Source organism: Hyperolius riggenbachi, chromosome 7 (genome assembly GCF_040937935.1).
Source record: "Hyperolius riggenbachi isolate aHypRig1 chromosome 7, aHypRig1.pri, whole genome shotgun sequence".
NCBI lineage: Eukaryota > Metazoa > Chordata > Amphibia > Anura > Hyperoliidae > Hyperolius > Hyperolius riggenbachi.
Window position 1 is genome coordinate 200183207 of NC_090652.1, and position 901702 is coordinate 201084908.

General features: G+C 44.2%; 1 protein-coding gene across 1 annotated transcript; it reads right to left on the reverse strand.

Moving 5' to 3' along the window:
- Positions 1–261275: 261275 nt before the first annotated feature.
- Positions 261276–807830, reverse strand: LOC137524772 (partitioning defective 3 homolog B-like). Its single transcript, XM_068245010.1, has 4 exons — positions 807796–807830; positions 762164–762448; positions 412927–413056; positions 261276–261531 (listed from the first exon to the last, which is right to left on the reverse strand). Exons 1-4 carry the CDS (start codon positions 807804–807806, stop codon positions 261505–261507), a joined length of 453 nt encoding a protein of 150 aa, XP_068101111.1. The 5' UTR covers positions 807807–807830; the 3' UTR covers positions 261276–261504.
- Between the last annotated feature and the right edge of the window lie 93872 nt (positions 807831–901702).

Genomic DNA, 901702 nt, shown 5'->3' on the forward strand with positions numbered 1-901702 from the left:
TTCATACCGTTCACAAACTGTCACAGTCTGTGGGAAAATCCAAGTGTGTGTGTCCCTACGTCATCAACTGAATGGTTGTGTGTGCCTGGCTTTTTTGTACTGAGCATGTGCGCAGCCAGGGCAGTTAGGACACAGGGCCGGATCTGACAGTTTGCTGCGTGTGGTTCACAGAGGTTCTCATTGCATTGTGGGAAATAACAGCTTTTTCCAACTGCCAAGTAAGCAGCTCCCTGTGTGCATATACTTCAGACAGTGGTGGGGAACGAGCAAGTGGGACGCGTATTTGCACGCATTGCGGGGATAGCGGCTGTGACCTAGCGCCCGTTTTTTAACAGGCGGGCCTTTTTACTAGTAGTAACATAAAGACATCTCTCCATCTAGTTCAACCAGAAAGGGAAAAAAAAAAAACACCATCCTGTACCCGAACATATCCCAGTTGATCCATTATAACTAATGAATTAGAGTAAACCTTCAAGTGCTAAGTATTTTTATTTATTTATTTGTTGTATTTATAAAGCGCCAACATATTACGCAGCGCTGGACATTAATTTAGGTTACAGACAATATTTAAGGGTGACATACAGCAATATGACAATACAGGAATACAAGAAAACCAGATCACACAGCACAGTATGAGTACCAGGTAATGCTTAGTCAGTCACTGGATGGGAGCATGGAGTTAGGCAAGTTAGGTTCACTCAAATGCATAGCATGGGTGCACAGTAATAGAGGTGTATGATCAGGTAGGACACAAAAGGAGGAGGACCCTGCCCAAAGGCTTACAATCTAGAGGGAGAGGTAGGGACACGAGAGGTAGGGGACCAGAGTTCGGCTGTGGGTTTAGAGCAATTGTGAGGGGTGGTAGGCAAGAGTGAAAAGGTGAGTTTTGAGGGCCTTCTTGAAGGTGTTGAAGGAGGGGGCTGCCCTAATGGGTGGAGGTAGGGAGTTCCATAGTGTCGGAGCGGCTCTTGAGAAGTCTTGGAGGCGTGCATGGGACTGGGTGATGCGGGGGACGGTCAGGCGAAGTTCATTGGAGGAGCGGAGTGAGCGGCTTGGTGTGTATCTCTGAGTAAGATCAGAAATGTAGGTTGGACAGGTTTTGTGGATGGATTTGTAGGTCAGACACAATATCTTGAATCTGATTCTGGACTGGATAGGAAGCCAGTGGAGGAATTCACGGAGGGGAGCCGCCCTGGTGGAGCGATTGGAGGAGTGAATAATTCTGGCAGCCGCATTCATGATGGACTGTAGTGGGGCTATTCGGGTCTTAGGGAGTCCAGACAGAAGGGCATTGCAGTAGTCGAGGCGGGAAATTATGAGGGCATGGATGAGGAGTTTGGTGGTGGCAGGGGTCAGGAAAGGGCGAATCTTACAGATGTTACGAAGGTGGAAGTTGCAGGAGTATATATAGTTATCCAATATTATATAACCTAACCAATAGTTTTAGTTTGAAAAATAAAAAGCTTAAACAGCATCCAGCCCTTTGTTGCAGGTAACTCCATTTTATCTGCTCACTATTTATGAGACTTTCACATACAGCTGGGGAAACCACCTGTACTGGCCAGGCGCAAGCTATCCACTCTCTCCCAGTGTATCTGCACATTCCTCCCTCTGGCACCATCCTGGGATGACGACCGTTCATTTGGACCCACAAGTCTTTAGTCTGATCACCGGCTTAACAGTGATGAAAGCAAGATTGCTGACTTACTGTACCTGTAAGGGTCATCCCAGGCACCAGAAATAGGTGGACAGAAGCCCTTTTCATATCACCCACTACAGTGTGTGCTTTTTTTGTTTTTTTATTTTTCTATTTTTTTATGCTATTTTGCATTGACATCTCTAGTTCACAGCAAGCTGTGTATTTCCATCCAGAGTTGAACACATGCGGCGGTGAAAGGGTTGCAGAGAACCAACTCTTTTATTCAGCTTGGGGGAACGCATCTAAATTTCAGTGACTTATTGCTTTCCCAAAGGATGAAGCCAGCAGAGATTAACATCCAAAAAGATCATGGTCCACCAGTGTGTTTACTCTAAATGCTCTCTAGATAGAGCTGCCCTTAGTTATTTTTTGCCCTGCAGCTAGGAGAGAATCCTGAGCTGTGGCGTGTTATTAAGCAATGGTGAATCCTATCTTCACTAACCAGTGCTAAACAAGATTCATGTACAGACTGTCAATCTTTTTCAAGCCTGTGTCACAAAATCAAGACAAGTCAATAGCAGAAGAATGTTCACGTCAAGTGTGTTTTACAAATAGCAGTTTTACTCATGAAACCTAGGGAGACAGACAAGGATCTTAACTGGTGGCCCCAGTCTACATTTCAGACAAGTATTTTCTAAACAGTTATTTGAACTGAAGGTTAAATTTGAACAAAATCAGCTGTGGCCTTAAGAGATCTTATCTTCTGGTGTTATTAAACTCAGGCCTCTGTGAGTCAGCAATGAAGCTGTCCATGCTCAGACAAGCAAGAAAGGAATACCTGTACTTACCCTAGACCCTGACACTCTGAAGACATTCATTCTGAAAACGCATTATACAGCTGACTGAAATCTCAATGCAACCTTTCATTGCCCTTAACATTATTTTTTTTTCTTTGCAGCAAAATGACAGTACTTTTCAAGTTTATAATAATAATAATATTATTATTATTATTTTACGTTCCAATCAGTAATGTACAATAGGTGGGGTTAATATGCTATTGTTACTGCTACTCACAGATATTTGCTTTAGTAAATATAGCCTTTAAAAACTATTCTTTATAAAGGCATGGACAGTTTGACATTTACTAACTCAAGAATATATTAAACATACCCAGATTTCCTCCTTAGATTAGTATTAGCAGGGCTGGTGCTTTCATAGGGTCTAAATGGGCAATTAATCAAGGTTCTTAGAGACCCCACAAGTCGGGTACTGTAGATGTCATAAGTTTATTATCAGTTCAGCATGAACATGTAAGGGGCCCAACATTTATTTTTCCACAGGACCCCATTTATACCTAAAACTACCCTTGAGTATAAGTGAAAATTTAAAACATTAGAATTTGCTTTATGATGCCTTTGAACATTGAAAGACATATGTTATATGGAGACAGAATTCAACTGCCCTAAGGTCACACTGTTTTACCAACTTCATAAACATAAATGCTTGACTGAATGACTGTGTACTGCACCTGCGCGAGCGGCGCTGTCAATCACCGCCACGTAGACCGGAGCATACTGCGCAGGCACAGTAGTACTGCGCCTGCGCAGTCCACTCCGGCCCACGTGGCAGTGATTGACAGTGCCGCTCGCGCAGGCGCAGTACAGAGCGACCTGGAGGTCTCTATGACGTCATCGCCGGGGACCGGACCTGCGGCGAACGGCTGCAGGCAGAGCTGTGGCGAGGGACGTCCTGGGAGCTTGGAGCTGGAGGAAGTGCCCGGTAAGTACCACTTATTTTACCCTTTTTCCCCAGATAACTCCTTTAAAGAGGAACTCCAATGAAAATAATGTAATAAAAAATTGCTTCATTTTTACAATAATTATGTATAAATGATTTAGTCAGTGTGTGCCCATTGTAAAATCTTTCCTCTCCCTGATTTACATTCTGACATTTATCACATGGTGACATTTTTACTGCTGGCAGGTGATGTCAGTGGAAGGAGATGCTGCTTGCTTTTTTGGCAGTTGTAAACAGCAGTTATGTCCCATAATGCAACAAGGCTCCCACAAAGTGATGACTTTGATAAAATTGTATCAGTACGATCCAATGTTCGATTTGAAATCTTACCGGGTTGGAATTATTTCTTCATGCATTATGGAGTAGCCCTCTCCAAGAAGCTATTGTCAACAAAAAAGTAAAAAAAAAAAAAAAAAAAAAAAAAAAAAAAAACATTTAAAATGTGAGCAGCGTGGGGGTCTCACACTGAATGGTCACACTAAATGGTGCCAAGTTTCATGTTTAATAGCAAAGCCTCCATGCATATTATCATCACCAACTTTGCTAGGTATGTTAAGGAGTGAGTATGTGAAGAAGGAGTAGTAAGGACAAGTAAAAAAATAAAATCTTGAAAAGTTTTTCAAAAATTTGATTTTAAAGTTACGAGAGGAAAAATGTTTTTAAACACAAATGTCAGATTGCAGTGGCCCATTCTATTACATTTTACCAAATCAGAAAGCATATGGACCCCCCTGAAGAGCCTTCTGAGCCCCTTGTCACCCATGCAGGCTGGTATAGCCAAGAATTGCTGAGCCTGAGTGCGACGGGCACTGCAGCCTGACCTATACCAGTCAACATAGTCTATGTGTGTGTGTGTGTGGTGTACTCTGTATGAGAGGAGCAGCAAATCCTCCCTTTTCCTATACACCTGTCTTTAGCATGGACATGGGGCTTATTCCCACCTCTGTGCATTAGATGTAGGAGCAAATACCCCAACATATATGGGGATAGGTCTGGGGGGGATTTAAGAGGACCCCCAGATATCCATCTCTTTATCAGGTAAGTAGGTATAGGAGGTCATTTTCTACCTCTTACCTGTTTAGAATAAATGGTTAAAATAAACTTTATTTGATTCATTTTTTTGTGTCATCCATGTTTCTTTCATGTGACAACTTCTTCTGTATACATGTACCTCCTGAAGTCTTTTATAAAAAAATAGTGACCTAAGCCCGTTGAAAAACGTGCTCTAGGTCTGTCGCAGCGCACGCGCAAATAGCCTGCTGCGCACGTGACCCGTGCGCCTGCCGCACGCTCACACACGCCCACCTGCTCGGCCAGCCCGCCTCGTGGCCCCTGCGTCCTGTCCCAACAGCTGTGTCAGTGCAGGACATGCGCAGCAGCGCAAAAGCACTGACACAAGGACCTGGGACGCAGGGACACTTGCATTTTATTAGGTAGGATGATTTCCCATGTTCTTACTATTTTCCTTAACATGCTTAGAAAATTAGCTGCAAGTAACCGCAAAACTTGGCACATCGGACTTCAATGCAATTTGCCTTAAAGGATATATAGTAAAACCTTGGATTGCAAGTAACTTGGTTTAAGAGTGCTTTGCAAGACAAGCAAAAATACTTATGAAATTTTGACTTGATAAGCAAGCAACTTCTTTATATACAAGCACAGAATGCATAAACGCGTCACGTCATCAAAACTGAGCCAATGATTTTTCTCCCTTTGATGCTGCAGGATTCTACTTAATTGTTCTTAGTTTGAGTGAAGGCACTGTACAATTGTCATAGTTTTGTGCAAACCGCAAAAGTAGGCAAAAGCAACAGTGAGCCAACAAATAGTAAATGGTCCTGTTCGAAAGTCTTTTTTACATTTTCACAGTACTTTAAATTAAATATTATTCTGTAAATGTTTTTGGATTGGGGAACAAATCATCTGAGTTTCCATTAATCCTTTTGGGGAAATTTGCTTTGATATAAGAGTGCTTTGGATTACGAGCATGTTTCCGGAATGAATCGCAAACCAAGGTTCAACTGTACAAAGTTGAATAAGCATATAAAGCTTTACTTGCATGGTGCTTCGTCCACGTTTTCTGCACAGGAAAACTGGGAACTCTGGGTTATTCAATGGACTGGATCACACTTAATGCGTTTTTCATGCGCAGAAAAAAAACTGACATAATGCAGAATAATTCTGCACATTTTGTCAGCTTTTTCTATCAATTATATTAGCTGCTGTGAAAAACGCACTCATTTTTCTGAATCTAAACACACTTGGTGTGCAGAAAACTGAAAGACAAGTGTGTTCCCTGCCTAAAGCTTTATATGCTTATTTCACCTTATATATACTTTAACCACTTACTGTATGTGGTTTGCTACAGTATATCTACATCGGGCAGGACTTCAGATCCTGCCCAGCTACGTAGATAATCGTCAATGGCGGTGGATGGCCGCCACTTGCTCTTGCACTGGCTCCCGCATGGGTACTCATCACCGCCCGTTAGAGGGGAAACTCAGTTTCCATTCATTAATCTAAGTCCATATGTCAATGTTTGCCAGTATCAATGAGATGCTGTGGTCATTTGTAACTTCCCAAGTAACATGCATTACTTCCTGTTAGCGTACTTATAGCATGCTAATTGGAAATAATGCGCGAGGACATCTTATGGCCAAATAGTAAAATTACACCTACATTCATTTATTTTAATAAAAGGATCCATATTTACATTTAAAATTAATCCCTTACCTCCCACCCTCTCCCATAGTTACCTACATAAATTATATGCATATTAAAAAATAAAAATGACAAATAAAAAAATACATAAATAGTTACCTTAGGGACTGAACTTTTTAAAATGTATGTCAAAAGGGTGCATTAATGTTATTAATGAAATTATGCGCTTGTAATTATGATGGATGCAAAACTTAAAAAACGCACCTTTGTTTCCAAATAAAATATTGGTGCCATACATTGTACTAGGGAAATATTGTAAACATTTTAATAACTGGGACAAGTGTGAAAAATAAAATGTGTGGGTTTTAATTATGGTAGAACATTTTATTTTAAAAATATAATGGCTTAAAACTGAGAAATAATGTTTTTTTTCTATTTTTTCTTATGTTTCCCATTAAAATGCATTTAGAATAAAATAATTCTAAGAAAGCCTAATTGGTGGCAAAAAAACAAGATATAGATCGGGTCACTGTGATAAGTAGTAATAAAGTTATAAGCGAGTGAAGGAAAGGAGTGCTGAAAGGTAAAAACCCCTAAGTAGTGAAGTGGTTAAGGAAAATTATCAATTTTGTGTGAATGTAACAGTTTCTGCAATTTTTTGTGTGAAATTGGCAGTGGAAATTTTTCTCATCCTTAGTAGGCATTAGTGTTGGGCGAACAGTGTTCGCCACTGTTCGGGTTCTGCAGAACATCACCCTGTTCGGGTGATGTTCGAGTTTGACCGAACACCTGATGGTGTTCGGCCAAACCGTTCAGCCATATGGCCGAACTAAGAGCGCATGGCCGAACGTTCTTCGAACGTTCAGCTAGCGCTGTGATTGGCCGAACGGGTCACGTGGTTCGGACCCGAATGCGCTCTGATTGGCCGAACGGGTCACGTGGTTCGGGTTAATAAATACCCGATCCACGTGATTTCTCCGCCATTTGTCTGTGGGTTTAGCTTTGGGTAGGCAGGCAGGGTAGTTCTCTCTCCAGCCAGGCTAGCCAGGGTCCCCCCAGTCATTGTGTCGCTGCTGGGAACAGTAGTACACCGCTCACCCACACTATATAGCATTGTGTTTACTGCCACTCTGTGTACACCGCTCACCCACCACTGTATAGCATTGTGTTTACTGCCACTCTGTGTCTCTGCTGGGAACAGTAGTACACCGCTCACCCGCCACTGTATAGCATTGTGCTCTGTGTCGCTGCTGGGAACAGTCGTACACCGCACACCCACCACTGTATAGCATTGTGCTCTGTGTCGCTGCTGGGAATAGTAGTACACCGCTCACCCACCACTGTATAGCATTGTGCTCTGTGTTGCTGCTGGGAACAGTAGTACACTGCTTACCCACCACTGTATAGCATTGTGCTCTGTGTATCGCTGCTGGGAATAGTAGTACACCGCTCACCCACCACTGTATAGCATTGTGCTCTGTGTCGCTGCTGGGAATAGTAGTACACCGCTCACCCACCACTGTATAGCATTGTGCTCTTTGTCGCTGCTGGGAATAGTAGTACACCGCTCACCCACCACTGTATAGCATTGTGCTCTGTTTCACTGCTGGGAACAGTAGTACACCGCTCACCCACCACTGTATAGCATTGTGCTCTGTGTCGCTGCTGGGAAAAGTAGTACACCGCTCACCCACCACTGTATAGCATTGTGCTCTGTGTCACTGCTGGGAACAGTAGTACACCGCTCACCCACCATTGTATAGCATTGTGCTCTGTGTCGCTGCTGGGAATAGTAGTACACCGCTCACCCACCACTGTATAGCATTGTGCTCTGTGTTGCTGCTGGGAATAGTAGTACACCGCTCACCCACCACTGTATAGCATTGTGCTCTGTGTCGCTGCTGGGAACAGTAGTACACCGCTCACCCACCACTGTATAGCATTGTGCTCTGTGTCGCTGCTGGGAATAGTAGTACACCGCTCACCCACCACTGTATAGCATTGTGCTCTGTGTCGCTGCTGGGAATAGTAGTACACCGCTCACCCACCACTGTATAGCATTGTGCTCTGTGTCGCTGCTGGGAATAGTAGTACACCGCTCACCCACCACTGTATAGCATTGTGCTCTGTGTCGCTGCTGGGAACAGTAGTACACCGCTCACCCACCACTGTATAGCATTGTGCTCTGTGTCGCTGCTGGGAACAGTAGTACACCACTCACCCACCACTGTGTAGCATTTCTGTACTGCCACTGTACTGCTGCCAGTCAGCGTGTACTTTAAGGATAAGTGAAATGAAGAAGAAATCCTGTGAAAGAGGGAGGGGCAAGGGAAGAGGTGTTTCCCCTGACGGTTCACGTACAGGCCACAGTGGAGCACCGAAGAAAACCCACTCAATACCGCCCATGTTGTCCAGGAAATCAACCCTCACAAATCCAAAAGAACAGGACCAGATAATTAATTGGATGACCTCTCAAGCGTCCAGCAGTGGGTTAAGCAGCACCAGCACATCACGCACGAGGTCCGAGTCCTCAGCCAGTTACAAGGAGCCAGTGGGCACAAAGCTGACACAACCGGCAGCGACACCACGCACACAACTGCCAAATAACCTGTCCGAAGAATTTCCTCAGGACACAATGGGGTATTCGCAGGAGCTATTCCCAGCCCAACAAACTTCCACCTTTCAAAGGTCAATGGAACAGCCAGAAATGTTGTGCCCGGATTCACAACCATTTACTGTGGGAAATGCACCGCACACTGAAATGCAAGGCGAGTCCGAGGACTTTGAAACCCAAATCCCAGAGCAAGTTGGGCAGAAGGGGTTTCAATTGCAGGAGGTTGGCCGAGAAGATCTGGAAGACGACGTTGGAGTGAGCAGCGCAGAGGTTGTTCTGGGGAGCTCTACTCCACGGCGGCGGCCCACAATCACATATGAGGAGTTTGAGGAGATGGAAGAGGAGGGTTTTGACAATGTTGACAGAGACCCAGATTTTGTATGTGAAGGAGAACATCGCCGTCGTAGCAGCACAGATGAGTCTGTTGAAGAACCCACTGCTGCACGAGTTCGCCTTGTGCCACAAGGTAGGCGGCGCGAAATTTCAGAAACCACAAGCGTGGAAGTTCAAGTGAGACGCAAAAGAGGCGCAAACAGAAATCGCCAGCAAGGCAGGTGCTCCAAAGTCTGGCCTTTCTTTGAAGACTGCAGTGAGGATGGTACCATGGTGATTTGCAAGGTGTGCAAGACCCGCCTGAGCAGGGGGAAAAATATTAACAACCTCTCCACCACCAGCATGACCCGCCACATGGTATCCAAACATCCCACTCTGTGGGCAAACGCGGCAGGACAGGGTACCAGCAACACTGCCTCCCTTGGGGTCACCAGACTCACCACCAGACCCTCCTCAGCAGCAGCAGTAGCCCAGCCATTGCGTGGTACACAACAACATTCACAAACATCAGACGACTCTGACACTGTCACTTTCCGGAATAGTGCTCTTGAGGTCTCCCAGTCTTCATCAAACACAACAACCAACAGCCCTTCAGTGTGCAGCCCTTCGGTTCAGTTGTCTGTCTCGGAGATTTTTGAGCGCAAGAGGAAATTGCCAGCAAATGACCCCCGTGGCACTAACAGCCAGCATATCCAAGCTTCTGGCCTGCGAAATGCTGCCATATCGAGTGATGGAGACAAACAGCTTCAAGGGCATGATGTCAGTGGCCATCCCATGTTACGTGGTTCCCAGCCGCTACCACTTTGCGCGCTCTGCAATGCCTGAGTTGCATGAGCACGTGGTCTGCAAAATAACCCGAAGCTTGAAGAATGCCGTTGCCTGCAAGGTTCACCTCACCACTGACACCTGGACGAGTGCGTTCGGCCAGGGTCGATACATCTCCCTTACCGCGCACTGGGTGAACCTTGTGGAGCCTGGCAGCGATTCCTCACCTGCTACAGCGCGGGTGTTGCCCATGCCGCAAACAGCTGCACCGCCGTCCCTCCCACTGGATAACAACAGCAGCACCTACCTCTCTGACTCCTTCTCCTCCAACGCATCTCAAAGCTGTACCTCATCCAGAAACGCTAACCCAGCAGCAGTAGGATCGTGGAAGCAGTGCAGCACAGCTGTTGGCATGCGTCAGCAAGCGTTGCTGAAGCTGATCTGCCTTGGGGATAAGCAGCACACAGGGGAGGAAATTTGGAGGGGAATAAAGGAACAGACGGATTTGTGGCTGGCACCACTGGACCTGAAACCGGGCATGGCTGTGTGTGATAATGGGAGTAATCTCATTCGCGCTTTAAGGTTGGCTATGCTGACACACATCCCTTGCCTGGCACACGTGATGAACCTAGTAGTTCAGCGGTTCCTGAGGACATACCCAGGCATGGCCGATCTTCTGTTGAAGGTGCGACGAGTGGCCAAACATTGTAGAAATTCCAGTACTGCTTCGGGGGCACTCGCCAAGATGCAGGAGCGCTTCAATCTCCCCCACCATCGCTTCCTGTGTGATGTCCCTACGCGCTGGAATTCTACGCTGCACATGCTAGCCTGCTTTTGCGAGCAGAAGAGTGCAGTGGTCCAGTACATGACGGCGCAGTACCGAGGCGCATCCGGCCAGCTGCCAAGCTTCTGTGGATCCGATTGGGCCAACATGTTGGACCTTTGCCAAGTCCTCCAAAATTTTGAGCAATCCACGTTGCTTGTGAGCAGTGACAACTCTTCAGTCAGCATTACCATACCACTGCTGTGTTTACTGAAGAAGTCAATGTTGAAAATCAAGGAAACAGCTGTCATGATGCAACTGGGGGAATCTGAAGGAGAAAACGATCAGCGTGATGATACCAACATCAGGCCATCTGCCTCAGGAAACGCTGGCCCCAGCAGCTATGACGAAGAAGAGGAGGAGGAACAGCTGGAGTTGGAGCAGGAATTTCATGCCACCACTGACGAGGGCCAGAGCGGTGCACGTTGGACTTCCACAATTCAGCGCGAATGGTCAGCAGAAGACCAGGAAGAAGGTGACGACTATGATGCATCACAACTATCACAACGCTCACAAGAGGATGATGAGGATTCTGGCAGGACTCTGGCACACATGGCTCAATTCATGCTAGACTGCATTGAACGTGACCCACGCATTGTGCGCATTCTGGACAACACCAATTACTGGGTTTATACCCTTCTGGATCCACGGTACAAACACAATGTTCCAAAACTGCTTGAAGAAAGAGTCAGACAGGTCAAAATGGAAGAATACCAGCAGGCCCTTGTGGAGACTTTAGAGAGGAGATTGACATCCTCCCCCTCCTCTAGCCAGTTGTACGCCGACAGACTGACTTCCGCAAACCCAGGACGACCAGGAGGGCAGCAAACAACACAAGCCGCAGCTAGTGCCCAAAAGGGAATGGTATCGGCAGTGTCCTTGGAGTGGGAAAATTTTCTGACACCCGTGCAGCAGCCCACAGAACAGCAAGCGTGCAGATCCACCTCCAACACTGATCGCCTGGAGAAGATGGTCAAGGACTACATGTCAGATGGCGTAGCTGTGTTGAACAATCCATCTGCACCCTTCAACTATTGGGTATCGAAGCTAGACACCTGGTACGAACTGGCAATGTATGCAATAGAGGTGCTGGCTTGCCCGTCAGAACGCTGTTTCAGTGCTGCCGGAGACATCATCACAGATCGGCGTATCCGCCTCTCCACAGAAAATGCAGACCGTCTGGCTCAAATTAAAATGAATCAATCCTGGATTGGAAATGACTACGCAACACTCGCGGACCCCAACCAAGTAACATGAACAATGAACATCTGTGATGGGTTAGCGTTTCCGGTCCCTGTTTATTGAACCTCTCATCTGTATTACATTTATGACTGCATGGCGACAAAATGCATTGCTATCCGCACGCTTCTTGTCCTAATGCAAGGCTTGGGTTGTGCCTGAAAGCGTGGCCTTCTCCTCCTGCGCCTCCTCCTGTTCCATCACGTGTGCTGCTGCTGGGTTAGCGTTGCCGGTCCCTTTTTACGGAACATCTTATCTGTATTACATTTATGACTGCATGGCGACAAAATGCATTGCTATCCGCACGCTTCTTGTCCTCATGCAAGGCCTGGGTTGTTGTGTCTCAAAGCGTGGCCTTCTCCTCCTGCGCCGCCCTCCTCCTGTTCCATCACGTGTGCTGCTGCTGGGTTAGCGTTACCGGTCCCTTTTCCTGGAACCTCTTATCTGTATTACATTTATGACTGCATGGCGACAAAAAGCATGTTAACTGTGCAAAGAAAAATGACATTTTCCGCATTTAAAAGACATTTTTTCCTTTGAAACTTTACAATCAATTTTCTCAAAAACTAGAAGCTCTTTTTCAAATTTGTTTTCTCTTCTCCTCTTGTACTCACTCCCAAGGTGCACATACCCTGCAAATTTGGGATATGTAGCATGTAAGGAAGCTTTACAAAGCACGAAAGTTCGGGTCCCCATTGACTTCCATTATGTTCGGAGTTCGGCGCGAACACCCGAACATCGCGGCCATGTTCGGCGAACGTTCGCGAACCCGAACATCCAGGTGTTTGCCCAACACTAGTGGGCATCAGCAGCCTTGTCTTGCCATACTGCAGCTGTTCTTCCTTCACCTCCCTCATTGTTTTTCTTGCTATAGAATCTGCCCCTACTGCTGCCTGTAGTATTTAATTCAATATAATCTGGAGAATGGAGCAGAGTTTTACAATATTCTACCCCCAGCAGTGAAGATGAGAGGCTAAGTGGGAGAATTTGTGGTAGAGCCATGAAATGCAGACTCGAACTTCACTCTCAAAAAACATTCCTTTCCATTCCTACATCTTCAGTATTGGTTGACCCTCATATACTTATTTCTTGATTGGTATACTTTAAGGCAAACAGATGTAGAATTCTACACTTATGATACTATGCTATAAATAAAACTAAATAGAACAATAACCTCCTGCTAAGCCAAAAATACGGGAAAGAGAAATCCAGTCAAAGGCTTTCAGATCAGCCAATAAACTAATTAAACGTGAGGAAAGCAGCATAAGTAAGTGATAAAGCGCTAGCAACAGCATGTAAAGAAACTATAATTGGGAAAATAAATTAGCAGTTACTTTAACCTACCACCTACTCAAAGTGAACTCCATTTAAAGACTAGAACAGTTAATAGAGATATTTTGAATGCCAATTTCACATCAGAAAGTCACCTTCTTTTCTTTAGAATTAATGAAAACAATTTGTCTTTGCTACGTGCATCTTCTTAAAATTAATGGCACTAATAAGTAATGCTTGGGTGGCGTTCTGTCCCTCTCCAAATTAGTGTTCTTTTGCTTGGCATGAGGTAACAAGGGTTTCAGATGCCACAATTAAACAGGATGAATAAAGAGTATCGAGACAAAGGCAATTTACTAAGGCAACACTAGAGATCTCCAAAGCATATCCAGTGGTGATAACATAAGTGATCTATAAAGCCTAGACAGAATCAATTACAAAACTGTCAACTATTAAGTGGTTTATGACTGCTACTCTCATCTGGGCTATATCAGATCATAGTAATGGTTGTAGAGAGACTTTTTTGAAAATGAGTGCCTGCAGCTGCAAGCACAAGAGTTGTTGTTGGTTATTTCTTGATTATTACATTGAATCGTTTTATTAATACTATTCAAGCAGAAAATACAATGTTTGGTATTGTAAAATATCAATACCAATAGCATCATGGGCTGTATTAATAAAATGTAAACAAATCTGAGTGATGCAAGTAAAGGAGATATAAACTATGAATGCTATATTAAGGCAATTTAACATATAAAGAAGAAGATGGACCTTTACATGGGATCCCACTATATAACAAGAATGCATTTAGGTTTTGGTTCAAAAAGGGCTTTGGTCTTGTAACGATCGGTGTCAGCACATAGAGAGAATCTGATTATTGATGATCTGCAGTATCACCAACAAAACAGATGTATACCTGATTATGGATGATCTGCAGAATCACCAATAATACAAGTATGACTAACCTCTGGACACCTAATGAAGTGTAAGTGCTTGGTGCAACTGTAAGGCTATCTCCCGTGGAGCGAGAGACACAGATACTTCTGCAGCCAGTGCCCACCTGAGGGGCAGGTGGCCTCTGGCTGTGCAGGGACTATCTCTTTAAGAGGAGGCAATAGAGATAATCTTGCAGCCAGTGATTCCCTGATGGACTGGAAAATCAGACTGTACTGCAGTCAAAGATTCCCAGGTGGATTGGGAATCAGACTGTACTGCAGCCAGTGGACTTCTATGGGGTAGAGGCACCTGGCTGAACTGCAGGAAGGACTCTCTGAGGAGCAGGAGGTCCTTGCAGCTAACTGACACCTGGTGGATTAGTGTCAGGGGTAGTACAGACAGACTGATCACTTGAGGGATGAGTGACAGTCAGAAGGGTCAGACAGGCCAGGTCAGCAACACATGAGCAGATAAGGTACAGAAACAGAAGGCTGATACGGTAACCAGGTACAGGCAAGGTTGGCAACTAGTAGACAGATAGGCAGAGTTACCGAATCAGAAAGCAAGAGCGAGGTCAGCAGAGCCAGAGGTCATAACAGATATCAAGCACAATCCTAGTCTGAGGTGTGAGGTCCTTGGTCTCGACACCCAGGAACTAGTCTAAAGAATAACACAGTATCCTATGCTTGGGTGTGAGGTCCTTGGTCTCAACACCCTGGAACTGGTCTAAAGTATAACACAGTAATGACACAGTAATCCTATGCTTGGGTGTGAGGTCCCTGGTCTCAACACCCTGGAACTGGTCTAAAGTATAACACAGTAATGACACAGTAATCCTATGCTTGGGTGTGAGGTCCTTGGTCTCAACACCCTGGAACTGGTCTAAAGTATAACACAGTAATGACACAGTAATCCTATGCTTGGGTGTGAGGTCCCTGGTCTCAACACCCTGGAACTGGTCTAAAGTATAACACAGTAATGACACAGTAATCCTATGCTTGGGTGTGAGGTCCTTGGTCTCAACACCCTGGAACTGGTCTAAAGTATAACACAGTAATGACACAGTAATCCTATGCTTGGGTGTGAGGTCCTTGGTCTCAACACCCTGGAACTGGTCTAAAGTATAACACAGTAATGACACAGTAATCCTATGCTTGGGTGTGAGGTCCTTGGTCTCAACACCCTGGAACTGATCTAAAGTATAACACAGTGATGACAAAGTAAACATCAAGAGCGGAATCTGGCTAAGTGTGAATTCCCAGTTCCAACTGGTTCTAACACCCTGTAAGATCTGACTGAGGTCTGAGTGCTCACACGTAAGTATTCGCAACGGCAGACCACCAGCAACTGACAAGGAAGATCTATATATACTACAGCGCTCCGCAGTGCCGCCCCTAGCCACTCAGCCAATCAGGAGTTCCGCTGGGATCAGCTGATTGTCCTGATCAGCTGATACCTCTCCTGCTGGCATAATGGTCCTGTCTTCTGGCGCGCGCAGCTCTCCATCTGTGTGCACTAGAAGGCCCAGGCAAACCAGACACATGTTGCTGTGCAGAAAACGCCGGTCTGAACGCGGAGACAGCCGCCCCGCCACCAGACCGCGTGGCGGCATCTCCGCTATTCATTACAGGTCTATTGTGAGAAAGAGGGAGATAAGAGTAGCAGACATCTAGGGATTACCTATATGTGGGACTTGGAGTCATAACAATCATAGGTTATTAAATGAATAGATTGAATCATAATTTAGCAAGCATGAACTAATGTTTGATATTTAGACCAAAAGATTATGGGTTGGATTAACGATCACAATTATTCGAAAAACAATAAGATAAAGAGATAACAGCAATACGAGGAAGACATAACATGAAAACCTAACTAATCTAACAGCAATTCTATAATAGTAAGGGGTTTTATATTTTTACACAACACACTATCAAAAAATCGGATGGCCAACATTTGAATTATACACTACTCCATAGAGGAGAGACCTCGGTTTTATAACTGTATCCTACACCAAAACACAACCTTAGCCCATGGTTGTACCGAGTGTATTGAGAGATTGTGGAGGCCTCAGGGTGTGTGGCGGTGGAAGGCCCCCACATGTCAAATTATGATTGGTAGACCAATCCGATTAGCAAAAGCGAGAGCAGGGCAATCGGATGGGGTCATTATCCTCCCAGTGACAGTGGGATTAACCAAAAACAGCTCTTGCGCGCTGGACATTGATTTTGAGTTTTTTTTTATGGGGGCTTATGGTTCAACATGCTGATATTTTGTATGCCACCAATAAATTGACATTTGATAGCACATGCAGAGACTAAGGTTTTATGTTTTGGTGTAGGGTTTTATATCATGTCGTACACTGGGGTGAGTAAATACTAGACTCAGAAGGTAAATGCAGGGGAAAAGAGCTTTTAAATTATTAAATCCAGGGAAGCATAAGTTTACTAAAAAAAATAAAAAGAAAGGTACACTGCAGGTGACTGTAATTGAATGAATGTTAATCTACTAAACTTTCAGCAATACGTACTATTCTTCAATATGATCCATATAAAGGTGCCCATTATTAGTACAATTTTTAAATCAGATATGATCCTTTGACGCGATTTGAATGATCATAACTAATCGGAAGGCAATTATCGATTGTTCCCATTAACTGAATGATTGAAGAAGGTTTTACATTCCAATTCAGTCATAAAATCCAACTTTCGGATCCATAATGTTTCCTTTTCTGATCAACCAAAGAATTGACATTGATATACACCACAAACAGTGCAATTTTTTATACAATTCAATCATGAAAATTGCATCAAAAGATTGAATCTGAAGGAAAAATTGTACCGTTGGTGGGCACCTTAAAGTTATAGGGCCTGATCCAATTCACTTTATCTCCTAAGTTTTCTCCTAGGTTATAATTCAAATCTAATCATCAATAAAATGCTCTTTAAGCCATCAGCAAGCAAGAAAATACTCTGAATAATTTTGACAGCACTTTTTCAACCACTTTTTTAGTTACAGAGTGCAGAAAAGGTATTTTAAATAGAGGAAGAAAATTATCTCCTAGGAGGAAACTTCAGCTGAAAAAATTGAATTGGATCAGGCCCAGAGGCCCATATGCAACTCACTTTTTTTCTACTGAATTTCTTCTAGGTGGTCTTTTCACACTTTGTTAACAAAATGCCATTTAAACCACTAGCAAGCAGGACATAACTCAAAAAAATTTGCCAGTACTTTTCACCTTTTTTTGGGTGCTTCTTCAATTGCAATGTGCTCAAAAGTTATTTTAAAAAGAAGTTGAAAATGTATCACCAAGGAGACAATTTAGGAGCAAAAGTTTAATTGCTTATGGGCCAGAGTCTCTTACTACCCAGCAGCAGAAAATGTTTTAACATGTCAAGTGCCATTCCATGTTTGCAGGATCTCAAGTCAAATGATTTGATGTGGTGGTAAAAGTATAAAGTGCATAGTAACCAATGTTTGGAGCCTTGCAAATAAAATAGACGAACTAGAGTTCATTCTGAATGACAAAGGCTATGACATTGTGGGAATAACCGAGACATGGATGGATGAAACCCATGACTGGATAGCTAATTTAAAAGGATACAATGTGTTTAGGAGGGATAGAACAGGGAAAAAAGGTGGAGGGGTTTGTCTCTTTGTTAAGAATTCTTTTACAGCTGTCCTCAACTATGAGATGGAAGAAGATTGCGAAGATGTGGAGTCCGTTTAGGTAAATATTCATGGTGGAAATAAAAGTTGCCAATTGCTTATTGGGGTATGCTACAGACCACCTCATATTAATGAAGATGCAGAACTGCAATTACTACAGCAAATTGAAAAAGCTGCAAGTAAAAATGAGGTCATAATTATGGGCGACTTCAACTTTCCAGACATTGACTGGGGTATTGAGGCTACCCATTCTGGTAAAAGCAGCAGATTTCTGGCAGCACTATAGAACAATTACTTGACTCAAATGGTAACAGAACCAACTAGGGGGAATGCGTTACTGGATCTGATCATTTCTAATAGACCAGATAATGTATCAAATGTGCAGGTTCAAGAACATTTGGGAAATAGTGATCACAACATGATAACGTTTGATCTGGTGACTGATAGGCCATGGGGCAGCAGGACCACTAAAACTATGAATTTTAGAAAAGCAAAGTTCAATCAAATTAGGCAGGCACTAAGATTGGTGAACTGGGATAATGTACTACAAGGGGAAGAAACTGAAGGAAAATGGCAAGCTTTTAAACTTATTGTATATCAATATTGTAGTATGTATATCCCATATGGAAACAAAATGTCTAGGAATAAAAAAAGGCCTCTATGGATAAATAGAAAGATTAGGGATAAAATGAAGAGGAAAAGGAATGCCTATAAGGTCCTAAAACAGGAGGGGACCGAGGCTACACTAAGCAATTATAAGGAGTGCAATAAAAATTGTAAAAAAGAAATTAGGCTGGCAAAGATCGAAGCTGAAAATCAAATCGCTAGGGATATCAAATCTAACCCAAAAAAGTTTTACAAGTACATCAACTCTAAAAAAAAGAAAGGTTGACTGTATAGGACTCCTAAAGGATGAGGGTGGGAACTCAATGGTGGATGACCAAGGTAAGGCAGAGTTATTAAATGCTTTCTTTGCTTCTGTCTTCACAAAGCATCTTCTAACTGTAATATTAAATACTTAACGCAGGAAGAAGTGAAGGCAAGACTAAATTAATTAAAAATAGACAAGGCACCTGGCCCGGATGGCATGCATCCTCGGGTCCTAAGAGAATTAAGTTCAGTTATAGCTAAACCCCTTTATCTTATCTTTTGTGACTCTCTTGCAACTGGCAGAGTCCCAGTGGATTGGCGTACAGCCCACGTTTTCCCATTATTTAAGAAGGGCAAAAAAATCAGATCCAGGAAATTATTATAGACCTGTAAGCTTAACATCAGTTGTATGCAAACTATTTGAGGGGTTACTAAGAGATACTATGCATAACTTCAAAGTAGAAAAGAATCTTATTTCTCAGCATCAACATGGGTTTACTAAAGACAGGTCCTGTTTGACTAACATGCTCAGCTTTTATGAGATAGTGAATGCTAATATGGATATTGGGAATGCTGTAAATGTGATATACTTGGACTTTGCAAAGGCCTTCGACACTGTTCCCCACAGAAGTCTGGTGCAAAAGTTGAGGATGCAAGGACTGGGGAAGAGTTTGTGTGCATGGATAGGGAACTGGCTAATGGACAGAAAACAAAGAGTTGTGGTCAATGGATCATACTCAAAATGGGAGACTGTTAGCAGTGGCGTCCCACAAGGGTCTGTACTGGGTCCAGTGCTCTTCAATTTATTTATTAATGACCTAGTAGATGCAGTAGTGAGCAATGTTGATATTTTTGCAGATGATACAAAATTGTGCAGAATCATCAACTCTCAGGAAGATAGTGTCATATTGCAACAGGATCTGGATAGGATGGCTATATGGGCATACATGGCAGATGAAATTCAATGTTGACAAATGTAAAGTCATGCATTTTGGTCATACCAATGGTCTAGCACCATACAAAATAAATGGGATACAGTTGGGGACATCAAACTTGGAGAAGGACTTAGGAGTACTCATCGACAACAATTTAAATAATCGTACTCAATGCCAAGCCGCTGCAGCTAAAGCTAACAAAATTTTAGGATGCATTAAAAGGGAAATAAAAACTCGAGATGCTAGCATAATATTGCCCCTGTTTAACTCTCTAGTAAGGCCACATCTGGAATATGGAATTCAGTTCTGGGCACCACATTACAAAAAATATATTGCAGTTTTAGAGCAGGTGCAGAGACGAGCAACAAAATTGATACGTGGGATGGAAAGTCTCACTTACCAAGAAAGGTTAGATAAACTGGGTTTATTTAGTCTAGAGAAAAGACGCCTTAGAGGAGATCTAATTAACATGTATAAATACATCAGAGGGAAATATAATAGCTTGGCGGATGAGCTTTTTGTCCCTAGGCCTTCTCAAAGGACTAGAGGACATGATCTGCGCATGGAGGAAAAACGTTTTAGCCATTTATTTCGGAAAGGGTTGTTTACAGTAAGAGTGATTAAGATGTGGAATGCATTGCCACAGGAAGTCGTTATGGCAAACTCTATACCTGCATTTTAAGGGGGCTTAGATGCTTTCCTTGCGTTGAAAGACATCCATGGCTACAATTACTAGGTAATGCCTAATGAAGTTGATCCAGGGATTTTATCTGATTGCCATCTGGAGTCGGGAAGAAGTTTTTCCCTTTTGGGGCTAATTGGACCATGCCTTGTAAGGGTTTTTTCACCTTCCTCTGGATCAACAGGGATATGTGAGGGAGCAGGCTGGAGTTGTACTTTGTACTGGTTGAACTCGATGGACGTATGTCTTTTTTCAACCAAAATAACTATGTAACTATGTAAGTATGATTTCTCCTCCGGAGTTTCTTGTAAATCTCTAGAAAGGCTTTAATAGATGGGGCTCCTGTTGACATACCTGTTATAGACAGTGGATAGCTTTCTTCACCAGCATACATTAATTTAAAAGGACTGCAGAGGATGCAGCAACAATCACACCCTAAGATTGGCAAATCAAGGATGATGATTTGGAGACGATATTCTTCATTGGTTCATAAACATACTCCTATAGGGTGCATTGTTCACAGTAAACAAATCTGATTTCTCTGGAAGATAAAGTTAGCAGCAAACTATTCCAGTGCCCACGATTACATCGCTTTGTTGGCTATGGCTAAAGCTGCACACAGCACCACTTCCAATCTTCCATATCTATTCATGAGAACAGGCTACCAGCTGATTTAAAGATATTTTCACATATACACAAATACAAAGGAACTCGCAAGTCTTAATGAGCTCCTACACTCAGTATAGTGAGTGTGATGTGGGCACTGGATAAAATCTTTATTTAAAGGAATGCACCCTACCTGCTAAATGCACTAGCACTTCATGACTAATGTTCACAAGGCTCTGCATCATAATGAACTGCTGACAGAATGCATCTTTATAAATCTTTGTTCACTGCATAAAACATCGGCTCCCACTGTGAGGTGTATCTGAGGTAAGCCTGAATCATCAGTGCATATATCATGCCAGAGATGTCATGCCAAAATAAAGAAATCCTATACAGACTTAAAAATGAACTTGACAGTGACATATCTAATGTAATATATCTAATATAATAGAGAGATACAGCAAAAAATATTATATACATACTAGCAAAAAGGAAAATGTGCTATATAAAAATATTTCCTGTATGTGTTTTACTTTTTCATACAGTAAAATGTTATTTGTTGTTGAAGTGACTTATATAATTTTAGCCATCATAGGTATTCCTGCCAGGTAGCATAGAGGATAGCACTCTAATCTTACAACATTGGGTCTTCCTTTCAAATGTGAGCCAGGACACTATCTGCACAGAGTTTGTATGTTCTCCCTCCATTTCTGTGGCTCTCCTCCACACACTCTAGTTTCTTCCCAAAAACATACAGATAGTTTAATTGGTCCACCCATATAAGTTTATGACAGGTACATAAAACTATGACTATGGTAGGGATTAGATAGTTGCTCTGTAAAGTGCTATGTAAGTTGTCACTAGTGTTGGGCGAACATCTAGATGTTCGGGTTCGGGCCGAACAGGCCGAACATGGCCGCGATGTTCGGGTGTTCGAGCCGAACTCCGAACATAATGGAAGTCAATGGGGACCCGAACTTTCGTGCTTTGTAAAGCCTCCTTACATGCTAAATACCCCAAATTTACAGGGTATGTGCACCTTGGGAGTGGGTACAAGAGGAAAAAGAGCTTATAGTTTTTGAGAAAATCGATTTTAAAGTTTCAAAGGGAAAACTGTCTTTTAAATGCGGGAAATGTCTGTTTTCTTTGCACAGGTAACATGCTTTTTGTCGGCATGCAGTCATAAATGTAATACAGATAAGAGGTTCCAGGAAAAGGGACCGGTAACGCTAACCCAGCAGCAGCACACGTGATGGAACAGGAGGAGGGTGGCGCAGGAGGAGAAGGCCACGCTTTGAGACACAACAACCCAGGCCTTGCATGAGGACAAGAAGCGCGCGGATAGCAATTTGCATTTTGTCGCCATGCAGTCATAAATGTAATACAGATGAGAGGTTCAATAAACAGGGACCGGAAACGCTAACCCATCACAGATGTTCATTGTTCATGTTACTTGGTTGGGGTCCGGGAGTGTTGCGTAGTCGTTTCCAATCCAGGATTGATTCATTTTAATTTGAGTCAGACGGTCTGCATTTTCTGTGGAGAGGCGGATACGCCGATCTGTGACGATGCCTCCGGCAGCACTGAAACAGCGTTCCGACATAACGCTGGCTGCCGGGGAAGCCAGCACCTCGATTGCGTACATTGCCAGGTCGTGCCAGGTGTCTAGCTTCGATACCCAATAGTTGAAGGGTGCAGATGGATTGTTCAACACAGCTATGCCATCTGACATGTAGTCCTTGACCATCTTCTCCAGGCGATCAGTGTTGGAGGTGGATCTGCACGCTTGCTGTTCTGTGTGCTGCTGCATGGGTGTCAGAAAATTTTCCCACTCCAAGGACACTGCCGATACCATTCCCTTTTGGGCACTAGCTGCGGCTTGTGTTGTTTGCTGCCCTCCTGGTCGTCCTGGGTTTGCGGAAGTCAGTCTGTCGGCGTACAACTGGCTAGAGGAGGGGGAGGATGTCAATCTCCTCTCTAAAGTCTCCACAAGGGCCTGCTGGTATTCTTCCATTTTGACCTGTCTGACTCTTTCTTCAAGCAGTTTTGGAACATTGTGTTTGTACCGTGGATCCAGAAGGGTATAAACCCAGTAATTGGTGTTGTCCAGAATGCGCACAATGCGTGGGTCGCGTTCAATGCAGTCCTAGGCCGAAGAGGTCATAGCCTAGGGTCACAAAAACCTGTTTATTTGGGCAATTTCAATGGTGGCGAGTCTGACGTACATAAATCGCAGCAATGGCCATTAGCAACGTCTGAATCTCACGAAATGTCTAATGCAGGTAGAAGACATATTGTTAGACTTGGGCTCCAAAGATGGGTTCCCTACATCTCTGCAAACCAGAGTTACAGGGCTCCAAATTTGGTAAAATCCCCCATAGGCTTTCATTGGGCCTCCTATTTACAGTTCCAAAATCTCACATCTTTTCAAAGGGCAATTGCTCAGCAGTGGCAAATTTTCTAGCATTGTAGGGACCCTTAGGGGGAACATGACTGGTGAGTTTCGGGCCCCTAGGCCAAAGAGGTCATAGCCTAGGGTCACAAAAACCTGTTTATTTGGGCAATTTCAATGGTAGTTATGCTGACGTACATAAATCTCAGCCATGGCCGTTAGCAACGTCTGAATTTCACGAAATGTATCATGCAGGTAAAAGACATATTGTTAGACTTGGATTCCAAAGATGGGGTCCCTACATCTCTGCAAACCAGAGTTACAGGGGTGCAAAATTGGTAAAATCCCCCATAGGCTTTCATTGCCTCCCTATTTCACTTTCCAAAATCTCACATCTTTTCAAAGGGCAATGGCTCAGCAGTGGAAAATTTTCTAGCATTGTAGGGACCCTTAGGGGGAACATGACTGGTGAGTTTCGGGCCCCTAAGCCAAAGAGGTCATAGCCTAGGGTCACAAAAACCTGTTTATTTGGGCTATTTCAATGGTAGTGATGCTGACGTACATAAATCTCAGCCATGGCCGTTAGCAACGTCTGAATTTCACGAAATGTCTCATGCAGGTAGAAGACATATTGTTAGACTTGGATTCCAAAGATGGGGTCCCTACATCTCTGCAAACCAGAGTTACAGGGGTCCAAAATTGGTAAAATCCCCCATAGGCTTTCATTGCCTCCCTATTTCACTTTCCAAAATCTCACATCTTTTCAAAGGGCAATTGCTCAGCAGTGGCAAATTTTCTAGCATTGTAGGGACCCTTAGGGGGAACATGACTGGTGAGTTTTGGGCCCCTAGGCCGAAGAGGTCATAGCCTAGGGTCACAAAAACCTGTTTATTTGGGCAATTTCAATGGTGGCGAGTCTGACGTACATAAATCGCAGCAATGGCCGTTAGCAACGTCTGAATCTCACGAAATGTCTCATGCAGGTAGAAGACATATTGTTAGACTTGGATTCCAAAGATGGGGTCTCTACATCTCTGCAAACCAGAGTTACAGGGCTCCAAAATTGGTAAAATCCCCCATAGGCTTTCATTGGGCCTACTATTTACCGTTCCAAAATCTCACACCATTTCAAAGGGCAATGGCTCAGCAGTGGCAAAACTCACCAGTCATGATCCCCCTAAGAGTCCCTACAATGCTAGAAAATTTGGTACTGCTGAGCCATTGCTCAAAAAAGGCATTACCCAAACTGTACCGTGATGTTGAAAGGCAAGTGGTGTCATCTCTGGCACACAGCATTGGGTCAAGTGTCCATCTGACCACGGATGCCTGGTCTGCAAAGCACGGTCAGGACAGGTACATTACTTATACGGCACATTGGGTCAACCTGGTGACCGCTGGCAAGCAGGGAGTATGTGGCTGTGCAGCGGACCTAGTTGTGACACCTCCATGGGTTGCAGGCAGGCCTGCTGCCAGCCTTCCACCTCCTCTCCTTCTCCTCCTACTCCTCCTGCTACGTCCTCTTCACTGTCATCGTCCTCCTCCTCGGCTGAATGGCAGTGCAACTCTACTGGTGCTGCAATCTCCTCTCCAACTACACCCCCCCAGCTCCCCAGGACCTATGCTGCATGCCAGGTATGACGTTGTCACACCATCTTGGACATGTCTTGCTTCAAAGCCCAGAGTCACACTGGAGCAGCTCTCCTGGCTTCTCTGAACAAACAGGTGGTTCAGTGGCTGACCCCGCACCAACTGGAGATCTGCAACATGGTGTGTGACAACGGCAGCAATCTTTTGTCGGCTTTGAGTTTGGGAAAGGTGACACAGGTACCCTGCATGGCACATGTGCTCAATCTTATAATCCACAGATTTGTGTGCAAGCACCCAGGCTTATAGGAGGTCCTGAAGCAGTTCAGGAAGGTGTGTAGGCATTTCAGGCATTCCTAAACGGCCTTGGCACGCTTTGCCGATATTCAGCGGAGAAACAACTTACCGGTGAGGCGATTGATTTGCAATAGCCCGACTCGCTGGAATTCAACGCTCCTCACGAGTCTCTGTACGGCTACAGTGAAAGGTCATGCTCTGGGGAGCTTGGCATTTTGTGACTGAAATACTGAACACTCATGCACGATGCCTGCAGGCTCATTCATCTGTTTGAGGAAGTGACAAACCTGGTGAGTCGCAGTGAAGGCACCATCAGCGACTTGATCCCATATGCTTTCTTCCCGGAGCGTGCTGTGTTTAGAGGGGTGTATCAAGCTGTAGAGGAGCGTGAACAGGAAGAGGAGGAAGAGTTGTTGGAAACATCACCTGTGGCAGTATCAACACCTGCGGCATCACAGAGAAGGGGGACAAGGAGAAGGAGTCGTCTGGGGAAGAGGAGTCAGAGGAGGAAGGTAGCTTTGAGGAGGAGGTGGAAGAACAACCGCAGCAGGTGTCGCAGGGGGCTTGTGCTGCTCACCTTTCCCGTGGTATTGTTTGTGGCTGGGGGGAGGAGGAGAACTTACCTGACATCACTGAGGAAGAGCAAGATGAGATGGCTAGTAGGCCGGCATCCGACTTTGTGCAGATGGAGTCTTTCATGCTGTCCAGCCTGTTGAGGGACCCCATATAAAAAAACTCAAGGTGAATGACCTGTACTGGGTGGCAACACTACTAGACCCTCGGTATAAGCACAAAGTGGCGGAGATGTTACCAAATTACCAGAAGGCAGAACGGATGCAGCACTTGCAAAACAAGCTGGCACCTATGCTTTACAGTGCGTTTAAGGGTGATGTCACAGCACAACGGAATAAGGGTGCCACTGCCAGTAATCTTCCTCCTCCTCCCATGTCCACGCAGGCAAGGACAGGACGCTCTAGCAATCTCATGGTGATGTCGGACATGCGGACATTTTTTAGTCCAACACCTTGCCTTAGCCCTTCCGGATCCACCCTCCACGAATTCCTCAACCGGCAGGTAGCTGACTACATGGCCTTAAGTGCAGATATAGATACTATGAGCAGCGATGAATCCCTGGACTACTGGGGTTTTGGCGCAGCAGGAGGTGTCACTAAAGCCATGGGACCTAGCGGTGGTCCCATGGCAGTGGTTTTGGCGCCTCAGGAGGTGTCACGTAAGCTTTGGGACCTGGCGGTGGTCCCATGGCAGTGGTTTTGGCGCCCCAGGAGGTGTCACGTAAGCTTTGGAACCTGGCGGTGGTCCCATAGCAGTGGTTTTGGCGCCGCAGGAGGTGTCGTGTAAGCTTTGGGACCTGGCGGTGGTCCCATGGAGGTGGTTTTGGCGCCGCAGGAGGTGTCACGTAAGCTTTGGGACCTGGCGGTGGTTTTGGTGCCACAGGAGGTGTCGCATAAGCTTTAGGACCTGGCGGTGGTCCCATGGCGGTGGTTTTGGCGCCGCAGGAGGTGTTGTGTAAGCTATGGGACCTGGCGGTGGTTCCATGGCGGTGGTTTTGGTGCCGCAGGAGGTGTTGCGTAGGCTATGGGACCTATACAAAATGGTTGGGATAGGTGAGATAGCTAGGGAGCTGGTTGCTAACATAGAATTGATTGGTTTTTGTTAAGACTGTAATTGGTGCTGAAATAATTCCGATTTTCATGCAGAAATCCATTTGGGTGGTTTTTGTAAGCTTCTGATTGGTGCAGAAATTCCTATATTCTAGAAGAAATCCTGTTGTTTTCACTTTAAGCTTCTTCTTGGGGCTTCCTTGTGATTGGCTTACAAAAATCCGCATTCCGCCGGAATTACGCATCGTTCCGCGGAATTTCTGCTATAGCAATTCCGTTCTGATGCAACGGAACCACCAAATTCCGACCGGAATTGCGGAAAACTGAATTCCGCGGAATGCGGTGAGCATCCCTAGCTGGGAAAGCCTAGAAAGAATACGAGGAGTAAGATACCATTTGTAAATAATTAAGGTCTGACAAAAAAAATTTCTTGTTGTGGAGGTATGCATCTGTAGGTCATATTCTCAAATTTTTAACTATTTACTTAATGGGGTATCTATCGATACCAAAAGGATATTCCTATTTTTCTTATTTATAGAAGAGGATAGGAAGTCCCATACCTTTTTCTTTAATCAAGGTTTACAGGAATTTGATGAAAGGGAATGGAGCGAAACAGAAGTGATGTCACGAGATGGGTGGGGTAAGTGGAGAAAAACAATGCTATCTCTAGAGATGGCCCGAACTGTTTGCCCAACCAATAGTTCATGGCGAACAACGCGTGCTTATGTTCACATCTATTCGCAAAAACATATGGCGTGTTCGATTCGCCCCTATACATTATAATGGGGCCAAAAATTGCTCCCCCATAAGTCAGCACACACATGTAGAGTTGAGCTGAATTTTTCGTAATTTCGCATTACTATAATTACGCATGCGAAATTTGCGATATCGATGCGAAATTAGCGTAGCGAAATTGCCATTAAAATCGTAATTGAAAATACCGTAAGCGTAATTTTCAACGCGAAATTTCGCGTTTCGTTCATGCCGTAATTTCGCATTAAACGCTACCGTAATTTCGCGTTAAACCGTAACGCTCCGTATAGTATAAAAAAGCCGCCGACTTTAAGGGTTAATAGCAAAGCCCCCTTAAATGCTAAGAGCCTCAAATTTGGAGAATATATTAAGGAGATCAGGAGGAATAAGAGGAAATTTTTTTTTTTCAAAAAGACCTTATAGTTTTTGAGAAAATCGATGTTAAAGTTTCAAAGTAAAAATGTATACATTTAAAAACCCGCCGACTTTAACGGTTAATAGCAAAGCCTGCTTAAAGTTTAGGAACACCAAATTCCTAGGGTATATTAAGGGGATCAGTGGAAATAAGAGGAAAAATTTTTTTTTCAAAAAGACCTTATAGTTTTTGAGAAAATCGATTTTTAAGTTTCAAGGGCAAAAATGTCTTTTAAATGCGGAAAATGTCAGTTTTTTTTGCACAGGTAACAATAGTGTATTATTTTCATAGATTCCCCCAAGTGGGAAGAGTTTTACTTACTTCGTTCTGAGTGTGGGAAATATCCCCCATGCAGGCTGGGATAGCCAGAATGCGAAGCACCGGCCGCGTGGGGCTCCGCACCCTGACTATACCAGCCCGCATGGTCCATGGATTGGGGGGTCTCGGAAGGGGAGGGGCAGCCAAGCTTTCCCCTCCCCCTCCGAGCCCTTGTCCAATCCAAGGACAAGGGGCTCTTCTCCACCTCCGATGGGCGGTGGAGGTGGAGGCCGCGATTTCCTGGGTGGGGGGTTCATGGTGGAATCTGGGAGTCCCCTTTAAAAAGGGGTCCCCCAGATGCCCACCCCCCCTCCCAGGAGAAATGAGTATAGAGGTACTTGTACCCCTTACCCATTTCCTTTAAGAGTTAAAAGTAAATAAACACACAAACACATAGAAAAAGTATTTTAATTGAACAAAAAACATAACCACGAAAAAAGTCCTTTAATATTCTTAATTAACCATTAATACTTACCTGTCCCTTTAAATAAATCATCCCACGCAATATCCTCGGAAATGTTCTATCAGTTACAATGTAACAAAGTTATTACAATGTAACAACTTTGTTACATTGTAACTACGCCGCACCCGACGTCACTCACCGCCGCCGCCGCCACCGCGTCTGCGCTGCAGGACCCGACAAAGCTCTGAGCTATATAGCTCAGAGCTCTCTAAGCATCTTTGTATTTGGGCTCCAAGGAGCCCCATTGGTCCTTAGCAGACCAATGGGGTTCCTTCTGATTTGAAGGAACCCCATTGGTCTGCTAAGGACCAATGGGGCTCCTTGGAGCCCAAATACAAAGATGCTTCTCAGAGCTCTGAGCTATATAGCTCAGAGCTCTGTCGGGTCTGTGCAGGACGCTAAGTCCCCGCCGGCTCCGCTGCCCTCCCCGCCTCTCCCACATGTCACCCACATGTCACCCACATGTGGGTGACATGTGGATGACAGATGTGGGCGGGGTGGACAGCGGGAGCTGCGGGGACTTAGCGTCCTGCACGGACGCGTATGCGGCGGCTGAGCGGCGAGTGGCGTCGGGTGCGGCGTAGTTACAATGTAACAAAGTTGTTACATTGTAATAACTTTGTTACATTGTAACTGATAGAACATTTCCGAGGATATTGCGAGGGATCATTTATTTAAAGGGACAGGTAAGTATTAATGGTTAATTAAGAATATTAAAGGACTTTTTTCGTGGTTATGTTTTTTGTTCAATTAAAATACTTTTTCTAAGTGTCTGTGTGTTTATTTACTTTAACTCTTAAAGGAAATGGGTATGGGGTACAAGTACCTCTATACTCATTTCTCCTGGGAGGGGGGGTGGGCATCTGGGGGACCCCTTTTTAAAGGGGACTCCCAGATTCCACCATGAACCTCCCCCCCAGGAAATCGCGGCCTCCACCTCCACCGCCCATCGGAGGTGGAGAAGAGCCCCTTGTCCTTGGATTGGACAAGGGCTCGGAGGGGGAGGGGAAAGCTTGGCTGCCCCTCCCCTTCCGAGACCCCCAAATCCATGGACCATGCGGGCTGGTATAGTCAGGGTGCGGAGCCTCACGCGGCCGGTGCTCCGCATTCTGGCTATCCCAGCCTGCATGGGGGACAAGGGGTTAAAGAGGTCTGGGAGGGGGGACCCCACGTCGTTTTTTTTTTAGATTTCCCACACTCAGAACGAAGTAAGTAAAACTCTTCCCACTTGGGGGAATCTATGAAAATAATACACTATTGTTACCTGTGCAAAAAAAACTGACATTTTCCGCATTTAAAAGACATTTTCGCCCTTGAAACTTAAAAATCGATTTTCTCAAAAACTATAAGGTCTTTTTGAAAAAAAAATGTTTCCTCTTATTCCCACTGATCCCCTTAATATACCCTGGGAATTTGGTGTTCCTAAACTTTAAGCAGGCTTTGCTATTAACCGTTAAAGTCGGCGGGTTTTTAAATGTTTACATATTTCCTTTGAAACTTTAACATCGATTTTCTCAAAAACTATAAGGTCTTTTTGAAAAAAAAATGTTTTCACTTATTCCTCCTGATCTCCTTAATATATTCTCCAAATTTGAGGCTCTTAGCATTTAAGGGGGCTTTGCTATTAACCCTTAAAGTCGGCGGCTTCTTTATATTATACGGAGCGTTACGGTTTAAGTTTAACGCGAAATTACGGTAGCGTTTAATGCGAAATTACGGCATGATACGACTGTAATGCGAAAATTACGCGAAAATTACGCTTACGCGAAATTTCGCGAAATCCTTCTTCATTACGATTATGTACTTACGGCCATAATCGTAATTACACTAATTACGCGAAATTTCGCAAAATCGTAATTAGGTCATTACGCTCATCTACACACATGGCAGCCAATCAGCTATCCCTCCCACCTGGACCTCCCCACCTATCAGAAAGCCAGCACAGCAGCCATTTTACACTCTCACTGTGGCTGCTGTGAAGGAGACTAGGGACAGATCTATACTGCTATTAAGGAAAGTGTTAGGCCTGTATTGTGTGTCCCCAGTGGAGTGCATTGCTGCTAGTGCTACAGTACCAATTCACCATCTAAATTACCCCAAGAGCCCTTCTAAAGGCTGTGTTTTGATCTCGTGATATTGCTGTTCAGTGTGTCCACACAGTGCACTTTAGCTGTTGCTGACTGGTGCAGTCAGTGCTTAGTGCTACAGTAGTTCACCCTTCTAAGGTCTGTTTTTCTTTTTATTGCTATAGTTATATTGCACTTCTGTGTATCCAGTGCACACCTTAGCTATTGGAGACAGGTCTGCTGGTCCTCTAATAGTGCACTGACTATAACCAAAGAATCATTCACCACCACTACTGGCATCTAGTATCCACTACTGTCCCCTGTATAAGGCCTCAGTGTAGAATCAGTGTTTTTTTGGTCACTTAACTGTCATTGAACTACCTCAGCTTGACCATAGGGGCTGGAAACCGTGATCACCTGCACTTCCGCGAATGTGCTCACAAGCACGGCGGCCACTACACACCACTATACAAAGATTGCCGCAGAGAGGACTATCATTTATGTCCTGGAGGTGTCAACTAGCAAAAACAATGATTTGCTTACCTGACGTTATCATTAAGCTCTTTCCGCTTGTTTGCGGTGCATTAAACGCAGTGTTTTGTCTCTCAGTGTGAACTGGGCCTAACCTTTACACTACCTTATTGCCATCCATGTAAGCACACCAGATGTTTTAAAGCACTTAATTCCACAAATTTAGGAATTTAATGTGATTTCTGACATTTAGAGAATAAAAAACACAACTCTGCGGCAAGTACGTAATTTTGGTGGGACTTTTGTCATGGATCCCCCTCCGGTATGCCACGGTCCAGGTGTTAGATCTCTTGAAACAACTTTTCCATCACTTTTGTGGCAATGGACAGTCCCTCCCCTTGAGGTCTACGGCGGTTTGCGACGTTCACTCATTCGCAAACTTATTGCTGAAAATGTTGTGTTCCGGAATCAAAAATTTTATGTTTGCTACATCTCTAGCTATCTCCCGTGGCTCAGCCTAAGTTATCCACCAGAATGGATTGCTGGCTGAGCGATCGCAGGGTTGGGCTGCCATACACACACTGGATTCTCAGCAGAGGTGGTCTTTATTAGCCACCTCGTCCAAGTTTTGTCTGGTGAGTGTACGGGCCTTTACCGAGAAACTCAACAGTGAAAACAAAGGTGTTTGGGTGTAGCCCAATGCAAAGTTCTTTATATTCTAAGTCTAAAAATATATATCTCTGAAAGAAAGAGGTGACTTACCTCTTCAAATAATTCACACCAAACTATTGGAAGAGAATATCTTATTGATCATACATGATTAAATTGTTCACAATGTGTTTCATGGGCCCTTACCCCGCTTCATCAGGTCAATAACACAAAAATCATATTTGTGAGCTGTGTGGAGCGGGGGCACCTGTGTAGTCTATATAGACACCCACACTCCACAAAGCTCACAAGTAAGGTGCAAGTTAAGTTTAATTCCTGCCTTTAGATGCATATGTTTGCTGCCTTACTGGAGCAGAAGCTTTAACAAACATCAAAATGCTTAGACTTCTTGTTACAAAAGATTACTAATAAGGAAAATTAACTCTGGCAGTCTTCTTCACAGAATAATTACTTTTGGAAAATGGAATAATAAAGAGTACTACCTTAAAAACAGTTAGTTATTTCCAGTGTGACCTTCTGCATGACAATATATTAGCATTCTTCCATATCCTGCTTATTAACTGTAATGATTTTACAGTTTTATATTTGCGCCAAAAAGTCATCTTTTTCCATTTTTATTGTTAGCAATCTGTTCAGCTAACATATGACAAATAATTATAGCAAAAATACCATAGAAATTACAAGTAAATCCCCAAACAAAAAACCCACAAGGACCTTCATAAAAATATTTCATAAAACATTATATTCAATGAATATTATTATGAAACCACAACGACCAAAAAAAATTGCCAATTCCCTGTTTAGATAAGATCATAGAACATCAAACTGTTATGCTTGTAATTCTCATTAACACTTAAGGATATGTTTTAACAATTCATTGAATTAAAGTTTGCCCTAAGTTATATCATTGTCTACAATTAATTCTGAAAAAACTCTTTCTCTTGTTTTTAAACCCTATTACAGACCATTTTTCTCATCTAATGTGAAATTCTGTTCTACACCACACAGCCAATCAGACTATCAATTCTTCTATCTCCAGGGCTAACAACAAAACACTCAAAAGAGATTTTTAACAAATGTTAAATGTGAATGAATAGGGTCTTCTCTCCTATTAAACTTGATGCACTTACCCATTGTATGTTAGTATTGCTTTATTTGTTGACAATTATTATTTATGTATGTTGTGCTGAAATCTTCTGCATTGCTTTACAGAGTACATAGCCATGTCACTAACTGTTTTTCAAAGGACATAACAATCTCAAACCTACCACAGTTATAGTGTAATGTTCCTACCACAGTCTAAATCAGGCCATACACTATTTAACCATAAAAATATATTTTTTTCTTTAAATTGATACTCTGCTCTCGATGCTTTGATCAATAATCCATGTCTGTCATCGACAGTATTGCAAGAATATCGCAAACTTAGATTGAGCTTCGTGATGGATTAGATTTCTCAGTCAAATCTACTGTCAAAACGGAATTTGCATAGTGGAAGTAAAACCATCTGAGGTTACACATCAAACTATGCTACACAGTATCCTTTTAGTGTCATTTTTGTAATTGATCCTAACAACATTGAACCAGAATCAAATCAAATACATTATTAATACAAAATTGCATCCAAAGAACAAGTTGGACCAGCACCATAGCAATACTAGTTAAATATAGGTCTCAGAGTGTGCTGGGGTAATAAATATAAAATATGTTATTTATATTGCATGTGATGTAAATACAAAAGTGAAACTGACATCCAATCAGATACAGTAGTAAACTGCAAACAATGAATGCAAAACAAGGAATCTGACCATGCAGGTATAGGGCTTTTTTCTTTGGTGATTCTTGTAAGGATCAAGAATACCTAGGTGAGAAGTAGGGAGAGATCGGAAACCCAATGGTGCACGATCATCAGGTATAGGGAAGATAAACTTATATAGATATATACTCACAAAGGTGGGTTGCAGTTCCTGCAACTACCAAATAGGCCTGCAAGGAATTAACTGTCCCTGCTCGGTACTCCAGGTCCTGCTGGATACTGGATGGTCGATCTCCTGTAGTACAATAGACGTTCCAGAAAAACTGCAAAACTATTACCACCAAAGGAGGTCTGACTGGGGATGGGTAGGATGGAGGCACCCAATGTGTGTTCTAATTTAGTGTTTTAAAATACAAATAAAAAATCATATAATAATAAGAGAGGTAATTGCTTACTTCTCCAAAAGCTATAGACACCAGTTCAACTGGAAAAAGGGTTTTATTCAAAAAGCAATCAGACAACGCTTTCACGAGGCATTTTGTATTGACCTGAGGAAGCGGGCCATGACCCGTGAAACCCGTTGTCAGATTGCTTTTTGTATAAAAACTTTTTTCCAGTTGAACTGGTGTCTGTATCTTCTGGAGATGTAAGCAATTACCTCTCTCTTTATTATATAATTTTTTATTTGTATTTTAAAATACTAAAATAGAACACACATTGGGCGCCTCCATCCTACCCACTACCTGTCCATGCAGGGATAATGGAAACAGCAGTGCAAATAAGCATAAATCCATAAAGTGCAGCATGCTGCAATAAAGGAGAAAGATGAGGGGGATCGCAGGACCACCAACCTCGAAGCCTTAATGCACCATGCGGGTAACTCCTGCTTCAGAAGAGGGAGTCACCATTTTGTAATAGGACAGACTTGTATTTTTCCAAAATGGAACCTCTGGGACTATTGTTCACATGCCACATTTTTTAAACTCTATTCTACCCCTGTACAAACTACTGATTAGCATTTCATAAACCAGTTTTACAATAAATACTAAACTCTGTGTTACAAGAACTGGGTTTTCCATACACACAATAAATACAGTTAGGCACTGTTGCTATGAAAAGCTAGACAGACAGCTCAGGCTGAAATAACAAGACATTTTGGATATCTCTCTGAGGCCTGAAAGCAAGATATGCAGCCAATAGTTTGTGTTTCTACAGCCGTCTACAATGTTATGATAAAGGTATCACACCCTTATGATTACTGCACTCTGTATTTATCTTATATTGCGGAAAATCCATCATAGTAGTTTATTAATGCCAGGAAGGTAACAGCTATAAAAGTTTGATAAAAATTAGAATTAACACAGTTAACAAAGTTCTTGCTAGATATACATGGATGCAGATTTGCTGCAGGTCACTTAAAACTGAAATATCAATTTGGAATTCATTTAATTCCCTAAAGTACATCTATTCCCATTCACATAAGACTATTTCCTAAGGATTTACTGAGCTACAATACACTGTTTCATAAGAGAACCCACATGCACAAAGTCCCTGTTGAACAAGAATTCCAGGCCACTTTAGAGCCTCCAAATGTTTCACCCTAATAATGGATCACCTCAGTGTTTTATTACTATTTCATTAGGTTCAGAATTTTGGAGCAATTTGTAAATATCCCACCCACAACACTAGTTATTGGTAACTCTTTAACCCATAGAATGCCAGGTATTTGTTGCAAGAGCTACAAGCCAGTGCCAGCTATGTTTGTGTTGAGTGTATTCAATGTGTTGCCGAAATCTCCAAATTAATCTCCAAAAGTCCAAATGAATCACTAGGAATATTATTGAGGTGCAGATAAATGTAAGAGATGACTGAGAATTATGCTAATTATTATTATACAGAATTATACTACTTATTAAAATCTATTGTAAAATATTGTAATCTAATCTTACAGTGAAAGCATTTCGCTGGTTCATATTCAAGCTGCATAGATTGTAGTAACATTGAAGTAACATTTGCATATTTCTGCATCAACTTAGAATTATTTGCATATTTCAAGTAAAGTATAAAGTTGGCACGGAGCCAAAACTTTGTACTGAACACCTTTTAGGGCCTGTTTCCACTACTGCGGTGCAATTTCGACGGAAAAATCGCAGCAACGAATCCGCATGCGATTTTAACCATGTCAATGCCGGCATGCATTGACATGGGTTTTTAAGCGGAAATGGCGGGGAAACCGCAAGACTAAAATGCTTGTGGTTTTCCTATTTAGTTACATTACCGATGAATCGCGTGCAGGTGTGCGGCGTGCGAATTCTGATGGGTCTGCGTGCAGATTTTTTCTGCATGACAAACCGCACACAATCCTGCACAAGTGGAAACAAGCCCATCCACTTCTATTGCTTGTGCGAATCTGCATGCAGAAAACGCATGCAGATTCACTGTAGTGGAAACGGGCCCTTAGACATCCGTGGCAAAGGAATATGGACACAAAACAGCCTATAGGGGTCTGCTGCAGGCAGAAGTCATTTTAAAAAGCTTTTAGACATCCGTAGCAAATGGATGCGAAAACACAGAACACCTGTAGACGTTGGCAGCAGTCTAAGGGTTAATCATGGGTATTTGCGATATTGTGAGTACTGGGCAAGGTGTACGTATTATTTTTCTAGCTTTGCAATTATAAAGAGTAATGCATGGCACAGGATATTTGTAAGGTATTTGCATATGCATAATTATATATAGAATATAAATGCATAAAACCACTCTTTTAACTCTGTATTAATCCTACCTGGGTAATGATGCATACTGCCTCTCTATACCTTTATATGTGAGACTGTGAGCTCCAGCAAGACCTCGTACTGGGACCTGTAACAATAAGCGCAACAGTATAAACATATAAAACAGACTCTACAATTTAATCGCATGGTGTCATTGTGGCCTTAAATGAATGTGTCAGGAGAAAAAGGAGCTGGATCAAATCACTTTAACACTTCGGAACAAAACTGGGATGCTTGGTCCTTAGAAATGACTTTTCTGATATTAAGGGTTCTTGGAGCAGAGACATTACTCAGCTCAGTGACGCCGTTGCTGGCAGATCGATGCAGCAATTTCTGATTTTTTTTTTTCTTCCCTGAACAGTGTGAACTTGATGAAATGTATTGCACACAGAACTGAAAGCCCAAATAATAAATAAGAAGGTATTACAAAGACAAGACAGAAAGACAGCTTAACTGCACCACACTGCCACTAGATTAAATCCTCACCTGTATAATCACTACACTGGTTTTTCTCTATCATATAGCACATGCTCACACAATCATAGACACAATTACGTTTCTTCAACAAAGAAAAGAGCCTACGTAATATACATCAATAATCAGTTATTGTTTAGACTATTCTAAATGAAAGAAAGGTGAAATCTGATTGGCTGGTAAGAACTAGTTTGTATTCTATTACTTTGGCCTCGGTTCACTAAAGGGTGCTAACCATGTACGTACAAAAAGGGGGCCCGGACAAAAAGGGCGCGGGGTGTAAACTCTAATTAATAATTAATCATTAATAGCGTTTATAAAAATAGTGTGCTATATTTTGTTTACAAATAATGTTTTACAAGATTATAAATCATCAAATAATGTTTATGAAATCGGCAATTGTGAAAACGTTAATCTTCCCTGTTTCAAAAGTTAAACTTATAATTACGTTTATTAAAAAAATATATATATGTTTAATTGTTATAACTGTATATTATTGTGAATAACCTTCATTTATGGTTTGTTCTTATAATAAAATCTGAAAATATTCTTTATAACGATGATATATATATGATAAATATAACTAAGTTCGTAATAAGTGTTGTAAAACATTAGTAAGTATTACTAAAATTTCACTAAAACTATACCTAAGCCTACTCTCACACAGAACCCTCCCTGTACCTATCCCTAACTAGAGTTGGGCCGAACGGTTCGCCTGCGAACGGTTCCATGCGAACTTCAGTGGTTCGCGTTCGCGTCCCGCAGGCGAACCTTTGCGGAAGTTCGGTTCGCCCCATAATGCACATGGAGGGTTAACTTTGACCCTCTACATCACAGTCAGCAGGCCCAGTGTAGCCAATTAGGCTACACTAGCCCCTGGAGCCCCACCCCCCCCCTTATATAAGGCAGGCAGCGGCGGCCATTACGGTCACTCGTGTGCTGCCTGCGTTAGTGAGAGTAGGGCGAGCTGCTGCAGACTGTCTCTCAGGGAAAGATTAGTTAGGCTTAACTTGTTCCTGTCTGGCTGCATACCTGTTCTGTGAACCCACCACTGCATACCTGTGCTGTGAACCCACCACTGCATACCTGTGCTGTGAACCCACCACTGCATACCTGTGCTGTGAACCCACCACTGCATACCTGTTCAGTGAACCCACCACTGCATACCTGTGCTGTGAACCCACCACTGCATACCTGTTCAGTGAACCTGCCACTGCATACCTGTTCTGTTCAGTGGACCCGCCACTGTATACCTGTTCATTGAACCCACCACTGCATACCTGTGCTGTGAACCCACCACTGCATACCTGTTCTGTGAACCCGCCACTGTATACCTGTTCTGTTTAGTGAACCCGCCACTGTATACCTGTTCTGTTTAGTGAACCCACCACTGTATACCTGCTCTGTTTCGTGAACCCGCCACTGCATACCTGTTCTGTCCAGTGGACCCGCCACTGTATACCTGTTCAGTGAACCCGCCACTGCATACCTGTTCTGTTTAGTGGACCCACCACTGTATACCTGTTCAGTGAACCCGCCACTGCATACCTGTTGTGTTCAGTGAACCTGCCACTGCATACCTGTTCTGTGAACCCGCCACTGTATACCTGTTCTGTTCAGTGGACCCGCCACTGTATACCTGTTCTGTTTAGTGAACCCGCCACTGCATACCTGTTCTGTTCAGTGGACCCGCCACTGTATACCTGTTCATTGAACCCGCCACTGCATACCTGTTCTGTTCAGTGGACCCGCCACTGTATACCTGTTCAGTGAACCCGCCACTGCATACCTGTTCTGTTCAGTGGACCCGCCACTGTATACCTGTTCATTGAACCCACCACTGCATACCTGTTCTGTTTAGTGAACCCGCCACTGTATACCTGTTCTGTTTCGTGAACCCGCCACTGCATACCTGTTCTGTCCAGTGGACCCGCCACTGTATACCTGTTCAGTGAAACCGCCACTGCATACCTGTTCTGTTCAGTGGACCCACCACTGTATACCTGTTCAGTGAACCCGCCACTGCATACCTGTTGTGTTCAGTGAACCTGCCACTGCATACCTGTTCTGTGAACCCGCCACTGTATACCTGTTCTGTTCAGTGGACCCGCCACTGTATACCTGTTCTGTTTAGTGAACCCGCCACTGCATACCTGTTCTGTTCAGTGGACCCGCCACTGTATACCTGTTCATTGAACCCGCCACTGCATACCTGTTCTGTTCAGTGGACCCGCCACTGTATACCTGTTCAGTGAACCCGCCACTGCATACCTGTTCTGTTCAGTGGACCCGCCACTGAATACCTGTTCAGTGAACCCGCCACTGCATACCTGTTCTGTTCAGTGGACCCGCCACTGTATACCTGTTCATTGAACCCACCACTGCATACCTGTGCTGTGAACCCAACACTGCATACCTGTTCTGTGAACCCGCCACTGTATACCTGTTCTGTTTAGTGAACCCGCCACTGTATACCTGTTCTGTTTAGTGAACCCGCCACTGTATACCTGTTCAGTGAACCCGCCACTGCATACCTGTTGTGTTCAGTGAACCCACAACTGCATACCTGTTGTGTTCAGTGAACCTGCCACTGCATACCTGTTCTGTGAACCCGCCACTGTATACCTGTTCTGTTTAGTGAACCCGCCACTGTATACCTGTTCTGTTTAGTGAACCCGCCACTGCATACCTGTTCTGTTCAGTGGACCCGCCACTGTATACCTGTTCAGTGAACCCGCCACTGCATACCTGTTGTGTTCAGTGAACCTGCCACTGCATACCTGTTCTGTGAACCCGCCACTGTATACCTGTTCTGTTCAGTGGACCCGCCACTGTATACCTGTTCAGTGAACCCGCCACTGCATACCTGTTCTGTTCAATGGACCCGCCACTGTATACCTGTTCATTGAACCCACGACTGCATACCTGTGCTGTGAACCCACCACTGCATACCTGTTCTGTGAACCCGCCACTGTATACCTGTTCAAATCCAGATTTTGTGATTTCTGCCCTTAAAACGCTGCTTTGTGTCAAATCCAGATTTTTCCCCGGGACTTTTGGCATGTATCCCACTCCGCCATGCCCCCCTCCAGGTGTTAGACCCCTTGAAACATCTTTTCCATCACTTTTGTGGCCAGCATAATTTTTTTTTTTTTCAAAGTTCGCATCCCCATTGAAGTCTATTGCGGTTCGCGAACTTTAACGCGAACCGAACCTTCCGCGGAAGTTCGCGAACCAGGTTCGCGAACCTAAAATCGGAGGTTCGGCCCAACTCTATCCCTAACCCCTAGACCCCCCTGGTGGTGCCTAACCCTAAGACCCCCCTGGTGGTGCCTAAACCTAAGACCCCCCTGGCGGTGCCTAAACCTAAGACCCCCCTGGTGGTGCCTAAACCTAAGACCCCCCTGGTGGTGCCTAAACCTAAGACCCCCCTGGTGGTGCCTAAACCTAAGACCCCCCTGGTGGTGCCTAACCCTAAGACTCCCCTGTTGGTGCCTAAACCTAAGACCCCCCTGGTGGTGCCTAAACCTAAGACCCCCCTGGTGGTGCCTAAACCTAAGACCCCCTGGTGGTGCCTAAACCTAAGACCCCCCTGGTGGTGCCTAAACCTAAGACCCCCCTGGTGGTGCCTAACCCTAACCACCCCCCTTACTGATCGCTTTGTTATGTGGATAATAATGTTTTACTAATTGTGGCTGCAAAAAATATATTGCAATTTACGTTACGTACTGATCGCTTTATTTTGTGAATAATAATGTTTTACAAACAGTAAGGGATAAAACTTTAAATAATGTTTTAATTAGTTAAATAAGCTAAATATGTTTAGTATTTTTATAAACGTTATTCGGCACGGGTGCATTTTATAAACTTAAATCACCACAAGCACAGTTATAAATCATTAAAAATCTCCGGGCGCCGTTTGTAAACGTTATTTATCTCCGGCGCCCTTTTTTCCTGCTCGGCGCCCATTAAACGTTATTTATTATGAGAGTGAATGGCGGCGCCCTTTTTTCCACTAGCTGCCTGCGCCCTTTTTTCCCGCTTCCGTGCTAACCTAGTTAGCACGCCTGAAAGTTTTGGACGTGCAAACTAGGGTGCTAAGTAGTTTGCATGTCTAAAGCTGTTACTGATCGCGTGCAAAGTTTAGCGCTGCGTGGTGAGCGCGAAACGTTGCACCGTTAGCATGCTAAATAGCCCGATAAGCATACTTAGCTCGCAAACGGTGCAAAGTTTAGCGCGCAGTGCTAAACTTTGCGTGCACAAACTTTTGCGCACGTATTAGCACGTGCAAAGTGCCTTTGCATGTGCTAAGGGGCTTTTCACTGGGGTGCTAACACTTAGCACCCTTTAGTGAATCAAGCCCTTTGTGTTGCCCTGTTAAATAAATCTTAGACTAGGTTCACAGTGCTAAGTTGTGTTGCAGAATAATTCTGCATGTCAACTTACTGCCCATACAATTCTTTGGTCCTGTTCACATTATTACATTGTAAAGGATCAGGTGATTCTAACTCACTACATGTCGGCTTTGTATTTAAGTCTATGTCCAGTCTCCATTGCAGTAGAGTATCCCTATATGCAGTGTGATCAGGTGTAATCTTTATGCACACTGGTGCAGCTCAGACTCAACTGGAATGGCCAAAACAAAACAAAAGGGTGAGTGCTCACAGTATGCACTATGGGTGGCCGTTGGCCATATAGACAGCTCTCACCTGACTGAATTGGGCTGCATGATGAGAAAAATGAGAAAAGCAGCCAGTAACAATTGCATCCCTCTAAGGGCCAGGGAATCAACAGAATCTCCTCTCCTGGGGGGCCTGGTTGCTGTCAAGGACCACCCACAGAGACCTGGAGGATTGACCGATTGACATCACCCAGGCCTGCCAAGAGAAAACATCCGGTTGATACCCCCGAGCCCAGTCTTCAGCTCTAAAGGTGCATACACAGCTTTGATGGATGTCATCCATTGAGGATCGGGACCCTGATCCCTTGGGTGACATCACTGGGCCAGGCTGCAAAAGCTACAGTGCTGCCCATAATTATTCATACCCCTGGCAAATGTTGACTTAAAGTTACTTTTATTCAACCAGCAAGTAATTTTGCGATGGGAAATAACATGGGTGTCTCCCAAAAGATAATAAGACGGTGTGCAAGAGGCATTATTGTGGATAAAAAAAAACATTTCTCAGTTTTGATTTACATTTGAGCAAAACGTGTCCAGTCCAAAATTATTTATACCCTTCTCAATAATCAATAGAAAAGCCTTTATTGGCTATTATAGCAATAAAATACTTCTTATAATTGCAGACCAGCTTTTTTCATGTCTCCACAGGTATTTTTGCCCATTCATCTTTAGCAATGAGCGCCAAATCTTTCAGGTTGGAGGGTCTTTTTGCTATCACCCTGATCTTTAGCTCCCTCCACAGATTCTCAATTGGATTCACATCAGGACTCTGAGTGGGCCACTCCAAAACCTTAATGTTGTTGCTGCTAACCATTTCTTCACCACTTTTGCTGTGTGTTTTGGGTTATTGTCATGCTGAAATGTTCACTGGTGCCCAAGGCCAAGTTTAACTGCAGACTGCCTGATGTTGTCATTGAGAATCCTCATGTATTGCTCTTTTTGCATTGTACCCTTTACTGTGATTAGGTTTCCTGGTCCATTGGCTGAAAAACACCCCCAAAGCATTAGATTCCCACCACCATTTTTGACAGTGGGGATGGTGTTCTTTGGGTTGAAGGCTTTTCCTTTTTATACCAAATGAAGGAAACATCATTGTAACCAAACAATTAAATTTTTGTTTCATCTGTCCATAACACGGAAGACCAGAAGTCTTCTTCTTTGTCCAGATGAATATTTGCAAAGACCAAGCAAGCTTTTGTGTGCTTTATCTGGAGAAGTGGCAGTCTCCTTGGTCTGCATCCATGGAACCCAGCAAACGTTGGATTGTCTGCCTAGAGACATTGCCTCCAGCAGAGCCCAAATTCACCAGGATGGCCTTGGTAGTGACCTTTGGATTCTTTTGGCCAGCACAGGTGTCACTTTTGGCTTCCGACCACATCCTCTAAAATTTTCCACAGTGTTTAACATCTTGTATTTTTTAATAATACTTTGGACTGTAGCCAATTATCTTTTGGGAAACAATGATGTCATTTCCCGTCAAAAAAATACTTGCTGGTTGAATAAAAGTAACTTTAAGTCAAAATTTGCCAGGCGTATGAATAATTATGGGCAGCACTGTTTGTAGCTGACAACATGCTGTATTGCTATGCAGGGAGGTGGAGGGGTGATGGAGCAGTGCATGTGTGATGTCACACGGCAGGCAGGGGAATGGCGTGAACAATGCAAATGGCACTTATGGGTTGGGGTCAGAGGCCACTGTAAACACAACTGACTGCTTTAGTCAGTCATGTGTATGAGCCATAAAAGGGACGCAAATGTTACTGGCTGTTTTTCTCATCACGCAACCCTATTCAATCAGAGGAGACCTGTCTTTATGGGCAGCGCCACCTATTGCACTTACTATGAGCACTCTCCCTTTTGTCTTTTTTGGCCCTAAATGATCACATCCACTGAGAAATGAAATTGCTGAAGCCTGAAGCAGTAACACTCGCTACTCATGCCACTCTACTGGCAGTAAAATTGTTGAGACACAGCAAGTTTACTGTTAGTGAACAACCATGGTTTTAAGAAATACAGAATATCAGAAATAAAAAAAGAAAGAAACTTATTACAATAACAATGGTCAAATGAAGCACAGTATTAATAATCCAGACATTTGAGGCATTCATCCATACATTAAAAATCACAACTAGAAACGATTACATTTTAGTCTTACATCCACAATTAGTAACCTGAAATATTATTGAGTTTTAAATATTAAAGCATTTTTGTTTTTATTGCAATAATGCATTCATATGATTTATTGTGATATAAAGTAGGACCTCCTCTGCCCACCTGAGTAATTTCATTCCTGTAAAACAGTCATTTCTAGCCTTAAAACATTATTATTATGCTACAATTCCCAACATAAATTTAAAAACTGTGAGATATGTTTACAGCCCAATCTATATATGTATAAACTAACCAAGTTCCCCTCACTTACTACAGCAATTCAGAGAGTGGTTAATGGATTACTAGATATTTTGGAAAATGTAATGACCAGTTCCAAGATTTGTGTTAAATTCCTCCTCCCCCACTTCCCAACTAACCTACAAACCTAACTGTGAATTTTTCACTTTCCAAAACATCCCTATAATAATTTCAGAAGATCTTCAACTTCAGTCAAGTGACCTTTCTAGCCAAGGGAAAGTCATAAAGTCAAAACATCTTTAGCTGCATTTAGCGTTGTTCTTGGGAACTTCAATTTTGTGGTGGAACACATGCCAGGCAAGGTACACCAGAATGCTGACACCCTTTCCAAGGTACATTGTCTGGGGCCTCCACCTCCATGGGGTTGAGGTGAGGGGTTGGGGGTAATATCTACTGAACAGCAGAGACAGGTCCTGGATGGAAGGTATATTCCTCCTGCCTGCACTATTTGGTTCCTTTAAAATCTTCTCTGTGTACCTGGACACAAGTCCAGGAATTTTGGTCAACAAACAGAGGTTGCCATTTTACTGGATTGTTTGCAGTTCCAGGACTATACCCGGGTGAGAAGGATGGGTCGGGAGGGCTTCTAACCCCACCCGGATATAGGCCAGGTTATATTTCCTGCCTAGCATTAAGGCAGGTGATAAGTCAGGTGCAGACCTGTTCACTTTGTCTCTGTGTGCGCAGCAGTGAGCTGCAAGACTGTGTGTGCAAGCAATGAGCTGCAGAAAGACTTGCGCTACAAGTACCTGGAACTACAGTTTTTCCCCTGGCTTACAGTGGATAAAACAAGCCTGTACTGCGCAGGATTTGTAGACTTTCATTTAATGCAGATAGTTATTTGCTGTTGACATTTTTTTTTCACCTGTTATGCTGATGAATGAAGCATATTTATTTTGAGAAGTCAATAAATGAACTGTGCTTTTACCTGGCTGTCTCCTGCATTCTTGCTTCAAAATGTACAGAATCAATGTGTCACATCGTCCCCACATGTTGTCAGTAATGGTTTTACTTTTATGTGGCTTAATCCAAGTAGTGCATTTTCAGTAACAGCAACCATAGGGATTGTGGTTCCATACACAATCCCTAAGGGTGCCCTGATCTGCGCTCCTCCTCCAGCTATTAAGCACAGCAGTGTAGTAATATCAGGCAGTGGGCAGGGATGACTCACCTTGTTGGCCGCTGGCATTGCAGGAAATGATGAGAGTGGAACGCACGCTGGAACCCGAGATTGGAACGCACACTGGAACGCGGAAGAGGTGAGTCATCCCTGATATTACTACGCTGCTGTGCTTAATAGCTGGACGTGGAGTGCAGATCGGGGGACCCAGGTGGGGGGGGGGGGGTCTGACCCCGCTGCCACTGTGCTCAATACCTCCTTCCTTCCCGCTACCCCCTCCAGCTCGGCGGTCCCCCAACCCATGGCCACCCCGACTTTGCCGCCTGAGGAATAGAGATGGCCCGAACCACCGATTTTAGGTTCGCGAACCTCCGCAAAAGTTCACGAACTTGCGAACTTCCGCAAACCGCAATAGACTTCAATGGGGAGGCAAACTTTGAAAACTAGAAACAATAATGGTGGCCACAAAAGTGATGGAAAAGATGTTTCAAGGGGTCTAACATTTTTTTGCATTGATGAGTGGGATAGATGCCGAAAGTCCCGGGGAAAAATCTGGATTTGACACAAAGCAGCGATTTAAGGGTAGAAATCACATTGCATGCTAAATTTGAGGCCTAAAGTGCTTTAAAACATCTTGCATGTGTATACATCAATCAGGTAGTGTAATTAGTGTACTGCTTCCCACTAACAGACCAAACTCACTGTGTAACGCACCGCAAACAGCTGTTTGTGTAGTGACGGCCGTGCTGGACTGGTGCGCACCATGTCCAGAGTGCAGGCCATGGTGGTTTTCAAGCCCATATGGTCGCCGGGCTGAGATAACTCAATGACAGAACAGTGACTGTCCAGCTGATCAAATTTGGTCTGTCCTCAATGGTGCAATGACCTTATTATCATGGAGGTGCCCCCCCCCGAGACACTCATATAGCCGTCGGTCATTGCTTCATTGTGATATGCAAGCCCCTTCACCGCGGCAAGGTAACGCTCACGAAGGGGAATTGACACATGTACATGCCTTTTTTTTGGTTGTTGCAGCTGCAGTGCAGCAAGAAAAATTAGCCAGACATGTACACGCACCAGAAAAATTATTATAGCGGCCGCTGCTAGCAGCGGCCTTAAAAATTCAGGAATTTGCCTGGAGTTCTGGTGGACCCTGTTGGTGGTGGCGGAGAAGGCAGTCAAGCTGCCTGTAGGCAGAGATGCTGTGTGGGGACCGACTTAGTCTTCGGGCAGGCCTGAGCATGCTTTGCAGACCAGACATCCGTGGTCAGATGGACCCTTGACCCAACGCTGTGTGCCAGAGATGTCACCACTTGCCTTTCAACATCACAGTACAGTTTAGGTATCGACTTTTTTGAGGAAAAATTGCAACCTGGTATCTTCCACTGCGATGTGCGGCTTTGCTTTTGTGTGCTGCTTTTCCTCAGGTGGTCATCCCCAGGGATGCTCGGATACCCCTTTTTATTATTCGAGTTAGGTCGAATTCGAATAGTAAATTATTCGAGGTCGGTCGAATATTCGAGTCGAATATTTTTTACTATTCGATTCGTCCTCGAAATTCGAGCTCACTATTCGAGTCGGTATTCGAGCTCATTATTCGAGCTGACTATTCGAATTGGCCTTAAATAGCTTCCAACACTTGTTTTGGGGGTGAATGATGCAAGAAACATCTTTTTTTCCAAGTAACAACAGCAAGTGATTATGTGGGGATGTTCCTTTAAAAAAAAAAAAAAAAAGGTGGAAAGAGAAGTTGTGTCCAAAATTCTGTTCAGTACTGTATACTTCTTCTTCTTCTTCTATATCTTCTTCTTCTATATCTTCTTCTTCTTCTTCTATATCTTCTTCTCCTTCTCCTTCTCCTTCTCCTTCTCCTTCTTCTTCTTCTTCTTCTTCATCTTCTTCATCTTTTTCTTCATCATCTTCATCTTCTTCTTCTTCATCATCTTCTTCTTCATCATCATCTTCTTCTTCTTTTTCTATATCTTCTTCTTCTTCTATATTGTCTTCTTCTTCTTCACTTATTTCTCTTCTATTTTTTTTTTAAAGAAATGCAGCTATTTTTGAGCGTAATAAATAGCTGGTGGCGCATGGTGGAAGCGCCATTGTATGTGCTCCCTGGCAGTGGAAACACACAGACAGCAGGAGGTAAATTCAGCAGCAGCAGCAGGAGGAGGATGATTGTGTGGCAGCAGGCAGTCAATGAGGCAGGCAGCGAGACATAATAGGCTGTGGTACCTAGCGGTGGTACCAGGCCGTAAATACACAGCATGAGGTTCCAGACAGCGGTCGTGAAGCCCACATCATGTCCAATACACAACTGGGACAACACAGTTTTCAACCCGGACACCTCAGAAAAATTAAACCTTTTTTTTTTAATGGTTTATTTTTTTTTATTTTTTTACAGCAAATTACACATATAGCTATTGATGGACGTAATAGCTGGTGGCAGAGTGGCAGCAGAAGGTAAATCTGTGTACCCTGGCAGTGGGAAACACAGCAGACAGACAGCAGCAGCAGCAGGAGGAATGGAGGAGTAGTGTGAGTGTGGCAGCAGGTAGGTAGGCAGCGTGACATAATAGCCCTGGTACCTAGCGGTGATACCAGGGCTGTAAATAAACACAGCAGGAGGTCCCAGACAGCGGTCGTGCAGCCCACATCGTGTCCAATACACAACTGGGACAACACAGTTTTCAACCCGGGCACCTCAGAAAAATTAAACCTTTTTTCTCTTTTAATGGTTTATTTATTTATTTATTTTTTTACAGCAAATTACACATATAGCTATTGTTGGACGTAATAGCTGGTGGCAAAGTGGCAGCAGAAGGTAAATCTGTGTACCCTGGCAGTGGGAAACACAGCAGACAGACAGACAGCAGCAGCAGCAGGAGGAATGGAGGAGTAGTGTGAGTGTGGCAGCAGGTAGGTAGGCAGCGTGACATAATAGCCCTGGTACCTAGCGGTGATACCAGGGCTGTACATAAACACAGCAGGAGGTCCCAGACAGCGGTCGTGCAGCCCACATCGTGTCCAATACACAACTGGGACAACACAGTTTTCAACCCGGGCACCTCAGAAAAATTAAACCTTTTTTTTTTTTTAATGGTTTATTTTTTTTTTTACAGCAAATTACACATATAGCTATTGTTGGACGTAATAGCTGGTGGCAGAGTGGCAGCAGAAGGTAAAATCTGTGTACCCTGGCAGTGGGAAACACAGACAGACAGACAGCAGAAGGGCAGTACACAGCAGCCCACTGTAGGTGTAAAATGTGTGGCTACAGGCGACGTAATAGTCAAACTGAACCAGGCTGGCTTAGTAGTGAGCAGGAGCCAGGAGGTGGTAAAGGGTGATAAGGCATATTAACGATGGTTCCGGTAGCCAGTTCACGTCCCCCTCTCACCGACAACAGGGGCCAGGAACTCGCCTTCCACCCACGCCTGGTTCATCTTGAGAAACGTCAGTCTGTCCACAGACTTGTGAGACAGACATGAGCGTTTCTCGGTGACCACGCCACCAGCTGCACTGAAGCAGCGCTCGGACAGCACGCTGGAAGGGGGACAGGACAGCACTTCCAGGGCGTACTGCACCAGCTCGCTCCAGATCTCCAGGCGCTTGACCCAATACTCCATGGGATCAACAGGGGCATCGCTGTCAAGCCCGCTGTAGGACCCCATGTAGTCAGCCACCATGCGGGTCAGGCGCTGGCTGTGACCGGAGGAGGATGCTGCTGCATGCACCTCCTCTCTAGTCACTGCTGGAGCCTCTACAGTCCTGTAGAGCTCGTTGCTGAGAGACAGCAGGTCTGTGGGGCGCTTGCTGCTGGATGCAGGCACCTGCTGCTGCCTCTGTGCTGGCTGGACAGTGGGGGTGGAAGGCTGGGGGAAGGCTTCCTCCAAGCGCTCAACAAGGGCCTGCTGCAAGCTCCTTATTTGTTGCGCTGGGTCTCCTCCTGCAGGAGGCAGGAACTGGCTCAACTTCCCCTTGAGGCAGAGCCGGGACAAGGTCCTCCAGCACCCAAGGCTGAGACACCAAAGTGCGCCCCTCCATCCCTGCCACCCCAGCCATCAAACACTGATTGCTATTAGACTGAGAGGGGCCACAGGGCCCACAACCTCCCCAACACCTTAATATCTAGTTATCTGGCTTGCAATCACTGCCATGTATCCCCTTTTCTTATTTCATTCTGCTTCATACACAATTAGGAATGAAAGCTGAATGAATTCTGCACCCCTCCTACACTGCGCCCTGAGGCTGGAGCCTCTCCAGCCTATGCCTCGGCCCGGCCCTGCCTTGAAGCGCGGGTCCAACATCATGCTGATCCAGATGTCCTCCCTCTGCTTCATCTGGATCACCCTGGGGTCCTTGCGCAGGCACGTCAGCATGTGCGCTGCCATTGGGAAGAGGCGGGCCACGTGCGCTGGCACATCGACAGCAGTGCTGTCCTCATCCTCCTCCTCTGCCGCCTCATCCTCTCTCCACCCCCGCACCAACTCAGCTGCACTGTGCTGATCCCCCTCATCAGCACCAAGGTCAGGGACCTCCACCAAGTCCTCCTCCTCCTCCCCCTCAGAGGTGGACTGTGCAGCTGCATGCCGCTCCTGCTGGGCCAAGGCTGCCGCTCCCTGTTCCAGCAAAGCATCGAGGGCCCTGTTCAGCAGACAAACCAGGGGCACCCACTCGCACACCATAGCATGGTCCCTACTCACCATGTTGGTGGCCTGCAGAAAGGGAGCCAGCACTAAGCACACCTGCTGCATGTGCCCCCAGTCGTCATCGGGGACAATGGACGGGATGTTGCTGGTCTTGTCCCTTTTCTGAGCGGCAGACACAGTGGCCAGGGCAAGGTACTGTTTGACAGCGTGCTTCTGTTCAACCAGACGCTCCAACATCGCCAGGGTGGAGTTCCAGCGAGTTGGAACGTCAAGGATCAGCCTATGGCGTGGCAGCTCCTGCTCCTTTTGCACGTCTTCCAGGCTCGCAGAGGCTGCAGCCGAGCACCGGAAGTGACGCACAACATTCCTTGCCATTTCCAGCAGTTCGCCCATCCCCTGGTAGGTGCGCAAGAACTTCTGCACCACCAGGTTCAGCACGTGGGCAAGACAGGGGATGTGGGTCAGGATTCCCCTGTCGATTGCGGCAACCAGATTGGCCCCATTGTCGGCCACCACCTCTCCGACTCTGAGGCCTCTGGGGGTCAGCCAAATCCTCTCCTGCTCCTGGAGTTTGGCCAACACATGGGTTGCCGTCAGTTTGGTCTACCCAAGGCTGACCAACTGCAGCAGCGCTTGGCAGTGGCGTGGCTTCACGCTGCTGCTGAGGCGGGGGGTTTGGCCAGGTGTGCCGGAGGATGGCAGAAGATCGGAGGAACCTGCTGCAGTTCCCCTGACCCTGCGGGGTGGCACCACCCACTGTGTTGCTGCTGCTGCTGTGCCCGCTGCTGCTCTCCCATCCTCACCCCCTTCCACCAAGCTGACCCAGTGGACAGTGAAGGACAGGTAGCGGCCTGTCCCGAAGCGGCTGCTCCAGGAGTCCATGGTGACGTGGACCCTTTCACCAACCGCGTGCTCCAGCCCTCGCTCCACATTGGCCATGACAAAGCGGTGCAGTGCAGGCATGACCTGGCGGGCGAAGAAGTGTCTGCTGGGGAGCTGCCAGTCTGGGGCTGCACAAGCAAGCAGCGCACGCATGTCGCTTCCCTCCTGCACGAGCGTGTACGGCAGAAGTTGGGAGCACATGGCCCGTGCCAGCAAGCCGTTCAGCTGCCGCACGCAACGGCTGCTGGGAGGCAGAGCCCTAACCAACCCCTGGAAGGACTCGCTCAAAAGGCTCTGGCGTTGCCTTTTGCTAGCACGGGAATCAGCGGAGACAGCAGAGGAGGCCACTGAGGACTGGCTGCCAGAACAGGCCTCAGTGTCGGCGGCAGGAGTTGCAGAGGGGGGAGGAGCAGTGCGTTTCCGCACTCCTGCTGGTGGTGCTGGAGGAGCAGGAGGGCGGGTGGCTGCTGTTGCTGCTGCTGCTGCTGCTGAAGGCTGTGCAGTGATGGGTGTGGTGCCACTGCCAGCACCAGATGCCTTCAGCCTCTGGAACTCCTCATGCTGGTGGTAATGTTTAGTAGCAAGATGGTTGATCAGAGAGCTGGTGCTGAACTTTAAGGGGTCTGCACCTCTGCTCAACTTCCGCTGACAGTGGTTGCAAGTGGCGTACTTGCTGTCAACTGTGGGCATGGTGAAAAATTGCCAGATTGGTGACAAGAAAACCCCCCTACGGCCTGGAGCCGCTGCTGCCTGTCTCCCTGTGGTGGTGGTGGGGGGGGGGGGCTTGGGTGCGGCTGGTGGTGGTACTGGCAGATGCTGCTGCTGCTGAGCCTGAGACACCAGCAGGCTGTGGGACCTGCCTACTGCTGCCAATGCTTGCAATGATGCGCCTCCTTGCAAGGCCCACAAGCGCATCCTCCTCCTCCTCAGAGCTGCTGATGATGACATTCCCAGGTGCTGGTGGTGGCGGCACCCAGTCTTTGTCTGTCACCCCGTCATCATCATCATCATCATCATCATCCTCCCCCTCCTGAAACAGGTCCTGCTGGGATGATGACCCCCCAAACTCCTCTCCTGATGCATGGATGGGCTGCTTGACTGTCGCCACAGTCTCGCTGTCCAATCCCTCCTCCCTCAAAGTGCCCATCAGCATCTCCTCCTCAAAATCGCCAACAACAGCAGACAATTTACTCATGATGCCTGGGGTCAAAAGACTGCTGAATGACAGATCGCCAACTGACGGTGAACTGGCCACCTCCCCAGGCCCTGCTGGGCGGCTGCTGCGAACAGGGGTGGTGGTGGTGGTGAGGGTGGAGGCCTCGGATGCAGAGCTGATGGCGGGCTGCTCATCCTCCGTCATCAGTTGCACCACAGTGGCTGCATCCTTTTCCTCAATGGGACATTTCCGACCCGGCTGGAGGAAAATAGTAGCAGGTACTACACGCTGCTGCTGCTGCTGTGTCTCTGCAGCGTGAGTTGCAGATGCTCCTGCTGGACGGCGCCCAAGGCGTCCACGGCCAGTGGCTATAGGCGGAATGTTAGCCACTGACGCAGCTGCTGCGGAACTGTGCATGGTGGCGCAGCCGCGGCTTGCCACAATGCTGCTCCCTCTCCTCTTGATTCCCTTGCTGCCCTTCCCCTTGCCCAAACCACGCTGGTTGCCACTTCCAGACATCTTAGATGTTTTGGGCGTAAACAAAAAAGTTTTTTAAAAGGGCGGGTGAAAAAGTGGGGTACTTTAATGGAGTGGGTTGGTGGGTGAGGTGACACTAATCACTAAGTGATTACTAGTACAGTACTAATACAAAATACAATAATTCAGTAATCAGTAAGTGTGAACAGTGAACAGTGAGTGTGTCCCCTAGTACACTAACTAGAAAATACAATAATCAGTAGTAATCAGAGTCAGTAGAAGGAAATAGAGTGTGTGTACACTACAGACAGTGCACGCACACACACACGCAGGAGCTAGCCTATGAACAGTGACTAAGTGTCCCTAGTACAGTAAGTACAACTAGAAAATACAATAATCAGATTCAGTAGTAATCAGATGATTCAGTAGAAGGGAATACTATGTACTGTACACTACAGACAGTGCACGCACACACACACGCAGGAGCTATGAACAGTAACAGTAACAGTGAGTGTCCCTAGTACAGTAGTATAACTACAAAATACAAGAATCACTCAGTAAGTAAAGGACAAGACGGTAGAATACACAGCAGAAACACTGGTATAGATGAGAAATAAACTAACAGAGGACAGGAGGACAGCTGCCCACACAGGCAAGGCCCTGAGGCCTAAAGCTGTGTAAGCTTGCCTGCAGCAGCAGCTGTCTCTATGTAACACACAAGTTACTAACTAAAATACAATCTCTATCTAGCTAACAACAATATAGGTGTATATAGCAGGTGTATGTGAGCAAAAACGCTAGGTAATTGACCACTGTAGAGCACTTGCTAAGCCAAAGCACAAAGGAGCAGATCTCTCTCTGTACAAGTCAGGCAAGGACGGAAAAACCGAACATGGCGGCCGCTATTGATAGGGTAGGGGCTGGCCAGGGTCCCCCTCTGTGATTGGCTGCCGTCAGAGGGCCTGGGAGCCCTCTGATTGGCTCTAAGGACATCAATCTGGGCTATGACGCTATTCGAGCTTGGTATTCAAGCTCGAATAGCGCTGTTTGCTCGAATAGTGAGTGGGCTATTCGAGTTCACTCGAATAGCCCATTCGAATAGCTGCAGCTATTCGAGCTCGGTATTCGAGCTTGAATAGCTGAAAAAGAGCTCGAATATTCGAGCTACTCGAATATTCGAGCTCTGCTGAGCATCACTGGTCATCCCATTGCAGTTTGTGCTTTGTAATCATGTGCCTTTGTAAGGTAGTTGTCCCTACGCGGGTCTTGGTCTTTCCATGGCTCAATATTCGGTGGCAGAGAGTACAGATGGCATTGCTCTCATTTGAGGCAGACACACAAAAAAATTGCCACACCACTGAGCCCTGGGGTGATGGCACTTTGGTGGTGGCGACCGACTGAGTGTTAAGTGCAATGAATGTGTTTGCATGTCTGCACTATGCATGTTACAGGGCCAGAGTTAGGACACCTATGTTTACCAGGGTACTTCTACGCAGTATAGGTGACTAAGCATAAGAATGCATTCTTCTGTGAACTAAAACCCTGGCTTTTAATTTAGCTGTAGGGATAACAGTTGTGCCTGGATGAATAAATCTGTGAATGCATTTGTTTGAACATTTGCATGTGAGTGAGCGAAGGGTTAATTGATTTTTGAGTGTTAAGTGGGGTGCCAGAATCAGAGCAGGAGGAGGAAGATATGTCACGCTTCCGTGCGGAAGCTGAGAAAGATGAGGTGTTCTGTGTTAAATATTCAACTACGTCCTGACAATATTGGGGGTTGATGGCACGTGCCTTCTTCTGAACACTGTACTTTGGTCGAGGGCCGCATGAAATCACGACAGCGCGACCTCGAACAGACCTGCCAGGTGGCCTGCCTCTGGCTCTGCCTTTTGTTTTGTCCATATTGGGGGGAATGAAGTGAAAGGTATGCACTGACTTGATTAATAAAATGTACGGTTACACAGGTGCAGTGAACAGGTATGCAGTGACTGCTGGTACAACAATGTGCAGTTACACAGGTGCAGTGAACAGGTTGCAGTGACTATATGTAAAAAGAGAACCGAGAGCCCAATATAGTGTAGTAAGTCAAAACAATTGGTGTAATGAAAAGGAGTAAAATGTATACTCACAAACCAGGGTTACCACCAGGCAACCACTGTATAGGCAAGTGAGGAGATTAACCCGTCCTCACTCAGGATTAAGAAGTCGCTCTCTGTAGACGTGAATACACAGCTTTTTGTGTCTGCTTAAAGGAGGTAAGTCCACCACTGCCTCCAAGCAATTTTTAAACATTTTAAAATCTGATCTTATCCTTTTGGCGCCTAGGTTGCAGTGACTGGTATTACAAATGTGCAGCTGCCTGTCACACACACACACACACACACACACACACACACACACACACACACACACACACACACACACACACACACACACACACACACACACACGTACCCTGAATAGGTGCAATTACTGGTGGTATTAACAATGCCTGCGCTCACGTAGGTATAGGTAGGTAGGTGCACTGAACAGTGAACAGGTGCAGTGATTGGGATTACAAATGTGCAGCTGCCTGTCACACACACACACACGGACTGCAATGACAGGTGCAATGACTGGTGGTATTAACAATGCATGCGCTCACGTAGGTATAGGTAGGTAGGTACACTGAACAGTGAACAGGTGCAGTGATTGGGATTACAAATGTGCAGCTGCCTGTCACACACACACATGGACTGCAATGACAGGTGCAATGACTGGTGGTATTAACAATGCGTGCGCTCACGTAGGTATAGGTAGGTAGGTGCACTGAACAGTGAACAGGTGCAGTGATTGGGATTACAAATGTGCAGCTGCCTGTCACACACACAGGTAGTCACTGAATGTGCTGGGCCTGGCAGTGGCACTGTTGGAATTAAGGTGCCAAAGGCCAGCTGCGACTGACTGACAGGGCTGTATATAATGCAAGTGGGCCACACACAAAAAGAAAAAATAGATCACAAGAACAAGATTAGCTCTCAAAAGAGCTGTTTTTGGGTGCTTTTTCAGCAATAAGAATCAGCAAGCAGCAAGCTAACAAGCCAACAAGAGCCTAACTAAGCTTTCCCTAATGTCTCTGCAGCAACCTCTCCCTTCTCTAATTACTGCAGGCACATGAGTGAGTCAAATGCCTGATGCTGCCTGCCATTTATAAGGGGGGGGGGGCCTCCAGGAGGGAGTGTAGCCTGATTGGCTACAATGTGCCTACTGTGCTGTAGAGGGTCAAAGTAGAGGGGCGAATTAAACTTCCGCAAAAGTTCGCGGTTCTCCGCGATTGCAAACCATGGAAGTTCGCCGGGAACCGTTCACCTGCTAACAGTTCGGGCCATCTCTACTGAGGAACCCGCCTCACCTCGCCTTATAGGCGGCCCGGCCCTGACTGCAGTAGAGTCCTTACCTCTACAGGCAGCAGCATCAGGTAAAAATCTGGCATTGGCCCAAATATGTATTACTTGGTCCATTAAATGCATAGACTCCCTCATCCCCCCCCCCCCACACACACACACACACACTTTTGGGGTGGGATGACGACATGTGTCTCATGGAGCAAATAATACGGTATCAATCAATTCCTTCGCATATTATATTTTCCATTTGCATGGTATAGTTTTATTCTTTTCCCAGTACTTCAAATTGTGGTTCCTACATGGCTCTAGTGAATGCCTGCTGCAAATTGTTGTAGTGGCAATGAGAATGTGAAAAATGACTGTCTGTTTAAGATAGGAAAAGTTAGTGATATGATAAACAAAAATTTGAAAGTGCATGTTTGCCTCATAAACTTTACACATTCAGCAGGATAGACCATTTCATTAATGCAAAGTGGTGTGTGCATAATTATTCAGCCCCCTTTGATCTGAGTGCAGTCAGTTGCCTATAGACATTGCCTGATGAGTGCTAATGACTAAATAGAGTGCACCTGTGTGTAATCTAATGTCAGTACAAATACAGCTCCTCTGTAAGGACCTCAGAGGTTGTCCAAGAGAATATTGGGAGCAACAACACCGTGAAATCCAAAGAACACACAAGACAGGTCAGGGATCAAGTTATTGAGAAATTTAAAGCAGGCTTAGGCTACAAAAAGATTTCCAAAGCCTTGAACATCCCACGGAGCACTGTTCAAGCGATCATTCAGAATTGGAAGGAGTATGGCACAACTGTAACCCTACCAAGACAAGGCCATCCACCTAAACTCACAGGCCGAACAAGGAGAGCGCTGATCAGAAATGCAGTCAAGAGGCCCATGGTGACTCTGGACGAGCTGCAGAGATCTACAGCTCAGGTGGGAGACTCTGTCCATAGGACAATTATTAGTCATGCACTGTACAAAGTTAGCCTTTATGGAAGAGTGACAAGAAGAAAGGCATTGTTAACAGAAACAGAGGCGCCTTAAGCCACAAGCACTACAGCTGGTCGCCTAGAGCGCTGTGGCACTGAAAGGCGGCACTGCTGGAACCTGTAGTGCACCATCGCACTTGCGTATGTCATTATTTGTCCCCGTCTTGCAGGCTGCAGCGCTGGATGCATTGTTTTCATCTGCACCACCTTCATAGATTCCCTCTCCACCCCCTGGCCAATAGAGACAGAGCAATTGTGCTCTGCCTTGCCTCTCAGACCACCCCTTCCTCACCACCTGGTGCAAGGCCAGCCAATGAAGCAGCACGATGCTCCGTGGCCCCGCCTCTATTTCAGCCTCCTACCAGGAAGAAGTTCAGGAAACCATCGCTAGCTAGTAGCTACTACCTGCACCGCATCTCGAGTATGCTGTCAGCTGTGACTGAGCAGCAGCTTAGAGGAGAGAGAAGTGAGCCATTCAGTGTGAGCGAGGCAGCCGTGAGCCCCGGTCAGCAGTTTATGATCCTAGACCTGCGTGCAGCAACAGCTCTCACCCGAATGACGTGAAACAGACTCACAGAAATGTAAGCACCGACAAGTGTCAAGGCTACAGGGGAGAGCTCTTATCAGATGTGTGCTATGTGTGTGCTGACAGTTGAGTTTAAATCTTTGTGACACCTCTAATGAACGGACCTGCACCTCTGCTGAATGATTGGTAGCAGCTTCAGCCAATAACAGGGCAAGTGTTACTTTTCTGACACAAACCCCTTTGTAAAAAAATGAGTGGGGAAAGGTGCAGATGTACTGAGTTTATTCATGATTCCACTAATACATGAGTGCAACAAAAAAAGTATTTGATGGAAAAAAAAAAACACAGAACATAGAGAAAATGCTTCTTAAAGGGAACTGAGCACCTCTGTTATGTCAAATAAAAGACAAACACTTATATAGCACTTTTCTCCTGGCGGACTCAAAGCGCCAGAGCTTCAGCCACTAGGACGCGCAGTAGCAGTGTTAGGGAGACTTGCCTAAGGTCTCCTACTGAATAGATGCTGGCTTACTGAACAGGCAGAGCCAAGATTTGAACCCTGGTCTCCTGTGTCAGAGGCAGAGCCCTTAACCATTACACTATCCAGCCAAAATGAACCTCCCCCTAAGGGAGTTTTGTAAATTATGCGTGCTTTATCGGGGCAGTATTTATTTACTTACCTACAGGGAGGGGGTTTGCTCTGTTGGCCCCTCCCCCTATCTATACAACGGCATCCATCTTTCCTCTGTCAATGCTGCAGACCCGCAGGTTCGAAGTGCCCACGAGGTTGTGTGTGTCCCTGGCCACTTGTGCATGCTGGCAGATGTACTAGCGGCCTGCGGGTGCTACATATGCTGGATGGGGATGCTACATCTCCCAGCATGCACTAGCGGCTGGATATTCGCTTGACATTGCGGGCATTTCGAAACCTGCGAGTCTGCAGCATTAACAGAAAGAAGATGGATGACCTCACAAAACATGCATCATTTACGAACCTCCCGTAGGTTTGTTTTAAATATTTTGACCTAACAGGTGCTTTAAGAAAATACATTTTTACCTCCATATAGTTGAGGAGGGGAGGAGAGGGGGGGGGGCGCCAAAGGTTTTATTGCCTGGAGTGACAAAAATGCCAGAGGCGCCCCTGAACAGAAAGCATAAGAAGTCCCGTTTGCCACAAGCCATGTGGGGGACACAGGAACCATGTGGAAGACAGTGCTCTGGTCAGATGAGACCAAAATGCAACTTTTTGGCCACAATGCAAAACACTATGTGTGGCGGAAAACTAACACTGCACATCACACATCCCTACTGTCAAATATGGTGGTGGCAGCATCATGCTCGGGGGTGCATCTCTTCAGCAGGGACAGGGAAGCTGGTCAGAGTTGATGGGAAGATGGATGGAGCCAAATACAGGGCAAACTTGGAAGAAAACCTCTTGGAGACTGCAAAAGACTTGAGACTGGGGCGGAGGTTCACCTTCCAACAGGACAATGACCCTAAACATAAAGCCAGGGCAACAATGGAATGGTTTAAAACAAAACATATCTATGTGTTAGAATGGCCCAGTCAAAGTCCAGCTCTAAATCCAATCGAGAATCTGTGGCAAGATCTGAAAACTGCTGTTTACAAACGCTGTCCATCTAATCTCACTGAGCTGGAGCGGTTTTGCAAAGAAGAATGGGCAAGGATTTCAGTCTCTAGATTTGAAAAGCTGGTAGAGACATACCCTAAAAGACTGGCAGCTGTAATTGCAGCAAAAGCTGGTTCTATAAAGTATTGACTCAGGGGGCCGAATAATTACGCACACCCTACTTTGCAGTTATTTATTTGTAAAAAATGTTTGGAATGATGTATGATTTTCGATCCACTTCTCACATGTACACCACTTTGTATTGGTCTTTCATGTGGAATTCCAATAAAATTGATGCATGTTTGTGGCAGTAATGTGACAAAATGTGGAAAACTTCAAGGGGGCTGAATACTTTTTCAACCCACTGTAATTTCACAATGGTTAATTTTAAGACGACACAGACAAGGAATTCTCAAGTTGTACATTACTATGATCAACCTTAAAAAAGGCAGAAGATAATACAGAAAAAGCAGTATCACAGAGCACACATTCAGATACTGGAGACGGGATCAACTATAGCTAATGTCCAATGTTATTTAGAACAATACATTGTTAAGGTACACATAAACTATTTGTATGTTTCCATAGATTGGACATAAGTTTCAATATAAACATCAAATCTAATGGAAATCTATTAAATCTATAGCATTTTCAATTGATAATGTGATTCAATGCACAAGAGGATTGAAATATCAAATATAAGAGGGGAAAAGTGGGGGTGCATGAAGCAGCAGTACGTAATTAAGTATTGCCATAGCTTTGCAGTGTGTTAAGCAATACAAAGCTAATGAATGGTTATTTAATGGTGCAATGTGGGGAAACAAGTAAACAATTTAAGTGTGACTTAGCTTAAACTGCATCAGGCAATACAAAGCTAATGACTACAGCAGTGAGACTGATATATGCTCAAATCTTGTTGATTTTGTAATTATGCAGAGGAGAAATAATAGAAAAGGTTTAAAAATACTACATGCAATGCTTATACTTGTCCTGAATCTTTTTTTTCAATTAATGTAGAGCTTCACTGGGAACCTAAAGAGAAAAGTTTATGGAGGCTGCCATATTTATTTCCTTTTTAAACAATATCAGTTGCTTGGCTGTCTTGCTGATCATTCTGGCATCAGTAGTCACACACCTGAAACAAGCTTGTGGCTAATCTTTCCAGATTTTTGACAGAAACATCTGATTTGCATGCTTGTTCGGGGTCTATGGCTAAAAAGTGTTAGAGGCAAAAAGGATGAGCAGGCTAACCAGGAACCTGATATTTTATTTAAAATTAAATAAATATGTCCACCTCAATATCTCTCTTACTTCAGTTTCCCTTTAACCTCCTTCTTGGGGTAACCTGCGCAGGAGGATTTCTCAGGCCCCGCTGGGCCGATTTGCATAATTTTTTTTTGTTACAAGCAGCTAGCACTTTGCTAGCTACTTGTAACTTCCGATCGCCGCCGCTCGCCGCCGATCCGCCGCGCCGCCTCCCCCCCCAGACCCCTGCGCAGCCTGGCCAATCAGGGCCAGGCAGCGCTGAGGGGTGGATCGGGATTCCCTATGACGTCCCGACGTCGGTGACGTCGGTGACGTCATCTCGCCCCGTCGCCATGGCGACCGGGGAAGCCCAGCAGGAAGTCCCGTTCTGAACGGGATTTCCTGCTTACTCCCATCGCCGGAAGCGATCGGAGTGGCTGCGGAGCTGCCGCTGCTCAGCGGCTATCATGTAGCGAGCCCTGGGCTCGCTACATGATTAAAAAAAAAAAAAGTGCTGCGCTGCCTCCTTGCTGGGGTAATTAGACCGGCAAGGAGGTTAAAGCCAAACCCCAGTTACAAATGTTTCCTACTTCTGTTCAGGCTCTCTTTGGGCTTGATTCACAAAGCAGTGCTAACCTACTTAGCACGTCTAAATTCTTTAGACGCGCTAACCAGGGTGCTAAGTAGGTTAGCACCAGATTTCTCAATCAGATCGCGCGCTAACTTTGCGCGCGCAAAGTTCTATGCGCGCAAAGTTTTTTGCGCGCTAAGTCCCATAGGCTTTAATGGGCACTTCGCGCGGAGCACCCTGCGCTCTGTGCAGTACGCGCGTAAAGTTTTACGCGCATAAAGTTTTGTGCGCATAAAGTTTTATGCGCGAAAAGCTTGTTTAGACGTGCTAAGGGGGTTTTCACAGGCGTGCTAACAGTTAGCACCGCTTTGTGAATCAACCTCTTTGTTTTTTTGTTTTTTTTGTATTTTATATAAAAATTTAAGCTGATTGATTACCTTAAGTTAGATAAATCACTTTTAAAATGCTTGTGCTTTTAAAGCCAACATTTTACTTGCAAAGGATCAAACAAAAAAATGTGTACATCATCATATCAAATTTATCGCCAACACATTCCTGTGTGGCATAACAAAGAACTGACTGGTCCTGCTTCCATCCATCCTGAACTTTACTGCGTGCCTTGGGTAACTTTTTTCTTGCTCCATCATGTACTGTTTTGTAGTTCTTCATTCCCTCTCCATAGCATCAGAACACATGCCGAGCCTATAGACTAGCAACAAGTGCGTAGCAAGTACTTGGCCCCAAACTTTCACCCAAAGAAACAAGTTGTGATCCTTGCAGGATACACTCATTGCGCGTGTGTGTGCATCCTTAGGGCTCACTTGTGTTTCTTCCCTCTATAACTTTAGACTATAAACTCTTATCAGCAGGGTCTCCCATCTGAATGTGTCATGGAATTGCCCTCTTGTTATGGACCTCCTACCGGGTATACTGTATGATTATGTATTATCAGAATTATTCTAGTTTGTATCATGCAACTGTCAATGTACTTTGTTGTGTCACTTTAATTGTACATTCAAAAAGGATGCGGGGGTAATTTAGGTACTGAGAAAAGCCGCTAGTAGAATATCAGTAAAATTATTGATATTCTACTTTTGGGCAGTGGTTGCTTCAGATAGTATAAAATCAGTAAATTTAAACGAAACATCCAAGCAAAAAAATAAAATCAAAATCCACTTACCTGGGGCTTCCTCCAGCCCCTGGCAGCCATCCTGTGCCCTCGCCTCAGCTCCGGTGGCTTCCTGTGTCCTTCGCTGCAGAAGCCGACCTCGCCAGGTCGGCTTCCGGTTCGGCTTCTTCTGTGCTTCACGGCGCGAGTCACGTGGTCCCGCCGACATCATCAGGTCTGTACTGCGCAGGCGCAGTAGTTCTGCGCCTGCGCAGTACAGACCTGATGACATCGGCAGGACCACGTGACCAGCACCGTGGAGCGCAAAAGAAGCCGACCCGGAACCCAACCTGCCAAGGTCAGCTTCTGCAGCGAAGGACACCGGGAGCCACTGTAGCTGCGGCGAGGGCATAGCACGGCTGCCAGGCGCTGGAGTAAGTCCCAAGTAAGTGGATTTTGATTTTATTTTTTGCTTAGACCATTCCTTTAACTATCACTCAACCTAACTCTCTTCTCACACTAACCCACCCTCTACCTACCTAACACTAACCTACCCCTTGTGCTGCAATCTCTGCCGCCTTTACTGCTAAACAATCCCTCCGCTAATATCTGTGTCACCTATTATCAGCATTTATCATGCACCGACAATGCCCAGATTACCCCCTGAGCACTGCTATAGCATTGCAGTCTATGCAGCGCCCATCTAACCACTTAGCTGCCCAGGGGCATTTTTAGGCATAGGAATTTCAGTCCACTGCCTGGAGCGCCAGTGGTCCTGTGGGGTGCCATGCCCCTAATTAAGCCATGCCTCCAAACTAAGCCACATTCCCGAACTAAGCCACGCCTCCTGAATGAAGCCATGCCCCCAATGGTTTTTGTACCTCCTTCTGTCCCCTTGTGCCTCCTTTAGTCCCCAGTGCCACCTCTGCACCTCTGTGTGTCCCCCTTTCACCATGTGCCTCCATGTGCTTCCTTCTTACCCCCTGTGCCTCCTGTCTCCCTTTGTGCCACCTTCAGTCACCCTGTGCATCCAAAGATGGATTAAGGTGGAATGGTGGCAAGCAACATCTTTGGGCACACCCTTGAAGACCACCTAGCTTTTTTGGCAAGATTTGTTGGGGGCTAGCATAAACTGGGCCCTTAGACTCTCTCCAGGCCCTAGGTACCTGCCTAAGTTGCATTGTGGATGATCCAGCTCTGTATACATCCCTCTGTGCCTCCCCCTGTCACATTGTGCCTCCTTCTGTCCCCCTTTGCACTTCCTTCTGTCCCCTTGTCCTACTATCTGTTTTTGTCCCCCTCCTACACTCCCCCATTTCAGTGTGTAAAGGCAGAGTATAGCACAGCAGAAGCTGTGCTTTAACCTCCCCTCTGGAGTTCAGTGCTGTGCCTGTGCTCCCTCTAGTGCTGGCACCTCACTCTCATGTAGAGTTTAATTACACTACATCCGCTAGGAGATATTGGGCACTAGGGCGAGTGGTGAGCTGACCGGTGGAAGCACAGCACTGGACTTCACCGGAGAGGCACAGCATCTGCCGTGATATACTCTACATTTAAACATGAAGCTGGGGTAGTGCAGGAAGGGGATGTGCAAAAAAATGCAACAGGATAGGTGGGTTGTTTGTATCTCAGGAGCTTTCTGTATTATGCATCCACCCTATACAGAACATGGTTTATACTCTCATGTGCAGGTGTGTGGGATTTTTTTTTTGGGGGGGGGGGGGGGGGGGTGACATGAATTCTTGCAGCTAGAAATGCCCCTGCAACCGCCAGTGCCCAAATGAACTGCTTTGCTTGTAGGGTGCAAAAGAATATGTTGGCATTATATAAATATTTCATAATGATAATAATTCAGAGCTAAAATCTGTTAAGATAGGTCTGCATCTGCATTCATTCTTATAGCATGATGATGCTGCTATCCAGGTAGGTTTGACAGAAAATTTGTACTAAAAGTTAACACTGGGCAGTGGGCACTCAGACAGTATATTTAGAAATGTGGTTGGAGATCAGCTTGCCTTTCAGTATACAAATATGGCAACCCAATAATACATTTGCTATGAGGCCCAAGACATGAAATTAACCCCCTGCTTGGAAAGTTTCCATGTAGGCAGCCCCGTTGTTGGAATGGCAGCATTGCTCCCTTATATAAGAAAATGATGCTTCTCTATATCCTCAGATGATACAGACAGCTGAGAAAGAAAAGTCAGGGTGAAAGCACTTCAGCTATTAACACTCAGCTAGAACACTAGATTTGCACTCCAGTTTGTTTTCCAAGGAGTAACCTTCGCTGGCGGATGCATAAAGCACTATGAAAAGCCTCACGCAGGGAGGGCAAACAGCACGACTACTGATGCTTTTAGGCCACTTTTAGCTCTGTTCGCAGATTCACCTGCACAACTAGAGCTGAAGCTTTGAGTGCCTAGTTAAAGGATGCTATTAGTCTTTTTTCTCTCTCAGTAAAAGCAGACGGGTTACAGTGGCAATTTCTGAGTCTCTTGCATTAGGAAATGTCTGTGCGTCTTGGCTTTGCTAAAACCTTTGGCTTTTGTGAGGAGGTATGTAAAAAGATCTCAGCTGCCTACCTGCACCAGATTAAAGTGCCCATCTTAATCAGTGCAGTATATGAAAGATGCATTAAGACATAAGTACTCATGAGTAACTGAATTTTAAAGGCTGGTTTCTAATTGATAATAACCTTAATAGCTTTTCATATGCAGTATTCAAAGGCACATACTGGTGACCTCCATGGAAGAGATGTGAGTCCTTTATGCAGCGATTCAGAATACACAAAATGCACTTTCAATGTAGTAATACAATACAAATAAGTGAGATATTTGAACGAATGTATATGTGTATAGATGTTTGTATGTGCTTGTATATATGTGTATATGTACGTGCGTGCGTGCGTGCGTGCGTGCGTACGTACGTATGTAGAAATTATTCAGTCTATTTTGAATAAACAAGACCTATTTATAAAGTTCTGCTTAAAGGGACTCCAAGCAGTGCAGAAACTATGGAAAGATGCATATCATTTTAAATCTTTCTTTCTCTTCTTTCCAATGATATATAAACCGCCGCCCTACGCCTTTTAGTTTTTGCTATTGTCGCGATTGACATTGCTGCGCCGCGATTTCAATCGCGAAAATAGAGAAAACTAAAAGGCGTAGGGCGACAATTTAGGTGTCGCCAGAAAGAGAGCTTTAAAATGATATCCATCTTTCCATAGTTACATTGTATTACACAGGGCGACTTTTTCTGCTGAATGGAGCTGCTGACACTGGGGAAAGTGTCGTCCTGTGTAATACAAGTAATTATGGAAAGATGGATATCATTTTAAAGCTCTCTTTCTCCTCTTTCTGGCGACACCTAAATCGTCACCCTACGCCTTTTAGTTTTCTCTATTTTCGCGATTGAAATCGCGGCCGCTGCAATTTCAATCACGAAAATAGCAAAAACTAAAAGGCATAGGGCGGCGGTTTATATATCATTGGAAAGAGGAGAAAGAGAGCTTTAAAATGATATGCATCTTTCCATAGTTTCTGCACTGCTCGGAGTCCCTTTAATGTGTTCTATTGTTTTACCCCTTGTTCCTGCACATTCCAATTAATTTTTTTTGTTTTTTTCCCTACTGTAAAATGAACAATAAGTAGTGATACAATAGACCCAGAGCAAAAGCAGAGTATGGAGGAGAAACAAGGAAGAAATCATTGGCCCTCCTACTCTTGCATTCAGGTTGCTGATGTTAAAGCAAAGCAAATAGAGCAGTAAAAAGACTTGTTGCTGCTTTGCAAATAGCTGCAGGCTGCTGTGGAAAAAAAGCAATAGAGCAGCGAAGAAGCACTGGGCTGCTGAGCACTTATTTCACTTTTGCTATGATACCTGGGGAAGAAGAGAGTGTTATATTTCCAAAGAGAAGGACCTTGGAACATAATAAGCATTTAAGCACACCTGAAGCGAGAGGAAAATGGAGGCTGACATTGCTTGAGAAATAAAACATGGATCACCTTTAACAAGCACACAGAGACAAAAGGAACCCAAATAGCGTAATATTGTAGTACACTGTGGAGATTAAGTATGTGAATGACACTAACACAAGATGAAGTTGCTTGACTGGGCAACCAACAAATTTCAGCGTGCAGAGAATTTTTTTCTCCTCCACTCGGACATCCCGGATTTTACGCTGGTTCATGGTCTCTCTCTCATTAAAAAGGAAGGGAAAAAAGCCTGGTGCAGTAGACTGAGGCCCTACGCCTCCCAGTGGGAGGTTATGTGATGCAATAGGGGTGAAGAGGCACCCAAGACTAAATACAATTATTAAAAACCTTAAGGGCCCATTTCCACTAGAGCGAATCCGCATGCGTTGTCTGCATGCGGATTCGCATAACCAATACAAGTGGATGAGACTGTTTCCACTTGTCAGTTTTTTGGTGCGTTTTTCTGTGCAGGATTTTTCTGCACGGTAGGGCCTGCAGAATTCGCCTGCGTGTGGAATGCAGGCGATTCGCAGGCAATGTATTTAATAGGGGAAATCGCACATGCGTTTTTGTCGCGATTTCGCGTGCGAATTCGCACTAAAACTAATGTAGATTGAGCCAGGCAGTGACATGGTTAAAATCGCTGATAGCCTGCCTATGCGAAATCGCATGCGAAATCGCGGCAAAAATCGCGTGCGGAATCGCATCCGCATGCGATTTTGTCAGCGGTGGAATCCCAGCGATTCGCACCACACTAGTGGAAACGGGCCCTAACCACTTGCCGACCGCGCACTCATAACGCGCGTCGGCAAAGTGGCAGCTGCAGGACCAGCGACGCAGTATTGCGTCGCCGGCTGCAGGCTAATTAATCAGGAAGCAGCCGCTCGCGGCTGCTTCCTGTCAATTCACGGCGGGGGGCTTAGTGAATAGCCTGCGGGCCGCCGATCGCGGCTCGCAGGCTAAATGTAAACACAAGCGGAAATAATCCGCTTTGTTTACATTGTACGGCGCTGCTGCGCAGCAGCGCCGTAAGGCAGATCGGCGATCCCTGGCCAATCATCGGCCTGGGATCGCCGCCATGTGACATGGGACAGCCTGTCACTGGCTGTACAGGACGGATAGCGTCCTGTGCAGCCCCGATCACCGGAGGAGTAGCAGGTAGGAGAGGGAGGGGGGAATTTCGCCACGGAGGGGGGCTTTGAGGTGCCCCCCCCGCAACACCCACAACATGCAGAAGCGATCAGACCCCCCCAGCACATCATCCCCCTAGGGAGGAAAAAAGTGGGGCGATCTGATCGCTCTGCATGCCAGCTGATCTGTGCTGGGGGCTGTAGAGCCCACCCAGCACAGATCTGAAAATACAGCGCTGGTCCTCAAGTGGTTAAAATAAGGATACGATGTGGCTTACCTTAGAGAAGATACATAAAATGATCTATGAAAACATTTATAAAAGGCTGGCATTTTGTGAGACTGATTGCCCACCTCCTCAGGCCAGTAACCTAAGTTCCTATTTCAGAAGAGTGCAGAGTATTGAGTGCATCTCTCTAGATGCCACATGTTTGTTTTAGCTGTGGGATTTAGACACTGCAGTGCGATGTGATGATTTAGATCAGCAGGACTTCCATTCCAGGCAATTGGTATTGTTTAAAGTGAAATAAATATGGCAGCCTCCATATGCCTCTCACTTAAAGGGAACCTGAAGTGAGAAGGATATGGAGGCTGGCATCTTTATTTAATTTTTAAACATTTTAAACAAAACCAGTTGCCTGGCAGTCCTGTCTGATCCTCTGCCTCTAATACTTTAAGCCATAGACCCCGAACAAGCATGCATATCAGTTGTTTCTCACTCAAGTCTGACTGAATTAGCTGTATGTTTGTTTCAGGTGTGCAATCCAGACACTAATGCTGCCAATAGATGGCAGGCCCGACAGGTACCGGTATATAAAATGAAATAAATATGTCAGCCTCCATTTACCTCTCGCTTCAGATTCCATTTAAAGTGTACCAGAGACGGATTAAAGTAAAGATTTTATACTTACCCTCGTCGTCCTCCCGGGGTCTGCCGTTCAGCCGCAATCAGACATCTGCATGAGCAGAACACCCTGACTGACGTGACTGAGCCAGTTACCGGGGCTGATTGCGGCTGAAAGGCAGACCACGAGAGGATGGCGAGGAACTCAGACGTGCTTATGGGGCTGGAGAAAGCCCCAGGCAAGTATCATTTACTTTAATCCATCTTTGGTTTACTTTAAGGTTCACTTTCACCAAACAGGAACATTGCATCCACAGTTTTGTTTTGTGTTTTGCTTCTGTTTTTAGGTTTGTTTTTGGGGGGAGTGGTATCAGTAGTGATAGACTTTCTAATGCTAGGTACACACCATACAATTTTGTGTTAGATAGATGGTTCAATTGATAATTTCCGACATGTCCGATCTTATTTTCGATTGTTTTTCTGATCAATTTCTCGTAGAAGTGAATGGAAATAGATAAGAAAAGATAACAGCATCGAATCGGAAATCGATCGGAAAATCGAATCGAAAATCGATCAGACGGAAAATCGACCAAAAAAAACGCATTGTGTGTACCCAGCATTATTAAAAAAACAGCATGCCTTGCAAATTCTTCACCATGGCTAAGCCCTGTACTCAATGCATATTTGTTACTACTTTTAATGCATAAGATAGAGGGTGCAAACTTTTGAAACTTTGAAATGATTAAACACAATGAAACTAAACATAATCATTTTCCTTTAATAAAACTGGGAATGAGTCTGTGGCATATCTGCTGTTGCTGATGGTGGGAAGGGGGTCTTCTCACCCACAGGCCTCAGAGGAAAATTGTAGCACAAAAAATGTCTGCTCTGAGGCTACTAAAGTACTTGGAACAGCTTGTATTATTTCAAAACAATGAAGCTCCTGCTGTGAAAGTTATTGCTCTCCTAGGAAAATAAAAGGGCGAGTGAGACGTGGGTGCTACACAAAAAGAACTAATTCACATGTCTACTTTTGCATCACAGTGGGAAAGTCCATTTTCTATTGAATTTATCTTTTTTTTACCTTTTTATTAGTACTGTAAAGGTAAAAAGCAAAGAATGGGACAGATATGGATACCTCGACCAAAGAGTCACATATATAATCTACAATAGGTCATCTGCTCAGCAAAGATAGAATTAACATGAAAAAAAAAATCTGAACTAGGGATAGGTGACTTTCTTCAAAGCACAAAATGATCTATCCGGATGGAAGCAGTTATGCTTACTCCTGGATTCTGGAGATCGCTTCAGAAATCATATTACTTTTTCTGCTCCTCAACCTATAAATCAGCTGTTTATGGCAGAATTCTTTCCGAGCTAGGCATACAAAATATATACACAAAAAAAAACAACAGAAGGGAGTAAAAGTACAATGTCTCCTTCCTGCATCTGTGTGTGATTTGATAGACCAGCTGCCGCTTTTCCTAGCAGTTATGGGCAAGTAAAACCTTGGAATATATGAATATATTTTGCTTTCAGAGTTCAACATTAACCAATGCAGTACACTTTATTTTTCTACATTTTAGTGATAATTATCTTTTTTAGTTATCTGTATAGGCATCAATGTGAAGTGTAAAATCATGTGACTTCAAATCTTTCAACACTGGTAATGACTTTTTCTCTTTAACCACTTGAGGACCCACCCTTTACCCCCCTTAAGGACCAGCGCTGTTTTAGCTGATCTGTGCTGGGTGGGCTCTGCAGCCCCCACTACAGATCAGGATGCAGGCAGAGCGACCAGATCGCCCCCCTTTTTTCCCCACTAGGGGGATGATGTGCTGGGGGGGTCTGATCGCTCCTGCCTGCCGGGTGTTGCGGGGGGGGGGGGGGGGGGCACCTCAAAGCCCCTCTCCGCGGCGAAGTCCTCCCCCTCCCTCTCCTACCTGGCCCCCCCTGGTGAACCGGGCTGCACAGGACGCTATCCGTCCTGTGCAGCCAGTGACAGGCTGTCCCCTGTCACATGGCGGCGATCCCCGGCCGCTGATTGGTTGGGGATCGCCGATCTGCCTTACGGCGCTGCTGCGCAGCAGCGCCGTACAATGTAAGCAAAGCGGTTTATTTCCGCTTGTGTTTACATTTAGCCTGCGAGCCGCCATCGGCGGCCCGCAGGCTATTCACGGAGCCCCCCGCCGTGAATTGACAGGAAGCAGCCGCTCGCGCGAGCGGCTGCTTCCTGATTAATAAGCCTGCAGCTGGCGACGCAATACTGCGTCGCTGGTCCTGCAGCTGCCACTTTGCCGACGCACGGTATATACCGTGCGGTCGGCAAGTGGTTAAAAGTTACTGCAACAAAAAGCAACGTGTTTCATTAGAAAAGAAATAAGAATGTAGCAGGGCATTTTACATTTGAGAATTAGGCAAAGACGGAGATATTGCACATGGCTGTCTCTAGATGAAGCTTGTTGTAGAGGCAACTTTTTATAAATGTTTACTATTTCAACAAAGGTATGCAGCATTGTCCTACTAACATCCCAGATAAATATCAGTCTTCAGAAATAAATAATACAATGTTAGAAACATCATTTGAGTATGCATACATGGATTTGTGATGTCATATTTTCATTCAATGACATCCCTTCACAGTTATCTCAACTGAACAACCCCTCTCCTCTACCCCTGACCCTCCCCCCCCCCCCTCCTTTCCCCCTTCTGCTAAATTCAGTTCTGTTCTACAGAAATGTTATCAGTAACATTTTTTTTAATGAATGAATATTTAAAGTTTTGAGAGTAAATTCATTTATCAGCAGTTATCACTTATTGTGTATGATACCAGAAAACAGAGGAAAGCTTTGGAATGATCTTGAAATATCTCTCAAATCACAAACATTTCTAAATAAATGTCTGTGATGCATGCTGAAAAAGACGTTTATCATCACTTGTAACGTTTTTATTCATAAAAGCAGTGACCAAGAAAGCATCTGAAACATGCTTTAAATCAATATTTCAAGTCAATAATTTACGGTAAAAAAATGGGGAAAAAAGGATCTGTTGAGAAAATAGCAAGACAAAACAATGTTTTATTTGTAAGAAAATAATTGCTGTTGGCAAAAGAAGCTGAAAAATCTTCTATAAAATCAACAACTGTAAAAACTTCTACAGCACAAAACAAAATGTACTCTTGGTAAACAACATAACCAATATTATCTGTCAGCGCAGTGTTCTGTGCGCAATGCCATTTTCACTACTTATGGAAAGTGGCTTAAAGAGACTCTGTAACAAAAAAATTAATCCTGTTTTCTACCATCCTACAAGTTCCTAAACCTATTCTAATGTGCTCTGGCTTACTGCAGCATTTTCTACTATCACCGTCTCTGTAATAAATCAACGTATCTTTCCCCTTTTTGTCACCCTGTGTCTGGAAGGCTGCCAACTCTTCAGTGTTGTTGATCTGTTATGCACGCCCCCCTCCAGGCCCCCTCTATGCACACTCCCGTGTGTGTTATTTAGATTAGCAAAATGTCTCTGCTTTCTTATCTTTTACAAGCTGGATAAATCGTCCTCTGTTAGGCTGTGAAAGGAGCTGGGCTGTCACATGCTGAGGAATTACAGACACCGGGCAGAGCTGTCTGCAGGAAGAAACAATCACTCTTCAGAGGATGAGAGCTGCAGGGGGAAAGAAACACACAAATGATCTCTTGAGATTCAAAAGGAAGGCTGTATACAGCCTGCTTGTGTATGGATGTATTTTCTATGTGTGGACATACTGTACATCAACCTACTTCTGGTTTTGGTTGCCATTTTGAAAACTGTTTTTGACCACTTTTAATGCGGCGGGGAGCGGTGAAATTGTGACAGAGGGGAATAGGAGATGTCCCCTAACGCACTGGTATGTTTACTTTTGTGTGATTTTAACAATACAGATTCTCTTTAAGTGTTGTGGCCCCTATAAATGTCATCCAGCTAGATATACAATATTTGCTAATAATCTAAAGTATGGTGCAAATTTTACATGGAAATCGGTGGTGCCAAGCACAATCTGACTCATTTTCACATCTGACTAATGACTACTGTACTAATATGCATACTTAGTTTCACTGAGAGATCTGTTAAAATCCAATGGTTGATTAAATAGGGTCATAGCAAAGCAAGGCAATCAGCAATATAAACCCCAGAGTGTCAACAAATCTTGAGCCCAGTACACATGCTAGACAGATCTCAACCATGGTGGTCTCAGCCCCTAAGCTCGTTGAAATTTCTAGCACAACGAATATTTATGCATAAGCAATGTGAGCATATGGCTACTCTTCTTATTCTGCCTGCTGGAAGTTGCTCCATTACGCACCATGCCATTGGGACTCCTCCCAATTCCATAGAAACATTAGACACATCGCTCAGCGAAGTGTCCATACAGCATTCACTCTTTGCTGTGTCACCAGTAGAATCAAGCTCACTCTTGAAGGGTAAGACTAATAATGCATGTGTACTTATTTAATGTGAACGGAGGAATCAGGAAATACTTATCTAGTGTCTGAGGAAAAATATGTACTTGTATACAACTCTTAGTTAATAGTCATCTTTCAAGCAGAAACCTAAAACAAATATTTGCTGAATATTTGTTTCATGGGGAGACTACTTCACACAAAATATTGTTTGTATGCTTTAGTGGGTTGGAGCATACATTGCCCAGGCATGTAACCATATGTTTCTACAGCTCAGTAAAAGATTGTAGGCCAGTCTGCAAGCATAGCTATTTAATAAGTTTGCTCAAAGCATTCACATGAAGAACACACAGCAGTCTATACCATTATATTACTTTCCTATATCCACCTTTATTTAGCTGGAAATTAAAATCATGAAAAGCCATGTTATGTAAATATCCACATTCCTGCATATAGGTCAGGAGCCTCATTGATTATTAATCAAGTAGGTGTGTATGATGACACCACGAGGGGGTCCACCAATAGTCTGATCTAGGGGGTGGCGAAGATGATGTCATATTTAACTCTTTCCTAGTCAGTATTAAAGGCTGAGGGAGCTATGGGAGCTCATTCTGCTCTTTACTTTCGCAATAGCTCGCAAGGCTGACTGGGACCTCTAAGTATGTGCTTCCTTTCTGTAATCTGATATGATGTATGCTGTACATAGGTAGTCTAGATGTAACATAGAGTAGATACAAGAAGACCTGGGTACTTTCAGCAGGAAGGTACTCACGCAGCTGTAACGCAACATGGAAGTCTGCTTTGCCAGGAGATGATAAACTGTATCTATCTGTATTTCTGTTACTTGAATAAATAACGTAAACATTGAAGAAGCCTGAGGAAGTCTATCTCCTACTTGCTGTGTAGGAGAGTCAAGTGATCTCACAGTCTGTGAGACGTAACTGTAAGAAGTTACTGGTGTCGAAGCAAGGTGATATAAGAACAGTTTATAACAGTTTGCACATAATTGTAATCTTTAACTATTTTCATATCCATTGTTACTAGGGAGTGGTGGAAAATGCTCCTAAAATTCAATTAGAGCACTTAACTGGTGGCCAATTAGCTGGCAGCAGATTAATTAACAGATGTAAGCTAAAAGCTAATTGATTGGCAGTAGATTTTGGTCAATGAGATGCAAATTATTACAACTTGCATGCAAATTCTATCTGGCTTGGAATTATTGAGCCAACAAAATGCATTTCCTGTGGATCTTGAGTGGCCTAATTCCAAGCTGCACTCTAATTAGCAGCTGCTGGATTTCATTTGCTAGCTTGGCTTCTCCTTCAAGGGTCAGTGAAGATTTGCATACTTGACACCAATGCTTACAATGTTTAGTACTGTATTCTTTTTTTTCATCTTTGAATAAATGTTTTATGTGTTATATTTAGTTCTGGAACCAGGAAATGTAGTATTTTGGGCCTGTGACCCTGTTTTCATGTTCCTCTCTCCCATAGATCATCTAACCAAAACGAATACTGTTGACAGAAATTAAAATAAAAGCTCTCCAGTGCATACCAACACACTCGCTTTTTATGGTGCATTTTGTGCATTTGTTTACACAGAGATGTGCTCAGGCCATAATTCTAACCTTGTAGACAATATATTTTTCTTTTTCATAAGCCATCTTACATTTGAAATTTCATACTGATAAGTGGTTCCCCTCAAACTGGCTTTAGACTATGGTACAGACATTGAACTATGGCTAAAGACTCGTACACGTCTCCCACAAGTGCATGACCAACACGACCACATGACCAACCGCAAAACAAGACGTTGACATGACCTGTATGTCCACATGACCAAACTGACTAAATGACCAACTCGTTTACATACTGCAAATGCAAGCAGATTGATGGACTGTACAACATGGTCACATTCAAAACAAGCATAAGTTCAAACGACTTGTACACAAGCAGCCAAATGCACGATACCAGCCCAACAGTTGCGTGAGTAGATCCAACAGTTGGTTGGGGCAAACCGCCTGTTATCAGTTGTACGTTTAGTCATTTGTGCATGCACACATGCCTGATTATCGTCAAACAGACTAGAGTCAGATGATAATCAGGCAGTTGGTTGGCCCATGTGTATAATCCTTAAAGAGAAACCGTAACCAAGAATTGAACATCCCAATCAATAGCTGATACCACCTTTCCCATGAGAAATAATTTCCTTTTCTCAAACGGATCATCAAGGAGCTCTGTATGGCTGATATTGTGGTGAAACCCCTCCCACAGTGTGATGTCAGCTCCTCACAGCACTTAGGTACTGACATCACACTGTGGGAGCCTTGTTGAATTGTGTGAAATAACATTATTTTCACTGGAGTTCCCCTTTAAGATAAGGATTAAAAAGTCAGTTATATTTTATCAAACTGATTGCTATTAGAATTTGCCTTGTTCAAGTTCAAGTTTACTTGGGCTTTAACAGACAGTGTTTACTTCACATCATGTTTTGATGCCTTATAAATAGGGATAGCCATCACATTTATGATGTGGCAATGTATTTCTATTTTAACAACAAAAAAATAAATAAATAAACATAACCAGCGAATGAAGACCAAAGAAGAACTGCATGTAATTTCATTTGATTGGGCACTAAATAACAATACTGTTAAAAGAAAAATAGAAAAAAACATGAACTTTAGAATGTTAAATCCTGTTGCCCTTCAAGTTTTATAAACTGATAATGCTTTTTGATTATCCGGTACGGTCAGGCTGATTTTAAAATGGACAGCTTAAATATTGGGGTGACACCTACAGAGGTAATAACAGTTTAAGTGAGAGTAAAATCAAAAGTTTCAGGCTGTATTGAATAGAATAATGGCGCCAATTAAAAAGGGCGCCCCATTCACATCAATGCAAATCTTTTCTCTACTGGTGCCAAGTGTATAGAAAGGGCGCCGTGTAGTTATAAAACAACTAAATCTTTTGTAAAAGGGCGCCCTGTAAATATAAAACAACTATATCGCTTGTTATCTTTAACTTTCATCTCCATACTAACCTTATCGATTACAATAATCTGTAATTTAACAAGTAATCATGTCTAAAACTGTATAATTGTTTCTAAAACTGTTGCCTATGCTTTCTCAGAAAAAAATTGTTTGCATTTCAACTGTTTGCACCACAACAATCAGCTTCCACAATTCTCACCTATGTTACAAATTATTGTTTTTCAAAAATCTTACTTAAACTTTTGACATTTTGAACACCTTAATTATAATTTTTTTATGCTATGCTACATAAAATAAAAACAATCATATACTTACATATATATATTACACAAACAAAACAGGGGATTAAGATTAGGTTCTCTCCAGGGCGGTTTAAGATTAGGCCCCACTGGAGGGGGTTAAGGTTAGAGAAACCGAGAGCCCAATATAGTGTAGTAAGTTCAGCAAAAAATTAGTAAAGATAATAAGTGAGAAGAGTATACTCACAAACGTGGGTTACCACAAAGGCAACCACTGTATAGGCAGGTGAGGAGATTAGACCTGTCCTCACTCAGGATTAAGAAGTCGCTCTCTGTAGATCAGAAAAGGGGTAGATCACCCCTCCACCAGGGGTGGACACGGTACAGCAAACGGGGAACAGAGGCGCCAGCAGGGTAAAAGTGGATAAAACCTTTAAAATTTGCTTGGAGGAAGCGGTGGACTTACCTCCATAAAGCAGACACAAAAGACTGTATAATAGTAATTACATTTATTGTATAGTACCCCAAAAGTGCAACGCGTTTCGCAGGCAACGCCCGCTTCATCAGGCAATAAACATGGGGACACACAGAATTTCAGCAGTAGCAGGAGTAGCGCCTCAGTGGACTGAAGGGGGTTAAGGTTTTGACCCAACAGGGAAGGGTTCTGTGTGAGACTATGGAGAGGTTATGTTAGGTTATAGTAAAATGTGAATAAACATAAAAATAGAAGTTACTGTGGGGATTAGTAGAATATCAGTATTATGAACTATATTTTATGGCATATCCTGGCACCCATTTTACTAAAACGTGAACTTTAATATTGTTTATGTCTGGCGCCCTTTTTAACCAGAGCATTTCTAGGTCATTAATAAATAAATTGAAGAGCACTGGACCAAGTACTGACCCCTGTGGGACCCCACTGCTAACAGTCTCCCATTTTGAATATGATCCATTGACCACAACTCTGTTTTCTGTCCATTAGACAGTTCACCAATCCATGCACACAGACTCTTCCCCAATCCTTGCATCCTCAACTTTTGCACAAGACTTTTGTGGGGAACAGTATTGAAGGCCTTTGCAAAGTCCAAGTATATCACATCTACAGCATTCCCAATATCCACATTAGAATTTATTACCTCATAAAAGCTGAGCATGTTAGTCAAACAGGACTTGTTATTAGTAAACCCATGCTGATGCTGGGAATTAAGATTATTTTTGCTATAAAGTCTTGTATAGTATCTCTTAGTAGCCCCTCAAATAGTTTGCACACAACTGACGTTAAGCTTACAGGTCTATAATTTCCCGGATCTGATTTTTTGCCCTTCTTAAATAATGGGAAAAAACGGCCTGTACACCAATCTATTATAACTCTGCCAGTTGAAAGAGAGTCATAAAAGATAAGATGAAGGGGTTTGTCGATAACTGAACTTAATTCCCTTAAAGCCCCATACACACACTCAACAGCGGTCCATGCAGCACAATTATCAAACAACTTTTGTTGTGAAACAAGTTGAATAACCAAGTTGAATAACCAAAAAAATGTTGCTTGCTATTGTTCAAACAACTGATAAGACTGATAATCCGGTAATCGAACAATTAGATTGATGATTTATCAGTCTTATCAGTTGTTTGAAGAATAACAAGCAACTTTTTTTTTTTGGTTGTTCAACTCTCACAACAAAGATTGTTTGATAATTGTGCTGCATAAAAGACGGCTGTTGAGTGTGTGTATGGGGATTTAGAACATGAAGAAGTATGCCATCTGGGCCAGGTGCCTTATCTATTTTAATGTATTTAGTCTTGCCTTCCTGCGTTAAGTATTTAATATTACAATTGGAAGATTGAGACCCTTCCGCATCTGTAATTTTACGTGTGTACACTACAGGTATCCACCGACATTTGACAACAACTTTTTAGCGATTGAACTTGCTGGAAATTCATGCATGACCACTATAGTCATGCACCATCACATATTTTGGCAGCTCAGTCCCACTAGTTTACTCCTCTTCATAGAGATGAATATGCTATTTGGCCAGTCTTTCCAAAACAGTGCTAAAATTACCACCTGAAAATAAAGATTGTTTTGGGTTACAAAGGTCTTCAGTGGGAAAAGCTGATACCAATCTGTTAAGCTCCTGATGTAATGCAGTGGTTAGCACTCTTGTTGCTATGTCAACATCTGCAAGGAGTTTGTATGCTCTCCCTGTGTCTGCATGGGTTTCATCCGGGCACTCTGGTTGCCTCCGACATCCCAAAAACATACAGATAGATTAATTGACTTCCCCTAAATTGTCCCTAGACTATGATACATACACTACACGCTACATACATAGACATATGACTATGCTAGGGACTAGATTGTGAGCTTCTCTGAGGAACAGTTAGTGACAAGACAATATACTCTGTACAGCGCTGCAGCAAATATTGGCGCTATATAAATAATAATAATAATGTGGGGACGTAAAGGCAGATGGATCAGTACACAAGTGCCATTACATGATGGGCGAGGGCAAGGTGAGTAGGGAGAATAGTGCACTGAGGCTGAGGTGAGTTGTTCCACAAAGCTGATGACTTGTCCTTTAATTTTAAGGGCTGCTGTATACATGCTGGATTCTGGGTACAGACAGTCATTATTGCCCAAGTTTTATCTAGCATGCTTAGACAGCTATATGGCATAGAGAGAGCTATGGGGCATGGGGCACAGAGAGTTAACAGTAATCATTGCATTGCCTAGTCTAGATCTAATACAAAAGAGCTTATTTGTTTACCTTTCTGAGGACAGTGCACACAGTCCCCCATAAACATGTCACTTTTTCGTGATATTGATAACTGCTGTCTGGGCCATCGCAGCAGAGTGGGACAGCGTGGTGAGGAGAGTCCGGGGGAGGGGCTGCCAGACACCAGAAGAGATGAGGAAGATACTTTCCTTGTTGCAGTTCATGTTATCACAGCATCCTGTGCGTGTACTGCACTATACTGCAGAGGCACAGAAGTTGTGTACATCAACAGAGATGCAGCTGCTACTATGTGAAAATAATAAGTGGCTTGGGGGGCCTGTGCACAAATATTGTGTTTTTATATTTTATAATTTTATTTAAAAAAAAAGTGCTCTGCTACTGGGCAGGCCCCCTAGTGGCAGAGGGCCCCATAGCAATTGCTATCCCTGCTATAGTGATTCCAACGTCCCTGAGTCTGCTTTTACCTCCTGTGCAGTCACACAAGCATCTGCATCCTTCAAAATGACCACAAATAAACAATATATTTCTGTTCTGCGCTGATGCTGCTCTGCTGAACTGCAAAACTTAACAATGAAAACTACATTGAACATTTAAAAGTCCTGAAAACACATAGAAAAACAACAATGGCACAGAAAGTAAGCTGGCACTGAAACAGGACTGAAATTATCCTCAAGATTTGGCAAACCTACTGACAGCAAGGGCAGAGGTTCACTTACATAGATTTAATGCCAGAACCTCAAATGCCTCTCAAACTCTTTATCAGCACATTTCAGTTCTGCCTTCAAAACTTAGGAAGTTGCTTAAAATGCAGTATAAAACATGTCTGCGTATTTTATGAAATCAAGAAAGTTTCTCATAAAAAATGAACTTAAAAAACAAAAACTGAGCCAAGCAGATTGAATGTAAGGCAGAGCCACCATACATGTTATTGTCACCAAAATTGCTACGTGTGTTAAGGGAAATAGTGGAAACAAATAATAATAATAATAATAAAAAAATATTCACAAAGTTCTTGCAGATGTTGAGAAAATAGTTTTGAAACTCAGGAAAATGACAGTTCAACCATTTTAGACTTTTGGACGTGACTGTGACATCCAAAAGGCTACTGCAGTGCTGCTGCGTGCTGCTGTGCACTCCCGCACGCTCCCATGCCGCCCCCCATTAGCCCGGAGATCAATGAATGGGAACATAGTTCACCGGTAGAAAGACCGACAGAGTGCTCGCTGCCAGGACTAAATTACATCTACATACATTTTTTTATGAAATAAACACACATTATTACATTTAAAATGATCGGTTTACCTCCCACACCAAAAATTACCCAAATAAAAATTTTAATGCGAAAAAAAATTACAATTAAAAAACAAAACATAAATAGCTACCTAAGGATCTGAACTTTTTTTTAATATGCATGTGAAGAGGATAAATTACAAACATTTTTTTAAAATTATAAGCTTGTAAATAGTGACAGACACAAAACTGAAAAAATGCCCCTTTACTTCCAAATAAAATATTGACGCCATACATTGTTAAAGGGACATAATTTAAATGGTGTAATAACCAAGACAAATAGGCAAATAAAATACATAGGTTTTAATTATGGTAGCATGTATTATTTTCAAGCTATATTGCCGAAAACTGAGAAATAATTAAGTTTTTTTACATTTTTTTCTTAATATCCCTGTTTAAAATGTATTTAGAAAAAAATAATTCTTAGCAAAATGTACCACCCAAAGAAAGCCTAATTGGTGGCGGAAAAAACACGATATACATGAATTACTTGTGATTATTAGTGATAAAGTTATTGACGAATGAATGGGAGGTGAAAATTGCTCGGATACACAAGGTGAAAAATGACTGAAGGCTGTAGTGGTTAAAAAAGTACTTTTCCTGCACTATAAATGATCGCCTTTTGAGAACATAGATCTCAGATCTCATCGATACTGGGTCCCAGGTCTTTGACTTTTTACATTTAAGGGGCACCCAGTTCTGGACCCTATGTCGACCTTCTTGGACTGCTCACATGCTCCTCCAGAGAGCTGTCTTAGAGGACCCCTGGATTCGGGAGGCTCCAGGAACTCTCATCCAGCTCTCAGTGGCACAACTATTTTTAGTTGTCACGCTTTGTGACCACAATGTTTCCAGTCGTCTGTTCTACCTCCCGTTGTTGTGTTTTTCCACTGCCTACGGTCATGTGTCTTTTAATACATTATGGCCTTCTCGATCATTGGAGAATCTCTAACCCTACATCCAGAGATTATACCTTTTTCTCCCCTCCCCATGCAACGCACTCCCGCATAGATTATTTTTTCTCCAAATTACCCACCATATCATCTTTACTTGCAGCAGATATTCATCCTACGGCCTGGTCAGATCATCACGCTGTCCTAATAGAGTTAGACTGGTTACATACGCCCCACAAACCTATACACTGGAGACTTAACGAATCCCACGTAAGAGATAAAACATTTTTATCCAAAATGACAGATGAAATTCAGTCCTTTTTCGTTACTAATGTCCCATCTGTTTCCTTGCTGGGAATGACTTGGGAAGCACACAAAGCCTTTGTTCGTGGCCTGTTCATCGCTGAGGGCTCGAAACATAAGCGAATCTCCTCACACAAATTAACTGAGCTTACCAAGGCCCTTGGGGAAGCATGCGCCTCCTACAAACAACTGCCTACCCAAAAATCGTTCTCAAACATCCAGAAACTAAAATTGGATATTAGATCTCTTCAATCTTCTCAATTAGAAAAAAGCCTGAAATGGTCTCGACAATTATTTTTTGAACGGGGTAATAAACCGCACACCATCCTTGCCCACAAACTAAACCCCAGGGGATCTTCTCAGGCGGTCCATGCTATGAAGGACAAAGAAGGCAATACCCACTACAACCCATCTAAGATTGCACAACTATTCAACTCTTATTATGAACAACTTTATAATCTGCCAGATCCCTCCCTTGACCCCTCATATTCAAGCAAGGTAGCCGCCTTCCTGGAACAGCTTCAACTCCCCAAAATAACTGAAGAGGAACACTCCTCCCTTAATGCGCCAATCACTAACACTGAAATATTAGAAACTCTTAAATCACTACCTTCCTCTAAATCCCCCGGCCCAGACGGACTCCCTTACTCTTACTACAAAAATTTCCAAGAGGTTCTTTCACCCCACCTAACCTCATTAGCAAACAAGATCATGAGAGGTGAAACTCCCCCCTCTACGTTCTTAAAATCTCTCCTAACAGTTATCCCCAAAGAAGGAAAGGATCCACAGCTCCCACAAAGTTATCGGCCCATCTCTCTCTTAAATTCGGACCTCAAAATCATTACTAAAACTCTAGCCAACCGCTTAAATCCTATACTACCCAGGCTTATCAACAATGATCAGGTGGGCTTTATTTTAAATAGGCAGGCGGGTGATAATACTCGTCGAGCAATAGACCTTATTTCCCACATGTCCCATGTAGGCAAACCCTCTGTGCTTCTTAGCCTAGATGCAGAGAAGGCTTTTGACCGCCTAGCATGGCCTTTCCTCTTCCACGTCCTTGAACATCAAGGTTTTAATGGACCCTTCCTGACTATCCTCCAATTCCTCTATTCATCTCCTTCAGCTTGTATAAAACTTCCTATGGCCTCCCCTGTTCCCTTCCAGATCCATAACGGTACTAGGCAGGGATGCCCCCTCTCCCCTCTACTCTTCGCTCTTAGTATTGAACCCCTTGCCAGTGCCATAAGACTAAATGTTGACATCTTGGGTGTACAATTGGAAAAACATGAATTCAAGATTTCTCTATTTGCGGACGACATCTTACTGACCATCACGAACCCTCTCCCTACCTGCTTTACACAACACCCTAAAGGCCTACGAATCCTTATCAGGATTTCGTCTTAATCAGGATAAAACCGAAGCTATGCCCATTAAAATTCCACCCAAACTTCTAGCTTCCTTAAAACACAATTTTCCCTACAAATGGCAAACTCACTCCCTGAAATATCTAGGTATCCATCTTACACCCACTTACTCTACTCTCTATAAATATAACTTCCCTACTCTTATCCAACAAATCCTGCAAGATCTTCATAAGTGGACCACCTACAAGATCTCCTGGATAGGAAGAATATACACTCTAAAAATGAACATACTCCCCAGATTGCTCTACCTTTTTGAAACTCTCCCAATATTGGTCCCCTCCTCTCAGCTGTCAAAACTTCAGTCCGCCTTCTCTAAATTTGTTTGAAACCATAGACAGCCGAGACTTCGAGCCTCAATCCTCCTATCTCCTAGGGAACAGGGAGGCCTGGGGCTACCCCACCTCCGGTACTACTATCAGGCAGCTCATTTGCGTCAGCTGAGAGAATGGTCCAAACTTAAGGTACACACCAAATGGGGCCTCATAGAGGCAATCAGTATGCTTCCTACTGCCTTGGCTTCCTTGATTTGGTCAAATTCCCCCCCTAAACTACCCTTAATTCAACTTTTACCCACCATAAACTTTACCCTCCAAATTTGGCGCTCAACATGTGCCACAGCTGGTCTCAAATCTTCCCCTTCCCCACTTATGCCAATCTTGGGGAATCCTACTTTTCGCCCTGGACTATCCAAAGATTTCATGAATAGATGGTACAGTCTAAAATTTTTTAATTTACTGGATTGGAAAAATCCGCTCACAGGGTCAATCTTACCAAGATCTGCCCTAGAAGAAAGAATTCCCCCTACTCCTATATACACTATGGAATATATCCAAATACGGCACTTCCTCCAATCCATACTACGGGATTCACCCTCCATACCATCTTTAACTCCCTTTGAACATATATGTGATTCACAGGGATATCAGAAAGGTTTGATTTCTCAGATTTACCACCTGCTACATACTAAATCGGGTCTTTCCACCCCAGACCATCCATATATGTCAAAATGGGCCTCAGCCCTCTCCCAGCCAATCCAGCTAGAGGATTGGGAGGAGATCTGGGAGAATGCTAAAAAATCATCTATGTGTATACAAATAAGGGAAAATATTTACAAAATTATATTTAGACGGTATCTTACTCCTGATAGGCTATCGAAAATCTACCCAGACTCTCCCCACCTCTGCTGGAGGGGCTGTAATGAAAAGGGTACTATAGAACATATCTTCTGGTCCTGTCCCTTAATCTCCCCACTATGGACTAATGTTCAGCACCTCATCCTGTCAGAAACGGATATAGTAGTACCTCTTGACCCTCTCTACATGATCTCGGGTAAACCCCCCCCAGACACTCCTAGGCATACCATATGTTTGATTACACACATTTTAACAGCTACACGCCTGGCAATAGCTACTTTCTGGAAAAACATTGCCTCCCCAACATTATCAGATGTCAAACTTAAGATAGAATGGACTAAGGAAATGGAGCAAATGACGGCATCCCTAAGAGGCACTGAATCACACTTTCACAAGGTCTGGAGTCCTTGGTCCGCACTCTCCCCTGACCTCATGCCTCCCTAATACCCAATGAGAATTTTAATGCATCAATCAATCCAACCTCTACCAACCGTATAGAGAAAGTTGACCCATCCTATCCTAGGCTTCTCATTCCATCACTCCTCACCTTTTAAGCCCTTGCACTCACCCACCTCAACTACACTCCACATGTAGGCCATTAAGGCTCTTCTCCTACTTCCTACCTATAGGCCTACACTTATACAGCCATCAATCGTTGGTGTGACCCGATTTAGTTCTTCTACATCGATTCTTCAGTTAACAGAATCCATATGTTATTGAATGCAGGCTATATCTGTTTAGTTCATAATATCCTACGTTCGCCCATCATTCAAATTAGACAGGAACCCCTAGTGTCCTGCCCTGGGTTTAGATATCCATACACTTCAACCCTGTTCAATTAGACTCCTAACCTACATGGAGTCTTGTTTCTTCCAATAATTGTTCATTACATGTCTATAACTGAACCGGAGACAACTTATGTATATAACCCTGTCTACTAGTGAATTATTGACTTTGTTTTAATTAACGTTCAACTTCTGTATGTTCAAAAATTTTCAATAAAAAAAAAAGTATAACAAAAAAAAAGTACTTTTCCTATGCATTTTCAAAATTATTCCAAAAACTACAAGGTATTTTGAATGTTTTTATGTGTTCCCACTATCCTTTCATAGACATAGTTTTGCAATTAACTGCTTAAGTCGGCACAAAATTACGCAAAGAAATTACACAAAATTCCAAAATTACAGTCCTGATTACATACAAAAGTATTTAAACTTTTCCTTAAATTTCACATTAAAATTTTCCATAGCAATTGTGAATTACGATGCAAAATTGTGATTATGCTAAATTCGTGCTCATCACTACATGCAACTCTTCTCTTATTAGACTCCAGAATGTGTAGCAGAATTAAGCAGCTAGGTTCCAAATCTCCAGATACCAGAATTAAGTAGTCACTTTGTCCCCAGACACAAACGTTAAGTAGAGATGGCTCGAACCTCTGATTTTAGAACATCAAACGCAAACTTACGCAAAAGTTTGCGTCCGCGCGACCCGCAATAGACTTCAATGGGCAGGCGAATGTTCAAAACTTCAAACACTAATTCTGGCCACAAAAGTGATGGAAAAGATGTTTCAAGGGGTCTAACACCTGGAGGGAGGCATGGCGGAGTGGGGTACATGCCAAAAGTCTCGGAGGAAAATTACGGATTTGAAGGGTTTTAAGGGCAGAAATCACATTGCATTGCTAATTTGGAGGCCTAAAGTGCTTTAAAACATCTTGCATGTGTATACATAAATCAGGTTGTGTAATTAGTGTACTGCTTCACACTGACAGACCAAACTCACTGTGTAACGCACTGCAAACAGCTGTTTGTGTAGTGATGGCTGTGCAAGACTGGTGCGCACCATGGTGAGAGTGCAGGCGATGGCGGTTTTCAAGCCCATATGGTCGGGCTGAGGTAGCTGAATGACAGAACAACAGTGACTGAGTGTCCAGCTGATTGAATTTGGTCTGTCCACAATGAAACAACAACCTTATTATCTTGGGTCAGATGTGAACCCCCAACACACTCATATAGCCGGTCACCCCTTCACCATAGCAAGGTAACGATCACGAAGGGGAATTGACACATGTACATGCCTTTTGTTTTGTTGTTGCAGCCGCAGTGCAGCCAGAAAAATTAGACAGGCATGTACACGCACCAGAAAAAAATTATTATTGTTTTTGTTAGCGGCCGCGGCTAGTAGCGGCCTTAAAAATTCAAGAATCCACCTGGAGTCCTGAACCCTGTTGATGGTGGCAGAGAAGGCAGTCAAGCTGCCTGCAGGCAGAGATGCTGTGTGGGGGGACTGACTTAGTCTTGGGGCAGGCAGCCAGGCAGAGATGCTGTGTGGGGACTGACTTAGTCTTCGGGCAAGGCAGTAGCCCTCCGGGATCCATGCCTCATTAATTTTGATAAAGGTGAGGTACTGAACAGTTTTTTTGACCTAGACAATTTCTCTTCTTACTGACAATGCCTCCAGCTGCACTGAAGGTCCTTTCTGAAAGAACGCTTGAGGCAGGGTAAGCCAGAAGTTGGATGGCAAATTGGGACAGCTCTGGCCACAGGTCAAGCCTGCGCACCCAGTAGTCCTAAAGTTCATCGCTGCTCAGAGTGTCTACATCTGCATTTAAAGCCAGGTAGACGGCTACCTGCTGGTCGAGGCGTTGGTGGAGTGTGGATCCGGAAGGGCTAAGGCTAAGGCGTCCGCATGTCCGACATCACCATGAGATCGCTAGAGCGTCCTGTCCTTGCCTGCGTGGACATGGGAGGAGGAGGAAAATTACTGGCAGTGGCACCTTTATTCCGTTGTGCTGTAAAGTGTCAAGAACCGGCCCGCAGCATGCCTGCGTATACGGTTCTCGACTGCGGGTTTGATCAGATTAAGCGGGGAACAGCCTTATTTAAGCTACAGACAAGGCTGGAACCCCTCAAACACTTCCCACTGCCACCACTAGCGTTGCTAGACACGTCCCCTCAGCTGTCGAGGGCTAAACACACATTCTGCGTTTTCGTATTTGGGTCAGCTTTGCGCTTAGGCCGAATACGAGAACGCCACGCACCTACACACACAGTACAGTTGTACAGCAACACAGCACAATCAGACAAGGATTTGTAATGCAAGTTACACTGTCGTGCAGCAAAACCACTAACAGTCGTTACGATACTGTTAGACTTCCCACTCGGCTGTCGAGCGCAGAAGTGCCCCATACACACAATGCAATTACAATTTCATATGGTAGTGTTGCTCAAACATACAATTAGGCACGGACTTATACACAGCTACACTGCAGTCTCCTTTAGGCTATGAGTGTTAGTTTAGTACCGCAGAAGTCAAGCTTATTAAATAACGATTTAATATTCCATAAAAACATAGAACAATGCAGAAAATAATATATACAGAAGATGTACAAAAAACAAAGTAAAAAAGTTACAAGATAAAAGTTACAAAAATAAGAGGTTACAAAGATACACACAAAGCGATTTTGCTTACCAAAATAAACGGGGATCCAGATAGAAGAATTTTGGACTTTTGTGGACGGACACAGTTCTGGCTTTGACCAGGAGCCCCTTAGCTTGGGCCGGGAGTCCAGCTGCCGCTACCGTCAGAAGAGAACTGATTTGAGGTATCTGTCCCCTGGTTTTTATAATGAAATATTCGCCTCGAGGCTGTAAGCCTGTGTGGACGGGGGGGAGCTAGATTTAATTACATCCTCAGTCATAATTGGATTTCCAGAGGCGAGGGGTTCCAGCCTTGTTTGTAGCTTAAATAAGGCTGTTCCCCGCTAAATCTGATCAAACCTGCAGTCGAGAACCGTATACGCAGGCGTGCCGCGGGCCGGTTCTTGACATAATTGGCTGGCAGTGGTGGGAACGTTTAGTACATTAGTACGCAGTTTAGCTCGCTATTCTGAGTACTAAAGGCTGGAAGCTTGCTAGAAGCAACTAGCCTACAGAAGTCTACTTAGTGCAGAATCTATATACGTTTTTTTTTGTTCAAAGATACACACTTGGTATTTGCTTTCCCTCCCCCCCCCCCTTTTTTTCTTTTTATTTTTTGCAACACGATGGCTCAGAAAGCATCCAGCTATGCAAGGCAAAACAAAGAGATACTACTCAACCTGTGTGAGCACAAAGGCATCGAGACGGTGAGCGGCCAGACTATGAAGCAGTTAGTTCGTGCGCTCGAGGAGTATGATGAGGCAGAGCGAGCCCGTGCTTCAACATCAGCGGATGCAGCTCACGACACACCAGAGGAGGAATCGCTCCTGCCACAGAATGCGAGTGGAGACGATGTCCTGGACGATCCGCCGAACACGGAGATGACATCTCTGGAAGCCGACCTACAACTACTAGGTTTGGCTGAGCCCGAACTGCACCTAAAGCTGATCCTGGAACATCGGCAAGCAGAGAGGGAACAAGCTGCCCAGCGACTCCGGGCAGAGGAGGGAAGAGCTGAACGGCAACACCAGCTGGAGCTGGCTAAACTTCAGCAGCAGAACCGGTCTGCTGGACCCGCAGAATGCAAAGGTGAGCGAGTCCACAGAATCCCCCTAGATAAGTTCCCCGCTATGGACACGGACTCTGACATAGACACTTTCCTACAGGGGTTTGAAAGGACTTGTCGGCAGTATGGGGTGCCCCGTGAGCAGTGGGCAAGATACCTCACACCAGGGCTGAGAGGCAAGGTCCTGGAGGCGTTTGTGAGTCTCCCCCAGGAGGAAGAAACAGACTTTGAGGCGATTAAGAAAGCCATCATTGCGCGATACCACCTCACGCCGGAGGTGTATCGAAAAAGTTTCAGGACAGTGCAGCGAGGTCCTAATGACAGCTACCTGGATCATGCTTGCAACCTGCGCACTGCCTTCCAGCAGTGGTTAAAAGGACTGTCAGTCAAAACCTTGGATGCCCTGCAGGAGCTGATGATAAAAGACCAGTTCCTACACACCTGTCCTGTTGAGTTCCGGCTGTTTGTGCTGGATCGAGAACCAAAGACAGTGGATGAGGCTGCGGAAATGGCCGATTCCTACACCGCCCATAGAGCACCTGAGTCCCGGAGGACTACTATGCCCAGCTGGAGGGGAGAACAGAGTGCTAAACCTGTGTCACCCAGCACCCAGAGGAGGCAAGCACCGCTGTCTCCTGGATTCAGGCAACCAACCACTGACACTCGGAAATGCTTTGTATGTGACAGGGTGGGTCATATCAGCACGACTTGCCCAGAGAGGAAGAGGGAGGCCCCAAAATCCAGTGAGGCCTCAAACCCCAGTGAAGTCCCAACGGCTTTGTGTGCTACCAGAAATGCCACTGGCTATGCAGAGAATCTGCAGCTTGTCACGGTTGGGGGTATAGTTGCCACTGGGCTGAGAGACACTGGAGCAGAAGTGACTCTCATACATCCCCAGCTTGTGAACCCGGAGCAGTACATACCTGGGAAAATAATTGCTGTCAGAGGAGTTGGGGGTGTCACCCCTGCAATACCCACCGCCTTGGTCCACCTGGATTTGGGGGCCGGCAGCGAATTGAAAGAAGTTGGGGTAACTGACAAAATCCCCACCAACGTTTTGCTGGGTACTGACCTGGGATGGTTAGTAGCCCGGTATGAGCCTAATCCAACCCCGTGGAGCCCGCTTCCCCAGCAGAAGTTCAGGACTCTTGCAAGGTACTGTTTGATAATGCTGTGCAAGTGGGGAGTGCTAGTGGGCCCCCAGGGGCTATGGACTGTGTGCTAGGAGCCAGCCCTAGTGATTCTCCAGTGCCTAGGCCTGGAGTGGGACATGTTGATCCGGAGAATGCAGAAACTGATGATGTCCTTTATGACGCACGGACTATCGAGGCAATCGATGCAAGAACTGTTGATGCTACTTGTGAAGTGCTGGGTAGCACTGGGTATAATGCAGCAGATAATGTTGATGTGGAATGTAATGTTCTAAATGTCAATATGTGTAAGATGGATAATGCTGATGTCATATGTGTTGTGCTACATAATGCTGTGTGTCAGGTGGACACTCCGTTGGCTGCAGGAGTAACCAGCCGGGCTCGCTGGGCTGCAGCAGGTGGACTGTCCACTGAAGGGGCAGATGGCACCAGGCCAGATCCTTCCCCTTCAGATGGTTTCAAGACCAAAGGTGATGTGGTTTATGATATGTGTAAGGTGGGCGCTCCCTCAGCTGCAGTGGTAACCCACAGCGCTAGCGAGTCTACAGCAGAGGGACTGTCCACTGAAGCGACAAATGTTGCTGGGTCAGCAACATCCACTTCGGAACCTGGCTCTGAGGGCCCAGGAGCCTCTCCGTCTGCAGCCTTCCTGGAATGTGTGACAGGCAGCACTGAGCTCTCTGGGGCTGTTCGATTTGACAGCAGCTTGGAAGAGCTCAGGGGGCTAGCCAGCAGGTCACCAGCTGGGAGGGGCGGGCTGAGAGGGTTCTGGGAAGTTGTTCCCTCGGAGCTGTCCGAAGTGGAGGAGGCAGACCGGCAGATAATCGTTCCCCAAATGGACCGAGAGATAGCTCCTACCACTATAGAGAAAGTGCGTGTAGCGACTGTTGGAACCCTTCCCCAGCTGCAGCACTGTCTCTATGGTTGCGAATTCACGGTCGTCACTGACCCTCATTCCCCTCGTTGGTTACGTCAGGTTGTCAGGGGCAATGACACATTGCAGCAACCTGACCGAGCTTTCCAGTCCTGTAGCTTGGAGCTCAGGAGTTACCCCCCCAGGCCCGGCCGTCAGTGTCAGCTTTGGCAGGACGATTCGTTAGAATCATCTGCCGGCGCCATCTGGAAGAGGGGGCGTGTCAGGAATATACTGGGGTGCTTATGATGCAAGGATAATATTTTCATTTTCCTGTCTGCTATGTACTTCAGATGCGTATGTATGGGTCATCATCTGGCTTTGGGGAAGCTGTACTTGTCTGTGTGACAGTGTGGAATACAATTACCCTCAGTTCCTCTGAGAGCAGGGAGCTAATTAGAAGCCCTATTGTCCCATTATACAAATCAGGACAGAGTCAGGGAACTTCAAAGGCTAACAAAGGACTCTAGAATTTACATCTGACAGGCCTGCTGGGATGGGGAGGAAGCCTTAATCAATTGTCACCTGGAGTGGGGAAAAGACCTTTTTGATGATCTGAAAGCTGAGACAGGAAAGGTTTTCAAGTGGCATATCACAGGAAAGGATATGACGCGCGTTATGTATGGACTAGGCCTCTGGAAATCCAATTATGACTGAGGATGTAATTGTATTCCACACTGTCACACAGACAAGTACAGCTTCCCCAAAGCCAGATGATGACCCATACATATGCATCTGAAGTACATAGCAGACAGGAAAATGAAAATATTATCCTTACATCATAAGCACCCCAGTATATTCCTGACATAAAGCATAATTGCCAGCTTGTTCTGCAAGTGCTGCATCCTTTCTGCCTTCTGTAAATTTGGAAACATCTCCGCCACTTTGTGCTAATACCGAGGGTCTAGTTGCATGCCATCCAGTACAGGTCATTCCCCTTGAGTTTTTTTTATACGGGGGTCCCTCAACAGGCTGGACATCATTAAAGACCCCATCTGAATAAAGTTGGATGCCAATGTACTATTCATCTCCTCTTGCTCTTCCTCAGTTACAGCAGGTAAGTTCTCCTCCTCCCCCAGCCACGAACAATACCACAGGAAAGGTGAGCAGCAAAAGCCCCTGCGATGCCTGCTGTGGTTGTTCTTCTGCCTCCTCCACAAAAAAAAACACCTTTCTCATCTGACTCCTCTTCCCAAGACAACTCCTCCTCTCCCTCCTCTGTGCTGCCGTAGGTGTTGACGAAACATCTGGTTCAGGTCGTGATGGCTCCCGCAACTCTTCCTCCTCTTCCTGTTCACGCTCCTCTACAGCTTGATCCACCACTCTACGCACGGCACGCTCCAGGAAGAAAGCATATGGGATCAAGTCGCTGATGGCACCTTCACTGCGACTCACCATGTTTGTCACCTCCTCAAACGGACGCATGAGCCTGCAGGCATTACGCATGAGTGTCCAGTACCTCGGCAACAAAATCCCCAGTTCCCCAGAGCCTGACCTTTGATCGTAGGTGTACAAATAGTCATTGACGGCTTTCTCCTGTTGTAGCAGGCGTTCAAACACGAGGAGCGTTGAATTCCAGCGAGTCAGGCTATCGCAAATCAAGCGCATCACTGGCAAGTTGTTTCTCTGCTGAATATCTGCCAAGCGTGCCATGGCCATGTAGGAATGCCTGAAATGCCCACACACCTTCCTGGACTGCTTCTGGACCTCCTGTAAGCCTGTGTACTTACACATAAATCTTTGGATTATTAGATTCAGCACATGTACCATGCAGGGTACGTGTGTCAATTTTCCCAAACTCAAAGCCGACATGAGATTGCTGCCGTTGTCACACACCACGTTGCCGATCTCCAGTTGGTGCGGGGTCAGCCACTGATCCACCTGTTTGTTCAGAGCAGCCAGGAGAGCTGCTCCAGTGTGACTCTCGGCTTTGAGGCAAGACATGTCCAAGATGGTGTGACACCGTCGTACCTGGCATGTAGCATAGGCCATGGGGAGCTGGGGCTGTGTAGTTGGAGAGGAGATTGCAGCACCAGTAGAGTGGCACTTCCACTCAGCTGAGGAGGCGGAGGATGACTGTGAAGAGGATGTAGGAGGAGAAGTAGGAGAGGAGGTGGAAGCAGGCCTCCCTGCAAGCCGTGAAGGTGTCACAACTAGGTCCGCTGCACAGGCACATACTTCCTGCTTGCCAGTGGTCACCAGGTTGACCCAATGTGTCATATAAGTACTGTACCTGCCCTGACCGGGCTTTGCAGACCAGGCATCTGTGGTCAGATGGACCCTTGACCCAACGCTGTGTGCCAGAGTTGACACCACTTGCCTTTCTACATCACAGTACAGTTTGAGTATCACCTTTTTTGAGAAATAATTGTGGCCTGGTATCTTCCACTGCGGTGTCCCAATCACCACAAATTTACGGAAGGTCTTACAGTCCACCAGCTGGTATGGTAACAGCTGGCGAGCTAACAGTTCCACCAAGCCAGCTGTCAGACGCTGGGCAAGGGGATGACTGGCAGACATTGGATTCTTCTGCTCAAAAATTTCCTTCACGGACACCTTGCTGCTGTGGGCAGAGGAGCAGGAACCGCTCAACGTGAGAGGCAGAGTGGAGGAGGGTGGCTGTGAAGGTGCAAGGGATAAAGTGGCTGAAGATGCTGCACCAGAAGGAGGAAGAGGAGGTGGAGGGTGGCTTTGCTGTTGTGTGCTGCTTTTTCTCAGGTGGTCATCCCATTGCCGTTTGGGCTTTTTCATCATGTGAAGATAAGGCAGTTGTCCCTATGCGTGTCTTGGTCTTTCCACGGCTAATTTTTGGTGGCAGAGAGTTACTGAGCCCTGGGATGATGCCACTGTGGTGGTGGCGGCAGCAGCTGACCTTGAAGGGCATGTTGGCTGGCTGTCCATAGGTGGTTAAACATGCCGCCGGACACTGCCACGAGCTGTTTCTGACAACGAACTCCCCCTGCTTCTTTCAACAACTCGTCTCCTCCTACTCCTCTCTGACTGCCCCTCTGAACTGTCCCCCTGATCATCATGTCTATTTGGATCCCACTTTCATCCATGGCAGCATCATCATAATCATCATGATTATAATCATACTCCACAGCTTTGCTTGTATCAGACACCTCCAAAACTGCACCAACAACAGGTACTTCATCATCCTTACACCTTACGTCCATACTGATGCCTAACTCAGAGATATGAGGTGGTGTAACTTGCTTAGCGTCTTCATCTTGTTGCAACAATAATGGCTGTGAATCAGTTAATTCCCCACCAAATAACTCATGCGAAGTGTCAAATGGAGTGAATGTGGTGCTAGTAGTAGCACTGGTGGCTGCAGAAGATGAGGTGTTCTGTGTTAAATAGTCAACTACGTCCTGACAATCTTGGGAGTTGATGGCACATGCCTTGTGAACATTGTACTTTGGTCCAGGGCCGCACGAAATCATGTCAGCATGACTGTGAACAGACCTTCCGGGTGGCCTACCTCTGCTTCTGCCTCTGCCTGTTTTGTCCATATTGGGGGGATGAAGTGAAAGGTGTGCACTGAGTTGACTAATACAATGTGCAGTCACAGATGCAGTGAAAGGTATGCACTGACTGGTATATAAAACAGTTTTCAGTCACACAGATGCAGTGAAAGGTATGCAGTGAATGCTGGTATAACAATGTGCAGTCACACAGGTGCAGTGAAAAGGTATGCAGTGACTGCTAATATAACAATGTTCAGTCACACAGGTGCAGTGAAAAGGTTGCAATGACTGCTGGTATAACAATGTGCAGTCACACAAGTGCAGTGAAAAGGATGCAGTGACTGCTGGTATAACAATGTTCAGTCACACAGGTGCAGTGAAAGGTATGCAGTGACTGCTGGTATAACAATGTGCAGTCACACAGGTATAGTGAAAAGGTTGCAGTGACTGCTGGTATAACAATGTGCAGTCACACAGGTGCAGTGAAAAGTATGCAGGGACTGCTGGTAGAGTTGTGTTAAAAATTATTTAACCCCCAATGCTGTAAACGGTTTTAGGGAATTTAGTGTACATTTGTGATTGTGTTCAGAATGACATCTTATAAGGACTTTTTGAAGAACCAAATGCAACTAAAAGGACATCAGTTGTTTTTGTAATTGTTGTTTTTTTCAGTGATTTCTTCATTGACACAATTATTCAACCCCTTAAAGACTACCACTCTTAAGAACAGTTCATTCAAGTGTTTTCGATCAGGTATTGCAACACCTGTGGATGTTAACGAGCAGCAATCAAGCATAATAAGCACCAATTAGGCAGATTTAAAATGACTGTGATACTCAGCTCCTTCTAGACATTTACTGGTGTGTTTACAAACATGGTGAAGTCAAGAAAATGGTCCAGAAAGACTAGAGAAGAGGGGATTTCTCTTCACAGGAAGGGCAATGGCTATAAGAAGATTGCAAATATGTTAAACATACCAAGAGACACCATAGGAAGCATCATTCGCAAATTCAAGGCGAAGGGCACTGTTGAAACACTACCTGGTCGTGGCAGAAAGAAGATGCTGACTTCGACTGCTGTGTGCTACCTGAAGCGCAAAGTGGAGAAAAGTCCCCGTGTAACTGCTGAGGAACTGAAAAAAGATTTGTCAGATGCGGGTACTGAAGTTTCAGCTCAGTAAAAGGCACACACTGCGTAATGAAGGCCTCCATGCCAGAACTCTCAGGCGCACCCCATTGCTGTCTCCAAAGAATAAGAAGAGTCGACTGCAGTATGCCAAAAGTCATGTGGACAAACCACAAAAGTTTGGGGATAGTGTTCTGTGGACTGATGAAACAAAATTAGAACTGTTTGGGCCCATGGATCAACGCTATGTTTGGAGGAGGAAGAACAAGGCCTATGAAGAAAAGAACACCTTGCCTACTGTGAAGCATGGCAGGGGGTCAATCATGCTTTGGGGCTGTTTTGCTTCTGCAGGTACAGGGAAGCTTCAGTGTGTGCAAGGTACCATGAATTCTCTTCAGTAGCAGGAGTTATTGGATGAAAATGTGATGCAGTCCATCACAAACCTGAGGCTTGGGAGACGTTGGACCTTTCAACAGGACAATGATCCCAAGCATAGCTCCAAGTCCACTAGAGCATGGTTGCAGATTAAAGGCTGGAACATTTTGGAGTGGCCTAAATCCGATTGAGAACCTCTGGTGGGATTTAAAGAAAGCAGTTGCAGCACGCAAACCTAAGAATGTGACTGAACTAAAGGCTTTTGCCCATGAAGAATGGGCTAAGATACCCGTAGATCGCTGCAAGACACTTGTGTGAAGCTATGTTTCACATTTAACAGCTGTTATAACTGAAAAAGGAATTTGTACTAAGTACTAAGAATGAATGTCACTTGCGGATTGAATAAAACTGATAATGATGTGAGCACAGAAAAGACATTTGTGGTTATTTCATTATAAATGTTATGTTATATTTGTCTAGCTTACAAGTGCCTCTTTGATTTAATTGTAAACAAGATGATTGAAATGATCAAAATCAATGTCAAACTGACCAAAACACTCAATTTCAGTGGGGGTTGAATAATTTTGAACACAACTGTATAACAATGTGCAGTCACACAGGTGCAGTGAAAGGTATGCAGTGACTGCTGGTATTACAATGTGCAGTCACACAGGTGCAGTGAAAGGTATGCAGTGACTGCTGGTATAACAATGTGCAGTGAAAGGTATGCAGGGACTGTTGGTATAACAATGTGCAGTCACACAGGTGCAGTGAAAATGGATGCACTGACTGCTGATATATAAAACAGCGTGCGATCACACAGATGCAGTGAAAGGTATGCAGTGACTGGTATATAAAACAGCATGCAGTCACACAGATGGAGTGAAAGGTATGCAGTAACTGCTGGTATAACAATGTGCAGTCACACAGGTGCAGTGAAAATGGATGCACTGACTGCTGGTATATAAAACAGCGTGCGGTCACACAGATGCAGTGAAAGGTATGTAGTGACTGGTATATAAAAAAGCGTGCGGTCACACAGATGCAGTGAAAGGTATGCAGTGACTGGTATATAAAACAGCATGCGGTCACACAGATGCAGTGAAAGTTATGCAATGACTGGTATATAAAACAGCGTGCGGTCGCACAGGTGTAGTGAAAGATATGCAGTGACTGGTATTATAACACAAAGTGCAGCAGTCACACTAGGCACTGAATGTGCTGGGCCTGGCACAGTATAGCAATTAGCAAGGACCAGCTGTGATAGACAGGGCTGTATATGCAGTGTCAGTGGGCCAGACAAAAAAAAAACCCAGAAACAAACTGTTGTGCTAGCGACACGCAGCTTGTCACCAGCCGGCTGTTTACATCCAGGCTGTCATTTACCGCCGCTCCCCACCTCATCTATAGTGCCGCTCCCCACCTGCGTCCCTTCCCTCCAATCAGCTTACAGAGGCGGGGGGGGGGGGGGGGGAAGGGACGCAGAGGAGGCAAAAGAGTGGCAGTAAATGACAGCCTGGATGTAAACAGCCGGCTAGTGACAAGCTGCATGTCGCTAGCATGGCAGTTTTTTTTTCTGGGGGACAGCAGAGCACAGGGGGGCCCTTGGGGGGGAGGGGCACAGAATAGTAACAGAGGCTGGTCATTGTATGCAGAACCAGCCTCTGTGTCCTAATAGCATTCTTAAAACCCATCTTGGGCTCTCTTTAAAGTCATTGGGAATGTATTAAAAAAAATCAGCCAGATACTTACCTAAGGAGAGGGAAGGCTCTGGGCCCTATAGAGCCTTCCCACTCCTCTCGGTCCCTGTTCCAGCGATGGCTCCCCGTCGCAGTATTCAAACAATTTGGTCAAATACTGCTCTCTCCACCACCAAAGGGAGGCTTCGGAAGTCTTCAGGAGCCCGAATGCTCCCAAAAAACGGGCCGCTCCATACTGTGCACACACCCTCTCTCACCCACTCAGTATTGAGCCACCTGTCTTCAGAGACACGGAAATGGAGACATGAAACGGAGGAGATGCCGCTGCAATGAGGGGACAGAGCGAAGAGCAGCAAGGCTCTATAGGACCCAAAGCCTTCCCTCTTCTTAGGTAAGTATCTAGCAGATTTTATTTTTATTTGAATCCCATTGACTTTAAAACATGTAAGAACTTAATGCTCAGATGGGTACACTATGCTTGTCACAATCTCCTATGCCTTGGGAACACGGCTAGCATAGCTCTAATGCTGGGTACACTCAATACAATTTTCTGACAGATTTACTGTCAGATCGACTATTTCCAAATGGTTCAATTTGATTCTGATCGATTTCCCAAATTATTTTTTATAGAATTGAGTGGAAAATCGATTGGAAATCAGATACAACCTGTTGGAAATAGTCAATCTGACAGTAAATCTATCAGAAAATTGTATCATGTGTACCAAGCATAACAAAGAACCCCCAAACCATTTTTTTAATCCACTTACTTACTACAAACAGAAAAGCGAAATTCATGTAAGTTAAACAAATGTTTAATTTACAAAACAATTTTGCAGTTTGACCATGCATTTTCTGTGAACTTTACTTGCATTTTCAGTGAACGCCTGCTTCAGGCAGGCCTTACATTATTCTTTATGACTTGCAAGAATGACAACAGTTCAGAAGTTCAGATGTTAAGAATCACTTGGTAATACTGAATGAAATAATGTATGCACAATTTTATATACAGACATTAATACTGTACATATCTTAATTAGGCAAGATTGAAAAAGTAACATTTTTCAATGATGCTGCTTAATATTAGCAAATTATAAAATAAACTAAAGTCAGCAAAACATTAAAATATTAGATAAAACAGGTGTTAAATGCACTCAGAAATTTTAGTGCATCAACCCCAAAGTTTATTATGCAAGCAATGAGCCTCTAAGTAAATTAGGGGACAATGGTTAGAATTTTGAAGTTACATTGTAAGGATTACATAATGTAGGTGGATACAATTAAGGAACATCTGTAAACCAGCTTGAAATGGTCTACAAAGTGAACTCACAATTAGAGATGGCGCGAACCTCCGATTTTCGGTTCGCGAACCGCAATAGATTTCAATGGGGAGGCGAACTTAAAATTTTAGAAAAATTTCTACCGGCTGGAAAAATGATAGAAAACATGTTTCAAGGGATCTAACACCTGAAGGAAGACATGATTGAGTGAAATACACATCAAAAGTCCCAAGCAAAAATCTAGATTTCACATAAACCCCTATTTTAAGGTCACAAATATCATTCAATGTTCAATTACAGGCCTACACTGCTTTACAACATCAGGCAGTTCAATTACAGGCCTACACTGCTTTACAACAGGCAGTGTATTGCTCTCTCCCTCCTCCCTCTCTCCCTCCATCTCATCTTCCAGGGAATTGAAGAATTTCAAAAGCCAGCTTATATACCTTGGCCGAGAATTGAACCCAGGTCTTGGCCGGGAATTGAACCCAGGTCTGAGTGCTTGGTAGATAGCTCTCTTAACCACTATACCACCACCAACACTACATGCTGAAGGCAGCCTAGTATGTACCATTATGATATATCCTAGAGAAAAATGAGCTTGCCTAAAGATTTGTAGGCCTTCAAAAGCCAGCTTACATACCTTTGGCCGGGAAATGAACCCAGGTCTTGGCTGGGAATTGAACCCAGGTCTGAGTGCTTGGTAGATAGCTCTCTTAACCGCTATACCACCACCAACACTACATGCTGAAGGCAGCCTAGCATGTACCATTATGATATATCCTAGAGAAAAATGAGCTTGCTGAAAGATTTGTAGGGTTTCAAAAACCAGCTTACATACCTTGGCCGGGAATTGAACCCAGGTCTGAGTGCATTGTAGATAGCTCTCTTAATCGCTATACCACCACCAACACTACATGCTGAAGGCAGCCTAGCATGTACCATTATGATATATCCTAGAGAAAAATGAGCTTGCTTAAAGATTTGTAGGCTTTCAAAAACCAGCTTACATACCTTGGCCGGGAATTGAACCCAGGTCTGAGTGCATGGTAGATAGCTCTCTTAACCGCTATACATAACCACCAACACTACATGCTGAAGGCAGCCTAGCATGTACCATTGTGTTATACCCAAGAGAAAAATGAGCTTGCTCTTTCTCTCTCTCTAGGACTTGATGGTTTTAAGCTGAAAATGCACTTCAATGGCAACGGATACCAGCAGAATTTCACAGTCAATTTCAGAATTCTGCCGGATTGAAAAAGCAATTCTGTTCCGACCAAATGGAATGGAATGACCAATTTCCGCCCAAAATTGCGGAAAATACAATTCCGCGGAAAGCGGTGACCATCCCTACTAGAGAGAGAGAGAGATGAATCTACATGGCTATCTGGGGTTCTCTTCGGACAACTGTTGAACACAAAAGGCAAGGCCATGCCTGGGTGGGGTTGAACCACCAACCTTTTCATTAACAGCCAAACACGCTAACCAGTTGTGCCACAGAGACAGAGACAGAGAGTGTTCTATTCCTGGCCAATGTGAGTTGGCTTTTGACACACTACACATCCTTAAGCAAGCTCATTTTTCCCTAGGATATATCATAATGGTACATGCTAGGCTGGTTTCAGAATGTAGTGTTGTTGGTGGTATAGCGGTTAAGAGAGCTATCTACCGCACACTCAGACCTGGGTTCAATTCCCGGCCAAGGTATGTAAGCTGGCTTTTAAAAGCCTACAAATCTTTAAGCAAGCTCATTTTTCTCTAGGATATATCATAATGGTACATGCTAGGCTGCCTTCAGCATGTAGTGTTGGTGGTGGTATAGCGGTTAAGAGAGCTATCTACCAAGCACTCAGACCTGGGTTCAATTCCCGGCCAAGACCTGGGTTCAATTCCCAGCCAAGGTATATAAGCTGGCTTTTGAAATTCTTCAATTCCCTGGAAGATGAGACCCTCCTCCCGGAGAGTGAGTGAGGAGGGGTGAGGGCGTGAGGGAGGAGGGAGTGAGGAAAGCAATAACAATTAGCTAGGAACAAGCCTATAAGAGCCTAACTAAATTCTCCCTAGCAGAGTCTGTCAGCAGCTGTCCCTTAACTAATTAGTGCAGGCAGACTAGTGAGTAAAACGGCACAAGGACCCTGCCTTTTATAAGGGGGGGGTGGGGTTCCAGGAGTGAGTGCAGTCTGATTGGCAACAATGTGCCTGCTGACTGTGATGTAGAAGGTCAAAGTTCTGCTCAATAAAGCATTATGGGGTGAATCAAACTTCCGCGAAAGTTCGCCTTCGCAGGCGAACCACCCGAAGTTCGCCTGGAACCGTTCGCCAGCGAACCGTTCGCGACATCTCTACTCACAATGCTAAAATATATCTGTTATACACAATCAAAAGCATTGATATAGCCATTGCACTACTATTTTATAATTATACTAAATATAAATAGGTATATGTATATATGGAATATTCATGGTGCACACTTGGGAAATACGTACATGTGTATGTGACAGGATCTTACTCACATTATCATGGTTATCACTGCAAAAAAAAAAAAAAAAGGAACGAAGAATAGTCCATTGACCAAAATTTATTAACCTGGTTAAAATACCTTATTTCAAAGGCTATGTATAAACATTAGATGTCTGTCAAACCAATTGTTTAGATTGGGTGGGTCAGTGAAGGCATGTTTGCACATGTTTACATTTTCATATAAAGCTCATTCTGCTCTGAGAAATAGTATCCTGCCCTGTTGGATTTTTATCAGCAGATCACTATTATATTACAATGCAGTGGAAAGTATCAAGCTTCTTTCTTTTAATCATTATCAGAAACATTAATCCTTGATTGAGTCAAACTTGCATCTCTGTAGCAACTGTGATTATTTGTTTCGAACATTCAGCTAGCATCTAATGTTCTATTACTGCTACAATGCAGTGTGAGGATGCTTATAATGCCCTGATTGTCATATCAACCAGTCAAAGCATCTTCAAACGAAAATAAATACCATTATATAACGACTAAGCCATCACAGTTGAACTCATCAGGAGACTTGTTTGGTGTAGTTCTAAGAGGAGCTCTAACAGATTTGAAAAGTTCTATTCAATTTTTGAAATCATATATATGGTTGAGACAAACTTTTATATACGTGATATTTTAAAACGTATCCTATTGCCAGCATTTCAAAATACGTTCGCTGTTAAAACACGCGGTTGTGCTGTGGAGTCTGTTCTGCTAATCCAAATTATTTTTTAATCTACTTTAAGCTTTGTCAGACCTCAAAACATGTTCTGTGTTGTAACATCTGTTCTAAAACATTTTATTATATTTTCGGCATTCAGTAGAAGAACAAATAACAAATAATGAAACACATTGTTTGCAGCACCTGTGTTAAGTTTGAAATAGATGAAATTACAAAGGATCGACTTCTTGAAGCACTGTAAGTCTCTTCCTAAAGACATTGTACAAGTACTTATGAAAAATATTGTTCTGGAAAACTGTACATTCTCCATCTCCCCTAGTGTACACTTCAGTCCCACTCATGCTGTGCACACTTCAATTTCTGCTAGCTCTATTGCAGGTCCTTCACTGCACACTCTACTTCCAGCTGCGGACATTTTAATTTCTCAGATGTACACTAAAGCCACTTGTGTAGTACACTACAATTCCACTTACGCTCAATCCAATTTTATCATCACAGAGAGACTTATTTGAAGATCCGACTTTAGACAACCTTCTTTTCTTCAGTTGTCATGAAACTACAATCTATTCAGTGGAACGTATGAAGGTCTCTTCTAAATCATCACATCCAGAGAGTCAATGGTTTATTAAAGTACTTGTTTCACTAAAACAAAAGGTTCTAACTAAAATAGCTAACTGATACAGCAATTTCCAGTTTACTATTCCTGAAAAGCCTGTACAGAACATTGCAATTTGGTCAGAATATAGAGCCACTTCCTGTTTATCCACTTCAGGACCACAGGCTTACACCCCCCTAGTGACCAGGCCATTTTTCACAATAGATGGCTGTGCAGCTAGGTCAGTGTGCTGCACAGCCCTACAACTAAGCACACAAATTAAATTTTCCTCCTTTTCTTGTCCTTAATAGGACACTCTTTAGGAGGTCTCTAAACGCTGCTTTTTTTTTTATTACAAAAAGAGAGTTTTTTCCCTCCCTATGTCCTCCCTCTCCCTCCCCCCTTTGCTGTCCTAAATCGCCATAGGATAGTGATCGGCTCTCTTCCCTGCCTCTCATAGGCATTAGCCTATGAGAGGTCTTCATTCCCCAGCCGCTCTGAGGGACAGCCATGTGTCCCCCGTACAGTGCTGCGGGAGATCGCAGTGCTGTACAAACTTAAACAAAGGGGATTTCTTTCCCCTTTTGGCTGAAAACAGTCTGCTAGCTGCGATCACTGTACACTGCAACTCCAGGACTTAACGCCAATCAGTGTTAGGCGGTCCATTCACGCCCATTGGTGTGACGCGGTCGTTAGGTAGTTAAAGTAGTTCCTGTCTTCTCCTCCTAAGATGGGCTTTTATCTACCTTCAGCAAACATTGAACTGATAAGAAAATCTGAAATATAATTAAGATAACAAGATGTGATCAACGCACAGAGATTCCTTTGTGCACAGGATTTTGCTAAGTGGCTGTGCAAAGACATTATAAAAAGGATTAAAAAACACACATAGGCTTAAAATAAGAAGCAAATATTGACTTTGGGTAAGAAATTATTTTAGTAAGCATGCCCATTACAGGCAAAAAAGGGGCGTGACCATATAATAAATGTGAGCGTGGTTATGGGTGGAGCCAAATGTACAGGAAGTTAGCAGGCTCACGCTCACCCACCCTCCCTCAGTATGTACCTTCCAGCATGTTCCAAGACAAATTCAGCAATCATGAGCCCCCGCCATCAAGACAAATTCAGCAATCATGAGGCCCCCAACATGACCAACTCAGCAATCATGAGGCCCCCAACAAGACAAATTTAGCAATCATGAGGCCCCCAACAAGACAAATTCAGCAATCATGAGGCCCCCAACAAGACAAATTCAGCGATCTTGAGGCCCCCAACAAATCATGAGGCCCCCAACAAGACAAATTCAGAGATCTTGAGGCCCCCCAACAAGACAAATTCAGTAACCATGAGGCCCCCAACAAGACAAATTCAGTAACCATGAGGCCCCCAACAAGACAAATTCAGCAGTCATGAGGCACATAAATAGACAGCATTTCACATAAATAGGCAGAATGCCCCCTTAATATGGTAGACACCTCTCACCTGGCAGCAGTTCCCCAAAATACACTCAATCCGACAGCAGTGGTTCCCCAAAAATAGGTAGCCCCAGGTGTATAGGTGTCCCCAGAATAGGTGGGCAGCAGTATAGATGTCCCCAGAATAGGTGGCCAGCGGTATAGATGTCCCCAGAACAGGTAGCCAGGGGTAGAGATGTCCACAGAACAGGTAGCCAGTATATGTAGGCAGGGGGTATATGTCCCCAGTATATGTAGCCAGGGGGTATATGCGCCCAGTATATGTAGTCAGGGGGTATATGCGCCCAGTATATGTAGGCAGGGGGTATATGTCCCAGTATATGTAGGCAGGCGTATATGTCCCCAGTATATGTAGGCAGGGGGTATATGTCCCCAGTATATGTAGGCAGGGGGTATATGTCCCCAATATATGTAGGCAGAGGGTATATGTCCCCAGTATATGTAGGCAGGGGGTATATGTCCCCAGTATATGTAGGCAGGGGGTATATGTCCCCAGTATAAGTAGCCAGGGGGTATATGTCCCCAGTATATGTAGCCAGGGGGTATATGCGCCCAGTATATGTAGTCAGGGGGTATATGCGCCCAGTATATGTAGTCAGGGGGTATATGCACCCAGTATATGTAGGTAGGGGGTATATGTCCCCAGTATATGTAGGCAGGGGGTATATTTCCCCAGTATATGTAGGCAGGGGGTATATGTCCCCAGTATATGTAGGCAGGGGGTATATGTCCCCAGTATATGTAGGCAGGGGGTATATGTCCACAGTATATGTAGGCAGGGGGTATATGTCCCCAGTATATGTAGGCAGGGGGTATATGTCCCCAGTATATGTAGGAAGGGGGTATATGTCCCCAGTATATGTAGACAGTAGGTATATGTCCCCAGTATATGTAGTCAGGGGGTATATATGCGCCCAGTATATGTAGTCAGGGGGTATATGTCCCCAGAATAGGTAGTCAGGTGTGTCCCCCAGCATGAAGGGAGCAGCGCAGTGGAGGGAGAGCTGTGAGCAGCGGTGGAGAAGGGGGGCCATCTCCCCCCTCCTTCTCTCACCTTAGGTGCTCTCCCTCCCTCACTGTCCCCTCCACAACTAATGTTCGTCCGGGTGGCTGGCAGCGGCGGGCGGGACTTACCTGCGTCTCGTCGCAGCGCCTGATGGATCTGCCGCTACTCTCTCGTCTAGTCCAGACCAGAGCAGCGGCTGCAGGACCCGAACTTCCGGTGCTGGAGCGAGACGGAGGTAAGTCCCGCCCGCCGCTGCCAGCCACCTGGACGAACATTAGTTGTGGAGGGGACAGCGAGGGAGGGAGAGCACCTAAGGTGAGAGAAGGAGGGGGGAGATGGCCCCCCTTCTCCACCGCTGCTCACAGCTCTCCCTCTTCTCTGCGCTGCTCCCCCTCCCAAAAAAAACCCCCCTGTAGCTCAGCTGGGCGCCCTCGGGGACCCGGCGCCCCGGGGCACCTGTCCTACTCCGACCCCCCCTAGCTCCGCGCCTGAGGAAATAGGAAGGTGCTTTGTGCTATTGAGATTGAATGATATGAATCCCCAGAGGGATACAAGTACCGTGCATGAGTCTACAGGGCATAAATATGTGCTAGGCATTGTGCAATTGCAATAAAACAGTAAAATACACACTAAAAAGTGCTAGTGCAAACTACTAAGTAACAAGATGACCAGTAGTGAAAGGGTTAGTGCCAAAAAATTAGGGACGCTGAACTAAGCCTGGCATACCATAGCCGAGAAGAGGAGTGAAGGAGTTAACATCAGGAATGCTATAGAAGCAGGGAAAGTAAAGGTGCGTACACACATGCGACTATAGTCGTTTGAAACGATCGTTCCCCGATCGTTTCAAATGACAATCGTTTAAAAAAAAGCAACCAACGATCATTAATTCTAATGACGGACCAGCTAGATTGTTAAAAACTAACGATCTAGCTTGGCGGAATTTTACCAACCACGATTGTTTGCAAAAGTAGTACATCGTTGGAATCGATCGTTCGTACTAGGCTTGACATGTGCATTTCGCTATTTTTCCATGAAACTTCTCATATTTATGCGCAAGCGCAATAGTTGCTTTACGTGATGTAACGTTCGTTCTAACGATCAGATCGTTACACACTATTTAAAACTAACTTTACTTAGGTCGTTCTTTCATCAATTAAAAGTTCGTTCGTCGTTCTCAACGAACGATCGTTGTCGCATGTGTGTATGTAGCATAAGGAGAGCCATCCTTCCATGACTGAAAGGGAAAGCAAGCAAGTGACAGGTAGAGGCAGCGAGCGGACAGTTTACTCTGGGAGGCGGCTGAAGTCAGTAAGAATATCCCAGGCTGTCCCGGTCTTTCTCTACAGTTTGCGGTGCTTGTATCAGACAATCATAAGAGATGCGGGGCAATTACACTCCCTGGGTCTCCAGCTGCAGCATCCAGCATGTGCACAACACTTCCCCAGCTCACATGCAAAAGCGCAGCTTCCTCTCCCTCTTCACCTGTGTCTCCACACGCGGCTCCCTCTGACAGCTCCCGGGGCTTCCTCCAATCCATTCCACCACACAGCATACTCAGCTCCATCTGGATAGCATGCACACGGCTCCCTCTGCTCTATGTGGATTCCGCACATAGTCTGATCAGCACTCCAGTGACAGTCCACACTGATAAGTCCCTGCGCGATCCAGCCAGACCTCCACTACTGACTCAAACTTCCCGGGGCTCCAGTGACAGCATCCTGCACGTGGAAGCTGCGTGCACAGCACGTAATGATGTGCGCTGGCACCGCAGCTACTCTCTGCATAGTCTGCAGACTCGGGCAGAGAGGAGATTGAAAAAAAAAAGGCGGATGGGCGCCCTTAGGGAGTCGGCGCCCGGGGGCACTTGTCCTACCCCGCCCACCCCTAGCTATGCCTCTGGCTCTTGAAGGTGTCACCTAGCTCAGGGAAACTGTTAATGGGAGCCTGTATGTACATGTAAATTCTGTATGCCTGTTACAAGCAATTCTGGCTTTGGGGAAAGCTGTGTGTATTGTAGGACAATAGGAAGTGCTTTTGAGTCTGTATGCAGTTCCTCTGAGAGTGGGTCACTGCTAATTGGGTTGTCTGCATAGGTTCTGAACTCTTTGACATGTAGACACCCAATTGTCCCAAAAGACAATCGGACTAATTGAATCTGCCAACTTCATAGGCTATCAGGAAGCTCGGTAATATACCTAGCACAGCCTGATGCAATGTTGAAAAGCCTCACTACAATCTTTTGATGTATAGACTTTTACCTGCGGGAATGTTGAGGAAGCGTTAATCAATTGTCACCTGGCGTGGGGGAAGTCCTTTTTGATGATCTGAGAACTGAGACAGGAAGGCTTTGAAGTTGTATATCACAGGAAAGGATATGACGCGCGTTATGTAGGAAATTGAATTATTCCTGGATATGGACATGTGAGTGGCCTCAGGCCATCCAGGGGACTATATAATCCCAGCCTGGGACCGTCACAAATTGTAGTTCTTGGAGATAGCACACACGTCTAGAACTAACCTGGTTCCTGACCAGAAGTGCGTACTCCTGCAACAATGCCAGATCGATACGCTGGTACGTTTATTCCCCCATTTATTTTGGTAAGCCAAATCACTTTGTGTGTATTTTTGTACTTTTATCTTTGTAACTTTTTACTTTGTTTTTGTAATCTTTTGTATATATTCTGTTCTGCATTGTTCCACTTTTTTCCCTGGAATATTAAATTCTTATTTACTAAGCTTGACTTCTGCCGTACTAAACTAACACTTATAGCCTAGAAGAGATTGAAGTGTGTAAAAGTCCATGTCTAATTGTATGCTTGAGCAACACTACCATATGAAATTGTAATTGCATTGTGTGTGGGGGCGTTTGTCATACGTTGGCCTAAAGCGTGCAGCTGACCCAACGTACGAAAACGCCAGTGCGAGTAGCAACAGCACAGTGGCTAACAGTATCGTTCGAAACGACTGTTAGTGGTTTTGCTCCCCACAGTGTAAGATTGCAACTGTGTGTGTGTGTGTGGGTGCGTGGCGTTCCCATATTCGGCCTAAGCGCAAAGCTGACCTGAATACGAAAACGCGGATTGCGCGCTGAGGACTCGACAGCAGAGTGGAAGTGTCTAGCGAACCGCTAGTGGTGGCAGTGAGAGGTGTTCTGGGGGGTCATAGCCTTGTTTGTAGCTCGAATAAGGCTGCTCCCCGCTTGATCTGGTCAAACCCGCAGTCGGGAACCGTATACGCAGGCGTGCCGCGGGCCGGTTCCTGACTGAAACCAGTGAATAATTTGCAATAAATTCTATGATTCTGTAGCTATACCACTGGCATTAAGAAATAGTTTACTTTAAGCATAGACTATACTGTTTATTTTGCTTAAAATACTCCCATGTTTGCATGACACAATAACACATTCATTCAAAATATTCCCCCCTGACCACTTGGTACAGTGTAGTTGCAGCTTGTCTAGACCATTCAAATAAAAGTCCTTTGGTTGAGCCTCAAACCAGCTCTCAGTAGATGTCAGAAATGTCCTCAAAATATTGCTCATTCAGGTGTTTCTTGAAGTTCTAGAATAGATAATCATCTGAAAGGCCAGGTCAGGTGAGTATGAGTATGGGACGATGGACCAATTGGAAATCTAGTGTGTTCAATTTGACAGCCACAATGTTGGCTGTGTGCGCAGGTGCATCATCCTGCAAAGAATGGTCCCTTTGGTCAACTTTCCATGGCATTTTGCCTTCTTCAGTTGGTCCAGGAGGTTATCATAATACTGTCCAGTGATACTAGAGTCATAAGGTACTAAGGTAGGTAGCCTACTAATATCACAATATCGTCTATGTCCCAGTATCACTGAGGTGTCATAAGTAGTGATATACGATAGTTATTGCCGATTAAATAGGAACATACCGTAGCTTAAGTGTCAAATAAATCATGGGTAAAAAAGAACCCAGCAAAAGTCTAGTTTATCCCCCCCCCCCCCCCCCAACACAAACACACACAAAAAAATGTTTCTATCACCAAGGTGTCATAAGCAGTGATAAAGCTATTGCTGATTAAATAGCTAAAGTGTCAAAACTGCTTTAGCTCGTAAAGGGAAAAAAGTTCTAACTCCAAAGTGGTTAAAAGCAAAGGAGGAACTCATTTAAAAGTGTTCAGAATTGATATACAGTAGTTTGGCTAATACTGTTATTTAATGCTTCACAAGTAGAGATGGCTCAAACCTCCGATTTTCGATTGGCAAACCTCGAACGCGAAACTTCCTCAAAAGTTCGGTTCGTGCAAACTTTCGCGAACCGCAATAGACTTGAATGGGGGGGGGGGGGGGGGCGAACTATGTCTATGAAAAATAGAAACATTAATTCTGGTCAGAAGAGTGATGGAAAAGATGTTTCAAGGGGTCTAACATCTGAGTTTTTGCATGGATGAGTGGGATACATGCCAAAAGTCCTGGGGTAAAATCAGGATTTGACGAACAGCAGTGTTTTAAGGGCAGAAATCACATTGCAATGCTAAATTGCAGGCATAAAGTGCTTTAAAACATCTTGCATGTGTATACATCAATGAGGTAGTGTAATTAGTGTACTGCTTCACACTGACACACAAAACTCACTGTGTAACGCACCGCAAACAGCTGTTTGTGTAGTGACGGCCGTGCTGGACTGGTGTGCACCATGACGAGAGTGCAGGTGATGGCGGCTTTCCAGCCCATATGGTCGCCGGGCTGAAGTAGCTCAATGACAAACCAGTGACTATCCAGCTGATCAAAATTGGTCTGTCCACAATGAAGCAACGACTTTATTATCTTGGGTGTGCGCCCCCCCCCCCTCCCCCCGAAACACTTTATATAGCCGGCGGTCATTGCTTCATTGTGATACGCAAGCCCCTTCACCGCGGCAAGGTAACGATCACGAAGGGGAATTGGCACATGTACATGCCTTTTGTTTTGTTGTTGCAGCTGCAGTCAGTGCAGCCAGAAAGATTAGGCAGGCATGTACACGTACCAGAAAAAATATTATAGCGGCCGCTGCTAGCAGCTGCCTTACAAATTTAGGAATCCGCCTGGTGTCCTTGACCCTGTTGGTGGTGGCGGAGAAGGCAGTCAAGTGGCCTGCAGGCAGAGATGCTGTGTGGGGCGCGACTTAGTCTTGGGGCAGGCAGTCACATGGCGTGCAGGCAGAGATGCTGTGTGTGGGGACTGACTTAGTCTTCAGGCGGGCAGTAGCCCTCTGGGATTCATGCCTCATTCATTTTGATAAAAGTGAGGTACTGAACACTTTTGTGACTTAGGCGACTTCTCTTCTCAGTGACAATGCCTCCAGCTGCGCTGAAGGTCCTTGTCTGACATAACGCTTGAGGCAAGGCAAGACAGAAGATGAATGGCAAATTGTCTAGCCTGCGCACCCAGTAGTCCAAGGGTTCATCGCTGCTCACAGTGTCTACATCCACACTTAAGGCCAGGTAGCCGGCTACCTGCCGGTCCAGGCGTTGGTGGAGGGTGGATCCGGAAGGGCTAAGGCTGGACTAAAGAATGTCCGCATGTCTGACATCACCATGAGATCGCTGGAGTGTCCTGTCCTTGCCTACGGGGACATGGAAGAAGGATTACTGGCAGTGGTATCTTTATTCCGTTGTACTGTGATATTACCCTAAAAGCACTGTAAAGCATAGTTGCCAGCTTCTTCTGCAAGTGCTGCATCCTTTCTGCCTTATGGTGATTTGGAAATATCTCCGCCACTTTGTGCCAATACCGAGGGTCTAGTAGCGTGGCCAACCATTAATTGTCATTCCCCTTGAGTTTTTTATATGGGGGTCCCTCAACAGGCTGGACAGCATGAAAGATGCCATCTGCACAAATTTGGATCCAGACGTACTATCCATCTCCTCTTGCTCATCCTAAGTTACGTCAGGTAAGGTCTCCTCCTTCCCCCAGCCACAAAGAATACCACGGGAACGTTGAGCAGCACAAGGCCCCTGCGACGCCTGCTGCGGTTGTTCTTCTGCCACCTCCTCCAAAAAAAAAAAAAAAAAACCTTCCTCATCATCTGAGTCTGACTCCTCTTCCCCACACGACTCTTCCTCCACCTCCTCCTCCCATCTTTGTGCTGCCGCAGGTGTTGAGGAAAAAACTGGTTCTGATGAGAATTAATCTTCCTCCTGTTCACGCTTGTCCACAGCTTGATCCACAACTCTACGCACGGCACGCTCCAGGAAGACAGCATACGGGATCAAGTCACTGATGGTGCCTTCACTGCGACTCACCATGTTTGTCACCTCCTCAAACGGCCGCATGAGCCTGCAGGCATTTCGCATGAGTGTCCAATTCTTCGGCCCAGAGTGCGTCCTTCTACTGTAGTTGTAGAGGTACTTGGTGACGGCTTTCTGCTGTTGTAGCAGGTGGTCAAACATCAGCAGGGTCGAATTCCAGAGAGTCGGGCTATCGCAAATCAAGTGTCTCACCAACAAGTTGTTTCTCTGCTGAATATCGGCAAAGCATGCCATGGCCGTGCCCGTGTAAGACCACCTGAAATGCCCACACAACTTCCTGGCCTGCTTCAGGAAGTCCTCTAAGCCTGGGACACAAATCTCTGAATTATGAGATTCAGCACATGTGCCATGCAAGAAACATGTGTCACCTTTCCCAAATTCGAAGCCGAAATGAGATTGCTGCCGTTGTCACACACCACATTGCCAATCTCCAGTTGGTGCGGGGTCAGCCACTGATCCACTGATCCCTCATGGAGCCCCACCCCCCTATAAAAGGCAGGCAGCATCAGGCATTGGACCCACTCGTGTGCCTGCATTAATTAGACAAGGAAAAGCTGCTGCAGACTTTCATAGGGAAAGCTTAGTTAGGCTCTTGTAGGCTTCTTAGCTTGCCCCTTGCTGATTCTTATTGCTAAAAAAGCACCCCTCAGCAGCTCTTTTGAGAGCTAATCATGTTCTTGTGATCTATTTTTTTTTGTGTGTGTGTGTCCCACTGACACTTGTGTTGCATAGACAGCCTTGGTAATTCCTACTGTGTGTGCCACTGCCAGGCCCAGAACATTCAGTGACTACCTGTGTGTGTGCCAGGTGCGCATTGTAATACCCATTACTGCATATACCTACCTGTTGTTCACTTCAGTCAGTGCACCCACCTACCTACGTGAGCGCATGCAGTGTCACTGTGCCTGTCCGGTACCTGTCTGTGTGACAGGTGCACATTGTAATACCCATTACTGCATATACCTGCCTGTTTTTCACTGTGCACCCACCTACCTACATGAGCGCACGCAGTGTCACTGTGCCTGTCCGGTACCTGTCTGTGTGTGACAGGTGCACATTGTAATACCCATCACTGCATATACCTACCTGTTGTTCACTTCAGTCAGTGCATCCACCTACCTACGTGAGCGCACGCAGTGTCACTGTGCCTGTCCGGAACCTGTCTGTGTGTGACATGTGCACATTGTAATACCCATCACTGCATATACCTACCTGTTGTTCACTGTGCACCCACCTATCTATGTGAGCGCACGCAGTGTCACTGTGCCTGTCCAGTACCTGTCTGTGTGTGACAGGTGCACATTGTAATACCCATCACTGCATATACCTACTACCTGTTGTTCACTTCAGTGCATCCACCCACCTACGTGAGCACACGCAGTGTCACTGTGCCTGTCCGGTACCTGTCTGTGTGTGACAGATGCACATTGTAATACCCATCACTGCATATACCTACCTGTTGTTCACTTCAGTGCACCCACCTATCTATGTGAGCGCATGCAGTGTCACTGTGCCTTTCCTGTACCTGTGTGTGTGTGACAGGTGCACAATGTAATACTCATCACTTCATATACCTACTACCTGTTTTTCACTTCAGTGCACCCACCTACCTACGTGAGCGCACACAGTGTCACTGTACCTGCTTGGTACGTGTGTGTGTGACAGGTGCACATTTGTAATACCCATCACTGCATATACCTACCTGTTGTGTTCAGTGCATCCACCTACCTACGTGAGTGCACGCAGTGTGATATACCACTCTGTGCATACCTGTTAACTGCACCTGTGTGACTGCACACTGTATTACTCAAGTTAGTGCATACCTTTCACTTTATCTCCCCCGATATGGACAAAACGGACAAAACAGGTAGAGGCAGAGGTAGAGGCAGACCCAGAGTAAGGCCATCCGGCACGTCTGTGCGAGGTTGTGGTGATGTGATTTCGTTCTGCCCTGGACTAAAGTACAGTGCTCAGAAGAAGGCACGTCCCATCAACCCTCAAGATTGTCAGGACGTGGTTGACTATTTAACACAGAACACCTTATCTTGCGCAGCCACCAGCGCTACTCCACGTACCACATTCACTACATTTCACAGTTCACAGGAGTTATTTGGTGGGGAAATCACTGATGCACAGCCATTATTGTTGCAACCAGATAAAGGCGCTAAGCAAGTTACACCACCTCATATGTCTGAGTTAGGCGACACTATGGACGTAACGTGTGAGGAGCAAGATGATGAAGTACATGCTGTTGGTGCAGTTTTGGAGGTGTCTGAGACAAGCAAAGCTGGGCAGGATGATCTTGATGATGATGATGATACGGATCCCACGTATGTTCCCAATAGAGGAGATGAACACTATGGCACTATGGTGGCATCGGCAACTGACGTTGAAGGGCATGTTGGCTGGCTGTACATAGGTTGTGATACATGGCGCTTGACACTGCCACCAGGATGAAGTACCTGCTGTTGGTGCAGTTTATGAGGTGTCTCTTAGGAACCCACGTGGCATCCATATCATCATAATCATCATAATTATCCTCCCCAGCTTTGCTTGCCTCAGACACCTCATAAACTGCACCAACAGCAGGTACTTCATCCTCCTCCTCCTCACACCTTATGTCCATAGTGTCGCCTAACTCAGACATATGAGGTGGTGTAACTTGCTTAGCACCTTTATCTTGTTGTAAGAGTAGTGATTGTGAATCAGTTAATTCTCCACCAAATAACTCTTGTGAAGTGTCAAATGCAGTGGATGTAGTGCTTGTAGTAGCGCTGGTGGCTGCAGAAGATGAGGTGTTCTGTGTTAAATAGTCAACCACGTCCTGACAATCTTGGGAGTTGATGGGACGTGCCTTCTTCTGAGCACTGTACTTTGGTCCAGGGCCGCACGAAATCACATCAGCATGACCTCAAACAGACCTGCCGGGTGGTACTAAATATCACACTGTATGCGCTCACATAGGTAGGTGGGTGCACTGAACAACAGGTAGGTATATGCAGTGATGGGTATTACAAATGTGCAGCTATCACTCACACACACACACACACACACACACACACGTACTGTGAACAGGTGCAGTGACACTGCGTGCGCTCACATAGGTAGGTGGATGCACTGAACAATAGGTAGGTATATGCAGTGATGGGTATTACAAATGTGCACCTGCCACACACACACACAGGTACCGTGAACAGATGCAGTGACACTGCGTGCGGTCACATAGGTAGGTGGGTGGGTGCACTGAACAACAGGTAGGTATATGCAGTGATGGGTATTACAAATGTGCAGCGGTCACACACACAGGTAGTCACTGAATGTGCTGGGCCTGGCAGTGGCGCAGTAGGAATTACCAAGGGGCCAAGGTTCAGCAGCTAATGAATGACAGGCCTGTACATGCAACACACGTGTCTGTGGGACATACACACAAAAAAAAATAGATCTGTTGAGGATGAGGAGTGCTTTTTAACAATAAGTATCAGCAAGAAGAGCAACCTAACAAGCCTAACTGTAGCCTAACTAAGCTTTCCCTAATGTCTCTGCAGCACCTCTCCCTTCTCTAATTACTGCTGCCACACGAGTGAGTGAAATGGCTGACACTGCCTGCTTTTTATAAGGAGTGGGGCTCCAGGAGGGAGTGTAGCCTGATTGGCTACCCTGTGCCTGCTGACTGTGATGTATAGGGTCAAAGTTGACCCTAATGATGTAGTATAGGGGCGGGTAGAACCGCCATAAAGTTTGCGTTCGTTCACAAACGCGAACCAACGAAGTTCGCACGAATAAGTTTGCGGGCAAACCGTTCGGGCCATCTCTACTCACAAGGTGTCTTTTGTACTAAAAATGTCAATAATTCCAGGACATGCTTATAAACCAGACTGAGGGAATCACCCAGACTAGGTTCCTGAATTGGACAAACACAGACACTCCAAGTAACCCCCAGCTAGCTGCAGCAATCCTTGTATCCAGTTTCTTAATACCAGGACATGCAGGGCATTTAAATATGTCAGAAAATTGCAGCTCTGTTGCAATGATATGTGCCTTACACAAGCACCTCCTCATCTATCCACATCTCCTTTTCTCCCATGCTTGTAGGGTGCTTCTATCTAAGTGTGTTTTACACTGGAATAAGTTCCTGAGAGGTTTTATGATGTTTCCATGTGCATGGATATTGCCTGTCTGTCACAATGGTACATACTACATCTGAATTTGAAAAGTAGGTTACAAATCAGTTGATGCCAGCAAAGGGCAGACTTATGAGTCAATCATTCTGTGGATAGCAGTAGGAGAACAGAGGCGCCAGCAGGATAAAAATGGATAAAACCTTTAAAATTTGCTTGGAGGAAGTGGTGGACTTACCTCCATAAAGCAGACACGAAAGACTGTCTGAATAGTAGCAATCACATTTATTATATAGTACCCCAAAAAGTGCAGTGCAACGCATTTCGCAAGCCAAGCCCGCTTCATCAGGCAATAAATGGGGGACAAAACAGAATTTCGGCAATAGGAGGTGTAGCGCCACTGAGGCGCTACACCTGCTATTGCCGAAATTCTGTTTTGTCCCCACGTTTATTGTAAGTAAATAAGTAAATGGTAAGTCCACCACTTCCTCCAAGCAAATTTTAAAGGTTTTATCCATTTTTATCCTGCTGGCGCCTCTGTTCTCCTACTGCTATACCATGTCCACCCCTGGTGGAGGTGTGATCTACCCTTTTTTCTGATCTACAGAGAGTGACTTCTTATCCCTGAGTGAGGACAGGTCTAATCTCCTCACCTGCCTATACAGTGGTTGCCTATGTGGCAACCCACGCTTGTGAGTATACTCTTCTCACTGATTATCCTTACTTTATTTTTGCATAACATACTACACTATATTGGGCTCTCGGTTTTTCTAAATTTTATTGTGTGGATAGAGAGATGGATAGGTATTGGATGGGCATTGTGTGTGCTGTGTGCTGAATAAGTAAACAGACGAATTCTGATTCATTTCTACATACCCACATAAGTTCTCTTTACCAAAAATGACCAATAGTTTTTCAGTGGATCTTATAAAGCAATCTGAGCTAAGAGACTTGTTTTATCTTAAACTAGACAACGTCTGAAGTATTCGTATCATGCATACAACACTAACAATTTTTTAAACAGACATACAATTCTTCCTACTCCTCACCAAAGGTTCACTAGATCAGCTGTTTACTCAGTTACAAAGGCTACAAAGAAAAATAACCTTATCTTTACATGTATCTACTTTTTGATTGCTTTTGAGAAAAAAATGGAAAAGAAATAAAGAGGGCAACTCTAGTCAGCCTTGCTAGGTGATGGAGTTACTATAGAAACAGTAATTGTAAGTTTTCTTGTAATCAAATTTCATCCCCCACATCTCGTATTTGTTCTCTTGTACTGGCCTGCATTCCAGACACCTATGGCTGATGATGTATTAGTAGATTTGGAAATGCTTTTAGGGAGAACATGGCAAGCCCTTCTAAAACACTATAGGCATGAAAATGAAGGTCTTAATAGTTTACCATGCAAATAACTATGTATAGAAATAGAGAAAATTATGGCTTTTGTTCTTTTACAACACATTGCTCTTACTAGACAGCTAAGATACCTTTTTTGTGCTGTGCAGCAAATCTCTATCTTGATTCAATGCTCTCTGGAGTTCTGTTTCTCTTTAGTTAATATTTAATATAGATTCAATATAACAAACATTGTTTTCTGCCTTACAGGGGTAATTTTTCCATGTACTTTAGAAACTTTTTGACAGTGAAAAAATAAATAATCCATATATGGTCAGTAAGTTTTATCTTTCCTGTATTATTCAGCAACACCCGTTGTTTAGTAGGCTTTTTGGAGCACAAATTCATGCAGGCAACAAGAGAGCTTTTCTGTGGACCTACAGATGGATGTTAAACTCTGGTTTATAGTAAGAATATTTTTTATTACTGTCCCCACAGCCCTGGAAGAGGGCAGAGTTCAATGCATCATCTAATGTGTAATCTTCCTTTGACACTGTGTAATTTATGTCCTAAAAAATGTTAGATTAGCATCACATATTACATATAATTAAATTGTTGTCTAAAGAACAACTATCAAATAAACTGTCCTTCTGTAAACCCCACATACCTATAGAGCTTTTAGCCAGCAACAATAGATAGCTTTTCCGTAGTCTCTAATCCCAGCCTGTGTGAAAAAAATGCCTAATCTATCATCTGCTTGTAACAGTTTGTGTCGGCGTCAGGCTAGAGCTATACCATGTAGATAGGTTACCCTTCTCTGTCACTATTCACAGAGGAATGATTTACTGTTTGTTTCTGTCCTGCTTACACACACACTGCATTTTCCAAGATCATATGTTCTTGCATGCTTCCCCCCTCTCATCCAGAAAGAGCAATTCCTGTCTTTATACTTGGAAGATCAAAGAGAAATCGAGAGCCCGATATGGTGTAGTATTGTTAAGTTGGTTGTGGTTAAAAGCAAAATATTTAGATATACTCACAAACATGGGTTACCCATAGGCAACAACTTCAAGTGCAGGTGGGGAGTATTAGAACCTGACCCCACTCAGGTTTTTAAAGGGAAGGTTCAGGGTGGCTCTTAAAAAAATAAAAATGCCCATCCACTTACCTGGGGCTTCCTCCAGCCGTGGGCAGCCAGGACGTGCCCTCGGCGCCGCTCCGCAGGCTCCCGGTCCCCTCCGGTGGCCGACCCGACCTGGCCAGGCCAGCTGCCAGGTCGGGCTCTTCTGCGTTTCAAAATGCGCCTCACGGGGGCGCGCTGACGTCATCGGACGTCCTCCGGGCTGTACTGCGCAGGCGCAGTAGTTCTGGTTTGTAGGTGTTTGTCTAGGAACCGAGATAAATTACTGGTGACTGATTCCTATTCCGGAGATAATCGGTCGACCTGGTGGTTTGTTGAGTGTTTTGTGGATTTTAGGTAAGTAATAGAAAAACGGTATCTTGGGGTGTTGGTTTATGATAAATGCTCTTTCGTTTTTGCTTAAAGAGAACCCGAGGTGGGAATTACTTTTACTATTGGGGCACAGAGGCTGGTTGTGCGCACTAAGACCAGCCTCTGTTGCCCCATCGTGTGTCTCCATGTCCCCCCTGCTCGCCGCTATACCCCCCGCATTGCTGGCTGTGTCGCCAGCTCAATGTTTACCTTGCGCTGTCAGTCAGCGCCGCTCCCCCGCCTCCTCCGCATCGGCGCCACCCGCCGCGTCACTTCCCTCCTATCAGCGGGAGGGAAGGGACACGGGCGGGTGCGCCGATGCGGAGGAGGCAGGGGAGCAGCGCTGACTGACAGCGCAAGGTAAACATTGCGCTTACACACACACTGCATTTTCCAAGATCATATGTTCTTGCATGCTTCCCCCCTCTCATCCAGAAAGAGCAATTCCTGTCTTTATACTTGGAAGATCAAAGAGAAATCGAGAGCCCGATATGGTGGGTATAGCGGCGAGCAGGGGGGACATGGAGGCACACGATGGGGCAACAGAGGCTGGTCTTAGTGCGCACAACCAGCCTCTGTGCCCCAATAGTAAAAGTAATTCCCACCTCGGGTTCTCTTTAAAATGTAGTTGAGGTATGCTATATTGATGAAAGTTTTTAGTTTGTTGTTATATTCCAGGGTAGGGTCATAGTCGAGGGGTGTGTAATGGTCAGTATTGTTGAGTAGTCTAAATGATTCTTCTAGGTAATCAGATTTATTGAGCAGGACCACTCCTCCGAATGATTAAGGTTGGAAGTATGGATTGGTGTTTCAAGGTCCAGTTTTTGTAGATCCTCAAGTACCAGAGAACAAAATGTGGAGATGAAGTTGCCTTTGGATGCTGTGGGATAAAATCTAGACTTTCCTTTCAGTTGAGTAGTGATATATTCTATAAAATACCTGATTTTTAGTACTCACAATTTTATACTATTTTAATGATCCTCTCTTTTACCTAATCAATTTATAATCTTATCTCCTCCCATTTAATCTGTTTAATAATATTTTATATATTTTTATAATTGCCATTTTAACTTGTGTTTGATTTTTATGTTGCTTGTATCAAATTCAGAGCTTTTAGTATCATTTTTATCCAGCATTGTACATAACCTGGGCTATCATATATACTTTCACCACTAGATGGTGACACTGTTATCTGATCACCACAAAAAATGGTGTTAACAATATATAGACTCTTCTGATCTATTGGTTTACTAGCAGTTTCACAAATAATGCCATATGACATCTTTTTTCATTCTTTTTTTTTTTTTTATGATTTTTTATGATTATTCTTTAACAACGAATACCAGTGACTAGTCCTTACATAGATACTGCCCACTCGCCGCAGAGTTCATCTACTACTATAATTAATGAGACTTAATATAATATATATAAAAAAACCTTGCAGATGTTGACTTGGCTGGGATTCAAACCAGGGACCCAGCACTTGCAAGGCGAGAATGCTAACCACTATACCACCATGCTGCCTTGATGTCCATGTATGTGTTCCTGCCTCATGACCACTTCCAGGTGCACCCAAATTGGCACGCCTTGCTGACATGGCAGATTTTGATTGGTGCATTAGGATCAATTAGTGAAACCACACTCCCTATATAAGCAGAGCCCCCTCACACATCTACACAGAGGCGCTCACTTCTGCATCTAGACCCATTGAGGTAAGTCACTCTTGCTGAGGTGCTGAATTTTATTATATCAGTTTAGACTGTTAGTAATTCTTCTTGCAAGTAAGCTTTTGGGCCATAAAATAGTACTATATGTTATACTTACTAAACTGACTATCCTTTAATCTAGAAGCTGATGAACTTTAGCATATCAATTGACAACTATGGATATTTATTAACTTTTGTGTACACTTTGGATTCTTTTGCATATTTTATGATCAATTAGATGCAATTTTTAGACAGAGCGAGTTTTTACTACACTGCGACCAAAAATGTTACAATTTGATCATGTCTTCTCATGTTTTTAAACTGCGCCTTTATTTTAAGCTATTTCTATGGGTCATTATGTTTGTATATATTTCTGTTTGTTTTATAGTTATACTCCTGTTTGCCTGATGAAGCAGGACCACACCTGCGAAACGCGTTGCACTAAGTGGAGTTCAATAAAATATTTTTGTATTAATATATTGGCTATCATTCATGCGGAAATGCTTAAAACAGCTGACTTTACCGACCACTTAGCAAAGTCAGCATTCATAAAGGCTCTTTCCGCATGAAAAAATTACACTACCGAGCAGAGTGATAAATCACCGCCTTGTGCGGTGATTATCGGAACAAATGTATCAAAATGGTAATTCATAAAGATCACCGCAAGCGGTGTGAGGTCGGGAAGTACCGCTCCCTCTGATGTGTAAGTGAATGGAGACACACAGACCTTCCAGGCAGCTGCAGCAGAGCGAACACGGAGAAATGTATCAACTCGGCAGCAGCCGTGTCTCCGCAAGCCTACCGCCTGCCTACCGCCAGCCTAGTTCGGGGAATCTCCGCACTGCTACCGCACATGGATACTTTTTTATGAATGCTCACCCAGAAGTCTTAAACACCGCCAGCGGTGTTTTCCCGCATTGATTCCCCTTACCGACAACTCCTTTATGAATGATAGCCATTGTGACTCAATTGAGTTTTATATTTTTGAGGGAGGTAAGTCCACCTGAACATCCCCCTCTTTTAGATGGTTTTAAACGTTTTTATTCTACTCTGGTGCCTCTGTACACCAAGCCTTCCTGTCTTTATACTGTTTACTTTACACTGTGAGGCAAAGAGAGAGAGAGGCACAGGATCAGGCACACAGAGCTGCAGCTGATGAGTTATTTACACACCTATTTTAAGCTATCGTTCTGCTTTCTATCATTCTGAACACATTTTACTCACAGTATTACACCAAGTAAGTATTTTTTCTGTATGTTGGATGTGCTAGACACAGTCCTTCATAGTAACGCCCACAGTGAAAACTGTTCTCTGTAAATGTCCTATTTTCTTCACATAAAACATGAAAAGATGAAAAAAAGCATTTTATTGCTAATTGCTATCAATTACTGGAAATATATGTAGCATTTAGAATTTTAGTTAACTTTGATAGCTGTCCTTTAAGTTTTGAACAGACAATGCATGCCAAAAGCTCCAAGAGACTATAAAGGGAAAAGAAGTCATACCTCACCCCATTCGTTTCCCAAAACTGCTTTCATGTGATCATTAATGCTCACATTGGTCATTTTTGCATACAGTTCTCTATCTAGGATTTATGTCATTGATGTCCAAATTGGTTATTTTGGATACAGCTCTCTATTGAGAATATGGGCTCCCTAATGTCCATAATGGACATTTTGCATACAGCTCTCTATCCAGCATATGGGCCATTGAGGCTCAAACTGATCATTTTGCACACAGCTCTCTCTTTGTGAATATAGGCCCCTAATGCTGATAATGGACATTTTGCTCTCTATCCAGGATATGGGCCGCTATGACCCACACTACACATTTTACACACAGATCTCTATTTAGCACTAGTGTTGGGCGAACAGTGTTCGCCACTGTTCGGGTTCTGCAGAACATCACCCTGTTCGGGTGATGTTCGAGTTCGGCCGAACACCTGATGGTGTTCGGCCAAACTGTTCGACCATGTGACCGAACTAAAAGCGCATGGCCGAACGTTACCCGAACGTTCGGCTAGCGCTGTGATTGGCCGAACGGGTCACGTGGTTCGGACCCGAACGCGCTCTGATTGGCCGAACGGGTCACGTGGTTCGGGTAAATAAATACCCGATCCACGTCATTTCTCCGCCATTTGTCTGTGGGTTTAGCTTTGGGTAGGCAGGCAGGGTAGTTCTCTCTCCAGCCAGGCTAGCCAGGGTCCCCCGGTCATTGTGTCACTGCTGGGAATAGTAGTACACCGTTCACCCACACTATATATAGCATTGTGTTTACTGCCACTCTGTGTGTCTGCTGGGAACAGTAGTACACCGCTCACCCTGTATAGCATTGTGCTCTGTGTCGCTGCTGGGAATAATAGTACACCGCTCACCCACACTATATAGCATTGTGTTTACTGCCACTCTGTGTCTCTGCTGGAAACAGTAGTACACCGCTCACCCACACTATATAGCATTGTGTTTACTGCCACTCTGTGTGTCTGCTGGGAACAGTAGTACACCGCTCACCCTGTATAGCATTTTGCTCTGTGTCGCTGCTGGGAACAGTAGTACACCACTCACCCACACTATATAGCATTGTGTTTACTGCCACTCTGTGTGTCTGCTGGGAACAGTAGTACACCGCTCACCCTGTATAGCATTTTGCTCTGTGTCGCTGCTGGGAACAGTAGTACACCGCTCACCCACACTATATAGCATTGTGTTTACTGCCACTCTGTGTCTCTGCTGGGAACAGTAGTACACCGCTCACCCACACTATATAGCATTGTGTTTACTGCCACTCTGTGTGTCTGCTGGGAACAGTAGTACACCGCTCACCCACACTATATAGCATTGTGTTTACTGCCACTCTGTGTCTCTGCTGGGAACAGTAGTACACCGCTCACCCTGTATAGCATTGTGCTCTGTGTCGCTGCTGGGAACAGTAGTACACCGCTCACCCACACTATATAGCATTGTGTTTACTGCCACTCTGTGTCTCTGCTGGGAACAGTAGTACACCGCTCACCCTGTATAGCATTGTGCTCTGTGTCGCTGCTGGGAACAGTAGTACACCGCTCACCCACACTATATAGCATTGTGTTTACTGCCACTCTGTGTCTCTGCTGGGAACAGTAGTACACCGCTCACCCGCCACTGTATAGCATTTCTGTACTGCCACTGTACTGCTGCCAGTCAGTGTGTACTTTAAGGATAAGTGAAATTAAGAAGAAATCCTGTGAAAGAGGGAGGGGCAAGGGAAGAGGTGTTCCCCCTGACGGATTACGTACAGGCCACAGTGGAGCACCGAAGAAAACCCACTCAATACCGCTCATGTTGTCCAGGAAATCAACCCTCACAAATCCAAAAGAATAGGACCAGATAATTAATTGGATGACCTCTCAAGTGTCCAGCAGTGGGTTAAGCAGCACCAGCACATCACGCACGAGGTCCGAGTCCTCAGCCAGTTACAAGGAGCCAGTGGGAACAAAGCTGACACAACCGGCAGCGACACCACGCACACAACTGCCAAATAACCAGTCCGAAGAATTTCCTCAGGACACAATGGGGTATTCGCAGGAGCTATTCCCAGCCCAACAAACTTCCACCTTTCAAAGGTCAATGGAACAGCCAGAAATTTTGTGCCCGGATTCACAACCATTGACTGTGGGAAATGCACCGCGCACTGAAATGCAAGGCGAGTCCGAGGAGGACTTTGAAACCCAAATCCCAGAGCAAGTTGGGCAGGAGGGGTTTCAATTGCAGGAGGTCGGCCGAGAAGATCTTGAAGACGACGTTGGAGTGTGCTGCGCAGAGGTTGTTGTGGGGAGCTCTACTCCACGGCGGCGGCCCACAATCACATATGACGAGTTTGAGGAGATGGAAGAGGAGGGTATGGACAATGTTGACAGAGACCCAGATTTTTTATGTGAAGGAGAACATCGCCGTCGTAGCAGCACAGATGAGTCTGTTGAAGAACCCACTGCTGCACGAGTTCGCCTTGTGCCACAAGGTAGGCGGCGCGAAATTTCAGGCACCACAAGCGTGGAAGTTCAAGTGAGACGCAAAAGAGGCGCAAACAGAAATCGCCAGCAAGACAGGTGCTCCAAAGTCTGGCCATTCTTTGAAGACTGCAGTGAGGATGGTACCATGGTGATTTGCAAGGTGTGCAAGACCCGCCTGAGCAGGGGGAAACATATTAACAACCTCTCCACCACCAGCATGACCCGCCACATGGTATCCAAACATCCCACTCTGTGGCCGCCAGGACAGGGTACAAGCAACACTGCCTCCCTTGGGGTCACCAGACTCACCACCAGACCCTCCTCAGCAGCAGCAGTAGCCCAGCCATTGCGTGGTTCACAACAACATTCACAAACATCAAACGACGCTGACACTGTCACTTTCCAGGATAGTGCTCTTGAGGTCTCCCAGTCATCAAACACAACAACCAACAGCCGTTCAGTGTGCAGCCCTACGGTTCAGTTGTCTGTCTCGGAGATGCTTGAGCGCAAGAGGAAATTGCCAGCAAATGACCCCCGGGCCGTGGCACTAACAGCCAGCATAGCCAAGCTTCTGGCCTGCGAAATGCTGCCATATCGAGTGGTGGAGACAAACAGCTTCAAGGGCATGATGTCAGTGGCCATCCCACGTTACGTGGTTCCCAGCCGCTACCACTTTGCGCGCTCTGCAGTGCCTGAGTTGCATGAGCACATGGTCAGCAAAATAACCCGAAGCTTGAAGAATGCCGTTGCCTGCAAGGTTCACCTCACCACTGACACCTGGACGAGTGCGTTCGGCCAGGGTCGATACATCTCCCTTACCGCGCACTGGGTGAACCTTGTTGAGCCTGGCAGCGATTCCTCACCTGCTACGGCGCGGGTGTTGCCCACGCCGCAAACAGCTGCACCGCCGTCCCTCCCACTGGATAACAACAGCAGCACCTACCTCTCTGACTCCTTCTCCTCCAACGCATCTCAAAGCTGTACCTCATCCGGAAACGCAAACCCAGCAGCAGTAGAATCATGGAAGCAGTGCAGCACAGCTGTTGGCATGCGTCAGCAAGCATTGCTGAAGCTGATCTGCCTTGGGGATAAGCAGCACACAGGGGAGGAAATTTGGAGGGGAATAAAGGAACAGACGGATTTGTGGCTGGCACCGCTGGACCTGAAACCGGGCATGGTTGTGTGTGATAATGAGAGTAATCTCATTCGCGCTTTAAGGTTGGCTAAGCTGACACACATCCCTGGAGCACGTGATGAACCTAGTAGTTTAGCGGTTCCTGAGGACATACCCAGGCGTGGCCGATCTTCTGTTGAAGGTGCGTCGAGTGGCCAAACATTGTAGAAATTCCAGTACTGCTTCAGGGGCACTCGCCAAGATGCAGGAGCGCTTCAATCTCCCCCACCATCACTTGCTGTGTGATGTCCCTACGCACTGGAATTCTACGCTGCACATGCTAGCCCGCTTTTGCGAGCAGAAGAGTGCAGTGGTCCAGTACATGACGGCGCAGTACCGAGGCGCATCCGGACAGCTGCCAAGCTTCTGTGGATCCGATTGGGCCAACATGTTGGACCTCTGCCAAGTCCTCCAAAATATTGAGCAATCCACGTTGCTTGTGAGCAGTGACAACTCTTCAGTCAGCATTACCATACCACTGCTGTGTTTACTGAAGAAGTCAATGTTGAAAATCAAGGAAACAGCTGTCATGATGCAACTGGGGGAATCTGAAGGAGAAAACGATCAGCGTGATGGTACCAACATCAGGCCATCCACCTCAGGAAACGCTGACCCCAGCAGCTATGACGAAGAAGAGGAGGAGGAACAGCTGGAGTTGGAGCAGGAATTTCATGCCACCACTGACGAGGGCCAGAGCGGTGCACGTTGGACTTCCACAATTCAGCGCGAATGGTCAGCAGAAGCAGACCAGGAAGAAGGTGACGACTATGATGCATCACAACAACTATCACAACGCTCACAAGAGGATGATGAGGATTCTGTCAGGACTCTGGCACACATGGCTCAATTCATGCTAGACTGCATTGAACGCGACCCACGCATTGTGCGCATTCTGGACAACACCAATTACTGGGTTTATACTCTTCTGGATCCACGGTACAAACACAATGTTCCAAAACTGCTTGAAGAAAGAGTCAGACAGGTCAAAATGGAAGAATACCAGCAGGCCCTTGTGGAGACTTTAGAGAGGAGATTGACATCCTCCCCCTCCTCTAGCCAGTTGTACGCCGACAGACTGACTTCCGCAAACCCATGACGACCAGGAGGGCAGCAAACAACACAAGCCGCAGCTAGTGCCCAAAAGGGAATGGTATCGGCAGTGTGCTTGGAGTGGGAAAATTTTCTGACACCCATGCAGCAGCCCTCAGAACAGCAAGCGTGCAGATCCACCTCCAACACCGATCGCCTGGAGAAGATGGTCAAGGACTACATGTCAGATGGCGTAGCTGTGTTGAACAATCCATCTGCACCCTTCAACTATTGGGTATCGAAGCTAGACACCTGGCACGAACTGGCAATGTACGCAATAGAGGTGCTGGCTTGCCCGGCAGCCAGCGTTATGTCGGAACGCTGTTTCAGTGCTGCCGGAGGCATCGTCACAGATCGGCGTATCCGCCTCTCCACAGAAAATGCAGACCGTCTGACTCAAATTAAAATGAATCAATCCTGGATTGGAAACGACTATGCAACACTCCTGGACCCCAACCAAGTAACATGAACAATGACCATCTGTGATGGGTTAGCGTTTCCGGTCCCTGTTTATGGAACCTCTTATCTTTATTACATTTATGACTGCATGGCGGCAAAATGCATGCTATCCGCACGCTTCTTGTCCTCATGCAAGGCCTGGGTTGTTGTGTCTCAAAGCGTGGCCTTCTCCTCCTGCGCCTCCTCCTGTTCCATCACGTGTGCTGCTGCTGGGTTAGCGTTGCCGGTCCCTGTTTATGGAACCTCTTATCTTTATTACATTTATGACTGCATGGCGGCAAAATGCATGCTATCCGCACGCTTCTTGTCCTCATGCAAGGCCTGGGTTGTTGTGTCTTAAAGCGTGGCCTTCTCCTCCTGCGCCTCCTCCTGTTCCATCACGTGTGCTGCTGCTGGGTTAGCGTTGCCGGTCCCTGTTTATGGAACCTCTTATCTTTATTACATTTATGACTGCATGGCGGCAAAATGCATGCTATCCGCACGCTTCTTGTCCTCATGCAAGGCCTGGGTTGTTGTGTCTCAAAGCGTGGCCTTCTCCTCCTGCGCCTCCTCCTGTTCCATCACGTGTGCTGCTGCTGGGTTAGCGTTGCCGGTCCCTGTTTATGGAACCTCTTATCTTTATTACATTTATGACTGCATGCCGACAAAAAGCATGTTACCTGTGCAAAGAAAACAGACATTTCCCGCATTTAAAAGACAGTTTTCCCTTTGAAACTTTAAAATCGATTTTCTCAAAAACTATAAGCTCTTTTTGCTAATTTTTTTTCCTCTTGTACCCACTCCCAAGGTGCACATACCCTGTACATTTGGGGTATGTAGCATGTAAGGAGGCTTTACAAAGCACGAAAGTTCGGGTCCCCATTGACTTCCATTATGTTCGGAGTTCGGCGCGAACACCCGAACATCGCGGCCATGTTCGGCGAACGTTCGCGAACCCGAACATCCAGGTGTTCGCCCAACACTATTTAGCACACAGGCTACTGATGGACACATTAGTAATTGTACATATAACTCTTTATCTAGAATATGAGCCACTGTTCACTTCACTCATTTTACGTATACCTCTCTATTCAGAATATTAATTAATTAATTAATGCTAATATCACTAATTTTGCATCAAGATTTCCATTCCAAATTTGGAATAGTATGAAGAAATTGGATTCTGCTGAAGAGTGCGCTGATGTCATGATGATATCTCTGACAGATGCAGTTAATGTTTATAGCTCAAACTCAGGTAGTTTATTTATATATGTTATGTTTGGCCCCTTCAGGATCTGACCAGCCAATGTTAGAAGTGGCCAGCTGCTGTGGCCAATATGGGAAACTGTTGTTAATAGTCAGACTTTGGCTGGCTAGAACGCAACCTGACCACAGCCGAACAGCCAAGTCCCGAAAATCAGTAAAGTGCGGTGGCTGCGGTGGTGTTGGGTGTCTCCAGGCTACTCTACTCAAACCTCTCCATTCTGCCTCTGCATCCCGATTTCAGCATACAGTGAAAATACTTCCTGCACTAAATTCATAGTTCCCAATTTCCTCACCAGCAATCTCCAGCAGCCTGCTCACTCCTTCCCAGTGCTGCCCAAACAGGCGGGAGTCAGAAGAGAGGCGTAGCTTCATCTGGCAGAGCCTATCCTCTCTCCCATTCAGGCCCATGTGACTAAAGAGGGAGTGTTTTAGGATGACAGAGTGTTAGCTGGGAGCTGTTGGCTCTGGGAATTTATGATTCTCTTTTGTTTTTTTGCAGAAATCCTTTTATGCATATTTCACTGAAATATTGTTCTACTAAATGCATATAAAAACAGAGTTTGATCTTGAGATTTAATATCTACAGACTAGTAGTGTCATGTTTTTCTTTTCTTGGGTTTATTTTTTCAACACGTAGAAGTGAATACTGGCTGTACTGTTCATACGTGTTCATAAAAACCTTGTTATATGGAATTTTGAATTTATACAATTCTTCAGTGCAAGTTTATGGTCTTTCCAATGCCAGGCAAAGGTGATCCATCTTGACAAATTCCTATTTATCCATCACCCTTGACATACTACTGTAGTGACTTCAGAAGGAAAATTTTATGCCATGCTGCAAAATGTGTTTAGCATTGCTGAAGTGTCATTTATCATTGTATAGTTTACATCAAACATCTTATTATTGTTATTAATGTACATCTAGGCAGTACATATTTTATCAACAGATAAAGATAGTATTGCTTTAAGAAATAGTACTTAAGATGCATGGCAGAAGAGCCTGCAATTCAAATTTCTATAGCACGGCTCCTTTCTATTGTTCTGATCCCAGCAACCATACACATTTACTGTTCCAGGCCTCTCTGCAGCTCCCCCCATCTCCAGCTTCCCATCTAATCATTTCTAACCTCATACAAAGCTATTCCAGTACCAATTTTCACCTAGCTTGCTGGAGTTTTGCCTTTACACCATTTAATCAAAGGAATGACAACCCACGGCCAAGTGTGAGAGAGTTGGCAGCTGTTCCTAATCACATTTCTCAATCTTTCATTTAGGGGAAATGATGACAAATAAATGGACATGAAAATCTACACTTTGATGGAGGGTAGATGAAGAGAAAACATCCAGGAAAGACCACGATCAGGGGCTGAGAATGTATTATGGGAGAGTGAGGTAGACACAGACACAGTGATCAAGTAGACAAGCACATGCAAATGTAATGAGATGTTTCTGTCAAATATGATAATTGCCTGGTATGATGAGAGAGGATTTTAGCAAGAGGAGGTGATAGACTGGTTGCAAATAATACACCAAACCAGCTACTTCTTATTTTATTTTATTATCACAATGTTACAGATTTAAATAGCAATAGACAATAATGTGGTTTAAATGCCACATAATGCTGTAGTGCTCTTGATGATCAATTTATCAATTTGGAAAAAAATATATATTTTGTTTTAATTTTATTCACTGCGGAAGTTAAGCTATAAAGCCATTTATAGTATCACTTAATGGAATTCAAATAATAGCGGTATGTGCGCTCCTCTAGAATTAGTATAAGACTTTATTTGATTGGTAGTCTTTCACACTGTTGGAATGGTTCCACTATGGGTGAATATCATCACCCTATAAGATATGTATATATGTGAATAGTGCAGCGCTCAACATCCACCAGTGGATGTCCAGACCAAAAATGCAACCGTATACTATATGAGTCCTTATAGGTCACAATAATACTCCAGTATAGATGATCCAACTTGCTGCACTCCTTCAAACTGAAGTTTACAGTAAATACAGTACGCTCACCAGATCTCGTGGCTGATTTTTTAAAAGATCAGCAATAATCACTTTATGTCGCAGATAATCCTCACAAACCCTTGTGCTTCTTCCTAACAGCAACTCAAAACACAAACAAGGGGGGCAAACATAGCGTAATCCAGTTTCAATAGTAGATAACACCTTAACTTCACCACCATTGTAAAATCACCGTGAACACACTGTGCAATGCCCTCTCCCTGGTGTGTAACAGCAGGATTAAAGATATATATAGTGCACTCACAATTTGTAAGATTCAATGCGCATATATTAAAATCCATGGATGTCCTCACCGCCGCTGCTCCTGCTTTCGCGTGTCCAGCACTACGACCGAGGCTAACTGGCTAAAAAGTGTCCCTAGGAGCTAGTTTACATACAAGAATCAGACGGAACTGTACACAAACAAGTGACTATGAAGAGCAAGCAGAAATGCTCTTACAAAGGTTCCTGGATAAAGGATATCAGGATTTAATTCCCTTGAGGAATGAAATTGAAGCTATCAAGAATTAGGATAGAAAAAACATGCTGAACGACAGACCCAAACCACCAGGTGATGAAAAATATGATTATGCAATCATTCATTACCGCTAAAACAGGGAAACGGTGCGAGTAAAGTCCTGTTACTTGCGTTGATAAATTAGCATGACTTACTGATATTTCCGTGCACGCTAGTGGTAGTGTAGCGTGTGTTACTTAGCAACAGACAATGCTTTATCTTGCCGCACAGTAGTGACATATCGCTACTGTGATATTTCACTAGCATGGCCGGTACTACGTTAATTTAAAGGGGACCTAAATTGAGAAGGAAATGGATTTTTCCTTTTAAAATAATACCAGTTGCCTGACTTTCCTGCTGCTCCTGTGTCTCTAATACTTTTAGTCACAGACCCTGAACAAGCATGCAGATCAGGTGCTGCTTCTGACTGAAGTCAGACTGGATTAGCTGCATGCTTGTTTCAGGGTTGTGATTCAGACACTACTGCAGCCAAAGAGCTCAGCAGGACTGACAAGCAACTGGTATTGTTTAAAAGGAAACATCCATATCCCTCTCAGTTAAGGTTCCCTTTAAGTAGTAGCAGCCATGCTAGTGAAGTTTTGCGGTAGTGATACTCACTACCGCACGGCAAGGTAAAGCATCAGCTGTTGCTAAGTAACACACGCTACACTGCCACTAGCATGCATGGAAATATCAGTAAGTCATGCTGATTTATTAATGCAAGTAACAGGAGTTAACTCGCACTGTTTCCCTGTTTTAGCGGTAATGAATCAACTTTTTTGACATGTGCAGGCAGCAGCAGGGTGGTCAGAGCAGCTGCATCACCATGCCACCTTCTGCTGAATCTTCCCATCCTCCTGCGCATCCAGCATCAGGAAATGCAGCCAACCCTCCACTGTTACTTCCGCTGTTCCCCCCAACATTGATGCTGGGGATGCCAGAAGCCCTCAGTGGTCTCATCAACTTCCCATTCTGTTCAGCGATAGCTTGATCCATAAGAATTTCAGTGCAATCAAGGCTCTGCCTCCCACCAATAAGCGCATCCACAAGCTGAACTGGATGCTGGCGCAAGCTATGTGTTCCCAGCTCATGCCATACACTCTTGTGGAGGACGGGACCGATATGCATGAGTTAGGCCTCTTTCACACCAAGACGTTGCGTATTAGGGGACGTTAAGGTCGCATAACATGCCCCTAATGCAACGCATGGTGGTGTTAAAGTTGGACGTCAGACTGAGCCGCATTATGAGGCTCTTGGTGCTATTCTGAGAAGTCCGGATCTTTTCAATGATTTGGATGATTCGAATCAGATCATTGAAAATATCCGGATCTTTGAACCGAATCTTTGAATCATTTTACTAGGGAAGCAGGAAGCAGGGGTGCAGCAGAGTGAGAGGTGCAGGAGAATGAAGGCACATTGAGGGTGCTAATGGGGAAGGGAGAGATGCAGCAGGAAGATTGTGCTTGTGCACAGAAGCTGCAGTTCCGGTTTCTTCCAGACATCCACTGTAAACCGAATCCTTCATTGTGATGATCCGGATTATTCGACTCACAAAAAAGATCCACAAAGATACGAATCATTCAGGATCTGGACAACACTTCAGTGCAGTGAATATTAATTAGCCATGTGGCTAGGAACAATAGCGGACTCTCCCCTTACTGAGCATGTGCAAACAATCTAACGTAGCTAAAACCACATATAACGCACAGCATGCTGCACTCTCTTTGAACGTCCAGCGTTACACTGTAATGCAACGTGTGCACTGTGAACAGCCCATTGATTTTTCATTACTCGATCACTCTGTGGGTGACTAGGTCCATCTCACTATGGACTCATGGAGTAGCCGCTTTGGACAGGGCCACTATTGTGGGTCACTATTGTGGCAGTGCAGTGCTGCTCAGCAACCGGCACAGCAGCAGCACCAGCACAGCTGATGGTGCCACCCTGCAGGGTCAGTAGAAAGACAGCCGTAGTTTCCTCTGATCCTGGTCCCTCCACAACCCCGGGCACACCCCACAAGCATACCCACATCAGCAGCAAAGTTAAGCACCACCACTGCCAAGTGATCCTGCAATTGTTGATCCTGGGGGCTTCAGAGACGGACCACCAGAAAACATTCTGTCCACCCTCCAGGAGCAGGTGCAGAGGTTGCTGACCACCAGAGGCCTCCATGTAGGGCAGGTAGTTTGTGACTACCTAGCAGTACCAGCCGTCCTGGAGATATGCTGGGTCTAGCAAGGGCATTGTACAAGTCAGAGCTGCCCAGACATGAGTTGTTAGAGTCCTCCAGTCAACACCAGTGTCTGACCTACATGGTGGCTGACTACATGGGGTCATGGCTACATAGTGCATATGACAGCATGAGCACTGAGGACTCCACAGAGTACTGGGCTTCCAGACTGGATACCTGGAGGGAGCTTTCCCAGTATGCATTGACCCTTTCCAGTGTGCTGTCTGAGAGAAACTTCAGTGTGGCTGGTAACGTGGTCACCGAGAAGCATTCCCGCCTTTCCACCAAGTTGGTGGATAGACGTTAAAGAAGATAAAAAAAGCATGGATTAAAGGTGATTCTTTGGCCCAAGCTGTTGATGAGATGACCTGAACTGAGATCCCTCTACTTTCCTCAAGTGTTCCACTTTTTTTTTCCTGCAGTTATTTAGACTTTTCTGCCTGCCTGATTTGCCACCACACATTTGCAAACCTGCTGCCATCGGGGTTGTCTGGGTTAAAAATTGTGTTGTCCGAGTTATGGAGAGGGCCCAACTTTGGCTTCACAACCACTGCATGGAACCTACTGCTGACACAGGTGTATGCCTGCCTGATTTGCCACCACACATTTGCTAACCTGCTGCTCTCAGGAATGTCTGGGTTGAAAACTGTGCTGTCCGAGTTGTAGTGAGGGCTATCAACAACTCCTCCTGCTGCTTTCATAATGTTATTTAATTAAAGCTGTGGTTTCGCCACCAGGTTCCACAGCCTATTCTGCTACCAACAACTCAGCCCGCTGCTGTTATTGTTTTATTTAATTAATGCTGTGGTCCTACCGTCAGATTCCATGTCCCATTCTGATACCACCAACTCCTCCTCCTGCTGCTGTTATTGTTTTATTTAATTAATGCTGTGTTCCCATCACTGGGTTCCACAGATTATTCTGCTACCACCATCTCCTCCTGCTTCTGCCATAATGTAATTTAATTAATGCCATGGTCCCGCTACCAGGTTTCATGGACTATTCTGCTACCACCAACGCATCCTACTGCTGCTGTCATAATGTAATTTAATTAATGCCATTGTTCCACTGCCAGGTTCCATGGCCTCTTCTGCTAGCACCAACTCCTGCTGCTGCTGTACTGTCATAATGTAATTTAATTAGCGCTGTGGTCCCACTGGCTACCACGAGGTTACACGGCCTATTCTGTGGGTGCTCTGAGCTAGTTGTCTTGAGAGGCTCCTGCCAACATTACTTACCAAAGAGAAGAAGAAGAGTTCATTGTGATAAAAGAGGAGCTGTCAGTCATACTATCTCCAAAAATAACCCCACATATATCAGTAAATAAATGCTTGACATACTTTACATAATGTATTGCACTGTCCACATTTTGATTTTAATTTGATTTGATTTGATTTTTCTATAGTAAAAAAAGAGAAAATTCTTCTTAGGATTTTCCATTTTGACACTATCTTGAAGCCAACCCTGACATCATTTCCTCCATGACTCTGTCAGTGTATGCTTTGCCTGCCCTCCTCCCAGTCTTCAGACACTCCCACCCAGTTCTGCAGTAGAAAGTGCACTGAGAAATATTGGCCAATCACAGAGGAACCGAGATGTGGGAGGGGATAACAGGAGGGAAAGAGGCTTCAGCAAATAAGGCTGCATTAGCTATGTATGAGGGGAAAGTAAAGAAAAAAAAAACAAAACCCAGCATGCCCTGCAACTTCCTTTGTGCGGTAGATGTACCAAATAAGAGCCAGGGAAACTGGGGAATGATCTTTTATAGAGACGAAAAATAAGAGTGATTTTTACTTTGGATTGCCTGATTAGCATCCTGATTACTTGTTTACCAGATAAAAATAAAGAATTGATTTTTTATTTAATGCCCGGCAGTTACGCTTTAAGAAGCGAGTGTGCTCCTGCCAACATTACATGCCAAGGATATGAATAAGAGTTCATTTTGATCAAGAAGCAGGTGCCCTGAGCAACTTATCTTGGGGGGCTCCTGCCAACATTGCATGCCAAAGAGAGAAGAAAAAGAAGACTTTGTCATGTTTAAGAAGCAGGTGTGCTCCTGCCCATATTACATGCAAAGTGAAGAAGAAGACTTTGTTGTGATCAAGAAGCGGGTGCGCTCCTGCCCACGTTACATGCCAAAGAGAAGAAGAAGACTTTGGTGTGTTCAAGGAGCAGGTGCGCTTCTGCCAACATTACATGCCAAAGAGAAGAAGCGTTCACTGTGATCAAGAAGCAGGTGCGCTCTTGCCAACGTTACATACCAAAGAGAATAAGAGTTCACTGTGATCAAGAAGTGGGTGTGATTCTGTCAATGTTGCATTACAAAGATATGAAGAATAGAGATGCTCAAAAAATTCCGCGGCATTCCGTTTTCCGCAATTTCGGCCGGAATTTGATGATTCCGTTCTGCTGCAACGGAGTGGAATTGCTATATCGCTATAGCGGAATTTCCGCGGAATGCAAATTTTTTTGCCAACAAGTGAATTTCCGCAGGAAAATAGGAATTTCAGCTCCAGAGACTTCAAAAACCACCCAAACTGTCCTCCTCCCTCCCTTCCTCCCCCTCCTCCTCTCTTGTCTTGTCTTGCAGGGATTTGTAGGATGTCAAAAGCCAGCTCACATACATTGGCCAGGAATCGAACCCAGGCCAACTGCTTGGAAGGCAGCTCTCCTCACCGCTCTACCACCACCAACGCTACATGCTGAACAGGGCTGGGCCGAAGCAGAGGTGAGAGAGGCTCCAGCCTCAGGGCACAGTGTAGCAGGGGGCACACAACTCACTCAGCTTTCATTCCCCTATTGTGTGTTGAAGCAGAGACAAATAAGAAAAGGGGATACATGGCAGTGACTTCAAGCCAGATAACATGAGATCAAGGTGTTGGGGGCCCCTGGGTGCCTCTTATTCTAATAGCATTCAGTGTGTGATGGCTGGGGTGGCAGGGATGGAGGGGCACACTTTGGTGTCTCAGCCTTGGGTGCTGGAGCGCCTTGTCCTGGCTCTGATGCTGAAGCCAGCCTAGCATGTACCATTGTGATATACCCAAGAGAAAAATTAGCTTGCTTAGGGATTTGTAGGATGTCAAAAGCCATCTCACATACATTGGCCAGGAATCGAACCTAGGTCAACTGCTTGGAAGGCAGCTCTCCTCACCGCTATACCACCACCAACGCTACATGCTGAAGCCAGCCTAGCATGTACCATTGTGATATACCCAATAGAAAGTCACAAGTTGTCCAGCTATTGGCTGAGCTGTTGGAAAAACAAATAGATGTGTGCCCTAAATTCTGTCTATTAGGTCTAATCCCAGAGCACCAATATAACAAATTTGAACGCACTATGTTATGAGAATCTCTTTTACAGTAAATAATGTTCTGTACCAACTTTTGTATTGCTATATTGGAGACAATGCTATTTTGTTATTTTTGATTTAATGCAGATATATCAATAAAACCGTGTTTAAAAAAAAAACAGGAGCTCTCTGCAGTTGGTTTGTGGACAGTCATGGCTAAGACAAAGGAGCTCAGTGAGGACCTGCGGCTGCGCATTGTGGCTGTTCACAAGTCAGGAAAGGACTACAAGGTCATTTCTAAATGTTTTCTAGTTACAGTGGCTACAGTGAAAAGTATTATTAAAAAATACAAGATGTTCTGCACTGTGGAAAATCTCAAAGGACGTGGTCGGAAGCCAAAAGTGATACCTGTGCTGGCCAGGAGGATAGTGAGAGAGGTCATAAAGAATCCAAGGATCGCCACCAAGGAGATCCTGGTGAATCTGGGCTCTGCTGGTGGTAAAGTCTCAAGGTAGACAATCGAAGACTGTACACTGCTGGGTTCCACAGATGCAGAACAAGGAGGACACCACTTCTCCAGATGAGGCATAAAAAAGCTTGCTTGGCCTTTGCAATTGCTCATCTGGACAAAGGAGAAGACTTCTGGTCTTCTGTGAAACAAAACTTGAATTGTTTGTTCGCAATGATGTTTCTTTCATTTGGTGTAAAAAGGAGAAGCCTTCAGCCCAAAGAACACCATCCCCACTGTGAAACATGGTTTGACATCCATTATTATTGTCCTATAAGAAGTATTGCTAATATTTTCCATATATGGAGTACAGCCATCATATAATACACACACACACACACACACACACACGGACCCATATGCAATTCATTTTTTCACCTGAGTTTTCTCCTTGGTGAAATTTTCAAACTTGTCAATAACATGACTTTTAAACCACCAGCAAGCAAACAAATACTTAAAATAATTTTGATAGTACTTTTTCATCTACATGTTGGTACTTTTTCAATTGAAAAGTGCTAAAAAGTTATTATAAATCAAAGATGAAAAATTATCTCCTAGGAGAAAACTTCGGAGAAAAAGTGAATTAAATTAGGGCTAATGTCATTGTCCTATCCACTCTATAATAAGTTTCACCATAATGTCTTTCCAAGTGCAGCAATTTCCATGCAAAAGCATGGCTAACATACCCTTACTATGATCATATAGTGCATTAGGGCAATTGCCCCATTACAGTATGATCGAACACTGAGATTCATGGCTACATATTAGTGTATTTACGTAACAACATATAGGTATACAGTATGTTTATTTGCTCAGGAAAGTCAGATCACAAAATGTCAAAATCAGTTAACCCTTTGTACACTCACATACAAATGCGTTCATGCAAATCAATCATCCAGGAGCCACTGATATCCCACAGCTAAGTTAAAAATCTGGGTCTTTGTTACAAAAGAATACATGACATATCTTTAATGTCCTCTCTTGGGACAGATAGTGTATCCCACAAGGTAGCTACAAAATACATCCATGTCCATCAGAAACACACCAGGTCCAGCATAAGCTGTGTGCATACTAACAATGGTCACAGACAGAGAGAGAGCACTAGATTAAACCCTGGCTACAAGTGTAAGTTACAAGAAAAGACACAGAACCCAGGCTCATCATCTTGTACTTAAAACAAAGTCTCCAGAATGAAATAAGGTCTAATATTACTTATGCACCTTATTTTTACTAAATCTTTCATTGTCAATTAATAGATGATATATAAATACGGTGGGAAAACACTATGAAGTGAGAACTTGTGAGAAACATTTTTGCTGCTGTCTTTGTTCTATAAAAAATGTACACTTTATTTATATTGATAATTGGCACCTTGAGACTGATTCAATAAAGAAGGTTAATCTTAATGTCTGCAGATAGCGGAAGTTAAGATAAAGGTGCGTACACACGCACTACCGCCGGCAACAACGGGTCCGACGGACCCGCCTGCTGGGCGGTCGTTCAGCCGACAGTAGCACGTGTGTACGCGCTGTCGGCGGACTGATAAGGCTGTTTCTGAATGATCCGCTCAGCGGATTGCTCAGAAACAGCCTTATCAGTCTGCCAACAGCACGTACACACGTGCTACTGTCGCTGGAATGCCCGCCCAGCGGGAGGGTCTGGCGGAACCGTCGTTGCCGGCGGTAGTGCGTGTGTACGCTCCTTTACTGGCATTTACGCAAATTGCGTAGTGACCTATATACATGCACGTGCTATATAACTCGCAATGCAAATTTGCGTAAATGCCGGTAATCCTAATGTGCACTATCTGAAAACATTTAAATTAATTTTTTTTGTGAATCCCCCCCCATGTCTAAGTTACTTTTGTTAGCCACTTCTGGACATAGCTGATTGACATCTATGCCCTATTTAAGACCTGTTATCACTGCCAGGTATAGATTTCAATTATTGAGCTGCACACCCCCACCGCTACCGCCAATTGCAGTGCTCACCCATCACCGCAGCCCACACGCTCTGCAGTTGGTATGACAGCAGAGCTCAGTGAGGTGATCATAGGGTCTGGAGCCAATGAAATGGGCTCCTGACTGACTCATGGAGCTCTGCTGTCATAGTGACAGCAGAGCGAGTGGGCATCAGTGATGGGAGAGTGGCGTGAAGGGCGAGAGCGATGGGTCCGTGAAGCGTGACGTCATTGAGCCCCGTTTTAGTACCAGCGGTCTCTGATCCTTAAGGTGCTCAAGTGGTTAAAAAATGAAGAACTGTTCAGTATGGAAACACAATCCTATGGAAAATCTGTACGGGGTCAATACTTATTCATGTCATTGAATACATACAGTATTAATAGGAATTTATTATCATATTGACCTATAGACATGCAGGTAGAAAGATACATCTTTTAGTGTTGTTTTCCCGAAGGCTGCAATAAATGTTAACACTATACATTTCTATCACTAATCAATTCCACTGATTTTGATGGTTTTTAATAAAGCTTCATTGATTCCAGTCAATGAAATTGCTTTTGGCAAAAAAGGAGTACACATGCTGATTGCTAAATATGCAGCAATTATCATATTCAGCAGAGCACTTTAATAATATATTTATAGATGGAGCTATCTATAATTTGGTTTAATTAAGTTGCATTGATTTAAATGGTACAAGAAGTCCTCAAAAAAGGAGTGAGTGCTATGTGAACATTTCAAATGCTGCTTTGCTAGCTGGCACACTCAAGAAACATTTATTTGGTACTTTCTATTCTATTATTTGATATGAGTATATTACTTCCAAATATACTAAATTCATGTAATTATCAGAGATGGCCTGAACCTCCGATTTTTGGTTCGTGAACCAGGTTCGCGAACTTCCGCAAAAAGTTTGGTTCGCGCGAACTTCCGCCAACCGCAATAGACTTCAACTTGGAAAACTAGAAAAATTTATGCTAGCCACAAAAGTGATGGAAAAGATGTTTCAAGGGGTCTAACACTTAGAGGGGGGCATGGAGGAGTGGGATAGACACAAAAGTCCCGGGAAAAAAATCTGGATTTGACGCAAAGCAGCGTTTTAAGGGCCGAAATCACATTGAATGCTAAATTGCAGGCCTAAAGTGCTTTAAAACATCTTGCATGTGTATACATGAATCAGGGAGTGTAATTAGAGTACTGCTTCACACTGGCACACCAAACTTACTGTGTAAACGCACCGCAAATAGCTGTTTGCGTAGTGACGGCTGTGCTGGACTGGTGCACACCATGGCGAGAGTGCAGACCATGGCGGTTTTCAAGCCCATATGGTCGCCAGGCTGTGGTAGCTCAATGATAGAACAACAGTGACTGTCCAGCTGATCAAATTTGGTCTGTCCACAATGAAGCAACAACCTTATTATCTTTGGTGTGCCACCCCCCGAGACACTCATATAGCTGGCAGTCATTGCTTTATTGTAATACGTAAGCCCCTTCACCGCAGCAAGGTAATGATAACGAAGGGGAATGGGCACATGTACATGCCTTTTGTTTTGTTGTTGCAGCTGCAGTGCAGCCAGAAAAATTAGGCAGGCATGTACACGCACCAGAAAAGTTAGTATAGCGGCCGCTGCTAGCAGCAGCCTTAAAAATTCAGGAATCCGCCAGGAGTCCTGGACCCCGTTGGTGGTGGTGGAGAAGGCAAGCGGCCTGCAGGCAGAGATGCAGTGTGGGGGGACTGACTTAGTCATCGGCCGGGCAGTAGCCCTACGGGATCCATGCCTTATTCATTTTAATAAAGGTCAGGTACTGAACACTTTTGTGACTTAGGTGACTTCTCTTCTCAGTGACAATGCCTCCAGCTGCGCTGAAGGTCCTTTCTGACAGGACACTTGAGGCAGGGCAAGAAAGAAGTTGGATGGTAATTTAGGATAGCTCTTGCCACAGGTCAAGTAGGCTACCTGCCGGTCCAGGTGTTGGTGGAGGGTAGAGGGTACCTTTATTGCGTCGTGCTGTGACATCACCCTTAAACGCATTGTAAAGCTTGTTCTGCATGTGCTGCATCCTTTCTGCCTTCTGGTGAGTTGGTGACATGTCCGCCACTTGTGCCTATACCGTGGCCACCCAGTACAGCTCATTCCCCTTGAGTTTTTTTATACGGGGGTCCCTCAACAGGCTGGACAGCATGAAAGATGCCATCTGCACAAAGTTGGATCCAGAAGTACTCTCCATCTCCTCTTGCTCTTCCTCAGTGACGTCAGGTAAGTCCTCCACCTCCCCCCAGCCACGAACAATACCACAGGAACGTTGAGCAGCACAAGCCCCCTGCGACGCCTGCTGCGGTTGTTCTTCTGCCGCCGCCTCCTCCTTCTCCAAAGAAACACCTTCCTCATCATCCCAAACAGACTCCTCTTCCCCACACGACTCTTCCTTCTCCTCCCACTCTGTGCTGCCGCAGGTGTTGAGGAAACATCTGATTCTGATGTAAATTGCTCCACAACTGTTCCTGCCCTAACTGTTCCTCTTCACGCTCCTCCACAGCTTGATCCACCACTCTATGCATAGCACGCTCCAGAAAGTAAGTGTACGGGATCAAGTGCCTTCACTGCGACTCACCAGGTTGGTCACCTCCTCAAACAGCTGCATGAGCCTGCATGTATTTCGCATCAGTGTCCAGTTCGAGGGGCCAGAACATCCCCATCTCCCCAGATAGTGTCCTTCTACTGAAATTTTAGAGGTACTCGGTGACGGCTTTTTCCTGTTCTAGCAGGCGAGAGAACATGACCAGGGTCGAATTCCAGTGAGGTGGGCTATCGCATATCAAGCGTCTTACCGGAAAGTTTCTCCGCTGCGGCGTAGCAGAAAGTGACGTCAGTGGAGCGCACGTTGGAACGAGGAAGAGGTGAGTGATCCCCGCCCGTTGCCTCTTACAGCTCCAGCCAGCCAGCCACGCAACTTTTTAAAGCTGGAGGGGAGCGGAGTACGGGGGCCCCAGGCGAGGGAGGGGGGGGGTCCGGCCCCCCTCCCTGCCACTAGGCCCAATACCCCCTTTCTGCCCGCTATCCCCTCCAGCTCCGGCAGCCCCTCACACCCACGGGAGGGGGGTTTGCTTAAAGCTTGCTTCAGGCGGCAAAAAGTCTAGGGCCGGGCCTGAGTAATGTGTATTACAATGTGCATCTGTTACACACACACAGACAGGTAGCGGACAGGCACAGTGACACTGCGTGCGCTCAACTCACGTAGGTAGGTGGGTGGGTGCACTGTGAACAACAGGTAGGTAGGTATATGCAGTACTGGGTATTACAATGTGCCCCTGTCACACACAGACAGACAGTTAGCGGACAGGCACAGTGACACAGCGTATGCTCAACTCACGTAGGTAGGTGGGTGCACTGTGAACAACAGGTAGGTAGGTATATGCAGTAATGGGTATTACAATGTGCATAAGTAGGTGGGTGGGAGCACTGTGAACAACAGGTAGGTAGGTATATGCAGTAATGGGTATTACAATGTGCACCTGTCACACACACAGGTAGTTACTGAATGTACTGGGCCTAGCAGTGGCACACACACAGTATGGATTATCAAGGCTGTCTATGCAACACAAATGTCAGTGGGACACACAGAAAAAAAAAAGATCACAAGAACAAGATTAGCTCTCAAAAGAGCTGTTGTGGGGTGCTATTTTAGCAATAAGAATCAGCAAGGAGCAAGCTAACAAGCCTACAAGAGCCTAACTAAGCTTTCCCTATGAGAGAGTCTGCACTACAGCAGCAGCAGCTGTCCTTTCTCTATTTACTGCAGGCACACAAGTGAGTATAATGGCCGGCGGGGCCTGCCTTTTATAAGGGGGGAGTGGATCCAGGAGAGAGTGTAGCCTGATTGGCTACAATGTGCCTGCTGACTGTGATGTAGAGGGTCAAAGTTGACCCTAATGGTGCATAATGGGGGTGAACCGAACTTCCGGAAAAGATTGAGGTTCTCCGCGATCGCGAACCCCGGAAGTTCGCCGGCGAACCATTCGGGCCATCTCTAGTAATTATTAATATAATGATAATTCCATGAAAGAAACAACCAAAGAGGCTGCAGTTGTGTCTTAAGCACAAGTGTCATGAAACATCTGCAGAAGCAGCTATTGCAGATCTTATTACCAAAAAAATGCTTATCATCTGGTTGTAGTGATGTAATGATGGCAGCAATGCTGTGTCTATGACTTATCTGGAACACGTATGAAGCTAAGTATTGTCAGAAGTGTGGGGGAGGATTTGATATGCATGCTAAGTGAAGGTGAATGGTTTACATCAGCAATGATCACACCCATGTTTCTCCTAAAGTAAACCTGTGAGAAAAAAAAATGCAAAAGTTACTTACCTCAATAGAGGAAAACCTCTGGATTATTCTGAGGCTTCTCCAATCCTAATCCACCACAGTTCTGCTTGCCAGGACCATCTTCTTCTTCATGCCCACTCACCCATCTATGTACAAGCGCAGCTGAACTGCACTGCACAGGCACAATGATGGCCAGTCAGGGGTGCCTCTAGCCATTTTGTCACTTCAGGCGAGAAAACCTGTGGCGCTCCCCGCCCCTATTCACCTCCCATGAAAATAATCATAATGCGGCAGCTTTTCAACAGAAAATGATTGTTTTTCATTATTGTAAATAATCGTCACAGGAGGACAGAAGGAGATACACAGAGGAGCAGCGGGAGGTACAGGGGGACAGAAGAAAGCATGAGGGCCAGAAGGAGGAACAGGGGGACTGAAGGTTGGAAAAAGGGGGGCAGAAGGAGGCACAAAAGCGGGACAGAAGATGGCAGAGGGGAATGTAAGGAGGCAAATGGAGGCAGAGGGGGACAGAATGAGCCACAGGGAGACAGAAGAAGGCACAAGGGGCATTGAAGGAGGCACAGGGGGACAGAGGAAGGTGCAGGGGACAGAGGTGGCACATGGGGACTGAAGAAGGACATGGAGACAGAAGGAGGCATGAAGGGAGACAGAAGGAGGCACAGGAGGACAGAAGGAGTCAGAGTGGGACTGAAGGAGGAACAGGGGGGCAGAGGTAGCACAAGGGGAAAAATAAAGGCAAAGGGAGATTAAGAAGGCACAGGGGGACAGAAGGAGGCACACAAAGGCACAGAAGGAGGCAGAGGTGGCACTGGGGGACTGAAGGAGGCACAAAGGGAGACAGAAGGAGGCACAGGAGAACAGAAGAAGGCAGAGTGGGACTGAAGGAGGAACGGGGGGAGGGGCAGAGGTAGCACAAGGGGACACATAAAGGCAAAGGGAACATAAGAAGGTACATGGAGACAGAAGGAGGCACAAAGGGAGACAGAAGGACAAACTGGGGGTCAGACATGACATAAGGGACTGAAGGAGGCACAAGGAGACAGAAGCAGGCACAAAAGGGACAGAAGGAGACACTAAGGGGGAAAGAAGGATGCACAAGGCACAGAGGTGGCAGCTGCCTGCAACTTACGCTAAGACATAGGAGAAGCAAGTAACATAACACCCATGGGGTGGGGCTTAGTCCCAGGGATGTGGCTTTTTTGGGGTGGGGCTTAATCCAGCAACATGGTGCCCCCCAGGACCAATGGCACTCCAGGCAATGTCCTGTACTACCTATGCCTAGAGGTGCCCCTGTGGCCAGTGCCTGCACAGTGTGCACAGGTTGCCTGTGTCTCCTGCACAGTAGCACACAGATGCTCATGCAAAGAGAATAAAGCATTCCATGAGCAGCTTCATGCTATTGGGTTGGCCCTTCCCTGTGCATTGCTGTTCCCAGATGGGAGCAAGGCCTTTAAAAAGCTGGGGTATGCTGGGGCATACATATGAAATTGCCTCCAGGAGACTTGGGAGCAGGATACAGCCGGTATATGGCTTAATCTGTTGCTGCAAGTCCCAGCGGTGTTAGTTACTATTCCCCCTCTAGGTCCACGTGGATAGTGGGGAATGATGTAATTCAGCTTCCAGCTATTGCTAAAGGCAGAATTACAGTGATTTGATGGCACCAAACTTACTCACTGTGCGCCGAAATAGCCGTAATTCCTATTACGGTCTATGGTGCAGGGCTGCTCATCCGGATACCGGATATCCGGGTAACCCGGATATCCAACCTTTTTTCAGCTATTCGCCCAGATTCAGATTCCAGATAGTTGGGTCCAAATCCGGATAGCTATCTGCGGATAGTTGGGCGCATAACCCGGATATCCGCGGATATTAGGCGGATATCCGGATCCGAAATACTGTAACTAAGGAGATGACGTCCTGGAGCTAATCAGAGGGCTCCCAGCAGAAGCCCTAGCAACCAATCACAGAAGGGAACCTTGGCCAGCCCCACCTGACCTCATTGAGCCAATCAGAGGGCTCCCAGCCTAAACCCTGGGACCCAATCACAGAAAGGAACACTGGCCAGCCCCCCTGTATAATGAGGGCTGCCATGATGAGAAATAGCGTCCCTTGCTTGAGAAATGCTTACTGAGAGACATGCTCCTACCAAGTGTGTACACAATCACAGCGATAAACCTAAAGCTGTTCAGTGATTAACCCCTTCACTACCACTACACTATTGTTAAATCGTTAATTAGCTTGATTTCATTGTGTGACAGACAGAGTGTGAGCTCCAGTGCTGCTGCAGCTGCTATGTGTCTGTGTGTGTGCTGTGCACAGACCAGGCCAGCTGCTGCCTGCTGGCCAGCTATTAGCCTTAGCTAGCTACAGTTTAGGTTAGGTTAGGGATTAGGGAATAACATTACTGTGTAATTGTGTAGTTACTACTAGTTAGTACTGTAGTACTGCAGTCAGTGCTAGTAGTTGTTAGAGTAGTAGTACTACTGTGTTAGCTTACTACAGAACTGCTGTGCTGCTGAGCAGTGCCAGTGTAACAGTTAGTGTCCTCTCCTCTGCTGTCTGACTGTCACTCGGCATGTGGCACTTGCCGAGTGCAAAGTGCCACGTGCAAAGTGCAAAGTGCCACGTCACGTGCAAAGTGCAAAGTGCCACATCACGTTCAAAGTGCAAAGTGCCACATGCAAAGTCATGTGCAAAGTGCCATGTGCAAAGTGCAAAGTGCCACGTCACGTGCAAATTGCAAAATGCCACGTGAAAAGTGCCACGTGCCACTTTGCACATGGCACTTTGCATGTGGCACTTTGCACGTGTCAGGTGGCATGTGCAAAGTGCCAAATGCCACGTGCCACGTCCAGCATGCTCCTGGCAGACGTTACACCTGCTGCTGCTGCTGCTGCATTTCCCTGCTCCTGCTGCCTTTGCTGCTCCCACCACCAGGGAGCCACAGGTTACTGCTGCTGTGCTGATACCACCTATATTTAACCCAAAATACAATTGCTGTGTATTTTTTGGAGGTGTCTGGGCTGAAAATTTCCATGTCCCAGTTGTGCGGTTGGACTTTGGACACAAGGGGCTTGATTCACAAAGCGGTGCTAACTGTTAGCACGCCTGTGAAAACCCCCTTAGCACGTCTAAACCAGCTTTTCGCGTTCAAAACTTTATGCGCGTAAAACTTTACTTTAAAACGCCGTGCGAAGTGCCCATTAAAGCCTATGGGACTTAGCGCGCGCATAGGACTTTGTGCGCGTAAAACTTACGATTTCGTGCGGCCCTGGACCAAAGTACAGTGCTCAGAAGAAGGCACATCCCATCAACTCCCAAGATTGTCAGGACGTGGTTGACTATTTAGCACAGAATACCTCATCTTCCGCAGCCACCAGCGCTACTCCAAGTACCACATCCACTACATTTGACAGTTCGCAGGAGTTATTTGGTGGGGAAATCACTGATGCACAGCCATTATTGTAACAACAAGATGAAAGCGCTAAGCAAGTTACATCACCTCATATGTCTGAGTTAGGCGAAACTATGGACGTAACGTGTGCGGAGGGGGATTATGAAGTATCTGCTGTTGGTGCAGTTTTGGAGGTGTCTGAGGCAAACGAAGCTAGGCAGGGTGATTATGATGATGACAATGATATGGATCGCACGTATGTTCCCAATAGAAGAGATTAACAGGGGGACAGTTCAGAGGGGGGAGTCAGAGAGGAGTAGGAGGAGACGAGTTCCTGAAAGAAGCAGGGGGAGCTCGTCCTCAGAAACAGCTGGTGGCAGTGTCCAGTGCCATGTATCGCCACCTATGTACAGCCAGCCAACATGCCCTTCAATGTCAGCTGCTGATGCCAACATAGTGCCATCACCCCAGCGGTTTGGACATTTTTGTATGTGTCTGCCTCAGATCAGAGCCTGTTGTCTCTGCCTCCAAAAATTGAGCTGTGGAAAGGCCAACACCCACGTAGGGACAAGTGCCTTACAAAGGCACATGAAGAAAAGGCACAAACTGTAATGGGAAGAGCATCTGAGCAAAAGCAGCAAAGAAAAGAAAAGCCACCCTCCTTCTCCTCTTTCTCCTTCAGGTGCATCATCTTCAGCTGCTTTCTCCCTTGCACCTTCACAGCCACCTTCCTCTACTTCGCCTCTGACCTTGAGTGGTTCCTGCTCCTCTGCCCACAGCAGCCAGGTGTCTGTGAAGGAAATCTTTGAGCGGAAGAAGCCAATTTCTGCCAGTCACCCCCTTGCCCGGCATCTGGCACCTGGCTTGGTGGAACTGTTAGCTCGCCAGCTGTTACCATACCAGCTAGTGGACTCTGAGACCTTCTGTAAATTTGTGGCCATTGGGACATCACAGTGGAAGATGCCAGGCTGCAATTATTTCTCTAAAAAGGCGATACCCAAACTGTACCGTGAAGTTGAGAGGCAAGTGGTGTCATCTCTGGCACACAGTGTTGGGTCAAGGGTCCACTTGACCACGGATGCCTGGTCTGCCAAGCACGTTCAGGGCAGTTACATTATTTACGCAGCCCATTGGGTCAACCTGGTGACCGATGGCAAGCAGGGAGTACGTGGCTGTGCAGCGGACCACGGCTTGCAGGCAGGCCTCCTGCCACCTCCTCTCCTCCTGCTACATCCTCTTCGCTGTCGTCATCCTCCTCCTCCTTGGCTGAGTGGCAGTTCAACTCTACTGGTGCTGCGATGTCCTCTCCAGCTACACAGCCCTAGCTGCCCAGGGCCTATGCTTCATGCCAGGTACGACGGTGTCAGGCCATCTTAGACATGTTTTGCCTCAAAGCGGAGAGTCACACTGGAGCAGCTCTCCTAACTGCTCTTAAAAAACAGGTGGATCAGTGGCTGACCACGAACCAGTTGGAGCTCGGCAACGTGGTGTGTGACAATGGCAGCAATCTCATTTCCGCTTGGAATTTTGGAAAGCTGACTCATGTACCCTGCATGGCACGTGTGCTGAATCTAGTCATTCAAAGATTTGTGTCAAAGTACCCAGGCTTAGAGGAGGTCCTGAAGCAGGCCAGGAAGTTGTGTGGGCATTTCAGGTGGTCTTACACGGCCATGGCACACTTTGCCGAGATTCAGCAGAGAAACAAGTTGCCGGTGAGACGCCTCATTTGCGATAGCCCGACTCGCTGGAATTCGACCCTCCTTATGTTCTCTCTTATGTTCTCTCGCCTGCTAGAACAGGAGAAAGCCGTCACCCAGTACCTCTACAATTTCAGTAGAAGGACACAATCTGGGGAGATGGGGATGTTCTGGCCCAACAACTGGACACTCATGCGAAATACATGCAGGCTCATGTGGCCGTTTGAGGAGGTGACCAATCTGGTGAGTCACAGTGAAGGCACCATCAGCGACTTGATCCCATACACTTACTTCCTGGAGCGTGCCGTGCGTAGAGTGTCTGTAAAGGACAAGGGGGGAAAAGGAGGGGGAGAGCGCACTCAATAGACAATTTGAGAAAACTGGTTAGCCAACCGTGGAATAATCTCACCTGAGATTCTTGCCGATTAGCCCATATGGGTTGGTCGGCTGAAGAGCTTTTGTCCCACTCAGAACCGGGGACCAGGTCTTTCCAGCGATCTTCCTCCACAAGATGTACTGGCATGTATGCTTCTCCGTCCACTGAACTTCAGTCCAGTCACTTGATCTGCTTACAAGTGCAACGTGGAAATTTGGGCATCACTTATAGGGGACTCACAGGGGACATCAGGGCCACACTCGCCTCTTTCTGCTGAAGACAGATGAAGAGTTGTTGAGATTTCACCAAACGTTACAGTTATGGCTGCGGAACCTTAAAGAGGACCTTATCTTCCCACATTGGTGGATGCACCTGCCTTGCCTGTTATACTGAGAGGACACGTGACAGGAAAGGACAGAGCCAGTGGATCAAGCTGTGGAGGATCGTGAAGAGGAACAGTTATGGGAAGAATTGTCGTGGGATCAATTTGCATCAGAACCAGATGTTTCCTCAACACCTGCGGCAGCACAGAGGGGGGAGGAGGAGGAAGAGTTGTGTGGGTAAGAGGAGTCAGACTCGTATGATGAGGAAGGTGTTTCTTTGGAGGAGGAGGAGGCAGCAGCAGCAGAAGAACAACCACATCAGGCGTCGCAGGGGGCTTGTGCTGCTCAACGTTCCCGTGGTATTGTTCGTGGCTGGGGGGAGGAGGAGGACTTACCTGACGTCACTGAGGAAGAGCAAGAGGAGATGGATAGTACGTCTGGATCCAACTTTGTGCAGATGGCATCTTTCATGCTGTCCAGCCTTTTGAGGGACCCCCGTATAAAAAAAACTTAAGGGGAATGAGCTGTACTGGGTGGCCACGCTACTAGACCCCCGGTATAGGCACAAAGTGGCGGACATGTTACCAACTCACCTGAAGGCAGAAAGGATGCAGCACATGCAGAACAAGCTGGCAACTATGCTTTACAATGCATTTAAGGGTGATGTCCCAGAACAACGCAATGAAGGTACCACTGCCAGTAATTCTCCTCCCATGTCCACGCAGGCAAGGACAGGACGCTCCAGCGATCTCATGGTGATGTTGGACATGTGGACATTGTTTAGTCCAACGTCTCGCCTTAGCGCTTCCGTATCCACCCTCCACCAACGCCTGAACCGGCAGGTAGCCAACTACCTGGCCTTAAGTGTGGATGTAGACACTGTGAGCAGCGATGAACCCTTGGACTACTGGGTGCGCAGGCTTGACCTGTGGTCAGAGCTGTCCCAATTTGCCATCCAACTTCTGTCTTGCCCTGCCTCAAGCGTCCTATCAGAAAGGACCTTCAGCGCAGCTGGAGGCATTGTCACTGAGAAGAGAAGTTGCCTAAGTCACAAAAGTGTTCAGTACCTCACCTTTATCAAAATGGATGAATGAGGCATGGATCCCAGAGGGCTACTGCCTGGCCCAAGACTAAGTCTGTCCCCACACTCAGCGTCTCTGCCTGCACGCCGTGTGACTGCCTGCCCCAAGACTAAGTCGCTCCCCACACAGCACCTCTGCCCGCAGACCACTTGACTCCCTTCTCCACCACCACCAACAGGGTCCAGGACTCCAGGTGGATTCTTGAATTTTTAAGGCCACTGACAATTCCCTTCGTGATCATTACCTTGCCGCAGTGAAGGGGCTTGCGTATCACAACGAAGCAATGACCGACGGCTATATGAGTGTCTCGGGGGGGGGGGGGGCCGGGGGGCACACCGAAGATAATAAGGTCATTGCTTCAATGTGAACACACCAAATTTGCCCGGTGACCATATGGACTGGAAACCCGCCATCACCTGCACTCTCGTCATGGTGCGCACCAGTCCAGCACGGCCGTCACTACATAAACAGCTGTTTGCAGTCACTGCATACCTTTCATTGCATCTGTGACTCCACATTGTATTTTACCTGGTAGTCAGTGCATACCTTTCACTTGAATGGATAGCAGACTTGCCCTCCATAACAGATTCTCGTTACAGGTAATAAAGTCGATCTGTGTCATATACAGTAGCGCCTCAAAAGTCCTCCTGTATTGTTATTTTTGGTCACTACCTCGGGACATGCAAGCCATGCCTGCTGCCTTCCTTGGATGTGTGGTAGCCGTTCTTGCTCTTTTGCCCACAGCATGCCTGCTGCCTACCTTGGATGTGTGGTGGTGGTAGCCATTTCTTAGGCTCCCACTCTGGACCAGAATCGAACCAGGATTCCCTGGCCATTACCCGTAGTCACCATGCTACTGAGAAAGTACCACTGAAAGTTTCACACAGTTTAATGAATGGCTGACTTGCCCTCCATAACAGATTCTCGTTAAAGACAAGTGGTGTCATCTCTGGCACACAGCGCTGGGTCAAGGGTCCATGCTGGGTCTACAAAGCACGGTCAGGGCAGGTACATTACTTATACAGCAAATGGGTCCTTATTTGGATGTGTGGTGGTGGTAGACAGTTCTCAGGCTCCCACTCCGGACCGGAATCGAACCCTGATTCCCCGGCCATTACTTGTGGTCACTCACAATGGCAGACTTGCCCTCCATAACAGATTCTCATTGCAGGTACTGAACAGCCAGCAGAAAATGTAATTTAAAAAAAATAGATGTAAGCTTTAACAATGGTAGAGAAAGAACCATCGAAGGTTGATAATGCAGTCAGACATTACCTGATATCACTGAGGAAGAGCAACCTGTCAAAAACCTGAGTGGTTCTTGACTTTTTCATGATTGCTAAGTCAGTAAAGGACCAGAGCTTAAAGTGTTGCTATCATATAAATCTGGCATAGCGGGGTCTGAACCCTCTGTAACAGTAATTATAGATTGACGGTATACCTTGAAATGAATCAGAGCACTCATTATATGTTTTTATATAAAAAATTGTATTTACTTATCATGCAGCATATATACAAAATATGAACAGTTCCAAGTAGTGTTTCCTTCTAACAGTATTCCATCTCATCAAGGCTTTATAGCCAAGCGATCATCAATCTTCTAAGTACATTAAAAAAGAATATAACAGTTGTGTTATGTAGAATAAGATCAAAAGTAGTCTCATCTGTATCAATAGCTGTGTATCTAGTAGCTGTGTAAAACTTGTAGTAATCTTCTTAAAGAAATAGCATAAAAAATAACATCTAAAAAAGCTTCTTGCTAACATCTTAACAGAACTTCTGAACTGCTGAAAAATTAAAAAAGTAAATCACCAGAATATTAAGCATATTACCCCTTCTCTGTCATCTCTTCAGCATTTAGAACCACTTGTGGGAAGGTAGCTTCTGCCTCATGTGTCTTCTCAGGAGATTGTTGGGCTTCTGCAAACTATGAGCTTTCAGCTCCTACTTTTATAGGGATAGGATGCAATATGGCTGCCTAATCTGGAATTTCCCTGGATCCCAGGTTTTTATTGGCAAAAGGTTCTGTGCGTCAATGCTTTATCATGTTTTGAATACCTAAGTCCTAATATTATTGTTTATAAATTCCTTAATTTACCTTATCTTGTGGGAATTAACGTAGGTTTGCAATGTTTACACATTCTGATTAGGTCATTTCTGACGCAGTTAATTAAAAACGGACGTCACCAGCCATCTTGTCTGCTGGTTGACTTTTTGACCCAGACATTAAGATTAAACAATGTCATTTTAAATGGAAAGGTTGCCCACAAATGCGCTTCTCGTTCTAATATCAAATTACTAATCACCTTACTACACTTTAGTTTAGCTCTGTTGGATCATTCCTGCATAAAACGTGTGTGTATCACTTTGAATAATCAATGAAGTTGGGGTAATATGCAGATATCAGTTTACATATATGCATGCAATCCCTAGAATGTCCTCATAGGATCAATATATAAAAAAACAATAAAAGCCAAAACAGATGAAGGAAAAAAGAAGTCTCTGAAAAAAGCCCTTCAGACTTCTTGACACTATGTTCAGTTTTCCACCGGCATCATCCAGCTTAATAGTATTAGATTACGCTCACCAGATAAGATGGCTGATCAAATGAAAATCAGCAGAAAACGCTTCTGGCCCAGCCAGTAGATTCAGGTTTCCAAAATCCCAGTGTGCCACCACCTTATAATAAATCAAGCCTCTCACCAGATTGTCTTGCTAACCAGAAGCAGGTCAGCAAACTGCGCTTTTTGGTGAGTATGGCATTCACTTGCTTCATATCACACTTTGCCTATGACTCAAAACAAGCTTGACATAGTGCTTGACTACTTTTAACAGTTTTGAATAAAAACGGATTTACACTATGTCAAGCCTGTTTTGAGTCATAGGCAAAGTGTGATATAAAGCAAGTGAATGCCATACTCACCAAAAAGCGCTGTTTGCTGACCTGCTTCTGGTTAGCAAGACAATCTGGTGAGAGGCTTGATTTATTATAAGGTGGTGGCACACTGGGTGCTTTGCTGTGTTAACGGGGAGCACTTAAGCTGATGAAGTTACCCTGCTATAGCAGTATCACACTATTGCCATTCCATTTCCTTTACATGTGGGGAGTGATAAACTTGGAATATCTGGATTGTGGAAACCTGAATCTACAGGCTGGGCCAGAAACGTTTTCTGCTGATTTTCATTTGATCAGCTATCTTATCTGGTGAGCGTAATCTAATACTATTAAGCTGGATGACATTCTAGGGATTGCATGCATATATGTAAACTGAGTTTAAAGTAGATATCAGATATTGTTGAGCGCTCTGCATATTACCCTAACTTCAATAAACAATGTCATTCATGACGCATTTCTGATAATGTCCTCATCTGCTAATTATGTGTTTGTTCTTTCCCAGAAATAAGATTGGTCAGGTTGACACTGTAACCAGACTTGTTAGAGTCTTCAGCAATTTAAGGCTTATTGAAACATACAGGGCTTCTAATATACTTATTTAAATATAAAGCTTATTATATAATACTTCTTAAAACAATTAATCATATAAGATATAACTGCACATTAAAATGTAATAATATAAAATCCTATTCTATATATTTGCCTTTCTTATGAATAAATATATTAACTTCAATACAATACAATACAATACAATAACATTTCTATAGCGCTTTTCTCCCATAGGACTCAAAGCGCTTAGGCTCTCTCAGATTCAGTAGTTAGTAGGATGAAGTATTCACACAACAAAAGTTATATTTCTGCAAATGCCAGACTGAACAGGTGGGTTTTCAGTCTGGATTTAAACACATCCAGGGATGGGGCTGTTTAGGTAAGGAGTTCCAAAACATAGGGGCAGCATGACAGAAGGCTCTGGGACCAAAAGTTTCCAAGTGGACTCTGGGTATGACTAGATTATTAGAACCTGTGGATCTGAGAATGCGGGGATTGCTACGCAGCTGTAACATATCTTTCAAGTATCCAGGGCCTAGATTATTCAGGGATTTAAATGTCAGTAGGCCGATCTTGAATAGGACCCTCCATTCTATAGGTAGCCAGTGAAGGGAATGCAGGACTGGCATTATGTGGCAGTGACGGGGTTGGTTGGTTAGCAGTCTGGCAGCAGTATTCTGTATCAGCTGTAGGCGGTACAAGACCTTTTTTGGAAGGCCAGTGTAGAGAGCATTGCAGTAGTCCAGTCGGGATGTGATGAAGGCGTGGACTAAGGTTGGCAGATCTTCTGGGGGTATGAGGTGCTTGATTTTTGCAATGTTCTTCAGGTGAAAATAGGATGATTTCACCACCGCAGAGATTTGAGTTCTGAAGTTTAAATCCCCATCAATTAGAACTCCCAGGCTACGCACATGATCAGAGCTGCGTAGATCCGTGCCTCCTATTCCCAGTGGTGAAGACTGCAAGTTAAGTTGTTTTGTTATCATGCTCTGCCCTCCAATCAGAAGGACTTCAGTTTTGTCTGCATTTAGTTTCAGCCAGTTGTCATTCATCTATTGCTGTAGTTCACGTAAGCAGGCGTTTATAGTTAGAGTTGGGTCTGTCACACTTGAAGGAAAGATATAGTTGGGTGTCGTCTGCGTAGCAGTGGTATGTCAGGCCATGTTTTTGGATTAGTTTTCCCAACGGTAGCATGTAAATTGTGAAAAGCAGGGGAGAGAGGATTGAGCCCTGGGGAACTCCATACTTAAGTGTTACAGGGGTGGACAGGAAGGGCCCCATAGACACTTTGTGGGTTCTGCCACTCAAGAAGGATTGGAACCACTGAAGTACTATGCCATCAATGCCGCAGTATTCCTGTAGCCTGCTTATCAAGATGTCATGGTCAACTGTGTCAAAGGCTGCAGAAAGGTCTAGCAGTATGAGGATCGAGCACTCTCCTCTGTATCTTGCCATGAGCAGGTGGTTGCATATTTGGATGAGGGCAGTTTCAGTGCTGTGGTGTTTCCTGAAGCAAGACTGGAATGGGTCATAACTGTTATTTTGTAGGATTCTGGCTTCTAGCTGGAGGTATACAGCTTTTTCAATTAGCTTGCCCAGAAAGGGGAGGTTAGAGACAGGTCTGTAGCTGGTCATTGCATCTGGGTCCAGGGAGGGTTTTTTGAGGAGAGGCCTGATGATTGCTTCCTTCAGTAAAGCAGGAAATATCCCTGATTGTAAGGAACAGTTAACAATTTTGAGGAATACCGGTACGAACAGGTCGGGGCAGTTCAACATGAACTGTGTTGGGCCAGGATCCAAGTCACAGGTAGTTAGGCGGACGTGAAGGAGGATGCTTGATGTGACTTCTTCATCAATTTCTTTGAAGTTTGACCAAGGTGTTACGTTGTCTCTGCTAATGGTCTTCGGCGCTATATTAGGCTCAGATGCTGTAAGTTGGATGGCGGACCTTATAGCGGAGACTTTGTCTGTGAAGAAATGGGCAAATTGGTCACAGAGGTCCTTTGAAGACTCGATATTAAGTTTTTGACATGCTGGGTTGCAGAGTTTTTCCACTGTGCGGAACAGTTGGGCTGGTTTGTTAACTGCATTTGCAATCTCTTGTGATAGAAAGGATGATTTTTTTCCCGTGATTACCTTTTGGTAGCTCTTCAAGTGGAGACCAACTTCAACTTCAACCGGCAGATGTCAGCATTTCATCATGTTTAACCCCTTGTTTTATATTTTTTATAAGGCCTGTTCCCAAAACATCATGTGCTATCAGCTATGACTGTTCAGCTAGCTTAGACGTCCTTCAAGCAAGAAGAACATAAACAATCTTATGAAAATGTTTTACTGTCTCTAAGTATCACCGGCAAAATCCAGAATTAAATGTATTTCAAAGTATTATATTATAGGTTTTAACAATAATTATTTCTTTCTTTGGAAGTACGGTATTGATTATTAATATTTAGATGAATAATATTTATATGTAACAACGGAGCAAATGTATTGTCTGCTGCAGTAATGTGACTTTTAACTTCATATTTTAAGTCCTTACACAGTACGCTTAGCTTGACCTTGACATTTGAAAGATGCTTCTAACAAACAAGAATGTTTTAGCCTCTGTAACTAAAATAATATAATAATTATGAGTTTCACTGCCTGGAATATGCTGAGATGTCACAGAGCAATATTTTAAAAAAGTACTCTAACTTTACAAACATACACATATGACAGCTTTTCCTGCATAAATAAAACTGCTAGAATTCTGACAAATCTCGCCATGGTGCGCACCGGTCCAGCATGGCCGTCACTACAGAAACAGCTGTTTGCGGTGCGTTACACAGTGAGTTTGATGTGTCAGTGTGAAGTAGTACTCTGATTACACTCCCTGATTGATGTATACACATGCAAGATGTTTTAAAGCACTTTAGGCCTGTTAGCATTCAATGTGATTTCTGCCATTAAAACGCTGCTTTGCGTTAAATCCAGATTTTTCCCTGGGACTTTTGGCATCTATCCCACTCCGCCATGCCCCCCTTCAGGGGTTAGACCCCTTGAAACATCTTTTCCATCACTTTTGTGGCCAGTATCAGGCCCGTTTCATGCGGCAGCCCTGAGTGCAGAGGGATGGGGGGGCGCTGTAATGGAGGGGGTAGCCGCAGCTGCGGGGAGGGCAGCCCAACCTCTTCCTCCCTTCCTCTCCCCGGGCCGCCCTCCGTGCTCCCCTCTCCGACTGCAGAGTAATTAGCGCAGGGAAGAGCTGTATACCACTACTCACCTGCCTGGTTCCAATCGCCGCTCACTCGGCGCTGGTCTTCTCCTCTCTGCATAGACGCTGACACACACGCTGATTCCTGTTTAGCAGGAGAGGAAGGGAGGGAGAGGTTGGGCTGCCCTCCGTGGCTGCGGCTCCCTCCTCCATTATGAGGGCACCTACCTACCTACCTAACCTATACTGGGGGAAACTACCTATCTAAACTATACTGGGGGCACCTACCTATATAACCTATACTGGGGGAACCTACCTACCTTACCCATACTGGGGGAATCTACCTACCTAGCTTATACTGGGGGAAGCTACCTATCTAAACTATACACTGGGGGCACCTACCTATTTAACCTATACTAGGGGGAACCTACCTATCTAACCTATACTGGGGGAACCTATCCATCTTTCCTATACTGGGGGCACCTACCTATACTGGGGGAACCTACCTATCCAACACTGGGGGAACCTACCTATCTAATGTATACTGGGGGAAGCTACCTATCTAAACTTTGTACAGTGCCACGGAATATGTTGGCGCTTTATAAATCAATAATAATAATAACTATACTGGTGCACCTACCTATCTAACCTATGCTGCGGGCACCTACCTAGCTAACCTATACAGCGGGCACTGACCTAGCTAACATATACTGGGGGTGGCTACCTAGCTAGCCTATACTGCGGGCACCTACCTAGCTAACCTATACTGGGGGCGCCTACCTAGCTAGCCTATACTGGTGGCAACTATACTGGTTACCTATATTGGAGGCTCCTACCTAACTAACCTATACTGGGGGCACCTACCTATCTAACCTATGCTGGGGGCAACTATTCTGGCTACCTATATTAGAGGCACCCCCTAGCTAACCTGTACTGGGGCACCTACCTATCCAACCTATACCAGGGGCAACTGCCTATCTAACCTATAATGGGGCAACTATACTAGATACCTATACTGGAAGCACATACCTGGCTAACCTATACTGGGGGCAGTTATACTGGGGCACCTATGCCTGGCTACCTATACTGGGGGACCTATAGCCCACTACCTACACTGGAGCACCTATGCCTGGCTACCTATACTGGGGGGACCTATATCTGGCTACCTATACTGAGTACAACTAGACCTGGCTAACCTATACTGTGGGCACCTATACCTGGCTCCACGGCCAGGTCGCCCTGAGTGCATTTTAGCCTAGAAACTGCCCTGGCCAGCATAAGTGTTTCTAGTTTTTGCGAAAGTTTACACAAACCGAAAATCGGAGGTTCGGGCCATCTCTAGTGACAAAGTGTTAGAGGCAGACAATCAGCACAGAAATTGTTTATTAGAGAAAGAACATGGCAGCCTCTGTATTCCTCCCACTTTAGGTACATTTTAACATGTATACTTTATAAGGAGAAGAAAAAAAGAAGAGGAAAACCGAGAGCCCCCAATAGTGTATTATTGTAGGTTTAAAATCATATGATTAATAATAGTAAGTTATACTCACAAGTGTGGGTTGCCGGACCAGGCAACCACTAGTATCACAGACGGGGAGATAAACCTGTCCCCGCTCAGGTTAAAAAGTCGCTCTCTGCGTAGAAGGAAAAAGAGGGGGGTGTCCACACCCCTCCACCGAGTGGATATCACGTAATGAGAAAAAACAGAGGCGCCAATAGAATAAAAATGTACCAATTAAAACCAATTAAAATTGTGAGTGGCAGTGGTGGACATGCCTACCTCCAACAAAAAAGGACCACTATGATGGTTAGCAATATAAATTTAATCAATTTAGTACTCCAATAATAACAATAAGGAGTATGTTGTATTCCAACTTTACATAAAGACCATCTAATATCTATGCTGACAGGACCAAATGATGCTATGGTGAAGCATCCATCCACACGAACTCAAGTAAATCAAGTTCTCAAGTAGAAAACAATGAATATTACTGGGAAATGTGGGCATTTATAATTAAGATAAATAGTATTTAAAGCACAATATTAAACAACCAAGTTGATCAGAATTCATGTTTCAGGAACACATAAGTTACAAAATGAATTAGGATACATACAATGAAGTAGAAGTCCCTCTCTGTCCTCCCTCCATCTACAGTCTCCTTCTCTCACCCCATGGTATTTTTTTTCCCTTAATTTATATTGAACATTTATATTGCACTTTTCTCCTAGTAAACTCAAAGAGCCAGAGCTGCAGCATGCTCAGTAGGCAGTAGTAGCAATGTTATGATGTTTTGCCCAATGTCTCCTTACTAAATAGGTGCTGTCTTCCTGAACAGGAAGAGCTGAGATCCAAACCCTGGGCTTCTTAGGCAGTGAGACAGAGCCCTTAACCAGTACACTATACAGACACACACACAGACACACACACACATTCCTTCAACCACCTCTTGGTGGGGAAATTGTAAATTATAATAGTTAGTTTCCTTGAATCTCTATTGTAATCTCTATTGTGGTTGCTTTTAGTTGAGGGTATTTTACTTAAGCCTGACATACACTGCAGATTCCCAACTGAAAAGTAATTTTGTAGATAACATGACAAATTTGGCTTGATCCAATTAACTTTTTCCCTTAAGTTTTCACCTAAGTCAGGGTGGTCTAACTTCATGGGTATAGAGGGCAATTTTTTTTCTAGACTACATGGTGGAGGGCTGACTGCAATAAAGGGGTTTCCCAGGGTACCCTTAGTGGGATATATAAATCAAAAGGACTGATATAACAAGTGAATTTGTCAACAACCCCATCAACCCCAAAATATTCATAATCTGGCAGTGTTTCCCTTAAAATGCACATCATTTGGCATAGCATCCCTCAAAATGCACATAAACTGGCAGCATTTCCTTCAAAATGCACATAATTTGGCAGCGTTTCCCTCAAAATGCACATAATCTGGCAGCGTTTCCTTCAAAATACACACAATGTAACAGCGTTTTTCCAGCAATATACATGGTTTTCCCCACAAAATAAACACAATCTAACAGCATTTTCCCCACAAAATACACACAACGTGACAGCATTTCCCCCACAAAATACACACAACACGACAGCATTTTCCCCACAAAATACACACAATGTGACAGCATTTTCCCCACAAAATACACACAACGTGACAGCATTTTCCCCACAAAATACACACAACATGACAGCATTTTCCCCACAAAATACACACAATATGACAGCATTTTCCCCACAAAATACACACAATGTGACAGCATTTTCCTCACAAAATACACACAAGTTGGCATCTTATCCCCACAAAATACACACAATGTGACAGCGTTTTCCCCACAAAATACACACAAGTTGGCATCTTATCCCCACAAAATACACACAATGTGACAGCGTTTTCCCCACAAAATACACACAAAGTGACAGCATTTTGCCAGCAAAATACACAAAATGGGACGGCATTTCTGCCAGAAAATATCCAGTGTAACAGCATTTTCCTCACAAAATACACACACTCTTGCATCTTTTCCCCACAAAATATGCACAATGTGAGAGCGTTTTCCCCACAAAATACACACAATCTAACAGCATTTTCCGCACAAAATACACACAATGTGACAGCGTTTTCCCTACACACACAATCTAACAGCATTTTCCCCACAAAATACACACAATCTAACAGCATTTTCCCCACAAAATACAAACAAGCTGGCATTTTTTCCCCACAAAATACACACAATGTGACAGTGTTTTCCCCGCAAAATACACACAATGTGACAGCATTTTTCCCCACAAAATATACACAATGTGGCGGTGTTTTTCCCACAAAATATGCACACTGTGTTCCCCTCAAAATGCACATAAACTGGAAGCATGTCCCTCAAAATGCACATAATTTGGCAGCGTTTCCCTCAAAATGCACATAATCTGGCAGCGTTTCCTTCAAAATACACACAATGGGCTTGATTCACAAAAGAGTGCTGTTAGCACGGGTGTTTTCGCGAGAATTTTTGCATTGCGCGCAATCATGAATTTTCGCGCGAAAAGATAACGTTTTCGTGCACAACCCCGAATTTTCACACGAAACCAATATCGATTCAGCGGGAAAATTCGTTGTTGCGGAAAAATGTTATCGTTTTGCGTGAAAATTCGCGATTGCGCGCAATGCGAAAATTCTTTTGTGAATCAAGCCCATTGTGACAGCATTTTTCCAGCAAAATACACAAAATAGGACAGTGTTTTCACCAGAAAATATCCACAGTGTAATAGCATTTTCCTCACAAAATACACACAATCTTGCATCTTTTCCCCACAAAATACACACAACATGACAGCATTTTCCCCAGAAAATACACACAACGTGACAGCATTTTCCCCACAAAATACACACAACGTGACAGCATTTTCCTCACAAAATACACACAAGCTGGCATCTTTTCCCCACAACATGCACACAATGTGACAGCATTTTCCCCACAAAATACACACAATGTGACAGCATTTTCCTCACAAAATACACACAATCTTGCATCTTTTCCACACAAAATACACACAACATGACATCATTTTCCCCAGAAAATACACACAACGTGACAGCATTTTCCCCACAAAATACACACAACATGACAGCATTTTCCCCACAAAATACACACAACGTGACAGCATTTTCCTCACAAAGTACACACAAGCTGGCATCTTTTCCCCACAACATGCACACAATGTGACAGCATTTTCCCCACAAAATACACACAATGTGACAGCATTTTCCCCACAAAATACACACAATGTGACAGCATTTTCCTCACAAAATACACACAAGTCTGCATCTTTTCCCTACAAAATACACACATGTGACATTGTTTTTTCCACAAAATATGCACAACGTGTCAGCATTTTCCACACAAAATATGCACAATGTGAAAGCATTTTCCACACAAAATAGACACAATGGGCCTGATTCACAAAGCGGTGCAAAGTGTTTGCACGCCTGTGAAAAGCCCTTTATCACGCCTAAACTCAGTTTAGGCATGATAAAATGAAACTCGCGCGAAGTTTCCGCGCGTAAAGTTGTACGCGCGCAAATGCGTAATTCCGCGCGATGTGCCCATTAAACCCTATGGGCGATGCACGCGGAATTACGTGTTTTCACGCGTAAAACTTTACGTGCGGGACTTTGCACGCGATAAAGAGCACAAATCGGTGCTAACTCAGCAGAGCAAAGGTTATCACGCCTAAAGTCTTTTAGGCGTGATAGCTGAGTTATCACCGCTTTGTGAATCAGGCCCATTGTGTTTGACAATGTAATGGCTTAAAAAGCATTTTTGATAAGTTGAGAAAGTATCACCTAGGAGAAAATATAGGAGAAAAAAAGTTAATTGAATAAGGGCCAGGGCACTGTGAGACTGCCTGCTGGATTGCAGTTGCTTCCTCAATCAAATTGCTTTCATCAGTCAAATTGGATTTTTGGGAAGAATTTCATATTTACCCAACATACAAACAGCAAAGGAAATTCCATGAACAATTCTAAAAGCCAACACATGCAGCCCCACTGTACAGACAGGCTGGTACACAACAGACCTTCAACTAACGAAGTCAAACTTTTTCAGTAATGGAAAATAAGAGTGCCTGATCTCATATCTAGTAATACTTATAATTCACAAACATCTTATTAACCTTCTAGCGCAGATAAATAATTCTGTTTCTCCGTTCCACCTTTATAAGCATGGAGAAAGTAAATATCACCCAACCTCAAAAGGCCAAGAGATGACTGTTTGGTATTTAACTTGAAAGCACACCGTGTAAAAACTTATTTGAGAGGTACAAGAAGTGTTTCTCAAGTTTGAATGATGTTCCCAAGTGGATAAGCTGTCTAGAAAAAGTTTAGAAATGACACATAATTAAAACAAAAATAGTGCAATGCACCAGGAGTATGTTATGTTATCGTCTAAACTATAAATATGTTTGTTGTTTATTTGGAAGAATTGATTGTGTCCCATATAACTCAACTTCCTGTAGAGTAGTGTTTGGGAGCTGACAACTGGAACCTAACTATAGTGACATAACCATCACCTCTGTATTTGTCTGTGATTCTGCACAGTATCACATTACAAATAATTGGAGCACTTCACTGACTCTGTTGCCTTTCTATTTTAAGTCCTACAGCACTCCGATCTATGCATGCCAGGTGACATACAGTAGAGTACATATGGTAAGGTATTTAGAAGCAATCAGTCACAAGGTGCCTAGGGTCAGCTGCCTATAGTCCTCAGAAACAATCTCTTAGAACTAGGTGGTTGAAGAATAGCTGGAATTTTCATAGGGTCACATCAGATCTTGGACAAGAGTTGCTTTCAGCAAAACCAGGTGCTGTTGTAATTTGTAATGATGATAGTTTAGGGAGAGAGTAATCTGTTTCTAGAAGGACATAGATGAATAGAGCCCCTGACATGTACGTATGGTTCAAACTAACTACTAACATCATTAAGTTAGAATTACATCAGTAGCTACAGCAAGTTAAAATCACATTAACTATTAAAATTACACTTCAGATTAACCAATATAGGACCTGTGAAAACTATAAAATTGCATTAGATAAATTTCAAGTCCAACTCCATGGGGAAACAAATAGAAAAAAAATGTTTGCATATACTTGTGAAAAGGGATAATATTTTTTGTATCATCTGCTGTTGTTTTATCCACTGCCATTTTTCTTTCATTTTTTTAAAGATTATAACATAATTTTTATTGTTTATCCATAATTGTATGAAACAACCTAGAGGACAAGCAAATACACAGTAATACAATAATACATGTAACACAAGTCAAAATCTAAATATATAAAATTAGACAAAGCAAGAAAAATATGGAACAATGAAAAAATCCATCTAAAACAGAGATCCACATTATTTTGGGAGATGTGGAGTAAATCTGGGTAATACGTGAAGTACCCATGTAATACATAAGTACCTTAAAAAAACAAATTTTCAGAGTAAACTTAGAATTTTCTAAGAACTTCTAAGAGATTGTAAAAATATTTTATTCCCATTACTCAGGTAAAAGTTCATTGGTGGTATTACAAGTTAGCTTTCTCCATGGTCATGATGAGAAGCATCAGCCGCAACCATGGAGACAAGACCCTAGGCGACAAATGAGAGCAGTGAGATGTGGGCGCACTGGATCCCAGACACATGCATGAGGTATCTTATTGCTCCGCTTGCAGCTCTGCAGGGTGGGAAGGGTTTACCTTCACCTATACTTGGTGGGAGGAGTACCCATATCGGGCAGGTGGGAGGAGGAGCACCACACAACTAAAGTTTAGGGGGCCTGCAGTGGGACTCCATGAGGCCCATTGCGGGCTCCCTTTTTTGCTGTATGCTCCCTCAGGGCCTGAGGCAATTGCCTTGTGGGTAATCTGGCCTTGACCCCGCCTAACAATAACCACTCCCCTGCCAAACCTTAACCAACCCCCCCCCTCCCCCGATGCCTAACCCTTAAACACCTCCTTCCCTAAATTTAACTACCCCATGCCTAACTTTGAACCCTCCGCCCTAATCTTAACGCCTAAACTACCCCGCTGCCATCATAAGTGCCAATAGTAAAAGCTGCAATTAGTGGCAGTGAACAGTAAGTATAGTGCTCAATAACTAATGGGAACTGGCGCACCCGGTATTTATCGGGCACCCAAATGACTGTTTATTACCGCTAATGGCAGCTTTTACTATTGCCGCCCATTTTTAGCGACGCTTGTCCAATTTTACATGATTCATATTACTTCTGCTGGTGAATGAAGGGCTACTTCCACAGCATGAAAATATACTTTTCACAGGTGAAACTACAAAAAAATGACAGTATTTAAAGGTATATTCCACTTTTGTCAAGAAAGATAATATCATTTTCAGTTTGGGTATTTATACTGGAAGGACTAACGGCAAACGTTGTTTTATCTTGAGGAATTTCTTTTCTTCATGTGCATACAAAATATGAGTAATCCACACTGCTTTTAAGGTACACTAATAAATTTCTCTAGCAGATTTGATCACAGTGATCAAATCTGCCGGATCGATATCCCAACATGGCGTTTTGATTGTAAATTTGATTGATTTTGTCCGGAAGTGATAGAAATTATCACTCAGTCCAGATGGAAGATCTAGCTCAAAAGGGGGTAGGACGCATCAGAAGATTAGGGAATTCCATAGGGGCCAACCTGGGCATTTGGGCAGGGCTGATAGACCCCCCCAGGTCTTCCCTCAATTAACAGTGCTCCTCTGTGGCCTCTACAGAGTACTCATTATAGCTGAGTACATAGTACATGAGTACACACTCACGTCACATGCTGCTGGATCATGAGGAAGAGGTGTTGGTGTTCAAGGTTGGAGGTGGAAGGACACAGGTGCAGAGATCTCGAAGCAACTCCAGTGGTGATATAATTTGAATTAAAAATTATCTGACATTAAGTGGTTATAACAGACATCCTAACCTGGATCATATCAGATTATAGTCAGACTTGTTAAAAGTTTTGTGAATTAGTGTGACTGCTGTTTAGGGAAGAGGAGGCAACATTTTCAAACTTGATTTCGCTGTGACTAATTTTCACAAAATGACATCCACAATTTGCTACTTTTTTGCATTTGCATTAAAGCCTATAGGGCCAATTTCATGGTTTATTGCAAAGCCCTTATACATGACATTAATAACAAATTGGGACTGTACAGTATATCAAGGTTCACCCAGGGAAAAAAAAACACGTCAAAAAATTATTTTTTGAAATGACCTTAAAGCTGTTGAGAAAATCGATTTAAAATGCAAAATTGAAATAAAAACCAGTGCAATGTTGGAATGCAATAAGGCCTAAAATATTTTTTTCCCCTTGTCAATTGGTGAAGGTTTTGAAATTTAAAGTGACAGTAAAAATGTTATTTAAAACTGGGCACACATTCCAGGTTTGGTTTTTCCCTTATAATATGCCAGGTGCGAATATGCTAAGTATTTACCGACCCAGTAGCCACAAACAGTAAGGCTGTGTGCTATGCAGCATTCACAATTTTCCTGTCAAACAAGTTTTCAAAGATGACTATCTAGAAAGCTACCAGAGGTCCAAATATAGTATTCTTTCTGGTAAAAGTAGTACACGCACATATGCAAGCATAGCCGCACTCGTTGCCTGGCCATACATTACTCCATGCCTGGTCATACTTGAATTGGAGCAGAGGCTGGATAGTTTCAGTGGTCAGGCAAGGCTTATGACTAGCCCTTGAAGGAAATGTTCTTATCTGGCAAAATGCAAATCACACACCAATTAAGTTATGTGTGAAAGGAGCCTAAGGCCACATACACACATCAGACCATAGTCTTTTGAAAATGAAAGATCACAGACCAATTTTACCCCCTTCCATGTAGTATGAGAGCCATACCTACACAGTCTACTCTATGGAGCTGAACTCCCCATCAGAAAAAAATCTTTGCTAGATGCTGCACACACAGATGATGTACAGACACAAAAGATCAGTATCTGCAAAAGATCTGTTCCTGCAAATTACATTCATAGTCTATGAGATCTGCAGATCATCATACACACCTTGTTTATCTGACTTTCTTCTGCAGATCAGACAATCATCTGCAGATCTGAAAATCCATCCTGGTGGATCTGATCTGCAGATGAATGTCTGTTAAACAAGGTGTGTATGATGATCTGCAGATATCATAGACTATGAATGCATTTTGCAGGAACGGATCTTTTGCAGGAACAGATCTTTTGCAGAGACTGATCTTTTGAATGTCTACAGCATCTTTGTGTGCAGCATCTTGCACATATTTCTGTCTGATGGGGAGTTCAGCTCCATAGAGTAGACTGTGTAGGTATGGCTCTCATACTACATGGAAGGGGGTAAAATTGGTCTGTGATCTTTCATTTTCAAAAGACTATAATCTGATGTGTGTATGAGCCTTAAGGCTAGGTTCACAGTGGGGAATTGTAATGGGGCAATGATACCCATATGCGATGTTCACAGGGTGGCATGTGTATTGCAGTATAACGGTGTGCAGTATCTCAACGCTCTGCATGCAGGGCATTACCACAAAATGAGCACATTAACAGTGACATTGGAGCATACTGTTCATTCACTATATGCTCAATTGTATGTGATGCAATGCACAGATATTGTGTGGCACTGCTTTTCAGTTCCGTTGTGTTGCAATCTCACTGTTACAGGGATTTCAGCACACTGTGACCCTAGCCTTAGGGCCCTTTCACACTGGCGCGGTGTGGTGAGGCAATTTGCCGCACTGCTACCGCAGCCTAATGAGACCCTATGGGGAAGTTCATATTTTCCCCATTGCGGTATGCTACGCGGTAAGTCCCCAATTTAAGACTAGCGCAGAACTACGTTACCATGTGGGATACGCGGCAACCTGTGTGATCTGCATCAGCCTGGAAGTCATGTAAGTCTATGGTGGCTCGGTTTTTAGCTGAAGATGCGGTGCGTATGCGCGGAAGTGTATTTTAACAATATGCTTCCACAAACCCAAAGCAGGATGTGACCGCAAAGCTTGGCTGGTGGCCTAAAAAGGGAATACCGTGTACTAACACAGTGTTCCCTGGAGGCCTCGTTTTGGCTGTGCGATGCAGTGGGTGCGAACCACATCACTGACGCCAGTTTATAGTGTGAAGCCAGCCTTAGTGTTGTTGGTGCCTCATCTGGGAGAATTTCCTTCACATAATAGGAATGAGTACATTTCTATAGGAGCAAATACAACAAGATTTTATTTTTATTTTTCTTCCTACAGTTTGGGCTGATTTGAAATGCTGTGAAATTTGTATTCCTATCTTTTTTTTTCTGGATCAGTACTACCACAGTTCGTATTGAATCTATGGAGGGCCAGAGAAGAAATTAGGTGAAAATGGGGACAAAAATAGCCATAAAAAGCCATAAGGGACTCTATTACTATTAACCTTGTCCAAAACTAAATTAAAACATTTTCCTGAAGTTGGACTTTAATATTATGCAATGATATTTAAGTATTCCCTGCTTTGCCATTTCCATTAAGAATAAGGTGTTTAAAACTGTTTAGTTGCAGCAGGCTCTCCTTTTGCTGGCAGCCATTTCAGCTATAATATATTAATTATAATGTGTTCTGAGAAATGTGTCAGAACTGTTTAATCTCATGTCTTAAGAAATATTTACAGTTTCCTAAGTAACTCGGGCTTAAACATTAAAGCAAGGTGCAAACAGCAATAAAGTAATATAGCCTACAGGAACCAATCAAAACATTATTTTTTGCAGTTTAATGCTATCCCACAGAGAGGCCATTTATAATTGGTTATCATAGGATTTTGTACTTCAATGATATGATATTCATTATTTTTAATTCAAATAAATTAAATTATACATAATGACGTCAAAGCAAGATATGTAAATGTCACAATTTGTAATGTGCATAACATTTTAAAAATTGTGAAATCCTATGCTTAGATACATGATCATAGACATACACTTAAGATGTAGAACAAAGAAGGATAGGGTATCCATACAAAGAGATGGGTGGTGTTAGTTTACCATCCCTTTTACAGAGGTTCTTACACCCTAAGAAAGGAGTGGAGCCCTAAAACCAAGAGAAGTTGGAAGAGTGCAGTGGCATGCAGCACAGTATGCAGTGGATGGAGCCACAAACCCTCTGAAGATGCGTTACAGCGAAACAATTGTCAGGCAGACACTTACTGCCATGCTGCCCCACAGCTGGTCACATCATCTGGTATGTCTCCTGCTTAACCTCTTGGGGAATCGGGATCGGCTGCCTACCCCCCCCCCCCCCCCTTAAAGGGAAGGTTCAAGCAAAAAAAAAAAGTGAGTTTTACCTACCTGGGGCTTCTACCAGCCTCATGTAGCCATCCTGTGCCCTTGTAGTCACTCACTGCTGCTCCAGTCCCCCGCTGGCAGCTTTCTGACCTCGGAGGTCAGGGCCACATTGCATACATTTTTACGCATTCCAGCTAGTGCAGGAACAAAAATTTACGTGTTGCACCACTAACACGTAAAAATGTATGCGTTAATGTTCCTGCACTAGCGGGAATGTGTAAAAATGTACGCAATTCGGCCCTGACCTCCGAGGTCAGAAAGCTCCCAGCGGGGGACTGGAGCAGCAGTGAGTGACTACGAGGGCACAGGATGGCTGCATGGGGCTGGTAGAAGCCCCAGGTAAGTTAAACTCATTTTTTTTTTTGCTTGGACCTTCCCTTTAAGGACCAGGCCATTTTACATGCAGGGGGTGCATTTGGGGGGGTCAGGCAGCCGGATCCCCTCTTTTGCTGGCTGGGAATGGTGTACCCTGTGTGGCCAGGTGTCTCCCCTGTAGCCAGCAGTCTTTACTCACCTCCCAGGCTCCAGCGATGAGCAGCAGTGGACACCGCTGCTCTCACCGGCATCCCCGCTCATACTGCTGCTGAGTTGACGTCATCAAGCCGGGACCCGACACTTAACGCAGAGCAAGCGGGGATCCCGGCCAGAGTGGAGGGGAGCACCGATCACCAGGGGAATGTCAGGAAGGTGAGTGGATCCTCTTCTCCCCCCCCCCCCCCCCCCCCACCGCTGAAGCTCTAACAGTGATCAGGAGCCATACGCGATTGCTCCTGATCACTGAGGGGAGATGTCAGCTGTCATATGACAGCTTGATCTCCCCTCTCAGGTGCGCATGATCACGTCAGGAGCGGAAATAGCGGGCGGCGTAAATCCTACACCGCATCAGGCTTAGACAGCCACAAGTGCGGTGTAGGATTTACTATCAGTGGTCCCCAAAGGGTTAAGATGATTGCTTTTATATGTGATATTGAGAGTACACAGCATTATTTAAAATTAAGTGGTTTTATTGATATGAAGGAACAGTGCCGGATATAATTTTCTATATTTTTCATATGCAGTGAATGGAGTTTGGGGTCTTTCGAGAACAGCGCATGCGCAGGATGCTTATGGCAATGGGCACGTGATTGAGCGTGGTACGCAGACGGGCAGTGCATGCGCAGTTGCACATGATTCTGGCCAAAGTCGTGAACCTAATGGAGCCACCAGAGGAACCAAACAGGGGATCCAGAGAAAGCAGAGGGACCTTGTGGGCTACGGGGGGCTGGAGGAAACCCCAGGTAAGTATAGATTTCAATTTTCTTCCTCTGCTCTGGGTCACTTTAAAGGACAACTATCAATAACCAAGTGTTTTAAAATTACAATGTACAAATAATGTTGAAGTATTATTTGATAACTGTGTCCTTGTTGGCCACCTCAACTGAGTTTACTCAAGCATGTGTACCTAACTTTATAGTATAATATTCAAGTATATTCCAATTGTTCTTCCTCGCAAGTGACCTGGGCCCATATGCAATTCACTTTTTCTCCTGAGTTTTTTCCTAAGTGATATTTTCAAACCTGTCAATAAAATGCCTTTTAAATCACCAGCAAGCAAGAAATTACTCAAAATAGTTTTGATAGTACTTTTTCACTGACTTTTCCTTACTGATTCAATTGCAAAGTGCTGAAAAATTACTGCAAATACAAAATTAAAAATTATCTCCTAGGAGAAAACTCAGGAGGAAAAGTGAATTGCATATGGCCCCTGGGGTATTGACATTGAGGGATTTTTATATAATAAGTACCCTAGGTTTCTGTTCTGCCTCTTAATACTTCGCCCTGTGTAACATTCAAGATATCCCTTTCCACCTATACACAGAGGCAGGGGCGTAACTACAAATCATGGGGCCTCCCAGGAAAACTTTGATGGGGCCCCTTAATGTTTACAACCCTTCCATGCCTCCCCTTGGTGACCCTCACAACATGGAGGTCCATCATATAAGGGTCATCATACAAGGGTGGCCATTAGGATCTTCCCAACCATAACATGTGTAGCCACAAAAACATCTTATCTGGAGTATCAGAGAAAGGAAAAGTTAGTAGTTGGGGCCCTCCCACACCAGTGGGTCCCCCTGCAGTCATAGGGCTGCTCTAGTTATGCTGCTGCACAGAGGACACATCTCATGGAAAATATACAGTATATTCTACAGCCCCATAATTCACAGTCACATGCAATGTGTAATAATGTGTACATCTTAAGGGGGCAATACACTAGGCACCCAACCAACCAATCGACCATCCAATTCGATTAGTATTATCGAATTGGATGAAAATTGGTGCGGCCGGGGGGTGTGGCTTGGTGCTGCTGGAAGATGGCCACTTAAGCTCTTCTCTCCCGCTCCACGGCCACTAAAGCTTACTTTCTAGCTGTCCCAGCGGACATAAATCAGATATGCCGGGTACCCGCAGCAAGCAGAAAACTCCCGCAACAGTCAGAGGCAAGTCAGGAAAGACTTTACCGGACATTTTTCGAGCACAAAAGGACCTTGCCCATGCTTCCAAGATGGCGCCGGGCAGAGAAGGTCAGTCTACCTCCTCTCCAGATTCCTCGTCCACAGACACCTCTAAACTGGTGGCCAGACAACAGCGCTCGCCTACCTTAGCAGACTTACAGCTTATTGCTGAGGACATTAAATCGTCCATGCTGTCAGCTGTATCGGAGGTCCGGGCGGATGTAGCGGCAATAGGGACGAGGCTGCTCAACCTTGAAGCTGCGGACACACAGAAAGCTGCGCAACTTGAAACTCTGGCTAGAACATCCGCCAAACACACATCCAGGCTTATCGAGCACACCAGGCACCTTAATAATCGGGGACGCAGATGCAACATTAGAGTCAAGGGCCTGCCGGAGTTGGTCTCTAATGATAAAATCTGTGACTCTCTCTCGGCCATCTTTAATAATCTCCTCGAAAGGCCTACTGACTCTGAAATAGCCTTTGTAACGATAAACAAAAGTGGGGACACCGAGAGCCCAATATAGTGTAGTAAGTAAAACAATAGAATTGAAAAGTATATAGTGTATATACTCATCAAAGTGGGTTACATCCTAGGTAACCACTGTACAGGCAGGTGAGGAGATTAGACCTGTCCTCACTCAGGGTTAAAAGTCGCTCTCTGTAGATCAGGAAAAAGATCGACCCCTCCATCAGGGGTGGATATTGGTAATAGAAGAGTGAACAGAGGCGTCAGCAGGATAAAAGGTGTGAAGACAGAGGCGCTTATCGTGCTTATCGTGACCTTGAGACTGTACTGCGTGTACTCCTATTTGTTATTGCCTGAGGAAGTAGGAATACACCTGCAAAACGCGTTGCATGGTTGTCTGGAGTATATAAATAAACCTGTTGTTGTTAAAAAGCTGACAGTATCTTGTCTACTTCAAGGAGGCGAGTCCACGACCACCTCCTGAGGAATTTTAAACTTTTTAGTACCTTTTATCCAGCTGGCGCCTCTGTTCGCTCTTATATTACTGAAATAGCCTTTGTTCGCGCACACAGGGCCCTGAGACCACGAGAAGCTGAAGGGGATAAGACACGTGATATTATTCGATGTTTGGAATCCTTCCAACACAAAGAAAGCATCATGAGAGCTGCGAGAACACAAGATCAGATTTTCTTTAATAAATTCTCTTTAATGAGACTCCCGTTCAGCTCTACCAAGACCTGTCAGCCATTACTTTAGCTAAAAGAAGGATCCTCAAACCTTTGCTCCAGGCAATCCAGAAAAAAAGGCCTGTTATACAAATGGCGCTTCCCTTTCTCCCTGTCAGTCATCGTAGAGGGGAAAACCTTCACGCTTCGACACAATAGCTGGTCTGGAGGGCATTTGCAACGACCTAGATATCCCAGTCATCGACATCCCAGACTGGGATGAGGGCATAGTCTATCAACGCCCGGCAACTCAAGGGCAGGGGGTCCTCGCTGCGCTTCGGACAACATGCCGAAAACATCTCACCCCTCCAGGAGCAGAGGCTCGGAATCCGACTCACCCACAATTCGCTCCCGCCAGGTATCCTGCTCATCGGCGGAGGATGGTTGAGATCTGCCCTTGATTTAGCATCGTCTTTTTCTTCCATTACATCGCATTATAAAAGCATACAACTGGTCATCATTGGATAACTATATCAGCTTGCATCCTTCATCCTTGTTTTGTTCTTCTTTCCGCTTTTTGAATTACCTGACTGTTTTGTTTGAACGTACCAATACCTGCTGAACTTGCCTCAGATTTTTGCCTCTAACCGGCTACCTTCAATGTTGTTTTGAGTATCTGACATTACCTAGATAGTTCATTATACTTTCTGCCAGAATCCATTAGCCTTTTTACACGGATCACCTAGCGTACCCCTTTTTGACAAGACTCAGTGTTTATCGAATACCTAGGCCCTGCTATTACAGTATGGTCCCCATATGTACAACTACTACCCTCATGGCAAATCGATATGTATAAACATCTGTGCTTGTATTTTTCTGAACCCTTGAAATCACTTTATGTATCTGCTTTAGTTTTATGGGTTGATGCAATGTAGGGATGCAATTGGTGTTGTAACTTTAAGACACTTTGCCTCTCACAACTACTCTTTTCATTCTCCTTCTCTCTACCCTTTCCCACTTCTCTCCTTCTTAAGGTTAAGTCATCCGTTATTAACCCCCCATATTATTTAGGGGGGTGGATAATAATACAACTGGGTGCCTTCGCACTAATCCAAGCACTGTCTTCCTGCCCCATCTCATGCTCTCTCTCTACTCCTCAACCCTCTTTTCTCCATTCTTCACTTTTTCTCTTCTTTCCCCCTTACCTAATAGACAACTTATCACCTCAGGATGATCCCTACTATGTTGGGAAGGATAGTTGGGTAGTTATTGTTTAAGTATGCTCCTGTTTTCTTCTATACAGTAGGTTGTTTGATAAGCACTGTTATATCTATGTTATTTCTTTAAAGTATACATATCCCATACTGCATCCAGGACTATGGTGGTTCCACACCACGTGTAATATGTTACCAAGGGTGATCACCGAACCCAGAGTTCAACTTGAATAACGGTTGTATTGAAAATTTCTACAGGCTTAAGTATACCCTGGCAGAATAAGCACTTGCTCCTCCCCCTGGACCCGTGCCCTACCCTTCTTCCCTAACCCCGGGTCCGGTAGTCCAGGGGAATGAGCAACCTCTTGTGTAAGTCCACTGTCTTGCTTTTCTAAGAGCGGTTCATGATTATAGTGTTTTTCTGTATACTACTTCCCTAACTTTGTTTGAGATAGTGTTTACTTTCACTTCTTCTAGTTGTGGCAATCATAACCCCCACCCAGTGTGTATTTTACGCAATGAACCACTTAACCCCACTTTAGACTGTGAGGGCGGCCCTCCAAGTCGCACTCTCGTGGGACTCTCCCTAACTGATAGTGTTTGGCTTTTTATACACACAAATGCTGGCCCTCCGTGGGAAGGCCCCCAGGTCTTGCTTTTTTCCCTATTTCTTTTCTTTCCTGCTATATCTTTCCTTGTGGGTCCACTTCTATCAGGTACACATCTCTGAATGAAGAGACATATTAACTGAAGGGTTTGTCGAGTTACCTAAGTCCTAAAAGCGCCTTTACTAAAATGCTAAGAAAAACAAAAGTTTGCTTTCTTAAAACAGAAAGAATTTGCGATAATTCAGGTTGGAGTGAGCTTGAGATGCCTCCCAGTGCAACACTGCTGAATATATGCAAATTAACCATTGTTACCCTTAGAAGCTAAACACACCTTCAGAACCGCTGGAATGCAATGATGTGTCAGCGTGTTAATTTGTACAGAGCCACAATAATCCAACATGCATACAGACTGTTTCGGATTGTTTGATCCTCTTCAGTGCATGGCATGGATTAATTTGGCTCTATGGAGTAGGGCTTGTAACACAGAGAGGTACAGACTAACCAGCAAGCTCATGGTGAAACGTAGGGGATTGAAGGCATTTTTGCTCTCTACCAACGCCGAAAAGGCATTTGACACAGTCACGTGGGATTATACCCACGCGGTCCTGTCATGCCTAGGAATCGGGGAAACAATGTGTAATCTTATAGGGCTACTTTACACCAAAGACTGATTTTGAGCGATCCGCCAATCAGTCTTATCACCCGAACCACAGTCTGTACACACGCCCGATTTGGCGTGCGGACGACTGAACAACGGGACGCTCAAACGACCCGTCGTTCGGAAAAATCCGACGTGTGTATGGGCCTTTACAAATGTTTAGTTGTTATTGTTGTTGTTATTAGTCATTTGCATAGTGCTAAAAAAAAATCTGCATTGTTTTTCAGTGTACATTATTTAATTCATGTCACAAACTGACATGAATTATCACATACTGAAATGGATTGTCAGAAAAAGAAAAGATATTGATGAGTAAAAAATTGAAAAAGATCAAGCTGAATGAGGAACAGTTTAAATTTATTGGAAAGACTGGTTGTACATTGCAATAAATATAAATGCCATACATATAGTTAGAGATGGCCCGAACGGTTCGCCGGCGAACGGTTCCCGGGGAAGTTCCGTGGTTCGCGATCGCGGCGAACCGGGAACTATTCCGGAAGTTTGGTTTGCCCCCATAGTGCATCAACTTTGACCCTCTACATCACAGTCAGCAGGCACATTGTAGCCAATTAGGCTACACTCCCTCCTGGAGCCCCACCCCCCTTATAAAAGGCAGGCAGCGACAGGCAGTGGACTCACTCGTGTGCCTGCAGTAGTTAGTGAAGGGATAGCTGCTGCAGACTCTCATAGGGAAAGCTTAGTTAGGCTCTTGTAGGCTTGTTAGCTTGCTCCTGGCTGATTGTTATAGCTAAAAAAGCACCCCTCAAAAGCTCTTTTGAGAGCTAATCTTGTTCTTGTGATCTATTTTTTTTTTCTGTGTGTGTGGCCCACTTGCATTACATACAGCCCTGTCAGTCAGTGTCACTGTGCCTGTCTGTGTGTAACAGGTGCACATGTAATATCCATCACTGCATATACCTACTACTTGTTGTGTTCACTTCAGTGCACCCACCTACCTACGTGAGCGCACGCAGTGTCACTGTGCCTATCCGGTACCTGTCTGTGTGGGACAGGTGCCCATGTAATACCCATCCCTGCATATACCTACTACCTGTTGTTCACTTCAGTGCACCCACCTACCTACGTGAGCGCACGCAGTGTGATATACCATTTTGTGCATACCTGTTAACTGCACCTCTGTGACTGACTGCACATTGTATTACAAACACTACCGAATGAAAGGTACCAGGGAAATATACTCAAACACACTTGTCCAGAGGACTTTGCCCTATGGGTACATAAAAGATCTATAACTTTTATTACCAAAACCAAATGGTTAAAAATGAATAGTTCATATGGACTCACTGTGAAGGTCTTATAAATGAGACTACCAACATACACCTGCAGGGGTCCTAGCTTATCCCCCTCCACTTAAAGTCACATATAAAGTGGGGTGTAGCTATCCCGCAGTTATAATTGGTGTACTTCACAGTATAAAAATGTATGTGGAGCTTGAAGAGTCACCCCCAGCAGATATATCTGTTACTGTAGGTGTACTCAAAGTTGTACAAGATCACCCCATACATGTATAGCTCAATGGGAGGAATTACATAAATCGTCACACAAGAGGTGCACGGTGCTGTACATGAACTTAGACATGGTCATGTTTCACCAAAAGGCTTCATCAGAAAGTGCTATACAAATATACAGTATCACCCAATCACCCTATATACATATTAATTACATTCACATCATCCCCCATATGTTAGCTGCCTCAGTCAGAGCTCTGACTGGGGCAGCTAACATATGGGGGGATTTTTATACTGTGAAGTATACCAATTATAACTGCGGGATAGCTACACCCCACTTTATATGTGACTTTAAGTGGAGGGGGATAAGCTAGGAGTAGGACCCCTGCAGGTGTATGTTGGTAGTCTCATTTATAAGACCTTCACAGTGAGTCTGTTCATCCATATGAACTACTCATTTTTAACCATTTGGTTTTGATAATAAAAGTTATAGATCTTTTATGTACCTATAGGGCAAAGTCCTCTGGACAAGTGTGTTTGTGCACATTGTATTAGTCAAGTCAGTGCATACCTTTCACTTCATCCCCCCCAATATGGACAAAACAAAAGGTAGAGGCAGGCCATCTGGCAGGTCTGTTCGAGGTCGCGCTGTCATGATTTCGTGTGGCCCGCGACCAAAGTACTGTGTTCAGAAGAAGGCACGTGCCATCAACCCTCAATATTGTCAGGACGTAGTTGACTATTTAACACAGAACACCTCCTCTTTCTCAGCTTCTTCATGAAAGCGTGACATATCGTCCTCCTCCTGCTCTGATTCTGGCACCCCACTTAACACTCAGTTGGCCGCCACCACCAAAGTGCCATCACCCCAGGGCTCAGCGGTGTGGAATTTTTTTGTGTGTCTGCCTCAGATGAGAGTAATGCCATCTGTACCCTCTGCCACCGAAAAATTGAGCCGTGGAAAGACCAAGACCCGCATAGGGACAACTATCTTACGAAGGCACATGATTACAAAACACAAACTGCAATTGGATGACCACCTGAGGGAAAGCAGCACACAAAAGCAAATCCACACACTGCAGTGGAAGATATGTAATTTTTTCTCAAAAAAGGCGATACCCAAACTGTACCGTGATGTTGAAAGGCAAGTGGTGTCATCTCTGGCACACAGCATTGGGTCAAGGGACCATCTGACCACGTGGTCTGCAAAGCACGGTCAGGCCTGCCCAAAGACTAAGTCAGTCCTCACACACAGCATCTCTGTGAGTGTCTCGGGGGGGAAGGGGGGGGGGGTTGCACGCCCAAGATAATAAGATCGTTGCTTCATTGTGGACAGACCAAATTTGATCGGCTGGACAGTGTCTGTTCTGTCATTCAGCTACCTTAGCCCGGCGACCATATGGGCTTGAAAACCACCACGGTCTGCACTCTGGCCATGGTGCGCACCAGTCCACCACGGCCATCACTACACAAACAGCTGTTTGCGGTGCATTACACAGTGAGTTTGGTGTGTCAGTGTGAAGCAGAACTCCCTGATTGATGTATACACATGCAAGATGTTTTAAAGCACTTTAGGCCTGCAACTTAGCATTCAATGTGATTTCGGCCCTTAAAACGCTGCATTGCGTCAAATCCAGATTTTTTCCCCGGGACATTTGTCATTTATCCCACTCCGCCATGCCCCCCTCCAGGTGTTAGACCCCTTGAAACATCTTTTCCATCACTTTTGTGGCCAGCATAAATGTTTCTAGTTTTCCAAGTTCGCCTCCCCATTGAAGTCTAATGCGAACCAAAAATCGGAGGTTTGGGCCATCTCTACATATAGTAGCTAATATTTATAATACTAACCAATGAAACTCAGATGCCTCACGCCTGGTATTTGAGTTCACTGTGACATAACTGTCAGTTGTGTTATTATCTCGCTTACAGCCAATGAACCTAGCACTGTAAGGGTTAGAATAATACAGTCCCAATTAATCACTTCTTGGCATCTGAGATGCAGACAGATACCATGAGCAAGATACAGACACCAGCAATTTACAGATCTCGTTTTGTGTGGATTCTTATAGAGACAGATATGAAAACAGAGCTTTTCTGAAAAGTGACTTCAGCTTTGCCCCGAATTAAGTGTGTTACAAATGAAATGAGTTTGAATTGCAGAGCTATAAAATTACATAGGACAGAAAGATATGAATTCTCCATACTAATTCACAGAAAACTCTGGGACTGGAAAACAAGTGGTGGTAATAGATACTAGAAAAAGGAGTGCACAACCTGTTTTTAAAACTAATGTATATAGTGTATAACATTTCTTTTCTCAATATTACTGTGTAATTACAAGCACTTTTTATTTCTATTTTAGACTCTCAGGCCAAGTGATTAAAGAAAACCTGTAACATCAAAAAGTTCCCCTGGGGGGTACTCACCTCGGGAGGGGGAAGCCTCAGGGTCCCAATGAGGCTTCCCACGCCATCCTCCGTCCCTCGGGGGTTTCCCGGCAGCCCTCCGAACAGCGGTTATGTAAATATTAACCTTCCCGGCTCCTGCGCAGGCGCTGTGGCGGCTCTCGCCTCAGAAATAGGCGGAAATACCCGATCGCCGTCGGGTCTGCTTTACTGCGCAGGCGTAACTCTCCGGCGCCTGTGCAGTAGAGTGGACCCGACTGAGATAGAGTATTTCCGTCTACTTCGGAGCCGAAAGCTGCAACAGCACCCCCGCTGGAGCCTGGAAAGGTAAATATTGAACAAGCTGACGGATTTGTCGGGCCACTGTTCGGAGGGCTGCAGCGAGACCCCCGTGGGACAGAGTACGGCGTGGAAGCCTCATTAGGACCCTGAGGCTTCCCCCTCCCGAGGTGACGTGCAACGTTATAGTTTTTGTCATATTATTTTGTTTGTATGTACAGATTTTACATTATCAAAGATGTTACCATTTATGTGTAAAAGGGTGTTTCTGCAGGGGGAGTGGTTAGGGTTAGAAACCACAGGGCGGGTGATTAGGGTTAGGCACCACCTGGGGGGCATTAGGGTTAGGCAACACCAGGGGGGGTGGGTAGGGTTAGGCACCCCAGGGGGGTGGTTAGGGTTAGGCACCACCAGGGGGTTAGGGCTAGGCACCACCGGGGGGGGGGGTGGTTAGGGTTAGGCACCACTAGGGGAGGGTTTTGTGTGAGAGTAGGGTTGGGTTAAGCTGTATCACTGAATTACGTAACGATTTTTAATGTTAATATATTTTCATTATCAACTTCCGTATGGTTTAAAACGGTATTTATCATTAACCAATTTTGTTAAAAATGTTAATCATTATTGAGATTTCATTATCCAGCCAGGCCCTTTTCTCCTGGCGCCCTTTTTTCATGCACCCCTAAAAAATAGCACGTAGGAGAAAACTTTGGAGAAAAAGTGAATTGAATAGGTACTAAGAGTGTAAACAATATTAGACAAAGAAAACTTGATTGACCCTATAACCTAGGTTCTCAACACATGGTACAAGTACCGTGGGTGAACTTAGATTTAGATCAGGAGGTACATGACCTTGTCATATACAGTCAATTACAAAAAAAATTGGAAATAGAAAATAATTAATTATATATACAGTACATAAATCTGAATAAGTGTTTTTGTTAACAAAAGGGAATGTTCACACACAAATATTGAGTACTCCTAAATTTTTTTATCTAGGGAGGGTTTTTTAGGGTAATGTTATTCACAATAGGGGTTAAACCGCAAATATCACCTTTCACAAAGGGGCACATGCTTTATGAATGTTGAGAAATACTGCCCTATAACGCAATTTTATTACTTATTTTTTTAATGGCGTAAAGTTATCCCACACTTACATAACCATTGGGAAAAACTAAAGGCCACTTCAATTCAAGTGCTGGTTGCAATTTAGTAGCAATAACTGTAACAAAATGTCTCTTCTCTTGTCGTTTCATATTGGTCTTTTACAAACAATGTTAAAACACTTTAACACCACTGTAATTTGTAGAAATGTTTTAAATCAAACTTTGCATGTTTTGAAGCATGTCTTGCAATGGTATCTGTTCAAATTGAAATAAAGATTTTGACTGATCAATCACTTTCATTATGTTTCTGTCCAGTAAAACTAGTAGCAGGTCATGTCAAAATTAAACTTTATAGTAATGGTAATAAGTGAATAGTACAACAAGCAACAAAGTATGCAAATTCTTGTACTATTTCTACATTCCACCATGTAAGGAATGTGTCTGGCATCATTCCCATTCCACAACAGGGACAGCTGTAGACATTAAAGAATGAGTGAACATGCAAGATGGATCCAGATACCCCTTTTGCTAGTAGACTGACCCATAAACACAAATGGCCTGCCTGGCTGACTATTTGCATTTGTGTACATTGAGAGGGTATGGGTGGATGAGGGATGAGCTGGGAGTAGGCATTAGAGTCTGATGGTTCTGCATTACAGATGACATTGGATTGATGGATGCCTTCTGTCACCAGAATATTTACATGTTTCTCTGATGCTATCAAAATATTAAGGTGCCCATGCACCACCATGCAATATTCTGTGACAGATTCACTGATCACTGTGATCAAATCTGCAGAGGATTGATCCACCAACATGCTGCCTGATCATAATTTCAATTGATTTCTGACTCAAATTGACCAACATTATTGATTAGACAAGACTGTTTTTGTGGTGGTTAAAAAGATGTGGGCAGGGCTGTGGTGAGGTCTATGCGGGAAGGGGGAGGGGCTAGAGCTGGTGCCAAGACCCCCAAGTGTCCCCTCTGCTCTCCTCAGAGCCCCTGCAGGGTATTAGCGGAGGAGAGAAGTCACACTCAGCTATGCGGCAAGCTTGATCCATCCCATGTTCTCCTGTCATCTCCCAGTGTGCATGCTCTGTGACACATGCAACCGGGTCACAGAGTACAGGTACTAGGAGATGATGGAAGCACACATGAAGGAGCACGCAGGAGAGGTGAGTGTGACTTTGCTCTGCTGTGTTAATACTTTGCAGTGGCTCCAGGAAGAGCAGTAAAAGCAGGCGAGCCCCATGAGACAACTCAAGCAGAAACCTATAAAAATCTATTTGCAGTGTGTGGCAACAATAAATCCCTCTCTAATTAGATGTTGATCAGAGAAGGATCTATCTTTTGGGCAGGCATTAGATACCCAGGTGTAACGATTGTGGAACTTTCTCCGTGATCAGCGCATAACGCGTGCGCTGATACGGCGGAAATCCTCCACAAGCGTATAATTGCAGGAACCCAGCAAAAGGTGCTACGCACCCGTAGAGGGAAATTCCTGTCGGCAGATGGCGCTGAGAAGTGCAGAGGAACCAATCCTCTGTACCTCCACAAATGCCAGACAGGAATTGTACGAAACACAGAACGCAATCGCAAGAGAAGCGATTGCGAATGAGAACGAGCAAAGGGACAGGTTGTGTGTGCGCCAATCTAGTTGCCACCCCGCGACAGCGCACACACAACAGCAGATACGAAACAGAAATGCAACTGCAAGAAAGGCGATTGCCAAAAGTGACACAAGGCAGACCAGAACAGAATACGAGGATAGCAAAGGCACAGCAAATCATACAATGAGGAGATACGGAAAATAACAAACGCTAACTGAACGCGAACACCGCACTCATTCGCAACAGTGCACGCGTTCATACGCGGTCTCCACGTGATAAGCACAATAGAGACAAGCACGCCTAACTAACCATCGACAGACAAACATGTAACAGAGGACGCGAGCGCTTGCTTAACGGTTACCTCACCGAGCCTCCAGTAAGCGTTCGTAGCAGACAAGACAGACACACGAAAACAGGGACAAGCGAGAGATAGGATCCCCAGCACTAGCGAAAGTGGCTAGCGCGATCCGGGAAGACAGAACAGAAGGATCCACAGCACCAGCGCAGGACGCCAGCGCGATCCAGGTACAGAGTAGCAGAACAGAAGGATCCACAGCACTAGCGCTAGGCGAGTGCGATCCAGGCAGACAGAGTAGCAGAACAGAAGGATCCACAGCACTAGCGCAGGATTGCTAGTGCGATCCAAGTGAGACAGATCAGAAAAGATAGCTGGTAGCAACCGCTACACCAGCTATACTCCAAGAACAGAGATCAGAACGATTTCGTGTCGACCACCGTTGGGACAGGACAATCGCAACAGAACAAACAAAACAGATAAGCAATCCTAACTGCACTAGGGGAACCTGCCTAGCGCAGTTTCAGAAATTACTCTAAGCTGATCTTCAAACAGAGAGTAAGGCTGACACTCCTCCAGGAGTGTTTCACAGGAAGGCATCCTTATGATCAGCCACTTCCTGTGGGAAACATAGCTCCTTATAAAGCAAGCTCACAGGGGATGTGGCTAGGCAATCTGCATGACAAACATATGCAAATTCCTCAGCAGCAAGTTGCAATACTGACAAAAGGTCTCTCTTCCAGAGACCTGCAGAATGTAGACCTAAAAAGTGGTCAAAAGGCTGCCTGCCTGCGCAGGCAGCCCAGCAGATCCTCACACCAGGCTTTACTTGCACATTAGACATATTAGCATAGTTGGAGGCAAGCTAATGATTGGGACAGGCAATAGATAGGCATGGCCAAGAACAAGCCTTATGACAGGACTGGCAGCAAGAAACACAAAGTCAGTAAATTAGGAAAGGTCATCAATAGCGAATCAAGACATAGGATTATTGGGGCAGATTTATCAAACGCAGCAACAAGAAAATTGGATCAAAATTGGTGCAAAATGTGGAGCAGATATCCAAATTAAGTATTCTGATAGGGAGCTCTGAGTAACTGCTCCACTAATGTACATGTTTTGTTCAACTTTTCCTTGCACTGGTTTTGAAAAATCAACTCCAGTGTCCCTAAAAATTACAGGAGTTTGGAAACTAGAGTAGTGGGGGCTATTACTTCTTTCTTCAGGTAATTGAGAGAAGCAGTACACCTATTTTAGTGCCCTGTTAATCCAAACAATGGTGAAAAATGTAGGGCTTCCCCAGGGTGCAGACTCTAACTGACCACTGGTTGGCACTGGAGAGTCGTGCAAGTGTCTATAGACTTTTCTGCTAGTGGCCATTAAGTTGTGACCTCAAAGTTTGTCGCCACCAGGGACAGAAAGAACAGGAGGATGTGCAGAAGGTAGGTAGGATAAGTGACTGCAGACTGAACTGCCAGGGACAAGGATGACAGACTGCGGAGTGGACTGTGAGAGACCAGGGTGGCAAACTGGACTGGCAGGGAGCCATCACTTGTTTATAGGGCTTATTTCTAATGATCTACAAGCTCTTGGCTCTCTAAGATGAAATAAATGTCTTGTAAAATACCTCCCTGCACACAGATATAATACAGTGGGATGCGAAAGTCTGGGCAACCTTGTTTATCTAAACATACTCCCTATCTATGCCTAGCACAGTACAAACTACATTCAATAAACAATTCAGGACAACTCTGTTATAATTGATTTTTAAAAAGTGTATTCACCAATTGTACAAACACACCTATATCTAGACAGAGTGTTCTAATCTATTGCACCCGCCCACCATACCCTAAAATTGACCAATAACATGATTATTATATATCAACGCTGATTTATACTAGCTCAATATTAATATTGCACTGTCCCTTTAATAATTGATAGGAGATTTCCTCCCCTGTCTTTCTGAGGTAGATGTTCCAATCCATTCAATAATTTGTTGCTTAAAATGGGTTGTCAGGAATATACTGGGGTGCTTATGATGTAAGGATAATATTTTCATTTGCCTGTCTGACTGCTATGTAATGTACTTCAGATGCGTATGTATGGGTCATCTGGCTTTGGGGGAAGCTGTACTTGTCTGTGTGACAGTGTGGAATACAATTACCCTCAGTTCCTGGGAGAGCAGGGAGCTAATTAGAAGCCCTATTGTCCCATTATACCAATCAGGACATAGTCAGGGAACTTCAAAGACCTACATTTGCATCTAAAGAGGACTTCAGTGAATAATGCTTGGGGTAATAAGACAATGGCAGAAGTGAAGTGTGTTGAAGTCCTTTTGATACCATTTGCTACCTGTGGAAATTGAATTATTGGTGGAGGTGCAACCTCCTTATCTTTGATCAGCTAGGAAGTACTGTCAACAATGGGGTTGTCACCTGTAACGTGGACTAGGGAAATCTTTTCATGTATGTAGGCTATTGTACATTTTTCGCAGGTGGATGTTAGATCTCTGGAGATCCAATTATGACTGAGGATGTAATTAAATCTAGCTCCCCCCCCCCCCCCCGTCCACACAGGCTTACAGCCTCCAGGCGTATTTCATAGTATAAAACCGCAGCTAGGATAGCCACAACTTGTAGTTCTTGGAGGTAGCTCACACGGCTAGAACTAACCTGGTTCCTGACCAGAAGTGCGAACCCCCCGCAACAACACCAGATCGATACGCTGGTACGTTTATTTCCCGTTTATTTTGGTAAGCAAAATCGCTTTGTGTGTTATCTTTGTAACTTTTATCTTGTAACTATTTTTACTTTGTTTTTTGTAATCTTTTTGTATATATTTAGTTCTGCATTGTTCTATGTTTTTCTAGAATATTAAATTATTATTTAATAAGTTTGACTTCTGCCGTACTAAACATAGCCTAGAAGAGACTGAAGTGTAACCGTGTATAAGTTCATGCCTAATTGTACGCTTGAGCAACACTACCGTATGAAATTGTAATTGCATTGTGTGTGGGGGCGTTTGTCATACGTTGGCCTAAGCGCGCAGCTGACCCAACGTACGAACAACGCCAGTGCGAGTAGCGACAGCAGAGTGGCTAACAGTATCGTTCGGAACGACTGTTAGTGGGTCTTTGCTTCACGACAGTGTAAGATTGCAACTGTGTGTGTGTGTGGGTGCGTGGCGTTCCCGTATTTGGCCTAAGCGCAAAGCTGACCCAAATACGAAAACGCAGATTGCGTATTGAGCACTCGATAGCTGAGTGAACGTGTCTAGCAACGCTAGTGGTGGCAGTGGGAAGTGTTTGAGGGGTTCCAGCCTTGGTTGTAGCTTAAATAAGGCTGTTCCCCGCTTAATCTGGTCAAACCCGCAGTCGGGAACCGTATACGCAGGCGTGCCGCGGGCCGGTTCCTGACATAATTGGCTGGCAGTGGTGGCATCGTTTAGTACATTAGTACGCAGTTTAGCTCGCTATTCTGAGTACTAAAGGCTGGAAGCTTGCTAGAAGCAACTAGCCTACAGAAGTCTACTCAGTGCAGAATCTATATACTTTTTTTTTTGTTCAAAGATACACACTTGGTGTTTGCTTTCCCTCCCCCCCCCCCTTTTTTCTTTTTATTTTTTGCAACACGATGGCTCAGAAAGCATCCAGCTATGCAAGGCAAAACAAAGAGATGCTACTCAACCTGTGTGAGCACAGAGGCATCGAGATGGTGAGCGGCCAGACTAAGGAGCAGTTAGTTCGTGCGCTCGAGGAGCATGATGAGGCAGAGCAAGCCCGTGCTTCAACGTCAGCGGGTGCAGCTCACGACACGACAGAGGAGGGATCGCTCCCGCCACAGAATGCGAGTGGAGACGATGTCCTGGATGATCCACCGAACACGGAGATGACATCTCTGGAAGCTGATCTACAGCTACTGAACTCGGCTGATCCTGAACTGCGCCTAAAGCTGATCCTACTGCACCGACAGGCAGAGAAGGAACAAGCGGCACAGCGACTCCAGGCCGAGAGGGAACAAGCTGCACAGCGACACCAGGCCGAGAGGGAAAGTGCTGAACGGCAACACCAGCTGGAGCTGGCTAAACTTCAGCAGCAGAACCGGTCTGCTGGACCCGCAGAACGCGAAGATGAGCGAGTCCACAGAATCCCCCTGGATAAGTTCCCCGCTATGGACAAGGACTCTGACATAGACACTTTCCTACAGGGGTTTGAAAGGACTTGTCGGCAGTATGGGGTGCCCCGTGAGCAGTGGGCAAGATACCTCACACCAGGGCTGAGAGGCAAGGCCCTGGAGGCGTTTGTGAGTCTCCCCCAGGAGGAAGAAACAGACTTTGAGGCGATTAAGAAAGCCATTATTGCGCGATACCACCTCACGCCAGAGGTGTATCGCAAACGTTTCAGGACAGTGCAGCGAGGTCCTAATGACAGCTACCTGGATCATGCTTGCACCCTGCGCACTGCCTTCCAGCAGTGGCTAAAAGGACTGTCAGTTAAAACCTTGGATGCCCTGCAGGAGCTGATGATAAAAGACCAGTTCCTACACACCTGTCCTGTTGAGGTCCGGCTGTTTGTGCTGGATCGAGAACCAAAGACAGTGGATGAGGCTGCGGAAATGGCCGATGCCTACACTGCCCATAGAGCACCTGAGTCCCGGAGGACTACTACGCCCAGCTGGAGAGGAAAACAGATTGCTAAACCTGTTTCACCCAGCACCCAGAGGAGGCAAGCACCGCTGTCTCCTGGATTCAAGCAACCTGACACTCGGAAATGCTTTGTATGTGACAGGGTGGGTCATATCAGCACGACTTGCCCAGAGAGGAAGAGGGAGGCCCCAAAATCCAGTGAGGCCTCAAACGCCAGTGAAGTCCCAACGGCATTGTGTGCTACCAGGAATGCCACTGGCTATGCAGAGAATCTGCAGCTTGTCACGGTTGGGGGTACAGTTGCCACTGGGCTGAGAGACACTGGAGCAGAAGTGACTCTCATACATCCCCAGCTTGTGAACCCGGAGCAGTACATACCTGGGAAAATGATTGCTGTCAGAGGAATTGGGGGTGTCACCCCCGCCATACCCACCGCCTTGGTCCACCTGGACTGGGGGGCCGGCAGCGGATTGAAAGAAGTTGGGGTAACCGACAAAATCCCCACCAACGTGTTGCTGGGTACTGACCTGGGACGGTTAGTGGCCCGGTATGAGCCTACTCCAAACCCCGTGGAGCCTGCATCCCCAGCAGAAGTTCAGGACTCTTGCAAGGTACTGTGTGATAATGCTGTGCAAATGGGGAGTGCTGGTGAGGCCCCAGGGGCTATGGACTGTGTGCTAGGAGCCACCCCTAGTGAGTCTCCAGTGCCTAGGCCTGGAGTGGGACATGCTAATACAAAGAATGCAGAAATTGATAATGTCATTTATGACGCACGGACTATCGAGGCGATCGATGCAAGAACTGTTGATGCTACTTGTGAAGTGCTGAGTAGCAATGGGTGTAATGCTACAGATAATGTTGATGTTTTATGTGATGTCCCAAATGACAATATATGTAGGGCTGATAATGCTGTGTGTCATGTGGACACTCCGTCAGCTGCAGGAGGAACCAGCGGCGCTCGCTGGGCTGCAGCAGGTGGACTGTCCACTGAAGGGGCAGATGGCACCAGGCCAGATCCCTCCCCTTCAGATGGTTTCAAGACCAAAGGTGATGTGGTTTATGATATGTGTAAGGTGGGCGCTCCCTCGGCTGCCGTGGTAACCCGCAGCGCTAGCGAGTCTACAGCACAGGGACTGTCCACCGAAGTGGCAAATGCTGCTGGGTCAGCCACATCTAATTCGGAACCTGGCCCTGAGGGCCCAGGAGCCTCTCCGTCTGCAGCCTTCCTAGAATGTGTGACAGGCAGCACTGAGCTCTCTGGGGCTGTTCGATTTGACAGCACCCTGGAAGAGCTCAGGGGGCTAACCAGCGGGTCACCAGCTGGGAGGGGCGGGCTGAGAGGGTTCTGGGAATTTATTCCCTCGGAGCTGTCCGAAGGGGAAGAGGCAGACCAGCAGATAATCGATCCCCAAAGGGACCGAGAGATAGCTCCTGCCACTATAGAGAAAGTGCCTGTAGCGACGGTTGGAACCCTCCCCCAGCTGCAGCACTGTCTCTATGGTCGCGAAGTCACGGTTGTCACTGACCCTCATTCCCCTGGTTGGTTACGTCAGGTTGTCAGGGGCAATGACACATTGCAGCAACCTGACCTAGCTTTCCAGTCCTGTAGCTTGGAGCTAAGGAATTACCCCCCCAGGCCCGGCCGTCAGTGTCGGCTTTGGCAGGACGATTCGTTAGAATCATCTGCCAGCGCCATTTGGAAGAGGGGGCGTGTCAGGAATATACTGGGGTGCTTATGATGTAAGGATAATATTTTCATTTGCCTGTCTGACTGCTATGTACTGTACTTCAGATGCGTATGTATGGGTCATCTGGCTTTGGGGGAAGCTGTACTTGTCTGTGTGACAGTGTGGAATACAATTACCCTCAGTTCCTGGGAGAGCAGGGAGCTAATTAGAAGCCCTATTGTCCCATTATACCAATCAGGACATGTAGGGTACATGTAGGGTATTTTTTGCATACCAATCAGGACATAGTCAGGGAACTTCAAAGACCTACATTTGCATCTAAAGAGGACTTCAGTGAATAATGCTTGGGGTAATAAGACAATGGCAGAAGTGAAGTGTGTTGAAGTCCTTTTGATACCATTTGCTACCTGTGGAAATTGAATTATTGGTGGAGGTGCAACCTCCTTATCTTTGATCAGCTAGGAAGTACTGTCAACAATGGGGTTGTCACCTGTAACGTGGACTAGGGAAATCTTTTCATGTATGTGGGCTATTGTACATTTTTCGCAGGTGGATGTTAGATCTCTGGAGATCCAATTATGACTGAGGATGTAATTAAATCTAGCTTCCCCCCCCCCCCCCCCCCGTCCACACAGGCTTACAGCCTCCAGGCGTATTTCATAGTATAAAACCGCAGCTAGGATAGCCACAACTTGTAGTTCTTGGAGGTAGCTCACACGGCTAGAACTAACCTGGTTCCTGACCAGAAGTGCGAACCCCCCGCAACAACACCAGATCGATACGCTGGTACGTTTATTTCCCGTTTATTTTGGTAAGCAAAATCGCTTTGTGTGTTATCTTTGTAACTTTTATCTTGTAACTATTTTTACTTTGTTTTTTGTAATCTTTTTGTATATATTTAGTTCTGCATTGTTCTATGTTTTTCTAGAATATTAAATTATTATTTAATAAGTTTGACTTCTGCCGTACTAAACTAGCACTCATAGCCTAGAAGAGACTGAAGTGTAACCGTGTATAAGTTCATGCCTAATTGTACGCTTGAGCAACACTACCGTATGAAATTGTAATTGCATTGTGTGTGGGGGCGTTTGTCATACGTTGGCCTAAGCGCGCAGCTGACCCAACGTACGAACAACGCCAGTGCGAGTAGCGACAGCAGAGTGGCTAACAGTATCGTTCGGAACGACTGTTAGTGGGTCTTTGCTTCACGACAGTGTAAGATTGCAACTGTGTGTGTGTGTGGGTGCGTGGCGTTCCCGTATTTGGCCTAAGCGCAAAGCTGACCCAAATACGAAAACGCAGATTGCGTATTGAGCACTCGATAGCTGAGTGAACGTGTCTAGCAACGCTAGTGGTGGCAGTGGGAAGTGTTTGAGGGGTTCCAGCCTTGGTTGTAGCTTAAATAAGGCTGTTCCCCGCTTAATCTGGTCAAACCCGCAGTCGGGAACCGTATACGCAGGCGTGCCGCGGGCCGGTTCCTGACATGGGTCTCTATTGGGGTAGCTATATTAGGTGATAGTGATTTAATTAGCAAGAAAAAAATTGTCCATAAAATCAAAACATTCCACCATTCATAGAAACCTTTCCGGAATTCCGTCCTCTACGTTCCTTAGAGTCTATGCCTGTCGCTTAATTATAGAAATATTGCCAACCTTACCCGTCTGTGTAATGTTCTGGGGCGAGGGCCGTTCGTGGGCGTCCCCACTTACTTTGGATATGCACCTCTAGCTCCCACTTGTAAGGCAAGGTTCAATACTTGTGGCTGCCGGTCGTTCCTCTGCCGTGCTCTCCGTAGTTTAGTTTGTTGCGCACTTTACTGGCTTGAAACGCCGTGATCTCGGACTTTCGTTCAGTTGTTACGGTGGCTCCAGTGGTCCAAACTTAGCCAACGCGTTTCACTCGTTTACACGAGTTTTTTCAAGGCACAAGACCATACATTTTAATTCCAACGCCCTCTAGTGGGCTTAAATAGGTATAGTTCATACATATTCATATACTTCAGGGCCTCATGAGCACCATCTTGTGGTTTTTAGTAAAATTACTAATTCACCATAATTACTTTCTTACTAGTGCTTTCTGATGTAATCTTGTGGTTATTCTTCCTATAGAATAATGAATTCATTTTGTTTAATAGAATTTTTATATATAAATGATTACATGGGCATCATTTTGTGGATCTTAGTGTGAATACTATTTCACCATAGATATATTCCCATTTAATGCTTTCAAAATGCCATATTATAGTTATTTTTCCTATAGAATACCACATTCTTTTTTATATATGAACTCTTCATTATGTTTTATGTTAATATAACATTTTTAACCCATCATTATCCCTAGGCGTATTCTTTCCATTTTCATATGAACTTATATTTCCATGCATTTCGTGTCGAGGGGGGCCCCGGGAGACACCCCCCACTCCTTGAAATGTATGTTAAGGAAGTGAAGAGACTGCTGTCGGACAGAAGTTGCTATATGAAAATTCGGGGAAACCCCTTTAAGAATTTGGTTGAGGAAATCAACAGAAAATTATCATGGGTGTTGGTGGAAGGAATTTTATTGGAGAGAGAATTTAGATATATGGAAGTAAAGGAATATAATATACCAACTTTCTATATAATCCCAAAAATTCATAAAAATCCAACTAATCCCCCAGGTAGGCCCATAGTTTCGGCCAATGGAGGTCCACTGGAGAGAGTAGCGCAATTTATTGATGAAAAACTAAAGCCGATAGTAGTCTCTCTACCCTCATACGTTCGAGATACCACAGAAGTATTGCAAAAGATAGAAAATGTGATTTTACCAGAAGAGTGTTTATTGGTGTCTCTAGACGTTGAATCTTTATTTACTTCAATTCCTCATGCAGCAGGTTTAGAAGCTGTAAATTATTTTCTGGAAAGATATTATGGAGAAGGCGAAGAAGGACACAATGTGTTCATACAGGATTTGATGGAATTGGTATTGACCAGAAATTTCTTTGAGTTCAATGGAGAATATTATCAGCAGTTGAGGGGCGTGGCCATGGGGGCGGCATGCTCCCCGGCCTATGCATGTCTGCACCTCGGTAAGTGGGAAGTGGAGGAGGTGTTTGGCATGCGTGGGTTCGGGGAGGGTGTCGCCCTCTGGCTGCGTTTTATTGACGACATCTTAATGATTTGGAGAGACAATGAGGAAAGCTGGAGGAATTTTGTAGAACAACTGAATCACAATCAGAGAAATATATATGTAACGTGGAATTGTGATGAGAAGGAAATCACGTTTTTGGATTTAAAATTGTTTAGAGAAGGAAATCGTCTACTATCACGTACTTATAGAAAAGAGAGTTCAGGAAATACTCTGTTACATGCGGACAGCCATCACATGGGTTGTCAGATTAAAGCAGTACCTATAGGGGAATTTCTGAGAATAAGACGCAATTGCGCCACAGTTGAGCTATATAAGGAAGAATCAAGAAATTTAAGAAAAAGGCTTAAGGAAAGAGGCTATCCTTCAAGGCTAATTAGTAAAGCATATATAAGAGGTTTAAAAACAGAGAGAAAAACTTTATTGGTAAAAAAGGACAAAGAAAGTCCAAAAAAGCAAGATGTGACTAGATTGGTCACTAGGTATGGTGACCATTGGTCAGATTTACAGAAAGTCTTAGAAAAAAATTGGGGGGTATTAACTTTGGATAAGGAAATAGCCTCTATAGTAGGTGAAAGACCCCATGTGACGGCTAAACGCGGTGGCAATTTGAAAGATATGTTGGTATCTAGTGAATTTGCCAGGTTGAAGAAAGTGAATAGAAAACACAAAGGAATGTTTAAATGTTTAAATTGTTCACATTGCAGATATGTAGCAGAAGGGGAATCTTTTTTTGACAGTTTTGGAAGTAGGGAATACAAGATCAGAGATTTTATAACCTGTGCCACCACCAAGGTTATATACCAGGTGATATGCCCATGTGGCAAGATTTATATAGGAAAGACGGGAAGAGACCTAAGTACACGAATAGGGGAACATCTAAACAACATAAAAAATAAAAAAGTGGAGAGCGCAGTAGCAGTCCATTTCAATGAATGCCAAGGGGGAAGCACAAGAGGTTTTAAGTTTAGAGGAATTTATAGTCTAAAAATCAGTCCAAGAAGGGGAGACTTTGATAGATTATTGCTCCAAAAGGAGTGTATGTGGATCTATAAGTGCAATACCATGGCCCCACATGGAATTAATGTGGATTTTAATTTGGGAGTATTTTTGTGATTTAGCGATTGGTCTCTTTCCCTCCTTTCTATTGTGCTATATACTTTTTGAGATGAAAATATGAATGAAAACGTTCAATCGAAATTGTTTATTGAATTTACACAAAGGAAGTGAGTCTCTCCCGTTAGGGGTGACCCCCTTTACTCATCCCATTTCAAGGAGTGGGGGGTGTCTCCCGGGGCCCCCCTCGACACGAAATGCATGGAAATATAAGTTCATATGAAAATGGAAAGAATACGCCTAGGGATAATGATGGGTTAAAAATGTTATATTAACATAAAACATAATGAAGAGTTCATATATAAAAAAGAATGTGGTATTCTATAGGAAAAATAACTATAATATGGCATTTTGAAAGCATTAAATGGGAATATATCTATGGTGAAATAGTATTCACACTAAGATCCACAAAATGATGCCCATGTAATCATTTATATATAAAAATTCTATTAAACAAAATGAATTCATTATTCTATAGGAAGAATAACCACAAGATTACATCAGAAAGCACTAGTAAGAAAGTAATTATGGTGAATTAGTAATTTTACTAAAAACCACAAGATGGTGCTCATGAGGCCCTGAAGTATATGAATATGTATGAACTATACCTATTTAAGCCCACTAGAGGGCGTTGGAATTAAAATGTATGGTCTTGTGCCTTGAAAAAACTCGTGTAAACGAGTGAAACGCGTTGGCTAAGTTTGGACCACTGGAGCCACCGTAACAACTGAACGGAAGTCCGAGATCATGGCGTTTCAAGCCAGTAAAGTGCGCAACAAACTAAACTACGGAGAGCACGGCAGAGGATCGACCGGCAGCCACAAGTATTGAACCTTGCCTTACAAGTGGGAGCTAGAGGTGCATATCCAAAGTAAGTGGGGACGCCCACGAACGGCCCTCGCCCCAGAACATTACACAGACGGGTAAGGTTGGCAATATTTCTATAATTAAGCGACTGGCATAGACTCTAAGGAACGTAGAGGACGGAATTCCGGAAAGGTTTCTATGAATGGTGGAATGTTTTGATTTAATGGACAATTTTTTTCTTGCTAATTAAATCACTATCACCTAATATAGCTACCCCAATAGAGACCCATTTTAAGCAACAAATTATTAAATGGATTGGAACATCTACCTCAGAAAGACAGGGGAGGAAATCTCCTATCAATTATTAAAGGGACAGTGCAATATTAATATTGAGCTAGTATAAATCAGCGCTGATATATAATCAATCCTAATAATCATGTTATTGGTCAATTTGAGGGTATGGTGGGCGGGTGCAATAGATTAGAAAACTCTGTCTAGATATAGGTGTGTTTGTACAATTGGTGAATACACTTTTTAAAAATCAATTATAACAGAGTTGTCCTGAATTGTTTATTGAATCAACCTTGTTTATCGTCATGATTTTCCTGTATAAATCGTTGGTTGTTACGATAAAAAAATGTTAGTTGAAAATACCATATAGGAGACACAAACTGTGATATTTGAGAAGTGAAATTAAGTTTATTGGATTTAAGGAAAGTGCGCAATAATTGAATAAATAAAATTAGGCAGGTGCATAAATTTGGGCACTGTTGTCATTTTATTGATTCCAAAACCTTTAGAACTAATTATTGGAACTCAAATTGGCTTGGTAAGCTCAGTGACCCCTGACCTACATACACAGGTGAATCCAATTATGAGAGAGTATTTAAGGGGGTCAGTTGTAAGTTTCCCTCCTCTTTCAATTTTCTCTGAAGAGTAGCAACATAGGGGTCTCAAAACAACTCTCAAATGACCTGAAGACAAAGATTGTTCGCCATCATGGTTTAGAGGAAGGATACAGAAAGCTGTCTCAAAGATTTCAGCTGTCTATTTCCACAGTTAGGAACATATTGAGGAAATGGAAGAAGACAGGTTCAGTTCAAGTTAAGGCTCAAAGTGACAGACCAAGAAAAAAATCTCGGATAAACAGAAGCGACGAATGGTGAGAACAGTCAGAGTCAACCTACAAAACAGCACCAAAGATCTACAACATCATCTTGCTGTAGATGGAGTCACTGTGCATCCTTAAACTATTCGGCACACTTTACACAAGGTGATGCTGTATGCAAAAGTGATGCAGAGGAAGCCTTTTCTCCACCCACAGCACAAACAGAGCTGCTTGAGGTATGCTAAAGCACATTTGGACAAGCCAGCTTCATTTTTTAATAATGTTCTGTGGACTGATGAAACTAAAATTGAGTTATTTGGGCATAACAAGGGGCATTATGCATGGAGAAAAAAGAACACAGCATTCCAAGAAAAACACCTGCTACCTACAATGAAATATGGTGGTGGTTCCATCATGCTGTGGGCATGTATGGCCAGAACAGGGACTGGGAATCTTGTCAAAGTTGAGGGATTGATGGATTCCACTCAGTATCAGCAAATTCTGGAGACCAATGTCCAGGAATCAGTGACAAAGCTGAAGCTGCGCCAGGGCTCGATCTTTCAACAAGACAACAACCCTCAACACTGCTCAAAATCCACTAAGGCATTAATGCAGAGGAACAAGTACAACGTTCTGGAATGGTCATCTCACTCCCCAGATCTGAATATAATTGAAAATCTGTGGTGTGAGTTAAAGAGAGCTGTCCATGCTCGGAAGCCAGCAAACCTGAATGAACTAGAGATGTTTTGTAAAGAGGAATTGTCCAAAATACCTTCAAGCAGAATCCAGGCTCTTATTGGAACCTACAGGAAGCATTTAGAGGCTGTAATTTCTGCAAAAGGAGGACCTACTAAATATTGATTTAATTTCTTTTTTGTGGTGCCCAAATGTATGCACCTGCCTAATTTTGTTTAAACAATTATTGCACAGTTTCTGTAAATCCAATAAACTTAATTTCACTTCTCAAATATCACTGTGTGTGTCTCCTATATGATATATTTAACTGACATTTTTTTATCGTAACAACCAACGATTTATAGAGGAAAATCATGACGATTAACAAGGTTGCCCAAATTTTCGCATCCCACTGTATAAGCAGCAGTCTTCTAAAGGTGCGTACACACGTCTGATTTTATGCCCGATTGTCATTCAAACCGGACAATTGAACAACTTGTCATTCAAACAAAAAGTTGTCCAGACTCCTTGTACACACAGACCACAAAACATTTGAAATGCTAATTACGGCTAATTTAAATGTAGTTTGATTGGTCAATGGACTGGATAGAACAATGGACCAGATCAAATGACTGATCAGACGACTTGTTTGAAAGTCTTTTAGTGTCAAACTAATAGACTTTCAAACAACAAATCATTTGTACACATGTACGGACCTGTCGTTTGAACGACTGTTAGTCCACGGACCCGCCAAGCGGATCAGTCAAAACTGCTGCTATCAGTCTAACAATCGTTCGTACACACGCCAAACTGTCGTTCTGACGTGTGTACGTTCCTTAATACAATACAATAACATTTGTAAAGCGCTTTTCTCCCAATGGGCAAGATTCAATCAAAGCAACTGTCTGTAGCAGCCTCTACCATAGAACCTGAAAAATGGCTCACTCAATTTTCTTTTGCTGATCATGTGATAAAAGAGACACAATGTTGAAACCCTGTGGCAGCTGACAGGGCGAAACACATAGATTGGCGGAGTTAAGTATGGTTCATTGTGAGATGCCACCGGAACCCTTGCTGATCACCACCAGGTGCCGAATTATGTACGAGTGGAGACTCCAGCCTAGGGTGCCTAGTGCACCACTTATGGGGCAGGACTTGAGCAGTCAGGAGAAGCAGTGACATCTGAAAGTTCACCCGTGCATTGGCCAGGCAGTAGCAAGACAACACTTGATGTTATCCACACTGGATGGTATACTATGATTATGCTGCCAAGTACCCAAATTGGGGGACAACTGCCTCATATTGAGTGCCTATAACCTGTACCAAAATAAAAAGTAGGGGTTCCGCACAATAGCCATTGCAAAAATGTGTCCAATCTCTATTGAAACAGGTTAAAAAGCCGTATAGATAACAGGTGTGGGACCCACACTGGTCCTTAACATATTTTTGTAAGCTGTTTCAATAAAGATTTTTGCAAAAGCTATTGTGTGGAACCCCTCCTTTTTGCTCACATTGCTGTTGGGTTTGAGTTGCTTGGATCTCCCACTGCCATTGCAGTGTGGGTTGAGCAGAGTTCCCCTTTTTGTACTGCACCAGAATACTAATGACTGTATGCTGAGATCTGTCAGTCCACCTATAGAAGCAGATGAGAGTTTGGCTACAGTTTGAGAATTAGAGTGTTGGCTTAAAGGGGCCCATCATATGTAGGTCAACAAAGGGATACATTTGAATACTCCCCAGTCAAATATCATAATCAAAAATCTGCAGGTACATACTTATATTATATTGCATTTAATATGCATAGTTAGATACGGCCATGATTGGAGTGAATGGAAGTTGTTTCAGGTGGTTGACCCCTGATATGTCCACCCATATATTTTTAATATTCTTATGAGATTTGGAATAACTTTTTGAGCTTAAAGAAAATTTGGCAACTTTTTTGAATTACTGAATATCCTCGACCTTGTATATATGTCGACCTTGTATTTAAGTTGAATCTAATATTTGACCCTCTTAAGCTGGAATTTATTATTGACTTAAGTATAAGTCTACCCATAAAATTGGCTGCACCTGGAGACCAGGAGGGGTTAATGACTGCACTGCATAAAGTATTGCATCCATTAACCCCTCCTGGCCCTAAAGTGTAGTCAATAACACCTCCAGGTCTCTAAGTATAGAAATTATCTACTCACCCTCCATAATTAGCACTGCAGACCAGTATCTTTCCCCATGCCCTTTCCTTGTTAATTGTTGGGACCAGGACTTTAAAACCTGTTTGTTCTTGGAATTCCCTTTATCAAGAAAGTGTCACTTACCACTGGATAAATTGGTGCAAATGGGAATGGCTATGATAAATTTAGGTCTGACTTGAGTACAAGTAGACCTTCAAACCTTTTATTTAGTAAGTCAGACCTAAATCTCTAGACTTATAGTCAGGTACCGTAGTAGTGATAGTGGTCAGTCTCTTTTTCTTTTTCTTGTTCAAGTGCATGTGATAAAAATGACAAAATTTTTAGCTACAAAAGCTGCATGCCGCACATGAAAGGTGAAATCCAAGTAGGGATGGTCAATGAAATGCAAATAATTCTGAGTTGATGCAGCATTGTGTCAATTTTGTATGCAAATGTATGCAGCTTGAAAATGGGCCAATCAAATCCCATCAAGGTTTATACTGATTGGTTCACTCTCACTACTAACCTATAAGAATATGTTAATGCTCCAGGCGCCACAGAAGTAATGCACAGGCTGCTGTCCAGAGGGGGGTGGGGACAGTGTAAAGAGTAAGGAGTTTGGTAAAACTTCAAGTAGCCCATTTCATGTAACCAAAATTGGAAAATGTGGTGGTAAAAATGTAAAGAGCAGGGTAAACAATGCTAGGAGCCTTGCAAATAAAATGGACAAACTAGAGTTCATTCTGATTGACAAAGGCCATGACATTGTGGGAATAACCGAGACATGGATGGATGAAAGCCCTGACTGGATAGCGAATTTAAAGGGATACAATGTGTTTAGGAAGGATAGAACAGGGAAAAAAGGTGGAGGGGTTTGTCTATTTGTTAAGAACTCTTTTACAGCTGTCCTAAACGATGAGATGGATGAAGATTGCGAAGATGTGGAGTCCGTTTGGGTAAATAAAGGTTGCCAATTGCTTATTGGGGTATGCTACAGGCAACTACATATTCATGAAGCTGCAGAACTGCAATTACTACAGCAGATTAAAAAAGCTGCAAGTAAAAATGAGTTCATAGTTATGGGTAAACTTCAACTTTCCAGACATTGACTGGAGTATTGAGGCGACCTATTCTGGTAAAAGCAGCAGATCTCTGGCATCACTACAGGACATTTACCTGACTCAAATGGTAATGGAACCAACTAGGGGGAATGCGTTACTGGATTTGATCGTTTCAAATAGACCAGATAATGTATCAAATGTGCAGGTTCAAGAACATTTGGGAAATAATGATCACAACATGATAACGTTTGATCTGGTGACTGATAGGCACCAGGACCACTAAAACTATGAATTTTAGAAAAGCAAAGTTCAATCAACTCAGGGAGGCACTAAGTTTGGTGAACTGAGATAATGTACTACAAGGGGAGGACACTGAAGGGAAATGGAAAGCTTTTAAACTTATTCTCAATCAATATTGTAGTATGTATATCACATATGGAAACAAAATGTCTAGGAAAAAAAAGGCCTCTATGGATGAATAGAAAGATTAGAGGTAAAAGAATGCCTGTAAAGTCCTAAAACAAGAGGGGATTGAGGCTGCATTAAGCAAATATAAGGAGTGCAATAAGTTGTAAAAAAAGAAATTAGGCTGGCAAAGATTGAAGCTGCAAATCAAATCGCTAGGGATATCAAATCTAACCCAAATAAAGGGGCCCATACACTCAGCCGATTTTCTGGCCGACCGATCGATCAAAATCGATCAATCGATCAATTGCAAATCGGTTGGCCATTCGACCGATCGATGGCCGATTTCGATCGATTTCCATTGAACTGGCAGGGTGGAAAATCTAGGTCGATCTGATGAGATTGCTTATCATTTTGCATTGGCCCTAATGGAAATCTGATGGCAAAAAAATGCCATCAGATCGCATTTCAATAGATTTCAAACTGAAATCTATTGGAATTCTATCCTGGTAAAAAATGTTCTAAAAACACATCAGATATATTATCAGATGCATTTCTTATCTATCTGCTGCTAATCTGACGAGTGTATGGGCACCTTAAGTTTTACAAGTACATCAACTCTAAAAAAAGAATGGTTGACTGTATTGGACTCCTAAAGGATGAGGGAGGGAACTCAATGGTGGATGACCAAGGTAAGGCAGAGTTATTAAATGCTTTCTTTGCTTCTGTCTTCACAAGAGAAACATCACTGTTGCAAATTACATATGCAGAAGAGTCTCAACCTTCCAATTGTAATATTAAATACTTAACGCAGAAAGAAGTGAATGCAAGACTAAATAAATTAAAAATAGACAAGGCACCTGGCCCAGATGGCTTGCATCCTCAGGTCCTAAGGGAATTAAGTTCAGTTATAGATAAACCCCTTTATCTTATCTTTTGTGACTCTCTTTCAACTGGCAGAGTCCCAGTGGATTGGCGTACAGCCCACGTTTTTTTTATTTAAGAAGGGCAAAAAAACAGATCCAGGAAATTATAGACCTGTAAGCTTAATGCCGGGCATACACGGGCCGATGCGCCCTTATCAATCAATCCGCTGATGGCTCGATTGATCATTTCCGACAGGTCCGATGACCCGCCAGATCGATACCCCGCTCGATCCCCGCGGGCGGACAATAGCAGGGAATCGAGTGGAAGATAAGGACCGCCCGTGGACGAGCGGGAATCGATCCGGCCACCTGCGGGGATGCACTGGGAGTCGATCCGGCGGCTAATCGAGCCACCGGGTTGACTCGTGTATGCACAGCATAACATTAGTTGTATGCAAACTATTTGAGGGGTTACTAAGAGATAATATACATGACTTCATAGTAGAAAATAATCTTATTTCTCAGCATCAGCATGGGTTTACTAAAGACAGGTCCTGTTTGACTAACATGCTCAGCTTTTATGAGGTAATGAACGCTAATGTGGATATTGGGAATGCAGTAGATGTGATATACTTGGACTTTGCAAAGGCCTTCGATACTGTTCCCCACAAAAGTCTGGTGCAAAAGTTGAGGATGCAAGGACTGGGGAAGAGTCTGTGTGCATGGATAGGAAACTGGCTAATGGACAGGAAACAAAGAGTTGTAGTCAATTGATCATACTGAAAATGGGTGACTATTAGCAGTGTGGTCCCACAGGGGTCTGTACTGGGTCCAGCGCTCTTCAATTTATTTATTAATGACCTAGTAAATGCAGTAGAAATCAATGTTGCTATTTTTGCAGATGATACAAAATTGTGCAGAATCATCAACTCTCAAGAAGATAGTGACATATTGCAGCGGGATCTGGATAGCTATATGGGCACATAAATGGCAGATAAAATTAAATGTTGAAAAATGTAAAGTCATGCATTTTGGTCGTACTAATGGTCTAGCACAATACAAAATAAATGGGATACAGTTTGGAACATCAAACTTGGAGAAAGAATAAGGCGTACTCATTGACAACAATTTAAATAATCGTATTCAATGACAAGCCGCTGCAATAAAATTTTGGGATGCATTAAAAGGGGAATAAAACCTCGAGACACTAGCATAATATTGCCCTTGTTTAACTCTCTAGTAAGGCCACATCTGGAATATAGAATTCAGTTCTGGGCACCACATTACAGGAAAGATATTGCAGTTTTAGAGCAGGTGCAGAGACGAGCAACAAAATTGATACGTGGGATGGAAGGTCTCACTTATCAAGAAAGGTTAGATAAACTGGGTTTATTTAGTCTAGAGAAAAGACGCCTTAGAGGGGATCTAATTAAAATGTATAAATACATCAGAAGGCAATATAAAAGCTTGGCGGATGAGCTTTTTTGTCCCTAGGCCTTCTCAAAGGACTAGAGGACATGATCTGCACATGGAGGAAAAACGTTTTAGCCATTTATTTAGGAAAGGGTTCTTTACAGTAAGAGTAATTAAGATGTGCAATGCATTACCACAGGAAGTAGTTATGGCAAATTCTATACCTGCATTTAAAGGGGGATTAGATGCTTTCTTTGCATTGAAAGACATCCATGGCTACAATTACTAGGTAATGCCCAGTGATGTTGATCCAGGGATTGCCATCTGGAGTCGGGAAGGAATTTTTTCCCTTTTGGGGCTAAATGGACCATGACTTCTAAGGATTTTTTGTCTTCCTCTGGATCAACAGGGATATGTGAGGGAGCAGGCTGGTGTCGAACTCGATGGACGTATGTCTTTTTTCAACCCAAATAACTATGTAACTATGTAACTATGTCCATTACCCTACGATTCCCAGAAGTGAACCGGAAATCCCATGCTAGCCACTTCCATACCAGTAGTTTCTGGCCCTTTAAGGGCCAGAAACTGCTGGTACCAAAGAACGGCACCTCCCAATGAATCGCCACACATACCCACTGCTCCCACCAGTCATGCTGCCCTCACATCACCGCAGGTCCCTCTCTCTGCAGTCGCTATGACTGCAAAGCTGTGTGAGCTGGTCCGGAGCCATTTTTATTGGCTCCTGACCCTGTCCATCAATGTAAGCCAATGAGATTGGCTCACAGTGATGACAGGGCCAAGAGCCAATGAAATCGGCACCTGACTGGCTCACACACGTCTGCCGTCATATAGGTGGTAGCGACGGGAGCGTGTGGCGGGATGATTGAAATCTATACCCTGGCAGAGATAAGAGGATCAAAACATTGCGTAGATTTCAATCATCAAGGTCCGGAAGTGGTTAACGTTGTTATTCTTTTTACAACTGTACTGTGGCTGTAACGTGCGGTCCAACTTGCCTAGCCCATTGTGGTGCAAATGTCCAATAAACACTAGATGATTGCACTGCTATAATGTAAAAGGACCCTAAATGTTTCTGGAAATGGATGGTGGCGTTTTGGTTAGCTCTCTCGCCTTGCAGCGCTGGGACCCTGGCCAGTTCATATCCCTGGCAGGGCACTATCTGCACAGAGTTTGTATGTTCTCCCTGTGCCTGTGCCTTTCCTCCCACATCCCAAAAACAAACAGATAAGTTAATTGGCTTCCCCTAAATTGGCCCTAGACTACAATACATACACTACATGATACATACATAGACATGTGGAGGGACTAGATTGTGAGCCCCTCTAAGGGACAGTGAAGTGCAAAGGTGATATACTCTGTACAGCACTGTGGAAGATGTCAGCACTATATAAATACCAAATATTAATAAAAACACAGGCATTAGTTACAGCTGTTTGCAGATACACAATAAGCCATGGGAGTATGACAAGCGTCTTGTTTTGTGCCTGTTAAACTTACATTAGTATCTTAAAAGCAGGAAACATAACATACCAGACATATAAGGCTGAAATTCATCTCCACTTTTATACACGCAAGCCTTGTCACATATAGCAATAATTTGAATAAACACCTAAACATATCACACATCAGTTAGGTTACAAGCATTATGTCGCTAGATGCATTGAAATGCTATGCAGGCATCGAACGCTTACCCAACTTACACTGAAATTTTCCATCATGTCCAATCACACTTTCAATCAAGAATCTACCCAAGTTTGACCAATGCTGGGCATACACGGGTCGATCCGGCGGCCGATTAGCCGCCGGATCGACTCCCACCGCGTCCCCTATCGTCTGCGCAAGTGCCCGGATCGATTCCCGCTCGTCCCCGCTGGCGCTTCTTATCTTCCGCTCGATTCGTCGCTATTGTCCGCCCGCGGGTATCGAGCGCGGAATCGATCCCCACGGTCATCGGACACGTCGGATATTATCAATCGAGCCATCAGCGGCTCGATTAATAAGCCTGCGTCGAGCCATGTATGCCCAGCATTAGGGCCAGTGCACACTAAAAACCTCTAGCAGATCTGCTAATGCTAAAGGTTTTTGAAGCAGATTTTCAGAGCGATTCCTAGGCATGTTTAAAAAGGTTTTCTAAACATACCCAGCATTTTTTGGAGCGTTTTTGTGTAGCAGATTTCAAATATTGTTACAGTAAAGCTGTTATTGAATAGCTTCTGTAACAAAAACGTTTGCAAAACCACTCTGATCTAGCATTTTTCAGAGCGGTTTTCCACTTTCTATACTTTAACATTGAGGCAGAGATGCCTCAGAAATCTAATAAATGCTGCAGCCCACGAGTTTGCGTTTGTGGAAAAAATTAACCGCTCTGGTGTGCACCATCCCATTCACTTTCATTAGCCAAGCGGTTTTCCCCTTGCAAGCGTCTTAAAAAAACGCTCCAGAACCGCTCTGGTGTGCACCATCCCTAAAAGTGAATTGATTGGATATGTTAAGGCCATAAGATGTCTGGCAGGTTTGATAAATTGATTGAACTACACAGGAAATACTGATATGTGTATGCACAGCTTAAGTCTGTTAAACTGAGACAGATGTTTAAATGTTATTTAAATGTAAAAACGAACTTAATATGACTTTAATGGCTGATATAAGCAACTAAAAAGTATAGTGACATCATATAAGCCTATTGTAAATTGAAGCCTTGCAGTACTGCTGCTGCTTGCTGCTGCTGCTGCTGCTGCTGCTGCTGCTGCTGCTGCTGCTGCTGCTGCTGCTGCTGCTGCTACTGCTACTACTACTACTACTACTACTACTACTACTAATGATGGAATAAATTATGGCCATGGACTCTAATCAATGAAAGGGGAGACATGTAACACTTACAGCAACATAAACATTAGATATGATGGAGTTCTGGAATTTACCCAGGTAGATGCGCTTTAGAAAAATAATCTGCCACTTGTTTAGCACAGTTTACTAATGACATAGGGATGTGTTAAGTAACAAATGAGGTTTTTATAGCCTGATCTTTCACCTTAATGTGTCCCTGGTATTCAGCTATTTGAGATTGCATTAATGCCTCCTCATAGTGCAGTATGCTGGCTCAGCACAATACAAGCATCTTATTTTACCTGACACAGTCCTGTCACTAGTTTAACTGTATTAAACAAGTGACAGGATTATTGTCAGTGTACATTCATGTGAAATTTGTATGCTTAACAAATGTATTTATTATTACTATCCAGGCACATCTGAAATTGAAAAAAAATCTAAGCTTAGAAAAAGTGCAGAATTTCACAAATACTGTCAGATAACTCCAGCTAACTCAACAATGTTGATGTTAGTTTTATTTTATGTCATTCTTTTTATTGTTTTAGTTACATAGTTATATAGCTGTGCGCTCCATTTACACTCTTTAAAGAGATTGTAAAACTAGTCCATTCGAGGGTTTATTAAATATTTAAACTTTCTTTCAACCATTCTGTATATTTTAACAAGAGGATAAAACACCAGTAATATTAAGGAAACATTATAATGAATTTGAGAACGAAGAAACGAGAGTGAGTATAATAAATGCAGTTATGCTTGCTGCAAAAGCCAAACTGCTGACCTTCATCTTGCCAAATACAAAAATGATTAAAGAGACATTATTTTCAGTGTGTTAAATATAACAAATAACATACAGTATACATGGCTTAATAGAGGGTAGGAAATGAATTCACAGGTTGTAAAGCAACAGCAAGCAGATGCAGTTTGTGGTAACCTAGTAAAGCTGTGAAAAATCTTTAAAAAAATAAGGATATGGAGGATGCCATTGCCTATTTAATTTTTTTTTTTATCATACTTGTTTTTATTTTGAAAATAACAGGAAATAACAGGAACTAGTTTCACAGAGTTAGCAGTCAAGATAACAGTACAGCGAATATGGGGATACAAAAGGAGGGACGAGTGGGGCTTTAGGTTGAGTCCCAGAGGTAAATCAAGGGAAGTCCCAATCAATGTCCAACCTTGAAGCTTTTGGAGAAATAGCAGAGTAAGTCGAGGAGGAATAAATCTTGATTTGGAGACGGAAAGTTCCAGCTGGAGACGTGGCAAGTGTCTGGAGTCCATGATAAATGGGTAACTGAAAGGTTTCAAGCCACATTCTGAGAAGTGGGGGGGGGGGGGTATAGGGAAGGGAGGGGGGGGGGGAAGAGATAGTAGGCTTCGGGATAAAGGAGTGAGAAAGAGGAGTCACACCACTGCCCTGATGGCCTGTATTATGTATGGGAGACATGAGCTATTTGGGAAGGACCTAGCTAAATCTAGCAAGGGTGGATGTCCAATGGTGGAGATATGGCTTGTTAGGTCAGTTCAATAGTAAGCTAATAAAGGGTAAGAGAAATGGGTGTACTTCAGGGGGGGTGATAGATGGGAGAGGAGTACGGCCAGGAATCCCAAATTTTGTGAAAGTTCAATTCTGTGTCTCTGAGTGAAGCCGTAAGTTGCTCCATATTTTTTGTCCAATTGATTTTGTGGATAACTTCTGATAATGTTGGGGGGGCTATGTTCTTCCAATTGGAAGCAATGGATAGTCTGGTGGCAGTTAGAATATGGGTTATTAGCCGATTGGTATATTTATTAATATTGTTTTGTGGTGATTTGCCCAGGATCATGTATAAGGGATCCAAGGGGACTGTAATATTAGTGGATAACTTAATAAGTTTTTGGATATCCGACCAAAGGGGGGAAATCCGAGGACAGGACCAATAGACGTGTTCGATAGTACCTTTGTAATTACAGCCCCTCCAGCAGAGGTCCGATGAGCCTGGGTAAATCCTTGCTAATTTATCAGGTGTAAGATACCAATGGAAAAGTATTTTATATATATTTTCTCGAATTTGGATACATTGTGAGGAATGTTTCGCGTTATCCCAAATATCGTACCAGTCTTCTATTGAGATAGAAGTTGATAGAAGGCTATCCCATTTGGCCATGTAAGAATGGTTGGGAGTTGTTGAACCCGATTTTGTGTGTAGGATAGAGTAGATCTGGGAGATCAGACCCTTCTGTTGAGCTGACCTATTACATAAACTCTCAAAAGGGGACAATGTAGGAGTTGTTTGAAGGTTTTTCACTAGAGATTGGAGATAGTGGGATATCTGTTTGTATTGCATGAGAAGTTGGGGTGTGAATGTAATTTTATCTTCTAAGTGGGATTTATGTAAAATTTTACCTGTGAGTGGGTTAAGCCAATCCTTAAGGTTGAAGTATCCCAAGCTATACCATTCAGTCATAAAAGACCTAGATAGACTTGGTAAGAAATGTGGGTTACCTAGGATCGGGCATAGAGGGGAGGGTGATGACCTCAACTTGGCTAAGTGGACAGCAGATCCCCAAATGCGGAGTGTAAATTTGATGGTGGGGAGAAGATCTTGTTGGGAAACTTTGGGTTGGGGATGGGTCCAAATAAGAGATGCTAAGGAAATAGGGAGGATGCTAGTTGCTTCAATGAGGCCCCATTTAGTAAAGACTTTAAAATTAGACCACTCGGGTAGTTGGCGGAGGTGCGAAGCTTGATAGTAATATCGCAGGTGAGGGACGCCCAAGCCGCCTTGGTCTCTGGGGGCAATGAGGGTCGACCTAAGAACCCTAGGGTGTTTGTGGTTCCAGATAAATTTGAAGAAGGCGGATTGTAAGCTTGATAGTTGGGAGTTGGGAACTATAACTGGGAGGGTCTTAAATAGATAAAGGAGGCGAGGAAGAATGTTCATTTTAAGTGCGTAAATGCGGCCCAACCAGGAGATCTTATAGGCGGTCCATTTATGGAGATCTTGTAGTATTTTTTGTATGAGAGAGGGGAAGTTATGTTTATATAGTGTGTTGTACGTAGGGGTGAGATGGATACCCAGATATTTCAGAGAGTGAGTTTGCTACTTATAAGGGAAAGAAGATTGGAGAGATGAGAGTAGATTGGGAGGGATTTTTATAGGGAGGGCTTCTGTCTTATCTTGGTTGAGTTTAAAGCCTGAGATAAATTCAAAAGTTTTCAGTACACTATGCAAGGCTGGTAACGTAGTGAGTGGATGTGTGAGAGTTAGTAATATGTCGTCAGCAAATAGAGAGATCTTGTATTCCTGTTTGCCAAGGGAAATCCCTTTGATGTCAGAGTTTTGTCTGATAGCTGTGGCTAAGGGCTCAATACTTAAGGCAAATAACAGGGGAGAGAGTGGGCAGCCTTGTCTAGTGCCATTTCGGATATGAAAGGGAGATGAAGAGGCAAAAGGTAATTTGAGTGAAGCTGTGGGGGATGAGTAGATGAACTTTATCATGGAGAGGACAGGGCCTGTGAAGCCTTGGTGAGATAAGACGTGGAATAGATAAGGCCAATACAACCTGTCAAAGGCCTTCTCTGCATCCAAACTGAGGAGCAGAGAAGGGTACTTTGATTTATTCATTAGTGAGATGAGGTCTATTGCCCGGCGGGTGTTGTCTCCTGCTTGCCTTCCCATGATAAAGCCAACTTGGTCATTATCGATAATTCTGGTAAGAATGGGGTTGAGGCGGTTAGCTAAGGTTTTCGTCAATATTTTTAGGTCGGAGTTAAGGAGGGAGATGGGACGGTAACTTTGGGGTAGGTGAGGATCTTTTCCTTCCTTTGGAATGACAGTGAGGAGAGAGGAAAGCATAGAGGAGGGGGGGAAGTCATCTTTCATAATCTTATTAGCTAGAGTGACAAGGTGTGGGACCAGGATATCGGAGAAATTTTTGTAGTAAGAGTAAGGGAGACCATCTGGGCCTGGGGATTTAGAGGAGGGAAGAGATTTGAGTACCTTGGATATCTCTTCTGTGGTGAATGGAGAGTTAAGTAAAAGGCGTTCTTGGTCTGTGAGTTTTGGGAGGTTAAGATCTGTGAGGAAGGAGAGGACTCTTGTGTTATAATTTGGAGAGGAGGAGGGGTCTGGTAGGTTGTCATTGCCTATTTAATTTTAAAGCAATACAAGATCACTTAAAATACAGCAGTATAGTTCCACCCCTGGTATAATATCAGATTCAATCTACAAAGGATATATGACGGGGTTTTAAATGAACAAAAAGTCTTTTATTCTTCAGTTTTCCAAATTCTTCAAGATTGCGGACAAGTACATACACGACCCAATACAGAACTCCACATCATAAAAAAGGACTGCCTGACACGTGTTTCACGGCCAAAGACCGCTTCCTCAGAGGCATGCAGTGTACACACATATCAACTGTCGGATCAAAGACAATATCACAACGCAATCTGTAAAATCAGTAGATCTGCACTCAACGGTGCAATCCTGAGCGCTACGGCTTATCCCAAAGAAGAAAGTGACCCTTCACTTTCTTCTTTGGGATAAGCCGTAGCGCTCAGGATTGCACCGTTGAGTGCAGATCTACTGATTTTACAGATTGCGTTGTGATATTGTCTTTGATCCGACAGTTGATATGTGTGTACACTGCATGCCTCTGAGGAAGCGGTCTTTGGCCGTGAAACACGTGTCAGGCAGTCCTTTTTTATGATATGGAGTTCTGTATTGGGTCGTGTATGTACTTGTCCGCAATCTTGAAGAATTTGGAAAACTGAAGAATAAAAGACTTTTTGTTCATTTAAAACCCCGTCATATATCCTTTGTAGATTGTATTTAATTTTAAAGACTGCTTATCTGGCTGATCATGTGCTTTAAAAACTTTCTGAATCAAAGATGCAAAACTCATATGTAGATTAGTTGTCCTTACTCCATTATGACTCTGCTGATAGCTGCTGATGGTGCACAATGGGGTTCAGAGATGACTAGAGCTAAATGGTTAATATGGCAGTCAAGAGGAAGCCATTTTTTTTAAATAAAAGTATAAAAATTAAGGATTTTAAGCTTGAACAACTTTTTGGACAGCTCTGTTCAAGTTAGCATTCATTCAACTGATTCCTATGACCCCACCCAGTAAGGGTTGCTCGGGGGTGGTGGTCCTGGGTGCTGCTGATTTGAGGTATCATATTTCTGAATAAACTGTTCATGTAACAGAAAAACATTCCCAAAGATGACGGTCAAGTCTGAGTATTCTGTTCTGTGTATCTTTGGTTACAAATGTAGTTTCCTTGCTGTGAAGAGAGGCATTTGCTCTCTAGCTTGTACTTGACTAAGCTGAGCCTATATATTATTATTAGTATTTATAGAGGAAAATAAATTTTTGCACCTGTAAAGCTACAGAAAGTGTCAGACCGAGTTTAAAAGTATTAGTTTTGAACTGGCAAGCTAGCAAACACTTTGCTCAGTGGCAGTTTCCTGTGCATCTAGGTAGATTTTGCTTCAACTGTCCTTTTTATTTAAAACTGTATTTGAGCCTGTAGCTGTGTTGTGAAAGTACACAGCAAGGATCTGAAGATAACCCAGTAGCTGGTCGTCATCATTTTGAGTGCTTTGTAGCTTCTGACATTTGGAAATATTATCCATCTACTGTGTTTCAAGTAGTTTTTCAAAGTCCAAGGCAAGACTGGACACCTCTTATGTGTGAACCCAGCCTTTTTCTGAGTAATATGAAGTCTGCCATGGCTGAACAACTTTTAATTACTTAGCTGTCATACAAATCAATTTTCCTTCTGTATCATTTTAATAATCATTTACATTCCAGTGAGAGTCATTTCTACTTCCTTGGTACTCACAGAGTAATTTCACACAGAGTAGACAGTACTAGAGATGGCCTGAATCTCAGATTTTTGGTTCGCGAACTTCCGCAAACGTTCTCGAACATGCAAACTTTTGCGAACCGCAATAGACTTCAATGGGGAGGCGAACTTTGGAAACTAGAAACATTTATGCTGGCCAGGGGTCTAACACCTGGAGGGGGCATGGCGGAGTGGGATACACACCAAAAGTCCCCAGGAAAAAAATCAGGATTTGACGCACAGCAGCGTTTTAAGGGCAGAAATCACATTGCATGCTAAATTAGAGGCCTAAAGTGCTTTAAAACATCTTGCATGTGTATACATCAATCAGGGAGTGTAATTAGTGTACTGCTTCACACTGACAGACCAAACTCACTATGTAACACACTGCAAACAGCTGTTTGTGTAGTGAAGGCCGTGCTGGACTGGTGCGCACCATGGCCAGAGTGCAGGCCATGGTGGTTTTCAAGCCCATATGGTCGGGCTGAGGTATCTGAATGACAGAACATCAGTGACTGAGTGTCCAGCTGATCGAATTTGGTCTGTCCACAATGAAGCAACGACCTTATTATCTATTTTCTTGGGTCAGGTGTGCCCCCAACCCTTCACCGCGGAAAGGTAACGATCACGGAGGGGAATTGACACATGTACATGCCTTTTGCTTTGTTGTTGCAGCTGCAGTGCAGCCAGAAAAATTAGGCAGGCATGTACACGCACCAGAAAAATCATTATAGCGGCCGCTGCTAGCAGCGGCCTTAAAAATTCAGGAAACCGCCTGGAGTACTGGTGGAACCTGTTGGTGGTGGCAGCCAAGCGGCCTGCAGGCAGAGATGCTGTGTGGGGACCGACTTAGTCTTGGGGCAGGCAGCCAGTCACATGGCGTGCAGGCAGAGATGCTGTGTGCGGGGGCTGATTTAGTCTTCGGGTGGGCAGTAACCATCCGTGATCCGTGCCTCATTCATTTTGATAAAGGTGAGGTACTGAACACTTTTGTGACCTAGGCGACTTCTCTTCTCAGTGATAATGCCTCCAGCTGCACTGAAGGTCCTTTCTGACAGGACGCTTGAGACGGGGCAAGACAGAAGTTGGATGGCAAATTGGGACAGCTCTGGCCACAGGTCAAGCCTGCGCACCCAGTAGTCCAAGGGTTCATCGCTGCTCACAGTGTCTACATCCACACTTAAGGCCAGGTAGTCGGCTACCTTCCAGTTGAGGTGTTGGTGGAGGGTGGATCCGGAAGCAATAAGGTGAGGCGTTGGACTAAAGAATGTCCGCATGTCCGACATCACCATGAGATCGCTAGAGCGTCCTGTTCTTGCCTGCGTGGACATGGGAGGAGGAGGATTACTGGCAGTGGCACCTTTATTGCGTTGTGCTGTGACATCACCGTTAAACACACCATAAAGCATAGTTGCCAGCTTGTTCTGCATGTGCAGCATCCTTTCTGCCTTCAGATGAGTTGGTAACATGTCCGCCACTTTGTGCCTATACAGAGGGTCTAGTAGCGTGGCCACCCAGTACAGAGCATTCCCCTTGAGTTTTTTTATATGGGGGTCCCTCAACAGGCTGGACAGCATGAAAGATGCCATCTGCACAAAGTTGGATCCAGACATACTATCCAACTCCTCTTGCTCTACCTCAGTGATGTCAGGTAAGTTCTCCTCCTCCCCACAGCCACGAACAATACCACGGGAGCGTTGAGCAGCACAAGCCCCTGCGACGCCTGCTGCAATTGTTCTTCTGCTGCCTCCTCCTCCTTCTCAAAAAAAAAACCACCTTCCTCATCATCTGACTCCTCTTCCCCACACGATTCTTCCTCCTCCTCCTCCCCCTGTGCTGCCGCAGGTGTGGAGGAAACATCTGGTTCTGATGAGAATTGATCCCACAACGCTTCCTCCTGTAACTGCTCCTGTTCACACTCATCCACAGCTTTATCTACCACTCTACACACGGCACGCTCCAGGAACAAGGCATACGGGATCAAGTCGCTAATGGTGCCTTCTCTGCGACTCACCATGTTTGTCACCTCCTCAAACAGCCGCATGAGCCTGCAGGCATTTCGCATGAGTGTCCAGTACTTCGGCCAGAACTTCCCCATCTCCCCAGTCTGTGTCCTTTGACTGTAGTCCGCTCAGCGGATCGTTTAGAAACAGTCTTATCAGTCCGCCGACAGCGCGTACACACACATACTGTCGGCTAAAAGAATGCCCAGTGGGAGTGTTCGGTGGACCTGTCGTTGCTGGCGGTAGTGCGTGTGTACGCACCCTTAGATTAAAGCCCCCATTCAATTAAAATTTTATCCTGAGTTTTCTCCCAGGTGATAGTTTCACACCTTTCCAATAAAACCCAAAGTAAGCAAGACAATACTCTAAATAATTTTGATTTAAATTTTCACCTACTTTTTGGAACTTCTTCAATTGCAAAATACTGATGTTATTTTAAAAAGAATATGAAAAATTATCACCTAGAAAAAAACTTGGAAGAAAAAGCGAATTGGATAACAGCCCAAGTGTTCATTAAATTAAGGATTAAGGCTAGGGGATATGGGATAGGGTAGAGAAAGGTTATCGTATGAGTTAGGTTTAGATGGCTAAAAGTTAACAATCAGGAAGAGGGTTTTTAGTTAGGCCCGGTTCACATTAGCTTTTTTTTTTATTCCGGAATGTAACTGGAACGTATACTGTACAAACAGAACGGATGTGAATGGATCCAATGTTAACCTATGGATCCATTCACATGCGTCCGTAAAAATTGCTGCAGGCCCAAATTTTCTGGACTGTTCTGCTTAGCGGAACGGATCCAGACAAAAATGCTGCAGCATTGGGGCAATGGAAAATGGAACATTTCTTCACACTAGTGAAGAAACTTACTGTTCCACAGGGATGGGGGCATGGGCTGACGCGAATCTAGCGACGGGAGGGTGAAGCAGCTAAGCGGGTGGGTGAGGGAAGGGTTTATACATACCAAATCTTCCATAGCGGTAGAGGCTTCCGTCTTCTTCCGCGTCATGTGACTAGTCACATGACGTGCTGTGTAGTCACAGCGGAAGAAGAGGAAGCCTCTAATGCCGGCTGCTATGGAAGATTAGGTATGTATTGCCGAGTGAAAACGGATCCGACCAATCATTGATCAGATCCGTTTTCACTATTTGAACCGAGCCGCGGACAGAGCCATCCAGATCCGGTGAAGCGAAGACCAGGTCCGCTCACCGGATCCTTTTGGCTCAGAACGCAGATGTGAACTGAACCTTAGACATCAGAAAAGGAATTTGGTCAGGAAAAAAGGTGTTTTGTTGAGAAGGAGTTAGGGTTAGGCATTTGGAAAGGATACATCATTAAAAGGGTGGTAAGAGTTAAGCAAATGACTGAAGACCAAAAACAAACTATACCAATGAAGACAATGGTCCCAAATATTCAACAATTGTGAACTAAATAGATAAAATGCATCATTTTCCAAACCATTTACACCATATTCAAACATATGCATCTAGAAACCTTACAGGCAGTGTGGTTTATTATATAGACAAGTTACTAGCTGGTTTAGTCTAACATTATCTAACCAGTCCAACAACTGTGATGTGTACAACTATCTGAATGTGGTCAGAAAATGTATCAATATTAAGAGAGAATGTCTAAGCTGCTGACCAAGGATAACCAGGGTTACAAAGTCAGCGTGCCAGTCATTTATTATGAACAAATAGTATGCAGATATGATCATGTTAATGTATGTCCGGCCATCAAGTACCCAATACAGAGTGCACACTGACTGTAATATTCATTTTTAATGATCTGAACTCTGCAGTCTACATTAAGATTCATCGTCACAAAGCACAGCATGAGAAGGGACAGAGTTAAGGCTGCAAATAATTTTATACAGCTTTTAAATACTTCAGTAGTATGGTTTATTATGTCATAACCTGTGGATGCCAGAGGCTGCTAATGTGTGTCCTGGGACAATTTATACTGTTCATAAATAATGGCTGAGCATGTGTAATTAGTTTATAAGAAAGGCAAATCATTTAACTACAGGTGTGCCTCTATATGAGTGAATAATACATGTCTGGCCTATCTCAAGCTTGGCACATTTTCTTGAGCAGTGCTAAACAATAAACTGGTTCTGTGATTATAAATAGCCATTTGACAGGAACCATTTACAGCTTTCTTGTGAAAACACATTACAAAATCTTAATTTACATCAAGATTTGCTGTGCAGATCAGACTTTTTTTTTTCTACAAACAACTGAAAGAATGTTCAACATTATACCTTTGTTCTGGGCCACATAATTAAGCCAAAGAATTTGTATACCACATTGGCATAAACATTACAGACACTGTGCCTGGAAAGCCTTAGCTTCTTAAAATAATAGGTGTTCCAGGACAGAAAAGAATCAAGCTGTAATCCAGGAGGGTTAGTTTGCATTCCAAGTGAAAGATAAGTAGCTTTGGGCTGCTTCCCGGACTTTAAGAATCTACAGTATCTTGCTGGTCTCATTGTCCTGTGCAGTTTGAGCCCTACTTCCTGGCCCGAATCCCTTTCTCTCTCAGTGGGTGGTTTCTCATTGTTTTAATCCTGTAATGTGATTTGGTTAATTCGACTTCTTAATTGCCTCTAATGAACACCAGATTCCTAATTCTTCCTTTCAGTAAAATTGCATTCAGAATCTCAGCATGTTCCACACACACTGGATCTAATCTAGGCTATCATGGTTGTGAAGACAGTAGAGACAGAGGAGTTGTCACTGATAATGTTTCAAGACACTACTCTTTCATCTTTGACATATATATGTATAAGCAGGCTGAAAAAGAATTCTGACAAGCTATTTACTAAAAGTGAACATATTCCATATATGTAACCATTTTTGGGGGGAGCTACACTTTTTGTCATTGGATATTTTTAGCAACTGAAAACACACAAAAAAATTTACTTTTAGGTTCAATAATTTTCATGTGAAATAGATGTTATTAGCCCAATACGTTCATAAGGATTAGTAGAAGACTGGGGTAAAAGTTATGGATTCGTTTGAATAAGGTGGAAGATAAAGGTTGGTGTCAGGCTTATAAACAGAGAAAATTATGTATGAAGTCACTATGCCCACCATTATAAGTTAAGTCTGCAGAGGTGGTGAAACTGAATCAAATGGCTGCTTTATTCAGAGGGAATACTGACTACAAAAGGAAATGAGAGATTATATTAAGGGATATACAAACTACCTACACACACAAGAAACACAACTAGCTCAATTAAATGCATGGCAAGCAACTTCTATTGTTTTTTAGATACTGGATAAAAAATAATAATAATGAGAGTTGGCTCTTGGGTGCATGAAAAATTTACAAAAAGCTTTATTATATAACATCACGAATAAAAACTACCACATAAACACATACTGGAAATCTATGAAGGGTCTAAAACCAATGAATCATTCCTCCCGGAGAGCACCCTGCTGGTTAAAACTAAATGAGGCTGCAGTCCTCAAGCAATCCCCCCAGACAGAGAGTCCTGCTTCCAGATGGATGTAGAGTATCCACTAAAGTGATATAACCAGGATGGTATATTCTAGGATAGAACAAGTTCACAAACCACAGATGAAGATGATATCATCCAGACTAATGCACAGCCATGTATTAAAGGGATGCCGCTGTGAAATGTTAATGAGCCAAGCATTTGTAATCCATGAGGATCCTGGTTGATATAGTATAGGCATGAACACGTAAATGTCCCGAAACTCCCCCAATCGCAGGGAACACAGCAACAGGTGTATATTTGATGTACAATGATACCAGGATGGTAACTATGGCTTTCTGATACATGCATGAATCGTCCTTGGCATATCTGTGTATTCTGCCATGCTTTGCATCTGATACCTGCATGACCGACTGTGCATCAAATATACATCTGCTGTTGTTCCCTGCGATTGAGGGAGATCCTGGACTCTCATGTGTTATGTCCACCTTGCACAAATGACGGATTGCTGACATATGCATGAACTGCCATTGACATATCTGCGCTTTTATTCATCTGCTACGCTTTGCACCAGGCACTTACAGGGCTCATTGTACATTTCACAGCGGCATCCCTTTAATACATGGCTGTGCATTAGTCTGGATGATATCATCTTCATCTGTGGTTTGTGAACTTGTTCTATCCTAGAATATACCATCCTGGTTATATCACTTTAGTGGATACTCTACATCCATCTGGAAGCAGGACTATCTGTCTGGGGGGATTGCTTGAGGACTGCAGCCTCATTTAGTTTTAACCAGCAGGTTGCTCTCCGGGAGGAATGATTCATTGGTTTTAGACCCTTCATAGATTTCCAGTATGTGTTTATGTGGTAGTTTTTATTCGTGATGTTATATAATAAAGCTTTTTGTAAATTTTTCATGCACCCAAGAGCCAACTTTCATTATTATTATTTTTTATCCAGTATCTTTATTTCGTTGGCAGGATGCATGAGATTTGATATTATTAATTGATGATTGATTGTATAGATTATTTAATAACTGCCTTGGCCATCCCTTTCCCAAAGATTTTTGAGCTATTTTACATATTGTTTTTTAGACACTACGTAGCATAGTCAGTGGCATTTGATGAATATGCCCCTACATTTCCTATAAACTACCAACACACCAATCAATGCTAATTTTAACAACTAACTATATTCTAAAAGTGTAACAATTTCCCAGTATCTTTTACTTTGTATTCAACCCCCCCCCCCCCCCCCCCCGCCTCGCCCTAATCTCCTACGAGTTATCACTCAAGCTATAATTCCTGTAGGACCACTGTCTTCATAGCAAATAAGTGTTTCTCTCAGAAATAGTTGGTAGCCTTCAATGATGGACCTGCAGAGTGTTCCAGATCATCTTTTTCTGCTTCAAAGAGGCTTCCTTGCATCAATACCTTATGAGTGCTTTTCTGTCATTTCACAAACACCTGCTGCTAGAAATAAGGATGGGAGGAGCCACCCGGAAAGTGAACATGGTGAGATAGTGTGGACTGCTATGCATGCAAACAGAGGTAGCTATAATGTCACCTAATTCTCTGCACTGGTCTACAAGGGGTTGGGGCACGGCTTTACTGGGGAACCATGACTTCACTTGAAGGGGGGTGAGAGTATACTCTTTGGCTCATATGCAATTCACTGTTTCTCATGAGTTTTCTCCTAGGTGATATTTTCACAACTTGTCTGTAAAATGCCTTTTACACCACTAGCTGGTAAGAAACTACTCAGAATAATTTTGAAAGTACCTTTTCATCTACTTTTTGGTACTTTTTCAATTGCAAAGGGTAAAAAATGTGTTTTAAAAGGAAGATGAAAATGTATCTTCTAGGAGAAAACTCCGGAGAAAAAAAAGTTAATTGCATATGGGCCATTGACTTTTAAAGGTGACCATACATCAGGCGACTTGGTGGCCGATCGACTATCCAAGACCAATTTTGGAATGAAAATTGGTCACATTCTCGATTGCACATGCTGCAAGATAATGCTCAATTGGGTGTGCAGTGGTAAAGGCAGGCAATTTCTTGATGATCGATGAGTGCGACGAACCCCCCCAACGCTGTCCGCCCTAATGTAAATGTCCCCCGTGCCCCGTGTAAATGTGTACATTACCTCTCCGCGGCCTCTGCTTGTCCCCCGCTGGCTTTTGAGATTCTGTCTCTGCATACACGCATGCCCCACATGGTTTCCTAAAAAGTGCTTACTATGAAACCACATGGGGCGCACGTCCAGCAGGGGACAAGCGTAGGATGCAGCGCACAAGGCCAATTCCAAATCGATTTCAGCATGAAATTGATTGGAAATCGACCTGTGGTGCATGGGCAGCTGACAGATCTCTCTCTTATCAGATTCGATAAGAGAGAGATTTGTCTCTTGGTCAAATCTGCCCATACATTACTACTTGTATGGGCACCTTAATAGGATGATAAACAATTGGTCTTATGTATGTTGGTCACTTTGCTTATGCGTTTATAGCTAAACATATTATTTTCTAAGTTCTACTCCTAAATTACTAGCCTGTGGATGGGGGCTACATGTCACACCATCATCTTCTTCTAAATATCCAAATAAATGAAGTCAGAATAATTCTGCAGCTGTGAGAGAGCTGTCCAGCTACTTGATACAGATATTATGGGCAGTGCCTGACTAAGCTGTCAGTTAAACTATTGCAAGAACTGCAAGAACAAGAATGAAAGAACAAGAAGTACGATGTTGCACTGAAATCAGATTAGCAAAATAAGTCACAGTATAGGTCACCACATTTCCAGAGCCCGGCACATGTTTCACAGTACAGCAGACCATTTTAACAGATATGCTGACATCAATCCAACAAACGCTGGTTCAAGTAATACCATCAATACCTTTAGTGAGTAACTGTGCAAAGTTTATTGAAAGTTTACAAGACTTTCAGTTTCTTCTTCAAGCATGAATCAACATTGGTTGGTTTGATGTTGGCATATCTGCTCCATGGCTAGCACCGGACCATACTTCACTCTCTTTACCACTTTAACAAGGTATCTGAAAACAGTACAATGGGTTCTCAGAAGCATTTACATTAGCCCAGGTGCCAAGACACAGACCACACACAAGGGCACTAATCCTTTAAGAATTTTAAGTTAACACTCTGAAATTGATGCCTGTGAATGGATATTAGAGATGTTGCAAACCTCCGATTTTCGGTTCGCGAACCCTGTTCGCGAACTTTCGCGGAAGGTTCGGTTAGCGCAAACTTTCGCGAATCGTAATAGACTTCAATGAGGAGGCGAACTTCCAAATTTTGAAAAATTTCTGCTGACTAGAAAAATGATAGAAACGATCTTTCAAAGGGTCTAATACCTGGAGGAAGACATGGTTGAGTGAAATACACATCAAAAGTCCCAGAAAAAATTCTGGATTTAATACTAAGCAGTGTTTAAAGGTCAGAAATCTCATTGAATGTTCAATTGCAGGCCTACATTACTTTACAACTTCAGGAAGTGTACTCCCTCCTCCCTCTCTCGATCTCTCTCCCTCCTCCCTCCTCTCTCTCTCCCTCCTCCCGGAGGGAGGAGGGTCTTGTCTTCCAGGGAATTGTAGTATTTCAAAAGCCAGCTTACATACCTTGGCTGGAAATTAAACCCAGGTCTGAGTGCATGGTAGGTAGCTCACTTCACCACTATACCACCAGCAACACTACATGCTGAAGCCAGCCTAGCATGTACTATTATGCTATATCCAAGAGAAAATTGCTTAAGGATTTTTAGTATGTCAAAAGCTAACTCACATTGGCCAGGACTAGAACCCAGGCCTACCGCTCTGTAGGCTGCTATCCTAGGCTGCAATCGAACTTCCGCAAAAGTTTGCCTTCGCCGGCGAACGCGAACCACCTAAAGTTCCCCTGGAACCGTTCGCGGACGAACCGTTCGGGCCATCACTAATGGATATGAGAGAGTTGATGTAGCATGTTTGAGAGATCTGACAGTCATGTTAGCATCTGTATGGTAAAACTTATGTTGCCTTTTTTTTTCATTTTGTGTGTGTGTGTTGGAGTTCCTATTAAATTGTTGCTGTGGGGCCTGGTGAAATCTTGTTGGACACTTGTAATGATCAGTGTCAGCAACCAGAGAGAGAATCTGATCCTTGGCGATCCGCAGTATCCCCAAGAATACAGATATACCCGATTATTGAGGATCTGCGGAATCGTCAATAATCAGATATGTCTAACCTCTAGACACCTGAGAGAGTGTAAGTGTTTGGTGCAACAGTAACAACTCTGAGTGGAGACCACCATAGGAGCTGGCGGCCTAAGACTCCTGAGGAATTCACCCCTGACTGTGGGTGATATTCCTGTAGCCTGTGGACCCCTGGGCGAGGGACCGAGGCTGGGTTGCAGGAAGCCCTGCAGCTAATAAGAAAGGTATTGCCCTGGACTGGGCTTACGTAGTACGGAAATAGCACAATCCTAGTCTGGGTGTGAGGTCCCTAGTTACAACACCCTGGAACTAGTCTGGAGCATAACATAAATGGTAATACAATTCCCTAGTCTTGGGTGTGAGTTCCGTGATCATCAACACCCTGGAACTTGTCTGAAATATAACACAACGATCATACAAGTTCTCTAGTCTGGGTGTGAGGTCGGTAGTCATCAACACCCTGGAACTAGTCTGAAGTATAACAGCAGGATAACACAAGTCCCTAATCTTGGGTGTGAGGTCCTTGATCATCAACACCCTGGAACTATGCTAGAGAATAACCCAGATGATATACAGTATGCAAAAAAATCTGGCACAGTGTGAATTCCCAGGTCCACCCGGTTCTAACACACTGTGGGATCTGACTAAGGTCTGAGTGCCTTCACGTAAGTGTTAGCAATGACAGACAACCAGCAACTGACAAGCAGCAGAATATATATTAGCTGGACTCTGCTGCCCCGCCCGAGCCACTCAGCCAATCATGAGTCCTGCAGGAATCAGCTGATCTTCCTGATCAGCTGACACTTCCCCTGCTGGTATAAAGGTCCTGAGTTCAGGCCCGCGCGCGCGTAGCTCTCCATCTGCCTATGTGCACTAAGACCCAGACCCAGCAACACCAAGCGCACACCACTGCATGCAAACCGCCGCGTTGGACGCAGAAACGGCCGCTTTGCTGTCAGGACATGCGGCGGGCTTTCTGCATTCCACCATACTACCAGAAGCGTGTCTATGCATGCAAACCGCCGCGCTGGACGCGGAGTCAGCCGCCTTGCTCTTGACACACGCGGCGGCTTTTCCGCGTTTTCTCACAACACTGTTAAAATTAGTGTTGACTCTGCTATTCCTAAAAAATTCATTCTATCACTGATACCTGTGATTTTTTTGGGTACAAAGTAAACAACATAAACTCTGTCTAGCTGTAATTTACTTTGTGGTGCTGCCTGTCAGGCTCAGCTTGGTATAGATTGAGTAATAGGTATGTCATAAAAATGCAATTACACTACTAGAACCAGTTCAATATGACTGAAATGTGTTAAAGGTCTGATTGGAAAAAATTACAATCACAACACGACAACCATTCTTCAGTTTATAATTTGACTGAATAGATGTAATCATTGTATTACACTATTAGGTTCATCATATCATTACTTCTGGGTGTATATAACCAGCCAGCTGTTAAACTCGGATCAGTGAATAATGGCGCACAGCGCCTATGCATAAAAATGGCGCCACATTAAAAAGATACGCTTATCGCTATTTATCGTTAGTACTGCATAGTAATGGCGCACAGGGAAAAAAGGAAAGAAAAACGGCACACACTAACGTTATTTATCAATAGTGGCACACACTAATGTTATTTATCAATAGCGCCCTACATAAGCCAAACTGCAGACGTTATTTAACTGCAAAACGGTGAATGTATTTAATGTAACACTGTCAAGGTTAGGGTTAGGCACCACCGGGGGGGGGGGGGGTCTTAGGGTTAGGCACCATCAGGGGGGTGGTTAGGGTTAGGCACCACCAGGGGGGTCTTAGGGTTAGGCACCACCAGGGGGGGGTCTTAGGGTTAGGCACCACCAGGGGGGTCTTAGGGTTAGGCACCACCAGGGGGGTCTTAGGGTTAGGGATAGGTAAAGGGAGGGTTCTGTGTGAGAGTAGGGTTTGGTATAGTTACAGAACAATATACACCACCAGGAGGGTGGTTAGGATTAGGCACCACCAGGGAGGTGGTTAGGGTTAGGCACCACCAGGGAGGTGGTTAGGGTTAGGCACCACCAAGGTGGGTGGTTAGGGTTAGGCACCACCAGGGGGGTGGTTAGGGTTAGGCACCACCAGGGGGGGGGGTTATGGGTTAGGGGTAGGTACAGAGAGGGTTCTGTGTGTTAACGCTAAATAACAAATAGGCTTTAACGCTAAATAACAATAAGGCTTTAACGTTAAATAGCGATAAGCAGCAAACGGATTAGCGGCAACACCGTGCGCCATTATTCGCAGGCGCCATTTTCAGATATAAGCGTTAAACTTGCTGTAGAAAGTTTCATATAAAGTATATATTCAATTTGAGTATTATGATTGATTTTGTAATATATAAAAAATTTGACAAATGTATCACACACGTGTTTCAATTTTACAAACATTAAGAAAAAATGATCTAAAACTCTGAAAAAATTGTTTGGGTCTATAAATAAAAATACATCTAAATAATAAAATCTATATAAAGAAAATTTAAATCTATTGAAACACCATTCAATTTTCTGAAAAAAATGATGAAAATTTTCCACCACAGCCAATTGAAAAATGTTGAAAAAACATGAAATTTGATCCCATTTATAAAGAAAATCAAAACATATAGTTTTCTATACAGCCAATTGTATTTATTGAAAAATTTGAATATTGAATGTTTTATTGTATTGTGTTTGACCACTAGAGGCTTGTTTCACATGGGCAGCAGCAGGCAGTGAATCCAGCTTCTGTCAGCTGCTCTCAAGTACTTGCTTGGTTCTGTAAGTGCTCGGGACAGGGAGATGGAAGGCGTCTGACATGACGTGATGCTTTTGCTGCCTCCGTAACAGCAGCCCATGTCAAATTCTGACATGCGTGGGATTACCAACACTGTTGTTCAGTTGCATTCAATTGCTTAGTGGCTGACAAATTGCCCGTGTAAAAGAGCCCTAATATGAATTGGCAAGTTCTTAATACTGCTAAAGACAGATGTATGGTGTTCTTTGTTACTCTATGGGTCTCTCAGAAAAATTCTTAAAACTAAAAAGGTAGAGGCTGCATCCACAATTATTCAGTCAACTTATCCCTATTGTTCTTCCTGTATGAATTTAAATATTTTGGTTACTCTGGACATTACCTCCTATATTCATTGCACCGGTTTTTATGCTTAGTTCTTTTTTTCCATCCAGGTGACACAGCATTTTATGAAATTATACAGGGATATGAATGCATACAGCCAGTTCATTCAGCAGCTATGTGCTATTGAATAGGTCTGCAAGTCATCCTGGCACTTCTCTGTAATGCTATCATCCTCTTCCACACAGTGAGTCGTTCCATATATCCCCTAATTCCCTTTTACCATGGAAGAAAAACTATAGTGACAGCTCCCTGGGCTATAATTTCACCCTACCCATGCAAGAAGTAACATTTCAATCTGGTAGATGGCCCTTTCTACGGATTTCTGCGACTGAAAGTGGAGTTTTTTTTCCTTTCTGAAGCTTGGTATAAAGTGGAACAATGTAACTAATGAAAACAGACAGTGAAAAGACTTCCCAGAGGCAGACTGGCTGACAGCGAAGAGTCTGCTTTATTATCTATTACAACCCCTACCAGTTAGAGGTCAGTACAAGCAAAGGGGACTGCCTAAAAGGCACTAAATCTTCTTAACAGGTTTTCCTTTTACAAAGACAAAGGCTTCTTCTCAGCTGTTGCCCCTCTTCCTCTTTCTTTATTCTTCTGGGCCCATGAAACAGCCTATCAGAGGAATTATATAATCCAATTTCCAGGGCAGTTAAAACACCCTCCCATGTGTAATCTCCGTGAAAAACAAAACACGTGCCTACTTTCGACTCCCTTAAATGTAGCCTTAGGAACTGAGATATTATGGTAATAACTAGTTATGTAGATGTGAAATTAATTAGCTCTGTGACAGCTGGCTTTTGAACTTTTATCCAGTAACAGCACGAGCACAGCAAATGACAGCAACAATATGGGTGGTTTATATAAAAATAGAAACACATTCACACCTATACCAATTTATATATTCACACCTACACATGAATTTATGCCATCATATATCTTTTCCTTTTTAGATCAGGTTTAACTCAATAAAATAATAACACTTTTTGTCCTCATTCAGTTCACTTTTTCAGTTCCTAAGTTTTCTTGTAGGTGATATTTTCACACCTTATCCAAAAATGCTGTTTAAGCCACCAGCAAGCAAGAAAATACTCCAAATCATTTTGACAGTATTTTTTCACCACTTTTTGGTACAGTTGCAGAGTGCTGAAAAGTTATTTTAAAAAGAAGAAGAAAAAATATCTCCTAAGAGAAAACTTGTAGAAATAGTGAATTGGATTGGGCCCTTTATATTGAAATGAATTATAAATTAAAAATACATTTTCCACAGTTTACATGCACAATTAAGTAAATGCATATTATTTATATTGTATATGGCCAACAGTAGACCTTTGTAAAAGTTAAGCTGTAAGATTTCTAGTTAATGTACTGGTAAAAATCTGATTTTGCCCTCCCAAAAAAATAATATTAATATAAAAAGAAGTATTTACATTTATATTTGCACCATCTTTATGGTATCTGTAGCAGTTTTCACCTGTGTCTACTGCACCTTTTTCCTGCCAAATCTGGGTGGAAAATGTAGTGCCTTCCTGCACCTTAGTCCCTTACTGGCTATTGTCAAGAAACCTCACTGTTCCTCTGATGAGGTACAACTTTGACTATGGAATATGTCAGGACAACAGTATGAACTTGTGTTTCTGTCAGCAGTTTGCCTATTTTAGTTTCTAGGTTTGCTGCAACGTATCCTACGCAGGCTTCATTGTAAATTTGAGTTTGATCAATATTCAGCAAACAATGTACGGTATTACAATTCTTTACAGTTGAAACTTATTTGCCAGGATATGATCTCTGTACACATGGCATTTTGCATTTGACAGTGAGGTACATTGACAATGCCTTTGTATTTTAAATGTATGTATCTTTATTAAAATTGTTTATCCACTTCACTTCTCAGGGATTATCCCCTTTAAAACCAGAGCAATTTTCACATTTCAGTGCTGTGTCTATTCATCTGCCAATAACTTTATCAGTACTTATCTCACTGAACTGATCTTTACATTGTTTTTTTGCCACCAATTAGGCTTTCTTTGTGTGATACTTTTTGCTATAAATTATTTTATTCTAACTGCATTATAATGGGAATAATAAGAAAAGATGAAAAAAAGTTTTCAACCATCATAGTTTTAAAATAAAATATTCTACTGTGGATGAAACCAACACATTTTATTTGCCCATTTGTACCGGTTATTGCAACATTTAAAATATGTCCCTAGTACAATGTATGGCACCAATATTTTCTTTGGAAATAAAGGTACATTTTTTCAGTTTTGCGTCCATCACTAATTACAAGCCCATAATTTAAAAAAAACAACTGTAATTTACCCTCTTGACATACATATTAAAAAAGTTCAGTCCCTAAGGTAACTATTTATGTATTTTTTTAATTTTATTTTTTTTATACAAAAGTTTTATTTAGGGAACTATGGGATTGAGTAGGAGGTAACGGGTTACTTTTAAAAGTGTAGCTCTTTTTATTAAACAAAAAGTATGTAGGTGTAATTTTACTATTTGGCTACAAGATGCATTATTTTCCTGCACATAATATTAGTACGCTAACAGGAAATAATGCGTGGACATGTTATTTTTGGTTTTTGTCAATGTCAACTGCGTTCCCATTCATTGATCTCCCCTATAATGAGCAGGTAGCATGAACAAGTGCAGGAGCAAGCAGAAGGGCACGCTGGCAAGGGACGAGTATCTACATCCCTGAGAGGTGTAGAGGTATTTTGCAGGGACTTAGATACTCGTCCCAGGGGAGAGGAAGTGGTTAAAGGACATTTATCATTCATCGTAAAAATGCAAATGCCTACTTATTAATATAAATTTCTCCCTGAGTTAAATGCACAATAAATTGCTTGTTTTCCTATGTTGCTGTCACTTACAGTAGGGATAGAAATTCTAACACCTCTGACAGGTTTTGGACTAGGCTGTCACCTCATGGGGGGTTCTCAGTTATTTATTTTTTTTTACAAAACATTAACCACTTAACGACCGCCCCCAGCTGATGGGCGGCGGCAAAGTCCGGGCCCAAACGACCGCAATACGCCCATCGGCGGGGGCGGCTGCGGGAGTGGCTATGCGGCGATCGCGTCATTCGTGACGCGATCAGCCGCCGGGGACTGGCTCCGCCCCCCGTTCGCCGTAACCCGCCGGCCGTTCGGAAGCGCCGGCGGGTTACTGGCATCCGGATCGCCGCTGCAACAGTGTATAATAGGCTTTGTAATGTATACAAAGCCTATTATACTGGCTGCCTCCTGCCCTGGTGGTCCCAGTGTCCGAGGGACCACCAGGGCAGGCTGCAGCCACCCTAGTCTGCACCCAAGCACACTGATTTCCCCCCCCCTGCCCCCTGATCGCCCACAGCACCCCTCAGACCCCCCCCTGCCCACCCCCCAGACCACTGTTTGCACCCAGTCACCCTCCTAATCACCCATCAATCACTCCCTGTCACTATCTGTCAACGCTATTTTTTTTTTAAGTCCCTAATCTGCCCCCTACTCCCTCCTGATCACCCCCCCACCCCTCAGATTCTCCCCAGACCCCCCCCCAGACCCCCCCCCCCGTGTACTGTATGCATCTATCCCCCCTGATCACCTGTCAATCACCTGTCAATCACCCGTCAATCACCCCCTGTCACTGCCACCCATCAATCAGCCCCTGATCTGCCCCTTGCGGGCAATCTGATCACCCCCCCCCACACCAATAGATCGCCCGCAGATCCGACATCAGATCACCTCCCAAATCCATTGTTTACATCTATTCTCTCCTCTAAACACCCACTAATTACCCATCAATCACCCCCTATCACCACCTGTCACTGTTACCCATCAGATTAGACCCTAATCTGCCCCTTGCGGGCACCCAATCACCTGCCCACACGCTCAGATTGCCCTCAGACCCCCCCCTTATCAATTCGCCCGTGCAATATTTACATCTGTTATTCCGGGTAATAACCCACTGATCACCTGTCAATCACCCATCAATCACCCCCTGTCACTGCCACCCATCAATCACCCCCTGTCACTGCCACCCATCAATCAGCCCCTAACCTGCCCCTTGCGGGCAATCTGATCACCCACCCACACCAATAGATCGCCCGCAGATCCGACATCAGATCACCTCCCAAATCCATTGTTTACATCTATTCTCTCCTCTAAACACCCACTAATTACCCATCAATCACCCCCTATCACCACCTGTCACTGTTACCCATCAGATTAGACCCTAATCTGCCCCTTGCGGGCACCCAATCACCCGCCCACACCTCAGAACGCCCTCAGACCCCAGCCCTGATCACCTCGCCAGTGCATTGCTTGCATCTATTTCCCCCCTCTAATCACACCTTGAGACACCCATCAATCACCTCCTGTCACCCCCTAGCACACCTACCCATCAGATCAGGCCCTAATTTGCCCCGTGTGGGCTCCTGATCACTCGGCCAAACCCTCAGATCCCCCTCAGACCCCCTTCCAATCACCTCCCCAGTGCATTGATTGCATCTATTTTCCCCTCTAACCGCCCCCTGAGACACCCATCAATCACCTCCTGTCACCCCCCTAGCACTCCTATCCATCAGATCAGGCCCAATACATCCTGTCATCTAAGAGGCCACCCTGCTTATGACCGATTCCACAAAATTTGCCCCCTCATAGACCACCTGTCATCAAAATTTGCAGATGCTTATACCCCTGAACAGTCATTTTGAGAAATTTGGTTTCCAGACTACTCACAGTTTTGGGCCCGTAAAATGCCAGGGCAGTATAGGAACCCCACAAGTGACCCCATTTTAGAAAGAAGACACCCCAAGGTATTCTGTTAGGTGTATGATGAGTTCATAGAATATTTTATTTTTTGTCAAAAGTTAGCGGAAATTGGATTGTTATTGTTTTTTTCACAAAGTGTCATTTTTCACTAACTTGTGAGAAAAAATAAAATCTTCTATGAACTCACCATACCCCTAACGGAATACCTTGGGGTGTCTTCTTTCTAAAATGGGGTCACTTGTGGGGTTCCTATACTGCCCTGGCATTTTAGGGGCCCTAAACCGTGAGGAGTAGTCTAGAAAACAAATGCCTCAAAATGACCTGTGAATAGGACGTTGGGCCCCTTAGCGCACCTAGGCTGCAAAAAAGTGTCACACATGTGGTATCGCCATACTCAGGAGAAGTAGTATAATGTGTTTTGTGGTGTATTTTTACACATACCCATGCTGGGTGGGAGAAATCTCTCTGTAAATGGACAATTGTGTGTAAAACAAATAAAAAAATGTGTCATTTACAGAGATATTTCTCTCACCCAGCATGGTTATATGTAAAAATACACCACACGGCGGTACCACATGTGTGACACTTTTTTGCAGCCTAACTGTGCTAAGGGGCCCAAAGTCCAATGAGTACCTTTAGGATTTCACAGGTCATTTTGAGACATTTGGGTTCAAGACTACTCCTCACGGTTTAGGGCCCCTAAAATGCCAGGGCAGTATAGGAACCCCACAAGTGACCCCATTTTAGAAAGAAGACACCCCAAGGTATTCTTTTAGGTGTATGATGAGTTCATAGAAGATTTTATTTTTTGTCACAAGTTAGCGGAAATTGATATGTATTGTTTTTTTTTTCACAAAGTGTCATTTTCCGCTAACTTGTGACAAAAAAAAAATCTTCTATGAATTCACCATACTCCTAACAGAATACCTTGGGGTGTCTTCTTTCTAAAATGGGGTCACTTGTGGGGTTCCTATACTGCCCTGGCATTTTAGGGGCCCTAAACCGTGAGGAGTAGTCTAGAATCCAAATGCCTCAAAATGACCTGTGAATAGGACGTTAGGCCCCTTAGCGCACCTAGGTTGCAAAAAAGTGTCACACATGTGGTATCGCCGTACTCAGAAGAAGTAGTATAATGTGTTTTGGGGTGTATTTTTATACATACCCATGCTGGGTGGGAGAAATCTCTCTGTAAATGGACAATTGTGTGTAAAAAAAATCAAATAATTGTCATTTACAGAGATATTTCTCCCACCCAGCATGGGTATGTGTAAAAATACACCCCAAAACACATTATACTACTTCTCCTGAGTACGGCGGTACCACATGTGTGGCACTTTTTTGCACCCTAAGTGCGCTAAGGGGCCCAAAGTCCAATGAGTACCTTTAGGATTTCACAGGTCATTTTGCCACATTTGGTTTCAAGACTACTCCTCACGGTTTAGGGCCCCTAAAATACCAGGGCAGTATAGGAACCCCACAAATGACTCCATTTTAGAAAGAAGACACCCCAAGGTATTCCGTTAGGAGAATGGCGAGTTCATAGAAGATTTTATTTTTTGTCACAAGTTAGCGGAAAATGACACTTTGTGAAAAAAAACAATTAAAATCAATTTCCGCTAACTTGTGACAAAAAAAAAAATCTTCTATGAACTCACCATACATCTAACGGAATACCTTGGGGTGTCTTCTTTCTAAAATGGGGTAATTTGTGGGGTTCCTATACTGTCCTGGCATTTTAGGGGCCCTAAACCGTGAGGAGTAGTCTTGAAACGAAATTTCTCAAAATGACCTGTGAAATCCTAAAGGTACTCATTGGACTTTGGGCCCCTTAGCGCAGTTAGGGTGCAAAAAAGTGCCACACATGTGGTATCGCCGTACTCAGGAGAAGTAGTATAATGTGTTTTGGGGTGTATTTTTCCACATACCCATGCTGAGTGGGAGAAATATCTCTATAAATAGACAATTGTGTGTAAAAAAAATAAAAAAATTGTCATTTACGGAGATATTTCTCCCACCCAGCATGTGTATGTGTAAAAATACACCCCAAAACACATTATACTACTTTTCCTGAGTACGGCAATACCACATGTGTGGCACTTTTTTGCGGCCTAACTGCGCTAAGGGGCCCAAAGTCCAATGAGCATCTTTAGGCTTTACAGGGGTGCTTACAATTAGGCACCCCCCAAATGCCAGGACAGTAAACACACCCCACAAATGACCCCATTCTGGAAAGTAGACACTTCAAGGTATTCAGAGAGGAGCATAGTGAGTCCGTGGCAGATTTCATTTTTTTTTTGTCGCAAGTTAGAAGAAATGGAAACTTTTTTTTTTTTTTTTTTTTGTCACAAACTGTCATTTTCCGCTAACTTGTGACAAAAAATAAAATCTTCTATGAACTCACCATGCCTCTCACTGAATACTTTGGGATGTCTTCTTTCCAAAATGGGGTCATTTGGGGGGTATTTGTACTATCCTGGAATTTTAGCCCCTCATGAAACATGACAGGTGCGCAGAAAAGTCAGAGATGCTTGAAAATGGGAAAATTCACTTTTGGCACCATAGTTTGTAAACGCTATAACTTTTACCCAATCCAATAAATATACACTGAATGTTTTTTTTTTTATCAAAGACATGTAGCAGAATAACTTTCGCGCTCAAATGTATAGGAAATTTTACTTTATTTGAAAAATGTCAGCACAGAAAGTTAAAAAAGTCATTTTTTTGACAAAATTCATGTCTTTTTTGATGAATATAATAAAAAGTAAAACTCGCAGCAGCAATCAAATAGCATCAAAAGAAAGCTGTATTAGTGACAAGAAAAGGAGGTAAAATTCATTTAGGTGGTAGGTTGTATGACCGAGCAATAAACCGTGAAAGCTGCAGTGGTCTGAATGGAGAAAAAGGCTCTGGTCCTTAAGGGGCGAAAAGACTGTGGTCCTGAAGTGGTTAAACTGCACTGATGCTCAGTCCAACTGCCAAAATGGTGTGCAAAATGAGTAAGGAAGCTGGCTGTCATCTTCACATAGATCCTTTCCATGCAGTACTTTTGAAAAGAAAAGGGCTAGTTCACAGTGCTCAGTTAAGTTGTAGAATAATTCTGCATGTCATCTCACTGCCCATACAATTCTATGGGTCTGTTCACAGTACTGCGTTGTAACAGATTGCATTTTTCTAACTCGCTGCATGTGGGCTCTGTATTAAAGTCTATGTCCAGTTTCCATTGCAGTTCACACTCCTTATAATGCGTGCATTATGCTACATACCACTGTGAATCTTTCCTAAAGGTAATACGTAGAATATCCTATAAGGAGATGGACTTGTCCAAAATGTGTCAGATCTGTCAGCTTTTTACTACCTACTGTGAGTGACAGCAACATAGGAAAAAGGTAATTTCTAGTGCATTTTACTCTGGGAGAAATATACATTTTATATAAATGTATTTTACATTTTACAAATTTTGTGATAGTGATCCTTGAATATTTTAGTACTTCCTTGTATCAGGACATTTATATTGTCAGGTTATTTATTTGCATCATCTTTAGTCACATTATTTATTATGAATTGTTAAGTCAGTCAGTCAGTGATTTAAACAGGGTTAGCACATTTTAAGTTTATTCACATAATGTTTATACTAGATCTGTCCAGGATTGACTGATGCCTCCTTTGCACAAACAAAAAAGTGATAAGAATTCCCTTTTGTGCGAATGTTAGCCATTTTAGATGACAGGCTGAGGCAACTGTGTACACTAGGCTAAAAGCATAATTGAATCTACTCTTCAGTGCATAGCTCAACTTCAACAGCAATACTAAAGGTAGCCATACACTGGTCGATTTGTCAACAGATTCGACCAACAGATAGATCCCTCTCTGATTGAATCTGATCAGAGAGAGATCGTATGGCCGCCTTTACTGCAAACAGATTGTGAATCGATTTCAGTATGAAACCGTTCACAAACTGTGGTGGTGGTGGTGCTGCCGCTGCTCTTCCCCCCCCCCCCCTGCATACATTACCTGCTCCGCCGGCGCGACTCCCCAGGTCTCCGCTGTCTTCTTCTCCGCTCTGGTCTGGTCTCCGGGTCCAGCAAGCTTCACTCCTTCCTGTCTGGGGGAATTTTAAACAGTAGAGCGCCCTCTACTGTTTAAACTTCCTGCCGGGACAGGAAGAAGTGAAGCATGCCGGACCTGGAGACCGGCGGAGCAGGTAATGTATTGCAGCTGTATTGCGTCGGTCGTCGGGCACTCGAATGCCGCTAGCGACGCGCTCCCTACCCGCGGGCGATCAACGGTAATTTCCCGGGATTCGACATGATCGATCTATTTCGGGACGAAATAGATCGAAATTTAGCGTGTAGTGTGAACGATGTGACAGCAGATTCGATTCCAGTGATCGAATCTGCTGTCGATCGGCGGGGAATCGGCCTAGTGTATGGCCAGCTTTAGGCAAGGTTCACACTCGTCAAAATCATATGCGTCTACCTCCTACAAATTCACATTTGTAATTAAAGCAAATGGGATAGTATACACTTTACTGCAAAATTACATGCAGAATAAAACTCATAGCAGTGCACCATTATTTTGTACAATGTGTGTGTTTTCTGTATGATAATCATTAGCTACTGAGGCAAAACACATTGTTGTACGGCACATTAACGTGGATAGTGTCTAAAAATGTATGTGCAGAAAAAACAATTGCATCTTCTGCACTGACAAGTGTGAAGTCTCCTTAAAGCTTTCACACTGGCAAAAAAATAAAAAAATAAATAAATGAACAAAACTTGGCAAAGGAAAATAATTAATGGTGTAAGCATATAGTAGTGATGTGAAGGGGGTGATACCTCCAGTTACGGGGGAGGGCAGGCATAGTTCAAACTGCAAGTTTTCCAGGGTCTGCATAGGAAACCCTACAAGTTTTTGTTGAACTATAGGGAACAGACCTGGTCATGTGCCCACTACTAAAAAATAAAGTATAGTCTTTTCAAATATATACTTCCTTTATTACATTGATTGCTTGAACACCAGGTAAGCAGTGGCAGCATTCAGCCAAAAGTGTGAGCCAGGATGTGGATGTTTCTCTATTCACTGGCCAACGCAGTGGCCAGAAGGCAATTTGTTTTCTCTTGGTCCACACCATCATCAGTATTTCTGTGGGGACAGATGGCACTTGGTGATCTTCTATCAATTAAAAGAACAGATGTACAGACAAAATGAAAAACAGAAGAAAAAAACATAGAATAGCAAAGAATAAAAGTAAAAAGGCTCAAAGGAAAAGAAAGAAGTTTACAGATTAAAATGGCAGAAGAAAAAAAGTTTGCAGAAGGTGATGTTTGGGAATAGAGATGGAAGTATACAAATGAGAGGAAAGACGTATACAGATGAAATGCAAAGTTTACAGGTAAGAAGAAAGAAGGAAAAAGGAAGACAGGAAGGAAGATGAAAGATGGGATTTTTACTGATTATTTTTTGATGGATTTTTAAGTTTGAAAAACTGTACTGCTTTAGTTTTTGAGTCAAACAAGGTTGAGATTACCTCTTTGTCCTTTCAGGTGGAAAGACCCTTGTTAACGGGCTCTGCATCCCCTTTGTTTTTTTCCAGCCTACATGAACAAAAGCTGGGGTCTAGTCCTGGAAAAAGAGGTGAGTGGACCCACCCCAAAAAAAACCCTGCGCCACGCTATGCGCGGGGTGCCAAAATGGGCGTGGTCAAGCATAATGTGGGCGTGGTCATGGGTGGGGCCAAATATACATGACCTTAGCAGTGATTTAAAAGGTCTGCCAGGGAAGTTTGAGCTCTGCCGTAGTGTATCCCCCCAAAATAGATGTAATCTGACAGCATTTCACCAAAAAGACACATAATCTGGTAGAAGTTCCTCCAAAATACAGATAGTATGGCAGTGGTTCCTCCAAAATAGACAATGTCGCAGCAGCAGTTCCCCCAACATACATGTAATTTGGAAGCAGTTCCCCAAAATACGCAAAACCTGTCAGTGGATCACCCAAAATACACGTAACACCCAAAATACACATAATTTGGCAGCAGTGGTCCCCCAAACATACACAATCTGGCAGCAGTTCCCCAAAATACACTGAATCTGGCAGCAGCCGTTCCCCTAACATACACATAAATTGTCAGCTGTTCCCCAAAATAACAGCGGTTCCACAAAAATGCAGATAATCTGACAGCTGTTCCCCCAAAATAGGTACCCCCAGCATAGGTAGCCAGGTCTATAGGTGTCCCCAGTATAAGTAGCCATGAGTATAGTAGTCCCCAGTATATGTAGCCAGAGGTATAGTTGCCTAGTATATGTAGCCAGGGGTATATGTGCCCAGTATATGTAGTCAGGGGTTTAGTTGTCCCCAGTATATGTAGCCAGAGGTATAGGTGTCCAGTATATGTAGCCAGGGGTATAGGTGCCCAAAATATGTAGTCAGGAGTATAGTAGTCCCCAGTATATGTAGTCAGGGGTATATGTGCCCAGTATATGTAGTCAGGGGTATATGTGCCAGTATATGTAGTCAGGGGTATTTGTGCCCAGTATATGTAGTCAGGAGTATAGTAGTCCCCAGTATATGTAGTCAGGGGTATATGTGCCCAGTATATGTAGTCAGGGGTATATGTGCCAGTATATGTAGTCAGGGGTATATGTCCCCAGTATATGTAGTCAGGGGTATATGTGCCCAGTATATGTAGTCAGGAGTATAGTAGTCCCCAGTATATGTAGTCAGGGGTATATGTGCCCAGTATATGTAGTCAGGGGTATATGTGCCAGTATATGTAGTCACGGGTATATGTGCCAGTATATGTAGTCAGGGGTATATGTCCCCAGTATATGTAGTCAGGGGTATATGTGCCAGTATATGTAGTCACGGGTATATGTGCCAGTATATGTAGTCAGGGGTATATGTCCCCAGTATATGTAGTCAGGGGTATATGTCCCCAGTATATGTAGTTAGGGGTATATGTCCCCAGTATATGTAGTCAGGGGTATATGTGCCCAGTATATGTAGTCAGGGCCAGGGGTATATGTGCCCAGTATATGTAGGCAGAGGTATATGTCCCCAGTATATGTAGTCAGGGGTATATGTGCCCAGTACATGTAGGCAGAGGTATATGTCCCCAGAATAGGTAGCCAGGTGTATAGATTTCCCCAAAAAAGGTGGCCAGGTGTATAGATGTCCTCAGTATATGTAGCTAGGGGTATTGGTGTCCCCAGTATATGTAGCCAGGTCTATAGGTGCCCCCAGTATAGCCAGGTCTATAGGTGCCCCCAGAATAGGTAGCCAGATGTCCCCACAAGGAGGGGAGGCTGCGCAGAGAGGAGGGATTGGCGCAGGGGTGGGCACAGCAGGGAACATCTCCTCCTCCCCCCTCAGGGCTCCCCCTTCCTCCCTCTCCCCCTCCAGAACTAAAGTTTGCAGGTGGCTGGCAGCGACAGGACTTACCTCCTTCCTCCTTCCTCCTTCGCTGGGTAAGTAGCGATGTCCGGTTCATTTGAGCCGGTTCTTTCCTGTGAGTTGAGTAATCCGGCTCATCACACTGAATCGAATCAGTTCAGTGAATCAGTTTGAGTGATCCGGCTCATCCATTGAACTGATTCAGTTCAGTGTGATGAGTTGGATCACTCAACTTACAGGAAAGAACCGGCTCAAATGAACCGGACATCACTACTTACTCAGCGCTTGGAACGAGAGTCACGCTGCTGCCAGCCTACCGCAAATTTTAGTTCGGGGGGGGGGGGAGGAGAGGGAGGAAGGGGGATGGATGGGCTCCAAGGTGAGGGAGGGGAGACATCCCCCCTTCCCCGCTGTGCCCATGATCGCTCCTTCTCCTCTGCACTCTCTCCCTCCACACATGCCAGGAACGAAGCAAGTGGACGTGGACGTCGTCCACCCGCGTCCACGCCCCACTCGACCCCTGAACAAAAGGTGTTCATGGGGCATGTGAAGGGAGCCACATTCTTTTCCTTGATTAACAGTTAATAGCATTACAAAAAAATAAAACAAATAGAAAACAGAAAAAAGATATTGAGATGTTCTTTAAACATTTCCTGACAAATATGTTACATACAATTTCTAAAATATTTCCTCACACACAGTGAGGTCATTTTAATTTTGTTTGTTGGCTTGTCTACCAGTGGAGTTCGGATCAGGCATGATCTGTGAGCGTAAAAGGCAGGAAATTGGAGTTATGCATAAGCAGAAATAAGGATAGCTTTGATATTATAGTAAATGTTAAGCAGAACTGTATTGCAGGCTTGTTGTATCTTGTATCTGTTTTGCTTTTATACTTCAACCACTTGGTATAAACACACACACACAGACATTACCCCATAACAGCTTCCTGGTCAGCACACTGTTAAACTGTAACATTGTCCACTTGAGCCATAGGGAAACATGGACATTACCTTACCCATTCTGTTGTAACTGACAGATGCTGATATATACTGTAACTGGCAGCAACTGGTATATTTCAATTCTGACAAAATATTGTCAGAACTGGAAGGGAACACTGTAAGAAGAAAATGGTGAGCTTCTGAGAGGAACTGAGGGTGAAGTAAGCATGTGAATATTCATCTGCAGCTATGTCATGTGTTTATTTTAAATAATTTACCTCACTTCAGGTTCCCTTTAAAGACTGAATGTAGAGGCTATAGTTATCAACTTTAATCCAAGGGCCCTGAAAGAGATGCTTTCTCATCTTATCTACACAATACACTTCCAGCATCTAGCAAATTAAAAAATACTATAAAAGCCAGGCAACAATGCTATATCAAACATAAGCAGTATTTTTTACTTGCTGCTGTATTAAAAAGTATTTTATTGATAGGTGTGAAAACATCTCCCTTGATAAATGTTAATTAAATTTAGGGCCAGTTACTTTTCTAGGGTACTTCTTAAAGGGGCACTTAAAGGGAACATTAACTGAGAGGGATATGGATGTTTCCTTCTAAACAATACCAGTTGTCCGGCAGTCCTGCTGACCTCTTTGGCTGCAGAAGTAGATTAATCACACACCTGAAACAAGCATGCAGCTAATCCAGTCTGACTACAGTCAGAGCACCTGATCTGCATGCTTGTTGAGGGGCTGTGGCTAAAAGTATTAGAGACACAGGATCAGCAGGAGAGTCAGGCAACTGGTATTATTTTAAAAGGAATAATCCATATCCTTCTCAGTTTAGGTTCCCTTTAAGTGAAAAACAAATTGTGCAGTTACTCACCTCGGACTTCATCCAGCCCCCTGAAATCCTCCCAGTACCACGCCATCATTCCGCATTCCACCTTTCCTCCACTGTCCCCCTCTGTAAGCTGGGTGACTTTCGAGTTGCCAGGCTCTTTTGTTGTGATCCTGCATCCCGGGAAAGTTCTGCATATGCGTGGTAGCAATTTTTACTTACTGCGCAAGCGCAGAGTGTTCCCGGTCATGAGAGCATGTTTGAAGAGGCTGTGCAAAAGTCGATCCGAGGTGGACACCAGGGGAACATACAGCGCAGGATGACAGCGAGGGACCAAGAGATTTCAGGGGGCTGGAAAAAGCCCCAGGAAAGTAACTGGCCAATTTGTTTTTAGTTAAAATGTCCTGTAAGTTCAAAGAAAGCCAGTAGATATTAAATGACACACTACACCTAACATAATTACACTTACTATAATGATTGAAAATAACTTATTTGTTAACCAGTGTCTTTCACCAAAAAGTGTTATAACCTACTTTTAAAACTGTCATTTTATCATGAAGATAAAATTGAGCATAACGTCAGTCAGCACCAAAGAGTAACGAGTAACAAACTATTCATGGAATGTGTACATAACCACAGTGCTCGGCCTTATTGAAAATCTGTCTTAACATTTATTAATGTCTAAGATTTCATAACATACCATGCTGACCTCATCTTTCCTTCAGTTTGTGTTCTGGTAAGTGCTGGCTTGTGGTAAAACACAGCATTCACGCAAATGAAGGCTGTCTCTTTATTGGCTCACACTGTCAAAAGACCCAGGCGACTCTGACAAATTAAACACGACTATAAAGAGTGTCCCCTATGCTGAAACAAACCAGTGCTAGTGCAATTTTCCATAAGGTGCAAAGTATTCATTTTCACAAGCTTCAGTTGATGGTTTGGTTTCAGGTATCGCGAAAAGTCAGACTACGGGCACAAGTTAATCCTAACAAACACTCTTATATCTTACAAAACGACAGTTTAATAAGAGTCAAATTCACATGTGAGGTTTTGTTTCCTGAGGCTTAGTCGTAGTTCACAACAAAAGATCCTTGTGTCAAGGTACTGTATGTTCTCATTGTTCAGTTCTACATACCTCTGTTAATAAGGTGGGACAATGCATTAGGTAACTGCAATATGAAAGGCATGTCTTTGTAACTGTTCCATGTTACTGCTGGCATGTGTCCATAACACTTAGTTACCTAAATAAATTTGAAAAATGTGTTGGTTTGCTTTGTCTGTAACTGTTACTCTATTAACAAAACATGAATTGTTCTAAAAAATACAGATGAGCTCATGTTAGATGTACACATTGCAATAAAAAAATAGAGTTAGACTTACCTATACACAATGTGAATCTGCTCTGTGACCTGTATCAGTCTACTGTTACTGTATGTTGCAACAATCTTTTTGTAATGTAAAATCTGCAGATAAGCACTGACCATCAAGATGATCCCTGAAAAGTTTATAAACACCATACTGCTCTGTATTAAATATTAATTAGGCATAATCTGAAGCTCTATTGTAGTGCCGATTAGTGTTGGGTGAACATGGTGCGGTGTGGTTCTTGATGCTGGCAATACACGGCTCCATTCGATAGATAATTTCTGACACATCCGATTTCCCGCCCGATCATTTCACAGCTCGATTCTGCATTGAGGACAATGGAAAAAGATAAGAAAAACAAGCAGAAAATAAGAGAATCACCTGCGGGATCGAGTGGGAGAATCAAGCGGCAAAATCGAACAGTGTATGCCCAGCATTAGGAAAACATATAGCCCAACAACAGTTTTTTTCAATCTACAAATTCATATTTATTGTATTTCTAAAGTGCCAACATATTACACAGCACTGTACAATAAATAGAGATACATACAATGTTAACAAGGAGTGTCAAGCAGAGAGGTAGCATACAGTTATACAACATAACACAAGGTTATACATGCAAACAGGGTGTAAGAATGATACATGATCCTGCTATTTTACAGATACCCAGCAATTCTAATCCAAGTTAATTTATAGGAAGGGTGTGGGGTTGCAGGATCAAAAAGGTGTTGAAGGAATGAGTGGGTCTGAGGGGTGGGGGGTGGGGGGTTCCATATGGTGGGGGAAGCTCTTGAGAAGTACTAAAGGTGCATATGGGAATGAGAAATGTGTGGGGTGGTCAGGCGGATGTCAATGGAGGACTGGAGGGGTGGGCGGGTATATATCTGTAGCTGAACTCAGAGATGTAGGTTGAGCAGGTGTTGTGCACAGATTTGTAGGCCAGGAACCGAATCTTGAAACTGATCCTGAAGCAGATAGGGAGCCAGTGTAGGGCTCTGCAGAGGGGAGATGTGGAAGCAGAGCGGTGTGAGAAATGGAGGAGTCCAGATGCCGCATTCGTGACAGATTGAAGAGGGGGGGGGTGATGCAGTTCAAGGGGAGGCCTAATAGCAAGGCATTGCAATAGTCAAGGCGAGAGATGATGACAAGGGTGTGGATGAGGAGCTTTGTAGTGTTCGGGATCAGGAAGGGGCAGTTCTTAGAGATTTTGCAGCGGTGGAAATTACAGGCTCTGGTAACATTTTGGATGTGGGGGTTGAAGGAGGCATCAGAGTCCAAGGTGTCACCCAGGCAGCGGGCCTGAGAGGTAAGGTGGATAGTTGTGCTGTTGATTGTGATGTGAATATCTGGGAGGGGTGGTGCAGCGTGTGGCGGGAAAATCAGGAGCTCAGTTTTATCCAAGTTAAGCTTCAAGAACCTGGCTGACATTCAGGAGAAGATAGTTGAGAGGCAGGAGGAGACATGGTGGATGAGGAGAGATCGGGTGTATGGAGATAGATCTAGGCATCATCAGAATATAGGTGGTATTTGAAGTCCAGGGAAGAGATGACTTCACAAATTGAGAACAGTAGGGGGACCAAAACCGAGCCCTGGGTGACCCTAAATAAGAGGCCTAGGAGGAAGAGGGAAGGGAGGGGTGAAAAATGTTGGGGTGGAGTAGGAGGTAGGGTATGGCAGTGGCCTGGGGCGAGGTTATGAGAAGTGAGGGATGTAGGAGGAAGATTTCACTTCGGATAGCCACAATTTTGCCAGTGAAGTGGATGAAAGTCAATGGCTGAGAGGGTGAATGTTACGAGGGCTTGCAGGATGTTGATCCCAACACCAGTGGTAGGCATGGGCTCTGATGGGGCACAGAGGTGGCTACGGGTCTTTACCAGAGCACCCCGGAAGGGATGATGGGCCACTATCCCTAGTGGGCAACGGACTGCTTTTGCTACCTAGTGGCCACCACCAGGTCGTGGCTCACAGGATTGCCCCACCAGAGGCAGAGAGAACCACCAAGTCCATTGAGGGAGGCTGGAAGCGTAGTCGAAGAACAGGCAGTAAGTCAAGGCAGGCAGAAGACAGCTGTAAACGGGTAAACCAGCAATAGGTCAAGGCAGGCGGCAGACAGGCATAAACGGGTAAGCAGGCAACTGGTCGAGGCAGGCGGCAGGCAGCAAAGAACAGGAATGAGCAAGGTCAAAACCGGGGGGCACAGATCAAGCGAAGTCCAAAACAAGTTGGGGTCGAAATACCAGAGATCAGAAACAGAATCAGGCAAAGGAGACACCAGTAAGCTGTAACTAAGTAACAACACTGAATGGCTGTCAACAGTTCCCTTATGTACTATTTTTGAATCTGTCACCTAATCTTCACATCACCATGCACACACGTTCTCCGCAACGACGCCCCCGGAAGATACTATTGTAAATAAAAGCCTGCGTGCGCCCGTGCGCTAGAACAGAATGCCGAGGACAGGAACCAGGATGCCCAGAATGAGAACAGTGAAGCTGGAGGAGGAGGTTTGAGTAGGGAGTTGAAGATGGCAAATAGACATTAAGGATTGGAGGCTTGGGCTCCGATCAAAGCTGCAGAGTACTTTTGTTTGGCTTCTGGGAGGACAGTGTGGAAAAGTAACATCTTAGCCTTGTTATAATCCAGGAAGTCTGTATTGAGACTGAGACGTAATACCCAGGGTTGCCCGTCACGACCTCGTGATCACGAGTAACTTGTGATCACGAGTCTTTTTTGCTATCACTAGGTCATATTCTGCATTCGTTATCGGCTCTCGATCACGAATGCCGATCACAAATGCACTCGTGATTGCACTTGTTACTCGACTTGTGATCAATAGTCATGATTCGTGATTAAAAACCTGCCAAATTTAACAGTTAATAGCAAAGCCCACTTACATGCTAGAAACACAAAATTTGCCAGATATGTTAAGAAGAACAGTGGGAACAAGAAGGAAATTTTTTTTCAAAAAGACCTTATAGTTTTTGAGAAAATGGATTTTAAAATTTCAAAGGAAAAAGTATACATTGAAATGCAGTAAATGACAGTTAATATACAGTATTTACCGCATTTTACATGTATAATTTTTTCCTTTGAAACTGTAAAATTGATTTTCTCCAAAAACTATAAGGTCTTTTTTGAAAAAAATTCTCTTGTTCCCACTGTTTTTCTTAACATATACTGGGAAAATTTTGTGTTTCTAATATGTAAGGGGGCGTTGCTATTAACTGTTAAAGTCGTGGGTTTTTAAGCACGAATCATGACTAGCGATCACAAGTAACTCGTGATCACGAGTCAAGTAACAAGTGCAATTAACCGGCATGTCGGATTTTGTGCTTCTAGCTATTAATGGGGCTTTGCTATTAATTGTCGGATTAAGTCGGCTGGTTTTTAATCATGAATCACGTGATTCATGATTACATGCAGTTATAGTAGTAGTTGGAGCCGAAGATTGGGGGTGCCTCTGTTGACCTACATAGCATTGCATTGTTTATTTTTACTCACACTGTAGTATACAAAAAACATAAAAAAAACTTTTAAGAGATATACAATCTATGTGGACAAAAGGCTAATTATTACAGCCAGCTGTACTATCCACATCAACATATGCTCAGCATCCCAGACACTCTCACACCACCTGCTGACGCTGATGTAATTCTGTGTGCCACATACCAAAGCCCTATGGGTACTAACATTGACTAGTCGAACTGCAATGCTCCAGAGTACTACAACGTGGACAAAAGTGTAAGCTAAAAATACCTTGTCAATGTCATTATAGCAAGATTGAGCATATGCGTGTATCACCTATGTGGTATAACAATTGATAATATACTGCTGGCTCTTCATGTTTATGTATTGAGGCTTTATCCATACATGTTACATAGTTCATGCTATTAGGGCACCACACTGAGCAATTGTATAAACCTCACTACACAACGTGTAATATCAAACTGTTCCATGTTGTTTAGCAAGCCTTTTTCTGCAAATGTAGATAAGTTCATGCCAGAAAAACTCCACATACGTCAAACATATTTATTTATTTATTTATTGTATTTATAAAGCGCCAACATATTACGCAGCGCTGAACATTAATTTAGGTTACAGACAATATTTAGGGGTGACATACAGCAATATGACAATACAGGAATACAAGAAAACCAGATCACACACCATAGTATGAGTACAAGGTAATGCTTAGTCAGTCACTGGATGGAGCATAGAGATTAGGCAAGTTAGGTAAGGTTCACTCAGATGCATAGCATGGGTTCACAGTAATGGAGATGCATGATCAGGTAGGACACAAAAGGAGGAGGACCCTGCCCAAAGGCTTACAATCTAGATGGAGAGGTAAGGACACGAACGGTAGGGGACCAGAGTTCAGCTGTGGGTTTAGAGCATTTGTGAGGGGTAGTAGGCCAGAGTGAAAAGGTGAGTTTTGTGGGCTTTCTTGAAGATGTTGAAGGAGGGGGCTTCCCTAATGGGTGGAGGTAAGGAGTTCCATAGTGTTGGAGCAGCTCTTTAGAAGTCCTGGAGGCGTGCATGGGACTGGGTGATGGGGGGGGGGGGGGGCGGTTAGGCGAAGTTCATTGGAAGAGCGGGGTGAGCGGCTAGGTGTGTACCTCTGAGTAAGATCGGAAATGTAGGTTGGACAAGTTTTGTGGACAGATTTGTAGGTCGGACACAGTATCTTGAATCTAATTCTGGACTGGATAGGAAGCCAGTGGGGGGATTCTAGGAGGGGATCTGCTGTGGTGGAGCGATGGGAGCAGTGGATAATTCTGGCTGCCGCATTCATAATGGACTGCAGTGGGGCTGTTTGGGTCATAAGGAGACCAGACAGCAGGGCATTGCAGTAGTCAAGGCGGGAAATTATGAGGGCATGGATGAGGAGTTTGGTGGTGGCAGAGGTCAGGAAAGGGCGACTCTTACAGATGTTAAGAAGGTGGAAGTTGCAGGACTTTGTGAGGTTTTGGATGTGGGAAGTGAAGGAGAGTGCGGAGTCCAGGGTGACACCCAGACAGCGGGCTTGAGAGGTAGGGAGAATGGTAGTGTGGTTAACAGTGACATGCACATCTGGGAGGTTCGTGGATGGCCGGGGTGCCAAGATCATAAATTCCGTTTTGTCTAGATTTAGTTTCAGGAACCTAGCGGACATCCAGGAGGAGATGGCTGATAGGCAGGAGGAGACCTTGTCCATGGTAGTGGTGGATATGTCAGGGGTGTGGAGGTAGATCTGGGTGTCATCTGCATACAGATGATAGTTAAAACCCAAGGAGGAGATAACTTTGCCAATGGAGGATGTGTATAGGGTGAACAGTAGGGGGCCAAGGACCGAACCTTGGGGGACTCCCACCGAGAGGTGGTTGGGGGTGGACGAGGACTCATTGAAGGCGGTCGTGAAGGAGCGGTTGGAGAGGTAGGATGAAAGCTAGGACAGGGCGAGATCGTGAATGCCCAAGGACTGGAGGGACTGGAGGAGTAGGGGATGATCTACTGTGTCAAAAGCTGCTGAAAGGTCAAGGAGGAGGAGAATGGAGTATTTACCTTCAGCTTTAGCTAAGGCAAGGTCGTTGACCACTTTGATGAGAGCAGTTTCGGTTGAGTGGGCAGGCCGAAATCCAGATTGCAGTGGGTCTAGCAGTGAGTTGGCATTGAGGTACTGGGTCAGGCGTTTGTGAACCAGACGCTCAAGGAGTTTTGAGGCAAAGGGGAGGAGGGAGATAGGACGGTAGTTGGACATATACTGGATAGGTGCTGGCTTACTGAACAGGCAGAGACAAGATTCGAACCCTGGTCTCCTGTGTCCTGTATACTGGGTCACCTATCCCTTGCTACCTATACTGGAGTCACCTACACCTGGGTACCTATACTGGGGGCAACTAGACTGGGCTACCTATACTGGGGGCACTTATACCAGGCTACTTATACTGTATACTAGTCTACCTATACTGGGGCACTTATACCTGGCTATCTATACTGGGGACACTTATACCTGGCTACCTATATTGTTGGCACCTATACCTGGCTACCTATACTGTGTGGCTAAATACTGCATCACAACAAACGTTCTTCAGCCCACCGGGGGGGGGGGGGGGGAGGGTGGAGAATGCAATTTTTACACCCCTTTTTACACCCCTCACCCTAGGAGCAATTTTACTTACAAAGTGCCCTGATTTGAAGCTAAAGCTTAGCTTCCAATGTACACTCTGCATCATGCACATGGGGAGACATGGGGGGGGGGGGGGGTCTTATACTCACGTCAATTTATATGCCAGGGTCACGCAGCGTCATCAACATCTGGCTGCAAACTTATTGTTGTTTTATTGAATGCAATACAATAACCAGTGGGGGATTCCGAAGATGGATGGGCACCTGATGGATAATGTATAAATGTACGATTCCCGAGAGATTTCATGCAGAAATCGATAAGGAATCGGCCTGCGGTGTATGGGCCCATCAGCGCTAGATGTATGGCTACCTTTACATTCGTAGTATTAGTGCAGGTTGAGCAGCTGCATCTTGAAGTGTAAATAATCAGAGATTTTGGGGAGTCATTTTGAAATTTGGATTTGATTTAATTTTGTGTTTCAAGCTTTTATTATACTCAAAATGTATACTAGACTCTTGCTTGACACAAATTACAGGAAAAAAAAGGTTATGAAAATTAATTGGGTCACTTTTTGCACATAAATCCAACAGAAACTGAACCTCAGGGAGGTTAAACCTTCAATTTTAGATGGTGTAATAGTTAAGGGCTCTGCCTCTGACACAGGAGACCAGGGTTCGAATCTCAGCTCTGCCTGTTCAGTAAGCCAGCACCTATTCAGTAGGAGACCTTAGGCAAGTCTCCCTAACACTGCTACTGCCTATAGAGCGCGTCCTAGTGGCTGCAGCTCTGGCCCTTTGAGTCCGCCAGGAGAAAAGCGCAATATAAATGTTATTTGTCTTGTCTTGTCTTGTAATCATAATTAGAATATTACAATCATCTCTATTTCTGCATTTTTGGATTTAATAGTCTTCTTTTTCTGCAGAAAAATACATATGGCACGGCCAAAGGATCATGCACCACCAGGACCCCTAGTATCTCCATGTTTTGGCCTGCTGCTGTCTGTCATGTTTGTTATAGTGAATACCAGCCAAGGGGTATTGGAACAAATCAAAATTTTGGCGGTTCACACAGAGATCACTTGTAACACACAGTATGCTCACACAGATGTTGAAATAACATGGTAACAGTATACTTTGATCACACAGCAGGCAGTGACCAGCCAAAGGGCATTATTAATTTTATTATTTATTATTTTTTTGCATACAGAGATCACCTATAACACAGTACAGTCACACAGATGTTGATGTGACACAATAACAGTTGATCACACAGCAGGCAGTGACCAACCAAAGAGTTATTAGCGCACTCACAAATGTGTCTTTGTCACACTCTTATTTATTTTTTTGTGGCACACGGAAATCACCTATAATAACACACAGTACGGCCACACAGATGTTAATGGTATACAGTAACAGGACACGTTGATAACAAAACATACAGTGACCAGCCAAGGGGTATTGTCATAATTAGCTGAGCTCTGCACAACAGATATTCCCAATAATGTGCAGAAAAGCAGAATAGATTTTATGATGCAGTTTGTTTAGGATACACAGGACATCCAATCCCAGCAGGTATAAATACAGTTCTATGCAAGTTCCTTGAACAGCCATTGCAGACTAGATATCCAGAAACAGAATTCAAAACACAGCTGTTCAGGATACTTGTAATGTGGATAAACCTCGGAAAATCAGGATTTCAGCTTTGCACAAATCATGCAACAGGATTTGAAAGACTCACAGAATTTATTTAACAGGGTATGCATGACTCAGAGGATTCCAGGCAAGACAAGGCTAGGCCGGACACTGGATTGGGAATGCATGAAACCGAGATAAAGGTTCCAGGCAAGGCAATTAGGGTTCAGAATGCATGCAACCGAAATATATGCACCCAGGCTTGAACAAGGTAAGGCAAAGCATGGCAAGACAGGATCTAGGATCAGAGTACTAAGCTGCCGGAAAAGTAAAGTAGGACTGCCAATGAAGCAGCAGGGGTTGCTGGGAAATCCAGTCCCTAAATGCTTCCTCAATGAAGCAATCACCTTCCAGGTGATCAGGCACTCACATGAACACACAGCAATAGAGCAGGATAAGGCAAAGTGCAGGAGGGATCGAACCTGTAGCCATATCAGAACTGCAGACAGAGGCAAACCTAATGCTGGTAAATACACGGTTCGTTTCTGGTGCTCGATTCTCCTCTCGATCGTTTTTGCCACTCCATTCTGCAGTCGATTATCTTATCTTCCGCTTATTTTTCTTATGTTTTTCCATTCACTTCTATCAGAAATCGAGCGGCGAGAGAATCAAAAGGGGGATCGGACATGTCGGAAATTATCTATCAAACCATCTAATCACCTAAAAAACGAACCGTGTATTCCCAGCATTACAGTTATTGTCACAAATATCTGTGTCACACTGCTTTCATTTTTTATTTTGGCACACTGAAATAATCTAGGACACACAGTACAGTCACACAAATGTTGTTGTGACATGGTAACAGTACGCAGAGCAGGGACAAGGTCCTCCAGCACCCAAGGCTGAGACACCAAAGTGCGCCCCTCCATACCTCCCACCCCAGCAGTCTCACACTGATTGCTATTAGACTAAGAGGGCCACAGGGCCCACAACCTCTCCAACACCTTAATATCTAGTTCTCTGGCCTGCAGTCACTGCTATGTATCCCCTTTTCTTATTTCTTTCTGCTTCATACACAATTAGGAATGACAGCTGAATGAATTGTGCACCCCCTCCTACACTGCGCCTTGAGGCTGGAGCCTCTCCAGCCTATGCCTCGGCCCGGCCCTGACAGTACATGTTGATCACACAGCAGGCCGTGACCAGGAAAAGGGTGTTGTAACAAATCTAAAAACTGTTTTGGCACATAGAGATCACATAACACACAGTTCGCTCACACAGATGTTGATGTGACACTATAAGAGTACACATTGATCAAACAGCAGGCAGTGACCAGTAAAGGGGTATTGTCAACCTGCCGGGTACTCTGTACCTCTGGGTGTTTCAAGTCCTACCCTATAGAGCCACATTAACCCATGCAGTGCACTGATGAGGATCAACCAATCTGAAACAGTCTGTATGCATGTTGGATTAGTGTGGCTCTGTAATATTAAAAAGCTGACACATCATTACATTTCAGCGGATCTGGAGGTGTGGCCAGCTCACAGGCACAACAATGGATAATTTGCATATTTCAGCAGTGATGCTCTGGGGGACATCGCAGAGCTCACTCCAACCTGAATTATCACAAATACTTTCTGTTTTAAGAAAGCAAACTTTTGTTTTCCGTCAAAAATGTCTGTGACACTGTTGTTTTTTTGAGTGGCACACTGATATCACTGATATCAGTCGGTCACACGGGTGTTGCTGTGATGCTGTATGTTGAACATATGGCACAAATGTCAGGCACTAAATCACTTTTGCGCAGTGATGGTGGGCTATAAAGGTGATGCAGCCACACACTACACTGCAAATTGGGGTGTTATTTTGCTACAACACATCACGCAAAAGCAACCCCAAATAATAAGTATAGAAGGATCAATGTCACTGTCAGTCCTCAAAAGGACTTTTGTGGTCAGGAACAGCCATGAAAAGGACTACTGGGGAGTCCCTAGCTGGTGAACTGCAAGCAACATAGCACCTAAGCAGCTGCACAGCATAAGATCACAAAAAAAGGCTATCTATCACTGTCCCTCTCCCTACAAAAAAGGAGTCAAAGTAGTAGGTGGTCCTCTTGATGCCCACTAAGCCCCAGGCACCTGCCTAGGTTGCCTTGTGGATGATTCTGCTCTGCTGACTAATGCAGAAAGAAAATGGCCGCCGGGATCATGCCTTTTATGGGGGGGAGTGGCCTGGGTGGATATCATGTCTGATTGGCCATCCTGTGCCACTTGATTTCAGGGTGAAGGGTCAAAAAAATGTCACTATTGGAAAGTAGAGGGAGGGCGCAAATGGCCTGTATACTTCGGAAACTGTTTGCTGGCAAACCTGTTCAGAAATCCCTATGTTCTGCCAATACCGTCTGGTATAGTCATTTTATATATTTCTTGTTCATTGCTAAAGAAAGTTTTAGATGGAAAATTATTTTTAAAAAAATACACCAAACAATAAGATTTCTGCCCATCATGATTCGATCTGCTGCTGTCTAACATTGTTAAACGATGTTGGCATGTCCACTTACATAGTCACTTCTTTTGATACAAATAGGTAACATTTGATACATTTGCACAAATAATTTGCAACAGTTTTAGGTGTTTAACCACTTAAGTACCAGCGGTCTCTGCCCCCTTAAGGACCAGAGACCACTAGTACAAGAAACGGCGGAATAACAACGAATATCGACGAATCGTCGCAAATACCCGCCACAATCACCATCCATGCCACATGCTGGAAACCTGGGCCACCCACTCTGCCATCTTTATGACGGCAGAGTTCCTGTGAGCCGGTCATGATCCGCTTTCATTGGCTCCTGACCCTGCTTATCAATGTAAGCCAATGGGAACTGCTTACGTTGATAGACAAGGTCAGGAGCCAATGAAATCGGCTCCTGACCGACCCGCTCACAGGGCTCTGCCATTATAGAGACAGCAGAGCGAGTGAGCTGTGGCAGGGAGACAGCTGCAAGATTGTCAGGACTCGGGAGTGACGAAAGCGGCGAGAACATGCGGCATCGCTATATTGAAATCTACACCCTGGCAACCAGATAGCCATCAAAACAGGGCATAGATTTCAATTAGCACGGTAAAAATTGTCTGTTAGCCTGTTACCTCTCCCCCCCCCCCCTTCCCCCCCACATGGAAAATAAATTCTGCCCTGATGATTAAGCACTAGATTAAGAACTAGACTGTGCAGTGGAGAATAATCTAACGCTACAAGATTAAATCCATGGCTCCCTCCATTAGCCTGGAAAAGTATAACATTACCTATTACACCTTAAAAAAAATCATTTTTATATGAACAAGTTAATTAAACAAGAACATCAATAGTCAGTCCTTTCAGTGCCTAGCATTGTGCTATTAGGTGAGATTTACAATTTTATAGCCTTTAGATATGCAAATGCATACATAACGATGAAAGCTGTAATTCATTGTTTTTATTTTGTCTCTTGTGCATATACTGATTGCTATGGGTTTTGCATATGATCAACCAGTTATCTTTGGTATTTTACATGTTTCATGATGATTAGATGAATAAATAAATTGTTATTCAAATCATGACTATCCCAAAGCTGCTTAGAGCACATCACCACTTCAGTTAACAAAAGTGATTTGCAATACTGGGCTCGACTCTTGTTGTCCACTTTGTACCCTCCAGGGAAAATCAGCCCTACCTCAAAGGGGAGGGGGGGTCTAGCGGACAGACACTAGAGTTTGCTAGTAACAATTCCTTTAGCAGGCATAAATGAATATTTAAAAGATTAAATATGAATTTAGCTTGCAGTTAAGCCATCTGACACAAAAAATCAAATAACGTTTAAAACGGGTCCAGTGAAAAATGGCGCTGGTTAAATAATGGCTCCCGCCCGATATTTATTTAAAACAATATTTATTGTTTTAAAGGTTACAATGGCGCAGAGCTTGTGAACGTAATTTATCGTTTTAAATCCTGCTTTTTTTGTCCTGCCTGAACGTTATTTATCGTTTTAAGCCCTGCTTTGCTGCTGTTTGAAAATATGTCTGTCCACCGACTTTAACGTTTAATAGCAAAGCCCCATTAAAAGCTAGAAACGCCAGGTTTCAGGTTATGTTAAGAAGAACAGTGTGAACAAGAGGAAAAACATTTTTTTTTTTTTTTTTTTAAAACCTTATACTTTTTGAGAAAATTGATTTTAAAGTTTCAAAGGAAAAAAGTTACATTTAAATGCGTAAATGACAGTTCTTAGTGAAACAATTCCCGCCTACTTTAGCAGTTAATAGCAAAGGCCCCTTTCATCCTAGCAACACTAAATTTGCAGGATATGTTAAAAAGATAAAACAATACAAAAAACAATATTTTAATAATATTTTTTTTGTGTGCAGATAGTGGGAAATTTCCCCCCCAAAAAATGACATGGGGTCCCCCCTCCCGAGCCTTTTTAACTCCTCATCACTCATGCAGGCTGGTTTAGCCAGAATGCGGAGCACCAGCCGACTGGGTCTTCGCACCCTAAACTATACCAGCCCGCATGGTCCATGGTATGAGGGGGCTCCGGGGGGAGGGGCGGCCAAGCCTTTCCCTACCCCCCGGAGCCCTTGTCCAATCCATGGACAATGGGCTCTTCCCTACCTCCGCTGCCCCAGGAGAAGGAAGGGCGATGAATCCCTGGGGGAGTTCATGGTGGCATCTGGGAGTCCCTTTTAAGAAGGGGACCCCAGATGCCCACCCCCCTCCCAGGATAAATGAGTATAGGGGTACAAAGTACCCTTTACCTATTTCCACAAAGGGTTAAATGAAATAAAAACTCAACCACGAAAAAAGTCCTTTATTAGTCTTAATTAACCAGAAATACTTAAATGTACCTTTAAAAAAAGTTCCCACGCCAATATCCTCGGAAAAGGTCCCAAGCCAATATCCTTTAATCTTGCGATCTTCAAGTTGAAGTTGAGGGCTTTGCTATTAAACTTTAAAGTCGGCGGGCAGACATATTTTCAAACAGCAGCAAAGCAGGTCTTAAAACAATAAATAAAGTTCAGGCAGGACAAAAAAAAAGCAGGATTTAAAACAAATTACATTCACAAGGTCTGTGCCATTTTTTAACGTTTAAAACAATAAATATCATTTGATAATGTAAGTGAATGGGTCGTCATTTTTCACTGCTCCGTTTAAAACAGTTTTACTTTTTATGGGTTCTTCAGGTATCAGAAGATAAAAATATGCAAGTGATGCATAACATGTGGCATGGTACCAGTGAAGTTGTAAAAAGTGGGTAAATAGCTGGATATAGTCTGCTGTTTAAATATTGACCATTGTATTTATGACATACTGTACCTCCATTAAGGTACAAGAAATAGGACCAAACATAGCTTTGTTCTGGTAAGATAGACCTCAATATGATGTGGGGTTTACAGATATTGGAGAATTGTAAACCAGTCCAATAGATTGAGACAAGCTGGGAATTGAATGACCCTAATTTACTAAAGCAAATGTTTAAAGTACCCCTAAACTAAGAGTGGGATTTCCACGCTACTAATAATATGTTATGTGCAGTGCTGTGACATATGTCACAGCACCATCCTCACCGTTCTGGGGTCCCGACTCTGTTCTTTTGAAATCTTTGACTGGGACGCATGTCAATTATGGGTGGGGAGGATACGGCAGTTCTCTTCGTCTGCATGCATCTAGTCCGTCCTTGTGAAAATCTCCTGTTCACACCCACGAGCGGTAGGAAACTAAATGTGTATATCAAACATCCAAACATTTGCATAGCACTTTTCTCCTGTCGGACTCAAAGCGCTCAAGAGGTGCAGCCACTGGGACGCACTCAAGAGGCCACCCTGCATTGTTAGGGAGTCTTGCCTTGAACTCTTTACTGAATAGGTACTGACCCTAGCCAAGATTTGAACCCTGGTCTACCATCTCAAAGGTGGTGCCCTTAACCAGTACACTATACAGCCACTACATGTGCATGTCCTTGTGGTACTGTGGCACATTACAGTCCCTCACTCGTACTCTGTTAGTCAGGGCACTAGTGTGAGAATTAAGGTACAGAGGATTATTAGAATACTGGCATAATTACCAATATTCTACTAACAGTATTACTGGTGCCCATTTTTCCCTTATACCTTTTTTCCATGTAAACCCCACCCATTCCCTGTGCTTCTCCCCCTGCAGCTTTCAAGAAGTTCAAGCAATTAAGCGATTCTGATTTGTGCATGCGCAACTTCCAAACTGCGCATCATTCATAAGCACTTCCTTTTATTGGGCATGTGTGATTGGAAACTCACACATCCCCAGTTCAGTTTCACTCATGCACCTTATTTGACTGTTGGGCCAATCAAATACGGAGAGGAAGGTACCCTAAACACAAAGAGTACTATGAAGGTCAGGTATAAGTAATCTACAGAGCTTTCAGGAAACCTACAAATTATTATCTATTCCAGGCAAAATTGAGTGGATGCAGCCAAAGCTACTTATCTATGAGTATAAAGCCAAAGGCAAGCTTTTTTTTTTTTCTTTTTTGCCTTACCTCGTCAACACGAACTGTTTTAAGTCAAACATATAGATTAGTTAAAAATATAAAACAAAAACACTTTTTTTTACAAAGTGTGATAGTGTTTGTCTCTACTTTAACTGAACTTTCTAGAAAACACATACACTGCAAATGAAAAATTACATGACTGATTTTTCATTTTCATCTTTATCAGAATAGCGACAATGTCATAGAAGGGTGTCCCCTCTGCTACATCTCAGTTTGCCAGCTTGATGCATTTAGGTAGTTTTGCCTCATTTGCTGTCGCCAGATGGATTCCAGATGTCTAAGATTGGGCAAACCCCCAGCAAGTTCCTATGAGCAACATCTTGTCAGCAGTCTGACACCAAACTAACATGGCAAAATAATGTGCCTAAATAAAGCATCATATGTTCTCCTTCTTCCATGAAATTCATGGAAAATAACAGATAATATAAGCGTGTCTATCCGTAAATAAGACTTATAAGAGGCAATGTAGACAAAAGGATAGAAGTCGCTGCCAACTGTGTCAAGAGCTTTTGTTTGACATTTTTGTTCTTTGAACAGCCAAGCGTGTGAAAAGAGACAGAGAATAACATTCATCAATAAAAGAGTAGGCCAACATGTGACATGTTGAAGAAATCTTTTTCCAAGGAAAGCTAAAATGTAGCCAGGATTTTCAGCAAAGGGTATGTTAAAGTGGACCTATAGCAAAAAATATACTTAACGAAAATCATTAGTGTGTATACAAGAATTAACAAATCTCATTTTCACGTTGTGGAGATAAGCTATATTTTCTAATTAAACAATATTCTCACCTGTAATCTAGTGTCTGTACAGTTGCCATTATCTTAAGGCAGAGGGCAGAGGAGTAAAAATAGGAGGAGCAGTCCATGCAGCAACAGGGGATCCCAGGACTATAGGTACCAGTTTCCATACCGGCCATGAGCGAGTAAAGTCCACGCATGCCATTGCCCAGTACTATGAAACTGCTCATTCATGGCTTTTTTCCTCCATGCATGAGTGCTTTGTTATAGGGATGTGCAGACTTGACTAACACACAGTCAGAATGCGCTCATCCTCAGCTGGGAGCAAGACCGAAAAAAACGTATTCAAATGATACAATTCAAATACATTTAGAGCTACCCTTAACTAGAACAGTGGGCTGTAAAAGCATATGAGAAGCTTCTGGTTCATCTAAAGGCTTCCCACTTTGGAGGTAATTTATGTAACTTTTACACACACTCCAGGTGCACTTTACTACACTGTTCTATATCATATGACAGTTTTAACAAGAAACTCCTTTTGGAGCAGCTACTAATAATTAGGTAGAATTTTTTTGTCACACCGAGAGTCACCAGTGACATTGCTTACAACATGTTTTGTATCTTCTACTCAATTGCTGGTACTATAAAATGCAATCACCATGACTGTGTATCCAGAAATCTAGTAATAACATGCATGTTTGATGATTAGTCTAAATGGCATTGTCTGTCCTATATAGAGCGGAGCAGGCTGTGGTGGCTTCAGCTTCAATTTTTTGGGAGATGGGCACAAAGGGGGCACGACAACTGGCTGGCAGTGCCCATTTGGGTGATCAAAATCAATGTTTGTATGGCAAGCTTTAGATATTTATTGTCTAACTCAGGTGATAAAACTAAAGTGGACATGAACTCTTGCACAGGACAGAAGGAAAACATATAGAAATGCACCCTGTATGTATTTAGAGAGGTTTTTTTTTTGTTTACTCTCTAAAAAACCTTTTTAATTCCCCCTAATTTGTGTCTAATCCCAAGTTGTAATTTGATCTCTCCCCATACCACATGACTGCCATGGCAGATAAGCTCATTTGAAAGCACAGGATGTTAACAATATGTCTTGTTCCATGAATCAGGAAGTAGAAATAGTGCAGACTTATTTTACAATTTGTATCAGCTGTAAGAAATAAACGTTTTTGTTTAAAGGATATCATGCTGTTGCTTATCTTTTAGAGCAGAGAGGACGTTCCGAGTTCAGATTCGCTTCATGGCTGACTAGTTCAGTAATGATAGGAACCAAATGTAAACATCACAAACAGAACTCAGAGGCTTTTGTACAGAGCAGATTGTCCAAAAGATGGTGCTATAATGGAAGAAGAAACATTACCTACAGATGTACTTGACTAGTTGGCTGTAATGCTTTAATCCTTACTTGCTAGCAAGCGACTCCTGTGTGGGCAGATCTGAGAACTCTATAAGCAAGGGGAGGGGGAAGAGGCAGAAGGGAGAGAAACACTGTGTGTATAATTCCTTATCTTAGTAGCTAAGCATTGCTGAAGACTAGAGCTTGTATTTTACAGACAGGAAGTTTTGAATCAGGATATTGGCCTCTATTCACTAAGCTTATCTCCTGTCCTTAATAACGTTTCTAGAGTTATCACCATGGTGATGAGGCATGTAGTATTCAGGAAACATTTTACCTCAGGCAAACCTAAAGTTAACTCTTCAATCCTTAAAATAACTCCAGAATTCTAAAGTTAAAGAGTTAACTGCATGTGAAAATAAACACAAAGGAGGTAACTTAACTACAGAGGAGGTAAGTTAAGGAATGAAGAGATAAGATAACTCTCTCACTGTGGGCCATATGCAATTCACTTTTTCACCTGAGTTTTCTCTCAGGTGATATTTTCACAAGTTGCAAATAAAATGCCTTTTACAACACCAGCAAGCAAACAAACACTGAAAATAATTTTGTCAGTTCGTTTTCACCTACTTTTTGGTACTTTTTATATTGCAAAGTGCTAAAAAGTTAATTTAACTTGAAAATGAAAAATTATCACCTAGGAGAAAACTCAGGTGAAAACATGAATTGCATATGGGCCTGTGTGAGGTAAGTTTTCTCTTGCCTTATCTCCAGCACGATCTTAGTGAATTGAAGCCAATAGCATTTATTGGCTAATTTAAAAGAAAAACAGTAAGCTTTCAGCTTGTGAACCTTCTTCAGACTCTATTCCTGTTGACTGACAATGTTAGAGCATACAGTCAGAAGGCGGTAGAGAGATTTTTTTGTAAATATAAGTGTCATCCAGATACCTTCATTACAAGGGATCTTGGATAGATTCAGAGATATTCTTGTCAAAACAGATAAGACCCTTGGTTTACTAAATGCCTACATAGACTCAGGCTGACATGGAGAGTTTTATACAGACACAATCCTGTTTAGTGTATGCTCCTGGAGCCTGAAACAGTTATCTGTATGTTACTGAGCGGGAAGGGGAGTACGGGGATGTCCAGGTGACCAGTGCCTCAGCGTGCTCTGTTTAGCGCCACCACTGGAAGAAGGAGTACTTAAAGCAGTAGGATTAGCCATACTATGCCAGGGAAAAAACACATAAGTAGATAAATACTTGTTCTACTTACATAAAACATGTATTGTATTGTCTGTCCACGTTTTGATTTCAGTGAATGTTATATAGTAAATGAAGAGAATTCTGTTCCTGGTGGGGGCCATGTCTTTTGCCCACAGTTTGAGGCTAAATACTGATGTAATTTCTACCCTTTACTTTTTTTTTCTTTTCTCCTCCAATCGCTGAGTCACCTCAGCCTTGCTTGTAAACACAAGTGAGCAGGGGATCGTGTTTCAGCTAGGCCGCTAGGCACGGAAATAAATGAAGGAGGAAATATATTATAGATAAAAAGAACCCTAGCATGCAACTGTTTGGCACTGACTATTAAAGGGCCAGTGCTCCTTAAGTATGTGCTAACTCCAAATCATAACAGCAGATAAAGTTTAGAAAGTGTTGAATGCAGGATTAGCATCTTTATCACTTAATACACTCAGACCAGTTGCTGTTGAAATTAGATTTTTATGGTGACAATCCCATTTTAAAAACAAAGCAATGGAAGAAAAAAAAAAGTTGGGTGATTGCTTTTGATACAAGGAAGCTGCTTTCATGCTTTTCATCAGATCATCCCTTCACAGGTGACAAAAATCTAACATCTGTATGGACCTTTAAAGGGAACCTAAACTGCAAAGGATATGGATTTTTCCTTTTAAAATAATACCAGTTGCCTGACTGTCGTCCTGATCCTGTGTCTCTAATATTTTTAGCCACAGCCCCCCAACAAGCATGCAGATCAGGTGCTCTGACTGAAGTCAGACAGAATTAGCTGCATGCTTGTTTCAGGTGTGTGATTTAGCCACCAATGCAGCCATAGAGATCAGCAGGATGCCAGGCAACTGGTATTGTTTAAAAGGAAACATCCATATCCCTCTCAGTTTAGGTTCCCTTTAAAGAACACCTGAAGTGAGAGGGACATGGAGGCTAGCATATGTATTTCCTTTTAATATATACAAATTGCATGGCTGCCTAGCTGATCCTCTGCCTTGTATTCATAGATCAATGAACAAGAATGCAGATCAGATGTTTCTTACTGAATTCTGACTTATTTGCTGCATGCTCCATTCGGGTGTGTGATTCAGACACTACTGGTGAATGAAAGATCCCAAAGACTGCCAGGCAACAGGTATTGTTTAAAAAGGAAATAAATATGGCAGCCCCATACTCCTTTCACTTCAGCTGTCCTTTAAGGTATGTCAGCAGTAGATACCCACAGGATAGATAAGTTAATCTTTGTGTGTTTGATGGAAGAAGGCCCTTTCCATGGTTAGTTAACTTTCAACTACCATCTCAAACCTGCTGCTAAATGAAAATACTATATTCAGTTATATATTTTCTAAAATAAGGCTTCATACAAACCTCAAAAGACTTTCAATAGACTGGTTAATGTATGGTCTGAAGCTAATGGAACAAAGTAACTACTGCACAATGAGCTCAACATCACATCCAAGGGTCTTTTGGGGAGACAATGGCCTCAATTCACTAAGCGTATCTCCTGTCTTTAATAACGTTTCTACAGTTGTTACCATGGTGATGAGGCATGTAGTATTCAGGAAACATTTTACCTCAGGCAAACCTAAAGTTAACTCTTCTGTCTTTAAGTTAACTCTTCAATCCTTAAAATAACTCCAGAGTTAAAGACAGGATGTTAATTAACTGCATGTGAAAATAACCACAGAGGAGGTAAATTAACTACAGAGGAGGTAAATTAACTACAGAGGAGGTAACGTAAGGAATGAAGAAATAAGATAACTCTCTCACTGTGTGGAAGTAAGTTTTATCTTGCCTTATTATCTCCAGCATGATCTTAGTGAATTGAGGCCAAAGCAGCCATAGTTATTTTCACACGCAGTTAATTAACAGCCTGTCTTTAACTCTGGAGTTATTTTAAGGATTGGAAAGTTAACTTAAAGACAGAAGAGTTAACTTTAGGTTTGCCTGAGGTAAAATGTTGCCTGAATACTACATGCCTTATCACCATGGTAACAACTCTAGAAACGTTATTAAAGACAGGAGATAAGCTTAGTGAATTGAGGCCCGTGTGATTGACAGAGCTGGATTTTCTTACTGAATGTTGAATATTGTCCATCTCCTTCTCCTTATCCATAAAAAATGAATATGTGGCCAGGTGTAGGCATGTACAGAACTTGCATAACAACACCTGTAAGGTAGTCAGACTAAACGTTGCACTAGCATCTGAAATACACCCTAATAAAACACGTTAGCTAAAATAAAACTTAGCTGTGAAATATCCAATGCTACAGTATCTAATTAACTCTCGTCCTACCAATACCTATCATAACTGTATTTCATCACTGTCCTGGCTAGCAATATATTATATTATAACAGTAATATTCTAATAGGGAGCTAATTTGCTTTACATCTAGTAGCTCCATTAACACCTTATCTGCTGTTTTACTTTGAACAGCTACTAATAGTTGCAGAGACTTATCTATTATGAGATCTTCACAGAAATGTTACACGTTATTCTCGTTATGACAAAGTTATTAAAATTAATTTAATCAGCCAAGAAAGCATAAAGATCCTATTATGTTACATTTCAAACCCGTGACTCAAAAGGTTGTGAGGAGATGATTTATCTCTATAATCATTTCATTAGTGCAGTTATTAAAACTCATTAAAATAATACACCATTTTACCATAAAAAATACGGACTCATTAATGGATTGACCAAAAGCTACTGTATGAGATCATAAACATGCACAAAAAAATGACAGTTTTTCTTGATATTTTTGTAGAACAAGATGATTTCTTTGAATGTTGAGATGAGTCCAACTGTGTACACAAAAAATAACCTTTGAAGACACTGATTCAGCATGAAAGTTCAGTAGAAATTTAAGACTATAGTCATTAAGGACATCCATAATCCAAAATCAAACAGTCATGTTAAGCTTCTGACATGATTATGCACTTTCAGAACCCCAGGTGTGCAGGGGTGCCTCTTGCCATTTTGTCACTCCAGGCGAGAAAACCTGTGGCGCCCCCCATGAAAATAATCATAATGCGGCAGCATTTCACCAGGAAATAATCATAATACATTAGTGTTTCACCAGAAAATGATCGTTTTTCATTATCGTGAATAATCGTCACAGGAGGACAGAAGGAGGTACACAGAGGGGCAGCGGGAGGTACAGGGGGACAGAAGTAAGCATGAGGGCCAGAAGGAGGCACATAAGAGGACAGAAGGAGGAACAGGGGGACTGAAGATGGCACAAAGGGGGACAGAAGGAAGCACAAAAGGGGGACAGAAGATGGCAGAGGGTGATGTAAGGAGGCACATGGAGGCAGAGGGGGACAGAACAGAAAGAGCCACAGGGAGACAGAAGAAGGCACAAAGGGGCACTGAAGGAGGCACAGGGGGACAGAGGAAGGTGCAGGGGACAGAGGTGGCACATGGGGACTGAAGAAGCACATGGAGACAGAAGGAGTAATGAAGGGAGACAGAAGGAGGCACAGGAGGACAGAAGGAGTCAGAGTGGGACTGAAGGAGGAACAGGGAGGCAGAGGTAGCACAAGGGGACAAATAAAGACAAAGGGAGCTTAAGAAGGCACAGAAGGAGGCACACAAAGGCACAGAAGAAGGCAGAGGTGGCACAGGGGGACTGAAGGAAGCACAAAGGGAGACAGAAGGAGGCACAGGAGGACAGAAGAAGGCAGAGTGGGACTGAAGGAGGAACAGGGGGGCGGCGGTAGCACAAGGGGCAAATAAAGGCAAAGGGAACATAAGAAGGTACATGGAGACAGAAGGAGGCACAAAGGGAGACAGAAGGACAAACAGGGGGTCAGACATGACATGAGGGACTGAAGGAGGCACAAGGAGGCACAAGGAGACAGAAGCAGGCACAAAAGGGACAGAAGGAGACACAAAGGGGGAAAGAAGGATGCACATGACACAGAGGTGGCAGCTGCCTGCAACTTACTCTAAGATGCAGCAGAAGCAAGTAACATAACACCCATGGGGCGGGGCTTAGTCCCAGTGATGTGGCTAAATTTGGGGTGGGGCTTAATCCAGCACTATGGCGCCCTCCAGGACCAATGGCACTCCAGGCAATGGCCTGTACTACCTATTGCCTAGAGGGGCCCCCTGCAGGTGATGACACAATACAAAATGTCAGGTGGGTGGATACCGAAATCTGGTATTCCCCTTTTACAGGCGGAGAAGCCAAAGATCACCTGATGTAAAGGAGTACACATGGGTATAGATTGGTGTTCCCATTCCTACTTGTCTCCACTTGTATCTGTACCCAACTATCTCTTCCCCCTACTATCTACTCACCAATGTTTCGGTTTAAAATTCCATCCCCACCCCATCTCCTTCAACTGTAAATTTATTTCCTGTTTTCATCAACTTTCAGTCCATTTCCTTCCCATAAAATTTCAATCTGACCCCATCAAATTTATATTTGTACCCAAATGTTCCCATCAGTATTTGACTCATGCCCCACTTGACCATACTCTTTACTTACATTTTACCAAAAGTAATACAACAAACTTGTATTAATTGCAGCATAAAGGCATTTATTATATGCATTAGACAGATACATTTAAGAAGATAGATTTTCAAGAAACAATAAAACAAGTATAGCTGTCCCACATTTTACCTGCTGTCTGAGACATACATCCCCAAACCTTAGCCATGAGTACTACAGTACTTTGCATATATTAGCATGTGTATCAGTATGATCTGCTATTATTTAACATTATTTCTATATAGAAATGGCAAAATTAGTTAGCAGCAGTCTATTCTCTATAGTTAATTTTTAAATATGTTATAAATACTTAAGTGTACCTAAAGGCATATATTGACAATAGTTAGATACTAACATTAAAAGAGGGAATCCTCTGGGTAGCCCTGAGGCTTCCTCTGTCCCCCTATAACTCACCATTCCAGCGCTGGGATCCTCCAAACCTATTCAACAAGCTCTTGTCAAATAGGTTTGCGCAGCCAAGCTCCCATCCGCAAATGAGTGTGGCCACACTCACAGGTGCAAGAGACAGTGCAGTAGCACCGAGCCACTTATGCATGGATTTTTCTCCGGCTCTTTGCTACTGCACAATCAGTGTGCCTGCACATTGCGGCCACGCTCATTCACAGACAGGAGCCCGGCGACCCAGCTGTAAGCTCATAAATCATCTGGAGGATCCAGTGGATTCGCTTTACTAAGGTAGGTATCTACGTTTTTTATTTTATTAAGTCCCAAGCTTGCTTTAAATAGAGGAATAACTAAAAGTGCAGAGAGACATTTCAACTCAAGGTAGGAGGCAAAAGATTCAAATACATTTTTTAAGCTGCAATCAGCACACATTGTAACTTGCAAAAATGTAACAGCTTATACTAATGCATACTAGAGATGACTTGCCTGTAAAAAGGAAGTAAAATAAATCTGTATTTATTAGAATCTCAAATTAAGCTATTGTAAGCACAGTTAATAATACGTACACTAACATCTTAAATGCTTTTAAACCCAACTAGTAAGAGGGCTTTTCGGTCTCCTTTTACCCCTTACACACCCCTGGGAGTTCTGGTTCACCATGAGATTGCTGGGTACTCTGTAACTCTGGGTGTTTCAAGCTCTACCCCATAGAGCCACATTAATCCATGCCATGCACTGATGATGATCAATCAATCTAAAACAGGCTGACTGTATGCATGCTTGATTAGTGTGGCTCTGTAATATTATTATATTATAATGAAGCTAACACATGATTGCATTCCAGCAGTTTTGGAGGTGTGTTTAGCTTTCAGGGGCATCAAGGAGATGATTTGCATATTCAGCAGTGATGCACTGGGAGACATCTCAGAGCTCACTCCAACCTGAATAATTGTAAATACCTTCTCTTTTAAGAAGGCAAACATCTGTTGTTCAATGGTGGAAGTTTCATTTCTATTCCTGTTCCTATGATTAAGTCAACAAGAACAGGGGATTAGGTGGAGAAAGAATACCTGAACAAACAACAAATATATTGATCCTTAGTTAATATAAACCATCTTCTGGGTTTTCCACCAATATCATTGCACTTTATTAAATAAAAGAGCCCTATAGTCTTTTCAATGCAAAACGTACTCAGTTTCAAGTTTTCCCAAACTTTCTTATGACTGATATACTTTAGTTAACTGTGTTTCAATTGTTTTCCATACTTTGAACTGAAACAGATTATTTTTCACATGACATGAAACACCATCTCTTGGTAGAAAACAGAAGATTAATGTGTATTGAATCAGATAGATTGACACATGTTAACTAAGAGAAGCATTTTGTACATTGACAGATAATGCTCCACTTCAACAAAGTCCACACTACACCAGAATGTGTCATTGAAAGCCACACCATTAACAGAACCATAACTCAGTTACATTTTGTGTTTCTCAATATGCTTTTTTAAAAGAAGGGTCTGATGGCAAGTTGGTGGTGGGCAATTCAAGTGGGAAACATGTTAATTTAGGACACACATACAATTTCTGATGCCAGTTGGTTGTAAAAGATACCAAGAATTCAAACTCTATTTTAGAACTTGAGAAATATGCATCAGCTTTATCATAAAGAAGTTTTATTTGACTGTTGGGAAATTCTTTAAACAAAGCATGAGCTGCTGCTATAGAACATAGGGTGCTGATGGCACTGTTCCATCCTACCGCACTCATCAGATTCTTTAAAGCTTGTAGCACATAGTTGTCCATGTTTGTAATAGTCACATGTTATTTTAACTGAAGGTTTGTTGGCATAACTAGATGTAACAAATGCCTTCTATTCCTTAACAGTTCTTTTGTAGCCCTGTCAAAAAGCTCCAATATTCCAAGGACCTCTATCAGAAATCTGTCATCAAATGTGTACTGTCTTGCCATAAATTGTTTGTTTGTTCCTGCTTCAGTCACAAGTGTGCACCACTCAAACATGTTCAGTGACTGATTTTATTGTCAGAAGAATGCTGTTTCAACATGTTGAGGCACGTTGCTTGAACATCTTCTTGAGTGCACATTTGGTTCACTTACCACCTCTTTACATATGGACGGAGGTTGTGAACCTTTGCTGGAATGTAATGTAGATCCTCTTCATTTGGATGACTGGATGACTGCCAAGCAATACTGGGACTGGGACCAGTATACTGCTTGTATATTACGGCCCATATGCAGGAGGTAATATTTCAACTTTTTTTTTAAATAACTTTTCAGCACTTTGCAATTGAAAAAGTACCAAAGAGTAGATGAAAAAGTGCCATCAAAATTATTTTTACTATTTTCTCACTTGCTGGTGGATTAAAAGGCATTTAACAGACATGGTGTAAAATTATCACCTAGGAGAAAACTCAGGAGAAAAAGTTAATTGAATTGCACTGCACATGGGTCTATGTGTATTTTCAGTTACATAGATGAGACTAGAAAATCGTACAATACTGACAAAATTATGAAGAATTAATTGCTTTTCTAGTAGCCAAAATTCCATACACCAATTTCCCTAAAAGTAGTATAGTGTAACTGGTGTAATGTTTTTGTTTAAATCCAGGAATCAGCTGTAATACTGAAGTTTTTGAGGGCTTTCAGCAGATTAAAGTAGTTTCTGTTTGTACAATAGTTGACAGGTGACAAGAAACTGTTGAAGCCAGGTCCATTTTAATAGAGAATGGTCTGATAAAACTATTATTTCATCCTTTATTTTTGCAATGACTGATGATGCATGGCACTGTTCCAACATCACAGTTTGGTAGCTGTGGGGTACACAGGTTAAAACGTGGGTCCAAAAGGAAGTTCCTAGAAAAAAAAAATAGTACAATTAGTAACTAGTATTACTTAATAAACACTAATACAATATAGTCATATAAATCAAGATTCTACTTTGCATCTGAATTTCTATTACCATAAGATTAGTGGTTTCATTGTAGCTTCTCTTTCAGGTATTTATCTAAATGGTCATGGCATCAACCTTTACAAGTGCAAATTGGCTGTATACTGGATTTATAAAGCCCAGTGTGCAAATAGTGCATTCGCTCGGGGCACCGGTTTGAGAAGCAGGAGGGGGGGCACAGCAGCAGGGGGAGCGGGTACAGCTAGTTACAACTCACCTGCCATGATCCGTGCATGCAGCCTCTATCTTCTTCCTCATCCAATGTCCATTGTGTTGGTAACAGCGCCCCCTGTGATGATGTGACCGAATGTCATCACGGGGGGCGCTGTTACCAATGCGACAGAAGCCTGGGACAGGAAGGAGATAGAGACTGCGAGGGATTGTGGAAGGTGAGTTGTAACTACACTATACCCGCTCCCCCGCCGCTGTGCCTATACTTGGGGCACCTACCTATCTAACCTATACTCGGGGCACCTATCTATCTAACCTATATTCGGTGCACCTACCTATCTAACCTATACTGGGGAAATCTACCTATCTAACCTATACTGGAGGCACCTACCTATCTAACATATATTCGGGGCACCTACTTATCTAACCTATACTCGGGGCACCTACCTATCTAACCTATACTGGGGAACCTACCTATCTAACCTATACTGGAGGCACTTACCTATCTAAACTATACTCAGGGCACCTACCTATCTAACCTATATTCGGGGCACCTACTTATCTAACCTATACTCTGGGCACCTACCTATTTAACCTATACTGGGGAACCTACCGATCTAACCTATACTGGAGGCACTTACCTATCTAACCTATACTTGGGGCACCTACCTATCTAACCTATATTTGGGGCACCTACCTATCTAACCTATACTGGGGGAAATCTACCTATCTAACCTATACTCGGGGCACCTACCTATTTAACCTATACTAGGGGCACCTACCTATCTAACCTATACTCGGGGCACTTACCTACTTAACCTATACTCAGGGCACCTACCTATCTAACCTATACAGGGGAAACTATACTGACTACCTATATTGGAGACACCTACCTATCTAACCTATACTGGGGCACCAACTTATCTAACCTATACTGGTTGCAACTATACAGGCTACCCTATACTGGAGGCACCTACATAGCTAACCTATACTGGGGGCAACTATGCCTGGTTACCTATACTGAGGGGGACCTATAGCTGGCTAACTATACTGGGGGCTACTAGACCTGGCTAACCTAAACTGCGAGCACCTAGAAACTGCCCTGGATTTATACCATTGTTTGTCTCAAAAATAAGCAATTTCTCAGATGAATTATGCTTCAAAAGTGTGATTTCTACATAGTCTTAAAGAGACTCTGTAACAAAATTTTGAGCCTTATTTCTTCTGTCCTATAAGTTCCTATTACTGTTCTAATGTGGTCTTTCTTACTGCAGCTTTTCCTACTTGCACTGTCTCTGTAATAAATATTATCTCCTTTCCTCTGTCGTGTCTGTCGGGCTGAGGCTGGAATGTGTGGAATGTGCAGCACTGCTTGTCATTGGCAGAAGCTTTACACACCCCCTCCAAGCTCTGCATGAGTCACACAGTAAGCTGTTCTCAGCCTATGATACTCTGGTTAGAAGCCAGTCTTTTCTTTGTAAACACTGCCTAAAACTGTTAATTACAAACCAGGATTGCAGCAGGGAGTGGCAGAAACAGCACAGAAGGGCACAGGAGAACATAAGGAATAGAATGGTATGCTTTTTATTGTAAGAATTTTAGAGTACAGATTCTCTTTAATGCAGAGACCAAATTTTCGATCACAGGTTCCTAAATCTACACACAAACAAGAAAAGCTATGCGCATCCTTTTCATTTAAATAAGAAAGGAGGTGCTGAGGGGAGTGGTCAATTTACATACAAATATGTAAATACAATGATGTACCGGTAACCCTCCGAAAAAAGCAAATGAACATAACATGAGGCCATATAATATGATGGTGTGTGCTCCACAATAAGGGTAAATGTCATGGAATGCATTAGAGCATTACAATTTTAATTCCCAATGATGACAAAGAGGTACGTTTCTTAGGCACATCCTATATAATAATAGGCAACTGTCCCTGCGTACAGCAGGGACAGTTGTCTCTGTGTAGCTGGGTCCGTGCATTTTGCTACTGCGCATGTGCGCAGTATGGACGCAGCCTCACACAGACAGGGGGACGGGGCCAGGGAGCCAGGCAGCGTGTGAGCGGGCAGCTGGGTGTGCGGCAGGTGGGCGCGCGCGTCGGATGCGCGCACACGCGGGCGACGAGCGCAATGGGCGGGTGCGCGGAGATAGACCTAGCCCATTTTTAAACTGGCTAAGGTCACTAGTTTGTAATATAATGTATATCATGAAATACAAAAATTAAAATCGTCTTATACACATTTATAATGACTACTGGATAATATTCCCACAGCCGCATGCTCTATGTGTAATTCTATGGATTTTCATTCACAATACTTGTGAATTATCCATTGATGCTTCCTAAAACTTTATATTCCCTGAAAAACATACCTAACAATAACCAAAAGCAATAACAATTATCATTCAAGATAAGGTCCCAATCACACTCATAACTGGTCAACAGATGTCCCTGAAGTCCTCCTTATAGAATAACTTTTTTTCTCAGTCATCTGCTGGCACTCAGGAGCTGATAATGTCTTTCTTTCTAATAGAACAAGCCAGGCACAGCTGTAACCTCTCCAAATGAACTTACATTCCTTATAACCATATATTAGGAGAGCAACAACATAAAGTCAGACTAGGTAAGACATCTGTAAACAAACAATTTGTTCATCTCTACATTGTGTTCTCTCATTTATGTTTTTTCTACTTTATTCACATTTTCTATTTCACTTGGCCCACTCTTATATGACCCTGGCTCATGTTCCCCAGTCCTTGCTGAACTTCCCATGCAGGGTAGTGCAGATAATGGAGAATACTGCTTTTGCCTAATACATGGCCTGCTCTCAACAGATGTCTCCTATTCTCTCTCAATCATTCCTGCCACCCACTGGTGTACCCTGTTCATGTAGACCACATGTCATGTATCAATACTGCTTGTGCTATTTGTGTTGTATTATCTCTGCTTGCCTGCCAGTGCACACACAGCCTTCTATTGGGCAACATTATTTGTCTGCTCGATGTGCCATTCTCTCTGTCTGCCATAAGCACACACCGTATCCATTTCATTTGCTCCAGTAATGTTTGCTATTATTTCTCTGCCTGGTGATACACACCTAAATACACTACCTTCATTTCAAGAAACCGAGTACTGTATGCCAATACCTCTGTTCACCCTGCAGTATATACACACAATCACATGTGCCTAAGTACTGTACACCATTACAGTACACCATGCTATGCATCTGAGTGAACCTAACTTGCCTAATCTCCATGCTCCCATCCAGTGACTGACTAAGCATTACCTTGTACTCATACTGCGCTGCATGATCTGGTCTTTCTTGTATTCCTGTATTGTCATTTTGCTGTATGTCACCCCTTAATATTGTCTGTAACCTAAACTAATGTCCAGCGCTGCGTAATATGTTGGCGCTTTATAAATACAATAAATATATAAATAATTTTCTCTGTTTGCAACTTCCAACTCGTGTGTCCCAGTGAAATGTGTCATTGTCTTTGTATGCACAGAGTATGCACAGCAACACACAAGCATACAGATGTGCCTCAGTAATGTGTGTCATTGTGGCCTAGCCACAGCCTCTATCTTATGTGCCATCTCATTTGCCCCAGTAACATGAATCATTATCTCCCTGTCCAGCAGCTCCGCCAGGGCCTCTGCCTCATGTTCTTCAGAATGATTGTGTTTTATTTAAACTTTGCAGAGTAAAGTAGAAGTATGGTCTTGGATCTTACCTCTATCTCTTCAGAATCTTCTATTCTCAAGGCTCTGCTGTCTCAATGTCATCAGGCTCCTTCTTTCTCTGCAAGCTTGTTGATCCAAATCTCCAGTACTTGATGGCTCCTTTTCTATGAGACCATGGTGGGACATAATGTACTGTAGGGGGGGCTAGGAGGGCCTGCTCCTGTACTTAATGCAGAGCGGCAGTAGAGTGTTATGCATTACCTGCTTCTGGTGATGAGAACATCTTCTTTGCCCTTCAGTGTACAAGTGCCATACAGCCAATCACCATGCGGCTTCTATAGCAGTGATTATTGTAATCAGCTAATTGTGATTACGTGAAATTTCCCATTTACGCTTATATGTAATTATGATTTGTACATTCAATTGATTTCGTATAGTGATTTGTAATTTCCCCTAAAATTTTGCGTAATTTTCGCCTAATTTCGTGCCGACTTCGGCAGTGAATAGCACAGCCCCCATACATGGAAGTGACACCACAATTGCTACTGTAATGCCTGGCAGATCTCCTGTTTTCTTTCAGCCACTATACCCCAGTCTATTGCCGTAGCTCTGAGCTCGGCGCACATCTTTACCTATAGACAAGTCCCTGCTTGGTCAGGACACGGAATATGTCTCCTGACCTTGGTTACCCCCAGGTCTTACTGTGCAAGGTATAGCGGCTGAGGCCGAGAAAATCAGAGTACCACCAGAGCAAACAAGACATCTGGGTGATATTAGGTAGTAGAGCGGAATGCTCTTGTGGAGGAAGTACACAGATCACACCAGAAGCTATGAACAAGGAATAAAGATTGCTCAGAGCGACCGCAGCTCTGAGCTTCCGATAACCGCCACAATAAACAAAACACAATGGTGCTCAGTGCGATCGCAGCACTGAGCATCTGATGTCCACCACACTGAGTAACAAGGACAGACAACAGACAGACAGACAGACAGAATGCTTGCCAGCTAACAAGGCACCTTGGTTGCTCAGTGCGACCGCAGCACTGAACATCTGATGTCCACCATACTGAGTAACAAGGACAGACAACAGAGAGACAGACAGAATGCTTGCCAATCTAATCTCTTCCCCAGTGATAGCAAACATCCACACTGGCACGGACAAGACAAACAAGTAGGAGCGTAACTAATAGCAACCGCAGCCTATAGTTACATTCACAGGAACAGGACTAGCAAGAATCCTACCAGTCACCAACGTGGTGAAGGCAGTCACCAAACTGTCAAAATAGGAAAATACTTCACTGTACCCCCACGGGTGCAGTGAACGTCCAAGCAGGCAAAGCAAGGTAATGCAATACAATATTCAAACTTTACACAAGGAACCGAGCAATCAACTATGGCAAAGCTGAACGCTATGACGGGCAAAGTGTGAGAGGAGAAGCAGGCTTTTCTATGGACATCAGCCAATAAGAGCAGACATGCAAATTCCCACACAGCTGAATGGTAATCACGCAATTCTGTGCTAGGCTGATTGAAGGCTGCAAGCTGCCTGTGAATGGAAAGGACTCATTACAAATGCATGCCAAATTATGCAACCACATGCAAGTAAGAAATCCACAGCTGTCTGGCTGCAGTTCAACTGCAGCAAGCCATAGGTGGATTCATGACAACATCCTGAGCTACTCTGAACTGCGGAGTGATTGCAGATGGCGAATGCAATGAAAACTAAACAACCAAATGCAGGCAAAGACTTCCAAACTGCTCATTTGCAGCTCCACTGCAACCGACAGAACAAGCTACAGGAGGGATCCTTATAGCTACATAAGTTAAGGAGAATAGTGGGTACAAGTCAAAAAAAGAATTGACCTTGTAGTTTTTGAGAAAATCAATTTTAAAAATGCAAAGAAAAAATGGTTTTTAAACTAAAAAAATGTTTAAAAAACATTTTTCTTTGCATATTTGAAGCCGATTTTCTCAAAAACTACAATGTCTTTGAAAAATAGTTGCTAAAGTTGTCACAAAATTTTGTGAATTTTCACAAAAATTACAAAAAAAATTACGCGAAATTATGAAATAATACTATTACATATGAAATTAATTACGATTTTCCCTGATATTTAACATTACAATTACAATGCAAATTTTGATGCAAAATTTTGCATACGCATAATTTCGGCCCACCACTGTTCTATAGTACTGAAAAAGAGTGAGGAGGACCTTCCAGCTGCCAGAAGCAGGTAATATATATGCCCCACTTCTACTAATCGGCATTAAGTACAGAAGCAGGCCCTCCTAGTGGGGGTTGCAGGACTATTTTTATGCCCTTGGTTTAAAAATCAGTAGTTAACATGATCAATATTTTAGTTTAGAATGAGACTATTACCAGTGTATGTGTGTCTGCAGGCACCAGGAAGAGATCAAAACTCCTCATTTGCACCTCTGTGTTTTATGAGACCTAGTAATTGCATCTGGTCTGGATAAACTTTCTTTTATATGAAACATAGTAAAAATAAAAGGCAGCCCTGGTCCTTCCTGTTCCTACAGCCAAATGCAACATTAGATGAAAAAAACTAAACCAAAAAACAATTCTATACATACTGCTTGATGGCAATGCCACATCATGGTATTTTCAGGAAAGATCATGTTATTGGTGCTAAGGGTGATTTATATTTAAGGACTATAAAATGGTTAATATTTTTCACTAATTAAATTAAAGATAGTTGACAATTATTGACCACACTTCAAGCCACTGCATTTAAATACCTTTCAGTTTCTTTTAAGTTTGATAACCAAATCTCTCTAAGCAGCAAGTTTAAAAGAAGCATTATAGCATATTTATTTAGAGAATTTATTGTTTTTGCCATTTCCTGTAATAATGACACATTTTGGATTTATTCCCTTAGTAGAAGGAATTGAAATCTGGCTCATAAATTCTAATTTGTATCTTGAATAATGCTGCATCTTTGAAATAAGTGAAAAAGAAAGAAAAAGGAAAGAAAAACTACTGACATCAAAAAAGGAACTCTAGCCTTCAAGTTTTGCCTTCGAACATCAGCTTTATACAGAAATCTCTGATAAACAGGTTACTAGTTTGTGAAGGTTGCCATGGAAACCTTTTCTTCTCAAGCTATCCATTTACAAAAGGTAACATTTGCATTAAAATATAACCAGCTCTGAGTCTTTTTCTGAATTCAAGTGGGGTCATGCTACTTCATATTATAGCTATTATTCCAAAAGTTCTTGAACAAGCACAAAAGATTAGTATTTATTTATCTTTAAAAACACTTGCATGAGCAATTAAAGTATTAGCTCAATTACATTCTCAGCAAAGACCTGGGAGAACATTTGTCACTGAAGCTCCGGCTGTATGGCAAATATCACATAACACAGTAATATTAGGTTGTTTTAAGCCTGTGTGGTAGATAGTAAGAAGCAGTGCAATTAAAATAATTCTAAGCATTTTCTACAGGGTAATAGATGAAACAAAGCATGTTCCACTACCAACTAAAGGAAAATTAATTCTACATGTGTATCTTAGAAACCTCCCAGGCATCTTTTTTTTCCATTTGCTCCTCTTTTAAGTTATACATGGACATTTTTGGACTGGCCTCTTGCACACTGCAAGCAATTCAGATTCAAATTCCGCTATTTAGGCCTCTTGCACACTGCACGCGATTCAGATTCAGATTCCGCTTTTTAGGCTCCATGCACACTGCAAATCCGTTTTCCGATTCCGATTCCGTTTCCGATTCCGATTCCGTTTCCGATTTTCCTTGAATACATTCAACAGAAAAACGGATCAAAAAACGCAGCATGCAGTTAAGATTAAAAATCTGAATCGGAATCGGATGTAAAAACAGATTAAAAATCTGAATCTGAATCTGATTTGCTTGCAGTGTGCAAGAGGCCTTAATCAGTTTTTACATCCGATTCAGATTCCGATTTGCAGTGTGCAGGGAGTAAACTGCAAATCGGAATCTGAATCGGATGTAAAAACTGATTAAAAAGCGGAATCTGAATCGGAATCGCGTGCAGTGTGCAAGAGGCCTCAATCTGTTTTTACTTCCGATTCAGATTCAGATTTGCAGTTTGCTCCTTGCACACTGCAAATCTGAATCGGAGGTAAAAACTGATTAAAAAGCGGAATCTGAATCTGAATTGCTTGCAGTGTGCAAATGCTGATCAGTAAACAAGACAGTGATCTTTAGTAGCAAAAGACCCATGCAAACATGCAGGCATCAGAAACACAGGCAGAAGTCAATCCTGTAAGTTTACTGATGGTAAACTTGACTGATCAATCATCACTATTTATATCTACAGTGAGGGAAGGTGCAGTGAGCAGAGAGCATATACGCCTGGTGCTACAAACATTTAGGGGGAGCAGTAGAAGTTTAAATTACATAGAATTTCTAGACGGCTGAACAGGAACATATCCCTAAAAGCAGTTGCCTGCCTGCAATAGGGGTTGCAGAGGTAGCCACCGCATCGGGCCCCTTGGGCCAGAGGGGCCCCCGAAGGGCCCTCATTTAACTACAGTATTAGCTCTCTATTGGTCCTGTGTTCATAATAATCACTTCTATAGATACTTTAAATAGTGGTAATTATTAAATTGTTCCCCATCCCCTTCTTGCACCTCTGACACTGTAGTTGCCATTGGCAGGTTTTGGTGCGCCGCATCCAATTGTTATGTATAGAGTGCTTGGGGGGCCCCATTGTAAAACTTGCATCGGGGCCCACAACTCCTTAGCTACGCCACAGCAAACAGCTGTTTGCGGTGAGTTACACACCGAGTTTGGTCTGTCAGTGTGAAGAAGTACACTACTTACAGTACCTGTTGATTCATGTATACACACGCAAGATGTTTTCAAGCACTTTATGCTTCCAATTTAGGAATGTAATGTGATTTCTGCCCTTTAGGGATTATAACCCTGCTCTGTATCAAATCCGGGACTTTTGGCGTGTATTCCACTCCGCCATGCCCCCCTCCAGGTGTTAGACCCCTTGAAACATCTTTTCCATCACTTTTGTGGACAGAAACAGTGTTTGTAGTTTTTCAAGTTCACCTGTCCATTGAAGTCTATTGTGGTTCGCGTGATCTCGAACTTTTGCGGACGTTCACTTTCGAGGTTTGTGAACCGAAAATCTGAGGCTCGAGCCATCTCTACGCAAGATTAGAGCATATTTTGATCATTTTTTTCATTGTTATGTTTTTATTTCTTTATAACTCTTTGTGGAAATGGGTAAGGAGTACTAATGTACTCCTATACGCATTCTCCTGGGGAAGAGACTGGCATGTGAGGGTTTCCTTCTTAAAGTGGACTCCCAGATGCCACCATGAACCCCCCCAGGGCGTTGTCGACCCCCACCTCCTCCTGGGGCACCAGAGGTGGGAAGAGCCCCTTGTCCATGGATTGACAAGAGCTGTGGGGGAGAGGGGGTGGCTTGGCCGCCCCTCTCCTCCAGAGCCCCCACAAATCATGGACCATGCGGGCTGGAGTTCCACATTCTGGCTATCTCAGCCTGCATGGGGGACAAGGGGTTAAAGAGGTTCGATAAGGGGGACTCCACGTCATTTTTTTTGCATTTCTCACACTCTGAACACACACACATATATATATATATATATATATATATATATATATATATATATATATATATATATATATATATATATATATATATATATATATATATATATATATAACAAATACATGTACAGTACATGTTAATACACTATCTGTAATTTTACCACATTAAAATAGCAACTTTTTTCCTCTAATGTTAACATCAATTATCTCAAGAACTACAAGGTCTTTTTGAAAAAAAAATCCCTTGTTTCCCCTGTCCTCCTTTACATACCCTGCAAATTTGGTGTTTCTAGCATGTACGGGGGCTTTGCTATTTGCTATTAACCATTAATTATATATATAGTCCTGATTTTGACTCGTACAACGCGTAATTCTGACTTGTAATTAATTCAAATAGAAACTGCAATTTGATTCGTAATTTCGATTACGGTGGAATCGAAAGCGCATGAACTTGTAATCGAAACCACTGGAGGTCAAAACTGGACCATTACAAGCATCCCTTCATACTGGGCCCAGAAATTTCTGAAGGCGGCCCTGATCCCTATTCAGTGTTCTTCTGAGAGATGCACAGGCAAGCACTAGCTGTTTCGCATAAAACACAGACTCACCTTTGCTAATGGATCATTTCAATGCAGCTAAAACTGACATAGACTAAAGCAGAGCTTTTGGCTCTGATTTTTAATATGAAGTAGCAGTATAATATTGCACCATATTAGACAACAGTAAAAACAAAGTTCGGAATCAGGATAATACAATTATCAAAAAGGAGAAAAAGGTGTGAAATCTTGTGCCGCTGAAGATCAGAGATCACTTAAAGGACCTCTTTCACGAAAATCTTAAAATGTTAAATATATGTAAACATATACAAATAAGAAGTATGTTTCTTCCAAAGTAAAATGAGCCATAAATTACTTTTCTCCTATGTTGCTGGCACTTACAGTGAGTAGTAGAAATATGACATATTTTTAAAAGCACTAAGTGAATGGCAGTTGCTCCATCCAACTGCCAAGAAAGTGTGCAGAGAGCTCGGAGGCTGGCCAGCAGGTTTGTATAAATGTTTTGCAGGGAATGTCTTTATAAAGAATAAAGGCCATGCTGAGAATCCCCTACGGAGAGATGGACTTTTCCAAAATCTGTTGGTAATGTCACATTTGTAATACTAACTGTAAATGACAGCAACATAGGAGAAAAGCCGGAGATGGAGCCTTCCCCCCACCCGTGCACCGTGTCATCTCCGGCTCCATTTGCCGCATGACGGCTGGTCTCTGCCTTCTAACAGCCGGTGGGTTGCCATGGGGACCAGGAGAGCTCACCGCTCTCCCTCTCTCCTATCCACATGGGCCACATCACTCTTGGCTCCAACGTCACAACACCTCACTTCCTTCCCGCCCATATAGGAGGGCAGGTTACTATGACAACCCCTACAACGAACTCCTGATCAGAGCTTCTCACATACGCCCACAGCTTCTCACACACTCTCACAGCATGTATACCGTTGGGTCATCACTTTCTGTTGCAGCTGCACTACAAGCATACCTTTGATCCCCCAATTTTGTCACCACCACAGTGCCTTTTATTAAGCTTGCCCACGGGGCTATGACATTCTTATGGACATACCCATTTCCACCCTCTACCGGGTTTGACTCGCCAAAACGCGGTTTAACGCTACCTGCACAGGATTCTCCCAAAGCAAGACACCTCGGGTCCGCTTTCCATCCGAACCACCGCTGCCGCTGGCCACTGCCGCTTCAGGTTGTTTCTCCAGGCGGGACGCGTTCTTCTGGGCTATATGCCAAACCAGATGCCTATTTTTCATTTCTATCTAGTAAGTGCAATTTGTAATGCGCAATTTTAACCTTTATTAAAAGTTATCACACTATGGAGCGCTCCTCCTGTTTTGTCTTAATACAATTATCAGCTAACTAGAAAGAAATAGAGTAAACTTTTAGATTTTATTTCTTTCTGCTTCCAATATGAAGAGTGGGAAAATGTTAACACAGCTAAAAATAAATAATTCGATTTCCTTCAGCCCTTAAAAGTGGATGACAGACAGGAAACAAGTGTATGTATACAAGGAGGCTATTCTGAATTCAGCTATACTAGTGGCAGGTCAGAGCATGCGTTGAAAATCCAAGAAGGCCATGTGTGATGTATGGTCCAAAATTTCAGATCTGCTGTGCCTGTGTGCTTTTATCTTGATGTTCTGTGTACAGGGTCAAAGTGAGTAGTTTTCTTTATTTTATTTTTTTTATCTGGAGGGTGGTGTCGGTGGTGGGTGTTATTAATTAGAAGATTTATTTAGATTTTTCAATGCGAGTGTCTTAGCTATTGGTGGGTTATCCTATGTTGGAAACAGAGGGACGTTTAAATAAGGTGTAGAATGTAGCACCACTGGGTTATGTTTATTTTATTTTATTTAGTTTTTTTTTGGGGGGGGGGGTCGTTTTTGTCACTGGGGAAATTTTACCAGAATTATAAGTTGCATAACATGACCAATATTTATCTCCTCTTGCATCTCTCGGGACTGCATTCCCTCCCCAAAAGTACCTCTTTTCCTTACAGAAGACTTACTGTGATTGATAAAGGATCATTACATCTGAAATGGACTTTTGCCTTACACTAAATTTACAATACACATCTTGCTATCTGAAAACTGTATGTTTTATATTTTAGTCCCTTATGTCGGGAACATGTGGCTAAGCTTTGCTGTTGCATCACATCTGGATCTGTAACCTACAGTATAAGCCATACTAATGTACAATAGTACCCTGAGGAATACCTGTCGATTTATCACTGTGGAGAAGCGGTGTGGTGATCACCGTGGTATAATTCCTTTTTTTTGTCTTCGCATCTTTGCTTTCAGAGATGAACTGTCAGGAAAGGTCAACATTTCAGCTGCAGGGAAACACACTGACAACTGAAATAAAAAATACATGGTGCTGAGCCGTAAGGACCAAATTTTACATGGTCAATGTATATGAACACAGACACAGATACATTGGGTTTGAATATTGATATTTATTTAAAATGTTTTCTTGTGTAATGTCTGTAATCATATTTATATTTTTGTTTTGTTCTGCCTTTTATGTTATTTTATTTTGCCATTTATAATTTTTACAGTGTGTTAGAATGGATTGAAATTTGTGTATGGTTCTTATGTAATTATAGAAATAACTCCTAACAAAAATTGTTCTCTTCTACATAGCTGATCTGCATCATTAAAGAGAAACTGAAGCGAGTATAAAACTCGCTTCTTCTCTTATATTCAGCAGGGGCATGTGTGCCCCTGCTAAACTGCCGCTATTCTGCCGCACAACGGGGGTCCCTTACCCCCTGAATCCCCTCCGTCCTCGCCGGGGATCTCTTCCGCATTGAGGCAGGGCTAACCGCTGCAGCCCTGCCTCACGCGCGTCTGTCAGTGCGTATCTCCGCCTCTCCCCCGCCCCTCTCAGTCTTCCTTCACTGAGAGGGGCCAGGGAGAGGTGGCGATGCGCCGCTGATAGACGCGCTGTGAGGCAGGGCTGCAGCCGTTAGCCCTGCCTCTAGGAGCAGCAAAATCTATGACCAAGTTGGTCGTAGATTTTGCGGGGAATGAATTGGGGGGTAAGGAACCCCCGTTGTGCGTCGTGATAGCGGCGGTTTAGCAGGGGCACCCATGCCCTTGCTGAATATGAGAAGAAGCGATTTTTTTACTTGCTTCAGTGTCTCTTTAAATCAGCTGTTCCTGACTGGTTAGTGGCAGGCTGGATGTTCCCTGCTTTCTCCTAAAGGGGGCCATAAATTAGCCGACCGACCAACCAATCGACCATCGAATTCCATTATTATAATCGAATTGGATGAAAATTGGTGTTGCCAAGTGCATGCCCAACCGACAAAGCGACCAATTTTGGGACAGAAATTGGTCCCATGGTCGATCGTGCATGCTGGAAAATGTTGTGCTGAAGTTGGTTGGTTGGCTGCGCGGCGGTATGGCAGCCGAATTGCGAACGAGCGACAAGACGACGATACCCCTGCCGCTGCAATGTATGAATGTATGTAGTGTGTGTGCATTTATCCATTACCTGTTCGGTGTCAGCCTCCACGCAGTTTCTGTCCATCTCGCCAGGTTCCGCATAAACACCGGCGGCGCATAGCGTCTGACGTCAGACGCTATGCGCCGCTAGCGTGTATGCGGAACCTGGCGAGATGGACGAAACCGCGTGGAGGCTGACACCGGACAGGTACTGTATAAATGCACACACGTTACATACATTTATACATTTTGGGGGCAGCGGCCGGGTGGACGTGGCGGCTCAGCCAATTCCCAGATGATTTCATGCTGAAATCGGACGGGAATCAGCCTGTAGTGTATGGGCAGATTCGACTAGAGACACATTTATCTCTAATAAGATTTGATTAGAGATACATTTGTCTCTTGTTCTAATCGTTCTAATGTATGGTCACCTTTACCGCTATCAGCCTTCCGTCTCTCTGCCACAGCTGATGTATAACTCACTTGGCTCACACACTTCAGAGCCATGTTGTTGTGGGCTTCTAACGTGTAGCAGGCTGTTAAATATTTTGTGATTCTAGCAGAATTGGAACGTATGATTTTGTTGTGGTCTGTAATCAAAAGCCTACCCCGTACCATGACTTTTGTTGTAAGCTGTCTAGTGAAAACTTTTATTAGACTTTCAAACTGCATTTCTGTTTTCTACATCCAGAGAGCAGAATGTCTGCTTCAGAAAGAAGTGCAATTTTGAAAGTCTAATACAGCAAAGTCCCCATTAATGTCCACACAGTATAGTAGCGCTCAGTCCATATAACTGTCCGTCCTGGGCTCTCCAAGATGGTATACAGCGTATGTCAACACCTCAAGAAACAGGGGATACACAAAAACAGAGAAGCCACAATAGTGCAGATTGTTATTATTATCTTAAATTAACACCACCTGTGTAATTCATGCACAGACTTCCACTAGTGCTCAGGTATGGGGGCCAGGACACCACCACTGTCTATCCACGCACTCCCCTATTAATAATTAACCCCATTAATAGTGATAGTAGGGTAACTATATATAGAGCGCACCACTTCTATCTGGAAAATAATTATTGTTGTTAGCGCTGTAATACTGTGTGTGTATTTAACTGAAATTTTACCTAAAAACAGCAGCTTCAACATGGATCTATTTGAGAGAAGAAAACATAGAGGAGTGAATCTGGATCTTATTTTTGGGGATGATGGAGGGGAGGGTGTGAGGGCGGGTGGGATGGATCAGGACTTAAAAACCTTGCACACTGTTATGGTAAAGGAACAGCAAACCTGGTGGGACGTTGCTACTTTGACAAAATATGAGAAAAAGGGAATAGTACCAAAAAAATTAAGGTGGGATGTAACCCCCAATGATGGGGAAGAGGGGGAAGAAAATGATGAGGAGTGTGAACAATTTTTTGAAAGATGTGGGAACCAATTGATAAAACTCTACATCAAAAGGAAAACAAAGAGACTAGATAGATTGGGGGGAGAAATTGAGGAACTAAGGACTAAACTGGAACCATATAAAGAATTTGAGGAATATAGAAAGAGAATTGAAAAAATACAGGAAACATTGAATAGGAATGAAAAAGAGATTATTGCTGACAAACAAAAACAATGCATAAAAGATATGGAAGAATACAAGAGCAAGTTAGCATATAAATGGCAAAAGAAAACACAAACAGGGAGTGAAATAGCAGAAGTAAATACACAGACAGCAGAGAAAGCTGTGACTATAACTAAAACTCCTGTAATGGTCAATCAGGAACCACACCAAACTCCCATGTATAACCATCCCAATGGGAATGGTGGAAGGGGAGTAAGATTCCCGAATAGGGGACAAGGATATCAAGGAAGAGGCCAATATGGAAATTACCAAAAAGACAATTGGCATCAAGGGTATGGAGGTTATACCCCCCCAAGGAATGAGTTCAATAAATATGGGATACCTGTTTCTAATAGATACGAAAACTTGGGCCCACATATGGAAGATAGCCATCATTTTTTGGGCAGGGGACAGCACCATCACCCTTACAGAGAGAGAGGCCCCTATCAAACAGGTACATACGAAACATCAAGAGGATCCAAAAAAAGAGGCATAGAAGGGGTTGCAGGGGAGGAAGAAAGCAACAAAAGAAGAAGGGAATAAGATTGGAGGGGGTATTTAACCAGAGTGGAAAGGAATTGGATGAAAAAGAAACAAAAATATTAAGCAGAGGCTTGAAATTTGCACCTCCAAATAATCTGAATAAATTCAACCAATTCATAGATGTACATAAGTTTATGCGGAAAATTAATCTAAAACGGTATTTCCTTGACAAAGAGGGTCCCAACGGTAGAGTAAACAACATCAATGGTTATAAACCATCTGGTATGAAGAAAAACTCAACGTTTAACCCTCAGACTAATTGTAAAGCCGTGGAAGTATTCAAAAATATAGTGAACGACCAAATAAGAAAAATACTGATTAGGAAACAGGAAGATGTAAAAGAGCAAATAAAAAGCCTACTGGAAGAGAAATACCTGGTAATACGCCCGGCGGACAAAGGGGGCGGGGTGGTGGTACTAAACAAAAGCCAATACTTTGGGGAACTAGACTGGTATATGATACAGCCACATATGAGGAATTACCTAGGGACCCCACAGCGAAATTTAAGAAGGAGCTAGTGGAGGTGTTAAAAGGAGGTTTGAATGAGGGAATACTAACAGACAATGAATTCAAATACCTGGTACCAACTGCACCCAGAATACCAGTGATTTACCGAACCCCCAAAATACATAAAAACCTACAGGAGCCGCCGGGCAGACCGATTATAAGCGGAAAAGGGTCCATTAACCATCGAGTGGGCCAATATATAGATTACTATCTACAGCCTATTGTGGATAGGCTACCAAGGATTTTAAAAGACACCAAGCATACAATTCAAATTTTTGAAGGAATGATAGCAGCTGAGGACACGTTGCTGGTGACAGCAGACGTGTCCTCGCTGTATACTAACATACCCCATGAGGAGGGCATAGAGGCAGTTAAGAGCACCCTTGAAAAGGATGGAACACTGGTGAACAAACAAATAAACTTTCTGTTGGAGCTCTTACGCTTCACATTGACACATAACTACTTCTGGTACAAAGGCAAATAAACCAGAGATTCGGATGCGCGATGGGGGCTTCATATGCCCCATCACTAGCAAATATATACATGTCCCTCTGGGAAGAGAAGGCCATAAAGATGGGGGGAGAGAAGATATCCTCATGGCGACGGTATATTGACGACCTGGTGTTCCTGTGGCAGGGGGACAAGGGATCAGTAACAGAATATATGGAAGAAATTAACGCTATAGTACCGAATATACCGTTAACAATGGAATGTGGAAATGAAAGTATACATTTCCTGGACTTAGATATCATAAAACGGGATAACAAACTGATTACAAAATGTTTCTTTAAGAAAACAGATAGAAATGGTTTCATCCCCACTAACAGCCGTCACCATCCAAACTGGATAAGAGGGGTCCCTAAGGGACAGTTCACCAGGGTGAGGCGCAACTGCACTGATCTGTCAGATTATATACAACAGGCGAAGGTGTTAAGTGACAGATTCATTGAAAGGGGATACAATGCAGAAGAAATCCAGAGAACAGTATACCAGGTGGAAAATATGGAGAGGGAAAGATTATTGCAAGAGAACATAGATGGAGCACAACAGAATGATGCATTTCAACTGGCCTTTATTAGTGACTTTTCTAAACAGTATAGGATGGTAGAAAAGATTGTCAGAAAAAATTGGCCCATATTAATGAGTGACCCACAATTAAGACGGGTAATTCCCGAACAACCAAAATTCATTTATCGTAAAGCACCTAACCTAAGGGATAAATTGGTCCCAAGCTGTGTGGATCCCCCCAAAAGCGGGGAAAAGGGCAGAGATGAACTAAAAGGTTTTTTCCTGTGTAGGGACTGTAAAGCCTGCAAAATGGGAATAACCGTAAAAACGAAATCCTTCACAGCAAAAGGGGATAAGAAAGAATATAAAATAGAACAATGTATAACATGTAGGAGTAATCACGTAGTATATTTGCTATGGTGCCCTTGTGGTTACAGATATGTGGGGAGGACAACCCGCACATTACAGGAAAGGCTGGGGGAACACATTTGGAAAATCTCAAAGGGACATGAAAATCATAGTGTCCCTAGACACTTTAAGACCATGCACGGATGTAACCCAAAAGCCCTAAAAGCATGTGCAATAGAAAAGTTAGAACCGAATTAGAGAGGGTGTCATAAATTAAGAACACTATGTCAAACTGAAACAAAATGGATATATAAATTAAGGAGTATGCACCCTGAGGGTCTGAACATAGACCTAGACCTGAACTGTTTCCTGACTAATGATTGAGACATATAAATGAAAACAAGTGGTGGTGAAAGAATGAATGAGGTACTGAATGAATAAAGATAATGGTCCAAACTTTTAATGAAAAAATTGAGAAAAAGTATTGGTACAGAATAACTATATGGTGGGGATATATGTATAAACTCTCGTAAAATGGTGCTGAATGACATATAGATAAGGATACAATGATAAACATGATTATGAGTATTGAAGCATAATATCATTGGAGGGGTACAGCGATAATTTAAAATAAGAGAGGATAGAAGAATATGTTATTAATAGGTTAGGATTGATGTAAGTTGAAGTAGCAATGTTCCCACGGGTTAGAATGTAAACCGATCGCCTGATGCAGTTAGAACGCGGCTAGAACGGTTAATGACAGACGGCGCCTGGGGCAGGTTGCTAAGGGGCAGCAACGCGCAGCGTCGCCAAGGGGAGGGGCTAGGGATGAAGTATGGGGGGAGGAGGTTGTATGAGGACGGGGTGGATCTGGTGCGCGAGCGTGCGTAATGACGAGAGGGCGCACGCCTGCGCATTGAAGATCTCCACAATGGGCGGATAGAGCGGGCGAAAATCTAGGAGATGCACGCACAGCGCGATGACGCGCAGAGGGGTGTGCAACTCAGGCCAGTTGGGGGATATTTATTGGTCCTCCCTACGCATGTTCTTCAGCCCCTGATGAGTCACAACTGTGACGAAACCGGTAGGGCGTGGCCAAGGAACTAGCGAGGAGGACGCTGGAAGTTTGAGACGACGAGAGACGAGGAATGCCGTGGCCCGTGACCAGGGGATCGGTATAAACTTGTGATATGCTTTTTAACATGTTTTAAATGTACGCGTATTACTTACTTTTACTGAATATTAAATGAAGGTTTTACACATGAGAGGCATTGTGCTTGTTGTTTGAGGTATTGAGACAGCTGGTGTTTAAGGAACAGAGGCCTGGGAGACAGGCGGTGCCATTAAGGATTCAAGCACTCCAGCAATTAATAGACTCCTGTACCCCGCAACCTGACGGTGAGCAGGGTAACATAGGGGACGGAGGGGATTGCGTGGATAGACGGTGGTGGTGTCCTGGCCCCCATACCTGAGCACTAGTGGAAGTCTGTGCATGAATTACACAGGTGGTGTTAATTTAAGATAATAATAACAATCTATTGGTAGGTGAACAGAGGCGCCAGAAGGATAAAAGTACATAAAAATTTTTTAAAAATTGCTGGGAGGAAGTGGTGGACTCGCCTCCGTTAAAGCAGACACCAAGGACTGTAAATATATAGATATACACATTTATTGAAAATACCCCAAAGATGCAACGCGTTTCGCGGGCACAGCCCACTTCTTCATGCAATAAGCAGGGGTTAAACAACTGTAAACAAAAGACAGAGGCATAGCTATAAATGTTGCCATAAAAAGATACAAATGGATTATTATTTAGTGTAATAAGAATAGTATTTCAAACATAGTGTTTAGTGATATGTTATAGTAGGGGGATGATTGCAAGGAATGGGTCGGTGTAAACTACATAATGTGTATAGGGGAATGGACTAGGCAGTCTCCCCGTACATCCCTGCGGGCTCCTATCGGCTTTCAGGTGTTGTGCACGGAAGCTGGCATGTCACCTGACCTGATGCAGGTTAGGTGACTTGCCGACTTGCATGCACAGAGAGCACCAGAAAGCTGTTAGGAGCCCGCAAAAAGGTATAGGGTGACCACCAGACATTGCTGGAGGCTCGGTGAGCAGAGCTGGGACAAGGCAGAGGCCGGACAGGCTGCAGCCTCTGAGCGCTTCCCCTAGAGGACGCATTCCTCTGCACTCTCCCTGCAGCTCCATTTCTTTGCCCTCTCCCCTCCTGCTCTGCAATCTTCCCTGCCACCAGACTAATCTCCCAAGTCCCCTCTCAGTGTGCTCATCATATATGGAAAGAGCGCTCTGGAATCCTGTTTGCTTGGAGCTGTAAAACAGCCACTCTGTCATGAAAGAGATGACAGCTCGGCTGTGGCATAGTGTTGCTAGGCAACAGCAGGAAGCCGGAACTAGCTGTCGGCTTCCTGCAGAGTTGCCTGCTGATATTTACTGCACGCTTGCAAAGTAGCTGGACTGGACAGGGGAGAGACCCCCTCCCTCAGACATCCTTCCGTCCCTCCCTCAGGCATTAGTGAACGCATGCCAGACCTAAATGTCAGTCAGGACAGAGGCCAGCTGTTGTAACGCCTGGCATGAAGCAGGTATGGTGGGGGAAGGGGGCTTTGAAAGAGGCAGACAGTTGAGTGAGCATCACATGAGAGAGAGAGTGTGTGAATATGTGTGTCTGTGTGTACTGAGTGTGTGTGTGTATATATATATTTGTGTATCAGTGTGTGTCTGTGTGTCAGTGTGTGTATCTGTGTGTCAGTGTTTATATGTACACATGTACAGTGTGTGTGTGTTTGTGTGTGTGTATCTGTGTGCCAGTGTGTGTATGTACATATGTACAGTGTGTGTGTATCTGTGTGTCAGTGTGTGTATGTACATATGTACAGTGTGTGTGTGTGTGTGTGTGTGTGTGTGTGTATCTGTGTGTCAGTGTGTGTATGTACATATGTACAGTGTGTGTGTGTGTGTGTGTGTGTGTGTGTCAGTGTGTGTCAGTGTGTGTATGTACATATGTACAGTGTGTGTGTGTGTGTGTGTATCTGTGTGTCAGTGTGTGTATGTACATATGTACAGTATGTGTGTATCTGTGTGTCAGTGTGTGTATGTACATAGGTACAGTGTGTGTCTGTGTGTGGTGGTGGTGGGGGGGCGCACTTTGGAATCTCAGCCTCTGGTGCTGGGGAGACTTGTCCTGGCCCTGTCGGTGAGTATTTGCTGGGAGAGGTTTGTGCTTTTTTAGCTGGTTGCTCAAGCAACCGGCAAGCACATGTATCCGGCATCAGGCGATCCCCTCCAGTGCCGGATACTGGGGACTACTATGCTGTAAAAGTTTTTAGCAGACAGCTTACAGCAAAAGCCATGGTACAGAGGGATGAGGGTGTGGACCTGTGGTACCAATGCAGTCCAAGCACCTTCCAAAGGAGCCAAAAAAAACAAGACAGGGACACTAGGAGTCCCTGATGGTGAAGTACAGGGCTGGGCAAATGTTGCACCACCTGGGCCACATGCTGCTGACTGCGGGCCGCATTCCTGAAATTTCTCCCCTTCTCCCTCCTTTCCTGCAGAGTCACGAGCGGAAGAATACAGATGGTTAAAACTCACCTACTTGCTGCTTCCTGCATCAGGTCTTTATGGCAACAGGGCGTTACGTGACACGCCAGCATATCACATGCTGGCTCCCAGCATGTAATACGCTGGCACGTCCTGACAGCATGTTGAAATGGAGATGCAACGTTAGAATCGGAGATCAGATGAGTTTTAACCCCCTTTTATTGCCAGCTTGCAACTCTGCAGGGATAGAGGTGGAGAATAGAGGAATCCGTCCACCTGTCGAACCGAGATTTTGTTTTCATCTATGCAAATAAGACAACGGCTCTTGCACCAGGTTATGCACATCTCTCACTCTTGAGTATGGGTGGGAGGGAGGTATTAGATGGAAGTCTTAAAAATATCTGATCTGAATATATGTACTGTGACCTTCTCAACCATCTGAATTGCAGGGCCATAGCCATCGACATTGGCTAAAAGGCTAAAGCCACCCACCACTAATGTCTCAAATTGATGCCATCAATCTGCCAATTCATACTGCTAGTATTAACCCTGACATATGTTGACACCACACAGAGACAAAATTTGCAAATGGTTGGGTGTAATTTTTCTGCTAGTTTGAGAATTTTTGGTGGCATGTCATCATGATGCAAACTAGCAACCATGTGTATGTGGTTATGATGCAAAATTAAAGACTTTGAAGCCTGACACCAGGAAACTGGTATTGTTTAAAAGGAAATAGATATGTCAGCTTCCATTTGCCTATCACTTCAAGTGGCCTTTAAGTGACACTTGAGGAGGATTTTGGTCAATTTCTGGACACCAGTGACGACCAATTTTCACTAAGCGGGTTTGCTATTGTTCTGCTGTCACTTATCAACTCACATGATCTTTTCAACATTAAACACTCTCTGGCTACCTATACTGAGGAAAGGAGAGCACTCTGGCTATGTATACCGGGGAGGGGGGGGGGGGGGGCTTTCTGGCTTCCTATATGGGGGCACTGTCTGGCTACCTATACTGGAGGAGCTCTCTAGCTACTGGGGCTGCCTCTCTGGCTACCCACAAAGAGGGGGTACTTTCTGGCTACCTATACTGGGGGGGGGGGGGGGGGACTCACTGGCTACCTATACTGGGGGGGAGATTCTCTGGCTACCTATACTGGCAGCCAGTGAGTAGGAAGAAGCATGAGCACTGGCATACCTAGGGGAAGCGGGAGGGGGCACCCCAGGTTTGACAACGTAGAGGGTGATGTCTGACTGACCTCCTAAGGGGTAGAGAGGAAGTTAGAGGAGGTGAAAGATTAAACATTAATGCCGTTCCCTCTACTAAGATTGAGATTCTCCATTAATGTTCCTGGCGGTATTCCTGAGCTGAGCTCGGGCTGAGTTCCACTTATCCAGAGTGGTATTCCTAAGCTCAGCTCGGGCTGGCCCAAATCCGGCCCACGTGGCATCTCTGCCCGGCCGCCGGGATCCCCTTCTGCTTCGTTCTTCTTCCAGGGATCCCCGGCGGCAAATCAGGATGCTTTATAAAGCGCCAACATATTCCGTGGCGCTGTACAAAGTAAGAAACAAACATGGGGTACATAATACAGACAATGGTGTACACCAATATACAAGATACATAATTAGTGACAAAATGAAAAAATGATACAAAATACAGAAATCAAAATACAGAATTGGTAATGACTGTAATAAAAGTAACATGATAAATAAAATGTATAATGATTTCCAAGACACAAAAGGGGGAGAGAGCCCTGCCCTTGCGAGCTTACAATCTAAAGGGAATGAGGGGGAAACATAAGGAGGGGTAGTATACAACAAATTTATAGAGGCAGTGTGTTTTAGGATACCTAGGAGTGCAATTTAATCTTAGGACAAAGAGAAGTGGCCTAAGGTAGTGCATATGCTTGTCGGAACAAATGAGTTTTTAGAGAGCGTTTAAAGGTAACAAAGGTTGGCGAGTGACGGATGTGTTGTGGGAGGGCATTCCAGGGGAGGGGTGAAGCTCATGCAAAATCATGTAAACGTGATTGTGAGGAGGTAATTCTAAAGGAGGACAACAGAAGATCATGTGCAGATCTGAGATTGCAATTGGGTTTGCATCTGGAAATTAGTGAGGATATGTACCGTATGTATGTAGAGAGATTGTGGAGAGCTTTGTAGGTTAGGGTTAGAAGTTTGAACTGGATCCTCTGGTTAATTGGCAGCCAGTGAAGAGCTTGACAGAGAGGGGCAGCAGAAGAAGTTCAGTACCAACTGGAGTGGGGCCAGTCTGTTAGAAGGTAGTCCACAAAGTAGTATGTTGCAGTAGTCCAGGAGAGATATTATAAAAGCATGTATTAACATTTTAGTTGCGTCTTGAGTGAGAAAAGGTCGGATGTGAGATATGTTTTTGAGTTGAAGATGGCAGGAGCTGGTTATGGAGTGAACGTGAGGAATAAAACAGAGAAATGAGTCGAATATTACCCCCAAGCACCATGCTTTGGGAACTGGAGTTATGGGAGTGTTATTAACCACTTTGTCCTCCTTGACGTATAAAAACGTCAAGGAGGACAGGCACGCTCCCGCGGCCGATTGCACGCGTGCACGCGCACTCCCGGCCGTGGATTCGGTAGCCCAGGAATCAATGTATCGGGCTATGGTGCCCGATCACTGATTCCTCTCCCCCGCTGAAAAAGCGACAGCTTCTCTCGGAAGCTACACTTTTTCTGAGACTATGTCCCTCTAAGCGTACATTGTACGCTTAGAGTGACGTCATGTAAACAAACTCGAGGTTGCCATCTTGTGGCCAAAGAGTAAAACTACATCTAAAAGTAAAAAAAAATTACATTACACACACTTTTCCCTAAATAAAACACTATTTACTTCCCCCCCTCCCAAAAATACCCACATAAAATGTTTAATAAAAAAAAAACATTACAATTTAAAAAAAAAAAAAAAACACATAAATATTTACCTAAGGGTTTAAACTATTTAAATATCTATGTAAAGATAAAATATTTCTATATATTTTTTTTATAAGCTTGTAAATAGTGATGGATGCAAAACGGGAAAAATGCTCTTTTATTTCCAAATAAAATATTGTCGCCATACATTGTGATAGGGACATAATTTAAACAGTGCAATAACCGTGACAAATGGGCAATTACAATACTAGGGTTTTAATTATGGAGGCATGTATTATTTTAAAACTATAATGGCCGAAAACTGAGAAATAATGAATTGTTTCCGTTTTTTTCTTATTCTTACTGTCAAAATGCATTTACAGTAAGGTAGCACTTAGCAAAATGTACCCCCAAAAGAAAGCCTAATTGGTGGCAGAAAAAACAAGATATAGATCAGTTCATTGTGATAAGTAGTGATAAAGTTATAGGCGAATGAATAGGAGGTGAACATTGCTCGGATGCATAAAGTGAAAATGACTGAGAGCTTAAGTGGTTAAAATTTATTGTAACTTCAGGCTGAGAGGTGGACAGAGACGGTGGAAAAATGATTGTTCTGACATGTATGTACATATATATGGATATATACTTGTATATTCGTATATATGGGTATACATGTATATCCCTATATATGGGTATACATGTATATCCATATACAGTGGGTTGCAAAAGTATTCAGCCCCCTTGAAGTTTTCCACATTTTGTCATATTACTGCCACAAACATGAATCAATTTTATTGGAATTCCACATGATAGACCAACACAAAATGGTGTACACGTGAGAAGTGGAACGAAAATCATACATGATTCCAAACGTTTTTTACAAATAAATAACTGCAAAGTGGTGTGTGCATAATTATTTGGCCCCCTTTGATCTGAGTGCAGTCAGTTGCCTATTAACATTGCCTGATGAGTGCTAATGACTAAATAGAGTGCACCTGTGTGTAATCAATGTCAGTACAAATACAGCTGCTCTGTGAGGGCCTCAGAGGTTGTCTAAGAGAATATTGGGAGCAACAACACCGTGAAGTCCAAAGAACACACGAGACAGGTCCAAGACAGGTCAAGGATCAAGTTATTGAGAAATTTAAAGCAGGCTTAGGCTACAAAAAGATTTCCAAAGCCTTGAACATTTCAAGGAGCACTGTTCAAGTGATCATTCAGAAATGGAAGGAGTATGGCACAACTGTAAACCTACCAAGACAAGGCTATCCACCTAAACTCACAGGCCGAACAAGGAGAACGCTGATCAGAAATGCAGTCAAGAGGCCCATGGTGACTCTGGACGAGTTTCAGAGATCTACAGCTCAGGTGGGAGACTCTGTCCATAGGACAACTATTAGTCATGCACTGTACAAAGTTGGCCTTTATGGAAGAGTGGCAAGAAGAAAGGCATTGTTAACAGAAAGCATAAGAAGTCCCGTTTGCAGTTTGCCACAAGCCATGTGGGGGACACAGCAACCATGTGGAAGAAGGTGCTCTGGTCAGATGAGACCAAAATGGAACTTTTTGGCCAAAATGCAAAACGCTATGTGTGGCAGAAAACTAACACTGCACATCACTCTGAACACACCATCCCCACTGTCAAATATGGCGGTGGCAGCATCCTGCTCGGGGGGTGCATCTCTTCAGCAGGAGCAGGGAAGCTGGTCAGAGTTGATGGGAAGATGGATGGAGCCAAATACAGGGCAAACTTGGAAGAAAACCTCTTGGAGACTGCAAAAGACTTGAGACGGGGGCGGAGGTTCACCTTCCAGCAGGACAACGACCCTAAACATAAAGCCAGGGCAACAATAGAATGGTTTAAAACAAAACATATCTATGTGTTAGAATGGCCCAAAGTCCAGATCTAAATCCAATCGAGAATCTGTTTAAAGATCTGAAAACTGCTGTTCACAAACGCTGTCCATCTAATCTGACTGAGCTGGAGCTGTTTTGCAAAGAAGAATGGGCAAGGATTTCAGTCTCTGGATGTGCAAAGCTGGTAGAGACATACCCTAAAAGACTTGCAGCTGTAATTGCAGCAAAACGTCGTTCTACAAAGTATTGACTCAGGGGGCCGAATAATTACGCACACCCCACTTTGCAGTTATTTATTTGTAAAGAAAATGTTTGGAATGATGTATGATTTTCGATCCACTTTTCACATGTACACCACTTTGTATTGGTCTATCACGTGGAACTCCAATAAAATTGATTCATGTTTGTGGCAGTAATGTGACAAAATGTGGAAAACTTCAAGGGGGCCGAATACTTTTGCAACCCACTGTATATGGGTATACATGTATATCCCTATATATGGGTATACATTTATATCTATATATATCGATATACATGTATATCTATATATATCGATATACATGTATATAAGGTAATCAATAATTCCTGGGATCATCCAAGTGCCAGCACCCTGCAAATATGCCCACCACAAGCTGGCTTTCCTGTCCAGGCAGTTCCTTCACCATGAGCAGTGTTCTCCCCAGGCTCTTTTAGCCGGGTGCTCCACCCGGCTAGTTTTGGAGAGCACCCGGCTGTGAGCGGCTCACCACGTCCTATGCTGTGAGCAGAGTTGCGCACAGAAGCACCGGTCCTGCATTCACTCATCTCACCCCACTCGGCTGGAAATTATTCAGGAGAATAAGCATCTGCAAATTTTGATGACAGGTGGTCTATGAGGAACCAGTCATAAGCAGGGTGGCCTCTTAGATGACAGGTTGTATTGGCACTGAAGTGCAGGAAGCGCAGGATGTTCTCAAATCGTGACCTGGACATGGCAGCAGCGAACATGGGCATGTGATGTATTGGGTGCGTAGACCAATTAGACCGCAATACATTCTTTTTGACTAGACCCATGTTAAGGAGAAGGCCCCCAAAAATGTTATGCTCGGAAACTTGGAGTGGCTTCCACGGAAAAGGGTGGGCATAGTAGCTTCTTGGATTGGCGGTTGCGTATTGTGTGGCATAACGGTTGGTCTCAGCCACAATTAAGTCGTACCAGCAGTGATCAGAAAAAAAAATTCTGTCACTGTGGTGGGGCGGGTGAGGGTTTGGCCGGGTGATCAGAAGCCCGCAGGGGGGCAGATTAGGGCCTGATCTGATTGATAGGAGTGCTAGGGGGTGGCTGGTGGTGACAGAAGGTTATTGATGGGTGTCTCAGTGGGTAATTAGAGGGGAGAATAGATGCAATCAATGCACTGGGGAGGTGATCGGAAGGGGGTCTGAGGGGGATCTGAGGGTTTGGACGAGTGATCAGGAGCCCATACGGGGCAAATTAGGGCCTGATTTGATGGGTAGGTGTGCTAGGGGGTGACAGGAGGTGATTGCAGGGTGTGAATAGAGGGGGGAATAGATGCAAGCAATGCACTGGGGAGGTGATCGGGGATATCTGAGGGCGATCTGAGGGTGTGGACCGGTCATTGGGTGCCCCCAAGGGGCAGATGAGGGTCTGATCTGATGGGTATGATGGGTAGCAGTGACAGGTGGTGACAGGGGGTGATTGATGGGTGATTGATGGGTGATCAGTGGGTGATTAGAGGGTAGAACAGATGTAAATAATGCACTGGGGAGGTGATCAGAGGGGGTCTGGGGGCTATATGAGGGTGTGGGCGGGTGATTGGGTGCCCGCAAGAGGCAGATTAGGGTCTGATCTGATGGGTAGCAGTGACAAGTGGTGACAGGGGGTGATGGGGTGATTGATAGGTGATCAGTAGGTGATTACAGAGGAGAATATATGCAAGCAATGCACTGGCGAGTTGATCAGAGGGGGTCTGGGGGGCTATCTGAGGGTGTGGGCAGGTGATTGGGTGCCCGCAAGGGGCAGATTAGGGTCTGATCTCATGGGTAGCAGTGACAGGTGGTGACAGGGGGTGACGGGCTGATTGATAGATGTTTACAGAGGAGAATATATGCAAGCAATGCACTGGCGAGTTGATCAGATGGGGTCTGGGGGGGCTATCTGAGGGTGTGGGCAGGTGATTGGGTGCCCACTAGGGGCAGATTAGGGTCTGATCTCATGGGTAGCAGTGACAGGTGGTGACAGGGGGTGACGGGCTGATTGATAGATGATTACAGAGGAGAATATATGCAAGCAATGCACTGGCGAGTTGATCAGAGGGGGTCTGGGGGGCTATCTGAGGGTGTGGGCAGGTGATTGGGTGCCCGCAAGGGGCAGATTAGGGTCTGATCTGATGGGTAGCAGTGACAGGGGGTGACAGGGAGTGATGGGGTGATTGATAGGTGATCAATAGGTGATTACAGGGGAGAATATATGCAAGCAATGCACTGGCGAGTTGATCAGAGGGGGTTTGGGGGGCTATCTGAGGGTGTGGGCGGGTGATTGGGTGCCCACAAGGGGCAGATTAGGGTCTAATCTGATGAGTAGCAGTGACAGGGGGTGACGGGGTGATTGATAGGTGATCAGTAGGTGATTACAGGGGAGAATATATGCAAGCAATGCACTGGCGAGTTGATCAGAGGGTGTCTGGGGGCTATTTGAGGGTGTGGAGGGTGATTGGGTGCCCGCAAGGGGCAGATTAGGGTCTGATCTGATGGGTAGCAGTGACAGGTGGTGACGAGGTGTTTGATGGGTGATTGATGGGTGATCACTGGGTGATTAGAGGGGAGAGCATATGTAAACAATGCACTTTCGGGGGTGATGTGAGGGTGGGTCTGCGGGCAATCTGAGGGTGTGGGCGGGTGATCAGGTGCCCACAAGGGGCAGGTTAGGGTCTGAGCTGATGTGTGGCAGTGACAGGGGATGATTGATTTGTGATTGACAGGTGATTGACAGGTGATTACAGGGGAGAATAGATGTATACAGTACACAGGGGTGGGGGTCTGGGGGGGGGGGGTTCTGGGGAGGATCTGAGGGGGTGGGGGTGATCAGGAGCCCCCAGGGGGCAGTTTAGGACCTAATCTAAAAAATAGCGTTGACAGATAGTGACAGCCTGACAGGGAGTGATTGATGGGTGATTAGGGGGTTGATTGGGTGCAAACAGGTGTCTGGGGGTGGGCAGGGGAGTCTGAGGGGTGCTGTGGGCGATCAGGGGGCGGGGGAGGGCAGGGGGGGGGGGCAGATCAGTAATCTTAGGTGCAGACAGGGAGGGCTGCAGCCTGCCCTGGTGGTCCCTAGTGTTGGGCGAACACCTGGATGTTCGGGTTCGGGCCGAACAGGCCGAACATGGGCCAGATGTTCGGCATGTTCGGCCCGAACGCCGAACTCAATGGAAGTCAATGGGACCCCCGAACATGCCCATTTTGGGGGCCCTATGGGGTCGCAGGCATAAGGGGGGAGCATGCCCCGATCGTGGGGGGGTCGGAAATTCCCCCCACCCCCCCCCCCCCCCCGCTGGCGCTCCCGCCTCTGCCCGCTTTCCCATAAAAAAAGTTTGAGGCAAGTTAAATAGTACTTGGTGGCTGGCCTGGCACTGGCAGTGGAGTGAGGAGGAGGAGGAGTCCGAGTAGCAGAGTGACGCGTTGAGGCCGGGCAGCGGGCGGTTCAGCGGTAGTACCCTTGTGGTACTTCCGCCCTTTCTCTGACCTCACATCCTCTACGTGAGGACGCATACGAGGGTACGCGTGACGCGTACCCTCGTATGCAGAGGACGTGAGGTCAGAGAAAGGGCGGAAGTACCACAAGGGTACTACCGCTGAACCGCCCACTGCCTGGCCTCAACGCGTCACTCTGCTACTCGGACTCCTCCTCCTCCTCACTCCACTGCCAGTGCCAGCCACCAAGTACTATTTAACTTGCCTTAAACTTTTGTATGGGGAAGCAGGCAGAGGGGGGAGCGCTAGCGGAGGGGGTGGGGGGAATTTCCGACCCCCCCCCCCGCGATCGGGGCATGCTCCCCCCTTATGCCTGCGACCCCATAGGGGGGCCGTATTGCGGCATGTTCGGGCGAACAGGGCCCTGTTCGGCCGAACAGGGGCCCTGTTCGGCGGCCATTCAGTAGTTCGGGACGAACCCGAACTTAAAAGGCCGAACACCATCAGGTGTTCGGCCGAACTCGAACATCACCCGAACAGGGTGATGTTCTGCAGAACCCGAACAGTGGCGAACACTGTTCGCCCAACACTAGTGGTCCCTCAATCACTGGGACCACCAGGGCAGGAGGCAGCCTGTATAATACGCTTTGTATACATTACAAAGCGTATTATAAGCTTCTATAGCGGCGATGGAGGGGTTAACAACCCACCAACGCTTCCGATCGGCTTTCGAGTTGACGTCGCGGGTGGGCGGAGCCTATTGTCAGCGGATGCGCGCGCATCACAGCGCGCGATCCCCGGCCAGCTGAAGTCCCAGGACCCGACACCAATTGGCGTTACGTGGTCCTGGGCATGCCACTTTGCCTCCGCACTTTTGCATGATGTGGTCGGCAAGTGGTTAAAAGAGTTGTATTATATGTTTGCTAAAGTTATACATACTTCATATTGTGGATGGGCCCTTTAATGCTATGTTGATTCCCCCAGTCCCATGACTGTGGGTGATCAGGGGGCAGGGGGGGGGGGGCAGATCAGTGTGCTTGGGTGCAGACAGGGAGGGCTGCAGCCTGCCCTGGTGGTCCCTCGATCACTGGGACCACCAGGGCAGGAGGCAGCCTGTATAATACGCTTTGTATACATTACAAAGCGTATTATACGCTTCTATAGCGGCGATGGAGGGGTTAACAACCCGCCGGCGCTTCCGATCGGCCGGCGGGTTGACGTCGCGGGTGGGCGGAGCCTATTGCCGGCGGATGCGCGCGCATCACAGTGCGCGATCCCAAGCCAGCTAAAGTCCCAGGACCCGACGCCAATTGGCGTTACGTGGTCCTGGGCATGCCACTTTGCCGCCGCACTTTTGCATGATGCGGTCGGCAAGTGGTTAAAAGAGTTGTATTATATGTTTGCTAAAGTTATACATACTTCATATTGTGGATGGGCCCTTTAATGCTATGTTGATTCCCCAAGTCCCATGAGAATCACAGATCTAAGCCTTACTCTGGTATCTCTACACAGGCCCGTTTTTAGCGCCGTGCGGCCCGTGCCGCCGCCTGGGGCGCTGTTGGGAGGTGGGCGCTGAAATGGAGGGGGGAGCCGGAGCCTCTGGGAGGGCAGCCCGACCTCTCCCTCCCTCTCCTGGGCCGCCCTCCGTGCTCCCCCCTCAGATGCAGAGCGCAGCAGCAGCAGCAGCCAGGGAGGAAGCGCTGTAAACAACATACCTCCCTGCGTTCCAAGCGCTGCTCTCTCGCCGCCGGTCTCTTCCTCTCTGCCGCCTATACGATGATGCACACACTAGTTCCGGCTAACAGGAACCAGCGTGTGCATCATCGTATAGGCAGAGAGGAAGAGACCGGCGGCGAGAGAGCAGCGCTTGGAACGCAGGGAGGTATGTTGTTTACAGCGCTTCCTCCCTGGCTGCTGCTGCTGCTGCGCTCTACATCTGAGGGGGGAGCACGGAGGGCGGCCCAGGAGAGGGAGGGAGAGGGAGGGTTGCCCTCCCCGCGGCTCCGGCTCCCCCCTCCATTATGGGGGACAGCTACCTATCTAACCTACGCTGGGGGGCACCTACCTATCTATCCTATACTGGGGGGCACCTACCTAATCTAACCTACCCTGGGGGGCAGCTACCTATCTAACCTATACTGGGGGGCACCTGTCTAATCTAGCCTATACTGGAAGGGGGGGGGGGCAGCTACCTAATCTAACCTACGCTGGGGGGCACCTACCTATCTATCCTATACTGGGGGGCACCTACCTAATCTAACCTACCCTGGGGGGCACCTACCTAATGTAACCTACCCTGGGGGGCACCAACCTAATCTAACCTATACTGGGGGGCAGCTACCTAATCTAACCTACGCTGGGGGGCACCTACCTATCTAACCTACACTGCGGGGCACCTACCTAATCTAACCTACACTGGGGGGCACCTACCTAATCTAACCTACACTGGGGGGGCACCTACTTAATCTAACCTACGCTGGGGGGCAGCTACCTAATCTAACCTATACTGGGGGGCAGCTACCTAATCTAACCTACACTGGGGGGCACCTACCTAATCTAACCTACACTGGGGGGCACCTACTTAATCTAACCTACGCTGGGGGGCAGCTACCTAATCTAACCTATACTGGGGGGCAGCTACCTAATCTCACCTACGCTGGGGGGCACCTACCTATCTAACCTATACTGGGGGGAACCTACCTAATCTAACCTACACTGGGGGGCACCTACTTAATCTAACCTACGCTTGGGGGCAGCTACCTAATCTAACCTATACTGGGGAGCAGCTACCTAATCTAACCTATACTGGGGGGCACCTACCTAATCTAACCTATACTGGGGGGCAGCTACCCATCTAACCTATACTGGGGGGAACCTACCTATCTAACCTATGCTGGGGGCAACTATTCTGGCTACCTATATTAGAGGCACCCACCTAGCTAACCTGTACTGGGGCACCTACCTAACTAACTTATACCGGGGGCGCCTGCCTATCTAACCTATACTGGGGGCAACTATACTGGCTACCTATACTGGAGGCACCTACCTGGCTAACCTATAGCGGGGGCAACTATACTGGCTCACCTATGCCTGGCTACCTATACTGGGATACCTATTCTTGGCTACCTATACTGGGGGGACCTATACTAAGTGCAACTAGACCTGGCTAACCTATACTGCGGGCACCCATACACTCGCCCTGGGTGCATTTTAGCCTAGAAACTGCACTGTCTCTACATATCCCTTGAGCTTATAGAGCCAAGCCTCATTCTAGTGTCAGCATAAGAGGAGAGAGCACATGCTAATGGAAACTGGACAGAGATAACCCACATTCTACAGCTGGTCAGAGAGGCAAACACAGTACAGAACATATTTTATTCCTGTTGTGATGCAAATATCTGTGTAAAGAAGTATGAACAATGTGAAATGTTTAGATGTATCCATAATGCATATGACGTCTGCACATGTATGATAGAATGCCATGCTAAAAGTGTGAGCAATCAATCTAATGGCTGAAACTAAAAGGCTTTATTGTTTATGTGCAGTTTTCACAGTGTGACAAGGTGTGGTAAGGTTTATTACAAGATTGAAGATGTACCACAATATATGAAGTTAAATCTGATATATCAAGGTGGTTGGTGCTTTAGAGTTCCACTATATTTCATAGTGATCCATGACAAAGAAGAAATGAACAACTTGTAACATCAGTATGAAGCGTGGACTCATTTTGTGACCAGTGGTAGAACATTGTCCACAAAATAACCTTTCTATTAATAGTTTTTTATATTTGTGTGCTGCTTTTATTAATGTGTGCATACCATTGGTGTTTGTGATTTGTGATCAAGTGCCTTCTCAAAGCAGTTGTCCCTAGTTGGGTGTTGGGCTTCCCATGACTCAGTTTCTTTTGGCAGAGGTTGCAGATGGCATTGCTGGTATCAGAGGCACACAAACAAAAAAAATGCCACACTGGTGAGCTTTGGAATGTCAGCATTCGGGTGGTGGCAACAGCAGGCGTTAAAGGGCGTGTTGGCTGGATGACCCCAAGTGTATCACTAAATGCATCATGTGTGAATAACTCTTCGGACACATCAAGTGGAGCAGCTGGGTTGCTAGTGGTAGTAGTGTTAAGTTTTTGTGTGAAACCAGAAGCTGAGCGGGAGGAGGATGGTGCGTCATGGAGGTTCTGAGCGGAAGCTATAAAAGACGTGGTGCACTGTTTAATCCAGTCAACTACTTCCTCAGAATTTTGGGGGTTGCGGCGGGTATGTGCCTTCTGAACACTGTACTTTGGTCGAGGGCCGCACAAAATCACACAAGCACGATCTCAGAAATACCTGCAGGGTGGCCTGCCTCTGCCTGTTATTTCTCCCATATTGAGGGTATGCAGTACTACTAACAATATTCAATAGAGGTAGACAGTGTGTGTAATCACAAAGAGGCACACAATCAGTGTCAAATACACAGCAGGTGTGTGTGTGTGCGTGTGTGCGTGTGTGTGTGTGTGTGTGTGTGTGTGTGTGTGTGTGTGTGTGTGTGTGTGTGTGTGTGTGTGTGTGTGTGTGTGTGTGTGTGTGTGTGTGTGTGTGTGTGTATCACTGGGCTGTGTACTTTAACACACACACAGAGATATCCTATATAGTAATTTCAATCACAAATACAGTTGCAAGCTAAGCACTGCTTATGATAGACAGTGTGCTGGCTTGCTTGCAATAGTTAGAAGAGTATAGTAGAACTACAAAGGGCAGCAACTGGCTGTGGCCTGTATGCAGTGTGTAACCCACACAGATATCGATAACAGATACAGTTGGAAGCTAAGCACAGCTTATTATGATGATAGACAGTGTGCTGGCTTGTAATAGATAGAAGATGATAGTAGAACTGCAAGGCCCAGCAATGGCTGTGGCTTGGCCTGTATGCAGTATCTGTCTCATACACACACACACACACACACACACACACACACACACACACACACACACACACACACAAAGAATAGAATATGAGCCCTCAAAGGGGTTTTCATTTTGGGGTGGTTTCAGCCATAAACTGTTCTTAGCCTAGCTAACTGTCCCTGTCTCTCTGTGGGCTGTATGCAGTGTCACAGACAAAGGGAGCTATGGTATAGTAAGTTAAATCACAAATGCAGTGAAAAGATATGAAATGGTATGGTAATACAGTGTGCTGTCAGTGTGGGACTACAAATCCCAGCTGGCCTGGCTGGCAACTGTCTGTGGGCTCTATCTATGCAGTATCACTTACAAAGACAGCTATGCTTTAGTAAGTTAAACCACAAATGCAGTGAAAAGATATGCAATGCTAATACAGAGTGTGGGCCTGGCACAGTACAGCAAGGCCCAGCTGCGACAGGGCTGTCTGTGGTCACACACACACAAAAAAACAGATCATAACATTAGCTCTCAAAAGAGCTTTGGTGGGGTGCTTTCAGCAACAACATTGAGTGAGGAGCAAGCTGCCAACAGCCTAACTAACGCTTTCCCTATCTCCAAATGTCTCTCCCTTCCTCTCACTATAGCAAGATCAGCAGAGTGAGAACATGGCCGACGCTGTGGCGTTTTTATTGGGCTGGGGGGGGGGGGGGGGGTCCGTGGGTGAGTGCAGCCTGATTGGCTGCCATGTGTCTGCTGATTGTGATGCAGAGGGTCAAAGTTTAGCCCAATGATGAGGTATAGGAGGTGGGTCAAACGCGCTATGTGTCCGCTACCCGCTACGGGCAGCTGATATCCGCGCAAACACACCCCCGGGCCAACCGTTCTGGCATCTCTACACCTGAAGTGAGAGGGATATGGAGGCTGCCTCTAATACCTTTAGTCAATAGTCATAGACCCTGAACACTGAGTGAGGGGATTTGATTTCAGAAGATAGATCTGAGGTATTGTTTTCCTTTCATGGCCATTCTCTTTACCTGTGCATAATAAAAAAAATACACACATTCAAAGCCACTCAGCTGCAGGACCTGCTAGAACACACATTTCTATCCCACTGCACTCTAACTGAACAAAAGAGATATTTGTGCAACACTAATTTTACACACTTGAACAAATGTTTGAGAAAACAGAGAAAAAGCAGCATGTGCTATTACTATTACATTTTAAAATACATTTCGTTCTTTTAACACATTTGCTTGATTTAAAAACTGGATATCATGCTTAAATAACAATGATTTAAAGGGAAGGTTCAAGCAAAAAAAAAAATGAGATTCACTTACCTGGGGCTTCTACCAGCCCCATGTAGCCATCCTGTGCCCTTGTAGTCACTCACTGCTGCTCCAGTCCCCCGCTGGCAGCTTTCTGACCTCGGAGGTCAGGGCTAGAGTTGGGCCGAACGGTTCGCCTGCGAACGGTTCCATGCGAACTTCAGTGGTTCGCGTTCGCGTCCCGCAGGCGAACCTTTGCGGAAGTTCGGTTCGCCCCATAATGCACATGGAGGGTCAACTTTGACCCTCTACATCACAGTCAGCAGGCCCAGTGTAGCCAATGTCTCTCAGGGAAAGATTAGTTAGGCTTAACTTGTTCCTGTCTGGCTGCATACCTGTTCTGTGAACCCACCACTGCATACCTGTGCTGTGAACCCACCACTGCATACCTGTGCTGTGAACCCACCACTGCATACCTGTGCTGTGAACCCACCACTGCATACCTGTTCAGTGAACCCACCACTGCATACCTGTGCTGTGAACCCACCACTGCATACCTGTTCAGTGAACCTGCCACTGCATACCTGTTCTGTTCAGTGGACCCGCCACTGTATACCTGTTCATTGAACCCACCACTGCATACCTGTGCTGTGAACCCACCACTGCATACCTGTTCTGTGAACCCACCACTGCATACCTGTTCTGTGAACCCACCACTGCATACCTGTTCAGTGAACCTGCCACTGCATACCTGTTCAGTGAACCTGCCACTGCATACCTGTTCTGTTCAGTGGACCCGCCACTGTATACCTGTTCATTGAACCCACCACTGCATACCTGTGCTGTGAACCCACCACTGCATACCTGTTCTGTGAACCCACCACTGCATACCTGTTGTGTTCAGTGAACCTGCCACTGCATACCTGTTCTGTGAACCCGCCACTGTATACCTGTTCTGTTTAGTGAACCCGCCACTGTATACCTGTTCTGTTTAGTGAACCCGCCACTGCATACCTGTTCTGTTCAGTGGACCCGCCACTGTATACCTGTTCAGTGAACCCGCCACTGCATACCTGTTCTGTTCAGTGGACCCGCCACTGTATACCTGTTCAGTGAACCCGCCACTGCATACCTGTTGTGTTCAGTGAACCTGCCACTGCATACCTGTTCTGTGAACCCGCCACTGTATACCTGTTCTGTTTAGTGAACCCGCCACTGTATACCTGTTCTGTTTAGTGAACCCGCCACTGCATACCTGTTCTGTTCAGTGGACCCGCCACTGTATACCTGTTCAGTGAACCCGCCACTGCATACCTGTTCTGTTCAGTGGACCCGCCACTGTATACCTGTTCAGTGAACCCGCCACTGCATACCTGTTGTGTTCAGTGAACCTGCCACTGCATACCTGTTCTGTGAACCCGCCACTGTATACCTGTTCTGTTTAGTGAACCCGCCACTGTATACCTGTTCTGTTTAGTGAACCCGCCACTGCATACCTGTTCTGTTCAGTGGACCCGCCACTGTATACCTGTTCAGTGAACCCGCCACTGCATACCTGTTGTGTTCAGTGAACCTGTCACTGCATACCTGTTCTGTGAACCCGCCACTGTATACCTGTTCTGTTTAGTGAACCCGCCACTGTATACCTGTTCTGTTTAGTGAACCCGCCACTGCATACCTGTTCTGTTCAGTGGACCCGCCACTGTATACCTGTTCAGTGAACTCGCCACTGCATACCTGTTCTGTTCAGTGGACCCGCCACTGTATACCTGTTCAGTGAACCCGCCACTGCATACCTGTTGTGTTCAGTGAACCTGCCACTGCATACCTGTTCTGTGAACCCGCCACTGTATACCTGTTCTGTTTAGTGAACCCGCCACTGTATACCTGTTCTGTTTAGTGAACCCGCCACTGCATACCTGTTCTGTTCAGTGAACCCGCCACTGTATACCTGTTCAGTGAACCCGCCACTGCATACCTGTTGTGTTCAGTGAACCTGCCACTGCATACCTGTTGTGTTCAGTGAACCTGCCACTGCATACCTGTTCTGTGAACCCGCCACTGTATACCTGTTCTGTTCAGTGAACCCACCGCATCAGTGCGCATACCTGTGCAGTTAAGTGAACCCACCTACCTACGTGAGTGCACGCAGTGTGATATACCACTCCGTGCATACCCGATATGGACAAAACAGGTAGAGGAAGAGGTAGTGCCAGAGCCAGAGGAAGGCCACCCGGGAGTTTTGCGCGAGGTCGTGTAAATGTAATTTCGTGTGGACCTGGCCCACAGTACAGTGCTCAGAAGAAGGCACGTCCCATCACCTCCCAAGATTGTCAGGACGTGGTTGAGTATTTAGCGACACAGAACACCTCTCATCTTGCTCAGCCACCAGCGCTACTACTAGCACCACTTCCGCTGCATTTGACACTTCGCAAGAATTATTTAGTGTTGAAATCACTGATGCACAGCCATTGTTGTTACAGCCAGATGAATTTTCACCAGCTCATATATTTGAGTTACCCGCCAACACTATGGATGTAACGTGTAAGGAGGATGAAGGACCTACTGATGGTGCATGTTTGGATTTGTCTGAGGCAAGCGAAGCTGGGCAGGATGATTACGATGATGACGATGATAGGGATCCTCTGTATGTTCCCAATAGAGGAGATGAAGAGGGGGACAGTTCAGAGGGGGAGTCAGAGAGTAGTAGGAGGAGAGAAGTTGCTGAAAGAAGCTGGGGCAGCTCTTCGTCAGAAACAGCTGGTGGCAGAGTCCGGCACCATGTATCGCCACCTATGTACAGCCAGCCAACTTGCCCTTCAGCATCAGCTGCTGAGGTCCCCATAGTGCCCACATCCCAGGGTGGCTCAGCGGTGTGGAAATTTTTTAATGTGTGTGCCTCAGATCGGACCAAAGCCATCTGTTCGCTCTGCCAACAAAAATTGAGCCGTGGAAAGGCCAACACTCACGTAGGGACAAGTGCCTTACGAAGGCACCTGGAGAAAAGGCACAAACAGCAATGGGATGGCCACCTGAGAAAAAGCAGCAGCAGCACACAAAAGCAAAGCCACCCTCCTTCTCCTCTTCCTCCTCCATCAGGTGCATTATCTGCTTCTGCCGCTTTCTCCCTTCCACCTTCACAGGCACCCTCCTCCACTCCGCCTCTGCCCTTGAGCGGTTCCTGCTCCTCTGCCCACAGCAGCAGTCAGGTGTCCGTGAAGGAAATGTTTGAGCGGAAGAAGCCAATTTCGGCCAGTCACCCCCTTGCCCGGCGTCTGACAGCTGGCGTGGCGGAACTGTTAGCTCGGCAGCTGTTACCATACCGGCTGGTGGACTCTGAGGCCTTCCGTAAATTTGTGGCCATCGGAACACCGCAGTGGAAGATGCCAGGCCGCACTTATTTTTCGAGAAAGGCCATACCCCAACTGCACCGTGAAGTTGAGAGGCAAGTGGTGTCATCTCTTGCGAAGAGCGTTGGGTCAAGGGTACACCTGACCACGGATGCCTGGTCTGCCAAGCACGGGCAGGGCCGCTACATTACCTACACAGCCCATTGGGTGAACCTGGTGGTGAACGATGGCAAGCAGGGCGCAGTGGACCAAATTGTGACACCTCCACGGCTTGCAGGCAGGCCTCCTGCCACCTCCTCTCCTCCTGCTACATGCTCTTCGCTGTCCTCCTCCTCCTTAGCTGAGTGGCAGTTCTCCTCTCCAGCTACACAGCCCCAGCTCCGCAGGGCCTATGCTGCATGCCAGGTAACACGGTGTCACGCCATCTTAGACATGTCTTGTCTCAAAGCGGAGAGTCACACTGGAGCAGCTCTCCTGGCTGCTCTTAAGAAACAGGTGGATGAGTGGCTGACCCCGCACCACCTGGAGATAGGCAACGTGGTGTGCGACAACGGCAGCAATCTGCTTGCCGCTTTGCATATGGGGAAGCTGACACACATACCCTGCATGGCACATGTCATGAATCTAGTGGTTCAAAGATTTGTGGCAAAGTACCCTGGCTTAGCGAATGTCCTGAAGCAGGCCAGGAAGTTCTGTGGGCATTTGAGGCGGTCTTACACAGCCATGGCACGCTTTGCGGAAATTCAGCGCAAAAACAACATGCCGGTGAGACGCCTCATTTGCGATAGCCCGACTCGCTGGAACTCGACCCTGCTCATGTTCTCCCGCCTGCTAGAACAGAAGAAAGCCGTGACCCACTACCTCTACAACTACAGTAGAATGAAACAGTCTGGGAAGATGGGGATGTTCTGGCCCGACAACTGGACACTGATGGAAAATGCATGCAGGCTCATGCGGCCGTTTGAGGAGGTGACCAACCTGGTGAGCCGCAGTGAGGGCACCATCAGCGACTTAATTCCCTACGCTTACTTCTTGGAGCGTGCTGTGCGTAGAGTGGCGGATGAAGCTGTGAATGAGCGTGACCAGGAACCGTTACGGCAGGAACAGGCATGGGACCAATTTTCATCAGACCCAGCTGTTTCCTCAACACCTGCGGCAGCACAGAGGGGGGAGGAGGAGGAAGAAGAGAAGTCGTGTGCAGAAGACGAGTCAGACTCAGAGGATGATGAGCAAGGTGTTTCTTTGGGGGAGGAGGAGGAGGAGGAGGAGGAGGGGACAGCGGCAGGAGAACAACCTCAGCAGGCATCGCAAGGGGCTTGTGCTGCTCAACCTTCCCGTGGTATTGTTCGCGGCTGGGGGGAGGAGGTTGACTTACCTGACGTCACTGAGGAAGAGCAAGAGGAGATGGAGGGTACTGGATCCGACTTTGTGCAGATGTCGTCTTTTATGCTGTCCTGCCTGTTGAGGGACCCCCGTATAAAAAACCTCAAGGGGAATGACCTGTACTGGGTGGCCACACTACTAGACCCTCGGTACAGGCACAAAGTGGCGGACCTGTTACCAACTCACCGGAAGGTGGAAAGGATGCAGCACATGCAGAACCAGCTGTCAACTATGCTTTACAATGCCTTTAAGGGTGATGTGACGGCACAACGCCAGCAAGGTACCACTGCCACTAATCCTCCTCCCGTGTCCACGCAGTCAAAGACAGGACGCTCCAGCGATCTCATGGTGATGTCGGACATGCGGACGTTCTTTAGTCCAACGCCTCGCCGTAGCCCTTCCGGATCCACCCTCCACCAACGCCTGGAACGGCAGGTAGCCGACTACCTGGCCTTAAGTGTGGATGTAGACACTGCTGTGAAAAGCGATGAGGAACCCTTGAACTACTGGGTGCGCAGGCTTGACCTGTGGCCAGAGCTGTCCCAATTTGCCATCCAACTTCTCTCCTGCCCTGCCGCAAGCGTCCTGTCAGAAAGGACCTTCAGCGCAGCTGGAGGCATTGTCACTGAGAAGAGAAGTCGCCTAAGTCACAAAAGTGTTAAGTACCTCACCTTTATCAAAATGAATGAGGCATGGATCCCGGAGGGCTGCTGCCCGCCCCAAGACTAAGTCAGTCCCCGCACACACAGCATCTTTGCCTGCACGCCGTGTGACTGGCTGCCTGGCCTGCCCCAAGAAGACTAAGTCGCTCCCAGTCCCTCCACACAGCATGTCTGCCTGCAGGCCGCTTGACTACCTTCTCCGCCACCACCAACAGGGTCCGGGACTCCAGGCGGATTGCTGAATTTTTTAGGCCGCTGCTAGCAGCGGCCGCTGTAATAATTTTTCTGGTGTGTGTACATGACTGCCTAATTTTTCTGGCTGCACTGCGGGCAGCTGCAACAACAAAAGAAAAGGCATGTACATGCGCCCATTCCCCTTCGTGATCATTACCTTGCCGTGGTGAAGGGGCTTGCGTATCACAATGAAGCAATGACCGGCGCCTAGATGAGTGTCTCGGGGAGCACACCCACGATAATAAGGTCGTTGCCTCATTGTGGTCAGACCAAATTTGATCAGCTGGACAGTCACTGTTCTGTCATTCAGCTACATCAGCCAGGCGACCATATGGGCTGTAAAGCCACCAAAACCTGCACTCTCGCCATGGTGCGCACCAGTCCAGCACGGCCGTCACTACACAAACAGCTGTTTGCGGTGCATTACACGGTGAGTTTGGTGTGTCAGTGTGAAGCAGTACCTTAATTACACTACCTGATTGATGTATACACATGCAAGATGTTTGAAAGCACTTTAGGCCTGTCATTTAGCATTCAATGTGATCTCTGCCCTTAAAACGCTGCTTTGCGTCAAATCCAGATTTTTCCCCGGGACTTTTGGCATGTATCCCACTCCGCCATGCCCCCCTCCAGGTGTTAGACCCCTTGAAACATCTTTTCCATCACTTTTGTGGCCAGCATAATTATTTTTTTTTTTCAAAGTTCGCATCCCCATTGAAGTCTATTGCGGTTCGCGAACTTTAACGCGAACCGAACCTTCCGCGGAAGTTCGCGAACCAGGTTCGCGAACCTAAAATCGGAGGTTCGGCCCAACTCTAGTCAGGGCCACATTGCATACATTTTTACGCATTCCAGCTAGTGCAGGAACAAAAATTTACGCGTTTCACCACTAACGCGTAAAAATGTATGTGTTAATGATCCCCCACTAGCGGGAATGTGTAAAAATGTACGCAATTTGGCCCTGACCTCCGAGGTCAGAAAGCTGCCAGCGGGGGACTGGAGCAGCAGTGAGTGACTACGAGGGCACAGGATGGCTGCATGGGGCTGGTAGAAGCCCCAGGTAAGTGAATCTCATTTTTTTTTTTGCTTGGACCTTCCCTTTAAAGAATCAGGAAGTAGGGCTCTAATCAAGTCACATTTCTTATCAAGGCTGCAAGGAAATCACATCACATGAATGGCTGATTTTCCAACCAAATCACATTTTAATCATAATGACTGGTGTCTTTCACTACGCTGCATAGCTAAAAGACTGATTTTTTGATGGAATAGGACTAGCGGCAGAATGTTAAGCATATTGCGCTTTCTACAGCATCCATTCGACCTAGTAACTTAAGTTGCCTTATCTCCAGCTTGCCTTGTGGTGAATTAGGCATACTTTTCTCTTCTGGGATTAGCATAAACTTTCAAACCCAGCAGGATAACACAGACTAAAGCGCTTTATTTTCAGAAATGTAAAAATAAAAGTAAACTGGGACAGTTTAGAAGGCATCTGGCTATTTTGCTAAGATAATTATGTTATACAATAATTATTGTGTTTCATGCTAACCTACATATTTCTGTGTCTTTTCATTGCTTTAGGTCATTCATTTTCTGTCTACTACACCACATAAAAAGGAAATATAGGCCACCATGGAGAACAGCTTAGGCTGCCTTTTTAAGGCCTAGCAGTTATTTCCACAGCACATTACTGCAATACAGGATGAAAGTTTTGTGTGTAAACAGCACACTCCCTTCTACAAGACCAGGTGTTCAGGAAACACTATGGCCTATTCAATATTAACTATATAAGGAAGAACACGTGTACTGGGCGGAACTAAAGTAAACATTCTGCCATTAGAATAGTGTAACATTTGCTGTCAGCTGTGATGGAGTACAGGAGGAATCATCTGTCACTGACACATAGAGATTGATTCATCTGTTTGTAGTTAACCTATTGATGACCACACTGTGCCTTTAATGTCAAGCAAACATGGAAGCTAAACCTGACAGCCAGCTTTGTATCATGCTATGAATTCTGCTGCGTAATATGTTGGCGCTTTATAAATACAATAAATAAATAAATAATTCCAGCTTTATACAAGGCTAAGGCCCCATACACACATCAGACTATAGTCTTTTGAAAATGAAAGATAGAAGTTTTGAATCAGGATGATACCATTTATTGGCTAACTTAGAGATGGATAAACAGTGAGCTTTTGACTTATAAAAAGCCTTCGTCGGACTGGTTCCTGAAAATGAAAATGAAAATGAAAGATCACAGACCAATCTTACCACCCTTCATGTAGTATGAGAGCCATACTCTACACAGTCTTTTCTATGGAGCTGAACTCCACATCAGAAAAAAATCTTTGCAAGATGCTGCATACACAGATTCTGTACAGACACAAAAGATCAGTATCTGCAAAAGATCTGTTCCTGCCAAAAATTCATTCCTGCAAATTGCAATGATAGTCTATGAGATCTGCAGATCATCATACACACGATTTAACTGACATTCATCTGCAGATCAGATCCACCAGGATGGATTTTCAGATCTGCGGATGATTGCTTGATCTGCAGATGAATGTCAGTTAAATCATGTGTGTATGATGATCTGCAGATCTCATAGACTATCATTGCAATTTGCAGGAATGGATTTTTGGCAGGAACAGATCTTTTGCAGATACTGATCTTTTGTGTCTGTACAGCATCTGTGTGTGCAGCATCTTGCAAAGAATTTTTTCTGATGTGGAGTTCAGCTCCATAGCAAAGACTGTGTAGAGTATGGCTCTCATACTACATGGAAGGGTGGTAAGATTGGTCTGTGATCTTTCATTTTCCAAAGACTATAGTCTGATGTGTGTATGAGCCTTAAATCATTATTCAATCTATCTAGAATGCCAATAACTTGGTTGTGACAGCCAAAACAAACGAACAACAACAAAAATGGCTTCTCCATACCTCCCAACTTTATAAGATACAAAAGAGGGACACCTTTAGACACGCCCCTGAGAGATACATTCAGCCATCCCCCAAAATGCCGATAGACACACATACCAGTATTAATTTATCAGTAAAAGACGTGAAATAAGCTGTACATCAATTTTAGAGGATGAGAATAAAGTTTAGAGTCACATTTTAGTAGCGAAATACCTAGAGATCTGTAGATCAGTCCTCAAAGAGGGGCAGAGTGATCGAGTACCAAAATAAGGATTGTCCTTCCCAAAAAATAGACAGTTACTATTTTTTCAGCATGATATAGGAACATTACATCAGCTATACTGAACAACTATAAATCAACCACTTTATGGAGATCATAGGGAGAGATTGGTAGAATATAGAAGCAGGTTGGTAGATTCTAAAGAGGTGGGACGATAGTGATATTTAGAATCTAGTGGTGGATAAACAGAGATTGGCAATGAAAGCTATACTCTAATGACAGGCGGTAGGCATTGGTATATTCAAGGTGTGTATGATAGACTTTAGCAGCAGGCAGATAGTGATGATTTTAGTGGCAGACAGATAGTGACGTTTTTAGTGGCAAGCAGATAATGCTTATTTTAGTTGCAGACAGGTAGTGAGGATTTTAGAGGCAGGCAGATAGCGATCAACAGGATCTAGTGGCAGATGGTCAGTGATAGACTGGCAGAAGGTGACGTAGTAGCGCACAGTGATTGCGCAGCTGTACAGTAGTGGGTGGTAACATATAGTGAGTGCTGGTTCCACCTACCACTCTCTCTGCTGGCTCTCCTTTCTCTGCTCACTTCCAAGCTGTCCTCCTCAGCACTCTTTAGTCTGGCCTTCCTCCAGCCTCCTAGGCTCACCACTGCAGGACAACAACATCTATGGCTGGCAGGAAAGGTGCACCTTCACACAGCCATACACACTGCTGCCACCTGCTGTCCATATAGTGTAGAGCCAGCCAGCCTCTGATTGGATGCTTGAAAGCTCTGCACTAGGGAGCGCAGTGGACATAGGAAGCAGTTAAGGTGGCCATACACTGGCCCGATTCGCGGCCGTTTCGACAGCAGATTCGGTCCTGGGATCGAATCTGCTGCCAATCATTCACGCTAAACGCACCCGCTGATCCGATGTCCTCCCGAAATCGGATCGGTCCATCGATCGCGCCGTGCAGGAAATTACCCTCGATCGCCCGCAGGTAGGGAGCGCGTCGCTAGCAGCAGCCGATCCGATCAGGTATACATTACCTGACGCTGGCTCCCGGGCGTCTTCTCCGCATCTTCTCCGCGCTGCACCCGCTCCATCCCGGCGCTTCCTGTCACTGCAGTGACCAGGAAGTTCAAATAGAGGGCGCTCTATTTGAACTTCCTGGTCACGGAGTGACACAGGAAGCGCCGGGATGGGGCGGGTGCAGCGTGGAGAAGATGCGGAGAAGATGCCCGGGAGCCAGCGTCAGGTAATGTATGCGGGGGGGGGGGACAGGCGGCAGCGGCGGCTCCACAGATTGTGATCGGTTTCAGGCTGAAATCGATTCACAATCTGTTTGCAGTAAAGGCAGCCATACGATCCCTCTCTGATCAGATTCGATCAGATAGGGATCTGTCAGCTGGTCGATCTAATGGCAAATCGACCAGTGTATGGCTACCTTAAGAGTGGCTGCAGACTCGGCTCTGCCTCTCCCTTGCAGCCTGCAGAGCTACAGGTGAGTAGCTCTGCATTAAAGTGAACAGCAGCTTCAGCATGTTTATAAAATGGGATTACTAAGGAGGGGGTGGTACACGGGACAAGGGGCAGGATCCAGGATTGTCCCACCCAAAACGGGATGGTTGGGATATGCCTTATCTAACCAGTAGATGGTTAGCATGCTTAAATTGTGCTTGCAACCTCATGGTTGCAATATTTGGGATCCACGGTCCAAGAAGCATTGTATGGCAGTGAGCAGCCGTGAAAACAAACACACACACACACCTTGTATTTGGAGATTCAAAAAGAACTAATAGTTTAGAAACTGTAGAAATGACAGTACACTTATGGACGTTTACCATGTCATCATTATATAATAAGTTTTGCCTAAAAGCAGTGATAAACAATTACAATAAGGTTCAACAGCATGTAAGTAATACTTAAAGGGGAACTTCAGCATAACAAACATACTGTCATTAAAGGACTTAAGAGCCCAAATAAAGTAAAAAAAGAGAAGTACCTTAATCACTTTTAAATGCACGGAGGACGCCATCCGAGCCCTCCGTGCAGTTCCGCCGGGTCCCCGCAGTGTGATAGCCCCCCGTGCCGCTCCCACGGACGGGGTCCGGTTCCCCATTCCTCTCCTAAGATGGCCGCCGGAGCTGGCCGCGGCTGCGCAGTCCACATACACGTTAGTGCGGCTGCGCAGCTCTAGGGCCTCCCCCCTCGATCCACGCTACTGTGCGATCGCCGCCGCTCCTTGCCGATTCGCCGCTACCCGCCACGTTAGAGGGTGCCCCCCTAAACCCCGTGCGCTGCCTGGCCAATCAGTGACGTCATCGTGCCCGTCGCCATGGTGGCCGGGGAAGCCCTCATTGAAATCCCGTTTAGAACAGGATTTCCTGATGCGCCTGATTGCTGGAGGCGATCGGAGGGGGTGGGGGGGATGCCGCTGCTCTGCGGCTATCATGTAGCTAGCGCTAGGCTAGCTACAAGATTTAAAAAAAAAAACATTTTTTAAATAGTGCTACGCTGCCTCCCTCGCGGATTTAATTGACCGCCAGGGAGGTTAAGAAACACCAAGCCTTTTCAGTGCTGCTGAGTAGATTTTTAGTCTGGAGGTTCACTTTAACCACTAGATGATGCACTTATGAATATGACTAGTTTTACTCTTCTGTAGCCACGAGATTCCATTTACACAGTGCATACAAAAATAAAGCATAGCTATTTCTGCTACCATATCCTCTAGGGTGGGTTTGAAAATAAATAATGTTTCTGGATAAAGCGTGGACCCTAAGCTATAGTACAGAAGAACACCAGCCGATTTATAAAGAGCAGAGCCGCAGCTCCTGGGACAGGGCTAGGTGCCACAGAAACTCTCTCAAGGCTGCAGCTTGCGTTGGGGAGTTGGAGGGACAAAGGGAGGGGAGCTATTTATTAGTGACATTGCCACAAGCCGGGGGGCACAGTTCAGTGCACTGTATCAGAGGGAGGGAGCAAAACCGCCGCTCTCGGGATGGAGGTTTGTGACAATGATCCTGGGCTGCAGCTTGTTTCGGAGGGAGGGGAGCCATGTACTGGGGACAGGGTGTATGTGCCACCGATCTTCTGGGCTGCAGCTTGTTTCAGAGGGGAGGGAGGGATGTATGGAGGGGAGCCATGTACTAGGGACATTGCCGCAAGCCCAGGGAGATAATGCAGCACACTATGTGCTTGATTCACTAAGACAAATAGCATGCCTTATCAGAGTTAACATGTCTTATCAGAGTAGCATAGTGAGTGCTACGAAATTATGCCTGCTAATTGGCAATGAAGAGAGCTCCACTCGTCCTGCTCTGAGCCCCTGCGGGTCCAGTCACATTATCCCTGCACTTTGATTGGCCCAATAGGCTGCCTGTCACTTGACAGGAAACTTGACAGGCAGTCTATTGGGCCAATCAAAGTGTAGTGGGTTGGGAGAAGGGAGCCCATCAGTGTTGCCAACTCATCCCTTTAATTACTGACACATCTAAGTTACACAGGTTCTGGGCTATTTGCACCTAATCAGTGCCTTAACTGCATCTAGCTAGCCACAAAACCTGTATAATTCATATGTTTCAGTAATTAAAGGGATGAGTTGGCAACACTGGAGCCCATATGGCTACTGTAGTGGGTTGGGAGGGCGGGGGAACCCATCTGGCTACTTTATTGGGTTGGGAGGGAAGGGGAGCCCATCTGGCAATTGTACTGGGGAGGGGGAACCCATCTGGCTACTGTAATGGGAAGGGAGGTAGGGGAGCCCATCTGGCTACTATACTGGGGGGTTACTAGGGTTTGCACCTGGCTACTATATGGGGGAGGGAGGGGGACACATTTGGCCACTATACTGGGGAAGGGAAATTAGGGGGTACATCTGGCTATTGGACTGGAGAACGTGGGGCACATATGGCTATTATACAAAGCCTTACTGTTGTTACATCTATTGGCGCTGCAGTGCTGCCTAATAAATATTATTCTGGTCAGAAGGGCTGCCTAATACTGTAAGGGGTACATCTGGCTATTGTACTAGGGAGGGAGCTAATATTGGGGTCACGTTTGGTACCCATACTGGGGAAAGCACAGTTTAGGGGGGCCCATTTTGCAATCTCAGCCTCTAGTGCTGGAGGGCCTTGTTCCGGCCCTGATTAGAGATGGCTCGAACCTCTGATTTTCGGTTCACAAACCTCGAATGCGAACTTCCGTAAAAAGTTCGGTTCGCGCGAACTTTTGCAAACCGCAATAGACTTCAATGGGGAGGCGAACTTTGAAAACTAGAAAAATTTATGCTGGCCAGAAAAGGTGATGGAAAAGATGTTTCAAGGGGTCTAACATCTGAGTTTTTGCATGGCGGAGTGGGATACACGCCAAAAGTCCCAGGGAAAAATCTGGATTTGACGCACAGCAGCGTTTTAAGGGCAGAAATCACATTGAATGCTAAATTGGAGGCATAAAGTGCTTTAAAATATCTTGCATGTGTATACATCAATCAGGTAGTGTAATTAGTGTACTGCTTCACACTGACAGACCAAACTCACTGTGCAACGCACGGCAAACAGCTGTTTGTGTTGTGACAGCCATGCTGGACTGGTGCGCACCATGGCAACTCAGTGATATCAGGTAATGTCTGACTGCCTTATAAACTTTCGATGGTTCTTTCTCTACCATTGTTAAAGCTTACATCTATTTTTTTTTAATTACATTTTCTGCTGGCTGTTCAGTACCTGTAATGAGAATCTGTTATGGAGGGCAAGTCTGCCACTGTGAGTGACCATGGGTAATGGCCGGGGAATCAGGGTTCGATTCCGGTCCAGAGTGGGAGCCTGAGAACCGGCTACCACCACCACACATCCAAGTAAGGACCCATTTGCTGTCTAAGTAATGTAACTGCCCTGACCGTGCTTTGCAGACCAGGCATCTGTGGTCAGAAGGACCCTTGACCCAGCGCTGTGTGCCAGAGATGACACCACTTGCCTTTAACGAGAATCTGTTATGGAGGGCAAGTCTGCCATTCATTCAACTGTGCGAAACTTTCAAAGGTACTTTCTCAGTTGCATGGTGACCACGGGAAATGGCCCGGGAAATCCTGGTTCGATTCCAGTCCAGAGTGGGAGCCTAAGAAACGGCTACCACCACCACACATCCAAGGAAGGCAGCAGGCATGCTGTGGGCAAAGGAGCAGGAACGGCAACCACACATCCAAGGAAGGCAGCAGGCATGGCATGCATGTCCCGAGGTAGTGACCAAAAATAACAATGCAGGAGGACTTTGTAGGCCCTGCTGTATATGACACTACTAATCGACTTTACTACCTATAATGAGAATCTGTTATGGAGGGCAAGTCTGCTATCCATTCAAGTGAAAGGTATGCACTGACTGCCAGGTATAATACAATGTGCAGTCACAGATGCAGTGAAAGGTATGCAGTGACTGGTATTACAATACAATGTGCAGCTGTCACACAGGTGCAGTTAACAGGTATGCTCGGAGTGGTATATTACACAGTGTGCGGTCATACAGGTACTGTGAACAATTATGCAATGACTGGTATTACAAATAAATGTGCACCTGTCACACACACACAGGTACCGGATGGGCACAGTGACACTGCATGCGCTCACGTAGGTAGGTGGGTGCACTGAAGTGAACAACAGGTAGTAGGTATATGCAGTGATGGGTATTACAATGTGCGGCTGTCACACACACACAGGTACTGGACAGGCACAGTGACAATGCGTGTGCTCACGTAGGTAGGTGGGTGCACTGAAGTGAACAACAGGTAGTAGGTATATGCAGTGATGGGTATTACAATGTGCACCTGTCACACACACACAGGTACCGGACAGGCACAGTGATACTGCGTGCGCTCATGTAGGTAGGTGGGTGCACAGTGAAAAACAGGTAGGTATATGCAGTGATGGGTATTACAATGTGCACCTGGCACACACACAGGTAGTCACTGAATGTGCTGGGCCTGGCAGTAGCACACACAGTAGGAATTACCAAGGCTGTCTATGCAACACAAGTGTCAGTGGGCCACACAAAAAAAAAATAGATCACAAAAACAAGATTAGCTCTCAAACGAGCTGTTGAGGGGTTCTTTTTTAGCAATAAGAATCAGCAAGGAGCAAGCTAAGAAGCCTACAAGAGCCTAACTAAGCTTTCCATTCTCTAATTAATGCAGGCACACAAGTGAGTGAAAAGCCTGACGCTGCCTCCCTTTTATAAGGGGGGGGGAGTGGCTCCAGGAGGCAGTGTAGCCTGATTGGCTACAATGTGCCTGCTGACTGTGATGTAGAGGGTCAAAGTTGACCCTCATGATGCACTGTGGGGGCGAACTGAACTTCCAGAAAAATTTGCGGTTCTCTGCGATCGCAAACCCTAGAAGTTCGCCGGCGAACCGTTCAGGCCATCTCTACCAAACAGTGATAGAGGAGTAGAAGACAGATTCAATGGTGGCTGTGTAGAACCTGGTCAGAAGTTCCTGCGGAATTCCAAACTTCCTCAGTTGCCTCAGGGAGAACAGCCTTTGCTGGGCCTTATTTTGGGTTATGGTGGTATTTACATCCCACTTCAATCTATCGGTGATGGTGGTACCCAGGAACCAGGTGCTGTGAACGCTGGAAACCTCAGTGCCATCAATAGAGACCGGGCTAGGTGGTGGTGCATTCTTTCTGAAGTTCATGATCAGTTCCACAGTTTCTACTGTATTTAGAACACGTTTTTTGTCCTTACACCACTTAGATCTGCTTAATCTCTCTCTGCAATATTCAAGCTCTCGTTTTCGCCAATGAGGCCAAGGATGGGGGTATCATCTGCAAACTTGATGACCTTAACCGCGTCAGCAGATGAGGTGCAGCTATTTGTGTACAGGAAAAAAGAATCAGGGACAGTACACATCCTTGTGCGGTCCCTGTGTTGGTGGTTCTAAAACTAGAGGAGCAGCTGCCAATTCTAAATAGCTGTGTCCTGTTGATGTGGAAGTCTTTGATCCAGGCGCAAAGAGTAGGGTCAACACCAAGTTGTAAGAGGTTTTCAGGGCAGATGGCATTGAAAATGGAACTGAAGTCTAGGAGAAGGATCCTGGCATAGGTGTTAGGTTTGTTCAGGTGATCTGTGATGTGTTCCAGGCTGATATTAATAGTGTCTTCTACCGACTGGTTTGCCCTTTAAGCAAACTGGAGAGGATCCAGTAAAGTGGCGGCGTGGTGCTTCAGATAAGCGAGAACCAGTCTTTTAAATGTTTTCATTATAATTGTGGTTAAGGCAAGGCAACAGGTCTGTAGTTGTCTAGATCCATGACTCCTGGCTTCTTGGGGACTGGGATGTCAGATTTTTTTTTAAAGCAGGAGGAAACTTTGCCCAGCAAGAGTGATTTGTTGACGATGGAAGTGTGCTGGCCCCCATAGTTTTTCAAGTAGGTTGGGGATATGCCGTCCGAACATAAGGCTTTTCTGGAGTTGAGCTTCCATAGGTGCCATAGTACGCTGGCCTCCTGGACTGTTCCCAGAGCTAAGGGGCTTACTCTTGGGGAGGTGAGGAAAGAAAAGGCTCGCTGGATGTACATGAGATTACCTGGTCCACGGGGTGGTTGGGTGGGTATTCAAACCTGCAGTAGAATTTGTTGAGCTCCTCAGAAAGTGCAGTGCTTGGAAGTATGTGTTGAAAAGGGGGCTTGAAGCTTGTGGCTGTCCTGAAGCCTTTCCAGACATCCTGGGCATTGTTGGACTGCAGGTTAAGCCTCAGTTTGTCGGAGTAGTCCCTCTTTGCCATCCTCAGCTCTCGGTTTAGGGTGTTCCTGGCCTCCCTGAACACCTCTGGGGTGCCCGATTTGTGTGCTTCTTCTTTGAACTTCCGGAGCCAGTGTAGCTTGCCGTTGAACCAGGGTTTATTGTTAGGGAAGACTTTGACTGTCTTTGTTGGGACACACAGCTCCTTGCAGAAGCAGATATAGGAGGTAACTTCTCTGACCATTTGTCCAGACAGGGGGCCTCCAGGGCTGACTAGTCAGTGTTGTCGAAGCAGGCCTGAAGTTGTCACTTGGCCTCATCTGACCAGTTTCTGACAGTCTTGACAGTCGGCTTGGTGGTTTCAAGCTGCCTTTTGTAGGTGGGGATCAGGTGTATTAGGCAGTGATCAGAGTTACCTAGGGAAGGCAGACGAGCTGCCTTGTACGCATCTTTGAGGACAGTGTAACAGTTGTCCAGGGTGTTTTGGTTCCTGGTGGAGCAGGTGATGTGTTGTTTATATTGAGGCAGCTCCTGGTGAAGGTGAAGGTTTGCACTATTGAAATCACCTAGGATGATGAAGAGGGATGGATCTATATAAAAATAGAGCGCTCCATAGTGCATTTATCAAAGGGTAATTTTTATTGGACAAGTAAAAATATACTCACAAACATAAATGTCACAATCGCTTGTCAGCGGTAAGCCAGCCGCTTAAACACCGGGTGGTGGATGGCAACACGCTGTGGCCAGTAGCGCGATCTCCGTTGGCTTGGGCTGCCATCTCGCTTCCGGGTGGGTGCGGCTTGCCGTTAGTGTGCCTCCTGCGAAGACGCCGTCCCCTTGCCGCTCTCAATCCTCCTCTGCACCGACGTGACGAGCGGACACACAGCCCTCCTCCATACCGGAGCTGTCACCTTGCGCTGCAGCCACCTGCCTAACTATCTATACTGGGACACCTACCTATGCCTACCTAACTACTGGGGCACCTACTTACCTATACTGGGACACCTACCTACCTACCTATACTAGGGGACCTACCTATGCCTGCCTACCTATACTGGGTCTCCTACCTATGCCTAGCTACCTACTGGTACACCTACCTATGCCTACCTACCTGTACTGGGTCTCCTACCTATGCCTAGCTAACTACTGGGTCTCCTACCTATGTCTAGCTAACTACTGAGACACCTACCTATGCCTACCTACCTATACTGGGACTCCTATCTATGCCTAGCTAACTACTGGGACACCTACCTATGCCTACCTACCTATACTGGGTCTCCTACCTATGCCTAGCTAACTACTGGGACACCTACCTATGCCTACCTACCTATACTGGGACTCCTACCTATGCCTACCTACCTATACTGGGACTCCTACCTATGCCTAGCTAACTACTGGAACACCTACCTATGCCTACCTACATACAAGAAGATAATAAGGTCGTTGCTTCATTGTGGATAGACCAAATTTGATCAGCTGGACAGTCACTGTTGTTCTATCATTGAGCTACCACAGCCCGGCGATCATATGGGCTTGGAAACCGCCACGGCCTACACTCTCGCCACGGTGCGCACCAGTAGAGGCCAGCAATAGAGGAGAGGCCCTAAGTACACAAATTAACATTATGTTTTTTGGGAATTGGTTCAGATATCCTTTAAAGAACAACTGAAGTGAGATTAATATAGAGGCTGCAATATTTATTTCCTTTAAAACAACACCAGTTGCCTGGCAGCCCTACAGTTATATTTGGCTGCAGTAGTGTTGGAAGGACACCAGAAACAAGCGTGCAGCTAATCTTGGAAGATCTGACAATAATGTCTGAAACACCTGACCTACTACATGTTTGTTCAGGGTCTATGGCAAAAAGTATTATGCTAGGTACAATCTGAATTCTGATCGATTTTGCCAATTGATTTCCATAAAAGTGAACAGAAATCGATCGGGAAATCGATCGAAATTCAGATCGGACATATAGAAAAAATCGATTTGGCAGTTAAATCTGCCAGAAAATTGTATTGTGTGTACCTAGCATTAAGGTGCCCATAGACCTGACAATTATGGGCAGATTCAACAAAGAGACACATTTATCCCTAATCAAACCTAAATATAGATAAATTTGTCTCTTGTCAAAGCTGCCCATACACTACAGGCCGGCTTCCGTCCGATTTCAGCATGAAATCTCCAGAGAATCAGCTGAGCCCGTCACATCCGCACCGCCGCTGCCCCCCAATGTATACATGTGTCCCCCCCCAGTGTGTGCATTTATACATTACCTGTCCTGTAGCAGCCTCCGCACGGTGACCATCCATCTTGACGGATAACAGTGGCATACACGCATACATGCTAGCGGCGCATAGCATCTAACGTCAGATGCTATGCACTAGTAGCTTGTATGAGTTTATGCAGAACCCGGCGAGATGGACAGAAACCGTGTAATGTATAAATGCACACATGGGGGGTTCATTTAGATATTGTGGCGGCAGCTGCGGGGATTTTGTCGTTCATTCCAAAATCGGTCACCGTACCACCGCACACCAAACCAACCAACTTCAGCCTGACATCTTGCAGCATGTGTGATCGACCATGCGACCAATTTCCATCCTGAAATTGGTCACTTTGTCGGTCGGGCATGCATATAATAATCAAATTGGATGGTCAATCGGTGGCCAAGTTGCCTGATGTATGGCCACCTTTAGAGGCAGTGGATTTGCAGGATAGCCAGGCAACTGGTATTGCTTAAGGCTAGGTGCACACATAGCAGAAACGTTAGCATTGCGTAAAATGCAGCGTTTTATGCACCAATGTTTGTCAATGGGACGCAGCAAAAACCGCAAAGACCTGCGATTTACAGTATGCATTCCGAAAACGCTGGTTTTGTTGCTTAATATGCAGGAACTCTGCCAAAACGCACATAATGAAAGTCAAAGGGAATGCAATGGTAGGCGTTTTTATGTGTTTTCCATGCGTTTTTATATGCATTTTTTAAAAAAAATCTTTTTTGCTGTATTTTTGCTTCCTGATGTCTTACAAGTGATTTGCATAAATGGAAATTTAAAAACGCATGGAAAACGCATACAAAACGCATGTGTTTTGTATATGCAAACCGCAAATGCATTAAAACACACAAAACGCATTAAAACGCATCTCAGATGTACCAAAAACACAGTAAAAACACTAATGAAAAGCACACAACATTAACATAAAACCCGACATAAAGCGCAGCCTTTCACGCTATGTCGTATGTGAACCCAGCCTAAAAGTAAATTAATATGACAGCCTCCATATCCCTCTCACTTGTTGTCCTTTAAGCCACTTTATTTTACAGTATGTTTTCCCTCATTCCCTCATATGCCTGTAAAAGGAAACAGTTAATATTCGGATAGAGGTCATTAAATAATAATAGTATCTAAACTAATGCAGAACTAAAATTCTAATCTTAAGCTATTCATACATAGTGCTTCAATATTAAAATATAACCTAAATAAATGATATATAAAGAAGTTAAGTAACTTTAATGAGATCAGAGGTTAGTTATTAGAACGTATTTACTACATTCTATATAATCTCCATGTTAATGTATAATTGGTAAACAGCATTTTGTCTAGACACAAAGTTTAAACAGCATTTATGTCTCCAGACAGCTCTTTAGCATCAGATAAGTGATTGTTAATAAGTTATCCTTTAGGTCTAATCAGTGTTTAAATGGATGGTTATAGGAATTATCTGTGAACCAATATGGATACTTGGGGTTAAGTGTGTATCTAATCCATAATTAAATCATATGAAGAACACATCTTCAAAAGTTCTCCATTTGTTGTAAAGAAAAATGTGAAAGTGATAAAACATATTTTATTGTAGGAATCCATATTCATATAGGAAGGTAGCACTATCAACATAGGCAAACACAGGGGGGAAGATTACAGCTGCCCAGAATCCCCCCTCAAACCAGGCCTGGTGCAGTGTCTGGAGACAGGCACAAGTTGAGACACCAGAATATCTGTAGGGATCCAGCAGCTCACTGCATTGCCCCCTTTCTTTCCATGCTACAGTTGACTTTGAATGTAGCAGCAGCGTGTGTATAGAGCATGGAGCAGCTCTGAATGAGCACAGCCCTGTGCCCTGCTGTGTGAATGCTTCACTTTCCCCTTCATTACCAATGTCGGCTGTCCTCATTATTATCTGTATCCAAACTGCTCCTGATCTATCCCCATTGTCAGTCGGTCGGACGGGAAAATGCATTGTGTGTATACAGCAAGATATCCTACCATATTATTATACTGTATTGTGCTTGGCTGATGGAGACCTGATGGAGACCTTTCAGAAATCCCCCCTTTGAAAATCCTGGGTTTGTCCCTGATCAACATGTTGCTACTTGATAGTTTAATCACTTGAGGACCACAGTGCTAAACCCCCATAAAGACCAGGCTATGTTTTACTAAAATGGCCACTACATCTTTAAAGGAGAACTGTAGTGAGAGGTATATGGAGGCTGCCATATTTATTTCCTTTTAAGCAATACCAGTTGCCTGGCTAACCTGCAGATCCTCTGCCTATAATACTTTTAGCCCTAATCCCTGGACAAGCATGCAGCAAATCAGGTGTTTCTGACATTTTTGTCACATCTGACAAGTTTAGCTGCATGCTTGTTCCTAGTGTGATTGATTCACACTACTGCAGGCAAATAGCTCAGCAGGGCTGCCAGGCAACTGGTATTTCTTAAAAGGAAATCAATATGGCAGCCTTCATATACCTCTCACTACAGTTCTCCTTTAAGGGCTTGCTTGCAGGGCAGCACAACACAGCACACAAGTGACCCCCCCCCTTTTCTCCCCACCAACAGAGCTTTCTGTTGTGGTGTCTGATCCCCCCCCCCCCCCCCCCCCCACACACCAGATGTCTTTTCCTTTAATTTATCCCACCCTCCCTCCCCCGGCCAGCCTATAACAGCGATCAGCTGTGATAGGCTACAGCCAATCGCTCCTGTGTCGCACGGCTGTCACCAGTACAGCGCTGCTGTAGAACGCAGCGCTGTACTATGTTTATAGACTGCGGTTTCGCCATCTTACAGTCTCCCAGCTCCGTCTTCCGAGCAGGAGATGTGCGCGCAGCCTGCGCGCGATCTCCTGCACAAGCCAGCTCCAGGACCTGACGACAATTGCCGTTAGGTGGTCCTGGGCCTGCCGCCGCAGTCACGCTCATGGGCGTGACACGGTCGTTATTTAGTTAAATAACAATAATTTTCTTTATTATTTTTTTTTTATTATGATATGTTATGCATTTACATGCAAACACATTTTCTGTAGTGCTTTACAGAGTAATTCACGTCCAGAGGCGTATCTAGAGGGGTGCAGGCATGGCATGTGCCATGGGCACCACAGAACCATGGGCGCCATGCCTGCCCCCATACCTCCCCATCACTCAGATCATATTAATTCTGTTATATAGGGAACATGGCTACTTCATTTATGTATGTAGGGCACACTTGGCTTAGTGTAAGAAAAGAGGACAGAGAGGAGATGAGAAGAGATATTTCCAAAAAAAATTTACTTCAGCTGTATCCCAAGCCAAGATACTGCTGAAGCTCACAGGCAACCATAAGACATCTACATGAGAAAGGACACTATTTTAGAGGGTAAGGGTGCTCTGACTGGGGGAGGGGGGCGCAATTTGTTTGCCATAGGCTCTATATTTATTTATTGTATTTATAAAGCGTCAACATATTCTGCAGCGCTGGACATTAGATTAGGTTACAGACAATATTTAGGGGTGGCATACAGCAAAATGACAATACAGGAATACAAGAAAGACCAGATCATGCAGCACAGTATGAGTACAAGGTAATGCTTAGTCAGTCACTGGATGGGAGCATGGAGATTAGGCAAGTTAGGTTCACTCAGATGCATAGCATGAGTTCACAGTAATGGAGGTGCATGATCAGGTAGGACACAAAAGGAGGAGGACCCTGCCCAAAGGCTTACAATCTAGAGGGAGAGGTAAGGACACGAAAGGTAGGGGACCAAAGTTCAGCTGTGGGTTTAGAGCACTTGTGAGGGGTAGTAGGCCAGAGTGAAAAGGTGAGTTTTGAGGGCCTTCTTGAAGATGTTGAAGGAGGGTTTCAGCAAGGCTTGGTGTACATAAGCGCCAGAGTAGAATAAAAACATTTAAAAACCGTCTAAAAGAGGGGGATGTTCAGGTGGACTTACCTTAACTCAATGGGTCTAAATGCAGAAGTTAGACAGAGGTGCTCACTTCTGCATTTAGACCCATTGAGTTATGCTCCTGTTTGCCTGATGAAGCGGGACCACACCTGCGAACGCGTTGCACTAAGTGGAGTTAAATAAAATATTTGTATTGATATATTGTGACTCAATTGAGTTTTATATTTTCGAGGGAGGTAAGTCCACCTGAAAATCCCCCTCTTTTAGACGGTTTTTAAATGTTTTTATTCTACTCTGGCACCTCTGTACACCAAGCCTTGCTGAAATCTTGATTCCACCCTCGGTGGAGGAGTGCTACCCTGTTTCCTATCTACAGAGAGCGACATCCTAAAAACCTGAGTGGGGTCAGGTTCTAATACTCCCCATCTGCACTTGAAGTGGTTGCCTATGGGTAACCCATGTTTGTGAGTATATCTAAATAATTTTGCTTTAAGCCACAATCAACTCAACAATACTACACCATATTGGGCTCTCGATTTCTCTTTGTTCTTTCAAGCATGTTGAAGGAGGGGGCTGCCCTAATCGGTGGAGGTAGGGAATTCCATAGTGTTGGAGCATCCTAGATACGCCCCTGTTCACGTCACTTATTGTCCCCCAGTGGGGCTTATGTTCTATTCTAGCATCATGATAGTTCCATGTGCCAAAATAAGTTACATATTGTGTGTGTTACAGAACAGTTTATCTAGACATATCAGTCCTTTAGGCCCATGATCGCGAGGAGAAAAAACGGTTGTAACGGACCATGAATGACTCTTCTTCCAAGGGTTACAAAGTACCCAGGAAGCATATGGTGAACCAGAACTCCCAGGAGTGTGTTATGCTAGGTACACACAATGTGTTTTTTTCAGTCGATTTTCCGTCCGATTGATTTTCCGCTTGATTTTCGGCTCGAGTCTCTTATCTTTTCTTATCAATTTCCATTTACTTTTATGAGAAATCAACCAGAAAAACAATCAGAAATAATATCCGACATGATGGAAATGATCTATCGAACCATCTATCTAACACAAAATTGTATAGTGTGTACCTAGCATTAGGGGCTAAAAGAGACCAAAAAGCTCTCTTAGGCCCGGTGCACACTAAAACCTGCTAGCAGATCTGCAAAATGCTAGCAGATTTTGAAACGCTTTTTCTTATTTTTCTGTAGCGTTTCACCTAGCATTTTGCGGTTTTGTGAAGCGTTTTTGGTCTAGTAGATTTCATATATTGTTACAGAAAAGCTGTTACTGAACAGCTTCTGTAACAAAAACGCCTGCAAAACCGCTCTGAACTGCCGTTTTTCAGAACGGTTTGCGTTTTTCCTATACTTTACATTGGAGGCAAGGCAGAAACGCCTCCGCAATTCAAAAAATGCCTCACCCCGGGAGTATGCGTTTCAGCAAAACGCCTCCCACTCTGGTGTGAACCACCCCATTGAGATACATTGACCAAGCGTATCCGCAGCCGCAAGTGGCTGTAAAAACGCCAAAAAACCCGCTCGGTGTGCACCAGCTCTCTCTAAGATAATATGAAAAACATAAGTTTAACTTCTTAGAACAGAAGGTATTTAGAATTATTCAGATTGGAGTCAGCTCTGAGATGTCTCCCAGTGCATCACTGCAGAATATGCAAATCATCTCTATTATCTCATTAATATTTTAGCTGCAAAAATGGGGGACATTTTAGTAACTCCTGTTGTGGTAAGTTATTGATGTAATAATAGAGGAATCTAATTGCCAGATATGACTGGAAGGCTATTACTGAAGTCGGTACTTACGTATTATCACCTCTGGAAAGTTTGACAGCTTTTTGTTAAAGTTCAGTTTGATCCCCTAGCCAGATTTTGCACTGGGTCCCAAGTCAATGCGATGCCCCATTCCCAAGTTAGGGGGGGTTTGGGGGACGGGTGTCCCCGCACTTTGCTGCAGAGAGCACAGTGGAATTGAGTCTCCTGCCCATGCCAGTAAGACAGAGAGGAGACGAGAGTGCATTGCTACGCTGCTCCTCTATCTGTAATGACAGACTCAGGGCACTTGACATAAGTTTGGAAGACACAGATTTATGCTGCGGAGGAAGAAGAAGGCCTACCGGGTGTACTACTTATCATCATGTCGGGTTCGTCCTGTACTTCTGTAATTGCACTTTCTGCAGCCAAGTTCAGTGACACCCCTCCTTCAAAACCACATAACTTGGGAACTGAGCATTATACCGACCCAGTGCAACAGAAAGCTGGGACTTCAGCTTTCCAAAAATGGTGAGATCTTCCTGGGGGAGCAAACAGAACTTTAACAAAAAGCTGCCAAACTTTCCAGATGTGTAAAGATGTACAGAGGTGCCACAAGGATAAAATATGCTAAAATCGTATAAAACGTTCAGGATGCGCTGGTGAACCAGCCACTCCAAAACAGACACGACACTGTCAATTGAGGTAGTCACAATTTATTCACATACTCCTAGAAACAACTGGCAATGGGTTTCGCGGGTATATTTCCGCTTCTTTAGGCAATAACAAATAGGAGTATACACAGTACAGTCTCAAGGTCACGATAAGCGCCTCACAGCGCTGTACAGCAATAAAAGACAATGGTTTCGCCATTGATCGCCACTGGGAGACTGAAGGCGCAGTGGAGCTCCGCCATCAGAGCAGGGATGCGCGCACAGCGGCAGGCATGATTGCCCGCAAACCACGCCCTAAGGACCTTACGCCAATCAGCGTTAGACGGTCCTGGCGCCCTGTTAACCCTCCTGGCGGTTAATTGTTCTGCGGCTGCGCGGCCGCGGGAGGTTTTTTTAAGCCTAATTTTTTTTTATCTCGTAGCTAGCCTAGCGCTAGCTACATGATTCCCCCCTCCCTGCGGCCTCCCTCCCACCCCTCCGATTGTCACTCCGTTCATCACCATGGCAACGAACGGAGTGACGTCATCCACCCCATAGCGCAGCCTGGCGGCGATTGGCCAGGCTGCGCAAGGGGTATGCGGGGGGGGGGGCTGTATCGCCACAGGTAGCGGCGCAGCGTCGGCAAGCGGTGGCGATCGACCCGAACACACAGCAAGCAAAGTGCTTGCTGCGTGTTCTAAAAAAAATTTGTGAAAATTGGCCTAGTAGGGCCTGGGAAATCCTCTGCAGTGGCTTACCCCGAGCTCAGCTCGGGGTTACCGCCAAGAAGGTTATACTACCAGCAAGCAAGAAAATACTCAAAATAACTTTGACAGTACTTTTTCACCTACTTTTTGGTACTTTTTCCATTGCAAAGTGCTAAAAAATTATTCTAAATCAAAGATGAAAAATTATGTCCTAGGAGAAAATTAGGTGAAAAAGTAAACTGCATATGGGCCAGAGAGAGAAAAGGGGAGAGAGATGAAAGGAGGGAACGGAAGAAAAAAAAGAGAGACCCTGGGCCATATACACTTCATGTTTTCTCCTGTTTTTTCTGCTTTTTGATATTTTCACACCTTGTCATAAAACGCATTTAAACCACCAGCAATCAATAAAAACTCAAATTAATTTTGATAGTACCTTTTCACCACCGTTTAGGTACTTTTTCAATTGTAAAATGCTTAAAGGTTATTTTAAAGATAATATGAAAATTATCTCCTAGGAGAAAACTTAAAGCGGTATAAAACTCTGACATAATATTCAATAAAAACATGTTTTTCCTACTTTTATATGTCATACGGTTATCATATTTGCTTTTTGCATAAGTATTATTATTCATTTAGAAATTATACGTTCCCAAAGTACACTTTTTTTTGCTCTGAAAGCTGACTTTGCATCTTATTCATAACTGCTTTATTCATCTTCTAAAGTAAGCAGAAAAGCTTTCTGATTCTTTCTGATTTTCTCACTGTCTTCAGGAGAGTTTGCAGTGTCAGAGAAGGGTTTGTTTACATTCCTCACTTGATACAATTAAACACAAAATAACATTATCTCTAGTTCGAATTCGTCCAGCTTTCCCTGCAGAGGAGCTTCTAAGGCCTGTGTTTAACCCTTTGAATGCTGTTCTAGTGAAAAAAAAATGCTGGTAGTTTATAATATACTGTAAATAATGTATTAGAGCAAAGAAGAAATCGATCCAGCCCATAGCGCTGCCCGGAACTCATTGGTCCGGGCAGCGCAGGACTCTGGCGGGGGGGGGCCCTCTTATGCCGCTGCGTGTGGGCGATCGCCGCAGAGCGGCGGCGATCAAGCTGTGCGCGCAGCTAGCAAAGTGCTAGCTGCGCGCACAGCACTTTACATGGTGAAAATCACCCCACCAGGGGCTGAGATATCTCCCTGCGCGGCATAGCCCGAGCTCAGCTCGGGCTTACCGCCAGGGAGGTTAAAGGACTTTTCTTTACTGTGAATCATTGTTTAAAGTTAGGATGCATGCATGCACATACATATAACCTGTATATTTGTCCCAGAGTAAAATGCACTATAAATCACTAAAATGCGTACGTGCAAAAGCACAAAAGATGAAAACAGGAGTGCAGACTGACATTATAGGGTGTGGTGTAAACCAATATTGTTCACATACACTGTACATTATCCCACTTGCTGTGCACATATGGAGCTTGATTCACAAAGCCGTGCAAACTGTTTAGCACGTGTGTGTTAAACAGTTAGCACATGAAGTGCATTTCGAGGACTTTTGCGCTCGCAAAAGTCCGCGATCACACAAATCGCGGCAAATTGCGCGCGCAAAAGTCAGTGAAATGCACTTCACGTGCTAACTGTTTAGCACACCCGTGCTAAACAGTTTGCGCGGCTTTGTGAATCAAGCCCATGAGCTCTAAACTTACTCACGGCTGTACACTTACCCACATTCGGTACACTTAATCCATATGTTGTACACATATGTGCGTTCTTTACTTACTCTCATGCTTTACAAGCAAGCTTGGTAAACTTAATCATAAGTTATTCACATACCCACATGCTATACACACACACACTGTACACTTATTCATGAAGTGTCCACTTGCACACTATACCAACAAGCTATACACCTTTCATGTGATGGGCAAATACCTACACACTCTTCTATGAGCTGTGCTTCAAGAGGTCCACCATCATTCCTGTCCCCAAAAAGCAGAGTGTCTCTGACCTCAACAACTTCAGGCATGTGGCTCTCACATCTGTCATCATGAAAACTTTTGAAAGCATGGTTCTGCCCCTCCTAAAACGTTCCACTGAGGCCCTGCTGGACCCGTTCCAGTTTGAATACAGAGCCTGATCGATGATGCAACCAATTTTTAGCCAAAATTGGTTTCATGCATGTATCAATCTGGCATGCTGGAAAATCTTAGGCCAACATGCTCAATTTAAAATCGAGAATGATGACACACACGCACCCCTCGTGTAGTAGAGATGGGGGGAACTTTTCTGCCAGCGAACAGTTTGCAGCTAACAAGGGGTGTTCACTGTTCACATTTAACCTGAATTTTCTTTAAAAAAAAATTGCGTTCCCATTTTCCCCATAGACTTTAATGGCAGGCGAGTGGCCACAGACTTTAGCGGTTAATAGCAAAGCCGCCTTACGTGCTAGAAACACCAAATTTGCATGATATGTGGAGGGGGACAGTGGGTACAAGGGGAAACTTTTTTTTTAAATAAAAAGACCTTTTTTGAGAAAATCGATTTTTAAAGTTTCAATAGGAAAAAAGAATACATTTAAAAGCGGTAAATGACAGATAATGTAGCAGCCTAACGGTAGTGTAAATTTATGTATGTCAAATGAATGAGCAATGAATTTCATGACAGGTTTTTCAGGGGGTCCGTATGCAGTGTGGCGGTGAACGGTGGTGTGTGGTGTCGGTTGTGGGGAGATCTTCAATCAACTTAATGAAGGTCGCAAAATAGAGGATATTGGCGTGGGACATTTTCCACGGATATTGTCTAGGGAACATTTTCTTAAAAGTACAGGTAAGTATTTCTGGTTAATTAAGAAAATAAAGGACTTTTCTCTTTGTTGTGTTTTTATTTCAATTAACCCTTTGTGGAAATGGGTAAGGGGTACTTTGTACCTCTATACTCATTTCATCTGAGAGGGGGCAGGCATCTGGGGGTCCCCTTTTTAAAGGGGACTCCCAGATGCCACCATGAACTACCCCAACAGCATCGGCCCCAATCTCTGGTGCCCCAGGAGGAGGTGGGGGTCGCCTGCCATTAAAGTCTATGGGGAAAATGTGAAAGCAATTTTTTAAAAAGAAAATTTGCATTAAACACGAACAGTGAACACCCCTTGTTCGCTGCAAACTATTCGCTGGTAAAACAGTTTGTCCCATCTCTACTACACAAGGGGTGCGTGTGTGTCATCATGCAATGGATTGGACAAGGGCTCCGGGGAAGAGGGGGAGGCTTGGCTGCCCCTCTCCCCTGGAGCCCCCTATACCATGGACTATGCGGGATGGTATAGCTGGTATAGGGTGTGAAGCCCCACTTGGGTTGCTATCTTATCTGTTATTTAAATGTATTCTTTTTTTCCTATTAAAATTTTAAAACCGATTTTCTCAAAAACTATAAGGTCTTTTGAAAAAAAAAAATGTTTCCTCTTCTACCCACTTTCCCCCTCCACATACATACCATACTTTGGTGTTTCTAGCATGTAAGCGGGTTTTGCTATTAACCGTTAAAGTTGGTGGCCGTTCGCCTGCCATGTAAGTCTATGGCGCCCACTGCGAATAGTAGATTTGTGAATGTTTGCGGAAGTTCGCATTCGCTAAAATTTGATGTTCTGCCCATCGCTATTGTGTAGTACACTGGCAACCATGTGGGGCGCAAATCTGGAAGAGGAGTGAGAACACAGCAATGGACAATGGACAGGTAAAGTATTAATTCAGGGGCAACAGGGGGTACATGTTCATTAGGGGAGACAGCGGCCGGGGGGAGGTGAGGCAACAAGGCAGCATCACTAGGCCTAATGCCAGGAGCATTGCTAGCCCCAAGATCAGTGGCATGTGCCCCGGATCTATTCAGGCAGCGGACTGCAGTACACACCTCCGGCCGCTTAGTCTCCAGATTCTGCAGACATCTCCTCTTCCGGGCTTCTTTCCCTTCTCCACCACAATACCCAGCATGCCCAACAGAGAGAGGCACCACTGCACCCATGTTGGGTGCTGTGATGCCTTTATGGGGGCACGCAGGGAGCTGTGGTTCTACTATTGTGGCATGCTGGGAGTTATGGTGACTCAATGGGTGGCCCATGGGAGCATGGGAGAGGGTCCACTAAAAGGTCAGGGTGATATGTGTTTTTTGTTTTTTTTTTGTATTAATGGAGAGGGAGCTTCATACAACATTTTGCTGGACACGCCTACTTAGACTGCTGTTAAGTTCATGTAAATTTGGCTCCACCCTTGACCACACCCACATTCTGGTGCATGGCACACCCATTTTTGCCTGGAGTGCCTAAAAGTGCACCAGATCTCTCAGGATCCCAGCAACGCTATTGCCTAATGCCAAAAGATTTCTTTCTAAAAATCATTCAGAAATCAGCCTGCGGTATATGGCGGCAAACAGATATCTAGCCAATCAGAGCGAGATCTGTCTATTGGTCGATTGGCGGCCAAAATCGATAGATGTATGGGTACCTTCACTCAGTTTTCAGAAAGAATTCTTCCATTGTGCAGGCAGTAGCAGAGTATATAACATTGTAACCTTGTTTACTAGACAAAATTATGTATGGCTTTTATTGGTATTTTGTTGAGCAAAAAAAAAAGAAAAGGATTTTCAAGTACTTTAGGGTCTGCACAAAAGGTCAAAGATAAGGTGAAGAATGGAAAGAATGCATTCTTCCCTAAAACGGCTCTGCTAGTCACATTATTTTCTCTTGCCTAACTGTGTGTTTTCACTCAAATCAGTTTCAAATGTTTAAATTCATTTTAGAAAATGTACAAAGAGCCCAGATTGAAGACTGTGTATGGCCTAATGCAAAGGAGTTAAATGAAGGAAACCAGGACAAATAGGAAAGTAGACAGTACTAATCTCCAGCAAACACTATGATATGCTCAAAACTTCAGAGCAAATCTGGTATTCTGCCAAAAATACATGCTGTCCAACTATCTCCTCAGCACAGCACTGATCAAAGCTAGACATGCAGGTAATAAACAGATTCCTAGAAAATGGCTGGGACGATATACCGGGTGATTAGAAGTGACAGGATATCAGATGCCACAAACATGGTGTCTAGAGTCCTCTAATAAAGTTTACTCTTAACTAGTAGATCAAAAATTACCACCTATATACCTGGTAAGTGAATGGACATCTGGGGGTGCCTTTATTAAAGGAGACCCCCAGATTTTACCATAAGTCCCTCAACAGGACCTAAACCGACATGTGTGGGGCTAGTTACCACCACCTCTAATGCATAGAGATGGGGATGCGCCCCTTGTCCATGGCATGGATGAGGCTTTGTAGGAAATGGGGAGGCTTTGCTGCTCCTCTCTTAGAGCCACCCTTTATCGTGCACCATGTGGGCTGATATAGCTGAGGCTGCAGACCTCCACACTGTCAGGCTCACTTACCAGCATGTTGGTTACAAAGGCTTTGGAGGTGGGACCCTATCCTGATCATTTTGTTAAAATGTAATAAAATGTATAAATAATGTTATTAAGTATACTGCAGCAATCTGTTATTAAACTGAATTAGAAAAAAAAAACACGTTTTCTATTGTACCCTTAAAATCAATTTTCTCAAAAGCTACAAAATCTTTTGGAAAATTTTTTTTTTACTTGTTTTCATAATTCTCCTTAACGCAAAATCCTAGCAGCCCATCTTCTCCTTTCAGGACCAGTTCCAAGAAGCCTAGACCCGGCCACAGGCAGCTGCTGCCTGCTCCCAAGCTGCTGCTCCCAGAGAATGCCAGGTCATCCTTGCAAATGGCCCACCAATGCACCAAAAGATGAACTCAAAGAAGCCTACACATTGCCTATGTTCAATAGGCTGGGTGAGTCCTGGACATCAGCCCTTGACCCCCCCCCCCCCTGCCCTGGATATGATTTCCTCCTCCCTCTATCTGCCATGGCTACACCCCCATCCCCACTCCCTAGTGTCCTCCCCTTACTGCACCCCTCCCACACCCATCTCTGTTCCCGGGCCCCTCCCTGCGCAATGATAAAGCTGGTGGTGCCAGAATTGACAGCTGTGCCCACTCGGCCTACCCCTTCCTACACAACCACTCCCCCCCTTCCTCCTGCACTACTCTACTCCTCTCTCTCTCGCCCATCCTATCTTTTTCGTGAGTATTATTGTACTGCTTTTGTGTTTTATGTATATCATCCTGCATGTCTATACTATTTCATTCCTGAACCCTGTATGAGCCAAAAAGAATTCAGGGTACAACTCCCTTCTTGTACTTGATGAATAGAGATGATTCTGATATCTACCATATAAATTTGGTAATGATAGCAATTAACTGTGAAACTCTGTGCCATCGACTTCAATGGAAAATGTGAAATCTGGCCGCAGAGTCGGAAAAATCACATTTGACAAGAATGGGCTTGATTTGCCATGAAGTGAACTTTAAGAATCTTGCACACTCATCCCTAATAATAATGAAGCATTAACAAGGGTTACTACATTAATCAGAGGGATGAACGATTTGACAAAATTGGCTTATTTAGCTTTGAAAAAAAGATGACTGAGAGGTGACTTGATTAACATGTATAAATACATCAGAGGGCAATACAAAATCTTAGAATATTAGCTTTTTGTCCTAAGGCTTGTACAAAGGACAATAGGACATGGTCTATGTAGGGAGAACAAACATTTTTGCCATCTATTTAGAAAGGGCTTTTTTACAGTAAGGCTCCCTGCACACTGCAAAACCATTTTCCGATTCCGTTTCTGATTCCGATTTGCAATTCCGATTTTCCCTGAATGCAATCAACAGAAAAACGGAGTCAAAACGCAGCATGCAGTAACAATTAAAAGTCTGAATCGGAATCAATTGTAATCGGAATCGCATGCAGTGTGCAGGGAGCCTTTGAGTGGTTAAATGTGGAATATCTTACCACAGGAAGTAGTTATGGCAAAAGCTTTATCTGCATTTAAAGGGGGCTTGGATGCTTTCCATGCATTGAAGGACATCTATAGCTATAATTACTAGGCAATTCCCAGGGGTGTTGATCCATGCATTTATCTGACTGCTATCTGGAGTCAGGAAGGAATTTTTCCCTTTTAAGGCTAATTGGACCAAGTCTTAAAACGTTTTTTTTTTGCTTTTCACTGGATCAGCAGGTGCATGTAACGGTGCAGTGCAGTGTTGTACAAATTATTGTATATTTTTACTTGAGGCACAGATTTTTTTTTAACCTAACTATGTAACATTAGTGCACAAAAAAATCACTACAGCGTTTATCATCATTGTCCAAGTCATTTTTAAACTTCAGTGTGCAGCGGCTAAAAAGAGTGTTGTCTTTTTTTTCATGAAAACTTGCTGAAAACCATTTTAACAGCAAATGCTTTCTTTTAGTCTCATTGGTTCATAAGTTTGCATATAACAGGAAATAAAAGATTTTGCATGTCTTTATGCCCTGGTTTACAGCAAATACTCATTCATTTCACAGGGTTTCCTATACATCCACAATCTGCCGTTCCACCTTACTAACAGCTGACAAAGCCATGTAAGGGCCAGTGCACACCAAAAAACGCTATTTTTCAGAGACATTCTAGGCATGTTTAGAGAGATTTTCTAAACATGCCTAGTGATTTTTTTGGGGAGCGTTTTTGTGTAGCAGATTTTATATTTTGTTACAGTAAAGCTGTAACTGAACAGCTTCTGCAACAAAAACGCTTGGAAAACCGCTCTGATCTAGCGATTTTCCACTTTCCTATACTTTACATTGAGGCAGAAACGCCTCAGAAATCTCAAAAATGCTGCAGGACCCGAGTTTGCTTTCGGGGGAAAAACGAGCCGCTCTGGTGTGCACCAGTCCATTCACATTCATTAGCCAAGTGGTTTTCCCCCTGCAAGCATTTTAAAAAAGCTCTGAACCGCTCTTGGTGTGCACCAGCCCTCTGTCAATTTTTACAAGGAAACAAGCAGAGCTTTACAGCAGCAAGCTGAGGATCACTAGAGTACTCAAGGCAAGCCTGTGAAACAGTTTTTTTTTAAATTCTTAAAAGTAAACCTGTCAGATTAGGGGAGGGAAAAAACAGATACTCACTTCTTGAGGGGGGAGCCTCTGTCTTCCTCCACAAAGCCGTTTGCAAATAGGGACTCCCAAAAAATGGCCCAAAGCGATTGCGCAGTAGCACGGACCCTGTCGGGCTTTGGGGGGAAAATGCCAAGCCGGGTCTGTGCCACTGCGCAGATGCAGGAGGCATGGGCATGCTCAGTAGCATGGACCAGCTTTTTCTGTAGGAGTCTGAGTGGGTCCGTCTGTGCTACTGAGCATAAGCGAGCCATCATCTAGCAGATTTTCAGGGATCCCAGCATTGGAAAGGGTCAGGAGGAGGATGGGGAAGCCACTTGAGGATCCCCTCCCGAGGTGAGCACTGAGCACATTTTTCCCTGACAGGTGCACTTGAAACTAAGAAGAGATAATTTTATGGTACCTTTTTTCTTTGGAAAAGCAGGGATACAATTTTAATCAAGTATATATTATAGCATTTCTTGAAACATTGCGATGGCTAATGGACCACGTGACTGTTAATGGAGTGGGCGCTACATTGGTGCTTTGCAGAAGCTTATAAATAAGTCTAGTATGAAAAAGGCTTGCGGTGAGGTGTTGACAGTTATGATCTGTGAGAAATGTATTTGTTTCTCTCTTCTTTATTTACTTCTGCTACTATCCTTGTACAGAATTAAAAGAAAACCTGCAAACCGCACAAAGTGAGAATCTTTCCCCTGGGCTCTCTAAAGTGGTAATTTACTTTGTCTTGTAACTGAAATACATTATTTGGGCAAATGAATAGAGAAGCTTTTACACAAGCCAAGTCCACACACAAATATTTCCACTTTGCACTTAAATATTGTGAGCAGCAATTTGATTAAAAGGCTTTTAAAATAAACAAAATTGCAAGTTAATGGAACTCATAAAATGCTTTCTGGGCATACTTGGGATCCAGAACTGCTCCATCAAAATGGGATGTAATGGTGCTGTTTGCCATACTGAAGCATTTCACTGTGCACCATGATGGAAAGAAGCTAAGTAGTGTGAGGTCACAATAATAAAGCAAGTGCTCTCTGCATTCAGATGTCTAACACATGTAGAAATTCTGTACTGAAATTCTGGACCCTATCTCTTCAACTACAAGCTAAAAGCACAGCAGTATCTTCAATAATCTAGAACGCTTAAAACGCATATTTATAGAGATTGAGCTATAAAAGCAGAGACATACAATATATATATATATATATATATATATATATATATATATATATATATATATATATATATATATATATATATATATATATATATATATATGTACAGTGGGGCTGCAGCACACAACAGGAAAACAGTGACAGGGGCTCTTGGTTACGCTTTAACGCGCTTAAGCTCACCAACTGCGCCAAAGTGTCCCCAATCTGGTGAGTCCTACTCTACCATGCAAAATGCCAGTTTTTATAAGCAGTCTAGTGGGAACTAAACCAAAAACCCTAAAATGTCAACTAGATGGGAAAAAAGGAAATTAAAAACACCTCACCCTTCACCTAGCTACTAAACGAACTCTCTTAACATGTGCAAAGCACTCATGTATATACTTAACTGTGCTAGAGGTGGGCGTGGTCATGCAGGCTCACAGGGGAAAATTATAAATAAATTACCAAGGGGTGAGCAGCACAAACCAAATTTTTTTATGCAATTCTATGCAAAGCATGCACGCAGCACTGGAGGTCCCCAGACTCCATAAGAAATATATAAGTACAGTGGGGCTGCAGCACACAACAGGAAAACAGTGACAGGGGCTCTTGGTTACGCTTCAACGCGCTTAAGCTCACCAACTGCGCCAAAGTGTCCCCAATCTGGTGAGTCCTACTCTACCATGCAAAATGCCAGTTTTTATAAGCAGTCTAGTGGGAACTAAACCAAAAACCCTAAAATGTCAACTAGATGGGAAAAAAGGAAATTAAAAACACCTCACCCTTCACCTAGCTACCAAACGAACTCTCTTAACATGTGCAAAGCACTCATTTATATACTTAACTGTGCTAGAGGTGGGCGTGGTCATGCAGGCTCACAGGGGAAAATTATAAATAAATTACCAAGGGGTGAGCAGCACAAACCAAATTTTTTTATGCAATTCTATGCAAAGCATGCACGCAGCACTGGAGGTCCCCAGACTCCATAAGAAATATATAAGTACAGTGGGGCTGCAGCACACAACAGGAAAACAGTGACAGGGGCTCTTGGTTACGCTTTAACGCGCTTAAGCTCACCAACTGCGCCAAAGTGTCCCCAATCTGGTGAGTCCTACTCTACCATGCAAAATGCCAGTTTTTATAAGCAGTCTAGTGGGAACTAAACCAAAAACCCTGAAATGTCAACTAGATGGGAAAAAAGGAAATTAAAAACACCTCACCCTTCACCTAGCTACCAAACGAACTCTCTTAACATGTGCAAAGCACTCATTTATATACTTAACTGTGCTAGAGGTGGGCGTGGTCATGCAGGCTCACAGGGGAAAATTATAAATAAATTACCAAGGGGTGAGCAGCACAAACCAAATTTTTTATGCAATTCTATGCAAAGCATGCACGCAGCACTGGAGGTCCCCAGACTCCATAAGAAATATATAAGTACAGTGGGGCTGCAGCACACAACAGGAAAACAGTGACAGGGGCTCTTGGTTACGCTTTAACGCGCTTAAGCTCACCAACTGCGCCAAAGTGTCCCCAATCTGGTGAGTCCTACTCTACCATGCAAAATGCCAGTTTTTATAAGCAGTCTAGTGGGAACTAAACCAAAAACCCTAAAATGTCAACTAGATGGGAAAAAAAGGAAATTAAAAACACCTCACCCTTCACCTAGCTACCAAACGAACTCTCTTAACATGTGCAAAGCACTCATTTATATACTTAACTGTGCTAGAGGTGGGCGTGGTCATGCAGGCTCACAGGGGAAAATTATAAATAAATTACCAAGGGGTGAGCAGCACAAACCAAATTTTTTTATGCAATTCTATGCAAAGCATGCACGCAGCACTGGAGGTCCCCAGACTCCATAAGAAATATATAAGTACAGTGGGGCTGCAGCACACAACAGGAAAACAGTGACAGGGGCTCTTGGTTACGCTTTAACGCGCTTAAGCTCACCAACTGCGCCAAAGTGTCCCCAATCTGGTGAGTCCTACTCTACCATGCAAAATGCCACCAGATTGGGGACACTTTGGCGCAGTTGGTGAGCTTAAGCGCGTTAAAGCGTAACCAAGAGCCCCTGTCACTGTTTTCCTGTTGTGTGCTGCAGCCCCACTGTACTTATATATTTCTTATGGAGTCTGGGGACCTCCAGTGCTGCGTGCATGCTTTGCATAGAATTGCATAAAAAAATTTGGTTTGTGCTGCTCACCCCTTGGTAATTTATTTATAATTTTCCCCTGTGAGCCTGCATGACCACGCCCACCTCTAGCACAGTAAAGTATATAAATGAGTGCTTTGCACATGTTAAGAGAGTTCGTTTGGTAGCTAGGTGAAGGGTGAGGTGTTTTTAATTTCCTTTTTTCCCATCTAGTTGACATTTTAGGGTTTTTGGTTTAGTTCCCACTAGACTGCTTATAAAAACTGGCATTTTGCATGGTAGAGTAGGACTCACCAGATTGGGGACACTTTGGCGCAGTTGGTGAGCTTAAGCGCGTTAAAGCGTAACCAAGAGCCCCTGTCACTGTTTTCCTGTTGTGTGCTGCAGCCCCACTGTACTTATATATTTCTTATGGAGTCTGGGGACCTCCAGTGCTGCGTGCATGCTTTGCATAGAATTGCATAAAAAAATTTGGTTTGTGCTGCTCACCCCTTGGTAATTTATTTATAATTTTCCCCTGTGAGCCTGCATGACCACGCCCACCTCTAGCACAGTTAAGTATATAAATGAGTGCTTTGCACATGTTAAGAGAGTTCGTTTGGTAGCTAGGTGAAGGGTGAGGTGTTTTTAATTTCCTTTTTTCCCATCTAGTTGACATTTTAGGGTTTTTGGTTTAGTTCCCACTAGACTGCTTATAAAAACTGGCATTTTGCATGGTAGAGTAGGACTCACCAGATTGGGGACACTTTGGCGCAGTTGGTGAGCTTAAGCGCGTTAAAGCGTAACCAAGAGCCCCTGTCACTGTTTTCCTGTTGTGTGCTGCAGCCCCACTGTACTTATATATTTCTTATGGAGTCTGGGGACCTCCAGTGCTGCGTGCATGCTTTGCATAGAATTGCATAAAAAAATTTGGTTTGTGCTGCTCACCCCTTGGTAATTTATTTATAATTTTCCCCTGTGAGCCTGCATGACCACGCCCACCTCTAGCACAGTTAAGTATATAAATGAGTGCTTTGCACATGTTAAGAGAGTTCGTTTGGTAGCTAGGTGAAGGGTGAGGTGTTTTTAATTTCCTTTTTTCCCATCTAGTTGACATTTTAGGGTTTTTGGTTTAGTTCCCACTAGACTGCTTATAAAAACTGGCATTTTGCATGGTAGAGTAGGACTCACCAGATTGGGGACACTTTGGCGCAGTTGGTGAGCTTAAGCGCGTTAAAGCGTAACCAAGAGCCCCTGTCACTGTTTTCCTGTTGTATGCTGCAGCCCCACTGTACTTATATATTTCTTATGGAGTCTGGGGACCTCCAGTGCTGCGTGCATGCTTTGCATAGAATTGCATAAAAAAATTTGGTTTGTGCTGCTCACCCCTTGGTAATTTATATATATATATATATATATATATATATATATATATATATATATATATATATATATAATTTACACAGCACCAAAATTCTCAGTGAATATTTATAACCTATATTTATTTATTCGGTATTGCTATAACCTTAACATCTTCTACAGTGATGTCTTGTCTTGTCATCAATACCGTAGTCATATGTACTGATGAGCATCGTAATTCACAATTACTCATCGTAATCGCAATGCAAAATGTTGGGAAAAGCATCATTCATTTCGTATGTAATTGTAAGCATTCGTAATTATACATGAATTTACGCATCATTTTCGTGTAATTTAGTGCTGACTTTGGCAGTGAATGGTGGGTGCAAGTTAAAAAAAAGATTTTTTTCTTTGAATGTGTAAAATCGATTTACTCGAAAAGACCTTGTAGTTTTTGAGTAAATCAATCTTAATCATGCAAAAAAAAAATTGGTTTTTAGGCTCCCTGCACATTGCAAATCCGTTTTCCGATTCCGATTCCAATTCTGATTTTCAATTCTGATTTTCCCTGAATACATTCAACAGAAAAATAGATCAAAAAATGCGCATGCAGTAAAGATTAAAAATCAGAATCGGATGTAAAAAACGATTAAAAAGCGAAATCGGAATCGCATGCAGTATGCAGGGAGCCTTAAACCATTTTTCAGAGTCTAAAAACTATTTTTCTTTGCATTTTTAAAATAGATTTTCTCAAAAACTACAAGGTCTATTTTGTAACATTTGGTAGCAATAGCATGTATGGGGGTTTTGCTATTTATCGCCAAAGTCGGCACAAAATTACTTGAAAATTACATGTAAAATCATGCATAATTACGAATGATTATACAAAATCAACTGAATGCATTTCTAATTACATATAGGTGCAGTTGCAAACATTTACGCAAAATTTCAAGTAATCGTAATTTGCTGATTACGATCATAACTGAAACTGACACATAGAACACAGGATATCAACCTGTACGTCTACAATAATTAGTAGTGCTCGTCTCACCTTTGCATAGATTAATCAAATATAGTGAACCATATATATATTATCTTCAGGCCCAACTTGAACTGTAAATTGGTGGTGGTGTCAAACCTCCCCAGCGTCAAACAGCTTCAAGCCAGCTAAATAGATTATTGATGATCTATTTAGCTGGCTTGAAGCTGTTTGACGCTGGGGAGGTTTGACACAGTATTGTGTCAGTAATGGCTGCGTAAGTGTTTACACAGAGGCGTGCGCCATTGCACACGGGGGGAATCTGAGATCTCCACACATACAAGGCTGATGTGCGGTGCACCACCAATTTACAGTTCAAGTTGGGCCTGAAGATAATATATATATATGCATGCTGGAATCCCTGCGTTATAGGAAGTGCACTCCTATTAGGGACACATGCAATTAACCCAATTGGTCTGGTTTGATTTTTAGGGGGTGGTGTTTTTATATATTGTGTCAGTTTTGTATTCATTGCTATATGCAATAATACATTTATACACTTTTTTGCTACGAGCTCCCTTGGTTCACTATATTTGATACGATCATAACTGGTCGTATGTCTATCAAGGCCAATTTTGGAGGAAACCAATTACCTTTTCTTTGAGTTTTTGGGGGGATTTGGGGGAAATTCAGGGTGCCCAAATGAAACCCATGCAAACATGGGGACAAGATAAAAACTCTATGCAGACAGTGTCCTGGCGCAGAATGAAGCCAGGGACCCAATGCTGTGGCCGTGCCACCCTATATCAGGTATACCTCTTCTAACAAGCACAAGAAAGACTAGAAATAAAGCAGATTAATTTGACTGATTACTATGGGCAATGCAGAGAATCTTCTCTCAATTTTCTCTTAAAGCCGTCGTTCAGCCAACAATTTTTCAGTGCATGCAATCCAAAAAAAGATATGCATAACATTTTTGTGCATTCCATATGTGTACTTTTTGCGCTAAACATACTGAAAAATATGTCTTGCTTTAGGCAGGCTGCATCCATTAGCTGTGCTTTCGACTTCCCTGTTTTTGCTTGTAAAACCTGACAGGTACCAATTTCCTGGACAGCTGATGCATAGAGATTTATCTGCTAAATGGCATGTATTCGCTCCAAAATGGCAGCAGACCCTGCAATGGACCACCACACATGTACAATATACAGTGGGTTGCAAAAGTATTCGGCCCCCTTAAAGTTTTCCACATTTTGTCATATTACTGCCACAAACATGAATTAATTTTATTGGAATTCCACATGAGAGACAAACACAAAGTGGTGTACACATGAGAAGCAGAACGAAAATCATACGTGATTCCAAACATTTTTTACAAATAAATAACTGCAAAGTGGTGTGTGCATAATTATTCAGCCCCCTTTGATCTGAGTGCAGTCAGTTGCCTATAGACATTGCCTGATGAGTGCTAATGACTAAATAGAGTACACCTGTGTGTAATCTAATGTCAGTACAAATACAGCTGCTCTGTGAGGGCCTCAGAGGTTGTCTAAGAGGATATTGGGAGCAACAACACCGTGAAGTCCAAAGAACACACCAGAAATGTCAGGGATCAAGTTATTGAGAAATTTAAAGCAGGCTTAGGCTACAAAAAGATTTCCAAAGCCTTGAACATCCCAAGGAGCACTGTTCAAGCGATCATTCAGAAATGGAAGGAGTATGGCACAACTGTAAACCTACCAAGACAAGGCTATCCACCTAAACTCACAGGCCGAACAAGGAGAGTGCTGATCAGAAATGCAGTCAAGAGGCCCATGGTGACTCTGGACGAGCTGCAGAGATCTACAGCTCAGGTGGCTGAGCTCTGTCCATAGGACAACTATTAGTCATGCACTGTACAAAGTTGGCCTTTATGGAAGAGTGGCAAGAAGAAAGGCATTGTTAACAGAAAGCATAAGAAGTCCCGTTTGCAGTTTGCCACAACCCATGTGGGGGACACAGCAACCATGTGGAAGAAGGTGCTGTGGTCAGATGAGACCAAAATGGAATTTTTTGGCCAAAATGCAAAACGCTATGTGTGGCAGAAAACTAACACTGCACATCGCTCTGAACACACCATCCCCACTGTCAAATATGGTGGTGGCAGCATCATGCTCATGGGGGGCATCTCTTCAGCAGGGACAGGGAAGCTGGTCAGAGCTGATGGGAAGATGGATGGAGCCAAATATAGGGCAAACTTGGAAGAAAACCTCTTGGAGACTGCAAAAGACTTGAGACTGGGGTGGAGGTTCATCTTCCAGCAGGACAATCACCCTAAACATAAAGCCAGGGCAACAATGGAATGGTTTAAAACAAAACATATCTATGTGTTAGAATGGCCCAGTCAAAGTCCAGATCTAAATCCAATTGAGAATCTGTGGCAAGATCTGAAAACTGCTGTTCACAAACGCTGTCCATCTAATCTGACTGAGCTGGAGCTGTTTTGCAAAGAAGAATGGGCAAGGATTTCAGTCTCTAGATGTGCAAATCTGGTAGAGACATACCCTAAAAGACTGGCAGCTGTAATTGCAGCAAAAGGTGGTTCTACAAAGTATTGACTCAGGGGGCCGAATAATTACGCACACCCCACTTTGCAGTTATTTATTTGTAAAAAATGTTTGGAATGATGTATGATTTTCGATCCACTTCTCACATGTACACCACTTTGTATTGGTCTTTCACGTGGAATTCCAATAAAATTGATGCATGTTTGTGGCAGTAATGTGACAAAATGTGGAAAACTTCAAGGGGGACGAATACTTTTGCAACCCACTGTATACTGTCCATTGGGGTGAGAACTGAGCAAACACACAACACTCAACTGTGGTGGCCTTTAAGGCCCAACTCTGCTGAAAATCTACTATGTACAGGAGTGTACATGGGTAAAAAGGTGCCTGGTTATTTGGGTGCCAGATAAAGATAGTAGATAGTAGAATATTGGTAGAATATTACAGATATTCTACAATCAACTTCACTAACTTAACTCTCATGTTACCTCTCCCATTCCTGTCCCCACCTATATTACCTCCGTCATAGTTCTAGCCAAGCCCGTCCAATAACTAACAATACATGAGCCACTCCATAGCATGTGAAAGAAATCCCCTTTAGCAACTTTATACTTCAGACACCTATCAGACTTATCTGGATAATATTGATGTAATTGTTGAGGGGTATAATAGGCCCAGTATATCAATTTCAAATGTGCATACCTATCTGTTGCAGAAATCAACACCACAATCATACCCTCCAAGACCCCCACCCATTCCAAATCTGAGATGGGCCAATGTCTGCGGTCCATTTTATACAAGCCTTTGTAAGCCTTAAAGTGGTAGGCATCAAAGTGGCGTATATTGAAGATAATAAGTTAGCGGCCTTATGAGAAAATAATAGATTCTCCAATCTATCTGAATCCTAAGTCCACACCCCAGGGAACTGTGCTGTCCAGGAATGTTCTAACTGCAAATATCTAAATAACATCCTATTAGGAAGTTGAAATCTGGCACTTAGCTGAGAGTATGGTAATAGCTTTCCTCTGGGAGCTATCTGTGCTACCTGAGTGATCCCCTTTCGGGTCCATAGATGCGGGTCTGAAATGTCCAAAAAATGGTTCAGGTTGGGGTTTCCCCAAAGTAGTAATAATTTCAACCTTATTTGACTAACTGAACATGGTTTTTAAGTATTTTGCTACCACAGATTATTTCCCCTTAAAAACCACACCAATTTTCACATCACACTCCTCCCATTCATTCATTAATATCTTTATCTCTATTTATCACGCCAAAGTAATCTATATATTGTTTTTTGCAATACAAACTAGGCTTTCTTTCAGTGCAACTCTTTTGCTAAGAATTATTTTATTTCCTATGCATTTTAAAATAAATTAAGAAAATAAATAAAAAGAAGTGATTATGTCTCAGTTTTCAGCCATTATAGCTTAAAAATAAAAAAGTGCTATTGTATATAAATCCCACACATCTTATTTGCCCATTTGTCCTGGTTCTTACATTTAAATGGTGCCCCAAGTACAATGTATAATGACAATATGTTATTTAGAAATAAAGGTGAATTTTTTTCATTTTGTTTTTATTTATACTATATTAATAACTGCAAGCCCTTATTTGCAGAAATAATGGTACTATACCCTCATGACATACATATTTAAAAAAAAAGTCCCTACGGTAATGATTTATGTTTTGTTTTCTAAATGTAATTTGCTTTATAGTGGTAACTATGAGGTGGGAAGGGTCAATAACGAATGGGGGATATATATTTAAATATATATACTGATATACCGTTGTTTACAAATTTATTCAACCTCCAATGCTGTAAATGGTTTTAGGGAATTTAGTGTGCATTTGTAATTGTGTTCAGAATGAAATCTTACAAGGACTTTTTAAAGAACCAAATGCAACTAAAATGACATCAATAGTTTTTGTAATACAGTATTAATAGGTTCTTTTTTGTGATTTCTTCATTGACACAATTATTCACCCCCTTAAAGACTACCACTCTTAAGAACAGAGGTTCATTCAAGTGTTTTCGAGCAGGTATCGAAAACACCTGTGGATGTTAATGAGCAGCAATCAAGCACAATAAGCAATTAGGCAGATTTAAAATAACTGTGATACTCAGCTCCTTCTAGACATTAAGGCCTGAAACACACCAGAGGAGTTTTTCTGAGCGTTTTGAGTTTTTAAATCTGCTGCTAATGTTATCCTATGTGTCTGTGCACACTGGAGCAATGAGGTTTTGTAAAAAAAAACAACCCATAGCATTACATTGGGAAGAGCTTTTAGAGGTTTCAAAACCTCTTCCCAATGTAATGCTATGGGTTTTTTTTTTACAAAACCTCATTGCTCCAGTGTGCACAGACACATAGGATAACATTAGCAGCAGATTTAAAAACTCAAAACGCTCAGAAAAACTCCTCTGGTGTGTTTCAGGCCTTACTGGTGTGTTTACAAACATGGTGAAGTCAAGAGAATGGTCCAGGAAGGCAAGAGAAGAGGTGATTTATCTTCACAGGAAGGGCAATAGCTATAAGAAGATTGCAAAGATGTTAAACATACCAAGAGACACCATAGGAATCATCATTCGCAAATTCAAGGCAAAGGGCACTGTTGAAATGCTACCTGGTCGTGGCAGAAAGAAGATGCTGACTTCGACTGCTGTGCGCTACCTGGAGAAAAGTCCCTGTGTGACTGCTGAGGAAGTGAAAAAAGATTTGTCAGATGCAGGTACTGAAGTTTCAGCTCAGACAATAAGGCGCACACTGCGTAATGAAGGCCTCCATGCCAGAACTCCCAGGCGCACCCCCTTGCTGTCTCCAAAGAATAAGAAGAGTTGACTGCAGTATGCCAAAAGTCATGTGGACAAACCACAAGAGTTTTGGGATAGTGTTCTGCGGACTGATGAAACAAAATTAGAACTGTTTGGGCCCATGGATGTTTGGAGGAGGAAGAACAAGGTCTATGAAAAAAAGAACACCTTGCCTACTGTGAAGCATGGTGGGGGGGTCAATCATGTTTTAGGGCTGTTTTGCTTCTACAGGTACAGGGAAGCTTCAGCGTGTGCAAGGTAACATGAATTATCTTCAGTACCAGGAGATATTGGATGAAAATGTATTGCAGTCCATCACAAACCTGAGGCTTGGGAGACGCTGGACCTTTCAACAGGACAATGATCCTAAGCATACATCCAAATCCACTAGAGCATGGTTGCAGATTAAAGGCTGGAACATTTTGGAGTGGCCATAGCAGTCACCAGACTTAAATCCGATTGAGAACCTCTGGTGGGACTTAAAGCAGTTGCAGCACGCAAGCCTAAGAATGTGACTGAACTGGAGGCTTTGCCCATAAAGAATGGGCTAAGATACCCGTAGATTGCTTCAAGACACTTGTGTCAAGCTATGCTTCATGTTTAAAAGCTGTTATAACTGGAATGCGAAAGTTTGGGTAACCTTGTTAATCATCATAATTTCCCTGTATAAAGCGTTGGTTGTTACGATTCAAAATGTCAGTTAAATATATCATATAGGAGACACATACAGTGATATTTGAGAAGTGAAATTAAGTTTATTGGATTTACAGAAAGTGCACAATAATTGTTTAAATAAAATTAGGCAGGTGCATAAATGTGGGCACTGCTGTCATTTTATTGATTCCAAAACCTTTAGAACTACTTTTTGGAACTCAAATTGGCTTGGTAAGCTCAGTGACCCCTGACCTACATACACAGGTGAATCCAATTATGAGAATGAGTATTTAAGGGGGGGTCAATTGTAAGTTTCCCTCCTCTTTTAATTTCCTCTGAAGAGTAGCAACATGTGGGTCTCAAAACAACTCTCAAATGACCTGAAGACAAAGATTGTTCACCATCATGGTCTAGGGGAAGGATACAGAAAGCTGTCTCAGAGATTTCAGCTGTCTGTTTCCACAGTTAGGAACATATTGAGGAAATGGAAGACCATAGGTTCAGTTCACGTTAAGGCTCGAAGTGGCAGACCAAGAAAAATCTCAGATAAACAGAAGCAATGAATGGTGAGAACAGTCAGAGTCAACCCACAGACCAGCACCAAAGACCTACAACATCATCTTGCTGCAGATGGAGTCACTGTGCATCGTTTAACCTTTTGGCACACTTTACACAAGGAGATGCTGTATGCAACAGTGATGCAGAGGAAGCCTTTTCTCCTTCCACAGCGCAAATAGAGCCACTTGAGGTATGCTAAAGCACCTTTGAACAAGTCAGCTTCATTTTGGAATAAGGTGCTGTGGATGGATGAAAATAAAATTTAGTTATTTGGGCATAACAAGGGGCATTATACATGGAGGAAAAACAGCACAGCATTCCAAGAAAAACACCTGCTACTTACAGTAAAATGTGGTGGTGGTTCCATAATACTGTGGGGCCAGTGCAGGGACTGGGAATCTTGTCAAAGTTGAGGGATGCATGGATTCCATTCAGTATCAGTAGATTCTGGAGTAGAGATGGCCAGAACGGTTCACATGCGAACGCTCAGTGGTTCGCGTTCGCGGTAAACCGCAAACTATATGCGGGTTCGACCCGCGCCCTATACTACATCATTAGGGTCAACTTTGACCCTCTACATCACAGTCAGCTGACACACGGTAGCCAATCAGGCTACACTCCCACCTGGAGCCCCCCCACCCCCCTTATAAAAGGCAGGCAGCGTCCGCCATTTCACTCACTCGTGTGGCTGCAGTAATTAGAGAAGGGAAAGCTTGCTGCAGAGAGACATCGGGAAAGCTTAGTTAGGCTCTTGCTAGGCTTGTTAGCTTGCTCCTTGCAGATACTTATTAGAGATGGCCCGAACCTCCAATTTTAGGTTCGCAAACCTCCCGCAAAAGTTCAGTTCGCGCAAACTTTCGCGAACCGCAATAGACTTCAATGGGGAGGCGAACTTTGAAAATTAGAAAAATGTATGCTGGCCACAAAAGTGATGTAAAAGATGTTTCAAGGGGTCTAACACCTGGAGGGGGGCATGGCGGAGTGGGATAGACGCCAAAGGTCCCGGGGAAAAATCTGGATTGGACTCAAAGCAGCGTTTTAAGGGTAGAAATCACATTGAATGCTAAATTGCAGGCCTAAAGTGCTTTTAAACATCTTGCATGTGTATACATCAATCAAGGAGTGTAATTAGAGTACTGCTTCACACTGACACACCAAACTCACTGTGTAACACACCGCAAACAGCTGTTTGCCTAGTGACGGCCGTGCTGGACTGGTGCGCACCATGGCCAGAGTGCAGGCTGTGACGGTTTTCAAGCCCATATGGTCGCCGGGCTCAATGATCGAACAACAGTGACTGTCCAGCTGATCAAATTTGGTCTGTCCACAATGAAGCAAAAGCCTTATTATCTTTGGTGTGCCACCCCCCCAAGACACTCATATAGTTGCTTCATTGTGATACGCAAGCCCCTTCACCGTGGCAAGGTAATGATCACAAAGGTGAATGGGCACATGTACATGCCTTTTGTTTTGTTGTTGCAGTCGCAGTGCAGCCAGAAAAATTAGGCAGGCATGTACACGCACCAGAAAAATTATTATAGCGGCCGCTGCTAGCAGCGGCCTAAAAAAATCAGGAATCCGCCTGGAGTCCTGGACCCTATTGGTGGTGGTGGGGAAGGCAGTCAAGCGGCCTGCGGGCAGAGGTGCTGTGTGGGGAGTGACTTAGTCTTGGGGCAGGCAGCCAGTCACACGGTGTGCAGGCAGAGATGCTGTGTGTGGGGACTGACTTAGTCTTCGGGCGGGCAGTAGCCCCCCGGGCTCCATGCCTCATTCATTTTGATAAAGGTGAGGTACTGAACACTTTTGTCACTTAGGCGACTTCTCTTCTCAGTGACAATGCCTCCAGCTGCGCTGAAGGTCCTTTCTGACAGGACGCTTGAAGCAGGGCAAGACAGAAGTTGGATGGCAAATTGGGACAGCTCTGGCCACAGGTCAAGCCTGCGCACCCAGTAGTCCAAGGGTTCATCGCTGCTCACAGTGTCTACATCCACACTTAAGGCCAGGTAGTCGGCTACCTGCCGGTCCAGGCGTTGGTGGAGGGTGGATCCGGAAGCGCTAAGTTGAGGCGTTGGACTAAAGAATGTCTTCATTTCCAACATCACCATGAGATCGCTGGAGCGTCCTGTCCTTGCCTGCGTGGACATGGGAGGAGGATTACTGGCAGTGGTACCTTTATTGCGTTGTGCTGTGACAACACCCTTAAATGCATTGTAAAGCATAGTTTCCAGCTTGTTCTGCATGTGCTGCATCCTTTCCTGCCTTCTGGTGAGTTGATAACATGTCCGCCACTTTGTGCCTATACCGAGGGTCTAGTAGCATGGCCACCAAGTAAAGCTCATTCCCCTTGAGTTTTTTTTATACGGGGGTCCCTCAACAGGCTGGGCAGCATGAAAGACGACATCTGCACAAAGTTGGATGCAGACGTACTATCCATCTCCTCTTGCTCTTCCTCAGTGACGTCAGGTAAGTCCTCCTCCTCCCTTCAGCCACAAACAATACCACAGGAACGTCGAGCAGCACAAGCGCCCTGCAACGCCTGCTGCGGTTGTTCTTCTGCCGCTGCCGCCTCCTCCTCCAAAGAAACACCTTCCTCATCATCAGAGTCTGACTTCTCTTCCCCACACGCCTCTTCCTCCTCCTCCCCACTCTGTGCTGTCGCAGGTGCTGAGGAAACATTTGATTCTGATGTAAATTGCTCCCACAACTGTTCCTGCTGTAACTATTCCTCTTCACGCTCCTCCACAGCTTTATCCACCACTCTACACATGGCACGCTCCAGGAAGTAAGCGTACGGGATCAAGTCTCTGATGGTGTCTTCACTTCGACTCACCAGGTTGGTCACCTCCTCAAACGGCCGCATGAGCCTGCATGCATTTTGCATCAGAGTCCAGTTCGGGGGCCAGAACATCCCCATCTCCACAGATTGTGTCCTTCTACTGAAATTGTAGAGGTACTGGGTGATGGCTTTCTCCTGTTCTAGCAGGCAAGAGAGCAGTCGGGCTATCACATATTAAGCGTCTCACTGGCAAGTTGTTTCTCTGCTGAATGTCTGCAAAGCGTGCCATGGCCATGTAAGACCGCCTTAAATGCCCACACAACTTCCTGGCCTGCTTCAGGATGTCCTCTAAGCCTGAGTCCTTTGACATAAATCTTTGAATGACTAGATTCAGCACATGTCCCATGCAGGGTACATGTGTCAGCTTTCCCAAATTCAAAGCGGAAAGGAGATTGCTGCCGTTGTCACACACCACGTTGCCGATCTCCAGCTGGTGCGGGGTCAGCCACTGATCCACCTGTTTGTTAAGAAAAGCCAGGAGAGCTGGTCCAGTGTGACTCTCCGCTTTGAGGCAAGACATGTCTAAGATGGCGTGACACCGTCATATCTGGCATGCAGCATAGGCCCTGGGGAGCTGGGGCTGTGTAGCTGGAGAGGAGATCGCAGCACCAGTAGAGTTGAACTGCCACTCAGCCAAGGAGGAGGAGGATGACAACAGCGAAGAGGATGTAGCAGGAGGAGAGGAGGTGGCAGGAGGCCTGCCTGCAAGCCATGGAGGTGTCACAAGTTGGTCCGCTGCAAAGCCACTTACTCCCTTGTTTGCCATCGGTTACCAGGTTGACCCAATGGGCTGTGTAAGTAATGTAGTGGCCCTGACTGTGCTTGGCAGACCAGGCATCCGTGGTCAGGTGGACCCTTGACCCAACGCTGTGTGCCAGAGATGACACCACTTGCATCTCAACTTCACGGTACAGTTTGGGTATCGCCTTTTTAAATAGATAATTGTGGCCTGGCATCTTCCACTGCGGTGTCCCAATGGCCACAATGGCTGTTTCTGAAGACGAGCTCCCCGTCAGAATTTTAGCAGTTTATTTATGCAGGAAAAGCTGCCATATGTGTATGTTTTAAGTTTTAATGTTCTATGCAAACTTTTATTGTAAACTGTAAAGTTGGGGTACTTCTTTAATATATTGCTCTGAGACATCTTAGCATATTCCAGGCTGTGAAGCTTATAAGATTATTCTAGCTACAAGAAGCGAAAACATTTTTTGTTTATTGTACAAAGCATCTTTCAAATGTCAAGGTTATAGATAAGCGTAATTTGTGAAGACTGGAAACAAGTTTAAAGTCACATTACTGCAGCAATCAAATATATACACATTTTCTTAATTATTACATATAAATATTATTAATCTAAATAATAATAATCAATACAGTCCTTCCAAAGAAAGAATTAATGTTAAACCCTATATAATATAATTTAATAGTTTGAAATACATTTAAATGCTGGATTCTGCAGTGAAAGTTTCAAAACACATTAGCTGTGTTCCACAAAGTTGTTTTGACTATGAGTGTCCTTCGGAATGTCAACAACTTTACAAGGTTTTTTTCTATTGTCCCGTATTTAGTTCTGTTAAGATGTTAGCAAGAAGTTTTTTAGAAGCTATTTTAATGCTATTTCTTTAAGAAGATTACTACAAGTTTTACATAGCTACTAGATACACAGCTTTTGATACAGATGAGACTACTATTGATCTTATTCTACATAACACAACTGTTATATTCTTTTTTGAATGTGCTTAGAAGATTGATGATCGCTTGGCTATAAAGCCTTGATGAGATGGAGTACCGTTAGAAGGAAACACTACTTGGAACTGTTCATATTTTGTATATATGCTGTATGATAAGCAAATACAATTTTTATATAAAATCATATACTGAGTGCTCTGATTCATTTCAACGTACACCATCAATCTATAATTACTGTTATAGAGGGTTCAGACCCTGCTATGCCGGATTTATTTGATGGTAGCGCTTTAAAGGCTGGTTCTTTACTGAGTTAGCAATCATGAAAAAGGCAAGAACCGCTCCGGTTTTTGACACCCCTGCTTCTTTCAGCAACTCGTCTCCTCCTACTCCTCTCTGACTCCCCCTCTGAACTGTCCCCCTGTTCATCTCCTCTATTGGGAACATATGTGGGATCCTTATCATCGTCATCATCATAATCATCCTGCCCAGCTTTGCTTGCCTCAGACACCTCCAAAACTGCACCAACAGCAGGTACTTCATCATCTTCACACGTTACATCCATAGTGTCGCCGCCTAACTAAGACATATGAGGTGGTGTAACTTGCTTAGTGCCTTCATCTGGGTGTAACAATAATGGCTGTAAATCAGGTAATTCCCCACCAATTAACTCCTGCGAAGTGTCAAATGCAACGGATGTGGTGTTTGTAGAGCACCAGTGGCTGCGGAAGATGAGGTGTTCTGTGTTAAATAGTCAACTACGTCCTGACAATCTTGGGAGTTGATGGGACCAGGGATGAGCAGAAACGACGCCAGTGCGAATTTACGCGTAGCGAAGTACTGCTATGTGTATCTTACGCCCGCTATGCGTAGTTAACATGTGTATTGCGTAGTGAACTACGAAATGCGTTACTCGCGTCTAATTTTCCGTGTGCGATTGTATGCTTACAAATTTACGCATTGGAAAGGGGAATGTACGCATAGAAGAGTTCCAATTCATGCATAAAATTTTCTGCATGTGGGCATAAGCATCCGCATACACTACGCTTCGCACTACGCGTAATTGCGTATTTCAATGTGTAGTCTACAAAATGCATACGAAGCGAATATTTGATTTCGAAGCCGTAGTTTGGTGAAGCGTAATTGCATAAAACTACGCGTAGTTCCAGTGTAGCAAAGTTGGCTGACTACGACCATCCCTTGATGGGACGTGCCTTCTTCTGAGCACTGTACTTTGGTCGAGGACAGCACGAAATCACATCAACATGACCTCGCACAGACCTGCCGGGTGGCCTTCCTCTGGGTCTGCCTCTACGTCTGCCTGTTTCGTCCGTTGTGTCCATATCGGGGGGGGATGAAGTGAAAGGTATGCACTGACTTGTTTAATACAATGTGCAGTCACACAGGTGCAGTTAACAGGTATGCACGGGGTGGTATATCACACTGCGTGCACTCACGTAGGTAGGTGGGTGCACTGAACACAACAGGTAGGTATATGCAGTGATGGGTATTACAATGTGCACCTGTCACACACAGACAGGTAATGGACAGGCACAATGACACTGCATGCGCTCAACTCACGTAGGTAGGTGGGTGCACTGTGAACAACAGGTAGGTAGGTATATGCAGTAATGGGTATCACAATGTGCACCTGTCACACACAGACAGGTAGCAGACAGGCACAGTGACACTGCGTGCGCTCCCGTAGGCAGGTGGGTGCACTGTGAACAACAGGTAGGTAGGCATATGCAGTACTGGGTATTACAATGTGCACCTGTCACACACAACCAGGTAGCGGACAGGCACAGTGACACTGCGTGCTCTCACGTAGTTAGGTGAGAGCACTGTGAACAACAGGTAGGTAGGTATATGCAGTAATGGGTATTACAATGTGCACCTGTCACACACACAGGTAGTCACTGAATGTGCTGGCTCTGGCAGTGGCGCACACACACAGTATGAATTATCAAGGGTGTCTATGCAACACAAGTGTCAGTGGGACACACAGAAAAAAAAAAAGATCACAAGAACAAGATTAGCTCTCAAAAGAGCTGTTGTGGGGTGCTATTTTAGCAATAAGAATCAGCAAGGAGCAAGTTAAGAAGCCTACAAGAGCCTAACTAATCTTTCCCTATGAGAGAGTCTGCAGCAGCTGTCCCTTCTCTATTTACTGCAGGCACACGAGTGAGTATAATGGCCGGCGGTGCCTGCCTTTTATAAGGGGGGGAGTGGCTCCAGGAGGGAGTGTAGCCTGATTGGCTACAATGTGCCTTCTGACTGTGATGTAGAGGGTCAAAGTTGACCCTAATGGTGCATTATGGGGGCGAACTGAACTTCCGGAAAAGTTTGCGGTTGCCCGGGATTGCGAACCCCCAGAACTTCGCCGGGAACCATTCGCCGGCGAACCGTTCGGGCCATCTCTAATAATTATTGCTAAAAAGCACCCCTCAACAGCTCTTTTACGAGCTAATGTTGTTCTTGTGTCAGTCAGTCGCAGGTGGCACTTGGCCCCTTGGTAGTTTCTACTGTGCCACTGCCAGGCCCAGCACATTCAGTGACTACCTGTGTGTGTGACAGCTGCACATTTGTAATACCAATCACTGCCTACCAACCTGTTCAGTGCACCTACCTACGTGAGCGCACGCAGTGTTATTTACCAGTCACTGCACCTGTTCACGATACCTGTGTGTATGTGTGTGACAGCTGCACATTTGTAATACCAATCCCTGCATACCTACCTGTTCAGTGCACCTACCTACGTGACCGCACGTAGTGTTATATACCAGTCACTGCACCTGTTCATGGTACCTGTGTGTGTGACAGCTGCACATTTGTAATACCAATCACTGCATACCTGTTCAGTGCACCTACCTACGTGACCGCAAGCAGTGTTCTATTATATACCAGTCACTGCACCTGTTCACGGTATCTGTGTTTGTGACAGCTGCACATTTGTAATACCAATCACTGCATACCTACCTGATCAGTGCACCTACCTACATGACCGCAAGCAGTGTTACATTATATACCAGTCACTGCACCTATTCACGGTACCTGTGTGTGTGTGACAGCGGCATATTGTATTGATACCAGTCACTGCATACCTGTTCACTGCACCTGTGTGACTGCACATTGTATTAGTCAAGTCAGTGCATACCTTTTTATTTTATCCCCCCATTATGGGCAAAACAGGCAGAGGTAGAGGCCGGCCACCTGGCAGGTCTGTTTGAGGTTGTGCTGTCATGATTTCGTGTGGCCCTGGACCAAAGTACAGTGTTCAGAAGGCGCGTGCCATCAACCCCCAAGATTGTCAGGACATAGTAGACTATTTAACACAGAACACCTTATCTTCCTTAGCTTCCGCACGGAAGCGTGACATATCTTCCTCCTCCTGCTCTGGCACCCCACTTAGCACTCAGTCGACCGCCACTGCCTAAGTGCCATCACCCCAGGGCTCAGCGGTGTGGAATTTTTTTTGTGTCTGCCTCAGATGAAAGCAATGCCATCTGTACTTTCTGCCACCAAAAATTGAGCCATGGAAAGACCTACATAGGGACAACTTCCTTACGAAGGCACATGATGACAAAGCACAAACTGCAATGGGATGACCACCTGAGGAAAAGCAGCGCAAAAAAGCAAAGCCACACACTGCAGTGGACGATACCAGGCCACAATTATTTCTCAAAAAAGGTAATACCCAAACTATACCGTGATGTTGAAAGGCAAGTGGTGTCATCTCTGGCACACAGCATTGGGTCAAGGGTCCATCTGACCACGTAGTCTGCAAAGCACAGTCAGGCCTGCCCGAAGACTAAGTCAGTCCCCAGTCAGTGTATACACTAATCTTTCTGGTGCGTGTACATGTCTGCCTAATATTTATTGCTGCACTGCAGCTGCCGCAACAAAACAAAAGGCATGTACATGTGCCAATTCCCCTTCGTGATCATTACCTCGCAGCAGTGAAGGGGCTTGCGTATCACAATGAAGCAACGACTGACGGCTATATGAGTGTCTCGGGGTGGGGGTACGCCCAAGATAATAAAGTCGTTGCTTCATTGTGGACAGAAGAAAAATTTGATCAGCTGGACAGTCACTGTTGTTCTATCATTGAGCTACCACAGCCCGGTGACCATATGGGCTGTGGTAGCTCTGGCCATGGTGAGCGCCAGTCCAGCATGGCCGTCACTACACAAACAGCTGTTTGCGGTGCGTTACACAGTGAGTTTGGTGTGTTAGTGTGAAGCAGTACTCGAATTACACTCCCTGATTGATGTATACACATGCAAGATGTTTTAAAGCACTTTAGGCCTGCAATTTAGCATTCAATGTGATTTCTGTCCTTAAAACGCTGCTTTGCGTCAAATCCAGATTTTCCCCAGGAACTTTTGGCGTCTATCCCACTCCGCCATGCCCCCCTCCAGGTGTAAGACCCCTTGAAACATCTTTTCCATCACATTTCTGGCCAGCATAAGTGTTTCTAGTTTTCAAAACTCGCCTCCCTATTGAAGTCTATTGTGGTTCGCGCGAACCGAACTTTTGGTGAAGTTGGCGAACACAGGTCACGAACCGAAAATCAGAGGTTTGGGCCATCTCTAATCACAATAAATTGAGACCTGGTTTGAGATGTTTAACACAGTAGCTATTGCTTCCAGACCGTTGCTACACATATCTATGCCCCTAGAAACTCAATTTGCAGACCAGGGGCATAGATTAGAAATGTCTCGAACCCGCGATTTTAGGTTTGCGAAGCTCGAACGTGCAGCATGAAAGACGCCATCTGCACAAAGTTGGATCCAGACGTACTACCCATCTCCTCTTGCTCTTCCTCAGTGACATCAGGTAAGTCCTCCTCCTCCCCCCAGCCACAAACAATACCACAGGAACGTTGAGCAGTACAAGCCCCTGCGACGCCTGCTGCGGTTGTTCTTCTGCCACCGCCTCCTCCTCCTCCTCCAAAAAAACACCTTTCTCATCATCCGAGTCTGACTCCTCTTCCCCAGACGACTCTTCCTCCTCTTCCTCCTCCCCCCTCTGTGCTGCCGCAGGTGTTGAGGAAACATCTGGTTCTGACGAGAATTCATCACACAATGCTTCCTCCTGTAACTGTTCCTGTTCACGCTCCTCCACAGCTTGATCCACCACTCTACGCACGGCACGCTCCAGGAAGTAAGCGTACGGGATCAAGTCGCTGATGGTGCCTTCACTGCGACTCACCAGGTTGGTCACCTCCTCAAATTGCCGCATGAGCCTGCATGCAATTTGCATGAGTGTCCAGTTGTTGGGCCAGAACATCCCCAGCTCCCCAGACTGTGTCCTTCTACTGTAGTTGTAGAGGTACTGGGTGATGGCTTTCTCCTGTTCTAGCAGGCGAGAGAACGTAAGGAGGGTCGAATTCCAGTGAGTCGGGCAATCGCAAATCAGGCGTCTCACCAGTAACTTGTTTCTCCGCTGAATGTCCACAAAGCATGCCATGGCCGTGTTAGACCGCCTGAAATGTCCACACAACTTCCTGGCCTGCTTCAGGACAACCTCTAAGCCTGGGTACTTTGACACAAATCTTTGAATGACTAGATTCAGCACATGTGCCATGCAGGGTACATGTGTCAGCTTTCCCAAATTCAAAGCTGAAATGAGATTGCTGCCATTGTCACACACCACATTTCCAATCTCCAGCTGGTGCGGGGTCAGCCACTGATCCACCTGTTTGTTAAGAGCAGCCAGGAGAGCTGCTCCAGTGTGGCTCTCTGCTTTGAGGCACGACATGTCTAAGATGGCGTGACACCGTCGTACCTGGCATTCAGCATAGGCCCTGGGGAGATGGGGCTGTGTAGCTGGAGAGAAGCTTGCAGCACCAGCCAAAGAGGAGGAGGATGACGACAGTGAAGAGGAGGTGGCAGGAGGCCTGCCTGCAAGCCATGGAGGTGTAAAGCCACGTACTCCCTGCTTGCCATCGGTCACCAGGTTGACCCAATGGGCTGTGTAAAGTTATGTACCTGCCCTGATTGTGCTTGGCAGACCAGGCATCCGTGGTCAGGTGGACCCTTGACCCAACGCTGTGTGCCAGAGATGACACCACTTGCCTCTCAACTTCACGGTACAGTTTGGGTAGCGCCGTTTTAAAGAAATAATTGCGGCCTGGCATCTTCCACTGTGGTGTCCCAATGGCCACAAATTTACAGAAGGCCCCAGAGTCCACCAGCTGGTATGGTAACAGCTGGCGAGCTAACAGTTCTGCCAAGCCAGCTGTCAGACGCCAGGCAAGGGGGTGACTGGCAGAAATTTGCTTGTTCCGCTCAAAGATTTCCTTAATGGACACCTGGCTGCTGTGGGCAGAGGAGCAGGAACCGCTCAAGGTCAGAGGCGGAGTGGAGGAGGGTGGCTATGAAGGTGCAAGGGAGAAAGCAGCTGAAGATGCTGCACCTGAAGGAGGAAGAGGAGAAGGAGGGTGGCTTTTCTTTTGTGTGCTGCTTTTCCTCTGGTGCTCTTCCCATTGCAGTTTGTGCCTTTTCTTCATGTGCCTTCGTAAGGCAGTTGTCCCTACGTGGGTGTTGATCGTTCCACGGCTCAATTTTTGGAGGCAGAGAGAACAGATGGCATTGCTCTGATCTGAGGCAGACACATTAAAAAAATGTACAAAACGCTGAGCCCCCCTGGGGTGATGGAACTATGGTGGCATCAGCAGCTGACATTGAAGGGCATGTTGGCTGGCTGGCTGTCCATAGGTGGTGATACATGGCGCCGGACACTGCCACCAGCTGTTTCTGACGACGAGCTCCCCCTGCTTCTTTCAGGAACTCGTCTCCTTCTACTCCTCTCTAACACCCCCTCTGAACTGTCCCCCTGTTCATCTCCTCTATTGGGAACATACATGGCATCCGTTTCATCGTCATCATCATAATCATCCTGCCCAGCTTCGCCTGCCTCAGACACCTCCGAAACTGCACCAACAGCAGGTACTTCATCATCCTCCTTCTCACACGTTACGTCCATATTGTCGCCTAACTCAGACATATGAGGTGGTATAACTTGCTTAGTTCCTTCATCTGGTTGTAACAATAATGGCTGTGCATCAGTGATTTCCCCACCAAATAACTCCTGCAAACTGTCAAATGTAGTGGATGTGGTACTTGGAGGAGCGCTGGTGGCTGCGGAAGATGAGGTGTTTTGTGTTAAATAGTCAACCACGTCCTGACAATCTTGGGAGTTGATGGGACGTGCCTTCTTCTGAGCACTGTACTTTGGTCCAGGGCCGCACAAAATCACATCAGCATGACCTCGCACAGACCTGCCGGGTGGCCTTCCTCTGGGTCTGCCTCTACCTCTGCCTCTACCTGTTTTGTTCGTTTTGTCCATATCGGGGGGGATGAAGTGAAAGGTATGCACTGACTTGACTAATACAATGTGCAGTCAACACAGGTGCAGTTAACAGGTATGCACGGAGTGGTATATCACACTGCATGCACTCACATAGGTAGGTGGGTGCACTGAACACAACAGGTAGGTATATGCAGTGATGGGTATTACAAATGTGCACCTGTCACACAGACACAGGTACCGAGCAGGCACAGTGACACTGCATGTGCTCACGTAGGTAGGTGGGTGCACTGAAGTGAACAACAGTTAGTAGGTAAGGTATATGCAGTGATGGGTATTATAATGTGCACCTGGCACTGCAGTAATTATACCACCAAGGGGCCAAAGGCCAGCTGCGACTGACTGACAGGGCTGTATATAATGCAAGTGGGCCACACAAAAAAAAATAGATCACAAGAACAAGATTAGCTCTCAAAAGAGCTGTTGAGGGGTGCTTTTTTTTAGCAATAAGAATCAGCAAGGAGCAAGCTAAGAAGCCTACAAGAGCCTAACTAAGCTTTCCCTATAGGTCTCTGCACAGCAGCTCTCCCTTCTCTAATTAATACAGGCAGACGAGTGAGTGAAAAGCCTGACGCTGCCTGCCTTTTATAAGGGGGGGGGGGGGGAGTGGCTCCAGGAGGGAGTGTAGCCTGATTGGCTACCCTGTGCCTGCTGACTGTGATGTAGAGGGTCAAAGTTGACCCTCATGATGCACTATGGGGGGGAACCGAACTTCCGGAAAAGTTTGCTGTTCCCCGCGATCGCGAACCCTGGAAGTTCGCCAGTGAACCGTTCAGGCCATCTCTTATTCTGATTATAAGAATTGTTTTCCTTTAGAAAATAAGCCCTTTGCAAAACTATACGCCAGTTCAAAAAAAAAGATGCAAAAATTATTTATTACACAAACACCTTAATGAATGTCATATTTCTCTCAAACTAAAAATCCACTTGTTTAAATGTATTCCTCTAGTCAGGGCCGGTTTAAGCAACAATGGGGCCCCAGGGCAAAATAAGCCCCCCAACAGATACCCCAGAACAAAAATCGGCATTATGGGACCTTTTTTGCAGCTGGTAGTCAGGGTGTGAAGCCCCAATCGGTCGGAGCTCCACATTCTGGCTATCCCAGCCTGCATGGGGGACAAGGGGTTAAAAAGTTTCACATAATTAAAAAAAAAATTCCCACACTCTAAACATAAAAAAAAAATGGGAAAATAGAACAAAATGCCAGGGATCTTCATACAGCCATATTGCGGCTGTATAGCGATCCCTGACCAAAGCGCTGCGGCTGCGTATGGACCCCCTGGAAACCCCGTCAGGAAATGTATTGCTCTTTCTTTTGATAAATGCAAAATTACACTACCGTTAGGTTTGCTACTAAAAGTGACATTTACTGCATTTAAAAGTATACTTTTTTCCTTCAAAACTATCGATTTTCTCAAAAACTATAAGGTCTTTTTGAAAAATAGTTTTTTCTTCTTATTCCCAATGATCTCCTTAACATATCCTGCAAATTTAGGGTTTCTAGCATTTAAGGTGGATTTGCTATTAACCGTTAAAGTCAGCAGGTTTTTAAATGTGTATTTTTTTCCTTTGAAACTTTAAAATCGATTTTCTCAAAAACTATAAGGTCTTTTTGAATAGCGCTGGCCCTGTCTCTAGTAACAAATTATTAATAGCAAAGCAAACTCCTCACTATGCAATTAGCATGTAGTTTTCAAGAAATATTTGAAACGTTGTGAATTTTATCCTCAATAAATCATTCTCTTCCATACAGTCACAATATTTTTCTTCTTTAACCTCTAACTTCCTTATATCTTTCAAGTGACCCTGTAGTGTGAGGGATTTGGAGACTGCCATAATTATTTCCTTTTAAATGATGACAGTTGCTTAGACGTCCTGCTGATCTTTTGTCTTCGGTAGTGTTAGGGCCTGTTTCTACTGAAGTGAAATGTGTGAATTTGCATAGCGAAAATTCACATAGGAACAGGCACCAATGTCATTTCAATGGGATAGTTTTCACTGAATGCTTTTTTTTGGGGGGGGGGGGGGGGGGTGAATAAGCTCTGGTGCAACATAATAAGAAATATTCTTGAACATAAAGTAAAATGACCGAAATGTTATTTAAAGCAAATCATAATTATTTGATTGGAACACCGTATATACTGTGTCAACTGTCAACTGTGTGTACATGTCGATTGCAATACATGATTCTTATAAGCTGGGGTTTATTAATGACTCAAGTATGAGTCTTTCCAGCAAAGTAAATGGCTGCACTTGGGGACCAGGAGGAGTTAATAGCTGCACTTGGGGACCAGGATGGGTTAATGGCTGCACTGTATAAAGAATTGTAGCCATTAACCCCTCCTGGCCCCCAAGTGCAGCCAAGTGCACCTCCAAGCTCCAAGCCCCTACATGCAACCATTAACCCTCTGATCTGTCCCCACACCCCCTATCAGGGTGGCCTATGTCTGTGCTCCCTGCCCCCCTTTCAGTGTTGCCAGTATTTGTCCCCCTGTCACCTTTCAGTGTTGCCAGTATTTGTCCCCCTGTCACCTTTCAGTGTGGTCAGTATGTGTCTCCATTCTCCCTTTTCAGTGTGGCCAATGTGTTCCCCCACTCCCTTTTCAGTGTGGCCAATGTGGCCAACTGCCCCCCTTTATTGTGGCCAGTATGTATCCCCATACCCCCTTTCAGTGTGGCCATTGTGCCCCTCCCGCCCCTGCTCCCCTTTCAGTGTGGCCAATGTGTCCCTCTTCTTCCCCTTCATTATGCCAGTATGTGTCTCCATGACACCTTTCAGTCTGGCCAGCATGTGTCCTCCTGTCACTTTTCAGTGAGGCCAGTATGTGTCCCCACTACCCATGGCAAGTATTTTTATGACAAATTAAAAAATGAGGACTGACTCTCAGATAAGGTGACCCCTACACTTTTATACTGTGAGTCTTAAATTTCCTGACTTACAGCCAAGTGTATACAGTACATTTTATTCCATAACTTTGAAGGACTTATGGGGGACCCACCCCACATTGCCCAGTAGGCTAACACATGATAGTGACTCATTTTTTCCCCTGCTTTTATTTTTTAATGAATTAGAATTTTAATGAATACAAGTTTTACAGGTTGGACAGGCACATTGCAGCTAAACAAGATAGCTGAAGTACTCTTTATATTTAAGCACTAGAATTTAATTAGTATTGGTAGGAGCACCACAGCTGACTGAGCTGCATACAGAACCTGTGGAAGTTCAGTCACAAACAAACAGATGTATTGCTCATCCCTGCATATACCTTAACTAGACAAAGGCAGTTGCTGGGGGATCAAATTAAGCAATTATCAATAGTAACCCCTTGCACTCACAAACAACAGATAAGCAGATATAAAAAACATCTAAGGACATTAGTTATCACAGCACTACAGTATTTTGCAGCAGGCCAGTCCACTACTGTCACAGTTTCCTCCTTGGAACCGGCCCCTACTATAACCAACACTACTCCACATGCAAGCAGACATTTCGGCATCATAGCCCTGTTAGTATCAAAGTTGTAGTTTTTAACCTATACTAAAAGGAAACATACCAATTACCCAAGGAAGCAACAAGTGACACTCACACCACTTTTTACAAATGGTCTACCATGGTAGAGGTACAGGAGAGCTACAACTCACAGCCAGGCCTCATTGGTTAACATTTAGATACTCACAAGCAAACAGCAGTACAGTAGCAGTTAAAATACAACAAAATAAACAGAACACTGTTGATAGTGGCTACATAGTTATTAACTTCATTTATCATGCCATACTGTATATGAAAGAAGCAGAAAAAGATATTTAACCATTTGACCACTACAGGTTGTGTTCCTCTTATGGACCAGAGCAATTTTCACCTTTCAGTGCTCTTCCTATTAATTTGTTAATAACTTTAACACTACTTATCACATCAAAATGATCTATATCTTGTTTTTATGCCACCAATTATGATTTATTTGGGTTATACTTTTTGATAAGAATTATTTTATTTTATTCTATATGCATTTTAAAGGCAATAATTAGAAAACAAAATGCAAAAAAATCATTATTTCTTAGTTTTCAGTCAACTTGCTAATGTGGATAAAACCCACACATTTTATTTTCCAATTTGTCCTGGCTATTACAACACTTAAATTATGAATGACAACACCACTTTATTTGGGAATAAAAAAACTATTTGGAAAAATAAATTATATCACTAATTACAAGCCCTTATTTGCAAAAATAACAGTAATATACCCTCATGACATACCCATGAAAGAAGTTGAGTCCCTAAAGTAACTATTTATGTATTTTTTCCTAAAGATCACTTTTTTTTTTACAAGTGTTTTATTTAGGTGACCATGGGAGAGGGTGAGGTAAGGGGTTAATTAATGGGGAATTTACTTATTTTTATTTATTTTGCAACTGGATGTCTCCCCACTTGATTCCTTATTACTGTGAACAGTACACAGGAAATAATGTGTCTTGTTTTTACTTTGTTTATGGCCACTGGCATCTCATTGATGTCGGTGATCATTGATTACAGGCACTTTGATCAACTTTAACCACTTCACCCCAAAGGCGTTTTTACCCTAACGGACAAGAGTGATTTTCACCTTTCAGTGCTCATCCCTTTCATTTGCCAATAGCTTAATCACTACTAATCACAATGAAATAATCTATATCTTGTTTTTTTCACCACCAATTGGGCTTTTTGGGGTTGACATTTGTTTCCAGTAATTACTTTATTTTCTATGCATTTTAAAGGACAAAACAAGGAAAAAATGAATAAAATACAGTATTTCTCTAATTTTATCCCCAATAGTTTTAATATAAACATTGCTACTGTGCATAAAACCCACACATTTTATTTGCCTATTTGTTCTGGTTATCACAAGATTTTAATTATGTCCCTCATACAAAGTATGGTGACAATATAGTATTTGGATATAAAGGTGTATTTTTTCCACTAGTTTCACGTGCACATGCACGGGAATGCACGTGCAAGCGCACACGTGCACGCGCGGTGCACTGTCGTTCACCCGCACAGCGGTAGCAGCACTGTCTGACTTATAAAAACATCCTGGAGCCATTAATAGGCTGATGTTTAAGCAAACAAGTAGTCTTATCTATTTCTCATAAATTAGCTAGCATTCATGTGAAACCATCCTGATGTTGTAATTAAGGCATCTACTGACGTTTATTAATGTTTGCAAAATAATGATTTTCCTTCGAATGTGCAATGTATATAAAGTGTGTGTTCTAACATGTTGTCAGTATATAGGAACAAAGTCTGAAGAAGGCTTATTAACCAAAAGCTTACTTTTTTAACTCTAAGTTAGCCAGTACATGGTATCATCCTGATTCAAAACTTCTATGTTTTAACAGATGCATTATAAAATAAATATGTACTTTACGAGTGTTCCCCCCAGGCTCTTTTAGCTGGGTGCTCCACCCGGCTAGTTTTGGTGAGCACCCGCCTGTTATCAGCTCACCTCCTCATATGCCATGAGCAGAGTTGCGCACAGAAGCACCGGCCCTGCATTCTCTCATCTTGCCCCACCCGGCTAGAAATAATTTCTGGGGATAACACTGCTGTACATACATGATTATTTATATCATTCATTAAAGTATAGGTCACAAATTCAGTGGTGAGTGACCTCCCTGCTGATCTAGGATCAGTCCATCCACGTTGCTTGTAGGCAAATGACTGTCAGTAACTACCCGACCTGCAGCCTGTACCTCCTGAAGAACCTCTATCCATCGGCTCTTTTGATACCTGGTAAACCCTCCTGGGTTTAGTGCCTGCCTTACTGTCAGTGAGGGGTATACCTACAGGGAAACAGTCCCTGTGACTGCAGGGGGCCCAGAGCTGTAAGGGGGCCACAACTACTACTTCACTCCCTCTGATAAAAGAGTCCATCCTCCAGGTTATGTGTTTCTGTGGCTACACTTGTTACAGGTGTAAAGATTATGATGCCTATTGCAAAATGGGCCCCCAGGCTGTGAGGGTCATGAGGGGTTGGCAAGAGAAAAGGTGTAAACACTAGGACACCCATCAACAGTTTTCAGGAAGGGGGGGGGCATGATTTATAGTTACACCCCTGCTGCCAGTCAATTAACCAGACAAGAAACCCTGAATCAGGTTGCCACCCCATATATGATAATATTTAAAATCCAATACTTTATTTGTTCACAATAGGTACAAAATTTTAAAACAAGGTATTAAAAAACTATGTTTGCATAATTACCTACTACACAAAGTGGAGGTAGCCAAACAAAAACTCCCTGTTGGAAAACAATGAATCCCCCTGATCTACCCTCTGCAGCCAGAGGTGAGGTAATCTCCTCTGCTGCAGCAGACCCAAAGCCTCCATTGCGTGAGGCTTTGAATATTATGCCTGCAATGTGAATCTCAGATCAAGTGAATAAACTGTGCTTTAGAAAATGATTAAAATAATAATGTGATAGCAACATATACCCCCTGAAAACACCTGTGCTGAATGGCATGGTGTGCACGGCAGCACAATGAAGGAGATATATTACACAGGCATAGTTACCACACCAATGTCCCAGGAGGAAGGCAGTGACTAGGAATCAGGACGGGAGTGCAGGTCTGTTCTTTGCATGTGCTGAATTAATTTGCTTTATTTTATGGCCCCTGCTGACAGTGTTGCTTCTAGGTGAGGTAGTTTGAAATCAATATCGCTCACTTTCTTCATCATCTGTATTTATGTTAGCAGGTGCTGACATACATTACCAGGGGATGTGCATCTGGTAAAGGGTCATCCACCAAGCCCTGATGCACATTCAAGTTCAACTGGGTTTTACAGTACCCAGTGGGGCCGCACCTTAATCCCTCTGAGCTGATGGGAGAGTAGGAGGGGATATTGACAGTTTACTAAAGTTACATTCCCTACATTCCTAAGCTTTTACATTCCCTAATGGTCTAGATTCTAGAAGACACACACACACACACACACACACACACACCAAACTGTCTAGTGTCTAATGGTACTCATTTCCTCTCCCGTATAGTTACATAGTTTGGTTGAAAAAAAAGACATCTGTCCATCAAGTCCAACCAGTATTCTCTGGTGGTCTAGTGGCCACCTTCCCTCGGCTAATATTTATTTATAAAGCTCTAAACCCTATTTATGAAATAGTCAGTGAATAAAGCACATAAAAGTCAACTTACATGCAGCACAAAAGTTGCAAAGTACTTGTAGAAGTGTTTTTTTTCCCTACATTTACCTATTATATTTAATATTCTTAAATTCTTAATGGAAACATCTGACAATTTAAAAAAAAATCAGATTTACTTACCTGGGGTTTCCTCCAGCCCCTGGATGCCTATGTGTCCCTTGGCACAGCTGCGCTCTCAGGCAATCTCCTGGGGTCCCCTCTGCAGCAGTGGTCAGGTCAGCACTCTCTGCGCATATGTGAGCACCCAGCCACACTGCTTGTGGTCACGCTCCCGTAGCCGCTACAGAGGAGATCCTGGGAGAGCGTAGCTTTGGCAAGGGACACATAGGCTTCCAGGAGCTGAAGGAAGCCCCAGATATGTAAATCTGATTTTAAAAAAAAACTGCCAGGTGTATCCTTTAAGAAAAAGAAAATTCAACTATTACTTTTATATTCTGATCTATTTTATTTGACTAATCTGAAAAAATAAACAATTTTCTCTGGAAAGAAATCCCCTATTTAAGTCTTTCTTATCAATAACAGCAGCCATCAGGAACTTACTCAATGCATTTCAGTTTTGATACATAAGAAAAACAAAAGCTTGCTTTCTTAAAACAGAAAGAATTTGTGATAATTCAGGTTGGAGTGAGCTTGAGATGTCTCCCAGTGCATCACTGCTGAATATATGCAAATTAACCATTGTTACCCTTAGAAGCTAAACACACCTCCAGAACCGCTGGAATGCAATGATGTGTCAGCTTGTTAATTTGTACAGAGCCATAATAATCCAACATGCATACAGTTTTGATACATGAAATAATTTCCAGAAGTAACATGCTTTTTTTCATAGTCAGGGATTTTGGTTGCTCTCTAATAGCACACACTGGCTGGTTTCCATTTCATTAGTCAAAAGAGGTTTTGGAGAAGCAGAGTTCTCAGGTTGCACAAACATGTCGGTTCTCCCATTGCACTGCAGGATAGGAATGCTCGTAAGTGAAATTTTGGTTTAGATATACGATCCAAAAAAAATGTCTGAGGTTTTCTGGAGGGCAACTCAATGAAAATCCAACATCCTGAACTAAGAATGATTTGCCCATTAAGATCCTGAGTGCCCTTTTTTACTCTTTGTAGGAGTGTGAGAGGGTTTTTGAAATGGAAAAATACATTAAATCAAAACAGATTTTCTTTTCTGTTTGGAGTGCTGACATTTAAAGCCTATCACAGACCATGGTCTGCAAACCTAAGATTATACCTCAGAATCTCAGGATAAACCAAAACACTTCATGAAATAGCATTCATAGTATATATAAGGTTTAATTTGAAGCTGTATATTAAAGCGGAATATAACCCTGCATTTCAACTTTGCTCTAAAACATTATTTACAGTATATTATATGCAACCAGCATTTTTTTTTTTACTAGACCAGCATTGGAAGGGTTACACAGGGCTTTAAAGTTCCTGGAGATTTCTGCAGACGCATCCGAAGCTGAAATAGATACATTTTGTTTACATAAATGTATCTAAGTGTTGAATGTGACTCATCTCTCTGACTGAGAAGGAGCTTGGAGGACAGCCAAAGAGTGTGTAACATTTATCAATAGATACATTCAACTAAATAGAATGTAGCGATCTGAACTTCTGCATATCTCTCCACGGAATTTTAAAACTCTGTGTTTAACCCTTCCAATGCTGGTCTAGTAAAAAAAATGCTTTTTGCATATAATATGCTGTAAATAATATTTTAGAGCAAAGTTGAAATGCAGGGTTACATTCCGCTTTAAGGTAGCATTTCACCACACAATATATTCTCTTAAATAATAGCGCATGAAAAGGCTTCCACACGCACTTTGACTGAGTAAGCTGCATTATTTTGATTACATCAGCCTGAAATCTCTTCTTTTCTTTGAAACTTGGGTATATTCACCAAACTGTGGTAATCAAAATAATGTGTGCACAGTCCTATGCACAATGATTAAAGTGTAATACAGTGCATGTAATATATTGCAGTCTTCTCTATTTATCATACGATGAGTAGATTTTGACTGCTGCAGTTTAGTGAATATACCAAGGGGCGCAAATAGACCAAATGGGTCCCCCCTGTAAAAAAGCATGAGACCCCCTTGGTCCAAACTGTCTCTGCCCCTGTCAATCTCCTACAAAAGCTTTTCCTAACCACCTCCTCAAACCATGAAGAGTAGTGCAGGGAGCGGGTGTAATATTTACCTGCTTCCAAGTGCTGTGGGTCACCTCCATGCAACACAGCTGAACACTCTCTGCTGCTATCAGTCATGTGACTGGGAGCCAGTGAATGGCAATAAAGAGTGTGTGGCTGTGAAGCAGCCTCACAATAGGAGATGTTTTTAGTTGGAAAAGACAAGAGGTTATTCAAGTGTTTATGGGATGTTAGAATGAGAAAGCAGAACCAAATGAACATACAAGCAGTGTGCATATGGGACAGAAGTTAATGTTGTGTTAGCAATGTTAACCATTTTGCACCAAGCATACAGTACATTCATGCCGTTTTTGGCATCTGATTTGCCAGAACAAAGTAAATGTTAGTCTGCAGCTTTGATAGAAAGGGTGAGGTGGAGGCGCCCAAAAAATATGAATGTTAAAACTTTAAAACATAACGTGTAAATGTGAGGTTATTTGCTTACCTCTCCAGAAGAAACAGGCACCAATTCAACTGGAAAAATACTTATTCAAAAAATTGACCATTTTATATATTTATTTAATAAAATGGTCACTTTTTCAATAAATACTTTTCCAGTTAAACTGGTGTCTGTATCTTCTGGAGAGGTAAGCGATTACCTCTAATTTACATGCTATATTTTAAAGTTTTAACACCCATATATTTTGGGCACCTCCACCTACCCTTTTATCAATCAGACCTCTTTTGGAGGTAATAGCGTGACAGTTTTCTGGAAAGTGTATTGAACTACAGAAGAGCAACCAGTATCTGTCAGGACCTGGAGCACCGAGCTGGGACGGTGAATTCCCTGCAGGCTTATACAGTGGTTGCAGGAACTGCAACCCACCTTTGTGAGTATATAATCAGACATACTTTAGTCCCCCTATACCTAACAATACTGCACCACTGGGCTCTTGGTCTCTCTCGACTCCTTGTTTAGATGCTCTTGGTCTCTACAAGAACCACCGAACCCCTTCCACAGTCTGCAGCTTTGTAAGAGCACAGCAGACCTAGTAGCATGTGTTTGTGCTAATGACCCTCTCCCCCTAACTACTCTAACTAGGGAACCACTGCCTTAGGTCCAACCTGTGGCTGTAGTCATTCATAAAATGAAAGTAAAACACACATACACATCACTTACTATGTATTGTTCATAGTACACAGAATAAAGTGTGGGGACATCGGCCAGTCAAAAAGTAAAAATGCACTTACATAAATTAAAATGAATTTAAAATAAATACTTTATTAGTTATTAACCCCTCCTACCCCCTCTCCCCTATAGTTATCAAAATAAAACACTTGTAAAAAAAAAAGCCACCCCCCCCCCCCCCCCGATAGTATTTAAAAAAAATACATAAATTGTTACCTTGGGGGCTCAGCTTTTTTTTAAATATGTATGTCATGAGGGCATATTAGTGTTATGTTTGCAAATAAAGCTATTAATTATTGATCTAGTATAAAGGAACACAAAACAGACAAATATGCCTTTTTTTCCAAATAAAATATTGTCACCATACATTGCACTAGGGGCATACAGTAATTTAAATGTAATAAACAGAACAAATGGGCAAATAAAATGCATGAGTTTTATCTACAGTAGCACTTTTTATTTTCAAACTACAGTAAAATAGCATGAAAACCGAGAAATATTGACTCTTTTCAACTTTTTTCTTATTTTCTTCAAAATGCATTGGAAATAAAATAATTCTTAGCAAACAGTACCACTCCAATAAAGATATAAATCATTTCAGTGTCATAAGTACAGCTGTCATGACATGCCACACACACACACACACACACACACACACACACACACACACACACACACACACACACACACACACACGCAGATCATTTTATTGTCCCCCTCATGTGCATTCCTTTGCACATCTGCACCCCAATGTATAGAGTTGGCAGGGAAGCACACTGGATTGTATACATTCATCTGTGCCTACAGAGCCCAGTCCTCTCTGCCTCTCTGCAATTTAGCCATCACTTCCATTTACTACTGTACATAGTGCTGTGATGTGTAAAATCCAGTTCTCTTCTCCTGACCATACTCTGTATAAAGGTGCCCATACATTAGAAAGAATATGGCCAGATTCGACCAAGAGACAAATTTATCTCTAATCGAATCTGATTAGAGATACATTTGTCTTTAATGAAATCTGCCCATACACTACAGGCCGATTGCCGTCAGATTTCAGCATGAAATCTTCAGGGAATCGGCTGAGCCGCCGCGTCCGCCCCGCCGCTGCCCCCAAAATGTACAAATGTATGTTGTGTAGTGCATTTATACATTACCTGTCCTGTAGCAGCTCGCCGGGTCCATCCGTCCATCTCTCCGGGGAAGCTGCATACACGGTAGCGGCGCAGAGCGCCTGACGTAAGCCGTTATGCGTCTTCGGGACATCAGACATAGCGCCGCCGGCGTGTATGTGGAACCCGGAGATAGACGGAAACCGCGTGGAGGCTGACACCGGACGGGTAATGTATAAATGCACTACACTACATACATTTATACATTGTGGCAGTGGTAGGGGTTTCATCGTCTCGTCGCTCATTCTTAATTCAGCCGCCATACCGCCGCGCACCCTACCAACCAACCTCGGCCCGACATTTTCCAACATGCGCGATCGACTGTGCGGCCAATTTCTGTCCCGAAATTGGTCGTTGGTCGGGTGGGGAATGCACTTGGCAGCACCAATTTTCATCCAATTTGATATATAATAATCGAATTGAATGGTCGATTGGTTGGTTGGTCGCCTAGTGTATTACCCCCTTTATGATGTGCAAGGTAAATTAGAACAAGTCAACATCAAATAGTTGGTGGAGTGAGATTAGAGAGACAGAGAGTACCTCCTGCTGGCTGTGTGGTGTCTTAGCTGACCATTTAACCGACTAATGCATTGAAATGGCACTGTACAGGAAACACTGTCTTTGTTGTAAACTGTATATGCAGCTAACCATAGTAATACATTGTAGGATACCGTACTTTTATTCTAAGCAAAGAAAACATAGGTTGATACGTTTCTTAGCTACATAGAAAAAAAGATTCTTAAATAGGCAGCTCTTGTCTGGTGATAAATCAACTCAATAATCAAACATCACAATTGACACGTGTACTTTAAGAGCCTTTTGGAATAAGTACACAATTGACACGTGTACTTTAAGAGCCTTTTGGAATAAATGAAATTTACTGAATTCAGGGGGTATGAAAAAAGACATGGACAAATGCACATTATCACTCTTAAACTGCTCAGACAACCCAGACTTGTTCAGGAGACTGTTCCTGCCTGGCCTGCACATATTGTTCAATACTTGAATGCATCTCCATGAAATGTCAATTCTGTAGCAGAACATCACTCAGATGACACAGCAGGGGGACCAGTGACAAGATGCAAGTAGAGGCAATGTGATTAGATGATCAGATTTAGAGCAGCGTGGAAAGATTCCCTTGGAGACTTCTCATTAACGGAGTGAGATGAGAATGATCTCTCTTTGGGGTGAAATGTCAAACGCTGCATGTTCGGCAGGTGTAGGCAGCAATGTACTTAAAGTGAAGCAAAGCGATTAGCATTCTGCTTTCGTTCACTGCACACGGTATTGCTAAGCAACTCCTGGGTTTATCTGACCCAAGTTCATGTAACCAACCGTGTCTCAACAAGCCGTGTTGGTTAAAAGTTTAGAGAAAAGACATCTCACACTAGAAACTAATTTACCCAGTGGAGAGTAAATCAATCTCTTTGGAACAACTTGTGTTCTCCTACTGATCCTAATACATGTTCATAACAGCTCTGACATGTAACAACATTTGTGACCAAGCACGCACTAAATCTGTTTCTCTTTCAGCTCTGAGAAGTACTACAAAGCACTGTTTTCCTCTAATTACAGAAAAAAACACATTATTATGTTGGGTTAATTTTCCAAAAAAATGCTTTAGATGGCAGGCTTTTTTTTTTCCTATCTGTAAAATGTCTGCCACCACAGTGGTAGTGGTTTGTTTCTTGTTTGAAACGCAACTCCTGGCTCATATGTTTCCTAGTCACTTCATAAAGGGAACTTTAAGTGACCCAAAGGTTTTTAGTTTAACTTACCTGGGGTTTCTTTCAATTCCTGTAGTCCTTCAGGTCCCTATCCTCCCAGTCAGCTGGGTTCCACTGCTGTGCTCCTCTGAAAGCTGGCAGACTCATCCCTGTTTAGGGCTACTGTGCATATGCATCCCCGGCCACCATTGCACTGCTGTGGCTTGGAGAATTTTGTGATTGTGCAGTTTGTAGAACTTGCAACTGTGCATGCACAGAAAGCTGTTAGCCATAGGAGCGCAATGAAGGCCAAGCTGCCCATGCACGGGGCTTAGTCAGCCAGCTTTCAGAAGGGCATAGCAGTGGAACACAGCAGACCGGGAGGACAGAAAGGGACTTGAGGGTCAACAGGGGGCTAGAGGAAGTCCTAGGTACGTTAAACTAATATCTTTAAGGTTTCCTTTTAAGAAGTGTTTGTTTGATTTGTGGGCTCAATATGTGATACAGTGCAAATCACAACACCTGCAGCAACAACTCTATTTCCTAATAGTCAGATTTTCATACGTTCTGGTTTTTTTTTGGGGGGGGGGGGTTGCTTTTGTACTGGCTGAAGTAACACATTGCCATGCCTACAACACTCAGCATGCAACCTGAATAAAAAGAAAAATAAATTAATAAAACAGTTACCAGATATGGAAATGTGAGTTCTATCGAGTAAAATTATTGATCCCTAGTAAGGAGATTTCCTTTCACTTTCTGGACAGCAGGAAAAATCTCCTAAATGAGACAGGCCAATAAAACAAAGTAAAGTTTTGCTGACTGAAACAATCATTTGTGATACTTTCCAGTGACAGTCTTGTATGTGTACAGGTGTTGCTATACAATTGCTTGTTGTTCTTCAGTAATGCTAATGCTGCATGGGAAAAGTAGCATTCAACTACTATTGTAGTTTCAGCTACAGCTTGCAGTGGTAAGCCTTCTGCTCATCCTCCATAGAACAGAACGTGCCTTTTGTCAGTAAGCTATGCACCAAGACAAGACCAGTACAACTGTTAATTAGTGATGGCAGCACAGTTCGCCAGGCGAACGGTTCCAGGAAAACAGTCGCCATTCGCCAGCTTGCATTAGACGCAAACAGTACGGGTCATTCATGCCCTCCCTATACTTTCCCAAAAAGCCATTTTTGACCCTTCACCCTAAAGTCAGGTGGGACAGGATGGCCAATCCGACCTGATCATCACCCAGGCCACCCCTCCCCCCATAAAAGGCACGATCCCAGTGGCCATTTTTACACTGCCTGTAGTAAGTGTAGGGAGAGGAGCTGCTGCTGCAGATATAGTGACAGTGTTAAATAGGCTGTATTGTGATATTGTGCTGTGTAGCTACTGCCTAATTGCACTGCTACATAGTGCACCAGCTAGGGACCCTCCAATAGTGTTTTTGGGAACTCATCCTGACGGGATACCCCCTAGACCACCAACCACACTACATGCTAAAGCCAGCCTAGCATGTACCATTATGATCAATCAAAGAGAAAAATGAGCTCTCTAAGAATTTGTAGCCAGGCATGGCCTTGCCTTTTGTGTTCAACAGTTGTCCGAAGAGAACCCCAGATATCAGGTAGATTCATCTCTCTCTCTCTCTCTCTCTAGCAGGGATGGTCACCGCTTTCCGCGGAATTGTATTTTCTGGAATTTTTAGGCGGAAATTGGTCATTCCATTCGGTCGGAACGGAATTGCTTTTTCAATCTGGCGGAATTCTGAAAATGCTTGTGAAAATCTGCCGGTATCCGTTGATGGTTTTAAGCTGAAAATTCAGTTCAATGGCATCAAGTCCTAGAGAGAGAGAGAGAGAGAGAGAGAGAGAGAGAGAGAGAGAGAGAGAGAGAGAGACAGAGCTCATTTTTCTCTTGGATTGATCATACTGGTACATGCTAGGCTGGCTTTAACATGTAGTGTGGTTGGTGGTCTAGGGGGTAAGTCAGATACCTACTACACACTGAGACCTGGGTTCAATTCCGGGCCAAGGTAGGTAAGGTGGCTTTTGAAAAAAGTACAAATCCTTATGCTACTTTTTCTATTGGATTCATCATAATGGTACATGCTAGGCTGGCTTTAGCATGTAGTGTGGTTGGTAGTCTAGGGGGTAAGTCAGATACCTACTACACACTGAGACCTGGGTTCAAATCCCAGCCATGGTATGTAAGGTGGCTTTTGAAAAACTGCAATTCCTTACAAGAGGATGGATGGATGGATGGATGGATGGGAGGAGGAGGAGGAGGAGGAGGAGGAGAGAGAGAGAGAGAGATTTTTTTAAAAAGTTCAGACGGAATCCGGAATTCAGCCGAACTTCATACAAATCCGGCGGAATTATCATAGCGATGGAATTTACAACTGACGGAATCCGTGAATTCCGGCGGAACGGAATTTGCTGGTTCTGATCATCCCTAGCGAGAAGTGACGCACGCAGCTTGGGTTGAAAAGGGAATTCACTGCCCATACTCTGTGTATGTTGGTTGCCATGGTGATTCCCACTAAACCTTCCTCTATGCACTGACTACCCTTTTGGCCACATACAAGACGGGGTGGGTGGGGAGGCTTATAACCACAACCATTGATGAGAATTAACCAAGAACCTTCAATTATGTGAGGGACGGGGTGAAATTTAGTAAAAATTATCAAGTTCATAAACAACAACTGTATCCAGAAGGAGCCTGGGGTACCAGAAATTTCAGGCCTCTCTAGGGACTGGCATTCTTTTCCATTGGACACAAGAAATGGTGTGGCAGTAGAGTGGAGTTTCTCGTACCACACATTTTTCAGGCCTAAAATTTTAGGTCACAAACACTTTCAAGATGTAATCGATACATTTGTTATAACATACATTTCTGGTCTCTTCAAAAGTGGCTGCAAATAACACATTTTTTAGGCAGTTAACCACCGCGGCCATATAAAAGACCTTTATTTGAAATCTAGAAACCATATGGGATTTTTGGCATTTACGCATGAAAAAAAGCCTCTGCGTTAAATACGTAATTTTTGTGGAATATTTTATCCTTGATCCACTTCCGCCATGCCACTGTTTCGGGTTTTTTGTACACTTTGCACACCTTTCTTAAAGAGAACCTAAACTGAAAATAAAAAGTCAAAATAACCATACACGGGTCATACTTACCTCCTTGTGTAGTCTACTGCTCAATCTCTTTCTCCTCTCCTGCGTCCCATTTGTCCACTGTGATCAATGGATTTCTCCGTCCTCCATTTTGAAAATGGCCATTACCCCATAACAGATTCCTGGTCAGCACACTGTTAAACTGTAATATCACCCACTTGAGCCAGAGGAAAACATTGACATTACCTTGCACATTCATTTGTAACTGACAGCTGCTGATATATAACTGACAGTAACTGGTATATTTCAAAATATTGTCAGAACTGGAAGAGATTGCTGTAAGAAGAAAATGGTGAGCTTCTGGAAGGAACTGACGGTGAGGTTAGTATGTAATATTAATTTGCAGCTAAGTCATGTGTTTATTTTAAATAATTTTACTCACTACAGGTTCCCATTAAAGTGGACCCAAATTAAAAATACAAACACGGCCGGCCTTTGACCTGTGCGACCGGAGCGGTCGCTCAGGGCGCCGGCCTCCAAGGGGCGCATGTGCAGGGGTTTCTATTCCCCTCACTCGCGGCTCCCTCCGATCTCCGGCACTCACTGTCAGCCCTGTTCAGCTGTGGGTGAATCGGCAGCTGTGATGACAGAGGGAGCCCAGTGGTGGCGCTGTGTATCTCAAATACAGGAAGTGTTAATTTCCTGAATGAGCACTTCCTGTATTTGAAAAATACAGCGGCTTCACTCGCTCTGCCATCAATGATGCTGGGCCACCCACTGCTGAACTACATGGCTGGCAGTCTGAGTGCCAAGGATGGAGGGAGCCACCACAGAGGGGAACTTGTTGCAGCCCACAGGTCTGTGTGACAGGAGCACATCGCCCCAGCTACCACAGAGTGCCAGCAAACTGCAAGCAAGGGGGACAGCAGAGAGGCAGGTCAGTCACTCAGGGGGCTTTACATAGATAGAAATGCAGCCTTGATGGACCGGACTTTGTGCAGCAGTACACACACACACACACACTCACTCACTCTCTCTCTCTCTGTCTCTTCCCCCTCTCTCTACTCCTCCCATCCACCCATCCCTATAGCTGTCTGTCTCTCTATCTCCCCATTCATCCATCCATCCCTATATCTCTGTCTCCCTCTACTCCTCCCATCCATCCATCCATCCATCCATCCATCTATATCTGTCTGTCTCTCTCCCCAAGCATCCATCCATCCATCCCTATAGCTCTGTCTCTCTCTACTCCTCCCATCCATCCATCTATATCTGTGTCTCTCTCCCCAAGCATACATCCATCCATCCCTATAGCTCTGTCTCTCTCTCTTATATATGTCCCTAGATTATCTATTCCTATATCCTGTCTATCTATCCATCCCTATCTCTCCCTCTCCCCCCCCCCTCTATGTTTTCTCTCTCTTTTTCTCCCTCCTATCCCTCCATCCCTATATCTGTCTGTCTCTCTCATCCTCTATCTTTCCTCCTCTGTCTCTCCCTCTCTGTCTCTCCCTCCTCCTCTCTCTCTGTCTCTCCCTCTCTGTCTGTCTCTCCCTCCTCTCTCTCTCTCTGTCTGTCTGTCTCTCCCTCCTCTCTCTCTCTGTCTGTCTGTCTCTCCCTCCTCTCTCTCTCTGTCTGTCTGTCTCTCCCTCCTCTCTCTCTGTCTGTCTGTCTCTCCCTACTCTCTCTCTCTCTCTCTCTCTCTCCGTCTCTCTCTCCGTCTCTCCCTCTGTCTTTCCCTCTCTCTGTCTCTCCCTCTCTCTGTCTCTCCCTCTCTCTGTCTCTCTCTCTCTCTCTCTGTCTCTCCCTCCCCTCTCTCTGTCTCTCCCTCCCCTCTCTCTGTCTCTCCCTCCACTCTCTCTGTCTCACCCTCCCCCCTCTCTCTGTCTCTCCCTCCTCTCTCTGTCTGTCTCTCTCCCTCCTCTCTCTGTCTGTCTCTCTCCCTCCTCTCTCTGTCTGTCTCTCTCTCCCTCCTCTCTCTGTCTCTCTCTCTCCCTCCTCTCTCTGTCTCTCTCTCTCTGTATGTCTCTCTCTCTGTATGTCTCTCTCTCTGTATGTCTCTCTCTCTGTATGTCTCTCTCTCTGTATGTCTCTCTCTCTGTATGTCTCTCTCTCTGTATGTCTCTCTCTCTGTGTCTCTCTCTCTGTATGTCTCTCTCTCTGTGTCTCTCTCTCTCTCTGTGTGTCTCTCTCTCTCTCTCTGTATGTCTCTCTCTCTCTGTATGTCTCTCTCTCTCTGTATGTCTCTCTCTGTCTCTCCCTCCTTTCTCTATGTCCCTCCTCTCTCTCTCTATGTCTCTCCCTCCTCTCTCTCTCTATGTCTCTCCCTCCTCTCTCTCTCTATGTCTCCAAATCCAAATCCAAATCCAAAAAAGCTTTATTGGCAGGACCAAATACATTTAGCATTGCCAAAGCAAAATAGAACATTAATGTGTGGGGGGGGGGGGATTGTGGGAATAAGGGAAGGACATGGGTATACAGTCCATAGGAGGATGTACGGGATGGTATGGGGGGATGGGGTATATAGTCCATAGGGGAGGGGGGTATGGGCATACAGTCCATAGGGGAGGGGAGTATGGGGTTATACAGTCCATGTGTTATCATGTTCCTCTCAGTTGGTGGCAGGCCGTGACATATCGGGCAGCTATTTGCACAGTTTCTTCCTCTTCCCCCAGTATGATGTAGAGTTTCCTCTCCTCATCTGTGGAGGTGAAATCTGCAATGTGGGCGGAGAGTCTTTGGAAATGGGCGGTCCTCAACGGTGTATATTTGCTGCAGTGTAGCAGGAAGTGGGCCTCATCCTCCAGGACCCCCTGGTCACATTGCCTGCACAGTCTCTCCTCCCGGGGCTTCCATGTCTCTCCCTCCTCTCTCTCTCTATGTCTCTCCCTCCTCTCTCTCTCTATGTCTCTCCCTCCTCTCTCTCTCTATGTCTCTCCCTCCTCTCTCCCTCCTCTCTCTCTGTGTGTGTGTGTGTGTGTGTGTGTGTGTGTGTGTGTGTGTGTGTGTGTGTGTGTGTGTGTGTGTGTGTGTGTGTGTTCGTGTGTGTGTGTGTGTGTGTGTTCGTGTGTGTGTGTGTTCGTGTGTGTGTTCGTGTGTGTTCGTGTGTGTTCGTGTGTGTTCGTGTGTGTTCGTGTGTGTTCGTGTGTGTTCGTGTGTGTTCGTGTGTGTGTGTGTGTGTGTGTGTGTGTGTGTGTGTGTGTGTGTGTGTGTGTGTGTGTAGGATGAAGGGGGGCACCATAATCAGGCTTCGCTCAGGGCGCTGTGAAACCTAAGGCCGGCCCTGAATACAAGATTTTAGAAATAAAATCTATTTTCTAACTTATAATAATAAATAGCAACCTTTTTTTCAGCTGCACAATGACAAATATAAAATATTTTACATTTATTGGAGGAACCCCTCCCTTCCTTTCATATTGCTGGGAAAGAATCCGGCAGACTGGTGGTGGAGATAAAAAAACAAAAACAAAACACAGGCTGCTACTGATGATGTCACAGGGGAGGTGATCTCAGCTTGTGTGAGATTTCACATAGACAATGCCCCTGTGAGGGAGGGTAGCTGATGACAAACACACCCATGATCTAAAACCTCCTACTAAGCTCAGAAGTAATGGCTGCCACCTGTATAACCCTAGTTATGAAAAGAGAAGGGTGAAAAGCATGCACTGAAATTATCATAGGCTTGAAGGAGTGTTTATTTATCTTTGTATGTGTCAGAGTGGTGCAATTAAATATTTTGAATTAAAAAAATGTTTGGTTTGGGTCCGCTTTAAAGGGAACCTTAACTGAGAGGGATATGGATAATAATACCAGTTGCCTGGCAGTCCTGCTGATCTCTTTGGCTGCAGTGGTGGCTGAATCACAGACCTGAAACAAGCATGCAGCTAATCCAGTCTGACTTCAGTCAGAGCACCTGATCTGCATACTGGTTGAGGGGCTGTGGCTAAAAGTATTAGAGACACCGGATCAGCAGGAGATTCAGGCAACTGGTATTATTTTAAAAGGAAAAATCCATATCCTTCTCAGTTTAGTCGGACTAGTGAAAACAAAGGACGCAGGGACACCGGGAGCCCGATATCGCGTAATAGCGTCAAACTGTTTGGACGATTGTAGAAAAAGTTTTACTCACAAATGTGGGTAGCTTGTGATGGCAACCACTGTCAGTGCATGTGGAGAAGTACCGTCTCCACTCGGCCTTGTAGGTTGCTGCTCCTGAGAAAAAAGTGTGCCCTATATGTTGATAGGAACGCAACCCCTACACGTAGGGTAAGGATAATTAGCAGTTCAAACAGTCGGAGGCGCCCTTCAGTTTCACAATAATATGGTAAAATTATTCGGGTTCACAATGGTAAGAGTATGAAGTCTTACCTGTGATGAAGACTCATTTAGCACTCGGACAACGCATTTCGCGACCGCACAGTCGCTTCTTCAGGTCAAGTTATCGTGCTTTAAAAACAGAACAAGGATGGCACTCAGACAAATGAAGATATCACATAGAGAAATGGCACATAAAAAATAAACCAAAAAAAAAGGCATAAAACATATACACTTTGTATAAGAAGTATATACGTGGTCAAATTTAAATTGAAAAAAATTGATTAAATAATAATAAAACTTGGCACAAGTCTAATATAGCAAGGTCTCTCCTGGAAGTGCACCACCAGGCAGGGATCAAGAAGGTGTGCCAATAGTGCAAGCCCAGGTGATATCATAATAATAATGGAAATAATGACAATATGAGTTAAAATCTAAGGTAACCATAACATTAGTATTGTGGTATATAAGAATCATCCCCAGGCGTTGACTGGTGTGGAGAGAATTGAAGTATCGTAGAAAGAAGGAGGGACCTAAAAAAATCAGTATATGCCCATTAATAGGAGGTGAATGGGTATAGTCACTATCTCACTGTAAGTGAGAGGACTTTCGTGTTCTGCGGGGAGTGGCTGGGACGTCCCCCCAGAGTGAGGAATTGAGAGGTAGAGGCAACATACCGGTTGCAGTGTAAGGTGGCAGGGAGGCTTACCTATTTTTAAGGGAGGAGAATCCTGGGCGCAATAGCAGGCGCAAGCCATGCTCGCAGTTAATGAAGTGCAGGGGAGACCGGCGTCTGCCCCCTGGCGTGGTGTCATGTGATGCAGGGGTAATCCTACGTCACATCCTGTAGGTCAATGCACTGTGAGGGGAAGGGGAGGTCGCCGCCATATTGTGTGTGGCAAAGGCTGGGAGGAGGGCTGTCGTCGGCCATATTGTGTGTGGCCTGTAGTAATAAGTGTGTGAGCGGTGGCCATCTTGTATGTGGCGCTAGCTTGTATTGATGAAATGACGGCCATGATTTGTTCGGCCATATTGTGAGTGGCTTAACCACTTGCCGACCGCACACTTATACAGTGCGGCGGCAAAGTGGTAGCTGGAGGATCAGCGACGCACATCTGCGTCGCCAGGTGCCTCCCTGATTAATCAGGAAAGGCCGCTCACGCGAGCGGCCGTTTCCTGTTAGATCACGGAGCGGGACTAAATGTAAACGCAGGAGACTTCTGTCTCCTTTGTTTACATTGAACGGCGCTGCTGCTACAGCAGCGCCGTAAGGCAGATCGGCGATCCCCGGCCAATCAGCGGCCGGGGATCGCCGCCATGTGACAGAGGACAGCCTGTCACAGGCTGCACTGGACGGATAGCGTCCTGTGCAGCGCCGATCACCAGGGGGGAGAGGGAGGGGGGGAATTTCACCGCGGAGGGGGGCTTTGAGGTGCCCCCCGCAACACGCAGGCAGGAGCGATCAGACCCCCCTGCACATCATCCCCATAGGGGGGAAAACAGGGGGTGATCTGATCGCTCTGTCTGCAACCTGATCTGTGCTGGGGGCTGCAGAGTCCACCCAGCACAGATCATAAAAAACACGCTGGTCCTTAAGGGGGGTAAAGGCTGGGTCTTCAAGTGGTTAAACTAGTATATGAAAGAACAGGCCATATTAAGTGTGGTGCTGGCAACCAATGAGGAGAAGGTACCAGTGTATAATAAGGGAGGACACAAACGGCAGCTATGTTGGATGTGGCGCTTAACAGGGGAAAAATATAGATATGTTTATAAGGTTAATAAAAAATCTATGTGGGAATTCTATAAGGGAATGGGTATTAATGATATTGAGGGGAAGTATTCGAGGTGATGGAATAAAAAAATTGTTAAAAAGGTAATATATTTTACGAGTTTAGGGGTGAGACAGATTGTTCTAACTTATGTATGTGGGGGCTAAAATGTGCCTTAAGTGTGGGGCACGGAGGATGATTGGGTATTTGGTTGTGGGAAACCAGCTGAATTATTTTGGTCTGGGAATAAGAAGCACTAGTTAGGGCTGTAATGGATAGGGAGATGCATTAGTAGGGGAGGGAGGAATAAGGGAGAGTAATGAACGAGGGGAAATGGAAGGACCTGGTTAAGGAGGTGTAAGGTATAACATATAGTATTAACAATTAGTATTACACCCCATACATGTACAGAGACAGGGATATGGATCGACTAGTTAAAGACCCTCCATTAGGGGCATTTAAATGGAGTTACAATTAAATGTTCATATGTGTATATTTCGAGATATAAATTATATTAGAAGTTATATATTTATTTAACAATAATGGTAAATTATACATTTATTAGTAAGAATACAAGAGGAGCGATTGGGGGGGTTAGTTTTAAGGCGGGGGGGGTTGGTTGGGTTGTTAAGGGAGGAGGGGGGGAAAGGAGGGGTGAGGGTGTAGGGTGAGGGAAGGGGAGAGGAAGGGAACTGAAAATATAAAATCTAATATATGTAACGAGAATTAGTCCATAGAACCTAGGTGTAGAGTGGCCGCTCATACCTAAGGAGGTATGTAATAGATCCTTTTGTATCAAAAGTTATGTTCCAGGCAAATGTTTAAACCCTCGGGTTGCAGAGTCCTTCATTTAAATACCCAGAACATTTCTCTAGCTCTCAAGGTTCCAAAACAGTCGATAGCCTCCTCTGAGATTTGTTCTATGGGAAAAACCTTCACTGTAGTGGGATCCAGGTTGTGTATGTCTTTAAAGTGTCTGGAAAGGCCGTGTTTCGTATAGCCCTTAAGAATGTTGCATCTGTGCTGTCCCCATCCATCTCCAAGGGACTGAGTGGCTCTGCCCACATACTGCCGATTACATGTGCAGGTAATTAAGTAAACTATGAATTTTGAGCAGCAATTAATGTGTTCATGGATTTCAAAAACTTCGCCTGTGATCACCAAGACAAACTCCTTTTGTCCCTCCTTGATTCTCTGGTAACAGGGGCATCTTCTCTGTTTGCATCTCCCTGCTCCTCTTTCCTTTGCTGGACCATTCGCTCTTTCGAGTGTTTTTGTGGTTTTTATCCTGCTGGGGGCTAAAGTATTTTTCAGTGTCTTAGCTCTCCTGAAGACACATCTAGGTACATTAGTCAATTTCTCTTTTATAAATGGATCGTTGAGTAGGAGTGGCCAGTGTTTCCTTAAAATATTCTTAATAGCAAAGTGGTTGTTTGCAAACCTGGTTATGAATAGAGGTTGAGATGAGGGGTCTGTGGGTTCAGATGATGGTTTCTTCTTCTTCTTCAGTAAGGAGCGCCTATCAGTCCTCCTGACTTTTTTTCTGACTTCCTGATGTTAGCATCCCTGCTTATCTGTCAAATGTTTGAAGTTCTGTGCAGTTTTTCCGTACATGTAGATATTGTCCGTAAGGTATATTATTTTTCCATGGTTTATGATGACAACTCCTGTAATCTATGTATCCGTTGGCATCCACAGATTTGAAGTGATTACGTGTTTTGATTTCTTTTCCTATGTACAGCACTACATCGAGGTTCTCTATTTGTATTTCGCTGGTGTTTGATGTGAAAGAGATTCCCCAATTATTATCGTTCATATATTGGACTAAACTGTTAGTGGAACCAAGATCACCCTCCCAGGTCAGGATTAGGTCATCTATATATCGACGATAGCATATGACATTCTTAGAGAAAAGGTTATTCGGTCCTACCAGTATGCTCTCCAATAGCCCCATGGTTAAATTAGCATAATTTGGTGCATAATTAGCCCCCATTGCGGTACCTCTCTTCTGTACGTATGTGGTATTCAGGAACTTGAAGAAATTATGTGTTAGGGAGAACTCTGTTGCTTTGAGGAGGAAGAGCTTTTGTTTCATGGGCATGTTGTCATTCCTGTTAAGAAAATACCAGATGGCTCTGAAACCCACCTGATGGTGTATGTTTGAATACAGAGATGCTACGTCGAGGGTTAGCCACCTGTATGTGGGTTTCCAAGTAACTTCTTCTTGTTCCTGTAGTAGTTGGGTTGAATTTCTGAGGAAGGACGGTAGTGCCTTTACGTGTGGTTTTAGGTGTATATCTATAAGTTCGGACAGATGTGAAGATAGAGAGTTTATCCCCGTTATGATAGGTCGACCAGGTGGGTTTGTGATAGACTTGTGTATCTTCGGGAGATGGTAAAAGTGAGCTGGGGTTGTCGAAAAGAATATAGTCTCTTTCAGTCTTATTTATAATACTTTCTTCCTTGGCTACCATAACTAGTGTTTTTAATTCTTCCATATATATAATGGTCGGGTCTTCATCAAGTATGGTATAATATTCTAGGTCTCCAAAGATCCTTTTTGCTTCTCTGATGTAATCAACTTTATCCATGATCACAATTCCTCCCCCCTTATCTGCTGACTTAATCACCAGAGTCGGGTTGTTCTTTAATTTCTTGATTGCCTGTCCATCTTTCTTCGTGATGTTATGCTTTGCGCCGTTTTTTTCTAGCTTCCTGAACTCCTCCATTACTTGAGTATAGAAACTTTCCACATAGGGCCCCTGGTGTGTTGTCGGGTAAAAGTCATATTTTCTTTTCAGATTTGTGTGTACATATCGTTCCATCTCTAATTCGGCTTCATCGACAAAGTATCCATCTGTTACATCCGAATTCAGAATAATTGGAGTAAGATTTCCATCTCTGTTGTGTGGGTGATTCCGTAGTTTTTTTGTTGCAAAATATCTTTTCAATGTTAGTTTTCTTGTAAAATCATTCAAGTCTACAAACAGTTCATAAAGATTGGCAAGTTTTTGAGGGGCAAAAGGATAAGCCCCTACTTAACACTGATTTTTCCGCTGGACTGAGTTTGTATGTCGACAGGTTGAAGATGGATTTTATTCCTTCTTCGTTAGTTTTTCTCTCCTTGGCAGTCTTGATTGATCTAGTTTGGCGAGATCTTTTCTTCTTACCTCCTCTATAACCCCTCTTCCTTTTCTTTTCCGGGACTTTTCATAGGTGTCGTGTCTAGGTTTGTTGGAGACATTCTGAGCATACAGTGGGTTGCAAAAGTATTCGGCCCCCTTGAAGTTTTACACATTTTGTCATATTACTGCCACAAACATCAATCAATTTTATTAGAATTCCACATGATAGACCAACACAAAATGGTGTACACATGAGAAGTGGAAAGAATATCATACATGATTCCAAACATTTTTTACAAATAAATAACTGCAAAGTGGTGTGTGCATAATTATTCGGCCCCCTTTGATCTCAGTGCAGTCAGTTGCCTATAGACATTGCCTGATGAGTGCTAATGACTAAATAGAGTGCACTTGTGTGTAATCTAATGTCAGTACAAATACAGCTGCTCTGTGAGGGCCTCAGAGGTTGTCTAAGAGAATATTGGGAGCAACAATACCGTGAAGTCCAAAGAACACACAAGACAGGTCAGGGATCAAGTTATTGAGAAATTTAAAGCAGGCTTAGGCTACAAAAAGATTTCCAAAGCCTTGAACATCCCACGGAGCACTGTTCAAGCAATCATTCAGAAATGGAAGGAGTATGGCACAACTGTAAACCTACCAAGACAAGGCCATCTACCTAAACTCACAGGCCGAACAAGGATAGCACTGATCAGAAATGCAGTCAAGAGGCCCATGGTGACTCTGGACAAGCTGCAGAGATCTACAGCTCAGGTGGGAGATTCTGTCCATAGGACAACTATTAGTCATGAACTGTACAAAGTTGGCCTTTATGGAAGAGTGGCAAGAAGAAAGGCATTGTTAACAGAAAGCATAAGAAGTCCCATTTGCAGTTTGCCACAAGCCATGTGGGGGACACAGAAAACATGTGGAAGAAGGTGCTCTGGTCAGATGAGACCAAAATGGAACTTTTTGGCCAAAATGCAAAACGCTATGTGTGGCGGAAAACTAACCCTGCACATCACTCTGAACACACCATCTCCACTGCCAAATATGGTGGTGGCAGCATCATGCTCGGGGTGTGTGTCCCTACAGCAGGGACAGGGAAGCTGGTCAGAGTTGATGGGAAGATGGATGGAGCCAAATACAGGGCAAACTTGGAAGAAAACCTCTTGGTACTGCAAAAGACTTGAGACTGGGGCGAAGGTTCACCTTCCAGCAGGACAATGACCCTAAACATAAAGCCAGGGCAACAATGGAATGGTTTAAAACAAAACGTATCTATGTGTTAGAATGGCCCAGTCAAAGTCCAGATCTAAATCCAATCGAGAATCTGTGGCAAGATCTGAAAACTGCTGTTCACAAACGCTGTCCATATAATCTGACTGAGATGGAGCTGTTTTGCAAAGAAGAATGGGCAAGGATTTCAGTCTCTAGATGTGCAAAGCTGGTAGAGACATACCCCAAAAGACTGGCAGCTGTAATTGCAGCAAAAGGTGGTTCTACAAAGTATTGACTCAGGGGGCCGAATAATTACGCACACCCCACTTTGCAATTATTTATTTGTAAAAAAAATTTGGAATGATGTATAATTTTCGATCTACTTCTCACATGTACACCACTTTGTATTGGTCTTTCACGTGGAATTCCAATAAAATTGATGCATGTTTGTGGCAGTAATGTGACAAAATGTGGAAAACTTCAAGGGGGCTGAATACTTTTGCAACCCACTCTATGTGCCTGATGGTATATTGGGTTTGGAATTTGTGGTCTCAGTAACGGTGTCCCTCCCAGGATAGTGGGAAGTTCTAAAAAAGAACTAGAGGAGGTGCAGCCTGTTGTGTTGTACTCTGAACCACTGCTCTGTTCCTGTGTATGTAAAACGAATTCTGTAATCTGTTTATTCTTTGGACCCCTGGTTCCTTGTTTCTCTCGTATGGGTGTTAGAGTCTCAGATGACAGAAGTGGTGCATTCATTGGGTTTGTTTCTATATCTGTAGAGGTTTGCATCTGGTGTAGGTTTGGTTCCTGTATCGGACTCTTTCTGGTTTCGCACGTCGAGTGGTGGGGTTTCTCTTGTGATTCCTCTTCACTACCATACAGACTCAGGTCAAGTAGTTCCACCAAGGATGTTGTTCTATGATCACTATTCAGTTTGGCCAGTGGGGTGCTGAACACTTAGTCTTCTTCTGATATCCTCTTCTTCTGATATCCTGCGTCTTTGGGCTGGTGTACTGCAGTTATTTGTGGGCCTATGGTCATTTCGGACCTTAACCTCCCTGGCGTTCTATTAAGATCGCCAGGGTGGCTGCGGGAGGGTTTTTTTTAAATGAAAAAAAAACTGTTTCATGCAGCCAACTGAAAGTTGGCTGCATGAAAGCCCACTAGAGGGCGCTCCGGAAGCATCATTCTGATCACCTCCGGCGACCAGAATAAACAAGAAAGGCCGCAATGAGCAGCCTTGTTTTGCTTACATCGTCGCCATAGCGACGAGCGGAGTGACGTCATGGACGTCAGCCGACGTCCTGACGTCAGCCGCCTCCGATCCAGCCCTTAGCGCTGGCCGGAACTTTTGTTCCGGCTGCGCAGGGCTCGGGCGGCTGGGGGGACCATCTTTCGCCGCTGCTCGCGGCGGATTGCCGCAGAGCAGCGGCAATCAGGCAGCACACGCGGCTGGCAAAGTGCCGGCTGCGTGTACTGCTTTTTATTTTACAAAAATCGGCCCAGCAGGGCCTGAGCGGCAACCTCCGGCAGTGATGGACGTATATATTCGTCCATACCGCTAAGGAGGTTAATAGGGAGTGCGGATTGGTTCTTCTCCCTTAGTCTAGCCATTGGGTTCTTCAGGCTGGGTTTTAAGTGTGTTCTTCGTCCTTTTGGGTTCCTTTCTTATCGTTCCTTTGGATCTTCTTTTTTGTATCTTTTGATCTCCTGATCGGAGTGGGAGCGGTTGTCACTGTTTCAGGGGGCAAGTTCTTATGATGTGACATATGTGCAGGACTTACTGATGTAATGTCTGTAGCTGGCTGACTATTCGGTATGGGAGGGTTGTCATGGGGTGCTTGGTGAGACATGGTGTTCCTCTGTTCTATGGGGTAATGTTTTCTAAAGTTCCTCTGTTTGTTTTGTAGATACAGGTTTCTGTCTCTATTTATCTTGCCAAGCTTCCCCTCTGAGATGTCTACCTCAAACCTGCTCAGTTTGTTGCATGGTATACGGGAAAAGGATTTGTACTCATTGCGCTCACTATATTGAGCTATTTCGGCCTTTTTGTTTTTGATCTCGGATTTGAGGTCTAGAACGATGGATTTATGTTTGATAGTGATCCTTTCCATCATTCCTCTGGAACAGGTTTCCAGATATTCGTACCAGTCTTTGATAAATATTGGATCATTGGGGAATGGAGATTCTGTCATGACTCTCAGACCCCCTGGTGAAATAGTCTCTTCTATATACACGGCCTGCATTTCAATATCCGCAATATTAAAAAAACTGTTTTTAACAGTTTCTCTAAGGCAAAAAATAGTGGGCTTAGGTCTTGAACAACCTGAATTGAGTTACTTGCGTTGGCTGTGTCTTCCAACGTATTGTCTTCTGTAGGTCTGAAGTTAGACTTTTTAAACTGGTTGAACAGTCTCGCTCGCTGTATGGTACGGTCCTTCAGAAATTCCATTTCCATGAATTGGTATTTCCAGAAGGCTGGTTAGGTCTTTAACCAGTTAGCCTTGTGTGCCAGAACCAGGACTGTAAGAGCTGTTTCTGCGTAGATAATCGGACTACTCCCCACAGAATACGAAAGTCCTCTCACTTACAGTGAGATAATGACTATACCCATTCACCTCCTATTAATGGGCATATACTGATTTTTTTTTAGGTCCCTCCTTCTTTCTACGGTACTTCTATTCTCTCCACACCAGTCAATACAGGCTCTCTTCTGACACTAACGCCTGGGGATGATTCTTATATACCACAATACTAATGTTATGGTTACCTTAGATTTTAACTCATATTGTCATTATGCGGTTTTTTTTCCATTATTATTATGATCTCACCTGGGCTTGCACTATTGGCATACCTTCTTGATCCTTGCCTGGTGGTGCACTTCCAGGAGAGACCTTGCTATATTAGATTAATTGTGCCAAGTTTTATTATTATTTAATCAATTTTCTTCAATTTAAATTATACCATGTATATTATACTTATACAAAGTGTATAGGTTTTATGCCTTTTTTATGGTTTATATTTTATGTGCTCTCTCTCTACGTGATATCTTCATTTGTCTAAGTGCCATCCTTGTTCAGTATTTAAAGCATGATAACTTGACCTGAAGAAGCGACTGCGCGGTTGCAAAACGCGTTGTCCGAGTGCTAAATAAATTATTAACCTATATATCTGTCTATGAGTCTTCATCACAGGTAAGACTTCATACACTTACCATTGTGAACCCAAATAATTTTACCATCTTATTGTGAAACTGAAGGGTGCCTCCGACTGTTTGAACTTCTCAGTTTAGGTTCCCTTTAAAGAAATTGTGCCTGCCATTCAAGTCAATGGGGCATGCTGTGAATGATCGGTTTGCGAAATCGAGATATTCGGCCATCAATACTGTTAATAATTGCCACAAAATAACATTTCAGGTGTTAGCCATCTTTAGTGTATATGACATTTTAATATTCTCTACTTTAAAACATGTTTTTAGGTGTTGAAGACCCTGTCTAAAAAAAATATCCTTTTGTGCTTTGTTGACAACCATGACAAAAAATCTCCATTGCAGATAAGAGCAGCAATTAAATCCTAATAGAGGGTTGAATATTCCCCAGAACTGAAAAAAAAATGGCTGGCATTCCACCTATTTCAGTCAAATAGAAACTTACTGTAATGAATATTTAGGTGATTAACCTAAAACTATGCAAAAATCCAAGTTGTCAAAATATGGATGTTCCAACAGTTGACTGGCTGGGCCATTTAGCAGTTAGCTAAACAGTGATAATGAGTTGCTTCAGAACATGAGAATTGCTAACTAACACACATAAGATTATTGCAATGGAAACAGAGACACCAGCAGAGTAAAAATTGATCATAGGTAAAAACAGATAAAAGTTGGGGGCGAGGGTGGACTTACCTCCCCAAAACCAATCACAACCACTATGTATGGTTTAAACAAGATTTAATTTGTACTCCAGAACAAATGCAACGCGTTTTGCGGGTCTCTAGCCCGCTTCCTCAGGCAATAATTAAGAAAGCAGTAACTCAGAAGTTGTGTAGCCAAGTACAGTGCCTCTGTGAGAGAGACGCTGTACTCCTATCTTTATTCTTGCCTGAGGAAGCGGGCCAGAGACCCGCAAAACGTGTTGCATTTGTTCTGGAGTACGAATTAAATCTTGTTTAAACCATACATAGTGGTTGTGTTTGGTTTTGGGAAGTAAGTCCACCCTTGCCCCCCCCCCCCCCCCCACACAACTTTTATCTGTTTTTACCTATAATGAATTTTTACTCTGCTGGCACCTCTGTTTCCATTGCAATTATTGTTATCCACTCTTTCCTTCTACAAAGAGCGACTTTTTAGCCTGAGTGGGGACAGGCCTAATATCCCCATAAGTGCTTTAAGTGTTTGCCTGAACCTAGCAACCCATACTTGTGAGTATATTTCTTATTGCTGCTACTTTGGCATTCCTTTATCATCAATAATACACTATTGGGGCTCTCGATTGTGTTTTTGCTTTCTTTTACACATAATATCATGGCAAATCTCAGTGGTGTGGTAGTTTGAGTGAGGGCATAGCATTCTCCTACATCTGTTGTTCTATAGTGATTGGCAAACATCAAAATTTCATGTTGGCGAACGCGTCCAGCAAATTTTACCATAAAAATGTGTGAATTGCACATTAACAGCAAGCTCCATTAACTTTATTGGAAGGGAACTTCTAAAACCTTCAGGGCATCTCTGTAGCCACAATTTCTTTAAAAAAGGTGTACAAGTGTCCAAGAACCCAGACAGTGGCATGGCGAAAGAGGATCAATGGCAAAATATTTGCCAAAAAATATTGTAAGGCTTGGTGGTGTATTCTCCACAGTCAGCATGCAACGCATGAGCTGGCGTGGAGGAGGTACACACACTAGCACCGGGAAACAGGCTATCCCTAGTATAGTGGAGGGGAGGACTGACTCCAATAGGAGATTGTGGCGCACAGAGCCGGTGCAGATCTGACAGCCACAAACAATGCTTTCGTTATAACGTCTCAGCGCAAAGTAGCGCTGAGCTCATAAACCAGAACTGAGGAGATCAGGACAGGTAGACAGAATGAACGCTTGCTAGCTAGCAGGTACTTAGCGACAGCAAGCGTCCAAAACCAGACAGACTGGAATGAGGCAGCCAATGCGTTGCGGCGATGGCGTGCCTCACAAAGACAGGACAGGATGGTCAGGAAATAGCAGGATTGAGATAGAAGAACGTAACACAGATAAATATACAATAAGTATGTTTTCCTAGCGTATTACAATTACAGCTATCAATGAAACTATTTGTAAGGTCTGACTAACATATGTATATATCGGCAATGAACCGATATATGACATAAGCAGGAACGCTGACTAGGACTGGAGTAATACAGGGAACAGGACTCAGAAGGATTCGCTATCTCTTCGCAGAGATGAACGCAATCCACAAACGGTAACAGAACAGGATTCAGAAGGATTCGTTATCTCTTCGCAGAGATGAACGCAATCCACAAACAGTAACAGAACAGGATTCAGAAGGATTCGTTATCTCTTCACAGAGATGAACGCAATCCACAAACGGTAACAGGACAGGATTCAGAAGGATTCGTTATCTCTTCGCAGAGATGAACGCAATCCACAAACAGAACCAGAAGCAGGGTAACTACCTTAGCACGGGTGGTCACGGTACGCGCAACCTACCAAAACGTGCTGGAAAGCTGACTAACTGCACACAGGATATAAACAGTTCGTGTACGTATACATCAGCGACACTGATGTATTAACGTAACACAAATACAAGGAAAATAATAAACGTGCTGGTATGCATATATATTGGCAATGAACCAATATATGATGCAAAGACCAGCAAAGTATCTTTATAACAAGAAACACGATCGGGGGCTAAAGCGACAGCAAGGCAGGCTTAGGCTGAAGCTATGAAAACCCAAGGAAACCCTGCAGGAAGCAGATCTTTATACTGAGGTCATCCAATGGGAGCAGACATGCAGATTCCCACACAGGTGAATGATAATCAGTCACAAGCTGACAGCAGGGAAAGACAGACAAAGCTATGCAGCTTGCATGGAAATAGATCAGAACTGCCTGAGCTGCAGCACTACTACTTCCAGTAATAGCTGCTGCAGCAGCGATCATTACAGTACCCCCGCCTTTAAAAGCGGATTCCAGACGCTTTTCAAAACTGAAATTCCCAACAAAACAGTCTGACTGATAATTCATGATGACCGGGACAGCCCGGCAAGACCGAATTCCAGAATCAGTCCCCACAAGACTGGACCCATCAGAACCAGAACCTACAGAACCATGCCCATCAGTACTACAAGCCCCAGTGTGACACCCATCAGAACCATGATTTCCAGAAGAAAGCCCTCCGAAACTCCCTGAGCGATACCCACCGCCTTCCAGGAACCGTTCAGAAACGCCAAAGCCTTTGCAATGCCCACCGGTACTGTCTTTACCAACACAAAACCCACTGTTGAACCAGTCCAAGGCACCAGGACAAGTTTTCTCAGAGACCTCCCAGAACACCTTGAAGCTCCAAAGAGATCCCCATAGGTCAGAATGCCCCTTAGGCTCACATGGAGAACCATCAAGAACCCCTATGGAACCTAGGGCAATTCCCGAGTCAGGGCCACAAGGACAAACATCAATATCAGGGCTTTCAGGGACCAGAACCATCTCTGGGCATGCAGGCAGACTGGCAATATCAGAACGTGTTCCCACTAAGGAAGCATCAGAGCACGCTAACACCTTAGACACACTTGGGCATTCTGGCACACAAAGAACATCTGGGCACACCGGCACAAGAGAAACCTCTGGGCATGTCAAGGAACTGTGAGCCTCAGGGTCAGCCAAGACAGGACCAAAACCAGGACTGGCCAAAAAAAATCATCATGACTAAACTTCGCAACTACTGGACTTTTACACGAGAATGCTGGATCAGACTTAGATGTCGCTGATTCCAGCAAAGTCAGTAACAAATCAGATTCAGGGGCACTAACAAGACAGGACAAATCTTCTGATGTATGCACTGAACCAGACAGGGACTCCACAACTACCTCTGGACTGGACAGAGACTCATTTAATACACTGGATTGGAGCTCATGAGGCGCTGCAGAACAAGTCAGTATTGCAGCAGCCCCCACTGGACTAGGCAAAACTGAGGAATTCCCCGGACAGGAAGGGGACTCTGGAACCTCTGCCACAGCGGCCAGAGAACCAGAATCTTTCAGGATACAGGGCTGGGTTTCAGGAACACTCATCAGACCGGACTGAAATTCTGAGATTTCTATTATTTTGACCAGAGAATCAGAATTATCCATGTTACAGGGCAAGACTTCTGAAACATTCAGAGGACAGGGCTGGAGTTCCTCGGCTGTTACAACACTGGAGAGGGACTCAACAACATTGGTTAAATCAGACTGTGTACAGGACAAGGTATCTGACACACTTGCTGACGAGGACAATATTTCAATGGCTTCTGCTTTGCTGGGCAGAAATTCATCAAGTTTTATTAGAGCAGACTGTAATTCCAAAACAGCTGCTAGACAAGTGAATATTACTGCAACACCAACTGAGGTAAGCAGTGCTTCAGCCTCCTCTGCTAGAGGGTTTAAAGTATCCAAAGTACTGGGTGAAGCATAAGACTCTGCGACCACAGCTTCACTGGACAGGATCACTGAACAGTCCATATTGCAGGGCAAAACCATGGAAGCACCTGCTGGACAGCATAATGATTCTGTGACCTGAGTTTCATTGGAGAGATCTACTGCACAATTCATGGTACAGGGCAAATTTATTGGAAAATTTTCTGAACAAGGTAATAATTCTGCGATTTCAGGTTCACATAGCAGATGCTCTGAGCTATTCACTAAACTAGAGCGAGGTGTAGAAACAGGAAGATCAAGACACAATGTTTGCGCATCTGAATCACCATTCATTTGTAAAATTGGAAAATTCAGATGCTGGGGTTCTGAGTTTACTAGACAGGATTGCTGGGACTCGGAAACTGATGTAGTGCATCTATTGGCATCTGCTGGATCAGACAGGAGTTGAACTTTATTAACACAGGTAATTTCTGCAGAAGTGTTTGCAGAGACAGGCAAAATTTTTCTGGTGTCTGTTTCACTAAACAAAGAGTCATGAGTACTGGCTAGGCTGGACTCGGAAGTCAGCAGGACCTCTGGATTCTCTGCTGAGAAATTTGCGCAGGGCAAGGTTAAGAATGTATCAGTGGCTTCTGTTTTACTGGGAAGTAACACTGAGTTATCCATGGTACAGGGTGGAATTGCAGGAACTTCAATTTCACACAAAAAGAGCTCCGAATCACCTGCTGAATCAGCCAAAGGTGCTGAAGCAGGCGGGACAGAACGCCAAATTTGCGAATTCGGAGTCACATAAAAATCATCCAAAATCAGTTCCCACACATCAATCAAGGGAGCCACACAGTCATACCTACACACACCAGCCTCTATTAGGTTATAGGCTGACTTAATGCATGCGTTCAATACCATTTCACTTTTTGCACTGTAAAATTGACAAAATGAACTTGAATCATTCTTCCATTCACAGACCAGGGCTTCCATCTCTCCCCTCTCGAATGGAGGATCCCATGCATACTTAACAGCGAAACATTTAGGCTGATCACAGTCTGCAGATATGATTGTGGCAGGCACATGTATAGGGTTAATTAGCAGGTGATTGGCAGATTCCTTATTCTTAAGAATCTCCAATACCTGTAGCAAGTGTTGAATTGTAGTGTATGCAAACTTCCCTTGGTTCACAAATAAGTTGATTTGTTCAATACTCTGTAATATCTCATCATAATCATACTCAGATAATTATTTTAAACAAAAATCTTTATTTTCCCTAGCCAGGGAGGAAAGTTCATTAGTAGTTTCATAAGTCCATTTAACTCCCCTGAAAGACAATTGCATTTCATTATCTGTTAATGGCAGAATCTCATTATAGGTCTCAGTCGCTAAGGATAACGATTCTGCAGATTGGACACGTTTCTTAGAACGTTTGCGTTTTGCCTTTGACCTTGCGATTTTTGGTGATTTATTCAAAGCTGCAGGAAAATTATCAGTAACACTTTCTGCTTGCTGCTCATTCTTGCAAGCAATTGAAGGAGCAGCTGATTGGCCTGCTGCCAGGAGTTCATTAAGAGGAAAAGGCAATGGATCTATGCGCAACCAGTTATGGATCACAAACGCTAGAAATTCCAGCGGTCTATCTTTCAAATCGGAATGATTGAGAACATCAAATGCCCACTGGAATAATTCCCCTTTAAACAAAATATAACTTAGTTGGAGTGCCCAGGTTGAAACAGGAGTCGCTTGGAGATCAGGATTGGTCAGGAACCTGGCACATTCAGAGAAAAACTCATTTTCTGTTTCAGAGCTAAGTTCTTCAAATTTCTTAAAGGAACAGGAACCATAATTAACAGTGTCATACTTTCTGGGAATCCCCCCCACAATAGGGATTGGTAATGGGGTTTTCATAATGTAAGGCTTGGTGGTGTATTCTCCACAGTCAGCATGCAACGCATGAGCTGGCGTGGAGGAGGTACACACACTAGCACCAGGAAACAGGCTATCCCTAGTATAGTGGAGGGGAGGACTGACTCCAATAGGAGATTGTGGCGCACAGAGCCGGTGCAGATCTGACAGCCACAAACAATGCTTTCGTTATAACGTCTCAGCGCAAAGTAGCGCTGAGCGCATAAACCAGAACTGAGGAGATCAGGACAGGTAGACAGAATGAACGCTTGCTAGCTAGCAGGTACTTAGCGACAGCAAGCGTCCAAAACCAGACAGACTGGAATGAGGCAGCCAATGCGTTGCGGCGATGGCGTGCCTCACAAAGACAGGACAGGATGGTCAGGAAATAGCAGGATTGAGATAGAAGAACGTAACACAGATAAATATACAATAAGTATGTTTTCCTAGCGTATTACAATTACAGCTATCAATGAAACTATTTGTAAGGTCTGACTAACATATGTATATATCGGCAATGAACCGATATATGACATAAGCAGGAACGCTGACTAGGACTGGAGTAATACAGGGAACAGGACTCAGAAGGATTTGCTATCTCTTCGCAGAGATGAACGCAATCCACAAACGGTAACAGAACAGGATTCAGAAGGATTCGTTATCTCTTCGCAGAGATGAACGCAATCCACAAACAGTAACAGAACAGGATTCAGAAGGATTCGTTATCTCTTCACAGAGATGAACGCAATCCACAAACGGTAACAGGACAGGATTCAGAAGGATTCGTTATCTCTTCGCAGAGATGAACACAATCCACAAACAGAACCAGAAGCAGGGTAACTACCTTAGCACGGGTGGTCACGGTACGCGCAACCTACCAAAACGTGCTGGAAAGCTGACTAACTGCACACAGGATATAAACAGTTCGTGTACGTATACATCAGCGACACTGATGTATTAACGTAACACAAATACAAGGAAAATAATAAACGTGCTGGTATGCATATATATTGGCAATGAACCAATATATGATGCAAAGACCAGCAAAGTATCTTTATAACAAGAAACACGATCGGGGGCTAAAGCGACAGCAAGGCAGGCTTAGGCTGAAGCTATGAAAACCCAAGGAAACCCTGCAGGAAGCAGATCTTTATACTGAGGTCATCCAATGGGAGCAGACATGCAGATTCCCACACAGGTGAATGATAATCAGTCACAAGCTGACAGCAGGGAAAGACAGACAAAGCTATGCAGCTTGCATGGAAATAGATCAGAACTGCCTGAGCTGCAGCACTACTACTTCCAGTAATAGCTGCTGCAGCAGCGATCATTACAAATATGTTCTGAATTGTACACAAATGCTTTTTTAATGTATTTGAAAGAGATGTTAATGACAGCTGAATTTAGCGGTTTATAGCAAAGCCCCCATACATGCTAGAATCACCAAATGTGCAGGGTATGTTAAGGGCATATACATAGAGCTATACTAATGCCAAGTGATCCTCTCTAACTATGCTCCAGCTGTAACCGAATCCTAGCACCCAAACTTATCCCTCACACTTGACTATAGTAAAATGAAGCACCCATTAGGGGTAAAAGCAGCTAGCTTGAGTTTGGTTATACTATAGCTGAAATCCAGCCCCCAAATTACACACTCGGTGCCAATGCATATTACATTGTATTTTATGACGATAACGTTATCCAACACGATAACAAACCCAAACACACCTCCAAGAAAAACACTGCAGCACCCACATTTACTAGGCCTGATATGTGGCCTTTTTACCTGTTTTGTACTTCTCCAGCCACCTCCTTTTACCACAGGCCAAAATACCCTGCATGGTAGATTGACAAAGGGAGCAAATGTACTGTAAAAATACTGGGGAACTGTTCATTCATTTGGAAAAAAAAGTCTCATCTATAAAGATATTCACTTAGTGGTGTAGTCTATGGAAGCCCCCTTTGTACTGGGCTTGATTGCAGGGCCGGGCCAAGGCATAGGCTGGAGAGGCTCCAGCCTCAGGGCGCAGTGTAGGAGGGGGCGCACAATTCATTCAGCTGTCATTCCTAATTGTGTATGAAGCAGAAAGAAATAAGAAAAGGGGATACATAGCAGTGACTGCAAGCCAGATAACGAGAGATTAAGGTGTTGGGGAAATTGTGGGCCTTCTGACCCGCCTAGTCTAATAGCAATCAGTGTGTGACAGCTGGGGTGGGAGGGATGGAGGGGCGCACTTTGGTGTCTCAGCCTTGGGTACTGGAGGACCTTGTCCCTGCTCTGCTTGATTGTATATATTATCCTGTGTATATTTGCTGTATATATTTAGTTAGTTAGATAGTCAGGGAGTTCTATTGATTTGTCAATACTTCCCGGGTTGTTTGTATATATCGTGTGCTGTGCATGGGTTTGTATAATATTTGCATTCACGTTTGTATGTATGCCTGCATTCGTAATAAACCTTTATTTTTGCACCTTATTCCCTGGTTCTAGTGTTAAAATACTGCAAACTGTGGTCAAAACCTGTATTTTCATACAGGCTAGTGACAGGAGAGGTGGGAGGGACGATGGCATGTTGCATGATGGTAGGGCCACAGCAGTTGGGAAACAATGCACCATTGTGACCTCAGGGGACACCTGAACACACATGTTAGAATGAACTTGGCTCTTCAGGACTTAAGTCTCAGTGTTACTAAGCTTATATGAGCTACTTTGTTTGAGATACTTACACAAACCTCAGTATTCTGCATTTAGAGCTTCATTCAACAGAAATTATTTACTTTTCAAAAGTTGCTAAGATGCTATGCAAATCAACGGATAATGCAAAAAAATCATATTGCTTGGGGGAAATAAATGCAAAAATGACATGTAGAAATGTCTTATTTAGATGCATTGGGGTAAGAATCATTCTCCACCTGGGTCTCCACAGGAGTATATGTACATAATATAGCTATGAGATGCCCACAGCATGCTACGAAGAGGGCAATGAATTAATACAACAAATAAATAACATTCAAGAAGATGTGAGCGAGGAAAGAGACTAGTAAACGTGTCAAGAAGAAAAACGGCTTGTTTAAATTTAATTCCATGCCATATATACACATTTATGGATCCCAGCCAACTGTCACTATTTGTCGTCATTTTCTACAGTACATCACAATTTTCCAAACTACATGAATATAAAGTACAGTGGGCAAAGAAAAAAATCACCCCCCTTTAAAATATTCCCTTTTTTTTACTTTGCAGACTAAAATGAAGACACACCGAAAAATAATTTTTAGAGCTGTATTTACTCAATGCAACATATAACAGAAGTGATATGCTTTCTGCGTATGGCAGGTTTACCAGACCTATGCGATCAGGCCTATAGTAACTATAGTTCAGAAAGCAAATTAAAGCATAAAACAGAATTACTGAGATGGATAAAGGACATGGCTGGATTTTTGGCAAGGCCACAAAGGCCTGGGCCTAGGACGGTAGAGGAACAGTGGTGGTTGTCGGTCCAGCAAAGAGGCAGGTGTAAAAAAAACATCACCATGACCAAACAATTACCCACACCACTGTGACCATAGTAAAGTGATCCCCAGCAGCTCTGCTGTATGATACATCTGCAGTGGCTATGGCAGGGACATGCGTGCATCGACGGGCGGGGCTGTGTGCACCACGCTGCTACAGGCAAGGGCTGTTCTGCATCTGTATGCAGCAAACAGCTAAGTGGCAGCGTTATTGCAGCTCATCCCACTGTTGTTTCCGGTAATCTCTGCCCTCCACAACTCCAGCCAATCAAGATTATAGAGGGGAGGGGATGGTGATTCACTTCAAGTGGAACTGGTTTCACACAGCTGGGGCTGATGAAAGTTAACTGCTTTTCAGCAGATGGAAGCATGAAGTGCTCCAAAATCTCCTGATAGCTAGCTGCATTGACCCTGCCCTTGATAAAACACAGTGGACCAACACCAGCAGCTGACATGGCACCCCAGACCATCACTGACTGTGTGTACTTGACACTGGACTTCAGGCATTTTGGCATTTCCCTCTCCCCGCGTCCCCAGTCTTGCTCCAGACTCTGGCACCTTGATTTCCGAATGACATGTAAAAGTTGCTTTCATTCACTTTGGACCACTGAGCAACAGTCCAGTGCTGCTTCTCTGTAGCCCAGGGCAGTCTCTTCTGCCGCTGTTTCTGGGTTAAACGTGGGTTCATGCTTCCATCTGCTGAAAAGCTTTATGGAGATGAAGATTTCATTTTTCAGAACGACCTGGCACCTGCTCGCAGTGCCAAAACCACTGGTAAATGGTTTACTGACCATGGTATTACTGTGCTCAGTTGGCCTGCCAACTCTCCTGACCTAAACCTTATAGAGAATCTGTGGGATATTGTGAAGAGAAAGTTGAGAGACGCAAGACCCAACACTTTGGATGAGCTTAAGGCCGCTATCGAAGCATCCTGGGCCTCCATAACACCTGAGCAGTGCCACAGGCTGATTGCCTCCATGCCACGCCGCATTGAAGCAGTCATTTCTGCAAAAGGATTCCTGACCAAGTATTGAGTGCATAACTGCACATAATTATTTGAAGGTTGACTTTTTTTATTTTAAAAACACTTTTCTTTTATTGGTCGGATGAAATATGCTAATTTTTTGAGATAGGAAATTTGGGTTTTCATGAGCTGTATGCCAAAATCATCAATATTAAAACAATAAAAGGCTTGAACTACTTCAGTTGTGTGTATTTGAATCTAAAATATATGAAAGTCTAATGTTTATCAGAACATTACAGAAAATAATGAACTTTATCACAATATGCTAATTTTTTTAGAAGATCCTGTATATATATATATATATATATATATATATATATATATATATATATATATATATATTTATATATATATATGTATATATATATATATATATATATATATATATATATACACACATACTGTGCTGGGAAGCATGGTGGCGTAGTGGTTAGCTCTCTCGCCTTGCAGTGCTGGGTCCCTGGTTCGAATCCCAGCCAGGGCACTATCTGCAAAGAGTTTGTATGTTCTCTCCGTGCCTGCATGGGTTTCCTCCGGGCACTCCGGTTTCCTCCCACATTCCAAAAACATACAGATAAGTTAATTGGCTCCCTCTAAAAAAATTGGCCCTAGACTACAGTACTTACACTACATAATATAGACATATGGCAATGGTAGGGATTAGATTGTGAGCTCCTTTGAGGGACAGTTAGTGACAAGATATATATATATACATTGTACAGCGCTGCGTAATATGTCGGTGCTATATAAATACTAAATAATAATAATAATATATACAGCGCATCACTAGGACGGACTTCAAACAGCGGCGGTGGGAAGGCAACGTGCGAGTGCATGGGTCGCAACTGTGCACATGCGGGTTGTGGGCATGCGTGCATGGGATGCAAACATACGCGGATCCCGGCCAATCGTGTTTTGTGGGGGTGGAGTGGTCAAGTCCTTGGCTCAGTGCCCGTTTTCAATGGGCGGGCCTTTGTACTAATATATATATATATATATATATATATATATATACATATATATATATATATATGTGTGTGTGTGTGTGTGTGTCTGTGTCTGTGTCTGTGTCTGTGTATATATATATATATATATATATATTTATTTTTTTGTATCTGCATATATTATAACATTAGACTAGCAGCAGTATCAGACAATACAGCAGATCCCAGGGGTGGGTGCAGCCAGGCACAGCAAGGATCATAACAACAGCCATGGGCGCTTCCTCATGTGCAGTCTAGCTGATGGATTGTATGTGAGCAAGCGTCTTTATGATGCGCCATGGCTGTTATGCTGATTCTTTCTGTGCTACTGCACCTATCTCTGGAATCCCCTGTACGGTACGTGACTGATACTGTTTGTTTATTTTTTCTAATAAATGACATGGATTGGCTGGATGGTGTTCAGAATTCTTGTTTTTTCCGGCAGCGATTTATGCTTGGACTTCTGTGTGCCATAGTGCACACAGCATGGAGTTTACCAACTGTGTTCAGGTCAGATCTCTCTTTTTCCTTGCACAACTACTTTGTCAGTAAAAGAGTAAAAGTGTACCTGAGATGAAGGTAACAAAAGGATTTTTACTTACCTGGGACTTCTTCCAGCCTCCTGTATTGTGTCAGCTCCCACAATGTCCTCCCGCTTCCCTATGTTGTGCCGACGTCAACCTCCTTAACCTCTGGAGGACTGCAGTGTTAAATCCCCCCTAGTGACCAGGCCATTTTAGATAAAATGGGCACTGCAGCTTTAAAGCGGTATAAAACCTTGACATAATATTCAATAAAAACATGTTTTCCTACTTTTTACAAAAGTATTATTATTCATTTAGAAATTATACGTTCCTAAAGTACACTTATTTTAGTTTAGAGAGCTGACTTTGCATTTTAGTTATAACTGCTTTATTTATCCTCTAACTTAACCTGTTGCCAACTGCTTCACGCCAATTGGCATGAGCAGTGCGACAGCCCCAGAACCGCTCCACGCCCATTGGCGTGAACGACAGTCTATAGGGCTCGCAGGAGCATCTGCTGCGCGCGCATCTCCTGCTCAGGGCGGAGCTCTGCCCTGCCTTCAGTCTCCAAGCGGCAATTGCCGCTCGGGAGACTTTAGACGGCAAACCCGCCGTCTAATTACTTTGTACAGTGCTGGATCTACAGCAGTGCTGTACTGGGGACAGCCGTGTGACACGGCTGTCCCCCTGGGACACTGGGAAGCGATCTTCTGTGATAGGCTGGCGGGGGAGGGAGGGTTATACAGTTGATAAAAAAAGCAAAATTTTATTGAAAAATAACAGAAATAAATATTTATAAAAACAAACAAACACTGGGAGGCGATCAGACCCCACCAACAGAGAGCTCTGTTGGTGGGGAGAAAGGGGGGGGGGGATCACTTGTGTGCTGTGTTGTACGGCCCTGCAGCTTTGCCTTAAAGCTGCAGTGGCCTATTTAACTAAAAATGGCCTGGTCACTGGGGGGGCGAACACTGCGGTCCTCAAGTGGTTAATCAGAAAGCATCAGTAAGCATTTATGCTTGTCTGACTTTGTTCAGGGGACCCAGCAGTGTGAGAGAAGGCTTTGTTTGCATTTCTCACTTGATACAATTAAACACAAGATAACATTATGTAAAGTTTGGAAGCGGCCAGCTCTGCAGGTAGGGAAGCTTCTAAAGCCTGTGTTAACCCTTTGAATGCAGTTCTAGTAAAAAAAAATGCTGGTTGTATATAATATGCTGTAAATAATCTATCAGAGCAAAGTAGGAATGCTGGGTTTCATTCCGCTTTAAGGCCAAGCTGCAGGGCCGCACAACACAGCACACACAAGAGATTCCCCCCTTTTCTCCCTACCAACAGAGCTCTCGGTTGGTGGGGTCTGATCTCTCCGTGTGTTTATTTTGTTTTATATAAATATTATTGTTCATTATTTTTTAATAAATTTTTCAATATTTTTTTTTCAATATTTTTATTTGTATTACCCTAGGATTACCCAATGGATATTGAGGGAGCAGACAGGAGGCTGGAAGACGCCCCATGTAAGTAAAAATCCTCTTGTTCTCTTCATTTTAGGTACACTTTAAATGCAACTGAGCACCTGGGATTACGCTTTTTTTTAAATGAACGTTCCCATAAAGGGAATTGTGTCGTTGAAGTGAGCGTCATTACTAACCTATGTGTTACCTGGGCTCTGTGGGTAGATTTTCAGGTGGCTGATGTCTATAAAAACATTATGCAATAACTGATTAGGCCTCCAGAGATGAGGCTTAACCACAGAAGACTATACGTTGGATATGTGAGTGTGTTCTCCCTTTGTTTTAAGTTCATTTAAGAAAACTTAATAATAATTCTGTTTTAGGTTGCTTATAGTAAGGAGATATATATGTATAGCTTTTAATTTACTTCTCCTATATATGGTAGCCAACTTGCTTAAGCTAATTGATATTTCTTGATTCCAGGGAACCTAAAGTATTTAACAAAAGCAAGTTTAATTTACCTGGGGCTTTTACTACCACCACCCCTATGCAGCCGTCCTGTGCCCGCACTGTGCCAAACTAATTCTCTGGTTCCCCCACTGCGGCTAAGTTTAATTTTCCTGTGACTGAGCAAGTTGATGGCCACTGCCCCTGCGTGGTCCTGGCCATGTGCATCCTCGTATGTGCTCCTGTCGGCAAGAGCATCCTGTGCAGACGCAGTAAGAGAAAATCTCTACTGGCCAAAGCGAAACTGAGCCAGGGCAGGGGACTGGAGGATCGTTGAGTAGCTGCACAAGTACAGGACAGCTGCAGGGGGCTGGTAGAAGCCCCAGGTAAGTTAAATGATATATTTATTATATATATTATATTTATTTTTTAAACACTTTAGGTTCCCTTTAAGTTCGAACTTTAGTTTTGCACTCATGCTAAACAATACCATAACGCATGGTCTGTCTTTGTGTTGTTTCTAATTTTTGGCTGTTGCTATATCACTGGCTTAGTTATTTATATAACTGAAATGTGCCAGATTTATTTGTATTTTCTTGTAATGCCTTATTTGATTTGCTTTTTGTTTGTATTATCTCTGATGCAGCAATAACAAAACCTGTTTTGGAAAAAAAAATAATGACACTAACCCCAAGCCCGCACTTCAATGGCACACTTTTACTGATAAAGGATCATCTTCCCCTACCCACCCCCAACTTCCTTATCAGTACTTTGTGGAATCACTATTTGTTTTATTTTCTCCTTTGAGTCTGCTGGGATACTTCACCATCTTTGCACATCTATACTGTGCAATATATGAGAAAAAAATCATAGAGTGATAGAAACCCACCCATGGCAGTCTTATCAGGGCCAGTCTGGAACATTCCTCCTCCGACTCACCTGTGATGCCAGTGAAACATGTTAACTATCACCATGGTTCGGTTTGGTTGGCTCCACAGACAGGATTGTCAGTAGTCTGAGTCCATATTATTCAACTAGCATGTGAGCAGGGACCAGTCACTCATTTTACACAATCATCTTTAGACTCACTATTACATCTGCCTGGGACTTTTCTGTCTGGACCATGTGAGATTGACTCATATCATATTAGACTTATATACCAATTAGTCATGTCACAGTGCTAAATGCCCAATATGCCCAAAGACTCCTTACCATTTCCTGTACAGGCTTTAGCTGGGATTCGAAAACCTGTTAAGAGGCTTGAATGCTACATCAAATACAGCACCCTTAAAGGGGAACTACAGTGAAAAATATGTTATTCTGATTACCTTGTGAACAGGTATATACTTGGGAAGACATCAATTAGAGCAAAACAAGTGAGGACAGAACTACCACATTTGCAAAGCTGATTACTGATGGAGAAAAGTAAATTAGCACTTCCAGGAGGCTTAGAAACAGAAAGCTATGCTTGAAAACTGATGTCTTCCCTAGCGTGTTACATGTGTTACAGCAAATGTTCCCTCTGTGACATGGGAGCACTAAAAAGAAAATCGCAAGTCAGTAATATCTTGTCTTTTGCATACAAAAAAGTATTTAATTTACAGTATTATACAAATGTTTATTTAAACAAAGCTGTTTCCGCAAACATATTGTAAAAGTTCTACAAACTTTTAGGTAGCCTTTCATAAAAAAAATGTCAATTTGCAGGTGACAAATTGAAAGAAATTCTTCTTTTTTTTATGGGCAATTTGCAGTTCAAATATAAAGTTGTATGACAATAGGCACAAAGGGACATTTCTGAGTAAAGAGAATAATCTGTAATACTGGCAGGTTTATTGGTAAAGGTTTGGGAAATAAAAATGTAACTTTTATGCCATACTGTCTCAAAACTCAACAAAGTATTCATTTGTCTCTTTCTTATTTGAAAATATGTACATGGAACTGTTTTGTTTCACAAATAAAGTGGAACAAAATTCAGAGTTTCCTCTCTACTCTAAAAGATTAGCCACAGCATAATAACCTTTATGGGCAAAAATATTTCTTTATTGAGGGATGGAAGTTCACACTTACCAGTAAAGGTTAGATAAACTGGGCTTATTTAGTCTGGAGAAACAACGCCTTAAAGGAGATCTAATTAACATGTAAATATACATCAGAGGGCAAAATAAAAGTTTGCAGATGAGCTATTCTTCCCCATGATTCTGCAAAGGACAAGGGAACATGATCTGTGCAGGGAGGAAAAAAAGTTTTAGCCATTTAGGAAAGGATTTTTTTACAGTAAAAATGATTAAAATGTGGAATATATTACCACCAGAGATTGCCCAAACCTCCGATTTTCGGTTCGCGAACTTCCGCAAAAGTTCGGTTTGCGTGAACTGCAATAGACTTCAATGGGGAGGCGAACTTTGAACACTAGAAACACTTATGGAAAAGATGTTTCAAGGGGTCTAACATCTGAGTTTTTTGCATGGATGAGTGGGATAGACCGCAAAAGTCCCGGGGAAAAATCTGGATTTGACGAAAAAGCAGCATTTTAAGGGCAGAAATCACATTGCATGCTAAATTGCAGGCCTAAAATGCTTTAAAACATCTTGCATGTGTATACATCAATCAGGGAGTGTAATTAGAGTACTGCTTCACACTGACACACCAAACTCACTGTGTAACGCACCGCAAACAGCTGTTTGTGTAGTGATGGCCATGCTGGACTGGTGCGCACCATGTCAAACAGTTTATTGATTTTGTTATAGTTGGCTTAAATTCTCTCTGAACTAACATCTTTTTAATAGTATTACCTCTTCTAAAACTCACTCTAGGTGGTTTATCGACAACCTCTTTCAAATGCTCCTCTAAAGACAACACGTGCCAATGGCTCTGTATCGCTTGGTGAATCTGACTGGACATAGGGGTATAATCAAAAATAAAATTAAATCTCTTCTCCTCAAAGTTCCTTCTACTCTTTCTAGTGAGCAATTGGGTACGGGGTATGGATCTGGCTTTATCCAAAGCCTGTTCAATAAACCTATTTTAATACCCTTTTTTTAGGAGGCGATTGGTAAGTTCTAAGGCCTGTATTTAAAATTCATTCATATCAGAATTATTCCTCTTTAGTCTGAGGAATTGACCATATGGGATGGCATCCTTCACATGTCTGGGGTGGTAGCTATCGTAATGCAGGAGACTATTGGTGGCAGTGGCCTTCCTGTACCCCCTGATGGTAAGGCCCTCATTACCCACCTCTATCATGAGGTCCAGGAACTCCACTTTAGTATCACCAAAATTAGCTGTGAATTCCATATTAATATCATTGGAATTAATCCACTTTATGAATTCATCGAATTCTCCTTGGCTACCACCCCAGACAATCAGGATGTCAGCCACGTATCGTCGCCATAATTTTAGGGAATGTCTGAAAGGGTTCATAGGGGCCCAGATCTTATCATTTTCCCAAACTGACAAGAACAGGTTAGAGTATGTAGGGGCTACCGGGTCCCCATTGCTGTCCCGGATAGCTGTCTATACCAGTCCTCATTGAATTTAAATGTATTGTGCTCCAGTAGAAACTTAAGACATTCGCACATAAACTCAACATATTCTTCACTTTTGCCAAAGTCACTCAGGATGTGGTGAATTGCGTCCAGCTCCTTCCCATGGGGGATCCTACTATATAAACTGACTATATTAATAGTCGCAAGGTGGAGACCACCCCGCCACTCAAGAGACTCTATAACCTGCAAGATGTCAACCGTATCCTGCAATAAGGACCTAATGGACCCATTGTTAGGTTTGCATAACTGGGGGCGAACCCTGCCCCCATCGCTGTTCCCCTGGTCTGTAGATAATAGGTGCCCATAAAGTCAAAAAAATTGTGTGTTAGAATAAATGAGATGGCTTGTGTGATGAAGTATCTCTGTTTGAGGGGCATTTTTTTATTCACATTCAGAAAATGCCATACTGCACATAGTCCTATGGGTTACCCATCTATAGGTTGTTTTCCATTGCACATTTTCAAGTTCTGCTAATAGTTGTGTTGAGTCTCGTAGGTATGAAGGTAATTTGTGTACGTATGGCTGCAGATGTAGATCTACGAGTTCAGACAGATGGGATGTAAGAGAATCTATGCCGGCAATGATGGGGCGTCCGGGTGGGTTGGTTAGAGATTTATGTATCTTTGGTAAGTGATAAAAGTGTGCCACTGAGGGTCTGGTATTATTATGTAATCTTTTTCTTCCTTGCTTATGATACCCTCTTCATAAGCTCATTTGACTAGGTCATTTAGAATTTCTTTGTATTCCATAGTGGGGCCTCCCTTTAATTTCTTATAATAATCTGTGTCCTGTAGGATTCTGTTTGCCTCTTGGATGTAGTCCTTTTTGTCCATGAGTACAATGCCCCCCCCCCCCCCCCCCTTATCAGCTGCTTTTATTATCAATTCTTCATTCTTTCTCAGGTTTTTGAGGGCGCGTTCTTCTGAATCAGTAAGGTTCTTATTGTCCTTATCGGGTTGTATTTCTCTAAAGTCCTTTAGGACTTGCATATAAAAGCTTTCAATATATGGGCCTCAGTCATTGGTTGGGTAGAAGTTGGATTTCTTTTTTAGTTCCGTATGTATATATTTTTCCAGGTGTAGGTTGTCATGATCGATGTACACGACTTCTTCTACGGTGTTGGTGTCCAGTATGATTGGTGATATGTCCTTGTCCCTGGTTTCTGGATTTTTCTGGATTTTTTTCATAGCAAAATATCGCTTAAGAGTGAGTTTCCTAGTGAATGCATTGAGATCTACAAACAATTCGTGCTATCTGTAGATACACAGGCACTGTATAGACTATATAGAACTCTATATAGATTAACTCTATGTGTATGTGTAATGCTGGGGGGGGCATACTGTCTGACCACCCAGCACAATAAAGCTAAGAGCTGGATAATAGAAGAGACTGCACAGGCTGCCCAGAGCGACTGCAGCTCTGGGCTTCCGATAATACGTAATGGCAGCGCAGTGCGATGTTGCGCTGCTCCTGCAATAACAAACATAAAGACAGATACAGGACAGACTGGAGTGAGGTAGTCTATAGCAACTGCAGCAATGGCTACCTCACAAGGACAGGACTAGGCTAGCTAAGCATGGGTGATCACGCTAAGCGCAACCTACCGAAACATGCTAAAAACTGACTAGCTAGACACAGAATACCAACAGTTCGAGTACGTGTATATCAGCAGCACTGATATATCACCGTAGCACGAATACAAGGAAAATAACAAACGCTGACTAGAATATGTATATTTTGGCGATGAACCGATATATAACATAAGCAAGGAATACTGACTAGAATCCGGAACAATACAGCGAACAAGGCTAGGTAATACAAAATCTCTATACTAGAAGGAGTACGTATATATGTCCCTGTGGGAAATATATAACATAGCTCCACAGGATAACTGAACTAGAACGTAACAAGACAAGGGTTATATTTCACAGTATCAAAGGACCCAGTCAAAGCTTAGACCGAGCTGAAGCTGAAAACTATGATGAGCGGAGCACGCTTGCAGGAAGCAAACCTTTATACTGAAGTCATCCAATGAGAGCAGAGATGCAAATCTCCACACAGGTGAATGGTAATCAGTCACAAGCAGGCTGGCTTGATTACCATTCCCTAGCTGACAGACCATCACAAGCAATGCATGCAGAACTATGCTAGCAACTGCATGTAAAGGAATCAGAGCTGCCTGGTTGCAGTACCTCTGCAGCCAGCAGCACATGCTGCAGAAGCGATCATGACAGTACCCCCCCCCCCCTCCTTTAAAGCGGTTTCCAGACGCCTATAGGAACTGACATGATTCTCTTGAACCACCCAAACCACAAAATCAAATGCAGAAAATGCAGCAAACTGATCTAAGTGATAATTCGTGAAGGTCAGGACAGCCCGACAAGACCAAATTCCGGAATCAGTCACCCCAAGACTGGACCAATGGGAACCAGACCCTACAGAACCATGCCCATCAGTACTACAAGTCCCAGTGTGACACCCATCAGAACCGTGATTTCCAGGAAAAAGCCCCCGAAACTCTGAGCGATACCCATCGCCCTCCAGGGACTGTCCAAGAATGCCAAACCTTTTGAACTGTCCTTACCGACACAGAACCCACTGTGGAACCAGTCCAGGGCACCAAGACAAGTTTCCTCAGAAATCTCCCAGAACACTTCTGAAGTTCCCTAGAGATCTCAAGAGGTTAGAATGTCCTTTAGGTTCACATGGAGAACTATCAAGAACCCCTATGGAACCTAGGGCAATTCCAGAATCAGGGTTACAAGGACCAACATCAAGATCAGGACTTTCAGGAACCATTTTTGGGCATGCAGGCAGGTTGGCAATATCAGAACATGTCTCCCCTAAGGAAGCATCTGAGTATGCTGGCACACTAGACACACTTGGGCATTCTGGCACACAGAGCACATCTGGGCACACTGGTACAAGAGAAACTTCTAGGCATGTCAAGGAACTGTGAACCTCAGAGTCAGTCATGATAGGACCGAAAACAGAACTGGGCAGAAAATCATCACGACTAGGCTTCACAGCTACTGGACTCTCACTACAGAATGCAGGATCAGACTTAGATGTCACTGATTCTAGCAAGGTTATTAACAAATCATGTTCAGGGGCATATACAGGACAGGACAAATCTTCTGATGTATGCACCGAACTAGATAGGGGTTTTATAACCTCCTCTGGACTCGCCAGAGACTCCTCTAGTACACTGGATTGGAGCTCCAAAAGAGCTGCAAAAGAAGTCAGTATTGCAGCAACCCCCACTGAACTAGGCAAAACTGGGGAACTCACTGGACAGAAAGGGAACTCTGGAACCTCTGCCACACCGGCCAGAGAACCAGAATTTTCTAAGATACAAGGCAGGGTTTCAGGAACACTCATTATACCGGAGTGAAATTCTGAAACCTCTATTTTTACCAGAGAATCAGAATTATCCATGTTACAGGGCAAGACTTCTGAAACATTCAGAGGACAGGGCTGGAGTTCCCCGGTTGTTACAACATCGGACAGGGACTCCACAACCTCAGTAATATCAGACTGTGTACAGGGCAATGTATCCAAAATACCCCCTGACGAGGACAATGCTTCACTGGACAAAGATTCATCAAGTTTATTTAGAGTGGACTGTAATTCCAAGACAGCTGCTAAACAGGTGAATATTACTGCAACACCCACTGAGGTAAGCAGTGCCACTGAGTCCTCTGCTAGAGGGTTTGAAGTATCCAGAGTACTGGGTGAAGCATAAGACTCTGCGACCTCAGCTTCACTGGACAGGATCACTGAACAGTCCATATTGCAGGGCAGAACCATGGAAGCACCTGCCGAACAGCATAATGATTCTGTGACCTGAGGTTCATTGGAGAGATCTACTGCACAATTCATGGTACAGGGCAAATCTACTGGAACATTCACTGATGAATGCAAAGACCCAGAAACTTCAGTTTCGCTGGGAATCATCATTAAGCTATCCATGACACAGGGAGAAGTCACAGAAACACTCTCTGGACAAGGCAAGGATTTTTCAGCATCAGGATCACATAACAGAAGCTCTGTGTCATCCCAAAACTCAGCCAACCGTGCTGAGTCAGGGGAATCAGAACGCAAAATCTGCGAATCCAAAATCACACTCGATTGCGAAGCTGGAAATTTCGGAGACAAAGGCTCCGAGGTCTCCAGGCTCGATCGCTGAGCCTCAAAAAAGTTGGAACAATCGCCAGCCAACAATGTGCTTTTACTGGTATCAGTTGGTTGGAGTGTATGAAATTCAGACAAAATCAACTCCCAAACATCAATCATTGGGTTCACCAAGTCTTCTTCACATTCACCAGTTTCAATGAAAGAGCAAACAGAGTCAATACAAGCATTTAAGAACACTTCACTCTTCACGATATAATAATCGCAAAACGATTTCCAATCAGTGTCCAACTCATCAACCAGACTTCCGATCTCCCATTGTTCAAACGGAGGTTCCCACATACTCGTGTCAGGAAAACATTCATACGGATCTGAGTCAGGAACATACGTAGATCTTTTTACACCTTTAATATACTAAGCGATTCTGCCTATCATAGGATTCACATATGCTCTTAAACACAATCTACACGATACGATTTTATTTACGATTGGATTAAATCCGACATGTCCGATCCTGATTCGATTCAATTCGATTTGCCATTGCAAAACAATAGCAAATCGAATTGAATCGAATCGAATCAGGATCGGACATGTTGGATTTAATCGAATCGTAAATAGAATCGTATCGTGTAGATTGGGCTTTACTTTGGGTACTAGAACATTAGACTGCTGAGACTCAGGAAATGATGTAATGCCTCTATTGGTGTCTGCTGGATCATATGATTTGCAGGATGCAGAAAACAAATCAGTAGGAATTCGTTTGTATTTTTTCGCAAAACGTTTTGCGATCAATTTAACAAATTCCAGGGGGTCATCAAAAACCTCCTCATTTTTGTCAGCAAGTTCCTCAGCCCAAGTTCTCATCTTGCTATCAAGCAGGTACAAGATAATAAACCTGGACTGCTGAACTGCAGTAGCTGATCTGAAAAAGGAACATGAATTCAAAATTTTGCAGTTCCGCAAAAATTCCAAAAAAGATTTATTGCCACTGTTATAACGGGTTAGAGAGGCAAGGTGTGCATCTGGAGCAAACCAAGCAGGCGGAATTACAGGAACATTTACAGGAGAAGTGTAACCATCTCCAACTGACAGTGTGCTTTCCCTGGTATCAGCTGATTGAAGCTGAATTAAAGGAACATTTACAGGAGAAGTGGAACCATCTCCAACTGACAGTGTGCTTTCCCTGGTATCAGCTGATTGAAGCGCATGTAATTCATTCACAATAATTTTCCACATACTAATCAACGGAATCACAAAGTCATATTAACACACACCAGTTTTTTATTAAATGATAAGCAGACTCAATGCATGTATTCAAAACTGCTTCACTCTTGGCAATGTAATAATCACAAAAAGACTTTGCATCACACTCCAATTCATAGACCAGAGCTTCAATCTCCCATTTCTCAAACGGGGGCTCCCATGCACTCTCGACAAAAGCTGAGCATTCATACAGAACACAGCCTACAGGTGGAGCTGGGACAGGAACATGGATGGATTCATTACTAGGGTATTTTCTATTCTTAAGAATCTCCAGAACTTCTAACAGGTGTTGAACTGTAGAATATGTAAATTTTCCCTGTTGTACAAACAATTGGATCTGCTCTATGCTCTGTAATATTTCCTCATAAGAATATTCAGACAATTCTTTTTAACAAAAATCTTTATTCTCCCTAGCTAGCAAGGACAGTTCATTGGTAGGTTCATAGGTCCATTTGACTCCCCTGAAAGACAATTGCATTTCATTATCTGCTAATGACATAGTCTGATGCGTAGTCTTATGCAAGGCCTCAGACTTTGCTGCATACGGATTGCTTTCAACTGCTACTGAAGAAACATTTGATTGACTAGCAGTCAGGAGTTCATTAAGAGGAAATGGCAATGGATCTATGCATAACCAGTTGTGAATCACAAAAGCTATGAATTCCAGAGGCTTTTGTCTCAAATGAGTGTGATCCAGAACATCAACAGCCCAATCAAAACATTTGCCCTTAAAGAGAGTGCAAACGATCTGATCAGTCCAGGTAGAAATTGCAGAATTCCGAAAATCTGGATTTGCCAAAAATCTAACCAGTTCTGGTATAAATTTGTCTGCAATTTCAGGGCCAAGTTTTTCAAATCGTTTAAAAGACAGGGAGCCATAACAAACGGTGTCAGAAGCCTCCTCCATTTGATTTTGTATTTGGCCCATCATAATGTAATGCTGGGGGGCATTCTGTCTGATCACCCAGCACAATAAAGCTAAGAGCTGGATAATGGAAGAGGCTGCACAGGCTGCCCAGAGCGACTGCAGCTCTGGGCTTCCGATAATACGCAATGGCAGCGCAGTGCGATGTTGCGCTGCTCCTGCAATAACAAACATAAAGACAGATACAGGACAGACTGGAGTGAGGTAGCCTATAGCAACCGCAGCAATGGCTACCTCGCAAGGACAGGACTAGGCTAGCTAAGCAGGGGTGATCACGCTAAGCGCAAACTACCGAAACATGCTAAAAACTGACTAGCTAGACACAGAATACCAACAGTTCGAGTATGTGTTTATCAGCGGCACTGATATATCATGTAGCACGAATACAAGGAAAATAACAAACGTTGACTAGAATATGTATATATTGGCGATGAACCGATATACAGTATAACATAAGCAAGGAATACTGACTAGAATCAGGAACAATACAGCGAATGAGGCTAGGTAATACAAAATCTCTATACTAGAAGAAGTACGTATATATGTCCCTGTGGATAGCATAGCTCCACAGGATAACTGAACTAGAATGTAACAAGACAAGGACTATATTTCACAGTATCAAAGGACCCAGTCACAGCTTAGACCGAGCTGAAGCTGAAAACTATGATGGGCGGAGAACGCTTGCAGGAAGCAAACCTTTATACTGCAGTCATCCAATGAGAGCAGAGATGCAAATCTCCACACAGGTGAATGGTAATCAGTCACAAGCAGGCTGGCTTGATTACCATTCCCTAGCTGACAGACTATCACAAGCAATGCATGCAGAACTATGCTAGCAACTGCATGTAAAGTAATCAGAACTGCTTGGCTGCAGTACCTCTGCAGCCAGCAGTACATGCTGCAGAAGCGATCATTACAGTATGAATGTGCAAATATGGGGGACAGCCGTCACCAGACTCAAACAACATTTTTGTCCACAATTATGTCTAACAATCAAAGATTCCTGAAATATACATTATGCATATGTTTTATATATTCTTATATGTTCTTATGCAGATGTTCATATATATTCTTAAAACATTTTAGACTAGATTATAGTATGTGACCATTGAGTTTTGATGTAATTTCTAATATACAAACCTAAAGTAAATGGTCATAGTTATATTAGATTTAATCATTTATGTGTACACATTCTTTTTATTTTCTTTTTATGTTTTATGTTTATATTCTGATTGTCACTCTAAGTTCCGCCATTTGTTTCTAAAGGCACTGTTATTGACCTGAGGAAGCGGCTCTAGCCGTGAAACGCGTTGTCTAAGTGCACCAATTAACTTGACTTTTTTTAATCTTGATATCCTACCATCCTTTGTCTTCCACTATGGGACATCTATAAGGTTGGACAATTCTCGACATGTCTAATTTCTGAGAAGTATCGTACATAACTACTTCTTGTAGAAATATAGTATATCCTTTCAACCCAGGCGTCTCCTTATCCAATTTTAGAATATTTCACATATCCCCTACTCTTAGGGGTGAGTTTTTGGTCGAATTTCCTTCAACCTTAAAATCAATTTTCTGGGGCAGTGACCATAAAGCATTTGAAAGGCTGAGTGGTGGAAACGAGTGGTTGCCTCTACCAGCAACCCAATTTTGTGAGTATATACACTGCTGATTTTTTCACCTCTGTGAACCAATAACGATATTGCACCAGATTGGGCTCCCAGATCTCTCTGTGCTGCTTTTCTTCTTACAACCACCAGTATAAAGTAGGTTCCCCCCCCCCACTATAGGTAGCCACATGTGCTCCCATTATTAGGCAGCCCCACCTTCCCAGTTTAGATAGTCAGATCTGCCACTAGTATAAGGTAACCCCACGGGTATTGGTAACTAGATGTTACTCTAGTATTAGGCAGGCTTTCTCTCCCCCCCCCCCCCAGTATAGGTAACCAGATATTCCCACAGTATTAGGTAGCCCCCTCTCTAATTTGGATAGCCAGAGTACCCGCAGTATTAGGCAGCCGCTCAACATGCAGAGATGCAGAGTTGCAGGCAGAGCACTGCACAAGTAGTGTTATCAATTGCCTAGTGAGCAGTAGGGGAGGGGAGGGGGAAGGCACATCCTCGGGGCTGTCACCGAGAGGCTGGTGCCTCCCAAGCCTCTGCAGTGGCCTTGCCCTGACAACAGCTGTTTTCAAGATAATAAAGGGGTATAAATGTACTATTTTCAAACAGCTACACTGGAGTTACAGGACTAGATGAAGGGAAGGGAGGCAGAAGTCTAATACAAATGTTTGCTGAACAAGGCTTTCAATCTTTTCCTCCACAAAATGAAAATCATTTAATACTTTAATCCCCACCGGCATAATTTGTTTACACACAAATTTGTTGTGCAGACTTCACTTTTTCTCTGCCAAGCAGGATGAAATCTAGTATGAAGAAAGTATGAGAAGAAACAGGACGAAGATGGGTTCTGCTGTGTGGAACACAATGGCAATCAGCCAAAAAAAATTCATTATGGGAGAATGCTGAAGATGCAGTGGCAGATAACAATATCCCTCTCATATTCATTTACAAAACCATTTACCTGTTCTAACCATTCTCACTCTGTGCTTCTCCTTACACAACGCACCTATCCTTATCACCAGTGAGTGTAAGTGTGAGTGTTTACTTATACTTACTCTGTATCCATTCTAGTGTTTTTCTACCCATCCCCCACACTTCTGTTCTATATATTTCCCCCCTGCTCGCTTCTCCTACCATTTGCCCCCTATCATGCCCAACAGGTACCAGATTACTAAAGTATATTTATTGTGGTGTTGCTTGAGTGCATGTGTTGTTTATACCAACTGATACAAATTCTTCAATATGACCAGATAAAAGGGAATGTAAAGGAAATCACTATACATCTCATTTAAAAGGAACATGACAGAACTAATGTATGGAAGCAGTCACTGCCAGGCTATTGTTAATGGTGCTGGTCCATGGGACTGTCATCCTTAATCTTGTTTTATAGCGACTCTCAGAGCAGAATATGGATGAGACCAGCAAGTTTCTGGATAGTATCTAGCATGCTTGTTCAGGGGAACAACTACAAATCATGGGGCTTCCAAGCAAAACTTTGATGGGGCCCCTTAATGTTCACAACACTTCCCTTGCCTCCTCTTGGTGACCCTCACAACATGGGGGTCTATCATACAAGGGTCATCAGACAAGTGTGGCCATCAGGATCTTCCCACTCATAACATGTGTAGCCACAAAAACACCTGATCTGTAATATCAGAGAAAGGGAAGGTTAGTAGTTGGGTTCCCGACACACCTCTTGGCCCCCCTGAAGTAGCAGGGGCTGCTCCCCCCACCAAGTTACACCCCTGTGCTTGTTCCATGTCAGCAATTTTAAAGTTTACAGTTTTAAAATAAAAGAAAATGGTAGCTCCCCTATGACGGGTTCTTTTTTAGCTAAACTCAATTGATGATACTATATAGATAATATGATTTGCGCAACTTACCCAAGTCTGTTCATATTCTAAAGGCTGTCCTACCACATTATCTACTTCATAGAAGCCGTCACGTTTGGCCTGGTGGTATTCCATCCGTAGCTGTTGGATACAGTCTACATTCCCAGATGCGGGGTGGCCTCTAAAAGATAAAGCCAATACATAAAATACATATTTATAACTACCATTTGCTGAAAGGTACTTCCTTGCACTGATGCAAATTGTTAATGTTTATAGACATTATATGCAATGAAGCCTGTTACCATCTGGATGTTGAATAATACGTATATTAGTGGTTTCACTGCTCAGAATAAAAATGAGTCTTTCAGACAATGAAAATATTCCTTAGCTTATCTTTAAATTAGTGGGTCATGAATATTTAATGTTATGCAAACAATGATGGAAAATACTGTTTCCATTGCCCCAAAGTGATGATAATCTTGCTTGAATAAAAAGACAGAGCACACATTTTACATACAAGGAAACACCTGCAAGATGACATTTTCAAAGCATATTTTTCAGTATCCAGACAATCAAGAGTGAACCATTGCTTCTCTTCACTTGCTGGAAGCAGCTGTAAAGATCTTCCACGTATTTGTTGATTCCGTTTTCATAATTTATGTGTACCTTACTTCATTGTGACCTTTACTAACCCCAAGCTAACCAGACTTGTGTGCAAATCCTAAACTCTTCCAAATGTCACTGAATCGAAAACTAGAGCTGATATTGCTCAACTAGTTCTAAAGAAGTAATATGCTTGGGAATCTGTTACTGGCAAAAGGATTAAAGGGAAGCATGACAGCAGCAAGACACAATAACCTGTGAAATCCCTGTACTGTATACATATAACACCAGTGCATGTATCTGATTGGTTCTGCTCATCAGCACATAGCACTGTGTGCTAAGAGTCTAAATATGCTTTGTTCGCTCTTATTAAAGATCCATCAGAAGTTAATACAAGAACGTTAGAATTGTTTATGGATTTGAAATACTGTTATGTGTTCATATTTACCATATTATTAGAATGTAGGCATCTGTTTGGTTATGTGTACTAACTGGTAATATTTATAAAAAATATACTGTATATTCAAAACTTAACACAAACTCTAAAACTGTTCACATCTTGAGAGATTTGAATTCCACTATGCAAAGAGCCATTCTCATGCATTGTTTTTAGTGGTCTTTGGTTTCTTTGGTTACTGTTATAGGAAATCATGATTGGTTGACTTGTACCCACCAACAGGTCAAAATTTATGGGGTGTTATGGATCACAAAAAATTAATGATTTGCTCACAAAATTAATCATGATGTTTTACTCTGTACCTGAGGTTTCCTTCATATTTATTATTAATCTGATAATTCTATGCTTGAACAAGTGGTCATGTGTATCAGCGAAAAGCCAGTTTATGGCTAATACAGACATGGGCTGCCAACAATGCAGTGACATTACAACCAACTGAAAGCCATGCAACTTGTAGGGGCTAGCAATTTCCATTATTGCCTGTCCTGCCCATGATTATTTGTTGCTATGGAGGAGAAATCCCTAGAGCCAGACAAACCCAAGCACATGACGATCAGGGATCAGCAGGAAAATATAACCTTTCTGATTATATTTTCCCTTAGTAAAGTTAGATAATGAGTTTAGGGATGTACTTACTGGCATTAGATAGTGTTGCTATTAGAACTCATACATATTTTGTAGGCTCCACAAAAGGCTTACTTCGTCTCCCCTCTTAGTCAGGGGTCTAGTCCTGGAAAAAGAAGTGAGTGGACTCACCCTAAAAACCTCTGCGCCACGCCCAAAAATGGGCGTGGTTAAGCATAGCGTGGGTGTGGTCATGGGTGGGGCCAAATATACATGGCCTTAGCAGTGGTATAAAAGGTCTGCCAGGGGAAGTTTGAGCTCTGTCGTAGAGTATCCCCAAAAAGTAGATGAAATCTGACAGCATTTCACCAAAAATACACAATGGGCTCTATTCTCAAAGACTTCCCGCATGCGGTAAAGTACATGCGGGAAGTTTGCACCCAAAATACCGTCAAGTTTGCATTCTCTAAATTTTCCGCATGTTTTTCCCGCATGCGGAAAAAGTGTGGTAAAAGTGCGGGATTCTTGCGGAAAACTTTCCGCAAAAGTCGGTATTTTCCGCAATAAAAGATCAATTCTCAAAAATGTTCAGGCGCATCATTTCGTCGTTAATTACCGATTTTTTATCACCTACAAGTAGTAGGTGATATATTCCGCATCCCATTGACTTTAATGAAGTGTGGAGGCTTAAGGGCTGTGCTTGCTGGACTTTAACTTTTTTTTTTTAACACTTTTTCATGCGACCTTTTTATCGCATCATTCCCGCATGAATAATGGCTGTTTCATCTTTTTTCCCGCATGCGGAAAACATGCGGAAAATATTAGTGAATGGGGAAAAAATGCGGAGTTTACCGCTGGCGGGAATATATCGGTAACATTTTGCGGAAAATTTGGCTCTTTGAGAATAGAGCCCATTCTGGCAGAGGTTCCTCCAAAATACAGATATTATGGCAGTGGTTCCCCCAAAATAGACAATCTGGCAGCAGCAGTTCCCCCAACATACACATAATCTGGAAGCAGTTCCCCCAAATACGTGAAACCTGGTAGTGGATCACCCAAAATACATGTAACACCCAAAATACATGTAATCTGGCAGTAGGGGTCCCCAACATACACAATCTGGCAGCAGTTCCCAAAATACACGTAATCTGGCATCAGCGGTTCCCCAAAAATACAGATCTGACAGCAGTTCTCCCAAAATAGGTACCCCAGTATAGCTAGCCAGGTCTATATGTGTCCCCAGTATAAGTAGCCATGTGTATAGTTGTCCCCAGAGTAGGTGGCCAGATGTAGAGATGTCACCAGAATAGGTAGCCAGGTGTATAGATGTCCTTAGAATAGGTGGTCAGGTGTAAAGATATTCCCAGAATAGGTGGCCAAGTGTATAGATGTCCCCAGAATAGGTAGCCAGGTCTATAGGTGTCCCCTGTATATCTAACCAGGTGTTCAGGTGTCCCCAGTATAGCCAGGTGTATAGGTGCCCCCAGTATAGCCAGGTGTATAGGTGTCCCCAGTATAGCCAGGTGTATAGGTGTCCCCAGTATATGTAGCCAGGTGTATATGTGCCCAGTATATGTAGCCAGGGGTATATGTGCCCACTATATGTAGCCAGGTGTATAGTGGCCCCCAGTATATGTAGCCAGGTGTATAGTGGCCACCAGTATATGTAGCCAGGTGTATAGTGGCCCCCAGTATATGTAGCCAGGTGTATAGTGGCCCCCAGTATATGTAGCCAGGTGTATAGTGGCCCCCAGTATATGTAGCCAGGTGTATAGTGACCCCCAGTATATGTAGCCAGGTGTATAGTCACCCCCAGTATATGTAGCCAGTTGTCCTCCTCCCCCCTCCCCCCCCCCGGCTGGAGGGGAGCAGCGCAGCAAAGAGGAGCATTGTGCGCAGCGTGGGGAAGGGCGGACGTTTCCCCCCCATCCCTCACCTTGGGGCTCCTCTCCCTGGCTCTCCCCTCCATAAAGATGCGGCGGCGGTGACTGGCAGCGGCATCGGTGGGCGGGACTTACCTCCTCCAGTGTTCCGGGTGGACGCTGTGCGTGCCGCTGCTCTGGTCTTCACGCAGGACTCGACCCCTGCTCTTAGTCTACTAATTTGAGGTAAAATCATTTTAAAGTTCTGTGGAACCTTACCTTGGGTGCAGTAGTGGTATACTACTTGAACTTCACCAGTAGTGGCCCTGGTACTGAGCAATTTTTGTATGTTTTCTGTACAAATACCTTAGTATTATTATTATTATTATTATCAAACCATTTGTATTTAATAATAAATAGAACAGCAACATCCAGAATGGCTGTCAGATTTTAATGATATAAAACACATATAACTTTAGTATGGAAAATTTGCAACTCTGAAAGTTGTGACCTACTCAACAAAAACAGTGTTCGCTTCGTAGTGTTTGCGAACCAATCAGTTCAAATAAATGAGGATTTGATATGTATGATAATATGTATATTTATTTATTGCATTTAAAATGCACCAACATATTACACAGCGCTGGACATTAGTTTAGGTTACAGACAATATTTAGGGGTGACATACAGCAATATGACAATACAAGAATACAAGAAAAACTAGATCACGCAGCACAGTATGAGTACAAGGTAATGCTTAGTCAGTCACTGGAGGGGAGCATGGAGATTAGGCAAGTTAGGTTTACTCAAATGCATAGCATGGGTGCACAGTAATGAAGGTGCATGATCAGGTAGGACACAAAAGGAGGAGGACCCTGCCCAAAGACTTACAATCTAGAGGGAGAGGTAGGGACACGAAAGGTAGGGGACCAGAGTTCAGCTGCGGGTTTAGAGCACTTGTGAGGGGTGGTAGGCCAGAGTGAAAAGGTGAGTTTTGAGGGCCTTCTTGAAGATGTTGAAGGAGAGGGCTGCCCTAATGGGTGGAGGTAGAGAGTTCCATAGTGTTGGAGCAGCTCTTGAGAAGTTCTGGAGGCATGCGTGGGACTGGGTGATGCGGAGGGGGCGGTCAGTTCATTGGAGAAGTGGAATGAGTGGCTAAGTGTGTACCTCTGCGTAAGATCGGAAATGTAGGTTGGACAGGTTTTGTGGACAGATTTGTAGGTCAGACACAGTATCTTGAATCTGATTCTGGACTGGATAGGAAGCCAGTGGAGGGATTCACAGAGGGGAGCCACCATGGTGGACTGATGGGAGGAGTGGATAATTCTGGCTGCCGCATTTATGATGGACTGCAGCAGGGCTATTCGGGTCATAGGGAGACCAGACAGAAGGGCTTTGCAGTAGTCAAGGCGGGAAATTATGAGGGCATGGATGAGGAGTTTGGTGGTGGCAGAGGTCAGGAAAGGGCGGATCTTGCAGATGTTACTAAGGTGGAAGTTTCAGGACTTTGTGAGGTTTTGGATATGGGGAGTGAAGGAGAGTGCAGAGTCCAGGGTGACACCCGGCCATAGGCTTGAGAGGTAGGGCGAATGGTAGTGTGGTTAACAATGACATGCACATCTGGGAGGTTCAGGAATGGCCGGGGTGGGAAGATCATAAATTCTGGTTTGCCTAGATTTAGTTTTAAAAACCTAGTGGACATCCAGAAGGAGATGTCTGATAGGCAGGAGGAGACCCTGTCCATGGTAGTGGGGGATATGTCAGGGGTGTGGAGGTAGATCTGGGTGTCATCTGCATACCAATGATAGTTAAAACCCATGGAGGATATAATTTTGCCAATGGAGGATGTGTATAGGGAGAACAGTAGGGGGCCAATTACCGAGCCTTGGGGGACTCCCACCAAGAGGTGGTTGGGGGAGGATGAGGACTCATTGAAGGAGGTTGTGAAGGAGCAGTTGGAGAGGTAGGAGGTAGGATGAAAGCCAGGTCAGGGCATGAATGCCCATGGACTGGAGGGAGTGGAGGAGTAGGGGATGATCTACTGTGTCAAAAGCTGCTGAAAGGTCAAGGAGGAGGAGAATGGAGTATTTACCTTCAGCTTTAGCTAAGGCAAGGTCATTGACCACTTTGGTGAGAGCTGTTTCGGTTGAGTGGGCAGGCCAAAATCCAGATTGCAGTGGGTCTAGCAGTGAGTTGGCATTGAGGTACTGGGTCAGGCGTTTGTGAACCAGATGCTCAAGGAGTTTTGAGGCAAAGGGGAGGAGGGAGATAGGGTGGTAGTTGGAGGGTAGTGAGGGGTGGAGGGAGGGTTTCCTGAGCAGGGGTAGTACTGTGGCCTGTTTGAAGTCTGAGGGGAAAGTGCCTGTGGATATGGAGAGGTTAAACAGAGTAGTGAGGACTGGGGCCAAATCTGTGAAGTGAGGCTGGAGTAAATCAGAAGGGATGGGGTCAAGGGGTGAGATAGTGGTATGGAAAGTCTGCAGTAGGTGGTTGACTTCCTCAGTGGTAGTAGGGGTGAAGGAGGTGAGCAGAGGATAGGGTGGAGGAGGAGCTGGTTGGGAGAGGGTGGGAGGTGAAGATTGAATATTTCCTGACGGATGGAGATAATTTTGTTGGTGAAGTGGGTGGCTAAATCTGTGGCAGAGAGGGAGGAAACAGAGGGTGGGGGTGTGGGTTTAAGCAGGGAGTTGAAAGTGGCAAAAAGACACCGGGGGGTTGTAAGCTTGTGCTCCGATCTGCTTGGTAAAGTATTCTTGCTTTGCATCAGCAAGGGTAGTGTGGAACTGCAGCAGGTTAGTCTTGTACTGTAGGAAATTCTGGTTAAGCCGAGTTTTCCTCCATTTCCGTTCAGTGGCGTGTGTTACCCTCTTGAGGTTACAAGTATGGGAAGTGTGCCAGGGCTGGGTGTTGGGGGGGCGGTTGCGGCGGAATATTGGGGGAGCAGCTTTCTCTAGGGCTGATGAGAGAGTTTGGTGAAACTACGATACTAATATTGCATTTAATACAGAAAATTAGCGACAGCTAGCATAAAAATGCCTTTACTTGATTGTGCAAATAAGCAGATTGGCAGAACGATAGACAAGTGTATTAACACAGTCACTTAGACAGGACACACAACCTTGTATATCATGCTTTTCTCCCGGCGGACTCAGAGCACTTCAGAGCTGCAGCCACTTAGTGTGCACTCCACTGTCGATCAGGATCTCTAGGTAGCCTTGCCCAAAGACTCCTTACTGTTTTATGTACTCAATATTTCAATAGTCAGAAGTATTATAATTAACCACTTGACCACTGAAGGGGTTTTCCCCTTTAGGACCAGAGCAATTTTCACCTGTCAGCACTCCCCCCTTTCTTTCGCCAATAACTTAATCACTACTAATCACCATGAAATTATCTATATCTTGTTTTTTCACCACCAATTTGGCTTTCTTTAAGAGGTACATTATGCTAAGAATTATTTTATTCTAAATGCATTTTAATTGGAATAATAAGAAAAAAATTGAAAAAGATCATTATTTCTCCGTTTTCGGTTATTATAGTTTTAAAATAAAACATTCTACTGTGGATAAAACCCACACATTTTATTTGCCCATTTTGTCCCAGTTATTGCAACATTTAAAATATTACCCTAGTACAATGTATGGTGCCAATATTTTATTTGGAAATAAAGGTGCATTTTTTTTTCAGTTTTGGATCCATCACTAACTACAAGCTCATACATTAAAAAAGAACAGTGATATACCCTCTTGACATACATATTAAAAAAGTTCAGTCCCTTAGGTAACTATTTACTGTATGTATTTTTTAATTATCTTTTTTTTAATGCAAAAAAAAAATATTTGGGTACTACAGAAGAGTGTGGGAGGGAAGGAGTTGATTTTAAATGTAAGTGTGGTTGTTTTTATCAAAATAAATATATGTAGGTGTAACTTTACTATTTGGTCACAAGATGTCCTCGCGCATTATTTCCTATCAGTGTACTATAAGTACGTGAACAGGAAGTAATGTGTGGACGTGTTACTTCCTTAGTTACAAATGACCGTGGCATCTCATTGATGCCAGCAATCACTAACACGGGGACTTAGATCAATGAATGGGAACTAAGTTGATCTTCCCTCTAACAGGCAGCGATGAGTACCCGTGCGGGAGCAAGCGGCAGCCGCCTGTAGCAGAAAACGAGTTTCTACATCCCTGGGACGTCAGATAAAGTTTCCCAGTTTGTAGATATACTGCACTAGGTGCAGTAAGTGGTTAACTAATTCTATTACCAAAATGACCAAAAAAGACATTCCTTGGAAATCGGTAATGAGAAATCATTTTTTGAAATAGGAAATGTTAATCGGCATTTTTGGTAATCGGAACTTATGCAAAATCGTCGTTTCCGACCATGCCAATTCATGTTTGCAAATCTATACAAACATATTTATGAAATCATAAATGAATAAAATAAGTAAAGTAAAATACAAAACACCAAAAACAACACCAACCATAGTAATAACGTATTTTTATACATTCAATTGCACTGATTTAAGAAGAAAATGAATCTGAATGAACATGAACACAGTAGTGTGGTCCAACATGCCCGCATAGAAGAAGTTAAAAAACAACCTACTGTATATATAATAGTCAGCAAGGTTGAAATTCATTTCTATACTTTCATCACCATATGGAACAGTATAAAATTTTTAAAAATTCACTAACAGTCTGACATAAGATCCTCATTCATTGTGGCAGATGCAATCTGAGGTCATTTACATTTATAGTAGAACAATGCATCTCCAAAGTTTAAATCAAATGCACACATTATTGTTGATGATAAACAATGACATAATGTATGTTCTCACGTTTTATATTTGATATTATGGCTTTATATTTCTGTATTTCATTCATTCTAATTCACTGCTCAAGATTAAATCCAAGCAAAAAACAATCATAATACAGCTAGGAGAACCAGGTGAGATAATGATATGTTCCTGGTGTCTGTAGTTTCACTTTAAAGGGAAGGTTCAAGCAAAATTAAAAAATGAGTTTCACTTACCTGGGGCTTCTACCAGCCCCATGCAGCCATCCTGTGCCCTCGTAGTCACTCACTGCTGCTCCAGTCCCCCGCTGGCAGCTTGCCGACCTCGGAGGTCGGCGGGGCGCATTGCATACATTTTTACGCATTCCCGCTACGCTAGTGCAGGAACATTAACACATAAATTTTTACGCGTTACTGGTTCAATGCGTAAAAATGTACGCATTGAACCAGTAACGCGTAAAAATGTATGTGTTAATGTTCCTGCACTAGCGGGAATGCGTAAAAATGTACGCAATGCGTCCCGCCGACCTCCGAGATCGGCATGCTGCCAGTGGGGGACTGGAGCAGCAGTGAGTGACTACGAGGGCACAGGATGGCTGCATGGGGCTGGTAGAAGCCCCAGGTAAGTGAAACTCATTTTTTTATTTTGCTTGGACATTCCCTTTAAGGCATTGTGATTTTCTGAAATTGCAATTGCTGCACATCTTGTACTTCACTGGCATCACATATTAATTGAAATGGTATGCAAATGTGTTATTGCAAATTGTTTCCATTTAAAATGTGGATGGCAGGTTTGCTTATTCTTGTGTTCTATTTCAAATCAAATTGGTTCAATTCAAGACAAATTGGTGTTGCACAAAAAAATCGCATGCAATTTTTAGTTCACTAGAATAGAACACTATTTACTTTTTTTTACTATTACTATTTATTTACTTTTATTTACTATTATTATTTAAAAAGTGTTGGCATTGTTGGCAACTTCCGCAGAGATGTATTTTTCATGTAAATTAACTTCCTTGGTATACCTGGAAAAATTGCAGAGCTTACTTTCACATTCAAAACATATACAAAAATCACAAATGTGTGCATCAATATTCATTCAAAAAAGAATAAAAAAATGCAGAATGCAGAATCACGGATATGTAATATCCCATGCATAAAACAAAGTTTATATACTCAGCCAGCCCATTTACAGTTATGTGAAAAACTATTTGCCCCCTTCCTGATTTCTTATTCTTTTGCATGTTTGTCACACTTAAATGTTTCTGCTCATCAAAAACCGGTAACTATTAGTCAAAGATAACATAATTGAACACAAAATGCAGTTTTAAATGATGGTTTTTATTATTTAGTGAGAAAAAAAACACTCAAAATCTACATGGCCCTGTGTGAAAAAGTGATTGCCCCCCTTGTTAAAAAATAACTTAACTGTGGTTTATCACACCTGAGTTCAATTTCTGTAGTCACCCCCAGGCCTGATTACTGCCACACCTGTTTCAATCAAGAAATCACTTAAATAGGAGCTGACACAGAGAAGTAGACCAAAAGCACCTCAAAAGCTAGACATCATGCCAAGATCCAAAGAAATTCAGGAACAAATGAGAACAAAAGTAATTGAGATCCATCAGTCTGGTAAAGGTTATAAAGCCATTTCTAAAGCTTTGGGACTCCAGCGAACCACAGTGAGAAAACATGGAACAGTGATAAACCTTCCCAGGAGTGGCCGGCCGACCAAAATTACCCCAAGAGCGCAGAGAAAACTCATCCGAGAGGCCACAAAAGACCCCAGGACAACATCTAAAGAACTGCAGGCCTCACTTGCCTCAATTAAGGTAAATGTTCACGACTCCACCATTAGAAAGAGACTGGGCAAAAATGGCCTGCATGGCAGATATCCAAGGCGCAAACCACTTTTAAGCAAAAAGAACATTAAGGCTCGTCTCAATTTTGCTAAAAAACATCTCAATGATTGCCAAGACTTTTGGGAAAATACCTTGTGCACCGACGAGACAAAAGTTGAACTTTTTGGAAGGTGCGTGTCCTGTTACATCTGGCATAGAAGTAACACAGCATTTCAGCAAAAGAGCATCATACCAACAGTAAAATATGGTGGTGGTAGTGTGATGGTCTGGGGTTGTTTTGCTGCTTCAGGACCTGGAAGGCTTGCTGTGATAGATGGAACCATGAATTCTACTGTCTACCAAAAAATCCTGAAGGAGAATGTCCAGCCATCTGTTCGTCAACTCAAGCTGAAGCGATCTTGGGTGCTGCAGCAGGACAATGACCCAAAACACACCAGCAAATCCACCTTTGAATGGCTGAAGAAAAACAAAATGAAGACTTCGGAGTGGCCTAGTCAAAGTCCTGACCTGAATCCTATTGAGATGTTGTGGCATGACCTTAAAAAGGCGGTTCATGCTAGAAAACCCTCAAATAAAGCTGAATTACAACAATTCTGCAAAGATGAGTGGGCCAAAATTCCTCCAGAGCGCTGTAAAAGACTCGTTGCAAGTTATCGCAAACGCTTGATTGCAGTTATTGCTGCTAAGGGTGGCCCAACCAGTTATTAGGTTCAGGGGGCAATTTCTTTTTCACACAGGGCCATGTAGATTTTGAGTTTTTTTTCTCACTAAATAATAAAAACCATCATTTAAAACTGCATTTTGTGTTCAATTATGTTATCTTTGACTAATAGTTAACGGTTTTTGATGAGCAGAAACATTTAAAGGGACTCCGAGCAGTGCAGAAACTATGGAAAGATGCATATCATTTTAAAGCTCTATTTCGCCTCTTTCCAATGATATATAAACCACCACTCTACGCCTTTTTGTTTTCACTATTTTCGCAATCGAAATTGCCGCGACCGCGACTTTGATCGCGAAAATAGAGAAAACTAAAAGACGTAGGGCGACGAAAGAGGAGAAAGAGAGCTTTAAAATGATATCCATCTTTCCATAGTTACATTGTATTACACAGGGCGACTTTTTCTGCTGAATGGAGCTGCTGACTTTGAGAAAAAGTCACCCTGTGTAATACAATATAACTATGCAAAGATGGATATCATTTTAAAGCTCTCTTTCTCCTCTTTCTAGCGACACCTAAATCGTCGCCCTACGCCTTTTAGTTTTCTCTATTTTTGCAATCGAAGTCGCGGCCGCGGCAATTTTGATCGTGAAAATAGCGAAAACTAAAAGGCGTAGGGCGGTGGTTTATATATCATTGGAAAGAGGAGAAAGAGAGCTTTAAAATGATATGCATCTTTCCATAGTTTCTGCACTGCTCGGAGTCCCTTTAAGTGTGACAAACATGCAAAAGAATAAGAAATCAGGAAGGGGGCAAATAGTTTTTCACATCACTGTATATTTAAGCTACTACTGAGTCACTGTTTATTCGCTGTTTTTGTTGCACTATAGATTTCCAAATACAGCATGTTCAGTTCTGCTGTATGTGCAAAATTGCAAAGTAATTACAACTGCTATATGAATGCAGCACAGCTGTGGTACAAATACAATCTACAGTAGAGTCTTGGTTATCCGGAACCAACGGGGATCAGCTGATGCTATATAAGTGTGCTTTTTGGTTGCTTAAGGTTGCTTTAGGGAACCTAAACTGAGAAAGATATGGATTTTTCCTTTTAAAATAATACCAGTTACCTGACTCTCCTGCTGATCCTGTGTCTCTAACACAGGGGTCTCAAACTCAATTTACCTGGGGGCCGCAGGAGGCAAAGTCAGGATGAGCCTGGGCCGCATAAGGGATTTCACAAAAAAAGTCAATCAGCAGATCCCGCAACGCCCTTGCAGTGATTTTTATTTTTTATTTCAAAATCAAATTCACTCTGAAGCAAACTATTTTGCCTATTTTAACTTATAGTTCGCTTCAGTGCTCCCATTACAAGTAATCCACCGTGTTCCCACCGCAAAACGAGGGCTGCAGAGCCCCCAAATCGCCCGGGGGGCAATCCGCCAGCATTTCCTGGAAGGGGCAGAGCTTTCAGCTTCAGCTCTGCCCCTCCTGACGTCAATCACGGCGCGTCGCCACCTCTCCCTGCCCCTCTCTGTGCAGGAAGAGTGAGAGGGGCAGGCAAATGGTGGTAGAGGGCCACACTTTGTGTAGTAGTTGTCCACATAGAGATGGTACCCCTTGTGGAATAAGAGTGACACCAAGTCCCACACAATCTTGCCACTGCACCCCAGGTAGTCAGGTAACCGACCGGCTACAATTTTGTGTCTTTTCCCTCATAGACCCTAAAACGATATGTATAGCCTGTGGCCCTTTCACAGAGCTTATACAGCTTGACCCCATACCGGGCGCCCTTGCTTGGGATGTACTGCTTAATGCCTGGTAAAATGTACGAGGGACTCGTCTATGCAGATGTTCTGTTAAGGGGTGTAAGCATCTGCAAATTTGGATGACAGGTGGTCTATGAGGGGCCGAATTTTGTGGAGCCGGTCATAGTCAGGGTGGTCTTTTTTTAGGACAGGTTGTATTGTCATTGAAGTGCAGGAAGTGCAGGATGTCCTCAAAACTTGCCCTGGAGATGGCAGCAGAGTACATGGGCATGTGATGTATTGGGTGCGTAGACCCATAGGACCGCAATACATTTTTTTTTAGTTAGACCCATGTTGAGGAAAAGGCCCGAAAAGATTTTAAATTCGGAAACTGTGACCTGTTTCCACCAAAAAGACTGGGCATGGGAGCTGTTCGGATTGGCGGTAATAAATTGTGTGGCGTTACGGTTGGTCTCTGCCACGAATAAGTCATAGAGATCCTCGGTGAAGATCAGATGAAAAGCGTCTAGGGCTGATCCTAGATGATCTGTCTCCACCTGGACTCCAGACTGGGCGTGAAAGGGGGCACTACGGGTGCGGCGGAATCAGGGAACTTCCAATCAGGGTTTGCCAGCACCTCTGGGAGCCTAGAGGTACTACGGGCCCGTGTTTCTGGTGGCTGTGACTGGGGTCTTACTGCACGAGCCACTGAACCAGTTTCAACTGCCATGCTGGTGCTCGCCACTTCACCAGGGTCTATGGCAGTACTGGTTTCAAGTCCAAGATGTGCTGCGCTGCTGGTGCATGCCTCACCATGAAAACCTGGATCAGCGCTACCACCACTCTGCTGCCCTTGAAGTTGATCCTGCGCCACCTGCAGTCCACTGACATGGGGTCGGGTACGCCTGGTGCTAGCAGGGACCCCAACCTCGTCATCAGAACAATCGGTCAGAGAGCCACTGTCCTCTACAGGTTCAAATTCTGAGCCGGATGATTCATTGGATGAGAAGTCCCAATCACTCTCACCCGACTCGGCCAGAATACTGTAGGCCTCTTGCAGGGAATACCCCTTTCTTGTCATTTGGGGCTGCTAAATTTAGGGGGTTTTCTTCTGAGACTACCCAGGAAAAAATGCACCTGTCTAGCAAATGGAAGTATTTGTTAAGTAAACAGCTGCAATCGCTCAGTTTTGATTAAAAAAAATCAAAACTGATCTTTAGAGCGCCGCAGGTTGGGTTTTTGCAGTGATCAGAAGCCAAAAATGTATTTCTCTGCAGTGGGGCGGGCTGAACGCAAGTGTGGCCAAATGATCATGCCTGATCGGGCAAACACTGCGTTTTTAGTGGAGCCTACTCTAAGGTGACCCTAACGTACTTATATAGATCTGACTGTGATCAGTACTGATCACTCACAGATACTATACGGTACCAATGCTGATTAGCGACAGTGATGACGCTAATCAGCGACTTATTAGTGACTGCGGTGTTGTGGGCTGGGACCTAACAAAGCGGCCTAGCTAACTCACTGGCCTGTTTTTAGATCACTACGATAGTGACGAGAGGGGGGGGGGGGGGATCAGATAAATTCTTAGTAAATCAGATAGCAATCAAAAACAATCAAATGCAATCAGAGGCAATCAAATGCAATCAAACGCAATCAAATGCAATTAGAAACAGACAGAGGTCAATCAGAGCCAATCACAGGGCAATCAAGAGGCCAATCAGATGCCAATCGAAGTGAAAACAGGCGATCGGAAGTCAAACAACAGCGCCCAGACAATAATATGTCACTCAGACCTCAATCAAATGTCACTCAGACCTCAATCAAAGCTGGTGACAGGCGACAAGATGTCAATCACAGTGCAGCTGTCAGATGCCAAAGGATGTAAACAGCAATCAACCACAGGGCAATCAGAGATGACCAGATGCCAATCACAGTGCAAACAGGCGATCAGATGTCAAAAACAGTACACAGACCGATTAGATGTCACTCAGACCTCAATCAAAGCTGATGACAGGCGGCCAGATGTCAATCACAGTGCAGCTGTCAGATGCCAAGCAATGTAAACAGAGATCAATCACAGGGCAATCAGAGATGATCAAAGGCCAAACAGAGCTGGTGACAGGTGGTCAAATGTCAATCCACAGTGCACAGACAATTGGATGTCACTCAATGTCACTCAGACCTCGATCAGAGCTGTGACAGGCGATCTGATTTCAATCAGACCTCAGTCAGACGCCTGTCAGGGCCAGTGAGGGGGGCAGTGGGGGTGATCAGCGGCGATCGGGGGGGGGGGGGAATCGAGTAGGAAAACGTGTGCAAACTTACATACAGGGCTGCCGTCCTCTCTGGTTGTCTTCCGGGAATGCTGTGACCACCGGAGGAGGCAGCCAGTATAATACAGGTTGTTTACTACCTGTATTATACGCATTCTACTGGCCAGATCGTAAATCTACAGCCCGCCAGTGCAGCTCATTGGCTGGCGGGCTGATGACGGAGGGGGGGCGCAAGGGATGCTGGGCGATGTGCACGCACACGTGCGTGCGATCGCCCGCAATTCAGAGCCCCAGGACTTTACGCCGATCTGTGATAGGTGGTCCTGGGGCTGCCGCCGAGGCGTCAGCAGCAGGTTAAGATTCAATGTTAAATACAGGCCTAGTTAACCACTTCCTAAACACAGTTTTTTTTCCCCATTACAGCGGATATGAACTCAGAGCAATAGCATTATAACCTTTAAACAAAAACATTTCTTGGTTACAGCTCATACAAATCCTAAAATAAATTTGCACAGTTTCTACTTCCTGATTCATGGAAGCAGACATGTTGTTAACATCCAGTGCTTTCAAATCGGCTTATCTGCTATCTCTGCCTATGGCAGTCATGTGACACCAGGGAGAGATCAGATTACAATTTGTTATTAGACACACACAAATTAGGGGGAATTAGACAGACAGGAATTTGATTCTCTAAATACATACAGGGTGCACTTCTCTATGTTTTCCTTCTGTCCTTTGCAAGAGTTCAGGTCCACTTTAAAAACCAGAGCAATTTTCACATCACGCTCCTGCCATTCATTAGCCAATAACTTTATTGTTACTTATCACACTGACATCATCTATATATTGTTTTTTTAGCCACAAATTAGGCTTTCTTCAGGTGGTGCTTTTTGCTAAAATTATTTTACTTAATATTCATTTTAAAGGAAATAATAAGAAAAAAATGAAAACATACATTATTTCTCAGTTTTCAGTCATTATAGTTTAAAAATAAAATGTGCTTCGATAGGTAAAACCTATCCCAAAAAATCCCAAAAAGGGGAAAAACATGTATCTGATGCACTCCTGCTCATACTTTGCTAGTGCCAGCAAATGGGACCTCCTTTAACAACTTCAGCCTTCAGTCATTTTTCACCTTATGCATCCGAGCAATTTTCACCTCCCATTCATTCGCCAATAACTTTATCGCTACTTACCACAATAAATTGATCTATATCTTGTTTTTTCCACCACTAATTAGGCTTTCTTTGGGTGGTACATTTTGCTAAGAATAATTTTTTCTAAATGCATTTTATTGGGAGTATTAAGAAAAATAATTGAAAAAAAAATAATTATTTCATAGTTTTTGGCCATTATAGCTTTTTAAATAATACATGTTTACCATAGTTAAAACCCAGGTATTTTATTTGCCTATTTGTCCTGGTTATTACAAAATTTAAATTATGTCCCTATCACAATTTATCTCAAATGAACAGAAGATCAGCACACTCCAAATTGAATGCAAATCATTGTGAATATTTATTGTACAAACAGTCCTTCATGTAGTGTCACAGACAGGTGCCGGCAACTTGCATTAGATAGGAGTTATGAGACCCCCATAGTCCATCAAAGGCATTCCAGCACAAACCTGTCGATAATTAACAATTGCATAGTATGAAGGATAAACGAGTCCAACATGCAGAAAAAGTTCACGTGTGCATGTTAAAAAAAAGCTGCAAGAGACACTGGCCAAGAGCTGTTTCGGGCATACTGTCCGTCTTCAAGCTGTAAACCGTGCACTCCATTATTGCACACATACACAACATTTAAATAGTAGATTATGACCAATCACCAAAAAGCCCCAAAATGCAAACCCACCAATCAGGATTGTTCACTTGAGGTGGACCTGATGGGAAACTGCTGGCAGTAGAAGCATCACATGACATCCAAGATAATTGCATATGCATTCCACAGATGTTAAAAGGAAGGGTCAAAGCCAGTAACACGCCCCATTAGGCTGTCATCAAAGAAAGCACCAATTTCCATGCAAGACCGCTGCATAGCAACCCAAATGGTGTAAATAAACTGAGGCTTAGCAATTTCAATAAATGACACAATCATAAATATACCTGCACCCCAGCATGCCCACAATCTGCATACACAATCTTCATCTTGATCACAGAGCAGCGCTTCAAATCGCAGCTCAAAAAAAAAAACACGACTGAGGAAAGGAGGGGCAGGACCTACCCAGGTCTTCCACCACTCAGATCGCCACTCACTAACTGGGGCCCTATACGTCACAAAGGATGTAGCCTCCAGCAGACTGCAATAATCTCGTTACAAGACCGCAACAAAGCTGTCACTTGATCTACTCATAAGAAGTAAAGACCACAACAAAAATGTCCTGTGATCAACACCACCTGGCGGCGAAAAAAGAATATTGCCCAACTACATATGCAGATAATTAGTATTGTGGGATGCTGCAGCACAGAAATCCAACAGGAAAAAAACAACAGAAAAAGAATACAAAAAATATGCAAATACTGCACACCATAAATAGATAAAATTAGACAATAAATATAAAGTATCAAACAATTGTCAAAGGGACTAAGATACCTCCCCCAACCCAGCCAATGGGACGCTCTTCAATTAGTGCATAAAATTGTAGGCATACACTAATTGTTCCCATTAATTGATCACCAGGCTAACGAGCGGCGGCACGGGAGCACGCAGGCACGGCACGGAAGCGAGTGCAGCAGTGCAGATGCAGCCTATTGGACAAAATAGCAATGTCCAAAAGGCGAAAGTAGTTAAGGGGAAATTTACTTTTCCACATGGGTGATATGAGAAAAAAAAAGCTTTTTACATTCTTAATGGTGCAAGTTTCATCCTGCATTTAGATTAAAAAATGATGTCTCTTCTAGTATTTAGATTAAACAAACTTACAAGTGACCTTTATTGGTATACAAAAAGTCTAGTACAGATCTGAGGTTTCGTAACTGTCACAAATATTTTAAGCAATACGAAAACCACATAAATTCACATTAAAGGAATACTATCGATGTATGCATTTATTTTTAAATGCTGTATGTTGTAGCACACATTAGGGCAAGTACTAGGAGCAATTTGATTCCTCACACAGCTGTTCCTCTCAGCTGTAAAATCCTCCGTCAGTTTTGGTGTCAGTGTTGGATACAAAATGTATCTAATACTGAGCTCCCAGAGGGCTAGACCATGTCTCTGCAAAGGGGAGATGCTATCAACTCCTCAGTTTATAGTTTAATTATCACCTTGCTGAAAGAATCTTGTTGATATGGTGGTAAGGGGTTAAAGATTCTAGCAATGTGTGTTTATTATCTTTGCTTCTCTTTACTGATAAAGATACTAATAATGCTAATTGTAGACAGTGGTCTGCCCCTCTCAGCAGCTTGTAAAGTGGATGCAGCCTGGAGTGAATCACCTCAAGCCGGCAGCCAGTCTGAGTGTAAACACATACTCCTGGTATAGCTAGTTATATTCCAGCAATATTCCAGCTCATTTAGTTACCTGTTACCACCTCAGATCAGCCTATTTCTCCTCATGTCTGCTGCATGCTGTGAGTGACACAGTGAAATATATTTGTGAGCTGTGTGACAGAGTAACCAAGCAGCTCAGGGTGACCCAAACTACTATGAGCTGTGTGAGAAATGAATTTTTAAGCAGGGATAGTGAGAGAGAGACCTGGGTGAATAAATAAAGTGCCCTTAGCACTAGTGGTAATGTGTACACTAATATAGAGTATTAAAAAAAAAAGTCGTTTCAATCGATAGTACTCCTTTAAAGGGACTCCGAGCTCTGAAAAAAAAGGAAAGTTGTACTCACCAGGGGCTTTTTCCAGCCCAGTGCTGGTCGGGAGGTCCCATGCCGGCGTCCTGGCTCCTCTCCTTCTCCCCGCTCCGGAATGGCTGGCAGGCCGCAGCCCGGGCGACACTCTCCCGAGTGTCGGGCTGCTTCTTCCGCATATGACGCGGATTACGTCACACGCCGGCCGCCTCGCGTCATCACGGCGGCCGGCGTGAAAGTACTGCGCATGCGCGCTTTGTTCGCGCATGCGCAGTACTTTCATGCCGGCCGCCGTGATGACGCGAGGCGGCCGGCGTGTGTCGTAATCCGCGTCATACGCGGAAGAAGCAGCCCAACACTCGGGAGAGTGTCGCCCGGGCTGCGGCCTGCCAGCCATTCCGGAGCGGGGAGAAGGAGAGGAGCCAGGACGCCGGCGTGGGACCTCCCGACCAGCACTGGGCTGGAAAAAGCCCCTGGTGAGTACAACTTTCCTTTTTTTTCAGAGCTCGGAGTCCCTTTAAGGCCTGGAACCCACTAGAGCGTTTTTTTCAGCGTTTAGGGAGCACTTTCAATCGCTAGCATTTTCCCTAAATGCTCTGCCAATGTATATGGATTTGACAGATTGTACTAGAGCAATTAAGGAAATCTTACATGCAGCGTTTTGGGAGCGTTTCCATTCTAATAACTTGTATAGAAGCAGGGAAATTGCTCCCAAAATCGCTTGCATAACGCTATCACAAATTGCTAGCAATTACAATAGTGTTTTTCTAGTGGGTCCAGGCCTCACTTTGGCCTCGATTCATAAAAGTGCTGCCGGTAAGGTAAAGTCGAGCGGGGAAACACCGCTGTCGGTATTTCCGCCTTCAGGGTGGTAATTCATAAAAATGTTGCTAGTTGTGACAGGCGTGCGGAGATATTCCGCTGTAGGCAGGCGTAAGGCTGTCGGGAGACATGCGGAAACAGGAGAAGCAGGCGGAGTCCCTCCGTGCGGTGTTCTCTCTGCAGCTGCTTGGGAGGTCTGTCCCATTCACTGCACTGTATTCCGCACGCTTCTCGCCACATCAGAGGTAGCGGTAATACCCATCCGCATACCGCTACCTCTAATCTTTATGAATTGACTACTTGTTACTTTTGCTATGATAATCACCGCGCAAGGCGGTGATTTATCACTCTGCTCGCGAATGTCGGCTTTTCATGCGGAAAACGCCTTTATGAATACAGATTTTGCTGTGTGGTCGGTAAAGTGAGCCGTTTTCAGCATTTCCGAATGCGGGAATGCTTTATGAATCGAGGCCTATGTCTTCACCATTGCACCTTTTTTCACAGGTGCCATCTAGTTCAAGAATAGATCAACCATCATAGTTGCAATGAGCATCCCTAGTTGTCAAAGGCAATGCCAAACTCATTGCATCCAGAGGAACAGCTTTCAATTACTTTCTCCATTTACTGTATTATATTTGCATTATCTCTGCATTCTGTAGAAACTAAATTTTTTCTTTCTGAATTTAAGGCAAAACAGAACTCATAAGTGATGCTCTGCCAAGACGTGGAAGTCTCTCCCACCCTCTAGGAGCAAACTGATCAACAGAATCCAACACATTTAGGTGTTAGAGAAAATCACTTCAACAATCCGGGAGACTACTTCCCAATTTGATTCGATCTGGGATCCTTGGACCGCATGAAATATCTTTCAATAATGCTCGCTCCCTACTTTACCTGTTTGCATTTGTTACTCTTTGGCCAATGTTTTTCAAGCATGACTGTTGCTGTTGTACATCTGATGTTCTTTAATGTTCAAAATTTTTCTTTTTTTTTCTTGGAAAATAAAAAGTTAATTGAAAAAAAAATATGATTAGGTTACAAACATATGGGCAAAATGTTATGGAACCACTGGTGAGTCTTAATTCTGTTTAAGGGTCATTACGCAAAAGCATACTAATAAGTTATGTAAAATAATTGCTGAGGACTTTCATTATACTGATAGCCAAACTCAGTAATCTCATTAGTAGATATAATGGATCTTGCTGATGGAAGATAAAAGCTAACATTCATCCTTGGAATTTGGAGTTGTTAACAAGTAGCACATGGCAGAGGTTTTTTTTTTTTTGTGACAATGAAAGTGATATTTTCTTTCCTCTGAGAGGCTTATAGGATGGCTTATCCAAACTGAACTTTTGTGCTAATCTTCTCCACATTTTATGTTAGGGCAATAATCCTTGTCTACAGGCAGCACTGCCATGCAATATCTTGAGGACTTAGTATTTATGGTATTGTTCCTCAGCATTTTATATAGTATTATTCAACCTTTGTATTTACATAAAGCAATAACCAGATTTGTTCAGCTCAGCAAAAATCAGCATTATATACTTTTGTGGTACTTTTCAGGCCCCTTTTCTGTTTTTCAGTTTCACCCCTTGCTAGATTCAGCCTTCCTGCATAGGAATGGTTTGAAATGCCAATTTCCAATTCCATTGAAAATCTAATTTCTGCAAATGCCCATTTCCGATACCGTGGCATACCAACAGAAATCCGATTTCCGACTTTCTGCAAAAAGTGTGTTTTATGGAACTCGTAATATTTTGCGAATGTTCATAATAATTGCGGACATCTGAAAAACATTACAGATTCCATTAAAAAATTAACACTTTTTACAGTCGGAAGCATTGGACCAATCAACGAATGCAAAATTTTTACTCTGAAATCGGATTACCGCAGTCATTTTAGACCAATCACAAGACGCGGATACTAACACGTTTTTTCCAGTCTTGTTATCAACGTAAAATTTTCAATTTACTCTGATTTCCGCAGTAAGTCACCTCATTCTCTCTTTTTTTTTTCTTTCACCACATTCTCTGATTGATCCAATATTACTGAGTATTTCTGAATTCCAAGTCCTATGATTTAGGCCAATCACAAGACTTGGAATTCAAGAATACTCAGTAGTATTGGACCAATCATAGAATGTAGTGATTTACCACAGAAACTAGAATGAATTGGACATTTTAAGCCAATCACAAGATTCGAAAAACTCAGTAGTATCTGAGTCTAGTGATTGGTCTAAAATTACTGTGGTAATCCGATTTCCAAGGAAAAAAATCTGCAGCCTCTGATTGGTCCAATGCTTCCAAGTTCTGCGATTGACTGGTCAAAAACTTCTGAGTTGCGGTAATGCAGTTTTCTGCGGATTTCCAATTCACGAAAGCCGATTTTTAATTATCACTGTGGAAAGCCAATTTCCAATCGGACAATCAAATATTGGCATTCCACTGGAAATTTCTGATCTTACCTAATACAGCAAGCTTTTCATCAGCCCCATTTTAACTGAGGCCCGTTTCACACTGCAAACTGGCGGCAGTAATGCGGTGTGTCGTGCCCACTGCACCGCATTGCATCACCAGAAATAGGCCTTCATGGAACACCACATTAGTACTCTGTGTTCCCTGTCTGGCCACCAACCAAGCAGGAAGTGACGTGCGCTTGCCTGCTTCGGGTATGTGGAAGTGCACAGAATTGTATTGTTAACATACACTTCCACACATGCGTGTGGAAGTGCGACACCAACATTTTTAAAATCTCCACGCTGCCATAGAGTAACATGATGTAGAGCGACGCAAATATGCACATTAATGTAGTTTTGTCCTAGCATCAGGCATGCGGCGAAAACGTCACTTCCGTTGCATCTCACCATACCGTGGCAGTATGAAAATCTCCATAGACTTTCATTTCTTGGTGATGGGGTGCGGTAAAAATATCACAACGCACCGCCCCGGTGTGAAAGGGCCCTCAAGCAGCAAAAAAAGAAAAAAATATTACTTATATAAATTCAGCAAAAATTAAGGGGAACCTGAGACGGGGGATATACGAAAATTATGCATACCTGGGGCTTCCTCCAGCCTGATCACTCCATCGCCATCCTCTTACACTGCCTGGATCCTCCGCAATTCGGCGGTAAAGTCCTTCTGTTTGTGGCATACTGTGCATGCACAGCCTGGCTCCGCGTGCATCCATCATGCTCCCTCCCTGCTCCCGGTAATGTGAGTGCTATGGGGGGGAGCGGGACTATGCATGCTCTGACTGGCCCCGACTGAAGGACTTTACGGGTCGAATTGTGGAGGATCCAGGTGGTGTAAGAGGATGGCGAGAGAGCAATCAGCCTGGAGGGGGCTGGAGGTAGCCCCAGGTATGTATAATTTTTTTTAACCCCCCCCCCCCACCACCACCACCAGTCTCAAGTACACTGTAAAGCAAACCTGAAGTGAGAATAGACTGATGAGATAAACAAAAGTTAATAAACTAGGATTAAAGGTTATTTTTTTTCTTTTTTACTGCTACAGGTGAACAACCACAGTTTTTTGCAGTTCCCATACATACAAATTTTGAACTTTTCATCTGTTCCCTGCACTCAAAAGTGTTGCAGGAATTTTCTGACCTCTAATAAGTTATCAGTGAGAGTTATTCTACCGCTTTGGCTGCACTCAGACTGCATATAAAGTGCTATTTAGAGCCCTAATTCTTAACCCTTACAGTGAGAAAGTAAACAGGACCACAGGTTAGTTTTAAATAAGACTGGGACTATGCACATCCATGTTTATATGATGTTACTTCGGGTATCCTTTAGTATTGCTACAATAAGCTTCACACTACATTGGTAATGTGCACAAACATGCGTACTGTATAAAAGAGTCTGATATTGTGACAATCCTCCAGCAATATAGATTACGTTTGAAAAGGCAGAGGCTCATAGGTAGTTCCTTGAGGATAAACATGCAAAATAACATCTTCTTTTGAGTAAAAACAGCAGCAGCCTAGTGGCGCGTGCGCGCACACACACACACACACACACACACACATTAACTGACCTCACACTCAAGGGGTTAGTCTGGGTCCATTTCCTCTGCGAGGGTGGAATTGTACTATGAGAATTCAAGGAAAGTATTATTTATGCCATACACAGTACCAGGTAATGTGAGAGGCATACAATGTCTGAGAGCAACCGTTCTGAATTTCAACTTGGCTCCTGACAATTATGTGAATATATGAACTGCATTGAAACTCACCAGATGAATTCAATCAGTGCTGTGCAAATATCGCATACATAATCTATTAGTTTACCCCCAATGAAACCAGAGCATTGAGCTGAAACTGAATGAAGCCATCAGTAATAAAGAACACAAGACTGATAAGGCAATATTAAAAATGGCCGGTTTTCCCACATTTGCAGCAAAAAAAAAAGTAAAATTTAGCGATAACTGTCATCAGTTTCTTTTAACATTTCTAAATGATTGAAAAATGTTTTTTTAATCAGATGGCAGCATAATTAGAACAGCAAACACTGAGAAGGAACTAGCCTTTTTAAAATGCAGAGGCTTATCCCGGCTTTACATGACTATTTATCCTGAGAGAGAACACGAAGTTATAAAAAAGAATTAGACGGAAAATAAAAATAGCTACAAAGGAAACCACTCAATCATCCAGCGTATGCAATGTAAAAGCAAGAGTGCACATTCCACAGCATACTAGGAAAAAATGAATCTTGTAGTGGTCACACAGAGAATAGGCTGAGCTGCACTTCAGTACAGATCCTACCAGGCCATGGACCTCAGTTTAAAGTTGCCAAGTGTCTGTAAATTATTGGACACTCAGCAAAAAATGTTTAGGACAGTCCCGTAAAAACAATAACCTGACACTATTCACGAAAACCTCCTCTATTCATTCCTTTGCAAAGTTCAGAAGAGCAAACAAGCTCAATAAAATATTGTAAACTTCTGCAATACATCCCTTAGCCAATGAGTTCTCATGTTAGCACAATTACAGCAGGTAACTGTTGTCTTTCAAAAGCACTGATGCACAAATTCAGCAACTACCAATACCTTGCCAGATGAGGTTAATATACGTAATACTTCATTCTGTCCTATCAGACTATGCAAGGGGTTGGGGATAGGTTGATGCTGCATATGTAATGGGGGCACCATTGTAATTTACTCGGCATGGGTCTCTGATGAACTGCAAGTATGGGCTGGGAACAAGCAGACATGCAAAGGGGGCAGTGAGGTTGATGTACATGTATTGAGTGCACATGTAATCAGTTGCTTATATACTGGGTGTACAGCTAATGACAGTACATATACATGAGGCACATGAAATGGTTGCACATTTACTAGTGTCATAGGCTGCATATTTACTGATGGCAAATGTGCTCTTCACATTCAAGGTAACAGACACTAATGTGTCTATAATTGTGCATTATGGTGACATGACAATCCATCGTATTATCTGACATTTATACAATTAACTATAACTTATTTGGGTTCTACGGGAGTTTGAGGAATAAAATATGACTTGACAGAATAGAAGTCACTTGATGTAACACAACTACTTATTAAGGTGGCCATACACTTATAGATTTGCAGCAGATTCGACCATCAGATATTTCTTTCAGATGCCTGTCAAGTCCAATCTGAGAGGAATCTATCTGATGTGTGCCACACACTAGGAACAGATTTCCAGTACATTTCAGAATTAAATCTATTGGAAATCGATCTAAATGCATTATTGGACCATTAGATCCAATGCAACTCTATGGGCCATCGATCTGCTGCCAGCAGCAGATCGACCTAGATTTTTCCATCCTGTCAGATAGATCAAATCATTCGAAATCGGCCGCAGATTGATCGAATGGGGAATTTGATAGAATTGATTTCTGATCGATCGGTCAATCGATGGCTGTAATCGACCAGTGTATGGGCCCCTTAACCTTCCTGGCGGTAACCCCGAACGTAGTCGGGGTAAGCCGCGCAGGAGGTTTTCTCCGGCCCTGCTGGGCCGATTTTCTTAATTTTTTTTTTGCTGGACGCAGCTAGCACTTTGCTAGCTGCGCCAGCACACTGATCGCCGCCGCCCCGCACCTGATCGCCGCTATACGTTGCGGCGCGGCCCCCCCCCCCAGACCCCGTGCGCTGCCTGGCCGATCAGTGCCAGGCAGCGCCGAGGGGTGGATCAGGACTCCCAATGACGTCACGACGTCTCTGACGTCGGTGACGTCATCCCGCCCCGTCTCCATGGCGACGGGGAAGCCCTCCAGGAAATCCCGTTCTTTGAACGGGATTTCCTGATCGGAGATCGCCGAAGGCGATCGAAGAGGGTGGGGGGTGCCGCTGAGCAGCGGCTATCATGTAGCGAGCCCTGGGCTCGCTACATGATATAAAAAAAGAAAAACTGCGCGCTGCCTCCTGGCGGAATTTTTCATACCGCCAGGAGGGTTAAAGAGACACTGAAGTGAAAAAAAAATTATGATATAATGATTTGTATGTGTAGTACAGCTAAGAAAAAAAACATTAGCAGCAGAGACACAAGTCTAATATTGTTTCCAGTAAAGGAAGAGTTAAGAAACCCCAGTTGTTATCTATGCAAATTAGCCATTGAACTCCAAGACTTTCAAAGTCACAGAGAACTCTGACAGACACTTGAGATAATAAGCTTTAAAAGACAATGTATCTTTTTTTTCCTCTGCAGGGAAGATTTTACAGAGCAGGCTAGTGAACTTTTGAACCCATTTAGAATGCTGAGTAGTGTCTTAACTGAAATATTAGAGAATGATGCAATGTTCTAAAAAAACACTATATAACTGAAAATAAAAATATTAGAATATTTTCTTTGCTACTAAAACTTTAGTAATTATCCGTATTACACAACCAAATCATTATATCATATTTGTTTTTTCGCTTCAGTGTCTCTTTAAGGGATGGGTCTGCAAGCAGATAAAAGAAGTTAGTGAATACTGGAGGTTCTGGGTTGGCAAGATGATGAACACCTTCAGCAGGAATGGAAAAACACACAGGCTGTTTGAGAAGCCCTGCTGTGACTGAATAGGATCCATTTATGGGCCCAGATTAAGGCAACACTCTACAAATGGAGCAGCTGGAAATCAAGGTTCTTGGTTCACCAGGTTGGGGGTCAGCCACATTATATCATTGACTATGCATCACACATAATAAATTAGCAATAATGTAAGCACAAATGTGATTCAGACTAGAGATTGGTGGCAGTGGTGCAGTCCGGCACAGAGGCTGCACTACACTGCCAAAAACAGGTCTTCAGGGATTACCGCGTTAATGTGCGATAATCCCCTTCTGGCCGACATCCAAACAGCAAGTGATGCACGCTTGCGCTCACTTCATGTTTCGGATATATGCAAGTGCATATTGTAAAAATACGCTTCTGTGCATGCTTGCCCCCAACACTTTTAAAAACCCCTGCATCACCATAGACTTACATGGCTTCCAGTCCGACGCAGATCGCTGCAGGTCACCACAGAAGCTGCATGGAAACATAGGTATGTGCTCACGTTAGATAGGGCACTTCTGGCACAGCGTACCACAACGTGGATAGTGGGAACCACCCCACAGACTTTCATTAGGCTGTGCTGGGGTGCAGTAAATTTACTGTATTGCCCCAGTGTGAAAGTGCCCTTAAAGTTTTGTATACAGAATATTTTTGTCTTTGTCATAAAATTATAGAAACTTTCTAAGTTCAATCTTGTGGCTAATCGGCCTGTTTTAGCTTACCAAGCTTTTTTCTGGAAATTGTCGCATATTTCCCTTTAAAATTTGGCTTTCACATTTTCACGAATGTACTGGAAGATTTTGGTGTGAAATTGCATTGAAGTCAATGGTGCTCACTGTAGCAGTTAATACCATAGCAAAGCACCCCATACATGCTATAATCACCAAAATTGCTAGGAATGATAAGAAGAATAGTACGAATAAAGGGAAAACACATTTTACAAAAGATCCCTGGCAAATATTCCTGTGTTCAAGATTTTGTTTTCTTTTGAATAACTGAACTAGTATTTAGTTGTACAACTAGTGTTTATGAAAACTGCTGCACTTCAGTGTTGCACTGTGAACAGGTATGAGAGCACAGCAGGATAACTGAATTACATTCCACAATTCTTGTGTATTGCTTGGTTTTGCCTCACAAAAAGCATTTTGATGTCACCCTACAAAATGTTCTATTGAATTAAGGTCCAGAGTTTGAGCTGGCCATTCTATAATGTCAATCTTGTTGGTCTGGAACTAAGATGTTGCTCGTTTACTGGTATGTTTGGAATCATTTGTCTTGTTAAAACACTAGTGTCAAGGGCATTTCCTCTGTGTCATAAGGCAACATGACCTCTTGAAGTATTTTGATGTATTTAAAATGATCCATGATTGTCAATGTACAAAAAGTAATAACAATACCTCCGTATGAAAAACATCCCCATATCATGATGCTTTCACCACAGTCCTTCACAATCTTCACTTTGTCATTTTGGCAATTCTGTCATCCATTCTTATGATAGTTTTTATAATTTTCTTCCACATCTTTAAGGTTTTGATTGAAATTTTGAAGCATTTAGAAATAATTTAAACTGAGCAGCTTATCATTTTCTGCACTTCTTTATATGGTTCCCCTCTCCAATCAACTTTTTAATCAAAGTACACTGTTCTTCTGAACAATGTCTGGAATTACCCATTTACTCAGATTTTCAGAGAGAAATGCACTATAACCAGTATGTACAACATTTGCTGCCTTCCTCCAGTAAATAATGGCAGTAATGGACACCTGTTTTTTTTCACAGAATGAATGACGGCACTAATTGAACTCTACACTGCTATTACTTTGAACAAGCTCCTTTCAATTAATGATTCAATTACACAAAATCAGCAGCATGCATGTCATGACTGTTGAGTTTGTTGGTTCCCCGTTACTCTATTACACCTACTAGTAAATTATTTTCTATGTAGATACATCATCTCTGCCAAAAACAGTAACTGTTCAGGCTAGGGATGTTGGACTGCTATCATTTTAAACACACCTGTTTATAACACTAATTGTGAGGTCTGACAGATCTCTCGTCTTTTTCTATACACTTATACCACCCTCTTCACCTAAAAGACAAGCCCTCACGTGAACAGGAGGTAACCAAGTAGCACCTACCCATCTACAGTTACCCTGCAGGACTTGCATACCTGGCATGCAAGCTATAGAGACTGAGGTCAAGAAGTCCAGAGTACTACCAAACCACACTAGACAATAGGGCAAAACTAGACAGTCAAGTTCAGCAACAGGAGATCAAGAGATAAAGTTCCACATCGTGAGACATGAGAAAATCCAGGGACAGTCCAGGTCATACACAGTAGATCAGATATATCACAGTACAAGGGAGCAGGCAAAGCCAAGGTCAATTCAATCCAGAGTCAATTCAGGCAGCAATCCATAGAGAGGTCAATATAACAGGCAAAGTCAATCACAGGAGAGCAAATAATAAGCGTGCATGAAAAAAGAAAGCCGTGAAAAAAGGGCCCAGATGGATAACAAAATGGCGCCAGTGGGTAACAAAATCTGATAATGATAAACACCCTTGACAAACTTGGTTAACGATAAATACCGTTCTAAAAACAGGTGGAAAATAATAACGAAAATATATTAACGTTAAAAAACGTTACGTAATTCAACAATACAGCTTAACCCAACCTTACTCTCACACAGAACCCTCCCCTGCTGGTGGCTAAAACTAACCACTCTCCTGGTGGTGCCTAACCCTAACTACCTCCCGGTGGTGCCTAACCCTATCCACCACCCACCCCGGTGGTGCCCAACCCTAACCACCCCCTGGTGGAGCCTAACCCTGTATCCTCCCCCCCCCCCCCCCCCCCCCGTTGTTGCCTAAAACTAACCTCCGCCCGGGTGGTGCCTAACCCTAACCAATCCCCCTGGTGGTGCCTAACCCTAACAACTCACTCTGCAGAAACACACTTTTACACATAGAAATGATAATATCTTTGAGAACGTAAAATCTGCACATACAAACAAAATAATATGACAAAAACTATAACGTTTCATGCTTCTAAAATGATAACATACTTCATAAACTGTAATGTTGTAATGTTGTTAACGATATTAATTGCAGCGCCCTTTTTTCTGCTTTTTTTTGCTGTATTAACGATAATTGCTTTAGAATCTATGGTGGCGCCCTTTTCGTCCACCCTCAGCCAGCGCCCTTTTTTCCTGCTACCAATAATAATGAGAGCACCGAGCAGTAATCCAAAGGCAGCTAACGATATCAGGGGCAATAACAGGGAGACAGAGTCAGGCTTTTAAAACAAGCATCCTCCAATCAGTGGCAGCACTGGCTGGCCACACATGGCTCACCTACTCAGCTTTCACTAGTCCAGACCTTACTTCCGTCAGTGTCTAAGTGCATAGAACGGACGCACAGTGTACACCTGGAAATGGATGAAGCTGGCCGACTCCTGGCGGAGACAGCTATATCGATGGATCCAGCAGGTGAGTTCCTGACACTAATACTGTATATTAAAATTATAGAAATTACTTTCAAGATACAGAAAATTGAATACTTGTTTTTTTCCACAGGGAAATTAAAAATGTCTACATTTTTTCAAGATGCTAAGAATACATTGTAATTTTGCTTTGTGTTTTAATATTTCTACTGTTGTTCTTACCATATATTGGCAGACAAAAATATACGCAATGTAAATTATAAACTCCATTGATATATGATCACTGATAGAGAAGACTTAAGACAGGATGAATTTTCTCCATCCATTATGACAATACTTGGGGACATTTTTAGAAGAATTGATTATTGATTTTTTTCTTTCAAGTGACCAGTATTGTTTTATATGAGGTAAGGAGCCATATGCAATTCACTTTTTCTCTCCTGGGTGATATTTTCACACCCTATCAATAAAATGCATTTCAAGCCACCAGTAATAAAGGAAATAATAATTTTGACAGTACTTTTCACCTACTTTTTTTGTACTTTTTCAATTACAGAATGCTAAAAAGTTATTTTAAATAGTAGAGGAAGAATTACCTACTAGGGGAAGTCTTGGTAGAAAAAGTTAATAGAATAAGGACCCGGGCTCATATGCAATTAACTTTATCTTCTAAGTATTCTCCTTGGAGATAATTTTTCAACTCCTTTTTTAAAATAACTTTTCATCACTTGCAGTTGAAAAATTGCCAAAATGTATATGCAGAAGTATGGTCAAAAATATTTTGAGTATTTGCTTGCTTGCTGGTGGGTTAAAAGGCATTTATTGACGAGGTGTTAAAATATCACCTAGGAGAAAAATATAAAAAAGCAGAATATGCAGAATAAGCAGATTATGACTCCATGTGCCTATAGCCTGATTTCAAAAGTAAATAAAAGTACAAAATAAAATAATAACCAGATCAACATCTACTCTAGAAAATCTGAAAAGACAATATTATGATAATCACAAAAGAGGACACCAAGAGCCCAATACAGTGCAGTAAGTTCAGATACCAAAAATACATTAAGGCCGCTTTCACACCAAGACATTGCATTTTAGGGGACGTTAAGGTCGCATAACGTGCCCCTAACACAACACATGGTGGTGTTGAAGTTGGACGTCAGATTGAGCAGATTTATGCGGCTCTTGGTGCGCCGTTTACGTTCTATCCTGGGAAGTCCGGATCTTTTCAATCATTCGGATGATTCGAAACGGATCATTAAAAAGATCTGGATCTTTGAACCGAATCTTTGAATCATATTACTAGGGAAGCAGGAAGCAGGGGTGCAGCAGAGTGAGAGGTGCACTAGAATGAGGGCACATTGAGGGTGCTAATGGGGAAGGGAGAGATGCAGCGTGAAGATTGTGCTTGTGCACAGAAGCTGCAGTTCCTGTTTCTTCCAGACATCCACTGTGAACCGAATCGTTAATTGTGATGATCCAGATGATTCGACTCAAAAAAGATCCGGATCAAAGATCCGAATCGTTCATGAGCTGGACAACACTACAGTGCATTGAATATTAATTAGCCATGTGGCTAGGAACAATAGCGGACTCTCCCCTTACTGAGCATGTGCAAACAGTCTAACGCCGCTCAAAGCACCTATAACGATTAGCATGCTGCACTTTCATTGAACGTGCAGCGTTACACTGTAATGCAACATGGGCACTGTGAATAACCCATTGATTTTTCATTACTGTGAGTTGGGCTGCGTTACAAGCTGCTCTAATGTGCGCCTGTAACGTCCCACTGTGAAAGCACCCTTAAGGGAACCCTAACTGAGAGGGATGTGTTTTTTTCTTTTTAAAAAATATCAGTTGCCTGGCAGCCCTGCGGATCTCTTTGGCTGCAGTAGTGTCTGAATCACATACCTGAAACAAGCATGCAGCTAATCCAGTCTGACTTCAGTCAGAGCACCTGATCTGCATGCTTGTTGAGGGGCTGTGGATAAAAGTATTAGAGCCACAGGATAAGCAGGAGAGTCAGGCAACTGGTAGTATTTTAAAAGGAAAAATCCATATCCTTCTCAGTTTAGGTTCCCTTTAAGATAAAAGTGAATGAATACTCACAAACCAGGTTTACCACAAAGGCAACCACTATATTGGCAGGTAGAGTTGGGCCGAACCTCCGATTTTAGGTTCGCGAACCCTGTTCGCGAACTTCCGCGAAAGGTTCGGTTCGCAAAAAAGTTCGCGAACCGCCATAGACTTCAATGGGGAGGCGAACTTTCAAAGTTTTAAAACATTCTATCAACTGGAAAAATGATAGAAAACATGTTTCAAAAGCTCTAATACCTGGAGCCACACCTAATTGAGTGAAATACACATCACTGCTGGAGGACCCGCCCTCCCTCCCTCCCTCCCTCCCTCCTCCTCCTCCTCCTCCTCCTCCTCCTCCTCCTCCTCCTCCTCCAAGCAAGGTCCTTTATACCATTTGCCTACCTACACTAATTAGTTATGGGACAGCTGCTACACACTCTGCTAGGGAGATTTTAATTCCTCCCTCCTCCTCCCACCTCCCTTCTACCCTTCTACCTATTCCCTCCTCCCTCCTACCGGAGGGAGGAGGGTCTCTTCTGCCAGGGAATTATACTATTTTAAAAACCAGTATACATCATACCATAGCTGGTACATCATACCATAGCTGGGAATACATACATGAGTATACATCATACCATAGCTGGGAATCGAACCCAGATCTCACTGTGTGGTGGACACGTCACCCTAAGCACTGTACCACTACAGAAGTAAGTGAAGCTAGCCTAAAATTTAACATTTATGCTCAATGCAATAGAACCATTAGGTTGCTTAAAGGAGAACTGTAGTGAGAGGTATATGGAGGCTGTCATATTGATTTCCTTTTAAGCTATACCAGTTGCCTGGCAGCCCTGCTGATCTATTTGGCTGCAGTAGTGTGAATCACACCAGAAACAAGCATGCAGCTATTCTTGTCAGATCTTACAAAAATGTCAAACACCAGATCATACCATAGCTGGGAATCGAACCCAGATCTCACTGTGTGGTGGGCACGTCACCCTAAGCACTGTACCACTACAGAAGTAAGTGAAGCTAGCCTAAAATTTAACATTTATGCTCAATGCAATAGAACCATTAGGTTGCTTAAAGGAGAACTGTAGTGAGAGGTATATGGAGGCTGCCATATTGATTTCCTTTTAAGCTATACCAGTTGCCTGGCAGCCCTGCTGATCTATTTGGCTGCAGTAGTGTGAATCACACCAGAAACAAGCATGCAGCTAATCTTGTCAGATCTTACAAAAATGTCAAACACCAGATCATACCATAGCTGGGAATCGAACCCAGATCTCACTGTGTGGTGGGCACGTCACCCTAAGCACTGTACCACTACAGAAGTAAGTGAAGCTAGCCTAAAATTTAACATTTATGCTCAATGCAATAGAACCATTAGGTTGCTTAATCTCCTTAGCGGTAACCCCGTGTGTGACACGGGGTAAGCCGCCGGAGGGTGCCGCTCAGGCCCTGCTGGGCCGATTTACATAATATTTTTTTTGCTGGACGCAGCTAGCACTTTGCTAGCTGCGCCAGCACCCCGATCGCCGCCGCCGCCGCGCGCCTCCCCCCCCCCGACCCCTGCGCTGCCTGGCCAATCAGTGCCAGGCAGCGCCAAGGGGTGGATCGGGTCTCCCAATGACGTCCCGACGTCATTCCGCCCCATGGCGATGGGGGAAGCCCTCCAGGAAATCCCGTTCTTTGAACGGGATTTCCTGATCGCCTATCGCCGGAGGCGATCGGCGGGGCTGGGGGGATGCCGCTGAGCAGCGGCTATCATGTAGCGAGCCCTCGGCTCGCTACATGATTTAAAAAAATAAATAAAAAAAAAAACTGCTGCGCTACCCCCTGGCGGTATTTTTCATACCGCCAAGGGGGTTAAAGGAGAACTGTAGTGAGAGGTATATGGAGGCTGCCATATTGATTTCCTTTTAAGCTATACCAGTTGCCTGGCAGCCCTGCTGATCTATTTGGCTGCAGTAGTGTGAATCACACCAGATACAAGCATGCAGCTAATTTTTCCTTTTAAAATAATACCAGTTGCCTGAATTGCCTGCTGATCCTGTGTCTCTAATACTTTTAGCCACAGCCCCTGAACAAGCATGCAGATCAGGTGCTCTGACTGAAGTCAGACTGGATTAGCTGCATGCTTGTTTCAGGGTGTGATTCAGCCACTATTGCAGTCACAAAGATCAGCTGGACTGCCAGGCAACTGGTATTGTTTACAGGAAACAGCCATATCACTCTCAGTTAAGGTTCCCTTTAAAGGAGAACTGTAGTGAAAGGTATATGGAGGCTACCATATTGATTTCCTTTTAAGCAATACCAGTTACCTGGCTATCCTGCAGATCCTCTGCCTCCAATACTTTTAGCCCTAGACCCTGAACAAGCATGCAGCAGATCTGATGTTTGACATTTTTGTAAGATCTGACAAGATTAGCTGCATGCTTGTTTCTGGTGTGATTCACACTACTGCAGCCAAATAGATCAGCAGGGCTGCCAGGCAACTGGTATAGCTTAAAAGGAAATCAATATGGCAGCCTCCATATACCTCTCACTACAGTTCTCCTTTAAGCAACCTAATGGTTCTATTGCATTGAGCATAAATGTTAAATTTTAGGCTAGCTTCACTTACTTCTGTAGTGGTACAGTGCTTAGGGTGACGTGTCCACCACACAGTGAGATCTGGGTTTGATTCCCAGCTATGGTATGATGTATACTCATGTATGTATTCCCAGCTATGGTATGATGTACCAGCTATGGTATGATGTATACTGGTTTTTAAAATAGTATAATTCCCTGGCAGAAGAGACCCTCCTCCCTCCGGTAGGAGGGAGGAGGGAATAGGTAGAAGGGTAGAAGGGTAGAAGGGTAGAAGGGTAGAAGGGTAGAAGGGTAGAAGGGTAGGTGGGAGGTGGGAGGAATTAAAATCTCCCTAGCAGAGTGTGTACCAGCTGTCCCATAATTAATTAGTGTAGGCAGACAACTGAGTCAAATGGTATAAAGGACCTAGCTTGAAGGGAGGGTGGGCGGGTTCTCAAGCAGTGTGTTTGACAATAACATGTCTGCTGACAGTGAAATGGAGGCTAAAAATTTTGCTCAATACAGCATTATGGGGCGAATCGAACTTCCGCAAAAGTTCGCCTGATGCAGGCAAACGCGAACCCCCAAAGTTCGCCTGGAACCGTTCGCAGGCGAACCGTTCAGCCCAACTCTATTGGCAGGTGGGGAGATTATATCTGACCCCACTCAGGTTAAGAAGTTGCTCTCTGTAGATCCGGGGTGGACTAGTCAATATGAATTGTTTCACAGAGGTGCCAGAGTAGTATAAAAGCAATTAAAATTGTTTACAAAGAGGAGGTATAGGTGGGCTTACCTCCTCCAAGAAGACACCAAAAATCGTTGGTTTTAATACACAACAATTTATTTCCGAAATACTCCACAGTTTGCAACGCGTTTCGCAGGTCTAACCCTGCTTCATCAGGCAATAATAGGAGCAATAACAAGACTGCGTCTGTAGTAGGGCCAGGTGCCTGCTGTGTATTAAAAACCAATGATTTTTGGTGTCTTCGTGGAGGAGATAAGTCCACCTCTACCTCCTCTTTTTAAACAGATTTTAATTGCTTTTATACTACTTTGGTGCCTCTGTGTAACAATTCAGAATATTATGATAATAAACCCTTTGCAGTCATTGTTAAAATAAACTATTTGATCTGTCTCAAAAGGTCCGTAAGTACTGGCACACAAGCCAATTTTCTCAGTCACTTAATCAATCAGGGTTGACCAATTGTGATTATTTTAATTGATTGTTGAGCATGTGAATGTGCTGGATATATAAAATGTATTTCAACATTTACAAATGGACTGAACTGTGACTATCATTTACAATCATTTTTGAAATTTGTTTTTATGCAAATAATTCTTCAAATGAAGACTAAATTAAATCTATTGACTAAATTAGAATGTGGGCGTGGAGTGCTGTGAGATAAGTACAAACGCATGTTCCATAGCCTTCAGTTTGTTTGACTCTTGCCACATTTTGGTTTTTAGTTGCTATGACAACTCTGATCATACCATTGAAAAGACATACATTTCCTGTTACATCATTATGTGATTGACTTGACAGTGGGCAGGCATTGCCCCAAACTGTGGCACATTTATTTCTTTGTGCAGCAATCTTTTGCTTTTTATGTTGGATCCTTGAAGGACTGCTGGGGATAGCCTGCACTCTTACTACTCTAAAGCAAATGCTGTGTACTCTGAACGCTTGGATTTTATTGTCTGTGCTAGAAATTAAACCATTTCAAAATAGTGAATACTTAACTACTAGAGATGTCGCGAACCTCCGATTTTCGGTTCGCGAACTTCCGCGGAAGGTTCGGTTCGCGGAAAAGTTAGCGAACCGCAATAGACTTCAATGGGGATGCGAACTTTCAAAAATAGAAAAAATTATGCTGGCCACAAAAGTGATGGAAAAGATGTTTCAAGGGGTCTAACACCTGGAGGGGGGCATGGCGGAGTGGGATACATGCCCAAAGTCCCGGGGAAAAATCTGGATTTGACGCAAAGCAGGATTTTAAGGGCAGAAATCACATTGAATGCTAAATTGCAGGCCTAAAGTGCTTTAAAATGTCTTGCATGGGTATACATCAATCAGGGCGTGGCTACGCAGCGGAGCTGAATGGACGTCTGAGCCTGCAGCTCCCGCTGTGAACATCCTATTATAGCGACCTACAGCGATCCCTGAAGCCTCAAAATACACCCAAAGGTGGGTGAAGATCCCAGGATGACACAGGACTGGCGCAGAGTGACTTATAACCAGCCAAAACGCGGATCTATAGCTCCAAAGAGACTCACTGCCTTCTTCACCGAGGAAAACCAAGATGGCGCTGCCCAGCTCAGGCCCAGCCCGCTCCACGAGGCTGATCACCAGAGTCCCTCACCGCTCACACAGAGGAACAGATACAGCGTTTTATACACCCCTCCTGCAAGGGTGAACAGGAGAGACAGAGCTGACACGCTGGATGAGTATGATGATGAGGGCAATGTTGCCCACAACACCTCCGCAGAGGGCAGGGAACGCAGCCCGCTGAAGACCCCACAAGCCTCCAGAGCACAGGCTGCTCCAGCCCAGCATAACACCGCTGACCTCAAGGTAGGAACTATGCAACACCCTACCCCTCACCCATCCGCTCCGCTGTCCCATCCATCCATCCATCCCCCTGCATCAGCATATCTCCCTGACGCAGAAGATCTTTTTAGCTCCCTGGCATCAGTCCCTGCCACAGATCAACCTATCTCTCAACAATTTTTTAAGTCTTTTATGTTGTCCTTCTGCAAGATGATGACAGACAATAACAGTGGAGTGAGAAATGATTTGCAAATTATGGCAGGCAACATAGACTCATTCGCACAGGAGACTGATCAAAGGATCACCAGGCTAGAAAATAGGATGCAGGAAATGTCCCTTGCTTACAACACAATGGTGGACTCTCATAAGAATCTCCAGGCAGAAAATAAGTTTATGAAGGAGAAAATAGCTGATGGGGAGGACAGAAATAGACGGAATAATATTAAAATTAGAGGGGTGCCTGAGTCTGTTGCAAATGACCAGCTCAAAGACTATGTGGCTGACATCATCCATACATCATTCCCTGATCTGACATCAAGTGAACTGACTGTGGACAGGGCACACAGACTGCCTAAACCTGCCCATCTTGGGAAAAATGTGCCTAGGGATGTGATCACCAGGATCCATTTCTTTCATGTCAAAGAGCAACTTCTGGCAGCAACCAGAGAGGGAAAGAAGCTTCCTGGGAAATACAGTGACTTATCTCTGTATCAAGACCTCTCACAGATTACACTGCAAACCAGGCGATCATTTTCAAAAATCACAACAACCCTGAGACATCACAAAATCCAATATAACTGGGGATTCCCCCCCAAGCTGATCATCTTCTCCCAAGGAACCTCCTATGTGATCAGAACCCCTGAAGAAGGAGAAGAACTCTTGGCTAAATGGCAAATCCCACTTTTCATCCCCAGAGATCCACAGAAGGACAGACCCTTTCGCCCTCCCATCTCACCAAAGCCAAATCTTGCCTCTATAACTGCAATGGACACTACCCATCCTTTGTCTGATGATGAAAGAAACAAAGCTGGAGAGGCCTCAGGTACTACTTGAACATGGGTGTTCCCCCACGGAACTTTTCCCCCAACCAGACTTTCCCCCTTAGGAATCTTCTCCTTTAGGTGGATAGTCCTACTGAAGCCCACGTCGGTGGGCTCTGACCGTTAGGTCACTGACTTTTTCCCTTTGTTTTTTGTTTGTTGGAAGTGTTCCTATAGCTTAAGTTTGGAACTTTTTCCTTTTTCTTTTTTCTTTTTCTGATTTATTACAGGTTGGACAATTTGAGTCTGCTTGTGGAGGTAGAACCGGATGCCTCTGCAAGTATGCCTCGGTCTACTGAGTTTTATATTGTTGTTTTTTAGTTGTGATAGGTTTTGCACACTTTCATGTCCATTTACATTCTTTTTCCTCCTCAGAGCAGAGATGCAGGAAACCACAGGCAGTTTCAGGTTACTGGGTAATATGCCACTTGATATATCTTATCTGACCTTGTATGGGTATTTTTGTTTCACAGGTATACTGAAGCATAATAAATGTTATGATGTCTGATTGCAAATTGCTGTCCCTGAATGTTAGAGGGTTAAACTCTTATAGAAAACGATATTTATTAGATAAACTATTAAAAGAAGAAAAACCTGACATAATTTGCTTGCAAGAAACGCATTTAACAAAGATTTCTGCAAGCAGATTAAAGATACATAACTTTACGACAGTTTTTCACTCTACATTCGGGGACAGAAAGAAAAAAGCAGGAGTGTGCATTGCAATTAGGGACACCCTGGGACTGGTGGTAGAGGGAACTCACTGTGGTACAGACGGAAGACTGGTGATGATCACAGGAACTATCAATTCTCAATCATTCACCTTTGCTAATATTTATGCCCCTAACACACATCAAGTTAAATTTCTTAATAAGACCTTCCAAAAAATTCAAAAATTCCAAAAAGGCAACTTATTTATACTAGGCGATTTAAATTCAATTATAGATCCCCTCTTAGACTCCTCTTCACAAAGTAGAAGAGCCCAATCTACTCTCTTACCATCCCTAATACAAAATGAACTATTTGACACTTGGAGATGCCTACATCCCAAGGAGAAACAATACAGTTATTATTCACCAGTCTTCCAGTCTTTTACTAGAATTGACCACTGTCTTACAGACAGATTCTCCCTGCCACTGGTCTCAGAGGTTGACATTGGTATTAGAGTCTGGTCAGACCACTCTCCACTAATGGTTAAATTCAACTTACAAAACCCCACTCCTAAACCATTTAACTGGAAGCTTAATAAATTTATATTAAATTCAGAGCACACCCTCCCCATAGTCAAGAAGGAACTTGTAGAATATTTCCACCTCAATGACAAAAGTGTGGACTCCAGAGTCATCTTATGGAATGCCCATAAGGCATTCATGAGAGGGGTCTTTATGAAACAAAAAGCCATACGTAAGAAAAAAATGAGAGAAAAAACTGAATCTCTATTAAAAAAGATCAGATCTCTTGAGGTGGAGGTCTTCACCAAGCACAAGAAAGAGTTAACTGGAGAACTGGAAAAAACTAGACAAGAGTTGGCTGAGCAGATGTATTGTGAGTATGATAAATGGCAGACAAGATTGAGGGAGGACTGGTACCATGGAGGAAACAAAGCTGGGAAAACAATGGCCAGGAAAATTAAAGGCCAAAGAATACTGCATAGAATACTCAAAATCAAACATCCCCTTACTAAAGTAGAAGTTCACCATCCCACAGATATAATAGAAGCTTTAGCAAAATACTATGAAGGCCTATATAATCTTGAATCAGACCCCAATACTCCCCAACCAGCACTACAGAATATAGACAACTATTTAGATAAAGTAGATCTCCCCTCATTAACTGAATTTGAACAAAAATATTTATCTATCCCTTTCTCCCAACATGAAGTAGAAACTGTGATTAACACCTTAAAAAGAGACAAAGCTCCAGGCCCAGACGGATTTATTAATGATTATTATAAGAAATTTATTAGTATTGCATCAAAACCCCTCACTAATATGTTTAATGAAATTGCCACCAAACGTTCCTTCCCTAAAGAATCCCTATTAGCCCTGATAACCACTATACCCAAAGAAGATAAAAACCCAGCAGACCCTAGCAGTTATAGGCCTATTTCCCTCTTAAATACAGATGTAAAAATCTATGCCCGTATCATTGCTAATAGACTATCCCCCCTCATGCCCCAATTAATCAACCCAGACCAAGTAGGATTCACAAAAAATAGATCAACCAGTGATGGGACTAGGAAGGCCCTCGCTTTATTACATCAGATCAAGCTCTGTCGGACGCCCACTCTCCTTGTCTCTTTAGACGCGGAGAAGGCGTTCGACAGAGTAAACTGGCTTTACCTATCCAGAATACTATCCAAATTTGGAATCCCAGATTTCCTCCATGGTGCCATCCTGGCTTTATACTCCTGCCCTTCAGCCAGAGTCACATCTTCTGGTTCTATCTCATCTCCCTTTGAGATTAAAAATGGTACCCGTCAGGGCTGCCCTCTCTCTCCTTTGATATTTAACTTAACATTAGAGCCCTTAGCACAACAAATTAGGAATAATCCCAACATTCATGGAATCAAATTTGGCCAAAACTCCACAAAATTAAGTCTCTATGCGGATGATATAATTTTATTTTTGCAGAAACCATTGATCTCATTACCAAACACTAAGGAAGAATTAGAAACATTCTCAAAAATCTCATTTTATAAGCTGAACGAACAAAAAACGGTCATTCTCCCTTGCTTCATACCATCAAAAATGAAAGATACTCTCAAACAGTCCTGCCATTATTCTTGGAGTGATAAATCTATTAAGTACCTTGGAATCCAATTAACTCCCACTATAGCTCAAATTTATAGGGAAAATTATGCACCCTGGCTAACAAAAATTAAAGAAAAATTAGAATATTTATCAAAAGTAGAATACTCCTGGTTAGGCAGAATAGCTGCATTTAAAATGATGTTACTTCCCCAGCTCCTTTATCTTTTCCGGAACCTCCCAATCAAGGTCCCTCAAAAATTTTTTAACACTTTGCAACAACTAATGAATAAATATTTTCTTAAAAATAGGAAAGCCAGATTCTCCTACAAAATTTTGACTGCCCATACATCCAACCTAGGTTTGGGTGCACCTAACATAGAATTCTATTACAAGGCCACAATCCTAGATCAATCCAGGTCAATCTGGATGAAAGACTCGTCCAAGCAATGGTATGTGATTGAGGAAGAACAACTCCCCTTTAAGTCCTTCAGAGAACTTTTTGTATCCAGATTGACCTGGAAGATACAACAACATATCCAAAACCCTGTCACTGCCAACTCTCTCAGAGTATGGAAAGAAATGCTTAATTTAAGTAAACAGGAGGTGTTGGCAGTGACAATCCCAACCCCTATCACTACTTTTAATGCTGTCATCAAAAACATTGACCTAGAGAACTGGCTAAACTGTGGAATTGTAAATGTGGAGGACCTGTTGGGAGATTCCGGAATCAGACCCTTTGATGACCTTACTAATTCATATGGAATCCCACTATCTGAAAAATTAATATATGACAAATTATCTAGATTTACTAATAAACACCCATATATCCCTATCTCATTTTTGCCCAAAATTATTAAACTCACTCAGTCAGAAAACTCACACTTAAAAGGTACGTCTGTATTTTACAGATCCCTTTTAGATCTTAAAGAATCATTCCCTAAGAAACAACTATCTAAATGGCAGGACTGGCTTGGAGATGATATTGGTTTGGAGGAATGGGAGATGACCGTTAAAGCACTTAAAAAACTCTCCCATTGTGTAGGCCACCATGAGAATTTGTTTAAAAGTGTTTGGCGATGGTTCATGACCCCTGAAAAAATTACTAAATTTGATCCCAAAGCATCACCTTTGTGTTGGAGGGGATGCGGCCTGACGGGTACCATTGAACACATCATGTGGGAGTGCCCTGCACTCCAAAAAATATGGAGGGAAGTGGAAGGATTTCTCCAACAACTTCCAATGTCCCTGCAATCGATCCCTCCTGGATTAGCGGTACTCAATCTAGGTGCAAACTCCTTCCCCCCCCCAGGAAAGAATGATAATCACACATGTCTTCATAGTTGTGAGGAGTATGCTGGCTCTTAACTGGAAGACTCCCTATATACCTGCTATGGATGAGGTTTTAAGAAGGGTAGAATCTAACTTATTAGCAGAAAAAGCCTGGTCAATCCGATGTGGCAACCTCAATTCTTTTCTTAAGAAAGCTGCTCTATGGCCAACAGTATACCCACACTCAAAATTACTGGAGTTTTAGCTCTATCATATTATGCATCATTAACTTTATGTCAATTCTTGTGCTTGTTAATTTAGATCAACCTTATTGATTGTGGTGATTAAGTGCTCTAGGAACACCCTGTGGCCTGATTATACACGCCTTGCATCTTGCTCTGAGGATTTATCTGTAGGTATGGACTATTGGACAATGAAGTGTGCATGTAGTGTAGGTTAGTATAGTTTAAGTTAGGTTAGATAGTCTAGTTATATATAGTTTAAACAATAATGTAACATAACTTGGAGCATTATTCATAAGTCTAAAGCTCAGTTTAGAGATAACTAATACCAACTGTTGAGGATGTGCAACCTGCGACACCATGGTAATTTCGGTAAGGCTTTTCTCCCTGGGATCTCAGTAGGAGGTTTACCCCCATTTCCCAGGTTGAGAGAACCCCACACTAGCCACCCACATCATCCATGGTGCCATGCACATACTTGATAGGAACCACTTCCCCTATCTTAAAACTCAACTTCTCTCTGACTTAGACACGATTTTATGTCAAATAATAGTATTTGACAATTAGTTTGTTATGGCTGAACAGTTATACAGACAGAATTATATGGAATCTGAGCAAGATATACTCAACTCTAGTACTAAATTTTAGGTTCCATATATAAACTCTCCCTTAATATATTATTCTTTAATTCTCAGGATATCATACCTTCCCCCTTAATATTAGATACTAAATTTACTTAATTTTGAAGATTCTGCATTTTCTAAAATTTTTCTGACATTTTTCCACAAATTAGCAAAAAACGCATGGAAAAACGCGCAGAAAACACGTTTTGCGGCTTTTGGGCGTTTTTCTGGCGGTTTTGCGGCTTTTTACCGCTACTTAACCGCCACTCAGACGCGTTTTGAAAAGCCGCATATACGCCTAAAAGACATGTTTGTACGCATGGTGAGCATGAGTATACGCGTCGTATGCGTATTTTTGTACGCGTTAATACGCGTCTAAGGTACGCATTCCCACATAACAAATACCCAATTCTAATGCATTTAGGCGTATAATACACAAAAGAAACCCCATAAAAATGTACGCATATCTAATGCGTTTTATGCGAATACTCATAATTGATAACTTGAAACATCAACTCTAAAATTATTTTCTTGCTCATTAACCGATAATCTCTATTTATAGAATTTCATTAAATGATTCCTGATGGTAATAATTCATATATACAATGCAATTTCATTGACCCTCTCACGTTATACTTTACATACTATAAAGTTTCACCCTGCGTATTATTAATTGCTATGTTGTAATACCTGTACACAAAACATTTGTACATTATGCTAATGTTATTCCCTTTATTGTCTGTTTGTTGACTGTAATGTTATAATTTTGAAAAACTCCAATAAAAATTATTGATATTGGTATACATCAATCAGGGAGTGTAATTAGAGTTCTGCTACACACTGACACACCAAACTCACTGTGTAACGCAGCGCAAACAGCTGTTTGCGTAGTGACGGCCGTACTGGACTGGTGTGCACCGTGGCCAGAGTGTAGGCCGTGGCGTTTTTCAAGCCCATATGGTCGCCGGGCTGTGGTAGCTCAATGATAGAACAACAGTGACTGCCCAGCTGATCAAATTTGGTCTGACCACAATGAAGCAACAACCTTATTATCTTTTGTGTGCCACCCCCACCCGAGACACTCAAATAGCCGGCGGTCATTGCTTCATTGTGATGCGCAAGCCCCTTCACCGCGGCAAGGTAATGATCATGAAGGGGGATGGGCACATGTGCATGCCTTTTGTTTTGTTGTTGCAGCCGCCCGCAGTGCAACCAGAAAAATTAGGCAGGCATGTACACGCACCAGAAAAATTAGTGTAGCGGCCGCTGCTAGCAGCGGCCTTAAAAATTCAGGAATCCGCCTAGAGTCCTGGACCCTGTTGGTGGTGGCGGAGACGGCAGTCAAGCGGCCTGCAGGCAGAGATGCTGTGTGTGGGGACTGACTTAATCTTCGGTCGTGCAGTAGCCCTCTGGGATCCATTCCTCATTCATCTTGATAAAGGTCAGGTACTGAACACTGTTGTGACTTAGGAGACTTTTCTTCTCAGTAACTATGCCTCCAGCTGCACTGAAGGTCCTTTCTGACAGGACGCTTGCGGCAGGGCAAGAGAGAAGTTGTATGGCAAATTGGGACAGCTCTGGCCACAGGTCAAGCCTGCGCAACCAGTAGTCCAAGGGTTCATTGTCGCTTTTCGCAGAGTCTACATCCACACTCAAGGCCAGGTAGTCGGCTACCTGCCGCTCCAGGCGTTGTTGGAGGGTGGATCCGGAAGGATTATGGCGAGGAGTTGGACTAAAGAACATGTCCGACATCACCCTGAGATCGCTGGAGCGTCCTGTCCTTGCCTGAGTGGACTTGGGAGGAGGAGGGTTACTGCCAGTGGTACCTTGATTGCATTTTGCAGCCACATCACCCTTAAATGCATTGTAAAGCATCATCGACAGCTTGTTCTGCAAGTGCTGCATCCTTTCCGCCTTTTGTTGAGTTGCTAAGAGGTCCGCCGCTTTGTGCCTGTACCGAGGGTCTAGTAGCGTGGCCACAGGTCATTCATCTTGAGTTTTTTGATACGGGGGTCCCTCAACAGGCTGGACAACATGAAAGAGGACATCTGCACAAAGCTGGATGCAGACATACTCTTCATCTCCTCTTGCTCTTCCTCAGTGACGGGACGCAACTCCTCTTCCTCCCCCCAGCCACGAACAATACCACGGGAACGTGGAGCAGCAGAAGCCCCCTGTGACGGCTGCCGCGGTTGTTCTTCTTCCGCCGCCTCTTCCTCCTCCACAGAAACACCTTCCTCATCATCACCATCATCAGAGTCTCACTCCTCTCCTTCCCCACACGACTCCTCTTCTTCCTCCTCCTCCTCCCCCCTCTGTGCTGCCGCAGGTGTTGTGGGAACATCGGGTTCGTGTGTAAATGGCTCCCACGACTCCTGCTGCCGTAACTCTTCTCATTCACGCTCCTCCACAGCTGTATCCACCACTCTACGCACAGCATGCTCCAGGAAGTAGGCGTAGGGGATCAAGTCGCTGATGGTGCCCTCATCGCGACTCACCAGTTTGGTCACCTCCTCAAAGGGCTCCATGACCCTGCATGCATTTCGCATCAGTGTCCAGTTGTTGGGCCACAACATCCCCATCCTCCCAGATTGTGTCCTTGTACTGTAATGATACAGGTAGTGGGTGACGGCTTTCTCCTGGTCTAGCAGGCGAGAGAACATCAGCAGGGTGGAATTCCAGCGAGTCGGGCTATCGCAAATCAGGCGTCTCACCGGCAAGTTGTTTCTACGCTGAATCTCCGCAAAGCGTGCCATGGCCTTGTAAGAGCGCCTAAAATGCCCACACAACTTCCTGGCCTGCTTCAGGACGTCCTCTAAGCCTGGGTACTTGGACACAAATCTTTGCACGACCAGATTCAGCACATGTGCCATGCAGGGTATGTGTGTCAGCTTTCCCAAATTCAACGCAGCAATCAGATTGCTGCCGTTGTCACACACCACGTTGCCGATCTCAAGCTTGTGCGGGGTCAGCCATTGCTCCACCTGTTTGTTAAGAGCAGCCAGGAGAGCGACTGTGACTCTCCGCTTTCAGGCAAGACATGTATAACACTGCGTGACACCGTCGTACCTGGCATGCAGCATAGGCCCTGGGGTGCTGGGGCTGTGTAGCTGGAGAGGAGATCGTGGCACCAGCCAAGGAGGAGGATGACGACAGCGAAGCGGTGGTAGCAGGTGGAGAGGAGGTGGCTGGAGGCCTGCCTGCAAGCCGTGGAGGTGTGACAAGTCGGTCTGCTGCGCAGCCACATACTCCCTGTTTGCTGCCATCGGTCACCAGGTTGACCCAATGGGCTGTGTATGTAATGTAGTGGCCCTGCCCGTGCTTGGCAGACCAGGCATCCGTGGTCAGGTGGACCCTTGACCCAACGCTGTGTGCCAGAGATGACACCACTTGCCTCTCAACTGCACGGTAGAGTTTGGGTGTGGCCTTTTGTGAAAAATAATTGCGGCCTGGTATCTTCCACTGCGGTGTACCAATGGCCACAAACTTACGGAAAGCCTCCGACTCCACCAGCTTGTATGGTAATAGCTGGCGAGCTAATAGTTCCGCCATGCCAGCTGTCAGACGCCGGGCAAGAGGGTGACTGGCAGACATTTGCTTCTTCCGCTCAAATACTTCCTTCACGGACAGCTGGGTACTGCTGTGGGCAGAGGAGAAGGAACCGCTCAAGGGAAGAGGCGGTGTGGAGGAGGGTGGCTGTGAAGGTGCAAGGGAGAAAGTGGATGAAGACGATGCACCTGAAGGAGGAAGAGGAGAAGGAGGGTGACTTGTCTTTTGAGGGGTGCTGCTTTTCCTCAGGTGTTCTTGCCATAGCTGTTTGTGCCTTCTCTCCAGGTGCCTTCGTAAGGCACTTGTCCCTACGTGAGAGTTGGCCTTTCTACGGCTCAATTTTTGCTGGCAGTGACAACAGATGGCTTTGCTCCGATTTGAGACACACACGTGAAAAAATTTCCAAACCGCTGAGCCCCCCTGGGCTGATGGCGCTACGGTGGCATCAGCAGCTGACGTTGAAGGGCATGTGTGCTGGCTGGCCATAGCTGGCGATACATGGCGCCGGACACTGCCCCCAGCTGTTTCTGAGGACAAGCTCCCTCTGCTTCTATCATGGAGTCGTCTCCTCCTACTCCTCTCTGACTCCTCCTCTGAACTGTCCCCCGGTCATCTCCTCTACCGGGAACATATGTAGTATCCGTATAATCGTCATCATAATCCTCCTGGCCAGCTGTGCTTTCTTCAGACACCTCCTCAAGTGCACCAACTTCAGGTGGTCCACCATCATCCCCATCCACACACGTTACGTCCATATTATCGCCACCTAACTCAGACGTATGAGGTGGTATACCTGCGCCTTCTTGTTGTTGTGGCAGTAGTGGCTGGGAATCAGTGATTTCACCACCACCACCAAATAACTCCTGCGAAGTGTCAAATGCAACGGATGTGGTGCTTGTTGTAGCGCTGGTGGCTGCGGGAGATGAGGTGTTCTGTGTTAAAAACTCAATCACCTCTTCACGATTTTGGGAAGTGATGGCACGTGCCTTCTTCTGAGCACTGTATTTTGGGGCAGGTCCGCACGAAATCAGAGAAACACCACCTCGCACAGACCTGCCGGTGCCTGGTGGCCTTCCTCTGGGCCTGCCTCTACCTCTTCCTCTACCTGGTTTGTCCATTTTGTCCATCTCGGGGGGATGCTAGCTATATGCAGTGAGGTGGGTTCTCACTCAACACAACCGGTAGTTAGATGCAGGGAGGTGGCCAGGTGGGTTCTCACTCAACACAACAGGTATTTAGATGCAGTGAGCTGGGTTCACTCAACACAACGCTAGGTATATGCAGTGATGAGGTGGGTTAAGTATACACAACAGGTACTGGGTAGTTAGATGCAGTGAGCTGGGTTCACTGAACAGTGAAGGTACTTAAGATGCAGTGAGGTGGGTTCTCACTCAACACAACCAGTAGTAAATGCAGTGAGGTGGCCAGGTGGGTTCTCACTCAACACAACAGGTATTTAGATGCAGTGAGCTGGGTTCACTCAACACAACGCTAGGTATATGCAGTGATGAGGTGGGTTAAGTATACACAACAGGTACTGGGTAGATAGATGCAGTGAGCTGGGTTCACTGAACAGTGAAGGTACTTAAGTTGCAGTGAGGTGGGTTCTCACTCAACACAACCGGTAGTTAGATGCAGTGAGGTGGCCAGGTGGGTTCTCACTCAACACAACAGGTATTTAGATGCAGTGAGCTGGGTTCACTCAACACAACGCTAGGTATATGCAGTGATGAGGTGGGTTAAGTATACACAACAGGTACTGGGTAGTTAGATGCAGTGAGCTGGGTTCACTGAACAGTGAAGGTACTTAAGATGCAGTGAGGTGGGTTCTCACTCAACACAACCAGTAGTTAAATGCAGTGAGGTGGCCAGGTGGGTTCTCACTCAACACAACAGGTATTTAGATGCAGTGAGCTGGGTTCACTCAACACAACGCTAGGTATATGCAGTGATGAGGTGGGTTAAGTATACACAACAGGTACTGGTTAGATAGATGCAGTGAGCTGGGTTCACTGAACAGTGAAGGTACTTAAGATGCAGTGAGGTGGGTTCTCACTCAACACAACCGGTAGTTAGATGCAGTGAGGTGGCCAGGTGGGTTCTCACCCAACACAACAGGTATTTAGATGCAGTGAGCTGGGTTCACTCAACACAACGCTAGGCATATGCAGTGATGAGGTGGGTTAAGTATACACAACAGGTACTGGGTAGTTAGATGCAGTGAGCTGGGTTCACTGAACAGTGAAGGTACTTAAGATGCAGTGAGGTGGGTTCTCACTCAACACAACCGGTAGTTAGATGCAGTGAGGTGGCCAGGTGGGTTCTCACTCAACACAACAGGTATTTAGATGCAGTGAGCTGGGTTCACTCAACACAAAGCTAGGTATATGCAGTGATGAGGTGGGTTAAGTATACACAACAGGTACTGGGGTATATGCAGTACTGGGTAGTACAATGTGCAGCTCCCTGTCACACACACAGGTAGTCACTTAATGTACTGGGCTGCTGGCAGTGGCACACACACTATCAATTAGCAATGCTGTGCATGCAACAAAAGTGTCAGTTTGACACACAGAAAAAAAAAAAAGTACAGGATGAGCTCTGACCAGAGCTGTTGCTGGGTGCTATAAAAGCAATAACAATCAGCCAGGAGCAAGCTAAGCAGCCAAGAACCTAACTAATCTGTCCCTAGAAGAACAAGTCTGCAGCAGCTCTCCCTAGTCTGTCTAATAGCAGGCAGACGCGTGACTGTAATGGCCGCCGGAGGCTGCCTTATATAAGGGGGGGTGGGGCTCCAGGGCTTAGTGTAGCCTGAATGGCTACAATGTGCCTGCTGACTGTGATGCAGAGGGTCAAAGTTGACCCTCATAGTGCATTATGGGGCAAATCGAACTTCCGCAAAAGTTCGCCTGGTGCAGGCGAACGCGAACCCCCGAAGTTCGCCTGGAACCGTTCGCCGGCGAACCGTTCGCTACACCTCTATTAACTACTATATTTTTTCAGTGTTACATGTTTACACAAAAGACTTTAGTAGATGGGATATATAACCATAAGATTTAAAAAGGGGAAATCACAGATTCAGAGGCATTCCAGAGCAAACAGCTGACCTTAAAAAATGACTTGCAAAATCTTACCAAAGCAATTCTACCCGATACTGCGGAAATAGAGCTCACAATTGATCGAGCCCACCACCTCCCTAAGCCTCAACACCTGCCAGACTCAACACCTAGAGATGTCTTGGCCCGCTTTTTCTTTTACCATGTAAAAGAAGGTTTTGATACAATCAGCAAGGAAATCAGGCTCTCTTCCTGATCCATATGCGCATATTCATCTCTACGCCGATCTCTCACCCACCACACTACAGCTCCGGAAAGAGCTCCAACCCTTCACAAAATCCCTCCGAGCCCTCCAAATCCCCTATAAGTGGGGCTTCCCGACCAAGTTACTTTTCTCCTACCAAAACAGACACTATGCTAACGCATCCAATGACGCAGGTTTCAAGCTATTTAAACAGCTTTAAATCCAAACGGCTGATCCATCTCCATCTACCTCGACAACTCATAAGGCCTTTAAAGTCCCTCAAGACTGGCAACGAATAGGAAAACACTGAATTTATAATGCTTATTCTCTACACATAGCTCTGCACCAGTCTGATGGCACCCTGTGAAGTACAGAGTTACTTTCTCCCCCCACGGAAGTGTGCACTATTGAACTATGGCACACACATTAATGTTTTTCTTACATTTGTATGTTCTAGCACTGTATTATGTTATGCTAATCTTAATTTCCTATGGCTACCTCTATCCAATATACGTCCTTTTGGTACTCGTTATTTAAACTACTGATCATTCGTGGTATGCTAATCCATCTAATACTGAGGCTGTATTATATTATGCTCTGTTGCTACAGCACACAACCCCTTCTAAGATACAATGCCTTTAAAAATCACTTCCCTAAATGTCCGAGGTCTAAATTCTCCACATAAAAGATATCTATTTTGGAACGAAGTCAAATCACATAACTCTTATATATGTTTTGCTCAAGAAACACACCTCTTAGAGAAAGATACCCATCTTTGCAAAAACCCCATGTTCCCTTTAATATACCATAGCTCCTCCCCCCCCCCCCAAAAAAAAAAAATAGGAACTCTAATGGCATTTCATAAAGATCTTAATGTAGAGCCCCTCTCAGTTACTTCAGATCCCAATGGTAGATTTATTATCTTTGTGGGAAATATTAATAATGAACCAGCCCCCCTAGTAGCTGCATATTCCCCCCAAATACAGGTCAAAGCGCCTTTCTACAAAAACTTTGCTCTAAAACCAAATCACTCCAACAATGCTGCCTTCTTATGGGAGGTGACTTTAATGCCTGCCCCTCAAAAAATGACTCATTATCTAAAAACACTCGTCATATCATTCTTATTGACAAGCAAATGATATGGAATGACCTATATGACCCCTGGAGAATACTTCACTCCTCAGAAAAAGATTATTCGTATTACTCCAGTGTGTACATAAAACTCATTCCAGAATAGATTTCTTTCTAACTGACAAAATACAATTACAAAAAATGTTAGATGCTTCTATTAGCTCAAGGTGTTGGTCAGACCATGCTCCAATTCACATTATACTAGATAACACACTATCTCAGAGTAAACCCTACCTATGGAAGCTCAACAACTCCCTCTTAACAAAGAAACCCTTTATCGACAAACTGTCCTCTGGCGTTCAAGAATTTTTACATCTTATGGCCCATACTCACGGGCAACTTCTAGGGCCTGTCGCCAGCACACGTGAGCGTGTGGGCGACAGCTCCTCGCCAGGTCCCTCCACGTACACACGCGGAAGAGGGACCAGCGGCGCGACGGAAGCTGTTGCCGACGTTCCTGCTCCCCCCGCCGGAACCTCCGTATACTTCAATGGAGGTTGCTGTCGCTAGTCCGCGTACTCACGCGGACTAGCGACAGTTGTGGCGGAGTTGCGGCGGCGACTGTCGCCAGACGAATGAGCATATCAATCGGCTGGCGACATCAGCGACGGGCAACAGTTCGGGGTGCGCGCCCGTGCAATGGCGCATACTCACGGGCGACCTGTCGCCGCAACACGCGCGCGACGCGTGTTGCGGCGACAATTGTAGCCCGTGAGTATGGGCCATTAGTAATACTCCTGAAGTCGAGACTACCTCTATATGGTCCGCTCACAAAGCATTTGCTAGAGGCATCCTTATTAGACAGGGCTCCTACATTAAACGAGAAAAAACAAAAAATACAACTCATTATTAGAACAAATCAAAAACAAAGAAAAATCTCATAAACAATCGGCTTTTTTAGAACTAGAAAGAGAACTCTTCCTATTAAGGCAAGAATTAAAGACCCTTCTGCTAGATCAATATGATCATATCCTTTAATACTCAAAAATAAACTTTTACTCCCAAAACAACAAAGCAGGGAAGTATTTGGCTAGGTTGTTGAGACATAAACAGCTCAAATTCAAAATCAACTCACCCAATAACTAAATAAACTATAACCAATCCTAAACAGATTGCAGACATGTTTTGTGACTACTACGCAAAGTTATACAACCTAGCCTCATATAACTTTACTACCCAACCTACAGAAGAAACGATCTCCTCCTTCCTGAACTCAATTGATCTCCTGCAATTATCCTCTACCCAACTTGATACTCTAAATTCTCCATTTACTGCTGAAGAAATCTCCACAACTATTAAGTCCCTTAAACGTAACAAAGCTCCTAGCCCAGATGGGTTTAGCAACGAATATATCATTTCCCTAGCTAACACCATCTCTCCATTTCTTGCGGTCCTATATAATAAGTTTGCTTTGTCAGGCTCTATCCCATCTGAATACTTAGAAGCCCTTATTACAGTTATACCAAAAGCAGGAAAAGATCATAGCTCCACAGCCAATTATAGACCAATCTCACTACTAAACTCAGATGTACAATTATATGCCAAATGGTTAGCCAATAGATTGATGAAATTCACACCTTATCTTTTAGCTGACGACCAAGTAGGCTTTCCAAAAAACTGCCAAGCTGTTGACGCAACTAGACGCATGATCAACATTTTGAAGCACATTGAGCTCTGTCGGATGCCTTCTTTACTCCTTAGTTTGGATGCGGAGAAGGCACTCGACAGAGTTCACTGGCAATTTCTGAAAGCAACTTTACACAAATTTGGCTTTACAGGTCCGATCCTATCAGCCATTATGGCCTTATACACAGCCCCGTCTGGCCGGGTCAACGCTGCAGGATTTATCTCTAAACCGTTTTCCATTACAAATGGATCCCGCCAAAGATGCCCCCTCTTCCCTATCATTTTTTTCCTGATTAGAGATGGCTCGAATGGTTTGCCGGCAAACGGATCCCGGCGAACTTCTGGGGTTCGCGATTGCGGAGAACCGCAAATTTTTCCGAAAGTTCGGTTCGCCCCCATAGAGCATCATGAGGGTCAACTTTGACACTCTACATCACAGTCAGCAGGCATATTGTAGCCAATCAGGCTACACCCCCTCTTGGAGCCACTCCCCCGTTATAAAAGGCAGGCAGCGTCAGGCTTTTCACTCACTCGTGTGCCTGCATTAATTAGAGAAGGGAGAGCTGCTGTGCAGAGACCTATAGGAAAAGCTTAGTTAGGCTCTTGTAGGCTTCTTAGCTTGCTCCTTGCTGATTCTTATTGCTAAAAAAGTACCCCCTCAACAGCACTTTTGAGAGCTTATTTTGTTCTTGTGATCTATTTTTTTTGTGTGTGTGGCCCACTTGCATTATATACAGCCCTGTCAGTCAGACGCAGCTGGCCTTTGGCCCCTTGGTGGTACAATTACTGCTGTGCCAGGTGCACATTATAATACCCATACCTTACCTACTACCTGTTGTTCACTTCAGTGCACCCACCTACCTAAGTGAGTGCACGCAGTGTCACTGTGCCTGTCCGTACCTGTCTGTGTGTGACAGGAGCACATTGTAATACCCATTACTGCCTATACCTTCCTGTTGTGTTCAGTGCACCCACCTACCTGCGTGAGCACACACAGTGTCACTGTGCCTGTCCGGTACCTGTGTGTGTGTGTGACAGGTGCACATTGTAATACCCATCACTGCATATACCTACTACCTGTTGTTCACTTCAGTGCACCCACCTACCTACATGAGCGCACGCAGTGTCACTGTGCCTGTCCGGTACCTGTCTGTGTGTGACAGGTGCACATTGTAATACCCATCACTGCATATACCTACTACCTGTTGTTCACTTCAGTGCACCCACCTACCTAAGTGAGTCACGCAGTGTCACTGTGCCTGTCCGTACCTGTCTGTGTGTGACAGGAGCACATTGTAATACCCATTACTGCCTATACCTTCCTGTTGTGTTCAGTGCACCCACCTACCTGCGTGAGCACACACAGTGTCACTGTGCCTGTCCGGTACCTGTGTGTGTGTGTGACAGGTGCACATCGTAATACCCATCACTGCATATACCTACTACCTGTTGTTCACTTCAGTGCACCCACCTACCTACATGAGCGCACGCAGTGTCACTGTGCCTGTCCGGTACCTGTCTGTGTGTGACAGGTGCACATTGTAATACCCATCACTGCATATACCTACTACCTGTTGTTCACTTCAGTGCACCCACCTACCTACATAAGCGCATGCAGTGTCACTGTACCTGCTCGGTACCTGTGTGTGTGTGTGTGTGTGTGTGTGACAGGTGCACATTTGTAATACCCATCACTGCATACACCTACCTGTTGTGTTCAGTGCACCAACCTACCTACGTGAGTGCACGCAGTGTCACTGTGCCTGTCCAGTAACTGTGTGTGTTTGACATGTGCACATTGTAATACCCATCACTTCATATACCTACTACCTTTTGTTCACTTCAGTGCACCCACCTACCTACATGAGCACACGCAGTGTCACTGTGCCTGTCTGGTACCAGTCTGTGTGTGACAGGTGCACATTGCAATACCCATCACTGCATATACCTTCCTGTTTTGTTCAGTGCACCCACCTACCTATGTGAGCGCATGCAGTGTCACTGTGCCTGTCCGGTATCTGTGTGTGACAGGTGCACATTGTAATACCCATCAATGCATATGCCTACTACCTGTTGTTCACTTCAGTGCACCCACCTACCTACGTGAGTGCACACAGTGTCACTGTACCTGTTCGGTACCTGTGTGTGTGTGACAGGTGCACATTTGTAATACCATCACTGTATATACCCACCTGTTGAGTTCAGTGCGTCCGCGTACCTACGTGAGTGCACGCAGTGTGATATACCACTCCGTGCATACCTGTTAACTGCACCTGTGTGACTGCACATTGTATTAGTCAAGTCAGTGCATACCTTTCACTTCATCCCCCCTGATATTGACAAATTGGACAAAACAGGTAGAGGCAGAGGTAGAGGCAGACCCAGAGGAAGGCCACCCGGCAGGTCTGTGCGAGGTCGTGCTGATGTGATTTCGTGCGGCCCTGGACCAAAGTACAGTGCTCAGAAAAAAGGCATGTCCCATCAACTCCCAAGATTGTCAGGACGTAGTTGACTATTCAACACAGAACACCTCATCTTCCGCAGCCACCAGCGCTACTTCAAGTACCGCATCCATTACATTTGACAGTTCGCAGGAGTTATTTGGTGGGGGAATCACTGATGCACAGCCATTATTGTTACTACCAGATGAAGGCGCTAAGCAAGTTACACCACCTCATATGTCTGAGTTAGGCGACACTATGGACGTAACGTGTGAGTAGAAGGATGATGAAGTACCTGCTGTTGGTGCAGTCTTGGAGGTGTCTTAGGCAAGCAAAGCTGGGCGGGATGATTATGATGACGACGATGATACGGAGGCAATGTATGTTCCCTATAGAGGAGATGAACAGGGGGACAGTTCAGAGGGGGAGTAAGAGAGAGTAGTAGGAGACGAGTTCCTGAAAGAAGCAGGGAGAGCTTGTCATCAGAAACAGCTGGTGGCAGTGTCCGGCACCATGTATCGCCACCTATAGACAGCCAGCCAGCCAACATGCCCTTCAACGTCAGCTGCTGATGCCACCATAGTGCCATAACCCCAGGAGGGCTCAGCGGTTTGGACATTTTTTAATGTGTCTGCCTCAGATCAGAGCAATGCCATCTGTTTTCTCTGCCTCCAAAAATTGAGCCGTGGAAAGTCCAACACCCATGTAGGGACAACTGCCTTACGAAGGCACATGGAGAAAAGGCACAAACTGCAATGGGAAGAGCACCAGAGGAAAAGCAGCACACAAAAGAAAAGCCACCCTCCTTCTCCTCTTCCTCCTTCAGGTGCAGCATCTTCAGCTGCTTTCTCCCTTTCCCTTGCACCTTCACAGCCACCCTCCTCCACTCCGCCTCTGACCTTGAGTGGTTCCTGCTCCTCTGCCCACAGCAGCCAAGTATCTGTGAAAGAAATCTTTGAGCGGTAGAAGCAAATTTCTGCCAGTCACCCCCTTGCCCGGTGTCTGACAGCTGGCTTGGTGGAACTTTTAGTTCGCCAGCGGCTACCATATCAGCTGGTGGACTCTGAGGCCTTCCGTAAATTTGTGGCAATTGGGACACCACAGTGGAAGATGCCAGGCCACAATTATTTCTCTAAAAAGCTGCTACCCAAACTGTACCGTGAAGTTGAGATGCAAGTGCTGTCATCTCTGGCACACAGTGTTGGGTCAAGGGTCCACCTGACCACAGATGCCTGGTCTGTCAAGCACGGTTAGGGCAGCTACATTACTTACACAGCCCATTGGGTCAACCTGGTGACCGATGGCAAGCAGGGAGTACATGGCTGTGCAGCGGACCAACTTGTGACACCTCCACGGCTTGCAGGCAGGCCTCCTGCCACCTCCTCTCCTCCTGCTACATCCTCTTCGCTGTCATCATCCTCCTCCTCCTTGGCTGAGTGGCAGTTCAACTCTATTGGTGCTGTGATCTCCTCTCCAGCTACACAGCCCCAGTTCCCCCGGGCCTATGCAGCATGCCAGGTACGACAGTGTCACGCCATCTTAGACATGTCTTGCCTCAAAGCGGAGAGTCACACTGGAGCAGCTCTCCTGGCTGCTCTTAAACAGGTGGATCAGTGGCTGACCCTGCACCAGCTGGAGATCGGCAACGTGGTGTGTGACAACGGCAGCAATCTAATTTCCGCTTTGAATTTGGGAAAGCTGACACATGTACCCTGCATGGCACATGTGTTGAATCTAGTCATTCAAAGATTTGCGTCAAAGTACCCAGGCTTAGAGGACGTTCTGAAGGAGGCCAGGAAGTTGTGTGGGCATTTCAGGCGGTCTTACACGGCCATGGCACGCTTTGCGGCCATTCAGCAGAGAAACAAATTGCCAGTGAGACGCCTGATTTGCGATAGCCCGACTCACTTGAATTAGACCCTCCTTATGTTCTCTCGCCTGCTAGAACAGGAGAAAGCCATCACTCAGTACCTCTACAACTACAGTAGAAGGACACAGTCTGGGGAGATGGGGATGTTCTGGCCCAACAACTGGACACTCATGCGAAATGCATGCAGGCTCATGCGGCCGTTTTAGGAGGTGACAAACCTGGTGAGTTTGGCGGAAGGTAGGAGGCGCCCGTAGACATATATCGATAAAAGGTAATATAATACTAGGAAAGAAGGTTCTCTTGTTCCTACCTTATTGTAGTGAAACTCACACGTAAGGTAGTAGTAAATACTTCATACATTTTATTGGGGCACAAATGACTGAGTAAAATTTATGAAGTATTTACTACTACCTTACGTGTGAGTTTCACTACTATAAGGTAGGAACAAGAGAACCTTCTTTCCTAGTATTATATTACCTTTTATCGATATATGTCTACGGGCGCCTCCTACCTTCCGCCAATCTCTGTTACCCCTGTATAGGGGAGTGCAAACTTGGAAGCTATCCAAGTGGCCAACTTTTTACCTGGAGTTGCGACCAAACCTATTATCGGAAGCAAGGCCGAGTGAGGACGGTACTTCCTCACATACGAGAAGAGTGGTTGCTGTCTACAGCAACCTAATTTTGTGAGTATATCACTGTTTTACACACATATCCTGTTGTCCCTTTGATCATACACCAGATCAGGCTCCCGGTCTCCTTGTGTCTTTTTTTTGTTTTTCTTGACAAGAATCCAAACCTGGTGAGTCTCAGTGAAGGCACCATCAGCGACTTGATCCCATACGCTTACTTCCTGGAGCATGCCGTGTGTAGAGTGGTGGATCAAGCTGTGGAGAAGCGTGAACAGGAACAGTTACGCAAGGAAGCGTTGTGGGATAAATTCTCATCAGAACCTGATGTTTCCTCAACACCTGCGGCAGCACAGAGGGGGGAGGAGGAAGAGGAGGAAGAGACGTGTGGGAAAGAGGAATCAGACTTGGACGATGAGGAAGGTGTTTCTTTGGAGGAGGAGGCAGCGGCAGAAGAACAACTGCAGCAGGCATCGCAGGGGGCTTGTGCTGCTCAACGTTCCCGTGGTATTGTTCGTGGCTGGGGGGAGAAGGAGGACTTGCCTGACGTCACTGAGGAAGAGCAAGAGGAGATGGATAGTACGTCTGGATCCAACTTTATGCAGATGGCATCTTTCATGCTGTCCAGCCTGTTGAGGGACCCCCGTATAAAAAATCTCAAGGGGAATGAGCTGTACTGGGTGACCACGCTACTAGACCCTCGGTATAGGCACAAAGTGGCGGACATGTTACCAACTCACCTGAAGGCAGAAAGGATGCAGCACTTGCAGAGCAAGCTGGCAACTATGCTTTAAAATGCGTTTAAGGGTGATGTCACAGCACAACGCAATAAAGGTACCACTGCCAGTAATCCTTTTCCCATGTCCACGCAGGCAAGGACAGGACACTCCATCGATCTCATGGTGATGTCGGACATGCGGACATTCTTTAGTCAAACGCCTCGTCTTAGCCCTTCCGGATCCACCCTCCACCAACGCCTGGACCGGCAGTTAGCCGACTACCTGGCCTTAAGTGTGGATGTAGACACTGTGAGCAGCGAAGAACCCTTGGACTACTGGGTGCGCAGGCTTGACCTGTGGCCAGAGCTGTCCCAATTTGCCATCCAACTTCTGTCTTGCCCTGCCTCAAGCATCCTGTCAGAAAGGACCTTCAGCGCAGCTGGAGGCATTGTCACTGAGAAGAGAAGTCGCCTAAGTCACAAAAGTGTTCAGTACCTCACCTTTATAAAAATGAATGAGGCATGGATCCCGGAGGGCTACTGCCCGTGCCCGCCCCAAGACTAAGTCAGTCCCCACACACAGCATCTCTGCCTGCACGCCGTGTGACTGCCTGCCCCAAAACTAAGTCACTCCCCACACAGCACCTCTGCCTGCAGGTCGCTTGACTGCCTTCTCCGCCACAACCAACAGGGTCCAGGACTCCAGGTGGATTCCTGAATTTTTAAGGATGCTGCTAGCAGCGGCCGCTTTAATCATTTTTCTGGTGCGTGTATATGCCTGCCTAATTTTTCTGGCTGCACTGCAACTGCAACAACCAAACAAAAGGCATGTACATGTACCAATTCCCCTTCGTGATCATTACCTTGCCGCAGTGAAGGGGCTTGCGTATCACAATGAAGCAATGACCGACGGCTATATGAGTGTCTCGGGGGAGAGGTGTACACCCAAGATAATAAGGTCATTGCTTCATTGTATACAGACCAAATTTGATCAGCTGGACAGTCACTGTTGTTATATAATTGAGCTACCACAGCCCATCAACCATATGGGCTTAAAAACCGCCTCGGCCTGCACTCTCGCCATGGTGCGCACCAGTCCAGCACGGCCGTCACTACACAAACAGCTGTTTGTGGTGCGTTACACTGTGAGTTTGGTGTGTCAGTGTGAAGCAGTACTCTAATTACACTCCCTGATTGATGTAAACACATGCAAGATGTTTTAAAGCACTTTAGACCTGCAATTTAGCATTCAATGTGATTTCTGCCCTTAAAACGCTGCTTTGCGTCAAATCCAAATTTTTCCCCAGGACTTTTGGCATCTATCCCACTCCGCCATGCCCCCCTCCAGGTGTTAAACGCCTTGAAACATGTTTTCCATCACTTTTCTGGCCAGCATAAGTGTTTCTAGTTTTAAAAGTTTGCCTCCCCATTGAATTCTTATGCGGTTCGTGAAAGTTCGTGAACCGAAAATCGTCGCTTCGGGCCATCTCTAGTCCTGATTATGGAAACGATTGCCTAAAAGATCTGCTCTAACCCCATGATATCAGGAATCAATATTAATGGAACTTTCCACGTCATTAGCCTTTTTGCTGATGACGTGGCTTTAATAGTATTTAATCCGAGCGTTTCCCTTCCCTTTTTCTTAGAAGATCTCCAACATTTCTCAGAAGTGTCCTTATATAAGCTAAATAAGCATAAATCTTATGTACTAGGGATAAACATTTCTCCCAATCTTCGCACCCACCTAATTCAAAATTATCCCTTTCGCTGGGCAGACAGAGCTGTGTCCTATTTGGGCATCCAATTAACTCACTCGGTATCAGGATTGTTTAAATATAATTTTCTTCCCTTACTAACCTCTGTCAAACAGGAATGTCTGGCCCTGTCCAAGTTTTGGCTCTCCTGGTCAGGCCGCATAGCAGCATTTAGGGGAGGGGGAGGGGGGAGAGAATCAGAACTTCTTACTACATAATGACACTTTCCAAACAATTAGGTGGGATGGGGCTCCCATGTGTAGAGACATACTACTACGCCTCAAATTTCGACATGGCCAGATATTGGTGGAACACCTCCGCAATCAACCTTGGGTTCTCTTAGAATGCCAAGCAGTAGGCTGTAACCTCAAAGATCTCTTGCTCAGTATATATATATGGGTGCAGAAAAAAACCCTCTGGTAGGACATAATGCAATTTCCTGTCTTTTCCGACCAACCGACAACAGGATTATCAGGAGCAGTTTGGATACAGATAATATTGAGGACAGCCAACATTGGTAATGAAGGGGAAAGTGAAGCATTCACACAGCAGGGCACAGGGCTTTGCTCATACCTGACTCTGTTACGTTCCCCAGAGCTGCTCCATGCTCTGTACACACGCTGCTGCTTTACCCAAAGTCAATTGTAGCAGGGAAAGAAAGGGTGCAGGGCTGTAAACTGCAGGATGCCGGCAGATATTCTAGAGCAGTGTTTCTCAACATTTTATTGGTATGTACCCCCTTTAAAACCCGTGTACTCACGAAGTACCCCCTAGCATACTAACCATTGTGACAAGTACTCCTTAACAAATATATATTAAATCGTAGTGCATGATAATGGTTCTAAACAAATTCCAAGTATTTACTATTGCTTTTAATTAGCTAAAATACTAATTTGGTGGTTGTTTAAATAAGATTTATAAATTTTCTAAAACTCTAAATTGGTTAATCTTGGTTAAGTGTATGAAGCCTGAGTACCCCCTGGAACCATCAGAAGTACCCCCTGGGGTACGCGTACCGCATGTTGAGAACCTAGGTTCTAGAGTCTCAACTTGTGCCTGTCCCCAGACAAAGCAACCCCTGGTCTGAGGGGGGATTCTGGGCAGCTGTAATCCCCCCCTGCGTTTGCCTATGTCTCAATATCCCTCTATTCAAATGACCTTGGGAATGGTTCATCAAACACCCTCCTTACCCTCTTTCTCTTATTCCAGTGTCTGCTAGTATATCAGTCCTCGAACATTTCGCTCGTGACCTCAACCTCCATACTTGGAAAGAATCTGGTCTGTTGACAATTAAGGATCTCTTTGTAGGAGACAAGCTTAGATCCTTTAACAATCTTGTCCAATTTTATAAATTACCCCAGTCCCAACTATTTATATGCCATAGAGTCTTCCACTTGGTTAAATCTAAAAACCTTTCGCCGCCTAAATTTCATCCCTCCCAAGCTACTATGCTGAACTATAAGGGGCACTACAGAGGAGGCATGTCAGTTTAGTATAAAACCTTACCATCACAATCCAACTCCCCTTTACACAAATATATAGCGGTTTGGTCTAATGATCTCCAAAATAACATCAATCCTTATCGGTTACTGTCTGCGATTAACACAATTTCCAACCTCACTAAATTCAATTTCCATTGGGAAATGCATCGTAAAATCTTATATAGATGGTACATGACACCCAGAAACATTGCTTCCTTCTCCAAGAATACCTCCCCAACATGCTGGAAATGCAACAATAACATAGGGACTTACATCCATATGTTCTGGGACTGTCCACCTATCGCCACTCTTTGGTCTAAGATTGAGCTCTTAATACGTAATACTTTAATACCAGGGTTCCGCTTGTCTCCTCAACTAGCCGTATTACTAATAGGTATTAATGAACTCCCCATGAATATCCAACCACCTGTATGCCACATTATTTTGAGTACCTAATTACCTCTAACTGGAAGTCACAAGACCAGTTTGACGTAACACATCTTATGGCGTTAACTCGATCCAACATGTTAATGGAATGGAAGATTAGAGCAAGACATAATATGAATCACGCTAATTTCTCCATCCCCGATTCTTGGCATCAGCCCACTATATAACCAACTACCCTACTTTTACGATTATACCACGGTGCACTACTTGTTAAATCTCTATCTTAGTAGTAGTAAATCTATGGTTAATAGATTTTATCTCATGTAATATTTTATTGGTTACTGTGCTTTTATTACCAAAATATTATCTATACCTCGGATATCTTCACTGACAGTGGCCCCCTGTGGTCAAGTGGTTCCGTCAGTTTTTGTATTCTTAGCATTACTCCCTAATGTCTACCTTTTAATGGTTGTGTAAATGACTGTTAGAGTGTAATTATCTCTGTATACATACGTTACATACCAATCTATAGATCTTATGTATGCCTCTATATTATATAGGTAATTATATACTAGTACCTTTAAGCCTTTACCAGTAAAATTGTTTTATTTCAATGGCTTAACATCTTCTTCAGTAAACAAAAGGTCTGCCCTGGAAGCAGATTAATCATATTTTTAGAAAAACTTTTTTGCTAAAAGCTGTCAAAATGTACACTTATTTTTAGTAGCAGATCATTTTCACATCAAGAATGTAGCTCACTTTTGGGTGTGATGTTCTGTTCTTCAGCTGCTAATTGTCTGTATATATTAACATTTTCTGGGAGATCAGAATGCATGTCGTGCTGCACAAATCACTAACACTTTATAAGACTTATGGCAGGTATAACTATCAAGCTCTACTACTTTATAAACTGTTCAATGACATGAAATGTACAATGGAAGTCATAGAGCCAAAAATCTGGCATGAAGGTGAGCAGGCATGTGAATGTGTTAAACAACTTGATTAATATCCAGCGCTGCGTAATATGTTGGCGCTTTATAAATACAATAAATAAATGATAATAAATAATAATATTCTATACAACAGACTAAGGACAATCCACCTTTATTACTACAACTATGATTCAAATGTTTCAAAATGATAACATAAAAGATATTCATTGTAAAATCATGGGTGCAGATCCCCCTCTGGACCAGATCCCTTGCACAGGAAAGAAGATAAACATGAAGTAATGCACCCTATATGCAGGGGCGTCTCTAGCCATTTTGTCACTCCAGGTGAGAAATCCTGTGGCGCCCCCCCCCCCCCCCCCCCCCCCCGTGATTGCCCCCCAGCCCCATACCCCCCACCCCGTGGTGAACACCACCCCTGTGGTGAACCCCACCCCCCAAGACCCCCGAAAATCATAATACAGCTGCATTTGACCAGAAAATACACTTATTGCGGCATGGGTTCACTAGAAAATAGTTGTAATGCAGCAGAGCGTTTCACCATAAAATATACTTATTGCGGCATGCACTCACACACACCACACACAGACACACCACACACACACACACACAATATACACACGCACACAGTACACACAACACACACACACTATACACAGTACACACACACACACACACACACTATACACAGTACACACAGTACACACACATACACACACACACACACACACACAGTACACACACATACACACACACAGTACACACACACACACAGACACACACACACACTATACACACACACACACACACACACACACACACACACACACCACAGTAGATATACACTATATACACACACACACTATGCTGCTATCAGGGGAGGACTGGGACCTTTTGGCCTGTGGGGAAACAGACTTGAGGCCCATTATCATGGCAGCCTCAGCCCAAATTATCAAGTCGCATTTGCAAATTGCTAGCGATTGCTATTGCGATTTTGTCATGCACTAGCCTAGAGAGAGGAGGAGTGGAGTGAGACTGAGAATTATTATTATTATTGATTTATAAAGCGCCAACATATTCCGTGGCGCTGTACAAAGTGAGAAACAAACATGGGGTACATAATACAGACAATGGTGTACACTAATATACAAGATACATAATTAGTGACAAAATACAAAAAAATGATACAGCATACAGAATACAAAATACAGAAGTGGTAATGACAGTGATAAAAATAACATGATGAATAAAATGTATAATGATTTCCAAGACACAAAAGGGGGAGAGAGCCCTGCCCTTGTGAGCTTACAGTCTAAAGGAGAATAGCAGGAGATGGAGCAGAGAGCTAATCTGTATTGCAGTCCCAAATTACACAGAGACTAGTTGCCGGTAATAGGACTGCTGTACCTGCCAGTCTCCCACACAAGTCAGAAAGGAGTCCTCCTGGAGTCTAGGGACTGTCAAAACTTTTCAACCTGTATAACACCTTATCTGCACATGCAGTCATTATAACAATGGGGAGAGACCAGACAGATGTTTTCCCAGGGACCCTCCAGGCAAGTTCTGCATCATGCTGTGTATATTTACCAGCTTGCCTGTCCTCTAATTGCACTTTTTTCAGCTAGCCTAGTGTTTCACATTGCTGTACAACAACAAACCTGAATACACCAGACCATCCCTAAATCACTGAATAAAAGGCAGCCTGGGGGGCAGTCCGTGCCTGGCTGCTAATCCTGCTATGCTCAGTCTCTACATCCACTCAGTTACCAGTAGCAGAGAGAGAGGAACTGAATGAATCAGTGAATCAGAGTGAAGAGTCAGGACTCAGAAGCTGATGCTGTACTCGGAGCCTTCTCTCACTGACTCATTACTGTGGTTCTTTGAATCATTGAGCTGAAGGAACAGAATTAATCAGTCAGTGAATCTAGTTATGAGTCCAGTCAGGCACTGCTGTTAGCTGCTGCTGTGTAAAATGATGCCTGAGTGGGCTGAGAGGCATTTCTTCTCTCTCTACTCAGCAGCGCTCCTGGCTCCTCCTGCCGCTCTAGGCAGGAATTTATAGCTGCCTGGTGGGTGAGACGGCTCTGCCTATATGTATGTACATAGATCAGCCTGTCTAATTCCCACTCTGGTTCTGAACACAGGACAAAAGGAAAACAGAGAGAAATACAGCTTGTATGTATATAGAGAGTTTAGCCTGTCTAATCCCCCCCCCCTGGATCCGATCTCTTGCACAGTACAGAAGGTAAACACAGAGAAATGCAGAGAGAACATAGAGAAATGCACCCTGTATGCATTAGAGAGTTTAGCCTGTCCAATTCCTCCTCATTTGTTTCAAATCACAAGCTGTAAACGCTCATCTAAAAGCACAGGATGTTAACAATATAGCCATTTGGTTCCCAACTGCTTCTGAGCTAACTGCTTCTGCTGATCTGCCTTAACCCACCTGGCGGTAAGCCCGACCTGTGTTCGGGCTCCGCTTTGTGTGCTGAAAGCAGTGAGCCCAAACACAGGTCGGGGTGGATGAAAACACTGCGCGCTCTGTCTCTCTCGGTCCCGCGCGCTGATCGTGCTGCACAGCGGGACCCAGGCTTCTCGCTCCCGGCCGCCGGAGTCCCCATTACCTGTCTGATCTTCCGGGGACCCGTCGGCCAATCAGTGGCATGGTGCGGCGTGACGTCGGAAGGGCGTGCAGTCATGGGGGAAGGAGGGAGGGAGTCAGGGAAAAAAAATAACAATAAAAAACTGTGATTGGCCACAGGGGTAGGGAGGGAGAAGGAATAATGAAATACATATAATAAACAATCTGATTGGCCACAGGGGGAGGGAGAGTAAAAAAAATGAAAAATAACACACATTATCTGATTGGCCACAGGGGAGGGAGGCAGAATATAAAAATAAAAAAATGACAAGTAATCTGATTGGCCACAAGTAGCATTGCATTGAATACAAGTTAGTTTGTATTCAATTCAATGTTGCCATTTGCTCTCTGGAGACCGTGGCTGCTGGCTGTTTGATCTGTGAGTTGCTGATTGCTGATTATTGATTATTGGATACCCGTTACTGATTTTTGCCTGGATTTTTGACTATTCTCTTTGCCTTCTCCCTGTACTGATTTTGCCTGGACTTTGACTGATTTACTGTGTACCGATTTTTGCCTGGACTTTGACTACTCTTCCTGCTGTCTGTACCGACCTCTGCGTGGATTTGACAACTCTCTGCCTGCCGTTTTCACTGACCTCTGTCTGCCTGTATTCTGCTATGGCATCAGCTTCAAGAAGGCAGCTCGCTGCGGAATCGCTGGTGGAGTTGGAGGACAGCGATTTGCAGTCGCTGGTGGACTCAAGCGACAGTGACGCACCTGGGGACCTCTCATCCGACTGGTGCGACTGGTAGCAACAGCGAGATTGATTCCATCACCATGGATGTTAGCGATGTGGTGCCCCATTGACCTTTCTCAGGCACCGCCACCCCCCCCCCCCCATTTTCCTTTTACTGGGGAGCCTGGCCTGAAGAAAGTGTGTGAGCACAACCCCCTGGCCTACTTGCAGCTCTTCTTTGATGAGGCCGTTATTGAGAAGATTGTGGAGGAGACTAATCATTATGCCACCCAACAACTGGCTGCTCCACGACGCCCCTTCTCAAGAAGCAGGACCTGGTAGCCTGTCACCAAAGAAGATATTTGGCTATTTTTGGGACTTATCATTCTGCAGGGGGTGGTGGGGAAGCCCCTGCAGAAGTGGTATTGGACCACCAACAAAATGATAGCGACCCCGTTCTTTGGTACGGTGATGAGCGAGTACTGGTTTTCGCTCATCATGAAATTTCTCCATTTCGCCAATAACGACACCTTTGAGGAGTCCACTCACCCTGCTCCCAAACTGAAAAAAATGTGGGAGGTGTACGAGATGGTGGTGGAGAACTTCAGGACCACGTATGTTCCAGAGTGGGATATATCCGTGCAGGGGTCTAGTCCTGGGAAAAGAAGTGAGTGGACTCACCTAGAAAAACCCATGTGCGGCGCACCAAAAATGGGCGTGGTCAAGCATACTGTGGGTGTGGTCATGAGTGGGGCCAAATATACATGACCTTAGCAATGATGTAAATGGAAAAGGTCTGCCGGGGAAGTTTGAGCTCTGCCGTAGTGTATCCCCCCAAAATAGATATAATCTGACAGCATTTCACCAAAAAGACACATAATCTGGTAGAAGTTCCTCCAAAATTCAGGTAATATGGCAGTGGTTTCCCCAAAATAGATAATGTGGCAGCAGCAGTTCCCCCAACATACACAATTTGGAAGCAGTTCTGCAAAATATGCGAAACCTGGCAGCGGAACACCCAAAATACATATAATCTGGCAGCAGTGGTCCGCCAAACATACACAATCTGGCAGCATTTCCCCAAAATACGCATAATCTGGCAGCTGTTCCCCAAAATACACGTAATCTGGCAGCAGCCGTTCCCCTAACAATCACATAATCTGGCAGCCAGTTCCCCAAAATACATAACAGCGGTTCCACAAAAATGCAGATAATCTGACAGTAGTTCCCCCAAAATAGGTACCCCCAGCATAGGTAGCCAGGTCTATAGGTGTCCCCAGTATAAGTAGCCATGAGTATAGTAGTCCCCAGTATATGTAGCCAGAGGTATATGTGCCTAGTATATGTAGCCAGGGGTATATGTCCCCAGTATATGTAGCCAGGGGTATACGCGCCCAGTATATGTAGCCAGGGGTATATGTCCCCAGTATATGTAGCCAGGGGTATACGTGCCCAGTATATGTAGCCAGGGGTGTACGTGCCCAGTATATGTAGTCAGGGGTATATGTCCCAGTATATGTAGCCAGGGGTATATGTCCCCAGTATATGTAGCCAGGGGTATACGTCCCCAGTATATGTAGCCAGGGGTATACGTGCTCAGTATATGTAGCCAGGGGTATACGTGCCCAGTATATGTAGTCAGGGGTATATGTCCCAGTATATGTAGCCAGGGGTATACGTGCCCAGTATATGTAGCCAGGGGGATATGTGCCCAGTATATGTAGCCAGGGGGTATATGTGCCCAGTATATGTAGTCAGGGGGTATATGTCCCCAGTATATGTAGTCAGGGGGTATATGTCCCCAGTATATGTAGCCAGGGGGTATATATCCCCAGTATATGTAGCCAGGGGGTATATGTACCCAGTATATGTAGCCAGGGGGTATATGTCCCCAGTATATGTAGCCAGGGGGTATATGTGCCCAGTATATGTAGTCAGGGGGTATATGTCCCCAGTATATGTAGTCAGGGGGTATATGTCCCCAATATATGTAGCCAGGGGGTGTATGTGCCCAGTATATGTAGTTAGGGGGTATATGTCCCCAGTATATGTAGTCAGGGGATATATGTGTCAGAATATGTAGCCAGGTGTGTCCCCCCCAGCAGGAGGGGAGCAGCGCAGAGAAGACGGAGAGCTGTGAGCAGCGGTGGAGAAGGGGGGCCATCTCCCCCCTCCTCTCACCTTAGGGGGCTCTCCTTCCTTTGCTCTCCCCTCCACAAGTAATGTGCGGGCAGCAGGCAGCGGGCGGGACTTACCTCTCCTCCTCGTCGGAACACCAGATCTGCATGCCGCAAGTCTGGTCTGGTTCAGACCAGAGCAGCAGCACGCAGATCCGGTGCCGGAACGAGGAGAGGTAAGTCCCACCCGCTGCCGGCTGCCCGCACATTACTTGTGGAGGGGAGAGTGAGGGAAGGAGAGCCCCGAGGTGAGAGAAGGGGGGAGATTTCCCCCTTCTCCACCGCTGCTCACAGCTCTCCTTGCACTGCGCTGCTCCCTCCACACAAGCCAGCGTGGACGGCGTCCACCCTAGGGAAATAGTAAGTGGACACCGTCCACGCCCCACTCGACCCCTGTATCCGTGGATGAGAGCCTGATGGCTTACAAAGGGAGGCTGAGCTGGCTGCAATTTATAGCTTCTAAGCAGGCCCGCTTTGGAATAAATTCTTATATGTTGTGTGAGTCTTCAACCGGGTACATATGGAATACAGTTTTGTACACCGGAAAGGGAACAAAGTTCAATCCCCAGTTCAGCGACTATGGAGTGGCGACAAGTTCAGTTTTATCACTTGCTGAGCCGTTACTGGACAAGGGATATTGTGTCACCACGGACAATTTTTATTCCTCCCCGGAACTCTTTGAGATCCTCATAAAGCGTCGCGCTGATGCCTACAGCACAGTTAGGCCGAACAGGCGGTAAATGCCTAATTCTTTTGGGAAGCAGAAATTGAAACCCGGGGACATAGGTGCTTGGCAGAAAGGAAAGATACTGGCTCTCCACTGGCGGGATAAAAAAGACGTTTGTCTCCTTTCCACGGTCCACGACACCTCCACTGTTCCCACCAAAACGAGAGGAGGAAAGGAAATACAGAAGCCGCAGGTTGTGGTGGACAGAGCGGACCAAGCAGTGACATTTTATCCCGCAGTCCGCAAGCAGCAGAAGAAGTACTACAAAAAGATATTCCGCCATCTTCTGGAGCAGTCTCTGTGGAATTCCTATGTACTTTATAAGCAGCGCAGTGAAAGGCCAATTACTCACGCGGACTACTTATGGAGGATGTGCGAGTGTATATGTTTGAGGTACAAGACTGCCGCAGATGCCAGAACCGGGCCACGTGCCTCCTATGTAGTTAACCCAGAGCAACTAACTGGCCGGCACTTCCCGGAGCACATACCTCCCACTGCCAAAAAAACCACACCAACCAGGACATGTGTGGTGTGCTGCTCCAAGACCGATGAGAGGGGCAAAAAAGTCAGGAAGGAGTCGCGCATCTACTGCCCTGACTGCAATGTTGGACTCTGTGCTGCTCCCTGCTTTAAAACGTATCATACACAGGAGGTGTACTAAGTATACATGTACATAGTGTATAATTATCTTCTTGCTGCCTTATTTGTACAGTTTTTCCTATTTTTTTCAGTTTATTGATACATTTTATTATTTCAGCAAATTTGTGTTCCAGTCTTTTATTTATATGCAGAATGTCTACCAGGCCTTTATTCTGATATATTTTGGTGAGTTAGGACTTAAGAATTGGAGATCTAAAATTCTTGAAAAAAAATGTACCGCTTTTGACTCCTAATTCCAGATAGAAATGCACCGCCAGGGAGGTTAATGTTACCAATTTTTGCCTGGATTTTGACTACTCTCTGCCTGCCACCTGCACCGACCTCTGCCTGGATTTTGTCCAAAGGATTGTCAGCACACCGTTTCCTATCGCACACACTTTATTGTGCCAGTCTCCACAAAGTAGTCCAACAATTGTTTCGGGGGGCCGCGCAGGGTCCCCCTTTATCAAGGCATGTGGTTACAAGGCATTTCTACATCTATTGCTTCTTATATCAAAAAACCTACTGAATACCCCACCCCAATTAAGTGACCTCACATAGACATCATATTGATTGACAGTGGTAAACAATGAACATTTCCCATACATTATTTGCAATCAAAAGCACGTTCAGGTTCAAAATATATACCAGTGTACACAGTACTACTGTGGCCATAGATCTTACCATCAAGATGTGCCCATACCGTCCCAGGTGTCATCAGCTGCCAATCGTGCCAGAGTCATTTGAATCCAGCACCGCCCACCCGGCCGTTATGTCCAAAGTTTCACAATCCCTCCGTTGGCTACTGGCGGCTCATTCCGCCTCCGTACGCCGCTAAGGTGCAGGATATGGGTGGAGCCCAGCGTTCACACACGCTATTGCATCCGCACTCAATCACCTCCGCCTCCAGACACGTGTTTCCCCACGTGCTGAGGGTGGGCAATCAACTACGAACGCCGCCGTGCGTATCAAAGGATGCAAGCATTGCGTCCCACCGTCATGCGTATCAAGGACACAGACGTTGCGTTCCACATTGCGTACTGAGAGCGGCCAATCATTTACGATCGCCGTCATTGTATTTATGTGGCATAGCCTGTGTCACTTTGTCAAGCACCCGAATAATCGATGGTGTGCCGACTCCTTTCTGGAACTCTGCCTGGATTTTGACTACTTTCTGCCTGCTGCCTAAGACTGATTGCAAAGGGAAAAAATGTCCAAAAGGAATAACGCTTCCAATTCCTCTGATTGTGATGTCGTTCTTTGTGCCATTCCCCGTTTCAAAATAAAGACAACGCAGTAGGTGTATTAGGTATATATGTACTTACTGTATAGTCTGGTGCCTTATTTGTACAGTTTCACTATTTTTAAAGTTTATTCATAAATTTAATTATTTCAACAATTTTTGTTCTAGTCTTTTATTATACACGGGGTGTCTACAAGACCTTTATTCTGACCTATTTGAGTGATGACATAAGAATTGGAGGCCTAAAATTCTTGAAAAAAATGTACTGCTTTTAGATTCATAAATCCAGAAAGAAATGAACCACCCAGGAGGTTAAAGTGTACTGTCTGTCATCAGGAAAGAAATGTCCAAACCCCACAGGAATATTGCACATAGTAGCAAAAGGGCCACTTTGTTGAAATACCAACATAACAGGGATAAAAGCTGATGCATTTCAGACTAGGGGCTTGATTCACAAAAGCATGCTAAAGCACAGTACAACTGTGCTATGCGTTTAGCGCACAACGTAACGAGTGTGAAGGTTTGCACACGTACAGATTTATGTGCGTGCGCTAAGGTTGTCACACGCATTTTGCCGCATTAGCGCGCACACGTAAATGCTTTAGCACGCTTTTGTGAATCAAGCCCTAGATGTTCTTAGCTTAAAGGATAACTGAAGTGAGAGGTATATGGAGGCTGTCATATTTATTTCCTATACACAATACCAGTGGCCTGGCAATCCCAGCACAGTGGTGTAGTGGTTAGCGCCCTCGCCTTGCAGCACTGGGTCCCTGGTTCGAATCCCAACCAGGTCAACATCTGCAAGGAGTTTGTATGTTCTCCCTGTGTCTGTGTGGGTTTCCTCTGGGCACACCGGTTTCCTCCCATTAGCTGAAAACATACAAATAAGTTAATTGGCCAACGCCCTAAAATTGGCCCTAGACTATGATACATGCACTACACGATACATACATAGACATATGACTGTGGTAGGGGCTAGATTGTAAGCCCCTCTGAAAGACAGTTAGTGACAAGACAATATACACTCTGTACAGCGCTGTGTAATATGTCAGTGCTATACAAATACTTAAATAAATAAATAAAATTCCGCTCATCCTATGCCTCTAATACTTTCAGCCATAGACCCTCAACAAGCATGCAGCAGATCGGGTGTTTCTGATATTATTGTCAGATATGACTAGATTAGCTGCATGCTTGTTTCTGGTGTTATTCAAACACTACTGCAGTCAAATAGATCAGGAGGGCTGCCAGGCAACAGGTATTGTCTAAGAGGAAATAAATATGGCAGCTTCCATATTCTTCTCACTACAGTTATCCTTTAACATACTAAAAGGCAAAACAAGTATTTATAGCATGTATTCATGTCCATCCAATCAGGTACCATAGGAAATGAGAACCTGCAGGGTGGAGCTCAGGCTTAAAGTGTACCAGAGCTTAGATAAACTAAAAGTTTTATACATACCTGGGGCTTCCTCCAGCCCAATGCGCACGGATCGCTCCCATGCTGCCGTCCTCAGTCTTCTTCCTCTTCGGTACCGGGTCCCGTAACTTGAGCCAGTCGCGACCAGTCTGCGCAAGAGAAGTGCGCTCTCTACGTATCTCTCCAGCAGCCACATTGGTCAATGTAAAAATCCATGAGAAACCCAGCCAGCAAATTCTATGATGCTTTTGCCAGGATTTCCTTTGTTCATCAGTATTGTGCGGCAGCAGGGTGAACTATTATTCGTCTTACCCTGCGCCAAAAAGCCCTGGCGCCAGGACGCCATGTAAGCCTGGTAGTACATTTAAAGATGCTTTGCTGGGATTTGCTATGCTATAGTGCTACCCCCTCCTTTCGTGTCACCAACCCCTCCCCCTCTAGATTGTAAGCCTTTGGCAGGGCCCTCTCCCCTAGTGTATTATACTTGACTGTGTGCACTTTACCCAGAATTTGGAACTTGTAATTTTGACCACTACCATTCCAGTTTATGATCTGGCATTGTACTACTATCTGCATTGTGTTGTGTATCTTATTGCTATTACCTGTATTGTTGTATCTATTGTCTATTACCTGTATTGTCCTGTCACCCCTGCTATCATTGTCTGTAATCCTATTTATTGTACAGCGCTGCGTAATATGTTGGCGCTATATAAAACTAATAAATAATAATAATACGTTGTTCATCGGGGAACTTCAAATAAGATTTTAGAGGATAATGGTGTGGGATCATTTCTTTTTTTTTTTTTTTAAACAAATTTTATTTGCTTTTTAAGAAAGTATACAACGGCAGCAGGTAACAACATTCCTGCTCCCAACGGGCAACACAAGATACATTTACAATATAAATTCTCTGTGCATTATCAATGGGTATCATGCTGTTACTTGCCCAAAATAAAACCCTATTCCCCTAGATTCCCCTAACCCTCCCCCCTCCCTTTGGTCTAGCTCCCATCAGACATAGCAAGACATTTAAGTGTCATGAAGTTTGGGTCCATAAGAACTCCTGTGTGGGACTCAAGCAGAGTTTATGCGTGGCTATTGGAGATCGCGAGTCTGCCCAGTGAGCCACCCAGCTGAGCCGAACAATACCACCCTGTGTACTTAAAGTTTTCCATTAATTTGTCTTTTTCCACCGTGGAGCAGTGGTGCTCAAATACCCCATTTTAAAATTCGAGTTTGGTCGAATTCGAATAGTAAATTATTCGAGGTCAGTCGAATATTCGAGTCGAATAATTTTTACTATTCGATTCGACCTCGGACTTCGAGCTCACTATTCGAGTCGGTATTCGAGCTCATTATTCGAGCTGACTATTCAAATTGGCCTTAAATAGCTTCCAACACTTGTTTTGAGGGTGAATGATGCAAGAAACATCTTTTTTTCCATGTAACAACAGCAAGTGATTATGTGGGGATGTTCCTTTAAAAAAAAATGGTGGAAAGAGAAGTTGTGTCCAGAATTTTGTTCAGTACTGTATATACTACTACTACTTCTTCTTCTTCTCCTTCTCCTTCTCCTTCTCCTTCTCCTTCTCCTTCTCCTTCTCCTTCTCCTTCTCCTTCTCCTTCTCCTTCTCCTTCTCCTTCTCCTTCTCCTTCTCCTTCTCCTTCTCCTTCTCCTTCTCCTTCTCCTTCTCCTTCTCCTTCTCCTTCTTCTTCTTCTTCTTCTTCTTCTTCTTCTTCTTCTTCTTCTTCTTCACTTATTTCTCTTTTCAATTTTTTTTTTTAAAGAAATGCAGCTATTTTTGAGCGTCACAAATAGCTGGTGGCGCACGCATGTTGGAAGTGCCATTGTATGTGCTCCCTGCAATGGAAACACACAGACAGCAGGAGGTAAATTCAGCAGCAGGAGGAAGAGGATGAGTGTGTGGCAGCAGGCAGTCAATGAGGCAGGCAGTGTGACATAATAGCCCTGGTACCTAGCGGTGATACCAGGGCTGTAAATAAACACAGCAGGCAGGAGGTCCCAGACAGCGGTCGTGCAGCCCACATCGTGTCCAATACACAACTGGGACAACACAGTTTTCAACCCAGGCACCTCTGAAAAATTAAACCTTTTTTTTTTTTAATGGTTTTGTAGTTTTGGTTTTACAACCAATTACACAGATATATAGCTATTGTTTGACGTAATAGCTGGTGGCAGAGTGGCAGCAGAAGGTAATTCTGTGTACCCTGGCAGTGGGAAACACAGACAGACAGCAGAAGGGCAGTACACAGCAGCCCACTGTAGTTGTAAAATGTGTGGCTGCAGGTGACGTAATAGTCAAAGTGAACCAGGCTGGCTTAGTGAGCAGGAGCCAGGAGGTGGTAAAGGGTGGTAAGGCACATTAACGATGGTTTTAAGTTCCGGCAGCCAGTTCATGTCCCCCTCTCGCCGACAACAGGGGCCAGGAACTCGCCTTCCACCCACGCCTGGTTCATCTTGAGAAACGTCAGTCTGTCCACAGACTTGTGAGACAGACGTGAGCGTTTCTCGGTGACCACGCCACCAGCTGCACTGAAGCAGCGCTCGGACAGCACGCTGGAAGGGGGGCAGGACAGCACTTCCAGGGCGTACTGCGCCAGCTCGCTCCAGATCTCCAGGCGCTTGACCCAATACTCCATGGGATCAACAGGGGCATCGCTGTCAAGCCCGCTGTAGGACCCCATGTAGTCAGCCACCATGCGGGTCAGGCGCTGGCTGTGACCAGAGGAGGATGCTGCTGCATGCACCTCCTCTCTAGTCACTGCTGCCGGAGCCTCTACAGTCCTGTAGAGCTCGTGGCTGAGAGACAGCAGGTCTGTGGGGCGCTTGCTGCTGGATGCAGGCACCTACTGCTGCCTCTGTGCTGGCTGCTGGACAGTGGGGGTGGAAGGCTGGGGGAAGGCTTCCTCCAAGCGCTCAACAAGGGCCTGCTGCAAGCTCCTTATTTGTTGCGCTGGGTCTCCTCCTGCAGGCGGCAGAAACTGGCTCAACTTCCCCTTGAGGCGCGGGTCCAACATCATGCTGATCCAGATGTCCTCCCTCTGCTTCATCTGGATCACGCTGGGGTCCCTGCGCAGGCACGTCAGCATGTGCGCTGCCATTGGGAAGAGGCGGGCCACGTCTGCTGGCACATCGGCGGCAGTGCTGTCCTCATCCTCCTCCTCTGCCGCCTCATCCTCTCTCCACCCCCGCACCAACTCAGCTGCGCTGTGCTGATCCCCCTCATCAGCAGCAAGGTCAGGGACCTCCACCAAGTCCTCCTCCTCCTCCCCCTCAGAGGTGGACTGTGCAGCTGCTTGCCGCTCCTGCTGGTCCAAGGCTGCCGCTCCCTGTTCCAGCAAAGCATCGAGGGCCCTGTTCAGCAGACAAACCAGGGGCACCCACTCGCAGACCATAGCATGGTCTCTGCTCACCATGTTAGTGGCCTGCAGAAAGGGAGCCAGCACTAAGCACACCTGCTGCATGTGCCTCCAGTCATCATCGGGGACGATGGACGGGATGTTGCTGGTCTTGTCCCTTCTCTGAGCGGCGGAAACAGTGGCCAGGGCAAGGTACTGGTTGACAGCGTGCTTCTGTTCAACCAGACGCTCCAACATCGCCAGGGTGGAGTTCCAGCGAGTCGGAACGTCAAGGATCAGCCGATGGCGTGGCAGCTCCAGCTCCTTTTGCACGTCTTCCAGGCTCGCACAGGCTGCAGCCGAGCGCCGGAAGTGACGCACAACGTTGCTTGCTGTTTCCAGCAGTTCGCCCATCCCCTGGTAGGTGCGCAAGAACTTCTGCACCACCAGGTTCAGCACGTGGGCAAGACAGGGGATGTGGGTCAGGTTTCCCCTGTCTATTGCGGCAACCAGATTGGCCCCATTGTCGGCCACCACCTCTCCGACTCTGAGGCCTCTGGGGGTCAGCCAAATCCTCTCCTGCTCCTGGAGTTTGGCCAACACATGGGTTGCTGTCAGCTTGGTCTTCCCAAGGCTGACCAACTGCAGCAGCGCTTGGCAGTGGCGGGCCTTCATGCTGCTGCTGAGGCGGGGGGTTTGGCCAGGTGTGCCGGAGGATGGCAGAGGATTGGAGGAACCTGCTGCAGTTCCCCCGACCCTGCGGGGTGGCACCACCCACTGTGTTGCTGCTGCTGCTGTGCCCGCTGCTGCTCTCCCATCCTCACCCCCTTCCACCAAGCTGACCCAGTGGACAGTGAAGGACAGGTAGCGGCCTGTCCCGAAGCGGCTGCTCCAGGAGTCCATGGTGACGTGGACCCTTTCACCAACCGCGTGCTCCAGCCCTCGCTCCACATTGGCCATCACAAAGCGGTGCAGTGCAGGAATGGCCTTGCGGGCGAAGAAGTGTCTGCTGGGGAGCTGCCAGTCTGGGGCTGCACAAGCAAGCAGCGCACGCATGTCGCTCCCCTCCTGCACGAGCGTGTACGGCAGGAGTTGGGAGCACATGGCCCATGCCAGCAAGCCGTTCAGCTGCCGCACGCGACGGCTGCTGGGAGGCAGAGCCCTAACCACCCCCTGGAAGGACTCGCTCAAAAGGCTCTGGCGTGGCCTTTTGCTGGCACGGGAATCAGCAGACACAGCAGAGGAGGCCACTGAGGACTGGCTGCCAGAACAGGCCTCAGTGTCGGCGGCAGGAGTTGCAGAGGGGGGAGGAGCAGTGCGTTTCCGCACTCCTGCTGGTGCTGCTGGAGGAGCAGGAGGGCGGGTGGCTGCTGTTGCTGTTGCTGCTGCTGCTGAAGGCTGTGCAGTGATGGGTGTGGTGCCACTGCCAGCCCCAGATGCCTTCAGCCTCTGGAACTCCTCATGCTGGTGGAAATGTTTCGCAGCAAGGTGGTTGATGAGCGAGCTGGTGCTGAACTTTAAGGGGTCTGCACCTCTGCTCAACTTCCGCTGACAGTGGTTGCAAGTGGCGTACTTGCTGTACACTGTGGGCATGGTGAAAAAGCGCCAGATTGGTGACAAAAACAACCCCCTACGGCATGGAACCGCTGCTGCCTGTTTCCCTGTGGTGGTTTGGGGGGGGGCTTGGGTGCGGCTGGTGGTGGTACTGGCAGATGCTGCTGCTGCTGCTGCTGCTGAGCCTGAGACACCAGCAGGCTGGGGGACCTGCCTACTGCTGCCAATGCTTGCAATGATGCGCCTCCTTGCAAGGCCCACAAGCGCATCCTCCTCCTCCTCCTCAGAGCTGCTGATGACGACATCCCCTGGAGCTGGTGGCACCCAGTCTCTGTCTGTCACCGTGTCATCATCATCCTCCCCCTCCTGAAACATGTCCTGCTGGGATGATGACCCCCCAAACTCCTCTCCTGATGCATGGATGGGCTGCTTGACTGTCGCCACAGTCTTGCTGTCCAATCCCTCCTCCCCCAAAGTGCCCATCAGCATATCCTCCTCAAGATCACCAACAACAGCAGACAATTTACGCATGATGCCTGGGGTCAAAAGACTGCTGAATGACAGGTCTGCGACTGACGGTGAACTGGCCTCCTCCCCAGGCCCTGCTGGGCGGCTGCTGCGAACAGGGGTGGTGGTGGTGGTGAGGGTGGAGGCCTCGGATGCAGAGCTGATGGCGGGCTGCTCATCCTCCGTCATCAGTTGCACCACAGTGGCTGCATCCTTTTCCTCAATGGGACGTTTCTGACCCGGCTGGAGGAAAATCGGAGCAGGTGCTACACGCTGCTGCTGCTGTGTCTCTGCAGCGTGAGTTGCAGATGCTCCTGCTGGGCAGCGCCCAAGGCGTCCACGGCCAGTGGCTATAGGAGGAATGTTAGCCACTGACGCTGCTGCTGCGGAACTGTGCATGGTGGCGCGGCCGCGCCCGCGGCTTGCCACAATGCTGCTCCCTCTCCTCCTGATTCCCTTGCTGCCCTTCCCCTTGCCCAAACCGCGCTGGCTGCCACTTCCAGACATCTTCGATGTTTTGGGCGTAAACACAAAAGTTTTTTAAAAGGGCGGGTGAAAAGTGGGGTACTTTAATGGAGTGGGTTGGTGGGCGAGGTGACTGAGTGAGTGTCTAGTACAGTAAGTAAGTAGTAACAGTCAGGAAGTACAACTAGAAGTTACAATAATCAGTAGTAATAATCACAAGGAAATAGAGTGTGTGTACACTACAGACAGTGAGTGCACGCACGCGCAAACACGCGCAGGAGCTAGCCTATGAACAGTGACTGAGTGAGTGTCTAGTACAGTAAGTAAGTAGTAACAGTCAGGAAGTACAACTAGAAGTTAAAATAATCAGTAGTAATAATCACAAGGAAATAGAGTGTGTGTACACAGACAGTGAGTGAGTGCACGCACACGCAGGAGCTAGCCTATGAACAGTGACTGAGTGTCCCTACTAGTACAGTAAGTAGTAACAGTAAGTACAACTAGAAATTACAATAATCAATCAGTAATCAGAAGGAAATAGAGTGTGTGTACAGTACACAGACAGTGAGTGCACGCACACGCAGGAGCTAGCCTATGAACAGTGACAGTGAGTGTCCTAGTACAGTTACAGTATATAACTATTCAGAAGGAAATAGAGTGTGTGTACAGTACACAGACAGTGAGTGCACGCACACGCAGGAGCTAGTAGCCTATGAACAGTGACAGTGAGTGTCCTAGTACAGTTACAGTATATAACTATTCAGAAGGAAATAGAGTGTGTGTACACTACAGTACACAGACAGTGAGTGCACGCACACGCAGGAGCTAGTAGCCTATGAACAGTGACAGTGAGTGTCCTAGTACAGTTACAGTATATAACTATTCAGAAGGAAATAGAGTGTGTGTACAGTACACAGACAGTGAGTGCACGCACACGCAGGAGCTAGTAGCCTATGAACAGTGACAGTGAGTGTCCTAGTACAGTTACAGTATATAACTATTCAGAAGGAAATAGAGTGTGTGTACAGTACACAGACAGTGAGTGCACGCACACGCAGGAGCTAGTAGCCTATGAACAGTGACAGTGAGTGTCCTAGTACAGTTACAGTATATAACTATTCAGAAGGAAATAGAGTGTGTGTGTACAGTACACAGACAGTGAGTGCACGCACACGCAGGAGCTAGTAGCCTATGAACAGTGACAGTGAGTGTCCTAGTACAGTTACAGTATATAACTATTCAGAAGGAAATAGAGTGTGTGTGTACAGTACACAGACAGTGAGTGCACGCACACGCAGGAGCTAGTAGCCTATGAACAGTGACTGAGTGAGTGTCTAGTACAGTAAGTAAGTAGTAACAGTCAGGAAGTACAACTAGAAGTTAAAATAATCAGTAGTAATAATCACAAGGAAATAGAGTGTGTGTACACAGACAGTGAGTGAGTGCACGCACACGCAGGAGCTAGCCTATGAACAGTGACTGAGTGTCCCTACTAGTACAGTAAGTAGTAACAGTAAGTACAACTAGAAATTACAATAATCAATCAGTAATCAGAAGGAAATAGAGTGTGTGTACAGTACACAGACAGTGAGTGCACGCACACGCAGGAGCTAGCCTATGAACAGTGACAGTGAGTGTCCTAGTACAGTTACAGTATATAACTATTCAGAAGGAAATAGAGTGTGTGTACAGTACACAGACAGTGAGTGCACGCACACGCAGGAGCTAGTAGCCTATGAACAGTGACAGTGAGTGCCCTAGTACAGTTACAGTATATAACTATTCAGAAGGAAATAGAGTGTGTGTACACTACAGTACACAGACAGTGAGTGCACGCACACGCAGGAGCTAGTAGCCTATGAACAGTGACAGTGAGTGTCCTAGTACAGTTACAGTATATAACTATTCAGAAGGAAATAGAGTGTGTGTACAGTACACAGACAGTGAGTGCACGCACACGCAGGAGCTAGTAGCCTATGAACAGTGACAGTGAGTGTCCTAGTACAGTTACAGTATATAACTATTCAGAAGGAAATAGAGTGTGTGTACAGTACACAGACAGTGAGTGCACGCACACGCAGGAGCTAGTAGCCTATGAACAGTGACAGTGAGTGTCCTAGTACAGTTACAGTATATAACTATTCAGAAGGAAATAGAGTGTGTGTGTACAGTACACAGACAGTGAGTGCACGCACACGCAGGAGCTAGTAGCCTATGAACAGTGACAGTGAGTGTCCTAGTACAGTTACAGTATATAACTATTCAGAAGGAAATAGAGTGTGTGTACAGTACACAGACAGTGAGTGCACGCACACGCAGGAGCTAGTAGCCTATGAACAGTGACAGTGAGTGTCCTAGTACAGTTACAGTATATAACTATTCAGAAGGAAATAGAGTGTGTGTACAGTACACTACAGTACACAGACAGTGAGTGCACGCACACGCAGGAGCTAGTAGCCTATGAACAGTGACAGTGAGTGTCCTAGTACAGTTACAGTATATAACTATTCAGAAGGAAATAGAGTGTGTGTACAGTACACAGACAGTGAGTGCACGCACACGCAGGAGCTAGCCTATGAACAGTGACAGTGAGTGTCCTAGTACAGTTACAGTATATAACTATTCAGAAGGAAATAAAGTGTGTGTACAGTACACAGACAGTGAGTGCACGCACACGCAGGAGCTAGCCTATGAACAGTAACAGTGAGTGTCCTAGTACAGTTACAGTATATAACTATTCAGAAGGAAATAGAGTGTGTGTACAGTACACAGACAGTGAGTGCACGCACACGCAGGAGCTAGCCTATGAACAGTGACAGTGAGTGTCCTAGTACAGTTACAGTATATAACTACAATACAAAATACAATCAATCAGTAGTAAAGGACAGCAGAAATACTGGTATAGATGAGAAATAAACAGAGGACAGGAGAGAACAGCTGCCCACACAGGCAGGCCCTGAGGCCTAAAGCTGTAAGCCTGCAGCAGCTGTCTCTCTCTATGTAACACAAAAGCTACTAACTAAAATACAATGTCTATCTAACTAACAACAATATAGGTGTATATAGGAGGTGTATGTGAGCAAAAACGCTAGGTAAATGACCACAATAAAGCTCTTGCTAAGCCAACGCACAAAGGAGCAGATCTCTCTCTGTGCAAAGTCAGGCAAGGACGGAGAAACGGAACATGGCGGCCGGCCAGGGGCTGGCCAGGTTCCCCCTCTGTGATTGGCTGCCGTCAGAGGGCCTGGGAGCCCTCTGATTGGCTCTAAGGACATCGCTATGACGCTATTCGAGCTCGGTATTCGAGCTCGAATAGCGCTGTTAGCTCGAATAGTGAATGGGCTATTCGAGATCACTCGAATAGCCCATTCGAATAGCTCCAGCTATTCGGAGCTCGAATACCGAGCTCGAATAGCTGAAAAAGAGCTCGAATATTCGAGCTACTCGAATATTCGAGCTATGCTGAGCACCACTGCCGTGGAGTGAGTAGATAGAATAAAGGACTTCCAAGTTTTGAAAAAGTGTTTGGTACGTTTTTCTTTATGTATCAAAGCGTCCAATTTATCGAGATTAAAGAGATGGGTCAGTTCCTCCTGGACATCCCATATGGAAGACACGGAAGCATAGATCCATTTATTGAATATAACTTTTCTGGAAGCAATGATGATCATATGCGCTAGAGGACCAACCCTGCTTGCAGGTTGTCTGGGTTCAGAACCTGTTGTGGTATGTATGATGCTATAATTAAACAATAACAACAGGGGATCAAGATCTAAGCTGACGTTACACATATGGTTAATATAGCCTAACACTCGTCTCCAGAAAGTTGCTATGTGTGGACAAGACCATATACAATGAAATAGATTGGCGTTAGGTAAGTGGCACTTAGGGCAATTTGGTTTGTAATGTTGGGGCGGGTTTGCATATTTCATATTAAAGGCATATTTTGCTCTATGTATGAACTTGATATGGGATTCCCTCCATGTCTCCCCCACCATTATTTTTCTATAGACCCCCAAACCTGCTAGTATTTTGCTGTCAATGTCTGGATCACCCAACTCCTTGCTCCAAGTTGCAAAGTCTATGTTCCCTTTCCTTGATTGGTTTAATAGATCCTTGTTTTGAAGGGAGGATTGAAGTTGGGATAGTGACACCTTTGAGAGGTGAGGGGAAAGGAAGGCATCCATCTCATTTAATTGCACTAGGTTGGTGAGATTCTTTAAGTTACTAGTAATGTGGGCTCTTATTTGTCCATAGTATAAAAAGTGGTGAGGGGGTAAGGAGAATTTTTGCCTTATTTCAGGAAAGGTATATAAGCGTTTATTCCTTAGATTTATTAATTGTCCTAGTCTAATTAGCCCCTTCTTTTCCCATTCCAAAAAGCCCCCATGAGATAGGCTTGCCGGAAACCCAGGATGGCCCCAGAAGGGTGTGTATTTTGTAATCAAGTAGGAAACTTGAAACCTCTTGCACACTTCCTTCCATGTTGCAATCATATCACAAATTAATTTGCTTTGTTTCACCCGGATAGGAAGAGATGATAATTTACTATGTAATAGGCCCGTAAGTGACCAGGGCTCTGCAAACGCTGCCTCTAAGCAGTAATTTGAGTATATACTGGTGCCATTAATCCAATCTCTTGAGTGTCTTATCATGCATGCTAAGTTGTATCTCCTTACATCTGGCAAGTCAAGGCCTCCCTTGTCTTTGGGTTTTTGGAGTTTGCGTATCGCTATCCTGTGTTTCCGGCCACCCCATAAGAAGTCCGAGAAAGCCCCATCTAAATGTTTTATGTCTGTATGTTTGATCAATATGGGGAGGGTCTGTAGAGGATATAAAAGGCGGCCAAAGCTAACTCCTTTGATAAGAGCTGCACGTCCCATAATATTTATTGGCAATTTCCTCCAGTTTAACAGTTGGCGCTTTATGTCTGATATTAAGGGGGAGTAGTTGATGGAATAGAGTAGATCAGGATTTTTATGAAATTTAAGGCCTAAGTACTTTATTTGTGAGCATATTTTTACTGGACAGTCATTCTGAGGAGGAGGCATAGCTTTATCTGACAGATACATGATCTCACATTTAGAGATGTTTGCTTTAAACCCACTAGCCCCCCCTATTTCACTTATCAGGGAGAATACCGTGCTCAGCTGCGTGGCGGGGTCGGACAGGAAAATTAAGACATCATCTGCGAAGAGGGCCTGGGACAGTACCACCTCTCCTATTTTGATCCCTTTTATTTGTTTTTCCAGGATGCGTGCCAGGGGGTCCAGAGCTAGATTAAACAACAGGGGGGATAGGGGACACCCCTGTCGCGTTCCTTTTTGTAGTTGAAATCTATTGGAGAGAAAGCCAGGGGTATATATCTGGGCACAAGGGTCAGTTTGCATTGCTCTGATTAGATTTCTTATGCGTCCTGTGATATTCATTTTATTTAGCACTGAGTCTAGCCAGCTCCATTTAACATTGTCGAAAGCTTTTTCTGCGTCAATCAACAACACAGCGTAGTTTTTACAGGATTTGGGATAGGCTTTGACATAATCCTGCGCCAGGAGGAGCTTGCGTACATTGGAAACCGCTGACCTTTGTCTGATAAAACCTGACTGGTGTGGGGTCACCAATTTAGGCATTAGCTCCGCCAGGCGATCTGCCATGATTTTGGAAAGAATTTTAGAGTCCACGTTTATCAGAGAAATGGGGCGATACGAGCCTGGGGCTAGGGGGTCTTTCCCATGCTTGGGTAACAGCTTTATGTATGCCAGATTGGATGATGTTGGGTAGGTGCCTGTTGCTAAAATATGATTGAATAATCGGGTCATTAAGGGGGCCAGGTCGGACCTCAGCATTTTATAGTATTCAACGGACAAGCCATCGGGGCCGGGTGCTTTGTGATTTGACAGGTGCTTTATTGTGTTTAGTACCTCTGTTGTTGTAATTTCAGCATTTATAAATTCTAATTCTTCCTCATTTAGTTTTGGAAGATTCATACTGTCTAGCTTCTCATAACCTGTTGAGAGTCTGGTCTGAGAATCCCCCTCCTGGTAGAGGTTTTGATAGTAAGTTTTGAAGGTGTTGTTTATTATTTTGGGATCATATGTTATCTGGCCGGACTCAGTGCGGATACCTGGTATAACAGCATTTTGGTGGGGGGGCTTAGATAAACGTGCCAGCATTGTGCCCATTTTGTTTCCAAATTTATGGAAATATAGATTTTTATAGGTTTTCAGATATCTATCCCTATTTTTCAGACAGTTATCCATGTTGCCACTGGCCCTCAACCATGTCATTTTATTTTCTGGGGATGGGGTATTCAGGAATGCTTTATGCGCCTCCCGGAGAAGTCCTACCGATTCAAGGTATTGTGTGTTGGACTGTTTCCTCCTCCCCGCCACATAACTTATTATCCTACCCCTCATTACTGGTTTAGATGCCTCCCAGTACAGTGCAATATTATGAGAATGTTCTGCATTGTTCTCCTGGTATTCCCAGAACCACTGCTGAAGCAGCGCCTTAAACCCCTCATCCTCATAGAGATAAGATGGGAATTTCCACAAGATGTCTGTTCCCCTCGGTAACATGGGGATTAGCCTTAATTGTATTGGCGCGTGATCAGAGATCAAAAGGTCTAGGATATCAACTGATTCGATTTGGTGCAGCATTGTTGGGGTTATAAAAAAGTAATCCAAGCGGGACCAGACATCATGCGGGGGTGAATAAAACGTGTACTGGGGCTCGTCTAGGTGAAGGATCCTCCAGCAATCCATCAAATTTATCTCTGAGATGTAATCAGACAATATCTTTGATTTAGCCTTTGAGGAAGCGCTTATTGAATTTGTGCCTGACCTGTCCTCTCTTACATGCATCAGTGAATTGAAGTCCCCCCCCCTTGTATTACCCTAAACAAACAACCACAATGCGGGATATCATCTGGATTTAAGATCCTGTCTCACCTATATACTCACTAATTAATTCACCAAAATCTATAGGGAGCCTGGCTTATCAATATAAATTCAATTTATTAGCAATTATACAAAAAAACCACAACATGATTATTAAAATCAATTAAAACTCTCGCTAGCGCCAGCCTAGGGATCAAACCAACGACCTGTGGGTGCACCTCAAGTACCGGTATTTAATTTTTCTTCAGGCCTCTTTTTGCAAGTCCCTTGTGCTAGCAGCAAAACACCATCATGCAGGTACTAGTCTTCAATCCAACCCGTGTGCTTTTCCTATTGCACGCCTCTTTCCCAAAGAATTACGCTCTCATTACTTGCACATACAGTGCAAAACCCTAACAGGCCGAGCAACAACCAGTTAACTTGCAGACATAGCACAATCTTCAGTTGAGCCAAGAATTGACAAACAGCATAACTGGACAGCGTCCTCTATGATATGCAACAGTTCCTTATTGCTCATTACTTGTTTCCGCATAGCAGCGGATTACTCACGTGCCCCATTTATTTGATACTTTCTTTTCCTGCTACACGTTTGTTGTCAAGTTCCCAAACGCGGAGGCGGCAGCGGTGTATAACATGCGCAGCAGCGCTATCCGGGTGCAGGGCCTGACGGGAAGAGAGCGGAGGCACGGGTGGATCAGCTGACCAACGTGATGGCGTCCAACACGTGACGCGTTTCACCAATTAGGTTTCTTCAGACGTGTACGCGCAGAAGGGCGCGTTCACCTTTATATATGGTCGCGTACCCTTCTGCCAATTAGATCATCAATGTGGGAATGATCCTGAGAGCCATCTTGTGGCCATTTTTGGTACTACAGGGGAAAGACTTATAAGAAGACTTTTAAGTTCATATCACTATTTAGACCATACGGCTGCATTGAATTACATTTGTAGATCCAAAAGGATTCCTTTTTTAGGAGTTCACGATCAAAATCGCCCCTTCTTGGGCTTATTTTCAGTTTGTATATTCCTGTTGCTTTTAAATATTTTGGATCTGCATTATGAACATCTCTAAAATGAACCGCTATAGGACTTTTTTCCTCCTTGGCCTTTATATTATTAACATGTTCTTGAATTCTTGCCCTAAGTGGCCTATAGGTTTTTCCAATATAAATTTTATTGCAGGTACACTTTAGTTGGTATATGACTTTCTCTGTTCCACAATCAATATAATCCCTAATTTCAAAGGAGGCTGAATTATCAAAATTCGAGAAGGTCCCACCCTTTTGCATGTATGGGCACATCGGGCAATTACAGCACCTGAACATACCCTTTTTATTTCTCCTTACTATACCTGGTACACGTCTGAAGAAACCTAATTGGTGAAACGCGTCACGTGTTGGACGCCATCACGTTGGTCAGCTGATCCACCCGTGCCTCCGCTCTCTTCCCGTCAGGCCCTGCACCCGGATAGCGCTGCTGCGCATGTTATACACCGCTGCCGCCTCCGCGTTTGGGAACTTGACAACAAACGTGTAGCAGGAAAAGAAAGTATCAAATAAATGGGGCACGTGAGTAATCCGCTGCTATGCGGAAACAAGTAATGAGCAATAAGGAACTGTTGCATATCATAGAGGACGCTGTCCAGTTATGCTGTTTGTCAATTCTTGGCTCAACTGAAGATTGTGCTATGTCTGCAAGTTAACTGGTTGTTGCTCGGCCTGTTAGGGTTTTGCACTGTATGTGCAAGTAATGAGAGCGTAATTCTTTGGGAAAGAGGCGTGCAATAGGAAAAGCACACGGGTTGGATTGAAGACTAGTACCTGCATGATGGTGTTTTGCTGCTAGCACAAGGGACTTGCAAAAAGAGGCCTGAAGAAAAATTAAATACCGGTACTTGAGGTGCACCCACAGGTTGTTGGTTTGATCCCTAGGCTGGCGCTAGCGAGAGTTTTAATTGATTTTAATAATCATGTTGTGGTTTTTTTGTATAATTGCTAATACATTGAATTTATATTGATAATCCAGGCTCCCTATAGACCTTGTATTACCCTGACTGGATTTGTAGATATTGTGTTGGTAAGGAGACTTGTAAAAAATTGTCTGTCTTCTACCGTGGGGGCGTATACACTCATAATGTCATATTCTTCACATTGGACTTGCAGTCGGATCCTCACCCATCTGCCTTCTCCATCATTGCTATATTCTAAGATTTCTCCCTGAAAATTTTTATGGATTAGGATTAATACCCCCAGATTTCCTCCCCTGTGCCGGTGAGCCATAAACCTGGCCAACCCATGATTTTTTCATATATAGAAATTGCTCCTGCGAGAGGTGGGTCTCCTGAAGTAGAGCTATCTCTGTGCGCAGTTTTTTTAGGTGTCTAAGTACTATCGAGCGTTTTCCTGATGACCTGAGCCCTTTTACATTCCAGGATGTGATCCTAATAGCCATTCCCCCCCGGGTCTGGTGTACCAACTGCGAGTCCACACATAATAATCAACCATGTTAAACCACATACGATAAGAGCTGACCAAAAACTCCCTCCCCCTCCCCTAAACCCCCAACTATGCTGCAGACCAAGATCCCTCATCTTGACACTTCTGTCATGACGTTCAGCTCCCAGCAAGCCACGATATGTATCATGGAACATGTCGTGCTGGGGCCGAAAGAAATTTGTGAGGATCATGGAGTGTGCTTTGCAGATCCATAGCGTAAAATGAACCAAAAAACAAAACTTTGCAACATAACGTCTCTTCTTCCCTGGAAGCAGATTCATCTCCCTACCGTCTCCAAGATGGCGTTAACCCCATTTGCCCGCCCAAACCCACCCCAAGAATAATAAGAGAGGATATTATAACACACTTTGTGACATATGAGTTCAACCATTTTGGTAACTTAGTGCTTCTAAACAAACCATCTATTGTACAGCCATGCTGTGTGTGCAGTGCCCCCATAAAAGATTCAACATATCAACTTAGCTGCACGGCTGATTCAGTCTGGGTCGTGAGGAGGAGATGCGACTTTGTATGAGTTAAGAAATTTCATGGCATCTTTGGGTGAGCGAAAGATGTGCTGTTGTTCAGCTTCATCCGTTATAGATAGTATAGCTGGGTATTGGAGAGCAAATTTTAACTTCAGATGGATGCACTTTGCGCAAGCTGGGTTGAACTCCTGTCGTTGTTTTGATATCTCTGCCGAGTAATCATTAAACAGACGAACTGTAGCTCCTTGAAAGATTAGTGGACCCTCTAGTCAGTGGCGTAGCTAAGGAGCTGTGGGCCCCGGTGCAAGTTTTACATGGGGCCCCCACAAGCACTCTATACATAACAATTGATACGGCGCACCAAAACCTGCTAAGGACAACCACAGTGTCAGAGTTGCAAGAAGGGAATGGGGAACAGTTTGTTAATGATTACTACTATTCAAAGCATCTATAGAAGTGATTATTACCAGCACAGGACCAACAGAGAGCTAATACTGTGATAGATGGTGGACACTTCGGGGCCCCTCTGGCCCAAGGGCCCCGATGCGGTCGCTACCTCTGCACCCCCTATTGCTACGCCCCTGCCTCTAGTGCTCTGTATGCTCTGAGTATGGCCGTTTTGTCGGCAAAGTCCAGATACCGTGTCATAACCATGCGTGGGGGTCGTTTGTCATTGGCGTTACGTGGAGGACCCACTCTGTGAGCCCTTTCCACTTTGTAGCCCTTTTTCAGCCCCAACAGCTTTGGTAGGGACGATGCTGCGAATTCATGCAGGGCCTGTGCTTGCAGTGACTCAGGAAGACCCACCATTAAGTTATTTCGTCTAGATCTGTTCTCCAGGTCTTGCAATTTGGCACGCAGTTGCTTATTTTCCTCTGCTTGCTCTTTTGCTTTAGTTTCTGTAGTGGCTTGAAAGTCTTCTAAGCTTTGGATTCGGGTCTCTGCCTGATCAAGCCTGGTGTCATGCTTTTGGATCTGTCTCTGTATGTCGCGGAGGGAGCGGTCAAGCGCTGCCTGTATTGCTGAGTGGAGCTCTGGTTTAAGGGTCTTGACTACCTCAGCCGCTATTAATTTATAGTCTACTATATGTGGCGACCGCTCACCTCCCGTTTGTAGGTCATCCCCAGCTTCAGAGTCCTCTTGCAGCTGATCATTCTCCCGGACTGGTGAGCCTTCTCCGCTGTCAGCGTGTGAAGGAGAGCTGCCGGGCGCCATCTTGCCTTCCTCTTCCTCCCCGCCTTCGGGGTTTCTCTTGCGGCCGGATCGCATTACATAGCGATCCATGGTGGATGTCAAATGGAGCGGGTGAGCGTCCTCTCTCTAGCCGCCGCAGGATTAGAGGTGTGGGGGCACTTTAGCTGCGGTGTGGGCTGGTTTGGGGCAACGCGATCTGCGGAGCTCTCACTCGCCGCTGCTTACATCCAGGCGCCGGAACCAGAAGTCGTGGGATCATTTCTAAGGATATTGGCCATGGAAGCTCCAATTCTCAGGAAATAGTCCCCCCCCCCAATAAGAAATAATTGTGAGTCAACAGGAACTCTGTGGCAACCTGTATAAAGGCCTGTAATGAGTGGAGTATGCAGAGTATAATTAAGTAAACAAATAAATAAAATACTTTGACATAGTGGTAATCTACCTTTATTCCATGCAAGAAAACATGTTTTGTATTTGTAATTGGTCCTAGAAGTCTATGTACTAAAGGTTGTAGATGTGACTCAAACCAATCCCAATGGAATTCCCCCCATTTGCGGATTCCAACTACTAGGGTCTGCCCTTCCATGGTGGATTTTTGGCATATGATGAAATATGGGGTTGACTGGATGTCTTGTTCTAAGGAAGATGGGGTACTTGGTCTGGATGCAGACAAGAGCTAGACATATAACTTTATCCAAAGATAGACGTACCCCATGCTGCATAACCCCAGGAAGCTTTCTTCAGCTGATAAATGTGTTTTGTTTGTGACAACCTACAGCCACAAATATTAGGAAGTAATTGGGGTTATTAAGACTAGCCTTGCTTTTCTTTTTTTCCACTGATAAATTGGGCCAGATTTTGGCACCTGGTTGTCTTGTTGACTGTGTTACAGATGCCTTACCATTTTCTTATCCGAATACCCTGTACATTTGTATAAAGCTTTTCTCCTGTCCGACTCAAAGCGCTCAAGAGCTGCAGCCACTGGGATGCGCTCAAGAGGCCACCTTGCAGTGTTAGGGAGTCTTGCCTTGAACTTCTTACTGAATAGGTACTGACCCTGGCCAGAATTCAAACCTTGGTCTCTCATGTCAAAGGCAGAGCCCTTAACCAGTACTCTATTCAACCACTGATTTTATGCCCAAGTTTCTTTTTGTCTACTCTAACACGAGGCTACAAATTATGGGCTTATTAGGCTGCTTTCACACTAGAGCATCATGTTGCATCATGGTACTCTCCCTCGCTGCTCACCCACTGCTCTCTCATCACAGTAGTTATTATTAAGGTCCATGAGACAGGCCACAGTATATGTGGTGCAACTTGATGCAATGGAAGTTCTTTGATCGACGCAGTGCATTGCCGAGCGGTACGATCGGTACTGCTTGGTGCACGACTGCATTGCAGTCAATGGCACTGCAACAATCTTTATAAATTGTTGCGGTAACAGTGCCCAGTGCCTGGTATAGTGATGTTTCATGACTCACTTCCTGTCTGGAAGTGTTCATGTATCTGAGGGGTTAGACGCAAGTGATATCTGACCTCACTTGCATACATGTTCGGGGGGTGGGGCATGCAGATTTCACTGTTAGCACTATCTGCCGCACATATGAATCTGCATGCAATGGTGCGGTTTGATGCACTGTGGTAGGCCTCTTTTGCCACACGCAAATCGGACAGCACCATGTGTGATATTAGCCTGAAATGTCAAACACGCTAATATTTGGGCACGGCTATTACTGCAATGTATTTTCTCCGCTTCCACAATTATCATGATGCAGACATGCAAATATTGGGCTTGATTCATTAAGCTGCACTGCTAAATCAGCACACCTTAATATCAAGGAGCGGCCACTATGCATGCCTTACATAGCAGTGCTTGCAGGAGCATGCCTTCCTTAGATAGGAGAGCGCCTTCCTATACATATCAACTATAGTTAAGGCATGCTCCTATCCAAGGCAGCGAGCACTGCTATGTGAGGCATAGTGTTGGGCGAACATCTAGATGTTCGGGTTCGGGCCGAACAGGCCGAACATGTCCGCGATGTTCGGGTGTTCGACCCGAACTCCGAACATAATGGAAGTCAATGGGGACCCGAACTTTTGTGGTTTGTAAAGCCTCCTTACATGCTACATACCCCAAATTTACAGGGTATGTGCACCTTGGGAGTGGGTACAAGAGGAAAAAAAATTTAGCAAAAAGAGCTTATAGTTTTTGAGAAAATCGATTTTAAAGTTTCAAAGGGAAAACTGTCTTTTAAATGCGGGAAATGTCTGTTTTCTTTGCACAGGTAACATGCTTTTTGTCGGCATGCAGTCATAAATGTAATACATATAAGAGGTTCCAGGAAAAGGGACCGGTAATGCTAACCCAGCAGCAGCACACGTGATGGAACAGGAGGAGGGTGGCGCAGGAGGAGAAGGCCACGCTTTGAGACACAACAACCCAGGCCTTGCATGAGGACAAGAAGCGTGCGGATAGCATGCTTTGTACCACCATGCAGTCATAAATGTAATAAAGATAAGTGGTTCAATAAACAGGGACCACGCGGCAACGCTAACCCAGCAGCAGCACACGTGATGGAACAGGAGGAGGCGCAGGAGGAGAAGGCCACGCTTTGTGAGACACAACAACCCAGGCCTTGCATGAGGACAAAAAGCGTGCGGAGAGCATGCTTTGTACCGCCATGTAGTCATAAATGTAATAAAGATAAGAGGTTCAATAAACAGGGACCACGCGGCAACGCTAACCCAGCAGCAGCAGCAGCAGCAGCACACGTGATGGAACAGGAGGAGGCGCAGGAGGAGAAGGCCACGCTTTGTGAGACACAACAACCCAGGCCTTGCATGAGGACAAAAAGCGTGCGGATAGCATGCTTTGTACCGCCATGTAGTCATAAATGTAATAAAGATAAGAGGTTCCATAAACAGGGACCGGCAACGGTAACCCAGCAGCAGCAGCAGCAGCAGCACACGTGATGGAACAGGAGGAGGCGCAGGAGGAGAAGGCCACGCTTTGTGAGACACAACAACCCAGGCCTTGCATGAGGACAAAAAGCGTGCGGATAGCATGCTTTGTACCGCCATGTAGTCATAAATGTAATAAAGATAAGAGGTTCAATAAACAGGGACCACGCGGCAACGCTAACCCAGCAGCAGCAGCAGCAGCAGCACACGTGATGGAACAGGAGGAGGCGCAGGAGGAGAAGGCCACGCTTTGTGAGACACAACAACCCAGGCCTTGCATGAGGACAAAAAGCGTGCGGATAGCATGCTTTGTACCGCCATGTAGTCATAAATGTAATAAAGATAAGAGGTTCCATAAACAGGGACCGGCAACGGTAACCCAGCAGCAGCAGCAGCAGCAGCAGCACACGTGATGGAACAGGAGGAGGCGCAGGAGGAGAAGGCCACGCTTTGTGAGACACAACAACCCAGGCCTTGCATGAGGACAAAAAGCGTGCGGATATAGCAGCAATGCTTTTTGCCGCCATGCAGTCATAAATGTAATACAGATGAGAGGTTCAATAAACAGGGACCGGAAACGCTAAACCATCCCAGATGTTCATCGGTCATGTTACTTGGTTGGGGTCCAGGAGTGTTGCGTAGTCGTTTCCAATCCAGGATTGATTCATTTTAATTTGAGTCAGACGGTCTGCATTTTCTGTGGAGAGGCGGATACGCCGATCTGTGATGATGCCTCCGGCAGCACTGAAACAGCGTTCCGACATAACGCTGGCTGCCGGGCAAGCCAGCACCTCTATTGCGTACATTGCCAGTTCGTGCCAGGTGTCTAGCTTCATGCCCGGTTTCAGGTCCAGCGGTGCCAGCCACAAATCCGTCTGTTCCTTTATTCCCCTCCAAATTTCCTCCCCTGTGTGCTGCTTATCCCCAAGGCAGATCAGCTTCAGCAACGCTTGCTGACGCATGCCAACAGCTGTGCTGCACTGCTTCCACGATCCTACTGCTGCTGGTGCTGGGTTAGCGTTTCCGGATGAGGTACAGCTTTGAGATGCGTTGGAGGAGAAGGAGTCAGAGAGGTAGGTGCTGCTGTTGTTATCCAGTGGGAGGGACGGCGGTGCAGCTGTTTGCGGCGTGGGCAACACCCGCGCCGTAGCAGGTGAGGAATCACTGCCAGGCTCCACAAGGTTCACCCAGTGCGCGGTAAGGGAGATGTATCGACCCTGGCCGAACGCACTTGTCCAGGTGTCAGTGGTGAGGTGAACCTTGCAGGCAACGGCATTCTTCAAGCTTCGGGTTATTTAGCTGACCACGTGCTCATGCAACTCAGGCACTGCAGAGCGCGCAAAGTGGTAGCGGCTGGGAACCACGTAACGTGGGATGGCCACTGACATCATGCCCTTGAAGCTGTTTGTCTCCACCACTCGATATGGCAGCATTTCGCAGGCCAGAAGCTTGGCTATGCTGGCTGGCTGTTACTGCCACGGCCCGCGGGTCATTTGCTGGCAATTTCCTCTTGTGCTCAAACATCTCAGAGACAGACAACTCAACCGTAGCACTGCACACCGAAGGGCTGTTGGTTGTTGTGTTTGATGAACACTGGGAGACCTCAAGAGCACTAGTCCGGAAAGTGACAGTGTCAGCATCGTCTGATGTTTGTGAATGTTGTGAACCACGCAATGGCTGGGCTACTGCTGCTGCTGAGGCGGGTCTGGTGGTGAGTCTGGTGAACCCAAGGGAGGCAGTGTTGCTGGTGGTACGGTGGTACCCTGTCCTGCCGCGTTTGCCCACAGAGTGGGATGTTTGGATAGAATGTGGCGGCTCATGCTGGTGGTGGAGAGGTTGTTAATACTTTTCCCCCTGCTCAGGCGGGTCTTGCACACCTTGCAAATCGCCATGGTAACATCCTCAGTGCAGTCTTCAAAGAAAGCCCAGACTTTAACTGGCTGAGGACTCGGACCTCGTGCGTGATGTGCTGGTGCTGCTTAACCCACTGCTGGACGCTTGAGAGGTCATCCAAGTAATTATCTGGTCCTGTTCTTTTGGATCTGTGAGGGTTGTTGTCCTGGACAACATGGGCAGTATTGAGTGGGTTTTCTTGGGTGCTCCCCTGTGGCCTGTACGTGAACCGTCAGGGGAAACACCTCTTCCCTTGCCCCTCCCTCTTTCACCGGATTTCTTCCTCATTTCACTTAAAGTACACGCTGACTGGCAGCAGTACAGTGGCAGTACAGAAATGCTATACAGTGGTGGGTGAGCGGTGTACCACTATTGTCAGCAGTGACACAGAGCACAATGCTATACAGTGGCGGGTGAGCGGTGTACTACTGTTCCCAGCAGAATCAGAGTGGCAGTAAACAATGGTATATAGTCTGGCTGAGCGGTGTACACAGAGTGTCAGTAAACAATGGTATATAGTCTGGCTGAGCGGTGTACACACAATGCTATATAGTCTGCTATATAGTGTCAGTAAACAATGGTATATAGTCTGGCTGAGCGAGCGGTGTACTACTGTTCCCAGCAGAATCAGAGTGGCAGTAAACAATGGTATATAGTCTGGCTGAGCGGTGTACACAGAGTGTCAGTAAACAATGGTATATAGTCTGGCTGAGCGGTGTACACACAATGCTATATAGTCTGCTATATAGTGTCAGTAAACAATGGTATATAGTCTGGCTGAGCGAGCGGTGTACTACTGTTCCCAGCAGAATCAGAGTGGCAGTAAACAATGGTATATAGTCTGGCTGAGCGGTGTACACAGAGTGTCAGTAAACAATGGTATATAGTCTGGCTGAGCGGTGTACACACAATGCTATATAGTCTGCTATATAGTGTCAGTAAACAATGGTATATAGTCTGGCTGAACGAGCGGTGTACTACTGTTCCCAGCAGACACAGAACAGTACACAGAATGCTATATAGTGTGGCTGAACGAGCGGTGTACCACTGTTCCCAGCAGACACAGAACAGTACACAGAATGCTATATAGTGTGGCTGAACGAGCGGTGTACCACTGTTCCCAGCAGACACAGAACAGTACACAGAATGCTATATAGTGTGGCTGAACGAGCGGTGTACTACTGTTCCCAGCAGACACAGAACAGTACACAGAATGCTATATAGTGTGGCTGAACGAGCGGTGTACCACTGTTCCCAGCAGACACAGAACAGTACACAGAATGCTATATAGTGTGGCTGAACGAGCGGTGTACCACTGTTCCCAGCAGACACAGAACAGTACACAGAATGCTATATAGTGTGGCTGAACGAGCGGTGTACTACTGTTCCCAGCAGACACAGAACAGTACACAGAATGCTATATAGTGTGGCTGAACGAGCGGTGTACCACTGTTCCCAGCAGACACAGAACAGTACACAGAATGCTATATAGTGTGGCTGAACGAGCGGTGTACTACTGTTCCCAGCAGACACAGAACAGTACACAGAATGCTATATAGTGTGGCTGAACGAGCGGTGTACTACTGTTCCCAGCAGACACAGAACAGTACACAGAATGCTATATAGTGTGGCTGAACGAGCGGTGTACTACTGTTCCCAGCAGCGACACACAATGACTGGGGGGGACCCTGGCTAGCGTGGCTGGAGCGCGAACTACCCTGCCTGCCTACCCAAAGCTAAACCCACAGACAAATGGCGGAGATATGACGTGGTTCGGGTATTTATTTACCCGAACCACGTGACAGTTCGGCCAATCAGAGCGCGTTCGGGTCCGAACCACGTGACCCGTTCGGCCAATCACAGCGCTAGCCGAACGTTCGGGGAACGTTCGGCCATGCGCTCTTAGTTCGGCCATATGGCCGAACGGTTTGGCCGAGCACCGTCAGGTGTTCGGCCGAACTCGAACATCACCCGAACAGGGTGATGTTCTGCAGAACCCGAACAGTGGCGAACACTGTTCGCCCAACACTAGTGAGGCATGCATACTGTCCGCTCCTTCACATTAAGGTTTAGCAGTGCAGCTCAATGAATCAAGCCGATTGTGCTGTCCAAAGTCCATCTTGCCAGATAGTTTCCACCTCAAATGCCACATCATTTCTTGTACATCCATTTATTAACTATAATACAAGATTTGTAGTTTATGCTTTTACTTGCACTGCATGCTACTTGCAGCATGCAGGTTGTAGTATTAGGCCCTTAAAGTGGTCTGAAACTCTGACATAACATTCAATAAAAATGTGTTTTCCTACTTTTTATTACTCATACAGTTATCCTATTTGTTTTTGTGCACACGTAATGTTGTCTATTTACAAATTACAAGTTTCCAAAGTGTAGTTTTTCTTACCCTGAAAGCTGGCATTGCATTTTATTATTTTTCTATTATAAATGCTTTTTATTATATATTAAAATCTTCTAATGAGCTATTCTGAACTAGAGATGGGCCAAACCTCCGATTTTTGGTTTGCGAACCTCGTTCGCGAACTTCCGTGGAAGGTTCGGTTCGCGGAAAAGTTTGCAAACCACAATAGACTTCAATGCGGAGGCGACCTTGTAAAACTAGAAACACTTATGCTGGCCAGAAAAGTGATGGAAAACATGTTTCAAGGGGTCTAACACCTGGACCCCCAGGTGGCGGAGTGGGATACATGCCAAAAGTCCCGGGGAAAAATCTGGTTTTGACGCAAAACAGCATTTTAAGGGCAGAAATCACATTGAGTGCTAAACTGCAGGCCTAAAGTGCTTTCAAACATCTTGCATGTGTACACATCAATCAGGGAGTGTAATTAGTGTACTGCTTCACACTGACACACCAAACTCACTGTGTAATGCACCGCAAACAGCTGTCTGTGTTGTGACGGCCGTGGTGCGCACCATGGCGAGATTGCTCTTCCTCCCTCAGTGATGTCTGGTTAGGTCATGTCTGTCTGCCTTATCAACTTTCGATGGTTCTTTCTCTACTATTGTTAAAGCTTACATCTATTTTTTTTTTTATATTACATTTTCTACTTGCTGTTCAGTACTTGCAACGAGAATCTATTATGGAGGGCAAGTCTGCCATTTGTGACCAAGGGTAATGGCGGGGGAACCCTTCCTGGTGTGATTCCGGTCTGGAGTTGTAGCCTAAAAAATGTCTACCACCACACATCCAAGGCTAACGAAGAACAGTAGTCCCCTTTAAATACCGCAGCACTACATCAATTGTAATCAATTCATCATCTTTATTCAACAAACATAAAAGCACTTAAAACCAATGTGAGCAGCCATGTAATAATAATAAGATAACAGTCCATGATTAATGTATAAATCAATCTCCACAAGAGTATCAACAAACAGTAATGCCCCTGAATTCATATAAAGTAAAAATACTGATGTAAAAATCTACCCTGCTAAGCAAAAAAGTGATCCAGCAACAAGGACAGTGAAAAACAAGCTAAAAAGTGACCATAGTGCTTGAAGAAGAAAGACCAGTACCAACCAGATAAATTGAAAGTGATACAGTGCATATAATCAGCGTAATAACGCTGTAAATAAGGTGCAATTAGCCATAAAGGTGCTGCGTGCACAAGAGAAAAAGACAGCGACTAGCGCTGAGGAAAGAGCTAAACGCTTACCAGAGGATCTGAGTGTGGAGATGAACTACCATACCACCACACATCCAGGCAAGGAGGTCAGCAGGCATGCCCGCCCGAGGTAGTGACCAAAATAACAATACGGGACTCGGGAGGACCTGCTGTTTTTGAAACAAATTCACTTTAAATCTTTTAACGAGAATCTGTTATGGTGGACAAAGATGACACCACTTTCCTTTCACGAGAATCAGTGAGTTAGATGCAGTGAGGTGAGTTTACTCAACCCAAAGGTAGTTATATGCAGTGAGGTGGGTTCACTGAACACAAAAGGTAGTTAGATGCAGTCAGGTGAGTTCACTCAACACAACAGGCACTAGTAGGTATATGCAGTACTGGGTAGTACAATGTGCAGCTCCCTGTCACACACACAGGTAGTCACTGAATGTGCTGCTGCTGGGCTGCTGGCAGTGGCACATACACAGTATGAATTAGCAATGCTGTCTAAGCAACACAAGTGTCAGTTTGACACACATAAAAAAAATGATCACAAGAACAGGATTAGCTCTGAAAAGAGCTGTTGAATGAGGGGTGCTATTAAAGCAATAACATTCAGCCAGGAGCAAGCTAACAAGCCAAGAGCCTGACTAATCTGCCCCTAGGAGAAAAAGTCTGCAGCAGCTCGCCCTAGTCTGTCTATGTGCAGGCACACGAGTGAGTGTAATGGCCGCCGGAGCCTGCCTTATATATGGGGGGGGTGGGGCTCCAGGGCTGAGTGTAGGCGGATTGGCTACAATGTGCCTGCTGACTGTGATGTAGAGGGTCAAAGTTGACCCTCATAGTGCATTATGGGGCGAATCGAACGTCCGCAAAAGTTTTCTGGGATAGTAGCTTTCAAGCGGTGAGAAATCTTTTAGAGCAATCTTTCAGACCACTTTAAACCTCAGTATAGTGAAACACTGTGGAGGATGTTTGGAGGTTTCTCGCAATATTTCCACTATATCGAATGTGGCAAAACACTTTTTCACAATACATTCTGGTGATTTATCTTCCTTTTTCTTTCAGGGAGTCGAGAAAATTAGGTGACCTTTTAGATGTTAGTGGCGCTTAAAAACACCTGTCTCAGGGGTAACTGAATCTACAGCAGATTTGTAACTATAATGCAGAGGAACTCTTTTTCCTCTGACTCATAGACCAGGAAATCATCACAAAGGGTGCCTCTATGCACTGCTGAGGTTTATTATTAGTAAATCTCACATTCTCTGCCGGCTGACAAAGTTAGCTGAATCTCCGTTCTATAGACAGTTGTTACAAATTTAAAAATAAATAAATAATAGTCTGTAGGCCCCTTTGTGCTGCTAAAACAATTCTCAAAATCAAAAATTGTCCACAAGGTCTCTTAATGTGTCCAATGGTACTGAGATACCAAGGTGGATTAGCAGTTCCTTTTAGTACTGAGGGTTGTGAGGTGGGGCCTTCATGGACTGAATAAGTTCCTCTAGCACATCCCATAAATGGTGAGTCAGATTTAGATCTGTAGACTTGGAGGCTTAAAGAAACACGACTGAATGATCAGACCAGTCCACAGTCCAGTTCTGATGCTCCCAATGTAGGTGTAGCAGTTCTCCTGTGGGATTAGACCAGATGGACAGGCCTTCATTCCCCAAACACATCAGTGAGTCTTGAGTGCATCAATTACCCTATCACTGGTTCAGCAGCTTTCCTTCCATCGACCACTGTTGGTAGATACTGATCACTGCAAGCTAAGAGCAACTCAGAAGATCTGCTGTATTGGAGGGGTTCTGACTTAGTCACCTAGCAATGACAATTCAGCAGTTATTGAAAGTTGCTCACTTCCTTAAGTGTGTCTATAGTTCCTGCTTTTAACACATTAGTTTCAAGATTTGGCTGTCCTCGTTTTACTTAAGCTCAATTTCCCTTAGTGACATCAGCCTGAACATGGGGATTGTGAAATATAAATTAAAGGTGATGGATATATTCGTCTTATCTGAACAATTCCTGTGATTTTGTGAATTCTGCAAACGAATGTCATTCCTGAGGGGGAAAATGTATCTACCTACACACAGATGGCTCAGAGCATGGTATGATTCTCAGCAAATCTCCTTTCCATTCGCACCTTATCTCATTCTCAACATTCACTGTTGAGATTACTTGTGAGACACTTTGCCTACACACTGCACCCTCTGCTGGTTAGAAGATTCAGTTTTTTTGTTTTATAAAACTAGGAACTGCAATATCACAAGAATGACAAACTGCTATCTTGATTGAGCTTTATCAGTCTAGCTAACACTTTCTTGCCAAGGAATTGCATACAGTTTAGCACTGCAGTCAGATCTGAAGTATGAAATCCAGGTATTATAAGTATGACCAAAAATCAGTTTTGCTCCCTCAATGTGCCACAGCAAGAAGAATGCACAAATGTTGGTGTGATTGTAGTCATGCAGGGTTTAGTGAGTGCAAATTTTTTTTTTCAAGTTCTAGCACCATGAGTGTGGGGGAGGGGGAAGCACGCAAGGGCCCTTAAAATTATGCCACACATTGGGAAGACAGGCCCAGTAAACAAAAAAATATATAAAAGCAGTGAGAAGCCGGAGACAGCAGATAGTCTAATGCTGCAACTCTGTAGAGGTGTGGGCTGAATCATGTGCAACCAGCAGAGTGGGGTGATACCTAGGACAGGGAGAGAAAAAACTGTGTGCTTAGACTAGGCTAGTGCCTGATCTGACTTGCAAGCAGAGGAGGATATTCTTTCCTTCCTTCCTTCCTCCCCCCCTCCCCCCCTCCCCCCCTCCCCAGAAGTTAGTCCTTCCGAAGCTCTGGAGGAGAGATTACAGACAGTACTGTAAGGGAGATTTAGTGAGAGCAACCTACCAGATGAAGTTTTTTTTGTGTAATTCAGTGAGTTCTGCAAGATGGAGAAGTGCGTGCGTGCGTGCGTGCGTGTGTGAGTGTGTGTGTTATACCTATACTATATGTGTGGGTATGTATGTACATTGAATGGTATTATGTGTAGTAGTGTGGAGGGCAGCTGTGCATGCTGGACAGGTACAGGCATATTGGACACAGCTCTTGGACAGTTTTGCATCTTGCCTTGTAGGCAATGCCTTGTACATATGCACGAGGAATAATGCCTGGTGGGAATCGGAACCCATTCCCTCAGGTGATATTGCATTGCATACACTGTACTGTGTTCTGTTTCAATGCAGGGTGGAGTAGGCGAGGGCAGGCTATGTGTTGCGTTGGTGGTGACATCATGTGGTGGAGAGGGTGAGTGGGGGTACAAAGCTCTCGAACAGTAATCAGCCAAAACAATCCAAGGCATCAGGGGCTACTGCTAACGTTAGATTCTCTGCAGAGGCAGATGTTATTGGCTGCCTCAGCTAAGTTTCATCTAGGGGGTTGGTAGTAGTCTGGATTTAGACTGCAGGCAAGAGGGGTGAGGTGTTTATGCTTCACACAGTTGCTTGTAAAGGTGGTAGGAAGTTAAGTTGGCCATTTATTGGGGGGATGAGATAGTTGTTATTTGTTCCCAATACTTACAGGTTCCTAGTTATAATGGCCTCCCCTTCATCCCTCGGATTTGCCACCGTGAGTCTGATGGACGCCGAATGAGCTCTACTTCTCCCATGAATGCTCCCAGCTGCAGCTACTGTAGACAGCTAGGTGGGAACAAACTGGGAGATCTGAGTAGGACAGAGAGTGCACTGAAGGTGTAGAGCTCCTTCAGCTTCCATTGAATTAGCTTCTGTCAGACCCACAAAAAGAAGTGTTGAAATGAAGGGAAGGTCAAGAAAACCAGGAAACTTGTACGTATCAGGACCTCACAATAGACACATTTATATTATTGTTTTAGGTAAGTTCATGTACCCTTTATTATTTTTTATCAAGGGAAGTGAATGGTGACTGTATGTGTTGCGGGCAGGAGTGATTCAGGCGGCAAAATCTAGGGGCGGCATTTGAGCAAACAGTTTGGGCCACCTGGCACCCGCTTCCTCTCTGCTCTCCCACCCACCTTCCTGGCACACATACTACCCTCCTCATCCATGCATCCCTGAATCCCCATTCTCATTCGAACGGTGGCACCTGACGCTCTTCCCTATGACATCATAAGCAGGTGAGGTGTTGATATATAAGTCTCTTATCCAGGCATGCTATGGTAAAACCCCATCACCAGTGAGAGATCACCATATGCCAGTACAATGGAGGCTTAACTGGGGTTGCTGACACCAGATCGGCCAATCACAGTGGCCTGCTGCTCCTTTTGCTGACTGGTGCCTATGTATCATAGGTGGGACCACAACACTGTCACTGGTCAAATCACTAAACTCAATCAGTAGCAGTGACCTATTTGATGTCACTGCTATTGATCAAGTGCATTGTTTGGTGGCCCAATGACAGTTTTATTACTAACCAAGTGGATCTAAAGTGTGACAGAAATTAAATATTATGTAAAAAAAAAAAAAAGGTTGTTGATTTTCTTGAAACACTAATGGATTCCTACCATAAGCTGTAGGTGTAATCTAGGATGGTAACAAGATTAGTATTCAGGCAGTATGACTATGGATAGTTGGAAATGTCTATTTGCGATTCCGCGGAAATTCTGCTTTCTGACAATGCCGATTAACACTACTGCTTTCCGATGATTTCCACATTACGATGTGGATTTTCCACCCAAAATTTCTGCCAAAATGTATCTTCTGATTGGCTTAAAAATACCGAATATCAGTAAGCGGATTTCCGTGAAAAACCACATTCTCTAATTGGCTTATTCATTCCGACTTTCTGAGTCTTCTGAATGGCTTAAAATTACCCAATATCAGTAATGCGGATTTTCTGCCAAAATTTCAGCCTAAATCCACATTTTCTGATTGGTTTATTAATTCTGAGCCTTCTAATTGGCCTAAAATTACCGTATTACGGTAAGTGGATTTTCTGCAGAAATTTCCGCAGTTTCCAACAAAACCCAGTTTCCGCACTAGTATTTCCGCATTCCAATGCCAATTTATGATCTGAAATGCGGAAATTGCATTCCTGCGGGATCCCAATGAGCATCCCTAAGTATCACTCCTATTTCCTCTTTCTCTCCCTACTTGGTAACAGTTGTTCATTCTAGAATCCATCCAGTCTTCTATTCTTTGACAAACTCGTTTTCATTAGCTGAAGTTGGGAGTTTCTTTTAAATCTTCGCGTTCTCCTTTTTGCATCTTTTATAATAATGCACCTGACCTTGGCCATACCTTGGTCGCTGTGGCTAAAAAATACAGTAGATCCCTTTCAGATCATAATCTGATCAAATCCCTCCACACACTGCACAAAGATTTTTAATAGATTTCTGCAATAAATCTATAAAAAAATCTATATAACTATAGCCTTGATCTGCTTTTGTTTATCTGCCACTGCTCCTGCCATGCTATCAATTCAATGAAATCTTTCATCCAGTTTGATCGACCAATTCAATCAATTTCAGGTGCAAATTGATTGGTCATTCGTGCCAGCATGTTAGGGCATTGATTTCTAGCAGATTCAATCAAATAAGATGGATATCTATGTAAAAAAAACTCCCAGTGTATGGCCAGCTATAGTATCTTTTATTTCAAAACATTTATTATTTCGGTTCTTAAGTAACCCATACACTGGGTCGAATTCCCACTGATACATAGCAGATTCAATCACTGTGATCGAATCTGCTGTGAAATCATTAACGCAAACGCTAACCAATTGCCATCCGACATCGGTCGGTTCAGTCGATCGGTCCCAACAAAATATTTTTTCGCGAACATTGGCAGGTCGGGTGCACATCACTAGCGGCGTTTGATTCGGCGACGACCAATGCAGCATATCGGCAGCAATAACATCATCTGTCCAGCCAGCGCGAGTCCCCGGGGTCCATGCTGTGTAACTTTCTTCTCTGTCTCCTCTTCACTTCCTGTCACGTCCTGTGACTAGCCGAAGTTCAAACAGTAGAGCGCCCTCTACTGTATGAACTTCCGCTAGTCACAGGACGCTACAGGAAGAGAAGAAGGGAAGAAGTGAGGACAGTATGGATCTCGGGGACTCGCACCGGCCAGACAGGTGATGTTATTGCTGCTGGCCGAGGGAGCCCAAATGGGGGCGGGGGGGGGCGGGGGATGGCGAAGCAAGCGGCGGCTCCACAGGTTTTGAATCAATCTCATGCTAAAATCGATTCAAACCTGTGTGCAGTGTATGGGCAAAATTAGATCCCTCTTTGATCAGATTAGATCAGAGAGGGATCTATCTGTTGGTTGATCTGGTGGCCATCTATTAGTGTATGGCCACCTTTAGGCTTATCCATTCTGTCTGCTTCTTTTTCAAGTTGTAAATTATTTGGTAAAGCTGCATTAGGGAACTCATACATTAACATCCACTTTGGGTTAAGAAAAAATGATAGATAAGGAATTTATAAATTAGTATATCCCGATTCCCTACATTCTCCTGTTTAAATGAGACCTCATGTTTAAGACATGCTTAAGACATCCATAAAGAAACATGTATTTTGTTTTTTTTTTAAAATGGTATTGATAAGAGAAAAACCTCCAAGAAATCCATAAAGAGACATGTATTTTATAAAAAAAAAAAAATTGGTATTGATGAGAAAAACCTCCAGCCTCTCTGGACTCCTAGCTTTATAGAACCTACAGTGGGATGCGAAAGTTTGGGCAACCTTGCTAATCATCATAATTTTCCAGTATAAATCATTGGTTATTACAATAAAAAATGTCAGTTAAATATATCATATAGGAGAAACACACACAGTGATATTTGAGAAGTGAAATTAAGTTTATTGGATTTACAGAAAGTGTGCAATAATTGTTTAAACAAAATTAGGCAGGTGCATACATTTGGGCACCACAAAAAAGAAATAAAATCAATAATTAGTAGATCCTCCTTTTGCAGAAATTACAGCCTCTAAACGCTCCCTGTAGGTTCCAATGAGAGTCTGGATTCTGGTTGAAGGTATTTTGGACCATTCCTCTTTACAAAACATCTCTAGTTCATTCAGGCTTGCGGGCATGGACAGCTCTCTTTAACTCACACCACAAATTTTCAATTATATTCAGGTCCGGGGACTGAGATGGCCCTTCCAGAACGTTGTACTTGTTCATCTGCATGAATGCCTTAGTGGATTTTGAGCAGTGTTTAGGAACGTTGTCTTGTTGAAAGATCCAGCCCCGGCAGAGCTTCAGCTTTGTCACTGATTCCTGGACATTGGTCTCCAGAATCTGCTGATACTGAGGGGAATCCATGCGTCCCTCAACTTTGACAAGATTCCAAGTCCCTGCACTGGCCACACAGCGCCAAAGCATGATGGAACCACCACCATATTTTACTGTGGGTAGCAGGCGTTTTTCTTAAAATGCTGTGTTGTTTTTCCTCCATGCATAACACCCCTTGTTATGCACAAATAACTCAATTTTAGTTTCATCAGTCCACAGCACCTTATTCCAAAATGAAGCTGGCTTGTCCAAATGTGTATTAGTATACCTCATGTGCAGGGGCATAACTAGAGACCACTGGGCCCCACTGCGAAACTCTGAATGGGGTCCCCCCAACCAAACACCCCCTCCCCCCCCAGCAGCAACAACTGCTCCCTCCCCCTCCCTCCAAAAATAAATCCGGCATATATATATATATATATATATATGTCCTCTCGCTTCCTAAAACTTAATATGAGTAAACCAGAGCTAATAATTTTTCCACCGTCTCTGGCCACCTCTCTGCCTGAAGTAACTGTAAATGTTAATTCACTCCCCAGGGCCGGGCCGAGGCATAGGCTGGAGAGGCTCCAGCCTCAGGGCACAGTGTAGGAGGGGGTGCACAACTCAGGAGGCTAAAAGAAGTCCCATCTAAGGTAAACTGGACAATTTTTTACACTTAAAGTTTCCTTTAACCCCCTGCCATTCCAATTATTTCGGCAAGGGGGCGGCGCAGCACTTTAAAAAAAAAAAAAATTTTAATTCATGTAGCTAGCCTAGCGCTAGCTACATGATACCCGCTGACACGAATGGGATTTCCTGCTCGGCTTCCCCCATCGCCATGGCGACAGGGCGGGATGACATCATCGATGTCATGGATGTCGGGACGTTAGAGGGAATCCTGATCTATCCCTCAGCGCTGCCTGGCACTGATTGGCCAGGCTGCGCAAGGGGTGTGGAGGGGGGGCGGCGTGCGGCGGGAAGCAGTGAATCGGCGGCGAGCGACGGCGATCGAGATATGCACACAGCTAGCAAAGTGCTAGCTGCGTGAATAAAAAAATAATGTGAAAATCGGCCCAGCGGGGCCTGAGAAATCCTCCTGCGCAGGTTACCCCGAGCTGAGCTCGGGATAACCGGCAAGGAGGTTAAGTAGTCTCTGCATCACCAACCTGAAACAAGCATGTAGTTGATTGCACCCAAATTAATGAGTGCCCATACATCTGTAATTCATATTACGGCCTATGCCGGCACATGGCCCACCCAAATTTCCGTCTCAGTTTTTGCCTGTCCTGATGTGAACAACCATTCATTCATTCATTCATTTGCTAATGCACAATGTGCAAGGAAATTCTAGTTTTGAAATTTTCCTTGCAGATCCCACAATAAATGTATCAAATACATTTTTACCATTGAAGTCAAAAAAGTATAATCTTTTTTTATGGACAGACGGCTTTACAGATCAAGCAAAGGAAAAAAATAGAAGATGTTCTAAGGTAATTGTTCTTAATACATGAGTATTTTTTATTCGTTTCCACAAATCTCTCTCACAAATTAAGTGGTGTAGTGTTAAAAAAAATAATTCCCTTAAGTAGCATGAGAGGCCACCCCAGAAAATGTTGTACTTATATGACACACAGACTGTGACAGAAATATTGAAATTAGGTATTAAGTGTGCAGTATTTATCAAAGGCACGCCATATTTGAAGACTTCGGTAATAATTATAAGGTTTAACTGTTGTATTAATTTGCCATTCAACTTTTCTATTGAAAAACATTATGCCAGTAAACAAATTTGCATTTGAATTAGAATAACATTATCTACCATATTAGCATCTCAACATAAATCGTATCCATTGCAGGTAAAGAACATTCCCACAGGAAAGTTACTTTGCATAAAAAAAAGGAACTGTCCGTCATATTCGGTCAAGAATTTATTTTTTTAATTAAATGTTAATTAACTGTTAATAATAAATGTCAAACTCCATTCTAAAAACAGCATTTATGTTCTATTGCTGCTGTAAGACAAGACAAGGAAATAGGAAATGAAGATAGAATGAAAAGATGGGAAAAAAAGTGAGATTAATTTTTAATTAATTTTTAGAAATGTTTTAAACGAACAGAAAATGCAGGACATTAAGTGAATATAAAACATAGAGAACGGTAATGTAAAAAATGGGAGAAACATCAACAAAGATTGTTAATTTCCACTAAAGAATTGTTATGTACAATCAGTAAGGTTATGTACATGTATGGGCAGCACTGTGTTAGTAGTTAGTGCTCTCGGCTCAGCGCTGGGTCCCCCGTTCGAATCCCAGCCAGGTCAATATCTGCAAGGAGTTTGTATGTTCTCCCTGTGTCTACGTGGGTTTCCTCTGGGCACTCCGGTTTCTTCCCACATCCCAAAACATAAAGATAAGTTAATTGGCTTCCCTCTAAATTGTCCCTAGACTACGATACATTATACACTACACAATACACACATAGACCTATGACTATGGTAGGGATTAGATTGTGAGCCCCACTGAGGGACAGTTAAGAGACAAGACAATATACTCTGTACACTGCTGTGGAAGATGTCGGCGCTATATAAATACTAAATAATAATAATTAATGAAAAATGAAAATTTGTTGGAGTAAAACCCTCAGGCCGGCTCCAGACTGTAAATTGGCAGCAGTGGGTGCAGTGCAGCCTGGGGGCCACACCGCACTGCCAAAAACAGGCATTCTGGGTTTACCGCGTTAGTATGCGGTAATCACCATCTGGCTGCGATCCAAAAAGGAAGTGACACTCGCTTGTGGACACTTCCTGTTTTGGAAAAACGGAAGTGCGTGGAAACGTTTTGTAAAATACTCTTCCGGGCATACTTGCCGCAATGCCAACATTTTGGCAAAACCTGTGTCGACTCACCATAGACTTACACGACTTCCGATCTGACGTAGGTCGCCAAAGGGTAGGGCACTTCTGGCGCTGCGTACCGCAAAGTGGAGAGTATGAACTACCCCATAGACTTCCATTAGGCTTCTGACTTCAACAGTAAAATTTTGTGAAACAGATTATTTTTATGATAACATGATTTGATTACATGATTACTTCCTGTATTGCTTGTGTTTGCATGTCACTCCTGTATTGCACCACTGATTGGACAAAGGAATCATGTGATCCCTTGATCCGTATGGCTGCAGTGATTGGCCAAAGGATCATGTGATCCCTCGGCCAATCAGTGTCCTTCAATGAACAATGTTATTCCTTGTAATAGTATTCGTTGATAAAAAAATAGTTAAAAAAAGTGTTCATGTTCACCCAAGGTAAATTTTCCGCACCACAATGTCCCAGTGTGAAAGGGCTCTTAAAGAGAACCCGAGGTGGGATTTAATGATCTTAGTGGGGCACAGAGGCTGGTTGTGCATACTATCACCAGCCTCTGTTGCCCTATGGTGTGCCCCCAGGACCACCCTGCGCTCTGAGATCCCCAGCGCCGTGCTGGCGACACACAGCAGGAGGGAAGGGACATGAGCGGGTAGCGCCGATACAGAAGAGGCGGGGGAGCGGCGCTGACAGACAGCCTCAGGTAAACAGCTTGCTGGCGACACGCTGTGTGTCGCCAGCACGGCGCTGGGGATCGCAGAGCGCAGGGGGGTCCTGGGGGCACACCATAGGGCAACAGAGGCTGGTGATAGTGTGCAGAACCAGCCTCTGTGCCCCACTAAGATCATCAAATCCCACCTTGGGTTCTCTTTAAGCTATCAAAGGAGATCAAACAGGCTCCATTCATTCAAAAATGTAACATTTTCAAAACAAGTACCAACTAAAAAAATGTACATACACATGTAAATTGATAAAAGAGTACCCTTACTAATTAGCTTGCCTAATGAGAGGTCTAAAAAATAATTGACCAAAACAAAGTTTAAAGGTTTAAAAGCAATGCAATCAAATATTGACAGAATGTATGTATATCTGTGATCAACTGGAAATGCGGTATAGTCAGTAAGAGTAAAATAATCAGTCAGTGATCATTGTTGGGGAAATTGCTTTTACCCTTTTAGAAAGTATAGGCCTTTAACAATACATCAAGTTTACAGTGTGTTAACAAAAATCTGTAAAAGATCTATGGAGTTTTAAAGAATTCATTTTGTGAATTTTTTTATGATAGCATGATTTGATTACATGATTGCTTCCTGTATTGCTTGTGCGTGCATGTCACCTTTCTATTGCACCACTGATTGGACAAAGGGATCATGTGATCCCTTGACCCTTGTGGCTGCAGTGATGATTGGCCCAAGGATCATGTGATCCCTCAACCAATCAGTTCCCTTCAATGAACAATGTTACTGCTAGATTAAAACAAAATAGTGAAAAAAAGTTTGTTCATGTTCCTCCAAGGCAATGATTGGTGCAAGGAATCATGGGGTCCCTGAACCAATCAGTGTGCTAAAGATCCGTACCCACAATACAATGTTTGCAGCAATTTTCTTCATGGTAGGTGACCTTTTTTTTGTAATGAACTATTGATTTTCTGATCCGATTACTCAGTAACAGTCATCATTCATAAAAACAAGTAGCAATTTTAGGTAAATAGTAAAGCTTTGCTGAAAATCGCGTGTGATTTTGTTCAATGAGATATCGCACATAATACTTTTTTGGCAACGAATGCATTTTCCGGTCGAGATTAACGCACGTAGCAAAAGCTGATTCTCCGCCGCATGAAATAGCAATGGGCATACGATACCCATATACAGCCAACAGGTGCTCATCTGGGCTCCACCTGTTTGTATTGCATGCGGATTTGGGGATCCCAAGCTGTGGCAGAGCTCGGGGTCCCTACCTGTCATGTGAACTCGAGTTTGATTGTTTTTAAACTTCTTTTGTAGCTCCTTATGCAGTTCAGTCAGGAGGGGGCACATACGAGGCAAAGCATCTTTGAATCTGAAGCCAGGGCTCCCCATTGGTTTTATTAGCTATCTTATTGGCTCAGACAGTGGACCAATGGGGAGCCCCAGCTTCAGATTCAAAGATGCTTTGCCCGAACACCTATTTGCACAGTAATTACAGTGATAGATACACTGTAATTATTCAACGGAATTTTTGGTGAGAGGCGTCCGGTGATTAGCGGCAATATGTATATTCACAGGGCTGCCCGGCAGAGCTACGTGGGGGGCTTCCAAAATGCAGTGACCCTATGGGGAACTCTGGGGGTCTGCTTATTAAAGGAGACCCACAGATAGTGCAGGGGAAGATGGCGGCGGATGTTTGGAGCAAGGCCTTGCTGCTGAAGGACAGCACCACAGCGTAAACCTCGCTACCTACCGCGTAAAAGGGAGCATCACTCAGGTTTTCCCCATGAGCAATGCTCCCTAATGATCAGCCATTGAAGGAAATGGGTAATAGGATTTGCCGGTAATCCTTGTGCGATGGCAAGGTGATAAGTAGCTTGCATCTGCAAGCTACTTAGCACCCAGAATAAGATATGACCCTTGTGTGAGTTATTTGCACTTCTTATTAGCTGACTAGCAGTCTGCAGACTCTATAAGTAGCAGAGTGCTCTCTGGGAGTGAGCATTTGTTCCTCTTGTGTTTTGTAAATTGAGGAGTTAGTGGGGGTGAGTCCCTGGTAGTGGCAGCTCCGAGGCTCATCTGCGCTCCCTGGTTGTATTGCATGCGGGTTTGGGGGTCCCGAGCTGTGGTAGAGCTTGGGGCCCCCGCCTTTAATGTGAACTCATATTAGTTGTGACATGGAAATCTAGGGTAATGATTGATAGTCCAAGAGTCTCAAGCATGCAAACTGCACTTGGTGTCATGCCTAGATTCATTGAACAGCAAACTACGATCAGAAATGTGTGTACAACTTTTTCCTGTTACTCTTAATAATTCAGAACAAGATTACTATGATTTTTAATGGCTGTCATTGTCTTTAAAAAAATTCAAAAAGACCTTGTAGTTTTTGAGAAAATCGATTTTAAAAGATTCAAAGACATTTTTTTTTTAAACTTAATCAAATTACATTTTGCTGTAGTATACTTTAATATAAACAAAGTTCTGCATACACATTTTATAAAATTTTAAAGCAAACCTGTGACTTTAAAAAGAAAAAAAGTCACATACTTACCTCAATAGAAGGAAGCCTATATACTCCTTGAGACCACCAATCCAGCCCTGGGACCCTCTGGAAGTTTGCAACTGCACTCCCATCCATGAACAAACACGACTGGACTGTGCAGAAAATGCCGAGCAGCTCCATATTATTGCAAAGGCATGAGACATCTTGTGGCTGTGCACATTCATATACAGTGCTGCCCATAATTATACATACCCCTAGCAAATTCTGACTGAAAGTTTCTTTTATTCAACCAGCAAGTAATTTTTTCATGGGAAATGACATAGGTGGCTCCCAAAAGATAATAAGAAGATGTACAAGAGGCATTATTGTGGGGGGGTCATTTCTCAGCTTCTATTTACATTTGTGCAAAAAGTGTCCAGTCCAAAATTATTCATAACCTTTCCAATAATCAATAGAAAAGCCTTTATTGACTATTATAGCAATCAAATGTTTCCTATAATTGCAGACCAGCTTTTTGCATGTCTCCACAGGTATTTTTACCCATTTATCTTTAGCAACGGGCTCCAAATGGGCTCCAAATAGTAATACTCTAGGAGTGATCTGGGCAGTGAAACTTGCTACATATCCTCTGAATTAGAAGTGTTCATGCTGTGTTAATATGTGTTATACATAACTGATTCTAAACACCTGCTTGGTTTTATCATTATGATTATAATTGGTATGTACTAATCCAGTTTTATATATACAGTTTTAGATAACTGAATTAGCTACTTTTGAAATTAGTTATGTGTTTCTGCTACTTTTCATTGAACATTTTTCTGTTTATGTACGTAGCACCTTAAAAGTCTTGAATTTAAAGGATACATTTTGGAAATTGTAAAAGATGCCCAGATGGGTCCTCCAGCCCCTGGAAACCTGTGTGTCCCTCACCGCAACTCTGCTCCAAGCCAGTCTCAAGGGGTCCCCTCCATAGCAGCTGCCAACCCGGGCAGGTCGGCAGCCACTGTGCATGAGCAAATGCATGGCCGTGCCACTCACTGTTGAGCTCCCGTCACCGGAAGCGTTCTGCACAGGCGCAGAAATACTGCACTGGCGCATTACGCTCCCAGCCACAAAGGAAGCCCCAGGTAACTAAATCTGTTTGCTTTTGTTGTTTTTTTTTAATTTCCCAGATGTATCTTTTAACAATATTTTTTCTATTTGAGGTTAATGGGGATTACTGTTATGATTTGTCGATTGAGTGCCTATGGTCAAGAGTAGATCATACATCTGTAAAGAGTTCACTCAAAAATCTCTCCTCAATGTCATACTCATGGTGGAAAGTGAAGGTTCTCTTTAAATAATAATGTTGTACTAGTTCTTTGCACAGTGCATTAAGTACTTAGTTGATTTGAACCTTGTTTAAGGCCTCTTTAACAGTGGGACATTAAAGTGGCACGTTATAAAAATGTATAAAGCAGACTAACGCACATCAATACAAAGTCTGTGCGACATTCACAGTGCACACGTTGCGTTGTGTGTAATGTGTATCAATATTTAGAAAGTGCTGCATGCTGTGCGTTTAGCAATACATTTGCTGCGTTATATACTCAGTAATTTTTTTTATTTTTTTTTTAATGTAACGCATGCGCCGTTTTCGTTCCATCAGTATGCGACAAAAACAGCGCACCAAGAGACACATAACGCAGTTCAAAATAACGTCCAATTTCATAACCTACATGCGCTGAGTTAGGGGCACGTTGTACGACTTTAACGTCGCATCAAAAGCAACGTCCCACTGTGAAAGTAGCCTTGCTTCTGTTAAATTAATGCAACTTGCTTCTGCTAAATTACAACACTAATTTAACGCAGTGTGACACTTACATAAAAGGTTAGCTTAGGTTAGCTATTTCTGCTTTGCTAAATGTATTCACTGTGACCACACTGTTAAAAAAAAATCAAACCATCAAGTCGAAGCTCATGTCAGTTAATTGTAATCTTTGGCCTCCAAACAGCACAATGATCATCAGTCTCTAATACCAAAAAATCTGTAGTGCCTTTGCTGCTGCCATTTTAAAATATCAAATCTTTCTGTCATCTTTCAGTTCAGGTATGTAATATAATTAGCATCTTTCCTGAATAATTACAGCTCTTATTACTGACTCTTTGGATCAAATCATCAAGATATTACTTGCTACAAATTAAAGGTGGCATGCAAATAAAATATTACATGTGATGATATTGTTTTTTTTAACGCAAACTTACCAAGTTTAATTATATCTTGTCATTTTTTGCCATACATCATATTAATCTAACTACCTGCAATTCCTGTCATGAGATTTAAAGTAAAACTTTACTTAAACCCTTGTTGGATGCAGTTAAGGGTGGAGCCTCTACGTTTTTAATTCTCTTTTGTTGCACGTCAGAAATACAGATTATAATTACTTTTTTTTCCATTAAAAAACAGGGAATCATCAGAACCTCCACACAGATTGGGTCAACTGGGTGCTAAGATCGGCAGGTGTCTAGTAGCAGCGCTGGGCCGAGGCAGAGGCTGGAAAGGCTACAGCCTCTGAGTGCATGATTGACAGTGCGCTGGGAGGGGAGCCCGACATTTATCCTCCACTCTCTCTCCCCGGAGCTCCCCTCCTGCAACAATGTGTGGCAGGCTGGCAGCATGTTCCCTCTCCACTCTGTGCGCCCCCTGCAGCGCAGTGGACAAGCAGTGCTCACTAACCTCATCCTGGTTCCAGATGCTGTAGGTTCATCTGTCTCCTCTGTAGTGTCACTGCACTGCACTTCCTGCTTCACAGTTTGGGCTCTAGTGCCCGATCTGTGAAGCAGGAAGTACAGAGAAGCCACACTACAGAGAGAGCAGACAGGACCTGCAATGCCTGGAAGCAGGAAGAGGTGAGTGAGCTGCCTGGAGGCACAATTGGCTACTTTATGCTATGTAAGAGGAGGCTGGCTCATATGGCTATCTTATTATATGCTGGAAGGAAAGGGGGGGGGGGGGATCTGGTTACCTTATCCTGGGTAGAGAAGGCTCCCTTGTACTGGAGAGGGGAGGAGAGAGGGGCTTATCTGGCTACCTTATCCTGGGTAGGGGAGAGGAGGGGTGGCTACCTTATCCTGGGATAGGGGGAGTGAGGGGGCTGGCTACCTTATCCTACAGAAGGGGAGAGGGGGCTCTTCTGGCCACTTTATCTGGTATAGGAGGGGAACAGAGGTCTCATCTGATACATTATTGAGGTGGGGGGTTATGAGGGTTCATCTGGCTCTCTATCCTGGTGTCGGGGGAGAAAGGAGGCACATCTGGCTTCTTATTCTGGGGAGAAAGGGGGCACATCTGGCTAATATACTGGGGGGCAAGTGCAAATCTAGTTACTAGGGAGGGGGGCATATCTGGCTTCTTATCCTTGATAGAAAGCACATATCTGGCTTCTATACAGGAAAGGGTTGAGCACATCTGGCTTCTAAACTGGGAGGAGGGGGCACATCTGTCTTCTATACTGTGGGGAAAGAGGGACAGAGGTACATCTGTCTACTACTTGGAAGGGGATAAGGGAGAACACCTGGCTAATACACTGGGGAGGGGGGCACAACTGGTTAGTATACTACGGGAGTAGAGGTATGGAGGTACATCTGCCTACTTCTGGGAAGGGAGGGGGGATAAGGGAGAACACCTGGCTAATAAACTGGGAAAGGGGGGCACATCCCTTTACTATACTGTGGGGTAGAGGGATTGAGGTACATCTGGCTACTACTGGGAAGGGGGGGGGGGGTTGTAAGGGAGATCACCTGGCTAATACATTGGGGAGGGGGGCACATTCTGGTTATTATACTGGGGAGGGGGCTGCCTAATACTTTATGGTGGCATATCTGGTTATTGTATTGGAGGCAAGTTTGCTACCTATACTGGAGTGGGCACAGTTTTGGAAGGGGGGAGCATTTTGGAACCTCTGCCTCTAGTGCTGGAGAACCTTGTCCCAGTACTGTCTAATAGTCTACTAGACCAGCGCTGCGTAATATGTTGGCGCTTTATAAATACAATAAATAATAATAATAGATGCCTCTGTTAATTTTTGGTAATCAGGCATCCACTTGGGTGCCCAATGCAGCTACCAGCTGATTGGCTATTACATAGTATTTAATGGTTTGGCAACCAATTTCAAGTTAGTGTTAAGCAATAGGTGGTGGTGGGGGGGGTAAAAGGTTAGGCACTTAAAGATTTCCCCACCTAATTATACAACATGAGTGCATTAATGCGGATTCAAAGTAAAAAAAAATTGTAAAGAATAGAGATGGCCCGAACGGTTCGCCAGCTAACAGTTCCCGGCACACATTAGGGTCAACTTTGACACTTTACATCACAGTCAGCAGGCACATTGTAGCCAATGAGGCTACACTCCCTCCTGGAGCCGCTCCCCCCCTTATAAAAGGCAGGCAGTGTCAGGCATTGAACTCACTCGTGTGCCTGCAGTAATTCGAGAAGGAAGAACTGCTGCAGACTCTTATAGGGAAAGGGTAATTCCTGCGTACGTTAAAAAGGGGCGCTGGGAAAAAAGGGCGCGGGGTTTTAAACGATAAACATGGATAACGTTTAAAAATATAATGTACTATATTTCGTTTAAATATTCGTTTTTATAAAGTTATAAATCATAAAATAATGTTCATGAAATCGGCAATTGTGAAAACGTTAATCTTCCGTTTAAAAAGTGAAATGTATAATAACGATTAAAAAAAAATTAGTAAGTAATCCTCCCTGTACCTACCCCTAACCCCTAGACCCCCGTATTGGTGCCTAAACCTAAGACCCCCCTGGTGGTGCCTAAACCTAAGACCCCCCTGGTGGTGCCTAAACCTAAGACCCCCCTGGTGGTGCCTAAACCTAAGACTCCCCTGTTGGTGCCTAAACCTAAGACCCCCCTGATGGTGCCTAAACCTAAGACCCCCCTGGTGGTGCCTAAACCTAAGACCCTCCTTAGTGATCACTGTATTGTGTGTAGAATAATGTTTTAGAAACAGTAAGGGATAAAATATATTACAATTTACGTTACGTACTGATCGCTTTATTTTGTGAATAATAATGTTTTACAAACAGTAAGGGATAACATTTAAAATAATGTTTTATTGAAATAGGAAACGTCAATCATCACAAGCAGTTATAAAACATTAAAAATCTTCGGGCGCCCTTGGAAAACGTTATTATTCTCGGGCGCCCTTTTTTCCCGTTCGGCGCCCAGTAAATGATATTTATTTACTACAAGAAGATTTATGCGTGCTCAACACCAAGCTTAACCCTTACAAGTCTGGCTGTGCAAATCTGGCTAAATTGGCTTATCATGAGGCATTGCTCATGCAAAAATGCATTTGCTTTCGCATGCCAAACTTTGCAGGGTCAAAAACTAATACCGCGAAGCAGTTGCCCTGCGGAAATTAGTTCATGCTACATAGCACTATCCAGGAGCGCCACGGGGAGGCTTCCCAATGCCCTCATACAACCGGGGGGACTGCGGGGCCCCAGGCTCTCTCACTGCCTAGGGACCACAGTGTTACCCCGGAGGGGGAGGCTGGGTGGCGCGGACGACCCCCCCAAGCGTGGCCAGCGCCGGGGGGGGGGGGGCATCCGCATCCACCTCCCAAAAATTAAAAACAGGCACTTACCTTAACGTCCATTGCGTTCTGCTACTGCGCATAAACTTGGGGGCACTGCATGGGAAAGGAATGAAGTATGGGTCACCCCAAGCTGAGAGCTCAGGGCTGGCTCGCACACATCACTCCAGAGGGGGGGGGGGGAGAACAGGCACAGACAGCCCACTCCAGGGCTCACACCACCTAGAGCAAGCCATCCACCACCTGCCTCCAAAGGGTAGAGACTGCAAAATGCTTACTACAAGAAGATTTATGAGTGCTCAACACCAAGCTTAACCCTTACAAGTCTGGCTGTGCAAATCTGGCTAAATTGGCTTATCATGAAGCATTGCTCATGCAAAAATGCATTTGCTTTCGCATGCCAAACTTTGCAGGGTCAAAAACTAATACCGCGAAGCGGTTGCCCTGCGGGAATTAGTTCATGCTACATAGCACTATCCAGGAGCGCCACGGGGAGGCTTCCCAATGCCCCCATAAACGATATTTATTATGGGAGTGAATGGCGGCGCCCGATTTGTCCACTAGCCTCCTGCGCCCTTTTTTACTGTTACCGTAATTCCTACTGTGCCACTGCCAGGCCCAGCACATTCAGTGACTACCTGTGTGTGTGACAGGCAGCTACAGATTTGTAATCCCATCCCAATCACTATACCTGTTCACTGTTCAGTGCACCTACCTACCTACCTATCTACGTGAGCGCACGCATTGTTAATAACAACAGTCATTGCACCTGTTCACGGCGGTACCTGTGTGTGTGTGACAGGTGCACATTTGTAATACCTATCACTGCATATACCTACCTGTTGTGTTCAGTGTATCCACCTACCTACGTGAGTGCACGCAGTGTGATATTTAATACCACCAGTCATTGTACCTGTTCACGGTACGTGTGTGTGAGACAGGTGCACATTTGTAATACCCATCACTGCTTATACCTACCTGTTGTGTTCAGTGCACCCACCTACCTACATGAGTGCACGCAGTGTGATATTTAATACCACCAGTCACTGTACCTGTCCACGGTATGTGAGTGTGAGACAGGTGCACATTTACAATACCCATCACTGCATATACCTTCCTGTTGTGTTCTGTGCACCCACCTACCTACGTGAGTGCACGTAGTGTGATATTTAATACCACCAGTCACTGTACCTGTTCACGGTATGTGTGTGTGACAGGTGCAAATTTGTAATACCCATCACTGTATATACCTACCTGCTGTGTTCAGTGCACCCACCTACGTATGTGAGTGCACGCAGTGTGATATACCACTCTGTGCATACCGGTTAACTGCACCTGTGTGACTGCACATTGTATTAGTCAGTCAGTGCATACCTTTCACTTCACCCCCCGATATGGACAAAACAGACAAAACAGGTAGAGGCAGAGGTAGAGGCAGACCCAGAGGAAGGTCACCCGGCAGGTCTGTGCGAGGTCGTGCTGATGTGATTTCATGCGGCCCTGGACCAAAGTACAGTGCTTAAAAGAAGGCACGTTCCATCAACTCCCAAGATTGTCAGGACGTGGTTGACTATTTATCACAGAACACCTTATCTTCTGCAGCCACCAGTGCTATTACAAGCACCACATCCGCTGCATTTTACACTTCGCAGGAGTTATTTGGTGGGGAAATCACTGATGCACAGCCATTATTTTCACAACAAGATGAAGGCGTTAAGCAAGTTACTCCACCTCATATGTCTGAGGCGACACTATGGACATAACGTGTGAGGAGGAGGAGGATGAAGTACCTGCTGTTGGTGCAGTTTTGGAGGTGTCTGAGGCAAATGATTATGATTATGGAGTATGTGGCTGTGCAGCAGACCTAGGGCTCGATTCACAAAGCGGTGCTAACCCAGTTAGAGACTTTAGGCGTGATAACCATTGCACCACGCTGGTGAAAAGCCAGTTTAGGCGTGATAAGTTTAGGTGTGATAAGTTTAGATAAGTGTAGATAGCGTGCAAACTCCCGCACGCAAAGCAGCGCCATTAAATTCTATGCAAAGTGCACCAGACTTTGCTAGCGCAAAACTTTTGATCAGCTGTGCACTGCGGTGTTAACGCAGTTGGTGCTTAAACTTATCATGCCTAAACTTATCACACCTAAACTTATCATGCCTAAACTTATCACACCTAAACGTATCACACCTAAACTTATCATGCCTAAACTGAGTTTAGGCGTAATAAAGGGCTTTTCACCAGCGTGCTAACTGTTAGCACCGCTTTGTGAATCAGGCCCCTAGTGACACCTCCATGGCTTGCAGGCAGGCCTGGTGCCACCTCCTCTCATCCTGCTACATCCTCTTCACTGTCGTCGTCGTCGTCCTCGGCTGAGTGGCAATTCAACTCTACTGGTGTTGCGATCTCCTCTCCAGCTACACAGCCCCAGCTCCCCAGGGTCTATGCTGCATGCCAGGTATGATGGTGTCACGCCATCTTAGACATGTCTTGCCTCAAAGCGGAGAGTCACACTGGAGAAGCTCACCTGGCTGCTCTTAATAAACAGGTGGATCAGTGGCTGACCCTGCACCAGCTGGAGATCGGCAACGTGGTGTGTGACAACAGCAGCAATCTCATTTCCCACTTTGAAATTGGGAAAGCTGACACATGTACCCTGCATGGCACATGTGCTGAATCTAGTCATTCAAAGATTTGTGTCAAAATAACCAGGCATAGAGGACATCCTGAAGCAGGCCAGGAAGGTGTGTGGGCATTTAAGGCGGTCTTACATGGCCATGGCACACTTTGCCGATATTCAAAGGAGAAACAAGTTGCTGGTGAGATGCCTGATTTGCAATAGCCCGACTCACTGGAATTTGACCCTCCTTATGTTCTCTCGCCTGCTAGAACAGGAGAAAGCCGTCTCCCAGTACCTCTACAACTACAGTAGAAGGACTGGCCCAACAACTGGGCACTCATGCGAAATGCATGCAGGCTCATGCGGCCACTTAAGGAGGTGACAAACCTGGTGAGTCGCAGTGAAGGCACCATCAGCGACTTGATCCCGTACGCTTAATACCTGGAGCATGCCGTGCGTAGAGTGGTGGATCAAGCTGTGTGGAGGAGCGTGAACAGGAACAGTTACAGGAGGAAGCGTTGTGGGATCAATTCTCATCAGATCCAGATGTTTCCTCAACACCTGCGGCAGTACAGAGGGGGGAGGAGGAGAAGGAGGAGGAAGAGTCGTGTGGGGAAGAGGAGTCAGACTCGGATGATGAGGAAGGTGTTTCTTTGGAGGAGGAGGAAGCGGCGGCAGAAGAACAACCACAGCAGGCATCGCAGGGGGCTTGTGCTGCTCAACGTTCCCGTGGTATTGTTCGTGGCTGGGGGGAGGAGGAGGACTTACCTGACGTCACTGAGGAAGAGCAAGAGGAGATGGATAGTACGTCTAGATCCAACTTTGTGCAGATGTCGTCTTTTATGCTGTCCAGCCTGTTAAGGGACCCCCGTATAAAAAAAACTCAAGGGGAATGAGCTGTACTGGGTGGCCACGCTACTAGACCCTTGGTATAGGCACAAAGTGATGGAGATGTTTCCAAATCACCAGAAGGCAGAAAGGATGCAGCACTTGCAGAACAAGCTGGCAACTATGCTTTACAATGCATTTAAGGGTGATGTCACAGCACAACGCAATAAAGGTACTACTGGAAATAATCTGTCTCCCATGTCCATGCAGGCAAGGACAGGATGCTCCAGTGATCTCATGGTGATATCAGACATGCGGACATTCTTTAGTCCAACGTCTCGCCTTAGCCCTTCTGGATCCACCTCCACCAATGCCTGGACCGGCAGGTAGCTGACTACCTGGCCTTAAGTGTAGATGTACACACTGTGAGCAGCGATGAACCCTTGGACTGCTGGGTGCGCAGGCTTGACCTGTGGCCAGAGCTGTCCCAATTTGCCATCCAACTTCTGTCTTGCCCTGCCTCAAGCGTCCTGTCAGAAAGGACCTTCAGCGCTGCTGGAGGCATTGTCACTGAGAAGAGAAGCCGCCTAAGTCACAAAAGTGTTCAGTAGCTCACCTTTATCAAAATGAATAAAGCATGGATCCCGGAGGGCTGCTGCCTGCCCAAAGACTAAGTCAGTCCCTACACACAGCATCTCCGCCTGCACGCTGTGTGACTGCCTGCCCCAAGATTAAGTTGCTCCCCACACAGCACCCCTGCCCGCAGGCCGCTTGACTGCCTTCTCCACCACCACCTACTGGGTCCAGGACTCCAGGTGGATTCCTGAATTTTTAAGGCCGCTGCTGGCAGCGGCCGCTATACAAATTTTTCTGGTGCGTGTACATGCCTGACTAATTTTTCTGGCTGCATTGCAGCTGCAACAACAAAACAATAGGCATGTACATGTGCCAATTCCTCTTCGTGATCATTACCTTGCCACGGTGAAGGGGCTTGCGTATCACAATGAAGCAATTTCCGACGGCTATATGAGTGTCTCGGGGAGGGGGTACACCCAAGATAATAAGGTCATTGTGGACAGACCAAATTTGATCAGCTGGACAGTCACTATTGTTCTATCATTGAGCTACCACAGCCCGGCAATCATATGGGCTTGAAAACCGCCACGGGCTGCAGTCTCACCATGGTGCTCACCAGTCCAGCACGGCCGTCACTACACAAACAGCTGTTTGCGGTGCGTTACACTGTGAGTTTGGTCTGTCAGTGTGAAGCAGTACTCTAATTATACTCCCTGATTGATGTATACACATGCAAGATGTTTTAAAGCACTTTAGGCCTGCAATTTAGCATTCAATGTGATTTCTGCCCTTAAAACGCTGCTTTGCGTCAAATCCAGATTTTTCCCCGGGATTTTTGGCGTCTATCACACTCATCCATGCAAAAACTCAGATGTTAGACCCCCTGAAACATCTTTTCCATCACTTTTCTGGCCACAATAAGTGTTTCTTGTTTTCAAAGTTCGTCTCCCCATTGAAGTCTATTGCGGTTCGTGAAAGTTTGCACGAACCAAACTTTTACGGAAGTTCGCGTTCGCGGTTCGCAAACTTAAAGTCGGAGGTTCGAGCCATCTCTAGTAAAAAAAAGCTGAACTTGGTTTTGCTCGTCTACTTTTCTTGCTGTTACAATGCTGCGCTGCCTTTAGTATTTTCTAAATTAGTGACCTAGTACATGTATGCAAATGATGTGTTCTGGCTCTTGCTGCAGGTGTGCAACTCAGAAATGACTAGACTAACGAATGACTAACCAGCCTTGGCGCTGTACAGGAGCTCCGCAAACTTTCTTCTCTCTTTAGGCATTTAGCTAGTTATTAGCGATTTCGTTTCAGTTTTTCTTTTCTAATTAGTTAGTATTAGTTAGAATTAGTCATCTGAGTCTATTTAAAGACTTTTGCTTTATTCAAAGACTTTTGCTCAGCTAAACTGGCCAGGATATATCTGCCAGTAGAGGGGCCTTACCAGACACCGGCCTCCCGCCGCCCAACCAGCAGCGGCCACCACACTCTGCAGGCCCCGAAGACTCCTGATCAGCTCCCGATCAGCGAAGGTTCCGCCGGCCATGATCCGCAGAACCCTTAAGCTGCCTGAACTCGTGGGGCCGCACACGTGGAGGAGTCGGCTTCCTCCAGCGCTAGTGGACCACGTGCCTTCCCCCGCTGCTGGGCCTGTCCCAGCGGGAGAACTAAGGGAGCCTTCCACCTCTGGCCTGGGCTGCATTCCACTCGGGAGTTCTCCCTTCATCAGACTGCCCGCCCGCTGGCCATCCGTGCTGCCGCTCTGCTCACACAGCATCCCGGATCTCTGGCCATCCACGTGGAACCTCTCCCCGGTGCGGCCTCCTTTCCATGCTGGGCAAGATCACTGCTGTCGCAACCTCCAGCCACGACCAGAGACAAGCAGCATAGCTGCCACAACAGTCCCCCGGTGGGCAGCCAGCCTCCCCCACTCATGGCCCAAACCATCCCAGGATGAGCGGCTGAATCTCTGGGCAGACTCCAGCATGTGCCACTCTGTACAGCTAGGCCCTACCACATGGGGGCAAGGCCCGCAGGCCAGCAAGTGAAGGGCCTCCCACACCGCAGCCGTACTCAAACTGTCACCTCCAGGAAGCAAGACTCCCCCCTGGACTCACTGGGCAAGCACCTCGGAGACCATCAACCACAGACTGATCCTCAGCCAGGGTAAGGTCCCCCACCTTCCCCTCTGCCTGTTATGCTGCCCTACTGTTGACTGCTTCCCTGGCCCCCCACTCATGCTGCTCCCTTTTACCTGCTTGTAGCCACTGATCTCTTTCTATGCCAACTGCACGCTGCTGGTCCCTGCCGATCTCTGTGCTGTGCCTGATCTCTTTTGCTGAACTGTTTTGCTGCACACCTTCAACTTTTACAGCTGTGCTGCGTCTATACTGTCCGATCTTCTCAATGACCTGCGCGCGCGCTCTGCGTTTTGATGAGGCATGCCATGTTCCGTCAACCCTCGCTGGTCCCCCACCACCCCTCGCCTTCAAGCCTGGGGCCGGAGCCCATCCACGCCACCTGCCAAGCTCATCACACACACCAGGGAGCAGCTCCTTGAGTGGGAAAAACGCAGCCCCCGATCCCCTGAGGACTGTCTCCTGTCTGACCAGGTCTGGAACCACATCCAGAAATGACTGGCTTCTGCTACAGGATCCCGCCCAAGTCAGCGTCGGAGGAGATGTTGCACTGGTGCAAGCGTGAGGCTAAAGAAGAAAGGACTGCAATCAGCCATCCCCTCAATCCTCCTGGCAAATGTCCGCGCCCTCCCCAACAAACTTGACGAACTGCGCCTTCTCTGCGACAGGAGGGATCTCGGCAGGAACACTCCGGCCCTCTGTTTCACAGAAACATGGCTACACAAGGACATCCCTGAGGTTGCCCTCCATCTCCCTGGCTTTAACCTCATCCGAGCGGACCGCGACCCGGCTCTCTCTGGGGAAAAAAAGGGGTGGTGGTATCTGCTTCTACATCAGCTCCTCATGGTGCTCCACCATGTCAGTGCTCGACAGGAAGTGCTCCCCAGACCTTGAACTCTTACTCATTAACTGCAGGCCGTCATACTCGCCAAGGGAGTTTTCCTCTTATGTTCTCGTCGAAGTGCACATACCCCCTGATGCCGAGGCCAAATCTGCCCTGCGGGTCCTCAGTGAGACCATCTCACAGTGGGAGACGTCTCTCCCAGACTCTCTGTTCATCGTCATGGGCGACTTTAACAGAGCCAGCCTCCGCCAGGAGATGTCAGCATGTAGTCTGCCCCACTAGAGGCCCGAACACCCTTGACCACTGCTACACGGCACTGAAAGATGCATACAAGGCTGTGCCATGGGCAGCTCTTGGCTCCTCCGACCACTGCATCATCCATCTTATCCCAACCTACAGGAGGAGCCTGGAATCGGCAAAACCAACTCTCAAGTCCACCAAAGTGTGGTCAGATGAGGCCAAGCTCCAACTTCAGGCCTGTCTCGACTGTACAGACTGGAAGTCATTGGAATCGCCAGATCTGGATGAGTGCACAGATAATGTTGCCTCATACATCAGCTTTTGTGAGGACTCTTGTGTACCATCCAAATCCTTTAAGGTCTACCCAAATAACAAACCGTGGTTTTCCAACAAACTACGGCAACTGTGGAAGCACAAAGAGGCTGCACACAGGTCTGGAAACCAGGAGGACTACAAAAGGGCAAGAAATGACCTAAAGCGAGAACTGAGAGCTGCCAAAAAAGGGTACGCTGAGAGGTTAAGGCATAGCCTGCACTCAAATGACTCAAGTGCTGTATGGAAAGGGCTCAAGGCTGCCACTAACTACAAGCCTCCCCCCCAACACGCAGCACCCAGCACTGAACTAGCGGAGGATCTTAGCAAGTTCTACTGCAGGTTCGAGGGTCAGGAATCACCTGGGGAGCACCTAATTACACCTACTCCCCCCCCCCCCCCCGGGCCCCAGAAATGACGCCACAGGCCAAAACACCCCCTTGGTGGTGGGGGAGGCCGAGGTCCTGCGCCTCCTGTCGACACTTAATGCCAGGAAAGCCCCTGGCCCAGACGGCGTGTCCCCTATCTGCCTGAAAACCTGCTCTCAGCAACTTGCTCCCATCCTCTCCTCCATCTTTTCCAGGTCACTAAAGGAAAGCAATTTCCCCACATGATTCAAAAGGTCCACCATCATACCGGTCCCCAAGAAGCAGGGTGTCTCAGACCTTAATAACGTCAGGCCCGTGGCACTGACGTCCGTCATCATGAAAACCCTGGAGCGCGCGGTCCTATCCACCCTGAAGCTCTCCACCTTGCCCCTTCTGGACCCCTACCAGTTCGCCTACAGGGCGAACAGGTCCACGGACGATGCCATAAACATCTGCCTGGAGCTCATCTATGACCACCTTGACAGACCAGACACATACGCCAGAATACTACTCCTGGATTTTAGCTCGGCCTTTAATACTATCTGCCCACGCACTCTCCAGGATAATCTAACTGCACTTGGTGTCCATCCTGGCCGACGCCTGAGGATCACGGACTTTCTCACCAACAGGACACAAGTTGTCAAGCTGGGCGATATCCACTCAAAAGTAATGACAACAAACACTGGGGCACCACAGGGCTGTGTCCTGTCACCACTGTTGTTCTCTCTCTACACGTACAACTGCAGATCTGTGGCAGACTCCGTTAAGGTCATCAAGTTCGCTGATGACCCCACCATTGTCGGCCTGGTCACCAAGGATAATGTCCAGGAGTACTGTCAGCAGGTGGAGAGAATCTGCCAGTGGTGTAGGGAGAACGGTCTAGTGCTAAACACTGCAAAAACTGTGGAGCTGATCATAGATTTTAGGAAGTCTGCTTCCACCCCTCCTCCCATTTTCATCGAAGGCATGGAGGCTGCAAGAGTACCATGCGCTCGTCTTCTGGGCACTACCATCTCCAGTGACCTCAGCTGGAGTGCCAACATCACTGTTATCCAGCGGAAAGCCCAGCAGAGACTTTACTTCCTATGCCAACTCAGGAAATTTGGCATGGCCCAGGAGATTCTTACAAACTTCTACTCAGCCACCATTGAATCGATTCTCTGCTCTTCAATCTTGGTCTGGCATGCTGGCACCACAGACAGCGACAAGTACAAACTACTAAGGGTCATCAAGTTGGCGGAGAGGTTCATTGGGAGAACCCTGCCCCCACTTGCCCACCTACACGACACAAGGCTGAAATCTAGGGCACTGAGGATTGCAAATGACCTTTTCCACCCAGGCAACAGCTACTTCAATCTGCTCCCATTGGGCCGGAGGCTTCGGGCCATCTCAACAAAGACCGTGAGACACAAGAACTCATTTTTCCCCTCGGCTGTCAGGCTCCTAAACTCCCTCCAAATACTCCCATCTGCACTCCCACCTCCCTCAGCAAGCCACGGTCTGAGCTGTGACTCTGCCATTCACTTTGTCTACGACCCAGGACTGACTAACTTGTAAGACTGGTCCTTTAGTTATCTTGTGTGCGTACAGGAACCACAAGATGATCTGTTATGTCACGTCATGTTCGATCCATGTAAACGGTTATTGTTGTCCCTCTGCTTGATGTCTTTTGCATGCATGTGAACCTATTACATATGTCTTCCTCTTGAGCTATGTATTGTGCCAAATCCAATTCCGGGCATAAGCCTGTTATGCTTGGCGAAATAAACAATTCTGATTCTGATTCTGATTCCAAAATCACAATTACAGCCAGGCAACTGGCATTTGTAAAAGAAAATAAAGATGGCAGTCCCCATATCAATATGCATTTAAATGCCCACTAAGCTGTCCTTTCCTGGAGGCTGGTTTATTTAACTTAGTGTTTGTGGAAAGCTATAGGTCTACTGTAACTGAATTTCTATTCCATAGAAAAAACACAGAAAGTGATAGGCCCAACCAACATGACTGATGAATGCAGCAGAGCCCTCTCTTATATGTTGGGTATTTATTTTCCTTTAGTGAGTGGTTATAGTTACCTTTCTTGGTATGTGATGCATGCCTGTCTTTCTCTCTGGAAGCTGCCTCCTCCTCCCATTAATCTCCTGTTGGGGCTCTGCTGTCATCACAGAAGTACTGTCTGCAGGCAATGGAGACAGGAAAAGAAAGGTGCCACCAGGAGGGTGAGTCAGGCAGGAGAATAGGAAATGTTTGACAGAGGCATGTTGTAGAACAACAGGTTGTAACATCCAGAAGTACTGACTCAGGAGTCATAGGCATGGAGAGGCCAATGTCAAGGACAGGCATAGTCCATAATTCAACAGGAAGTCAAAACAGTTATAAGAACAAACATGGTCAGAACAAGTTAAAATAAGCAACCAAAACATGAAAAAATAAATTAGTGAAAATACTAGCACAATGGAACCACAATAGCCTACTTTGAAACTAGCAAAGTGAAGCCAATTGAATTATATTATTTGTGCAGTGTTGTTCACAGAAAATAAAGTTTGCATAAAAATCCACACCAGTTTTTCAGTGACAGTAACGCCCAAGCCCATTGTTCTCTTCCTTATCCTATCCTCCAGAAGCCACTGCATCATCCATCACACTGTTGTCTCTCCTCCCCCCTCCATAGAAACAGATGTAGCTGCAGAACATACAGTATGTATCTGTATGACGTTCAAACATCACAGCGATGGGGCCCGTTTCCACTAGGAGCGGTGCGATGCGGCTACATAGCCGCATCGCACCGCAGGTGTCCTGAAACACATGCACGCCAATGGGACAGTTTCCACTGCGTGCATGTTGTGCGGAGCGGTGCGAAGCGATCCGAGAATCTGCAGCGTGCTGCAGATTATCGCACGGCCACATCCGCCTGCAGCCGCGACCCATCTCCTCCAATACACTTCCGCATCGGGAGATGCGGAAGTGATGCGGCCGGCGGCAGAAGTGATGCGATGCGGCTAGGTAGCCGCATTCGCATCACTAAGTAGTGGAAACGGGCCCATGCTCAAAGGATAACATTTGATTTTGATGGGCAACACTATTGAGTGTGTGTATGTAGCTTAACATTTAACTCTTTGGGATAATATGCTGGGGTGATACAAACAGCACTTGAAGCTCAAAACAAATTAATTCTCCCTGGTACGTTTATAGTGCTGACATCACCGGCAAGATGGCAGTTCCCATGCTGACAAATAAAAAGAAAACTAAAGAAATCAACAATGGAAAACAAATAACAGTGGAAGGATACTGTAGTGAGCATGTCTGTTACTAAGATGAAGATAGAGCATTTTTGCAATCTAATGCTAATAATAATAATAATCTTTCTATTTAAATCTGCAAACAGTAAGGAATTTCTAGAACTATTTGGCAACTTTGCCAACAGCGCTCTGTTTCATTCTGTCTGTACTACTATGTTGCCATATGATGGTCTACAAACTTTCACTTTGATGTAGGAATAATTAGCTGCACAGGGCAACAGTCTTTGTCACCTCATTTCACCTGTTCCAATCTGTTGACAAACAACCAACATTTGAATGTCTTATTTGACAATTTCTGCTAGAAAAACTATGAAGCTGCCAACACGAAACCAATAAATGCTGCTTCAAGCAATGCCTTTAATGACTAACTGTACACAACTTTCTTGCAAGCTTTTGAAACTAGGTTTCTCTTCAGGCATGATACAGAACTGGATCAGAGCCATGCTAAAGTGAATGTTATGGGCACAGGCTTATGTATGGTTTTGTAGGCTATAAATTGTTTGTGATTTATATGAGCACAACAGCAAAGTACTCAAGCTGAAATTTAGTCCTTGCACAATACAGATCCAAATTAAAAGCACTGAATTTTCTCAACATAAGTGGAATCAATGAAATGCTTTAATAATGGCCTGCATATTCTATAGATTAGTATCTAAAGAAAATGAGTATTAAGGTCCGTACACACGCCGGACTTTAGGCAACGACGGGTCCGTCGTTGCCTCCCGCTGGGTGGGCGTGCCAGCGACAGTCCGGCGTGTGTACGCTCTGTGTACGCCCGGCGGATCGCTCAGGAACAGCCGTATCAGTCTGACGACAGAGCGTACACACGCCGGACTGTCGCTGGCACGCCCACCCAGCGGGAGGCAACGACGAACCCGTTGTTGCCTAAAGTCCGGCGTGTGTATGCTGCTATAGGAGAGCTGTCAGTGGTTGATGAAATCAGAGCATGGACCCATGGGCTCCTACTGTGAGCATGTAAGCTATGTGGGATTAAGTTGTTACATAATGGTCTTATGTTTTATATCTGTAATGTCACACTATCTACAACTGATATCAGGTCACCTTTGTATATTGCAAGGGATATTCTGAAGTCTAACTACATTGTTAGCTGCCCAATTAAAATCGTAGAAGGTGATAAAAATAAAATAAAATTTGATTATACTCGTAAAATGTTTTGTGATGTCACAATGATTTTCAATAAACAGGAATTTAGAATACATAGCTACACAAACAAATTAAGTTGACAGATTCAAATTCCATGAAAAGGAAAATCATTGTCACTGTGCTCTGTGGATGCGGGCATACGGAAATTAACTAAGGGGCAATCTAATAAATTCATGGCGCAATCTACCAAATAAACCGTGTCATGATTAATCAATCCTATTTTTTTGTAATTTTACTTCACATTCAACACAACAGACAGGTAAATATTAAAACAAAACATTTTGCTCAGAGGTTGATGCACCAATAATTCTGCAATCTTCTGAAGGTAATGCTATTGCCCCTCTCACTCCATTATAAGGAACTGAGGAGCAGCAAACTCAGAAATAAATACCAGAGCAAGAATATAACGTTCTTCTTCACATACTCTCTACTGCATGCAAAGTTCAAAACAAGCCTACAATCCTAGCAAAACTGTGCTATAACTACTAAAATATCTGCTTTTAACTTGTTCTGGCAGGTATTAGAGGAAAATGGTCAACATATGCTATTTATGTGTTCTAACCGTTTGAAGAAATTGGTTTGATTTTTCTTCAAATTCTTTATTCGAAAATGTTCTTTCACCGTATAAAACATCACATCACATTCAAAAAGAGCATCTGAGAAAGGTAGGTATACAAAACATCTATATCGTAATCATATCAAATATATAATCTCAGTTCCCTCACAAGTTTTATCCATTTAATCCACTGCATTTTAATATGTCACCATATCCTTCTTCTAACATTGCGCAGCTCTAATTGCACGTTAAATTAGGTAGCTCATTCTCATCAACTTAATCTGAGGGCTTTATCTTATCTCACCATTTCGTCTTCAACTCTGAAGTACCTACTCTTTCTTACATATAAAACTCATCAATATATCACATCCAACCATCATTCATCCAAACCCACACACAAGGCCATCTTTTAGTTTACTTCTCTATCCTCCTCTCCCCTTTCCAGTACCTCCCTCACTCTTTTTTTTACCGAAATTCCATGAGCCAGTCCCCCTTTAGTCTGCAGAGCCACCCATATTTATCCAGTTCCCCTTACCTGTCTATATTCACTAGTCTTAGTAAATTCATCCCATCTTTCCCACATTAATCTAAAATGTTCTTCTTTACCTTTTGAGGCATAAGTCTGGAGGGGTTGAATATACAACATTTCCCGGAATCACTCAAAGGGGGAGCTAAATGTGATTTCCAATATCTAGCAATGAGTATTCTAGTTGCATTTAACAAATGGCAACATATTGAATTCCTGTATTGTTTTCTCCCATATTCATTATGATGTAACAGGAAAAAAGCCGAATCATCTGCCGGTATTATTTCTGTTAGCTTTACAATATATTTTTTTACTTCCATCCAGAAGCCCCTTATTCTTAAACAGTTCCAGAAAATATGCATGAATGACCCCTCTTCGGCTTGACACCTCCAGCATCTCCTATCTGAGTCCGCATATATCCCACCCAGCCTAACCACGGTCATTTACCATCTTGTAAGAACTTTAAAGCCGGATTCTTGTATCCTTGCTGAAATTGAGGTTCTATATGATCTTTCTATTTTCCTTCCCCCCTGTATGTCTGTAAAAGAATATTTTAAATCTTCCTGCCACTTTTGCCTAAAACGTTTGATCAGATCATCACTGTTTATTAATTCTCTGTAGATCTTAGTCAGGGTTTTTTTAGGTCCTTGTTCCGAGTTACATAGATTTTCAAATTTAGTTAATTCCCTAGAAAAGTCTTCCTTTTTACCTTGGGTCAGAACAAAATGGTAAACCTGCATTAATTTCCATCAGTTCAGATGCAAGTTCAGGAATTCCTCTCTGACTACATTTAATAATTTCCAATCCTCTCCATTTAGTAATGATCTAGCTCTAATCCTGAGTCACTACTTAACTCCGCATCTTTACTCTTCTTACACCCCGGCTCAAAAGCAGGGTTATCCAGAATTGGCATCAGTGGGGAGGGGGTAGGTGACAAGTGGCTCTTATCTCTAAATCTTTTGAATATTGATATTGCGTGATTCACTAATATGTTGGCTGGATGTGTATATGTGGGAGAGAATATATTATTATTATTATTATTAGTGGGAATTCAACCATATTTTGTTCCATCTTCATCCATATTTTAGCTCTAGCGCAACTATGAAAGTCTATGGCTCTGGTTAAAATGTCTGCACTATAGTACAAATATGAGTCTGGGTGTAATGAATAGCGGAGATACGGCCGCAACAGCAAGCGGCATGGCGGTTATCTCCGCGTCACAGCCGGCGGTCTCCGCCGCGCGGCTACACGCTGGTGCTCTGCCTGGTCCTTCTATTGCTCACAGACTAAGGGCTACGTGTGCGCGCGCCAGGCGACAGGACCTTTATGCATCTAGAAGGGGAGTCAGCTGATCCGGCGATCAGCTGACTCTAGCTTTGCTCCGGATTGGCTGAGTGACTGGGGCGGCACAATGGAGCGCTTGCAGTATATATAGGACAGGTCGTTCAGTTGCTCTGTGTCTGCTGTTGCAAATGTTACGTGTTAGCACTCAGACCTAGTCAGATCCCAAAGTGTGCTAGAACCAGCTGGAGCTGGGGATCCACACTTAGCCAGATTCTGTTGATAGCTTAAAGTACTAATTGAATTGTATTATTTGTTATGACCTTCTGCCAGCTTGACTACTCTTCTGTTTACTGATCCTGTACCTTTGCCTATCTGATATAGTTGCCGACTCTGCCTGAAATACTACTCTGATCTAGCTTTCTGTCTCTGTACCGTATTTGTCCACTCGTTGCCAAACCTGCTTGTCTGACTCTTCTATCCTCACCAGTAAGCCTAGTCACTGGTGAGGGATTCTCTGCCAGAATCACCTGCTTTGTCTGGTGAATACTAGCTGCAGTACTATCTGAATCACCTGCTCCTCAGGTGGTCAGTAGCTGCAGTACAGTCTGAATCACCTGCTCCTCAGGTGAATAGTCAATACAGTATTATCACCTCTACCTGCCCCTCAGGTAATAGTAACTACAGTACAGTCTGAATCACCCACTCCTTGGGTGATCAGTACACTCGTTGGTAGCATAGTTCTACCCGCTCCTCGGGTGAACTATCTTACTATTGCATGTATCTCCAGCTTGCTGGAGTTTGTATTCCTGTGTCACATAGAGATATTCATATCTCCCAGCTCCTCTGGGAATAGCGAGTATCTCTATCATTACTGTTGCACCAAACACATACCCTCACATTGGTTATCCTGGTCCTGGCTATACCAGTATTATTGGTGATTCTGCAGATCACACATAATCAGGTATAGCGTCTGTATTATTGGTGATACTGCAGATCACCAATAATCAGAGAAATCTGTTCTTGCTGACACCAATCGTTACAGAACAGCAGACCAAAACATTATGGACGCACTGAGTGACCAAGTTGAAGTCCTGACCACCGCGGTAAACAATCTTACCGGGGTGATTAATACCCAACAGTCTCAGATTACACAACTGTCTGGGACTGTACAGGTACTTCAGACAACCGTTGATGCAGTGCGATACCCTCCAGTCATGGACCTTCACATGTCCGTACCTGAAAAGTTTTCTGGGCATAGATCTGACTTTCAGAATTTTAGGAATCGTGTGTTGTCTTATTTTGAGTTGAGGCCCAACCTGTCAGGATTAGAGATGCATCTCTGGGGCTTTTACTACTTCCGGGTCGCTCTGACCCGGAGTAGTACGCCTGCGCTGCCCGGCAAAGCGCGTCCTAGATTGCGCTCCTGTTGCCGGGCACTCTCTGCGCATGTGCGTGACGTCGTTCATGACGTCACGCACATGCGCAGAGAGTGCCCGGCAACAGGAGCGCGATCTAGGACGCGCTTTGCCGGGCAGCGCAGGCGTACTACTCCGGGTCAGAGCGACCCGGAAGTAGTAAAAGCCCCATGCTTTCAGAGATGTTCGCCAGCGAACGGTTCGGGAACCGTTCGCTACATCTCTAGTCAGGATCAGAGAACCAGAGGGTAACATTTATAAAGACCCTTCTGTCAGGAGATTCACAAACATGGGCATATAGTCTGCAGGCTGAGCATAAGGCCTTATCCTCAGTTCAGGAGTTTTTTAAGGCCATGGCCATTATATACGATGATCCGGATATTGCTATCACTGCTGAAAGGAAACTAAAGACCTTCAGGCAGGGTTGTAACCCAGTGGAGGTTTATGCCGCAGAGTTTAGGGGGTGGGCTGTATCAGCTAGATGGGGAACGTATGCATTGTTAGACTGTTTCCTGTCAGGATTATCTGATGCAGTTTCTGATTTGATGTTAGGGCATCCTGAGCCTAAATCCCTAGACGAAGCGAGTTCGTTGGCGGTAAGGGTTGATCGCTGCCTTCGCTATCAGAGACAGACCCGTGGGAGAAACGCTATAAGATCTGTTTCTTACGCCTCTTCTCCATCCTCACCACCTCAAGATGAACCGATGCAGAACGGTCACTCTAGGTTAACGCAAGTGGAAAAGAATCGCAGAGGGTCAGAAAGACTGTCTATACTGTGCTGAGGAGGGTCATATTGTCCAGAATTGTCCTAAGAAGTCGGGAAACGCTGCCGCCTAGGTGTAGTCAGAGGTAATACCCTAGGCGAGCTGTTTCTACCTCTAAACAATAATTGTTTGCTCCTCCCTTGTTCCATTACCTGGGAGGGTCGAACCATGGCCACAGAAGCATTCGTGGACTCGGGCTCTGCAGCTAATTTTATAGACTATGACTTTGTGAAAAAATTGGGTATTCCTTTACTACCGCTGGATCGTCAGATTCTGGTCACAGCGGTAGATGATTCTCCGTTACAGTGTAGACAGCCTCTTTCCCAGACTCCCTTGTTGTCATGTACTATAGGGGTGCTACATAAGGAGAAATTACAGTTCTTTTTCCTGCAAATGGCAACTTCTACCATTATCCTCGGTATGCCCTGGTTGCAAATACACTCCCCTCAGATTGACTGGGCTTCCGGTCAGCTACAGAGCTGGTTAACCCATTGTCATCATCATTGTTTGGAGAGAATTTCTGTTTGTGCTACCAAGGTTTAGGTGAAAGGGGTGCCAGTGCAGTACACAGAGTTTTCTGACGTATTCTGTCCCAAATCTGCAGACAAACTCCCACCTCATCGAAGTTTCGATTGTCCCATTGAGTTAAGATCAGGTTGTATGCCTCCTAGAGGTCATCTCTATAATTTGTCTGGGCCCGAGAAGCTGGCTATGCAGGAGTACATTAAGGAAAATTTGGCCACGGGCTTCATCCGTCCTTCCAGATTTCCAGCGGGGGCTGGGTTCTTCTTTGTGCAGAAGAAGGACGGTGGGCTCAGACCTTGTATTGACTATCGGGGGTTAAATAAGATCACAGTGAAGAATCGCTATCCACTGCCTTTGATAGACGATCTGTTTGCTCAGGTGACCAATGCCAGTATTTTCTGTAAACTGGACCTTCGAGGTGCATACAACCTGGTACGCATTAGGGACGGTGACGAATGGAAGACGGCGTTCAACACACTCGATGGGCACTACGGGTATCTGGTAATGCCCTTCCGGTTGTGTAATGCGCCTGCCATCTTCCAAGAATTGATTAATGAAGTTTTTAGGGAGGTTCTGGGAAAATTTGTGCTAGTATATTTGGACGATATACTGATCTTTTCCCCCAACCTGACGGAGCATCATAAACATGTGAAGTTTGTGTTACGTAAATTAAGGCAGAACTTGTTATACGCCAAATTGGATTAGTGCCTCTTTGAGGTCACTCAAGTCCCCTTTTGGGGGTATATTATTTCCACTTCAGGCCTTTCCATGGATCCTGAAAAAGTCTCTGCTGTGTTGGAGTGGCCGCAACATGTGGGTTTGAAGGCACTCCAGAGATTTCTTGGCTTCGCCAATTACTACAGGAAGTTCATCAAAGGGTTTTCCTCTGTAGTATCAACCCTAACCAATCTTACCAAAAAGGGGCTGACACTTACCATTGGTCGACTGAGGCACAGGCAGCCTTTGCTACGCTTAAAAAGCTATTTTGTTCTGTTCCCATTCTGAGACACGTGGATGTCACCTTCCCCTTTATCGTTGAGGTAGATGAATCAGAGATTGGGGTTGGGGCTGTACTGTCTCAGCGCTCTGGCTTACAAGGCAAACTCCATCCCTGTGCCTTCTTTTCTCGTAGGTTCTCTCCAGCTGAGAGGAACTACGATATTGGCAATCGGGAGCTTCTGGCCATTAAGTTAGCCTTTGAAGAGTGGCGCCATTGGCTTGAAGGGGCAGAACATTCTATTACAGTCTATACTGATCATAAAAACTTTGAGTACATTGAAGGGGCCAAAAGACTTAGTCCCCGACAGGCCCGCTGGTCCCTGTTCTTTTCAAGGTTCAGATTCGTGATCACGTACACCCCAGGAAGTAAGAATGTCAAAGCAGATGCGTTTTCTAGGTGCTTTGAGCCAGAGACAGTTCAGCCTGCAACCTCTGAGACCATCTTACCTCAGAAACTGGTGGTAGCTGCCACGGAAACCTGGGAGGATTGGGCAGTTACTTTAGGGCCTTACCAACAGGATATTCCAGAAGGGAAGCCCGAGGGGGTTCTCTTTGTGCCACTTCCCTTTCGCTTACAACTCTTGCAACTATTCCATAACCATAAGAATGCAGGGCATCCCGGAGCTGCTCGAACTCAAGACCTATTGGCTAGATGTGTATGGTGGCCATCTTTGGCACTTGATTGCAAGGAGTTTGTAACGGAATGCTCTGTGTGTGCCAGAAGTAAGCCATCTTGTCAGGCACCGGTGGGTACACTTCAGTGTCTACCAGTGCCAAATGAACCCTGGACTCACTTGTCTATGGACTTTGTGGGAGAACTCCCCAGCTCCGAGGGCAAGACTGTCATTTGGGTGGTAGTTGATAGGTTCAGTAAAATGGTTTATTTCGTACCTCTGAAAGAACTCCCCTCGACCCAGGAATTGGCTGATCTCTTCATCCGGCACATTTTCCGGCAGCATGGCATTCCGGAGAAGTGTCAGATAGGGGAGTCCAGTTTGTGTCGAAATTCTGGAGAGCTTTTTGCCGTCAGCTCAATATGAACCTTTCATTTTCATCAGGCTACCACCCACAGACTAATGGACAGACCAAAAGGGTTAACAAGTCATTGGAACAATTTCTTAGATGTTATGTGGCAGATGCACAATCAAATTGGGTAAAGTTCCTGCCATTTGCGGAGTTTGCGCATAATAATCTGAAGAGTTCCTCTTCAGGATTTTCACCATTTCAAGTGGTCTCTGGGAGACCTCCTAAGTTTTCTCCTTTGCCAGTGGCATCTTCTCCCTTTCCGGCCCTAGAAGATTGGCAAAGGGCTTTGAGGGAGATTTGGGTCTCAGTAAAGAAAAATCTGGGGAAAGCCTTTCAGACTCAGAAAAAACAGGCAGATAAGAGACGATCTGAAGAATGGAAGTTTTCCCCAGGAGATAAGGTGTGGGTGTCTACTCGACATCTGGCGTTAAGACAACCATCACCCAAGTTAGGACCCAGATTCATAGGACTCCTGTGCATGTGGATTCCTCCCCCCCCCCCCCCCCCGATGATTGACGACCAGCCTGAGTATGAGATCGAGAAGATTTTGGATTCTAGATTGGTGCAGAATTCTGTACAGTACCTGGTCCATTGGAAGGGGTATGGCCTAGAGGAGAGAACTTGGGTGCCGGATTGTCGCATGCATGCGGAGGAGTTTAAAAAAAGAGTTTCATGAGTTACACCCGGAGAAACCGGGTAAGAAGTGTCCGGGGTCCACTCCTCGGGGGGGGGGGGGGTACTGTAATGAATAGCGGAGATACGGCCGCAACAGCAAGCGGCATGGCGGCTATCTCCACGTCACAGCCGGCGGTCTCTGCCGCGCGGCTACACGCTGGTGCTCTGCCTGGTCCTTCTATTGCTCACAGACTAAGGGATACGCGCGCGTACCAGGTGACAGGACCATTATGCATCTAGAAGGGCGATCAGCTGACTCTAGCTATGCTCCGGATTGGCTGAGTGACTGGGGCGGCGCTGTGGAGCGCTTGCAGTATATATAGGACAGGTCATTCAGTTGCTCCGCGTCTGCTGTTGCAAATGCTACGTGTTAGCACTCAGACCTAGTCAGATCCCAAAGTGTGCTAGAACCAGCTGGAGCTGGGGATTCTGTTGATAGCTTAAAGTACTAATTGAATTGTATTATTTGTTATGGCCTTCTGCTAGCTTGACTACTGTTCTGGTTACTGATCCTGTACCTTTGCCTATCTGATATAGTTGCCGACTCTGCCTGAAATACTACTCTGATCTAGCTTTCTGTCTCTGTACCGTATTTGTCCGCTCATTGCCAAACCTGCTTGTCTGACTCTTCTATCCTCACCAGTGAGCCTAGTCACTGGTGAGGGATTCTCTGCCAGTATCACCTGCTTTGTCTGGTGAATACTAGCTGCAGTACTATCTGAATCACCTGCTCCTCAGGTGGTCAGTAGCTGCAGTACAGTCTGAATCACCTGCCTCTCAGGAGATTACTAGCCGCAGTACTATCTGAATCACCTGCTCCTCAGGTGATCAGTAGCTGCAGTACAGTCTGAATCACCTGCTCCTCAGGTGAATAGTCAATACAGTATTATCACCTCTACCTGCCCCTCAGGTAATAGTGACTACAGTACAGTCTGAATCACCCACTCCTTGGGTGATCAGTACAATCGTTGGTAGCATAGTTCCACCCGCTCCTCGGGTGAACTATCTTACTATTGCCTGTATCTCCAGGTTGCTGGAGTTTGTATTCCTGTGTTACATAGAGATATTCATATCTCCCAGCTCCTCTGGGAATAGCGAGTATCTCTATCATTACTGTTGCACCAAACACATACCGTCACATTGGTTATCCTGGTCCTGGCTATACCAGTATTATTGGTGATTCTGCAGATCACACATAATCAGGTATAGCGTCTGTATTATTGGTGATACTGCAGATCACCAATAATCAGAGAAATCTGTTCTTGCTGACACCAATCGTTACACTGGGACTGCCATTCCTCCCTTTGATCTACTTTGGGTCATTATTGAAAATTTTAACCTAGGGGGCTTATCTTTCCATATACATTTCGAGAATTCTTTCTTTAATTCTCTGAAGAAACTCATGGGTACCGGGACAGGTAAAGTTTGGCATATGTATAGGAACCTAGGCATAGCATTCGTTTTTAGTGTTAATTCTTCCCAATATTGAAAGTTTAAGCTTTCTCCATTTAAGGAGATCTCCTTTTAGGGTAGATAATAATGAGCAATAATTTAGTTGGGATAATTTTTGGGTATCTACAGTTATTTTAATCCCCAAATATGTGAGGGCCTCCTCTACTCATCTGAATGGGAAGTTAGCCTTTATATTATCTACTTCACTTGGCGTTATTTTAATTCCCATTGCCTCACATTTGTCCCAATTAATTTTCAAATTGGAGAGCTTACCATATCTCTCAAACGCCAACATTAGGCTGGACTCCTCAAGTAAAACAGTAAGTCATCTGCGAATGCTGCCATCCGATTTTCCCTGTGTCCTATTTTCAATCCAGTAATATCAGGGTTATTTCTAATGGTGCTCAAGAAGGGTTCCAGGACTATAGTGAATATCATTGGTGATAATGGGCATCCTTGGCGTGTTCCATTCTGAATCTTCAAGGGTTCAGATTAAATTCCATTAATCCTTACTCTAGCTGTTATACCCCTATACAGGGCAAGGATCCACGCTCTCATGCTTCTCCCCAGACCGATATATTGCAGTACTGTTCTCATAAAATCCCAGCCGACCCTGTCAAATGCCTTCTCCGCGTCTGTAGACAAAAGCATGACAGGTCGCAGCCCACTGCGCCAAATTTAAAGTCCTTATAGCATTATCACAAGCCTCTCTCTCAGGGACAAATCCAACCTGGTCTGCATGAATAACATCACCTAACCATGGGGACATTTGATTTGCTAATATTTTTGCATATATCTTTAAGTCTACGTTCAAAAGCGATATCAGTCTGTAGCTTGCACACGAGGATGGATCCTTGACCTGCTTATATCTCACTTCCCCACCTGTTTCTTTCATCTCCCCATTGCGCCAATGAATTCAAGGTTGCGACCCATTGATTTTCCAATTCTTGCAGGAACTGTTTATAATATTCCAATGTAAAGCCATCAAGGCCTGGGGCCTTCCCAGTAGCCATACTTTTTATGGCAAGTCTCAACTCCATAATGGTAATGGGAGCCTCCATTCTAGCTATATCTATTTTTGATATTTTCCCCAGACCTGATTCTTCTAAATATCTGTCTTTTCATATCTTCTTCTTTTATCTTTTTCTGTTTTTAGATTATATAACGTTTCGTAGAAAGTTTTAAATACTTTTGCTTGTGCTTCACTAGTATGATGTTTCAACCCCGAGGAGCCACATATATACGGCACATAATTTGATCTATGTTGTTCTCTTAAGGCTTTGGCTAACGTTTTACCAGCTTTATTTCCATATTCATAGTAATGCCTCTTACACCTCTGTGTGGCATATACTGGGCCTTCTTGAACATCATAGACTTCAATTTTTCTCTTTCAGCTGTCAATTCACCAAGAGTTTCCTTAGACAGTGTTTTTATGTTTAATCTCCAGGTCGATTATTTTCAATATACATGCCTCCATTTCCCTCTCCCGATCCTTTTTAACTTTACTGCCGTCCTGAATCAATATCCCCCTCAGCACACACTTATGAGCTTCCCATATAGTAACTGGGGACATTGTATCAGAATTATTAATTTAAAAATATTCGTTTATTTCTTTTAATAATCTTTCAGCAACATCTTCTCTTCCCAGTAGGGAGACATTGAGTCGCCAACTATAGTTACTTTTAACTTGATTTCTACAGGTTACCTTAAAAAAAATGGAGCATGGTCTGCTGTTGTGGTCACCCCTATATCAGTGTGGATATTCTCCGAAAGAAGGTTGTGTTATATCAAGAAATAATGTAAACGGGAGTAAGTACCTCTTGGGTTTGAATAAAATGTATAGTCCCTCTCACTGGGATGCTGTATTCACCAGATATCTATCAGTTGTGATTTTATTAACCAGTAACCGACCGCGTGATGCCAGTAACCATTGGCGTGATGCCAATGGGCATGGCCGTGGCGGCAGCCCCAGGACCGCCTAACGCCGATCGGCGTAGAGTCCTGGGGCTCTGTTTTGCAGGAGATCGCGTGCAGGGTGCGCATGCATCTTCTGCTTGGTGGGTGGAGCGGAGACTGTTAAGACGGCGAAACCACCGTCTAAGCAGTGGCGTACCTAGGGCATTTGACACCCGGTGCTGGGTATTATAAGACACCCCCCCCCCCCCCCCAAAAAAAAAAGGTAAAGGGGCAAAAAATGGGTGGCGCTATAACATGCGGCGTGCGAAGCGCGCCGCGGCAAAAAAATGGGCGTGGCCATGACCGGATGAGGGCGGAGCTAACTGTAATTTGACGTGAACCCGGGTGAAAATACACGTAATGTGTGCAGATTTGCCCAGAGAATACGTTCAATCATGTCTGCAGATTTGCCCAGAGAATACGTTCAATCATGTCTGCAGATTTGCCCAGAGAATACGTTCAATCATGTCGGCAGATTTGCCCAGAAAATACATGCAATCATGTCGGCAGATTTGCCCAGAAAATACATGCAATCATGTCGGCAGATTTGCCCAGAGAATATGTTCAATCATGTCAGCAGATTTGCCCAGAGAATACGTTCAATCATGTCGGCAGATTTGCCCAGAAAATACATGCAATCATGTCGGCAGATTTGCCCAGAGAATACGTTCAATCATGTCGGCAGATTTGCCCAGAAAATACATGCAATCGTGTGGCAGACCTGTCCAGAAAACACTTCAATCGTGTAGCAGACCTGGCCAGAACATAAACGCTACCCCTGGCTGCTAATATAAATTAAAAAGAAAAAGAAAAAAAAAAACATTTACTCACCTGCAGCAGAGCTCCTGTTCCGGCCTCCGTCCAGTGCGCAGCTCCCACGATCCTCTGCAGCCAGCAACTCCCAAAGTCTCCAGAGCAGGGCTTCGGACATTTTACTATAGCCCTGCTCTGCCGCTGCGGTGAACTGATACGGCGTCTATTAGATGCCGAAAGTCAGTTCACGCTGGGGGGTGCTTGGAGAATTTTAAGGGGTGCTTCAGCACCCAAAGCACACACTTCAGCACCCAAAGCACACCCCCCCCCCCCCCGTGCCGCCACTGCCCCCAGTATAGGTAGCTAGCAGTTGCCCCCAGTATAGGTAGCTAGTTGCCCCCAGTGAAGGTAGTATAGTTGCCCCAATATAGCTAGTATAGTTGCCCCCAGGATAGGCAGCATAGCTGCTGCCCCCAATGTAGGTAGTGTTGCTGCCCCCAGTGTAGTTTGTATAGTGGCCCCCGTAGAGCTGCCCTCCATTATAGCTAGTATAGTGGCCCCCATAGTTGCCCCAGTATAGCTAGTATAGTGGCCCACAGTTTAGATAGTATAGTTGCCTCCATTGTAGCTGGTATGGTGCCCCCCCCCCAGTATAGGTAATATAGTGGCCCCCATAGATGCCCCCAGTGTAGCTAGTATAGTGCCCCCCCCCGTTTAGCTGCCTCCAGTATAGTGGCCCCCAGCTAGTATAGTGGCCCCCAGTTTAGGTAGTATAGTGCTCCTCCCCCCCCCGTGTAGCTAGAGGGAGGGGTGACAGCAGGGATAGCGGCGGGGAGGGGGAAATATCCCCCCCTCCCTCACCTGGGTCCCCCTCCTTCTGCCTCTCTTCTCCCCCCAAAAATGCGGGCAGCGGGCCGGTGGCAGTGGGCAGCGAGCAGGCGAGCGCGGAGTATACTCACGTTACTCACGTTACTTCCGCGTATCAGCCTGGAACGCTGCGTCGTCGTCACGTGCCTCTACTGCGCCTCCAATGCGCCTCCAAGTAACGTGAGTATACTCCGCGCTCGCCTGCTCGCTGCCCACTGCCACCCGCCCGCTGCCTGAATTTTTGGGGGGAGAAGAGAGGCAGAAGGAGGGGACCCAGGTGAGGGTCCTAGCGCTGCTCTTCCCCTCCTTAGTCAGGTGTAGGGGGGTCGTGGTGACACCCCCCTGGCTGACTGGTACCCGGTGCGCCCCGCCCCCCTGCGCCCTTAGGTAGGAACGCTACTGCGTCTAAGTACTGGTACAGTGCTGCGATCTGCAGCAGCGCTGTACTGGGGACAGCCGTGTGACACAGCTGTCCCCCTGGGGGACTCAGAAGCGATCCGCTGTGATAGGCTGAAGTCTATCACAGCCGATCGCTGTGATAGGCAGACGGGGGAGGGAGGGTAATTTACATATTAAATAGAAACAAAAATTTTATTAAAAAAGACAGCAAATATTTATTTAAAAATAAACAAACAAACCTGGGGGTGATCATACCCCACCAACTGAGAGCTCTGCTGGTGGGGTGAAAAGGGAGGGGATCACTTGTGTGCCGTGTCGTGTGGCCCTGCATCTTGGCCTTAAAGTTGCAGTGGCCTATTTCACACAAAATGGCCTGGCCTTTGAGGGGGGGGGGGGGGGGGGTAAAGCCTGTGGTCCTAAAGAGGTTAATCTCTGTTTAGCCCTACGGACAGCTCGTTTGAAGAAATTGTTAGCTGCTCCTAATGTAGTCTTTGTGATTATAGGTGTCATGTGAGTCCTATTTAAATATTTTTTGACTGCCAGAAAATATTGAATACCAGTTAATGTAGGAATGGCACAGAATATTTTGCTGCAAAAATGTTGTTGCAGTTACAGTGCACATATTCCCATATCTCTGTTACGGAAGATTATTCTTTGTAGGGTAATAGAAGAAGTGAGATGAGAGTATGGCTAATACATGGGTTTAGCATACAATAATAATTAAGGCTAACCATATCTAGAGTACCGTATGTACCCAAAATGAGCACCGGAGATTATTTCAGGCTAGGGATGGTTAATGAGATACAAATAATTTTGATTTATTGTAGGATTATGCAAATTGTGTATGCAAATGTATGCAGCTTGAAAATTGGCCAATCAAATTTTACCTCAGCAGGATTTGATTGGTTTATGTACAAGCTGCATAAATTTGCATACCAAATTTGCATAATGCTACATCAAAACAAAACTATTTGCATCTCATTGACATGCCTATTTCAAGTAGCAGTTTATGCATGAGCAATGTACAGATATGCTGCTCAGTGCAGTTTCTAGGCTAAAATGCACCCAGGGCGAGGGTGTAAAAATTGCCCCCCCCCCCCCCCCCGAGCAAGGTATGGGTCCCCCCACATAGGTTAGCCAGGTCTAGTTGCACTTAGTATAGGTCCCCCCAGTATAGGTAGCCAAGAATAGGTAATCCAGTATAGGTAGCCAGGCATAGGTGAGCCAGTATAGTTGTCCCCGCTATAGGTTAGCCAGGTAGGTGCCTCCAGTATAGGTTAGATAGGCAGGCGCCCCCGGTATAAGTTAGATAGTTAGGTGCCCCAGTACAGTTTAGCTGGGTGGGTGCCTCTAATATAGGTAGCCAAAATAGTTGCCCCCAGTATAGGTTATTTAGGTAGGTGCCTGCAATATAGGTAGCCAATATAGTTGCCACCTGTATAGGCTAGCTAGGTAGGTGCCCCAATACAGGTTAGATAAGTGCCCCCAGTATAGGTTAGATAGGTAGCTGCCCCCCAGTATAGGTTAGATTAGGTAGCTGCCCCCCAGTGTAGGTTAGATAGGTAGCTGCCCCCCAGTGTAGGTTAGATAGGTAGCTGCCCCCCAGTGTAGGTTTGATTAGGTAGGTGCCCCCCAGTATAGGTTAGATAGGTAGCTGCCCCCCAGCGTAGGTTAGATTAGGTAGCTGCCCCCCAGTATAGGTTAGATAGGTAGCAGCCCCCCAGTGTAGGTTGGATAGGTAGCTGCCCCCTAGTGTAGGTTAGATTAGGTAGGTGCCCCCCAGTGTAGGTTAGATAGGTAGCTGCCCCCCAGCGTAGGTTAGATGAGGTAGCTGCCCCCAGTATAGATTAGATAGGTAGCTGCCCCCCAGTGTAGGTTAGATAGGTAGCTGCCCCCCAGTGTAGGTTAGATAGGTAGCTGCCCCCCAGTGTAGGTTAGATAGGTAGCTGCCCCCCAGTGTAGGTTAGATTAGGTAGCTGCCCCCGGTTAGATGAGGTAGGTGCCCCCCAGTGTATGTTAGATTAGGTAGGTGCCCCCCAGTGTAGGTTAGATTAGGTAGGTGCCCCCCAGTGTAGGTTAGATTAGGTAGGTGCCCCCCAGTATAGGTTAGATTAGGTAGGTGCCCCCCAGTGTATGTTAGATTAGGTAGGTGCCCCCCAGTGTAGGTTAGATAGGTAGCTGCCCCCCAGTGTATGTTAGATTAGGTAGGTGCCCCCCAGTATAGGTTAGATAGGTAGCTGCCCCCCAGTGTAGGTTAGATTAGGTAGCTGCCCCCCAGCGTAGGTTAGATTAGGTAGGTGCCCCCAGGATAGGTTAGATAGGTAGCTGCCCCCCCAGTGTAGGTTAGATTAGGTAGCTGCCCCCCAGCGTAGGTTAGAGTAGGTAGGTGCCCCAGGATAGGTTAGATAGGTAGCTGTCCCCTATAATGGAGGGGGGAGCCGGAGCCACGGGGAGGGCAGCCCGACCTCTCCCTCCCCCTCCTGGGCGCCCTCCGTGCTCCCCCCTCAGATGCAGAGCGAGCAGCCAGGAAGTGTTGTATACAACGCACCTGCCTGGCTCCAAGCGCTGCTCTCTCGCCACTGGTCTCCTCTCTCTGCATAGATGCCGATACACACAATGCTTCCTGTTTAGCCAGAAGCAGCGTGTGTATCCGCATCTATGCAGAGAGAGGAGAACGCAGGAACGCAGGGAGGTGAGTTGTGAACAGCGCTTCCTGGCTGCTCGCTCTGCATCTGAGGGGGGAGCACGGAGGGCGCCCGGGAGAGGAGAGAGAGGGAGAGGGAGGGATAGGGAGGGAGAGGTCGGGCTGCCGCGGGGCTCCAGCTCCCCCCTCCATTATAGCGCCCCCTCCCAACAGCGCCCCAAGCGGCGGCATGCCCCGCACGGCCCTAGAAACGGGCCTGATGCTGCTAGACTCCTGTCCAAGCAGCAGGAGGAGCAGGATCTGCTCTATAAAGGAAGGGGGGAGTGAGTGACTCCCAGCAGAAGAAACCTCAGGCTAGGAGCACACCAGGCAGAATTGCTAGCATTGCGGAAAACACTAGCGTTTTTGCCCATAATGAAAGTCTATGGGCCACATGAAAAATCCATATATGTGCATTTTTGAAAACGAACAACTTGCTGTAGATTTGTGAGTTTATACATGCATTTTTTCATGTGTTTTTAATGAATACATATGATACTATAATGTATTCCTCTGAAAAGGGAAAATATTGAGAAACAAAAAAAATCACAACACGCAAATGCACCAAAACTGCATGAAAAACACAGAGAAGAATTCAATAAGCACAAAGCAGAATGGGAGCAGTGGTTGCTGGCTGTGGCTGGGGTGCAGACCAGGGATTTCAAGAGAGCTTTAAAAACTCTACATTTTTAGCTGAAACAATCACAGCTGTTTTAGGGAAGAGTAATGTAAGCTGTGTACATAGCTTAAGTTTAGTAGAGATGGCCCGAACCTCTAATTTTCGCCAAAAGTTCGGTTTGCGCAAACTTCCGCGAACCGCAATAGACTTTAATGGGGAGGCGAACTTTGAAAAATAGAAACACTTATGCTGGCCACATAAGTGATGTTTCAAGGGGTCTAACACCTGGAGGGGGGCATGGCAAAGTGGGATAGACTGCAAAATTCCCAGGGAAAAATCTGGATTTGACACAAAGCAGCGTTTTAAGGGCAGAAATCACATTGAATGCTAAATTGCAGGCCTAAATTGCATCTTGCATGTGTATACATCAATCAGGGAGTGTAATTAGAGTACTGCTTCACGCTGACACACCAAACTCACTGTGTAACGCAACGCAAACAGCGGTTTGTGTTGTGACGGCCGTGCTGGACTGGTGCGCACCATGGTGAGAGAGCAGGCCGTGGCGGTTTACAAGCCCATATGGTCGCCGGGCTGAGGTAGCTGAATGACAGAACCGTGACTGTCCAGCTGATCAAATTTGGTCTGCCCACAATGAAGCAACGACCTTATTATTGTGGGTGTGCCCCCCCCCCCCCCCCCCGGAGACACTCATATAGCTGTTGGTCATTGCTTCATTGTGATACGCAAGACCCTTCACCACGGCAAGGTAATGATCAGGAAGGGGAATGGGCACATATACATGCCTTTTGTTTTGTTGTTGCAGCTGCAGTGCAGGCAGAAAAAATAGGCAGGCATGTACACGGACCAGAAAAATTAGTTTAGCGGCCTTAAAAATTCAGGAATCTGCCTGGAGTCCTGGACCCTGTTGGTGGTGGCGGAGAAGACAGTCAACCGGCCTGCGGGCAGAGATGCTGTGTAGGGACTGACTTAGTCTTGGGGCAGACAGTCACATGGCGTGCAGGCAGAGATGCTGTGTGGGGGGACTGATTTAGTCTTCGGGCAGGCCTGAACGTGCTTTGCAGACCAGGCATCCATGGTCAGATGGACCCTTGACCCAACGCTGTGTGCCAGAGATGTCACCACTTGCCTTTCAACATCACTGTACAGTTTAGGTATCACCTTTTTTGAGAAAAAATTGCGGTCTGTTATCTTCCACTGCGGTGTGTGGCTTTGCTTTTGTGTGCTGCTTTTCCTCAAGTGGTCATCCCATTACAGTTTGTGCTTTGTAATCATGAGCCTTCGTAAGGTAGTTGTCCCTACGCGGGTCTTGGTCTTTCCACGGCTCAATTTTCGGTGGCAGAGAGCACAGATGGCATTGCTCTCATCTAAGGCAGACACACACAAAAATTTCCACACCGCTGAGCCCTGGGGTGATGGTACTTTGGTGGTGGCGGCCTAGTGTTAAGTGGGGTGCCAGAATCAGAGCAGGAGGAGGTAGATATGTCACGCTTCCGTGCGGAAGCTGAGAAAGATGAGGTGTTCTGTGTTAAATAGTCAACTACGTCCTGACAATATTGGGGGTTGATGGCACGTGCCTTCTTCTGAACAATGTACTTTGGTTGAGGGCCGCACAAAATCATGACAGTGCGACCTTGAACAGGCCTGCCAGGTGGCCTGCCTCTGCCTTTTGTTTTGTCCATATTGGGGGGGATGAAGTGAAAGGTATGCACTGACTTGACTAATACAATGTGTAGTTAATACAGGTGCAGTTAACAGGTATGCACGGAGTGGTATATCACACTGCGTGCACTCACGTAGGTAGGTGGGTGTACTGAACACAACAGGTAGGTATATGCAGTAATAGGTATTACAATGTGCAGCTGTCACACACAGACAGGTAGCGGACAGGCACAGTGACACTGCGTGTGCTCAACTCACGTAAGTAGGTGAGTGCAGTGTGAACAACAGGTAGGTAGGTAGGTATATGCAGTAATGGGTGTTACAATGTGCACCTGTCACACACAGACAGGTAGCGGACAGGCACAGTGACACTGCGTGCGCTCACGTAGGTGGGTGCACAGTGAACAACAGGTAGGTATATGCAGTGATGGGTAATGTGCACCTGTCACACACACAGGTAGTCACTGAATGTGCTGGGCCTGGCAGTGGCAAACAAAGTATATCAAGGCTGTCTATGCAACAAAAGTGTCAGTGGGATACACAGGAAAAAACAATAGATCACAAGAACAATATTAGCTCTCAAAAGAGCTGTTGTGGGGTGCAATTTTAGCAATAAGAATCAGCAAGGAGCAAGCAAGAAGCCTACAAGAGCCTAACTAATCTTTCCTAGTTACTGCAGGCACACGAGTGAGTAAAATGGCTGAAGATGCCTGCCTTTAATAAGGGGGGGGAGTGGCTCTAGGGGGGAGTGTAGCCTGATTGGCTACAATGTGCCTGCTGATTGTGATGTAGAGGGTCAAAGTTGACCCTAATGGTGCACTATGGGGGCGAACCAAACTTTCGAAAAAGTTTGCGGTTCTCCGCGATCGCGAACCACGGAAGTTCGCTGGGAACCGTTTGCCGGCGAACCGTTCGGGCCATCTGTGCAAAATGTTTGCACAGAAAGATACTAAGCAAATCGCAGACATCGCTTGTATAAGTGGACTAAAAATATGTGAACACTGAAGTTGGACTATACAGTCTAGGTTGCACAGTTTTGCTCAGATGTACCAAAACAACAAAGCCCATATGCAATTCATTTTTTCACCTGAGTTTTCTCTTAGGTGATATTTTCACAATATCATAAAATGCCCTTGAAACCACCAGCAAGAAAGAAAATAGTCAAAATAAAATTGATAGTACTTTTTCACCAACTGTTACGCTTAGAGTGACGTCATGTAAACAAACTCATGGCCGCCATCTTGTGGCCAAAAAGTAATACTACAACTAAAAGTAAAAAAAAAAGTGAAAATGAAAATCAACACACATTTACATTATAAACCTATTGTTTACCTCCCACCCTCCCAAAACTACCCAAATAAAATGTTTAATACAAAAAAAAAACATTACAATAAAAAAAAACATGTAAATATTTACCTAAGGGTCTAAACTTTTTAAATATCAATGTAAAGATGAAATATTTCTATATTTTTTTTATTTTAAACTTGTAAATAGTGATAGATGCAAAACGGAAAAAATGCACCTTTATTTCCAAATAAAATATTGTCGCCATACATTGTGATAGGGACATAATTTTAATGGTGTAATAACCAGGACATATGGGCAAATACAATACGTGAGTTTTAATTATGGAGGCATGTATTATTTTAAAACTATAATGGCTGAAAACTGAGAAATAATCAATTTTTTCCATTTTTTTTTCTTATTCTTCCTGTTAAAATGCATTTACAGTAAAGTGGCTCTTAGCAAAATGTACCCCCAAAGAAAGCCTAATTGGTGGCGGAAAAAACAAGATATAGATCAGTTAATTGTGATAAGTAGTGATAAAGTTATAGGCTAATGAATGGGAGGTGAACATTTCTCAAGTGAAAACGACGGAACGCGAATGGGTTAAAAAAAAAATTACAAAAAAAAAAAAAAAGACATAAATAGTTACCTAAGGGTCTGAACTTTTAAAATATGCATTTGAAGGGGGTATACTACAAACATTTTTAAAATTATAAGCTTGTAAATAGTGATGGACGCAAAACGGAAACAATGCACTTTTATTTACAAATAAAATATTGGCGCCATACATTGTGATAGGGACAAAATTTAAATGGTATAATAACCGAGACATACGGGCAAATAAAATACATAGGTTTTAATTATGGTAGCGTGGATTATTTTAAAATTTTAAAGCTATAATGGCCGAAAACTGAGAAATACTGAATTGTTTCCATTTTTTTCTTATTAATCCTGTTAAAATGCATTTACGGTAAAGTGTCTCTTAGCAAAATGTACCACCCACAGAAAGCCTAATTAGTGGCGGAAAAAACAAGATATAGATCAATAAATTGTGATAAGTAGTGATAAAGTTATTAGCGAATGAATGTGAGGTGAAAATTGCTCCGATGCTTAAGGTGAAAAATCCCCGCGGGCTGAAATGGTTAATATACAGCAAAAAAAGCAGAAAAAAGCAGAAAAAATTCCGCCCAATAAATATCGTTAACAACATTAGAACATTACAGTTTTTGAGGTATGTTATCATTTTAGAAGCTTGCAACGTTATAGTTTTTGTCATATTATTTCATTTTTATGTACAGATTTTACATTATCAAAGATATTATTGTTTCTATGTGTAAAAGGGTGTTTCTGAAGAGGGAGTGGTAAGGGTTAGGCACCACCAGGGGGAGTGGTTAGGAACCATGAGGGGGGTGATTAGGGTTAGGCACCACCAGGGGGGTGGTTAGAGTTAGGTGCCAACAGGGAATGGTTAGTTTTAGGCACCAACAGGGGAGGGTTCTGTGTGAGAGTACGGTTGGGTTAAGCGGTATTGATGAATTACGTAACGATTTTTAACGTTAATATCTCCTGTCTGTTTTTAAAATGGTATTTATCAATTAACTAAGTTTGACAACGATGTTTATCATTATTAAGATTTCGTTATCGACTGGTGCCATTTTGTTATCCAGCCGGGTCCTTTTTTTCCTGGCACCCATTTTCGTGCACACAAGTAAAAGAGTACATGAATAGAATGGGTCTACCTGTGTAATGTCAAGTGATCCATTGCATGTTTAAAATTAAAATAACATTACAGTTACTCAGATCTGTTAAACTATAATCTGTATGCAACACCCTACTCATAGACAAATTCAGTAGTTTGATAAATCTCTCATGTTTCAGTCTAGTGAGCTCTAAATACGCCAGTGACAGAACGCCTATTGCACCCAGCAGCAGATAACTGGGTGAGCACATTACTAGCTCAGAAGGAATTGTACTAAGGACTCATCATTCAAATAATGACAATTGTATTACTTGCGCTGGAGGCTTGGGTGCCTTGGTAGGAATTATAAGTACTTCTCCATGTAAGTGTTTTTCTTCTCCTGGACAATAAATTGATGAGTTTATAATTAGACCCATACATATAGTAATTTATTTCATTTCATTCATCATTTCTGACGAATCATGCATCACTTTAATGGCACTCTGTAATATTATATTAATTTGTAACTGCAGTGGAGTATTCAGAATGTGAAGTGAAGGGAATTTTATACATTTAAATGCACAATGGTCAATTCTTTAGTAGGTGGGAATACAAAAACAGCATCCATATCTATTATTTTACACACGTGAAAGGGTGTATGAAATAACTGATACTTTCAGATATCAAATTATTTCAAAGCTCTGGATTTGCATCACACGGTGCTTGTAGAGCTTCCTGTGATTCATGCCTGTTTGTTGTCAGGCTCTATCATTGCTCCATCTGTAAAAAGTGTAAAAGTGCAGGTCCCACAGGGTGATTGTATTTCAGGTATGCATGCAAAAAATACAGAATCAACAGAATCACTGCAGGCTTATGCCAATCTCTATAAAGCCCTATGCTACACTCATGAAGTCATTATTATAATGAGAGTAGCTTCCTGGTAAACTGCATAGCATTTTGTACTAATCTATTGCACCCAATAGCATTTCTGTATACACAGAAAACCTCAGGCAGGGGTCACACTTACCGGCTTTCGTACGCGTTTTCTGCACAGAAAAACTGACTTCAACTGAGAACTCATGTTAATCAATGAGCTAGGTCACACTTTAATGCAGATTTTGTATGCAGAAAAAAAACTGACATCTTGCGCAATTTGTCAGTTTTCTCTATAAATTACATTAGCTGTTGTAAGGTAGAGGTCACATTTGTCTTTCAGTTTTCTGAAAAGTGTAGAAACTGAAAGACAAGTGTGACCCCTGCCTGATGATTAAACTGCAGAAAAACAAACTGAAATCCTTCACCATGCTTTTCCAGGTGACAGTGGCATTGTAAGGGAGGAGGGCAGGTGCGGACAACACTGGGGTGAAACCCAGCAGAAATGAGTGAGGCACCACCCGCGCTTATGTGGTGCCTAATCTTGGAATTTGGGGAGGGAGACTGCCCTCATTCTTCCCTCCCTTTCATGGGCCCCCTGTCAGGAACTGGCCCGCGGCACGCCTGCGTATACGGTTCCCGACTGCGGGTTTGACCAGATTAAGCGGGGAACAGCCTTATTTAAGCTACAAACAAGGCTGGGACCCCTCAAACACTTCCCACTGCCACCACTAGCGTTGCTAGACACGTCCCCTCAGCTGTCGAGGGCTCAACACGCAAACTGCGTTTTCGTATTTGGGTCAGTTTTGCGCTTAGGCCGAATACGAGAACGCCACGCACCCACACACACAGTACAGTTGTACAGTAACACAGCACAATCAGACACTGACTTGTAATGCAAGTTACACTGTCGTGCAGCAAAACCACTAACAGTCGTTCCGAACGATACTGTTAGCTACTCGCACTGGCGTTTCGTACGTTGGGTCAGCTGCGCGCTTTAGGCCAACGTATGACAAACGCCCCCACACACAATGCAATTACAATTTCATATGGTAGTGTTGCTCAAGCATACAATTAGGCACGGACTTATACACAGCTACACTGCAATCTCCTCTAGGCTATGAGTGTTAGTTTAGTACCGCAGAAGTCAAGCTTATTAAATAACGATTTAATATTCCATAAAAACATAGAACAATGCAGAACTTAATATATACAAAAGATTACAAAAAAACAAAGTAAAAAAGTTACAAAATTAAGAGTTACAAAGATACATACACGGATATTTGCGTAAAAATAAAAATGGGGATTAAAAACGTTACCAACTTGAAGGTCTCAACGTTGTCGGCAGGAGCATGCCGCTTGTTCGACCAGAAGTCGAGATCATCTCTAGCTATGCGCTATCTCCGAGAGAAGATACCGGTGGCTGTCCTGGGCCAGCTTAAATAGTCTGAAGTGTCCCCTGGGGCATTTAATGTCCAGCCCCCAGGAACTAATGCACTTTCCCCGTTTGTGACATCCCCGAACGCTTGTCATAATCTTGAGAACAACAAATATCCTGTTGACACTTACAGATTTCAAAGCAATTCATTTTCCAGAGATCCAACATCCACTATAGTACCCACACCCAACAAAAGACTTCCTTAGCCCAATTTCCCCAGGTTACAATGTCTACACATCAAGAGTTTGTTAAGTGAGGCTTTTCAATTCCAGGTGAAAACTTGATTAAGGCTTTTTCCTGTCTCCGTTTCTAAAGTCTGCAGAGATTTCCAACCCCCTTCCAATAGATGTAATTTACAGGGTATGTTTGCGTTTCTTCACCACAAGTTGACATGTGTTAGACTTTTCCTGACTAGGCTTGCTTTGTGTATTGAGACAATGGGCCGTCTCCTGAGTTCAAAAAGCCAGGCAGATAATCCCATTAGCAGAAACTCAAAGCACTTCATATGGTCAAGACAATACCCACTTCCTTGCCCCAAGCAATCAAAGGCAACAGCTCCCTCCATGGAACACAGGCAGAAAAATGAAAGAATATGTTCCTGTTATCCTTACATCATAAGCACCCCAATATATTCCTGACACCCCCCTCCTATGTCCCCTTGCAGAGTACTAGTTTTACATCTCTCCCCTGCGCCATGCTTCCATGCTTCTTTACAGCCGGCTCCTTTCTACTTCCTGTTTCTGACGCATCATGCTGGGAAACAGGAAGCAGAGAGGAGCCGGCTGCCGAGAAACATGAATGCATGGAGCAAGTGAGAGATGTACAAAATGCACCCCTGCACCAGTACTCTGCAAGGGAATGCAGGAGGGGGCAGGGAGGCAATAGAATACCAGAGAGTCCCATCCTGTGTCTTCCTCCTCCCACCCAATGTCACTGTTCCCACCTAATGTCACCTTCCTTACTCAGTGTCACCATCGCCACCCAGTGTCACCATCCTCACACCCAGTGTCACCAACGTCCAACCCAATATCACCCTCCCCATTTAGTGTCACCCTCCTCCCATGGGGAGGATATATGTGCATTTCACACACCAGAGGTAATGTTTGCCCCTTTTAAGTTTTATGCATTCTGTTTGGGAGGTAACTTTACTGCATTTTAACATTTTTGGGAAATAATGTTTGCTGCATTTCATGTGTTGGTGGTAACGTTTGCCTCATTGAATGTGTTGGAGGTAACATTTGCTTAATGCATGTGTGGGGGGTAGAGTTTGCTGCATTTCATGTGTGCGAGATAATGGTTGCTGCATTTCATGTGTTGGAGATAATGCTTGCTGCATTTCATGCATCGGAGGTAATATTTGCCTCATTGCATGTGATTTGATAGTGTACTGGTGAATTGATAGGGTACTGGTTAAGAACTTTGCCTCTGACACAGGAGACCAGCATTCAGATCTTGGCTCTTCCTGTTCAGTAAGCTGGCATATATTCAGTAAGGAGACCAGGCAAGGCTCTGCAACACTGCTACTGCCGTGCCTACTAAGCGCACCCTAGTGGCTACAGCTCTGGCACTTTGAGTCTGTCAAGAGAAAAGTGCTATATAATTGTTCTGTGTCTTGCCTCATTGCATGTGTCGGAAGTAGCATTTGTTGTATTTATTATTTTATGGTCATAGAGACTGCATTTGCTACTTTGGGGTTATTGTTGCAGCATTTGGCATGTTGGGGGCTTATGGATACTAAACTGATATATTTTGCTAGCCACTTTATTAGATACGTCTTGCTAGTATTGAGTTTTACCAATTTTTGCCTTTCAAACTGCCTTACTCTTCATGGGAAACAAAAGTTTGCTTTCTTAAAACAGAAGGTATTTGCAATTAATTAGATGGAATGAGCATATGATGTGTCCCACAATGCATCACTGCTGAATATGCAAATCATACTTTATTGTCCCTGTAAGCCAGGGTTCCCCAAACATTTTGGGTCGAGGGCCGGGTCAACATGCTTCGGACTGCTGGGGGGCCGGAGTATGCATAAAATGATGTCTTTGTGGGCCAGAAAGTGAAGCATACCCGGTGACAACCTTAAGTCCAATTGGACAGCAGTGTCACCTAATGTGGTTTTTGATTGGAAACCAGTGAATTACTGCTTTCTGGCTTCCATGTGAATGGGTGGTGTCAGCACTGCTATTCTATTTGTGGACCACCAATATTTAAAGATGTAGCTGACCGCATCTATAAGTAATACATTTTATGTGTGGGAGGCCAGTAAAAAAGCCTTAGGGGGCCTTAGGGGGCCGCATTCAGCCCACGGGCCTTAGTTTGAGGACCACTGCTGTAAGCTAAACACATCTCCAGAAACACTGGAATGCAATGATGTGTCACCTTGTTAATTGTACAGAACCACAATAATCCAATAATCCAACATGCACACAGACTGATCCAGATTGGTTGATCCTCATCAGTGCATGGGCATGGCATGGATTAAAGTGGCTCTATGGGATAGGACTTGAAACAACCAGAGTTACAGAGTACCCAGCAAGCTCATGGTGAACCAGAGTGTGTAAGGGGCTATAAAGGACCCCCCTAAAAAACTCTAACTCTGAATATGCAAATCATCCTTTGTTGTCTATGTAAGTTCAATACTCCAGAACCGCTGGAATGCAATGATGTGTCAGCTTTGTACGGAGCCACAATAATCAAACATGCATGGACTGTTTCAGACTGATCATTCCTCATCAGTGCATGGCATGGATTAATGTGGCTCTGTAGGGTAGGGTTTAAAACACCAGAGTGCCCATCAAGCTCTGCCGCTCTGTTGCTTTGAGCCTGCCAGGAGAAAAGTGCTATATAATTGTTCTGTGTCTTGCTTCATTGCACGAGTTGGAGGGAACATTTATTGTATTTATTATTTGATGGTCATAGTGACTACATTCACTTCTTTGGGATTATCAGAGATTTTAGTCCACATTGACAAGATAGCATCACACAGTTTATACAGATTTATTGTCTGCACACCCGTGATGCAAATCTCTGTTTTTACCACATCATGGGGGAAACACTGCTTTCTTATGTGCCTTGGGAACATTGTCCAACTACCTTCAGGGTCACTTTGCTTAACTCTGTTTTGTGAGGAAACTCAGGGAACTGCCTTTTAGAGTTATATTACAGTTAGCTCTGCCTGTGTCATGTCGTGGCCACACCCATTTTTAGTTGTCACATGCTTGGTGTGCCACACTCAATTCTTTACTTTTTTTTGGGGGGGGGGGGGGGGTTGGGAAAGTTTTAAATAATCAGCACTGGGTGTCAAATACCCTAGCTACCCCGCTGCAAGGCAATCACGATCAACTGTTATGGAGTGACCACACTACACCACAGGTTGCAAATTACAGTGTTGTCCAGGCATTTGTGGCTTGCAGCAGTGACAAAAGAGTTAGCATTCTATTCATTTACATGCCTTGCATTCTATGTACTTTTTAAATACATTTTAATCCTAATAGTTATCGGTCTCCAAAGGACCAATTACACAAACATTATTCACATTTAATGTAATTTTACAATTTTTCACGATAGTGGTCCTTTAAATGACTTCTTCTATAAACTTGAACTCATTAAACTTAAAGAAGTCTCATTAGCACACTAGCACCACTAGAAACAAGGAAGTGCACTTAGTGCCACTTAGCACCCAGAGTACATTTTGCACCTAATGTTACTTGACAGACAATTGTTCTTATCACAAATGCTATTAAGCAGTCACTGCTACATACAATACAATACAATAACATTTCTATAGCGCTTTTCTCCCATAGGACTCAAAGCGCTTAGGCTCTCTCAGATTCAGTCATTAGTAGGATGAAGTATTCACACAACAAAAGTTATATTTCTGCAAATGCCAGACTGAACAGGTGGGTTTTCAGTCTGGATTTAAACACGTCCAGGGATGGGGCTGTCCTGATCTGTTGAGGTAAGGAGTTCCAAAACATAGGGGCAGCATGACAGAAGGCTCTGAGACCAAAAGTTTTCAAGTGGACTCTGGGTATGACTAGATTATTAGAACCTGTGGATCTGAGAATGCGGGGATTGCTACGCAACTGTAACATATCTTTCATGTATCCAGGGCCTAGATTATTCAGGGATTTGAATGTCAGTAGGCCGATCTTGAATAGGACCCTCCATTCTATAGGTAGCCAGTGAAGGGAATGCCGGACTGGCGTTATGTGGCAGTGACGGGGTTGGTTGGTTAGCAGTCTGGCAGCAGTATTCTGTATCAGCTGTAGGCGGTACAAGACCTTTTTTGGAAGGCCAGTGTAGAGAGCATTGCAGTAGTCCAGTCGGGATGTGATGAAGGCGTGGACTAAGGTTGGCAGATCTTCTGGGGGTATGAGGTGCTTGATTTTTGCAATGTTCTTCAGGTGAAAATAGGATGATTTCACCACAGCAGAGATTTGAGTTCTGAAGTTCAAATCCCCATCAATTAGAACTCCCAGGCTACGCACATGATCAGAGCTGCGTAGATCCGTGCCTCCTATTCCCAGTGGTGAAGACTGCAAGTTAAGTTGTTTTGTTATCATGCTCTGCCCTCCAATCAGAAGGACTTCAGTTTTGTCTGCATTTAGTTTCAGCCAGTTGTCATTCATCCATTGCTGTAGTTCACGTAAGCAGGCGTTTATAGTTAGAGTTGGGTCTGTCACACCAGGCTTGAAGGAAAGATATAGTTGGGTGTCGTCTGCATAGCAGTGGTATGTCAGGCCATGTTTTTGGATTAGTTTTCCCAACGGTAGCATGTAAATCGTGAAAAGCAGGGGAGAGAGGATTGAGCCCTGGGGCACCCCATACTTAAGTGTTACAGGGGTGGACAGGAAGGGCCCCATAGACACTTTGTGGGTTCTGCCACTCAAGAAGGATTGGAACCACTGAAGTACTATGCCATCAATGCCGCAGTATTCCTGTAGCCTGTTTATCAAGATGTCATGGTCAACTGTGTCAAAGGCTGCAGAAAGGTCTAGCAGTATGAGGATCGAGTACTCTCCTCTGTCTCTTGCCATGAGCAGGTGGTTGCATATTTGGATGAGGGCAGTTTCAGTGCTGTGGTGTTTCCTGAAGCCAGACTGGAATGGGTCATAACTGTTATTTTGTAGAATTCTGGCTTCTAGCTGGAGGTATACAGCTTTTTCAATTAGCTTGCCCAGAAAGGGGAGGTTAGAGACAGGTCTGTAGCTGGTCATTGCATCTGGGTCCAGGGAGGGTTTTTTGAGGAGAGGCCTGATGATTGCTTCCTTCAGTAAAGCAGGAAATATCCCTGATTGTAAGGAACAGTTAACAATTTTGAGGAATACCGGTACGAACAGGTCGGGGCAGTTCAACATGAACTGTGTTGGGCCAGGATCCAGGTCACAGGTAGTTAGGCGGACGTGAAGGAGGATGCTTGATGTGACTTCTTCATCAATTTCTTTGAAGTTTGACCAAGGTGTTACGTTGTCTCTGCTAATGGTCTTCGGCGCTATATTAGGCTCAGATGCTGTAAGTTGGATGGCGGACCTTATAGCGGAGACTTTGTCTGTGAAGAAATGGGCAAATTGGTCACAGAGGTCCTTTGAAGACTCGATATTAAGTTTTTGACATGCTGGGTTGCAGAGTTTTTCCACTGTGCGGAACAGTTGGGCTGGTTTGTTAACTGCATTTGCAATCTCTTGTGATAGAAAGGATGATTTTTTTCCCGTGATTACCTTTTGGTAGCTCTTCAAGTGGAAGATTAAGGCATGTTTGTCTTCTGGGGACTGAGATTCGCGCCACAGCCTCTCAAGTTTTCGGCCTTGTCTTTTCAGCTCTTTTATAGCGTTATCAAACCAATGTGCATGATGGTGTGGAGTAAGATATTTGGTGCGCAGAGGAGCAATGGTCTCAAAGGTGGAGGACACACATTTGTTGTATTTAAACACCAGAGTATCAGGGTCCAAGCTGGAGTCAGTCACTTCATCAAAGTTAAGGTTATCTCGGATATGTTGAGGTGTTAGTCCTTTTAAGCGGTGATATTTTATTTGATTCTTGACCTGGTGTTTGACGGCTGGTATTGAGAGGGAGAAGTGGATAGTGTGATGGTCTGACCAGGCAACTGGATTAATTTCCACATTGGCTATTGACAGCCCAGTATGGAATATAAGATCCAGAGTGTGACCTTTCCTGTGAGTAGCAGAGCTGATTGATTGGAGGAAGCCCAGTTCATGTAAGGCACGAGGTAGCTCTTTTCCAAATTGTGAAGAGGAGTCGTCCACCCATGTATTGAAATCTCCAAGAACAATCCATCTGGGGTGTTCCAGTGTTAGGTTGCATAGGAGGTCTACAAGTTCCTCAAGGAAGTCTGAGTATTTTTCTGGTGGGCAGTAGATCAGCAATATGTTAATGTTTTCCTCAGCTGAAAGTTGCACCCCCAAGCATTCAAACGAGTTGGTAGGACCTACAGTAAGTGGTCTGATTTTTAAAGCTGATCTAAAGCAAAGTGCAACCCCTCCTCCCCTGCGTTCTTTCCTGTTGCAGTATATCACGGAATAGTTTGTTGGCACAGCTGCCTCCAGGGTGGGGCTAGTGTTGGGCGAACAGTGTTTGCCACTGTTCGGGTTCTGCAGAACATCACCCTGTTCGGGTGATGTTCGAGTTCGGCCGAACACCTGATGGTGTTCGGCCTTTTAAGTTCGGGTTCGCAGCGAACTACTAAATGGCCGCGAACAGGGCCGAACAGGGCCCCTGTTCGGCCGAACAGGGCCCTGTTCGGCCGAATACTGCCCCCCCTATGGGGTCGCAGGCATAAGGGGAGAGCATGCCCCGATCGCGGGGGGGGTCGTAAATTCCCCCCACCCCCTCCGCTAGCGCTCCCCCCTCTGCCCGCTTCCCCATACAAAAGTTTAATGAAGTAAAACAGTACCGGTCCGGTGCGGTGGTAGTGGCTGGGTGGCTGGCAGTGGGCGGCACTGTTTAGTGAGTGACTGAGGAGGAGGAGTCCGGAGAGTGACGCGTTGAGGGAGGCCGGGCAGCGGGCGGTTCAGCAGTAGTACGGTACTACTGCTGAACCGCCCGCTGCCCGGCCTCCCTCAACGCATCACTCTCCGGACTCCTCCTCCTCAGTCACTCACTAAACAGTGCCGCCCACTGCCAGCCACCCAGCCACTACCACCGCACCGGACCGGTACTGTTTTACTTCATTAAACTTTTGTATGGGGAAGCGGGCAGAGGGGGGAGCGCTAGCGGAGGGGGTGGGGGGAATTTCCGACCCCCCTGCGATCGGGGCATGCTCCCCCCTTATGCCTGCGACCCCATAGGGCCCCCAAAAGCGGGATGTTCGGGGAGTTCGGGGTTCGGCCCGGACATGCCGAACATCGCGGCCATGTTCGGCGAACTTTCCCGAACCCGAACATCCAGGTGTTCGCCCAACACTAGGTGGGGCCAACAGGTTCAGAAAGCCAGGTTTCAGTCAGGCAGGCCAGATCAGAAGACTCTAATAGATCATGTATGATTGCTGTTTTGTTGTTTATTGATCTGACGTTGCAGAGGACAGCCTTGATGGGGCTACCCTGGGAGCTGAGGTCTGAGATTGAGGACTCCAGGAGGGAACAGTCTCCAGATGTGTGGCTGTCATCTCTGCTGGATTGTGCTGGGGCTATTAGGGTTGTTGGCTGGGTGTACTCTGTAGATTTTGTCACAGAGTTATTTTGGTTCTGCAGTGAATAACGTCTTTTCCCACGTCCCCTGGATCCTCTCTTTGTCTTTCTGTAGATTCCAACAGACTTAAGTGGAATTATTGTTGATTTGTCAATTGGATATATATTTCTTGGTTGGTATACAGCTAGAAGTGTCTGTGCTGAATATTGATGTTTACACATTAGGATGGACAAGAGACAGATCAGGGCTCATGCTAAGAAAGGCCCTATTTAAAGTCAAGGTGTAAACTTTCACAGCTGTGGCTGGTATCCTGCAGAGATCAAAGGGCCTGTATAGACTGAATTGTCCTTACACAGAGATGTATGGATGGACAGCATGGATTTGAAAACACAGTCCTTTGTTTAGGAGTTTGAAGATATAATATATAATACATGTAGAAAAATATAGTCTATTGATCATAGATGCTGTAGATAATCGATGAGTTACTCACAGGATGGGAGACGGCGGGCACAAAGAGACAGAAAGTCTTTAAGGTCTCAGGTCAATTCAAAGGAAGGTGTGCAGTGTCCAGCAGTGTGTGATACCAAGGAAGATCCAATCCAGCTTAAATCTTTGCCATCCCAAGTAATCCAGGTGTTCTGAAAGGTTATAGGTGTTGCTGGAGAAGTGATACATTAGAATCCACTGAAATTTCGGTCCAGTCTTTCCATTAAGAGGTTTAAAGTAGCAGAAATGAGATGTAATGTCTGGAGCAGCCTTAGAGAGCAGCAGCACCAGTCTGGGCGCACTCAGTTAGCACTCACAGGTACTTAACACCCACTGCTGCATCCACTGTTATTTTGTACCATCTACAACTAGAGATGGCCCGAACCTCCGATTTTTGGTTCGCAAACCGGGTTTCGTGAGCTTCCGCAAAAGTTCGGTTCGCGCAAACTTTTGCGAACCGCAATAGACTTCAATGGGGAGGCGAACTTTGAAAACTAGAAACACTTATGCTGGCCACAAAAGTAATAGAAAAGATGTTTCAAGGGGTCTAACATCTGAGTTTTTCCATGGATGAGTGGAAAAAAAGTCCCAGGGAAAAATCTGGATTTGACGCAAAGCAGCGTTTTAAGGGCAGAAATCACATTGAATGCTAAATTGCAGGCCTAAAGTGCTTTAATACATCTTGCATGTGTATACATCAATCAGGGAGTGTAATTAGAGTACTGCTTCACACCGGCACACCAAACTCACTGTGTAACGCACCGCAAACAGCTGTTTGTGTAGTGACGGCCGTGCTGGACTGGTGCGCACCATGGCGAGAGTGCAGGCCGTGGCATTTTTCAAGCCCATATGGTCGCCGGGCTGTGGTAGCTCAATGTTAGAACAACCGTGACTGCCCAGCTGATCAAATTTGGTCTATCCACAATGAAGCAGTAGCCTTATTATCTTGGGTGTGTGGACCCCCCCCCCCCCCCCCCCGAGACAGTCATATAGCCGTCGGTCATTGCTTCATTGTGATGCGCAAGCCCATTCACCACGGCAAGGTAATGATCACGAAGGGGAATTGGCACATGTACATGCCTTTTGTTTTGTTGTTGCAGCTGCAGTGCAGCCCAAAAAATAAGTCAGGCATGTACACGCACCAGAAAAATTATTATAGCGGCCGGCCTTAAAAATTCAGGAATCCGCCTGGAGTTCTGGACCCTGTCGGTGGTGGCGGAGAAGGCAGTCAAGCAGCCTGCAGGCAGAGGTGCTGTGTGGAGAGCGACTTAGTCTTGGGGCAGGCAGTCACACGGCGTGCAGGCAGAGATGCTGTGTGTGGGGACTGACTTAGTCTTGGGGCGGGCAGTAGCCCTCCGGGATCCATGCCTCATTCATTTTCATAAAGGTGAGGTACTGAACACTTTTGTGACCTAGGCGACTTCTCTTCTCAGTGACAATGCCTCCAGCTGCGCTGAAGGTTCTTTCTGACAGGACGCTTGAGGCAGGGCAAGACAGAAGTTGGATGGCAAATTGGGACAGCTCTGGCCACAGGTCAAGCCTGCGCATTCAGTACTCCAAGGGTTCATCATCGCTGCTCTTAGTGTCTACATCCACACTTAAGGCCAGGTAGTTGGCTACCTGCCAGTCCAGGCATTGGTGGAGGGTGGATCCGGAAGGGCTAAGGCGAGGCGTTGGACTAAAGAATGTCCGCATGTCCGACATCACCATGAGATCGCTGGAGCGTCCTGTCCTTGCCTGCGTGGACATGGGAAAAGGATTACTGGCAGTGGTACCTTTATTGCGTTGTGCTGTGACATCACCCTTAAACGCATTGTAATGCATAGTTGCCAGCTTACTCTGCAAGTGCTGCATCCTTTTTGCCTTCAGGTGAGTTGGTAACATGTCCGCCACTTTGTGCCTGTACACACCCAGTACAGCTCATTCCCCTTGAGTTTTTTTATACGGGGGTCCCTCAACAGGCTGGACAGCATGAAAGACGCTGCTCAAAGTTGGATCCAGATGTACTATCCATCTCCTCTTGCTCTTCCTCAGTGACGTCAGGTAAGTCCTCCTCACAGCCACGAACAATACCACAGGAACGTTGAGCAGCACAAGCCCCCTGCGATGCCTGCTGCAGTTGTTCTTCTGCCACTGCCTCCTCCTCCAAAGAAACACCTTCCTCATCATCCGAGTCTGACTCTTCTTCCCCACACGACTCTTCCTCCTCTTCCTCCTCCCCCTCTGTGCTGCAGCAGGAGTTGAGGAAACATCTGGTTCTGATCCCATAACGCTTCCTCTTGTAACTGTTCCTGTTCATGCTCCTCCACAGCTTGATCCACCACTCTATGCATGGCATGCTCCAGGAAGCGTACGGGATCAAGTCGCTGATGGTGCCTTCACTGCGTCTCACCAGGTTGGTCACCTCCTCAAACGGCCGCATGAGCCTGCATGCATTTTGCATGAGTGTCCAGTTGTTGGGCCAGAACATCCCCAGCTCCCCATACTGTGTCCTTCTACTTTAGTTGTAGAGGTACTGGGTGACGGCTTTCTCCTGTTCTAGCAGGCGAGAGAACATAAGGAGGGTCGAATTCCAGCAAGTCGGGCTATCGCAAATCAGGCATCTCACCAGCAACTTGTTTCTCCGCTCAATGTCCGCAAAGCGTGCCATGGCCATGTAAGACCGCCTGAAATGCCCACACACCTTCCTGGCCTGCTTCAGGATGTCCTCTAAGCATGTGTACTTTGACACAAATCTTTGAATGACTAGATTCAGCACATGCGCCATGCAGGGTACATGTGTCAGCTTTCCCAAATTCAAAGAGGAAATTAAATTGCTGCTGTTGTCACACACCACATTGCCAATCTCCAGCTGGTGCGGGGTCAGCCACTGATCCACCTGTTTGTTAAGAGCAGCCAGGAGAGCTGCTCCAGTGTGACTCTCTGCTTTGAAGCAAGACATGTCTAAAATGGCGTGACACCATTGTACCTGGCATGCAGCATAGGCCCTGGGGAGCTGGGGCTGTGTAGCTGGAGAGGAGATTGCAGCACCAGTAGAGGTGAACTGCAACTCAGCCAAGAAGGAGGAGGATGACAACAGCGAAGAGGATGTAGCAGGAGGAGAGGACGTGGCAGGAGGCCTGCCTGCAAGCCGTGGAGGTGTCACAAGTTGGTCCGCTGCACAGCCACGTACTCCCAGCTTGCCATTGGTCACCAGGTTGACCCAACGGGCTGTGTAAGTAATGTACCTGCCCTGACCATGCTTGGCAGACCAGGCATCCGTGGTCAGGTGGACCCTTGACCCAACGCTGTGTGCCAGAGATGACACCACTTGCCTCTCAACTTCACGGTACAGTTTGGGTATCGCCTTTTTAGAGAAATAATTGTGGCCTGGCATCTTTCACTGTGGTGTCCCAATGGCCACAAATTTACAGAAGGCCTCAGAGTCCACCAGCTGGTATGGTAACAGCTGGCGAGCTAACAGTTCCGCCAAGCCAGCTGTCAGACGCCGAGCAAGTGGGTGACTGGCAGATATTAGCTTCTTTCACTCAAAGATTTCCTTCACAGACACCTGGCTGCTGTGGGCAAAGAAGCAGGAACCGCTCAAGGTCAGAGGCAGAGTTGAGGAGAGTGGCTGTGGAGGTGCGAGGGAGAAATCAGCTGAAGATTATGCACCTGAAGGAGGAAGAGGAGAAGGAGGGTGGCTTTTCTTTTGTGTGCTGCTTTTGCTCAGGTGCTCTTCCCATTGCAGTTTGTGCCTTTTCTCCATGTGCCTTCGTAAGGCACTTGTCTCTACGTGGGTGTTGGCCTTTCCAGGGCTAAATTTTTGGAGGTAGAGAGAACAGATGGCATTGCTACGATCTGAGGCAGACACATTAAAACATTTCTAAACCACTGAGCCCCCCTGGGGTGATGGCACTTTGGTGGCATCAGCAGCTGACGTTGAAGGGCATGTTGGCTGGCTGTACATAGGAGGCGATACATGGCGCCGGACACTGCCACCAGCTGTTTCTGATGACGAGCTCCCCCTGCTTCTTTCAGGAACTCGTCTCCTCCTACTCCTCTCTAACTCCCCCTCTGAACTGTCCCCCTGTTCATCTCCTCTATTGGTAACATATGTGGCACCCGTATCATCGTCATCATCATAATCATCCTGCCCAGCTTTGCTTGCCTAAGACACCTCCAAAACTGCACCAACAGCAGGTACTTCATCATCCTTCTACTCACACGTTATGTCCATAGTGTCGCCTAACTCAGACATATGAGGTGGTGTAACCTGCTTAGCGCCTTCATCTGGTTGAAACAATAATGGCTGTGCATCAGTGATTTCCCCACCAAATAACTCCTGCAAACTGTCAAATTTAATGGATGTGGTACTTGTAGTGGCTGCGGAAGATGAAGTGTTCTGTATTAAATAGTCAACCACGTCCTGACAATCTTGGGAGTTGATGGGACGTGCCTTCTTCTGAGCACTGTGCAAATTTAATGGATGTGGTACTTGTAGTGGCTGCGGAAGATGAGGTGTTCTGTATTAAATAGTCAACCACGTCCTGACAATCTCTGCTGAGTGTCTCCCGGGCTGCGGCCTGTCAGCCATTCCGGAGCGGGGAGAAGGAGAAGAGCCAGGACGCCGTCGTGGGACCTCCCGACCAGCACTGGGCTAGAGAAAGCCCCAGGTGAGTACAACTTTCATTTTTTTTATGAGCTCGGAGTCACTTTAAACTCCAGGGAATTGAGCGGTGGCAGCAGGGTTGCATCATCCTTCAGCCCACCGGCGGCATACTAATACGTACGCCCCAGATATTATCTATCTTGCCTGTAGAATGCCATCCCTGCCATTCTCTCCTTTAACTTATTTCCTATACCAACACTGTATGAGCACATTTTGATTTTCCCGACATGGGCAAATGCATGGCCTGTTTTGTTAAAGTAAAGTAAAATAATATAAAGTAAATCCATAATCAGGATTTGTTGTTAATTGCAGATTGCCGTGATCTTGATAAATCAATCTCTCAGTGTTGCTTTACAATGTCTACTTCCTCTAAGATTGTTGCTTGTATGCTATTTAATATGTATTGTTCTAGAAATTTTTAAGTAATGAATACCTGTTTTGACAACAAGCTCCCACGTAGATGCTTGCTCTGTATCATTATTACAACAAAGTTTAATCTTTGCACTAGGAAACTTCAATTACAACTACAAAAAAAAAAAATCTATAAAGAAGTTTTAAAAACAGTTCTGCTTATCTAAAGAAAAATGTAATCTTCATAGTCAAGAGCTTTGTAGGGAGACACTGTCTGCTGTGCTGTAATTAGATGTATGTGTAGCATATCTTGAAACAGGAATCTGCTCAATGATCCATTGGCTAAGGTAATACATTCTCAAACTTGTACTTACTGAGCCTAATCGCTAGTAATCAGAGGAAAATGAAAAATAGAGTCATCGATCAGGCTCATCTCTGCATTGCACTGCAATATATCCGAGGGTACCCTATCTAAATACCTGTACACATCACTGATGATTACATTGGAAGCGAAGAGCAAGGAGAAGGCTATTAAATGAGTGGAGTATCAATCTATCCATGCTCCATTTTCATAACTTTTCACGATGTAATTTTTATTCTCATCATTACATGATTCTTATATTACAGCAGGCTGAATATTAAAAAAGAAAATAATATTATATCTTGCTGTTTAATAAAACTTGCAATCCAAAACCTGCAATCCAAATATTTTATGAGTCAATGTATGATTTTATTTTACATAGGGCCTGATGTACTAAACCATGGTAAAGTTGACGTGTGCATCAATTTTGCCAGTCCTAAGAGAGCAGTGCCAGTTAACATAACAGTGCCACATGCAGTACCAGGATAACGTGAATGTTGCTATGGTAACATGTTGTGTAACAAATGGAACGCACGCATTTCCACAGTATTGCGTTTGGCACTAGGGCGTTGCTTCCATATAATTAGTACCGTCACTTAGTGCATTAGGGACATAATGGGTTACATATGCATACAATGTGTTATATATCTATTTTAGCACCAATGCAGTTCTAAATGATACTTTGAACCAAATATTAACATCATAAACTTTATAATTTTCTTCAGGTTACACAAGATCTTTATTAAAGCAGGGCCGTTTCCACTCGCGTGCAAATAGTGCAATCATCCGGGGCGCCAAATTGAGCGGAAGAGGGGGGCGCAGTGGCAGGAGGAGCTGGCATAGCTTAGTTGCAACTCTCCTCATTCACGCAATTCCGCGCAGCCTCTTTCTTTTTCCTGTCCCAGGCGTTCATCGTGTTGATAACAGCACCCGCTGTAATAATGTGACCATATTTCATCACAGCAGGGGATGCTTACCAACGCAACAGATGCCAGGAAGAAGAAAAAGGCTGCGGGGGATCAAAGTGAGTGAGGTGAGTTGTAACTACGCTATGTCTGCTCCCCCCGCCGCTGGAGGCACCTACCTATCTAACTTATACTCGGGGCACCTACCTATCTAACTTATACTCGGGGCACCTACCTATCCAACCTATACAGGGAGAACCAACCTATCTAACCTATACTGGGGACACCCACTTATCTAAGCATGGTGGCGTAGTGGTTCGGATCCCAGCCAGGTCAACATCTGCAAGGAGTGTCTGTGTGAGTTTCTTCCGGGCACTCCAGTTACCTCCTACATCCCAAAAATATACAGATAAGTTAATTGGCGTCCCATTAAATTGGCCCTAGACTACGTTACAATAAACACGACTATGATAGGGATTAGATTGTGAGTAGTGTTGGGCGAACAGTGTTCGCCACTGTTCGGGTTCTGCAGAACATCACCCTGTTCGGGTGATGTTCGAGTTCGGCCGAACACCTCATGGTGTTCGGCCTTTTAAGTTCGGGTTCGCCCCGAACTTCTGTATGCCCCCGAACAGGGCCGAACAGGGCCCCTGTTCGGGCGAACAGGGCCCTGTTCGGCCGAACAGGCCGCAATACGGCCCCCCTATGGGGTCGCAGGCATAAGGGGGGAGCATGCCCCGATCGCGGGGGGGGTCGGAAATTCCCCCCACCCCCTCCGCTAGCGCTCCCCCCTCTGCCCGCTTCCCCATTCAAAAGTTTCAAGAAGTACCTGTATAGCGGATGGCCTGGCAGTGGGCGGCACTGTGGAGTGAGGAGGAGGAGGAGTCCGGAGAGTGACGAGTTGAGGGAGGCCGGGCAGCGGGCGTGAGGTCAGAGAAAGGGCGGAAGTTCCGCCCTTTCGCTGACCTCACGCCCGCTGCCCGGCCTCCCTCAACTCGTCACTCTCCGGACTCCTCCTCCTCCTCACTCCACAGTGCCGCCCACTGCCAGGCCATCCGCTATACAGGTACTTCTTGAAACTTTTGAATGGGGAAGCGGGCAGAGGGGGGAGCGCTAGCGGAGGGGGTGGGGGGAATTTCCGACCCCCCCCCCGCGATCGGGGCATGCTCCCCCCTTATGCCTGCGACCCCATAGGGCCCCCAAAATAGGGATGTTCGGGAAGTTCGGGGTTCGGCCCGAACATGCCGAACATCTCGGCCATGTTCGGCGAACTTTCCCGAACCCGAACATCCAGGTGTTCGCCCATCACTAATTGTGAGCTCCTCTGAGGGACAGTTAGTGACAAGACTATATTTTCTGTACATCACTGCATAAGATGTCGGCGCTATATAAATTTTAAATAATAATAATAATAATAACCTATACTGGGGGAACCTTCATATCTAGCCTATACTGGAGGGAGTCTACCTATCTAACCTGTACTGGGGTAATCTACCTATCTAGCCTATACAGGGGCACGTACCTATCTAACCTATTTTGGGGGCACCGACCTATCTAACCTATACTGGGGGCACCTACCTATCTAACCTATACTCAGGGGGAAACTACCTATCTAACCTATACTGGGGGCAACTATATTGGCTATCTATATTGGAGGCACCTACTTAGCTAACCTATACTGGCGGCACCTCGCTTACTGAAGTTCCTCGTGAGAAAGGCCTAGCAATTTAATTTGCAATACAGATTTCTCGCCGAACGGTCACCGGCAAAACATAGAGGTGGAGGAATGGGCATCTGCTGACCGAATCATTTGCTCCCAAGATGCACAGCAAGCCCCAGCAGCCAATGAGAAAAAATCCCACCACAGGCAGATATAAAGGGAGGTGGAGGGAGGGGTTTTTTTTACTCCATTTTGCATTGTCTGTGTGATAGAAGCTACAGACCGAGACAGGGACAGAAGTGTATACTTCAGGGAGAGATAGCTGATAGATCTGTTTTACCAACTTAGAAGTGTGATTTATAGTGTGTACTGTGTGCTGTGCAGAACTGATATTGATTTACATAGGTTACAACTGTGTGTGCTTACTGACAAGTTACAGCTAGGCATCTATCTCCAGTTTGTTTGCTACTAGCTGTACACTGAACCAACTAGTATTCCTTTAGTGCTGATGTAAGTAGAAATGTGCACTCCCTAGCGGTATGGACAGATATATCCATCCATAAAAACATGCTGTGAACAGTATAAACGTGCATACACATCAATACTCTCCTGCACTGTATACTAGACCCTTGCTTGACACATTTTGGCAAGTTACAGGAAAAAAAGTTTTAAAAATAAATGTTATCACTTTTTTCACAGAAATCCTGGGGAAATTGAACGCCAAGGAGGTTAAAGGAATATTATCAATACCCAAGTGTTCTAAAATGGCAGTGTGCAAATAATGTCTAAGTAGCTGTGTAAACATTTTCCTACTTTTCATGTTAAATATCAAAGGTAAAAGCTGTAATTTATTGAGGGTAGGATTTAGCTATATTGGGACAAATCAATTGCAAAAGGGGTGTCTGCTTCAATGCACAGCCAGAGTTGCATTTCAGACTACAGAAAGCAAATATCAAACATATCAAACTCTGAAAGCAAAAACAGTATGAAAACCTGTGACAATTAGTTACATTACCTCTGCTCTCTTCAGACACGTCAGTCATAAACACAGGACACAGGCAGCTGCAGCTGTTGGGAGCTCTCTTCTCAGTCACACACAGAGCTACACATAGAGTTAACTAATCAAGTGTGAGGGGAATTTCCCCTCTCCTCATGGCTCAGTCAGCCGTCAGTTTTGGCGTCAGTAAAGTTTGAATGTATTTTGCTAACAGTAAACAAAGAAGTTGCTACTAAAATGTATACACCAGTACTAAGCAGCACTTCCCAAACAATTCCTGTGTCAATTGAAAAAAATATGTGAATCGATAGTATTCCTTTAAGTGGTTAGGCACTGTACTAGATTGGATAGTGTTGAATGGTGCCAATCGACAACAAATTATGAATTCCTCAATCATTTCCTTCCAATCACAAATGTATTGGTCATTTCATTGCTCAATTAATTTGCAATAGTTTTTTGAAAAAAATTTGCAGAACCACCTGAAGTTTGAGGAAAGTCTTTAAGTCACAACATAATACCCTATGTACCTTAATGATATCCTGTCTCTCTTAGGGCAGCATGGTGGCGTAGTGGTTAGCTCTCTCGCCTTGCAGCGCTGGGTCCCTGGTTCGAATCCCAGCCAGGGCACTATCTGCAAAGAGTTTGTATGTTCTCTCCGTGTCTGTGTGGGTTTCTTCCGGGCACTCCGGTTTCCTCCCACATTCCAAAAACATATGGAAAAGTTAATTGGCTCCCCCTAACAAAAATTGGCCCTAGACTACAGTACTTACACTACATAATATAGACATATGGCAATGGTAGGGATTAGATTGTGAGCTCCTTTGAGGGACAGTTAGTGACAAGATAGATATATATATATATATATATATATATATATATATATATATATATATATATATATATATATATATATATATATACATTGTACAGCGCTGCGTAATATGTCGGCGCTATATAAATACTAAAAAATTATAATAATAATAATAATCTTAGTCCTTGTAGGATACCTACAATATCTCATATCAGTTTTAAAGCCCATTCTATTCCTGCCATTAACTGTTGTTTTCTGAATATGAGCTTACACTACTCCCTCATCTTATAGCATGATAGTAGGTATAGAAAACGAATAAAGCCCTAAAACCATGAATGAAAAACACACAAAACATAATTTTTCCACCTATTTTTGCTCACTAACTTATGATAGCCACATAAAAGATATAATAGCAACACTTAAAATGGTAATAATAAATAATAATGATGATGATGATAATAATAATAATGAGAACAATAACAAACTACAATCACTGAGACGGATACAAAATAATCCTCCTATGTATTTGATTTGTGCAACAACCTTTTTCTTTAACTGTGCAATCTTTGCTTAGTCTTCTTTATGAAACTGTTAAATCTCCGTCAAAGTGGATGCTCACCATTGATGGTCTGCACTCTTCAAGTCATTCCACTCATTTTCAATAGAGTTTAAGCCTAACTAGGCCACACAAAGACATACACCTTTTTCTTTTTCAGCCACTGTGTGGTCAATTTAACTCCCCGCTTTTGGTCACTGTCATGCTAAAAGGTAAACCTTGTTCCAACTAACAACTTTTTGGCAGACGGCAGCAGGTATTCAACTATAATTTGAGAGTTTAACCTTGTCAACTTTTCCTTCTATCTAGACTTCAACACTATCTAGATTTCAAAAGGGGTGGCTTCAGCTGCGGATTTTATATTGGCACTCCAGGCTTCACTCTTTGACTGGTAGGCACATTATTGTCCTGATGAAGTGGCATTCAGCCGTGAAACACATTGTCTACTGTGCCAAAATGTATGATTTTTAACCACATCCCTATCAGACTTTATTAAGGTAGGCTGAGACCCACAATTTTTATCAAAATATTTACATTGATTATCCATTGGGATTCTCCTACTTCCCTTTTGCTGCTATCCCTTACCCCTGGTGGGGTTTAGTTTATGACCACACCATAAACTCATTTTGTGGAGCTGTGACCTGGATAATCTTGAAAGGCTCAGTGGAGAAGGCCCTTCTCCACATGCTGAGATAGTGGTTGCTGGTTAGCAACCCAAATTTGTGAGTACCTCATTATATCGTGGTTTTTATTTCCCATTTAATTTTAACATACTACACCAGATTGGGCTCCTGGTGTCCTTGTGTTTTTAATCTTTTCTTTCACCAAGATCCTACTTGTTCCCACTAACAATTTTCTGACAGAAGGCAGCAGGTTTCCAACTAGAATTTGAGAGTTTAACCTTGTCAATTTTTCCTTCTATCTAAACAAGTGTCCCAGTTTCTGCTGTAGAGAGCACCACCAAAACAGGACATATGATATTATTTGGATGGTGAGCTTTACTGGCTTTCTAACAGATATACTATTTGTTGTTGAAGCCAGTTAGTTTGACTTTGGTGTTATCTAGCTATTACATATTTTTCCCATTTGTCTTTTGAATGTTGTGTGTGCATTACTGCTATTTCTTATACAGTGGCTTTTTTTCTTACTACTCTCCCAGAGAAGCCGTGTTTGTGGATCACTTTTGAGATTTGTGTCCCATGCACATAATAAGCACTCTCTGCCATAAATTCATGTTGCCGTAGGCCTCTTGGTAGCCCCTATGACCAGATTCCTCTTCCCTCCAAATGAGATGGCCTGATCCTGGAGCGTTCCTAGCAACACCAAACACTTTTAATGTCTTTATCCCTAAGGTCCTTTGACAGTTTCTTGTCACTCAAGGTTGATTGTTTGCTTTCGGTTGCACTGCAAAGCACCAGATCATTCCAGGAATAGTTGAACTAACCATTGTAATCATAATCACAGTTTGTGTGCCCTAGAGAAGGTGATTAGTTACACCTTGTCACATGATCTTTTTCAATTCATTTTATTTTTTAACTGTTACTATTATATCATTAAGTAAATTACAGCCATAAAAGTGATTATTTGTGCATGTCTGCATTTCAGGTTGCTAAGCAATAATAATGAATATTTAGGAAGGGACTGATTATTTTCTATATCCAGTGTAGGAGTATCAGTGGACCCAACCCCATTCCACAGCCCTTAAAAATGTTTATTGTTGCTTCATTAGGAACTTAAGCATGATTATGGTATGTATATAAATGTGTATATAAATGTAATTGTTTAAAGAGGTACAAGGTGTTTAAAGGGGGAATTATTACACTGCCCATATTTGTAAAACTAGGCTGCTCAAGTTTTGAGTAAACAAGGCTTTAACTGCTTAAGGACAATAGGCTTACACCCCCTAGTGGCCAGGCTATTTTTTTTACAAATTTGTCCACTGAAGCTTTAAGGGCTGTACAACTCAGCACACAAGTGACTCCCTCTCCCCCTTTTCTGCCCACGAACAGAGCTTTCTGTTGGTGGGCTCTGATTGTTGCCAGCATGTTTGTTTATTGTTTTATTTGTTTATACACTTTTTTAAACAAAATTTTCCTATTTATTTTTTTTCCACCCTCTCTCCCTCCACCGCCAGCCAATGACAGCGATCGGCTGTCATAGGCTTCAGCCTATGACAGAGGATTGCTCATGAGCCTCACAGGGGGACAGCCGTGTCACACGGCTGTCCCCAGTACAGCACTGTCGTAGATCGCAGCACTGTATTATGTAAATAGATAGAGGTTTTGCTGTCTAACAGTCTCCTAGCGGCGATCACCGCTGGGAGACTGATGATGAAACTGAGCTCCATCATTCAAGCGGGGATGTGCGCAGCGGGGATGCGAGCAGCGGTGCGCGCGATCCCCTGCAATCTCCACCCCAGGACTTTAGACCAATTGGTGTTGAGCGGTACTGGGGCTGCCACCGCGTTTACGCCAATTGACGTTGGCAAGAACTTAATAAAACCAAAAGTATGACTTTTTATTTTTCTAAAGCATTTTCTAAAGAGATTTCTATGAAGCACAATATGCAACAGAAATTTCACAATTTAACAATGGATGCAGTCATCAGATAAACTATTTTATCATCTTAATCACTCAACACCTAGTTAGATTTTCACAGCTTCACAAGTTGTTTTTCTTTTAATACATGAGGAATTGTTAGAAGACTAAAATAGATTGGTGTACCAAAAAAAGTATTTCTTGTGGTCTTGTATAGTTAATTAAAAGATAATTTTAAAGGGAACCCCCACTCCTGTTCTAAACTTGCTTTAAACATAGATTAAAACTGTGTGAGTATTTTTATTCTCTAATTTGTAAGTAGTTAAGAATTTCTCAAATTGACGAAGTTTAAATGGCACTTCTTAATAATGATGGTCTAGATACTTTATTTCAGTAAAAAATGCAAACAAATGTCCACCTTGCTGGAGGAGTAATTTGCTGCACAGGGCAGTTACCCTTGGAAACTATTTTCAATATCTGCCCTAATTAATTGATTGCAAATTGTGTTAATAGCTCCCATGGTTAGAGACTCTCCTTATGGCTTAGATGCCGTGCCTAACCTCTGTGGTACTGAGAGGTACTTAGAAAGCCAACACTGTTGAATGCTATCACTACCATATAATTAAAAGTTATTTTACTGTAATTATTGTATGAGCGCCAGAAAACTCAGGACCATGTTGTTTTGGGCTGAAAGTCTTTTGTCAAACTTAGCCCTGGTTCTGACTCAATTACAAACACACTGAACCTTTTATTTTTCCGAAAAGCGTGATACAGGCGCGGAGCTAGGGGAAGGGGGGGGGGGGGTGATATACAGTAAATGTTCTGCATCTCTGTGTCTATGTAACCATATATCAGACATATTGAACAGAAAAGCCATGCAATGTTTAAAAAAAATGTCTGCTTGCAAAACAAAATGATGCATAATTGTTTATTTTGCTGTGTTTTTTTTTTTTTACGTTTTACCAGCCTTCAGCCATATATTCATCCCATATTTTAAGTCCCTTCCATGTTACACATTCAATGTGCATCTGCTCTGATGTGGATTCTCCATTCATGCACAGCCCCGGATATGCCACATTAAACAACTAAAAGTGCAACCAGTTATAGTTGCCAAATTAAATTTGAAGACTATTACATGGACTTTCATTAAATGTAAAGGGGCCTGAAATGGAAAAGAAAATTGATTTTTACTTACCTGGGGTGTCTTCCAGCCCCCTGTAGCCTTTCAGGTCCCTCGGTGACCCGGGGGTCCACTTCATTGTGCTGTTGCCCCTTGGAAGTTCTGTGAGTGGAGCTCCGGTCGGCGGTCACGTGCCACATGTGTAATCCCATCTGCTTGCCTTCTTGATCACACTCCTGGTGCTGGGAGCATTCTGCCCTTGTGCACTCCTCAAAATAAGTCTTTCCCCATTACAAGTTTAACCAATGTTTTGTATGGCTGCATGGTGGTCTTCTTTTTGTGACACTTTCGCACATACACACAGAAAGGGAAAAGCAAATATGAATCCTAAAAGAGGAAAGTGTGGTTCTAGCACCTTTGTGGAGGTCTATAAATTCTGGCATGCTGGGATCGCAAATTCAGCATTGTCTCTGCATAAAAGAATGGCAATGCAATTATGCAAATTGAATATGAGAAAACAGCTCATCCTTGCTTACAAAAGTACAAACTACAAAAGAATTATCATGGCTTGTGAATTATTAGGGGATGCCAACAATTACTTTTTTTGTTTCTTTTTTTCAGTTGGTGAGATTGATTGCAAATAAAAGTCATTTTTCCAGTCTTTATTTTAAATATACCTCTAACATACAGAGAACATGGCATACCTTCAGTTTTAGGAACTATAACCATTCTGGGATATTTTAAGTCAAGTATCTATGAATGATTGCTATAACTTAAAAACATCAGTTGCCTGTTAAGAGGCTTTTTATCTATCCATCAGTGAGAAAGTCTGTGCACAGAAATCAAGCAGGGAGCACCCCTTCTATTTGTAAAACAGATCAGCATCCGAGGAGATGGGAGACAGAGATTACTGGCATCCACGTGATGGCCGCATTTATTTCCTAAATTGAAACGTCGCTGGATTTATGAAGCCGTTTCCTTCGGCACACCAAACGAAGAAAAATGTAGATACATCGAGGGAGACAAATGGCAGAGTAAACAAAATAACTGATAACTAGAAAATCCATTCCATGAACATAATTCTACAGTTGCGGTTTCCATCTTTGTCAAGCATGAAATAAAAATGGCAGGGGAATTAATAAGCTTTCATAGTTTGTACTGCCACGTGGTAAATAAATGGCATTCCCTGATAGATTTGTCAGTTTGGAATTTCACATTGTGTTTTTAGGTTGAAGACAGACTGAATGGAAATATTTGCTAGTGTAATGGTATAAATTTGCATTAAATTGAGCATTTCTCTTCACCCCCTTCATTGACTCTTCACAATAATAATAAAAAAAATGAAATTTGGTCCAGACGTTTCACCCATGCTGGACTTGGTACATAAGAGAATGTGAGTGAGTTATGGAGTAGTCATGACAGCAACAGCCCAAAAAGTCTTTGTTCTGTGGCATAGAGAGACAGGATTTAGAGCTAATAAAGGAAACAATTGGAAATATCCTACATATTATGACTGTCACGTACTATAAAAATATGAATTTTGTATTTTGGGGAAACTGAAATGCTAACCAAAATATGTGCATATCATTTTAAAGCATTTAAATGTGCAGTTGTCTTCATCTATTAGCATGTCACTCCTCTAAAAGTGTAAATGACAGGCCATAGGTTTTATGCATGTGGATACTGTGTACCGTTTTCATTTAGAAACACAGGATAGCTAGTGCATAAAAAACAGTGAAACAGTAATAAAGCTGATTAATAAAGCTAGGATAAGCAGAAATAAACTGAGCTCCAGACAGGCAACTAAATGCACAGTAGAAATACATAAATATGAACTGTTTTACCTGTCAAAAGATCTGTTATTCTGTTCTGGCTGTCTTGTAATTCACACAGCCCTGTTAAAGTGCACTACCAGGCATCTTGACAACCATGTTTTAGCTTTGCAATTCCCTGCTCCAATTGCTGGCTTGATTGGAATATGAATTAGTAGTGTGTTGTTAAAAATACCATATTTCAACTCTTTCAGTCCCATTTAATTATTCGACACCAAAGGGGATTGGCTGATGCATTATAAAAGTACTATACCCTGCACTGTACACTTACCATAAAGTCTGTATTAATGTTGAATGTTGAAATACAATCATTAAAAACAATTTAAGACAAAGGACAGGCTTGAATTAAACTGTGTAAAGCAGTGTATATATGCATCCTGCAAGGCCAGGATTTTTTTTCTGGTTGCTTGAGAATTCTACTTCCTCTGTACCACAATGGTCTGAGCCATGCTTATGCGCTTTGAGTCCTATGGGAGAAAAGCGCTCTACAAATGTTATTTGTTGTTGTTGTTGTTGTTGTTACTTAACTAACTTCTGGATAAAGGTTTTTTTTTACTGTATTATTATATTAATTATTATTATTATTATAATACAGATCACATTTTTTCTGCAACATTTTAACTGCTGGTTAGACATTTTCAAACTTTCTGCAGACTATATACTTTTAATTGGATAATTATTCTTCATTTCTGTCATGCTCATTTATGACTGGTTGAGGAAAGTTTCTCAGGAACTTGAAACAGAATATGCTGTTGCACTATTTTTGTGTCGAAAATTACCATGTTGAATATGTGATGTAATATAGTGATGTAATATAGTTTTTTTTTACAGCATGTGTTTTTACCATGTTTTCAGAAGTGGCCACCAGGTACCCAAGTGGACATACTGCGCATGCACGTGCAGTATGTCCAGGTCAGGTGACCGCTCACACCGGCTATGTCTTCCCGCAGGAGTGCACGCATACTCTCACATGCATAATATACCTGTGCCGACCCGAACTAGTCAACAGGGTCGGTTACAGCTGAACGGAGATGGACACCGGGCCACAGGAGGTGCAGTAAGCCTATGCACACCTCCCCACACACACATTTCCGATTCGGTTCTGCATCAAGGTATTCTTTAAGGATTATTGTCCAGCAAATCTAGTATGTGGATTTTTTCTTATTTGAGGGATAATAAATTAAAGACTGGGGGAAAGAAAATGGTGTTAACACTAGGGCTTTAAGGAAAATCATTGTGCTTCAGTCTATTCTTTTTTTTTTGGTGCTGTCAACTTGTTAAATAGACCGAGTTTGCTTTCACCTGTCCTGGACTACCCAGCTTTAAAGCTATAGGCTTGCTATACACCAGCGGCTCTGGATGCTTGCCTAGCTTACAAGGGTGAAAAGGGATACTTTGCATATTCAGTAGTGGAGCATTGTGGGTAACTACAAATGTTCACTTATAGCTAAATTATTGCTAATTGCCTTCTGTTTTAAGAAAGCAAACCAAGCATTAAATAGAGTGAAAATAGAATTGGCTACTTTTTAGGTCCAATTTAGACTATGTGAATTTTTGGGCATTTTTCTGGGATGCAAAAAGGCATTAGCACTTAACTGTCCAGATTATGTCTAATTAATTTCTACATTTGATATGAAAACACTGTTTTCCCATTTTTACTGCTTTTTCCTGTCCTCATTTTGGCATTTAGGCCTAGTGCACACCAGAGCGGTTCGGCTGCAGTTTGCGATCCGCTTGCGGGTGCGGATCTGCTAGGGTAATGTATTTCAATGGGCTGGTGCACACCAGAGCGGGAGGCGTTTTGCAGAAACGCATACTCCCGGGCTGCTGCAGATTTTGGATTGCGGATGCGTTTCTGCCTCAATGTTAAGTATAGGAAAAACGCAAACCGCTCTGAAAAACGCCTGTTCAGAGCGGTTTTGCCGGCGTTTTTGTTACAGAAGCTGTTTAGTAACAGCTTACTGTAACAATATATGAAATCTACTACACCAAAACCGCTACACAAAACCGCAAAACGCTAGCTGAAACGCTACAGAAAAATAGGAAAAAGCGTTTCAAAATCTGCTAGCATTTTGCGGATCTGCTAGCGGGTTTTGGTGTGCACTGGGCCTTAATGTATTTTATAGGGCCTCCAATACACATGGTCTAAGTCATAGTTAGGCACTGGAAATCATAACTGAAAAAAAAAAGAAAGAAAGAAAGAAAGAAAGAAAGAAAGAAAGAAAGAAAGAAAGAAAGAAAGAAAGAAAGAAAGATTCTTAGCCAGTTCATACAGGTACTAGATTTAATAACCTTGCCACTTGTTGCAGATTCAAGTCCTCTCTAGATAGTATTAGCAAAGAGTGCACATTATGCTACAGCATGATTGTTGATCCCCTGTGAATGAGTTAACTCATCCATCGATCTATGCAGCAAGCTCTCAAGTGGCTGGAAACTTCAATGTGCTTCGAAGTAAGGCAGCATAGTACATTTCAAGGTACATTAGCTCTCACACTGTTTGTTTTATGGTGGAACAAGTTGCTTTCCCCAGAAACTAATTTTATCTAACAAGCATCAATATATTTGAGAGAACACCAAATTAAATCTAGCTGGGAAAATGCATACTACACACACTTAGGTCCTGTTTTATTTCAAGGTGCTGTGAAACCATGAGACTATAAAGGCTAGACATATAAATAAATATTGTAAATGTAACTACATTTCTATATTTCTCAATGTACTTACATGAGCCAGGTATGGCAGTTGCATTCTCTTTAAAAGTATCTTTTTAGCAGTATGATTTATTTCCCCCAGTAGAGTGGTTATGCTGTGGTCTAGCAGGCAATGGAGGCAATGGTGCATAGCAAGTATACTAGATTACATTACCTCACTGAAAGTTCTAGCACAATTGTTTCAAAAAGCAAATGTCAAATAGACACAGGAGCCATACAGAATGAAAGCAGCACTGACAAAGCATGTATATGTTACATTATTAGGTTGGTCCCTGAATAATAATGGACTAACAAGTCCAGCTGTCCCACCCTCAATAATGCCATTCATACCAAACACAACATTTTCCAAATTTAAGGAAAATGTTGTTTGTTTTGTTACATATAGATTAACAATGAACTGTAAGTTAGAACAGAGACTCCGGTAAAAGTATAAAATATATTAAAACGGTTTAAAAAGGGAGGTAGTGGTGGACTTACCTCCCCAATCAGTAGACACAATTCTGTTGATATTTGTCAACAATTAGTTTTATTTGCGTACTCACCAGTGTAGTGCATTTTGCAGGTTCAGTCCTGCTGTATCAGGCAATTATTGGAGCAACTAAAATTGGTCTGGAGGAAAGCCAAGTGCCTTTTGACTTTGCTTCAGACCTATTTCAGTTGCTCCATCAATGACAAAAATCTACAGAATTGTGTCTACTTATTGGGGAAATAAGTAGACTACTACCTTCCTTTTAAAGTGAATAGGAACCGAGATTAAAAAAAAAAACAGATACTTACCTAACGAGAGGAAGGGCTCTGGGTCCTATAGAGCAGGGGTCCCCAACCTTTTTTGGCCCGAGGGATCACTTTCCTGTCCAAACACTTGTCCGGGGACCGGGTGGGGTGGTGGTTGGGTTTCGGGCTTGTTGTCAGCAAATTGGATTGGGCAGGGAACAGGACTATGGTGCGGGCATATGGAAAACCACTGGGCCTCAGAAACAACCTCCCACAGGCACAGATGTTCCACCAGTATTAGGTAGCCCCCTCCCCAGTTTAGATGGCTAGATTTGCCCCCAGTGTTATGTAGTCCCCGCCCAAGTATTGATAGCTAAATGTACCCCAGCATTCTTTAGCCCCCCTCCCCAGTTAGCTAGATGTATCCCCAGTGTTCTGTATCCTCCCTCTCAGGTTAGGTAGCTAGATGTGCCCCAAGTGATCTGTAGCCCCCACCCAGGTTAGGCAGCTAGATGTGCCCCCAGCATTCTGTAGCCCTCATCCCAGGTTAGGCAGCTAGATGTGCCCCCAGCGTTCTGTAGCCCCCTCCCAGGTTAGGTAGCTAGATGTGCCCCCAGTGTTCTGTAGCCCCCCTCCCAGGTTAGGCAGCTAGATGTGCCCCCAGCACTCTGTAGCCCCCTCCCAGGTTAGGTAGCTAGATGTGCCCCCCAGCATTCTGTAGCCCCCCTCCCAGGTTAGGTAGCTAGATGTGCCCCCCCAGTCAGCCTTACCACCGTGGGTCTGGTATCATCTATTTCCTTTCAGTTGAGTAGCATGCAGCAGAGAGTTTTTCAGCATCGAGCTGTTCAGAGGAAGTGCAACTGATGTTGTAATGAGAACCGTGCCACCTACTGACACTCTGATGCATGCTGCTCTGCTGGAAGAAAAAAAAAAGAGAGAAGAGGCTAGACCCGTGGCCCAGCACAAAACAGCCCACAGACCAGCAGTAGGCCGCGGACCAGGGGTTGGGGACCCCTGCTATAGAGCCTTCCCTCTCCTCTCACGGATCCCTAGTTCCAGGGCTGGCTCCCCAGTAGCAGTATTTAACCAAATTGGTCAAATACTGCTTTCCGCCATTGAAGGAGGCCTAGGAAGTCTTTGGGAGCCTAAGTACTCCCAAAGACGGGTAGCTCCGTACTGCGCCTGTGCTAGCACACCCTCTCGCATGCTCATGCAATACAGAGCCACCTGTCTTTGGGATCACTCGGCTTCTGAAGACTTCCAAAGCCTCCCTCAGCTGAGGATTTAAACGGGGAAGCCAGCCCTTAACGGAGGGAACCAGGAGCCTTCCCACGCCTTAGGTAAGTATATTTTTTTTTAAAAGCTTCCCATTAGTTTTAAACAGTTTTTAATATAGTTTATACTTTTACTGGCACCTCTACCCACCTGCCTATACAGTGGTTGCCTGATTGGTAGCCCATGCTGTTTGTAAGTATAAATGATCCACTATATACAGTCTACTCCTGAATATTAACATACTGCACTATTGTGGGCCTCTCAGTTTCTCCTTTTTATTTAGATTAACAGCATCACCTAGTAAAAATGGATAGTCCTAAAAACACAATTCATGTACTCAGAAACAATGGCCCTTGTTCAATTCATGTTTTCTTCTTCTCCTAAGGTTAATATTTTTACATCTTATTAATACTACATATGTTGAGTCACATTATACTATCTCTAGCACAGAAGTTTTTCATCAAGTCCGCATAATGTGTTTGGCAGTGCTATTGGTCAGAGTAATTTTGAACTGCTTACGATTACTGAAAACTGTGATTATTATTTAACCAAACACACAGCAAAACACACAGAACACTTGAGAAAGGGCGGTTGGCCCAAAACGTTGTGCTATTTGTATGCTGCATCCGCACTGAAATGCAATAAAGAAGCTGGATATTTATCCAAGGAAGGGTTGAGTCCATTGTGGAAAATGTTTTGCTGTGTGTTTGGACGGCTAAAAGGGGTGTGATGGACGTCTCATTCCACTAGGACTCCCCGTGATCCAGATACTCACCTGAGGCCGGCTGACACTTGATTCACACTATTACTATTTAACCACCCTGGCAGTATGATTCCTTCCTGATTTTAGGGTTTAAAAGCGGTACAATTTTTTCATGTGCTTTTGGACCCTAAAAGCAAGAAAAAATATACCACGAGAGAGCATGAAGCAGCCTCTGCACTTACTCACCTCCCTGGGATCCAGCGCTGCAGTTCTTCCTCCATCCTCTGGTTGGTGCTGTAACCCTATAGTGAGATTGCCGGCTGTCATCATGCCGACAGTCGGTGATCTCACCAGGGGGATGCAGGGCATCTGTGGACAGGAAGAGGAATGGCCACCAGTGTCTGGATCACCCGCTGTGGGCAATGCTCTGCATAGACCTCCCAGCGGCTACCACGAGTGTAGCTCGGGGTTACCTCTCAGAACTGCAGTTTTCCACCCCAAGTCTATCTCTTGGTTACCACAAAGAAGGTTAAGGAGAGCTTGAACCTCATATTTATATGGCTTCATAAAAGGCCTCAAGCTTGAAATAGTGGAATGTTGCCATGGCCATTTTATTTTGACTACATGTCATTTTAATGATGTACAATAATTTTGATAGTACCTTTCCACCTACTTTTCAGTACTTTTTCAATTGAAGAGTACTAAAAAAGTAATATAGAAAAAATATTTTAAACTGAAAATTTATCTCCTAGGAGAAAACTTGGGAGAAAAAGTTCATTGGATGAACCATTGTATGACCCTTCAGCAATTCTGTTGACATTTAAGGCCATATCCTATTCAAGGTGATAAGTAGCTTGCAGATGCGAGCTACTTATCACCTTGCCATCGCGCGAGGATTACCGGCAAATCCTATTGCCCATATCCTTCGCGCGATGGCCGATCGTTAGGGAGCATTACTCAGGCGAAAGCCTGAGCGATGCTCCCTTTTACCGAGCAATGGGGAGTGAGGTTTACGCTGTGGTGCTGTCCATCAGCACCACGGCCTCACTCCCCACACATGCGCACTCGCCCGCCGCCATCTTCCGCCGCTGCATCTGGGGGTCTCCTTTAATAAGGAGACCCCCAGAGCTCTCCGTCGGGTCGCCGCACAGTTTAGAAGCCCCCGCGCAGCTCTGCACCGGCACCCCTGCTGGCATACATACCGCCGCAGATCACCCGCCGCCTCTCGCCGCAAAATCCGTCGCGTAATTACAGTGTATCTAACACTGTAATTACTGTCCGCATAGAAGGAGCCCGGGCAAAGCATCTTTGAATCTGCAGCCTGGGCTCCCCATTGGTCCGCTGTCTGAGCCATTTTATTGGTTTAGACAGCGGACCAATGGGGAGCCCAGGCTGCAGATTCAAAGATGCTTTGCCCGGGCTCCTTCTATGCCGACAGTAATTACAGTTTTAGATACACTGTAATTACGCGACGGATTTTGCGGCGAGAGGCGGCGGGTGATCTGCGGCGGTATGTATGCCAGCAGGGGTGCCGGTGCAGAGCTGCGCGGGGGCTTCTAAACTGTGCGGCGACCCGACGGGGAGCTCTGGGGGTCTCCTTATTAAAGGAGACCCCCAGATGCAGCGGCGACGACGTGCGGTAGCTAGTTTAGACCTGCTTTTTGCAGGTCTAAGCTAACGCTCATGTCTGCCGGGAAGCATCGCTTCCTGGAGACATGATAAGGGTAATTGGATTCGGTGTTAAGAACTCGCTGGGCGATTATATCGCCCAAGCGAGTTCTTTTCCGCCTGGGGGGGTCTAAAGTTTTATTAGATTAGGCGATGCCCCCATCGCCTAAGTTAAGAACTCGCCAGTGCTTAGCGCTGGCGAGTTCAGCAATAGAATATGGCCCTTAGACTCTCAGTGAACTATAGTATAATTTAGCTTTATCTACATTTTCTTAGACACAATATAGATGTAAGACATATTCTTGTTGTAAAAGCCATTTTGTGATTTAATATTATAAAAAAAAAAAATCACCCTTTCATTTCAGTCTGCAGACCCTTTTAGTAAAAGGGTCCTGTAAAATTATTACTTCACTTTTTAAAGCACCACTACCGTGAAAATCATCACATTTAAAATAAACGCAAACACATACAATTAGGAAGCAGATTTCTTCAAGAGTAAAATGAGCCATAAATTACTTTTCTCCTATGTTGCTGTCACTTACAGTAGGTAGTAGAAATCTGACAGAACCAACAGGTTTTGGACTAGCCCATCTACTCATGGAGGAATCTCTGGGTTTTGTTTAGTTTCAAAAGCACTTAGTGAATGGCAGTTTCTCTGTCTAACTGCCAAAAAAGTGTGCAGCGAGCAGGAAGGCTGGCCAGCATCTTTGTATAAATCCTGTCCAGGGAATGTCTTTATAAAGAATAAAAGCCATGCTGAGAATACCCCATGAAGAGATGGACTAGTTCAAAACTTGTAGGTTCTGTCAAATACAGTGGGTTGCAAAAGTATTTGGCCCCCTTGAAGTTTTCCACATTTTGTCATATTACTGCCACAAACCTTAATCAATTTTATTGGAATTCAATGTGAAAGACCATTACAAAGTGGTGTACACATAAGCAGTAGAACGAAAATCATACATGATTCCAAACATTTTTTACAAATAAATAACTACAAAGTGGGGTGTGCATAATTATTCAGCCCCCTTTGGACTGAGTGCAGTCAGTTGCCCTTAGACATTGCCTGATGAGTGCTAATGACTAAATAGTGTGCACCTGTGTGTAATCTAATGTCAGTACAAATACAGCTGCTCTGTGGCAGCCTCAGATGTTGTCTAAGAGAATATTGGGAGCAATAACACTATGAAGTCCAGAGAACACACCAGACAGGTCAGGAATAAAGTCATTGAGAAATTTAAAGCAGGCTTAGGCTACAAAAAGATTTCCAAAGCCTTGAACATCCCACGAAGCACTGTTCAAGCGATTATTCAGAAATGGAAGGAGTATGGCACAACTGTAAACCTACCAAGACAAGGCCGTCCACCTAAACTCACAGGCCGAACAAGGAGAGCGCTGATCAGAAATGCAGTCAAGAGGCCCATGGTGACTCTGGACGAGCTGCAGAGATCTACAGCTCAAGTGGGGGAATCTGTCCATTGGACAACTATTAGTCGTGCACTGCACAAAGTTGGCCTTTATCGAAGAGTGGCAAGAAGAAAGCCATTGTTAACAGAAAAGCATAAGAAGTCCCGTTTGCAGTTTGCCACAAGCCATGTGGGGGACACAGAAAACATGTGGAAGAAGGGCTCTGGTCAGATGAGACCAAAATGGAACTTTTTGATCAAAATGCAAAATGTTATGTGTGGCGGAAAACTAACACTGCACATCACTCTGAACACACCATCCCCACTGTCAAATATGGTGGTGGCAGCATCATTCTCTGGGGTGCTTCTCTTCAGCAGGGACGGGGAAGCTGGTCAAAGTTGATGGGAAGATAGATGGAGCCAAATACAGGGCAATCTTGGAAGAAAACCTCTTGGAGTCTGCAAAAGACTTGAGACTGGGGCGGAGGTTCACCTTCCAGCAGGTCAACAACCTCAAACATAAAACCAGGGCAACAATGGAATGATTTCAAACAAAACATATCCATGTGTTAGAATGGCCCAGACAAAGTCCAGATCTAAATCCAATCGAGAATCTGTGGCAAGATCTGAAAACTGCTGGTCACAAATGCTGTCCATCTAATCTGACTGAGCTGGAGCTGTTTTGCAAAGAAAAATGGGCAAGGATTTCAGTCTCTAGATGTGCAAAGCTGGTAGAGACATACCCTAAAAGACTGGCAGCTGTAATTGCAGCAAAAGCTGGTTCTATAAAGTATTGACTCAGGGGGCCGAATAATTACACACACCCCACTTTGCAGTTATTTATTTGTAAAAAAATGTTTGGAATCATGTATGATTTTTGTTCCACGTCTCACGTGTGCACCACTTTGTATTGGTCTTTCACGTAGAATTCCAATAAAATTGATTCATGTTTGTGGCAGTAATGTGACCAAATGTGGAAAACTTCAAGGGGGCCGAATACTTTTGCCACCCACTGTATCTACTACCTACTGTAAGTGACAGCAACATAGGAGAAAAGTAATGTATGGCTCATTTTATTGTGGAAGAAATGTACTACTTATTTGTATATGTTTACATGTATTTTAAATTTAACAATTTTTTTGCAATAGTGGCCCTTTAATGGTAATCTTTGAACCAAGAAGTCAGTCACTATAAACAAATAAATACTGCAGCATTGTACTTTATTTCATTGTAACTTCATATCAATGTTTGGACCTTTGAAACATCCATCAACATGACATGACACACAACTGCCTGGGCACATTATCATGCAACACATTAACCCCTGTAACAGGCTATAGCTATGCTCTTGCTATGGGGTCCTACAGAGTGCAGCAAAACTAGGGAGAGGATGCAGAAAAGTAAGATACTCTCTTTTGTGCACAGGGACAAGGCATTTTGCACAAACATTGAAACTACTATTTCAGATATTATACTATACTATACACAGATTCTCTTTGTTATTTTTGTAAAAATTTGCACGGTAGGCATACTTAATAACAAGCAAGTCTCCTTGCCATACAACCTCTTCCCTTCATGCGCATTTGTGGATAAACTGATCAAGGGCAGGTACAGTGGAAATGATAAAGAACCCAATCTAGTCTCATAATTATAGTGTAGGAGGTCCCACAGCTAACTAATTAAATTGAGCACCAGCTCTCCTCTTCCTCATTTGTTTAGTCATCCCTGACTCTACGTTACCATATGTACTGCATGCCAGATGTCTCTGTCAATCCTGGATATTCAGCTCAGCTGTTGCATAGGCATGTTCATAGCTTCACAGATGCTGTCTATTCAACTTAGCCTCTGTCGGTCCTCTTCTTCATTCACCCTCAATTTTTGAGCAGCAAGGATTTCTCAAAAGAATCTGGTCTTCTCATTATGTTACCAAGGTATTTGTATTTTAATAGTAGTATCAGCCAGTCTAGTGAACACTCTGACCTTATTTCTTTAAGTATTGACTGGTTAGATATTCTAGCAGTCCAGGGAACTCTCAGTAACTTTCTCCACACCCACAGTTCAAAAGCTCAAGTTCAAATGTTTTCTATGCATGACCTTATGTTACTACTAGAAAGTTATCTCCTAGGGGATAATTTTCATCTTCTCTTTAACCCTCCTGGCGGACAATTAAAACCGCCAGGGGGCAGCGCAGCACTATTTTTTTTTTAAATCATGTAGCTAGCCTAGCGCTAGCCACATGACAGCCGCTGTGCAGTGGCATCCCCCCACCCTCTTCGATCGCCTCCGGCGATCAAGCCCGTCCGGAAATCCTGTTCTGAACGAGATTTCCATTAGGGCTTCCCCCGTCGCAAAGGCGATGGGCGAGATGACGTCACCAACGTCATCGACGTCGTGACGTCAAAGGGAGTCCCGATCCACCCCTCAGCGTTGTTTGGCACTGATTGGCCAGGCAGCGCATGGGGTCTGGGGGGGGGGGGGGGGGTGGCGCGCCATGGCGAATCGGCACGGAGCGGTGGCGATCGGGCAGTACACGCAGCTAGCAAAGTGCTAGCTGCGTGTACCAAAAAAAAATTATGCAAATCGGCCCAGCAGGGCCTGAGAAATCCTCCTGCGCGGCATAGCCCAAGCTCAGCTCGGGGTTACCACCAGGAAGGTTAAATTAAATTTTCAGCATTTTACAATTGAAAAAGTACCCAAAAGTTTGTGAATAAGTACCAGCAATTTTATTTTGAGTATTTTGTTGCTTGCCAGTGGCGGTGGCTTAAAAGGCATTTAATGACAAGTTGTGAAAATATTACCTAGGAGAAAACTCAGGAGAAAAAAGTGAATTGCATATGACTCCATGGCTCTAACTATCCTGATCTTTGTTTGTAAAGTGACAACTCCATCCTTTAGTATCTTGTCCAAACCTGTCATATCCTTCAAAGCAACAGGGGACTCTTAATCTCAAGACTGCCGTTACCATCTGCAGAGATCTTTGATCCCAGGAAAATGAAATCTGTAACAACTTCTACTTTTTCTCTATCTATTTGAAGTTGGCTCATTGGAGAAGATGACATGACTTTAGTTTCATTTAGGTTAAGCAGTAGATCAGCTTTGGCACTTTCTTGTTTGACATTCATGATGAAGTTCTTTAATTCTTTCTCAGTTTCAGCCATCAGAACCTCGGATTGTTAATATTCCTGCCCACCATTTTAATTCCAGCATGTGACTCATCCAAACCAGCTTTCCACACTACATATTCAGCATGCAATTTAACTAAATAAGACAACAATATGTAACCTTGTTGCACTTCTTTACCAATTGTGTGCCTCTCTCTCTTTTAAAATCAGCTTGTTCATCTGGCAGTTCTCTTTCTCTTTGACACTGCCTTTTTTGGGGTTGGAATGTAAGCTGACCAGTCCAAATGCCACTCTTGTGTTTTCCATGTTTGATTGCAAATTTCCAATAGCACTCCAACAGATTTCTCATGTAAGGTTTTTAGTAATTCTACAGGTATTCCATCACTTCCTGGAGCTTTATTATTAGCAATTCGATTTTCTAATGATAAGTGTGCAAAATTGAGCGCTTTATCGATTGAGAGCTGAACAGACATGTCGGAAATAAGCGATTGCTTCCCACGGGAAATTGCATCGTGTGTACCCAGCATAAATCTTTATTCATTTTGAGATCTTATTTGTTGCAATCTCTTGGATAATATCGCATACATCTGTCCACAGTTCCTAAGGCATTCTGCCTACCAAATCTAATCCTCTAAATCTATTTTTCACCTCTATTGTGAAGTGATATGGAATATTGTTAAGATCATACGTTATTGTTCTGAACCTTTGACGCTTTTTATTATTTATTTATTTATTGCTATCTGTTTATTTCTACACTTTGCAATTTTGTAATAAGACGATAACAACATAACAAAATGTAGAAAAAGTGATGCACTCTGCATACTTTCTGGATGTACTATATATATATATATATATATATATATATATATATATATATATATATATATATATATATATATATATCATTATGCTATATTTAAAAGGAACCCAAGGTCAGATAAATATAAAGGCTGCTGGCAGCCCTGCTTTCTTTCTGGTCAGTAGTGTTTGAATCACACACCTGAAACAAGCATGCAGCTGATCTTTTCAGATTTTTGTCAGAAGCATCTTATCTGCATGCTTGTTCAGGGCCTATGGCTAAAAGTATTAGAGTGGTTTAGCAGGACAGCCAGTCAGTGTGTATTGTTTAACCCATTCAGGTTCCGTCGTTTTCACGTGAGAAATGTTCACCTCCCATTCATTAGCCTATAACTTTATCACTACTTATCACAATGCACTGATCTATATCTTGTTTTTTCCGCCACCAATTAGGCTTTCTTTGGGGGGTACATTTTGCTAAGAGCCACTTTACTGTAAATGCATTTTAACAGGAAGAATAAGAAAAAAATGGAAAAATTCATTATTTCTCAGTTTTCAGCCATTATAGTTTTAAAATAATACATGCCTCCATAATTAAAACTTACGTATTGTATATGCCCATATGTCCCGGTTATTACACCGTTAAAATTATGTCCCTATCACAATGTATGGCGACAATATTTTATTTGGAAATAAAGGTGCATTTTTTCCATTTTGCATCTATCACTATTTACAAGTTTAAAATAAAAAATATATAGAAATATTTCATCTTTACATTGATATTTAAAAAGTTTAGACCCTTAGGTAAATATTAACATGTTTTTTGTTTTTTTTTATTGTAATGGTTTTTTTTTTATACTAAAAATTTTATTAGGGTACTTTTGGGAGGGTGGGAGGTAAACAATAGATTTATAATGTAAATGTGTGTTAATTCTGTTTTTTTTTTTTTTTTCAGGTGTAGTATTACTTTTTGGCCACAAGATGGCGGCCATGAGTTTGTTTACATGACGTCACTCTAAGCGTAGCACGCGCTTAGAGTGACGCATCAGGAAGAAGACGGCCAGAAAAAGCTCAGCTTCCGAGAGAAGCTGTCGCTTTTTCAGTGGGGGAGAGGAATCAATGATCGGGCTCCGTAGCCCGATACATTGATTCCTTGGCTACCGAATCCGCGGCCGGGAGTGCGCGTGCACGCGCACGATCGGCCGCGGGGGCGCGCGGTAGCGCGCATGGTTCCTGGACGTAGAAACTACGTCCAGGAACCAAAATAGGTTGTGTTTTTGTGTATTCAACGAGCTAAAAATGGGCATAAGGCTTTCTTGTATGCTTTAACATCTGTCAAAAAAATGATTTGATCCTCTTGTCTTCAGATTTGATGTCCTGTAAGCAATACATGAAGTATTAAAAGACTTACATACTGCACAGAAGCCTATTTACATGTGTGTACATAAATATGAGTTTACAACAGTTTGGCTGCTATAATTCCTGCACCCTGGATTTTCAGATTTACAACACTTAGATAAAATGGATTCGGGAAAAAGAGTGCTCCAAATAAATTCAATTCTGCTTATGACTTCTGCCCATCCATTATTTTGCTCAAGGTTTTCCATTTCCTGTTTTGATTAATATCCATAAGGGATCTATAATCCAGGCTTGGAGAATGGACCAGCCATCTATCTGCTTGCATATATGTGCAAACAAAGATAAATAAAAATATAAAAAATGATTCCTTGAAATAGACACGTGAGCTGATAGCAGTAAAAATTCTGTTTCTGTGCTGTCTGAAAGATATGAGAATCTATGTCGTTGGAACAAAAAACATACTGTTTTGTTGCAGTCAGCAATGGGTTGAAATGAGAAAGTCTGGCCTCAGCTGTGCTCCAAAACCTTTAGCTGGCTGCTTCACAGATCTACTAAGAAATGGATGAGGAAAACATGCAAAGGAAAATATAAAATGCAAATCCGCAGTATAAATTATTTAACACACGCTAGTGGCAGTATAACACACATCCATACTGGAGACATGACTTTACAAGAAACTTCCTTCATACTTCAGAAAGGCTGTATTTCCTAACATTTTCATAGGTGCCCTATAAAAATGATGAACAGGGACACTTTGCTAGAGGAAATACAAATTCAAAATTCCAAGATGAGCTTCACCTAATTTACTAAGGAATAAAAGGCATTGACCCTGGAGATCAGGTATGGATTTTTCAAACTGCAGAGGGCATGACCTTAATACCAATACAGCCACCTTCAGTTTTCTGTGATGGTCCAAGCTAGGAAGACTGACATACTCTCTTTTGGATAAAAGAATGTTCAATCACAGAATTTATGAATTATTACTTTTATTGCATTTAAAGTGTGTGTGTGTGTGTGTGTGTGTGTGTGTGTGTGTGTGTGTGTGTGTGTGTGTGTGTGTGTGTCTGTGTGTGTGTGTCTGTGTGTGTGTGTCTGTGTGTGTGTGTGTGTGTGTGTGTGTCTGTGTGTGTGTGTGTCTGTGTGTGTGTCTGTGTGTGTGTGTGTCTGTGTGTGTGTGTCTCTGTGTCTGTGTGTCTGTGTGTGTGTGTGTGTGTGTGTGTGTGTGTGTGTGTGTGTGTGTGTGTGTGTGTGTGTGTGTGTGTGTGTGTGTGTGTGTGTGTGTGTGTGTGTGTATTTGTAAGCCTTGTAATATGTAGGTGCTTTTCTCTGGCTTATCATTTCTTCATGTTAACAAAGAGAATAAATGTAGGTAGCTATAACAAAACAATACTCTTAATTGCTTTGCACCATAAAAACATTACTTGAATGTGTAGGAAAGAAAAATAAGCTGCGGTGAGATAGAAAATTAAGAAAGGGGGGGGGGGGGGGGGACAAACACACAGAAAAGACCCAATAAAAAAAGGAGAATGAAAGCATGTGGTGTGTGTGTGTTTGTTTACAGTAGAATCATACAGCAATTGTTACCAGTGAAAGAGTTTATAATGCTAACAAGGAACTTGGATTTTTCCATAAGCTAAGTTGGAGCACACTTTATACCACACATGGATGTGCTCAAGGCTCCTCATACATGTATGCATCACTGATCCAGTTGAAGAGAATTTCGCTTAACATCTGAGGGTTTTCGGAATTTTTGGGGAGAATTCTGAAGGTCATCTTGCCTAACATTCGGTGGTCAACCTGCTTAATATTGGAGTGAATACTGCCTTATATTTGGTAATTAATCTATGTAGCATTTCACTGTCACTCTGCCGAATATTTGGGGGTTACTCTATTTAGTATTTGGAGCTTCACAGCCTAATATTTCAGGATGACTTTGGCGGCAAAAAGTCTAGGGCTGGGTCTGACTAGAGGAAGCTGCACAGAGAAGCTGGATGTCTGCAATCTTCATGGGCATGATGAATAAGGTTAGGCACTGCTGCTGCTCGCACGGGGGCTCAGAGACACAAGGGGGAGGGTAGGAGAGGCATGTGGGGGGAGGGAGCCAGGCACATCGGGGACACAGGAAGAGACAGCAGGACACATGGGGGAGACCAGAGGAGACATGGGGAGACAAGAGGACACATGGGGGAGACATGAGGAGACATGGGGACATAAGAGGACACCATTTGGGGCATTTGGGGGAGGTCATGTACAAGATGCTCCTGAATTATGGATGCACCAGGTTTAGTTTATATATTTTTTCCCTGGTTTTTGCCCTCTAAACTGAGTTGTGTCTTATATTCCGGAGCGTCCTATATGGTGGAAAGGTAATTGTGAAAATTATGCAAGATTACACAGAAATATAGTTACGTGCTTACACACTCACCATGGATTCAGGGAGGAGGGCAGAGACATTACATTGCATATAGATTTACCTATTTCAGTAGGTAAATTTACCTATTTCAGCGAAAATAGCGAAAACGAAAAGGCGTAGGGTGGTGGTTTATATATCATTGGAAAGAGGAGAAAGAGAGCTTTAAAATGATATGCATCTTTCCATAGTTTCTGCACTGCTCGGAGTCCCTTTAAATTGGTCCTAGACTACAATGGACCACACATCTACAGATGGCAAAAGATGGCAAATGGCTACTGTGACTGTCTGCCTGTGCCTGGCATCCCATCCCCCCTTCATACCGCTCCTTTTGTCACTGATAGCCCCATGTGGCTATGTTGCATGTATGCATTGCATTGTACCTCGTTGCTTTAATAAATCACAGCCTAATGGACAGTGTCTGGCTTTCGCTATGTTTCTATGACTATGGTAGGGATTAGATTGTAAGCCCCTTTGAGGGACAGTTATGCTGGGAATACACGTTTTGTTTTTGCCTTCGTTTTAGCCTTCGATTCGTTCGGTAAACGAATCAAGTGTTGAAAACGTATGTGAAAATAGTCATAATCTCATTATAGTTTCCATTAATAGACCCCAAAAACGAACGACTAGTGATCGAACATGTTTGATATTATCTCTCTTTATCCATCTAATCGAGCCATTGGTAGGCTTGATGGCTGTTCAGATCGATTATATATTCGTTTATGCCGTCCGTCCCTGTACTACGTTTCGTTTCTTTGCAGCCTTCGATCATTGGAAAAACGAAACCATCAGAATCGAAAAAAAAACGAAACCGTGGGTGGTGATATTAACCGTACGATCGATTATTTCGGGATCGAAAAGGACAAAAGGCACAATCGAAACGAAGGAGATTAGAGCACAATGGGGAATTTAAGTGATACAGGATCTGACCTGGGATGTTTGTAAAAAATGAATCTTTATTAGATGGTAAAAGTTTGCAGCCCTTGCCTGGGTTATAGGAAACTATAGCAAAATAGCAGGTATGTGCATGCATCTAGAGTGAGAACGTATTGTAATAATTCCTAGAGGAAAATCTAGATTTAAAGGAATACTTAAGTGAAACAAAAATGATCTTTACTCACCCGGGGCATCCCTCAGCCCCCTGAAGCTGTATGGTGCCCTCGCAGCCCCGCTCCGATCGTCCTGTCCCCGCCGGCGGCTACATCCGGGTTCGGCGACACCCGGATGTAGCCGCCGGCGGGGACAGGAACGTGGTGATTCTCCGCGTTCCCAGCTGCTATATCACCCTCTATGCTGCTATAGCGTATACATATATAGTATTTGTATGATACGCTATAGCAGCATAGAGGGTGATATAGCGGCTTGGAACGTGGAGAATCACCTGCGTTCCCAGCCTGTCGCCGGCTGTCGCCGAACCCGGAAGTAGCCGCCGGCGGGGACAGGACAATCGGAGTGGGGCTGCGAGGGCACCATACAGCTTCAGGGGGCTGAGGGATGCCCCGGGTGAGTAAAGATCATTTTTTTTTTCACTTAAGTATTCCTTTAATACACATTTTTCCCCGGGCAGTCATGTGCACATTACTTTAAACAAATAAAACAAAACTACTATTTCAGTGACATTTTAGCAATCTTTGTAGTGGTCAGCTGCGGCTTATGGATTGTTTAAAAATGTTGCTGCCTGAAAGTTAACAAACATAAAAAAAACCTTATAGGAACACAGTCATTCTCCGCAGCTCTCCAGCCCTGGAGAACTTTCGTAAATTGAGCTCAAAGCAAACCTGGACTGGAATTTGGAATCTGAAATTGTAATTACTTTTCTGAAAGTACAAATTGCCTGGTTGTCAGCTGTCAGGTGAATCTTTTGGCTTTAGACATTATACATTTGCATTGCTAGAGAAGGAGTCAGTGGAGTCACAATGGGGTCAAAAACATCAGATTTGCATATTCATTCTGTGCCAGTGAATCCCCAAAACATACAGATTATTATTATTATTATTGATTTATAAAGCGCCAACATATTCCGTGGCGCTGTACAATATCTTAATGGACACCCCAACTTAGAGGGATATAAAAGTTGACATATCTATTTCCTTTTAAACAATGCAGACTGCCTGGCTGTCTAGCTGAGCCTCTACCTCTAATACCTTTAGCCATAGACCCTGAACAAGCATGCCAATCAGGTGTTTCTGATTGAAGTCTGACTGCATTAGCCACATGCTTATATCAGGTGCATGATACAGACACTATTGCAGCCAAAGTTATCTGGAGGACTGCCAGCCAACTGGCATTGTTTAAAATGAAATAAATATGGCAGCCACCATATCCCTCATTCCCTCTCAGTTTAGGTATGCTTTAATTGTTCTTCCCAAAATTGGCCTTAGACTGCAGTGACAACAGAACACAATGATTGACTATGGTAGGGATTGGATTGTGAGAACCTCTGTGAGACAATTAGTGAAATGTTTATATACACTACGTAAAACAGCTGAAGAAGATGACAGGGCTATATAAAGAAATAAAACATCTCTTGTTATAAAATTAAGGAGAAAAAATAATTGAATAAGCACCATGGTGTGTGGTTAAGAGAGTGGCAAAATACTATAGTTAGCGGCCCTCAAAACTGACAATGTAAAAGTAGATTACGCTGATAACAAGGGGCTATGTTATCTACTATTTTTGGCTAATTTTGCACTCCTTTACTATTTTATTTTTGTTGGGCCTTCCTGTGGTTCATGGTGGTGATGCTTTTTTATTTCCGCTACCTCATGACGCACAGGCATTTGATATTGCCGCAATTTCCTTCAGCTTATGAAGTCACGTACAGTATGTTACGGTTGCCTTTTTTGCACTTTTATATGGATATGATCTATAAGTTATTTGTTACATACTGTCTGATATTTCTTGGCTTTCACTTTAGCCCCCTGTGTGGGACAATACTTTGAACATTTTGATGGTATGTTCTATATATTGCTGATAAAAAAAACTTTTGAAACTAAAACTGGCAATGCAAACAAGCGATGATTCAGTATTGTACAGAAAAATGTGCAACGAATTTAAAGCGGAACTGTAGATAGAAAATAAACACATTGTTTCACTTACCTGGGGCTTCCCCAAGCCCCCAGCAGCTGTCCTGTCCCGTACTGGTCCTGCCCTAGCCTCTGTTCTCCCGCCGCTGCTCTGTCCCTTACCTCGACTTGTAAGTCGATGCCAGCGCAGCCCTGCCAAGCGTATCCTTTCTTTGCGTTCCCCTCTGCAATAGTGGGGAACGCGAAGAAAGGATACACTTTGCCAGAGCCGCGCAGGAGCAGTGGCCCAGTGGCCTAGTGGCGAAACCGAAAGTAGCTGGCAGTGGGAGAACAGAGGCTCGTCGAGAAGTGGCGCGGGACAGGACGGCTGCTGGGGGCTTGGGGAAGCCCCAGGTAAGTGAAACAAAGTGTTTATTTTCTCTCTACAGTTCCGTTTTAAAGATAATCTGTACTGTAAAATTCTTACAATAAAAAGCATACCATTCTATTCATTATGTTCTCCTGGGCCCCTCTGTGCTGTTTCTGCCACTCCCTGCTGCAATCCTGGCTTGTAATTGCCAGTTTTAGGCAGTGTTTACAAACAAAAGACATGGCTGCTAACCAGCTTGTGATAGGCTGAGAGGAGCTCAGTCTGTGACGCATTCAGAGCCTGCAGGGGGGAGGAGAGCTTCTATCCTATCACAAGCAGAGCAGCACATTCCTGCAAGAGTGCCTGAGCCCGACAAAGCCGTCAAAGGAAAGAAGATTCGATTATATAACAGAGATAATACAGCCACTGTGCAACTAGGAAAGGCTGCAGTAAGACAGACCACATTAGAACAGGTATAGGAACTTATAGGATAGAATAAATAAGGCTGAACATTTTGTTAGAGTCTCTTTAAATGTTATTTGCACCATACTTTTTTTTCTCACATCCCTAGAAGTAGAACTTGTGTGAAATTGCATGTGCATCTTTTGTACACACAAACAAATAAAAATAGAAAAAAAACAGCTAGAAACGTCCTTATTATCATACATGTCTTTCTTAACAGACTTCCCTAACCAAACACTTAGCAGCCAGTTGTACATAATCATGATCATTTCTTGGAAACAAAGAATGGCTACACACTTTCCAGCAGCTCTTGGTGTTTTCAACCGTACAATACAAAGCAGAATTATGTATATGTGACATTTACCGACAGCTCACACATGCCTAATGAAACGGCTTCAGAAAGGACAGTGGACTGCCCAACACTTATGCCTCATCCCATGTGTTACATGAGTAATAGACTGCACTGTAAATGTTTTCTTAAGGGTTCAGCAATCTCCCATGTAGTCATTGTTTTCATCATATATGACTACTGCAGTTTTTATGCTAGCATTTTAGTGAAATAACAAACATACCAGAACTTTGCATTGCTGGACCTTTTAATCAATTTCTTCTAGTCTTAGAGAGGTAAGGGTAAGCATACAGTTTTTAAGGCATGTACTACCTATAAAAACTCTTAAGCCCCTATGAGTATTTTAAAAAATAAAGGTATTAATATTCTTATAAATATAACTGCATTAAAGGTTTTTTTCATAATGTTTTCTTGGAGGTCAGCTATACCATTTTCACATTGCAGAAAAACATGGAGAAACGCATGTAGTGAGTACTGGCCATTAATTTGTATGTCAGTAAAACTTAAATGAGAAAAAAAATGTACCTAAAATGTAATTTGAGTCTCGTAGATGTTCTGTTGTACGTTTGATTCCAAACCTCAACTCACTTTACCTGTATCTCCTGGTAACTGTGTGCACAGTATATGGGAAGTTAACATTGTTCTAATGGTACAGTTCCCATTCCTAGGTTTCTTTGTCATGTTTTTAGAATAATCTGCATGGCACAATTTCTTTGCAGTATTTATAAATATTCCCCACCAGTGTGTAACAGTGCATGCTACAGCACAGTATAAGCATTTTAGATGCACACAAAACAATATAGGGAGTCCTCTACCCCTGTATAGTGCACCAAAAAAAGCACATTGAAATACATTTTCCAATTCTAGGACACACAGGTAAATTAACCCTTTGATTGCCATGGACAAGTTAAATCTTGGCAAGGCTATACCATTTATTCACATCCATTTCTGAGATACTATACATCTCATCAAGGTGGTCATGCTGGTCAGAAGGTTAAAACAAGCATCAGCATTAAAGGGAACCCAAGTTGAGAGGGAGATGGAGGCTGCCATATTTCCTTTTAAACAATATCAGTTGCCTTGCAGTCCTCCTGATCCTGTGTCTCTAATACTTTTAGCCATAGACCCTGAACAAGCATGCAGTAGATCAGGTAATCTGACTCAGCTTTTACTGGATTAGCCATATGTCTGTGTGATACACATGTGAAATATATGGACTGTATGTGTAGATTATATAGGAGGATTACTGTTCACATCCCATCTGATCTATAAAGGTCCACTTGAGCCCCTGGAGTTACCCTCGAGCCTTCTGGAGTTAACTTCAGGTCAGAATAGCGAAAAATTGTATACTCACCTATCGGTAATTTTCCTTTCCTGATGCATCCATGGCAGCACATTGGGTAGTGGCCCCGCCCCCCTACCCCATAGGACCCGTAGATATTTAAGTAGAATTGAAGGAGGTGCTCGCTGTCTTTTGTATCTATTAGACTCACCGAATAACAGGTGGGATCCATGTGCTGCCTCTACATATGCCGATAGTGATACATCAAGACAATGAAGGGATGAATTGTCATCATTATGAAAGGCGGGTAAAGACCACTCCTGGTTGATGTGATAAGTTGTTGATACTTTAGGCAAAAGGGATTCCATTGGCTTCAGTTGTACTTTATCATGAAAAAATGTCAAAAAAGGCTCTCGACAACTCAGTGCTTGGAGATCTGAAACTCTACGAGCCGACGTTATTGCCACTAAAAATACAGATTTTAAAGTGAGGTTCCAAAGGGAACAATCTGTCATAGGTTCAAAAGGCTTATTTGATAGAAAGTCCAGTACTAATGGTAGGTCCCATTTGGGAAAAAGCGTCCTCCTCGGTGGCTTCAGCTTTATAACCGCCAGTAGAAATTTCACCAACGGATGTAGGGCCTATCGGAAATTGGTAAAAGCCGAAATTGCTGAGATCTGGATGATCGCATTGTAACTGAGGTTTTTGTCTAAACCCGTTTGTAGAAAGGCAAGTAATTGCTGAGGCTCGGGTTTCATAGGATTAAAGGAGGATGTTACCGCAAATTTAGTGAATCTGCTCCAAATCTTATAATAGGAAGCGTTCGTGGAAGGTTTTCTGGCCTGAAGAAGAGTGTTAATAACTTCCGGGGTATGGCCTAATTTCTCCAGTTTCCTCCTCTGAAGTTCCACACCGCTAAGTTCAACCGAGCTGGATTGGGATGAAGAATTGTTCCCTGTGCTAACAAGTCTCTGTTGCATGGAAGGTAAAGCGGATTCTCCGTTAATAATTCCTGAAGTAATGGATAACAAGGGCGCCGTGGCCAGTTGGAAATCACCACCAACAACGTTACTGGTTCCCGACATAGCCTGATGAGTAAATTGTAAATCAGAGGGATGTTATGGCGTCCTGGGCTTTCGCATTCTTGAATGGGTACCTCGACATGAACCTGTCGCATTTCCGATTCTGATTGGAGGCAAAGAGGTCTATCTCTGGTCTCTGCCAGTGCTGACAGATCAGGTTGAAGATGGAGGGGTTGAGTGACCACTCGTTGTTGTCTATCCTTTTCTGACTGAGGTAGTCTGCTTCGAGATTGGCTGTACCAGGTATGTATACTGCTTTCAAGGATATCAGATTCTTCTCTGACCATCCGAGTATCTGCTTTGCTAACGTCCACAATGTCTGGCTGTGTGTTCCCCTTGCTTCTGAACATAAGAGACCGCAGTCTTGTTGTCTATCTTCCCCAGACAGTTCCTGCCTCGAATCCTGATTTGAAAATGAAGAAGAGCGTAAAAAACTGCTTTCAATTCGCGATAGTTCGAGGACTTCCTGGATGTCTTGTGACCCCATGATTCTTGCACTACTTGATCCTGGCAGGTTGCACCCCAGCCTTGACTGCTGGCATCCGTCATTATTATCACCGGAGCTTCTGGTAATAAAGGAATGTGGGCTTCTATGTTGTTCTTTGATAGCCACCATTGCAGACTGCTCTTCATCAGGGAACAAATCTGAATACGCTGATTCATGTCCATGTTGTCCCATTGGGATAAAAAACCCAGTTGAAAAGTCCTTGTGTGATATTGAGCCCAAGGGAGCATCGGTATAGTTGCAGTTAGCGTGCCTATCAGTCTGAGGCATTTTCGGGCTGTGCATGAGTTGGTAAGGATCATGTCCCTGCTCTGGATTATCTGAATCTTCTCTGGAGGAATTGAAATTTTGTTGATACGAGTCTGAAACCGAGCTCCAAGATAGATTAAGTCTTGACAAGGCTGTAACTGACTCTTTGCTTGATTCACAATCCAGCCAAACTTAGTCAAGGTTTGTAGTAGAATCATTATGTGCCGGAGAAGACGGTCTCAATCGGATACTAGTAATAGAAGATCGTCCAGATAGTGGTATAGTCGTAACCCCTGCGATCTTAGAGGAGCCACTAATGCTACCTTTGTAAAGGTTCTCGGGGCAGTCGAAATCTCGAATGGGAGGCATCAAAATTGGTAATGATGTTGATCTATGGCAAATCTTAGATAGCACTGTAGGTCTTCCTGGATTGGAATGTGGAGGTATGCATCCTCTAGATCGACAGAAAGCATCCAGTCTCCTATGGTAATTGCTTGAGTGATCGTTTGAAGAGACTCCATCTTAAAGGCTTCCAGCTAAATGTGGTGATTGAGTTTCTTTATATCTAGAACTGGACGTAGTTTGCCTGACTTCTTCTCCACTAGAAATAGAGGGGAGTAGAATCCCCGGCCGCGTTATTCTAAAGGTACCGGAGATACCGCTTGTTTCTTTATTAAGTCTTCCATGTACCAGAACAAGATGTTCCATTTCTCTGTTGATGTAGTAATCTCGGTAGGAATGAAAGACTCTTTCAGATTGGTTTTGAATGCCCAAGTATGACTCTGAGAGACTGTGTCTACTACCCAGCGTGAGCTGATGTTGGATTTCCAGACATCTTTGAAGATTTTTAATCTGGCACCCACATGGGCATCTTGGACAAACGTACCATCAAAAGGACTTTTTCTGGTTGCTTGAAGGTTCTGTTGACTTTTGCTTAGTTCCTTTATTTAGAGTGGATTGAGTATTCTGCCAATTCCTCTTGTTGTTCTTTCCAGGTCTGTAGGCTCTAGCATTCCTAAACCTTGATTGCTGTTGGGATGAAGAGTTTGGGATTTGTCTCGGTGGTCACCTATCCTGCGGGATAAGACCTGACTTTTCTCCCCTAACTCTGCTGATGGCGGAATCCATCTAATCGCCATTGAGACATTTGCTATCAAAAGGTATTTTACACATGTTAAACGTGAGTTGGTGTCTGCCGACCACGACTTCAGCCATAGTGCGCGTTTAGCTGTCACAGAATATAGCATTGAGCAGGATGCACATCTAACCACATCGAATGCAACTTCTCCTACGAAATCTCCCAATATTTTAAGGTCTTCCAAGGAGGCAATAATAGACTCCTTGTCCGCGTCTGGTTTTAAGGCATTTTCCACGTTCTCTGTCCAGACTCTTATGGCTTTCCCCGCTGAGGCTAGAGCCACTGCTGGCCTACAAGCACTGCCGGCTACTATATACGATTTTCTAAGGTCCATATCTGCCTTACACTGTAGAACGTCTCTAAACAAAATGGCATCTTCAAGTGGAAGCGTCAAATGCTTTGCTAAGCGAATAACTGAAGCGTCCACTATCGGCGGATTATCTAAGGACTTGGCTTCTTCATCTTTTAATCAGGGATGGTCATAGTCAAATAATCGAAGACCAGAACCTGAGATAGGGTAAATAACACAGAAAGATCCCTCTATGCTGAATCACTAAAATATAAAACTTAACGTTTAATGGTTTGTTCCTTAAAAACAATTTGGCTGAAAAAATCTTACTACACTTTACTAATATTGCTGGAACTGATCTGTCAGAAAATAACGGAGATCGCTATGTTGCAATCCCAAGTCCCACAACAATAAGGTACAGAAGTTAAATTACACAACCCCCACCATATAACCCGACATGTTTCACTTCTATTAGCTGCTAATATGTTGTGAGCCGACTGGCTATATCTCTATACTTGTTTTTAAAAGAATGTTATCTGTGCACCTTATCACTGTGAACACTTTCTAGCACTTTCCCTTGAAAAAGCTTCATTTAGAAGTGAAACATGTCGGGTTATATGGTGGGGGTTGTGTAATTTAACTTCTGTACCTTATTGTTGTGGGACTTGGGATTGCAACATAGCGATCTCCGTTATTTTCTGACAGATCAGTTCCAGCAATATTAGTAAAGTGTAGTAAGATTTTTTCAGCCAAATTGTTTTTAAGGAACAAACCATTAAACGTTAAGTTTTATATTTTAGTGATTCAGCATAGAGGGATCTTTCTGTGTTATTTATGGTCATAGTCAGCCAACTTCGCTACGCTGGAACTACGCATAGTTTTACACAATTACGGTTCGCCAAACTACGGCTTCGAAATCATATATTTGTTTCGTATGCATTTCGTAGACTACACGTTACAATACGCAATTACGCGTAGTGTGAAGCGTAGTTTATGCGGATGCTTATGCCCATATGCAGAAAATTTTATGCATTAATTCTGCTTTAAATGCTTAAACTGGGAACTCTTCTATGCGTACATTCCCCTTTCCAATGCGTAAATTTGTAAGCATACAATCGCACGCAGAAAATTAGACACGAGTAAAGCATTCGTGGTTCACTTCGCAATACACTTGTTAACTACGCATAGTGTGCGTAAGGTATGCGTAGTGGTACTTCGCTACACGTAAATTCGTAAGCGTAGTTTTGAAACTTCACCTATGACCTACGATGCGTAGATTCGAACTACGATGCGTAAATTCGCACTGGCGTAGTTTCTGCTCATCCCTGCTTTTAATGGATACATTTTCTGCAGTCTATTACCAAGAGGTGTTTTTTTTCTCCAATTTTTGCCATTCTTTTTTGATTACTTCTTCAATCTCTGCCATAAAAGGAAACGTATCTTTCAAACTAGACATTTGCTTGTAATATCTTTTCTTTTGTTTTGTATTATCATCTTGTATTTCTGCTTCTTCCTCAGATTCCTAATCTATAGCTTCTTTGATTGATCTTACGTATGGTTGTACTAGAGAGAAGTCGAATCCGGACCGGTGCTAATTTCTTCCATTTGAATATCCTCAACTGCTGAAGTACTCGGCTGAGTAGCTAGTTCTCGGTCTTGAGCTGCAGACAGCTTGGCAATGTAAGACTCCATCGATTCTTGAACCGCTTTTTTCATTAATCCAGTCACATCCAAGGAAGATTGTTCCGGCACATTAGACATTTCTGAAAAACATCTAGCGCACACTAGTTTTCCTTCCATAACTTGCTCTCCACAGGCCCAGCATCCTGACTGCTGCAATTCCTGAATTGAATTAGTACGTCTTGGAGATATACTCTCTCCTAAAGGAATGTTTCTTGTTTGTATTCCTACGAGGGGAACGACTTCTGGAACGATGTTTCCGGGATGAATGGTGATTGGATGGTGATCTTTTCCTTGTAGACTTTTTCTTCTTTGCATTGGAGTGTCTTCTGGGGCTGGAATGACATATAGTCACATTGTGACCAATAGTAGCAATGCACTCCCATACACATACACTTACCTGCACAACACCTACCTATCAACATATCGCTGTTCTCTGTCGGGCCTATGGGTGTCCATAAAGAAAGCTGGCAACGTCAGCTGTAGAAAAGAATACATGCTGTAAGTGAGAGAAAAGAAACCACCCAATTGTTGCACAGTAATAATAGTATATACTTTAGTATATACTTACAAGATGACAGGAGTATGAAAGGTTTATAGGATTCCAAATAGCTGAGAGCTGAGAGCGGGCGATGAGCAGAAACCGAACGGGTCCAGCTTGCAGGCTCAATAGCTGCGAAAAACGCCACTGTATACATTTAAATACATGATTGCCTGCCTCCTACCCGGAACCGGATCCAAACCACGCTGACCCGCACCCCCATGCGACGCAATCCGCGCATGAATCTGGGTGGATATTACGTAAAGCGCCGCTCATGATTCTCTGCCACCTAGTAAACAAGCAGAGATTTTCTCCACATAGACGCGAGCGGCATAGACGTGAGCGGCAGAGACGCAGCGAGCACCGCCCCCTGACGTGCCTACGTTCCAGGAGGAGGAAGGAGTAAAAGAAAAGGTGGAACGAACGCCAAAACCGTCAGAGGGGAGAATGAAGATAGAAGGAAAGGACACCAGCCAAATAGCTGACAGCTTTTAAGGTAAATAGCAGCATGTATAGCAAAACCGGTGATTTTTAATCACATAAACAAAAACATACATGCCATAATTGTCCCCCCAAGATCAGCAGAACGGGGGATGTCCCGCATAAGCTCAGTTTATGAACCATACAGGGGACCTTCACACAGAGGAGGCTGGTGCGTGGCGACTGCATGAAACAGTCAATTAGGTGTAAAATAACATTTTCTGCAGCAAACGCAGAGCTGGTCCATATGAAGTGAGAACTGAGAAAAAAGACAACGAGCACCTCCTTCAATTCTGCTTAAATATCTACTGGTCCTTTAGGGTAGGGGGGCAGGGCCACTACCCAATGTGCTGCCATGGATGCATGAGTAAAATATGTTTGTTACATTGCAGTTCCACCCTTATCTTGTTCTAACCGGTTTTATCTGGTTTTTAAAGGCTGAAGGCCATACTGCTCATTGCCTGTGCACAAGGTGCCCACGTTCGGCTGTGTTGTATTTCTGTGTTGTATTGCGGACCTATGACAGCGACTGTGTATGCTCTTGTGTGTGTTATGGTTTACTGAGTTTAGGGAGTATTGGGTTGGGAAAATGCCTGGACTCCGGGACTTAGCTGAGACCAACAGACGTGATGGTTTGTGTCGGCGGGTGTTTTCCCCTATGGAGGATTGACAGAGTCCCCTCTTCCTTGGGTGATGTTGCTACAACACTTGGTAAAGAAATGTTGATGCATGCTTACTCATAATGACTAAACCTAAAACTATGATTCTGCAAGCCTAGATTATTATTATAACAGGATTGTAGCTCAATAAATTTTATTATTGAACCTTTCCTTATGTTTTGCTGCAATTTATTTTACCCATTATGGTGGTGAGCGAAGTTAGCGGGTTTAAAAACCCTTCCCGAGAGGCAAAACAGCCTGTTCCAGGTTTTTCACACTACTTATGCCAGAAGATCAACAGGGCTGTCAGGAAACGGGCATTGTTTACAAGAAAATAAATATGGCAGTCTCCATATTCCTCTCACCTTGGGTTCCCTTTAAAAAAAAAAAGGGCACCCGGGGCTAGTGGACGAAAAGGGCGCGTCCATTAACTCATGCTTAATGCATTTATCATTAATATGGTGTCCAAAGCAGAAAATAAATATCATTAACATTAGAACATTAATGTTTTTGAAAATGTTATCGATTTAGATACTTACAATGTTATAGTTTTTGTCATATTATATAATTTGTATGTACAGATTTTATGTTATCAAATATGTTATCACTTCTATGTGTGTAAGGGTGTTTGTGCAGTGGGGGTGGTTAGGGTTAGGCACCACCGGGGTGGTGGTTAGGGTTAGGCCCTACCTGGGGCATGGTTAGGGTTATGAACCACCAGAGGGGTGGTTAGTGTTAGGCACCACCACAGGAGGGTTTCTGTGTGAGAATAGGGTTAGGTTAAGCTGTATTGTTAAATTATGTAATAATTTTTAAAGTTAATATCTTTTCATTTTCATATCCTGTCTGTTTTAAAATGGTATTTATTGTAAACCAATTTTATTAACGATGTTTATCGTTACTGAGATTACGCCATCCACCGACTACAATTTGTTTTCCAGCCAGGGCCTTTTTTCCTTGCGCCCTTTTTTCATGCACCCCTTTAGAGATGGCTCGAACCCCTGATTTTCGGTTCGCGAACCTCGAAAGTGAACTTCTGCAAAAAGTTCGGTTCGCGCAAACTTTTCCAACCACAATAGACTTCAATGGGGAGGCGAACTTTGAAAACTACAAACATTTATGCTGGCCACAAAAGTGATGGAAAAGATTTTTCAAGGGGTCTAACACCCGAGTTTCTGCATGGCGGAGTGGGATACACGCCAAAAATCCCAGGGAAAAATCCGGATTTGACGCAAAGCAGCGTTTTAAGGGCAGAAATCACATTGCATGCTAAATTGGAGGCCTAAAAGGGTATCCCAGTCAGTTCTCGCCATTGCCTGCCCTCGTTCTCACTGCCCTAGGTCCGTACGGGGGGCCGCCACCATCATCATCATCATTATCATTATTAGTATTATTAATATTATCATTTGGACTGTTCCTGCAGACCCGGGTCTGTCACCTGTGAAGGTCAGACCTACACCATTACTGTAGTAGCTAAAATTGTGCTTGCTATGATTGTTGTGTTGTGTGTCTTGTCTCCCATACTATGTCTATGCCATATGTACCACAAATAATTCCGAGTATAGCTCTTGCTGTATTTGGCGAAATAAAAATAAAACGAAAACGATTCTGATTATTCTAAAGTGCTTTAAAACATCTTGCATGTGTATACATCAATCAGGTAGTGTAATTAGTGTACTGCTTCACACTGACAGGCCAAACTCACTGTGTAACGCAGCGCAAACAGCTGTTTGTGTAGTGACGGCTGTGCTGAACTGGTGCGCACCATGGTCAGAGTGCAGGCGATATCGGTTTTCAAGCCCATATGGTTGCCGGGACGTGGAACTAAAGAAATTCCACATGTCCGACATCACCATGAGATTGCTAGAGCATCCTGTCCTTGCCTGTGTGGACATAGGAGAAGGATTACTGGCAGTGGCACCTTTATTCCGTTGTGCTGTGACATCTCCCTTAAACGCACTGTAAAGCATAGTTGCCAGTGTGTTCTGCAAGTGCTGCATCCTTTCTGCCTTCTGATGATTTGGAAACATCTCCGCCACTTTGTGCCTATACCGAGGGTCTAGTAGCGTGGCCACCAAGTACAGCTCATTCCACTTGAGTTTTTTTATACGGGGGTCCCTTAACAGGCTGGACAGCATGTAAGATGCCATCTGCACAAATTAGGATGCAGACGTACTATCCATCTCCTCTTGCTCTTTCTCAGTGATGTCAGGTAAATTCTCCTCCTCCCCCCAACCACAAACAATACCACGGGAAAGTTGAAAAGCACAAGCCCCCTGCGACGCCTGCTGCGGTTGTTCTTCCGCCGCCTCCTCCACAAAAAAAAACAAACCACATTCCTTATCATCTGACTCCTCTTCCCCATGACTCTTCCTCCTCATCCTCCTCCCCCCTCCTCTGTGCTGCCGCAGGTGTTGAGGAAACATCTGGTTCTGAGAAATGATCCCACAACTCTTCCTCCTGTTCCTGTAACTGTTCCTGTTCATGCTCCTCCACAGCTTGATCCACCACTCTATGCATGGCACGCTCCAGGAAGAAAGCATATGGGATCAAGTCACTGATAGTGCCTTCACTGCGACTCACCAGGTTTGTCACCTCCTCAAATGACCGCATGAGCCTGCAGGCATTTTGCATGCATGTCCAGTACTTCGGCCAGAACATCCCCATCTCCCCAGAGTGTGTCCTTCTACTGTAATTGTAGAGATACTGGTTGATGGCTTTCTCCTGTTGTAGCAGGCAGTTAAACATAAGGAGGGTCGAATTCCAGGGAGTCGGGCTATTGCAAATGAAACGTCTCACCGGCAAGTTCTTTCTCCGCTGAATATCGGCCAAGCGTGCCATGGTCGTGTAAGACCGCCTGAAATACCCACACAACTTCCTGGACTGCTTCAGGACGTCCTGTAAGCCTGGGTACACAAATCTCTGAAGTATTAGATTCAGCACATGTGCCTCGCAGGGTACATGTGTCAACTTTCCCAAATTCAAGGCCGAAATGAGATTGCTGCCATTGTCACACACCACGTTGCCGATCTCCAGCTTGTGCGGGGTCAGCCACTGATCCACCTGTTTGTTAAGAGCAGCCAGGAGAGCTGCTCCAGTGTGACTCTCCGCTTTGAGGCAAGACATCGTCCGTACCTGGCATGCAGCATAGGCCCTGGGGAGCTGGGGCTGTGTAGCTGAAGAGGAGATCGCAGCACCAGTAGTGTTGAACTGCCACTCAGCCAAGGAGAAGGAGGACGATGACAGTGAAGAGGATGTAGCAGGAGGAGTAGGAGGAGAAGGAGAGGAGGTATCACAACTAGGTTCACCGCACAGCCACGTACTCCCTGCTTGCCAGTGGTCACCAGGTTGGCCCAATGGGCTGTGTAAGAAATGTACCTGCCCTGACCGTGCTTGGCAGACCAGGCATCCGTGGTCAGATGGACCCTTGACCCAATGCTGTGTTCCAGAGATGACACCACTTGCCTTTCAACTTCACTGTACAGTTTGGGTATCGCCTTTTTTGAGAAATTATTGCGGCCTGGTATCTTCCACTATGGTGTCCCAATAGCCACAAATTTTTGGAAGGCCACAGAGTCCACCAGCTGGTATGGTAACAGCTGGCAAGCTGACAGTTCCGCCAAGCCAGCTGTCAGACACCGGGCAAGGGGGTGACTGGCAGACATTGGCTTTTTCAGCTCAAAGATTTCCCTCACAGACACCTGGCTGCTGCTGTGGGCAGAGGGCAGAGGAGCAGGAATCGCTCAAGGTGAGAGGCGGAGTGGAGGAGGGTGGCTGTGATTGTGAAGGTGCAAGGGAGATAGCGGCTGAAGATGATGCACCTGAAGGAGGAAGAGGAGAAGGAGGGTGACTTTGCTTTTGTGTGCTGTGTCAGGAACCGCCCCGCGGCACGCCTGCGTATACGGTTCCCGACTGCGGGTTTGACCAGATCAAGCGGGGGACAGCCTTATTCAAGCTACAAACAAGGCTGTGACCCCTAAAAAGCTTCTTACTGCCACCACTAGCGGTTTGCTAGACACGTCCACTCTGCTGTCGAGTCCTCAGCGCGCAATCCGCGTTTTCTTATTCGGGTCAGCTTTGCGCTTTAGGCCAAATACGGAAACGCCACGCACCCACACACACAGTACAGTTGTACAGTAACACAGCACAATCAGGCACTGACTTGTAATGCAAGTTACACTGTCGTGCAGCAAAACCACTAACAGTCATTCCGAACGATACTGTTAGCCACTCCCACTCTGCTGTCGAGCGCAGAAGTGCCCCTTACACACAATGCAATTACAATTTCATATGGTAGTGTTGTTCAAGCATACAATTAGGCATGGACTTATACACAGTTACACTGCAGTTTCTTCTAGGCTGTGAGTGTTAGTTTAGTACAGCAGAAGTCAAACTTATTTAAATAACGATTTAATATTCCAGGAAAACGCGGAACAGTGCAGAAAGTAATATATACAACAGATGTACAAAAAACAAAGTAAAAAAGTTACAAAGTAAAAGATAAGAGTTTACAAAGATACACACAAGGATATTTGCGTAAAAATAAACGGGGAGGAAAAAGAACGTTACCAGCTTAGGTTAGAACGTTGTTTGACGGGAGGACGCAGTTTTTTCGACCAGGAGTCGAGATCATCCCTAGCTATGTGCTACCTCCAGGAGAAGATACCTGTGACTGTCCTGGACCAACTTAAATAGTCCGAAGTGTCCCCTGGGGCATTTAATGTCCAGCCCCCAGGAACTAATGCAATTTCCCCGTTTGTGACATCACCGAATGCTTGTCCTAGTCTTCCTGTGATATGCAAACTTTAAAGGGTTCCTGTTTTAGCTTTTTGAAGGTTGCAGAATTCAACAGGTAAGATTGTATCCTAACAGACATCAAAAGGCTTCCTCAAAATTATTTCCTAGCATCAAAGTTTTCCTGTCTCCGTTTTTAAAGTCTGCAGAGATTTCCAACCCCTTCCAGCCGGCTGTCATGTAAATTTCAAACCTTCAGGTGTCAACTTCTCCTGTCCCCAAGACTCTGGTAGTTTTGCTTTGTATAATGGGACAATGGCTGACTCTAGAGTTCAAAAGCCAGGCCGACCAGCCTATTCTTCCTCAATTGGCAGCTAATTAGCAGTAGACACCTCTTCCCCTGCTGAGCAATAAGGGCAGAGCTAATGTACATTTACATACAGAATTGACATGTATATATAGGCTCCCATTAACCATTTCCTGGGCCCAGGTGGCACCTTCAAGAACCTACTAGCTTTTAGCAGACCTAGTAGACAGAAAAATGACAGAAATATGTTCCTGTATTCCCTAACATCATCAGCACCCCAATATATCACCACATGCTGCTTTTCCTGAGGTGGTCTTGCCATTGCAGTTTGTGTCTTTTCTCCATGTGCCTTCGTAAGGCAGTTGTCCCTGCATGGGTGTTGGCCTTTCCAGAGCTCAATTTTTGGCGGCAGAGAGAACAGATGACATTGCTCTGATCTGAGGCAGACACACAAACAAATTTCCACACTGCTGAGCCCAGGGGTGTGGACACTATGGTGGCGTCAGCAGCTGACATTAAAGGGCATGTTGGCTGGCTGTCCATAGGTGGCGATACATGGCACCGGACACTGCCACCAACTGTTTCTGATGATAAGCTCCCCCTGCTTCTTTCAGCAACTCGTCTCCTCCTACTCCTCTCTGACTCCCCCTCTGAACTGTCCCCTTGGTCATCTTGTCTATTAGGATCCCACATGGCATCCATGGCAGTATCATCATCATCATCATCATCATCATCATCATCATCCTTCCCAGCTTCGCTTGCATCAGACACCTCCAAAACTGCACCAACAGCAGGTACTTCATCATCCTCCTCCTCACACCGTACGTCCATGGTGTCGCCTAACTCAGACATATGAGGTGGTGTAACTTGCTTAGTGCCTTCATCTTGTTGTAACAATAATGGCTGTGAATCCAGTGAATTCCCCATCAAATCACTCCTGCGAAGTGTCAAATACAGCGGATGTGGTGCTTGTAGTAGAGCTGGTGGCTGCGGAAGATGAGGTGTTCTGTATTGAATAGTCAACCACGTCCTGACAATCTTGGGAGTTGATGGGATGTGCCTTCTTCTGAGCACTATACTTTGGTCCAGGGCCACACAAAATCACGTCAGTACGACCTCGAACAGACCTGCTGGGTGGCCTGCCTCTGGGTCTGCCTCTGCCTGTTGTTTTGTCCATATCGGGGTGATGAAGTGCAAGGTATGCACTGACTTGATGAATACAATGTGCAGTCACACAGGTGCAGTGAAAGGTATGCAGTGACAATGTGCAGCTGTCACACAGGTGCAGGTAACAGGTATGCATGGACTGGTATATTAAACAGCGTGCGGTCCCACAGGTACTGTGAACAATTATGCAATGACTAGTATTACAAATGTGCAGCTGTCACACACACAGGTACCGTGAACAGGTGCAGTGACTGGTGGTATATAACACTGCGTGCGCTCACGTAGGTAGGTACACTGAACAGGTAGGTATGCAGTGATTGGTATTACAAATGTGCAGCTGTCACACACACAGGTACCGTGAACAGGTGCAGTGACTGGTGGTATATAACACTGTGTGCGCTCACGTAGGTAGGTGCACTGAACAGGTAAGTATGCAGGGATTGGTATTTCAAATGTGCAGCTGTCACACACACATCATTAAATGGCCAAAGAGCTAGTGAAATCACTCATACACAGAAGGAAGAGGATGTACAATATATTTTAAACAAGAATATTAAAGGGGTGCAGAGGTGTCCCGAACGGTTCGACCGTGAACTGATTCGCACACAACTTCAGTGGTTCGTGTTCGCAGTGAACTGCGAACTATATGCAAGTTCAACCTGCCCCCTATACTACATCATTAGGGTCAACTTTGACCCTCTGCATCACAGTTAGCAGACACAGGGTAGCCAATCAGGCTACACACCCTCCTGGAGCCCCCCCCCCCCTTATAAAAGGCAGGCAGCGTCAGCCTTTTCACTCACTCGTGTGGCTGCATTAGAGAAGGAAGAGAACCTGCTGTAGACATAGGGAAACTTTCATCAAATATCACTTTCATCAAATAATCTTCTCTCCACCCTTCCAACCTCCTTCCTTTCCCCTACTGGACTTACATGTCAGAGTGTTCTTCGGAACGGGGATCATCAAGAAGGGTGGAACAGAAGAGTTTTGTGAGCATGAAATCCCATGTTCATTCATTACTGAACTTTCAGTATGTAGTTTGTAATTTCTGGCTGGCTGGTCTTGCCCTTTAGAGGTAAAAAAAAAATTGAGAGTGAGAGCAGCATGTGCATGCTGCAGTGCATGTCAAGAGATGTAGTCCGTAAATGTGGGTGCAGAGATGTACTCACATCCATGGACTATATCTTCCAGCATGCATTGTGGCAGGTACACGTGTGCAACACTGACGGCGAGTTAGAAAGTCGCTGTGGCTAGTCCGGTGCCATTCATGCTAAGGACTAGAAAATCAGCACCCCATAGGTATGTAATAGTTCTCCAACCAAGAACAATATTTGCATGATATGATTATGGTCTTTTTGCACATTTGTGGGTTTCCTATCAGTGCTTTGATTTCTTTCTGTATCTTGACTAGCAGGTATATTGGCTTCCTCTCAAATTAGATTGCAGATACGTCGGATTGTGATCCCCTCTTATGCTAGGTACACACCATACAATTTTCTGTTAGATTTTCTGTTATGCTGGGCTGGGCTCGATTGATAATTTCGGACGTGTCCGATCACCGCGTGGATCGATTCCCGGCTCGATCCCCGCGGGCGGACAATGGGCAAAAACAAAACACTGATATGGAAGTGCCCGCGGGGATGAGCGGGAATCGATCCGTGCACGAGCAGTGACGCACCGGCATCGAGCCGCAGGCTCGATTCCGGCGCATAAACGTACCGTCTATGCCCAGCATTAGATTTACCTGCCACATAGATAATTTACAACATGTTGGAAATGATCTATCTAACCATCTACCTGCCTAGCATTAGGCATTGTTCTACTCAGAAGGAGATAACCAGAAGACAATGCACCAGAGATAATGACCATTCTCTACAGAAAATAATCTAACAGAAAACCTAAAGCTGGCCATACACTAGGCCGATTCCCCGCCGATCGACAGCAGATTCGATCACTGGTATAGAATGTGCTGTCAAATCGTTAACGCTAAATTTCGATCTATTTCGTCCCGAAATAGATCGGTCCCGTCAATCGCTCGACGAAATTACCGCTGATCACCCGTGGGTAGGGAGCGCGTCACTAGCGGCGTTCGAGTGCCTGACGACCGACGCAATACAGCTGCAATGCATTACCTGATCAGGCCGGCGCGTATCCCCCTGGTCACCGCTGCTCCGTCTCCGCGCTGGGCTCCGGATCCAGCAGGCTTCACTTCTTCCTGTCCCGGCAGGAAGTTTAAACAGTAGAGGGCGCTCTACTGTTTAAACTTCCCCCAGACATGAAGAAGTGAAGCCTGCCGGACCCAGAGACCAGAGCAGAGCGGAGAAGAAGACAGCGGAGACCAGGGGAGTCGCGCCGGCGGAGCAGGTAATGCATGCGGGGGGGGGGGGGGAGCGGTGGCAGCACCACCACAGATTGTGAACGGTTTCAGGCTGAAATCGATTCACAATCTGTTTGCAGTAAAGGCAGCCATATGATCCCTCTCTGATCAGATTTGATCAGAGAGGAATCTATCTGTTAGTCGAATCTGATGGCAAATCGACCAGTGTATGGCTACCTTAACAGAAACCTCTAATGCTGGGGATACACGGGTCGACCCGGCAGCTCGATTAGCCACCGGATCAACTCTCGCCGCATCCCCGCTCGTCCCCGCCGCCGTCCGGATCGATTCCTGCTCGTCCCCACGGGAGCTCCTTATCTTCCGCTCAATTCCCCGCTATTGTCTGCCCGCGGGGATCGAGCGGGGAATCTATCCGGCGGGTCATCGGACCTGTCAGATATTATCAATCGAGCCATCAGCGGCTCGATTGATAAGGAAAAAATTGACCTTGTATGCCCAGCATAACAAAAAATTGTATGGTGAAATCTAATGCTGGGATTACACGATACGTTCTTTGCTTTCGATTCGGCACACGATTTATTAGCCATTAGATTTTCTGCTCGATTCTCTTATCCTCCACTCATTTTTATTATCTTTTTTCATTTGACTTCTATAAGAACCGAATCGAGCAGAAACATCGGACATGTCGGAATTTTTTTTTTTTCAAATACTTTATTGTGAGAAAGCATATATAAAGCGACCATACATCCAACTACCATGGATGAACAAACCCATATATAGCATACATATAAGTATTGTGTCTATCTGCTGATAGCTACATCCATAGGTTCAGTGGCATTGATTATAGCTTAATCTCATTTTTGTAATAAAATAACTAATGATAACAACCAACTTTGGTTATTGAACAAACTCTGGGATACGAGGGTTCAGCCCACAGAAGCAAAAAGTATGCGGCATCGGAATGTATCGAACAGTACCAGGGGATAACAGACGATTACACTTGGGAGAGCTAAGCAGCCATTCTACCCATCAGCATCAATTACTTGTCGGAATTCGGGAGAGTATCTATAGGTAATCCAGATTCTCCAAATTTTATGAAATTTGTCGGATCTATTCTGAAGGGTATAGACTGTGTTCTCTAGATCGTAGATAAGGTCCAATTCCTTCACAATCTCCGACAGCTTAGGGACCTTAGTCGTTCCCCACGCTCTCAGAAGCACCGTTTTTGCTGCATTTAAAATATGTCTTACCACAGACCCTTTGAAGGATTTAATCCTCCAGTTATTTAGGTTCAGTAAGTAGAATTGGGCATTAAATGGGATATCTCTGCCTGACATCTCCCCGAGGATCACCCCAATCCTTTTCCAGAAGGGGCCTATGAGTGTGCAATCCCACAGAACATGAAGCAGTGAGCCAACAGCCATTTTGCATCTCCAGCAGTTTGGGTTTCTCTCTGGAAATATTTGTGCCAACTTGGCGGGGGTATAGTACCATCTGGCCAGAATTTTATAATTTATTTCTTGTATACGAGAGGCGGCAGAAGCCTTGTGAGCAAGAGTACACATCATTCCCTTTTGTGCTGTAGTGAAAGATACTTGCAGGTCTCTTTCCCAAGCTTCCAAAAAAGGTAGAGTGTCCACATCTTGACAGGATAAGAGGGAGTAGATCAAGGATAGGGATTTCCTCAGAGGGTCTCTGGCTTGACAAAGGTTTTCAAACTCTGTGGTATTGCGCCCGCTTCCTGGTATGGCCCCTGTTGCTCTCAGGAAGTGTTTCAATTGCATATGCCCCCACCAATCAAGATTACAGTTATGATATTTTAGCCGTAATTCTTCTAAGGTTGCCCACCTATTGTGCGTGAACAGCTCATGAGTTTTCGATGGACCATTAGTTTTCCAATATCTCAGGTACCCCGGATCACAGCCGTGTTCAAAACAGGGATTGTCCCAAATCGGAATGAGAGGGGTAGGCCAAGAAGAAATGCCAGGCAGGGATCGTGCTCTAGAGAACACCTTCAAGGTATTGTGGACCAGAGCTAGTTTAGACCATTCCGGTTTAAATGTTACTGATGACCAAGGTAGATTAATCAGGGGATATTGAGTATAATGTTGTTCAAGACCGACCCACTGTTTGGTTGTGGCATGTCTATGCCAATCAATCAGCCTTGTTAAAACTGCTGCGATATAGTACTTTTGTACGTCCGGGAGAGCTAAACCCCCCGCATGTTTGGGTCTGTAGAGGGTTTGTCTATGTATTCGGGGAGGCCTGCTCCTCCAGACGTATTTATTAAATATCGTCTGGACCCTTCTGAGGAAAGCGTTTGGTATCTGGATTGGGAGAGTCTGGAACAAGTACAGAATCCGTGGCATCACGTTCATTTTAATAATTGCTATTCGTCCCAGCCAGGAGAATTGGGGTTTGTCCCATTTTTTAAGGTCTGCAACTAGAGTTTCCAGCAGAGGCGGGTAGTTTTTTTTGAATATATCTCTTATGTTGGGGGTGATCTTTGTCCCCAAGTAGGTTATAAAGTGGTCATTCCACTTGAAGGGAAAGTTTGCTTTCAAAGAGGACTGCAGGTCTAAAGGAAGGCTGACATTCAGGGCCTCGCACTTGTCTAGGTTAATCTTAAATAGCGAGATGTCACTAAATCTGTGGAACTCCTTTAGGAGATTTGGCAGAGCTATCCTTGGGTTAGAGATGTAAAACAGTAAATCATCCGCATATGCTGCTATTTTTGTTTGGTCTTCTCCATGTATAAGGCCCTGAATATCAGCATTGCTTCGTATGTGACAAAGAAAAGGCTCCAGGGCCAAGGCAAAGATTAGAGGAGAAAATGGACACCCCTGCCTTGTGCCGTTTCTGATTTGCAGCGCCTCAGATAAAAACCCATTGGTCCTAACCCGTGCCGTAGGAGTCGAATAAAGAGCACGCACACATCTAAGCATCCTAGGTCCCATGTCAATGTGCCCAAGTACCTCCAACATCCAGGTCCAGTCTACTCGGTCGAAAGCCTTTTCAGCGTCTGTTGAGAGCAGCATTAAAGGGATAGACTCCGACCGAGCAGACTGGACTGCGTCAAGAGTTTTGATGGTGTTATCTCTGCCCTCTCTTCCCGGGATGAAGCCTACTTGATCCCAATGGACAAGATGATTCATATGGATAGCAAGTCTGTTGGCCAATATTTTGGAGAATATCTTAAGATCTAAGTTGAGCAGGGATATGGGCCGGTAGCTGGCACAAGAGGAGGGGTCCTTGTTTGGCTTAAGTATAACCGAAATATGAGATTCCAACGTTTGAATAGAAAAGGAATTATTACCCTCGGGATCCGCAATTTTGTTGAAGGCCCTACACATGAAGGGGACCAGGATGCTCTTGAAGTGTTTAAAGTATTCTATAGGGTAGCCGTCTGGCCCCGGAGCCTTTCCCGGTTTAATTTGAGATATTACTTGGGTTATTTCTTCCTCAGAGATCGGTTCCTCTAATTCCTCAATCATTTCCTGTGACAGTTTAGGCATAGAAGCCTCTTTCAGATATTGTTTCATCTTTTCCCTCAATATGGACTCTCGGTCTGCCCCAGACTCTCCCATCAGGTTGTACAGTTTGGCATAGAAATTTCGGAAGGTCGCTGCTATTGATGTATTACGTATATGTTTTTGGGATTTAGCATCTATAATTTGCGGGATATAATTTCGTTGTTGTTGCTCTCTAAGAGCCCTGGCTAGGATTTTACCTGATTTATTTCCGCTCTGATAAAAGACATTCTGGCATCTGTGCGCTGCTTTTAAAGATTTCGCCTTCATGATTCTCATAACTGAGTCCCTAGCTTCCTTCAATCTTTGTAAATCTTGTGGTATTGGGTGATGTTTATGTCTCTGCTCCAGCGCCTGGATTTCAGCTATCAGATCGGCGAGCTCCTTGCTACGCCGCTTCCTGATTCTGGAACCCAGTTGGATCAGAAATCCCCTAAGCACACATTTATGAGCTTCCCATGTTGTCAGGCAAGAGACGTCGTTTGTGGAATTAAGTTGAAAATATGTTTCAAGCTCTTGCTTGATAGCTGTTACGTTCTCAGGCTCAGACAACATGGAGGTATTAAACTTCCAATTAAAGGGCTTCTCACGAAGGGGCCTGCAATAGAGTTCCGTGGAGATAGGTGCGTGGTCTGAATAAGAGATTATACCAATGTCTGCATTCTGTGTTTCTGACAGCAAATCATGTGAGATAAGCAAATAATCTATCCTCGAGTATACCGCATGGAGCGGAGAATAAAATGTAAAATCCTTACTGTTTGGGTTAAGCAACCTCCATACATCTACTAATTGTCGCTCTCTTAGGGCCCTTTTCAGACTGTTTAGTTTGTGATGAGAGATGAACGATTTTCCATGGGAGGTATCTATTTCTGGGTTTAGAGTTAAATTGAGATCTCCCCCAATTATTACACTGCCTTCACGGAATATATCCAGCTGTTTTAGAAAATCTAGCATAAAGGTAACCTGGTTTATGTTAGGGGCGTAGACAGAGCATATGGTATGCTTCTGCTGATTAAGGAGGCATTTCATCATGATATATCTACCCTGGTCATCTGATTTTATTTCAATGTCCGTAATCGGTATGTTTTTGTTTAAGAGAACGGCCACTCCTTTTGTTTTAGAGTCGGGGGAGTTGCTAGTATACAGGAGTTGAAAGTGGTTATTGGTAAGTTTAGGAATTTTGGTCCCTTTAAAGTGTGTTTCCTGGATTAACACTATATCTGCCCTTTGTTTCCATATATCATGTAAAAGTGCTGTTCTCTTTTCAGGAATGTTTAGACCCCTAGCGTTGATCGACACTATTTTTAATTTTGTCATTGATAAGCATCACTATTGTAGAGCTGACAATGAACACCTCGTATCCCGGAAGGTAAAACATAACAGAATAACATTAACATCAAAAAAATGTGCTGAGTAAAAAGCAACGGCCATCTTTCAGTATTACCAGTCACTAGGACTGCCCTATGTGGGAAGGAAGATAACATGACGGACATGTCCCAGCCGAAGCTTCCTCACTCTGGCAAAGTTATATATAAATGAGGCTTAATATCAACTACCTTATTAGTGGAAATTACAGGGGAAAACCCCTCAAGACCGGGCGGTCCCCACAAGAATGGGTATAAATGCGCGACCCGGATCGCCATAGGGTATAAAGCTAGTTTCTCCGAGTGGTATTATAGCTGACTAACCCCGAGATCATAAGTCAATTCAAGTACGAGACCATGTATATAGCAGAAAGCGGGGGCCCAGGAAACCCTCTAAGAGGGAAGAGGGGCAGGAGCCCGGGAAGGAGCATGGAGCATCGTATAGCTGGCTAAGGGCCTTGTCTCTTTGATATCTGGGGTCAGCATGTGTAGCCACTGCAAACCCATGATACGCTCTATGAACTGTGATGTTTATGGTTTTAGATGGCGCCACTATTTAGAGTCAGGATACCGTCTTCTTATAGTAGTATCCAGTTCGGGGCCCCCTCTTCCCCCCGGGCTATCAACTAAGAGCTTCTGGTATAGGTGTTCTCTAGGGAATACCACATGACATACTTAATCGCAACTCCCTTTGATTCTATATACATAAGCATGTGCAATGGGTAAGCTGGTACAAAGACAGTTAAATGGCCGGAAGGCCTTCACATCACATCATCATTTAGTATTTAGAACATCATATCAGCTGAAGAAAGGTACAATTGTCCCAAAACAAGAAGCATAGATCCGGCCGTCAGAGGGATGTGGACCTGCTTATGTGTGATGAGCTAGTGAGCCTCGCAGAGAGACACCAATCGCCTGATAGTAGTGTAAATCAGGGGTGTGGGTAGCCCGCTGGTCTTTCTTGCTAGCATGTCTACTTGCCTTTTCGTAGATTAAATGAATCGACCTATAGTTCCGGCCTCATAGTTACAGCGCAAGGGTGTCCCCCTGTGTAGGCCATGTTTGCAACTTGTGAAATTGTCTTGTGCAAGTAGCCACCATCTAAGGGCAGTTCCGAGGTTCATCTCCATGCTTAGACTCTTATGATTTGTAAAAACGATCCCCTGTATCCAGGCTCCCCCGCCCTACCTCACTAGAATCCCTCTACCCTAATGCTTATAGGGCAACCCCACTTATCTGCATCCACGGATCTCGATCAGTCGTCTCCCCTAAGCTTATTCCTTGCTTGTCTCTGTTTCCGTGCACGTTGCGGAAGGCTAAGGAAAAGCTGCTCCGGCTGCCATTCTGGAACCTCGGTCTCCGGGATACCCAGTGAGCGGAACAGCTCCGGTAGGTCTGCCGGGGTACGCAAAGTAAAAGACTTACCCTCCAGGGTGATCTGTAGCTGGAAGGGAAATCCCCATTTGTATACCGCACCCCTCTCCTGTAGCTCCTTCAGCAATGGTTGCAGCGCTCTCCTTTGGGCCAGCGTACAGGGCGCCAAGTCTTGGTATAGGCTCAGTTGGTTCCCTTCATAGAGGATTTCCACCCGTTGCCTCGCCGCCTTCATGATGTTTTCTTTGAGAGGGAAGTGGTGAACTCTACAAACCACATCTCGGGGTGGGTCGTCTGCAGTTGGCTTTGCACGTAGGGCCCGGTGGATACGGTCCATTTGGATGGTTGTGTCTTCTGGGTTACCGAGGAGACCATTAAAGATGGCCGTTACCGTGGGTGTTAGCTGATCCACCTCTACGGATTCCGGCAGGCCCCGAAGCCGGATATTATTCCGGCGGCTCCGATTTTGTAAGTCTTCTATTCCGGTTCGCATCATTGTGTTCACTGTTGCTTGGCGTGTCTGGGACTCCCGGAGTGCAGCTAGGTCCGCCTGCAATGCTTGCACGTTCACCTCCACTGCTGTGATACGGGCGCTGTTGTCTGACACCGTCGTGGCCAACGACTGGAGCTCCGCTCTTGTGTTTGCAGTGATTTTTTCTGCAAGCTCTGTGAGGTCGCTTTTCGTGGGGAGACTGTGCAGGTAGTCCCATATTTCGTTCAAGGACCGGGTAGTAGCCTCACTGGCGTCCTCCTTTGCTTTAGCTCCTCTCGTGGCGGGAGTGTCAGCCATCTTAGGTTCAGGAGTAGCAGAGCGTGTTAGAAACTTTGACACGGATTGCTGGGTCAGCTTCTCTTTTTTGGGTGTTTTGCCAGATGTATTCTTTTTCTTGGGTTCTCCGGGCATACTTTGGAGGTTACTTGTCTTTGTGGGTGCCGCCGAACAGGTAGTTTGGGCTAACAGAGTGAGGAGCTCCGTCCAGATAGGTCTTTACACCGCCATGGCTAGCTCCGCCCCGACATGTCGGAATTTTATCACCGAAGTCATCTATCGGAACGATTCTTACAACAAAACGTATCGTGTAAACTCAGCATTAAGGGGCCCATACACCTAACTATTTTCCCGGCGATATACAGCAGATTCGATCGCTGAGATCGAATCTGCTGTGAAATCGTTGCGCAAATGCAAATGATTTCCGTCCGAAATCAATCGTTCCCCTCGATTCCCGTCGAGCCGTCCGTGCGGAAGATTTTTCTCAATCGGCGGCGGGACGGGAGTGCGCCGATAGTGGCATTCGAATGCCTGATGACCGACGCAATACATTACCTCATCCGGCCGGCGCGTATATCCCCACTGTCACCGCTGCTACGTCTCCGCGCTGGGCTCCAAGTCCAGCAGGCTTCACTTCTTCCTGTCCCAGCAGGAAGTTTAAACAGTAGAGCGCCCTCTACTGTTTAAACTTCCCCGGACAGAAAGAGGTAAAGTCAGCCAGACCGGAACCCAGCGGAGAAGAAGGCATCCGTGACAGCGGGGACTTGCACCGGCCGGAGCAGGTAATGTATGCGTGGGGGGGGGGGGGGGCTGGTCAAAATGCGTTATTGCACAGTGAGGTTCCCTGCCTTGCCTCGCAGGGCATTATTGCACAGTGAGGTTCCCTGCCTTGCCTCGCAGGGTGTTATTGCACAGTGAGGTTCCCTGCCTTGCCTCGCAGGGTGTTATTGCACAGTGAGGTTCCCTGCCTTGCCTCGCAGGGCGTTATTGCACAGTGAGGTTCCCTGCCTTGCCTCGCAGGGCGTTATTGCACAGTGAGGTTCCCTGCCTTGCCTCGCAGGGCGTTATTGCACAGTGAGGTTCCCTGCCTTGCCTCGCAAGTGCTTTGAGTCCATCAGGAGAAAGGCGCTATGCAAATACTGCAATTATTATTATTATTATTTGTTGATGTGAGCAATTCCAGGTTTTGTGTATACCACTAAGAAAAAAGTTTTATCACTATATAAATGTGTAAAATAGATAAATACATTTATTTGCTTCGTCAATTGTCAGCTCAGATTGTAATCACAATATTGTACAACATTTTTAATAACTACATTATCTTGACATATTGCATTGTGCTATATTTATAAAATGAAACAAACTGTATTGTTAAAAAAAAAAAAATTGCATGGGAAAACAGAAAATCTAGATAACTAAAGCATCCAGCTAGTCACAATTCTATATATGAACACTTTTAATTAGACTACGAATACTAATTTTTTTTATTATTTTTTTTTGCTGGGCAATAAAAAAATACAATCTGATTTGCTGCAATCAGTGTTGGCACATGGATAAACCAGGCCTAAAAGAAAAACATAAAGCCCTTTCCAATCCCATTATATTTAAAGTCAAGAATCCATGGTGAGGGCTTTGGCAAAAACAGGGTCAGTTTCTTTTGTTCTCCAGCTATTTAGACTGAATCAATAGTTGTACCCCAAATAAATAAAAAAATAGAAAATGATTTTCTCACTGGGAGATATGGTCCATTTATTTGATGCATAGGCATTAAAGGAATACTGTAGGAGGGTCAGGGGAAAATGAGTTGCAGACATCCCCTGTGCCCATGCAGCCACTCACCGATGCTCCGGCCCAGCCTCCGGTTCACTTCTGGTATTTCAGAGTTTAAAGACTAAAAACCACTGCGCCTGCACTGCCATGTCCTCGCTTCCGCTGATGTCACTAAGAGTGTATTGCACAGCCCCAGTATGGTCTGTCCCTGCGCAGTACGCTCCTGGTGACATCAGCAGGAGCAAGGATACGGCGATGCAGGCGCAGTGGTTTTCAGACTTTAAAGTCTGAAATTCCAGAAGTGAGCCAGAGGCGGGGCCGGAGCATCAGTGAGTGGCTGCGCAGGCACAGGATGTCTACGGGGGACCATTAGAAGCCCAGGGTATATTCAACTCATTTTCCCCCGACCCCTACAGTATTCTTTTAAGAAAAACTCTTATGAAAGAAAAAAGATGGCTAAAGACACTCAAAATCTAATCAGCTATTCTCAATGTATCTGGCTTGGTAGTATGGAGAAAACACAACATTTCTGCTTTGGCCAAGCCTCCCCAGCTTATATTATGGAAGAGGCCATAGCCAGAGATCACAGATGCGTGTTCACCTTTGGGAAACACAACACAGGAGACGAGAGAGGGGGCGGTTAAAAAGACACTTTGAGTGATCTCTCATTTGCTATGTTTACAGTCAACTGTTATTGGAAGCTGTAAAAGTGCAGGTGTGTGATAGGTAACACAGAAGTATATTCTGTTAAAATGAACTAATTCCGTGTAATTTGTTTAAGTTTCACACTTTTTCATTTGTTTCACTTTCAGAAAAAAACTAATGTAATAGTGGATACACAAATACAAAGCAAAAGACAGGAATATGGTTTGGTAGAATAATGAGAAATAAAAAGCTGCATTGACATTTTATGTTTGATTATGATATGAAAAACAAAGTGAAAAAAGAAGAAATGTAAAATATAGTTAGGGAGAAGGAACGGTATTGGAAGAGCAGTAGGGACCTGATGGTGAGTGAAAGTGGATTCTGGCTACTAATAATACATAGACACAAATGGTCAGTCAGAAAATGATTTCGTGATTGAAAGGGGCATTTTGGAAATGAGGAATTTTTGTGGGATTCACTACCAAATCACAGTTAATATTTTATTCCAGAACAACTTTTTGTGAGACCTTGATCAATCATCCAACACAGATTTATGTCATTAAAGTGAACCTAAAGTCAAGGGGAAAAAAATGAGATTTACTCACCTGGGGCTTCCCTCAGCTCCATGCAGCAGATCGGTGCCCTCGCAGCTCCGCTCCGATGGTCCAGGACCCGCCGGCGAACACTTCCGGTTTGGCCGTCACCGGCCGACAGGCATGGGAACGCGAGTGATTCTTCGCGTTCCCAGCCTGTATATCGCCCCCTATGCTGCTATTGCGGCCTCGCGTTCCCATGCCTATCGGCCGGTGACGGCCAAACCGGAAGTGTTCGCCGGCGGGTCCTGGACCATCGGAGCGGAGCTGCGAGGGCACCGATCGGCTGCAGGGGGCTGAGGGAAGTCCAGGTGAGTAAATCTCATTTTTTCCCCTGACTTTAGGTTCACTTTAAAGAGTTGCAGTCCAGCTGTGGCAAGACTACAAATCCCATCATGCCTCTGCCTCCCCCAGTTATGCTTAGAGATGTCAGAGTATTGCAAATGCCAGTGAACAGTGAACCAGCAACAGAAGCCAAGCTAAGTGAAGTTCTGGCAATATTGCAAGGGGTGTGACAGTCTTAAAGAGGAACTCCAGCCTACACAAGCATACTGTCATTAAGTTACATTAGTTATGGTAATTAAAATAGATAGGTAATATAATCTCTTACCCACACTGTTTTAAAAGAACAGGCAAATGTTTGCTTTCATGATGGCAGCCATCTTTTTGGTTGAAAGTTCGTGACAGGGAGCATGAGACACAGTTCCAACTGTCCTGTGTCCTGAGCACCTCTCCCAGTTGCTAGGCAACGTGAATAACAACATAGGAAATCCCATCGTGCTCTGCACAGCATCAGGGGAAAAAAGCCCGGGCTTTTTTTCTTTGATGGGTGCAGCTTAGCTAAAAATGCAGCTAAAAATGATGCTTTGGTAAGAAAAACAAAGTTCTGATACTGTGAAACTGTTAAAGAAACACCAAGCCTCTTCAGTTCTGCTGAGTAGATTTTTAGTACGGAGGTTCACTTTAAGTAGAAAGTCTAGGTGATTGACTGCAAGAGAACACCTGCTCATCAGAGACAGATGTCCAAACTGCGAAACTCCATCTTGTGTTGAAACTGGAAACTGCAGCAGTGTTCATAACAGAAAGTGAGTTAACCCCGCATACAGGGGCGTAGCAATAGGGGGTGCAGAGGTAGCAACCGCATCGGGGCCCTTGGGCCAGAGGGGCCCCGAAGGGCCCTCCCTTAACTACAGAATTAGCTCTCTATTGGTCCTATGCTCATAATAATGACTTCTGTAGATACTTTGAATAGTGGTAATCATTAACAAACTGTTCCCCATCCCCTTCTTGCACCTCTGACGCTGTAGTTGCCATTGGCAGATTTTGGAGGGCCGTCAAAATTGTTATGTATAGAGTGCTTGGGGGGCCCCATTGTAAAACTTGCATCGGGGCCCACAGCTCCTTAGCTACGCCACTGCCCGCATACACAGCCCCTCGCCCTCCCTCACACTCTGGGATGATTTCTGAATGTGCCATGCAATTGTTTATTGTTTACAATTGCTATTATTTATGTTATGTATATGTTATTATGTTATTTTGGCTTAGCTGATAAATTAAAAGTCTTGAATAAATGTTTAGCATTTCAGTAAAAAAAATATGAAATATGATTCAATGAACAAGGTAAACATCTGCAATTGTCATAACTTGAAAAACTGAACCTTGGCAAATAAATATTCACAATCGCAAAGTGTATACATTGCTAAATAAAATATATGTGCAGAAATTAAGACTTTTGACAAATACAAAGTCTAAACGCCTTTCTAGAGCCTAATGCATAGTGAACTTTGTATGACTCATATATGATAAGAACACAACACTGACTGTTTTCTACTGGTGATTTCCAATCAAAACTTCTAATAACAAGAGGTACATGGTTTCCAAGAAAATGAGGGTGATGCTTATGTCCTGTTGCCAAGGCGATTCCAGCTTTTCTTAAATCTCAGTCCAGATCTACCTTTATATATCATCAGGCATGGTAACAGAAAACATTTGACATCTTGCATCTATCCTGAAGAATCTATCTTAGCCATCTGGTATTTTGCAGCAGTGACTTTGCCAGAATGAATACTGTGCAATAATATTAAATAAATATCAGGCTTCCCCGAGCTAGATGCAAAATATGGATGCATGCCTTATCAAATCTCAGGACATGACATTTGGAAATATAAATGATCATAAGAAGATGCTACTGAAGTAATCTTCTGGGGATTATGAGCTAGCTTCTAGGTGGATGTCATTATGATTTAAAGTTTGTTGGTTTACACTGGCTTTCCCCTGTGTCCCTCAATGGCAATCACACATATGAACTGCTACATACATTTCCAGCACGTAAAGTATGCCTGCTATTGAAGATATTTTTTTTAATGTATTAATTAATTATAATTAACATGCCATCTGCTGGATAAGACATAGCTTTAAAAGCCCAAGAGTTTCTATAAAAAACAAACTCTGGCTCCATAAAATGTGTTGGTTAGCTCCAGATTTGAAAAGATTTTCTCTAGGAGTTCTGCATTATTAACATATCCTAGAATTATGTTGGTTTACTTATAAGGCAGACCCATAGACTATGCAATCTAAAGGTACAATTAATCTCCAATCAAACCACATTGGTTATCACTACTTATCAGAATGAACCGATCTATATCTTGTTTTTTCCGCCACCAATTAGGCTTTCTTTGGATGGTACATTTTGCTAAGAGCCACTTTACTGTAAATACATTTTAACCACCCTGGCGTTCTATTAAGATCGCCAGGGCAGCTACATGAGGGTTTTTTTTAAATAAAAAAAAAAATATTTCATGCAGCCAACTGAAAGTTGGCTGCATGAAAGCCCACTAGATGGCGCTCCGGAGGCGTTCTTCTGATCGCCTCCGGCGGCCGGAATAAACAAGGAAGGCCGCAATGAGCGGCCTTCCTTGTTTTGCTTAGATCGTCGCCATAGCGACGAGCGGAGTGACGTCATGGACGTCAGCCGACGTCCTGACGTCTGCCGCCTCCGATCCAGCCCTTAGCGCTGGCCGGAACTATTTGTTCCGGCTGCGCAGGGCTCAGGCGGCTGGGGGGACCCTCTTTCGCCGCTGCTCGCGGCGGATCGCCGCAGAGCGGCGGCGATCGGGCAGCACACGCGGCTGGCAAAGTGCCGGCTGCGTGTGCTGCTCTTTATTTCATGTAAATCGGCCCAGCAGGGCCTGAGCGGCACCCTCTGGCGGTAATGGACGAGCTGAGCTCGTCCATACCGCTAAGGTGGTTAACAGGAAGAATAAGAGAAAAACGGAAAAAATGCATTATTTCTCAGTTTTCAGCCATTATTGTTTTAAAATAATACATGCCTCCATAATTAAAACTCACGTATTGTATTTGCCCATAAGTCCCGGTTATTACACCGTTAAAATTATGTCCCTATAACAATGTGTGGCGACAATATTTTATTTTGAAATAAAGGTGCATTTTTTCCGTTTTGCATCGATCACTATTTACAAGTTTAAAATAAAAAAAGTTTAGAAATATTTCATCTTTACATTGATATTTAAAAAGTTTAGACCCTTAGGTAAATATTTACATAATTTTTTTTTATTATTGTAATGTTTTTTTTATATATTAAACATTTTATTTGGGTATTTTTGGGAGGGTGGGATGTAAACAGAACTTTTATAATGTAAATGTGTGTTAAGGTTTTTGTTTTTTTACTTTTAGTTGTAGTTTTACTTTGTGGCCACAAGATGGCGGCCATGAGTTTGTTTACATGACGTCACTCTAAGCGTGACATACTCTTAGAGGGACGTATGGGGGACGCAACAGCCAGAAAAAGCGGAGCTTCTGAGAGAAGCTGTTGCTTTTTCTGCGGGGGAGAGGAATCAGTGATCGGGCACCATAGCCCGATTCACTGATTCGTGGGCTAACGATCCGGGGCCGGGAGCGCGCGTTATCGGCCACGGGAGCGCGCGGGCGCACACATGGCCTCCTGGGCGTTGCTAGTATGCCCAGGAGGCCAAAGTAGTTAAGGTGGTCATACACTAGTAGATTTTTTGAATCCATAAACGTCCAATTCAATAATTTGATGAAAATGAGCTAGAAATCAATGCCGCAAATTATTCCCTATTGATTTTCAGGGCAAATTGGTTAATCCGGTTGATTGTGCAGGATGGACCATTTTGGTCAATCGGCAGCGGATAGAGAGTGCATCGCTAGCAACGTTAAATTTTGCGATGGGCGATGCAGCAGCAGGAGCTACTCTCACCTGTCCACAGCATGGTTTTGATGTCTTCTTTTCCCATTGGCTGCTTTCTATATCTTCACACAGATTTTGAAAAATTTCATGCTGAAAGCGATTGAAAATCTGTGTGTAGTGTGTGGAGGGATTCGAGCAGATAGATCACTCTCTGATCAGATAATAATTATAGAGGGATCTATGTCTTGGCCATGTCGATCAGTGTTTTGCCAGCTTTATAATAATACAAGTGAATAACTAAGCAATATACAGTAGAGTCTTGGTTATCTGGTACTGACAGTGATCGGTTGATGCCAGATAAATGTGCTTTCTGGTTGCTTGAGACTCAACGGTAAAAATAGGCCTAGCTAATTACAATACTATACCCCTTTCTATATACATACCATGAACTCTGTATTAAATGTTAATAAAGAGTAATTGAAAGTGTGTTATCCTTTAAACACAACAGAGCCCACAAGCAGTCTATGAAGTTGGCCTTCACCATTGCAAGTACTTTTGGCGATTTTTGCTGGTTGGTTGGATGGATGGTTAGTTCAGCTCTGGATAACCAGGACTCTACGGTATTTGGTTATATATCCAACCTATTTTGTATTTCTGTAGGCAGCAGACTGTTGACGTGTGACTGTGTTTGCACTTGAAGTCCATTAGGCTACACAGTTTTTCAGGGCAGACATTGTTGTGAGTCCTTCAGTGTTCTAGTGTTCTTTGTAAGATACTGAAGAATTATTTGCCATTACATCAATATAAAACCTATATTACGTTTCATTTATTATATAAAAAAATATTTTGTATAAATCAGGCATTCAAAGTTCTGCTATACAAAAAAATATTTGTCAGAACTGGAACATTTAATTCCCACATAAATAGTCTTTAGACTACTCAAAATGAAAAACTGTTAACAAGTGTCTGAGGAAAAAAATCTCTATTGTTGTTCTGGTGAAATGATCATTTAGAAAGAAGAAAATGCATCTGTGATTTTTTTTTTGATTTTTTTTTTGGCATTACTGGCTTGCTCAAACTCCTGGCTTGCTTCCTTGTAGAAGTAATATAACTAAACACCTTTCAAGTAAGAGTAAATATAAGGAAGTACGAGTTCATTTCATTTGGTACACTCATAATGATCTTTTAACAGTATAAACAGTGACAAGGAAGTTGAGGAATATAATGAGCCAACTGTTAGAAGCCCATCTTGACCTCACGTACAACATCCATGAAAGGTCAGAAAATGATGTATGCCATACTATCACTTATTACTGGTGACCTGTATTTAACAGGACAAGATATCATTTGTCTTATAATAAATAGATATTCCTAACAGTAAGAACAGTAAGGCAACTCACCGTCCCTTACAACTATTAACAATTTTGATAAAGAGACATACATAATTTTAGTTTATAAGGAAGATACCATATTTTTGTAGGACAAGAATATAATTAAAAATATTTCTATTATATCCTTATGGTAGGAAACTGTCACTAGTGCAGGAAAAGGAAGGATTTGTGGCATGTTATGTTGTCATAAGCAAACTACAACACTGAGTCAAGTGATAGGAATATGCTTCCACGGCAGAAGGGAAGTCCTGATAATGAATTAATCAAGCACATGTATGAGTATGATGTCTCCTATTCCTAGCATTTATAAACATGAGTTTCCTAACTAGATCTAAACAATCTGCAGTGAATTCTGTGTCTGCACTTACTTCCAGATACTACCCTACACACAACCTCAGCTCTGCTAAGAATAATCTCACCTCATTCCCTTTAAACACCTCTACTCATTTCTCCATACAGCATTTGTTTAAAATTTCTCCCTATCTTACCATCATTAAAATATACCTGATTGAGAGTGATAGGGAGGCTGGCATATTTATTTCCTTTCAAACAATGCAGATTGCCTCTAAGGGCTCGTTTCCACTAGGGCTGAATCAACAGCATTTCCCCTCAGACAAATCGCATGGGGAAAATGGTGCCAATTTGGGCAATGTCTTGCCATCCAGATCTCATCCCTTTAGGGCCTTTCACACTGTGTGCGGTGTGGCATTTTGCCGCAGCCTAACGCTAGAGCAATGAAAGTCTATAAAGTTGTTCACATGGCGTGCAGTGCGCTGTGCCAGAAGTACCCTTTCTAAAACGCTCGCTCCTTGCCAATAACAGGTGCTCAACTCGTCTCATTCTGATATACTTTGGGTCCAGTGATTTTAAAGAAAGTGATCACCGCACTTTGATTGACCCTATTGGGCCAATCAAAGTGTGGGGATCACGTCCTTTAAAGTGGTCTGAAAGTCTGCATTACTACTTTGCTCTAAAAGATTCCTTACAGCTTTAAAGCTACTATCCCAGAAAAAAATTGTAGCAGAACATCATTGAAATAGTTAAACAGCACCTTTTCCTGCCATGGAAAGGCTATTCAGCTTGAAATCCCATCCAGACTGGAGCTAACAGTATATTTGTTTACATTTCAATGTTGTTAAATTTGTGTGTAAACAACTGAAAACACTGTCTGAGAAGCTCTCTGTGCTTCAAGCATACACACAGTTCAGAACAGCTCACTAGAAGATATTAATATATAATAAAAAGCTGCTGGAATAAAATGCAATGGCAGCTTTCAGGGCAAGATAAACTACACTTTGGAAACGTGTAATTTGTAGACAGACACTATTACTTGTGCACAAAAGCATATGATAACTGTATGAGTAATAAAAAGTATGAAAACACATTTTTATTGAATGCTATGTCAGAATTTCAGACCACTTTAAAGTCACTGGACCCAATGGGGCAAAGGGCAGGATGAGTGGAGCAATCATTATTGGAAAGGAGCGGGCATAAGTTACCAGCGCTCGCCATGCTGCACTTTCACAGCATTGCATGCATGTGGCTGAACTTAATTCCGCATGCGACGCTGCCAATAGCGTGGGTAGCATGCAGGGATTTGAAATTAAGGCTCGCTGATTAAATGGCATGAGTAACATGCGGTTACTCACGCTATTTACATTAGTGAATCAACCCCCATGACGGTTACCTTTGGGTAATAGATCTCTTGGCTTTGAGAATACTTAGAATTCCTTCTCTTTTGTACATGGCTATTATGTAAGATATTTCGCTTTGGGGAAGCATTCACCTACTTCATTTTTTATTAAAATACATTTGAAAGCAGAATCATTGAAATGCTAGAAGAAGACTTAAACAAGCAAGTGCACCATCAATAATAATCTTCAAAGAATATGTTCACCAGCTATATACTACAGGCAATTGGTTAAAGATGTTCTGTGCTATGACAGTGTATTTTCAAGTCATTACCAGCAGATCACCAGCTGATACAAAGTGTTTTTAAACTTAAGATACCAGATACATTCTTCTCATACTAGACACACAGCATTCTCTCATGAAAACCACCACTGCACAAAAAGGTCAAATTTTGGCCAAGAATGCAGAATTCAAATTAAAGTACATCCCCAAGCCAAAATATTATTTACTTTCAAATGAAGTTATCATCTGCATTAAAAAAAAGTGATTGTATACTTGCAACATACTGGCATATTTCGCAGTTATCAGTCAGATCAACAGAATTTGCTAAAGCTATGTAGAGACATTCAATTACTGTTGCCCAAAATGATCAACACTGATTATTTCAGATGACAGTTTAGGAACAGTCATTGTACAAACACATTGCTCATCAATTTACTGAGCAGGCTGTTGTATTATCTGTAGGGGGCAGGGGAGAGTGATCAGGCAGCTCACGCGGCAAGGATTACAAATAAAGAAAAAAAATGGTTAAGCAAGCTTTAGATAATTTTCATGTGTGCCCAGCTAAACAGGGCATATGTCTTTGACATATATACATATATAAAATTCCAAGACCAAAATTATACAAAGAAGACACAAAACCACAATATTCTGGTTGCAGCAAATTGCAAGCACCAATAAGGTCTGTGGAGGAAAATCCGCCTTGGTCTTGTTTGGTCACATTGCCTAATGATTAGAAAAACTGTCCCCAGAAGAGGGGCTTATTAAAATACAACCTCCCAACAGAGGTGTAACAGTGATAACTGGATGGAGGAGGCACCTAGAAATATCATAAAACAATTAAAAACAGTTTAAAAAGGAAAGGTAGTGGTTCGCATACCTCTACTGTAGAAAATAACAGCCAATACGACTGATAGGAAATACAAACATTTATTGCACAAATAATAGGATCAGACAATGCGTTTTGTGCCATATAGCTGAGATGGTCAATCTTGAATGCCTCACATTTGACCTTTACTAAAGATCATATGTTCTTGGTGTGAGAACCACCAAATTTTTCTATTTCCCATAGTCTGAGGCATGCAAATAACTGCTTGTACGCAGTGTACTGCTAATGTGTAAATCATTTCTACTGTTGTTTACTGACTGACTTTTGTCCTATTCTTTTTAGTTCCCCACTTTACAAAAAGACTGGTTGGAAGTGTCAGCGTAGTTTGAAATTATTAACTATACACTAATATTTATAAATATCACATCAATCACCTATATGATCCACTTTATCCACCAATACATATATGTACGTCCTCTGTGCCAATACATATATCCCTCTCACCTTGGGTTCCCTTTAATCACCTATTCAGTAGCGTAGCTTAGGAGTTTTATATTGGGCTCCCTCAAGCGCTCTATACATAACCCCAAAAATTGCCAAGGACAGCTGCATTGTCAGAGAGGTGTAAGAAGGGAGGTGAACTGTCTATTAATGTTTACAACTAATCAAAGCACATATAGAGGTGATCATTACCAGCTTAGCTCCAATAAAGAACTAATAAAGCAGATAAAGGAGGATCCCTGCTGGGCACCTCTGGTCCAGGGGCCCTGGTGCTGTCGCTACCCCTGGCTGAATAACAATGCAAATGCAACTGTACCTGGAGTATTTCTGTCTGTTATTGTCTGTGTGGAATGCAGCAAATTGGCTACTTTACTCTGGATCTGAGATCTAATCAGGCACATGAATGACTGACAGCTGTAGACAAATGAGGTGATCTGCTGTGTGAAAGAAATGAAATGCCCGTGAAGAATAATGATACAGCTATTTCAGTAGCCTTGAGTTAATTCCCAGCTCCTGCAGTTGTGCCTTGACAAAACTGTGTGTTAGGATTAATTAAGGTTTATTTTCAATATGGAATGTTTCCAAAATTCAGCTAAAAACTTGTTCACACACTATATCAATCACAATGGCGACTGGCAGCAAGTCCATTCAAGGTCTGAATGTATCAAATGTATAGGTGTTTAAGACCAGTTTTCAAACTATCATTATTTGTGGTCATTCAGACATATGAATAAGTTCCATTTAGACAAGTTAGCAACAATTTAGTTATAAAATGTATTTATTATCACAGTACTACTATAACTGTGCATCTTTTCTGTGCATACTTCATACAGCCATTTATAAATTGTTCTTTATCTAGTGCTTGTAGCAATATGCTAGAGGAACTTTAACCAAGGATTGAAATTAATTCCTGTCAGTAGCTATTACCCCCTTTACCTCAAGAAATCTTTTCTCAAATAGTTAATCGGTGGGTCTGTGTGGCTGATACTGTGTTGAAACGCCTCTCACAGTGTGATGTCATGACCATGGTTCTGAAAGTTTGCTGCCTGTGAACCTAGTTGCATTGTGGGAAATAACTGCTTTTTCCGAATCCCAAGTAAGCCGTATCTCCCTCAGTGAATAGATTTTTTTTAGTAAATGAACATTCCATACAGATCAATAGGCGAAAGAAGTGTCCAGGAGTATATAAAACTAGGTTAAAAACACTAAAATTGAGAAAAGGGGGAGGTGGCTTACCTCAATAACAACAGTAACATACCGGTATGTCAAAATTTATTAGCATGAGTAATGCGTTTCGTGGGTCTAAGCCCACTTCCTCAGGCCAATACAGTGCCTAAAAATATTAAAAATGGAGTGTGCTTAGATCCACGAAACGTGTTCCCCTTGCTAAATAATTTTATTGACATATGTGACTGTGATTATTGAGGTAAGCCAGCTCCCCCTTTTCTCGATTTTAGTGTTTTTAACTTAGTTTTATATACTCCTGGGCACCTCTTTCTCCTATTGTGCTGTTTACACCCCCCAACTTTCCAGTTTAAAGGGGTATTTCCAAGCCCCACAAGGTTCTACCCCTGTGAAGGTGAGCAAGAATCTTTTCTGCAAGAGAGCGACCTTATCCGGTCAAGTGGAAAACCCCGAGTGGAGACGAGTAAACATCTCCACCTGCTTTAAAGAGAATCTGTACTGTGAAAATCTTACATAAATAAAAGTACCAGCCTGTTTGTTTTCTTCTCCTAGCCCCCTCTGTAACATTTTCAGCACTCCCGCTGCTTTCCTGGTGATAAAATCACATTTTTTTCATTGTTTTTGTAAACAATGAAGATGGCTGCCAAACAGGAAATTCATCATCAGAGCAGGTGCCTGTTTGCAGTGGCTCCTCTCAAACGTGACTTAACTGCTAGAATATTTCTCCCACTTGTTGCCTTAGCTGCTTGTCTGGGCTTTGAACTGATCTTTCTGCACTCACAGCTGTTCACAAGGTCACAGACAGGCTGGCTATGAGCAGAGACTTTACATGTGACTCATACACACAGCACACACACAAAGCCTGCAGAGGACGTGGAGGGGGCATGCATAACTTCTCCCTATCACAGCAGAGGCAGTGCATTCCTCCCTGGCTCGACAAGGCTTGACAAAGAAAAGAAGATTAGATATATTACAGAGACAGTGCAACTAGAAAAGGCTGCAGTAAGCCAGACCACATTAGAACAGGTATAGGAACTTATTGGATACAAGAAATAAGGCTGAACATTTTGTTACAGAGTCTCTTTAACCACTTAAGCCTATCTGAATGAACATTCTCATCCAGATAGGTTGCGTGCACTCCCGCCGGCCAAGCGCACTCCCGCCAGCCGTTAGCCCAGCGATCAATGAATGGAATTATAGCTCCCATTCATTGATCGAAGCCCCCTGCAGAAAAAGCACAGCCTCTTATCAGAGGTTGCAGTTTTTCTGAGTTAAAAATAGTTTCCCGTCCTCATTCATGTCTTTTTGACTGTGGCCATCTTGTGGCCAAATAGTAAAACTACACCCACATCCATTTTTTATTAAATAAATACATTATTTTACATTTAAAATTAGCTGTTTACCTCCCACACCAAAAATTACCCAAATAAAATGTTTAATAAAAAAAAATTAAAAAATTACAAGAAAAAAAAACATATAGTTACCTAAGGGTCTGAACTTTTTAAATATGCATGTCAAAGGAGTATATTAATATAGTTTTTTAAATTATGGGCTTGTAAATAGTGATGGACGCAAATTGAAAAATGCACCTTTATTTCCGAATAAAATATTGGCGCCATACATTGTTATAGGGACATAATTTAAATGATGTAATAAGCGGAACAAATGGGCAAATAAAATACATGGGTTTTAAATACAGTAGCATGTATTAATTTCAAACTGTAATGGGCAAAAACTGAGAAATGATTTTTTTCCATTTCTTTCTTAAAATTCCTGTTAAAATGGATTTAGAATAAAATAATTCTTGGCAAAATCTATCACCCAAAGAAAGCCTAATTGGTGGCGGAAAAAACAAGATATAGATCAATTCATTGTGATGAGTAGTGATAAAGTTATTGGCAAATGAATGGGAGGTGAAAGTTGCTCAGATGCAAAAAATGAACAACCCTGTGGGCTGAAGTGGTTAAGTGTTCGGTTGCCCCTCATGCAACCCACCTTTGTGTGTAGTCCTGTATCATACCTAATATTTTTCATCTGATCATTACATATTGCACTATTTGGGCTCCCTTTGTCTCTGTACTTTTTTTTAAGGTGCCAAGACACCTTTTATTTTTATGCTATTCTGTACAGATCACCTGGAAGAATCAGAATCAGAATCAGAATTTATTTCGCCAAGTACAACGGTGGATTGTACCCGGAATTGGTTTTAGCGCATACAGGGTCGTTGATGAAAAACAAGAAAAGCATGGTACATACGTAGACGTGGGACAAGCATGTCACTGCCTGTGATAAATTTTAGAATGTAAATCAGAGAGGTGAAAGATTTTATAATGGGCAAACAATGACTAAATAATCTATAAATGAATATTGAAAAAAAAGCAATTTTATTTATGTTATTTTCACTACAGGTCCTCTTTTACCACTTCAGGACAAGAGCAATTTTCACTGCCCATTCACTTCTCTGACTTGTATAGACGAATATCTACGCCCCTTGGTTTAATGGCTGGGACTGACTAGAGTGATTTTGGCTGCGTTTTTGGATCACCGACAATCACAAACAATTCCAAAAATATTTTGCCAATGAAAGTGAATGGTGGTGAGCCCAACAAAGTGATTGGGATTAGAGCTAATCTCAAGACATGCAGCATTTTGTGCTCCAATGTAAATTATAAGAGCGCTGCAAAATTGCTCTCGAATCATTTTTAAAGCAATTTTGCAGTGATTTGAAAGCTTTTAAAAAAAAACAAAAAAAAAACTTTAATATGCTCACTAGGTGTCCCGATGTCCAGCTTCCATTAGTAGTCACGCCCCCAAGCAGAAGATGTCATAGGCAGAGCTGGGACAAGGTCCTCCAGCACCCAAGGCTGAGACACCAAAGTGCGCCCCTCCATCCCTGCCACCCCAACCATCACACACTGATTGCTATTAGACTAAGAGGTGCCACAGGGCCTACAACCTCCCCAACACCTTAATATCTAGTTATCTGGCTTGTAGTCACTGCCATGTATGCCCTTTTCTTATTTCTTTCTGCTTCAAACACAATAGGGGAATGGCAGCTGAATGAATTGTGCGCCCCCTCCTACACTGCGCCCTGAGGCTGGAGCCTCTCCAGCCTATGCCTCGGCCCGGCCCTGGTCATAGGCGCTTCTCTGATTGGAGTTAGAGAAGCACCTATGTCCTCCTCAGCTAGGGGGCGGGGTAGGGGTGGAATACAGACATCAGGACACTCAGTGTAAAACTTTATTTACATATACCTAAAAAAATCATAATGCAAATCGGAAGCACTATACAGTTTACTCTACATCCCTTCAAAACCTCAGGGGTCGCAATTGCCCCAGGAATTGCTGCACAAAAGGCTTGCATGATTATAAAATGCTACAGGGAATCCTAGTGAGTCCCTGGCCTTAGTCAGGATTTGAAGTGGTATAATAGTCGTAGGTAGTGTGTTCACATTTTTTGGTGATGCACTGAGATAGTTTGGGAGGTCAGATCATGGTCACGGGATAGACCAAAACATCAGTATCAAGGTGGCCACTAATGATACAATTTGACTAACGATAGATTACAAACGATTCTTCCTATAAACGATCGTATATGATCATTTGGGACCACAAATGGAAAAAAATCTTCTAACCAATCTGGTCAGATTGTCGGGATTGAACCAAAATTCAGATCAATTTCATTAATCTGATCAGATTGGTTAGGAAGTTTTTGTCCATCACTGGTCCCAAATGATCATTTATCATCATTCATAAGAATAATCCTATTGTATCATTAATGGATTCAAATTGTATCATTAGTGGCCACCTTTAGACTGACTCTTACTCTCCCAGGTTTCTGTATTTCTGCATTGTTCCTTAATAAAGAGGCACTCCACTGTCTAGAAACATTGGATAATGGATTATAAACAATAAATAAAGTCTTCTGAATTCATTTGGAGTGCAGATCACTACTTATCCAGGATTTGGGAATTCAGAAACTAAGGAGAAAATTACCTGTAGGGAGAAAAAATCACACTCACTTTGCTCCTAAGGCCCCTGGCAGTGACTGTTCCTACTCTCCATTTGTCTGAAGCTCTTTTCTCCCCTTGGAGCCACGGTGATAGCGCTGTAGAAATCTCTTGAAGTTCTTCAGATACAGGCATTAAAATCGCTTGCATTAAAAAACATTTTTTGAATGGAAACGTCCACAGGTATAGATTAAAGCAAAAAAAAAATTGTTTCTAAATGCTTTTGAAACATTTTAAAATATCTATGTGTGAACAAGCCGAAATGCAGAATATTTCTAATTCCTGGGTGAACAGGCCTTAGCTTCATTATCAGAGCATGATAACACATTTGAAAATGCCAGGTATTTAAGTTTACACAAAGATATTTAAAAAGTTAAAAAAAAAAAGATATTTTAAGATTTTTCCATTTCAGGGTGTATTTCTACAAAGGCTACAGCTGAGTGAAGGTGTTATCTGAAGGGGACAGATTGGCTATGAAAGAGGGGAGCTGCAATACATGGAAGATCAGGCTGCAATTAGAAAAGGAAAACTATAAATGTTTAGTGATACATGGAATAAGAAAGCTGCTGCCTAAGGGAGGAAGAATTGCACATACAGAAGTGCTGCTAGAGGTGGAAGAACCTGCTGCTGTGCATGGACAATGCACACAGAAGTGAGAGTTGGGCAAAATCAGATGGCAATTGGATTGCAGTAGTGTAAAAGGGTTATTGTGATTTTCTCTCCTTTGAAGATGTCCTTGCCATCTGTGATTTGCATGCGATCAGAAGTGGCTCACAAATTGCACATACGGAAGTGCTGCTAGACGTGGAAGAACCTACTGCTGTGCATGGACAATGCACATGGAAGTGAGAGTTGCACATTGAGTGGGAGGTGAAGATATTTAGCTTGTTTTACATTATATTTTGGCATACTGTAGTAGTATACCTAGTACTTTACTCTGCATTCATGTTTTAAAGAATGCCATGCACTGATGAGGATCAAACAATCCAAAACAGTCTGTATGCATGTTGGATTATTATGGCTCTGTACAAATTATCAAGGAGACATCATTGCATTCCAGCGGTTCTGGAGGTGTGTTTAGCTTTTAAGGGTAACAATGGTTAATTTGCATATATTCAGCAGTGATGCACTGGGAGACATCTCAAGCTCACTCCAACCTGAATTATCGCAAATTCTTTCTGTTTTAAGAAAGCAAACTTTAGTTTTTCTTAGCATTTTAGTAAGGGGGCTTTTATTTATTTATTGTATTTATAAAGCGCCAACATATTACGAAACGCTGAACATTAATTTAGGTTACAGACAATATTTAGGGGTGACATACAGCAATATGACAATACAGGAATACAAGAAAACCAGATCACACACCATAGTATGAGTACCAGGTAATGCTTAGTCAGTCACTGGATGGAGCATGGAGATTAGGCAAGTTAGGTTCACTCAGATGCATAGCATGGGTTCACAGTAATGGAGGTACAAGATCAGGTAGGACACAAAAGGAGGAGGACCCTGCCCAAAGGCTTACAATCTAGAGGGAGAGGTAAGGACATGAATGGTAGGGGACCAGAGTTCAGCTGTAGGTTTAGAGCACTACCGGGTAGTAGGGGTAGTAGGCCAGAGTAAAAAGGTGAGTTTTGAGGGCTTTCTTGAAGATGTTGAAGGAGGGGGCTGCCCTAATGGGTGGAGGTAGGGAGTTCCATAGTATTGGAGCAGCTTTGAGAAGTCCTGGAGGCGTTCATGGGACTGGGTGATGCGGGGGGCGGTTAGGCGAAGTTCATTGGAAGAGCGGAGTGAGCGGCTAGGTGTGTACCTCTGAGTAAGATCGGAAATGTAGGTTGGACAGGTTTTGTGGACAGATTTGTAGGTCAGACACTGGCTTTTAGGACCATTGTAGCCCCTCACATACTCCAATGAGTTCTGGTTCACCATGAGCTTGCTGGTTAGTCTGTACCTCTTAAAGAATGGAAGAAAGACTTTTTGAGGGCTTTCAGTTGCTTCACAATTCCATAGTGTATATTCAAAAGCTGTACTCATGATTTTTGTCAAAGTGTGAATGTAATGGCATACATTGACAATGACCTTTTAGGGTGATTTACGGTTGGCCGTGGAAAGAAATCTCAGCTAACTATTGTTACTACTCTGTAACCTTTCATTATATGTACAAATATCAATGTCATATAAAGTTCCGTATAAAAAAAAACACTAATACACACCTCTTTTAAAGAAAATAGGTGCATATTGTATGTCTATGAACCATTTTTTCGGTACCAGCAAAACTTGTACCAACTGTTAAAATTAAAGACACTTTTAAAAAAAATAAAGATTAAAAGTTATAGGTTCGCTTTAAATCTTCAAGATCTGTCATGGTGGAGTGACTAGCTCATTAGTTTAGATCCATATAAATGAGAATTTATACATCTATTTTATCTTAATTACAATTAGTAATGTCAGGGTATCTTCATTTTGAGAAATTATACATGTTTTCTATCACATTTTCTATGTAAACAATGGCTAATTTATCAAGATGATAAAAATAACACATGCTAATTAAGAAATTCTTTGACAGAATGTTGTTGATTATTTTATTTTGCAACACCCATTAAAATGTAATTTTATTCTCGCCCCCACCTCCACAATTCATTCCACCCTCCCATTGAGAAAGACAAAAAGCTTGTAGAACTCTGTGTCTTTGTGCTTTGCCAGGGATCTCTTGGACAGCTGGGAGAGCACTTTAAGCTATCTTTTTTAAAATCCATTAGCTAATTCAAGGAACCTAATTAGTGCTGCCATTTTGATGGAGTATAATACAGAGAGTTTCATATAGACTGGTAACACCATCAATGTTTATTAGAAATTACAAAGCAAAAGCTTTCTCTGCTATAAATAAATATATCTGGCTGTGATGAGAAGGGGAAAGTAAATAAAGTGATTACGTCCAGTGCAAGAAAGAAGTGTATCAAAGCCACTAATGGATTGGACATCTCTGCAACTGGAAAGCATACTCAATAATCGGGTGCCTCATAAAAGCATATATGCAGTCAAGTTGTGCTTCAGATCATTATTTGTACAGCCTGAACTGAAATTACAGTTTCAGGATTTTCCATGTTTAGAGAACATACAAATGCTTTTTAAAGAATAAAAACCTGTGTGGTAGGTTCAGAACCAAAAATATATTGCCTGTGACTTTTCTGATAATACTGCTATGTTTTAGAGTACATGCCAAAACTGACTCAACAGTGCAACAACCAGTGTTTTCAATATTGCTGCCTGGTAATAAAAAGATGGCTGTGAAAAGCCTGAATTCTTGCCTGTCACCAACTGCACTAAGTGGGCAAAGACAATCTGTACTTTCCTTTGTTTCATTATCTTATGGTGCCTATACATGGTACAATAAAAATGATTGATTTTCCCATTTATTCAACAAAAATGATCAAATCGAATGAAAGTTAAAAAAATATATATATTTATTCCATCAAGAAAAACAAACGATTATCAAGTTTTTTTCGATAAAAATATGATCAGACATGTTGGAAAAATCCTTATATTTGATCTAATGGAATAATTGGACGAAATTATCTAATCGAAAAAAATGAAAAATTATAGCATTTATGGGCAGCGTAAGCAAGATTAGGGTTTCTATGTGTTTTGGATACAAAAAAAGTGTTTTAGTTATCAAAAAAAGAAGTGTTTTAGATACAAAAAAAGGGCTATTTACATAGTCGTGGAACTGATGCTTTTAAAGGTAGTGAGGTGTATTCTTTTTCTGCTAACAAGAAGAATTGTAGAGAAGATTACATTCAGCACCAATTACACGCCCCTCTCCACTTTGGTCAGTCCTAAGGGTTCTCTCATAAGTCACAAAATTCAATCACAAATGCAATCACGAACACAATGAGATTTATTTGCAACTTTCGAATGCGATTTTGATGCGGTTTTCCTGCCATTGCGATGTGCCATTTTCTCTGGCTCCTAGAAACACGAGGAGAAATGCAGAAAAATTCAGCAAGCAGGATGTTTGTGGTCGGGCAAAATCAGATGGCAATTAAATTGCAGTAGTATAAAAGGGTTATTGTGATTTTCTGTCCTTTGACGATGTCCTTGCAGTCTGTGATTTGCATGCGATCGGAAGTGGCTCACAAAGGCAGCAAATTTCATCTTGATATAAAAGAGCCCTAACTTCTTTTTCGTTGCTGCAACGTGTAACGCAAGAGTAAGGAATTTGCTTCATAAGTGGATCAAAATTACTCTTACAGACTGAAAAAAAAACAGTTAATCAAGCAAATGTGATTATTGGAGGAAATGATCCCCTTTATTTGTCTTTATTTGTTGCATATTAACCCTAAATTGAACATATTGTAGTAGGGCTTAGGTGTGATAAGTGATAGTGTAATTTACATAATATCCGGTATCACGTTTTATCTGATTTGAATAAGTGAGTTCATAGAAAAGTGGAAGAGCTGAAATCTGAAAGGGTAATAATGCGTTATATGCTTATTCACAAGAATTTTACCTCCACCCATGGTTTAAGACAGCTATCACACCTAAATCATTATTGGAAGCAACCGAGGCAGAGAAGACATGAGGAGGCTGAAGGGGACAGATTTTGTGAGAAGTCCGACATACAATGTTAGACACCAGTAGCAGTGGTATGGATTTTAGCACAGGATGCTGACACATGAATAAGTTTATTGGACACTGTCTGATGAGTGGTGAGATATTTGCCTAATATTTGCATTTACAGCCATTTCTCTGTGAGTACTGATTCTTTTATTGATGGTCTTAGAGATCGCTTGGCCAGATTTTAAGAAGAATATGATCTTTTTAGTATTTGTGTTTGATGGGGAATACACATATTTAAACTTGGAAGAGTTTATGCCAGGGGCGTTTCTAGGGTCCTTGGAGATTGGGGGCACCTGTGGACACCAGGGAGGGAGGTGGCAAAGAATGGGCGTGGCCATGAGGTGAGTGGGCGTGGCCATGGGTGGGGCCAAATGTACATGAACTTAGCAGCGGTGTAAGCTACAGATAATGGGCCTGCCCATCGAAATATTGGATGGAGCCCCCTGTCCTTTATTTAGATAATTTACAATCAGTATAGGCATAGATCAAAGATGTATACGCACATACAATTTTGATTGGTCAATCACTGACCCCCAATTTTACCACCCCCGTGCAGTAAGTGGGCCAACAGACAATGAATTTTATGAACAGAGCTAAAATTGGCTAATCACAATTGTATGTGTGTACCAGGCTTTACAGCTAATACTGTACATACTGACAGTAGCAGGGATCAGCATACAACATAGCTGGTTTACAATCAGTAAAGGCACAGAGTAACACCTTACACTGTACACACTGGAGGTAAATCAGCACACAGTGCAGGCTCTAGAGAACAGCGTATACTGTCCATACTGTAGGCAGCAGAATTCAGCACACTGCAGCTAGCGTGCCAAAAATATGAGGATCACGTTGTACGGCGTGCTTATCGCACCGCACCGAAAAATGGGTGGGCCATGGACCAGAATATAGGTGTGGTAACGGGTGGAGACAAATTTACATGAACCTAGCAATGGTGTGACATTAGATTATGACAGTGGTGGCGAACCTTTTGGAGGCCGAGTGCCCAAACTGCAACCCAAAAGTCACTTATCTATCGCAAAGTGGCAACAGCAATTTAAACTAAATACTGTACAAACGTTTTAACTCATACATGAACATTATGGAAAATCCAAGTTGAAAATAAACTGTAAAGATAAACAATTTCATCCATCCTACTCCTGAAAAAGGTATTCAATTTTTTAGAACCTCCCAGTTTTATTTTCTGTTTTAAAAAGCTAAAAAAGTAGGTTTAATGCTATTGTCTCATATGATAAGGATTCAGCTTTTCCCATAGTCTCGCAGTTAGCAATCATGTGAACCCCAACATGACAAATTCAGCAATCATGAGGCCCCCAACAAATCATGAGGCCCCCCACAAGACAGATTCAGCAATCATGAGGCCTCCAACAAATTATGAGGCCCCCAACAAGACAAATTCAGCAATCATGAGGCCCCCAACAAATCATGAGGCCCCCAACAAGACAAATTCAGCAATCATGAGGCCCCCAACAAATCATAAGGCTCCCAACAAGACAAATTTAGCAGTCATGAGGCACATAAATAGACAGCATTTCACATAAATAGGCAGAATGCCCCCTTAATATGGTAGCCCCCCAAGTTAGGTAGTGAGTGACAGGGACCCCCAGGTTAGCAAGTGAGTGACAGGCGCCTCCAGTTAGGTAGTGAGTGACAGGGACCCCGATAGTGAGTGACAGGGAGCCCCTTCAGGCAGTGAGTGAGTGCCAGGGAGCCCCTTCAGGCAGTGAGTGAGTGCCAGGGAGCCCCTTCAGGCAGTGAGTGAGTGACAGGGAGGCCCTTCAGGTAGTGAGTGAGTGACAGGGAGGCCCTTCAGGTAGTGAGTGCCAGGGAGCCCCTTTAGGCAGTGAGTGAGTGCCAGGGAGCCCCTTTAGGCAGTGAGTGAGTGCCAGGGAGCCCCTTTAGGCAGTGAGTGAGTGCCAGGGAGGCCCCTTTAGGCAGTGAGCGAGTGCCAGGGAGGCCCCTTTAGGCAGTGAGCGAGTGCCAGGGAGGCCCCTTTAGGCAGTGAGCGAGTGCCAGGGAGGCCCCTTTAGGCAGTGAGCGAGTGCCAGGGAGCCCCTTTAGGGAGTGAGTGAGTGCCAGGGAGGCCCCTTTAGGCAGTTAGTGAGTGCCAGGGAGGCCCCTTTAGGCAGTGAGTGAGTGCCAGGGAGGCCCCTTTAGGCAGTGAGTGAGTGCCAGGGAGCCCCTTCAGGCAGTGAGTGAGTGCCAGGGAGCCCCTTCAGGCAGTGAGTGAGTGCCAGGGAGCCCCTTCAGGCAGTGAGTGAGTGCCAGGGAGCCCCTTCAGGTAGTGAGTGCCAGGGAGCCCCTTCAGGCAGTGAGTGCCAGGGAGCCCCTTCAGGCAGTGAGTGAGTGCCAGGGAGCCCCTTCAGGCAGTGAGTGAGTGCCAGGGAGCCCCTTCAGGCAGTGAGTGAGTGCCAGGGAGCCCCTTCAGGCAGTGAGTGAGTGCCAGGGAGCCCCTTCAGGCAGTGAGTGAGTGCCAGGGAGCCCCTTCAGGCAGTGAGTGCCAGGGAGCCCCTTCAGGCAGTGAGTGAGTGCCAGGGGGCCCCTTTAGGCAGTGAGTGAGTGCCAGGGAGCCCTTTTAGGCAGTGAGTGAGTGCCAGGGAGCACCTTTAGGCAGTGAGTGAGTGCCAGGGAGCCCCTTTAGGCAGTGAGTGAGTGCCAGGGAGCCCCTTTAGGCAGTGAGTGAGTGCCAGGGAGCCCCTTTAGGGAGTGAGTGAGTGCCAGGGAGCCCCTTTAGGGAGTGAGTGCCAGGGAGCCCCTTTAGGGAGTGAGTGCCAGGGAGCCCCTTTAGGGAGTGAGTGCCAGGGAGCCCCTTTAGGGAGTGAGTGAGTGCCAGGGAGCCCCTTTAGGGAGTAAGTGCCAGGGAGCCCCTTTAGGGAGTGAGTGAGTTAGTGCCAGGGAGCCCCTTTAGGGAGTGAGTGAGTTAGTGCCAGGGAGCCCCTTTAGGGAGTGAGTGAGTGCCAGGGAGCCCCTTTAGGGAGTGAGTGCCAGGAAGCCCCTTTAGGGAGTGAGTGAGTGCCAGGGAGCCCCTTTAGGGAGTGAGTGAGTGCCAGGGAGCCCCTTTAGGGAGTGAGTGAGTGCCAGGGAGCCCCTTTAGGGAGTGAGTGAGTGCCAGGGAGCCCCTTTAGGGAGTGAGTGAGTGCCAGGGAGCCCCTTTAGGGAGTGAGTGAGTGCCAGGGAGCCCCTTTAGGGAGTGAGTGCCAGGGAGCCCCTTTAGGGAGTGAGTGAGTGCCAGGGAGCCCCTTTAGGGAGTAAGTGCCAGGGAGCCCCTTTAGGGAGTGAGTGAGTTAGTGCCAGGGAGCCCCTTTAGGGAGTGAGTGAGTGCCAGGGAGCCCCTTTAGGGAGTGAGTGAGTGCCAGGGAGCCCCTTTAGGGAGTGAGTGCCAGGGAGCCCCTTTAGGGAGTGAGTGAGTGCCAGGGAGCCCCTTTAGGGAGTGAGTGAGTGCCAGGGAGCCCCTTTAGGGAGTGAGTGAGTGCCAGGGAGCCCCTTTAGGGAGTGAGTGAGTGCCAGGGAGCCCTTTTAGGGAGTGAGTGCCAGGGAGGCCCCTTTAGGGAGTGAGTGCCAGGGAGCCCTTTTAGGGAGTGAGTGCCAGGGAGGCCCCTTTAGGTAGTGAGTGAATGACAGGGAGCCCCTTTAGGCAGTGAGTGAGTGACAGGGAGGCCCTTTAGGTAGTGAGTGAGTGACAGGGAGGCCCCCCATCTAGCCGCCGCCGCTCCCCCCCAGGTAGTGAGTGAGTGACAGGGAGGCCCCCTCTAGCCGCCGCCGCTCCCCCCCAGGTAGTGAGTGAGTGACAGGGAGGCCCCCCTCTAGCCACCGCTCCCCTCCCCCTTACCTGGCAGTATAGTCAGACCTCAGGATCAGCGGCGACCCGACCAGTACCAGCGGGCGCCGGACGCACCCGCTCGATATGCGGAAGTGATGTCACTTCCGCATATCAGTGCGGGCGCTGGGTCCTAGCGCCCGCATGATTGGTCGCCGGCTCGCCGCCTGATCCTGAGGTCTGAGTGACGCGGCGGCGGCTGGGATCCGTGGCACCCCAGAACAGATTGGGGGCACGTGCCCCCCCAAAATAGGGCTAGCGACGCCCCTGGTTTATGCATTCACTTTGCAGGGTGAGGATATATGACATTTACAGGATGACCTTAACATTCATTGTATCTATTTTGGAGATTTAATATTAATTATTATTTTGATAGGTTAAAGTTCAACAAGGTATAAGACAACTTCACCATTATACTGTACTAGGAGACCTAAGCCTGTTTAAAAACGGGCGCTAGGTCTCTTGTGACACCGCCGCCACTGCAGTGCAGCATATTAGTTCGCATGCACGTGCACCCGTCCACCGCGCACGTGTGCACCTGGGCGTCCCACGTGTATCAAGTCGGGGAAAAGCGCGCACCAGCGGCGATACAGTGGAGGGACTACAGATACAAGTCTGCCTGCGGCCTACATTACGGGGAAGAGCCCGTTGCAAGAAAAACTCTGTGCTGTCTTTAACGCTGGAAAAACGTGAGTGCAATAAGATTTTATACTGAATAAATGTCATACAGTTTTACACTATGAGAGGTCTGTTTTATTGAGGTGGATTGAGGAGATGTGCAATATATAAGGAAGACCCCAATTGGTGGATGGTGATCCAGGTGGTGCCCAGGAGTTGCCAGAGAGGTGGGGGATGACCAATTAACGGTCCCAAAGGCCACATCTGACCCATCAGAGGGTCTTAGCAGATGGTGAGTCTGGCACAAAGGGTGAGGTGGAGGTGTCTGTATTATGAAGATCAACCCATTGTGAAGTGTTTGTGAAGATTTATGAAGCTGCCAGAGAATAGTAGTGACACTGGATCTGTATGAACTGAGTCCATGGTGCACCACAGAGATTGAAGCTGTTAAGCCTCATCTACACGCCTAGATGAAGCTGCGATCCGGCGGCTCGATTAGCCGCCGGATCGCCTCTTCCGCGTCCCCGCCGCGTCCCTGCTCGCCGCGCGTGCACCGCATTCGATTCCCCGCTCGTCCCCGCCGGCGCCGCTTATCTTCCGCTCGATTCCCTGCCATTGCGCATCAGCGGCTTGATTGATAAGGAACATCGCGCCCGCCTCTACGTGTGTAGATGCGGCTTTAGAGGTCAGTGTTGATAATAGATTCATGTGAATCGTATCTTGGGTGTATTACAGAGATCTACAGTATGTGGATTGGTGGTTCTGTCTTGAGTGGCGCCGCCTCTAGGTGTATTATATTTTGTGACAGAGTGGAGGAGGCGAACCAAGACTGTATCTGCAGTATATATATATATACAGTATATATATATATATATATATATATATATATATATATATATATAATTAATTTCCTGAGGAGGGGGTATATATTCATTTATACACGAGTGTCAGCGCGACTGTGTTTTTTGTTTTTCCAAAATATTGAGGAACTAGAAGACCACAGGCTCAGTTCAAGTTAAAGAGAACCCGAGGCGGGGTTCTTCCATCGCAATCCATATACAGAGGCTGGGTCTGTCTATAGAGCCCAGCCTCTGTTGCTAGTTTGTTCCCTCCAAAGCCCCCCCTGCGCGCTGTCAGACCCCATAAAACATAGTCGCGCTACGCGGCTGTGTTTACCTCACTACTGTCAGTCTCGGCTGCTCCCCCGCCTGCTGAATCGCTCCGGTCCCCGCCCGCGTCCCTTCCCTCCAATCAGCGGCGAGGGTAGGGATGTGGGCGTTGACTGGAGCGATTCAGGAGGCGAGGGAGCAGCGAGACTGACAGTAGTGAGCTAAACACAGCCGGCTGTGAAACGCTGCGTGTCGCCAGCGCGGCTGTGTTTTATGGGGTCTGACAGCGCGCAGGGGTGGCTTTGAAAGAAACTAACTAGCAACAGAGGCTGGGCTCTATAGACAGACCCAGCCTCGGTATATGGATTGTGATGGAAAAACCCCACCTCGGGTTCTCTTTAAGGTTCGAAGTGGCAGACCAATAAAAATCTCGGATAAACAGAAGCGACAAATGGTGAGAACAGTCAGAGACAACCCACAGACCAGCACCAAAGACCTACAACATAATCTTTCTGTAGATGGAGTCATTGTGCAATGTTCAACCATTTAGCACACTTTACACAAGGAGATGCTGTATGCGAGAGTGATGCAGAAGAAGCCTTTTCTCCGTCCACAGCACAAACCGAGCCGCTTGAGGTATGCTAAAGCACATTTGGACAAGCCAGATTCATTTTAGGATAAAGTGCTGTTGTCTAATGAAACTAAAATTGAGTTATTTTGGGCATAACAAGGGGTGTTATGCATGGAAGAAAAACAACAAAGCATTTCAAGAAAAACACCTCCTACCTACAGTAAATTATGGTGGTGGTTCCATCATGCTGTGGGGCTGAGTGGCCAGTGCAGGGACTGGGAATCTTTACAAAAGAGGGATAAACACCGCTCACCACCCCACCTCATCTGCCAGGAGCAGGACCATGGGCAGCCAAGCCCTAGGGATACCATGAAAAAAGAGAGAAAGATCCGCTTCTCTGACTGGATAAAAGTCCGATCTTTATTGAAAAATAGATGTGCTGGACATACAGGTTAGCTAACACGTATCGGAGCCTCACAATCGCTCCTTAGTCATAGCTGTCACTGGGAATCTTGTCAAAGTTAAGGGACGCATGGATTCCACTCAGTATCAGCAGATTCTGGAGACCAATGTCCAGGAATCAGTGACAAAGCTGAAGCTGCGCTGGGGCTGGATCTTTCAACAAGACAACGACCCTAAATACTGCTCAAAAAATCCACTAAGGCATTCATGCAGAGGAACAAGTACAGCGTTCTGGAATGGCCATCTCAGCCCCCAGACCTGAATATAATTTAAAATCTGTGGTGTGAGTTATAGAGAGCTGTCCATGCTCAGAGGCCATCAAACCTGAATGAACTACAGATGTTTTGTGAAGAGGAATGGTCCAAAATACCTTCAACCAGAATCCAGGCTCTCATTAGAACCTACAGGAAGCGTTTAGAGGCTGTAATTTCTGCAAAAGGAGGATCTACTAAATATTGATTTAATTTCTTTTTTTTTTGTGGTGCCCAAATGTATGCTCCTGCCTAATTTTGCTTAAACAATTATTGAACACTTTTTGTAAATCCAATAAACTTCATTTCACTTCTCAAATATCACTATTACATGTTATATTTAACTTAATTTTTTTATTGTAACAACCAACAATGTATACAGTAAAATCCTGACAAGGTTGCCAAAACTTTTGCATCCCACTGTATGTTGCGTTTTTCTCATGGTGGACTCAAAGCACCAGAGCTGCAACCACTAAGGCGTGCTATAGGCAGTAGCAGTGTTAGGGAGTCTTGCCCAAGGTCTTCTCACTAAATAAGTCCTGGCTTACAGAACAAGAAGAACCAAGAATCAAACCCTGGCCTCCAGTGTCAGAGATCGGAGAAATATCAATTCACTAAGGCTTTCATCATTTTTTGGTATACAGGATCTTCGAAACAAAAGGGTAAAGAAGCAAGGCTTACCAGATTCCAACAACCCACATTATAAGGTTGTAAATGAGTTTGATAGGTGGTCCGCAGAACTTTCAAATGGTGTCGTTTCACCAGTTATGTTGCACACTACAGATTCCTCCGGAATATAGTAGATATCCTGAGATCGCAGAGACTCACCAAAGGGGATTCCAGTAGGATAGTGACATGAAAGAGATGTACGGCACATCTAAGTGTAAACCGTCTTTATTACATAACAAGTAAAACAATTAAAAACAAGGATAAAGGAAAACTCACATACGGGGCCCGTGCACTGGGAACCCCGAAAAAGTAGCGCGCATAAAATGGTCAATAGAAGACCTCAAATAAAATGGTGCCGCCTGTCGCCTTCCCTAGGCACCATTTTATTTGAGGTCTTCTATTGACCATCTTATGCGCGCTACTTTTTCGGGGTTCCCAGTGCACGGGCCCCGTATGTGAGTTTTCCTTTATCCTTGTTTTTAATTGTTTTACTTGTGCTTTACTCGCGCGCCGAGCATATCACAGCCGTGATATCAGTTATCACGTCTTTGCGAATCAAGACATAGATGTGCAGATCTATATAGTGATAAACAGAAGAGAGACCTCTAGTGGCATGTAAGCACATCTAAAGTGCTGCAGGAAGCATTTTCATCTCTAAAAGGCTGTCACAGGACACAAAAACGACTGATGGGGACCAGTCTGCACAGCTTACTGCAGAAACCTACTCCACTTTCCACTACATATTGAACAGGGCGTGGTGAACTGAAACAAAATGTTTCGATAAATCACCAAACTTCTACAGCATGAGTGAAAACCTTTGTGAATTTGGAAAAAAGTCTAAAATACCGTATGCGGTATTTTACCAACCTGATAGCTCTGTGAAGCGCCACAAAATGTGTTGGTGCTTTATAAATCAATCATAACAATAATAATAATTTAAGCCATAATGTAGTGGGGAACACACTACTTCTTTGCGGGAAATTCTATAGTAAAAAAAATGCTCTGTAATTAGAAATATACTGTATATGTTGAATGATGGGAAATAATATAATGGCAACTTACATCACATTTCAAATATTTTCTTTGCTTATCAGTAATGAAAACATAGCAGAACAGAATAAAGTACTCCAACTGATTTATTTTCTAGTCAATTATTTATTTTCTAGTCAAGAGTTTTCATTTCAATTACCAGTCATTCCAGGTTGTGAGGCATCACCAAGATTGTTTTTGTTGCATTCTTGGCATCGTATTTTTAATTAAACTGAGTGGCAAAGTATTGTCAAATGCTAAGATATTACAATCACTAAAAGCCACAAGACTGGCTAAAAGCAGACATTTCCCAACTGCTAGGTTAAAGGGTTAGAATGAAAAGATCTACTAATGCACTCCTGTACATCTTTCAGCTAACTGCATTATAGGCCAACTCTAGAAATACAGTGTTTGTATCCTGCTGGACAGCTTTTCAGGCAGAACACACTCTGCTACATATAGATTGTGGAAAAACATGCAACACCATATGAAAAATTATATACTTTAATTAAAAAAAAATCACAGGGGCAAGCCACATATCATACGTTCCATAGCAATGCTACTAAATGGTCTATTTAAAAGAAAGGGCAATTAGAAAACATATTACCCATTTTCTGTTGTCTCTTACCATTCTGATTGCCAATATGCTCTCTATGCTACTCTGCTAAGGCGTGTTAATTTTGGTAAGGCGTGCTAACTTTGATAAGGCATGCTATTTGTCTTAGTGAATCAAGCACAAAGTGCCAAGTTTTAAACAGGTACACAGAAAAATGCAGTAGTTCTGCATAAGCCCAACATGGGCTGCAGAAATCATACAGCTTACAAAACATCAATTTACAGTAATCAAGTACAACTAAAAATCTGATTGCCACTTTTATAATACAAAATTTTCAAATTTCCCTGATTATCAGTGAAGAGAAAGTGAATTATGGGCAAGCTTAAAAACTAGCCACCTAACAGAGGTATATTAATAGCAAACCAAATCTATAGCCATAAAAATAAGGCAGCAAAAACCTAATACAATTGTCAAAACATATAAAAGGAAGTGCAAGTACTTTTTTAGGGTTGACGCAACAACCTAATTAGCAACACATTTTAATCAGTATTTAGGACATTGTGCCTAATGAGCTAACCAGCAGTAATATTGCCGCGTGTTGTCAGCGCACATCAATTTTACTGGTACTACCACCAGCAATGTACCACGTGTTATGCTATTAGCGCATCCCGCAGTACTTGAGCAACAAAAGTGTTGCTGCAGTAATACCACGGAGCGCACTAATAGCCTAACAATTGTTGCCTTGGGTGCATAAGCCGATCCTTGGACATACTGATGGCATCTTACTTATTTGGCAGAGTATCAGGGCAAATTTAGACCAGTTTTTAGGGGTTTCAAATGGCAATTCCTGAAAATTGAGAAAATCTGAAGACTCAACTGTTGTGTCTTCTTATTTTCTACATGAATAACACCGGACCATACAACTGCAAATTGGCCAAACCACCATATCCAAACATGCAAAGTCCAAAGAAGGTTAGCACCAGTCTGCGTAGATTTGCTTTTTATTCCATCATATTGTCAATACTGTAAAGGTGACAATTGTTTCAGGGCCACACAGGGTCCCCTTTATCAAAGCACAGTAAAAGACAGTAACCTTACTGTCATGCAATATGCTGAACTCAATAAAGCAAAAGTTGGAATTAAGATTGCTGGAAGAAATATCAACAACCTCAGTGTAATGATCTGTAACAGTTCTTAACAGCACGATAGTCAGTACTTTATTCAGAGTGTGATCACACGTGTATTTAGTGCACAGTAACACAGGAGTACTCCTAGGTGATAGCCCTTGGCTGTAGGGACTATCACTAGGTAGAGTGGTCGTACAGGCAATATCGGTAACGGGTCGGTCAGGAGGCAGTACAGAGTCGTCAGGCAAAGGCATAGTGAGAACCAGGCAAAAGGTCGGTAACAGGTCAGATGAGCTACGGTACAAAATCAGGAGGCAATATCAGAGTCGAGGTCGGGCCGGGGTCGGCAACAATCAGATAGGCAGAGTACAGAATCAAGAGGCAGAGGGCGGAGTCAAAAGTTTCAGGCAAAGAGTCATACACAGATAATCAATACAATAATGAATATTACTTTTACAACTATCAATAATATTCCTAGCTATGTGTGAATCACCGGGGTCCTGCCGGATCAAACACACTGGGAACTGACTAAGATCTGAGAGCTTAACCGCAAAATATTAGCAACAGCAGACAATGAGCTACTGACAGCTCGGGTCTTAAATACAGACAGGTAATCCCGCAGTTCCGCCCAGCGCACTTTAGCCAATCAGGAGCGGTGATCGGTCCTGCCATGTCAGCTGACCGGCCGGTCAGCTGACCCGCCTCCTCAAAGCATAAAGGTCCTGTCTCCTGGCGTGCGTGTGCGCTGCTCTACTGAGATTTAACCTGGAGAGACCTGTCCTGCCTGATGGAAATGACTGAGAAGACGTGGCGAGATCCGTGGCCGCGTCAGACGCGGAAGTGGCGGCCTCACCGCTCCCTTCTGCGGAGGTAACTACCAAACTCCTAACACTCAGATATGCAGATGGTACAATTCGTATGGCAGAAAGTGAAGAGGTATTAAAAAGTCTCTTGATGAGAGTGTAAGAGGAGAATGTAAAAGTTAGTTAAAAACATTAAAACCCATTCCCTCCTGGCATTCTAGGGGGCAGGACCATTTGCCCATTATCATCTAATGTTAACTATACGGGCTGTCCGTAACTTCCCTATTCTTTCCAATGGAGCCATTTTTTTACCCTTCTCCCTAAATTCACATGGGACAGGACGGCAAATCAGACAGGATCACCACCCGCCACTCCGTCCCTATAAAAGGCATGATCTCGGTTGCCATTTTCACTCTGCCTGTAGTCAGTGTAGGGAGAGAAGCTGCTACTGTAGATACAGGGACAGTTTTAGATATGCTGTAGTGTGATATTGTACTGTGTATCTGCTTCCCAACTGCTCTGCTACTTTTAGTGTATCGGCTAAGAACCCCCATTATTCATTTTGAGGACTCATCCTGACCATAAAAGTCATTTTGTTCACGGTTATTGACTCTGCTGTACTGATATTTTGTTGTTGTGTTGTGGTATACGTTGTAGCAACACAACACCCATGCACAGAGTAGTGTGTGGTTGGTTGCATCCCCATTCTAGCCTGCTGGCACTGTGCATAAGTGATTGATCGTCACTGACAACCCCACAGCGTCAACCGTGTTACCTTACTTTGAGTTACTGTCGGTGATATCAGACAGTCAGTGTCTCCTTTAACAAAAAAAAGTAATGTCACAGACATTTTTATCCCTGGCTGATTAGCGTACAGTATTGCACCAACACACCTGTGTGACCTAACCTTACTGTGAGTTACTGCCAGTGATATCAGTGTCACAGACATTTGTGTCACTGAGTGATTAACGTACAATATCACATTAACAAACCTGTGTCCACACCTGTGTCACCTAACCTTACTAGTTACTGTCGGTGATATCCGACAGTCAGTGTGTCATTTACCAAAAAAATACAGTGTTGCAAACATTTGTGTCACTGACTGATTAGCGTACAGTGTTACACCAACACACCTGTGTCACCTAACCTTGCTGTGATTTACTGCTAGTGATATCAGACAGTCAGTGTGTCCTTTAATTAAAAAATACAGTGTCACAGACATTTGTGTCACTGAGTGATTAGCGTATAGTGTTAGACCAACACACCTGTGATCTAACCTTATGGTGAGTTACAGTCGGTGATATCAGATAGGCAGCGTGTCAGTGAAGTTTCACAGACATTTCTGGCAATGCTCCTTGGTTGGTCACTTACAAACATGGCATGTAGAAGCAGGCCAAAGCACAGAGGTTCTAGGGGTCATGATGGTGCATCATACCATGGCATATGTGATCTTCTGTAGAAGAAAGCCATTACTTTCCAGACTGGAGGTCCAGGTGGTTGAGTGGCTCACACAGTGTTCCACTTTTTTAGTTGCCAACGTAGTTGTTCGGCAGGTAATTGCACGATTTTTCATCTGTCTCATACAGAGGCTGAAGGTTAAATATTTATTTGGCAGGAAACTGAGCAATTTTTCAGGCCTCACCTAGTGTGGCTGGTATTTCAAATGTTTAGGCAGATAACTGCTCAATTTTTCAGGCCTCACCTATTGTGGCCGCTTTTGTAATTGTAATGTTCCTCTGAAGTACTAGGTACTTAAGAGGTACTGGTGGTGTGTCATCCAGTGGCCATGGCATATGTGATCTTCTGCAGAAGAGAGTTATTAGTTCTCAGAATGCAGAAGAGGTGGTTGATTGGCTCACTCAGCATTACACCTCTGCATGCTAGTAGCAGTGTTGCCAACTCATCCCTTTAAATATGGACACTTATGAATTATACATGTCTTGTGACTAGTTAGAGGAAGTTTAGACACTGATTATGTGTGAGAAGCCCCAGAACCTGTATAACTTGGATGTGTCAGAATTTAAAGGGATGAGTTGGCAACCCTGGACAGTAGTAGAATTATAAAAAAAAATGCATGTCATTAATTAACTAGAATTTGAAAGGTTGCCTGTTACATCAGGCCAAATTCCCGCCTTGGCCAACAGCACAGCTATCCTTCCCTCCAACTTCCGCACACAGAATGTCATTTGTTCCTACTAACACTGGAGTATGCCACATTATTTTTTTTACGTTAGTTGCAGCAGGCACTGTAGCATGGCTCAGGAGAAGGCAGCTGAGTAAACATTGTTAGTTGCCTCCACAATAGGAGAGACCTGAAATATCAGGCATTGTATATTGAAGTTTTACATTTTTTTTACACATTTTTGTATTGTGAGTCAGATGTCCGGAAGTCTCTACTCCTCTTCTTGCATCCTGCTTAGACAGGCGGTGTCCTGCAGGGTCATGGAAGATTACAAGAATTTCTTCTTTGTATTCAATTAGTTCTGTGTCACAATGCATTTTTATTGTTTTAAATGTTATATATTGTATGCCATTTAAAAAAATTTAAATCTCTGGCAGGTGCGAGGCACATTTCTTTGAAAAAATAACTTCATAAAAATTCAAACATTTGTTCATCATTGAATGCTGAATATTTCGGGCCTGCCCTACAGTGGAGGCAACTAACAAAGTTTACTAAAACCACATATTTCAGGCCTCTAACAACTGGTGTCCGTTCCATTGGGCAGGAAGGAGGGTGTGGCTCTAGAGAGGACGGAGTTTCTCACACCACACATTTATCAGGCGTACAGTGAATGTGATTACAATGTTGTACATCAGTTGACATGACATATTTGAAATAAAAAATGTTGAGGATGACATGCAATTTAAAAAAAATTGAATACATAAATTTGGATTAACTCATATTTCAGGCCACTCTGAGGACTGGTGTTCTTTTCCATCGGGCAGGAAGACTGTTTTGGCTGAAGAGTGAAGTCCTTAACAATGTGGCACCTTCAGTTGAAATATTTGAAATGTTGAAATTTTAGGTCACAAAAAAAGATTCAAAATGTAATCGATAAATTTGTAATGACATGCATTTCTGGTCTCTGCAAAAGTGGATGCAAATATAATTTTTAGGCAAGTAACCGCAGCCGACATACTAGACCTTTATTTGAAAGTCTGAGGAGCACAAATCTAGCCTAGTTCAACACCTCAGACAATACCAACAAGCAATAACCAAGAAAAAATCAGACTTTATCTCGCACAAAATATCTACAGCCAACAACAGAGCTGCTCAACTCTTCCACACAGTGGAATCACTCTGCAATCCTTCCTGCCTAAAAGCCCCAACCACATACTCCAGGGAAAGGTGTGAAGAATTCTCTGCCTTCTTCACAAACAAGGTGTCTACCATCCGTGCCAGCATTACACCAACTACATCAATTGACCACTGGACGTTGCATATGCCTACTACCGTACCACCATGGCAAGTCTTTGACACTCTGAGTGTAGAAGATTTTGGAATTCTCATTCAAAGTCTCCGCCCCACTACCTGCGACCTGGATCCTGGCCCAACTGTATCCTTAATGCAGTGCCCAGAGCTGATCAGGCCAGCACTTCACAAAATCACTCAGTGCTCCTTGCAAAGTGGTCTTTTCCCAGAAGAACTAAAGAAAGCAATCATAAAACCCCTCCTGAAGAAACCATCACTAGATCCTGATTCTGTAACCAACTACAGACCTGTGGCGAACTTACCATTCCTATCAAAAGTTATCGAGAAAGCAGTCGCCAACCAGCTAGAAGCCAGGCTTACAGATAACAACATCTTTGATACTTTTCAGTCAGGATTCAGGAAAAGGCACAGCACTGAAACAGCATTAGTCCGAGTAATGAATGATCTACTTACTGCAAGGGACAAGGGTGATTGCTCAGTTCTGATTCTTCTTGACTTGTCAGCAGCATTTGATACTGTGGATCATGAAATTCTTATCCAGCGACTGAAGAATTACTGTGGCCTAAGGGGTACTGTTCTTAGCTGGTTTCAGACCTTCCTATCTGGCTATCTGGCAGGACACAGCAAGTATGTCTGGGCACACACTACTCTAATCCAGTGCCACTTGCCTATGGAGTTCCACAGGGTTCTGTACTATCACCATTACTCTTTGCAGCCTACATGCTCCCACTGGGCAAAATAATCCAGAACTATGGCCTAGGATACCATTGTTATGCAGATGACACACAACTGTATCTGTCCTTCAAGCCTGGCACCCAAGACCCATCAGCATCCATAAATGCGTGTCTAGTGGATTTACAAAATTGGATGAACACCAGCTGGCTGAGGCTGAACTCTGACAAAACAGAGGTGTTGGTGGTAGGTGGTCCACACATGATGGATAAAGTTCAAAACGCTCACCACCTCAAACTAGCAATTGGGGGAGATACTGTACAGTATAAAGACTCTGTGCGAAACCTTGGGGTGATCCTGGATGGAAATCTAAAACTCAGACAGCAGGTATCAGCTGTCGTCAAGTCTTCCTTCTTCCATCTAAGAAATATAGCGAAAATCAAACACCTTATCCCAGCTGAAGACCTAACTGCCCTGGTTCATGCATTTGTATCCTCCCGCCTAGACTACTGCAACGCCCTGTTCATCGGATCTACAGATAAGGCTCTGCGCCCCTTACAGCTAGTACAGAATGCTGCAGCCAGACTCCTAGCCAATGCCCCCCGCAGCTCACACATCACCCCAGTACTGCAAACTCTTCACTGGTTGCCAGTAAAATGGAGAATCAATTTTAAGATCTGCCTGCTGACATTCAAGGCTCTACACCACATGGGACCCAAATACATAGCGGATCTATTGGAACTTTATGCCCCTTCACGCACCCTCCGCTCTGCCAACAAGATGAAGCTGGTTATTCCCAGGATACACTTAACATTTGGTGCTCGGGCCTTTTCCTACGCAGCCCCTACTCTATGGAACTCACTTCCACAATCAGTACGAGAGGCTCCTTCTCTGGACAGCTTTAAAAAAAGGCTAAAAACTCACCTCTTTTCCCGAGCCTTTGAGACTGCATAATGCAAGGTCGCAGCGCTTTGAGTCCCCAGGGAGAAAAGCGCTATATAAATATTATTGTTCTTGTTGTTATTGTTATATGTGATATTTGACATTTACACATGTAAAAAAGCCTCTGCAATAAATATGTAATTTTTGTGGAATATTTCCCCCTTGATCCACCTTTGCCATGCCACTGTCTGGGTTTTGGTACACTTTGTACACTTTTTAAAAGAAATTATGGCTGCAGAGATGCCGTGAAGGTTTTAGAAGTTTACTTGCCATTAAAGTCAATAGGGCTCACTGCAAATGATTGGTTCCCAATGTTCAAAGAAATGGAAGCAGTATCAGACTTTGAGCTTGATTCACTAAGCCGTGATAACTGATATCACTAGCGTTTTGCGTGCGTTATAACGGGTGTAACGTTTTGCATGCGCAATCATGAATTTTCGCTTGAAAATGCAGCCGTTTCGCTTGAAAATTCATGATTGCGCGTGAAAAACGTTACGTGCATTATAACGCGCGCAAAGCGCTAGTGTGACCGTGATATCACTTATCATGGTTTAGTAAATCAAGCCCTTTGTGTTCTTGTGCTCAAAGATCACTGCAGATGGTGACTGCAAACATAAGATTTAAAGACTAGAAGAAGGAACGCAATGGCAAACTTGGACAATGTCAAAAAAGCAGAGCTGTCACCTTTCCAACCCAGTAGTTATGTAAGGTTGTGAGAGTTGGACCATAAGGAAGGTTAAGTACTAAAGAATCAATGCCTTCAAATTGCTATGCTGGAGAAGACTTCAGAGAATTTCTTGGTTTGCAAGAAGATCCAATCAGTCAATGCTTAAAGGGATAAACCCTGTCCCTGACTGTTCAGTGCTGAAGCTGAAATACTTTGGATGCAAGGCCTTTATTCATTTCACTTTTTCTCCTAAGTTTTTTTGCTAGGTGAGGTTTTCCTATTGAATCAATAAAATGCCTTATAAGCCATCTCAAGCAAGAAAATATTTAAAATTATCATGACAGTATTTTTCACCCACTTTTTGGTACTTTTTCAATTGCAAAGTGCTGAAAAGTCATTTTAAAGACTTAGCAACTCCCGTTCAGATAATGCTTATCCTTTATCATCTTCAATACAAATAAAAATCAGATATTCCTTGAAATCCTTTATGAGAATGTCATGTCATATGGGTTGTGTGATTCTGTCCCTTGTGATACATGTTCATCAAAGAGTTATATGGATGGGAAGGGATCAAATAACCTTAATGCTCTGGGGTTTTGACCTGGACATGCAGAGTAGTTGAATCTTTAAACGTATTCCATTATTTATCTCATTGAAATAATGGAATCAAATACATTGTAACCTTTACCTTATTTCCATGATGGTAAATAAAGCAAAACATAGATGATCAATATCTACCCTGCACATCTTATGCTAACGATTTTAAAGTGTCATAATGTATCATATCATGCCAATAGCTTGAACCAGTGATTATGAAATGTTTGATAAAAATAAAATTCCATAACCGCTGTCACAAGTCCTTAAAGAGGAACTCCAGTGAAAATAATGTATAAAAAGTGCTTCATTTTTACAATAATTATGTATACATTATTTAGTCAGTGTTAGCCCATTGTAAAATATTTCCTCTACCTGATTTACATTCTGACATTTATCACGTGGTGACATTTTTACTGCTAGCAGGTGATGTCAGTGGAAGGAGATGCTGCTTGATCTTTTGGAAGTTGGAAACAGCTGTAAACAGATGTTATTTCCCACAATGCATCAAGGCTCCCACAGTGTGATGTCAGAACCATGGTCCTGGCATCACACTGTGGGAGAGGTTTCACCACAATATCAGCCATACAGAGCCCCTGATGATCCGTCTGTGAAAAGGAAAATATTTTTCATGGGAAAGGGGGTAGCAGTTACCGATTGGGATGAAGTTCAATTCTTGGCTACAGTTTCTTTTTAAGGTACCTGTAGTTAAATGTTGTATTTCCTCTACTAATTACTGTTGCATTAATGTAACGTCTTCTCTGCCATAGGCAGAAAATTCTCTATCTTTTTGGCTCACGAGTGGTTGTTAGTGACTATTTTTTTTCTTTTGCTTCTGAATAATTCTTCAGAATTGAAATACCGTTTTTAAACATATGGGTCTAAGTAAACAAATCTATTTATTCTACAAGAGAAAAATAAAGCATGATGCGGAAGCCTTAAAAATGGCAGCATAACAGCTTTAAGGCAATCATCATCACACGTTCTATAGAAACACACCAGATGTTCTGATTGCGGTGTTACCTTGAATAATTTGCCTGCTTTTTCCTGCAGGGTAAAGACCTTTCAAAGTCTAATTACAATTACACTAAGGAGAGGCAAAGCTGGTGTATAAGGTATTTAAATGTTTGACTAGCTGGACACAACAGGGAGGTGGGAGTTGCCTGAGTGTGATGCTCTGAGAAGCAGAATGTATTTTAAGCAGGAGTATTTTATCTATATTTAACGAAGATGCTGCTAACAATGACAGATCTTATAAAGCAACCTCGAGGTATCCCAGATGATCATACATTATCTGTCACAGCAATGTAACTTCAAACCAGCAACCTTTCACAGAGTGGAGCACTTTTCCATGTTAGAGCTTCTTAAATTCATGTTTAAGCCTTTCTTTCTTCTCATCACCAAGAAAAAAAAAAAAGATAACATTTCCTAATTTAAATGTTTTTTTTTTTATCCTTCCTCCTGGGTAACAGAATATTTGCATCTTGTGTCAGCAAATGTGATCATTCTTAGTGATTTCAGCTCATCAGAGGGAGCTCTGCATGTATTTACAATTTCAAGGTCTGTAATTTGAGTCATCACATCTTGATATGATCACACTTAACATTCTTAAATACATATCTTATATAAATAGATTCATAGAATTTCAGCAGGCATCCGCTTCAGTGTCAACACATTTGCATTATTCAAGGGGTAGACACACACACACACACACACACACACACACACACACACACACTCAATTTAAGCAACTGTTTATTGCCTGAAAATGAGAGATATGACTAGATTCAACATAAACTCTCAGTATATCTAAACCAAAGTTCATGAACTAAAGGGATTGTGCAATGCCAGAGATTGTGACCAAACAATAACACTGAATAGCAGGAAGTTTGTATTGCCTGTAAGTATCCCCAAGCTGTGAATGTCTTACTGGCTATTAAAGGCCCACTATTAGCTTTTTGAATTTCTGGGTTATGGCAAAGTACAAAATCAGGAAACTTCATGCCCTCTTCTATACCATGTATATGTGGATATGGAAGCTTCCTTACTGTTTAGAAAATAATTTAAGAAAAATTAAAATTGACTGAGATCATCTAAAGGTGGTTCTCTTCAGTGCTGGGCCGAAATGACGCATTAGCCTAATTACGCATCGTAATTCACTACAAATGCACCGTAAGCGTTACGTGTAAGGTTACGGTATTACACGTAATTAATTACGCATAGACCGCAAGTTACGTTATTACGCGTATCAAATTACGCGTAAGACCGTAAACACCTATTGAAATTACACAGGCTGCCGTAATCGCGTAATATTACGCTCCCGTATAATATAAAAAAGCCGCCGACTTTAAGGGTTGATAGCAAAGCCCCCTTAAATGCTAAGAGCCTCAAATTTGGAGAATATATTAAGGAGATCAGAAGGAATAAGAGGAAAAATGTTTTTTCAAAAAGACCTTATAGTTTTTCGGAAAATCGATTTTAAAGTTTCAAAGGAAAAATGTATACATTTAAAAACCCGCCGACTTTAACGGTTAATAGCAAAGCCTGCTTAAAGTGTAGAAACATCAAATTCCCAGGGTATATTAAGGGGATCAGTGGGAATAAGAGGAAAATTTTTTTTTCAAAAAGACCTTATAGTTTTTGAGAAAATCGATTTTTAAGTTTCAAGGGCAAAAATGTCTTGTAAATGCGGAAAATGTCAGTTTTTTTTGCACAGGTAACAATAGTGTATTATTTTCATAGATTCCCCCAAGTGGGAAGAGTTTTACTTATTTCGTTCTGAGTGTGGGAAATATAAAAAAAAAACGACGTGGGGTCCCCCCTCCCAGATCTCTTTAACCCCTTATCCCCCATGCAGGCTGGGATAGCCAGAATGCGGAGCACCGGCCGCGTGGGGCTCCGCACCCTGACTATACCAGCCCGCATGGTCCATGGATTGGGGGGTCTTGGAAGGGGAGGGGCAGCCAAGCTTTCCCCTCCCCCTCCGAGCCCTTGTCCAATCCAAGGACAAGGGGCTCTTCTCCACCTTCAATGGGCGGTGGAGGTGGAGGCCACGATTTTCGGGGGGGGGGGGGGTTCATGGTGGCATCTGGGAGTCCCCTTTAAAAAGGGGTCCCCCAGATGCCCACCCCCCTCCCAGAAGAAATGAGTATAGGGGTACTTGTACCCCTTACCCAATTCCTTTAAGAGTTAAAAGTAAATAAACACACAAACACTTAGAAAAAGTATTTTAATTGAACAAAAAACATAACCACGAAAAAAGTCCTTTAATATTCTTAATTAACCATTAATACTTACCTGTCCCTTCAAATAAATGATCCCTCGCAATAGCCTCGGAAATGTTCTATCAGTTACAATGTAACAAAGTTATTACAATGTTATTACAACCTCAGAGGATGATCAATGGCAGGACTCTATATTACATGTCAGTGTGAGCCGTCTGCACCTGTGTACTGCATGAACACGGTCAGGCTCAGCTTTTTCTGCCAGTGCCCAAGTGGTTTTGCTACTGCTCAGATGCAGTGCGGCTGCACTTCGCTGGTCTCAGCGCTGGATGGGCCTGGCAATGGAGGAAAAGAAAAGCTTCTTTAGGATCCAGAAGCCTCCTCCTCCCAATGTAAGCATCCAAATAGGCCCCTTGCAAGCCTCACAGGTTTGCTCTAAATACTTTAGAGAGAGGGAGCAGGGAAGATAGGAGTGGGGCGAGATAAGAGGAGAAGGAAAAAGTGGAGAAAAGGTGGTGAAGGGCAATATGGGGAGGACAGGGATGAGAGAACATGAGAAAGGAGGATTAGAAAAAGAACAAGAGAGGGAACAATTATGGTGAAAAATAGGGTAGTAAAGGGAATGGAGCGTAAGAGAGGGAAAGAATGAGACCTTGTTCACATCTCTTCAGCACAGATGGGCGCCTCTCAACATCTGAGCACAGCGATTGGCTGCTGTGCTCTGCTCTGCCACAGTGTAGGAGGAGAGGGGAGAGCTGCAGCGAGTGCAGAGTGGGGTGCACATGTCAGGTGTCACATGTCCAACCTGCCCATGGCCACCCACTGCTAGCCAATGCCCGGTATTTGCAGTCGGGCACTTTGGGGAGTAGGAGATTCGGGACACCACAGCAACAGGTGAGTGCCCCGGTTCTACCCCCCTAGCGACACTGCTGTCAACTACAGCAGATTTCATTTCTCAGATGCTGGCTCTGTAGAGAGCTTTATGCCATGACTATAAGCAATGATTGGTATTTCAATTGTTATTTTCTTTTTTAGGACTTGCACAAGAAGGTGTACAAAAAAGTTATTAGATCTTAAATACACTTTCTAGTCACAATGTTTACTTTCAAAGTAGTAAAACCTGATATTGCTTATACATGTATAATGCATGTTAAAAGTGATCGTTTTAGAACATAACTGAGAAGCTTGGCATGATTAAGTAATATCTATCTCAAATGTCAATATGTGCTCAGTTGTAAATGAGCCCATTACAGTGTTCCATTGAAATTTACATTGAAAACTGCTATAGGCAGTACAAATGCATTATATATAGCATGAACATTCATAAAGATTGAAAACATTACTTTTTCATACATAATTTCATGTCAATACATATAAAATAAAGATATACCTCTTAAAAAGATTAACCCAATCATATAGCCAGGTTTCTTTGAATTTAAAGTAAACCTGTAAGGATAGACAATGCAAAAACATGGATACTTACCTTTAGAGAGGGAAGCCTCTCGGTCCTCCAAAGACTTCCCTCATTCTCCTTCGTCAGGTTGTTCCAACGCTGAGACTCCCAAGAAGCTGCCCCACTGCACCTGCACAGTAGCACGGACCTACTTGGGCTTCATCAAAATAATTCGAGCTCTGCTTCTGTGCAGGTAGCTTGCACGTGAGCAGCAGCACTGACCTGATCGGACTCGGCTTTTTCCATCCATGCCAGATCGAATCTTTGGTACTGTGCATGCGTGACCAATTGAAAAGCACTTTTCGACGGTTTTGTGGAGGGGATGGTGCTGGAATGGCCTGGTGGAGGAGGACAGGGGGAAGCCTCTGGAACATCTAGAAGCTTCCCTCTATTAAGGTAAGTACCCCAATTTAGTACTTTTTTCACTACAGGACTCCTTAAAGAATAAATGCATTTTAAATTTGATTTTCAAAACAAGGCTTTAAAATTAGCCTTTAAATATATTGCATAGTTATTGCACAGGTGATTTTGCACTTATGAGGAGATATGAGGGGCTATCGTAGCACCACTACTTACCAATTATGCAGCATAAGGGATGATCAATGAAATGCAAATAATTTTGAGTTCATGCAGGATTATGTAAATTCTGTATGCAAATATATTCGGCTTGAAATGGACCAATCAATTTAACACTTGGTGGGACTTAATTGGTCCATTTTCAAGCTGCATAAATTTGCATACCAAATTTACATAATCCTGTATGAACTCTGAATTATTTGCATCTCATTGATCATCCCTTTGCAGCATGTTTGGGCCACCAGCCCTAGGTCCCAAAATCAATTACAGTGATAACTACAGTAAGTACTAAGAATTATGGTGCATATGAGTTCTCTTTTATGTATCCAAACATGTTGCAGGAAGCAATAGCAGCTATAACTGGACACTTTGGGACCTATACAATTAGTTAACTCATCAGTGCCAACCTCTGGCAAGTTCTAAAATTATGCAAAGGGACCATCACTTAATTCAATTTTTGTTAGCACCCAGCAGATTGGAAAAAGAAATTGCTACGATTATTTTTTTGCCAAGCGAATTATTTTCCCCTTATACAATTGGCGGTTCCATGCTGCCCCTCAAAGAAGGTAAAAAGTCCCTAATGCTCATCTCCTACTGATTTATATTCGCATCTGGGAGTCCCTGCAATAAGGAGGCCCCAGATGTCCTTCATTTTAATAGGTAAAGGGGGTCATTTTTGATCATCTACCTATTTAGTGTAAAAAACATTTTTTATTCATTAAAAAAACTTTTTCTTTGTACTTTTTTTTTCACCTGTCACCTCATTTAGTTTTTTCTTACTTCTGTCGCTTTTCTTCCCCTTTAACTTGCATACAATGTCACCTCCTGACCGCTACTCCCCATTGCTCTTTTGCCAGGCACCCCAAGCTCCATTGTTCCCTGCCATCACAAAGCCACTCTAAGCTGCAACTCTGCCAAACACCCTTGGTACCACTGCAACCACACGTCACACCTTTCTACCACCACTGCTGCACCTCACCAGGACTCAGCTGCAACAGAAAGTATAAGCATTTTTAAATCTCTTGTCAGGACTCCACTTTGGTCCATGGTGTGAACCAATGAGAATCCTCCCTAAGGAGGATTCCAATTGATTAGTTTAGTGGGACCAATCCTCAGGGATGATTCTCATTGGTTCAGACTGTGGGCTAATAGGGAACCCTGGTGGGAGGTTTAAAGATTATTTTGCAGGGGCTCCCCGTATAGTAGTGCAACGGAATCCAAGCAGGGAGTGGCAGGTACTTGCAATGGTGCTGAGGGTGCTTGGCAGAGTTGCAACACTCGGAGGGCGGGGCCAAGGAGCGGTGGGTAGGAGCAAAGTGTTTGTGGTAGTCTTGCATGGAGCAGTGGCCAGGAGGTGGCACTGCAAGCAAGTTAAAGGAGAAGAAATTGACTATCCCCACATGTGGGGGTAATTAATGCCACCTCTAATGCATAGAGATGGGTACAAGCCTCTTCTACATGATATTGACAGGGCTTTGTAGGAGAGAGGGAGGTTTTGCTGCCCCTCTCGTACAGAGTCCCCATTTCATGTACCATGTGGGCTAGTAAAGCTTAGTATTATGAAGTCCCATGTGAGTTGGCTCAGCCATCCTATTTATACCAGCCTACATGGTTGAGAAGAGGTCATTAAAAGCCTAAGGGCTACTTTTTTATCTTCTCTAACAGCAGATGTCTGGAGAGTGTTGTGGTACCTGTCAAAGTAGCTGCTAGTGCAGCAGATTGCACACAGGGGAAGCAGCAATTGAATTTGCTGGTAAATCCAGATCGGTCAAGTGATAACACATTTGAATGCCGCAATCTTCTTTTGCCCTCAAATTGCATACGGCCCCTTGAAACTAAGTGAATGAAACATAATCAACTATTAAACTGTAACTGTAAAACGACAAAAACAGTGATAATATAAAAAAAAAATATGACGATGAGATAAAGAGTGAAATTACATTGAAAGATTGGGCCTATTAATTTCACGTTAGGTTTACTTAAAATTGGTCTTTCCCACTTTAAGATCCCATTTTAAGACCCAATTTCCACATTCAACCATTACATATAAAACAAGGACTTTTTTCATAAGACAGAAAGTATTATTCCAGCCACCCGGATAAGGCACAACAGTTCAGAATACCCCTCTTCCTCAGGTGCTAATCGACAAATTAATGTAAAGATCCCCAATAAGTGAGTGAAGTACTTCCTTCCATCAGCTTTTGACACCTCCTTGAATCCCATTCCTTGCCTTTGCATAACATTGAGCCTTCTAATCAAGGACAGAATTGGGTGATACTTAATCTATGACAGACCTATGGATAGTGTAAAATAATATTACATGAATTATGCGGTCAGTCTTAAAATCTCAGTAATGTTCTAAATTAAGAAACTGTTCTCCTACATTCAAACAGGGGCCACTAGCATAGATCTTTGAGACAAAGGGCACATAATTCCTACTGACACATTTAAAGGAAAGCATTAGCCTGATGCATGGACTGAACCTACACCTCACTTTTTATGACCTTCTATGTAGTTTATCTTGGAGAGGTTTTAACATTTAACTGGAGTACAATGGCAGCTCTCAGCCCTTACCAACTTTTACAGCTCCCAACACTTTGCGCAAAGCTGCCAAACTATCCAAGAAAAACAAAAATAGTTAAAATGATGAATCAGCAATAAATGAAGTTTCATAAAAGTGTATTTGTCTTAAGCAGAGAACTGGAAACAGGTGCTTTACATTCAAGGTGATGGAGACACTTATAATTTTTCTTAACCACTACTCTGTGATATTAATACATGGTAAACTATACTAGAATTAGCAGATCAGTAATTGCTAAACCATATGGGTCTAGGCAAGGTTTTATTATACCCATGTGTAGAAATCTAGAGCCTATCATAAACAGGGCATTTCAGTGCTAAAAATCTGTGTCACATAATATTTCAAGTATTTAAATGCATTCTTGACACATTTAATGTTATGGTGACGGTTTTATGAGATGCATGCTATGATTGAAACCGTGTTCTGATAAAGACCAAGTACAGCCATATGCTTTTCAGCAATACAAAAATCTGGCTAATGTAATAATACAATGCAGTGAGGTCCAGCTTTCTATTTTTCTTTTTACATATACGTGAAGCCACCTTACTTAAAAAAATAAAGTTCGGTAAAAACATTTGCTAAATTTCCATTATGTGATGCCACCCCAAGAAGGCTAATGAGTAAGTAAAGAAAACAGGAACTGGTCTGGCTCATTAAGCACCCTATGAAAGGAAAAGTCTTGTAGGTGAACACTTGACTTCCAGGGAAGTAGTCACTACCATGATAATTTTTTTTTTATTATTATTTAGTATTTATATAGCGCCGACATATTACGCAGCGCTGTACAATGTATATATATATCTTGTCACTAACTGTCCCTCGAAGGAGCTCACAATCTAATCCCTACCATTGCCATATGTCTATATTATGTAGTGTAAGTACTGTAGTCTAGGGCCAATTTTTAGGGGGAGACAATTAACTTATCTGTATGTTTTTGGAATGTGGGAGGAAACTGGAGTGCCCGGAGGAAACCCACGCATACACGGAGAGAACATACAAACTCTTTGCAGATAGTGCCCTGGCTGGGATTCGAACCAGGGACCCAGCGCTGCAAGGCGAGAGAGCTAACCACTACGCCACCGTGCTGCCCATCATTCTTCACAGCAAATATGTTCACCTATAACACAAAACACATAACACAAAAAGTACTTTATAAGGAAAGGTCTCAAAGGCACATACATATATATATATATACAATATATATATATATGTTTCTGTTGTATTTATCCACTAATGGGGATTATACCCCACTGCCCCACTGCACAGACTAACAGATGGCACCACTATATCCTGATTCAGCTTTCGGGTTCCTCTGTCACAAGAACTAATGGTGGCACCTTCCCTGATAGGTGTGGTAACGATGCATAAATAACAAAACTAGCTTAAAAAATTGCAAATCCTTTGGCAAGTAAACGATTTCACATATACTGTTTTTATATTCAGATGGAGTTCATACATGTATTCAGAAATGCTAGAGTCTTTTTTCCACCTACATTTTTATTCTTCTTTTCTTTTTACATCCAGCTTCATAGCATATAGTTAATACATTTATTGTGCAGTTTTAAAACAGTACAGTGACAGAAAAAAAAAATGCTACACAAGTAGTTATGTTATTGAAATAAAACTCCACACTATGTTATTCATTATTATTTAAGTAAAACTCCACCCTAAATTTTCTGTTTTTGTTTTGGAGGGAACAGAACACCTGTCACATTTTACTGCTGTCTGAATAAAGTTTGAGCAGATTTTTTGAGTTCCAGTAAAATGATCACAAAGAGCAGGAAATGCCATGAAATCTCTGCATTTGGAACACATGTAGCAATAAAAACAGTAGTTGTGTGTGGTAATGTTATTATCTTCACAAGGTTATTATTGCTTTCTATATTCTTTGACATTTAAAGCAAAGAAATAAAAATGTAAATTAAATATAGAATCACAATTCCATTCCCTACTAAAAGGCTACAAAACATATAAAACATTTAATCAAAATCATTCCAATGATAATAAGCACCTGTTTCAAATATGTCAACAATCTACAGGCTGATATACAGTGGGATGCGAAAGATTGGGCAACTTTGTTAATCGTCATGATTTTACTGTATAAATCGTTGGTTGTTATGATAAAAAATGTCAGTTAAATATATCATATAGGAGACACACAGTGATATTTGAAAAGTGAAATGAAGTTTATTGGGTTTACACAGAGTCTGCAATAATTGTTTAGACAAAATTAGGCAGGTGCATAAATTTGGGCAACACATAAAAGAAATAAAATCAATATTTAGTAGATCCTAGTTTTGCAGTAATTACAACCTCTAAATGCTTCCTGTAGGTTCCAATGAGAGTCTGGATTCTGCTTGAAGGTATTTTGGACCATTCCTCTTTACAAAACATCTGTAGTTCATTCAGGTTTGATGGCTTCTAAGCTTGGACAGCTCTCTTTAACTCACACCACAGATTTTCAATTATATTCAGGTCTGGGGACTGAGATGGCCATTCCAGAACGTTGTACTTGTTCCTCTGCATGAATGCCTTAGTGGATTTTGAAAAGTGTTTAGGGTCGTTGTCTTGTTGAAAGATCCAGCCCCGGTGCAGCCATAGCTTTGTCACGGATTCCTGGACATTGGTCTCCAGAATTTGCTGATACTGAGTGGAATCCATGCGTCCCTCAAATTTGACAAGATTCCCAGTCCCTGCACTGGCCACACAGCCCCACAGCATGATGGAATCACCACCATATTTACTGTAGGTAGCAGGTGTTTTTTTGGATTGTTGTGTTGTTTTTCCTCCATGCATAACGCCCCTTGATATGCCCAAATAACTTTAGATTTATCAGTCCACAGCACCTTATTCCAAAATGAAGCTGGCTACCTCAAGCTGCTCTGTTTGTGCTTTTTGCGGAGAAAAGGCACAGTGACTCCATCTGCAGCAAGATGATGTTGTAGGTCTTTGGTGCTGGTCTGTGGGTTGACTGTTCTCACCATTTGTTGCTTCTGTTTATCCAAGATTTTTCTTAGTCTGCCACTTCGAGCCTTAACTTGAACTGAGCCTGTGGTCTTCCATTTCCTCAATATGTTCCTAACTGTGGAAACAAACAGCTGAAATCTCTGAGACAGCTTTCTGTATCCTTCCCCTAAACCATGATGGTGAACAATCTTTGTCTTCAGATCATTTGAGAGTTGTTTTGAGACCCCCACGTTGCTACTCTTAAGAGAGAATTAAAAGAGGAGGGAAACTTACAATTGACCCCATTAACCACCCTGGCGTTCTGATTAAATCGCCAGGGTGGCTGCGGGAGGTTTTTTTTTAAATAAAAAAAAAACTATTTCATGCAGCCAACTGAAAGTTGGCTGCATGAAAGCCCACTAGAGGGCGCTCCGGAGGCGTTCTTCCGATCGCCTCCGGCCGCCAGAAGTAACACGGAAGGCCGCAATAAGCGGCCTTCCGTGTTTCGCTTACCTCGTCGCCATGGCGACGAGCGGAGTGACGTCATGGACGTCAGCCGACGTCCTGACGTCAGCCGCCTCCGATCCAGCCCTTAGCGCTGGCCGGAACTGTTTGTTCCGGCTACGCTGGGCTCGGGCGGCTGGGGGGACCCTCTTTCGCCGCTGCACGTGGCGGATCGCCGCACTGCAGCGGCGATCAGGCAGCACACGCGGCTGGCAAAGTGCCGGCTGCGTGTGCTGCTTTTTATTTCATTAAAATCGGCCCAGCAGGGCCTGAGCGGCAGCCTCTGGCGGTGTTGGACGAGCTGAGCTCCTCCAGACCGCTCAGCTGGTTAAATACTCTTTCTCATAAATGGATTCACCTGTGTATGGAGGCCAGGGGCCAATTTGAGTTCCAATAAGTAGTTCTAAAGGTTTTGGAATCAAAAACATGACAACAGGGCCCACATTTATGCACCTGCCTAATTTTATTTAAATAATTATTGCACACTTTCTGTAAATCCCAAAAACTTGATTTCACTTCTCAAAAATCACTGTGTGCGTTTCCTATATGATTTATTTAACTGACATTTGTTATCATAACAACCAACGATTTATACAGGAAAATCATGAAGATTAACAAGGTTGCCCAAACTTTCGCATCCCACTGTATACACACATGGAAGATATGCAATAAATTAAAAACATATTGGAGTAATACAGAAAAATTTCCCCCAATCTTTAGCCCACGGCTCAGCATAAATAACACAACAACCATAAGCAACACTAGACCTTATGCAAAACATTTGGATTATCATAGCCACTACAGTAGCTACAAAACTTATAACTAATTGTTTAAAACCGCACCCAACACTATTTGAGGATTGGTTAATAGCTATGTCTGAATTCTTTGACCATGGAACCACCAATATCCCTAGTTTACCAATTAAAAACAGCATGATTTTTCGTCTTCAGAGCATGGTCTTGGTCTAAAAACAAATGACTATTTACAAGAATGAAAGATAAATAACTCAACTGATCACACAACATGTCTTTTAGTGTTTGGAGGCTATTTTCAGCAGAGAGGTAGCAAATGTGAGGAAATTTAGGAGGAGAATGGAAACTGAAGGAACAAGGGCCAACTATAGAGGAATTGATTTAAAAATCTTAGACATTAGAAATAGCTCATGATGAAATGATAGATGAGTAGAAGAAAGTACACCCTCACCTTTCACACCACCAACCATACCCCACCACCACCCTGTGTGATTGAACTACCTATACAATTTTGGAAACTAATTATGTTCAATAATTATAAAGCCTATTAAAAATACAAAACTCAAGCAAATGAAGAAGCAAAATAAGAGTCTCAACACAAGGAATGAGCTGATGAAGCCAATTCATTTTACAGTTGTGAGCAGCACGGTGGCATAGTGGATAGCACTCTTGCCTTGTAGCACTGGCAAACCTGGTTCACATTCCAGCCAAGGCACTATCTGCAAGAAGTTTGTATGTTCTCCCCATGTCTCTGGTTTCCTCTCACATTTCAAAGACATACGGATAAGTAAATTGGCTTCCCCCTAAAATTGCCTCTAGACTATGATGGACATATTACTATGATTAGATTTTGAGCCCATCTGAGGACAGTTATATAGGAACTGCAGTGAAAATTAAAAAAAGTGCTTAATTTTTACAATAATTGTTTATAAATGATTTAGATATACTGTGCCAATTGTAAAATCTTTCCTCTCCCTGATTTACATTATGAAGTTTATACGGCGACATTTTTACTGCTGGCAGGTGATCTCTGTGGAAGGAGATGCTGCCTTTTTGGCAGTTGGAAATAGCTGTTATTTCCCACAATGCAACAAGGCTCCCACAGTGTGATGTCAGCACCTAGGTGCTGACATCACACTGTGGGAGGCATTTCACCCCAATATCAGCCATACAGACCAACCAGATGATCTATTAAAAAAAAGCTAAAGATTTCTCATGGGACAGAGGGTATCAGCTAATGATTGGGAAGAAATTCAATTCTTGGTTACAGTTCCTCTTTAAAAGGAAGGTCCAGGCAAAAAAAAAAAATGTGTTTCACTTACCTGGGGCTTCTACCAGCCCCATGTAGCCATCCTGTGCCCTCGTAGTCACTCACTGCTGCTCCAGTCCACTGCTGGCAGCTAGTTTCGTTTTTGCCGACCTCGGAGGTCAGGGGCCGCATTGCGTACATTTTTACGCATTCCCGCCAGTGCAGGAACATTAACACATACATTTTTACGCGTTAGTGTTGCAACGCGTAAAAATGAATGCTTGCCACCATTAACGCGTAAAAATGTATGTGTTAATGTTCCTGCACTAGCGTGAATGCGTAAAAATGTATGCAATGCGACCTCCGAGGTCGGCAAAAACTAAACTAGCTGCCAGCGGGGGACTGGAGCAGCAGTGAGTGACTACGAGGGCACAGGATGTTTTTTATTTTTTGCCTGGACCTTCCCTTTAAGTGACATTCAGTAGTCGCTGCAGAAGATGCCAGTGTTATATAAATAATAAATAATAATAATAACAATAAAAGTAGTTTCCACTATAATAATAATTGTACCACTGATGCTTGGGAGGAGAAAAAAAGGCTCTATATATAATTTACTGAATTATATTTAAAGGAGTATATTTGGTCCTGTTCACTGATTCAAATTTTCATTGATGAGTGAAACACAAAATATGCTGCAATAAGGTCAGTTTTATATATACATCAGTTATAGTAGTAATGCACACAGTTTATAATAAACTTCAGAGCAAAAAAGGTAAATGACTGCATCTTGACCTGTTTCATGATGGAGATATGTATTTGCTTATATGTGTATTCCATTGTAGGGATATTACGTTGTTGTTCAATCCGATTTTTTACATGGGAACATGTAATTGTGCCATTTATTTATTATAGGGGCTGAGAGACCGGGTGTCACAGAACTATGGTAGTCATTTAAAAGTTAAAAATCAGATTTCAGATCAGGTTACTATATACACATATTGAGATTATTTGCCTTTTTTCTCAAGAATTGTAAACTGCTGGCCACGGCTGATATGAAATATTCATATATAGCATTTCATATTTACCTGATAAAAGTAAAATCTATTTTAGCACTGATTTCTATAAATAAAATAAGTACACACAACCAATATTTTCCCTTGAAATATAATTGCATTAAGATATTGATGATATGTCACATAAACCTCAGCAGAAAAGGAGTGAGACAAGGCAGGGTGATGTCAGTAGAAAACTAAAAAAATCAAGCCATATTTTTTTTCTCCTCTATAGGGAAGGACGATAGCTCTATCAGAAGAATGCATTGCAGCATGCTAAATCTACAATGTTTTAGCCATGAAAAGCAAGGTTAAGGTCATTATAGATTGGAAGACAAACTGTTTTCAATACTACTACAATCTCCAGTGTCAACAATGCTCAGTCCAAAGCACGATATCCTTAAAATTTATTACCTTTGAAGCCCACTATTCAGCATTTCATTGGGCTTCAGATCTCATCAAGATACAGCATTCTTTTTCTATTTTCAATCCTCTTTACTACTCCCAACTGAAAGGCCCATAATGCAACTTTATATTGTAGTCATCAATGAACAATACAGCAAGAGAAAAGCTCTACTCTCCTCCCTTCATTTTCTTCAGGCAAGATTACTCTCACTGATGTGTACTTTAGCTGAAAAGGTGTTATACTGTGTATGACCCGAGTTTCTGTTGATTGGTATAAAATCATCTCAAACTTTTGTCAGGCCACTACTACCAGCCATATTATTTCTTTGTTCTCCGTGTTCCTTGACCCCAGACATACGATGCAACTTGAATGGCCACAGTGCATGCTGTGAAAAAAAATATGAGGGACTTGTGATATATAACATAAAAACACTGGCGTGATGCTCTGATTTTGTAGGTGCTATGGGTTACACACACACTTTTCTGTGCAGCTCCTCCAACCCAGTTGTGAAGTAACTGTGAGAAGATAGATACAAATGGAGGAGTGCACCAATTTTGTGATAAAATTTTATTGACAATCCTTAGACAGGTAAAAGATACACTTACTGGAAGTAAGGCAATTTGTGCCTAACATGGGTGAATGCCTGTCAACTGTGTTTGCGCCTGCAGCATCCTGCAGTGCCGTGACCAGCAATGCTGTTGGTTTTGGATGTTCAGACAAATTAAGACTCCGGTACTTGCACCACACAATGCAACATCACAAGCACAACGAGGTCTGATGTTAGAGTCTTGGTTCCCCGAACATCCAGGACCAACTGCGCTAGTGACGAGGGGTGCAGAAACCACCAGGGGGCATACCTTGAGGCAGCAATTAATGCCTCAAGTTTGAAAACCATGTCAGTTTCTCTGAACAAAATTTAATTTTATACTAATAAAATACAAAGAACTGTATAGAACAAATAAAGAAAGAGTGGTATGCATATTTACACAGCCCAAACATCCCTATTTAGTGATAAAATATTATTTTTCCTTCCATTTCTAATCAGTATGTAAAAGTAACCAAATTGGCAATTAAGGCAATGACATACTGCCAAAATTCTCACTCTTTTAAGATTCACACATAATAAGCCCCTCTGTTTATAAACCTGGATATTTCTGCTTTATCTGCACATACAAGGATGTAGTAGTAATAATAATAATAATGTAGATTCTGCATCTAAAACATTAGGACTTAGTACATACAATGGAAGGGCTTTTGTTTAGTTTGATAGTTCTTTAAAATTCAGGCATCAAAAAATGAATGAATTTCATAAAATGTAAATATTTGAAACAACATAGAATAAAAGTAATAGGTTAACGTATCCCAAAGGAATATATGCAAATGAACTAAAAAGTCATGATCACACCTCTAAAATATTCAACAGTGAGAAGAATACATTGCTTTCTGTTTAAAGATGTGCTATTTACACACACACATGAAACCTGTAAAAGAATCTATAAATGTCAAATAAAGCACAATGCTAAAATAGAATTCTGCAGTTGGCCCATGTTTTTGGTACATTTTTAGAAAGATAAAATAATACATTCCTGACAGCAACAGAAAGTGTTCTTTTAAGTAAACAAGAACTGACAAGTCAATTTGAAGACTGTCCCTGGAAGTTTTGATATTCAGAAATTATCTGTGACAGGTCTGATCAAAATAGAGTTCTCATGTCACCTAAACGCCAATGGCTAAAAGAGAAAGAGAGGCTGAATTAAACGCTGCCATTCTGTCCGGTTATTAGCTATTGGAGACCATTTGCTCAAGCATGAACCTGTGTGCTTTTGTTATATGACTACGACAGGGCTGATGGTGGAAGACAATGACAAACTGTGTTTCTTGCACAGGGCTGAGAACAGATGGCTGCAAATGACACCAAGACAAAGGCAGTTTTACTATGGAGGTAAAACGCTGCACATCAACAGTACTGGTATGAGACAGGAAGAAGCATGGAAATTGCAGTAAAAAAAAGATGGGATGTGTACTGCTAAAAGTGTGTGTGTGTGTGTGTGTGTGTGTGTGTGTGTGTGTGTGTGTGTGTGTGTGTGTGTGTGTGTGTGTGTGTGTGCGCGTGTGCGCGTGTGCGTGTGTGCGTGTGTGCGTGTGTGGTGTGCGTGTGTGGTGTGTGCGTGTGTGTGCGTGTGTGTACCATCATTGCTCCTAATAGAAATAGGGTAGGGTCACTTTAATCTCTGTATAGCATTTACATGGGGGGAGGACAGGAACCACCTGCATAATGTGCTCTGTTCCGTAATGTGTACAACAGAGGTAGAGATTGTGTTGCCATGTATTGTGCAAATCTTTTTAAACATGTTTATTAGCAAATTGCAAGATTATACCACATAACACAATATATATAGTACCATAATAAGTAGACAGTGACATAATAAAAGGAATGTACATAGGATTACACATTACACATCAGTAATTCAAGCCAAATGGCATTCCATGTCGACATATTACCTATAAATGGTGAGTCTTGCAAAGATGAGTGAGCTGCGGAATCAACCTTGCAACAAGCAATGGTTAACATTTAAAAAAATAAAGTTCGGAGTGGCAACTATTCAAGTACAGGGGATCGGTCAGATAGGACAGACTGAACTAGTCAACACCATCACAGAAAGATATACAGTATGTTATGTAAGAACCCTCAAGGGGGAAGTTGTCCCTTCCATCCACACTTTATTGAGCTTACCCGGACAACCTCTGTGTATATATGTACCAATTTAATAAAGGGGGGGGCTTATTAACTTTTCAGGGAGCACTCCCAGCAAACAGTTCTTGGAACAAAGCAGAATAGGATTGCCCATGACATCCGAGAGTAGCCAGGTGACCAGTATCCAGTAGGCCTGGATCAAGCCACACCTGCACAACATATGCGAAAATGCTGTTTGTGCAAATATTTTTTGTCATTTATTTCTGTCATTTAAAATTATATTTTTATTATAATTTTCAGAAAAACTAGTAGTAAGTTAAAAATGTACTGCTTTTCAACCATGGTAGCCTGTACTACTACCAGTAAATCTAATCTTGCTGCATGATAACTTTCAGAGCTATTCAGAGCTCTTGTTATTTTGTTTAACTCGTAAGTTTATTGAACACTAGGTCTAAGGCCCGTTTAAAAACAGGCGCTAGGCTGCGGCCGCCACCCCCACACTGCTCTCCCTCTCCCCTTGGCCAGCGCATGCCGAGTGCATGCACGCCCGCATATGACGCAAACGCCCATCCCCTTCTGCTGCGCGTCATTCCCCCAGCTCTCGGCAGTGTCTCTGCACAACAAAAACACACACACACACACACACACACACACACACACACACAGGCATGGGATGCAGAGACACTTGCCTATTATTAGGTAGGATAATGATAAACATACACTCAAGTACAAAACGAGCAGTGTATAGAGTGCTTACACATAGATATTATAACAATATTGTGGCATGGTTCTCTACCAATTCTTTATACCAGGTTGGATATATTTTGTCCCAAGTCATATAACCAAATGTCACAGTCCATATCACTGCTGAAACAGGTAACAAAAATGTATAAAGCAAAGAAAGAAAGACAAGAAGGAAGTAGAAACCTCGAGTCCCTTCTGCCTCCCCCAGCAGCTGAGTATGTTTGTACTAGTAAGAGTCCACCATATATATGCAAACAGTCCTTGTTGTTCATTTTTAACACCTGTACCAATCCAGTGATTAGCAGCTAGTTTTGACCTTCCCATCTGCCAGCTACTGTTAGAAATACTATGGGATGTCAGTTTTTTTCGGTACATAAGAAGGAAATAATGGAAATAAAAAAGACCCAGGCACAGGAGTTGTATGGAAATGAGGGAAAGTTGAGGCTGCTATGAAAAGGAGGAGGATCTGGGTCCGCTGATGCACTTAATGCACTTCCCTATAGTCAAGTGTTCTGCATATGAGCAGGAGTAAGTATCATGGTGCCCTTGCTATTAAAGGGAAGAAAGAAGTATGATGCTGCCAGACTCGTCAGTAGGAAGTTAGATGCAGGGCCTGTGCCCTTGAGCTGTTGTAAGGTACCCCAAATCCTGTGTCCCAGTGTGCAAACTGGCAATGCCCTGAATGTCCAGGGACAGCGGTGCAGCATCGCTGGGATCATAGTCCCAGCAATCCAGCCCAGTCGCACTCCACTGCATATGCGCAGCCATGGCCTTATGTGCTCCCGTCGCCAGGAGTATTCTGCACATGCACAGTTTGCTAACACTGTAACTGTGCTTGCACAGAACACTGCTGGCCATGGGACTGCGCATGCGCAGTAGAGCGCGAGTAGGCTTTATTGCAGATTCCACTGTGGGAGAACATAGTGGTCAAAAAGGATGGCGATAGAGCCCATGGTCTACAGAGGCCTTGAGGAAACCCCAAGTAAGTATAAATACGTATATGTGTAAAGTCCCAGGTCTCTTCTTTCAAATGCAGCCAAGTGTGTCCTCCTCACCTGGGCACGTAGTGACATGTCACTGCTGCAGTCCCTGGTCTGATTGGGAGGGGGGTAATTTATCAGCCAGACAATAGGTAAGCCTCTGGTTTCCCATAGGAGGGAGCTTAGCTAATACTGTGCAGTCTGGCTACACTATGATAGTCAGTGCAGTCAGTGTAATCTGACTGGTGTCAGTGAACTGGGGGAGGGGTCTCACATTCAAGTGGTAGTGGTGATGAAAACTGCACTGGCTCGGCCATCAGCCCTGATTGTTTGAGACAGCCCCCATCCACTCCATGTCTACAGCGAAGAAGCGGATAAGATGCTCTGCAGAGAAAGTCAGGCAAAAACAGAGCTGGAAATTTTGGAGCACCAGGCACCACGATGCGCTGTAATGGGAATTACTTCTATAGCGGCACTCAGTCAGCAATTTGGGCACCAGCAAGAGATAGCGCTCAATTACAATAAAAACAGCGTAATTCATCTTATGCCAGTCCACGGCGGTTTGGAGGGGGAATAGTAATTAACGTCGCTGGGACTTTTGCAGAAGCAGGGCGAGACATTTTTTGGCTTCACTCTGTGCCCAAATTTCCTGTTGCATTAATTACATGTATACTTCCAGAGAGGGCTGGTTGTAGTCAGTGACATCAGTGGCAGTGCTGTCATAGATGAGTGACTCAAGAGGAAGATATGCACAATACTGCTGCCCACCCGCCGCCTTGAATGAGCTAGTTATTCAGTCACTTTGGGTTAAAGACCTGTAAATGAACATTGTCATCAGACACAACACACTGTAATAGGTTAAGCAGTGTTCAGTATATGACATCCTTATAAGGATAAATCTGTCTGGAAAATTAATTCACCCTCTAATGGTACCCAGATTTCATAATAATGTCATTCTCTGAAGCACTAAATGGATTAAATATCAAAAGAAAAAGGCATTCTTAAAAAAAAAAAAAAGCACTAAATGGATTAAATATCAAAAGAAAAAGGCATTGTTAAAAAAATAATAATAATTAATTAAAGCAGTGAATCGCAATTGTGCTTTCCTGTACTCTCTAGTTTGGAGAGAACAAGAACATTTGGTTTTGCACTACTACACTGTGTAACAAATTTTCGAAATGTGATATATATTGCAATCAAAATGAGCAAAAATGACTTAGTGGTAATACAGAATGCACTAGTTATGCTACAAAATAAATAAATCACACACTCTTTCTTTTAAAGCAAACCTGGAAGTTTTAGACTTTTTTCCTCCTGAAACAATACATTGTGAGTATGCCCCCAGATGAGTGCAAAGCCAGATCTGGGTGGAGAGACACATCAGGCTGTGTGTTAATGGCACTACGCTTACCACTAAGACAGCATCTCCTCCCTGCTGGAAGCTGGGTATGTGCTGCAACGGTGCTACATAACTCACCCACTCTCAGCAGATTAGCGATGGTATCACCAGCCACACGTGAAGTCCTGCTCCCTCTCTGGGTACAGCGGTGCCTTCTGTGACCCGGCAAAATGTAACAGGTCACACGAGCCATGCTGCTAATTGTTGCCGCTCTGAAGTATGTGATTGACGTTGCTTCATGAAAGAAACCGAAACCTCTTGAGGACATCCTCCTCTAAAACACTGCTGGACCCTCCTAAAGTTCACAGCCATGTTTCCATTCATGAATGAGCGTGGCCGCACTGTGCAGGCCCTGGACTTCTCGTACCTGCACAGTAGCAAAAAGCTGCTCAGCTTTTTCTGCTGAGGCCAAGCAGTGCAGGCAGAAGATGTTCTGTGCCTGCAAAGTGCAGCCATGTTAGTTCATGGACAGGAGTGCGGCCTCACGCAGTCTTCGACAATGCAAAGGAGATTTTGTATTGTCAGGGAGATTTTTTTTGGGGGGGGGGGGGCAATGCTGGATCAGTGGAGGCAAGAGGCATAGGGAAAGCCTCTGGGTTATCCAGAGGCTTCTCTCTACTGAGGTAAGTATCCATTTGGGGCACTTTTTCCTTTCAAGTTATATTTTACAGATATTCAATCTGTTATACATCTGCTATATACGCTTAGCCAGCTACTGAAGCACAATCATTGGCACTGCAATTCCACAATTCATATTTGCATCAGCTGGTTTCACAACATTGGGGATCACATCTCCTCATGTGAATCTTTGGATCTTGTTATGGATATGTTTGGAGTACACCTTTCATTATTATTATTTATTTTGTTTATATAGCGCCAACATATTACACAGTGCTGGACAATTAAATAGGGAAGCATACAATGTTAACAAGGGGTGTCGGACAGAAACGTTGTACAAGGTTATACGGCATAGCACAAGGTTATACGGTACAAGGCAAACAGAGTTCAAGATATATGATCATACAATTTAAGAGCTGGTTACAGAGACACAGCAGTCCATGGGAAAAGTGCCCTTAACCACTTGAGGACCGCAGTGTTAAACCCCCCAAAGACCAAGCCATTTTTCTGTAAATGGGCCACTGCAGCTTTAAGGCCTTGCTGCAGGGCCGCACAACTCAGCATACAAGTGATTCCCCCCTCCCTTTCTCCCCACCAACAGAGTTTTCTGTTGGTGGGGTCTGATCGTTCCCCCAGTGTTTATTTTATTTTTTTGCAAATATTTATGTCCTTCAGTTTTAAATAAATTTGTCTATTTTTTTTCTACTCCCTCCTCCCTCCCTTCCCCTGCCAGCCAATCAGTGCGATCGGCTGTCATAGGTTTCAGCCTATGAGAGCCGATCGCTGTCCTGTCTCCCAGGGGGACAACCGTGTCACACGGCTGTCCCCAGTACAGCACTACCTTAGATCGCAGCACTGTACATCAATAAAAGATGACAGTTTCACCGTCTAACAGTCTCCAAGTGGCGATTGCCGCTGAGAAACTGAAGGCGGAGTGGAGCTCCGTTACCAGAGCAGGGATGCATGCACATCAGCGCGCGCGATCGCCCACAAACTGCGCCCCAAGGACCTTATGCCGATCAGCGTTTTGCGGTCCTGGGGCTGCCGCAGTGTCCATGCCCATCGGTTGGCAAGTGGTTAATGAGGTTGCACAATAAAGAGGAAAACACTTAGGGGAGGGACCCTGCCAAAGGCTTACAATCTGAGGGTAGGGTAGGTTAAACCAGGAGCTTCAGAATAGTTCCTTGGTGGAGAGAGTTAAGGTGCAGTAGAGGGGAGAAGGCCATCATAAAGAGGTGTGTTTTGAGGGCTTGTTTGAAAATGTTGAAGGAAGGGGCAAGTCTGATGGGTGGTAGTAGGAAAATCCATTGGGTGGGGGCAGCTTTGGAAAAGTTCTGCAGGTGTGCATGGGAGTGAAAAATGCTTGGGGCTGTCAGACAGGGGTCATTGGAGGATGGGAGGGGGCAGCTGGGAAATGGGAATATAAGTGTGGACACGCAAGGAGATGTAGGTTGGGCAGGACTTGTGCACAGATTTATAGGCCAGGCACAGAATCTTGAAACCGATCCTGAAGCAGATAGGGAGCCAGTGTAGTGCTTTACAGATGGGAGACATGGAAGCAGAGCAGTGTGGAGAATGGATAAGTCTAGATGCCACATTCATGACTGTTTGAGGGGGATCGAGGTGGTTCAAGAAGAGGCTTGACAGATGCGTGTTGCTGTAGTCTAAGCGGGAGATGATGAGGGCATGGATGAGAAGCTTGTCCAGGGTCAAGAATGGTCGAATAGTGTCCAGGGTCAAGAATGGTCACATTTTTAATTTGTTGCAGAGGTGGAATTTGCAGGCCCTGGTAACATATTGGATGTGGGGGCTAAAGGAGAAGGCAGAGTCCAAGGAGATGTCCATGCACTGGGCCTGCAAGGTAGGGCGAATGGTCGTGCTGTTGATCGTGATGTGAAGATCCAGAAGGGGTTATGCATTGAGTAAAAAAGTAAACGCTTTATAGGTCTGTACACCACCTTATTTCAGGAGACTTTTAGTGTTTTCCCTAGCAATATATTACATTTGAATTTTACTGATAGACAAAACTGACAAAAATGTAAAGGAACCTTTAACTATTTACCATAAAAAGTTTAAAAATACCCACACCATGAAAAAAAGAAAAACTGATAGTTTTAAATTATTCAATTCTAGTGCAAGATTTTTACAATAAATATTGTTTCTTATTTTCCTTTGATCTTCTTGCTTGGCTTGAAAATCTCCACTAACACCAAAGGCTTTGTTGCTTTCTTTAGAACTTGGACCAAAAAACTTCAGCATCCACAAATTTGTGCATATAGTGACATATGTGCACTTTCAGTAAGATTTGTTGTTTTCAAAGAAACCTAGGACTGTCTGGATATACTTAAAAAAGAGTTCTATAGATTTCCCTGTAGGGGTGTAACGTGATTTCATTTTTAAATAGCTCAAGCATAACTCCAGTGATGGGCAGTATTTATGGATCCAGTTGGTCCTGACTCCTCGCCACAAAGCAACCCACTCCACTTTGATTCCAATTTGTTCTGGAGGACATGTACCATGTGCTCAATGCTTCCAGGGAGATACACTTACTCTTCAGGCACAACTCCATAGACTGTTCTGGAAGGTCATCAAACTAGAATATGATCAGTGTTCTAGTACCTGACACATACAGGAACAAATGCCTAACATGGGCTCCCGACATACCTCTCTTAACCACTTGAGGACCATGAGCTTAACACCCCCCCCCCCCCCTAGTGACCAGGCCATCTTTTACAAAATAGGCCACTGCAGCTTTAAGGCCTCGCTGCAGGGCCGTACAACTCAGCACACAAGTGATTGCCCCCCCTTTCTGCACACAACAGAGCTTTCTGTTGGTGGGCTGTGATTGCTCCCAGTGTTAGTTTATTTTTTAATAAATATATTTTTTTTAATAAATAAATGCTTTTTTTAAAATTATTTATTTACCCAGCCCTCCGTCTCTCCCCTTGTCAGCCAATCAGCACGATTGGCTGCCACAGGCTTCAGCCTATAACAGCGGGTCACATCCCTGCCCCCAATACAGCGCTGCCCTAGATCGCGGTTTTGCACAATGCTTTTACAGCACTTCAGCCTTTTTACAACCATTGTAATATCACCACTGTATATCTCTGTATGTGTGTTAAAGTGCACAGCCCAGTGATATACACACACAGCTGCTGTGTATTTGACACCTAATGTGTGCCGCTTTGTGATTAGAAACACTGCCTACCCCTATTGAATATTGTTAGTACTACTGCATACCTCAATACGATGACAAAAATGACAAGCAGAGGCAGGCCACCCCGCAGGTGTTTTCGAGGTCGTGCTGGTGCCATTTTGTGTGACCCTCCACCAATGCACAGTGTTCAGAGGGCACATACTGTACCCTCAACCCCCAAAATTCTGAGGACTTAGTTGACTGGTTAACACAGAACACCTCATCTTCCTCAGCTTCCACACGGAACCGTGACATATCTTCCTCCTACTGCTCTGATTTGGGCACCCCACAACTACTTACCACTCAGCCGGCAGACACTACCACCACCACTACTACTAGCACCACAGCCGCTCCACTTCAGATGTCGCAGGAGTTATTCCCACATGTTTGTGGTGAATTTACTGACCTCAACCATTATTGTTGCAAGATGAAGGCGCTAAGCATGTTACACCAACACCACCTCATATGTCTCAGTTAGCAGTCACTACACACATGGACGTAAGGTGTGAGGAGGATGATGAAATACCTGTTGTTAGTGCAGTTTTGAAATTGTCTGATACAAGCGAAGCTATGGATGATGATGATGATGATGATGTGGGCACGGATGTCACGTGGGAGCCCGGAAGACGAGTTGAACAGGGGGACAGTTCAGAGGGGGAGACAGAGAGGAGTAGGAGATGAGTTGCTGTAAGCAGCAGGGGGAGCTCATCACAAGCAGCTGGTGGCAGTGTCCGACGGCATGTATCGCCATCTAGGGTCAGCCAGCCAACACACCCTTCAACGCCTGCTACGGCCACCACCAGAATGCCGTTATCCCAGAGCTCATCAGTGTGGCGTTTTTTTTTTTTTTTTTGTGTCTCTGCCTTAGATTACAGCAATGCCATCTGTAATATCTGCCAACATGGAGTCATGGAAAGTGCAACACCCACCTAGGGACAATTGCCTTACGAAGGCACATGATCTCCCATCACAAGCACCAATGGGATAAGCACATGAGGAAAAGCAGCGCACAAACGCAAAGCCACCCTCCACCTCCTTTTCCTTCTCCTGGTCCAGCATCTTCAGCCGCTTTAACCTCTGCTGCCCTTGCACCATCACAGCCACCCTCCTCCACTCCGCCTTTCACCTTGAGCAGTTCCTGCTCATCTGCCCACAGCCAGGTGTCCATTAAGGAAATATTTGAGTGGAAGAAGCCAATGTCTGCAGGCACCCCCTTGCACTGCGTCTGACAGCTGGCTTGTCAGAACTGTTAGCCTGCCAGCTGTTACCATACAAGATGGTGGACTCAGGCCTTCCAAAAATTTGTGGCGATTGGGACACAACAGTGGAAGATACCAGGACGCAATTATTTTTCCAAAAAGGCGATACCCAAACTGTACCATGATGTTGAAAGGCAACATTTATGTCCTGAGAGTATCAACTAATGACAACCCTTTGCAGCTGTTTGCGGAGGTGCGTTAAACAGTGAGTTTGGTCAGTCAGTGTGAAGCAGTACACTACTTACACTACCTGATCGATGTATGCACACGCAAGATATTTTAAAGCACTTTATGCCTCCAATTTAGGAATGTAATGTGATTTCTGCCCTTTAAGGATTATAACGCTACTCTGCGTCATATACGTAATTTCCAAGGGACTTTTGGCATGTATTCCACTCCGGCATACCCCCCCCCCCCCCCCCCTCCGGGTGTTAGACCCCTTGAAACAACTTTTCCATCACCTTTGTGGCCAGAAATAGTCCTTGTATGTTTTAAAATGTGCCTGCCCATTGAAGTCTATGTCGGTTCGCCCGAACTCGAACTTTTGCGGAACTTTGCATACGCGGTTTGCAAACCCAAAATCTGATGTTTGGGCCATCAATAGTTATTTCTAAAGGCCCATACACACGTCGGATTTTTCTGAACGACGGGTCGTTTGAACGTCCCGTCGTTCAGTCGTTCGCACGCGGAATCAGACGTGTGTACGGACTATCGTTCGCGTGATAAGACTGGTTTCCAGCGATCCGCCCGGCGGATCGCTGGAAACCAGTCTTATCACCCGAACGATAGTCTGTACACACGTCGGATTTGACGTGCGAACGACTGAACGACGGAACGTTCAAACGACGGGTCGTTCAGAAAAATCCGACGTGTGTATGGGCCTTAAGAAGCTACTTTTAAATAAGATTGTGCAGATTTTATTCCATGTATTGTGCTAAAACAGACTGCGAGAAATGCTACTATTAGTGGGTGGTAACTTTAATTTCACAGAAATTGAGTGAAAACCTGCCATTTACAGAGAGTGAATTTGCATTGCTATTTACAAAGACTAATTAATCCTGTCATTTACACATCCTTAGTGATCATTGCCCCCTAGAGAGCTCACCACCACCACACAATGCTCTAACACAAACAACAGTACAACTGCTTTTGCTCACCAGCTTCTACAATAAACTCAGTGGCGGACATACGGCCGTGCAGCCCTCGTGCCCCTGAAGTTCTGTTGCTTCAGGGGCCCATTAAGTATTTTTTTTTTATATTTTTTTTTATTTTATTTTTTCCCTGGGGGGCCCTCGATCCTATCCTCCCTCCCTCACCTCGGGGGGCCCCCCTCCCGGTATGTGCGGCGGGAGAGCAGCAAATACAGGATATCTCCGGGGCTCCAGGCAGACGCTAGAGGCTCTGCGGCCGCTTGGTCTCCGATGTCTCCAACTCCATATACGGCTCGCTACTAAACCAGGAAGTAGCGAGCAGTATACAGAGTTGGAGACATATTGGAGACCAAGCGGCTGAGCCTCTAGCGCCTGCCTGGAGCCCCGGAGACTTCCTGTATTTGCCGCTCTCCCGCCGTGCATACCGGGAGGGGGGCCCCCCGCGGTGAGGAAGGGGGGGGGAGGATAGGAGTCGGGCCCCCCACCCGGATAGCTACCCACCCACCCGGCTACCTACCTGCCTACCCACCCGGCTACCTAACCACCTACCTACCCACCCACCAGGCTTCCTACCTACCTACCCACCCGGCTACCTACCCACCCACCCACCCCCCGCACATCAAACTCAGATACCATGTCCCCCGCACGTCAAACGCAGATACCATGTCCTTCGCACATCAAACGCAGATACCATGTCCTTCGCACATCAAACGCAGATACCATGTCCCCCGCACATCAAACGCAGATACCATGTCCTTCGCACATCAAACGCAGATACCATGTCCCCCGCACATCAAACGCAGATACCATGTACCCCGCACATCAAACGCAGATACCATGTCCCCCGCACATCAAACGCAGATACCATGTACCCCGCACATCAAACGCAGATGCCATGTCCCCCGCACATCAAACGAAGTTACCATGTCCCCCGCACATCAAACGCAGATCCCTAAGAATAAACAACTAAAGGTGCGTACACACGTCAGATAAAAATGAAAGATCACAGACCAATTTTACCCCCTTTCATGTAGTATGAGAGCCATACTCTACACAGTCTATTCTATGGAGCTGAACTCCCCATCAGATAGAAATCTTTGCAAGATACTGCACACAAAGATGCTGTACACATGCAACAGATCAGTATCTGCAAAAGATCTGTTCCTGCAAAAGATCCATTCCTGCATTCCTGCAAAATGCATTAATAGTCTATGACATCTGCAGATCTCATACACACCTTGTTACAGGACATTCATCTGCAGATCAGACAATTATCTGCCGATCTGAAGATCCAACCTGGTGGATCTGATCTACAGATAATTGTCCGTTAAACAAGGTGTGTACGAGATCTGCAGATATCATAGACTTTGAATGCATTTTGCAGGAAAGGATCTTTTGCAGGAACAGATCTTTTGCAGATACTGATCTGTTGCATGTGTACAGCATCTTTGTGTGCAGTATCTTGCAAAGATTTCTATCTGATGGGGAGTTCAGCTCCATAGAATAGACTGTGTAGAGTATGGCTCTCATACTACATGAAAGGGGGTAAAATTGGTCTGTGATCTTTCATTTTTATCTGACGTGTGTACGCACCTTTAGTGGCTGGGCTGGGTGGCTGGACCTCCATCACCTTTGTGGCCAGAAATAGTCCTTGTATGTTTTAAAATGTGCCTGCCCATTGAAGTCTATGTCGGTTCGCCCGAACTCGAACTTTTGCGGAACTTTGCATACGCGGTTTGCAAACCCAAAATCTGATGTTTAGGCCATCAATAGTTATTTCTAAAGGCCCATACACACGTCGGATTTTTCTGAACGACGGGTCGTTTGAACGTCCCGTCGTTCAGTCGTTCGCACGCGGAATCAGACGTGTGTACGGACTATCGTTCGCGTGATAAGACTGGTTTCCAGCGATCCGCCCAGTCTTATCACCCGAACGATAGTCTGTACACACGTCGGATTTGACGTGCGAACGACTGAACGACGGAACGTTCAAACGACGGGTCGTTCAGAAAAATCCGACGTGTGTATGGGCCTTAAAAAGCTACTTTTAAATAAGATTGTGCAGATTTTATTCCATGTATTGTGCTAAAACAGACTGCGAGAAATGCTACTATTAGTGGGTGGTAACTTTAATTTCACAGAAATTGAGTGAAAACCTGCCATTTACAGAGAGTGAATTTGCATTGCTATTTACAAAGACTAATTAATCCTGTCATTTACACATCCTTAGTGATCATTGCCCCCTAGAGAGCTCACCACCACCACCACCACACAATGCTCTAACACAAACAACAGTACAACTGCTTTTGCTCACCAGCTTCTACAATAAACTCAGTGGCGGACATACGGCCGTGCAGCCGCACGAGGGCCCCTGAAGTTCTGTTGCTTCAGGGGCCCATTAAGTATTTTTTTTTTATATTTTTTTTTATTTTATTTTTTCCCTGGGGGGCCCTCGATCCTATCCTCCCTCCCTCACCTCGGGGGGCCCCCCTCCCGGTATGTGCGGCGGGAGAGCAGCAAATACAGGATATCTCCGGGGCTCCAGGCAGACGCTAGAGGCTCTGCGGCCGCTTGGTCTCCGATGTCTCCAACTCCATATACGGCTCGCTACTAAACCAGGAAGTAGCGAGCAGTATACAGAGTTAGAGACATATTGGAGACCAAGCGGCTGAGCCTCTAGCGCCTGCCTGGAGCCCCGGAGACTTCCTGTATTTGCCGCTCTCCCGCCGTGCATACCGGGAGGGGGGCCCCCCGAGGTGAGGAAGGGGGGGGGAGGATAGGAGTCGGGCCCCCCACCCGGATAGCTACCCACCCACCCGGCTACCTACCTGCCTACCCACCCGGCTACCTAACCACCTACCTACCCACCCACCAGGCTTCCTACCTACCTACCCACCCGGCTACCTACCCACCCACCCACCCCCCGCACATCAAACTCAGATACCATGTCCCCCGCACGTCAAACGCAGATACCATGTCCTTCGCACATCAAACGCAGATACCATGTCCTTCGCACATCAAACGCAGATACCATGTCCTTCGCACATCAAACGCAGATACCATGTCCCCCGCACATCAAACGCAGATACCATGTCCCCCGCACATCAAACGCAGATACCATGTACCCCGCACATCAAACGCAGATACCATGTACCCCGCACATCAAACGCAGATACCATGTACCCCGCACATCAAACGCAGATACCATGTCCCCCGCACATCAAACGCAGATACCATGTACCCCGCACATCAAACGCAGATACCATGTCCCCCGCACATCAAACGAAGTTACCATGTCCCCCGCACATCAAACGCAGATCCCTAAGAATAAACAACTAAAGGTGCGTACACACGTCAGATAAAAATGAAAGATCACAGACCAATTTTACCCCCTTTCATGTAGTATGAGAGCCATACTCTACACAGTCTATTCTATGGAGCTGAACTCCCCATCAGATAGAAATCTTTGCAAGATACTGCACACAAAGATGCTGTACACATGCAACAGATCAGTATCTGCAAAAGATCTGTTCCTGCAAAAGATCCATTCCTGCATTCCTGCAAAATGCATTAATAGTCTATGACATCTGCAGATCTCATACACACCTTGTTACAGGACATTCATCTGCAGATCAGACAATTATCTGCCGATCTGAAGATCCAACCTGGTGGATCTGATCTACAGATAATTGTCCGTTAAACAAGGTGTGTACGAGATCTGCAGATATCATAGACTTTGAATGCATTTTGCAGGAACGGATCTTTTGCAGGAACAGATCTTTTGCAGATACTGATCTGTTGCATGTGTACAGCATCTTTGTGTGCAGTATCTTGCAAAGATTTCTATCTGATGGGGAGTTCAGCTCCATAGAATAGACTGTGTAGAGTATGGCTCTCATACTACATGAAAGGGGGTAAAATTGGTCTGTGATCTTTCATTTTTATCTGACGTGTGTACGCACCTTTAGTGGCTGGGCTGGGTGGCTGGACCTCCTGGCTGTGGCAGGTTTGGGCCTGTGAGCGTCCTGGCTTTGGCTGTTGCTTTTACTCCTGGCTCTATCTAAGTGGCTGGGCCTCCTGTTGCTTGCTGCCTGGGTCAGTGATGTCTGACTGTGCTGCTGAATTACTGTCTCCTGAGTCCTCCTGGCCTGGCTGTGTTCTGCACCTGTCAAATCCAGGGCCTCTCTCTGATACTCTGCCTTTGTGTATCTCCTCTCCAGACTCTGGGGACCCACAGCCAGGATGGTCAGACTCCCCCCACTGAAACCTCACTGTACTCAGAACAAGCTAGGTGCCCACGCTGCTCACAGGCTTGGCTTTTGGCTCCACCTCCTAATCCAATAATGGAACAGAACAGCGGCCTAAAGCTTGTAGGGTGGGGGGGGGGGGGTGTCACACTCATCACTTCTGACTGGCTGGCCCAGCAGCAATGGAGGACTGAGACATTTTGGACTGGGTGGAAAACCAAACCTAAAGGATTCAGAGGCTCCCCCTCTTGAGGAAAGTATCCCATTTTTATTTATTTTAACCTCACAGGTTTACTTTCAGCAGAAATATCCTTCGCATAGTAATAATTTTTCAATTTTTCAGCAGCATGGGCACAAGACATCATCATTTGCAGTGTTTCACTCCCCAAACATAATTACGCAGCATATTCACCAAACATATTTAGGGAACATATTTAGGCAGCATTTTGCATCAATAAACTGGGATTAGGCAAAGTCTCCCAACCTTTTTCCGTTTTGCATCTATCACTATTTACAAGTTTAAAATAAAAAAAAATAGAAATATTTCATCTTCACATTGATACGCAGACGCACACATGGCCTCCTGAGCGTAGCTAGTACGTCCAGGAAGCCAAAGTAGTTAAAGAAAATGTGTACTGTCACTTTAAATGTTAAAAGGTTCACTAATTGACACAGGAAAAACATGTTTTATAAATTAAATCATAGTGAAATTAAGGAGACCTTAGACTGCTGCAATTCAACATTGCACAAGGTTTAAAACACAATTTAGCCAGATATACCGTGAAATAGAATGTGCAAATTTCCCCTACTCATCCTTAGTTGAATGCTCACTAAAATGAGTAGTCATTTTCTTTTAAACATAAGTAACACTCTATGTGGTGGCAAGTGGCACAATAATGGCAGTCCCTTTGTAGAACTGATAGACTGTATCAGTTTAAACATTATTATTTATTTATTTATTTTTAACTTTAACTTATGACAAGTGAAATAAGTACATAAACCCTTAGATCCTTTTATAACTAGGGAAGGCACCTGCTCTTAGGAGAACTCATGGAGAAGCATGTGATCAGTTTGATCAGCTGATAGATTTGTAAGGTTCTGATTTGCTGGTCCTGATCATGTGTTAAACCAGGAAGTCATCACAGCAAATCAAGACCTTACAAATCTATCAGCTGATCAAACTGATCACATGCTTCTCCATGAGTTCTCCTAATTAGGGCCATCCCTATTTATAACTTAAAGGGCCCATTTCAATGAAAACAAATGTATGGAAGCTAAGCTGTAACACAAACGTTCTGTGACAAAGTGAGATTAATGCTGGACACATGATGCGTTCCCGCACTCGATGCACCGCTCGATTCGCGTCGACTCGATTATTTCTGACATGTCCAATTCGCGTTTCGATGGATCATTAGGTCGATTTGGCACACTGTGAATTCGACCTAACAATCATTGAAATGCGCTCAGAAATGCTTGTAAATAATCAAGTCGACGTGAATCGAGCGGCGCATCGAGTGTGGGAACGCACCGTCTGTATCCAGCATAACACTGATTGACATGGCCCTTTATACAACTGATATGTCTGTCTTTTGTGACAACACTGCGTGCAAACAAAGTTGTGTCCTGCTCTAATCACTTCCGTACCAGCAGTCTTTGGGACTTTAAGGACCAGAGACTGCTGGTTTAAAAAGCTACGCTTGCCGACATCACGCCGCTACTACCGTTCAACCACCACTGTAGTCACCTCACTCTTTCATACCTATGATGGCAGAGCTACCTGAGCCGGTCAGAAGCTGATTTCATTGGCTCCTGACCCTGTCATAAATGTGAACCAATGTGATTGGCAGGAGCGTGCGGCAGGAATGATTGAAATTTACGCCGCGGCAGGAATGATTGAAATTTACGCCGCGGCAGGAATAACAGGTTCCATACACGGTGTAGATTTCAATCAGTGCAGTCTGGAAGCGTTTAAAAACACCACAACAGAAACATGTACTAGAAATAGGCTGGAATAAACCCCAATGACAAGAGAAACTATAATGAAGAAAAGTTAAATATAGCTAGTACTATTTAATCTTCACATTAGCAAAAGTGGTGCCCAAGGTGTACTATATGCTACACTAAATAATGTTGTATAGGCTCCACTGACAATAGACAGTTGCAGCCTATATAAAGTGCAAGTAGACCACCAGCACCAGTGCTGTTCAATGCTTAGTAAAATAAATGCTGCACTTGCTAAAAATAATATAGTACAAGCCACACTGAAAGCAGAACTGACAGAATTGATCTGACTAGTGACTAGCTGAGCACACAAGACTTATTTGCTAAGCGAATACATTTGCTTTTTTGTCCCAGATAACCAAGTGGTCAAAGTATCCAGTAAAATCACTGTCACCCAAAAAATATTTGCTAGAGGTTGCCAGCATCCAAATCACATCCTTAGCTGCTGATTGGTGGATCAGCAAATTATTCAATAGCACACTAAGCTTCTTGAGTTTCCACCCAATACTGATTTTATTTAGTTCTGCTCTTATTTGGGAGGGATGTAACCTTTACCCATATCCAGCTACAGTAAATTAAGCTGGTACATAGTGTTATGGCAGCTTCGAAATTAACATGAGGAAAAAAATAAAAGCAGTAAAGTGCGGAGACTAAAATCCTGGTGTATTTATGTACAATCATACTTGCCAGAGGCACCTCTAGGGACCAGCTGAAAAGCTAATTGCCCTGAGCGCAGCTTTGTCTAGGGGCGGACTTCCAGGGGAAAAAAAGTTTATTTTTCCTGTCCTTAGAGACTAACGGTGCGTACACATGTCCGGCGGATCGTTCAGGAACAGCCTTATCAGTCCGCCGACAGTGCGTACACACACACTACAGTCTGCTGAAAACCCGCCCAGTGGGAGGTGCCGACAGACCCGTCATTGGCTGCTGTTGTGCGTGTGTATGGAGGGTGCGGAGAGAAAACATTCTAATGAAAGCATCTGCTAAGCCTCTAATAAGGAATCTACAAACATTTTCTCTACAACAAAACTTTGTATGACATTCCCTAATTAGTTATCTGGAGATCTAGAGTGTGTCTGTCTGTGCCCTCCTGTCCCGCCCCTAGTTATGACCGTGAAAAGAAAACATATCAGAAGGGGAGGATGGTATCTTTCTATGGAAGCAGGTACAAGGCATTCCAGAACGGACTGGCCAGGGGGGAAGGGGCTAGATTGCTGGTACAGTGTATAAGGCAATGTATAGGGGACCGGCAAGCTGGTAAATGTACACAGCATGATGCAGAAGAAAGCTTGCCTCCTGCAGAGTCTGTAGAAAAAAACCTCTGTCTGCTCTCACCAGTCACCATTGTAAAGACTGTATGTGGACAGCTGGATAAGGTATTACACAGGGTGAAAAGTTTGATAGTCCCCTAGACTCCAGGAGGGCTGTTGCAGCCTTGTGTGAGAGATTGGCAGGGATAGGAGTCACATTACAGGCAAGTCGCCTCTGTGTGATGTGGGACTGCAATACAGATAAGCTCTCTGCTCCATCACAGGCTATTCTCAGCATCTCTCCACTCCTCTTTACTCCCTCATTAACCTTCGTTTCCCCCCTTCCCCTAGTGCTGGCTGTCTTCTTGTCATACAGGAAAGCTAAATAAAAGTGCTCATCTCCCCTCTCTCTCTGGATCGTGTAATGGTTAAGGGCTCTGCCTCTGGCACAAGTGATCTGGGTGCAAATCTCAGCTCTTCCTACTTAGTAAGCCAGCACCTATTCAGTAGGAGATCTTGGGCAATACTCCATAACACTGATACTGCCTACTGAGTGATACTTAGTGGCTGCAGCTCAAGCAATTTGAGTCCGCCAGAAGAAAATTGCATCGATAATACTTTCGATCAATCTGGTGCAAAAATATATACAAATTTAAATTAACCACTTAAGCACCAGCAGTCTGTGCCCCCTTAAAGAGAACCCGAGGTGGGTTTGAAGAATATTATCTGCATACAGAGGCTGGATCTGCCTATACAGCCCAGCCTCTGTTGCTATCCCAAACCTCCCTAAGGTCCCCCTGCACTCTGCAATCCCTCATAAATCACAGCCACGCTGCTGACAAACAGCTTGTCAGAGCTGGCTGTGTTTATCTCTATAGTGTCAGTCTGCTGCTCTCCCCGCCTCCTGCAGAACTCCAGTCCCCGCCTGCATCCCTTCCCTCCCTGCTGATTGGAGGGAAGGAACGGGGGCAGGGACCGGAGCTATGCAGGAGGCGGGGGAGCAGCTGAGACTGACACTACAGATGTAAACACAGCCTCACAGCATGGCTGTGATTTATGAGGGATTGCAGAGTGCAGGGGGACCTTAGTGGGGTTTGGGATAGCAACAGAGGCTGGGCTGTATAGGCAGATCCAGCCTCTGTATGCAGATAACATTCTTTAAACACACCTCGGGTTCTCTTTAAGGACCAGAGACCGCTGGTACAATAACGACAGAATCCCGACGAATCACCATGCATACCCGCTGTCATCGCCACACGCCTGGACCCCCAGGACATAGACTCTGCTGTCTCTATGACGGCAGAGTCATGTGAGCCGGTCAGGAGCCGCTTTCATTGGCTCCTGACCGTGTCTATCTATGTAAGCCAATGGGAGCGGCTTACATTGATAGACACGGCCAGGAGCCAATGAAATCGGCTCCTGGCCGTCTCACATGGCTCTGCCGTCATAGAGAAAGGCAGAGCCTGTGAGATGCGGCAAGACACGTTGGGTCTGAGCGGCGCGATCGGCGGGGAGCGATGGAAACGGCGGAGGTGCGCTGCGAACGGTGATTGAAATCTACGTCCTGCCAGCCAGAAGGCCACCAAAACAGGATGTAGATTTCAATCACCTTGGTCCTTAAATGGTTAAACAGAACATTTTTCAATTTGACACAGTGGTATACTGGCGGTAGATCGGCGGCTCGTAGTATTGCACTGAACTACTACTATAATACGATTATTTTCTGGTGAAATGCTGCCAGGTTACGATTATTCTCATGGGGGGTGTACCGGGGGAGGTGGGGGGGAGGCGCTGCAGGTTTTCTTGCCTGGAGTGACAAAATGGCCAGAGGCGCCCCTGATACTTGCTACTTTTAAGACTTATTAATCAATAGCTTAACATTGAAAGTTAAATGTACTGTATTTACCTATCTTAGGGGGCAAATCAGACATTTGGATTTCATTATTCTATGTATAGAGAAAATGAGCTTGTACAAGTTCTGTCTTCAGATGAACTATTTACCTGACCCATTAAACTCTCCAATTATTCACCAAAACGGCAAAGTCTTTGTTGTGCGGGAAGGAAAGAAATCGCGTGTGAAATCAGGATGGCATAAGCGGATTAAGGGAGAGAGGAAAGAGTTTCTCCTTTTCAGTTTCACATCAAAAAGAAATTTGTCAAATGAATAATTGTATGCATGTTTTGTTTACTTAAAATGCTCATTTCAGATTTGTGATAAGGGCAAAGCAGTGACATTCAATATCAACAATGTAGAAGCTGAACTCTTGAAAACCTGCAATTGCTAGCGGTGAAACAAGATACAGTAAACAGTTCTAATAAATTTTGGTTGCAGCCACTCAGTAAAAGGATTACATTTTATATACCTGAACAAAAAGCAAAAACTGATGCACTGAGAAAACATAGCATGTTTATCCAAGAAAATGTGGACAAGACATGAAAATGTACAGTAGTAAATAAGCAGAGTGTATGATCAAAGGGGTTATACAATAATTTAACAGTAGTAAGCTGACCATCTCTCCAGTCAGTGACAAAATATTAGAAGAAAGCAATAGAAGTGAGGACTTATAGGTCCGTAAGTAACAAAAAATGTATTATAAAACAACATTTTTAATTACAATTGTGCTAATATACAAGTATGGCAAACATTATATAAAATCCAAACGCCATGTCAATGTGCAGTGATTTATTTATTGTATTTATAAAGCGCCAACATATTACGCAGCGCTGGACACTAGTTTAGGTTACAGACAATATTTAGGGGTGACATACAGCAATATAGCAATACAGGAAAACAAGAAAAACCAGATCACGCAGCACAGTATGAGTACAAGGTAATGCTTAGTCAGTCACTGGATGGGAGCATGGAGATTAGGTTAGTTGAGTTCATTCGGATCCATAGGATGGGTGCACAGTAATGGTGGTGCATTATCAGGTAGGACACAAAAGGAGGAGTACTCTGCCCGAAGGCTTACAATTTAGAGGAAGAGGTAGGGACACGAAAGGTAGGGGACCAGAGTACAGCTGCGGGTTTAGAGCACTTGTGAGGGGTGGTAGGCCAGAGTAAAAAGGTGAGTTTTGACGACCTTCTTGAAGATGTTGAAGGAGGGGGCTGCCCTAATGGGTGGAGGTAGGAAGTTCCATAGTGTTGGTGCTGCTCTTGAGAAGTCCTGGAGGCGTGCAAGGGACTGGGTGATGCGGGGGGGGGGGGTGGTCAGGCGAAGTTCCTTGGAGGAACGGAGTGAGCGGCTAGGGGTGTACCTCTGAATGAGATTGGAAATGTAGGTTGGACAGGCTTTGTGGACAGATTTGTAAGTCAGTCCTATTCTGGACTGGATAGGAAGCCAGTGGAGGGATTCACAGAGAGGTTAAGCCATGGTTAAGCGATGGGAGGAGTGGCTAATTCTGGTTGCTGCATTCATGATGGACTGCAGTGGGGCAATTCAGATCACAGGGGGACCAAACAGAAGGGCATTGCAGTAGTCAAGGCAGGAAATTATGAGGGAGCGGATGAGGAGTTTGGTTATTATAGTGTCTGCTGCTAGCAGCGGCCTTAAAAATTAAGGTCCATATCAGCCTGGAGTCCTGGTGGACCCTGTTGGTGGTGGCGGAGAAAGCAGTCAAGCGGCCTGCAGGCAGAGATGCTGTGTGGGGACCGACTTAGTCTTGGGGCAGGCAGTCACACGGCGTGCAGGCAGAGATGCTGTGTATGGGGACTGACTTAGTCTTCGGGCAGGCCTGAGCGTGCTTTGCAGACCAGGCATCCGTGGTCAGATGGACTCTTGACCCAACGCTGTGTGCCAGAGATGTCACCACTTGCCTTTGAACATCACGGTACAGTTTAGGTATCGCCTTTTTTGAGAAATAATTGTGGCCTGGTATCTTCTACTGCGGTGTGTGGCTTTGCTTTTGTGTGCTGCTTTTCCTCAGGTGATCATCCCATTGCAGTTTGTGCTTTGTAATCATATGCCTTCGTAAGGTAGTTGTCCCTACGCGGGTCTTGGTCTTTCCACGGCTCAATTTTTGGTGGCAGAGAGTACAGATGGCATTGCTCTCATCTGAGGCAGACACGCAAAAAAATTGCCACACCGCTGAGCCCTGGGGTGATGGCTCTTTGGTGGTGGCGGCCGACTGAGTGTTAAGTGGGGTGCCAGAATCAGAGGAGGAGGAGGAAGATATGTCACTCTTCCGTGCGGAAGCTGAGAACGATGAGGTGTTCTGTGTTAAATAGTCAACTACGTCCTGACAATATTGGGGGTTAATGGCATGTGCCTTCTTCTGAACACTGTACTTTCGTCGAGGGCCGCATGAAATCACAACAGCGCGACCTCCAACAGACCTGCCAGGTGGCCTGCCTCTGGCTCTGCCTTTTGTTTTGTCCATATTGGGGGGGATGAAGTGAAAGGTATGCACTGACTTGACTAATACAATGTATGGTTACACAGGTGCAGTGAACAGGTTGCAGTGACTGGTATTACAAATGTGCAGCTGTCACACACACAGGTACCGTGAACAGGTGCAGCGACTGGTTGTGGTATATAAAACTGCGTGTGCTCACGTAGGTAGGTAGGTGCACTGAACAGTGAACAGGTGTAGTGATTGGGATTACAAATGTGCAGCTGCCTGTCACCCCCACACACACACACAGGTACCGTGAACAGGTGCAATGACTGGTGGTATTAACAATGCGTGTGCTCACGTAGGTATAGGTAGGTAGGTGCACTGAACAGTGAACAGGTGCAGTGATTGGGATTACAAATGTGCAGCTGCCTGTCACACACACACAGGTACCGTTAACAGGTGCAATGACTGGTGGTATTAACAATGCATGCGCTCACTTAGGTATAGGTAGGTAGGTAGGTGCACTGAACAGTGAACAGGTGCAGTGATTGGGATTACAAATGTGCAGTTGCCTGTCACACACACAGGTAGTCACTGAATGTGCTGGGCCTGGCAGTGGCACAGTAGGAATTACCACCAATGGGCCAAAGGCCAGCTGCGACTGACTGACAGGGCTGTATATAATGCAAGTGGGTCACACACAAAAAAAAAAATAGATCACAAGAACAAGATTAGCTCTCAAAAGAGCTGTTGTGGGGTGCTTTTTTAGCAATAAGAATCAGCAAGGAGCAAGCTAGCAAGCCTACAAGAGCCTAACTAAGCTTTCCCTATGTGAGTCTGCAGCAGCTCTCCCTTCTCTAATTACTGCAGGCACACTAGTGAGTCCAATGCCCTAATGATGCACTATGGGGGCGAATCGAACATCCGGAAAAGTTCACAGTTCTCCGCGATCGTGAACCCTGGAAGTTCGCCAGTGAACCGTTAGGGTCACTCACGTCTACCAGCCAGTGTAATTACTGGATTAGATATTGTAGATCATATGATTCCTGTACAGCGACGGGTTGTAGTCAAGATAATCTTTTAGCATGATGTTCTTTACGGAAGGAGATAGTAGTGAGTAAAGTTAACCAATAGCCATCCTTAGTAAACATGGTTAGTTAGTTTGTCTAATAATAAAATAATAAAACAATATAGAAGAGAATTATTAAAACAGAAAAAATATATATATCCACAAGCTATGAGCAAAAAGGGAGTAGGTCACTTTAAAGGGGCGCTTTAACCACTTCAGCTTTCAGTGTTGTTTCACCTTATGCATTCGAGCAAAGTTCACCTCCCATTCATTCACCAATAACTTTATCACTACTTATCACAATTAATTGATCTATATCTTGTTTTTCTGCCACTAATTAGGCTTTCTTTGGGTGGTACATTTTGCTAAGAATTACTTTTTTCTAAATGCATTTTAGGTGGAATATTAAGAAAAAAATGGAAAAAATGCATTATTTCTCAGTTTTCAGCCATTATAGCTTATCCTCCAGCTGTAAGACTTTCAGAATCACTGACTCACATATGCAAACAAGGTATTGTGACTGCAGTCACTGCATGTTTGTTCCGGGTATGTAATAGTATTAAAGCTAACACATGACGTTAATGCAACTGGCATGTTTTTGAAAAGCAATGGGGGTTAACTGCCTCCAGAACCCTCTCATTTCAAGTACTCTTTAAAACTAAGTCAGAAATGACACCTTCCATTTTCCTTACGCTAAACATTTCCTTAAGCATTAAAGCTGTTACAGAACTTTATTTCTTTAAAAAAAAAATGTTCAATCTCCAAAATTACAGTGTGTGCTAATTAAACCATATTTACTATTATGCCTTTTCTTATGTAATGTTAGCCACGGGTAAGTATGAAAACACTCTGATGTATTTTAACGGCTGAAAGACATATTTCTTGGGTTATAGCTGAACTTTACAAACAATTAGTTAAACTGAAGCCTATACAGTGCTCAGGTGCACAGACTGCACAAAATAATCTGATAATAAGCCCACTCAAAATCAGCACTAAGTGGAGAAAGGGCTGAGCTTTACCATATTTGGTGCAATTTAAAATACATTTTGTCACCTAGTAGTCACGCAAGAGAGGCAGAGTTGATTTACAAAGCAGGAGATTCAAGACGACAAGTTTGCTCTGTTATTACCTTAGTGCAGAGACAAGCACTTTAGGACCCCTGGCTAGTTGTGCACTTACGGCATACAAGTGCTCAATTACTGCAGTCCTTTCAAACAATTATAGAGCATTACAGGTAGTTCAGACAGAAAACAACCAAAAATAGTTTGCTCTTTTCCTCCTTTCTATTCAAGGGGACAATTTGCTGTCTGCACACTGAAAGAATTAGCTTTCTGAAGAGCGTAGTCTTACTACAGCCTTTATTCCTCACTCTCTATCTCCTTTAGCTAAACCACTCTCCAGTCAGTTTACTAAAACCAAGAGTGTGGCATTACAGGGAGCATTTCTTAGTAGCTAAAACACATTTCTATAAAAATACATCTTCTTGAGGAAAATAAAAAAGGGACATACTTTGTAATCATCTATCCCAGGCGTTGACCCTAAGGTAGAAGATGCTGGTTACTGGTAAGTGTTTACTGGGGACAGAGCTTGCAATGTTGCACATTTTATTTCTTTGTCCAATCACTAAACAATTTTTGTGCACCTTTAAAAATACAGGAAAAAAAATAAATTGTACAATTTCTATTGTCTTATGACCTCATCTATGGTTATGGGTCATGGTTTAAATAAATCCCACCCTGAGCATTTGTCCAGTCTTCTGTATACTTAAATTAATTAATTGCCCCTATTCACAGAAACACTGTGCCACAGTTCACACACTGGTTACCACTTAGTATAGTCAATAGTCAAATGGGTTCGCTGCAAAAAGTCCAGTTCTAGTGTAACATCAGTGGATTGAGACTGCAATATTTATACCCACCACACGATGGAAACCTGACCCCTCTTTCAGGGCTAAAGGAAGTGGACAAAGGGGGGTGATGGGGGAAGGGCAAGAGAGAGAGGGGGAACAAAGGAAAAAAGGACAAAGGAGAGAGGCTGGAGAGACGTGTGGATCTCTCTGTCCCAGCCTCTGCGTAAGCGATCTTCGTGTGGTTTAGAGGAACGGACCAGGGCAGAAAGAGGAGTACAATCAGGCTCCAATTGATGCTTTGAAGCCAGGATAGCAAGGAGTTGGACGCGAAACAAGCCACCAGCGACCAGACAGGAGGAATCATCTCACCCAGCCCAGAGGACAAGCCATTCCTGAAGGTTTCTTGCTGCAGCGACTAGATGGGTGAGGGGCCTGTGGCCACAGTACTTTGCGTTTAATTGTGCCTTCGCCTGGCGAGCGAGAAGGGACCACTGCCCCTCTCAGCTCAGAGTCTTTTGGAGAGCTGGTCGTGCCATGTGGATTACAAATACCTTCTCTTAAAGGTCTGAGCGCTCCAACTGTAACTTGAATGGGCCCCACCGCTAGCAGACTTTATAGCAGTTTCACCACTGGCCAGTGGTTAGTCAGGGTTTGAAATGTTTTAGCTAAGTGCAGTAGCTAGTTGCACCTCCTCTGCTATTTGTGTGAATTGCATATAACTGTTTGCCTGTTTGATTGTTAAGAATTGTACAGCAGTTTTGTCTCTCTCTCACCCAGTGCATTAAGGGGCAGAGTCTCTTCACGGGTGGACAGGGGAACAAACTCTATTTATGACTGTTGCACTATTGAAATGCTATTTCTGCTTCACTAACCCATTGTCACTAAGCTGTTGCTTTTATCTGATGCCATTGTACCCCTATACCATTGTGAACCCTGTTTGCCCACACCCTTCTCACAGGGCATCTTGTCTGCCCCTAATAAAACCCCTTATAGTTATTGGTGTGTCGGAGTATTAGAGGGTCCTTTCACAGGACGGGTCATCACTGGGGACAGTAGGAGAACCCAACTCTTACAGCAGCTCCTGTGGGAGTCAGTGCTACACGTGGGGGCTCGTCTTCTGGGATTCTAACCTAGCCCCTTAGAGTGATGACTGCCCTAGGAACAACGAGCCAGGCCAGCAAAATGGACCCAGTCACTGCTGCCCGCTGGTGTGAAGAAGAAAATGGTAGACTACAGTTCAGTGTGGTGATGGATATACCTGCTGATGGATGGACAGAGAATCAAATAGATAAAGCTATCACAGCCCTAGCACTTGATCGTCGGGTGTTCGTCTTAGACACACGGACTGATCCGGAGATCTCTCACACATATGCCCTGCTAGAAGTGAAAAAAGGCCTTCCCACTTGCTTCAAGAACACAATCTTACAGCTAACGGATGACATCAAAGTTCAGTTGATCCGACCAAGTCCCTCAACCAACCACTCAGACAGTTCCAGTGAAAGGCCACCAAGTAAAAGAGAGGTCTGCTCAGCCTCTGTTGACTCCATGTCCACCACCCCAGGATATCCACCCGCTTCCTTCTACACTGATATGGGAAAACTGATGGAAAATTTAGTGACAAATTCATTCCAACCTATCAGTTATGGGTACAGAAAACTGAGGGTTTGTTCTGGGCAGATACCTGTCCCATTCGGGGAAGATGACTTTGAGACCTGGATAGACCAGGCTGCACAGGCCTTAGATGAGTGGGAGGTCTCAGATACAGTCAAGCGACAGAGGATTGTAGAGAGTCTACGTGCCCCTGCTTCAGATGTTGTCCGGAATCTTAAAAGAGACCAGCCAGGTTGCACTGCCACAGAGTGTCTGGATGCCCTTCGTGAAGTTTTTGGGCAAATAGAAAGTTGTGCTGACTTGATACATCGGTTTGGACATACCTACCAAGAGGAAGGGGAACGCCTATCCACCTTTGTCACTCGCCTGGACAAGATCCTACACCAAGCAATCCTAAAAAAGGGAATGGCACAAGACAATGCAAGTGAGGCTTTATTGACTCAGATCCTAAAAGGTGCACAACCTTTAGACCCTATCATGCTGAAAATTCAAATGAGAGACCGAAGTGACCTTTTCACCTACTCAAAACTGATTAAGGCCATTCGAGAGGAAGAGACACTGTTGTCCGCTAAGTCCCAGAAGATGACCACCTCTGCTGGTTCTGGGCGAAGTAGTGGTAGTGCATCTGTGTACTTAGCACGAACCCCCTTGGAAGCTCCGGGAGAGATGGACAGTAAGACCCCTTCTACTGCTGAGGCCCTCACTCAGGCGATAACCCAGATGGTGCAGTCAAATTCCACTTTACAACAAGCTTTTACTGAGATTCAGAGGTCAATGATGCAAGTGATAGAGACTCAGGCAGGGATGCAACAGTCCATGGCTGATCTGCAGAGAGCTATTGCACACCCTACCCCAGAGGGCTCACAGCTATCCAGAGGAATGAAGAGTAGAAGATATTCAGCCGGAGTAGAGTGCTTTAATTGTGGGCAAACTGGACATTACCGAGCCCAATGCCCTAAACCCCGGCACTCTCGGACCTTAACAGAGGAAGTGCGCCAGGCCCTACAGGATCTTTTACCTGCCAAGCCGGCGGAAAACTTCAGAGGGCCCCGGTGAAGGAGCAAGCCGGGAGCCCACTTGCTTCAGACAGCTCCAGCCCGCATCAAAAGGCTGACTGGGCAATTGTACAGGAACCCTTGAGTAGGATTCCTAAGAGACAATCAAATACGCCTCCCTCAGCAATGGGCCCCAGTGTACAGGGAAGAAATACACATCAATGTGTGAGAGGCCACCAGGAGCATCGCTTAGAGCGTAACAGGAGGCCAAAAGGAGTACAAGCTCAACCAGCCAGGCCTACAAGTACACCTCCTTCTGGGCAAATCCCTGCTAACTTAGTGGGCCCCTCTCCAGTGGTGCCTGTTCAAATAGAGGGCATCTTCACAAGAGCGTTACTTGACTCGGGTGCACAAGTGACTTTATTATATCGGGACTTCTATGATAAGTATCTGCAGCACCTGCCCCTGCGAGAATTAAAAGACCTAGAGATCTGGGGAATTGGAACCGAGCAGCTCCCCTATGATGGGTATCTGCAGATCAAGTTGACCTTTGACCCACTGGTTGTTGGGCAACCGGGAACCTTTGACACCTTGGCCATTGTATGTTCTCGACCCCCAGGTTCAGTGAGAAGTTCTTTAATTGTGGGGACTAATACAGACCTGATAAGACGAATCTTGTCCCCCATAGCCTCCTGCTATGATCTACCACCAGAAGGTGTGCACCCCATGCTTCATCCAGTCTACCAACGTTTAGTCCAAGAACAGAGGGCTCCAGCCGAGGGAGTAGGAAGATTGTGGCGATTGGGGAAGAAGGAGAAACTGTTGCAACCAGGGGAAGTGGCATGCCTTCAGGCATCAGTAAGACTGAGCTGGGATCTGCCGGGACCGCATGTCCTGCTAGAAACCATCCCTGGAGAGAAGACAGCCCCCGGGATAGAGTTGATCCCTGAAGTGATCCCAACAAAGGCACTACAGAAGGCTCAAGGAAAGATCTCCGTCAGTGTTTGTAACACCACTGACTCCCCAGTGAGGATCAAAGCCCGGATGCTTCTTGGACAGGTAGGCTCAGTCACCCCAATTTCGCCATCCCTTTCAGTGGGGGGAACTGAAGATGGAATCCCTGTAGACTGCTTCTACCCAGCAGACTCCCCGATATCTCCAGAATGGAAGAGCAGGATTCAAGCCCTGCTTCTGAAACGGCAAGAGTTATTCTCCAAGAGTGAATTTGATGTTGGGTGTGCGAAAAGTACTCAACATCGCATACGCCTACAGGAAGACAAGCCTTTCAGAGAGAGATCTCGTCGGATTCCATTTGGGGATTTGGAAGATTTGAGGGAACAGATTGCAGAGTTGAAGAGAGCTGGAGTGATCCGTGAATCCCGAAGTCCCTATGCCTCTCCCATAGTGGTGGTTCGGAAGAAGGATGGTTCCATCCGAATGTGCATAGACTATCGCACTCTTAACCGTCGTACCACCCCAGATCAGTACACAACCCCACGAATAGAAGATGCCCTACATTGCCTAACAGGAGCTAAGTGGTTCAGTGTACTGGATTTGCGCAGTGGGTATTACCAAATTCCCATGCACCCCGATGACAAAGAGAAGACCGCTTTTATCTGCCCTTTGGGGTTCTACGAATTTGAAAGAATGCCTCAAGGTCTTTCAGGAGTGCCTGCAACCTTCCAGAGGCTGATGGAGCGCACAGTGGGAGACATGCATCTGCTAGAAGTCTTGGTGTATCTGGATGACGTGATTGTCTTTGGAAGAACACTGGAGGAGCATGAGCAAAGGCTGGAGAAAGTACTGAGTCGACTTCAGGAAGAAGGACTGAAACTGTCCCTTGAGAAGTGCCAGTTTTGCCAACCGTCTGTCACCTATCTGGGGCATGTAGTCTCAGCTGAAGGCGTGGCCACAGACCCCAAGAAGCTGGAAGCTGTGGTCAATTGGCCTAGACCGCAAGATGTAGCGGGATTGAGATCATTCCTGGGGTTTTGCTCCTATTACCGAAGATTTGTGGAGGGTTTTGCCAAGATGGCCCAACCCCTTACTGAGCTCTTAAAGAATGAAGGTGAGGAAAGTGACTCGAAACTTTCAGACGAGGCTCAATCAGCCAAAGGGCCCAGAAGACCTCGGGAGTCAATACAGGAAGAGTGGTCCGATCGTTGTGAGGAAGCATTTCAGCAGCTGAAGTGGAGTCTAACCCATGCCCCAGTCCTAGCCTATGCTGATCCTACTCTTCCTTATGAACTGCATGTGGATGCTAGTAGAGAAGGGCTCGGTGGAGTGCTGTACCAAGAGCATGAACGGCATCTAAGACCTGTTGCTTATGTGAGTCGAAGTCTCTCCCCATCTGAGAAGAACTATCCTACCCACAAGCTGGAGTTCTTGGCTCTTAAATGGGCAGTAGTAGACAAGCTTAGGGACTACCTGTATGGGGCTGAATTTGTAGTCAAGACAGACAACAACCCACTCACCTACATCCTCACTACTGCTAAGTTAGATGCTACAGGACACAGATGGCTAGCTGCACTGGCTGAGTTCCGCTTCAGCTTGAAGTATCGACCAGGAGTGGGGAACAGAGATGCTGATGCCCTGTCCAGAAGGCCTCATAACACTGGAGCTTCGGAAAGAGACTGGACTCAGCTGACCCCAGAAGGGATACAAGCCTTGTGCCAGGGGGCAGAACATTGGGTCAGAGGAGTGACAGGGGCTGAAGTTGTTGGAGTCAGTACAAAAGGGGTCCCCAAACTCTACTGCAACCTGACCCAATTGAAGGATGGGAGCTTGCCCATCCTTAGAAAAAAGGATCTGAAGCAGGACCAGTCAGAAGATCCCCTCTGCCGACTGACCCTGGAGGCCCTAGAAAGCCAACGACCAGAGCTCCTGCAAACTGAATCTGTTGAGAAGGCCAAGATGGTTTACAGAGAATGGAATCGGCTACAGCTCCGAGACGGACTGGTCTACCGTAGAGCTCCTGTTGATGATCTGGAAGAAAAGTGGCAGTTATTCCTTCCTGAAAAACACAGAGAGACAATACTAGTGGCCTTGCATGATGACCATGGTCATTTGGGAGCAGAGAGGACTCTCGGCCTAGTCAAAGATAGATTCTACTGGCCCTGTATGAGGGCTGAAATAGAAAGCTACTGCCACTCATGTCTGCGGTGTATACAACGAAAGACCTTGCCCACTAGATCTGCCCCAATGGGTCACCTACAGAGCCAAGGCCCCATGGAGTTGGTATGCATGGATTTCCTGTGCCTGGAACCAGATATGAGCGGACAAGGAAGTATCTTAGTGGTGACTGATCACTTTACCCGATACGCCCAAGCTTTCCCCACAAGGGACCAAAAAGCTTCCACAGTAGCCAAAGTCCTAGTAGAGAAGTTCTTTGTTCATTATGGTCTACCGCAGCAGCTTCATTCAGACCAAGGTCGAGACTTTGAGAGTAAACTCATCAAAGAGTTATTGCAAGTGCTGGGGGTGCAAAAGTCACGGACTACTCCTTACCACCCCCAGGGCGATCCGCAACCCGAGCGGTTCAATCGCACACTTTTGAATATGTTAGGGACACTTACCTCTGAAAAGAAGCAGCACTGGAGTAAATATGTCTCAGCAGTGGTCCATGCGTACAACAGCACAAAGCACGATACGACAGGATATTCACCTTACATGCTAATGTTTGGGAGAGAAGCTCGACTACCAGTAGATCTTGCCTTTGGCACCTCCACTGATGGGACTTCAGCTGCATCTCATAAAGGCTATGTTGACCGACTTCGGAGGAACCTGAAAACTGCCTATGAAAAGGCCCAAAGTGCTTCCAATATTCGGGAACAGCAAAACAAGAGAAGATATGATCTGAGGGTTCGGGTCCATGACTTACAACCGGGTGACCGGGTGTTATTGAGGAACCTGGGCCTTCATGGGAAGCAGAAGTTAGCTGACCGGTGGAGCTCACAGCCATACATTGTTTGTGCACGGTTGCCCGGCCTTCCAGTGTATCAGCTCCGTCCAGAGGGGAAGACAGGGCCCTTGAAGACTTGGCACCGCAATCACCTTCTACCACTGAATGAAACAGTGCGGGTGCCCCCTCCACGTGAACCATCCCTGCCTAAACGAACCCCAGTAACTCGGTCACAATTGCCTTCTACTGCAGAGGAAGAAGAGGATGACGAGGAAGAGGACCTGGAGATGGAATGGCTGTGGCGGTTTGACCCCATTGTTTCCACACCGCCTATAGAGGACACCTACTCTAGGCCATTAAGAGCTGATGCACAAGAATTCATACCACAGGCCCAGGTTGAGGAGGGGCCAGAACAGGTACCCACTGAGCTTGAAGAGGAAGGAGAGACCCAAACTATTGCTGAGGCCCCATCAATGCCACCTCGGGAGATTGTAACAGAATCCCCCGCGAGAGAGGTTGTAACTGAATTCCCTGCCAGAGAACCCCTAGAGCCTATGGAGCAGAGAACCAAGCGACAAATCAAACCTCCCCTGAGGTTGACATATGACTCCAGAGGAAACAGTTCTGAAGAAGCCATCACCACCGTCTGCAGATCTACTGAGACACAAGTCCATCAGACCACTGTACCAGTGTGTGATACCTCCTGCCCTGTACCCGACACACCATGGTGGGAAGTCCCACTGCCCACAACTCAGGATAGCTTCAGTTACCTAGTTACATGTAGGTATTAAGTTAATTTGTAGTTAAAACTTTGTTCTTTGGGGACCAAAGACTTTCAGTGGGGGGAGAGTGTAACATCAGTGGATTGAGACTGCAATATTTATACCCACCACACGATGGAAACCTGACCCCTCTTTCAGGGCTAAAGGAAGTGGACAAAGGGGGGTGATGGGGGAAGGGCAAGAGAGAGAGGGGGAACAAAGGAAAAAAGGACAAAGGAGAGAGGCTGGAGAGACGTGTGGATCTCTCTGTCCCAGCCTCTGCGTAAGCGATCTTCGTGTGGTTCAGAGGAACGGACCAGGGCAGAAAGAGGAGTACAATCAGGCTCCAATTGATGCTTTGAAGCCAGGATAGCAAGGAGTTGGACGCGAAACAAGCCACCAGCGACCAGACAGGAGGAATCATCTCACCCAGCCCAGAGGACAAGCCATTCCTGAAGGTTTCTTGCTGCAGCGACTAGATGGGTGAGGGGCCTGTGGCCACAGTACTTTGCGTTTAATTGTGCCTTCGCCTGGCGAGCGAGAAGGGACCACTGCCCCTCTCAGCTCAGAGTCTTTTGGAGAGCTGGTCGTGCCATGTGGATTACAAATACCTTCTCTTGAAGGTCTGAGCGCTCCAACTGTAACTTGAATGGGCCCCACCGCTAGCAGACTTTATAGCAGTTTCACCACTGGCCAGTGGTTAGTCAGGGTTTGAAATGTTTTAGCTAAGTGCAGTAGCTAGTTGCACCTCCTCTGCTATTTGTGTGAATTGCATATAACTGTTTGCCTGTTTGATTGTTAAGAATTGTACAGCAGTTTTGTCTCTCTCTCACCCAGTGCATTAAGGGGCAGAGTCTCTTCACGGGTGGACAGGGGAACAAACTCTATTTATGACTGTTGCACTATTGAACTGCTATTTCTGCTTCACTAACCCATTGTCACTAAGCTGTTGCTTTTATCTGATGCCATTGTACCCCTATACCATTGTGAACCCTGTTTGCCCACACCCTTCTCACAGGGCATCTTGTCTGCCCCTAATAAAACCCCTTATAGTTATTGGTGTGTCGGAGTATTAGAGGGTCCTTTCACAGGACGGGTCATCACTGGGGACAGTAGGAGAACCCAACTCTTACAGCAGCTCCTGTGGGAGTCAGTGCTACACTTGGATAACAGAATTCAATTAAACTGCCGCGCTCTCCACTCCTGTAATCATAATTTTAGGAGCAGGAGAATATATACAATTGTTTATTTTAACAGTTTCCTGTCTGTAAACCTTTTTGCATTGTGAGAAATAAAGGCTTTCTCCAACTGCAAACAACCTTTCACATTGTTAGTGGGTGTGTTTACAGATAATAGCAGTTGGAGCGTTTTTTTTTTCTTGCCTGCCAGTAGTAAAGATGATTACCCACAGGCTTATTGTAGATCAAACAACTCGAACAAATTACATGGTGAGATTCAATTATTTCTTGATCTATCTCCTATTTTTTAACTTCTTACTTTGAATCGATTTTTACCTCCCTACAACTATCTTTCGGTATAGTTCCTCTTTAGGGTTCACTTTAAATAACAGTTTCCTTCTAGGTATCTGCTGCATGCAAAGATCCAATAACATCTGATTCAGTGAAAACCAGCAAAATTGGGTAACTGTGGTCTCATGTCTACGAGCCGGTTTAGAAAAACTTAAAATTACTTTATCTATAAGAAACAGATTTCTGCATATTATGTGAAAGGGGCTTTTTTCAAACCTACAAAGTAACATTTTCTTGAATTATAAAGGACAATCCAAATTCGTGAATTTCCTGCATAAGCCCGCAATAAAAAGGAAAAATGTACATTCAGCTAGGTTACCCTGTGAGAATGGAAGATCATCGCTACTCTGCATATTAACGATTTTTCTCCTTCTCCACTTTGACTGCCTAATTAATCTTTGGCCATTAAATGAATGTTTAAAATGCCACTTCTGAAATCTTAATTCTGCATATTATCAGCTAGTTCACATTTAATGTTCTTATAGTCATCTATAAGGCAACCAAGACATTACATTCCCTCTGTCTTTGGCTCTTAGAGCTCACCATGCTCCTAGCTAATTCTGGCTCTCTTAATTAAACGTACGCATATTAGCATTTAAGCTTCAATGACATTTCTTTTTTAAGGAATTAATGTGCACGGCTTGAGAAATTGATCATTAATACACAAGCTTGTTCACAGTCCACAGAAAACAAATCATCTTGGTCCTAGACAAAAATAAATCAAGACACAGAGCTGGGAGGACAACCAGTCCCTTCTTGTCGTACAAGCATTCTTGGAAAAGCACAGATACTGCGAGGGAATGAGCATTTGCACAAACATCATCTATTATTATGTGTAACTAATGGCATGGGATATCTGCACTGTATTCTAGCAAACATTAACAAAAACATGTTGGCCACTTGCAACTAAATATTATTTTAACCAAATGCTGATTTTGACACATGGGGCTTGATTCAATAATGTTATCGCGCTAAAGCAGAGCGAGTTAAATGAGCTTACTCACCTTAATGATAGCAGCGTAACTTAATTACAGAGCGGCATGCTAAGCATTCTACTGGCAGGGTAGCGTGCGCCCCTTAGCAAAGTCCTGCAAGATGGTGACATATCGCTACTGCAATACTTCACTTACACAGCTGCGACTACGTTAATTAACGTAGAAGTGGCCATCACTATCGCTTGGGGCTTCACAAGGAGCGGCCATTGCTAAGGTGCGCACACTACGCTGCCAGTAGCACATGTAGTGTGATGCTTTGTCATTATAATTAGACCAGACAGACGGCAGGGTACGTAGGCTCATAGGAGGACGGCGCGGGACATGGCAGCTGCAGGGAGGCGATAGAAGCCCCAGGTAAGTGTCAGTTGTTTTGTTTTTTTAAGCCTCCACAGAACCCTTTTAAGTAGTGCTGATATCATTGGGGCACGTAGGATCATTTAACTTAAAGAGACACTGAAGCGAAAAAAAAATTATGATATTATGATTTGTATGTGTAGTACAGCTAAGAAATAAAACATTAAGATCAGATACAACAGTCTAATTGTTTCCAGTACAGGAAGAGTTGAGAAACTCCAGTTGTTATCTCTATGCAAACAAGCCATTAAGCTCTCCGACTAAGTTAGTCGTGGAGAGGGCTGTTATCTGACTTTTATTATCTCAACTGTAAGTGAACTGTTTACTTTTTCTCTGCTAGAGGAGAGGTCATTACTTCACAGACTGCTCTGAAAAAATCATTTTGAATGCTGAGTGTTGTGTAATCTGCACATATTATAGAATAATGCAATGTTAGAAAAAACACTATATACCTGAAAATAAAAGTATGAGAATATTTTCTTTGCTGCTAATCTTCTAGAAATTATTCATAGCACACAACCAATTCATTAGATCATATTTTTTTTTCCGCTTCAGTGTCTCTTTAACCGTGTTAAAATTAATCAATAAAGCCCATGGACAGAATTAGAGCATATGATTAGCACAATGTATGCAATACTGTAAAAAAAAAAAAAATCAGGATTCAACTTTTTAAAAGGTTGATGATGTTTATCAGATGTACCAAGCAACTGAAAATCACAGGAAAGTTTTTCATTTTTAAAGTGGAACTTTGCTGAATATAACTTAATGAATAGAATTGCTTATTTCTTACAATATTAATTTATAAATAATTTTGGTCAATGTTTGCCCATTGTAAAATCTTTTCTCATTCAGATTTGTATTCTTAATTTATCACAAGTGCCGTCTTCTCTATTGCTGGTAAAGTGCAGCACTATGTGTCCAAGTGAGCACAAATAACGTTTTCAAGTTTTCTCCTAAGTTATAGTTTTACACCTTATCGATAATATGGATCAACAAGGCTTGCAAAAAAACAAATGCCCAATCTCCAGTTCCTGACCAGTTTTGGCTCTCCGCCGTCGTCAGAAGATAAAGGAGATTGAGCTAATGCTGAATATATAGGCATTGTCATTTACATTAGTCAGGAGATGTTGTCATTAGTAAAAAACGTCTCTTTTTTGCAAGCTTGTTGATCCATAGTGTATTTTAATACACCATATGTGCAACACATCCTAAGTAGGGATGTGCTCACGAGTAATTACGAGTACCCAGCTACTCAAATTTGTGATTCTAATGAGGCTTAATTGCCTCAGGTGTGCAGCTGGAAGAGATGGGGTTAATTACCCAGCTGCCCGCCACTTATATGTGTATCACAGCCTTGCACACATTCAATGAGACGCGTTCCACGACTCAGTACCGCCCCACTTCCTTCTTCCTTCTGGCTAACTTCAAAGAATAAGAGCAAGCAAACTTTCGGCTGTATGGCCTTTGTCGGGCTTCAATCCTGTTTGCTTACAAACTGATGGAACAGACAGCTATATACATGCAACATCAAAAGGGGATGCATAGATTTTGTTCAAGCATAAATACATGTCATAAAGATATCTTAACCTCCCTGGCGGTAAGCCCGAGCTGAGCTCGGGCTATGCCGCGCAGGGGGAGATCTCAGCCCCTGGTGGGGCGATTTTCATTCTATAAATTGCTGTGCGCGCAGCCAGCACTTTGCAAGCCGCGCGCACAGCTTGATCGCCGCCGCTCTGCGGCGATCGGCCGCACGCAGCGGCTGAAGAGGGCCCCCCCCCGCCAGAGCCCTGCGCTGCCCGGATCAATGAGTTCCGGGCAGCGCTATGGGCTGGATCGGGTGTGCCTGACGTCAGGACGTCGGCTGACGTCCATGACGTCATCCCGATCGTCGCCATGGCGACAGGAGAAGCCAAACAGGGGAACGCGTTATATACGCGTTCCCCTGTTTGCTATAGATGCCGGCGACGATCGGACTAGAGGGCCACATGCGCCCTCTAGTGGTGTTTCATGTAGCTACCACTCTGGTAGCTTTACATGAAACATTAAAAAAAAAATAAAAAAAAATGGAATTCTGCAATTTTTGCTGAAAAAATTAACTGCCAAGGAGGTTAAAGGGGAACTGACCTTAGAATACTGATACTGTAAAAATATCTGATGTGTTGCATAATACTGCTTTAATAAATAAAAATATATGTTTACTGTAAAATATCTGTTAGATGTCCTTATTTCTGTTACTGCATTCTAGTGCAGTGTGTGCAGCCATATGTTGGTTGGCAAGGTTACAGTGCCATCCAGCTGATTTCTACTTCCTTCAGCCCCTCCTTCCTCAAGCAGCTCTTTTCTCTAATCACTATGCAAATTAGCCTGTGATAGTGTACAGTTACAGTGATGTCATCTGGCTGCGACTGTATATGTAATGTCTGCTCTGCCTGTGTTTTCCAGCCTGTCATTTTTCTTCTCTGTATTTTGTCTTTCCTCTGCTTATGCTAACCCACTTATGCTAAGTAGTGTACACATCACATATGCAATGCAATTAGAACTGCTGCACTCAGCCCATAGCTGAAAGTATTAGTAATTGTTGTTGAAGGCTGAGTACAGCAGTTCTAATCGCATTGTATATGTGGTGTGTACACTACTTGGCATAAGTGGGTTTATGTTCTTTTGTTGAGATGATGCTAATAGCTAAGGGCTAGTTCACACTCGGCTCATGGAGCTCCGCTGGCCCACGATCGCGTTCGGCTCTGCGATTGCGATTTGTGGGCAAAATCTCATGATTCAATGCGATTTGCGCTTGTGATTTCCGTTCAATAGAATGAGAATCACAGTGCAATCGCCCCTGAAATGCTACATGCAGTGAGTTTGCAATTGCTCGAAATTGAAAACACTGCAGTGTGAATGTATCCATGGGGATACATTAGTAGCAGCGCTTTGCTGATCGCCGGTGATCAGCAAAACGCTGAAAATAAAAGTGTGAACCAGCCGTAAAAAGGTGGGGGACACGTCTCTCTCCTAATTATCTTCTCTCATCAACAAACCTGCTGTTCGACAGCCCAAAAAGCACATTACAGGAGGAAGGAATTAGTTTCATGATGAGGCTTTCTGTGCTTACCTTCAGCCTAAGCACACACATGACATGCTCTACTGCACACCACAGACACCCCATTTGGAGGGGGGAGAATCAGTTTAGGTGGCCATACATCAGGCGACTTGGCGGCCGACTAACCATCCAATTTGATTATTATAATCAAATTGGATGAAAATTGGCACCACCAAGAGCATGCCCAAACGGCAAAGCGACCTAATTCTGGACAAAAATTGGTTGCATTTTTGATCGCGCATGCTGCAAGATGTCGGGCCGAATTTGCTCAGTTGGGTGTGCGGCGGTACGGCGTCTGATTTTTGAACGAGCGACAAAATTTAAAAAGAAAAACTTCGCTATGTATAAATGTGCCCCAGTGTGTGCATTGATACATTACCTATCCGGTGTCAGCCTCCACGCGTTGTTAATCCATCTCGCTGGGTTCTGCATACCCTCAAACAGGCTAGAGGCACATAGCGTCTGACATCAGATGCTATGTGGTGCTAGGGTGTATGTGGCTATTAGAACCAAGCAAGATGGACGGTCATCGCATGGAGGCTGCTACAGGACAGGTAATGTCCTGTCCATGCACACATGGGGGGGGGCACATTTATACATTGGGGGGCAGCGGCGGTACGGACGTGGTGGGCTCAGCCGATTCCCTGAAGATTTCATGCTGGAAATCACCTGTAGTCTCTGTCCAATCTGCCCATAATTGCCAGGTCTATGGCTGGTATTGTTTAAAAGGAAATAAATATGGCAGCCTCCATAAAACTCTCAGTTCCTGGCTCCTGGGATTTATCCAGCCCTGCATTACACAGCATGAAACATGTTATGTCTGGTACACACCATGCAATTTCCCATCAGATGGATGGGTCGATAGATAATTTCCGACAGATCCGATTGTTTTTTTTATCCTTTCTATGCACATCGACTAGAACAACGATTGGAGATCAGATTGGACCTCTCAAGATCTAACCGGTCACATGAACATAACGTGCAGTGCACTGACCGGTACTATGTCTCGGTTGTGTGTACACACTTCAGTTCTGCACTGTTGTCGTAAGAAGTGTTAGTGTGACAGGCGTGCTGTGCATGAACTGAAGGTGAGGCCACAAACATCAGAAACCTGCACACACACTAGCAAATGAGTGTATCAAGCAACAAAAACCTGTGGTTTGTAGTTCCTTGGAGGTGCCTTGGTAAATCAACAAACAAACAAACAAACACAGAACATTTATATCGCGATTTTCTCCTGGCGGACTCAAAGCGCCAGAGCTGCAGCCACTAGGACACGCTCTATAGGCAGTAGCAGTGTTAGGGAAACTTGCCCAAGGTATCATACTGAATAGGTGCTGGCTTACTGAACAGGCAGAGCCAAGATTCGAACCCAGGTTGCCTGTGTCAGAGGCAGAGCCCTTAACCATTACACTATCCAGACCCAGGGTATGACCTATGCAGCAACAGCAGCACCCAAAGTTAGTGATATAGTGAGTGCAGTTACAAAAACTGTGTATAGTAGTCAATCTGCAGCCAGCATACAGTGTCAAACAAGGTCACTGATGAGAATACATGGTAATAGGCCCTGTGCACACTATGTAGTTACCTCCCAGGCTCATACTAGCCCAGGCTCCCCAGCCGCACTGATGGTCTCAGAGGCCGAGGTTCTTAGACACCTTAAGCTACTCAATCCCCGGAAAGCCTCGGGCCCAGATGGTGTGTCAAACCTCTGCCTAAAAACCTGTGCAGACCAACTGGCCCCAGTCCTCACTTCCCTGTTCTCACAATCCCTAAAGGAACACAGGGTTCCCTCTTGCCTAAAAATCTCCACAATCATCCCCATCCCAAAGAAACCAGGTGTCAATGACCTAAACAACTTCAGACCTGTCGCACTGACATCGAACATCATGAAGGTCTTCGAGAGGCTGGTCCTCTCCCACCTGAAACACACCACCAAGAATTTGATGGATCCTTACCAGTTTGCCTACAGGGCCAACAGGTCCGTGGAGGATGTCATCAATATCAGCCTTGAGCACGTTCTGAGCCACCTGGACAGACCAAACACCTATGCCAGGATCCTCCTCTTGGATTCAGCTCTGCCTTCAATACCATCAGCCCCGACATTCTCTTCGACAGGTTAGTTCTCCTCAATGTGCATCCCAGCCTCTGTAGCTGGCTGAAGGACTTTCTCACAAACAGGACTCAGTCAAGCTGGGCACCTTCTCCTCGCAGATGCGAGTCACCAACACGGGTGCCCCTCAGGGCTGTGTCCTGTCCCCAATGCTGTTCTCGCTGTACACAAACTTCTGCAGATCAACAAGCAACTCGGTCCAGGTCATCAAGTTTGCAGATGACACCACCATCCTTGTTCTTATAGAAGAGAGCGATGAACGAGCCTATCGCCAACAGATTGTGAAGATCTGCAACTGGTGCAAGGCAAACAAGCTTGTACTGAACACAGCTAAAACCGCAGAACGGATCATTGATTTCAGAAAAGGCCGTCCCGAACTCCCCCCGGTCCACATCGAAGGCACTGAGGTTGCCAGGGTCCCGCATGCGTGTTTCCTAGGCACCACCATATCCAACAACCTAAGGAGGGAGGAAAACGCCACAATGATCCAGAAGAAAGCACATGTTTTTTCTACGACAGCTGAAAAAGTTTGGAATGTCGCAAGACATTATGACCTGCTTCTACTCTGCTGCCATTGAGTCAATACTTGGCTCTTCCATCATCGTGTGGTATGCAGGGGCCTCTGCGAGAGATAAGTATAAACTACAAAGAGTCATAAAGTCTGCAGAAAGGATCATCGGTACTCCCCTCCCACCACTCAACCTTCTCTACTCGTCCAGACTGCTCTCAAGGGCCGCTAGGATAGCAGGAGACCCCACCCACTCTGGCAACGGCTATTTCAGTCTTCTCCCCTTAGGCCGCCGCTACAGGTCCCTTCCCACCAGGACCACTAGACACAGAAACACCTTCTTTACCCAAGCCATTGATCTCCTCAACGCACCCTCCCAATCACATTCCCTTGCTCCAGTGCTTATATCCGTGTAGTAGCCCACCCATGTTACACCACCCCACTAGTCTACAGCTACTTAATTACTCCTCTGCCCTCCTGTACTACTTATTGTATATCTGCTTGTCCACGATACTGTATATCCGTATAGTCTGTCTTGTGTCTACAATACTGTGTATCTGTATAATTTGTCTTGTGTACTACTCGAGCCTGTCTGTGCCAAAAATAATTCCAGGTACAAACCCCTATACTTGGTCATTAAACTTGATTCTGATTCTATAGTGACTTCTGGTTCATGCTGCACATTGTAAGAAATTAAAAGTACTATAATACATGTTGTGGGAAGTACTATGTGTGGTGGGAAGCAGTGTCCAGTAACACAAGAATGTAGTATGCAGTAACAGACACTGTGGGTACCATGCAATGATATTGTGTTATGGGAAGTAAGCAGTATGAGGTAACATATCCAATCTTCAAAATCAGGCAATCTGTGTACATAGTAAAAGGTAATTTGTTCCAGGGAGTAATATACACTGACATGGCAGGTAATGAAGTGGCAAATGTAACAAACGCTGGAGAGGCAGCTGCGGTGAACAGCGCTACCACCGCAGCTGCCTCCAGCTCCCTGTTTGGCAGCGTATCTGGGCCTCAGGCGTCTAGCACGCCGAGGACGGAACTGTCAGTTGCACATAGGGTTGCCTTGTCGCGCGCACAGACCGGACTTTTATGCAGGGAGAAGTCGCGTCAGCTGACCGGGCGGTCGATTGACGTCAGAGGAGACGCTCGCCGCTCCTCATTGGTTGATTGGAGGGGGCATGTCAGAAGGGTCTCCTCTGCTTCAATAGCCTAGCTGTATCACTCGCAACTTGTCTGCTGTTGCTAATACTTGGTGTTAGCGCTCAGACCCTTAGATAGTTACGGTGTGCTTTGATCCGGGAGGAAATCGGGGATTTCACACAAGATAGGAATTGTTTGATAGCCTTAAAGATTTACCTTACTGTGTTATTATTTGTGCATGACTCTGGCTCGTTCTGACCACTCTCTTGCTCAGTGATTCTGTACCTCTGCTCATCTGATCTTGCTGCCAACTCTGCCTGTTTATATCTTCCTGACTCTGTCTTCCGATTTTGTACTGCATCTGTCTGTCTGTTGCCAAACCCGATCTGTCTGACTACTCTACTCTCACCAGAGGGCCCTTGACTCTGGTGAGAGGAGCTGTACTGATAGTACCCAGCAGCTCCTCTGGTGAGGTATAGCTACTGATCAGTATTACTGTTGCACCAAACACCAATTGTATTTGTTGTCACATCAGCTTCTGATATACCAGTATTATAGGTGAGATCACCTTATAATCAGGTATATATATGCATTATAGGTCATACTGCAGATCACCTAATAATCAGAATTCTGTTTCTTGCTGACACAAATCGTTACAGCAAATAATTAGTAAGTTAAATACAGTGAATGGTACTGTGTTACCCATGGTATGCACCGACCAACAGGTAAAGGGCTTACAGTGTGAGAGTATACATGTATAGAGAGAGATAATGTCTAGTATTTAATGACAGGCAGTGTGTGGCAGATGTAAACAAGCAATGTTGATTATAACACAACCACGTTCATTGCCTCCTGCTGGCCTCACTCCTGTCCTCTCTCTGCTTGGCTCTCATGGCTTCTAGGCTCCCTGTAGTGCTTTCTGTGCTGTTTTCTTTGATGCAGGCCCCTTTCACCCTTCCCCGTCTGCTTGGGTCTCTGCTGTGCAGAGGGGAGGAGGTGTCTTTCCTCTAAACTCTCAGCCATGCATGTCTGTTTCCACTCTGATGAGTCTGCTGGGCTATCCTGCACTGTCCTTCCACTTCTCTTCCAGCCTCTCTCTTCCCCCTCCACCATCTATTCTGACCTTCCTCCCTCCACAGATGGCTTGCCTCTCTCTCCCTCTTATCTCTCTCCTGCGCTGTCTGGCCCGCTCTGCTCGCTGTCTGCCCCGTTCTGCTCGTTCTGTCATATTGCCGGCCAACAAGAAGGTCTCCCAGTGTTCCCTGCGAGCCTGCCGCGGCAGGCTACATCACAAGTGGGATAGACTTATTAAAAGATTTATGTTATACATTTTATTTACATGTTTTTAATCAATTTTTTTCACTTTTTGCCTATTATTTTTAAAAAGGATTCTGTTGGTCTGTTTTGCAATCTAGAGTTCAGTTCCTCTTTAAGTGAAACAGAATACCTAAATGGGGTGAGAGGTCGTTAGCTGAGATAAGACTCCTTGTTTACACAATACTAACAGAATTGGGACTCAAACTGTCAAAGAGGCTTCGTAAATTCCGAGTTACAAAACAGAGTGGAAGCAATATAGGCTGAGAAAGAGTTATGGCATTAAATATCATCAGCTTCATACCAATATAAAAAGTTTTTGTCCTTATTCAAGCCTTTGTCCACACCTTTGATCCAATTTATACATTTTGTTTCTACTATTAATCTATCTTTTGACGATTTGAAGCTACCCTTCAGGGCAGTGACACGAAGATCATTCATGCTGTGTCCGTTGGAACGAAAGTGTGTAGCAACTGGTACAATTGTGTAAACAAGGAGTCTTGAACAATACTCTACTGCTACTATTTTGCTTTAGGTGATAGTAGAGATTCCTGTGTTTAATCCATCAGTGGCTAACTTACACAATATCTGGAATGCTGTCTGAGGAAATGAGAGCCTCATCTTACTGCCTTGTCTGATTATGGTTCTCTTATCCAGGGGGGGTTCCTTCCTAAAACAGAAGGAGAGAGGTAAAGGCTGTGCCACAAGGAGGTGTCAAGGAGTGCTCTGAACACATTCACGTGTACAATGATCATCTCCCCAGCCATGTGGAATTAACTTTTTTTTTTCAATTATCTTTTTATTTTCATTTTCAGAAAAAAAAAAAACAGGAAAAACATTAAACATGTTTCAACATGCAAAGTACAACAACAGCCAATATGCTATTAAAATGTCAGTAAAGGAGCAACAGCAGTGGTGCTAAAGTAACATATAATATACATACTATCTATCTTTTAAATGTTGACAAGTCAAATAGGGTGTATGCTTTATCCAGAGGTAGTGTTTAAGGCCTTCCATGTGGACCAGGGAGGAATTAAAATATTTTTATTAATAATATTACTATTACCAATGGGTTGTCTTTATGTATGGAACATCAACATATTAGGCATCACTGTACAATACATATAATGAAACATAAAAGACATAGTAGCTGCGACTACTAGTCACAGCTGCTAAGTTACTAAAAACACTTGTTAATAATGTTGTCTTATGTAGCTAGTAACAACTATAATAAACTAAAGCTGCAGAAACAAGTTGTTGTAGATTGCCATAGCTGTTAGCAACTGCCAGCAAATGTTCTGCTAACATAGCAGATAAGACCAGCTACAGTGGGTTGCATTCATTAAACTGTATCATATGAGTTATCTTCGTTTTTATGTTAATAACATCTAAGTTATAATATTTCTGGCTCTGTTTATTCATTTGAGGTGTTGCTATGGAAACGCCATTTTCAGTATTTTTAATTGGTAAATTATCTCTTGGATTCAGAAAATGGCTTATTTAGTTAATTTATTAAATTGTGCAGTATTTTTACCTTGCTTAAGTAAGAGATGCCATTACCACATATTTCCCATATAACAAGTGCAGTTCTAATCTGCTCACACAAGAAGTGCCACCATGGCAGCGTCTTACATTTTTAGCAAGCTTTAAGTTATCAAAACTAACCAACCACTGGCACAACTTTTAGAGAATGGTCATATTTTCGATGAAATCTTTCAGATTGAAAGAAAAAAAATGTATTTTATTGATCCAAACCACTAAAGAATCTAGGGTGGTGATACAGGTGCAGGGTGATCCCTTCATGTAGGAAAAGGAGCCCCTTTGCCCAGGGCCGGGTCAAGGCAGAGGCTGGGCAGGCACCAGCCTCTGAGCACAGCCACCAGAGGGCGCATTCCTCTGCACTATTCCCACCTGACGCATTCCTGTGTCATTTCCCCGGCCACCTGCCTGCCGCATCCCTCAGCGCTCTTTGTCTGCATTCTGCAATCACCCCGAGTCCCCTAGCAGTGTTGTACTGAGCCCGTCTCCCCTGTGCCTTAAACAGCCGCGCTGTCATCAAAGAGATGACAGGCACAGCTGTGGCATTATGTTACTAGGCAACAGCAGAAAGCCGGCTTCTGCTCCGATGGAAGTGGCTTTCTGCAGAATTGCCTGTAAACTCTGATAAACCACATGAGCGGCTGAGCTGCGGCTGGACTGGACGGGAGGGGATCCTTCCATCTTAATCAGGCAGCAGTGAACCTTTCACTGTAACACGATGACAATGCATGACAGCCAGGACATGGACCCAGCTGTCTATGTGGAGCCCTGGAAGGATTGAAACAGGTATGGAGGGGGGGGGGGGGAAGGGCGTTTTGAAAGAAGCACACATCACTGCTACGCATCACTCCAATTATCTCACACACATATATACACACACTGCACACACACACTGTATACACACACACACACACTGTATATATATACACACACACACACACACACACACACACACACACACACACACACACACATATATATACACACACTGCACACACACACACTGTATACACACACACACTGTACACACACACACTCACTGTACAGACACACACATGTATGCACACACACACACACACACTGTATACACACTGTGTATACACACACACACACACACACACACACACACACACACACACTGTACACACACACACAGATTTACTACCAGATTGATTATTTCCAACATGTTCAATCTGACTTCTGATCGATTTTCCCATCGATTTTCCATTCACTTCTATGGAAAATGAATTAAAAATCAGATCAGACATGTTGGAAATAATGGATCTGGCAGTAAATCTGCCAGACTACACCAGGGCTTTTTCCACTGTCCCCACCATTACACAGCTATTGTGCTGCCCAAGCGCCCAATTACTAGCTATTGCCAATAATTTTAGAATTATTACATGAGCACCTATAGTGGCACCCAAATGACCTGCTTTAGGGAAAGGGGGGGGGGGGCGCACTTTGGAAGCTCTGCCTCCAGTGCTGGGAAACCTTGTCCTGGCCCTGCCTTTGCCTGTAAAGAAGGGGAGATCGGGACCCCAATGGTGCAGTACCGATAGTTAAATATTAAAGAGGTAGAATACCTCTTTTTACTTATTTAGAGGAGATAAGTCTTAATCACACTGCACAAAGAGGGTGCCTCCCCAACAAACTTTCATTATTATTATTATTATTATTTAGTATTTATATAGCGCCAACATATTACGCAGCGCTGTACAGTGTATATATATATATATATCTTGTCACTAACTGTCCCTCAAAGGAGCTCACAATCTAATCCCTACCATTGCCATATGTCTATATTATGTAGTGAACGTACTGCAGTCTAGGGCCAATCTTTTTAGGGGGAGCCAATTAACTTATCCGTATGTTTTTGGAATGTGGGAGGAAATCGGAGTGCCCGGAGGAAACCCCACGCAGACACGGAGAGAACATACAAACTCTTTGCAGATAGTGCCCTGGCTGGGATTCGAACCAGGGACCCAGCGCTGCAAGGCGAGAGAGCTAACCACTACGCCACCGTGGTGCCCATCCACTAAAGAATCTAATCTGCAATCATATCTCCACCAGTTAGGATCATATCTATGAAAAAATCTGTCAACTGGAAAGATAATTTCTTAAAGGAATAATGTGATCATTCAAGATCGATTGGGCCCAATAACAACATAAAAGAAAAATTCAGACATGGGACTGCTGGCAACATACAAGCTATGGATGTAGCAGCATCTACTCACATTCTCAGTAGAAATTTAAGGTTAAGAAAGAAGATGGTTAATCTACAATAAAAACAGAACAAACTATGCTATGCAGTGTGGTGTGCAAAGTATGTAAAATGCCATAGTTGCAATAGAATAGCATATACTGGTGGTGGTTGTCCTACTAGGTAAGTCAATTACATTATTACTCCAGAAATAGCTGCCTTTAGTGTACACAAAAATACTTCTAGCATGAAGGATGAGGATATTGAAATGATTACAACTCATGCAGTTACAGTGTCTACATTTACAAAAAGGTGGTCTCATATGTCTAACTGAAGTCCAGCCACAGGACATTTTACAGAGAAAATGGACAAGTATGGATACATGCTGTCAAGGATGCTTGTCAGACTAACTACAAGTCTCCTGTCTCACCATTCCAAAAAGCAGCTTGTCCTGATTCTGCACAGGAAATAATAGCATTTGATATTGTAGTTCTTTGCAAAGATGTAACTTTGGACTGGTTTGCTTACACTTGTTAAATTCCTCTGGAGGTGTATGACACATTACACAAGTACACATTTCCAGTTGTGAATTTATCATCTTATGTGCTGAGCAAAACCCTGCATTTGCAGTTATGCATGTGAATTGGTACCAGATCACGTCTGAGTATTCTCTAATGATCCAAATAGATAAATTGAAATCTCCTCTGACCTTTAGTAGAGGGAAGCCTCTGTATAACTCAGAGGCTTCCTTCATCCACCTCAAGCTCGCTGTTCCAGCACTGGGACCCTCTGAACCTATTCAACAAGAACATGTCCAATAGATGTGCACGGCCGCATTGTGCAGGTGCATAGATGGCCTGTGCCAATTTGAAAAAAGGACACACTTTGGACCTCATTTTCCATTCAGAACTCCCAATATCCAATGTGGAAATTGATCCAGTAGTTTGGTCAGACCACCACACTGTCCACTTCTCCTTTACAGCACCGGCTACAAAACACCAAGTGAAAGAACTAATAAAGTATCGTTCCTTGGAAGGTTTGACATCCCAACACCTTCAGAACAGCCTCAATCTAGGCGGACTGACAGATCACAACTTAGGCCTTGAATCCATGGTCCTTAAATATAACCACGATATCTCAGCCGCTTTTGAGGCCATAGCTCCCTTAAAGTTTAAACGTTTCACACCATTACATCACGCTCGCTGGTTTGACAACTCTCTAAAGGAACTAAAGAAACAGGGATGCAGACTGGAACAAAGGTGGCGCAAACATCAGTCCTCTGATGACAAACTTTCCCTAATTGCTCACCTGAAAAAATATCAAACGATGATTAACAAAAAGAAGTCCTTATTCCTGTCTCACGAAATTGCAAATGCAGCCAACAGACCTGCCCAACTCTTCCGCACGGTTGACAGTCTCTGCAATCCATCTTGCAGGAAATCCAGCATCAGACCTTCACAGGAACTGTGCGAGAAATTTGCCCACTTCTTCTCAGACAAAGTCTCCTCCATACGATCTGCCATTCAATTCACAGCCCCAGAAACCCATGCAGAGCCACATAACAGGTGCAAAAATAGCCTACCACCATGGTCTGATTTTAAGGGAATCACTGAAAAAGACATCTTGGATATCCTCTCAAACCTTCGCCAGACTACCTGCGATCATGTTAAAATACCCTGAACTATTTACACCGGCATTCCACAAAATAGTCAACAGTTCCTTTCAAGAAGGGTGGTTTCCCTCTACTCTGAAAGAAGCAATTGTCAGGCCACTACTCAAGAAACCATCCTTAGACCCAGATGCTCTAAACAGCTACAGACCCGTCTCAAACCTCCCCTTTCTGGGAAAAGTTATTGAAAAGGCTGTCTTCCTCCAACTTGAAGCCAGGCTCTCCAGAAACAACATCCTTGACCCTCTACAATCTGGCTTCAGGAAATATCGTAGCTGTGAAACAGCCCTCACCCAGATTTGCAATGATCTGCTCATTGCAAGAGACAAGGGTCAATGTTTCATCCTGATTTTGCTCGACCTCTCAGCGGCTTTTGACGCAGTCGATCATTAAATCCTGCTCAACAGGCTACAAGAGTACTGTGGCATAGATGGCATTGTTCTCCGGGGGTTCAACTCCTTCCTGGCTGGCAGAACACAAGGGGTAGCCTTAGGGCCCTTCCTCTCCAACCCTGTACCACTAAAATACGGTGTACCTCAGGGCGCAATATTATCCCCTTTACTTTTTACCATATACATGCTGCCACTTGGAGAAATCATACAAAAACATGGCCTGACATATCATTGCTATAACATGGCCTGACATATCATTGCTATGCTGATGACACCCAGCTATATTTGTCATTCAAACCTAGCGTCACAGACCCTACTCCACAAATAAACGCATGTTTAGCTGAGCTTCAGGAGTGGATGAATAATAATTGGCTAAAACTTACTGCTAACAAAACTGAGGTTCTTGTTATTGAGGGCCAGGGCTCAACAGCAAAGCAGCCCCAGTCTCAACCAACACCGCTAAGGATAGGGAGCTCAGACCTGAACAACTCAGACTGTGTGCGCAGCCTGGTAGTACTGATTGATGGGAAATTAAGCTTCAGCAATCAAATCTCAGCTGTTGTGAAACATTCCTTCTTTCATCTAAGGAATATTGCAAGGATTAAACACCTAATTCCTTCAGAGGATCTTCCAACCCTAGTTCATGCCTTCGTCACATCGAGGTTAGACTACTGCAACATCCTCTAACTGAGCCATTTCTTGCACAAGGAATTGCTACCAGCTCCTCAATTTATGCCCCAATAATCACAACTGTTTGCTCATTTTTACTGTTGAGGGAAAGGAAGAGCTGTAACCAATATGGCACATATACAAGGTGTGCCAAGGTTTAGTATATGTACCATATTGGTTACAGCTCTAGTTTATGTGATGTGCAATCCCAAAGTATAGCCAATTAGCTCATCACTATTTATCTGGGATCATCTCATTGTGACTATTACTATACTAGTTGCTGCCAATATCTTTGTATATGTTACACATACATCAAAGTGCTATAGCTATCAGTTTATAAAGTGCATCAGAGTGCGCTACATTTAGGCTTGGCAGTCCTTATCTCAGATTATAGTTCATAATAATATAGTTCATAATAAATATGTGCAACATAACGTCTACAGAATGTGAGTGTTTTTTAGTAATTTTAAACAGTATTATGCTATGGGAGACATTTCTTTTGAGGTAAATATGCAACAAATCATGGAATGCTGAGACCCTGCATGACATAGGTTATCCACAGCAGTAGAGGCACCAGGAACCTGAGGCTCCAAGGCTCCCTGGATATTGCCAGGCGCGGAGCTAGGGGGGGTCGGGGTAGGTCAAGTGCCCCCGGGCGCCGGGTCCCTAAGGGCGCCCAGCTGAGCTGCTTTGTTTTTTTGTTTGTTTGTTTTTTTTCTGGGGAGGGAAACAGTGCAGAGCAGGCGCAGAGCTAGGGGGGGTCGGGGTAGGTCAAGTGCCCCCGGGCGCCGGGTCCCTAAGGGCGCCCAGCTGAGCTGCTTTGTTTTTTTGTTTGGTTGTTTTTTTTCTGGGGAGGGAAGCAGCGCAGAGAAGAGGGAGAGCTGCTCCCTCCATTAATGTCCGGGTGTCTGGCGCAGCGGGCAGAACTCACCTCCGTCTCGCTCCAGCGCCGGAAGTTCGGGTGCCGCAGCCGCTGCTCTGGTCTGGACCAGACCGAGTAGCGGCAAATCCATCCGGCGCTGCAACGAGACGGAGGTAAGTTCCGCCCGCCGCTGCTAGCCACCCGGACATTAATGGAGGGGACAGCGAGGGAGGGAGAGCAGCTCTTCCTCTTCTTTGCGCTGCTCCCCTTCTGCTGGGGAGGGGGACACCTGGCTGCCTACTCTGGGCACATATACCCCTGGCTACATATACTGGGCATATATACCCCTGGCTACATATACTGGGCATATATACACCTGGCAACTTATACTGAGCATATATACCCCTGGCTACATATACTGGGCATATATACCACTGGCAACTTATACTGGGCATATATACCCCTGGCTACATATACTGGGCATATATACCCCTGGCTACATATACTGGGCATATATACCCCGCCAACTTATACTGGGCATATATACCCCTGGCTACATATACTGGGCATATATACCCCTGGCTACATATACTGGGCATATATACCCCTGGCAACTTATACTGGGCATATATACCCCTGGCTACATATACTGGGCATATATACCCCTGGCTACATATACTGGGCATATATACCCCTGGCAACTTATACTGGGCATATATACCCCTGGCTACATATACTGGGCATATATACCCCTGGCAACTTATACTGGGCATATATACCCCTGGCTACATATACTGGGCATAGATATACCCCTGGCTACATATACTGGGCATATATACCCCTGGCTACATATACTGGGCATATATACCCCTGGCTACATATACTGGGCATATATACCCCTGGCTACATATACTGGGCATATATACCCCTGGCTGCATATACTGGGCATATATATCCCTGGCTACATATACTGGGCATATATACCCCTGACTATATATACTGGGGACATATACTCCTGACTACATATACTGGGGACATATATTCCTGGCTATATATACTGAGAACATATACACCTGCCTACATATACTGGGCATATATACCCCTGTCTACATATACTGGGCACATATACCTCTGCCTACATTTACTGCGCACATATACCCCTGCCTACATATACTGGGCACATATACCCCTGGCTACTTATACTGGGCACATATACCTCTGGCTACATATACTGGGGACACATACCCCTGCCTACATAACCTGGGCACATATACCCCTGGCTACCTGTTCTGTGGACATCTCTACCCCTGGCTACCTGTTCTGGGGACATCTATACTGCTGGCCACCTATTCTGGGGACATGTATACTGCTGGCCACCTATTCTGGGGACACCTATAGACCTGGGGCTACCTATTTTTGGGGAACCACTGCTGTCAGATTGAGTGTATTTTGGGGAACTGCTGCCAGGTGAGAGGTGTCTACCATATTAAGGGGACATTCTGCCTATTTATGTGAAATGCTGTCTATGTATGTGCCTCATGAATGCTGAATTTGTCTTGTTGGGGGCCTCATGGTTACTGAATTTGTCTTGTTGGGGGCCTCATAATTTGTTGGGGGCCTCAAGATCGCTGAATTGTCTCGTTGGGGGCCTCATGATTGCTGAATTTGTCTTGTCGGGGGCCTCATGATTGCTAAATTTGTCTTGTTGGGGGCCTCATGATTGCTGAGTTGGTCATGTTGGGGGCCTCATGTTTGCTCATGATTGCTGAATTTGTCTTAATGGGGGGGGGGGGGGGCTTATGATTGCTGAATTTGTCTTGGAACATGCTGGAAGGTACATACTGAGGGAGGGTGGGTGAGCGTGAGCCTGCTAACCTCCATGTACATTCGGCTCCACTCATAACCACACCCACATTTATTATGTGGCCACGCCCCCTCTTGGCGCGGCGCGCCGAAACCTTCACCTTGGGGGGGGCGCATTAATAGTCTTTGTCCCCGGGCACTGAAAACCCTAGCTACGCCTCTGGATATTGCACATATCTGATCTAACAGTGGTCAGAGGTATCTGGTGAGTCTAATCACAGAAGGGTGCTAATGGTGGTGGATATCGTCATACAGTATGAAGTTGCAGAAGTTACAATATAATTTTTTATGGGATGTGCGCTTAACATTGTGAACTATAATCTTTGTATATGTGTTGTCACATTTAACAATTTGTGTGTGCCCTATTAGCAAATTCTAACAACATATCCTTGATCATATTGATTGATTCAGCTGCTCTCTGTGAGATGCATTTATAGGCATACCCCATCTCAAAGTAACTATAAGCAGTGTTTTTTTTTTTTTTAATAGGGGGTCAAGGAGTTTTCTACAAGGGGCGGGCACTTTATTATTATACATGGTGTGTTGGGAGGGCACAATATACGACTGGATCACCTTTTTCAAGTATTGTGGAGTTTCCATAATTGTGCACTAAACACTAGGATTACATGTGGTGACATTTTTTGTAATACTGTTATATGCAAGTTATACTGGTTTCCAGTTCATTTTTTTCATATATGTATACACCACTCCTGACTTACTCACTGTTTGTGATGTTACATTACACTTCTGATTGCATTTCCTGTAACTTCCAAAACACTGGCTGCCCTGTGCTGGGAGGGTAAGACACACTGATACAGGCACACTAATCATGCCTTTGTGAGTAGTCAGTGAAGACAATAAACATACACATTGCTGGAAACGTAACCCCTTACCAACACCTGCATAAGATTCTCTCAGCATGTCAGCACAGTGATTACTAGAATATGCACTGAGGAGTTGAAAGCAACCCTCCTGTGCAGGAAAAAGATCCAGTCCTGCAGGGCCATCATTTTCTGTATCTGGAAATGTTGGGGTGATTTTACATCCGAGCTGTATGCAGAAATAAATTGCTCCTAGTAGGTGTAGTAATTTATGCTTTTTTAAAAAGGTTTTTCATTTTAGAAATAGCTGTCCTTTAATGAATCTTAGACAACAATGTGTGACCAGGGAGTTATGCATGTGCATACATGTGAGTACTTTGCTTTCAGTTAGTAGGTAGTCACCAGTGGATTCCAGCTCATTTCCAAGAAAACAGAGTTAGTAAACGAAGCACATTCAGTGCTTGTATTACACAGGCAGATGCACATCAAAAGAAGCTGCATGCATTTAGTCATAGCAGTTCCTCATCATTTATCTTCCCCCTTTCATTGCAGGAATGCAAGAAAGCTGATCATTCAGTACAAGCTTACAAGCAGCGATTGCCCTGAGTCTTCTGTATCTGCTGGCAGGTGTATAAATGTATATGCTATGCTTGACCAAGCCTTCAAATTTATGGCACTGTGAGGAGAAGGAAAGTTGTATGCAGACACCTCTGACAAATATAGGTGTAAAAGTTAACAACAGTAATTAGCCCTGGTTTTCCATTCTGTCCTTTCTTTTTGTCGGTTGCGCAGTTCCTCAGTGGATAGTTTAAGCTTAAAAAAGAACAAAATAATGCCTAAAACATTTTTATTAAGCTGGCATGATGCTGAAATGCAGTTCTTAAAGAGCTATGAAACATTGTTCAGATTTTACGATATTTTACGATATGTTTGTTCTTTCATATGAATAATCAGGGTCCGCTTCCATTTGACGTGATTAGCTCTGTTTTCCCAGATTTTAAATGACAACCTCCTGAAAGCAATAGGCTGCTCCTATCTATCCATTCTGCAGTATATTTCTGTAGATCTCATCTGAATCCACATTACCATGCTTTGGCATAGCAGGGGGATACTGATGTGGACATCGGCATGGGTGCCACATACATCTCAGAGAAAACAGGTGGAAACAGCCTAACTGTCAGTGGCCTTTATTCCATTAACTTTTTTTCTCCTGAGTTTTCTCCTTTTTTCAGCACTATGCAAATTAAAAATACCAAAAGGTGAAAAGGCAATATCAAAATTATTTTAAGTATTTTCTTGCTTCCTGGTAGCCTAAAAGGCATTTTATTTACAAGGTGTGAAAATATCACCTAGAAGAAAACACAGAAGTAAGTGTTAATTGAATAGGGGCCAGTATGTACTTCAGTAGGAGTCTGTTCACATGTGTTAAATTGCAGCCACTGACATCTTTGTACCAATCAACATAGTTCTAAGCTATGCAAAGCTATGCAGCTATTGATCCCTTCCCACCCCCCATACCTTTCCTTAGATACAGTTGACCTTTCATTTTATCATATTCAATCAACTGATTCATTTTTATTCAATCCTTTTAACCAATTAAGGCCCGGTTCACATTAGCGGTCGCCGTCCGGAATCGCCGTGCCGGAGCCGGACCGCATGCAGAACGGACGGAACGGACGCACGGCATAGCAATGAAAGCCTATGCGTCCGTTCACATGCGTCCGTTTCGTCCGGCCCGGATCCGGACTCCGGCATAAGACCCAACATGCGCTATTTTTTGGTCCGGCTCCTCCGGCAGCCGTATCCGGAGCGGAGCCGGACTGCACCATCCGGCCAATACAAACCAATGAGAACCGGAGAGCGCACAACACACTGGCTAAAAATCCGGATGTTCTACCCCACTTCCTATGCGTATTGTAGCGGCGATTTTGGATGGGGACACATGGGCACATGGGCAAGCATTTTGGAGTGGAGCAGCAGTGACTTTAAACGTGCTGGAGATGTTGGCAGTATGTCGGAGGTGGAGGTGAGTGCTAAACAGCGGAGGGCCTGATTCCACAGGTCCACCTTCTGCTGACCTCCCAGACCCCAACATTTTTATTCGGTTTCTACTATCTTTTGCCAAACGGATCCAGATCGCATCCTGATGAACACCTGATGCAACCCGTACGGTTCCGATCCGGATCCGGTCAGGTCATCCGGTCCGTTTGGCAGGGAACCGCAAGTGTGAACCGGCCCTAAATATTTAATTGAGTGTTTGGTTTTTAAATCACCTCAGGGATGTGGTCTTTAGCATGGAAAAAGTTATATTTTCTGCTTTTTGCTAGATTTTTAAACAGTGACACAAACAGAAAGATGAGAATCCTGGAAAGTCTTTTACACAGAACCATATAGTGTTGCCATACTGTTTACTGTTATAGCAGTAGCTTTAAACTAAAATTTAAATAAATTATTGATTGACATTTTATTACAAAATCATTTGCCTGATAAGGACATACAATAGTGCTTTAAAATGTGTACACCCCTTCGAACTCTCACTATGTTTGCATAAATATGACTTAAAGGTTCATTTTTTTTTCAAATCATAACATTTGAAAATAAAAACCTGATGAAATAAATTACCCCAAAACATGATACAGCATCATTTACATATTGAGAGAAATAACCCACAAATACATATCTGTGAATGGCAACAGTATGTGAACCTTTTGGGTTATTAATGAATTTAAATGGTAAATTAAATGTAAAACAAAAGTTTGCTTTGTTAAAACAGAAACTATTTGCAATAATTCAGGTTGGAGTGAGCTCCGAGATTTCTCCCAGTGCATCACTGCTGAAATATTCCACCTTTGCATACTGTATTTCAGCAGTGATGCACTGAAAGAAATCTCTGAATTATAGCAAATACTTTCTTTTTTAAGAAAGCAAACTTTTGTTTTCCATAGCATTTTAGTAAGAGGGCTTTTTAGCCCCTTACACACTTCTAGGAGTTCTGGTTCACTATGCTTGTTGGGTACTGTAAATGATCAATTAGAGACAAAAGTTTAAGTCAATGAAATAATAATAATTTATAGAACAGAAATCTAGTTTCTCATTATACAATTCAGATTCTCAGTGCAACCCTACTCAGATGTACCTGCACGGGACAGATGCCCCGCCCCCTTACTGCCTGTGCTAAGCACTTACAAGTACTTTGTATACCGGAGAAGCTGACAGGTGGTGGATGCTCCAAAATCTGCTACTTGTTTGAAGGAGCCCTAATACAAGTATACTGCAATATTGGCCACTGCCTCATTATATGTGCATTTACACATAAGTATGCTAACACTTTGATCCCATTAAAATTTTATGACATGTTATGAAAATGCATGAAGCAGGCACAGTTCATATGAGGAAACCCATCACTATCCCTGAATTAAAACTGTTCTGTAAGAAGGAATACAATAAACATAAAATAATTAAAAACAAAGTCATTTTCCTTTGTTAAATAAAAGAACATGCTGTCATCATCATCAAGAGTGGTTTCACTGGTGAGTTAAGTCTACTCTTACCTCCCATGTAACATTGTTCTTAATTATGTTGTGTGATTTTTGGAGCATCCGTTTCTTTTCCCTTATGTGATCCACCTTTGGTGTATGGTTGTTCCCCTACCTATCCAGAGAGCGACTTAAGCCCAAGTGAGGTTTGGTTTATTTTTCCCACCTGCACATAGTGTGGTCGCTTTTAGGTGAATATACATCTATGCATTACATGTTTACCAATTCTATCAATACTCTACACTATATTGGCTATTGGTCTTTCATTTTTCTTTTGTGTTCGGAGAAATAGGTTAACTACTTCAGCCCGCATGTTGTTTTCATCTTATGTACGAGATAAAGTTTCACATTTCAGCGCTTCTCCCTTTCATTCACCAATAACTTTATTACTACTTATCACAACAAAATGATCTATACCTTGTTTTCACCACCAATTAGGCTTTCTTTGAGTGGTACATTATGCTAAGTATTACTTTATTCTAAATGTATTTTACTGGGAATAATAAGGAAAAAAATGAAAAAGTTCATTATTTCTTAGTTTTTGGCCATTATAGTTTTAAAATAAAATGTTCTACTGTAGATAAAAGCCACACATTTTATTTGCCCATGTGTTCCGGTTATTTAAACAGCAACATTTTAATTATATCCCTAGTACAATGTATGGCAGCAATATTTTATTTGGAAATAAAGGTGCATTTTTTCAGTTTTAAATCCATCACTATTTACAAGCCCATAATTTAATATACACCCTCTTGACATACATATTAAAAAAAATCAGTCCCTAATATATATAGGTGTAATTTTACTATTTTGCCACAAGATGTCCTCATGCGTTATTTTCGATAAGTGTACCATAAGTATGCAAATAGAAAGTAATGCATTACTTAGGAAGTGACACAGGCATCTCATTGATGCTGGCAATCACAGGGACCTGAGGGGAGAAGAATCAATGGGAACGAATTGGTGGTGGCTAAGGTGGGAATGAGCGAATGGGAGGGAGTGCATCGGCACGACTGCTACCAAATCTGAGAATGATCAGTTAACCATTTCAGCCGCGCGGACGTGAGCTTCACGTCTGCAGCGGCAGGTGCTAGAGCTGCAGGGATGCGCTAGTCCCGTCCCTGCAGTTTGGGGGGTCTGCAGGCGATCCTGCGGGAAGATGCCTGCGATCGCGCTGCTGCTGCTAGCAGGGGGGATTGGCTGCAGGGGACAAAAGTCCCCTGTGCCAATCCGTACATGTCTGACGTGAATAAACACTGTTTTTGTTCAAAAACAGTTTATTCTGTAAATGGAGCCACCCGCCGTCATTTCCGCTGGTTTCTGCCGCCCAATCGTTAAATTTATGAATGGAAACAATGTTTCCATTCATAATCTCCCCGCCGCCGTTGTGATCGGAGGCTTCCGATGGAAGCCTACGTCACTTCCCTGGTTACAATGTAGTGATACATTGTATACCAATTAGCGTACAGTTAGCACGTGAAGTGCCGTTCGCGGACTTTTGCGCGCGCAATTTACCACAATTCGCGCACAAAAGTCCGCGAACGGCACTTCACGTGCTAACTGCTTAGCACACCCGTGCTAAACAGTTAGCATGGCTTTGTGAATCAAGCCCATAGCATTTCTCAGATCACACCTTCATGTTACTGTTTTATAACATCTGATGCCTGTGTTGACAATCTGAATTTTAATTTTACACTTCAGGTCCACTTTAACTACTTAAGGACCGTGGTGATTGAAATCTACGCCCTGTTTTGGTGGGCTCCTGGCTGGCAGGGCGTAGATTTCAATCACCGCCAGCAGCGCGCATCCGCTCCCATTGGCTTACATTGATAGACAACGGCAGAGTGGATGTTAGAGGGATACCGGCGTGGGGCGGTGATGGTAATTTCGGCGGGTATGCGTGATTCGTCAGGATTCCGTCGTTCTTGTACCAGCGGTCTCTGGTCCTTAAGGGGGCAGAGACCGCTGGCTTAAGGACCAGAGACTGCTGGTACTTAAGTGATTAAAGAGGAGCTGTAGTGACAATATTATAATGAACAAAATTGCTTCTTTTTTTTTTTTTTTTGTTTAATAATATTTCTTTATAAAAATATTAAAAGTATTTTTATAAAAAAAAAGTAAAAAGTAAAAATTATAAAAAGTATTTGTCCATTCTATAATCTTTCCTTTCTGTGATTTATACTCTGAAATTTATCACAGGTGGCAACATTTTTAGTACTGGTAGGTGATGGAATGTTTGTTTTTAGAGCATTCCACAGTCATTACAAAATTTACCTGGTTACCCAGAATGCTCGGGGGGGGGGGGGGAGGGGTGTTAATATCTAATTATTCTGAAACCAGGAAAATTACCATAAAAGTAGGTATCCTGAATTAATTACTTGATTCTATTTATGTTATTAAAGTGCCTGTTTAAGGTTTATTTAAAAAGCAACCTTATGACCGTTAAAGGGCATTTTAATTGAATATGTAGAAACAACTTGACATCTCATCCCTGGGGTTTTGTAAAGACAGACAAAGGTTAATAGACAGACAATTAAATAAAATTACATAGGGTTAAATGTATTTATTAGCTATACAATATGCATTTATTAGCTATTTATACAAACATTTCAAGGAATATATTCCTTATAAAATACAAAAATATAAAAATCATCTTTGTACAGGTCATTCTGTACACTGTGAAAAGATTCAAATCAAAAGTAGACATGCTTTTGAACCTCTTGTACAATACATACATGCTTTAAATTTAAGACATATTTATTGTATTTAGCAGGATGACATGATGGCTATTGTGGTTATGTGGCAATTTTTCTGTGGCAATGCCATGCTCTAAAGCGTAATCAATTTGCATGCGCAGCTGAAGAAGAGAACAGAGAAAAGGCATTATTACTTGTTGATTGACTGAAAACCAAACCTTTGGTGTAAATCATGCATTATAAAAATTCAAATATATTGACAGAGCTAATCACAGCCCCATTACACACAACAGTATAACCATGCAGTACAATGTTGTAAATATAGTGTGTAATTTAAAGAATAATATGTATAAGAATATTATGAAAATATTCTTAAGTCTTATATGAAAGGATTACAGTTGCCCTATAAAATAGTCAACTCCTACTTACTAGAAAACTAAAAAAAAGAAATGTAGAATTGAATCTGAGAATGTATTTCAAGCCAATAAAGAACAAGCTTTGCTCAGGGCTATCACTAGCCACTGATCTTGCATTGTTTTGCGGGATACATAATAAGGTATTGGAATGCAGTTGTTTCTTATGTATTTAGGTAATGCAAGAAGCCATCTGCATTGCTTGGAAGTTATAATTCTGCTTAATTCACATGCGTCTCACTCCCAAGCTTGCATACATATTATGCAATGGACCTTTTTTTTTTTAGCAATTGTAACATTAGATCTAACAAAGAAAAACAAAACCGCTCAAAATATCTTTATCACAAAAACAATAATAATGCTATAAAAGCAGACCTCAAAAGTAGACAACCCCGACAGAACAGCCCTACAGACATTCCTGTGGGCAGCCAGTCTAAAGAAGGGGGGTCAACAGACCAAAATTGATTTTCCTGAGCTTCTGCTATTGCTCTACACAGATAAAATCAGTACTATTGATGTTCGCCCAGAGGATAAGTTAGCACATTTCTGATATATAAAGCTTACCGATGCCAAATCATAATATGCCGTATACCTGTTCATTAAAAAAAAATTCAATAAAACAGGACATTCAATATCTGCACAGGAAAGGAGACTGAAACTTCAGGACCCACCTAACACACTTAAAGAGACATTAGTTTATTCATATTACTGCTGCATTATACTGAAACGAACACTGTTGGAACATTTATCTGCTGTAACCGCACCAGAATCTGGGATTGTTAGTGCATATAAAGTAAACTAGGGAAGCATGAGCAATTCGTTTTTTGCAAGTTTGCCACCCTTGTACCACCAATTAAGTCAATTGTTTCTGCAAACATCTTCAAAGGAAAGCCTGAATCTCAGAGAAGTGGTCTGGGTAGTTCTTAACGCGTACATATACAAGCACCAAATGTAGAAATGGGTGCAAAACAATGGTAGTAGAATATCTGTCATTTTACAAGTATTCTATTATCCACTGTGGGTATAAAATAACAGAAGGCTTGTAGGGAAAAATGAGGGGTGGGAGCTGGGCACCCGGCAGTAATGAGGGTGAGCAACGCCTGCTCTAGTGTGGCATATGCAGGTCCTCACTTCTATGGCCGCAACATGACATGCACAGTGACGTGCTACCAGTGGAAAAAAAGGAAGAAAGTTCCCAATGTTACATGAAACCATAAAGATACAGAGACCGGGCACCGTCCTGTTACTGCATTTATTCACTGTCCGCAGCCAAATGACATATGGTATTGAATATAAGCATCAAACCTGTCAGCAGTCTTGCATCAAATATCTTGGATACATCCAGTGAGGCCTGCAGGGAGGTGTGGTGACCAGGGGGTGATGGATGTGCACAACAGCCGTTTCGCGCTCTGTAGCGCTTGCTCACGTGCGTATCCGGGCAAATGACGGCGCTTCTGAGTCTCGGATATCTTGACCCGAGACTCCGCCCACAGCGCACGTCATTGGTCCGTGAGTGGAGGTCATGTGAAGTGCTTCCTGTTGGAGTGCGGGAGGACTACAGTACTGGCGGAAGTGACCCGTCAGGGAGTCCATGCATGCGCCATTGCTGGCAAATGTGCATAAAAGAACGGATAAATTACCTGGGACGGAATAGATGTGCATGGGGTGATAGGAGGGAACTTATCCCAATGTGTAAAACATGTGGGGGTGTTGGGTAATAGGTCATACATCATTAATCACTCTATTAAAACGTGAAACCACACACGACTGCTACAGTCTAAACGTCATATAACATGCTGGTGAGTAAACATAAATGTAAATTAAAACCATTCCGTTTTATTGTTAAATTACCTATTCCTAAACTAAAAACACTTCGGGGAGTCTCTATTCCAGGAGATAAAAATCGAGAAAAATATCTCGATATGGCGCCTGACCATTGTCACTGCGGCATATTCTTCAAGAGAGTACACTAGTAGGACCGGGGCCACAGTGCTATCTGTACAAGGAGGTGTTATGACCTAACTAAATTGTCGCCCTGGGTCAGCCACCCAGGGCGACACTCGCCACCAGCTCGGCTGGATGGATATATGGCTCCTGCACATACATACCATGTGCCTTTGCCACATTCTGTCACGAGGGGAAAGGAGGGCACCACACCTTTATACTGAAACGAACACTGTTGGAACATTTATCTGCTGTAACCGCACCAGAATCTGGGATTGTTAGTGCATATAAAGTAAACTAGGGAAGCATGAGCAATTCGTTTTTTGCAAGTTTGCCACCCTTGTACCACCAATTAAGTCAATTGTTTCTGCAAACATCTTCAAAGGAAAGCCTGAATCTCAGAGAAGTGGTCTGGGTAGTTCTTAACGCGTACATATACAAGCACCAAATGTAGAAATGGGTGCAAAACAATGGTAGTAGAATATCTGTCATTTTACAAGTATTCTATTATCCACTGTGGGTATAAAATAACAGTATTAGAATAGCAGTAATTTTACCGATATTCTATTATCCACTACAGTAAAATATCAGTAATTTTACTATGTCCTAACCTAACCCTATTCTTACACAGAATCCTCGCTCATGATGCCTAACACTAACTGATAACTCCCGGTGGTGCCTAACACTAAAACTCTCCTTAACCCCCCCCCCACGCCGAAATCTTCAGCCTTCCGCCTTCCCCCCATGCCTAGCCCTTAAACCCCCCACCCACGCCTAAAGATCATCTATCAGTGGAAATTTCGGCGCAGGACTCATCCAATAAGATATCGGGTGCTGGGGTACACCTGCACTGCAAATTGTGGCTATAATGGCAGCACCCAAATTTAACAGTGTGAATCACACTCAAATTAATGCATTCTATTGTATACTGCTGCAATTTTGCAATTTGTCCACTGTAATAAAACTAATAAACTCTCCCAATTATGTGTTGTGTCAATACACCATGTTAATTTAGAATAAAGATGGAGGGCGCTTATAGCGGTCATGCCCCAATGTTTTTCACCCGCTGCTAACCACTGGTCTGGGTTCCCACTACCCCAAATACTGGAGAAAAAATATATATAAGAAAAGAGGTTGCGCTGGGGATATTCAATATATCACAATAAAAAGAGCTGTAATTTCAGCTGACGCATCAAAAAAGTCCTTGGACAGGGACCCTAAGGTGCAAGTACAGTAGGTATTTATCACAGCTCTAGTGAGCATGCATGCAATAGAGCTACTAGTAGCCACAAGTGTCTCGATTATACCAGCATGCATACAATTAGTATGCATTCAATTAGCATGCGTACAATAGAGCCACTAGTAGCTACATGTGTCTCAATTAGACCAGCAGTTGGTTATACATAAATCCAATCACACATTCATAATTGGAGAGTTACTCCAGAGTATCACAATATGCAAGCTTTTAATTGCAAACATCAAATGTCCAGGAATAGTGTCCTTAAGAGCAATATTGGAATCATACGTTCAAAAATGGTGTAAAAATTGAGATCTTAAGGTGCAAGCAGGTATTTATCACAGCTCTAGAGAGCATGAATACAATAGAGACACTAGTAGCTACATAAATCCACTTGTACATTAATAATTGAAGAGTCACTCTAAAAGTATTGTGATACTTTTGGAGTAACTCTTCAATTATTAATGTGTAATTGGATTTATGTATAACCAACTGCTGGTCTCATTGAGACAAATGTAGCTACTAGTGGCTCTATTGTACACATGCTAATTGAATGCATGCTAATTGTATGCATGCTGGTATAATCGAGACAATAGTGGCTACTAGTAGCTCTATTGTATGCATGCTCACTAGAGCTGTGATAAATACCTACTTGCACCTTAGGGTCCCTGTCCAAGGACTTTTTTGATGCATCAGCTGCAATTACAGCTCTTTTTATTGTGATATATTGAATATCCCCATCGCAACCTCTTTTCTTATATATACTATGTTACATTTGCCATCCTTTCACTACTCATCTGGAGTCTTGGACCCTGTATATGGCATATCCTACACATCTAGAGTATTGCCAGCTATAGGATACAACAATCATCAATTTAATATAAGGGATTCATAGAATTGGATTTTTTTTCCTCATTTTGCAATGATTTTTGACTTCTCTGAAGTAAAAAAAAATCATATCACAAAAAGTGACTGCGACAGACAAGCACAGGCAAAGGAGGCACAGGATTACTGCCAACAGAGATGATTGGTTTAGGTTGATTACAGATCTTAAGTGTATTTTTTTCCTAAGAATTTCCCTGAAATACATGTCAATAATGCTCATGTATTTCAGCTGCATGTCACCGCTCAGCTAAACCCTACATGTTGTTTGTGTTGAAAGGACGCTCTGTAGCTCTGCGCTTCCACTTATCTTGCTCTCATTTTCAGATGACAGCGAACTGCACTTTCCTGTATGAGACAAATACATTAATATTTTGGAAGAATAAAAAAATTCCGACAAGACAGCAAACCTGGTATATCATAATGTGATTGACAGATGCTACAAAAAAAGGCTTTTGGTTAGAAGTGTTTCAAATTGTTTATTTGAAAAGCATTTAAAAAGGAAAACATTTTACTAATCTTACAGCTGTTAAAAATAAAGCACCTAATACAGGACTGGTGGAGTTGATTCCAAAAAATGGGGCCACGGTGCAGTCTGATGCAACCCTTTTCCCCCACCAGTAAAGGATCACTGATTTCCAAGTTAAATGTAGTTTTGTTTTCTTAAAACAGAAGGTATTTGTAATAATTCAGCATTAAGTAACTGTGGTTTCCCATGACGTATCACTCCTGAATATGCAAATCATCTCTTTCTGCTTCTGAAAGCCCTGACTAGCCCATCTCCTCATGGGGGATTCTCAGGGTTTTGTTTATTTTCAAAGCACTTAGTGAATTGCAGTTGCTCTGTCCAACTACCAAAAAACTGTGTAGCGAGCAGGGAAGCTGGCCAGCATCATTGTTTAAATGCTTTTTAGGGAATATCTTTATAAAGAATAAAAGCCTTGCTGAGAATCCCCCATGAAGAGATGGACTAGCCCACAACCTGTCGGCTCTGTCAGATTTCTACAACCCACTGTACGTGACAACAACATAGGAGAAAAGTAATTTATGGTTCATTTTACTCTGGAAAAAACGTTCTTCTTATTTGTATATGTTTGCACATATTTTCAATTTAAATTTTTTTTGCTATAGTGCCCCTTTAAGAAGACAAAATTACATTTAAATTTGTTTTTTGATAGTGGGGGTTTTGGTCTCTTTTAGCCCTTTATACCTTCCATGTGGTTCGGGGTTACCATGAGCTGTTTAAATATTTCTTAGTACTGGTCCATAAAACCATATCAATCAATACCATGCACTAATGAGGACCAATAAGTCTAAATAGGCTGTATGTATGTTGGATTGGTGCGTCTCTGTAAAATGTATTAGCTATAGGCTCACTATTCAACAGTGGTTCTGGATGTGCAGCCTTGCTTTCAGGGGCTGAAAGAGATGATTTGCATATGTACTTGTCATGTATCATGGGAAACCACAGTTGCTCACTTAATGCAGAGTTATTGGAAATACCTTCTGTATTAAAAAAGGCAAAATTACATTTAGCATTGCTTTTTGATAGAGGTCTTTTTGGTCTCTTTTAGCTCTAAGCTCTTTATACCTTTCAGGTGTTTCTGGGTGACCATGAGCTGTGTGGGTATTCCTTGATTTCCAAGTATTAGAAATCTAAAATTGTCCAAGTAGGCTCTTCAGAAATCTGATGTATGACTCGTGTGTGTGTGTGTGTGTATGTGTTTACAATGGAACCAAAGGTTTCATAAATACAGATACAGAATTAACTGAATTGTTTTTTCCCAAGTATCCTTTAGCTCACTATTTAATAGTAATACAAATATTGCATGTGATGTACTATTTAAAACTTAAATCAACTTAATACTTTCACCTACCCCTAACTGGTAACCTTATCCTGACTTTAAACTGTCCAGTACATTAATACTCCCAAATGCTGATAATAGCATTGGTTACCTACAGGGACAGAGATTCCCATACTTGCCATGGCCACGTCAATACCTATTTTAACTGTACAGCAATTAACTGCTTTAACTGCTTAGCTCAATGCCAGAATACATTCAATTTGTATGCAAGTCAGAATTATTATCATCTCACTGGCTATCTCTACTGAGATACATAAGCACAATCAGTTACTAAATATTCTAAATTGTTGAGCATGTAACAGCTAACAGTTTTTATAAATATGGTATGCCACGTTATGGTTTCCCTTCTCCATTAACAAATGATATCTAATATATGTGTGCTTACCCATATATGAGCAACAGGAGGCCAGAATGTTAGCAAGGCCTAAGATGTTTTAGCAATTAAGGACTGTCAATGTCAAGATAACATGATGAAGGGAGAGGTTCAGATCCTTTATATCACAAACACGGCATGGAATTAAATGTATCACCTCAGAGAGGAACTCTGACATGTCTGTAATAGTAATGGTACTCCGCTAGGAGCTTACACACATATTGTAGACTAGAGCTACTTCTCTACAATACTGTATGTGTGCAGAATACCCAAAGGGCTCATGTTACAGGAAGACTTGTAAAATTGGTTATAAAGATATTGTATTTACAAATAAAATCTGATTCTCCCTCTTGGAAGCAGGAGATTAGTGATATGCTCTCTGTAGTTCTTTGCTTCACATATAAAGTGGGATGCAAAAGTTATGGCGATTTATACAGAAAAATGATGACGATTAACAAGATTGCCCAAACGTTCGCATCCCACTGTATCTGCTTGGTCATTGAAGTAGAGCAGGGGTCCCCAAGCGTTTTGGTACGAGGGCCGGGTCAACATACTTCAGACTGCTGGGGGGGCCCTAGTATACATAAAATGATGTAGAAGTCTTTGCGGGCCAGACAGTGAAGCATACCCAGGTGACAACCTGCAGTCCAATTGGACAGCAGTGTCATCTGATGTAGAATTTGATTGGAAACCAGCGAAATACTGCTTTCTGGCTTCCATGTGGATGGGTGGTGCCAGCACTGCTATTCTATATGCGGACCACCAATATTTGAAGATGTAGCTGACTGCATCTATAAGTAATACATTTTGTGTGTGTGGGGCCAGTAAAAAAGCCTCAGGGGGCCACATTCGGCCCGTGGGCCTTAGTTTGAGGACCACTGGTATAACACATGTGAAAAGTATATGAACAGTCTAAGGTACACCTATTGAACAAAGTACAAACCAGTAACCAGTTTACTAAATAATAGTACAGAAAACAAACATAAGTAAATAAGATACTTCAAATTTGATTGGGTTTTATTTTGCTGACTCAGCACAAAGAAATTTACAGGGAAAAGACAATCCTTACAATGAGATCAATTTTAATGCTGACAAATATGATCTAATCAGCATTTTATAAGCATTAGGTAATCAAACACGGATTCCAGAAATTCACTCATCAATGCAAGTATAGTGAGGCAACAAATCAATTAGATAAATTAAAGCAAATTACAAGCGGATATATAAAAATTGTACAATGTCAAGATGTAACTGATGGAATAGGAAGATCTCTGTATCAAAATTATATTTAAAAAATGCAAACTGATACATATATATATATATTTTTAAGTCTATATAAAGAAACTCAGGAATGGGCATCTAAAAGAATCTTGAAATTCACTATTAAGTTTATATAACAGAGAGGTTTTATCACTGAGGTTTAGCAGCTCTTCTAACTCCTCTGACTCATATAACTGCCCCTCAGCTAAACCAATATTGAGCAGTGTCCCGAAACCCTCTCCAGTTCTACACTATTGTTTACAAACTCCTATTTATGACTTATCTATACTGAGGATTTATCAGACCCATGTGATTAGGCAGCAAAGTGGCAGAGTGTTTAGTAAAGGTACACATGCACTACGGCCGCCAACGACGGGTCCATCAGACCCTTCTGCTTGGCGGACTTTCAGGCGACAGTAGCGCGTGTGTACGCACTGTCGGCGGACTGATAAGGCTGTTTCTGAACGATCCGCTGGGCGGATCGCTCAGAAACAGCCTTATCAGTCCGCCGACAGTGCATACATGTGCTACTGTCGCCTGAAAGTCCGCCCAGTGGGAGGGTCTGACGGACCCATTGTTGGCGGCCGTAGTGCGTGTGTACTCACCTTAATCCTACTCCGTGGTACTAGAGTCCTGAGTTCAATCCCCTGTTTGGACACTATCTGCCCAGAATTTGTATGTTCTCCCCATGTTTGCATAGGTTTTAGGGACCCCAGTTTCCTCCACATGACAAAAACATACTGGTAAATTAAATTGTCCCCCATATTGTCCTTAGACTATGGTAGGGAAAGTAAACTAGGAATATGGTTGGAATTTGATTATGAGCTCCCCTACAAAACCAGGTATGGTATGTCTATGGAATAAAGCACTGTGGAAGATGTCAGTGCTACACAAATGCATAACTTTTTTTTAGCTAATCCTGGAATGGTCTACAGACTGCTTTATACAAGTTATGCTTTATAATTTGGATCCTAAAAACTCATTGTGCAGATTCAAATTATTTAAGATAGAGGGAGGTATTAATAGCTTTACTAGAGATTTCAAATGATTGTATTTACATACATTTCATGTAAAGAGGCATACGGTTCACTTGACTTCATGTTCCCCCATTCAGCAAATGGGGAAGCTTCATTTTCCCTGATTCAGTACATTTGACAGAGAAAAGCAGTAGGCAAAGGACTAACACCGCAGCACTAAGAAAAGGTATGCATTGAAAATCTCCACTGCTCCTCATACTGCCTTGTTTATCAGGCAGGCAAAAAAAGAGTGAGATGAAGACTTTGTGATTAATATTTATTTTCTAATCTGTGATAGAAAAAAATGACAAGCAGACTTGGATTAGCTTCTATGGACAACACAGCTATTCTACTGGCTGTGGTAGAGGTTTCTTACATTTTGTTGAATTACTAGCAGGCGTGTGATTTAATGTGTATCAGTTTTATCCATCCAAATTCCATAATTCGGTTGACATTAAATATATGTAGTACAATAGTTATAGCATAGACCAACAATCTATAGAGATACATAGACATGAGATGATTATTGGCATACATTGGAAATGTCAAGAAATACTGTAAAAAGGCAAGTATGTGGCACTTAGGTATTTATACAAAATCAATATCAGACAGTGGCGGACACAGCCAGCAGTGGGCCCCTGTGCAAAATTGTAATTGTGGGCCCCCTATGACCTGCGGCGCGCGTACGCGCCGCGGCAAAAAATGGGCGTGGCAATGACCGGATGAGGGCGGAGCTAACTGTAACTTAAAGCGAACCCGGGGTGAGGGTTTATTTCCTTTTAAACAATACTAGTTGCCTGGCGGCCCTGCTGATCTATTTGGCTGCAGTAATAAACTGAATTACACCAGCAACAAGCATGCAGCTAATCTTCTCAGTTCTGACAATATTGTCAGAAACCCCTGACCTGCTGCATGCTTGTTCAGGGTCTATGGTTGAAAGAATAAGAGGCAGAGGACCAGCACGGCAGCCAGGCAACTGGTATTGCTTAAAAGGAGAGAAATATGTCAGCCTCAATATTATTCTCACCTCAGGTTCCCTTAAAAAGTGCAACGCAAAGACAGTGGGCCCAAGTTTTGGTGACCCTTTCCCCAGAAAATTCACATAATTGTGCAGGTTTTCTCAAGAAAATACACATATATGCCCAGAAAATACGTGCAATCATGTCGGCAGATATGCCCAGAAAATACGTGCAATCATGTCGGCAGATATGCCCAGAAAATACGTGCAATCAAGTCGGCAGATATGCCCAGAAAATACATGCAATCAAGTCGGCAGATATGCCCAGAAAATACGTGCAAACAAGTCGGCAGATATGCCCAGAAAATACATGCAATCAAGTCGGCAGATATGCCCAGAAAATACGTGCAAACAAGTCGGCAGATATGCCCAGAAAATACGTGCAATCATGTCGGCAGATATGCCCAGAAAATACATGCAATCATGTGGCAGACCTGCCCAGAACATACACCTGCTAATATAAATAAAACAAAAACATTTACTCACCTGCAGCAGCAGACCTCCTGTCCCAGCCTCCATCCGGCGCGCAGCTCCCATGGGTGGTTGGGTGGATAGGTAGCCTAGTGGGTGGGTGAGTGGGTGGGTGGGTAGGTAGCCTGGTGGGTGGGTGGGTAACTAGCCCGGTAGGTGGGTAGGTAGGTAGCCTGGTGGGTGGGTTGGTAACTAGCCCGGTAGGTAGCCGGGTGGGTGGTTAGGTAGGTAGCCTGGTGGGTGGGTAGGTAGGTAGCCTGGTGGGTGGGTTGGTAACTAGCCCGGTAGGTAGCCGGGTGGGTGGTTAGGTAGGTAGCCGGGTGGGTGGTTAGGTAGGTAGCCGGGTGGGTGGTTAGGTAGGTAGCCTGGTGGGTGGGTGGGTGGGTAGCCTGGTGGGTGGGTAGGTAGCCTGGTGGGTGGGTTGGTAACTAACCCGGTAGGTAGCCTGGTGGGTGGGTGGGTAGCCTGGTGGGTGGGTAGGTAGCCTGGTGGGTGGGTTGGTAACTAGCCCGGTAGGTAGCCGGGTGGGTGGTTAGGTAGGTAGCCGGGTGGGTGGTTAGGTAGGTAGCCGGGTGGGTAGGTAGGTAGGAAGCCTGGTGGGTGGGTAGCCGGGTGGGTGGGTAGGTAGGTAGCCGGGTGGGTGGTTAGGTAGGTAGTCGGGTGGGTAGGTAGGAAGCCGGGTGGGTGGGTAGGTAGCCGGGTGGGTAGGTAGGTAGCCGGGTGGGTAGGTAGGTAGCCTGGTGGGTGGGTGGGTGGGTAGGTAGGTAGCCTGGTGGGTGGGTAGGTAGCCTGGTGGGTGGGTTGGTAACTAGCCCGGTAGGTAGCCGGGTGGGTGGTTAGGTAGGTAGCCGGGTGGGTGGTTAGGTAGGTAGCCGGGTGGGTAGGTAGGTAGGTAGGTAGCCTGGTGGGTGGGTGGGTAGCCGGGTGGGTGGGTAGGTAGCCTGGTGGGTGGGTTGGTAACTAGCCCGGTAGGTAGCCGGGTGGGTGGTTAGGTAGGTAGCCGGGTGGGTGGTTAGGTAGGTAGCCGGGTGGGTGGTTAGGTAGGTAGGTAGCCGGGTGGGTAGGTAGGTAGGTAGCCGGGTGGGTAGGTAGCCGGGTGGGTAGGTAGCCGGGTGGGTGGTTAGGTAGTTGGGTGGGTGGTTAGGTAGGAAGCCTGGTGGGTGGGTAGGTAGCCGGGTGGGTAGGTAGGTAGGAAGCCTGGTGGGTGGTTAGGTAGTCGGGTGGGTAGGTAGGAAGCCTGGTGGGTGGGTAGGTAGGTAGCCGGGTGGGTAGCTATCCGGGTGGGGGGCCCGACTCCTATCCTCCCTCCCTCCCTTCCTTCCTCACCTCGGGGGGCCCCCTCCCGATATGCGCGGCGGGAGAGCGAGCGGCAAATGCAGGAAGTCTTCAGGGCTCTCCAGGCATCCGCTAGAGGCCCAGCCGCTGAGTCTCCAATATGTCTCCAACTGGAGACATATTGGAGACTAAGCGGCTGGGCCTCTAGCGGATGCCTGGAGAGCCCTGAAGACTTCCTGCATTTGCCGCTCGCTCGCTCGCTCTCCGGCCGCGCATATCGGGAGGGGGGCCCCCCGAGGTGAGGGAGGGAGGATAGGATTCGGGGGGCCCCCCGGGGAATAAAATAATAAAAAAAAAAATAAAAAAAAAAAAATACTTAATGGGCCCCTGAAGAAAACGGAACTTCAGGGGCCCTCGTGCGGCGGCACGGCCTGCACGGCCGTATGTCCGCCACTGATATCAGATCATAAAATGTCAGACAAAAGCTGTGATCTAGGCATAAAAGTTACTGTATAAGACTGTCTTTCCATTTACTCTCCATTGTACCTCTGAGGATTTCAAGTAAAAGATTAGTCTATGGATAGAAGTCACAATGTATTTGTTTATCAAACATGAACTGCCAAAGGAACATGAGACTTACTGAGGAGATTTCAAATTTGTAGTAACAAAAAAACAATGACGGTCATGTAATGCCCATGGTATGTTTAAAATTAAGTTTCAGAAGTGTATTTAATTGTTTCATTTTTTGGATGGAATCACAGGATAAAGAAATTAGCAGAAATACAGCCATCAAATAAAAGAGGACCATGAAAGCCTGACTGAAGTGAAGGCCTCCCATCTATTTTCCCCAAAAATAAAAACCTGCCCGATTATATGCCCTCCCAACAATATACAAAGATAAAAGTTTTAGTTGGTATTCTACTTCAAGTGTCAGGTGAATCTAGGAAAACAAGGCAACAAAACACATCATACTAATTATCTATCCTAAAAGACAGGCAAGGCAAATCAAAACAAATTCATCACAATTATCTAACTGATATTATTGTGAAGCACATGCAACATCATTTTCCAACATCTATCTTAATTAGGGCATGACATGCAAGTGGCGTTATTAGTAGCACTATATAGCTGGAATAATTACCTGAAAATCTCTTAAACTGATAACATTTTATTAACTCATTTGCATTTAATCCAAACAACGCTGCAGAGTTTGATAATAGCGTATGAAGTGGTCATCACGGTTTCCTAAATGAACCTTTAATCAGCACTGAGAGGCCTAGCATTGTATCAAGGAGTCTGCATCCAGCAGACACTAAACATGGAAAATTCACAAGGATAAGGAAAAAGATATCTTTTCATAAGCTGCAGGTATAAAGGATGATTTGTTTTGCTTTGTAGCCAGCACAGTCATTTTATCATAAGGAAAATCAAGCCTTTGGTTGGCAGTTTATAAATATCCACAAATGGCTGTGTGCTTAGCAGGATAATGTTCAGAAAGCAGCTAATCAATCCAGCAGCAGTGAATAAAGTGAATGTCTTTTCCTCAACACAGTTGTCTTTATTATACCTTCCCACAAGCTGTAGTTTCTATGTCTTGCGTCCGACTTTCAATTCCATAAAAAAAATACAATAAAAAAAATACACAATGTGTCTGTCTAAAGTGTGCAAACATATATTTATAACAAAGGATTTGAAGCCCTAGCTATGTCCGTTTTGCAGCCTGGATCGATACACGGAAACACAGCTATTTCAACAGGAAGAGAAGAAGACCAAAAGCGCTGCTGTCACAGCACACCAGGATGTTATTATTTTCTCAGCAGCGATTGCTTAGGTTGGTATTTTCTCCCACTTTGAAAATCATTAACCCATATTTAAATGGCCACGTGGATTAAATACTGTTTTTTCCTCTATACTCAGCTACAGCAAAGACTTTAGAAGGGTAATCAGTCTTGTGAGCAAAGCTTAGATCCATAATACAAAATGCTATCTTCCCTCAGGCTAATTGAAACTGCATCATTCCTCACAGCAGGGAAAGAAGGTAAAGTGTAATCACATGCAATTTTTCATACAACTTCATTTAATGAGCATGGTGCCATCAAGGCCCAAGGAGCGATCAGATGTGTTTGGCGGTGGTTATTACCTGTCGTCTTCTTGTACCTGATGCTTCCGGTGAATTTTAGCATAAAGGTCTTGAACGTGATCTCCTTCTGAAAAAGAAGCAAGTTGGTCCTTTGTGTAGCTATAAGCCCCAGCCATTGGAGGGGAATAAGGCCGCTGGGAGCTGAGGTTTGGAGGTGGCTCTTTAAAGTGATTTATTCTGGCATAATTGGGATCCATATCATCTTCCTCTATAGCATGACTGGCACCAAGGTCCCATAACATTCTTGCCTGTTTCTCCCTTGTTTCTTGATGCTTTGCATTAATCCTGTAATGGAAACAGTAACATTTATTTGATGAGTGTACCCGACAGTTCAAAACTAGCAAAAGAGCTGGACTGACCTATTGTAACTGATTCACCTGGTAAATAACATCATCTGGTTTAGTTCAGTTAAAACACTTGTCAAAAGAAGTTTTCAAATGTAAAAATTGTTTACCAGTGGTGGAGAGGCAGTCCAATCCCCCTCCCCCCATGGAACCACATCCAAGCACAGTGTGCGACATGTTCTTTTCCCAGGCAACATCACTGCATGTCAAGTGCAGACCCAAATGGTGTTAATCGCATATTAATTGCACACAAATAGTGCTTGTAGCCAGTAACTAGGCGGAAGCATTCAGTTCAACCGACCATGTGAAATAGGCCTTAGGGACAGGTATTGTATTAGTGAGGATGTGGAGTGGGGAGGGGGAGCCACAGCTGGACACTCTTGAAATTAAGGTTTAAACCAATTGTGATGCTCTGGATGGAAACATTTCTTCTTGTATCCATTTTTAAAAATGTGGGATAAAACATCTCTATGAAAAATGGGGTAGGAGGAGACATGTAAATATGGATCTAAGTTGATGTTAAAGACGGGATCTGTCAAAAGAATAATGTCAGGATGCACCTTTTGAAAATAATAATAACTGACCATCAAGCTTTACGTCTGTTTGTGTTGTTGTCCCCCAACATTTTTGTGTGCATCAATGGGTTCACAAATTTATTGGATTCCCGACTCATAAAGAAGCCATTATTAGCCCCAAATTACAAGAAAAGTTTAATGTTTGTTGTTGTTTTACTGGTAAATTAAATCCATCAGGTTGATAGAAGTCTAAAATATACCACTTTGTTATTAGCTGCTGACTGTTATCGACTCTGTGTATTGTAAAATCACATGATTTTAGGGGATTTAATGTTGCAAAGCTGATTAAAGGAATTCTGTAGGGGGTCGGGAGAAATTAAGTTGAACTTACCCGGGTCTTCTAATGGTCCCCAGCAGACATTCTGTGCCCACGCAGCCACTCCCCAATGCTCCGGCCCCGCCTCTGGTTCACTTCTAGAATTTCAGACTTCAAAGTCTGGAAACCAATGCGCCTGCATTGCCGTGTCCTCGCTCCCGCTGATGTCATCAGGAGCATACTGCACAGGCCCAGTATGGTCTGTGCCTGCGTAGTACACTCCTGGTGACATCAACATTAGCGAGGACACGGCAACACATGCGCAGTGGTTTTCAGACTTTAAAGTCTGAAATTCCAGAAGTGAACCGGAGGCGGGGCCGGAGCATCGGTGAGTGGCTGAGTGGGCACAGGATGTCTGCCCGGGTAAATTCAACTCATTTTCCCCCCAACCACCCTACAGTATTCCTTTAAGGCTTTCATATGATATACAACCTTTTAATCAGACATAAGGGTCCCGATCCAATTCCCTTTTTCTTCTCAGTTTTCTACTAGGTCACATTTTCACATCCTATCAAAAAAATGCCTTTGAAGCCTTAACGGGAACCTAAACTGAAAAGGATATGGATTTTTCCATTTAAAACAATACCAGTTGCCTGACTCTCCTGCTGATCCTTTGTCTCTATACATTTAGCTACAGCCCCTGAACAAGCTCTGACTGAAGTCAGACTGGATTGCTGCATGCTTGTTTCAGGTGTGTGATGCAAACACTACTGAGGCCACAGAGATCAGCAGGACGGCCAGGCAACTGATATTGTTTAAAAGGAAACATCCATATCCCTCTCAGTTTAGGTTCCCTTTAAACGAGCAAGAAAATCCTCAGAATACTTTTGATATTTTGTGAGATGGCAACAAATGGGAACGTGTACATTTCTTAACGTATGCGCAGTGAAAATTCTCAAACGGTGCCCATTAACGGTACAATTTTCACTAAATGTGATCTTATCTTTCTATGCTATTTGAACGATTGTAACTAATTGGAAGGCAATTATTGATTGTTGACATTTACTGAACGATTCTTTCTTCAAATTCAATCATACAATCCAACTTTCAGATCAATTTTATCCTATTTAGCAATTGATCAAATAGTTGTTCCTAATCGATTGCCTATATAAACGGCAAACTTTCTATACAATTCGATCGTAAAAATAGCATCAAAAGATCGCATTTGGTGAAAAAATGGTACTGTTAATGGGCACCTCAAGATAAAAGAGAATTGTGATGATTTGCTCAGCTGCCTGTGCAGGCAGGCAGCCCTTTGACCATTGTGTAGGTTTGCATGCTGCAGGACTCTGGAAAGAAGAGCTTCTGTCAGTTTTGCAGCTTGTGCTTGCAGAGGAATTTGCATACGTTGTCATGCAAATTGCCTGGCCACATTCATTGGAGGCGTGTACTATAAGTACTATGTCTTTCCCACAATGCTTGGCTGGTCATAAGGATTACGTCCTATGTAACACTCCTGGTGGGGAGTCAGCCTTGCTCTCTGTTTGAACATCAGCTTAGAGTAATTCCTGAATCTGCGCTTGGCAGATTTCCCTAGTGCAGTTAGAATTGTATTATCTGTATTGCCTGTTCTGTCTTGTCTTGCCTGTTGCCATTGTCCTGTCCCTACGGTGGTTGAGAGGAAATGGTTCTGATCTCTGTTCTTGGAGTATAGCTGGTGCAGCGGTTGCTACCAGCTATCTCTTCTGTTCTGTCTCCTGGGATCGCGCTAGCTACTTTTCGCTAGCGCTGGGGATCCTTCTGTTCTGTCTCCTGGGATCGTGCTAGCTACTTTTCGCTAGCGCTGGGGATCCTTCTGTTCTGTCTCCTGGTATCGCGCTAGCTACTTTTCGCTAGCGCTGGGGATCCTTCTGTTCTGTCTTCTGGGATCGCGCTAGCCACTTTTCGCTAGCGCTGGGGATCCTTCTGTTCTGCTACTCTGTACCTGGATCGCGCTAGCCACTTTTCGCTAGTGCTGTGGATCCTATCTCTCGCTTGTCCCTGTTTTCGTGTGTCTGTCTTGTCTGCTACGCTTGCTGGAGGCTCGGTGAGGTAACCGTTAAGCAAGCGCTCGCGTCCTCTGTTTCATGTTTGTCTGTTAATGGTTAGTTAGGCGTGCTTGTCTCTATTGTGCTTATCACGTGGAGACCGCGCATAACCGCGTGCACTGTTGCGAATGAGTGCGGTGTTCGCGGTTAGCTAGCGTTTGTTATTTTCCGTATCTCCTCATTGTTTTATTTGCTGTGCCTTTGCTACCCTCGTATTCTATTCTGATCTGCCTTGTGTCACGTCTGGCGATCGCACCTCTCGCGATCGCGTTCCTATTTCATATCTGCTGTTGTGTGTGCGCGGTCGCGGGGTGGCGACTGGATTGGCGCACACACATACAACCTGTCCCTTTGCTCATTTTCATTTGCAATCGCCTCTCTTTCGATTGCGTTCTGCGCTTCGTACAATTCCTGTCTGGCATTTGTGGAGGTACAGAGGATTGGTTCCCCTGCACTCCCCAGCGCCATCTGCCGACAGGAATTTCCCTCTACAGGTGCGTAGCACCTTTTGCTGGGTGCCTGCAATTACACGCTTGTGGAGGATTTCCGCCGTGTCGGCGCACGCATTGTGCGCTGATCACGGAGAAAGTTCCACAATCGTTACAAGAATATTTTCATTTGCTCAAAAAAAAGATTTTTCAGCTTGGCAAAGTTTAGGTAAATTTGTGCCACATACAAAATTGTCAAATCTCTGGCATTTATAGCAATATTAAGAGATAAGGGACTTGATTCACAAAGCGGTGCTAACTGTTAGCACGCCTGTGAAAACCCCCTTAGCACGTCTAAACAAGCTTTTCGCGCATAAAACTTTACGCGCGTACTGCACAGAGCGCAGGGCGCTCCGCGCGAAGTGCCCATTAAAGTCTATGGGACTTAGGGCGCGTAAAACTTTGCGCGCGTAAAACTTTGTGCGCGCAAAGTTAGCGCGCGATCTGATTGAGAAATTCGGTGCTAACCTACTTAGCACCCTGGTTAGCGCATCTAAAGACTTTAGACGTGCTAAGTAGGTTAGCACCGCTTTGTGAATCAAGCCCATGCTGTCATAAAGTTGCTTTACAATATCTGTAAGTCTGAAACATGGATATAAAGTAATGTGCAGTTAAGCAAGTTTTTTTTTTCAGTGGAATCTGTCTATGTTTACAAGTCTGAATTGTTAATTAAAGCAGACAGTTGGCATCTATCATATCATATACCAGATTATGGTGGTACAGTGCAAGGCCAGATACACATGAATGTAATACTTTATTAAATTAATTAGACTAGTAAATTACAGGAAACGGCAATCTGCTTTGAACACAGTTGCTAGTCGTTGGAGGTGATTATGACCTAATAAGACCTCTAGCTATGTTACTGGGCAGGAGTGTGTGTGTGTGTGTGTGCGTGTGTGTGTGTGTGTTAGATTACCTGTGTATACTGATTTCTATGGTACTTCAGCAGAATACCATCATTTTCAGACAAATTGAAACAGGCTGCATGGGAAAGGGATATGAAAAATATATAAAGGTGAGATTTCCTCTCAAGTTCTTTTCTAGCAAGAGAAGTTATTTTGTATGCACATCCTTGGGGGAATTTTACAGGCTGTTACATTGTATACTATTTCTGGGCAACATGTAGGCTTGTCAACATTTATTGGCATACCACTTACTGATTTGTTGGTTTTCTCTCAGTGATCATTTTTTTTCTTGTCTAGCTATTCCTCAAGTCTTGATTACAGGAACACTATCAATTAAAACAACTTTTTTTTAATACTCTATATTAGGGTACACATTACCACTAGTGCTAGGGGTACGTTATTTATTCAACCAGTTCTCTCTACCTCTCTCCCTGCTTAAAAATCAACCTTCATTCCACACACAGCTCACAAATATAGTTCACTGTGTCGCAGCATGCAGGAGACATGAGGAGGAGGCTGCTGATCTGAGGAGGTAACATGTAGCTAGATGTGCTGTAATATTGCTGTAATATATATAGCAGGGAGATGTGTATACACTATTCCTGACTAACTGACTGACTTGGCTTGCTTGTGACTTTTCACTCCAGGCTTCATCTACTTTGAAGGCTGCTATGTGGTGCCATGCTGAGAGGGATAGACGCTGTTTACAAAGGCATTATTAGCATCTTTAACAGTCAAAGAAGCAAAGATAATTAACACACATGTTGGAATCTTTAAAGAGATCCCGAGGTGGAATATTTAAATCTTAACAGAACCCAGACGCATGTCATGTGCACAATGACATGCCTCTATGTCTCTCTATTGCTGCCGTTAGTGCCCCCCCAGGAGTCTTCTGTGCCCCCCTGAAAATATCGCCAGGCTAGCGACAATCTGCTTGTTGCTAGCAGTCTGTTTACCTGAGGCTTGTCAATCAACCTCCTCCGCATAGCCACCTCATATGACAGGCTCCCCCCACCGATCCCCGCCTCTGCTAGCTTCCTCCAATCAGAAGCCAAGCCGTGACCCAGGAGTACGCCCCAGAGATTTGTAGAGGGCACACTTTTCTTGCTTTTGGTTTTTGGCTGTAGTGTGACTTTAAAAAGTCAAGACACGTGATTTGATTATCAGACAATTGATGTTTATTAGACTTTGGCATGCCCAAGTAAAGTTTAAAGTTGAAAGCTCCTACATTTAGCTCTCTAGTCTCCCTATCAGCTTCCAAGTGTTTACTAGATCTCTTGGGATCTTCAGTGCTCTCAACCAAACTTTGGTAACTCAACCTTATAATATAATTTGAATAATATCCTGAACCACTGCAAACAATTATTTCATCAATCGGTTTAATTCACACCCATAAAAATAATAAAAACACAGTATCATAAATGTCACAATAAAGCATAAAATTCCTGCTGAGACCTCACATGACAACTTCTCATACACATAGAAGCCACCCTAACTGTGCCACCTAAATAAACAGACCTGGAACATAGTCTCTTGTTCTCAAACCTGCCTACTATAACAATCGTGATAGACTGTAGATCAGTGCACACACTTGTTTACATGAGATCCTTCTCAGTTAGTGTGATTGGCTTCAAGGCAATCTACAACAGACCTTGCATCTGCATGGAAATAGGAAGCATTGCTTTTTAGTTGGAGGGCTTTTTGGTCTCTTTTAGTCCTGTACACTCTCCTTGTGGTTTTGGGACACCCTGATCTGCTTGGTTGCTGTGTTGTACTGGTCCAAGTGGGGTTGACATGGCTCTGTAAAGTTTAAAACTATAGGTTTGCTAGACACCAGTGGTTCTGGGTGCTGGCCTGGCTTTCAGAAGCATAAAGAGATTATTTGCATATTCAGTAGCGGTGCATTGTGGGTAACCACAGATGTTCACATAAAGCGGAATTTAAATTCCTTCTATTTTAAGAAGGCAAACCAACCTAAAAAAAGTAAATGTTGGCTTACCTTAAAGAAGTCAAATGACTGGGGGGCTCCTCCTATCCCTTTATGTCCTAAACCCCTAGGGGGGACAGTGCTGAATTGGAGTATAATTTGGTAGAATCCATTTGGTCACTTTCTTTGTTTTCTAGTGAGCAACCACTGAGATACTGGGATCGCCCATGCTTCTTGTGCAGTGATCTGCAAATTTGGCTCTCCAGCTGTTAAGAAACTACAAGTCCCACAATGCATTGCGGGAGTCTGACAGCCACAGTTATGATTGATAAAGACAAATGCATTGTGGGACTTGTAGTTCCTCAACAGTTGGAGAGCCAAGTTTGCAGATCACTGTTCTAGTGGAGATGGACAAACTCTCCACAAGAGCATTACCATGATTGCCACTGTTGCAGCTCAGATTGTGTGCATATATTCTTATATATATTAAGACCAGAACTCGAAGTCTGGCCACTTCGGGATCTGGCCAGCCAATGTTATAAGTAGCAAATAAGGTAAACACTTCTAAATAACAGTCAATAATCAGACTTTGGCCAGCCAGAATGTGACCTGACCAGAGCTGGCTGGCCAAGTCTCGAAAATCAGTAAAGTTCAGTGGAAAAGGCGGTGTATGCACATCACCAGGCAACTCTAACCTCTCCACATTGCTGCTGTTCTGAGGTTCCACTCAGAACAGGCTTCCCCATTGTCGACCAAATAATTTGAGTACACGTGCCTAGCATCATATTCATAGGTAAAACATGAGGGATACAAGGCAAAAAAATCTTTAAAGAGACAATAAGATCTAAACTAGTGTAGTATATCTGGATTGTGGAAGAGAGTTATATGGGTACTCACGAAATAAGGTTGCAAGCAGGGCAACCAACCAATAAGGCTTGTGGTCATCCCCACTTGGTAGCAGCAGGTCTCTATATACTTGTTGGTCATTCTCTGTACAATTGTATTGATCCTAATTGCTACAGGTGCTGGCAGGATACCGCCCTCCAAAGAGGGTAAGTGATACAACACGAGAAAGAGGCAGCCAGGTTGAATAAATCACTTTAAAAAACGTGGAAAACAGTGGAAAACACAAGGTGGCTTACCTCAATGATGAGACTAATAATGGAAAATCAATTAATTTATTTGAACTACAGCTTGATAAATTAATAATTTCGGTTTTAACAAAAATGTTTTTGTTAAAAGGATATTAATAAGGGAAGGAGGTGCTATCATGTGAGGTGGAAGAAGTGTAGATTGGCCACGTGACTGAAGAGCCATTGGCCATTTTGGTGAAGGAAGGGAAGACCTGCCTCTACTAGCATAAAATTATTTTACTGAATAGGTTAATACAATTAAATAAATCAAAATAAAAAGGGGTTTTATTAGGCAGAATTCCCTGATAAATAAATACATAGGTAAAGGTTGTAAATGTAGGGGGGATGTATAAAATTAATTGTGCTTGCATATGACAGTATGTTTTTTACTCTGAATGACAGCTATGTGTTGACAAAGAGTCAGATGAAAGTGAATTTATTCTTAAAAATATTTTAAGAATATTGCTATTCAAATACATTGTATAGGAAATTTCAACCAGTGAAACTGTTATAAAGGAAAAGAGATGAATTTGGTACAAAATAGGCATAATTCCTTGTGGGAATACATTTGAAAAGTTAAAAAATTATGCTCTAGCTCTACGCAGTTCTGGCTGCAGTGTACATAGATTGAAGATCCAGAACATTTCTCTAGCCCTCCGCCTACTGTCTCTATCATAAGAAGATTGAAGTAGAATGTGTTTGATGGGGGGGTAAAAAGATAGTAATAATGGGTTGTTGTTGTTGATGACGATTCAAGAAGTGTCTGGACAAGCTATGTTTTGGGAAGCCTTTGATTATGTTGTGTCTGTGCTGTCCAAGTCTAGTCCTGTTGTGTTGGCTAGTATGCCCTACATATTGTAACCCACAGTGGCATGTAAAGATAGATAACAAAAGTGGTTGAGCAGGAAGAAAGCTAAACTACATATGAGTGCTGGCAGCATTGCTGCAGAGGATAAATGGGTGGAGAGTCAGCCAGTGCTCAGGCCATATGCCACACACTGCTACAATGATTCTTGTCTCAGAAGGAAGCCTCGTCTAAAGATGATGCACAAGAATGGCGGCAAGCAGTTTGCTTAAGACAAGCAGACTAAGGGCATGTATTACTGGAACCATGTCCTGTGGGTCTGCTGAGAACAAAATAAACTTATTTGGTTCAGAACACTTCTTGCATCACAGAAACACCTAAATACCATGATGGAAAATGGTATTGCTGCTGTTCTAAAAACAAAATCAAAATGAGCATTAGTAAAAATAATGCAGAGGCAAAAGTACCATCATCATCATCAGCACCTAGCAGGAACAGACATTTTTTTTTAAATATATGCTTTAGCACAGTCAAAGAGACTTGGCTGCATGCATGGTGATCACAGGCATCCAATAAGATGTCTGTCACCAAAGACATGGGTGTCCAGAATCCAGAACACTGCTGGCTTGAAAGGACCAATTCCCAAATCCACAGTTGTTAAACAGATGTGCAGAGTAAATATTCTATTCTGCACCCTCAAAAAACCCAGACATTCCAGATGAAGGTTACCAATCCATGAATAGTGTGGGCCAGTTATCCTTGAAAAGGAAAGATTCTCTAGTCCACATCCCAATTAGATAAGTTTCATTGCTTTTTACAATTAAGGTCTGCTTTAAGAAAACATAGTAGTAGCAGTAGGGTATTGTACCGTGTTAGCCATCAGTAAAAGCAAGAAGTTTTAAATCAGGATGATACCATTTATTGGCTAACTACAAATGAATAAGAATGAACAAGCTTTCGGCCTTGCAGCCTTCGTCAGGTTTACATCCTGTTAGTTTGCAAGCTGGTGGTACAGACAGCTTATATACATGCAACATCAAAAGGGAAAACAGATATTTTTTTCAAGCATAAATACATCATTAACCTTCCTGGCGGTAAGCCCGAGCTGAGCTCGGGCTATGCCGCGCAGGGGGAGATCTCAGCCCCTGGTGGGGCGATTTTCATTTTGTAAATTGCTGTGCGCGCAGCCAGCACTTTGCTAGCCGCGCGCACAGCTTGATCGCCGCCGCTCTGCGGCGATCGGCCGCACGCAGCGGCTGAAGAGGGCCCCCCCCCCCCGCCAGAGCCCTGCGCTGCCCGGATCAATGAGTTGCGGGCAGCGCTATGGGCTGGATCGTGTGTCCCTGACGTCCATGACGTCATCCCGATCGTCGCCATGGCGACAGGAGAAGCCAAACAGGGGAACGCGTTGTATACGCGTTCCCCTGTTTGCTATAGATGCCGGCGACGATCGGACTAGAGGGCCACATGCGCCCTCTAGTGGTGTTTCATGTAGCTACCACTCTGGTAGCTTTACATGAAACATTAAAAAATAAATTAAAAAAAATTGGAATTCTGCAATTTTTGCAGAAAAAATTAACCGCCAAGGAGGTTAAGATGCCTTAATACAAACAGACCATCTAAATGGGGTAAGATAAGGATCCTTGCTTACTTTATTGCTCACAGACCTGGTATTAGGATTGACCCAGAGGTATCGTAAATTCCTAGTTCACAAGTTCAGCTAGGGTGGCTGAGACAATTCATATATCATCAATCTCATACCAATATAGAAAGTTGTTGTCCTTATTCAAACCCTTCTGCACAGCTTTGAAACAATTTATAAATTTTGTTTCTGCTATTAATCGATCATTTGACGTTTTGAAGCCGCCCTTCAGGGCAGTGACACGAAGATCATCCATGCTGTGTCCGTTGGACCAAAAGTGTGTAGCAACTGGGAGCCCAGATTTGGTATCATTAATAGTGTGCCTGTGTCCATTCATACGTTTGCGCAGAGTTTGTCCAGTTTCTCCCACGTACATAACATTGGGGCATTTAGCACACATGATCAGATATACCAGATTGGTGGACCCACAAGAAAATGTACCTTGTACTCTGTACTCCTGTTGTGAACCTGGTATCGTTACCCTGTCAGTGGAGTAAATGTGTCTGCAGGTCCCACATATTTTTTGTCGGCAGGGTGATGTTCCGTTTTGTTGAGGCCTATTCAAAGAGCTCCTGACAATCATCTGTTTTAGATTGTGTGGTTGCCGATATGACAAGAGTGGAGGTTTAGGGAATATCGTTCTCAGTCTGTGATCCTTGTGTAAAATGGGATGAAGTTCCTTAGCAATCCTCCTTAAGATTTCCAGGTGTGGGTTGTAGGTGACAACCAAAAGGACACGTTCCTGTTTCTGGTTTTGCTTATATTTCAGGAGTTCAGTCCTGGGGATGTTGCTGGCTTTCCTGATTTGGGCCTCAGCCATGGGAGGACTGTAACCTTGTTTAATGAAAGTGTTCTTAAGGTGATCCAGGTGCTTGTCTCTGTCCATCCTATCAGAACAAATCCGGTTGTACCTTATAGCTTGGCTGTAAATTATAGAGTTCTTAATGTGCTTGGGATGAAAACTGTCATATCTTAGGTATGTGGGACGGTCTGTAGGTTTGCGATACACAGAGGTTTGTATGTTGTTACCCCTGATGTATATGGTGGTGTCCAGAAAGTTAATCTCTGTGTGAGAGTAGGTAAGTTTCAATTTGATTGTAGGATGGAAGGCATTGAAGTTCCTGTGGAACTGGAGAAGATCATCCTCACTTGCGGACCAGATGATTAAAATATCATCAATGAAGCGGGAGTAGGCCAAGGGTTTTATGCCACATGCATTGAGGTATTCCTCTTCGATTTTGGCCAACTAACAGGATGTAAACCTGACGAAGGCTGCAAGGCCGAAAGCTTGTTCATTCTTATTCATTTGTAGTTAGCCAATAAATGGCATCATCCTGATTTAAAACTTCTTGCTTTTACTGATGGCTAACACGGTACAATACCCTACTGCTACTACTATGCTTGAAGATACCGCAATGTACCGCACTTTCCTGGAACTAAAGAAAGACCTGAAGAAACTTGCACAACTGGACAGCGACATCTTCTTCTTGACTACATGCAAAAAGGAAAAACTTATACCTCAAGGACTAAGGATACAGAATCCCACCCTGCATACATACAATAGCAGGTTTGCAGAAGAAATCTGCAGGAGGAGCTCGGAGAGAATACGGAATAACCTTTTAAGAGTCTGCTATAACCGTAAGAGGATAACAAAGGATGAGATACAGAGCCTGAAACTGTCTCTGAATGATGACCACACTGGATATACATGGGATCAACTACAGACCTTCTATGGGAAACTACAGAGATTCCTAATTAACAACAAAAAGAAAAAACTTCAGAGACTTAGAATTAAGAGTGGACGCCTGGATGCACAAGCAGCAGAAAAAGAGCAACCCACAGGTGTAATGAATCTTTCCTCTTATCAGGCTACTGAAGCTGAAATGTCAGTACTCTCCAAATGCCTGTCATTCTGCCCTGCGAGACCCATAGACAGGATTGCACTCTGTGGAGATATGGAGGAATTTTTCAGAAAGCTGCGACTCAAGGAACACTACCATGATAAGGAAGCCTGTGATACAATGGATAATGGACCAAAACGCACCAGATCTAAAAAGAAAAAAAGATGGACCCCCAAAGAAGGAAAAAACCCGGCCCTGGATAAATACATAAACAAATTCAGACGCAGAATCTCTGATAGGATCCTGAGTAAAAGAAAGACACTGGCCCAGAACGTAACACCACAGGAGCGACAGGCCATCAGATCCCTTAAGGAGAATAAGGACATTATTATTAAACCAGCGGATAAAGGTGGTGCCATAGTCATAATGAACACCAGTGACTACATCCAGGAGGCACAAAGACCATTATCCAATACCGCTCACTATGCCAAATTACAGGGGGACCCCACAAAAGGCTACAGGATGGCACTTAATAGGATGGTTAACAGATTGCCTGCAAACATCAGACTACATGTAAGGACCCTTATCCCTGAAGAGCCTAGAACAGCCTGCTTTTACATGCTTCCCAAGATCCACAAAGAGGAAAACCCAGGCAGGCCCATAATCTCAGGGAGCGGAACTCTTACAGAGAACATCTCAGGGTGGCTGGAAAACATCTTGAAACCTCTTGTCTGTAAAAGACCCAGCTACTTACAGGATACCACCCACCTCCTGAACAAACTGTCAGCCATCGGCCCAGTACCTGAGGGAACCATACTGGCCACGATGGACGTGGAGTCCCTGTACACGAACATTCCCCATGATGATGGTATTGCGGCCTGCCGTAAATATCTTCAGGGTCAGGGCATACCTGTAAAGCCGATTACTGGACTGATCAAATTCATTCTCACTCATAATTATTTCACTTTTGGACAGGACCTCTATTTACAGCAGATGGGCGTGGCAATGGGTTCGCGATTCGCTCCACAGTATGCAAATCTATTAATGGCCAAAATCGAAGAGGAATACCTAAATGCATGTGGCATAAAACCCTTGGCCTACTTCCGCTTCATTGATGATATTTTAATCATCTGGTCCGAAAGTGAGGATGATCTTCTCCAGTTCCACAGGAACTTCAATGCCTTCCATCCTACAATCAAATTGAAACTTACCTACTCTCACACAGAGATTAACTTTCTGGACACCACCATATACATCAGGGGTAACAACATACAAACCTCTGTGTATCGCAAACGTACAGACCGTCCCACATACCTAAGATATGACAGTTTTCATCCCAAGCACATTAACCACTTAACGACCGCCCCCAGCCGATGGGCGGCGGCAAAGTCCGGGCCCAAACGACCGCAATACGCCCATCGGCGGGGGCGGCTGCGGGAGTGGCTATGCGGCGATCGCGTCATTCGTGACGCGATCAGCCGCCGGGGACTGGCTCCGCCCCCCGTTCGCCGTAACCCGCCGGCCGTTCGGAAGCGCCGGCGGGTTACTGGCATCCGGATCGCCGCTGCAACAGTGTATAATAGGCTTTGTAATGTATACAAAGCCTATTATACTGGCTGCCTCCTGCCCTGGTGGTCCCAGTGTCCGAGGGACCACCAGGGCAGGCTGCAGCCACCCTAGTCTGCACCAAACACACTGATTTCCCCCCCCCCCCTGCCCCCTGATCGCCCACAGCACCCCTCAGACCCCCCCCTGCCCACCCCCCAGACCACTGTTTGCACCCAGTCACCCTCCTAATCACCCATCAATCACTCCCTGTCACTATCTGTCAACGCTATTTTTTTTTTAAGTCCCTAATCTGCCCCCTACTCCCTCCTGATCACCCCCCACCCCTCAGATTCTCCCCAGACCCCCCCCCAGACCCCCCCCCCCCCGTGTACTGTATGCATCTATCCCCCCTGATCACCTGTCAATCACCTGTCAATCACCTGTCAATCACCCGTCAATCACCCCCTGTCACTGCCACCCATCAATCAGCCCCTGATCTGCCCCTTGCGGGCAATCTGATCACCCCCCCACACCAATAGATCGCCCGCAGATCCGACATCAGATCACCTCCCAAATCCATTGTTTACATCTATTCTCTCCTCTAAACACCCACTAATTACCCATCAATCACCCCCTATCACCACCTGTCACTGTTACCCATCAGATTAGACCCTAATCTGCCCCTTGCGGGCACCCAATCACCTGCCCACACGCTCAGATTGCCCTCAGACCCCCCCCTTATCAATTCGCCCGTGCAATATTTACATCTGTTATTCCGGGTAATAACCCACTGATCACCTGTCAATCACCCATCAATCACCCCCTGTCACTGCCACCCATCAATCAGCCCCTAACCTGCCCCTTGCGGGCAATCTGATCACCCCCCCACACCAATAGATCGCCCGCAGATCCGACATCAGATCACCTCCCAAATCCATTGTTTACATCTATTCTCTCCTCTAAACACCCACTAATTACCCATCAATCACCCCCTATCACCACCTGTCACTGTTACCCATCAGATTAGACCCTAATCTGCCCCTTGTGGGCACCCAATCACCTGCCCACACGCTCAGATTGCCCTCAGACCCCCCCCTTATCAATTCGCCCGTGCAATATTTACATCTGTTATTCCGGGTAATAACCCACTGATCACCTGTCAATCACCCATCAATCACCCCCTGTCACTGCCACCCATCAATCACCCCCAGTCACTGCCACCCATCAATCAGCCCCTAACCTGCCCCTTGCGGGCAATCTGATCACCCACCCACACCAATAGATCGCCCGCAGATCCGACATCAGATCACCTCCCAAATCCATTGTTTACATCTATTCTCTCCTCTAAACACCCACTAATTACCCATCAATCACCCCCTATCACCACCTGTCACTGTTACCCATCAGATTAGACCCTAATCTGCCCCTTGCGGGCACCCAATCACCCGCCCACACGCTCAGATTGCCCTCAGACCCCCCCCCCCTTATCAATTTGCCCGTGCAATATTTACATCTGTTATTCCGGGTAATAACCCACTGATCACCTGTCAATCACCCATCAATCACCCCCTGTCACTGCCACCCATCAATCACCCCCTGTCACTGCCACCCATCAATCAGCCCCTAACCTGCCCCTTGCGGGCAATCTGATCACCCACCCACACCAATAGATCGCCCGCAGATCCGACATCAGATCACCTCCCAAATCCATTGTTTACATCTATTCTCTCCTCTAAACACCCACTAATTACCCATCAATCACCCCCTATCACCACCTGTCACTGTTACCCATCAGATTAGACCCTAATCTGCCCCTTGCGGGCACCCAATCACCCGCCCACACCTCAGAACGCCCTCAGACCCCAGCCCTGATCACCTCGCCAGTGCATTGCTTGCATCTATTTCCCCCCTCTAATCACACCTTGAGACACCCATCAATCACCTCCTGTCACCCCCTAGCACACCTACCCATCAGATCAGGCCCTAATTTGCCCCGTGTGGGCTCCTGATCACTCGGCCAAACCCTCAGATCCCCCTCAGACCCCCTTCCGATCACCTCCCCAGTGCATTGATTGCATCTATTTTCCCCTCTAACCGCCCCCTGAGACACCCATCAATCACCTCCTGTCACCCCCCTAGCACTCCTATCCATCAGATCAGGCCCAATACATCCTGTCATCTAAGAGGCCACCCTGCTTATGACCGATTCCACAAAATTTGCCCCCTCATAGACCACCTGTCATCAAAATTTGCAGATGCTTATACCCCTGAACAGTCATTTTGAGAAATTTGGTTTCCAGACTACTCACAGTTTTGGGCCCGTAAAATGCCAGGGCAGTATAGGAACCCCACAAGTGACCCCATTTTAGAAAGAAGACACCCCAAGGTATTCTGTTAGGTGTATGATGGGTTCATAGAATATTTTATTTTTTGTCAAAAGTTAGCGGAAATTGGATTGTTATTGTTTTTTTCACAAAGTGTCATTTTTCACTAACTTGTGAGAAAAAATAAAATCTTCTATGAACTCACCATACCCCTAACGGAATACCTTGGGGTGTCTTCTTTCTAAAATGGGGTCACTTGTGGGGTTCCTATACTGCCCTGGCATTTTAGGGGCCCTAAACCGTGAGGAGTAGTCTAGAAAACAAATGCCTCAAAATGACCTGTGAATAGGACGTTGGGCCCCTTAGCGCACCTAGGCTGCAAAAAAGTGTCACACATGTGGTATCGCCATACTCAGGAGAAGTAGTATAATGTGTTTTGTGGTGTATTTTTACACATACCCATGCTGGGTGGGAGAAATCTCTCTGTAAATGGACAATTGTGTGTAAAACAAATAAAAAAATGTGTCATTTACAGAGATATTTCTCCCACCCAGCATGGTTATATGTAAAAATACACCACAAAACACATTATACTACTTCTTCTGAGTACGGCGATACCACATGTGTGACACTTTTTTGCAGCCTAACTGTGCTAAGGGGCCCAAAGTCCAATGAGTACCTTTAGGATTTCACAGGTCATTTTGAGACATTTGGGTTCAAGACTACTCCTCACGGTTTAGGGCCCCTAAAATGCCAGGGCAGTATAGGAACCCCACAAGTGACCCCATTTTAGAAAGAAGACACCCCAAGGTATTCTTTTAGGTGTATGATGAGTTCATAGAAGATTTTATTTTTTGTCACAAGTTAGCGGAAATTGATATGTATTGTTTTTTTTTTTCACAAAGTGTCATTTTCCGCTAACTTGTGACAAAAAAAAAATCTTCTATGAACTCACCATACTCCTAACAGAATACCTTGGGGTGTCTTCTTTCTAAAATGGGGTCACTTGTGGGGTTCCTATACTGCCCTGGCATTTTAGGGGCCCTAAACCGTGAGGAGTAGTCTAGAATCCAAATGCCTCAAAATGACCTGTGAATAGGACGTTAGGCCCCTTCGCGCACCTAGGTTGCAAAAAAGTGTCACACATGTGGTATCGCCGTACTCAGAAGAAGTAGTATAATGTGTTTTGGGGTGTATTTTTATACATACCCATGCTGGGTGGGAGAAATCTCTCTGTAAATGGACAATTGTGTGTAAAAAAAATCAAATAATTGTCATTTACAGAGATATTTCTCCCACCCAGCATGGGTATGTGTAAAAATACACCCCAAAACACATTATACTACTTCTCCTGAGTACGGCGGTACCACATGTGTGGCACTTTTTTGCACCCTAAGTGCGCTAAGGGGCCCAAAGTCCAATGAGTACCTTTAGGATTTCACAGGTCATTTTGCCACATTTGGTTTCAAGACTACTCCTCACGGTTTAGGGCCCCTAAAATACCAGGGCAGTATAGGAACCCCACAAATGACTCCATTTTAGAAAGAAGACACCCCAAGGTATTCCGTTAGGAGAATGGCGAGTTCATAGAAGATTTTATTTTTTGTCACAAGTTAGCGGAAAATGACACTTTGTGAAAAAAAACAATTAAAATCAATTTCCGCTAACTTGTGACAAAAAAAAAAAATCTTCTATGAACTCACCATACATCTAACGGAATACCTTGGGGTGTCTTCTTTCTAAAATGGGGTAATTTGTGGGGTTCCTATACTGTCCTGGCATTTTAGGGGCCCTAAACCGTGAGGAGTAGTCTTGAAACGAAATTTCTCAAAATGACCTGTGAAATCCTAAAGGTACTCATTGGACTTTGGGCCCCTTAGCGCAGTTAGGGTGCAAAAAAGTGCCACACATGTGGTATCGCCGTACTCAGGAGAAGTAGTATAATGTGTTTTGGGGTGTATTTTTCCACATACCCATGCTGAGTGGGAGAAATATCTCTATAAATAGACAATTGTGTGTAAAAAAAATAAAAAAATTGTCATTTACGGAGATATTTCTCCCACCCAGCATGTGTATGTGTAAAAATACACCCCAAAACACATTATACTACTTTTCCTGAGTACGGCAATACCACATGTGTGGCACTTTTTTGCGGCCTAACTGCGCTAAGGGGCCCAAAGTCCAATGAGCATCTTTAGGCTTTACAGGGGTGCTTACAATTAGGCACCCCCCAAATGCCAGGACAGTAAACACACCCCACAAATGACCCCATTCTGGAAAGTAGACACTTCAAGGTATTCAGAGAGGAGCATAGTGAGTCTGTGGCAGATTTCATTTTTTTTTGTCGCAAGTTAGAAGAAATGGAAACTTTTTTTTTTTTTTTTTTTGGTCACAAACTGTCATTTTCCGCTAACTTGTGACAAAAAATAAAATCTTCTATGAACTCACCATGCCTCTCACTGAATACTTTGGGATGTCTTCTTTCCAAAATGGGGTCATTTGGGGGGTATTTGTACTATCCTGGAATTTTAGCCCCTCATGAAACATGACAGGTGCGCAGAAAAGTCAGAGATGCTTGAAAATGGGAAAATTCACTTTTGGCACCATAGTTTGTAAACGCTATAACTTTTACCCAATCCAATAAATATACACTGAATGTTTTTTTTTTAATCAAAGACATGTAGCAGAATAACTTTCGCGCTCAAATGTATAGGAAATTTTACTTTATTTGAAAAATGTCAGCACAGAAAGTTAAAAAAGTCATTTTTTTGACAAAATTCATGTCTTTTTTGATGAATATAATAAAAAGTAAAACTCGCAGCAGCAATCAAATAGCATCAAAAGAAAGCTGTATTAGTGACAAGAAAAGGAGGTAAAATTCATTTAGGTGGTAGGTTGTATGACCGAGCAATAAACCGTGAAAGCTGCAGTGGTCTGAATGGAGAAAAAGGCTCTGGTCCTTAAGGGGCGAAAAGACTGTGGTCCTGAAGTGGTTAAGAACTCTATAATTTACAGCCAAGCTATAAGGTACAACCGGATTTGTTCTGACAGGATGGACAGAGACAAGCACCTGGATCACCTTAAGAACACTTTCATTAAACAAGGTTACAGTCCTCCCATGGCTGAGGCCCAAATCAGGAAAGCCAGCAACATCCCCAGGACTGAACTCCTGAAATATAAGCAAAACCAGAAAGAGGAACGTGTCCCTTTGGTTGTCACCTACAACCCACACCTGGAAATCTTAAGGAGGATTGCTAAGGAACTTCATCCCATTTTACACAAGGATCACAGACTGAGAACGATATTCCCTAAACCTCCACTCTTGTCATATCGGCAACCACACAATCTAAAACAGATGATTGTCAGGAGCTCTTTGAATAGGCCTCAACAAAACGGAACATCACCCTGCCGACAAAAAATATGTGGGACCTGCAGACACATTTACTCCACTGACAGGGTAACAATACCAGGTTCACAACAGGAGTACAGAGTACAAGGTACATTTTCTTGTGGGTCCACCAATCTGGTATATCTGATCATGTGTGCTAAATGCCCCAATGTTATGTACGTGGGAGAAACTGGACAAACTCTGCGCAAACGTATGAATGGACACAGGCACACTATTAATGATACCAAATCTGGGCTCCCAGTTGCTACACACTTTCGGTCCAACGGACACAGCATGGATGATCTTCGTGTCACTGCCCTGAAGGGCGGCTTCAAAACGTCAAATGATCGATTAATAGCAGAAACAAAATTTATAAATTGTTTCAAAGCTGTGAAGAAGGGTTTGAATAAGGACAACAACTTTCTATATTGGTATGAGATTGATGATATATGAACTGTCTCAGCCACCCTAGCTGAACTTGTGAACTAGGAATTTACGATACCTCTGGGTCAATCCTAATACCAGGTCTGTGAGCAATAAAGTAAACAAGGATCCTTATCTTACCCCATTTAGATGGTCTGTTTGTATTAAGGCATCTTAATGATGTATTTATGCTTGAAAAAAATATCTGTTTTCCCTTTTGATGTTGCATGTATATAAGCTGTCTGTACCACCAGCTTGCAAACTAACAGGATGTAAACCTGACGAAGGCTGCAAGGCCGAAAGCTTGTTCATTCTTATTCATTTGTAGTTAGCCAATAAATGGTATCATCCTGATTTAAAACTTCTTAAGAAAACATGTATCCTCCTTTTATGTTATCAACTGTATAAGTAATCTGAAGAACAAAGAAATCATATATTTCACTATTTTTCCATCCCCCCAAAAAACAATGTGGGGTCACAAATCTACCCAAGAAAGGAACACATATCCCACTGTTTATAAGGTTGTTGATGGAAAAAGTCACATTATATACTGTACCTGCATGAGGTGTTGGCTATATGTTCTGAAGATAAAAATGTTATATATTTAGAAGGTACCAGCTTCTTTATTACACATTTTTTTCCAGAGAGAGGCATATTTTAACTTTCTGCTAGCCACAGCGATGTCCAAATGAATCAGTCAAACACCTACTGCTAAGATCACTATTCCAAGTTTCATTTGGAAAGCCTTAAATGGAACCTAAACTGAGAAGGATAGGGATTTTTCCTTTTAAAATAATACCAGTTGCCTGTCTCTCCTGCTGATCCTGTGTTTCCAATGCTTTCAGCCACAGCCCCTGAACAAGCATGCAGATCATGTGCTCTGACTGAAGTCAGACGGGATTAACTGCATGCTTGTTTCAGGTGTGTGATTTAGCCACTACTTCAGCTAAAGAGATCAGGACTGCCAGGGAACTGGTATTGATTAAAAGGAAACATCCATATCTCTCTCAGTTTAGGTTCCCTTTAAAGTGGACCCACATTAAAAATACAAGATTTCAGAAATAAAATCTAATTTCTAAATTATAATAATAAATAGCAGCCTTTTTTCAGCTGCATGATGGCAAATATAAAATATTTTACATTTATTGGAGGAACCCCTCCCTTCCTTTCATATTGCCGGGACAGAATTCAGCAGATTGGTGGAGTAGGAGGTGTCCGACAAAGGAGGAATTGCTAATGGCTGCCACCTGTATACTCCTAGTTATAAAAAGAGAGGGGTAAAAAGCATGCACTGAAATGCTCATAGGCTTGAAGGAGTGTTTATTTATCTTTGTATGTGTCAGAGTGATGCAACTACATATTTTAAATTAAAAAAATGTTTGGTTTAGGTCCACTTTAATATACCTTATCTATTGAAATTACTAACTTAATTGTATAGATGGTATCAGTGGCGTACCTAGGGTGCTTGACACCCGGTGCTGACTATTCCGATAGCACCCCCCCCCCCCCCAAAAAAAGTGAGCGTGCACACCGAGTGAAATGTCTATGTACTCTGTAAAGCACTGTGGAGAATAAATACATAATAATGCGCTCTTCTGAGCAAGGACAGTGGCATGACTATCAGGGGCGGACTGGCCTGGGGGGAAGGGGGGCAATCTCCCCCCGGGCTGCCTCCTGTCTCCTGTATCAGGGCCGCTCAGGGTCACGTTTCGTTTTACATCTATGTTGGTCCCGCAGTCAGCGGCCCTTTAAACTGCGGGACCTTCTTGCTCCCTGTTGTGGCTGCTGCTGTGACTGGCTGCTAGGCAGCTGAGGTCCTCCCCCCTGCCTGCAGACACAGCCAGTCAGTGAGAAGAGAAGAGGAGCATGGAGCGCTTCATTTGAAATGGCAGAGGGGCTGCTGTCCCCGTCCTGCCTGATGTCTGCACTTTCCTGCGGTGTGTGGAGTGCCAAATGTTCCCTCAGTCCCAGCCTCCTGCCGCTTGCTTGAAACACAAAAGGACAGGGACACTGGCCGACCGTGCATGCAGACTTCAGCTCCGGACACTCTTCCTGGTAAGCTGACACTTCCTCTCCTCCCCATTTGTCTCCTGTGCTTCCATCAGACTACTAGCCCTGTGCTCACATGGCTGCCCCCTCCACTTATCTCTGTCTCTCTTGTATGTGTGTAACCCTTCCACTGCTGGTGCCCTGTTAGCCAATTTAGCTTGTTGCAGCAATGGAAGTTTTCTTAAAAGTAAGCTTGAAATAAGTATAAAAAAAAAAGTTTCACTCACCTGGGGCTTCTGCCAGCCCCCTGCAGCCATGCTGAACGATCCTCCGGTCCAGCACCGCAGCTCAGTTTCATAATCGCAACTCAACTGCCACTGCGTCTGCGTGGCACTGGCCGTACGCAACCTTGTTCACATTCGCCAAACCAGGAGCATCCTGTGCAGTTGCAATATGATGTTTTCTCTACATGAATGAGAATGCGTGCGACCAGGGCTGCGCAGGTGCAGTGGCTATTGATTTGCAAGTCGGCGAGAAGGAAACGTAGCCACTGCAGGGGACTGGGGGATCGTTCCAGGACAGCGTGGGCACAGGGCAGCAGCAGGGGCCTGGCAGAAGCCCCAGGTAAGTGAAACTCTTGTTTTTTTTTTTGTTTTAAGTTATTTTAGTCTTCCTTAAAATGTACCAGAGCCATTTTAAAATAAAAGTTTTATACATACCTGGTGCTTCCTCCAGCCCCCTCCGCACCAATCGTTCACATGCCGTCATCCTCAGCCTTCTGCAGCTCTGCTACCGTAATTTCCTCCAGTAGTGGCCAGTCTGCGCAAAAGAAGTGCGCCGTCTACGTCTCTCTCCGGCAGCCGCAGACTGGCTGTGACTAGAGGAAGTTACGGGACCTGGTGCCGGCGATAGAGAAGGCTGAGGACAGCGGTGTGGGAGCGATCCAAGCGGATGCGGCTGGAGGAAGCCCCATGTATGTATAAAACTTTTATTTTAAAACGTCTCTAGTTTCCTTTATGTAAGCTTAACCTTCTACTAGCCCGCTGTAGTACTTCTGGTCCCTCTCGAAAATCCATTCAGCAACTGTTCCCTCCGAAAGCTGCATGTGCCTCCTGCATTTGCACAGTTTGTACAAATTGCTACTGCGCATGTGCCGAATATTTCCAACTATGGGAGCGCGATCGGGGAGGCATGTGGCCACGCATGTGTAATAGCCAGTAGCTGACTTAGTCTGGCAGCTTTCAGAGAGGCACAACTGCTGAATGGATCAAACTGGAAGCATACATTTGAAATCGCCGCCGGTAGACTTGGGCGCAGGATACAGCCTGTATATGGCTGATCCTGCTTCTGCACAAGTCCAGGCCACGTTCATTACTATTCCCCCTCCAGGCCACCATGGATAGTGGGGGAATGATATAATTCGACTTCCAGAGATTGCTGGAGGAGGAATTTTTGTGTTTTAAAGCAACTTGGGCTCCGTCTTCTGACAGCGCCGACGGTACTCACTGAGCGCCACTGATTCCTATAATAGTCTATGGTGGCGCTGGCTGCGCCCAAATATAGCAGCACTGAAAAGCACTGCTCTGGACTGGAATGTCAGCAAGGGGCCTGAAGGACTGCAGGGGGCTAGAAGAAGCCCCAGGTAAGTTACACTGGGCACCTTAGATTCACTTACGGTATCCTTTAAAGGGAACCTTAACCGAAGAAAAAAAAAAAAAGAGTTTAACTTACCTGGGGCTTCTACCAGCCCCCTGCAGCCGCCCTGTGCCTGCCCCATCACTGAACAATCATCTGGTCCCTAGCAGTGCCCCTCTTTCGGCCACTGCGCATGCGCAGCCCTGGCCACGCTCCCTTCCTTGGAAGTGTTCTGCGGATACGTGGTAGAGATAGTAGCTGGATAGTGTACTGGTTAAGGGTCCTGCCTTGACATGGGAGACCAGGGTTTGAATCCTGGCTAGTAAGGAGTTCAAGGCAAGACTCCCTAACACTGCAGGATGGCCTACTGAGCGCGTCCCAGTGGCTGCAGCTCTTGAGCACATTGAGTCTGACAGGAGAAAAGCGCTATACGAATGTTTCAATTACTATTATTATTATACATTTCCCGCACGATCAGGAGGTGCATGGACTGGGGCCGCACATCCAGAAGAAAAAAAAATACTGCAGGGGCCCGGAGGTTCGGTATGTCCCGGTGCGGGCACAGGGTGGCTGCAGTGGGCTGCTAGAAGCACTAGATAAGTCAAACTTTTTTTTTTTGTCTAGGATTTAAAGTAAATCTAAAACCAATGCAACACAAGAATTTATACTTACCTGTGGCTTCCTTTAGCCCCCTGTAGTCCATGGGCTCCTTCGGTGTCTGTCTGGTACTGTCCATTCTCCCACTGTTAGCCTCAGTAGTTTCGGACTACAGGGGCTAAGCCGAATGTTGGCTACTGCACATGTGCGGCCATGTGCCTCCACAATTACGCTTCTGTAGTGTGGAACATTCGGTGCATGCGGAGTAGCAATTTTTACAAACTGCGCAAGTGCAGTGTTGAGGGATCCCTCACCCTCTCCAGAGGACTTGGGCTGAGCTGCCTCTGTGCTCCATGGCCGCCTTCCCTTAAGAGTAGTACTCACATGCCCCCGATCCAGTGGTAAATCTCTCTGCTCATGCTGGGAGTAACAATGGTGACTGGGGGGACACAGTAGTCACAGGGGTTGACACAGGAGCCACAGTGGAGAGCAAAGGTGACACAGGGGGACAAAAGAGATACAGGGGAAACAGGTGCTACAGCGGGACAAGAGGCACAGGGGAAACAGAGATGGCACAGGGGACAAAAAAAAGACACAGGGACATGAGGTGACACAGAGGGGGACAAAAGAGATGGGTAACCGAGGTGACGGGTACAAAAGAGACGCAAGGGAACAGAGGTGACGCGGGGGAAAAAAGGAAAAGGGGGACAGGGGAGCAGAGGTAACACATGGGGACAAAAAAGACACAGGGAACAGAGGTAATACAGGGTACAAAAAAGGCACAGGGGAAACAGGTGACACAGAGGGGGACAAAAGAGCACAGAAATGACACTGTTCTGACTTAAGAACTGATTCAGGTTAAGAATGAACCTGCATTCCCTATCCCGTTTGTTAATCGGTGACTACCTGTATTTCACTAGCTACTTTATTATGTATGTCTTGCTAGTACTGAGTATGACCTTTATTACCATCAGAACTGCCCTAATTCTTCGTGAGTCGTGACATTCCTCAGACATTTTTGGTCTATATTGACATCAAAGCATCATGCAGTTGGCCCCGCCCACATCATTTCATGGCCACGCCCCCAGGGCCTATGGGTTGTCATTTCCCCCCAGGCCAAAAGTTCCCAGTCCTCCCCTGATGACTATGTATTCTGTAAAGTGCTGCAGAAGATGACAGTGCTATATAAATACATACTAATAATAATATGGTAGGCCACTAAACTGTGGCTATGGTAGGTCTAGATTATGAGCTCTTCTGAGGACAGTCAATGACATGACTATGTACTTTGTACAGTGCTGCAGGAGATGTCAGTGCCATATAAATACATAATAATAATATGGTAGGACATTAGACTGACTATGGTAGAATTAGATTGTAAGCTCCTCTGAGGACAGTCAGTGACATGACTATGTACCCTATAAAGTGCTGCAGGAGATGTCAGTGCTATATAAATACATAATAATAATAATATGGCAGGATATTGGAGCATGGTGGGATTAGATTGTGAGCTCCTCTGAGGACAGTCAGTGACATGACTATGTACTTGGTAAAGAGCTGCAGAAGGTGTCAGTGCTATATTAATACATAATAATATAGTAGGACATTAGACTATGACTATGGTAGGATTAGATTGTGAGCTCTTCTGAGGACAGCCAGTGACACGACTATGTACAGTTAGTTAGCATGCCCAATTAACTGGATGCACCCATCAGCAGAGAGGTGACAGATAGGGAATAGAAGGTGGCAGATAGGTGACAGCAGGGAAGGATGGCAGATGGGTGACATGAGGGGAGGGTAGTAGAGAGGGGTAAGCTGGGGAGGGTGGCATTGAGGTGACAGGAGGGGAGGGAGGGTGGTATAGAGGTGGCAGGAAAGGAGGGCGGCAGAGAGGGGGGGTTGGTAGAGAGGTGACAAGCAGGGGAGGGTGGTATAGAGGTGACAGGGGGGGGGGAGGGTGGCAGATAGGTGTCAGCAAGGCAGGGGAGGGTGGTATAAGGTTGACAGAAGGGGAGGGTGGCAGAGGGGGGGTGCAGAGGGGAGGGGAGGATGGCAGAAAGGTAACCTGTGGCAGAGAGGGGGTCAGCAAGCAAGGAAAGGGTGGCAGAGAGGTGGGAGCAGGGGAGGGTGACAGCAGGGGAGTAGAGGATGGCAGAAAGAGGTGGGAGTAGAGGATGGCAGAAAGAGGTGGAATTAGAGGAGGTGAGAGTGGAAGAGACATTTAAGCAACCTGCTTAAGCAAGTGAGGAGAAAGACTGGCAGAGAGGTGACTGGCTGCAGCCAGCTGAGGAAAGGGTCAGTCAGGGTAGGGGGTTGAGAAGTTAGGATGGAGGAGCAATAAAAGTTGAAGGGATAGTTAGAGGCTGCAGCTATAAATACTAGACATCCGAACAACTAGCTCCCTGCATTGTGGCTTCTATATGTTTTTCCCCTGCACTTAGCCTGTTGCTCATGAAAAGCATCATTGTGGGGGAGGGGGGATCCATAAGTCTGCACTAAGAGCCCCAGTGAGTCATAAATAGTTCTATGTGTGCCGTATATGTGCAGCCTTGCTGAACTTCGGGCAGCATGGAACAGCTACTGTGGGAGTGGGAGAGTTTGATCAGCTCAGCTCAGCTGCATCAACTCTTGGTGTCAGGACTCCCCTCTCCCTGCGCACTCACAAGAAGTGTGTTATTCTCCCTCACTACTGGCCTCCCCCATTTGCAGAGCGCATCTTGCAGCCTGATTTGTGTCTATCACCTGCTCGGCTGCTCCTGATGTTCCCTCCCTGTTGAATCAGTGCAGGCTGGAATGAAGAATACACCGTCCATCCTCTTCACAAGCCGCCCGCTCTGCTCTCCTGCCTTGCCTTCTCTCATTACACCTGTGTAATAACGCGACATGCAGAGAACAGGAAGTAATGAGAGCAGACGGCTGGTGGATGGATGGTGTACTCTCATTTCTGCCTGCACTGCACTGATTCAATACGAGGGTACATCAGGACCAGCCGGTCAGGTAATAGAGACTAAGCTGCCCGTGCATGGTGCAAAGGACCCTCTCCTTTGTCGAGTGGTGAGGGAAGGAGGAATGGAGTTGGCCCCTCCTCCCTGCGTTCTCACTACATTTCCCTGCAATAACTGGACTTCTGCCCGGGTGTCACCCCCTTCCCATGATGACACCCGGTGCGCCCCGCCCCCTGCACCCGCCCCTAGAGACGCCACTGGATGGTTTTGCAGCATTAATGCTACTTTTGGATGGATTGTTACTAATGGGACAGTACCCAGCTATCTCCCATGCTGTGGATTAAACAAAAAAAACAAACTCATTTTTAAAGACATATTTTTATAATGTTTCTGAGCGTCTATATACCCCGGGGTACTACATCATGTTCATTAAGTTACTATTTTCTGGCTATTGCACTGAGCATGTCCCAGACAATGGCAGCAGTGATCACCAGCACACAGCAGGCAGGGCTACTTTATAATCATATGTTTTGTTAGACAATGTTATAAACATTGCTGCAACATTAGACATGTATATAATATATAAAAACAGCTCGGGTCTTCACTATGGGGAGGATCGCACATGACATCATGACGTTGCCAACATCAAAACGCCAACATCAGGCAATCAAGGGAGCAAAAACTAGCAAGTATCTTTACTCCCTTGACTGCCTGATGAAGCAGGATAAGACCTCTGCAACGTGTTGCATTGTGGAGGACTTGAATAAATGGTAATATTGTTGAACTTAAATGAACACATTCTGTGTTTGTTCGCTGGTGAGGTAAGCCAACCACTACCTCCCTTTTTTGACAGATTTTAAATTTTTTTACCCTATTTTGATGCCTCTTTCCAAAGCTTCTTTTCATATTGCAAAGTTCACCCCTGTTGGAGGGGTGTTACCCCTTGTTGCCTGTCAACTGAGAGTGACTTCTTAAAGGAACACTATTGATTAACATGTTTTTTTCAATTAAGATAGGAAATGTTTGAGGACTGCTGCTAAGTACTGCTGTATACATTTCAATCATTATTTCTTTGTTTATGGTTATCGAATTCCTTTCACACTTTTCTGATGGCAGTCTGCTCTAATCTGATGCCAGTGTGAGCCATGAGGGGAGTGGGGAATTGTATCTGTTAACCCTGTGTGTGCAGAGAGCTCAGACAGAGACAGACAGCTTTCTCTTACAGAGAGCAGAGGATATGTATCTTATGTGCAACATAAACATTTATAATTGTGTGTGTGAAACCTGATACCAGACAGGCGTTTATCTTCATATAACTCTGCTTCAATATTACACTGTTCTTAGCATGGAAGACTGCAGAGATTCATACCTTTGCAAATGAGACTTTCCAAATTTAGCTCAAATCTACACACAATTAATTAAAGCTTTGGCCTCTGATATTTAACATGAAAAGTAGGAAAATGTTTACACAGTTACTTAGACATTATTTGTACATTGTCATTTTAAAACACTAAGGGCTCTTTCACACTAGAGGCTGCGGTAGAAAAGGCTGAAACTCTGCCTTTTGCTTAACGCCAATACATAGCGTTTTGAAAGCTTTTTCAAAGCGTTCTACAGCTCATATGAAAACGTCCTTTTTTTCCCTATAAAAATAAGTAAACAAGTCAGTTGTAAAACGCTTTGAAAATGCTTTGAAAATGCTGTAGTTGACGTTTTCCATTGACTATCATTGAAACGCCAACAGCCAACTTCGGCTGTAAACCGCTTTGAAAAAGCTCCGGGGAGCTTCAAAACGCAACGCCCAAAAAAGCTGCTTTTGGTGAAAGGTAAAATGAAAGTCTATGGACTTATTTTACCTTGGAAAACGCCAACTATGGTCTTGGCTGTAAAACGCCGAAACTAGCCTCTGGTGTGAAAGGGCCCTTAGGTATTGATAGTGTTTCTTTAATCTGAGTGGAGTCAGGTCATAATCTCACCTCCTGCCTATTACAGTGCTTGTCTTTGTGGTAACCCACGTTTGTCAACATAATCCCTTATACAACTTTCAATTCCAATACCTTAGCTAATTAACATGCTACACTATATTGGGCTCTCGGTGTCCCATTCTTTCTCCTGCTACACATTTTTTTTCCTAATGGCCTATCTGAGAATCACACCTATCATAGCCAATGAGTCAAGTCTTGGGAATCACAGTGTTTGTGTAATATCCGGGGTGCAATATTCTCCTATGTGGTAAGCTTTCTCTGTCTCTGTGTAGATCAGGGCCGCCTTCAGAAATATCTGGGCCCCAGAATGGGCAAACTAACTATTCACCCCTCCGCCTCACCGTGCCAAAACAATCTGCTGAAAAAAACACTTTAAAGGCCTGAACACACTAATGCCCTTGTGTCTGCTTTTCATTGTCTATAGCTACTGCACATATGCTGGTCTGCAGTGTGCATCTTTTATCACGCTCCCATGGCCAAGAGAGCTCTGCACATATGCACAACATTGAAACTCAATGCTCCTGGAAATGAGCGTAATCGAGGACATGCCCCACGAGTCCAGAAGTGCATGGCTTACCTAAGTTACACACTGTACCTGGCCAATACGCAAATCGAGGAAGGGGACCAGGAGGACAGCAAGAGACCAAGAGCCAATGGGGGCTGGAAGAACCCCCATGCAAGTATAACAAAAAGAACACTATTTATGTTTGACTGTTACTTGGTTATCCTTTAAAAGGAATAACAAAGTGGCACACCTTAAGGGATATCCAAGATGAAATAAAAAAAAGTTAAGCGTTACTTACACGGGACTTCTTCCAGGCCCTAGAAGTCTATCAGTTCCAGCACTGCAGTTTGGTCACCTTCCACGGTGACGCTCTCCTGTCCATAACATTGCTGACACAAGCTAGGTTGCTGGCTTATGCGCTTCTTGCATTCATGCTCCTGTGGCTAGGAGCATTCTGCACTTGGGTCGGCGATGTTATGGACATAACAGTGGAACCTTGGAGGGTGGCCAAACTGCAACACTGGAACTGATAAAACTTCTAGTGGGTGGAAGAATCCTAAGCAGGGCTGCATTTGTGGGCAGGCCACCTAAGCAGGTGCCTAGGCCGATAGGAGTGCTGGGGTGCTGTTACTGTCTGTATCATAACGCAAAATGCATGCAACGATTACGTTTTCAGCCTGCTGTCCGTTTGCTGCCCGACCGAAGTCTGTCTTCTGCCCGCTGTCCGTCCGCAGAAAGTCCTTCTGCCACCTGCTGGAAGTCCATCCACTGCCCAGCTGCCGTCCCTGTACTGTGACCCCCCCCCCCCCCCCTCGCCCACTGTGTGGCATCAGACCGCAGATCAGTGTGCTGGCCTGTGCTCCATACTCACAGTGAGGATGAGAAAGCAAGAGGTGCCGTGTATTCAGGATGCGGCATTGCCGCTCACTTCCTGTATTGTATTTGAACTAGTATTCGTCACTGCACTGTGCACGGAACCTCTTACCCTCTTCTCATCACTGTGAGCATGGAGCATCGGCCAGCACACTGATCTGAGGTCTGATGCTGGGCAGTTGGTGAGGGCCGAGGTGGAGTGGCAGACTGAGAGGAGGAGAGCAGGTGAGCTGTGCCACTGCTCAGATCATGGGTGGCTGAGGCACAAAGGAGGCTCCCTACACTGGCGGGGGACTCACCTGGCTACCTAAACTGGAGGGAGCAGAAAGGGGGTTCCCTATACTGGAGGGGGATTCACCTGGCTACCTAAACTGGAGGGGGCAGAAAGGGGGCTACCTATTCTGGGGGGGGGGGGGGGTCACCTGGCTACCTAAACTGGAGGGGGCTGAAAGGGGGCTACCTATACTGGAAGTGAGTAGTCTGACTGCTTATAATAAAGGGGGAGGTGGCATCAAGCTACCTAATACTGATATTTAGGGGCACATGGCTACTTAATTATGTTATTTTGAAGCAACTTGTGGTTTCCTTAATTTATCTTGAAGTAACTGACTATTAATACTTTTGTCTAGATTCTAGAGGCATGTGACTGTTTAATTTTACCTTGATGCTTGTGACTACTTAAAGTGTATCGGAGACGTTATTACTAGCAGCATTCATACTTACCTGGGGCTCCCTCGCCATTCTCCCAGGTCCCTCCATTGTCCCATTGAAAGCTGAAAATTGGCCAGTCACGCATGTGGGGGCTGGGAGTGCGATGGGATGCACGCATGCGCAGTGGAGTGTGGCTGGCCAAATTACTGAAGCTTACCATGGGATAATGGAGTGGCTAGGGAGGACAGCGAGGGAGCCCTCAGCCTGCATGAGGCTGGAGGAAGCCCCAGATAAGTATGAATGCTGCTAGCAGTAATGTCTCAAGTTTCCTTTAAAATTTTTATTTGGAGGCATGTGACTACTTAATTCTTTTATCTAGGGAAATGTCACTACTTATTTATTTTTTGTTTATCTTTGGCACCTAGCCACTGATTTTTTTTTATGTGGAGGCATGTGACTTCTTGATTATTTTATGCAGAGGCATGTGACTGCTACATTCCTGTATTTATAGGTGTAATTGTTTTATTTGAAAACATGTGACTACTTAATTTAATTTTTCATCACACGGCTACTTAATTCTTGTATCTAGGGAGGGAGGCTATAGCTTCTTAATTTTTGTATTCAGGGGGTATACTGACTATTTAATTCTGTAATCTGTCTGAACCCACCTGCGCTTGCTCGAGAAGTGCATATTAATTGTGTGTGTGAAGTTGGCTATGATGCTGTTGGCCAGGGGCGGCTGATGATAGTGGACCTTGGGCGGCAAAGAGTGCAAATCTGGCCCTGATCCCCAGGTAAGTAAAGCTGAACTTTTTATTTCACCTCGGATATACTTTAAATAAGCAGTGTCCATCCTTGTAGTCCATAATGCTGGACATGGACTGCGTCTTTCATTCCCCTACCCACGGCTCCGTTCAGCTACAATTTGGAGCGAACTAACCCAAGTAAGAAGTCTTTGTCCCGCATTGCGCAATTCAGCCTCTCATGTATTGCTGCCAGCAGCTGTGAATGCGCACTTAATGCTCAGGAGGCTGCTGGGTGCGCAGCCACAACCTTTTGTATAAACTACTCATGTGCATTATGCAAATGGCCCGAACTGTGCATGCGCGACAGACTTGTTCCAGTTTGAACGCCCTGACCCTCTAGCCCAGACCAAATTGCAGTTAAATGGAGCCCCGGGGGGATGACAGAGAATGCTGTCTGCAGAGAGTATTTTGGACAAAAGTATGGATACGACTTAATTACAGGCACCAAGGATTTTAAAGATTTTAAAGAGATCAGCTAGAAGGGGTGACTAATATAACAACATACGAGCCATATAATAGAGATTCCTAAAGGTAGGCTCTGCTAGTACTGTTCTAGCAATCAAAAAACAGGCTCTTGAAGAGGAGCTCCGGCAGCAGAAGGGGTCTGTGCAGTATCCTGAAGGGATCTGTACTAGAAGTAGCAATCACAGTACAGGCTCTTGAAGTATATATTTGGCAGTTCGGGATAAGAGAAATCATTCTATAAAACAGCACAGACCCTTGAAAAGTGACAGTGAAGTGGTAAAATAAGTACTGACCAGATGAATCTCTGCTCTCTTTGGAAAGTGTTCCACACTACTCCTCTCAGGAACACTTTAATGTGGGATTCTGGCTCCTTCACTGTACAGACAGGATCCCACATGTAGACAAATGCAGGAGGGAAAGCAGAGCCCTAGCCTGTCACTTTGCTGTCTATTCTCCCGGGTGTTGTGCTGTGTAGAGCCTCAGCGTCTGATTGGAGCTGGGGGCAGGGCACTGTAGTGTAAACAACACAAGACCCTGATGCACACTGAATAGGGACTGTCTACAAAACTTTGTATGATTCCTTATCAGTGGCTAAGCAGATACAGTCATTAGAATAACTGTGTGTGAGAGCAGAAAGTTTTTCTCTCTGCATCCTTAGTTGTTATGCTATTTGGATAGGGAAAAGAACCCCCCCCCGGACTGCAGATGAGTTACAGCCTTTCTAGACACCTCTGCACTCCAGGGGGTTTCAGGAAGGTCTGTATGTCAGACGAAAGGTAGTGCTGCTATTGAATGACATTCATTCAGAATCTACATTATACCAGCAAGCATCAACCTCAGAACTTGCATCTCTAGTTTAGTGTCTGATAAGTGCCTTCATGTGTTTCATGGTAGGACCCCCCTGGCGGGGCCCCAGAATCCCCTGGGCCCCATACATCCCCCCTCCAACTGATGGTCTATCGGCAGTCCTGGTGCCGATGTCCTCTAAGTGCTCACATTTTCCATACAGTTCAAAAACTACTAGTAGGATAACTGGGTTTCCTAAGTTACTGGGGCTTGAATGTTACCTGAACATAAGTTTGTTAACCTCAGTGAGGAACAGTTGACTGTGGCTTTGTGAAGTTGTCTGTATAAAGTGGCAGAAAATGTGACACTACTATCCTATATAATAAAACTCCTGTGTCCCTGCTGCTTCCAGACCTGCCAGTTTGCTGTTTGAGAACCTCATTGCATTGTGGAAAATAACAGCTAATTCCAACTGCCAAGCAAGCAACATCTCCCTGTGTGTATATACTTTGGACAGTGGTGGGGGGATGGGCAAGCAGGACGCCTATGTGTGCGCATTGCGGGTGGTAGCGGCTGTGGCCTAGCGCCCGTTTTTTAACAGGCAGGCCTTTTTACTAGTACTGTATAAATGCATAATAATAATATTGGTAAGAATAATAATGATAGTCATCATAACAGTATACAGCCAGGATTACAAACAGTAGTCGGGACAAAGGCATGTTTGTAAACCAAGGTAAAAAGACTGCACGGAATGTTCATCTGTTTTAAGTCACACACCTGTGAACAATACACCTTTCACATATGTTTTTTTTTCTTCAGCTAAGGCCAAGTGCACATAAACAAGCCAGTGTCTATACAATATAAGCATTGCATCAGGCTATATGCACACATTAGACCTTGGTTTATGTGTCTGGCACAGGATGCTCAGAGCAATGCTTGGAATTCATCTTAGAAGAACATTCCGCTGAAAAGAATCCTTTTGTTGTCAAGGTTCCTTTTAGGTCAAGAATCTGTTTAATATTCCAATCATATGAGAATGATTTAAGAAGAAAAAAGATCTTTACTTGCTCAGTCTCAGGTAACATCAGTATTTTCAGCCATTTTTTCCAGAAGATAGCAAGTTTTTATCTGTGCAGTTTAAATATTTACTATTATGAAGCTAGTTATTTTTAGCAGGAAAACATTCAGGCTGCTTTCAAATTGGGACGTTACAGGTGCACGTTAGAGCAGCCTGTAACGCAGCCCAACTCACAGCACTGAAAAATCAATGGGCTGTTCACAATGCCCATGTTGCGTTACAGTGTAACGCTGGACGTTATTTGAAAGAGCAGCATGCTGAGCGTTCTATGCGGCTTTAGCCGCGTTAGACTGTTTGCACATGCTCATTATTGTGTGTTGTTTTTTTTAATTGTAAGCAGGAAAGGTGGAGGGGAGAGTCCGCTATTGTTAGCCACATGGCTAATTAATATTCACTGCACTGCAGTGTGGTGATGGGAAGTTCGGCTCGATTCATTGAATCGATTCATTGAAACGAGCCGGACTTCCTATTGTTACTGTTCAGAATCGATTCATTGTAAAGAGCCGGACTTCCCATTACTAGGTTCAGTCCTGCTGCTCTGCCTCTGAATTGATTCTGAACAGTAGAGATAGGAAGTCCGGCTCTTTTCAATGAATCGATTCAGAGGCCTTAATGTTTAGGTAATACCTGACAATGAAAATAGTCACAGACAAAAAGGAGAATTAGATAGTGTAAGACATTGAAAATATAAGTGCCAGCATAGGGGAGAATATTATACAATTCACAGCAAGATTACAAAGAAAACTTGCCTTTCAAATATATCAGCGACAAAACTATTTTAATTGCACATACCGTAGCTGTTCCTGTTTAATCACTTTAACAATACTGTGCTAACTTAAAGACAAGTGCAATATATGCATGATAATATTCTAGAGGCAGACACACAGAGATACTTAATGGTGAAAATGAACAAAAAAGTGCCTTATTTACACCCAGTGATCAATGGAGACTTTATAGTGCACTGTACAGACAAATAGTGTTCCCCTCATGTAACAGTCCACATTTTTGCTCCACATATTTACATAAAAGCTAGAACACATGCACCCTAATAAAAAAATATTTACTAAAAACAAATAAAAAAGGAGGAACACCCTTGATCACTGCTACACCGTGCTTAAGGATGCGTACAAGGCCACTCCATGGGCTGCCCTTGGCAACTCTGACCACTGCCTCATCCACCTGCTCCCCACCTACAGAAGGCAGCTTACGACCGTTAAACCAGCCCTGAGGACTGTCAAGAAATGGACAGAAGAGGCGAAGCAGCAACTCCAGGCCTGTTTCGAATGCACCGACTGGTCAGCCCTGGAGTCACCCTGTCTGGAGGAATGGGACGGCAACGTTACATCCTACATCAGCTTCTGCGAGGAGTCATGCATCCCAACGAAGACCTTCAAAGTCTTCCCAAACAGCAAGCCTTGGTTCAACGGCAATCTACACCGGCTCCGGAAAATCAAGACGGAAGCTCACAAATCTGGTACCCCTGAAGAATTCAGAGAGGCCAGGAACACACTTAACCGCGAAATCAAGGTAGCGAAGAGGAACTATTCACACAAGCTGCGTCTCAGTCTCCAGTCTAACAATCCACGCGACGTCTGGAAAGGCCTGAGGGCAGCCACTAACCTAAGACCTCCCCCTCAGCACACAAAACCTAGCCCTGACCTTGCTGAGAAACTCAACGTGTTCTATTGCAGATTCGAGAAGGAACCCTCCTCACTTTGGACACTAGCAAACCCACCAAGGGGGTCACCAGTCTCAGCTCTGGTACTGGTCCTGGAAGCAGACGTCCTGAAACACCTCCGGAGGCTCAACCCCAGGAAGGCCTCGGGCCCAGACGGAGTGTCATCAAACTGCCTGAGAACCTGCGCAACCCAGCTCGCTCCTGTCCTCACCTGCCTTTTCAGCAAATCACTGATGGAGGGTGTAGTACCTGCCTGCTTTAAAAAATCCACAATCATTCCGGTCCCCAAGAAGCCGGGGATCTGTGATCTCAACAACTACATGCCTGTAGCCCTTACTCCCACCATCATGAAGATCCTGGAAAGACTGGTCCTCTCTCACCTTAAGCGATCCACTGACTCCCTCCTGGATCCACTTCAATTTGCCTACAGGGCAAACAGGTCCATCGAGGACGCCATCAACATTGCGTTGACATACATCATGGAACACATCGATAGACCTGACTCCTATGCCAGGATCCTCTTCCTTGACTTCAGCTCGGCCTTCAATACAATTTGCCCTAACATCCTATACGACAACCTGATACAACTTGGTCTCGACCTCACTCTGTGCTCCTGGATCAAGGACTTCCTCACAAACAGGACGCAATTGGTGAAGCTTGGCAACTGCTCATCACAGGAAAGAACCACACACACAGGCGCCCTGCAAGGGTGCATTCTGTCCCCAATCCAGTTTTCCCTTTATACAAACAGGTGCACATCAGCGGACAATTCAGTCAAGGTTATAAAATTTGCAGACGATACCACCATTCTTGGCCTTATTGGCAGCGACGGCAAACAGGCATACCGGAACGAGATTGAGCGTATCTGCAATTGGTGCAAGGACAACCAGCTTGTACTCAACGCAGCAAATACAGTTGAACTGATAGTGGATTTCAGAAGGCGTCCTCCCACACTCAACCCAGTCTCCATTGAAGGCACCGACGTCTCCAGGGTGTCCAGTGTCCACTTTCTAGGTGCCACTATTACCAATGACTTAAAGTGGGCCGAGAACACCTCCAAAGGCCAGAAGGCGGCCCAGCAGAGGTTGTTCCTCCTGAGGCAGCTGAGGAAATTTGGGATGCCGCGGGAATTGATGACAGCTTTTTACACTGCCACCATTGAGTCCATTCTTTGCTCCTCCATTATCGTCTGGTACGCAGGCGCTACCATGAGCGACAGACTCAAGCTTCAGAGAGTAATCAATGCCGCGGAAAGAATAATTGGGTCACCCCTACCACCTCTGGACCTCCTACACACCTCCAGACTGTGGTTGAGAACAAATAAAATACGGAATGACCCCTCCCACCCCGGCAGTCGCTACTTTGACCCCCTGCCATTGGGTCACCGCTACAGATCTATCCCGACCAAGACACCAGACACTTAAACACTTTCTTTCCCCAAGCCGTCCGCCTGCTAAACTCAAATTACCACCCTCACTAAACACGCTAGTCTTGCACTGCTGCCAAACTATGTTGTAACCTCTTTAATTACGCTCGTTATGTTGTATTCTCTCTGCTTCCTAGACTATTGTTAACTCTTGCATTTTACTCTATACTCTGTCTGCGTAAATGCCTTCTTTATCTGTATAACAGACCTTCCATGCCGTGTGTACCACAAAAAATTCCGGGTGCGATGCCTGTCGTACTCGGCGAATAAATTGATTCTGATTCTGATAAATTGATTCTGATTCTGATTCTGAGTGTAAGTTTTGGCTTATCTGCTAAGTCAATGTAGTAGATGAGATGCTGATGATTTCATGTTGACCTCCTGAATGAAATCATAATTAGTGAACTGATCCAAAATCTATGTCTTCAGGATCATAAAAAATATCCACTACCATCTAGCGTTTAAGCTCACAATGGCAGGGACTTCATTTAGTGTTTTTTTTTTTTATCATATCCACAGTGCCTTGAGGTATACACAAGCCTAACAACACAGGCATCCATCAGTACCCATGTTTACAAAATGAGACTTGGGGCCAAATGGTGTAAAATACACAAACAGCCATATTTAGGAATTTTGCTACTCAAGCAACCTTCAGATAATCTTATCCATCCCAATATAGCACTATGGGCTCGATTCACAAAGCGGTGCTAACCCAGTTAGAGACTTTAGGCGTGATAACCATTGCACCACGCTGGTGAAAAGCCAGTTTAGGCATGATAAGTTTAGGCGTGATAAGTTTAGGCATGATAAGTTTAGATAAGTTTAGATCGCGCGCAAAGTCCCGCACGCAAAGCAGCGCCATTAAACTCTATGCGAAGTGCACCAGACTTTGCTAGCGCAAAACTTTTGATCAGCTGTGCACTGAGGTGCTAACCCAGTTGGTGCCTAAACTTATCATGCCTAAACTTATCACACCTAAACTTATCATGCCTAAACTGAGTTTTAGGCGTGATAAAGGGCTTTTCACCAGCGTGCTAACTGTTAGCACCGCTTTGTGAATCAGGCCCTATGACTATACTAGAATAAATGTTAATATTGCCATTTAAAGCCAATGAGTACCGATTTAAAAAAAAAAAAGTCAGATACTCACCAAAGGGAGGTTTTGGAAGTCTTCGGGAGCACTCGGGCTCCCGAAGACGGGCCGCTCCATACTGCGCATGTGGGAGCGCCCTCGCGCGGGTCTATGACGCACTCGCACGTGCGCAATATGGAGCGGCTCCTCTTCGGGAGCCCGAGTGCTCCCGAAGACTTCCGAAGTCCCCCGCAGTGGGGGATTTGAACGGTGGAGCCTGAGGGCACCGGGAGAGGAGAGGGAAGGCTCATTAGGAACGAGCCTTCCCTCTCCTTAGGTGAGTATCTGACTTTTTAATTTTTAAATCGGTAACCATTCATTTTAAAGCATGATTGTCAGCCACAAAATCAAATTCCATTTACTCCCTGCTCTGTGTATATTATGCAGCCTGGGGCCTTATCCTGCATTGCAAGCACTCCAAAGTTTAGTAAAAAAAAAACAAATAAATTGGTCATGATACACAGTGGGTTCGCAACCGGAAACCCTAAGCTAGCTAACGGGTAGATATATTTTAGGTAACCCTCCAGGACAGGTGAACTACGAGATTTGACCCCTCCCAGGAAACAGGAAACATCCACTTGGACTCTCTATAAGTTTAGATCCACCGCAGGTGTCCAGCAGTATGTATACAAGAAACCCTGAACATGGTCTACACACTAGACTAACCTATTATACATTGCATTTAATACACCTACAGTGGAGGAAATAATTATTTGACCCCTCACTGATTTTGTAAGTTTGTCCAATGACAAAGAAATGAAAAGTCTCAGAACAGTATCATTTCAATGGTAGGTTTATTTTAACAGTGGCAGATAGCACATCAAAAGGAAAATCGAAAAAATAACCTTAAATAAAAGATAGCAACTGATTTGCATTTCATTGAGTGAAATAAGTTTTTGAACCCTCTAACAATAAAAGACTTAATATTTAGTGGAAAAACCCGTGTTTGCAAGCACAGAGGCCAAACGTTTCTTGTAATTGATGACCAAGTTTGCACACATTTTAGGAGGAATGTTGGTCCACTCCTCTTTGCAGATCATCTCTAAAACCCTAAGGTTTCGAGGCTGTCTCTGTGCAACTCTGAGCTTGAGCTCCCTCCATAGGTTTTCTATTGGATTAAGGTCCGGAGACTGACTAGGCCACTCCATGACCTTAATGTGCTTCTTCTTGAGCCACTCCTTTGTTGCCTTTGCTGTATGTTTTGGGTCATTGTCATGCTGGAACACCCATCCACGACCCATTTTCAGTTTCCTGGCAGAGGGAAGGAGGTTGTCGTTCAGGATTTCACGATACATTGCTCCGTCCATTTTCCCGTTAATGCGATTAAGTTGTCCTGTGCCCTTAGCAGAAAAACACCCCCAAAGCAAAAATGTTTCCACCCCCATGCTTGACGGTGGGGACGGTGTTTTGGGGGTCATAGGCAGCATTTTTCTTCCTCCAAACACAGCGAGTTGAGTTAATGCCAAAGAGCTCTATTTTGGTCTCATCAGACCACAGCACCTTCTCCCAGTCACTCACAGAATCATTCAGGTGTTCATTGGCAAACTTCAGATGGGCCTACACATGTGCCTTCTTGAGCAGGGGGACCTTGCGAGCCCTGCAGGATTTTAATCCATTGCGGTGTAATGTGTTTCCAATGGTTTTCTTGGTGACTGTGGTCCCTGCTAATTTGAGGTCATTCACTAACTCCTCCCGTGTAGTTCTAGGATGCTTTTTCACCTTTCTCAGAAGCATTGACACCCCACGAGGTGAGATCTTGCGTGGAGCCCCAGAGCGAGGTTGATTGATGGTCATTTTGTGCTCCTTCCATTTTCGAACAATCGCACCAACAGTTGTCACCTTCTCTCCCAGCTTCTTGCTAATGGTTTTGTAGCCCATTCCAGCCTTGTGCAGGTCTACAATTTTGTCTCTGACATCCTTGGACAGCTCTTTGGTCTTTCCCATGTTGGAGAGTTTGGAGTGATTGATTGAATGATTCTGTGGACAGGTGTCTTTTATACAGGTGACTAGTTAAGACAGGTGTCCTTAATGAGGGTGACTAATTGAGTAGAAGTGTCTAACCACTCTGTGGGAGCCAGAACTCTTAATGGTTGGTAGGGGTTCAAAAACTTATTTCACTCAATGAAATGCAAATCAGTTGCTATCTTTTACTTAAGGTTATTTTTTCGATTTTCCTTTTGATGTGCTATCTGCCACTGTTAAAATAAACCTACCATTAAAATGATACTGTTCTGAGACTTTTCATTTCTTTGTCATTGGACAAACTTACAAAATCAGTGAGGGGTCAAATAATTATTTCCTCCACTGTATATACATATACAATTAACTTTTAAGAATGGGTGGGTTCCCAACCTGTTCTGGAGGGTTACTTAAAATATATCTACCCATTAGCTAGCTTAGGGTTTTTCCAGTAACCCTCCAGGACAGGTGAACTACGAGATGATGAGCGAGTAATAAAAATCACCAACCTTAGGGCGGGCTGACTGCTTGCAGGACTTTTCTTCCAAATTCCTGATCACTTGCAGTCATCCGGTCCAATTTGTAGTGACGCATGAATGTATTGATATTCTTCCATGTCGCAGCTTTACATATCTCCAATGGAGAAACTCCAGCTCTGAAGACCCAGGTCGTAGCCGTTGCCCTAGTAGAATGAGCTTTTACTTCACCAGGAATTTCTAAATTCATGCTTTTATAAGCCTCTACTATACACAGATTAATCCATCTAGCAATAGTCTTCTTTGAAGCTTTTTGGCCTATCATTTTGCCTGAAGAATTAACAAATAAGCTTTCTGATTTTCTGATATCTTTTACTTTCTTCAGATATTCAATCAGATTTTTTCTCATGTCTAACGTACTCCATTTTTCTTTTTTTTCATTCAAAGGATTCATGTAAAAGGAAGGTAATATAGTTTCTTGACATCTGTAAAATCGATCTCCCACTTTTGGTAGAAATTCTTCACTAGTTCTGAGTACAACCCTATCATATATTGCAGTGATTCCCAACCTTTTCCGGCCCGTGGAACACTTTCTGACCATATTTTTCTCCGGGGAATGGCGGGGGGCGCGCGGGTGTTTGCGTGACCTAGTGGACAGTGCCGTGTGTAGCAGGCTATGGGGGGGGGGGGGGGGGCTGGGGTTCTGCGGCTGCATAGCTAGCATAGTTGCCCCAGTATAGGGAGTTTAGTTGCCCCAGTATGGTTAGTATAGTTACCCCAGTATAGTGCCCCAGTATAGCTAGTATAGTGCCCAGATAGCTAGTATGGTACCCAGTATAGCTAGTATAGTGCCCAGCATACCTAGCATAGTGCCCAGCATAGCTAGCATAGGTAGGTAGTGCCCAATATAGCTAGTATAGTTGCCCCCAGTGTAGCTAGTTTAGTTGCCCCCAGTATAGCTAGTTTAGTTGCCCCCAGTATAGCTAGTTTAGTTGCCCCCAGTAAAGCTAGTTTAGTTGCCCCCAGTAAAGCTAGTTTAGTTGCCCCCAGTAAAGCTAGTTTAGTTGCCCCCAGTATAGATGCCCAGGAGGGGGGGAAGCAGCGCTAGAAGCAGGGGCAGTGGAGGCAGCGGTGGGGAGGGGGGGAAATATCCCCCCCCTCCCTCACCTGGGACCCCTCCTTCTGCCTCTCTCCCCCTCCATTTAGTGGTGGCAAGTGCAGGGCGGCTCGGCGGCGGGGAGACATGCGCAGACTTACCACTTCTGCGTTCCAAGCGCCGGCAGCGTCATGTCGTCAGATCTCCGCCTTCAATGCCGCCCACTGCTCTTCCGCTAAACAGGAAGCACAGTGGGCGGCATTGAAGGCGGAGATCTGACGACATGACGCTGCCGGCGCTTGGAACGCAGAAGTGGTAAGTCTGCGCATGTCTCCCCGCCGCCGAGCCGCCCTGCACTTGCCACCGCTAAATGGAGGGGGAGAGAGGCAGAAGGAGGGGTCCCAGGTGAGGGAGGGGGGGGGATATTTCCCCCCTCCCCACCGCTGCCTCCACTGCCCCTCCTTCTAGCGCTGCTTCCCCCCTCCAGCGTACTGGACGGCACACCTGGCACCATGCCGCGGCACACTAGTGTGCCGCGGCACAGCGGTTGGGAATCACTGTTATATTGTACAGAACGGTTCTCTGCATGACAAAGCCTCCAGTTCAATTATGCGCCTTGCAGACGTTATGGCTATAAAAAAACATTTTTAATGTTACCAGCCTTAAGTCTAAGTTTTCTAATGGAACAAAAGGAGAACCGGTTAATGCTTTCAGTACCGTCAATAAATCCCATTTAGGAAATGGTTTCACTCGAACTGGCCTTTTCCACTCGACCGATTTCAAAAATCTAACATCCAAAGGATGATTAGCCAACTGCTTATCCAAAAAAAAACAAAACGATAACGCCTAAATCTGAACCCTAATTGTGCTTAGGGCTAGGCCATTATCAACACCGTTTTGTAAGAACTCCAAAACTGTACCTATTTCAGAAGACAAACTTAGACTGCTGTAACCACTGGTTATAAGTTTTACAATATTTTCCGTAAATTTTACGGGTATTTAATTTTCGACTATCTAATAGAGTTTCTATCACTCTATTTGACAGTCCCTTCGCCCTGAGGATAGACCTCTCACTAACCAAGCCGATAGATTCCAGTTTATCACTTGTAGAATATTCTCCCCTTGAATTGTAATTAGGTTGTCCATCATTGGTAACAGTACTGGTCCTGCAATCTTCATTTTCAACAACAGCGGAAACCATGATCGTGTGTCCCTATTCGGTGCAACTAGTATGACCGTAGTCTCTGAATTCAGAGGCAATATGTTCAGAGGAAGAAATGCGTATGCAAGTCTAAACTCCCACTTCTGTGCTAGAGCATCTACCGCCACCAGATGATACCACGCATTTAGTGAGAAAAACATCTTGTTCTTCGTATTCCCTCTGTTTGCGAACAAATCTACCTCTGGTATTCCCCAGATTTGAGTTAGCCATCGGAATACTTCTATATTCAAAGTCCACTCTACATTTGACGTTTGAGTTCGACTGAGGAAGTCTGCTACAGCTTCTAATGTTAAATTCAGCAACTTTAACAATTTTGTTCCCCCTTGTCGGTTCGTGTAAGCTACCACTGTAGCATTGTCCGTTCTCAGCTGCACATGATGATTGTTTAGTAAATGCATCGCTGCGATTATTGAAAGGTTGGCTAACGCTGCAGCTCTGGTGGTCAATCTAATCGATTCAGAAGCTGCACCAATTATAAAATGAATAGCTTTAAACATCACCATAAAGGAGTTTAAGATTATCTCTTTACTTGACCCAATTTTAATGTGCCTTTCAACCTGCCGCATCCACAAATTTAAGGTACGAGCAACCACCGTAGTAGCAGCAGCAGGCCGAAAATTTGCACCAATAGCTGTCCAAGTTTTCTTTAAAGCAAACTCTGCTTTTTTTATCAGAAGGCTCTTTCATATTACCAATATCCTCAAAAGCTAATTCATTTTCATGATTAACTTGAGAGAAAGCCGCATCCAGCTTAGGACACTTGTCCCAGTGTTTGCTGTCCTCCTCTGAAAAAGGAAACCTGCGTTTAAATACTCTGGACAAAAAAACTTTTCTATCTGGATTTTTCCATTGATTGTTAATCATGTTCTTTGTAGAAGTATGCACAGGGAATACAAGTATTTTATCTCCTTCCATTCCTGCATACAATTCATAATGCACAGAAGTCGGTTGAGGCTTATCAGTTTTCAAATCTAATGCATCATATATAGCTTTCAACAACTCTTCAGTTTCACTAGATGCAACTTTAAATCTTGTAGGTTTATCAGAATTTAACTCTGCATCCTCCTTCTTCTCCTCCTCCTCAGAACCCGATATATCATCCATCTCTATTTCTTCTGGTTCAGAATCAGACAAAACCTGTCTATTAGACTTAGCCGTAGCTTTTTTATGCACAGTAACTGGTTCATCAGATACTTTACTAGCTGTTTCTTCTGATATAGACACAGGAACATCATTAGTAACTGCAGGATTTGTAACTACAACTGCTGGTACTGAAATAGTAGCTTCAACATTAACTGAAATAGGAGCCTCATCGTGAACCACATTAACCACACGTGCTTGAGTAACTGATACAGCCATTGCTTCTCTGAAAGCCTTAATAGATTCAGCCATTTCCCTCCTCATTGCATTCATTAGCCTCCCTAGCGGTAACCCTGAGTCAGGCTCGGGAAGGAAATCCGCAGCTCTGATCAGTAATCCCAAATTGCATCCATCAGAGGTGTGGAATGTGCAGAGCTGCTGCAGATCTATTAAACGATATGATTTGTAGGGTCTGAAAGCTTGCGAAAAAATTGTAAAGCTTTTGGAAAAAGAATCTGGAAATAATCATACCGCCAGGGAAAAGTGTTGTGGGGGTGTCTTGGCACCCTATAGGAAAAGGTACAGGAGACAAAAGCGGGAGCCCAGTAGTGCAATATGTCAGTAATTAAAGTTGAGGAATAATAGAGTGAAATACTACTCACAAAAGTGGGTTGCATAGGGCAACCGACCGCAAGAAGCAGGTGGAGATGATTAACCCGACTCCACTCGGGGTGGTCCCTCAATGGACCTCGATATGGTCGCTCTCTTGACGAAAAAGGGAACAGATGGCTACCGTGGTGGTAACCACGGATATTCTGTTACCACCCCTCGTACAGGCTGTGTACGGGGGTATACTATGCATATTGGAAGAAAGAGGCGCCCTGGTTGGATAAAAGCTTCTAAAAACAGTTTAAAACAAAAAGAAGATGAGGTGTCTTACCTCAATGACGAAATCCTTGTAATAAACAAAAGATTTTTAATTTAGCACAGGCAACGCGTTTCGCGGGTCTGAGCCCGCTTCCTCAGGCCAATCAAAGTGCCAAATGACAAGTGTCGATTAGCATAGGGAGGCTCCCTATGCTGATCGACACTTGTCATTTGGCACTTTGATTGGCCTGAGGAAGTGGGCTCAGACCCGCGAAACGCGTTGCCTGTGCTAAATTAAAAATCTTTCGTTTATTACAAGGATTTCGTCATTAAGGTAAGACACCTCATCTTCTTTTTGTTTTAAACTGTCTTTAGAAGCTTTTATCCAGCCAGGGCGCCTCTTTCTTCCAATATACCGCCAGGGAGGTTATTTATATAAAGTGGCAGACTCCTGGTTCAACACTGTAATTATGCATGCCTGACAAAGTTTTAGTTCATGTATGTGGCATTTTAGCATTACAAGTAGGGCAATGTTTGGACCTGGGCCTTTCAGTTTTATCAGCAGCATTACTCTGAAACAAACAGACGAAAAAACCCCAGTCAAACAAACCACCTTTGTTAAACATAATCACATCCATTGCCCCCAACAGTGAAGGCTAGCTGTAACCATTACACCAAACCAGCATTTATCTCACCGCTCCTGCATCTTGGTTGGTTGTATCTGTCTCAGGTTTGTCGGCCTTAGTGTCCTTTTTGGCCTCCTGCCTCGCAATGCTAGCCTCCTGAGCGGCGTCCATCTCTCACAGTCTCAGAATAGTGAGAGTGAACGCCGAGACGCTGGAGCTCTTCAATCCCGGCGGGTGGAAGTGACGTCACGGCAGCGCCGGAAGTGTCGCCATCTTGGTTGAGGGAAACCATGCGCACAGCCTCTGCCTACCCCTCCGTTTCCCTCAGCGTCCACCAACCGCGCCAGCAGCATCTGCCAAAAGAGCGTCTTCGTTATAGCCTGCCGCCATCGACCATCAGCCATATGCGTGTGAGGGAGGTAAGCCGCTGGTCACATCTACTACTGTCTTGCTACCCACATAGTTATGCCCAGCAGCATGCCCAAAGGCCCTAGCCACCCAGGCTCTCCAGGACTCGGACACCTACAGAGAGACCTGTTCCAGCGAACAGGAAACATCCATACTGCCGGACACCTGCGGTGGGTCTAAACTTATAGAGAGACCAAGTGGATGTTTACTGGGAGGGGTCAAATCTCGTAATTCCCCTGTCCTGGAGGGTTACTGGAAAAATACAGCTTATATAGGTAGTCTACATATAGCAAAAGCCATAGTACAGTAATATTCATAGCAACATACTCGTGGGGATACAGTGGTAGTAAAGGGGGAGACGGGGAGCTAAGACAGCAACACCGACAGTATATAAAGTGCAGAGATATGTTACATTCACAGTTAAGGATCTAAGTTCCCCAGTTTCTGGAGCATTCACCCAAAACTGTTACCAGTATCCATCTGTTGGAAGGGTAATGCATCTAAGGACAGGGCTGCTCATCAGGATTTTGGATATACGGGTAACCCGGATATGCGACATATTTTACGCTATCCGGATCAGATTCAAGATTCCGGGTTTCTCTAGAAATCCGGCTAGCTAGCTGCGAATATTTGGCCGCATAACCCGGATATCCGGATCCGAAATACTGTAACTAAGGAGCTAACGTCCTGGAGCCAATCAGAGGGCTCCCAGCAGAAGCCCTAGCAACCAATTACAGAGGGGAACCCTGGCCAGCCCCACCTGACCTCATTGAGCCAGAGGGCTCCCAGCCTAAACCCTGGCACAAAATCACAGAAAGGAACACTGGCCAGCCCCCCTGTATAATAAGGAGGGCTGCCATGATGAGACATATCATCTTAGCTTGCTGAATGCTCACTGAGAGACATGCTCCAGTGCTGGTGGCCTAGCAAGGGGGCTGTACACAGTTATAAACCTAAAGCTGTTCAGTGATTAACCCCTTCACTACTATCACTACACTATTGTTACATCGTTAATTAGCTTGATTGATGTCATAGTGTGTCAGTCAGAGTGTGTGCTCCAGTGCTGCTGGGCCAAGGGCTGTACACAGTGATACGCTGTTCAGTGATTAACCCCTTCACTATCTCTACACTATTGTCAAATTATTAATTAGCTTGATGTAATTTGTGTGACAATTAGAGTGTGTGCTGCAGGCAGCTGCTATGTGTCTGTATGTGTGCTGTGCACAGACCAGGCCAGCTGCTGCCTGCTGGCCAGCTATTAGCCTTAGGTATAGGTTAGGTTAGGGATTAGGGGATAGGATTACTGTGTGATTGTGTAGTTAGTACTGTAGTACTGCAGTCAGTGTGCTAGTAGTTGTTAGAGTAGTAGTACTACTGTGTTAGCTTTCTACAGAACTGCTGTGCTGTGAGCAGTGGCAGTGTGACAGTTAGTGTGCACTAGTGTCTTCTCCTCTGCTGTCTGACTGTCACTGCCACGTGACACTTGGCAAGTGCCACGTGCCAAGTGACACGTGCTAAGTGCCAATTGCAACATGCCACATCCGGCATGCTCCTGGAACACATTACACCTTCTGCTGCTGCATTGCCTTGCTCCTGCTGCCTATGCAGCTCCCACCGCCAGGCCAGGGTGCCACAGGCCACTGATACCACCTAAATTAAACCAAAACACAATTGCTGCATAATTGTTTGGAGGTGTCTTGGCTGAAAACTGCCATGTCCAAGTTGTGCAGTTGGACTTTGGACACAACGTTGGCTGCACGACCGCTGTCTGGAACCTAGGCCTAATGTTAATTGACAGCTATTTTTTTTGGGAGGGGGGGGATTTTAAGTCCCCATATCATCAATGAGTGTTCCCCTTTACAAAATAATGATGCTACATGCCTTATATACCCTAAAAAACATTTTTAAAGCAATTTAAAGGCCACTTCCGGTTTTCTACTCGGTTATCCGAATCCGCTGGATACTAGGGTCGGATATCCAATTCGGATTCGGATCGGGAAATTTTGAACTCGGATATCCGACCCGGATCAGATAGTTGGGTATCCAGATCTGAATCTGCTCCGGATTTTGAAAAGGTGTATCCGAGCAGCACTGTCTAAGGACCTATCTTTTTACCTATCCCAGATTAGGTGGAGTTTCTGGATTCATTTTCTGTGAGTGTACACTAACTGTTTAAAGGGAAGGAAGGCCTTTACCTGGTCTCTATCTCTTTATCCAACCGGACAATTGGAGAGAGATTGGAGAGATCCAATGTAGAGCAACCTCTTGTTTTGTAGTAAAGAGAGTTTCATGTATACATTTCTTGGAACAAGAATGTATATCTTCATCACGGAGAATGTTTAACAGACATAGGGAGGGGTAAAGGGAAACTGGACAGCCCATCTTGTCATGTAGAAAACGAATTACTTGTTTCCAGAACACGGCAACTGGGGGACATTGCCAGATTACGTGGTAAAATGAAGGTGCAATTTGACCACATTTAGGGCAATTTTCAGACACGCCCGGTATATATTTAAGCACCCTAGAGGGAGTGAGGTAGGCCTGGTGTAAAATATGTAACGGAGTTGCACTGTCTTTTAGGTTTAAAGAGCTCTTTGTAACTGAGTCCACTGCATCCTCCCAGTCCTCATCATCTATATCCACACCTGACTCTACCCATTTGTCTTTCTTGTATTGATTGCGAGCAATGGCACTATTAGCGATCATCTCCTTGTATAAGTCTCCTACCAGGTGATTCCTAGGGTCTTGATCAAGCAGAGAAATAATTGGATGAGCAATAATTGGTAGTGACCTAGTGCCGAAGTGTTTGCGGAATGCATGTAGGTGTCGGAAATAGTGAGGCTTGAATTCAGGAAATTGCTCAGTAAGTGTATCAAATGGGACAATATTCCCCCAACTCACTTCCTGGCTCAGGATGAAGATTCCACACTGCTGCTAGAAGCATGTATCCAATATGGACATGAACTCCTGCAGCAAAGGGTTGTTTCAGAGTGGGGTGTGAGGATCGTAACCGTTCAAGGTGTATAACCAATATATTTTTTTCCAGACTAGCAAGACCTGGGTTAGGATTGTGTTTGGTAGTTTAGAGAGAGTTTATATATTGTCTGAGCAAATCCAATGTCACACTTTCTTTAACCATCTTAGCGGTATGGACGAGCTCAGCTCGTCCATCACCGCCGATGGCTGCCGCTCAGGCCCTGCTGGGCCGATTTTGTTCAAATAAAGAGCAGCACACGCAGCCGGCACTTTGCCAGCCGCGTGTGCTGCCCGATCGCCGCCGCTCTGCGGCGATTCGCCGCGAGCAGCGGCGAAAGAGGGTCCCCCCAGCCGCCTGAGCCCAGCGTAGCCGGAACAAAAAGTTCCGGCCAGCGCTAAGGGCTGGATCGGAGGCGGCTGACGTCAGGACGTCGGCTGACGTCCATGACGTCACTCCGCTCGTCGCTATGGCGACGATCTAAACAAAACAAGGAAGGCCGCTCATTGCGGCCTTCCTTGTTTATTCTGGGCGCCGGAGGCGATCGGAAGAACGCCTCCGGAGCGCCCTCTAGTGGGCTTTCATGCAGCCAACTTTCAGTTGGCTGCATGAAATAGTTTTTTTTAAATTTAAAAAAAACCCTCCCGCAGCCGCCCTGGCGATCTTAATAGAACGCCAGGGTGGTTAAAGGGACTCCGAGCTCTAAAAATAATCAAAATTGGTACTTACCTGGGGCTTTCTGCAGCCCACCATAGGTCGGGAGATCCCACGGCGGCGTTCTGGCTCCTCTCCCAGTTTCTCCACAAATGGTTCCCGGCGACACCGGGCCCAATTGTCGGGCCCTCTCTTCCTGGAAGATGACGTTAGTTGTCATCACGCCGGCCGCCTCGCATCATCACGGCGGCCGGCGTGACTGTACTGCACATGCGCAGTACAGTCATGCCGGCCGCCGTGATGACGCGAGGCGGCCGGCGTGATGACGACTGACATCTTCCAGGAAGAGAGGGCCCGACACTCAGGCCCGGTGTTGTCGGGAGCCATTTGTGCAGAGAAACTGGGAGAGGAGCCAGGACGCCGCCGTGGGAATCCCCCGACCTACGGTGGGCTGCAGAAAGCCCCAGGTAAGTACCAATTTTGATTATTTTCAGAGGTCAGGGTCCCTTTAAGGGCGTCCAAGTCGTATCCCGGAACTTCAGGAATATAAAGTCCACCTGTAGTGAATCATGTCGCATTGTTGTAGTTGGGCAGCCATGTAGTAGTGTTGATTTCACGATAGCGCCAGGTCACCCATACTATTGGTATTTATTAGGATGACGTGTTTAAGTCATGATCTCTTGTTATTCAATATGAAAGAAGTGATAATGAAGCGTATGTGCTTAATGAAGAGGAAAGGGATGTATAGTGCAGTTTCTAGGAGTAAAACAAGGAAGGGAGGAAATTACATCAGGTTTGGCTTCAGTTAAAGGGAGTTAAGATGGAAAATGCCAGGAACAGTTTTTTTCTTTACTTACTGTACAACATTTACTGAAATCAAAATGAGGGCAGCATTTATCTACTTATTTATGTGTTTTGTTCCTGGGATAGTATGGCTGTCCCTGCTGCTTTAAGTATAAAGTGATGCCGGCTGCAACAATGATGTTATAAAATAAACAAAAATACCTAAAAAAAAACAACCCAAAACAGAATAAATGTTGGTGTGCTTGCTGAAAACCTATTTTAAAGGCAACCTGAAGTGAGAAGTATATGCAGTCTGCCATATTTATTTCCTTTCAAACAATATCAGTTCCCTGGCAGTCCTGCTGATCTCTTTGGCTGCAGTAGTGTTTGAATCATATCAGAAACAAGCATGCAGCTAATCTTATCAGATTTGACAGGCATGCCAGAAACACCTGATCTGCTGCATGCTTGTTCAGGGTGTAATGCTAAAAGTATTAGAGGCAGAGGATCAGTAGGACAGCCAGGCAAGTGGTATTGCTTAAAAGGAAACCAATATGACAGCCTCCAAAATACCTCTAGCTTTGGTTTGCCTTTAAGTGAATTATTCACCAGTAGGGATGATCGGAAGGAGCAAATTCCGTTCCGCCGGAATTCGCGGATTCCGCCAGAGCTGAATTCCGTCGCTATGAAAATTCCGCTGGATTTTTACGAATTTCCGCGGAATTCCAGATTCCGGCGGAAAAATTAAAATAATCACAAATGGAACCTTGTTTATGCTATATAGTAGCCCATAGACCCTATTGACTGTTCCCTTAGTCCTTTTTCTCCTTCCTCCCTCACTCCCTCCTCCCGGAGAGTAGGGTCTCGTCTTCCAGGGAATTGTAGGATTTCAAAAGCCAGCTTACATACCTTGGCCGGGAATTGAACCCAGGTCTTGGCCGGGAATTGAACCCAGGTCTAGTGCTCGGTAGGTAGCTCTCTTCACCACTATACCACCACCAACACTACATGCTGAAGCCAGCCTAGCATGTACCATTATTATATATCCAAGAGAAAAATGAGCTTGCTTAGGGAATTGTAGGATTTCAGAATATGCTCCCAACAACCTCTGAGGCCCTCACAGAGCAGCTGTATTTGTACTGACATTAGATTACACACAGGTGCACTCTATTTAGTCATTAGCACTCATCAGGCAATGTCTGCACTCAGATCAAAGGGGGCCGAATAATTATGCACACACCACTTTGCAGTTATTTATTTGTAAAAAAAATGTTTGGAATCCTCTTCTCATGTGTACACCACTTTGTGTTGGTCTTTCATGTGGAATTCCAATAAAATTGATTCATGTTTGTGGCAGTAATATGACAAAATGTGGAAAACTTCAAGGGGGCCGAATACTTTTGCAACCCACTGTATATTCCCATCAAATATAACAGACTCTTATTGGTACAAAACCATATTTACATTTCTGAATCAAAAAAATCCTACAGGGTTTTAAAATATCTGCTTCTCAGGGAAAAAAGTAAAAGAAGCAGAATAACAGACCTTTTATAAAAAAAATCTCTTTGCAAAATGAAAAAGAGATCATGAAGTTTGCTTTTCACAGTCAAGAAACTATTGTTTGATTAAATACTCAGTGATCACATTTTAAGTTAACTACTGAGCAAAATAACAAGCTATTCTACTTCATCTGTAATTACAAGAATATAAATGCAAAAGCACAAAAACAAACTCTAGGCGTGACATTAGAAAATCCTTTGTTCTAGCACACTGCAAAATATCTCAGCTTAGTTTGTGCTCACTTTTGAATGTATAGGAGTGAGTTTAAATGTTAATTGAAGACGTTTGACAGATGGAAGTCTGGCAGAATGATCTGGAAAGGAAGCAAACAGGCCTTTTGGGACATAGAAAAATAAAGGAAAGGTCCAAGGTCGCTTACCTTACCTTTGTATGTCTCTGTCAGATGGGTGTGAAAGTACACTTCCTGTTCTTCTGAAAGTTCCACAGCACAGAACAGGAAGTGTATTTCAAATTAAACTCACAGTGTCAGCAGGATTTCCATAGCACTTGATATTTGAATGTGAGAGAAAATAAGAAATTTAGATATAAGAGTAACTGCCTGTATTTCAGAAATGCATCCGTGACCATCTAAAGTACTTATGTCAGCTATTCTTATGTTTTGATTACATGTGACAAACAGTTACTAAGAAATATTTTTGACATGTAAGTAATTGGCCATATACATTAAGACATTGTAAATACTGAATATCCAAAGTAAATGGAAGTGTAAGTGTTTGTCTACTCAAAATCATTGGTAAACAGAAATAGAACATAAAAGGCTATTAAGCATTCATGATGGACAGCTGGAGTTCAAAAGTCAGACTGGCTGATAACGTTATTAGTAACTATTACCAGCCAAGTATATTTGTGTCAATAAAACAGGACACAGAGATGAACAACTTACACTGCAGACCACTAGCATGTAAAAGGGTCAGTAAACTTAAGGTGTCCATACATCAGGCGACTTGGTGGCCGATCAACCCTTTGATTTTATTATTATAATCGTATTGGAAGAAAATCAGTACTGCCAAGAGCATGCGCGATCGATACATACGACTAATTTCAAGCCAAAATTGGTCACATGTATTGATTGGATATACTGCAAGATGAAGGGTGGGCATGCTCAATCGGGTGTGCATCAGTAACATTGTGCGAAAGAAGGACATGTGATGACGGAACGGAACCCATGACGTTGTCCCCCTAGTGTAAAATGTGCAACATGCAGTATACTTTATCTGTTGTGTCCACCGCTGACTCAAAAGAAGTGGGCTTGGTCCCACAACACGTGTCAGTGTCTAGCAGCCGGGGGGGGGGGGGGGGGGAGCTACGCGGTGCGGCTGCTATTACCTTATTTCAGGTATTAAACTTTCCTTTCTGACATTTCTGTCTCCTTAATTGACTGATCACATCTATCTGGGGACAGGTTTGCTCACTCCACTCTATGCAGTTTCTTTGCACACTGGAATCTCTACTGCATGGTCGGTAGTGTTTCTGCGTTGTTAGCTTTTTCTCTGTCCATGCAACCAGGGGCGTAACTAGAAATCACTGGGCCCCCCCTGCGAAAATGAGGATGGGGCCCCCCATAGGCGCCAAATAATCATAATGGGAAGCGTTTCACTATAAAATAATCCTAATGCAGCAATGTTTTACCAGAAATGAATCGTAAATTGTGCAGCATTTCACCAGAAATTAATCATAAGTTGGGCAGCAATTCACCAGAAATTAATCGTAAATTGGGCAGCATTTCATCAGAAATTAATCATAAATTGGGCAGCATTTCACCAGAAATTAATTGCAAATTGGGCAGCATTTCCCTATAAAATATTCGTAAAGTGAGCAGCATTTCCCCATAAAATAATTGTAAAGTGGTCAGCATTTTACCATAAAATAATCGTATAGTGGGCAGCAGTCACCATAAAATAATCATAATGTGGGCAGCAGTCATCAGAAAATAATCGTAATGTGGGCAGCAGTCACTAGAAAATAATCGTAAAGTGGGCAGCATTCACCAGAAAATCGCAATGTGGGCAGCAGTCACCAGAAAATAATCGTTAAGTGGGCAGCAGTCGCCAGAAAATAATCGTAAAGTGGGCAGCAGTCACCAGAAAATCGCAATGTGGGCAGTAGTCACCAGAAAATCGCAATGTGGGCAGCAGTCACCAGAAAATCACAATGTGGGCAGCAGGCACCACAAAATCGCAATGTGGGCAGCAGTTACCACAAAATCGGAATGTGGGCAGCAGACACCAGAAAATCACAATGTGGGCAGCATACACCAGAAAATCACAATGTGGGCAGCAGTTACCAGCAAATCGTAATGTGGGCAGCAGACACCAGAAAATAGCAATGTGGGCAGCAGTTACCAGAAAATCGCAATGTGGGCAGCAGACACCAGAAAATCGCAATGTGGGCAGCAGACACCAGAAAATCGCAATGTGGGCAGCAGACACCAGAAAATCGCAATGTGGGCAGCAGACACCAGAAAATCACAATGTGGGCAGCAGACACCAGAAAATCGTAATGTGGGCAGCAGACACCAGAAAATCGCAATGTGGGCAGCAGACACCAGAAAATAGCAATGTGGGCAGCAGTTACCAGAAAATCGCAATGTGGGCAGCAGACACCAGAAAATCGTAATGTGGGTAGCAGACACCAGAAAATCGCAATATGGGCAGCAGACACCAGAAAATCGCAATGTGGGCAGCAGACACCAGAAAATCACAATGTGGGCAGCAGACACCAGAAAATCGTAATGTGGGCAGCAGACACCAGAAAATCGCAATGTGGGCAGCAGACACCAGAAAATCGCAATGTGGGCAGCAGACACCAGAAAATCGCAATGTGGGCAGCAGACACCAGAAAATAGCAATGTGGGCAGCAGACACCAGAAAATAGCAATGTGGGCAGCAGTTACCCAAAAAAAAAATTGCACCTGTGAAAAAACAAAACAATTCACTTACCTGGCAGAAGTCTCCTCTCCCAGCATGTGGCGCGCAGCTCCCCGACGATGCAGCACATCTCCCGCGCTGACTGGCAGAGTGCAGGGTTATGACAAGATGGCTCCCGAAGCCCTGTACTGGAGACACAAATAGTCTCCAGTGCAGGGCTTCGGCAGCCATCTTGCCGTAGCCCTGCTCTGCCTCCCGGGAGACTGCAGGGCTGCGGGGAATGAACTGGCCCGGCGTCTATTAGACGCTGCGGCCAGTTCCTGGCTGAGGGGTCCCACAATCGGGGGGTGCCAGTGCTTCCCCTCCGCACACGGCTGGCGGGCCCCAGAGTGGCCCCGGACCCCCCTGCAGCTGATGGGGCTGCATCCCCAGTAGGTACGCCAGTGCATGCAACCTTAAAGGGACATGCACAGAACTTTGAGCACTTTCTACTATACACTAGCACAGGGGTCTGCAACCTTTAAGACATAAAGAGCCACTTGGACCCGTTTCCGAAAAGAGAAAAAAACTGGGAGCCGCAAAACCATTATAAAACAAATCTAACACTGCATATATTGTTTCTTACCTTATTGCTATATACAGGATCAAATATGACCTCAATATGCACAAATCGTTAGCAGATATGACCCCAATATGCAAAAATTGTTAGCAGATATGACCCCAATATGCACAAATTGTTAGCAGATATGACCCCAATATGCACAATCCTTCAGCAGATCTGACCCCAATATGCACAAATCGTTAGCAGATATGACCCCAATATGCACAAATTGTTAGCAAATATGACCCAAATATGCACAAATTGTTAGCAGATATGACCCCAATATGCACAAATTGTTAGCAGATATGACCCCAATATGCACAAATCATTAGCAGATATGACCCCAATATGCACAATCCTTCAGCAGATCTGACCCCAATATGCACAATCCTTCAGCAGATCTGACCCCAATATGCACAATCCTTCAGCAGATATTAAAAGAAAAACCCATTTACTCACCTAGTCAGAAGACCTCCTGTCACAATCTCCTCCTGTCCCGACCTCCGGTCTCGACCTCCTTGTGGCGCGCAACTCCCACGATCCTCTTCCTTCCCGACGTCACGTCCTGCCTGCATTACACTGCAGGGCTACGGGAAAATGGCCGCCTGAAGCCCTGCACTGCACCAGTGTGGCGGCCTCTCTGATAGGCTGCTGGCCAGCGGCAGCACACGTCACACGCGCGCCGCAGCCACTGACACACACTACCGGAGCCGCGGCAAAGGTGAAAAAGAGCCGCATGCGGCTCTGGAGCCGCGGGTTGCCGACCCCTGCACTAGCACATTGCACTTTCTTTTTTTTACTGCAAGCAGCCTGCACTTTGTTTCCACCCTGTTCTTTGGATTGTATGTTATTCATGATAGATATGTGATTTATATGCATTTTTGTATATTGTGGCTTATTAATGAGAGATATTCATAGCAATGATGTTAACATTTGTATGGCGATCCCTTATCATTCATGAAGATTGCTTTATTACCCCGCCCCCCTCATTTTTAATTGTTCTTTAAGTGTCCCACTTTGCTTAATAAAGGACGTATTTATTATTTATATTCTCTGGTGCGACTCTGGCTTTTCCTTCTAGTATATAATGCAAATACACATGCCCCATGTGGTTTCTGACATAAGTTGGCGCGTGTGTGATGTCACACATGCACCCACATGTATTCCGGCAACCACATGGGGAGAGTGCAAACCGAAAAGCAAAAGTCTTTGACATATCGATTTAAGGCAAATTATGTCACGCCTTGCGCAGTTTAACCGGCTGGTAAATAGACTTCACATATTTAATAATCATCCCAAATTACATTTATGCAATGAATAAAATATAGATATGCGCTTTTGGAAAAATTGCACTCTGTGGTTCGCGTAACAAATGTCAATGTGTGGACATACAAATTAGAATACAATAGCAACGCGCACACTTGTCTCAAGCAGAAATAAAAACAGAACAGTCTCACAGAGTCACCAGCAGGTACACTCCACGGATCCAACCACCTGAGGCAAGGGACTGTCCTGTAATTTCGTTTAGCCGGACAATCACGTCAACATGCAAGGGAAAAAAAAATAAGGGCATATAGCGTAATACTGCAAATCAAGGCCTGGTTTAGACAGCAGAAACCATCACCACTCTAATCCAACTGTGTAGACTAAGAAGACACCTCTTTCCAGCACCAGTGTTAGGACACCCCCCTCTGTGCCCGCACTCACCGGGCTGTCCTCCCAGATCTCCGGAGGTGGGATTGATAGTATATCAGGGGATGGCGTATTCCTCAATTCCTTAGGCTAATAACTCCCATTAAAACTGTGGACTAAAGAGCCACACATAGCGTAAAACCATAAAATTTAATGCAATTAAAAGCAAAGATTACACTCACAAGCCACGCAGGGTAAGAGCGCATGTAAACAGTTGCGGTCCCGGAAACCGCTCAGCTGTTCCAGCGTCAGCTCGACTCGCGCTCCCTCACCGGCCGGCACTACTTCCTTGTCCAATCACGTGCATCAGCGCTCCGCCCTATGCATTTCGTCACATCAATGACTCATCAGGGGCTGCTGATGCACGCGAGACCGGACACAGATATTGAGAAACAAAACCCTCCCCTCCAGGCAACCAATAGGAACACTAGAAAAACGATCTATTGAAAAAACATATAAAAAATATTTCATTCAGCAATCCTCAGCTGGAACATCTGAGCGCTCTCTTACATTGAGTACAGCCTAGTCTAATACATCCATATAGCTAACTCTATACATCCACCCCTCCCCACCATAAACAGAGCAATTCAATCGCAATCGATCCAGCCCAATCACATCAAGATCTCAGCTCCTCTATGATCATTATTTCCTACTATCCACCAGGGGATTTAACACCTCTAGCCATTATTAATAAAACAATTAATGTCAAGATCTATGTTGAGCCCTTTTGGGGCTGCTGACTCCAGATCAAAGATCCATTTAGTCTCCCTCTTGGATACTTCCCTTAACTTATTACACCCTCTCCAAGCTGGTATCAGTTTATCCACCCCACAAAAGTACATCTTTGTAGGGTCAGAGCCATGTTTCATCTTAAAATGCAAGGGAACGCTATGCAATTCGAAACCTTTTTTAATATTATTTATGTGCTCTCCAATACGCTCCCTCAGCGATCTGGTGGTGCGGCCTACATATTGCAGGCCACAATCACACCAGATAACATAAACTAAATGCGAGGACGCACAATTTATAAAATTACGAATCTTAAAGGTTTTCCCATTCACTGTAGACACTACTTCTTTAGTTTTAACTGCCTTTGCCTCCCTGCAACATTTACAAGACCCACATGGGAAAAAACCACTACTCTGCCACCCAGTTAAGCCTGGTTGCTTAGGAGGCGCTACGCAACTGGGCGCTAAGTGAATGGGAAAACCTTTGATCTGGAGTCAGCAGCCCCAAAAGGGCTCAACATAGATCTTGACATTAATTGTTTTATTAATAATGGCTAGAGGTGTTAAATCCCCTGGTGGATAGTAGGAAATAATGATCATAGAGGAGCTGAGATCTTGATGTGATTGGGCTGGATCGATTGCGATTGAATTGCTCTGTTTATGGTGGGGAGGGGTGGATGTATAGAGTTAGCTATATGGATGTATTAGACTAGGCTGTACTCAATGTAAGAGAGCGCTCAGATGTTCCAGCTGAGGATTGCTGAATGAAATATTTTTTATATGTTTTTTCAATAGATCGTTTTTCTAGTGTTCCTATTGGTTGCCTGGAGGGGAGGGTTTTGTTTCTCAATATCTGTGTCCGGTCTCGCGTGCATCAGCAGCCCCTGATGAGTCATTGATGTGACGAAATGCATAGGGCGGAGCGCTGATGCACGTGATTGGACAAGGAAGTAGTGCCGGCCGGTGAGGGAGCGCGAGTCGAGCTGACGCTGGAACAGCTGAGCGGTTTCCGGGACCGCAACTGTTTACATGCGCTCTTACCCTGCGTGGCTTGTGAGTGTAATCTTTGCTTTTAATTGCATTAAATTTTATGGTTTTACGCTATGTGTGGCTCTTTAGTCCACAGTTTTAATGGGAGTTATTAGCCTAAGGAATTGAGGAATACGCCATCCCCTGATATACTATCAATCCCACCTCCGGAGATCTGGGAGGACAGCCCGGTGAGTGCGGGCACAGAGGGGGGTGTCCTAACACTGGTGCTGGAAAGAGGTGTCTTCTTAGTCTACACAGTTGGATTAGAGTGGTGATGGTTTCTGCTGTCTAAACCAGGCCTTGATTTGCAGTATTACGCTATATGCCCTTATTTTTTTTTCCCTTGCATGTTGACGTGATTGTCCGGCTAAACGAAATTACAGGACATTTATGCAATCAATAGTACATTTTAATGATGTAACAAATATGTAGTTCAAGGAGCAGACTGTTGGTTAGGAAAACAACTACTCTCACTTTTATGTAAAAATAGAGCGCTCCATAGTGCATTTATCAAAGGGCAATTTTTATTAAACAAATTAAAATGTACTCACAAACATCAATGTCACAATCGCTTGTCAGCGGTAAGCCAGCCGCTTAAACACCAGGTGGTGGATGGTAACGCCCTGTGGCCAGCAGCGCGATCTCCATTGACCTGGGCTGCCGTCTCGCTTCCACGCCCACCCGGAAGCGAGACGGCAGCCCAGGTCAACGGAGATCGCGCTGCTGGCCACAGCGCGTTGCCATCCACCACCCGGTGTTTAAGCGGCTGGCTTACCGCTGACAAGCGATTGTGACATTGATGTTTGTTAGTACATTTTAATTTGTTTACTAAAAATTGCCATTAAATAAACGCACTATGGAGCGCTCAATTTTTACATAGATCCATATCACTCAGGGGCGTAGCAATAGGGGTTGCAGAGGTTGCGACCGCATCGGGGCCCTTGGGCCAAAGGGGCCCCAAAGGGCCTTCCCTCAACTACAGTATTAGCTCTCTATTGGTCCTGTGCTCATAATAATGACTTCTTAAGATACTTTGAATAGTGGTAATCATTAACAAACTGTTCCCCACCCCCTTCTTGCACCTCTGACACTATAGTTGCCATTGGCAGGTTTTGATGCGCCGTATCAATTGCTATGTATAGAGTGCTTGGGGGGCCCCATTGTATAACTTGAATCGGGGCCCACAGCTCCTTAGCTACGCCACTATCACTGAACCCTACATTGAGCGGCACAAGTGCAGAGAGTCAAAGAGGAGCAACTGTAAGATCTGGTTTGGGAGCGCAAGGAACCCTTATACTTTACTCTCACTTTTATACTAGCTACACTAGTAACACAGAATTCCTTTTTCTCTTCCATCCTCTTTCCCTTCCTGCCTTTCATCTATTCCATTATTTACAGTTTTTAGTGTGAGTATTTGACTTTCTGGAAATTTGACTTTCTGGAAACTACTATTCAATGCTTCTGATGAGGTATACATGTCATCTCATTGCTTGTCATTTTAATGCCAGTTGACTAATACTCCCTTCTTGGCTGGTTGCAGTCCCAGTGCCCACTTGCCGGAAGTCCTGCTGCATTTAACTGTCAATCTGCCGTTCAGGAAGATGGCACCCTAATTGACAGCCATGGCCACAGAATTCTGGCCTTTTCTTGGTTTTCTTCCCTTTTCCCTACCAAAATATCTTGTTTCCTCCCTGAAAGTGTGCAGTGTGGTCTGGGGTAGCATGGGACGTTAGTGCAGGTCATGGGGAGTTTGGGTTTTTACCACATTGCCGCTGCCTAGGTCCATTGTCTGCGCAGGTATTGGGCTCCACTGAGGTCGGAAGACACCTTGCCGATCAGGACACCTTTAGCCTCGATGGATGCCGGCTCCATCCATCCATCGGCTGCTGCTGCTCCACCGCAGCAGGAACACCTTTAGCTTGGCCCCTCCATAATGCCAGCTGCTAATGCAGAAGTACGTTTTTAATATCGTGAGTTTCTGATTAAAGTCTAACCCATTACCTAGCCTAAGTTTATCACAACCCCCTTGCAAGGTCCTGTATCTATTCCCAACTGCTTCAGTACCTCACATTAACCACACCCTTATCTGACAGGTATCCCCTTGATAGTCTTGGCATTATTGTCACGCAGCACTGGAGTATCATGAGTATTCCAGGCACTCTGGGTTCCTCCCACATCTCAAAATGTGGTGATAAATTAATTAGTTCCCTCCAAAATCGGTCTTGGTAGAGCAGGGGCGTCTCTAGCCATTTTGTCACTCCAGGTGAGAAATCCTGTGGTGCCCAACCCCCCCCATCCCCCCCGTGATTGCCCCCCAGCCCCATACCCCACACTCCGTGGTGAAAACCACCCCTGTGGTGAACCCCACCCCCCAAGACCCCCGAAAATCATAATACAGCTGCGTTTCACCAGAAAATACACTTATTGCGGCATGGGTTCACCAGAAAATAGTTGTAATGCAGCAGAGAGTTTCACCATAAAATATACTTATTGCGGCATGCACTCACATACACCACACACAGACACACCACACACACACACACACACACACAAAATATACACACGCACACAGTACACAGTACACACACACACACAGTACACACACACAGACACACACACACAGACACACACACACACACACACACACGCACACACACACGCACACACACACACACACACACACACACACAGTAGATATACACTATACACACACACACTATGCTGCTACCAGGGGAGGACTGGGACCTTTTGGCCTGTGGGGAAACCGACTTGAGGCCCATTATCATGGCAGCCTCAGCCCAAATTATCAAGTCGCATTTGCAAATTGCTAGCGATTGCTATTGCGATTTTGTCATGCACTAGCCCAGAGAGAGGAGGAGTGGAGTGAGACTGAGAATTATTATTATTATTATTGATTTATAAAGCGCCAACATATTCCGTGGCGCTGTACAAAGTGAGAAACAAACATGGGGTACATAATATAGACAATGGTGTACACAAATATACAAGATACATAATTAGTGACAAAATACAAAAAAATGATACAGCATACAGAATACAAAATACAGAAGTGGTAATGACAGTGATAAAAATAACATGATGAATAGAATGTATACTGATTTCCAAGACACAAAAGGGGGAGAGAGCCCTGCCCTTGTGAGCTTACAGTCTAAAGGAGAATAGCAGGAGATGGAGCAGAGAGCTAATCTGTATTGCAGTCCCAAATTACACAGAGACTAGTTGCCGGTAATAGGACTGCTGTCCCTGCCAGTCTCCCACACAAGTCAGAAAGGAGTCCTCCAGGAGTCTAGGGACTGTCAAAACCTTTCAACCTGTATAACACCTTATCTGCACATGCAGTCATTATAACAATGGGGAGAGACCAGACAGATGTTTTCCCAGGGACCCTCCAGGCAAGTTCTGCATCATGCTGTGTATATTTACCAGCTTGCCTGTCCTCTAATTGCACTTTTATCAGCTAGCCTAGTGTTTCACATTGCTGTACAACAACAAACCTGAATACACCAGACCATCCCTAAATCACTGAATAAAAGGCAGCCTGGGGGGCAGTCCATGCCGGGCTGCTAATCCTACTATGCTCAGTCTCTACATCCACTCAGTTACCAGTAGCAGAGAGAGAGGAACTGAATGAATCAGTGAATCAGAGTGAAGAGTCAGGACTCAGAAGCTGATGCTGTACTCAGAGCCTTCTCTCACTGACTCATTACTGTGGTTCTTGGAATCATTGAGCTGAAGGAACTGAATTAATCAGTCAGTGAATCTAGTTATGAGTCCAGTCAGGCGCTGCTGTTAGCTGCTGCTGTGTAAAATGATGGCTGAGTGTGCTGAGAGGCATTTCTTCTCTCACTACTCAGCAGCGCTCCTGGCTCCTCCTGCCGCTCTAGGCAGGAATTTATAGCTGCCTGGTGGGTGAGACGGCTCTGTGGTAGAGACATTACACCAATATAATGGTAGGGATTAAATTGTGAGCTCCTAAGGGGGATAGTTAGTGAGGTGGCTGTGTATTTTGTAAAGCATTGTGTAAGATGTCAGTCCTATGTGAATAAATAATATTTGTTGTCATTATACAGTATAACACTCATCTGACATTTCACCTACAGTGGCTTGCAAAAGTATTCGGCCCCCTTGAAGTTTTCCACATTTTGTCACATTACTGCCACAAACATGAATCAATTTTTATTGGAATTCCACATGAAAGACCAGTACAAAGTGGTGTACACGTGAGAAGTGGAATGAAAATCATACAGGATTCCAAACATTTTTTGACAAATCAATAACTGCAAAGTGGGGTGTGCGTAATTATTCAGCCCCCTTTGGTCTGAGTGCAGTCAGTTGCCCATAGACATTGCCTGATGAGTGCTAATGGCTAAATAGAGTGCACCTGTGTGTAATATAATGTCAGTACAAATACAGCTGCTCTGTGACGACCTCAGAGGTTGTCTAAGATAATATTGGGAGCAACAACACCATGAAGTCCAAAGAACACACCAGACAGGTCAGGGATAAAGTTATTGAGAAATTTAAAGCAGGCTTAGGCTACAAAAAGATTTACAAAGCCTTGAACATCCCACGGAGCACTGTTCAAACGATCATTCAGAAATGGAAGGAGTATGGCACAGCTGTAAACCTACCAAGACAAGGCCGTCCACCTAAACTCACAGGAAGAACAAGGAGAGCGCTGATCAGAAATGCAGTCAAGAGGCCCATAGTGACTCTGGACGAACTGCAAAGATCTACAGCTCAGGTGGGGGAACCTGTCCATAGGACAACTATTAGTCATGCACTGCACAAAATTGGCCTTTATGGAAGAGTGGCAAGAAGAAAGCCATTGTTAACAGAAAAGCATACGAAGTCCTGTTAGCAGTTTGCCACAAGCCATGTGAGGGACACAGCAAACATGTGGAAGAAGGTGCTCTGGTCATATGAGACCAAAACTGAACTTTTTGGCCAAAATGCAAAACGCTATGTGTGGCGGAAAACTAACACTGTACATCACTCTGAACATACCATCCCCACTGTCAAATATGGTGATGGTAGTATCATGTTCTGGGGGTGCTTCTCTTCAGCAGGGACAGGGAAGCTGGTCAGAGTTGATGGGAAGATGGATGGAGCCAAATACAGGGCAACCTTGGAAGAAAACCGATTGGAGTCTGCAAAAGACTTGAGACTGGGGCGAAGGTTCACTTTCCAGCACAACAATGACCCAAAACATAAAGCCAGGGCAACAATGGAATGGTTTAAAACAAAACATATCCGTGTGTTAGAATGGCCCTGTCAAAGTCCAGATCTAAATCCAATCAAAAATCTGTGGCAAGATCTGAAAACTGCTGTTCACAAACGCAGTCCATCTAATCTGACTGAGCCGGAGCTGTTTTGCAAAGAAGAATGGGCAAGGATTTCAGTCTCTAGATGTGCAAAGCTGGTAGAGACCTACCCTAAAAGACTGGCAGCTGTAATTGCAGCAAAAGGTGGTTTTACAAAGTATTGACTCAGGGGGCCGAATAATTATGCACACCCCACTTTGCAGTTATTTATTTGTAAAAAATGTTTGGAATCATGTATGATTTTCGTTCCACTTCTCACATGTACACCACTTTGTGTTGGTCTTTCACGTGGAATTCCAATAAAATTGATGCATGTTTGTGGCAGTAATGTGACAAAATGTGGAAAACTTCAAGGGGGCCGAATACTTTTGCAAGCCACTGTAAGTCTAGATTTAGCATGAGCTCTTTTAAATGATACTTAAAGGAAACCTGTATGGAAACAATGCCCTATTTGGGTATTTACCTCAATAGAAGGAAGCCACTGGATGCTCCAGAGGCTTTCCCATCCTCCTCCAACACACCGTTTCAGCTCTGTCCCCAAAACCCCCAACAAGGGCATTGCTGCCGAATCATCCCTATAAATACTAACATTCTGTGTATTGTTAAAAAAAAAACTGACACCTCTAAATTAAACATGTTCTGGGGCTGCTTACACATAATCAGTGCCTAAACTGCGTTTGTCCAGTCAAAAGACCTGTATAACTCAAATGCATCCGTATTTAAAGGGATGAGTTGGCAACACTGGAAAAGAGCTTGTTGCCGGCTCACACATGTGCAATAGCATGGACCCATTTGGGCTTCTGCAGAAAAAGACAAGCCCGAACGGGTCCATGCTATTGCACAAGCGAGCCGCCTGCACAATAGTATGGACCAAATCGGGCTCAGATTTTTCTGCCAAAGCCTGAGTAGGTCCATGCTACTGTGCAGGTGCAAAACAGCCTTGCTTCGAGGGTCTCAGCACCAGAACAGCTTTGATAAAAGAGAATGGGAGTAGTATCAGTTTTTTGTGTTTTTTATCATCACACGTTTACTTTAACTTATCTCCTGATCTATTGCTTACCCTAACTTAATCCAATACTTTGACCCGATCCTGACTCATAACCCAAGAACTAACATAGGTGGAACTATAGATAATAATCTACTGTCATCAGGGCTGCCAACAACAAAAGTATTAAGACCCAACACACCATCACAAAATGCACATTTTTACACATAAGTAATTTCGGGAGACAGGATAAGCCAAAGATATTCTGCTTCCAATAGATAAATATAAGAACTGGGAAAAAATAATACACTTGCTTATGTGTAAGAAATAAAAATGTTTCTTTTATCTGTGCCAGTGTTTTGTTTTTATTTTTTACTAAAAATGCTCAACTCTTTAAACTTGGATTTTAAGTGGCCTATTTTCCCTGTCTTTCTCTTCGCCAGAGCTGTATCAGCCCAACTCTCTCCCCAACTGCTAAGCATGATCATTCCAGCAAGCATGTTTTGTTCTACTGTCCCATCAATACGAGCATAAGCGAAGCAACTTATGATGATCAATATTTTCAATAGTCCTTTTATAATAACCCTAATTATTTTCTTTTATTCTTTCTACACCAATACTCTATCACACTACGCAGCGTCTTTGTACAGTTAATTTCCCTGAAATTTGTTCCTATATCTAAACTATGCTGTAATCACTATGTAGTTGTATTTTCTCTTCCAAACCATTGTTTCCTGAAACATGCAATACATCTTGGCCTCGTGATTTGACTCTGCCAAAAGCTATTGTTCTCAGAGCGAGGAACTGAAATTGCTTTCCCAGGACCATAATTTTTCCATCTCTGTCATTGCAAAAAAAACACATGCATTCATTAATCTGGATTTTTTCTATAAAAAAAAAACACTGTCATTGGCAGTGTGCTTTAATGACGTCCTATAAAACAGATGTCCAAAGTGCTCCATGAGGCAAGTGAACAGACAAAATTCATAAAATACTCCTTCCAAAAATATGTAGTAAATCACATTTCAAAACCTCAACCAAAAAGTGAACTTTGAGCTTCAGGCTGAAATATAAACAGCGTCTCTCAGACAAACAATGCTTTTAAAGCCAATCCCGTGCCAGAGATATATAAATACAATCACATTGCTTAGTAAGTGTGCTCAGATGCAGTCTCTTTTGTGTATAATGATAAAAAGCCTGTCTTAAAGGACAACTAAAGTGAGAACTACATGGAGGCTGCCTTAACGATTTCCTTTTAAGCAATGCCAGTTGCCTGGCTATGCTGCTAATCCTTTGCCTCTAATACTTTTAGCCATAGAACTTGAATAAGCATGTAGCAGTTCAGGTGTTTCTGACAATATTGTCAGATCTGACAAGATTAGCCACATGCTTGTTTCTGGTATAAGGCAGACACTACTGCAGCCAAAAAGACCAGCAGGGCTGCCAAGCAACTGATATTGCTTAAAAGGAAATACATATGGCAGCCTCCACATAACTCTCTCTTCAGTTGTCCGTTAAAGTTTTGATGACATGTTCAGATACACCTGAGTTGAGCTATTGCGGCTGTTTGGACTGCATCGTCTTGTTGTTCACACTACATGGAGACAGACACAGATTAAAAGCTTTGGTAAACTACAGATTTTGAGTAATTTCAGATGAAACCATAGGAATGGGCATTGTACAGGCACAATAGTGAGCACCTAGTTGAGTAGCGTGCTATATTATTTACACAAAGAAAAGGTGAGAGACGTTGGCAAACTACCGATGCTTGGGTGGGAACAGTATGTGTGAGAGTCCTTCTGTATTTCTAGAGCAGAGGCTAGTACTTGAATACACTTTAAGTCAGAATGCTATGCAATGACTGTTTTGGATGCAGAAAATCAAAAGTAAGTACATAACTTTAGAAGATGGGAGCCTATAGCAATGGCAGTTTATGGTACAGGAAAGAGCCAGGGTCTTAGACTACAAAGGACACAGGACAATGGTAGGGATTCGATTGTGAGCCCGTTTGAGGGGTAGTTGGTGACAGGACTTTATTCTCTAAAAAATAATGAATAGCAACTATGTGTTTACACAAATATAGGAAAACAACTGTGGCTGTGCTGGGGATTTCAAGCATACAAAAGGTGTAATAAGATTATTGGTAATTAAAAGGTCATTTTTTAAAGTAATTTTGGTGTTTACAGCTCTCACTCCTCTTTCACTATTCATAGTTTCAAATAAATTAAATGTCCTAAGGGAAAGCACATCTCTTTATAACTGCTATGTCAGATGCAAATATCCTGCTAATGGAGTCCTTGAGAGGAAAGTTCATCAACAGTATACAAAAAAGTATAGAGAACTTGCATTAGAGAACTGTGGTGGCTTCCATCCTGAACTTATTCATGATGAGCTTGAATTTTGCTTATTAAATGCCAGGAAAACATTACAGACATTTAATGAGCAGCTGTTATACCTGACAGATATAGTCCAACCTGTATGCATTTTTCACATGCATTAGGGCTCAGATACTCATGAAAGTCTCTCTGTGCTTATATCTGTTTGCTAAGTTGAGTTGGTGCTGTTTTAAGAGAATACTGAACTTTCTGAGCTACTGTTTCATGCGTAGTGCTACCTACAAGACCAACTTGCACTGACTAAAGTCAGCCTGTCAGTGCTCTTTGTTACTTGCAAATTTGGACCAAAGTACAAATGATAACAGTTGTCTCTATGCCTTCAGCGCTGTATTACTAGATTTTGTGTATTTTCCTTTTGCATGCAACAGGCTGTTGGGCCCAAAGCCAACTACCTATATGATTCCAATACGATTTTCTTGACCTTTGTCATTTAGCATGTAGATATTGCAAAGAGAACCAGTATAATTCCCACAGTGTTTTCAGTAAGCACAGTAGAACTATCCCATCTTCAGCTTGTCACAGTACCACATATACAGTATACTAACAAGAATGCCTGATTTATTTAGAACAGGGTGTCGTCACTGATAATTCCCTACTAACTCAACTAGTTTTTACATTCCATTAAATGTGTAGGTAATAGCACTATAAACCGTGGAAGGCCTAATTTACTAAGGTCTAAAAAGCATACTTCCTTTTGCAATGATAAGCAATCACATTTGCCTGTTCATACTGTAAGGGCAGCACGGTGGCATAGTGCTCTTGCTCCGCACCGTGGGTCCCTGGGTTCGAATCCCAGCCAGGGAACTATCTGTTATCTGCACAGAGTTTGTATGTTCTCCCCACATCTGTGTAAGTTTCCTTTGGTCACTCTGGTTTCCTCCCACGTCCCAAAAACACACAGATAAGTTAAATGGCTTCCATCTCAATTAGCCCTAGACTACGATACATACATAGATATGATACATGCAGAGACATATGACTATGGTAGGGATTAGATTGTGAGCCCCTCTGAGGAACAGTTACGTCACAAGACAATATATTCTCTATTTTTTTTAAAGTCCTTCTGTACAAGATACTTGCCAATTTATGGCAATATGTGCAGCCACTATTTGTATCTCATTGGACCATAGCTATGGCTGGTAAGCATGTGGGGAAATCTGTAAATCTGTAATAAAAAAATCATACTATCATGCTTATGCATTTTTTTGTGAATGGACAACCTTAGTTTTGAGAAATAACAGCTCATCACTAAGCACTGCGGCATTGGTAAATCAGAGCCAGACTGTTAAGGGAGGGGAAAATTGTTGGCACAAAGCTGGAAATAAACAGCAGAACTTCAAACAAACTTTCCCATCAGTGAAATGCTACAGGGCAAGTCTTTATGAAACACCTTTTCACAAAGCATCCTTTATGGAGCACAATTTGTAATACGATAATAGGAGGTGAAAACAGACATATGACTATCTCTCTTCCTGAGCTGTGAAACCTGGCAAATAAACACAAGCACACACTCAGCCTGTTCAACAAGCCGGTCACTCTTATTTCACGTGCCAAAAAAGAAAAATCACCCTGCAGGATGGGTCTGAATAAACAAAGGAGATCAACTGGAAGCACTAGATAAGTCTGCATGTAAAGTAATGACAGCAGGAAGAGAGCAGAAGACATTGTTCAATAACAGAGCGATGTGATACTCTGTCAGCATGATAAAGATAGGTGAGAATATGGCGGGAGATGAAAATATACAGAGTAAATGGAACAAGCAAAAACAAATTGTATTGTACGTTGTATAATTAGTAGAGCAATTTGTTTCCATAAAAGGTAAGTACGTGCATCCATCAATTCCCCCCACCCCCCAAGACCTACAATAATACCTACAGCTATTCGTAACTGTGATGTGCAGGTTATAATATAAGATCAAAGTGTAACGATTGGTGTCAGCGAGAACATATTTCTCTGATTATTGGTGATCTGCAGTATCACCAATAATACAGATGCTATACCTGATTATGTGTGATCTGCAGAATCACCAATAATACTGGTATAGCCAGAAACAGGACAACCAATGTAAGGTTAGGTGTTTGGTGCAACAGTAATGATAGAGATACTCGCTTTCCCAGAGGAGCTGGGAGATAGTAAAACCTCTATATAAGACAGGAATCCAAACTCCAGCAAGCTGGAGATACAAACAATAGTGAGATAGTTCACCCGAGGAGCGGGTAGAACTATGTTTAGACAAGCGTACTGATCACCCAAGGAGCGGGTGATTCAGACGGTAGTGTAGCCACTATCACCTGAGGGGCAGGTAGAGAGGATAGTACTGTAGTGACTATTCACCTGAGGAGCAGGTGATAAAGACTGTACTGCAGCAACTGACCACCAGAGGAGCAGGTGATTCAGACTGTACTGCAGCTACTGACCACCTGAGGAGCAGGTGATTCAGATAGTACTGCAGCTAGTAATCTCCTGAGGAGCAGGTGATTCAGGCTGTACTGCAGCTACTGACCACCTGAGGGGCAGGTGATTCAGATAGTACTGCAGCTAGTATTCACCTGTGAAGCAGGTGATGCTAGCAGAGTATCCCTCACCAGTGACTAGGCTCACTGGTGAGGACAGGAGAGTCAGACAAGCAGATTTGGAAACGAGCGGACAGATATGGTACAGAGACAGAAAGCTAGATCAGAGTAGTGTTTCAGGCAGAGTCGGCAACTATATCAGATAGGCAAAGGTACAGGATCAGAAAATAGAAGAGTAGTCAAGCTAGCAGAAGGTCATAACAAATAATACAATTCAATTAGTACTTTAAGCTATCAACAGAATCTGGCTAAGTGTGGATCCCCAGCTCCTGCTGGTTCTAGCACACTTTGGGATCTGACTAGGTCTGAGTGCTAACACGTAACATTTGCATCAGCAGACGCGGAACAACTGAATGACCTGTCCTACATATACTGCAAGCGCTCCACAGCGCCGCCCCAGTCACTCAGCCAATCCGAAGCATAGCTGGAGTCAGCTGATCGCCTGATCAGCTGACTCCCCTTCTAGTTGCATAAAGGTCCTGTCGCCTGGCGCGCGTGCGCGTAGCCCTTAGTCTATGAGCAATAGAAGGACCAGGCAAAGCGCCAGCATGTAACCGTGTGGCGGAGACCGCCGGCTGCGATGCGGAGATAGCCGCCATGCCGCTTGCTGTTGCGGCCGTATCTCCGCTATCCATTACACAAAGCAGCTGTTTTGACTCCCCTCTGCCGTGCCCACTTTGTGAAGAGGTGAGTAGCTTCTCTGTTCTCTATAGTACCATGCTACTTATATGAAAGAAGAGGGAGAAAATCGATCCAATCCATGCCCCTGTGCACAGTCTGATCTCTTGGAAATCAGTAGTGGTTACGTTTTTAATTTGTTTTTTGTTTGTTTTTTAATATATGAACGATACTCAAGAGACGCAGCTGCACCTGAATCTTGCACATGGCCGGTCATGACTTTAGTTGCTACTGTTGCAATTTTGTCAGATGCCTCTGTTGTAAGAACATCACTCATGGGTCCACAAGTTTCAAATCCATTAGGGCTCTTTCACATTACACAACCCTTGCAGGAGCCGATTTCCTGCAAGCGTTATGATCTGTGGCGTGGATGGTGGTAGTTCTAATTCACCAGACGGGAAAACGCAGGCACCGGACAATTAACATCTCCCGGTTGCGTAGTACCGCAACGCGTCAAAACACAGCGTTGGATATGAAAGGTAAAATGAAAGTCTATGGACAAAGTATTGACTTTACGTCAAAAAACCAGAAATCAGCTCTGGTGTGAAAGAGCCCTGAGAAAAAACCATACATGGCCCATCCTTTCATTTCTAACTTGTTCCAGTGACTTTGTTATCCATCTCTTAACAAGTCCAAAGGACTGGACTGTCCATGACGTGGCCTAAGGCGACTTATTCAGGTAGCAAAACTGTGGGCGCCCTGCCAAGCAGAATCCAGTAGTGGTTACTTCAGGAAGCAGTGACGCTGCAGCCTGCCCTCTGTTCACATGGCCGCTCTGCCCAGCACTGCATTAGAAAGACATAAGGACATAGCAGTATCCTAATGCCTCTTCAGTCAGCTCTCACCTCGGGATCACCAAGTGTCTTGTTCGGCCGGTGACTGCTCAGCTTAGTTGCTAGGAAACCGGGACACCGTGGCCACCTGCTTGTGTTGTTTGCATGTTTCTGTCTGTTTCCCCGGTGGCTGACGGCTGAGCTTGTGGTGCTATCCCATATATTGTGACCAAATGTCCCGGCCAACATACTCTAAATATATTTTTAACAGGCACATCTAACAAGCTTCAGTGGAGAGCAAGATGCGGACAGTGATCGAGCCATTAATCCCTTCCACCTGGACCAGCTATTCAGTGCGTCTCATCACAAGACGCAGCAGCTCTTCAGTAGTCATAGAGGAGAGCAGGGGTAGTGAAGACTTGTCAGCCAGGACTCGGGAGACATGGTTGAGCTTAGCGCCCAGGCAGAGTCACTGCAGAGAGGCCTGCAACAGAAGTTTTTCAGACTAGCAGAGCCAGGATCTCAGGTTAGCATGTACACTCTCCTCCTGAGTCCTGTCATAAGTCACTTATCTCATACCCCCTTCCTTGCCTCCTTTTAACCTTGCTAGAGATACACAACTTCTAAACTCACAAGGGCCAGCATGTCCTCTCAGACCAGGCTGAGACTTTCAATTTTACAAAAAAAAAAAATGTATAGTTCTAATTCATAAAGTTCTAATTTATATAGTGCTAATTCAAAATGCTTCACAGCTTCACAGCATGGTCTGAAATGTAGGACATGATGAGCCTTATGGTTCCGCATTTGTCACAGATTTGAAGGTAAAATCTAAATCCATTCCTGATGTAAAATCTAAATCCCTTCCTGATGATTAGCTGTAGCCTACAATCCAAATGTACACCTCAAATGTTAAATTCTTTTTGTTGTCTATTCCAAACCATCGCACGAATGTGAAATACAAGATACAGAACATGGGTGGACTCAAAGCACAAGAGCTGCATCCACTACGGTGCACTCTATAGGCAGAAGCAGTGTTAGGGAGTCTAGCCCAAGGTCTCCATATTGAACATTTCAAGGACTTCCACAATAAGAGCTATGATTTACTCCAGGTAACCAGTAATAACCAGATCTACACCACTAACGCACAAGATCGAAATAAGACATTGTGTAATCAAAAACACTTTCTGGATGATACAATTGTATACCATAACCCCACAAGGACTAAACTTGGCTATAGAGAGCATGGAACGCCCATACGATTCTAAATGCAACCCTTTAAAGAAAAGACAGACATGTTTCATTTGTTTTCTAACTTTCACAATTAACATAACATTTATAATGTGGATTTCCCGTTATATTCTAACACTGTATTACAAATAACTTTTATTGTTAATAACTTCCATTGCTAGTATTTTAGTTACTTTTCATTTAATACCGTTTTTAATTTGCATATTATTTGCATTAGCAAAATAAACCTTTTAACCACCAGTCTGGGTTTTCATTGTGGGTAATGCTGCACTGCCTGGCCAACTCCTTTTTTTTCCTTTGTCTTTTCTATTTCCTATCCCTGGGATGCATACATTTAAAATAGTCATCAGTTCATTAGGGCACCAGGTATTGCCTTCATATTGGACATTGTTAATTATAGCCTAACAATGGCTTAGTACTAGGAATTTGGGTGCTGCTATTGCTGTCACTTTCTAACATAACCTTCTAATGCTATTACATCTAACCTCCCCCTTTTCCCTAACACTAACCCTCCTACAACTATGGACAGCATTCACTAAAGGCAGCTCCATAAAATCATTTTGCTTGGTAAAATACTGCATTTGATATGTTACACCTTTTTTTGCAAATTCACTAAAGATCTTTCGCATGAAGCAGAAAGTTTGGTAATTTACCGAACAAACATGCCTCAATTCACTAAGCCCTGCTCGGTAAGTGTCACTTACCAGTCGTGTAGCAGTTCAGTGGTGAGGCAGGGAGCTGTGTGTATGAGTCAGTGCATCTCTGAAATACCTTTAGATGTACTTCAGCTACCTGGGGGAGCTCTTCTGTATAACAGTATACAGATTTTCACATTTAAAGGGATGCAGAAAATCCTAAAAAATGTCACCTTCCTCTGCTCTGTGAGAGTGAAGACCCACCTGATACCCTGTCGCATCAAATCAACGTGAGAAGCACGGCTGTGTATTATATACTAAATACTGAACACTTTTGCCCAATTTACCGGCTGCTGTAGCCTTTGTGAATTACAATTTCTTGAGGCAATTACCGCACAAGTCAGTAATTTACCTCACTAGTCTGTAATTCTAATTTTATGTGCAATTTGGGAAGGTGATCAGTAAAATCAGCTGTTTTAAGCATTACCAAATCTGGTAATGCTTAGTGAATGCAGCCCTTTGTCTAACAATAACCTCTAACCCTATTGCCCAACCCTCCTAACACTCCTAACTCTAACCCTCTGAACACCTTCTCCAATACCGCTCTCTCAATACTTGCTCCACAGCAAATCTTAAGTACGGTTAAACAATATATAACGGCTAGTAACATAGTTTTTTGAGCAAGCAGGGCCAGATTTGTACTTTTTTATCCCCAAGGTCCATTACTGCCAGGAGCCCCCTGACCATCAGGATTCCAACCAACCACCTCCCCCCTTAAACACACTTTATATACACCTTTTTCCCAGCAAGAGCAGCTGGATTCCCAAATTTAAAAAAAGGAATAACTACAATGCTCCCTGAATACAAAAATTAGGTAGCCATGTCCTCCCTTGATATGATAAATAAGTAGCCATGTGCTGCAAGATTAAAGAATTAAGTAGTCACATGCTTAGAGTGAAAACAGTTATGTAGTCACATGCCTACAGATAAAGCAATGTAGTAGTCACATGCATTGGGATAAAAGAATCACGTAATCACATGTATCAAGATAAAATAATTCAGTATCTGGCTAGGAGCGAACAATAAAAGAAAAAAGTAGTCACATGTCCCCAGAGAAGAGAATTAAGTAGTCACATAGCACCAGATAAAAATATTACCGTATATACTCGAGTATAATCCTAATTTTTCAGCACAAAAAATGTGCTGAAAAGTTACCCCCTTGGCTTATATGTGAATCAGTGGAGCACAACGGATGATGGAATGCGTTTTCGTTACTGGCAGAGGAGCGTAAGGATCTTGCACCAGTGATTCTGCTCTTACCAGTTGGTACCCTGCTGAGTAAGTGCCCCCCCCCCCCCCCCTCCCATCACCTGCAACATGCTGTGTGCATGCGCGCCTGAAGGGCCGCCTGTTTGTGCATATTTTATAGGTTCTTGCGTGCATTTGTCGCCGCGATTGCATCTGGTGTTCCGAGTTATCGCGTATGGGTGTGGGCGTCGTTGCATGCGTCATTGCGTGCAGACGTACGCGTGTTCCCACCAAACGGCCTATTTTTTTCTGGAGAATGCGACCATTCGGTGCTGTAGTATTGCAGCTAGTTTGGTGTTCCCATGCGTGATCCTAGTATCTGCCTGTTCCTGATTCCATGTTATTGCCCCTGGCCCGGCTGACTTCCCGACTTGTTGCTGACCTCTGCTACGTACGACTACCCGATTTGTTGTCAACCTTCTGTCTGCTCCAGGATCTGTTTCTGTACCGTTTCCAGCCCATCTGAGGAGTTATTGCACCTCCAGACTCAGCACGTGGGAGCGCTTTAGTTCCTTCTTGGTCACGCGCCTAGGCATCACACCATTGGTCCTGCTAGCCCTCCTGCCCCGTATTAGCTGTTGGGCCCTGTTCTCACTCCAAGGCTCTCCACTAGTAAGTTGCAAGAGTCACTGTCCTCAGCACATCGGTCTCCAACCTCCAAGGTACGTTACAAACTGCAATAATAATTCTTAAATCTGAGACAGTAATATATTTTATGGTGAAAAACATTTTCAGGCAAGAAAAATAAAAACTAAAGGAAATAATATAGAAATGTAATAACATTTGCAAATAGCAATCCATGATTTACAATACAAGTAAACTTCAGTTACTAGTGAGACGCCAATAAAACACAAGAAAATAGGGGAAAGAATAGAGCAGTAATGTTGCTTTCCATCCCAATTGCATTGACTTCTGACTTTAACCACTGAATGCTAATTGACTTGCACATCTTTTCTGCTCTGGCTTCTATTTGTGCTGGAAATGAAAAATTCAATGACAGAAGTATTCATTTACTGCTGAGGTATAGTACAGGCTTGGAAGTTAATATTGATTTCCTCCTGATGCTTCAAATACATGAAGCCTTAACACGTGTATATAGATCAAGGGTGGAGTTTTTTTCCTGGTTAAATTTAAATGATCATTGTCCATTGCAGAAAGGCTCCTGACTCTTTGAATATATCCGAAAGGTCAACTGTCAAATAGCTGATAGGGCTGTATTAAACAAGAATGACTTGCAACTCAGAAAAAGATCTTCACATTCTCCAAGCGCTAGGCACCATAATAACTATACAGCACAACTAAAGCGTCCTGATTTTACTATAAAAGTTCCAAATATATAGATATTGTGTATTTGTCTATAACCCTATTATGTATTAACAAAAAAGAGCCCTAACCTCTCAATTGAAGCAAATTACCCCTATATCTGAGCAATAGAAACCAAACGTGATTAAGAAAAATTAGAGGATAACGTCATAACAATTCCAGGACCCATGTTGTAAAGACCAGCTTAAACCACTTGTGCACAGTAAAATCACTTCCTTTCTGCCACTATTTGTAGAAGGATGTGATTGTTAGTCTGCAGCTGCTGATGAGCACTGCACATACTGTATGCTAGCACGTGCCTGTGCTTATCACATTAGGCAACAAGAGCGGGACCAACCATGGTGTAATAACTGGGTGTCCCATTCCTGATTCCTCTCATCCTTACTCCCTGGCAAAAACCTGGAAGCATCTAGGGGTGGGCGAGGTGGTGCATTGCCCAGGGCACAGCAGTGGAGGTGGGTGCAGTGGCAAGAGGATGCATGCAGCTGGAGCAACATACTCACCTGCTTGCATCAACATGCGCCGTATTTGACTTCATGGAGTCCCATCTAATGGTAACAGCCCCCCACATTACCAGGAGAACAAATGTGGTGCATGTGGATGCGCAGGTGAGTGAGTGTATCGTTCCTGCTGCATGAAACCCCCACCCCCCCAGCTACCAAACAAGGGAGCTCTTTGTAGGGCCAGTTCTAGACTTTATGCTTTCTAAAGCAAACTTTGGAGGATATGATTGATACTCTACTCTAGGTCAGCCAGCAGCACCCCTGCCTGATTTGTCGCATGACAAAGCTTTCCCTCTGACAGGCCATGGTGATCATTCACCTGTGATGGGGTTTTACTGTAGCATGTCTCGATATAAGGCATACATCAACACCTCACCTGCTTATGATGTCATAGGGAAGGGCAGCTGGTGCCACCATTTGTATGAGGATGGGGATTTGGGGATGCATGGGTGAGGAGGGTAATGTGTGTGCCAGGAAAGCAGTCGAGAGACCAGAGAGAAGGCAGGCACCAGGTAGCCCAAACTGTTTGTCCAAACGCTGATGCCTAGATTTTGCCGCCTGTATCACATGATTCAAGTGACTTCATGGCTCTCTGACTGCCTAACAGGGGTCTCTCTGGCTCCCTACAGGGGGAGGCAAGCTCTCTGGCTACCAACAGGGGAGTCAACACTCTGGCTCCCTACAAGGGGCGGCTCTCTGGCTACCAACAGGGGGGTCTCTCTGGCTCCCTATAGGGGGTCGGATATCTGGCTCCCTATAGGGAGGCATCTCTCTGGCTATCAAAGGGGGGGGATGGCTCTTTGGCTACCAACAGGGGTTCTCTCTGGCTCCCTACAGGGGGTCGGATATCTGGCTCCCAATGGGGAGGCATCTCTCTGGCTACCTAAGGGGGTTCTTACTGGCTACAAACAGGGGGAGGCTCTCTAGCTACCTAAACGGTCTCTCTGGCTATCAACAGGAGGTCTCTCTGGCTCCCTACATGTGGGTGGCTCTCTGACTACCTAGAGGGAGTCTCTCTGGCTACAAACAGAGGGGTCTCACTGGCTCCCTACTGCGGTAGGGGGCTTTATGGAAACCTACAGGTGGACTCATTGGCTTCCAATGGGGGTGGGGGGCACTTTATAGACCTTTGCTCTGGGAGCTTTATAGCCTATACACTGCCCTGCTCACCACTCCTGGTTCCCATAGTGATTTGTTCTCTTTTCTCATTGGTATACAATGCCTGACATCGTGAGGTTAGAGCCTAGTACATGTCGACATGAGATTTGGTGGGGGATAGCATCCACCAAGCCCCTAGACTTTCTCCAGGCCCTAGGCAACTACCTAGGTTTGCCTTGTGGATGTTCCGGCTCTGCTCAGACTACTTTTACAATTGCTATAAATCCAGAAAAGTAGTGTTTTGCTATGAAAATTCTTACTCCCAGGACTAGACTAACTTAAATACATTTTTGTACAGTTTAGATTTATGAAAATGAAAGTTCTCTTGTTTGGGTGTGAATAGGACTGCAGCTGCTTAGCTGCAAATTCAATAACTTTTCAGAAACCGCATCACATTCTGATATGACCCAGGTAATAGTTTAAATCTTTGTTTCACTTACCTGGGGCTCCTGCCAGCCCCTTGCAACCATCGCGTCCCAGGTCCTCCACGATCCTCCATTCTCACGCTGCCAGCTAGTTTTGCTTAGGTCGACTTGTAAGTCACCACAACTACGCCTGCAGAGCCCTGCCAGACATAGCCTTGTTCACGTTCCCGTCCGCAATAGCGTCCTGCACCGCAGCCCGTTGGCGAAACCAAAACTAGCTGGTGGAGAGGGAACAGAGGATCGTAGAGGATCTGCGCAGGACAGGACGACTGCAAGGGGCTGGCATAAGTCCCAGGTAAGTGAAACACTTTTTTTTTTTAACTTCAGTTCCGCTTTAATCTCCCCTGATCTCAAACCATATTAAATAAACCCCATTATACAAACAGGTCACTTTTCTAGACACCCGGGATTATTCTTTAGGCTGGATTGTCACTTGTTTATCAGTTTTCTGCACGAGTTTTCTGTCACTGCTTCATTGCTGTCAGTTATTTTTCTGCATGTGAAAAACACAAGTGTGCTCATTGATTAACAGTAGTTCTCAGTTTTCTTATGCAGAAAAAAACACAGAAAAACAGACAAGTGCGAATCCAGCCTTACTAGCGCATGGAAAAAAACACCAGATTACTCCCCCCCCACCACCTTTTTCAGGTGCCTTATGCATCCAAGAATCTTCTGTCCTATGAAGGCATTGGTGCAGTTCTTTACACTGCCTTATGGTAATTAACTTTTTTATGTTTTTCTATATTTAAGAGATTTTGACAAAAAATGTGCTTTAGCTGCAACTCTGCAGTAATAAAGTAGACCATTAAAACTGAAAAACAAGAGATTGATTTCTCTGCAAAATATAATAAAAATACAAATGTAAATAGCGCAGGAACTATTACAGCAGAACATCTTATCACAAATTCAGTTGAAATTGCTTGCATGTAAGCTATATCAGAGAAACAACAACGTAATACTGAAGTAAACTAATATTATTTACACTTCAATTGCATAATCTAAGTGTTCTGTGGTGGGTTTTACAAATAATTTGAACTGACAGTTCCACAAAAGCATCAGATATATTAAAATCATCTGTGAATATTAAATGCCCATCATCCAGTGCTCCAAAATACTTTGTTTTTGTAGCAGTCAGACAACAGAACACAAAGGTAACCTGCTGAAAGTGTTATTTCACAGGAAGCCATGTTGAAAAGTTTCAGACAATACCCCATTATTCTCTAGGTCAGTTCAGGGACACACATGAATACAGTATTTAATTGTGGCCAATCATTGCAAGTTTAAAGCAGGTCAAAGCTATCCAGTTACTGGCCACAATAAGATGATATAAAATGGGGTTTTAAATATCAGAATGACATTTAACGCAGTCTCCAGAATATATTTTTGCACCAATACATATCTAGTGACGTGTCAGTACTTTGTGCACTTAGAAAGACTCCAAAAGGGATGAAGATGCAAATATATATATATATATATAAGTCCCAGTGATGCACTATGGAAATCTTCATGCTTTGGTTTAAATATTAGTTTTGTTAAAGCGTACCTGAACTCTTGCACAGGACAGGAGGAAAACAGAGAAATGCACCCTGTATGTATTGAGAGAATTTAGCCTGTCGAATTTTCCCCTCATCTGTGACTAAGCACGAGTTGAAATTTGATCCCTCAGCTGTGTCAGCTGACTACCTCAGCAGAGATCTCATTTGTAAACACAGGGATGTTAACAATATGTCTGCTTTAATGAAAACAGGAAGTAGACAAACTGCAGATTTATTGCAGGATTTGTATCAACTGTAACAAAGAAATGTTTTTCTTTAAAGGCTATTATGCTGATGCGCACCTTTTAGAGTAGAGAAGAAGTTCTAAGTTCAGGCCTGCTTTAAATGGTCATGATGACCAGCCGATCAGAAAAAATTGTCTATGATGCAGAATAGGAGTCCTTTCTTAGCTGCTACTATAGAGGTGATAGTAGCTCTAAACAAAATGTCCACAGCCACATGTAGAAGTGGAAACACTGAGATCTATAAGTGGGAAGGGAGTACAATATAATACCCAAAAAAACAGTTGAGCATTTGTAGTGATGGACAAAAAACACAAACCAACATTTGCGGACTGTTTGCAAATGTTTCTGCAATAATTTGTTCACTATGTCCCCATTGACTTTAATGGCAGGAACCTTCAGGGCAAACATTTGTGAACGTTCATTTGCAAAGTTCATCCATCCCTATGGATCTGAAAGGGGAAGTAATTTTCTGTTTCAATAATTTTTATTCCACACAAGATCACTGCGCTTACTGAACCCTGTAAAAGAGATCAAAGATTGCACATAGTGCCCAGCACTGTTTTCAACTCGTAATAATGAGCACCCCGTGCCGCACTCCAGGGGGTAGTGCCACCACCAGGATAGGACTAAAAGGCTCGGCTCCCCCTTTGTGGGTACACTCACCAAAAGCGCGTCTTGTTACACTGCGTATAACATCCACCTCCGTTAATCCAGCCAGCCAAGGAGTAGCAGAGTCACCGGATAACCATAAAATCCATTTATTAAAAAGATCAAATAAAACTGATACAGGCTTACAAGCTTTTCCGTAACCGCTCACCGCGGATATTACTAAGCAGCACGGACAGCTCTGCCTGCACTTCCTCCTTCTGACGTCAGCGCGCCTCCGACTCCGCCCTACGCGTTTCGTCACACTCCGTGACTCATTCAGGGGCTGGAGGTCAAAGCCAACGTCGGATACAAATACGCGCACACCGTGCCTCCTCCGCTACTAGTCCCGCCCGCCGCACCGCCCTCTACTTGTTGCTAGGCAGCCTGAATAGCGTGCTGGCATAATATCCCACGATGCGCGCATTACTAACAAATCTAAAACAATCCCTTCATGGAAGAATTAACATTACTTCCCATCTTCCCCCTTACATACCTTGATATACTGCATAAATCCACATTATCAAATAACAATTATATAAATCTATTGCAAACTCCTATAGAACCTATTTAAAGTGACCTTACACATATATAAAGTGCCACAAGCAAATACCATATATACTTCTATTGCAAACTCCCCATATGACCTAATAAAGTGACCTTACACATACTAAAGTGCCACAATGCCAGGTAACTAATATATACATGAACATATTACCTACAACTAATTCCTAAATACATAATAGTGCCCTAACTTAATACAATCCTAGATCAGTGTAACATTTAGCAATATGTTCATATTAAAGTGACCTTACAAATTTAAAGTACCATATATGATAATACATTATTATTCCACACATATATTACTAATTCCCTATAAAGTGCTAAGGTGCATACTAGATACACTTATAATCACCCCTTATACTAATGCTCCTATATTTTAAAGTGACTGATGGTAAATAACCCCACCATATATATATCTCATGATGCCCCACAATCATTAAGGACATCCGGTGTATACTCCCCTTATTCAACCCCAACAACAACACCTATAATATATAACCACACATGTTATTAACCTTATGTATTGTGCATCACACCAAAATCCTATGTGCTAGGAAAAACATAACAACTACACTACCCCTATAGCATTAACCCCTAATATCCCCCTACACCTTTGGACATCATAATAATTACCACATCACCTAATCATTGGAAATATAGCAGTTTATATCCAACTCGATATTAAGTCCTCTCGGGGCAAGGGTCCCCAATCTATATATCCATTCCGTCTCTTTTTTACATAGCTGCCGCAGTCGGTTAGACCCGCGCCAATGCGATCGTACAAACTCGACCGCAGCAGCTTTGAGACATCCTGGATTTTTTTCATGGGCTTCCAAATAGTGGGCAGACACACTATGCCATTTGTATCCTTTCTTTATATTATAAATATGTTGATATAATCTTTTCTTTAATGGCTGTGTGGTCCTGCCCACATATTGTTTGCCACACCCACAGGTTAAAACATATACCACATAAGTGGTTGCACAAGTCATAAATTGCCTAATTTTAAAATCTTTCTGTAAATAATTTGACCTAATCACATCCGTAGACACACTCGCCGTGTCACTACAAATACAGCACCCTCTACATATGAAATAACCCGGTCTTTGCCATGGGGCTCTTGTTCTCACTGGCGGCTCAACGCAACTAGGTACCAAAATGTCCCTCAGATTCGGCGCTCGCTTATAGATAAATTTAGGCTTTGGGGGAACAATAAGATTAAGTTGAGCATCCTGCTGTAATACCGACCAGTATTTGCAAAAAATCTTCTCCACTTCCCTATATTGTGCACTGAATGTAGAAATGAACGGGATATCAGGGGGTCCCCTCTGCTTTTGATTCCTTTCTACTATTAATCTCCCTCTGTCCATCAATGCCACCTCTCTTTCTACCTCCCCCATCCTATTTAGATCATAGCCCTTTTCCATAAAACGTTTAGTCAGAACCGATGCCTGACTATGATAGTCAGCCACCTTGGAACAATTCCTTCTCACTCTTTGGTACTGACCTCTAGGGACCGCCTTAATCCAAGAGGGGTGGTGGCAACTACCAGTCGGTATAAATCCATTGCGATCTGTTTTTTTGAAAAAACACCGAGTAAATAGACCTCCGTCTTCCTTGAAGACGGTAAGGTCCAAAAAATCTATACTTGATAGACTCATCTGTGCCTCTAACTTAATATTAGGATGTAACCCATTGATAACCTCCAAAAATTCACACCACTCCTGAACAGAACCCCCCCATATTATAAACAGATCATCAATGAATCTCCGCCACTCCACCACCCTCCCTGGGCACATTTGTATTGCCTCCTCCTCCCATTTGGACATAAAGATGTTTGCCAGGGCCGGGGCATAAGGTGCCCCCATGGCGCATCCCTTGATTTGTGCATAAAAATCACCCCTATACCAAAAATAATTTCTGGATAATGCAAAATTCAATAATTCCAGCAGGAACTCTATTTGCAGTAAATGCAGGGTCCCCTGCCTTCTAAACGCCTCTTCAACTGCTTTAATACCCCCCTGATGGTCAATGTTTGTATATAGTGATGCGACATCCGCTGTTACCAGAAGTGCCGCATCACTAATCTTCCTATTTTCCAGAACTCGCAATGTGTGAGAGGTATCTTTGAGTACCCGGGGTAGCAAACCAACCAATGGCTGCAAGAATAGATCCAAGTATCTTCCCACCCTATAGCTAACGGAATCTATCCCATTAATAATGGGCCTTCCCGGGGGGGAGGTCAGGGATTTATGGACCTTGGGTAACTGGTATATAATAGGGGTTTTGGGATTCTTTATTACAAGATGCTCAAATTCCCTCTCATTGATAAGACCCCCATCCAGTCCCCTTTTCAGTATCCCAATCAATTCCCTCTTATATGCAAAAACCGGGTTACTTCCTAATTTTTTATATGCCGTTTCATCTCCCACTAATTTGTCTAATTCTGCAAAATACTGGTCATGATTTAAAATAACAACCCCTCCCCCCTTATCCGCAGGTCTGATAATTAGCTCTTTTTCTTTGAGCAACTTACAGATCGCCCGATCGTGATTCTTGATCCGGGAGGTCTGCACTCGCTCCAAATCACCAATTACCAGATTCTTAAAAACATCAATGGTCTGTTTACTAGCATTATTGACCGGGTTAAAAACTGAGTTATTCCTCAAATAATTTTTATTAAAAATAAAAAAATAATTATAAATTATGACATGAATGTGGACATTTTCTTAATCACTTCCCCACCACAGGTTATTTCCCCTAAAAAACCAGAGCAATTTTCACATATCACGATCCTCTCATTCATTCACCAATAACTTTATTGCCATTTATGACACCAAAATGATAGGGTTTTTTTGCCTCAAATAAGGCTTTTTTTGGGTGGTACTTTTTGCTAAGAGTTATTTTATTTTAGTTGCATTTTAAAAGGAATAATAAGAAAAAAAAATCATTATTACTCGGTTTTAAGCCATTATAGTTTTAAAATAAAATGTGCTACAATAGATAAAACGAACAGTTTATTGGCCCATTTGTCCCAGTCATTACAATGTTTAAATTGTGTCCCTAGTACAATATATCGCAGTTATATTTTATTTGGAAATAAAGGTGTATTTTTCCATTTATGTTTCTTTATACTAGATCAATAATTACAAGCCCTAACTGTCAAAAGTAAAATAATAAATAACTTTAAAAAAAAGTTCTTTATTTTGAAATAAAAAATAAAAAATGGCAGCAGCAATCAGAGACCACCAACCAAAAGCTCTGTTGGTGGGAAGAAAAGGGGGTAAGATTCATTTGGGTGCTAAGTTGTATGACTGCACAATTAACTGTTAAAGCTGCAGAGTGCTGAATTGTAAAAACTCACCTGGTCACTAGGAGGGTGTAAGCATGTGGTCCTAGAGTGGTTAACCTGCTGAGCGGTCTGGACGAGCTCAGCTCGTCCAACACCGCCAGAGGCTGCCGCTCAGGCCCTGCTGGGCCGATTTCCACCAAATAAAAAGCAGCACACGCAGCCGGCACTTTGCCAGCCGCGTGTGCTGCCTGATCGCCGCTGCAGCGCGGCGATCCGCCGCGTGCAGCGGCGAAAGAGGGTCCCCCCAGCCGCCCGAGCCCAGCGTAGCCGGAACAAACAGTTCCGGCCAGCGCTAAGGGCTGGATCGGAGGCGGCTGACGTCAGGACGTCGGCTGACGTCCATGACGTCACTCCGCTCGTCGCCATGGCGACGAGGGAAGCGAAACACGGAGGGCCGCTCATTGCGGCCTTCCGTGTTATTTCTTGCCGCCGGAGGCGATTGGAAGATCGCCTCCGGAGCGCCCTCTAGTGGGCTTTCATGCAGCCAACTTCCAGTTGGCTGCATGAAATAGTTTTTTTTTTATTTAAAAAAAACCCTCCCGCAGCCACCCTGGCGATTTAATCAGAACGCCAGGGTGGTTAAATGTAACAAACATAACAACAAAAGCAATAATTGATCCATGCCATGCACTGATGAGGATCAAACAATCTGAAACAGTCTGTATGCATGTGGAATTATTATGGCTCTGTACAAATTAACAAGCTAACACATCATTGCATTCCAGCGGTTCTGGAGGTGTGTTTAGCTTCTAAGGGCAACAATGGTTAATTTGCATATATTCGGAAGTGATGCACTGGGAGACATCTCAAGCTCACTCCAACCTGAATTATCGCAAATTCTTTCTGTTTTAAGAAAGCAAACTCTTGTTTTACAAACATAATATACAGCCTTCAGTGTCAGTCTCTTTACCGTATGCCTTACAAGAACCTTCCCCTACCTATGCCTAACAAGACCCCCTCCCTCTTGATGCCTAAGAACCCTCAAATATCGATGCCTAAAACAGTAACATCTATCTATGTCTAACAAGAACCCTTCACCTATCTATGCCTAACGAGAACCCTCCCCAGCTATTCCTAACAAGAACCCTCTCCTATCTATTCCTAACAAGAACCCTCTCCTATCTATTACTAACAAGAACCCTCCCCTATCTATTCCTAACAAGAACCCTCCCCTATCTATTCCTAACAAGAACCCTCCCCTATCTATTCCTAACAAGAACCCTCTCCTATCTATTACTAACACGAACCCTCTCCTATCTATTCCTAACAAGAACCCTCTCCTATCTATTACTAACAAGAACCCTCCCCTATCTATTCCTAACAAGAACCCTCCCCTATCTATTCCTAACAAGAACCCTCCCCTATCTATTCCTAACAAGAACCCTCTCCTATCTATTACTAACAAGAACCCTCCCCTATCTATTCCTAAAAAGAACCCTCTACTATCTATGCCTAACAAGAACCCTCACCAATCTATGCCTAACAAGAACCCTCTCCTATCTTTGCCTAACAAGAACCCTCTCCTATCTATGCCTAACAAGAACCCTCTCCTATCTATGCCTAACAAGAACCCTCCCCTATCTTTGCCTAACAAGAACCCTCTCCTATCTGTGCCTAAAAAGAACCTTTACCCAATATATGACTAACAAGAACCCTCCCCTTTCTATGCCTAACAAGAATTCTCCCCTATATATACCCAACACTAAATTTCCCCCCCCCCCCCCACTCCTAGCACTAAACACCCCATATTCACTGCTACTTAGCACCGGAGTTTGGCTACAGTGAGCTGAACTCCGGCTAAGTAATGCTCCCAGCATGTCCGCCACATTTCCTGTATTTTCATCCCCCCAAAAATGTTCTGTAGCCGGTATTTTCATAAGTGCCCATGGCATGACCAAATTTCCCTCATGCTGCTAGAGCAGGCATGGGCAAACTTGGCCCTCCAGCTGTTAAGGAACTACAAGTCCCAAAATGCATTGCAGGAGTCTTACAACCACAGTCATGACTCATAAAAGGCAAATGCATTGTGGGACTTTTAGTTCCTGAACAGCTGGAGGGCCAAGTTTGCCCATGCCTGTGCTAGAGACTAAATTGCCAGTTTTGATTGCAGACAACCTTATTTGTTCACACAGTGTAAGGTTAAGAGAGCATTAATGTCTTCAAAACACTAGTGCAAAGGGGCTCTAAAAAAGCTTTTTACACTTCATGAAATTCTTCTTAAAAGAATAAGTGCAAAGTTGGTAAGAAGTCCAAGGCAGGCAAGTGAGGTGAAAACAACCGAAAACTTAAAATTAGTGTATTTTTTCAGCAACATATGTTTTGGATTGTTTTAACATATTGAATTACTAAAGGTTGCCTCAAAATATATTTTTCCACTGTATACTCCCACGTAAGTGACATGTTTTTTTGAGTAACTATCTTTAGTTTTAGGAATGATATCACTATACAACCAATTTTTTTACATCTATATATGTAATAATTATAATTCCATTTTACTAAACCTGCAGCATTGTACTCTGTTCATAGTTGGTGGTGTCTGCACAGGTAATCTGTAAATACTAAGAACTCCAACCGATAAAATAAATGAAAAAAATGTCTTCATTCACTATAACCAAACCTCATCAGCAAGCTCTGCATGGTTCTGCGCAGCAAGGGGCATGAAGTGCAGCATTTGTATGATACAAATGCGCAATATATTTTATTGCGTGAACTTGGAGTATTGTAAGAAATGCAACTGGCCAATATAAACAGATGATTGTGTATGCTCTCCATAGAAACCTGATATATTCCCATTATGTATGCATTCTGCATATAGCATACCACCGACTTGTTGGATTAGCAGCAGATGTTTCTGCATATGGTGTGGGCTCAACTCAACACAAGCAGAAACAATGATAAAGGGTGTGATCCCTTATCATTATCACTCATGGCAAGACAAAGATTTCAGATTATTATATTTCTTGTATAGAGGACTGACTGTAATCGCCCCCACTGTGTTAGCAGTTGTCATCTCCACATATTTTGAAAATAGCAGCAAGCGTGGAAAAAAACAAAAACAAATGGGAAGCTTTTAAGATAGGTGATAATAATATAGAATTTCATAGCAAGTTAATAATATACCTGTTGTGAGTATTGTTCTGTGATGGTTTTCATAGTGTGCTGCTTGCCACACTGAGAGGTATAGCAGACTTCTTGTGACACTTACATGTTCAAATCAGAGAACAGAAGAAAGGTACTATCCACCACTGTAAATTAATACTCACTTCAGAGTTTAAGGCTACTTGCACACCAAGACGTTGCGTTAGGTGCTACGTTAAGGTCGCATAACGTGCACCTAACGCAAGGCCTGGTGCTCTTCGATGTGGACGTCGGAGTGAGCCGCGTTGTGCAGCTCACTCTGGCGTCCGTGATGCCGTGATGCGTACTCTTGGACGCATGCGGCATCACGTGGTCCCGCCGGCCAATCGCCGCACAGAGCGGCCACACCAGGAAGTAAACACTGCACGCCACAACGTGCAGTGAATAGTAATTAGCCATGTGCCTGGCCGCTCTCCGCTCCTCCCTAACCTGACTGAGCATGTGCAAACAGTCTAACGCGGCTTAAGCCGCTGTAAAGCCGTAGCATGCTGCACGTTCGGGAGAACGTGCAGCGTTACATGTAACGCAACGTGGGCAGTGTGTACAGCCCACTTGTGTTACATTGCTGTGCGTTGGGGGAGCGTTACAGGCTGCACTAACGTGCGCCTGTAATGTCCCTGTGTGTAAGCAGTCTTAATGTATGCTCATTCATGGGAATTTACCAGTATTACTTTTGTAAAGGGTCCTATTCACGATACAACTGAGTTGTATGAAAATAATGTAAAACTAGGTTTTAATGGACAAGCCCTTATTTGGCCAGCTAATAATTATAATTTTGTCTGATTAAAACGTCCATGAAAATATAAATGGATCAATACTAGTACTGTCATTAAATGAGCATCACAAGGGAATACCTCCACTTACCCTTTGAGGAAGAATTTCGAAACAGCGCTGTCAGGGTAACTTGGACTCTATTTACTGCATACATTCTGTTGATTCCACTTGCGCTCTGGACAGTGCATACTGCTTCCTGTGATAGGAACTGTTGCTGACAGGTTCTCTTCCATACCTGGCTGCTGCCAGACTACTAGAGTGTTTGCATTTATTTGTATAAGTGTTCACCATTGTATCTGCCTACAGTGTTAAGCTATACATGATTGTATCTACATTGGGCTGCTTCTTGCTGTATATAGCCCACTTGTTTGTATTACACTGCAGAAATACACACTACTCGGCACTCAGTGTTATTCTTGAGGGGGAGCAGAAAAAAGCAGCCTGCAAAAGTCTTTTCTAAAGGCACAAATCTTCACCTCAAAGCACTGCTATGAAGCAGCATACAGATGAAAGCTGAAGGACGTGCAACCGGTCCAAACCACTTGAAAAAAGTCAGCATATATACAGTACATCAAAACGAGCCGGGCAACTGTCACCTTAATTAGCTTTTATTCCATCTTCATACCACACATGATGCATATACATTCATAGTCTTGGTTGTGTCAAACCTGATCCAGAAGTGTGTGCTGAGGTGTGCCAGGGTTCGGGTGACCAGGGTGGGAGGACTGCACTACGCCATTTCGCGCCTGACTGGCGCTTGTTCACGTGCTCGTGTCCTGTTTGTATATTGATTTGTGACTTATTGAACAATATAATACTTTTTGCAACTCATCAGCTTGGTGTGCCGGTCAATCATTGTGTATATCAATACGAGTACTGTGTCACGTGTCACTGTGTGTAGATAAACCATGCTTATACAAGGATATGGGGGAGGTCCTTGTTGATCCCCCACCACCCCTGTCTATGAAAAGGGGTTTGGGTGTAACCATCTCCCAAACCTCAACTACATCAGGTGACACAATCTACATGAGCATTGCTGGAGGATAGACAACATGTAACAGACTGTGACAACAGCCTATCTGTTATGAACTGGTCTCCATGCAGCCAGTATCATGTCAGCTCAATAAGAACAGTACAAGACATCAAGACATGCTTAGGTGGCAAACTAGTATGAACATTATTATGTGTAGAATATGATTGATTATAAAAGCAATACAAGTTCTCCTTACATTCAGTTAACACACAGGAGCATAACTAGAAATCACTGAGCCCTGTACAAAACTTAGGATGCCCCCCACCTCGGTTTCGGCACAGGTAAACTAAGAACCAATGTTAATCAGCTGGCTAGTGCACACTTAAATGTGTTTTCCTCATACAGATAAAAACAGACAGCAGTGAGAGCAAGAGCCTGCTGCATACAGCAAAAAGATGTTCCTCTCCTTGCCCAGACTCCTCAATCATAACTACAGTACACAGCAATTAGGGAGGGGTAGGAAGGCTGGGGGTAGAGCAGCACTGTACACAAGACCCTGCTAAACACGGAATAGGGACTGTCTACAAATCTTTGTCTGCAAAACTTTGTATAATTCCTTATCAGTGGCTGAGCAGATACAGCCATTAGAACAATTGTGCAGAGAACAGAATTTTTTTTACCCACTGTACCCTTAGTTGTCAATCTATCAGGAGAGGAAAAATAAACGTTTCCCCCAGAGCCCCCTGCGGCTTCTGGGCTCCCATGCGGCTGCATCCCTTGCAGGGTCTATTGTTACACCCCTGGTAACACTTGTCAGCCTCAGTTGGCTCTATTTTATAGATGTAATTTCTCAGAGCAGGAAGATTGGTTTATCAAATTTAGAAGTGAACCATATTTTCAGTCCTTTTCAGGTTTGCTCACAGTTGAATCAGAAGCATGTTTAGCTATAAGTTTAAGTGATGTTTACATTAGCCATTTAAGTTTATCCATGAATAATATGATACATTAGACATGTCTAGCTGCCCATAGCTAATATTCTGAATACTTAATTACATCTTAGAGCATTAATTGTAAAAATATCATTTGAAAGCTCTTTGACTGTTTTGGCCAACTGAAAAAGTTCTTACATTGGGTCTGAAAGGGTTAAAGTCATACCAACATGATGTAAACACATAGAAGCATAGACATCTGACAAGGTGTGGAGCTGCAACATGAAAGAGTTGCTGCCGGAAGGTTGTTGTGCAATGTCAACACTATACTACTAAGATCTCAGCCGAAAAAGAATGGCAGCCTCTTAAAATTACAATGACATTCCACCTTCTGCTCCATCTCAGAACTGCTTCGCATTCAAAGAGAACATTTTAAAAGAGTGGCATATTTCCTAACTCCTTCCAAGTCATGTTGTTATTCTGACTCCTTATCTATCATTGGATATAAAATAGCCACCTAAAATTGTTCTTTTTGTATTTCAAGCCCAATTCTAAGAACCTTTTTATTTTACAGTTTTGAAGTGTGTGGTACAGGTTTGAAACTCTTTTAGATTTGTATTACTGTCCTAAGTCTCATTTCTGCGATCTGAACAATTTTCTTAGCTTGTAGCCCAACAAGGAAGTGGGAAAATCTCTGAAAAATTGCCATAGGCAGCAACAAATAAACCTTTTTTTTGTCAGGTGGGGAAGTGTAATGGCCCATACTCACGGGCTACAATTGTCGCCGCAACCCGCGGCGCGCACGTGTTGCGGCGACAGGTCGCCCGTGAGCATGCGGTGTTGCACGCACACGCACCCCGAACTGTCGCCCGTCGCTGATGTCGCCAGGCGATTGAAAGTTTCAATCGCATGGCGACAGTCGCCGCCGCAACTCCGCCGCAACTGTCGCTAGTCCGCGTGAGTACGCGGACTAGCGACAGCAACCTCCATGAAGTATATGGAGCTTCCGGCGGGGGGGAGGAGGAACGTCGGCGACAGCTTCCGTCGCACCGCTGGTCCCTGTTCCGCGTGTGTACGCGGAGGGACCTGGCGACGAGCTGTCGCTGGCCTGTCGCGCACACGCTCACGTGTGCTGGCGACAGGCCACTTTTGCAGCCCGTGAGTATGGGCCATTAGTCCCCAAACCACTTTTATTGCTGTGCCTCGTTTCCTGTTCCAGGAACTGCCAGTTTTCATATTACAGAAAGAAATCTCAACTGAGGCCCTGGTGACAGGAAATGAAGAGACATTTCTCTAATGGTAACACAGACAGTTATACAAGTCTCCAGGATTTTTTTACCTTTTTTCATGTAAAATTAAAAACATTTTCCTGGATAGACTTTAAAGCAAAATTCTAAAGAATACATTTTAAATTGCAACCAGGAATTACAACTCTCCTGTTCAGCAATGGTACTTGTTTTATTACACTCCTTTAGTTATGAGTTCTACTGTTAAAGCCTAAAAATATGATAGGACTAGGGATGTATGCATGAGTCTATGGCAGACACAAACTCTTCAGCAACATAGCAGCCTACTTCATGTCTTCACAGCCCAGTTGAACTGACAAGAAATATCCAAGAGATAGATAATAAGTGGGCATGGTGATACAGGCACTAATTATCTGTCAGTGACCCTCTCAATAGAACTGACTAGAGAGTACAGCCCATGTTCCAACCTTCACCTCCTTTTAGATGTTAAAAGTATCATAGTAATAATAATAAAGGTTGTGGAAAATGCTAACACTGCACAAAACTCCACTTCACTAAAACAAAAACCTCCAGACTAGAATAAAGTAGAAAAAAAGTAAAATAAGATATTTACAAAAAAAAATGAATCACATGAGTTTGTATCAGAGAGTTACAGCTGCTAAATAAATGTGAGTAAATGATTTTTGGAGAGATTTCAAAGCAGATTTAAGCTGGGACAGAAGGAGTCTATCACAAAGACAAAGAATACCATTCCTTTTCAGCTGAACCCAAATTAATTCTGTGCAAATTTAGTATTATGGGCCATAAGCAATTTGAGGTGATAAGGTTTTAGCGTGTTAGCTTCTTATCGCCTGTCATAACTCAGGATTTAATAGCAAATTCAATTTCCAGCTTAACCTGAGCGATGCCTGAGCATGAAGAGCATTACTTTATATATCAATATAAAAGCTATTCACCTGAGTGAATGTTCCTACATGCCTGGTGAAGGTTTTGTGCTGTGGTGCTTTGCTTTAGCACCACAGACAGCTGCAAAAATATGTGTGCACCCTTCATTGTTACTCATTGTCCTCCACACCGCTGGACCGCCCATGACGCATGGGCATCAGGCAGCGTCCTCCAAGGGGCAGCATCCCACCCGCACTCTTTCTCCAACCCCCGCAGGTCCAACACCTTCTGTCCGCCCGAAATCTTAATCCTCTTGCCGCACTATTCAGCACTGTCTCAGGGAGCCAGGTTGGAGCCTGATTGGCCGCCGGGACCCCGGAAGAGCGGTGATATGGGGATCCCGGCAGCCGGAGGAAAAAGCTGTCATCTGGGGAGAGAGGCTGGAGTCCCGCACCGATCAACCGCGGGAGTTCAAAACGTCAGAGAAAGCAGGTATTTCACTACCCCGAACTGAGCTCGGACCTACCGCTTGTGGCAATTTTTTCCTACCCCAAGCTCAACTCGGGGTTACCACCAGGGTGGTTAATGCACCTATGCCTGGCTACCTATACTTAATGCACCCATGCCTGGCTACCTATACTTAATGATCCTATGACTGGCTACCTATTTTTAATGCACCTACACCTGGCTTTCTATACTTAATGCACCTACGCCTGGCTACCATTACTTAATGCACCTACACCTGGCTTCCTATACTTAATGCACCAATGCCTGGCTACCTATACTTAAAGCGGAACTGAAGATAGGAAAAAAGCAAACAGTTTCACTTACCTGGGGCTTGCCCAAGCCCCCAGCAGCTGTCCTGTCCCACGCAGGTCCTCAATAATCGTCCGTTCTCCCGCAGCCAGCTAGTTTCGGTTCAGTCTCGACGACAACTGCGCCTGTTTCCACACAGGCGCAGTTGCCATCGAACAAGTCGATGGTAGAAACTACCTGGTGGCATAGAACAGAGGATCGTGGAGGACCGGCGTGGGACAGGATGGCTGCTGGGGGCTTGGAGAAGCCCCAGGTAAGTGAAACTGTTTGTTTTTTTCCTATCGTCAGTTCTGCTTTAATGCACCTACGCCTGTCTTCCTATACTTAATGCACCTATGCCTGGCTATCTATACTTATTACACATATGCCTGGTTTCCTATACTTAATGCACCTTCGCCTGGCTACCTATACTGGGGGGGCAACTATGCGTGGCTACCTATACTGGGGCACCTATACCTGAGGCATCTATACCTGGCTACCTACCAATACTGAGGGTGTTTTTTTTATCACTTGCACCATGGCTATAACACTGGTGCAAATTGTCAGGTACTGTGCGATCATTCCAAATCGAGGGGGAAGAAGGGAGGGGCGCAACCTTACAAATTTGCCTCGGGCAGCAAAAAGTCTAGAACAAGCCCTGGTCCTCCACTAGAGCCACAAACCTCCCTGCCACTCCCAACAGATGCCACAACATCCAGACACCATTGCCTCCTGTAGTTCCTTAATAGCTTACACTGAACCACCGGACCCAGTAAGACCAGTGAAGCAAGGCATGTAGCAAAATGATAAACTCCATTGCCTGGGGCAGAAGAGGTGGCTACCAATGAGTGCAAATTCTATAATCGAGATTTAAAAAAGAAGACAGAAGTAATAATTTGAAAAAGAAAGTAGTGACTGTTGACAAAAAGGAGTGTATATTTTTTTTCCTTTTTAATAAAGTTTAAATCTACTTTTTACACTATCTAGGAATAGGGTCAAAAGTATCCCTCTATACCAATTTACTTGAATGGGGATGGGCATCTGGGGGTCCCTTTTTTAAAGGGGCTCCCAGATCCTAACATAAGCACTCGCCTTCAGGTTCTCTTCAATGTGCTATCTTTGAATTGCTCTCATCTATGATTTGTAGACAAAACACAACCATAACACTATGTGATAAGAGGTACATAAAATGTTAAAAGTCTTCCTTGGATTGAAAAAAAGGGCATACTTTGCTGATAATTCAATTTAGCCAATGCTCCATCACATGGATTTACACAGTGAACCTGTTCTGAAGGGCCTTAACCACTGCCACTTTATTGACTTCAAAAATGCTAATATAGATGGAACCTATGCATGTAGATTTTTTTTAATGCTTCCCTTCTGCTTTAACCAAAGACTGGATTATCAGGGAGCAATTTCAGTTACAAAGTTCCAGAGCCAATCACAATGATACAGCGGAATCAAAGGTTTGAACATATTGAAATGGGGTCTCATCCCTCTCCAGCATTGAGATACATTAGTACTGAAGGTATGATTTACTACAGCAACAAAAAAATATTAGCTGTTTGCACAGAACATGTCTCTCCTTTCCCCCACCAAATTTAACAGACACATTTGAATCTCCCTATGCAATGTAGCTGTCTGCACCATTCAAATGCTGACAAGCTGAACATTGTACAAATATTTTCCTGAGGAACTGCTGTGACTTGGGTCATGTTAACAACTGCATCTGAAGAAATATGTCACACAAAAATTAATCACTCACCTTTTCGAAATCTATTTCTGAAATGCTTCCAAAAATTACACATTGAGGCTTCTACGGAAAATACACACTCAAAGCTCTACAGAAAATACATATTTCAACCAAAAAGTGAAAATCTCAACAGATTTGCAGAAATCGCGGCTAAGCACATGTTACAATTATAGAACAGGCTGCTCTGCTACTAGAGAAAAATGATTCCATCAATCTGAGGTGTGGAAAACATTAGATGGGCAGAAACATATTGTATGATTACAGTGCTGACATTTTAATGCTGGATATGAGGAGAAGGGGGAGGTGAGGAACGGAACGGATCATAAAATCTCATTCTTTTCTAATGAAGGTTACATTGTACAGCGCACATGTACCCTCCAGTCATGTAGCCTGCTACAGCCACTTTTGCATCAATGAGAGGCTTTAAATTTCATTCCAACACAGACTTATATTAAATATTATATCATTTTTGTTTAATGTTTTGAGGCATGCAGTTATAAGGGTTTTTCCTATTTACTTAGTAAAGGGCTAGAAAGGTTAACACTAGGCCCATGATCAATAATGCAGATGCTTAATTGATTTTGCTGCTACAAGGAGCTGGTCGTTCATTAATATACAAAAGGGGTTTTGATAGAGAAGGGGACAACAGTAAATCTGCGAGCATTTACTTGCAGATTGCATATTAACTTGCCCAGTGTTTCACTTCCATCTTACTTCTGCCATTGTAATATCCATTATTCTGAAAATGCTGAACCACAAGCACCCCACAGTTGTACAAATCAATAACTGCCTCAAAACCTCCCTATTAATCTCTTTTTCTGAACCAAAAGACAATTATACACAATATATTTCACTTTCTGCACAGCAACACTAATTCTGGACCTGGCAATTGGCACTTAGTTTCTGAATTCAGTTTAGACCTCATACATAGTAGTGAATGCTTTGTGCCAGCAGCACAGTTGCTAGTGACAGGAGCAGCTTGTAAATTCTTATTTGCAGCAAGTTGCTTATTGCTTGTGATATACACAAGCACAGGTATCCTAACCCCACTTTATACTGTTTTTTTTTTTTTTAAATAAATATTCATTGAAATTCCAGAAATCAAAAACTAGACTGAAAATATGAAACAACGAATATATTAATAAGTAAAAGAGTCATAAATAATAATCACTACTGCATTCTAGGTTTTAACAACCCCATACTAACATCAATAGATTGGAAAACGTGGTACACCAGGGACTATTTGATTGGCAATTTTATTAGTCTAACTAAAATAAAAGCAATCTCCATACGCCTTCTTGTATAATATGTAAAAGTTAAAGTGACCAAAAACACTCCAATGGCGCACATCTAATAAATGTGCCATTAAAAAGGACACAAGAAATAGCCAATATTAGAATATCATTGTGCTTACTTCAGTTGACATCAATTTAGACATTTATGGCTGTGTATTGAGTTAGTTTGATGGGACAGCAAAATGACAATGTTTAAGATTCAAACACTTTATTGTCATTGCATAACACAACAAAATGTTATGCAAGCTGTACACTGACTACATTACACTGTATCAAAGTGCCATATCTTCAGTGTTGTTCCAAGAAAAGATATAATTAAATATTTAAAAAATGTGAGAGGTGTTCTCACTTTTGTGAGAGACTGTATTTACTGTTTTTTTGTCTTATACATAGATGGTCATTTTGATTTACAAGGCTTTTTTATAAATACATTTTTGATATATTTTGCCTTTAAAGCGGACCCAAACCAAATTTTTTTTTTTATTCAAATTTTTTTTAATTCAAAATATTTAGTTGCACCACTCTGACAAATAGACATTCCTGCAAGCCTATGAGCATTTCAGTGCATGCTTTTCACCCTTCTCTTTTCATAACTAGGGTTATACAGGTGGCAGCCATTACTCCTGAGCTTAGTAGGAGGTTTTAGATCATGGGTGTGTTTGTCATCAGTTACCCTCCCTCACAGGGGCGTCGTCTATGTGAAATCTCACTCAAGCTGAGGTCACCTCCCTGTGACATCATCAGTAGTAGCCTGTGTCTTGTTTTTTGTTTTTTATCTCCTCCACCAGTCTGATGGATTCTGTCCCGGCAATATGAAAGGAAGGGAGGGATTCCTCCAATAAATGTAAAATATTTTATATTTGTCATCATGCAGCTGAAAAAAGGCTGCTATTTATTATTATAATTTAGAAAATAGATTTTATTTCTGAAATCTTGTATTTTTAATTTGGGTCCACTTTAATGAGAGAGATAACCTTTTTGGCCTCACACTGATTGATTGTAACAAACTTACCTGGTGTGGTCTCTGCAAGCTGCTCTGATAGTTTGGAGCAGCTGGAGGAAGCTTCCCTTTCCTCTTTGATCAAAGGCATCCCTGGCTCCCCTGTAGATGTCAATCAGAATGATGGCATCCCCGGCTCCCCTATAGATGTGGGTCGGCGTGTTGGTTCTGGCAGGACGCGCGCAGCTCAGAGCTGTCTTTATAGGCTGAGGAGGAGTGTCTGATGAGGTGTCAGCAGTGATGTCATTTCTAGGGGCTGGGCTTGAGCTCTGCCTCCTGGGTATTTAAGGCCAGAGTATTCACTTTCTCATTGGCCTTGATACTAATCAGTTTGCTGGTTCTTGGCCTAGTCAGTGAGTTTTGAGAGCTACATTAATATATTGTGTAGACGCACAATATATACAGTATGTACTCTAGTTAGTCAGTCTTGCTTTTTTTGTAATTATATTATCGTAATATTTTGAAGTAACATCTTATTGTATATTTATCAGTGTACCGACCTCTTGCCGGCCTCTTGACCTCACTCTTGTCTTGTCCTTCTGTGCCACTGCCATCTGATACACGTGTTCGACTCAGCCTGTCCCTGACTTCATTATTGCCTGATCCTTACAATACGACTGACATCTGACTTATGTGTATGACCCTGCCATCGATGTTTAGTATTTAAAGGATACCACAGCCCACAGGCTGTGGTAAAACAAATGCTGCACTGTGTAGGGGAAGAAAATGACATACTCACCACTTCCCTCGCTCCCTGCCTTCAGCCCCCGGTCTTCTCCCACAGCTGCCGGTACTGGCCGACTCTTCTGACCCCTGACCCGGACATACTGTGCTGGGCATGCGCAGTATGTCCTGTAATCTTCCCTTCTGCCATCGCAGCATGACGGCAGAAGAACAAACACTCCCCCGCCTCCTCCCTTCCGAGCGTGTGCGCTCCACTATAAAGCTAGCGTAACATGCTAGCTGGAGTTGCGCTGGGAGCGCCGATTTGGAGAGAGCGCGGAGGGGGAGTGAGTTGGGATGGACGGGGGAAGTGGGCACTTTCAATAATATTAATAAGTGCCCACTTCCCCCGTCCATCCCAACTCACTCCCCCTCCGCTAACTCAAAGACAAAGTAATTGCATTTCAAAACCACATTAAGGATATCAACAAGAAACTGTATCTGAACATCAGAGTAATCCGAAGCAATAAACAATGTATGTCGGACCGCCTGCACACCTCCATCATGTGGGATGGAGGTGTAGAGGCTCTCCACATCCATTGAAACAAGAAGGCAATCCTCTGGCAATTGAGATAATTGTGAGATATTTTCTAGAAACATGGCAGTGTCTCTAAGATACGATTTTTGAGCAAAAACGAAGGGTCTAAGTAAATAGGAGGGAGCAGATTAAAGAGACTTCTCTATCGAGAGGCGTTTTGGATTAAAACCCTTGAATATTTGGAGCCTAGAGGCCTAAACAGAGAGTATGATCTGACGCCGTTGCTGTGATCTGGTTGCCCTTATATTTAAATGTGTCGCCACCATATTTATCTGTCTACTTTCTAGCACATCCTGTAGTTATATATTTTTTACATACGGACTTTAGTCCTGTGCCCGGGCACCCTGACGTGCAACTTAGTCTATATATGTTTTTGGTATTGAGAACTATACATGTGTATTTGGTTGTGCCCCTGTACATGTGTTTAATGCTTTCCGCCCAGTCCTTGGATTTGACACAGCGCGTTGCTTTGTTTACATGTCGGTGGGGGAGGAGGATCCTGCTCTCGCGGTGGCTGTCCCCATGGCAACGCTGTGGAGGGCGGAGTTAGGCCGGGGGTGACTGACGTCACGGCGTGCACATTGCGCTGTACCATCTGCGCTTCACGCCGTCGCGTGCTGTCCTCTCCGGCTGCGTGGTCATTTGACTGCGTGACTCCGTCAGGCACGGCGGGCCAATGAGTGCGTCTCCCTGACCCGCTAGGGGAGGGGACATGCCTCCTGGGTGGCGTCCATCGCGGCGAGCGGAAGAGCCCGATCCTTGCCGTCATGTATACACAGGTAGGCGCTTCATGCTCTATTGGCTACCCAGACCACATACATGTTTTCTATCAGGTCCGACTTGTGCCCTGATACACCTGATTGGCTGAGAGTGCATCCAGCCCAGGATTGGCCAGTTTGAATCTGGGAGGGGGTATATATAGTGTACATTTGTTTTATTCAGTCAGGCTGTCACCAACTTGAGAAAGGGGCTGCGCCCCGAAACGTTGTTTTCTGTGATAAATATGTGCATAGAGAATAATTTTGGAATTCACATGATGAAAAAAAAACTCTGGTTGTATAGAAGTTATGCATAGGTTTATTACCTTATATTTGTTTATTTGTATTATTGCCACCAAAAATAATTTACTCAAGTGCATTCATGTGAAAAGGGCTCCTGGAAAAAAGGGCGTCTGATGTAGTTGAGAAACGTAAATTTGGTTATAAAAGAGGGCTGGATGAAGCCGAGAAAAGTGCTTTCAGTCATAAAAGGGCACCAGATATAGCCGAGAAAAGTGATAGGGTACCAGATATAGCCCAGAAAATTTAGTTCAGTTATAAAAGGGCGCCGGATGTAGCCATGAAAAGTGATTTTGGCTATAAATGGGCGCTGGATATAGGCGAGAAAAGTGATTTTGGTTATAAAAGGGCGTCGATTATAGCCAAGAAAAGTGCTTTCTGTTATGAAAGGGTGCTGGGTATAGCTGAGAAAAGTGATTACTATGACCTAACTTCTCCCTACTCTCACACAGAATCCTCACCTGGTGTTTCCAAACCCTAAGACCCCCCTGGAGTTGCCTAACTCTAAGACCCTTCTTGTTGGTGCCTAACCCCAAGACCTCCCACCTTGTGGTGCCTTACCCTGCCCCCTCCTCCCCCCGTTGGGCCTAACCTTAATCGCCCATGGTGGTGCCTAATCCTAGCCACATTTCATGTCAAACATATATTATTTTGAACTGATATAGCTAAATTTAGGCACCTGCTAATATAACCAATTTTTAGATGTGCTTGTCGTAGCTGCACTTCATATCAAACATATATACATTATTTTAAACTGGTACATCCAAATGTATTATTGTTGTAGCTGCATTTCATGTCAAACATACGTTATTCTGAAAATATAACTGAATGTGTGACCTGCTGATATAACCGATCTTTAATTGTCCTCATTCTAGCTGCAATTTATGTTATTCTCAAAATATAACCAAATTTGTGACCTGCTAATATAACCACTCTTTAGATGTCCTCCTTGCAGCTGCATTTATATAGCCATAAAAAACATTACAGGCGCCCTTTTCACCACCTTATAGCCACGATTCACAGTAAATAACATTGAAGTCTATGATGGCGCCCTTTTTACACAGACAGCTCAGGCGCCCTTTTCAACTGATACCTACTCAAATTATTATTGTTTTATTGTCACCACAGTCCCTCACAGTATTTTATTTACTTTCTTTGTCTGGGGAAGCAGCTGCTCCCACTCTCTTGGTAGTTCCATACTTTATGCACATTTCTAATGTCATTTGACTTAGACTACGTTCACAGTGGTACGTTGCGGCATAACGGCCACTTTGTAATGCAGCTTGTTGCACTGCAATGCACCACCTATGTGTCATTCACAGTGTGTCAAGTGCACTGCAATATAACAGTGTGCTGCATCGTAACGCAGTGCATGCAGTGCATAACTGGAAAAAGCGTGTAAAGCATGCTTATCATTGGCTGTATGCTTCACTGTATGCAATGCAACGTGCGGATAAGCCACTTACCTGTTGCATTGCATTTCTACTGTTACAGGGAATGTTAACAAGCTAAATCTAGCTTTACATTTCAAATGGAAATCTCTATAAAAAATGCTGCATCAAATATAAAAATTGTGTGAGTACCATTACTTTTACTAACAATGAAAACCTGGCAGGGTAAACTAGGACTTTAATATAAGCTGAGATTTAAGTGTAGTTAGAATCTGATGCACTTGTCTTGTTTATAGAGGTCTATCGCCTACTATTCGAACTCTTTATTATGCTAATTTTTCATATGATTTGCACTGTACAGACCTGTGTTGAAGGTAACTAGAGATGGGCAGAATATCAAATTTTGGGTTCATGAATTACGAATCCGAATCTCCGCAAAAGTTCGCCATTCTAGCGAATCTCCATAGACTTCAATGGTTAGAAGAATTTTAAGACCTACAAAGATTATTTTTGCCCACAAAAGTGATGAAACAATTGTTGTGTCAAGGGGCCTAACACCTGGTTGGGGCCATGCCAGAGGGGGATCCCTGGCAAAAGTCCCACCAAAAATTACGTAGTTGACGCAGAGTTGTGTTTTAATCGTTAAAGGACAGAAATCACATTACATTCCTAAATTAGTGGAATAAAGAGCTTTAAAACATCCGGCATGTATACATGTCAATAAGGTAGTGTAAGGGTTATGCCCGCTTCCCACTGACAGATGAAACACCACGTTTATCGCACCACAGTCCGCAAACAACCACAAAGACCTTTAGTGATCACTTCAGGTGAGCATATCTTTGTTTTACCAGTTGACACCCCCAGGACATAAATATTAGTCCTCTCAGCGGTAATCTTTGTGTAGAGGTGTGCAGTGGCCTCCATGCTTGCGTGCACAAGCATGAGAGTGCAGGCAATCGCAGTTTTCCTCTATGGTCAGAGAAATCAAAGATGTTTTATTCCATTACTGTATGCACGACACAACAGTTGTTTTGGGGCCACGGAGGGTCCCCTTCATCAGATACAGTGCAGACATACAAGTGATATGTATCACTTGAAAGATGAAAACATCTTTGATTACTTTCAACGGTGTGCCGGCCGAACCTGGATTATTTATACTGGATAGATGTGGCTTTTTGCATCTAGGCTGTGCACCCGAATACTCACAGTAAGGACGGTGTGCCTCTCCAAAAACTTGCTATTGCTATGGTCAGAGAAGAGACACAAGAGACCACAGAAGAGCAATACAATAGCAAGAAACACAATGTATCAGCCCTAAGAATGGCTTAGCTGTTCAGGACAATGTGGTAGGAGCAAGAATCTGCACTGAGGACACAGAACACAGGCCTACCTAACTCACTCTCTGTCACGACACACTGTCCCTGATCTGCCTAGCACAGAAGCCAAAAACAGACTGCAAAATGGCTTCTGTGCTGGCTTTCTGATAGGTGGAGGGAGGTCCAGGTAGGAGGGATAGCTAATTGGCTGCCATGTGCTTACTGACTGTGAGGTAAGGGGTCAAAGTTTAAATCAATGATGATGTATAGGGGGCTGGTCGAATACGCCATGTATTCACCTGAGGGGGGCAAACGCGAACACTCCTTGTTCGCTGCAAAAAATTTGCCGGGCCGATAGCTCGGCCCATCTCTACGCAACTAGAGCAACAAATCTTCAGATGTAATAAACCAAACAGTATTTCCGTACCATTACTTCTGCCCCTAAATTAAACTTGTCATTTTGCAATTGTATGAATGACAAAACATTATCTCTTCAACCTCCACCCATGCATAAACGTGCAGGTGTTGTAAGTGACCCAAGTGTTCACATAGGAAAAGGAAGTCAAAACCTAACAATGAACCACACGAACTGACAATTCAGGATGTCATAAACTGCTTCAATGTGAACAGTGTAGTTACAAGTAGATATTGAAAAAGTTGAAAAACGAAATCCAATGAGCACAAACATGAAAAAGACAGGAAATCCTGCTGTATAAGGAAGTTGAGCATCTGCAAAGCGCAGCCTTTCAATATTAACTGTGGGGATGGGATAAGGCAGTGGTACTGTTTGAAGTTCATGCTAGTAGCAGATCCAGTGTGATTCTCGCATAAGGACATTGTAATCTGTGCCTTGTTCTTGGAAAGAAATATCCATTTCCACTTGTTAATTATTTTAGAGGAAGGAGAAGTCAGAAAATGATGATCCATGTCTTTTTAGAATTGTGCAGCTGTGTAAAGTGAATGTTGTAAGGGATATAATGTAACACAAGCCAGATATCTGGAAGTTCTCCACAGAAAAGTAACATTGTAGAAATCAACACCAATGTGCCAATGGTGACCAAATTCCTGCACACAATGATTCTGGCGACATGCAATCTTCATTTTACTTCTTTTCATACTTACTGCACATATTGCATTGTGTGAGAGCAGTAAGTAAAAATGCATACATATGCAAACAGAAATCCCTTATCTCACTATCATTAGAAGTATTAAGAATGTCTAAGCCTACTATCAACGAGCGAGAGATCACACTTGTAAAAATCACACAAAACGCACAATCATGTGGCAAAACGCTTGCGAGGAGGATATGGAGGCTGCCATATGTAATTTATTTGAAACAATGCACATTGCCTGGTTGTCTTGTTGGTCCTCTGTCTCTAATATTTTAAGCTGTAGACCCTGAACAAGCATGCACATCAGATGTTTGACAGAAGTCTAACTGGATTTGCCACATGCTTGTTTCAGTTGTGTGATTCAGACACTTAATGATGCATAAAAGATCAGCTGGATGCCAGGTAAATGACCACTTGAAGAGAAACTCCGACCAAGAATTTAACTTTATCCCAATCAGTAGCTGATACCCCCTTTTACATGAAAAATCTATTCCTTTTCACAAACAGACCATCAGAGGGCGCTGTATGGCTGTTATTGTGGTGAAACCCCTCCCACAAGAAGCTCTGAGTACCGAGGTACTTCTGGCAGTTTCTTGTCTGTGAACTCTGTTTTGGGAAACAGCTGTTTCCAACTGCCAAAACAGCAAGCAGCAGCTACATCACTTGCCAGCAGTAAAAATGTCACCATGTAATAGATGTCAGAATATAAATCAGGGATTTAAAATATTTTACAATGGGCAAACACGGACTAAATCATTTATACATAATTATTGTAAAAATGAAGCACTTTTTTATTACATTATTTTCATTGGAGTTCCTCTTTAAGGACTGCAGTCTTAACCATTTGCCGGCAAACTAACGTATTAAAACGTCATGCTTTTGCCTGTTAATGGCAACATGACGTTTTAATACGTCGCGCATTCCCGCCGCCGCTCCGCACGTGTTCGCGCCGCTACCGCCGCCGTTTCCGTCGGGTTCCCGTGCTGGGTGATTGGGGAAGAGGACCGAGCGGTCCTCTACCCAATCGCACTGCCTGGAGTGAATGGACGCGACCGCGAACAGCGGCCACCTCCATTCACAAAAACAGGAAACTGTAACAATTTAATAAAGTGTAAAAAAAAAAAAAGTGATCACTTCCTATACGGGAGAGTGTTCACTAGCGCCATCTTGTGGCCAAAAAGGATATTACAGGTACAAAGTACATACATACACAATTACATACACACTATTAATAAAATTGATGAAATTACACTTCCAACCCTTCCCCCCTAAAAAAAAAACACTTGTAAAAAAAATCAGCTTCAAATAAATAAATAAATAGTTGCCTTTTTTAATCTATGTTTTATGGGGGGAAATTAATTTTAATTTATTATATAGGGGCTTGTAATTATGGCCAGAAGAAAAAAAAAACAGAACAGAAAAATAACACATATATTTAAAAATAATATATTGTCGCCATACATTGTGATAGGGACATAATTTAAACGGTTTAATAATCGGGACAACTGGGCAAATAAAATATATTTGTTTTATCCACAGGAGAATGTTTAATTTTAAAAGTATAATGGCTGAAAACTGAGAAATAATGATTTTTCTCATTTTTTTTTGTTTTTTCCCATTAAAACGCATTTATAATAAAAAAATTCTCAGCAAAATGTACAACCCACAGAAAGCCTAATTGATGGTGAAAAAAACGAGGTATAAATCATTTTCTTGTGATAAGTAGTAATAAAGTTATTTGGGAATAAAAAGGAGGAGCACTGACAAGTGAAAATTGCTCTGGTCCGGTTAGAGTAAAAACTCTTGGGGGTGAACTGGTTAAAACCCCTTAACCTCCTTGGCGGTAACCCCGAACGTAGTTCGGGGTAAGCCGCGCAGGAGGTTGTCTCAGGCTCTGCTGAGCCGATTTCCGTAATTTTTTTTTTGCTGGACGCAGCTAGCACTTTGTGCCAGCACACCGATCGCCGCCGCCCCGCGCTCGATCGCCGCTATCCACGCCGCTGTAGAGCCCCCCCCCTAGACCCCTGCGCTGCCTGGCCTATCAGCGCCAGGCAGCGCTAAGGGGTGGATCGGGACTCCCTTAGACGTCACGACGTCCATGACGTTGGTGACGTCATCCCGCCCCGTCGCCATGGCGACGGGGGAAGCCCTTCAGAAAATCCCGTTCTTTGAACGGGATTTCCTGATCGCCTATCACCGGAGGCGATCGGAGGGGCTGGGGGGATGCCACTGAGCAGCGGCTATCATGTAGCGAGCCCTAGGCTTGCTACATGATTTTAAATAAAAAAAAAAACCAAAAAAAGACAGCGCTGCCCCCTGGCGGTTTTTAATATACCGCCAGGGAGGTTAAGGACCAGACACTTTTTTTCCATTCAGACCACTGCAGCTTTAACGGTTTATTGCTTGGTCAAACAACCTACTATCTAAATTTTAATTTTACCTCCTTTTCTTGTCACAAATACAGCTTTCTTTTGGTGCTATTTGATTGCTGTGATTTTTAGTTTTTATTATATTCATCAAAAAAGACATGCATTTTGTAAAAAAAAAATGTTTTTTTTAACTTTCTGTGCTGACATTTTTCAAATAAAGTAAAATTTCTATATAAAATGTTTCTATATACATTTCTATATAAATTTCTATATAAATGTGACAAAAAAAATCTTCTATGAGCTCATAATACACCTAACGGAATACCTTGGGGTGTCTTCTTTCTAAAATGGGGTCACTTGTGGGGTTCCTATACTCCCCTGGCATTTTAGGGCCCTAAATCGTGAGGAGTAGTCTAGAAACCAATTGCCTCAAAATGACCTGTAAAATCTTAAAGGTACTCATAGGACGTTGGCCCCTTAGCGCACCTAGGCTGCAAAAAAGTGTCACACATGTGGTATCGCCATACTCAGGAGAAGTAGTAAAATGAGGAAAAATATCTCTGTAAATGACAATTTTTTTATTTTTTACACACAATTGTCCATTTACAGAGATATTTCTCCCACCCAGCATGGGTATGTGTAAAAATACACCCCAAAACACATTATACTACTTCTCCCGAGTACTGCGATACCACATGTGACACTTTTTTGCAGCCTAGGTGCGCTACGGGGCCCAAAGTCCTATGAGTACCTTTTAGGATTTCACAGATCATTTTGAGGCATTTGGTTTTCAGACTACTCCTCACGGTTTAGGGCCCCTAAAATGCCAGGGCAGTTTAGGAACCCCACAAGTGACTGTTAGGAGTATGGTGAGTTCATAGAAGATTTTATTTTTTGTCACAAGTTAGCGGAAATTGATTTTTATTTTATTTTTTCACAAAAAGTCATTTTCCACTAACTTGTGACAAAAAATGTTCAGGGGTATAAGCATCTGCAATTTTTGATGACAGGTGGTCTATGGGGGGCCGAATTTTGTGGAACCGGTCATAAGCAGGGTGGCCTCTTAGATGACAGGTTGTATTGACACTGAAGTGCAGGAAGCGCAGAATGTTCTCAAATCGTGACCTGGACATGGCAGCAGAGAACATTTTTTTTTTAATAGACCAATGTTAAAATGAAGGCCCCAAAAAATGTTACGTTCGGAAACTTGGAGTGGTTTCCACCGAAAAGGCTGGGCATGGTAGCTTCTTGGATTGGCGGTTGCGTATTGTGTGGCATAACGGTTGGTCTCAGCCACAATTTAGTCGTAGAGACCAGCAGTGATCAGGAAAACAAATTCTGTCACTGTGGTGGGGCGGGTGAGGGTTTGGCCGGGTCATCAGAAGCCCGCAGGGGGCAGATTAGGGCCTGTTCTGATGGATAGAAGTGCTAGGGGGTGACAGGTGGTGACAGGAGGTGATTGATGGGTGTCTCAGGGGGTGATTAGAGGGGGAATAGATGCAAGCAATGCACTGGGGAGGTGATCGGAAGGGGGTCTGAGGGGGATCTGAGGGTTTGGCCTAGTGATCAGGAGCCCGCAGGGGGCAGATTAGGGCCTGATCTGATGGGTAGGTGTGCTAGGGGGTGACAGGTGGTGACAGGAGGTGATTGATGGGTGTCTCAGGGTGTGATTAGAGGGTGGAATAGATGCAAACAATGCACTGAGGAGGTGATCAGGGGGGGTCTGAGGGCGATCTGAGGGTGCGGGCGGGTGTTTGGGTGCCCGCAAGGGGCAGATTAGGGTCTGATCTGATGGGTAGCAGTGGCAGGTGGTGACAGGGGGTGACGGGGTGATTAATAGGTGATCAGGGTGTGATTAGAGAGGAGAATAGATGCAAGCAATGCACTGGCGAGGTGATCAGAGGGGTCTAGGGGCAATCTGAGGGTGTGGGTGGGTAATTGGGTGCCCGCAAGGGGCAGATTAGGGTCTGATCTGATGGGTAGCAGTGACAGTTGGTGACAGGGGGTGGTTGATGGGTGATCAGTGGGTGATTAGAGGGGAGAACAGATGTAAACAATGCACTTGGGAGGTGATCTGAGGGCTGGTCTGCGGGCGATCTGAGGGTGTGGGCGGATGATCAGGTGCCCGCAAGGGGCAGGTTAGGGTCTAAACTGATGGGTGGCAGTGACAGGTAGTGATTGATGGGTGATTGACAGGTGATCAGTGGGTGATTACAGGGGAGAATAGATGTATACAGTACACGGGGGGGGGGGGGGTCTGGGGAGGATCTGAGGGTGTGGGAGGGTGATCAGGAGCCCCCAGGGGGCAGTTTAGGACCTGATCTAAAATATAGCATTGACAGTTAGTAACAGGGAGTGATTGATGGGTGATTAGGGGGGTGATTGGGTGCAAACAGTGGTCTGAGGGGGTGATCAGTGGGGGTCTGAGGGGTGCTGTGGGCAATCAGGGGGCAGGATCAGTGTGCTTGTGCGACTACTACAAGGGCTGCCTCCCCCCCCCTGGTGGTCCCTCAATCACTGGGACCACCAGGGGAGGAGGCAGCCTGTATAATACACTTTGTATACATTACAAAATGTATTATACACTTTTGAATGTGGCGATCACAGGGTTAACAACGGGTTGACGTGGGTGGGAGGAGCCTAATGCCGGCGGATGCGCGCGCATCTATGCGCGAGATCCCCGGCTAATCAGTCCCCCAGGTGCCGCCGCCGATTGGCGTTACACGGTCCTGGAGGTGCCACTTTGCCGCCGCCAATTGATAGTGGGCGGTCGGCAAGTGGTTAAAAGGACATAAATATGTCAGCTCCATATCCCTTTCACTTCAGGTGTATTTCAAATAATAAACTTGTTTATTTTCCTGCTGAAGAAGATGGATTCTAGCATACAGATAAACCAAAAAGGATAGGACCAAAAAGAATATATCTACAAAATACATTGAGGCCTATTTCACAGTGCGGCGTTATAGTCGCACGTTATAAAATATTTTAACGCAGAGTAACGCACAGCAATGGTAAGTGTGTGCGACATTCACAGTGCACACGTTGCGTTAGTGTGTAACGTGTAGCATTAGTAGAAAGTGCTGCATGCTGAGCTTTTAGCAATGAATATGCTCCGTTACTTGTGTTGCACATGCTCAGTAATATTTTTTTTCTCTTTTTCAAAATGTTCCACATGCGTCGTTTTCATTCCATAGTAAATACATTTTCTAACGTGCGACTTTAACGTCGCACTGTGAAAGTGTATATGCTTAGTGTTACAGCTGCGTTGTGCAACCTTAACATTGCATCAAACGCAACGTCCTACTGTGAAAGTAGCCTGAGGAGACAACCGCCATCAATTGATCTAACAATCTCTTTAAAATATTAGCAGTTTTAACAATAATAATTTGGCATATGATCTTTTGATTTCCACACATATACCCTTCTAACTGCGAGTAGTTTATAGACAAGAACTAGCCATAGGTGGATATTGGAGGAGTCCAAACTCTTTACATACAGTCTTGTAACCTTTCCCAGCTTTTAAGGTATTAGCAACACTTTTTCTGGTGTACTCAGACACATCCTATCTTTGAGCCATGATACTAGATCACGGATGTGTTTTATGTGTGATTGTTGTTTTAAATAAAGCAGGGTCTCTCCCTCACACTCCATTCTCAACTAACTGGTTGAAAACATCAGATTTAGATTTTACCTTAAAATTATGTAATAATTATGTTTAACTTGCTTTTGCCATACCAATTTTTTTTTTCAATAAATACAAAACCATATATATTTATAATTTGTTTAAATAAGTTTTCTTCATCTAGGTTTAGGACTTGTTTGTTAGGGATTCACAAACTTTCAAGCACCACAGTATTTAGCTTGGGGAAAAATCAAATAAGGGTCAACCTGATTATCATAAATATGTCCATGAATAAAATAAGAGCTACGCAAAATAGCTTTTAATCCATAGCTGTGTACAAAGGACATGATCAAATAAAAGAAAGGAGATTTTACCACCCGTTTATTCATGGATTATTCACAATAAGAGTGATTGCGGATCATATTACCGCAAGAAGTAGTTATGACAGATGATATACAGGGGCATAACAATAGGGGATGCGACACATGCCCCCGCAGGGGAGCCCGGGCCCCCCCCTGGGGTCCGCCCAGGGCCTTTTTTGGGGGCAGGGGGGGTCGCAGCATAAGAGGAGAGCGTGGCCGCACATCGGTGGGGAGGGGGGACATTCCCCCCCCTCACCTCGGGCTCTCCTTTCAGTGCTCCCCCCCTCCTGCAATCAATAGTGGCAGCGGTGGCAGGCTGAACACATACCTCATTCATGCCGAAGGTTCCGATCACTAAGGGAGTGGCTGGATAGTGTAATGGATAGTGTAATGGTTAAGGGCTCTGCCTCTGACATTGGAGACCAGGGTTCGAATCTCGGCTCAGCCTGTTCAGTAAGCCAGCACCTATTCAGCAGGAGACCTTAGGCAAGTCTCCCTAACACTGCTACTGCCTATAGAGCGCGTCCTAGTGGCTGCAGCTTTGGCGCTTTGAGTCTGCCAGGAGAAAAGCGCTATAAAAGTCTTTGTCTTTACTTCCTGTGTAAACAGGAAGTTGCATGAAGCTCTTAGAGATCGGAGACTTCCGGCAAGAAGGAAATATGTGTTCAGCCTCCCTGAGCAGGCGGGGGGCGTTTTTTTTTTTTTTGCAGGGGGGCCCGGGGATTTCTAGTTGCGCCCCTGATGATATATCTGCATTTATAGGGACTTGAATGATTAACTCACTTTGAAGGGCCTCCTCAGCTACAAATAATACATATAGGATGATCATACATTGATCCATTTGAGGAATTATTACCCCTCTTGCTTTTCTTTCACCTAGGTCATAGGTGCCAAGTTGGGCCCGCAGCACCGTAAAATGTGTCCCGCAAGTGCTTAGTCCAATTTACGTTGAGTTTGGCCCCCTCAATTGGGAACTCTGCAGGCAGCGGCCATGTAGGTTCAGCCAGCCCGCTGTCACTCCGACATCTATGCACTCATTCCCAACTCCTGCTGAACTGTACCCCCATGCCGCGCTACTGGGTGTAGGCGGCGCACGTAACTGACATCACGTCAGTAATGAGCATCTCGCCGCACCATGGGAGTGATGGATGGGAGGCCCCTGGCCGCAGATGCACAGCTAGATCTCCAGCATGGATGAGCCAGACCGCGGTAGTTTTGAAGGAGGCTGGGCTACGCACGACACTGTATCTGCTGTTGGAAGGGAAAAAAAGACACTGAACAAGTAAGGAGCAGCACACATCATGAGATCAGCCCCCTCTCCACTCCACCAGCATTAACCAAAGGGAATTACCCCTTTTCTTGCAGCACACAGTCTGATCCTCCCCACCCATCAGCACAAAATATGATCCTACCCACCTACCTAGTAGCACCCAGTCTGATCCTCCCCACCCACCTAATAGCACCCAGTCTGATCCTCGCCACCTATCAGCACGCAGTCTGATCCTCCCCACCCACCTAGTAGCACCCAGTCTGATCCTTCCTACCCATCAGCACGCAGTCTGATCCTCCCCACCCAACTAGTAGCACCCAGTCTGATCCTTCCCACCCACCAAGTAGCACCCACCCAGTCTGATAGTCACCACCCGTCAGCAGACAATCTGAACCTCCCCACCCACCTAGTAGCACCCAGTCTGATTGTCGCCACCCATAAGCACACAATCTTATCCTCCCCATCCCTTTGTAGCATCCAGTCTGAGCACCCTGTCTAATTCTCCCCACTCACCAGCACACAGTTTGAGCCTCTCCACCCACCTAGTAGCACCCATTCTGATCCTCCCTCCCTACCTAGTAGCACTCAGTCTGATCCTCCCCCACCCAGCAGCACACAGTGCAATCCTCCCTCCCCACCCACTACCACCCAGTGTGATACTCTCTCCTCTTTACCCACCCAGCAGAACCAAGTGTGATCTTCCCTCCCCACTCAGCAGCACCCAGTGTGACTACCCAGTGGCACCCAGAGCAACCCTCCCTTCCCACCCAGTGATCCTCTTACCTCACCCAGTAGCCGGGAGTCTGATCCTCTCATCCCACCCAGTCTTATCCTCCCTCTTCTCCCAGCAGCACCCAGTGTGACCCTCCTCCACCCAGTAGCATCCAATGTGATCCTCACTCCCAACCCAGTAGCACCCAGTGTGGGACTCTCACTTTCTAGCAGCACTTACTTTAATCCTGCCTCTCCCTCCACCCAGCAGCACTCAGTATGTGATCCTCCCCTCCTAGTTGCACCCAGTATGTGACCCTCCTTCCGCCATAAAAATTCTAGTCGGGGTGTGGTTGGTTGGGGCGAAATTGATGACAGTGGGCCTTGGATAGTGAAAACTAAAATAAATATCAATGCTGGCCCTCAACTTGGTCTAAGTTTTAATTTTCGGCCCACTGTCTATTTGAGTTTGACACGTCTGATCTAGATCAAGGAATTAAACACAGAGGCCACAAGGTTTCAACATTAAAGCGTATCCGAGATGAAAAACTAACTATAACAAGTAACTTGTCTCTATATCTTATCTAAAGTTTAGATAGTTTACACTCAGGGGTCCCCAACCCCCGGGCCACGGCCCATTAGTGGGCTGCAGGCTGTTTTGAGCTGGGCCGTGCAGTCTGTCATTACAGTGCAGAGAGCATTGTCACTGAAGTTCCAGCTTTAAAGAAGAGCCATCTGCAGCCATTGTTACTGCTGTCATCTAGTGTCCTCTATTTGCAATGCAGCATGCTTTCAGTCTGTAAGGACACCAGGTGGCAGCAGTGAGCATGACTAGGATGCTCTGGTCTCTTGCCAGCCATAGAGTTCAGTCTGGACGGAGGTGAGAAGCTGATGCTGGAAGCTAGAGTGCAAAGAAGAATGGAAGGGTAAAAGTGAGTGTGGGGAGGAGGGAAGTGGGTGTGGGGAGGATAAAAGGGTGAAGTGAGTGTGGGTTGGAGGGTGAAGTGGCTGTGGGGTGGAGGGAAGGGTAAAAGTGAGGGGGAGGCAGATGAGGGTAGGAAATGACTGCCAGTAGATAAGGAAGCTCAGGCAGTACCCCTCTTCACACCAAATGTACCTTGTGCTGGTGGCTTATACAGTGCAGTGCGAAGACAGTGCTGAGGGTGATGAAGATAGTGGTTATTCAGGGCTGGTGTTGATGTAATGACCCTGCCTGTAGAACAAGTCCTCCCCAACCCCGAACGCAATTACACCCCTGTCCCCCACATTCGCTTGCATATGCCCGGTCCTTGGAAAAATTGTCTGATGCTGAAGCGGTCTTTGGGTCAAAAAAGTTTGGGGACCACTGGTTTATACAGCTGCAAACAGCTTCAATAGAATAGGATTATTTTTTCCTGTGATACAATGACAGCAGCCATGTTTGTAAACATTACACACAGGCAAGCTTATCTGCACTCAGCCTGTGAAAAAAACCTAATCCCCCTCCTCCTCCCTCCTCCCCTCTGCCTCTGAAATCGCTGGCTAGTAAAACCTCCCCCTCCTCCTGCCCAGACTGAGCTCCCATGAGCCCTTGCTACTGTCTGAAAATGCCTTGGCTCTCTGAAAACCTGTGGACGAGGCTTGTTTAGTTTATAGGGAATAGGCGTATTAAAACAAAAACAAAAAAGTATTTGGCTTGAGGAATGCCCTATAAACAATAGGAAAGGAACACAATTATGCAATGAGTAAAAGTTCATCTCGGATCCACTTTAAGCTCTCAGAAAAAGTGGTGAAAATGTTTTTGTTTGTTAATAAAAAAAAAAAAAAAAAGATAAAAAGCTAAGTGTTTGTATTTATGTAACTGTATTTATGTAACCAAGCTTAAAGGAAATCCACATTTTTTTTTTTTTGCATGAATCTAGGCTAATCTCTTTAGAGACAATGGACCTGATGCACAAAATCATGGTGATACTGCCACGCACAGACAGCTTTACCCTTACTTCTGGCAGCAAGTACCATGAGTTATGCTATAAGCGTGACCTGCGTACTTGAATAACATGAATGTTGTTATCGTAATGAGCATCATGAATTGTAATGCTCATTAGTAACGCTGTTTTTCTAAACATAAGATGAAAAATCATCTTCTAAGAGAAAACTTAGGAGAAAAAATGAATTGAATAGGGTTAGGGTTACATTAGGGTTAGGGTTTTAGTAAGGGGGCTTTTAGGACCATTGTAGCCCCTCACACACTCCAATAAGTTCTGGTTCAACATGAGCTTGTTGGTTAGTCTGCACCATACAAAAATAAACCATTGTAAAATTAAATTTATGTAGCACTGAACACTGGATATATTAAAGGTAGTCTGTCTTTTCCAACATGTTGCTGAGCATTCTATAAAAGCCCCCTTATTAAGTAATTTTGGAAATGGAATCAAATATCCAAAAGAAAGTTTGGGAGATCCACGTGGCATGCAGTGCAGTCTCTTTATATTGTTATTGGTTTATACCATATTCACTGTCTCTCTAATGCCTGGTACACACAATGTGATTTTCTGGCAGATTTACTACCAGATTGATTATTTCCAACATGTCCGATCTGATTTCCTGATCGATTTTCCATAGAAGTGAAAGGAAAATTGATTGGAAAATCAGTTGAAAAATCAGATTAATCATGTTAGAAATAATCGATCTGGTAGAAAATCTGCCAGAAAATCTAAACGTGTGTACCAGTCTATTAATGCTCAGAAACTTATGCTGCATACACACTTAAGATAAAAGTCTTTAAAAAAAAGGCAAGATCACAGACCAATTTTACCCCACTCCATGTAGTATGAGAGCCATACTCTACACAGTCTATTCTATGGAGCTGCACTCCCCATCAAATAAAATCTTTGCAAGATGCTGCACACAAAGATGCCCGTACACATTCAAAAGATCATTATCTGCAAAAGATCTCTTCCTGCAATAGATCCATTCCTGTAAAATGCATTCATAGTCTATGAGATCTGCAGATCCTCATACACACCTTGTTTAACAGACGTCATCTGCATATCTGGCAATCATCTGCAGATCTGAAAATCCATCCTGGTGGATCTGATCTGCAGATGATTGCCTGTTAAACAAGGTGTGTATGATGATCTGCAGATCTCATAGACTATGAATGCATTTTGCAGGAATGGATCTATTGCAGGAAGAGATCTTTTGCAGATAATGATCTTTTGAATGTGTACGGGCATCTTTGTGTGCAGCATCTTGCAAAGATTTTATCTGATGGGGAGTGCAGCTCCATAGAATAGACTGTGTAGAGTATGTCTCTCATACTACATGGAATGGGGTAAAATTGGTCTGTGATCTTGCCTTTTCCAAAGACTTTTATCTCAAGTGTGTATGCAGCATTACATCTACTATCGTATCATCAGCCAGAAGAGCTATAGCACAGCTGACTGATTGGAATACAGGAGTAAAACAATTAGAAGGTCTCAAATCAATAGTTAACAATTCTATTGAAACAAATGAAATGACCTGAGGAACCTTGGAACATTTAGCAGAAAGCTACATAGGGCAAAGTGTAACATTTTAAGAAAGACTAAGGAATAGTTCACTACACTTTCAACCCAACTTTACATCATTTCCATCTAACGCAATGGTTTAACCAAATATTTACATTGCAATAGACCTACCCTTATCATTTTGGATTTCTTTTTTTTTATTTATCTTTCACTTTTTCATCCTCATTTAACACAGGACAGCCTTAGGCTGCCTTAAATACAATTACCATAGGTATAACCGTTTGGGTTATACCTTTCATCATTGACATATAATAGTTAGCTTGGATATAATTATATGTCACACATGGAAACTGCAACTAACAGTGACAGGACAAGCTGAGTGGAAAAATAAACTGATATACTGCAATGAATCATATTTTTTTCATAGGTCTTTAGCAGAAAAAACAGGATATATTTAAACTTCTTCTGACCTTTACTTGTCTTTCTACATGGATAGTTGTATAATCTGCACTCTTCTGGTGATTATTATTAATTCATGCTTGCTGGCTATATTTCTCTTTTCTCAAGAGGACACAGTTTATGTAGGAAGTGTACACAGAAAATGAACACTTCTGGGACAGCAAACATGTGTGGCTAACAAACAACTTAGATTTTTGTTAGGAATTATCGACCACCAGTCCCATGAACCCCATACAACATGGATGACTAGGAAACAGCTGGATCATTGAGCGTCTGATTTTAGAAAAGATTATCCTAAAGAGAGCAGACATTTGGATGACTGCACATGTTCCGGATCCTCTGTATATGGATCATAAGTTTCATTTTTTCTTACTGCAAATGTATCATGTTAACTTGCTCTTGTAAAGCACACAACTCTTCTACTTGCTGCAAAAGATACACTGTGTAAGTTGCCCAGATGCAGATAAATATCTTCAGAACTACAGCATAACACAGATATAAAATATAGTTGAAAAGGTGACCAATGAAAACTGTAGCTATTTTTTTATGTGAGAATTACCCAAAGATCCCATCTATTCAGTCCATCAAGCAGCTTTTGATCATTTTAGCCAAACGTTAGTTTACGTCAGTAAGACACAAGGATTTCTATGTGGCCTGCATAAAATTCTATTTCTTTCCTTTTAGATGAAACATATGTTAAACACATGCCTGCTATATACAATTAAATCAAATATTAACAGCTAATGAGTATGTGGGATATTAAGGCCTCCCTGTATAGTGCTAATGAATGAATGTCACTTAAGTCAGCATCTGGCCTGAATTCTAAGCGTATGTGTATAGTTTTTTTTGTGCTTCTTAACTTATCTTCCTTTTTGTGCCTGGCTAATAATGTCAACATTGCAGTGAAGTGGTGACACTTTTAACAATTCCAAACATCCTTGCATTCTTGCCAATTCCTCTTAAGATCTAGTTCAGGCAAGCACTGATCTATTCTTACTGAACGTGGCTGGTCTACCAATTGTCCTCGATTGTTGCCTGTCCCAACCTTGGCTTACTGGCTTTACCCCTACCTACAGTCTCTGCTTAACTACATTTCATTTAAGGACGTACATTCTACATCCTAATTAGTGCTGCTGTAGGCTTTAGAATCCTTTAAAAATTGCTGCTGCGCGTGAATGTGCATGCGTGTGCACGTGATCATACACGCCTGTGCACATGATTGTGCATGCTCGTGCACGTGAGATCCTGAGAATGATTGCTGCTATGTCATTGCTATGGTGGAAATAAATATTTAAGATATTTGCACAAATCCAGGTGGAGACCCAGCTATCTTTTCTTTAATGCTAGCAAATCACAAGAATCATTCAATAAAGTTAAAGAAAACAAAAATGTTTTAAAAGTAAAAAAATAATTAAAATGACATGGTCCCAATAAAATAAAAAAAGTGTTATTTTTTTAATCCCCACACAAGTTTTAACCCCAACCTAGCCTATTAACCCATTGTCAACCCCTGCAATACCTATACCTGTTTATACATTTTTAATGACTGCTGCCTGTAGCGATCAGATGTGATTGTTAGTTTGAAAGTTGGGGCCTAATGCTCTACAGATGTATCACACTGCTGTTGCCTAGCAATGCATCTGTACAGCACTATGGCCTCCGAACTGTCGCCCTAGTGAATGCATCTGATCGATACAGACGTGCAGTGTGGGGGAGACGGTCACATGCTCAGCTAGTAATAAAATATGGCATGGGGCGTGGCTTGACGCTGCTGGAAGATGGCTGCCTAATCTCCTCTCTCCCGCTCGACAGCCGCTAAAGCTTGCTATTAGGCCAATCCAACGGGCTACCAACAGATATGCCGGGTACCCGCAGTCAGCAGAACACACCGGCAACTGGCAGAAGCAATCCCAAGAAAGCAGGAAAGACCTTGCCGGACATATTCCGATCTCAAAAGGACCACGCTCAGACATCCAAGATGGCGCCAGACAAAATCAGAGAAGGACAGGCCCAATCGTCGCCAGACTCCTCACCTACTGACTCAGGCAAACTCTCGGGCAAACAGCAGAGATCCCCTACTCTCGCTGACCTACAGCTATTTGCAGATGATATCAAGGCATCCATGCTATCTGCAGTGTCGGAGGTTTGAGCGGACGTCGCCGCATTAGGCTCTAGACTGCATACCTTAGAGGTCGGCCAACACTCAAACAACCTCGCAGCTGAAAAAGCTAGCTTAAACCTCTGACAAGCACTCATCTAGGCTAACAGACCACACTAGATACCTCGAGGACTTGGACAACCGCGGCCGCAGATGTAACATCAGACTGAAAGGCCTACCAGAATCAGTAGCCCCTGAAAAGATCTGCGACGCACTCTCAGCCATCTTCAATAACCTGCTGGACAGGCCTGCGGACTCCGAGATCGCCTTTACCCGCGCTCATAGAGCCTTGCGTCCGCGGAGCAATGACAGCGAGAAAACACGAGACGTCATCTGCTGCCTGGAGTCATTTCAGCTAAAAGAGAATATCATGAGGGCAGCACGAACACAAGACCAGATCCTGTTCAACGAAACGCCCGTTCAACTTTACCAGGACCTGTCCGTTATTACTCTAGCGAAGCGAAGAGTCCTAAAACCTCTCCTGCAAGCAATCAGAAAGAAAGGCCTGTTGTATAAATGGCGTTTTCCTTTCTCACTGTCTGTTACGGCTGAGGGGAAGACATACACCTTACGTGCAGCAGCCGACCTGAAAGACTTCTGCAGCGACCTGGATATCCCTGTGATTGACCTCCCGGACGGGGACGGAGACTTAGCATTCCAACGACCAAACACACAGGCCTCCGGGTCCTCTCAGCGCCATCCACCTAACAACCAGAAGGCATTCCACCGCTCCAGAAGCAGAGATTCGGAATCCGGAACGGAGACTACTCACCCTCGCCGCGATTCCTCCTCATCGGCGGAAGATGGCTAATCTACACCCGTGCTGCAGATCTATTGCATCAATCCCCAGCAAGTAAAGGTGTTGTAAGCAGTACCTTGCTTTGGATCCGGTAACTATACTGCCATGCACGGTCTTACCTGATATGCCAAGCTCATTTACTTCACCCCTGTTCGGATTGCATCCTACACACCTAGGAACAAACGGTCTCAGCTGCCCTACTCCTTTGTGGCATTTTTGTCCCCCTTCTTTTTCTCACCTCAACCCATAAGACATTTGGTTCTTTTCCTCCACCTCATAGAAGCTACCGCTCCCCCCCCCCTCATATGAATCAAGTCCCCTGACACTTCCTGAGGCTATGCGGTGGCCCGATCACTCAGAATACATGACATTCGGTATTGTATTCAATATGTCTTATAGCTAATGTGGAAAGACCACATCGTACTCTTTTATTTTAGCATGGAGATATGACACGCTCTCTGTCAGATATCTGGGTCTATCCCTACTATGTGCTAGTATGATATGTTATTGATTTTATTAATCTTGTGTTATTTGGGTCATAGGAAGTACTGTGATATTATGCTCTTCTTCATTCCCTGGCTTACCTCAATATTTCCCTCATAAGGTCATATCCGTATGCATGCCCTCCCCCTAGCTCCTGGCTGAAGAGACTCGGTCACCAATCTTCCTCCTTTAGCTTACTAGGCCACTTAGCCCACCAAACTGCCCCTTTGCCTTATTCAGTGACAGAGGACGAGGTAAAATCCACATACAAAGCGGGGGTTTATGTCTTAAATAATTTCCAGCATAATACACTGACAGCCTGGTATATAAACTTATCTACTCATACCCATCTTAATATAGAGCAATATAGGCCAGAGCTTGTTTCTCTTAGAGGGGAAAATCCCAATAGGAGGAGGAGAAGAGAGGGAGGAACCATCAATCACTTAATAGGACACCCTATACACCCGCACAGGGGTCGGGCTGTTGACTCTCTATAATCTAGACCTGTTTATTCGGTGGCCTTCCTCCCCCTACATGAGACCCCTTTTAGACTTCTTAGAGGCTAACACGTGGGGGGCTTACCCTGAAGGTAAAAATGACCCAGTAAAGGGGAATCTAATAAGAACGCAATCTTAGGGACTTTTTCTTTCTCAGGTATGGGCTGAAGACCAAACTGCGGTCCTGGCGGAGGCTCAGGCATGCTCCCTGGTGGGCCCCTCTTCCCCCGCACCTTGCTTTCGTGGGGGTCGGGTTGGGGCCCGCCCGGGAGCATGGAGCCCCCCACTTCATAACCCGTTGGTTTAATTTCATAAGTTTGTTTTCTAATATGGCGGCCAGAGTGGATTATGAACGCGAACTGTCACTCCCAAACATACGGAATTTCCTGTATGCGGTAGCGTCTATTTGCGGTCATATTCTGGCGGTGTCTTTCATCACCCCCACCCAGTGTGTGATTTATACACTGACTACACATATCCCACTTTAGGAAGTGTGTGCGGCCCCCCAAGTCGCACACACGTGGGAATTATTTCCTAAAAGCTATTTCTGTCTGTTCATATCAATACGTATGTTGGTCCATCACGGGAAGGACCTCTCTTCCTGTATTCTTCGTTTCTCCTTTCTCACTTCCCTTGGCCTCTTTTTCCTACTTTCGCTCCTTTCTCTATCCACTACTTCTACGGGGAAAAATTTGGGTTGTTGGGGGCTGGAACTACCAGCAGGACAGGCAACTGTGATAATGCACACGCATCGAGCAAACTGGAAGCTGGTCTCGTTTAACGTGAACGGCCTTAACACACCGGAGAAAAGATCGATTATTTTTGACTTTCTCCATCATCAAAAAGTGCAGATTGCTTATTTGCAAGAGACTCATTTACGAGCTAACCATATCCCTACGAGATTTAATTCCCGTTACCCGTTGGCTTTTCATGCTACATCGCCAACTTCTAAAACCAAAGGAGTCTCTATCTTCCTGCATCGAGATATACCGTTCACGCTGGACGAGTCAGTGTGTGACCCACAGGGTCGTTATCTTTTTATTAAGGGGAAAATTGCTAATCACACAGTCACCATGGCTAATGTATATGTCCCCAACAAGCACCAACCATCCTTTTTATCCTCCACGCTAGCTAAATTAGCTGCTTTTACCAGTGGTGTACTAATTGTAGGAGGAGACTTTAACATCCCCATTAACCCTATCCAAGACTGCTCTAATGGTTCAACCACCCTCTCATACGCGGCCCTACGGCACATTAAATCCCAATTGCAGAGCTTATCCTTAATGGATCCTTGGAGGATATCCCACCCACAGGTGAAGGACTATACCTTCTTTTCTGCCATTCATAATAAGTATTCAAGGATCGACTACTTTTTTTTGCCACAGAGAGACCTATCTCTAGTTATCAACACTGACATAGGTAACAGATCGATCTCAGATCACTCCCCGGTCTTTCTCACCATATCCACCCCTGACTCCTCCACGAAAATCTGGAACTAGAGATTGAACCCAAATCTCCTGGCAGAGGCCGGTAGGAGACAAATAGTCTCGGAGGCCCTTGACGATTACTTTTCCATTAACAACAACCAAGCAACATCTAAACTCACAACATGGGAGGCACACAAAGCAGTAATTCGGGGACACTTCATTAGGATGGGCTCTAGACTTAAGAAGGAAAGGACAGAAATGACCGTCAAACTGATGGCAGATATTAACCGTCTGGAGCGCGCCCACAAACTAACCTTAGCCTTAGCAAACCTAGAAGAACTTAATAAAGCTAGAAGTGCTCTTGACAAACTCTTATATTCTGAAGCTAGACGGAAGTTAATGTCCGTCAAAAAAATTTATTACGAGCAGGGCAATAAAAGTGGCAAATACCTTGCCCGTGCCTTGAGGAAAAGAACCCTGCACATGAATGTCACATGTATTACTACCAAAAAGCAGACCCAGGTCTTCAAACCGAAGGAAATCGCAGATGAATTCAAGTCATATTATGCCTCCCTGTACAACTTGCACAATCATAGCCAATCACCCGAACAACATAATACCAGAACCTCTGCCATCTCCAACTTTCTCGCTCAGCATGCGACCAGCTTACCCCTAGACCAATCAGACAAGGAAGACCTGGAATCCCCTCTCACGGAGGACGAGTTCCAGGTGGCAGTCGGATCTTTGAAGCCGGGCAAGGCACCAGGCCCTGACGGTCTCACGAGCCAATATTATAAAGCTTTTAGAGGCACTCTAGCCCCAGTGTTTGTTAACGCTTTCAACTCGATTACCCCTAACACCATTCCATCCACTCAGTTTCTAGAAGCCCACATAGTAGTAATTCCCAAGCCAGACAAGGACCCTGCACAATGCCCCAGCCACAGACCTATTTCCCTTTTAAATTTAGACGCCAAGATCCTGGCTAAAATACTAGCTAACCGTCTAATCCCATTTGTCTCTAGACACGTCAACCCAGACCAAGCTGGCTTTGTCCCTGGTCGTGAAGCAAAGGACAATGTCATGAGGACAGTAGACATCATGTCCTTCGCCAAAGTGAGGGGGGTTAAAGCGTTTCTGCTCTCAACTGATGCAGAGAAGGCATTTGACAGGGTCGCTTGGGACTATACCCGAGCGGTCCTGTCAGGGCTGGGAATTGGGGATACTATGTGCAACCTTATTGGATTGTTATACACTAACCCTTCTGCAAAAATCAGAGTCAACGGCGCTTTCTCAGACCCATTCAAGATAACAAACGGGACCCGGCAGGGATGTCCCCTCTCACCACTAATATACATACTCACCCTGGAGCCCTTTCTAAATGCTGTTCGTTCAGATCCAGATATCCATGGTATCCCTGTAGGCCCATCAGACCATCTGGTAGCCGCCTTTGCTGACGACTTACTTTTCTTCCTGCAAAACCCGATGATCTCTATCCCCAATCTAATACGCAGATTCACGGAATTTGGCCAATTATCTAATTTAAAAATCAACTTTCAGAAGTCACAGGCCCTAAACATCTCGCTTGACGATAGCACAATACAGACTTGCAAGACCAGCTTCCCTTTCCAGTGGTCCCAAAACCAACTTAGATACCTGGGCATTAATATCACCTCTAACTTGAAAAACCTATTCTCTGCAAACTTTATCAAATTAGACTCGACACTGAAAACTGATCTCGCCAGTTGGGGTAACCAACCCCACTTGTCATGGTTTGGAAGAATATCTTCCATTAAAATGAACCTCCTGCCCCGTATCCTATACATAAGCCAGTGTATCCCGATACATCTCCCTCCTACCTTTTTGAAAAGCCTACAAGGGCCAATCAACAAATTCATATGGGGCAATAAACCCCCACGGATCAAGAGATCCACACTCACAGTCCCAAAAGACTTGGGTGGGGCTGGGCTCCCTGACCTCCAGAAATATCACCTGGCCTCCCAGCTAAGTAGGGTGGTTGAATGGGCCGTGGCGGAGAACCCTAAACCGTGGGTCACAATTGAGCAAGAATTGGCGGGTATCCAGGCCTCTGCCCTTGGATGGGTGGATATCCCACGTAGAGTGCAGGCAACTTGGCAAAACCCACTCATGGAAGCCACTATCAAATGTTTCAGAAAACATGCCACGTCCCTAAACCTTGCGAACCTATCAGGCCCACTTGCTCCCCTAAAAGACAATCCAGCATTTAAACCAGCGGCAGATATACCTTTCCTCACATCCTGGGACCCCCACCATCCCCCTAGGGCGAGAGACTTTGTGTCTGCAGGGAAAACCAAAACACACCAGGAAATGGTTAGGATGAAAGACATGACACCCCTTTCCAACTGGCAATACTTCCAAATTCGACACTTTATGCACTCCATACTCAAAATTGGGAACTGGGCCCCGACTCTAACTCCATTTGAAAACCTAATAGTAAGCCCAGCGCCACACAGACACCTAATCTCTGCTACATACCAGATCCTGGTGAGCGCCACAACTCCAGATAAATTTGGTTATCAGGAGGCGTGGGAGAGAGACCTGGGACAAACCCTCGAGGAAGAGCAATGGCAGAAAATCTTCAGTCTTAATCATAAAGGCTCCTTGAATGCAAATACCCAAGAACTTGGGTTTAAAATACTATCTCGTTGGTACAAGACTCCACAAATATTACACAGAATCTTCCCCTCATCTCCTGACTCTTGTTGGAGATGTGGGGCTGGTGGGTGCGATATCTTCCATATATTCTGGTCCTGCTCTGTTATTGTCCCCTTTTGGAGGGAGGCTCACCAATTAATGGAAGCAATCACATGGGACAAAATTCCCTTTCGCCCAGATGTCTTACTTCTTCATAGCACCCATGAATCCATTAAGTCATACAAAAAATCAATAACTATTCACCTGATCAATGCTGCAAGGGCAATGATTCCCCTCCACTGGAAGTCCCCCAATGCACCGTCCATAAAGTCATGGATTAAGAGAATTGAATTTATCGAGCACATGGAGCACCTAATCCTCTTATCGCACGAGCGATCTGAACAATATACCAGGACGTGGTCGGTCTGGACGGACTTCCAGTGTTCAGATACCTACAAACATATCATGGACCCCAATTAACCTGGTCTCAATCAGCTGACTGCATCTTTTTCCCTAACCTATCTTTCTTTTTCCCCCCTATTTCTACACTGACATCTCCTATCCCTGCTCTACTGACCAACTTTCATCTTCCTTGCCTTCCCCGTGGTGGCACAGATGTATACCAGCAGTTAACGTTATGCTTATATAGAATTGTAGTTTATCTCCCGTTCTTAAACTTTCAACATGATCTCTATAATGAAGCCTAACAGGCGACAGTTCTTATGCTTCGGCATTTGTAAGGCATTGTTATATTGTATGCTCTGTCACATATTAAGTCGGTGATGTCTGTTCAATGCTTTTCAATTGGCATCATATGTTGTCTATATATCTTTCAATAAAACTTAATTGTTTAAAAAAAAAATAAAAAAAAAATATGGCATATGGGGTATAATTTTAACTGGGAAGGGCCAAATAATTTATTTGTATATGTTTTATAACTGTGGAACTTGCCATGTGAGAATTAGGAAGGATGCAAAATAAAAAAGTGAGTATTTTCTGCATTTACGCCTAATTTTCAACATATAAAATAAAATACTTTTGGAGAAAAATCTCACCTAAAGAAAGCCTAGAATGTACAAAAAAACCCAAAATATATATCATGAAGATGGCATAAGTAATTAAAAAGCTACAGCTGTACCAAAGCAACACAGCTTATGTGTCAAAAATGTAAGGAACCTTAAGGGGTAAGAACTGTGGAACACAAACTGGTTAATGATTCTTTTGTCTGCCATTCCTGTACTGCAGTAGTCACCAGTCCTGCTCTATTTGTTGTGCCTCATTTGCATTCAAGACAAAAGAGTTGGTTATCTGGAGGGTTTGCCATCCCATCTATGAATACTGTGACCCGGGTATGTTGTTTAGTTATTTCCAAGAGTTGACCTAAACTGCAGACTTCTGCCACCAAGCATCCTTTATAGATTTCTTGGGTAATAGTGATGTCATATCCAGAGAATTTCCTGGCATTAGATGCAGGAGGAACTGCTCTCAGTTCCCATACTGTGCAAAAAGCATACATTACAGAAATACGGAGCTGTGGGCTGCAGCACATTAAAACAGGGAGCTGGAGGCATAATGCAGGACATGAACAGCTGGCACACATTACTTGCTGCCCTACAAATCGGGCATACACAACTAGGGATCCAGAAAAGCTGGGACACAGCTAAGATAGGTACAGAGAAATAGCTATAGTGAGCACTAAAAAGCTACTTCACACTAGAGAGGGCACTGGAAAGCCAAGAAACAATAGAGGAGATACTATCAGATAGAAACAACAGAATAGATACTAATAGAAGAGATACTACTGTATGTTTCAGACTATAAGACGCTACTGATGAGAAAAAACAGGAGTCCTCACTGAAAGAGCAATTGATATCACGCACTGAGTGGGTGTGTGTACACCTCAAACCTTCAGTACATTGAAAATTTTGGACTACAACTTAGTTAACATAACTAGAGTACTAGGACAGAAAGAAGGTAAAGCTAGACCTCAAATTTGCAAAATTACAAAACCTTTATTAGACAGCCATCAATGTGACACATAATCACCACAATAATTAAAATCATTTAAAACCAATCGATTGGACTGCACAAACTCTCCCACGTTCCATCCAAGGGTTCTACTTGGTTCGAGTTCTACTGTAGGTTCGAGCGACAGCCCGAACAACTCGGGGCCTGGGGGTCGGTGACGACAGCGGTGACGACAGCGGCACCCTCCTCACTGGGAAACCAAGGCATCACTGCACCGGTTGCAGTCCAAGAAGCAGAAGTCCTCATGCTGCTTCGCAAGCTCAACCCCAGGAAGGCTTCAGGCCCGGATGGAGTGTCATCGAACTGCCTGAGAACATGTGCGGATCAGTTGGCTCCGGTGCTCACCACTCTTTTCAGAAAATCACTAGCGGAAGGCACAGTCCCCTCCTGTTTCAAGAGGTCCACAATCGTACCAGTCCCAAAGAAGCCAGGTAACACAGACCTCAACAACTTCAGACCCGTGGCATTAACACCTACCATTATGAAGGTTCTAGAACGGCTAGTCCTCACTCACCTCAAACGCACCACTGATGCACTGCTAGACCCATTCCAATTCGCATACAGGGCCAACAGGTCCATAGAGGACGCCATAAACATCAGCCTGGCATACATCATGGAGCACCTTGACAGGCCTGGCTCATATGCCAGAATCCTGTTCCTGGATTTCAGTTCAGCCTTCAACACAATCTGCCCAGACACCCTGGTCGATAACCTGGCGCAGCTCGGCGTTGATCCCACACTTCGCGCATGGGTCAAGAGCTTCCTTTCAGACAGGACACAACAGGTCAAGCTCGGTAACTGCTCCTCCAGCGTGAGAACTACCAATACAGGGGCACCTCAAGGGTGTGTACTGTCCCCGCTTCTGTTCTCCATGTACACCAATAACTGCACTTCCGCCTCGGACTCCATCAAGGTCATCAAATTTGCTGATGACACAACAATCATCGGTCTCATCGGCGGAAACGGAGAGCAGGAATACCGCAGGGAGATAAAGAGAATCTGCAAGTGGTGCGAGAACAACAACCTGGTCCTCAATGCAACAAAGACTGTTGAGCTGATTGTTGACTTCAGGAGGAACCCTCCCTCCCACCCACCAGTCTACATAGGCGAGACCGAAGTCTCCAGAGTATCATCGGTCCGGTTCCTTGGCACAACCTTATCCACCGATCTAGGGTGGGAACAGAACACCATCAAAATTCAGAAGAAGGCACAGCAGAGGCTATTTTTCCTGCGCCAACTTAAAAAATTTGGCATGCCTCGGGAGCTGCTGACCAGCTTCTACACCGCTACCACGGAGTCTATACTTTGCTCCTCAGTTATTGTCTGGTACGCCCGCGCAACGGCCAGTGACAGGCATAAACTGCAAATAATCATTAGGGAAGCGGAAAGGATCATCGGATCGCCCCTGCCACCTCTCGATCTCCTCCACGCGGCTAGGATGAGGAAGAGGGCCACCAGGATCTCCCACGACCCCGCCCACCCTAGCAGCCGCTTCTTCGAGCCCCTCCCATCCGGCCGCCACTTCCGAACTATCACATCCAAGACCACCAGGCGCAGGAACTCTTTCTTCCCCCAGGCAGTTCTGCTGCTCAACAACACCGACCCCTGACTCTTCCGTCCTAGCTTGAATCCAGCATACTTGCCTCAGTGTTGCTCTTCCGCCTTCTCATCTGCATTTCTAACACACAATATCTCAGAGATGCTATCGTACTGTTATGCCTGCTAGTATGTGAAACTGTAGCCGCTAATGTATTGTAAATGCTATTAGTATGTGTAATTTGTCACCGTGTATATGTAAAATGTATAACTGTCTTTATGTACGTGTCCAAGCCGTGTGTATCACAAGCAATGCCGAGTATGGCACCACCGTACTTGGCGAATAAATCCATCTTGTATCTTGTAAGGGGTTCCAACCCACACACACCTGCACTTGCACACACCCTATAGTCACAATTCAGTAAGCACTACTTGAGTGTACGCTGCAGCTAAACTGTATATCAAGCTTGGTATACAGTTTAGCTGCAGCGTGCACTCAAGTACTGCTTACTTAATTGTGTCATAGGGTATATGCAAGTGCAGGTGTGTGTGTGTTGGAACCCCTTGGATGGAACGTAGGAGAGTTTGTGCTGTCCAATCGATTGGTTTTAAATGATTTTAATTATTGTGGTGATTATGTGTCACATTGATGGCTGTCTAATAAAGGTTTTGTAATTTCACAAATTTGAGGTCTAGCTTTACCTTCTTTCTGTCCTAGTACTCTATAAGACGCTACTGACCATAAGACGTACCTAGGTTTAGAGGACAAAAAACAGGAAAAAATATACTAAACTTGGTGCATCTATGATTCAGGGGCATCTTGAGGACCTCCCCCTGCCATAATTATGCCCCCTTGTACCTCCTGTATCCCCTTTATACCTCTTGTGTGCCCCTGTGTCCCCCATTGCACCCTTAGTGTCCTACTGGTGTCCCCCTGTGTTGACCCCATATCCTCCTGATGCCTCCCTGTGTCATACTGGAATTCCTTGTCCTCCTGTGTCCCCATGTCTTCCATTGTTCACCCCCCCTCCCTCCCTCCCCCCGTTGTCCTTGTCTGTCTCCCAGCTCCATGCTGCACTGTGTCTCTGAGGACAGCTTCAGCCTATTGGGAAAAAGTATGGTAACTTAAATTATTTGCGGGTTGAACCATGGCTCCATCATTGGGACCAATCATTGCATTAAAAGCTACCAGTGGCATAGCAATAGGGGGTGCAGAGGTTGCCACCGCATCAGGCCCTTGGGTTAGAGGGGCCCCGAGGAGCCCACACCTCAAACACAGTATTAGCTCTTTATTGGTCCTGTGCTGATAATATTCACTTCTATAGTTGATTTGAATAGTAGTGATTGTTAACCAGTTTCCCATCCCCTTCTTGCACCTCTGACACTGTGGTTGTTCTTGATGCACTTACACCGGTGCCCACAGCTTCTTAGCTACGTCACTGACTGCTGCTCACAAAGTGTAGTGACTGGCTCCAATGGAGTCTATTCAAAAAACTTCTCCTAAATGACTTATTTTCACTTAATGAATAAAACATAACCCTTCAGCACATTAATAAGCAAAATAGTCACTCAAAGTAAGTTGTTCCCGATTAACGTCATTTCAATATTACATTTCTTACCTTAATTGCCCACATACTGGAAAATCTTTTCTTACTGCCTGACAGTAAGCACATAATCATGCAAAGTTCTCTTGCACACTACAAAAACGTGATTGTCACACATTATGGATCTAGAGGAACTGTAGTGAAAATAACGTAATGAATAAAACTGCTTTTTTTCACTATTACTGGCCGCCGCTGGCTGCACCTCAAACAATCCGCCTGTGAGTGTGCTCCTGACCTCAATACATGGCAGGAGATGCATGCTGCAATGCATGCTTGGAACTGTAGTACATACACCTCTCCGGCAGAAGATGTACACACATCTAGGTACTACAGCTCCGGGCATGCATTGCAGCATGCATCTCTCTCCATGCATTGTGGCCAGGAGCACACCCACAGGTGGATTCTTCGAAGTGGGCAGTAGTAGTGACCTTATGGGGTTCATTGCAAAACACAACACAACCAAAAAATGCCACAGTGCCCTTGCCTTGGGCTTCTTCCAGCCCCTGTAGTCCGTGAGATCCCTCGGCATCCTCTGGGCTCCCTACGTTCTTCTGCTGGTGGCTCCATTAGCTGTGCAATCTGGCCAAGAGTCCTGCAAAACTCTGCATTTTCGGCCTGTGTCTCTAGTGCGACCGTTGCCATGAGCATCCTCCACAGGCCGGATTTCGCACCTATTGGAGCCACCAGCAGGAGAACTGAGGGAGCCCAGAGGATGCAGAGGGATCTCAAGGACAACGGGGGGGGGGGGGGGGGATGGAGGAGGCACCAGGTAAGTTCAGTATGGCATTTTTTGGTCGTGGTCAGGGTCACTTTAAGCTGTGGATCCTTACGGTCAGCCAATTAGTGTATATATATATATATATATATATATATATATATATATATATATATATATATATATATATATATATACACACTGTTGAACAAATAACATTGCAGCGAACTACATAACTATCATTTCCTACTTTCTAATTTTCCTTGACCTTATCATCACATCTTAAAGTATACACAAATTACCCCTGTATCTTAACTTAGAGGACATTAATCATCTTTGGAAGATAGAGTCTGCCTTGCACTAGTTACACACAGGCAAAAGGTTAATGAAAACCAATTACCAATAATGTTTCATATGGCTCAGGCTCCATTACAGACATGGCCATTCAGTAGGGATATCCAGCACTAATGGCATGGTGGATAATGAATTTGAGTTACGTTCTCAGACACACTGCCCTTTTAAAACACAGGAATAGCCAAGAAAAAAGAAACAATAAAGGAAAAACTCCAGTAATTGTTCTCTTTGGTTGGTTAGCTGATTTTTATGCAGTGACCTCTCATTAAATAAACCACAGGCCACCTTTGTTTTGGCAACTTCATTTTCCACCTATTGACTTAAGTAGTATAGCACGGGTCACAAGTGATAAATACACTAGTTCTTAATTTTCTCATTATGGAATACTCTTATAACTTTCCAAAAGTGCCAATTGAAACACTGAGTAACACCAGAACACTGACATTACATTGTTAAGAGATTATACTTTCTTTCAATCAGCCTTAATTCTCTCATGTTTACAAAATGATGATGTAAGATTTTATATTTGTCAATTATTATTTTAAATCAAAGAGTACATCTGTGTTAGTCAGTCAACAAATCCTGGTTAGTTTCAATATAACAAACTCAGCAGTGCACTTCAACTACTAGGAACAGGAATTTAAAAGAATTGTAACGATTGGTGTCATCAACAGCTTTTCTGATTACTGGTGATCTGCAGTATCACCACTAATACAGATGCTATATCTAATTATATGGTGATCTGCAGAATCACCAATAATGCTGATATAGCGCCACCAAGGTACTTGATACGTGTAGGGTGTTTGGTGCAACAGTAATACAGAGAGCACAGGCAATAGATCAGGATCTCCTGAGGAGCAGGAGACTCTGACTGCATCAATGTAAATCACAAGTAATGATTCAGATACTACTGCAGCCAAAGATCTCAAATGCTAGGAGATCACGGTCTGCAAGGAGATTGAATCACCTGAGTGTGAGGTGATTCAGACCTTACTGCAGAAGTATATTCCCGAGGAGCGGGAATAACAAGAACCCCTCAGGCTGGGCTAGACCCAGTGCTGAGGGTAGAGTAGTCAGACAGGCAGATTCGGTAACACACGGACAGAGGCAGTACAGTAGCAAGAGGCAAGATCAGAGTAGTGTCACAGGCAGAGTTCGGCAACTAGATCAGATAGGCAACAGTACAGAATCAGAAGACAGGAGAGTAGTCAGGCTAGCAAGAGGTCATAACAAATAATACAGTTCAATTAGTACTTTAAGCTATCAAGGAATCTGACTAAGTGTGGATCCCCAGCTCCTGCTGGTTCTAGCACACTGTGGGATCTGACTCAGGTCTGAGAGCTAACACATATAGTATTCGCAACAGCAGACAAGGATCAACTGACAGGCAGAGTCTATATATACCTGGAGCACTCCTTAGCTCCACCCCATTCACTCAATCAATCAGAAGGGCGGCTGGAGTCAGCTGACCGGCTGGTCAGCTGACTGCCCTTCTACTTGCATAAAGGTCCTGTCGCCTTGCGCGCGCGCGCGCGCGCGTGCGTGACCCTCAGCCTCTGTGTGTCAGAGAGGCTATGCACAATGTCAGAATGTGAATGTGTGTTAAAGGCTGTCGGTTGAGATGCAGAGACCGCCGTCATGTTGCTTACCGCGGCGGCGGTACTTCTGCTAGCCCTTACAAGAATCCAATTCTTAAAGGGAACCTGGATCGAGAGGTATATGGAAGCTGCCATATTTTTTTCCATTTGAACAATTCCAGTTGCCCGGCAATCCTGGTGATCTCTTTTGGCAGCAGTAGTGTCTGAATTACACACCTGAAACAAACATGCAGCTAATCTAGTCAGACTTCAGTCAGAGCATCTGCATGCTTGTACAGGGTCCAAGGCTACAAAATATTAGAGGCATATTATTATTATTATTATTAAAATATTATTAGGACTGCCAGGCAGCTGATATTGTATAACATTTGTGAACTCCATATCCCTCTCATTTCAAGTTCACTTTAAATGTAATTGCCCCTAAGTTCATTTTGTTCTTATAAATACTGCATTACATGACGTCTAGGAACGGGTTCAGCAGTTTACAAACACTATCCTTCTAATGAAGCCTGATGGCAGAACAAATAGTGTGGGCATGGAATTGATGCCATAACATACAAAGCAGAAAATTGTTGTAATCACTGAGCAATACATAATGCAGAATTTTATAGTATATAATATATATATATATAGGGGGCATTGGGAAGCCTCCCCGTGGCACTCCTAGATAGTTTAGCATGAACTAATTCCCGCAGGGCAACCACTTTGCGGTATTGGTTTTAACCCTGCAAACTTTGGCATGTGAAAGCAAATGCATATTTGCATGAGCCATGTCTTGTGAGTAGCCAATTAGGCCAAATTTGCAAAGCCAGATTTGTCAGGTGTTACTTGGTTTGATGCACACATAAATTATCTATAAAGTGTAGTGTTTCATTTCTATCCCCCTTGGGAGGCGGGTGGTGGATGGCTTGTTCTAGGAGGTGAGAGCCCTGGAGCGAGCTGTCTGCGCCTGCCCCCCCCCTTGGAGTGTTGTGTGAAAGCCAGCTCTGAGCTCCAAAGCTTAGAGAGGCCCATGCTTCACTCCTTTCTCATGTGTTTGCTCCCAAGTCGTGCTCATGTAGCAGAACGCAATGGACGTTAAGGTAAGTGCCTGTTTTTACATTTTGGGAGGCAGGTGCGGGCGGCTCTTCCCGGCGCTGGCCACGCATGGGGGGGGGGGGGGTCGCCTGTACCTCCCAGCCTCCCCCTCCGGGATGCCGCTGTGGTTTCCAGGCAGTAATGAGAGAGCTTGGGGACCCGTGGCACCCGGGTTGTATGGGGGCATTGGAAAGCCTCCCTGTGGGGCTCCTGGATAGTGCTAATGTAGCATGAACTAATTCCCACAGAGCAACCGCTTCGTGGTATTGGTTTTAACCCTGCAAACTTTGGCAAGCGAAAGCAAATGCACATTTGCATGAGCCATGTCTCATGAGTAGCCAATTAGGCCAAATTTGCAAAGCCAGATTTGTCAAGTGTCACTTGGTTTGATGCACACATAAATTCTCTATAAAGTGTTTTATAGTATTTCACTTTTAGAAGTTTTGCAGACTAGTGGAGCTTTCCTATCCTTTATGTTTACATTCTATGGAAGATGTATGAGGACTAAAGAGACCTCATGAGTAGGAGTGACTTAAAAGAAACCTGAACTGAAAATACACTTATGAGATAACTAATTGCATGTGTAGCAGCAATAGTATTTAAAACCTTAAATTCGATATTTTAAGATTGTGTAGCAACCAGTAGGATGTAAAATCTGGTTCATTCAGCTCCTAACAAAAAAGAAATAACTACTATTTAGCTCACTTTTATTATTGGCAGTGTTTACTCATCCAGTTAACACTAATTTGCGTTTGTTTCTTTTCTTGGAGAGAAACTCAATGTAAGTATTTTTTTTTTTATCCATGGACATACATACACACTAAACAGCACACATGGGCCCTCATTCAATTAACTTTTTCACCTAAATATTCTCCTAAGAGATAATTTGAATCTTCGCTTTAAAAAAAGCACTTTGCAATTGAAAACATATCAAAATCAGGTGAAAAAGTACTATCAAACTTATTTTAACTATTTTTTTTTGTTTTTGCTCCTAGTGGTTTAAAATGCGTTTTATTGACAAGTAGGGATGGTCGGAAATGCTGATTTACGATTCTGTGGAAATTTCGAATACCCTTGGAATTGGTGGAATTGTGATTGGGCTACAATTACAGAGTAATCCAGTATTTCCGCAGAAATCTGATTTCTGTTTTACAGGTTCCGATCAGAAATGCTGATTTCCGATCGGATGGAATTAGCATCCCTATTGACAAGGTGTGAAAATATCACCTAGGAGAGAACTCAGGAGGATAATGTAATAGCATATGGGCATTGTATCTGAAAATGATTACGTGGAAATAAAAACAAGTTTTAAAAAAAACTTAACGTTTTAAACTTAAATATAGTTAAATGAATTACCATGTTGATCAAATTATTTGCCCATTCACAGTCTGACAAGTAACTTAGTTATTGATTTGTACCTGAGTGAAAGCTGGAGGCACCCTTTGAGTCAAAACTTGGATTATATGCCAATAACGAGTAGTCTAGGGTAGAAAGGGTACCGAATCTCGTATCTAAGGCTGGTTTCACAGTGGGACGTTACAGGCGCACGTTAGAGCAGCCTGTAACGCACCCCACCGCACAGCAATGAAAAATCAATGGGCTGTTCACAGTGCCCACGTTGCGTTACATAGTAACGCTGCGCCACCAGACAACGTACTGCATGCAGTACTTTTTAAGCGGCAGAGCCGCGTTAGATTGCTTGCACATGCTCAGTAACGTTGGGGAGGAGCGGAGAGCGGCCAGGCACATGGCTAATTAATATTCACTGCACTCAGTGACGTGCAGTGTTTACTTCCTGGAGCAGCCGCTCTGTGCAGCGATTGGCCGGCGGGACCACGTGATGCCGCATGCGCACAAGAGTACGCATCACGGCATCACGGACGCCAGAGTGAGCTGCACAATGCAGCTCACTCTGACGTCCAAAGCAGGGAGCACCAGGCGTTGCGTTAGGGGCACGTTATGCGACCATAACGTCCCCTAAAATGCCACGTCCTTGTGTGAAACCAGCCTTAGAGAAGTAATGTTCGGGAGCTGAAGTTAGGGTGAAAGCTACTCAAATTTTATTATGTACACTGGACAACGCATTTCATGGCCAGAGCAGCTTCCTCAGGTCAATAATTGTGCCTAGAGCTAAGTGTCAAAGGTCCTCACTGTCAAAGGTCCTGGGCGCCCGTTGAGTCAAAACTTGGAGTATATGACTTTGCAACGAGAGAATGAACATACAGCAACAAGTGTCTATGTCTCAGCCTAGTGCTTGGGTGCTAGGCTGAGACATAGACACTTGTTGCTATATGCTCCATCCCCTATTGCCTGATGGAGCGGGGCCACACCAGCAAAACGCGTTGCGATGACCCTTTGGAGTGTATATTATATGTATATATGAGGTTGGCTGAAGGTGTAATGGTTAAGGGCTTTGCCTCTGACACAGGAGACCAGGGTTCGAATCTCGGCACTGCCTGTTCAGTAAGCCAGCGCTAATTCAGTAGGAGACCTTTGGCAAGTCTCCTTTACACTGCTACTGCCAATAGAGCGCGCCCTAGTGGCTGCTGCTCTGCTCTGCTGCTTTGAGTCCACAAGGAGAAAAGCGCAATATAAATGTTATTTGTCTTGTCTTGTCTTATATATGAATAAATTTGCTTTTTGATATAATATCAACCTGTTTTTTGTGTCTGCTTGGAAGGGGTAAGTCCACCACTTTCTCCCCCATTTTTAAAAAAAATGTTTTAGCTACTTTTATCCTTTTGGTGGCTCTGCTCAGTTCCACAATGGAGTATATGACGTTGGTATATACTCCAAGTTTTGACTCAGCGGGCGCCTCCAGCTTTCACTCAGTTACTAGCAGAGGCGTAGCTAGGGTTTTTAGCGCCCGGGGACAAAGACTATTAATGCGCCCCCCAAAGTTAAGGTTGCGCGCCGCGCCAAAAAAGAGGAGTGGTCACATAATAAAAGTGGGCATGGTTATGGGTGGAGTCAAATGTACATGGAGGTTAGCAGGCTCACGCTCACCCACCCTCCCTCAGTATGTACCTTCCAGCATGTTCCAAGACAAATTCAGCAATCATGAGCCCCCCCCCACCACATCAAGACAAATTCAGCAATCATGAGCAAACATGAGGCCCCCAACATGACCAACTCAGCAATCATGAGGCCCCCAACAAGACAAATTTAGCAATCATGAGGCCCCCAACAAGACAAATTCAGCAATCATGAGCAGGCCCGGGCCGAGGCATAGGCTGGAGAGGCTCCAGCCTCAGGGCGCAGTGTAGGAGGGGCGCACAATTCATTCAGCTGTCATTCCTAATTGTGTATGAAGCAGAAAGAAATAAGAAAAGGGGATACATAGCAGTGACTGCAAGCCAGATAACTAGATATGAAGGTGTTGGGGAGGTTGTGGGCCCTGTGGCCCTCTTAGTCTAATAGTAATCAGTGTGTGACAGCTGAGGTGGGAGGGATGGAGGGGCGCACTTTGGTGTCTCAGCCTTGGGTGCTGGAGGACCTTGTCCCTGCTCTGATCATGATGCCCCCAACAAGACAAATTCAGCGATCTTGAGGCCCCCAACAAATCATGAGGCCCCCAACAAGACAAATTCTGCAGTCATGAGGCACATAAATAGACAGCATTTCACATAAATAGGCAGAATGCCCCCTTAACATGGTAGACACCTCTCACCTGGCAGCAGTTCCCCAAAATACACTCAATCTGACAGCAGTGGTTCCCCAAAAATAGGTAGCCCCAGGTCTATAGGTGTCCCCTGAATAGGTGGCCAGCAGTATACATGTCCCCAGAATAGGTGGCCAGCGTTATAGATGTCCCCAGAACAGGTAGTCAGGGGTAGAGATGTCCACAGAACAGGTAGCCAGGGGTATATGTGCCCAGTATATGTAGGCAGGGGTATGTGTCCCCAGTATATGTAGCCAGAGGTATATGTGCCCAGTATATGTAGCCAGGGGTATATGTGCCCAGTATATGTAGGCAGGGGTATAGATGCCCAGTATATGTAGGCAGGGGTATATATGCCCAGTATATGTAGGCAGGGGTATATATGCCCAGTATATATAGCCAGGGGTATATGTCCCCAGTATAAGTAGTCAGGGGTATATGTGCCCAGTATATGTAGCCAGGGGTATATGTGCCCAGTATATGTAGGCATGGGTATATATGCCCAGTATATGTAGGCAAGTGTATATATGCCCAGTATATATAGTCAGGGGTATATGTGCCCAGTATATGTAGTGGGGGGTATATGTGCCCAGTATATGTAGCCAGGGGTATATGTGCCCAGTATATGTAGCCAGGGGTATATATGCCCAGTATATGTAGCCAGGGGTATATATGCCCAGTATATGTAGCCAGGGGTATATGTGCCCAGTATATGTAGCCAGGGGTATAATATGGGCCCAGTATATATAGTCAGGGGCATATGTGCCCAGTATATATAGTCAGGGGTATATGTGCCCAGTATATATAGTCAGGGGTATATGTGCCCAGTATATGTAGCCAGGGGTATATGTGCCCAGTATATGTAGTCAGGGTTATATGTGCCCAGTATATGTAGCCAGGAGTATATATGCCCAGTATATGCAGCCAGGGGTATAATATGTGCCCAGTATAAGTAGCCAGGGTTATATGTGCCCAGTATATGTAGCCAGGGGTATATATGCCCAGTATATGTAGCCAGGGGTATATGTGCCCAGTATATGTAGCCAGGGGTATATATGCCCAGTATATGTAGGCAGGGGTATATGTGCCCAGAGTAGGTAGCCAGGTGTCCCCCTCCCTGGCTCCCCAGCAGGAGGGGAGCAGCGCAGAGAAGAAGGAGAGCTGCTCTCCCTCCCTCGCTGTCCCCTCCATTAACCCTCCTGGCGGTTTGCAAAACATCCGCCAGGGGGCAGCAAACTTTTTTTAATTTTTTTTTTTTTCTTTTCATGTAGCGAGTCAAAGTCTCGCTACATGATAGCCGCAGCTCAGCGGCATCCCCCCAGCCCCTCCGATCGCCTCCGGCGATCGGAGATCAGGAGATCCCGTTCAAAGAACGGGATCTCCTGGAGGGCTTCCCCCGTCGCCATGGCGACGGGCGGCATGACGTCACCGACGTCATCGACGTCGTGACGTCATTGGGAGTCCCGGCCTACCCCTTAGCGCTGCCTGGCACTGATTGGCCAGGCAGCGCACGGGGTCTGGGGGGGGGGGGCCGGTGCGGCGAGCGGAGGCACCTAATCGGTGCGGAGCGGCGGCGATCAGACTGCACACGCAGCTAGCAAAGTGCTAGCTGCGTGTTGCAAAACAAAAAGTGAACAAATTGGCCCAGCACGGGCTTACCGCCAGGGAGGTTAATGTCCGGGTGGCTGGCAGCCGCGGGCGGAACTTACCTCCGTCTCGTCGCAGCGCCGGATGGATTTGCCGCTACTCGGTCTGGTCCAGACCAGAGCAGCGGCTGCGGCACCCGAACTTCCGGCGTTGGAGCGAGACGGAGGTGAGTTCCGCCCGCTGCGCCAGACACCCGGACATTAGTTGTGGAGGGGACAGCGAGGGAGGGAGAGCCCCCTAAGGTGAGGTAAGGTGGGAGATGGCCCCCCTTCCCTACTGCTGCTCACAGCTCTCCCTCTTCTCTGCTCCCCTCCCCAGAAAAAAAAAAACAGCAGCTCAGCTGGGCGCCCTTAGGGCCCGGATTCCCGGGGGCACTTGACCTACCCCGACCCCCCCTAGCTACGCGCCTGGTTACTAGTTACCCCTATCTAAGGGCTAACTTTTTTGGAGCACCTCCAAGTGTGTTGACTTTCTCTGAAGTTGTGACTAACCCTTTCACTAGGAACAAGGCTGAGTGGGGATGGCACCTCTCCATAGGCTTGATGAGTGGTTGCTTTCTGAGCAACCCAGCCTTGGGAGTATATTTTACCATTATATATAGTCTACAGACTGGGCTCCCCATTTTTTTTTTTATTTATATGTTTTTTTAAAGGGAACCTAAACTGGGGTGGCTAGATAGTGTAATGGTTAAGGGCTTTGCCTCTGATACAGGCGACCTGGGTTCGAATCTCGGCTCTGCCTGTTCAGTAAGCCAGCACATATTCAGTAGGAGACCTTGGGCAAGTCTCCCTAACACTACGACTGCCTATAGAGCGCGTCTCAGTGCCTGCTGCTCTGCCGCTTTGAGTCCGCCAGGAGAAAAGTGCGATATAAATGTTCTGTGTTTGTTTGTTTGTCTAAACTGAGAATGATATGGATTTTTCCTTTTCAAATAATACCAGTTGCCTGACTCTCCTGCTGATCCTGTGTCTCTATTACTTTTAGCCACAGCCCCTAAACAATCATGCAGATCAGGTGCTCTAAGTGAAGTCTGGATTAGTTGCATGCTTGTTTCAGGTGTGTGATTCAGACACAACTGGAGCTAAAGAGATCAGCAGGACTGACAAGCAACAGGTATTGTTTAAAAGCAAACATCCATATCCCTCTCAGTTAAAATTCCCTTTAAGATTATTTATTATTTGTTTTAAACTGTTGTGGGCCTTTTTTTGCATCAAATGTGCTTGATCAATATAATATAATAAAGTAAGTGGAAGGAAACATTATTAAACTATAAAATAACTAAAAAGAAAACCACAAAAGAAAGAAAAACTTTAGGGTGGCTTTTAAGTATTCTCCAGCTAACAGATGGTACGCATTGCTTTGCATGTTAGACTACTATTAATAAGAGAAACCATCTTATTAAATGTGTAGAACATGTTCCTGTTAACTGCCAAGCACACAGCCAGTGTGGGAATGTGAAGAGAGAAAACTGAGTATCCATGTTTTACAATAAGATTGATT

Bases quoted from the DNA above. Each gene is read 5' to 3' on its own strand.
- LOC137524772 (XM_068245010.1), bottom strand. The intron at 413,057-762,163 runs GTAATAACCACC...TTTATCTTTTAG, and splicing joins CAGGTACAAGAAGACGACAG to AGGCCACCCCGCATCTGGGA. The intron at 261,532-412,926 runs GTAAGTTGCGCA...TTTTTTTTCTAG, and splicing joins TAGAATATGAACAGACTTGG to GAACTTCCTTTTGGACCCAC.